The 950,000-nt window shown below is 45.6% G+C and overlaps 4 protein-coding genes and 3 non-coding genes across 11 annotated transcripts in view; 6 read left to right on the top strand and 1 right to left on the bottom strand.

Moving 5' to 3' along the window:
- The first annotated feature begins 4,041 nt into the window (after positions 1–4,041).
- On the top strand, positions 4,042–580,852 carry SK (small conductance calcium-activated potassium channel). 2 transcript variants are annotated; one of them, XM_075889442.1, is made up of 12 exons: positions 4,042–5,060; positions 113,465–113,588; positions 194,173–194,246; positions 279,606–280,680; positions 312,537–312,875; positions 472,098–472,193; positions 497,425–497,846; positions 550,918–551,053; positions 574,324–574,434; positions 575,609–575,736; positions 577,309–577,378; positions 578,339–580,852. In XM_075889442.1, exons 4-12 carry the CDS (start codon positions 279,871–279,873, stop codon positions 578,807–578,809), a joined length of 2,583 nt encoding a protein of 860 aa, XP_075745557.1. In that variant the 5' UTR covers positions 4,042–5,060; positions 113,465–113,588; positions 194,173–194,246; positions 279,606–279,870; the 3' UTR covers positions 578,810–580,852. The 2 variants fall into 2 exon arrangements, with proteins under 2 accessions (XP_075745557.1, XP_075745556.1); XM_075889441.1 differs by lacking the exon at positions 194,173–194,246.
- On the bottom strand, positions 283,312–283,384 carry TRNAR-UCU (transfer RNA arginine (anticodon UCU)). Its single transcript has one exon. It is a non-coding gene; the product is annotated as a tRNA-Arg (tRNA).
- A 17,879-nt stretch (positions 580,853–598,731) lies between the features above and the next one.
- ND-B16.6 (NADH dehydrogenase (ubiquinone) B16.6 subunit) lies at positions 598,732–620,483 on the top strand. The gene is made up of 4 exons (XM_037426384.2): positions 598,732–598,887; positions 602,931–603,009; positions 605,802–605,873; positions 620,172–620,483. Exons 1-4 carry the CDS (start codon positions 598,794–598,796, stop codon positions 620,380–620,382), a joined length of 456 nt encoding a protein of 151 aa, XP_037282281.2. The 5' UTR covers positions 598,732–598,793; the 3' UTR covers positions 620,383–620,483.
- An 11,067-nt stretch (positions 620,484–631,550) lies between these two features.
- TRNAG-GCC (transfer RNA glycine (anticodon GCC)) lies at positions 631,551–631,621 on the top strand. Its single transcript has one exon. It is a non-coding gene; the product is annotated as a tRNA-Gly (tRNA).
- A 451-nt stretch (positions 631,622–632,072) lies between these two features.
- LOC119181941 (U1 spliceosomal RNA) lies at positions 632,073–632,236 on the top strand. Its single transcript, XR_005111232.1, has one exon. It is a non-coding gene; the product is annotated as a U1 spliceosomal RNA (small nuclear RNA).
- Positions 632,237–639,708: 7,472 nt separating this feature from the next.
- LOC119175350 (death-associated protein kinase 1-like) lies at positions 639,709–820,471 on the top strand. Of its 4 annotated transcripts, XM_075889439.1 has the most exons (20): positions 639,709–639,949; positions 644,771–644,853; positions 760,948–761,061; positions 774,165–774,263; positions 775,867–776,064; positions 777,954–778,052; positions 780,092–780,190; positions 782,947–783,045; positions 784,907–785,005; positions 786,459–786,557; positions 787,308–787,385; positions 788,523–788,712; positions 796,041–796,285; positions 798,658–798,865; positions 801,463–801,746; positions 803,298–803,486; positions 811,340–811,522; positions 814,332–814,538; positions 815,576–815,748; positions 817,147–820,471. In XM_075889439.1, the coding sequence occupies exons 1-20, from the start codon at positions 639,943–639,945 to the stop codon at positions 817,853–817,855; spliced, it is 3,462 nt and encodes a 1,153-aa protein (XP_075745554.1). In that variant the 5' UTR covers positions 639,709–639,942; the 3' UTR covers positions 817,856–820,471. The 4 variants fall into 4 exon arrangements, with proteins under 4 accessions (XP_075745554.1, XP_037282284.2, XP_075745553.1 ...); XM_037426387.2 differs by lacking the exons at positions 639,709–639,949; positions 644,771–644,853 and adding an exon at positions 650,581–651,285; XM_075889438.1 differs by lacking the exons at positions 639,709–639,949; positions 644,771–644,853 and adding an exon at positions 740,173–741,194.
- An 85,075-nt stretch (positions 820,472–905,546) lies between these two features.
- LOC119175366 (uncharacterized) overlaps positions 905,547–950,000 on the top strand; it is a 528,289-nt gene continuing 483,835 nt past the window's right edge. Inside the window, exon 1 of the mRNA XM_075889437.1 lies at positions 905,547–906,179. Within this exon, the coding sequence (XP_075745552.1) occupies positions 905,892–906,179 (288 nt within the window). The 5' untranslated portion in view covers positions 905,547–905,891. The remainder of the gene's footprint in view (positions 906,180–950,000) is intronic.

Raw genomic sequence — 950,000 nt, 5'->3', positions numbered from 1 at the left:
CTTTAGCCTGGCGATGTGCTGATCGTGTAGGTTAGCTGCGCATACCATATTTCTGACTATAAGCACTAGCCAAGTCGCGTTTAAACTACACTAGCCGTTTCAACGCGCCAGCGTTAAAAAGTACTTTCGCGGAGATTCCGTTGCCGGCGTCGCTGACAGCGTTGCTATAGTTGTGAGCGAAAAAAATCGTCATCAGCTCCGCTATAAAAAAGTTGTGAAAGACGCGAATGAAATGAGTAACAATTATTTTTCTGGTCCGAGTGACGAACAATCCCCAAGCCGTCTGCGCGGCAAGCACATGTTCCGGCAGAGACCCACAATGTTTTTTTTTAAACTACTTCAGAGAACAGCACTATACGAATGTCATGTAGTGAAAGGGTGTCCCCTTAGCGCTTGTAATATTGCGTGTCGAAAGCGTAGAATCGCACCAAAACATACGAATGTTCGCAACGAGTAAGTGTTTCAACGGGCCACCCCTTACGAAGCAATCACTCCTGTTTAATCATCACCAGCAGCAGAAGCATCATCGAAACGAACAGTGGCGTAAAGGTTCACGTGTTGCCCTATATCGACGCATGCAGTGGGTCTTACGCTGATTAGCAGACGTAACTATGGCGTAGTGGGCACTTAACAACTGTGCTTGCAGTTAGCGTTCAAGGATAGTTCGAAACGGCTAAATTTATGTGCACAGTGGGTCGTTTTCGTACGGAACGGTTGGGGCATCCACCCAGAACCCAAGCAGGCCAGCAGAAGGCCATGTGCATGAATCCTGATTAGGCTATCACGTCGGGCTCTTGAAAACGAAACTCAAAGGTCCTCCTAGTTTTTTTTTTTCTTTTTGTTATGTCTGTTGGCACAACGTGCGCACTTTGGTGCATTTTTATTTTTATATTTTTTTTTACTTTTTGCAATTTGGCCAATTCTTCAATTTAAGATTTAAAGTTTACTTGAGCACTACAAGCCACAACCATATTTATAGCTTTTGAACTTCAGCGCTGCAATTTTTTTCTCGAAAGTGGGAAGCTACTTTAAACGGAGCACTGGTGGACGTCCTGTCTGTGCATGTTGATATTGTAGCGCAAGACGTGGGATGAAATTTTACCATACTTTACGTAAATTTTGCTTGTAATCGAGCTGTTTCCAATATCACCGAGCTTATGCCATCCTAGCTTGTTTGCGGACGTTGAGCCATTACACCACTAGATGCGATGCCCGCAGCAGAACAAAACACCACGAGAAATTACATCGTTGCTGACTTCATCTTGGTAAACGAGGAAGCTCGCCAGATACTCGGAACCGCATCCGCACGCAGCAGGATACCGACACTCACCGTTACAATGTTGTCAAATCATTCGTAGAAGTCAGCGTCCAACTTCAAAGCTCGCGTGAATGCTGCAGTTTTTTATGTCATTTTCCAGAGGATGAAGCACCAACCAAATGAATGCGGAGACGCCACACTGACTGGCGCTAAACTTGATTCATATTTCTGTATATTACAAATTAGGCCTTCTCGCGCCAATAGGAGCAACACGTATTACAGGTGTTCTGTGGTATTACTCCATAAATCAGACGCGGTGGTAGCGGAATAATCCGCACTGTTAGAGAATCTTCGTCCAATTAGACGACGCGGATCGCATGGCAATGCATGGATGGCTGAAAAAATGGTGCTCGCTCCGAAAAAGCGCCGGTATTTGTTACGAAGCAGTAGCTGCGTACTGCAGTGACAGAAAGGAAAAATGTATTCAGGGCTGTAACGTTTCCTATTTGATTGAAGCCAAAGGAGAAGCTGAATTCGCTATTAGTCAGGACATCTAGAAGTAGTTAGCTCCAAAGCTCTATAAGGGACAATATAACCGAATATAGATCAAATAATCAATATTTGTGGGATGCAATCAATTCAATCGTTGCAGATTATTAGCGACACACAAGTAAAGGGCCACATGAAGTTCATGAACCCTGCGAAGAGAAGCTTGGAAAGAGTATGAGGGATAAAAATTACGCAAATTAACGGAATGAAAGCATTGATCTCTCTTTCGTAGAAATTGGTGCGAATAAGAAAGGAAAACTTGTTTAGAGTAGTTACACTCGTCGTCTGACTGACATCGTAGTCTGAGAAAATTGAGTGCAGAAATTACAAGGGACGCTGCTGCGGAGTGCTCCGGAAATTCCGACCTTCTGTGGCTCATTAACGTGCGCCTTACATGCGCCATTAACATGCGCCATTAACGGGGCACAAACACTTTCGTCTGTGTTGAAAATGCGGCCTCCACATTCGGCATTCGATGCAGCAACCTCCAGTGCAGCATTCGAGCATCGTATGCACTATACCACCGTGGCGGGTCAATGCCCCAAGTTCCTCTATAATAGTCAAATATCGGCATGTTCACATTTGTGATTGCGGTATAACAACGCATGAATATCAATCTCCTGCCGTGTAATAGGCAAGTCCTTATAAACAGGTTCATACTGATGTTGTAACCTGAGCTTGTTGGCGATAAATTGGGAGTAGTAAAATAGAATATTGTAGATCATCAGCGAATAAAATGAAGTGAGACACACTTGATTTATCGGATACACAGAGCACTAAGCGTATCATATTTGACAGAATGTTACTCTCTCTGTAAGACTTGAAGGCGGAAGTCTGGTTCGCGCTTGATACTGGAACATTAATTTATGCGACCTGGGACCAGGCTTGTCGCAAGACACAAAGAGCGCATTGTATAAAATGTGCCTTAAGTTACGTTAAAGTTCTCTGTCGATTACATTGTTCTCCAAAACAGAAGAGACATTCCAGCTACCTCGTTCTACTTGCTTGAAGCTATATCTATGCTTCATTGTTGATTTCTTTTTTTTTTATCATTTGCATTGTAAAGCTAACAGTCCAAGGCCATGTTTGGTCCTCCCAACTTCCCCGATTGTTTGGCTGGCTCTCTCTCTCTCCTGTTTTTGTATGCACTGGTTCATCTGGAGACGTCGTGGAAAAGCACCGCTGTACTCTAGTTATCATTGTCATCGCGCTGCGTTCTAAACATTGTAGTGAAGTCGAGCGCCACGAGATCAGTGACGTCAACACTGCCGCTATGTTCTATGCCTCGCCGTACGCACGCGGCTCTAATCGAGCCGAAGATCGATTTCGCATTGTTCAGCGTAAAAGTAAGGAAACCATGCAGAAAGCAAGATATGGAAACTGGGATGGCGTGGATATCGGACGGCGTTTGGGAAATTTCACAACGCTAAAGCGAAGAGCTATATCGGCCAGCTTGGAACGCACTTGGTGAAAATCAACGATAGTTTGCATTTAATCGGGTAGATTTTTAATGGCGGTACATTGCAAAGGTTTGGATACTGACATTTGCAGTAGTTTTGTTGCAAGTCTTACTTTGCCCGATTTAAAAGAGAGGACACGTGCTAGCTAGTGGTCTGCTGAAAACTTCTGCTTATTATCTGGCACACAGTGATGCATCTACAGTCTTAATCATCGTCCCTTTAAGCGTTGAATTCCACAAAATTATTAGAAGGGAGGAAAAAAAGAAAGGAAGAATGATAGAAAGAAGGAAAGAAAGAAATCTACTGGTTGTTTTGAGAGCCCTCTGGAAGATCTGGACGAAAATCATACGAAAAAAGCAACGAATCATTAGTACTAAATTAATTAGGCCCATATATAATAAGTAAAAAGGAACATGACCTGCGTATTTGCTTTTTCTCGTTATAGAAACATGGTCGTAGAAACGCTGTGGAAACACTAATGTAGAAACACTGAAACACGGTCAGAGCGCTCTCAAACAACCACCCGAATGAGCCTAGAAAAGGAAAAAAAAAAACGCCGTTTCCTATATTCTCTTCATGCTGCCTCCTCTCTCACTCTCCCTCGGGCCCCGGGCTTGCGCTTGGAGTTCGCACCACCAGGCGGCGCTGTCGATAGGATAACGCCGTTCTTTCTCGCTGGGCGCGCTGCTAAGAACCGCGCGTTGTTGAGGGAGGGGCTCCGGGCCCGCGAATTTCGCGTCGTGCTCGCTTCTTTTGCGGTGCACTTGGCGGCGTGTCGTCGCACGCAGCGAGCGTTTCTTCTCCCTCTAACAGCAGGTCACTGTGAGCAGCGCGGCAAAGCGACACCTTTGCGTCGTTTTGTTTTCTTTCTACTTGCTAGCGGGCCTTAACGCTTCCGAGTTGATCTTGCCTCTCTTCTCTCGTCTATTCCCGTTCTTTTCTTTTTTTCTTTTATTTTATTTTTAAACCTTCGTTTTTATCTGTTCGCGTAGAAACAGGCGGGACCATTCAACTTCGTTTAGCTGCCCCTTCATTTTTTTTTGTTCTTGTTTTGGTTCGAACTAAATGTGTTGCTAAGCGCGAGCCAACCAGACCTTTGCGGCACAGGGTTAACGCGTGTTGCTCGTTGCGCGAACAAAGTACGAGCTTCTCTATTCCTCTCTCCCTTGGCCTCTCTCACCCAGCTGTTTATTTTGGTTCGCGCGTCAGTTTGTGCCACGCGTCCCCGTTCGTGATGGATTCCTTGCAGTGTGCTTTGCTCGTTCTTGGAACGGCGCCGTTTACTTGCAGTTATTGCGTGTGAGTAACCATTTTTTTTTTTCCGTGCTGTGCCCGAGTGTGTACTTGGTACAACGTGTTCGAGTCTGTGCTGCGGCGTCTGCTGAGTACGGCAGTGCATCTCTGTATCGGTGGAGGGCTCGCCAACTTAGTGCTGCTTGTAGCAGACGACGTGAGGCTGCGTGCGGCAGACGGCAGCGGACGAACCGAGGCGTGCAAAGCACGCGCTGGATGATGCGTCATCATCGTCTGCCGGCTTCATTGCCGTTGCTGCTCTACTCGAGGCCCATCGCCGGTTCCCAGAGCTATCGCCGCATCTTTCGTTAGTGTCGTGTATTTCCGTGGAAGCGCTGCAAACGCAAACACAAAAGTGTTGTGTCACGTCGACGTTGGTGTATGGGCGAAAGTGCGACAGTCTCGGGAGTGTCGGCACTGTTGTACCGTGTTTTCACAACGTAGACTGGCGCCAGTGCGCACGGCGACTCGAACAGCGACAAGGCTTCACGTAAAACAGTGTAAGTTAAAAAACTTTTATACCTTCGATATTTTTGTGGTTGATTCGCGCTGTCGCTTCGCATTCGTTTTGTTTGTAAAGTTATGATGCCGGCACTTATACTGCCCTCAAAAAATTAATGCAAGTTTAGGACATTGTTAAGTGAACATGCTACTCGTTGTTGCAATCGTCATTAGCTCTCTCTACGGCGACTTTTTGAGATAGAGAGCAGCAATAGGCAATCTGCATGAGATATGAGATACCGCTTGGGTCCGTGTGTATCGTATAGCGTCTACATGTGTGTAAGAATCCAAGGAACAGTCGCCACAAGGTCCGGTTGATAATGACACTCGCCTGCTGAGCCGAAAGCGAATTTCGATCCCAGCCGTAGTGGTCTCGTTTCAATTGAAGCGAAATGCCTGTCTACTGCTCGACTTTAGGAGGCGCTAGAGGACCACGGACAGTTGAAAATATCCAGAACACTCCGTTACAACGTTCTCATAACCCTAGTCACGTCGGTGCTATTGAACCTAGCAAACCTAACCGACCAACGTTTAAGTAGCTATCGCGAATGGCACTACCGACAAAACTACGAGTCTCTGGGTCGTTTTTGTGCACCAACAGCAGCGCTGGTTTAGGGAATTTTCTGTTAAATAACCAGATTTTTTTTTGTGAGGACAGTGCGTATTGATTCTTCTAGCCAGAACCACGTGCTTCATCATCACGTGTGTCATCTGCGTTTCCTAGCCAACGTGAGCGAAGTTCCGCTCGACGGGGTAATTTCCTCTGATTTTACCTTTTGGTGCGAGTTTTTTCATGACCATCAATTAGCATATTAGCAGAAAGTGGTGTCGTTCAATAACGAGCTCGTACGAGATGACATTTTCGGTACTAGTATACAATGCGAAGAAGAACGTGGCGTGGTTATAGAAAATGTGGCTACGGAAATATTCCCACATGCCTACCGACGATAACATTTTGACGGTAACTCATTTGTGTACAATCGTGCGTCACTTTCGCATTGTCGTCAAGCTTTTATGACGCAGCGTCAGCGGGAGAGTTGGTGCTTTGAGAATGCCTACGTTGCATGTTTTGTTAAAAGGTCAGCCGATTCTCGAAACAGGTGCGACGGAATAGCTAGCGAGATAATGTTGATTAAGGCGGCGTCATCTTAAGTTATCCTTATAATGAACGTGCATTACTAGCGAGCTGCAATGCATCGGGATTTTTTTTAACGCGATAAGCGTTAAAGAGCTCCTTCCACAGAAATTCCGGTGGTGTCGGCATGACCGTCGTTGCTTGTGAGCGATAAATTGTCATCTTGGGTGTGGCCGAAAAATTGAGAAAGATGAAAATAAAACAAATAATGCAAAGTTCCGGGTTTGAGTGAGGATCGAAGCCAGGCCGTTTTCGTGGCATGCGAGTGTCCTACCAGACAGTCATGCGTCTGCTCAGAAATACAGTTAAAATAACTTCCTCTGCTTGAAAATGTGGTGAAAATAACGTTGATGATTTACAAACAAGCGTGTCCTGTATACCAGCTTTACAATACAAAATGTAACATCGCTGTAATATTACGTGGTACAAGCGCACATTGCCATAGGGTGTCAGAGCATGTGATTATCACAACGGCTTTGTGGTTTAAAACCAGGGAAACATTATAAAGAAGGCATACACGGTACTCCGCGCATTCGCTGAAGACCACGTACTGGGTACACTGCAAGTTCGAAAAGGTTTCACGTGTATAATTGCTCGTGGTATAAAACATGCTACCTATTACACAGAGTGCAGCCATGTGGTAAAGGTTTACTGACACAAGCCAATTTTGATTTAACGGTGACCTTGTAGTAATCAACAATTCAAACTTCTCAAATAATTAACATCATACAATAAAAAGCATGTGCTAAGTGCTTGAAGTGCGCACTAGGGACACGATATTGGTATCGCGTTTGACACTTAAAAAGCTTATTTTCCGGATTCCACAGTTTACTGCAGGAGCACAAGCATGACAACTTTTTTTTTTTTGAGGGTTGTAGAACCAAAGCTGAGCAAATGCTCGTGATAACCGCGTCGCGTTGCCCTAAATCTCGCTGCAGAAGGTTGTGTTTGTTTTGATGTGGGCGTACGAGTCACCGATGTGATGCAAAATGCGAACACCATAAAAAAAAGAACGCAAATTATATACAATCGTAAATTTTCGCGTTTCGTCTCGTGACTAGTGTAAATGGCCGTCGGATTGGCACGTGGTAATTTAAGGCTTATTAACGCGCTTGCTCTCGTTTCCCCAATTTCAGCTTACGTCACGTCGGCGCAACTACTGGATCGTGCATTTGCAGACAAGAAAAAATTTATAATGACTAAATTCGTTGCTACATGACGTGGTTATTTAGAGCAATGACGCCTGCCAGTTATAATTGGTAATAATTTGTGGGGTTTTACGGGACAAAACGAGCATACGATTTTGAGGTAGCTCGTATTCAAGGGCTCTCGAAATTTCGAGCAGCTGGAGCTCCTGTAGTTGAGCGTTAATATGAAATTCGCAGGCTTTAGCACTTCACCTCCATTACCGATCACTGTATATAACCGTGACCGATCACCGTAACCCAAGCCGTAACCAATGTTGTACCACGGCTACTCCATACAGTCTCGTTTCATTTCCTGAGCACTGTACACGCTACTCAAAAAGTTTCATAAAAAAAAAAGAATTCTGAGTGTGCATTAAAGGGTAGCTTCTTATGAAGTCTTGAGCAGTGGAAGTGTCCGGATAACTCGACTGGGCATGCTTATACGTGGATATATTGTAATTGCGGATGCATTCTATTTCACCTCTATTTATTTAACTTAATACCTCTACGGTCCTAGTACAAATGTTTTAGGCGTTAGATGTACAATCACAAGGCTGTTACAACAAATGGCAGAGCAATGAAGGTGCTGCAACACTTCTTCGAAGAAACGGAGATTTGTGACGACTAGCGGACAAAAGTTGAAATTGAGCGCGGCGTCTATACGTGTTTGTTCTGCCCATAGGAGAACTTTTACTTTCACCCATGTAGGGCTGTATGTATGTATATATGTGATAGTTTTTTTTTCTTTTCTTTATTTGTACCATTCAAGTGGAAAGGGGTAGCCGTCGCCAAGTAACGGTGACGAAAACTCCTTCATTTATTTTCTAGTTCAATAAAAAAAGTTCAATTCGTAGATGCTTGATCGCTGCTTTGAAGTTGATAATACTGGGATGGTGTACAGCGTCAGGATGAAGGCAGTTCCAACCTTGTGCTGTCCTGTCAAAAAAATAAGATAAATGGGGGGAGGATGAGAGAATGAAACTGGTGTATACGGTTGCGAGCGTTTGGTGGATCTACAGCATTTACGTGGTTGATGCCTTTCGAATGGCTACGGATCGGCTTGATAGCACGAGATGCCGTATTACAGAACTTGTAACGTTTACAGGCATTAAACAAGCCATACGGTTGCGGGATGAATTTCGAGTGAGACTAGCGCGAGCATTACGGTTTCGTTACTCTTGAGTATTATGAGTAATCTGAAAATGTGAAGCTTGTTGATTGCTTTTGCATAGTTTCTAGTGTTTTACTGCTGCTAAATTGGTGAGGGTCTTAAACAGCGCATGCCGTGTAAAACGTTTGGTCGGTGACTTCTTACATTGTGCGCAGCTGGACGTTGCGATAGGAGCTTTTTTGTTTTTTATTCGTATAAGTTAATAATAACTGATAAAGTACAAAGTCCCAAAACCGCGACATGGTTATATGAGATGCCATAGAGGAAGGATCCAGAAATTTTCACCAGTTAGGGTTCATTAACCAAGGGGCTCGCGTACTTGGTTCCAAGCACACGGGCTTCTAGCGCTTTCGCCTCTATCGAAAATGCGGCCGCCTTGGCAGGGGTTGTAGAAGTTTCATAGCTATGGGGCTACGTTCTTACTTCACAGTTCGTTATGGTGCTTGAAAGTACTGGTGCTTGAAAGTGTTGACCGGAAGGTTGCGGGAACGAATTCCGGCCTTTTTAGTTGGAGGGGATAAGTTGTGCTTAGATTCGGGTGGTTAGATTCAGGTACGCTTAGATTTAGGTGGACGTCAGACAACCCAAAGAGGTTGAAATTTTGGAGCTCTCCACTATATGGCATCATTATTACTGATACTGTGGTTTGGAATACTAAGCCGGAGGCAGAGTTTCGGGAATTAAATTATTATTAACGTCGCAGTTCTGGCCCTGTTCGATTTCATCATTCAGCCTCGCTACAAAGAGCCAAAATTTAAAAAAAATTATGTAAACGGCAAACCTTTTCCCGAACGTTATCATGCATAGTTATACCAGGCCTTTACGTTTTTTTTTGTTTTTTTTTTACAGATCGCAGCGTGGCAGATTTGCCGTTACGTACGATGGGCTTTTATATATACGCAGAAATAATATAATACTGCATAAACTGCCGACTAACACCAGTAGGCGCGTTCGCATGCCACGAAAAAAGATGTACGACGCCTCTGGGAGTGATACTCCGCAAATAACCTTGACAAAGAGAGAATACGCACGGCGTGACGAAAATATCTGACGGTGAGCCAGCGGGACGCGTCGCAGAGAGATAGTGCTGGTCACCTTTGTGATTTACGAGGTGTATTCCGTACTCGGCTTCGCAATGTTCTTTGATATATCAACAAGCGTCAATTTTTTGTTTGTGTTATTGCGTGCATTCGCGTACTATAGCTTCGTACCTAACAGGTTGATATTATTCAAAATAGGTGTTTACCATGTTTTTTTTTGTCTATGTATATATTCCGTTGTATTTACAGCGCAGTATAGTCTCGCATCAAATAGCCACTTTCTGTTATTCCTTTGAACGAACCAGCCTACACCGCACTTCGACAGAACAGTTGTGGGTGGGGAGTTCGTAGATCTCTGCATGCGTAAACATTGCGCTTTTCGTTTTGTTTTAAAGGAGATTTGCATTATTTATTATTTTTCTTGCACAGGAGAGAAAAAAAAATGTCTATTTTATATTGCAAACGAATCCGTTCACGCGACTCTTGTTAGGGCACTGTTACTTCTGTCCTTCAAAAAAAAAAAAAAACGTTATAGGACTTTTTTGTTGAGGTCTGCGTGTGAAAATGTGCACTTTTGTATTTTCTTTTTTAAGTTTGTTATGTTTTGTGGAGAAAACAATGGTTGAACACTTTTTCGGCGTTTTAGCTGTACCACTTCTCTGTTATATTTGGGTGCACGTTAGAGAACCCCAGGTGATCGAAATTTCTGCAGTTTTTCTCTATGGCGTCTCCCATAATCGTGAAACCGCACATATCAATCACTTCTCTATTATCTTTTTTTTGAACACCTTCTTTAAACATTGTCATCGCCATCTGAAGCGCTGTGATAGAAGTGCTCCCCTTCACCTTTTTTTATTTAGGAATTCTTCGTACACCTGTGTTTGTGAATTGTCACACATTTACAGCTCCACTTGCACACGTTTTTGGAATCAGTTATTGCAGACATTTATCATAATCAGTTATAACATCTTTTTTTTTTCGTCATGCCTCAGCTCACCTGCTTAGTTGCTTTCACAATTTGATTTGTCATGCAGGTGCACGCCCGTTCTAATTTGTCTCGCGTTACTAAAGTCCGAAATCAACTTATTTCACTTAGTTTCGGGCGTTTTCGATGGCTCAGATAGAGATGACAGTTTGCGGCGGAAAATGACGTAATCCTGATATGCTCAACGCTTGAAGTTGCCATCGTCGATGTGTCTTATGAAGAAATACGTTGTAAGAAGAAGATACTTCCTGTAAATGTAGTGTTCGCGAAAAGGAAACCACTTTGTCGTCTTCGAACTCCGAGAGGTTTCCTGTTTATGTAACTTTATTACGTGTTTGTATTTGTGTGACCCTACGTGTTTTTTTTTTTTTTTGCTGGTCTGGTAGGTCTGATAGGTTTATCTGTACGTGAGTGTTCTTTTGCCTCTTCAGCCTCCAAATAAACCGCGTTGTAGAGCGTTTGCTGTGGATGTTTGTGTTGCTACACGCCAGTACAAGTTGGAGCACCAAAAATAAAAAAAAATAATGTAAAACACAGAAAACCATAGCTGCAGAAGCCACAGAGAGCCGCTCCTGACAATTCTGCAAAAAAAAGAGAAAGAACGCACTACCGGAGCATTGCAATGGTTATGTTTACCTTGTATTCAATCGTATTATCAACAGCGAACAGCACCAGTCGTTTCGATATTGTAAGCCTCGCTCAATGAACCAGAAAGCGAGATAAGTCCAATTTCTGGAACCGTTCAGCTTCGCGCCGCTGCAGTTTAGATCATAAGGTCTTTCTTTCTTTCTTTCTTTCTTTCTTTCTTTCTTTCTTTCTTTCTTTCTTTCTTTCTTTCTTTCTTTCTTTCTTTCTTTCTTCGTTTCTTACTTTCTTTCTTTCTTTTTTTCTTCATTTTCTTTCTTTCTTACTTTCTTTCTATCTTTCTTTTTTTCTTCATTTCTTTCTTTTTCTTTCTTTCTATCTTTCTTTCTTTACTAGCTCTCTCTCACTGTCGAAGAATAGAAGGCACGTGTGAAGCCCACTTCTGATTGCTCTTTCTTTCTTTATGACCTCTTTTGCACGCTATCTCGCGAGTGCTGGTAGATAGAGGTCGTTGGCCTCCACGATTTGGCGCGACGCTGAGACACGCACTATAGGAGGGACGCTGCGAGAGGGATGAACTAGAGGTCGCGCTGGCCCAATGCTATACTTAGGAATCGAAAGGCTTTTCTCTTCGTCGATGCAGCTTTAGATTCTGTTGGGCTAAGGGTAAAGTTAGAGTGTCCTAGAAATTTCTAGTTCTAGTAAAGTGGCTGCATTGGGCCACGTGTTCCACTGAGATCAGTCCTGCCACAGCCAGGTCCGATTGAAAGAAAGGAACGTAAATGTGTTCAGGACGTAAGCAGAGTATGGAATTTCCCACAATGGGTTATTCGCAACGATGGCGATGAGAGATGGCGGGCGTGTGCTGCATTGTCTTTGAAATCCTGTGGTGGGGTTGGGGAATTTGAAATTGTTTCTGTGAGTGACGTTGTGTATTCGAGTCTTGTACGGCCATGGTGAAGCTGCCTTTTAAAAAATGAAGAACGCCAAATACTTTACCGTACTGATAGTTATGTTGGTTGATTGAAGTCATAGCTTAGCGAAAGGCTGGCGATAGATACTGAGAATCAAGAGGAAACAAAAAGAAGACAAGAGTAGGCTTCAAAATGATAAACCACAGAGCTTGATTTCAGCCCTAGTCATAGAACGGTACGCGCCACAAAAGACAAGCGATACCAGTGTTCTGTGGGCTCCGCTATGTCCTGTACCGAATTACCACTCTTGATGTTACGCATTGTGAACCATCTCTTTCAGCAGAAAATTATCTTAATAGGCCTCGAATGCCGCTTGAGACAAATGTCGTGTTGCGAATATCAAACCGCGGCTTCCTCCCCTTTTTTGTGGTCGTGCTTGTCGCATCCTGAAGAGTTACCGATTACACGACGTGGCTTGCAGGATGTAGAACTTGAGATAGTTATGCACTCTTTCCCATTTTATTTCATTGTTTTAATGGCTTATTCCTTCGTCCAAGTGTGTACGGTAGCCAACCGGACAACACGCCTGGTTGACCTCCCTACCTTTCCTTCCTCCTCTGTCTCCTGTTTATTTCTTCGTCTCTGCAAATGTGAAATATCCATAAACTTCTCTCACAAACTCCACCCTCTAAAAACTTTGATTTTCCTCTCGTGCATATGAGAGTCACGTTGTGTATAGCAATACTTTAAGATATGCACGTTGACCCTCTACGGGTGAGTTGTGAGACGTATGGCTTTCCAAAAAAGAGTCATGACACGACTATCCTAAATAGAGTCAATGTGGCTCTCTGAAGAGAGGCCTGCAAGTGTGACTTTCACGTGTATAAAAAAAAGTCAAAGTACGTTCTTATTTTTTTCTTAGAGCGCATGGTATTGGACAAACCACTTTTTTTACCTTCTACCTTTTAAACGATTCATTTTTACTTATTCCACCGTAAGGGAAGAAGTAAGTGTTTATCAACCCTTACTGTAGTTAGGTAATTCTAAACGACGAAGAAAGTATTGTTGGAAAAAATAGTATTTAGGATAAGCAAAGTTCGCAGTGGTATTGAACTGGCTCGCCTACATGTGTGCAATAGGATAGTGACGTGAGCTCTAATAATTAAAATCTTTAAAAAAAAAGCCAGTTGAGTAGCCTATATTTGTTTCGTTTGACGAAAGAAGCGTGCTGACGGAGCCAACGATGTCGCCAAAAAAGAGTAAGAAATGGATCACAAAAACGTGTGATACACGGCAGCCCAATATTTTTAGGATGAACCATATCTGAAATCAATTTTCCGGAACATCTTCTGCGTGATGTGAGGAAACGGAAGAAAACATGAAATTAAGCGAGTGCTCTTTGGCAACGGCACCGTGTAATTTCGCCGAGGAAGCCTGCAATCTGAAGCTTTTTCAGCCTTCATCGAGCAGATGTTCCCTGTGGCTGTGCCTCTGCCGACGCTAAAGTGACCCACCACCGCAGAATCCTCGTTCGTATGGTAACAACAACAGTCGGACGACAACCTGTCGATACATGTATGTGTCGGTCTACCGACGTCGCTTTTCCATGCCCTGATACCAGTCTATACGGACGCAGAGGTAATGGCACCTAGATAATTGATTGATATGTGGGGTTTACCGTCCCAAAACCACTATATGATTATGAGAGACGCCGTAGTGGAGGGCTCCGGAAATTTAGACCACCTGGGGTTCTTTAACGTGCACCCAAATCTGAGCACACGGGCCTACAAAATGGCACCTAGATAAATTGCGGGTTGCAGCATTGCGCTGAAGTGCAGTGACCAATAGAACGACGCTAAAATTTTGAAATGTTCAAATAGTGTGCCTGTTACATATAATTTAGGCAGCCGTTTTATAAGTAAGGGTATGGTCTGAGCCCAAAGCTTTCATTAGAAATAACAGCGTTTCTATTGGGCGTGTACCCAAGTAAGCACTGGTCGTGTTTTTTTGCCATCAGAGAAAAATTATAAACTTGTTAGTGGTGCTTGTGTTATGACCTACAAATATTGCTTGCATTCGCCCACCACGGCATGAATAGAAACATTGAATAAATAAATAAATAAATAAATAAATAAATAAATAAATAAATAAATAAATAAATAAATAAATAAGTAAATAATAAATAAATAAATAAATAAATAAATAAATAAATAAATAAATAAATATTTTGCAGTGGTTATGGTAATCGTCTTCTCATCCGAAGGTCACTGATTAGATTCCGGCCTCGGCGGTCACACGTCGATAAAGGCTATATGCCTGAGGCTTGCGTACTGTGCGATATCAGGGAGCGTTAAACGAACGTCAGATGGTCAAACATCTTCTGAGCCATCTACTACGGCGGGCCTCATAATCATATCGTGATTCTGGCACGTAAAACCACAGACGCTATAAGTGGTGTTGCCGTACCCATACGGGTTCCTATAGGTACTCCTTAGAGATCTCTGGCGCTAGTGTCTACGGGAGCTGCAACGCACGACGCTTCAGCCAGCATGGTAATGTTGGGTAGTAGACAGACTTGTCTAATATTCGTTACTTCGGCTCCGCTTGGCTCATCGCGGCCTGAATCCACCTTGCCGCAAGAAGAACTTTAGCAAGGGTTTAGCAGTTCCACTTCATCACCTTGACCTTTTTAGGCTCACAAATTTTATTCAGCTCGCGAAAATGACAGTGGTCTAATTTTTTATTCGAAACTAAACAAAAACACTGAAATTAAAAAAAAGCCACAAGTGAGTCCAAAGCCCGCAAGCACGCAGTATAGGTAAATCATTGTACTACCCATCGTTCCCATTATGGCTAAGGATCGCAATGCTGTAGTCCTCTCAAGTTAGTTTTAGGGAACTATATGGCACTATACCGCTTGGATTGGTTCACATTTGACCAAACGGCGAGGTTATGCGATGACGTCACACAACGTCACGCTTTAACCATTCACATACCGTGACATGCAATGTCGTGGCATGTGACTTCATAGCCCCGTCGTGATGACGCCACGTTTGGTCACATGAAATTCTAGACCGTTCGCGTTTGACACCGAAGCCGAGGGTCACTTTTTGCGCTTCATGAGGCCGCTATGGCTTTCGCCCTAACAAGAACGTGCCCGAAAATCAATAGGATATTGAAGCCTGCCATCCTGGAAGACATCAGTTTAATTTTGATCACCTAATCTACACGTTCATGTAACTGCACGGGTGCTTTTGCGCTTCGCCTCCCTCCGAAACGTTGTTGCCGTGGAAGGGAGTCGAACACACGTCCTTGAGCTTGGCAGCGCAAGACCTTTGTCTCTAAACCATGGCAGCTAGTGAAGAACGAATTCACTAAGTGTTTCCTTCTATGGCATTTGCTTATTCAAGCTATTTTCCGAGTTCTGAACCTTTCCGCCTAAAAGACATGCGTCAAACAGGACTTGATTAGGAGTGTACTATCCCACCCGTGTTTTGTCAAGGAGAGCAACGAAAACACTACAGGTTATGGCGAGTGAAACAAACAACCCTAATTGGTCCAGAATAGACACGAGTAAACTGAACGTCATCCGTCTACGTCTACCCGGGGTTGGTCAGGTTGACATATGAGAGTCCGCGTTCGAGCCCTGGCCAATCTGTTTGCGGAAGTGCCCTCAGTGTCTCGAAGCCTCTGGCGGCGATAGCACATATTCCGTTTCGCTGGGTCGCTCCAGGCGGCTCTATTAGCACAGAACGGAAAGTACAGAAAGCAAACAACCACATTCTGCGAGTCTGCCAGAAGACTCGGGCCAAGGAAGCAAAATGCGGTAGTCCTTCCCTTACACCGGGAAAATGACCACAAGCGGAGCTTTGGGTTTGGGTGCCTTATCTACTGCTACCTTTCTTTTTATCACATTGCGCAATGCTCCCTCACAACGTTTTTCCTTCCTCCGCACCGCGAGTTCGACCTTCATCGTGCTTAGGAGCTCTTCAGTTTAGTTGCTACGTGCAACAGTTACAAACATGCGTTCATATCAAACAGGTTAGCTGCTTGGGCAGGTTGGTACATCGTTCTTAAAAATACGAAGAGAAAAAAAGTAGGAGGAAGCATCATGTGAAAATCTTGAGGACAAGCCATTAAATATGAAACAGGAGCATGCTGGAATATGAGCACAGTGCATGAAGAACCAGGGGGGAAGCGGCGTCCGATGAGGTTGGCTTGTGGACGCTACGGGCAAGCGCGCTCGTCAATTTTTGCTTTTATTCAAATCACCCGCCCACACAAATAGAAAATTGACCAAGAGCATCATGACAGATTAATACGAACGCAAGGGGCAAGTGACTTCAGAAGAGTGTGGTTCCCATCTATTTATTTAGATGCGAAGCATCTTATAGCGGTGCATGGCATGTCTCGCGTGTTCGTCGGCGCCCGCACTCACACTGCTCATGCGCAACTCTCCTCTTTCCCTCCCCAACAGCTGCGCGTTACTCTTTTCACTTCTCTCCTACCATAGGGTTTCCTAAAGTTAACTAGAGGGGACTTTGGCGCTGCGATCGTTCAGCGACCGTTGGAATGATGGGTAGTACACGGATTTGCCTAGTGTTCGTACTTGCGCGCAGAGAATCGCACTTGTGGCTTCCTTTATTGCTGTTTCCGTTGTGTTTGGAAGGTACGAACGAATCCTTCGCCCCACCGTGGTGGTCTAATGGCTAAGGTACTCGGCTGCTGACCCGCAGGTCGCGGGTTCAAATCCCGGCTGCGGCGGCTGCATTTCCGATGGAGGCTGAAATGTTGTAGGCCCGTGTGCTCAGATTTGGGTGCACGTTAAAGAACCCCAGATGGTCAAAATTTCCGGAGCCCTCCACTACGGCGTCTCTCATAGTCAAATGGTGGTTTTGGGACGTTAAACTCCACAAATCAATCAATCAATCAATCAATCAATCAATCAATCAATCAATCAATCAATCAATCAAGAACGAATCCTTCGGAACTTCTGACCTGGGCTGTGTTCCAATTTTTAGACAGCACGTAGACAGTCTACGAAGACTACTTGGAAGATGGCATCGAGCCCATGCTGTCCGAGAAATGAAACACATTTAGACGGCTTTCACGCGACGATGCGCCACCTCGCGTCGAAAAGAAAAACCTAAAAGAAACAAACGCAACAGTTGTATTTCCTGGCTTATTTCGTGTTGAAATCAAAAACAAATAAACGTTACTCACATTGAGCATCTAGGGAAGCGTCTGCTTGTGTGCAGTCTACCATTCCGGCAAGATCCGATCTATCTGAGCAATTCGCTGAGCCGCCATCTTGTTTGGAGAGCATAGTAGCCTGCATCGTATTCGTCTACGATGCGGTCTTCTCGAAGCTGTCTATTTTGCCGGCTACGTGAGAATTGGAATGGGACTTAAGATGGCCGCCGTCCATTTAGCTGTTTATTTAGCCGTCTACGGTGAGTATTGGAACACAGCCCTGATTTGAAATGGTAAGCCTAAAAGAATAAGGTAGTGAAGCGCAACCACTGAACACATGCTATTTTTTTGTTTCGTGAGAAAAAAAGCTCCATGCCACACGATTACAAACGGATCCAGAAGTACGAAGATTTGACAAATCCGTGCACTACCCATCATTCCCGTGCTCGCTGAAGCGCCGTGCGTTGCAGCTCCCATAGACACTAGCGCCATAGTTACTTTTAGCGTATATTTAGGAAAATCTATATGTCTCCTACCACCTGCTAGAGCTCGCTCCCCTCAATGGGGTGTCAACGCTCCTATATGGCATGTGCGTCCTCTCTCCTCACTTTCTCTCTCCCTCTCTCGCCTTGCAACGCTGACGCAGTCAGCGTCTGCAGGCGAGTTTCTTGATAAAAAAAATCGCGGCATATTCATGTAGTGAATGATGATGAGGGGGGCAAAGTGCATCCGATTGGATGCACAGACGGACGGATAGACGGACGGACAGAACGACAGAGAGAAGTACGGACGCACGGGCGGATGAATAGACGGACAGACAGACAGACGAAAGAATGGATGTATGGACAGAATGAAGCACGTACGGGCGAACAAACGGAGGCACGGACGGACGCTTCGCCCCACTCATGAGCATTCACTCAGTGGATATGCTGTGAAAACCATTAACGCCATCTACTTATATTATTCCCAAGGACATCTACACACAGCGCAGTCTATTGAGCAACTCATAAACTAGAGGTGGCTACATACTTCTACTACGACAACAGAGGAGGGAACGACCCAACGGCCTAAGGAAGCTGTTCTTTCGACCATGGAAGCCGCGAAGACCGCCAGCGTGGGACGTGGTTACTCACGCTAATGTCAGCTTGGACACAGTCCCACGGAATGTCGACACCGTTGTCTGCTGTCACGGGGCGACAGGTGACGGACCGTCATGCGGGCGGTTTCCAGCTTTCAACCTATCGTGACGTGTCCAACAGGAGAGCAGAGACTTAAGATACATTGCGAAACGTGTCACAAGACTCTGCCTCTTGGGCCCATTGGGAACAACAGTTGCTTCCTGAATCACTCTGCAGTGACTCTTTGGTTTATTAGACACAACTAAATTAATTCAACGGGTAATTATACCGAAGTAAGTATATGGCTTCACTACCGTGCGCTGACATCGCACATTACATGGACCGCTAAGGTTTCGTCATCATCGTCATCATCATCAGCCTGACTACGTCCATTGCAGGACAAAGGCCTCTCCCATGTTCCGCCAGTTAACCCGGTCATGTGCTTGCTGCTGCCAATTTATACCCGCAAACTTCTTAATTTCATCTGCCCACCTAACCTTCTGTCTCCCCCTAACCCGCTTTACTTCTCTGGGAATCCAGTTAGTTACTCTTAATTACCAGCGGTTATCCTGTCTACGCGCTACATGCCCGGCCCATGTCCATTTCCTCTTCTTTATTTCAACTATGATATCCTTAACCCCCGTTTGTCCCCTAATCCACTACGCTCTCTTCTTGTCTCTCAAGGTTACACCTACCATTTTTCTTTCCATTGCTCGTTGCGTCGTCCTCAATTTAAGCTGAACCCTCTTTGTAAGTCTCCAGGTTTCTGCTCTATAGCTAAGTACCGGCAAGATACAGCTGTTATTCCTCTTGGGGGATAGTAGCAATCTACCTGTCATAATTTGAGAGTGCTTGCCAATGTGCTCCAGCCCATTCTCATTCTTTTAGTTACTTCAATCTCGTGGTCCGGAGCAAGCGGTATTTGATCCCACGATCCTGGGATCTCTAATCAAGCCCCATAAGCACTAGACCACCGCTGCGAATGTTGCAACGTAAACTTCGAGCTTAGTGCGTTGAATAGCTTACATTAGGAAATGCCGTGTGTTTCTGGTTCTGTTCACCTGGTGAACTCGTACGCTGCGCTCCGGGGGTGAATTAGATAGTTTTGTTGGGCACCACGGTTTTTCGTTTTTTTTTCTTGAACGTCAGCTTCTTTTAGCCAGGAAGACTATAAACGCTAAAGCATAGGTGTGTAGGCAAAGGAAGATTCGCATCCCTTGCACTCTTTCGCACAGTCATACAGTGGCAGAAAGAGACGGGAATAGAATTCATAAGCGGCGCCCACCTGCAGTGAAGCTACGCCGATATCGCCTGTCGCCACGAAAGATGAGAATTCATTTAGACGCAAATAAAAGCCACGTGCGGCGGCGAAATTATCCGCTGCACGTAAATGCCACTGCTTGTTGTCGACTAGGCGCGGCTGTTACGAAGATCTCTCATCGATCATCTGCTGTCGAGAAGGCTCAAATAGCCGCTGCACAGGCGTGCCTCGAATCAAGTTTGTGGGTTTAAATGTCTTTTTTTTTTCGCAAAAGTGTATGTAATGTGTGGGTGAATAAATAATGGTAGTCTAAGACTAGTGCGCATGATATCGTGTGCATTCATTTTCGCTATCGCCGGAGATACGAAACCACGGCCATCTTTTTGTACGAAACATAGTTTCGCATCTGCGCTTTACAGCAGAGCTATCGGAAGACAAATCGCAGTTATGAACAGATGCGGTATTTATGGAGAACGGTAGTTGCGTGATGTTAAGAAGAGCACCAAGTTGGAATAGTTGGATGACGTCCATTCCGTGATGTTTTAACTGCGGTGATACGAGTACTAATTCTGCGTTAGTGCTTTCTCTTATTTCTTATGTTGTCTTCGTATATTGGCGCAGTCAAACCATTACGGAACCGTTTCAACAGAGTGTTTCAGTTCTGCTGTAGGGCTGCAATTATATTGATTGTGCATGTTCTGCGAGCGAACTCGAGTGATATCTGACTGATCTTTTCTGCAATGCTACTTGAATTTGATGCTTTAGTCTATATAGCATCATTATTAGATATTCTATACCACCAGTTGAATTGATTAGTGAAAGCACAAACTAAGAGCTTTTCCCATTTACCCGATGAAGCCGCATCGATTCCACATCGTACAATGAATAGCAGGTGTATGGTTTCGCTGGCGCACATTAACCGCTGTTATAAGAAAAAAACATCCTCCCTCAAAACAACAACAACAACAACAACGACGATGACGACGACGACGACAATGACAACGCGGTGAACAAATATGAAGCCGTGTTTCGCTGTGCCATCCGAATGCTTATCCTACCAAAGTTCCAACGAGAAACTCGTCCATGTTTACCTGCTCGATACACACCTCTGAATATTTAATACCGCGGACTTCGTATACGAAGCGCCAGCAATCACAGCTATACGCTTTTATGCAGTGGGAGATAACAAAGCATACGTCGTGCGTAGTACCTTCCAGTTAGTCATGGAGTGAAAGGGACGCTCTCGGGATCCGGAATAACGTTCTGTTCTCGCTTTTTATGTCTTTGTGTCATGACTAAGCCAAACGTGCTTATTCATGGCACAAAGAGAGGGACCGGTTAATGGTGTTTCCGTGCCCGCGAATCAAACAGTGTGTTGCGCCTTTATTTAGCTTTTTGCTGCACACTATAGGGGCTAGTCATTAGGTGCGCTTCTATCTCTCTCTCTCTCTCTCGTCATGCGGGCTTCTCGTCACTCACAGCTCACGAGAGCGTATACCAAGCCATTGCTTACCCGCATCATATCGTAGGGACGCTGTAGCCCACGCTTCCTGATGCGTGACGACTGATACGGATGACGCGACGAGTCGGTTCCACCGAATTCACCCGTGCCCAACCGCTCCGTTAACTACGCTAACTACACAGGGCAGTGACCGAGTGAAGCATTGTGGTTCCGTTCGGCAGCGCTTGCGTTCTTTGATAGTTGTAGTTAGCTGGGAAAGCTTGCGAGAAGTTTGCGATCTATTGCTGGTGGCTGCAGGTATGACACGGATTAATGAAACGGGTTAACCGAATATCGTACTGTTTCCAGTCGCCATAGCGATACAACAAATAGATTCGGACTGACAAATCGCACTCTGAAAACTCTAATGCCATCAATTTATCTATCATATGTTAATAAATAAAGAAATGAAGTTCATAGTATTAGTTTCAAATCTCCGCGCATGTCGTCATGAATTTTATTGTGCATTTTGCGTACTTTGGTGACATCGGCTTAGCGAAATTTGCTTAAACTTGCCATCTCAAGTCTATGATGATTTCGGAGAACAGTTTACTTCATTTTTACTGACCAGCCCAGGAACTACGTATGACCTTGTAGACACCGTCAAAATCTATGACGTCATGGCGTTTACGGCAGGAATATCAAGAAGGCGTCGTCTCCTGTATTTCCTTTTCGCGTGCTCCCAGCTTACCAAGCGTCTTTTTGAGGTAAAAGTGGGTTTTCGGGTACTTTGACTATGCAGTTTACTAGTGAATGAGAAATGTTTATTTCTTTAGTGCCCTTTTAAGGTGAGAGCTTTCGATGCCCCAGCAAACGTGAAAAGAGACCGTTGCCATCGACAAGACTGATGCAAGACTAATGTGACGATGTCCCTGCTGAACACGAATTTTAAGTTTTCTTATTATCCCAAGTAAACAGCGTACATAAACAACGACGACAGTAGGATAAAAGTTGCTTAATGACAGAATCATTATAGTGCCGCCTCCCCGTCAAACACAAGCGCCAACGTGACATCTTCTGACTTTGTGTAATGCATTTTAAAAGGAGGCGGAAATGCTGCACGCCCCTGTGCTCAGATTTGTGTACACATTAAAGAATCCCAAAGTGTCGAAATTTTTGGAGCCCTCCACTGCGGCGTCTCTCATAATCATACGGCGCTTTTTGTATGTTTACCCCACGTACCAGACACTTTCGCGTAACGTGATTTTGTACCACGCATGACGTCATCTCATAACGTCGTCGCTTGGTCAAGTGCGGCTAGTGTGATCTCGGAGGTCACTCAAGGTATGGCTGCAGAGAGCTTTCGGTGCCACCGATCATGGAGGCAGTGCGAAACCACGTTGGGGGCAAAAGGAAGGAAAGGAAAAAAAAAGCGCAGAGAGGTCGACTAGACGCGCGTCCAGTTTGCGCCGAGGGAGAAGGGGTGAAAGGATTTAAGGAAAGAAAGAAAGAAGACGGAAGATTTCCAGAGGGGTTTAGTGCAATAGACTGAGAAGATGAAGCGGAAAAAGAAGATTTTTTTTTCCGCTTTGCAGTCGTCTTAGTGAGAAGTGTGAGGGACCATGTGATATTTTTGTGCGGTTGAAGCGACGCGCGTTGATGTTGTAACTGACTGCGGTGTGGGAGGTTTGTCACTTTGGGAATTCATCAACTTTTCTAAAGTGACAAAGAACGGCAAGCTTGCAATTTTTCGTGCGGCTTTTAGCCATATTATACTTGAAAGACGGGTCGCTATATTATGAAGAGTATTACATGACGAGAGCATCTCAAAGCCAGACTTCCGACAAATTAGTAACAGGTATAAGGCTTCGGTTCTGAAAAAAATCTGTCAGGTTGGCATTATTGAATTCTTGCATGATTGCAAGGAACGAGAGTATTCGAAGACCATAAAGCTTTTGTTGTACATTCCCGCGGTACATGTTACCATTAGTCATAACCTATATATATATGGTATATATATAGAGCCGTAGGCTAGAGGAATAATAATATGCGATGTCACTTTCGCCTTTGCCCTTGAGTTTGCAAAATTGGACAGTTTATTGCTGTCACATGGTAGACTGCATCGTACTCCAAGTTGTTGAACATTGTTTCTAAATACAAAATTTTCCCAGAAAGTGATACCCGGATAAGATAGCGCGCGGAGTGCATGCTTCAAGGTTTTATTTTGTACTATACATTAGATTTCAAGTTAATTTTGGAAGATTGGGTTTTCTTAAGTACTCCTGCTCGGCTAGATGATAAGAAATGTTATGCGCTCAGGACGATATAAACGTACAAACAAAGATGAAATCGCAGCAACATTTTTTATTCTCTTAGAGGGTCAATCTTCGAACGTCGCTTTTAACATTTACACAGCGATGGCGATGACAAGATTCGCCTGACACGTAAAGCCGCAGAAACGCTGGAATATGCAAAAAATATCCCAAACATTTCACGTATTACTTCAAAACATACAAAACAGCTACGGTGATGAGTTAGAATGAACGGTGCAAGAAGGAAACATAAAACATTGTCATATAACGTGAAGCAAGGCTGATAGTTGGGCTACTTGGTGATACATTATGGGCAGTACCAGCGCACAAACTCACGGGACGAAGTTTAAAAGAGAAAGTAACAATGAGTGCAATGGGACTCGAACGACCGACCTCGCCAGCTTTTGATGTGCTGCTTTAACCAACTACGCCACAACTGCCAACTGCCAGCGCTTGTTTGTGTCTCTTCTCTTCGTCCCGTGGGTTTGTGTGCTGGTACTGCCCATAATCATATAACGTATTAATCAATCCCAATTTTTTATTCGTATTCATATTTTTTGTTGTCATGAAGATGCCACACTGCATATCCTGCTGATGAGCAAATAAAATAAGGAGAGGGGAGGGAGGAGGGTAATGATTCAGTAGAGGCACGTGTGTTGCCGTGGTTTATAGTTTTAAAAACTCGTTTATTTCTCTATAGCCTTCGAAGATAAAGAAAAAAGGAACTGTTACGGCAGTCGTTTTTATGCCGTGCGTGTTCGTCAGAGCATCACGCGTACTTTTTTTCGATGCTTCTATGGCGTAGCTAGAAATCAAGCGGAAAATGCGGCGCCGTCAAGCAGCTGTGTATACGTCGTGGCATAGATAGATCCGAGCCATCAGTGGATGCCGCAGGCTGCCAGACAATGGCTTCCCACTAAAATAGCTACGCCTTTGGCGCTGACGCCCCACCCTCGGGACCCGTCGGCCCGTTTATTTTTGCTTTCGAGAGAGCGAAGCTGTTTGGAGAAACAGTGCCGCCGCGCTCTGGCCCGCCTGTCTGCGCCACCTCTTCGCTTCCGAGCTCGTAAAACGGAACGAGGAACGGCTGTGTAAAGAGGAGCAACATGCGTAACACCTTCGGCGTCCTTAAAGTCACTCTCTTTGAAGAACAGCACGTGTGATCTTGACTGTTTGCGCGTTTTCCTTTAGTTCAAGTATGCTATATACTTGCCGCGTGATGGCTTTTTTTTGGTTCCCTCATTATAGAGGTAATCTTTGTCATGTGCTTCCTCAGCAATATCGATCTTGAAGGCGTCGCAAGTGACGATGGAGCGACGTGCATACTGGTTTTGGTTTGTTCGTTTGAGATTTATTTTAATTGAGTGCGCTTTTATTGTACTTTAATTTGAAGGAAGGAGCGAAGGAAGACATGCCAGAGAAAGGCAAAGGCCTGACAGTGAAACCAACCTGGAGAATGCTTGGTTGACTAGCTACGCTGGGTGATTGACAAAGGGAATATGAACCTGCTGTCATCAGAGACACTTTGGGAAAAATGCATTTGAATATTTCTGCTTCTACGTGTTAATATTAGCGCTATTACTCCCTCACAATCACAACTAAGAAACAGTTGTTGATACTCTGTAGGAATTCTGTGTAAAATACCCGCCCCGCATAAGTTCTTGGTGGCGCTCGCTCTTCTGCAGGCTCTAGGCGTGCTCACTGACACACCACTCTCTGTGGAAAAGGGAGGTTTATAATTGACTTACAGTGAAACGACGCGTAGGTTACCGTTGACAGCCTGTCACTATCACTGCCCCTGGCTTGACCACCTACATTTGGAAATTAAAGATTCTGAGATAATGCACCTATCTATCTATCTATCTATCTATCTATCTATCTATCTATCTATCTATCTATCTATCTATCTATCTATCTATCTATCTATCTATCTATCTATCTATCTATCTATCTATCTATCTATCTATCTATCTATCTATCTATCTATCTATCTATCTATCTATCTATCTATCTATCTATCTATCTATCTATCTATCTATCTATCTGTCTGTCTGTCTGTCTGTCTGTCTGTCTGTCTGTCTGTCTGTCTGTCTGTCTGTCTGTCTGTCTGTCTGTCTGTCTGTCTGTCTGTCTGTCTGTCTGTCTATCTATCTATCTATCTATCTATCTATCTATCTATCTATCTATCTATCTATCTATCTATCTATCTATCTATCTATCTATCTATCTATCTATCTATCTATCTATCTATCTATCTATCTATCTATCTATCTATCTATCTATCTATCTGTCTGTCTGTCTGTCTGTCTGTCTGTCTGTCTGTCTGTCTGTCTGTCTGTCTGTCTGTCTGTCTGTCTGTCTGTCTGTCTGTCTGTCTGTCTGTCTATCTATCTATCTATCTATCTATCTATCTATCTATCTATCTATCTATCTATCTATCTATCTATCTATCTATCTATCTATCTATCTATCTATCTATCTATCTGTCTATCTGTCTGTCTGTCTGTCTGTCTGTCTGTCTGTCTGTCTGTCTGTCTGTCTGTCTGTCTGTCTGTCTGTCTGTCTGTCTGTCTGTCTGTCTGTCTGTCTATCTATCTATCTATCTATCTATCTATCTATCTATCTATCTATCTATCTATCTATCTATCTATCTATCTATCTATCTATCTATCTATCTGTCTGTCTGTCTGTCTGTCTGTCTGTCTGTCTGTCTGTCTGTCTGTCTGTCTGTCTGTCTGTCTGTCTGTCTGTCTGTCTGTCTGTCTGTCTGTCTGTCTGTCTGTCTGTCTGTCTGTCTGTTGTTGGGGGGGGGGGGTATCAAACCCGGAACCAACGCCTTTCCGGGGCGCTCGCTTAACCAATTCAGCTAACCAGGAAGCAACAGCTAGCAGGCTGGCTTTTTCGGTTTCCTGTGCTGCCATCTGCTACTGTGTTCGGAGGCGGAGCTTGGCCAATTAATCCGAGACAACCGGACTCGTCAGAATGAACAGAATGAAGAACTTTGAGACCGGCAGGTGTGTGGAGGACGCTTCCACATCGTTTACAGTCTTTCCCGCCAGGAGAAGAGCGCATGCGTCGTAGCACCGTGAGAAGCTGGATTGGCAGCGCGAATGCGAAATGTTCAAGCCCATTACCATGGACAGATAACATTGCAAATGAGGAACACGTATGCATTTTCTTGGGGTCTTGTTGCTAGGACTGGGTGACTGTGAAGTATGAAAACGAAAAAAAAAGAAAATTGGTGAATGGTATTCCGGAGGCACCGCGTTAGAGTTCTTCGAAAGGGCAGCGAAAGCGAACGAGCGCATCAAGTCACATCAAATGAGACATGAGCACCATCTGTCAGTTTTCTTCAAAAACAAAACGCGTGGCTCTGAGACGGGTGTGCGCGCCCGTTTCAGAGGTGATAAGAGGTAGAACGCAAGGCTACGGGTAGGTGCCACCACCATCTTGTTTTAGCAAAGCGTTGGAAACACTTTTCTGTTCGTGCAAGCGTTGCATGGTCAGCGCAGTGTGATAAGCGCTGCGCACCTTAAAATTACTTGTGTGTGCCTTTTCTAGTAAAAGACGCACTTGCAGAATATATACGTGTTGTTATGCTGCACCAGGCATGAGCAATGATTGCTTTTTAATCGACAATTGCGCAAGTATGAACGCTGAATCTTGAGCAACGTAGGAGGGCGCTGAGGATGGGGTCGGCCGTTTCAAACACACGATGCTGTTAAGATTAGACAAACAGACAAATGTACAGATAGACAGACCAAAATTTTTGCGTCGAAGGTCCCCAAGAAAGACTCTCGTCTTTAGAAAACAACGTAAGAAGACAGAGATATTAGGGGGCACAAAGACGAGCTGTATCAGCACTTGTGTGCCTGCCACCTACCGATCCTGTGTTTTCGCGCTGTGTTTTTCTCGCGTTACGATGCTATCAACCAAACTAGCCCACCGACAAGCATTAACAGATGTGAATTATTCCTATCATAACCAATAACACATGGTCGCCCATTTCCATGAATGTTGAACGATCCCAAACCCACGCCTTCTGATATGACTCTTAAAGACACAGAGAGAGAGAAGATAATTTTTTTTCCTGGTCTAGTTCGCATTGCTTACAGTATGGCATTTTGACGTTGGTATTGATTTACTGTGACATTCTGTGTATGTATATTTCACGTGTATGTACGCTCCGTTCCGTGTGTTAAATAAGTCAGCTGGAAGTTCCGCCCATGTTGTCCAGTTCGCGAATTTCTTGGGTGGCAGTTGTTTTCACTAACGCGGCTATACGTCACCCAGGAGAGATAGAAACGCCGAACTAACGCGCTGCGCTCGTTTTTTTTTGTTCTTTTAATGTATTGGCTCTGTCACAGTGCTTCGGAAAGTAAGGCCCTTGCTCCTGGCAACGAACAAATTATTGCTCTATCCACGAGTGAGCTGTCAGGACAGAAAAAAACTGAAAGCGAGGCGTGTATATACGTCGATAAATAAAGGACCCGTCGGCAAATGCGTTGCTCACCCGGGGCGTGTGCTTCTACACTACATTATTTAAGAAGCTCTCGCACGCGCGCGTTTTCTCGGAGCCAGAGGCGTCGCGGCTTACGACCAGAGCCAAGCGTGCCAGAACGATCGATGATAATCTTCAGCCAGTGCGCTCGTATTTTTGAACAAGCTCGCGTTTCGGTGCCTAAGAGTAACCTGAAAGGAAAAAAAGTACAGAAGTGCAGGGAAAGGAAAAAAAAAAGCAAGGGGTGGGGGGCTTATTCACAGGAGACAGTATTAACTTGAACCGTCTGGCACCGGAGACAGGCAAAAAACAGTCAGCAGTGATTGAGTGTAGATAGAGGCATCGGTCAGGCTTCAGTTCCAGGACTATGGTTACCCTTGGCCCTCGTGGTCACGTCACACTGGGACGCATACGTCGCCCCCCCCCCCCCCTCTTCCCTACCGTCAGTCTATCTATTTTCAAAGAAGGGGCAAAAGCCACTTACAATGATGACCTGTTTCCATACTTTGCGTACAGAAAATCCGATCTCCCATTGCCTATCCTTGTGCAATGGCATTTTTTGACGGGCCGTAACTGAAAGCGAAACCATAAAATGCAACATGTCTTTATTGATCGTGAAAGCTGATGCGCAGTAGAATAAGTGGGGGAATTATAGAAAATATCAACAATGGGGTTTTCTAAATCGTCGTCAGAAGTTTCCCTTGCATGCTGTTTTTTTTTTTTGAAGTTGGCACGATTATATCTTTTTATTGAAAAGTGCTAATAATACGAGCTCTGGCAATTTTATTCATGAGCATGCTGAGAAAGTGATGCAAAATTTTCACCCCTCTGCCGTGGGCTCTTTGTGAGATAAGGACCTGAAAACTTCTCAGAAAAACGTTTTTAGGTCCAATTCAACAATTAAAAAAAGAAAACAAAGAAAATGCCAGTCTTGCGCGGAAGGCACAGCACAGTCTCGGCAAAAGCTAGAAAATCGGCCTTTCAGAGCTTTTTCTAACACTCTTCGGGTAACTCCTGCATACACACTTGCTGGGTACCTACTACGGCATTAATAAGGAAAATTTTAGGTATGCCGGCATTCGCTATGCTATCCTTCGCCATTCTTCTGAGAAGCGTGGTATCCGCTGAACTATTGCGAGGAACTTTGTTCCAATCGTTCATGCAGTGGCTGACGACGATGAGGAATTATGCCTGAAGTGGGTATGCGTCACATTTATTAGGTGACCAAGAACAAGCTTTTGTAGTAGTTTGGAGCATTGGACGACCAACTCGTTACACTATTCACATTGTGTGATGCCTGGTCGTTCTGCTGTTCTAAAACGTTTTGTTACTCATAATAATCCGTTACTCGTAAAACGCTCTCTGCTGGGAACCGCGTTTTATGATGAAGACTATTTATGATGAAGACTCAAACTATAAAGTCGTCCTGCCACGTCTTCCAACGGGTAATAATGTTTTGACTTCCATTTTTCTTCATGCCGACTTGAGTGGTAGGCCGTACCGTGCCCCAGACTTCAGTGACGCGATGCTTTCAGTGGTGAGCACAGTGGACCTCATAGGAGTTGGCCAGTATCAAATGGGACATGTATGAATGGTTACGTGTGCAAGCAGCATGGCGAAACAGAAACTCATCACTTGTGGTGAGCTCCGTGTAAAAGGGCTGAAGTGCATGGTGCTAGATCCGGAGACCAAGAATATTAGGCTGAAACGTCTTTGGCTTCCACCTCATTTTGAATCGCGACTTGTTGAAGAGGCGTTCCAAGCTTACGTCGTTGTGAAGTCCTTTGAGAGAGAGGCATGGAGATGTTCAGGAATAGAACAATGAATGAAAACAAATAGGAACGTTGCCTTGGAGCTCAAGGACGCCATCACTGTAAGCTCAATACCACACCTTATGTCAACCTATGGCCACTGATGCCTCGTACTTATTCCCGGTAGGCCTCCACTGTGTCTTCAGTGCAAGCGAGTGGGGCATATCCGTCGACTGTGCAAAACACCGAGGTGCTTGCAGTGCCATCGATTTGCTCACTCGTCGGATGCCTGCGTGTTGACTTATGCAGACAAACTCCATTATGGCCAATGCATAGAAGAGCAACATTTAGATCATCTTATGGATGTCAGTGAGGTAGTTGATGCGACAGGAGAAGCTGCGGCAGGAGCAGAAGGTGCCTTAAAGGAAGCTGAACACTTGTCCACGGAGACCCTCGACATGCAAAATAACATCGCTAACAACGCAAGTGAAAGCATAAATGAATGCAATGCTGCGAAAGAACACCACCTGAAAGACCTTAACCCTTTGGGCCCTGGCGGAATCAATTGAGACCACCGCACCACATTTACCCTTGAATCTCGGAAACACAACCAATCGTGCTCATTCTTGGGGGCAGAGTTCCTCAATTATGCCCACTGCAATTGATATGAATATTTCGGCACGTTTGTTGAGAAGCGCGACCGAGGTCTTCGGTGAAGCTGAGGCGCGTAAGGGGAGGCTGGTAGGCGCCATTTTCGGGATGACATCCCGAAACTGTTTTAGTGAGTATTAGGCTGAGAAGAAAGTCATTGGTTCTTATTTTATGTACACTGTTGATTGGCAGAAAAAAAAGCCATTTTTTTATTTTCCAGTCACTGAGCCCTTATGACCTACTTTGATGCCATGTTAATTAATGCAAAATCCTTGCACCACTGGAGCAATTTTTGTGGTATTCTGAGGTCCTACCTACAATGAAAACACGCACAAAAAGTTTCAGCGACTAAAATAAAAATCGAGGGCTGACAGAGTTAAAGACAAGCCTCCTGACAACGAGGAACAAGAAGTAATGGATAGCGGTCAGGCAAGCCCCGCCGTGGTGGTCTAGTGGCTGAGGTACTCGGCTGCTGACCCGCAGGTCGCGGGTTCGAATCCCGGCTGCGGCGGCTGCATTTCCGATGGAAGCGTAAATGCTGTAGGCCCGTGTGCTGAGATTTGGGCGCGCGTTAAAGAACCCCAGGTGGTCAAATTTTCTGGAGCCCTCCACTACGGCGTTTCTCATAATCATATGGTGGCTTTGGGACGTTAAACACCACATATCATCATTATCATCATCGGTCAGGCAAAGAAGCGTCAGGCACCTGTCACCGATGATGCAACAACGAGTGCGCCAGACAGGACAGAGCAGGTGTCTTCATGTGGTCCACGTGTCACCTCCTTTGGGGACCGAGGGACGCACCGCTTATGCCAGCGTCCTCAGGAAGGTGCTCCTAAGAAGTGCAAAAAAGGTAAAGCCACAGGTTGCCCTGTGGCTGAAGGTGTCCTACAAAAGTTTTAAGATAGCGAAATGGCTACCACGCCAACGTTTCCCATGAGTGAAGCGGCACTCAACGTCTGTAGCTTGGGGAATGTAAGGCGTCAGTGGCACTTGTGCCACGTGCTTGAGCAGTACAACATTGGTGTAGGTGTAGTGCAAAAGACTAAGATTTCGGCCGCTCGTGACACCAATCTTGCGCCGGAAGTTTTTCGTGATTATCATTGATACATCAGGCAAGCACGTGGTGCTTCCGCTGGATGCTTTTATTTAGTTTGGAAGCTCTTGAATCATACTTTGACGTCGCTACATGTTGATGGGGAAGGACGCCTCATATGTGACTTTTCTTTTCATTCCCATAATTGGAAGTTTATCTGCCTCTATGCTCCCTCCAAAGTGAATGTTAGGAATGCTTTTCCCTCTCTTTAACTTCGCTGCTAAACACTGACGAAACTTTGATAGTTTTCGGAGACTTTATTTGTGTTTCGGAGACTTTATTTGTGTTTGTGACGCGAGAGATTATTCACATATAATAAATCGTTATGATGCAAGTGCAACTTTACTGCATAAGTTATTCAATGACCACAATTTAATAGATATGGGAGCGCATGCACAATCCTCGGTCAGGTTCACACACTTTCAAGGCATATCTCATGCTCGTCTTGACCGTGTGTATGTATCTCTAAGCCTATGTTCTCACATTCATAATTATGCTGTAAAGCCCATATTTTTTACAGACCATTGCTTGGTCACCGTTCCTTGGGGTGCTGAAAAATTTTGTAAAACCCCCTAAACTGGGACATATAAAAGCTTAACGTACAGTTGCTGCGCGAAGATTGTTTTGTTAAAATAGTAAGAGAATCGGTACAAGAGGTAACACAGTGTCGACAGCTGCCAATTTTCGCTCAATAGGAAAGGTTCAAAGAAAGAGTTAAAGGGGTACTGACACAAAATTTCGGGGCCGAGATAGCCAACGGGGTCGGTTCTCGTAAACATTCGTATACCATCTGCAAGATATCAACAGGGAATATATCTTGGAAGGCATTTTAAATTATTTTGAAGTTTGCGTGAGCACCCGACTCCATATCGCTATAGACACACTTGGAGGTGACCCCGAAGTGACCCCCTACTTCCCTCACATCAACATGCTGCGGTCAACAAAACAAGTTATGATAACGTCATAGCCGCAATTTTTCTTTTGCCGCGTTGGTTCCCAAAGTCTATATTTCTCGGTGGCTGGTGCGAGTGCGTGACCGTGGCGCAAACTTAGAAAGTTTTGTGTTTGGCACATTCCAGTCCCGTTTCCTATTCGAAGGTAATTTTTCATGCGGACCGTGCGGAAGTGCGTCACAGTTCTGTGTGCTGACGTGGTCAAGAGGTGCACACGCTAGGTGGCCACAGTTGCACCTTGTTTATGAAACTCTCTCAAACCGAAGCTGAAACTGATTGATAGTGAGAGCCTGGAAACAATTATCCGTCACGTGCTGAAGCAAACGATGTGTCGTGTCATGACTAACAGGCCCCCAGTAACGCATTAGAGAAGAAAAACGCCAGGCTAAAGTTTTTTGTGTCAGTAACCCTTTAAACTATCAGGCGATTAGTATTTCATGTAAATAGCGCAAATAAAAAAAGAAAAGCTGAAAACGCTATCTTTGTGATTTATTTCATAAGCTCCGTACTTTTGAAAGTCAACAGCTGGGATTGTATGTGGACGAAATAAATGTGATTCAAGCACAGATACAAAATTTCGATACAGATTTATACAAAGGAGCAAAGATTTGTTCCCGTGTTACCCATTTCACTGACGAGGATTCCACTAAAATATTCCTCGGGGATGAAAAGAGATATACACTTTCTGAACAGAGACTGCTAATTGAGTCGCGGGGTTCTCTCTGCACAGAGAAATGTGAAATAAGAGCCGCATTTGAAGATTATTACAAAAGTTTGTTCACCGTGGCTGAGCTTCAGGAGAATTTTGAGGAAGAAGCTGATCACTTCATTGCCCTTGTGCCTCAGTTACAAGATGATAATAGACTCACTGTAGATGAGCCCATAGCCAGAGAGGAAATTAGATTTGCAATAACAACGTTGCAGAAAAACAAAACTCCTGGCCCAGATGGCCTTAGTGGCGAATTTTACATAGCATTTCAGGAACTTCTGATACCTTTCCTTGAGCAACTTTTTAAAGAGGCTCATGAACGTGGTGAACTTCCTCCTTCTTTCTATCAAAACCCTACAACATTAATACCAAAAAGTACTGATCTTGATGCATTAAACAGAGTTAACGGATATAGGCCTATATCGTTATGCAACCTTGACCACAAAATATTTGCAAAATTGTTGAAAAATTGGCTACAGACAATTATTACTAAAAGTTTAGGTGACCCCCAAACTAGTGGAATTCACGGTCGCTCTATACAGACAAACATTCATATTGCACGGTGAGTTCTTGAGTGTATTGATGGTAGAATGGACCAAGAAGCCCTCCATCAAATACACCTTGCTAAAGCATTTGATAAGGTACAGCATCCTTTTTTGTTCCGGTTCCTAAGACACCTTCAGTTGGGTGATGTACTGTACAACGGTATTTCACTCTGTTATAAGAAGTGCACAACCAGGCTAATTGTAAATCGCACACATTACAATATAATAGAGTGAAATTCATCTGTACGTCAGGGATGTCCGCTCTCGCCTTTGCTTTTTTGCAATTTATCTGGAACCGCTATGATTAAGTGTGCTTCTAAACTCTAGTATAAGAGGCTACCGATATGATGATGAAAAAGTTTAAGTTATAGCTTATGCAGATGACATTGCCTTCTTTTGCGTTGATAAACCGAGCGTTCAAGAAGCAGTCAACACTGCGTTTCGGTGAAGTCGCTGGCGCCAGCATAAATTTTGATAGAAGTAGTGGATTCTGGCTAGGCATGTGGGCGCAAACTCCTTCGGTCTTCGTCTTCGCAAATATCCGTTGGAATGCGACTCCTATGAAGTACCTTGGTGTGCCTCTCGATAGCTATCGTAACAGCAGCCCACACTGAACCGCTGCGACAACTACGATCCGCCGCAAGGTGGCAACATGGCATGGATGGGAGATTTCCATTTTTGCAAGAGCGAAAGCGTGCAATGTATTCCTTGCGTCAAAGCTTATTTATGTTCTGCAGGTTTTGCACTGCTCTCGTGTGCACATTCAAGCCTTTCATAGGATATTTGTCTTCTTTATTTGGAGCTCTTCCTGAGAACCCATGAGAAGAGAAAATCTTTTTCTTCCGCTTAAAAAGGGTGGCCTTGGCCTTGTGCATATGTTCGTGCGACAGTTAGTGTTGTGATTTTTTTACCGCAAGGCTGTGGGTCACCCCTTTCCTTTAGTGGTTCTTCGTAACCGTCTGTGTTACCACCTTCTTTTTAATCATGTCACAACAAGCGTTGCTAAAGAATTGTCGTTGTGGGGATTCCTAAAAGAAATTATTGATGCTGCCAATTTTTGAAAGCGAGGTTCAGCTTAGAGTATTTGTATGCTATTGGCAGAACAAATTTAACCGCTGCACTTGTGAATAACCTTTTCCACGAACCCGTTTATTGAAAGCCATATTCGCTTTCGTCTGGTCACGATGTATTATTTAGTGTACGTAGAATGCGAATATCTCCTTCAGCGAAAACAGTCTTCTTTATATTGCACACTTCCACGCTGCCAGTGAAAACGTGGCTGAAAGAAACAATCAATATACGTACCCTGGACAGTGAATGTAGACTCTGCAACCAACCTGAGACGATAGAGCATTGTTTTATTCATTGTCGTGACGCTTTTTGTTTTTGGGACACTTTAAAAAGAAAAACAAGAAAAGAACTCCCAATCGCAGCTCATGGGATTAAGTTCCTCCCGTTCAACAAGAGTCTGACTGATAATACCCATATGACCTGTTTATGTTGTGGGGACTTTATTCCCTATGGGAAAAGTCGCATGATTGATAGACAGGCCAAGCCACCACAGTCAACGAGATCGTCTTCCAAGATGCAGCTGCCCAAGTGCGCAGCGTTGTTGAGACTTTTAACCCCGTTTCGGAGTGACTTCCTCTTCTTGACGCTTGTGTGTGTTTGCCTGAGTTCTGATGAAGTACGTTGTACGTACTTCACTGGTTCACTGGTGGTGAATTTATGCATTAAGGAAAAAAAAACCGGCGTAGCTTAGTGGTAGAAAACTGGGCTGGCACACAGTGGACCCAGGTGCGAGCCCCATTGTGTTATTGGTGCTAGTTTTGTGTTTTTTTTTTTGCGAATTTTGCGCGATGTGGTTGCAGACACCGGGGAGGCGGCGAACAACTAAGGCGCTTCGTGAGACCCGACGTGATCTCATGACAGCTTTCGCTGTAAAAAATCTTGCCTACGCAGACATTCTAAATATAATTGAACGTAAGTGCCTTTACGCCTATATGTAGCCAAACAAATTTGAGGCGCGTAGCTCTAATACATTTTGTGTAATTCATCGCCAGATTAAAAAAAAAGAAGCAGTTCAGGTAAACGTGGCACTTTACCTCTCCGTCATTATTGATTTTCAGTGCTGCAAAAAATTTTTATAGCAAAAACAATTGTGGATCTCTTCGTTCCGCTGATCAGGCAACAATATATACAATTTTGAAAGAAACTTAAGCGGTCGACGAGCCATGCTTTGTTTGATCTTATGGTGAATATAATGTTTCAAAAGCTTCAAATTATTGCCTATCAATCAGTTATACAGACACAAGCTATGTTTAGAGAAACTGCGCGAGTATATAGTAAATACATCTATAAACTTGGACACGTGTTATGTCAAACGAACACCATATTAATTACGTAAGTGCTTAATACACAAACCTACATTCCGCACAAACCACAGTTACCAACGGTTAAGCTCACGCCTGCACCAGACATTCTAAATCAATACCCATCCATACTTCATTTATTGATGAGTGGAACATCATTTAGCTCATTCAGAAAAATAACCGGAGAACTCCGAACAAAGAAAAGCAATGATTCCTTTGATCTTTAAAATTTTGTGACTATATATGTCTTGTGTTTGCGTACACCAATTTCATCCTGGCACGTGATTGTTTATTACATCACTGTAAATGACATGTCTGACTCATAGATAATACCTCTTTTTTAAAATTCTTTTCAGTAAACTTTTATAGGTATCAGTGGTTGGACATAAGTGGGCCTAGTCATGCTGTTCTTTTCCGTATTAATTCATTTTGTGAACACTTATTGTTAGTATTCCAAGCATTTTGTCGAATGTTGATTACATTTCTTGTGCAGCATATTTGCAATAGTGGCGAGAAGGTTTTCTTATTTATTTTGTTTGAAATTCAGTATGAGTACACAATCGTCGTACAGATACCGCTCACTCTAAGACAGCTGTGTTTATGTCGTTGTGCACTCAAATCATAAATTTTGTTATTCTTATAACCTTCTGGATGAATATGTACCAGTACATTCCGTACTACATATAGTTGCTTGTGTGTTTATGTTTTGCTGCCAGGGGGGCACTACCTATTCAGGCGTTTACTCAGCCTTCAGTCGTGTCCCCCAAAGCAAGCTGTAACAATTTCGCCTTGAATAAATAAAAATAAAAATAATTAACTGAAGTTGATTCATGTAGCAGTGTCTAGGGCAACCATCCTCGCGAGCACATAGCGGTACATATCAACTTCCCGCTTCTGGCCTTGCTAATACCCCTGTTACTGTTGGCGTCGTCAGGCAGCTGTAAACAACTGGTTTTGTAAAACATATGTCGGTGCGTACAGTATTGGTAATTATGTTTAACGTCGTTTTGTAACGTTTGTCTCAATAAAGATATAAGACCATAGTCACCTTCCCTCCACATGCTTCGCATAACATCGGTTCCCAAGGTACGTGGGATCTGCGGAATTTTCGTTTATCTAATCAGTGAAAATTAAAAAAAAAAAGAAGTGTTGAAAACCAGACTCCCTGGGCTTTCAAAGGATTCCATGACTCGGACTAGGCGAGACGGATATTTCGTGCTGAATGGGAGTTGGTACTCGAATGAAGCATTTAGTCTAGCTTCCGCAAGCTTTTATAACGAGTCATATACTGCTGTAATGCGCTAACTGATGCTAATGTACAGCTCCAATATTTTTATGTGGTTTGTGATTAACTCTTTCTCTCTCACCGCGCGCGCGCGCGCGTGCGTGCGTAAATGTGTGTGTGTGTGTGTCTGTGTGTGTGTGTCTGAGTGTGTTTGTGCGCGCGTATGTATATGTGTGAGCGCGCTCATTTTCCGAAGTGATGAAGGACTAATGAAAGCTGCAATTGAAGCCTCACAAGAAGCTACTGATCATTTGTGGGTGGGCAGATGGGTTGTTACACTAAGTAATTTGGTACGAAAGCGAGATGGGATAAAAAAAAGAAGACCGATTGGTTGAGCCTGCTACCGGGAATGTGCGTGCGTTCGTGCATTGTGATCATCTCGTATCCTTTCTCGCACGTGACCGGACGTCACTTCATCTTCTTAAGCTGTATCGATCGTTGGGCAGCCGCAGACACCATTGTCTGCACGCGAGCACATCGCTGATGGCTGCGGGCCGCCCAATGGTCTTTCCTGTCTTCGCACCACGTGATCTTTTGCTTTAGATTCCCCACTTTTACTCCGCCGCAGCTGAAAGAGAAGTTTTGCACCGATTTCTCTTTTGTATGTGGCTCGGTAGCAAGCACGCGGAAGTGAGTGCTGTCACGTTTTTTTTTTCCTTTCTTTGGAATGAAATGCCTGCTCACTCACTCCTCATTTGTGGTCGTCACGAATATGTACTGCCTCTTTTTTATTTTTGTGTTGGCCCTGTTGCAGAACATTTTCACAGTCCCGTGACAACCGCGTCATCAAAATGAGTTTAGCAAACTGGCGAAAACAGCGCTACGGGACAGCAGTGAGTGGTCTTTGTGTCAGTTGTCTTTGCAGGGTATACCGGAGCAACAAAGCGAACGAAATACTAGTCATTGTCTGGTATTGCACTTAACAAAGATGCTCCTCCTTTTTTTTTTCTTCTGTCGCATTGTTAAGGAAGATAGAAATATTACAAGTGTGATCGCATTCATAACTGCAATGCATTATGCAGGAAGTATCAACACTGCGGTGAATAACCATTCGACTTTCAACTGTAGCATCAGAAATCGAGGGGTACAGCTGAGCAGATTTCATTCTTGTGCTTCTTTTGTGGTGTTGCCACTGTTGTTTCGTCTTCTAACCGACGTGGCCAGACTAGTCGTTTCCTTATCGATCCGACTCATGATCTTTCTGCCTTATCGAAACGCAGGTATTCGCGGATTTGTGTGCGCTTCGTATAGAGTGCAGAGTCTACCGCGAAGAAAGTGGGGAAGTAGCTCCGCGTTTGTTTTGCAAGTCTAACTTCATAAAGACCTGAACTTGTTTACGTGAAAGTGTGAAAGGCACACATACCCAACTTCTAGGTGCCCCTCTATGTGGCAGTTGTCAGTGCGCTCTTTCCCTACTCACGCCCTCAATAGTGGTAACTGCAGCCGTCGGACTCCTCAAACTTATCTCGACAACACTTCCCCAATTCATGCAGCGGTATAGATCGCGCTACGACAGCAAGGGCTATGGCGACGCCCTGTCTTCAGTATTTGCTCCCATACTGCTGGTCGGTTCACCGAACTCTACGAATTTGTCTGCTGTCGTGTCTAGATTTCGGAACGGAGAGTTTCATGACTGGTAAGGTACCAGATGAAGTGTTTCTAGCTGCTTGGGTCAACGTTTTAGGGCGTTGGTTGTCAAACGGGGCATTTATGTCTGTTTCAACGCGTGTATTCGTTTCTCTTTCTTTTTTTGTTATGGGTGACCTGGGGCTATTACGCTAAGTGCTGCTCATCATCTTCGAGTGGCGTTTACTTGAGAACAACAACTTTCAGGAACACTTGGGGCAATCTCAAAATGTCTCTGCCATATCTTCGCCGTAGAACGTCCGACTTCATGTTGTCGAAAATAAACTTGATTTCATTTTTGGCGTTCTCTGTCAGCGTCTACACGAGTGACAGCGTGGTTGGCACAACGCAAAGACACGTTGTCTTGGCATGCTTGGCACAGTGCCAGGAAATTCGTCGCCCGTTGACGCCGACCTTGTATAGTGACAGTCACGTGAGTGATACTACACGCCCCAGAATAAACTCCTTGTAAGATTAAAAGTACGGAAGGTTAATAAGTAGCGTAGTGTGTACAACAAAAGCTTTAGAAGGTCAGTGAGTCTCTATACGACTACGTTTCCGAGCAAACCAACAGCTGGGATACTCGGGGCCTAGAGTTTCATAATAACACACTAGAGGAAAATATAGCGCTAGTGTCTATGGTAGCTGCAATGTATCGCGCTCACGCCAGTAGGGAATTCTAGGCAGAACGTTATTCACATAAGTTCCATTCTTGAGACTACGTGTGGACTGCAGTCTCTTTGTCACAATACAATGTTCATGAAAATCACAACACTGCCACTTCCCTACTTTGTGTCTTTTAGGGTCCACCGTTAAAATAAGCTCAAGATGTTTACAAGAAGGCACAATTTTTTGCTAAACAAAAGGCAAAATTGTGATATGAGCGAAACCGAAATTGCGTTCGAAACCACGAGCATGAATACTAGGCAATTCCATGTAATGTCCATCATTCCCGTGGTGTCTATAGACGATTGTGGCGCTCCAGTTCTCCCTAGCAAACATTGTAGGAAACTCTATGGCCTCAGGAATTGGATGTTGTACGTGTTCCCAACGTGCCAGATTAGTTTACGGGTTATGCCACTTTTGGAGCTCCCATTTGTATTTTTTTTAGAACTGCGATGGGGAATGGTCAGACAGGGCAGTAAAACTGTCTTAAACAAGACGATAACCACTGGAGAAAAGAAACGTGCGCATAATTGAGGTGAGTAACTTCCGCATCGTGGTGCGCCTTGCGTTCTTGTTTGCATGTCTTCTCTATTTTATTATTGGCATGCATTGTTTTATTTATCATGCAGTTAGTATAAAGAGACCACGATAAGTGCAAAGTGTGTCGTCCCCAGTATGTGCTTTTTTAGTTTGGACTAATTTACGAGAGAGATTCGCCTAAAATCTGCCCAGCTCACTAGTTACGTAAGGGCGGTGTTTTAAGTAGAATAATTAGAGTAAAAAAGTGCTTCATCGCCTCACCATTTCCATTCAACAGTGTCCTCGTTTGCCAGGCTCCGAAAGCAGGTACCCATTCGCTGCTTTTTTTTTTATCGTCAGCAGTTCAACAGCTGCTTACGGGACGACTTTATGCTCTCTCATAGTAGAGTACCTAGTACTCTAAATCGTTAACTACTTTCTCCAAACACACAGGAACTCGTTGGGTGTGCGAGGAAAACTCGCCTTCCTATTAGGGACGGCTTTCACTTTTCCCATAGTAGAATACCGAGTACTCTAAATCATTAACCACTTTTTCTAAGCACACAGGTCTCGAAAGTGTCAGAAGTAGATTATAAAGAACGCAAGGGAAACTCGCTGGGCGTAATGCGTTGGCTTTAGAAAGGGACGGCGCACTGCTGTCCCATAGTTGAGTACAAAGTACTCGAAGTCGTTAAACACCTTTTCTAAATATATAGACAAATTCCACCGAACTTACGTCATGAAAATGTGGTGGCCCTGAAAATGCGGTGGTCATGAATGTGGTGGTCATGAAAATGTGGTGTCCTGGTGGGCAAAAGACGCTCTGCCTACCGCAGTTTCTGCTGGGTTTTTAATGGTGCATGTGGTGTTTGTTCTCAGTCAAGCAAAGAGAAAAAAAAAACGGTATGCCGACGAACTACATCGCGGTTGGATGGGAGTCGCGTCTCACAACTTAGTTTTGTTTGTTGGCGCACATCGCAGCCCTCAGCGCTTATGGCTTTCACAACGCTTATGGCGTCTCACAACGTCGTTTTGTTGGCGCATACCGCAGCCCTCAGTGCTTATGGCGGAAGTTACGTGCGGACGTCGCTATCATTTTACCCATAATGTCGACATCGGCCTACCTGTGTTTACAAACATGGAATGGGTCTATAGAGCGTAAGTTATGTCAACAGGGCCTCAGTGAGTGTGAGGCCAACGGGACGGCTTTATGCTCTTCCATAGTAGAGTACCAACATATTTCTCTAAATCATTACCAACTTTTTATAAACACACTCGCTTCCCGATGCTAGAGCGACTGTACTCGGAGTTGCTATCTGTTTCGTCGGAGGAGCTCTTTTTTTTTCGGTGAAGAGGAATTCCTTCGGCACTGGTCTTGTCCTTTTCGGTTGGTCTGGGAGGGACGAGTGAAGCTTGTCCTTCGGCCGGCCTTGTACTAATGGGCTGATGTATCGGTTGGCGTCGGCAGTAATGCCATGTCGACATGTAAATACGCAAAATGTACATATTGATCTTTCGTTTGTGCCTTTTGTTTTCCATGCAATATGCACATGGGGACTTGTCTTCTTGTGACACATTTTTGTGTGTTTGTGCTTGTGCGGAACATTGACTGTACGTGCTCCTTCCGTGTTATCAGATATTCACGGTCAGCCAAGTTAAGTGAATTTTGTCATCATTGTTAACGTATGTCTAACAAGGTAATGTTTATTTATTAATTCAATTATTTGGTTATTAAATTGGTAATTATTGATTATTTATTAACAAACAAATTTTTAATAATTAGTTGAATAATAGTTATTAATTTATTTATTATACCTTAAAGGTCTTATACAGAGGGCTTTACATGAGGGAGTGGGCAAACAATATATAGTTTTTAAAACAATGATTCTATGACATTGATGAACTTATCTGTGTTGTAATGATTGATGACACTTGAGGGAAGATTGTTCCAGTCCGTGGCTGCCTTAGTGAAAAAATAAAAAAAAATGGTGGGCTGTTTTGCAAGCAGGAGGAGAGTTGACGGCCTTGTGCGCGGTGACTTGTGTGGTCTGAAGTATGATAGGCTGGTTGAATCGGGGAGTTATAATTAAACGCATGGTACATTTTGCGATACAAGGATAGTCTATGAATCTTACCGCGTAGGTCTAGGTTAGGTAAACCTGCCTTACTTTTAAGGGCAGTGACACTGGTATGATATGAGTAATCTGGATAGGACGAATCTAACGGCGTGGTTTTGAACTAGTTCGATGGACTCACTTAGGTTACATTGTGGTGGCTGCCAAATGGCGGATGCATATTCTAGTTTTGGGGTAATTAGGGTTTTGTAGGCTAGTAATTTGACTAAAGGAGGGGCAAGGTGTATGTTACGGCAAAAGTAACCAAGAGCTCTGTCAGCATTGTTGGCTATTTTACTTACATTAAAAGACCAGTGTAAATTCTTTTAGTTTTAATACAACTGGGGAAAAGCACTGTACAACCATTAATAATATAGTTAGCAGTGGTAAAGTTCTGGCCTCTGTGGAATGAAACAAGTGCAGTTTTACTAGTGTTTAAAACCATCAGCCATAAGCGACACCTCTCGGCCAGTTTTAGTAGGTCACGATGAAGTGTAACTATATCTGAAAATTTAGTAATGGGTCGGTATATTACACAGTCACCAGCAAAGAGGCGAATGTTAGATGAAATATTATCGGGTAAGTCATTGACGCGATGTAAGAAGAGGATGGGGCCCAAGGGTGCTATTCTAGACATTGTCGAATTTCGCCATGTTGTCAGATTCTGCCATTGATCGATGCTAATTGGCCAAGTTAGCTGCTACGACCTCTCTAATTGGTTTAAAATGCCGCTATTACGAAATTTGACAATATGGCGAAATTATACAGTGTCCAGAATAGCACCTCAAAACTACCTTGTGGCATATTGCATTACAAATGACATTGTAAAAGGATGAGGACGTATCATTAGCTTCTACAAATTAGTGACGGTTAGCGACAAAGTCCTGAATCGAAATGTAGACAAGTAAGTTAAAGTTTAGTTGAGAGAGCTTTAGTAGTATAGGTGCTTGTGGGAACTTTGGCAAAGGCTTTCTCGAAATCCATAAAGATGGCGTCAACTGGTATGTTAAGGTCTACACTAGCGCTTAAGTCGTGGAGAGGTACGTGCGGCAAAATGTTGCGGCTGGCGCTATCACTGACACGAGAATCAATCACGAAAATGTCGCTCTTATAACACTTGATAGCCAACACAGTATGAGATCCAGCCAGCATTAAGCAACCGCTAACCAGTGTTAACTAGTACTCGCAAACAACAGGCAGCACTAGTTATATGGAAGTAAATGCGATATGTCAATTTGGACGAGACACTTCCTTGACCGTCATCATACTACCTTAGGGAAAATTGGCGGATATAAGAGGCGACCCACGTGGTGGTACGCCTCTTACACATATGGATACGAAGACACACAATTGAACCTGGTTATATTGAGCACTGATATCGTTAATTATCGGTTACAGCGAAGAAACTGCGAGCTTCGGTTGGTCGTGCTTCGTTTCAGTGACAATTATTCTCCTCATTACTACACGTAAACCACGAGAGTCGCCCTGGTATCGGCTGTCATGCGGGTATCACGACTGATGTGAGAATAAAAACATGGCTGGCGAAAGGGCTTTAGCGAAACAATGGTACGGAGCTGCTTAAGACGAGCCTGCCCGCGTCATAGGCGCAGGATTCGTCTAAGTTTACTGAAATCGTTCAGCCGAGAGCGCCGATGGCGCCGAGCATCGTTCGTGTGCTGTGTTGTGGTGTAACAGGTTGGCTTTTTTTTTTTTGTCGCGGCGTGTAGTCGCAACGCGTCGACTTCTTGTCGTCCTCGCCTATTAATTAAGTTGCGCAGTGAAATTAAATCTCCGAATCCCAACGATCTCGTCCTTTCCCAAGGCGACCTATACCCAGCTATCCCTCGACGAACTCCGTTAAGCCATGCTTAAAGGTGGCCTGGAACAATTTTCCAGTACGATCATGTAAACGCTGCCGATCAATATACTCGAGGCTCTTCAAAACGCTCGAGCCAAACGAAATAGCACCGCAGGTAGCCTGGAACTTAAGAAATAATTTTAAAGGTAAGCTTAAAATTTTTGCTCCATATTTCCACAATCGATACCATGTGCATATATGACCACGCCACATACCTAAGCTCACAGCAATTGGCTGATTTGAACATCACGCAGTATTAGCGCGGCCGCCACGGAATTGGACGTGTGATATTCATCTATATTGTCGCATATTTTGGAACATTTGGGCGGGAAACAGCAGGGAACAAGTGAATATGTGTTGAACGGCACATGGATCGTTTAGTAAGAAAGTCTGATGGGGAGAGAACTGGCGCAGAGAGGGGAAAAAAAAGTTAGGCATGAGTCCCTATGTTCTGTGGCGTGCACGAAGGCGTGTCTTTACTAGATATATGCGGTGGTGTATATCATGCGGTATGCGGTCCTTACCACCTGGTGCATCAAAAATTCAACGTTGGCTCTTTTGCGGCGCCCTGTCTCTCTCTCCTCTTTCAGCGTTGTAAAACATACAGAGGAGAGTAGTATATAGAAGACCAAGACCAAGAAAAAAGTTAGACAAAAGAAGTAAGAAAAGAGAGAGAAGGTGGTATTCTTTGTGTCTTTTCCTCGCACTGTCTCCCTCTCTCACATAAACCAGAGAAAGAGACCACGTGGAGGTGACGGTGTATTTTCTCTTCCGCGCTGCGCCAAAGGGTGATCTGTAGGCAGATGTTTCCACACGCTGAAAAGCGCAGTAGCATAAGATCCCGTCACCGCCATGTGACAAGACCAGAAACGTCACGTATGACGTCATACCACATTCAAGACAGGAATCAGATGGAAAGTTCTGCCTGGCGCTTCAGTTTGGCTATTTTAGGATTCGATGAACAATGCCAGCGGGAATTCTTTGGGTTGGTGGGTCACTTTTAAGCCTAGTTCACACTAAAACATCCGCTTTCTACTGCGACCGAAATTCTCCTGCCGCCGAAACGCAGCGTTGTTCGCACTGGACGCGCCCCGAGCCGCCGAATATGCCATCTACCACCGGGCGAACGCGGGATGGATGCGCTGTCACCCGGTTGTTGTCACGGCTCGCAAACGTCACTACGATATCCGGTGGTGTATACTTCGATGATTCTCGTACGCAGGAAGCAAGAAAAGACAGTACTGCTTACTTTGCTGGCAAGTGGCTGTCTTGTAATGCACGAAGAGCAGAAAAAACCACCGACGCCAGCGGCGTTGGCGGGTTCGTTTTGCTCTGCAACACCGCAACAAGCTCGGTCACGCCAACAGCAAGCTCGGTCACCTCTTCCACGAAATACGGACGCGAAGTAGGCACAAAGTAGGTTAAACTACCGTTGGTTTCAACATTCAGTTACGTGCGCTGCGGCATAACAAGTGAGTAGGGCTTGGCCGCCATTTTTCAAAATTCCTTGGCTAGCGCTCCTATTGGTCCGCGGTGACCGATTCGGCGGCAGACGCCGCAAAAATCGGTCCGAGAGCGATCGGCGCAGAAAGGGCCCTTTCGGCGAATCTCGCCGCCGCCGAACCGGATTCGGAGCACTTTCGGCGGCCGGAATGCTCAGTGTGAACGCGGCCTTATAGACGCCAAGAAAGAGGAACGAGAATCTACAACACAATAGATTATAAGTGTAGTTTATTGATCGTACACATGCTGCAGTCTGTAGAAAATTAGTTCAAATATTGAACAGGTGCGACTATAGTAGTCGGAATATCGACTTGCGCGTTCTCAGTATAAGTCGGAGACGTCAATCTTTATATTATTCCCGATATCGTGTTTATACATGTTCAGACTAGCTATATATGCTATAGCTCATCGCTTTGCTACATTCTACCAGGAAACTATACCAGGAAACTAAAGCAGAAAACTACATTGCAGGAAACTATACATTTAGAAGTATGGGTCACAGTGCGACCTACCAGAACACTATTAACCTCATTAGTGGGTAAGTGCCTCAGAAATTGAATAAGTCCCACAACTAACCGATGTTCCACCAAAAGTGAAGGAGGCAACAGCCCAACGAATGGCCGGGAAGTGACGGCGCTGAGCCGGAGATGCCGAGCACTTTTACAAGAAGAGAACACTAAGGAACGGGAAGCTACACTGCGGCTGCGAGAGAACAACGATGTGCTGGACGGCTACAATAGCGAATACTTGTCCGTATAGGTCCACGTCAAGTGCGAACACTCGGTTTCAACGCGAGTTTCTGTCTTTGAAGCATGAACAACCGTGTCGTGTCTGTTACACTCTGTGGTTTAACTTGGACCACTCTCTACGCACGGACAATCCACACAGAAACAACCTAGTGCCACCTATAGCGAAAACCTAGGAGCGACATAGAGCCTGCATCACTTAGGTCAAGCACACCGAGAAGCAACCACATTAGCCTTCAGAATCACCCATTTCACTCTTTCAAGTATTGCTCGGCTTCATGGAAGTTTTACCTTTGTTATTAATATTATTATTGCTCATAGTTCATAAACATAACTCCTAAGTTGTGGTCAACAGCCAGTCATACTGCATACACACAACAAATATTTCGTACCTCTGTAGGTTATATGTCGACCACGAACGTCCCGTAAGCATCTTTCTCGAAGAAATCGTCCATTGATGCGAAACCAGGCTATATTTAGAGGTGCTGCACGGATCCTTCAATACGGAGAAGTCTCTTTCCGCCGGACGATTCTGTTGGATTTATTTATCTTTAACCTCCATAATACCGTGGGACACAGGCATGTGTATGAATATTCAAGTTGACGTACGTTTCTGGACGCCTGTTTTCCTTTTAGTGCCTGGCTTTTCTACCTTCCTTTTTTTTAGATTAACCCGTATACGTTGTCTTCCTACGAGCCCTGCGTAAGAGCCCATGCGCGGCCATGAAGGAGGCGGGAATTTTAAATTTTTAATCAGTCGAGTCGGAGAACAACGATTTTCTCGTACAAAGCGCGGGCATATACGTGGAAACGGTACGGAGGAAAGCAGTAATCTACGTGAAAAAAAAAAAAAAAGCTGTGTTTAGATGGGTGCAAGGCGTGGGCAGAGATTCAAAAGCGACGTCCTTTTCATTTATGCATAAGGCGAGGTTATGTTCAGACTTGGCTCGTGCACTCTACATGGAGACTAGCGAAGCCAAGACGACTGTTGCTCGTGCGCGTGTTACTTAGAGACGGGTTCGCTTTCATAAAGCTTCAACGAAATTAGTTTTGATACATTCTTAGAAGGAGCAAAATGAATTTTATTTGATGAGTACATTTCATGATTCCTATGCGTACTCAAGGTTCGGTGAAATAAGACCACGCCGAGAAATGACATCAGTGCTTTTCACGCGTACCTTATATACTGGAACGTATCGTATGCCTTCCCCAGAAAGTACCTACATTTGTGTTAATTTCTTACTGTCATATATGTCATATATATGGAGAGCATATGGACTCTGTATTGTTTCGTTACAGAAACACGTGACGTATTCGAATGGTTACGGAAATTCACTTTAGGGCAGACCTGTTCTGTATTGAATTTTAATGAGTAGTTTAAGTGAATATCTACTCGGGTGCTGACTCTAGCGACGTGTGTTCAACCCCAACCGTGGCGGTCGCATTTTGATGGAGGCGAAATATGAGAAGCCCGTCTGCTTAGCTTGAGGTGCACAAAAGAGCCTACTATTGTAGAAATCTTTGGATTCATTCGAAGTCATTCAAAGCCTTCGAAGTCATACGCCACGCAGTGTGGTTTTGGCGTGTCAAACCACAGATATTATCACACGGGAATGTGCACTGTACTCAAAGATTGAAACGCTGCATATTTTTAGGTGTGATGATTGCTATCAGCAATTTCTTGCCAGAACCGTGTCATGTCGCTGAAAATATGTGTGATAAAGGTAATGTAAGTCTGGATGTAAGTCTTCGAGTCAAAATTACGCCGATACAACATGTATACCTTAGGATCTGACGATGAAAGTTTGACCATAACCTTTCTCTAAACTTTTTTGTTTGAATCCGTTTATACATACATTGATGCCTTTGTTCAATGAGTGTTTTTTTTTGTTGTTGTTTACATTCGTGATTTTTTCGCCCATGCAGTGCGTGTGATTGCATCGTCACGGTCGGGCCCTCTGCTGCTATAACAATGAAGCAAAACGCAATACAAAGAAAATAATATTTTATATACACGGACTTCGTGGCAGTGTTTATTCGTTGTCTAGACTCCATCGCACAAGACAGTGAGCAAAACTGTCTGTTACAACAGAGCTCACATCGACAGGAGAAAATATCCCACACATGGCATCGCGGGTAACAAAAATAAATAAGCAGTCCGCATACCTAACCAGAAACCGCACAGTCGCACGTGCAGGCGAACCAGTGTCACCGCCTAGCGTGATATAGTTCTTCCTCGTATACCTGTCCGCCCGCAATGTACGTTGTCTTTTTCTCGAGAATTGATGACTGGGGACACCGCTTCCGAAGCCTTCGCCTGCGTACGGACGTGGGCGAAAGCGGTCGAAGCTTGCTGTCGACTAACTGTCAGTTATCGGCTTCCTACTATCTTTGTTTGCTGACAGTGAAGCGACATACAGTGTATGTGTATGAAGCGGTTGCCTCGCCGAGATTTCGGACAGTGTGTGTACGAACTGTCTCACTCGTCAATGAAAAAACAAAACAAAACAATGAAGGGTTAGGCGATGGCCTTGGGAACCGTCCGAGCCACTTTATTGCCTAGCACGCGATGGATAGTCACGTGATAGTCCGACGCGCAGAAACGGATGGCTCTGTCAGAAAAAGCGCCTATAGTTGGACTCCGGCAAAACCCGCTTCCCTTGTTTCTGTTTCGCTGCTTCGTTCGTGTGTTTAGGTTGTTTTTCACTTTGTTAGACATATCACTCTGTCGCGTTGTTTGCCAAGCTGTTCTCCCGTTCCTCGGTGGAGGTATCGATCCGGGGCCAGGAAGCTTCCACCTGGTGTTTACCTGGTGATCCGGGGACAACAAATGCAGGAGATGAATCGGTTTTCTATTTTTTTCTGTCTCTTTTTCATTTAGTTTGTTCGTTTACTCGTGGTTCTCGCCTGGACTAGAAAGACAGGGTCATCTGTCACTCGTTTGCTTGTGCCTTTTTGCTGTCCGTACGTTTCTAAGCAACATCCCTTTATTCACTACTGGCTCCAGCTAGTTTGCGGGAGCGCACGTTGTGTCTCAGAACAAAACGTCGTGGGTTAAATACCCGCGCCCCGCGGTTACATTTCGTTAAAGGAGAAAGGTGAGAAGGCCCATGCGCTTAGATCTACAGGTTAATGTTACAGGTCCCCTATATGGTCAAAATCAAACAGCTATTCCCCATTGGAGCGTGTCGGGAACACATCGTAGTTGTGGGCAGTGAAATCTTGGAATGTAAACAGAAAGCACGAAAAAAATAATATCTGTATATTTATCTGAAAGGAAAAATTGGCAGCCACATTGATTGCAGCGCAGACCTATGAAAAAATGTGTACGCGTTTCTCAGACAGAAAGTCTTATATTGCAGCAAGATGACTAGTTGGGCCAGTTGGTCGACGTTCATTTGAATTTTTCTTTTGTTAAGCCCACCGAAACTTGGACAAGTTGAAGTAAGCACTGAATTGTCTACTTACCTCCACGCTTTTATCTATCTATCTATCTATCTATCTATCTATCTATCTATCTATCTATCTATCTATCTATCTATCTATCTATCTATCTATCTATCTATCTATCTATCTATCTATCTATCTATCTATCTATCTATCTATCTATCTATCTATCTATCTATCTATCTATCTATCTATCTATCTATCTATCTATCTATCTATCTATCTATCTATCTATCTATCTATCTATCTATCTATCTATCTATCTGTCTGTCTGTCTGTCTGTCTGTCTGTCTGTCTGTCTGTCTGTCTGTCTGTCTGTCTGTCTGTCTGTCTGTCTGTCTGTCTGTCTATCTATCTATCTATCTATCTATCTATCTATCTATCTATCTATCTATCTATCTATCTATCTATCTATCTATCTATCTATCTATCTATCTATCTATCTATCTATCTATCTATCTATCTATCTATCTATCTATCTGTCTGTCTGTCTGTCTGTCTGTCTGTCTGTCTGTCTGTCTGTCTGTCTGTCTGTCTGTCTGTCTGTCTGTCTGTCTGTCTGTCTGTCTGTCTGTCTGTCTGTCTGTCTGTCTGTCTGTCTGTCTGTCTGTCTGTCTGTCTGTCTGTCTGTCTGTCTGTCTGTCTGTCTGTCTGTCTGTCTGTCTGTCTGTCTGTCTGTCTGTCTGTCTGTCTGTCTGTCTGTCTCATTTTCTTGGCGTATGCCATTTCAAGTTAAATCGCTGGATACACACGCCCGATGATTAGAAGTACAAGCTTCACAGTAACCCTAATACGAAAATAAAAGTGCTGTTAATTGTGGCTTGGTATATCGGCATCGCAACCGGAGCGTATTTATGGCGAACCCTATGGCCGGAGCAGTGGTGCGTAACTGCAAGCAGTCACGTCAACTACTACGCTGGCTGCTCAAAGTTGCACAACCGCGGTTATTAGGGGTCATTATGGTATTGCGCAACCACTCGGCCAGCGTAATATGTTACCTCAGATGTTCTGGTCATCGACTAGGTTGAACAAAACTGCAGGCTCAACCAGCGATAGTTTGAACCCAAGCAGCCTTTATTGATTCAGACACTCCGTTATAGCTTAAATCTTCCTTGTGTGTGTGTGTGTGTGTGTGTGTGTGTGTGTGTGTGTGTGTGTGTGTGTGTGTGTGTGTGTGTGTGTGTGTGTGTGTGTGTGTGTGTGTGTGTGTGTGTGTGTGTGTGTGTGCGTGCGTGCGTGCGTGCGTGCGTGCGTGATCTGTCGCTCTGGCAAACTAATGATTTCCGTTCTGATTACCCTTGCGCCTGCGTTATATCATATGCTCCGGCTATGGCAGGATGTGGCTGCAAACGGTTATCTCAACAGCAAGGGTGCAGTGCTGTCGATATTGCTTACCTCGAGTCGAATCGACATACCATGCCGTGCTTCTTTGTACTGACCAGCTGCTGCTAAAAGTGGAACCTGACAGTGTTCATTATCGACGATGGCTGTAGCCAATGGGTGCCTGTAGCGCACTATACAGGCTTGCCTGCCGACTTTCACTATAATTCATCTGTTCCGGAACATATGTGGCCTTCTCTCTGGAGTCATTGGAGTCATCTGCAGCACCAGAACAAGCGTACTGAGACGTCCAGTGGTCAGCTCATTGACGTCGTCTTGCCTAGCACATTCGCATTAGTACGCGCCTCCTCGCTCTCGATTTACGTAATATCTCGCCACTATTTCACAATGATCGGGGTGCGAAAGAAAGCAGTGCTGAATGAGCCTGAATGCAAAAAAAAAAAAAAAATACGGAAACAGCGCGACGAACAAGAACAAGGGAGGCTACGAATGCAGCCATGACTTACAACATACCTAATTAAAGTATGGTATTCACATATGGTCAACGCATACGAGAAGGGACATTCTCAAAATAAGCAAAGACTGCACGAAAAAAGAAACATCAATGCAGCTAGCCAATGTTCCAAGATCACAGGCTACCCTCTAGATTGCTGAATAGTTTACCAGTCGCGTGTTTGGTTCGTTGGATTACGCTTGAATTAAAAGAACAATTAAGATTTTGTACACATAGGCGTGGTCACAAATAATTTGTGTTGTAGTGTGCTATGTCGAACTATTAACACGGATTTTTTTTAGAACGTGTGATTTCGAGCTAGCTGGTAGTCTATGCGCTGAACCAGCTTTAAGCAAACCCTTTCGAACGAAGGACGAAAAGGCACACACAAAAAAAGGCCGTGTTTTTCTCGTCTTTCTTCCGAACGCTTTGCGTTTAGCATTGGCAAAGTATGTATTTTCTTCTATATGGTGCAGGGCGACAGCGATCCTTGAAATGGCGTCCTGTATAGTTGACTGGCCGGCATTTTCAAGCCGATCACAAAATATTGCCGTTTTTTTCCCCCGTCTCGATAGAATCTTAATATTGCCGTTTCTTTTTTCGTCTCGATGACATCTCGTGCTATACTTTGCAAAAAAGGAAAATAAAAAATCTCAATCCCACAGCACAACTTATTCTGTACCCATCCCAGGTCTGCGAGAGAGAAGAAGACCTGCGCGTCGCAGATACGAAAAGGTGGAACTCCCAGCTTTCTTCTAGTTTTTTTCTTTATTATTCTTTTTACCTGGTATCGGGCTCGATCGCCGTTCTGTTTGCTTTCTTACTTTTCTTTCTATCTCGCTCTCTTCCCTTGCCTTTCCTGTTCGCGGTGCCCCCCAGCGTATGCGTGCACGCCTACTTTGATTTTGTTTGGCCAGCTGTCCCACCGTCTGTCGAGGCGGTATCGATCGGGTCTAAAAGGGCGACCCGAGCACCTCGCTGCGCTTGTATGTCTGTACGGGACCTGCTCCCCGTTGGTCGTCGCACGGCCCAGGGGCCGTCCGCGACGAACCGAGTCGCTGTCACGCACGCGCATGCGCTGTTGGGGAAGGGCTTTCTCGAGCACTTAGCGTCGACGATCCCGGAATGCGAGCGGCGGAAGCACAGACGAAAGTGACAGCGCGACTGAAAACGCCTGAAATCCCCCAATGACCGGGAGTGGAAGGATGGAAGGAGCAGGGTAAAACGGAAAGGCAGGGATGTTAATCAGTTTAGAGGGACCGGTATGCTACGTTACACTGGAAAAGGGGATGAGGGAGAGAGAGATAAAGATGCAAGGAAAGGCTGGGAGGTTAACCAGACGCACGTCCGGCTTGCTACCCTGCACTGGGGAAGAAGGGGATGAGGGGCTTTTAGAAATGGAGATAGAGATTAGAGCACTCACACAGAGTGCCACACCTTATTGTCAACCCAGTCAGCGGAGTTGTCGTTCAAGCTATAGGAGGACTTACATTAAAGAAAATACTAGAAGAAACAAAGAATCCTAGGTGTTCCCCATCAAAGAATTTATGGGATTATAAACCATGCTATATGTGTGCGTGTATCCCGCATTATCTTGATCAGTTGGCCTTCGTTATAACGCCAATCTATATATATGAGCATACCGTGGCGTTTCTGAACTTTGTCCCCATAAAAACGCTGATGCCAGGGCCCTGAGTCGAAGCGGCACTTTTTTGACTAGCAGTACAACAGCTTAACCGTTAGACAATCACCGAAGGGATGGCGGTGTACTTTCACTCGCGAAGTTTCCTCTGGCATCACAGGTACAACGTTATATGTTCGCCTAATTTTCGTGAATGAGAGCCATCCTTTGCTCTCGAGTCGTTATTTGTCGCAAATTATTTTGCTAAACGTTGGGGATGCCGCATTTTTATTCCGAAGCATTGTATGGGATGTAAGCAGTTTCTTCGACTCACCAAAAGAATATGATAATCAGGAATATTACTCGGGCAATGAAACATATATAGAAGTTAACTAGTACCGTAGGACGTAGCAGCTTTCTTGCTGCCACGATTTATGCCTCAGTTTGTTGAAGCTGTTTTGTGGCCAACGTAAAGCCCCGACCGATTTTCTTATCCTTCTTTGAAGCACTGTGCAAGTCGCCGCGACCGGGATTCGATCCTGTGACCAGCTTGTCAGCAATCGAGTAGCATAACAATTGGACCACAACATAGAGGTAAAGTCTCAGCAAGGTCTTAAAGCAAGCTTGAAGCTGCAGAAACGGATGTTTGTGCGAATCCGCGTACTGCCAGTCGCATTTTCTCGCGAAGGAAAAAGCACTGTACCGTCAGCTGACGTCGACATTAAATCGACAGGAGCTCTCGGAATGTCTGTAAAAATGTACAAAGGAATCACTCATTGTTCAAGTAAAGGACGTAGATGGCTCGATGAAAAGTGGCACGCCCCGCTGTCGATCGACGGCCTGAAGTCACCCAAGCGTCGATGTGACAGCTTCGACCATTCTTGGCAATAAAAGTTGCAGGAAAGCACAGCGACGGGAGAGTTTTGGGGCCCAGTCCACTTTCTTCGAAAAGGAACAGTCATCAAAAATGCAAGGTTGTTTTCTCTACTCAGCAAAATGAAAATGGTGCCCGGGAATGATCGATGCCTAGAAGACAAGGACGCCTTCTATACGGTGTGCTTCGAGCAGAAAATTGGCGTCACTTCATGAAGTCAAAACAAACGAACGCTCCGACAGTTGGATTTGTCGACGGTGGATGATTGTGGCATTCACAAAGGCGTGCTCGTTTAGCACCGGATCTGCGGAAAAATCCCGCTTGTGATTGCTGCAGAGACGAAGAGACAATTTGGCACGTCCTGCGCAGCTGCGCTTGCTATGACACAAACTAATACCCAATCGAGATGCTTCTAAGTCAACTGGATCCGGTATATATATACTATTTTCTGGAACTATGTTTTCAGGACCGTGGCTGTGTGTCTAGAATGCACAGAAGGCAATCAGACTGATACAACCCCCTTACATAGCGGAATCGGGGAGGGGGGGGGGTCAGCTTTTAGGAGCGAAGCTCCTTAAGGCGTGGGCTGTGCGTCCCCTGTATGTAGCCACCTCTCGTTCAGTTCTTGCAGTGTTCACTAGATGGCGGTACTTGTAGCTGACGGCATTAAGTATTACGCTAGCCACCGCCCGATCTAAAGGGTACAGCCATATCCATCCGTCCGTCCGTCCGTCCGTCCGTCCGTCCAAAAGATGCAAGATGTTATAAACTAGACGGCGGCACGTGTAGTTGATTATGAAAGATGCGAGGTGTTATAAAATAGGAATGATGTCACATATGGCGCGTGTCATCGTTCGATATAGTGCGGCGACGTACGCTAGGGGGAGCGTTGCAATAAAATCGAGTGGGCAAAATGTACGAAGGATTCATGGTTTACCAGGTTTACCTCCGGAGCTTCGCCCACTCATCATCATTCACTTCGTGGATGTGGCGGCACTTTTTTTTTACAATGTCTTAAGTGAGAGAAGGGTCGCCTTCGCCCCCCTCCTCCTCTTGAGCGGTATCTTTCGCGTGCTTATACTCGACCAGAACCTTTATGGCTAACTTTACCCGATCAGATTTACCCGTCCGACCGTGGATTGCGCAAGTCTACCGCCCACATTTTTCCGCAGTCGTAGACGCGTTACGTGAAACGCTCACACTCAGACAGCCTTTATGGAGTGAATTCAGATTGGGGGACGCTGCTGTCATAACTGACGGTGCTGCTTTTTTTTTACGGTCTGCCCCAAACGTGACGTAGCTAGGCGACCGTAGAACAGACACTGTCTACTGCACGGCGTTTAAAGAACCCGACGGAGTCTATGCACGTTTCATGTTTCGTGGCCCACATGGTCACGTGTTGCCATCCTCCCGACCAAAACTATAGTGGTTACACCGTTTTTTTTGACTAACTTTAATGAACCCATAGCAACGCGAACGAATATACATTGTCCCTCCCGTGCATAAATTTTGGGGCAACACAGACAGCGTGACGCGCTGAAAAATGAAAAAAAAAGGGGGGGGGATCTCTTACCTCTGTCTGAAGAATGGGTGAAAGCGAAACGTAGCGCGTACTTGCCTAAGTTTCTTTCTTTCTTTCTTTCTTTCTTTCTTTCTTTCTTTCTTTCTTTCTTTCTTTCTTTCTTTCTTTCTTTCTTTCTTTCTTTCTTTCTTTCTTTGTTTCTTTCTTTCTTTTTTTCTTTCTGTATTCCTTTCTTTCTTTCCTCCTTTCTCGTCTACCTCGGTGTAACAGTGGCGACTGTGCTGGGCTGCTGACACGAAGGTCGTCGGTTCGATCTCAAGCGTGGTGGTCACATTTCGAAGGAGGCGAAATAGCAGAGGCCCATGCATTGTGCGATGCCAGCGCACGTTAACACCAGATGGTCGAAATATCCTGGGCCCTCCACTACTGTGTATAGCATCATCATATCGTGGTTTCGGGAGGTGAAAGGTCACGCAATATTATTCATTTTTTTCCTCTCTGTTTTTCATTCTTTCCACTTTGACATCTCTCATACCATATCAAGGTTTGTGGACGTAAAACCCCGGATAATATTATTATTGCTTCTTTTTTGTTTCCTTCTTTCTCTCTTAGGAGCGAAGGTCCTCTTTGTCTAGCCTTGTACCGCGTCACGCGTAACCGGCAATATATCCCGAAAAGTATAATAGATGGCACTGTCTCACAGAAGTATATACAAACTGCAGTTGAGTGAGGATATTCTAGATGGCGCTGTTCCGCTACTCCCCAATTGGCTGCTGCGTGGGCTGTGCCTGAGTGGGCGAGGAACGAGTGCCTCTCGCTGACTCCTGGATCATCGCCGTACGTGTCGGATCGTTGGTGGGGCAGAAAAAAACAGACAGACAGACAGACAGACAGACAGACAGACAGACAGACAGACAGACAGACAGACAGACAGAAAGACAGACAGACAGACAGACAGACAGACAGACAGACAGACGGAGACAGACAGACAGACAGACAGACAGACAGACAGACAGACAGACAGACAGACAGACAGACAGACAGACAGACAGACGGACGGACGGACGGACGGACGGACACATGAACGTACTTACGAACGGACGTAGGCACGGACGGGCGCACGGATGGAGAGACAAATAGACTGATGCACGTACAGACGAACAGACGGACGGGCGGAGACTTTGCTCCACTCATCATCATTTACCCCATGGGTATGCTGTGAATTTTTTTTCTCATTTGGGCAAAGCTGCCTCCTAACTGCTGAGGGGCGAAGCTCCTTAAGGTGTAGGCTTGTCTGCCGTAGTGTTCTGTCGTAGACACCCCCAGTACGACAAGCGTTCATTATATGATGCTCGCTGGCACTCGCATCGCTGGCATCGTTTGAGATATTTCGATAAACAGACTGACAGACAGACGAATGGACGGACGGATGCTTCGCCCTTCATCATGATTCACTCCGTGGATATGCTGTGATTTTGTCCTTTATTCGCAACGGGAATGGTATCTCCATACACGTGCTTAGGAGTGGCGCACTTCGGTTGATACGGGCAAAAACGAAGGTCGTGGGTCCATAACCAGGCAACAAAGTAGAAGTGACAACGTGAAATGACGAATGACGTCAATTAAAAGACCAGATGGCCACATCTGTAGTGAACTGATCGCTGAAAAGCTCACAATCAAGAGAGCATCAGTTATTTAAACACAGTGCTTACAAATACCAATCTGCCCCGTGCACCTTGGAAGGCCTCAGTTCTTCATGTTAAAGGTTTTTCGCAGCACTATTCCGCTGCCAAAAAGTGTTAAACGTTCATGTTTTCTTTGGGCATGGGAGGGTAGGGACGGCTCAGTGCTCTCCCGTAATTGAGTACGAACTACTCGAAATCGTTAAACATTTTTTTCTAAACTCAATCCTGAAATGTTAAGCCCATGGGGCGGCTTTATGTTCTCCCATAGTAGTGCATCTAGTACTCGAAATTGTTACCCACTTTTTCTAAACATCCACCACAGGTTGGGCGGATTCCCGCCCTCCCATAGCAGTACCAAGTACAGTACATCGTAAAACACTTTTTCTAAACACACACCATTTCCACAGAGCCCATGTCTCGGAACGGCTTTCACCCCTCCCACAGTAGAGTACCAAGTACCCTAAATCGATAACCACTTTTAAATGCGAAGCATTTCTTATCGAATTTCGGTGACATTGAGCGTATCTATCTATCTATCTATCTATCTATCTATCTATCTATCTATCTATCTATCTATCTATCTATCTATCTATCTATCTATCTATCTATCTATCTATCTATCTATCTATCTATCTATCTATCTATCTATCTATCTATCTATCTATCTATCTATCTATCTATCTATCTATCTATCTATCTATCTATCTATCTATCTATCTATCTATCTATCTATCTATCTATCTATCTATCTATCTATCTATCTATCTATCTATCTATCTATCTATCTATCTATCTATCTATCTAGCCGCTTATGACTTTTAGCTATCGTGGCCATTTGGGTAATAGTATCGATACCAAACTTAGTATAACATAGCATGACTGTATGACGAGCATTTTTGACTAGCCAGAACATGAAAATCATGACATATATGCCATGAATATCATAACTTACATTTAATGGTCTTGCTGCTCTGGCGGTGGTTTTGTTAACATGACATGTTGGAAAACTGGTATAGTATGACATGATTGCATGGCGACATGCCATGCTCATGATGCGCTCGCGGCCATTTCGCTTGCGTTACATATACCAAATTTGGTATTACGGAACGTGAATGGATGACGAAGGTATGTCACTGGTGCAAACATGATAATCATGAGATGCGTGTCTTGTAACAACATAGCTACATGCCACGCTCATGATGCGCTGGCAGCCGTTTCGGTAGCTTTACTTATACCCAGTTTGGTATTATGGAACGTGAATGGATTATGAAGATATGAGGTTGGTGGAAACATGATAAACACGATATGCGTGTCATGTAACTACATGAATCCATAGCACGCTCGTGATGTGCTCACGGGTGTTTCGCTAGCTCACATGTACCTAATTCCGTATTACGTGACGCGAATGGACGACATAGGTAAATGACGCATCCTAACATGATAATCACAACATGCATATCATGTAACAACATGACTACATGCCACACTCGTTTCGCTAGCATAACATATGCCAAATTTGGTATTACGTGACGTAAGTGGATGACGAAGGTAACTGGTGCAAACATGAAAATCATAAGATGCATGTCATGTGAGAACATGACTACATGCCACAGTCAAGGCGCCAATACAGTTTGACGTAACCCGGCGGGAGTGCGCGCCGGCGTTCGTTTCGTCACGTCACGCCGGCCATGTCACCCCAGGCACCGCTCCTGCCATATACTCGCAGGCGCGCGCCGCGCTGCGTTGCTTTGACACATGCGCGTTTCAGCGCATCCGGCGTCCTTCCCTCACAAAAAGAGGCAGACGCAGTGCTGTCCGTGTAACGAATCTGTTCGAAATGCAGCATGTCGCATTTCGTGCTGGTTGCCGCCGGGCCGTGCTGGTCGTGCCTGACGTCAGACTATAAAGTGCTCGCGTTTTGCTAACGTAGTGTCGCTGTGCCCAGAGTGCGCATGCGTGAACGTTACGTTGCGGTATATTGGGCCCTTCATGATGCACTAGCGGCCGTTTCGCTAGCTCCACATACACTAAATTTGGTGTTACGTGACGTCAATGGATGACGAAATATATGACTGGTGCAAAGATGGTAATCCCGACACGCGTTTCGCTATAGCTCCACTTATACTAAATTTGCCATCACGTTACTCGAATAAATGACGAAGGTAAACAAATCATCCAAACATGATAATCATGACACGGAAGTCGCGTACAGCATAATCTACCTCCACCTCGTAACGTTGTGGCGATTGGAAAGTGGCATATCAACCCTCCTCATTCGGGCTTCGCCTATCATTGATTCCCACTGTACGTGGGATCTGCCAATTTTTTTCTAAGCACACACATCGGTGGTTGACAATTATTTCTTCTCCAACCGCAAGGATTTATCCCTTGACTGGCGCATCGTGAACTCGTTCACGGCGTAATTTTTGTCGACGTGTGTGGCCCACGGGATGGCTTTATGCTCTGGCATAGTAGACTACTTTAAAGCACTTTAAATCGTTAACCACATTTTCTGAAAACACAGTCTGCGGAATCCAATGTAAGCTGTTGTTGATTGGTCCGTACAATAGCACTGGTAATATTACCGGTTTATTTCATCGCAAGCCTACGTGCCAACTTTCTCGGGCGGATGCGTCGCAGGGAAGCCAGTTGTGCCTTGTGTATTCTTTGTGGCGGCGTTGGAGCCTGTCGCATTTTCCTTTACGATGGTGCCATAGAGAAAGTTTAATAGCGGTGATGCTGTACATTGCTACGCGCGCGGAATAAGTGGGTTTGGCTTTACCACTGCCAACGCCTCCTAAACAAATTATGCCTCCAACGTGAGCTGCCAACGCGCTGCCCTACCCTCTGATTTTACCCGCCTCCTTCGGTACGAAGGCGAGCCAAGGTGTTCTGTGGGCGAGCGTCTCCGACGGCCGCCCCCTGCGAACACAGCAATGCTCTCACAGTTGCCTCCGAGCAGCCGTGATGTCACGTGACTGAGTAGTACGGAGGCGAGCGGTCTCACGCGGCGGCTGGTCGCAACACAAAGCAGGAGGCATGGCCTTCGAGATTGCGTGCTGGCAGGAGGCTCCCAATTGAAAAGAGAGCGACGTTCCAGGCATAATTTTTCGGGGAGGCGTTGCCACCGCGGATGGCTACCTTTTTGCTAGCAGTTACTTTCTTTACCTTATTACTAACGTTATCGATTTTACGTATGATTAATTGCCCCTTCTGCTTTCCTTCAAAAATTTATTGCTGCACCACAGGGTTGGCGCTAGAAAAAATCTTTTTTTTCGTCAGATTTCTTTGTTCTTTCTCAACTGAATTATGTGTGAATATTTTTGTGAAAGATAAGAAAGTGACCTTGTGAAAAGTACATACCAAATAAAAAAAATCGCACCATCTTCCCAAAGGGAACCCTGATATGATGTGAAGCATCACCGTTGCGCACGGATGGCGTCACGGGTTGAACGTCGCTAAGGTGGGTGCTGTGGTGTTAGAGACGTAACGTCGCCATTCGCGAACGCGATTGGCTTCGCTAACCCTCCAAACGACGGCGATGACCCGGTTAGGCGTAATCGCTTCGGCGGATGCTTTGGCGGGCGAAGGAGCATTGTCTTCCGGTGTTCTCTTTGCGGAGAGCGTGAAGCGAGAAAGAAGAGACACGTACAGACATGTTTCAACGCGTACGTTAAGTACGCATCAGGTTTATGGCGCGTAAACCGACGAGTCGGCGGTGTAGGGAGCGGTGGTAGCGGCAGGTGTTGCGGGCGAACGGACGAGGTGTCAGCTGCGGGCGCTGCGGTGCGTGGGTGGCAGGCGAGGAAAACAGTGACATCAGTGCGCACGGCGAGGAGAGTGTGACGTCACGCGTAGCTGTCGCGGGATTCCCTTAGCACTATTCCAACACCTGCGGCGAGGTGAGTGCGTTGGGACGTGTTCGTACGGACGCACGAAAGAACAGCGTTACACCGGCTACATAAAAAAGCTGCTTCGCATATAATATTGCTACGGAGAGGAAGAAAAGGAAGAGGTGCGACTGACAGGCGCGCGACTGGGCCAATCAGCCATTGTGTCTCTTGCCTGTAGTTTTTACTCTGCAAATACATCTCGCTCAGAAGCAACCAACCTCGTAACATATTGGTGAGAGGTGCTGGGTAACCATCAGGCAACGGAGCTCCGCAGCGGACGTCGCATCGCCCTTCCAGCCATGGCCAATGCTCAGCCCTCCGCGTCAACGTCAGCGTCTCCGACGAACATGGCGTCGCAACCGTACGTTTTCACGCCTCTCAAGGATCCCGGTACATTCTGCGGAACCGATGGCGTCGACGTTGACGATTGGCTGGCCATGTTTGAACGAGTGAGTGTGCCGAACAGATGGGATCCCACACTTCAGTTGGCTAATGTGCTGTTCTATTTGAGAGGCACGGCCAAGGTGTGGTATGAGAACAATGAAGAAGAACTCACAAGCTGGGACCAATGCAAAGCAAAGATGCGGGAGGTGTTTGGCAAAACCGCCAGTCGGAAGATCGCCGCCAAAAAGGAATTGGCCTGCCGTGCCCAATCCCCTACGGAGTCATACCTCGCTTACATTCAAGACGTGCTGGCCCTCTGCCGAAAGGCCGAAAGCGACATGACAGAAGGTGACAAGGTGGGACATGTTCTGAAAGGGATTGCCGACGACGCGTTCAATCTCCTGATGTGCAAGGGCTGTTCCACCGTAGACGCGATCATCAAAGAGTGTCGTCAGTTCGAGCAAGTGAAAAGTCGCCGCATTCTACAAACATTCGCTCGACTCCCAAACACCGCTGCAACATCTACTTGCGAGGACCAGTCAACACCACAACGTGCATCGCCGCCGGGAGACCTTACACGCATTGTTCGTCGTGAACTGGAAGCTATGGCGCCCTCGGCGTTCTATTCGCGCAGTACCGATGCCACTCCTGTTACTGTTCCTCTTGTTCAAGCCATCGTGCGCCGGGAGCTTGAAAACATCGGAGTGCATTCCGTGTGCCATGTCACCGCGCCTAGAGTCAGCGAACGCCCTTTCGTGATGCCCTTCTCCGACCGACGGTCTTCTCCACGTACTCGCAACCCGGCTGAGTGGCGAACTGCAGATGACCGCCCTATATGTTTCAACTGCCACCGCGTTGGACATATTGCCCGTTACTGCCGCAACACATGGTCCTCGGCACATCGCGCAACGACCAATATGACCCGTTTCGACGATACCGCCCGCACCTTTCCACCTGCCGAAGAGCCCAATGCCATTGACCATTCTCGGAACACTTGGTACAGCCGCTCGCCTTCACCACGTGGGCACCAGTCTCGATCGCCGCAAACACGTCGCCCATCGTCCCGTTCGCCGCAGCCACGGCGCTTCTCGTCCCCCGTGGCTTCCGGCCGCGTTGTCTCGGAAAACTGAGAAATGCAGCCCCCGGAGGTGGTGCTGCATTGACGACTTCCGCAGCAAATCCTTTTTCCGTTCCCACCAGACGAAGTGTAATAGACGTTAAAGTAGACGGCGAACCTGTACAAGCACTTGTCGACACCGGCGCAAGCATTTCGGTCATGAGTTCAAGCCTACGCACACGTTTAAAGAAAGTTCTGACACCAGCGGCTGCACAAATGCTCCGTGTGGCCGATGGCGGCACGCCGATGGTTCTCGGTCTGTGCACTGCCCGCTTACGTATAAAGGACCACACTACTTCTGTCATTTTAGCCGTGATTGACCACTGCCCTTATGACATTATCCTAGGCCTGGACTTCTTGTCGAATCATTCTGCTCTGATCGATTGTGCTACAGGCGTTCTTCAGCTAGAGTTGCCTCAGATAGTCGCTGACCCCCCCACTGCCCCGCCGCGCCTGTGCTCTCTTCAGGATGTGCGGCTGTCAGCTCAGGCAGCCACCTTCGTCGTTTTGACCGCACAGCCCCAAGTTCCCGATGGTCAATATGTCCTCCTTCCTCTCGCCGACGTCCTCTTGAGCCGCAACATTGCCATTCCCCATACGCTTGTGACTGTTACTGACAATTGTACCTCGCTTCCACTTCTCAATTTCAGCTTGTGCCCTCAAGTGCTTCCTCGTGGCATGTTCTTGGCCAGCGTATCTAATGCTGACGAATTCGAAATAGCAGCGCTCACCACCGAGATTGATTTACTTCAGTCTCCAGTAGCGAACAGCACCTGTTCTCGGCCAGATCGTTTCTCGAAGATGATTGCACCCGACCTCAACCCTGCGCAAGCCAATGACATCCATCGCCTTCTCGCGTCATATACCGACATTTTTTCTTTCGACGACAGACCTCTAGGGCAAACATCCACTGTTCAGCACCGTATAAATACTGGTGACGCCAATCCTATTCGCCGACGCCCCTATCGTGTCTCCCCCACTGAGCGTAGAGTTATCCAAGCAGAAGTGGACAAAATGCTCAACAAAGGTGTCATAGAACCATCAAGTAGTCCTTGGGCCTCCCCTGTCGTCCTTGTGAAGAAAAAAGATGGTACCTGGCGCTTCTGCGTTGACTATCGCCACCTAAACAAGATCACACGAAAAGACGTGTACCCGCTACCACGCATCGATGACGCGTTGGACTGCCTACACGGGGCTACATACTTCTCGTCTATAGATCTCCGGTCCGGCTACTGGCAGATTTCTGTCGATGAAATGGACCGCGAGAAGACGGCCTTCATTACACCAGATGGTTTATACCAGTTTAAGGTCATGCCTTTTGGACTATGTAACGCCCCTGCCACATTCGAACGAATGATGGACTCTCTCCTGCGTGGTTACAAGTGGTCTACTTGTCTTTGTTACCTAGACGATGTGATAGTCTTTTCATCTACTTTCGATAGCCACCTGACCCGTCTCGCTGCAATTCTCGCAGTCTTCAGAACAGCTGGGCTACAACTCAATTCCAAGAAGTGTCAATTTGGTCACCGTCAGATTGCCATTCTGGGCCATATTGTAAACGCCGATGGTGTCCAACCAGATCCCGAAAAGATCCGCGTCGTCCGTAGCTTTCCAGTGCCCCGTTCTACATCCGACGTCCGTAGCTTCGTCGGCTTATGTTCCTACTTTCGCCGTTTTGTGAAAAACTTCGCTGACGTTGCCCGGCCACTGACAGATTTGCTGAAGAAGGATACCACATTCTCATGGGGCCCTGAGCAGGCTCAAGCGTTCGCCGCTCTCATCGGCTACCTAACTACGCCCCCCATACTTGCCCACTTTAATCCTTCTGCTGCCACAGAGGTTCGCACCGACGCCAGTGGCCACGGTATCGGCGCAGTTCTCGCTCAGCGGCACCACGGTAGACAGTGCGTGATAGCTTACGCCAGTCGCCTGCTTTCTCCCCAGGAGATGAATTATTCCATCACCGAGAGAGAGTGTCTAGCTTTAGTTTGGGCCGTCGCCAAGTTTCGGCCATATTTATATGGTCGCATTTTCACTGTCGTTACGGACCACCACGCCCTCTGTTGGCTGACTTCTCTGAAGGACCCGACTGGACGTCTGGCTCGCTGGGCTCTGAGGCTTCAGGAATTTTCGTTTAGCGTCAGCTACAAGTCTGGCCGTTTGCACAAGGACGCAGACTGTCTTTCTCGATATCCGGTAGATCCTCCTGATCCCGTTGCGCCTGACCTGGAGAGCAGAGTAATGGCGTTTACAGACGTCAGCGATATGCGCATCGAACAACGACGGGATGAGTCATTGCGCACTATCATCGACGCCATCCAGTCTGACAGCCATGACGCTGAATCCCGTATGTTCGTGCTGCATGACGGCATCCTCTACCGCCGCAACGTCACCACTGAAGGCCCTGAGCTTCTGCTTGTCATCCCTCGTCATCTACGGCCTGCCATACTTCAACAACTTCACGACGCACCAACAGCGGGACACCTCGGCGTTTCCCGCACATACGACCGCGTGCGACGTCGATTTTTCTGGCCTGGATTGTACCGCAGCGTACGTCGATATGTCGCCACTTGCGACCTCTGCCAGCGCCGGAAAAGACCTTCTTTGCTGCCAGCTGGATATCTTCACCCAATTGAAGTCCCCTCTGAACCATTTCATCGCGTGGGACTCGACCTTCTTGGCCCTTTTCCGACGACGACACTAGGAAATAAATGGATTGCCGTCGCCACAGATTATGCGACCCGTTACGCGATAACAAAGGCCATGCCAACCAGTTGCGCCACTGACGTCGCGGATTTTCTTCTTCATGACGTCATCTTACACCATGGTGCACCCCGACAGCTGCTTACGGACCGCGGCCGCTCTTTCCTGTCCAAAGTTGTCGATGACCTCCTTCGATCGTGTGCTACAGCCCATAAGCTATCTACCGCCTACCACCCACAAACTAATGGCCTAACTGAACGTCTCAACCGCACGCTCACAGAGATGCTTTCGATGTACGTCTCCGATGATCATCGAGACTGGGATACAACGTTGGCCTATGTGACCTTCGCATATAACTCCTCTCGACATGACACTGCGGGATTCTCGCCTTTTTATCTTTTATATGGTCGCGACCCCATATTGCCATTTGAAACCACCTTGCCTCTCGTGCCATCTCCTTCCGAGTACGCGCGCGAAGCCATTGATCGGGCTCACATGGCTCGTCAAGTTGCCCAGTCTCGCCTCACCAGGTCACAGGATATGCAAAAAGCCCGCTACGACCACCGGCATCGAAATATAACGTTTGCCCCAGGTGACCACGTGCTCCTCTGGTCACCGTGTCGCCGTGTAGGTCTCTCCGAAAAACTTTTGTCCCGATACGCCGGACCCTACCTAGTCTTACGTCAAGTTAGCGACGTAACCTACGAGATAGCGCCATTGCACTCCAATACGTCACCAAGTTCGTCACTAGTTGACATTGTCCATGTTTCGCGCTTGAAACCCTACTTCTGTCGCACTTCTCCGGACTCTCGCCGAGACGGCGCTCCAACGCCCGGGGGTCCTGCTACGGAGAGGAAGAAAAGGAAGAGGTGCGACTGACAGGCGCGCGACTGGGCCAATCAGCCATTGTGTCTCTTGCCTGTAGTTTTTACTCTGCAAATACATCTCGCTCAGAAGCAACCAACCTCGTAACAATATAGAAAAAAAAACTAAATATACACCATGTGAGCGATTCGTTGATAGTAGAAGGAGTTTGTGTCGGAAAGCCCGCCCTTCCGTGTTCGCTATGAACAGTGCTGAGAAAAGTTCGTAGCCGTTTGTGTAGCTTGTGAACGATTCTGTCGGTAATGGGCAGCCATACGTAGGAACCCTAGACATTAGTGTGAGAAATGAAGCAGAAGACCCAGACCCGGACGTCTGGCTACATTGTAGATGAACGGAACAACTAAACGAGCCAATACGCGTGGCTCATGCTCGTGCCCGCCGCCCCTTCTTTCTCTTTTATTTGTAACAATTAGAATGTCGCATGACAATTATATTTTTTGGCGTTTTAGTTTCGTATGAATTCTAGTCTTTCATCGATAGGCCCATCCTTTACTAATGCTGTTGGGCCATCATTGTCTGTATCAGTTTCACATACATGATTTTGAAAAAAATCAAAGCGTTATTTCATTCAAGACCACCTCTCAGAAAGCAACTGGTCCTTTTGAAAGTCACAATTTTAACTACGCGACCGATGGGTAGGGATACAATCACGTCATTCAAATCATGGTTTCCTTAATTCTTCGCAGAGTCATCTTTAAACTTCACTTTCCTCGTTCTCTAACACGAACAGTCATTTTTAGCGATATGCCACCATTTTCTTATTGTCATAAGGGCATTACGCGCTGTAAGTGCTCCCGCAGCCGGCATCGTTCTCTAACGTGCCCCTTTTCTGTCGCTTTTCGCGTTAAGCTGTAGGCTTATCGCGAGCTGTGCAGCAGGAAATGGGAACTCTTCCGGGACTTCTTTCTGGTGTGATCAGGTGTCATCGTCGTCGTCTCGTGCTGCAGGTGCTTCGCGCGTGTAACGAGGTTTTCGATCGAGGCGTAAGCGCGCCCTGTTGTGACGTAAGTGTATCGACCAAACTAAGGTGCGCATCACTATGCGGTATGCATGGGAGGAAACGTCGGTGTTCATGCGAGCAAGAAACCGACACGGTAGCGAGAGAGAGAGAGAGTAGAGTAGTGGAAGTAGAAAAGAGAGAGGTGGAGGAAGTGCGCATGCGTACTAGAGACATGCATTAGCGAGACCGTTAGCCAGCCCGTCCCCGAAAAGGTTCTTCGGTGCTGCCGGCGGCGGAAACACAATTTCCTGCCGCCGAAACATGCCCGACGATGGCAGAGGCGTAAGTACATGAAGCTCACGAGAGCGCCGACTCAGCCGTTGTCGACGGCATCGATGAGCTTAATGAGATATGGGACCACTGAATGGAATGTGTGTCTGCCTCGTGAGTTTTTGTGTGGCTGTACGCATGCGTGTCATCGACGCGGCGACCAACTCTGCAAGGGGGATATTTTCAAGTCAGAGCACAGGGTGAAACGGGCGTTTATATTGCTCACTGTATATATTTCGCAAACATCAATGCTTGATGATCATCTCGTGTTTTCAGTTGCCTATGTTCTATATTTGGACTCCTAGTGAACGAGTTTGTATTTCTAGTGCTTAATTTACGCGTATGCATAAGAATACGAGAGCAAGAGGCACTGGTATTTACACACACGCACACACGCACAACTATTTTTTTTTTCATCGCAGGCTTCTATCTCCTTCCGACCGTTTTTTTGATAACTTAAACGAGCACCACAAACATGTGTCTCTGTCGGTGAGCCAACTATATGAAACAATCTGCAAGTGCTCGACATCATAAAAATGAATAAGCGTTATGGGATGGAGCCATTATGCAAATATTTTCTTAAGGACAGCACTGGCTGTGGGTGGAGGTGATAATTTATGTAGGCTGTCAGCTGTAATTACCAGCCGCGGTGGTCCATTGGTTATAGCTATGGACTGCTGGCCGGCCTCGCTGTCATTGAAGGCGACAATGCTTGAGTACCGTGTGCATAGATCTGTATGCATGTTAAAGAACTCCAGGTGGTAGAAACTACCGAAGCCATCTACAACAGCGTCTCTCATAATCACAGGGTGGCTTTGGGATGTTACCACCAAGCGATGATTATTAGTAATCACAGAGATTACAACTTAGTTGTAACGATTACCACTAAGTGATTATTACTGCTAAACGATTACTAACAAAGATTATTAGTATTTAGATAACAACTTAGCAGCAAGGGGCCGAACAGTATGAGCGGGCGTCTGGCTGCCTTGCTTTCTCTCTTTTCACTTCTCGCTCTGGAAGATAGAAACATTTTCAAAGGAAAGCGAACATAAAAAAGTCACAGTTTTCCCGCAAAGGCGAAGTAATGAACGCGATAGCAATAAATGGGAAGGTCACGCGGAGTATGGCAAGCAGATCGAAACGTGCCCCGCGTTTCTCACGCACAATAGACAAACGAAACGTACTCACAGGTACAGATGAATGTGAAGTTGTTACTTTGCTTTGTCTGAAAAGCGCTTTCTTTTCGCAAACGAAGGCTGTGCAACGATTGCAGCGACCTTTGCGCGCCCGGTAACAACAACAGAATTGTTCCGACGAAACCCAAAGGCTAGCCAAGACGTACGATTCTCCCCACTGCAAGATAACAAAATAAGGGTGCTAATGAAGCGTACACACCTCTTATTCTTTACGCGGGGCCAAAGTATGTGCGAGATGAAAGCCGTCGCACGCACACCGCGCAATCTTTCTGATAATGCTGAAAACACGATAGCCCCCCCCCCCCCAACCACCCCCGAGATGCCCGCCAACAGCGGTAAGTGGTAGATATGAATAGCTTACCGTTTGTCCGTTGACGGAGGTAACCGTTGGTGGTTCAGTGGGTAACGCCTCGCATTCGCGATGCGAAGGTCCTACGTTCGATTTCGCACGCCAGAGTCTTCTTTTTATTTTTTTTCTTTCTTGCGTTTTCGTATATATATAGACACGTATACATATATGGTGCATGACATCGACGCTGGCGTCGACGCCATATAATTGCTATCGCAGTAAAAAAAAAAGCGAACCACGTTCGACAGTGCTGTGACCGGCCTGCTCACGCCGACGGTCGCAGGGTTACACTTGGTGACGTGGCGTCGAGCGGACGGCTGCAGCGACGGGAAAACCCGTCAATGCGGCGCCGGCTTCTCTCGCCGGCTTCCGGAAATCCAGCCGGGGTCGTCCAGTCGGGGCGAATTAACTCCTCGACGCAGAGAGCCTCACTGCAGCTGCTGCTCCCTACTCTTGTATCGACTGCACTCTTTCACGCTGTCGGCCTTTCCTTTTTGTTGCCGTTATAGTAACATTTTAGCGTTTTTACCCGTTACTTTAGAGTGTGGCTGGCAGTTACACCACTTTTGTGTCTCACGCTCTTCAAAAAACGGCAGGCGCTGCTTTCGGGGCGCATAACCTAGTGGTCAAATGGGTTTTTACGCCATAAGCTGTTACGATCTCACAACGGCCGATTTTGGCGACGTTGTTGTCTACCGCCAGAAGTTTCCGCAGTACTGTCACGCATATTCAGCAAATAATAATGATAATAACAACAATTACAGCGGTTGACGTGGATTCGACTCGGGCTTTCTCCGGGGCATGGAAGTGTTCTACGGCGGAGCCACTCATGGCAGTGCTTCAAACTTCGAAAAACAAAAAAAAAAGACCCTATACGAGCTTTATGCATAGCGAACAAACGCGTTAAGAGACGTAACGTTACGTGGCCTAAAAGTACAATCGCGCCAGCAGCCACTCCATCTGAAATGCGCGATGAGTGGTGCTTCAAAGCATCCCGCCCCTAACAAAGGGTTTAAGACATATTTGTTGATTATCCACCTCAGCAACAACTAAGTTTGAAGTTAGCAAATGCGTAGATGCGCACATTGCCTTAGGAAGACGTATTCGATGCTTCACTACTCCGCAGAATAGGATGATTACTGCGTAGTAGGCAGCTCACAACTGTAGTAGCAGTATGCGACCTAAGCGAGTTTACAAAGGGATCAGTGGAGGCCACTTCTCTATATTACGTTGTGACATGTGCTGCGTATTCGGCGCAGGCCTGGCGCTTTTCTCATGTCTGCTCCTTTAAGGTATAGTATCCATATCATATATAATGAGCGCTGGCTGCACTTTCACATCAGCAACCATGGCCATTAGGAGTGCTGCCTAACACCCATAATTTTATCTGGCGCATGCGTGTTCAATAAACAATGGTATCGGGCCAGTTGGTATGAATTCATCTTAGTAGAAAGCGCAGAAACCATTACACTATGTGTTGTGTGTTCCGTGTAATAGTTGCTGTACTTCCTAGCAAGATGCACGTGTGTTGTTACTCTAGGAAGCACAGGAGAGCGCGGCGGCGGCGGTAGCTTATAGTGACCTGTAAAGCACCCACAGTCGTTTACATGGTGCAACACAGACACACAGCACACATGCATAAAGTCAAAATAATGCCACGTAAGGACAACCACTGCTCCCTCGTGGGGCATTCTTATGCTTTTGTCTTGCTTTTGTCTTGCTTTTGTGTTGCGCAGAAACATCACGAACCGTTAATTGATTGATTGATATGTGGGGTTTAACGTCCCAAAACCACCATATGATTATGAGAGACGCCGTAGTGGAGGAATCTGGAAATTTCGACCACCTGGGGTTCTTTAACGTGCATCCAAACATCACGAACCGTGAACAACTACAGTGAGTCTACCAGGAAAACTTTGTGCACGCACTTGGGCAAGACTACTGAGTACGTGAACCAACATTTTTTGTCCTTGTCTTTATGCGCCTCATTCGCGTTCCTCAGACACTCATATTAAAACAGACCCTCAGGGGAGGATGAAAGCTTGAAAGGATGAAACGTTCTTGTGCACGGGGTGTCGTTGGAGCCAACGTGTCGACAAGCAGTCTTGTCTTCTTCAAGATGACCGCTGTCTACCTTACTGCGTTTGTGTAAGCTTCGTACACTCCGCGTTGACCGAAACAAAAGTGGAAAAGATGACAATTTCTACTCCACCCCACCCCCATTTTCGCACTTGCCCCGTATTTCTCTTCTATTATGGTTGTTCGAGAGGTTACGAAGCATACACACACGCTGTAAAATCATTTTGCTACAATTAAGACAAGGCCACTTGCAGAAACGTTGCCTCCAGCGACACGCAGTGTCCGATAGTTCTTCATTCACACGCATTTGACTATTCGACATCGTTTGGATAGCTCGCTATGAATTGCTGTTAGATGTAACAAAGTGCACCGCATCTGATACGCGGTGCTTGGGCGGAGGAGTGGCGACATTCTTTGCAAGGCTAAATCCACCAGCCGCAAACCAATCATCTCCGCCTCCGCCTAGGGAAAGGTAGCCAACCTGCTGCGACATAATTACCCCTTCCCTTCTCGATTCCCTACCACTTTACTTTCAACTTTAAAGGTGAACCGACTGCTGACTCGTCAGCTTTATAGCTCGCCGAGGTAAACAGAGCAAAAAACGAAGACAGAGTAAAGGAAGGACACAAGATGACAGAGTAAAGGAAGGACACAAGATGAGCGCTGTCTTGTGTCCTTCCTTTAATCTGTCTTCGTTTTTTTGCGCTGTTTACCTCGACCAGTTATGAATTGTTGCTAACTAGCCCAGTTTTTTATACTACTCGTCAATTTTGACTTTAACGAATACAAGCGACAAAGCTGATTCCAAGGGTAGTGGCATGCAGGCTACTGCTTACGTCCTTGACGGCCTTCACAACTGATGGAAGAACGCTAGCGAGGAGTCCGGCGGTAAAAGCCTCGATCTAACACGAGATGCGCGTGTTCCTCTGCCCTAAACAACTGACCCATATACGCCAGCCGGCCTCGTTTTGCTAATGGCCTGCATGCGAGGCCACCACGAGAGTCCTGCAACATTCAGGTTACACCAGCTCGCGTCGTCTGCTGACCAATGCAAGCGTTTGGTAACGATGTCTGGCGGACGGCAGTGTACAGCGGTGAGCTTCTGTCCACTGGCTTGGGTGGGAAACAACGGTTATAATCCAACCTACACTTCGTTTCATATACATCATATGCAGCGCTGCAGAGGCTAGTCAGACTTCTTGGAGCAAATGCGTTCGCACCGACAACGACAATAGCCAGTTTACAAGCTAGGAATAAGCGTTCCGCACACCGCCGTCATGGTCCCACCCACATAAAATTTGCATGAATGCCCCATCCAATTGGATTGACTCAATATCGTGACGTCATACATCTATCCAGTAGTGGGTGCCTTTCAAATACGGCGCCGCTCGAGTGGGCGCAGAGCCGAGTCTACACGAAAAGTGCTGATGCCTTGTAACGCGCACGTGTGCTTAAGGCTTTAATTTGAATGACTTAGATTCATTATCAACCGGGAACATTTCCCGGCATCCCAAGTCTGCGGCACCAGCACGAAAAATAAACAATAAAGTTGAATGTATTTCAGTGCATTTCTATAATAATATCGTGTTCCCACACTGCATTTTATTGTGCACTTCTATTTCAATGCAAACAAATAAAGAAAAAAAAAGAAAATCATCACTTGATGACGTCATATATCGACACAATTTGGATTGTCGTGAGAATGTCTGTCATATAGCGTGACGTCCCTTTGTGGCGTCATGTTATCATATCATTGCATTGTCAAGAGAGAGAGAGAGAGAGAACAATGCAAGGAAAGGCAGGGAGGTTCATCAGATGCACATCTGGTTTGCTACCCTGCACTGGGGAAGGGGAAAAGGGGAGAAAAAAGGTTGCTTGCTTTGCCAAAGGTAGTGCAAAACAACGTGAGCTGTGGAAAATGAACTCTCCATTGATGGAGCCATTGTAGAATCACTCCAGTTTCAGAAGGCTTTCGCAAGGGGGCGTGGGAAGAAGAAGATGAATTTTCCTTTTGAGTCGATTGAAGTGGATGCTCAGGGGACACTGCGAGCTTTGTTTCGTTTTATTTTTCTGAAGAATGTGCGAACTCGTTTTGTGATTTAGAAGCAAACGAACTCCGTCGTATGTCTATCAATACGTAGTTCCGCATAGCATTAATTAGCGTTCGCCTCACCGAGGTGTTTTGGTGGCTAAGTGTACTCGGCTGCTGACCCGCAGGTCGGAGGATGGAATCTCGGCTGTGGCGGCGGCATTTTCGATGGAGGCGGAAACGTTGTAGGCCCGTGTTCTCAGATTTGGGTGCACGTTAAAGAACCCTAGGTGGTCAAAATTTCCAGATCCCTCCACTACGGCGTCTCTCATAACGATATGGTGATATTGTGACGCGCAAGCTTGTTCTCAGCTCGCACGAGCACTAACAAACCTCAAAGCCAACCACGAGATGCGCGGAGTTATGGATTTAACTGACCGATTGATTGATTTGTGGAGTTTAGCGTCCCAAAACCACCATATGAATATGAGAGACGCCGTAGTGGAGGGCTCCGGAAATTTCGACCACCTGGGGTTCTTTAACGTGGACCCAAATTTGAGCACACGGGCCTACGACATTTCCGCCTCCATCGGAAATGCAGCCGGCGCAGCCGGGATTTAACTGACCGAGTTTCTTGCATAGCTTCAACTGTGTTGCACCTGATGTGCGAAACTAAATATTGAGGAGAGGTGAGGCGTTTCAAAAAAGTGCCATGAGATAACCGAAAGGGCATTGTGCTCATACTTGTCCACAATTTAGGGTAATCAAACTTACTAGTACTCGGATTGTCGGGTCGTACTAAATTCGGATGACTGAAGGTATGTTAATCTTTGATCGTAGACATCGGTGTAAGCTGCCGTATATCGGTCACATTTTTTTAGCCTCCGTAAAGTTGGAAAGAAGGGAACGGAGCTGAATCGAGGTAATTATAAATGAGGTGGTGTCACTTTAGAAGTGAACGGCTCTGCATTATATATGATTGAGGATACGCGCGAGAGTGTTTTTATCAGGAAACATTTAAAAACTTTGCCTTATTCGCCCTCACACACCGGCCTTTATGTCTGCCTGTGTTCAGCATTTATGTTACTTTCTCGGTGGAATGATCTCAAATTGGCGTTTCCAACCTTTGTATTTTCATCGATTGCTTCATCATCGATAGGCATTGTCGCACTTCACAGACCTGCGTGTTACCCGGTGTTACCGTAGCAATTTATTATCAGCGTCATTTCTAAACACGATTGTCCGCCTTGGTGAATCAGTGGCTAGGGCACTAGGATCCTGACCCGGAGGTGGCAGGTTTGATACTGGCCGTGGCGGTCGCAATTCGATGGAGGCGATATGGTGGGGGCCCCTGTTTACTGTGCGATGTCACTGTACGTTAAGAAACATCAGATTATCAAAATTTTCTGAGCCCTCCACTATGGCGTCTCTCAGTGATATCTCGGTTTTGTGACGTAAATTCCGCATGTTATTATTATTATATTATTATTATTATTATTATTATTATTATTATACTTATTATTATTAATATTATTATTATTATTATTATTATTATTATTATTATTATTATTATTATTATTATTATTATTATTATTATTATTATTATTATTTATAAGCATGAAGGCATATTACACGCGTTAATGCGTTCGAAAGTGAAAGTTGAGATGGAGCACAGCAACAAGAAAAAAGGAAATAAGTAACTGTATTCACATAGTCCCTTACTATTGCTTACAACTAAGAAGACTCGAAGGAAAAGCAATCCTCTTCTTCTTCTGAGTTGAGTCTATAAATAATCATGACGTTGTAAATACGTCACAACTATTGTAGGCCTCTGACGTCGTGGTGACGCCATATCATCGGTCGAACAAGGCCGTGTGATTTTAAGACAGAACTTGTCGCACCTTTCGAGATCTTATCCCGCAATATCTCGCGCTGGTCTCGGGGCCCGGATCACCAACACAGCTACTTAGTGCTCTCTCAACTGAGAGAGATGGGCGTCAGTTAGAAGTGTGAGTTGCATAGATAGATGAAACACTCCAAGCGCTTTCACGCAATGAGACGTTCGTCACATCTAAGAGCGATCGTCATCGATAAATATAATTTGAGAAACTCAAGAAATATATATGGCCGTGCATTCTGTCACCTACCGATTCAATCTAGAACAAAGAACTTTGGAGTTTAGAATATCTCGTTGTACTGAAAAGGCTGCAATGAACCGAGCATATTTGATTCAGAGTGCAGCAGAAATAAGGCATTTGACAACCTTGTCCAATGAATCTGAGACTATCGAAGCGACATAAACAATTTAATTGATTGATCATACATGTGGCAGCTCACATGAAACTGCGTAGCGCAAACGGTGCTCAATTGTCTCGCCCCCCCCCCCCCCCCCCCCCGCCATCCTCCAAAACAAAGCGCATCCGGGAAAGGTCTAGCGTTCCGCTCTATCGCATGGTACCTTACGGTCGATGCGACCATGGTTTACCCTGGTATTGAATGCAGTGCTTTTACTTTGCCTGCGTGAGAACCTGTTTGGTGGAAGTTCACCTTCTTTCTTTGGGAGTGAAGAAAGCACTCCCTCGTGGCGGCATTCCTTCCCACGACACAATCAGAACCCGTCGCGGTAATTTCGTCTTGTTATCGCAGTTAGTGGGCAGCAAAATACTTTCCCTTACCGCGAGAAGTGTATTCGATTGGCCGCTGCCCCTTTACTTTTGCCGCGTGAGCTTCCGGCCCTTCCGGCACGTGAACAACGTTAAGGAACTCCGCCACAGCGTGGTGAAAGCATAATAAAAGTGTTTTTTCGCTTCACTACTTCTTTTTGTTAGAGGTGGCTCTGACGTTTGCGCTTATCCTGGTAGAATACGTCGCGTATCTGCGCACACACCTTACTTCACGGATGATAGATTCGTAGCTATTGTGCGTTCATGTTACACTGGAAGTTTTATCAGCGGTAGTAGCGGGCACAATCACATTTTCCGAAAGCACACACAATTGTGAGTGCTTTTAGACATTACCTTTTTGGTTGCCGGTTTATGCAGTTCACGGTAACAGATGTGTAAGGATTGAGCACGAAACTTACTATATCTGTTGATTTCCTTTGACGTCATCGCTGATTATACAATAATAAGAACCTCTGGAGCTTTAAGCTTGCTGTAAGCGCGCGAAGGGTTGCGCTTCTGGTGGGGTGGGGGTAAGGGAGAAAAGGTCAGTGGCAGCACTTCTCTCTCTATAAGGTCGATGTTGTGCGGGGCAGACTTTGCGCCCCTCCTCCCTCTTGGGTGACTAGAGAGAGCCGATGTGCCCTCCCTCCATCCCGAGCGCATGCCTACGAATTCGAGGGCCGAAACCACGCTGTATAATGAAGAGTTCCTTAATTAAAAGCTCCGACCTAATTTTGGTCACATAAGGTTCTTTAACAAGCGCCTAAATCTAACTATATCGTTTTTTTTTGCGTTTCGTTCGCATCGATATGCAACTATCATAATCGGGAGTCGAATTTGCGTCTTCTAGCAGTGCTAAATGTTACTTCTTGAGCTATTACGACGTATGACAGATAATAAATGTTTCGTTGGTGGCAACAAGTGTTCTCGAGAACTCGTTAATAATTAGCAGCTTCTTTACACTGATTAAGTTTTTTTGGCGTTCACGTCAATGAGCAGGAAATTTGTCAAAATATTACGTACCAGGTTAGTTGCAGCTAAATTCTACTCTCACTTACGTAGCTTGCCCCAATATAAATGTGGTTTTCAAGCAGGTTATGCTTCAGAACATTGATAACTCAATTTCAGTCCGGCTGTCGCACTATCGTTCTTATATGTATCGAGAAATATATACTCGGCGAGTGTCTCCACTGTGATGTTCTCATCTGCACTTCTCGTCATCACTCATGAGGTCATTCGGAATGTTGGGCTTTCGTGCAAGTGACAGTAGCGTAGGATTAGGCTTCACCGTCAAACGATAGTCATTGCGGTGAAGCAAGATTTGCAGAGCCGACGTATACATAGCACATGCGCTGAGCACATTACGTAATTATACAGCCACGCACGCAGGCGTAGACATGGCCGAGATTCGTCCCATTTGCAGCCGTATTAAATAATAGTCTCAGTTCAGGGTGATGAAAACTTTAAGTGCTTCCTTGAAAAAGTTTCTAAACATCCCCCGTCAAGGTAACGAAAACGCTCTTACCAACAGCTTGTAATGAAGTTTATACTCCTGCGCGCACAGCACCACCGGAAACTTAATCGAGTTGGTAGAGCGCTTTCCGGAAATTCAGAAGATTATCAAAGCGATAGCGTTGAAGAGCTTGTTTCACAGAAATTCAGGCTTTGGCGTTGGCGGTTGTGAGCGAAATATCATCATATATGTGAGTGTGAAATCGAGGACGGTGCAAATAAAATAAATAATAAGGAAACCCTGCGTCAGAGCGGGGACCAAACCAAGGATGTTTGCATGGCAAGCGAATGTTCCACCACACGGCCACGTGTCTGCTTTTCTTTCTTCGATGCATAAAAACATCACCAGTAATTGGGAAATACGCACTGATTGAGAATACAGTGAGAAGAACTTACCCTGCTTGGAGTTGCAGTGGAAGTGGATTTCATAGCTTTCATGCTTCACAAACACACGCGTCTTGTATGCACGCTTCACAATGCAACAAGAAGCATTGCATAATAATGCGTGGCATGAGCACCCTTTGCCATCGGGTGTCAGAAGATGTGAATAATATAATCACCTCGTGGGTTGAAGCCGGTCACCCACTACACAAGGCACACATGCTACTGCACCTATTTCGCTAAGGTGATGTAGTGGGTGCATAGCAAGTTGGAAAAGGTTTCATGCACAAAGTGCATGAAGTAGGCACTAGGAACAGGACATCGCTATCACGTTCAACTCCTAAAGGTCATGCTTTAGGGTCCCCTAATTATTTTTTTTCCAATAAAGAAGGCTCTCGGGGCAAGTTATCTTTTTCGACAGTCACGCTTCGAGATCGGAAGTGAAAAGCTTTTTTTACTTAGTTCCCCATAACGTGAGAGAAGAAGGTGAACCACAAAACCGGACCCTGGACGAGAGATTCTGGAAAGCAAAGTTACGGCGTTCAGGCTCGCCTGAATGCGACCAGATGGCTTCCGCTCAATTGCTCCGAAAGAGAATACGAGCAAAAGACAAACGTAGGAGGTGGCTTCGTGGCCTGGCGATACAGGGGTTCGAATAGGTGGGACAAAAAGGAAGTTGCTCGAACAGGACTTTCTCTTGATTCGAGAAGGGAACTCAAATTGGTAGAGAAAGCTTAGCCGTGCATGTATTCGCGCAACGAAGGCGTGTGTTTGTGTTTCAGTGTGTTTTTGTGGGCTCGGGCATGTGTGTGTTGGGAAAGGGGGGGGGGGGGTATGGTAGGATGCTTTGGTAGTCAATCCCTTCGTCTAAAGGCGTCGGGTATTGAATGCGTATGTTGAATGTAGGAGCTGGAACGACTGCATTGTCGCAACTACAGCGTTCATGGTGGTGTACAGGCGAAACAGTGAGAATGCAGTAGAGGAGTAGAATGCAGAGGAATAGAGGAGAATGCAGAAGAGGAGAACAGGAAGGACGAAAGTGCTGGGAACGCCAAAGAAGCTAGCTTTTTTTTCACAATTTAGTCCTACCGCCTCACTTCACAGGTTCCGTGCACACATGAAAAGACGTATGCAAGTTTGACTAGAAGATTCTCGAGTGCTTGCTGCGCTCTGTGACGAAAGAAAGACGATGCGACAGCTGCGGCAAGATTTGAAGTGCCGACATTCGATATGCATAGCTGCAAAAGGAATTTTTGGGTGCGCCTCTGTAACTGTGCGACTGCTCTAGTGTTCAATTTCTGCTGTCTCACCTCAATGTGGCTTTCGGGGCAAGGCCTCCGGCGCCAGCTTTAGGTATTCAATATACGGCCGTGAGACGAACGGAATTTCTGAACTCCTAAAGTCACAGATGATGTCGCCGAAACAATATGTGCAAACGAGAAAAATATGGGACTTGTTGCAGTGAGGGGATTGAAAACGCGCTTGCGAAGGAAAATAGCCCCATTCGCGAAGCTCGTATTACCTATCTAGGTGGTGATTTCAGTCGGTTTGAACGCGAGCCGCGCGCGTGCGCACCAATGTGTGGTGACCATAGGTCGGCGAAATAAACGAAGCTCCCTCAAACTCAAGATTCATGTTTTGCGCGTATGGCTCTCGTGGACTCAGACAAATGAAATTCGACGTCTACCTTATTCGTCCAGACTTAACCGAAGTATAATTGAGCTAAACGTACTCGGTCTCTGTCACGAATAGATATTAATATGAGTGTGTCGACTTATCAGTGAGTTTTTTCGACGTATTGTGACTGCATTCTTACTTCAAAAACGCAGGAAATTCCGAGAGAAAAGGAGGAAGCAGTCATGCCGCCACAAAAGTGCACAGTCAACTTCACTCTAATCGTTGACTTAGACTTGAGCAGGTGCTTGTTTCGATTGGCGGCTCAGTTTAGGGCAGTCAATCACAGCCACTGGATCTGAACTTGAAATAAAACACCTCGGTAATAGTGTTCTTTCCTTTCTAGTGCATTCACTAGAGAGTGCTTCGGTTGTCATGCGAACCCCCGTAAGAAGAGGTTCCGAACTGATCAGTCAAGAAGAAGCACCAAGTCATCTTCCTTGCGCTTTGAAATGGTGTATCTGAAACCGGTCCTGCAAATTACGAGTTGTTTAGGTCTTTCTTCTCGTTGTTCGTTTCGCTCGAACGATGAAAGCGTCATTTTACGCATATCTGTTTTTTTTCCTCTTCTCGCGAAGTGAACAAAGGAAACCAACAGCTAGTCTGCCGTCACTTTGGTAATGCAATAAAGTGAATAATGGTTTACTCGGCTGCAGTCTAGCTACTGTGCACTCACTCGGTTTACAATGATGTGAAGCCTGCTCCCGACTGGAACAGGAGAAAGCGTGACCTAGCAGAACGTGCACGTGATGCACTTCAGAGTACCGTATTCTCTCGATCGTAACGCGACCCCGATCATAGGCCGGCAAAACTTGTGGAGCTCACTCAGACTCGCTCGTGAAATATATTTTGCGTTTTGGACTCACTCGGACTGAGACTCGCCATTTTTTTTCTGAGCCGGACTCACTCGGACTCACGGTCACCAAAATATTACTTACTCGGACTCGACTCATGGTTCGATTTGAGTCTGAATGACTCCGATTGAGTCAACTCTTGAGTAAATTCGCTTACCCACGACCACGACTGTAATGCGACGGGTGACTTTTCATTGCGCCCAGAAAATCTAAAATGGCATGCCGGTGTTGGATCGTAACGCGAGGGTCGACATAAGTTCCGAAAATCTGGAAAAATGTAACTCACGGTACATTCGAGTAAATTCGGTAATCCTCCTCTCGAACAGGAGGCACGTCCGGAAAAGACGCGCATCTAAACTACCAACTGCGCTGCAGAAGAACGTCTTGTTGGGCAAGTAATGTTTTTTCACGGACATATGGTACGCGCTGAAGGAAAAAAATACCTATAAGTTTAAGGGCTTGTTTTCTTTGTCAGACACAAGTTATGTTTTTGTCCACTTTTCTTTCTTGACATTTTCATCAAAATTGCTTATAATAACATGTTTTATACTTTACTTGGCATCGCACTATGTTAGTTTTCACTAATGTAGCTCTGAAGCACATATACGAAAGAACAAGTACACAAAGACGGGGGCAGCGCCCATCCTATCTTTCATTGTTTCTTGTGCGTTCCGGAAGATAAGACACCTTAGATGGTATAGAAAGATTTGTTGGTTAGCGCGTACCTCGTAATGGGATGACTTGCTGTACGACTTCAGCTGGTAACAAAATCGTGTTTTATACTCAACGTTGCTGCGAGCGGCGCTGGCTAACACTTTCAAGATTACGCTAACCTTAATACCGAACAAAGTGGATTGGGAAGTGACCACCGTTGTGGCTCACTTATTACATTGGACGCGCTATAGGAATTCTGTAGCTTCGCTTCCTGCCTACAGCAACTTGATTTTTCATCCGCATTGAGGCAACTTCACCGAAGGTTCTGCAAGCACAACTGCGCTTATTGCGATCGACCGACCTTTCTAAACGATTGTCAGAATGCCGCACACGCGTGTGCGTGTGCATGTGCGTGTGCGTGTGTGCGTGTGCGTGTGTGTTTTCTCCTGCTTGAATGTGGATTTTTTTTCTTTTTCTTCCTGTGTCCCACTACACCCTCTTTCTTGCCCCTATTCCCACACCCCAGTGCAGAAAACCGGATGGATGCTAATATCTGGTTAACCTCCGGGTATTCTTCTATATCTCTCTTACCCGTTAGTTTATCTGCTACAAAGTCGTAAAAACTATGACACATTTTAAAAAAAATGCACAAACGATGCTCCTATACTTTTCCGAGCTTCTTGTCTGTTGGTTTTATCAGGTTGTGTCTAACAGAAGAAATGGTCTCTCAATAAATGTCCCCCCTTTTCGTGCTTGTGTGAGTGTGCTTCTACTCCACAGCAGATCGGTTAAGGGCGATGCGGTGAACCGACGTGTTTCGCCGACACATTCCATGCCAACAACGTATATCTTTCGGGAGTTGTGAGACCTCCGCTTACTCTTGGGTCGCTTTCCTATAGGCCTAAAGTATGAGCGCCTCCGAATGCTTAGAGCAGGAGCGCGGTGTTGCGACATAATCAATAGAATGTGTTGTAAAGTTGGTAGGTTTGTGATTACACTAACGTAATGCTCTTTTGCCGGAACGTTCTCGGGCACCCGAAAACTATAGGTAGCTTGAACTCACGTCAGTGAAACAGCCACGTCATAGCACCAGCATGGTAGGACACGAAATTCGTGATGTCACGTTAGCGTTATCAGTACATCGCATGCTAGTTCCTTCTCTATTTATACACAAAGACCCGATAAGGCTTCGGGGACGTATTTATCACACTTCAGCAGGTTAGCCACCGCGGGCTTATACTGTAGTGACGTCATCTAAGCCACCATGTTTGAGCCATGTTGTGCAGTCCTGACGTCAAGTGCGAGCTATAGATAGTTATATACAACTTGAGAAGACCGCATTGGCCCCGCCCAAACTGCCCAAGCAAGGCAGCCAATCTCCTCTGCGACTGAAGAAATATATAGTTACGCTCATGCTTTCGGCGAAGTTCTCTGAAGGCGGAGTCACCAGCTGCATGCCTGAGACGTCAATCTAGATCGCCTGCCCATTGGCAGGCTAGTTCAAGGAGAAAGTGCCGACAGCTTGTTAAAATTAGTATTCGACTATACTTAGCCAAATATATCATTACTCACTGGTTTTGGGGTGCAATAAAGGAACAGATAGAAGCAAGAAAAAGAAAAGGAACCGCGGCTTTTTCTGGCACATAGACTTCAGTTTTGCTTGAGGTAAAGAGAGGAGTATTGTGGACTGGAAACAAGTTTAAGGGACACTAAAAAGAAACAATGAGTAGTTTTACATTATTGAACTCCACTCCGAGAACTATAATGTCACAAGTTTCACTGACATAATTTTATTATTAGTGGAAAAAAATAGAGGTTGAAGTTTTATTTTTGAAATTCGTGCCGTAATCTCCGCGCGTGACTTAAGAAATTTCACAAATTACTTTTAGGATTTTAGTTACATTGGCTCGATAAATTTACTGAGACTTCGTATTCTAAGTCTATGGCAGCCGCAGACTACAATGCACTTCATTTTTATTGATTAGAAGCTACCTAGGGCTCAGTAGACGCCTTCGAAAATGAATTATACCACAGTATACGGATATCTAGGCGGAGTCTCCACCAAAAGTTTCTTTTCACGCGTTTTCTCCGTTACCAAGCATTGTGTTGTGGTATAAGAGTAGTGTTTGCGGGATTGTGAAATCGTACTTTACTAGTACGCGAAACAGCGTTTTGCTCTTTAGTGCTCCAGTGAAACCAAGATGTGCTCACGCACAACGAATCCCACGGCGTTAAGTTGTCTCTTTATAAAAGATAGAACATTCCAACTGTGAGCCACTTACTAACAGAGAAATAATCTAGAAAAATAAGATTTCATTTTGTGTGCAGGCACTAGTCTTTCATAATTATCAGTTGATAATTTATCAGTTTGAGTCCATTCACACTAACCCATGTTTACGACGAGTAATATTTGCGTGGCGTCGCCGTGTACTTAAAAAGCTGCGGTCAATACCTGAGTTTTTATTTCTATTTGCAAGGTGGACGCATTCACTTTTCCGTGGGGTGTTCAAACTCGTATTTCTCATAATTTTTCTTATATTGATCAGAAGATTCCGTTCACGGCACCCAACTTTTTACATTTAAACATTGAAGATATATTCGATCTTGTTATGACGAACTAAACTTCTAGTGCGTTTTTCGTTGCATTCGTGCCAAGTTCGAGCGAACTGCACGAATGCAACGTTCTCTATCTGTGTGCCTCTCTTGGAAGTGCAAACACGACAACTACTCTACGTCCTAATCTTCGAAAAGTCTGTACCGACAGTTCCAAAAACAAAAAAAACACGAAAACGTATTGAATTAAAGGTTTTAATTACTGAGAATTGCGCACAACATATCCTAAAGAGAGTAAAAGATTCATGTCTTGAATGAGGTGCTGTATTGCTGTTTTTTTATGCTTGCCATCATAATTCGCACTCGCTCTCCTAAAGCGTACGGCACAGAGCGGCCTGGTCTACCACTAAACTTTGATTTTTTAGTGTTTACATCTTGTAATGGATGAGTGAAGCACATGTAAGATGCGTGAAACAAACTGGATTAAATAAGGCCACTTGATTCGCTTTCTATGCCAGTTGCGTGAAAACTATTGAGCTTCACATTGAGTTAGCCCTCGTGAAAAATGTTGCCGGAACCCCTTGTTAGGCTTCCTAATTACATTAGGAAACCTTTCAGTTCTTTTTCTTCGCGTCTATATGGAACGTAAACACGACGAACTGACACAGTACAAAATTGAAGAGCCATAAGTGAACGGGAGAGTTGAACCGGAGCAAAAGCTGTCCATTTTCTTTCTTTCTTTCTTTCTTTCTTTCTTTCTTTCTTTCTTTCTTTCTTTCTTTCTTTCTTTCTTTCTTTCTTTCTTTCTTTCTTTCTTTCTTTCTTTCTTTTCTTCTTTCTTTCTTTCTTTCTTTCTTTCTTTCTTTTCTTCTTTCTTTCTTTCTTTCTTTCTTTCTTTCTTTCTTTCTTTCTTTCTTTCTTTCTTTCTTTCTTTCTTGGAAGCTCCATAGACGGGTAGTTTTTTACTCGGGCAATAAAAAATAAAGAGCATCCACCTAACACCGCCATCTAACCTTCACAGTCCTAGGTAATCTTTTTACCTCAATCAAGTGAGGGCACATCGGCGCCACATCCGAGCCTATTATCGTCTAGAACTCTAAGCACACCCAAGAGAAGCAGACGGCGTCCGAGGACCGCAGTACGCGGGCTCCAAGACAACCTTATAAACGCTCGCGCGCACGGGACTGGCGAAAGCAATTTGCCCGTCCGGCCAATAATCTATCCCTCTTATTCTACAACGAAGGGCCTCTCTCCATAAGCCTCCATATATCTCTCACGCCGTCGCTATGCACCTCTCGGGTAATGAAACGGGAACCAGCTATTCTCGACGTTGTAGTAGCTCGTATAATGCATTCATGCCTCGGCGTACCGTTCTCTATTAGGTGACATTTTCCTTCCATTTCTTCGCGACATAGACTCGCATAGATAGTGCTTAGCTGCTCTTTGCGCTGTTCTTTCGTATGACTCCTACTTACGCCACTTCTCCCGTCTTGTTCTTCCAATAAAAGACATTCCGCCCCTCTTCCTTCGCGCCGACAAAGCTGCCGCATTCCAGGCGTGCTAGGGGTTCCGAGGAGACTCGTCAATCGCTTCTTTTCGTTCACACGCTTCCTGCTACGTCCTTGCTTAAAGTGGACTGTCTTGTCCATACGGTTGCTCACTCGGAGGAGGCGGTCCCTCACTTGGAGGCATGCGGCGTTTCTGGAACGCTTATGACGAGAGACAAACGGACCCAGAGAAAGGTACATCGAATACGTTTAGGACTAAATTATGCCGTTATTTCTCGAAGCGCACCTGTTTGTCGAAATAATGAAGTGCTTATAAAAGCTTGGATACACACTTTTCGATGGTGAACGAGAGAACAGTGAACGAGAGAAGATTTGTTAGCGTGGAGGCTTAGATAACCGGACGAGATTGTGCGGATTCATTGCCTGTTTTGAAACTGGAGACAAACGGGACAAAGTTGAGTATGTTTGTGTTCCGGTACATACTCTGTCTTGTTTGTCAGCGCTTGTAGATAGACACACTAAGATTTACTTGTCTTTGCGTCAGCCACTAGATCGAACGTGCTGGGTGATAGTGGAGCGCCTACGGGCGATACGTTGTTTGTGCAACAAAAACACATGTGCACGCAGTCTTTTGTGAGCTTTCGCGGAAGTTAGTTTGATTGATTTGGAATGTTTTGGTCGGGAGGGCAGTTGTTCCGTTTACAAATGTACGTAGGGTGTAGCATTCGCCAAACAGGAGGGGCTGGTTGATCCATACATTCGACTGAGAAGAAAAAATATAACTTCCCCTACAGTCGTCTTAGAAAAATGCATATGAACCCTTTTGTCTTTAATTCCTGCTAGCCTCCTTCTGCGTGCTTTTAGCATCATTGGCTCTGTATGTCTGGTACTTGTTTCTCTTTATTAATTTGTTCAAAATTTATATGTATCCAGTCTAAACGTTACAATAACAGGAAATGGTTCTACCACGTGTGAATAGACGCTGCTGTTATCAAGGGACCCCCAGCAGAGTTGAGTATCTGCTGCGCGAGCCCGGCCACTCCAAGTGGTTCGTATCGTTGATGATGTAGAAACCGCCGGGATTGCTCTTTAACGATCCCCTGGAACGGCAAGCGGGAAAATGCGTAAATTTAAAGTCCCGGCTCAAAACAATAACAATTCCAACTATGTGCGCTAATGATGCCGTGATGGCCAACTTAGGAGCCATGTTAGCTTCTGTCCACAAACGCTAATGAGTCCAACGCGTCGAACTCGATTTTTCGCTTATAGATATTGCGCATTCAGGATGAAGCGTCCTTAATGAAACGCTCTACACAGCTACCCTCGTATGCCGATTGCATAGCATCGCGAGCGTACATTACGCTGGATGTGGGAGCATTGAATCATATCGAAGAGAAGACGAAATCTAAGTAGAGAATCCGTTGAACACGCCGTTATTAGGGTTTGATTGCCACCGTGTCTACTGCCCGCTTCATCTTTTTCTTTTACGTTTTGTGCCCAATATTTTCTTTAACTTGTAATTTTTTCGCTACTTCTGCAGCGAGAACATTACAAATTACGATGGCAAATCGTTCAGTAAAACGATTTGTCGTCGGAACATTAGCATTTGGAGAGAATATACGTGCCCCATTTACACGGTCCCAGTTTTTCGATAAGCGGATTCTCGGTTGGAGACAACCCGACCCCAGTCTGCAAAGCTAGGCGAAGTACATTGCGTTGTCTTCCTCCCGGTTTTCGGAGCGTGTGGTCAAAAATTTAGGCTACGAAAAATCAATCCAGAGGTGCGTTGAGCGAGGTATTTTGTTCTCCTTTTCAATCCGCGCCACTTGCGAAGGAGCAATTGTGGGTTTCGACTCCAGTAAAGAACCCCGGAGTGTTTCACACGACCGGTATTTCTTTGATTGATGTGTGGGGTTTAACGTCCCAAAACAACCGTAATATGAGTGACGCTGTAGTGGAGAGCTCCGAAAACTTCGACCACTTGGACGTTCTTTAACATGCACCCGAATCCGAGCACACTAGCGTACAGCGTTTCCGCCTCTATCAAGAATGCAGCCGCTGCAGCCGGGATTTGATCCTGTGTCCTGCGGGTCAGCAGCCGAGTACCTTAGCCAGTAGACCACCACGGCGGGGTGCCGCCGGTATTTTTCACAATTATTACAGTGGAAGTCTCAGATGCCTCTTCAAGCGTAAGAAGTGACCGTCCGGGTCACCGTCAAAGTTAGTGACGCTAAGCAATCTGGCGATGACGTCCTCCTATGATGTCATCGTGACGTGAAAATTGCGTGGCGTAACGTGACGTTTTATGACGAAGTCATCGTCGTTTTGTCGAAGTTAGGAGTAAACTGCAGGCACCACAATATAAATCCACAAGATTGTATTAAACCGGCCACGGGCCACTTTAAGCTATCGATTCAAATAATCCTTGCATGTATATGCATGATTTTTTCGTGAAAGAAATGTTTTATTTACCTATGTATTTATTTGATTATTTATTTATTGATTGAAAGTGAAAAGCAAGGACCTTTAATGCCGCTGATCCAGGAGGCAGCGTGAAACCACGTAAGGTGCAGAACGGTTTCGGGTTGAGGGGGAAAATTGTCAATAAATTCGACTGAGAAAACGACGATGCCTTTAGGCTTAGATTAGTCTTCAGCAAACTCACAAGGAACAACGTGATTTTTTTGTTTGTTTGATTAATCAGTATTGAAATTTTGTCAGCAGCATTCAGTTGTGAATCTAATCTTTTTTTGCGCCACGGCTGTGGTGATATCGGTACGGGCCACATTGCACCTAACGAGTCTACTCGGCATGCAAGGAATATTTGATTTTGTGGGGTTTAACGTCGCAAAACCACTATTTGATTATGAGAGACGCCGTAGTGGAGGGCTCCGGAAATTTTGACCACTTGGGGTTCTTTAACGTGCACCCAAATCTGAGTACACGGGCCTACAACATTTCCGCCTTTATCGGAAATGCAGCCGCCGCAGCCGGGATTGATCCCGCGACCTGCGGGTCAGAAGCCGAGTACCATAGCCACTAGACCACATTACCCGAGTGCCGAATTATTACAAGTGTGAAGAAAACAATAAACGAATCTGGTACATAAACAATTTTCTTGGTGAATATGTAAATCTCATATTTTATTTTTGTAAGAGAGCGGTGCAAAATCGTCATCCTAGGACTTCGTTCTGAATTTGACCACGGCCCCAGACTCCCGTGTTTTATTAGCCAGAAATGTGCTCTGCGCCTCTCCGTTGTTATGTACCGCTACTACCACGCGCACTTGACGATAGTTCTTCTGCAGGCAGTATGACGGGCAACAGTTCGTTCGTCATAATATAGTATGCTACTTTATTCCAGCATATCGACCGCGGTTGAAACCTTCTCCTCTTGAAGAGCTTCAGCCAAATTGGAGTTTTTCGTTACAATGCGTGCTCAGTGCGTTAAGCTAAACAAAGCTGCCAAAACAGTTCTGACATAGATGAAGAACTGACAAAGATGACAGCGATGCAGAACTGTCTGAATCGCTATTGTTCTGCATCGTTTTGGTTTCCCGCGAAAGATCCTTTCGCTATATCGCGTCACGCATCTGCGGTGCTCGGCGCGCTCAGAGAATCATCGCAATGAACCAGGTATAGCGGTCAAATGGGCCCAATTTAACGAGAGTTTCATGCTATTCAGCACTGTACAGACTGGCCAAAACGAAGAAAGACATCCGAATTCTACGGTTTTTCGATTTAACAAGAGGCGAATGAACGATCTTTTGCTGTGCGTGCTGTTATACACCACACAAGGCTGTATAGAAAGCATACATGTTAATACACATACTTCCCGTGGTTCTACGCGTACATACATTTTCGTAATTTTTAGGAACGTCGCTCAATAATCGGCCCTTAAACATGCTAGATCTTAACAGGGGGTGGGGTGTAGGGGGGAGGGTGAAGCGATATCATCGGCGTTACATTGCACCAGCGGACAAAGCATAGCCAAGTGTAATCACCCTCTGCTACGTTGCTTGTTTGAAGAAGCAGGCACACTGTCAGCGTTGTTCACATGGTCGTGTGTTCAGAAAGCCTGGGTGATCCCGATTGTCTGCTGACCAGCAGGTTGAAGAATCGAATCCCGGACTTGGCGGCCGCATTTTCGGCGGAAGTGAAAATGCTCGTGGCCCGTATACTTAGATTTAGGTGCAGGTTAAAGTACCCCAGGTGGTCGAAATTTTCGGAGCCTTTCACTACGGCGCCTCACATTGTCATATCGTGGTTTTCGCACGTTAAAAATCAACAATTAGTGTATATTATCCCGATCATTGTATCTGATTTTATTGCTTGTTAACGATGTCGCACACTATACCGTACTATGGGCTGTACAGACAATGTGTAGCCTTGATGTTGTACCCCCCTACCTTTCTCCCCCGCCCCTTCCCCCCCCCCAAAAAAAAAGTTTTGGATTACAAGCATTTCGTCTTCTTAAGTCTACCGACCCATAGCGCCAAAGAAACAGCGACAATACGATAACAGGGACGAGCCAGGCGTCATCTATGGAGAAAATAAGAAATGCAAACGTTTGCATCGAGGAGCCATCATTTAATATCATATTTCGTGATCAACAAGAGAGCAAACAAGAAATCACGAATCGCCCCAGAACTTGAGCATCGCAGCCTCGCTTAATTGCAAAACCGTGCAAACTTTTGTAGCACTGACGAACAATCTCGATTGAGTTTGTACTAGGACGCATTGATGCCACAGCGTACGAAACCAATCGCAGGCTAAACACATCATGCACCGACGAAAAGTCTCGATTGAGTTTTTACTGAGACGCATTGATGCTACGGCGTACGAAATCCATGCATATGCTAAACACACCGTAGTTGCGCAAAACGTGGAAAAGACAGGAAACACAAGATGGAATGTAAGACAGGTGCGGTCTTTCTTTCACCTTCTTCTGTTTTATTTCCTTTACGATTTATGCGCTTCTACTGTATGTTTGGCAAACACCAGCTTGGTCTAGGAGGAATCATCTCGAAGTCCACAATGTGAAAGAACGTACGTTACGCGGTTCGTCTAGGTACACCTTTCAAGCCTTTCGCGGTGACACAAGCTGCGTGCTTACGAACGTTGCTTATTGAAAAAGAAAGGGAGTACACTGTTAACCTCGCAGTGTTTCTCGAATATGAGGTGCGCATTGCACACGTTTCGGGCAAAGTGGGCACAGCACGCACGTGTACCGCTTCTCGCCTTTTCTTTTTCTTTTTCGCCACCTGTACCACGAGCGTTGTACGAGTGTACTCCATCCAGTGTCCCATTTGACCATCGATACGCGGTGGTTCCATATCACTTTGTTCGTGCCGCTGGGCACGTGACGTTGCGAGAACCCGTCACTTCGCCCAATCGACAGACCGATACCGATTGCAGGGCACGCGGTTTCTGAACTGGTAACGTCTTGTACCAGACGACAGCCGAGATGCGTACATTTCGAGCTGTTGCGCAAGCTGCAAACGACGAACTAACGGTCCTCTCTCGTTCGTGTCTTTTTTTCTCCCCAATCGGATGACACGAGTGCGCATGTCCGGCGAATGGCAGAGTAACAGAGAGGTCATAATGGTATGCGATTTCCTTACCCGTACACGTTCGATATAAACGATCAAAACTAATGCAGGTGTTCATTTCATCTGAGAAGCAAAACATTATAAGCAAACAAACAAAAACGAGAGTGTATCACTGCTCTATGAGAAGTCTCAACTGCCATGTACATGACTTTGAATATTGAATAATGGATTGTCCAGCTCGTAGAATGTCGTTGTAATAGGAAAATGAAGAAATACAAAAATGAAATTGTTGTAACAGTGATGTAACATATTAGGTACTTGCCATCGCAATCTTCCATAAACGTATACCGTGATTAGGGTGTAGGAGCTCGCACAACACGTGAAAGTGACATCGATGTTTCATGGCCGGCTACACACCGTTGAGCCCGGGGATTCTGTTTTCACTAGAAATAGATTAACTTCTACGTAACGTACGCCACTGACACTTCGATAAAAAAAACTCGCTCGTACAAAGCAATCGAATGAACGCCACATCTCGAGTTTGAAATTTGGCGTTTCTGCTCCTTTAGTGTCGTCTGTCTTAAAGAGACACGTCACCTCTCTTCTGAGTCTCACGTGACTCTTGGATGAAAGGTCACGTGTCTATTTGAATAAAGTCGTGTACAGTGATCAACTCGGCTGTCTATGACGGTGGAGCGACGCGCACGGAACAGCACGAGCGACATCTGCAGTCGAAAATACGCCACACCTGAGCAAGCGCGGCGCCAATGAAGTGCCTGCCCAGCAGTTTATACCCTTCTTTATCTCCGCGACCGCGATGGCTGCTTTGGCCGTCGGAGCGCTGTCAACCTTACAAAATAGAATTAAAACAACAACAAAAAAGAAATATTCTCGCTTCGTCATATCATGACAGTGACAACGGCTTTACTTCGTCTGTCTTTCTTGATTTTTGTTTTTTTCGCGAAGTCACTCTGAGTGCTTTCGACGGCCAAAGCGTTGTTGCATCCGTGGCGATAAACAGGGATCAGTATGGCGAGGCAGGCACATCACTGGTGCCGCGCATGCTCAGATGTGGTGTATTCGCGACTGCAGATGGTGCCCGTGCTGTATCCCGCACGACGCACCATCGTTATAGACAGCCGAGTTGAGCACTGTACGTGGCGGGTCACGGCTGATTGAAAAATGCTAAGGGTATTCATTTTTTTTCTTTGAAGTGATGCGACCACAGATTGAACTTCGCGAAATCAGCAAGTAGTCGACTTGTCCATCCTTTGCCGACGCTTCTCATAACGGCATGAAAAATTGATTGAGAACCGCAGTGCAAGTCATCTCCCGTAAAGTCGCACGTTTTCTTTCATTTTTCGACTATCTGCTTTACTGCCTAACAGCGTGGCCATAAATGCACGAATATTTGCCTGGCTTGTCCCAGATTTGTTAGCTTCGCGAAAAAGACTGCTTAGTAGGACGTGTTCCTGGACGAGTTGGTTGACATGGTTGACGTTTAAGGGATGTTTTTTTTTTCGCAAACAAAAGAAGAAAGAGTTGCGAAAGACACAATATAGAAGACAGTAAGCTGAAAGCCAGAAAGTGTGAAGCAGAAAGGGAAGCATAAAGATGGCCCCATCAACCACGCCGAGTTTGCAAGTAGTAAACAAACGAAACCCCAGCACTTCGACGCTACTTGAAGCCGCAGACAGCCGAAATTTCCGCCGCATTGATCTTCAGTCGGCGTCGTTCTCCTCACCAGTTAAGTAAAGCTTAATATAGCAAGAAACACTGAAGAGCGCCTCGTTTGGAAAACCGCAGTTTTTTTTTCTCTGCCCAAGTACTCCTTGGAGCGCAGTCACTCGAGAAAACGAGCTTCGAAAACGAAGATCGAGCGAATGTAATTTCCTAGCAACGAAATTCAGCCGCGAAGAGCTTATCTGATTATGTAGCTTTTTCTTTTTTTTCCCGTTAAGTTTAGGACGAGATTATTGCAGCAACAGTGTTTAGTAACAACTCTCAGCGCCTCATTGTGCGAACTGATCGATACGTGATCGAATGAGCTCCGTTCTGCGCGCTCGCTCTTTTTTTTTCGAAGATCTCCGCTTAGCTTTCTTCCCGTTTAGCCGCCCTACCCTGTATTTACTAAACCATGCAAAGAACTACCCCCCATGCGCAATCAGGGTACTATCTCTTACGACGTCATCACAAGTAAAGTCAGGCTTAGGGTTGGTTAGTTACGCGTAGTAGTAAGGAAACAGCGCGACTGCTTAACAGTTAAAGTTGAAGTTCCGACATACTAGACGAGTTACGAAGAAAAGGCATGATACGCATACGGTCATTAGTACATAATAACAATATCTGGGAATTCATGTCCCACAATGACGGTATAATTATGAGAAGCGCCGTAGTGGAGGGCTCCCGAAATTTCGACCACCTGGTGTTCTTTAACCTGCACTGAACATCGCGCATGCTACATGGGCTTCAACCGTTTCGCCTCCATCAAAATGCGACCACCGTGGCCAGCATCGAACCAGCGTTCATGATGCAATAGCACCACTGTGTACATCGTTTTAGTGAAGGCAAGTGTTTGGCGGTATCTTCCATGACATAAACGCGCGAGCTAAAATAACTTTTTTTGGAGCGTTGTATCAGTGAGTCAATGCTTGCGTGTGTCGTGTTTTTTTTTTGTCTTGTGTGTTTGCGCTGTAGCTTAAACCTCTGGATTACGCACCTGCTCGGTCCTAATAAAGTCTTGTTGCTTCAGTCGGGAACCGTCTGAAAAAGTCACTTCTTTGTCCATGTCCTTCCCTTTGGGTTCATCCCGATCCAAGGAAGTTGCACTGTTTATTTTGTACTGTGCCTCACAAGATCATGCGCGAACAAGTGGAGCTAGAAGTATAGTTCCGTTATATTTTAGTTAGTAATGAGGGATAGAGAGGGTGTGAGAGGTAGAACGCGAAGAATGTCGTTTAGGTAAATTTGTATTTGCCAAGTTTACAAACATGAACGCGGGGGAGGGGAATGAGAAAGTGAATTGAGAAATAAGTATAACACGATACTCGAGATTATTCGGAAGCATATTTTCATTTCACTGGTATTATTGCTCAACTCAATGTTCGATAGTATTTACATTTAGGAAGATCCGTAGCATGTGAATTCACGCAGCCCTTTCTACGTGAGCTCAATCTCGTTTTTTTTTTTCGTTTCTTGTTTACCATCTTCAGAAGAGTGAAACGATTCGATTAGTTCCACGCGCATGCTTACGCAGGTTATACGTTCTAGCAACGAAGCAGTTACGGACACGTGGTAGGCTTTCCCACTTTGCTCCAGATACCATCAGGTGCCTTGTTGCTTGCAAATGCACCAAGAGTGCGTTTTAGGATGTATACTTACGTATTTCCGAGGGCCACCGAGTTGGACCGTTTATACCTTTGCCGCTTTGTACGTTTAACAACTAACCCAACAAGGAACTCACACGCATGAAAATGGTTGTTTCGTGTAAATTTATTTCATTTCATTTCATTTTATTATACTGTCGGCCCCATTTGGGCTATAACAGGGGTGGAAAAAAACCCAATATACATACAAAAAATAGGTACTCCTTATACAACTTCTAATATACATAACAATGAATTACAAGAAATAGCCAAAGCACTCTGCTCTTGAGGACATAGAATAAGCAAAATATAAACTATACGTCTTTATACACGGCATCCTTTAGGCCCTTCAAGAAAGAAGGTACACATTCCGATAAGACAGTGGACATAAACGTTCCATTGCATTATCAATTCAGGTCGGGGCATGCAAAACATTCGCGCAACTTACGCTTAGTAGCGCAAGCTGCGGTAGAGCGGAACTGGTGGGCACTCGGCTGACCCTAGCTTAACTGGGCACCCGTGCAAGCACAAGCCGACGCACGAAGTGTCTGCGTGATACAATTTCAAATCACGAGTATTGGCTTGAGATTCATTGATTCCAATCGCGTATAGCTTTGTCATCACAGCACCAAGTAGCTTAGTTAGAGTAATTTACTCAATTGCCCCAAGTTTTATAGTCGAAGCTTGGTCTTGGTTGGCTTGTCTTTTGAGCCAACCTAAACTTGAATACCTAGTTAACCTTAATAATACTACTTCTACTCAGTGTTAAATGTTTTTAATTATGGTTAACTTGGTACATCACACCGGCCTTGGCACTATGCACACCAAAATCTCAATAGAATGTAATTAGGACGAACCGCGAATTGAATCAATTATATTGTTACGTGATTTTGGCTGACTGAAACAGGGCATAGTGGGACATACCCAAGAAAGGTGCCTCAGACTGAGAGTGAAGAAGTGGACGTTGTCGGTGAGCTGCATTGAGGCTGTTGACTGACTACTGTTATTTTCCACGTACCAATATATATATATATATATATGATTCCCTGACGAAGGCCGGACCCCGGTCGAAACGTAGGAGCAATAAAAGTTTTCGCACGTTTGTCCGCTCAAGCCAATTTCTATATATATATATATATATATATATATATATATATATATATATATATATATATATATATATATATATATATATATATATATATATATATATATATACCTTTCTTGGGTATGTCCCACTATGCCCTGTTTCAGTCAGCTGAAATCACGTAACAATATAATTATACCTATATAACAATGTTTATTTATGATGTTTAGCTAAATATGCATTTGAATTATTATGATTAACTATACTCAGCTACGCTGAGCACGTGCCGACATGATGGTGAATATTTCTTGTTTGCATCGTGAGCAATACAAGAGTCCAGCTTAAGCAGCTCTGTTGAAAAGTAAGAGAACGTTCATTCAACACCACAAGGTAGCGCTGCTCATGTGTCCCACGTAAAATCGTTCATACTGGAACTGCGCGAACACAGTCCTTTTTTAGAAGAAAAAGAATGGTGGTTGGCAATGAGCCGACGTGTTACCTTTCCCGGTTCCGGCAAACGTGTCAACAGGACAGCAGCGTAGAGGCGCCTTGTGGTCGCACTCACCTTCAATGGACGCATGGGCGTGTCCCGCCTCGTAAACCGCAAACCCTAGTTCGTGCGCACGCCCATGTTGTTTAACACGACACCTTATTATTATTATTTAGCTTTGCCAACTAGATCAGTGAGTGAATGAGCGGAGAACACGCAGACGCTGCCCCTGTGACACCGTTCTTTCTACTTTTAGTTTTTTACATTATTTTTTGGACACAGCTCACCGAAAGTGATGCAACCTTGTACTTACAAGGTGTGGCTATGAAATGAAAGCGATGGCAGTCCCTAAATTTTACTTTCGGGGTCTTGAGAGGGAAATGAATCTGCAAGAATATGTTTAACTAGGTGGGAGAGAGGACTGAATGTTACACAAATTGGCAGCTGTGTCGACACGTGCGCGTTGGTTATGATAAAAAAAACTAAAACCTTCAGTAGATGCTTTAACAGCACGCCCAGTCAAGTGGTTAGTAGTTTGAAATATTTTATTTCATCTTGCCCGGAAGACAAGGGACATGACAACTTTTTTTTAAATAAAAGAAATAAGGACAAGAGAGGACATGAGTAGTACCTGTTGATTTATTGGAAACAACATTGTATCTCAGTTTATGTTCAGGAGCATGCGTGAGTCACTATATTAGTAGCAGGCTGATAATACGCTCTCCAGGACGACCTCTATCTACTCTTTTCGTTTCATGAAATGTGTTATCAAATTTTGATTCAAAGTGTTATAGGAATATATAAATAGAAGCTTTCCTCTGGAAAACGCCGTTGCTATGGCTTATGGTTACGGGGCTTGGCTGCTCACTCAGAAACAACGGGTTTGATCCAAACAGCTGCACCCACATTTCGACGAATTCAGAATGCTAGAGACGCGTGTAAACTGTTCGATTTCGGCGAACGTTCGAGAAACCTAGGGTCAAGTTTATCTGCACCCCTGCAATACGGCGTCTTTCATGGTGCGAGAAGGTTTCGGAGGTTCAGCCCCCATAAACCAAACCAAGCCTTTATTTGGGCACACCTCCGTGTCTTTCTGACGCTGAATTGCGGTGATTGCCGTGACTTTTAATACTACTATCTAGAACGTTGCGTCCGAAAACCACGATATGAATATGACGGAAGGCTCCTGAACGTTTTACCACCAAATGTTCTTTATCGCGCACTGACGCCACGCAAGGCATGCATGGGCCTGTACCATTTCGCCCCCATTTAAATGCGACAGCCGCCCTGATGGATGCCAAAAATGCTGTAGGCCCATGTGCTCAGTTTTGGGTGCACGTTAAAGAACCCCAGGTGGTCGAAATTTGTGGAGCCCTCCACTACGGCGTCTCTCGCTATCGTAAGGTGGTTTTGGGACGTTACACCTGACATATCAATCAAATGAAATCAAATGCGACCACCATGGCCGAGATTGAATCCGCGACCTTCGGATTACAGCTTAGTATCATAAACACCGCTTCACCACTGTGGACCTACTGATGTTCCCTTGGCGAATAGGTCAGACTTTGAAACAATATACCACTGGAGGACCTGATTGAGGAATCAAACCTCTGTTCTCCCACACAGCAAGGTATTGACGTTGAAAATATTTTGTTTAAATTCGCCTAATTTCTTCTTTCTTTAACCAAGGGTAAAAACAAGCCATCTCCGGGCAATCGTTATTCCACTCACTACAAAATCTATTCAATGTTCACGCATGTCTAACGCGAGAAGCGAGTCGAGTGCCACTTGGCTAAGAGTGGGCGTGAGAACTTCAGAACGACATGCACGTCGAGCACTCCAAAAGCTTGCTTTGTCTTCATCCTCCGCTTCTCTTTTTGTCAGGGTCAGTCTTCGCCTATGTTGGCCAAATACTGGAGATTAATGGAACTGCGGTTTGCTTTTCGAGCCAACAATGCGCAGGCAATCCTAACGACAGCCCAAAACTTAGAGGGGCAATAAAGATCACTATATATAGGAGGAAGACACTTTTTCTACCTTCTCAGCGTTTTACTTTTTGCAATTTGTCCTGTTAAAAAAAAGTAAAGAAAAAGGAAGATACAGGGAGTGAAAGGAAGATACGGGGAAGATATGGGAGTGCCCTGCTCAAAGTTAACGACAGGGTAAAGGGCATCATAAACCTCTTAAAATACAAAGCACGAGCATGTTATTCTCTCATATATTTCCCGTTTCTACGGCGCAATTTTAACGTCACCAGTGACGTCGTCAGAAAATCGACTATCGATTTGTGAATATACAACGGATCTCAGTTATGAATTGTCTTCTACCTTCGCATCGCATGCTTGTTCTGCCATGTACCGCATGGCTACCATGAGTGATCGACCACCTTCTCTTCGTTTAGTGCGTTTTCTTCTGCTTTAGGACAAGTAACAACGTGTAGCCAAAAAGATGTGAAAACCTGTTAGGCTCAACGGCAAGAGCTTGCATTTTTGCGCCTTTTAAGAAGAAATAAGTGGCGAGGAAGTGACAACACCCGTAAAAAGGGCCGTGAAGGCTGCAAAGAGACCTACTCTCTGGTCTTTAACAGCAACATTTCGAGGTTTAGGTATCGAAAAGATTATATGAACACACTCGTCTTTGCTGTCTGAATGTCTAATGGCCTTTTGACAGCAGCAGTTTTCACCTTATATGGTCACCAGGATCAAGTTTTAATGCGATGGGTCTCGGCGTCTTTCAGGTATGACATCGAATTTCACAATTTCGTCTTCGAGGTGGCCTCGCATGCAGTGGCGACGCTCTGAATAGAGACTCCTGTTGCCCATACACGCTTTTGCTTTGTTATGACGATACACACACACACACACACACACACACACACACACACACACACACACACACACACACACACACACACACATACATACATATATATATAAGCGCTGTATATTAACCTGTATAATGGGCAAGCTACCTCCGTTTACGATCCCGCGATTTATTCACTTAGAAGAAAGTCCCGCAGCAAATTTTTCTGTTCTTTTCGCATACAGCCGTCAATTTTGAGCGAACGGTGCGTAATTACAGGCGGCCCAGTTATTTCGAAAGAGCGCTTTGTGTTCCGAGACGCTGTTTCTGACAGGAGTGAAATTACAACTACCCGTAAGTAATGGACCGCCAACAGACGACGGCCGAAACAGAGAGAAAGATGAAAAGACCGTTATTACTGAGGCCGTTGCGCCTCCCTCTCTTCGGGGTACACTTAGCAGTCACACGAGTCGCGACTTCACCTCAACAACGGCCGGGCAAGTTACATATAAGCCTTCCAAGTAGCTTCCCATTGCTATAGTTAGCTCCGGCCGACTGCTCTGCACTTTAAAATGGCGACGGGGAAGAGTGGTGAGTAACGATGACAAGTAAAAAAAAATATTTGCTCCAAATTGCGGTGGCATGTTTTACAGTAGTTATCACTACAAGATAACAAAGCTCTCGTTATCTCTCTTGATAACTTTCAGTTTTGCAAGTGTATATATACGCTCACACATGCAAACACATGCACAAACACTCATAAAAAATTGGCAGATCCCACGTACAGTAGGAATCAATGATATGCGAAGTACGAGTGAGAAATGTTGATATGTCACTTTCAAATCAGCACAACGTTACGAGGTGGAGGTAGATGATGCCGTACACGACTTTCGTGTCATGATTATCATGTTTGTATGTGTCGTTTACCTTCGTCATCTATTCACGTCACGTGATACCAAATTTAGTATATGTGGAGCTAGCGAAACGGCCGCGAGCACGCTATGAGCGTGGTATGTTGTCGTCTTTTTATATGACACACGTGTCAGGATTATCATGTTTGCACCGGTCATATACTTCGTCATTCATTCACGTCACGTAACACCGAATTTGGTATATGTGGAGCTTGCAAAACGGCCACGAGCGCATCATTAAGGGCCCAATATACTCCAATGTAGCGTTGACGTGCGCGCACGCTGAGCACAGCGACGCTACGTTAGCAAAACGCGATCACTCTATAGTCTGACGCCAGGCGCGACCAGCGTCCGTCGGCGCACGCCGCAGGCAACCGGCGCGAAACGCAACATGCTGAATTTCGCGCCGATGCGTTACCCAGACAGCACCGCGTCTCCCTCTTTTCGGGATGGAGGGACGCTGGACGTGCCTAAACGCGCACGCGTCAAAGCAACGCAGCGCGGCGCGTGCCTGCGAGTACTATATGGCAGGACCGGTGCCTGGTGGCGACGCCGGCCTGACGCGACGAAATGAACGCCGGCGAGTACGCGCACCGCGTCACGTCAAAATGTATTGGCGCCTTGGCTGTGCATGACATATAGTCATTTCCTCACATGACACGCATCTCATGATTATCATGTTTGCACCAGTCACATACCTTCGTCATCCATTGGCATCACGTAATACCAAATTTGGCATATGTGAAGCTAGAGAAACGGCCGCGAGCGCATCATGAGTTTGGCATGTAGTCATGTTGTTACATGACATGAATGTCGTGACTATCATGTTTGGATGTGTCATTTACCTATGTCGTCCGTTCGCGTCGCATAATACCGAGTTTGTTACATGTGAAGCTAGCGAAACGGCCGCGAGCGCATCATGAGCGTAGCATGTAGTCATCTTGTTACATGACACGCTTCTCATGTTTATCATGTTTGCACTACAGGTTTTCCCGCTCACTTTATTCCAACTGCCAACTTAAATATTCTGCACGCCATTGAAATAATCTGAGCGCCAAGCTCTTGAATTTACGTGCCAAACATTTATTCCAAGCACCAACATATTTAATCCAAGTGCCAACTATTGTTGCCTAGTATTTTCTCGATGTATACGCGTGCTCGGATGTTCGGCTGGCCACCGTCGTGGCGCACCCATTTATTGGGCTAACTGTTGCCAACTGCAGATTTGGGTGCACGTTAAAGAACCCCAGATGGTCGAAATTTCCGGAGCCCTCCACTACGGCGTCTCTCATAATCATATGGTGGTTTTGAAACGTTAAACCCCACAAACCGACCGACTGTTGCCAACTGCATTAGTAGTGGAGCACTGCTGAGATTCACCCCCTTTCCGTGGTACGTACCTACTTTACCATGATGATAATTTTACGGCAGGCTTCTCAGTAGCACATACATGATAAGATGGTGATAGCTCTCGGCGAACGACACAGTGAAAAAATTGCCAAATTGCTTCTCTGTTAAAAAAAAGAAAACGTACATATGATTTTTTTCACGTCATATAACGCTAGAGCCATTCCTTTAGTCCAGACTAGCACTCACGTATTTCACTCTAAGGAACGTACGAACTGCTACAGGGCTGGTCTTCGTATTTACATTGACGGCTCTGTTACGCCTGCATCATCCGCCATTGGTGTCTGGATTCCGTATGCCAATGTCACCATCTCTGCCCCTCTCGGCCATTGCACTTCACCACAGCCCCATAACTGGCTGTAGTACGAACTACGGGCTGTCTTGAACTACATATAGTCGGCCAGACAGCTGAGTCTTGGGTCATATTTACTGACTCAAGGGCGGTGCTGTGATCTCTGAAGTCTCCACGAATGCAGGACCAACTCGTCATGAACATCAAACGCTTATAGAACATAGCCTGTGACCTCCATCATCACATTGTTCTGCAATGGATACTTGCCCACTGCGGAATGCAAGGCAATGTCCAGGCTTATGACGCTGCCAAAGCTGGGCATGACGCTTCAACAAAAATTGCCGTGATGCGCTTCTCTGTACAAGATGCTGCGAAACCCGTATCGGAACATACTTGGCGCCTTCAGTGATCCCTCTGGCAAGAGGAAACATGCTTACACAGCATTTTATTACATGAAGCATGCACCAAATACTTTAGGAAGAAGTTTGGACTGTCGGACTTACCATTGTGCACCCGATGTAACGTCCCAGAAGATCTCAATTATGTCCTCTGTGTATGTACGCTATACGCACCAGAAAGACAGTCCTCACGGCAGCCTTAGATCTCGAAAGGGACTCGAACTAGGAGTTCCCACATATTCTGTGCCCATGCAAAGCAGCTCCAGTGCATTACGCGCCTCAAAAGCACTGCTGACTTTCTTGTGGGGCACAAGCCTGAATTAAATTTTGTAAATAGTGCAGTTAAGTGTGTGGCTGTATGTGTTATGTGTTTATCACTGTATGTATCACAATCATCACCCAGCCACTCGAGTATAGGTGCAAAGCCAGACATACATATCCATCTCTTCATTAAAATATTTCTATCCCTCCTTCCGTTTAGTCAAGTGGCCTGAAGGAGGCCTATAGCCTCTCCTTACGGGCACAGCTGTGCTGTTGCGTAGAGAAGCAGGGAATTTCCCAGTCGATACTGCTTCGATGCTGGCTGCACAATGTCCTGGACGATTCTGCTTCGTCACACACGCAAAGAAAACAATCAAAACACGCACACTGACGTACGAACGTGAACACAGCGTGGTCACTGATATGTATGTCCCCCTTGTGCTCGATAACGGTGGACGGAAGACAGGAACTGAAGTCACTTGCGAGTTACGTATTGGTAAACTATGGCAAGTTTCAGTGTTTATTAATAGTAGTGTAAGCCAAGGAGTAATCACCAGACTAGCTGTCGAGCTCTCAACGCTACACAGCGAAGTCGGTAGGTAGCAACTGGCGAGTGTCGCTGGCGGTCGGATAATGACAACGCCCAGGTTAGCCACGAACACTGATGAGTGTCGGGAACCGAGGGTAGGAATCATGCACGTGTAGAAAAACGAACTGCACAAGCCTAGCAGGTTCTACATTGTCCGGTTTGGTATAGATTCTGACGCAGTCTCCGTACGCGGGGGAGGCAGCAGCGCACGCGCCGCAGCTGCGAAACGCGCCGCTTCCCACGAACCACGAGCGTGGCAGATTAGAGAACTCCGGGAAAGGCCATCCCAAGCGTTAGAGTACTCGATGTGCACCGTGGACTCATCGCATTCTCTGGTGCGGACCACCATCACGTGCCCTTACGAAGGTGACACCATCGCATCTCACGGGATCGCGCGTGTTTGGGTGGCGATGGTAGCAGTGGCTAGTGAGGTAGACGTATGTACGTTGCTGGGTGTCCGTAGGCCAGAACACGCCCACTCGTCGCGATGATCACTGTAACAGGTAAATAACACCTGACTACACCTCTAGCTTCATGCACGCTTTGACGCATGCTGACGCATGTTTGTTTCTATCCAATTCTTTTTGCAATATCAGGCCATCGAGTCAGCCTCCAAGCTTGTGCCTAGCGGAATATTTGGGCTGCGCGCCTGGCAAGGTAATCGTGAAATGCTGTGCCGAATGGTTGATATATAGAACCCCGCAAGTGAGTGTGCCTTCTATACTCCGCTAAGGTTGGCAAGACAGTAAAACTGCCGTTTGTAAGTAAACTATACTAAGACGTGCTATAGTGCACAAAAAGCATGACATAAAGCAATGCACACTCGTAACATAGACTTCAACAGAGAACAGACACAAGCACTGTAATTCAGTAGGAGTTTAGCGCTCCTAGGCAATGAAATATGGCTCTTCCGACAGCCCAGAGCTCGAACTTATAGTGAAGCGCGACGTGGTAGACGTTTAAATGGGACGACGTGGTGTGTCCCTAGCGTGCGTTTCGTGCCCACAAGCGAGCGTCTCTTCGCTATGTCACCACCGGAATCCGCTTACGGGGGTATTAAGGATAAGACTTCGTGTTAGCAGCGGTGTGCATGCAAGAGCAACCTATCAGCTTTGACGAGTACACAGAAAAGCAGGTACAGCTTGGCAAGTTGCTGCGATGTCGTATTGAATACGCGTAATATATGCAAAGAACAGATGGCCTTTTTCCGGCCAGTAGACTGGGCAAGCTGGTTGAAATGCGCGGTAGCTCAACAGATACGCAAAAGCGCAAACCAAAGAAAAAAAAACGTGGAAGACGCAAGCATCCTGTCTCTTGTACTTTCGTTCAAGTATTTTTCTTACAAATTACACAACGATAGAACTCCGGTCGCTTGAACTTGGTTCATTGCGGTATATACGGCTGCTCTCGACGTAACCCAACAATCATTGGAATGAGCTTACTCAACCCAGACCCCCCCCCCTCCCCCCTCCATCATTCGGCGAACTCGTTCTAATCAGTGTCGGCAGCTATTTGCAGTATCATTTCCTCGAAGCCATCCTCATTCCGTCTCTACAATCGCGAAAGCGTCTTTCGACACCGTAGCCGCTTGATACGACCAAACCAACTGTGTGTTAGGGCAGTGGCCCAAAAACTAAAATGGGTGCCTCATCTTAGTGATTGTAGCTCTTATAACTTAATAAAACATTTGTGGCGCATCTGATACAAGCCAGGAGAAAAAGAACGAGACAAAATAGGGCACCAGACTTGCAACAGCTTAAATTTTTTCCTAACATCACCCAAATATGCTTACAAAATGCCCACAAAGAGGGGGCGCAGCACAAACGACTATCACGTTGCACGAACAAATGAAATGGCAGCATATCCACGGAGTGAATGATGGAGAGTGGGGCGAAGCATTCGTCCGTCCATTCGTTCTTGCTTCCGTCCGTCCATGCATCCGTCTGTGTGACCGTCCATCCGTCCGTCCGTGCGTGCGTCTGTTCGTGCGTCCGTCCCTACGTTCGTCCATGCATCCGCCCCTGCGTCCGTTCATGCGTCCACCCATGCATCTGTCTGTGTGTCCGTTCGTCCATCTATTCAACACTCCAAGTACCACCATCTCGCATCTTTTAATGATATATTCCTCATATAGAAGCACCGCCATCCAGCGGACATTACAAGGACTAAACGAGAGGTGGCACACGCACACTTTCTTACGGCTTGCACTTCGGGTCTACTTCCCAGCTTTAACCACCTCGAGTTTATGGTAAATACTAGTTCACTGTATTCATGGCACTGCGGCTCAACGCTCGCTAAACCTTTCTAAAACGAAGGAGGTTACGCCCAGCGAGTATAACGTAGGAACCTTTTTCTGTCAGATAATGCTCAATGTACATGCCAGTGGTTGCTAATGGAGATCGCAGCGTGCGCCTTAACTAAAAGCCGAATGCTCCTGTGTCTCATTCCCCCTTAGCAGCCATTGGCATGTACATTGAGCACTATCTTTTATTGTTCAACAACGCACAGAAGAAATCTCCCACCGGCACCACCTTGGAGGTCAAAATGTTATACTTGCTACACACTACAACGGCTACGAGGGACGAACGGGTGCCGCTATAAAGTGCTTCGCCCCTAAAAACAGACAAGAAAACTATCACACAGTGCTATCTGGAAATGAGTGTTCCTCCTTTTACAAAGTCATCGACGGGACACTGACGAACTCGTTCCCCTTCCTATGTTCCCCTTCCTTTTATTTATTTATTAAATAAATAAATAAAATAAAAGTATGTGACATGCCTCAAGTACTTCATGTGCTAACGTTTTCCTGCTTCGTCCTGCCACCCAAGTTTCTCCGAACACTGGAGCGCAGCCGAACGAATCACAATGGAGCGGCAGGTATACACCGTTTTTAATTGATAATAAATGATCCATAATGCGATCATTAAGACAGCGTCCTGTTTGGCCTATGTACGCCTTGCCACAGCTCAACGGAACTTCATAAACAACGCCCACCATGCAACGCGGAACTGGCCAGGCGTGCTTCCTTTCGCTCGAAAGCTTCGCTTTTCGTGAAGATATGCGGGCCCAAAGCTGCGAGAGTTTGCCGGCTGCAGATCCGAAGGCCTCGGGCTTGATCAGGGCTGCGGTGGTCGCATTTGCTTGGAGGCGAACTGGTTGAGGCCCGCGTGCTGTTTGATGATGTCACACGTTAAAGAACACCGGATGATCGAGATTCCTAAAGCGCTCCAGTACGGCGAAGCTCCTAATTACATAGTGATTTGGGGATGTAGAACCCAAGGTATTGTGTTGTCTTTGTTTGGAAACATAGCTTTCAAATAAGTTTTCCAGCCTGCACTTGGCATTGCAACCTTCAGAGTAACCAGCCAGATTAGAAGCAATGCGCATTAGGAGAGCCGAAATTTGCATTGACTGGGGAGTCAACGTCCCTCAGAATTTCGCTGCTGTGTACCATGGTCAATGTTTGTCCTAAGTTACATGCACTGCATAAATTTGTTCTTGCTGCTCGATGCCCACGAACGAGTGACGTATTGGTCGTCTCTCTCTCTCTCTCTCTCTTTCTGTTTTTATTTGCTCACAGAAGCCAATAAAGAACCTCTGTAACAAGGCTTTCGCAATGTGTGCCTTTCATTCTCCAGGCCAAATGACCTACGTACTTGCGCTTCGAATAAAAAACGCAAGAACGTTAACCCTTCCGTTTCGCTTAAGTCCTCTTGTTCTGTAGTTTTGTGACATACTCAAACTGATTTCTCTTTTTTCATCTTTTTTTATACTTCAGCCGTTTACCTTCTCCAAAATCCCATGACCTTTATAGCAACAACTTCATGACAGGAATCAACTAAGCGAGATGACTTTGAGATCAATGATATTGAAGGGGCTTTCCCGTTGTGTTCTAACTGCAATCTTTCGTTTATAACTAAAGCCCAAACCAGGGTTCTCGTTCAGTCCGTTCGAACTTCCTTTCTTTCTTTCTTTCTTTCTTTCTTTCTTTCTTTCTTTCTTTCTTTCTTTCTTTCTTTCTTTCTTTCTTTCTTTCTTTCTTTCTTTCTTTCTTTCTTTCTTTCCTTCTTTCTTTCTCTCTTTCTTTCTTCCTTCCTTTCTTTCTTTCTTTCTTTCCTTCTTTCTTTCTTTCTTTCTTTTTTTCTTTCTTTCTTTCTCTTCAAATGAAGAATTGCGCCCCGTATTTGCCTGCTCTGCTTATATTTCACTGCCTATACCTTAAAAATACCTATAAAAAAGAAAAAAAACTTTGACTGTATTAATAATATTGCTACGTAGCGCTTCTCTACGCTGCCGCTTACAAAAGATTATGACGCCATCTACGACGCAGGCAATACGTGTTGCCGATGGCGGTACTGTACCAGTAATCGTAATGTGCACTGCTCGTGTCAGCATTGCCGGTCGTCACGCCGTGGTCCTTTTTGCCGTGCTAGCCTGCTGCCCTCATGACCTCATACTTGGCCTTGATTTTCTTTCGGCACACTCGGCCTTAATTGATTGTTCGTCAGGTACCCTCAGCCTTGATCTACCAATCTTTGCTGACTACTATGCAAAGCCCACCAGCCGCTTGAGCCCAACCACTTTCGTTCGCCTGCCACCTCGAGCCGTCACGTACGTGTCTTTGTCATCGACCCCTCCCGTTCCTGACGGTGATTATATCGTTACGCCAATTACTGACGTTCGGCTGACGCGCAGTGTTACTGTGCCCTATACCATCGCGACCATAGCGGATAACTGTGTGTTACTTCCGCTCCTTAACTTTGGTTTCACCCCTCAAGTGTTGCCCTGCCAGATGTCTCTAGCCCAGCTAACTGCCATAACAGAGGACGATGTCAGTGTTGTCGCTGTATCTGCTCCTGATCGAAGCGCAGTCTCACGGTCACCCAGCTCAGACGATGGTATGTTTCGAAACATGATTGGATCGGAGCTGTCGCCTCACCAGGCCAACGCTCTCTGCCAAGTTTTGGCCTCATACAGTGACATTTTCGACACCGACGATCGTCCCTTGGGCCAGACTAAAATTGTCACTCACCGAATCAACGCTGGTGACTCTGCGCCCATTCGCCGTCGGCCGTACCGCGTGTCAGCGTCTGAGCGAGAAGTGATTCAGAAAGAAGTGGCCAAAATGCTTACGAAAAACGTAATCGAACCATCAACGAGCCCTTGGGCATCTCCCGTGGTATTAGTAAAAAAGAAAGACGGCTCATGGCGTTTCTGCGTTGATTATCGCCACCTCAACAAAATTACCAAAAAAGACGTGTACCCTCTACCACGCATTGACGATGCCCTTGATTGCCTCCATGGCGCCACCTTCTTTTCATCCCTCGACCTCCGATCTGGCTACTGGCAAATTGCTGTAGATGACATGGACCGAGAAAAGACCGCCTTCGTTACCCCTGATGGTCTTTACCAATTCAAGGTCATGCCATTCGGGCTCTGCAACGCTCCAGCGACCTTCGAGAGAATGATGGACACGCTCCTACAAGGATTTAAATGGTCGACATGTTTGTGTTACCTGGACGACGTGATCATTTTCTCACCTACCTTTGCAACCCACCTTGAACGCCTTTCGACCATTCTATCCATATTTCGACGGGCCGGCCTGCAGCTCAATTCCTCCAAGTGCCACTTTGGTCTTCGTCAGATTACCGTATTGGGTCACCTTGTTGACGTTGCCGGCGTACGGCCAGACCCGGCGAAAGTACGCGCTGTAACAAACTTCCCAGTCCCACGCTCTGTCCATGATGTTCGCAGTTTTGTGGGCCTCTGCTCCTACTTTCGCCGGTTCATGAAAAACTTTGCGGCACTCGCACGGCCACTCACCGACCTTCTCAAACAAGACGTCCCATTTTCTTGGGGCCCCCCTCAAGCGGACGCCTTCTCTCAGCTAATCACCGCTCTAACGACACCTCCTATTCTTGCACATTTCGACCCCGATGCTCCCACAGAAGTGCGAACAGACGCGAGTGGTCACGGAATTGGTGCAGTTTTGGCGCAAATTCAGCGGGGCAACGACCGTGTAATCGCGTACGCGAGCCGTCTGCTTTCTAAGTCTGAACGCAATTATTCTATAACAGAACGGGAATGTCTCGCTCTTGTTTGGGCGGTTTCGAAATTCCGTCCTTACTTGTATGGCCGCCCTTTCCGTGTCATCACAGATCATCACGCGCTGTGTTGGCTTTCTTCTCTGAATGACCCCACTGGACGACTTGGTCGTTGGGCATTACGCCTACAGGAGTATTCCTACTCGGTTGCTTATAAGTCTGGACGTCTCCATCTGGACGCCGATTGCTTATCCCGCTACCCTGTTGATCAGCCCGACGAACCAGACATCTAGCCTAGCCTCAGCGTCATGTCAATGTCCCAGTTTCTTCAGATTGGTGATGAACAACGTCGTGATGCTTCTCTGCGACAACTTATTGACCGTCTCGAATCTGCTCCGAACGACACGTCACTTCGCATGTACGTACTCCTCAATGGCACGCTGTACCGTCGTAGCCTCCAGCGAGATGGCCCTGAGCTCCTTCTTGTCGTGCCGAAAAATTTGCGTTCAACCGAGCTTCACGATGAACCAACTGCTGGTCATCTGGGTGTATCTCGGACGTATGACCGCGTGCGTCGCCGCTTCTTTTGGCGCGGTCTCGCCCGGTCCGTTCGCCGTTACGTGTCCTCCTGCGATAAATGCCAACGTAGGAAGCGACCTACTGCGCCCCCGGCTGGACTTCTTCAACCGATCTCCATCCCAACCGAACCTTTCTTCCGTGTTGGTATAGATCTTCTCGGTCCTTTTCCCGAGTCGAAATCGGGCAACAAGTGGGTCGCTGTTGCTATAGACTACGCGACTAGGTATGCCATCACTCGAGCGCTCCCCACCAGCACCGCTACTGACGTTGCGGACTTTTTGCTCCACGACGTCATCCTACAGCATGGCGCTCCTCACCAATTACTCGCAGATCGTGGCCGCGCATTTTTGTCCCGTGTGATCGACGATCTTCTGCGCTCTTCCTCGACGCACCACAAGCTGACCACTTCCTACCATCCCCAAACAAATGGCCTTACCGAACGGCTAAATCGGACCCTAACGGACATGCTCGCGATGTATGTGTCCTCCGACCACCATGACTGGGACCTGGCGCTACCTCACGTGACCTTCGCGTACAATTCTTCGCGCCACGACACCACTGGTTATTCACCCTTTTATTTGCTTTATGGCCGTGATCCGACGTTACCACTCGACACCTTACTTCCAACCACTACCACGCCGTCAACCGAATATGCACGCGACGCTATTGCTCGTGCCGACCACGCACGTCAGATCGCCCGCTCTAGACTTTCGGCTTCGCAAGCCACCCAGAAAGCCATCTACGACAGCCGGCATGCTGACGTTCACTTCTCACCCGGTTCTCTTGTTCTCCTGTGGTGCCCAGTTCGTCGAGTTGGCTTATCAGAGAAGTTATTGTCTCGCTACATGGGTCCTTACCGTATCATCCGCCAGGTAACCGACGTCACCTATGAGATCATTCCTGCATCTGAGACCACAAGCCTGCCTGCAACCACACCCAGTGATGTTGTGCACGTCAGCAGGCTAAAACCTTACCACCTGCCTACTGAGGACCGTAGTTAATGTGCACTGAGACGGCGCTTTTACCGCCGGGGGGGGGGGGGGGGGGGGTAATGCTGACGTATCAGCGGTCAGAAGACGACAACGAGGAAGTGGTCTGTCGGTTGTGCGTGCTGCTTCCATCTTAGTCGACGCCATACGCATCATTTTGAATATAGATTTTAAATAGACACACCTCGTGTCATTTTTACGTAACAATATACCCGCTCATGACAATAATTAGGAACGCAATCTCGCGTTTAGAAGTTTCCGGGCAAGTCAGCAATCATAAACAAAGTGACGGGCTGGTTTGGAGGCCACCTTGAACCTGTGCTACCGAGCACTGTCCTTGATACATCGTCTAGAATGTCTACACTGCATGTAATTGATATCCTTCACAACAGGGCATTGTCATGCGAAGGCCGCTTTAGAGCGCGATGGGCGCGACCTCGCACGTACACGTGCAAAAGAGCAGCACGTCCACATGATGACGCACATCCGTGCGGACCGAAATATACACGCGTACAGGCGGGCGTAGAGACGCCTAGTTTTTCTCTGGGGCAAAAAGGAGGAATTTTGGCCTCAGTAAGTCGTGATAGTGGTTAAAAAATGCTAGAACAAAAGCGTTGGGCGAGTTTATTGAACAGCTCCCCGAACGATGATGATGGCCTAAATATATGGCTCACACCTACTCTGGAGATTTGTCGACAAACGAGTAAATAAATATAAGGGACCACATACTATTTGTATATTTATTGATAATAAATTGGCTATAGAATATAGTAATTATTACTAATTTAGAGGTTTGCGAATAAAACCGCCTTGATTTAAGAACCTTTCTACAGCAGAACAGCCACACAGACAGAACAGCAGACAATTACCTAATGGGGAGGCTCCCAATAAGAGAATAATATATATATATATATATATATATATATATATATATATATATATATATATATATATAATAAAATCCAATTTATTTGATTAAAAGCCGCTTTAAAAATATTTTTCCTCAGTAACTTGAAGCGACTATGCGATAAAAATTAATGCTCAATTATTTTATCCTTGTTACCAAATGAGGAAAGAGGGGAAGGAGCCAGACCAGATCTATGCATACAATAATCGAATTTCGGAACTCTACAGCGTAATTTCATAAAAATAAGTGTCCAATCTTTCCTGTTCCTCTTCGGTTTCTTCGTTGGATTTTCTGAGCCTTCCCCACCCCTTTATTGGTATCAAGCAACAATCAAGATAATTACCTTAAAACCCTTTCGGCGTTTGCGCGCTAGTGCGTGAGTATTTCAGGCACGTTCTTTCAGGCACTGACACGCTTAACTTTCCACGCTCCTCTCAGCGCGGAATAAGTTTCGCCATCGATACTTCCTCAAGCACTTTCTCTTCCGTCTATCGGAAGTGGTCAGGCTTTCCGGATGTTTCCTATATCTCTCTGCGACCAATCGGGCACCTTTTTGTTTTTCGTTTTCCGGAACAAAAAACCCATTATCCGAAGCACGTTCTTGACGTCGCTGATTCGTTTCTTTCTAGGACTCCGCTTATAGTGCGTCTCTCGATCACTTCAATGGTTCCTCTCCTCGTGGTGTAAACAAAAGTGTCCACTTTATCCGGACTCTTCGGGTGAGAATGGACAAATAGAACGTGCGAAGCGGCAGATCTATGCAGAGTGTGGAAAGGATGAGGAAGCAGGCTGAGAATCAGCGGTGATGTTTTATTTCCCCAAGCCACTTCCTCGAAGTACTTTCTTGGGAAACAGAAAAAGGAAAAGAAAAAAATGCTATCGAATTAGGAAGTCAATATATGAGGGGAGGGCTTGTTGCTGTTCTCGCTATAACTTGTTGCAAAAGACAAAAAAAAATAATAAAAGAAGAAAAAAGAACCAATGAGTCACGCCCTGGGGCTCCTCCGTGTTTTTACGTCTCTGACTTTCGGTGTAGGTTTTGCGTTATCCCGTCATTCTCCATCTTGTTAATGCGACCGGGGTTGGCAGGCGGCAACGCTACCACCTGCCACCATCCCCCTAATGGCATGCGAGCGGCTGCCTGGTGCGCGCGACTCACCGCGCGTCGATTTGAGCGACGACTTAGCACGACTTCGCACGCCGTTGTCACGCACTTCACGTGCTTCCAGAGCAGAGTGCTACGCAAGCTTCACGCCCTAAGCTATCGAAAGGAGAGCCGCGCGGTGGTGTTCTAGAAAAACCTCGGAGATGAAAGTTCGGCCCGAAAAGAGGTTCTTCTCTGGACCTCGTCCTCGGTACGACTAGTGATCGAAAAGAAAAGGAAAGAGAATGTGGGGGTAAGAGAGAGGTGGAAATGAGCAAAGAGAATGAAGGAAAAGAAGCTTCTTGACGGAGCATGGGAGAGGGATCGGCTGATCGCGCGGGATTCTCCCCATTTTTGTTCTCCCGCGTTAGCGGGACGTGAAATCACATCTGCTGCACATTCATTGCGAGCCTCGCAAGAAGGTTATCTGCCTTCGGGCAAAAAAAAAAGAGAGAGAGGATGACAGAAAAAGAGAAAAAGTACAAAGGCGGAGCTTAGCTCGCCTGTATAGGACAGGCTCTTTTTTTTTTTTACTGCAAAGGGGCTTGAATAATGAAACGTTCTTTGGGGAGGGGGGGGGGGGAGTGCAGGATAAAATACTTGTAATTTGCTTTTCTGGCGGATGCAAAATTATGCTTCATTGATCGAAGCGATCACGACGGCGCACGTTTTGCGCGTTTGTTTTGTATTCCGATCCAAGTTTCTGCGCGTATATGTGCGTTTGTCCGTTCAATTGGCGCTCCTAAGTAAACTCGTTCGGTCACTACACCTCAACTCGGTTACTTTGGCAGGTCACTGAACTATGAAATGAACTAATCATAACTTCTCCGACGCTTCAGGTAGGAAGTGGACTGGGGAGGGCGTAGGTATTACCATAGGGATTTGAAGGGTTTCGCAAAAGGCAGAATGGTTTCGCTGGGGTCAGTGACACATTAATTGTACTATACAGACCGGAGTTGTCTTCTTTTTTTTTCTAATATACAGCTTGCGCGATGACATGTTTCACGTCCCTCTTTCGTGGCTCGGCTCACACTTACACTATAATCGTATTTCAGCTTTTGTCGTCGATAAACACATCGTGATTTGGTGTCCACCTGTCTCGTTTATCTGCCCTCTCTTCATGTTCAGAGCATTGAGCAAAAGATAAGATATTTTGCAAATGAGGCACCAGTTCACCCAACATGTTATTCTACAGATATTGCTGTATCACGTCAATAAACTCAATCTTAGTTCATCGTCTATTGCTTGTGTTCCTGGTTTCTACACACGATTCCGAGATTTCTGGAATCCTTCTTACTTAATTTTTGCATTTATTAAAAAGGCAGAGGCTACAACAATAGGTAAAGTATATATATATATATATATATATATATATATATATATATATATATATATATATATATATATATATATATATATATATATATACGAGTATTATTAGCGTTCTTTTTCACACTGTTGCGTCAGAGTTTATTACATTCCTCCAAATATCGGCCACCGGACTTTCTCGTTATCGCTACATTAAATATGAAAAGAACTGGTTACCTTATATTTGAGAAACTACTGTAGTGAAGCTTCTGGGCAAGTATCTCTCAGCTAATATACGCATTAATTTTTTGAAGGTAGTGTTTCAACGCTATTCGTGCCCTCCGTCTTGCAGGTCGCCGGCGATACCTGACAAGCGCATCCTTGCGACGAACGTATCCTCCTGCCGATATCACCGAGCCTCTTCGACCGATGCTCCTGCTTTTGGCACGTTCCTGTCCTCATCCACTGAGTGAATGGTAAGCCTGCCATGCTTCATTAAAGCTCACTCACAGTGGACGTATTGAAGCAGAAGGTTACGCAACCACTGTTGCGTCACTTTAAGGTGGAAGTCGCTGCAAACACGCTTTCAAACGCGATGTTGCAAGCGCACTTCACTTTGATGTCGCAACCGTACGTGGTCCATGCGTTTTTTTGTTTTTGAGAAATGTTGTAGAATGATTCAGTTGGGAGTCCGGACTCGCGAACTGCTCCTCTGCTTTTCAATGTAGGATGGAGTGTTAAGTGCAAGCATCGTTTCTTTAGCCATCTTTTACAAGAAGCCGACTTAGTATACTCTGTGCCGTCGTCGTCGTAGTAGTAGCAGAAGCAGTAGTAGCAGTACTAGTTGTATTATTTGTAGTGGTATGAATAGCAGCCGCAGTAGTAGTAGTAGCAGTACAGTACCTGACCAGATGGGAGGTAATGGAGTAAAATATGTGGCAGATCCCTCTTTTTATAGGAATCGGTAAAACACGAAAGTGAAACATGTTTTCACGGGGATAGGTTGGTCGCTGAGGCAGTGGCTTTTTGGAGGTAAAAAGAAGGACTGCGCGTGGCGTCTTTTGATGCTTGTTTCTTCTTTACGCCGGCTTCAGTCGCGTCTGTTTGGTGCCTTGTTTTACGTAGTCATTAGAAATAGGAGGCGCTCGCTTTAATGAGCGCCCGTTTGTAACAGCGCTATTGTATTGTCGTATCCCCTACGTCCTTGTTTGCTGGCGTTGAATATATTTTGAAGAATCTGTCTAGATTGATAAATTTTAGTGTGAGGACTTTGATGCCAATAATTTCACTATCATACGCTCATTATTTTAAGAAAAAATTGAAGGCAAAAGTTTCATTTTCATATCTCGTGATGAAACATCAGGCATGACGTTACGGATATACATGTATATTTTTTGTGTTTCGGTGACATTGGCAGAACAATATTTTCTGAATATTGGCATCTTAAGTGTATAGTGACCTCATAGCACAAGGTTATTAATTTGGGCAATTAGAAACTAAGTAAAACTCAGCATCTTCGAAATCAATGACGTCTCGGTGCTTGGTGCGAGAATTTACACGTGGCGTCGACTCGTCGAGCACATTTTCTTTGTTTGCGTTTTTTTCGCTTACAAAGCGTCTCTTAGTGGTAAGAATGAAGTTTTTGGTATTGTGAAATTGTAATTTACCCTCCATTTTAGCGTGAGAGTGTGGGTTCGAATCGTGGCTCCAGCGGCCGGAATTCGTAGGAAGCCAATCACAAGAATTTTCTTGTACTTGAAGTGATCTGTATATTATGCAAATTCAGGCCGCTTAACTTCAGCCGGAATCCCCCGATGCGGCGTCCTTCGAAATATAATCGCTGTCTTAGCTGGCAAAACATGAGACCTTAATTAGTTCAATCGTTACATAAGGCTTCGTGTCAGCTGTATCTTGTGGTTATTCTGCAATATTCTGGAACTTCGTATTATTTTATTTCTTCTTAATAGATCATAAATATATTGCACTTTGTCATACAAACGTCACTCAAAAGCGTACAAACAAGAGGAGGACGAAAAAGTTTTCTTATGCGGCAATGTTTCAGTCACATGAGTTGCTGTGACGTCACACCCTTTGATGAGGGTCGCTCGTTGCGTCACTCGAAGAATGCGTGCTTTGTATTGCTATACGGCGTTTTTACTAGTGCCTATGGGCGGGACTCGTTCCGTAACACCACTCTGCTCGTTGAGGGCAGGTTTTATTACAATGGCGTTCATGTTTACGTTGTCCTCTTTTTCTTCTATTTCGACGCATAGGACGGTTTATGATGTCGCTCTTCGGCAGCGTGCACGTACTATTGGCGGTGAAAACTCACGCTATTACAATACGAAGGTTGGTACTGGCCCAATGTACAGGGAGGCACAGAGGGTAGGTACCGACGTCGTCGGTGTGGCCATATTGGTCTGCAGCTAGTATAGGGAAAAGTGGCTGCTGTAGCAGTGCTTTCTCGTTGTGCTTAGCTGCAGAAGTGCAGAGGAAGTGCTGAATCTGACAACGAAATGGTGCGTACGCCAATTCCACGTGGCCACACTGTACAAAAGGAAATTTTGTGTCGAGCCGATCTTTCTACTTTTCCCCGCATCAAGTCGCATCCCTGTATCCCTCTCTTGTGCCTCTCTCTTAACTCTTGTGAGTAAGCGCGCACACACACACACACACACACACACACACAAACACACACCCACACACACACACACACACACACACACACACACACGTATTTTGGAAAGCGTCTGTAGCGTACCTAAACGTCGGAACATGAAAAGACTCGAAGACACGAAATAAATTATTGCTAGTTCCTCTAAACGGGAAGAGCCTCAAATAGGTGAAAAAGGTAAATTCACTATTTGCAAAAGACTGCCTCTTTATGACATGCATGCACTGGTAGGGTTGGGTGGGGTAAAATGCGACAAAAATTCATAGATAGTGAATGTTATTTTTCATTTCACTCTTTACAATTAATTGCCAATGCAGAAACTTTGCTTTCGGTACCAGGTATGTGCTGCATAAATGCGGGCATGTTGCCACTGTTCAAAGGGGTGTTTAAAAACAAACAATAAATGCACATGCACCTGGTGTCTCATATGGCCCAACCTGCAGGGCAAAACGAGACACAACGTGGGGCAAAACGAGACAGTATAAAAAAATTATCCCTTCAGATTTTGCAGTAGAAGTACCTGAAATTCAATTTGCGGGCCCTCACACAGTCCTGATAATCTCAGTTCTTGCACTACACGCAATGTATCCAGATAGAAACGGTCGCTTTGTGCTCCAAAATTCCTAGCAAATCAAGCATCCCCAGTCTTGGTGCTAATGATGTCTTTAGTTTAGTAGGACGCTTGCACTTTCTTAAATTATTCAATAATTAGAGGCTAGCCCCTTCGGCCCAGGCGTCCTATAAAAATGACATGAAGCAATTTTGTCGCCAAATGTGACACAATAAAGTCAGAAACGGAAAAAGTTGTCCGAAACATCCTCAATACACTTGCGCAAGCATAGGTAGTAATTTTTTTGTCGTCTTCTTTGTAACTCTGCAAAGTAGACAACAAAATGGTGGGTCGTGACAACAATGACAATCGCCACAAGCAAATATTGAATGACACCTTACTGGTGAACCATTCGATTAGTAGCTACCTTATTTTTCATGTTGTTTTTTAGATGTCTAACTTGCTATTTACAGGGTAGGTCTTTCCTAACACTAACGCATTGCCCGCAGCAGTGGACAATCTTCATGTTCTAAATATAGGACACCAGGGCTCAGTGGTTGTCCCATCTCTGAATGCATTCAGGCAAATCCACGTATGCAGCTCTTGTAAAAGCTCCCGATTTCTCGTTTAGTCGAGAAACCTGCCCACATCACTTAGATAATATATAAGGGGTGTCTAATGGCGAGATAGTACGTAATAAATTTTAAATACTTATATGAAATATAATATTGGTGCGTGATGGAGCTAGAACAAGACGACGATGAAGTGCAGTTCAATCAGGTTACCCTTTCAAACACGGGTGTAATTAATTGTGGCGCCGCAAGGCATGACGCGGCAATTTTTTATGATGTTGGGTGTTTCAAAGTGTTCATTGTGTGCACGGTGATCATTCAAGTACAATGAGAAGCTGCGTATCACGAGCGCAAAGACTTGCTACTGGATATTTTAGGCACTGTAACTAATACGTGGTTGCTGTATGTTATTTTCACAACAATAACTTGCACCAACAGGATTAAATAAATTGATGTATTTAAAATCACCATATTTCACTTTACACACACTAAGCCCTCGTGTCCTATATTTAGGACAAGGAACCACTTTTCTTGCATACTTATGAGATGTTGAGAAAAAAAAGTATTTTTGTGTTCCTCAGAATGAAGTAACCCCAAATCAACGAGAAATAAAAATATCTGGCGGTTAGAAAAAATTCAGGCCTGAAAAAACTAGATGAGCTTTGACGCATCTTCTTGGCCACGTTTTGCCGTTTTGATGCCCAACTGCCCGGGAATTGTTTGGCTTTCAACTTCATCAGCCGGGCTTTGTGAGGCGATGATTTTAGAGTTTTCCATTGCTTGTTATTTTTAAAATTCATGTACGTCCTAACCATTCTAAGCAAAAATGTAATATATAATTAGCATGAGTAAATTGTTCACTTCATAAGACATTCTCTAAATCATTTAGATGTCCGTTTTGTCGCGTTTGGCCCCTACCGCATGCCCGGATTCAAAAACATTTCCGCTTTGGCACCGTACACCAAATGAACTAAACTTTTGGTGGCATGTAGTTAGTTAGTATAAGGAACAAAATGAATACGTACGTAGTTGCACTGACGTCGGAGTAGCTTCATGCATGGATCCAAACATTTGACTTAGCATAATTTCGCCGCTTTTTGACGGGTCACGAACACACCGACACCAGCCGCGTAATTTTTTCCACGGGAACTCCGTGAGCAATGATAAACTTTTACTCAGAAAAAAGTAGACAGCTATCAGCATCTCTCGCTGAAATAGAGGAAGAAATAAAAGTACATGTGGTATTAGCTACAGAGGTCGGCAAAGTCAAAATGTCGCGTTTTGCCCCGTGTCTAATTTTACCCCGTCCTACCCTAATACTAGCACACTGTACGTAAATCAGCGTATAGCCGACACAAGTTCAACACTATGCGCCCGGGGATCTCTTTACATTAAGCTCGTAAAAGTATTCTAATGGAGTCTTCTTTTTTTTCAATATTATTTGTTAAATATTTATTTCGTCCAGATTACTGGTTTATCATACTAAACCTGATTTTTTTTTCATTATTTCTCCGGCGTTTTTCTTTTACAAATTAAAGCTCGAAATTACTCGGAAATTCATTTTACCTATTAGCCCGGAGAAATTGGAGTGGTGCCACCTGGTGGGAGGCCTGTGTGACGTCACGGCAAGGACTCTTCGACGCCCGCCGTGGCGCGCCTACATACGATGCGCTCGCACCGTACGCTGTTCCGCTGTTTGAGATCACTTTTCACTTGACTCAAGCTTCAGATGAATGACGAAAGCAGCCTCGATAACGCTGCAAGTAAAACGACGAAAAATATTTGTTCAGCACAGTCGACAACGGTTACGGCGCTCCATCGTACTTACTTTGATCGCGTTTGTTGATTTCGCGCTGCAACTCGGGGATGGGTTTGATTCTCGGCCGTGGCAGCCACGTTACCACGGCAGAGAAAGTAAGAACATGACAGGTGTTCAAAATTTCACTACAGCGTATCCCCTGTTAAAGTCGTCGTTATCACACGTAAGACAGCATATTTAAAATAATATATAGCTGCTTTCTTCACGAGAGGTTTCAGTCAGAGATATGTTCTCAATTCTTCAAAATTAGTATCGGACACGCTTCTCTGGCGACGGGCAGTTGCTTTCTTTTTTTTTTGCCTGTGTGGCTAGCTCCACGGGTAGTTGTAAAAGCAGATGCAGTATCGAGGCTCGAAGCGTATCTTCAAAGCGCTTGGCCGAGAACACCATCACAACTGTTGTATTTGGCTTTTTTTTTGTTATGCATATACCCCCACACTCCTCATGTATTTTCATTTCACGTTTTCGTAGACATTTTTTCGGGGCTTCATTTCACTGAAACCTACTTGAGCGTTGATTGCACCAACTCATGCAGCATCGTAGCAACGGCACTGTTACACCAGTATAGTACTAGTTTAAATAGCCCACTCGTGGAATAATTTTTGTTGCAGTTGTTTGTCTCCAACATTCATCAACCTGTACGTGAATATGACGTGGGAGACCAGACACTCACTCACTGAGGCGAAGAATGGTTTATTGTAACGCAGGCTAGCCCCGTTGCGGTGGTCTAGTGGCTAAGGTACTCGACTGCTGACCCGCAGGTCGCGGGTTCGGATCCCGGCTGCGGTGGCTGCATTTCCGATGGAGGCGGTTGCAGGCCCGTGTACTCAGATTCGGGTTCACGTTACAGAACCCCAGGCGGTCGAAACTTACGGAGCCCTCCACTGCGGCGTCTCTCATAATCATATAGTGGTGTTCCGACGTTAGCCTCACATATCAATTAATCATCAATAACGCAGGCTACGTTGGTGAGAGTGCCATCAAAACTGTTCACAATGCTCATTGCAACTTTCAAGCGTTTGCTTTGTAAACAAGGGCTATCAATAGTGCGACCACGCGAATGAAACATTACAGCTTACGACGTGGCGTTTGATCTGACCAACCGTTCTTGCAAAACGGAATATGCGGCCACAAAACTACCGCTGACTAGCTGTTTATTAGAAGAAATATTTACGTAATTCAAGCATACAGATAACATGTCGGCATTTTCTTGAGCATTTTGTATGGGACCGTATTACATTGCTCAACATTCTGAATATATTGAAAGATTTGGTTCGGTAAATTCATCTAACGTCTTCTTTAGCAGAAAGTGCTACTTTGTATAATAAACCGAATAATCTGCGTAAAAAACGCGATGTATTTAGTGAAGTGAAAACATCATAACTTTATTTGTAATTCTTTGTGCCACATGTTCTAACTCCGGAGTTTACGCCAAGCTGTTAAGAAAGTTAAAACCGCCAGCATAAAGCTTTTAGGGATCGATTTCTTGGCGTAAACGGTGAAAACAATGAACGCCTTCCCGTCGTGCACCACCATTTTCACCGTGAATCTTCCGTTTGGAGGAAAGTTTGCCCATCAGATTATCGCAACTTCCTCCAGCTCACTTACCTTTCGCTATCAGTGTAAACAGCCGCCATCTGCCTTGGTAGGCTTCAATCGCAACAACGAGCTATTATCACCGCCGTATCACGTATAGGAGCGGGCGCGCGGCAGGCGCAGCAAAAGGCGATATTCGGCCGCGGCATAGAGTTTCCCACAATACTTACTAGAGGGAACTCTGGCGCTAGTGCCTATGAGAGTTGCAACACACGGCGCTTCAGCGAGCATGGGAATGATGGGTAGTACACACACATGTCTAATTTTTGTACTTCTGGCCTGCTTCTGGCTTCGTGTGTGTTCATGTGGTTTGGAGCTGTTTTTTCATGAAAGCACAAATTAGCAACTGTTCACCGTTTGCGCTTCGAAACCTTAATTTTTTAAGCTTACTATTTCGAATCAAGTCCCTAAGTTCAAAAGGGTTCGTTCTTTCTTTCAAAACAAAATCGAAACACATCAATAAACGAAGCCGCAGGCACGATTCGCCGCCCGCAAGTGCGAAGACTAGGCAAATGTGTGTACTACACATCATTCCCATGGTCGCTGAACGATCGCAGCGCCAGAGTGCCCTCTAGTTAATTTTGGGAAACTCTATGGGGCCGCGGAGCCAATGGGTCCTTGCCGTGACGTCACTTCACCGCGACTGCCACGCCGCCAGTGGTCGTTCTAGGGGCTAATACCCAGCCAACAACAGGGTCCCGAGTTCTAACGTTCCGCGTGGCACGAACCAACGGCAGTAGTTCCCAGTTGTTCAACACCCAAGCAGAGCACTTCAGAATGACCCTAAAGCTCTTCATCCAGGGACTGTTCTTGAGCAAGCTCATCGTGCCTGCGCTGACTCGCGAAGTGCACAACCCGCAGCACGCGTTCTTTCAACACTTACGTAAACTCTAAGGTCATTTACGGGGTGAGTAAATACTGTCTTTGCACGCAAAATAGCGTGCAAAGACAGTATTTATTCCAGCCAAACCTTTATTCCAGTGCGCGGGATCTCTTGCTTTAAAGCTTGGGCTCGTCCTTACTTAACGTCCTAATTGGAGCGTTTAGTGAGGCTCGCATGATTTCCCAGAACTTGTAGCGCCGCCCTGCGCGCCCTTTAAGTAGTTCAAACTTTTTTGCGTGGATATTCTGGTTACAGAGAATTTAGTAGTGGATGCTGTGCTTTGAAATACTGCTGGCCGAAAAATGCCGGCTCCGTGTGATTAAGCATTTCGATTGCACATCCTGTCGATTCGCTGTGAGGTCGGGCAATTCTTTAAATCTACAAGAAACGTTATGTTCTCAATCCGTTCGTTAAAGAATGCCTCTTCATTTAATCTCAGGCGCAGTGAACGTAGAGGAATGATATATCCTAGTTGGGTTCAGCTGCGTTTCTTTTTTTTTTTTCAGACGATTTATTGCATTGTCACAGATATGAACCGACAAGTTCAGTGATCGTACCTACTGAGTACATTGTCAGCTTCAAAGCAGTACTTGGTAGGAACAATCGTTTTAAGGTCGCTTTTGCGCGTATACTAATGTTTGCTTCATTACACTCACCACCTAAATGTGCAGCAACATGGTACCATGAATAACTTCCTGATGAAGAATTCAGTATAAATATTTTACCCCCCCCCCCCCCCCAAACCCTCTAAGGTTTGTTGGTTGGTCAAACTTTATGAAACTTTTCTGAGAAGTGCGGATACCAGCCAGTCGGCTTTTACCACGTTGGTATGAGCAGTCTAAGCCTGACCGTCGAATTGTGGGCACTCCGCACGGGCCAAACCTGATACCCGTTGTTAGGGCTTTTGATGGCGTAGCAACACTTGGCTTGGTTGACCTGATCACTGCCCGGTAACGAGGGGCATTGTTAGAGCGTGGACTTCTTCTGGTATCTGACGCATTGGAAGCTTTCGGCACCCTAAGCTGTTTCACTCGACAGACGTGATCGCGGACGGATCAGTCACGTGACATGTGGCGTAATTCGGATCTCTCCGCAGCCAGCATTCACACTACGAGAGAATTCACGCTATAAGCGAGTATTTCGACATTGCTCCCTGAGGATACCAACCGTTATTTGCGCTTTCGTCGTTTCACAAATTGGTCCGCGTGGACCGAAGCGGAAACGCGGGAACCAGTGTCGTATGGGGACGTCACTGTGACGCGAACCCTTGTGGTCGAATCACGATTTCGTCAGTCATGTGAATGCAGATTTACGTGGGTTTTGCACTCTCTGCCTGATCGAACAATCCATGAACGAGCGATGGTGCCTTGTAATGGCATCAGCATGGGATGCCACGTGATGTTTCGTCATAATAACGTCATGATAACGCGCTGTTTTTTCGCTTCGTTGAACGTCATAATAATGCCACAAATGTTGACAGTCGCTTTTTGCGTTTGATGAGACAGACATTCAAGGTCATCGCTTCAATAATCATGTCGAGCATCGAGAAATGACTGAACTTTCTTATTACGCTCAAATAGGACCTCTTCCCTCTTTTTTTTTCTGTAACTGCTGACAGTAATCCTCCACGCTTATAGCCGTGAGTGCGAGCGTCGGTAAATAGTGGGGTACGGGCGTTCAAAATAGCTTTGAACGAGTGATGAAGAGAGAAAGAAAGAGAGAGAAAGAGAGAGGCGAGTAAAGTCGGCCCGATGGTTGTCGTCCAAAGGGAAGCGGCAGGCAGGCGGGCCGACCAGCAATGCAGCGGTCGATACCGTTTCCGCTTATTAATGCCTCAGCGTAGGGGGAGGAACAGCCACGACGTGCATGGCATGGCGCGAGTCCTGCCCAGCGATGCCGCCCGTCTCCATACGAGTGGCGCGCTGCGTGCGTGGTTCCCAGCGGGGTTTCCAGGCGGACAGAACCGACACCGCCATGCCCTCGATTCCGTGCTGTCGATGTCGATCCAGATGCGCAGCTCTCCGTGATCAAAAACCCTCGCAGAAGCTCCTGTCACTCTTTCTTTCTCTATTTCTGTGGCAATAGTGCCCAGGTGGCGCTAGCGTGACACCAGTGGTATGACCCTGGATATCTATCTCTGTGTGCACCTCCATCTCCCATGGTTCTTTTCCCAGGTCTTGGAGAAAAAGAAAAAAAAAAGTGGCAGCTGAGCTCTGTCAACGCTGCGTGTTCGGATCGTCTTTTTGTTCTCTTTTGTGTTTTCTTTGCTTCTCTTGCTTGAATGAAAAAGGATCGAGGAAAATGAAATATCGACACCATAGAATGTTTGAAGGATCGACTATCACGCGATTCTATACCTGAAGCGTATCTGGGGCGTCACACTTTTTGTTTATTGTGGACTTCGTTCTCAGGCAAACTTTCACAAACCTTTCTTTCCTTATTTCAAAAGCTTACCGATTCTAGAGAAAAGAACTGCGCCGAGTAGAAACAAGTTTTTCGCCCTTTTGACCGGCCAAAAGAAAAAGTCATTTCGAAATCTCATTTCCTTATATCGGTAGACTTTTATATTACTGTTGTTGCCGAAATATATAAAAGCGGGTCTAATCAGGGCTTTAATCTCTCGATGAGGGGTGACGAGCTCTGAACGGTTTAGAAGCTTGTCGAGAGCCTCCTATAATTGAGTTTCTGAGCGTACACGAGGTATATCCCGAATAGCTCTCGAATGAAGTGATATTCATCAGTGCCGTTTGGCATAATGGAAAGCAGCAAATTAGATTACTTTGTTTCTTTTCATCCCTCTTGACACTGATGCCATTTTTATTTAAAATCTTGGGAAAAGTTTTCGCTCCCTGTTCAGAAACAAGATTTGAAGTTTTCTGATAGGATTCTGTCGTGCTCGAAGTCTGCGAGGAAAACTTTATGCATCGAACACGTCAAGGATTCTTCGTGGCGTGCTAATACTTCAGGGCTGCTTTGTATCACTACGCATACTCTCGAAATATATGCAAAGTGGTGAGACCATTCTACGCTGCGGATTCTGAAGCTCTGCAATTGAAATTCCGGTTCTATAGTTAGCAGATAAGGCCCAAGATAAAGCCCCGGCCCCAAACATCAAAGGCTCGACGAAGAGCCAGTTAACTTCGGTCTGCAGAATTCTGCGTGCTAGCTCCTTCGATCAAAACAGACCACCGTTTTTGTCGATCCGTAACGCAGAAAAAGGAGGAATGGCCTTGTCTGCACTGAGGTATGATTTTCGTCTAGTTTGTGACCACGTGGGGAGAAATTATAGACCAGATTTTGTTCCAGGCCCCTTGTTTCTCGATCTAGCTTTCTGGAAGGGGTGGCACATAAAGAAGTGTATACTGAAAATTGCTGAGGCACAGCACTCTGGGAATGCCCTCGACGTTGCAACTCTCTTTACCGGCGCACAGTTTCAACCGGTAGACTGCGAATGATGGCATTGATAATCATAAGAAAAAAAACATTCTTTAGCTAATTGCAGTTCATACATTTAAAACATAGCGCCAATGACCTATAGCACCAAATTCGACCTTTATTGTACAATGAAGTGCAAAAAAGGCGCGGAGTCTGCAAGACATTTTTGTACTAGCTTGGCAGCATAGCTGTTGTGCAAAGTACTGTTGTAACATGCGCACGCAGGGTATGGCACTTCATTTTATTTGAGACGGCAAACACTGATTACAAAAACGGAAAGCTATATTGTTACACCAAATGTCTTTAAGTTTCGCTCATCGGTTCCCATTGTGACAAGTTCGGTAAATAAAACTGCTTGCACTAGCTGTGAAATACTATTCTCAGAAAAGAGAAGCAGCTGAGTGTTTCAATTTTTCCAGAAAACGAAAGCATATTTGCACATCTCAATAAAAAACAAACAAAAACTGAAAAGGACAAACAGTAAGATAACTAGCGTCACTCGGACCGGATATAGATATAATTTTCATTACAAAGGGCAACCTATATTGAGGCTAACGAGTCCACGCCCTAAAGTCGTTAGGGAAAGTCCCGATGCGCAAGATGATTGGTACGGCTCACCATCACCATAGGATAGTACACATGATAATACCCATTAACAGTGTGGTGGACCAGATGGAATAAGGGAGAGAGGGGGTGAGCGTCGACTACTAGTTTAACGTAGAATTCACCCATAATGACACCAGTTTGTTTTATGTATACATTTTGAAACATTTTCGCAAGCTCGGATATCTGTCACTCAATAATCATACTACTTGCATATCTAGGGGTCAGAAAAACTAAATGTTCTCGCAAGAGTTTTTTCGTCGTTAGCGGTTTGTACGTCTATTTATTTATTTGCTTGGGCAATAAATTAATCACAGAAGCGTTCATATTTTGAAGTGGTACGAAAGGGACAAATGCATACTAGTTTTATGGTTAACGTTCCTTGCAACGCTCTTGACTCAAACTCCGGAATAGGTACGTAGAAAAAATGTTACTGCGTCGTTGTTAGGTGGCATGATTATGCGTGATTTATTAGGAATGGCCAGATGGCCGTCAAGCTATTTTTGATGACAAACTCTTTGGCACATTCTATGGTTAGGAAACTGAGTGTGCAGACTAGCTCCGGTTACATTTGTTGAGTCACCTTTGCGTTATTTGCTGAAATTTTTTCGCCAAGTCGCGCAGCACAAGGCTACCTGGCCCCGCTGCCCCGCCGCGCTAGTTTAGTGGCTAAGGTACTCGGCTGCTGACCCGCAGGTCGCGGGTCGAATTCCGGCTGCGGCGGCTTCATTTCCGAAGCTAGGAGGTAGAAATGTTGTAGGCACGCGTGCTCAGATTTGGCTGCACGTTAAAGAAACCCAGGTTGTTAGAATTTCCGGAGCCCTCCACTACGGCGTCTCTCGTGTTCATATGGTGGTTTTGGGACGTTAAACCCACATATCAATCAATAAATACCTTGCCCTGTTACCACGTTTCTGTGTCACCAATGAGGTAGAGCCTCGACAAAATATTGCGGAGTAAGTTACATTGAAGTAAAGCATAGTCGTGAACGATTTAGTCTCGAGACGGCTTTCAGCTCTCCCATAGTAAAATACCAAGTACTCGAAATCGTTAACCACTTTTCTAAACACACTTGGGCTTTCACTGCATCTGATCTAATTTGAATAACAAGCGTTCTTGATTTAAACCTCATTAAGTAAAAGATGGGGAAAAGAAAAATTTTTCCCCGACCTGAATTTTCGTGAGTTCACAATGACAACTCTACAAACAAGAATTCCTATATAAATAAAGGATTTTTTTACCGTAAAGCATCAGAATATCAGAAGTATTAGGAACACGAAACGTTCAATGTATTTATGTGTATTCGTCACGCGTACATCGATGCAATATTGTTTACAGAGACATGGCTGTGTAAGAGCGATATTTCTACCTTGTTTGCAAATTATGATGTAGCACGCCTGCATCGCAAGAGAAGGGGTGGAGGGTTGGCGATATACTTTCAGCAGCGCTATTCCTTTCAAACGCTTGATGATCTGTCTGTGAGTAGCGGCAACACAGAGTGTCTAGCAATAGAAACATATTATTCTTGAATTGCTGTGGTATACAGGCCCCAGCTGGATATAAGCGAAATTTTCTCAGTGATTTGGAACAAGTTTTGCATTTTTTAAGGAAATCAAAAAAGCAATTTTATTATGAGTGATGTCAATATCAATATGACAAGTGAAGACGTGTATGCACATAATTTTAAAAAACCTTGTATTATCATATGGAGCTCAAAATGTCATTTAGAGTCTACCCGTATTACTACCACTTATTCCACGTCACTGGACGTATGTATAACCAGCCTAAATAGCAGCGATTACACCGCAGGCACAATATGCTCAGACCTGAGTGATCATCTACCTATTTATATTTCTACAGAGCCTGTTGCGTAAAAATAAACGCCCAAATGTCACTGGGTTTAGGTGTATCAATGACAATTCTCTGCTTAAATTTGCTGATTTGATTGTACAGATTGACTCGTCACCTTTGAAGTATTCCAAAACATGAAGTACTCCAAATCGTTAAACACTTTTTCTAAACACATCATTTTATTCTTCCGCTATAGCGCTATGGATCACTTTATTGTGTGGTATAGGGAAGGCATTATGCTCTCCCATAGCAGAGTACCAAGTACTCTGAATTGTTGAACATGTTTAGGGGTGAAGCTTCTTAAGCCGTGGGTCATTCTTTCGCGATGTATGTATGTATGTATGTATGTATGTATGTATGTATGTATGTATGTATGTATGTATGTATGTATGTATGTATGTATGTATGTATGTATGTATGTATGTATGTATGTATGTATGTATGTATGTATGTATGTATGTATGTATGTATGTATGTATGTATGTATGTATGTATGTATGTATGTATGTATGTATTAGTAGTAGTATTAGGAGGAGGAGGAGGAGGAGGAGGAGGAGGAGGAGGAGGAGGAGTTGTAGCAGCAGTAGCAGTAGTAGTGTGACGTAGTAGTAGGTAGCCACCACCACGGCTGGACTAGAGTAGCGGTACGCACACACCCTTTTGAATTGAGGAGGAAACCCGTGCCCGTTAATCATAAATAAAAACATAGTTGTTCCTGATGAAATAACCTACAGATATTAGTATTGGTGACTTAATCTTCAATAAAATTTGCCTTGAATGTGATGCTTACTAAACAAAACTAGTATCAGAAGGACGCACTTCGAGCACAAACTGGCGAGAATGAGTTGCCACGTTCAACTCGCTGGGCGTAACCTACTTGGTTTTAGCAAGGTTTAGCGAGGGTTGGGCCGCTGTGCCATGATCTAGCGGCGGTGAAAGGTAGGAACTGCCACCTCTCGTTTAGTCCCTGGAAGGTCCGCTGGATAGCAATACTTCTATATGAAGAATATATCATGAAAGATGCGAGATGGCAGTACTTCGAATGTTCACTAGATGGACACACGGATGGACAGATGAATGGACGGGCGAACGCACGGACGGATGGACGCGCAGACGGACAGAAGGATGCACTTTTGGGTGCACGGACGGACGGAAGTAAGAACGAACGGACGGATGCTTCGCCCCACTCATCATTATGCATTCCGTGTATGTGCTGTGATTTTTTGTAAACAACCTAACATATAAACAAAGCTCTACCTACAACTATAACTATTCCAACCCCCCCCCCCCTAAAAAAAGAATTTGCATAAGGAGGTTATCAAATTACAAAATTGCGAATTTTACCAACGCGAGGTGCTGTTGGCTAATTTCTAGATCGGTGTTTGTTTAGAGAGACACATGTTGGTGCCGCTTGTTTTCGATAAAAAACAAACGTTGACTTCTTTCGCCATTTCCTCAAAGGACAAACCCAGTTAAATAATGTTGATGGCCTCGATAACTATGCTCAGTTCCTGCCTGTAAACGCGTCTAGTAACACACTATTTCTTGCCCCAACTACACCACTGGAAATTTTTTCTTGCTTCAGTACTATTAGTAACAGTCGCTCCTTGGACGCCGATGGTATCCAGATTCGCCCCCTAAAGCATGTGCTTGACATCATATGCCCTGTTCTTACCCATATTTATAATTTAATATTATCTACAGGTGTATTTCCAAAACAAATGCAGATTTCACGCGTTGTTCCTGTTTACAAGCATGGTACTAAAGAGAACATTAACAATTATCGACCTATTTCAATAATCCCAGTGTTTTCAAAAGCAATGGAAAAATAATGCATATCAGATTGTTATCATTTTTAATCACCACAATTTGCTTCAAGATTTTCAACATGGGTTCAGGAAGCATCGATCTACTGAAACAGCCCTCTTGACTCATAAAGAAATAATCATAGATGCATTTAGTTGTAAAAAAATGGCATTAGGCATATACGTCGATTTTTCTAAGGCATTTGACGTAATCAATTATTCCATCCTTCTCAGCAAATTAGAAAATTATGGGGTGCGAGGGACAGCGCATGCTCTTTTAAAATCCTATCTTTCAGACAGGACACGATTCGTAGATGCCAACAATGAAATATCTCCAAGGAAGCCGGTCGTTGTAGGTGTGCCACAAGGAAATATTTTAGGGCCACTTTTATTTTTGATTTATATTATTGACATTGTACACTGCACAAACAACGCAACATTTGTCTCTTACGCCGACGACACAACAGTTTTTATTACAGGGAGCATGGAAACAGAAATAGAAGAAATGGCTAATGAAACACTGTCTGCTATAGATACCTGTGCTTCAGTGAATTTACTAAAACTAAACCCTTCAAAAACACAAGTCATTTTGTATGCGATTAAAGGAAAAACCTTGATAAATAAGAGGAGCTTATTTCTGGGCTCTCAGCAGTTAGACATGGTTGATTCTGTTAGTATTCTTGGTGTATATTTTTCACGACACCTTGCGTGGAATATACATGTTGATATTCTATACTCTGAGATGTCATCGGCCATTGGTGTCCTTGCACGTATGCGATCTCTTCTTCCCACTAACGTCAAAATTATGATAAGAATGCACTGGTATCATCTTTGTTACAGTACTGTAGCCTAGTGTGGTGCACAACCGGAGTGACGAAGTAAGTTGCACTTACTACAGAAAAGGGCCGTACGACATATTGCGGCTGAACACTATCTGTCCTCTACAAAACTTCTTTTTCTAAAATATGATATTCTTCCAGTTTTCTTCTTGTACAATTACAGGCTGATGTTATGCTATAAAGAGTTTGTCAAACATGGTACCAATACCACAATACATCTTGCTAAACTTGGCGTAAACACAAGTGTTCGACTCACCAAGCACAAAGAAGTTTGGACTGTACCCACCCCAAGAACTTTTTATGACAAACAATCATTGTCCTACAGACTACCTTCTTTGTTAAACTTTTTAAACCGCGAAGATTTTGATCCTTCCTCTAAACAAAACTGTCAGAATAAACACTTCGCCCAACTGATACATTATCCTCAATGATACATCTCTCAGAATTTATGCCCACTTTTTCCTTTTTATTATTGCTTTTCATGTTCATGCCACTTCATGACCATACATTTGAACTACTCTCTTTTTGTCTTAGCACTGTTTTCATAAACTTTTTGTATTACTTTTTTGTGATGTTATACCTGTATGTTTATTTCATGTTTGTTGTGCATGATTGACTGCCATTTCTGCTGCTTTGCCAACTTGTGAACGGGGCAGGACCTCGTCAAGCTCTTCAGCTTTTAGTCCTGTACTCCACCTTAACTAAAGGAAATAAAATGAATGAATGATTGATTGATTGATTGATTGATTGATTTTGACATCACTCTCTGTCCAATGTAACGCTTCAAGTAGGGATGAGGAACTGTAAATTATTATTGCGCATAGTGTTTTTGTTAGCAGCGTAGAAGTGCCTATGGTTGCAACGGAAACCACTTAGCGGGACCCTCTCGCGCACATGAATGGCAAGTGAGCCTCAGATTTGGAGGCGGCGCTTTTAATTGTTCTTAGGTTGTAACCCAATATAGAACCTTCAATCTGTGGCACATAAGTTGATGGTACATGCTTATCTGCGGGATTGGCCAAGATTGCGTATCATTACAGTGCTATGACAACTTGAAGACTTATTATTAATGCAGAAATAGGTGAAAAAAATTCAAACGAAAAAGGAACCAACTTCTTCATTTTTTCTTAATTATTTGTTTATTTATTTAGGTTATAATAATTCGTACAGTAGTAGTGGCAAGATTAGCATTCATGAGGTGTTTTTACAGATACGGTTCGTCTACCAGGTCAGTCTAGCTACTTTTATCGCTGCTGTTCCTTCCTGAATTCCAATTTCACTAATTACATTTGTTTTATTTTTGTTTTGTTTTTACTTGTTAACATTATTGTGTCAGTTCTTGTGGCTCTCTGTTGTTTGGGGTGCCTAGTAGCTCCAACTCGTCTTTTCATTTTTCCTTTATGCCTGGGGGCAGGCTTTCTAACAGAGCTATCGTGACAAACCCAGAGTACCCTTTACAGTCAATCAAAGGTGACATTAATTAACACTGGTTTCTGAATTAAACCGCCAAAATGAAACACGATTTTGTTTCAGAAAAGCAGAGGCAATTCGTTTTTTTTTTATACGACCATCGACTTCCTCGATTGCTGGAGCCAACTTCTTTACGTCGTTTCAGAAGTACGGACAACGGTGAGTTGTGATAAATATAGTTAAAATGTCCTCCTGTCCGTTTTCTTCACTATGGTTTCTACAAACATAACGAGCATCGCAAACGACGTTGCGTTGAATGCAAATAAACTCAGCAAACTTGCCTTGGACTTGACAATCATCCGAGTGATTATAACAAACAAGCGCAGCGCCTTTGTTTAGCGACTCATCGCAAAGAACGAGTTTTGGGTAGCTGGCTTACGTTACTTACGTTACCAACAACTCCATTGACCTGTCTGTTAACCCGCTTAATCTGTCAGCGAGTTACCTCGTCTGACCAGCCGCCCTGTCAAAGCGGTCTGCACTGCTTCGACATAATCAAATGTTTCGGGTCGGGCACTGAGACGAGCACGGACAAATATATATCTTATGCGACAATACCACCGAAATACCTGCGCCTAATGCGTTCAACCGACTCAGGCTTCTTTCAGAGTCCAAATAGACTAATCGCAGACGAACAAGGGCAGAGATAAGTTAGGTGATACTCTTACGACATTCCTGCGTTCATCTCACTGAATCAAGGCAGGCGCCTTTCACAATATAGATAGAATACTGCACATAGGTCGACAGGACTGTCGGTGCTGCAGTCTGATCACGCGTCCTTCGTTCCTTTCTTGCCTTCCGATATTGGTGGCAGGCTTCTTCGAACGCATTCTAGGATGTACTGTACACGTGCGATAATTGAGATCATTGTCCGCAGCCGCATCGTGTCGTACAAGTAATGACGTACGTGATGGAACCATGCCGCGGCGGTGATGTCCTCATGCGTTGCAAGCGACGGCCTGCGTTGACCCGGCAGTGAGGTCCAATTGTTCCGCTTGGCCGTCTCTTTTTTCGTTCGCACAAAGGAACGCACACGTCACCGCGTGCCTGACAAACGCGTTCGGCCCGTGACGTTCATGCGTTCCGAGCTTCTTCTTCTTCTTTTTTTATGCTTCGATTCGCTTCCCTTTCAACCGCAGAGCTCGGTCATGTGCGCGGTACTCGGGAGTATGCAGTGGGGAGGCGCATTCGAAGCATTGGGCGGGAGCAGTGCACGTAATAAAGACGGGAACCTGCGAAAAAGAGTGAGAATTACCAGCAGGGAGGAATATATGTAAGAACGAAGTCAGGAAGAACGAAAAATCAGCCCTTTTTTATTGCTCACTAGGTGGAAGGAGAAATGATAAAGGCTAAGGATAGATATAATAAGGTGTTTTGGGGGGCAAGCTATGAAGCGTTAGATTCACATAAGGCAAAATAGCCACACGGGCAACTTAGGACAAACGTGACGCATAAGGAGTTGCGAAGGGAAACGTGTACGTACGCTGTCTCGCTCCTTTCAGGTAAACATCGTTCGTGTAGGAGTATGTAACTATTGCTGTATTACATATCCCGACTCATACGTGGCCTCGGAATGGAGAAACCAATGGCAGCGTTCTTTCAGACATCTGAAGATTGTAGTCCAGTGCTTGTCCTTTTGTTGCGTGTTGGAGTATGCGTGTTTCTGGAATCAAGATTTCTCAGCTTACCAGGAAGATAACTTTGACAGCCATCACCGGGAGAAAGAAAGCAATATTTTTAGGATGACTGCCAGTTGGGCATGTTGGCATAGGTTCATGATAAAACAAGCGCTAAAGTAAGCATTTGTAAGCACTGGTCCTGTGTCCTTTTTGAGGGATTGTTTGTATATTTACTGTTTGTTTCATTAAGAAGAAATATTTTAATGAAGAACTGGCTGACTTTGTCTGGCTTTTCACCTGACGTGCTACTCCCGCTGCTTGGTGATGATTATAGTATATATAGTAGCAAGTACATAATGCGTACAGTCACACACGTAGACACACATGGTGCATGAAATCTCGCTCTACAACATATTTTTTTTTCAGCAGCTGCAGCTTTTGACATTGCTCTGTGCGAATGAAAGGCACGTTCTGACGGATGAGGCTTATCTCTACGATGTCACTGTTTTAGCCAAAACTATCTATGCCGTACGTGCGCAGCTAAAGGTAATTTTAATATTTCGCTGATATTCAATATTTACCTAATACAGGCTGTCGACTAATATAGCAGCAGAGTCTTCTACACATTTAATCCGAGAATTTTATTTCCCAGTTTCTAAAGGCGAATACCCCTTAGGCGTCTCATCACACGTGAAATTGACTGTCGGCGTTGGCGGTGTTAGTACCAGTGATACTAAAATTCATCACGTGATGATGCCACGAGTAAAAAAATTGTGACGTCATCATGATGAGCTAAAATGTGACGTTCATGATGACGCCATTACATGACACCACCCTTTGGTCAGTAGTGGGCTGATTGCGGAGGCAATGCAATACCAGATTGGGGAAAAAAAAAACTTGAAGTATCTGCAATCACGGAGGCAGTGCAATACAACGTTAGGTGCAGATAGTTTTCTTGGGGGACGCGAGGTACAGCATCAACATATTGACTGATAAGAAAAAAAATGGACATGGCTTTCACTTTCGGGTCTTCTTAGACCAGTGCCTAAGGCACCCTCTGGTGTGTGTGTGTGTGTGTGTGTGTGTGTGTGTGTGTGTGTGTGTGTGTGTGTGTGTGTGTGTGTGTGTGTGTGTGCCTGTTTTTTCATGCTTCTTTAATACGATAGTACTCAGCTGTCATACAAGCTCATGGCTCACATAAAAAACAAAAAAACCTTGCACCTCCATTGCAGTTGAGGAGAGACACCGCAGCATGTCGCTGATAATTTTCTCTTGCCGGGACGAGTTAATTAAATGCCACCGACGTCGGTGACGGTGATACCTTGTACCCGTTTCAGTGCACGTCTAGCTCTGGTTCAAAGCAAAAGAGAACAAAATTTTCCGACGCACGTGCAACAAGAGCGGGGCAGTATGCGCAGCTATTAGGTGACCGCTAGGACAGTGTTAGAAGTGCCAGTGGGGAAGTTATTGGCGGAGATAACCTCCTGACAATATCAATTGGAGAAAGAGAGGGTTGACGAATGGTAATAAACTCAGAAGTAAAGATTTATATGCCGATTCGCATGCCCTATGCTTTTTAATTTTTCAGCAAGCGGGTTAGATTTCTAATTAAATCTGACGCGTCTCTCGGGCGTTATTAGACGTGAGTGGGCCCTTATACTGAGAAAAAAAATGCAACAAAGTAAAATAAAAATTAGGAAAGAGTAAAAGAGAAAAAAGTGCTTGCGCGTTTGATTCTTGCTTTCTTCGAAGAATAAAAACAAGCTTGGAAAGATCTCAGAAGCGATCTTCAATACTGACAACGAAAATTTCCTTAAATGGTGGCGAGTTACCTCTGAGACTTGTGAGAGACAATTATTGGGCAATCCACCACTCTCTTAAATTGCGTTAGTCCGTTTTCTTTTTACTTTATTGTGAAGCGCCCTAACCTGATAACTTTGATTGGACTCCAGTGATTGCTGCGCGCAGCTTCCTCATCGGTAAGCCTTATTACCATAACGTGCATGGCCATGAAACCTCATCCTCGAGCTGCTTCATCATCATCGTGGCCACAGTGGCCACAGTGTGCTGTGAGCACGCTGCGACTGTGCCCTACAGTGAACACGGTGGCTTGGACAGGTCTTTATTTGGCTTGAAAACCCGAAAGAGTGCACACACTGTGCGTACGGTGCCAAACAAACGCCGGTCTGACCAAGCCGCTATACGATTAAAAAGGAAAAAGGCTGTTTTTATGGATAATCCCATTGCGAATGCTATGAACTGTATTACTATAGCGCACACGCGCGGGCTGCAAGCTACGAATACTGTGCTCTGTGTTTATGTATCTGTACATACAATGATGTCAAAAGAAAAACATTTTGCAGTCTGAAATGTAAGGGTAATGCAGCCTTCGAGCCGAATAATAATATATAAATAAAACGCTAGTAGAAATCTTGTTGGCTTCGAGAAAATATGAATATTTGCTGCGATCGGCTTTTCCTGTCGTAATAAGAAACTTAGTATTGAAAAAAGGGTAGCAAGCCATAGAGCGAAAAAAAAAGGTGAAAGGGTTTACCCGTTTCGGATGGGCATGACAGGCAGTGTTTCCCAGTTTCTGCGTGCGATAACGCAACGGCCCGGCGCTGCGTCAGCTATAGCAAACGGTGCAGTGCGCGGAGGTGGGGCGTCGGCTGGGCGAGACACCTTTTCGCGGGCTTGCGCCGATCGGCCAAGTGGCGGTGGCTGGCGCCTGTTTTATTCAGCGGGGATGGAAACAGCCGCCGGTGTGGTACACATAAACTTGGCACCGCCACGCTCTCAGTCACCGCTGTCTGCGAAAAAGTCTGGCCTCTTCTTATTCGCTCCTTCTTTCTTTGTCTTACTCCTTCTTGCATTTTTTTTCTTCTTTTGTAACAAATACACTTTCTAACACCCGATGCCACTTGCTTTTCTCTCTTATTTTTCAATTTATCGAATGGTAGGTGTCAGCCAGTACGCACTTCTTCTTTTTCTCTCGTGCTTGTCAATACGAATGTGCGCCTCTCTTCTTTGAATTCCCACTTTCTTTATAGTAAAAAGAAGAGCGATATGTCGCCGTGAATCTGTTTTGCATGTGACAGTTGAAAGGGCGCTTTCTATTTTCGTGCCAGCTGTGGATGGTTCAATCTATATGGAAAAGAAAAGGACAACCTGGAGACTGGCGTGACACCAAGGTTCACCCTGGAGCGAGAATGCCTATAAACGCTTCGCGTCGCTTCTTGCTTTTCATTGTTGCATAGGAGCCTGAGGAAGACTCCTTTCTGGGCAGGTACCTTAAGGTTTGCATACGCATGGATGTTGATTTAAATGGAAACAAGCTCGTTTTTTACAGCGAAAGCTGGTATAGGTTCACAACATGTCACGCGCGGCGCCGCAGCTGTCCGCTGCCGACGCCGGTGTCCGTAACCACACCGCACGAAAGTAGGGGGAAAAAACGTAGCACCAATGACACAGTGGGGTTTGATCCAGGGTCCGCTGGGTGCCAGCCCAATATTCTAACACGGAGTCATGCCGGTGCTTGGGACTTCTTGGCAAACATGCCTTAGGCAGACTTGATGTCGGCAAAGCAATCGCGTTAATACGACTTATAAAGTGTTTTAAAACAGCAAAAAAAGAACCAGTCACCGCACCATGCATGCAAATAGCGTAACGAGTGGGTCGTCCAATGCTCCAATGCATTACATAAGCTTGTTCTTGTTCACCTGTTACCGGTGGCGCATATTCACTTCAGGCATAATTCATCATGGTCGTCAGCCATTGCGTGAACAATTGGCACAAAATTCTTTGCAAGTTTTAACAGATACCACGCTTCTCATAAGAATGACGAAAAATAGCACAGCAATCCGGCCTACTACCAAAAAAATTTATTAATAATGCCACAATGCGTATCAAGCAAGTGTGCTTGCAGCAGTTACCCAATGAGTTTGTAGGAAATGAGTGTTTAGATAAGGCCAACTAGCGATAATTCACTCCATGTGGATATTCAATTTGACGACATTTTCTCTAATAATGCAAAGCTACTCTCCCTTCACACTCAAAAATGGTTTATTGCAAGAGCACTTGCAGAGCATCAAAACAAGTGCAATTATTGCTACAGATGCATCACAGTGGGACGAAAAGTCAGCTGTTGGTATATTCAGCCCGAACTGGATTGGTCCTGTTTGCTCCAACTACCTGATTTCGTACCCGTTTTTGTGGCAGAGTTTCTGGCAGTGGCACTCGCCTTGCGAAAGTTAAACGCGGAAATTTCATCGGCTGTTGCAGTTACAGATTCTCTGTCTCTTTGTGCTGCACTTTCTGTTGGCGCTGAATCGCACATAATAGAGGCGTTCCTGGCAATAATACCCCCCCCCCCACACACACACACAAACGCACATTTGAGAAAAGTTAGATTTGTTGGGGTACCGGATCATAAAGGGTTGCTTTTAAACAAAATCGCCAATTCTTTAGCGAAGCCGTCAATAAGTGGGTCAACTTTACCGTGTTTTTCACCATCCACTTTTGTAACGGCTGCGCGTGATTTCGTAGGCGTACCATTATGGAAAGCTTCGTAGATACATCACTCACAAATTCCACAGAATATCGGCACTTATTATATTCCTTGCGCCGATTCTCTTGTGACACACGTAAACTAGAAGTCGCAATTACGACGCCGTGCTGTAGGGTGCCGAATCTAAATATCTACCAACACCGGTCTGGCCGGGCTCTTTTTCTACTGAGCGCTTTCCGTGGCGAGCCAGAAACTATGGATGATTACTTTTTGACATGTAGGCGATGCACTGCAGCACGTAGATTCAAGTTAGAAAATCCTTTGCGTGCCATTGGAATGGATTTATTCATGCCCGTGATTCTGTCTTTTGGAGCCTCTATTTCTGGGTTTGCCAGTGCGAAAGTTTGCGAGGCAAGGCGGAATTATCTGAATGAAACAGAAAGACTAGCAAACTAATCTTAATATTCTTCTGTGTCGACATCCGCATAACTTTTTTTATTTAGGTTTTGATCTAGGGTAATATCTATTACTAATACAAAAACATTAGAGTAGGTACAGCTCACTGATCATCAAAATTCTGTTCTAAAATTTGTAGCGTTTTCATTTTATACGTTCCTTAACTCTAAAAACGAATAATATTTTATTGTTTTGTTTGTTCTTGCTGATCTTCTTTGTTCTTGGTGATATTTTGTAGCTTGTTCTTGATGACCTTCAAGTGAAGGTCAACAAGAACAAGATAGGTCACTCTTCTAGCTTTCGCTGTGACTGTGCTGCACCTTCCACGCAGGCCTGGCTTATTTTTTTCCCTCCTTGATCTCGTTTTTTTTTTGTTCTGTGTCGTGTAACGTTTGACTCTGTGTCGTTTGTGAGAATCGCATATTGTATTGTGGAAAATGAAAGGGGGGGGGTGGACGTTGGTTGATATAGTTTTGAAGACAGCGTAAGACAACCTTTGACAGCTCGAATGTGTATAAATGCTCTGTTTGGTCACTCAAGAGAGTGTGGAAGGCGTGGAAAGCGGTAGTAAAGTATCGAAAGAAACGTTATCGATTGAACAAAAAAGAAAAGAGTATACATGATTGTCCTTGTGGTTTATTATTTTAAAAAAGCTGTTCTAAAAGAAGTGCCCAGTAGAGTAGCTGTCGTTGACGGAACAGGAGAGACAAATATGTGTATTCGAGGCAGGGACTTACTATACCTGTGTAATAACAGTAGACCCATGCTTGTATAATACGCAATAAAGATGATTGATTGATTGATTGATTGATTGATTGATTGATTGATTGATTGATTGATTGATTGAAAGTCCTGGAGAACACAATGCGTTGACAGGCAATGCCTGAAAAGAAACTCGTGTGGCCCACCTGTTTTTAAAGCAAAAAAGAAAAGACCTCGATGTATCGTTACAGTAGCGCCTGCACGGGTAGTGAATGGACATCATGTCGTTGCAATTGCAGTGAATCATACCTCGTTCAGCACGTGCCGAATCAATATCGGTGGTGCATGACATTTTCGATGTTTCCCATCGTATACCCGCAGGCAACACGTGCAGCACTGTTAGGCATTCCAGTTCGTTCTGAAGAGGCGTTCGCGAAACTAAGTCCCAACCACGGCCAACACAACTCACCTTGGTTTCTATTAGCGCGTTGTCATAACGGAGCACCAAGTGTGTGCGTTGTTGAGGGCACTCGAGCCATCCAGCTTATGTGCGAAACAACTTAGCCTCCAAGCTACGATGACGGATCTGTCTACAGCGAGTTAGTTTTCGCGCATTTAACTCTCCTAGTGGGAGTGTACGCTCCAAGGTATAGTCTATAGTGAAATGGAGAAAAAAACAAAAAGATGGTAATTAGGCACCTCTGCACTATATTTCTCGCTCTGATAACTTCGTTTTATATGCACGGAAAGCGAGTGCGTATGGCAACTGCGCAGTTGCAGTAGCGAATAGAACACAGTGCACTGAACTGTGTAGGGCGGTCCCTTTGGCCACGACGAATCGCAGTGCTGGTTGTCATTAGGGAATACTAAACAAAGTAAAGTTGCGTGCGTGAGCACGTGTAACTTGGTGTCTATGAAAAATTACTGACTCGATCAGCCGCCTTCAGCTTCGCATCCCTAGAGAGTTATAACACTGGTGGCACCACATCATCGTTGATTACAGTCTTCGCGATTAATTATGTAAACATCTGCGTCGAATTCATGCATACCTTACCTCGTCTGCTGGAGTGGCTGTGAATAAACTTGAGCATCTAAGTCCACCTTGTATCCACTTCATTTGCGAAGCGCTAAAGTTCATGCATATTCCAGACGTTCCCCTTGACGCAGTGTCGGCAGGATGACGCAAACGTTGTTAGTGGCGTTACGCTGACTAAAGGCGCACTTAGCCAAATAAAACTCGCGTGTTCATTCTTATGGGATTCTTTGTTCTCATCTTATGCACTTTTGCGAACCCCGTGTGGTTGTAACTTTCCCGAGTTCTTTACTACCGCATCACTCATAATTATTACATGGTTTTGGGATGTAAAATCCCACTGAATTTATTAGTTATCTTTCTTGGCATACAATCGCAATGAAACACATCAGCGCTTTCTAGTTGAACCGTTTTATTCTTGTGCGTTGCGAAAATTGTTTTAACTTATTTTGGCTGGTCTATGGAAGAGTTTGACATGAACTTTACTTCGGTATTGTAATTTGTCTGTCTATACCTCTGGTGTACTTCATGTTAATATGGGATCTTACTTGTAATGTGCACCTAGTACTGCTTACTACAACAGAGCTCACAGTTAATGTGTCATGTGGCCTAGAATTAACGTCTAGCTTGCTATCTTGTAAAAAACATTAAAATTTATAGTAAAACATGTTAAGAAACACGTATTTTGTACCAGCTTTCTTTGTATAAAACAACTCTCAAAGGATCGAATGCAAATAGCTATTTCTTCATTTATTTATTTTTATTTATTTATTTTTAATACTACCTGTCTCTAAACTGAGACCACAGCAAGTGTTCATATCAGTACGACTCAAGCACGCAGCAGGGCATAGCAAAGTTTGCACTGAAGTAGTATGCCGTATAAATATTTGAGATGTGATACATATACCATCACAGTGAAATCTAGAGAAGAGTGTATTCTAAATTTAAATCATAGGTAACTATGTTAAACATTGGTATTTACAAACTAACATAACCTCACACAATAAGTAGTCATACAAACACCGTCGGAATAAATATACATGAACATGAGCTTTTTTCTTATTCGTCAGTTCTTATTATTTTCCAACTCACCAGGAGAAGTTGAAGCTGATAAAATGTTAGCTGTTATTGAGTCAGGGTGGTTACAGATCCCAACCACAATAGAGGAAAGTTGTTGCGTATTTTTGGGCTGTACACGTGTCACATTTCTTCTTTTTTTAATAGTCAACGCGTTCATGTTACTTTTCTAAGTACAACAGCTAGCCTGCGTACATTCTCCAACCTAGAATTATAATAACAATAATATCTGGAATTTTATACGTTCCAAAACTATCATATGAGAGACGCCGTAGTGGAGGGCTTCGGAAATTTTCTCCGTCTGGGGTTCTTTAACGTGTGCTGCCATGGCACAGTATACATGGCCATCTACCATTTCATCTCTATTGAAATTGGGCCGCCGCAACCGGGATCGAACCCGTGACCTTCGGGACGGCAGCCGAGCACCATAGCCGCTGATCCACCGAGGCGGATTGAGGTGGTTTCAAAGAGGAAAAGGCAGAGAGGAAGGAGAACGCACACACAGAGAGTCACACTCGACAGCCATCATAACACCAGAAGTCTATATGTGCCGGTGCGAGTCTGTTGTCTTCAAGAAGTTGAGCACCACCTTCGTCGCGTTCACCCGCGATGACCTCTCAGGTCGATATTCCAGAAAGGTTTCTGCCATCATCAGTGCCTGAACTATGCTAGCTAGAGCGACTGCAACGAGATGTTCTTTACGCATTGCATCGAGGGCAGTTGCTGAAGATGGGCTGCGATGTCTCCTCTCGCTACCACAGTTGCCTCGAAAAATGGTTGTCAGTCATTTCGATTCGAAAGGAGTATGACCTCGTGAAAGTCACTCTCAGCCATAAACGGCAAAGCAGAGTGGCATCATGTCACCTTCAGACACCTACTGCACTACATTGCATGAATAATATAATAACAATATCTGGGCTCTTATGTTCTCGGAACCACAATAAGATTGTTAGGCATGCTGTAGTAGAGGGCTCCGGAAATATCGACCGTCTGGTGTTGTTTAAAATGCACTGATATTGCTCACAACATGGGCCTCTATGATTTCGCCTCCATCGAAATGCAAACGCCGCAGCCGGCATCGAACCAGTGACCTTTACGTCAATTGCCAAAGGCCGTAATTGCTACATCACCACGGTGGACCATCGCATAAAAAAAGGCTTCAACCAGTAGTTGACATAAAGTAACAGTAGCACTCGCTACTGCTTTTTTTTTGTAATAGGCACACGTGTGGTCTCGTTCCCCTCCCCCTCCAACTATTATGTGCTTCTATTTTTATTTTTTTCATGGTTTCAATAGCGTGGATCTCTTATCGCTAAATGGAAATGGTGCACCGATGCATATTTTATTTATCCTGAAAATTGTTGATTGATTGATTTGTGGGGTTTAACGTCCCAAAACCACCATATGATTATGAGAGACACCATAGTGGAGGGCTCCGGAAATTTTGACCTCCTGGGGTTCTTTAACGTGCACCCAAATCTGAGTACGCGGGCCTACAACATTTCCGCCTCCATCGGAAATCCGGCTGTGGCAGCCGCCACAGCCGCGATTTGATCCACCGACCTGCGGGTCACCAGCCGAGTACCTTAGCCACTAGACCACCGTGGCGGGGCTCCTGAATATTGTTCATTTAGCCTTGGGGTTGATTTCATATATAGGTAGCGAACACTGACATTTTGGGAGTCGTGTTTGTTTGTCCTCACTTTTTTGTGTGAATTATTCACCCTCTTTGTCGGTTGAGAAAAAAAATCATACATAAAATCTGATGAATAAATATTTGCTCGTGCGTTTGTTTTCTTTTTAATATTTCAGCGTTCATCTTACGCGCGCCTGTTTTTTTTTGCGCGTTATAGTTATGACAGACTCGCTTCTTAGTCAAACGCGCCAAGGTTTGACGTTATCATTGAAAATAAACTCTTAAAGTTTGGCGCATTTGTGGGGCCATTGATACGTGCGAACTCGCACCTAACAAAGGCAAATGCGAGTAATGGGAAAGTAGGAGCACACGTGCTATGTTCGAGTATAGAGAAAAAAAAAACGCTTGCTGAAGGAGTTGTACTTGGCCAATTGTTTGAAATAACAAGCTAGAACAGAGTTGCGTTTAACTGTCTGCTGGCAGTCGTTACTTACAACAAGCGTCCCGTCACTGCCATTACCTATAATAGGCCTTCTGTGTCAATTTAGAATTTGTGCTGTTGTGTTCCAAAGTTCGAGGACAAGGCGTCGATGTCCGACCGCAGCAGCCTCAATTCAGATGGATGCGAAATGTATGAACGCCCTCATGCTAATATACATACATATATATATATATATATATATATATATATATATATATATATATATATATATATATATATATATATATATATATATATATATATATATATATATATAGTGAAGTAATAATTCAATGGGCCAGTTAGTCTTCGTAAAGGTATGGGATATGGCACAACGGGAGCGTCGTCAACAAGGATAAATATATTTATTTCCCAACAGTTTCGGGAGGGGTCCTCCCTTCATCAGGGGATGAGTATAATTCATCCCCTGATGAATTAACGCGTATATATATATATATATATATATATATATATATATATATATACGCGTTAATTAGGAAAATCATAATCATGTCGGACTTCGCAAATTCACAATTACATCATTGTTGCAGCACAAACCCCTGAATTTATGAAGCTGATATGGATGATTTTCTACGCATTCATTCAGATTTTCCAACTCAAGAAGCACAGAAGAGGCAGTTTTTGCTATAAACATTTTTTTTTCATTTCTTCAAGAGCGTAAGAATATATGTCTGGCCACCAAATACAGAGGAGGAATAAGCGAACCCCAAAATACGAATGATTTTCTACGCATTCATTCAGACTTTCCAACTCAAGAAGCACAGAAGAGGCAGTTTTTACTAGAAACATTTTTTTTTTCATTCCTTCAAGAGCGCAAGAAAATATGTGTGGATACCAAATACAGAAGAGTAATAATTAAGATACCCCCAAAATCTTGAACTGGCTTTTTGCCTCGAATGAAGCGAGAAACCCGAACAAATAAACAGAAAGCACTGATAAAGGATGCCACGTTTTGCGTAACAAATACACACATAGAAGAAAACAGCTTCTGAGAACGACTTACTACGGACGAAATACTAATCAAATGAACACTTTACCGTGAGGTGTTCGCATTTCGTTGCAGATGCATAGAGTACGTGGTCTCCACCCTCGGCGGGTTGCCATAACGACGAACGAATCGAGGCTAAAGCAGGCTCACGGAGCGACTCCACAGTTGAGCTCTTTCGAGCCGCCCTCTCCGTAGCTTGCATGAATGCAGGGGTTCATATTGGGCACAGCACACGTACGTGCGCAACGTGATGTTCCAGTCTCGTCAGCCTGCCATTCCCGTGAGTAAGGAAGAGATAGTGAGAGAGAGGAGGAGGAAGAGACTGTAGACCTGTATCGCGCTTCTTAACCGCGGTAGGTGCCGTCGACATAGTGAGGCGCTTGTAGCGACGTCGTGGCTCACCAGCTCTGCCCAGGCCGAGGCTCGCCACCTGCAGCTCATTATGATCACGTGACAGCTGGCACAGCAGCAGCAAAGTTGCCTCCTAGCCCAGTGCTTCGGGGAGCCTCTCGTGGCGGAATAGGTCTTTATTTGTGCAGCCCTTGCTGGAAACACGGCAAACGTCTCCAGGAGGAGGTTGGATGTTATGGCAAATACCCGGGGCTGAGAGGAGATATTGGCAGTGAGAAGTCTCCAAAAATTGTTCTTGGTCTCACCTCACCTCCCCCATGGCTCCTAATTTCCTTACTTGCGCAGTTGCGGACAGCACACTGCTTCTTTCTATTGTATACCGTGTGCTCCTCTCATTGTACGCTCGTTTACTTTTGAACAGGTAACAGAATACAAGAACACTCAACAGGAGCTGACGAGTCGATTTCAGAAAGAGACTGTGTGCTGAGTCAAATGTGTCTGTTATAAGAACTCTGCGTATCGTTTAAAGAAACGATAATAGCAGAGGCACGACATAACAGTGAAAGAAATAAAACAAATGGAGTCCTCTTTCCTCCTCTCTTTTTTAACGGTGTCTCAATCCCTCTCTCCTACCGTCGCAGAGAAACATGCATGTGAATACTTCTACACTGGTAAACGTATTTACTTCGAAATACATCAAATACACTTAAGGAGAAAGCCTGAGACGCCCCATAAAACGCAAAATGAGACTCTCTTTACATCGGTGGCGTCGGTGTCATTGCGAATGATGCAAAATGCTATTATCGCGTGTTGACATCACCAATTCCGTTGCTTGGTCAAAGTTGGGTCGATTGCAGACGCTTTATAGAACGACGCCAAATGTACAATGCTTCTGATCATGGATGCAATGGATGATCCACGTTGGGATCAGAAAATTCGACATATAAGGTGCCTGTACGTGTATGTGTGTGTGTGCCTCCCCTTTTTGTCCATCGTCCTCTTAGGACCTTATATTTTGAACCATGCAATACCAACACACCCAGTTGTTCCCTCTAACATCGTATGGTTCAGCAAAGTTTCGCGGAGGCGAAGGGTGGGAGGGGAGCTGATCGGCGGTGCAGTCGACTAAGGCTGTGCTCCTATTCTGGATAGCATCGTAGACAGTCTACGCTAAAACTTAGACGACACCATTGTGCCCTTGTTGTCCGAGAAATGGAATGAGTCTGGATGACATCTACGTGACTTGACGCCAACTCACGTTGTGAAAATGGAGCTAAAAAAGCAGGTGTTACTGTTATTTTTTTTTTTCTGTCGCGCTCAGAGCTACGAATAGTTGAACGTAGCTCACAATGAGTGCCTGAAAAAGTGTTTGTTTATGCGCTGACGACCATGCCAGGGAGATCCGGGCTATCCGAGGATTTCGCTGAGCCGCCTTTTTGTGTCGACGGCAAAGTAGCCTTCGTCGTTTTAGTCTCAGATTCCGTCATCTCGGGGCTGTCTATTTTTCCGGCAAAGTGAAAATGGTACTAAAGGTAGTCGCTGTCCACTCAGCTGTCTATTTAGCCGTTTACGGCGTGTATTGGAACACGCCCTGAAAAGAAGTGCACAATGCATTGGACAATAAAGTTATTACCAACCAAAGGAAGCCTTTTGCGCCTCCAGTGGTTTTGAGTTGCCTGCGTGATTAGCCCACTTTTAATCAAACGCCAATTTCATGTGATGAAGTCACCATTCGACGTCACGTTATGTGACGCTATTACGGCGTCATGATTTTTGGCGACCTGTGACATCGCAAGGGACGCAGCGCAAAAGCAGACGGGGCAAAACAGTTCGGCGCACAAACAGCGCTGCATGTATGACTTGTGACGTCACAAATTGACGCCATGTCGTGAAGTTATGCCTCCGACGCCGCTGTCGCTTTTGGAGTTTCATGAGGAATTTAACTATAGTTTTCATCATCGGCGCACGCCTATAGACTTTAAAGCGTAGCGAGAAACTACTTTCATGGCCACGCTTCCCATGCCGCACTTACGCAACCTTGGACGAACGCATGGAGCAAGCAAACCTCCATCAACGTCCCTGACCTCAGGGCCTGTCCGCGCTGAGAGCGGGCAAACACTGCGAGCGCAGCCTATATAGGTAAGTCCGCACTTGACCGCGGCTTTGATCAAACAGTGTGCGCCGTAGCAATATTTGCAAGGCGGGCGCGGGGCGCCCAACAGACTGCTGGCATATTCCGCGCTGCAATCAATGCGCGATAGGGTCGATGGCAATAAAGTCGCGATGCTTCGAAGGCTGGCGGCGCTTCGTCGTGCAATCAAGCGTCGGCAGACCCCAAAATTGCCGGGGCGTTCAGCTTCGAGGGAAAACGCCAACAGCGCTGAAGACGAAATCAATGTATTCCTATAAAGTGAAGTTGGAACACTCTCGTCATGAGATCCTCGATCTCTGGACTGTGTCACTGATTGCGGGGCTAAGAACGGCCAACCAGCCGTCGTGATTCGTTTGAAGAGGGGTCCCGATATAGACGAAGAGGTCTGACGCGACGTATAAGTCGATACAACGATTCTGAGTCTCCACCGAGTTAAACCGGGAAGGCTATCTACCTCTACTTACGTTAGAGTTTGAGAGAGGCGTGTATGTATAGCGGTATCTTGAGGGGCACGCCCATCCGCTTGAAAAATATTAATGCGATACCCTTAAAGAGATCGTTTCGCAAAAATCGCGACATCGGCGTTGGATTTTCAGCGACGCCGAGCGAGAAATTATCAAGTTTACGTGACTGAGAAATCGAAAAAAAATGCAAACAAAATAAATGATGAAAAATTCCGGGTTTGTGTGGGGTTGCAGCCCGGTTAGTTTGTGAGGCAAGCAGCTTTTCTATCACGCAATCAAACCTCTGCTAGTGAGTTCAGTGAAAATAAATTCCTCTACTTGGACATGCAGTGAAAGTAACTTTCTTTCATGCTTTGCCGAACACAATCGTAGCGTATACATGCTTCGCAATACGACATGAAGTAGTGCCGTAATAATGCGTGTTACAAGCGCACATTTTCATAGGGCGTTAGAATTTTGAACTATCATAACGGCTTCATTGTTTAAAGCCAGTCATCAACTACAAAATGCATACACGCTATTGCACCCTTGAGGCCACGTATATAAATATGCTGGGTGCACAGCGAGTTCGAATAGATTTCACACACTGAGTGTTTGAATATGGTACTCAGAACAGAATATTGCTATCGCGTTCAACTCTCTAAGGCGAAGCTCAAGGGTCCCCTAATTGTTTTCTTGTATAGTAGAGTATCCTGTGCTCTATATCGTTACCCCCTTTTTCTAACCCCCCCCCATTATTTCTTGCTTACCTTTTTAGATGCGGAGCATCTAATACTCGAGGCTTGTAGTGCGGCGCCGTCCGCAAGCTTCCTCCTCCTTCTTCCACCATCTGTGCATCCCTTCCTCCTCTACACACCGCGCGCGCTTCACTCCTCCACCATCTGTGCACCCTTCCTCCTCTACACACCGCGTGCGCTTCTCCTCTTCACGAACATTCGCTAGCTGTATAATGTAGCGCGCATGTGCCGTCACGCTTCGAGAACATCGGCAGCTGACGCGCGCGCATGCGCCGTCACGCTTCGAGAACATCGGCAGCTGACGCGCGCGCATGCGCCGTTGCGCTTCTCCCCCTTCTCGAACATTCGACAGCTGACAGTGCATGCGCCGTCGCGCTGTATATATACTCAAGGTCGGCGCTCGCTCGCTCAGTTGCCGCTCGTCGGTTGGTTTGTACGGCGCGTCGACGTCCAAGGCCGCGGTGAAATGAATTCCAACGAATCCACAAACACAATAATCGACGTCCCTTCGACCAGCGCCGCCCTTTCGCATACGTGTGTACGTGTTCACTCATTTAACACCCCTCCTACAACCACGTTAACCAATTTAGCCAGCGACCCAAGTAAGTTGCAATTTAACACCCCATTTCACAACCACGTTAACCAATTTAGCCATCGACCCAAGTAAGTCGCACTTTAACACCCCGTTAACCAATTATATGCTCCGCATCCTCCTCAGTGTTCCCCCGAGGGAAGCTGCGGGCAATTTTTTTTGTTCAATGTATTTTTTATTATTATCCTTTTCTTTCTTTTTGACCGACACACTGTATGTTCCTGTCATTTCAAGTGAGCTGTCACATCGTTAACCTACCCTTTTCAATATTTTTTTTCAAATTTGCCCTCTTTTTCTTCAAATGATAAGTAAACATTTGCTTGAATTGTAGTGGATTTAAACGAAATAAAAGAATATTGTCTGTGGAGTAGGAGGTTAAATAGGTCTAGTGTATACAGCATAAAAATAGTTTTTTGAGTAGCGTATCAAGCCACTTGCAACCTCAATAGCCTTCCCAGTGTGTTAAATGGATTATCAGAAAAAGAAATTTCTTAACAACTTATATACCCTCATTACCTCTACTTCGGCTTAAACATGTGCGTAGAGTGAAAGTGGTTAGTTTGTTAACTCCATTAACGTGCCATGGAAGCTGTATACGCGAACATCGGGCCCCCATTCTAGTTTTTGAAACATTGTCCTAACGCATAGTCGGTTAGGTAATATCAAGCGGCTTCTCTCTCTCGGTGCAGACAGCGCAATTGTCGAGACGGAATAAGGACGCTTCGAAGAAATTATACTGCAAATAGCTACACTGAAACCGATTTGAACGAGTATGCCGAAGGAGGCGCGTCTGTGGCGAGTAAGATCACTCCAACGATTGTTGGGTTACGTCGAAAGCAGCCGGATATACGGCGATGAACCAAGTTACAGCGTCCGCAACTGTAAACTTGTCCTTTTTGCGAGAAAATTGTTTTTGTAAACTTGTCAATTTTTCTTATTTAAGTCGTCATAGCTAGCCAACTATAGGACGTCTAGCAAACGATGATTACATTGTCTTGCCATCTATTAGATACAAGAAAAAAGAGCAGCAAATACTTGAGACAAGAAGGAAGGATAAGGCACACTCACTTGCGGACTTCTAATTACCAGCCATCCGGTACTGCATTTCACCATTCTCTTGCCAGCCTCGCAGCTGAGATATTCATCTAGACACAAATGTGGAGGCTGACTGGATGGCCTGAGACAGTAAAAAGAATTAGATAGAAATGAAACCTTCGTCAATAGGTGCATGAAGCGAGAGGTGTAGCCGTCGCAGTGACCTCTTAACGAGTGGGCGTGTTCTGGCCTACGGACACCCAGCAACGTACATACGTCTACCCCACTGACCACTGCTACCATCGCCACCCAAACACGCGCGATCCCGAGAGATGCGATGGTGTCACCTTCGTAAGGGCACGTGATGGTGGTCCGCACCAGAGAATTCGACGAGTCCACGATGCACATCGAGTACTCTAACACTTGGGATGGTCTTTCCCAGAGTTCTCATATATGTGACGCTCGCGGTTCGTGGGAAACAGCACGTTTCGCAGCGGCGGCCTCCCACGCGCACGGAGACTGCGTCAGAATCTATACCAAACCGGACAATGTAGAACCTACTAGATTTGTGCTTTCCTCTGCACGTGCATGATTCCTACCCTCGTTTTCCGACAGTCATCAGTGTTCGTGGCTAACCTGGGCGTTGTGATTATCCGACCGGCAGCGACACTCGTCAGTTTTACCTACCAACTTCGCTGTGTCGCGTTGAACGCTCGACAGCTAATCTGGTGATTACTCCTTGGCTTACACTACTATTAATAAGCACTAGTTTAGCAATACATAACTTCCAAGTCACTTGCCTTCTGTCCGCCATTAGCGAATACACGGAGCGCATACGTCTCAGTGACCACGCCGTGTTCACGTTCGTGCGTTAGTGTGCGTGTTTTGATCGTTTGCCTTCCGTGTATGAGCAAGAAGAGTCGTTCGGGAGGTATCGCAGCAACGCGCGAAGCCATGTTGACTGCAAAATTCGAATACTCTGTGCCTGCACTTTCGAGTCCATGGTGTCACAGGCTATGGTCGAAAAACTTCACACGAGATTTAAAAAAAAATGCCTCTTATAAAGTGACGTCCGCACACACGTACCATGCCCAGCGTAGAGGTCCCTCCGGATGAGCCTTGTGCTCTGCTTCTCGGACAGCCCTTCCGCGCGGATGCACACTTTTTTTATCACCTCTGGCAAGCAGCACGTCCCCGATTGGGGTACTTTTTCATATCTCGTATAAACTGTCTTCTCGCGCGGCAGTCGAATATCGCACAAATCACCATGAAGGCCTACAGTGTTGACAGAATATGAGAGAGCTGCACAGCTTGCCTTAGTGTCGTCTGCTGTCATGTGCTCGGCGAATGCGGCGATTATGCCGAGATCGTATCCCAGAGTTCTGGTCTGAATGTACTTCAATCTTATGTGTTGTGACGGGAACTCACTTAATTTCGCCCTGTGTACTCGATGGGTTTTTTTCCGCCTTGAGGACGAGGTCGATGATAGGTATGGTATGAGTGCATATAGTTTCACAAAAAAAAAAACAGCGCCAATAACGAGGGACAAGAAAAGGAGGAGACAGACAGCGGCACTGACTTACAAAGAGATTTATTTGCTAGAACCGCTTAATATATACTTGGGCAGTATCTTACAAAAAAGAGAGAAAAAAAAAACAAAGCAAAGAAAACAGAATTCACCTAACAGCCGCGTAATCATCGTCATAACGCATTATGAACAACACGAGTGCCAACGTTATGACGAAAATCTATTTATTTTTTGATAGCGCGATCGAACGCCTGCTGACACATGCACTGCCCAGCCTTTCTATTTCTGCAGCTTCATAAATTTCACGTATCATCTGGTCCCGATGACGCCTAATGACGGTACAATGCTGAAAATTGGGGACACAACCGCAGTCTCGGCAATGAATGCCTAGGTGGCCCGAAACTGTAGAGGAGACGTTGTGAGCGTGCTCTTTCAGCCGCTCATTTGAACACCTGCCCGTTTGGCCGATGTACCACTTGCCGCAGGACAGGGGAAGAGAGTACACCACCCCTTTGATGCATGGAACGTACTTCTTCCGAAGCTTGATTTTACAGCCTCGCTCTCCCCTGGAACCAGGATTCACGGCCCTGCACAACCTAGCCAGCTTTTCTGGGGCAGAAAAAACCAGGTCTACGTCGCACCTGCTGGCCACTTTTTTGAGGTTGTGGGTGACGCCGTGAATATAGGAAATAACGACGAAGTTTCGTTTCTTCCGTCCCTTATCCTTTGTGTGGACTCGAGCATTATGTTATGGGCTCATTCTGATTTCTCGGAGTAGACATTCAGCAACGGCGGTCAAAACGTACATCGGGAAACCAGCCTCAGTAAGGCGTTTAGTTTGCTGATTAAAGCTTGACCGAATTATGTGATGGCAGGACCTTCGCAGAGCGTGTGTGTAGCAAGTCTTAGCAATAACGCGCTTCACCACTTTTGAATGTGTTGAACCAAAAGGGAAGATGGGCTTATGGTTTTTCAAACGCAAAGTAATTTTGGACTGAAAAAAATTATTTAGAAAGAAAAGCCAAAAATTCAAAAAGGAGTATATCTGGGCAGGCATCGATGCAGCCTATCAGATGTGATTTGAGATGGTAGGTCTAAAACGAATGATATATATATATATATATATATATATATATATATATATATATATATATATATATATATATATATATATATATAGAACAGTTCAACATGACAATCTCTTTGTTTCAATTATGTCGTCAAATACCGCAGAGCAGACGTACCTGTGGCTATAAAGAAACTTAATGCTGCCAAACGATAAAAATACTGCCACATTTGATTCTAATCCTAATTTTTCGAGTAGAGCTACCAGGTATCTTTTCCGCTGATAAAGATATCGGTGACAGAACAAAAAAGAAATGTTCTATCGTTACCATTTCTTCGCAAACCTGACAGAAAGGTGACGCCTTTAGACCAGCTTCATGCAAATAATAATTTAGTTGTGGAATTCTACAACGCAATCTTGTATAAGTAAATTCCAATTGCCGTGTTTCGCACCACTGTCTATTGCAGCAGCATCTTAGATGTGTGAAATCTTGAAAGTTATCCAATGAGTAGCAGTTGGATTCATGCAAACGGAGGTTTCTCAACCTTATTGCTGTTTCGTAAGCCGTATAAAATCGGGATAAGGGAACCGCTATGAACTACAGTGGCTAGTGCATCTGCCATCTCATTGAGATATATGTCACGATGGCCTGGTACCCGTAAGAGCTGCAGTTTTTGCAAGTTTGTCGGCATGAGTTGTCGAAACATGTGCATAAGTGTTAAGTTGGCTCCTGAAGATGGAGTAACACATACTGAAAAAGAATCTGTAATTACGACTGCTTCCGATTAGCCCAAAGGAAGTTTCCGTAGTGCCAGTACAGAACGAGGTGTGTACCTGTGGTCGTTGTCATCATCTTCATTTCCAGGAAGAAATATCGACACAATCTAAGAAATTCATGTGGGTCTTCTTGATGGTGGGGTGCTGCTTGTCATGCTCTCCGTACTACGCATCTTTGGGAACTGCAGACTTCACCGCTCGTGCACTTATAGGAGGTGTTGTTGACAACGACAATCAGCCTCTTACTTTTCGCGGTACATTGTACTACAAATACTTCAGCCGTACTTTTAGGCCTGTGTTTTTTCGTTAGTAGTCAGAAAAGGCGTGTTTAACGTATTTGTTAAGAACAAATCTTTAGATGGCCAAGCTTTAGGGATTTGTAGCGCCTCGGTACGCGGCGCCTGTTAAACAAGAAGTAGTTGGTTTCGCTCGTGTGGCACGTGCAGGGTGAGAATTAAACAAATCTGCTGGAAGCTCAACGTTGTTGGGACTGGTTCTTTCTCATGTTAGCCCCGTCAGGGTAATCGTGTGTAAGCGGTCTGGGTACGTATGGTCGAAGCGCATCTGCAGAACTGAGCTCCCACTATTTTATGGCGCACAATTAGCCATAGCAGTTTTGCCTAATATCCTTGGTTTCCGGATCTGTCACCATGCATTTACGCCCTTTCACACGAAGCTCTCCACGGAGAAGAAGTTTCTGCTTAGCGATTCTGCTTGCACAGGTCCGCACGTAGGTTCTTTGATACTGTCCTACACCTGGTACGTCTGCAGTAGTGAGTATTTAAAGCAGAGAGTCACGGAAATCTGGGACTCGGTATGGTCTACCACCCAAGTCTGCATGGAGGAAAACGAAGTTCGAAAGGTCATTACCGGTAAGTGAACGCTGCAGGACGAACTTGTCGCTTACGTCTATGTCAGGAACAGGGGTCGATGATTCACGCTGTTCCCTGCAGAGAGCATTTTTGAACACAACCGTTCCAAACTCCTTCTACTACGACTGATAAAGCGTTTCAAAACAGCGAAAGAACAACCAGTCGTCGCACAACGGGAAGAGCCTAACGAATTGTTCGTCCAATGCTACAACCTGTTAACTGTGACGCATACTGTTAATGATGCTTATAATCTGAAATGAATTGCGCTCACCCACAGCGAGTATGGGCCAAGAAACGTGCAGCAGCGTACTCAAATAAAGCTATAATTAAAATAAAAACCAATCTGAACAAAAAGTTAGAGAGAAAACTGTATACCCACTACAGGCATATTTTATCATCGTCGGCAGCGGCTGCTTGAACAATTGGTACAAGATTTCTTGCAAGTGTTCGGTGAATATCACACTTCTTAGAAGAATTACTACAGATAACATACCAAATGCCAGCCCTCTACCAAACAAATTTTAATATTAATGCCGTAATAGGTATCAAGCAAATATAGTTGCAGTAGTTACCCAATGAGTGTTTAGAAAAGGCTCCGAAAGGCCGCACTTCTGCCTTTCACTGTGACAGTGCAGCGCGTTCCGTGCAGTCCTGGCGTGTTTTTATCCAGCGGCCGCGGCCTGACGTAGCCCGACCGAGAAATGCGTTCGCATTTAAAAATAATGACTGGTGACGAATTATGTCAAAACAAGGTCAATTTATTTGTGGAGTGGTCGCACGAATTCTCACTTGTACTCTTGAAATAACTAAAACCTTTCGCTCCCGACCGAGTCGCCGTTGCCGATGCTATCCGAAGAGCTTGTCTAGAGCTGCTGAGCCTGCCCACTTGATGGCGTCACAAATAATCAGCTTCGCATGCTTCTTTAGCATTGTGAACGATCGTAAATGAATGACTTCTTTTACTGTGTAGCAGATCACAGCGGAGACGAAGAGTTTAATCGCGTCCATTGAGCGTACTGGCATTCTCATCAATACCCACGTTAAAAACGGCGCTCTTTGCTGCTTCCTTCACTTCCGAAACCACGTTGGTGCGAAGGTCCGGATGTTCCTTGAGCTTCGAACAAAGGAGGTCAATGAAGTACTTGCTAACTTTTGAGCACATTTCGTCTCGATTACGAAAATCCGGGCGTACTACTTCTGCCAACGAATCCTCAGTCTGCGTTTCAGAATTCGCGAACGCCGGTGTCCCTGATGTGAGGAATGTTCCGCTTGGTGATGCTGGATCCAATCTTGCAAACTTTGCAGGGGACTGGTCATGGGCAAACTGGTTCATTCTTTTCTTCCCTTCAATGCTTGAGCTCTCTTTGTCTGTGGAAGTTGTTGACAAACTCACAACTTGTGATGGAGGACGAGCATCAGCAGTCTCGTGTTGTAGAGGGAGAAGCTTACCTATGTAAAACAGTTCACTCCCTTCTACGAGCGTCGAATTAGGAAGTACGATCAGCTGGTCGTGGGCGGATACTTCTCTTTCTAGGAGCAAAGCTGACTGTGGCAGAATCCTAAGCTGCTTTCCTTGAAGCCACGTATCTTGTTTCAGAGGTGCTCGGCGGCCAGTGGATCGCGCAAGGTCATCATTCCTGTGAATGTCGTCCATGGCACCTGTATGGGTACTTGCGGCTCTTACGTCTCTTACAGACGCGTTTTCACAGTCACGCGTATTCTGGGAGCATTTCGGCCAATCAATTTTGTCGCATGGCTGCCTCTCAGAGAAGCCACCGATATTAATGTTGATTCCCCCCAGGTCGACAGAGACGTCTCTCTCCTCTGATTCATTAGGAGCGGTTTAAGAATTCTCATTATCGATGCTATCCGTAGGTCCTAAACTGATCCTAATTCCGCCAATTTTGACAGAATACCTTTCCCGGTGCGTTCCTTCAGGTGATGTTGAGTCTTGTTGACACTGGATGTAGCCAATACCAGGACCGGCGTCACTTTTCTGGCTTTCTGGTCGCGAGTTTGCGCCGTCCTTCTTGCCGTGCATCATTGGGAGAGTTCTGTTGGCCTCTTCAAGCCTTTCGGGACCTTTATGTGGGCTGCGCTCGATGGAAGTCGCAGGACGCTGATCGACAAGCGACCTTTCGGTCGCGAATGATGCGTGCACGTGAGCCAATGCGCGCGACTGACCAGCAACGTCGTCTTCTCCCATTTCACCAGAGGATCGTTCCCCTGGCGGCATCACTGTAAGGTCAGTACATATTGGGCTATCAGTGGCTGCATTCAATCACGCGCGTCTCGCTGTCACTGCAGCCCACGATCTTCTCCATAAACTTACGACCTATTCATGCTATCACTTCCCGTGTCGCCGTATTTGCTTTTGCTTGTTCATTTTAGGGGCAAAGCTCCTTAAAGCGGCACCCGTTCGTCCCTCGTAGTAGTAGTAGTAGCCGTAGTGTGTAAGCAGTCTTACATTTTGACCTCCAAGGTGGTGCCAGCGGAAGATTTCTTCTGTACGTTGTTTAACAATAAAAATTCGCAGCGTGCGCGTTAATTAAAAGCTGAATTCTCCTGTCTCTCATTGCCCCTTAGCAGCCATTGCCATGTACATTGAGCACTATCTGACAAGAAAGGGTTGCTACGTTATACTCGCTGGGCGTAACCTCCTTGATTTTAAAAAGGTTTAGCGAGCGTTGGCCCACAGTGCCATGAATACAGTGAACTAGTATATACCATGAACTCGAGCTGGTTAACGGTGGGAAGTAGACACGAAGCGCAAGCCGTGAGAAAGTGTTCGTGTGCCTCATCTAGTTCAGTCCTTGAATGTCCGCTGAATGACGGTGCTTCTATATGAGGAATATATGATGAAAAGATGCAAGGTGGTGGTACTTGGAGTGTTGAATAGGTGGACGAACGGACACACAGACAGATGCATGGACGGATGCATGGATAGCTGTATGGACGGATGGACGCAGGAACGGACGCATGAATGGACGTGAAAACGCATGAACAGACGCACGCACGGACGGGCGGAAGCAAGAACGAATGGACGGACGGATGCTTCGCCCCACTCTCCATCATTCACTGCGTGGATATGCTTCCATTTTTTTTTAAATTTGAAGCATTTCTTAGCTAACTTCGCTGACTTAGGCCGTATCTATCTATCTATCTATCTATCTATCTATCTATCTATCTATCTATCTATCTATCTATCTATCTATCTATCTATCTATCTATCTATCTATCTATCTATCTATCTATCTATCTCTCTATCTATCTATCTATCTATCTATCTGGCCGCCTACGACATTTAGCTCTCCTGGCCATTTCGATAATGGTATCGATACCAAACTTGGTATGGCATAACATGACTGTATGACAAACATTTTTGACAAGTCATAACGTGAGAATCATGACATGTATGTCATGAATGTCATAATTTAAATTTCATGGTCCTGCAGCTCTTGCGGTGATTTGTTCACATGGCATGTTGCAAAACTGGTATGGTATGACATGATTGCATGGTGAACACAAGCGACAGACCCTAACATGAAAATCATGACATGCGTGTCAAGTAACAACATGACTAATTGCCACGCTCTGGGTGCGTTCGAGGCCGTTTCGCTTGCGTCACATATACCAGATTGAGTATTAGGGTACGCGAATGGATGGTGAAAGTATGTGACTGGTGCAAACATGATAATTACGAGATGCGTGTCATGTGATACCATGACTACTTGCCACGCTCATGATGCGTGATCGGCCGTATCGCTAGATTCACATGTACCAAACTTGGTATTACGTGACGCGAAGGGAACACATAGGTGAATGACACATTCAAACATGATAATGACACATGACACGCATGTCATGTTGTTACATGACATGCGTGTCGTGTAACAACATGACTACACGCCATAGTGATGATGCGCTCACGGCCGTTTTGCAAGCTTATATGCCAAATTTAGTATTACATGACGTCAATGAATTACCAAGGTATGTGACTGGTGCAAACATGATCATCCTCAGATCTGCAGATTTGTGTCATGTGAGAACATGGCTACATGCCATAGTGAAAGCGGCTATACATTTCGACGTGACGCGGTGCGCGCGCTCGCCGGCGTTCATTTCGTCGCGTAAACCGGCGTTGCCACGCCAGGTGCCGGTCCTGCCATGTACTCGCAGGCGCGTGTCGTGCATCGTTGCCTTAACGCATGCGTGTTTCAGCGCGTCCGGCGTACCTCCGTCAAGTAAAAAGGGAGACGCAGTGTTGTCTGGGTAACGCGTTGGCGCGAAATGCAGCATGTCGCCTTTCGCGCTGGTGCCGTCGGTCTGCGCCGACGGACACTGGTCGTGCCGGTCGCGCCTGGTGTCGGACTGTAGAGTGCTCGCGTTTTAGATGCGGAGCATCTAATACTCGAGGCTTGTAGTGCGGCGCCGTCCGCAAGCTTCCTCCTCCTTCTTCCACCATCTGTGCATCCCGTCCTCCTCTACACACCGCGCGCGCTTCACTCCTCCACCATCTGTGCACCCTTCCTCCTCTACACACCGCGTGCGCTTCTCCTCTTCACGAACATTCGCTAGCTGTATAATGTAGCGCGCATGCGCCGTCACGCTTCCAGAACATCGGCAGCTGACGCGCGCGCATGCGCCGTCGCGCTTCGAGAACATCGGCAGCTGACGCGCGCGCATGCGCCGTTGCGCTTCTCCCCCTTCTCGAACATTCGACAGCTGACAGTGCATGCGCCGTCGCGCTGTATATATACTCAAGGTCGGCGCTCGCTCGCTCAGTTGCCGCTCGTCGGTTGGTTTGTACGGCGCGTCGACGTCCAAGGTCGCGGTGAAATGAATTCTAACGAATCCACGAACACAATGATCGACGTCCCTTCGACCAGCGCCGCCCTTTCGCATACGTGTGTACGTGTTCACTCATTTAACACCCCCTCCTACAACCACGTTAACCAATTTAGCCATCGACCCAATTAAGTCGCAATTTAACACCCCATTTCACAACCACGTTAACCAATTTAGCCATCGACCCAAGTAAGTCGCACTTTAACACCCCGTTAACCAATTATATGCTCCGCATCCTCCTCAGTGTTCCCCCGAGGGAAGCTGCGGGCAATTTTTTTCTAACGTGGCGTCCCTGTGCCTAGTGTGTGTGCGCGTGTCACCGCTTTATTGGAGTATACTGGGCCCTTCATGATGCACTTGCGACTGTTTTGCTACCTCCACATATACCAACTTTGGTGTTACGTGATGTCAATGGATGACGAAAGTATATGACTGGTGCAAACATGATCATCCTGACACGCGTATCATGTAAGAACATGACGACATACCAGGCTCATAGCGTGCTCGCAGCTGTTTCGCTAGTTCAACATATACGAAATGCGGTATCTCGTGACGTCAATAGATGACGAACGTAAACGACATATCCAAACGTGATAATCATGACACGAAAATCATGTGTGGGATCATTTATCTCCAACTCATAACGTTCTGCTGGCTTTAAAGTGGCATATGAAGCTTTCTCCTTCATGCTTCGCATATCATCGATTGCAACTGTACTTGGGATCTGCGAATTTTTTGAAGGAGCGGCATGTGGCGAGACGCTAGAAGACGTTGACCATGTTTTTCATTAGCGAGCTCAAGACAATTTGTGTGTACGTTATTTGTACGTTACAATATAACGTGATTTCTTGAGTTAAAGTGTGTCTTATTATTGCGAGTAAGTACGTGTTTGCGATAGGCGGGTGCATCACATCCGAACGGGAGGTGATGATGATGAGAATGAGGATGATGATGATGATGATGATGATGATGATGATGATCCTTGTTACTCTGGCGCACACCCACAAAGGGGGATCAACCAAGAACCGGGTGGCAGGATCTTAAGTAAGAGGCTTATGGTTTTTAAACACAAAGTAATTTTGGACTGAAAAAAATTATAAAGAAAAGCCAAAAATCGAAAAAGGAGTATATCTGAGCAGGGATATATATATATATATATATATATATATATATATATATATATATATATATATATATATATATATATATATATATATATATATATATATATATATATATAAGGCAGTTCAACATGGCAATAACTTTGTTTCAATTATATAGGCAAATACCGCAGAGCAGACGTACCTGTGGCTATAACCAAGTTTAATGCTGCCAAACGATTCAATTACTGCCACATTTAATTCTAATCCTAATTCTTCAATTGGAGCTACCAGGTATCTTTTCCGCTGATAAGAATATCGGTGACAGAACAAAAAAGAAATGTTCTATCATTTCCATTTCTTCGCAAACCTGACAGAAAGGTGACGCCTTTAGACCAGCTTCTAGCAAATAATAATTTAGTTGCGGAATTCTACAACACGATCTTCTATAAGTAACTTCCAATTGCCGTGTTGTGCAGAACTGTCTATTCCAGCAGCATCTTAGATGTGTGAAATCTCGCAATTCATCTAATGAGTAGCAGTTGGATTCATGCAAACGGAGGTTTCTCAACCTTATTGCTGTCCCGTAAGCCGTATCAGGTAAAATCGGGATAAGGGGACCTCTAAGAGATACTGTGGCTAGTGCATCTGCCATCTCATTGAGATATATGCCACGATGGCCTGGTACCCATAAAAGCTGCATTTTTTGCAAGTTTGTCGGTATGAGTTGTCGAAACATGTGCATAAGTGCTAAGTTGGCTCCTGAAGATAGAGCAACACATACTGATAAAGAATCTGTAATTACGACTGCTTCCGATTCGCCCAAAGGAAGATTCCTTAGAACCAGTACAGAACGAGAGGTGTGTTCTTGTGGTCGTTGTCGTCATCGTCTTCTCCAGGAAGTAACATCGACACAATTTTAGAAATTCATGTGGGCCTTCTTGATGGCGGGGTGCTGCTTGTCACGCTCTCCGTACTGTGCATCTTTGGGAAATTTTGACTTCACCGCTCGTGCACTTATACGAGGCGTTGTTCACAACAGAACTTAGCCTCTCACTTTTCGCGGTACATTGCACTGCAAATACTTCAGCAGCACATTTAGGCCTTTGTTTCTTCGTTAGTGGTCAGAAAAGACGTGTACAACGTATTCGTTGAGAACAAATCTTTAGATGGCCAAGCTTTAAGGATTTGTAGCGCCTCGGTACGTGGCGCCTGTCAAAGAAGAAGTTGGCATTCGCTCGCGCGGCACGTGTAGGGTGAGAAGTCTGCATGGACGAAAAAGGAGTTCATAACGTCATTACCAGTTGGTAGACGCGGCAGGACGACCTTGTAGCTTACGTCTTCATCAAGAAACGGAGTCGATGATCCTCAGCTTGTGGTGGATACGTTGTTCTCAGCAGAGAGCATTTTCGAACAGAGCCGTTCCACACGGCTTCTACTACGACTTGATTGAATGATATGTGGGGTTTATTGTCCCGAAATCACCATATCATTATGAGAGATGCCGTAGGGGAGGGCTCCGGAAATTTCGACCACCTGGGGTTCTTTAACGTGCACCCAAATCTGAGCACACGGGCCTACAACATTTCCGCCTCCATCGGAAAAGCAGCCGCCACAGCCGGGATTCGAACCCGCGACCTGCTGGTCAGTAGCCGAGTACCTTAGCCACTAGACCACCGCGGCGGGGCAGCTACGACTGATAAAGCGTTTTAAAAAAGCGAAAGCACAGCCAGTCGTCGCACAATGGGAATAGCGTAACGAATTGTTCGTCCAATGTACAACCCATTAACTGCGGCGCAAGAGAGAGAGAGAGAGAAGGAATGTAGGAAAGGTAGGGAGGTTAACTAGATTATGCGTCCAGTTTGCTACCCTACACATGAGGAGGGAAAGGGGGGAATAAAAGAGAGAGAGAAGGATAGACTCATGTCACATCACACACACAATGCCGAGTTTCACAGGCGGTCCCTCAATGAAGTTGCTGACAAGTATCTCAGGAGGGCTCGTGTGGCTTTCTGTGCTGATGTGCTGCGCGACCAGGCCCCTAAGATCTTTGCTTCATTAAATGGCCGGTCATCGAGTCTATTCAAGGCACACTGGAGAGTCCGGCGATCTTCATCAAATTGGCCACAGGGGGACAAGATATGTTCAATAGTCTCTATACAGTTGCAGCTTTCACACATAGATAAATCCGCCATGCCAATGCGATGGCTGAATGACTTAGTAAACGCTACCCCAGTCCACAGCCGGCACAGCATTGTAGCGTCACGTCGAGAAATCTTGGATGGCAGTTGTTTCTGACGTAATGACTTAAGATTCGTAGGGTGATGATTGGAGTTAAGTGGAGAATTCCAGTGCGCAAGCGTGGCATTATGTGCAATGTGACGAAGTTCTCTAGCTTCGTCTACTCTTGACAAGGGTATTAACAAAGTGGGCGCTCCATCGTGGGCACATCAGGCAGCGTCGTCGGCGAGCTGGTTACCACTGATGCCACAGTGGCCCGGCAACCATTGTAAAACAATGTCATGTCTTGATCAGCAGTGCGATGACAAATTTCATCAATACGATACACCATCTGGTGGTGCAAACTGGTGCTGATGCTAATGACCTCTGATGGATGGCGCTCACCCACAGAGAAGGATGCGCCAAGAACCGGGTGGCGTGATATTTAAATGAAACTAAAATGAAAATAAAGCCAATCTGAGAATTTAGTTTAGAGATAAAACTGCATACCCACTTCAGATGTAATTCCTCATCGTCGTCAGCGACTGCGTGAACAATTGGTACAAAATTCCTTGCAAGTGTTCAGCGGATACCACACTACTCAGTAGAATGACTACAAATGGCATAACGAATGCCAGGCTTCTACCAAAAATATTGTGTTAATAATGGCGTATTGGGTATCAAGCAAGTATACTTGCAGAGTTACCCAATGAGTGTTGAGAAAAGGCTCTGAAAGGCCGTTCTTTTAGCTTTGGCTGTTACTGTGCTGCGGGTGCCGCGCAGGCCTGGCGTGTTTTTATCCAGCGGCCGTGGCCTGAAATAGCCCGACTAAGAAATGCAATCGCATTAAAAAATACTGACTAATGACGAATGATGTCAAACCAAGGTCAAGTGATTTGCGGAGCGGGAGCAAGAATTTTCACTTAAACGTTAGAAGTCACTAACAAATGTAAATCCCGCTATAGTAGCCGATGCCGACTCGCCATTGCCGATCCGACCTGAAGAGCTGTTCTAGAGCTTGCAAGCCTGCCCACTTTATCGCGTCGCAAATAATTAGCTCTTTTTAGCTAAATTGTATAAGTTCGTTCACGGTTTCACTAATCACACGGTAGACGAACAGTTTCAACGTGTCCGTAAGCGTACTGGCCTTCTCGTCAACATCCACACTAGAAACTGCGCTTTTTGCAGTATCCTTCCTTTCCAAAACCACGTTGGTGTGAAGATCCGGATGTTCCTTTAGTTTTGCGCAAAGAAGGTCAACGAAGTACTAGCCAACTTCCGCGCACATTTCTTTTCGTTCTAAGGAATCCGGAGTACGTCTCCCGACAAATCCGCTGTCTAATTTTCAGAATTCACGAACACCAGTGTCCCTGATATGAATAATGTTCCGCCAAGTGTGCCTGAGTTTACTCATGCAACTTTTTTAGGTGACTTGTCGTACCCAAATTCATTCATTCTTTGCTTTCAACACCCAAGCTCTCTGTGCCTGTTGGAGCCGTTGAAAATGCAGAACTTGAGATGGAGGATAACTAGAAGCAGTCAGTTGTGGTAGAACGAGAAGCTGACCTCTGTAAAAAGCTTCACTTTCTTGTAAGTGCGTTGATTTAGGAAGAATCACGAGCTGGTCATGGGCGGATGCTTCTCTTTGTTGGTGGACAGCTGACTGGGGCACAATCATAAGCTGCTGATCTTGAGACCACGCATCCTGCTTCAGGGGTGCTTGGTGGCCAGCGGATCGCACGAGATCATCATTGCCGTGGATGTCTTTTATAGCACCTGAATAGGTACATGTGGCTATAGGCCTGCAACAGGCGTGTTTTCATAGTCACGAGCGCTCTGGGACATGATGTTCGATGAGGTTCGTCGCATGGCTACCTCTCTAGAAAGCTACCGATATTAATGTTGATTCCCCCCAGGTCCACAGCCACGTCTCTGTCTGCTAACACATTAGGCGTGCTTTGTGAACTCACATTATCGGTGGTCAGTTTTACTCCAATATTGATCCTAATTCCTCCAAACTTGACAGAATACCTTTCCGGATGCGTCCGTTGAGGTGCTGTGGAATCTTTTGGGCACTGGATGGCTCCAAGACCAGAACAGGCGCCACTTCTCTGGCTTTCTGGCCGGCAGTTTGCGCCGTCCTTCCTTTGGCCGTCCATCATTATAAGAGTTGTGCTCGTCTCCTCTATAGCGTTTGGGGAGCTCGGTATGGGAGGCGCTCAATCGAAAAAGTAGGACGCCGATCGGCAAGCAACCTTTCGATCGTGAAAGGCCTCCGCAGGTGAGTCAATGCGCGCTACCCACCAGTAACGTCATCTTCTCCCAGTTCTCCAGCGGAGCGTCCCCCTGGTGGCATCACCATATGACCACTATATTGTGCCGGCAGTAGCTGCAGTCAATAACGCGCGTCTTGCAGTCACTGCAGCCCACAATCTCCTCTATAGACGAATTCCACCGCACTTACGTCACGAAAATGCGGGGGCGCTCTCTTGGTAGGTAAAAGACGCTCTGCCTCGCAGTTTCTGCTGAGTTTTTAATGGTGCATGTGGTGTTCTCAGTCAAGCTACAAGAAAAAAAAAACGGTATGCCGGCGAACTGCGTCATGGTTGACTGTGAGTCGCGTCTAACAACTTGGTATTGCTGGCAGCCCTCAGCGCTTATGGCGGAAGTTACGTGCGGACGTCGCTGTAATTTTACCCATAATGGCGTAATCGGCCTACGTGTGTTTACAAACATGGTATGGGTCTATAGACCATTCCAAGGCTACATACATAGCACATTCATGGCTTTGTCTACCGTTGCCATTGTAGCATTGGCGGACCATAAAATCTGTAGAAAATAGCCCGCTTTATTTCCACAGTTTCCTTCCCTTATTGGGAAAAAATGTACGCAAATGTATGGTCTTTCGAGCTACGTAAAAAATATGAAAGATTTTCTTGTACTTTACGCACGTTTCTTTCATGTGAAAAACGAAAGACAGACTTTCCTTCCGCTTGAAAAGAAATGAAAAACGTTCTTTCAGTTCCGACGTTAGGAGCTGGTAAACGAGGTGACCGAAAGCTTTTTTGGGTACAACGCTTGTGGCCTTTAAACCGTTTATACACTTACGACCTGCTCATGCCACCGCTCCTCATGTCACCATATTTGCTTTTGCTTGTTCATTTTTTTAGTTCTCTAAAGTGCCACAGCACTAGGAACAGCACGCCATGGCGCTACAACTTAAGTTGTAGTGCCATGGCGTGTTGCTAGTCGCCGGTGTGCACCAGCCTTACCATTGCTGCAGCCGTCAAACCGCTTCTCTGCACGTTTGTGCGCGCGTTCGCTCGCTTGGTGTTATATATATATATATATATATATATATATATATATATATATATATATATATATATATATATATATATATATATATATATATATATATATATATATATATATATATATACTAAGACACTTACGCAGAGATTGAGATCCAGTAGTGGAGACCCAGGAGCCATCCACACGGTGCTTCTCGCAGATAGAATGTTGCTTCAATGCGTTTAATCTGTGAATTGCTCGATCCACGTGTTAGAAACGAGAAAAAATTGGCAGATCCCACGTACAGCTGGGATAGATGATATGCGAAGCATGAATGAGAAAGGTTAATATGTGACTTTAAAATCAGCCCAACGTTAGGAGATGGAGGTAAATATAGCCCTACCGGACTTCCGCGTTATGATTATCATGTTTGAATGTGCCGTTTACTTTCGTCATCTCTCCACGTTACGTTATACGAAATTTAGTATATGTGGAGCTAGCGAAATGGCCGCGAGCACGCAAGGAGTGTGGTATGTTGTCATGTTCTTACACGACACGCGTGTCATGATTATCATGTTTGCACCAGTCGTATGCTTTCGTCATCTATTGACGTCACGTAACACCACTTTGGTATAGGTGGAGCTAGCAAAACGGCCGGGAGTGCATTATGAAGCACCCAAATGTAGCGTTGGCGCACGTTGAGCGTAGCGACCCTACCTCCATGGGCAAAGCGCGAGCACTCTATAGTCTGGTGTTCGGCCCGACGGCAACCGGTGTGAAATGCAACATGCTGCATTTCGCGCCGATGTGTTTCCCAGACACCACTGTGTCTCCCTCTTTTCGTGACGTATGGACGCCGGACGCGGTTAAACGCGCATGCGTCAAAGCAACGCACCGCGGCGCATGCCTGCGAGTATATGGCAGGACCGGTGCCTAGCGGGGCAACGCCATCGTAACGCGACGAAATGAACGCCGGCGAGCACGCTCACCACGTGACGTCGAAATGTATTGGCACCTTGACTGTGGCAAGTAGTCATGTTCTCACATGACACGCATCTCATGATTATCATGTTTGCACCTGTCACATACCTTTGTCATCCATTGACGTCCCGTAATACCAAAGTTGGCATATGTAAAGCTAGCGAAACGGCCGCGAGCGCTTCATGAGTGCGGCATGTAGTCATGTTGTTACATGACACGCATGTCGTGATTATCACGTTTGGATGTGTCATTTGCCTATTTCGTCAATTTGAGTCACGTAATACCAAATTTAGTACATGTGAAACTAGCGAAACGGCCACGAGCGCATCATGAGCGTAGCATGGAGTCACATTGTTACATGACGCGCATCTCATGTTTATCATGTTTGGCCCAGTATCATACCTTTATCATTCATTCACGTCCCGCAACACCAAATTTCGTATAAATGAAGCTAGCAAAACGGCCGCCGGCGCATCAAGAGCATGGCATGTAGTAATGTTGTTACATGACACGCATCTCAAGATTATCATGTTTGCGCCTGTCACATACCTTCGTCATCCATTCACGTACTGTAATGCCAAATTTCGTATATGTGACGCTAGCGAAACGGTCACCAGCGCATCATAAGCGGGACATGTAGTCATGTTGTTACATGACACGCATGTCACGATTTTATGTTAGGGCCTTCCGCTTGTGTTCGTGATGGAATCATGTCATACCATACCAGTTCTGCAACATGCCATGTGAACGATACCACCGCATGAGCTGCAGGATCATGATATGTAAATGATGACATTCATGACAAACACATCATGATTTTCGTGTTATGACTAGTCAAACATGTTCTTCATACAGTCGTGTTATGTCATACTAGGTTTGGTATTGATACCGTTATCGAAACGGCCAGGAGAGCTAAAAGTCTTAGGCGGCTAGATAGATAGATATTAAAGTCGCCGAAGTTCGCTAAGAAATGCTTCGCGATTAAAAACAGTGAAAGGAAAGTGCACGCAAGAGTGCACCACGACGTTTCTGCGTCTTCTGCTATGGCGGTAAGTCGTGGTGGCACCTGGCGGCATCTGTGATCCCTGCGCCAATTTTTAGACTCATACGCTTCCGCAGGGGTGGCGCCGGTGGGCAGGTCGTAAGTGCTGCAGCTATGTAGTTTCCTAATATACACTAGAGGGAGCTCTGGCACTAGTGTCTTTGAGAGCTGCAACGCACGGCGCTTCAGCGAGCATGGGAATGATCGGTAATACACACACTTGTCTAATCTTCGTACTTCTGGCCTGCTTTTATCTCCGCGTGGGTTCGTGCCGCTTGGAGCTGTTTTCTGACGAAACAAAAATCAGCAAATGTTCAGCGATTGCGCTTCCCCACCTTATTCTTTTAGACTTACCTTTCCAAATCGGGTCACGAAGTTCAAAAGCGTTGAATCTTTCTTTCAAAACAAAACCGAAACACACCAATAAACGAAGCTGCAAGTATACGATTCACCGCCCGCAAGTATGAAGACTAGGCAAATGTGTGTGCTACCCATCATTCTCATCGCCGCTGAACGATCGCAGCGACCGAGTCCCCTCTAGTTAATTATAAGACAATGGGCGCAACACGTCGGCTCTCTGCATCGCTTTTTACCGATCTGCCGTGGGGTACAAACACATTCGCACAAAAACAAAAAAAGCCTTCGCTTTTCTTATAGCCTAGTATACAGGCTCGGGGAGGGGGAGGGAGAGGGTTGGTGTAATATGATCAAGTGCGCTACTATTTTCTACCAATGTTTACAGCTACTAAGGTTCTTAAGCAGTTAATGGTACAGATTCGTTCGCAGAAACTAGACTTGCTGCAGGAAATTATATTACGGACAAAAACTATCTTCAGGGTATGGGAAATAGGCTGCCGGATTTATGCGAATTACAGAGAACATCGCGAACTATACCCGGTGGTTTGATCTGCCTTCCCTGTCGTTGTAGGTACCGTCACAAAATACAGCACGGTCTTGAGCCTTGAACTAGGCCTTCGGGGTATCTGCTGTGATAAGGTGAATTTTATTCAGGAATGCCGCGCAGACATTGAAGTTCGTTGACAGTGACATCGAGGTTCTGCCCTCCCAAATATAGGCTCCCTAAAGATCCTTACTCCACCATTGCGATAGGTCTACCAGACAGGATAAAGGAACACTTTTAACGCAATTATATACAAACTTAATTCACGAACACGTTTTTCCTGTTCCACAAAACGGCGGCTAACTTCACAAAACAACCTTTCAGCCTTCAAAACTTACTATATATATAAAACACCAACCCCTTCTTTTTGAAACCCACGTGGCCTTCAATGTAAATGAGCGACCACTGAGAACCAACATGGCGGCCCTCCAAATATAGCGGCCGTTTTAGCCATTTGTAAGCTACCAAGAACAACGTTGTCGCCACCCTAAAACACGGAAACGCGCGCACATCAAGGTTCCATGAGGCAAGACGGCGCACCGAGCTGTAGATGAAATCAATGTATCCCTGCAGTGTAGTCGGAACACTCTCGTCGCAAGAACCTTAATCTCTGGACTGTGTCACTGATTGCGGGGCTAAGAACGACCGACTAGCCGTCGTGATTCGTTTGAAGAGGGGTCCTGATATAGACGAAGGAGTCTGACTCGACGTATAAGTCGATACAACGATTCTGAGTCTCCACTGAGTTAAACCGGGAAGGCTATCCACCTCTACTCACGTTGGAGTTTAAGAGAGGCGTGTTTGTAGCGGTACCCCAGAAGGAGCACGCCCATCCGCCTCCAAAATATTAACGCGATTCCGCTAAAGAGACCGTTTCACATAAATTGCGACATCGGCGTTGGATTTTCAGCGACGCCGAGCGAAAAACTATCAGGTATGCGTGACCGAGAAATAAAAAAAATGAAAATAAAACAAACAATGAAAAATTTCGGGTCTGTGTGGGGTTACAGTCCGGTTCGTTTGCTGGCAAGAAGGTTTGCTATCACGCAACCAAACCACTGCTAGTGAGTTCAGTGAAAATAACTTCCTCTTCTTGGGCATGCAGTGAAATTAACTTCCATCATTTACCGAACACACTCGTCCCGAAAACATGCTTCCTATACGACATAAAATATTGCCGTAGTAATGCCTGGTACAAAAGCACATTGCATAGGGCGTCAGAAGTTGGGATTATGATGACGGCTTCATCGTTTAAAGCCAGTCATCGGCTAGAAATAGCACACGTTACTGCACCCTTAAGGTAGTGAATGCTTAGCAATTTGGAAAATATTTCATACACTCTACCCACCATTGGCTGGCACGCAGAAAGTATCCACGACCACATTCGAAGCTCAAGAAAGAGGACAGCACAAGTCTGAGAAGGTTGCAGGGCAACACTACACACACGGCATACTAATGCACCGATTGTACTGAGCGTTACACGAACAGTTTTGCCCGACTTTTGCCGTATTTGACCCATTGGCCAACATGATTATCGAGTGTCCATGCAATACACTTACAGACATCTCGCCCACGCCGAATACCTGTGACGCAGTTGAAGAAGACCAACAGCTTCTTGAAACGTGGGAGGCCGAGCCCGCTTCGAAGGACCTGGACCAGCAATGACGTCTCGTCGCCAGCGCCAAGGGGACATGAAGGCTAGAGGGTTCTTAGAATAAAGAGACCCCCCCCCCCCCCCACCCCAGGATAGAATCGGAATCATTGCTATACCATTATGAATAATAAAGTTTTTTCCTTCCTTCCTTCCTTCCTTCCTTCCTTCCTTCCTTCCTTCCTTCCTTCCTTCCTTCCTTCCTTCCTTCCTTCCTTCCTTCCTTCCTTCCTTCCTTCCTTCCTACCTTCCTTCCTTCCGCTACATTACAGTACTATTACTCCAGCAGTACTTGTAGGCCTTTTTTTTCTTCGTCAGTGATCGAAACTGATGAGTGGACGCATGCGTCTAGTACAAGTCTTTAGATGACCAAGCTTTAATAATTAATCCTGTTTAACCGGTTTTAGTACGTATGGTCGAGGCGCTTATGCAAAACTGAGCTTCTGTTTTTTTTTTTTTTTGCTGCAGTTCTAGCGATTTTTGAAAATCCATTCTCCCGTAATGCTCTGCTAATATTGTAGGCAACCATAATGTGTGCAAGGATATCTGCGCCAAATCTTTTTCTGTGTTTAGAGAGACGAGCCTTTTTCCGTATCAGTTTTTCCGTGGCGTGGCGCTGCGGCTTTTTGTGAAGACAGTGAAGACACGTTTATATTCTGAAGGAAATACCATTTCTGCGGCAAAAACAGTACTGTTAGGTTTGCACTTTCAAAGTGTAACTGGAACGCCATGGTGTAGTTTTATTTTATGCACTGCTCGTCGTGGCAATGCCCCCGTAACCTAAGCATCGTCTGTGTTTGTAACAAGCTCAATCGTACATGACTTTACTCGTAGGCAATTTTTATTGCATCAAACGCAAAGCTACTGATTCATTGAAATGTGGGGCTTTACGTACCGAAATCACCATATGAACATGAGAGACGCCGCTTGAAGGGCTCCGGAAGTTTTGACCACCTGGGGTTCTTCAACGTTCACCCAAATGTTAGCACATGGGCCTACAACGTTTCCGCCTCCATCGGAAATGCAGCTGCCGCAGCCGGGATTCGATCCCGCGACCTGTGGGTAAGCAGCTGAGTAACTTAGCCACTAGATCACCGCAGCGGGGTGCAAAGCTACTGGGGCCGAGCTTCTGCACGTGTACTACTGCACGAAGTAACTCGGTTTGACATGCGTTCACTACCACTATCGAAACGTACGGACCAAAAAAAAAAGACACTCTATTAAAAAAGCACCTGTGACGTTATCGGCCCGGCATAAGGCCATCCGGACACATTGTGCGGCGAGGCATAGCCTTTCCACCACTTACTGGGCCCGCTGGATTGCCCACAGTTGGTTGTGAAGATCTGAGCTAGTCAGCACGCTTAGACATCGCTCCTGCAGAAGCTCCGGTCCTATATTATTTTCTCGGTATATTACAGGGACCTGTGTGCATTGCCACAGAATATGTGCCATATCTGCGTGCTCGTGGATACAGAGATTACAGCGCGCTTGTGGGTATTGCGTGCAATCCATTCTGTGTTAGTGTACTGCATTTCGAAAGGTTCTGGTTTGCAATTTTCGCCAACCTGTTTCTCAAGAGATGTCTAGCTGTTTGTGTGCTGGGAGAAATATTTCTCGTTTTCGCCTGTAATGTGGCGGCATTAAAAATACGCGAAGCTTCAACGAATAAATGAAAACAAATACGCATATGTTACTATGCTCGTGAACAACTTTTTCTGGCATTGAAGGGAAAGCTACAGGGGTGAAGTTTCTGCACATGTACTACTACGCGAAATGTGCTACTATAGGATGCGTTCCACTCCGCTATTAAATTTGACGGCTGTGTGCAATGAGCGGTTCATATCGGCACAGACGCCGTTAGAAGTTGGAGGTACACGTTGAAGGCTCGGCTTTCTCCCACTCTCAAAAAGTACGAAGTGACAATATATAAATTAAAGCAAATGTGAAAATCTTAGCATGTGAGCTTTGTCCTTTAAAAGCCGTTACTTCAAAGGGACAGCAGGGTTTCACACACTGCCAATGGTGGCTATGCCGCCGTCACCGAAGCATCATGCACATTAGCAATAAGCTCAATTGCACATAACTAGCAGGTTCGTGCGTGTTAAACTGGCTAGTATTCGTGGTGATCACTAGTTTACGAGCGCTGCAATTTTACAAGCTGAGGGGTCAGAGGAGAGTTCATGGAAAGGAAAAACGTAATATCTGCTGTCCTGTAAGGAAGCGCGTTTCAGCGTCAATGTAAAAACTCCAAAAGCTCCAAAGTAACCACACTGCTGGGGGCAGCTCACTCACTCACTCACTCACTCACTCACTCACTCCGCGTGCCCATAAAAATGAGTGCTTTCTTGACAGTTACACTATGCAAATCAGCAAGCATTCGCGCAAACTCATCTCGCCGAGCTAGCGTTTCAGTAGTTTCCAGGCCGCACTGAACGTTAACATAGAAAGCAGGCATTACCAATGAGATTATTGAGTATCAGAATGAAAAGCTAGTTTAATTCTTATTTGAGCGAGTTGCGCAGACGCATTTAGCTAACTGAAAAGGCTCCTTGCGAAAGTATACGCTGAAGGAAGGTAAATTTGCAAACGGGGAGCAGACGACGTGCTTACGGCCCGGAGAAGGGGTATATAAAGACGCCTCCTTTTCTGAAAGCCGTGCTTATAATGAGTGGCCCGCGTGCGAACCGGCAGTCAACCTCGGCGATATTTCTTGAAGTTGCGAATGGGATGCGGAAGAATGGTTTTCTCAATTGCTCTCAATTTTGTGTGTGTTTTTTTCGCGATAACGACCAAACTAAACATCCGTCCAGCGGCAGGTGTGCACCGTACATTCGGTTTAGTCGGCGGTATTCAGCGGGAGACTGCCGTTTCGCACGGATGGGGTTATAACCGTCGCACACGTTGATGGCAGATCGTGTCGAAGCCGTGCTTCGCACGTTGCCGCACTTACGATGTCAAAGGCGTGCCGGTGGGCCGTAATGACGCCTTAAGTGCTGCTCCGCTCGGGCAGAAAAGCTTCCTCTCTTTTTGAGTTGTGTATTTATTTGTTGTAGAGGATGTTGGAAGACGTCGATACTATATCATCCCGAATATGCTTCTCCCCGCGACACGTTCACCATACTTTTTTTTTTGTCTCTTTGTCCTGTAGAAGAGAATCAGAGACATTTTCACTACATTCAATGAGGTAACAAAAAACTATAAATTGGGTCCAAGATCCTTTCCTTCGCCACGTGAAAAGTTGTACGGGCCACAGCCAATCGTCCCTTCGCATGCTTCAGACGGGAATATACTCCAGCCTCCTCCCTCACTTAGAGGCAATACTCCGACATTTCAGAGCATTAGCCGGACTGTCACGATAGCAGTGATTTTAGCCGCCATACTCTCTAGGGGCCCCTCTTATACATCTTTAGGGGCCCCTCTTATACATTAATACATCGACGTGTTCAAGTGTCTCTCTTTCGGGCGCCCTATCAACGAACGCGTTCTGGGTGCCCCCATAATCACCCCAAGGGTGTTGCATGTATACGTGGCCCCCTCCCCCCAACCAAGAAAATGCACATTTTCACGGCGGGCGCTATTTTGCTGCGCTTACTCTCATGATATGAACAGGCGGGCCCGATTTTGCTGCAGATACTCGCTAGACGATGTGTTCTGACGCTACCATCGCAGCCCCAAAACTGAATTTCCGGGTGCCTATTTTGCACGCAGCTACGTGAAGGGTCAACGTGAACTGTGTTTCAAGCTCTGGCTATCCACAGTTGTAGTAACCTAGCATTGGTTACATGTTGCCACAGGAACTGCCAGTGCTCGAGTGCTACGAACACGACTCTGTGCATTGTAGGTGTCGCGAACAAAGCGAAACGCCGAGAGCCCCGTTACGGCAAGCGAACCCAGTCGCAGTGCACGTTTCAACAATGCATGCATGCGCTCTCTTTCATCCTCGTCTTAGGGGCGAAGCTCCATAGAGTTTGGCATAGTCACTCGTCGTCCATCGTAGTAGCCACCCCTCGTACTTGGAGTGCTCACTAGATGGCGCTGTGGTGCTCGCTCCACTCTTATGCATAGAAGACGCGTGCTTTAGTTCGATAGAAGACCACTAGATGGCGACACATGCGCTCTCATTAGTTGGATGCGCTCGCGCCGCTGCGTGCTAGTGCGATAGGCGACTGCTGTGGGGCCAAAGCTATCAGATGCGTTCGCTCTTGGCGCGCTTCCTGTTTCGCTCGGCGCGCTTCGAGTATAAGCGACGCAGGCAAGGCGCCAGAGTGAGGGCTCTGCAAGCTGCTGCAACGAGCACTCGCTCATGGCATCTCGATGTGCTCTTAGATGCATATCGAATGATTACATGCAACCAAGCACTATCCGAGGAACTTCTTTTTTGTTTTGCAAATTTTGCACTGCGGTCGTTCCAAGACCCGCTCTTCCTTCACTTTATCGACTTTCAAGCAGTTATAATGAAGGAAAAACGGAAATCACGTCTTGATACTGTTTACGAATAGAATTACGTTCTGTATATATACAGTGTTTCTCACATCTTTGATGATTGACTGGGCAAAATTCACGGAGAATTCGCGGTTTACTAGTGTACCTCACTACCTTCGCCAACTCTTCATAATTCACTCCGTGGATATGCTGTGAATTTCGCCCCTTATTTTTCTCCTTGCGTCCTTCTCTCTATTCCTTTGCTTGTCTTTTTTACATTTTATTTCTATTTCTCTTTTGATCTCTGTTCTCTCAATATCTTTTGTGTGTTTTTGTATATCTTCATTTCTCTTTCTATGTCGTTTTCGATCTTTTTCTCTCTTTCTGCTTCTGTATCCCTCTTTCTATGGTTTCATATGTCTCTCCATATCTGTATTTCGTTATTTGCTTTATTTGTTCTCATTTTCTTTCTTTCTATTCTTTCTCACTTCCATTTTCACTAGTTTGTTTGACCATCGCACTTGATGCAAGTGGTTGTGGGGCTTGCCTAATCCCTGTGGCACCTACTCGTTCACTCTATCATGCCACACATGGCGACCGTGACGCCACTCAACGCCGGAACGGGTGCATAAGAGTTGCGTTTTTGAAGAAAAAAAAAAGAGCTGGAGGGGATTTTTAGCCATTGCGCTAACTTCGCGAGATCAGAAAAAAACGCATCCTGTGAATATAAGGCAGTGCAATGAAGAGTTTTGCGAAATCTCGCAGTCGTGCGTAGAAAAGATAGCTTACACGTGGAGCACCAACATGCCATTTTTTTAGGCGCCCTCTGTATATACAGTGGCATCTGCTGTCTTTCTTCGCAGAAGGCGATGCCTGCTGTTCGGAGTCGAACAACAGATAGCATGGTATTGGCCAATAGTCGAGATAAAGCCATAGTGGCGTTCAGATCAAATGCGCTTTCGCCGCGGGTGTCGCCACGTGCCATCTCCACGCTCCATAGTCTGTTAATTTATTTGTTTATAATACCTCAAGGGCCCCAGTCAAGGGGTGTTACATGAGGAGGTAGACAGTTCCCAAACAGATGGTTTGTTCGATGGCTTTTTTGAAATGGGCGATGCTGGAGTGGTGCACGATGTCAGCAGGAAGATCGTTCCATTCTGTTGCACAAAAAATGAAGAGTGATGGGCAGTGGTATGCGCACGGGTGGATAAACCGCTTTCGAATGGCTGATACGGCATGAAAGACGATGGGCTGGAACGATAACATGGTTTAGGTGCAATGCATGATAAAATGTGTGAAACAAACACAGCCTTGAAATTTTGCGGCGTAAAGCTAAGTTAACCATGTTAGCTTGAGATTTTAGTTTGGTGACGCTGGTAAGATAAGAATTGTCAGAATAAATGGATCTGGCTGCACGATTTTGGATAGTTTCAAGCGTTGTAATAGGAGTTATTTGATGGGGATCCCAGATGACACATGCGTATTCTAGCTTCGGGCGGACAAGTGTTAGATAGGTTAAAAGTTTAACAGAAGGTGGGGCTAGACGTAAGTTTCTTCGGAGATAGCCAAGCACGCGGTTGGCGTCATTAGTGATGTTCATAATGTGGGATGACCAGGTCAGATCTGAAGTTAGAGTGATACCGAGGAATTTACATGAATTAGCTGCTGTTATTTCAGAATCAAATAGAAAGTATTTATTGGAGGAATAGGATTGACGGCGATGGAAGGAAATGACACAAGTTTTCTTTATGTTAAGGGACATCAGCCATTTTTCGCACCAAGATCGAATCAAACAGAGATCAGACTGTAGGATGACAGGGTCGTTCGAATTGTGAATAGGACGATAAGTGACACAGTCGTCTGCGAACAGACGAATGTTAGACGCTAAGTTATTGGGGTGGTCGTTAATATAGATTAGGAATAGTAGAGGACCAAGGACCGTGCCTTGAGGAACGCTGGAGGTTACAGCGGATAGGGAGGAGCGATGGTTATTAGCACAAACGAACTGCTTACGGTTAGTCAAGAAGTCACATATCCAATTAAAAACAAGACAATTAAGGTTAAGACGTGAAAGCTTCAAAAATAATCTGTTATGAGAAACTTTGTCAAAGGCTTTTTTCGAAATCAATGAAAATGGCCTCTACAGGTATGTTATTATCCAGGCTAGAACTCAGGTCGTTAACGAACAGGGCGAGTTGAGTGTCACATGAAAGTCCTTTTTGAAAGCCGTGTTGGTTAGGGTAAAAGAAATGCACTGAACGTAGAAAAATTACTATGTGGGAATAAATTATGTGTTCCATTAATTTAGAGCATACACTTGTGATGGATATGGGGCGATAATTACTCGGTGAAGATGAAAGACCTTATTTCGGGACATGAACGATCTTACCAAGCTTCCAGTCTTCCGGCACCACTCCGCATGAAATGGACTGCTGAATTATGTGCGAAAGAATAATGCTTGTTATAGGCTTAGTGTTTTTCAGAATTTCGGAATTGATGCCATCCAGTCCCGCGGATGACGTTATTTTCAATTCGTCAATTAGTTTTGCAATACCGTATGAATCGAATGTAATGCCTGGCATGACAGGATGATCAAGAAATGTGGAGTCTGGAAGCGGGCTGCAAGATTCAGGGGTAAATACGGAAGAGAAGGCAGTATTTAGCACTTGAGGAGTAACATGTTCTGGAATAGGATCGCCGTGTTCATCAAGTAAGGATAACGTTTTTGTGGGGCTGCGGTTAATGGCTCTCTAAAATTGTTTAGGGTTATTTCGTAGCATATTAGGTAATACAGAAGAGAAAAAAGAACGCTTAGCCTTCGCAGCGAGTGATTCAAATTCCTTTGCCGTTCCGCGGTACTTGTTCCAAGCGCTCGCGCTGTTAGACAGTTTAGCCGAGTGATATAATCGCTTTTTTCTTATTGTTAAGACGCTTAAGAGATATGTTGAACCAAGGTGAAGACGCCCGTTCCGTAATTGTAATTGTGGGTATAAATATATTGGTCAAATCATGGATTTTGCACTTGAACAAAGACTAGTTAGTTTCAAGGGGGCGTTGGAAGAAGTCGTTTAAATACCATTCACAAAATATGGATAGTTCGTTGTTAATGGCGGCATAGTTACCCTTATCGTAGAGTGTGAGGGTTTTCTTGGAATGGCTTTTGTCTGGTAGTTGATTAGAAAACGAAGCGTGAAGCACAGCGTGATCACTAATCTCTGGGAGAGGAACTAGGGATGCAAGATTGTCGGGGTGTGACGTGAAAATGAGGTCGAGAATATTTCAAGAGTGTTCAGTAGCTCGCGTTGGGAATAAAACAAGTTGAGATAAACCAAATTTTAAGCACCTGTTAACAAAGTGAGCCACCATCGCGCTCAGGGATCACGATAGCGATAGTGATGGCGTTTTCTCACGCGTCCTACGCTCCTAACCACCACACATTCAGAAGATCATCGATTGTCGACGCTCTGCTCTCCGCTATCAGTGTATTACAGCGTGTGTTGCTATGGTTCGACTTTCGTTTACCGGACACAGGCTCACACAAATAAAGAGTTTCATCTTGAATACGCTGACTGCTGCCTTCGTCAGCGTCACAACCATGTGAGGATATGCTGCTGTAATTGAAAGTCAAGATGGTCGTGGCATTAGCACGTAAACTCACTCACTCACTAACTCACTCACTAACTCACTCACTCAGGCGTTGATAGGAAAGGTATATACGCCCGCAGTTTCCCGCGTACACCGCTGATGCATGGATCCCCCAGCAAACGCGCTTTCCCGCCGTCGCAAACAAACGCTTCATCCCGCGATGAGTCAGCAACCGCGCCTCGTACGCACTGATGTCCCACCGATGTCATAACACGGTCTACTGCCGCGACCACTCGTTATTCTTCCCTTCGCCGTGCTTCCATTACGCCCGTTTATTTTCGGTGGTCGTCGCTGTGTCGCCCATCTCTTCACCGATACCCGATGTCTTGCGGTCCGCGCAGTTTGCCCCCATTAGGCTAATGCCTGTGCTGTGCGGCGATTCACCATAGAGCCCAATGCCACCAGTCGATGGTAGCGGGAGAGAGCGTGGACGTGGGAGCTGGCTGTACGTTCTGAGCAAACCGATGAACCTCATCCCGCTTTCTGGGCAAGCGGCTGTGGTCGAGGCAAAAACAAGAGGAGGGGATAGGTACCGGGATGACTATACCGCGCCAGCCGCGAACATGGGTGTGGATCACGATAAAGGAGGGTCGGTGTGCCGCATGAATAAAAGGTTTTGCTCTGCTGGCTCGTTTAGCGATCGACGACGAAAAAAGCCGTCTATGCGAACATCAGCCTGGCGAAAGAGAAAGGGAGAGCAAAAGAAATATCACGAAAGACAGATGCCCGGTGCAAGTGAGGCGCCTTTCGGTGAACTGGGGAGCATCGCTTCCTTTGAGGACAATAGGGAAACCGGAAGCTGAGCCAGTCTGCGCGGCGTGTGCATAAGAAGCAGTATGCGTGCAAGCTGGGAACGTTCGCGGCCGTTTGTACGCAGCTTTTTGTTTCCTTTCCAACTGTTATTTGACCTATTCTTGAAACTTTCATAAAAAACAATGACTCGAACAGTTGTTTATCATACACTATGTTGGAGGCTGCATAAAAAAATGTAAATAACGTCAAGACACCTTGCCCTTTCGGGAAAAAGCATGCAAGCGGAGCTTCGCGTCTGCGTTCTAAAGGAACCACTTTTCTTTCTTTCTTCCCTCTTTCTTTTATTATTTATTTATTTCTCTCTCTCTTCCTTCTGTGTTTTTCTTTCTTTCCCTCTTTCTTTCTTTCTCTCTTGCCTTATTTCTCTTTTTTTTTCTTCTTCTGTTTCTTTCTTTCCTTGTTTTTTTATTTCTTATTTCGGCTTTTTTCCATCCTTAATACCAGCATTGGGGCTTCGTGCATGTCCTTAGCAGCTCCGCCGTGATGGTCTAGTGGCTAAGGTACTCGGCTGCTGACCCGCAGGTCGCGGGTTCATATCCCGGCTGCGGCGGCTGCATTTTCGATGGAGGCGGAAATAATGTAGGCCCATGTACTCAGATTTGGGTGCACTTTAAAGAACCCCAGGTGGTCGAAATTTCCGGAGTCCTCCACTACGGCGTCTCTCATAATCATATGGTGGTTTTGGCACGTCAAAATTTACATATCAATCCATCATCATGTGCTTAGCAGCCCAACACTTCAGTTGGCACTGTAAACTACGAAGAACGTACATTATTTATTCAGGAAACTATGAAAGCTAAGAACGTAAAATGACAAGTCACGACTGTAAAACATCGGATGGACATGTCAGAAGTGGTCGATTTCCTACAAGCCCACCATTGATCAGAACAATAATCTGAAATCTGCGCGTACAAGTGCACACGTGACCATGCCACCTTTGAAGGCGCGTTTCTCGAGAAACGCAGCGAAATATGCGACTTATAATAGCTTTGCCTAATATTTAACGTGCTTAATCTAAGCTTTTCTTCCTTTTTTTTCTTCAACCACCCGTGTTCAAAGCTTCATGTCTCATCCTTCTTGTGATGTTGTCGACGTAATAAGATCAGCTACAGGGTCTAGTTGGAGTTGCACCTTGGGTAATCGCGCTTTTTAACGAACATGGGTGGACTTTACGATAAAAGATGTGATTGTGTTTGTGGTGTATCCATTCCATCCATCTACGATAAAAATTTTACCCATATTCGCATGCTTCGCTGCAAATGTCGTCGAAAGGCGATAGTCTTGCGTATGGAGTGAATAAAACGTTCATTTGACACTCTGTGCGAGAAAATCGGTGAATGGGATTCTGGAGGCCACAGGTAGGTGGCAGCACCGTATCATCTAAGCGTGGGAAACACCCGACTTTTGGTGCATAGTGTTGCATTGTCAGCGCAGCGTAATATACGCTACGGTTCTTCGAATTATTTATGTACGCCTTTTCTAGTATAAATAAATACACTACAGAATAGTAAAGTGTTTATATTGTATGACTCAGATATGCGCAATATTTGCTTTTTAATTGACAATGCACCCAAGTATGAACTCAGAAACCCAGTGAAGAATATTGGGTGCTGTGGAAGTGCTTGAACTTTAGCCTAATAGTTAAATCGTCTTGGTTGGCAGGCAGGCGAGTCGAATGGCAGACGTGTATAGATCATCATGTACGTCGTGCATACTGTGATCAGTGTGTGCATGTTAGTCACTAGTAGCATGTATTTGGAACACCCTGTAGACTTGGACACTCATGGTAAATGGGTATCATGTATACTGCGCTTATTCATTTGTTTATATTATGGTGCTTGTTGCATAGACACTGTTACCACATGTTTGTAGCTTCCCACAATAAAATATTTTTTTTCTAAACACACAGACAAACCAAAATTTTTACGTTGAAGTATCCCATGGAAGACTATTGTTTTTTTTTTAATAACAATTACTCATGTTCTCAATATGCAGCTCACAAAAAACGCCAGGCCTGCGCGGAAAGCGCACCACAATCTCAGCCAAAGCTGGAAAAGCACCACTTTTAGAACCTGTTGCAAACTCTTTTGTGGGGCTATACAAGTACGCTTGCGAGGTGAACACTACTCAATTAATTTATTTGGTGCCTTATGACGATAGATAAATATGGCTGAGCCCTTTGTAACGGGTTAGAAGCATTCAACGACGCACTCGTTACGTAATTAACATTGTGGCACCTGGTTAAACAACTTCGCTCTGTGATGTCTGGTTGTTACTTTTCTCTTCGACCACGCTATATTGCGTACATGTTATTGCCGTTATTTCCCGTCAAAACGCCTGTGTAGGGTTTTTGTGCGCATGAGCTTCGAGCGCCGGCGTGGCTGTGTGGTACAATACGTGGCTGGCGCGTAGATGACTCAGGTTCGAACCCCGTTCAATCCCGCTTGTTTTCTTTTTATTTTGTTTTTAAGGATCGAAGCACCTTAGGGTGTAGGCTTGCCCGTTTGGGGCTGTTCATTGTGCGGCTATGAACTGTGGCTCACACCTACTGTGAGGGATTGTCCAGTGTTGCACAGATTTTTTATATATTTGTAAAATTTAAAACCCCATAACTGTGTAGTTCGGAGAATAGCACATTCAATTACATGTCCTATTGTTTCTTCTCTTTATGAGCTCCCTTCGGTAAAGGTTATGTTTCAACGATGTTCACAGTAACTGTACGATGAATTACTTCTGAGCCATACGGGTCTGTCAAAGCCGTCATACGCGTGCATCCCAATATCACACAATACAAAATTCTGCGTAGCCACCTGGAAATGTGGTTTCTAAACGCGGACAACCAGTTTGTCTTTCGCTTCGAACTTGGATTCTTATATGGCCGTACTAATTTTCTTTCCCCTGGAACCTATAGGTCAACTAATAAAATATCCACTGCCGCTATGCGGATTAATAGTGGCTGTGCAAGTGCATAGGTGAGCACCCGCACAACTCTAGGAGCAAGACGATAGTTATAGCGTGAGAACAGAACGACGACGCAGAGACAAGAAGGACACGAATAACACGAGCGCTGTCCTTCTTGTCCCTATGTCGTCGTTCTGTTATCGCGCTATAACTATAGTCATCGTCATGTCATACCAACTAGCCCAAGCTACCCCACCTCTAGGAGCAAACTCTCGACTCCAGTTTTGAGGCTTATTGCGCACACGTGACACGAGGCGGGTGAGAACACATGTTACGAAATTAAAAGCCTACAACCGGTTGGGTGGCGTATGAAACGGGAGGGAGAAAGAAAGAGATAGGGGGACTTGAGATGACTATAGCGTAAAGTTATGGTTGTGGGCTTCGCGTTCTCGCTGGTTACGCAAGCACTCTTCCATCGTTCTGAATCGCTTCGCCTTCGCCGGCGTCTTATGCGTAAGCCAACTTGCTCCAATTGCCGTTTTCATCTTGCCGCGCATTTTCATCCTCCGTCGCGTGCAAACAAAACAGTAGCGAAGCAAGTCAACGCTTCGGCTTTGACTTCTGAAGTTCGAGCGTTGGCGGCCCTTCTTTACACGTCTGACCAGCGAGCCATTTCGATCGTTAAACTTCGCCACTTTCTTCTCTCTGACCGCTTTCCCGCACTCGACCGTTATGTGCTGCATGAACGCACTGGCCCTATACATACATATATGACGTATAAGAAGCGGGGCAGGTGGTATGTCAGTGTGTGTGCGTGAGCGCTCGCGTGTGCACGGGTTACGAGTCACGCTCGCAATGCTGGGACCGCAACGCAAGGCTGGTAAAGGGGCACTGCGTGACCGCCATGTATAGAAGGAAGTGCAAATGGTCATTTTGCTTTTTACTTCGTTTCTCATCTTTGTTTTATTCATCGTTGTTTTCACTCGGCACGTGACTTGCGTAGATTGTCGTGGCGCTAGCGAGTCGACGTGACCTTTTCATTCTGATGCAGCGCGAGTGCGTACAAATGTGTTTCCGCAGATTATTTTTCGCTTTGAAGTGGCGTGAGGCAAATTGAAAGGACAACAGGGTTGGAATTGTCGTTTTCATTTCTTACTTTTTTTTTTGCCGTGGGCAATGTGGGCGCACTGTAGCCCCTTTCGTGACGGCTGAATTTTCATAGAAGCGAAATGCTAGGGGCTAAATGGAAGAGGCAACATGGTAAGGGCCAGTGTGCTTATATTTAAATGCACGTTAAAGAAAAAAAAAGCAGGTGGTCGAAATTTCCTGAGCGCTCCACCACGACAAAAGTCACAATTATATAATGCTTTAGTGACGTAAAGTAGCAATTATTTTACATCTGACAGAAATAATTGGCTAATAAATCTAAATATAATTTATGAATAAGCTGTACCACTGTCATACTAGATTCCGTAACAGCTACGCTGCGTATGGTGCTGCAGAATGCTAAAATCTTCAATGCGCCTAAAGTAACGCTTTCTCGAAAGCATACTCACTAACAGGCAACCGGAGGAAGAGCTGTCCAGACCAGATGAGGAGGACACAGGCATGGAACTTCGAGAATATCGCGTCCCTCTCGATTACTATAGACCAGAACGCATTCGGTACCTTCCACCACCCTACACACTCAGCCGGAAGGATGCAACCGCAATGCGTCAACTGCAGGCCAACTCACTCCCGAAACTCTATTTCCTTTTCATCCTTCGTCCCACTTCTTACCCGGACAAGTGCCCTGGCTGCAGAGGGGTCCCGACGTTACTTTACGTAACGCTGCAATGTGTTGCGTCCGCCTGCTAGGTGCTCTGATAACTCCTCTCCTATTCCTACACTGCAGTACTGGGAGGTCATGCTGCGTGACGAAAGCCCGAGTCGCAAGCGGGCTCTGGTTCGTCAGGCACGGGACGCGGCAGCGGCTGTTGAAGCTCTGGACTGATAACCCCACCCGACATTTCTAAACAATTCAAATAAAAGGTTTCTCTCTGTCTTGACCCGGCTTTTAGCGTGTGCGTTGAAATCGACATTGTTGTACGTACATAAAAAACATATATAAGCCTATCACAAATTTATAACCATGTTATGGCGTCTCGTGGGGTTGACCCGTGTGCTGATGCATAAACTTGTTATCCATGCGACGAGCAGCATGTAGAAATAAAAAGAGCTTAGCAAAACAGAATTTTTTTGCAACTCTCAACGATAGAAAAGCACTCTGAGAGCTTAAGAGGTCACATCAACGTACATCACTCATACATTATGCAACGTGTTTACGTGCGAAACGGGCGCATTAGCAAGAAAAAACAAAATCCGAACGCGATTTCGTACAACCACAAAAATCTGCTTACGTAGTCTCATCGTTATCTCTTATTTCTGCTTTCTTTTTTTCTACTTGTCAAAAAAGCCAAGTCACGTCACGTTTATGAAAAGGTAGGTAGAGAAACATTATTTACACCGCAGAGCAAAGCTGAAAGCCGACCGCTGACACTAATTGAAAGAAGCTATGGAAGCGGGCTCAGGTACAACCTAGGAAAAAAAAAAAAACTGGCCCCATATCTGCATGTTTCATTGCAAGTGTCGTCGAAAGACGACGGTCTTGCATATGGAAGAGTGAACAAAAACGTTTATTTGATGTTCTGCACGAGAAAATCGGTGAATTGTATTCTGAAAGCGCTGCGTTAGGGAGTCTCGATGCGTGCTGCGAAGGCGAACGAGTGCATCTAGGGACGTTAGACACGAGCGCCATCTGGAATTTATCATCGAAAACAAAGGCATGCGCGAGTGCCCGTGGAGAAAGATGCGCGCCTGCCTCGGAGACGATAAGGAGTAGAACGCAAAGTGACGGGCAGGTGCCATCACCAAGTCGGCTTATCAAAGCGTTGGAAACACTGACTTTTTGGAGCATCACGTTGCACTGTCAGCACAGCGTAATAGACGCTATGGTCCTTATAATTAGTTGGGTGTGCCTTCTCTAGTATGAAGGCACACATACAAAACATCGACGTGTTGTTATGGTTTGAGTTTGAGTTTGAATTTATTCAACCACGTGACAAGTACACGAAAATACACTGTATACGTGGTTTGATGCGAAGGAAAAAAAAGCTGCATTTCACAGCTTCACTGGCCCCTTCACCTAGAAAAAATCTAAACTACAAATTTACAAAAATTACAAAAATTACAGACAGCGGAAAGCGACAATACAAAAAGAAACACGCATGTGGCCCATGACAGCAAAAAATAGAATGAGAACTCTGAAATACATACTCAGATATGCCTCAGATATGCGCAATAATTGCTTTTTAATTGACGACTGCACAAGTATGAACGCTGAAACTTGAGCATTGTTGGTGGGCGCTGCGAATGGGGTAGGCCGTTTGAGGTATCGTTTGGTGCCTTAAGGGAGATCGTTACCGCGGAAATGTACAGAAAGACAGACTGAAAGAAAGACAGACAGACAGGACGAAATTTTGACGTTGGAGCTCCCCAAGAAAGACTATCGTCTTGAAAAAAAAAACCGCCGTCCCCCTAAAGGGAATTGTAAGGAAATGCGAATGCATTTCTAGCACCGACAGAGGGTACCGTTGCTGTCAGACATTCGCCTTCACTGACTTCTGCCATCGCCTTGAGAAATGCCCAGCCAGCGAACGGCCGAGAGTGTGGAGCGAGAGGATGGTAGAGTGGGGTGCCAGCGTTTCCAGCTCGGCATGGGCGTTTTACAGCGGCGTCTTGAGCACTCATTTCCGGAGGTTCTTGAGAGGCACCCAGCCAGTGGATGGTTGAGAGTGAGGCGCGAGCGGACGGGAGAGTGGGGCGCACGGAGGAGAAAGAGAGCGAAGGGCTAGAGGAGCGGCGAAGCACTGCACCAACCCTCTCCTACACTCTCTCGCACCACATGCTTTAGTTGTTAGGGCCGAGGTTAAGTGCGTGCGCCCGGAGCGGTTGCTGTGGGAGAGGGAGTGAGAGTGGAGAGATGACACATGCCTGCGCGCGGGCACCGCCGCGGACAACGCCGGAGGTCTGAGAAATCCTGACTGAGAAATGCATTCACATTCAAAGAAAAGATTGGCCGCGTAGCTGCGTGTTTCGCTGCAAATGCCGTCGAAATACGGTAGTCTTCTGCCGGCCATTCTGCTTGAGTATTAACGCATTTCTCGTAGAGTAGGTTGTATTTCATCAATTGCCCATTTATCTTTTGCTTTGCCTCAGAGAGCACCTCTTATATGTTGCATCAGCCGCATCTGGCTGACATTGAAAAATAGAGGTGGCGCTACGTGAAACATGAGCATGTGCAGAACCCAGGGCCACTGCCAGGTGGCAGCACAATGTCGTCGGCAGAGGGCTTTTTTGTGCATAGCGTGGCATTTTCAGCGCAGCCTAAGAGACACTAGGGTGTTTAAAATAACGTATCTATGTATTTTCTAGTAAAAGAACACACCACCTAACACATACGTATTGACGCTGCACATCAAATGCGTAATATTTGCCATTTTATCGACAATATTTAGAAGTATGAACGCAGCCACCAGTTCGAGGTTACCCCACCGCGATGGTCTAGTGGCTAAGGTACTCGGCTGCTGACCCGCAGGTCGCAGGATCGAATCCCAGCTGTGGCGGCTGCATTTCCGATGGAGGTGGAAATGTTGTAGGCCCGTCTGCTCATATTTGGGTGCACGTTAAAGAATACCAGGTGGTTGAAATTTCCGGAGCCCTCCACTACGACATCTCTTATAATCATAGCGTGGTTTTTGGATGTTAAACCACACAAATCGATCAATAAATCAATCAGTTCGAGGTTGCTGGGCGTTCATAAAGTACTTACTCTTTGGTTGGTTGGATGAATTGTGTGACAGACAGACAGACAGACAGACAGACAGACAGACAGACAGACAGACAGACAGACAGACAGACAGACAGACAGACAGACAGAGACCAAAATTTCTGCGTTCAAGTATCGCAAGAAAGGCTGTCGTCTTCAAAGTGAAGGCTCCACCTACAAAACCACGGCACTCCTGTCATTCACATATATATAATCGTGCTAGCTTGGTTTTCACTCATGTATATTCTAAGTACTTCTTCTCGGCTAACTTAAACGACACATATTACTAGTTATATGTTCATCGTTGCTACGTAAAACATTGCATTTGCCAGAGCAACGATGTTAGCAATACTGAAGAAATTTACTACAAGTTTCCTACCTAAAGCTAGCGACACAAACGTGTGTCCGTGAGGTATACTGCGGTCCCGTACCGCGTTACCACCTAGAGCCAGCCGCAGGTTTGCGAAGCATATCCAGTCGTGATGTGGGTGCCCGTTGACCTTCAAGTCGTCACTGCCATTGACTCTGGAGTAATTTTTGTCAACACGGCCTCATCAAGTGTGAGGCCCACGGGACAGCTTTATGCTCTCCAATTGAAGAGTACCGAGTACTCTAAATCGTTAAACACCTTTTCTAAACACCTTTTTGGCAACAGAGCCTCTTTAAGTGTAAGGCCCTTGGGGTGGCTTTAAGCTCTCCCATAGTAGAGTACCAAGTACTAGACATCATTAACAACTTTTTTCTAAACAAGCTTTCCCATGCCGTGAATCCTTTCTAAACCATTGATTAATTTGTGGGGTTTAACGTCCCAAAACCACCATTTGATTATGAGAGACGCCGTAGTGGAGGGCTCCGGAAATTTTGACCACCTGGGGTTCTTTAACGTGCGCCCAAATCTGAGCACACGGGCCTACAACATTTCCGCCTCCATCGAATCCTTTCTAAACCAGGACAGCTCATTGTTCTCCCGTAGTAGAGTACATCGTACTTAAAATCGTCGAACACGTTATAAACTTTAGACAATGCGCTGAATTGGAACAAAATAATGCTCTCCCATAGTATAATACATTATACTATTAGCGTCAAATGAAACCCGAACAGCTGCAAACCTTCGCGATGGTATAGTGTGCGCCGTCCAGTTATCACGATTGGCAGGCGCAATCATACTGTTCGGCAGCCTTGCCTAATATGCGTGCCTGTCCGTATTGAAAAGAGGATGGTGTGCACTATACCATCGCTAAGGCTTACCGTTGTTCGGGTTTCATTCGAAACTGATAGTGCTCTAAATCGTCGAACATCTTTTTTTAACAGTTCCCATGCATATCTATGAGGTAATAAACTATGTGGGGTATTAATGTCTATCCCGTAGTAGAGCACATGGTACTATAAATCATCGAACATTTGTTCCTAACACACTTCTTCGTCATATCAGTTTGTTATATATAATTAAACCTTGTACGTTCCTTTTAATTAGGGTTTGGACGTTGTAAGCCTTGTTATGGCCTGTATTGACCGCTTTATATGAGTTTGATCACGCCGCAAGAGATGCATAAATGCACGACAAGCTGCAGCTCTCAATCGCTGCGCACTTGAAAGGTTGAGCGCAGAAACCGCTACGTCCTGTGCTTGCTCTGCACATTTTGAGTAAGAGAACATCGAGTTTATTTCGACATCGCGCGAATGACCAAAGTCGGGTCTTTTTTTATGGTTCGTCGGCGGTCGTTAGCGAAAAACGACGTAAGCAAAATGAAACGTCGCAGTGCAGTTCCCTTAGACTGGTGCCAATATTAGCATATTAAAATATATTTTCTTCGTCTAAACAAAAAAACTAAGAAAACGCGTTCGACGAACCACGTTCTCCGCAATCGTACTGTACACAGACCAAGTCGTGTGGAACTCAACGTTGCTGACAACTGTTGCAGTTTTAAACGAACCGTCACCAGAATGCATAAAATAGTGCACCTATGGTCAAGGCACCGTCACATTTTTCGCAGGGGTGTTTGGCGATTTCCATACTGGGGAAACTCTTGTCAAAGTGCTTTGATTTCGCGCGACGTCAAAACACTGTGCGCCTCTTTTCTTCACATATGTATGTTTTTAAGCGATTGCCGGGTCTACCGCCAGAAATACCTGGGTGAGTTTTTATGTTGAGCCAACACCAGCATCACATTTTTCAGGCAAGAAACAACCCTGTGCAACGTTATCAAGGGACGGTCGGGGATGTCAGCTTAATTTACATATATCGGCTTGAAGCGAACTGCGAGCTGAACGTCAGTTTTTGCTCGATGCTTAGTTTTTGTTCTTGTTTTTTTTTGCTCAATTTTGAGCCTCCGAATCATCGACAGTGAACATCAATATGAACGTACATGTATACTGTGAGGCCACGTAGCAACCGAGACCCAGAAAATATGCGCGGTAGACTCTATGTACCTGTAGATGAAAGCTTAGAGATTTCCACGTCACATCAACGCGAGGTGAACACGTAAATCATGCACCTTCACGTGGGGCGTTTACGTTTCTGCCGTGGCACGGCCGAAACGTAAATCTATAAAGGAACTGCTTGCTTTCTCGTACGTGTACCAGCTTCTTTTCTTATACGTACCTGATCCACTGAACTTTCCTACTGAATATATATATATATATATATATATATATATATATATGAAAGTAGATGCGCTTTCACATAACAACTGTTTATTGTGCCGACGTTTCGACGAGAACCCCGTCTTTTTCATGCCTTGAAAAAGACGGGGTTCTCGTCGAAACGTCGGCACAATAAACAGTTGTTATGTGAAAGCGCATCTACTTTCATATTTATAACCTTGCGGCAACCGAAGTTATTCTTCTGCATATAAGCCATATATATATATATATATATATATATATATATATATATATATATATATATATATATATATATATATATATATATATATATATATATATATATATATATATATATATATATATAGTAATAATTCAATGGGCCAGTTACCAGTTAGTCTTCGTGAAGGTATGGGATATGGTATGGGAAGGTATGGGATATGGTATAACTCATCCCCTGATGAAAGGAGGACCCCTCCCGAAACTGTTGGGAAATAAATATATTTATCCTTGTTGACAACGCTCCCGTTGTGCCATATCCCATATATATATATATATATATATATATATATATATATATATATATATATATATATATATATATATATATATATATATATATATATATATATATATATATATATATATATATATATATATATATATATATATCGACGGACCAGTGAGGTATGTTTGCCCCCTCCCCCCTCGCGACAGAGTTGGTACGCCACTGGGCTTTAATACGCATAGGAGTGTACTTAGTGGAATCAGAAGTCACTTTGGCAACCATGGTTTAGTTTATGATTACGGTGGACGAAAACACAGATAGGTGGTCGAAGCTCATAAGAAAGAAGAAAAGCACGACAATATTAACAATATTGCGCGGAGCGTGCAAAAAGGGAGGCTCGCAAGAAAGCTATAAGACAAGTTAAACTACAGGAAGGGAAGTCTCAACCGAATCCGGCATCTTTTAATAGCGGGTTGGTCACAGCAAATATACTCTGCGTCGTCGACGGAGTAGTAGTTGTAGTAGTAGTAGTAGTAGTAGTAGTAGTAGTAGTAGTAGTAGTAGTAGGAGGAGGAGGAGGAGGAGGAGGAGGAGGAGGAGGAGGAATAGTAGTAGTAGTAGTAGTACGCGCATGCACTTACAGCATCAGCAGTAGCAGTGACAGTAGCAGTAGTAGTAGTAGTAGTAGTAGTAGTAGTAGTTATAGACGTGACGCAGTTCCCGTGACCGTAGGGGGAGTAAACAAAGAGAAAAAAAAACAAAGTGATGACGATGTTTTTACACATAATCCTGCACAGGGTTCCCCTTCAAAGGGGAGGGAAAGGGGGTTCTAGCAGCGCCCTTTCCTTCCTAATAAATAAATAAATGGAACAGACTTTACACAACCACCCACCCACCCCTCCCTTAAGTCACTAGGTGTAGCGGCTGCCTTCGTGCCCCCCCCCCCTCCCTGCCTCGTTCGCTGGCTTCTAATGGTCCACGTGATGTCGCTAGCCAATCACGTACACGCGTGCACTTGCAGCTTCGCTGTCCAACAATTTTCACATCGTGAAACTGGCTGATTTTTTTTTAATTTCTTGAAACAATGGCTTTTTTTTTTCGTCTTTCGCCTGTGTGCCTTCCTAATGGGTAAAGAATTTCGCACAATGAGTCGTGCTGATTAGCGGGCCAGCCATGTGTCACGCGACAGAGGTGATAAAGTAAGAAGAATAAGGTGATAGTGTAGTCGAATCAGCGTGAGAATAATGGAGAACGCGAGTATTACGAGGCTCGTGACCGTGTGCAGGCAACAGAAATCGATCTTATGAAAAACGCGCTAATGATACGAACGGGCGGCACCGCTGTCTTTGTCCGGCAGTCACTGCGAAGAAACTCAATACGGGGGGCATAAACTAGGCGCGTACTACATTAAGTGACTATATGCGTACAATACGCGGCGCTCTTGCTAGCTTCGCGCAGCGGCATACAAAACGGTAGATTGCGCACTGATTTTTACCGATCCGACGCATGTTCTCGTGTAAGCTTACGTGCCAAGGCAGTTCGCGTTGCAATATATTTTCACGTCGCTGCCCCAGTCATATCAGGGCTGCGGGAGTTCAATCAGCCACTCGTCAAGTTGATCCTCCAACCAGTACACCACGTTACAAGGTCAGCACCTGGGGCGGATAACATGAACCAGTGTTCTTATGTCATTCAGAAAGCACGCACAAAGGCATGCGCGTACACGTACGGTTTTTCCTACGACCTCTTGATAACATTCATCGCCATTCAAAGTGCCCGCGAAATGTTGTAGGCTCGTGTACTCAGATTTGGGTGCACGTTAAAGAACCCCAGGTGGTCGAAATTTCCGGAGCCCTCCACTACGGCGTCTCTCATAATCATATCGTGGTTTTGGGACGTTAAACCCCACATATCAATCAATCAATCAAAGTGCCCGCGCGAGGGCGGCCAGGTTTAACCTGGCCGTCCTCGAGTGGGCCTAGCCAAGGGACGCTGAGTTAACTCGCGTCTATTGTGGACCTAATAAAGTTATTTCACTCACTCACTCACTCACTCACTCACTCACTCACCTCAAAGGGGGTCTAAAGCGAAACTATGACTTGGTTTAGATGGACAAGCTCTAATGATGAACTCTGAGAACTCTAAAGTCATATGTTTCACTATCATATGTCATTATTAGCGGAGAAAATCAAGCTGTAACTTTCATTTTAAATTTTCCCGCCGAAATCTCCGCGCGTGACGCCAGAAATTTCGAAGTGCATTTTGCGTATTTTCGCGACATTGGCTCGATGCGATTTGCTTTGTCTATCACACCCAAAGATGACTATTCACTTCATTTTTATCGTTTACAAGTTGCGTAGTACCCAGTAGATGCCTTCAAAATATACGGCGTTATGTTGTTTGGTGCGAGAACTTTAAAATGGCGTCTCCACTCGCATTTACTTTGCACTCGTCTTTTGGCTTACCAAGCGTCGTGCCGTGGTAAGAGCGGTATTTTCATTATTGAGATATTGTAATTTAGTAATGAGCAAAGAAATCGCTTTGCTCTTTATTTCACCTTTAATTAAAACCTACGTGATTACGCGCGATTTTTTTTGCTTGTGTAACGTCCCGCTTATATATATGTGTCTTTCGTTAGGGTTCATGCATCTAATGAAGAAGAAAAACGTTGATTAGCATACTTAAGTTTAAGCACGTTGCATAGTGATAAAAGAATGGAGAGGAAGTGCAGTTCAGTTTTTACTGATGGCCAATCAAATCAGAAGCCTCGCATTTGTCCAGAGATCAACAGTGGCGGGTTGTATTTGTTGCCAAGTGGCCAATTGTCAAAACATTGGTCAAGTGATGTCCTTCGTGATTGGCCAGCTGGATTTGTTGATATGACATCCAGTACCCAAGAAGGCTAAGAAATTGTCTTACGAGCACATCTAGCGTAGTACGTCGTTTTTGTGTAAGTGTGGATATGAGCTCAGACTCGCTGACATATTCTTGAACCTTGAATGTGATAAAGGCGAGACTTCAGGGGTAATCTGCAATCCCAGTTCCTTATCACTATTTTTGGTTACGCTGGGTGTGGCGAGTGATCCTTAGGTTTGTGATATAAGCTCTATTCTTCTGTAACGATCGCTTCACGATACAAGACTTTGAAGTCTATCAAGGTCACATTGAAGAGCGCCTTTCAGCACTCCACCAATTAAAAGAAAACAAGAAGGATCACGATAACCAGAATGCTATACTATGTGGCAGCGCAAGAATCCTTATCAAATGTGAACGGGAACGCAAAATGATTTGGCTGATAGACAATATGTGCCAAGAACAGTTTCGGTCAGCTGGACGTGCAAGCTCCAGGACGATGAAGGCAAACACACAGCGGCAAACAGAGACCTCCTCTCACGAAACAGAATACAGCGAAACTCGGATGCGCTATCGGCATACCCCGTAGTATGGGAAGTGAAACGCGAGATATGTAATAGATTATAGCAGAGGCTATACCACGACATGCAAACGGCTCGCCCAATATTGTCAACCACACGTCTCGTCGACGACAGGTGTCGCCGGTACGAGGACGCACGAGATATCAACGTATATAGATAGATATGACTTGGCAACTTTCGCGTCTGTGGGGGAACGTCCATCACTGTCATTTGCTCGGTCAACGTGCCAGGCTGCGAAACGATAGAGCAAAAGGCGCAACCAGCGGAGAAGCACGGCCAGCGTTTTCTTCGTGCGATGCTGCGACGTGCCCGAGTGATCCGTCGCCATTTTTTTTTTTTTTTTCACAGCTCGCCTGACGTGACTTCGCACTACGCCACCATACCTTAGCGGCGCTCTCCGCGTCGGCCATGCGCAGAAGATTGTGCAATGCAACCGAAGTTTGGCAAGACGTTGCGACGAAACTGACGCGGGAGGAAAGCGTAATTCTGACAACCGTCTGAGGCTCGCTCTACTGTTTTTTTGTTGTTTTTTTGCGGTAAGGTTTTTGGGCTTTTGCAAAGCTCATATTAGTTTGCGTCTGCGTGCTTGTGCAGTGCGCATGTGTCATGCGTGCTCGTGTGTTGATTGATTGATTGATTGATTGATTGATTGATTGATTGATTGATTGATTGATATGTGTGGTTTAACGTCCCGAAACCACTATATGATTATGAGAGACGCCGTTGTGGAGGGCTCCGGAAATTTAGGCCACGTGGTGTTCTTTACCCTGCACCCGAATCTGAGCACACGGTCCTACAGTATTTTCGCGTTCATCGAAAATGCAGCCGCCGCAGCCGGGATACGATTCAGCGACCTGCGGGTCAGCAGGCGAGTACCTTAGCCACTATAGATCACCGTGGGGGGGGGGGGGGGGGTGCTTGTGTGTTGATATTTGTGTTTATGTGATTTCGTTTTCTGTTTTCTGAGCTTCAAGTGTTTCAAATGTATTCGACAAACGCACAAGGCAGAGGTAGCGAATGCAGGATGTTGTTTCCGTAGCATTGGTTGGACAACTCGTTCAATTATTACCTGATTTCGCACTTGAACGTATTCCAAAGCGTTAAGTATTGCGTTTTAAGTGTTATTTAGGTATTGAAAGCTTGTAGTTAAGCATAACGTTTAATCGCTTCTCTTTGACGTTGTCAAAAAATAGTGCGCGGAAAAAGGCTGCACTGTTTGAGTCAGATGCACCGTTCGCGTCTTCGTTATCGATCTCTTGTCACGCGCTTAATAAGCTTGTTTATGATACACACCGTCACTTTTCTGAGTCTTAATGTTAATGTTGTTTCGAAAACGTCGTTGAAGACATCTGTCGTTGCTGTTTTGGTTCCCACGACTGATGACTGTGTTATTGCATAGGTTCTGTCTTTATTCTTTTCTTCATTTGGATATATATAGTATATATGGCGCAAGGTTCTTTCAAGTGTAGGTGAGCATATTTGTCGGCTTTTTGTGTCTCACACTCTGATTTAGTGCTCTCTTCCGACACCAGCTACTCCTGTCTTATCCCAGCATCTTTCATTCATATTTGCTTTGTTTTCATCTCTGGCCACCCCATCGCAGTCAGGGTTTTTGTTTTTTTCCTCCCTCTTGCCTAGGAGCTGATGGAGTGCTTTCTCCTGCCATCGTGTACCAAAAGCGCAATTCTTTGTTGCCTGTAGGAGATTCAGGGGTAAGATAAAACATTTTCTCATTTCCTAACCCTTCCCATCACCGAGAAAGAGACTCTGCGCTTAGCCGTCAAACACTAAGACTAGTGCAAAAGGTTGTACGGGCGGTATTCTCTTGCAGAAGGTCCATATATCACCGCAGCGGCTTCAGGGTATAGTGAGCGCAAATGCAGCCTGGGATGCGATATTACCAGCACGGCCAGCTATACAACGATATGGCACTAATGGCATCGTTCCGGCCATCTTGCTAGCCATCTTAACGCGGTGTACGGAAGGCCGTCGTTTTCCTACCAGGCAGCGTTCTGTCGAAATGCAAGGGGCGCCATTGTTGGCGCCCTGCAGCTCAGCTCACTGCCACGTGACTGTGTTGTGCGGTCGCCTTGCTACGCGGTGTCACACGTTGCTCCCATTTCCTAGCGCCATGATGACGGGTCAGCAGGCGAACCGTGGCTTTTGACAGATGACTGCGGTACCAAGACGGATTTGCGCAAAGCACGCGTTGACGACACCCGCTGGAGCTGCCTCCTTGTCGCGAATGACTGCCCGGTTGCCACTGATTCTTCGCGCTTTGCCGAAGATGGCTGGCGATGTGGTTACTCAATTGCGAATGCATAAGCATGTACTACTCAATCACATGGGCATGTGTGGTCACGGCCGGAGTGGCTGAGATACAAGCAACGCGGTCCACTAGAGGTCTTCAACCTGCTTTGCCAGTTATTTCAAGCTCGCTCGCGAGCCAGAACTTGGACTTTTGCGCTTGTTGAGGGTATACGTCGGTTAGTTCGGAATATTATTTCAGCAGCCTTACATGAAATCGGCTTCGCGCAGAAGTAGTATCCCCGGGCAATAAAGTTCCTTAATGGTCATTGCAAATGGCATTTGTTCAACCTTTTCCATCTTCGCTACCTTAACAGAGTTATAATTACAATGGTACCGAATAAAGGAGTCATTTCTTTACAGTGTAAAACAAAATAAGTATACGATTCAATCTCTCATATAACAAATGTCTTCCATTTATTGGGGAACGCAAAAACGACCCAATAAAATAGAAACTGCTGTCCTTGCTGCTAAGTCACGTGCATGGCTCAGCGGATATTATTAGCCAAAAAGTAGCCAAAAAGTATTAGCCAAAAAGTATATCTTTTTGTAACAACTTTTGGTGTGTCTGTGGATGTTGTGTTCTGTCGCAATGTTCTGTTGGATTGTAATTGATGTTCACTGTCTGTGAGAATAAATTTCTCTAAACAAATCATTTGAACCTAGGCTCTTTGCGCGCCATTCGAATCATATACAACAGAGTCATGGTGTTGATTACGAAGAACTTTAGTGTTTTATTCGTTAGTTGTAGTGCACAATTTGTAATTGCTGAACTGAAGTTGATGAGTCGAGGGATATTATGTCTACCTGTCAGAAATATTAAGATTAGCACCTCATTTGCAGACATGCGGCGCTAAAATGTTCTATGGAACACAGTCGTGTTTTAGTTAAGTTCCCATAAGCTTGCCTTGAACATTCTGGTATACACGTAACTGGAACCACGTTACAATAGAAAGCTTTAGAATTGAATGCGCAGGGATCGATTTCACAGCGTTCTATTCTGAAACTATTCTCTCATTGCTGTTAATGTCCGCTCATAGCCACTTAGCATGAAAGAAAAAAATACGCCGTCTCCCACTAAAGGGAACCACGAGTAGAAGGCTAAGCGGTGCATGGTTCTGTCATCACGGGCACCTTGCTCGATGTTAACGCCTCCTACCAAGAGGAGCACACCATGAATTCACTGTAATTTCTGTTGATGTTACTCGTCCTGAGCTCTTGTTGGAGCGCGCCACGCGGGGGAATTCATCACCACGCCGTGCGGTAGCGCGTGGGTTCATCGCGCGTCTGCAGAATCTCGTTCCCCGACGCCATCACGTGATTCTTGAGAGAGTGTAAGGGTGAGGGGCCACAGGCCACAACATCTCGCCCAGCTTTTTACATGGGCTGGAACGCGCTTGCACGTGAGCGCGTTCTGGCAGTGCTCGGGCCAGCTGTTGCGCATGCGCCGTAAGCGTGGTCACGCCACACACCACCGGATTGAACACTTCGCCATAAGTTGCTTCGCATCTAGAAACGGGAGGAGTTCATATAGACAAATCAAAACAAGCAACATGGCGCAGCATCCACCTGGCCTCACGTTAGAAGCATATTTCTTGCGTTATTTATCGGTTCTGGTTTGCTATCCGCGCTAATAAAGCCTTATCACCTCAAGGACGTCGCACGTGTCCACAGAGATGGACGCAGATTCTCGGAAACATCATGTCCGGCGCTGAACCATGGTGCAGGTGCTGCTTGTTGAGTTGGCCACGTCGCGGGCTCGTCGGGGCCAGGCTCTCTAGTAGTGGCTACATTGCCGGCCTAATGAAGTGCTCACCAAGAGCGTTGTCCTTCGAGCTGCGCGTAATGCGTCATTATTAACGAAGGCTGAAAGTTTACCGGGATCATTTCGACGTCAAGTAGGAGGCCCACAATGTAGACATGGGTTTCGCGAAGGGCGGGTTTTAGGCCGCAGACCTGTTTGCTTTTTTTTTTGCCTGCGTTGAGTATAGGCATCGCCGAGCTAGAGGCGAGACACTTAACCTCCACAGTCCGGTCATCACCACTTAGGCCCATCCTGTGTGCGCGGGTCTCCGTGTAATGAGCGTGCCGTGTAATGAGTGCTTTCATCATTTCCCGACACGGTTCATTAAGACCGCCCTACTATAGAAACGCGGGGCATTGCCTTTCATTCGCGTGTTGGGCGGCTGAACGTTGGGCTCGAATTATACGGACTGCTGGTGGAGGGCTGCTTGCGCGCGTAAACTATTTTAACCCGGTATATGTCGAGGTAGCAGTCACCAGGCCGCCTTAATATAACAGGGTCGTACCAAACCTGCTTTACAGCCGCTGTATAACACATAGAAAAACTTGCTCGAATAATGCCATTAGGTGTGAAGCAGCTTTTTGGCTAGCGTTTGTACACTGTCCCATGCGTCCGCACAAAGGCGCCAAAACGCGTCTCCCCCCCCCCCCCCCCGCGCAGTTGTTGGAACGATGCAAAGTAGGTCAAGCCGCAGCTCCGCGTTGACGTCACTCTCTCTTTCACCCGCAGAAGCTGCCGGCTCCTCCCGCCGCTCGCAACACACTTCTTTCTCGCTGGACCCTCCTCACCACCCACAAGGCTTGCCCACAACGCTTGACCACACGTTGAGTGGAAAACAATCTTCCGGCTCGTTTATCTGCGATGAAACACAAAACCCAACCCACCTCCCGTGTCTTTGCGTTTCAAAGAAACGTTTGCACCAGTAAAGGCTGCACCGAGTTTCGTTTCGAACCATTCTTCCAGCACCTGTGTCGACCCCCGTTTTAGCCGGGTCAACGGCGTGCCCACTGCTGCTGCTTCCCCATCCCATAAGGGTTCTCTTCGGGGAGATGGTCCATTTCTTTTCAATTGCCGTTCCATTTAACCCTAGTTCATCGACGTAGCACTATATAAAGCTAAGATTTAAAAAATCGTGAGATCCCACGTACATGAAAATCGACGTTATGCGAAGCATGCGGAGGGAAAGTGACCATGTTGCAATTTTTTTGATGAGTGACGCGTCATGAAATGCCCCTAAATATATGTACAAATGTTGCACGCGCAGACATAGATTGAAGAGTTTGAGCTCTATATATAACCAGCTGTTCGCACTTGCGCAACGATGCCAACTGGGACATGCGTATTGGCAACACCAGAAGCTGATATGAAGCGCTGATGCTCGCGAGGATGCTGGCCCTGGACACTGCTACGTAAATCAACTTTAACGCATGACAACTAACCACAATTGACGTTAACCCGACGTGACGGCTGCATCAAAGGAGTACATATGCATTCTTTGTAAAGTTTGGTAGGCAGCACTGCAACCACTATTGACGTTTGACGAAGATTGGCGTCTATTTGGAAAGTAGTTCCGCGACCTGGCATAGCTCTGTGGTAAAATGCTTCATTGCCACGCAGAATGGCTGGTTTCGATTCCTACTGGTATACTGACATTTATTCTTTGCATTCGTCGGGTCGACGCTACCGATGTCGGGTATTTCGTAACGCTCGCGCGTTAAAATTGCCCATGTGTGTTCTCGTCGTTACTGGGTAGATACTAAGTGTCAATGACCTGTGGCACATACCCGCAAAACAGCCGCACGCACCCGCCCGTGGGCATGGGCCACTGTCTGGCGGGAAGTTTTTTTACGACGTACGTGACGTGATTGTGACATTATTCATGTCCTGACCAGCGTGTCATATTCATGAAACCATCTTACCATGCTAATTTTAGTTGACGCCAAGTTAAGGTGGGGACCACGAGAGCACACAAACGTAAGTGGCTAGATAGATAGATAGATAGATAGATAGATAGATAGATAGATAGATAGATAGATAGATAGATAGATAGATAGATAGATAGATAGATAGATAGACGGATAGATAGATAGATGGATAGATAGATAGATGGATGGATAGATAGATAGATAGATAGATAGATAGATAGATAGATAGATAGATAGATAGATAGATAGATAGATAGATAGATAGATAGATAGATAGATAGATAGATACGCTCAAAGTCAGCGAAGTTCGCTAAGAAATGCTTCGCATTTAAAAGCAGCCTACCCGAGAAACCCTGCTGTTGTGCACTGATATATATATAAATTTTAATATCGGCGGCGTCGTTACACATACCTACAATTGGCTGCCTAAAAAATTCACACTTCTGAAGACTATCGTCTATGGACTCGCTTAAATATACCTGCAGGGCAGAACTCGACCAATATAGTTCCTTGGGAGCTGCCTAGCGCTTTACAATGTTGCCTTCAATACGCCATACTTTGTCCAGCAATTGAGCAACAATTCTGAAACAAGTAAACGTTATTGCTGTGCCATATGGACAAAAAGAATTTAAGTAAAGTAAAGTAAAGAAAATAATGTGTTACTCGCATTTCAACCCTGACGAAGCCCCACTTCTGCGATTGTGTTCAAAGCAAAACACCGTTATTATCCGATGAATTCACCCGAACCGAAAGCACAGTACTGCAACGCATCAACGCAAGGAAAGTCAGATGTGGAAAATCAGCATATATATATATATATATATATATATATATATATATATATATATATATATATATATATATATATATATATATATATATATATATATTTATAAATAAATAAATATATATATATATATATATATATATGCGTGCGTGTGTGTGTGTGTGTGTTTGTGTGTGTGTGTGTGTGTGTGTGTGTGTGTGTGTGTGTGTGTGTGTGTGTGTGTGTTACTTTACACGCCGCTGCTCATAGTGCATCTGGGTATTACTCTCCCAGCTGCACCGTTTTAAACCACTATATACCGCACGTATTTTTCTTTCTGGAATTCATTACAAAGCACTAAGCGCTGAAATTCCTGCGGCTCAAAAAGTTTTGTTGCCTCGCTTCAACGAACCATGCCTTGATCGAGAGAGGTGTTATTTTCTTTTCTTTTTTCTTGCTTTGTGAAACGGCTAGAACTAGATACTGAGGCTGCTGCCTGCACGTCGTCGGTTTGATCAGCCGCTCGAAGTGCGTTGGCGCGCGCCTCAGTTCACCCACTCGTTTTGAGAGACGTGGAATTTGACCACCCCTCCTTTCTTTTTTTTCTTTTTTTATTCCATCACACTAACCACATTGAAAAAGGATCGTGCGCTGTTCATGAGGACTGCGTTGAAAGAAAGAGAGGACAGGATTGGGTGCTCCACGCATCAAGGGCTTTGGAGCAGCCGCGCCGTCTTTGTGCGCCAAGATCTCTATGTATGATGCGAAGACAAAAGGATTGAAAGAAAGAAAGAAAGAAGGAAGGAAAGAAAGAAAGAAAGGAAAACAAAGAAAAAAATAAATAATGTCTGAATGAATGAATGAGCACGTGCATATTTCATCGCCATGGCATGGACTTACATATGAAAAACAGAGCAATACCTTATCTGTACAAATACTAAGTATAGATAAGGAGAAGATAAATTTAACTCACATTTTTTTTACCCTAAATGAAGAGCGTGTGATATTATTACCTTTTGATCGCGTGCGCAGCATATTATTTTCACGCTCTGCAGACTCAATTCAAGTAAGAGAACTTTATTTAGAAATTATCCTGAGAAGCCGATGACCGTCAAAAAGCCGGGTTGACTGCGGGCGGCACCCACGTTGGGCATGCCCCTTCCCCAAATTTCGGGCCCGCTGGACAGCCCGGACTGGCACCTCCCGGTCCGAGCTGGTGTTTGTTGTCCTTCAGGCGTCTTGTATGCTGAGAGGCTTGCCATCGCGCAGTGCCGTGCATTGCCAGAGCATGTGAGATAACGTGCGTCTTCTATCATCGCAATGAAGGTGGGGAGACCTCACGCTATCAATAATCTCACTGTAAACTAAGGGCAACTGATCAGTACCGGTGTGCAGTATTTTTTAATGCGATTGACAGGTCGCTCGAGAGTTGAGTGGGAACCTATGCCTGGAAAATTGATAGTGCTTACATATTTCGTTAAAGGTGAGCAGAGAATCAAGCTGCTGGATGCCTTCCCCCAAATTAGAGGCCGAATTCTTATCATGGTGGGACAGTGCACGTGCGACAGCTAAATTCAGTCGTGGGTGGCGATGCTTTGACATTGCCGTTGCTCATCTTCATTACGTCATAGTGCGGGTTTACTTTATATATATGCGATGAAGAAAAAGCACCCACGTTTTTTTTTGTCTCTGCGTACATGGTACTTTCTTCCTATATATTTGTGTTACTCCGTACGTTACTAAATCTCGACGGCACACATACATGCTCACCGGTAATGGTTTGCCGACACAACGGTAAAATAGCCGTCGGAAAGAAGTGTTTCTTTTGTTTCTCCACAACGCTGTAACAATTCATTATAGCGCTAAGGCCTGTTTTACCATGAAGGCCTAGAAAAAAAAAATCTTCATTCCTTCGTTGGTAAAGACTATGTACTCTGTTAAGTCAAACGTAAAACCAGAAGATAGAGGAGCCTAATCTTTTCTCCATCGGAGCGTTTAATTGTGTATCGACTTTTTCAGACCACTGGACTTGATTAAACAGGTTCAACATAAACAGCTGCGAGCTTCCTTCTTTTAAGTGCGACAAAGCGTTTTGATAACGCAAACACATTATAAATATAACAATAGATTTTATATTGTAGACCATGGAGCAGCGATTGCTTCGCGTGTGGCAGCCATAACAAAACAAAAAAGATATTAAGACTCGCGGTGAGATATTACAACATCGGTTTTCGATAATCGCGCTCGAAACCTTATACATAACCTCGGCGGCCTTGCGAAAAGAAATGGATGCCTTTGATTTTGCATTTAGGTTGGCTTTCGAGTTAATGGCCTCCTGCCCAGTATATACGATGGCTGACCGACGCACGTAATGAGGTTTTCGGCTTAATGATAGGCTTATGTATCTACCTCTAGAATACTGAGCAGCGCACAGGCGCCTGATGGCCGGTGAACACAATAACAAAGGAATCATTAGTGCGTTAATTGCTATTCTCGTGAAAAAGATGTTGACGTCATTATTTTTATTGATTGATTTGTGGAATATTTTTTGCAGATTTCGGGATATCTTTCGAAGTTGCAATTTGATTGAAAATCAGATTGACGCGGGTGCGCTTTAAATGAACTCTTGACAATTCATTCCCTCTGAGAGACTAAAAATCGGCCTCGTATCTGCGCGCTTTGTTGCAAATGTCGCAGAAAGGCGATAGTCTTCTGCCAGCCGTACTACATGACCCATGAGGCATGTCTTGTAGAGTGGGTTGTATTTCATCAAGCGATCATTTATGTTTAGCCTGCAGCCTAAAGCTACAGCACTGCACAGGTCCAGGCCAGCCCGAAAGCCAGGCCGAGTCGGGTAAGGCATTGTTGGAGCGGGCCCGGGCATGAGTCAGGCCCGTATTAGGCCTGGTTCACATACATGTCAGTATAACAGCTTGTGTACGCTGTTTGGCTTTGTTTTTAAATGCGAAGCATTTCTCAGCGAACTTCGGCGACTTTGATCGTATCTATCTATCTATCTATCTATCTATCTATCTATCTATCTATCTATCTATCTATCTATCTATCTATCTATCTATCTATCTATCTATCTATCTATCTATCTATCTATCTATCTATCTATCTATCTATCTATATAGCCGCCTACGACTTTTAGCTCTCCTAGCCGTTTCGATAATGGTATCGATACCAAACTTGGTATGGCCTAACATGACTGTATGAAGAACATAATATACTAGTCATAACATGGAAATCATGACTTGTATATCATGAATGTCATGATTTACGCGTCATGGTCCTGCAGCTCTCGCGGTGGTTTCGTTCACATTACATGTTGCAAAACTTGTAAGGTATGACATAATTGCAAGGCAAACACAAGTGGCAGACCCTAACATGAACATCATGACATGCGCGTCATGTAACAACATGACTACATGCCACGCTCATGATTCACTCGCGGCCGTATCGCTTATGTCACATATACCAAATTTGGAATTATGGTACGTGAATGAATGAAGAAGATATGTGACTGGTGCAAACATGATAATCAAGAGATGCGTGTCATGTAACAACATGACTACATGTCACACTCATGATGCGCTGGCGGCAGTTTCACTAGCTTCACTTATACCATATTTGGTATCACGAAAAGTGAATGGATGACGAAGGTATGATACTGGTGCAGACATGATTAACATGAGATGGGTGTCATGTAACAACATGACTACATGCTACGCTGATGATGCGCTCGCGGCCGTTTCACTAGCTTCATATGTATCAAACTCGGTATTACGCGACGCGAACGAACGACATAGGTAAATGACACACCCAAACATGATAAGCACGACATGCGCGTCGTGTAACAACATGGCTACATGCCATACACATGATGCGCTCGCGGCCGTTTTGATACCTTCGTATATGCCAAATTTAGTATTACGTGACGCCAATGGATGACGAACCTATGTGATTGGTGCAGACGAAATAATCGTGAGTTGCGTGACATGTGAGAACATGACTACATGCCACAGTCTAGGTGCCAATACATTTAGGTATGACGTGGTGCGCGTGCTCGCCGGCATTCATTTCGTCGCGTCACGCCGGCGTTCCACGCTAGGCACCGGTCCTGCCATATACTCGCAGGCGCGCGCCGCGCTGCGTCGCTTTGACACATGCATGCGCGTTTCAGCACATCCAGCGCCCCTCCGTCACGAAAAGAGGGAGACGCTGTATTGTCTGGGTAACGCATCGGCATAGAGAAATGTTGCTCTGTGCCATCGGCGCGAAAGCACCAGTTGCCGTCTAGCCCCGCCGACGGACGCTGGTCGTGCCTGGCGTCAGACTATAGAGTGCTCGCCTTTTGCTAAGGTAGCGTCGCTGTGCCCAGCGTGCGCCCGCGTCAACGCTACATTTAGTACATTGAGCCCTTCATGATGCGCTCACGGCCGTTTTGCTAGCTCCGCATATACCAAATTTGATGTTACGTTACGTAATGGATGATGAAATGTACGACTGGTGCAAATGTGATAATCCTGACACGCGTATCATGTAAGAACATGACAACATACCTCGCTCATAGTGTGCTCGCGGCCGTTTCGCTAGCTCCACATATACTAAATTTGGTATCACGTGACATGAATGGTTGACGAAGGTAAACGACACATAGAAAATGATAATCATCACACGGAAGTTATGTACGGCATCATTTCCCTCCACCTCGTAACGCTGTGCTGATTTTAAAGTGACATATAAACATTTCTAATAATTCATGCTTCGCATATCATCGATTCCCACTGTGCGTGGGATCTGCCAATATTTCTTGGTTTTTAACTCATTATTCAACTTATTTTGTCAACTGAAAAGCGAACACCACGCAGGACATGAAGCCTACAGAAGCAATAGAATATGCTTGATCTACGTGAATTGACTTTCCACACGGGCGCTAGCCCTGTTGAAGGTTGGCTTGTTCTTTACCTTCCACTGTTTCTTCCCCGCCATAGTCGCCGTTTTTTTTTTTCTTTCTGCCACGCATCTAATTCTCCACTTTGGCCGCTGCCGCGAGTGGCAAGCCTAAAATCACAACCGCGAGCCACAGATAGCCAGACTTCACTCGTATGTTTGCACTGAAGCCTTCGGCTATCAGTGACTATAGGTACTTTTGCTCCCTGCATGGCATTGCTCTTCGCGCACCCAACACGCTCCTTTCGACGGAGAGCGCTACAGATGCCCCTGCTGGGGCTTCTGTAGCGTCAACGCTCTTTGGTGGTGATTATACTCTCTTCTGAGAGTCATGTGACCCACAAGAAAGTCAAAGTGCCTTTTCCGAGTGAGTCATCTGCGTGTAAAGTTGGGACCCTCCGAGAGAAGTCCAAGGACTCGTTTTTTTTTTTTCCTTTTAGAGTGTGGAGATGGGTAAAAAATGCATTCTGGGAACAGCAAACACTGCTGTGAACAGTAGTCTTGTGCGGAGCGCGATGTTGCTACTTTCTCAAGGTCCCTCTGTTCATACAAAAGCCTTACTGGCTTCGGTGGGCGAGGCACCAGCTGTATCTCATCATATATCATACTGTTGCTATTGACTGGTAGTTCCCGTAAATTAAAAATGAAGTTTTGATCACACGCGATCCTTGCCATGAAGATGTTGCTTGTAAGAGTGCCGCGCTTGGTAATTGGCTAAACTACCCAGTAACCATACCAGCACGCAAAGGATTCACAATCCGAGACAATGATTACGTTTCCATGACGCGCGCAGACGTAGCTTTCTTCCCCCGTGTCATATTTTCCTGTGTATTTTGAAGAAAACTCGCCGTGCGTGAGAAGAGAGGAATGGCTTAAATTGTGTGACAAATTCCTGCGAGTCCGCTCGTTCTGTAACTTTTTCGACAATTTTTTTTTTGCGGCATTTGAATCATGAGGCAACCAACTCCGATGCTGCGGTCATTGGATGATTACTTGCCAAAATGTGTCAGGACCTTTCCAGTTATAATAAGGAATGGTGGTTGTTCTCCTTCCCGGAAGACGTATTACAGGAGGGCACAGTGTCATTATCCAGCAGATAAGTTGAAACTTTTATGCTAACTACCCAGAAGAATTAATGAATGAGCTGCGAAGTGAAGAATTTATTGTGGTGGAAGAACCGCGTTGCCAAATGAAAAGAACTATTTAAATCGGGAATTAGCAATGAAAGGTGAATTTTTTAATGTGTTTCATTTCTGTAAATGAAACTTCTCACTCATAGCGCCATTTTTTTTTGTGGTCGCCGTTATGTTCTTTAGCAGGCGGGGCTCTCTCTTATGTGGCTACACATTGGCACGCGCAAGTGCGCAGAACCTCCTGCAAGCCAGCCTTCGCTACAGCGACACTATATAGCAGTTGTGACTGCTGCATACATGACAACACATTCCACAAATCACTGCTTCATTTCGTACATAACGCCGGCCTAACGGCACACAATAATTACACATACACGCAGAACATACCCGCAGAAAATATTATGCCTTAAGAGAAATTCTATGCCACTATAAAAAAAAGGAAGAAACTCGCCTTTGCGTTTCCACGAACACTCTGTGCGTCGGCATGCGCAAAACGGCTAGCATACGAGCCATTTTGCGCATACCGACGCACAGAGGTTTCTACAAAAAACAGAGAAGAGGAAAAACGCGAGTTGCCAGACCGCTTCTGCTCGCCCTGTGAGAATGGTCTAAAGAATTAACAGAAAGGACCTACCATGGCGCTGCATGCCATCAGTTTTATCCGTCGTATACTTTGTGTGAATTCGGTGTTTTCGTTACCATATTGTGTATATGAAAAAAGTGGCCGCCTCAGTATAGCTTGGCCGCTAAAGTGTTGCGCTGCTAAGCTCGAGGACTCGACTTCGATTGCGGATCACCTGCGCCGCTCTGCGATCGGCCCGAAACGCAAACACATCTTGGCCCCTGATTTTAGGTCCAAACTTTCTTCACTGATCAGCTTTGTATACTTTCCTGATGTTCTGCCCATTCAGTGTGTATACTTCAGTGTGTATACTCAATGTGTATACTTTATTCGTGTTATATTTATTGCGACTAAATGTGATTTAGTATGACTTAATGTATTGTATTTTATCTTGTGTTGTACTCACTCCTGCAATATCTTGCTGTGCAAGATGCAGTATTTGTAAATAAATAAATAAATAAATAAATAAATAAGTGCTCCTAAAACGAAACTCACGAGTTTCATACCAACCCAGATTTCATCACCACGGCGTTACTCAAAATAACATCGTGGTTTCATCGCGTCAAACCATACAATCAAGTTCGATATGTTACGAAAGCATATCTAAACTGCGCGATCCGACGACGCGTTCACCGTTGTATGCATATTTTCTGTTTCTTTTCATCTACCAGCGAGGCCTTCTCGGGATCGACACCGCACGCTGTTTTGTTGGTGTGCTAATGGCCTAAAAGCAGACAAAATCTTCCAAGCGTCTATTAATCGATACTCGACCTTCACTATGCTGCATCCTGCTTTCATCTTAAGGGCTGTTCGATGTCGCTGTGTGTGCGTATATAGGGTACGTTCACGACTGCAGTCACGCAGCCCTTAGGCCCGCAACCCTCACTGTGCGGGCGTCACGTTTTCTATCCGGCCATCGAATCGCTCGAGAACGAACCCCCCTTATGCCACCCTCGCGGGATTCCAGAGTTGGAAGCCATTTGTCTCAATCGGGTGCGCGGTGGTGTCGCGGTTCCCGAAGAGAACCGCAATCGATGCCTCGGCCTTCCGTAGCCTGGAGACCCGAAATAGAACGCGTCCGGATATCACGCAGCAAATCCATTTTCCTCCGGGCTCACTGTTCCCAAAGGGTCGATGTTCCGAGCGCGAACTGCACACGACTGTGTAAGTGACGGCTTGCCTGATAAAGCTCAGAATTTCGCGATAATTGCTCTTTGAAAATTTATTCGTTTTCGTGTAAGTTCGTCACAAATTGAGAAGAGCTAAGTAAGAGAGCAGTAGCTAGTCAATTGATCTATATAAAATGTAAGTGCAATAACCGCGGTATAAAGCTTAGCGACTATAGCGTAGATAGTTTGGTCGAAATCACTGCTCCTGCAGTTTTGTCCAGATGCGCATCCAAAATTTTAAAAAAAGGAAGAAAGCCCATGTTTGCCAAAATAACCCGCTATGCTTAACACGACGTGCCTTTATGGCCAAGTCTTTATTCTTACGCGCAAATTTCCACCTCCCCTCTTTTTTTCATGTTATGGTTACGTTAAAACATCTGAAGTGTCACAGTGTTCTTTTATTTCCTCCCTTTTCGACTAAGCCTTTCACACATGGCGACCACGCTTGCCCCTATAGCACTCAAAAGTTTGAGTCTACTATCATCGCGCAAACATGGCATGCTGATTAGGAATAGTTATTCTGACTGTCTTGCTTGTTGAAGTGTAACAGGGCAGTGATATATACCTGAGCGTGTCGTAGTTAAGAAAGACGTATGTAGTCTATGGCCGGGTGCGTGCGGGAGGAAGCTGTAATCGTTCGGGAGGGGAGGGGGCGTAGTTTACTTTTGACATGACGTCATGAAATTGATAATCACGTTCGCGTAACGGCCGCCAGACTGGACAAGCGGTTGCTCATGCATTGAAACATTACGCCAAGATAGGGCTGCGACGCCCGCTTAATGTGTATGCTCGTGTTTGGGCTGTTGAAGGCGATCAACAGAAAGCAGTTGCGCGAGACCTCATGCCTTAATGAACCGTACAGTCCAATCGAAATCACCCGTGGAAGCTTTGCACGTTCACCAGGCACGTATTCACCAGAAACCAGCTATAGTACCTTCGTGGTAGCGGTGTTAAGAACAGCCCGATTACTCGACATACACTATATGCTCTACAGCGGTGGCCGAATTCGCGAAAGTTTCATTTCGTAAGTTTGCTTTGCTATTGATCAGTGGGCTTCGCTCATGATACGCCCCGCATTGTGATTTATTGAAGCGTTCTCTCGCAAAAGCTTTTAGTGTAAGACAAATTTTTTTTTCTGAATACGGGTTGAGATTATTTGAAAACCATGTAGGCATACATAGCCGCCACAAAATTTCACTCCCGCGTTGCGGCATAGCAACGCTGCACGAGACCGGCTCCCACTAACAGGTCCTTCATATCCTCTTAGCAAGGTAAACAACCTTTGGTGATGTATTACATGCGCGAGCGCACCTACCTAGCTTTGCTCGCTTATGTTAACATCGACGTGTGGACACCGACTTTTTCAAAGGTCACTCACTCTCTTAAAGGCTTTCATGATCCCTAATTTCACGTGGCTTTGGTCGTAGTTGACGTGAGGTATAGCTACACTAAATATGTCAACGTCCGCGGCCTACACATGCTGGCTCATGCTACGCAACGAGCCCTTTGGTGGCGTCATGCGCCGCTTGGACCGAAAGCGTGATAATCTGTTATTTGTTTTACATACAACTTATTTTATATACAGCCTAATGAGTTTGAAAAGCAATAAAGGAGAGGAATGAAGACATGACTTTTGCAGTTAGAATGCGGCAATTGACAGACAATCTGCAAGTGCCTAATCAACTGTGTTGAAAACATCTTGTCAAACTTTTACATTTGGCTGACCAGTGGCAAAATGCACTTACGAAATAAAAGTTTTTGTTAATCCGTTCCCTGTTTATTAACAATCGCAAAACGGGGTACGTTGTGCCGAGAATGAGCCGCATGTGGCTGGGTCTCGGGTCAACAAAGCTACTTTGTCGCAATGTGCTAATTACATTGGTTAGTTAGGTTCCACACGGTTTTGGTCTTCTTTATTATTATTATTATTATTATTATTATTATTATTATTAATATTATTATTATTATTATTATTATTATTATTATTATTATTATTATTATTATTATTATTATTATTATTATTATTATTATTATTATTATTATTATTATTATTATTATTATTATTATTAACGCAACTTGAACGCGGCTCTTTTCACAGCTTTTTGAACATGGCGCGAAAGTACACGAGACAACGCTTGACGGATAGATGACGACTTGAGTGGTGATAGTGATTACTGCAACGTCAAACATTTCTTATTACACTGTGTTATTTTCATATTTAATGTTAACAGCAAATGCACTGCTCATGTTTGGCGCTAGTTCCCGCAGGCAGCCACCCCTTCATAGATGACCTTTCAATGAACGCAGGCTCTGTTTGTCCTTCCCACGTTTTGGTCTAAGTTCCGAGTCCTGCCCGACTCGCGAGATGATGGTTCCGAGGACGACGGTGTCTGCAGTGTTGACCTGTTAATATTCCTGAGAGCGTCGGGGCCTACCTCGAAATTACTGAGTAAACAGGGCGAGCCTCGCGTACGCTCGGAAGTTAGCAAATTATCTGAACTGTTTACCTGCGATATCGATTCGATAGCCCACTCAGAATGCAAGCAGCGGGAATTACCCGGAACCGAGCTGTTTGACTTGCACACAAGCAACGTGGAGGAAAACGAAAATGACAAGCACGCATGCCGAGGCTCGATGCGGATGACTGGGAGCCGGCTCCCTTAGGATAGCACACGACGACACACGAGGTGCATCGCCATAGCTACATAAGTTGGGCTTACTTTGTTGACGTCTCATAGGCGCATAGCGAAGTCTCATAGTCTTATAGGCGTCTCATAGGCGCATAGGCGCATATCGTTAGTTCCTGACCGACATGCTGTTACACTTTCATCAATCTATGCCTTCCTATGACTGCGCGTCAAGACCTGACTTTAGCCCCGCCGCTGTGGTCTAGTGGCTAAGGTACTCGGCTGCTGACCCGCAGGTCGCGGGATCGAATCCCGGCTGCGACGGCTGCATTTCCGATGGAGGCGGAAATGTTGTAGGCCCGTGTGATCAGATTTGGGTGCACGTTAAAGAACCCCAGGTGGTCTAAATTTCCGGAGCCCTCCACTACGGCGTCTCTCATAATCATACTGTGGTTTTGGGACGTTAAACCCCACATATCAATCAGTCTCGAGAAAAGACTCTAAAAATAGGGGAGCGTAAAAAATTGGAAAAAAGTGGGGCGCAAATATACATAGGTGTACCACTGGTACTATAGCGACGGCAAGAAACACGAACAGCGGAAAAGTTGCCTAACGGCACAGTCCGAAGTCGGGCACATCTTGACTGTTGCTGGACGAACCTATGCTTTCAGTCGGCGTCACCGTATAGAATCTGTCGTGGTTCAACGTAGCGCTGTCGTGAATCTGGGGTTCAACGTCCCGGGTTTCATTTCCGGCCTATAACTTAGCACCTCTATGAATGCGTAATGTAAAAAAGAACATGTTTTTGCAGTTTGATTTGTTTTCACGTTAAGAAACGCTCATATGCCACATGGTGGCTGGCAATGGGATGAAATGTTGTTTTAGTATTCAACTAAGATTACTCTTTTAGTATTCAGCGCATACTAATCCAGTTGGAGTGGACATATAGAATTGATTTTCTGTCACCCAGCAATCCGAACTTATATAGGTGCTAATGTAAAATAATTTCACGTTACTAAACCAAGCAGATACCTCGAAATCTAAGCTTTCACTAAGGGCGTAAGAAAGGCACAAAATTATGCATCTAGCTTCACGACTTGACACCGACTCCGTCATACGTGGGATACATTTGGAGAACGGCATTTGTTTGAATTCTTTTAACGGGTAATAGTCCAATTTTATTTTCCGAGAGAATGTTCTATAAACAGGCCTTCGTCGAAATGTATCCGCTAGTGTAATCTCATTCAGAGCGCGTTTACTTGTGTACGTTTGAAAATGAGGACATAGAAACATTGGAGTGTATTACGGGAACAATAGTTAGAAAAAGCGTAATGCCGTGTGGTGGTGACGCGTTTTTTCGCTTGTCCGCAGAGGTGGTACAGTCGTCACGATTCTTAGCAATTGATCTAAATGGCACTGGTTTGCATTTTGAAAGATAGGAAATGCTAGCGACCGTGTACTGTGTGTGCGATGTTCGTGCACGTGAAAAAAAAAACACCTGCTGATGGAAATTTCCGGCCTCCTTCACTATACGGCGTGGCTCATCGCCTTTGCGTGTAAAACCGTCGAAATTATGTCTCCTTCTTCCCGCATTTGAGGCGAAAGCTGCAGCGTGCAAGATTTTTCCCTATCGGTCTTTGAATACCCGTTCAACACTCTGTATACATTTCTTTAACCGGAAAAGTTCGACTTCGGCAGACTAAATACTGCTCGAGTTGCACAGGCTTTGCTTAAACCGCTGTCATCGCGAGCCTATTTTTATGTCCGCTATCAAACGGAAATGTCTCCCAGTCATCGTCGAATCACCCTCATATACGCCAACATAACGCACTTCGTACCTCGAAGTTTTCTCGTTTCATCGCTCCAGCAGTGGCGACCGCCTGCCGCACCTTCCTCTCTCTACTGCCCTAGTCAAGTAATTGTTATCATCTCCAGAGCAGATCCCGCATCCGATTAGCAAGTTAAGCGCATGCAGTTTCTAACCACTTCTCTGCTAAGTGTTTCTTCGTCACTTTTACCAGAAGCCTCCATTGCCTCTTGGTGAACCGGGTATTTCCTACAAGCAGTCCATCTACTCTTTGATCTCGAGTTGCGACTGCGTATATTTCGCGCCACTGTCAAACTAAGCTGCCAGCACGTATGATTTCCCGGCACAATCGGTTGTGCTTCCAATCTCGCCGCACATTCCGCGGCTCTCACTGACCATCACTGGCCACCTTGCGTGGCTTGCTTACGTCCGCTTCTTTTCCCTCGATGTAGACTTGCTTATCAACTGCCCTTGTTCCCTCTGTGAACACGCGACACTGTCTCTTCAATTCACGCCTGCCATTTTTTCGTTCTAACGTGCGCTTCGTGATCCTCAATTTTCAAAGTTGTCTTGCTGATTGCGTGGCTCGGTCTATTCTGTGACGCATCAAATAAGCTTTCGGCATCAGCTGAGCACAGAGCGAACCTAATAGTTGGGCGGTTGTTCCATATCCACATACCATGCAGTACAATTGATTGATATGTGGGGTTTAACGTCCCAAAACCACCACACGATTATGAGAGATGCCGTAGTGGAGGGCTCCGGAAATTTCGACCACCTGGGGTTCTTTAACGTGCAGCCAAATCTGAGCACACAGGCCTACAACATTTCCGCCTCAATCGGAAATGCCGCCGCCGCAGCCGGGATTCGATCCAGCGACCTGCGAGTGAGCAGCCGAGTACCTTAGGCACTAGACCACCGTGGCGGGGTACCATGCAATTCGAAAAGAGCTTGCAAGAACTTCTATGGCCTAGTTGGTGGTTAGTTCTTGACATTTTGACCGCACACACACACACACACACACACACACACACACACACACACACACGCACACACACACACACGCACGCACGCACACGCACACGCACGCACGCACACGCACACGCACACACAAAGTTCTCTATACCCATCCTGTCGTTCCTTTTTGTATTTGTCTTTTCTTTGTGGTCAATATGTCAAGCACAAATAGGGTTGCATGCAGTGGCAGGTTACTACTAATCCGGCAGTCACAGGTGTAAGAAAGGACACAAGGAAATACAGGTTGCCAACTCTATTTCCCCGTTGCCATTGGGGCGTCAGCGTTCATCGCGTTGTTAATTTACCTCTGATGAGACAGGTAGCCCTTTCATAGTTGGGAGTAAGCGCAGGCTCTCTTTAATTAGCACGTGCACCTGTTCCGATGGGTATACTGACGCACAAATTTCTCGCTCGCAATTGGACAGGTGTCAACCTTTACAAAGTCGAACTTGTCCCCCGTGGGCAGCTATACAACATTCTCTTCGTAGTTTATTCTTGTACTCGGCGGGCGCACTAATTAGGTCACCGGATCATTCCCTACAGCCATACGGCTCTATAGTTGCTTCCAGACGCATTGTCGGGAACTTTTGCGTGGGTCTTCCGCCCGGCATTTCGTATAACCGTGGGGATTAAATGCGCACCACATCCACATCGTTTCGTGTGTGCTGCAATTCCCCCAGTGCCGAGTTGTATATGCGTCTATCCAAGCTTTTTTTTTTTTTCTGCGTGATTACGGGATCGTGTTACGAAGACTGGGGCCCTATTTTACGTCACCGTCTGACAGCCGGGTGTAATTTAGCACGGTGCCCACCAAGCTAGCCGGGGCCGCTTTATATTGAACTCTTAATCAGTTCCTGGCGAAAGTTTGGCTATATCTAGAAAACTGAACGAGAAATGTCCGGTTTTCTGGCTGTATCCAGAACTATATGCGGGAACTGAGTAAGAGTCTCACTATATATGGGAGGATTGCGTACGCAACCGGTGCCTAAGCACGGTTAAGATTAAGGATGATTGTGTCGATTGTACGAATTTCGCGCCCTTCTCCAAATGCGGCAGGGTTAGGAAGTTAAACTTTCATCCCGGTGTTATTTCGCGTTCGCGTTTGTGACGTGCCCTTCAACAGCGCTTTGCTTTTGCAACGCTTCATATGTTCTGGGACCTCGTTTGTGGGCGTGCCGCACGGAGTAAGATGGAGTGCCGTCTCTCTTTCATAAACGGTGCTTGGGAGAAACTGAACCTTCTTAAACCGTCAAAAAAAGACTAGGCAAGCCAAATGGCCTTAACATTGCAGTTTAAAACATGGGATTTAGAACGCCAAATCACATTTGTTAGTATTATTGACGTGAGTGCAAGGCTGACGTTGCAAACTCAATATACAGATGCCAGACTGGAAAAAAATACTGGTGATAGTGTTAGAGACGCCCCCGACACGCTAACGGCTGTTAGTACTTCTGATCCAATCACCCCATAACAATGGTTTCGATTTTGGCAGCCTCGACACCTTAAGCCATTCACACTAAGGTTTTAAGCGTACTCGGAATTCATGCACGCAGGCGTTGTGCTTACGTTGACGTCGCCTTCAAAAATCGGGGATAACTTAGTTCGACTAATGCCAGGGTGCTTCTGATGCAGGCGTTACGTCGCTTTTCATGTTATCTTCGAAGACAACGTGTCGACAGGGCAGAGGAACTTATGAACTAGAAGAAAAGAAAGTGGTAAAAATTTACCCGTCGTGATACGCGTAAAGTGAGCAGCGCTTTACAAATGCTGACAATTTGAAACGACGAGTGCTTATAACGTTCGAACGAAACATTGATCTTTGAGTTGAACTTTAGCAACACTGAAAGCAGTGAGGTTAACGTAGAATTGCGTAACCACATTCGAAAATCCCGACTTGACATCGAGCGAAGTCGTGAGAATAATTTACGAAAGAGAGAGGAAGGGAACAATGGGTCAGCTATACCAGGAGGTTAACTAAATACATGCTCTGTTGGATACTCTTCAGTTGAGCTCCGGAAAAGGGGGAGTATAATAAGAGAGCGAGTGCTTCTAGCAAATGATGGTGACACTCGGGCGAAACATGACCTCATCTTGGATCGTGATGCCTTCCTGTATAGGATATAGGGCTGGGTACCAAGGCCGTTAGCTCATTCAATCACTGGGCCACGCTAATACAGCAGACAAATTCCAGCTATAGTGCTATGCCCCTGCCCTCTTTATTCGGAGTTCCGCGAGTTGTGAGTCTATCGTATAGGGCTCCAGTTCCAAAGATGCATCTCCTCTAATCAACGCCACCGCCAACGCCTGCACGTCGCGTACAATAAATTGAGGGCGCGACGATCAATTGTCCTCCAGCGTGCTCCTAAGCTTGCCTGTGTGTCGCACGCGCTCTCATGTCTCCTTTGCCTCCGCGGGGCGCAGCTTCGCTGACACGAACTCGATCCGTTCGTCGCCTCTGTTTGCGCTCCCAAGGGCCCGCGGGCTGGCCCGATTTAGATGCGTGGAACTGTGCTACGAGTTCTGCTGCCGTGCACGTCCACTCCTCCCCCTCCACATCTACTTTTCTCGTATGACGCCAAGAGAGAATGCACTCGCCATGCCAACCAGGCGAACCTCGGACTATATAGGATGCTCCAGCTGGTACCATTCAACGCACCACTCGTGCTGGGCGCCCAACCAATTACCATACTCGTTTCGTGTTCAAAGACCCTCGCTCTTCATTTCCCGACCACGTGTCTTCTTCCTCTCTCCCTCACCTAGCCCACGACCAAGTCACATTCTCTTCTTTCATGCACCGTTGGCTCCAAACGATGACACAAGTCTGCGGCAGGGACCCGCTTTAGTGAAAGGACTTCACTGCGTCTCAGCTACATAGAGCTTGTCCTCGTTTTGTCAAATTGTCACTGTTTTTCTTGGTAATGCACTTGTACACGGGCTTTACACGACCACCCGATGGGTCGGCATTGTGCGCTGTAGTCTTGCTTTGAAAGTGCGGCTTCCGTGGTTTCAGTGAAAAGCGTTTGTACGTGTGTCTGTGCCCCGTCACGGCAAGACCCATACAACCTGAATCTCATTTCTCTAGATCGACCAATCAGCTGCTTTAACCACTGCCCCCTCCCCCCCCCCTTTTCTTTGGCAAAAGATGCCGGCACCGAGGCCGTAATGACACCATAGTCATACTGCCCGTTGGGTCATTGTGCTGTAAGTCAAAAGTATGAACGGACGCTTGTAGCTACCGCGAGGTGACAGCTGTGGACGGCGCCAGCGTCCGTAGCCAAGCGCTTGGCTGCTTTAAGACAAATGTCGCATCAGCTGTGTCGCATCAGTGTCGTGAAAAGTGGAAATATGGTGCATTCGTGGATATCTAGAAAAGGCACGTCTTGAGCATTGCTGTAGTGTAACTAGTGCAAAAAATAAAGAGAAATAAATTTATAAGATAAGTAATTAAACAAGGCAAGAAAGAAAGAAAAAGGAAATAAAGGAAGAAATAAATAGAAGAAAGGAAGAAAGAATGAAAAGAAAGAAAGAAAGAAAGAAAGAAACAAAGAAAGAAAGAAACTTACGAAGAGTCACCTATGCAGTGAGATAATAAATGATAAACTGCGAGAACAGAGAGATAGGGAGAAAAAGCGAGCATGAGAAGTGCACGCGCACAGGACACGCAAAAAAAAGAAGAAACTATGCCCGCTAACTGGAACCGATGAGCCTGTTTGCTGATCCATTGCAAAATCCGGCTGAACAACCGTGAATTACCGGATATATGGTGGCATACGCAGTGTAGGTGACTATCCACACGACGCGATTTTTATTAAAGCACGTATTGTCTCGAGTAACACCTCCAGGTGAACCACGGATGCCCGGAAGATCTGACGCGAAATGGCGTGAGTTTTTAAGTGCTCTGTAACAGCGTGCTTTCTGCCTCAAGTGCGCCTTGCAACCGGCCCGAGTAAGAGCGGTCGATCTGTGCAACGACGTCTTTGTAAGCATGCTGCATTTGCTTACGCGCGAGGGTGTCTGACGTGCACCGTATACGTCTACAAGGTGAGCGACTCGTCTTCGAAATGTTTACGGCCTAAGAGACTGAGCACCGTGAACAGGGGGTGCACTGGACGTGTGCTACGTGCGTCACTCGTTGATGTAGTTTACGTACGGGCGTCTTACTTGTCTTACGCCCAGCGCGCGTAGGGATAGGTTGTCTCGTTCGGTAATGGTATTGGCAAAGCGTTTCTGTGTGCGCTGCGAGACTGCTTAGTGAGCGCGTTGTTGTACCGGAGACAAAGCTATAAGTTGTTCGTATAGCATTGCTTGTTCGAGATTGTTCAAGGCCGGCACTATGATACTGGTTGGCGCCGGTTAGGAAGAGAACGGAGGGGGCTAACTTAGCCGCTTTTGGTTCCGGCTTCCTATAGCAATTGATCGGATAAATTATAGCCATTGTCGTGCGCCTGCGCCTCAGAAAGTTCGGTCTGTGAGGCGTTGTGGAGCACGACCTTTTCGGAGGCTATAGGAAGCTGGGTCGTAAATGTAAGACGTGAAGAGAAAGGAACCTTGCGCATCCGAATGTTAAGTCCCAACGGTTTACGACGATGTAGACCATCTCTACTGCCTCATGAGTGTGCCTTCTATTTTTTTTTGTTCTCGAGAAGGAGAGTGAGTAAGCCATAGTACAGAATCAAATGATGCGTACTTTGTTGTTTGTTTTGCTCAGAATAGAGGTTTTCTGGCACCTTCTTTTTCAGGCCTTCCTTGTCAGGCCGAACCCTGCATTTCCGTATCGGAATAGCCTTGAATTCTAATTTGGGGAGAGTTGTTCTCGCGTTGTGTACATGTGTAAAACAACGCACTGAAATCATCATGCATGTGCTGCCAACGTGTACATTGTAGGAGAGCGGGCATGGAAGCGCGCCTCGGTCAACTTGTGCAAATTGTTATCAAACTGGCATCTTCTGGCATGTTTGGGTCGCTTACGTGGGCACTGCACGCTGAATGCTCGACGATGTCGCGATGTTTAGCAGTCTGGTAAGGTGTAGGCCTGAGAAAGAAAGAAAGAAAGAAAGAAAGAAAGAAAGAAAGAAAGAACGAAAGAAAGAAAGAAAGAAAGAAAGAAAGAAAGAAAGAAAGGTGGCAAGGAAGAAAGGTGGAAAAGAATGAAGGTGGAAAGAAAAGAAGGTGGAAAGGAAGGAAGGGGCATGGAAAGAAAGGAAGGAAGGGGCATGGAAAGAAAGGAAGGTGGAAAGAAAGGAAGGTGGAAATTTGGAAAGGCGGAAAGTTGGAAAGGTGGAAAGTTGGAAAGGTGGAAAGTTAGAAAGTTAGAAAGTACATCCCTTCACTCATATTTATGCGTCTTCTGGCGAGTGTTCTTGGTTTAAAAATGGCATTGACAGCCGGACACATTTTCATGTGCCATAATGGAGGGAGGTTGGAACGCCTCCACATGGCAAGGCACTCAACCCCATTTAGGCTTCTTAAAAAATTACTGAGGATCGACCATTCTGCTCAGTCACACTGAGAACACTTAGAAATCACGGAAACAGAAAAAGAAGAAATTTAAAAAGTCAGCTTCTAACGGCGATAACAAAAAAGTTTCCTTAGATGTTTTCGAGAGAGGAGAGCGGGAAAAAAAATAGAAAAGGTCTGATTCGACACTGAACATGCCTCCTATGCGTATGTGTTTTTTGTATAAAAAAAGAAAAAGGCACTTCCAACTTGATAAATAGTAAATTGGCTTCTTTGAGGGAGGAGAAAGCATGGGTAGTCACTTTTCTCTTTTGTCAACTGTTAGTCCGTGATCGATGAACTCATCTGATTTGCGTAGTCTGGTGCTTGAGCGTGCGCCTTTCCCGATTTAGTTTCTGCCGAAGCGTGTCACCCCGCTCAGGTGATGAGACACGGCTAACTCCCTTCGCGGGCACGACGAAGTCGCCTCTTTTTCTCTTTCCTTCTTTGGTGTCTCGACTTTGATACGAGTAAGTCTGAAAAGGTCAAAGGGGCGGCACGTAATTGGCAATTTAGAAAGTCGAGAACCGCTGTGCAGTCGGCGCGATCAGTTCTAGGGGATGGTTCTACTTTGCCGTTAGTAGACGAAAAGAAAACGGCGAAAGAGAGCTATTGAACTATAAGTACTTTAGACGTTCTTTTCCTGCATGTGGTGAAAGGAAAAGGGTGAGGAACTGGGCATTTACGGGCTCTGACAAACGTCGGCATTCACTGGGGCGCTTTATTTCGAATACGTATACTCTAAACATCTCCAGCGCAAAGTGATGGATATTGCCAAGAAAGCAGCCTACTTTCGCCCTGCTGGTTGCAGATAGCTATAGTGCTTTACCCGCGACCTGATTAAGAGTGACAGAAGGAGGACGTCATTCACTTGATCCACCGACATTTGAACATACTTCGTTGATAACGAACTTTCCGATTTCCATGTTCAGAAAGGCAGCCTACCCTAAAGCGACACGTCTTCGAATAAAATAATCATGCCTGTCGTAATGGCCAAACTGCTTTAGAGTTCCGGGGTTATATTCACATAACTTTGTTTCCTTAATGTACCTTAAGACTGAGCTTCCTTGAAGATATGTCCATCTTCTGGACTGCCTTAAATTTGGTCTAAGATCTCTTGCATCGTAAGTGGTCGTCGTCGTCGTCGTCGTCGTCGTCGTCGTCGTCGTCATCGTTATTGTTGTTGTTGTTGTTGTTGTTGTTGTTGTTGTTGTTGTTGTTGTTGTTGTTGTTGTTGTTGTTGTTGTTGTTGTTGTTGTTGTTGTTGTTGTTGTTGTTGTTGTTGTTGTTGTTGTTGTTGTTGTTGTTGTTGTTGGCGGCAATGAAGGCCAACCAAAGGGCGAAGTGCTACATCATGATTGGACATATACGTCGACGCCATTCTGTGTTAAACCCGCCACGGTGATCTCTAGTGGTTACGGGATGCCGGACTGCTACCCAGAAGGTCGCGGCTTCAAACACCGGCCGCGGCGGCAGTATTTCGATAGAGGTGAAATATTGGACGCCCGTGTGCTTACCTTTAGGTGCATGGTAAAGGACACCAGATAGTCGTAATTTCCGGGGCCCTCCGGAACGGTGTGCTCTACAATCATGCCGTGACATTCGCATATTGACGATGGATAAATACAACGGCGTTCGCGGAGGGATATTTTAGTACAGGTCTACAGGTCACGGTGTAAGATACAGAAACAAATTGTTTGCGTCTTCCACCGTGGTACAGGTTGAAGCAATTCAAGCTAGTTAAGGTTGTGCCGATGGCCAACGTTAAATTAACGTGGTTTCGCAATGACATCTTCGTTTCGAGACGCCAAACTTCTGATTCTTTTTTTTTATTTGAATCACACAACGCACTTACTCAAATCAGCATTGATTGAAATCAGCACATTGTCCTAGTTGCTGACTCTCTAGTGGGACCCACAGCTACAGTTCAGTGTGCAAGTCATGGCCTTTGTTAACGCAGCCTTTTTGGTGTGAATTACGGAATGATAAAGTCAAGTGCTAATCAAAGGTTACACACTTCCTGACGGTTCAATTGACTTGCACACTTTTCGGACCTCTCGCGTTAAGCGTAACGATGAAGAAGTAAACTTATTAACTGACGCACCATACGTTGCAACAGCAGCCTTCAGTAAGTTGTATTCCTTGATCGTGAGCAATGAATATGAGCTAATTTGGCGCTTCTTTTAATTACGCAAAAACAATCTACAGCTACTCCCAAGCAAACATCTGAAGGTCAACGCTGTTCTTTTTTTTTTGCCTTCTTGCTCTCTTGCCCTCTGGCTTTCTCTTGCATTCTATTTTTCTTTCTTTCTTTTTTTAATAATTTCTTATGTTTTCCTTTTTTCACTTTCCTTCTTTCTTCCTCCTTTTCCTTCCTTCTTTCCTGCTTGCTTTTCTTTATTTTTTCTTGCTTTCTTATTTTCTTAGGCACTTTTGGAGCTGCCCCAATCTTCTCAACGGATCAACGTTTTTTCATGCTGCTCATGTTCCTGCTTATTTGATAGTATGAAGCTCAGCCTTACCGGACTTTTTTCAAGTTCAACGAGCTCGGTACCACATAACAGGGTTTCTTAAACAAGAAAGAATGGCGCTGAAATGGCGCTGTCCTTTGGTCTATGAACTAGAAGGGAAAAAAACAAGGAGGCGCGTCAGTAGAAACGAATTAACAACCCAAGGTTTTTTATTTCTTTTTTTTTCTTCCTCATCTGGGAGCTAACTTTGTAACCGACAAGTGTGTGGTGTGGCAAAAATATACAAGAGTTTCCGGAGGCCGAGAGCTTAGTCGTGATAGAATTCACGTTATTTTTCCTTCCTGAACAGTGAAAAGTGAAATATAACAAAAAATTCCTAATGCATATGGAACCTTTTTTTAACACCTGCTACATGTACTTTTTTTGCTGTGATGCCACTGAAAACTTCAAAGTGCAAAACTGCATTTCCTTGGTCGTTTCCATTACTGCATTGTCGTCGGGCCCCTCTTTTAAAAAAGGTAGTCTTTCTTGGGGACTCTCAACGCCGAACTTTTGGTCTGTCTGTCGTTCTGCCTCTCTGTGTCTCTGTCTGTAGGTTTGTCTGTTTGTCTGTAGTAACGATCTGTTTTATGGCACTAAAGTGACCGAACAGTATCTCAGACGGCCAACCCCATCCATTGCTCAAGTTTCAGAGTTAATACTTGTGTGATTGTGGATTAAAAATCAATTATTGTGCATATCTGAGGCACCATAACAACATGGCAATGTTTTGTATGTGTGCCTTCACACTAGAGAAGGCACTCACAAGTAATTCTAAAGACCGTAGCGTTTATCACGCTGCGCTGACAGTGCAACGCGATGTCAGAAAGGCAAGTGTTTCCAACGCTTTTCTAAGCTGACACGGTGGTGCCACCTCCCCGTCGCTTTGCGTTGTACTCCTTACCGCCTCCGCGACAGGCACGCATCGTTCTCCGCGGGTGCGCACTCCTTTCTTCGTTTTCGAAGATAACTGCCAGATGTCGCTCGTGTCTAACGTGCCTCGATGCACTCGTTAGCCTTCGCTGCATTGATCGAGACTCTCTAACGAAGTGCTTTCAGAATGAAATTAACCAATTTTCTCGCGCAGAAAATCAAACAAACGTTTTGTTCACTCTCTCCACACGCAAGACTATTGTCTTTCGACGACATTTCCAGTGAAACATGCAGATACGGAGCCAATTTTTTTTATCACTATCGCCCCAACAAACAAAAAAAGAAAATTGCGCAGGGTTCCAACTTCAAACTGGTTAGGCAGCTTTTCTCAACTCCTTGTAATATCTTATCGCAAGAAAACAAACACTGCCTTATAGCTAGTGACAGTTAATCGCGGTCGCTGATTAAAGCAGCGTGAGCTGCTTATTTATGTAGGTTAACCCCTCCGCATCGTACCTGCGTAAACATTTATGTTTGTCCATCTTCGTTCTAGCGCCGTCGGGGAGCTGTTGATTGTCGGAACAAAGGTGGTAAACCGTACGCTTTTCTGAGGAGAGCATGCACTAACAACCTACAGCTCTTTTAATTGTGATCTGTGTGCGCTTTATCTTTCATGAGTCTGCATGGTATTAGGCGGGTGATTGATTGATTGGCTGACTGATCGATTGATTGATCGATCGATCAATCGATCTGTCGATTGACTGATATGTGGCGTTTAATGTCCCAAAACAGCCATGTGATGGCTCCGGAAATTTTGACTACCTGGGGTACTTTAACGTTCACCCAAATCTGAGCACATGGGTCTACAGCATTTTCACCTCCATGGAAAATGCAGCTGACGATGTCGGGCTTCGATGCCGTGACCTGCGGGTCAGTAGCCCAGTACTTTAGCCACTAGGCAACCACGGCGGAGCAATTAAGTGGGTGAGTCAGTGCGTGTAAATGTTTCTCTAACAGCGCTTTTTTAGATGTTTTGAGAGCGTCTATAGAGGAAAGTAGGCAAAAAATAAAACATGAGCACAGGCCTTAAGGTTTCGAGGTATACAGCGTATTTTTCGCACGATATATCGCACAGCTCATGCTGTCTAATGAGTTGCATTGTTTTTCTTTCTTTCTTTGTTGTTGTTGTTATTATTGTTGTTACAGCAGCGCTATGAGCAACTAATTAGGTGCCTTTTCCACTAAACACGCACTTCCAAAATTCAGGGTTTTGCAGTGTCTATGTCTATGCAGCAATAGTGACTGTTCAAAAAGGTGTTCTGGATTGAAACAAGTGTTCAGGAGCAGGCATGCCCTAACTGCAGCTTTCTTGTTCTTATTAACCGATGTGCTTAATGGTTGGACGCTTCAGGAACCTTAGCTATTGCGGACAAAGTTATATAAAGCTGATTGAGAAATGAAAAAAAAATTCCACAAGCAAACAAAAATTTGGCAGGTCCCACGTACTTGGAAATCGACGTTATGCGAAGCATGCGGAGGGTAGGTGACCGCGTTGCAATTTTTTTATTGAGTGACACGTCATGAAAAGACGCTAAATATATGAACAAATTTTCTACGCACAGACATATGTTGAAGAGTCACAGATGCTTACATAACAATTCGCTTGCATTTACGCAACGATGCAAACTGGAACATGCGTATTAGCTACACCGGAAGCTGGTATGAAGCGCTGATGCTGGCGAGGATGCTGGCACTAGACGCTGCAATATAAATGAACTTCAGTGCATCTCAACTGAACATAGTTGACGTTAACCCGACGTGACGGCTGTATCAAATGAGTACATATGTCGTGTTTATATAATTGAGTAGGCAGCACTGCAACCACTATCGACGTTTCTTGAAGATTAACGTCTATGTGAAAAGTAGTTCCAAAACTTGGCGTAGCTCTGTGGTAAAATGCTACATTGCCACGCATGCAGAATGCTTGGGTTCGATTCTCGCTGGGACCCTGACATTTATTCTTTGCATTCCTCGTGTCGACGCTACCGATGTCGGGTATTTCTTGACGATCGCGCGTGAAAATTGCCCTTGTGTGTTCTCGTCGTTCCTGGGTAGATTCTAAGTGTAAATCACCTTTGGCACATACCCGCATACCAGCGGCACACACCCACCCGTGGGTATGTGCCACTGTATGGCGGAAAGTGTTTGCCGACCTACGCGACAGGATTGTGACATTATTCATGTCTTAACCAGCGCGTCGTATTCGTCAAACCATCTTACCCTCCCATGCTAATTTTCGTTCACACCAAGTTAAGGGGGTGACCAGGCAAGCATCCCAACGTAATCGGATAGATAGATAGATAGATAGATAGATAGATAGATAGATAGATAGATAGATAGATAGATAGATAGATAGATAGATAGATAGATAGATAGATAGATAGATAGATAAATAGATAGATAGATAGATAGATAGATAGATAGATAGATAGATAGATAGATAGATAGATAGATAGATAGATAGATAGATAGATAGATAGATAGATAGATAGATAGATAGATAGATAGATAGATAGATAGATAGATAGATAGATAGATAGATAGATAGATAGATAGATAGATAGATAGATAGATAGATAGATAGATAGATAGATAGATAGATAGATAGATAGATAGATAGATAGATAGATAGATAGATAGATAGATACGCTCAAAGTCACCGAAGTTCGTTGAGAAATGCTTCGCATTTAAAAACATGTAATATGAATAAAAAGGCAGCTTCGCGCTTTGGGAAGAGCGAAGTTTCACTTGATAGTTGCGGACTGCTCATTAAGAGCAGGGTCGCTCAAGCGAGTTGATTCATGCTAAGTTACGCGCAGCTTGGCTTAGCGCAAGACAAGAGACAGATGCGAGGTCATTAAGAGGTTCCGGGTTTCTCCCAAGGGTCCTCAGCTCCCGTTGGCCAAGCTTGTGGATTTTCAAGTTTCCTGCCGGTGAGCAAATATTCGTGTGCTCCGTAATTGTCTGCTACTGAAATCTTGTGTTGCAAAATTATTTTGCTGATGTTAATTTTTTAAACGCCCCCAGATTCTTTTTCTCAACCTCATCCGCGCCGAATCACTTGCGTCAGGCATTTCCGCTTAGTTTAAATTAATTTTATTTTCCTTAACGTCATGGTGTATCTATACGTCGATATTTCAATGTACTTTTAGGAAACCTTTAAACCTCTAGTCCGGCCTGATGACCGGCCTCGCTCTTTTCAGCAGACACAGGCGGGCTCTGCTTTCAATTATGCTGTTCTCTATCTCTCTCCTTCATTCACCGTATATTATATGCGAACCCTTTAGAGCGTGCAAACGCTCTAAAGGGTTCGCACGCTCTAAAATTTTATTGGATGCGATTTATGCCGGGTGCTTCTGTACCTTGTCCTGCTGTACCAAAATATTTAATATCCTAAAATTGTTTCATTTTTCCGGCCATTCTTATGGTACATGCCTCCTTACAAGTACACGATTTGGATTTGCTCGACTATGCATAAACAAATCATAGGTAACTATGGATGAGGACAGAAGGGCTTAATATTAAAAACCTTTATGGAACTCTGTCCCCATTAACAGTACGCCTATAGCTGATTCTAGACCAAGGCGTAAACTAAACCCGCCGCTCTATAGCATATCGCTTCCAATTACCTGAAACAATTATAAAGCAGCGCCCGGCGCCCACGTGTTTACAAGTTCGAAGATGCGATCCAATATTCATTAATCTGTTCTGCACCGTTTCGAGTAATTCGTGGAGAAAACTTAAACGGACTGCCCTCGCTGTTCCGCGCGGTCGAACTATTTGTCATCTAGAAAGAACGATGTGGGCGAATCGGCGATGTCGTCCGAATTGAGCAGGCAGGAACACATTGTTGAGGCTGAACGTTATGTTTGTGTGTGTTTCTTTGCGTACCCTAGCGTGTTGTAATTTCGTTCACTAGAAATCAGGAACTTTCAAGAACTACAAAGCAGTAATAAGTGTTACGGGCGTGACTCGGAACCGCTATAGTGACTGCATACTTTAAAGGAGCCCTGCAACGTTTTTTAACGTTATCATTAAATGCCATCATTAAAGAAGTTTATGGCCTCCCAAATCTCTTGCTGGATTTTTTTTAATCTGTAAAGTTGTAGTAGAATTACAGGGCTTTGTCGCATGCTTTAGGCGCTCTCTCCACTCTCGCACCAGAGAGCTCGCTACAGCTACGCAGGGGGAGGGGGGAGGGGAGGGTAGTTGTAGGGTGGATGAAAGAGGGACAAGAAGTTGAGTTCCTCCGTCAACGACCCTCATGACTTCGAGCCTTTTGCTTTCTCTGTTTTTCTTCGAACCCGCTATGACGTTTGGTCTGATCGCGAGGGAGCGCGCAGGCGTGTCGCGGCACCTCGTGGCGGTCTTGGTAACTCTGCGGCTCACGATGCCAAGATCAGCCATTGGTCGTGGACTGTGTTTACGACTTGGTCAATTGGGTCTATGACATCATTTGTCCAGAGATGAAGATGTCTTTTTTCCTAAAGGGCACACGGAAACGAGAAGGAGCTTGCTACGTATTCTCATGGCTTTCCTGCTAGGCCGTGTGCTGTGTGACGTTTGGTGACGAACCGCTCTTATTCAGGGGATACCAATACGAGGCAAATGACGGTCATTTAGGCCCGGCTAACGCCGCCTGTTGCAACACCACCACCACAGAGTGATGTCTAGCTGACTTTGAGGAATAATTGTTAGTCCCAAGCCACGTGTTGCACCATAATATATTTGACTCAGATGTTCTCAGGAGCCTCGACTATCGATCGGCAGAGTTTTCTGACCATTCTGAAAAAGTGTTGCAGAGCCCCTAGAAAGCTAAGTTGTTTTCACCCGTTCGTATTTTTCGCGTGGCCATCGTGCGTGAACGAAGAAACAAACGATTGGCCCAGCGAAGTAACATACATACATACATACATACATACATACATACATACATACATACATACATACATACATACATACATACATACATACATACATACATACATACATACATACATACATACATACATACACACATACATACATATGGACGCGCATGTTCGCACACGCCTACCTGTAGTCGGCAATTTTACAGCGTTCCTCACTCGTTACTCTCTCATCTAATGCACCAAACTCATGCAATATGCAATTTAACGACACGTCCATAAAAAAATCTGCTTGCTTCGCTGCAAATGTAGTCTAAAGACGACAGTCTTCTGGCGACCTTCTTTTGTGCATAGCGGCGCATTTTCAGCGCAACGTAAGAAGCCCTAGGGCCTTTCAAATTACGTATCTATGTATTTTCTAGTAAAAAAAACACCACTTAATACTTTCATATCTATGTTGCACCTCAGGTATGCGTAATATTCGCTTATTGATCGACAATGTTCACAAGTGTGAACGAATCCACCAGCTCAACATGGCTGGGCGTTCACCAAGTGCTTGAACTTTGGCCGGGTGGCTGAATTGTGCGAGAGAGAGACCAACAGTAAGACCAATATTTCCGCGTTCATGTCTCCCAAGAGAGACTATCGTCTTCAATATCTGCTGATCATGCGCCCGCGTACAAGGCGAAATTAGTGGCGCAAGCCATATCGTGAGTGCCGATGACCTCCCCGCCCGAGTGGCCAGGCGGACGTCTCACGTATACGTGACTAGCAACACCTCGTGGCTCGTACGGCTGGCACAGCAAAACAACCAGCAACCGCCGCCCATGGCGCAAAGCTTGAGCGACGATGCACGCAATTGCTTTTCCTTGCCTGCGTGCATCAACAGCGGCTTCCCTTACAGTACGCAGCGCAGATATATTCTGCGTAATTATAACTGCTCTTTTACGAAGGCTACCGTTGCTGGGTCCTTTTGTACCCTCAATCTGCAACGGGGCATGCTGACGCCCGGTAATTATTCATGACTTGGGTAAACTACCGAAGCCACTCGCATGCTGCCAGTAGCGCAGCGTGGTGTTGGCTAAGTTGTCGCAAGAAACGGCTTATTCTGACAGATGAATGTTGTCTGTAGACCAATGATTGTATACATTAATATCGACGGATTTGGCCAATGTTTCCCAATATTGGGCTCAATAAAGTGACAGACGGACTTTCAATTCCGGATGTGGTGGTGCATTTGTATGGAGGCGATCATTTGTATGAAGGCCCAAACGCTTTGCGATATCAGTGCACGAAATGGAAAACCAAACGACTAAAATTTTCAGAATCTGCCATTGCGGTGTGCCCAATGATCATATCTTGGTTTCGATACGTGGAACACAAAAACTATTTTATTATAATTGTTGAAATATTGCATAATTATGGCAATGTTGCCTGTTAGATGCTGCTATGACAACCATATTGCCGTAATTTCATCTCGAATTAAGGATGAACTGTTCTACCATTCTCCTTTCTATTTTTCCGCGTTCGTACGTTCTCTTAAAGAAACCCAGAAAAACTTTTTCAAGTAACCATGGAATGAATTCACTGAAAGAGTTAATTGCCTTACAAATTCAACTCCGCAAGAATTTTAAGAATTCGTCCAGTGCGAGTGAAGTTACAAAGATTTGTCGCATGCTGCAATTGCATTCTCTTTTCTCTCATCCCGACGAAAGCGCTGGTAGCTAAGCAGGAAAAGATGGCAGGGGCAAATAAACTACGTCACCTGCGCCTCGTGACCTTGAGCACTTTTTTTCGTTTCTTTTTTCGAATGAGCGGCTTTTTAAGTGAGATCGCGCACGCACGCGTACACATGTCGCGGCCTCCCGCGGCAATCTTTGTAACGACCAAGCGCGCCATGTTCAAATCAGCCAATGGCTGATAGATGGGCTTGCTACGTGTGATATTTGGACATCTTCCGTGATTTTTCGAGAGTAGAGACCGCAGTTTTTAGCTGACTTTGATAACTTACTGCGAATTCCAGGCCACGTGCTGCGCTATAATATTTGGCTCTCATGTCGTCCGGAGCTTCTACTACCGATCAGCAGCGTTTTCTGACCATGCTCAAAAAAGCGTTGCAGGGCCCCGTTAAAGCACGCTGCCCGCCATTCCGGAAAAGTGACGTAAGGATGAGTGGCCGCAGTGGCTACTTCTAGAAATGAATGACCATCGCCAGCCGGTGGGCCCCGAAACCGAGCCAAAGAATCGCAGCATCGCCGCGGTTGATGTGACGGAAGCTGTACGTGCGTTTACAAGTCGAAGAGCCGAATAAATTTCGAAAGGAACGGATTGGCTTAGATACGTCATTTGACTCATAAACGTGACTCGTCAGCCCCCTACGCCTCTGAAAAAAAAAAAAACGATGAAAGCCTGTGGCAGGAACCGCATAAGAGAAAGTGTCCCGCTTTAAGGGGATCAGTGAAAACGCGTACTTATTATAATTAATACAATTTTGCTCACTTACTTTCCACAATATCTGTTTAAAATGATCGATAGAATGGGAAATCAACATCAGATGCCGAATTTCCTCGATTATGCAATCTCGCCTTCAATTTATCACAAAAACAACCGTTGAGAAGGCATCTGTTTCTTTTTTATTTTTTTATTTCAAAAATCTGGCACCTATATATGACATCCCCGTAGTCAAAATTTCAACTCCAAACAAACAGGCACGCTAGCGTAAAAACCCGGTGTATCTTCGTACAGCGGGGGGAGGGGCTTCGTTTCCCATAAATACCACGCACCCTGTTGGGAGGCATAAGCTTCAGAAGCTACTCCATTGTTACAAATGCTCTGTTTATTTACTTTATGTAAGTTTCTCCTCTCCAATCTTCAGTCTTTAAAACGACAGCACTCATTTTCAATGCGGAGCATTTCTTAGTCACACGATGTTACGCTTCGGCGTCGGCGTCGTCCACACACGCACTCCCCATGCTCGCGTCTCCTGCTGGCCCAGGAAGACACCTGCAAAACTGTCGTTCCAGGAGCCATAAGACACCACCGGGCCTTCAGCAAGCCGAGCATGCGCATTGGGGGTGCGGACCTCTCCTCCGTCCTCCTCTCCCGCAAAACGTGAGTGGCGTGTATATAAGCGGTGGAGCGAGCGTTCGGAATTCAGTCAAGGGCGTCTTTACTTCACTTTCCTTTGACTTGACGCTTTGCTTGACTCGAGTAGACGCGATGGAACCAACAGTACATTCAATCAGTAGTGGGGCACAACCCAACATCAGCGTCCGACCACTCGTTCAAAGCAACGCCTAATTCGCCTTCATTAAATAAATAGAAATAATAAAGACGAAATAACAATTAAATATTTTTCAAACCACAGTCAATTACACAACATTCATGCCATACCGCCACCACTTTGTGACGCACTTACTTGAGTTCCCCCCGTGGGAAGATGTGGACGGCTTTTAGTTTTCACGCAGTGAGTCCCTATGGGTGGCCTCACTCAGAGCTGAATGGAGCCGAAAGAAAGCTGTTTGAGAGTTAACAACGCCCTGTTGTTTTTAGCGCTATCTCTGCGAGAGTGAAACGCCGGAAGCGAGAATGGCTCGCCTTTAGACGCTCGCTCTAAAAACTCGAAACAAAACCAGTTGTGCATTTCTTTCTTTTTCAACCGTTTGTTTATTCCACTCTTGTATAATGGTACAGCGACAGCCGGTGCCTTTTTTTAGCATGCATAGACTCGCGATGAAAGGCCCATTAGCCATGGTCGCTGGGCACTTATTTATTGCCTGGCGCTGTCCGCTTTCTTCCGCTCTTTTGTTTTCCTTTGCTTTGTTACTTTTTTTTTCTTTCCTGTTTCAACAGAATGAAGAAAACTGTCTCTTGCATATCTCCGGAAAGCTACCGAATTGCGTAAATATAGCAGAATGGTGTTTTCTATCTATGAAACTTAGGGCAAGCAACGAAAGTAAACAGGACAGAGAAGAACGTCATGAACAATAAAATGGCGGTTCTTCTGCCCTACACTAGCGTAAATAGTGTGACAGTTTGGAACTTAGAAGATTAAAGTGCATGAGTAAAAAAGAGAGCGAGCAATACACACATCGCCTCATTCCGTCAGTTATGTGTGGCAAACGGGATCACTAGCAACCTTGCAAGTGTGTTAAGGGTATGTAAGTGCGCTCGAATGTTAAGATGAAAGCTTTTGACGCCTTTCATTTTTCACCACCTTTCATTGATTCGAGCAAAAAGGAAGGACAGGTATCTGAGACCTCATAAGGTAGCGCCAACACACATGATTAGGCTCAAATGATAGGCTCAAATTCAAGCTCTGTAAATTCATTTCCTTCATCAGTGCTGACGGCACGGAGCGTAGCCTCACAGCAGAGATTAAGAAGCTGGAAAGTGCCCAGGTACCCAACAGGTGTGCTAGTTACGTGTACTAGCTAATAAAATTCATTAAAAGTCAGGACCTTATCATCAGGAAAGAAGGTAAAACAGGAAGGCTACAAGATCAGTACTAATACTACCGTATGTACATGAACTATCGCATGGTCTGAGTAATGTAGGTCACATGTATCGAGCAAAACCATTCTTCTCGGCTCCTAAAAAACTTTAGGGGCCTCATCAAACGTAAGATTTGACCGTCTGCGTCCCGCCACGTGGTGCCAAGTGATGCGAAAGATCGTCATCACTAGATGGCGTCTTCATATGACGTCGCAATGACGTCACAAATTCTCAATTTGTGACATCCTGGGGTGCAGCGTCACATGAGGACGTCATCACAATGCATCGTCGCTTGGTGAAATGTGGGCCGATCACAGAAGCAATGTAAAAACCAGGTGAGGCGCCTCAGATCTTGGAGGCAATGCCAAACCCCGTAAAGTGCAGAATGTTTTCGAATGGGGGCGGGGCAGCATCAATAAATCAGCCGAGAAAAAAGAGAAGGTGGCTTTTGTCTTCCGGTTGTCCTAATTTAGTGCACAAGGTACATAGGTACATTGTGAGTTTTTTATTACCAGTAACTTGTTTTTAAAGTGTGATCGTGATTCCTATTTAGCGCTGGACGGATAGCACGCTGAATATGTGTCATCATGTAGTTGTGATCTTTACTTTCCAAAACTCTTAGTATGTGTTCATTTTTGTTTGTTTGTTTACCACGAACGGCGTTTTAGAAGCCTATTACCCGCCCAAAGGCATGACTATTTTATTTCTCCGCTATTTATTGCCACCTTAGTACACTTCCAAAAAAAAGGAAGTGGAACGAGACGAAAATTCATGACTCGACAGTTTCAGTGTAATATAGCGTAAACAAACTGGCCTTCCTGGTCGCGCAATAAAGCTGATTGCGAAGAAGTCGGCTCAAACCAGCAAACTTCGAGCCAGCACGCGCATACACACACACGTTTCGCTACCTCGCAAGTGCATGTCGTGTAGTGTTCGAGCAATTTCGCTTTGCGTGGTTAACGTTGGTTAGCTGTCCCTCGGGCTCTTAAAGGGGCACTAAAGGAGAACACTATGTCGATCTCTGTTATAGTGGTTATAACAAGTCGTTCGTCCGAGATTTTTTTTTCAACTTTGTGGTAAATGCTTGACTGCATTAGAATGGTGACTGAAAGTCAGACTCTCATTTTTCTTCAAAGTACTGTGCTGGGGCCCAACAGCTCATACGATGTATATAAGGCGATCAACTCTAGATTGTTTTCTTGGTTAGGCTTTTGAGCCACCTGCCAAGCGTTCTGAAACTCGAAGTACTTTGGCTTCGTTACAAAACAATGCATTAGCTTTCAACTTGAAAGAAAAAAATACCTGGCAGTTTGTTTTTGTTTTTAAGAGAGACAGCTATACTCTCTGATGTGACATCGTGCTCGGGCTTTAACTATAAGACTACGTTGCCTTTCATCTTTGCTTCCATGCACCTTTACTGTCGTAGCAAGGTTCCTACCACGATAGCCGTGTTTTTGTTTTTCTTCGTAATATATGGCCTAACAATACACCAGAACCAAATCTATCGTTTCGTTTGCTTTATAGGCCCCATAGCAATGGCTCTGCCTAGGCATAACTCCATTTCTTTAATTTCGTCACTCTACCATACGGCATGCACACATTTTCCACAAAAATGTGCAGCTGTGATTCTTTCGTAAAATTCACAGGGGCCAAAAATGTGGACCGTTTATCAAATGCTGTAAGTCAGGTAGCCTGGTGTGCTGAAATCTCGCACGCCGCAGGTGTTGTCGACGAGCCACATGTAACTCCCGTACGCCTTTAATACAAGTGGCAAATTATTCTGAGGAGAACATGTACATATTCAAGAAAGTATGTAAGTTTACCGAGATATGGATAATGTAAGTGAAAGATACATATGAAGACAGTTGGGTCTGCCATTTTTTGTTTTTATTTTTGATGTAACTAGCTGTGGCGCAGTCGATAGAAAACTTATTTATACAGTAACGATGGAATACGTTTGCGAATGGTCCTTCGAACAGGATATGGGACTCCTCACAGCACAGCTTGGTCCAAAGCCAAAGCGAAACTTCTTCGCTGAACAACTCTCTTCCCATCTAAAATGTCATGCATTGCAACAACAAATGTTCATTTATACCAAAAGCACTCTATCGAAACAAGTGGTCGTAAATAAATGCACGCAGGAACAATAAATGGCTTCATGGTTCACCATTCTAGTTTTGCTCGTTCAAACCTTCTCGGCTTTCTTAAGAGACGTAATATCGCGCAAGCACTTCTGGCTCGCAATTCATCGGCACATATTTTGTCCTCATGCACTGTCGTGTTGTCATTGTTACAGGGCTTATATCGATATTTCCTTGCTCTAGGCAGATCCTTCATCTGAAAAACGACGTGAAATGTATGCAGCTTGTCCCGAAAAAAAAAACATGTCAAGGCAAGCCGGAAGGCACTTGCATCTATCATCATGACCATGAACTCGGCATTTTTCACCGCTTCGCAATCGTTCTTGCTTCTACGTCGGATATCAGCGTAAAAGAACTACACCGTAAAAGTCAAGACTAGGTCAAAACATACGCGCCGCATTTGCATTATGCCGTATACTACAGGCCGAAATCGGGCAAAATGACCGTTCAGATGTCGTGTCCCCTTCAATTCGCCTACGCTGCGTCTACATTTCTCAATCCATGTCAGCATGCTGTCTCAATATTTTCCTGATACGAGACGTATATTTATACATGGTACTTGGTTTTGTAATACTCTTACTTTATGTTTGCTGCACAAGTGGTTATACTTGCACCCGACTCGTGTTTTCTATATATATATATATATATATATATATATATATATATATATATATATATATATATATATATATATATATATATATATATATATATATATATATATATATATATATATATACAGCAACGTTCGATATAAGAGAACTATCTTCGTTTGCCCGGCTACTTTGCATTCGGTGAAGAACGTCGGAAGCCTCTGGTGTGGGCCTGCGTTACTGATATAAGTGAAGATACACGACAGCTGCAAGCACATACGCAAAATTTGCTCTTGGGCTTTCAAAGTCAAGACTGCTTCCAATCTGCAATCTGCATGTGAATGGGGTACAAGTATATTAAGTCTGACACTCATATAGCTATGCCACGCTCTTGAAGACAGTATATGTTCGTATATGAGCATAGCCGGGCTCAAATATAACGACAAAAAGACTCCTGAAAATATTCAGGTTGCTCAATGAATGGGGGACACAAAATATATACCGTACGTGAACGATTTACTTCATAAAGTAAATATAAAGTCAGAACAAGGAGGTTTCAGTGAGGATATACACCTAGACACTTTTTCCATGCTTGTGTTTGGTAGCGATGGTTAAGTATTGCACTGTTCTTTCTTGATTGCTTCGTATTTGACTATTTAATTAAATAATAAATAAATAATTAATTAATTAGTTAGTTAGATTGTTTATTTCCTTTGTGTCTGTTTGCTTGTTTGCTTACCTGCTTGCATAATGCCAGACTAGCTTTAGTAAGCGCCGTTAATTAGCCTGATTCAGGATAGGTATCGCATATCACGCGTCATATCAACTTCTCATATCCTTCCTTTCATCCACCCACACATATTTATTATAAAAGAAAAGGCAGAGACACGTGCTAGTGGTTCCTGTTGGGCAAATCGTGAAGCGGCGCCTGGTACGAAGAGAGAGAGAGAGAAAAAGAAGATTTATTAGAAGGCAGAGAGGTCTGCCTCAGCTGGTGCGATATATAGTCTGGTACATTACACAAGAAAAAAAGGGACGGGAAAAATAAGAAAGAAGTGATGAAAGGCGACGATGCTAAGAGAAACAAGTTATGTGTATATGCGTTAACCACGTAACACTGTGGCTTCACTACAGCCTATATATAGTGTCCAGTCCGGTACTTTTTAGGAAACCTACAACAGCGGGGTTACAGCCGTTCCAGCAACTCTTGTTTCTGTCTAATCACACAATGCTGATAAAATTCTACATTCACTTAGCGTTACCACAATGATTGCTGCCAGCGTTGAAGTAGGCGTTTTCCGTTGCGACGTGTAGATTAGGCAATCGCGAATTGAACGCGCTGTAGTTTCACATACTTAGGAACTTTCCCAGTTTTGGCTGTCCGCAATGCGGATGATCTGTAGGAAGCGGCAAGCCAATTCAATACTTGTACGTAAGGAAACCATTCCTGCAAATGAGATAAATGTAATGCTGTTCAGCATACTGCCTGCGTGAATGTATGGGTGGATTGATATACAGACGAACGGGCACTATGAGCGCTTCCTGTAGACGGGGCAGCGGCCGGCGAGCTAAAAAGTTTAACGTTTATCCCGGCTTACTGCATGTCAGATCGAAATAAATATAGGTATTTTTTTCTCGTAGAGAAAAACTGTGCAATTCCATGGCTTAACTTCCTTGGCATTACGACAGAGTAAATCTGGTTTTCGGTGTCCTTTTCCGGGCTGCCCCTAATATCTGGAGCTGCACGTAGGTTAGTCCAACATGTACATGCGTGTATATCTCCACATCAAAATAAAACACGTGCCGTCGTTTACTCAACCCTCCTAGAGCAATTACGGGTTTGAGTTAGCCGTATAAGCTTCCCTTAGGAATTGGACTGAACCATAAAATGTAGGCAAGTCATAGTGCTTCACGTCTATTATACATACGTATCACTTATTCCTGGCCACATCATTAATCTTCATTTCTATCTTATTACGTTTTTTTTTCTTTGAACAGCAGCAGGCCATAGCATACTAGATCAGGCCGACCTTTCTTCTTTGTAATAATTTTTTTCTTTTTCTCTCTCCCCTTTAGAGTGTAGAGAGTAACATCAGTATATAATATTATTGACTGTTGTGTTTTAGCATCCCAAAAACAAGATTTGATGTGAGAGGTGTCGTTGTGGTAAGCTCCAGAAATTTCGTCCTCCTCGGTTTCTTTAACATGCACCTAGATATATGTGCACAGGGCTGAAGCATTTTTGCCTCCATCGAAAATGCGACTGCTGTGAACGTTAGAAAAGCAGTCTTGGCAACGCCAATAGACAGAATTGGTCACGAAGTATGAGCTTATAATCGTCAACTCTTCACAAAAGCTGCATCATTTTCAATCGAGTGGAAGTGACGGGATGAAGTTGGTCGAGTGAAGGATGAGCTTCGGGTCTAGCCTCGTGTCTGGATTCAGCGCTGTGCACCTTTAAGCGCGTGATGATATGGCTAACCTTTTTTTTTTTACTTCCTTCTTTCGAAATTCGTGGCACCAACTGTCAATCAGCCTGACTGGCCTTTCCTACGTGATGTCGCCTCGACATAGAAACATCCGTATCAACTCTCTTCAAAGCATTGAAGCAAGAACGAAGGTAGTTCAACGCTAGTTGAAAAAAAAAAATCACCGCCACGCAAGAGTCTCAATAAAAAAATGATAAAAGCTCCCTTTCTCTTTTTGTTTCTTTCGGAGCCAAAATGGATTGAACGCCTCTCAACACGCAACCACGAACAAAACGAATTTCACCCATGGCAACAAAAGAAAGATGACGATTTTTGTTGTTGTTGTTTTTGTGTGTTTTCTTTCTTCTTGTTTTTTTTTCGCGAACAGGTAATTGCTGCTGCCTCTAAATATACGTCGACAGCTGGCCATTTTCTCTCGTAAATCGAAGCCTTCAATCATCTCTGCTTCATCCAAGTTGAAAACTCGAGGGGTGCCGTCGTCGAAAACTCGTTGTCGTCGAAAACAACACGCAGAACAGAAGGGGCGCGCAAAGAAAAATTGTGAAAAAAAAAAAACCTTAAATGCGAATGGGCATTCGCGGGCGATTCATCAAGCTGGCCTGTAGAAAGAGGAAAAAACGTTCCTGACGGATCCGTACGGACCGTGGAATGCGCGGCTCGCGCCGCGTGTGACGGGATCTGGCGTTAATCCAGCGAACGCTGTCCTCCCGCGCTCCCTGCTTTCGCGCGGTGTTTTTTTTCTCCATGGCAACTAGCCCTACTTTTCTCTCTCACTCCGCAACGCTGCGGCCCGCCCTTGCGCTTTCGGGAACCCCGCGCAACGCCTGCAGGTCGCCGGACGTTATTTTGGTACGAGGCGCGAAAGTCGCAGGTGGCAACACTGCGGGGAATGTGTGTATATATGCAGCCGTCGACGCCGCCACGTCGACTGAACAGCACTATTCAACATAACGTATAGACCCGCCTACGCGTTGTGCTCCGATGCACGCATCGCAGCCGCTGTGCCCGTTATCACGTGATCATAGAGGGTGCTGGCGAGCTTCGTACTGGGCGGAGTCTACGCGCTGCGATGTTGCTACAAGCGCCTCAGTATGCCGATGGCGCCTACACTCTAAAAAAAGAGCGAGTAAAAAGGGTGTCTTTTTGTCCCACAACAATAATCGTCATCTATATTGCGTTCCATCCTTGCGCTATCGCCCCGCGCCCGGTACATTCCGGTCACGATCGACATGCCCATTATCAGGGTTACATTGCAATCTCGATAGGGAAGTGGCCAGCGCCGAGTTTTCAAGAAAGGAAGCGCACGCAAGCCTGACGACGATTATTGTTGTGGGACAAAAAGACACCCTTTTCACTCGATATTTTTTTAGAGTGTACCCCTGTTTACCAACATGGAATAGTTCTACGTGCAATATTCGCACACTTTAGCCATTCCATCAAATCGAAGTCGGCAACACTTGTCGGACAGCGGATAATTGTTATTATGTTGGTTGGTTTAGGTGTTTGTTTGCGAACAAGCAATCTAGACCTGTCATCGTTCTGTCTCTACATTTCATTGTAGGTGAATATCCTACCATAATGTATCAAGTTCAGTGCCGCGTAGATATTTTAGAGGCGCGAAACACCTTCGTTAACCATAATCTAGGATAGGGAAATTGTAACTGTTGCATATGATTGATTGATATGTGGGGTTTAACGTCCCAAAACCACCATATGATTATGAGAGACGCCGTAGTGGAGGGCTCCGGAAATTTCAACCACCTGGTGTTCTTTAACGTGCACCCAAATCTGAGCACACGGGCCTACACAATTTCCACCTCCGTCGGAAATGCAGCCGCCGCAGCTGGGATTCGAACCCGCGACCTACGGGTCAGCAGCCGAGTACCTTAGCCACTAGACCACCGCGGCGGGGCGTAACTGTTGCATAGTTGCGCCTTGACATTTCTGGGCTCATTCGGACGCTAATAAACGTCTGTCTCTGAGTTCTCGAGTCCTTGTCGACTGTTCAGTCTGTCACATATTTTACAATGGGTGTGTGCCATAAATATTCGGCAAGTTCCACTCCTCGAAAACTGGCTCACTAGAAATGAAGAAGGCAACAGGTAGGCGCCAAACACCCGTTGAAATTTCTACAAAATTGCAACAAGTAACTGAGAAAAGCTTCAATCAACCGTCTGGACTAACACAGTGATAAACACCGAAGCATCGCGTTTCAGCTTCGTTGAAGCATCTGTACGCAGTACTTTAGCAGCGTATACCTAACAATAGAATTCTAGGAAACAAAAAGGCCAACAATGTGTGCGAGAAGACGCCGAAGTGAGTGATATCAAATGGTAACAATGACGTGCCTGTAGATCTGCGAAAAGGTGGTTTCAGCGCGAGTTTCCGAGTCTGTAGTTAAGACACACGTGTCGTGTGTTAATTGTAATTTAACTGCAACATCTCTGCTCTCAGAATAAACCTACAAAACAGCCTAGCTAAAGCCTAGCGGCTACCTAAAAGCAACTAGAATGGTCTTCCGAATTGCCTGGTTTAGTTGTTTCAAGTCTTGCGCAACTTAACGCAAAATTCACACTTTTCTCCTCACTTCTCGTATGGCAATACTTCATCAGTATGAATAGACTCCATATAGGCTTTACTTTATACTAGTACCCATGTTTTAATCTTTTAAAGGAACCTATTCTTAGCCACACGTACTTGTCACGTAAAAACACAACCCCGATGCGTAAGTCCCAGTGAAAGCATGGTTAATTAAACGGTGATGGCGCTTTTTTTCCTTGTGCGGGGCTCATGCCGTACAATTTATGTCTAAGTACTGTCGCACGTACAACAGCTTCTACACACAGACGCAAAACATTTCATAACACGCTTTAATCCAAGTATTCATAAAAGCGATTTTCATCCAATCCTAACACTGGAAGTATTTATTATAAGGTGAGATCATCAACCAACGGAAAAGAGCAATTACGACATAAAACTTTCACGATATTGCTTCCAAGCAGTGCCGAGGCGTTTTTTTTTTTTTGTGAACGATATTCGATGTTTCATTGTAAGAAAACGATGTCAAACTAAAAGAAAGAAAAACAAAAGCGATCCACTTTGATCGTGTATTTTTGGCACAACGAGAATGACTCGCCTCGAACGCAGTTTCCAACGTCAGCATTAATTACGAACCTTGTGCCCCACGGAAATTCGAGAGGAAATATTGAACGACTGAGCCATGGTCCTTCGGGCAAGTGTTTTGGCAGTGCCCTTGCGGGGCCCAAATATCCACAGAATGTGTCAGCGTTCCATCATGCACGCTTGACCGAACGCGGTAATTAGTTGCGAGCGGCCGCTAATTCTGCGTTGCGCTTGCGTTTGAGTAAAGTGCGTGTCCCGACATGCTTTGCGTGCCAAATTTTTTCGATGCCTTGACCAGTCGGTGGCCTGGCACACGTAAACGAGTGAAAGGAATTTAAGCGAAGTCTGCGACGATAATATCCGCCCCGCTTAAGAATTCTAGATACATTCTCAAGTGACGCCTCTATAGCTCCCTAGTTTCACTGGCGACATCGCCCGCGTAAAAACGGCATCATTAGCAAAAAAAAAAAAAGAATGGAAAACGGTGCAGAAGAGTGGCTCTTGAAGATCACTTGAATATTTGTGTATACACTATTTTGTAGCGTATGCTACAGTTGCCGAGCTTGACCAGTATCGCGTAGCTTACTTACAGCGATGCTCCGCAAGCGTGAGGAACAGTGACGTATACTATTGGGCTGACGCTTTACTCGCGTGAGAGAGAGAGAGAGAGAAAGAGAATAAACTTTATTAAAGGTCCTCATGGAGCCTGGGCACCCTTTGCGGGGGCCGGCCCCGTGGCTCCGCTCATGTGGGGACTGGGAGTCGGAGCTCGCCAGCCGCCTTTTGGGCCCTCTGAACGGCCTGGTGTTGAGGGACCTTGTCAGGGCTCCAGAGGTGGTTGATCCAGCCGTCCTCGGTGCAGGATACCCGAATCAAGCGTTTAGCATGAGACACTGCCACAGCATATGATTTAAGTCACACTTCGGATGTTGACATTTATGGCATTCTGGCCTGATATCTGGGAGGTATTTGCTGCAGATATAAGGGCTAGGGTAACTGTCCGTTTGGAGCAGTCTAAGCGTTAATTGTCGCACTTTATTAAGTGTTGAGTGAGGTGAGGGGCATTCTTTTCTGGATAACCTGTATAGTGCGAGCAAATCTCTGTGATAGCATAGGAGTGGCTACGGTTGATGTTGGGGTCCCCAGCTGGTGAGCTGCGTGTGATTGCTCTTGAGAATCTTCCCGTCTCTCGAGAACGGAGATCGATCCGTTGCCTATAGTTCCGTAGGGTTGAAGTCGTCCTTTTCCACGGCAATCTGCTGCGGCATCTCGCAGCTGGCGTCCCAACGCCCTAGGCGGGAAGGCTATAGGTCTAACCTCACCTATAGGCTTAGCTCGCTGGTGCAGCGAAAAGGCCTATTGAATGATGAAATACGAGCCCACCTTGGTGAACCGGGTGTCGAAATGTTCAGGTAAACTTCGCCGACAATAATCCGTGCAGATGAAGAAGATTCGAGGTCACTGAACGGTCAAAAGTGGCATTCGCAGCGGAGTGCGATGTGCGCGCGAATACACTCTCCGACGCGCAAAGCGTCTCCCTCTGTCAGGTAGAGCTTACTCGCGTGAGCTCACTCGCTTGCTAGTCCGTCCGTTCGTCGGTCTGTCCGTCCGTCCATGCGTGCGGGAGTGTGTACTGCCGTCCATCTCCCCGTTCAACCATGCGTCTGTACACAGCTAAGGCTACGTATATTCTGGCATGACCGAGCTAAACCATTGCTGTGTTTTGTTTTAAATGCGAAGCATTTCGTGGCGGACTTCGGCGATTTTGAGCGTATCTATCTATCTATCTAGCTGCCTACGACTTTTAGCTCTCCTGGCCGTTTCGATAGTGGTATCGATACCAAACTTGGTATGGCATAACATGCCTGCATGAAGAACATATTTGACTAGTCATAACATGAAAATCAAGACATGTATGTCATGAATGTCATGATTGACATTTCATGGTCCTGCAGCTCTTGCGATGGTTTCGTTCACATGACATGTTGCGAACCTGGTATGGTATGGCATGATTGCATGGCAAACACAAGTGACAGACCCTAACATGAAAATCACGACACGCGTGTCATGTAACAACATGGCTACATGCCACGCTCGTGATGCGCTCGCGGCCGTTTCGCTAGCGTCACATATACCAAATTTGGTATTACTCTACGTGAATAAATGAGGAAGGTATGGGACTGGTGCAAACATGATAATAATAAGATGCGTGTCATGCGAGAACATGACTACATACCACAGTGAAGGTGCCAATACATTTCGGTGTGACGCGGTGCGCATGCTCGTCGGCGTTCATTTCGTCGCTTCACGCTGGCGTTGCCGAGCCAGGCGCCGGTTCAGCCATATACTCGCAGGCGCGCTCCGCGCTGCGTTGCCTTGACGCATGCGTGTTTCAGCGCGTCCAGCGTCCCTCCGTCACGAAAATAGCGAGCGCATCAGCGTGCGATGCAGCATGCCACATTTCGCGCCAGTTGCCGTCGGGCCGCGCCGACGGACGCTGGTCGCGCCTGGCGTCAGACTATTAAGTGTTCGCGTTTTCCTAAAGTACAGCGTCGCTGTGCTCAGCGAGCGCGCGCGTCAACGCTACATTGGAGTATATTGGGCCCTTCATGATGCGCTCGCGCCCGTTTTGCTAGCTCCACACATACCAAATTTGGTGTTACGTGACGTCAATGGATGACGAAATATATGACTGGTGCAAACATGATAATCCTGACACGCAGTCATGTAAGAACATGACAACATACCAGGCTCATAGCGAGCTCGCGGCCGTTTCGCTAGCTCCGCATATACTAAATTTGGTATCACGTGACGTGAATAGATGACGAAGGTAAACGACACATCGAAACATGATACTGATGACACGGAAGTCTTGTACAGCATCATTTACCTCCACCTCGTAACGTTGTGCTGGTTTTAAAGTGACTTATGATCATTTGTCATTCGTGCTTCGCCTATCATAGATTCCCACTGTACGTGCGATCTGCCATTTTTTTTTGTTTTTTACTTTACCAATGGATGCTCTGATCGTAGGCTTGTCGACGATCAGCCGTTTAATATGTGGCAATCTAATATTTTATGGTGGTCACTAACCCTTTAGCTTTCTTTCGTTTCATTGTTGCCTGGATATCAACACGATATAGATAAATAGGATATGAAATGAGACAGACAGACAGACAGACAGACAGACAGACAGACAGACAGACAGACAGACAGACAGACAGACAGACAGACGGACGGACGGACGGACGGACGGACGGACGGACGGACGGACGGACGGACGGACGGACGGACGGACGGACGGACGGATGGATGGATGGATGGATGGATGGATGGATGGATGGATGGATGGATGGATGGATATGGATGGATGGATGGATGGATGGATGGATGGATGGATGGATGGATGGATGGATGGATGGATGGATGGATGGATGGATGGATGGATGGATGGATGGATAAGCGGACGGACAGAAAAGTGTACAGTTTGTCAGACACTCACAGGCCACGCTTCGCTTGCCCCCATTTTCCTGATAAGGCAAGAGCCTCGAATTATATTCTTAATGCGTAATACTTCTAATTGTGATGATTCTTAGTCATGTCAGCGCGAAGTGAATCTAGCGTTACTGCTCTATTAACGTTCAACAGTAAGTGGAATGCCCGAAGCTCTTACAAATAATGGTTTGGCCGTTACCTTCTTAGAGTAAATAATCGGGTTTGCGTTTTGAATACGCGTACTGTTTACAAAAGGTAGCAACGAATGATAACCTCAGTAATAATAACTTTTGTACGAACCAAACATTTCCATACTTGTAGCGACGCATCGGTCTGTCTCAAGGCCCAAATAACATCATTTTATTTCTTTCTCTCTCTTTGTCCTTTTACAGCCGTCTGTCTAACCCATTTCCTTGCAGTGTGGTGTACATAACGAACCGCAAACTCGCATAGGCTAACTAACAATGCCACATTTTTCCTTTATCTCTCTTTGTCTCTCCTAAAACATTATTTATGCTTCTCTAAGGCTGCTGTCCGTATTTTTCTTACGCAGGAACTAGTTGAGTGCGTACTAAGCGCTTTAGTGAATACGGAGTTCGGATGTCCCGTGGGATGTGCCCTGAGGCGAGAAACGCAATCTATGGCATGTAGTTTCGATACTCTGTGTTCCTTTTGCCGGAGGCGAAGCTATCTTAATTGGCCCGGATGTAGGCGACCCAGGTACTCACACCAGGTTCCAAAAAGAGAAGAAGGGTCGGGGAGATTGGAAAGAAGAGTTTAGATGGCGATGCAACTGTCATATAAGGAGGTGAAGCGAAAAGCTCACATAGTCCCATATTCACGTGCGCTTGTGACGTCAGGAGGGCAAAAGCGCTCTTTTTCTTCGCAGTCGATGAAATGTTCCTGCGCCGCCACCGTCCTAAAGCTATCTGCACCGAATGTGGTTTTGTATTGCCTCCGGGATCGGGGGATCTAACCTGGTTTTGTACTGCCGGCGATGCTGTCGTCGGCCCTTCCTCTTCTCGTTTTCTGTCGTGCTAATCAACGGTTCACGATGGAAGCACACCAACTTGCCCAATCAACCATTCTGATCCGGATGTGCCCACGTATTACCAAGCGATAGTGCCACGTAATTACGTCATTGTGTGGCGTCACTTAACAATGGAGTTCTAGTTGCGACGTGACGTCGTCACTATTCAAATGAGCAGACGAGACGCACAGGAGGAAGCGAGCAGCCGAAGTAGAGCAGTTGCGTCCAGCCAGCCAGAAGTTAACGAACATTCAATAGGTTACGCGCACCACCGGCGGCCGTCAACTTTTTCCCTAGCTGGCTGGCCGCCACTATCGCTACGCTACAGAGTCACAGTGACGTCATCATGGTGTTACCATGACCATAGAGGTTCCTAAAACTGACTATAGGGGACTCTGGCGCTGCGATCGTTCGGCCACTGTGGGAGTGATGCGTTATACACAAACTAGCCTACTCTTCGCTCGTACGGGCTTTCAGCGCACTTGTTTTGTTTTGAATAATAGAATGAACCGTTGTCAACTTCATGAATCATTTGAATTTGGTGAGCCTTGGAAAGTCGAGGTTTTGAAGCATTGCAGCTTGACCAGTGACTCCAAGTCACGCAAAGCCAAATGAAGCCGAAAGAACAAACATTAGACATATTTGTGTACTACCCAACAATCCCATGCTTGCTGAATCGCCGTGCGTTGCAGCTCCCATAGGCACTATAGCGCCAGAGTTTCCTTTAGTGTATATATATGGGAAAAATCAATGATTACGACGTCACAAGTCTTACTGTGTTATGACATCGTCGACCCTGGCTACTGCGTCAGTAGTATAGACTTCATAACACATATTCCCTGACTGTGCGCGCAACGATCTGCAGAGACCATGACTAACGGTGGCACTAGTTCGCATTAAGCACAGGTTATTTTCGTTCTGCTAAATCCGTATGGATTTCCTTGTCGTTTCGTGCTACAAACGGGGGGTCGTCTAGTTTCCCTTTCTTAACCCTGCCACCACCTTGCGGTTTTCCGCAAAATTCAATCGCAATAAAGTACAGAATGATCCCTGAAGTGACCAATTTCAGAATGTTGTCCTCAGAAGTCACCGTGAATGAAGGAGACGAAAGAATTATTCCAATTTCAAAAGTAACAGATTCGCACCAATGGTTATAGACAGATAGCTATATTTTAATTGCTAGAAGTGCTGATTGATTGATTGATTGATTGATTGATTGATTGATTGATTGATTGATTGATTGATTGATTATGTGGAGCTTAACGTCCCAAAACCACCATATGATTATGAGAGACGCCGTAGTGGAGGGCTCCAGAAATTTTGACCACCTGTTCTTCTTTAACGTGCACCCAAATTTGAGCACACCGGCCTACAGCATTTCCGCCTCCATCAGAAATGAAGCCGCCGCAGCCCGGATTCGATCCCGCGACCTGCGGGTCAGCAGCCGAGTACCTTAGCCACTAGACCACCGCAGCGGGGCTTGCTAGAAGGGTGGCGTTGTGTGTGCGTGCGCTCCCACTCACTTATACGGAGAGTATACAATTAAAACACAATGTGAAGGAGTCACCATGACATGAAAACACAAAACCATCAATACAGTAGTGCTCAGTAGAAGCTTCAAAATAGAAGTCTTTCCTTAGCGCGCTGTTTCTCATGTACGTTCAGCAGCAGCATAAATTAGTTCTTACGACGAGATTCCACGGATGACCATGTTTCCCTTTCAAGAGCCAGCCTTCAGCTTCTTCTAAAAGTGTATTTATGTCCCAGACATGAAGCAAACGAACTTCGGAAAAGTAGCGCACGTGACCAAAATCAGTAGTGGGCTGAGTGCCTCAGTTGCGCTCTTCACCTCCGCTATGCCCCTCTGCCAGTCACACATCAACATGAACTGGAACGAAATTCAATGAGACGATGTTTGCGATCACCGCGTGTAGCAAGGTCGGCTGTGGCGTGCCATTAATTTGCCCGTCGGGGCTCTGCTTCATCGAGACGCATGAAGAAGTAGGACACGTGCAGACGTGGAGAAGGGGAGGAAAGATAGGTCAATTTTCTTCGCAAAAAATGCCAAGGAAGTTGTTTGCGAACAAGCCAAGCAGTTCATTCAGACAGCAGGCATATCGATCTACTTTCACCCTGGTATACATACAATGTTCGCTGTATACTTCCCGTAAGTAGCCGTTCAAGGAAAATGAAAAACACTGACAGGACGTGGGTCATTTCGACAAATGGCTCTTTTGCTCTCACAGCGGGCAACAGTTTGAAACGCAACTCGTTGGTCCCGAGTGTGTCCTTTTGTCATTGCCATTTCACCGCGGTAAGCATGGCGTCGTCACCGTGGTCGAGTTTTGGTTGATCGCGCCGTAATTTATCGAAACTAACTGTTTGTGTGCGCTGGAGTCTAGAACAATGTGTCGTAGCTTTCACCACAGCAATGAAATTGTAAAATGATTCGGGATGACAGTTGATCATGTGATCATGTGATCCCGTCCTAATCAAATACAGCCATATCTCGGTGGCTATGGCGTGGCGTTGTTCTTAATGTCGATGCAGATTGAAATCCGTGTTACTGAGGTCGCATTAAAATAGGGGCGACGCGCGGAATTATATCAATAGTACAGAGCACTGTGTACACTACTTTCTTTTAACCATCGACGTTTCGGTGACATTCGAGCTCTATAGCGAGTTCCAGATACTGCCCCTCACAAAAAAAAAATTGACGTAAGAAGCCCAGGTAATGATGTAACGAAAGTCAAGTAATGAGGTAATGAAGGCCAGGTAAGGAATTAGCACTCTCACATATTCTCACGTCGTGTAAGCCACTCAAGAAGGCAGTCTTAATGTCGTATACCAAAGCAAAAAAAAAAAACGAAACGATGAAAACGATTCATTCGCCTGCCTATGTCTACACATGAGTGGGACCTACACTCAATGTGTCTTCTGGTAAATTTTTAGCGCAATATTATCTTAGCTGCATCAAAAATGCGTCGCCTGCTAATCCGAAGGTCGCTTGATTGATCCCGGCCAAGGCGATCACATTTTATGGAGGTGAAATGCTATAAAAGCCCGTGTACTTGGCGGTGTCCGTGCACCGTCAAAAACGCCAGATTGTCTAAATTTTCCGGATCCTTCCTTTACTATACGTGGCTCATAATCATATTAAGGTTTTTGCACGTGAGAAGACCCCATATATCTTCATCATCATAGTTCGTAGCAGATTATCGTACTTGCGTTTTGCCAAACGTGCGTGAGGCGCTGTTAAAACGAGATCTTAAACTCATCGAAAGCAACACTTTTGTGTTAATATATTTTTTTATTTTTTTATATCAGGATACCAACTAAGCGAAAGCGGGTAGCTGCTGCCTAAAAATGCCATAACTCATATATTTCTTTTTTAATTCAACAAAGTTAATAACGGCTTTTAGTCGACAGCAGATAATGCAGCAGAGACATTACGAGACATTGTTGCAGTATTTACTTGCACCTAACCAGAACCTGGCTATTATGTGCAAGCCGCAGCACTATTCAACTGATCTGCATAGGTTTAATTGAGCACCCGCAAGATTACGCGACAATATCATGAACCGTATGGCACAACTCTAAAAATGTTTATACGATTCTTTGTGAGGTAGTCTTACGAGATTTCGATATTACTCTTTTGAATCAGAATCCCAATTCGCTTTATCAGGCTCTCTCCTATATTTATAATTAGTTATCTTTACCTTATTATTTTGTCTGTGGATGTTTCTCATATCCTACACTGCGGTTTATGTCCCTCAAGCGTAAGAGCCAGTTACTGAAAAAAAAAATGGCAACGACATGTGATCCACCGGGGCAAGTAGAGGAAGGTAATAGATGCATGATTAGGGAAAACACTATCTATAAGTTACCTTTTTCATGTCATATGGTGAGGGGTTGGTTACGGCACAGCATAGTATGTAGATAAACATGCAAGTTCACTCCAATTTGTTCAGAACAGAGTGACGCAGAAGTTAGTGAGTCCCGCTGTCGCATGGCAGTTTCAATAAGGCGGATTCGGTCACGCGGATTTTCTCTCACCACGATTTGCTGTCGCAAGCCGTCGCCTTGCGAGCAAGGTGCGTTGTCTATACGCAAACTCGGCGAATTCAGCTCGTATGATTCCGGCGCAGTTAAAGTCTCGCCCTTACAGGACACTGGGCACACACGCCGAGCTGGTTTTAGTCGGCAACAGCGCCCGCATCTCGCTGCCGCCGCCTATTTCTGACAGGTTAGCAAGAGGGCAGTCGATGGGAGGTGGAGAAGGAGCAACGCTAAGCCTATCTCGACACTGCGTGAGGTGCCCGTATTGACGACTGCCAGAGATCGATGCGCATGCCCTTCTCCTCCGCCTCCTCCTTCTCCATTCTCCCGAAATATTGCTGTCTATAAATATAGCGCAATACCAGGGCTACGGGTCCCGACATAGAATAGACCGACGCTGCAGTAGCATTACGCTCGGAGATGACGTCCTTGAGAAACGCCCCTGTGACGCCTGTCTATTCTGCGCTCCTTGACGAGGCGTCCTTAGCACGCCCTTGTTAGCGCGCCGGTGTGCGAAGCTGTCAATCACGGCAGACGCGCATCGCCCTTTCCAGCGAGAGAGAAGTAAAAGTCCGCTTTTACTTTGCACAAATTTGGGGATATATATTGATGAATGAGCTACGTTTAGTACGTTTGGGAAGCGCAGCTTTGTCTCCAAAGTGGAGCCTTCGAGACAAAGCCCACGAAGAAAGGAACAAGATAACAAAAATTATGGCAGCTTCTCCCGACGGGTGCTAAGCATGAAGGAACTTCGGAACTGGGCAGACTGTATTTCTCTTCTGTTTTCTTTTCACTTCCTACTCCCTGTTATTCCCTTCCTTTCTTTCCTTCTTCCTTTCTTTCCTTCTTCCTTTCTTTCCCTTCTTCCCACTCACTTATCATCATGAAGGTGCTCGAATACCAAAAAAAAGAAACTTTCTGGCTCATATGGCTATGCTATTCGGGAATGTGCCTGCGTCGCGCCCATACGTTAAAAACATACGGCGGCATACGACAGCTCCGCCTCCTGAAGTGGCCCGCACTCGAAACAAGCGACAAGCTTACCATCAGAAAAGATCCACTCGCTTGATCTCCACGCATTTCTTTTGAGGAGGCAGTCAAGCGATCCCAATAATGACGTTTCGGTTATGTTAATGACCATACTCCCCCCTTTGTCACGCTCATAATTACCCTAGCCCTCGTGGTCATTATAATCTAACAAGATCACTTACCTGCGAGCACGTTAGTTGGCTGCAAGACGCTGGAGCACAACGTAAACGTGCCAAAAGCACACTTACTGTCGGCATTCGTGCCATTTCGATGCCGCGTCAGCTGTAGCTGCCCACTACGTCCGAGTTATGAGCGTGAAAACAGAATGCAAGTTTTAAAACATTGCCTTCCGACGTGCAAAATTTTGGGCCTCATTACAAGCTAACCGAAAGAAAGAGCACTCGATCGGTGACCAAGACCCAATATATAAAAGCTTGCGAAAACAATCTGAAATCATGGGGATATGCAAAGCAGCCGGTCATGCATCCACAAGCCAAATAGCGTACCTTAGCTCATCAAAATCGTGGGATAAATGCAAAAGAACAGCCGTCATATGATCGTTCTCGTTGGCTTACAAGCAGTGCCAAAAATAGAGCTCCTACCCTTCTCAATTCTGGGCCTCTCTAGCTTCGCTAAATGGCGCTTACATGTGATCCGGTGCACCCTTTGACTGAAGGTCGTCCGACCACATACGGTTTATACATTCGGAAGCGTCTTACATCGAGAACATCACCGTTAGGGCTCAAAGAAATCTAAAACCTGTTCTACACTCGTTTCTGTATACAGAAATATAGTAGTTCGGTCAACGTGAAAGTTTGAATACAGGAGAGTTCGAGTGGTGAGTCCTGTATAAAGACCATGTCTCGAGTGGTTCACTTACGTTAACCGACATCCTTTCATCCGGTAAAACAGTCTCTAGTACAAGCTGGGGGTTCGTCTGTTTGTTTTAGGTGTCCTCCCGATAGCGTGCGCTTGGCACGCAGCAACAAATCGTTCATATCGCTATAGGAAGGACGCCGCGACTCGGACGTGATAAGCGTGGGCGAAGATGTCGTCTTTGTCACGCATCTCAGTGTCTCTTCCATGACACTTCTTTCCGTTGTGTCGCACGCGATGCGTGTTTGACACGCTAGGAACCTTGACGAGATGACTTGCCCTGTCATCCAGTATGCTCCGATCCATTATGCTCGGTTTGCTCCGAGCCGCGTCTACATGACACGTTAGCCTTCGGAGATGACTTACTTGCGAGAATGCGGTGTTCTTGTTGTCTCTAATTTTTGTAACCTAATGTATCTGCACTTATTTTCACGGTTGTTTTATGTAACTATAGCCGCGATATACGACACTTTTCATTTCTTCTTCTTACACGTATTATGTGGATGACATGAGACGACGCGCACGAAGTATAGGCAGCGATGACAGCAAACAACTGAGAAAGGCTCAGATGCACTTATCTTGCTGTGTCATCAGACCTACATATTTAAACTGCATGTTCCGCATTGAAAAGAATTACGGCGTTTTCGATTTTCCTGCAGCTTCTGAAGTTAGTATCGCACTCATTTTTTCTGAGGTGACAACGAACTTTCTTTGTTTACTTAGTTTACTACAGACATGTTCGTAAAACATACGTCTCCCGTGCCTAGTTCTTTCGGTAGGGCTGTCAATTTTAACGAACGCACTTTGTCGGAAAGAATTCGCCCCGCTTAATGCATATTTCATGTCGTGCCATCTTCTCATCCTGAGGCACGACGTTCATCGTGTTTTTCCGATACGCTTGAATTTCTTGCACGAGTAAATCCATAGAAGCGTTAAATCCTTGAGACGCTTCAATACGTTGCTCAGTTTATGCGTACGCTTACTCCGAAATTTAAAGTGAACCCTCATGTAGCACGTGAGAGGGCACAAGATGGATGTGCAGGGGCGCCTCCTGTTGCCTGGGCAAATGAGTTCCACGAGGATAACACTTGCTAGTTGCAGGGCGACCTTTTAGTTTTCTTTAATAATGTAGAAGCCCCGAAGCTCTCTTTTGTCGTCATTCATCTGCCCATACAGATTTTTTGACAACACAGATATTTTATTTAAAGTATGACTATAGGGTTCCTGTCGTTCTTGCAGACGGATTTTATATCGAGGCTGAAATACTCTGCCCCGTGAATAAAATGACACTGTCACGGCTAATCATCGAAATTCGTTAATTACTTTTTTGTTATTAGCAGAAGAGTGATTGATATGTGGGGTTTAACTTCCCAAAGCCGCCATATGATTATGAGAGACGCCGTAGTGGAGGGCTCCGGAAATTTCGACCACCTGGGGTTCTTTAACGTACACCCGAATCTGAGCACACGGGCCTACAACATTTCCGCCTCCATCGGAAATGCAGCCGCCGCAGCCGGGATTCGAACCCGCGACCTGCGGGTCAGCAGCCAAGTACCTTAGCCACTAGACCACCACGGCGGGGCTTAGAAAAAAAATGGGTGCGCCAGAATCGTTATGCTATGCACTTCAAATTTTTAACACAAGAACTGCCATCAAGTCAATAAATCAAAAATGAATTAACATCTACTGCGGTATTGTAGTGGTTCAGGTGCTCGGCTGCTCACTCGAAGAAGGTCGCTGGTTCGATCCTGATTGCGTAGGTTGCGTTTCGTTGGAAGCGAAATGTTCGAGATCCGTGTGTTGTGCGATGACAGCACACGTTAAAGAACAACACATTGTGAAAATTTTCTGAGCACCCCCCCCCCCCCTATGGCGTCTCTCATTATCATATAGTGGTTTTGGGAAGTGAAACTCCAGATAATAAATTTAAAAGTTGATTAACAAGTATTTTGCTAATCAGCCGCAACAGTGCAATTTATTTTGGGGGCAGAGAATTTTCTCTTCGACATAAGATTTTATGAGCAAAACCAACACGGACTTCACTGTCACTGATAATTCAAATAAAAAAATCTGTATTGTCTAAAAAACAGCCTGCATGTTTAATCAAAAAATATATGCAAATATAAAAATGTTCCATCGACATATGTTTTATCCCAAACGTAAGCTTCAGCATCGATCGACTCCAGGCGGCGCCCGATGGTCTCACGTTTCAAAGGTTTCGCTTGAATAGGCCTGAGATAAACGCTTTTATGCATTCAACAATGATGGGATTTCATATCCGAATGAAGGGCCAACGTAAAATAAATATATCTATTTTTTACTTCGCTCCAACTACGGTGCTCTGCAACCACACGTTCAAAAGTGGCTTAGTTGCTGTTTCTTCTTCTTTTTTTCGCACGTGCATGTCCAGCACAAAGTTGTACGCCATTAAGAGTGTTAAAAGGGTGACTTTGTGATTTTACATCCTTGTATACACTTTTGGGCCCCGATTGGGTAAAATACACCTACACGCTATCTATTAGATATATTGCAGTAATATGTATCGAATTGCAGGCATTTCCCACTGCAACAATCTCAGCGATATGCGCCAGCATAGATCCTCGCCATTAATTTTTGAAACTTGTTTTGTAGGGGACATTAACGATTCTCTATAGCATTTTCTAAGCTAAATCTCAGTCGATCTCATCAGAAAGTGCGGATAAAGAAGACCGCGTACGACAGGTACCGACCCTCTTTCTTCTATATTTTGTTCTATCTATTTATTCTAACAGAACCAGGCATTGCCGAAACGTCCTGTGCAATTGATTATTTGTCATATGTCGTTTTTCAAACAAGCATATTTAACGAAAGGTAGCTACTTTTTTGTGCGTCTGTTTGTGTTTTAAGAATGATAACACGGACATTTCATTCAGCTTTAAAGTAAACGAGTTGCCTGATAATATTTACATTTGGAGACCCAACGATTTGGCTACGTGGCTGGGGTCATCAGGGATTGCTTTCCGAGCTCGGCGCACCGATATCCACTATGATATACAGCGCCACAATATATTTAAAGACCCATATTTACACTCCTAATTCGGCGTCGCCCTGCTCAGGCCACAAGCGTGGAAAAATTAAAGCACCCAAAAATGACCGGGTTGGTCCCACATGAACAGGCGTGCATGCATTGTCCGTAAACGCTATCCATGGAGAGATTGATCGTCGACGTTGATATTCCGTAACCAAACGGTGGTGCGTGCGTGTGTATTCGTATAGACGCCGTTCGACTCGAGTATACGTTAATGGGGCGCCACTCGTTGTGAATTTCGATTAGCGGGATCGTTTGCGTGCGTGGCTTTTCGAACCTGCTTAGCGTGTGTGTCGTTTCCTCAGCTCGAAGCTCGCTGCATAAAAAACAGGCCATACTCGCAGTGAAATACGTTTATCGACGCTCGTGAAATGTAGACTCGTTTTGCGATCTCGCGTTTGTCATGCATGTTCATGTGTGCAACCCCCTTCTTATTTATTTTAGGGGCGAAGCTCCTTAGGGCGTGGGCTGTGCGTCCCCTGTATGTAGCCACCTCTAGTTTAGTTCTTGCAGTGTTCACTAGATGGCGGTACCGTCTCCTGTATGTAGCCACCTCTCGTTTAGTTCTTGTAGTGTTTACTAGATGGTGGTACTTGTAGCTGATGATGAAAAGATGCAAGATGTTATAAACTAGAAAGCGGTACTTGTAGTTGATGAAAAACGCGAGATCTTATAAAATAGGAATGATGTCACATATGGCGCGTGTCATTGGTTGAAGGCAATCGTTCGATTTAGTGCGGCGACGTACGCTAGGGGGAGCGATGTAATAAAATCGAGTGGGCAAAATGTACAGAGGATTCATGGTTTACCAGGTTTACCTCCGGAGCTTCGCCCACTCATCATCATTCACTTCGTGGATATGGCGGCACTTTTTGTTTTCTTTACCCGTGTTGTGAAACGCGTACCTACATTATTTATAAGGCACTCGCGCCCATGTCTTCGCGAATGGTTGCCTATATGTGGGGTGCTTGCGAAAGGGAATGCAGGCCGTGTTGGGCGATCAAAGATGTATACAGACATGACTTCCACGTGCTTCGTCCAGGCCCCTTTGAGACTCTCTGGCTAGCCGTAAAAACTGGCGCCGAATAAATAATTTGGGACTGCGGGCAATGTGTTGCATCAGAGAGGCTCTGAAGGGACCGCGCTGAAGGTGTGCGTGTGCGGGCCGGCTTTTTGGCCGTTGGTGCGAGACGGTATGTATACGGTCGCATAGAATATACATTCGTAGATTTAAAGGTGCTAAGGATCGTGACTCGGGACCCTGCGGTGTAGGAGGTTTGTGCACGCCGCTGCGTCTACGCAGGCGTGGCGGTAACGAGAATTGCGCATTCGTATATGCAATGCCGAAGCGTTGAAATATAGAGAAAATGGAAGTTTAAAGTCAGAGAAAGGGAAGCAACTTCCCGCGGTTTCCCGTTTCATAGCTCCGCCCCAAGGAACAGCTAGTTGGCTCCGACTTTATGCCAGCAGGGCGAAAATTCAACATTATGTTTTTTTTCGTTTTGATGTTTTTTTTTTGTTTTTCCACAAGTTCGCTCCTGTATAATGCACCCCGTGTTACGAGGTGTCCTACCCGGAGGAGGAGTTATGTAAGGCCGCTACGATGAAAGAACGTGCGGTTCCTTACATTATTTTTTTTTATTTTTTGTCATCGCAACAGTATACCTAAAATGCGAATTTTGCCCCGCCGCGGTGGTCTAGTGGCTAAGGTACTCGGCTGCTGACCCGCAGGTCGCGGGTTCAAATCCCGGCTGTGGCGGCTGCATTTCCGATGGAGGCGAAAATGTTGTAGGCCCGTGTACTCAGATTTGGGTGCACGTTAAAGATCCCCAGGTGGTCGAAATTTCCGGAGCCCTCCACTACGGCGTCTCTCATAATCATATGGTGGTTTTGGGACGTTAAACCCCACAAATCAATCAATCAATCAATTAAAATGCGAATTACCAAGAAAAGGGCAGGCGCCCGGTACTGTGAACGCTGTCAAACTTTGTTTTTTTATGTTTTATAAAGATGTTTGCTAATCGGCACTCATGAGATAGATAATTTAAAAGCAACAGATTAGGTAAGTGGCTAGTTGGTATCAGCTTTTCACACCAGTTGATGTAAGCTTTTCTGCCTAGAATGGACGCAGGCCTGTCCATATGGACGGCTTATATATATATTATAGCGACTTGCGCTGCTTGTGTAACACATAGCGATAAGTGCGTATATACACTACATGAACATGTACCCTGTTCATGTGGTATTTTTAGGTACGTAATGCTAACTATGGGCAGTAAGAAGCGCATACCTTTTCAAGACGTTTTTTGTTGCCTTTTAAGAAGACAAAGTAGGAAAGAATTTAAAAAATTCCGAAAATTTCTTTTTGCTTGTTTGGGATTGTACGGCTTTTTTGAAAAAACATCCAGTGTCCCATACATTTTTGCGCAGTTTGACACAGCCAAAATAACCAGGTTTTTAATACCAACTAACAAAAAGCTAAGTCCCCTTTTCTTAGACTGTGCACAATCTGAGCCTTCTACTTCAAGAAAACTTCTGAAATTCGAAGCTGGTAGTCTTTCTTCTCTTAGCCGATTTATAAAAAAGTGTTTCGTTTACATAAATACACGTGGCGCAGTCCTTTTTAATACGCGTGGCATTTACCGAGTCCACTTGCCTTGCGTGTGAGAGAACCGTGCAAGGACGGGGTTATGTTCACTTATTTTAAGTTGAGTTGCGCTTTTGTTGATTTGGTGACGGCAGCAAAAGGCATTTTTGTGTTGACAAATTAACTAAATTGTTTTGAAAAACTCACAATAACTGAAAGCGACGCACGCTCCAGCTGCTAACAGAAAGGATACCGTAAGTACTCTTGCGAGCACTTTGGCAAGTAAGCTTTGTGCTCATTCCGTATCGCCAAAAGGAAAAAAAAAATGTCACCTGTAGGGGCAATAGCTACGCTTTGATTTATGTGGATCTTCTACAAAACGTGAGAACAGGCTCTGTCTGTACAGACACTCGCTCGCTGGATTCCGTGCCGACCGGTTGTGCCCTCGCGATCTCCGACGTCAGCGTAGCTCTGGCCGACTGGGCTCGCCCTACGTCATCTCCTGACGCCGACCTCCGACGACATTGTAGCTATGACCGACTGGACTTGCTCTGCGACACCTCCTGACGCCGACAAGAGCTCTCGCAAGTGGTGTCCCGTCCTCGGACTCCCGTGACCGTGTTTCCATATTTCCTATCTCTCCTATACCCTCGATATGTCGTCCATCTCTGGCTTACCACCTCACGCCTCTTTCTCTCTCTCTACACACCTTTACTCCTACCCTTTTAATCCCTCCTCACCCCCATCCCCTGTGAGCTACTGTTGAGGTGTCGCTCGCTGAAGCAGACAGTTACGGGGCTCACTTTTCTCTTCCTTTCTCTCTTAGAACCACTTAGTAGTCTGTACAGAACGCGGAGGAACCGTGGCACTTGTACAGAATGTAGTGGGCCGTGTTCATCGGAATAGAGACCCTCAGAACGGCCACCTTTGAAACCAATCGAACTTTCGAAAATGCTTGCGTGGTCCGAGTAGACTTTCTCAATACGGTTAGGCATATCACCGCATGTAAACACTGCGACACGGTTGGGTGAGATCGACTGCTATTTGGCAGTATTTGGTCAACAGCGACAAAAATATGACTAAAGAAGCCAGGAAGGCAATGAAACGAGAGAAGAAGCAAAATATGACTCGAGTGACGACTATATGGTATACTGCTATCAAATAAATTGTTCAAGACATCTTCGTTTTGAAGAAAATATAAAACAAACCTTTTTTACTTTAACTCAGAATATCCCGGAATCAACTTTTTTGTTGCATATGCCCTATTGTCAAAAGATCATGAAAAGGCAGAACGTTTATTTTAGCGAAAATAAATCAAACATTTTTACAAAGCTGCTGAATCAGAATGGTGTACGCATGTGGAATGGCTTTCATTTTTCAGGCCATTCTATTTTTTTAATGAGAAAAACCACCTGATTTGCTAAATAAATCGCGGAAATGCGAAGACGTAAATACACTTGTAATTCTAGGTCAGTTACAAGAATATACGCAAAGAAATGAAATTAAACAAACGTAAACTCTCCTCATATAATAGTTCTTGAGATAATGGGTCATAAAGAAGCCTTAAAACACATGGCAGGAATAGAGCCTACTCTGTGTCCTTAACAACGGAGCTCTTTAAGCTCATGGTTAATTCCTGCACAGCGTAATGCAGCTTCTAGTGGGCATCGTCCAGAAAATTTGGGCATGCCTCAGTACTTGCCTCAGTACTTGCCTCTGGTCGACAAAACATGATCGCCCCGCCGCGGTGGTCTAGTGGCTAAGGTACTCGGCTGCTGACCCGCAGGGCGCGGGTTCGAATCCCGGCTGCGGCGGCTGCATTTCCGATGGAGGCGGAAATGTTGTAGGCCCGTGTGCTCAGATTCGGGTGCACGTTAAAGAACCCCAGGTGGTCTAAATTTCCGGAGCCCTCCACTACGGCGTCTCTCATAATCATATAGTGGTTTTGGGACGTTAAACCCCACATATAAATCAATCAATCAATCAAATCAATCAACAAAACATGATCAATTTGACGTTTGAAGCAGCTTTACTGACTTTAGTAGCGAAAACTGGCTAAACAGTGCGGACTGTGGCCAAACTGCTGAAAGTCGAGCTAGGAAATGCAAGAGTTTACCACCAGCTCCATTGTTTTACCAACCTTCTGGTATTTGATCGATGGGGTTGCTTCATTGTTTTTTTTTCTTTTTTGTGCATGTGTGCGTGTCTTTCTGTCCGTGAATCTGTTATTCTGTACGTCTTACGGATAGGAACTAAAGTTGAACGTTCAAAGCGTGTCGTGTTACCGTGACTACGATGTTCGGTGTAACGACCGCATTTACGTCGCAGCAGGCGCGACGAGTGGGCACGGATGTGGCAGGCTTGCGCAATCGCAGACGAGCATGGTGGCTGGAGCGTGGCTGAAGACGTTTCGATATCGTGCACCAACAAATGTTAAAAAACCAAGCTAAAGCGTGGGAAAAACAAGCGCCGCTGAAATGATCTGAAGGTGAGCGCTGAGAAGACATTAGTGCCAGGCGATTAACTACGAGGAGCTCCGTCCCCGAGGCGATGCGCATTTATTCTCTTCCTTTATTTATTTCTCCTCTCCTTTTATTTATTTCTTCTATTCCTTTAACTTGTACAGCTCGCACTGCAACAGTGCTTCACTGTGACATACAGCCGTGCGCAAAGTGGCAGGCCATTCAGATAAAGGAGTTCCCATGGCGGAAAGAGACGAGAAGCAACTTCGTGTTTTCTTGTTAAGTCGCAACGCGTCGTTAGTGCCTGGCGACCAGGTTTGCGAACACGGCTTTCTAAGCCGGTTTCTCTATTGAACGATGACGTTGAAGTGAGTTGCAAGTGAGGCTATAGTTCGCGGGTTACGTTCGATTCTTTGAAGCGTTTCTCCCGAGTCCAACTGTGCGGCTTTCTAACGCCGCATTCACAATCATTTATGCCGAGCATACTAATCAACCGCTGATAACGTTACTCTCTTCAAGTCATTCGTTAGCGAACGTACCTTTGGAGAGAACGAAGCGTGCAACGAGCTGTGAAACACGCAATGCTGTTTTGTTATGGTGCTTGGCTGTTTGCCAGAAGGTCGTGGGTTCGACACCGACCGTGGCGGTGGCATTGAAACATGTAGGCATGCTAGAGTCCCGTCTACGGTGCGATGTCTTGATACGTTAGAACACAACAGATGGTCAAAAATGTCCGGCACCCTCCACTACAACGCCCCTCATACTCATGAAGTAGTCTTGGCACTTAAAACTCCAGGTGTTATTATTATTATTATTATTATTATTATTATTATTATTATTATTATTATTATTATTATTATTATTATTATTATTATTATTATTATTATTATTATTATTATTATTATTATTATTATTATTATTATTATGGGGAAGCTGCTCGAACCACTGGTCTAGGTTTTGTCGTATACACCTATGGTGACCTGTATGTATCTTTCCCGTGAGCCTCGGCACGTTCAAATTCGCAATTTTACGCGCCGCAATCGATTCGCGGGATCCATGGTTTCCGTTCACTGCAGTACTCTTGCCTTAGCACAACATCTTCGAGGCGGACGAGCCGCAAGCAGAAACGTCACCTAACCCGTTTTTTCAGCTATTTCTACGTATAGTCATTCGGCCTTCCCTGGTGCTGTTTTCTCAACAAATACTGTGCGCGACGAGCTAAACGGAAGACTCCACACATGCCGAGGGCCCGTCAAACTATACCGTGTGGTTTCTCGTTATTTTAATAAGCGTTTCCACTCACTCGCCCATCTTTAACGACAGTTTTCCGAACAAATCGGTCATATGCCTTGCTCGGCGAGCATGCAAATTAATAAGGAAATCGCTCTCAGCCATTTTCTCCTTATCGCGCACTTTTTCAGCCTTCTCTAAACAAACTAACTACGACAAGAACTTGAAAAAAAAAAGGAGCTGTCATATGTTGTTTTTTTTTTTTGTCAGTACTGCGTGCAGCGTCTATGCCCAAGCAAGCGCGAAAGATTTCAATCCGTCTTTCCCGTAGTGCCCGTTTTCATGTCCTTCCGTGCTTACCCGTTTTTTTTTCTTTCCGCTTGTATTACTCTCTCTTTCATTTTTTTCTTCAGTGTTCGCACTTTTCTTTATTCATTTTTCCTTTTTTTATTTTTCTTCTTGACTTGTTTGGTTTGTTCGTACCACTTTCCGCGCGAAGACGTCGTTAAGGCGTTTCATGTCAAGCAGGAAATTATGGCCTTTCTTTACCGTGGGCTCCAGACGTTTTCCATCACTCGTCTCCTCTTCAACTACCCACCTTTTATTTATTTTTTCGTCTCTTATCATTCGCGGTTCTGCGCTTCCCACCGTGTTTATACATTTGGGCGTCGTGGAACAGTTCAGTTTCCTCCTCTGTTTCTTTTTTTTTCCTTTCTTCATTCCTGCTTACTTTTTGTTTTCTTTTAGTCTCTGATGTGAAGGATGGACGACGAACAATTGTTGAGGACTTGCTCCATTGTTATTCCGCGTGTTATTGCCCCCTCTCGTTTTCGGGATTTGTGGCTTCTTCTTGTTCTTCTTTATTTTTTCCCCTTATTCCCTTTGTCACCACGTCGCCAACGCTCTTCGGTTGTGGGAATCGCTGACGTTTCAAATCGGCAATCTGGCGCGAACGGTGGTTCTGGAAAAGGTTGACGGCATCGCCGACGAAGAGCTTGCCTCTTCTGCAATGGATAGCGACGCTCTGTGTCCCTATGCGTGTGGCGAAGCACCAAACGAAAGAGCCTCGTCAGTTATATTGGCTCTGTTCAGGTGGCGAATAATGAAGGTGTCTTTGACACAACCGTATCTTGTACGAAACAACTCTGGAACACGCGGATCAGAGAGCTATTGTTTTAAAGTATACAAATGCAGGAAACCCTACTAAAAGAACGTAATGATATGTGGGGTTTAACGTCCCAAAACCACTATATGATTATGAGAGACGCCGTAGTGGAGGGCTCCGGAAATTTCGACCACCTGGGGTTCTTTAACGTGCACCCAAATCTGAGCACATGGGCCTACAACATTTCCGCCTCCATCGGAAATGCAGCCGCCACAGCCGGGATTCGATCCCGCGACCTGCGGGTCAGCAGCCGAGTACCTTAGCCACTAGACCACCACGGCGGGGCTAAAAGAACGTGAATTGGTGTCAGAAGAAAATGAGCTTGCGCGGAAAGGGGTTCCTTGCACCCTTTGTTTCCTTCCACTTTCTGCTATTCCTTTGATGTGATGTCATTGGGAAGCCGTTTGTTTCTTTGGTTTCTTAGAATGAAAAAAAAAGGGTATCTTGAGGACTCGTTTCTTTGCCCAACGCGACCTGAATGAATATGAGCAAATAAGAGAGAAAGATAGAGAGAAAACAAAGGCAGGTAGTTTGACTAGAAGGTAGTATCTGGAATGCTGCCCAGCATGGGTGTTGGGGAATAGGGCACGTTGCTTGTACTATCTTAGGTTTGTTGTAGTAATGGTGGTTTAGATACGGATAAAATGAAGTTGAAGAAAAGACAACTTCACATTGCCAGGGACCGAGCCTACAATCTTCGCATTACGCGCCAAATCCTGTACGGGACTGTACAACATGAATTCAAACATTTTCGCGCGCGTGTGTAAACATGACCTCATGTTCGGCTGTTTCGACACATAACCAGGCCCCTAACTCCACGTAACATGACTGCAGCGAAACTGCCACCCTTGAGCAGTACATTGAAATCCTCCTTCCTTGCATTCGCCTTCCTCCAAACTGACAGTCGATGCATCAACAAAAAAAAACTATTTCGCTTGATGCAATATTTCACTAAGATGTCCGTAGATTTCACCATTACGCTGACTGTGTCAAAAAAGATAATAATAGCACCCAGCACCCCCCTCTCTCTTTCTGAGTGACGAGGCTCGCGTGAGTCGCTTAAGAGCGCCATTAAGTGTCGCTCTCGCTCGCTTCCTAAAGCTTATTCTCCTCAAATCAGTTTCTCCTTTAACCGGCTTCTTGCATCTCGTCTCGGAACGTACAGCCTTCTCCCCAAGGGACACGGCTGCACGCTGTAGCTCCGAGTTCTCGAGCATCTTCGCCCTTATTAAGATGGCAAAGCTTTCCCGGCTTTCCCGAAGGGAGGAAGCGAGAGATACTCAAATTCAAAGCGCGAGCTGAGACGCCTGTCGCGAAAAGCGCGGACGCTCATTCCGCATCCGTTGCCTGTTCACGAGAGCTCAAAGTGCCTCACTCATTGCGGGCACTCGCCCATCTCTGCCACACTCCCCCTTTCTCACGTTTTATTCCTTCTCCAGAGCAATCCTTAGCCGTGGTTATATACGCAGTGCTCCAAGGGACCGCCGCCGCTTTCGCTCGCCCTGATTTGCATTCGTTTGCCGCCTTTGCGGTGTCTTTTCTTTTTTTTTTGCCTTTTTTCTCTCATAACGCACTAACGCGGTCGATTTCGAAGATGGCAAGGCCAGAAAATTAGGGTCTCGCGCGAACGACGATTTACATATATCTTGACGCGGTCATCTCGATTGTTCGTGACGTCCTCAGCAAATGTTTTGCATATGATCGTCCGTTGTCCCTCCAACCAATTTGTGTTGTTTCCCGAGTGCATATTATTGCCGTGTCGTTCATATCGCTATGCGTGTAAAAATGAACGAACTGGCGTTGCGAGTTTTGTGTTATCCTCAACCGAAGTGGTCTTTCAACGCTCGTTAAAGAGACATTCAAGTCAAATAACAATTTAATTCAGAGTGAGAACTAAATGTATGACAGCGTCTAAAACGACAATATTATCAACAGCAGTGCCCTACTTACCGAGAAATTAATATAAATGCATGAAAACAAATGCACCGCGATTAGGAGACTCGCGAAATGATCCCGATGACGTGAAACTTGCCGCCAACAATGATCACTATTAATCGAGCTAGCTACACCAAAACAAGGAACCTTCCGTGCATTCACAGACGTAATAATATACTGCCTGTTCGTTTCTGCTTGATTCATGGAGAAATAGAACCACTGGACGTTACCATGGAGAATGGCGCGAGTCGTTCAAAGAACTGGACAGGTCGTGCCAACTAGCGGGGCCCAGTTGAACCAAGCACGCCGACCATCTCGGAGCCCAGGGCAGGAAATTGTTCAATGGCCGTTGTTTCTGCTGTGGCTTCCGCTACTTCTGTTCTGCTGCTACTAGTGTCGGTGGTCGCGCAGTAAAACCAGGCAATCAGAAATGCGAGATTACTTTACAAAAATGGTGAAATAGCACAATGTATTGCAGAAACTGTGGAATATGCCTCATCGCAGGGTCACAACATCGTATTCCAATCGATACCCAGCCACATTGGAATGAAGGGAAATGAAGAGGCTGACAGCCTCGCGAAGAAAGCATTGAAGGAAGGAGGGGATTGCGCAATCACTATGTCTGGGGCGGATATTCGACATTTAATCACGCAAGGAGCAAACCATTATTCGATTGAGAAGTGGTTTGATAGCCCTAAATCAAAGGAAATAGTACTTTATGAAGTTGATCCACACAGAAAATTTTCCGTAGTGAGAGATCTCCCATGACACCTAGAGACATTGATCCACCGACTTAGATTAGAAGTAGCATACACAAGCAGCTTCCTGCACAAGATACATCGATCCAACTCACCAGAATGCCATCGTGGTCGTGCAGAAGAAAATGTTCACCATATTCTTTTGGAGTACACTAAATACGCGAATGAAAGAAAAAATTAAATAACAAATGAGAAAGTTCGGACAGACGGCCCCTCACAATAAAGAAACTACGTGGACCATGGCCTGAGATGCATTTCCACAAAAAGGCAATAATCTTCCTGACAGACTTTTTAGTGGAGACCGGACTGGACAAGCGCCTATGATACACAGCCAGAGATGGGTATATATAAAATGTGTTTATGCATATACTGACAGTAGAAAAGGAAGGTGTGCGTGTGAACAGTTTATGACTGTGTGAACTGCTCTAAAAAACTGTGTATTGGCATGATATTTGAACAGGTTTCAGTGTGCTATTACTTTTTTTTTCTTTTCGTATTGTTAATTTTTGGGTACCGTTTCGTATTATTCTTTTTTTTTCGCTGCAGAACTTCGTGATATGGAGTAGCCAAGGCAATATGCACCTCATCCTCTCCACAGCAAAACAGTTAAAACCGAACAGAACAGAACAGGCAACGTTGTACACGGCAACAATGGCGTCAAAAGTTACACTAGAGGCGGGTGATTTGAAGTGTACTAACACGATGCGGACCACTAAAATGTAATTTAATTTCAAAATAAGCACTTCTTTGGCACAGAATTAGCACTACGAGGTTTCTATACTGCTTTTACAGCAATCAATATTGACCTATATATGCCTTTAGTGTCCCTTTAAACCCAGTGTTTGTCCTTAGAACCAAAGCAGGAAGTCGGTGTCCAATTTTCGCGGCGTCTAAAGCAAGTCTCTCGCGTTTCGATTCGAGGGACTTGAATACTTATTTGACAACTGATTTCGCATATCCGCAGTTCGTATGTGTCATTAACCCATACTTATTTCTGAGAATCAGAACAACTTCTCCATTAGCGCCATCTGTGATTTTGCGAGTGCTCGAACCCTAATGTTTTTCTTCTTTTTTTCCTAATCAAATCCTTGTCTTGTTATGATCAAAAGCTCCTGTCTTGGTTCAATTGATTACGTTGAGCCAAATATATATATATATATATATATATATATATATATATATATATATATATATATATACGTCTTAAGGGATCACTTCGGAATAAAGGGCTTCGTATTTCACATTGACACTAAGGTTTTTATTCCGCCTCTACGTTACTTCGTGCGAGCCATCTCTGGGCACGCGATATAGCGATTCGCTAGCGAAAAGCTCTCTTGTGCTTTGATGACGCATATATGCGTCTAAGCTGCGGCCGCGAACACTACGGGCTACCATTCACGTTAATGGCCCCGCAGCATCGACAAACCTGTCGGCGCCTTCTCCACTGTTCAGCGATATAGGTATATTGCGCTCTCGAAATTGACCTATTCGTCGGGAGCTCGAGGTATATGGCACCGCCCGCGACACTGAGCATAAATATGATCAATGGCTCCCACGCCATGCTGCGATCCTCACCTATTATTTATTCTCACTTTATTCTGCATGCTGTTCTTTTTTTTTCTGTAAATAATTTTCCTATATCCCTTTTCGTCATCCGTTATCGGAGACTGCTAAATGTAGCCGTGTCGAGAAACACAGCTTTATAAGCTTCAGTGTATGCTTATCGGAAGGGGTAATATATGTATACTACGACTGAATCGCACCGGAGAGACAGTTCATGAAGTAGGCCGTAAATCTCCAGCGGCACCCGAGGTTGTAGTTGACGCATATTCTATAGGCCCAAAGTAAAACAGCTCTAACGCGTTACACGCCACAAAAGCGCTTGGTAAGACATGATAAGACAGGTGCTTGGGCTAGTTGGTGATTAGGAATCAGCATATTTGCACAACGCAAGACTACGAGTGGTTACGACGTAACTACAGAAGAAGAGACGAGGACAGAAAGAGCGCTCTCCTTGTCTCTTCTTATTAGTTACGTCGTAACTACTCGTAGTCTTGCGCTGTGCAAATATGTTGATTCACAAAAGCGCTGCTCACTTTCTTGTGGCCCACAAGCCTCAATGAAACGTTGTGAATAGTGTAGTTTGCGTGTATATGCGTTATGTGTGTATGTGTCGTGTGTTTGTGACTGTATATATCATAATCGCCACCCAGCACTTCAAGTATAACATGTAAGGCGAAAAACCAGACAGAGTTCTCCAGTTCTTCAATAAAATGTATCTCTTTCGCACTGACTGCATTGTTACTTCCGCTATCATGGAAACCAAAAAATGCATTTCTATGTAAGTCGGGAAAGGCTATTACAAGACAGGCATATTTATTAAGTAGTGAAACGCAGTTACAACTGTATCCGTGATATTGCCTGCGGTGCCCTTACGTTTATGATGCTCCAATGTTGACTCGAGGATCGCGGTATCCAATCCCACGACTGTGACGAACGCATTACGATGAAGGCGAAACACTAAAGGCTTGTGGGCTCAGATTTAGGTGCACGTCAAAAAACACCGGGTTGATGCTTATTCCGGAGCGCTCCAATATACGGCATCTCTCGTAATCCTTGCGTGGTTCTGGGACGTGAAATCCCACGAGTTATTACGATATTACGGGTATAACATGTTGGTGGCTCCGCGTTTGCTTGTGGGTTTCTAAGCGTTCACTTGGCGCTTCCAGACGCCATTTAGCCGAACAGTGTTGCACAGGCCCATGACGGAACCGCTTTTTACTGCGGCAGTTCTGTCTCAGGACGATCATGAAAGCGTCTCTGATACCGATGTCACAGGGGCATTTTTAATCGCGATCAGTGCCGATTCGGATTAACCACGATACGGATTAGGTGCTGCTGCACGGTCACTTTTTTCGCTTATATGCCTGAATGAGATCAAGACTATCGCGATCTATGCATCGCGATATGGCTGGGAGATCGCGATTTTGCTGTCGCCTGCGCCCCCTGAAAAAACCTCTTAAAAGCCCAATAAACAAGAAAATCTAGCGTAGTTAAATAAACACACGTTAAAACAGCTAAATCTCCATAAAAAGCCAATTGGAAACTGTTTAAATTGGAACAATATATGAAATATTGCATTTCTTAATGACCCCTTGTAGTTATGGAACAAGCAGACAATGAGCAGACGACCGTTGTCTTCGCGCTTAGTTCAACTATCGCACCATAGGAGAAGTTGGAGCATCTCGAAGCAAACTGATTAGGGGTGTCGCCAGCTTTTAGACTACGTCGCAGCATTCACGCATTTGTGGTCAAATGTTTAGCGGCATTTCATGACGTGTCGCTCAATCGAAAATTGCAACACGGTCACCTTGATTCCGCATGCTTCGCATACCGTCGATTCTCAAATACATGGGATCTGCCGATTTTTTTTTTTTTTTTTGCCCTAACTGTACGGGCATTTCATGGCTTTCGGTTTCGTCATCGAGTAACACTTAGCGGGGCGTTCTGGTTTCAGTTATTAGACAGTGTGCGATGCTGTTTTTTCGGGAATAATTGCAATATAATTGCTTTTGGCTTGTTCGGTTCACGGTGGGCGCGTCACTTCGTGAGCTACCAGAAGCATGCGACGCTGCCACGCCGCCAAAAGATTGGCGAACGCTGTGGAGACGGCCGAGTGCTGGTCGACGCGCGCGCCACACGACGTGCCAGTCTACGAGCTCGGCTCCGCGTGCGTCTAGAGGCGCCATCTGCTATACGAATTGGGCAACAGTCGGTGAGCAGTTGAGGCAGAGAGTGTGCCATCGCTCGCAAGTTGCACAGCGCAAGGTAGTGAAAAATAATGCGAATCGTAGTTCATCGCATGAAACGAGTGGGATCGCTGATAAAGCGTAATCTCAGCGCTCTGTTAGCTTATCCGTCCCCCTCCATGAATTTCGCGATGTAAACTGAGATTCGAGCTTTTTTTTTTTTTATCGCCTAACTTAAAAGTACTTTGTGCCATGGACGATTGACGGAAATTTCGCAGTGGCTAGGGTGCTGCCTCCCCCTGCTCTTCCTCTTTCTTTTTTTTTTTTTGTTTTTGTTCACCATGAGTCAGGACTATTACTTTGTGGAATTTGGCGTGCAAGAATAAAGATACGATTATGAATCGTGCTATAATAGAAAATCCCGGTTTAATTCGCATGGTATACTAACGTGTAATTTGGTGACGTAGATTGGAGCTTTCTTCTAAGCCATCTCCCTTTAGATCTGTTAAGCGTGGGCACCGGTGAAACAATCACCCTCTTGCATAACACCACGAAATATAAGCCACATTTGAATAGGCTACATTTAGTGATGCACGACTGAGTTCCTACCATATTATCTCAAGAATGACAATTAATATTAGTTGATGTGGGCTAGTGTTTGTAAGTTTACCACATTTAAGGGGTGATATTTCATGTATTACGCTTATGATGTGCTACGCGTTTCAAGCCAACCTTCAAATCCTTACTTCCTTGCAAGCCTCAGCAAGGACAGTTAGGGAGGTGCCCGTGTCCGTGCCCCTCGCCATCCCTAACCCCAGCAAGGACACTTAAATGAAGTGTAGTGCCCAATATGGCTATCAGTAGAGAAACGAAGACTGATGTTGTGGCCTGGGATTGTGCTGGCGCCGCTTGGCCAATGACTGTTTTCCTGTTGCTGTTCATTTCGTAAAACGCTTATCATACTTAGACCGCAAAGGCATGTTGTCAATCAGTAAAGGTGCGTTGTGAAGTGTGGCTACGGAGTTCTAGGGTGAAAAAAAGAAATAGGAACAGCATGCTCTATTTTTAAACCTATACCTTCAGTAGTCTCTCGCTCTCTCGTGAACAGTCATTGATCATTTCGTGGTGCTGTTTTAGGCACTTTTCGTTGGGAAATTTCAAGATCGATAAACTTTTCTATGTCTATTGTGAAGCCTCCGATGTTTCTCGACAACAAGAACAAAGACAGTGGTGGGGGGAATGCACAATTGTTTCTTTATATGTTCTTTTTTGTGCCCCTGCTCCAGTTCATAGAATATTTGTTTACCTCAGACAATATATCATCGATGATGGAGTGGTTGTGTAGTGGAGCCACTGCAGCGGCTGAGCGCCTGGTTACGGTGTACGGATGCTGACCCGAAAGACGAGAGTTCGATCCCGAGCGCGACGTTCGCATTTCGGTTTCGGTGAAATGACGGCAGGTGGTGCACAGTGCAATGTCAGTGCTCGCTAATAGAACACCGAACGATCTAAATTGTGCGAAGATCTTCACGATGGCACCTCCACCTAAAGTTGCTTTAGGACGTTACACGCCATGTGCCAACCAATATATCCGTGCGAAAGTGATTAGCACTTCCTTGGTCGTGCAAGAAATCTGCATCAAAATACGCGTTTTCTGGCTTCGTTACTTCTGTTTCACAGTGCCTAATCATGGCTTTGTCACGTCTACCACTCCACGCGAGCACCGTTATCATAATACTCTTGACGCCAGCCGCTACAACATTCGTTGACGACCAGAAGCCCGCTCGCGTAATCCATCGACCACCACTTTCTTTAGTGGCGCGCCTTCTTGAGTTGATCCTTCTTCCCTCTTCCTGTCGTCATCTTTTCTTTGTATTCGTCTTATTTATTTTATGCTTCTTGAATGTACCCTGGAAAGCATGCAAAAACATGCAAAACTTCGTACTTCTTTAGCAGCAGCTGGTAACCTGCTTCTTTGCATCTTCCTTTAATCTATTCACCCACATAATTACATCTTCCAGCGTACTTATAGAACACCAGCTGTCACCTTTAGAAAATGGGGGTGTTGTCTTTGAAACTCCGCGAAGCTCTTTAAGGCAGCGACTCGGAGCTGTATGCCACAAGAATGTAAATCCAAGAAGGGCGCTGGATAATCTTATTCGTAGTAGGCCTTTCGAACACCTCATTACAAAACATTCTTCAATCGACCACTTTATACTGCCCTAATCAATTTGAAACGTTAAGGCTTTGCTACTCTAGCGCACACGGTGCGGCTTACGCAATAAACAGGGCGCACGAAAACTCCATTCGACATACAGTGTTGCTTCGTTGTCATAGACTTCCTCCGGCGGTAGTCTTTTCGTACCTAACAAATGATCAAACACAAGTCCGTCGTTTCATCATCGTTCAAAACCTGTCACTCTATAGCCGACGCCACTATGCCGGCGCCTAACGTTTGCCGGGAAATATGCAGGGCTTCCTTCTTGAATATTCATAAGGAAACAGTCGATATCCCGTGGCAGAGCTTTTGAGGCTAATTAGGGTCCCGCCGAGGTGTCTTAAGTGCTTGTAGCCGGAGTGCTTCCTAAGCAACTCGAAAAGTTCATGTATGTTTGTAGTTTTAACACCGTCATTCAGAAGGTGCGCAGCTGTTGCACTTACAGCATTCCCGTAGCACCATCACGTCCTTGTAAATGACTTTATAACGGCGAGTGTCCCTAATTAGTGAGTCACGTCATTCAGCAAGCGGCGGACGCGTGGTGAAGTTTTTAATATATTTATTTAGGTATGAATATTTTAATGCATATGCTATAAAATGTACGAAGGACACAATTCTATGAGTCAGGAAATGCTAACAGCTCGCTAAATTAAACAAGCTGCATTAGCGTTTTGCCTTTTCTCTAGCACGCAATAACTTTAACCAAGAGCTCTCTCTAGAACAGAGTGATCTCTCCATTTACATCGACAGAACTCTATAGGGTCAAGTTTAACTCCGAACAAAGTAGCTAGTGAAGTGCCTTTTTTAAGACGTAAATATTGTAAATGCGCGCAAATCTGGTGCAATATTAGTAAGGTATGCCGATACCATATACAGCAGCCGCACTAATGATTATGATTAAAGTAGTGTGTTTGACCTAGTATCACTTTCCATTCGAACTTTAGCTCTCATCTTCTCAGCCATTAGCACATTTGCCCTTTCCGTTGTATGGTAGATACTCGATTTGCTTGCTTTGATATTGTACTAACGTCCTAACATAATAATCAATCTCTTTCATCTTGAATTACTGTATTTCAACAACAAAAAAAACGCCTACGGTGTCAAAAAGAACTGCGAAGTTGTGTACTATTTTATAACTATTTTCCTAGTTCAAGTAACTAACACATGCTGGGCGGGCTCTACTAAAAGTCCCTAATGAGAGTATTAATTTCTTGCAACAATACGCTGGGATTTATAAACATCTATCAGTGTTCAAATTCATAACATTGATACAGTGCATGTTTCGTAGACTTTACCGAACCATGTTAAACGTTTCTCTAGGTGACACTTGATGCAGTACATGCGTCTCTTCCGCATGTTTGTCCTGAGATTCGATGTCTTTTTTTCCGCATCTAAATATCAACCAAACTGCCCAGCTTTTCACTGTTATTATGAAGTAAATAAGACCTTTATTCAGGCACAATAAGTTGCCAAGTCAAGCTATCGCCTAGTCCGCGCGTTCGAAGGCACTTGTGCCAGAAGCAGAACTCAACAGTGAACGTTGATTCAAAGGATAGTTACCATATCTAATTTACGTGTTAGCGCAAATGACGAAGTACACAAGAAAGAGCACAAGAAGGCACAAACTTGTGTTTTCGCTTATTTGCGGTTCCATTCAATTTCGAAGTGCAATATTGCCAACCGCGCATTGCAACTTTAGTTTATCATATGTTTTTCTTGCTCTCTCGCATAGTCATGCCTTTCCAAAGTTACGTATGACTGAGGAGAAAATGTGACAGCTGGTAGGGAAGGTAGGGAATGCGCGATTACGTAACACAAAGACGAGGGCGAGTGAAGTGTGGCAGCGCCATCATGCGGCGCATGCCACAAACAACACGCGGCTCCTAAGATCTCCGCGCCTCCACGTAGATGTTTTTGGAAGCTGAACTGAAAGGAGGAAGAAGCAAAGAAGACGCAAGCGCTTTGCAATTGTGAGTGGGAAATGGGTGCCGTCCCTAGAATCGATTGGTTGTCGAAAGGTGGCGTTGTGTGCTCCTCTATACGGAGAGACCCCGGCAAACTTGAACTTGCGAGGATGTGTCGGTGGAGCACGTGAAGGCCGCGCTTGGCGCGAAGCACAAGTCAAAAGAAAATGAAGGTGGCGGCATCACCTTGAAATTCGCACCCCAATTAACATGACGTCATAGATTTTGACGGCATCTACGAGCCTCTAAAAAGTTCCTAACCAGCAAATTGATTACATTGTCCTCTAAGGAGGCTATAGCCTAAACAAACGAAGTTTCAGGAAGTTTCGCCCCGTCAATGTTGCGAAATTACTGGAAAACTTTTTAAAATGCATTACTTCACCATCGGAGACTTCAAAAGCAAATTTAGGAGTGAAGCTTTTCACGCTCAGTTTCCTATTAATAAACCTATGGTGGGGATAATAACGACACTAGGGTTATCAAAGTTGAATTTGTCAATCTAAACTTATGTATTGTTTGACTTTAGCGTCCGCCACCTCTAATAATCATATTGTTACGCACAAGGAGGACTAGGACGTGTACGGCTGAAGGGGCCGTTTATTTTGGTCACGAAGAGAAGTGCCGGAGTGGCCAACAGGTTGATGATCGCAGTGTCGTCGTCTTCCTTCTTTCTCCAGCTTGGGGCAGCCAGCATGCTCACCCATCTTTGTTTTCTTCCCAGGCATGCGCAACATTATGGTAGTTTTGGGAGGTTAAACGACACATATCAATGACTTTGTGTCCCTTGAAGAAATACGAAGACACCGTGAGAGTACATATCGAATCGAAAATGGTGATGCCATATTCTTTTTGTAATACTGACCACTTAACGTCAGTCTCTGTAGCCGAATGAAACCCCTCTGTGACCAAAAAGAGATCAAGCTTTTCTTTGTGTTTTTAACGTTGACAAAATCTAATGCATTCTTTAACCTCTGGAGTAACAGGAAAATTCTTGCAGTCACGTGGAATATTTGTTACGTCGCAGCAATAATAATAATAATAATAATAATAATAATAATAATGATTATGATGATGATGATGATAAACAACAGACTTTGGAAGCTTGTCATATACTCATTGTGTCAGCTGCTCCGAGACGTTGTGCTCCCCATCATAATCATCTCGCGTAAAATATACTTACAAGCCAATGTGCGAATAGTTGAGCCGAGTGGCTAGTGTCAATTGTCATTCAATCGATACGTGTAACCTGTAAGGTTCAATCCATTATCACCTCAATTACTATAAGCGTGCTTCACCGTAAGCTCACGTTTAGTGAGGCAAAGCCAAGAAGTTTTTCGTGGGAGAAACGGAGAAGACAGGTTTGCCACTTGAGCTACTCTCTCAATTAAAGTGGACGTTGTTTTTTTTTACTTAATTACAGTAAAAATAAATAGAAATTAAGCAAATAAAAACGACAACGTCTCTATACTACCGCCAGTATAAACGTAAAAGAGCGCACAATCAGAACGCAGATTGACGAAGAGAAAGGATAGCTGCAGCTGAATATAACTTAGAAAATGCTGAGAGGCCCCGCCCAGGCAACTGAAGTGTGGCTGCCAATCGTCATCGCAACTCGAGAAACAATCCCACTCATGCCCTCATCAATGTACTCCGAAAGCTGGGTTACCAGCCGTCCGGCTTATGACGTCAAAAGTACTTTTTTGCTGAGATAGTCGGTTCATGTTCCTGGGCAAGCCATGAAGATATAGCTGCTTTTGCGCTCAACCTGACCCCTTGCCTCGTTTTTAGTGGCGAAGCTCCTAAATCCGTGGGTCTGTCCCTCCTAGCTCATACGTGACCACCTAGTTCGATGACTCACTCAGCAGGTGCTTTCAGACAGGCGAACGGGTGAGCGGGCGGACGGACTGACGGACGGATGGACGGACGGACGGACGGACGGGCGGGCGGGCGGGCGGACGAACGGACGGACAGACAGACAGACATACAGACAGACAGACGCATGGACAGATGGGCGGTTGGACGGACGGACGGACGGACGGACGGAATATTCACGGTTTACCGATAAAACCCTACGAAGCTTCGCCCCACTCATCGTCATTCACTCCGTCGATATGCTGTGATTCTTTTTTCGTCACACAAAGGCAGCCATATTCGTTTGTGGCTTGCGCAAGATCATGACGTCAGACTAGAGGGCGCACCCATTTGTATAGGTTTTAACGCATCCGTCTTTGAAAAAGGGAAGCGTGGACCTGTGAAGTCGTGTCCGACATAGGAAATCGGAAACCGGTTGACTGTTTGCAGCAGTCTATGTTTGATTGCTTATGTATACTACCGCGTCGAGTCACAGTGTCGTAGAGTCCTCCAACCTGCCTCAGCCGCGTTTACGCTAGAAAAATAATTAACAGAGCAAAAAACACCGATATAAATATCTTCAAACTGGCGTTGGAAGTAAGATCGAAAATATTTGAAAGCGGGAAAGTAGTTCGATGATACCACCAGAATTGGTGCACTTACTTTGCTGAGGTTATGTTATGCGAGTGGAGGTCTCTACTCTGAAAATGAGAAGTAGAGAAATACGTCTGAGAACCTATTCACTTCTTCACATTTCCAGCCCCACGTATTTTCGGGTAGTTAAACCAAAGCCTTATTTTGAGGTGCCTTGGTTTCCAAGAAGAAGAATAGAATATCAAGTGACGTTAGCATAAGCAGGCTGATTTAGGAGCCTTGGATCGTTCTGCCTATTTAGTCTGACTTGTGTATTATGTAGGGTAATGTAGAAAATGATTCATGCTGGACTTCAGTGGTGGTGCAAAAGAACCAGTGTATTCTAGAACTACTTAACAGGTTTTAGGAAACGGAGATGCACAATGGTTGCAGTACTGGATATAGTATCGTTTGTGGAGCAAGAACGCGCCTGTGGTAGTTTTACAGTAGCAGTGTTCTCAGACATCAAAGGGGCATTTGACACAGTCAGTCATACTCATGTTCTGTTCATTATGTTAGAACCCGAAATGTCGGGCAGGTCCTTGCGATGGATCTCTAAATTTTAATCGGGCTGCAAAATATTTATACACACGAGCGAAGGAAAGAGTGCTGAATACGTGACCTTTTTTTTTCAACTGTATTATGGCTGATTTTAAAAAAATACTGTTTTCTCGGTCGAGATACTCTTTATATGCAGATGATGTGTGCACACGGGCATCTGAAACTGACGTTCAGTTACTTCGGATGGCATTTCAAGAGGACATAAATGTTATTAACAACTTTTTTTTTCAAAAGAAAGAGGAATGGTTCTAACGCCGCAAAGACAGCTGTATTGCACTTCACCCGTAGGAAGTTAAAGAAATTAGTTTTTACTTTACTTGATCGCCAGCTATCACGGGCACCTCACATAATGAAACCCGAAAGTGAGGTGAATATGCTAGTGATTATACTCCGCAGAATTGCTGGTACATCTTGAGGTGGATCTGTATCATCCGTGCTCGCTGTTGGCAATGTTTTATTACTACGAAAATTTGCATACTTTGCGGCAGTTTTACATGACATTTCCCGCACTTCAGAAGAACGACATCAATGATATGTGGGGTTTAACATGCCGAAACCACCATATGATTATGAAAGGTGCCGAGTGTGACGGGCCTACAACATTTCCGCCACCATCGGAAATTCAGCCGCCGCAGCCGGGATTAGATGCCGCTACCTGCGGGTCAGCAGCCGAGTACCTTAGCCACTAGATTACCGTGGCGGGGCAAGAACGACTTCAAAGACTATTAGCTAGGGGCTGCGTCCCTGCCTAGGTGTTCCACGAGTGACTTCCAGCAGCCTCGCTATAGCAGAGACTTCAAAACCATCCTGTCCAGTCATGAAAACCATCCAAACATACCGCCATTTCTTCGCTCACAGACGCAATACAGAGAGACCACCCTTTGGCACAGGAGATTACCCCGAAGGGATAAAAGCAATGCTAATGAAGAAATACAAAATAGTCGACATGTATTACCAAAGAATTAATTTTGGATCTCCGAAGTTGACTATCCTCTGTGGCTGCTTACAATGCCAAACTTTGAATTGTCAGTAGACGGTATTATCAAAAAGAGAGACATGTTAATCCAAGCTGCTGAACAACTAGCGCTTTATCAGATACACATGCTGTATCCAGGATATATACACGCTTACGAAGGTGGCTCAAGTATGCCAGCCTCTTCAACATCAGCATTTATCATGCCACAGCTCAATGTACAGGAATCATTCAAATTATGTCGTTTACAACAGCTGAGCTCTTCGCTGTTCTGTATGCTATCAGGTTTACAAACTCTTCAGCAGATGCGAGAACATGGGCACTCTTCAACGATTCACAGGCCACAATAACGTCATTCTCTAGTACTAACATGATAATAATTAGTGATAGTATGACATACGAAACACTTAAAGAGCTCACCAAAGCAAGCTGGGTGCCACATGAGATGCAATTCCAGTGAATACCTGGCGATTGCAACATTCCTCGTAACACCTCTTTCTATGAAGCAACACGACAAGCAAATCGTAAAAATATTTTGTTTCTTTGCTAATCTCGAAATATGAATTGCGTAGTGTTATAAAAGCTACAAATTTCCGTATGAGTAAAAATGCTTGGTTTGACCAAAATATAAAAAGCTGTGATTTATATCATATCGATTCATTCATTGAATTCAAAGTTACGCTATCGTTAGATACAACTATGGAAACATTTATTCACCGGTTAATGCTAGTTACCACACACACAAAACATCTTTACACTGGATTGGCCGAGCTGAAACTCCAGAATGCTACTGCGGATTTGTAGATGAAGACGTATGTCGTCTTCTTATAGACTTCCCACATCTTGATACGCCGAGATGTAGTATTAAATCGGAATCGTTGGCAGTACACCACAGACCTTTCAGTATGACGAAACTTCTGGGCCCGAGGCCAACTGGTGCTTTACAGATGTACACTTCAAAAGAATTACATTTTTTTTAGAAAGACAGCGGTGTCACTGGCAAGTACTAGAAAATGACAAACTTTCATTTGTGTAACACACGTCATACTCATTATGAGCAGTATTATATGACACCCCTCATATGTGTGTGCTGAAGTGCATGACGTGTCTACTGTTATGTACATGCGAGCAAATGCATCTCCATATGAACCAGACGTGTTCTCTGCTATTTTGTGCGGTTGGATTGAATGTTAACTAGATACGTAATAAGCAACAGTATTCATTGAATAAGTTGGTTAAACCAACCAATTCACTTGATTTTGAGCTTGCCGTACTTGATAACAACAATGGAGTTGATCAGCGCTCTGCATTCAGTGAAGGTTGCCTTCCTGGCTATGCTGAACGCAGATCAACACTGCTAAATTAAAATCGGTAATTTCATGCACCAAAATCACAACATCATTATGGAGTACACTCGAGTGCGATATTCTGCTAAATAATCGTGAGCTCTTGAGAGCCTTTAATGTGAAAACTGATTCAAGAATCCAGGTGTCTTTCCTTCTTCATATATATATTTTTTCGCCTCCATAGCTGTTTCCTTTATTCAGTATCAGTACAATACAGTGCAAGTAAAAAGTTGATATAATACAGAAGGAGGTCCCAAAGTAAAAACTGTCAGGGAGACTTGTGAATTCATGTATAAAAATATAGAACAAAGATTGGCAACTAAGGAAAAAAATAGCAAGCGAATAGAACAAAATGAACGGAATAAAAAATATTATTGAAACTTATGGTAGTTCCAAATATTTACATTTACAAGTAAGTGATAAAACATGAGATAACTAATTGGATTAAATGACTATACCATAACACATACATATCACTAACTAATACAGTGTGGTATCAGAATTTATACACTTGCACATAAATGCATATAACCGTATTTAAACACATATATATATACATATACATATATATTCAAGTGTCGCTTGTTGTTAGTAAAAACTGTTTTAGATGCCGCCGGAAACAATGTAATGAGGGGCTTGATTCAATAATTGATGGTAGTGAGTTTCAGAAATTGCAAAAAACAAGGTGGGAAGCATGCACAATGTTATTACCTGCCAGTTAATTCATAAAAAAAACTAATTTGAAGACAAACATTACGCTATCTTATAAAATAACATGCGCTAAGAATTAAATCATTCTTTTAGTGCCATTGAACATCTGAATTATTCTACTGTAATAACGTGCTTCGAAGCTCTCGTCAAAAATTGAATGCCATGCAGAGAGGTTAAAGGTATGAGCGCTCGTAAAGTCTTTAACACTTTTTTTTTTTTGTTCGAGAGTGCCGCAGTGAACTTTGTACAGTATACCTATTGCAATTTTACGAAAAAATTGCAATATCTGCAAAAGTTCCTAGAAAACGCTGACACCTGGCAATATTTCACTAAAGGGGAAAAAATGACCTCGTTTTTCGTAGCACGCCAGAGATTAGTTGAAGGAGCTCGGGGTTTTTGTATTGTAGGTGAAAACTACGAGTAGTGTAAAAATAATGCGACTTCTTCAGAAGGGGGCAAAACTAAAAAAAGAAAAAAAAACACCAGGCCTGCGTGGTAGGCGCATCACAGTCACAGCGAAAGCAAGAAGAGCGGCCTTTCCGGGCCTTTTCAAAACACTCATTGGGTAACTACTGCAAGCACACCTGCTTTGTATCCACAGGGGCATTAATAATAAACTTTGGGGTAGTAAGCAGGGGTAGTAAGTAAACTATGCTATTTTACGTCCTTCTTCTGAGAAGCGTGGTATCCGCTAAACACTCAGTGCAAGGAATTTTGTGCCAATTGTCCATGCAATGCTTACGACGATGAGGAATTATGGCTGTTGTGGCTATGCGGCACAGTTAATAGGGAACAAGAACAAGCTTTTGCAATGGGTTGAAGCAGTGGACGGCCCACTAGCTACGCTATTCGCATTGTGCGACAACTGATTGTTCTTTAGCTGTTTTAAAACGCTTTATAAGTCGTAGCAACGCGTTTGCTTTCCCGTTATCAAGCCTGCTTAAAGCAAGTTTGACAACAAGTCACAAACCCCGGTGTAGCGCAGTGGTAGAATACTGGGCTGGCACCCTGCGGACCCTGGCTCGAGCCCCACTGTGCCATTGGTGCTAGGTCATGCCTACCTAAGGCAAGTTTGACAACAATATTGGGCTGGCACCCAGCGGACCCGGGTTCAATTCCCACGGTGTCGTTAGTGCGAGGCTCTTTTTTTTTCTAATTTCGCGTGATGTGCTTACGGACACCGGCGGCGGCTGCGGTGACGGACATTATTCAACTGCGCGTGACCCGAAAAGTGATCTCAAAACAGCTTACGCTGTAAAAAAAACGACTCGTGCAAGCGTTTACTGAAGTGCTACGTATGTAACTTGGTAAAGAGAAGCTTCGGGCTGTTTAGTCATGCATACTAGTTTCATTTGGTTCAATCCCCGTTTGAAGAATTTGTGCAGTTTTCTTACTAATATGCATAACCAACTATTCCAAAGATTGAGTTGGGGAAGACCTACGTAAACCCTACTGTTTGATTCATATGTTCGAAGGAACGGCACCCGCTGTCAGAGCCCATGATAACCAGATGAATGCCATAAGCAGTACGAGCACCAAAGAAGCGTTGTATAAAACGTAGCATACATTCACGTTTCGCTACAGCATTTTCTCTATTATGTGCTAGAGAGCACAATTTCTTAGCAATCATTCGTAAGCAAAAGCATTACAAGGTGTACTTTTTAAAGTGATGTTTAATATTATCCCGGAGTCATGACGTTTTGATGAAGGCAGCAGCCGGCATGTCCAAGTTGAAACTCTTTATTTGGGTAAACTTGTGGCCTGTGAAACGGAAATTTGAACTGCAACAAGCAGTACACGCTGTGATATCTACGGCTAAAGTTTGTGGGACGTTGGATACACAACAAAGGTCAATTATTGCAATATCAGTGCTTAATGCGTATTAAGCTGGCGGCTTTATAGGTCGGAATACTAAATGCAATATGGAACACTTATTTCGAAATCACATTCCCAGAAAAAGCGAGAATTTACCGTTATCGAACAGGTCACGTCCCGAAAACGTTTGCTGTTTATAGTAGATACACTGATATCTGCAAACAGAGCGCCGGCTGTCGATCAATCGACAAACGTTCAAGCGCCATTAGCTTTTACACACGTATCATCGAAGATTCCAACGTTATCGATAGCAGCCAAGTAAGTTACAGAACTAATTTTAATGTTCGTGTTGAGCACGTAATCTCAAATGAAGGTTCTAAAATTATCTAAATTAGTTCCCACTCATTCGAGTGCGCTTTGCGCAAGGCAGCAATCATATTGTAAAGAAGTGGTAACAAGAAAGTAGAAATAAAAAAGCAGATGCGGCAATATTTTCAACAAACAAATCCTGTCATTTGTGATCTGTTTAGGCGAAAATCAAACTAAGGCCTGATCAACCTCAAAATGAGAGCTTTAAGGCCGTAAGTATGTGGTATATCTTCATTAGATAAGCTGATATATCTTATATATATATATATATATATATATATTTCATTTCTGGAGACCTGTCAATATTATTGTCAATACCTATAGACCAAGAAGAATAGATGGCCATGTGGACGACTGCTATTTACGAGTAATATTCATTCCTTCTCTCTTTTTTGTTCGTTCTCACAGATGCCAGCAGCGCTGAGACAGCTGTCGGCTGAGGCGGCGGCGAAAACCCAGCCAAGGCAGGTGAAGGTGCCGAGCCAGCAGCTAGACCTGGGTTAGGCCCCGCGGCCCTACGGAGGCCGCCGCCCGCGGGCCCCGCGAGCTTCCGGAACCGCAGCCAAGAAATTCGGCGGCGGCGTCCGCGAGAAAGGTGCCCGGAATCACGCCTCAGAGCAGCAGCAGCGCGGCGCAGCCGCCCGTTGGCGCAGCCCAGTCACCGTCGCCCAGCATGTCCCTGGTCATGGTGACGCCTGCCGTGGACGACGACTTCCTGCCGGCCTCCAACAACAACGCCGCCGGCACGAACAACAACAACAACCACCACACGGCGCCGACGCAGCCACCGCAGCCGCCCGAGGCTCCCAGCTGGCCGTACCCTCAGCTGCAGTACCAGGCGTCCGGGTCGTCCGGCAAGCCCGCGCTGGTGCTGGGACGGATGCACTCGGAGCCGGAGCGGTCGCTGCCTCTGGTCGAGTTCAAGACGCTCGAACCTCCCGCGCCGCCCAACTACCGGTCGTGCCCGGAGATCGGGCCGCAAATCCAGGTGGTGCAGTTCACCGGACCGGGAGTCAGCGAGGAGGACGAGTGCTGCCCTGGCTACGACGTCGACGGTGGAGGCGAGGATGGCGGGTTTCGACGCTCGTCCGCATGGGGCGCCCCGGGTGGGGCGCCCCCTGCGGGACGCGCGGCGTGCGAGCCAGCGGCGGCGCCCTCGCAGCAGCGCCCCCACTTATGGACCCCGCACACGCGGCTGGGTCTGAGCGCGCGGCTGGAGCACTCGTTCCTCACGCGCACGGTGTCCCGCGAGAGCGTGCGCTGCAGCGCGACAGACGCGGGCCTGCTGCCGGCGTCGTCGTCGCAGCAGCCGTCGTCGCACCAGGCGGCGGGCGCGCCGCTCACCACGTCGCTGCGCCAGCTGCACCGGGACAACGAGATCGCCGAGATCGCGGCCGACTCAATGCGCATCAATGGGGCGCTGCGCCACTTCAAACACCTGCGCAAGCCCACCTCGACGCTCTCCATTCCGGCGGCCATGAAGGTGCGAAACGCCCGAGGGCTTGTTGACGCTGCCGCAACCTGTCACCCGCACCACCATGCACAACAGCCTCAACCACGCCACACCACTTGCCCCCGCACGCAGCAGAACGCCCGCCCCTCCACCGCCGCGCCGCAAAGTGCTTCTCGTAGAGTGCCCGCCTCAGTACGCGGCAGCCGCTTCGCGCTGGGCAGCCGGCGCCAAAAAAGTAAAGACTCGTGTGGTACATAAGGAGCTTGCTACTGCTGCACAGGTAGGACCGACCTCTCTCTCTCTCTGTCTCTCTGTGTCACAACACTCACACAATCCAAACAACAGACGGCAACATGTCTTGCAGTCGACAACAACACCAGACGCGTGCGTGCCTTTAACGCGCGCGGCAGTAGGTATTTCGCGATGCCACGAGGCAGAGAAAGCTTCCGCCACGCACCTGCCCTCTTTTTCTTACTTTCCTTGCTTCAGCTGCATGCGACGATGACAATACACATACGTGGCCACTTCTCCCCGTTGTTTTCTGGGCTTGTCTCGCCTGAGGAGCTCCTCGAATTCTTCTTCTGGCACGGACCTGCGTGCTGGGACCACATGCGTCGACTCGCTCGAGGTCCAGAACAATCGCCGTTCTGCGTCAAGAAAATATGCGCTCCGCGCACATTTTTTTTTTTCCAGACCCGTCGTCGCATGCGGTCCGAGTGCACAGCTGTGGCCGAAGAAGCCTTCTTTCTGCATGCGGCTGTGCACGTACAACGCTTTTTTCCCCACCCTCTTTCCAGGATCCCCAGGCGTGACGACAGCTCGTGCTTTGATATACAGGCCAACTATCGTCGGTTTACACTTACTTTGTTTCGCGCTATTCAGTGATCATGCTGAAGTTCTTTTTTTTTTTTGAGCGAATGAGAACAGAGATCAGGAATGACGTTAACCAGCAATGCAGTAGACACGCGTTTCAACGTGAAGCCTATCCATAACAACGTAACCGGCTTTCATTTAGTGAGGAAACTTGCGTCATTTAGTACCATCCGGATGACTGATAAACTCCGGAAGCCGCTTCAATGCAGGCCATTCCTTTTCTGAGGAACTTGCGTAAGGCACGGGTTATCATCGGCCTTTGTGTAGTGTGACAGTTTCGTTTGGGCTGAAGATTGAGCGCCCAGAATCTCGTGATTGTCTCGCTTTGTCTGTTAGACGTGAAGAAAAAAATCTTCTGGCATCCCCATTTTGCTTTGCAATGTTTACAATGCTTCTAACATCGTGTTCTGCCCACTGTACACAAAGCAACCTCTTGCCTACAAATGAATATAGTGCGGTATAGCTCACCGTATATCTTCGGTTCTGTTTTCGCCATCCTTACCTGTTTTTAACTTTTCTTTGGCCTGGTGTAATACGCGACGTAGACAGCCGCAAGGGATACCAACTAGTCACATTCATTGCCTTGCTAATGAAGGTTTTCCTTTAATAATAACAGAGTACGGTGGCGACAAGTTTCCATTACGCTATGTCTTTCGCCACAGACAAAGTGAACGGCACACTCAGTACGGTCACGTGATGCCATATGTAATAAATTGTAAGTTGGTTCCACAATTCATTGCGTTGGTATCGGGTGGAGCGAACATCGTTGTAAGGCTAGAACGAAGATCTCATTTGTGACACAGGCTTATATACAAGAATTGCCGGTTCCTGTTTCATTGGCTTGACTGCATGTGATCGTGTGCGACTGCAATGAGAGTAAGCGCGCGATTGGGTGAGTAAAGCGAGGCATCAGTTCCGCTTGTAGAAATATAATGTCTTGAAAGTAAAAACAAAGAGAAAATGAAATGTGTGATAATGCAAAGGTAGTGTACCCTGCATTCGATGCAGATATTTTTGCTAGTTTTTCAAACTACTAGCTGTGTTACGTGGTTTACGTTGTTATCGGTTCATCTTACAGATATAAGAGATTTGTTTCTCTAGTAGTAATCGCAGAGTGGCATCGGGTGCGTTTGGCATATTACGCTGAATTAGTACGAAGAAAAATGAAATGACGTACAACGTGCGCCCAGATGCAAAACATGCTGCAAGGCCAAACAAAAACAATGTATTCGCTTATCTTATCGCCGATGATATTCAAGTAAATGATAAAAACATCATGTCTTCTCCAATGCGTGACGTCAAAACCGTGTGCCTGATGAACACTTGGCGGCAACAGAGTCAACTTCCCGCGCGATTCAGCCGTACATTGACATTCCAAGAGAGCGCATCGTCTCGACTGACGTCAGTAACTCTGACGCGCCTCTAGAATGTACGGAGATGCACCTGTCGGCGAAAAAAAATGAACACTTTCAGAAACAAATAAATGTCAAAAGTAATATTTCGTAAGCAGCAACTGTTGATTGAATCGTAAGACATTTCGGCGTCGACAATAGGCTGGGAGCCTGAAGTGATCGCTGCGGCATGCGGTGATGTAGACAAGACGCGCTGTTAAATGTGGCATAGCTTCGTTGATTGATTGTCAATGTGCGGTTTAACGTCCCAACATCACCATATGATTATGAGAGACGCCGTAATGAAAGGCTCCGGTAATTTCGACCACCTGGGGTTCTTTGGTGTGCACCTGAGCACATTGGCTTACAGAATTATCGCCTCCATCGAAAATGCAGCCGCCGCAGGCGGGATTCGATCTCGCGGCCTGTGGGTCAGAAGCCCACTACTTTAACCACTAGATCACCGCGGCGGGGCGGCATTACTTTGTTACATCGATTGATTATTAATTATTATACTACTAATTATTAATTATTCTACTATTTATATGCATGTGCAGTGAAGTCAATGAAGCGAAGTTTGAAGGTAGAAGGGGTCTTTGAAATTGAGGATCTGGCTCGCGAAAAATTGATAGATAGATAGATATGTGGGGTTTAACGTCCCAAAACAACTATATGATTATGAGCGACGCCGTAGTGGAGGGCTCCGGTAATTTCGACCACCTGGGGTTCTTTAACGTGCATCCAAATCTGAGCACACAGGCCTACGACGTTTCCGCCTCCATCGGAAACGCAGCCGCCGCAGCCGGGATTTGAACCCGCGACCTGCGGGTCAGCAGCTGAGTACCTTAGCCGTGAGACATCGTGGCGGGGCTCACGAATAATTGACGATGTGACTCAGAATATTCAGTCTCGTGTCTACTCATGGACGTGTCTTCAGTGTACAGTATACGTGGTGTACCTTGTTCAGCATAGCGTTATTTGTAACTTTAATCACAATAAATTTTGCCTTCTCCTTATACAGGCGTTACTCATACGTTGGAGTCAATTGTTCTCGCCTGTATATACATTGTAACAATTGTAAAACTCATTATGAAGAATATAGACGTACTAATTATTTCAGCGTCTGTAAAGAAAGCTTAGCTGCTGTACTGTTGTTTTGTGAATACCACTAGCGCCGATTTTGGCTTTGTAGGTGCTATTTTATGGCCGCGCTGCACATATACATGTTATGTAAGATGCGAGCAATTTACCGTTTGTCTTTGTATCATTTTGTCCCATGTAGGTGTGTAGTCATGTTAATGTGGCACAGTGGTGTAGCTGTACACAAAAAGTACAAGGAGATCAGTCTCGTAAACATTCACCAGTGTTTTATATTAACGTTTTAATGCCGCTTCCGACGTAGTTTGTGAGAGATCCCTTCGGTAGCGTTTCTCTTGTACGCCATACTGCTAAAGTGCTAGAACAAACATCGCGTAAAATCACAAAGTCACCTTATTACAGCTACTATAATCTCTAACGATCATCACACTTTCTTACTCGCTTTTATTCACTTTTTTTTCAGGCCTTAAGTGATTTGCTTGCTCAATATGATTCCGTAAGCAATGTGAAGATCAGTTACGAGATGAAGTAAATAACGCACGAAGTCAGTTGGGAGAAAATAATCGTTGTTAAATTCGTAATTCTTATATTTCATTTTAAGAAGCATGGACATTAACGAGTTGTTCCCACCACACAGAAAACATCTTCTAACATTCGGAGAACACGTGAGCGAAAAAAAAAACAATGTGCTACACAGCCTGCACGGAAGACATTATTTGTGTTTAGTGAGATCAGACATTATAACATTTGAGCAATTTATCTATCTATCTATCTATCTATCTATCTATCTATCCGTCTATCTATCTATCTATCTATCTATCTATCTATCTATCTATCTATCTATCTATCTATCTATCTATCTATCTATCTATCTATCTATCTATCTATCTATCTATCTATCTATGTATCTATCTATTTCCTTATGTTTCAATATTTCAATACCCCCTAGTGACCAATGTGTGGTGGCGCATGGAATTTCGAATACGAAATTTTTTCCAGGGCTCTTCCAAACACCCACTCAAAGGGGTTACTTTGACATCTGACTTCTCACAAATGGCCTCCTCCCGACGGCAATAAAGCCACTTTTTTCAGCTATTCCGTACTCTCGGGCATGACCGGCGCCTGTAAGCGCTGGTCGATCAATGTTGACTGAATAGTGGCTGATGTCGACTAGTATTGCCCGAGGAAGGCTAAATGATTGCTGGTGAGGACTACGTACACGGTCATGGAATGATCGCAATGCAATTTGTTTAAGCTGACCCGCAGGTTGCGGGATCGAATCGTGGCGGCGACGGCTGCATTTTCGATGGACGCGGAAACGCTGTAGGCCCGTGTGCTCCGATTTGGGAGCACGTTAAAGAACTCCAGTTGCTCAAAATTTCCGAAACCCTCCACTACGGCGTCTCTAATAATCATATGGTGGCTTCGGGACGTTAAACCTCACATATCAACCGATCAGCGATTTGATTAAGCCTTATTACGATAAGTTATCTTCAAATGATTTCAACTGTCTTAGGAACAATGACGACACATGCGTTTCTCTTCTCTTGTGTGGGCTTCTATATTAATTGTTGAGGTTGAACGCCCAAAAACCACCATATAAGAATATAAGAGACGCCGTAGTGGTCTCCGTAAAATTTCACCACCTGGGGTTTTTTAACGTACGCCTAAATCTAGGCACACGGGCCTCAAACCATTCCACCTACATCGAAAATGTGGCCGCCAACGCCGTTATTCAATCCCGTGACCTGAGGGTCAGCAGCCGAGTGACTTGACCATTAGACCACCGTGGCGGGTGTGGTGCGTGCTTCTAACAAAGGTAAAACCATTTCAACGTTTAACGCCCGCTAACTGATGTTATTGGTTCTACGTAGTAAGATGGCGACTATGTGGTTGAGCTGACTAATGGTGACTTACATCGGCAGTGGCTGTGGCAACATCAATTGTCTTTATTCAATCTAGATCCACTGATTTGGTCGTCAACTTTTTTTTCTTCTAATTAACGTTCCTGTCCGTTTTATCTCCTCTGCTTCTCTATCTCTCACTCTATCGCTATCGGAGTTTCAGACGCTCACGGAGCCATCGTTTGATTTGCTTTCCGCCAAACATAGATTCATTTGCGGCAGACTTTGGGCTTGCTCTGTGGGAAGTTTCCGCGGAACTTGGCTTGGTTCAGCTTCTCTAACGTATGCTCGCTGGTGCTCGCACTGTAGGCGTTCTCAGAGCCATCCGGTTCTTTTCGGCTTCGGCTTCGAAGTCGGCTACACGATTTCCATCAATTTGTCTTGATGAAGGTCTTGGCCACCATCCTAGCCCCGCATAATCCTCTCTTCCTCTCTCTCTCTCTTTCTCTTTCTCTCTCCTTCGCCCTGTCTATTTTATCGACTCTTGTGTACATCACGTCGACGTAAGTTCTTCCCAGTGACTGTCATTGCCCCTGTTAATTTTTATCTTAGCAATCAACGTTTATTTCTGTTGCCGTTCTTAAACTAAGTTATTCTTCATTTGGAGCTCTTAATATGAGTCGTCGTCAATTGCCGGTGACTCCGCCCACGAAGTGACTGGAAGTCAGACATCGACTTCCTGCCCCATCAACTTGATATGGGAGGGGGGCTATGCCTCCACTAAATACCTATCTTTAGGATTTCAATAAAGTTCTTGTCATGACCTGTCCTTGTCAACCGTTCCCTTTCAAACATTAAAAAGATGATAGCTTCGCGTTCTATGCGATCATACAGTGTCACTTGGGACGTTACTCACAGCACAACTGCTAAACGGTCTTGAAAACGTAGCTGTAAGTGTAGTCTCTTTCTTTAAGAATTCCACGTATATGTTCAATATGTTTGAAGCAACTGTATGCCATGAGTCACATTCGGTGGTGATTTTGAGTATTTGTACCATTTATTGTCACTGTTCAAGTAGTCTGTTCTGTTCTGTTTTTTTGGAAGTGTCTTGCTGAGGAGAGGTCGAGGTTCATATTACCTCAGCTACTACATAAACTCTGCAGCGGAAAAAAACTATAATAACAACGGTTACCGAAAATGAACAATGAGCTGTTAAATGAAACAAGAAAATCATAATGGCACACTGAGAAAGGTCACCGCAGTGTCACTTTTATTGTTCTGTCTTTAGCGTTTATCAATTAAAGAAAATATTCTCTGTTCTGCGTATAAGCAGAATTCAGTAAGGAGAAATGAACTGTCTCAGACCTTTCAAATTCAGTGCCACTTCACTCTCTTAAACACGTAGTTTAACGCTTCGTTGCTTTATTTCTCACGTTTGTGGTAAACTGTAAGTTTTCTCTTCTTCTCTTGAACGTACTGCTCTTGAAAAAGATGTACACGTGATATGTCGTGGACACCTTTAGAAAAATAAAAGGCACCTTCGGTTTGTGCGAGTTTCTTGTCGGTGTCCGGCCTTCCTCGTTAATACACTGTTCTCACGATAGCAAACTACACGGGTAAAAACCTTGTAACATCATCGTCATAAATGTAATTAATTAACCTATTAGAGCGCCTTATGTAAGAGCCAAAACAAGCTCTGCGGGGTTTTGAAGTATGTCCGTGAGGCGCGTTGCACGACATTCTGCGTAGTCGTCTTCAACTAAGGTATTAAAAATGTATCTCGATTTCATTCTTTCGGAACTCATCGTGTAAACACGGAGAAACGATTATCTCATATTTAAAAAGAACGGTGAAAGGGGCACAACAAAGAACTAAAATGGGGACAGCCTAAAAGTAAGCACGCGAGGTTCCGAAGTTTTTATTTACGGTGGTCTGAACTATCGAGACACACTACTCACAAGAAAGCAACGTAAAAAGAAACAGGCCAGAGGGCTCCCGGTAGCTTTAGAATCTTAGAATAGACGTATGACTATCCAACACAAAACTGCGTGTTTTTGTTTCTTTCTTTTCTCTTTTCAATTCCCAAACAAAAATGCTGTACACAGTAGTTGACTTGTTTATTTGTATTGCGCCGCAATGTTTCTCCCTCACAATTTTGATGGTACATAAAAAGACGGGGCATTATTATATTATTTGCCGCGCGTGGTGAACTGTCCAGCAGGTCGTTAAAATAGGCCTTCAGTCGTGGTACTCTATATTTTAGGCGCGGTCGATGTGAATCGATGCTCACGGTCAACACAGGCGAACGGCCACAACTATAGTCAAGCCAGCCTTGACGTGCGTGCCTTGCGTGTGTCTGTGTGAGCACTCATGTGAGGAAGTATGCGGCGTGGAGCGCAGGTGTGGGCACGGTACAAGCGTGCGTCCGAGATTTGCGAGCCGGCGTTTCTTTTCGTAGCGGCCAAGGTCTTATCGAGCTGGTCGACCGGACGACCACGCCACATCGACTTGGTCTTTAAGCGCGGTCGGTCGCACTGGCGCGTATGGCGGTAAGCCCGGCCCGTTTCGAGATGTCACGGACACGGCTATATAACGGCACTGCGTGTCGTACGTCGACGGGTGTTCCTGGAGGTGACACGATTAGTATTGAAGAATGAGATGACAGTTCAAGGACAGTGATAGATATTTGTTGTTGTCTTTGCTACGGATGTGGGGACGAATTCAGAGAGCTTTCGCGTCGTTCGCAAGTTGTCTTCAGGCCTGCCGGTTTTCGTTAACGTTAGGTCCAGTGTCACTTTTTTTTAAGTTTTGCCAAACTAACGGCTCTAATGGCTTTACACAATTGTGTTTAATTAAAAAGAGAAGATAATAAAACACATGCTTTGATTCACTCCCTTTCTTTCAACCAGTTCAACGAGGTGGTCCTCACCCAGTGCTTAAGTAGCAAAGGGTGTTGTTTTTGTTTTTTTAATGTACAGCTTGTTAATCAAGCGGCAGCCAGCTCGTAAAAAGATGGCACGTTCCGTGACGCCATCTGGTAAAAATAGTGGCTTTCACAGATTTTCATGGTCAGTAGAGATATTGCTTAGCACTCCCAAGAATACAAATGCAGTAATAATTATGAATTAACCATGAATGATATTGGGAGAGAAGGCAACGCGGAGGCGAGCAGTGGACAGAATGCTGTGTCGTCTTTTAGGGGCGAACTCCTTAAGGCGTGGGTCTGTCCATCCCTTGTAAGTATGTAGTAGTACGTAGCCACCGGTGGCACATGCCTGCTCTAAAGCGGGTATGTGCCACCGGTGGCTACGTACCGAGTATGTGCCACGGGGGATGCGAGATGGGAGATGGCGGTACTTGGAGGGTTCACTAGATGAACGCACGAACGGACGGGTGGACGGATGGACAGACAGACAGACTAGCAGACGGACGGACGGATAGATAGACGCGCGGACGTACCGACGGATGGACGCATGAACAGACAGACAGACGGACGGACGGACGGACGGACGGACGGACAGACAGACAGACAGACAGACAGACAGACAGACAGACAGACAGACGGACGCATGGACGGACGCATGGACGGACGCATGGACGGACGGACGCATGGACGGACGCATGGACGGACGGACGCATGGACAGACGGACGGACGCATGGACGAACGCACGGATGGTCGCACGGACGCGGACGGACGGAAGCAAGAACGCAGGAACGAACGGAAGCACGGACGGGCTGATGGATGCTTCGCCCCACTCATGATCATTCACTCCGTGGATATGCTGTGATTTTTTGCCGGTTCATCCCGTTGTAAGCGCTGTTTTCAAGCAAAAGCCGAATTTATTTACAAACCCGAAGGTCACGAGTTCGATACCGGCCGCAGCGGCAGCATTTCGATGGAGGCGAAATGCCAGAGGCGCGTGTATTGTGTGACGTCAGTGGTCATTAAAAGAACACCCGATGATCGAAACTTCGGAAGACCCCACTATGGACTCCCTCATAATCATATCGCTGGTTTATGGGCGCAAAACCACAGACACGATTTATTGCATTGAGTCGCAAGTGTCGTTGGTGTTGTAGGGGGTAACGGCATAAAAACACGGCGCCCGCGAGCGAGAAGAAATTCGGCCTACGAAGGCGAGCCGTTCCTCAGTAATTCACGATTTCTTCTTTCTGGGCTTGTTGGAGATCAGCTGTTTCGGATATGGTAAATCTCATCGTTTGTCGAAATCGCTTGTCACTTTCGTCACCTCTTTTGCTACCACGCGTATTCAAATTGATCACGGGTGATTTGTGCTTTTGATCGTTGGTTGTGGCATGTTGAATTCGTTGTTGAAAACAGTCGCACATGCTTTCTGTAACCAACTCTTTACACATGCGTATACTATGCCAACAGGAACGTGGGTATTATCAGAGGCAGAAGCGGTAAGCTGATATGTAGTGATTGTGTTTGCGAGAAGGTATAGCCCTCTCTAGTGCTACGTAGACCAACTTCAATGAATGGCGCCTAATTGTACAACTGACGTTGATCCGAAGTGACGCCTGTATCACAATGTTTCATATTTATTTGGCATTTCACCAAGATTATACCTGCATAGAGTCTTTTTACAAGGTACTTTCAAAACGTTGCGTTGCTCTCTAGTAGAATATTTGATCGCCGCGCAGAATGCTACAGGTCGATTCCTGCTGGGACCCTGATATTTATTCTTTGCATTCTAGGCTCAACGCTGGTGACGTTAATTTTTCCTAACGCTCTTCCATTTAAATTACCAATGCCTGTTTTTACCGTTCCTGGGTAGTTATAAACTCAACCACCTTTGGTGAATACCCGCATGCAGAGGCCCGTGGTGCCTTTACAGGATATGCCACACTTGCCTGAAGGAAAGAGTTTGACGACTTACGCGATAGTATTTTCTACCTATTAATGCCATGACAGGCCACACTTAGTTTTACAATCTTCTTACCCTTTTATATTAGTTTTGGTCTACCCCAGGTTAACCAGGTGATCACAAAAGCACCAGACGTAGGTGGCTGGCTAGATAGATACGTATATAGAAACGCTCAAGGTGCCTGCAGTTCGCTAAAAAATGTTTCGCGTCGAAGAAGCTCAAGTCTAAAGCGTAGAGCACTCTCTCATGAACGAATATTTCTTTCTCATGTATCAACATGGTGTTGTGCATATATTGTTTCCGAGTCGCCCATGAGTTCTGGCTTTGATAACACTTCCGGCGAGACTATGTTTATGACATATACTAGGCGAAAGCTCCAGACTTATTCCCCTTAATGTTCCAAAAACGAAGATTATTTGTGAGTAATTGACAAAAAAATTACTGTGTAAGTTCAGGAGCGCGTCAAATCAAGCGTTCAAATGCGTCCAATGTGCCGTTTAAGAAACCAAGTTTCTTTCAAACAGGCGAACTAATCACAAAAGGCTCAGATGATGTACTGAAGTAAGCGGCGTGACTTACAAGGTGCCTCCTTGTTTGTTTCTTGGAAAGTAATTGTTTCTTGAAAGCAAGGTTCAGTTTCCAGCATAGACCGCGTATAAATTAACACATAATCGCATGCATTGTTGAATCTGACGTTAAGGAGTTTACGTTAAGAACGTGCTTCGCCTTCACAACAAGAAGCTACGGCAAAGATCATAGGGCACAGGGCACACGAGAACAGCAGCAGGTGGAACAACACTACACGCACTCTATTGTCTCGCCAGCAAATGTTAGGGCCCATATGCTCAGTAAGAAATGGCGTGTAACATATGGAAACAAGATAAGATATCTTATAGAGCAACGGCACTCTACTTTCACAACGTAACAGTTCAAACAAGCAACTCAGGTCATGCTACAATGAAAAATGTTACGCTCAAAACTGTCGAAGGCCATTTCAAAGTGAGAAGTTTATGCTATCGCACGCATCGCTCAATTTCTCTTATGTAAAAATACGTGTTCTGACGCACCAGAATCGTGACGTTTGCAGCATATATGAATGTGACGTGTGTGGAAGAAGAAGATAATATTGATTATGTTCGAACTACTTCTATATAATGACTTGCTGCCAGAACACGCGCCTTGGTCTACTAAAATCCACTGATTCAGTCCGCTTGGGATACTTCTCTACAATGACATGCTGTTGGAATGCCTACCTTGTTTCACGAGAATTTTTGGCGCTTGCCTTGAATAAGTGCAACATTGCTCCGCTTTCTACATTTCTATAGCGACCGAATATTTGGCAAAAATATTTTAGGAGTTGCATGCCGTGCATTCACGTTTGATTTTTCTTTTGGTTTACCACACGCGCTTCGATGTTCATCTTTCCAAGGTGTTTTGTTGCTTCTATACGGTACTCACCGATCCGCACCGATACTTATATATACTTAAGCTTGGAAACAATCGTAAAGTAAGTGTCAATTCATTTCGCGCCTGTTGTTAGCCATTCGCAGATTTGTTAGTTTTTTTTATTCTCTTATAATATGTCTTGACTGTTATTTATTTTCAAGAGCGCTGCAGCTCACTGACCGATACGCGCAGCAGTCAGCATTTGTGGAAGATGATTGGTGAAGTCACTTCGTTCACAAAAACGTCACCAGGAAAAAGTGCGTGATCCGACTGATTTCGTAAACAAGAACAGGCGTGTTCTACCTATAGCAAAACAACATTCCCGCGTATATAGAGCTGTCCTTGCATTTTGGCTTTTCAACAACCGAGTGCGCCACTGCCTCAGAATGTTGTTTTTCTTGACTATATTTGTGTTCTCCCGCAAACTGCCATACAGTGACCGTTCCAGGGATCTTCAATAGTTTTGTAAGTGCTCTGAGTAACAACATCTGCTCGACACCTTTTATTCATATATGGAAGAAGTTTCAAGAGAAGCCTGGCAGATTTAGGAGATAAGAATTAACGCAGCATCTCCCGAGTGGTGCCGAGCCCAAAGCGAATGTGGAGCCGGGCAGCCTTCTTCACTTCTCTTTCTTTCCTACTCTCTTTCTTTTCCTATTTTCTCGCTTTATTTCGCAATGTTTATCTTTCTCGCTTTCTTCCTCTTTTATGTGTTTATACGTAGTTTCGGGCGCTGATGTGCCCTGCACTTAATATCGTCACCAATGCGCTCGAATAACACGAGGAAGACGACCTCTTTTTTAGCACGAGTGCGCGCTCCACCTGCTACAGTCGGCTGAACTTGCCTGCGTTAATATCATCATCGAGGAGTTACAACAAGAGAAAGACGTTTTCTGCGTGGCGTGATCGCGCGCTCAATATGCAAGGTGTATGCGGTTTTGTCCGCATTACGCCAAGCGACGACGGACACATACGGCAGCTCGGTCCTCGAAGTGGTTAACACTTAAAATATCTCTGAGCTGGGGTCTCTGAGCAGGGGTCTGAGCAAGAAGACGAAGTGTCTCTCTTACAGAACGGCGAGTCCTTCAGTTTTTCTACCTTTTGTGGAAGACATTGTTTTCACCAGCCAAGTACGGGTTCCTGCCGGCGTGCGATGGAGATGGAGTCGCACACGCGTCTGCAAAACCCCACGAATCCCGTGGAAACCGCCTCCAGGAAGCGCAACGGCGCCGAGAGCTACACTGACAGTGACGATACCATGGAGTATTATGTCAGCAGTGAAGAGCCCGCTGACGACACCTTCGAGCTGGTGAGGAGCCGAAAGGCTAAGAGACGGTTTCTGAACACGCCATCCGATTCGACTGTGTCCACCATGAGACCTTCGCGTAGTATCGAGGCATTCACCGTCCTGTTCATGCCAGTTCTCGCGACGGACAATATGAGGCGCCTGAAGAGACAAGCTCTGTCTGCACATCTGGAGGCACTGGTGCCAAACGAAATCAAAGACGTCAGAGTGAACACGCGCAAGAATTTTCCAGCCATTGACGTCAACCAAGTGGCTGCGCTGGACGTATTGCGCAAGGTCACAGAGCTCAATGGCACGGCAGTCCGCTCTGACATACCGCTCGGCAAAGAAGTCATCACTGGAGTTGATATACGATGTTGACGAGACCATTGTCAACGCAGACTTGCCAATCCTGATCAAGCCCGCTACAGAAGACACCATCACCACAAGCGTTTTTCGTCTCGGCATGTCGCATTCCGTGGAAATTTTATTCAAGGGTGAAACCCTCCCGTCACACGTGAAGGTGGGACACACGCGAAAAAAATTGTTTTGTTCTTTAGTGTCCCTGAAAGACATCTCTATGTCTAAAGGTGTTTGTGTCAGTCAGCAATCACAAATAGGAGCTTCTTTATGTATTGTGGCACGGCTCAACTACAGGAGTTGCACGCGCGCACACTCGTAGTTCGTGCGTGCTGCTCGTCTAGTCCGGCCGTGATTGTGGTTAATATTGTTTCCGCGTTCCCGAGCGTCATCGTGCATGGAACGCGATTCACATCTATCGTGAGCGTTGGTGTTAGCGCGTGACCAAGGACATCCGTATTTTGCCCGCTCTGAAACTGACATCATAACAATATTTTTTTTTTGCTTTCAGTTGCAGGTGTAAGGTTTACGTTATAATGAGTGGAATATAAAGACATGCCACAGAATATTGGAAACATGCGAGTGATGGATCGGCATAAATCTACATATGTTTGTATGTGTACAAATGTGACTCTGGCATCGTGTCAAAACAAAGGGTTGTGGACTCGTCACGCTGCTTAAAGACAGCTTTTATTCTACAGTCTCCCATCTGTACACCCAAGTACACGATTGCCAGCAAACAGTTTCGATTTCAGTACTTTCCGCCGTTGTGGTGTAGGGGTGACGTTGTCGGCTGCTCACCCGAATGTCGCTGGTTCGATCCCAGCGGCGGCACACGCGTTTCTACGCAGGTGATGTGCTAGGTTCCCGTGTAATAAGCGACGCTAGGGACACGTTAGTGAACATCAGATGGTCGAGATTTCCTGACCCCCACGCGTCCCTCATTATCACATCCTTCTCTTGGCATGTCTTGTCTTGGCATATTATTAGTATTAGTCGTAGCAGTAGCAGTCCCAGACTCAAGGAGACGCCATGTACTCTGACGAAACTAAATTTTCAAAGACTTCAGCTGTGCCTTTAAAGCGCGCTTCTCCGCTGCTGTTTCCCTGAGCAAGCTGCAAAAAAAAAAAGAAATCGTGACCATGAATTGTGGTTTTTATTATTTTCCGGTAGGTCTGAAATTCTTCAAGTCTGCGTTATCGCATCGTCGTGTGCTCAGAATATAACCTTTGCATACTAACTGTGTGGCTTGTGGTAATGAGAACAGTTCATCTATTTACTTAAACCAAGTTTGGCACCGCCGGTATCGATTTGAAGGAGTGTGACCTGCAGAACGGTGATGAATTTATTCTGACATTTTCAACTACCAGCAGTTGTCGACCATTCGTTTCTACGCTGCATTCGCGATGTGTCTTTGTGTGCATAGTAGTTACAGCTTTTGTCGAATAATACATGCAAGATAGATAGGTTTGGATCAGAACAATGGGAGCTACGCCATGTGTTTTGTTAGATAAAATGAACGCCATTACAAACCAGCAACAGCACACATAAAACTCACTAAATTATGTGCACAGTGGTTCAAACATGACTACTGGCACCCCGTTCATTCACAAAAAATACAGTCTTTTTTATGCTTTCTTCTAAAGCCATTTGAAAGTGTAAGCCTTCTTCGTTTTCTTCTCGGTCTATATATTGATGCTTCCTCCCTCCACCCTTTTTCTTATCCTTTCTGCATCTAACATGGTTTTGCACTGCTTTCGGAATTGGACCCGCCTTTGACATAGCAACAATGTCGTCATCATGTGGCGTCATTCCCCGTGACGTCACAATGACATCATAGAGAAACGTTATCATGTGATGATTTTTTTTCATCACTCGTTGACGACGTCGATGTCCAACTTTTGCCTTTCATGTGGTATTTAGGGCTTTCGCCCTAAAAAACAACGATTCAATTAAATTAAGATGGGTCATGGCAGCCTTCAGCATCCTGGTATTGCCACGATCGAGGAGCACTTCGGGAAGTTTCATTCATTTTTGGTGACAGGTAGCACAGGGCAGTTCCCTCAAATGAATGAGAGAGAATGAGGTGAGAGGGAACGGCTTAGATGATGCAGAACGGAAGGCGCAGCTACAGTAAACTGCTACAATGATCTAGTCCTGCGCAAGTCAAGTTTGGAGCTCCACTTAGCTAATTAGATTGTGGATGCAAGTGGGAGACGTTTCCCCGAAGGGTTAGGCGGTGTAGGTGGGATAGCAACACTATGCTTTCGTTTCATCGTCGTGAATGAGAAGCCCAGTTGGTGTAATTGTTTTGTGTAATTATGCTGTATGGATGCGTTTGTGTGTTTTGTGGTGAATGGATGACACGGCCCAGTCAGGCAATGTCTGCTTTTAGCCGTGTCTCCTTGGGCAGTTTTGTGATTGTTCCCAATAAACTAATAAAGAAAAAAAAGAATATACTCGGAGAGTGCTCTCGCTTTCCCGCGAGAGTCAAATGTGGTGACTACACCGACTTACGATGGGGTGTTGAACCTCTGAAGCTACTAGTTATGCGGGAATCATGTGCACACCACTATGCGAACGCTTTTGAGTCAGTCGCCGAAAGCTATCATCATCTTAACGGGTGTGCCACTATGTGGCCTAACGGAAAACTGTGTTTGTTATAAACGAGTATCTCACTACTAACCGTTTGTCCGCTAAAACTAAAGGCAGCGATGGCGGTGATCTGAAGACACGGAGTACGTTCAACGAGAGAGTACTAAGAAACTGTAAAGGAAACGGTGGCTGTAAGAAGGCGGCGAAGAGATGGAAGGCCCTGCGCGAACGATGACGTGACCATAGATCAATGGGAGGTGTGAAAGCTTGGTTTCAGTATGAGTTTCTGTCTCCGGAGTTAAGAAAACTTTGTAGTGTATGTGACTGTTCGTGATTTCAATCGAAGCTCTGCGCTGGAAATCAACGTAGGAACAACGTATTGTTGTCTAGATAAAAGAGAGAAATAAATAAAAGGAAGAGACAGGGAGGCTCACCTGAAAGAACTGGTTTGCTACCCTGTACATGGGTGGGGAAAAAGGACGGAAAGAGGATACAAACAGAGATATATAAAATAAAATAGAAAAAATTCTGTCTAGCTAGAAACTATAGAAGCAACTTGCATCACCTAGCTAGGGCCCAGAAGTAACCTTCAAGCAAGCAGATTATTCTTCAAAATCGTTCATCTTCATTGTTTCAAGCCTTGCTAGAAACAACTGGCAAGCTTTGCCGGTTGTTTCGTCCTCGCTCTCATCTGCACCACAAGTACTTAGATGTAGAATGAATTTTGTGCCAAGTACGTGTACTTCCACACCTCAACTAACGCTTTCTCTGGCGTGAAGAGAAACAGCCAACTACTGTACGTGCGTATATAAGCATTTCAACTCTATGGGCAGAAGCGAAATAAACATTTCCAGATTTCTACGAGAATAAGAGACACCAATTCACGCGGCAGTCATAAATAATGTGTACCCCGTCAAATACAGCTTGAAGATGTAATTGTTCAAGCATTTCAGGGCTACCGAAGTATACTACGTAAACTTCGACACGCTAAAGCCTCTGCAAGAATTTAGCGCAGCTTCTGTGAAATCATTTCTTTATGTATTTAATTTTAGATTCAGCCTCGTTTTCGGCGGCATAATAGTTGACTTTTTTTTTGTAAACAATAACGTTCTCTAAGCCGGCCTCTAAGCTGCTCGCTTCTCAGTGAGCAGCATGTTTTCGGGCCGCCGACTGTGCCTTGCTTGAAAGTTTCAAGCACGCGTATACACGCGTGGAACAAGTGGCGAAAGCTTCTCTTTCGCTATTCCGCATCCGACGCCGCTGAAGCGTCTCGGCCAGCCGTACGAGGTTTGTTTGCGGGCTGCCCACGCCACCTGTCGTTGGTGAAAAGGACCGCGCGTGAAGTTGAAGTAAGAACTGCATAAAGCCGAGCCCAGGAAACTCTGGAACTGAGTGGAGCAACTTTCTCTCCTAATTAGTAGCGATTTCTTGCTTTGAGGGTAGTTTCATTTTCCCGTCTCGAAACCCCGTTCTTTGGTGTCTTTCCGTGCTCACAACGGCTGCCGCTGACGTGGTTTTTCAACAAACAAGAAAAAAATAAAGAAGAGCGGAGGTTGAATAGACTGAGAGAGAGAAAGAGACTCACTCCGTGAAGGAGTGGTATTGTTGTTCAGATTTTTTTTTATTGTCCATGCTTTTGACATTGTTACCACGAGATATGTTTACGTTATTTGAAAGATATTTTCCTCAGCCGTTATAGAGGGCTGTTCAAGTGATATTAGATTAGGTAACCCCCTGGCCCTTTATCAGGGGTCTCAAACACGCTGCTTACAAGATTATTCACCGCCCGATTCTCGCCATCTCGAGAGCATGGAATAAGATGCGCGATAAATAAAACCAATAGTGAGCACTGTAATACGTCTCACAAGACCACATACTCCTCCAAATTCAATGCACATTGGAGTTTCAGTTGGTTATGCGTCAATTTTCTTATTCGGTGATTATTTTGCCCTGGTTCTGAAGAGCTGACTTCGTTGTGCGTTACTCGTGGCTTATTTTACTGTTATCCCCGTCGTCACACCACTTAATGGCGCCACATGGGTTTTGAAGTAAATGAAAAGTAGGAAAAGGTGCTGTCGAAGTACGTAAACGTACAAATGGTACTTTCAATCCGGCATCGTTGCGCAGATCTGTCTAAAAGACAGCAAACAAAAAAAAAATACTTGGGCACAAACTGAAAATCGGGAAAAGATGAGACAGGGTAGGATGTCTTCAATAAGCTGTGCACCTATTCACCCGACGTGGTGTTCTGTAAAGTATAGGTGTAACGACACTCTCGAAACGTCGAATCAACATCTTTTTCTCTTGTTGTAGTGCAGTTTTGTTTTTGTTTTTTGTTTTTTTACTTACAAACAAGAGCTAGTCTCTAACCGGCGTGTTACCACTCATCTGCGAATACCTCCTATAGCTACTTTTATCAATGCACGTATAAATATGAATCCAGAAAAAAACTGAAGCACGGAAAGCACGCTCGGAATTGCATTTTACAGGTGAGAGGGGGCGACCTTAATGAGATCGCCGCAGGAAGCGCGGTGGGGTTAACATAAAGTAATCGTTGCAACGACCGGAAGCATTTTTAGGCTTCTGTCAATGTTTGCTCGCTCGAAGCGCTACAACTGCGCTCGTTTGCCGTTGTGTAGACGCCCACTCAGGCACGCAACCGTGCGGGAAACAGGGCACTTCGTGGCAGTGTTTGTCGTGCGTATACGTAGGCGCGTTTGCGTTTCCCCCCCGGCCTTCGCTTCGCGCAGGGAACAGCAGTAGTATAATACGAACGAAGCTGTCCGCGCTTGCTCAGGGTCTTGTTCGGTCGAGACGGCGGACTATGTTGTAGAGTTACAAGATACACGTTACCGAGCGCAAGTCTTTGATTTATATATGGGCAGTTTGAGCATGACTTTGCAGTCTAGTGTAAATAGGAGCTAGTGTAGTGGTATGCTACTACGCGGACGAAACGTTTTGGACATTGTGGCTATAGGCAGGGAGATGTTAGGTGCACCGTGTCGAGAAAAGAGTGCGACGCCTTTAACAGGGACAGGACGTGGCTGCCTTTCTACTTCCGTCGTGTCACCCATTCCGTTCACGGCCCTTACTGAAGGCTTTCCTGCTATGCAAAAGGCCTTCTGCAACGCAGCTCGTGCTATGTAAAACGAAGTGTATAAATTAAAAAAAAAAACTTCTCCGTGGAACCTCTACATTTGATACATTCGCCGCTCTTGCGCGTCTCTCTCTCTCTCTCTTTCTCTCTCTCTTGTGTATGTGCGTGTTTGTGTGAATGTGTGTGTCAACACATTCGCTCTGTGTAATTGTAATTGACAGCATTGCACGCATAGTAAAGCTAACTTATGATCTTGCGAGAATTCGCGGCCTCTCATGCATCTTTCTTCTTTGTTAATAGTTCGGCTATAGTAAGCAGCACACGGATTTGCCACGATGGCAGTTGCGACGTTCCGAGACGCATCCGCACTGGGTGACTTTGCAATGATGCAACCAGTCGTGATGAATATCAATAGGCTCCATGCTTTCTTTATAGACAAAATGCCTGGACAGCCCCGCCGCGGTGGTCTAGGGGCTAAGGTACTCGGCTGACCCGCAGGTCGCGGGAACGAATCCCGGCTGCGGCAGCTGCATTTTCGATAGAGGCGAAAACGTTCTAGGCCCGTGAGCTCAGATTTGGGTGCACGTTAAAGCGCCCCAGGTGGTCGAAATCTCCGGAACCCTTCACAACGGCACCTCTCATGTTCATACGGTAGTTTTGGGACGTTAAACTTCACATGTCAATCAACGATGTCTGGACGACCCAACGAACGACCCGTAATGTAAGCTTCTGTTTCAACCGTCATGTTGTCATTGCTGACGTATTGTCCGACCCACTGCTGTTAACTTTGATCTTTAGACCACCACGTGCTGGTGATCGTCCGACGAAATGAAACTTCCTCCGCGGCAACAATGCCAACGAAGACTTGTATTTTTGGTAACGCAGTTGCCTCAGGCTACGTAGGAACCTTCCCAGTTTTAAGCGACATCCACAACCAACGTGACGCCGACGTTTGCAACTAATTGAGTCTCCCAGAGCCATTTCAATCACCTTGTGTTGCGTGAAAGCCAGTGAAGAAACCAAAGGGCTGCGTAACGAGTGAGCAAACGAGAAATTGCTGACAGGTGGTAGCGTGAAGAGACACGAAGACAGCTGTACATAAGATTTAACCGGAAAATGGGCGATTCTCAAGGAAAGCGATGGTTACAATTAAAAGAGGAGTTTTGCAGGTCATGTAATGTGTATGGAAGATAGTTCATTGGGGAAATAGAAGGACTTTCCCCGCCGCGGTGGTCTAGTGGCTAACGCACTCGGCTGCTGACCCGCAGGTCGCGGGATTGAATCTCGGCTGTGGTGGCTGCATTTTCGATGGAGACGAAAGTTTTGTAGGCCAGTGATGTTCCGTACTATACCGAATTAAGAGTTTTCATTCAGAGACATGAAAATTCTCTACTTCGAGGATTTTCCCCTGAAAACGGTGACAAAATTGTCAGAATATTTCCTTGCAAAAAATACTAATTTCCGCCCCCATCCACGCACACATATACTATAATTACACGTGTCTCACGTACTGGCGGCTTTTGAAATAATGACTTGCCTCTCCACTGTCACACAGCAAAAGCATGAATTTATTAATCCATATACGGTTAGTACACTGCATGACACACTGCACATTGTGTGTTTCAAGTAAAACATTACTAGTTAACTATAAATCGCTCCGCGTAACTATCGAACAGATCCCAAAGGCTATGCTCGCGGGGTGCATGCACCAGAACCAATTACAGCAGATGAAAACGCACTGTGACCACTTATTATAGGTCATCATAGAAGAATTCAACCAATCCTAAAATTCCCTGAAATTTCACGACGACTTCGTTTTTTTTTTCCTTTGGCTCAAAATTACAGGCGAAAATTCTTCGACAAAGGAAAAAGTTGCTGCATTGAAAATCCCTGCTAGGCCCGTTTGCTGATACTTGGGTGCACGTTAGAGAGGCCCAGGTGGCTGAAATTTCCGGAGCCCTTCACTACGGAGAAAAGCGGAAGATAAGGTAGTACGATATTATAAAGTTTGATAGCATAGCATGCAGCCAGCTGGCTCAAAGGAAGAGAGAGAAGAATATAAAGTAACGACGGAGGGTTGACCTGAGGAAGGCTCGGATTCGGTACCTTGTATCTGGGAAGAGGAAAGGGGGGCGTAGACTCAAAGAGAAGATGGAGAGTTTCTGACAGGGCTCAATGGAAGTGCGACCGCGGATAGTTGGGGGGATGGCTTCCTGGACGTCAAATAGTAGCTTTTCTTGTACCCATCGTTTTTTTGCCTTATCTAAAATCACTCTTACCAGCTCCCTCAAAATTAACATGGGATGAACTAGTCAGAACGCCCGACTGGGAGAAACAGTCGGCCACAGTTTCCTGTGCTCAAAGAGTCGCTTCCCGCGTGAGTCACTCTGAGGTGCCAGGCTAGTGAATTGGTCGAATAAAAGTTGGTACCACCAGGAGAGTTGCTTGCTGGGAAAGTTGGTACATACTTAGTTAACTAAAAATGAGGTCACAGAACGTATAAATTGGAGAAAAAGAGCAGAGCAGTTCTCTGTCTCTGTTTCTGCCGCTCTGCTTTTTTTTTTTCGGTTTAGACGTTTTCTGGCTTAATTTGTAGTTACCTAGCTATGATACCACCAGCTTCGCCTCACGCTGCGTTATCACCTTTTGGCACAGTTTAAGCCAATCAGTCTAACATGTTTTTATTGGGAAGAGTGTAATGTCACGTTTCATTATTGTCGCGGGTTCAAATCCCGGCTGCGGCGGCTGCATTTCCGATGGAGGTGGAAATGTCGAGGCCCGTGTGCTCAGATTTGGGTGCACGTTAAAGAACCCCAGTTGGTCAAAATTTCCGGAGCCCTCCACTACGGCGTCTCTGATAATCATATGGTGGTTTAGGGACGTTAAACCCCACAAATCAATCACGTTTCATTATTAATAGCGATGCGTTTTTTTTTTTGCTGTTGTTATCACGTTAGCTTTGCTACAAGTTGTCCAGCCAGTTATGCTACGACTGTTCCCCTAAGTATGCGGAAATGCCGTGTGCGCGTCGTTTTTAGGCAGTGTACGTGCGTGACAGGTTTGTTTTTCCGCTACGTCCTTTCACTCTGAACTAGGTGGGAAGGGGGGGGGGTGCACTGTCGGCGTTCCGGCGGCGATACACAACGCCGCGCAAGTGACAAGTCAGCGCGGCTCGCGCGAAAGGCGCCGCGTACGACACGATGATCAACTCAGCCCTTTGCTCTCCTCCCTCAGGTCGCTTTTTTCTTCTCCCCGCCTACGCATGGGCGCGCCGGACTACTGAGTAGTCGCTCTGCATACGCCGGGTACCGCTGGAGTTGCGTTCGTTGTTTCACAGTTTGCCCTAACTGTGTGCGTGCGCGTGGACTATAGCGCTGCTCATGGTGCGTTCTTGAGGCATGTAGAAGGGCTCGTGCGCAGTGCCGTCCCATGATCATGGTGAGCCTGATGCTGATTCTTGGAAGAGAAAAACTGTATGCAGGCAGTCAGTTATAACACGTAGGCAACGCGTTTTTTAAGCCATGATCAAGGATTTCGACCTTCCTTTAAACGTTTAGGAAAAGCGGAAGTCGTGGTAGAGCGGAATTGGTGTTCACGGAAGTGAACAAGCGGAAGTGATATAACGGAGCAGCTTTTACAGGTCACGTTCTTTGATTAGAGTCCACTCTCAGACGTCGTGGATAATCACAGCCCTCCGCCGCTTCCTTAGATTAAATGGTCATTCATAGATTACAATGTATACACCGGACGAAATCGAGATAACGCACTTGTTTTTTTTTACGTCCTTGTCGTTAATCACATATGACGGCACAAAGTGCAGGCAGTAAAGTATGTTTAGGTGGGTTAGGAAGAGTCAACAATTGTGGTCGTAGGTCATGAACAGCGCCGTTACTGTAGTACATGCCGAACTATAATATGTACACAAATTAACTAGCTGTTACTGTGCAAGTTTTTGTTATATGTTCTCGCTTCTTGTTCTCAAAGAAATGTTGTGAACATATTTCTGTGTTTTACATTAGGTACTGGTGTAGCTTACGTTGAATTTGCGATGAAGCTAGTTAGGCAATTTGTGTTCATTTACTTGAGTTGTGTTTCATGTAATCTGTACCGGAGATGACCAAAAGCATTGATAGCTTAGCGCAGCGGAGATGGCTTGAAGTATATCTCGATAAAGCTGGCTAGCATTTCGGTGGTAACACTGTGTGCCGATCGCGTCGTTGCAGGAGTATCCCAATGCGAACCTGAGTGCTGGGCAGCTTTTCACTGACTGCAACCAAGTGAGCAATATTTCGTGTGAATTTACGGGAGCATGCGAGCGGAACGTAACAATACTGCTTCTACTCTTCGTGTGGCTGCAGTATGCGGTATGTAGATAGATGCGCGTGCTAGTAATAGCTTGCTTCCAATTACTCATAGCAGTGGAGCTGTTGAAGCGGCCCATCGGAAAACTATCATAATCATAAATGGGTATGTGCTGCTGAAATTGAGTAAATTATTGCCACTATTTCACTACGAACATTGAAGAAAACTGTCGTCATCAAAACATGCGCTACTATTTGAGCTATCAGAAGACTATCACCATCACACACGGGTGTGTGTGTACCACAGGAATTAAGTATATACCGCTATTAACTACTGGTCCACTAAAATTGAACAAGGCAACAGATATATCCCAACAAATGACTGCGAAGGGACTGCGGCAAGCCGAAGACCACTAGTACGTACAACGAGAGAATACTATAGGGAACAGGAAAGGCAACGGCGGATTTTCCCCGAAGCGATGGAAAGTCAACGCCAACGATTATGTGTCGGTAAATCTATTAGAGGTATGGCAGGTATGTTTCGGTGAGAGATCCTGTCTTTGGAGTTTGGACATCCGTGTCGTGTCCGCGGCTGTCTCCGGTTTAACTGGAACTTCTCTGCACTGAGAATCAACGGATAAACAACGTACCTAAAGCCTAAAGCAACAACCTATACATGCAACCAGCTTAGTCTCCAGAATCGTCCGGTTTTGCAATTTCAAGCCTTCCGCGGCTTTGTACAAGCTTCAACGATGGTTTTTGAATCAACGCCTGTTAATTAAAAAAGAGAGAGAGAGAAAAGAAAGTCGTTACAGATAATTCTCGAAGCTGCATTTTATCACTTCGATGATTATACACAGTACTTGTTTTGAAAGTGCAAGCAGACGTTTCTCTTGTATGTGAACAATGCACGAGTGTCGGATAGGCCACTGTGGTGCATTGGTAGATACCGCGGATTTTTTTTTTTTTTAGGTTTCTCGTCCAGCTTATCGCATACTTCAGTTATATTTCCGCACTTTCGTGACAGCAGACGGTGCCGTCGTATTCTCTCTCTCTCACTTCTTTCTACAATGTATGGAAAATGAATCCTGCACAATTCCGTGAAATGGATGAATATTCGTGAAAAAAAAAAGAAAGAAACGTCATCCGGTTATAATACTTCTTGGAGTATAACGTCCTAAAACCACCTTATGATTATGAGACACGCCGTAGTAGAGGGCTCGGGAACTTTGGACCACCTGGGAAGCTTTAGCGTGTACCTAAATCTAGGCACATGGCCTTGAAGCATTTGCATCTCCATCGAAAATGCGGGTGCCGCAACCGCGAGTCGATTCCACGACCTGCGGGCTAGCAGCCGAGTGTTTTAGACACTAGAGCACCATGGGGGTCATACGGTTATTTGTAGCGCGAAATTGCGGGGAAATCCATACTAAATTTTCTAGAATAGAAGCGTAAGTTATATGTTCGAATCCCGAACCACGAGCAATTTTGTTTGCGCTGAGCAGTTTAATAATGGAATACCAAGAAGCCTAATCCCACACGTCACTGCAATTTTTTTTTTTTGGCAGCTCTGTAATTTTTTGCTCGTCCTGTAGAATCTTTGTAGATTTTCTCGTAGCTGCTTGCTACTAAAGTGGGGATGTCCTTCTTCAAGTATTTTTTTTATTCCTGATAGAATTTACACGTTTGGAAATGTACACTGATCTACACACTGCTTGCTCGGTAAGCTTGCAGAGAACACATCTGCAGCTCCTCACACACTGACCGGCTTTCGCTGTGTGCGGCATGGCTTAGCACTGGCTTTGGCATGATCAGCTTTCCTCTAACACTAACGTCTGGGACGGTTTCCTTTTTGCTGTGCAGTTATCACTAACATGTCGTGATGCAACCTCTTGAACGCACGCTTCTCACGCAAATGCCTCGAGTATACGAGCCTCGAGTATACGGTGTTCATTGTGAACACCACGCACGATTTCCGTGAAGCAACAGTATCATACGCGTACAGTTTTCCAGATTAAGATAACGTGGCGTTCTGTGCACGAATCAAACACGCAGCTAAGCTTGTAGCTTCGCACATCGCTCAAGCGCTCATTATTCTGAAGTGGTTATAAGATGGAAAAGAAGAGAAAAGTGAGCCCCGTAACTGTCTCCATCACGGTGCGACACCTCAACAGTAGCTCACAGGGGATGGGGGTGAGGAGGGATTAAAAGAATAGAATTAAATGTATATAGCTCACAGGGGATGGGTGTGAGGAGGGTTTGAAAGGATAGAATTAAAGGTATAGAGAGATGCGCTGAGCCAGGAAGCGAGGACATATCGAGGGGATAGGAGAGATAGGAAAGATGGAAACGCGGTCACAGGAGTCCGAGGACGGGGCACCACTTTCGAGTGCTTTTGTCGGCGTCAGGAGATAGCGTAGGGCAAGTCCAGTAGGTCAGAGCTACGCTGACGTCGGAGATCGCAAGGGCACAACCGGTCGGCAGGGAATCCAGCGAGCGAGTCGCGCTCATTATTCTAAACAAACGCATCCCTACGAGTGCCTGTGTTCGGTGTTTTCGAGACAAGCTTTAATAGAGAGTACTCGAGTTGGCGTGCGTGAGCACGCATCGCATCCGAGCTAAATTGGGCTGTCCGGCTGAACGTTCACCGGCGCACGCTAAGGACTTTCCTAATAAACTGGTTTTCACAAACATTCGCTAATTGAAGCTATCGCGTTCCACGTTAAATATTCGAACAAAATTGGAAGCTTGTTTCTTGAATCAGAAGCTTGTTGCAGAAGCTTCTTGCAACGGAAGCTAGTTGCAGGAGCACGAGTATTTGAAATATGCGTGGTCGCGCGAAACATCAACTATGCATGCAGGGTTTATTTTATCGCTCGTCTGTTACGAGTTGATGAAAAGTCGTTGCTGTTCAAATTGAGGAAGTGACGACTAACTGTTGACACACACAGACAGAGAGAGGGAAATCTGTGCAATGGACTATATGGACCACTGTCGCGACGACTCTGTCGTAAGCGATCCGATGTCCGAAATATAGGTAACAAAAAAAAACTTGTTTACAATTAGGAACCTCTTTGATTGAAGGGTCGTCCTGTTGTAAATAATATGGGTACAATAATGGAATAAATCAAATAACGAGGGTTATTTTTGTTCGCGTTTTTATAACTGCAACTCTGTATGTTTTTTACACTGCTTGCTTGGGAACTTTTAGGCATATGCTATTCGATAATAAAATGTGATTTTCCTATATTTGTAATACATCATATTGATACATTTCGCTATTTAAATGGCCCTGCTGCGGAGGTATAGTGGCTAAGGTATATACTCGGCTGCTGACCCGCAGGTCGAGGGACCGAATCCCGGCAGTGGCGGCTGCATTTCCGATGGAAGCGGAATTGTTGTAGGCCCGTGTGCTCAGATTTGGGTGCACGTTAAAGAACTCAGGTGGTCGAAAATTCCGGAACCCTCCACTACGGCGTCTCTCATAATCATATGGTGGTTTGGGGACGTTAAACATTACATATCAATCAATCAGTCAATTGCTATTCAAATGCAAACATTCCTACACTTGTGATTTTTGTGCGCAATCTAGAAGACTCCTGCAACATTACGTTTCCTACCCCACCTCCTTCACATTTTCTCCAAAATGATGTACTCGTTGAAAAAGGCTGCTGTATAACATCGTGGCTGCAAAATGTTACTGAGTTTCTTTGCGAATAGATGCTCCCGTCGGGGGCCTATACGTCTCCGTACGCATCTGTAACCATTAGCCTATGTCCATCTATTTGTCGAGAGAAACTTGTCGAGAGGAGCTACTAGGAGCTCGTTGACGAAGTTGTTTGCCAAAGCCAGATCTGAACGTTAGTATGTTCCGTCCAGTGTTCAATGTTACAAGCTTGGTGTTTCACTTGCCAGTGTTACTTTTTACGTCCTCGCCAAACTCGAAAACGCGGTGACGTCAAAACGAGAAATGCAAAAAAGTGCCGTCACCTGTTGACGTCTTTATAACGTCACAGGTAGTCCAAATTTGGGAAGTCAGCATGGCCTCATATGATGTGACGTCACATGACCTCATCACACGGCATCGTTGCTCGGTCAAGAGTGATCTCGGAGGCATTGCAAAACGACATTAGGTGCTGATAGCTTTTGTACGGGTGCGGGATGAATCGATACATTGGCCGTGCTAAAGAGAAGACGATTGATCGATCGATCGATCGATTGATTGATTGATTGATTGATTGATTGATTGATTGATTGATTGATTGATATTGTATTGTTCTCAATGAGTCAGATAAATACGGTTACGCGTGAATGCGAATTGTTATCACGGTCAATAATGTATGAGGGTTGCTTTATGTCGTGAAGGTGGGCTCAAGAACAGACAGTCGGTTAACAAAAACCACCAACGCCGTTTTCTCGTTTTTTTCAAGCTTGGAACGACGAGCGCCTTCACCGCCTCTCGTTTCTTTCTTGTTTATGTAAAACAATACGATCAAGAACATACGTAGCTCCTGAAATATCCAAAGCTAATTGCGTCCTGTTCTTTGCGTGCTTTCCCCGACTAACTATAGTTAGGTTAATCCTGCATGGCTCGATATGTTCGAATAGCTGACCTTTGGAGCAACACGCGAGCACTAAGCTCTCCTGTATGGGTTTCTGAGGTGTTCGTTCTTGTTACACCTGAAACACGTTTTCCTTATTGAGCCACTCTTAATTACGGAGCACTGATGTGCAGTAAAGAAAAGCTTAATTACGGAGCACTGCTGTGCAGTAAAAAAAAAGCACGTCTTTGCAGCTGCTGTAGTTCTAGGCAAAACGAGACGGTAGTAAGCTGCGAGACGTATATCGTGGCTAACTAGTTATAGAAGTTCACCTCATAGTCCTTCCTTTCTTTCTCTTTTGAAATCGCGTTCCCGGAATCGGGATTCTTTCTTCGCCGCGTGTTCGTTTTATCTTCGAAAGCTTCTAAAGACTCCTCGCTAACGTCGGCTTTTAAGCGATTGAAACAGAGAACATTTCGTACGTGCATATATTTTCTTTGTACGTAAGTGAAATTTATTTATTCATTTATTTATTTAACTACGTTTAATTTTCTTAATACCCCTAATTGACACGATCAACTGGAATGATTAAATTATAAACTCAAAGAAACAAGTAAACAAAGTAGCAGCAGATTTAATGAGAAAGTAAAGTATTAAACTTTTTTTAATGAACATTAGTAAACCTTGGCATGAAAAGATTGTTTAGAATTCAACAAGGTAATAGCAGCCACAGCACCACGGGAACAAGTAGCCAAAACGGAGCCAGGATAAGAATAAAAAAAAAAGCCGATGGATAGTGATCGAAAACACTTTGGCTAGCAAGTCTGATACATTGATCATTAAATATATGCGTCGAAAATATAATTCGCAAACAATAACAATCTCACAGTGACATCATTAGAAGTCCTACGTGTCGTTAAACTTTATTTCTAAAAAATAACCAGTGAAGCAGATGCATCTGAGAGGTTTATTGCAATTTTGGCTTTCCCATGATATACGCATGGTTTGAGTTTCATTTCACTCCATCAAACAGCTTTCGTCTTTTGGGAAGCATTGAGTCATGACTTCGAATTCCACTCTGCGATTTAGACAACGTAACGTATTTTATTAAACTAAGTCAGAAACCTTTAATGAAATCACCGTGTGCGAGATAGCTTGTTGAAGTATTGGGGACGCAATTCTCATCGAGCAATCGAAAAAAAAAATAGGATGTGCCGTCCATGTGGATTGCCCTTAATATTTCTTCAGTGAGAACCGATTAGCCTAACAACACGTTCTAGATAGCTTGTAGACCAGCGGCGTGTGCATTGTTGCGTCGCATTTCTCGTGCTTTATTTTTGGCCTACCCGCCACGGTGGTACAGTGGTTATTGTGCAGGGCCGCTGACCCGCAGCTCGCGGGATCGAATCCTGGTCGCATTTTTGATGGAGGCGAAAATGCTTGAGCTCCGTGTGCTTAGATTTAGATGCACGCTAAAGCACGCCAGGTGGCCGAAATTTTCAGAACCCTCAACTACGGTGTCTCTCATATTATGTAGGGGTTTTGGGATAATAAACCCAATCAATTATTATTATTTCTGGTAGGCTACCCACGCTTCGCAAAAAAAAAAAAGGAAAAGGTCACATTTTCCGGGATAACCTGGAACGTGCAAACTGGGCAAGGCAGTTGCTTGCATTTCTGAAAAGGGTCATCCGCCTGGAACCCACAACCTTCAATATTACTACTGCTACTCAATGTCGACTGCATCACTCGTTTTCCAATCATTGTTTGGCAATAGAGTGTTTCATTTTTCCTTCTATACTTTAAATGAAAGAGAGACTTTACTTTCAGAGAACAAGACTGCTGTTTAGCCCCTTGCCAAGCATATAAAAATAACGTCGCAACTCCAGCTTCTCGGTTATTCGCGAAAACCATAACTTACTGGCTTTAACGTTCTGACTCGGAATCTGGCGCGGGTAATTGATGGTCCGCGTGGTTTCATTGCGTATACGACAAAAAGAAATGATATAAAAGGCCAAACGTCGGGGCAAAGTTTCAGCAGCGATGTAAAACGCCTCACTTACTTATTTGGATCATCAGCAAGAAAGGTGTGCTTAGATGCGCCAATCACGCCGCGATAACAGCTGTTTGTAACACGGGTGATTTGACTTCTGTGCACCTTCTGTGGTTCGGTTCATGCATCTAGTTTCCTACCTGATGTCTGGTGTTGGCCAAGTCTTTAAATCACTGACTAATGTAAAGTGCTTTCGATACCGTTTGCATGATTCAGTGGTTGAATCAAACTGAAACTTTAGGCAAACCGAAGTGGTGCCAGGATTTTGTCAGTACGGGTGTTGTGCGTGTTGGGGTGTTGTGTGTGTGTGTGTCGGGGGGGGGGGGTGACCACGACAAGTGAGTTCTATATGTGGGAATTGTGGCGGGCAACTTATGCGTTCTTCACAAGGGCGGAAGCTTGGGCTAGCTGGAAATTCACGATATTAAACTTCCAGTGCGAGGACACAAAGGCCAGAAAGGGGACGACACACAATGTCTTGACTTTTGTTCTTGGGAGAAAATTCTATGAGGGTGGACCTGCTGTCTTGCGTGCCAACAGACGTGTTTTCTTTGTGGGCATTCAAGCACTTCACAAGTTTTTCGCTTTTGGGAGACCCAGCATGGCAAGATGGGTGATGGAGGAACACGTTGGATTTGATTTATTAATTTATTTTAAATATTTATTGATCAATTGATCGATTGATTGAATAATTGATTCTACAACTTCGTCGATATGATGTGTGGCATCAGAGAGGCAGGGAGAGAGAGGAGAGTGAAAGTCGCGCCAAAGACACTTTTATGGAGTGCGAGACGGTATTTCTGTTTTGAAGCTAATAACGACGCTCTTTGACTTTTATCACTTTCAGGAAGAACCTCTGAATGCAAGGTGCCTCGTACACTAACGAAATACTCAACTACATTTCACAACGTCACATTGCAGTGTTGAGGAAGCTTGTTTCATTCATTCATTCATTCATTCATTCATTCATTCATCTTATTATTGTATAGGTCAATGCTTTCAAACGGATTGTTTAAGGTACCATTTGCACCAAAGGTGTTTTGGATATTGATGACGTTTTTTCCAAACTCTTATTGGCAATCTTATATATTTCACGATGTAATACAATGACAAGCGTGTTATTATTGTGCCCAAACTTTACTATAAGAGTTCGTCTCACACTTTCCCGTTTCCTGACCTCTCATGCACTGTCTAGATTTTTTTTTCTTCATTTGATCTCACTGTTTTGTCAGCTAATACTACAAAACGACTAAACATGGCTATTGATACTCGGATATAGATATCATCGCAAGTAGAGCAATGGAAAAACGCAACAAAAAATGAGACGAATACAGGCAGAAAGTGACAGCTGATTTTATTGAAAGAGAGGACTATGCGTGATTCTGTATCCACAAGCTGCGCAGGCGCACCATCACTACGAATCTGCTTTCGATAAACCCAGTTGTCAGGTTGAGCCTGTGTTCGTTTTCTGTTTTACTGGGCCCATAGCCGTGCGTAAGATCATTCATTGGAGGGGGGGGGGGGGGGTTGAGAAGAAGGAGAGAATCACATCACGCCCTTCTCCTCCTGTGGGCACCGCTTCCGAAAAACATTATGCTTCTATGTGGATGAAAAAAAAATAATAATAACGAAGAAGTGACGGCGTGCTTCTCACAGTGGCCTGTTTCTGCGGCTCCCCGGGAGTAAACATGGGGAGCGAACATTTCTCGGACCTCCAGTTTGCGAGGTGCCTTCGACCTTCATTATCCTGGTCATAAAACCTATCCTAAACAGTCATTGGACATGTTCATCTGAGTAACGTTGCAGACTTAGCGCTTCTCCCTTTCCCCCTATCTTGGTGATTAAAAAAGCGGACACCCTCCCTTCCCCCTCCCCCCCCCCCCCTAGCTTCATGATCACTCCTATGGTTGTGCTGGTTCGTTGTGCTATTCGCATTGACATAAATGTAGCAACACCAACTCACCTAACACTAAGCTCTTTTAACCGTGGCGCGATCATTCGCACTGCCGATGCCTGACCCTGGTCACGCTTTCTCTCTTTCCTTCTGTCTCTCTCCCATGCCCTGTCGGTCATCACCTGCTGCTGGTGCCGATGTCGGTGCGACGACGCCAGGCGCAGCAGCATTCGACCGAGAGCGACGGCGCGGGCATCGCCCTCGTGGGCGTGCACACGGACGCCGGAGTCGGCGGTGGGGGCGACGGCGACCTGCGGCGCTTCCTCAAAGGCGCCTCGGGCTCGCTGTCCGGCAGCGGCGCGCCGGGGGCAGCGTCGGGAGGTTTTGGCCCCGGTGGCCGCTTCCACAAACCCTCGGTGGGCTACCGGCTGGGCCGGCGCAAGGCGCTCTTCGAGAAGCGCAAGCGCATCAGCGACTACGCCCTGGTCATGGCCCTCTTCGGAATCGTAATGATGGTCGTCGAGAACGAGCTCTCCGCCGCGCATGTCTACGAAAAGGTCAGTGCGCTTCCCACACGCGCATGCCTCTCCTGTGCATTTTTTTTTTCATGAAACCGAAACTATACGTGTTCTAATCTGTCCTAGCTACTTTGACGTGGAGAGCTTGAAGATTATTTCTGCTCGGCGTCTACATATCTCCATGTTCTGCGGCGTAAAAGAAAAACGAAGATAATAATAATGAATTGTGAATTTTATACGAGAACAAAAGGGGAGAAATAAAACGAAGGTATAGCAAGTTAGCACAAGGAGGAGGAATAAATGAGGAAGGACAGGTAGGTTAGCCAAAGCTAGCACAAAAAAGCCAAATAACATGGCAACAGACAGCTCACTTGAATGAGTTCACTTGGCGCAGGATCGTCCACATCTGAAGTTAACCTTATAATAGTACTACAGGCATGAAAAAAAAATAACTTTCGGTGCATATTTCGAAAAAAATTGTTTTAACGGTAGCGCTACTAGACATTATGCAACCGGCATTCCACTCATGGAGTAGAATAAACGATCTAGTTTTACCAGCAGTAATATTATTGAGGTGCTCCCCGTAGATGTTGTCGATGCCCTCTACGTACATATTCGCAACTGAGCTTCTGCATAGAAGTATCCTAATGGCTTACGTTTAATCAACCCTTGGTTGTTGCTATGGTAATAATAAACGAGAAAGACAGACCATTACGTCTTAAAGCCATGTTATTTAGAAGACACGCTCTTTTTACAAAAAAAAAACCGTCCCTCAATATTTTCTTGTATGGTCGGCCCAATGCGAAATCTGTGGGCCTCAGTGAAATGGCGGGAAATGTTTCGTATCCAAATGCTTCACAACCATGATGAAGACGCACTGGTGTGGGTGCCCGTAAGATTCGGCGTGCATGGAGATTGGGAAAAATGAAAAAAAAAAGATATATGCACTATCTTACGTCACTTCACGTTTTGGGTACATACGTTTGAGTTCAGTACTTTCCCGAGATTTTTTTTTATTTCCTCCATTTCTTTTGCGCTCTGTAATAACAATGCTGGTGAATGCACTCTACCCTAAGCTTCAAGCGCAACATAGTTTTTTTTTACTGCAAATACTACTATTAACAATGACTCGTAATAACCACGTCATGTTTCTGCAAAGCTGACCGGTAAAAAAAATTTTGGCTCTGATTGCACCGGTATGGCACGAAATGTAGACGATGGAAAAGAAGGTGCCTGCAATACCTCGCCATAAAATTTCGCGTTTCAGATTTATATGTGTAATTTAACGTCCCAAAGCCACCATATGATTATGAGAGAAGCTGTAGTAAGAGTTCCGCAAATTTCGACCACTTGTTGTTCCTTAACGTGCGCCCGAATTTGAGCACACAGGCCTACAGCACTTTCACCTGCATGCTGCCCATGTGCTCAGATTTGCCTGCATGTTAATGAAACCTAGGTTGTCGAAATTTCCGGAGCCCTCCACTACGGCATCTTTCATAATCATATGGTGACTTTCGGACGTCAAACCACACATATAAATAAATAAATAAATAAATAAATAAATAAATAAATAAATAAATAAATAAATAAATAAATAAATAAATAAATAAATAAATAAATAAATAAATAAATAAATAAATAAATAAATAGAGCGCTCAGTGGGTTCTGGCTTTCGTTTCGAATAAAGGAAGGGCTCTTTGTGAAACTGCATGGTGAGCTGATTCGAGAAGGTCGGGCTAAAAAGGTCTAGGAGGGGATGTGAGACTACTAGAATTTGTTGCTCAACTTCATCTTGCGACAGAGTGCCTCCAAGTTAAACGAAGCAACGAAGTTAAACTAAGGCAAATTAACGGCCTACCCATCGTTCCCATGGCTGAAGTGCCATGTGTTGCAGTTCCCACGGACACCAGCGCCGGATTTCCGTCTAGGTTACCTGTACGAAACCCTCTGCGTAGAGTGACCGCAATGTGAAAGATACCAGAAATTTCGGATGAATAATTACATGGTTTTCCTTAACCTTCTATATTGTTCGCGAACGACGTAGCCTTGAACCTACTCGTTAAACAAATGTTAAACAGGGAGAGCCGAGAACAATGGAATATTCATGTTGGCAGCCACTGGAGCACGGAAGAAGGCTGTGAGAGGCATCGCGTACGTCGCGACATATTCGCATGTCACTGCCTCTTATGACGTCAAAGGTCAACGGCCGAGACATTACACCGCCTTAAAACGCGAACATTCGCGGTTAATAAAAGCGACGCGTGTGACGGCGAGAGGCGAGACGACTGTACATTAATAACAGTGCAGGTTCAGCAGCCCCTTCCACAAAGGCGCTGAGGGAATATGTAGTATTATTGTCGCAGTAAGCGTTATCACTGTTATATTTCAACACAACTTGTTTCCGCCGCAGACATACCCGCTAACCGCCGCGTCAGCTACCCGACTGCGCGGCATTGGATTATGCTTTCCCGGCTCCCGTTATAAGGAGAATCCCTCGCGTCTCATCAACTCGGTAAGCTGTTGGTGTGTTAGCGATGCCGGGTTCGTCGAACACTGCAGCTTTGACAAAGCGTTAGTGGCAGTGCGCGAGGTGCAGCCGCGCCACTCATAACGGTATAAGTACCCCCAACTGAGCGCTTGGGTCAAAAGATGGCGGCCGCTCTGGGACGTGCCGCGGTGCGCTGGCACGTTCGCGGCTGTGCGTGGGGCCAGCTCGTTGCTCTCGCGCACTCGAACGAGGTCGCCGTGAGGATGGAAATACATTCGCTCGGTTTGTCGAAGCGTAACCGTGCCTTGTTAACCATGCCTGAAGAGGAGGAAGCGAAGTGAGATAGGAATAGAGAGAGGAGGATGAGAGTGGTAAGTATAAAACGGCAGCTCTAATGTTTGCTTAACTGAAGGCTAGTGGAGGGGTGATTATCGAATATGCCGGGGCAGGGTTTGTGCCATACGCGATTGGCGGACGTGATTGGCGGACGTGATGTGTGAACGCGATTGGCGAACGCGAGTACTCACGCTTTTACAGTGCGACGGGATGTGTATTGCAAAAAAAAAATATATCACAGCATATCCACGGAGTGAATGAGGATTAGTGGGGCGAAGCACTGGAGGGTTTCATCGCTAAACCTTGAATCCTCCGCGAATATCGCCCACTAGGTCATAAAAAGCGTGACAAGCACTGTATATACTTATACAAGAAATTTTATTAATCGTAAGTGGTAGCAATACGTTGCTTCCGTTCCCCCTGCATTATAACGGCGTTATGGTAGGTGAAATGGTGGATAGGGGACGAAGCGTAGGGGGATGCTTGCAAGTACAAAGTGGTGGGCAGTTTGCAACGGTGCAACTATAGGTGATCACGCACAAATAAGCGATGAACACAGTGGGACAATATATGGTTCTTTAACACACACCTGCATACAAGTACACGACCATCTTGCATTTCATATTGGCTACTTCACAACAATGTTTGCTTTATGGTCAGTGAAGTGGTGGATCGATGATGGGGCGTTGTGGGATGCTTGCAAGGACGAAGTAGTGGGCAGTATGCAAAGGTCACTTACCTATAGGTGGTCACTTACCTACAAAGAATGGACAGACCCACGCCATTAGGACCTTCACCCTTAAAGACACCCGCGCGTAGTTTGAATGGTTCTTTTATTATGGTGGTTGTCTCTTTTTGACGTGCATTAGTGATCATTCGAAGAGTTCTGTCACTACATGTTCATATAAAGGTGTACACCTATCTTTATTTGGTGATTTAGTGATAAAGTACCAACAGTTGTTCTTAACTATAGCTCTCGCATTCCTTCCGTGTTTGACTACTACGACTGACCGCCTAACGCTTACCGATGATATTGTACGAAAGTCTGGCCTCTGTTCAGCTAGCGATGCCTGTTGGAACAACCACGAAGCATCGCGGTTGTGAAAGGTTTCAGCGTATCACATTTCTCGGCTATTGTTTTTGTGGTAAAACTCGAATTGTGGAGAGGGTCCCGTAATCTCTGTCCTACTATTCATACACCATGAATGCAGGCGTCGCTTTCGTTGTTATTATTAATTACGAATCGTTGAAATATAGTGATGGGACATAAAACGTAATTTACTGCAGATATTAGCCCTGGGAAATCGAAACGAAAGATTGGCGGGGACGGTAGATTAGAGAAAAGTCACGCTTGCAACTGATTAGAAAGACACGGGAACGAAGACATATAAGTGAGATTTAAATCTGTGGGCCCAAGTCGGAGACAGAAATCAGGTTTTCTTATAAGAAGTTAGGTTTCCTCTTAAGTTTCCTTATAAGTTGAGTCACTGTACCTCCAGCGATGCACATAGGTTTTGAAACAGCCATACAAAACAATTTTTTAGGGACTTGCTGGCAGTGTGGCGACAGCAGATTTTTTTTTCCCCTTTTCGCCGCGCGAAAAACTACCTCACCGTGCCCCATGACACCTATGCCTCCTTACATAGCGCGGTCGACAATAAAAATAAGTTCTATGCTAATAATAACGCTACCATAGCCAGAATACCTATGAAGATGCTCCGACGAGCATCCATTCTGCATTCTCGTCTGTTATCTCTACTCATGGCTAAGCCGCCTTGACCTGCTCATGCAAAGCTCGAACGACGTGAATTCTGTGGCTCAGCGCCGACACTCTGGTTTGTACGCTGCACTCTTTTAAGCCGGAGACATGCATTTAGCGTGCTATTTTTCTCAGGGACCTCGGGGACCACCTAGTCTTGCTGGTAATGTCCCGCAAATTGTCCGTAGCGTCACAGCTCTGTAGCGCCCGTGGAGACGCCGAGCTTACCACGGCGTTGTGCCCCATATGCGGGGCCCGCGCTTATCAAACAACCACAGCTGGGGCTTTCCCCTCCTTTTGTGTTGAGGATGTGTTTCGCCGCGAGGGTTTGCGTCTGGAGCCTTGCGCGACCCCTTCCATTCTGCCCGCGCGCGTGCCCGTGGCTATCATTCTTACCACTTTGTTATGGAAATGGCTCGAGTGTCAGTGGAAGTGCTGACGCCGGTTTTGTGCGCTCAAACAAATGCGAAGCGTGCTTTGTGTCGCCAAATGGGGCGCGTTCATAGCACAACGATCATCAATCCATTCACTTCTCTGGTCTGAGGCTCAGGACCGTAGTCGGGGGGGGGGGGGGGGGGGCTAGAGGATTGGACTTCTTCTAAATGCGGATGATGGGGGGCGTTTTACCGAGAATAATTCATGAAAGTGCGGGTTTTTCAAGGTCTTCAACAGGGTGCCTTCTTTCCCCACCCTGTGAAAGAATTCTGGCTATGGGTCTGCTGAGAGTTGTAATATGTGCTGTATACAATCACAGAGAGGAGAAAGAGTGGGGCTTTATTCATACTTTTCCTGTTGCGTTGAGAGAATGATTTTCGATATAAAAAAGAGTGATTGGGAGTTCATTCATTCATTCATTCATTCATTCATTCGTTATTGTCGTTTAGAAATAAATAACGTTAATCAATGTATTGACATCAGTCAAAGAATAATTAGCCGTAATGTAAGAAAGGAACGCAAGCCCCGCCACGGTGGTCTAGTGGCTAAGGTACGCGGTTGCTGACCCGCAGGTCACGGGATCGAATTCCAACTGCGGCGGCTGCATTTCCGATGGAGGCTGAAATGTTGTAGGCCCGTGTGCCCAGATTTGGGTGCACGGTAAACAACCCCCGGTGGTCGAAATTTCCGGAGCCCTCCACTGCGGCGTCTCCCATAATCATATGGTTGTTTTGGGACGTTAAACCCCACATATCAATCAGAAAGGAACGCAAATACAAACGCGACAACTACCACTAACGTATTTACAGAAACCTGAAATGCAGGGATGCAAAAGTTTCTTATTGATATAGTATAATCGACAAACGCGCACAGAAACGCACGCATACACACATTCATCCTCGCGAGCAGATAATGATGTCGAGCAGCCTTCTTGCTAAGTACAGTCCTGGCCACCCACGCCCATGATTTCAAGAATGCCCAGCAGCAACAACAGGGCCGTTGTAGATGACTGCGTATTGATTTTAACCATCTGTGATTCTCAAAGGCGTTCCAATGTCCACTTAAAGGAGCGTGCCTGCTGTCTGCCCTCCCCCGTGCCTCTTCTTTGATAGAGCTTGAATCGACCCAGCAGCGTCATCCTACGCCGCAGAATGAGTCGCTCTGTTATTTTTTTTTTTTTACCTTGGTGAGGTGTAACTTTTGGTTCTTTTTTTTTATTTTGGTGTGTCGTTACGCTTAACTCAGGCTTGAAGGTGCTGCCCCGCCGCGATGGTCAAGTGGCTAAGGAACTCGGCTGCTGACCCGCAGGTCGCGGGATCGAATCGCGGCTGCCGTGGCGGCTGCTTTTTCGATGGAGGCGAAAACTCTGTAGGCCCGTGTGCTCAGATTTAAGTGCACGTTAAAGAACCTCGGGTGATCGAAATTTCCGGAGCCCTGTACACTACGGCGTCCCTCATAATCATATGGTGGTTTTGGGACGTTAAAACCACATATCAACCGATCAATAAGCCTTGAAAGTGCTTTCGAAGTTAATGATTGATTTGATTTATTTGTGGTGCTTAACGTCCCAAAACCACCATTTGATTATGAGAGCTACCGTAGTGGAGGGCTCCGGAAATTTCGACCACCTGGGGTTCTTTAACGTGCACCCAAATCTGAGTACACGGACCTACAACATTTCCGCCTCCATCGGAAATGCAGCCGCCACAGCCGAGATTCGATCCCGCGACCTGCGGCTTTCGAAGTTAAGCATCCCATTTTGTTCAGTACTAAAGCTCGCGTCTAGATGTGGGCGGGTCACTAAGCTACACTACACTCATTTAATTTCAAAGCTTCGAGTGGATTGTTTATGATAACGCACTTGTTTATGGCCGTTTGACATGACATTTCACTGCATTATAGAAACAAAAGATGGGCTGCATGCATCCCGCGTAAATCTTGTGCTTTCTCTGAAATTGCTTTCTCGGAGACTAAAGCGATGCTTCCGAGTCTCAGAATACGGCTGCATTGCCGTAAATCTGCTGTGCTTTTCTCCGGCGGGATGTTTCCGCGAAAGAGACCCTGCCGAGTGCAAAACAAACAAAATGGTGAATCCATCTCACTTTAACAAGGCTGCCATTAAGCTTATTAAGAGCCAACAAAACGAAATACGAGATTCTACGTGCAACAAATGGTATGTTTGCCGGAACTCCTACTTACGTCATAAATTTGAGGTTCTTCATTGAATTGAGGTCGTTCCCCCTCCTGTAATGATTTGTGCCCCCTGCGCACAGATTTTTGACGTCAGAGGATCGCTAGCGTCGGTGATGACAGCTTCAGGCGCTGCGCTTTCCTCGACGTTTACGATACATGGCGCGCTCGCATTTCACCGGGCATTGCGGGGCTGCCTCTTGTGAAAGATTTGTTTAGACGGCGCATTGAATGACGTTAGAGGCGCTACTTGTTTGTTGTTGTGTGTACATCGTTGTTTGTTTGCTAGTGAACTCCTTCGGGCGCTTTTTGTCTTAAAGGAGTCAGCTTTTTCACAGAAAAGCCTCGTAGTGGCAGTCTTCCACTTTTCATTAGTCACAGTCATAGCTTAGCGAGCGAGACTCTTTCAGACTGGAGCTCAATAAATATATTTAGCGTTTGCACTTAGTTTTCGCTCAATCGCGCTCAGGCTCACCAAAATGTTTCTCAACCGGACTCACTCGGATCGATACTCGGAATTTTTTTTCTCAAATGAACTTACTCAGATTCGCCCTCACCAAAGGAATTCTCAACTGAACCCACTCGGTATATACTGAGCTCACCGAAATATCACTCAGTCGAACTCAGTCAGGCTCATGGGCCAATCTTAGCATGAGTGAGTCGACTCACAAGTCAGCTTGCCGACCCATGTTCGCACTCCAACTAGTCCACCAACAAATAGCTAAAGTTACGCTGCAGTTTTTCAGTGAATAAACGAAGGCTTTCGCGCTTTCAGGCGTCCCATAAACAAAGGTAGCTCCAGCAATTAAGATTCGCTGTGCAAGATTAAAAAAGTAATAGAAGTGAGACCAGATAGAACACTGTTCTACCCTGGGCTCTACCCTGTCTACCCTTTTTCATCTTTCTTTTTGCACAGCAAATCTAAATTTCAGTATGAACCATCTGAAGCAAGGCTATATAGTGGCGAAAATCAAGGCTTATTTTCGAGTTATCAGGAAAGAGTTTGGTTGTTAACGCGAGCGTGAACCGCCCCCGTTTGCTCGCTATTGCCCTCGATATTATAATTTTCTAAACTGGTATAACCGCGTGGTGAATTCAATGTGAGTGGGCAAGCAATTGGATGCGATTCGCAATCGCAAATATAGCCACTTTCCCCCGATTACCCGGAAGAATGTCACGGTTTGCCACACTGTAATAACGTTACAACGTGCTTGGCCCACTCACTTCCGCAATGCAGCTCATACTGTGCGCGATAGTACTGCAGCTCCTGCATTCTCCGATTCTTCCCCGTGTCGAAATGAGCTATTCGTCAAGAAGCCGACGTTGCGTGTGCCACTCCAATTGCCGTCATCGCTCCGCATTCACTCGTACGAGCGCGCACCGATCGAGGCGCAACTGGTCTCTCAGTTGCGTGCAGCGAGCGACGGTGCGCAAACGGGGGCGGCAGCGCAAGCGGTGGCAGCCGCCGCCCAACCGTGAGCTAACCTGCCCCCATCGCGGCTCCGGTGGAGGTAGATGGTCATAAGGCTGGCGCAACTACCGACCGCGGGTCAATGCGAGGCACAAGTCGACGGCGGCGCTCGTTGGGAAAAAGGGCTTCCGCGCAGTCGCCGTTTTTTTTTTTTTTTCGAAGCGTTACCAGGGTGCGCCCAATTGATCGTTCGTCTCTTCTGTACGAGTGTATAAATAGGTGACGAGCAGGCAGGCAAACAGGCTCAGTGGTCCGTGATGGTTCGTCGGTCAGTCAGTCAGTCAGTCAGTCAGTCAGTCAGTCAGTCAGTCAGTCAGTCAGTCAGTCAGTGAGTTAGTGAGTGAGTGAGTGAGTGAGTGTTTTTATTTGGGTCAAGCATAGGTGTGCGCAGGGCTCTACATTAGTAGACTGGCGCGTTCGCAGCAGCAACCCCCACCCCCATTGCTCAGTCCAGCGAAAGCAGAGTGAAAATCGAAGAAAACGAGTCATAATCCTGCACTACAAACAATTGTGTTATATGACTGTTCGAGTAAGTGCATGAAGCGTGTACTTGGCGGTCCGCTTAGATGAATGGGGTTAAAGGAAGGGAGGGGAGGGAAGGAAGGACGGGAAATAGGAGGAAAAGAACGGCAGGGAGGTTAACCAGCCTATAAGCAGCCGGTTTGCTACCCCGCGCATGGGGGGGGGGGAATGGGGGAGATGAAAGATAGAGAGCAGAGAGGGAAGAGAGATAAACACAGCACATTCAGCAGCACATGCACGCACAGAGGGGAGGGATGTGCGTGCTTATGCCTATGGTGTGAAGTATAAGTCGCGTATACATCAAGGGAAGCGCTATCTTCCGAGTGACACTCGGAGATGCGTGGTGCACGTGCGACGCGCTGGTCGCCGAGCTGCAGCCGAACCGAACGAACGCAAGCGGCCAGATGCGTATGATGATGGCGGAGGGCCTTAGGGAACTTCCTCGTCGGTTAATTACAAGTTCCGCGGCATCGATCACATGTTCTTATGAAGCACGGATGTGTACTGCGTGCCGCCTGCTGTAGCAGCTTAGTATAGCCGTGCGCAGGGATGCGCATTGAGAAAACTCCACGATCCTCTTGCGACCCATGGCTTTTAGGTTCGTGAACGTGAAGCGGAGTGCCAATTAACGAAGGGAAGCTAGTTAGGCAGGATAATATAGGCTTTCCGACGTATATGAGCGGGAGAAAGCAACGGACGAGCGAATACGAGGGAACATATGATAAAATAATTGTTGATGTTTTTACGCCCTAAAACCACATTGTTATTATGAGGAACGCCGTAGTGGTGAACTTCGGGAACTTCGGGCACCTGGGCTTCATTTCAAAGCACTCAAATCTAAGTACACGATCCTTTAGCATTTCGCTTCCTATCCAACGCTAAGGCCGGGATTCGACCCCACCATTGTCGAGTCAGTGGTAGAGCACCGTAAATACATGGTGAAAACAGAACCAAAGGACTACAAGGCACCAACTGGTGCAGTAATACACTGTAATCTTCAGCCGAAGCGCGAGCAAGTTTGAACTGTTTGTTTACTTTAGTATCGTTTAAACTCCCCGCGTCATTGTATTACAAGTGCCACCGACGCGTGTGCTCGGCTTCTGACACGATGCTCGCGTGTTTGACTCCGGCCCGGCCGCCGCAGTTCCATTTTCGATGAAATCTAGAAGGCTAGAGGTCCGTGTATTTAGATGTAGGTGCACGTTATAAAAACGTCACTTAATTTCCAGAGTCCCCCACTACGGTGTGCATCACAATTGTAAAGCGGTTTTTCACGTAAAACTTTCGCATACATTATTCTTACTGCTGTAGAATAAATATGAAGGCCAGTTTTCTTGGCTTAAGATGTTCTTAAGCTGTCTTACCGTACTCCTTTCGTATCGTCTTAGTTATTTGATTTACTAGGATTGTATAGTGTCATTAAAATGTTCCTTTATTTTAATTAACTTCAATATGTGTGGAGGACGGTCATTGATTTGTCCAACCAAACTTCCATTTCTTCAACAACGCACGCATAAGCGCGAGAAAGCTCTCAGTTGCTGCGCCTCAATTGATCATATGTGGGGTTTACCATCTAAAAACAACCTTATGATTTCGAGAGACGCCGTAGTGGAGGGCTACGGAAATTTTAACCACCTGGGGTTCTTTAACTTGCACTCAAATCTGAGCACACGGGCCTACAGCATTTTCACCTCCATCGAAAATGCAGCCGCTGCAACCGGGATTCAATACCGCGACCTGCGGGTCAGCAGCCGAGTACCTTAGCCACTGGGCCACCGTTGCGGGGCCAGTCGCGGCGCCTAGGGATACCGCAGGTGGAGATAGTGAGAAAGCAAGCTTTCTAGTAAACTCAGCCCTCTGCACAAAGTAGAAGAAAGGTATAGTGTGTGCCCGTTTATCGAATTACTATAATCTGCCTTGCGGCACGCCTAGCACGCCATACGCTGAGACGTTCTGCAAAGTATGGCTACAAAAAAGAAAACATGAAAAAAACGCCCTTTTCTCTCCTCTCCCTACCTGCATGCTGCTTCTGTTAGGTGCGATGAAAATAAAATCGTGTTACGATTTGCGCAGTGGATACAAAACATGCACAAAATCCATCTATAAACCAGCATATAACTTATTAAGGTTGGGTTTCGCGTGCGAACATCACGCTGTGATTGTGAAAGAACGATAGAAAGATTGAATCAAGGGCCTGTTTCATTGTCACGCACAAGCTAAGTAAACACATAGACACAGAGATATTGGAAGTCAACGGAGTCATAGCTGGCAAAAAGAGTGTTCGCACTCGCCGTCATGGCTAAGAGTGGCTCTAGCTAACGCTGTGAGGATTGCACACACAGAAATGCCCAACAGATTGAACGGGTATGAATGTTGCTCAATTAGTAGAGCATGGGATGTGTTTTTTCGAAGTCTGTGAGCTCAGTAGCTACAAGCGACAAGTTTCTTTGTGATCACCTCTAGTCATTTTGCATTTGCATCTTAATTCTTGCACTAAAACTAACAAGTACAAATTAATTTCCCCCAAAGATTGCTTTGTTTCTTTATATGTGAGTTTTCATTAATGCTGGTGTGACACGGTGAACTGCTGATCTTTTACTTTTCAACACTCATTGGCCATCTTCAGAAGCTTGTTCAAATGAGCCAATCACGGTCAATAAGCTTTGTCCGGATCATACCAGATCGCGGTAAAAAATGACCGGGTGACATTAGTGCTACACACAATTTGAATAAACGAGCGGCGCGTACCGACGACAGCCACGTCTCCGACACCTAACGCGAGAACGACGAGCAACACTCCAACCGGACATCGCACCAGTGACGTCACTACTTCGCTCGGCCGCTTCGCAACGACAGTGCTGCATCTACTCCAGCGCGATCGAGAGGTGTTCTAACGAGACGTGGCGAGGCATAGCGCAACTGCATATAGATTTCTGACGACCTCAGCTCACCGCGAACCGCGTTAGCGAGGCTTTCGCTTTTGCTCGCGCCATTGCACCGTATAGTTGCGCCGAAGCCTGCGTGGACATAGCGCGCTCTACCTTCGCAGCTGCACGTCCGCATTACGCTCGCGTGCTGCTATCGTTTAGCTTAGATGTGATGTCGCACCTAGTACCGTGCAGTGCAGCTCATCACTAGTCGCACTCCATCAAGAACTGCGACAGTGATAAGTGTGTTTGTGTGTGTGTGTGTGTGTGTGTGTGTGTGTGTGTGTGTCGCACTCCATCAAGAACTGCGACAGTGATAAGTGTGTGTGTGTGTGTGTGTGTGTGTGTGTGTGTGTGTGTGTGTGTGCGTGCGTGCGTGCGTGCGTGTGTGTGTGTGTGTGTGTGTGTGTGTGTGTGTGTGCGTGCGTGCGTGTGTGTGTGTGTGTGTGTGTGTGTGTGTGTGTGTGTGTGTGTGTGTGTGTGTGTGTGTGTGTGTGTGTGTGTGTGTGTGTGTGTGTGTGTGTGTGTGTGTGTGTGTGTGTGTGTGTTGTAGCTTTTTGTCTGCCTCTAATGTTCTAAATCGGCTACCGCAATCCACAACGTACAACATCGAACCAGTTTTTCGAGACTTGAGAACATGCCTGCCTTTCATCTTTATTTCTGTTCCTTCAAACGCTGGACGCAGATTCGTTCAAAATTATTTGATTTTTCGCTGCACCGTACTGTTGGTGGCCGGTCACTGTGAAGACGGCTGTATTAATAAATGATTCTCTGACGCTTCTACACATTAAGTCAACGTTTCCGTCTGAAATTAGAATACTCGATGCCGTACAAAGCGTTTATCAAGTGTGGCCGATTTCATCACTGGACTTCCTAACGCTTTGCAATATCTTTCAGTTTTATTTTCTGTTTCTTGTTTGGCGTATCTGTATTTATGGCTTAAACATTTGGCGTCATCATATTACCAACTCTAGTGGCCATTCCTCATTCTGTCAGTTGTTTTGTCTGCTTTTAGGCAGGACATGTGATGTTTTTCGAATTTTTGAGGCCGCTAGTACGTGGGGTCAAACTCTGACGCAAACACGTGGTATCAATTTGTCTAAAGGGCCATTTTTGACAGTGTCATCTCCAATCTGCGTGAACGCATGGTGTGCATGACAGAAGGGTTCTCATAGTAGAGACCTTCCATCACCTGGCTCCGTGTCTTAGTTTACATCCACATCTGACTGTACGGCTGGCGTCAGTGCGGAATGGACACTCGAAGCTCTGTCAACAAAATCACTTCAATAAACGAAGATTCCTCGTTCGCCGACGTCGTCTTCCATCATCTAAATTTAAAAAAAAAAGATGTATGCAATAACTTCCCTTTATATAGACGATGTTGCCGCATAAAGGAGCCAGCGTACTGTGAACATCGCACAATACAAAATATAGGCTGCCTTTTTCTAGTGGTAATAAGCCTGAAAGGAGCGCATAGCTGAGCAGCTTTTTCCTTGTTTGTTTCTTTGCGGTTTTCTCTCTCTTTCCTCCTCCCTTTGTTAAGTTGTTCTCGTGGCAATTTTTTTTCTGTTTTTCTCTCTATTGCTATTTCTATTCCTTTTTTTCCTATCATTTTGTCTATCTTGCGGTTTCTCCCCGCGTTCCCTTTTTCAACATTTAATCATGGTTTAGTATTAAGGGCCGCACTTAATATCATCATCAAGGTGCTCGAAGAACGAGAGGAAGCAAACTTTCTTTTCGCGCGAGTGCGCGTTCACTCTGCTACACTCGGCCACGCCATACGTGGTTCTACTAGCGTAAACCCAAGCGACGACGACAGCGTACGACAGCCGGGACCCCTTTCGTGCTCTGCACTTTGTTACCATTTGTGCCTCGCGGCCGCTCTTCCAGTTACTTTCACGAGTGTTGATTTAAGGAGACGTAGCTTCAGCTGTGAAATCATTAACTGGCGCCATTGGCAATGTATAGTAATTTACGGGCAATGTTTAGCAACCTATAGCCTTCTTCGTTGGTTCAAAGACAATGCTCTACACTCGTACCAGTGAACACGTCAGGCCAACGCATGCATTACTTATGTCACCATTAATGGAACCAGAGTGCGCGCAGTTGAACTAACAATATTTACGGCCATGACGCGCGCTTGGTTAACGAGTACGCTATTGCAAACACGTCTTCCGTTAACGCCACCTGAAACGGTGTCCTTTCCTTCTTACATTTGCTTGCTGCTAGCGAAGTGAACCTGCCATGTTTCCTTATATTATATCAGGCATTGCCTAATGGTGTTATACACGCGAGAAGTGCTCCGTACAAGCACCTTTTGTTATACGTTGTTTCGAAATGGCTGGGTTTCCATTAAAGACCGGGCCGGACATGCCCACTGCTCCGTTATTCCACTTTCACCGGATGTAGATGACCCCCAGCGCGGCAGCCCTCGAGAGAGGACATCGTTTATCACGTTGCTGCAGCAGCAGTACGTTTACCCGTCCGGGTAGCGTGACGTTCGAAATTCCCTTTGCTTCGCGGTTTCCTCTTCCCCACTCCTATGGAAGAGAGCAGAGAAGGCTTGTGATATTCTCTCTTTTTCGCTACTCACGACTGATATTTAATGGTTATTGATGTCTAATTTATTGAATGATAATTGGTGTCTAATATTCTCAAGTGTAACCATGATTGTAGTTGCGTTGATGTGAATGCGAAGTTCATCGCGGAGTGTATTGGTAATAATGTTTCTGATTTAGAAAGCAGGTTATTTGCCCTATGATGAATCACTTCTTTCGTTCTTTATCGGCTTTTAATTAGGTTTGTAAGTAATTGTACTAGATCTTTAGCCTGTGCATGCAATGATTAATATAGAGGCTTCCGAGCAGAGGTGACTGTCACAGCCGCTCCATAGTGAGGGGTCACGGGAGATGACAGGGGATCAGAAACGAGGAACGAAAGAGCCAGAACTGAGTCGGCGTGAATAGACTGAGCTTGGGAGTTTATGAAATGTTATTCAGATAATTTAGAGAAGCGACGGGCAAAACTAGTTGGCTTTTCACTTCGCTTTCGTTTCAGCACTCACAACAAGAGCTCCCGACACGTGGGAGGCCTGTTGGTTTTCAAAAACGACGTAGCAAGGGACTTTTGAATTGAGAGAGAGAGAGACAGAAAGAACAAACCCTATCCGAGAACTCAGCCAAAAGTTCCTTCTTTATTTCTTTATGTATTTATTTGGGCATCTTCACAAAATGCCCACGAAGGGGGCAAAAGGAGTGATAATCTCCTGACTTGGCCCACACTTGGCCCACTCTGAATAGTTCTGACCATACATGGGCAATAAGTTTGCTGAAGATAACTATAGAGTTAACTGGTTAACCATTCTGGCACTGCGATCGCTGAGCCACCAGAGGAATGATAGGTAGCGCCCAAATTTGCCAAGTCTTCGTGTTTGTGGCTTGGAACGCACTAGTGGCTTTGCTTGTTGCAGTGTTTTGGTTTTGTTTCGAATGAAAGAACGAACCGGTGGGAACTTGGTGAGCTCGTTTGAATCAGAGAGTCTAAAAACGTCAAAGTGGTGAAGCGTTACTGCTTAACCTTTGGTGAACTTCGTCTAGTGGTACAGCGGCTGCAGGCCACGTGGAGCCAAATGGAGCTGAAAGAACCAAGATTAGACAAGTTTCTTTATCACCCGTCATTCCCAAACTGGCTGAATTGTTGCAGCTCCCATAAACACTAGCGCTAGAGTTACCCCTAATGTACCTATAGGAAACTCCATCATCCGGGGCACTTATTTTAGACACACACACACACACACACACACACACATATATATATATATATATATATATATATATATATATATATATATATATGCATGCGCTGGTTCTCTGGCAGGGCGATGAACCCACTACTTCGCGCTTCAAATTGCCAACGTCATCGCAGGACTGCCAATAACGTAAAAGGAAACGCAATAAACAACGAACGACGTGAACATACTTTTTTTCGAATCACAAAAGAACCTCCCGTCTGTCGAAAACTCGTGTTCCTGATGCAAAAACGAAAGCCAAGTAGTCTTCGCACCACTTCTCGAAATGGTCCGAATAACGTTTCATAGCGCATAGAACGAAACGCACATGCAGAAAAAAAAAGCGAATAAAACTTGAAACTAGAAGTTCGACATGTTTTCACGGTGAATTCCGTACGGAGAAGCAAATCGCGAGTGAACGACATTTCGCGATAAGAAATCAAAACGTCGTGCCTCAGACACAGGGGAAAAAAAATATCGAACGGTGTCACCGAAAGTAGATTCGCGTGAAACGTACACGGCGTAGCCGAGTCAATAGTCCGCGGTGCCACGCCTGGAAGGCCCATTTTTTAACGCTTACAGACGTGGCATCTCGCGTTCTCTTTCTTGGCCACTGAGCTTTTAGCGCTCGATGTGTTATTCTTTTCGCGGTGGTGAACGACACGTCCTTAGTCGAAGTGAGTGCACGTGCACTCTGTTGTCGATGGCGACGGCTGAACATGCACACGAGCACACATGAGCATTTCGCGCTGTTATATATATATATATATATAACTGACCAAATAAGGTGAGACATACGGGACCTATCTAATGCAGTATGCAGTTATGCATCACCGACTAAACCGAAATTCGACCCTTCCATTTGTTCTGCAGAGATTTCTTACTGACGCGACAGCAACAGGAACCTACTCGGCGAAAATTTTGGTGTCAATCTAGGTGCACATTGTCCTTGAGAAAAAAATCTTGATGGATGCAAAGGCTAAATCAAACCATAATCGAACTCAGACTTTTTACGTGGCATTCAGGTATTCTGCCACACAGCCAGACAGATAGTTTAAACTTATTCGGGAAAGAAAAAGAAAAGACACGCGTGGTTTAGGCGTCATCTCTTTTTCGCATAGCAGCTAATTTTTCGTACTGAAGTTCTCCCCAAGCAACAGCTCTCAAGGAGTTGACGCAATACATTTCTTACTTTACCGACAGGCTCCAGAGCCACTGAGTAAACTTTTCTTCCGAGTGACAAGCAAAACTCGAGTTAAACTCACGCGCAAGTTTAAAGACGTATAGCCTCCATTTGCAATTTTCATTTCGGAGTTTCATTCGTCAAAAACAAAGTACATCGACACGAAATGTGTTCAACGACGCCCGTAAAAAAGACTACGCGCTAATTTAGCGCTGCGTTAAAGAAGTCTCGCGAAAACGGCAACAGTGAGTAAAACCCGTCGTAGGTTTTCACTGCGGCCCCATTCAAATGTAATGACGTTTGACAGTGAAATACAACACCAAACGAGCTCTTGAACGTTGACTTGTGTGCGAAAGACTCGGATCTCATTTTCTGAAACGAGCAGTCTAGAAATAACACCTAATGCGACGCGCCCAGCATGCTATAAGCATCGTGTCGGGTCGAAATCTCGGATGTATATATACAGCGACAAAATAGAGTCGCTGATCCGGAGTATTTGTCTCGAAAATGGTTCACGATCTTCGCGTGCGTGCGTGCGTGCGTGTGTGTGTGTGTGTGCGTGTGCTTGCGTGTGTGTGCGTGCGTGTGCGTGCGTGTGCGTGCGTGCGCGCGTGTGCGTGCGTGTGTGTGTGTGTGTGCGTGTGTGTGTGTGTGTGCGCGCGTGTGCGTGTGCGTGCGTGTGTGTGTGTGTGTGTGTGTGCGCGTGTGCGTGTGTGTGTGTTAGTGTGTGTGTGTGTGTGTGTGTGTGTGTTTCTACATTAGTACGTACCCCATTTGCTCGGGTCGATGCTTTTCCCGCGTTGCACAACACGACGAGAACGGCCGGACGGGTAACGTTTATAGGACCCGCCGAGCGCGCAGACTCCCCAGTGTATTGAGAAAGCCTGTAAAAGGAAACCGTCCGGCAATGCCAGGCCACGGAGAAAAAAAGAAGAGATAGTATAGTTAGCTTTGCTTTACTAAACGCGCGGAGTCGGTGTCGATAGCACCGAGAGTGGAAATGATTGAAACTGTAATCGGAGAATTCGTTTTTCTCTTTTTCTCTCGCTAGGTGCCAGTGGTTGGCCTCTTGAAACACGAACCTCTGAAGAGGACGTTGCGAAAAAGCGGGACCCTTGTCCAAACCCTTTCAGAGAAATCGCAAATATTACTCGTGACCCGAGCCTAGTGATGAGGTAACGTAGTGTGAATGTTCGAAAATGCACGAGCTGGGAACGATGCTTCCAGTCCCTTGCTGTTCCTTGCGAGCAGTCTGCAAGATTGCGTACCGATGTTCGTCAGTTATTACATACTATTTGTGTGTGTGGTCGTGCAAGGTACTTTCTCGAGTTCTTGAGCAAGCTGGTACGCCACCTTATCATGCACAGGCAGAGGTCGTTCACATCGCTCTGCTTAATGTCAACTTTGCATTTTTGTTCCAATGAAATGTCGAAGCTTTTTAGCTCCTAAACGAAGAATATTTGAACCGTTTGTTTTCCGAGCCTTCTGAGAAACGTCATATTGCGTTACTATTTCTAAACAATTTTGTCTAACAAAAGCTTTCGTCGCTGCTATTTTTCGGTATTCAGAAAAAAAGTTCTAAGCACTCCTGGACAGTATTTGTGGTAGCACTGTTCTTTCATGCAATATGAAGAAGCCAAGATGATATTTATTGTGCAAGCTGATTGTGTTAGCTCAGTGCATTAGAAAAATGCAAATGGTTATTGAGCTCAGTGAAGTTCAAATTGGTAATGGTTAGGGGATTTACAGGAGGACGAAGAAGAAGTGAATGGAAGAAGCCCGTAGCTTCATTTTGCTCTCTTAATTCAGTTATTATATTGAGTTCGAGATCTTTTTTACGATGTGTGCGGTGGGTCGACTGTCTCCAGAGTGGCAGCTAAACATCGGTGAGTCGGTGTTTCAAAGACATGGCGCCTCTAGTAACGGCAAAGATGGTACTTAATCATTTTGATATAATCCGTGCATAATGAAAAACACGAAGATATATACAGATGTATCGTGCACTGAAGAGGCGTCAGCCTGTGTGGTTTTATACCATAAATTCAGAAAAAGAGAACGTACATATTATCGCACAAATCTTCATTGACGACAGCAGAATTGTTGGTTATCTTTGAATCAGTTAAGCTTATCTGCGAGAATTCTGAGCCACGAAAGTGGATGATATGCACGGATAGCAAGTCTGCTCTTCAGCTAATCAAAAATTGGAGATCACTTTACAAAAATGATGAAATAGCACAATTGGTTCCAGAAACTGTGGAATATGCCTCAGCGCAGGATCACAACATCATATTCCAATGGATACGCAGTCACATTGAAATGAAGGGAAATGAAGAGGCTGACAGCCCCGCCAAGAAAGCATTGTACAAATAAAGAGATTGCGCAATCCCTATGTCTGGGGCTGATATTCGATATTTTATAACGCTAGGAGCTAGCCATTGTTTGATGGAGAAGTAATTGGATAGCCCTAAATAAAAAGAATCAGTACTTTATGAAGTTGACCCACACAGCAAAGTTTTCATAGCGGCAGATCTCCCACGACAATTAGAGACGTTAATCCACAGTCTTCCTTTGGAAATACTATGCACTTACAGCTTTCTGCACAAAATACATCGATCTGATTCCCCGGAATGCCATTGGGTCGATCATGCAGAAGAAATTGTTCGTCATATTCTTTTCGAGGGCGTTACATACGCGAATGGAAGAGAAAAATAAGGAACAAATTAGCAAGTTTGGGCAGACGGTCCCTCACATTAAAGAAATTACTCGGACCATGACTTGAGATGCATCTTCGGAAAAAGGCGAACTTGCTCCTGACAGACTTTTTAGTGGAGACCTGACTGAATAATTGCTTGTGAGAGACAGCCAGGGATGGTTATATATGAAATGTGTTAGTGAATATACTGACAATAGAAAAAGAAAGTGTGCGTGTGAATAGTTTATGACAGCGTGAACTGCTGCAAGCAAACTGTGCATTGACATGATATTTGAACCGGTTTCAGTGTTCTATTGTATATTTTTTTCAGATTGTTCATTTTGGGGCGCCGTTCAGTATTCTTTTTTTTTTTCTCACTGCAAAACTTGTTTAAGTGGAGTAGCCGAGGTGATATGGACCTCAACTTCTCCACAGCAAAACAGTTAGAACAGAACAGAACAGAGCAGAACCGGGGCTTTACACGCATGCACTGTAACAGCGCAACTTGAGTACAAAAGATAATCTCAAGTTTTGTCCTACTTGCGCCCTTTTTTTTCTTTTTTGGAATGAAGATTCTTGAGTGCACTAACTTACCTCATATGCTACCTTGGTCCATCAGGATATATTTGAATAAAATACACTTAAAGGTGCAGTTTGATAGGAACGCTTTCTGTTGCGTGGGAGCATTTTCCAGGCGTAATTACTACAAAAACTCAACATTTGAGACAACCAGGTGTATCTTTTGGGGAACGTAGCCAATCATACCGTTTAACGCGCTACTGACTTAGCGTGTCGCTGCTTGACGCGATATCTTGTTCCAAGTGCCAAAAAATAGCACCATTTGTTTCAGAAGTCGGTGTTCATACGACCATAAAAGCCAGCTGAAACACGTCCGTAGCTCTGGACTATATCAAATAAGGTTCGGTTCCCTGATTCGCTGCGTCCGCGTTTGGTGCCATTTAAGAGAACCGCATAAAAGCACTGTTGTGTACCTGCGCACCAAACGTCGTCGAAGGGTGGAACATTGTAGCGTTTAAGTCACGTGGCTTTTATTTTCTTTTTCTTTAAAGACAAAAGTCAGGTCACAAGCTTCGTAAAGCGTCTGCCAGCGTCATCCACGTGTCGCTAAACATTCCACCTTGAAAACACGCAAAGATGTACGTTGCCTGTAGCTTGATAGCTCGCTTGGTTATGTCGTGGCGTTGCTTAAGTCAAAGCTGCATGTAAGGTAACAGCACAGTGGTATAAATTCAGTGAACGTGATGACGGACAGCTATTATGCTGCATCAGGGCATCAAATATGAGAACGAGATCTCCCAGCTACGCTACCTCTTCTTATTGCAATTATAGTTATGACTTGACGCTGGGTTTTCTCTGTGGCTTTAATTTTTTTCTTTTATCTATCTCTTTCTTTTTCGTTAGTTAACATTTTTTTAGTATATTGTGACATTAGTGCCCCCTACATGTGTAACAATGTAGGGGGCACTAATGTAGATTAATTCCATTGTCCCCTAGATGATAGGTCAGCCAGAAACATCACGAAAGGAAGTGAATTGTGCTAACCATGGTGACACCTCAATGACCATTTTGGATGCTGACTGCGTATGTTATAGGCTACTTGTACGTTATATTAAGAGCTCATTGTATTCAAAATCAAATGCTATATAGTACATGTGCACAGCATTCCATAAGCTTTGAGAGGATCTGGAATTTAAAGTATGATTGATTGGTCTATTTGTTATCTCTTTCCTCTATTGAACCTCTCCATAACTTTGATAAACGTTAGAGCCGATTAAATACGACAACACATCAGCGAATTGATCTCGTGTTCCACTTTATTGCTCTTTTGCGAACGCGTGCAACAAACCTCACCTACGGGCACACTTTCGCGAAAGCGCTGAAAGGGATGTACTGACGTACCAGAATAAAATGTATAGGATTGCACAGCAACCAGCGTGAAACATGAAGCACGTAGAAAGAAAACGACGGGACATAAGCCACCGCTGACGGAGATCGTACAGGTGTTCTTCACGGTGAACCAGTTGCCGCTCGCCGTTATTGGTGAGGTGTCACCAGAGAACTACCTCGAGTGGATAATTCAGCACAGGTGTTGAGCACGCCTCACTGACGAGTACAGAAGGTGCGACTGTCAAACAAAAACGAATGCGTGAAAAAGAGATAGAGTGAAAGAAGCAATATTGTCAGGGAATAAAGACAAAGAAGATTAAGAGGCTGAAAATTATAGACAGAGAAAGAGAGAGAGAAAAAAATGAAAAGAGGAGAAACGAAAGAATAAGATGTTTAGAGATAGAAAGAAGAGCCTAGAAGGAAAAAGTAAAAGATAGAAAGTAACAGAGCCGAAAAAGAGATATAAAATCAGAGAGTGAGACAGAAAGAGAAAAAAGAGAGAGTAGGCAAGGGATAGTAGAAAAATGAGGATAGACAGAAAAGAAAAAATGAAGAAATATAAAGATAGAAAAATAGAAAAGTGCAAAGAAAGTAATAGAAAGAGACAGATACAAAGAAATGCTAGAAACGTAGAGAAAGAAGGAGAAGAAAGAAAAAAATAAAGAGAAACAAGAAGATAAACGCAGGCGCGCAATATTTACAGGCTTCGCACCACTATAGTGCGAAGCTGTACAATTTTTTCATGTACTTACGTAAGACGTGTTTATGACATATATTGATTAACAACACAATATTAGTAAGAGGAGCAATACTGTTGCGTACAAGAAGCTAATCAATCTTATGTGAATTAAAAAACCACTTCACGTGTTTGCAGGCCTCGTTTGCCCAAGGGGTATGCGCAGTCTGTATAATTATGCCTCATAAAGAACCGGCAGATGTGCTAGCCTGAGTGTTTCGTCATTATGTCTCTCTTTCGCAGCTTTGCTTTGAAGTACAGACAAAGTGCATCGGCGCTATGTGTTCACTAGAATACACTCGCTACCGACGTCACTTGAACGCGCACGCGAATTATAAACGCGTGCACCGAACCCCGAGATCGGGTCAAGTTAACTGCCGGTATACTGGAAAGCGTCGAGCAACAGTCCAAAGGGAGGGCTACGAAATCGCTATAGGGTGGATAGCTCTTTAAAAGGCGCCGCGTGAAGGATTGCGCAATGCTCATGTAATGACGCCGAGCCTCCTATCTCGTGCAATTCCCTGAGTTTTTCCAAGCAAACGGGGGGTGTTTTATGCCCCCCGAGTTTCATTCGTGCCGCAGAACAAGAAACATATAAAAGAGTACAAATGAAAGAAAGTACGGTGGGGAACTTGGTTGGCGTGGTGATAAATAATGTCTCACCTATCCTTTCGCACTTAAAGTCAAGTTGTTGGTGTTTGTTCTCGTTTGATATCTCGCTCGCTCGCTTTTTTTCTTTCTTTTTACTCTTCATCTGCAGCGATGCACTAGCTAAATTGAAACGAAAAAAGAAAGTGATGACGGCCAGGCATCGACTGCAGCGCCTAGCGTCATAGTAAAAATGGTTCACGTCGAAGTAAAAGACTGCGAAGAAAGCAAATGAAATTAAACGAGGAATGGGCGAGGATGAAAGGACGAAAACCTTCTTCTTTATTGTTGGTTGCAAGGAATATTAACCGCGTAACCGTGGCGGCCGCTCGACCGTTCGGAACCAGAAATTCGCGATGCATATGGCGTTTTCAAACATATATATCTCACCAAGCATGGGCGAGCGCTGCTTTTAGAACTCTTTTATTTTCTTTCATAAGTGCAGGAAAACAACTTAAAATAGAACTAGATAGATAGATAGATAGATAGATAGATAGATAGATATATAGATAGATAGATAGATAGATAGATAGATAGATAGATAGATAGATAGATAGATAGATAGATAGATAGATAGATAGATAGATAGATAGATAGATAGATAGATAGATAGATAGATAGATAGATAGATAGATAGATAGATAGATAGATAGATAGATAGATAGATAGATAGATAGATAGATAGATAGATAGATAGATAGATAGATAGATAGATAGATAGATAGATAGATAGATAGATAGACAGACAGACAGACAGACAGACAGACAGACAGACAGACAGACAGACAGACAGACAGACAGACAGACAGACAGACAGACAGACAGACAGACAGACAGATAGATAGATAGATAGATAGATAGATAGATAGATAGATAGATAGATAGATAGATAGATAGATAGATAGATAGATAGATAGATAGATAGATAGATAGATAGATAGATAGATAGATAGATAGATAGATAGATAGATAGATAGATAGATAGATAGATGCTATTGAATGTCGTTCGATGAGTGTCATGTAATGTTCCCTTTCATTTTTCATATGGCCATACGGTTCGCATCTATTGATCGGTTAGCCGCGCTGATACTGACTACGAAATTAATGATTCATGCCGAGACTCCGGCATTCGATGACTATTCTAGATGTAACTGATTTCGATTCCTTGTGTGATTTCAATGCACTCGCGGCCGTTTCGCTAGCTTCACATATGGCCCCGCCGCGGTGGTCTGGTGGCTAAGGTACTCCGCTGCTGACCCGTAGGTCGCGGGATCAAATCCCGGCTGCGGCGGCTGCATTTCCGATGGAGGCGGAAATGCTGTAGGCCCGTGTGCTCAGATTTGGGTGCACGTTAAAGAACCCCAGGTGGTCGAAATTTCCGGAGCCCTCCACTACGGCGTCTCTCATAATCATAGTGTGGTATTGGGACGTTGAACCCCACAAAGCAACCCATAGCCGGTCTAGAGGCGCGCGCTCCCTCCAGACCGGCCATGGCAGGAAGCGAGCACGCACCTCCAGACCGGCCGTGGTCAATCAATCAAATCAGCTTCGCATATGCCAAATTTGGTATTACGTGACGCCAATAGATGACGAAGGTATGAGACTATAGTGCAAACATAATAGTTACGAGATATGTGTCATGTGAGAAGATGACTACATGCCACAGTCAAGACGCCAATACATTTCGACGTGACGCGGTGTGCGTGCTTGCCGGCATTCATTTCGTCACGTCACGCCGGCGTTGCCACACCAGGCTCCGGTGCTGCCATATACTCGCAGGCGCGTGCCGCTCTGCGTTGCTTTGACGCATGCGCGTTTTAGCACGTCCGGTGTCCTTCCGTCACGAAAAGAGTGAGACGCAGTGTTGTCTGGGTAACCCATCGTCGCTAAATGCAGAATGACGCATTTTGCGCCGGTTGACATCGGGCCGCGCAGGTAGACGCTGGTCGTGCCTGGCGTCAGACTATAGAGCGCTCGCGTTTTGCTAACGTAGCCTCGCTGTGCCCAGCGTGCGCGCGCGTCAACGCTGCATTGGAGTATATTGGGCCCTTCATGCTTCCATGCTGCGCTCGCGGCTGTTTCGCTAGCTCTACATATACCAAATTTGGTAGTAGGTGACGTCAATAGATGACGAAATATATGACTGGTGCAAACTAGATAATCCTGACACACTTGTCATGTAAGAGCGTGACAACATACCATGCCCATAGCATGCTCACGGCCGTTTCGCTAGCTCCGCATGTACTAAATATCGTATCACGTGACGTGAATAGATGACGAAAGTAAACGACACATCCAAACATGATACTGATGACACGGAAGTCTTGTACAGCATCATTTACCTCCACCTCGTAACGTTGTGCTGATTTTAAAGTGACATATCAACAATTCTCCTTCGTGCTTCGCATATCATCGATTCCCACTGTACGTGGGATCTGGCAATTTTTTTTTAAGCTTGCTCGCCTGAATACTTCGCGTACTGTGCTTTATATGCTCGTTCTGGTTATTATTGTTATTATATTATTATTATTATTATTATTATTATTATTATTATTATTATTATTATTATTATTATTATTATTGTTGTTGTTGTTGTTGTTGTTGTTGTTGTTGTTGTTGTTGTTGTTGTTGTTGTTGTTGTTGTTGTTGTTGTTGTTGTTGTTGTTGTTGTTGTTGTTGTTGTTGTTGTTGTCGTTCAACGTGAATGCTTTTGCAATGCACTGTAGCGTAGTGTAAGATTTCTATGTTTTGCATTGAACAGCTAGCAGTGTTCTTAAATTACGATTCAGGTACAATGACCCCACGGGAGAGTTTCTCTGCTATAGCTGGCGTTTCTCTTTTTTCATTGCATTATAGGTCAGTCTACGACGTCACCTTCTGCACTATATGACGGCTCGTATATCGTTTGACCGTCGTTGCAGCCGCGGTGCAGTGTATTACATACCCGTTTCGTTCGTTATCGTGGTTGCGCAATTTTCTTTCCCCCGCTTAGTCATTTCCATTTCGTCGCCTGATGTCTCGTCGCTATCAAATGCCTCTTAGAGACGATACCAGCTGCTAAAATGTTTTTGACGATGTCTGACGCTGATAACAATGCATGCGGTAAAACATAAGAGAAAGAAGAAAAGAAAGCTAAAAAGAACTGGGCCGTCCAGCAGGCCCACGAAGCGGCCGCCAGGTACTCCCTGTCGGTCCCTACCTGAGAGGCGCCCGCTACGCGCTAAGCGCCTCCTGCAGGACTGAAACAAAGTTTTTTTTCATTCCATTCATTCATACGTTATAGGTGCTGTTTTTTTTTTTAGTTTTTTTTCCCGCCGTGCTCTTTCTTAGCATGAACGGTGCGATGGCCATCACCTAAGGAGGCGCCTGCATTTTTTATTATTATTTGTTGCTCGCCGATTGCCGGAATCACGATAGTGACGCAAGACCAGTAAACGAAACGTATGCTTCTCTTCTCACTCAATGTTTTCTTTCTCTCTCTCTCTCTCTCTCTCTCTCTCTACTTCGATATTCGTTTCTCTTTCTTATGTGGTTGAGAATATGAGATGCTGACGCGTTTAACTGCTTGGGTACTCCACGGCCTCAACGGCTGCAAGCCGATAACCCTCACGTTGTACGTCAGTGAGGGTAGCTAAACAATGTCAAAGAAAAGGTTACTCGGGGGATGGTGGTGGTGGTAGTGATTAGAATGAAGAGGAAAAAGGCACCTAATTTCTGTCTGCCTTCAGGCGACACGGCGCAGTGCCTTATAGGGGTGGGGGGAAGGAGGGATAAAAAGAATAGAAGGAAAGTAGAAGCAGAAGAAGACAGCCAACGAGAGGAAAAAGAAGGAGATAGGAAAGTGGGGATCCGGTCGAAGCAGTCCAAGGGCGGGATGCCACAATGCGAGAGCTACACGGCGTCAGGAGACCGCGGAGGGCGAACCAGTCGGCGGGAGCTACGCTGAAGTCGGAGATCGCGAGGGCACAACCGTCCAGCTTGAAATCCTGCGAGCGAATCCTCGGGGGATGGAGGCACACGCGTTTAACGAATGGCATTTCGCATTGATCTTTCTTTCGTTTTTCCGTTATCTCACTCATTCATTGCACCCTCCGCTGGCGTGCTCATTCCTCGCTCTCTTTCCGCTGGTTCCTTTTCTTTTCTTTTTTTTTTACTGCATTCTGTACATTGGCGTTCTCGGAGCGCACAATCGACCAGGTTCGAGAAAGAGCGCTCGCCGCTTTCGACCGCCTCACGTTGCAAGCGTGACGTCACGCATCGAAGTGATGGCCACCGGGAAATCGGCGGCACCCAATGTTTCGCTTTTCGGCCATGGTGGCCCGACCATAAAGGATAACAGCCACTCGTTCGAATAGTTCGATCTCACCGCTACTGCGCCGCCAGTCACTTCCACTCCACCACCTCTCCCCTCCTCATTATTATTTTTTTTCTTTTTCTTTCCTATTTAGACACTCGCGGAGCCGTTCAATCGGATTTAGCGTATAGTTCGTTTTTCTTTTTTCGAGCGATTTTCTTTTTCTTTGTGTCTTCCCGTCCTTTTTTGTCAATCTATCGAAAAGATCTTGCGTTTCCACGTCACGCAGACACGTTGTGTCCGTTCCGAATCGCACCGCGAAATCCCTAGAAATCCTAGATCGACGCATAACGTTCTTTCTTTCTTTTTCTTTCTTTCTTTCTTTTTTTGCTTTCTTTATTTCTTTCTTCTTCTTTTTTTCTATATCTTGTTTACCTTCGATGGATGGATGGATGGATATGGCTGTACCCTTTAGATCGGGCGGTGGCTAGCGCCACCAAGCCGTAATACTTAATGAACTCAAAACTATATTTATTTATTTTTTCCTTAAAAAGTGAGTTTGAGGATTCGTACTTTGCAGTGAAGAGTTTAATTTTCACTCGTGCCTTGACTTTAGCCACCAATCAGATAACCTCCTTCTAGTTAAGTCTACTTGCTTAAAGTCTATTTTGCCCTCCCGGTCCCTAAACCCCAGTGCTTTGAAAAACTCTGCGCCATCATCCTGAACTATAGGGTGAAGCCCTTTACAGAACATTATCAAGTGTTCGGCAGTTTCTTCTTCCTCTCCACACGCACTGCATACTGTGTCTACCCCTTCGTATTTGGCCCGATATGTCTTGGTTCGCAGTACTCCCGTCCTTGCCTCAAACAGTAGAGAACTACCCCGAGTATTATCATAGATCCTTTCCTTGGCAATTTCCTGCTTAAAAGTTCGATAGATCTCTAGTGCGAACTTCTTAATCATGCCCATTTTCCACATGTCGGTCTCCGTTTCCTTCACTTTCTTCTTAACCGATAGTTCTTTTTGGTTTGGCCACCTGCTGTTTCCTAAGTATTTACCAGTCAACTTCCTGGTTCGCTTCCTCCATTTTGTATCGGTTGACCGAGATACCCGCCACTGACGGTGAACAGACAACTTTGATAGCTATCTGTTCATTCGGTGTCCGTTAACTCTTGCGTACGTTTCCTTTTTTTTTTTGTTCATATATACCCCCCATCGTACCATTTCGTCACGGGGCTTATATGCAGTGGCGGTCGTTTTCCCGTTTACTTTCTCACTTCTTTTTTTTTTTAGTCATCGTCTTCTTCGAGAGCATCTACTGCTTTTCTGGTTCTTTTGTAGTTCCTATAGGGAGTGTGTCACTTTTCTCGTGCCTTTTGTGTACACGTCTAAACGGCCCGCCAATTTTCGGAGTTCCCATCTCTCTCGGTCTTTCTCTTTAACTCACCGGTTTTACTGCCAGCCTATATCGGACTACTTTCGGCTAGTATTTCGCAAGCATGCGCTCTCCTTGCTTGGTGGTCTTCACGCCGTTTATCTACTGTGTCACCGCACACTCAATTTGAGGACGAAATCATAAAAAGAACATGTGGCCTTAACCCAGTCGTAAGCTTCCAAGGTACGTTCACGTATATATTTGTACGCGTTGTTTGTTTCTTTCTTTCTTTCTTCCGTTCTTTCTCACTTTCTTACTTTCATTTATTCATTCACTCATTCAATGAACCCACGAGGAAAATGCACTGTGATACTGTGAAAAGTCCGAGGCTGTTCACTTTCAGATTCTTTCTCTTTTTTTTTTCTCACTGGCCCGTTTCTTTGTTAGTTTGTTTCAACCCAAACCATTCAAGTACAGGAAAAATGATGAGCAGGGCATGTGTATATCTTTGTGGTCAACCAACTTCATTCGTATAGATCCCTAGAGCTCTGAAGTTTTACATCCGGTGGTTTGGAATAATATATCGGAGAAACGTTTCCTACAGTTTGCACGCTTATAGCTCGGAGCTTCTTTGGGTCTTATGGTGCAAATGTCCGGTTGTGGGTACGGCGCTGCACAGAATTGGTTCTTTGCAGTAAACGGCACGTAATAGGAGGTCGGCGCATCGGCCAAAGTCTAATCACCCATTTCGAAAAGCTTAGCATCGATTGCGCAAGTTTCTATTCGTAGTGTCTTTCTTACAGTATTTTCTCTTTTGCACGTTTGAATACTTTTTCTTTCGTTGTTTTTTGTGATTTTTTCGTAGTTGTAGGATGTGGACAGTGTGAATTTGAGCACAGGTCATTTTGTTTTCAGTTTAATGTAAATAAATTGGAACTCCTTCGTCGGCAATTTTTTTATTGAGCATAAACGTTACAGACGTCACTTTTCAAAATACCTTTTTGATGTCCAATCACACCTCCTTACGTCGGCGACTGCGATGATGGTGATGATTCTGATGATGGTCTTTTCTGTGACGATCATAGAAGTAGTCACCACAAGTCATGCTAGGGGTACTACTGTGCGATGTCGGTGCAAGTTGAACAACACCAGGTGGTCGAACTTCTTGCAGCGCTCCGCTACGCTGTCTCTCGGTTCGTAAAACACCAGTTTAATTTACTATCAAAACAACACATTAAAAACTAACATTTTCAAGCCGTGGTATGGCAGACACGTGACCGTACAGCCTTATGCAATTAACTCGCCGTAGCAAAGAATAAATTGAAAAAAAATGTGGTACTTCAGCTACTAGTCCTAAAACAAGAAACAATATAGACAGTAAGAGGGCAGAACAACAGTTACGACATCTCTTCAAGTTTCGGTCGGCGAGGACCGCTTAAATTATTCCGACATCACCACCGTGCAAGGAATAATGGTCTGGATATCGGTGTTCCGGCGCATTGTGTGTCCCCTGTATGGAGATTGTTATTTTAAACCCCGAAAGAGCAGACAGTAACAGATAAGACAGGACATCTCTATAGAGCGTTAAGATGAGCGCAAGACGTTTCGGGGGTCATCGTATAATGGGCCAGTACGGCATAGTTTGCTCAGACAGCTTCTGCGCAAACAAACCCGCCTCAACCGGCAGTTATCAGTAGCTCGCTCCTCCTTACTCTAACGTTTCGTATTGTCCCTACGCTTCGCATTTGTGCTGTGCAAAACACGATCCTTGTTCAAGGCAAACAGCGCGTGTTGCTGCGATCTTGCTGCTTATAATGTATGACTAAGTCTTTTCACTGCTCCTCTTTCTTTTTCTCTGTCTTTTTTTTCTCTTTCTTTCTCTCTTCCGTTTTAAGTACTCACCTTCGCCCTTATTTTTCATTCTGCTCCTGTAGTCCTCGCACGTTTCCTTGTCCATTTTATAGAACACGAAAATATTTGAGGAGCGAGGCTGCGGAATACGTGAGGTTAACACTGAAAGTGGTAATATCTTGCTAAATATTCCTCTTGCTTTTCTTTATTCTTTTGTCCTCCTCTCGTATCTCTCTTCCTCAGTCGTATATATATCGTCTTTGAACAAAAATAAACAGTTAAGAATGACGGGAAGGGTAGCAGGACGGCGAATGAGCTATAGACGCGCCGTTTTAGCTCGAGAGTACGTGTTTGTGGCGCGCTATCACGAGGTATATATCTTGTCCAACGGGTGCCGAGGTAACGTGCCTGAAAGGCACGTCGATGGCGGTTCGGCCGCCTATACCGCGTGAGTGGGTTCTCCGAAAGCCAAACATTGTCCTATATATACTCCGAGAGTGCTTCTCTCCCCAAACACTGCCCGAACCAACGTTTATAGAACCTGAGCCCTAACGTTGGCCCAAACGCTCGGCTCTCCGGTGTTCTCGCAAGGTACCAACTGCGGGCGTGCTCAGAGCTCGCGTGCTTGTGTATGACGCGCATGCCCGTGTATGCGAATGCTTGTGTATGACGCACTCGAATGCCCGTGGCCGCACCACTGTCAAGACGGGGTGCGAGCGTGTGTGTGTGTGTTTGTGTGTGTTTGGTCAGCTGACTGACTTCGGACGTTCCGCCAATCGCTACTCGGCGTGGCGCTAGCAGTGTGCGCAGATCTCGGGCTAGTCTTTCGCCGATATTTCGGCGTGCCCTCGACTGCGGAAACCGAATATTTGCGTCTCGCGTAGAGAGTCTCGTACGTCCACGAGAGACGACGAGAGCTATCGAGTAAGAAGGTGCTTTCGCAAGGCAGAAACTGGTTCCCTTCGATGTATATTTGCATCTTCTGGTCTTTGTAACTATATATATATATATATATATATATATATATATATATATATATATATATATATATATATATATATATATATATATATATATATATATATATATATATATATATATATATATATATATATATATATATATATATATATGTTCACGTTGTGCAACGCGATATTCCGTAGAAAACAGACAAACAATTTAGGAATGTGAACTGAGGACTATTGCCGCTTCTAGCAATTAAATCACTGACAGCGTCACTCGAGCATTTAGTGCATTTGCATTTATTTGCCTCGCGCTTCGCAATTGGTGGTAAAGTCAGAAAATTTTTCTCTTCAATGGAAATTGAAGCGCAAGGTAATTCCTAGTTCTGTGCTTTTATGAAGGAGCGATCACAACAAAACTGTGCCAAAAAAAGTTGTAGCAGCGATTAACGATTAATGGAAGAACGCTGCATTCGCTTTCGAAATAGCTACCGCCTTGCCTTTTCGATCACTTAGAGAGTCTAAAAATGGCATATTTCTTCAGATTGTGATGCAGAGTGCATTTACTGCGTGCGTGTCTTAAATATACTTGCGAATTAGAACTGCACCATTCGAACACTAAACAGCAGCAGTCATAACACCGCTTATTGCCTTGGGTCCTTATGCGAGGCGTACTAGCGCTGTGTCAGGCATAAGCCGACGCATTCTCGGTATACAAACACATTCATTATAACGTGGTGTCTGCTTTCAAGAATCGACGTAGGGTGTCAGGGATATACTGCCTGGCTTTGTCTACAACGAAATGATGATAAATTAACGAGTTGTCTCTCGATGTGTCCCTGTAGCGCATGCACGTCACGATGAATTATCCCGACTTCCTTGTTTGTATTGACAATAGCGGGCGAGACATTTTTAGATCGAAGCGGCGAGCCTGTACACACTTTAGGAACGCGTTGAGTTGACACGCGTGTCAGCGTCCGCTTATCAACACAGCGTGCACGCGCCGAAGTTTGAAGGTGGATGTCTCAAAAACTAAACTGGTTGTAAAAGACTACGTTGAAATGATTTTGCCGAGATGTGTCAAGAGTGAAGGAGTAGTGCCCGATGCTTTAGACGATGTCTTCAACTTTCTAAGCGAATGATTCGTTGGGCTAAAGGAATAAGTGTGTTGATTTAGTGTAACTTTATGCTGCATCATCTTGTAGTCAACAACAGCTGTGAAGCTGTGCTGGCTTTAATCTTCATTTTCCAAGGCAGGGGTCTTGTGTGTGTGTGGGGGGGGGGGGGGGGTAGGGGAGTTCGTGCTATGCAGCTTCATAATATATATCGACACTAGTCACAAACGTTCCTCATTTTATTTTCGGTTTGAGCTGCGGCTTAAAAGTGACACCACGTCTTCTAACACTTGCTATACATTTTCTCGGTTCTCGTTCATCTTTCTCATTCGTTTACCCTTCAGTTTTAAGCATCTTTCTGCATATTCTTTTGTAGCCTTACGAACGTTTCTTCAAACTATTTTCAACCCTGAGCGTGCTTTAATAGATATAGAACGGAAACGAGGCGCAACAACAGCAAGCTCCCAACCAACCCTGTTCTCATTATCAATCAGTCACTCAATCGACCAGCATGTGGCGAAGTTGTACCTGGTGAGCTGTTGTGGTTACTTGGTTCTTTCTATCTTTCTTTCTTTCTTTCTTTCTTTCTTTCTTTCTTTCTTTCTTTATTTCTTTCTTTTTTTCTTTCTTTTTTCTTTCTTGATTTATTTATTTATTTATTTATTTATTTATTTATTTGTACACCGTTTAGCTAAGACTCTCGAAAGCATAGAGGTTTGCTGGCTGTTGCATTCCAGTGTTCTAGCTTACTGCACGCAACAACAACTCGCCAGTCTCATTCCTTATGCAATGCTTTTGCGTCAGTTGCGTAGCGACACGAGGTCTGATCTTCCCCACTTCTTCACCCTTTGCTTCAGCTCCGCTTCCCCGGTGTGTTTGCTTTCGTGTCTCTGCTATCGGCATTTTTTTTTTCTAGCTGCACAACTCAAACGCCCGATATCCACGCGCTCGTAGTTTACCTGTCTTAGTGCACGCAGAGCTTCCCCAAAGCCGACCAGCTCTCAGCGCGGATATCAACTCCCTCGGAAATCCGAGAGGACACTTAAACGTCGCGGTTATGTAAGCTGTGTAACGGTATAGAAGAGCGCCGTATGGCGTGATCTCGGGGCATCGCGGCCGGGGAAACAAAGCGTGCCATGGCAGGACGATCGCATACGTGGCGTCTTCGCAGGCTGATATACGGCCCGATCCTTCGGCGCACTATATTTGCCCATGGGAGTCGAGGCATCGAAGATGAAGGAGTGGTGGAGGCGGAACTTCGCATTCCAGTCACGCTGATCATTGCCGCTCCGCGGGGGGGTGTCCGTGTGATCTTGCACGTCCAGTATACTTGGTCGGTATACAGCCGTGTCTACATCCTCTTCCTAACACCCAGCCTATCTTTTTTTGCTCTTGTCCTTTTTATCCACCTGATCTATTGTCAGTGTTTCCCGCTTTTGGTCTTACTCGTTTATTGTGTACCCTTCCGAAATGTTCTAACGGTCCACCCGATACAGGTTTGAGTGGAGCGAAGGCGTAGCCTTGGTAAGGAGGGTGGATGGAGGAAGAATCAGCATTTACCAATCTTTTATGTGTGTTCACGCGTTTGTCTGTGTAAGGAGGGTGGATGGAGGAAGAATCAGCATTTACCAATCTTTTATGTGTGTTCACGCGTTTGTTTGTACGAGTGAGTGTGTGTAAATACATGGAAAATTAAAACATTTCGAAAAGAAGGGGGGGGGGGGACTAGAGACCCCTTTAGATTGGTTATAGGTTATGCCATTGAAGTAGAAATCCGACGGCCTGCTAGGCTGGTGGGTCCGGGAAGCACTGTTGTCTGTCTAAACACACGAAGCATGCGTTCGACTGAACTTCCCAATGAGCCCTGTTTCGCCGTAGTCATCGATTCTTGCCAAAGGCGACGCCGTTTGTCGACTAGGACTGTTCATGGCGTGCAAACGTATCTCTCGCGGCTGTCGTCTCTTCGATACGGACTCAAGAACCACCATAGGAGGAGTGTTCCACGTACCGTATAGCACCTCGCAAGCGGAATCAGCCCTTCTAGTACACGAAGGGAAGCGAAAGCACTGCGAGGCGCGTTTCCTCCAAATTCACGCTGTTGGACGGTGGCATCTCGGAAAGGAAGCGCGCTGCGAAAACTGGTTAACCTTACGTGGTTTATCTGACAGTTGTAGTTCGCGTGAGGGTGGATGCTTAAGTCTGCGGTAACTGAGTCCTATTTCGTTTCCCTTGCTCCTACTGTTGGCGCCCTCCCCTATAAATATGTGAAAAGACAGAGACAAAGAAGCTTACGTTAACTGGTTTAAATTTTCTACATATATATAGTGTATAGTAGGAACAGGGCTAGACGGTGGGATGATTGAAAATCGTCCCTGTATACCAGCGCCATTCCGTCCGTGGCTCGCTCTGAATCTTCGTAGAAACAGCACGCACTGAATAGTGCTTCCGAAACAGCTGCTCTCAGAAAGGCATCTCACTTTTGTCCACCACTTTTTGCGGAGAGGAAAAGAAATCGCGATATGATAAAAAAAGAGAGAGAGAGAATAATAGGGGAGGGATGGAAAACACTCTGTTTCTTTTTTGTTTTGTTTTTTTCCTGAACGTACCGTTCGCTCTTCGAGAAGGCGTTCATACGGATCAGGCAGCCGAAAACACGTGCCGTAACAAGGAAACGATGGCATTGTGGAAGTGACCACGCTACCGATTTACGATCCCTATTCCTCTTTCTCTGTTTTATCGTCTTTTCACTCTCCTCCTTCTTCTTCTCATTCTTCTACTTGTTTTCGTTGCTGTTGTTGTTGTTTATGCTTATAAGCAGGCGTACGAAGAGGCATGGTGGTAAGGTGCTTTCCTTTTCTTTTTCTCTCTCTCGTAAGATCGCTTATTTCTCGAGCTCACTGCTGCTCTAGGAGAAGACGGATGACAAAGTTGCTGTGACGGAAGCGGCGCCCAGTGTTTCCTACCCGGCGCCGAGTTTTTCCGCCCACCCGCGAGGCGCTCGCTTGTGTGCTGCTGTTGTTACGGTTGCCTCTGTTCCACAGTCGTGGCGAAGACGCTGCCATGCACTGACAGGCCTCGTGGCAACGGCTGCGTGGAAAAGCTCGCAAGACAGATGACCCGGGCGGTCGTTCGGCCTGCTGGACGAGAAGCTATACCGCGTGGAGGCTTCCGCAAACATTACCGGTTACCGCACGCACACACACGCAAGCGAGCTCGCGCTCGAGCCCATCATTAATGTCCTTTCATTTTTTGTATATGGCGTTCCATGCGAACGCATCTTCTTTTTTCCTGGAATGCCGTTTCGGCGTTGCTATACAGTCTCGACCAGTGAATAGCCGCAAATTGCTAGAGTGTGGGGATGTTAGCTGCTGGAAGATCAGACTTAAGGGCACTGACGTGTGCCCACCATCCTACCCCTAATGTGGGTTTTCTGTCACAAGAGCAAAACACTTTAGAAGATCTAACAACGTTCTGTGCACCGCGGCAAAGGCCATGTCTTAGGCGCATGGTTTCTCAAACCGGGTTCAATTAATATGCAGTGTTTGACGTCCCAAAACCAGGGTATGATTATGAGAGACTCCATAGTCGACGGCTCCGGAAATTCAGACCCTCTGGTGTTCTCTAACGTGCACTGACATTGCACAGTACTAGGGCCTCTACCATTTTGCCATCATCAAAATGTGACCGCCGTTGCCGGGATCGAACCAGTGACCTTGGGTTTCAGCAGGCGAGCTACTGATCCACCGAGGCGAACCTGAAAACGGGATCGACTGTTGCAAGCTCGTGTGTTTTATACACTTAAGCATCGCTGGAAAGCCTACGCTGACGGAAATAACAGAAGTAAGACAGACTCGCATACGCTTTTTTCTTCATTTTAGCTGCGCAGCTATTGTTGCTGACCTTGGTTTATCTGCGGTTGCAATAAACTGCCATCTTTATGTCGGCGTGCGCTCTCGTTGGCGTTTTCATATCCTCCCCTAAAGGCCTGACCACACCTACCCGCTGTAGTGCGTGGCTTTTTGACGCGGCGCCGTGCCCTTTCCTTATAGAGAGAGAGGGCGTGCGGCTACGCGAAGCTGGGCACCTACTCTGCTCAATGGGAGAGGGCGCGAATGCCGTCACGTACGTCCTGCAAATGCTCTGCCGCGCTGCGGCGGTTTCTCTAGCGTATGATACAGTAACATGTATAGCCGGAAGATCGTGTAGAAATAGATATATATATATATATATATATATATATATATATATATATATATATATATATATATATATATATATATATATATATATCTATATATATATATATATATAGAGAGAGAGAGAGAGAGAGAGAGAGAGAGAGAGTTGGAAATAAAGAAAGAGAAAGACGGACGTATGAAGGAACAAAGGAAAAGGAGAAACAGGTAGAAATACAGAGATAAAAGAGAAATCGAAAGAAAGAGGAAGCGAGAAATAAAGAGAGAGAAGAAAAAAAGGAGGGGAACGTTACGTAAGATCACGTAGAGCTGGTCACCTACATAAAATCACGTGACGTATTCCCCGCCATGCCATTGTCGTTTAAGCGATGAACGGACACGGGCTTGGGAGGGCTGCTTGTTCCTTGTGAGTACGAGAACTACATATACGCTTAGCGAGCGCTATAGATACGCTTGAACTACTCTAGCGGAAGCACGGCTCAGTGTCTTCATGTGTACGTACTGCGCAAATGCGCATGCGGCCGGCCCACTTGTACACACTCCTCGCCCATTGTGTGCGAACAGGTGGGCCGATCACATGCGTATTTACGGTCACATGCGTGCGTGCGCTCACAGGTGGGCTGCGTTTTTCGCTTATGGCGCCGAAATTGTGTCTTCCCTCCCCCCGAAAGAGTGAGCAGGCGTTGTGCCTTTCCATGTGGCAGTTGCCAGCTTGCTCTCTCTCTCTTTCCTCTGTGTCCTTGTGTATCTGTGTATGCAAATCAAATAAATAATAAATAAATTGTCCAAGTAATGAAGATAGAGAAATGAACTTTAATTTTGACCATGCTCTTTGTACATCGGCCCTAATGTGGATGGCCTCCTCTGTCCAGGCAGCCATGGCTCGCTGCCGCTGCCCGAGTAGCCCTATTCACCAATTATAACTGGTTTTCAGGGTCCTGCGTCAAATATATTTGTACGGCATGATAGCATACCATAGTTGCGGTATTCTTTCTGCCTCGACACTCGGCTTGCTCAGCCGCGACATATGTACATGTTTATCTTCGTGAGCTCATGTGTTAAACACAATTGTTAACTTTAGACAACAAAATTCTATAAAGTGCTGTCACGAATGGTATACATTTTAGTCGCTAACCGGCATCGAGCTCCTTCACGCTCGGTGGCACGAACCCTCCTATATAAAACGAAGGGATGAGCACACACACACACACAAAAAAAGAAAACATTTAGCTGGTCTCGGTCGAGCGGTCATCCGCGTCGGACGCTCCCGGCACATCAATCGTCGCGACTTTCGCCGTAATTAACGTGCACCTCCTTTATACGAGCCCTCCGGTGCGGGTGACCCCTGCGTGATCGGAACACGTATGAGACGACGTGGCGGGAGCGGGTCATTTTCGTTCACTTGTGCGACGGTCGCTCCCGTACGTGTACGTGACCGCGCTATTGCTGCCTGTCGTGGCCGGGTATTTAAAGGGCAGACAATTACGTGCCACACGTATACATGTCACATTTGATTCCCATGCCGCGTTGGGCCGGAGATGAAATGCCGTTCCGTGGGCTTGGCCACCGCTCTAGGTTACGATGTTGGCTTACGCGTACAAGACACGACGCTTGTTGTTCTGCGACGGCCTCATGGTGCACAAAGTGTTGATATCACACGGTTTCTTATTTGGCTGTGAAAAAATGCGATGATTATCATGAACACCAGCAAAATCATAGTGAGCCGGTTGGTTCGAGCTATACTTTGCCTTCTATACTAAGAACTCACTTAACGCAGGAAATTGCAAAATGCACCGATACACAACATATATACAGGCGAAAACTTCCAACTAATGACGGGTTCTTGTATGACTTTTGCATGATCAAGAATCGGAAAATTCTTGTGTGACCAGGATGATATTTTGTTATTGCCTTTTTTTTCAATTCATCTTTCTTACGAATATATTTGAAGAATATGGAAGCAAAAGCTTTTGGGAAGTGGGTGCGAGTGTATGTTGGGTATGAATGTTCATATTTATTTTTTTAGTAAATGTACATTGGAAGTCTAGTGCGTGTGTGTGACTGTATGTTATGTGTTTATGACCGTATATAGCATATTCATAACCCAGTACCTAGAGTAGCACGTCAGGTGAAAAGCTAGGCGAGAATCTCCAGCTCTCTCTCTCTCTCTTTCTATATATATATATATATATATATATATATATATATATATATATATATTGTATGTGCTTCTCGCACTGCTTGCATTGGAAACGGTAGAGCTTGACGGGCAGTTTTCGGGTCCTCGTCATGTTTAACCTTTTGTAGTTTCCGAATCTCGTCAACTGGTCGAATAACGCTCTATCTATGCTATAAAATACTTTTGCGGGAATAAGTGAAACGGATCAGCATCTATATACTGTCACACATATGCGCTGCTTCATCAAATTGTCAAATAGATCTTTGTCGCCTGGAATAAATTGCTGCGTTATACCTGTTTCGAACTTCACGGCGCATGTTCGAGGCACGCCGCTTGCCTCAAAGAAGCAGTTATTCGTTGCGCAGTTCTTGGTGCGTAAAACCAACCGCAGAAAACGACTACCGCTACCTGAGTAAAATGCCGCAAAAGGGATGCGATATGGCGCTTTGTAGTAACACCCTGAGTGGTGTTTTTATTATGTGGGGTTCAACGTGCCGGAATCACGATATGAATATGAGAGACGCCGTAGTGGAGAACTCCAGAAATTTCGTCCACCTGAGCATAAGTTTGCAAAGTCACTCAGACTCACTCAAGAATATCTCGCGCTTCCAATTCCCCTGGATCCATTCTCACTAAATTATTACTCACCCGGGATCGCTCACACTATGTCTTAGGGCTTATTCTGAGTCTGAATGAGTAGATTGATGAGTCTATTAGTTTACAAGTAGCTCACATATTGTATCTGACCACGGCATCATTTGGTGTCCGGCGCATGCGGGTATTCCCGGTAATGAACGGGCCGACCGACTGACTGGCTCGCGCAAGTGCATACCGAGCGACGGACGCGCCTGTAGACGACACTATATCCCCTGACTACGATGAGCGACCAAGGGGTCGAGCGAACATTCTCGAAACTCAACGGCTGGAGCGACGCACTATGGCGCCACCTCACCCCAAACTAAACAGAGCACAATTGAGAGACTGGCGCCGTCGTCAAACGAGCGCGTATACCCCAACCTACACACACTTTCTAAAATACACCCTTCCGAATATCAAGCCCCGCTGCGGTGGTCTAGTTGCTAAGGTACCCGGCTGCTGACCCGGAGGTCGCGGGATTGAATCCCAGCAGCGGCGGCTGCATTTTCGATGAAGGTGGAAATGCTGTAGGCCCGTGTGCTCAGATTTGGGTGCACGCTAAAGAACACCAGGTGGTCTAAATTTCCGGAGCCCTCCACTACGGCGTCTCTCATAATAATATGGGTTTTGGGATGTTAAACACCACAAATCAATCAATCATTTCCAAATATCAAGATCAGTGCCCCTGGTGTGGAGGGGTACCACACTTACACACATTGCATACAGCTCTCCCTCACCTCCAGTTGCGGCAAACTCGTTTCAGAAAGAAGACAGATAGGAGAGAACGCACACTTGAAAGTGTGCGCTCTGTCCTATCTGTCTTATTTCTGAAACGACGGTCATACAAGTGCACACGTTACCACACTGCAGTAGTAAGAGGCGCAACTCCCGAATCAGGCCTTGGGAAGCCAATTGGCAACCCTGGAGCAGACCCGGTGAGCCCCTATAGCCAGTGGATCTCTGGACGGAGGTCTCCACCCACTTTGGTTACATACAGTATCCTAAGAAACTTTTATTCTCTCTCTCTCTATGCTCTTTAACACCAATATATCACGTAATCAGTGCTATTCTTAGTGCCATTCGATATAGTGCCTTCGAATACGATTTAAGAGTAGTTGCAAATCAGTAAGGGCCTTTTTTTTTGGAAGAGATGAGAAGTTGACAACATAAGATATATTTATCAGGAACTTCTACAGAAGCGCTAGTGAGGGGGGGGGGGGGGGGTTCAAGGCCTTTTCTGCGTGATTCATGCCTCTGATCAATAAATAAACAGTGCATGAACGATACAGTTCTGGAATACGTCTATCAACGTCTTTATAAACGTGAATACAGGTAAACTCATAGTAATGCTGAAGTGAGTAGATGGGACCATAGTTCGGCAAACAAAGGTGGAACTCACTCAGACTTTTTCAAGTAATGTAGTTTGCGCTGTGGACTCACATTCACCAAAATTTTTCCTGAGCCGGCCTCGCACTTACGAGCCTTTTTTAACACCAGACTAACTGAAACTAAGTTATGCCTCACTCAGTCTTACATCTTGATCTGAGTCAGTCCACTCATGAGTGAGTTTGCTTACGCATGCACCTGGGGTTCTTTAACGTGCACCTTAGTGTATGTACACGGGCCTCAAACATTGTCACCTCTATCGAAAATGCAGCCGGGATTCGATCCCGCGACCTTCGACTTAGCAGACGAGTGTTATAACACTAAACCATCGTCGCAGGGCTCTATGGTCTCTTATCTCTTTATTACTTTACTGCTCATAACGAATTAACAAATATTCACCAAGTTCTGCTTGATTCTGGAGCCGCACTTGAAAGGTTTTGACGTCCCTTTATTACCGCCTTCATCTGGCGTTTGGCGGGGGACCACGATAAAACGAAAGCAGTGTGTTTATCGAAACCGCTATTCAAAGCACCCGTCGATGCCTTAATTTGTATTCCCCCTAAGAAGTGGCATTCGGTGCGACCTTGTTCTTTTCTATGTCTCTTGGACAGTTCTGACGTCATTATCTGCTCAACAGTATGTATGTATGTATGTATGTATGTATGTATGTATGTATGTATGTATGTATGTATGTATGTATGTATGTATGTATGTATGTATGTATGTATGTATGTATGTATGTATGTATGTATGTTGTATGTATGTATGTATGTATGTATGTATGTATGTATGTATGTATGTATGTATGTATGTATGTATGTATGTATACACAAGGATGGATGGACCAATGGATGGATGAATGGAAGGAAATTTTCATCCGTCATAGGAAACTGGGCGAGTTGGAACAGTTGGAATATACTTTGAAAGCCACGCCAGGCCGCACAACTCAATGTCAACTCCATTTCGTGTCTTCTTCACGGTATGCTATGGTATTGGGCATGTTGGTACGCAGCTTGCAAAATCGGTGAACCCAGCTTCAAAGACAGGTGCACAAGGAGAGAAGTGCGTGGTCTTCACTTTTCTCTTCTTGTGTACCTGTCTTTGAAGGATGTGTTCGCCGATTTTCGAGGGAGTTAGAACGATGACGCTTCACGGCATATCGTTCAGCCCGCAAAACACAGTACGTTGTCTGCTCGCCGTAAAAAGCTTCTTCTTGCGCGCGTATATAAGGAGCATTCACTTTATGTTCGAGCAGGGTAACATGCATAAGGAACGCCCTTCATTCTAGGCGAACACGCGGATCTTGTTCGCAATTCTGAGAGCGAGGACTGTAATCGGATACCCACTCCGGAAATTCGGAATTCCCACGTCTCGGCTTTTTGGGCAAAGTCCTTTCAAACTTTTACTCTTTATTTTTAAGCGATTCTTCGGAACTCGCGCATTTCGGTGACGGTGTTCTACGCGAAAAACCCGGCGCTTACAGGAGCGCGCAGAAATGCGGCTTTTGTAGGTGCGCAGGTTGCGAAAGTGTTTGTAAGTGCCATTTTCTAATAGCTGATGTGAACCAAGCATGCAGGCAATAACCCCTTTCCGATATGGCAATCTGATGTTTTATTGAGGTCGCTTATCATTTGACGTTGCCACATATCATGGCTGTCAGGATGGTAACGCATCACCTTCGTTGTTGCCTGCAACGGCTGAAGTGCTGCACTGCTGAGCTCATTGATGGAGGTAGTATGACTTCTGGAATGTAGAAGCGAAAGACAGGAGAAAGCATTACGCAGTGCAAAAGAAAGAAAGCTAGAAAGAAAAGATAAAGAGAAACAAAATGGCGAGAAAGAAAGAAAGGAAAGGAAAAAAGAAACAGAAAAGAGAGAAAAATAAATAAATAGAGAAAGAAAGAAAGAAAGAAAGAAAGAAAGAAAGAAAGAAAGAAAGAAAGAAAGAAAGAAAGAAAGAAAGAAAGAAAGAAAGAAAGAAAGAAAGAAAGAAAGAAAGAAAGAAAGAAAGAAAGAAAGAAAGAAAGAAAGAAAGAAAGAAAGAAAGTGCTTCGTAAAGCCCACGCACACCATGCTTCGCTTGCACCCATTTTCCCCGTTATTAAAAGGGCTCTTGAATTTCTCATCTCATTACTCTGATCAGCTTAGTTGTTTTACGCTATCTTTTAGTATTTTTCTTGCCGTCCCTTTTGGGGATGCAATCTGAACCTTGCTAGGCAGGATGAGATCTCGGTAGTAGCTTCCGTAACATGGAGCGCACGTGTGGGATATTTCGATACCTGAATGCCACCTATAGGTTAATTCACCGGCATGCCTATTTGCAGGCCCTATTGACGTCACTACTATATATATATATATATATATATATATATATATATATATATACGAGACACGTTTGATCATTTGATCATTTTCCTCGCGATTTCGTCCAGTATGGAGCACGTGTAATTTCCCGGCCAGTAGTGTACAGGCTCATATTTTCAAACCGGAACCAATTCTTGACGCATAGTTTCCACTGAATGACATGGCTATCGTACACCAGGTCCTGATCTCCAAATTAAGTTTTAATTAAGGGAGAGGGTACCACGTATACTTCGGTCTCGAGGAAGGCAAGTCATCTCGTTGACACGTCGGTTCGATCAACCTTCCCTGTCCAACTAACAACTAACTTTCATCACTTCAAGTCTCCATCTTTTCTGTCTTGTCACGATACGGCTGTGTGCGAAGCCTTGTATCAGATGTCGTAGTCGTTTGTATAGGACTGAGGGACGGGGAGGGGCTGGCCCCTCTCCCTGCCATCTAAGCTGTGCGCAGAGGGGCTGGGTAACGATATAAAAGGATAGCTCAATGAAACGGGACACTGGGAGCCAACACACACAAACGTGCACACAGCTCTTCACTTCCGGGTGTGTGTGTCTGTCTTTGTTGCCTTCTTGTGCCCTCTTCCTTTGCGCTAACATTGTTATCCAAAGGGGGTGTATCAAACAATGAGGGAGAAGGCAGGGAGGTTAACCGGAAGAATTCGGGTTGGCTACCCTACACTTGGGTATTAGACGAATATAAAGATGAGAAAGTGAGAGGAGGGAAGAGAAGGAAAATATCCAAATATTCCGTAGCAACAAAGCCGCCGTGCAATTCAAACGTGCAGAGTTGTGGCCATGCAGTTTTTTGACGATAACGGCAGCTGAAGACCCCTGCTGCTGCATTCTAAGTACTGTGTACTTGACACTTTACCATCGAGAAGCCGAGCACAGAAGGCAAGGCGTCATGATCTGCACGTCATGGCGTCATTTTTCGCTTCTGCGTTCACTTCAAAGCTCGAGTGATTGGAGGTGCCGTGAAACTTTGGCCTCCGAAATGGAGATCTCTAAGTGTATGGCTGCATGCAGGCTATTTGTTGATAATCGCAATGAGTGAGTGAGTGAGTGAGTGAGTGAGTGAGTGAGTGAGTGAGTGAGTGAGGCTGTGATAGCCGGACTTCGTGGTCCGCTGTGGTCCGCATTTTAGCCGGGCTGTGGTCCGCTAAGCGTATTGCACCTCTCCGACTGTGGGACGATACAGGTGGGCAATACGGATGCCCGCGTCGTAAGATGATTTTCGGAAGCGCGCGGTTTCAATGGCGATAAATGCATGCAGGCTAATAGAGCGTGATTCCAATCTAAATATTTCCGTGGCAGGAACCAAGCAGTTCGAGATCTTTTGAACGCTATTGCAATTATTCACTTCGTCGACTTTATATTTGCCTTTGGGGCACCCTTTAAACGCGCGGTGTAGTGGAGTGACGACCGAAAGGTGGCATCCCGGCTGCGGCGGCTGCATTTCCGATGGAGGCGGAAATGTTGTAGGCCCGTGTGCTCAGATTTGGGTGCACGTTAAAGAACCCCAGGTGGTCGAAATTTCCGGAGCCCTCCACTACGGCGTCTCTTATAATCATATGGTGGTTTTGGGACGTTAAACTCCACATATCAATCATCATCAATCAATCGACCGAAAGGTGGCGCTTTGCAGAGAGTGACCTTCAGCGACGCTCACCCTCCATCGACTACTTCTATTTCTGGTGTTCGGGGTCGCTTGTTGCGTGCTTGAGTGAAAGAGCAGTGAGCTTCGAGATGAAGGAGTGCACTGGGTGCGCTCACGCTTACACTTGCCCCTTGTTATTGTTATACTCTGCGCTGCCGGTGGTCTACAGCGGCTCCGTTGCCATAAACCGGCGGACAGTAGCGGTTACAATGCAGAAAGAAGGAATAATGAATGGCGAGAGCGGTCGAAAGAGACGAAAAGCCACGCGGCATTGTCGGAAAAGGCGGGAGGAGGAGGAGCGAAAAGGAGACCACTCATAAACGCCGTTGTCCACGATCTTCTCTTGCTTGCGCTAGCTTGCAGTGGGAGCCAGTTCGTGAGTGCCACTCATAGGAGCGGCGGCGCGGCAGAAGCTCACGCTAACGGGGCTGCCGTTTCGGGCGACGGTCAATGTGACGCTCACACGCACTCACACGTCATGATCCTTGAGACGCCCTCTCTTTCTTCTTTATTCCGGGCGTAGTCCGCGGGCCCAAGTGCAAGCCGACTTTTTTTTCTCTCCCTCTTTCTTGTTTAAAGACGATAGTCTTTTTTTGGGGGCCTTCGACGCAAAAAGGTTGGTCTGTCTGTCTGTCTGTCTGTCTGTCTGTCTGTCTGTCTGTCCGCGCTTAGCAATGCCCCAAACGCCACCTAACGACACTCATAATGGCCGACCCCATCCGCAGTGTCCACCAATGTTGCTCAAGATTTAGCGTTCATACTTGTGCGATTGTCAATTAAAAAGCAATTACTGCGCATATCTGAGGCACCATAACCACACGCCAATATTCTGAATATGCGTATTTTTACTAGAAAAAAGCATACATAAGTAATATTAAGGACTGTAGCGCTTATCACGCTGCACTGACAATGCAGCGCTTGCACGAAAAGGCAAATGTTTTCAACGCTTTGCTAAGACTAAATCCCCTTGATCTCAAGATCAAGGGGCTTTAGCTAATACGACACGTGGGTAGCACCTACCCGTCGCCTCGTGTTCTACACCTTATCGCCTCCGAGACGGGCGCGCAAACCGCGTGCTTCGTTTTCCAAGATAACTGCCAGATAGCGCTCATGTCTCACGTGTGACGTGACTTGATGCGTTCGTTCGCCTCCGCTGCACGCTCGAGGCACTCTGACGCAGCGCCTCCAGAATACCATTCACCGATTTTCCTGCACAGAACATCAAGTAAACGTTTCGTTCACTCTCTCCAGATGCAAGACTGTCGTCTTTCGACGACATTTGCAGTGTAATATGCAGATACGGGGCAATTTTTTTTTTTGCATACGTCATCGTGGTACTCATTGGGATCGTGGTCAAACAGCAATTTGTGGGGTCTGTGGCCTGTTCGTTTCGGCAATTGCCTTAAGCACCGCTTGTCTGTGCCAGCATGTCGTAAAGGCATCGCACGCGTTTCTCTTTGGTCTAGCATCGACCGAACAGGTTGCTTAGGTGTATGAAACGACATTTAGGTAAAGACACTAGCGGTATTTTTCTGTCATGTCTCGATTCGTTCTTCATTCGTTGTGGAAAGTTGTATTTTATGTGCAGAGCACATTATAATGTTTTTTTTTTGCATTAGGTGGTTGTTAAGGTACGTTTGTTTGATGGGACAACTTGTGCAACAATGAATCGAATTAGATAAATGATTTTACTTCCACTTCTTTTTCTTCTTCTTTCGTCGAAAAACCTTGCCTTAACGCAGCGGTCATGCAGACATGCGATATGCTCCCTTTTTCTCTATTAATAATCTTGCCAAGCAGTGTGAGCAATGCCACACCATTTACGCTACGTTATTACCATCAAGAGTAAGCTTGAAAGACGATTTGGAAAAGCTTTAGCTGCGCCAGATGCGGGTGGTAACGCGATCAGTGTACAGGTCTCGTAGAATGAAATACCTACACACCAAACTACGACGGTATTCCCGTGCACTTTCCGCACGGTAATCCAGCACTGGAGCTTAACGAACTTCCGTAAACACCATTTGCCGTAAGGTAACGTTCAAGCTCGCCTCCCTGATTGCTGCGTCACCCCTGTCCGTCCCGATTTCCCGCTGTGGCGTCGCCCAGCAGTTGAACGATACGCCCCACACCTGCCCACCTGAGACTTCTCGGGTGCTGCTCAGTTTCCTTCCCCGTCTTCCGCTCTTCTCTCTTCCGTTCTGCCAATTTCCTCCGAAGCCCAACCTTTTACGCTTACTTTACGCACCTCGCTTTTTACGTGTTTTTTTTTCTTGTCTTCCACATCGTTTGCGGTGACCTTCCATTCCCGACAGGCTCCGTATGGTAGTGCTCTGTTTTTTTTTTCTCCCTTGTTTTTTTTTCTTTCTTCTTGCCGTTTGCGCTCAGTCGATCGACTACACGTTGCCGCGGGGAGTGTGCACGGTGGAACTAACCCAGGGGCGTAGGTGAGTCTGCAAGCAGTACCGATATATAGGTGCTTTCGGGGATAGGATCTAGGAATAAAAGTATAAGACACATTAGACCAAAAGTAACAACACAGGCTAAGCAAAATCGGTTGATTTAGGGGAACTAGTCGCACCTCCGTTCCTCGGAATAAATCTCTGTCTTTCGCTCTTTTCCCCGGCTGCGCTCTTGATATCCGGTCGCGCGGTTGGGTGTATCACGTAGCGCATTTCTTCCAATCAACGTTGCAATGTTGCGCTCTTGGTCTTTCATCAGCTCTTGGTATGTATTTTGCGAAAGGGGTCGATCAGAACACACACACAGATGTGTAGTGGGTATATGGAAGAAAGAAGCTGAAAGCAGTGGTTTTTCGCGCCGAACTTCACACCCAACATTTTCACGGCTCACAGCACTGCGGCGCAAGCGGCAGCTGTCGCCGTCGGCGAAACGTGGTGCGGAGACGACTTCTGGGGAGGAGGAGAAAGTGGTTATGTTGTAAGAAGGAAAAGAAACGAAAAGTGAGCCCCGTAACTGTATGCTTCAGGGAGCGACACCTCAACAGTAGCTCACCAGGGATGAGGGTGAGGAGGGATTGAAAAGATAGGAATAAATGTGTAGAGAGAAAGAAAAAGAGATGAAGTAAGCATGAAAGCGTGAGAGCGACGACACATCGAGGGGATGGAAGAGATAGGAAAGATGGGAACACGATCACAGGAGTCCGAGGACGGGGCACGACTTGCAAGAGCTCTTGTCGGTGTCAGGAGATGGCGTAGAGCAAGTCCAGTCGGTCAGAGCTACACTATCGTCGGAGGTCGGCGTCAGGAGATGACGTAGGGCGAGCCCAGTCGGCCAGAGGCAGCATAAAAGACGTATGCCTTTGTAGCCGTTGCCGTTCCCACGGACTTTTTTCACAGTGCGCTGCAGGGAGTTGACAGGGCTTTTTTTGGCGGAATGATGGAGTTTGGGCAGTTTGGCTAGTCATTGCTTTTACCAGAATACGTAATGCAGATACGAACACAGGACCAAAAGGCGATAGGACGAGTGCTAGCTTAAGTTAGCTTCGTCCCGCCGTCTTTTTGTTCTGTGTTTGTTTCTCTATTTCATATTCTGCTTGAATGGTTCTAGCGGATTAGTTCTCTCAGTTCAACGAGGAACGCACTGCGGACAAGTCAAAGGAGTCTTGCATGTGAGTGAGTGAGTGAGTGAGTGAGTGAGTGAGTGAGTGAGTGAGTGAGTGAGTGAGTGAGTGAGTGAGTCGGTCAGTCGGTGGACAAAGCAGATGGCATCATCAGAACGTAGCAGAACAAACAAATCCGTCAACGGGTGAGTCCACTGTTGTCTTGGTGAGTGAAATGGATCAGTGAGTCTAGAAAAGAAAAATAATGCATTAACTAATCTTCGGAAGAGAGAAAGAAACAGTCCGTTAAACAGCAAGTATAACCTGCACTCGGTTAGTGATAAAGGTAATTATGTTTAGTTCACCAATATTATTTGTACTAAGAGGCAATAATATTAAACTGGAGTGAAAAATTGAACCCGAATATTAAAGTAGTGATAATAATTATTCACTACTGTTCACTACTTTAATAATATTAAAGTAGAGAACCTGAATATTGAGTAGTGAATATTAAAATAGTGATAGACAGGGGGTTGGAGTTATTAGTTAGGCAGCTAGAGCAACGCAGTCAGCGTACCGACTTGTCCAGGAGGGAGAGGCGGTGGTGGTGCTGAAACTTTATTACCCAAAAAGGGGTCCTGAAGGGCACTCGGCTAGACGCCAGGGGTATAGGGCGTCTCCCACGTCGGGACAGAGAGCCCGTAGCTCTCCGGCACCTCGCGGGCTTCCTGGACAGCCCGGAGTTGGTCTGCTAGTAAAACACTTCTTCGCGCTTTGGCCCACTGTTGCTTGTTCTTGGCGTAAGTGTCACTCGATGCACAACCACCGAGCATAGAGTAATCAGCCACTAAATGAATGCACGTGCGAGCGGGTAGAGTGGTGTCAGCTTCGGTGAGCGTATGAGCCATTCCGGGAGATGCGACCTGATAAACTATCTGGAGTAGGGTTAGCTAAAGTTAGGTAGCTTCATTTGTTGCCAAATGATGCAGAGCCGCGCTGGTGCTGAAGAGGGATAAAAACAGGCTTCACAAGTAGCCACGTAAAAGACATAACAAAAACATAAGAAATAAAGTTTAAGACTTGAAACGTTAGCACAGCATACCAATAAGATAAAAAAAAATGAGTAGAAGCAAGGAACACACGCAAAAGCCGTCGCACAAAGCTGACTCGACATCAGGACGTTCGCATTGCACGCTACATTTCTCTTATGGTCTAGCGTATTCGATTCTTTCTCGCGCTCGTTTCTCTTTTTATATTTTTGTAAATAGAATCTTTCGGAGTGCAGCAAATGCAATCTTTCCTCGTGGCTGGTGTACCACGTCATCGTCTGTGCTCTCACAGGGCAATATGTAAATCTGCTTATTGAAGTCTTAGGGCAGCATGTTTGTGTGGTTGATAGGGATGCATTTTAGAAAAAGAGAAAGCGTATAAACGTGGACACAAGAAATGAGAACCCTCCAGACGTCGCTGCTTATGCTTGCTGGTTCCTCTGGCGTACGTCTGCATATGCATGCCTTCCCTTCTTCCGTTATTGAAGTCACCGTCTATTATTGATTCGAAGCGTCCATGGTCTACTTGGCGTAAAATGGGAAATAAAAGTCGAAGCATCAGTGAAAAGCTCGAGTCTTTGTTGCGTCATTGAAAGGAAATCACTCGATATTCCTTATGTGGATGATCCCTTGTCAGGCAATATGGCAGCGACAACATTTTTTTTCTAATGTTAAGTGTTGCGCGTTAACATAAACGATTGTTGGCAATAAGTCATATTTTATGTTCTCAGTCAGAAGTGAAATTTGGTTAATGCGGTGCAGGTACTCAAATTTATCTACTTTTTGCCGCAAAATAAAAGCATTCAAAGAAACACTTGGCACCATTGGGGTGAGTTATCAACGCTCTCGGAAACGTCAGTACGAAAAATATTGCTACGGGGTTCCACAAATGAACATTATAGAAAAGAGCACGATGTTTAGGGCGAGCTCATGCAGACTGGGCTCCACAATGTATGCCTGCCTGTTTACCTAAAGTAAAGGTATTTTTCAGACGCCTTCTGCCCGTAACAATATGTATATCGCCTGAGCCTTGTACATTCGGTCTCATGACAGAAATAATCTTCGCGAAAAGTTTCAACGTCACTGCGTTTAAATCGCACATGTCCTTGTTCGAGCATTTTGGAACAGTGCGACGCAAAGCTCTGCGTTTACGTTGCGCACGCATCGTACGTCAACCTCTAGCGGACTACCGTTAGTGACTAACGTTAACGCTGCGCCCGCAACACCCGCAAAGTTTGCGCACATTATTTTAAAGCCCTATATTTTCAGTCAAGGGTACTGGACTACGTGAATAGGAAAGCGATTGAGCTTGGAACGTGCCTGGGTTGGACGACAGATTTCGACGGGTGATGCGAGCGCCAAAGTATCCGTCAGTTTCTGTCCCGTTTACGTTCTCTTTCGCGTGACATACCGGATAGAATCTGCGCATGCGCGAGTCTTTACGGAACGTGAACCTATACGTAACGTAAACTACTCGCCGGATAGGCTTTACGTTCACGGCCCGGAGCAAGTCACCGAGTCAAGACAAGCCGAAGCAGAAGCGCCAACGGCGAACACGTTGTTTGACATTCGCTCTGTTATGCGCTTTGTTATGTTATAACGTTATGCTCATCGGTGCGCCTTACCGAGCCAGGCGATCCGATCAGCGTGCTAATGCACCGTATTAAAATGGAAACGAATGCGAATGTGGGCTGTGCATCGCTTCTCTTGGCGTGACGTCACGTTAAAAAGTATGACGTCACATTTATTGGTACGCCTTACAGAAATGACAGGACATCCTATTAGAGCGCTGAAAGCCGTATTTGAAGGGAAACTAATGATGGTGTTGGATATGCATCGTCGCTCTTGCTGCGTCTGCCTAGGTGACCTTGGCCAATCAACCCGCAGTGTAATATACACGTGATATCGCTGACGCTGGTCCATAACTGAAATGGTGCCACAGGAGCCCACTCTATGGCACCAAGATATGTGGTGATAGGTATTCTCTCGGCTGAACCTGCGCTCAACTGCTCAAGCTTATGACAACAAGCAAACGTTGCTCTGCATTTCCTAAAATCTCATATTTCGCCCGCGAAGACTTCGCATCCCTCACTATTCAGCGCTCATAAAACTCTGCTGCCTGGGAACCATATTATTCAATATTAATTCCGCATCTACGCTCTCCAGGTCGTTTTTTTTTTCCTTTGTTTATAGCTAAGTTAAAACGACAGAATCCGAAGCGACAACAGCTAACGTGCCAAGCGCAGCATGAAAAACTGGCAAAAACAGCGAAAAGTTTTCTCTTTCCGTCGATAATGACATGGCATTCACGTCTCCCTTCTTCATTAAAGCGTCATCTCTTAAGCCCGTTCGTGCATTTTCCGCGTGCTCGTTATAGTTGATCGTTATTATCCTCGCTATTGCTGTTACTTTCTGATCCGGAATGGGCTTCCCCCGGGGCAAGGTTGTCGCGCACATACTGCGGTGTATTTTTCATCCCTGAATTATGATCTCCTATTTGCAATGCAGACTTGCCCTTAAGGCCTAATGCTCGGTGCTTCGATGCTGCTTACACCCGTGCTTTATGGACATGTAGAGTTATAATAATAGTGTTTCATTTTCTCTCATATATAAATAAACATATATATATATATATATATATATATATATATATATATATATATATATATATATATATATATATATATATATATATATATATATCACGGCTGGTGATTTTTCATCCACTTTTCATTCTTCTTTCTTCTTATTTACATTCTATTGGTTCTAATAACTTCCGCTGTACATTCCTTGGCATTACTGTCTGTTAGATCTCATTATTATTGTGTTAAAACACGGAAAAACCGGAAAAACGAGCCCTTAGGTATACACTTCTTTCCCTCATATATATATATATATATATATATATATATATATATATATATATATATATATATATATATATATATATATATATATATATATATATATATATATATATGTGTGTGTGTGTGTGTGTGTGTGTGTGTGTGTGTGTGTGTGTGTGTGTGTGTGTGTGTGTGTGTGTGTGTGTGTGTGTGTGTGTGTGTGTGTGTGTGTGTGTGTGTGTGTGTGTGTGTGTGTGTGTGTGTGTGTGTGTGTGTGTGTGTGAACGACAAACAGATATTCAGAGCTGGGAAGATAGGGAGACAGGAAAGATACCCACGGGACGTGTCCGAATGACAAGACCGCCGTTTGTCTAAGCTACTTATACGAATGCAAGCGTGCAGGTTCTGTGCAGGTTAGTGGCTTGGGGAACCTACAGGTGTAGGCATACAAATGTTCTAGGACAAAAATGTATTCCGCCTGCTCCACCTAGGCGTCATTTTCCTTACAACACAGACGCCAGTAATTGAGCACGCTTGTTTAATGATATCCTTCTTTTCTCCCCTTTGTCCCTTCCCCAGTGCAGGGTAGCAAACCGGATGTGCGTCTGGTTAACCTCCCTGCCTTTCCTTGCATCTTTTTATCTCTCTCTCTCTCTCTCTTGTGAATTGGTGTGATTGTTCTGTTCACTGACCGCTCGTTTCTGGCAGTATGACGCAAAAACGGACCTTCGGCGAATGGATTCCCTCCTGCGTTCGATTAGCTGAAGACATCTGTTTGCCTATAGTGTGTTGTGGAAACGCGCCGCATTAGTCTTTGCAAGCCGGCGACAGCATCACTTGCTAATGATACCAAATAGCAGCGATACTTTGTTAAGCGAAGATTGTTAGCGGCAATGTCGACATATGGATGTCAGGAAACGTACCTCGTTGCACTGGCGAGAGACGTGCCTCGGTGAAGGCAACGCTGTCGTGGGTATACACCCGGCGTGCACCCTGCACTGCGTTTCTAGAATTCGCGAAGCTGAGTGCGTTGCCAGTTAACCGGCTGCCAAGGACATTCCCAAGCCGGACAAGATTACTCGCACTTTCTGCGAAGCTCATTTCGAACAGGACGCCGCGCGCTAGACGAAGCCGCAAAACCATAGAGTAACACAGTAACTCTATGGCAAAACGGCCGCCGAGCGTGGCATTCGCAACAGTGTACTGCGAGCTCGCGCAGCGCTTTAAAGACCACGCTCTTCGCTTCGTTCTTGCGGTTTGCGAATGCCCGTGGTTGCGGCATTTATCATTCGATGTGTTCAGCTGCTGCGTCATTGCGGTTACCACTAGGTGCTCCTGATGGTGTTTATGGTCGTCGAAACTGCTGAGATATAGCACCGCGGGCGTTGTAACGTGGGTGCATTCGCGTCAAAGACTGTAATGTCCACTCAACAGCGGTGGGCTTTTGTCAACGAAACACTTTTGTGATCTGCAAGTACCTGTGTGGGCAGTCGTTCTATTTTTGTATTACAACCGAATCATGCGGAAAAAGGACTAACCGCCTTTTTTTTTGTCTTATTCGTGCATGCCTTAGAACGTCTTTTGAAGTAACCCAAGTTCCTAGCCGAGTCAGAGCATGCCGTGACCTTTTATTTATTTATTTATTTATATATTTATTTTCACGCTTGTGTCAACTAAACTAATACTTGTGAGGAAAATTCGGGAACTAAAAGAAGTTGGACGGAACGTTTCTGCACACACGTCCTTTTCTCTTGTTTGTTTCTTTTTCGGGTTTTATTTAATACATTTGCGTGTTCTGCCTCTTTTCTTCTCCTTCCGTTATTTATACTGTCATTATGGTCGCGAAATACTCGCTACAACTTTTTAATTTTTTTTCTGAGTCCTTGATCGGTGACTGCGTGTGTCTAAGAAGACTCACGTGTGAAAGCTCTACGACGAAAGACGACGTCAATTTTACCCGCTTTCTTTGACCACTCGTTGTTCGCTGTTTTCTACGCGTACGCAGTAGCCGTTTTATTGTTTCTATTTTCACTTTTGTCGTCTTTTTGTAACTTTATTGACCGATCCTCACGCTTCGCTAAATGCCTGTACCCCAAAGATTTCCAGAAATGCTTGCCAGAGATATTTGCAGGCCTCTTTCAGCAAGAAAACTACTATACTACGTTTCGAAGTTTTATTCTTTCACTTCTTCATCTGCATTTATGATTTTAACATTTTATGATGAATTTATAGTTCTAAATTTATCTAATATTTCTCGCTTGTATATTTCTAGTTCCTAAACTTTCCTCAAGTTCTCGATCCCGCTGGAAAGCCGGACCAAATGTGCGGATTTGCGATTTAGTGTGGTTTGAAGGACCCTCACTAAGGTCGGAAGTTGTAAGGAGGAAACGTCAACGTTGCTATTAAAAAAAAAAACTGGGCGTGATATTCCAAGTTATGTCCGTTCGCTGAACAGGAATAAGAGCATCAAGGATTTAAGTTTCCGGCGCGGATTACGTACGCGTAACCCCTCTGTGTGATTCGCGCGTTCGTTTTTTGAGAGTGAGAAGGAAAGAAGTAGGAAGCAGGCTTTCTATCTCTCTCACTCTCTCTATAATCCTTCAATATACAACGTTCAGACCTTAATGGTACGCTTTATGGATCTTTCTCCCCTTCTATCTGTTACTGATTCAAAACACCACATTTTCCTTCTGATTTATTCTTCCCAATAACACCGAGATGTATGATCGTACAAATGCCAGGATCGGCCCAACTTTCGTCTAGTTTCGTTCAAGGCTATATTAGATATATGGGCAAGAAACAGGCATGCGCTCGCACTTCACTCGGATGACTGGCTAAGAGAAACTTCCTGCACAGTAAAAATTTTTACACCCAGAATGGTGTAAATGAGCTTGTCCCGTGGACGACACCCTTAGGGTGTTAATTCAGCACCTTCCAAAAAGGGTGCTTTTTCATGCACCCTTAGAATAGGGTGTACATGTAAAAAAACTGTAGGGTGTTACAAAAACACCCTTAAGGAAGGGTGCCTTCGATGTCCATCACTTTTTTAGCACCCTCTGAGGAGGGTGCGAGAAGGGTGCACAAGGGTGTTGAGTGCTCATGGCAGGGGTGCCAGTATTCTTTTAGACTGCACTAATAGATATCGGCATGCACTGATTACACACTACTTGAAGAAAGTGGTCCTGATTATCAATGGTGCGCCACCTGTCGAGCTCCATTCATTGCGTCTGGGCAAAAATATAAACGCGTACTATCGTGTACGAACTTGTGCTGGATCTATATATACTTCACAGTATATGCATAATGCGCGTTACAGAAAATTAAGCCTTGCTGCCCTTGCATATTGCGTTTATTTAATAGGCAAATAAAACATAAACTTTTCTTCTGTCACACAACTTTTTCACCAGATATACGTTCACGTATACGTACACTACACATGCAACACCTCAAATGTTTATTATATTTATTCAGTTTCACTTCATTGACAATTCTTTGCAACATACAATTACACTGGTTTCAGTTTAGTATACTGCTTCAAGTACATAATGACTACAAATGAAATATACGCTAATATATCCCAATAATTCTTTCAAGTATCTACAATCCCAGTGGTTTCCAGTTTAATACTCCTTCATGTACACAATCGGTTAATAGGAATGAAATACAGGCAAATATATACTTATGATTCTTTCAAATATATACAATCACCATGATTTCACTATATACGCCTTCATGTACACAATCGTTCCGAAGAAGTGATGCACACAAAAATATATATGGATAGTGTTTTCAAATGTATACAATCACAGTGGATTAAGCTTTGTATTCCTGGATGTATAACAATTGGTTATGAGAAATGATGTACATGCAAACATATACGGGTTTTCGCACATATAACTTTAGCGAATACTTAAGAAACCAATACAATGATCAGAAACACAATAAGCTAAAAACGAACACAAAACTGAGTCAAAACACACAAAAAACAAAAGAGGTAATGCATAATTATGGCTAATGACACAGCTGGGTCACTTTATGCCAAATGTCCCAGCCATTTTGGCAACCGTCTCAAATGTATTCGAAAAACTCGTGCTGCATTGAAAATAGTGAACTTCTGGAATATTTAGGAGAGGAAAAATATTTGGTCACGTGGCTGCCCTCTGAACTTCCTGGAATGCTGTCTAGGTGTTGTATGTGAAAAATTTTATTTTAAAAGCACCGCTCCTTCTTTCCATACGAAACTCGGTCTACGTATTACGTAACAAGTGCTTAATTTGGGAGAGTTGGTTCATCGTGGTTGTGTGCTACTCACAGCGCGACAACTTTAGGAAGAGACAGAAAGGACAGGAAAGAGCACCGACTGTCAACTGAATTGAATGAATGTGCTACGAGCGCTTTTATACGGAGTACAAGAACCGTGTTCATGCGCGACGACACGTGTGAGCACTAGAAAATAATCTTAACTGTGAAAAGAATACTCCCTCTCGGAAAGGATAAGTGAACGTGTAGTGATGCACTGATCTTTGGTTTACCTGATAAGAAATACTTCTACAAATGTTAAATTTGCATTAAGTAAACCTATTCTCGTGACGAACGGGGCAAGATTGACTATTCCTGTTGCTGTTTAGTACACACACTTTTTAAAGCTTGCAAGGGGTGGAAAACAACACGCTAATAACATATCTGCTGGCTATTTTTTTTTAATTGTGAGACACATGATGTGGTATAACATGCAAAGGTTTTGGTCATTGTTTTTTGTTGGTCCTGTCTTCTTTAACTTTACTTTCTGCAAAAGGGTTTCGCAAACGGGTGTGATGATTCTGTTGGGATACCCAGCATCTTTTAGTCTTTTAATCTGGTTTTTAAACCTGACCTCACCCTTGTGCTAACATGACTTCTGAAGGGTGGCCTGAGTACATGTGGTATCAATTCCTCTTTCTACTAATTTTGAATGCCCACTATGAAAAGGCAGAACATTCTTAGCACTCCTGGGCTGATAGCTCCAGCCAATACCCCAACAGCATCATCACACTTGTTTGCGAAACCCTCCTGCAGAAAGTAAAGTTAAAGGAAACAGGACCAAAAGAAAAAGAGAATGACCAATCACTTTTGCATGTCACACGGTACTACGTACATAAGGTGTCTCACAATTTTAAGAAAAGAGCCAGCAGATATGACATTGTTGTTTTCCACCCCTTGCAAGCTTTCAAAAGTGCATGTACTTACAGCAACAGGAATAGTCAATCTTGCACCATTCGTCACTAGAATAGGTTTACTGAATGCCAATCTGATGTGTATAAGATGCCGCTAACATGTGGAAAAGTAAACATAGGACAAACTGGGCAATGCTTCAATGATCAAGCAAGACAGCATGCTTTAAATGTTAAGAAGGGCTATAGTAGTCTCATGGCCGGGCACCGTAAAGAATGTAAGTGTTGTCCTAGGTTTCATAAAACACGGTTTTTGAAAAAAAAGCAAGCAGAAAAACCAGAAATTTTAGAACTCTTTATCAGGAAGGCCAAGGATCGATGCATCAGTACACCTTCACTTATCTTTTCCGAAAAAGAGTATTCTTTTCTCGGTTAAAATTTATTTTGTCATGGTCACACATGTGTTGTTGCAGATGAGCCCTGGTCTTGTGCTCAGTATAAAAACGCTCGTAGCACCTTCAATAAAATTCAGTTGACAGCGCTCTTTACTGTCCTTTTTGCGATAAGATTTTTCTAACAGAAAAAATTTCATTTTCTTATTATTCAGGTATAATGATGAGTTTTCATTGTATCGCAACACGGAGCAAATTGCATCTCAATACGGACAAAAATCACAATTTTGTGAAATTCGTGATATTTTCTCGTAACTTTCAGCAGCTTGAGAGGTCTAAAGATATTTTTTCCTCAAAATATACCTTCTGTGGAGTAAGTATTCACTGCTCAGATATTCATACAAAGTGCAATATTGCAATAAAAAATGCAAACATAACACATTTTGCCTTTATTCTTGGAAGCGAATGTGGCAAAAAAATTGCACTATTATTATTGAGCTTCAAATACCTTACAGAAGCACATTTACTTAACAGGTAGACCGAATTTGCTTTAGAAAAAATAAGCGGTAGATTTAAAACGAAATTTTCCACAAACAGCACACAGACGGCATTATGCCAGGGAGTTATAAGCCAGCCACATGAACAAAACTTTTTTTCTCGCTGAAATATTCTAGCAGTTCACTGTTTTCAACGCAGTAAGTCAGCACTTTTTTTTTTCAAATACAATTCAGATGATCGCCAAAGTGGCTGGGACGTTTGGCATGGAATGGTCCAGCTATATTTAAGCAAAATAACTTACACAAATAACAATGTTTGTTCATCTACCAAGACCACACTAGAAAAAGTTGTTCAGGCATTGTGATACTAAAATTTTCAGCGTCGTACTGCCTGAACAACTTCTTTGATAAACTCCAAACTCACGCCGAGAAAAAGCCGCTCAATCACGGTGGATGTTAAAGGCCTTGCGGCCGTAGACAATGTTGAAAATAAATAAAATCAACTCATCAGTGCTGTCACTCTTTCTTCGTAATTACTGACACGGAAGATTTTTCGGTTATCCATGTGGAGGTTCAGGAAGTTGGCTTGCTCTAGGCTGGGGCCGGGGGGTAGACTACGCAGGACGTCAGCGGCACCCTCTCATCCTGTAATAAGAGCAAATATGACTTCTCATAAAAGGATGTTCGTGCTGTTCTGGCAGCACCATATATAAAGAATGTGTAGTGTGTATCCTTCGAAATGGCGTGTAATTGACATTACACTGAACTCGAAGCATACAACCCATACATTCCAATAATTTCGTATGATCAAGATTAGTTTTCCAGCATACAGCAAATTCCCGAAATGAGGTGAAGTTGTAAGCTCAAAAATGGCACTACAGCTCAAAAATGGCACTTACGAAAGCCTGAACTCACCTAAGAATCAAATTCCTTCTAGGGTAGTGAGCCAGTGTGAAAAACAATTCCTAAAGTACAACGTTAAGAACATGTAACATTAATCAAAATGCACAAGAAACTTACCTCTTCATGTACAAACAGTGAAGACATCTCTGCTTTCTCTTTTACATGAGAACAAATGATCTTGGGCGTGGCACTAGCGAAGAGGTCTGCAAAAAAAAAAAGTAAAAGATTTACTGACTTTAATCACGCCTCTAACAATCTGAGGAATTGTTACAAGTCACCAATCAGTGCAATTCTGACTGCCTCTATAAGGGCATCAAAAACGAACAATTTTCTCGTTCTTTCTACTCTCACAAGACGCTCCGTCAATGGAATCTAATCCAAATTTGACGCTGTGCTTCCTATTTGCCTGCTTTCTAGACGTAGGGCTGCGAACATGTGTTTTGTGCACCTAATCTAGCACAGAAATTCGTCATCTATAATTCAATCATCTTAATTCATTGTAATTTGATAAAAGGTGTGATAGCTCGTCCAGTTTTTAAAGAGTTGCGGGCCTGCAATAGGCACTGCCTTGCACGTATGAAAGTACTTCTTTTTTTAAAAAAAATTTAAAGCTTGCTTTCAGAAAAAGCGTCTGGCATATTTCGACAACCAAGCCCATCCTCTGATGGCAATCAGGGGCACGCTATTAGCGATTATTGACTACGGGATTTACAAACGTAACCCGTGCCTAAATACTCAGTTAAACACAATCACGCAAGTAAGAGCGCTCGAACGACACCTACGCGCGCGGACGCCGACTACGTTGCAGCAGCCATGGCTTATGAAAGAGCTACCGCACATAGCACCAACAGTCACGTATACTCTCTCGATTCTGTTATAACGCCGAACATTATCGCAGATGAAAGCGAAGCACGAAAACAGCAAACAGAAACGAGGGAAAACAACGCACGGCGATGGCCACAACAACGCGCCTTTGGAAGTCTGCTAGATCTTTCCCTGTTGCTGGTGGCACTTGTCCTAAATAGCTTAAAAGACCGAGGCGCACGTGCTGGGAGCATCGCGGCATATCAGCACCTCCAACTATACCGTCTTTAAGCAAAAAAAAAAAAAAAAGCCATTTCGGACAGTGCGCCTCTGTACATAATTTTTGCTTTTTCTTTCTTTTTTTGCGCTTACACCTACAGAAGCACGTTGCACATTTGAGTATTAATAGAAATGTTATTACGATGTAGCCAAAAGCACATCTTAAAACAATATCAATCACTTTGTGCAGTGTAGAGACAATGTGCGATCAGCAACTAATCCCGCCTTTGTTAAGTGATCACATCACTCACTGTATGAGTGATGCAGACACTTACACAACATCGCGCATAGCAGTGTGAACTCGTTAAGTCACACGTTTTATCGGGCATCTGCAACAGGCCCGCGAACGCATGCTGTTGTAAATGGCTGGCAGCCTACTTCGGCAGAGCTGCTGCAGACGCCCAGCTAGCGCTGTATGATTACCATTTACGAAAACAGTACACTCACCGTTAACAGGCCCACGTTGTCCGTGTCCGCCACTCCATGAATATTCCTTAATCCGAGCGTCACTTCGAACACGGTGTCATGTGTGACCACCATTGAATATGCGCCTGTTCGCTAGAACACACACAGCGACCAAGACCCCAGACCAACGCAACGCATTTGAAAGACAATGAGACAGAGAGAGCGACGTTGAGAGAGAGAAGGAGGAGGCACTGGCGGCGGCTAAAGCGCCGCGGCGGCTAAAGCGCCGCGGCGGCGCCGTAGCTGTCGACGCAGGTGTTCGGTGACGCAACCATTCGCTTATCTACGCCGCCGTTGTGGGAGCAACGCTGGCCGGGGTCAGCGGGGGGGGGGGGGGGGGGGGGAGGAGCGGGAAACCCGCCAGGACGGCGCCGAAGAGCAAACGCTATGGCGCATACGGCGGACGGCCGTTCCTCGCGGAATGACTCCTCGTAAATGGCAACTCTCCTTCCAGCCAGTCGCACAGCGACGCAGGTTATTTACCAGCCTCGGGTTCTTGGAGTATTTTGACGGAATGCGATTGCAGTGGGCGAAAAATAGTGAAGCAAAACTTGCACAAAGTGCACCATGGAATGGCCAGAAACAATAATTATTTCGTCCTCGGTGGCATTAGCGGGAGAGCATCGCTACACCATTTTCCAGAAGAATTTCTTTTTGCATTGTCTGTGTCTGGCACTTCCGCGTATGGTGCCGCAAACACTGAATGCGTAGTCGAAGCTGGAACAAATTAATCCACAGTCGCGGATGTTTAGAAGGCTTGTAACGTACCACGAGATGTACCGAGGTTGCTATAACAAACTTTTTGCTGACCACATGATCAGCACATAATTCCATATGGTTACCCAATGAGCTAGCTAAGCACCTGTAGCAAAGGCAGGGCACGTCCTTGTTAAACGTTGTTAATATAAACGATGGTTGTGCATAAGTGCAGTGACAGCTTTCCGTGGGAATTGGTCATAACCCACGTTTTCGAGCGTAGAAGCACCTCAGCGGACCTAATCAGCTATCACAGCAAGTTCGTAAGCAACGATCAGGTACGAAAATGTGCAGCTGTTTTCCATGTACTGAATAGTCCATGTACAGTGCGTTGACAACCGCCATTCCTTAAGCCACCTCCCATATAGACTCCTAGTCTGAACAGGTGTGGGACCTTAAACAATAAGAAGCAGTGCCTCCCCCCCCCCCCGCACACACACACACACACGAAATTCGAGGGCGCATGGGCTGATACACACGCATACTTATTCACAGGCGCACACACATACACGTATACACACATACGGTCACACACACGCGCGACCGTAAACGCACGCATGCATGGGCGTAAACATGTGCACAGGCACGCTTAACACAAGCACGGACTCGCACATACACGCGCACGCACACATGCACGGGTGTACACACAATCGCGCTTACACGCACACACACCCATACTCGGGCGAACATTATTTGTGTGTATATAATCCATAGCAAACATGCAGCTTATAACCAACGCTAAGGAAAGCTTTCGTAACATGTATTGCAGTTAATTGCCATTATAGATGAAACGCGATTTGCTTCTGCTGACATTCTGCTGTATTCGGAGAGCACCTTTACACATTCTAAGTCAATTAGGCCGTCATTTAACACAAGGTCCACATATTCGTGCAGTAGCTGCGCTGCTCGACCGCCAATCCGAAGGTCGCGGGTTCGATGCCGGCCGTGGCAGTCGAATTAAGGCGGAGGCGAATAGGTAGAAGCCTTTGCACTGTGCGATATGAGCGTTCATTAAAGAACACGAAATGGTGAAAATCTCTGCAGCTTTCCACTACGACGACCCTCATAATCATATCGAGGTTTTTGAGACGTAAAATCCTAAATATTATAATTATGTGTTCTTCTTATGCTGCATATTCCATCTGATGAATCGGCACCTACACCCTTCTCAGGCACAAAAGCACCCTTAGAGCCTATTTTAGGGTGCTATTGAGGCAAGCACCCAAACAAAGGGGTGCTTTTTTTTCAATCGACCATTTATGGGTGTTAAAGGGTGTTGCAAAGGGTGCTTTCTCGTAAAAGCACCCTTTTTACACCCTTTTGGGTGCAAAAATTTTTACTGTGTGTATACTTGCGGGGGCAAAAATAAAATGGACTGGGCCATTTAGAAGCATCAGTGGTTGACCAGCACTTTATTTCGTTTACGTTAAGGCGCTGGAAGTAACTGCACTACTTGGGGGGGGGGGGAATTATTACTACCACAGTAACGTAACGTAGGTGTCATGCGCTTGAGGACGGAAAGGTCACCTGGCTTATAACAGGATAAGACAGATGCTTAGGCTAGTTGTTGATTGGGATTCTGTCCTTGTCTCTTCTTCTGTAGTTACGTCGTAACTATATATATATATACTCGTAGTCTTGCGCTGTGAAAGTATGTTGATTCCCAATCACCAACTAGCCCAAGCATCTCTCCTATAAAGTTACATTTCTAGTACGTCGGGCTCTTTCTAGTGCAGCGCTCTTTCTGTCCTTGTCTCTTCTTCTGTGGTTACGTTGTAACTACTCGTAGACTTGCGCTGTGCAAACATGTTGAGGCTTATAACAGCTTGTCACTCAGTCAAAACTCTGATATATACTAAAGCTGACAAATTGCAGTCATTACTACTCGGAGGTTACCTAACTTTCACACGGAGCTGTCGTAATGGTGCATTGGAGATGGTACTGGGCTGCTGACTTTCATGTTGCGGATTCGAAAACTTGACGCGGTTGTCCTGTTTCGATGGAGGTGGAAGGCTGTAGAAGCCTGTGTACTTATGGCGCATTCGAGTGGTCGTTTGAGAGGGCTCTGTCTGTGTTTTAAGGTGGTGAATTCAACACGTTTAAACACTGCAATTAGAACAAGCAGGTGCGCCAGTTACGTTATTTCTTCATTATCGCGTATTGGCCTGATTATTTTAGCAGTAGTGTTTTAGTTGCTAATTTAATAAAAAAAATTCAGTCTTCGAGGTGCTCCGAAACGGCGAGTCGAATGTACCGTTACATTTAAGTGCAGCTTTGAAGAATTCCGGGTGGTCGAAATTTACGGAGCCCTCCACTAACGCATGGCTCATACTTATGTAGTGATTTCGGCACTCCAAACCTCAAATAATAATAATAACTTTCACAGAGAGGCAAAGGTAATAACGTATTCAATGATCAAATAATTTTTTTCTTGATTTTGATCCCAATTTGTTTATAATTACGAATCGTTCATGTTCATTATCTTGTTCATGCTTAGGTTATCCCGCAAACTATAGACACAAACTAGAATAATCATTGTAAACAAACGAACGATACAGTGTTTACCTGTTCCTATGTGTAATGACAACGACGTCTTCGCGACCCTCTGGAAGCCAAACAGTGGCCCCTATGGCAAACTGAACGTGAAATTTTGTACGGGTAGAACGGGTAGAATAGGTGTAGGAAATATTGTCATCCAGGGATAGAGCGAGAGAGAGAGAGAGAAGGAAAGGAAAGGCAGGGAGGTTAACCAAGCTTGGCTCGCTTGGCTACCTTACACTTGGGGTACGAGGGAGAAACGAGAAGTAACTCTACTATGAGAGAGGCCTCACACTTGATAAGGCTGTGTACACAAAAATTAATCGACAGAAAAGTGTGTTCAAAGAATATGATTAGCGATTGAGAGTACTTGGTACTTTACTATGGGAAACCAGAGAGCCGTCTAAGTGGTGATACCACCTAGCCCTCAAGATAGCGTTCTGTTATCTCTCAAAAGATTTTGGTGGTGGCGTTGTGCGTGATAAGCGCTGCGCCAAAGAAAGTACACAAAGAATGTACACAAAGAATGTGCACTCGATGTTGCGCTGGTCTAGTGCTTATTTGTATCCTCTGTTTTTTAATAATTGATGATTTCTCAATAATGGGCTTCTCGGCAGTGAGCTGGTTATGATATGGCAATCTAATCTTTTATCGAGGTGACTTGTCGAATCACGTCGCCACACTTCACGTTTGCCTGAATATGAGCGCATGACCGCCATCGTCACCAGTAGAACTGGCTTGTTGCGCTACTTAGTGCCTGGATGAATATTGGCATAACAGGGAGCTGAACTTTTTGGCGCCTATTCATTTTAAAAGACGGGACGTGCGAACACGGACACAGGAAGAAAGCCAGGACAGCCTCTTCTGGTGTTCTGACTTCCCTCTTCTGTCCTGTACGTCTTGTACAAGCAGGTATGAAGCGGGGATGAAGGTCCGAATGCAGAGATGAATGTCCCATTTCCGAGATGATGGAAGAAAAACGTTAGAATGGAGCACTTTTCAATCCGATAGAGAGAGAGAGAGAGAAAGTTAGTGAGGTGTGCGCACGCCACCATTTTTTCGATAGAGGAAGCGCTCCTGGTTGTTGTTTTTTTTTCCTGCATCGCAAATGACAACTGGTCGTGAGGCTGTGTGCTAATCTTAAAGCCCTTTCTACAGCAATATCGGTTAATTAATGCCCTTCCTCTTCGAATAGGCACCAATTTTCGCTCTTGCCAGCGATGAACGAGATGTGTCCCGGAGTCTAACGTGCGCGGAACACTAATCTCGTAGTTAATGACTTTCTCCGTGGCATTCTTTCTGTTCCTCGCGGAGGTGCGACGCGCCTTGAGGATAAGTAAAAAAAGAAAAAGAAAACGAGATTATCTTGCCGAATTTACTTGCGCCTCTTCGTAAGCACCTTTGCGCGCAATAAGAATAACGAGAAGGAACTAACGCGTGCGCAGAGAGAATTAAGGAATTGAGTGCTAGCGGCTCGGCGACGAGCCCTCGTTTCTTTTATTCGTTCCACAACTAGGCTGTCCGGGGCACGTCTTCTTTTTGCGAAAGTATCCTAGACAGCATTCTCAAGGTGTCTTCTCTTTAAAGAAATGCATGGAAGTGGCGAGGCGCTCACATACAGGCAAAACACGGAAAGCCGTCTTTGATGGTCGTAATACTAAGAGTTTTAACAAACGGAGCGAGATATAAACAGAAATCCCGAATGAGTTTGCTTGTTTCTTTATTGCCAGGTAGTATAACACTCTTATTCTTTTTGCTTAGTGTTGTTGTCCTTATACTTGGCCTAGTCTTCTCTTTTAATGGGCCTCTCGGAACATTGAATAGGCCCCTGACACGCTGACGTTTACGCTCATTAGGGCGTTGCGCTGGCCGTTTAAGGCGGTAGTTTCGGTGTGGTACTGAGGCAACAACCTACGGAGTTATAGACAGGAAGTGGAGTTAGTGGGTGGGAGAGGGGGAGGGATTCACGGGCGTGTTGCGAGGCATTAATTAGCTTCCGATGCAGCCCTCGGTGTGTTGGAGCACAGAATTGTTCGCCTCGCACTCAGTTCCCAGTCGAGTAGCGTAATTGAGAGAGATAGAGAGAGAGAGAGAGAAAGTTGGGGCATCTTTAATGGGGCTCGTGTATTCAGCCGAAAGTCTCCGACAGCGCTGCATCGGTTTTTGTTGCAGGATACGCAAAAGGCTGTGCGGGCATTAGCTTGGGAGTGCATGTCTTAAGACGTGGTGATCCTTGACCTTGTTATAGGTTAGAGGTGAAATTAGAAGAGAGATAATTGGTAGAGATACGTGTTTGAATATGGACCTATTGGCAGACATTCATATCTTCCCCCCGAAAAAAAATGATGGGAGGAGGCGCATTAGTGTCCATTGGCTTGATGGCTTGGAATGACGGGATACTCAATTCAAGACGACGTTAAGAATAGTTGAAAACTATAAGGGAAACAATAAGAACTGAAACGCGTGTATAGAATACCTGTCAAAAATTGAGTGGCTCAGCCGTCTTCAGTGACCAGGCCGTGAAGCGCCTTTATTTATTACAGAGAGAGAGTGAGTTTACGGCACTTTTTCACATTGTGTTGCAACGCACCGTGAGTAAATGCCATCAATGAGCTGACAGTGGTGTGGTTGCGAAAAAAAGGAATGAGTGGGGTGCCCACCACAACGAACCTCACCCTAAAATTTAGTCGCTAGGGTATACAGAAAACACTGCGATACGAGGCAGCTTTGCAGCGGTCGCGCCAGTTGTCACGTCTTCATGGAGGGCGGTGGCGAACTCTGCGCTGGGCGGAGCCTATATACGCGCTGCGACGTCGCTATAACAAGCGTCTCAGTATGTCGACGGTGCCTACCACTGTTTACAAACATGAAATACATCTATGCTCGGTGATGTTCTCCGACGACGAGATTCACTCGCAGGATTTCAAGCTGGACGGTTGTGCCCTCGCGATCTCCGACATCAGCGTAGCTCCCGCCGACTGGTTCGCCCTCCGCGGTCTCCTGACGCCGTGCAGCTCTCGCATTGTGGCACCCCGCCCTTGGACTGCTTCGACCGGATCCCCACTTTCCTATCTCCTTCTTTTTTTCTCTCGTTGGCTGGCTTCTTCTCCGTCTATTTTCCTTCTATTCTTTTTATCCCTACTTCCTTCTCCCTATATCTTTTATTCCCCATATCCCATTCCTCTGCTGACCTGTTGAGGTGTCCTCGTAAGGAGAGACAGTTACGGGTCGGCACCTTTCTTTTCTTTTCTTCTGTTATAACCACTTATATATATCTCCGACGACGAGGTCACCAACCGTCCGCTTTATGACGTTTAGTCTGCAGCGTGCGCTAATTGGAGCAGACTTGTGTGGATCCGCCTTCGATGCGAAAATACCGCTGCGTTGTAAAGTTATTCCCCGCTGTATTGCTCCCTCAGCTCTCCTTCTTTAAGTTTGCCGTTTATTTTACTGTTCAGGGCAAGGTATTAACGAGGACATACGCCTGGCTGAACGACCGAGCATTTCCTTGCTTTTTTGTGTCTCTCAGAAGGATTTTGACCATGCGCTCTGTCTAGTATGAGCGATTACAAAGGCTAATTTGTCAATCGAATGTGCCTTTATCCCTAGCGTGCACCCCAGAAAAAAACGTTAGGCCGCGAATCGACCTATGAGACAGGCGGCAATTTTTTCGGCGTCCGTTCCTTAAAGTGAACAAGGCACCCCTACCTGTATTTTTTTACCACCGTGCAGGAGGCCCCTAAGCCCTTCGATATGAATGCATGCAGGTACCTAGAGGAAGTGGCAGTGTCCATTCCTTCAGTTATCACAGCTCCCGCCGGTTTTTTTTTTTTTTCAGACAACGTTTATCATCTATTCAAAAAAGCGTTTGTGTTGGAAAGTTTGTGGAAACGAAAAGGGGGCAGGTGATTTGACAGGTCGAATGGAACGCGCGCTAACGCATTCGCGCAGAGGGCAGGCCGCCCCGACCACGTGTGCGACGACGAGTTTTGAAATTGCACCCGGCGTTCTGTACTGCCCCAGTTTCTGCGGAATTCTATTTCCCCAATTCTGGCGGCACGCGCGGCCTTCCGAAGCCGAGCAAGTCTATTCCCATCTTCTCGGCAGGCGCCGTCAAGCACTCGCAATCGAAGTGTCACGCTTCCTTCACTCTTCTACAAGCTAGACCGCGTGTCTCCAAATCGCTTTTGCTGTAAACGGTGTCGAGCTTCTCAGTGGGGTGCGAAATTGCGAACGTGTTTTCGCTCGCGACTGCTGTTAGTACTACGTGATGGCCCGATGATAATCGTTCCTCCGTCGAAAGGACACGTTGAGGAGGAGGGGTGCAAACGTTGGCTGCTGTCCTCGCTGTCATCTGGTTTCCGGGAAGGCGCGGAGGCGACTACTGGCAGGCCCATACGCACCCATTTGGGGCGCCCGCTTTTTGTTTTTCAAAATGCTTTCTTCCGGTCTTTGTGCTTCCTACCCTCCCATCTACCCTCATATTTCTCGATTCCTTCTTTCTGCTTTTCCCGATTATGTTTCCTCCTCCCCTTTTTTCTCTCGCTCTTCCCGATTTTCCCAGGCTTGTCATGTTCCCGGAGGAAACAACAGAAAGGATTGCGCGCGTGCAGTGGAAGCATCGCCTGCCTCGCGCCATCAGCGATTCCCTAATGAACGCCGAGCTTTTCTCCCGAATCGGGAAGTGGGGATAACGGGAAGGGGCGTAGCAATCCGTGGCGCCTGCTTGCCATGATGACCCAGTTTTTTTTTTTCGGGAAAAAAGGGAGAGAACATGGATCAGAAGGATTGGTAGTCGCTTATACTTTCTTTAAACTTCTTCTCTTGTTTAAGTTTTTCCCTAAACATAATTCTCGCAATATCCACGTTCTTATTCACCACCCTGTCACAGTGTTATATCCCCCGATCCCACGATGCCCTCCCTTGGCGCCTTCGTATCTACTTTACGCGGTCGGTGTTTCTCGCTGCGTTCATTAGCGATGCGCCCAGCGAAGAAGAACAAAAAAAAAAGATGCTGCCGAATGAAAAAAAAAACGAAACGAACGTTACGTCCGTGCTAACGGCGCTTCTCGAAAGCGTATACGGCACCAGCCTATGGCACCGTGGCCTTCAGTTGGTTGAAGCTAGGGAAGCCGTGTTTTGCGCTTCCACCATCACGCTTTTTACCTGGGGAGTGGGTTGTGATGAACGCTTGGAGTAAGCCAGATGCTTCGATTGTGCATTAGGCGTGGAGAGGCAATCGTGATCTACGTCCTGTCGCCTACTGTATACATTCTTCTACTTTATGTATTGCGGATGCTAGTGTACTGATCAAGTTTTGACGCGAAGTGCACGCGAAAACAGGTGGCGTATGCGAAACACTCGAAATCGCATATTGTTCGCTTTCGTATTATTGTGTTATTCTGTATCGCCTTTCCACGCACGATGACACACTGAACAATAGAGAGTTATAGTATACCGGGTTTCCCGGATTACCAGGTTTACCGTGATACCGGAATCTAAGTGCGCATGCGCACATACGTACGTCACCCGTATCGCTTCCCGTACGTGCGGTATTTTTCAGATTTCACGTTACCGTGGTAGCGTAGGTGTACGTAGTGTACGTAAGCATGGCGGCGCTCTCGGACGCCCGCTTCGAAGTAATTTTGGCGTAGTTGTTGAAATATTCACCTTGTCCGCCGCAAACGACTGTTCAAAGTGGCTTCGCTTACCTTCATTTAGCTTCGATGACCGAGTATTACGGATAAGTTGGCGTAGTTTCTGAGATAGCTTCCCATTTCGAACGCGCCTAGGCCTAACTGCAAGATCGATGCATACAAATCGGCAACGTAGATGTTCTCGCGTTTGGTGCATGGTTCATATTTATTTACTTTTATTATCACTAAAATAAACTTCTAACAATGCTTAGCGCGGTGGCATAGGCAAACATTGTCGTTTTCTTTTCAATTTCACTGTTTAACTTATTAACCATCTAATAGGTGGCGCCACCATCCCAGCTGGGGCACGTAAACCACGTAAACGCTATCCCGCTAAACTATAAGACGCTGCCCACAACGAACGTTTGCTGCACGGTAACGCCATTCCCTTAACCTACGCTATCACGCTAACGCTAAACTATAACTGTCTAATGTTTATGTTTCTACGTTTCTTGCACCTTTTCAAAAACTCAACGGATAGCTTCCAGAACGTGGCATGCACAACGTGTTTTCAACAGATGCGATAGGTTTCGGCGCATTTAGCCTGCTAAAGCGTTGCTTGCAAGGTCTTTTTTAAGTATCCAGTCGTCGCCGCTTGTCGTAACGCTCCTTTTGTAGCAAGTCGAGCTCGCGCATACGTCAAGGATAAGTCTTCATCCTCTTGTTCTTCGAATGCCTTGATGATGATCACTTATGATCAGCAGCAAAAAAAAAAAAAGACTGGTGCTTTTGGCGTAACGCAAGCAAAGCCACGTATAAAAAAAGTACAAAAAAAGGAAGCAAGCGTTAAATAGAGAGATATCGGGAAAAAGTAGAGAAAAAAAGACAGACAAAGAAATCGTTAAAAAGAGGAAGAAAGAAATGACTATGGAGAGGAAAAACATTACAGAAAAAACTGAAAAAGAGAGAAAGAAAGAAAGAGTGGAGGAAAGTAAAAAAAACCAAATAGAAACAAAGATGGCTGCCTAGCTCTCTCAGCTCCTCCGTTACTCTTCTCCAGGAGGCACTGGCTTTACATTTCTTTTAGACTTGGTACCCCTATTGCGCGTAGCTGTATTAACTTTTTTTTGTGATCCTTAAGAGCCTTTGTGAGGAGATAGTGAATTTAGACTTTATATATAGCTTACAATACTCGCAATTCCACATTCACACGCAGCCATGGACATGTACGTAATCGCATCACTTTCTCTAACTGTAAATTGGATTCGCGTGGGACCTATACGGTAGAATACCACGTGGATCATGTTGTAGTTACTTTGTGTCATGCAGCATACGCCATGACAACAGTATACGCAACAGGATATACCAGTATTGCATACATTCGCAAACTACGGTAGAGCCAGAATTGAATACTGCATGAAAGCACTTTACAGATCCTTCAAAAATCCATAATAGTGCACACACACAAAATAATATTCTTTAAAGGCAAGTCTGTGTCGCCATAAAAAATAAACACATCAATTTCAGTGCCCCATGCCATGTGTTCAAGTCAGGCAAGTTTGATTACTTGATGAATCCGTGAATATTTTTCTTTGCTCAAAACTAATATTTCATGTTCCGCCCCGCCGCGGTGGTCTGGTGGCTAAGGTACTCGGCCGCTGACCCCGCAGGTCGCGGGATCGAATCGCGGCTGCATTTTAAATGGGGGGGGGGGGGGGCGGACATGTTGTAGGCCCGTGTGCTCAGATTTGGGTGCACGTTAAAGAACCCCAGCTGGTCGAAATTTCTGGAGCCCTCCACTACGGCGTCTCTCATAATCATATGGTGCTTTTGGGACGTTAAACCCCACATATCAATCATCAATTCATGTTTTGTGCATCATACAGAAGTGGTGTTTCGATGTTCATTGTGTATAGAGCAATTTTACGTCTTCTTTCTATCACGCTGTTTGTTTTCGTTTTCAAGTTTACAACTGCATGAAATCCACGGCATGTGCTGCCCTCTGTAGGCCCCAGGTCCCGTCAAGTTGTTAGCACAGCTTTTTACCAGCTTTTTACACAAGTGCGTTCGAAGTAAAGGGGATTATAATTCTGGATCTGATATCACGTAAATTCCGGTAAATTAAAATGGACGAAAAAATCACTCTCCGTCAGTGCGACTTGAACCCATAGCCTTCGGATAACACCTGCGATGCTCTGTATATACAGTAATGAACCTCACCCAAGCTTTCTATGGCCTATTTGTCTGTTTAACTTATTTAATTGTGCAGAGCAAAGAAACGAGCCAATTAAAACTTTCTTTAGCTAAAGATTAGGCTGCTAAATATTCGTTACATATTTCTTTTTTAAGTGATTTGCATCTCAGCAATCGGAGACGAATGAGCGCTGGGGGAAGGTGACTAAGAGATTAAAATATGGAGAGATCGAAAGAATAAGGGAACATAAAAAAAATGCACGTGATCTTAAACTAGAGACGATGTTTAATGTTAAAGTTTACTGGAAACAATGAATGTTCGCGCGTGTTCATTGACAGCTATAATAATTTAATTAGTGCACATTAACGAGGCAGCCAAGCTTCATTCTTCAGTGTGTGACGGGAACAATCTATAGAAGTGAGCCACCTGCGCGTACTCTGGTGCACATTTAGAAGCATCAACCTGTTGCTGGCGTTAGCGACCTGCAAGATGAGATCTTGGGGGAGATGTGCTGCCACCTTACGCGCTTAAGTTGTCTGCTCAAGTTGTCTGCTTGTTTTCGATGAGCGTTCAAGCGCGTGATCGCTAACTCTGCTGTGACTGCGTAAAGAACGAAGAGATCGGGCCGGTTAAACTAACTGCGGCCTTCCCTTCTCCCTCATTTCTTTTCCACAGACATTATTTCTGCTTCCGCGCCTCTGCTAAACTGTAGCGCTGGATGAGCGATCAATACGCCAGTGAGACGCGAGTTGACGCTGCCGCCCGCAGCGAGCCGGGATCGACGTCAAGCGCTGGCGTTGTGGGAAAAGCGTGTGGGGGGGGTGGCTGCTTGGGAATTCCCGGCACTCCCGCAGCCTCCCTCCTTACGAAGCCGCATCCATTTATTTCCCTTTATCGTCTCGCGTCTACCCCCGCCGTAAACCCTTTCTATCTCCCTCGTTTTTTTTTTCTGTGTGCACGCGCGTGTGTGCGTATGCGTGGCTTCGTACGTCCGTTCTTGTGTGCTTGCTTGCGTGAGAGGGTGTGTGTACGAGGGTGAGGGTGTGCACGTGCGTACGTTTGTGTGGGGCGTACGTCCGTACATGCGTGCGTGTGTGCGTACGTCAGCTTATAAAGTACGCGCTTGCATGTGTTCGTAGTGCTTGCTTTCCTCAAGGTGTGTGCGTGTGTGTGTGTGTGTGTGTGTGTGTGTGTGTGTGTGTGTGCGTGTGTGCGTGTGTGTGTGTGTGTGTGTGTGTGTGTGTGTGTGTGTGTGTGTGTGTGTGTGTGCACTCGTTCTCCTACTTTAGTTTCCATGTCCTCCCAATTTTTTTACTGTTCTTTCTCCCCTACAACGTCCTAATTCCACGATCACACCTGAGTTTGGCCCTGGCAACGACTTCTCGCCCTCCACCGCTCGTCTAAACTTCTTGTCCTCTACTCATTTTTTACCATCGGTCTCGCTTGAAAAGCACCTTTATTCCCTCTCTCGCGGCACCTTATTTCTGTCGATATCCTCTCGGCAAGATAAACGCGAGGCATAAGCTTTCGGATTACTTACGGCGTCCTCCTATCGCCTTTCCCCCTTTTCGAGACCCGTCGCTTCCTCCGTAACACTTTTTTCCTCGGCCTTTATATCGGAAATTTGTGCCACTCTTTTTTTTTTCATCCTACTCTATTTCCCAATCAGGGCCTCATCTATCTCTTGTCTTTTCGAAGGCTTTGCTCCTTCTGATGTGGGTATCCTTTGTTCTTGGGAGCAGCAGCGACCTTGCCCCTGACAAATTGGGATGGTGGCGTCGTTCTGTCGCCCTTTTTTGTGCCACTTTGCGCAAGCTTACGTCACGTGTGTACGAAGAGGGCCGCCGCTCATGGTACGCGCCAGCACGCTGCAGCTTTTAGATTACCCAATGGTGTTCTCACTATCAGCGTCACGATTAATGCTAGTCGCGATGCGTTCTTTTAGGAGCGAAGCTCCTTAAGGCGTGGGCTGTGCGTTCCCTGTATGTAGCCACCTCTCGTTCAGTTCTGAGTATTACGCTAGCCACCGCCCGATCTAAAGGGTACAGCCATATCCATCCGTCCATCCGTCCATCCGTCCATCCGTCCGTCCATCCATCCATCCATCCATCCATCTATCCATCCGTCCATCCATCCATCCATCCATCCATCCGTCCGTCCGTCCGTCCGTCCGTCCAAAAAATGCAAGATGTTATAAACTAGACGGCGGTACGTGTAGTTGATTATGAAAGACGCGAGGTGTTATAAAATAGGAATGATGCCACATATGGCGCGTGTCATCGTTCGATATAGTGCGGCGACGTACGCTAGGGGGAGCGTTGCAATAAAATCGAGTGGGCAAAATGTACGGAGGATTCATGGTTTACCAGGTTTACCTCCGGAGCTTCGCCCACTCATCATCATTCACTTCGTGGATATTGCGGCATTTTTTTTTTTTGGCACCACTTAACTAAAGACATGGTCAAAAGTTGTGCAAGAACTTCGGTTGAATCTGTACGGGGACAATATCCAACTGAAACCGAAGTGACAATAATTAAGTTAGCACCAGTGTTGTCGCATGTAGCCATGCGTTCGGAATATTTTCTGGCCTCTTCGTCAGCCCTCGTATTTAGTTATCATCGAGGTACTCAATCTTGAATCACTGTTTATAAATTGATGTGTGCACCATTTACTGTCTTTGAAAGCGTATGCATCATCGGCTGTAACACTTCTGTCACGAGCATGAAGGCGTAGCAACTAGTTACTATTACATTGATTGATTGATTGATTGATTGATTGACTGATTGATTGATTGATTGATTGATTGATTGATTGATTGATTGATTGATTGATTGATTGATTGATTGATTGATTGATTGTGAAAGTGAACACCTTTGTTGCAAGATTAAACAAGGATCTAGACATGAATTACTAGCGACTCAAACTCGAACCTATTCAACACGTTTGTAATGGACTATCGGAGCACTTCTGATCGTATAGTGATTAATCGATAATTCTTTTAGAAACAGTTGCAGTCAGCAAGAACATCGGAGCCCAGCGAGTTGCTTGGTTCGATCACAGAAAGCAAAACAAAGGAAAATGCGGGGTCGCATACATCGTATACTGCGAACGTTTAAAATATTATTTGTTAGAATTTAACGTCCCAAAGCCATCATATGATTATGCTAAACGCCATAGTGAATTGCCTCGGAAATGTCGAACACCTGGGGTTCTTTAACGTCCAACCAAATCTAAGCTCACGGGCCTCAAGCATTAGCGCCTCTATTGAAAATGCGGCGTGATTCGATCCCGTGACCTGCGGGTCAGCAGCCGAAGGCTTTGACTACTACACCATCACGGCGGGTTGCAAGAAACATCGAATAATTTTACCAATAAAATTGCCGTTTCCGGTGCTACGTGGCAAACTTTCACGAAACTAGAAACGAAACCGGAGATGCCCTTCAAGAACACGTGTTTACTGACACAGCCGTAATGCAAGGTTTTTCTCTTCTACTGATGCTCTAGCCTGGGATATACTTCTGGATTGCTCCCTTTTGCCAAACACGTGTATGTCAGCTGTAAAATGCTTCGAATGTAGCTTTTCCTTTGTTACGCCGCCCGCTTGGACCCACTCAGTCCCAGTCAGCCGCCAGAACTGTCAGCACGTTCACTACGGTGTTTTAGGCTCCTCTCCTCGTCTTCCTTTGTTATTTTTTTCCCGCACGTTGCAACACATTCCGTGTTTACTTAATGCGAGCTCCCACTTGACGGTCCGAGAACAATGCCAGGAAGCGTTACAAAAAAACACGGCTGTGTTGTTTCAACGCCACCAGCTGCGCGGCAAGCGTGAACCAGCGATGGGGAATAAACAGAAAAAAAAACGTTTCACGATCATTTCGCATGCCCCTGTATCGCATTAAGGGAGCTGTAAAGAGACAGCTACACGTTATGATTTGCATACGTCGAACGACATTTCCAACGGCACGCATATTTCCAACGGCACGCAGGCCAGAATCGCCTGAATAGGGAACACAAGTTCTTGTCAGTTTATCGAAAACTGAACTTCAGAACACTCCAATCAGAGCTTGTTGGTTGAACACATCTGAATTAGAGCAAGCGCCATGCAAAGCAGAAACACGTATAACTGCGGTGTCGTCGTTGAAGATGAGCTTGGTGTGCATTTCCTTCGGTTCCACCTTATCAGACACCTAGCCATTTAAACTTGGATGAAGTGCGAACCTTCTCTTACGCTTGGATTTAGGCGCACGTTATGACAAAAATTCAGTGGGGTTGAAAGTAGTTTCGTGTTTTTGGGGCGTTTGCCTGAAATGTCCGAGGACAAAAGGATGTCGCGGCGCGCACGGAAAGCGGCATCTTATTTGGAAGTGCCCTGACGTAGACAACTTTAGAATTTTTTTTGCTAAATGTTGTCACCTGGTGTCCTTGCGTACCACAGTTTACTAACACACAACGCCAGGTGGCACCTCTACCAGTTTTTGACGCTCCACGGCTCGAACAAAGGCGCAGAGGGACGCATCTGTTGAAATGTCATACGCAAAAAGAACGTTCTCCGGATGACGCAAGTTGCTCGTCATCGTCGTCGTTGTTCTCGTGCGCCACTGCTTACTGGCGCAGAACATAAGGTGGAATTATATAAACTCACACATAAAAACGCACGCATGAACCTACATAAAGTCATATTGTAAGAATTTAGCGCAACCTTGATTTTCGCAAACACCGACACAAACACTTTCGCATCCACCCAACTAACACACATGACACGCAGTGCTACTCGGGTAGATGTGCGAGTGTGTGTGCGAGTGTTTACGAGAGCCAAGGTTGTGCTAAACTTTTACAATATTATGAATAACCAACTAGCCCAACAAAAAGTTTTATGCTCCAAGAAAAGAGGTTTTAAAAAAATTGCAATTTTTTTAAACACCCTTGTCTCTAACACCCTCCCTCCGCCTCTTCCTAAACAGATGGACAAACACACTGAACATTTCTGGCTATGCTTCTGCCCGGAAAGTTCATATTCTGTGAATATTTATGTCGTTTGTCTATTTGCATAGCTATATTAGAGCACTGCACTGTGTTGTTAAATGTATGCCCGCTGGACATTAAATCTTCGTTTAATTCGTGAATAATATTGCAAGGAAAACTACCACAGGATCGAGGAGGGAGAAGTTGGCACACTGCACAGGCAGTGACTTTTTCTCAAATATATTTCTTAGATTTAAAAAAAAGGATAGGCCTGCGCGGAAAGCACAGCACATTCACAGCGACAGCTGAAAGAATTGCCTTTCAAAAGCCAGTTGCAAACTTTCTTGGGGCCTCTAATACAAGTACGCTTGCAAGGTACTTACTCATTACGCCATTATTCGTCATTCTGTGCGCTGAAGGCAGGTACCCACAACACATGTGTACAAGGCACTGCGTTCACTTTATTGATGCTGTCGGTGATGATGACGAAGAATTATGGCGGAAAATCTCGTAGTGGGCTGGAAGCATTCAACGATGCACTCGTGACGCAATCCAGATGGTGTTGTGATCTCATCACAGCTTTCGCTGTGAAATTCACGGCTTGGCGCCCGAGTATACAGTGTACACCGTTTCCCAAAACGCCTTTCATAAGAACATTCCGCGAAGCTTGGGGGCGATTCAGGGGTCGAACGTGGTACTACTAAACATCTAATCTATACTGCTTTGCTGTATATACCCTGGAGTAGATAATAACGCGAGGCTAAACATAGAAGGCACTGAAAGCTTTCAAAATGTTAATATATATTGATGACGATGGTGGATTCAAAAATAAAGTCCTTACAAGTGCCTGTAAACCTTCGCTTAAGCTTGCTCCAAGCTTCGGCTTTCTGGCGAACGTCATACAGTGTATCATGCACAGTTTGTGAGCCATTCCCAACAGGAATGTTCCGCGTTGCGCAGGTATCAACACTATCAATTGCTTGTTTCTTTCTTTTTTTAACCTTCTTAACATTTCCTATCTCGTCTTTGTTGTTTGTGCGCAATAAGCGCGAGGACTCGCGTAATCGAAAAATTGACCCCGTATCTGCATGTTTCACTGCAAATGTCTTCGAAAGATCATAGTCTGGCGTCTGGAGAGAGTGAACAAAACTTTTGTTAGATGTTCTGCGCCAAAAAAAAAATCGGTGAATCGTATTCAGGAGGCGCTGCGTTAGAGAGTCTCGATCCGTGTAGGGAAGACGAAAGAGCGCATCGATGCACGTTAGACACGAGCGCCATCTGGCAGTTATCTTCGAAAACGTAGAAAGGCGTACGCGCCCGTCACGGAGGCGATGAGGTGTAGAACGCAAAACGACGGGCAGGTGCCAACACCGTGTTGGCTTAGCAAAGCGTTGGAAACACTTGCCTTCTTGAGCATCGGCTTGCATTGTCAGCGCAGCGGGATAAGCGCTATACAGTCCTTAGAATTAATTATGTGCATTCTCTAGTATAAACACACACATATAAAGTATTGACCTGTTGTTATGGCGCCTCAGATATTCGCAATAATTGTTTTTGAATTGACAATCGCACAAGTATGAATGCTGAAACTTGAGCGATTTCCGTGGGAGCTGTGGATGGGGTTGACCGTTTGGCGCACCGTTTGGTGCTGTTTGGGGTATCGTTACGGCAGGCAGACAGACAAATGTATAGACAGACAGCCAGACCGAAAATTACCCCAAGAAAGACCCAAGAAAGACCCAAGAAAGAGCCAATTACCCCAAGAAAGTACCCCAAGAAAGACTATCGTCTTTAAAAAAAAAACTTCTCTACGTTGTTCAGGCGTAAACAAGTGCTCCGTATCGTAAAGGGCGCATAGCAACAGCGCGAACCTGCACCGCGTGTGTTCCCGTTTCGCATACAAATTTTGCCGAGTGTCGCTTCATGCAGTGAGCTAATATTTGCCGCATAGAATCCAAACGCGGCAAAAAATTTCGTTCGGGCTTCGCGAACCATGCACTCTGTTCTGTACTTCGTCTTTGTCTCTGTGTGGACAAAATAAACCTAAAAAACAAAAAAACACAATGTAAGGCGCGGCTTCATGAGAGAGCATGCCAATAGGCGAACAGAAAAGGATACTTTTTTTTTTTTGAAAACAGGCCGTGATTAAAATTCCGAGTATGAGTTTCCAATATCGCTGTGTATTGCCAGAATACTGTATACAGGCTGCAGTTTAATTTTGTTTCGCAGTACGGAGTCTTGAGACGATATTTACTTTGATTGCGAGGTGCATTGATTGCTGCGTCGATTTTTCACTCACTACCTCGCTTGTCTCAATATATACGCCCCAAAAATGATATTGCAGATGGGATTTCACCTTTAATTTTTTCCCTCGGGCACTCGCGCATTCGCGATTCAAAAATACGAGTCGTTGCTCCGATTTTAGACGAGGGCTGCCTCAAATTTTTGGCTCACGAAGCGCCTTCATTGCATTTCGTTTTCTTTTTTTTTGTTTTTTCTATCATTGAAGACCAAGCTTTTTCAATCCGGCAGCCCCACCACTGCGTCTGAGCCGCTGTTTTGTGCATAGTAACTGCCGCATCACAGGCGGTGCCCCAAAGACGCACGCTTCTATTTTGTCACTGCGACAGGCAAGTATGCGCACCGGCTTTACTCCAGAAAAAGAAAACAAAAAAACTAATCATCCCACGAGTCTTTGACCACGTTCTCCGTGCGGCGAGCTGTCATCTCAGCGACACCACACATATTAGGGATTTCCGACAGGGCACGTTTCGCTTATCCCGCCTGCTTGTGTATTCTAGTTGCATTTACATTTTATTCGGTGCCACGTGTGTTGCGTACAGCCACGCTTCTGCTGTTCTCGCTAATCTTTAGAGCGTAAGCGTTGTTCCGTGAGCACATTTTTGTTTGTTTCGTTTTCTTGTTTTTTTTTGCTTATTCAGCACTTTAGTCCAAGTTGAGTAAATTGCGGTTGCCCTGAATAACGTGTCGTGCATGACGCAATGAGTTTGCCTGTTTCGACATAAGCCTGTACGAACCTGAAGTCAACTCAGATCACGAACTCTGCGCCAATGCAGCGCAACGCCTAAATGTATGTATGTATGTATGTATGTATGTATGTATGTATGTATGTATGTATGTATGTATGTATGTATGTATGTATGTATGTATGTATGTATGTATGTATGTATGTATGTATGTATGTATGTATGTATGTATGTATGTATGTATGTATGTATGTATGTGTGTGTGTGTGTGTGTGTGTGTGTGTGTGCGTGTGTGTGTGTGCGTGCGTGTGTGTGTGTGTGTGTGTGTGTGTGTGTGTGTGTGTGTGTGTGTGTGTGTGTGTGTGTGTGTGTGTGTGTGTGTGTGTGTGTGTGTGTGTGTGTGTGTGTGCGTGCGTGCGTGCGTGCGTGCGTGCGTGCGTGCGTGCATCACGTTGGTGACCCACATGGTAGTTTAGTGGTCGGATCCACGAACTCATAGTTGCGCTCCTGTTTTCATGACACGGGTTGGATAAGCTTCCTTATTATACTCCCTTATGCTCTGCCAGTTTTGTTATACTCTGACTTGGCGCCCTGGCATGCAATTGTCAGACGAATTTAGTGGTTGTGAATCCCGTATTACCAATAACGCCGTGTAGAAGGCTTCACTGTCCCGATACTTCTTTATAGCTATTACATGAACAGAATTGCGCACGCAAGCCTCAGCCTAATGCAATCAGTTCAATACAGAATGACGGGAAATAAATGTCCAAACGACATGTTTCGTAAAGTTCGTGGCTACAGAAGTGCAGCGTTCTTTTTCCTTTTTTTTGCGCTATTCAAAAAATGGTGCCCTTGAGAGAATTATCTACGACTACTGTTTCATACGAAGCAGCGCATTTCGAGCACAAAATCAGAGCCCACTTAGCAGCTCATAACATGTGTTGTGACAGAGTTACAGTATCACGGGTACTTAGTTAGGGCTGGTTTATCGGATCGGGTCATAACCGACAGCCTGACTGACCAACAACCTCCAGAGCGTGGAGTGGAACGCCAGTTTTCTCGCTCTGCTCACATTTCCAGCTCGTTTATGCAGTCCATTCCCTTCGCTTCCGCGCTGAATCCGTGCCCACACCAGCCTCCCGTAAATGATTTATTTCTTTCTTCGAAGACGATATTGAAGACGGTAGTCTTTCATGGCATACTTAAACGCAAAACATTTGGTCTGTATGTATGTTGGTGTCTGTTCAGAGATTTAGCCACTCGGCGAAACATTAAGCCCGTGCTCGAAGCCCCCCATCTTGATCTGGTGGCCACATTCATACTTTTGAACATTGTCTATTAAAAAGCTCATATACCGGGTGTTCAAAATTAAGCTTTATGATTTTTTTAAAATTAGGCGCTCGAAGGCACGTGAGAACCACTTGTGCAAATAAGTTAAGCGGCCAGGGGGACAGAAAGTTAGATGATAATTATCGCTGTCAGCAGCCCAATTAACTAAAATTTAATAATTAACTTTTTACTGGCTGCGGTAAGTTGGCATGTTTATATTGAAAAAATGTAGGCAGTGGTGTTTGTACACAGTTTCAGTTGGAAGATTTTTTCTAGCACGCCTGTGTTCCGAGATATCCGGCTCCAAAGTTTAATTGTCTTTCGCACGATTACGCATGCAAGAGGGTGAGGGTCCGCGCAAAGCTCCTCCCTAAAGTGACGCATCTGTTGCGTGTGGTGTTTAGTGTGTGAAGAGGGTGGAAGCGTAGGCATAGGTGATAGCAATTACCCTTGCCCTCTTCGGCCGGCGAAATCAAAATGTGACAGCGCGGTGCGCCATGAGCCTTACGCATGATCCTGATGAACGCGATAACAGGAGACCATTTTTCGCGACGTTTTTTCGTGACTTTAGATCACACTGAGACATCTTCTTGTGAACGCGTTAGCAGGACCGTCCTGCACTAGGGTGCCTCCGGTTAGAGCACAGCGTCTCTGCATTGAAGGTCTACCAAGGAAATCCACGTGGAGTCCTTTCGAGCTAATATGGCTGCTTCTGGCGTGAGGTATTCTACCAAAGTAAAAGTAGACGTGGTGCTTGCAATGGCTGAAATGAATGGCAACGCTTCGTTAGCAATGGAGCTTTACGCGTCTCGCCACCCACACCGTCCCCTTCCAACAAGGCCCACTTTCACAAACCTGTTTCGACGCTTCTGCACAACAGGCTCTGTCCACCTTCCGAGACGGACCAGGAAGGCAATCGTCGATGAAGACTTTGAAATCGACGTTGTCGCGTGCGTAACCTCGATGCCAGAGCTCAGCATCCGACAGATTGCCGATCAGTGCGGTCGCAGCATCGGAACAGTCACAAATGTTTTAAGAAAGCACAAGTTCCATCCATATCACGTTTACCTTCATCAGGACCTAAATGAGGCGGACTTTGAAAGGCGAGTTGACTTCTGCAATTGGGGCCTCATCAAAACTGATCAAGAAAATGACTTTTTGCACAGAATAATTTGGACTGATGAAGCTCGGTTTTGCCGAAATGGAAGTGTTAATCTTCACAACGCCCATTATTGGGCACAAGAAAACCCACACTGGCTGAGGCAGCACAAGCATCAAGTTCGCTGGAGTGTGAATGTGTGGTGCGGCATACTCGGGGACAGGATCATCGGACCTCACTTTTTTGAGGACAACTTGAACGGAAAGATGTACACAGAAGAAATATTAGGTGTTGTCATTGATGATCTTGTCTGCAGTCTTTCCCTGAATGACCTGCGCCAAGTATGGTTTCAGCACGATGGAGCACCACCACATTTTTCTACCAGGGCGAAGAACTGGTTGGACAGACGTTTTCCACAACAGTGGATTGGGCGCGCAGGAGCGATGTTTTGGCCACCAAGATCACCTGACCTTTCTCCGCTCGACTTTTTCCTTTGGGGCTACGTTAAAGATCGAGTTTACGTAACAGAGCCCAGCGATGTTAATGACATGAAGGACAGGATAACATCTGCCTGTGCGAGTATTCCTGCAGAAGTACTGCGCCGAGTCATCGAGTCGACGCGACAGCGGTTCATGCTTTGCGTTGCTGCCGAAGGCAGGCATTTTGAACACTTTTTGGGGCATTGACGTCTTGAGAGGTGAAGAGTTTCGATGAGATTTGTGCATGACCGAAATATGCTTATGTAGCAGCAGGAAATATGCGTTAGCAAGGATAAAACTGTTTCAGTTATTATTGGTGGAGTTGTTGCTCTTGTTTCAATAAAAGTTACAGTACTCGGACATCAGCAGTCACGCTATTCGCGTAGCCCAGGCAACGACCACGCATGCTTCTCTAGTGATTATTACGCACGCGCACTGGCATCCAGATTCTCCGCTCGCACCATTATCTCGGCATGGTATCTGCCACTATCGTTAGAGGCTCTGCAGTTGCGTGTTACGACACTGGTTGCAAGCGTTCTTCGATTTTTGATTTCGACGGCCGAAGAGGGCAAGGGTAATTGCTATCACCTATGCCTACGCTTCCACCCTCTTCACACACTAAACACCACACGCAACAGATGCGTCACTTTAGGGAGGAGCTTTGCGCGGACCCTCACCCTCTTGCATGCGTAATCGTGCGAAAGACAATTAAACTTTGGAGCCGGATATCTCGGAACACAGGCGTGCTAGAAAAAATCTTCCAACTGAAACTGTGTACAAACACCACTGCCTACATTTTTTCAATATAAACATGCCAACTTACCGCAGCCAGTAAAAAGTTAATTATTAAATTTTAGTTAATTGGGCTGCTGACAGCGATAATTATCATCTAACTTTCTGTCCCCCTGGCCGCTTAACTTATTTGCACAAGTGGTTCTCACGTGCCTTCGAGCGCCTAATTTTAAAAAAATCATAAAGCTTAATTTTGAACACCCGGTATACTACACATGCTTAAGTCGCGACGTCAATACGCAAGTGTTAGGCAGTGGGTGTTTTTTATTCATAAAATGCATAGACCTGTAATTCTAAAATTGATTGATATGTGGGGTTTACCGTTCCAAAACCACCATATGATTATGAGAGACACCGTAGTGGAGGGCTCCGGGAATTTCGACCACCTGGGGTTCTTTAACGTGCGCCCAAATCTGAGCACATGGGCCTACAACATTTCCGCCTCCATCGGAAATGCAGCCGCCGCAGCCGGGATTTGAACCCGCGACCTGCGGGTCAGCAGCGGAGTACCTTAGCCACTGGACCACGGCGGCGGGGCACGTGATTCTAAAAAGCGAAGTGTTTATTACGTTGCACTGACAATACGACGCTATGAACGAAGAAGCGGGCGTTTCCTATGCTTCGCTAAAGAATTCAGTGGAGGAGGAGGAATAAATTTTATTATTCAGAAAGAAGGGGGAAAATGGGGAAAATTATGTTTGACGGGGGCTAGGTTATAGGCCCAAGGGGCCGCAACACTAGCAGACCAGTCCGCCAGCTTGGTTTGTATATGCGAATTTGAGATCCTTAAGGACATCCCCAGGCTTCCGGTGAGGGAGATTGCTGCAGGAGCTCCTCATGTGGAGGGTTGTTGGGGCAATCCCATAATACGTGGTCTTGCCCTGCCTGTGCTAGGCCGCAGTTATTGGGGCTTTAACTAAAACTACCTGCTAGCGCCACCTCGCAATGGCTCTGCGTAATAAAGATATTTGTATTTCTTCACGTTACTTCCAGATGACGCCATATATCACGCAGCGCCTCCAGACAGAAGACTATTGTCTTTCGACGTCATTTCCATCGATCGCACGGAGGTACGCGGCCAATGTAGTTTTTTTTCTCTTTTTTTTTTTTAAGCGAAAGCTGTTATGAGATCACAAGTGTCGTGTGCGCCATAGTTGTTCTTTGCCGCTGTCACCGCTGCCTGTGTCCGTAGCCACTATCACACTAAATATAAAAACTGAGTAAATAAATAGCACCAAGGACACAGTGGGATTCCAACAAGGGTCTCCTGCGTGCCAGCCCAGTATTCTACCACAGAGCCACCCCGGGGATTGAAACTCCGTTGTAGACTAATAACTAGCCTTAGGCAGGCTTGATGCCGGCTAAAGAATCGCGTTATAACAGGAGTAACAAAGCGCTTTAAATAGCAAAGGAACAACCAGGCGTGACAATGTGAATTGCGTAACGAGTGGGCCATCGAATCCATCAATCATTTACGAAAGCTTCAGGCATAATGCTTCGTTTTCATCAGCCACAGCATCACAAAATTGCGCGAAATTCCTTACAAGCGTGTAGCTTGTACAACGCTTCTGAAGAATGACGAAAATTCGCACAATTAATGCCTGCCTACCACACAAAAGTTTTGATGGTCTACGGCAGAGTGGGTACCCTGCAAGTGGGCTCATAGCAGTTGCCCAAATAATGTTTAAAAAAGGCTATGAACAACCGTTCTTCCAGCATTTGCTGTTACTCTGCTGCGTGTTAATAATATGACGCAATTTAGATTCGTAAAGAAACAGCAACATCTTTACGCTGTGCTTGTCGTGCTACCCTTCTCTAACCCCCTATCTTCTGTCTCTTTAATTCTCTTTTCCCCATTCCTTGCGCTTAACTGCGGAGGTGCCCTCATCGAGAGAGGCAGTAACCAAACTACGCTTATTTCTTCATTTTTCCTCTTTTTCAATGTCACTTCGTGCCGCTTCATCGGCAGCTGTGTTTCCACGAATGTTTGTAATTCGGGTTCCCGTGGAGATGTTGAGCTTTATCTCATCTCGGCTACTTCGTTTCTACAAGTTCTAGTTTTGACAATCAGGAGCGCTAGAAAGTGTACCAAAGTATAACTAGACGAGCGTGTAGCGTTCCGTCTCCACTGAAATGTGCCGCAGTGGCTGGAATTCGATTCCTCGGCCTTGAGGTCAGGAGTGGGGCTCCATAACCGCTAGACCACCGTGCGGTCTTTTCATTCTTTGTCTCCCCCTTCCTTTATTTTTCTCCTTTTTTTATTTTTGCGTCTCTTTCCTGTTGATTGCTTTCATTCTCTAATTTCATTATCCAGCCATCTTCTCTCTCTCTTCTTTCCTCCCTTCGGCCTTTCTTACTTTCTATGCTTACGTTTCTTTCGTTCTTTCCTTCCTTCCTTATTTTTTTCTTTGCTTTGCATTCCGCACACTGCGGTGATCGCACCGTACGATCGTGACGAGCTTACCGGGCTCTGCTGGCCAACACACACTCGCGCGGCTTCACCGTCATTCGAATTCCCGCCTCGGAGGGCCCAGTCCGTAGCCGCTCGCTTTCGTCTCCTCAGCCTCTTCGAGGTCGTTCGAAAACTGCTCGCGCGTACGGCAAGACGCGTGCCACGAATGTGCTATGGTAGAGCTATCTGACCCGACTTCCCTTGCTGCTCCGGTCGAAGTATAAAGAATACTGACTCGCCGTGGGTCCAGAAGCAACGGCGCGTAGCAGATCCCGTCGGCGGCTGCAGGCCGGATAACGAGCGGAGTGGTGGTCACTTCTCGGGAAACGGTCAGCACGGGAGCGCAAATTCAATGCTTCGGGCGGTACGTGAATTTCGTTTCCGCTGCATTGGCATTTCTGTTTCTCATCTAGTTTGCTGCGTTCTTTTTTTTTTCAGCTCGTTTCTTTTTCTTCTTTTCATCTGGTAAGGGGCTCTCCAGCTACGTGTGGGGAGGTAGGCGTAAATAGATGTACCCTAAGCTAGAGAAATAAAGAAGGAAAATAATGGTTAGAACATTCCATAGTTTCTTCAATCCAAAAGAAGAAAATAGCTCAATGTCGTGTAGAGGGGGGGGGGGGGGGAGTAATAGCAACTTAACTGCTAGGGTTTAACATACCGAAACCACGACATGATTATGAATGACGTCGTAATGGACGCTAAATTTTCCATGCCGGCCGTGGTGCCGTAAAGACACCGAGAGGTGGCGCGCGTGGTCGGCTCTGTTTCAGAGTGCACCTGAGCTTGAAGTACGTCATTTCCGAAATTCGTGCTGCAGCCAGTTTGCGAAGAGGGCAGTGTGATGAACGTCTGGGGATCGCAAGCGAAGACTTCGTTTACCTGACATGATCCACGAATCGATCTCTATGGCACCTCCTTTTGTAGCCTTTCAGTCACGGTTTGTACAAATGTACACGCAAACTTTGGTGGCATGTTGCGCACTGCGCGTTTCATCAAGTGGCTTCAAATTTGACATGCACATTCATGCAGGCCTCCGGCAACTAGCGATCACTCACCTTAATTATGCTGCGTTGCAGAGGATCACTTTGCTGGGTGCACTACCATGTTCCACGACAATTCGACGTGTCGCGTTCCAGGACCAATGTCAAGATTTTTTTCGCTTGAAACAAATAAAAAAAAAGGTCCGCTATCTGCATGTTACACTGCCAATGCCGAAACAATATAGTCTTGCGTCTAGAGAGAATGAACGAAACGTTTTTTTTTTTTTTTTTTGAGTTTCTACGCAAGAAAATCGGTGAATGGTATTCTGGAGGCAGTGCGTCACAGTGCCTCGAGCGTGCAGCGGACGAGCGCATCGAGTCACGTCACACGTGAGACATGAGCGCTATCTGGCAGTTGTCTTGGAAAACGAAGCGCGCAGCGTGCTCGCCCGTCTCGAAGGCGATAAGGTATAGAACGGAAAGCGATGGGTAGGTGCTGCCACCGTGTCGTCTTAGCAAAGCGGTGGAAACACTTGCCTTTTCTTGCAAGCGTTGCATTTTAAGCGCAGCCGATTAACGCTACGGTCCTTAGAATTACTTAGGTATGCCTGTTCTTGTATAAATGAACACATACTGAGTATTCACGTGTTGTTATGGTGTCTGAAATATGCGCAATAATCGCTTTAAATTGACAATCGCACAAGTACGAATGCTAAAACTTAAACAATATTGGTGGGCGCAGCGGACGGAGTCCGCCGTTTGGGGTTTGAAGTTTATTTTATTTTTTTCTGATACAGAAAGAGGAGTAAGAGCTAAAGGCCGTATTGCCTGACGGAGGCTCCTACTCCCATGCGCATTCGGCATGCGTGTACATGTTTGCATGCGATGCGAGTATACAAACAATAGAACAACCAGAAAAGTCAAAACATGCATGTACATAATTGTCACTGCAAATAATGCATTACAGGTAGACATCATACATGAAAACTCTTCATGAAAACAAACATATCATACAGACACTCCAAGAATATATACCTATACGCATTAAATTGTGAACTTTCAAATTGTAGCACAAACTGTACATGCGGTACACGTAGAAAATTAGACAGATATATTTTATTGATAAGTTATCGTGGAATGTAACAGAAAGTTCTTTATAAATTTTTTAAAGCGGGGTGCATGAAAATCTACATTATGTTCAACAATGTATAATAGCCGGGGTACTTGATACTCAAGGTCCTGACGCCCGTAGTTAGTTCGCATAAGTGGTGGCATTCTCGTTTGGTGGCGTAATTGATATCGAGGGGGAGAAACGGGCAGGCTACTATCATGGAGCCTGCGCTTTTTTTATGTGCAAAAGTAATCTATAATAGTAGATATGATTTGCTCTGATTAACGAGTGTTTCTCAAAAAGATTGTGTGTGGGTAAATCTCGCGGTCTATCATCTAGTGTCGTTTTGGGTACCGTTAAGGGCAGCCAAACAGGCAAATGTACAGACAGACAGACAGACAGACAGACAGACAGACAGACAGACAGACAGACAGACAGACAGACAGACAGACAGACAGACAGACCAAAATTTCTGCGTCGAAGTTTCCCAAGAAAGACTATCGTCTTTAAAATGACAGCATATTCACGGGGTGAATGATCGATTGTGGGGCGAAGCTGGGTCCGTAGCCGCTGCAGCGCCACTTCGGCCTCCCGTTGTCATACTGTAGGGTCCTCGTGGCGCCGCAGCACAGCTTCGCGACGCGCTTCTGCATCGCGCTCGCACGTCAGGGTCCTTTCTTCGAGCGCGAGCCGCCACTGCCCTGCGCGCACGCCGCTCAGCAGCTTTGCCAGTCTTCTGTCAACGAGCCTCTGAATGCGTGCGCGTGCCAAAACGGTGCTTTTATTGTACAATAGAGCGCCCCCTGGCATACGGCGGCGCTCTATAAAACACGCGATAGTAGTCGCGCGATTGTCTCTCCCTCTTTCCCTACGTATGACGTCAATTCTTCTGTTCTACAAGTAATGCCCTCTAGTGTTGTTCTTTTTGCGTTTTTGAGCGTATATTACAAGCACCGCCCTCTATGGCTGGTTCAAGAATTAACGAGGGGCGGGTATGTGCCACCGGGGGTTACGACGGGTGCTTTCGGGTGACCCCGTAAGGAGCTTCGCCCTTAAAAAAAATATGCACGCATTTCGGGCCTAATAGTTATTTTCTTAGTGTGAAAGTGTGAAATTTGTCTGATTGCGGGATAATTGGATGTATAGTTACATTCTAATTGACTTTAATTACTGAAACTCATACAAAACAAAGATTCGGTCACTTTTTTTTAATTAACATTGCGTGCTTCAGAACCACGTCATGCGAGTTTGACGTATCTCCAGACAATGCGTCACAATGCGTAACTAAATTTTGTAAATCATTTAATGAAATAATTTGTTAATTTTTTTCTTCTACTTCTTCTTTAAAGTGACTCCAGCAGTTCTGTATCGTTTCGATCTTCATTGTTACTATACTCGGCGACAACTTTTTTTGGCATTGGAGCGAAGGCTACAGAGCTGAATCGAGGGCATCTAACCGCCGGTGTTTGTAGTTCCACAACAGCGCCCGTATTTTCACCGTAAAAAATAGAAGTTCCCCCATTATTTTCTATGTGGAGCTATTTGAGACAGGATGCAGCTCCCACCATTAAGATAGTCATATTTACTTTAACTTATTCGTTGTTACTTCGCGTTTATGAACGCGCGAACAAGTCCCGCCTTTTTACCTGCCACCTCAAACGCTAAGCAGCGTCTGCTTCAACAGGAAATCCTGATTGTGTGCCCCCGTCACTTTTCATAGCGTTACGAGACGCGCGTCAAAACTAACTACTTCGCATAGTGATACGTGTGCAGAAGCTCCGCCTCCGTAGCTTTCCCTTCAGTGCCGGGAGATTTGCGAGGCGAATCACACCAGTACTCACTAATTAACGCTGCAGGGCCGTACGCACTATATAGGCTAAAATTAGTTTGATGCCTCACGATACTCATTTAAGCGCGAGCTAGTTCAAATTTAAAACCCATGGTTCGTTATTTGCATACTAGAGAAACAGTTTAGCTGAAAACAGTTCAACACACAAATGAATAGCGATGCTACAACCGCTCACAGACTTCCCAACTGACGTGTCTCTCGAGGCCATCGACGTTAAATCTAACGGCCGGAGTGCGCAGGCTGCTCCTATACAGGCCGCTATTCTTTCTTTCTTTTTTTTTCAACTAAGCCCTCAAATTGCACGTCGATGTTCTCCGAATATGGTGTTGTGTAAGACACGTGGGGGCCGCCACCTTGTGCTGGTAAGTTAATGTGTTCTTATTTTCGTATAGTACGGGGATGTGTATTAGCAAGGTAATGAAACGTCGAGTACACCAGCGTAAACTTTTGCAGTCGAATGCGTCAACCGTAGCACTGTTCGTATAGTGGCTAAATATGCAAAACGATGCGTCTACAAACCAATATGGCGTCACCGAAACCCAACCGCGAGACAATCTATAGCTTCTCCGTTCGTCCACCCTAGGATGTGTTCCTTTTTCTTCCAAACACACACCATTTGTACTTCTGTCTCTCATTTCTTTCAGTTTAAACCTGTCTTTCTATGAATTGCGAATGAACGCGAACAGACAAGGTCGTAGAAGCGAACTGACATGACAGAGCGGAATACTTTCCATTTCAGAGCTGAAAGTAGCGCTATGTTCATATCAGTTTTCTTCTACGTCTTTGCCTGTTCGCGCCTACTTACACCCCTTGTTGCAACTTCCAACAGCCGATTCACGGCTCTGGGGGTACACAACACCTTTGCAGAGATGCGCGAAGCTCATCGCGTTAACCAAATCAATCGACTGTCGCAGACGCCTTCAGGGCGCCGTCTTCTACACAAACTTGGCCTTAACCCGATATCTGACCAAAACCCTCTGCAGCCGATACCAGAGCTCTGGCGTCAAAAGCTATGGGTGGAACCTCTACCCCGTAATATGAACCCTGACCTCCATCCTGGCCGTAGGCTAGCACGCGCCGCGGCCCTTCATACGCGACACTCCGATCGTCCTGGTGTTTTCTACGTGGACGTCTCGGGTCCCTCCCCCTCGGGTCACTTCACGGCTGCCGTGATTACAGAGGGCAAACACGTAGATGGCCTCTCCTTTCGAGCAGACACGGTAACGCACGCTGAAGAGGTTGCCATAGCTTTGGCCGCCTCTCACCCTGCCTCACGCACCATCCTGACGGACTCGCGCTCGGCCTGTTCTCAGTACCTTCAGGGTTCCATTGCTCCGCTGGCGGCTAGCCTACTACAGGCAGCCTCTTGGCGCTTTAACCCTCATCCCATTCGTATAGTGTGGACCCCAGGCCACTCGGGCCTGCCCGGCAACGAGGCGGCAAATACCGCTGCCCGCGCTTCTTCTGTCCGGGCCGTTGCCCCTCCATGTCCCGAGACGGAATCTGGCAATACCAACCTGACGCGCTTTCGCGAAATTTTGGCTTATTACCGGGCTTCGCGCCGCCTCTACCCGGACCCCGCACGCGGTTTGGAGAGAGCGGACGAACGACTGCTACGCCGCCTGCAGACGAACACTTTTATCAGTCCGGCGGTCGCCAGGCACTTTTTGCCGGAAATCAATGGCACCTGCTCGACCTGTCATGTGCTCGCCGACACATATCACGTCGTAGCATCGTGCCCAGTTAATCCCGTCCCTTTCTCATCCCCTTTTCCTATCCCAACTAGAGAGGCTTGGGAGGAGCACCTGCTCGGCTGCTCTACTTTGGCTGCACAACGCTCCTTGGTGGAGCGCGCACGGGCAGCTTCCAGCTCCACTGGCGTCCCGGAATAGGGTCTTGCCACTCTAGCACGCCGATGGGCCACGTCGGCACTCTCTAGTAAACTTTTTCTGAAATAAATGTTTTTTACCACCACCACCTTACACCCCTTGATGCAAACCACCAGTGTGATTTAGCTGTCTTTCTAATGGCTCTTGAGAAAATCTATCTGTTTCTAACGACGCTCTCTCGGTTCGCGCGTTCGGTTTAGGCAATCTGCACTAGACGTCAGCTTCGCGTTTTACCTTGACCCTTAGACTAACGTAACCTAACGTAACCGTACACGCGAGTTACGAGAACGCCTCTAACTCCTCCCTCGAGGAGCAGAGGGCAAGGAATGTTGTCGAAGGAATACCCGCGTGTACTGTGGATGAGGCAGCGTTTTTGATCGATATATGCCGCGATCGTCTTTGTTCGGCTTTTGCGCATACAGGAATATTGTAAACGACAATTTTCATAACCTTTCTTGTTTGCTGCCTCTTAGGGCTTCGCGAGTAACTCTAGTCTCAGGTCAATTACTTAACGTCGTAGAAAAAGAAATGAAAACAGTTCGTAAGTCAGTGTTCTTCAGGGTTCCTTCTTACACGGTGCTTGGCGAGACTTTCTCGCGGGGAAAAACAATTTATAAGCGCGTGTCCTGCCCTATTTTTCTTTTTTTCTCCTTTATATTCCTTGTGACTTTTTCTCTCAAAACGCGCGAAGAGTATCGAGGCGAGAGATAAAAAAAGAAAAGAAATTCAAGCTCTGTTTTGGGGTAGTTTCGCGTTTCCAACTCGAAATGGATCCCCGGAGAGCGTCGCATCAAGATGGCGATTCTGAAAAAACAAACTGCGAAAGAAAGAGAAAAAGTTGTAAATAAACGCAAAGAAAACAAGCCTCAAAGTAGAGCCAAGAATACATAAGACCTTGCCACGCGCATTTCCCTCCCTCTTTTTCTCTCTCTTCGATACCGTCGTCCTCCTCACTCATTCTTACAGCCTTAGATTTTGAAAGTGGATCGTCAGAGGAGATTGGAGTCCCATGCCCTGCCGCACTGGAAGCTGCGAGTGTTCGACCGTTCACTGCACACAAGAAAAAAACTAAAAAGAAAAAGCGATGGCGCAACTTATTTCCTTACATCGAGCCGTGCCGGGGATATTATGTTGTTTCTATTCTAAACGTACCCCAGTAACGCATTTATTTTCATTCTCTTTCTTTTGGTTTATTTAGCGTGTGCCCGTGGTCCGAGTTCTTCGCACTGTCATGTCCTCCACTCCGCCAATTCTCTTTTATTTATGATGACTTTCCTGTTCATCTACTTTGTCTTATTCCGTGCAGCCCTGTTCTGTAGTGGCTGTCACTGCTGCGGCCTGACGCAGGTCGTTTGTCTCGCGTGGTTCTGCGGACAGCAGCAACGGGGCGCGCATGTCGTGTTCTCCGTGTCGCGTGACGTCACGCGGCTGGTGCGCGTCACCGTGGTGGATTTTACTACAACGAACGGCGGAGGCGTGACAGTTGGATGCCCCATGCGTCACACCATGGCTGTGGTCATACACAGGACTTGTTTCTATCGTTGCTCTATTTGTTGTCTTTACAGCGGTGGCAGTTCGTTAGACGACGGGCTCCTGTTTTCTGCACAGCAATAATGCAACCTACCTTCAGTTTGTTTGTTCGTTTGCTTGTTTGTTTGTTTGCTTGTTTGCATCTTTTCCCCTTGAAATATATATGAAACACAGAGAGACAGAACGAAGGAGCTTTGTCGAAGTAAAAAAAAATTTCTCGGAGCATCAGGTGGTGCCTGGCTGCTGCCTCCTCGGCTTATGGCCTAGAGCTGTACTCCGTTTCAAAGTATTTGATCCGAATGCGCAGCTGAGTTGTCTCCCAGGGTAGGATAACATAGGGGAGAATGGAGGATAAATAAAAGGGAAAAAAAGTTAGCGAGGCTGGCGAAAACCAGAATTCAGGTTTGTCGCCCTTGTGCTCTATTGATCCATCAGAAATTATAAGCGAAGCAGGAATGAACAAGAAGCACACAGAGAATAAGAGCTTATGTGCGCTCACAATCACATAACACATCTACGCGCACAATCATTATACATGGTCACAGCTCAAGATGACTAAGCGAAGGGCTATATTGTAAATACTCGGCTCATCTCGGTCATCCCTCGAGACACTCTCACATTCGCACATACCTCAACTCAAGAAACACACACTGATGAGTGAAAGTGTGCGCGAATGTGAGAGTGTATCAAGAGATTGCCAAACTGCGCTAAGTACACACTGTATGACTGGTTACCAACTAGTCCAACAACAAGTATTAATAAGTGAATGGTTGCAGCACGTTGTGGCGTGGGCACACGAGGAGCTACGCATGAGACAAAGACCTGTGTGTTTCTCATAAACCAAACACATAGATGTGTGCATCTGCTCTTATTCTATCGTTGTAACGTGCCACAAACCTTAACTTTCTTATCATGTATCAACTGTGCCAGAACACAACACCGATATAGCATGAAATAACAGATAATAGTCATTTTCAAAGTCTCTTGCGCAGATTCTGCTATGCTTAACCTAACAGCGATTTCGTAGCTATCTACAGCAACGGCCTATCTGAGTACACGAGCGTTGCTGTCAGCTTCCAATTCATTTACTAATTTCTCTTGCGTACAGAATGTCGTTCATTTCTCCACACTCCTCAGCACGCGACTTGCAGGATTAGCGTAAATTCCATCTACGCAGCTATATTACGAGACACGTGGAATACCGTATTGATTTACCGCGGCAAGCAAATGAGACAAAACAACAACGTAAAGCAGGCCACGTTCGTCGCCATAATCTATTTACTTCGCCAATCCATACATCAACACCCCGCTAGATGAACGCTTTCAGCGCACGCTTCTGATGTTGCGCCAGCGCCATCTCACCGGCGACACCGTCCTCAGCCAAAACTCTCGCAACCCTCCTCTCGAGACTCTAGCGTGGCCTGATATAAGCATTGCAAGAGGACTAGAAGCAACTTCGCCAAGAACGCACCAAAAAGCCAAGGACACGGAGAGTCCGGGTATAGTGAGCGAACACGACACGGGTCCACGGTACGCGTAATGCGGAACAAGGGCGAGACGGGGAGGGGCCCGGCAGCACGTCCCCGGGCAAATTGGGCTCCCCAAAGTGGGTTACCGAATATTCTCTGCCGCTCCAGTCACTGTCTCATATTCCGAGGAAACAAGGAGTCTTACGTGCAGAGGAGGCTCGGCCTAGCGGCAAAGTGGCTGAAGGACACCAAGATAGAAGATTGTACTTACAGAAAAAAAAAAGACGCACAGACCACGGACGGACACCATAGTGCTGAAAAAGACGTGCTGGCGTCCGCGTCATGAACGGAAGGGGATTGGTGGAGACCGCGTATAATTATCGGAGTTTCTCTCGAGAGTGCTAGCATGCGTGAGACTCGGACTCGTCACCAGAGTGCGGCGCGAGTCTCGTTGCGTAGACTGCAGTCTCTTTTCCATTTTGTTTGTTCTTGTGGCAACGGCTGTGGCCTCCGTATGGCCGCCTTCTATTGGTGAACTGGTTTGTCCGCGTATGACTCCGTTTACTCGGCTTATACGTCGGCACCGGTAAGTCCCAACCCCTCACCGGACCTTAGAGAGACGTACGAGACCTTTTCTTTCGCGTAGCGATAACCGCACATCCAGTCCTGGTCACCGCGTATAGTCTGGATGACTCGCCGAGCTGGCGACCACCCGGTGTTCTGGTAGTTAATAACCGAGATAATGAACCCGGAGCGAGTCAAGTTCTTCCTGCGCTTCTACTCGCTGCATCTTAGTCTCGCGACACACTTGTTTCATTCATCTATTCGCCTCTATTACCCACGCCCTCCTCCCTTCGTCCAAAGCAGCCTTCTTCCAAAAGCCTTTCTGGGGCAGGACGACACACTATATGCTCGATCTCAGGAAGATCTTTGCTGTTGCCTAATTTTCTTTCTGTTCTTGTGTTAGGTCATCTCGATTTTGGATTATTGCTTTTTTTTCCCAACTCGTATATGTCACCTCGAAATGGTTTTCTGGTCGGAAGTTGCGCACGCGCGCAAGTCCACCCGCATGAGAGGGCGCGTTCTCACGGTGTTTCGTCATCCCGAGTTTCGCAACGCGCTCTTCTCGGAGCTTCTGATCTTCGTCTCTCGTTTAAAAACTAGGCGAAGGAACGAAGGATGGAGGCGAAGAAGGAATGTGGTGGCACGTGTCGCCTGGCTTAGCATCGGCACATCGATTATACGGGTGAAGGAAGGAGCTAAAAAAAAGTAAAGTTTAGGAAATCTCGTTGAGCATCTCGCGACAACACAAAGCTCTCAAGTACTTATTTTTCGTGTTACTTTTTCCCTCAGGAATCTAAGTTAATGCGACATGAGAAAGAAAGAAAGAAAGAAAGAAAAAAAAGAAAGAAAGAAAAAAAGAAAGAAAGAACGAAAGAAAGAAAGAAAGAAAGAAAGAAAGAAAAAAAAGAAAGAAATGGAACACACCTTGCTCTAGTCTATTAGGGTTTTTACATGTTGTTACCAAGCGTACGTGCTGTGTGTTTCTGTACGCGGGGCTATCATTGAAAGAAAAAATACATGAGCGTTTTAGTAGCTCTTTTTTTTTCTCTGTTGGGAGTAAAGGCGAGACGGCAGACGCGAATGGCCGTGTGCTTGGTCTTTCCCAAGGTGTACAAGCTGTTTGCCAGAAGAAGAGATCTTGATATGCAGTTCGTGTAAACCCCATCAGTCTAAACCAACTGTGTGTAAATCGGAACCGGTGGTGTAGCAAAGGGGTTTGTTTGGGGTTTCCAAGCTTCGCCCCCCCCCCCCCCGCCACTTCGATTTTTTATATTGTGTATATACCTACACGCGCGCCCATACAAACACACGCCCAACTGTTCACGTAGGGCCCCTCCCCCTCGAAAATAATTTTCAGCTACACGGCTGATCTGAACAGTCCGGCACAGATACATATCGTGCAGCGTGTTTCCGCATTTCGTACGGTTGAAATTATATAGCACCTCGACGCTCTCTGAATTAACGCAAAAACGCCTTGCGCATTCTCAACACTAGATGTGTTCACCAACTTACCTACCCAATCGGTCGTCGGCTGTTGAGTTATATTTCTGTGTGCTCGCACGAATCCCGGCTGCGGCGGCTACATTTTCGGTGGAGGCGGAAATGTTGTAAGCCCGTGTGCTCAGACTTGGGTACACGTTAAAGAACCCCTGGGGGTCGAAATTTCCGGAGCCCTCTACTACGGCGTCTCTCGTAATCATATGGTGTTTTTGGGACGTACAACCCTACATATCAATCAATCAATCAATCAATTAACCAATCAATCAATGTGTGCTCGCAAGGCTTGGCACACGCGCTTTTGATTGATGAAATTCACGCAGAGCTTCTGATGTTGGCTTCCAGCTCTCTCCGTTTCCGTGCTGCATTTGCCAATGACTTGAAAAATTGAGGGAAAAAAGACAGTTCTGAAATAGACTGTCGTTACGTCGTTCATTTCGACGGAACACCCTGCTTCGAGTCCGTTCCGTCTATCGAGCGATCGTGCATTCGCTGTGGGGCTGGCTCGCGAGCAGGAAGTTCGCGGGGCGTCCAGTGTTTGCAGCGAGGATGTGGGAGGGAAGCGCTGCGCGTCAAAGTGGAGGATGTCAGTTTGCATAAATCTGCATTCATCGGTGCCGTATATGGCCTGGCGCTGACGCTCATGCCTGGCTCTCCCCAGGGATTCCCGCATTCGTCATTCTGCATGTACAGCGTATGGAGGCCCGGAGAAGTGGGTTGAGGGGGTGACAGAAAGAGGGGTTGCTGTATATATATAACTTCTTCTCTTATCCTAGTGTTCTTCCTTTTGTATAAACATGTGACCGAAACTTGCTGCTTAGCGATGTCCCTTTAGGTTCGTAGTTGTGGTTCTCCCATCTTTTAGTATTCATAAACTACTTACACTCCCTTTCGCGTGAGCTCATGTATGCGGGTATACGTCTTTGCATTGCACTCTATAGACCAATTTCCTTATCTCTATCCTCTTTATTCCGGCACGTGCCGCTGGCATCGCTCAAACGTGCGGAAGCAATCGGTCTGAATAGGGGAAACAGCATGCCTATTTCCCCACGCCCCGATGACCAGGGATAACGGACACGCGGGGCAAAGAGAGTTGGTGGCGGAGTGTCTGGAACAGCCGATTGGGAGTCTGACTGCTCCCAGTTTTCCCGTGTACTTACACATGCACGCTCGAGGGAATGATTGTGGCGTGTGCCGCGTATGTAAGTAAACGCCCACCCTACACGCGAAAGAATGCTCGCCTTCGAGAAATGGTCTGCCCAGGCTAAAGGACGCCGTCGGAATGCTTCCATCAGGAGCGCGTAGTGCTCATAGAGGGAGAGAGAAATGTCAATGGTGTTTCATAACTAAGTTATGAAGCGCGCACTGCGTTGTAAACATGGTAGAAAAATAAAAAGAGAGAGTGAGGCAAAAGCGCGACAAGACGGAATGCTTTGCGAACTGGGGGAACTGGCATCTCACGGCAGCTTTTTTTTTTTAACGGCTTATTGTTTCGTATTCCTGACCGCAGTTTTCTTTTTTCGGTGTAGGTAGGAATGTAAATATTGTAAACGTTTGTGGTGGAATAGGCTCGAACTAGGCCACCTTTTCCTGTGCCGTCCTCCTGTCATACTCTTTTTATCCGTAACAAACTTTTTCTTAGGTCTAGTTTCGTTCGGTTATATTTAGTTACGTATGCTCAGGCGTCGAGTCGCCAAGCGGGTGCTGACGTCATCTGGGATGCTTTACCTCCACTGAGCTATATTCAATCCAAGATGATCAGGCTCGTCTGAAATGCAGAAGAATTAATAGCTGGGCCGGTTGGTGACAGCTCTTGAAAATAAAACACAGCGCAACCACGATGCGGAACAAAAGAAAAGAGGGACAATCCACAGCGCTGACTTGAATGTTTATAGTAAGCGCATGACAGATGAGATTATGAGATTACTACAACGTTCACGCCCACGTGACTACATGCAGAAAGGGACCAAACCAGTTTGCGTCGTATATTGAATAGGAAGTAAAACACGAATAAATATGTTTTCCTGTTATCCCAGGAGCACCATTACGCCATCTTGTGCAGGGATGTTTCCCTGCCCTAAAGAGCGCAGTAATAAAGCTTCCATTTGCTCTCACAAGCGAGCGAGTCACGTGACCTTGTTGAAAACGTCACGTGTGACGTCATTAGTAGAGCGGCTCGTCGCTGCCGACTCTGGCAGCAGAAATGTAAGGAAAGTAGTGAGAACTGCGATGTGGTGTGGTTTGCTTTACCGTTACCCAGTTGACACGGGCGAACCAGTGACACTGAAAAACAGAAAAAAAAAACTTGTATACTTTGATTTGTTAGCATTATTCTCTTACTTTCGTTTTCCAACTTACACACTTTTGATGTCCTTGACTTTTAATGAATGAATGGTGTTGCTTGGTTCCTTGAGTTTAATGGCATGCAAACAACTGGTGCTATCTTACGCCAAGCACAAGGTATAAATTGTGCGAGAAGTTGGGTCACCTCAATGAGCCTTTGTCTGCTAAAGGCAAAAATTAATTGAACGAAAAACCTCATCTCTCATCTCAAAGATGAGAAAGTCGATGGGGTAAACAACAATGTTTTGAAGTTTAGAAAAGCGCACGAAAGAAAGAAAGACAGAAAGAAAGAAAAAAAGAAAGAAAGAAAGAAGGAAAGAAAGAAAGAAAGAAAGAAAGAAGGAAAGAAAGAGAGAAAGAAAGAAAGAAAGAAAGAGAGAAAAAAGAAAGAAAAAAGAAAGAAAGAAAGAAAGAAAGAAAGAAAGAAAGAAAGAAAGAAAGAAAGAAAAAAGGAAAGAAAGAAAGAAAGAAAGAAAGAAAGAAAGAAAGAAAGAAAGAAAGGCTTTCCATCTCGAACGAAATTAACAATATTTCTTATGCTTCTCTTGTTACTCAGCTTATCTCAATTCGCCATCTATTCTCTCTCTCTGTTCCCCTGTTTATTCTATGGTTTCATATTTCACGCCAATTTCTTTACCCTAATTGCGACACTATTCTCGTCTTCTTCGAATGATTCGCAAGTGTCGAAAACTTTTATTGCTCTTTCTGTTTTTGTTATTCTGTATCACTCGTTTCGTCTACTGACTTCGTTACGCCTCTGGACTGTTTTCTTGTTTGTTTGTTTGTTTGTTTGTTTTTTCGTTTGTTTTCATCGTGTCTGCTACAGTATCCGTAACCTCTCCTGTGAATTCTTCGTCTCTGTTGCCCGAGAAACGTACGGGTCAAGTTTAGTTGGGAGGCCGAGTGCGTTCCCTAATTAGGGTGCATAAATGAATGAGATACGAAAGGCTCGCCAAGGAGTTGTGTAATCCAATTCATGCATGGTAGCACAGCCCGCTGCGGGCCGCGCTTATTACAGCTTGCCTTTAAAGGTCACTGTACACGCTCGCTTTTTTTACTGGCTTCCCAGCAAGCCCCTTGCGAGACGATCGGATGTAGTTGCGTACAGTGTACGAACCATGTCTCGTGCTGGAATTTGGCGAAGTCTAACAGTAGCGGTCTTTAATGGTAACTCGCAGTTGCATCACTTCCATAATTCTTATATTTTATTTATGTCTAACTTGAAAGCGAGATGGGTTTGCTAAGCAAGCTTTTGGGTATTGCACCGTGCGTGATCAGAAACAGGTTAGATAAGCAGCTGTGCTCATATAACTTTGTGTTATGTAACCTTAAGATACCAATCAGCTACGACATCAATCAGCTATACTGATTGAAGTCTTCGGGTGGGTGTTTCTCAAATCTGACATAGATCAGTTACGTCCGGTGGGAACCGCCTCAAGTTCGCCGGGAATTTTTTCGAACAATCTTCAAGAATGATTTGTTTCGTTTTCATAGAATATTGTTTTGTTTTGAATTTTTATTTTTGTTCCGATGGGAACGCGAGCGATAGAATGAAGAGAGTATAATGAGGAAGGGGCATGTTGAAGTATCAAATGCAATGTCATTGTCATGCCGCTTCTGGATGGAGGGGGGGTCGCGTTCAGTAAGGCCCACTAGTTTCGCATTGCCAGAGTGCGAGACTTCAAACGAAACCATCGAACGTGAAAAGCCGTCTGCACAAAGGAAAACTTCTCGAACCATGCACGCAAACTTACTTATAAGTTGGGTCAGTAAAACCTATACAAACGCTAGACGCAATATAAAACGGACTGCAATAACAAACCGTAGGCCGCTACGAAACTATATATATGAAGCAAGAAAGATGTTGACCAACGCATCATACCGCTCAGGGAGGGAAAAAGGAAGAAAAATCGGAGGGAGTTCTGACTAACATGGAGCCAAATGGCATGTTTCTTTTTCTTAACCCAGTATGGTGGTATACTGGAAACACCAGTTCTTCCGCGCGTAGTACGAAAAATCGGTGTACCAGCGTCTTAAAAAACGCATCAGCACCACTTTATCCAGCTCGTCAGCTATAGGTATCCGAAAACAATTTTGTCCCTGCGTCCGTCCGTCCATCTAGTGAACACTTATATTGATTTGATTTTATATTGATATGTGGGGTTTAACGTCCCAAAACCACCATCTGATTATGAGAGACGCCGTAGTGGAGGGCTCCGGAAATCTAGACCACCTGGGGTTCTTTAACGTGCACCCAAATCTGAGCACACGGGCCTACAACGATTCCGCCTCCATCGGAAATGCAGCCGCCGCAGCCGGGATTCGAACCCGCGACCTGCGGGTCAGCAGCCGAGTACCTTAGCCACTAGACCACCGCGGCGGGGCAGTGAACACTTAAAGTACTACAATCTAAGACTAAACGAGAGGTGGCTACCTACACTACTACTACTACTACTACTACTACTACTACTACTACTACTACTACTACTACTACTACTACTACTACTACTACTACTATAACGACGACGACGACGACGTATATCACGGACGCATGACCCATGACTTAAGGAGCTTCACCCATAAAAGAATTCTGGAGCGGAAGCTTTCACTATGTCATAGACGAGAAGCATGCATTTGCCGGGAGTCTACCTCAAAGCATGGCTTTTTAGCATGATACCAAATCCAAGATAAAGGCATTTTGTTCCGCTAACACAAATGCTAGCCTAAACATAACATAAGAGATTGTTGCTCCTGACAAAAGTAGTACATATGGGAGAATGTAGGTAGCTTGTTCTTTATTAATATTCATCGGAATTTTGAAGCTTCTTAAGGAAACCTGTAACACTAAGGCACATGTTGAGCAGTATGTATCCAAAAAAATTAGCGCTGATGGTGCAGCGTGTGAGCAGAACATTGCCTTACTTTTGGGTATACCTGGATTCATCCAGAGATTTTTTACGGATTTCGGGACGGCTTTAAGCTCTCCCATAGTAGAGTACCTATAGTACTCTAAATCGTTACCCACTTTTTCTAAACACACATACCTGGATTGTGACGCATACTGGCTTTTGACTGTGTTATATATCATCGTTCAAACTGCGTGTTTTTGTTTTTTATATGCGAAGCATTTCTTGGCGAACTTTGGCGACTTTGAGTGTACCTGTCTTCCTATCTAGCCGCCTACGACTTTTAGCTCTCCTGGCCGTTCCGATATTGGTATCAATACCATGACAGTGAGAGGAACATATTTGACTAGTCATAGTATGAAAATCATGACATGCATGTCATGATTTACATTGCATAGTCCTGCAGCTCTTGCGGTGGTTTCGTTCACATGGCATGTTGCAAAACTGGTATGGTATGACATGATTTCATGGTGAACAGAAGCGGTAGACCTTAACATGAAAGTCATAATATGCGTCTCATGTAACAACATTACTACATACCGTGCTCATGATGCGCTCGCGGCCGTTTCGCTAGCGTCACATATACCAAATTTGGCATTACGGTACGTCAATGGATGACGAAGATATGTGACTGGTGCTAACATGATAAACATGAGATGCGTGTCATGTAACAACATGACTACATTGCATGCTCATCATGCACTCGCGGTCGTTTGGCTAGCTTCACATCTACGAAACTCGGTGTTACGTGACGCGAACGGACGACATAGGTAAATGACACGTCCAAACTTGACAATCATGATATGCGTGTCATGTAAAACATGACTACATGCTACGCTCATAGCGCGCTCGCAGCCGTTTCGCTAGTTCAACATATACCGAAGATGATATCACTTGTCGTGAATAGACGACGAAGGCAAATGACACGTCCAAACATGATAGTCAGGACATGGAAGTCCTGTACGGCGTCATTTACCTCCACCTCGTTACGCTGTGCTGCTTTTAAAGTGACATATCAACACTTCTCATTCGGGCTTCGCATATCATCGATTCCCACTGTACGTACGTGAGATCTGCCATGTTTTTTATTTGTGTATTAGACACGCGAGCTGACTTGCAAAGTCCAGGATAGGGTCGCTCTAACTGGAACGCGCGGGAGCTGCGTCATCTGGTCCAACATTTCTCTTTGATAGATACGTACAGACTAGTGCATGGGCCGCAATGTGTCTGGACTTGGCGGCGTAGCACATCGTCTAGTCGATTAGATCGTTTCTATGTGCTGAGCGCGCTAGCTTCTTACGTATCGCACTCTGATGTAGTAACATTACCATCACACTCTGTTTATATATCGGACCACCTACCAGTGACGCTCGAGGCTTACTTTCTTTTTTCATCGTCAGTGAGACCTTGGCGTTTTCACATCCGCATTCTGCACGAAGCGTGCTCACGCTCCAGTTTATCTGGAATCTTGCGCGCCTCTCTTCTAGGATCCGATTCAAAAGCGTGAGACGTGCTCAAGACACAGTGGCGTTTACACTGCCCAGTAGCAGGGCGTGCCCTTAGACACCGCATGTCCGAAGAACTAGCGGACACTGCCACAAAATTGCGTATTGCTTTTCGGTTTAATCGGCTAGCTCATTAGATGCGCGCATGGCAGCGAGAGTTACGGGGTCGTTTTTAACGCCTTATTTCAGCGTCGTCGTTTACGGTGGCTGCTTGGCGTTGCAGACGTAATCCATGTGTTCACCTTGAGGTTCTGCGCTTTGTGGAAAGCTAGCTTCTCAACCCGTCGAGTCCACTAGGAACTCAGGTCAGCAGATCTTTACCAAATGCGTTGCCGCCGGCACGTGATCAATCAGGTTTCCTAGCTCGCTTTGCCAACATGGCTCGTACGACAATGTCATCACAACGCGGTACCACCGAGACAGCCACAATGTTAAGTAGGCTCCCTCGTAGTCGCTTCGCACGCCTTCTAATAGCTGCGGGAGCTTTTTGTTTGTGGCGTAGTAGGTGCGAGGCCGTTCCGGCAGGTCATCGTCGTCGTGCCCTTTTTCTGATTCTGGAACGCTTATACTTTGAACTTCTATCGTTTCTGTCGAGGAATTGTTTTTCCTTGGGGAAGAGGAATTTCTACGACAATGGTCGTGCCGCTTTCGGTCCGTAGTTGACAGACATTTTCGATTAGTCTTCCACCTGGCCTGGTTTCTATAGCCAGGTCATCTGTCAGTGTCTGATTAGTGCATGTAATCTGCATGTGTTTACTATTTCTGTGTGTTTTGTGTGCCCTGTATGGGTGTGAGTTCTTGTACACATGTACTTAATTCTAACGCTGTAAATTATGTAAATTGCACGAATCTTAATACTTCTTGTATAGACTTGCTAACATCTTCACCAAGTCTTGTAAATTCTGTACATATATCATCATGTACATCGTCAATATTGTGGTAAGTGTATATACCGTGTGCTCAGATTTGGGCGCACGTTAAAGAACCCCAGGTGGTCGAAATTTCCGGAGCCCTCCACTACGGCGTCTCTCATAATCATATGGTGGTTTTGGGACGTTAAACCCCACAAATCAATCAATCAATAAGTGTATATATGTACCGTATGTAGTCATTGGGTTAGGGACACCCTACGGACTTGGGCACTTTTGTTTAAATGTGTCATGTATGTTGTTCTTTGTCGTTTGTGTGTTACTGTGCATGCTGTATAGACGCTCGTTCCACAGATTTCTTGCGTCCCACAATAAAAGAAGCTTTTTCTAAACACATGAAATGTGAAGCCCATGGAACGGCTTTTAGGAACGAAGCTCCTTCAGCCGTGGGTCGTGCGTCCGTGATGTATGTGTGACAGGTTCAGTAAATAAAGCCAGTCGAGCTAGCTGTGAAACGTTAATCTCTCACGAGAAAAGGAAGTGAGCGTTTGATTTGCAAAAAAAATTATACTTTCACAAACACACAAAAAAAAAACCACAAAAAGGAAAATACTAAGATCAGAAAAATGTTAACTAATTAGCACTGTCAGTTTCGTTAGCGAGCGGAAACCTCTAAGAGTCTAAACAGTCCTTTTCGTTAAAGTCCTCGTGTTTGAGTCCGGACGCGAGAGAAGACGGATACGGCTCACCAGCGGTTCACGCCCTTCAATAGTCCATTGGGGAAGTTGCCGTGGTGAGAGTGCATAAGCTCGGGCCCGTAGCCCGACGGCTTGCTCCCGCTCCCGGTAGACGTCATCTGCTGCGCTGTCTTCCGCTCGAACATCAGACCAAGGTCTTGCCAAGGATTCGCCAATAGCCGCTGCGGTTGAATGGTCACCAGGACCCCGTGGAAACAGTCGCCAGCTAGGTGGATGCCCTGACGCCCAGGAGGTACTCGCACCCGACGAGGTCGCACGCCGCACCCTAGCCTTCTTCTTCCAAGCACGAGCCCGAATCTCCTCTTCCTCTTTCTTCGATGCCCTGGCTCTGGATTTTTCTCCCATTCCCTTGAATTTTCTTCTTTTTCCAATCGCCAGTGTTCGCCGCACTGGCGCAATACGCCATCTTGCACACATTGTCAGTAGTTCATCTTACGCGCCAAATTTGAAAGTCACTTGACTCGCGCACTTCACTCACAACAAGAGTCCCCCCTTTGAAAAGTTTCTTTTGCGAAGAAAAATAAACTGCAGTTCAGTGCGCGAGAAGTCACCACGCGTCGTCCATTCACAAGATGTCCTTAACAAACAAACAACTTGAAGTAGTCGCTTGTCTCGAGAAAACGTAAAAATTCACAACCGGCTCATATAATCTGCGCCGACATTTTCAGAGCCTCTAATGTGCTCGACTCGGAATGAATATTCTTGTAACGCGAGGCTCCACCGTAATACCCTACTGTTCAGGTGTTTTGCCCTTAAGAGATACTGCAGTGGTTGGTGATCGGTCTGTACGACAAATGACGTTCCGTACAGAAAAACATGATACTTTTCTATCGCCCAGACCAACGCTAAGCATTCCCTCTCGATTGCTGAGTATCTCTTTTCGCGAGGCTGAAGTTGACGACTGGCATATGACACAGGGTGGAGGATGCCATCATGCTCTTGCATAAGGATAGCGCCTATACAAGAATCAGAGGCGTCAGACCGAAGCACGAATTCTCTTTTCAGATCGGGTGCTTTGACGATTGGCCCAGAAGACAAAGCCTTTTTGAGTGATTCAAACGCTTCTTCTCTATCCGTGGTCCACGTAATCTTGTTTTTCTCCATCTTCCTCGTCATCTCAGTAAGCGGCTGTGCTTTCTCGGCGTACCGAGGTATCAGGTCACGGTAATAGCCAGCCAGTCCAAGGAATGACCGGAGTTGCTTCTTTGTTTCAGGCTTAGAAGCACAGGTGATCTTCTGTATCGTGCTTTCGACTGGCCGTATGTTGCCATCTCCCAATCGATGTCCCAAAAAGGTGACTGTGCTCATAGCCACTTCACATTTCTGTGGCTTGATCCTTAGTCCGGCTTGTCGTATCCTGGCAAAAAATTGCTTCAAAGTTGTTAGATGTTCTTCCCACGTAGTGGTAGCCACCAGTACGTCGTCTATGTAATGAACGACGTTGGGTATTCCAAGCAATAACTTTCTCATCAGACGAGTGAAGACCGCGGATGCGGTCTTGATGCCAAAAGGCATATACAGGAAATGATAATGCCCTGATTGGCTTGAAAAGGCGGTCTTTTGCTGCGAGTCTTTTGCGAGAGGAACCTGCCAATATCCTTTAGTTAAATCAAACTTCGAGAACCATTTCTTTGTTCCCACTTCGGCAAACAAGTGATCAGTTCTGGGTATAGGTTCTGCATCAGATACCAGAACATTGTTTATACGGCGAAAGTCTATACAGGCCCTGTAGCCATTGTCTGGCTTTTTGACTAGTACCAAAGGAGAATTATATGGTGACTCTGAGGGTTCTATAATGCCAAGTTGCAACATGTCTTGCACTTCCTTTTCAACGACTTCCTTCATAGAGAATGGCAATGGGTATTGTGGGGTGTTAACTGGTTCTGAACTGGTCGTTTGTAACCGACACTCCACAAGGTTTGTTTTACCTGGGATCTCCGAGAATACGTCTTCGTAGGTACTTAAGATGTCCCGTATCTCCACCCGCTGTCGCTCCCCGATTTCATCTCCAAGCTTTATGGAGTCAATACCGCAGCTACCCTGTACTTTGAAAGTTGGTAGTGGTTTCTCAGACTCCTCTTCCTCCAGAACGACAAAAGATGATGTCTGAGGAAGCTGTTCTTCACGGCGTTCTTCATACTTTTTCAGCATGTTTATGTGGAAAAGTTTTTTGCTGTGTCCAAGGTCCAGCCAGTAGTCATAGTCGTTTTTCTTTTCTATGACTGGAAACGGCCCTTTCCAATGCATCAATAACTTGTTGTTGCTTGTGGGAAGCAAGATCAATGCACGGTCACCTGCTTTCAGGTCCCGTTGCTTGCTGTGGCGGTCGTAATACCTTTTCTGCGACACCTGTGCTCGGCTCAGGTTTTGTCGTATCAGCTCCAGTGTCTTCTCAATTCGCTCTCTTAAATCCAGGACATATCCGTACGTCGTCTTAAGTTCTTCGTTCTCCTGATCATGAGTCCATAGCTCTTTCAGGATGCTCAGAGGTCCTCGAATATGTCGGCCATAAATAAGTTCAAATGGTGAGAACCCGGAGCTTGCTTGTGGGGCTTCACGATAAGCAAACAAAAGAGGTGCTAGCAAGCGATCCCAACATTTAGGCTGTTCTTGAACCATTTTGCGGAGCATTTGCTTGAGTGTTCCATTAAACCTCTCTACCATCCCGTTGCACATAGGATGGTATGGAGTGCAGCTAAGATGCTTGACTGCCAGTAGTTCATTCACCTCCTTCATTAGATCTGAGGTAAAGCACGATGCCTGATCAGCCAAGACTTCTCGTGGAAAACCAATGCGAGAAAACATCTCGACAAGTCCCTCGGCCACTGTAGCTGAGTCAATTGCTGTCAAAGGCACTGCATCAGGGTAGCGAGTGGCGAAATCCACAAGAGTCAAAATATACCGATGGCCTTTTGCCGAGGCTGGAGTTATCGGTCCAATGATGTCGACCGCCACACGTTCAAAAGGGGTGTCGATCAACGGCATACGCCCTAGAGGCACCTTGCCCACCTTGCCTTTCGGTAAAGTCCTTTGACAGGCGTCACATGATCGGACATATCTGCGGATATCTTCTTGTACCCCGGGCCAGTAGAAGGCGTCCAGAACTCGATCTATTGTTTTTTTTACACCCTGATGACCTGACATGACATTTTCATGAGCCAAACGTAACACTTGGCCTCTCAGGGACTTCGGGACTATGGCTTGTTCGATGATCTTACCAGGGGACAGGAAGTATTGTCGGTAAAGAATACCATTCTTGGCTACGAAAGAAAAAGATGTCGAGCCCTTTCTAACAAACTTCTTACCCACTCTGGCTCTGCAGATGTCAAGCGTCTGGTCTTTTTCTTGTTCTTCGCGAAACATTTTGCGAGACATCTGGCCAGGGAGCCCAACAGAGATGGCCCTTCGCGAACTATTGAGACGTGCGGCACCAACCAGTTGAGAATTTGGGTGGTTACCTTCGTCCGCAGAATGAACTTTTTTCTTAATGAATTGATCTTGAGAAAGTTTCCGCGAAACGTCGGGGTCATTGGCGTCACGGGCCCCCGGTACGTTCCCAACTATGACGTCATACAGTGGCGACGGCATACACTTGACGATGGCCATGCCGGAAAAATATGGAGATCTGATACGTATCTCCGCCTCAGGGGTTACGATGGTGCTGCCATCAGCCAACCACAACGTCGCGGTAGTGCCAGTTAGTGCTTCATCAGGTACTAATGACCGGCGTACTACCAACGTGTTGCTTCCGGTGTCCCTTAGGACTCGAACAATTTGTCCATTCACTTCCCCTGGTAACACTGGCATGGGACGTTTCTTACATTGCGCTTGCGTCCTCACCGTGCCCATAACATTGTCGTCTCGGTCCGAGTCGTCGCCATCAATCATGGATTGTTGTGGACCGGTCTCTTCTTTGGGTAGCATTAAACAAGATGTAGTTGATTTCGAAGTGCCAGTCATTTTCTGACAGCCCTTCACATCATGCCCCCACTTACGGCAGTTTGTACAAAATACTTGTTTAGGTTTACTTCGACAGTCAGAAGCCTTGTGCCCCTTACGGCCACAAACAAAACATTGCATCTCTGCTCTTGGGCTTGAAATCAATTTAGCCTTCCCAGTTGTGTCCTCACTCTTATTCTGAACTATTAATAAGTTCTTCAATCTCTTTGCCTCTATATATATATCAGCTGCCTCTGCCATGGCTTCCAGAGTCTTGCAGTTCTTCTCCCGTAAGAAGAGCGCCAGCTGACTACTGCAGTTCGCCATGAATTGTTCGGCTACAATCAAGTCACGGACTGAATCGAAATTCCTCTCTGTCTGAGACATTTCTATCCACCTGTCAAAGAAACTTTGGAGTCTCGTGGCATACTGTTTTCCAGTTTCGCCGTCTTCAGGCTTGCTTTTCCGGAATTTCTCACGGTAGCCATCAGCCGTGAAGCGAAAACGCTGGAGCAGTGCCAATTTGACTTCGTCGTATGACAGGGAATCGTTCGGTGACAACCGTCCAAATACCTTCAGAGCCTCTCCGCCAAGGCACAAACTAAGAGCCGTGGCCCACTTTTCCCGTGGCCAATCTTGACCTGTCGCCACTCTCTCAAACCTTTTCAGGTAGGCGTCAAGGTCGTCTCTGTCCTCGTTGAAAACGGGTATAAAGTTATGCGGGTTCACTACCATAGGCGCGTTCCTTTGGTTGCCCGTGTCAGCCACCGTAGGCTGACCGACACCGGCCTCAGCTACTCTCAGGCGCAGTTGCAGCGTCCTCTCTTCTACTTCCAAGTGTCGCTGGCTTGCTTCTCGGGCTTGGTTCTCCGTTTTTGCTACTTCAAGACGTAGCTGTAAATTGCGGCCTTCCAGCTCCAACTGTTCTTTCTTCGCGTCTCTCTCCGCGGCTCGTTCATCGCGCTCACGCGCTTCTCGTGCGTCAAACCAAGCCTGCAATTCTGCTCCCTCCAACCCCATGCGTTCTGCCAGCGCCATCAACTCTCGCGAGCCCATTTTACTTTTTTTTAGTTAGCCTTACTCAAATCTACTTTTTAGTGGCAAACACTCACGTCCTGTCGTAGCGGACGCCAATTTGTGACAGGTTCAGTAAATAAAGCCAGTCGAGCTAGCTGTGAAACGTTAATCTCTCACGAGAAAAGGAAGTGAGCGTTTGATTTGCAAAAAAAATTATACTTTCACAAACACACAAAAAAAAACCACAAAAAGGAAAATACTAAGATCAGAAAAATGTTAACTAATTAGCACTGTCAGTTTCGTTAGCGAGCGGAAACCTCTAAGAGTCTAAACAGTCCTTTTCGTTAAAGTCCTCGTGTTTGAGTCCGGACGCGAGAGAAGACGGATACGGCTCACCAGCGGTTCACGCCCTTCAATAGTCCATTGGGGAAGTTGCCGTGGTGAGAGTGCATAAGCTCGGGCCCGTAGCCCGACGGCTTGCTCCCGCTCCCGGTAGACGTCATCTGCTGCGCTGTCTTCCGCTCGAACATCAGACCAAGGTCTTGCCAAGGATTCGCCAATAGCCGCTGCGGTTGAATGGTCACCAGGACCCCGTGGAAACAGTCGCCAGCTAGGTGGATGCCCTGACGCCCAGGAGGTACTCGCACCCGACGAGGTCGCACGCCGCACCCTAGCCTTCTTCTTCCAAGCACGAGCCCGAATCTCCTCTTCCTCTTTCTTCGATGCCCTGGCTCTGGATTTTTCTCCCATTCCCTTGAATTTTCTTCTTTTTCCAATCGCCAGTGTTCGCCGCACTGGCGCAATACGCCATCTTGCACACATTGTCAGTAGTTCATCTTACGCGCCAAATTTGAAAGTCACTTGACTCGCGCACTTCACTCACAACAGTATGTAGTAGTCGAAGTAGTAGGTAGCCACATCAACGGCCGGACAAGAGGAGCGGCAAGCGCGCACCTTTTTGAATTGAGGAGGAAACGCGCGCACGTCAATCATATTGTAACAGACTAGAAAAAGGTAGAGAAGAGAAGCAGAGGAAGACGAAGAGTCTTGGCACGATCGCAGTGTGCTGCCGCAAACGACCATCGTTCACCTCCTGTAAATAAAACCATCTGATCACAGCTCGCTGTTGCAGTTGTGGTGGACGTGCTGGGTAATCGACACCCGAAGACGGAAGGTGAACCGCAAGTTCTTCGACGGAGCCGTCGCATTGCTGGACTTCCACCGAATCCATCTGGTCTGGACATGTCCCTCAACGCAAATGAACATCGACCCCTCTCGACTTCTGCGCCGACCAGTTCGGCTCCACAACTGAGAGAGGCTCGTCCCTTTGCCGGCAGACCAGATGAAGACGTCGAAGCTTGGCTCATCCATTACAAACGGGTGAGCGCCGCTAACCGATGGGATGCCGCTTCTCAGCTTTTGTACGTCGCGTTCTTTCTGACGGATACTGCATTAATGTGGTACGAGAATCGGGAGGAAACGCTAACGACGTGGGACAGATTTGTTTCTGAATTCAAAGAGCGTTTCGGTGACCCAACAACGATAAAGAAAAGAGCAGAACAGACGCTAATGCAACGCGCTCAAGTTCCAGGTGAAACTTGCACGTCCTACATTGAGGAAGTCATAAAGCTATGTGGGACCATTGACTCCGGAATGTCTGAGGAAGACAAAGTCGGGCACATTCTAAAAGTAATCGCCGAGGATGTTTACAGTTTCCTCATCGCGAAAGACACCTTCGCATCTGTCACCGATGTCATTCGTCATTGCCGCAGTTTTGAGCAACTAAAGACGAGGCGCATCACGCCAAAGTTTGGCAGGCTACCCAATGTGACGACCATCGCGAGCATAGACAGCAACCAGGCGCTTGATCTTGCAACAACAATCCGGCAGATAGTACGTGAAGAACTCGGCCTGTACGCGCAAGTGGCAAACCGCCCAAGCACTCATCCCCCCTATCAGCCACCAGAGTTCGAGCGAAACGTTGCTTCATTCTCCTCGCACCGAGTGGCGGAGGGCTTTGAGGATTCTGATGCCACACCTCAGTATCAGCCACGTCTATACGATAGAGTCCCTGCCTATGACGCAGGATCACGACGAGCACAGCCACATTCTTATACTCAGGGCTCTCAGCCGAACTACGCCCCGCTGCGGCAAGGACAGTACCAACCCTACGACCAACCCTACTACGAATACAATGAATTCCAGAGAGTGGCAGAAACCCGTTCTTCGCGTGATAACGAACTTCCTCGCCGACAGCAGCGGCCCAGGATTCGTCCCATTGAATATAGTATAAACCGTGACCCTCCCGTGTGCTACAACTGTCGTTTCACTGGGCATATTGCTCGGTATTGCCGCCAACGACGCCGCCAATCACGAAGGACACCAGCCATATCTTCGCCATCAAGACCCGGTGCTTCATATGACCTGCGGACAACCGACTTGTTTCCAAGGGACCGTTTTTCGCGCGAGCCCAGACGCAGTGATTCGCCAGCATCCGAGCGGAGTTTGACACCACCATTCAACCGTTCTCGTCGCTCGCCGTCTCCTCTGCGTCGTTCTTCTCCGCCGCCGGGAAACTGGCATCCGCGGCCAATGGAGGTGAGGTCGCCGGACGGTCTTTTCAAGATATACCTCGGCCTATTGTTATGATCAAAAACAAAGTGAATGTGTTGATTGATGGAATACCGACGATGGCGTTAGTTGACACTGGGGCGACTGTGTCTGTGATGAGCCTCGCCTTCAGAAACCGCTTAGGTCGCAAAGTTATGTTTTCATGGGACGATACAATCACCTTTCGTGGTGTAGGCGGCGAGTGGCTTAATCCTCTTGGTGCATGTGCTGTCAGTGTTTCATTGGCTGGAAAAGTATTTGTATCGGAATTTCTGGTTCTATCTCGTTGTTCGCACGATGTCATTCTTGGTATCGATTTCCTGGAGCAATGCGGTGCTTCCGTTGACTGTGGTAGTGGGGAAATATCACTAAACAATTTGTTTCTACCGTCGCTTTCCGAAGAAGACTACCGTGGCGAAGACAGGAACACACTTAGTGTGATCGATAAAGTAATAGCACCATCACACCAGTTCGAGTCTCTTCCACAGTGGTTGATGATGCTTGTGTTGACCTCGTAGTGGGACATCTACGCAAGAACTGTTTTACGAAGGACATACTTGTGCCTTGTTCTGTGGTGTGCATGACAAAAGGAGTAGCAACATTGTGGGCGCTGAACTGTTCTGCCACGCCGGTTGTGCTTCCTCATCGGATGAAGATAGCTCTCTTTGATGAAGCCTCATGCAACTCGATAGCAGCAATAGCTACGGACCTCCCCACCTCTTCCTCTACTTGTGATATTCGCCATAATGAAGATCTAATGCTCACTATGATCAGCAAGACTCTTCGTCTTCCTCTGCTTCTCTTCTCTACCTTTTTCTAGTCTGTTACAATATTAAAAACATAGTTGTTTCTGAATAAATGACCTACAAATACGAGTATTGCTGACTTAATCTTCAATAAAATGTGTCTTGAATTTGATGCTTGCTAAAAAAAACTAGTAGCAGAAAGGTGCACTCTGAGCACTATCTGCCATGGTTGCCACGTTGAACTCTCTGGGCGTGACCTCTGGTTTTAGCAATGTTCAGTGAGGGTTGAGCCACAGTGCCATGATAGCGGCTGCGAAAGGTGGGAACTAGACACGAAGCGCTGGCCGTAAGAAAGTGCGCGCGTGCGGCTCTTCTAGTCCGGCCGTGCCACCTCTCGTGGCACGACCGGACTAGAAAATTCTCGGAATGTATGCTCGGTGGCGGTACTTTTATTGGATGAATATGTGATGGAAAGGTGCGATATGGTGGTACTTGGAGTGTTCACTAGATGGATGGACGGATGTACAGATGCACGGACGGATAGACGTACGGAAACAAGAACGAACGGATGGACGGCAGCACTGACGGACTGACGGATTCTTCGACCCACTCGTCATCATGCACTCCGTGGATATGCTGTTTTTTTTTTTTTTGCTCTCCCATAGTGCAGCACCAAGTGCTCTAAATTGTTAACAACTTTTTCTAAACACGAACGACATAATAACCGGGGACGGCTTCATGCTCTCTCATAGTAGAGTACTACGCACTCTAAACTATTAAACGCTTTTTGTAAATACAATGCGGTGACCCTGTGCGTCGTTTTTGACAGGTCAAAGTCGCGTTAAACCACAATTTTTGTCGGCATGGCCTCATCAAGTGTGAGCAACGTGGGATGGGTTTCAGCTCTCACATAGTAGAGCGCGAAGTACTCTAAATCGTTAACCACTTTTTCTGAACACACAACGTCGTATTGCGCCGGGAGTAAGATGGTGGCAGTCTGGTTTCACTTCCCAAACATAGTTTGTATCGCAGAAGGTTTTCTGTTTTTATAACCTCCTAGCGTGCATGGTGTAGAACCGAAACACCATGCATACGAACACGAAAACCTCGTGTTCAGGTTTTAAGACGTGAGTTTGCACGCAGGGATCACCCATCTATACCTAGCGCATGGAAATTTGTCCAGACGCATTGAATAGCCACTCTTTTATTTATTCATTTGTTTGTTTATTTATTCATTTATTCATTCATTCATTTATTTATTTACTTAATTATCTGTTTATTTATTGTCCAGTCTGATTGCCATTTGTGCGTTTCTTAGACATATAAATATGTTGGTATCTTAGGTGAACTGTAAGATGAAGTGTAGAGCGAGAGAAAGAGAGAGAGATAAATAGAGAGGAAAGGAAGGGAGGTTAACCAAGCTTGGCTCGGTTGGCTACCCTACACTTGGGGTGGGGGGAAAAGAGAATAATGGAACGGAAAGAGATAGAAAAGAAGAGGAGTAAGAAAGAGAAGCATGAATAGTCAGCTCGAGACTACAGATGAAGTGTAAATAACGATCGGGTAAATAGGCTGAACATGAGTGTGACTCCTCCCTTCAGTTGACGTAGTATGGCGGATGATGATTGGGATGATAGTGAAATTGCTAACTCCGACAACAACTTTTGAAGAACTTTTACTTGTGACAATCTACATACGATCAACCTTGATACATTCTTTTGACCACTGAGTCGGAGTTTCGTTAGCTGCAACAACAACGGGGACGTCAGCATAACGTTTGCACATAATGTGACTAACTGCAGTTTCATGACAAATTCCTCATCTCTTCGAGAGATTGAATTTTCGCTTTCAAGGATTACGCATACAACCTATTGTTAAAAAAAGAAAGAAAGAAAGAAAGAAAGAAAGAAAGAAAGAAAGAAAGAAAGAAAGAAAGAAAGAAAGAAAGAAAGAAAGAAAGAAAGAAAGAAAGAAAGAAAGAAAGAAAGAAAGAAAGAAAGAAAGAAAGAAAGAAAGAAAGAAAGAAAGAAAGGCAGGCAGGCAGGCAGGCAGGCAGGCAGGCAGGCAGGCAGGCATCCGATTTACTAATATTGTTTAGGTACGCGAGCTACCATCAATTTGGAGCCGCCTAGCGATAAACATTGGTCGTGTCATTAAGTACTTGCTAACCAGACGTGTGTCGGGCATGAACGTGTGATATCAATCTAAACAGACTATCATATCTTTTATCCAGCATATACGTACGATGTTTGTGCTTCTTTTCTCAAGGAATACTAACGCTGCCGTGGTTGGTTGGCAAGAGGAGAGAGACCCAGTTTGACCTGTCTCTCTCCGCCACTCACCCTAGAACGAGGAAGTCTATACCACCCATACACGTACTTCGCTGGCCTTCAACCATAGATAACTACACCCTCCCCGCCCCTCCTTAAAAAAAGAAACAAAGAATAAAGACCGACCACACGACTGCGGTAGGTCGTCCCAACGAGACGTCGTGATGCACTCCTCCGCATTTGCATTGGAGGCCTTGACGGATGCGCGCTTTTATGCCGGAAACACAAGTAGGCGCCACCACTCTATTCGCGGTCGAGGCCGATGAAACTGTACCTACCCCTAGTACGCGGAAGGGGACGCCCGACATGGTCGGCTGGGCTGGCATTGGAATTCAATAATGATGGATGTCGAAGTCAAGGGCACATCTCACGTTCCCCCTTTCCTCAATAACCCCTTTTCAGTGTTTGTTTTGTGGTGCTTCAGCGCTGCGGCACATTTGATGCTTGCCCCTGGCTTTTGTGTCGATTTCCGGGTCTTCTGTGTTCTGTTTTAGTATTCATTGGTTCCCTCCTAACGGTTGCTGCGTTTAGATGCGGAAGAAACTTATTTCGCTCTCCAGTGGTGGGCAATTTGTTTTGCGTGTATGCAGCGCTCTTATGATGCGACTGAGTTCTGAGAAAAAGAAATACGAGGAGGCAGTTTTTGGAAACGTCCGTTCGATATATTGTACTCCAGCTGAATTGATGCCCTCGTTATGTTTCGGACTAGGGCCATGGAGAGCTTCAGCAAAGATGGTATGGGCAAGTTTTGCAAGCTTTGTATATATGGCAACGTTTCAGAAATACATTTTGTATGCAGGTTGTGTGTCTACATGTCTCAGCTTCGTGATATTTAATAAAAGGGCACATGGTGGCTAGTAAACTTATCGGAGTTTGCAAGAAAGAGATTGAACCTATCTATCTATCTATCTATCTATCTATCTATCTATCTATCTATCTATCTATCTATCTATCTATCTATCTATCTATCTATCTATCTATCTATCTATCTATCTATTTATCTATTTATTTATCTATCTATCTATCTAATTATCTATCTATCTACCTATCTATCTATCTCTCTATCTATCTATCTATCTATCTATCTATCTATCTATCTATCTATCTATCTCGTCCTTGCGGCAATACTTTTGCATCATTTTGGGTGCGACAACATATATTGACCAGAGCGCTCATATTCAAAAAAAGTCAATTAGTCATTCAGCGGCGGCCCTTCTCGTGCTTTCTCCTTTTCTTATCTTTATCATTTAAAGGAACAGACAACCGCTACGCGCACGCATTGAAATAACTCTACTAACAGAAAGACTGTCTCTTGTATTGTCGAAAGGTATACTTTTGGCACCTCACGCAGCAAAACAAAGAGAGGGGGGGGGGAGATGGCTCACTTGATGGTGATCACATGACCTTTTACTAATGTGCGCTAATAATTGTCTTTATATTATCGTTGATATCCAGCACACTTTTCATTATAACCTTTTCTAACTTGAAACGTGCAGACTTGCCTTCGTTTGTACAGAGCAGAATAGTGGTGCCACTTCCACTCGACGTATGATGCGATCCTTATGAGTGGTATACCACAAACAGCGTTAGGCGAGGGCCTATTGGCACCTTCCAACGAGCTCGAAAAGCACAAAGAGCACTTCGAGAACGTCGCGATTAACTTCGGCAATGCGTTGCCAGATCTCTTGCGAAAGACATGAGAGCCATACTCTGATTGATTGATTGATTGATTGATTGATTGATTGATTGATTGATTGATTGATTGATTGATTGATTGATTGATTGATTGATTGATATGTGGGTTTTAACGTCCCGAAACCACCATATGATTATGAGAGACGCCGTAGTGGAGGGCTCCGGAAATTTCGACCACCTGGGGTTCTTTAACGTGCACCCAAATCTGGGCACTTGATAGCCGCACTCTAGAGGCGGTAAAAACCTAACGGAATGAGCAGCGCTTGCTTGACTCCTTCTATCGGCTTTTTTTTACGTATTTTAAGACGGTTGAAGATGCCATTATGAAGGCGGTTAACCACACTTTCTGTCATTCCTGTGAAATCAGAACCTCTAGAGAAATGAACAGCTGGGGTTCGTTATGACGCCTATTCAAATCTGTCAGCAGTGATCGACGCGTTATATCGTCGTTTTGGCACCTTGAATATGTTTATCGTGCACCCAGCACTTTCTGGTAGTTAGTGCATCCCCCTAACTTTCAGAGCCAATTGAAATTTGCCAGTTTTGGCAACATAGTGACTTTTCACAGACCTTCGCACGAACCTATGTGAGGAAAATGCACATCGCTAGCGAACTTGACAGAGGTTCGAGCCCCTCGTGGTCTTGCTCTACAGTAGCAACCAAGTTATGTAATTAAAAGAACATTTGCAAGTGAAATATCAAATTTCGGTGTCATCTTCACAACCTAACAGTGTTTAGCACTAATAATTGATAAAAATTTCTGCTAGCAACTCAATAGAATGCTGTTGCAAAAAAGTCAGGAAACATTTTTCGACAAAGAAATATTACCGAAGGTTCGCCGCATATATGAAGCGTGTAGGTGGCCGGCTTAGCCAGTTTCCAGCAGATTTGATTTCGCTTGTATTGTTATATCAGACACAGGACCGAAACTAGTGTCACTAGTCGCTCCTATGGCGGCGGCGTCACACGTGTGTGAATGCGCACCTGCTCTGCAAAACACACGCGCCACTCAAAACTGTCTTGCAACCCCACCTTAATTGAGTCATAAGGAGCTTAGAGTCTGAGGATGACGGCAACACAGCCTAAAGTGCTATAGATGGCGACGATGTTTTGCGCCAGCCTGAGACATCCACAGCGGTTCATGGGCTTGTCTTGTCTACGTCCTCACGTTATCTTCTGAGCCACAAGTGTGTAGCTGCCGACCTTTGTACACAATTTCGTGGCTACTCTGGTTGCGTGCCAAGTCCACAAATCGCTGAGGCGTGGTGTGCTGGCGTCGCGGGTAGAGCTTTCCCTCACGAAGTGATGGCCACCGCATCACATTTTGCCCCTGATTACGCAGCTAGGAGCACGGAATGTTTCAGAACTGCACCCTATATATTGTTTTTTAAAGCCGATAGGCTTTCTTGGAAACCTTCGACGAGAAAATTTCGGTCTGCTTGTCTGTACATTTGTCTATTTGTCCGCTAACGATACCTCAAACGGCACCGAACGGCCAACCCCATCCGCAGCGCCCACCAATGCTGCTCAAAGTTTAGCGTTCATAGTTGTGCAATTGTCAATTAAAAAAGCGAATATTGCGCATATCTGAGGTGCCATAACAACACGTCTATGTTTTGTATGTCTGACTTTATACTAGAAGAGGCACACACAAGTAACTCTAAGGACTGTAGCGTTTATCGCGCGGCGCTGACAGTGCAACGCGATGCTCAAGAAGGTGTTTTCAACGCTTTGCTAGGACGACACTGTGGTCGCACGTGCCCGTCGCTTTGCATTCTACGCCTTATCACCTCCGAGACTGGCGCGCATCTTTCTCCGCGGTCGCGCACGCCTTCGTTTTCGAATATAACTGCCAGATGGCGCTCGTGTCTAACGTGCCTAGATGCGCTTGTTTTCCTCCGCTACACGCTCGAAGCACTTTAGCGCAGCGCCTTCAGAATACCATTCACCGATTTTCTTGCGCAGAACATCAAATAAACGTTTTGTTCACTCTCTCCGGATGCAAAACTATCGTCTTTCGACGACATTTACAGTGTAACATGTAGATTCGGGCCAATCTTTTAAATATGATGTGCAAAAATGCAAGTAACTATGCTGAGACGCATATATTAGAACGCCAATCTATGCGTAGTGAGGTGGATCATGGAAAGAAGTGACGCTAGACGAAATAGTGAAGTTCATTAACCATCTGATTTATAAAGGGATTATTCCCTTCACGGGCATCCATCCTCTATTGGAACATCTGCAAGCTATTATTGCAAAAAAGAAAAACTCAGAAAATCGTAGGAGAGCACGTGGAACACACGAAAAACTAAGCAAGGCTTCACCGCATAGCACGAGCGATGAATCGGCACTTCGGTTCCTATTTTGTTTCTATGTGAATAGAAACAATTTGTACATTTATTATTTCACAGCGAAAGCTGTTATGAAATTACAACAAGGTTCGCGGGCGCTGCCGTAGTTGTCCGCCGCCGCCACCGGTGTCCATACCCGCTGTCGCACGGAATAAGAAAAAAAAAAAGCTCAGTAAAATATGAACACCAAGTTCACAATGGGATTTCCACGTGAGTCCCCAGCGTGACAGTCCAATATTTTACCACTAAACCACGCTGGTGCTTTCCTCCCCACTCTCTCCTTCCCCAGTGCAGGGTAGCCTACCGGGGCTCAGCCCTGGTTAACCTCCCTGCCTTTCTCCTTGTGTTCTCTCTCTATATCTCTCACGCTAGTGCTTACGACTCCTTTGCAACTTGGCCTTAGGCAGAATAGATATCGGGAAAGGAATCGCGTTAATATGAGTGATAAAGCGTTTTTAGAACGGCAAATGAACAACGAGGTATCACACAATGCGAATTGCGCGACGAGTTGGTCGTCAAATGCTCCACAACCCATGACAAAAGCTTCATCTTGTTCACCTATAATGACCTGTGGCGCATACCTACGGCGGGGGATCTTACCTGGATTACAAATGCTTCTGGCATAATTATTAACCATCGTCAGCCACAACATGAACAAAATTGCACAAAAGTTCTTGCAAGTATGCAGCGGGTAGCACGATTCTCCGAAGAATGATGAAGAATGAAATGGCACAGTGAATACCTGCTCACTGCACAACGATGATGGCGTAGTGGCATAGCAGCTGCAAATTAACTTGCAGCTGCTATCTAAAAAAATTTAGAAAAGGCTCTAAAAAACCTTTCTTCTAGCTTTCGCTGTGATAGTGCTACGCTTACTGCGTTTTTTTATTCTTTTCCTTGGTCATTTATCTTCAAAATGTAAATTGTGAATTTTCTTCGTTTTGAATATTTTTGCATATGTAATGTTTCTATTGCGCTAGTTACCTGCTGCTTACAAAAAAAAATTACACATTTTTCACAGTTTTATTCATTTAAAAATATTTTTGTTGCTCTGTAACATAATTTTTAAAAAGAACATTTCATTGCCCAAATTTAGTATGTTGCAATGTGTGCTGAAGTACTTTTCAAACTGTCGATAACTGTGTCTCGGAGATATATGGAAAGTAGCCATTTTCGCGCGGTAACAAAATAGTTAACTTTCCAGCCTTTCCTTCCTTCCTTTTCCTCTTCCTTGCTTCCTTCTTTCCCTGCTATGAGGGCTATCGGAATCGCTATCGTTTCACAGCTTTGCAGGAGGAAGCTTTCGTGCGGTTTCAGAGGCTTTTCAAATAGAAAAATACTGTCTATGAAATAACCGCATGCTTTTGGTATCAACCACTTCAGCTACAAATACCAAGGATGAGCTTTGTGTTCCGCTGTGAGAAACTGGGACAAGGAAAATCTGTTGTCAGCCCCTTTAACGCTGCACTTTTTTTCTATTTGTAGGGTAGCGAACCGAGTGCCCGTCTGGTTGTCCTTTCCTTTCTCCCATATCTTATCTCTCTCACACACACGCTCACTCACACACACACAAATACACACTCACTCACTCACACGTAAACACACACATCCCTCTCTCTACCTCTCTCTTTCTCTTTTTTATTGAGCAGAGACATAAAGCACGCGTTCTGACACGGACCACTCGTAGTTTGATGGATCCTCGGTCGCTGTAAGAGGGTGGTCACCAAAGAGTCTAGCTTATATCTCACTCTCTCATGGCAGAGTGCTGCAGGCCAAATAAATTACTGAAGGACAGCTCCCCTTCACCAAACACCAAATTTCGGAGAACCGATTGCTTCTATCCACGCGCAAAACGTATAGCGAATTCTAGAGATATAGAGTGGGTGCATCACGCCTACTTCATGTTTATGCAAATTGACTCCAAGCTCTATCCTTTTTTCTCTTTCTTCTTACTTCACTTACTGTATGTTCTTTCCTGTAGCTCTAAAGCTACCTAAGCCAATTTTGAGGGCCAAGAGGAAAAAAAAGGCTATGAAAGAGAGTTGATACGCGGAATCTAAATATCAGACGTGGAGAGAATTCAATGCGCTAGCTTACAAGACACTTGAACTTTCCACAGGCTTCGTTTTTTTTTCTCGGCCGTGTTCACAAAGTTGGAGGGGCGCGACAGCCTATATTTGCTCTTACGTCATTCGTTACTTTTTTTTTCTGTGTTCATTTTTTTTAATTAGGCTTTTCTTTTGCATTCCAAATAAAACGCAGAAGTGAAACACAAAAGTAGCAAGTTCGTGCCTGAAGACGAGACCAGTACGCGGAACTCCGGCTTAAATCTAAAGCGGGGTTCCTTAGGACTGGCGTCGACCGAAATTGATAGAGAGTCATATTGTCGTCGAAGGTCACGGGTCAACAAAAGACGGCTCTGACGAAGATAGAACTATTCCGTGTATTCCTCAGCAGCTGTGGAAGTTTCGCAGAACTTTTCCTTCGTGAAGTTTTGCCGTTTCCCAACTCACCTCCGCCAATGAAAAGTGCTTTAACAAAGCCTGTCGCAGTGAGTCTCTTTTCTTTTCCTCGATTGTTTGTCCCAAGGCACAGTAAATTATGGTGTCAGATAGGCACGAAAACAATCGATCAGTGGGGATAGTCTACCAGAGAATAATTGTATAGTCCGTCAGCAGAGTGGCGAAAGTAGAGTGGTCAGCGAGACCCGAGGCCTGTTGTACAAAGATGGCGAAGACGGCTTAATTTCTGACCTTGGTCGATTCCGCTTCAATTGTACCACTGTCACACGGCCTGCATGTATTGTCTTGAATTACAATATAAAGGAGCCACGAAACAATTTTTCGGTGCGGTCAGTAGCCGTTGCCGATCGGGGGTCGAGGCTTCTGAGAACACGCGAGCCAAACATTATGGCGCAGAATGCGGCCTGTAATCTACAATTAATTCTCAGAGTCAGCGATGAATCGTTAGCGGTGGCAGATTCGTCAGACAGTAAATTCCTTTAATGTAGCCATTCGATTGCTGCTTGAAAAAGTGTTGCAAGACCCCTATAAAAACAAGAAGCTTCGCGAAGCAGCCACCGATACGATGCGGACCATAGTTCTTGCATATACCCCGTTTCTTCCACACGAATGCTTTAGTTTTACCTGTTTTTCTATCTTTCATGCAGCTCCTTGTAGATAGCATGTTTTAGATTCACGAGAATGTGATAGGTGTATATAACTTTTTATATACTTTGTCACACCATTTGACGTCCTTCTTTCACTACACCCTTTCAAGTTAGTTGCCTACACCTTCACCACCCTTTACTCCGCTAGAGTGAAGCTTAACGACACGCTTCTTTAATGGTTACGTTTCCTGCCTTTCCTTCCATCGTTTCTTCCTTTCTCTCTCTCTCTCTCTCTCTCTCTGTTCATCTGACTACTGCTTTAACTAATCGGTGGGTTGGTCAAAGTTTATTCATAGTGCTCCTGGGACACAAGATTTTTTAAGCAACAAATCGAAGCATATGACATAATACTGATAATATAGCTGGCATAAGGAAAGCCTGCCGTTCTTAAGGACCCACTCGAGAGTAAAAGGGGCGGCCCATTGCGAGTCGCTATCATATCGTCATAAAATTTCAATGACCAATCATAAGGTACCGTGGACTCAGGGCCGAATGGGCAAACTGTTTGCTCCGTTCGTGTTATCGTCGGTCCGAAACAGCACCGCATACCTATAAGCATTTATGACACCGGAAAAAATAGAAAAAAATATTGGCACATCCCACGTACAGTGGAAATCAATGATATGCGAAGCATGAATGAGCAAGGTTTAAAGAAACTTACGTTTCTTAGTGCGCTGGGAACGTTTCGGAGAGAAAGTAAAGCAGTGAGATGATTTTTTTTTTTTCAAATGCAATACCAACCAGCCCAAGTAGCCACTCTTTTGGAGGAAAGTTGAATATCACTTTAAAATCAGCACAACAATCCGAGGCGGACGTCAATCATACCGTACATGACTTCCATGTCATGATGATCATCTTTGGGCGTGTCATTCACCTTCGTAGTATTTTCACGTAACGTGATACGAAATTTGTTATACGTGGAGCTAGCGAAACGGCTGCGAGCGTGCCTAGAGCGTAGCATGTAGTCATGTTTTACATGACAAGCATATCGTGATTGTCATGTCTATACGTGTCATTGACCTGCATAGTCCATTCACGTCACGTAATACCAAATTCGGTATATGTGGAGATAGCGAAACGACCACGAGCGCGCCATGAGCATGGCGTGTAGTCATGACTTACATGACATTCATGTCACGATTATCCACGTTAGGATTTCTCACTTATGTTCACCATGCAGTCATGTCATACTGTACCAGTTTTTCAATGTCATGTGAACGAAACCACTGCAAGATCAGCAAGACCATTAAATAAAATCATGACATTCATGACTTACATGGCACGATTTTTATGTTATGAGTAGTCAGTTATGCTCGTCATACGGTCATTTACGCCATAACGATTTCCATATCGATACCATTATTGAAGCGGCTAGGATACCTAAAGGTTGTGAGTGGCTAGATAGATAGATAAACAGATACACTCAAAGCCGACGAAGTTCGCTAAGAAATGCTTTGCATTTAAAAAATCACAGCATATCCAAAGAGTGAATGATAATGAGTGAGGCAGAGCTCCGGAGGATTTTATCGGTAAATCGTCCGTCCATCCATCCGTCCGTCCGTCCGTCCATCCGTCCGTCTGTCTGTCTGTCTGTCTGTCTGTCTGTCTGTCTGTCTGTCTGTCTGTCTGTCTGTCTGTCCGAAAGTATCCTCTTTGCTGACCACGAATGATCGGCGTCTGTTTTCGCGAATCGATGCTGCGTATACGATCAGCTTCGCGTGTTTAGTCTCGAAGTTCTTTATCGTAACACACGAAGATGTTCCCGTCAGCGTGACTTCATCCTCGTCCATTCTACGTGACGTCCACACTCTCAAGTCTGTACCATCTCACTTACCAACCTTCGCTTTATTTTTCTATGTTTTTACTGCGCACGTTTCGGCGCGGCGTTGTTCAGCGGCGTAATCGCCGTTTACAGCAGACCGGCACGCCGAGCCTAGCGGCAAGCACTCACTGACAAATAGACAGCGAGAGATGCAGAGAAGGAAAACGGAGTGCAGTTTACTACGTGGTGAGCCCGCGGCTCGGCACCAACGGAGTGCGTAGTGGGGTGTGTTGGGGAAACAGGATGAGCTGTGCGTCCTCGCTTATCGCGCATTGCGGTCTCTCGCGATGGTTATTCGTTGGCATCGTTCTCGCGGCGCTTAGCTCGCTCTTTTTCCCACTATCTCACGCTCTCTCTCTCTCTCTCTCTCTCTCTCTCTCGCTTGGGTAATGGTCCGCAATAGCTCGAAGTACATCGTCGTTTGTCGTCCTCTTTTTCATGTCTCCTTCTCATTCGTCTTTCTTCCTTCCTTCCTTCCTTCCTTCCTTCCTTCCTTTCTTTCTTTTTTCTTTCCTACTTTCTTTCTTTTTCTTTCCTTCTTTCTTTCTTTCTTTCTTTCTTTCTCGCACAACCCTGCTCTTTCACTCCTACGAGTGGGTGTTTTACTCGACACGTCTCCGTACGGGTTATCTTCCCTCTTATCATCTCTCACATTTACCTAGTTCTTTCATTCACTTACACAAACTCTTACTCCCTTTCTCTCGCTTTGCTAACCGTCAGCCCCCTCTTAGCGCCACCCCTCCAATGGGAAACCACTCCGCCATCTACCTTTCTGCTCTCTCTTTGTTACTCTCTCTTGTTCCTGCATCGAGTCATTGTGTTGCCCTCAACTTTTCATCCCCTCCTCTTTACGTTCTCTCGCGTAGGTGTTTCGAAACTTGGAAGCAGCGCGACTGCTTTAAGCGGAGAAGAGCGACGGCCGGATTCTTCAAGATTGTGAACCACGCGAAGTTCTCTCTAACATTTTTGTTCATTCATTCCCGTCTGGTGGCGTTAACATAATGAAGTGAGCTCGGTAACTCGGCGTCCGTGAGGACGAACTGCGAAGCTTTCACTGAATTGCGGCTGCATAACCAAGATACGTGATGTTAAACAGTTGTACGGGAGGTACACGCAACAAGAAGGGTTACGCAGAGGCTATTGCGACCATTGCGTAGTGGTTGATTTTCGGCGTGTGTGTTTGTGTGTGCGTACTTGTGCATGTATGTGCACGTATATGTATGTATATATGTACGTGCGTACTATGCACGTATGACCGCGCGCGCGCGCGCGTGTGTGTGTGTGTGTGTGTGTGTGTGTGTGTGTGTGTGTGTGTGTGTGTGTGTGTGTGTGTGTGTGTGTGTGTGTGTGTGTGTGTGTGGGTGTGTGTGTGGTGTGTGTGCGCGCGCGTGTGTGTGTGTGTGTGAGTGTGCGTGTGTGTGTGCGTGTGTGTGTGTGTGCGTGTGTGTGTGTGTGCGTGTGTGTGTGTGCGTGTGTGCGTGTGTGTGGTGTGTGTGCGTGTGTGTGATGTGTGTGTGTGTGTGTGCGCGCGCGTATGTGTGTGTGTGTGTGTGTGTGTGTGTGAGTGCGAGTGTGTGTGTGTGTGTGTGTGTGTGTGTGTGTGTGTGTGTGTGTGTGTGTGTGTGTGTGTGTGTGTGTGTGTGTGTGTGTGTGTGTGTGTGTGTGTGTGTGTGTGTGTGTGTGTGTGTGTGTGTGTGCGCGCGCTTCAAGGGGCGGGATGGTTAACAACAGTTGAGTTTAATAAACTTTGTCTGCCCAACGGTTGTGCTGGGGGCTAGGCTGTCAGGAACCCTCCGCTCTAGAAACATCGTTCTAGGTCCTCGGGAGAGAAAGTTATAATCTGCTGCCCGGACGTAGGGGAGTCGAAATTCGAAGAAAAAATGAAAGAGGAGTGGAGATAAAAGCAGACTTTCCTTTGGAAGATTTTGAGGCGGTAAACAAACGCGCATAGGCCAACAGCAGACGTGTCCATTTTCCTGTGGGGTGTCGGTTATGTTTATTTGCCAAGTTGGTGAGCGGAACGATGGCGATTAGTGCTCCAAACAAGCTGACGACCAAACAAAATGCTGTTCTACTTCGGTCTTTTGTTGCTTCACATTCATTTATGCGTTCACCATTCATGCGTTCAGTCATTCATTCATTCATTCATTCATTCATTCATTCATTTAATAGAATGCCTACTCTATCAATGCTTATTCATACGGCATGTACTTTCGCATCCGTCTATTTTATGGCATTGTTCTTTTTGGTGGAATAAAAATGAGAGCGAGGCACTGGGTTATTACGAGCAAAAAGAAAGAAGGTATTGTCATGTTACGCATGTTCACCAACCACGTCGACGATCTAAAGTGTTAGTCGTTCCCACTCTGCCAACGTTTGTGTAGTGAATGCACTTTGCGAACGAGTTCAAATAAATTGAATCAAAATATATCGATGCCGTTGTTCCAATCTACACGTCTTCCAATCTACAAACCAATACGCTATGATTTCCTTTGCCAGTTTATCTCCACGCGTTTTATGTCTAAAATGTTTGTGAGCAGCCTGTGTAGCCGACATTACTGGCCTGGGCAGGCTAAAAAATGTTACGTGGCCATGGTGAAGAGGAGGGTGTTGTTACGAAATAAAAAAAACGACGCACCATTGGACACGAGAAACTGTCATGGGTTCCAATCTTTCAATGTAACCAGACGTCCGAGTCCTGGTTTTTTGTTTTTCTCCTTTTTTTACATTACATAAGGAGATGGCGTGCAAATAACGTTTCGTCTAGTCGTTAGCTCTTCGAAGTGTCTAACATACCGTCTTCATCCTTTCACTGCAGGGATCTGATGAAAGGAGGCAAAAGGGACTCGCGTGATTGAGGTTACGTAAGGCGGTCGATTCAAAGAGTGGACTGAAATGCGGGAAGGAGGGAGTTCACGTGAAGTTTACGTAAGGTCGTCGGACAGCAAAAAAAACTTGCTCCTGAAGTGGCTGCAAGTGAACTGGGAGTGCCAGGAAAGACTTAGTAGAAGTAGAGAATAGTTAAAGGCCACTCAGGCTGACCACAGCCGTCGACTGAAACTGAAGACCCGACGCACTTAATAGTACCTGGGCAACGAATAAATGAATGCAAGGGGCAATAGTTTCACCATCCGACGGGTTTCACGACGTGAAAGAGACTTTGACTTTTTGTTTCGTAATGTTCCTCTCCTCGTTTCATTGCTTCTCTACAGTCATGGCACTTGGTCAACTTGACAAAAAAAAAATTCGCTGCTCATATGGCAGAATAAATTTTTGTCCTCGAAGCGTTTTGGACCCCAGCCATATGAGAGATCTTGCAGCCACTCATCATCACCCCCTCCCTCCCGCGCCTTCTATAAATTTTTCGAGGACCCCACCGCGCCGCAGTGCATCATCAACTGCGCGTGGGAACACTTCAGCTGCGCTGACAATTGCTTTTTAATTGCCGCACCCGCAGAGCCCTGCTTCTCACTCCAAACGTTTCGTCGTGCCCGCATGGTTTCGTAACCGCCCGTCTGGGCGGATTTTATTTTCCTAAGACTTATTGACTTGTCATTGAAATGTGATCATCGACGGATTTGCTGTCTATTTTGATTTCTTCTTCTTCTTGTTTGAGCCCGCGACAACGCTCTTTCCCACAAGTAGCTCACATCGCGTACGCTTTATCCTTCACGCTTCAAAGGCAAACAAGAATATCGCTTTCTGTCCAATCGGGTGCGTTGAACTCCCTTCGACCTCAATATACGGTGACACTTGGGCACCTTGGACAACTTGATGGACAGCGGCGTCAGTATATATAGCTGAAAACGACACCGGAGACGTCACACGTGGGCGACTATCGAGACTGCGTCTCTCGTGCGACGACGTAAAGTGCCTCGCCTAGAAACGGCTCGTGAGGTGACGGTGGTTGTTACCTCACTGCCGAACTTGTCTGTTTCACGAAGAAGACACCAGAAGTTCCACCACTCGCAAAGTGCTCCGTCTCACGCGAAGATGCAAGATGTCGCTGAGGCGCACCATAAAGAAAATTGACTGCACAATGAGTGCGCGAGACGAATAAGGTTATATCAATATACCCATTGAAAAATATGGGTGAGTTTAAAGTATACGCCAGGGGAACTAGATGGGTGAGACAACGGAACTGCGTGCATCCTTGCATGAAACGACCGGGGACGCACTCGAGAACACACTCTCTCGATGTCTGAACTTCATTTTTCAAGCTGAAATCTCCTCATCAAGCATGGCAACTGACTGTTGGCGGCAAGGTCGTCAACCCGAGTGTTGCAAGATATCATATCGGGGTCACGTCACGATATTGTGACGTCAGATCATCGCCAAAATGTGTTATGTCATCGTGACGTCTCTTACTATGACGTCGCATGATTACGTCATAACGTGACATCGTCGCTTTTGCGTTGCCTCCGTGATCGAATCGCCCATCATGGAGGCCATGCGAAACCCAGGTGAGGTACTGAAAGCTTGCAGTGCCCCCGATCTCAGAGGCAGTGCAGAACCACGTTATGTGCAGAAAGGTTTTGGACGGGACAGGGAAGAATAATAAATCGACTGACGATAAAAAACAAGAATATGAAAAATAAAAGATGATAATTTTCGCCTTCCGGTCACCTTTAGCGAATGCTTGAAGGAACCCTGGGGGTCTTTTTTGCTTGTTCGTTGTCTCCGCTGTGTCATTGGTGTGTGAAAAGAAAATAAAAACGTCTGTGAACGTCAGAATCAGGCTGATTTCTTTGTGCATTCGTGGCCGTGTACTTGATATCTATCACCTCTATGTTTCTCGTGGAATTATTTTCGGGCTATGTGTAAGCTGTGCCTGCATCGATAACTATTCTAAGGGCGACGGGATTCCATATCAGCTTTCAATATGTACAGAGGCGTTGAAGTTGACACAGCCATGACTGACACCTATGAAGGGGTAACTGCGCACATAAACGTGTGTGAGTTACGAGGAATGAAGGGGTGCTACAAATTAAGAAGTGGAAAACAGGTGACAATGATTGAAAGGCAATGTGATACTGTCTTGTGCGTACCGCCTTTAAAAATTAAAATAATACGGAAGGAGGCACGATGTTTTAACGTCATACTGTCATTGCTGATGAAAAGTATTGCAGTTCGCGCGCCCTATTTTTTTTTTTTGCAACTTGCGTTTTCCTACATCTACCTCAATTAATTTTTCTTCTTCATTAGTATCTGAGAACGGTTTTAAGTTCTTGGAGACATCAAGCAGTGAATACACACAGACTTTCAGAGAGCGACAATATGCAGACTTGCATAGCGCTAGTACGAAACGACAGTACGGCAGAAAAAGTCGCCGCAAGCGCTGTTGCTATACTATCACTTTTCGACCTCCTCATCAAAGGAAGTACAACCAACAAGTCAAACTATCTGAAGCTTTAACGTTTGCATGACTGCGATAGATCCTTACAACGAGCTTAACTCGTTTGGCTTGTCCTATACTAACACTGCGATGGTGCGTCTTTCTGCTGTCCCATACACAGTACGACAGCCTTAACAGCGTGGTACAAAAAGCGCAAGCGCAATTCACGATCGGCACATGGTACAACCGCGCTTACAGTAGTGTAACGTGGGCTTTGCTAAGACCCGTTATTACGTAACTTCAGCAGTGTCTCCATTCCGCTTCGCTTGCTTAGCAGAATGAGTCACAGCCGTTACGCAACGAGGAACGGTCGTTTCTTGAAGTGGCGAACCAGCGGGGCAAGCCGAGAACTCGCAAAAGGTCGACGAGAAAGTGCTTGCGTTGCCCATTTTTTGTGAGTCCTCATCATTCCGATCTGAGCCCCTCACTTAGAAGCAGGCACATTGACTAACTTAAGCCAACTTCACTTACCCCTGCGCTTATTGCTCACTATTCTTTCGTATTTTTCTTCCGTGAAATCACGCTTAGTTGTATAGAAATAGTGAGAGAAAAAAAAGAAGCGATTCCGTCTGCCGGCAGGCTATGCACGCAGAGACGCAGTTCATGGACGCGTCGAAGGCTATAGGACCTGTGGCCCGCGTTGCTTGTCTACGTGCACCAGCCGCCTTCATTCAAGGCTGCCCACGGGGATGAGTTTCAGGGCGGCAGTTTCCCAAGGGACTCGGTGCCCTGCTCCTCGCGAATGAGGACGCCCGCCAACAACACCGTGGTCCGCTGCGTCCCTGACCGTACACCCAGCCCCTTGAAATGTCCCGGAGACCTACGCATAACGTTTCAAAAGAGAGTCGAGAAACGGCGTCAAGAAACAAAAGAGAAGCGAATAAGGTGTACTGGAGCGAAAGGGCGGAGTTGAGGCTGTTTGTCGTCTCGACGTCTCTGCGTCGTCCCAAAAATATACTTTCACCCTCCGAGAACGAAAGGGAGGCAAAAGAAATGTGCGCACGAAATAGCACCAGCTTCCCTCGCAGTCGTCGTGCGAGGCGACAGCGGTAGTGGAAGAGAAATGAGATACAAAGATAAAAAGAAATGAGTGTGCGCTCCTAGCTGGGGGGACGACTCCCTCCTCGCCAATTTCAAAGTATGCGCAGCCGAGCGACCACGCGAGGCTCTTTTTGAAGTGTCGTCGCTACAAGCGCTATCTATGCCTCTGGCCGCGCGCAGGCGGCCGCAGCCCACCTCGCTTGCTAAGCGAAGGCGACACGTTTTTTTGATACGGCTGCCCTCGCCGAGGCGCTGGTTTTAATTCAGGTTCCAAGATGACTCTGTTCTTGTTTTAGACCCGTGACTGCACCGTTGCTGCTTTGCGGAGATGGGTGTCCCATACGACGGTGATAGCGTACTGCTTCGCCGTTTTCTTGTTTTGTCCGGGCACCGAGTCCTTCAATTCCAACGGGCTTCAAGCACTTCTTTTTTTTTATGTTTTGATACTGTATCGCTGGAGGTGATGAAGCGGCTGATGGAAATAGATGTGGGAACGGTATACCATCGTGACTTGGATGCCGGAATGAATATATGGAAGCTGTGCGCGCTAGTGTTTGTTCGGGGCATATGACTCGCATATCCAAGTCACCACATTTATTTTTGCTTAACACGGAACAAATTATTTTGCAATATCAACATGAGGGTAACTAATCGGGCTTTTACTTTATGCGGTGCCGCATGGCGACGGGGAGCTACTATCTGGTGTGTTACCATAGCTGCTTCTCTAATATATTATTATTATTATTATTATTATTATTATTATTATTATTATTATTATTATTATTATTATTGTTGTTGTTGTTGTTGTTGTTGTTGTTGTTGTTGTTGTTGTTGTTGTTGTTGTTGTTGTTGTTGTTGTTGTTGTTGTTGTTGTTGTTGTTGTTACAGCAAAAGCTCTATAGGGCTAGGAGAAACTAAAAACTGTCCAGTAGTGGTGTCAGGAGTGGTCTCCATTGGCTGTACTATCAGCTGCGTCGTTCTCAGCGTCGTACCCAAGTACGCGCGCCATTGGCTGCGTTGCGACTGACGTCGTCCATCCCGTCGCAACTGGAGTGCCGAGCACGCGCGCCTCAGTTTCCACTGAAACCCTTTCACGTGGGTGAGCCACGGACTACTCTAGAAGAGCCCCGCCAGTGGAAACGTGAGAGAGCATTCGCCGGGCCGATGGTGCAGGGCGGGCACGAAAACAGGCTCGGGAGGTCGAGTGCCGGCTGCGTACCGATGATCCGGCAGCCTTTCGAGACGTGCTGAAGCGTGAACTGGAATACAAGCGTCGGTGGTGGGCGGATCTTGCAAACCACGCCGCCGCGTCAACTCGTGGTGTCAACCACTTGCAAGAAAGGACGCCGCGCCGAACAAGTGCCGGTGCGGGCACAACAGCGTCAACTTGACGATTGTGGGAGGGCGTTCGTTGGGGCAAACGCCCGCTTTCGGGGGAGTTTCTCTATAGCGCACGTAGGCTTCAGCTGCGATGTCTGTGACCGCCTGTGGTTCGATGACAACCATTGTGATCAATGCATTTCGAAACGCATTTAACCGCTCATCACACTTCTCCATGACCGTGATCATACGAAGCACAGTGTGCGGCATGTGAAATAAACACTGTGGTAAACCAAAGCGGAACGTGTGCCTAACCTCATTAAGAAGCACCAACCAATAATTTCGAAAGGCTTCAATGCAACGTCGGGTTCAACTCCATGCTAAACACCGAAGCCGCTCGTTTCAGCTTTCGCCGGCGAACCATCTGTATGGAGTGCTTGGACGTTTATTATTAGTAATATTATTAATATATTGTTAGGGCGCACTGTACTCCCAAAATAAGGCACACCTTCACCACAACATCAATCGGCCTTCATGCTGCAGTATTGGCTGCCACTTTCAACCTGACGCCTATAGCTTCAAATGAGTACAGTGCCTGACCAAATAAGTCAGATCACAAGGTTACGATCTTCAGGGTAACATTGCCAATTGGGCAGTGTAATGCGTGAGGTAGACAGCAATGTACCTCTCCAGTTCCAACGATTCCATCGCACCAGCTACATTGTTATCAGCTCGGTAATGTCGAAACGGACAATTTCGCTTCCTGTTGAAAAAAGTGAAAAAAAAACAACAACAGAAGATTAAGAAAGTCCCATATGTTCAAGTCCGCGCACGTTTTTCTGACGAAAGCCATTAGTTTTCGGAATGAACGTTAGTGAAGGTGGCTGAGGCTTGCGAGACGCTTTTGGAAATGAATAATGACACGCCCGCAGACGTGGCTTTGCGAGAGCACAGCCAATGGGAAGTGATGCCAGCCGCTCGGGAATTCTTTTTCTGCTCAGAACCAACGGAAAATTGAACCCGTTTAATATCGCAGCTTACATGCCATCTCGTAGTGTGCTCGCTTTTCTTTCTTTATAATGTATAATTCATTTCATCTGGAAACAGCAGCATGATTATTAGCCTTCTCTTTTTTTCTCTTTCATTCATTCTTTTTTTTCTTTGTTTACGAGCAACAAGAGAAGCAGGATATCCTTCTCCTTAAAAGCTCGCTACTTTTTCGCCTTTCCAGCAGGCCTCCAATTGACGTGAACAACAAACAAACATTTTTTTTTCGTGCACGTTTGCTCAACATTAATTACCTCTACTTTTGCGTTTTATTCAGGTAACTAGTTTCTTAATGCGACAAGAACATTTTACTTTGTGGGGTGCTAAATACAAATGGTAAACCAGTTCTTTTTTGTGCGTTTTCTTTTATCTAAAAATATATAAATATCATTCGCATTCGCTGTACGTGGTTTATTAGAAGGCGACACAATGTCGCTGAGGGTTTTATATCCCAGACTTTGCGACAAAACACAAAATTTCAGTATGCATCAGTTTCATGTAGCGGGTTTAACAAGCATCGAGTGTTTGGATGATTTTTTTAACGTACAGATTTTATTTCTGGGAAGATACAGAAAAATGAAGCGGAGCTAAAGGCCATTCGGCCTAACTTGCCTTCGCTACGCGAAACGTCAAAACGTTCAGGAAAAGTTGCTACATTGAATAATAAATATCAAAATACAAGAAGCAGCAAAAATAACAGAACACAACAATAGCATAAATGCAAAAATAGGCGACATAGACACACAAAAAGTAGGCTACATAGACATACAGAATCAGACATCGGGGCTCTTTTTTATTACATATCATCATCATCATCAGCCTGACTACGTCCACTGCAGGACAAAGGCCTCTCCCATGTTCCGCCAGTTAACCCGGTCCTGTGCTTGCTGCTGCCAATTTATACCCGCAAACTTCTTAATCTCATCTGCCCACCTAACCTTCTGTCTCCCCCTAACCCGCTTCCCTTCTCTGGGAATCCAGTCAGTTACCCTTAATGACCAGCGGTTATCCTGTCTACGCGCTACATGCCCTGCCCATGTCCATTTTTTCTTCTTGATTTCAGCTATGATATCCTTAACCCCCGTTTGTTCCCTAATCCACTCTGCTCTCTTCTTGTCTCTTAAGGTTACACCTACCATTTTTCTTTCCATTGCTCGCTGCGTCGTCCTCAATTTAAGCTGAACCCTCTTTGTAAGTCTCCAGGTTTCTGCTCCGTAGCTAAGTACCGGCAAGATACAGCTGTTATATACCTTCCTCTTGAGGGATAGTGGCAAACTACCTGTCATAATTTGAGAGTGCTTGCCAAATGTGCTCCACCCCATTCTTATTCTTCTAGTTACTTCAGTCTCGTGGTTCGGCTCTGCGGTTATTACCTGCCCTAAGTAGACATAGTCTTTTACAACTTCAAGTGCACTATTACCTATCTCGAAGCGCTGCTCCTTGCCGAGGTTGTTGTACATTACTTTCGTTTTCTGCAGATTAATTTTAAGACCCACCTTTCTGCTCTCCTTGTCTAGCTCCGTAATCATGAGTTGCAATTCGTCCCCCGAGTTACTCAGCAATGCAATGTCATCGGCGAAGCGCAGGTTACTAAGGTATTCTCCATTGACTCTTATCCCTAACTGTTCCCATTCTAGGCTTCTGAAAACCTCCTGTAAGCACGCGGTAAATAGCATTGGGGAAATTGTGTCCCCCTGCCTTACACCCTTCTTGATTGGTATTCTGTTGCTTTCTTTATGAAGCACTATGGTAGCAGTTGATCCCCTGTAGATTTCTTCCAGAATGTTTATATATACTTCATCTACGCCCTGATTCCGCAGTGTTTGCATGACGGCTGATATTTCTACTGAATCAAACGCTTTCTCGTAATCTATGAAGGCTATGTATAGGGGTTGGTTATACTCTGAGCATTTCTCTATTACCTGATTGATAGTATGAATGTGGTCAATTGTTGAGTAGCCTGTTCGAAATCCTGCTTGTTCCTTTGGTTGATTGAATTCTAATGTTTTCTTTACTCTGTTAGCAATTACCTTTGTAAATAGCTTGTATACTACAGAGAGCAAGCTGATCGGCCTGTAATTCTTCAAGTCCTTGTCATCTCCTTTCTTATGTATTAAGATGATGTTAGCGTTCTTCCAAGACTCTGGTACTCTTCCCGTCAGGAGACACCTCGTAAACAGGGTGGCTAGTTTTTCTAACACAATCTGTCCTCCATCTTTCAGCAGATCTGATGTTACCTGATCCTCACCAGCAGCTTTGCCCCTTTGCATGCTCTCCAAAGCTTTCCTGACTTCTTCTATCATTACTGGTGGGGTGTAATCTGGGTTACTGCTAGTTCTTATAGTATTAAGGCCGTGGTTGTCACGGCTACTGTACAGATCTCTGTAAAACTCCTCTGCTATTTTAACTATCCTATCCATATTGGTAGTTATTTTGCCTTCTTTGTCCCTTAGTGCATACATCCGACTTTTGCCTATCCCAAGTTTCCTCTTCAATGCTTTGACACTTCCTCCGTTTTTCAGAGCGTGTTCAATTCTCTCCATGTTATACCTTCTTACATCGCATACCTTACGTCTATTAATCAACTTCGAAAGCTCTGCCAGTTCTATTTTGTCTGTTGTACTTGACACTTTCATGATTTGACGCTTATTAATTAGGTTCTTCGTTTCCTGGGAAAGCTTGCCAGTGTCTTGTCTAACTACCCTGCCTCCAACTTCCACTGCACACTCCGTAATGATACTCGTTAGATTATCATTCATTGTATCTACGCTAAGGTTCGTTTCCTCACTAAGAGCCGAGTACCTGTTCTGCAGCGACACTCTGAATTCCTGTACTTTCCCTCTCAGTGCTAGCTGATTGATTGGCTTCTTGCGTATCAGTTTCTGTCGTTCCTTCTTCAAGTCTAGGCGAATTCGAGACCGTACTATTCTATGGTCACTGCATCGTACCTTGCCAATCACTTCCACATCCTGCACGATTCCAGGTTGTGCACTCATTATAAAGTCTATTTCGTTCTTATTTTCGCCATTAGGGCTCCTCCATGTCCACTTGCGGTTTTCTCGTTTTCGGTAGAAGGTATTCAAAATCCGTAAATTATTGCGTTCTGCGAATTCTACTAGTAGCTCTCCTCTGGCGTTTCTAGTACCGATGCCATAATCTCCTACTGCCTGGTCTCCAGCCTGCTTCTTCCCTACCTTTGCATTAAAGTCGCCCATCACTATAGTATACTGTGTTTTTACCTTACTCATTGCCGATTCCACGTCTTCATAGAAGCTTTCAACTGAAGCGTCATCATGGCTGGATGTAGGCGCGTAAGCCTGTACTACCTTCATCTTGTATCTTTTATTCAGTTTAATTACGATACCTACCACCCTTTCATTAATGCTATAGTATTCCTCTATGTTGCCAGCTATGTTTCTGTGAATTAGGAACCCCACTCCCAGTTCTCTTCTGTCTGCCAAGCCCCTGTAGCAAAGGACGTGCCCATTCTGTAGCACCGTATAGGCCTCATCTGTCCTCCTAACCTCACTGAGCCCTATTATATCCCATTTAACACCCTCTAGCTCCTCGAATAGTACAGCTAGACTTCCGTCACTAGATAAGGTTCTAGCATTAAACGTTGCCAAGTTCAGGTTCCAATGGCGGCCTGTCCGGATCCAGAGATTCTTAGCACCCTCTGCTGCGTTGCAGATCTGACCGCCGCCATGGTCAGTTGCTTCGCAGCTGCTGGGGACTGAGGGCCGTGAGTTATTTGACGTAAGCATGTGGGAGGTAGTGGCCAGATACTGCACCAGGGTGGCCAATCCTTCTCTGGTGAGGGAGTGCGTTCTCGGCGGTGTTTGCCGGTGAGGCCGCACCCCAGGCCTCTTAATGCAGTTCCATCAACACGCGGATTTTTTTTCTCCGGTTGGGAACTGCGCGGTACCGGGATTTGAACCACGGACCTCTTGCATGCGAGGCGGATGCTCTTAACCACTACGCCATCGCCGCAACTTTATTACATATACATAAATCCAAAAGACACACACTTACAGTATTGTATTACATATTCATACATTCATATAATACATTCATATATTCATACATACATCTGCACATATGTACGCACATACTTCTGTATATGCACGCGTTTTGTACCTACAGGTGAGAGTATAAAGTTCTTCTGAGAGGCCGAAGAGAGGCCACTCTGCTGTGCTGCTTATGGCTAAGAGTGGCTTTCACGGAGCCATATTCGTTTCAGACAGGGAAGGCTGACAACGCTTTTTGCAACGCCTGCGGCGCCGAGGAGGCTGCAGCATAACGATGACACTCAAAACTATTCTCCAACGACATCCTGAAAAGTCGTCGACAATTCAAGCAACCAAGGCATCGCTGAAATTCCTAATGACGACAGACTTGGACGAGCGGCTGTAGATTCCTAACGATGCCGTATACTGCACAATACTGCCGCTCTGCTCGGGGACGTAATGTGTGCGCGTGTGTGCTTCCCCTCTCTTTCTCTCTTTCGTTGCTCTTCTTTCAGCCACCCCTCCCTTATCCCTTCTCTCCTGTGCCGGCCAGCATGACGGTTACGCCAAACTGGTTAACATCCCTGCCTTTCCTCTCTCTCTCTCTCTTTCTCTCTCTCTCTCTCTCTCTCTCTCTCTCTCTCTCGTTTTCCTTCCTACTATATAAATTCTATATCTTGTACCTTTGAAATGCAATATCGGTCCATTTATATTGATACAAATCGGGTCTAAGCAGACGCCTTCGAATAGCTGTGACCTCGCCGTCGGTAGGTGCGGGTATACCAAGGCAACGTCCAAATGTGCCTGGCCTTTCGAATTTGTCTTTCTTTTCGGCCAAGGCTCAGTGTACAGGTCCAAGCTGCTGGCAAACAAAGGAAGCCTCAAAGTGGGTTCTTTCTACCAAATAGGTCCGGCTCGTTGGAAGAAATCCCTTCACTTGTATGAGTTTGTGTGCGTGCGTGCGTGCGTGTGTGTGTGTGTGTGTGTGTGTGTGTGTGTCTGTGTCTGTGTGTGTGTGTGCGTGTGTGTGTGTGTGTGTGCGTGCGTGCGTGCGCGCCGCTCCTCGTCGGAAGGCTCCATCAAGAGCCCTCCATGTGTATACTCCCAAGAGCAGCCCTCGCCTCCTAATCACAGCTGTCACCGCAATCTTGTTACTTCTCACAACTTCCCTACACTGTCGTGCTCTATTTGCTTTCGGGAAGCAGGATGTCATCTCAGAGAGGCGAAGTAATTAAACCAAGCGAATGAAGCGACCAAACGAGCGAAGAAAGGATTTGCGACTTCCGAAGCTTGTTCCTGCACGCGATTATTGGGACCGTGTGTTGCCTCTTTTTTTTTTTTGCCTCTTGTCAGGCAATATCTTTAAAAATAGAAGAAAAAAACCAACTAAAACAACAAAAACAAGTGTTAGAACCGGAGCTGGCGCTGGGGGAAAAATAGGATGTCCATTTCTTCGCCCGGGTCTTCGTCCGACGTGCAATCCTTGTCCCTCAGTGACAAGACTCGTGCCTTAGCGCGATTCGCTAAGGCTGGCGCATCCCGAAGCAATGACTTGCTGCGCACGGCGAAACAAACAAGCAAGTAAACAAACAAGACGCTTGGAATACCCGCGCACGCATGTTTTCTTCGCAGCGGTTCAGCAGCGCTGTCAGAGGCGCGGGTGCAAACTATTAACCAGTCGAGCGGCAAACTATCCGGCCGAACGAAGACGACTCTATTGCGGGAAAATTAGGTTCACTTACAGAAGGCGAAGGGTGAGGTCGAATACAGCCTCGGTTGCGCTGTGGAGAATAGGCACCGAGAAAAGGGAGGATTAAGGCCTGGCAGGCGGCATCACTATATAGCCCCGTGACTGGAGATGGTTTCTCGCGGGTGTGCAGCGCACCGTGCATTCGCGTAGCAAGGGACTTCTTGGAGTCTCTAAATCAGAGCGAAAGGAAAATGAATAAAAACAGGAAAAGATGCTGGAAGAAAGAGAGAAAAAGCGGTATAGAAAGGGTTGCTATGTAGCATTGTACTCCTCCCTTCTCTTTCTTTTCAGCTTTGTTTCTTTTCCTGTTAGTTATTTGCAGTCCTTTTCCCGCCATTCGTTCACCTTTCGGGCCTTTCTGCTTGTCTGTTTTGAGCGTTGCTTTTACAGATGCCTCTGACCTTGTTTGAAAAAAAAATGCAGTATACATCCCGCTTCCTTGTCGTCCTTTTTTACTTTTCTTTTCGCGTCTGCCACCAATCGCGGCCCCTTGTTTCATCGCCCCGTTATCGTTCGTGGTTCCAATTTGTAGCGTGTGAGGGTAGCGCCTCGACTTTTTTTATTCTATCTCTCTTATTTATGCCTCGAAGTGCTCTAGCGTGCCACACACTAGGCTATGAATTACCGCAAAGTTAGGCCGCGTTCTGCTCCCAAAACTTGCTATAAGGGCCGCCGTAGGGCCTATATAGTTCGTTGTATACGTAGTTTACATTTGCAGGACGCTCTGGGACATAAAAACAACGCATGAAAAAGGACTAGTTCACACAACAAGCACGATTTTTTGTACACCTGGGATGCTTCCACTATCGTTTGTTTACGTGTGTCTCAGAAGCGCGCTGCAAACTTCGACTATCCCCAAACGTTTACTCTCTGGTTGAGAGACACTGCTTAGGCGGCACCCGGAAGTTTCTCTAATCTTCCAACCTCTATCCATATACTCGACAATAAAGGGGGGGGGGGGGGGGGGCTCTCTTCTCATTTTGAAAGCTTTGATGTTGTAGTTCTCTACAGCCTAATATAGACAAAAGGCTAAGTAAAGTGTTGAAATTGAGCTGGCCACATTGTGACCATTCGCTGCATACACGTTCATATACATAATACAAATGCATTTTGGTCACTAGTATAAGTACTTCTGCTCACTGCGCATATCTGTTTACGTGTACGTGAATGATTGACAAGATTTCAACAAAGTTTGATAAAATGTAAACCAAAAATCGATAATTCCTGGTTAGTCTTATATCCATCATGATTTACCACTCGCCGTTAGGGGTCGGAGTTAGACAAGGAGAGCAGAAAGGTGGGTCTTAAAATTAATCTGCAGAAAACGAAAGTAATGTACAACAACTTCGGAAAGGAGCAGCGCTTCGAGATAGGTAATAGTGCACTTGAAGTTGTAAAAGACTAGGTCTACTTAGGGCAGGTAATAACCGCAGAGCCTAACCACGAGATTGAAGTAACTAGAAGAATAACAACGGAGTGGAGCACATTCAGCAAGCACTCTCGAATTATGACAGATAGATTGCCACTATCCCTCAAGAGGAAGGTATATAACAGCTGTATCTTGCCGGTACTTAGCTACGGAGCAGAAACCAGAAGACTTACAAAGAGGAATCAGCTTAAATTGAGGACGACGCAGCGAGCAATGGGAAGAAAAATGGTGGGTGTAACCTTAAGAGACAAGAAGAGAGCAGAGTGGATTAGGGGACAAACAGGGGTTAAGGATATCATAGTTTAAATAAAGAAGAGGAAATGGACTTGGGCCAGGCATGTAGCGCGTAGACAGGATAACCGCTGGACATTAAGGGTAACTAACTGGATTTCCAGAGAATGCAAACGGGTTAGGGGGAGACAGAAGCTTAGGTGGGCAGACGAGATTAAGAAGTTTGCGGGTATAAATTGGCAGCAGCAAGCACAGGACCGGGTTAACTGGCTGAACATGGGAGAGGCCTTTGTCCTGCAGTGGACGTAGTCAGGCTGATGATGATGATGATGATGATCATGATGATGATGATGATGATGATGATCATGATGATGATGATGATGATGATGATGATGATGATGATGATGATGATGATGATGATGATGATGATGATGATGATGATGATGATGATGATGATGATGATAAGGTAGCATATCATATGAACATCATATGTCGGTTTGTTCATTCTCTTCGAGCGCTGGCGAAACTCGACGGCTTCACACCTTCGAAAGGAAGCAAGACGAAGTTTACTGACACGTGTTTATTTTTCTCTTCGTCAAGGACGCATGACCTGCTAGTTGCGTTTGCAGCTCAGTGGCCGAATTCGTAAACATTCCCGAAACCCCCTGGTTTGTTTACTCTGCCGGGCTAAAACGGGAGGAACTAACAAAACCAGTCAATCTTAACGCTAAAGATCTCGTTTCACAGAAATTCCGGTGTCGGCTTTAATGGTTGCGAGCGCAAAACCAGCGTTGTCCGTGAGCGAAAATTCGAGATAAATGTAAATAAATAAACGATAATAAACAACGAACATAGCGGGAATCAAACCAAGGCCTTCTGAGTGGCAAGCGCGTTTTCTGTTACGAGCTAAGTGATTGCGTGGAACCTCACACGACAACAAAAAAGCCTTATTCGAATGTCATGCAATACGAGGAGCCCCGCCGCGGTGGTCTAGTGGCTAAGGTACTCGGCTGCTGACCCGCAGGGCGCGGGTTCGAATCCCGGCTGCGGCGGCTGCATTTTCGATGGAGGCGGAAATGTTGTAGGCCCGTGTGCTCAGATTTGGGTGCACATTAAAGAACCCCAGGTGGTCTAAATTTCCGGAGCCCTCCACTACGGCGTCTCTCATAATCATATAGTGGTTTTGGGACGTTAAATCCCACATATCAATCAATCATGCAATACGAGGAAGCATGTAATGTTCCTTACAGCATGTAATGTTTCGCGCGGCTAAAGCGCAGACTCACACCAGACGTCGAGACAATGACTTGCACGACGAGTTAGGGATTTAAAGGCCTACACATTATACGCAGCGTTGAGATATATTTAATCATTACCGTCAGCAAGACATCAACAAAGTAAGCAGCTGCGTAGTTTTGCGTGTTGCCTTACAGGTGTATCGAGGGAGCTTCGCTGATTCGCAAAGTAAATATTTATGGCACAGTGAGCACTTAAAAACTCTATTGGCAGTACACATTCTAGGATGGTTTCAAACGACCAGTTTACACGCACGCAAATTTCCCTGTCCTGGCAGCGTGGTTGAGACATGAACCGAGGAACGAAGCGAGGCTGTATGGACTGAGATACGGTATGACGTGTTGCTCTTGAAGGCGAATCTCAAAGGCTTTTCAGCGTTTTAGTGGTGAAGTCACACGCAAATGACACCGTGAACGTACTCACAGGTACAGATGCACGCGAATAAGCATCTCATTTGTTACCTTGCCGTGTCTGAAAAGCGCGCGCTTTTCGCAAACGGAGACTGCAGTTATTGCAGTGACCTTTGTGCGCCCGGTAACTGCAACAGAATCGTTTCAGGTAAAGGTTGAGGCCAGCCAAGACGCAGTACGATCCTTCCCTCGTGATAAGGGCGCGCGAGGGAGCGTCGGCCCATTATCTAAGCGGAGCAAAGTACGCGTGGGAGATTACAGCACGCGTCACCGCATGATGTGGTGGCGCGAGCTCATTGCGTCATTTTGTTGGTAATGCTGAAGACGCGATAATTTCTCCCCCCCCCCCGCCGAGTCCCGTCAGCAGAGGTAAGTGGTAGATATAAATAGTTTGCCGTTTGAATGTTGGCAGACGGTCTTTTCGGTGGCTTATTGGTCGATGCCTCGCATTTACGACGCCAAGGTCCCTCGTTCGATTCCGCACGCCGGAGTCTTTTTTTTTTCTCGGATTTTTTTCGTTTTGCGTATATATATATATATATATATATATATATATATATATATATATATATATATATATATATATAATATGCATAGACAGCGATTGACGTCGACGCCCACGCCGGCGGCACAATACAGTCGAGAGTGTCCATATAGTTTATATCACAATAAACACAAACAACAAGGTTCTAGCACAAATCGAACCCGAGCCCTCTTCGTGGCAGTATAGCGTTATGCAAAAGAGCCACCACTGTACGTGACATTCCTGCGCCAAATGCCATATACCGGTGGCGTGTCAAGCGAGGGATCACGTAATACTACGTATTATCGTGTGGAAACCGAGGTAAATGAAACCAGGCGTCTCACAAGGTTGTCTGCCATCAAACGTCTCGGCCATAATTGATCATCATCAGCCAGATCGTCAATGAAGTGTGCACCTACACAGGTGCGCGTACTACCTTGCTAACGCGTATTGGTCACCTCGCTACTTCGCCAAATGATTATGACGCAGGGGGGTATATGCTTCCTCACTTTCCAAAAGGATGGTGATTATGGCGTATGTGGATACCTCGCAAATGTACCCTCAGTATAGTCGTTCTAAAGGTGTTTACAAAGGTCCGTATGAAGGCCGATCTTACAGCTTATTCTGGTACTGTGGCGCGTATTCGGCGCAGGCCAGGCGTTCTTAACAAGTGTGGAGCACTTTAGGTACGCTGTCGTCGTCGCTTGGCGTTACGCTCCGTGTGTAGCGTATCCAGCATGCGCTCGCTCCTAGGATTAGTCTTCCTCCACTTGTTCTTCGGGCACCTTGATGATGATTCCTTTGTCATAGGAATGACCGACAACGCTCTCTGCGATGCCTGTCATTGCGAAGAGACGCTAAACCACATCCTGTGCGACTGTCCGTTGTATGAAATCCAGAGACAGTCACTGGCGTCCGTTTTTGTGCGCATCGACAACAGCCAAATGCCTATGGACACTATTATGTCAAGTGCCCGAGAGAAAACATTGAAACAGAAGGTGACAAAAGCTCTGTTGGAATTCCTACGCGACACGGACTTGAACAAGCGGCTGTAACTGCAATGTCACACTCCACGAAAGACAAGACTGGACTATGACAGAGTGTGCGCGCGTGTGCTGCCGAATGTGCTGTGTTTATCTCTCTTCCCTCTCTGCTCTATCTTTCATCTCCCCCATCCCCCTCTCATGCGCAGGGTAGCAAACCGGCTGCCTATAGGCTGGTTAACCTCCCTGCCAATCTTTTCCTCATATTTTTCTTCCTTCCTTGATGATGATACGAGGAGACAAGCGCGAAATATGAACACAAAGAAAGAAAGAAAATAGGAAGAGAAATAGAGCTAGAATCTAAAACAACAAGTGTATAAAGAAAGAGGAATAAATATATACAAATAAAGAGGGGCAGAAAGAGAGGGGGAAGAAAAAGATAACCAATTAGAGGCAAAGAAAGCTGCCCAGCTAGGCACTTCTTACAGGCTTGGCACCACTGGTAAGAAGCCTGCATGAACTTTGTTTGTTTGTTCATTTGTTTGTTAGTTCGTTCGCCAGCCTCATTCTTACAAATCGCTACAACATGCAAAATGAACGCGGCCTCCTTCCTGCCCGTCCTTGGAAGGACGATCTGTCAAGCGTCACCTTTAAATGTCAAAAAGAAAAAAAAAGGATCAGGATAATGTTGAAACGCCCTTTATTCTCCCTCACCGTCCGTACTCGTGCTAAAAGGCCTAGTCCGCGAGCTTCGTGAAACAAAGCTTCATTTTTTTTTTTAAGAAAGAAAAATAAAGCTAGGAAAGACGTGTTACGACAATCGCAGTATAACCCTCTCGCGTGCTTTAACGCGCCGCCTCCCGCGTCTCATCATCACGTGAATGAAATGCGCACCGCCTACAACACCGTGTGCCGTTTGTCAACAAGAGAGAGAAGGAAAGAAAGGAGGAAAGAGGCAAGCCACGGATCCTTCTTTTCGCGTTTGCGCCAGTCGAGGTGCGTGCTCTTCTATAGCTACCGAAATGGCTCGCCAGGAAGCGCGTGAACGTAGCCGTGAGAACAGAGGCGAAATGGGCACCGCCTCTAGCCCGTTCTGTTTGTCTCTTTTGTTGTTGTCGTCGTTGTTGTCACGATGAAACAACGTCAAGTGTTTGTTTTCCCATTCCTCGGCCTCTGAGAAGAACTACTCTCACTTCCGCCTCGTTTTTGTGTCGTCATTGGCCTGAAATTTGTTCTTATTGTCTTCCTCACTCCGTTGCACTATACTCTTTATCCCATCGCTTTTCCATGGGTTTCCTGTGTGCGTCTTCATTTTGTGCGACAATGCGCTTTGCATGTATGCATTTGTGTCAGTCGCTTTAGCCGTCAGCAGAGCACGATGTTCATGAGCGACCCACGCGAGCACCCATCCAGCAAAGTGTCCTGGCGCAGTGCCAACGAAGTTTGCGCGCGAATTATGCGAGAAATTTCTCTCCCTGTCTCTTCCTTTCTTTCTCGTTCTTTCGTTCTCTGATCTCTTTTTAGTTATTTCTCTCCCCATGCCCAGCAAGAAAACATGGTCAGTTTACACGCAGCGAATGCTACGTCGTAACTCTTTATTACAGACGCGAACACCAGCATCAAACGTGCCTCAGAGATGGAGGAGAGGGTTGTTCTAACGATTGGAAATATCGGCGCTTTCATCCCCCTCCCCTTCTCCCATTTCGAGGCGTGTCTCCTTCGTGATACCACCAGCATCGGACAGCAAACAACATTATGCAATGCCTCCTCGACGGAATCTCGGTCGAGGATCGTGCCGAGTAGCAGAGGCGTGTTGTTCTTCAGCTGCGGCAGTAGCTTTGTGCTAGTGGTGTACCGGCATGTTTCGACCAGCAATTACGCTTTCAAATATAAACACGCTCACTGCAAATGTGGGTCTTATGCACTAAGAGTGATCTATCATCTATCTATCTATCTATCTATCTATCTATCTATCTATCTATCTATCTATCTATCTATCTATCTATCTATCTATCTGTCTATCTGTCTGTCTGTCTGTCTGTCTGTCTGTCTGTCTGTCTGTCTGTCTGTCTGTCTGTCTGTCTGTCTGTCTGTCTGTCTGTCTATCTATCTATCTATCTATCTATCTATCTATCTATCTATCTATCTATCTATCTATCTATTTGTCTGTCTGTCTGTCTGTCTGTCTGTCTGTCTGTCTGTCTGTCTGTCTGTCTGTCTGTCTGTCTATCTATCTATCTATCTATCTATCTATCTATCTATCTATCTATCTATCTATCTATCTATCTATCTATCTATCTATCTGTCTGTCTGTCTGTCTGTCTGTCTGCCTGTCTGTCTGTCTGTCTGTCTGTCTGTCTGTCTGTCTGTCTGTCTGTCTGTCTGTCTGTCTGTCTGTCTGTCCGTCCGTCCGTCCGTCCGTCTGTCTATCTATCTATCTATCCATCTATCCAGTCTATCTATCTAGCAAGCATACGCATGGCAACAGTATAAAATAATTTTAAAAAGACACCAAGACTATGGTATCGTTCGGTGAGTAAACGTTTTCATGCTTTTTCCAACGTGTTAATGTAAATTAACGGAGGTGTGCAGCGACAAACTTCGATGTGATGTACGACTTGCCACAGAGCGGCCAGCCCGCTGAACACGCCAACTATTCGCGGACTACGTTAAAAAGGAAACTTCAATATTTACTCTGGGAATCGTACCGAATGTGAAAGCAAACAAGACGCCAACCCGTCATAGCTTTGACATCCTCTCCGGACGTTCTGGCGCCGATTCTATCCATGGTATATAAAGCGTCTGCTAGGAGCACCATGAGAACGCGCGCATCTCTGCGTGGAATAGAAGGTTCCTGCTTTGCATCGAGGGCGGTTATGTCACCGCAGCTGTGAAAAATGCTCGCTCGTGGGCCAGCGCGCCACGCTGAATAGCTGAAAAAAAAAAAGATGCATTTGTCACGTCTCTCTGCATTTCACATCAAGTTTGTTATATGGAGTGTGTGACGTAAACATAAAACGAAATCGTTGTCTCCTCTTGGCTAGTCTTTTTTTGGAGAAAACAAAGCGCTCGCATGAGAGCTTGAAGAAAGAGGTTGCGAAGTTTATGTCCAAGCCCGCCTCCCTGTGCCGTTAACGTTGGTGATTTCATGTTTCTTTGTGAAGCCATCGAGCGTGAGAAGCTATGCTTTAGGATATGAAGCGAAAGTAAGATGAATGACTCACTCAAAATGGTTCTTTCAGTCAATGTGACCGGTGAAAGGAAAGGAATGAAAATAATCTTCCTTAACGGTGAGCTCTTTACGTAGTTATGGATTCCAAATGCTCAAGAAAAACAAATACGATGAATAAACAAGGCGCTGATATAGGATTTTTACGCTCAAATTGAAGAGAAAGAGCGTTTGTTCTCAAGTAATCACATTACAGTTTCTAAAACGGGGTTAAAATGGGATTCCTCGAAAAGAAAATGAAAACATATTGGATTACGCGAGAGCAAGTGGCAGAAGAAACACACATTAGTTTAAGATGTCCCAAGCTTTGTGTGAGTGGACAGAACACGTGCGATACGATAGGGCTTTCTTGGCTCATAAGAGATGAATTGCTGCAAGCGCTTTCTAATCATAAAATCAAGTTTCAATATACACACACTCGTTCAAGTTACAATGGCTGTTTTAAATGAACAGGGAACGTAAAGTATAAAGAACACTGAAGAAGTTTACACTATTTATATAAAGCTTAAAAAGCAGTGAACGTGGTCAACTTTAGCGGCTTAACGTGGCCTTTTTTGGCAGATGTTTGGCTTTCCTTGGAAGGAAGTAAGGAAGAACAACAAGAGAGAAGGCAGGCAGGTTAACCAGGCAGATGCCCGGTTTGTTACCATGCGCTGGGGGAATGTGCAAGGGGAGTATACAAAGACGAAAGAGAGACGAAAAAGAGGAGAGAAAAAAACATTGAATCGGCTGACGCGTGTGCAGCGGTGGCACTACACAAAATTCAAAGGCGTTCAGCAAAGCCCGTAGTCCTCAAAAGGCGTAAGAGGGTTTCGACTGCCTTTTGAGCCGGCGTAGCCAAGACAGGGTCGAACCAAAGACTGTCACAGACCTTTCAAGAATGTCTGAACTCAAACACCCGAAACTCACTTGCAAGTCTGGCTGGGGCACTCCCTGAAGAAGCGCGAGCCTTTCGCCGCTCGTACAGCTGGAATAACACTTGGCCAGAGCGCTCGAGTGCGTGGCTGTGGGCAATGACGCCACCTTGGCCTATTACCTCGTTTCAGCAACAAGCTTCCGTTCGTGTTTGAATCATAGCTCGAGGACTTAACAAGGTGGCATGAATATTGTCAAGGCGTCGAGCTGCGTACGTTTTCGCGGCTTAAGAGGCTGATGAGCCACTAATAGACAGGCAGGATTCCAACTGTACTCAACTCGCGCCACACCGGACAAACTCGGCGCTGCGGTTGCGCGGACTGTCCGAACTGTCTCCGTCGATGGGCACGGCTTCTCGGTCGCTGCTCCACGGCGCACGCGTGGCCTGACGAGGTTAATGGGCCTTGACGCCAAATTTTAGCTCATAATCTGTGTTATGTTGGTTAGTCCTTGGATGTCCTCAAACAAGCTGGCGAAACTTCATCGTCCTTGGTTGAACACTTGAATTATAACGAGCATTTTTATAAACACGGCCCGAGAGTCAGAAAACACTGGCGCACTGGCCAGCCGTGACGTAACAAGCTGCTTGCTTTGCGAGCGTCTGCATTCTGGCCACCGATATTTTTTTTTATTGATATGATATATAAGGAGATGTTGGCGCACCATTATGGCGCCGGCTACTCCTTAGCCGTTGATTGAAACTTGAACACGTATCTGGAAGCAAAACATACAAAGCAGCGCATGGAAAATAGAAAACTCAGGCACAGATATGCAAAGACACACTTATACGCACATATCACAATGGTAATAAATGTTTGAAAGTCAATGTAAGAAGTCTCTGGAAATGTCCCTCGTTAATATTCGGTCCACCAGCACAAAACAACAAAGCACACGTCTGGCCACCAATAATGTTTCGCAGTTAGCTGTTCGTACAATGAAGTGCCTACTACACCTCTCTTCAGCTGGCCATTGGAAATGGGGCGATTAGCAGCGGCTGAAATTCGAGTAGACGACGACGGCTCCACTCCACAAAGCTCGTGACGTCACACGCACCATAGTAAGATTGCGATCGTCGGCTATGGGTGGGGTTTATAGCCGGTGACATCTAGAGCTCATTTTGCAATTAAATATTCCCTTACAGTCCATTTATTTCTCTATGGGCACGCACAATAGACCCCTTATCTCTATTCCTCACTGAGAAACGCATTTTTGTGCATGACCGTGTCATGGCCCCTTTAAACCCGTGTGGTGCACAACTGTGGCTTGGTTTTTGCTATAGGCAGCGGCTTAGAGAGTTGCTTTGTGAGCGGGGGGTTCAAGCTTTAATAGCTTCACAGCTAAAAGAGAAAAAAAAACGACGGAAGGTACCTCTCAGGAAAGAGTAAAAAAACGAAGGTAGAGTGTCACCTGACGTCGATCTCGCGAAAGCGGCAGCAAGGTAACCGTTTTCAGGTCATTCGCTGCTCCACCAATTATGCGCAGCGTACTCGCGGCTTCTTTATACCATCTTGACTTAATCAACTATCCGCGAGTACATTGCATGCATGCAAGAACGAAATATAAGCCGAAACAACGTTTTCGGCGCAAGAATATTTACCCCGGTTCGTGATATCTGATTTTTCCTTCCATAAATACTGCTGTAGTATCAGAAGAGCTTAATTAAGGTAACCACATCATTTCAAACTGCACGTATAGCTGTTGGTGTACTAAACCAAATTGAAGTTTTCTTTGTCTCTCTCTCTCTCTGCACACGTTAGAGAGTTGTTACAGTACATTGATGATATGTTTACTTTGTGGATTTTCCCGATTTTTTTATTAATGAGGACCTGCCTCTGTGGCACACTGACTATGGTCCTCGGGTTCTATCCTAGACTGGCAGTTGTTACATTTCGATGGACGCGACATGGTAGAGGTCCGTGTACTGTGTCATATCAGTGCTCGTTAAAGGACACCAGGTGGTCGAAATTTCCAGAGCCCTCCACCATGGCGTCTCTCATAATCGTCCTAAGGTTTTTGGAAGTAAGTCCCTAAATATCACTATTACTATTAGAGACTGATGGCGATCTAAAATGGTACAGTTGTTATGTCATTGTTGCATGTAAGAACACTTAACTCGTGTGCGGCTAGGTTACGTCATGTGTGTTGGTATCAGTTTGTTTATTCACGTGCATGCTGTACGCACGGGCTGTATTTTGCATGCACCTTCGAACAAAGAAGGTAATTTTTTTGTTAGCCTTAAGAATTCCTGGTGTGTGCTGTTGTCGGCTCTGACCCGGAAGCCCAATGAGGCTTTGGTAAGCCGATTCCTTGTTGTGTTGATGCTCTCTCAAGGTAATATTTCAATAATAATAATAATAATAATAATAATAATAATAATAATAATAATAATAATAATAATAATAATAATAATAATAATAATAATAATAATAATAATAATAATAATAATAACGAATTATTATTATTATTATTATTATTATTATTATTATTATTATTATTATTATTATTATTATTATTATTATTATTATTATTATTATTATTATTATTATTATTATTATTATTATTATTATTATTATTATTATTATTATTATTATTATTATTATTATTATTATTTGCAGCAGCACTGAAAGCCAACAGCACTAAGTGTTTGTGCCTGTTCTAGTTAAGAGAGTGACAGCAAATTCTACAAAAGTGTCAGTGATGATCTTTATTTTGAGCAAATTGCTGAGTGCTTCTATGGAACTGCTAACTGCATTAACAGATCTGTACGTTCTAACAAAATGACGCATTGCAGAGGAAACATTTGAATAGCATTTGTTTTTTCGCCACGTAAAACTAAAAAAAAGGAACCGTTCACCGGTACATGTTGGGCGGCTTCGAAATATGGTGTCTTCTCGGCTCCTGTGGGTATGATGGTTATTTTGTAAATGTGCTTCCAATGTTTGCCATAACGTGCGTGTATTCTGACACTTTGGGGGCGGCTTTAAGCTCTCCCATAGTAGAGTACCCTGTGCTCTAAATCGTTACCCCCTTTTTCTAACCCCCCCCCCCCTAACTTTTTAAGCAAAAAGGTGTGCTAAACGCTATCCCGGGACGGCTTTATGATCTCCCATGGTAGAGTACCTGGTACTCTGAATCATTAAGCACTTTTTCTGAACAGACACATTGCAGGGCGGCTAAGTGCTCTCCCATAGTTGAGTACGAAGTACTCGAAATTGTTGAACATTTTTAATGACGATAGTCTTTATTGGGATCTTCGACGCAATAACTTTCTCTGTTTGTCCACCGTTACCGCGAACCGGTTACTCTAGCCAGCAACAACCGCTACCCCAAACGGCCGACCCCATCCGCAGCGCCCACCAATGTTGCTCAAGGATCAGCGTTCTTACGTCTGCGATTGTCAATTAAAAAGCAATCGTTGCGCATATCAGAGGTACCATAACAACACGTCGATGTTTTTTATGTGCGCCTTTATACTAGAGAACGCACACACAAGTAATTCTAAGGACCGTAGCGTTAAACACGTTGCGCTAACAGTGCGACGCGAGGCTCAAAAAGGCAGGTTTCACCAACGCTTTGCTAAAACCACATGGTGGTGGCACCTGCCCGTCGCTTTGCATTCTACACCTTATCGCCTCCAAGAATGCACGCATCTTTTTCTGCAGGCACGCAGGCCTTCCTTCGTTTTCGTAGATAACTGCCAGATGACGCTCGTGGCTAACGTGCCTCGATGCGCTCGTTCGCCTCCGCTGCACGCTCGAGGAACTCTAACGCAGCGCCTCTGGAATACCATTTACCGATTTTCTTGCTCAGAACATGAAATAAATGTTTTGTTCACTCTCTCCACACTCAAGACTACCGTCTTTCGACGACATTTGCAGATTGCATGCAGATACGGGGCCAATTTTTATTTTATTTTTTTTTTTTTGCTAAACACCGCTGTTCTCCCATAGTAGATTACTTAGTGCTCTAAATCGATAGCCACTCTTTCTAAATACCTTCACCTGTGTTCATCTCTGACCATCGTCCGATTCCCGTAGAGCTCGAAATTCCACTTTCTTTTTCGGAGAAACCATGGCGTTTTGATGTTCGCGTCCTCCAAGACGCGTTCTCTCGCTCAAACGTGTCCCGTACAATACGGGTGTCACTTGCTGCCTCTGGTCCATATGAATGGCAATGGTGGTGGTGTGGTGCCACCACCACCACCACCATCACCTTATGAATAGGGTGCGCTTAAAACGCAATGGCGCTCGCACTGCTCAGTTGAAGGGCTTCGTCGTCGCGTTTCTGAGGAGCTGGCCGATACTGCAACGATGTTACGCATCACCTTGCGTGCCGAAACGCCGTCTCCTCTGATGCGAGCTTGGCAGCATAAACTACGTGAACGCTTCCATCATTCGATTGCCACCTCGTCTCTGGCGGCAGCTGCATGGAGTTGCAGGCACAACCCTTGTGCACACCCTGAGGTGCTTTCCTAATCACCTGTTTTTATGATCACGCAGACACCATCTGCACAGCCGCTTCCTACGCATGATCGATCACTTTTTTAGGGGGGGGGGGGGGGGGGCATTTCGAAGAGATCTTATGTTCGACCATGCGGACAAACAGCGATATAATACCGCCTATGCCTAGGGGTTTGCCTCGCATTCGTGAACAAGCTTCTGTCTCTGCACGTTCCCCCCCCCCCCCCCATCACCCGAAAATGTAAAGGCAGCACTACTATCTATGAAACGGGGGACGGCCCCTGGGCCAGACGGTTTTCCAATTGAACTTTACTTGACATTTTGGAATGAGCTTGGTACTGTCATAACCGTGGTTATCCAGCGATATTTCAAGGATGGTGTTTTTCCATCAAGTATTCAAGATGGCCGTATTGTAGTCATCCCAAAAGCTGACGCTTCCTCTTTTAGTCTTGAAGATTGGAGACCTTTCACGCTTTTCAACATTGACTATAAGATATTCGCGACAGTGATCGTTCGACGTTTGGGGGCTCTGTTGAACACCCTAATGGGTCATCACCAGGCTTCATCAATGATTGGACGAGAAATACACAGCTTGTCCTTTACAGCCCGGGATATCATAGTCTATTATACTCTGTCGCGATCTGCGCGTGGTCTCCTCGTGTCTTTGGACACAGAGAAAGCATTTGACCGACTAGAGCACACGCATATCTTTAAAGTGCTCACAGCCTTTGGTTTTCCTGTTTTTTTTTTTTGTGTGTGTGTGTGTGTGTGGAAGTAAATACTTATATACCTACTCTGGTATAAAAAGCACTGAAGTTCTAAATGGTTAGGAGAGTGCTGCCTTTTCTATTACACGTGGGGTCCATCAGGGATGCCCATTGTCTCATGTTTCATTTGTCCTCAGAATTGAGTCATTTTTGTATGCTCTAAAAGCGGATTCGCATGTCCGGGGTCCTGCACTTCCGGGCAGCGGTGCCGTGAAAGTCACAGCTTTTGCTGACGACATAATCCTGTACCTTTCAGATGAAGATAGTTTTTTCGCATAGCCTGCGTTTACTCTTTCAGTATGGTGACATTTCAGGTGCTGCACTAAACTTCTCTGAATCCCGCTATTTGTTCATCGACCGTCCAAACTATAGATTTAGCTCCGCATCTCTTCTCCAGTCAAATGCGTCTTTTCGCATTTTAGGAATTCTATACAACCACAATGGCGTTTGTAACTTTGTTCACTCAAACATCCTCGACGAAGTAAAACCAAAAAAACAGAACGCATGGGATTTGGACTTTCTGCTTCTTTAGCGGAGGCACCTTACGCAGACTGTGTTCTGCGGTCGCATTTGATACCTCTCTCACGTGTAGCAGCCGCCTTTACGCATCGTGAGGTCATTGCAGCCTACCTTGTGTTCCTTCTTTTGGTCCGGTGGCACTGAGTTGGTTTCTCGTGCGGCGTTAAGACAGCAGCGTTTTTGCAGGGAGGCTTTGCTTTCCCTTCGGTGTCAATACGTTGCCAGCTACCGGCCCTGCGACTCTTGTTGCGCCTCGTACAAGGCGAGCGATCCCCCGCGCGAACTCTGGGATATGATTTTCTAGGCACACACCTTCGGTATTCAATGCCTAATGTGCACCTTAATCGGGGCCCACAATCGATTACACTTCCTTCATTTTATGCAACCGCTTACGCGTTTTTTTTTTTTGTAATATCCAGTCGGCTTGCCCTGGGGTAGATGTGTTGGGCAATCCTATTGTTGACACAACAGCCGCTTTGTTGCTCCCGTTAGTTCCTACGGAACGCTGTACCCGCTTTATTCGTGTGTCTTGGAGCACGCTGACGGCATCGTTTCTGCCTTGCCACCTCTGGGACTTCATGTGGCGGCTGGGGTGGGGTGTCCTTCCTATCCTTGATCACCTCAAAAGGTGGAGAATAGTCCAGTCAGCAAAATGCCTGAACTGCTTCTTACGCGAAACAAATCAGCAGGTTTTAATACAATGCGTCGTTGCTCGTGTTTTCTGAATGGCCGTGCATGTTGAATTTTGCGGCCTCGGAGCAAATTGCTCTGTTTCTTCTTGGCGCTGTTCTCGAAGCCGCTTCGCCTTCCTTCTCATTGTTGCTGGTGCCTACTGTCTTTGGCGCAATCGCTGTGAGGCGGTTGCTGCAGGCCATCGCCGTCGTGCTCTCTTTTCGATTATGGAGCGACTGTACAAAGAACTAATATCTATTTTGTTGGAGGAACTCTTCTATCTGGGTGAGGACTAATTCTTTCGACACTAGTACTGCCATTTTGTGTTCGCGTGCGAGAGACGTGCGAAGCTTATATTCAGGCCTGTCTGGTTTTAGTAGGTTAATCTTTGTTTGGTACTCACACAGGTGCCTTTATACGTAAGTGACTAGCATGTGGATCTTTGCGTTTTGTTTCTGTGTTCTTCGTTTGCCGTGATAATGTACACATATAAACGTATCTTTTTGTAATTTTTTGGTGTGTCTGTTTAGGTTCTGTTCTGTGTACATATGTAAACATACTTTTTTGTCACAATTTGTGGTGTGCTTGTGGATTTTGTGTTCCATCGCGATGTTCTAGCTGTTGGATTGTACTTGATGTTAACTGTTCGTGAGAATAAATTTCTCTAAACACAAATATATGTGTGCCTGTGCATATTTTGCTTTCTTGAGTTGTTCTGCTCAAATGCTATACAAGTCCACAGTCTGGGAGAATAAATATCTGTAAACACATGACGCTTGACTATTTCTAGCTTCACAGTTTACCATAGGACGGCTTTCTGCTTCGGCTTTCTGGAGACTTCGGAAGGCCTTTATGATTGCTGCTGTTGTTGGAGCCATAGAGTTTCCTCAAACTAACCAGAGAGGACTCTGGCGCTGCGATCGTTCAGCGACCATGGGAATGACGGGTAGTACACGGATTTGCCTAGTCTTCGTACTTTAAGATTGTGAATCGCACTTGTGGCCTCGCTTATTGCTGTGTTGTGGTTTTCTTTCTAAGGAGAAAACAAGCCTTTTTGAACTTCGTGACTCGTTTTTAGATGGTAAGCCTAAAAAAAATAAAGTGGTGAAGCGCAAGCACTGAGCGTTTACTGGTTTTTGTTTCGCAAAAAGAAACAGTTTTAGGCCATATGAGCACACACAGAGTCAGAAGTACGAAGGTTAGACGAATTCGTCTACTGCCCATCATTCCCATGCTCGCGTTGCAGCTCCCATAGACACTAGCGCCAGAGTTCTCTCTAGTGTATATTTAGAAAACTCTATGGTTGTAGCCTCTAACATGGCTCACCCCCACTCAGAGGAATTAGCCAAGAGTTGATGAGATGACTTTCTCGACTTTTAAGATTATTTATTTTGAGAACCAAGCGACAGCGTTTCTTTTCAGCTTTTTTCAAATAAAGTTGTATCTATCCTTCCATCTCCAGCTTTTCTTAGCATATATAGCTAGGGATGACACTAGCCACAACATAAATTGCCACCCATAAAATTATTTGGGTAGTCTTCGTATCCTTTAAGCTTACGTCACCAGAGGCAAAGTGCGAAGCTCGTATCTCTCATAGATGGTAACAGAGGAATGAAAGGCTACAACTGATCACACTTCGAAAGATCCCAGCTCGTGGTGAACACTGATACTACACGTTTCACCTTACCTGGTTAACCACCTGCACGGATTGGCTGGGCGGTCATGTTTTCTTAACATCTCATCTTGTTGGCCTTTAGCGACGCACCTATCCCTGAATCTCGTTAAGTGAGAACGCATCACTTCGTGTCACTAGCGAAAATTCGATCGATGTCAAGAAAAATATTCCAGCATATCCACGGAGTAGATGATGGTGAAGTGGGCGAAGCTCCGGAGGTTTTTCGGTGATACCGTGAATCCTCGGAGGAGCAGCATCCGGGCCCACCCGGCGCCACGAGCGCTTCGCCGCCGCTTTTCGCTATCGCATTCCCAAGTCCGCTTCTCGTTGCGCCCGTTTCGCAGCGGCTTCCTTGGTGTGGACCATATCGGAATCTGCCCGACGCCGCGCTCGCTTTGCGGCAACAACTCAAGCCAACGAGCGTAATCCGACACTTACGGCGACGATCCGGGAGAATGAGAGATAACGGGTGAGCGCCGGCACCCCTGCGCAGCCCTCGCAGCAGCCAATTAGTGAGATGGATGGATGTGGCCGTACCCTTTAGATCGGGCGGCGGCTAACGCCACCTAGCCGTGATACTTAGTGAACTAACCATTACATTTATCTTTTTTTTTCCTTTAAATAATGAAGTTGAGGATTCGTACTTCGCAGTGAAGGGTTTAATTTTCACTCGTGCCTTGACTTTAGCCACCAATCAGATAACCTCCTTCTAGTTAAGTCTACCCGCTTAAAGTCTATTTTGCCCTCGCTGTCCCTAAATCCCAGCGCTTTGAAAAACTCTGCGCCATCATCCTGAACTATAGGGTGAAGCCCTTTACAGAACATTATCAAGTGTTCGGCAGTTTCTTCTTCCTCTCCACACGCACTGCATACTGTGTCGACCCCTTCGTATTTGGCCCGATATGTCTTGGTTCGCAGTACTCCCGTCCTGGCCTCAAACAGTAGAGAACTACCCCGAGTATTATCATAGATCCTTTCCTTGGCAATTTCCTGCTTAAAAGTTCGATAGATCTCTAGTGCGGACTTCTTAATCATGCCCATTCTCCACATGTCAGTCTCCGTTTCCTTCACTTTTTTCTTAACCGATAGTTCCTTTTGGTTTGGCCACCTGCTGTTTTCTAAGTATTTACCAGTCAACTTCCTGGTTCGCTTCCTCCATTTTGTATCGACATTCTTCATGTACAAGTAGCTGAAAACCTTCCTAGCCCAACGCTCTTCCCCCATTTCTCTCAATCGCTTCTCAAATTTTATCTTGCTGCTAGCTTCCCTGCCCTCAAATGATGTCCATCCCATATCACCTTGTACTCCCTGATTTGGTGTATTCCCGTGAGCTCCTAAAGCAAGCCTACCTATTCCACGTTGCTTAATTTCTAATCTTGCTTGAACTTCTGATCTCATGCACAAGACCGCATTGCTGAACGTCAGCCCAGGAACCATGACCCCTTTCCATATTCCTCTCACAACATCATACCTATTGTAATTCCACAGTGCCCTATTTTTCATGACTGCTGCATTCCTGTTACCTTTAGTCGTCACGTATATTTCGTGTTCCCTCAGATACTCGGTCCCATTGCTTATCCATACGCCCAAATATTTGTATTTATCTGTTATCTCTAGCGTGACCTTTTGTATTCTAAGCTCACTACCTTCGTTGTCATTGAAAATCATGACTGCTGATTTTTCCCTACTGAATCTAAAATCTAACCTATCTCCCTCATTACCGCAGATGTCCATCAATCTCTGCAAATCTTCCTTGTTGTTGGCCATTAGCACTATATCATCTGCGTACATTAATGCTGGTAATGCCTGATCAATAAGTTTTCCTTGTTTGACTAAAGAGAGGTTGAAGCCCAGTCCACTTCCCTCTAATTTTGCCTCTAATCCTTGTAGGTACATCATGAATAATAAAGGTGACAGGGGACACCCCTGCCGAAGCCCCCGTTTTACCTCTGCAGGCTTGGATAGCAACAGCACACGCGACGCCATCTAGTGTCCATTCCCCCAACCGCCATATTTCACACATCTCCATGGGACAGCGCCATCTAGAAAACAAGACAATAAATAACGATGACGACACAAAATGCGTGCAGCGCAATCTAGTATATAGTCATCCAACTGCTGTTTGCATACATCTATGAAATAGCGCCATATATTGTATGATAAGGGAGACACTCAAGAGTAGGCTAGATGTAATAGAGATGGCCCTATACCACAAAGAGCTTCGCTCCTAAAAAGGGCGAAAAGGCCACGGAATGCTCTTTTTTTTTATCTCTATCATTATTAGCCGTCCATGATGCTTGCAGTGCATGGTGACCAATGAAATAGTTCCCAAGAAACTTTCTAATCTCTTATCTCAATTTTTTTTCTCTATTGCAGAGCTCGGTGTACTCGATGTCGGTCAAAACGCTCATCACCGTGTCCACTATCATGCTGCTCGGTCTCATAGTAGCCTACCATGCCTTAGAAGTTCAGGTGGGTACGCTTCTGCTCTTTTTTTTCATTTTTTAAAGATCCTGAACCTATACGTTCACTGACATGCGTCATTCCGTATAAATGAACCGTTCAATGTCCAGTGACAACGTCAGCAGTTACGTTTGTAAATGTGCTTAAGTGCGTAACTTCAAGTGCATAAATCGACCCTAGCGTCGCAAATGGCAAACTGTGGTGTTCGTGTGTACTTTTGAGTGAAGCTACATACTGCGTGTTATTTATTATTGTCCCTCAATACATTTTCTCTCTTGAAGGGTAGCAAACCTGACTCCCATGTGATCAGATGATCAATTTCCCTGTCTTCCCATTTCCTCCTCCCTATGACGCCGTACTTGATTGTCTTGCATTGTCATGGAGCACGTGCAGCTTTATGCAGTGAAGTCTTTGAAAGTCTGAACCTGGCTCGCTATATCCAGCTTACTGTAACTTTCTGTTCCGTAACCGTCATTGCTTCATCCGGGTTACTTTTTGGCCGGAAAACATCATTTTCGGTGCAATTTTCTCAACCTACCACAGTTGCAGAAAATCTGAAAGTCACAGAGCAGAGCAGCATTTCGGTACGCAGCACGTTTAAACACTGCTAGTTACATCTAGTTAAATTAGCGCTGACACTAGGACTTTTTTCTGTTTCGTTACTCCGATGAGTTTTCACAATATCGGTGACAACGACGTGCTTGTCGCGTTTCCGTTTCGAAATAGCAGTGCCTCAATCTCGTAGATGACAGTGGTGGTGTGTATTCGTACGCTATTAGAGTATATCAAATAAGTATTAAAAAAAGACGAAAGACGATCGCAGCAAACGTTCCGCAGGGAAACTCGCGTGTCAAGTCATATCCCTATTTGGCCGCGCGTATTTGCCCTAGCGACCGCCACAGTGTCCGCAGTGTCGGATCACCGTCGACGTTCCTCCCCGCGCTAGACGACATCGGGCGGTCCGCCCACCACCACTGAAACTGCGTGACAGCGTGTCCACGGCCATCCGCTTCCTGGTCTCAGCCAGACACGCCAGTAGCACTTCATTCCGTCATCCGACCCCCCCTCCCCCCCCAAGAAAAAATAACAGAAAATGTCGCTAGTCGAGAGACGGAGAGGAGAAACCGGAGATGACATGGAATGGTGGTCGTGGTAGTGGTTAGAGGAAAGGAAAGACGCCTAATTTCTGCAGCCCGTTAGGGAGCACGGCGCAGCGTCTGATGGAACGTACTAGCTAGCTAGCCCAGCACTTCATGGCAGTACCACCGCCCCTTTCCCAACACACGCACGCCCTCTCGGGGTGATTTTATTACCATCCTTTATTTATTCCCGAATTCTCACACCTAATTCCCAAAACGGGCTTGGCTGGTGGTGGAGAGGAGTGCTCGACTTATCCTCTCCCCCACGTCCCTTACCTTTTTTTTTCCTTCCTCGCTCGAAAGACCGGCTTTCTCAAGCGGACCTCGAGTGGCGCACGCGCGGGATGGAGTGTAGGGAACGCTGCGCAGAACCGGGTTAGTGAGAATGCATGCAAGTGCTGCGGGGCAGAGACGTGCTCATCTCGCTAAAAGCGCCACCACTTTCCCTCCGCCCTGTCCTGCCTTTTTTTTTTATTTCATCTGGTATGCTATACAGTCCCTACTTCTCCTCTACCCAGTGCCCCGCTGTCCCTTTTCCCGCACTTTTGCTCTCCCTCTATATCTCTGTCCCAACAACGACCCTTTTCCTTCGTCTTCCCTTCCTGCCTATGAAAACGCTCGTATTTCCCCCAGTGCCCTTTTTTTTCCACTCTCCCTTCCTTTTCAGTCTCATCTTTCCTGCGGCCTTCACAGGGTCAGGCCATGGCGGCAAAGGTTTTTATGGAGCCGGCAGCTCATTTTCGCTGCGTTTGTGATTATCACTTAACAAACGCGAGCACGCGCCGCCCTCTGGTAGATGTGCTCGGTGGCATCGATTGCATATATTTCACGCGAACGATCATCTCATCTAGCTCTCCGGTTCCTCCTTCCTATCCGGTTTAACAATTTTATTTCCTATGTGAATCATTGGTTACTACCTTTTTTTTTTTAATTTTGACCTTTGCTTCTAGGGTTCCGCGTTTTTTTTTTCCAGCTCTCGCTCTCTCTTTCTGATTATTTTGCCTCCGTATATATACGTGTTCTCACCTCAAAAAGAACGGAAGCACTGCGTTAAATGTATACGGTTCATAAAAGCGATTACTCTCAGACTGGAAGTAGGCAGCCACCATATCGACGGATATGGCTGCTTCGTTTTGTTCATCAACTTGATTATCGGCTTTTATTGACCAATACTCTAGGAAGGTTAATTTCTTTAGTTTATTGTTGCCCATTTTGCCTTTATAAATCACTATTGCGAGAAAATTTGTCACTATCTGTTGAGTGGCTTTCTACAGATTAGGACAGTGCTTAAAAACGGGAGAAAAGCTCAAAGGTTTCTGTTGTAGAACTGCCGAATTGAAATTGTTTTTTTTTACCATATAAACTCTGAAATTTTGATTAACAAGCACTTCAGGTGCTCATTTTGAGTGAGGGTGCGTTATTTCGCTGCAAAAAATTTAGAAAGAAGAAAGAAATAAAGTGATCAGCTAGAGAGGTTAATCAGTGGAAATATCCGATTGGTTGCCCTGCAGTTGTGAAGGTTAAAGGGTAGCGGAACTACATGGTCATCACAAAAGCACTGTTCAAAAACAGTGCACTGGCATTGTTCATAAACAGCCACAATGTGTCCTTCAGTACTGCTTCTTCAAGATACCGCAACAACGCCCTCACAGTGACTTGCGCTAAGTCTGAGCTGACCAGCGCCCAATAATTTTTGTTTTTGTGGGTCGGCAGTTGGCCAACTGGCCTAGGGTGGCTGAGAGGGCTGGTGTTTTGCATTTAAAGCGAGTGAATTCGGAAAGACGCTGAGCGAGCGTCTCGTTGTACTCGTTAAGTTCGAATAATCGGTTATTAGTAGCTTCAACGCAATAATCTATCAAATTTCTGCAAACTAAGCAAATTGTACGTTACGGCTGCGGAATGTTTTTCTAGGATTTGTTCATTTGTACCTTTGTCGTTAGTCGACATGAAGACACCATCAGCTCGAAGCGCACTTGGATTATTGGACGCCCTAAGCCCAGTGCTTGAATCTCTCAACTAGGAAGATGGCTATTCACACCTCATCATTTCGTAAAGAAGTCAAGGCTGCATCCGTCATCCAATGGAACGCCAGAGGACTAAAATCACGCCTTTCAGATTTTCGTCAGTTTGTGTTTACCAACGTGTTTTCCATCATCGTCATTTGTGAACCTAATTTGTCGAAACCAATAAGACTGTCGGGGTACGAAGCTGTCATGTCTTCAACGAACAGTGCTTGCAGCAAAATCATCGTCTTTGTTCGTCGTGAACTGACGTATGTTGTGCAACCAATTGCACCTCACTATGACAATCAGTATGTCTGCATCACTGTGAAAAAAAACAAACTCATGTTTACTCTCATAGGCGTTTATATATCGCCGTCGAATAATCTTGATTCCAGGAGATTAGCGGATATTTTGAGAGTGTGTCCTGCACCATGGGTCATCATACGTGATTTCAATGCACACAAACACGCATGGGGAAGTACGCGGACAAATCCAAGAGGACGCAGGTTAGCAAACATCGCCTACAACTATGGCCTTACTCTCCTGAACGACGGTAGCCCTAGTTTTCTTCGAGGGGTGACATACGGCAGCTGTCTCGACCTTGCCCTTGTCTCCAACTCCCTCGCAAGATACGTCAAGTGGTTTCCAGATGTTGAGACACGAGGAAGTGATCGAAATCCAATCTACCTTAACATCAAAGGCTTGTATAGTTATGGTTCATGGACGACCATTCGCGCAGTCCAATGGACCAACTTCAAATCTGACATCGAAGATGCTTGCAGCGATTGCCTACGATCTGGCTTAGAGCAAACAATTAGGAGCACAATGCAGAACACCACTCGCACGGTGACAATATCTTCCACACGAAACGACGTTGATATAGAGTTGGAGCGACTCCGAGCACTGCGACGCCGGGCGTAGCGTCGGTATCGGCGTACAAAATCAATTCACGATCTTAGGGCAGCCAGGAGGATGCAAAAGAAGATTCGGCGTCGCATGGATAGATTAGCGTCGGAACAATGGACAACGTTTTGCCAGTCACTAGACCCTCGCAAGTCACTCTCACACATTTGGAAAACGGTGCAAGGTCTGCGTCACCCTACGGAACAGCGTTTTCCATTCAAAGCGCTCGCGCTATTTCAAAGGAGGCAAGACATCGATGTCGCAGAAGATTTCTGTGCGCAGATCGTCAACCAAGCAGATCGTCTAGATTCTCCAGTGAGAGGTGACGTCCCCCGTTCCCGTGACTACCACATGGACCTCCTTTTTACAATGGAGGAGCTCGAGGTGGCACTAGCTCTCTGCAGGCGTTCAACTTCTCCGCGCCCAGATGGTATTCCGTACCGAGCCTTGTGCAACCTTGGCGAAGGTGCAAGGAGAGAACTGTTGAGCCTCTACAACATCTCGTGCCAGGATGGCATGTTCCTGATGACTGGAAAGTAAGCCGCTTGTTACCCATCTTGAAGCAGGGCAAATCCCCACTCGAACTCACCTCATACCGCCCAATAGCACTGGCAAGCTGCGTAGAGAAGATAATGAAACGGATGATACTAGGCTGCCTGGAATGGTATCTTGAATACTACAAGATTTGTCCGAATTCAATGGCGTGTTTCCGACGCGACCGCTCTTCTATTGACAATGTCATTGATCTAGTTTCGTACGTTCAGCACGAAAGATCCCCGTAAGTGACTATCTGCAGCTTTGTTTCTAGATATGAAAGGCGCTTATGATAATGTACTACATGAAGCCATTTTGGGTGCTCTTGCGGTGGTTGGCCTTGGTGGTCGAGTCTTTCGGTGGATTTCGAGTTGCCTGGCTGCAAGATCATTCTTTGTGTTAACAGAAGATGGCCCAACTACGCGGCGCTATACTTCCAGGGGTGTTCCCCAAGGCGGAGTTCTCAGCCCGACGCTATTCAATCTTGCACTAATTGGCCTTGCTGAATACTTGCCAAGCACCATTAAAATCTCAATATACGCAGACGGCATCTGTGTCTGGACTTCGGCAGTCACACGTCCTCAGATACGTTCCCGGCTTCAAAAGGCAGCAACTATGATTGCCAACTACTTGTTAAAACAAGGTCTGAGCATATCACCAGAAAAATGCACGCTGGTGGCCTTCACTCGCAAAGCAATGACCCCTTATGTCATCTCAATCTGCGGGCGACCGATTTCTTACGCCAAAACTCACCGGTTTCTGGGCATCGTTATATATAGGGACCTCTGTTGGAGTCCGCATGTGACCTATATGAAGAAGCGCCTGACCGCTATTTCCCAACTGTTCAAGTTCCTGGTAGGAAAGACATGGGGGATGTCAGTAGACGCAATGATGGAGCTCTACAGAGCCCTGTTTCTCGCTTTCCTCAGATATAGCTTGCCCGTGCTTAGCAATACCTGCAAGACCAATGTTCGTGTTCTACAGGCAGTACAAGCCCAAGCGCTGAGAGTGTGCTTCGGTCTGCCCAGATGTACGTCAACAGAAGCAACAATTGCAATTGCTGTTGACTATCCGATACAAACTCATATTGTTGTAGAAGTCCTGAGAACGCACATCAGACACTTCGCACGTGCTCCCTGTCATCTCACCTTGCACTGTTGCCTTCAGAGAGGCGCCAAGCATCGTTCGCCAAAATGATTGTGAAATACAACGATAAACTTCCCTCGGGCTTCACTCCTGCATCTAAACCATCCATACCACCTTGGTGTCTTATTCGACCCACAGTGCATCTTTGCGTACCAGTGATCCGGAGGAAATCTGAGCTTTCGTCGCCCGCGCTGAAACAACTGTCTCTTCTTTCGCACGAGAAATATTCAGACAGCATACATGTATACACCGATGGTTCCACGAGCCCCGCCGCGGTGGTCTAGTGGCTAAGGTACTCGGCTGCTGACCCGCAGGTCGCGGGTTTGAATCCCGGCTGCGGCGGCTGCATTTCCGATGGAGGTGGAAATGTTGTAGGCCCGTGTGCTCAGATTTGGGTGCACGTTAAAGAAACCCAGGTGGTCGAAATTTCCGGAGCCCTCCACTACGGCGTCTCTCATAATCATATGGTGGTTTTGGGACGTTAAACCCCACATATAAATCAATCGATGGTTCCACCAACCGCCAGTGTTCGTCAGGGGCAGTAGTTGTCCTAACAAGAGGTGTTACCATCAGCTTTAGAACTGACTACTCCACGGCATCTACAGCAGCGGAACTAGCTGCTTTGCACGCTGCACTTTGTGTGGTCAATCGGGAGCCACCGCAACAATGGTCGATTTTCAGTGACTCAAGGGCTGCCCTACAATCTGTGCTCTCAGCACTGCGTCGCGGGCCATACGAACAGCTTGTTTTTGAAATTCGATGCCTTCTCCACACTTCATACGAGAAAGGGCATCATGTGACGCTTCAATGGATGCCAAGTCACTGCGGCATCATAGGGAACGAACATGCCAATAGTGCCGCGCGGGCAGCCCTTGAAGGAACACGAGAAGAAGCCATACCACTTTCGCGGACCGATGTTGCCAGTAATCTTCGACGACTTGCACGTGAAATCACGTTTTCACTTTGGTGCCCACCAAGCATCGATACGAATCGTCAACACCACCTGTCCTCTTTGATGGCTCTCCGCATGCCCGCTGGACTCGACTGAAGAGAAGCCACCCTTCTTCATCACTTATGGCTGGGAGTGGCATTTACAAAATCTTATTCCTTTGACATAGTAATGACCGACAACGCTCTCTGCGATGCCTGTCATTGCGAAGAGACGCTACACCACATCCTGTGCGACTGTCCGTTGTATGAAATCCAGTGACAGTCACTGGCGTCCGCTTTTGTGCGCATCGACAACAGCCAAATGTCTGTGGACACTATTCTGTCAAGTGCCTGAGAGAAGACATTGCAACAGAAGGCGACGAAAGCTCTTTTGAAATTCCTACGCGACACCGACTTGAACAAGCGGCTGTAACAGCAACGTCACACATCGCGAAAGACTAGACTGGACTATGACTGAGTGTGCGCGCGTGTGCTGCCGAATGTGCTGTGTTTCTTTCTTCCCTCTCTGCTCTCTATCTTTCATATATCTCATCCTTCTCCCAAGCACAGGGTAGCAAACAGCTGCCTATAGGCTGGTTAACCTCCCTACCGTTCTTTTTCCCCTATTTTCCTTCCTTCCTTCCTTGTCGTTCGGCATGCTTATGTTACGGCCATTTGTTTGTTTGTTTGTTTGTTTGTTTGTTTGTTTGTTTGTTTGTTTGTTTGTTTGTTTGTTCGTTTGTTTGTTTGTTTGTTTGTTTGTTTGTTTGTTTGTTTGTTTGCTTTGTCCCCCATCCACGCGATACGTCTCCCGAAATTTACTTCATGCGCATACACAACAGAGGTATACCATTGGCAGAGTTCCAGTGACGCACTTTTAAGGAGGAGGAATGCTCCTGCATTAGCGCACACGAGTCATCGCTCTTGGAGCAAATGCGATCAGGTTGCAATCTCGCGTTCCATCTTCGTGAGCCGTATCCCTTTGAATGCGCGGCTATACTTTTGTTGTAAAATCCGTTTGCTCCCCTCGGTACCATTTTCTTTCTTTTGCCTTCGTCAATGTTCGGGCTTCACTGCATGCGCAGCGTATGATGATCTTTAATCAAGATTTAAGTAGCGTGTTTGCGACAGTCATGCAGTTTAGAACACCTAAAATATATTACTGGCAAGTGAATTTTACATTTCGAAAGCGGTGGCAAGAAGGTGTTGGAAGTTACGAGGCGAAAGGGCTGATGGGGCATGGGGAGGGGCGTTAGGGGATGGAAAGAACTCTTCGTCAACACTCTCGCTTCTTCCTAGTTTATTGTGCCAAGTTTCTGTCTTTTCTTGCGTTTTTGGCACAAGCGCTGACCTACGATCTATTGTGCCTGAAATATATACAGCGTCACAAATGACACAGCATGATACTTTTTACTTATTTTCGGTTTCCAAGCGAGCAATGCGCCAGAATTTTTCTCGTGTCTTGCTTGTGCGTTCATTCGCCGATCATCGTCCGCTCGCTTTCATCATTGATAATACTGCTTTGCCACGATAGAGGAAAGAGAAATGTGTTTGTGCCGTCCCCAAAAGGCAAGGTCGAGGACGCACCCATTATTGATGTTCGCATGCGCGCCACCTTTTCCTTGCTTACGTCGACGGTATTGCAGCGCGGTGGCTGCCTGTGCACGAACCACCCATTCCAGGAGGTGCTAAAGCTAGTCGACGCGATAATGCTTAGCTGTGACGTAAATTGTGAGAATGACCGCAACGCGACACATGCTGCATATGCCGATGTACCCTTCGCGGTCTCTGAGAGAAAAAGATCACGGTTATTAATGGCACTGGCGCTCCACAAATTGTCGTGAAACACCAGAAAGCAGTTGAGGGAGCGGGAGAGTGGGGAGGAAGGGGGGGGGGGCGCGGAATGTTTATACAACAATAATGCTATGCACTTATAATAATAAGTGGTCGTGCCCTGCCTCCCAAAACAACGATATTATTATGTGAGATGCCGTAGGGAAGAATTCCGATAATTGCGCTGATATTTAGGCTGATGAACTACTAACATTATGGATCTATCAAAATGAGGCCGCTGCAGCCGGAATTCGATCCCGTGACCTTCGAGTGAGCAGACAAGGACACTTTATTCTCAAAACACTTTGTCAGGTACATCTCATAGTTGAATTACGATAAAGTTCTAGAGCATTACGCGCCAAATTCAAGATCCTCTCAGAAGATACGTTCGCGTGTGGCACTGCACATTATTTGTGATTACCTAAAACGTTTTATCCTAACGGCTAATCTATCTACACAATTATCTTTCGCAATTTGTATTTGTAAAAATGCGACCTCTGTTGTTAGGATAAAACTCGCTATCTCTAGCTCAGCAGCGCCATTGAATAGCCACTTCTTTACCGCTGGGGTTACCGGTAATAAATATTTACACGTTATTTTGGTAACTTCAGCTAGAGTCGATTAACTCTCTAAATACTTAAGTTATATGACGCGTAGTCACTACTGAGATCTAAACCTCGGGGTAACGATAGTCTCACTAGACCGTACCTACATCAGCCGCTCGGACTGTTTAACATGCGCTTGCATTCATAATTTTGATAGCGACAAATCTATATGGCTAGGCAAAACGAAAAACCATTCGGCACGAGTAATGCTAAACGTTTCCCGTGGCTTCTCCGTCAGGTATGTCATCCTCTACGTCACATCCAAGCAATCACGCTATTGGGACATAGAGTGACGTCGATCATCTCTTTGCAGACCCGCGGCCGAGCCCGCGCGCGGCACTTTCAAAGGAGTGGCTTCGAAAGAGAGAAAAAATGAAGAAAAAAGGTGCCGAATCTTTTCTCAGTGCAAGTCACCTCAACAGTGCTGCACAGAGATTGGGAGTTGGAGAGGCAAGATTGTAAGAGAGAGGCGAAGGAGACGTTGCGAATTAGGTAATTTGGCCTTGCCCTGTCAGCGCGCTTGTCGCCTTCCACCCTGGGAAAGTCGTCAGGCAGCTTCGCAGGAATGTACAACTTACAACTTTCACGTGGGTGGGCGGGAATCGTACGACCGCCCGGACAGCAGACAACTTTCCGAAAACAAACCCGACAGCAGATTCGTGGGAGAATTCATATTCGCCGTGCCGATGCCGCAGTCTGGACTCGAGAGCAGGCCCGGGCGGCCAAGCACAAGGGGCAACTGCGTACCGGGGATACGGAAGCCTTCCAAGGCGCGCTGAATTGCGAAGCGGAACACAAATATCAATATCAGGTGGATGAAGCCAATCATGACGCCGAACTAAATCGAGATATTCAATGTATGTGACAACGGCGAGACGAGGAGACAGCGTTGCGAGCAGAGCAACGCCAACGAGGCACTGATGAAAACGGGTTCGCCGGGGCCAACGCTTGCTCCAATTGGTAGTTTTTCGTGTGGCTTCGACTGTGGCGCCTGCAAATACCTTTGACCGAAAATCTCAGCTTCGCTGGTTAAATATCTGTACGGAGTGCTCGGGCATTCTTTTGTATTTTGCATGAAACCGAGAGCATACAGTATTCATAGTAAATTATCGAAAAGTTTGACCCTGCTTGCCGTTTCAGTTTTATAAAGTAGTACATTATTTTCGAAAAACTTTCCTGGGGCTCATGGTAGTTTGTACAGGTTTTATGGTGATGCATTTCTGATCTCTCAGGGCTCTTAATAAAGTGTGACCATCCATCGATCCAGTCATTACCTTGACATGGCAGCACACCCCTTTAAAGCGTGCTCTGCTGCAGTAAAGTCTTTTATGAGGAGAAGCGACTACTTGTATTTGGTTTGTTCAGATTTATGTAATGCTTCTCCTTGAGCACAATGCAATTACAAGAGAGCACGCTTTACAGGGGCAAAAAAAAAGTATTGAAACGTGGAAGTGGAGAGAGACAGTGGGGAAAGGTCATTTCGTGAGCTTCAGAGGAGTTGTAGCACACAAACTCAAATGGAAAACGCGGTGGTACTAATATATTAGCGGTATTTTTCTATGTGAGTGAGCAGCGCGCTATAAACAGTCACTCATGCCAGGCTATTCCATAAACCACCGGCGGTCAACGAACGTGAATATTTGTACTGATAACTCCAAGATCAATGTCTAGAAATACCGCTGCCAAATCTGGACCATCACCACAATGTCATAATCTAGCAGACCATCAGACTTTTTTTCCCGACAGCTACTTCCAGCGCCTCCACCACCACCACTGCCATTACCGATGCCTTACATTCGGAGAGCCAAAGAGACTCGGAGGGGATGAAGGTGGCGTCAAATGTCGCGTGGCCGTCCTTACCACCACTGCGCGTCCACAAAGAGACGACACTAATTCCTCTAAAGATCGCAGCGACGAATATCTACGTGTCATCTCTGTGTTCGTGTCATTGATTAGCATAATGCGGACACACCATGCCGGGTTGAGAACCCCATCAGCTCTAAGCGCAAGTTCTAGATACCTTGGAGCCAGTCTGTGCGAGCCTTTTTTGACATCATGGATTGCAGTGCACTTCATCCAAAACAGTCGAAGCCCGTCCGTACTCCGCTACTGTTCGCACTTTGATTACTTTCTGGGCATGCACGGTACTCGAGCTGCTGCGCGCGATATCGTGTTAACACGATAGCTTTCAAGAGTTCATTTCGGAGAAATTCCGGCTTGGTTGTCGTTGGTTGTAATCATCTTTGCGTGACCGAAAAATCAAGAAAAGTTGATTGATAAATGAAATATTGGGTTTAACGTCCCAAAACCACCATATGACTATGAGAGACGCCCTAGTGGAGGGCTGCGCAAATATTCGACCACCTGGGGTTCTTTAACGTGCACCCAAATCTGAGCCTACAGCATTTCCGCATCCATCAGAAATAAAGCCGCCGCAGCCGGGACTAGATCTCACTACCTGCGGGTCAGCAACCGAGTACCTTAGCCACTAGACCACCATGGCGGGGCAATAAAAAAAGTACAAATAAAATAAAGAATAAAACATCCCGGGTCAGTGAAGGTTTCGAAACCGGGTCGTTTTCGTGGCGAGCGGGTGTTCTACCACACCCCGCCCCCTTTTTTTTTCACTCCATTCACAAGCAGAGGTGTGGCTGTGTCAGCCACACCTCTGCTTGGGAGTACAGTGACAATAACTTCCTCTGCTTCGAAATGCAGTGAAAGTAACTCTCGTGCTTTACAAACGCACATGTCCTGTATACATGCTTCACTATACAACATGAAATATTGCTGTAATATTGCGTGGTACAAGCGTACATTATCATCGCCCGTCACAACGTGAGATTATCATAATTACTTCATCGTTTAAAGCCAGTGACCCTCTACTAAAGGCATACATGCTGGTTAACCCTTGCAGACACGTAGTGGGTGCATAGCAAGTTCGAAAATATTTCATACACTTACGTTTTTGAAGTACGCTCTAAGAACAAGATGTCGCTATGACGTTTAACCCTTAGAGGCGAAGCTTAAGGGTCCCCGAGTTCTTACTCTGCCTCTCCTTCTTTTCTTTTCCTGTGAGTATCTGCGTGCGCAGTTTCTTCTCATCTGCTACAACTGATGAACCCAGACGAATTTTGGTGCTCCCACAGTGGCACTGCGATCGGTAGCACATACACCCAGCAGTTTGGGCGATCGCGCTCTTCAACTGGTGCTTTCCAACAGCGCGTCTGGGCGCTTTCCTTATTAGGTGCGAAGTACCTTGGGTTCTTGGCTTGTCGGCGTCTAATGTCGTCACGGTTTGTCATGTAGTCACGGTCCACCATAAACGGACATGCACCATAAAAAATGCACCATAAAAAATTGGTAAGTCCAACTACCCGCCACTAGTCCACTAAAATTAAAGAAGGTGAGAGTTAGTTGAATAAATAGAAGGACTACTTTTGGGGAAGCTGCATTACGAAGAAGTTTTTTTTTTACGATGCTAGTGGAGGGAATACATCCTTTCCTACGTGCTTGGTTTCAGGCTCTGCGCCACTGGTGCCTCATCAGATAAACCTCTCTCAAAACACTTCATGGTTCACTCGTCCCCGGGTTTCACGTTATGCTCCATCTCACCACTATCGTTCAGCACTGCTAAAGCTCCGGGCTCTAAGCAAGCCACATGCTTGCGCAGATTTGATTGATTGATGTGTGTGGTTTAACATCCCAAAACCACCATATTGTAACGGGGAGTATTTAATAAGTGAACGCCGGGTGGGCTAACACTGCACACAGTGTGCAAGGATGCAGGACAAGAGGGCAGTTCAGACACGGCCCCACAACAACATCGTCGTCTTCATTCCTTCTGCGTCATTTCTGCACCCGTGCCTGAGGTACCTTTCTATACCCGTGACAATATGATTATGAGAGACGCCGTAGTGGAGGGCTCCATAAAATTCGACCACCTGGGGTTCTTTAACGTACGCCCAAATCTGAGCACACGGCCCTACAACATTCCCGCCTCCATTGGAAATGCAGCCGCAGCAGCCGGGATTCGATCCCGCGACCTGCAGGTCAGCAGCTGAGTACCTTAGCCACTAGATCACCGTGGTGGGGCACATGCTTGCACAGGAAGACGTGGTTCCAGCTATAACTGCAATCGGCAAGGTCAAGACATTTGCCTTCATTAGCATCGGCTGCTGCGCATCAATAAGCAATATGTGAATTTCTCAACACATTTACGACGTATTTATTTGATTGTTGTATCAGTGACCGCCGGTAACGTGACTAAAAAGGCATGCAGACGCCACCGCCCGCTTTGATCATACCTTGCCCTTGACGCTTTCCTTAGGCACTCACAGCAACAAATCGAAGGTGCAATAGGCTATCGCTTTTTGGCATTTCACGATCAAGACACACTCCGTCGTTATTGGTACGCTCTGTAGTTATTTGCAAGACAAACTGTTTCATTAACCACGCCAGCTAAGCCTAACACGCCGAGAATTTGGCAGCGGTCCGTAAAAATAGCGCAGTGTAGGGACAAATAAATTGCAACCGAAGCTACAAAACATAAATCTAAACCAAATGCAAGCGTCAGTTTAGACTTTATGAGTGCTTTACGACTTGAGGTGGAGGGCACCAGCTTCGATGGATGCAGCCACGTTCTATTCTTTAGGCGCTGCTGTCTGTTCGGCGAACGTGTGCCCACAGGTACCAGCGGGAAGCTTAGAAGACGACGCGGCGCAAATGAATACATGTGGAGGTGCTAATTGCCTTCTGTATACTGGCTAAGAAGCCCTGTAACCTCAACAGTGCTGAAAGAAACTTCTGAGAAGGAGTACAGTGGAGCTAAAACACCCTTTTCTACAAGTTTCGCCCATCGAAGTGGCTTTGAAGGAAATGGAAGTGACGAGCAAAGTGTGACATCGTAACTGTCTCCCTCTCTGTGCAGTCAGCTCAAGAACTTCACACGGCGGATGGGTTAAGTAGGGCAACTGCTTCAAAGTGACCCCGGTCTTGTTTTGGGGCGTCCTCTAATACAAGAGACGTAATAAAAGAAAGAAATATAACTCAAACTCAATACTTACTGCGACGCAGGTTACACAAACGTCACACAGGCGAACATCGCGTGAGTTTCTTTTAGGAACATCGTCATCTTCTACTGTTCCCGCCAGAACGCGCACATTTCATGGAGACACTAGCAATGTGCAAACACACGCCGCAATCCATACACTGCGCATAAGCCTGCTGTGTGTGTGTGTGTGTGTGTGTGTGTGTGTGTGTGTGTGTGTGTGTGTGTGTGTGTGTGTGTGTGTGTGTGTGTGTGTGTGTGTGTGTGTGTGTGTGTGTGTGTGTGTGTGTGTGTGTGTGTGTTCTTAGTTAATTACGGCAACCGATTGATGAAAAAAGCGTTCCTCACTGGAAAATGGCGTTACTTGTTCCTTATCTCCTTCGACGACGTGGGCGCTAAACCCTCTTCAGCGTGGGCAACAATTTCGCAGCAGGGATGCATTTTTACGCACCCTGAGTTTCTCATATTCAGGAGCGAACTATACGCAGTTATCGTATAACATTTATTTTTATACTACAATAAGTTGTTATCACGTTCGCCCCCTAGTTAGAGTGCACGTCTTTGTCAGCTGTAGAATAAATATTACTAAGTTAAAAATTCTATAAATCGATAAGAACGTGCACCCCAAATAGCCGCCAGGTGAAGTGCGGTGCAAAGTGAATGTACGTACGTTCTTTTACCTTTCAAACTTATTTTCTTTCCTTACTCTCAGCACCCGTTTTTTTTTTCTTCATTTACTTCGCTTTCTTTGTCCATCTTCTTAGGCACACCTGTTCCCCAGCCATGCTATAGAATATCAATGTCTTCAAAAGCCGGATGTATGGTATCCCTTGGAGTTCGTTAAATTTCTCGTTCTTTTTATTACGTTTAGCCATGTGATCTTTCTTTTTTTTTTCTTGAGTCTGCGAAATTAGTCGAGGTTAGCGCATTTTCGTCTCAGTCAGCAAAGATGGCGATGCTGAAACAGGTAACTTCCTCTAACCAAAGTATTTTATGAAACTCAAGAAACTTTTTTCATCACAGAGACAGCGAGAAATGCTTCAATGAAATGCTGGTAATGTTAGCCTGCCTATTCGCCTGACTTGCCAGTCAGTGTGCCATTTAAGTTAGTTATATTGACCACGAAGTGAGCAATACGGCGCACAATATGAATGTCAGCATTTTTTTTTTCAGGCCAAAAGTCAATGTGCGTTGATTTGAAAAATATTAATGCCGAATTGAAATCGAGCGATTGTTTTTAGTGAGAGCCGGATAACTACTGATTAGTTTATGATAAACCGAACACAATATATTTCGTGTGAAATTAATGTTCAATAATATAGTGAAACGTTTCATGACGCTCACTAACTACTTTTTTCCCTTGCATGGTGACCTTTCATTCAGCAGTCGGATAAGAGTTGCGTCTCTAACTAACGCAATGGTAATCAGTCGCGTGTCCCTACGTTAAACTAGAAAAACTCACCACGAGTATGATAGAGCTGGTTTTTCGAAACCAGATATTGGGCGCGATGATATTTATACAAATATTCGCTGGGTCGTGTGTTTAAGGCTTCTGGGCAATGTGAAGGCACGCACTTTGATGCAGCTGCTTATCGCGGTAATCAACTTCGCGCTTCGTTATTTGCTCAGTGTGTTCGCTCCTTCACCCTCTAATACTTTATTATCACTTGCTACAATATGGACCTCTTTTAGGGAGGTGTCCGACCAGTTCTCCAGGACCAAATAAAGTTCCTTTCACTTCACTTCGCTTGCTGCGAGAGTTAACTTGTTTCTTGCGCAGGCTCCTTCTTGTGTTTTACACAATCTGTTCTTGTCCTCTTTTTCTCCGCGCATGTGACATAAACATGCGCCCCAAGAAACGTGCCTCCAGCGAGAAGCGCTCTTTATTAGCGGGCGTCTCGAATCGTTTCCTTACCATTCAGTCTGCCGACACAAGTTTACTTTTTTATGAAAGCAGCAATAAAAAATGGGGAGCGGTATACAAGAGATCTTTCAGGAATTCTTTCGAAAAGAGAAACACGTAAAAAGTTGTTTCTTTCTTCCAGTGGTTGTGCTTATCAGGCATCCACGAGGAAACCCTTGTAAGGAATGGGGAGGCCAAAAACGGCCCCCCGCCGAGCATCCAAAGCGCTTTAGAAAACGACGTCTTCTGGTTTCGGGGGCTGCCGCGCTTGCATACCTGTTTACATTGCCATCGTAAGGTCGCTATGCGTGCGACAACCGGCAAAACTGAAGGTCTTTTTTTTTTCATACCGTTTATCTCAGATTCGCCGGCAACCATAACAAGAAGGAATACATTAAAATAACAATCATTGCGGTTTTGTTTCTATTTTTCTCTCTTTCATTTCTTTTATTCAAGAGCGTGTTTCTAGTTCCATCTGCTTTCGCGAAGGTTTGATCACGCTGGCATTTTTTTCTCTCACGTTCGAGATTTTTGGCAGCTTTTCTTACGGCTACGTAGGGTATACCACGAGTATAGAATGAGCAGGTAGTAAAACTAAGAAACGAACGTGATCTTAACAATAGCACTGTGACCGGTTGGACGTTTTATTTAAACTTCGAAGAGGAATATTCTGGTATTATTTGTTATGCTCATTCGAACCAAGAGAAAACTGAAATTTTAACCTTTCTAGGGTACCGACGGTGGAAGGTTTAACCGCTTTTTTTGTTCTTTCTTTATTTCCTCTGGTTTTATATGTTACCTGGGCACTCGGAGAAAGACGTTGTGCACCACACCGGACGTGGTCGTACACAAAGCGGTTTTTATTATGGGGAAGAAAGAGATTGCTCCAGAAGGAGACTCGAAAACAACATTTTTCTTTTCATGCCAAGCAGTGTTTGTTTTTTTCCTCGTTATTTTTCGTATGAGCGGATCGGAATCCATTCAACGTATACTGCCCGCGGAAATAGCGATTTATCGAACGCCCTTGAACGGCGTACTTGAAACAAAGACGTACATTTGAAAGAGTCGAAGAAAAAAACCAAAGTTATCGAAACGTGATTCTTTTTCTTCGAACTTTTCGAACGTCTTGTTAGAGCTCCTCGCGGCCTCTATACTGGTGTAGAAGTTCTTATTTCTTTCTTTCGCATTTCGAACAAGTAGTAAAAGAGAATCCCGGTTGGATATTCGGTATTTCCGATTCGACGATCGTGAGCGAGAAAGACGAATGCCAAATAAACAAATATATTATGGGCGAGACTAAAGAGCGGGTCAGAGAGGTGAGGGTAGGGGCGAGTGTGATCATCGTTCATAATTGAAAGCTTTGTTGAAGCGAACTAAAAAATCCAACTGGCCCAACTTGCCATCTTGCTGATCATTGTTCTTGCGCGATTGAAAAAAAGCACCGTGTTCACGCAGGCCATCGTTCTGTATGTCTTCTTATACACGCCTAAGTGATACGCATCCCTTGGGGGCCTTTCTTCCTTTCTATCTCTCACTGACTCACTTTCACTGTCTAACCCTAAGGCTGATTCAATGCCCCCTCTTCTTTGTTAACCGTTTGCCCTTTCCTATTTGTGCTTGTGTGCGTTTCTTAGTCTTCATACGCAATATGCTGGAGAAACGGTCGAAGAGCACGTATTCACGGTCGATTTGTGTTTCTAGGAGACGATATTCTAATTGGATCCTCCAAGGGCCTTTTGCGTGTCTCCTTCAACGTGTCCGACAGAGAAGAAAAAAAATAAACGAGAGATCTTCTTCTCATCTCATTCTCCCTCTCTCCCCATGCAACCCGTGTATGCCCTTCAATCAGTTTGTGTCGCTCTACGTGCGTTCTTCTTTCTGTTTGTCTCGTTCAGCCCACTTCCCGTGAAATTCAGTCGAAACGCCTCACTCCTTAGTCGCTTCTTCGCTGTATTTTTTCTCTTCGAACGAAACACGGCCGTTTAATTTCACTCCTCGGTCGTAACTCATCGAGTCGCGATTGTTACGTGACGACTGCGCCGCCGCGCGGACGATCGGCGAGTGTACAACGACGACGACGACGACGACGACGATCAACTGTTCTCTATTAGTCAAGCGAATTCTTCTCTTCTGATCAGCGGTGGCGGCGCTGTTTAAAAAAAAAAACATGACGGCCCCCCCTTTTGTAGGGCTGTGGTACCCGAAAAACCTCATCTTCCCCAGTTCTCCTATGTCGGCACCAATTTCCTTTTTCTCCTCGTACATTGGGCACTACTTTCGATTTTTCCGGTTGCTTTCATTTCGGGGACTCTCATTCACCGCACGCTTCGTCGTACAACCGAAGTGAACTCCGTAATATCATCTCCTTCGCTACATCCCTCCTTCTCTCCCTCCCTAATCCTTCTCTCTCTTCCTCAATCACTCTTGATGGCCATAAAACTATGCAGTGCTGCGGCTGCTGGAGCTCACGCCCTGCTACTCATGTAAGTAGTACATGATCTCGAAGCAAGTCGATTCAGCTAGCGCTGGTCTATTGCACGTAATTTTTACACTCAGATGCAGTGACCTTCGCAGACTACCATTTGTACGACAGAGACGTTGCTACTCGACGTTTTGGTGAGCGATATGCGTGCCGTATTAAGCCGTATCTTTCCGGATGCACATGATATGAATCATCAAAGAGAAGTTTATTGACTTCCAACCAAGGATAAAGTACATGACAAAAACATCGAGCTTCACGACTACAAAAGGTGCATGTACAATCAGGAAAGCACCACTACCGAGGTACAATGTATGTGGGGGAATGTACCCCTCTATTTACTGTACAGCGCGTGGTGCTCCAGCAGGCTTAATCATGCGCGGCGGTAGGTCTTCTCAACACGCGCTGGGAACAAGTAGCGACTTAGCGCTGTACAACTGTAGGTATTATTTCTTTTTTGTCGCCTGAAACAATGCTGCTTTCGTACACAGTAAGTGCATGTCCGGAGGTATAAAAGAGGGCTTGAGGCTGGGGGGGGGGCGAAGGGGGGGTACAATGGAGTGGGAGGGGGGGGGGCTCTTGTCTTTCCCCAAATAAGGCATCAGCAACAATCTGCGCTTAAAAAACTGACTGAAGGCGCCAATCAATGAAGAAGGAGCTATACAAAATTTAACTGATCATCGTTGTGATCGAAATGTTGCTGTTTACCTATACGGAAGGTTGGTTAGAGCATTACACTGCTTGTTTAAAATAAATTAGGTAGGTAACTGCGGGCATAGTAATGTCTTATACTCAGAGAGGGGGAGGGAAATGAAAATTGGCTCCTTGCCTGTGCGTTTTCGATAATGACAGTGTTGCCAGTGGACGGCAAGCGCTGCCAGAACCTTCCGTAAAAGGGCTTCGTCCAGTTGCAATATGAATTCTGATATTTCATTTATGGAAGTCTGGATAGGCAACCGACCAAATTGTTTCACTGAAGTGAGTCAAAAATATTCGTTGCTAAAACCGTCCTTGACTAATAGTCCCTAGAGTTCGTTCACGCAAGAACATTTGCATTATTACCGGCGTAGGGACACACGTCTCATCACCATTCTGATGTAAAGATTATAATAATTATAGAAATTAGGTAGAATTCTCGTACCCTCAGCTCCTGATAGATGACAGTTACGTAGGATTGTTTTGAGGGTAATGAGCGTCATCTGCCTGTCGTTTGCTCTGAACAGATTGTGCTTTGTCCCTTTGCTTTGTAGTGGTTCGTTCCGTTCTATTTCGTGTTCGCGTGTTGTTTATTGTTCGACAAGGTTAAGTGGATCTCTGTCACGTGATATACAGCTATTCGTCCAACTATTGCTTGTCTGTATATTACACACCGAATGCCATGTCAAGCAAAACACAACAACGGTCATGGAACCTGTTTATACTCGTGTACTATGTTACGAATGCTCTAAAAAGAGTATGTGTTACTGCTTTCGCAGAGCTCACGTGTATCGATAAAGGGAGTCATATACGTGGTGAGTCAAGACTCACAGAAGAGAGTCACAAGTCTGCTTGTGGCGAAACCTCGCAGACAGCTGGACGAAGAACACACAGGACTCAGCGCCGACAATCAACTATTGACAGTCAGCGCTGCGGCTTGTATTTTCTTGTGTCCCGTTGTCCGCGCTGTTTTGTCCCAATGATGTTGAACCAACTAACCCACCTACGAGCTCTCTGTCTAAGATACGTATTTTTTTTTAATATACGGGATCCCTTCCGCCCACGTCGACAACAGAGATCATACGCAAGAATGGTTTCCTGCGAAACCTCAAGAAAAGAAATATGGAGGACCCATTGTTACATCAAAAAATTACAGCCCCACCGACATATCGTACGACTACAAACTTCACCCCCCCTCCCCCCTTTGTGAAGGAAAATTCGTGCGGAGCCCGATAAGCCATATGCAAGCTCTGTTTCCGTAACGCTGCACGCTATTGGAAAGAATCCCAGGAGCGGAGAACGGAGACAATGATCCGCTTTGCCGTTGCCTCCAATCTTCCAATCTTCGAGAAACATCTCGCTTCGGTGGAATGTGAATAGGACCCATTACGATGGGGCTGCTTGTCACGGGGTCTACTCGACCTTTCGCCGAGGTATAAGGCGTCGTTTCCATATGTGGGAACGAATTAACGCGTGCTTACGTACGTTCGCGAAAACACTCTCTTAGCAGTAGATGTTGCCGCGTAAACGCCTTTTTAATGAACCTGTCTTTAAATAGACGCTCACATTCTACGTTCGCTCGTAAACTTAGCCTGACGCTCCTCCTGCCAGCATATGTTTTTTTTTTCATTCCCCCTTATCTCTGTCTTCTTTCTCTCTCGCACACTATCCACTCGCTCTTTCCCGAAATTGTATCTACCAGATGGTTTTCAGGTAAATAGCGCGGCTTCCACAAAAACAAGAGAATATTTAGGGCGCATAAATGGAAACGGAAAACGGGCATCCTTCACTAAGATCATTTGTTGTTGGGCTAATGCGTAGTTAGTTCATTTTGGTGTGAACTTGATCTGACGCGAATATACAAGCATTCTCGTCTAGTTACTTTCTCGCTTTCATTATTTTTTTATTTCGTTGCGTCTCGCTGTTATCGTAGATCCGTTTAATTTTCCCCGCATATCCAGCGAGAGTTGTGCGCACGATTTGAACACTGAAAAGTACAGCGTTTGAACGCGTCAGTTTGACGCTTGCTTCCTTTTGCCCCCTCCCCCTCCCCCACGCATGCCTTCGGACAACAAGTCTCCGTCAAAAAAAGCTCAGTGCAATCGATGCATCATTCCGTTTCGCTTTTATGAAGTTCGTTGTTAAGCTCGCGAAGCGTTTGTTGTCGTTCCCAATGCCACGCTCACGTGCGTACGAATAGAAAGCTTTAGTACTGCGTATGCTGCGTACGTGGCGGCGTTGCGTACGTAAGGACGCCACGTTCTGCGTAGTGCGCATGCGCAGACCGCAACGCGCACGTATCGCATTACGTACGCAGCCGCTACGAACGCACTCATGAGATGCGTGCGTGCGTACGTATGAGGTGATCGCGCCGCTCTCGAACAAGTTCGCAACAGCGCGAGAGTTCGTTTTGCAAAATGGCGGCATCGAAGGCAAGCACCTACCGGCTCTGTGGCTTAAAATATGGCCATACTCTGGCTATAACACTTGGATTGGCTCACATTGGCTGTCAACAACACGTACTTCTATTTTGATCTACCAGATGGCGCAACACGCTCCACGCTCGTTACGTACGTGGGTACTACGGCGTACTAAAAGCCGATTAGTGGCAAACGACGCCACGTAACAAAGGGCGCTTGCGTGATGCGTACGTAGCACCATTCCGCAGTACTAAAACTCTCTAATAACTTCGCGAACTGAAGCACCAGCAAGAACGTACGCAACAAAATTTCACCACCCTCGACGTTGCTTAGCTACATGATAGCGCGGCGCGCCACCGCAGTTAGTGCGAAACGATTAACCGACTCAAAGTTCATCGATGTTTGCTTTTCGCCAGCTTCATTGTGCGACTGCGCGCAAAGCAAAAATATTATAATTGAGGCTAAAAACAGCGCTTTCATCTGCCTAATGATTTCTTAAGTAGAATCTCTCGTAATTTATCGAACGAAGTTCACGCAGAATGAAGAAAAGAATACTGGGGAATTCTAACTGTTTTGTCTGCAATTCTTTTTTCGTTCACTTGCTGTTCGCGATTTCGTCTTTTACTTCAGAGTCCCACTAGTTGGAGCGTGATGTGTTGCAATGTCGTTTCCGGTGCGTCTTTTCTTCTCGCGTAAGCCACACGAATGCGCAAGGGCTTGTCGAAAACAAAAGCTACTTTATATTCAGAGAAAATGATCGCGATTTCTCATGAGTGCCACTTTAGGTGCTTTTTATGCATTTTTCTTGTAAAGATTCATATCTGTATGTGGTTTCTGTGATATCAGCTCGAAATAATGGCCGCCTACGAGAGAAACAGAAATACAAGGAAGCAGAAATGATGTAAAACGAGAAGAGAAAAAACAAGTGAAAGTGTCACGTTTTCCCTAGGTCCTCATCTAAACGCAAAAAGAAAGCCGTTCCGTTTGGAAACTCTCTTCCGGGTTTCATATCTCGGGGCCGGTTGGCGAAGAATCGAAAAGTGTTCTCTGGGGAGTTGGCGTGCTTTGCTCGGTATACGTGCGTGCACATGCCTCACAGACTTTGCTATGCCGTTTTCGGGTCTTCTTTTGCTTCACATAAGTGCTCGCGTTTAAGGAGATGCCCTCGCGAAAGTTTAAACACATTAAAGGTAACGTCATTTTTGTGAAGAGAATCATGAGTAGATCTATTGTTGAAGGCGGAAGCGGATATTTGCATGCGCTTCAAGATACAATGCTAAATTCGCCATTGGAGATAAAGTCAAAAAAACGCTTATTTATAAAAATATCTCGGAACCAAAACAAGACGAATGGATCTTCGGCAAAGGCAAACTATAACTGGTGAACATTTAGCTAGGTAAGAAACACTTGGCTTGAAGAGGATAAACGTTTAAATCTGTAGAATTGTGCATAGGAGTCTAGCTTCCCGCAGACACCAGAGAAATGCGTTATGAAGCGAGTGGATCTTTTTTTTCTTACATATTTTACAAGTCCACCTTGCTGTGCTGCATAATTGACCAAATAATGGCAGAGCCTCTCGTGCCTGAAGTAGTGACGAGGTCCTATAGTTGCCAGTCCTGGGGCAACTATAGAACCTTGTTATGTTGTACGTGTTAATATCAAGGGAGCCGAGTCTGATTTTTAACATCGTAGCGCAAGCAAAGCACGTGAACACGATATTTGCAGAAGTGGCCAGATGTCATTGGCCAGACAGTAAATGCATCGCAGAAAAGCTTGCTTTTCACTTATGAAATGGGTCAACTTCTATCATCCCCAGCAATTATCAATCAGCATTTCAGCTTCATTTTTGTTCATTTCAACAGGAGTTGGTTTTTCTTCTCGTCGAAACACTGACTTCTCGTTGAAAACAACTTTTTTTTTCACCAATTCATTGTGCTGGGGCGCTCCAACAAAATGTCCGACGCTTTTGTGTCTCTTCGAGTGGTCATTCGTTGTGAATGGTCGTACTGAAGTTTGTAACCAACGAACTCTAACAGCTGCATTGATGACAGCCGCGCATCACGATCACTATTGCTATCTGGTAACTGTTTCAATATGCTTTCTAATATGCTGTTTCAATGTGAACGCAAACATACTAGCCCAACTCTCTCTTTTGGTGTGATGCATCAACGGTCGCGAATCCTCGCTGCCGCAAATCTTTGGCCTTTTGTGTTCGCCTATTTCGTGTGTTGAATGCATCAGTGCCTGCTGCAAGATTCATGAGAAAATCTCATGTACGCTGCACCGTAGGAGTCGTGTACGGGAAGCGGCTGTGGAAAGCATTAGGTAGGACAGACCGAACGCCACGTTAATCTATGCTCACGGGGGCGTAAGACAGCCATATATGGTGTAGGAAAAGCCCGATTTTTTCACTCATTTCGTCGCACAAACTTGTGTGCAGCTATTCTACCTAATCAAAATGCAACAAGAAAGGAAGCAAGAACGCGTGTGCGTGAGAAATTTCGCAAGCGCTCTTATTAACAAAAAATTTTAAAGAAGAGGAAGAGGTGGAACTTACTCAAGTGGCATGTCCACTGTATGACGACGATCGTATCGTTCATCATTCATATGGCTATAGCGCACTGCGACGAGGACACAAAAGAGAGAGACACACACACAGCGCTATGATTACGCGTGTCTCTCTTTTGTGTCCTTGTTGTGATGTTCTGTGGCCATGAATGGTGAAGCGCAACCAACTAGCCCGGCAACGTTCCTGAGCAGATCATATCGTGATCACGACAATGTTCTTATATCTACATGCGTTATCATTATGTAAGCTACAATCACTGTAGGGGGAAAGGATGATGATTGTCCTCATTTCTAGTAAACACGCCAACTGAGCCGTTTAGGCAGAGCTTTCTTGTTGTTGTTTCCCTGTGCAAATGGCTCGTACCCAAAGAAGGGGATTGGCCGATTATAAGGTGAATTCACCCTAAACTTTCAGCAATGCGTCATTCCAACAAAATTTTTGCAACTTAATTTTGATTTGAAATACCGATATCAAGTTTCCAGGAAAAAAAAGAAGAAAAACAGTGAGACAGTAATTTAGCAAGAAAATCGTTTAGTCGCAGTGATGTATTCTTGAACGGCGAATAAAACATCCCTGTGGCTGAAACCCAGTGTAGAGGCTCCAAATGAAAGAAGATCAGGTTGTGATAGTTGCAAGCCCAGTCTTTGAAGAGGTGGTGCTAGTATGCTTTGCCTGAATAAATTGAAACGGCGACAATGTAATAAAAAATGACTGATCGTTTCCTCTTGATTGCAGTAAATGCACATAGGGGAATTCAATATGCCTGATCTATGCAAGTAAAAATTGAGGGAGGTAACGCGGCAACGAAATTTCGTGATGACAACTTCCATCATCCTTGAATTAGTCAGTTCACTGCGCCAGGGAAATAACAAGGGTTTGTACTCTGGAGAAGCCGTCAGTGCAGGGTCAGATAAATTTTGCCTGATTTTAAGTGTGCGAAATCGCGCCACCGTAATGTATAGCTTTCTTGTTTTCATCGAAGTTCGTCTACATCATCTTTCTTCATCTTAAACGTTTTCTTGTCCCTTCGCAGCTGTTCATGATCGACAACTGCGCGGACGACTGGCGCATCGCCATGACGCCCCGCCGGGTGGCGCAGATCCTGGCCGAGCTTTGCGTGTGCGCCGTGCACCCGGTGCCGGGCGACCAGCGCTTCACGTGGACCACCAAGCTGGCCAACCACGGGAACCGCGTGCGCTCGCGCGACGTTCCCGTGGACGTGACGCTGTCGCTGCCCATGTTCCTGCGGCTGTACCTCATCTGCCGCGTCATGCTTCTCCACTCGAAGCTGTTCACCGACGCCTCGTCGCGCTCCATCGGGGCGCTCAACCGCATCAACTTCAACACGCGCTTCGTGCTCAAGACCCTGATGACCATCTGCCCCGGCACGGTGCTCCTCGTCTTCATGGTCTCCCTCTGGATCATCGCCTCCTGGACGCTCAGGCTATGCGAAAGGCGAGTGTTTCCGGCTCCCTGTCTATTACACTCAAAAAGCCTGCTGAAGCCCGATAGGAACATATTCGTTTTAAGGACGATAGTCTTTCTTGGGGACCTTCGAAAGAAAAATTTTGGTCTGTCTGTCTGTCTGTCTGTCTCTCTGTCTGTCTGTACATTTGTCTGTTTGTCCGCCCTAACGATACCTCAAACGACATCAAACGGCCAAACCCATCTGCAGCGCTCACCAATATTGCACAAGGTTTAGCCTTCATAGTTGTGCGATTGTCAATTAAAAAAGCAAATATTGCGCATATCTGAGGCTCCATAACAACACGTCTATGGTTGGTATGTCTGCCTTTATACTAGAAGAGGCGTACACAAGTAACTCTAAGACTGTAGCGTTTATCTCACTGCGCTGACAGTGCAACGCGATGCTCAAGAAGGTGTTTCCAACGCTTTGCTACGACGACATGGTGGTGGCACCTGCCCGTCGCTTTGAATTCTACACCTTATCACCTCCGAGACTGGCGCGCATCTTTCTCCGCAGTCGCGCACGCCTTCGTTTTCGAAGATAACTGCCAGATGGCGCTCGTGTCTAACGTGCCTAGATGCACTTGTTCGCCTCCGCTACACGATCGAGGCACTCTAACGCAGTGCCTTCAGAATACCATTCACCGATTTTCTTGCGCAGAACATCAAATAAACGTTTTGTTCACTCTCTCCAGAGGCAAGACCATCGTTTTTCGGCGACATTTACAGTAAAACATGTATATTCGGGCCAATTTTTTTCTTGCTGAAAGTTTCCTCGAGTAGACTGAACATCTAATCTACATAGAGCACATTTTCTCTGACTGTCCTTGCTACAATGCGCAGAGAAGCCGCTCTATATTGCATTGATCAGAATCTTGTGACGGCAGAAACCATTCGTGAATGTCGACCTGAGAGGTCATCGCGGGGAAAGACAAGAAAAGCAGTGCTGAACTTCTTGAATGCTACAGATTTGCACTGGCAATTATAGACTGATGGCGTTATGATGATTGTGAAGTATGACTTTGTGTGCGCGTGTCTCTCTTTCTTCATCTTTAAAACTCCTCCACCTCTCTCCCCGGTGTAAGGTAGCATACTAGTTTTTCTAGACTGGTTAACATCCCTGCCTTTCCTTTCTCTCCTGTTCCTTCCTACATACCACGAAGGTTATGGTATAACAAACGGTCTTGTGGCTACGGGGGTCAATTGCTGACCCGCAAGTATACAGCAGGATCGAATCCCGGCTGAGGTGGCCACATTTGACAAAGGCAGAATGCTACAAATCCGTGTGCTTAAATTTAGGTGAACTATAAAAAGCTCCAGGTGATCTAAATTTGTAAAGCCCTCCCTGCTATGGTGCCTCTCATAAACATATAGTGATTTCGAGTCGTAAAACTCCAATAAGTTCTATTATTATAGTAAAAAAAATTTTTACCAAGTTTTTGCTGAACCACAATGAAATTCATACGTAACGATGTGGTTTTGAGACATTTGTTCAGGGGTAAATAGGTGTAGATTCCTGTAGATTCTGCGAATAAACTTTAGTTTTCCCAGTGTGTTCGTCTCGTTGCTTACTTGTATCATTGCTTTGCAGCGCTCCCTGCTCAAGTGTGTGTTTTACATACTCAACCCAGATTTCAGTTCCTGCAAACAATGAAACGTTCGTATGTTATCTCTAGGTCTCACAAATCAGAAGCTCTCGGTCTCAGGCAACAGGAAACTTAAATCATTTTGCCCCCGCTGTGACGTCAAAGAAGTGAACTAACGTTGTCACCTTTCACATCTGTTGCAATTCTTCTGAGGTTACGTGGCGTTTGGTTTCTCCTGCATTATTTTAAATGTCCGATCGCACGCTTGACTCACCGGTGTTTTTCGAATGGCGAGGTGTCTTGTTTGTGTTATTTATTTATTTATTTATTTATTTATTTATTTATTTATTTATTTATTTATTTATTTATTTATTCCAGTATCCTCAGGACCTGAGGGCATCACAGAGGGGAGTGGGTAACATATTTAACACGACATACTTAAAAAGCGAAAAATTGGAAGTTACATAGATCAGTGAAGGAAGCCAACAAGAAATAGCGCTCAGTATAATAACAAAAACAGGTATTTAAGAAATACAAAGCATAACAGGTCTATTACAAAAGAAAGAATGAAGTAAACGAATTAACACTCAAGCACATGCACGTGCCCATATGAACGAAAAATTGCGTCATTGCAGCAGCAAATATCAAGATCAAAAAAAAGGAAAAAGTGAAGACAACAGTGCTACTGAAAAATGTAAATACAATAATCCTAAAAATTATGACAACTTAGTTACAGCAACCTTAAACTTTGATTTATTAGTAATCTCGACTACAGATCAAAATGCTTTTTGAAAATGTCAACATAAAAGTCTCACTTCATCAAGAGCATCATGCTCTCGCAGTAGAATGTCAGATACACGCCACTGCAGTGTGATTCTGAAAGCCGGATGTCCTTTCAACCTCAGGGCGTGTGTTGAAATTGTAAGGTGCCTATCGGATGCTGACTGCACGCGTCGAGCTAATTAGGTCTAGTTTCGGAGTCGTGGGAAGTTTTCAGTTCCTTTTTTTCTCTTTTTTTATGTGAATACATAAGAAGGCAGGCCGCTACACCAGAACCGCCTGCCCTAAAATCATCAATACTTCTTTAATCGAAACTTCGCGCCACACGGGGGCCCACCATTATGTTTCATCTTACGTCTCTTCACAGAGGCATCTGGTAGCATTATCATCATTATCGACCTAATTAGGTCCACTTAAGAACAGAACAAAGGCTTGTCGCAATTATATCCACAATACTCACGCGATCTTATTCTATTTTATCCTCGCGCACCTCTTTATCAATCCAGCTAACTCGTTGCCTTCTTCGTCTTCATATTCCAGCCCTTGACAACCATTCCGTTACTCTAACTAACCACCTGTTGTCTGTCCTACCTAGTACTTCGCCAGCCGCCACCCATTTCTTTCTTTTGATGTTAACAAGAGTATATGCTAACCCTGTCTGAATATATATAAAATCTTTTAAAGACGCACCGGAGCTACAGGATGTGGCACAGCGTATCTCTGAAACGGCTATATTATTCCACTTCGCGCAACGTATGCAGTGACGCATTCCACACTCTTTAAATATCTTTATTTGTAATGATCACCGAGGGTCCCGTTGCAGTCTTGTACTTTGGGACCCTCTTCTGTATATTTTACTCCCTGTAACATCCTTTTATGACATGATAATAAATTGATTGATTGATTGATTGATTGATTGATTGATTGATTGATTGATTGATTGATTGATTGATTGATTGATTGATTGATATCCGCAATTCCTGCGTGCCGGACATTTCTCAGTGTGCGGACTCATGGTAGGTATAGCGTGATCCGGCAAGCGGCGTCTCCGAAACTTCCAGTAAAGTATACAGGTTCGTAAGAGAAAAACTGTTCGTTGCGCGGCAGCGGTTCATCACGTAGATGCCCCCGCCAGGCGCGGAAACGTCTCTCCCTGCGTTACTCGCGCTGCACTATACACCTTTTCACAGGAAGGAAAAAACACCGCCATGGTGGGCTGTGCGCGGGAATACAAAGGCTAAGGACGCAGCGTTGCCAGTGCATTTTCGAGGGGACGCGCCAATTTGCACAGCCCAAGGAGGGCTATGGCGGCGCCCAGGGAGGCGTTTATGAAAAGGTGAATACTAGCTCTTCGAAAGGCCCGCAACAACGGAAGCGCTCGTGACGGTGATTCCCGGAGACGGTAACATTCGCTGCAAGTGTTCGTGTGGCGCGCTGTAGCTCTCGGGTCCTCTGAACGTGCGTGCCGGAGAATGCTGCAGGAGGCGGAAATGTCGAGGCCCGTGTGCTCAGATTTGGGTGCACGTTAAAGAACCCCAGGTGGTCAAAATTTCCGGAGCCCTCCACTACGGCGTCTCTCATAATCATATGGTGGTTTTGGGACGTTAAACCCCACAAATCAATCAGATCAATCAATCAATCAGAATGCTGCAGCATTGTTGCGCAACTTTCTATGTAGCCAAACATCTAACGCATTTAACGTTACGTAACACGTGTCTGAACGTGTAAATTGCGAAAAAGGTTTTGTTTCGTACGCGGCACCTGGCCTCTTTTTTTGTTTGCGTTCGAACTTCACTGTCTTCACACAGGTAAAACGATTGTTTGTCTATACACGGTACGTATTCCACTATCACGTGCACGCTTCATTCAAGATCGGTCCGGCGTTCACAATGCAGTGTCATCACAGCGTCTTTTCCTACTTGTGTTAGCGTTGCGTCACGCTCAACTTCCGGTATCTCTACTGCACCATGGCATTAGCGTCAAGGATGGCTTAAAGCTCTTTTGCGAAAGCGCACAGGTCTGCGCAAGAAATAGCTGTTGCCATGCGGTGCTCGACACCGCCCTTAACGAAACGCCCAGAAAACTTGCACTGATAAGCGTATGGGCGCTTTTTCTAAGCATTAAATCGCGTGTGGTTAAAACAGATTTTTTTGTAAACTGGGAGTTTTACGGAAGGTTCCTGGAATATGGGAGGGGATTAAAGGACCACTCACCACCCCGCGTTCAAAGACGAAAACCAATTTTCTCCTCTCATTCGCACAAGCGATGCATCCTCCTCGCCCCTCAGCTCTTAAATTAACGGGAACAATGTCATCACTAAGCGCTAGAACCTGTCAGGATTTCGGGCTTCTCGGCGACACCCTGCTATCGCCGCTCGCGCCAACGTTAACACACAAAATGAAGTGTGATTGGTTGATCGTACGGGATATTAATGCGAGACAACGAAGAACAGATGGGTATAGCGCTGCATGGCAAAACAGTGTAGAAGACAAATCACATCTGATATTTTGTGTACATGGACCAATCGAGAGCTTGTACGCTATAGACGTCGCTGGAACTACTGTCTATATCACAGAAGTGCCCAAGAAGGAAAAGAAAGATCAGGAGAGAATATTGCGCTCGTTTTTTTTTTAATTTATTATTTTGAGAGCCTGTTGAGTGGTCCTTTAAAAAGTTTTATTTTTTCAAGAAAGAAGGAAGGTGACGCTGAGAGACGAAATAGAGAGGTCAGGCTTTTTGGTCAGTACAGGATAGGCTTGCCACCGTGTGTCTGGCATGCTTTTTTTTCTGGTGAGTATGAAGAAAAATCGCCAGGCCTGCGCAGAATACGCAGCACAATCACATCGAAAGCTGGAAAGGTGTCCTTTCCAGAGCCCGTTGTAGACAGTCTTGGGATAACTAATACATAACTTTCATGAAATAAAGAAGCAACCACCGTGCCATTATTTGGTGTTCTGCGAATAGCCGAGTTAGCCCCTACACGTTTTATTTTTCTTGTTATTTCACTCTTCCATTGCGCTATATTTCGTATGTTAACATGGTTCCTTACCCTATATGGCACCTCTACAGGGTGTCTTAGCGAAGACGTTTAAAGCACCATCGATGCTCTGCGGTAGAATACTCTACTGGCACGCAGAGGTCCAGCGTTGAAAACCGGTTGCCGTCTGAAACTTCTTTTCTTGTTAATATTTTTTATTTCTCGCCATAGTGGTTACGAACACCAGTAATGTTGGCGGTGGCGTATCATTACTGTGCCGAAATCGGCTACTCTTGTGATCTTAAGACGGCTTTTACTGCAATTTATAAGGGCCTAAAACACCATTACTGCCGCCAGAGCCATGGCCGAGAGCACAGAGTGGTCGCTTACCGATGATAGTGTCGGTGGTAGGAGACAGCGAGCAGAAACAGCCGCCACCAGTGGTATCTGTCGCCCAGACATGACTTCATATCGAAAAGTGAAGTTAACGAGATGGAATCTTACCCGGTGTAAAAGTTGCTAATCCGAATCAGAATCACTTATTTCAAATCAAACAACGAGTTAAGTACTTCGTAAGACTATACAGTAGGAGGTCCCGTTGTCACAGGCTGAAATGGGACCTTCTGTGTATATTAACAGGGTGACTAATCTATACAAAATGGTAATATAAAAACTTAATAATGACTCAAGCTAATATTATGCAGGCAGATCAACGAACAGTTAATGTTTTGTTGATGAAGATAGTCAGCAAGAGGGGCCGACATTCGTGGATATTTTTTTCCTATTCATTTTTTTTTCTTATTTCGCGCTATAGCGGTTACGGATGCTGGCGATGGCGGCGGTGGTTGACGCCTACTTCACTGCAACTACCGTTGTGATCTGATAACAGCTTTCGCTGTAAAAGGAAGCCAGGTCCACTATGAGGGACAAAAACAAAAGGTAAACAGGACGCAACATAACATTGAATAAACTGAATTGCGTTTTTAAACCATGCAATGTTTTCTAGGGAGCTCAAAAGGGGGCTTTTTATGCACGCATCCTCGTAGTCCTATGAATGTGGCTTGATAAACGTCTGAGTTTCTAAACGTCGAGTGATGAACATCAAAAGACTCTTCTTTCGATGAAATAGCATTCAAGTGGATAATTTGTCGGCTGTGTCTTGCCACACGTTGCCTATGCAAAGCGCAGCTGCTACCTTGTCATTTTGATTTTGCACGAATATTGTTCACTGTAAGCGACAGTTTGTTTAAATCAGTGTAGAAAGTGTCTGTGATCACGCTTTCTAAAAGCCATGTTATCAGTGAAACTTCGCACTGCACTGCACAAGGCATAACCTCCGTGATTAGCAACGGCTGCTGCAGGAACTCTCGCAACTAAGCTTTTTTTCTTCAGTTTGTAGACGAGGACTATAGTTCACTGTTTTGCCTCGACGCTTGTTCAGCAAACGTGATGTCGTCCGAAACGTAAATGCTGGTGTTAAAGAAAAAAAAAAACATCATGATTTAGCGACATGCTGATTCCGTCAGCAACTGTGCAAGACGATAAGTTCGGTAATCCGATTATCTCAATGCACTCCGAAAACCCCTTTATATTGCGAGTGGGTTTGGCAGGTGATACACATAAGCCCTAGTTCTCCGATCACGTGCATGAATGTTTCTCTGGTGCCGTGTTCAAATAGATTCGTCACTCGTGCTGTTCGTCCTCGGTGAAAAAAAAAACGTGTTCTTCAAAGTGCAAATATTTTTTGAAAAACATAACGAAGTTCTGAACAGGAGGAAGGTGGCAAGGAGAAGATACCCAAAATGTACATTCTGCTTCCGCTTTTTATTTCTTTTCTCGACTTTTGCGAGTGTCTCGCGCTTTATTTTGATAACGATACATGCTGGATGAAAGTTACACTGCATGAATGCTCAAGTGAAGGAAAATTCTACTTTACATTCGTCGTCTTCATTACTCAGATACTTTTCGTATCGCAAAGGCCTGCAGGCAAAGCGAACATCAAGCATGAACTTGGGAATCACTGCATCTGAGTACAGTGCTGTGATTGGTTAGACGTAGTTATACTCCGACGCGTCGTAACCCAAGCCAATCGATATAGAACTTCTGTTCTAGAGCGAAGTTTAATGTTTCTTCCGAGAATATACTCGGCAAACAACAGCATAGAAAGAAGAAAAAATAGTATCGATGCATTCGTGTAATGGGTGTGAGTGACAGCGTGACGGTATAGTCCTAAGTAGTCCATCAAGCACGGCGTATACGACAGAACGCAATAGCGCCTACGTTCGCCTCTTCTTTTTGGGTGTGCCACGGGTCGTATAGCAACGGATCCATTTCCTGTGAGCGAGTACGGTCTCCTCGCCGAATGATTGAGCAGAAGGGCCTGTAGGGGGCGTCGCTGGCTGGGCTTCTACCAGCGCTTCCGGTACTTCCGGTCTGCATCTAGGCCTGGCTAAGAAACAAGCGCCCGTAATACGGGTCGCGATACGAGTTACAAGAGTGGGCTTGGAAATAAGGGTATCAGAAGAAGACTAATGCCGAGAAACACATTCTAAGTACACTGGGACGCTCTTCAGGCGGACACGGTACGGTGCGCCGTAGGGAGGGGAGAACGAGACGTCTTACTGTAGCGCAAAGGCTGCCAGCTCTAGAACGTTCGTTTTTATATATAGTAAGTTTCTTTTCTACAGCCTAACGTCGTTAAAAACCTTGTAGTGCTGCGGAAGCTAGCTAAAGCGCTGGCGTCATCCCAACCGTGCGCAAAGATCCGCAAAGCCCTTCGCTAGGTAGAAGAGTGGCCGAGAGTTCTGTGCAGTGGTAATTCCTAGTAAAAGCCGGCTGGTCAGTGCGCCGATTTAGAACGCATTATGACCTTACATGGTTGAAGTTGATTTAATGTTGGTGTGTTGAGTTGATGAGGGTTTGTTGCAGTGTGCCGCAATGGCTGTTTAATTGATAAGGTGTTTCATAGTATGTCGAAATGGCGTCTCATCGGTAAATTATATGTTCGACTAAGACGCTGGTGCTTCGACCGCTGTATATAACTTCACACAAAAAAATGAGACCGGTTGTAGTTAGGGAGTTGATGGAATCCTGTAAGCTATTACATTTCGTTATTGTTGCAAGTGCAGATGCGACTCACTCAGAGTGCCAACGTATAAACCTCGCTATGCAAGTGTTTGTAAAAAGAGCATTTGTAAGATGACTACCGTGCTAGCCTGCGCAATGTTGCACCTTTCTAATGGAAGTCGGAAGGAAGACGCGGAAAGGAGCCTGTGATTGCGTGGAGCTTCGGAAAGAAGGAAAGGAAGGAAGGAAGAAAGAAAGAAAGAAAGAAAGAAAGAAAGAAAGAAAGACCGAAAGAAAGGAAGAAAGGAAGAAAGAAGGAAAGAAAGAAGGAAAGAGAGAAAGAAGGAAAGAAAGAAAGAGAGAAAGAAAGAAAGAAAGAGAGAAAGAAGGAAAGAAAAAAATAAAGAAAGTAAAAAGTAAAAAAAGAAAGAAAGAAAGAAAGAAAGAAAGAAATAAAGAAAGAAAGAAAGAAAGAAAGAAAGAAAGAAAGAAAGAAAGAAAGAAAGAAAGAAAGAAAGAAAGAAAGAAAGAAAGAAAGAAAGAAAGAAAGACGAACCAACAAACAAATGCAGAACACGCCTACAAGGACGCTGCGTGTGTAGGCGCATACCCGCTCCTTCACTCCTATATATATTAAGAGCTTTCCCTTATAATGCGCATTTCGGTGGAGCCTATGTCGCCTATCAGAGGTTTCACCTAGAGTGATCAAAAGCCATGTAGGCAAAAAAAAGAAAAAAAAGAACGCATCCGGGGCTATAACGGGGCCTCCTCAATCCGCGTGCACTTCTACGGGCGACAGAATGAAAGCCCCTGTGTTCGTAAGCCGTGTCCATTTCCTCTGGCTACGCTTCAACCTGTAAAGATGTTGTTTACATCTCCCTCTCTCTGTCTCTCTCTCTCTGTATTTTTCCTCCCCTGCTGCTACACCTTCTCGCGAATCACTGTACGCAACGCACTAGTGCTACCGCATCGCATGGCTGTCGCCGGAGTTCCGTTGCAGAATCGTGAAGTGTGGAGTGAGGGGATGCATCCCGCGTCCAGCGACGGCTCTCATCAAAGGAACGACTGGCTCTCTCCTCTTCTGTCTCTATTTAGGCGCCTGCCTACTTTATATCAGGATCCTAAAAAGCAGCGAAGGTCAGCGAGGCCATTTGTCGTGCTCGCTTTTTGCCATTGTGCGAAGTGGGTGTTTCCAGAAGCGATGCGAAGCACCGGCGTGGATGGAGGTCGGTTCGTGTGATGGACCTTTGCTGTGTTAGCCATTGTTCCGGGAAAAAAAACTCTTTCTTGGGATGATGTGATGCTTTTTGAAGTAGCTGAGCTTGTATAGCCTCTTGCAGTTGCAGTTCTTCGGATACCTTTTCTGTGTAGTGTATAATTCTCTTCCCTCCCTGCGCCCTCTTGGGGTGGCTGAATGTCACCATTCAGCCACCCCAATGCGGGGTGGCGAACCGGATACTAAGATTTGGTTTAACTCCCGGCTTTCCTCTCCATAAATATATGCATATCTTTTCTTTCTCTGTTTTATGTCTTCAGATGTATCTCTTTACAAAATGCTTACTTATCACCGTACTCTGAGAGAAGCGAGAGTTTTCTCAGAAGTTATCGTCCCTTTCGTTCTTGCTCTAGTGTGTAGAAAACCTTGAAAATTGAAAGTTTCGTTTCCCTACATAACATTTTTTTCCACCTCCTGTCACTCCAGGTACACTGACATTAAGGTATACGAGGGAATGTCACCGAAGCCAATGACAGGCTTAGTTGGTTTGAAGAGCACATTATCCCTATTATATTGTTCTATCAACTGATCTGATAACACAGTGACACCACCTTGTTGCGAAAGACGGGGACGCCAACACGGTCCCGAAGGCGCCACTGCTTTCAACTCCGCCGGGAAGGTCACCAGCCGTTTGGTAGCGTATGTTTCTCAGCTCGCGACTGCTTCTGCGCAGAGCTGATAAGACGAGCGGACGAGACGACGGTGAGTTAAACAAGGTTTATGTACAGCATATATACAGAGGCGTTACAATTTCGGCACTGGGGCCGACAGAGACTCGAAGAGCCGAGCTCTCCTCTCTAACACATAGGTCAACTTTTCGCCTAAGACCGCCGACTCACACACATGTCGGCTCTCCGACACGGGGACTCCTCTCACATAGGACCGCCGATCGCGACACGCCGCAGGGCTTCTTTTATTTTCACCGGGTCCAACCAAAATGTCCAATCAGAAGCGCCGCTGGTCGTCAGGGCAGATTCCTCCAATGGGGTCGCCGCTGGGCCACGTTACCCCCAGACACGAGGACGCCGGCTCGCTGTCACGTGCGCTGCTGACTCACTGCACGTGGGCCAGAGAGGCGCCGCGCGTGTTTACGCCGTTGAGTTGTTCGTGTCAGGCGGACTGCGGGCTGGCCTTGACCCAGATTGCCTTTTTCAGAGGCACGGACGTTTGACGAGGACTCGCTGGCATAACAACCTCAAGTAGGCCGGTGTCCATGGTAAATACTTCCTATAGCTCTAGTTGAAGTAATCTAGAAAACCCAGTGCAAGGTCCCTAACAGCATAATGAGGTTGCAAGGGTCTATAAGAAATATTGCCATGTGGCTCATTCAACATGAGCATAACTGTCTTTCTACCATCTATGATTCAATTTCTATGGCTGCGGCTGTTCCACCTAATGCAAAAATACCATAATAGCTCACACATATTCATCTGAAGTGTAGAACAATCATTCAAACCTCTTCTACTGTGTGTGTGTGTGTGTGTGTGTGTGTGTGTGTGTGTGTGTGTGTGTGTGTGTGTGTGTGTGTGCGTGTGTGTGTGTGCGTGTGTGTGTGCGTGTGTGTGTGTGTGTGTGTGCGCGCGCGCAGTAAGTACTGAAGAAAAGCACCGATTGATTTACTTATTTATTTGCGCTTAACAAACTTTAAATAACGAGTCCAACGAATAGCAAGAGACGAGTGTCACATAACGAGTGTGACAGATAATAAAGAGTGCTAGGACAAGTGCTGTTTCTGCAATCATCAGAAGAAAAAAATAAAACATAAAAGATGCCGGGCGTAACTTCCACAAGTTGTGCAAGGCTAAAGGCGCAGGGGAGCTGATCGCTTCTTATATGGTCCTGGACGTACGAAGGGACGTCAAGTGATGCAAAGTGATGCCGTAAGTTATATGAAGTAATTCCAACTGATAGCAACTTCCTGTCGAGTCCAGCACAGTCGGGGAATGCTTTAAGAGTAGAGTCCAGCGCTATCGCCAACTGGTAGGTGTTCTGTGGTATCGCTAGGCAGCACACCGTGATTCCCCGTAAGCGGCTTTCTCGTTGGTAGAGCTAACCTTTCCCACTCTCCCCGAAGGAGCGCATGCGCAGTTGGCTGTGACGTCACGTATGACGCTACCGAGTGGCTGCGTATGGTGGCCAGGCAGGCAGTGTATGAGCAGTGTATGAGCAGTGGCGGAGCAGTGTATGAGCTAGCCAAGCAGGCGCACAGCTGTACAACCGGTTGCTAAGCAACGCACAGTGACCTCACCATGGCGCGATGTTTTTTTTTGTTTTTTTACGACTCGCTTGAGCAGTTCTGCTATTAAAAGTAAAATAGATGGAATAAGAAAAACACCGCCAATAGCGACTCGAGCTTCAGCACCTTCCCTGCCACGTTTTACGTTGGTTCAAGGCTGATTCGGGCAGATTTGAAAGTGATCTCCCTGCAACCTTTTTGTTGTGTTTATATCGCATAGTCTAGTCTAGACATAACTTATGTAAGCGCTAAATGCACGTATGTAAGACGAGCGAGGGACACAGGACAAGCGCTACAAAACAGTTGTTGATCAAGACAGTTGTTGAAAGGAAGATTGAAGATTGAAGGCTCACCATGTTCCGTAATCTACGGTCAGTAGGAATCAAAAGAAGACAGAAATACAGCGTAAGATGGAAGATTGAAGGCTTTTGTCTACGATGCTTTTTTTTTTTCATTTCTTTTACCATGTTCCAGGAAGGCAGTTGCTACCCTGATAAATACAAGTCCAATAGTGACATCTCTTGTGAAAGAATTTCGCACCCTAGACTGGTTTATGACATACGGTATGCAGAAATCCTCATATTTATATCCTTTGTTAGTTCTTTTTTTATATATATTCCTAAACCAGAGCCGCTTTTTTGTACGTAGCCTTCTGGCTCTGTCATAGAGGAAAGCAGCAAATGTCATATCTTCGTGGGCTGCTTCCCACACACACGAATCACGGTGACGTGCCATCCGGGTCGGTATCTATACGTTATTCACGTCCAATAAGGTAGCGTCAAGATTAGTGGGATCGCTCCAAGAAAACGTGCAGGGGTATGCCATCGTTTAATATACCCACACGCTCAATACAGGAAGGCCGAAAAGGACGTGCGGTAGAGTAAATACGATACCCTCTCGACGTGGCATTTGGGAACGGTCTCCGCGCAAACACTTCTTTCCGGGTCTAACGAGACGGCAAACAAAAGGCTCTTCTCAAATCGAAAACATCGGAAAAAGAGGACAGTTGGTGTAGCGTCTACGTGTTCTATACCGTTTCCATCGGGGAAATACACACACACGCACGTGCACGCACACACACGCACACACACACACACACACACACACACACACACACACACACACACGCACGCACGCACGCACACACACGCACACACAACACTACCTCAGGGACCCATATATAGCGACGGGTCACACGTTCGCCCAGAGACGGCATGACCCACGTATATGGTCCTTCTTGTTTGGCCTATATGTCTTGTTCTGTTGTTTTTTTTTTACCTAGGACGAACGACAAATATCCCCCGCTGTCTGCTCTTACACGACCACGAAGACCGGAATCAAGGCACGAACAAAGAAACCGGAATGACGAAGGAGTAATGTCTAGAATCGAAATGAATAGGACGAAAACAAAGCGTGCGTGTGTGCGCGCACACACACACTCGCACATACACAAACGCACACACGCCCGCGCACGTACACACTCACACGTACGAACGCACGCACACTCGCGTAGAGACAGAAAGAGAGCATTGTGGATAGACAACCAAACAAACAAAGCAAGAGCGAAAGGCGGGAATGTGCTATACAAGGTTTCGGGAAAAGACTTTCGCAAGAGAAAGAGATGAAGCCCTTCTCCTCAGTATCTTGGCCTCCTTCTCTTTGCTGGTGCGCCCGCAGTTCCACAGTGCTCGGACGTGCGCCCGCCACTTTTAAGGAATGGGAAAGGCTGAAGCGCGGGAGAAGCATGGGTTCGTTGGGACACGAGGGAAATGGGAGGAACCTCAAAGTAAGGAAGAAAGGTCAGGGTATACGGGAGGGAGAACGAGGGAGAAATGCCTATACTCGACTTTGGCGTGCCTTTTGTTTCTTGTATGTTTCTTTGTTTTCATTCTTATTAGGGTTTTTTTTTTTTGACGCCTTCTTTTCTAACAGTTCGCCCTTCCGTTTCCTTGACAGTTCCATTGGTGAAAAGTGGGAAAAAAAGGAGTCACAAATCCTGTAATGGGCGACCATTGAAAGATCCTCTATACCAAGATTTCTGTATTGTTTTCTCTCACTCAGAAGTCCTAATCCTACCTTCACTTTCTCTCTCCTTCTCGATGTCCCTGGCTCGATGCCAGTAAATGAACGGCAAAGAAAGTGAGCGACATTTTTTTTTTGTAACTGTATAGAAGTCTATATTACGGCTCGTGAACAATGGCAAAGGAGGTATCACACATATGTGTGTGCATGCGCATGTTTTTGCCCTTTCCGTTTTTCGTTTTTATTCGACAAATGACACAGAAAACAATTAGTCACGTGTTCTGTATTTCGAATCTCCATCACTGTTCTCCGTCTTTTCTTTCTCTCTCTTTCTATCACTTTATTTTATTTCGCTCTGAGAACTTTCCACAGGGGAGTTTCGCGCTTCGTCGACTATCGCTGATTGTTGCGTAATTTAAAACCATAGATCGTGCCCCGCATTTTCGCGCCGGACCGAACAACGTATTCAGGTCTCGACATCCGTAGTGCTGACCTCCCTTTTTCCGCGGAACAAAGTCTCCTGGAACAAAGGCGTTCGCTAAGAAGCTCGTTCTCAGTTAAGCTTTTGTTTTTCCCCTTTCGCAACAGAATAATAATTTATTCTGCGCCTGTATTCCTTTCAAGATTAAGGGACGATTCTTCTTTGTAGCTGACAGTTTTTAATTTTGTCATTTTGTTGTTTTGAATTCCACTTCTCGTGCGTTACGAGAAGCGTTACCCAAAGCGGGAGGAGCAGGTCGAGTCATCGCTATCTCCATTGAAAGATAATGATAATAATTTGTTAACGACGGCTTTTCAGTTTACACAGAAAGCTACGCTTGTATACTTATTCTAAACGTTTCATTTCTAACTTTTGAACTGGCTTTGGCTTTTATCCGAGTAATCGCAACCCCATTCGTCGATATCACAGCCTAGGAGTGCGATTGTTGGCGGCATTACTGCGTATCCTAAATTCTAATGTTGGCGAGAAAGATATCATCCGAAAAGTTAGCTCACAGTTATCTCAGAAACAGCTTTCGACGTATAGCAAGGAAAAGCGATGCGCTGTACAACGAGCGAGACATAGAAAGGCGAAGGAAAAGCAGGGAAGTTAAACAAGTTGTATCCTGTTTTTTACCTTGCGGGTGACAAGTGGAAGAGAGAAAAAAGAATCGCATTGTAGAATAGCTCAAAAAGACCTAACATGCAGCGGTGCCATTGAACGCGTATTTTTCCCGCAATTGCCACGAGTCCCTGTATTTTTGAAAAGCCCGCGCAGTGCGTCCTCTATTTTTTTTTTTTTTCAATGCCAATCAGATGTGCCCGATACAGTCGTTCACCGTCCTCTCCTCCAGATTTTTACTGCTTTCGCACATCGCCCAGCACTCGCGCGTGCTTTGTGATCATAAGAGAGAAAGCCCATTACGTGGTGCCTCACGACGGAAGTCATATAGAGTACTTTTTTATTATTATCCAGTAGTGTACATATCCGCGGACCGGCCCCTCGTGTTCACAATGTTGGCGGTCAAGCTAGCTCTGTAAGAGATACACTGTTTTGAGACAGCGCGTCGCTGTTCGTGGAGCTATGCGAGCAACCAATGGGAAAGCGTTACTGCGATGCTGCTGCATGCGCTGACTCAAACGCGCTGTGGGGTGTGGGCGGCATTGCTTCGAACCACAAAGAATCGGAGCACGAAGGGTCAAATCTGACAGGCATATGATGTTGGAGAGGGAAACACGTCCATTGCGTCTCCGTGGGAAAGCGCTCGGACGCACGTGTGACGCAAGCAGCCCTACCCCTCATGTGGCGTCGCATCACGACCACTCCTTGAACTAATACGGACCGACGCTGCCCATGTGTTTGCACTGGCATTAAATCATATAAATGGGGCGCTGGTGTGTGATTAGCGGACCCATGTAGTTAATGTCGACTTGGAGTCTTGGTGCATTCTGTTTTATGGCGGCAGGCATGAACGTGATTTGAATAAGAAAGTTGACACGTGAACTACAAAGCAGGCTTGCGAAAAACGCCTAAATGGGTACTGGCGTGCACGAAAAATTTCAATTCTTGTTTTCTTGCGTCAAATAAAAGGCCAGCCTTCAAAGCCCACAAAGCGTTGTGCTATGTGCGAGTGCACCTTGAAAAAGTAAATACAGTAGGTTTTTGAAAGCTAGTTTGGTTGCTATTCTACCTTGACGTCACAACATGGTTCAAGCTTCCCGTCACGTGCTTGCACAAAATATAGTGACGTTTCAACAACCACAACGCCCCGTGGATCCATTGGTGACGTACAAACGGCCAAATCGAATGTTTTAGTGACGCACTAGAGGCCATCTAGGAAGTGTCGCTACCTGACCCCATCACAACTAGCGAGACTGCATCGTGAAGTCACCAGGATTAGTACTGTAGCCTGACGTCAAGTAAGTGTCGATGTCGGTAGCTGGCCATGACAAAATCAACTTTATTATCAAGGTAAAATAACTTATCAGCGTTTTCTGGGCGTGACACATCGCTCAGACTTGTCTCTGTGTACGGGAGAGTAAACTGTATGGCAGAGTAAACCTGCCTGTAAAAAAAAAGGTTTCAGTACCTATCACCAAAGACTTCCTGCACATATATGATTGATTTGTGGGGTTTATCATCCGAAAACCACAATATAATTATGAGAGACGCCGTAGTAGAGGGCTCCGGAAATTTCGACCACCTGAGGTTACTTACGTGCAACTAAATCTGAGCACACGGGCCTACAGCATTTTCGCCTCCATTGAAAATGCAGCCGCTGCAGCTGAGATTCGATCCCGTGACCTGTGGGTCAGCAGCCGAGTACCTTAGCCACTAGACCACCGCGGTGGGGCTTTCTGCTCATATAACTTTACTCATTGAGTGCCTTATGCACAGCGGTGGTCAAAAGTTCACAGAGAGAGAGAGAGAGAGAGAGTGAGTGAGAAAGGAAAGGCCGGGAGGTTAACCAGATATTGGTATCTGGTTTGCTACCCAGCGCTGGGGGTGGGGAAGTAGGGGCAAGAAAGAGGGGTTAGACAGAGGGAAAAAAAACGCACGCGCACTCATAAAAAAAAAACGAAAACACACACAGGAAGGGCGTCCCAGCTACAACCGTTCAGCAAGGCCGGTCAATCGCAAAAAGTGCAGCAGCGCTTTCAGGGTCCTCTTCTGTGAAGTCGCATCCTAATGATACTGCAGAATTTCCTGCTCCGACAGAGGCTGATCATCTAATTAGTTGAGTTCCCTGCGAAGGCATAGTCGCTGCCTACTATACGCTAGGCACTCACAAAGAACATGTTGAATGGTTTTCTCTTTGCCACAGTGGCCACAGGCTGTGGTGTCGGCCATCCCAATGCGGAAAGCGTAGGCGTTGGTAAATGCAACGCCCAACCACAGCCTACATAACAGGGTCTGGTCTGCTCGGCGAAGCCTCGACGGGACTTGAAGACTTAGCGTAGGGTCAAGCGAGTACAGTCGGGCATGCTTGAAGTGCGGCTGATTCCATTGCGATGTGGTTTGCCGGCGAGCAAGTCTGTGGAGCTCTCGTGCAGCATCCGTCCTAGAAAGTGGTAGTCGCAGTTTATGATCTTCTGTGTGGGCTGAGCGGGCAGCTTGATCGGCCCGTTCATTGCCGATGATTCCGCAGTGACTGGGCAACCACTGAAATGTAATTTGGTGCCCTTTCTCAGTCAAGTGGTGTATAAACTCTGCTATCTCTAGTACCAGCTGCTCGTGTGGTCCACGGCGTAAGGCTGATAGTAGAGACTGCAGTGCCGCCTTCGAGTCGCAGAAAATAGTCCACTTGCGTGTAGGTTGATCTACTACAAATTGCAACGCGGCACGAACTGCTGCCAATTCTGCTGCCGTTGATGTTGTTGCGTGAAATGTCTTGAATTTAATGGTCGTGGTCAACCTTGGTATCACTACTGCTCCTGTAGAGTTGTCCGGCTGAACCGATCCGTCAGTGTAGATATGTGTGGAGCCTTGATATTTCTCATACAAGAGAAGTAGTGTGAGCTGTTTAAGAGCCGGTGACGACAAATTGGCCTTTTTCTCGACGCCAGGTATGTTAATAATAATCATTGGTTGAGCGAGGCACCATGGCGGAGTCACAAGTCTAGCGGCAGGAGAGAACGAAGTTGGGATCGACTCACCATGTGCGGTCACTGTTTTGCAGTAAGATGTGCATGGTCGGACCACTGGTAGAGAAGCTAAGTGATGTCGAGGGGTTCGAGCAAGGTGTCGTATATGTGTCCTCAGCACTTCCACATTAATGTGGGTTTTGATGAGGTTGTCCCTTGTGATGGCGATAGTTGCCGCTGTTGACGCACTTTGAGGCAAGCCTAAACATATCCGGAGTGCTTGAGCCTGGACACTTTGAAGCATTCGTAGGCTTGTTTTACTTGCGTTGGTTAACACAGGTAGGCTGTACCGAAGGAATCCAAGGAAAAGAAACCTGTATAGTCGCAACATAGCAGTTGTGGACATTCCCCAGTTCTTTCCAGCGAAGAACTTGAACAAATGACAGATGCCTGTCAATCGCCTTTTCATGTATGATACATGTGAGCTCCATGAGAGGTCTCTGTCAATTATAACACCTAGGAACTTGTATGATCGGAGGTGACGTATTCTTTCGCTGTTTATCAGAACGCTGTAGTTATGCATTGGTTTGCGCGTAAATGCCACTAGTGCACATTTCTCAGAGGAAATTTCCAGACCTCGTTGACGGAGGTAAATAGCAACTTGAGTGGCAGCTCTCTGAATTCGCGCTCGCAGCTGTAGACGTGTTACTGCAGACGTCCAAACGCAGATGTCGTCCGCGTACATTGACAATCTGACAGTACTTGGCAGATGCTTATTGAGAGCTATTAGCGTCAGGTTTAATAGTACAGGGCTAAGTATGCCACCCTGGGGAACACCACGGTGGCTGTAATGTAGCGAAGTGTCACCATCCTCGGTCCTCACGAAAAAGGATCGCTCAGAGAGATAGCTGCGTAGCCACTGAAACATCCGACCACCCACTCCTACCTCCTTGAGAGCGGTGAGGACAGCTTCATGTGTGACGTTATCGTACGCCCTTTTCACATCAAGAAATAAAGAAGCGCAGAGACGCTTACGGCCTTTTTCGTGTTGCACGTAGCTGACCAGGTCTATGACGCTATCAATTGATGACCGGCCACGGCGAAATCCCGTCATAGCGTCCGGGTAGATGTTGTGATGCTCCAGGAACCATTCTAGCCGTCCAAGTACCATCCTCTCCATCACTTTGCCCAAGCAGCTAGCCAGTGCGATCGGGCGGTATGATGTGAGCACCAATGGTGACTTGCCAGGCTTCAGTAATGGAACCAAATGGCTGGTCTTCCAGTTAACTTGGAGGGTGCCCTCTCGCCACGAGTCGTCGTATATCTCAAGGAGGGCACTCCTCGCACACTCACCAAGGTGACACAGTGCTCTGTATGATATTCCATCAGGCCCGGGTGCTGATGTCCGTCTACACAAAGCCAGCGCTGCTTTAAGCTCATGAATAGAAAAAAATTGGTCCATGTGGTGATCGTGTGATGTCGTGCCCCCACGTGAGAGCGTGGAGATGTTGGGATGTGCGGGTTGACCAGATAAGTTGGCACAGAACTCTTCTGCCACGTCGACCTCCGATCTCTGTTGAGAGAGGGCTAGAGCCTTGAATGGAGACCGCTGAATGGGAGATGTCCGGAGCCCTCTTATTGTACTCCACAAGTGTGATAAAGGCTTGTGAGGATCTAACGAAGCGCAGAAGGCTGCCCAACGTTGTGACTCTAGCTTGTCTATGCGGCGTTGTATCTTCTTCTGAAGACGTCTAGCGATTCGTAAATCGTCGATTGCTTTCGTGCGTCGGTACCTTCGTTCCGCACGCCGTCGGAGAGCCCGAAGTCGTTCTAATTCCACATCAAATTCGGTTACTCTCGAAGAGCATGTGAGGGTGCACACTGTGTCTTGCACTGTGGACTTGATCACCTCTTCTAAGTCAAATGAGGTGTTCTGTTGACAGCGTTCTTCCATGAGAGATTCAAACTTGGTCCAGTCCACTCTTTGGATAGTTTCGCGTACCTTGCAAGGTGATAATCCTCTGATCTTGACATATGTGGGAATGTGGTCGCTCCCATGTGTTTCTATGTCCGCAAACCATCCGGCACATCTGACGAGACCTCGAGAAACAAAAGCCAAGTCAAGGCAGCTGCTGTATCTAGCGCCACGTAAAAATGTTGGGCTGCCATCATTTAACAAGCACAGCTCGTTGTCTGAAGCAAACGTTATCAGACTTCTACCCTTTGCGCTGATCTTCGGGCTCCCCCATAGCGTATGGTGGGCGTTGAAGTCTCCGATGATCACCCATGGGCCAGGAGTGGTTGATAGGATGTCTCCTAGTCTTCTGTGGTCAAATCTACTTGATGGCGACAGGTATGCACCGACAACAGTGACAGTAAGACCCCTTTTCTTCACTGTTAAGCATATATATTGGTTATCGTTGTCAGGTGGTACAGGCCGAATAATGTAGGTCAGGTCACATCGAATAAACAGCAGGACCTTGCTGTTTCCACTATACCAAGCCGACATAAAGGATTCGTATCCGGAGAGTCTAATAGCGCTCGATAAATTTGGCTCGCAGATGACGATGATGGGAAACATATTGGTGGAAACGAACCGACGGAAATCTGCAATGCGTGATTTCAGCCCCCGTGCATTCCACTGAAAAATTGTTGCTTTTTTGACCTCTTCCCTGAAAGACAGTGGCTGGTGGGCCATTATCTACTCAAGAGCCACCAGTACTGGACTCAGGGCGTCCAGTACTTGAAGTGCACTTTTGGCTGACGTTGTGCGCATGTTGTTTAACACCGTGCAAATGGCATTAATTATGGGTCGTAGAAGAGCAATCACTTGCTTATCCAAGTTCCGATGCTCCTCTGTTGTCGCAGCTTGCTCTGATGAATGCGGCTTCTGATGTGGTTTTTCCACAAGTTGCGTGCGCGTAAGTGGCGGCCAATCTTCAGTAGAGAGAGATCTACTTGTTTTCTGTCTTCCATCGTCTGCGTTCGCCGCGGTGTACCCTGCTGTGGGCGCCGTTTCCAGATGCGTTGGCTTACTTCTTGTAGTTGACTGCGTTCTTCGCGAAGATCTTCGACGGTGACGTCGTCGTCTTCGCCGGACTTTTTCCGCGGCCTCTTTGTGGGTAGAGCTGTCTCGCACCATTTGTCTAAGAATAGTAAACTCCTTCTTTATGCGTGGACAGTCTTTGGAAGATACACTGTGGGCACCTTGACAATTAGGGCACTTCGCTGCATTTGTCCTCGGTATGTGGTTCTGAGCATCGGGGGCACACTTCGGAGTTCCTGCACGCTCCCTGCACATGGCCGATCTTCTGGCACTTATGACATCGCATAGGTTTTGGAATAAATGGTCGGACCTGGTGACGAAAGTGGCCAACCTTCACATGGGAGGGGAGACAGTCCCCTTTGAACGTAATTCTCACACAATGTGTGTTACCAAGGCGGCTGACATTAACAATGACGTTATCTTCATTTGCCGGTTTTATTAGCACTGAAAGATCCGAGTCTGGAATTTCAGTGGCGATGTCATAAATGACTCCTGTTGAAGTGGTGCTATCCGCTGGTATTATAGACTTGACATTGATGTGACCCAGTGGCGTTACTTTCTGAAGCGCGTTTAGCGCACGTGGGTTCAGCACATCGATTGCCAAGATGTTTTTTCTTGCGTTTAGACGTATTTCTTTGATCTGATTTGGCGTAGCATTCTCGAGATACACAGAGAGCGCTTGCCTGTTCAGCCCGCGTAGACTGTCGGTAGCCTTCAGTGGCACAAACAGGATAGAGTGAGGCCATCGCTGAGGGGCAGTTTTCACGGTAGTCGTGCTTGATGCCGAAGATGCATTGACGATCCGTCGTTTAGCCTTGCGGTACAGGACGGGTTGGAAGCCGTCGTCCGAGGACTCGTCGCTTGATGCGGAGTATAGCTCAGTGTCCTCACTCTCACTAGACGCGTTTCCTCGCTTCCTCGAAGCAGTCCCAGCGGTCGAACCGGACTCGGACGGTGCCCCGTGAGGTTGAACATCCATCACCACGATATATGGGTTGATAGACCCCACAACTGCGGCGAAAAATCCAGAAAAGCACAAAGACGAGCAAGATGTGTTCCGTAAATGAATCACTTCGTCTTCCTCCCTCTCAATAAAAAAAGTTCACAGATTGCTAACCACGCAATGGTGTGGCAGTATGGCCTGGTGAAAAATGTTTCATTATTCCTTAGCTGTCTAATAACGTCACTTCACTTTTTAACACCAATTTATGTGCGTGCAGCTAGAAATCGTCCATTTGGGCAATACGTTTGCTGTAATAACCACCACGGCTAAAAACGCTGCCTCAATGTCTAAACGTAATACAGCCTATTTATTAAATAAAAAAAATCAATGAATGATGCAATGCGGCTGCAAGAACGATACTTGTCCTCTTAAGATACGCAGGCCATAATGACTATCATTACCATACACATCTCCACAAGAAAAAGTAATTAGTCATCTGGGCACATTATGAAATGCGCGTTTGGCTTACGTAAGAACAACCAGGTTTAATTGCGCTGCCCCATACCTATCTCCTTAACCAACCTCCGTTACGCCAGATTTACTCGGTCACGTCTGCTCCTGTGCGGCGACATCACTGGATTACGCGCAAGTTAAGCACCGTGCCCAGCTGTTAGCAAGCACTACGCAAATGTACCGTACGCCACGTCCTTGAACTTTCGCGTATACATGTTCACCATACTTAAAAGCGGCGGCTGCTAACAGCACTCGAGCGACGGGTCGCTTACGAAACGCTTACAGCAAAAATTCATTGGTCGCTTACTGAATCGCTGCTTCTCTCTAGTTCGAAAATAGAAAGAGTTCTAACAAAACTCGGTATGTACCCCAAATGTAGGAATTATACAAGTGAATAAAAGCTCAATCGTTGTCTCAGTTACGGAGTAAAGTGCAGCTTGTAACAGAAAAATAGAATAGAAAAAAAGAGTCTTTTTTTAACCCCCGAAAACATTGTTGTTTGATGGCCGTAAATTACTCCGGTGCGTGGTGAATCGCGATTAGATTGAGGTAGCGCGCGGCTAAAGTGCTCCCCAGAGTAAATCTCTGCGCAGTGTTTACGAGCACTGCCTAGCTTTAATTCACTGGTCTGAGCTCCTTTACTCCGTCGATTCTTGCCTCTTTACTTTCCTTGTCTTTATTTAACTGTTTCTTTCCAACCTAGCTGATGCGCATTTGGGGCTGTCTGCAAGGCCGAATGAGTTAGGCATCTTCGTCTCGCCTCTGCATATAGCAAGCCCGCGAGAGAGCACCGACCAGCACGCCTGCATGCGACGAGAGAAAATGCGATGCAAAGTGAGCAACGAGCGTGTGGATCATACGTGCGCGCTGTTTTTTTTTTTTTTAAACGACATCGTGCATTACGGGCTCGCGGTGTTTTAGCGTTTCACGCGAGAGTGCGTTAACGTTTCCTGCTGCGTGGTTTATGCGTGTTTCTGCGGCAGTAGTTGCTTTCAAAGCTTTACAATCGAAAGGGCTCGTTTCGACCCGAGTGATCTAAGTGAGAAGTTTCGCTCGTGTTTCGTATACTTCGCAGCGCGTTTGTATAGATGCGTGCTCTCGGGGTGCGCCAGGCTGCCGTTCTATGGGCCTTGCGTTAGATGGTTATGAATGAGTTGTGGCGATACTAGTCCAAGTTCGATCGAGTGACCTTCGAAAACAGGAAGGCTTTTTTGTCCCCTGGTAGGTGGGGCATCGCCATTGAGCGAACGGCACTGTCGTTTTTGCCGTGTTGGTATAGTACATATAGTTAGTGTACTGTGGTTCCGTTAGGGGTCTAGGAAGCGGCTCGAACATTTCGAAGATTTTTTTTTCTCGATATTTTGCAGGCAAACTAATCAGTAGGTAAACATGCGGTGGCATTATGGTGTTTCGGCATTGGCTCGTAAATTGGGATTTTTTTTTTTGCTGCTCGCCGCAGACACAAGAAAAAGCACAACCGTTCTTGCATCAGCTGTGTACATAAATACGCGCTATGGTCATTGCGTCCTTCACAGGGATTGGAGTCTAAGCCTCGAAACACGAATCCAAGTTTCTGGGTTTCAACTTTTCTTTTAGCCGCCCCTTAGTAACTAGACCACTAAAGCTGGTTTTATGTACGAAAGCTGAACAAATAGCGACCAAAGCAACAAAACTGTCAAACATATTTTTGTTTTTTTTACTGGTACAGTTAATGCCATGACACCACAGATCTCACTCATATGGTCTGGCGTGGCCCCACACGATGCAGCGACAAACAAAACACTGAAGAACGGTGGGACGCAGCTCCTCGCTGTCGGACATAAGAGGGACAGCTATGGACAATGCAACGGGCCCGGAAGGCGGCCGGAAGGCTAGGTCTTTCAGTTCCAAGGTGGGAGCGGTCCGCTTTGGTCTAGGACACTTGCGTGACCTATTGGACTTTGATAACGTTATTCCATTCACCCAATGGCCTCCGAGATGGCGGGCTGTTCACCCATACATTCGCTCGTGCCCATACTCCGATTTGAAAGCACCAACCAGGCGTGCTGTGCTTGCCGTCTGCAATGATAAAATTAAAACCTAGAAGTCCGTTACGAAACGGACCTTATGTCTGCATGAGAAATTTTACAGACAAAATGGAAAATTCAGTAAGATTATCATTCATGTTCGGTAGCCGCGCAATACAGAAGGTTAAGAAAGGAAGTCGAGTATGATTGCAGTGGCAGGGATGTACTAGCAGTGAGAGCATGACCATCGTGCCTAGAGTAGGTCATTGGGTTTATTTTCATAAGTGTAGTCTCACGTCGTGTTTTAAGCCGGCATTGTCGAAATTTTGCAAATTGCCTATATCACGTGTAACTAGCCCAGTAATTGTATCAGTACTATATTCAAGCCATCCTGCGAATTGGTGACGCCACGTTGTATTCCTACAGCAGTAACCTCTTGTCTTCACTGTGCTGTTGTCAATCGATGATGCCATCTTGTATTATCCCAGCAACAACGCATGCACCTCCCTCAAGCAGCGTCATGAATCGATGACGTCACGTCCTACTTGCCCACTAACCACTGGCGTGCTGCCTTTCGCGTGGTCTCGTCGATTGATTACATCATCGCCCTTTCACCGAGAATTCACTCACACACTGTATCCGAGTTGTGGGACGGGAACTGACTGCATAATCTTCTATCATCTCATCGGTCACTCACGCACGGTCTTCAGTATCCCGAGAGTCGACCACGCCACAGGACTGCTCAACCGAAGATCGCAGGATTGAATCCCACCCAGGGTGGCCGCATTTAGATGCAGGCCAAATTTCGGAGAGCCATGCGCGTAGATTTAGGCCCAAGTTAGAGGACAGACACGTGGTCGTAATTTCCGGGACCCCCCATCATATAGTTTCCTAACATACACTAGAGGGAACTCTGGTACTATAGTGTCTATGGGAGCTGCAACGCACGGCGCTTCAGCGAGCATGGGAATGATGGGTAGTACACAGATTTGTCTAATTTTCGTACGTCTGGCCTGCATCTGGCTCCATGTGTGTTCGTGTGGCTTGGAGCTGTTTTGTCACGAAACAAAAATCGGCAAATGATGAGCGGTTTCACCTCACCAACTTGTTCTTTTAGGCTTACCATTTCAAATTGGTCATGAAGTTCAAAACCGTTTGTTCTCAAAACGAAACCGAAACCAGCAATAAACGGAGCCGCAAGTGCGATTCGCCGCCCGCAAGTACGAAGACATAGGCAAATCTGTGTACTGCCTATCGTTTCCATGCTCGCTGAACGATCGCAGCGCCAGAGTCCCCTCTAGTTTATTTTAGGAAACGCTATGCCCTCCACCATGGTGTCTCTCACTATTATATTGTTGTTTTATGACGTTAAGCCCGGGTAACTACTATTACGAATCGGTAACGCTGTCTTGTATTTTCTCAGCATTCAAGTTTGCCCTTCCTTCAGGTCACCTCGCGAATTGAATTACGTCGTATTCCGCAAGCCCACTGATCATTGACGGACCCTCTTGAAGGGGTCTCTCTAGATAATGACATCGTGGATTGTTTACAGAGTCGTCTCGGGCAATCGGTAACGTAATCTTCTATTTGATCAGCAATCGCCTATACGTTCTATTCGATCTGTCGAAATTACAACGCGTTAATATGATTTGGAAGCAGCACCGCGTGCTACGGGATGCGCTTTCGGACATGCTGCCCACCATTTACCAGCACGGTGTGTGGGGAACGTTTTGAGCACGGTACTTCAGTTTAGCTTTTCTAGAATTACAGTTCTTTATAACTATAAAAACTGCGCTTTTAGACGATGTTCAATCGATTTTTTTTTTTTTTTGTCGACCGCGCGAGTTCTTCGCGAATATTCTCGCCTCGGCGACGTGCTTCACGATTTTGTTTCGTAGACTAATATTAGAATCCCCTGAATATCTTTCACCTGCGGACCTTAGCTGGTTTATGCTATTGAAAGAAACTCGAGCGTGAATATTATCAGCTAGGCGAGCAAATGGAAAAAAACGTTCTCTTACCTATACACAACGTGTGTTTTTTTCCAGACTCGAAACTAATGAATTTTGCGTGACTTTCGTTCTAGTTGTTGTTACTCGATTCCTTTTACACAAGCACGAAAATACCTGTGTGCCGAAATACGAGAATATCTTCTCGTCTTTCTCGCTGGAGGTTGCCTTAAATGAATCGTCTGGCTGGAAAAATTATCATTCAAATTTTAATTGATTGTACGCACTATCGAGAACAATACAAGAACTTCGACTTTTTGAGCATTGTTGGTTTCGGTGTTGACGGTAATTCTGTCTGTTGCCCTGAAGACAGACATTAAGCAGCGTTGTATTCTCCTTTCTTTTATTAGTTTGTCCCCCCCCCCCTCCACCACTTTCTTATATTGTCTCTTTTTTTCTTTCTATTTTATTTATCTTACCATTTTTCACCTGAAGAGCCAATCTGAGAGCAAACTGATCCCCCTGTATTCGCGTGTATTAAGTCGAAAGCCTTTACTAGCTCATACTCTCGTCCGTCCGCTCACCCGTCCGTGCCTTGGAACGGTGCTAGCTGTAAACTCTCCCCCTTACATTCTCTAAGCATTCACGGTAATGTTGAGAGTGTGTAAGAAATGTCGCAATTTAAATGTTATAAAGAGACCTGGAATAGTCAGTCGCATGACTACATGCTTTCGCCAAACAAACTTCGGAATTACCAAGCTTCGAACATCGCCTCGCCATGAAATTGTGTTTCGTTTTATTTTTTTATTCTGCTCCTCTCCACTTCTCATCTCCTTTCCTTCGTACAACGCGTTGCTAGGAGACGAATGGTGACGTCATCACTCGGCGATGTTTTTGTGTGCCCAACAAATTACTTAACTTCCCGCTTAGACAGCTTCGCAGCTAAAAGGAGCAGTGGAATCTGTGATTTCGTACTCAGAGAAGTTATATGTTAGGTACCACGTTGAAGTTTCATCACTTTTCTCAAAAGCTTTGTTGTTTTCCTGCAAGCGCTTTGAACAGGGAGACAGGCATATCTATATATAAAAGACAAATGGTGACATGAATATTAGCCAGAACTTGAGAACTCCCAAATAATGAAAGAAAATCTGCCACTATTAAAGCAAAACGCAGTCACTGCAAACTGCCGGTTCTTGTACATGGGGTGAAACAGGATGATAACAAGTCAATTACAAAGATCGAGGACCACGCATCGTGCAATGAAACGTAAAATTATTTGAGTAACCATAAGAGATCGGGAGACGGCGTAATGTATCAGGGAAGAAACAGGATGTTCTAGTTGACATCAAGCGAGAGAAACATGCTTCGAAAATGAAATCGAGACGTTCTGTGCTAAGAAGAAAACTATGGCGATGAAGCTAACGACAATAGCGTTATCAAAGGAACATTAACAGACTGAACTGATGTGGCGTATGACATGATTGTCACTTTAAGCGGAACATGAATGCAATATATTTTTTTTTTAAATATTTGTTAGGACGTATAGCTCAAGAATAAATCTTAGACTGGAACGTCTGCATAGACAAGCATTCAGAGCTGCTACTCGTAGCAAACATGTTTGATATGGTGCAGAAGGACGCTTTGTTCGTTTTATCCACGGTTTGCTGCTACCAGAAGACCACTACATTGCATGATGATGACGATGTTGCACTCACCACAATCCGTGAAGTTGAAGTGGTGGTAGTAAAGGTTCCGCTTTGTAGCCTATTAGGGCGTTTCGCCAACCTGTTACAACATAATGAGTACGACGCAATAAACAACTTTCCATTGTATGTATATGATTTATATATACAGAATATACCAACCTTTTAACGTTGATGCCTATCGAGTAACTCAGCTGTATGTTATTCTAAACCATATGCTCCAATAGTTAACTCCAGTAAGCCACCCGAAAGCATACGATAGCATATAACGTAAACTAAGATAACTACAACACCAATGTGGCGTAGAGCAGAGGGATCTCTGCAGTCCTCTCATGAATGAGTATGGTACGAACACTATAACTCCTTGACCTCTTGTATATACGGTAATTAATTCAAGCTCCCTTATTGAAGTTTACCTCGAATAGCCTTTGTTCTGGCCTTATATTAAGCGAACCGTCGCCCGTTGCTGCGCACTGAGAGCTACGTACCACTATAAAGTTGCTAACGATATACCGCAGAACAAAGGTATGCTAATTCATTTATCACATCCAACACCATGTTTTGCTTTGATCCATTCTGCCCTCCTTTCCGTGTCTTTTTTCTCGGAATAACCTGCAACAGGTACGTCTATGCAAGCACGCAACCTTCGGTGCGACCTTGAATAAAATGAAGCAGCATCATGCATGAGCGCACGTAGTTTATACGGAATGCAGTGTAGGGAAGGCCTTTTTATGTTCCTTCTTTACGCGCATGGCGATACCAACCTGCGTTTGTACAACCTCATTTCATCATCGCTATGAATGAGAAAAAAAGCCTTTGTAAAAGCTTCAGTAACTTCGTACTACCGCCACCTCCCTTCTTTCTTTTTTTTTTTTCATCGAATACTATGCGCACCTTGCGCCCTCTATGCACGCTACCACGATAACGCCGTGCGGCAACCTCCCGAGTATCACACTGTTCACCAGCTCCACTTCGCTTCGCGCCTGATCACCATGCAGCCACGGGGATTCGAGGGCAAAGAATGGCGTTACATTATGAATCAGGAAGGGAGCGAAAGAGTTCGTCATCAGCCGTGATTCGACAGATTGCTTGGCTTTAAGGCAGAAAACTGTGTCACGATGTGATGATCCATCACGCGGACTGCCGTGAAAGGCCAGAGAAAATGTAGAAGGGGAAGCGAAGTCTCCTTTTCGTTTTATATTTGGCTGTTCGAAAGTCTTCAGCTAGCTCTAGTAAATGCTTAGAGATATTTTCTTCATTTATTTATGCAAATGCGTCGCCTTGTTTGCGTAAGCTACCAGTTGTTAATTCCTTCATAGCCAGTGAATCGTCGTTTGCAGCGCGGTTGATTACTGAGGTGATAATAATTACATCAGCCTTTCGCTGAATCTTGCTGTGGCATTGTAGCAGTAAACTGTGTAGCTCACACCCGCTCTCTATAATGTCCCCTCTCTCTTTATTTTACTATCCTGTGTAACGCTGTCCCTCCGTACGAACGCACCGCACGCCGCAGTGGTTGGCACGGTTCCAAGTAGGTCATACCACTGCTGTGCGTTGACGTCACGCTCCCCTTGCAGAGCGCGCTGGCGTCACACTCTCCCTCGCTTTCCGCGCGCTCGCCGCTCGTCCGTTCGCCCGCAACACGTGTCGCGACCACCGCTCGCTACACTGACGACTCTTCAGTTCACGCGCAATAAACCCGACACGCGTCGCCTAACGTACGCGTTCAAACAAGTCTGTACGTGTCACCTACAAGGCCTATGCCAGCCATTGTTTCAAAGGAATCGTCCAGCGCTCACCTCAGTACCAAGCTTTTTTTCTTTCTCTCTGAGAATGAAGGAAGCTAACTTTGTAGAGGTATTGATGTAAACGGGCAGAGAGAGAGAGAGAGAGAGAAACCTTTGTATGCAGAGAATCGAAACAGCGTATTCGCGGATGACTGCGCAATACTCCGCCTAAGAAACAGGATTGGAGACAAAAGGACGTTAGAACGAGACAGGCAAGCGGCAAGCAAGAATCTTGGCGTTGTTGTATTGCAGGTGAGATAAATGTGGTAGTTATGATATAAGCCAGTATGACGCTGATTAACTTATTTTCCTTTATGTAAAACAGAACTTGGTGTTGCTGTAAAGCAAAGAGAGAGAGATAAAGATACATTATTAGAAAAGCAGATTTTTTTACGGCGTCTATACATATACCATTGCCATGCGTAATGATGACTGGTATAATTGACTCTGCGTAATGATGCGTAATTGACTCTGCGTAATGATGATAGGGATTGGGAAGGTGACTGAACAATTTTAGTAGATAAAGGAAAAAATAATGACATCAAATATGCAAGCGAACCTGAAAAAGTACTTACAGTTAGGGTGTCACGTTAAGATTTTTCCTATGGTCACTGTTCTATCATTAGAGTCATCCGACAAAGGCAATTTCGGAGATGTAATTTAGTAATTATTGTACAACTCCACGCTGTTTTGAAAGTCTGGGCACTGGACCCAACATGTCGCACAACGTAAACTGTTGTTCTAAAGCAGAAGACATAGGACCAACTGTTATTTCACAAATCCATAGAGCTGTTTGGTAGGCTGTAACAGCTCACGGTAAAAAAATGATTTTAAAAAGCTATTTCATCTCTGTAATCTTTTGACATACTGAACCACCCACTTTTTTCAATGACGCATTCACAAATAACTACCCGTACCGCGTTAGTTTCACCACCAGTCAGTATTATCATAAGAATGGTGCGTTGAAAACAGAAGACCGTATATATTCTTTTTCATTTCAGGCGTAATGTAGTTAGTTTTCTCTTGGCCACTCTGAACGTAGCAGGAGTGCCTCTCTTGGTGCATTCACAAAATATCCGACAATTTAAACCATTCTTCAGTGCTTCATCGAAAAGGTGCTGTAGGATTCAAGCTAGCATTTTTTTTTTTCAAACAAAGACTTGTAACGCCATCTCGATTCCTCAATGCGATGTACCTTTGAGGTCTAATCACCGTCGGGGGAAAAAAAGGGCAGAAATATCTCGAGAGAAGCTGCTGTTTAGGAAGTTACATCAATGAAACTCATCGACCAAACGTCTCTTCTAACTGTTTGTCTGGTCTACAGCTTGCGTGGTAATGTGTCGATAAAAGTCAAGTGCGAAGTAGTAAGCTAGAAGGATAATCGCGAGGGCTTCTGTTGCTATTGCATGACTCTGCGTGAACTCGAGCTCTTAACCTTGCGATTCGTTGCTAGAGACGCCATAGCATGCCTAGCAACAAATCAGCATGTGGGCCACATTCGGCACAACCTAATTCTATATTTCGACGTTCATCGTCACGTTACTGGTGCCCGCAAAAGCCCACTCCGCACTCTGAATGAGAATGAGACGCGAATAATACCATTAGCATTTGTGTAACGCAACAGAACTCCATTGGCATTCGTGCAACGCAACATGTTCCTTTCCTGCTTATTTTCTGCAGTGGAGTGCAAGAACGTTTAAGGTGAAATCCTACCAAAGCGATCGTTACGGGGGTATCTACATCTCCCGGATTACATTCACAAAAGGTTCAAAAAAGGTTAAAAGGTGAACATCTTCGACAGATATCTTTTGGCTGGAGAGTTTATGTTATTAGTATTCACAAAAGGGTCTGAGATCGTGCCTAGCACCCCTCACGAAGTAGCCGCAATGTCGTAAATAGTTAAACAGGCATGCGTCGTTTGCATCGTCATGGCGTCGTCTATCTGCATTGATCCGGCTCTCAGTGGTTCACTTCGGTTCCTTACGATGACCACTACCGATGAGCCTCGTGACGTCATGAACGATCGGGCTTCACTGCAGTGCCGTAAACGATGCAGCTGAGGTCTTTGTCAATCTCACCTATCGTCTTGATGTGGGCTGCGCACCGCATCAACTCTACAGCCTATATGGTATTCGACGAGAAGGGAATACTGACAACCACTAAGAAAAGCAGCATCCTACAATGCTCTATTCTTAATTTTTTTTCTTATTTTCTGGTTGTCGGTCTTGTGTGACCACGCCGAAACACTTTACCTATAGTCCCCATAGCTTTCCGAAAAGGGACGCACAACAGAGTCTCTCCACTCTACTTTAGCAGAGACGCCGACGCTCGTTCGTTATCTACTTTCGAAGTATATATACATATCTCTTCCACGCGTGCTCTCCCGCTAATGGACAAGACGAGCCACGCTCCGATCCATCGGTCTTCTTCTCTGGTTACGGCCTTGGCGATGCCCTGATCCGAGACGGAGGAGACGGCGATCGCCGAGCGTAGAGGCGCAGCAGCTACGCGCGAATTCGGGCTCTTTATGTGGCCTGGCCACAGAACGGGACTCGGGTGTTATGCAGCAGCCGACGCCGTGATCGCGCTCCCTGGTGCCATTGAGTCTTTCGGTGGGAGCCAGTCGCATCGTCGCTTAGTACGCTACGTGCGTTAAATGTATGTTCTTTTCATGGTAGGACGAGCGTCCAAGTTAGTCCTGTTCACTCCGTGCAATCCATTTTCGTGCGACACTTTCGTGTTTGGCGGCGAAAGTCGAGAGTTTGATTTGTTTCGAGTGTTTTGTATGCGCACGCTGAACGTGGTGGCCGTGGAGAGTACCATTGTGGTCCATGGGTGGGCTTAGTCAGCAGTGCTGAAAGACGTAAGTTTAGTGCTTGGAAAGCTCTGGCTACTTTCTTAGCATGAGATGATGTTCAATAAGAATAAGGAGAAAAGGTCGGCATGAAAAGTGGGTTTTATGCCTGCTATTCTTCATGTGGGTAAGGGGAAAAAGGAAAGCAAGAGGAAGAGGGAGGCATGATGAGAGGTGACTATGCTATGGCACAATGAGTCACTGCACATGGTGCTCCGTGCTGGGTAGGACTCGCACGAAGTCTGTGTACATTAGCTACATTATCACATGCTCTAAAGACGAGCATCCAAACGCGTCTCGCTTAAAAATCTGAACAAGCACTTTAAGGTGCGTTGGGCGTGATCTACGCATTCTCAAGCACCCAAAGCTTCCAAGCTTCAAAACAAGCAAAGAGAAATGTGTGTTTTATTCACTTTTTCAAACTCGTTTTCTTCATCCAATGGCATTTTGCTGAAGATTCTTACAGTTTACTTAACGCAGAACCAATAGAGCGCAACATTCAGCCCTAACTATTGTGTGTTTGTTCTAATTATTTTAGCCAGAAAGATAGTTATTTGAGCGGTTGTGTTCCAGTATGGCACAATAATCCGCAGTACTAACCAGCAATATTAATGTAGCGTGCACATCCGTGGGCACACCAGAAAGCCTCGTCAGCGATATCATTACCAACAATGACCTGGAAGCCAGAGAGACACTACACCGTTACCATTCTTTTAAGGCCATGGTCGCTATTCTACTATTTCATATATTGTGAGCTCTGGTGTTTTGTGAGAAGCACATTCCGATTACGCTGACGACGATGGAAGCTCGGACACACATTTAAGAATTAGGCTACTTTCACTTTTCTTCGTATTAGTCCTACGTGCTTCCTCTTGGTTCCAGAACTGATTGGTAGAGACAGAAGACACGTACTTATAGTATTCGAGACAACCATTTTGTTGCTCTTACTGTCCGCCGCTTGTCTGTTCCACGCATTACGAGGCCAGCCCAGGTCATTTTTTTTTTCGTTTGATGTCAACTAGGATATGTCTGTTTCCTTACCTATGCTGCTGTCCTCCGATCTCTTAATGTTATTTCTAACAGCTTACGTTCCATTGCACCCTGCGGGGTCCTCCGCCTTTTCTCTAATTGTTTTGTTATTAAACAAGCTCTTCTAGGGGCGCAGCTCCTTACGCCGTCGGTTGTTCCCTCCTCTGTAGTAGTAGTAGTAGTAGTAGTAGTAGTAGTAGTAGTAGTAGTAATAGTAGTAGTAGTAGTAGTAGTAGCCGCCTCTAGTTTATGAGTTGCACCCCGCCGCGGTGGTCTAGTGGCTAAGGTACACTAGGCTGCTGACCCGGAGATCGCGGGATCGAATCCCGGCTGCGGCGGCTGCATTTTCGAAGGAGGCGAAGATGTTGTAGGCCTGTGTGCTCAGATTTGGCTGCATGTAAAGAACCCCATGTGGTCAAAAGTTCCCAAGACCTCCACTTCTGCGTCTCTCATAATCATATATGGTGGTTTGGGGACGTTAAACCCTGCATGTCATCATTAGTTTATGAGTTCCTCTATAAATGGCGTTCTGTGTAAATATACATGGGGATAATATAATCAGATGCCGTTAGTGATTTTCACAGCATATCCACGGAGTGAATGATGACGAGCGGGGCGAAGCGTCCATCATTCCGTGAGTCTGACCGTGCGTCCGTCCACACTTCCGTCCGTCCGTGAGTCCGTGCGTGGGACCGTGCCTCTCTCTATCCATCCGTCCGTCCAGACGCAACACGGACGGACACATGGACAGACGGGCGGACGGACACACGGACGGACGTTTCGCCCCACTCATCATCATTCACTCTAAGGATTTGCTGTGATTTTTAACCGTGTTTAAACACGGCACTTTGTTTTATAGCACCAAGGGCTTTGGCACTTTTAGGAAGATAAATATTTTTCTTGCGTATCACTTAAGAGTGAAAGAGAATTGAGCTCCGATAATGGGTTGCCCTGTGGTGTCCAAACATTGGCACAGCTGTCACAGACGTTGACGTGTGTAGCATCGCTCATAGCAAAACGCGGGGCGCATGGTGCCTGCGCCTTGTTCGATTCTCCTTCACTTCAGTCACGCAAGATGACCAGCGTTTTTTTTTTTTTACTCCATCACTCTTATTATTGTTATTTCTTCATCGCTTGATCGTCTCTGTGCTTGACAGCAGAGTGAGCCGACAATCGAAATTTACTCTTTCGTTAACTTCCGGCTCGGCAGCGCCGCCCGGGCGACTTCCTGTTTTTCCACTTCCGGCTGCGGAATAAAGCTTCCCCTTTGTTCGACGCTCTCGCGGCCAGCGGGGGAAAATCTTTTCTCTTACCTTTATCTCACAAGTTGCAGCACGCAACTGTCGAAGACCATGTCTCGTACTGGTCTTCCTGTTTTCTTGCTCAATTTCTGATCTGGCACCACGTGCGGTGTACGCGTTCCGTTGTTTGTTCAGGCGCAAGAAAGCACTCTTGCGGCTTCGGTCGATTGCCTTCAGTTTTTCTTATCCTCTCCGACCTTTTAGTGGGGCGGCCTTTGTCAATCGCGTCACACTTGCTCTGAATCCTCCCTACGTCCGCGGGAACTTCTCCTTGTGTTTTGTTTCGGCAGGCTTTATCTATATCCGCGCTGTTGTCCGAGGTTACGCCGTTACGCCTCGGTGTGATCGATTTGGCGTTTAAAAGCAAATCTGTGTCTCTTAGGAGTGGGCTCACCCTCTTCGGGTGGTAATCTCGGTGCTGAAAAAACATCTCACGCTATCTCTATAAGCATCCGCTAAAGCAGCTTTTATTCGTTGCCCGCCGGGCGTTTTTACGGGAGACAGTCACGAAAAAAAAAAACAACAGTCGAGATATAGGTACATCAAAAAACGACAGAAACTTCGGTAACGGGCCTCAGTGATACGCTGTCCTTCGTATTGGATAAGTAGACAAATCTGTCAATACGGTGTCGTCTTTTTTTTTTTTTCTATACGCGACTAAAACGGGCGCTACGCTTGGTGGTGTTGATTTCTAAAGCCGGCGTACTTAACGAAACCCGAAGGGCAATAACGTAAGACTACTAACCACTAAATCAAGCGAAGGAGCATGCGCGCAGAAGAGCAACACTTTCTGGGGGTAGATGATGAACAGCAAGTTTGGTAAACACATCGAACGACGCGAAGCAGGGGTTAACGCCGGTGGTGATCTCTGCCTTAGTAGAGAGGCGTCGTAAGTGGAGCACTTAGATGAATTAAAGTGAGCGGCATATGAAGTTTAGATAGAGAGCAAGAAATAATATAATAAAGGTGGAGAGGTTAACTAGACTAAGTCCAGTTTGCTACCCTAAACGGGAGAGGTGGAATTTAGGGAGTAAGAGATATAAAAGGAGATGAACATTGCACACCACACACATAGTTCAAGGTCTCACGGGTGGTCGCCCAGTGATGTTGCCTTCAGGGATTTCAGAAGGGCTCGTGTGGCTTTCTGGCTTAATGATTTTGAAAACCACGAGCCCAAGATCTTCTCCAGAGAAAAGGGACGATCGTCCAGTCTCTTCAAGGCACGCTGGAGAGTCCAGCGATCTCGTTCAAAGTCGGGACAATGGCAGAGGACAGGGTCAATAGCTTCTGCACGATTTCAGTTATCACAATTGGGGAAGTCAGCCATACCAATGTGATAACTGAATGAGTTGGTAAAGGCTACGCCGACCCAGACGCGACACGGCATTGTAGCATCAAGTCGTAAATTCTTTGATGGCAGTTGTACTTGGAGTAATGAACCGAGGTTTTGTAGGCGTCGAGTGGAGTTCAGTGGAAGATTCTAATGCATAAGGGTGGCATTATGCGCGACGTGGCGAAGTTCTCTTGCAGCGTCAACCCTTGACAAGAATATAAGCAGTGTAGCCACTCCTTTGCGGGTACATCGGGCAGCGTTGTCGGTGAGGTAGTTAACAATGATCCCACAGTGACCCGGCAACCATTCAAAGGCTATGTCCTTGGTTAGTAAAACGCTGACTGATTTTCTTATACTGAGACACCAACTGATGATAGTTCCCGCGGCGCAGACTTAGCACACAGTGAAGGGCCGCCTTGGAATGGCAGAATGTAGCCCACTTGCCAGGGCACCCTCGCATAACTAACTTCATCGCGGCTAGAAGAGCGGTGAGCTCGGAGCCCGTAGATGTAGTGACATGTAAAGTTTTGAACTCGACGGTGGTTGACTGAGATGGAACCACAAAGGTGTCCATCGATCTTTCCGAGACTGAATCGTTCGTATAAATATGAGTTCGGTTAGCATACAATATATGTAAAACGTCCAATAAGATCTGCAGATATCGGGCTAGCCTTTTTGTATATTCCCGGCATTGCAAGGTGTACAGGTGGTCTTTGCAGGCTTCACTCCAGACATAGCGGTATGGTTGTGGTTGAGAACCTCCAGGAGATGGAATGCTGGTTAGCCGCAAGAACTCTGGCGAACTCTGTCTTTGGTCTTTCTAGTGGCAGGCTAGCGAGGTGGTGGTCAGGCAGTCTGGTTATATGGCGCGTATGCGCCCGGAGTGTGTTTAGTCTTACCTTATGATACGGACGTTATGGTAAGATTAATTTGCGTAACTTGGATGTTGATAGTGAATAGTGATACATAGGTAGGTGGCAGTGCACCTAGCTATGTATACGTACGCATGTACCGTATAAACATATGGTGCATGCGACGTGGTTTGTTTGCTCTGCTAACTTTTCAAGACTGGAAACCTAAACTAAGGATGAATTCTGCTCTTCATATGGATCCTGCGCATATCAAGGAAGTAGTGACAGATATATACGGCTTCAAGATACTACTGACAATTAATGTTGCTGCGCTAAGTTCACACATCCAGATTGTAGTCGGGCTATTAGGAGATATAATGCGAAATGCGCCGAGTGGTGTCGCTTAAAAAGTGGCGCGATGGTTTGGAACGGGACACATCAACGTACGAAAGCACTCATTGTCCTAAACTTCTAATTGTTAGGTCAGATGTCTGTTGATTCTTGGTGCATTACATAGTCCTGTAGTACGATTCAATTAATCTGTTGTCGTTTGATAACTGTCAAGTGCGTTTACTGACAATGATTCACGGACACAATGTCCAGTGCGAAAACTGGACAAAGCATATTCATGCACCCGGAAGTAGCGGGGGGTGAGCCTTTGATGAACCTTCGCCTACCTGAAGTGGTGACAAATCACATGTCGCATGCCTATGCTGTCAGCCACATTTTCTTCCAGGTCATGAGGTCACGTATACAACAGTACTAATACCGAGGAACTCAAGTTAACCTCACTTCAGGCTAAATGTTCACAGACTTCGGGTGGCAAACTTTGAACAGTGAAGTTCAAAGATGTTGCCGCACCAGAAAAGTCATATTCACGTATTCATGTAGGTTTCCTGAGCAGCATCATTATGTTGTTAATTGATCAACGGGGAAGAAATTGAAGCGGATGAAGTTACGATTGAGCGGCAAGCTTTCTGGTACCGTAAAGTCGACTATTTTAATCAATGTGTGAACATCACGAAAAACAGTCAAATACATAGAGACCTTTCTAAGTCTGTAACTCATCAAACTTTTAACTTGAAATGGCCAACCAAGCAAGCGAAGTTGGTTAAAGGAAGCGGGGCCAACTGTTTTTTTTTTTTGTGTGTGTGTGTGACGCTATTTGCTATGTTAACCAGCGTCGACATCAAATTTGTGAGGTGCAATAGCATATGCAGTTGCCCAACCTGAATTTTAATATTTTCATTACTACCGTGCTATTGGGTTTGTTGCTCCCTCCGTCACTCCCTTTTATTTAAACTGTGCGCTGTTATTAGCATACCTAAATTTACTCATGCCAGTAAGGTGTACCGGAAGTGTAGATTGTGCAAACAAGTTAGTTAATTTGCAGTTAAACTCGCAGAACATCTCCCAAATGAGCACGTGCATAAACATACAGAGCTGAATCAATAAATAGTTTCATCACATCCTTGAAGAAATCAATCGCTACCTTCATACCAATGCCACGTAACATCATACCGTGTGTTGTTTTCTCTTTTTTTATTATAGGATCGTATACTAGTGCTGTTAACTTACCCTTCTCGGTATTGAGTCATTTTTGTTTGCCATATTTTTCAATGCTATTTTCAATTACAGTTCACTTCTACGAGATGTTAATCAAAGGCCACCATTATTAAACTTAGAACGGTAACTCGTACTTAAGGCTCCCTTCCCGCTATCGGCAGTGTTTTCTAATTGTCAGTAAGTATATGGGCTTTCAAGAAATTGAAACGAGGTCAAGTTACTCTCTTTACCTGTAACCAATTCATAAATCTTTCATTATTCAAATAAATAAAGAGAGCGGTAGAAGCGTTTACAGGAGTCGGACGACGCCCTGGCGCAGCTGTGTTAAGAAAATGTTGTTAATGATTTCGAGTACTGCGTACTCAGGTATGGGAGGGCAGTGAGCCGTCCCGAGAATACATCACCGTGACACGATATTCACGCGTAACCTCGGATACCTCGCCAATCAATTAACTCTCTCATGCGTTGAGTGACCCAGCTTAGAGGCGCAGCATATCGCCATAGCGGAACACACCTTCGTTGCGTACCTCTCAAAAAATCCTTGAACGAAGAAGCGTCTTCCGCAATAACTGTGATCAGAATACACGACCTGTGTGCTGGTACGCACGACTATACAAGCTTAACTTGGGCATAACTGCATTTGTTTCGCTAGTTTCTTGACACTTCTGGTAGTGCGGGTGAGCGAAGTACTGCTATTCTCTCAGACGTGCGACAGGGTATATCTACATACATGTACAAGTGGTTTCACCAAATAACCGTTTTTTGCCGCTTGCTTTTAGCCGTGTTAGGAAATGACGCCTCTTTGAACAAGAAGTCTCACTCGTAATTTCTTTCGTCGTATTTTTTTTTTCTTTCGTGGAATTTCTTTCGTGTTTTTTTTTCCTTGTGTTGCAGTAATAGCAAGGTATATTACTACAAAGGTGACTGTGGCTATATATAAAGTGAAAAAATCATGCCATCTTCTACTTTTTTTTATTTTCTTTGCTCAGTGCCAACATGACCGCTTTAGTTGAACTGAAGTAAAATTCTCGCCATGCAGAAGTTCCGTATTCTTTCTTTCCTTTTTCTCCTGTCCTTTCCTTATGATGGAAAGTAAAGGGGCTAACTTGAAGAGACGCAGGCTTATTTAAAATGGGTTTGAAAAACAATCTACGTTATGTTACAGAAAAGAGTGCGCTTTGCAAATATTGCCAAGCATTCGTCGTTCATACAGGTTTGATACATACATCGTAATTTATTGTAGCTTTTTACACGACATATGGGTTCCCGCTACACGTTCGTTATGGCAGCACCCCGTAAGTTCAGTGATGTGTCCAATGGGTTCTTCATGCCAAATATTCATGCCAAATTAAGTTGCAATTTCATTGTGTTAACCAATGTATCTTGTTTATGCTTTTCCTGTTGCATTTACTTATGATCGTCTCCTGCATGGTCAATCCACCTCTTGAATGTTATAGCTCTTGTTCTGAGCAAACAGCTACAAAATTTTTCAGTGCCATCCTGGCGCTGGCATATCAAATGAGCTAGTCAGCGTGTTCCATTCTCTGAAAGTGCGCTCATTACATCAGAACTCACTCGCCTCGTTAAAGACGTCACGTCTGAGGCCTCTAAAACGACGGCTTTGTAGAACGGCGTTCAGATGGTCTTTACATACCCCTTTGTTTATAACCATTTCGTACCCAGCCGCGATAGCTTCGAACATCGCTGTCCTCAACTATTAGAAGACGTCGAATCGGAGTCCTCATCCCGACCCACTGAGCGTCCGCAAACGTGGTTTCGGCCCATTGACTAAAACCAACACCATAGCACAACATACTTTGCCTGTCCCCAGTTGTCAGCCCAACGTTTTGAAACTCTGCGTGCTGGTGCAACCGTTTGGTCGAATGCGCCCGCTGCACTCTCGCGTCGGCGACGTTGAAAGCGTTTGAAAGCCTGGAACAAATTCAATCAGTGCCACCATAATCGAATTATGGATCAGCGCACTGGATGGCTGAGCTGACCCACCGCTGATATGTTGTGTGTGTGTGTGTGTGTGTGTGTGTGTGTGTGTGTGTGTGTGTGTGTGTGTGTGTGTGTGTGTGCGTGCGTGCGTGCGTGCGTGCGTGTGTGTGTGTGTGTGTGTGTGTGTGTGTGTGTGTGTGTGTGTGTGTGTGTGTGTGTGTGTGTGTGTGTGTGTTGCGTGCGTGCGTGCGCGTGTGTGTGTGTGTGAGTGAAGAGTGGAGGGAGGAGGTGGCAATGCTCTAGCAGTTGTTCGAATTCATTTTTCCTTGCTAAGGGCTCGAAGGCGGCCGCGTGCATCCGGAGGACACCCTTTCAAAGCGGAACGCTTCTCTTCTTTTTAAGCGAGCAGTATAAATGTTTATGCCACGCGCCGTTACAAATTGCGAGTGGTTCCCGACTTGTCTCCATTGTCGTGTCTTCCCTCTGTTTTAACGAAGTGATCATTAGGGGAAAAAGGGGAAGCTCCTCCCGTGAACGAACGTAGTTGTAATTGCGTTATTCCGTCCTTGTCTGGCATGTCGGTATAATTCGCTGTCCCTATGGCGTACGTTATGTACTTCCCCAGATAGATTCACAAATAGCGGGCGTGTACACTCACGGAAATTTTCGCGTCGGACTTCACGCTGGTCTCGGTCCCGTTTTTGCGAACGAGTGGCAGGCCCGCGGGGCGGGGATAGATAAAATGTTGAAATTTCCGTCTGCTTTGCTTTATCAGTTTTCTTTACGCTAGCAATGTGCTTTGTATGCGTTTGCGTGTAATTCTGGTGGAAAATAACTCTGCCTGCTAACACGAAACCAATTAAGGTTTATTTAAGCTCTGTTTTAGTGACGGCCCTTTATGGTAATGGCGGTCGTATGGCGAGCGCAGGGTCGTATAAGCTTACTCTTGATTCGTGTCCGCAGTTTCACCTTCAGATAAGTTAGGAACATGAAAGAGGAACGGTAGGGTACGCGGCTTAGTCAATCGCTGAACTACACTGTTAGTAATGAAGGTGGACAAAGGTTTCGGCTATGCGGCGTCTCACGTTACCAACTCGGTGGGGGACCTTCAATTCCATCTATCTGTCTATCTCTCCTTATATATATATATATATATATATATATATATATATATATATATATATATATATATATATATATATATATATATATATATATATATATATATATATATATATATATATATATATATATATATATATATATCCTTTTGTCTGTCTGTCTCCACGTCTCTTTTTGCGTGTCTAAACTTTCCGGCATTCTAATCATAGTAAAATGCGTGTATACAATACTGCGGCGCTACACACGCGCTTGTTATTTGATGTACCTCACATGACTCCACAGACCATAGCTAACTTGGAAACTAACGTTGCACCAAAAAATGTGGTGCGCTTTTTTGTTTTCGCGCCAGATTAAGACACATCTAATGGCCCCGAAAGTGTGAGGCATAGCTTCCGTTCATTTTCCTTCAAACAAACCTCCCCATCGACTCTTTTTTTTTTCTTCTTTTTTTTCACTCTCCATCCGTTTTCCTCCTGTGAGGAGTATCAAAGTAGAATCGCTACACGTGGACTTTCATGCTTTCGTTTTTCTCTATTTCATAACATCCTAAAATGGCATGCAAACAGTTTGTTGGTGTCTTGCTCTGTTTTTTTTTTATGTGCTTTACGCTCTTGTATGGTGTTAGTTTATATCGTTGCTTACCGAAGCAACGTCAACTCGATAAGCTGCGTTTTCACGTGCGCGAGTATATGCAGAGACAGCTGCGCATCGGTTGATATGTCTCGCACCAGCTGACTTCGAATCTCGATAGAAGTGCGGTGGGCGTTGTGCCACCCGATTCCGCTTTTCGTAAACATGTCCCACTCTGTCCCGTTGTCCGGCAGTTGGGTCGTCTCTCGTCGTATCATCTCCCTGCACAAACGCCGCGGATATTTCGAAACATCCGCCATCGCTTCAAAGTGTGACGCCCACGTCCAGCGTTCCCTTCTCTACGCGTGCACACATTCCGAAAGTTGACCTCGCGAAGTTTGCCTTGGTGACGGCTTCTCGCATGTCGCGAGTCAGAGCAAAATTCCGAGGTTGCGCAATTTCTCGCTAATGGCGCCACACTGCGCTTTGTTCGATTGGCTAGTTGTGGAAATGCGACGCGATGTCTCTGCATCTCTCTCTCTCTCCCTCAGTTTTACCTTATCTCTATAACTTCACATACTATCTCTCTCTTTCTTTCTCTCTCGCTTTCTCTGCGCGGTTTTTACGGCCCCTTTATCCTCTCTCTCTCTCTCTTTCAGTAAATGATACGCAGCCGTCTCGTTTCCTTCACCTCCCGTCGCGCAGCGAGGCTTCTCAGGGAAAGACGGGGGAAGCTTATTCCTCTGAAGCCACCAATCGCCTGTCTCGCGTTCGGGGAGAAAACGAAACTTTGCTTTTCGCGAGCAAACGTCTGCCCAGCAAAACAGATGACGGGAAATGACGCCGCACACACGCTGCACGTGCAGCTGCGCACGCCAGTGCCTTTGTATGCATAGCTGATAACAACGCCATGCCGCGGCAGGCACGACAAACACTACTTTTTTTTTATGTTTCTCAGTTACGTCAATTTCTTTTTATCCCGATCTCTTCTTTTTTCCTGTCACTATTTTTTTTCTTACTTTGCGTTGCCGTTTCGTAAAATTGCTGGAAAAAAACCATCGCTGTATTCCTTCATCTTTCTGTTCTCTTTACTTTTCATTATTGTTGTGTTTTTGTTTATTGTTTTGAGAAAAAGATTGCTGCCCCGCCGCGGTGGTCTAGTGGCTTAGGTACTCGGCTGCTGACCCGCAGGCCGCGGGTTCGAATCCCGGCTGCGGCGGCTGCATTTCCGATGGAGGCGGAAATGTTGTAGGCCCGTGTGCTCAGATTTGGGTGCACGTAAAAAAGAACCCCAGGTGGTCGAAATTTCCGGAGTCCTCCACTACGGCGTCTCTCATAATCATATGGTGGTTTTGGGACGTTAAACCCCACATATCTATCTACACGATTGCGTGCATAAAGGGCTGGAGGATGGCAGTGGATTTTGAGGAGCGTTGTCGCGTGCCCGTCGCCATCCAAACACAATGGGAGTTCCACAATGCGCCCGATGCTCAGTGGCACGTTGCTCCGCGCGCCGCGGCTTAATTTAACCGCCGGCCTGCGGCTGCACTAGCGCGCTGCGCTGCGGACAAGGAGGCTTTAGCTAAGGCCCGGGCTTAGCGGCAGGTGCGCGCACGCAATATGACCCGCGCACGTTTTCTTTTTCTTTATTACGTGGCTTGTTGACAATGTGCGCGATCACCGGACACTGGCGCAGAAACAATATTTATTTATTTACATTTCACCTACATCGCCGTGAGGCATTACGTAGGAGAGGTACACATAATAATTTAACTACATAGTTTTCAATCAAAACAATAGATTTAACAAATAAACCAGCACTCAAAATATTTTAAGAGAAAAAAAAACACTCGAATATTGGTGAGTGAAAACAACGTCACAGTCATGCATTTGAAAACACGCACACGCTTCGAGACAGCAAACCATTCTTAGTGGCAGTGATATTGTAGGAGTTGTTACAATGAAGAAAAAAAGGATTCATTATCAGTTTCATTGACGAGATCATCCGGTAGACGTTTCCAGTCCTTGTAGCTTTCTTTTGTACAATTTTATTTGTATGGTTTGTAACAGTCAGTTTGACTCATGAGTCCCGACAATGTTTATAGGGTATATTGCAGAAATACTATCAAAATAATACGTCTCAAAAACATGCCTGTTCGTTCAACAACGTTCACGAGTCAAGCACTGTTCCAGGCTTTTTCGATTTTATCAGCCTCGCGAGCAAGACCAACTGAACTCATATTTAAAGAAATACGTATAGACTAATAATAGTACTAATAAGAAGAAGAATAACTTATGAGGTTTAATGTGCCATAACAACGACATCATCATGGAAAAACGCCGCAGTGATGGACTTCGCCGTTAATTTGAAGTTCTATGGTTGTTTAACGTTCGAATAAATATGAATACACGGGTTTTTTCGCACGCACGGACGGTCGGATGGACGCACGGACGCACAGACGGCCACACAGACGGACGCGTGCACAGACGGAAGCAAGAACGAATGGACAGACGGATGCTTTGCCCCACTCTGCATCATTCACTCCGTGGATATGCTGCCAATTTTTTTTTTCTAAACACAATGTGCAAGGTTTATCTGACTTACTAGTGCGGCTTAGGACATTGAGGCCCACGGGATAGCTCTAGTCTCTGCTTTAGTAGAGTACCCTGTACTCTAAATCGTTACCCACTTTTTCTAGCCCCCTCACCCCCCCCCCCCCCTCGGTCTCTAGGATACTCTTGAGTCTTGTGCTCTTGAGGCTGAGCCTTCTCTCGTGCGTCGTCATAGTAACGGACATGCGCAGTGCCGGTTTGCCTCTCCTCTCACGTGCACCCTCTCACCGTCGGTTGGCGAGAGCCGCGAGCTGGCGAGCGCGCGCCTCAAGTGAATGTACTACAATCGCTTCTAGTACACTCTACTACCTTGCGCTACCCCGAGACATCAACTCCGGTCACGTGACTATGATAAATGTTGACCCCGTGCCTCTGCTCGCCGCGTGGAGGCGCCGACGCTCGGGACACCGTGTGGCATCCTTTGCGCGGCAGTTGCTGCTGTCGCTTCACAAGTCTAGTTTGACCACGTTTAACCACGGTGCCTTGTGTTTCTTTTTCTATTAGCTAGAGTTTACCCATGCAACAGGCATCGGAAGCTCCAAACATATGATCACGTTTCAGGCTTCAGGTTTCACAATGGGGGAGCGGCACTCCGAAGAGTATTAACAGTTTTCGTCCAACAAACTAACGCACTCTCAGCTGTGTTTCGCAGAAATTGGCCTACCTTTTGCAGTGGCGTTTGAAAGACCGTCACACTGACGGGATAGATATACATGGAAGGCTACGCTGGGTAGAAAGTACGTACGATAGAGGGCTTCGTTAACAAGTATTAAGGTGGCGGAAGCGGTGAGTTCTGGGTTTTATCGTCCATAAAGTTCTACATCGTAGCCTTCCAGGCAAGCCGCGTCGCAGTACTCCGAGCTAATTTCGACACACTTCTAACGCACACTTAGTCCAAGCACACGAGCGTCAGGATCTGTGCCTCCGTCGAAACTATAGACAACGTACGCAAGCAAACAAAAAGCTCGCTGGCCCCAATATTCAGTGGCGTAATTAACTTCACAGCTAACAAGCCAGTGCCTCCCAGAAAAGGCCGTTGTTTTAGCAGCCAAGTATGCAAACCTAACTGCTTCATTGACTCCATGTACTTAGCGCTTCAATATTCACGGCCTCCTTCTTCCCTTGCGCTTCGTAGCTACGTTAAATTAATGCTTCGACGCCGCTGACCAAAGTCCCATCTATTCGATGGCCCTGGCGCATCTTTGACACGTAATTGTTATCCAAGTTTCCGCGAACGCTTGCTAGCTAGCGCGAGAACCAGTGATGTGTGGGCGCGACTGGGGGCGCAGGAAATGTCGCAAGCCCAGTGATAATGTGAGCGTGGCGACCCTTTAGTCACAAGCTGCTCCCGGCCGCCTGACCGGAGGCGTGTTTGGAGCGCGTCGAAGCGCGGTGCCTTTCGTGTCAACAGTACACTCATCGTTCTTACATGTATATGCGGGGGCACGAACTTCAATACACCTCCCCTTATACTTGTGTCGCCGGGCAGCGTTTCCTGTCCCCATATCCCTAAACCACATGGAACTTGTATGGACACAACTTTTTGATAGCTAATCACTCCGCGATATTCATTCCTAAAGCCAACCGTGTTCACGAATAATGCCGCTATTACTGGGGCTGCAGCATACGGTACGGATAAAACGGTAGACATCGAAAGCAGACTTGATGTTATTGCATTGTCCAGACCACTGCGTTAACAAAAACATTCGGCCTTTTTCCAACACAGAGATCGTAGTGGCAATGTGGCTGTTGCTTCTGAAGCTTCCTTGTGTATGGCACGTTACTTCACATGTTAGCTTTATATATATGTATATCGAATATTTGTGTGAACTCATACTGCACGCGATACATACAAATATCAGGTATATTCTCTTCATTTGGTTAAGAAAGAAACGACATCCTCGAACAGTTCCCCTTATACAGTTAATACAGTCACCGTGAAAGTTTATGGTAGTTGCTCGATGTTACGTGGTAATGTCGCGCGATGCGTAAGTAGCACTCTTTGTCTGAGAAACCGAGAACTCTTTTTTACAGCGAAAGCTGTTATGAGATCACTTTTCGGATCACGCACAGTTGTTGTTGTCCGCCGCCGCCGGTGTCCGTAACCACATCGCGCAAAGTTAGAAGAAAAAGAAACTTGCACCAATGACACAGTGGGGCTTCAATCTGGGTCTGCTGGATGTCAGCCCAATATTCTATACTACAGAGTTACGCCGGTGCTTGTAACTTTTCGAGAAACTTGCCTTAGGCGGGCATGACCTAGCACCAATGGCACAGTGGAGCTCGAGCCCTTGTCCGCTGGGTGCCAGCCCAGCGTTCTACCACTGAACTACACCGGTTGTTTTTTTTCTTTATTACCGAGCTACACCAGTGCTGGCTACACCGGTGCCTGTGACTTGTTGTCAAACTTGCCTTAGGCAGGCTTGATTTCGGGAAAGTAATCGCATTAATGCGACTTATAAAGCGTTTTACAACAGCGAAAGAACAACCAGTCGTCGCACAATGCGAATAGCGTAACAAGTGGGTCGTCCAATGCTCCAAACCATCACAAAAGATTTTTGATGTTCCCCTATTAACTGTGGCGCATATCCACTCGTCATAATTCTTTATGGTCGTAAGCCACTGCGGCACAAAATTCCTTGCAAGCGTTTAGCGGATGACGAAGAATGACGGATGACGAAGAATTCTTCTCAGAAGAATGACGAAAAATAGCATAGTGAATGCCGGCCTACTACCCGAAAGTTCATGGTTAATGCCCTAGAGGGAACCAAGCAAGTGTGCTTGCAGCAGTTACCTAATGAGTGTTTTGAAAAGGCTCGGAAAGGCCACTCGTCTAGCTTTCGCAGTGACTGTGCTGCGCCTACTGCGCAGGCTTGGCGTTTTTTATAGACACCTTCAGCTTATCTTATTCACTCATGCAACAGTGTGCGGTCACGCATTCTTTTAAGTGCATGATTATGTACGCACGCGTGAGTGCGTTTGCCTATGATTTTGGTATAGCTGCCATTTGGCTATAGCAATACTTTCTCACATTGCCCTAGGCGCAATAAACAAGTTTTCCAAGAATGTGATCTTACTTTGAAAGTACATTGTATCACGAAAAAAAATTTCAAGACCATTAAAAAAGAAACTCCAGCGCTGTTCCGCTTTCTGGGACGCAATAACTCGCTTATTGTTGCCATTAAGATGCGTTACTTTATAGAAGTCGCGAAGGAAAAGCTTTGCTGACTACAAACAATAATACTATAATTACGCGCGTGTTTCATTTTTCATCAGCAGACATTTCTTTTCATGCCTTTTTTTTACTTTTTACTGTTATGCGTCGTGCGCTTACAACTTGGTTGAAGTGTCTTGGTGTGGGCTCGCGGATCATTTTCACCTGTTCAAAGGCCGCCGTGGCAAAGCAACTTGATGAAAAAAATTCGCTGATAAGAACTTGCAGAAACAAATACTAAAAACATCGCGTAGGAAATGAAGAGCTTTAGTATAAAGTGTAGGTCAAAACGTATTTATTTATTTATTTATTTATTTATTTTTTTATTTATTTATTTATTTATTTATTTATGTTGGGTTGAGACACATGCATCAAATACTTTTCAATCCGTGGCTGTATGTCTTAACGGCGATATCTATTTGTGGAAGAGGGAGCTGTTGTAGACGGAACAGTACAAGCCAACTCAATAAAGAACAACCTATTGGAGGGACGAAGCCGAACCAAGAAGGTAGTTCGTATGCGGAAAATATTAAACTTCATCTGAAATCATTCTCTTATAAGTTCTCCCAAGAATCAAAAATATACCTTAAGCTGACAGCTGTCTGTCTATGTCTGTCTATGTCTGTCTATGTCTGTCTGTCTGTCTGTCTGTCTGTCTGTCTGTCTGTCTGTCTGTCTGTCTGTCTGTCTGTCTGTCTGTCTGTCTGTCTGTCTGTCTGTCGATCCGTCTGTCTGTCTGTCCGTTTGCCTGTCCGTCCGTCCGTCCGTCCGTCCGTCCGTCTGTCTGTCCGTCTGTTTGTCTGTCTGTCTGTCTGTCTGTCTGTCCGTCCGTCTGTCTGTCTGTCTGTCTGTCTGTCCGTCCGTCCGTCTGTCTGTCTGTCTGTCCGTCCGTCTGTCTGTCTGTCCGTCCGTCCGTCTGTCTGTCCGTCCGTCCGTCTGTCTGTTTGTCTGTCTGTCCGTCTGTCTGTGCCATATGGTAAAGAGTAACAATAAGATTAGAGTTCAAGAATAACCGAATTACAAGAAAACCCCAGCTGTAACCGAATAGTGTGCTGCCGAGAAGCGAACGCGAGATCGTTTCGTAAGCTGCTCGTTTGCGAGTGTCGGATCGTTACCTTCAATGCATGCTGATGCAGCACGTTTACATAAAATCTTACGTAAGTTCTCCTTCAGATGGGAGGGCAGGCTTAACGCACACTCAGGTAGCCGTGTGTGAAATGCGGACTCGTTAGAAAATTCGAACACGGTGACAGAACAGTGTGAACTCACGGGCACTGGTGTAGCCAGAGGTTCGCACGCCGAGCCCGTGCCCTCCCCCTCCCCCCTTCCTGCCGAAAAAGATTTCTGTCTATGCTCTTGCTCCCGGGACAGCGCAACTAGCGGGACACGCACAATACGTGCAAGTTTGGAGATGCAGGCAAGGTTGAGATCGGGACGTACCTTTTGTCTTGTTTGTACTCGAAGCATAGGCTAAAGACAATGCCCCAGTATTTTTCCTACAGCCCTAGAAAAAGAAAATCATTTGACTTTTTTTTAGAGTTCTGGCTTGCCACGTATATCACTCTCTTTCGTCGACACTCTTTGGGGGTCATTATATATACTCTCTTTTGAGAGTTGTGTGACCGAAAAGGGTGATAACGTGCCTCTTTAGAGTGTGTCATATACATGTCACGTCAGGACTACGCGAAAGGAGTCAGACATACTGTTTTTTTTTTTTTTTTTTTTGTGCATGTGTGCTAGACACTGGTATCCTTGAGCGCGACCAGAGGCCTATACAAGTAGACGCAATCACAGATACACGTATTGTCGGCATTCGTAGAGATGGGACAACGACCGGCGAACCCGGTTTCCCGCGTATTGTGGTAAGGAGTCATATAACAATTTTTAATGAATACCACGGGTCAGCCAGGTTCGTCGCCTGACTTCCTACTCCAGGTGCCGGCTGTCGACCATGCTATATAGAACGATCGCGTACGTACATCCTACGATCATACATCACGCGCACGATCACCCACACACGTAACAAAAGAATCGTTCATGAAATTTTGGTAAAATACCTAGTTTTCTAAGATGCCAACACTGTTTTTGCATTGCGCATCGCGCAGGTATTATATATTTTGCCTAGATAATTAGCGATGAAATGCTCGCTTTTGAAAATGAAAAGCAATAAAGCGAGAGGTATACGGTTATTCATATTGGTTAGCTTGGTTTACTGTTCAGTTACGCTTCTCGAGGCGTACGGCTCGTTCTACCGTTTCCTCAGCTGAGTGTCTCCTCTTGGTTTTGTTCCGACGACAAAGCCTAGCTGTTTTCAGTCTTTCCGACTCACTTTCCATATCTGCCGATGAATGCCACTGACCCGCCTCTTCTACGACGCAACGCCGGCTCCTCCTCTGTTGTAGCAACGCGGTTTCACCGGTTCCTCCTCTGATGTCATGCCAGATGGCACGGCGAGCATCTGCGACTGTTGCTAGGCAACAGCTCAGCACGCGGTGCGGCCACCGGCCACAGCGAAACGGCGAAGTTACGACCAATGTAGCTCTCGCTACAAAATAGTAGTAATGCCCGCGTCTCTTTGCTGGCCGACGCTCGATATGACCATGGTCTGAAAAACGTCTTAAAATGATCTGTTGTTTAATGTGTTAAAAAAAAGCGTGAATAAGTATGTCTATTCGGTTACAAAGCAGTCACGAGCACACAGTTTGTGTCCTATTGTTTCCTCAATGTTGCACGAGTCACATCTGGAGGTGCCTAGCATTCCTATGCGAAATAAATGTGTTTTTGTTGAAAGTCACTGCTTTTCTTGGGTGGAACAGAAAATTGTTCTAGAAGCGCTTTGACCAAGGCAACTTGGTGCGACGTCCTGCAAAACTCACCAGCATGAAAGACGAAGACGTATAAACAAAGACGTCCCCCTTAACTTAGCAAGCGGCACAGAAAAGCTACGTCTCGATTGGAGAGATGCGACTGTGCTTCCTTCCTATCCTTCAGAGCGCTCTTCATTTTATTGGAACGTTTATGGAATTATCAAAGTGCGAACAACGTGCAATAGTATCGGATGCTTGCAACATAAATTTTCATTTGCATACTTCTTCAACGAAAGACGGCCTTCGAACTAAAAATTGTCTGGTGCATATAGTTTCACCGATGTCACCGCTTCTTTCCGTGCAGCGCTTTCGTGTTATATATATATATATATATATATATATATATATATATATATATATATATATATATATATATATATATATATATATATATATATATATATATATATATATATATATATATATATATATATATATATATATATATATATATATATACACACGATAAAGGCGTTCCAACCTTATTTTAAAACTGCAAGCGTGCGCACAGCAACCGCTTTAGTTTTCGGTTTTCGGAGCCTTGAAAACTAAGCTGGCTGGGGAAAATTAAGGTTTTCTTGGTTTGCTGTTTCGTGGGTACATGTGTACTCTGTACTCGGAAATCTCGTTTCTTCGGGTGATTGAGATCGTCTTATTAAAGTTTGTGCATTTATTAGTTTTACAGCACCAAAGATAGCTCCAGTGTCTTGTAAAGGCCCGCATGCCTTTATTTTTATGTTATATATATAATTTTCTACAAAGGCGATACCAGTGAAATGTAACGCTGCCTTATAAAGTAAAGTAATTGTCGAATTTTTTCAACGTCCACATACGTTCAAAATTGGTGAAGAGCGCTCTGAAGGAAGGAAGCACAGTCGAATCTCTCCCATCGAAACCCAGCTTTTATGCACCGCTTGCTAAGTTAAGGGGGACGTCTTTGTTTCTACGTCTTCGTCTTTCGTGCTGGTGAATTTTGCAGGACACGGTGCAAATGCTGCTTATCCCCCTCACAAAAGTAGAACTTCCTGTAAGCCGTATCCACTTATATAGCACCAAGTGCGCTGCAAGAACGAAAGATTAAGCCTAACCTTTGCGTGTTGCAAAAAGGTCAGGCTTGGCTTTTCATATTTGCAGTTGTGCTTGTCGAATGGCTATATATGAGGAACCGTGTCTAGCCGATTTCCATTGCATGGCGTGTGCCCTTATGTGCGGAACCCCGGCTGATTATATACTGCTTGAATACCTTCACATGCACTGTCCTCCCATTCTGTCATGAAGTTGAGTTACGCCGTATGGAAGTCGAACCCGTGAGCCCATCATACTCGAGGCTCGTACGCCCCATTTACTACCACTGGCGCTTTTTGTGGATGCAACGCACGCAGTTCTAAAACTCGCTGTACAGTGACTATGCTCTGTTTCAGTGTATTCACTATATGGCATCGTAAATGAGAAGGTTATGTACGAGAGGGCATGATCAAGGAAAAGACTATGTCATGTACTCATATGCTAGCTTAGCTTCAAACGCCTGTATCCGTTGTATACTCTGAAACATCGCTTACGAATGAATGCACGTACATTCATATTTCATATTTGCCGTTCTGCTTGTCGAATGTGCACGCGTTACTCTTATTACCTCGTGACAAAACAAGCAGTGTTCTTGGAAGCGATGATTCGATGATAAGACTTGCCTTCGTCTAGTTGTAAGTGGCAGCCCTCGTTCTAATTCACTGTTCATCCTTTCTAGCCTCCGTCCTGTTTGGATTTTCTTTTCGTGTGATGTTGTCGCGAAGAGGAGGCGGCCATTCAGCCGTGCCTAACCCCGTTGCAACGTTGTTGCGTGCAGGTACCACGACGAGGAGCATGCAAACTTGCTGAACACCATGTGGTTGACGGCAATCACGTTTCTCTCCGTGGGCTACGGAGACATCGTGCCCAACACGTACTGTGGCAGGGGCATCGCGGTCACCACGGGACTCATGGTGTGTACATACACTGCACGGTTTTACCTTTGTTTCGTTTTTCTGCTGGTGCCCGAACGAATGGTGGTGTCAGGCAGCATGCATAGGCTATTGATGACGGTTTGTTTTTTTATTGAATGTATATAAGGAGAGGTTGGTGTCAATGCGTGGCGCCGGCTACTCCTCTTCTCTTGCACAAAAGTCGACATCGCATATTTGGTAGCAAACACAAGGCTCTACATATGTATATAGCACAACGCTTACACAATGAGTCCACGTTCTTCAAAGCTGAGTGTCCACACCACACAGAAATGTGTCCACACTACATAGAAATGTGCCCACGCCACACAGAATTTGTAAAAACACATGTATTTGTTGGCTTATATGTCATTTGTTCTCGCGTGAGATGTCATTTGATCTATATGTTTTTGGTGTTCCGGCGACTTTGGCGCGACGAAACTTGCTGGTACTTGGTATTTTATGTGCCTGGCTCACTCAAAAGACAATAAATTTCATTTTTTGCCGACTAGAAATTACGTACGCCCTAGTAGATACCGTCAAAATTTATGACGTCATGGTGATTTGTGTGGGAAATTCAAGGTGGTGTCACCATCTGCATTTTCTTTTTGCTTTGTTTATCGCTTGTCATGCGAATGCTGGTGATTTTGATATCATGTAAGCTTAGTTGACTAATACAAGAAAAATTGTTTTCCTCTTCAATGTCCCTGTAGGGAGACGTTACAAGCTACTTCATACGCGAAAGTGTTGGTATTATCTCAAGTCACCATCATATGCACGCAAAAAAAAAAGATAAACGCGTCATAAATTGGCATGAAAAGAAAATTCACTCGAGATTTATGAGAAATAAACATGTCGTAAGACGTCACAAAGAATGCAACTGCAAGACGTCACAAAGAATACTAGATAGACGGAGTTGCAATGCTTGATATACTTTATGGACGGAGTGTAGCTGAAAATAATGGGGTACATTACTGCTCTCATGGCGTAACATATAATGCAACCTGTAGTCTCATAAAGCGGATATAAGTTTTTATTCTAACTTTGATTGACAATAATAAAGTTGCTTCCAGGGATGACTTTACGGCGAGAGCACTCTTTTTTTAGTGACTGCTGCTATCCACGGGCTCAATAACTCCGTTTTGTTAATTGGTCTTCAATCAAACATGGTTCACTATAAATTACCTCATTGCAAGCCAAAAAGCCGATATGGCTGTTGAGGCCTGATTGGCATAATAAAGCATAGAATCCTGGATGAACAGACTCGTCTCGCTAGTTTTATCGTCGTTTTGTATCGCACCGTCGTTTGTTCCGGGAATTTTCGTGTTTATCCACCCAGAGAAATTATAAAGAGTCGGCTTTTTCCACGTTTCTCGTTTTTTGCATTGTGCGACCCCCTCCCCTTCCCTTCTCCACTCCCAAGGGGGCTCTGCGTTCCACCAATTAGGTGCCACGTGTCGCACCAATAGGACTTGTTGGCGTTCGTTAAACATCCCTGGCGGTTCTGCGAAAAAAAGAAATGTTCGTAGCTGCCATATTATCAAGGCGCTGTGGACAAGCAAGTGCGCTCCCCAACCTAATCTAACCTGACCTGACCGAAATGAGGATCTGTCAACACTGCGTTTTCTTCCTTTGCTCATTAAAACACCGTCGTTAATTAAGAGCCTAAATACAGGAACAATACGCAACTATTTATCTTATTTCGGCATGCCGGGTCGATATACAGTCGCCACATTCTCCCATTATGGTTAGTTGCCTATTCTTACAGAGAATTCTCTTATTCTTTATTTATTTTCTCCTTCTTCCTCTCTCTCTTTTTTTCCTTCTTTCGTTCGTTAGTTTTTGTTTGTTTGTTTGTTTGTTTGTTTGTTTATTTGTTTGTTTGTTTGTTTGTTTGTTTGTTTGTTTGTTTGTTTGTTTGTTTGTTTGTTTGTTTGTTTGTTTGTTTGTTTTGTGAAGAAGAAGATGTGCCTGCAGCAAGCAGCATCGCCAACGCCCGGCTCTCTCGGCTCGTGCTTCGGTTCATTGCTGTGCCCATCGCTGGACGGTTCTTCACGCTGTCTCGTCGCTGTCTTTAACGGCTCATAAACCTCCTCACATTTGGTGGAAGGTGCTGTTAATCCCCGTTGCTACACCCTGGAGCTGCGAAGCCGTACGCTACCACCTGTCATGACTACCAACGCCACTACATCGACGCCTTCGCTCCAGTTCAACTGCCCTGGCCATCCTACGCTACGGGAGCCGAAGGTCTTCAGCGGTGCGGATGGGACCGACGTCGAAGACTGGCTCGAGCACTACGAACTGGTGAGCGCCAACAATAAGTGGGATGAAGCCGACAAGCTGGGCCACGTGATATTTTATCTCACTGGCGTCGCCGAATTGTGGTTTAATAACCACAAACACAACATCCCCACATGGAGCGTCTTCAAGACGTCATGTGCTGAAGTGTTCGGTCAGCCGGCTGTCCGCAAGCAGAGGGCAGAACAGCGCTTGCGCGTCCGCTCTCAGCAGACTGGCGAGACCTTTACCAGCTATATTGAGGACGTCGTCGACCTTTGTCGATGTGTGAATGACACCATGCCCGAATCTGACAAGGTCAAAAACATCCTGAAGGGCATCGACGACGGCGCATTTCAAATGCTCTTGGCAAGAAATCCGAGCACAGTTTCCGAAGTCGTCACCTTGTGTCAGAGCTACGACGAGTTAAAGAAGCAACGCACTCTGACTCGGCAGCCTCAGCATGGTGGTGAGTCACTGTCCAGTTTCGACACCCTGCCGGACAATTCACCGCTGCGTCAGCAAGTTCGAGCCTTCGTCCGTGAGGAAGTCACCCGCCAACTTTCCCTAGTGCCCTTCACCCACGAGACCACCACCCGTCTACCTGCCCCGCTTCACACTGCTATTTCGGAAGAGGTTGCCCAAGCTGTTCCTCTTGCGCACCGCGAGCCGCCTCTATCCAGCCTTGCCCACTGCCAGCGTGCCGCGCAGCTGGTAGGCCCTCCTGTCGCCTATCCGCCAGCCGTGCAGCCTGTGGCCGCGCCCCTAACGTATGCAGCGCAGCCTGTGGCTCCTCCTGTCGCCTGCTCGCAAGTGATGCAGCCTGTAGCAGCGCCGTTCACATATGCGGACGCTGTGCGTAGGCTTCCGCAACTACCCTACACCTCGCGCTCACAGCCCGCACACCCGGCTGCTTATACTGCACCTTGGGCGGCACCACCAGTAGCCAATTCTTGGAGGACGCCCGATAACCGACCGATATGCTACGCCTGCTTTACTCCCGGACTCGTTGCCCGCTACTGCCGCCGTCGACCTCAGACGTTCGGCGACTATGTCCGATCGTCGCAACCCGGCAGCCAACCCTTCGCGCAATACGGGCCGGTCTCGTCACCTCGCTATGCCCCTCCTAACGACCCCGACTTCGTGACGCCGCGCGCACCCTCTCCTCGTCGGCGATCGCCCTCCCCCATGCGTCGCCGGCCCAGACCTTCTGACCAGGAAAACTAAGCACCGCAGTTCAAGAGGCAAGAACTTTGCCATTTTCGAACTGTCTAAGCCCTCGCCCCTCTCCTGCTAACGTGGTCGCAGTAACTGTTGAAGGTTATTCTACTTTCGCCCTTGTAGACACCGGCGCCGCTGTTTCTGTTATTGCCGCTAATGTCTGCCGTGTATTACGTAAAGTCATGACGCCGCTTTCGGGACTGTCACTCCACACCGCAAGTGCACAGCAAGTAACGCCTCTCGCAGCCTGCACTGCAAGAGTGTCCATTGAAGGCATTGTTTACACTGTGGAGTTTATTGTCCTCGCTGTCTGTTCGCATGATGTCATCCTCGGATGGGACTTCCTATCCCGCCATAACGCCGTCATCGACTGCGCACGCGCTGAAGTTGAGTTTTCACCCTTTTGTGATGTCCCATTACTTGACGCTCTTCATCAGCCGCCGAAGTTGTTCGTGCATGAAGACACCGATATTCCACCTGAAAACTTCGCACTTGTTCCAGTTTCATGCAACGCCTACACTGATGCTACAGTCTTTTTTATGCCTTCCGATATCTTCACGAGTCGTCGAGCTCTACCGCTGCCTTTCGCAACGATTGACCTCGCCGCCGGAAGAAGCAATATGTTCATACTCAACCCGCTTTCCACACCTGTCACTTTGCTTGCGGGGGAATGTCTCGGCCGCGTGCAGGATCTCGACCCTTCGTCTTTGGTTGATGTCCCGGATGACTACTGCGACCACCCAAAATCACTGTCGGCCCTCGAGGAGTCGTCCAAGGATACGTTTTCCAGCGCCATCGCCGACACCCTCACTCCCACTGAACATGCCGACCTGCTTGATCTTCTGCAAGAGTTCCGGAATTCCTTCGATGTGTCCCAACCTCAACTAGGCCGCACGTCGCAAGTCAAGCATCATGTTGACACCGGCCTACACCAGCCACTGCGTCAAAGACCATACCGTGTCTCCGCTGAAGAGCGCCGCGTCATCAACGATCAAGTCGAAGATATGCTTCGTAGAGAGGTCTTTCGACCATCTCACAGTCCCTGGGCGTCTCCTGTCGTCCTGGTGCGTAAGAAAGACGGATCTATCCGATTTTGCGTAGACTATCGTCGTTTGAATAAGATAACCCGCAAGGACGTATATCCTTTGCCGCGCATTGATGACGCCATTGACACCCGTCACGGAGCGGAATTCTTCTCGTCGCTGGATTTGTGGTCTGGCTACTGGCAAGTTCCAATGGCTGAAGCCGATCACCAAAAAACTGCATTTATTACACCTGACGGACTATACGAGTTTAACGTCATGCCCTTTGGGCTTTGTAACGCGCCCGCCACGTTTGAACGACTTATGGATAATACGCTACGTGGCCTCAAGTGGGATATGTGCCTCTGCTACCTCGACGATGTCGTGGTTTTCTTGCACGACTTTCCTACGCACCTCCTTCGCCTCAGGCAGGTTTTGACTTGTCTGACCAACGCTGGCCTGCAGCTTAACCTGAAAAAATGCCGCATCGCTGCACGCGAGCTCGTCATCCTAGGCCACATCGTGTCGAAGCACGGCGTATTACCTGACCCAGCAAAACTTCGAGCAGTCGCAGAATTTCCCAAGCCGACGACCATGAAGGAACTTCGCAGTTTTGTAGGCCTATGCTCATATTTCCGGCGCTTTGTTCGAAATTTTGCATCCATCATGTCACCATTAACCCAGCTTCTTCGCGGTGACGTAAACCTCTCCTCCTGGTCCCCTGCATGTGACGTTGCCGTCACTACTCTGCGCCGTCCGCTCACCTCGCCACCTATTCTTCGCCACTTCGACCCGACGGCTACTACCCAAGTGCACACCGACGCCAGCGGCGTCGGGCTAAGTGCTGTCCTCGCCCAACGAAAACCCGGCTATTCAGAATACGTTGTAGCCTACGCTAGCCGCACTCTGGCGAAAGCCGAAACTAATTACAGCGTGACAGAAAAAGAGTGTTTGGCTCTGGTGTGGGCGCTTGGAAAGTTCCGGTCGTACTTATACGGCCGCCCGTTCGATCTAGTAACTGATCACCACGCGCTTTGCTGGCTCTCCACGCTGAAAGACCCTTCTGGCCGCCTTGCGCGATGGGCACTCCGCATCCAGGAGTACGACATTCGCGTCGTATACCGCTGTGGACGCAAACACTCTGACGCTGACGCCCTGTCCCGCTCACCTTTGCCACCAGATCCGACGTGCGGAAACACGTGCCTCCAGTACTTGTCATCGTTAAATCTTGACTCAATTGCCACCGAACAACGTCGTGACCCGTGGATCGCATCTCTTCTCGAATATCTATTCGGTACGCCCAACCTTCCGGTATCTCGATCCCTCCGACGTCAAGCTTTTCATTTTGCCATCCGCGATCAACTTCTCCATCGACGCAACTACTCTCCTGATGGCCGCCGGTGGCTACTGGTCATTCCACGCACTTTGCGATCGCAGGTATGTGCTTCTCTTCACGACGATCCACAATGTGGCCACGCCGGGGTGTTCAAAACATATGAACGCCTTCGCCATCGCTATTACTGGCGCGGCATGTACAATTTCGTACGCAAATTTGTGCAGTGCTGTCCTGACTGCCAGCGACGCAAATCAACACCGCTACGTGCTACTGGCGAATTGCAGCCACTTCCGTGCCTTGCCAAGCCTTTTGATCGCGTTGGCGTTGACCTCTACGGCCCCTTTCCATTGACATCAGATGGCAATCGGTGGATTATAGTGGCGGTCGACCATCTAACACGCTACGCCGAAACAGCCGCTTTACCGAGCGCTACCGCACAGGATGTCGCCTCTTTCATTTTACGTCAATTTATCCTTCGACATGGCGCACCTCGAGAGCTCCTTAGTGACAGAGGCCGCGCTTTTCTCTCCGAGGTCGTCGAATCTCTGCTTTCGGAATGCCACGTCATTCATCGGAAAACGACAGCATACCACCCGCAGACTAATGGGCTAACGGAACGGTTTAACCGCACGCTGGGTGATATGCTCTCAATGTACGTGGCATCTAATCATAGCAACTGGGACCGTGTTCTCCCATACGTGACATTTGCATACAATATTGCGATACAGACAACCACAGGATTTTCACCTTTCTTTCTTCTTTATGGACGTGACCCTTCCCATACAATTGATACTCTACTTCCCTACCGTCCTGATGCTTCCGAGTGTCCACCTATCTCCGATGCTGCTCGACAAGCCGAAGAGTGCCGCCAGCTCGCCCGTGCGTTCACCTCGGACGAGCAGCAACGCCAGAAAGAAAACCGTTGCACCTCTCTTCCGGATCCCAACTATGCCCCAGGGTCTCTCGTGTGGCTTGCCATCCCATACCAAACTCCGGGACTTTCATCAAAACTTGTCCCCCGGTACGAGGGGCCTTACGCCGTTTTAGAAAAAAACCTCTCCGGTTAATTACCTAATTGAGCCAGTTTCCTGATCGGATGACATGTGCCGGCGTGCACGTGACATCGTCCATGTTTCCCGCCTAAAACCGTATCATGAGCCTCTCCCTGAAACTTCTTAGGTCGCCAGGATGGCTCTTTTTTTTTTTCAGCGGGGGAGATTGTGAAGAAGAAGATGTGCCTGCAGCAAGCAGCATCGCCAACGCCTGGCTCTCTCGGCTCGTGCTTCGGTTAGTTGCTGTGCCGATCGCTGGACGGTTCTTCACGCTGTCTCGTCGCTGTCTTTAACGGCTCATAAACCTCCTCACAGTTTGTTTGGACGATTGAGGCTACGCTTTTTTCTTTCCTGCTGTTCCGAAATAAGTATAAGCTTACGAGGCTAGTGATAAAAAAAAACAATTCCAAATACATTCAAGTGGTTCAACGGCCAGCCTTGATCGATATAGGCTGAACACAACTCTTGTCATGACGAACATCCCTTCGACGGAGCAGATCGTTATCGTCATCACATTTACTGGCTCTCGGATGAAAGGAGCATTCATGTATAACCATTGAAAAGCCTTGCTGCGTAGTCATGTAGTACCTCTGACTGTTTCAACAGTTCTGTTTCAGCTGGGCTCTTGATCGCTTGTCGACAAATGAGATCGCGGTGAAGTCACCGTCTTCGATAAAACATTCTTCTATAGGATTAGCTTGCAGGAAATTCTACAGGGCCCCGTTCCTCTTTTCTTTTCTTTTTTTTATTTACAGATACTGCAGGGTCTCCTCGGGCCCGTGCAGGAGTGAAACACAAAAATACAATCAAATTATGCATAGTTATACACTGAACAGTTTGGCATAATTAAAATAGTGTACAAATAATATGTACACAACTTGAAAGTAACATTAATGTTTAGTACATATCAATCCTTGACAGACAACAGTATTTCACAAAATGTTTTTTACTATACACAAGTCACTTGATTCATACACAAATCAAGGTATTTTCAATGTACATCACTTTTATAAAAAAATAAACATTCGACATGTTTTATATGTTTTACTATGATTTAATATACAAGCTTTTTTCATTTATTTTTCTAGAAGAGCCAAGTTCGCTTTAACAAAAACAGGCAGATGCAGTTTCTTGCTACTGGCAGTATGGTCAGTCCTTATCCAGCACGTTTACCAGTGTGCTCGCATCGCTGAATTGTGTCAACTATATTCCAGCTTGAAAATGTATAGCCTCCTATCGCGGGTGTTCAGAAAAAAACTTGAATTTGGCTCTTATCGATTGCAATGTTTTATTTGGTCTTGAATTAGATCATAAAAGAAGCTTCAATTGCTGCAAATGAATGTTATAGCAACAGTTTGCGACAAAATTATCACCGTCTCTGGGCATCCGTAAATGCCTTCGTCTCATTGATATGTGGGGTTTAACGTCCCAAAACCACCGCATGATTATGAGATACGCCGTAGTAGAGGGCTCCGAAAATTTTGACCACCTGGGGTTCTTTAACGTGCCCCCAAATCTGAGCACACGGGCCTACAACATTTCCGCCTCCATCGGAAATGCAACCGCCGCAGCTAGGATTCGATCCCGGGACCTGCGGGTCAGCAGCCGTGTACCTTAGCCACTAGACCACCGCTGCGGGGTGTCTGTTGCAGGGTCGTAGTGGCAGTGAGTATACTTGTAGAACGAGTGGTATATCCACGCAAAAAAAAACGCACTATTTTGGACACTCGGCAGTGTTTTTCGTTCTTGGCACGTATTCAAGTATTTAGGGAATTCTTCACCTCCTCTTCTGCTTCTTCACTTGTTTTGTGCCAGACCATTTAAACCACTTCTTCAAAAAATATATAGGCGCCTAACATATACATTTCAATTGTCTTCTGTTTCAATCATACCGTCCTTCAGTGAATGAAAAACGTGACAGTGTCGGGAAAACCTCTAAAAGTAACACTGACATGCAGGAGCTGGAAGCTGGTGTCTTGCGCTTTCCATTAGAGTTTTCGTCTACACTATCATGTCCTTGAGCAAGCACCAATTCTTCCAAGAAAAAACAATTTGGCAGATCCCAGGTACCTTGTGAATTGATGTTATGTGAAGCATACGGAGGGAAGGTCACTGTGTTGTAATTTTTTATTCTGTGAAACGTGGCGAAACGGCTCTAAATATATGCACAAATCCTGTACGCATAGACATGCGTTAAGCAGTCTCATGTTTACTGTTGTATAACAATGCCAACAGCAGCAGGGGTATTAGCAACCCCAGAAGCCGTAAGCTTATATGTAGCACTTGTACCAGCGAGGATGGCAGCTCTGGACACTGCTAGATAAATGAGCTTCAGTGCATGACGCTTCACTACAGTTGTCTTTAATCCGACGTGATGGCTGTATGATAGGAGTACTTATGTGCTGTTTAAAAGATTGGATATCCAGCACTACAACCACAATTCACGTTTTACGAACATTACGGTCTACTTGAAAAGCAGTTCCGATTTCGAGACTGTCCGTTTGTCTGTCCATCCGTCCGTCTTTCTGTCCATCCGTCCGTCTGTGTATCCATGCATACGTCCATCTGTCCGTCATGCATCCGTACATACGTCCACCTCATGGGCACCCTCTCTCCGTTGCCCATTCATTATACTAGTCGGCGACTTCAATGTAGACATTGTGAACCAGAGGACCTATAGCTTCGCCCACTTCTCGTCGTTCACTTAGTGGAGATGCACAGATCTTTCTTACTGCTCCCGAACTAAAATTACCAACGTCTGTTCGCGCCGTTCCTTGGTTGATATGAAATGTCAATCGCATTCATTTCATTGCACCTAACCACAATTGATCTTAACCCGACGTGACGGCTTTGTCGTAGGATTACATATGTAATATTTATAAAATTGGACAGTCATCACTTCATCTGCAATAGACGCTTCACAAAAATTACGGTATGTTTGAAAAGATGTTTCGAGACCTACCCTGGTTCATGATGAGACAAGCGCGAAAATACACACACTCAGGGAGGACACAGACAAGCGCTCACTAGCAACTGAAAATTTTATATCGAAGTGAACACTAATAAATACATCACACGCATGTACGTCATTCCCGACTTCCCCTGTCATCATCAACAACGTGATATAACAAAATATGCACGCCTTACTCACACTTAGCGATGCACTGCAAGGAGTGCACCTGCCAGCCGAAATAGATAGATAGATAGATAGATAGATAGATAGATAGATAGATAGATAGACAGACAGACAGACAGACAGACAGACAGACAGACAGACAGACAGACAGACAGACAGACAGACAGACAGACAGACCGACCGACCGACCGACCGACCGACCGACCGACCGACCGACCGACCGACCGACCGACCGACCGACCGACCGACCGACCGACCGACCGACCGACCGACCGACCGACCGACCGACCGACCGACCGACCGACCGACCGACCGACCGACCGACCGACCGACCGACCGACCGACCGACCGACCGACCGACCGACCGACCGACCGACCGACCGACCGACCGACCGACCGACCGACCGACCGACCGACCGACCGACCGACCGACCGACCGACCGACCGACCGACCGACCGACCGACCGACCGACCGACCGACCGACCGACCGACCGACCGACCGACCGACCGACCGACCGACCGACCGACCGACCGACCGACCGACCGACCGACCGACCGACCGACCGACCGACCGACCGACCGACCGACCGACCGACCGACCGACCGACCGACCGACCGACCGACCGACCGACCGACCGACCGACCGACCGACCGACCGACCGACCGACCGACCGACCGACCGACCGACCGACCGACCGACCGACCGACCGACCGACCGACCGACCGACCGACCGACCGACCGACCGACCGACCGACCGACCGACCGACCGACCGACCGACCGACCGACCGACCGACCGACCGACCGACCGACCGACCGACCGACCGACCGACCGACCGACCGACCGACCGACCGACCGACCGACCGACCGACCGACCGACCGACCGACCGACCGACCGACCGACCGACCGACCGACCGACCGACCGACCGACCGACCGACCGACCGACCGACCGACCGACCGACCGACCGACCGACCGACCGACCGACCGACCGACCGACCGACCGACCGACCGACCGACCGACCGACCGACCGACCGACCGACCGACCGACCGACCGACCGACCGACCGACCGACCGACCGACCGACCGACCGACCGACCGACCGACCGACCGACCGACCGACCGACCGACCGACCGACCGACCGACCGACCGACCGACCGACCGACCGACCGACCGACCGACCGACCGACCGACCGACCGACCGACCGACCGACCGACCGACCGACAGATAGATAGATAGATAGATAGATAGATAGATAGATAGATACCAAAAGTGCTTGCTGTATGCAAACAAATGTTTCGCATTTAAAACTATCTTGTAGGTAAAATACAATAACAAAGCAACTAGTTTACAAGTTAAACAGATTGAATGCGGCCACATTGATTGTTTTGGTCACAATCGTTGGTGCAAATTTATTGAAGATGGTACAGTTTTGTTTTTACGCCATCGTGAGATTTAGATCAGTTCCGGTTTCTGGGTGTGGTTTTTTTTAGAAAAAAAAAACACCACATATCGGCGCAAGGTTTTACAAGCACACATGCATACGCATATGTGTGGTAGTGAAGCGTAAAATTTTTAGTTTTTCAATATTTTTTTTGAGTGAACAAGGACTGTCATAGATCTTTACGCCACTTGAGGAACGCAGATTAATAGGTTACCTTTACCCTGCGTATTCTCCCCCACATATTGCCTTTGCCTGTGGAGCAGCTGTCTCACTTTCTCACTCCCTCACTCATCCACACCTGAAGACGCCTGGCCAAGTTGTCCGTCAAAACATTGCATGGCCCGATGACAAAGCCGTAAGAACCGCTGGGAAGGCGCTGCGGAGTGCTAGCGCCATGAACTGCGTAGCGCCGACGTTTTAGTTAAGGCTTCTGCCCTGCTTTTTTATTATCACAATCTAGCGGCGTTGGGAGCTCAGCGGTGAAGTGTGCGCAGAAGGTGCGTGATCCGCGTGAACGGCCCGACGCGCGCGCGTGACCCACTTCTGAGGCCCTTGATACTTCTTTTTGTTTGTTTGTTTTTCTCGAAGCGTACACGTACTCGGTGAAGCGTCAAGCACCGCCACCTCATCGCCGTTCGTCCCTCGTCGTCCCCGCCTGTGTATTGCCGTTCCCTCCCCCTCCCACGTTATGTCCCTCGTCCCCACACCTCTCCCGGTTCGGGGGACTCCACTTTCGACGGCAGCTAGGCGACGTCGGATGTCCTCCCTCCTTATTAGGGAGCCGCTCACGAAGCGTGCCCTGTAACGAGACCCGCGCGCTACAGGACCGGCCCGATCGCTCCACGGCCCTGTTTCTTCCCGTCTCGTTCTTTTTTTCTGTTTTTAACAGCTTTTTTTTTTTCAAACCTTCCGCACTTCCTCCAATGTACAAGCCATGGAATACGGATAGAGGCGCTTCGCCTTCCTTTTACGCCCGCGAGGCGATTCTTTCGACGGCTTTTTCTATTTTTCCATCAAACATTCCACGAAGTCCCGCCTCTACTGTGTCGCTCTGCGTACAGTTTATCAACGTTTTTTCTTCGTAATTCGTTGCACCGTTTTCTCTGGCGCGTGTAACCGCCTGCTCCCCGTCAGGGTGCCCGGGTGATACCGTGTCCTTTCTTAGGTCCTTCCTTCCCTACTTCCCTTGAACTGCTCTTGGCCTTCGGTTATGTGTTACTTAAGCTCTTCCTTTCTTTCGATCTTTTCTTTCTTTGGTTGAAATTAGAAGTATGTCGGCGGTCTACCAACCCCACCTGAGCGGACCCCCACCGGTAGACGTGCTCCCGGTGTTCTGAGAAATTGGGGCAGAAAATACGGGGGGGGGGGGGGGAGGGAGTACATATAGAAAGAAGAGGGAGAGTACATATAAAAAGAAGGAGACGAATGCACACGGAAACGTTCTTGGCAGGCAATATATTACGAGAGGTGAAGGCGCGGAGAGGATCGTTCTTCGGAGAGACAGAGCTTCGAAGGGGAAAGAAGTCTCCGCTGGTGCTGCTGCTTCCTTACACGCATGTTTTGTCGTCTTCTCTTCTTCGTTTCTTCGACTAATTCTATATTTCTTTTTTCTTCTTTCTTCTTTTTCGTTTCGTGTGGTTTTTTTTTTTTTTTGCGCCTGGGTGATTACGTCGCGTCCTTTCAGCGTGTGAGCATGCGGAGTATGCTGCGGTATGCCAAGTATGTGATCCGGCAGCAATAAAGGAGCTCGAAAAGGAAGAAGAGGCCCGAAGCAGTCCTTGTTGGTTAGTTTGGCGTAGGACCGTCGCTTAGTGGTTAGAAGACTGGGAAGGTGGAAGGGGGGGGGGGGGGGGGGCTCAATGTCTCCTGATATTTTTATTATTTTTGTTGTACTCTCGTCACTAGCACAGAGACAAAAAAATAAACGAACATATTTACAGATTACAATATTTTTTGGCGTATGATATATTTGCTGCATTGAATATATAATGCCTCAAAAATTATAACAAAGCCTAATGATGATCAGTTATAGCAGATGTAACATGCCATAATGAAGTTGCAGTTAGTTACACGTTTAATCAGAGTAATTAATAATTTGTAATTAATACTAATTAGATTACTAAATAAAATTTGATTTTTTTTATAAATGAACTGTACAAGAAGAATAAAAACGGTCAGCGTTTTCTCACAATTCTTTTCAAGGTGAAACGTTTTGTGGACAGAGCAGGGTTAACTGCTGCAGTTGAGTGAATCTCGCTCCATCGATCTCGCGCTGCATTATTAGCATACTCGCGTTCATGCGAGAAAGTGCGACTGATTTTTGTCCGATTTTATAAAGTTATTTACTGAACTCAAGTTGCAAGTCCTCGAACTGAACCTGGACATACCCAATCGGTGGGCAGGACAGCACTGAAGTGGAAATTGTGGACGTCCAGTGTTCGTATGGTTGTTGTTGGTGGAAGCGCCAACAAGGGATCAACCTTTTCATTATTAGAGTAAAAATATATATATATAACACCACCTTGCACGTAAAGCCATCGGCGATATCGACCAATTACGTTTTATGAAATAACCTGACGCCTGTACTCTTCATGTAGTGGGGGCCCTGCCTCGCTTTTCAAGCCGAGTGGGCTCCGCGGCCTTCTGTGATAGTGTGGTGGATGCTGTTGTGAGCACGCATCACTGCTTCTCTCTCTCTCTCTCTCTCTCTATCTATCTATCTATCTATCTATCTATCTATCTATCTATATATATATATATATATATATATATATATATATATATATATATATATATATATATATATATATATATATATATATATATATATATATATATATATATATATATATATATATATATATATATATATATATATATTTATCTCTCTCTATCTCTATCTATCTATCTCTCTCTATCTCTATCTCCCTCTCTTTTATTTTTACCACCTGCTGTCTTCTTACACAGTATAACGTAACAACCCAAGTTCAGCTTGGTTAACCTCCCTGCCTTTAGCTTCTATTTTTTTTCCATCTCAGATATATAGGCCAGCGCTGCTAATGTTTATGCTTCAGGAGAGAGATATTGTTACAGGAAAAGCCTTTGTGACTTCACGATATTCAAACTAAGCGGATGGAAGGAAAAAGGCGGGAGATCGACCTGACGCATGTCCGGTCTGCTCCTCTATTGAATGGTTAGAGGGATTGAACAATCGACGGGAAGAACGGCCAGGAAAGTAAAAATAATACTACCGCCTCCATGCAATCGGTTACCGAAGCCAGGCGATTGCATAACTTTACCACAGTTCATGTTGTAATACCCGTTGCCATCCGTGTGTAGTAGGACATGCAACTTATGAGAGCAGCAGATTTTTCTAGTGACGACATTCTCGAAGCAGGGTGGGTGTCCAAATTTTCATTTCCCAACTTTTTCCAATTTTGCATATGTGTATATATTGTAGCGATGCAGAGGCAGACAGGCTAAAAAACAAGCGTTTTTATTACGGTGAACTTGTGCCCACGAGTCTAATAACTATGGTCGTCGAGTCCGAGTAGCCTAGAGGCACAAATTCAACTATCTTCCTCTTCCTCGTTGGCCAAGTGCATGAACGCGTGGCGCATGCCAGCCGGGTCTTGCTGGTGCTCTTGCCATGATGATTGCGGCGGGCAACTTGAACGGGGCCAACCTGTCGCGGCAATACACTCGCGCACGTGCAAGCATATGCATGAACATATATAAAGCGGGATTTACCTCCCCTCGTCCCCCCCCCCCCCCTCGAAAAGATTTCTGGTTGCGCCGCTGATTGATAGTACTCAACGTGGCGCAATAATATTGAAAATTAACAATGATACATTGGCATCGATTTCAGTTAGTTCTCATTATTAATGTATCTAACAAAGTAAAAACAAGGCCTTAAATTTCCACTTCTTTCCTTTGGACCAGGATGATGTAAGTAGCCGGCCGGTCTAGCCTTGCCAAATATGCAAGCTTCATTCGTGCACTGCCATTCATTCTTGCTGATACAGTGTTTACGCGCAGGTAAGAGAAAAGGTGACGCAATTACGTGGGAAGTTAGAGCACATGCCTTTAATCTCCCTGGCGAAAAATTGCGAAGCACAATTTGTATTGCAAGCATACAATCCCATTGAACTTTGCCTACAATAACGGTCTTCTCTGTCTGTCTGTCTGTCTGTCTGTCTGTCTGTCTGTCTGTCTGTCTGTCTGTCTGTCTGTCTGTCTGTCTGTCTGTCTTTCTTTCTTTCTTTCTTTCTTTCTTTCTGTGCTTTCCGTCACCTCCCACGTACGCTCTATCGTCTTTCTGCGCAGTCGGGTACGCAACCCGACAAATTATTTCCCTGCCCGTTCCTATTTCTTCCCGACCCGATATTCATATAGCGAATATCTTACACACTCCTCCAGTCCCGAGTAGATAGCGTAAACGACGTCTATTTCGTTTCGCCGTCATAGCGTCTCGTCTAGGCGACGACGTCACCCTCTCCCTCCCACCCGGCGACTCGCGACACTTTGCCTCGCGCAGTATATAGGAGAGCCTTGGGATTCTATCGCATTAGCGACAAACTATGCGCCATCCCTCTCCACCCACCGACCACCGCACTTACCACCGTGTACTTCGCATTCATGTATACGGAGTCGCTCAGTCGACTCGCATAATTTCGTCTTTCCCTTCCGACAGTTCATGGGCCTCCAACCACCACGCATAAAAGAATTAGCGACGCCTGCAGTGTCGACAGCGGGTGCTTTCCTTTCTCTTTTTTTTTTTTCGCTTCCGTCTCCGCGGCGTCGCAGCGCGGTGCTATTACATTTACTTAGCGCGACTTCCCCTGATCCCATGGCCGCTTCCTTATTCTACCCTTACAAGGCAACTTGATCTACGCCGCTTCATTGACGACACCGCAGCACCCCCCACCATCCCTCTTCCTTCATATCTCTGTATATCCAGTGGCTTGTCTTTGTTCTTGGCTTGGCTCGTGCGCTTGGACGCGCGCCCTCCTTCGCGTGATTTCCCTAAAGATTTCCTCCTTGATCTGCGCCGTTGTCACTGCGGGAATCCCTAGTTTTGCACACTTCTTCCTCGCTACCGTCCTGATAGTGTGGGGTCGAGTCTGCTCGGCTAATTAGTCCGTTCCTTGTGTCGCTCCGTGGCAAAGGTCGGGAAGACTGCTGGAGAGCGGAGGAAAGGAGGGTGGAACGGAAGGAAGTCTTCCGGAAGGCGCGGTAGAAGAGACGGCCGCTGAAAGTCAGGGAAGTGTGACGCCTTTAGAAAAAAGAAAATAAAAGGAAGCATTTCTCCACTGGAGTTTCCGCAGTTCCGCGAAGACGGGTATAGGCAATTTTGGCCCACTTAATTTGTGGCCCGAAAACCATCGTCACGGTGCAGGAACGTTAGCGGCTTTGAGAAATTCCTCGGCTCCCGGAACTGAAACGGCAGCCGAAGGGTATTCGCCGTTTCATCTCCCGCGTTCGTACGGAATTCCGGAGCAGAACTATCGTGGTGCGACGACGGGAACTCAGTTAATCTTGGTGCGCGTGAATGTCCGATCCGTTCGTGTGTTCGCGATGGTCAAATGTTTGACGTCGAAAGGGGTTGCGGGCATTCTGCGAACGAGAGATGCCTTCTTGCTGATAGCATCGAGAGCCCTACCAATACTCGCTTTGACGAATCGGGCAAGGAAACCACTTACAGAAAAAGAAGTAATAAAATTCTGACTAGTATGGTCGCGTGAGGCGTTCGTGTTAATTTGACGTATGTTAAAATGACGTAAGTACTGATGTGCGTGATAAAGTTTTTGAGCACAAGTTTCAAAATCTTTACCACATATGCATCTGCTCTCGATTGATTGATTTGTAGGGTTTAACGTCCCAAAACCACGATTTGATTATAAGAGACGCCGTATTGGAGGGCTCTGGAAATTTAGACCACCTGGGGTTCTCTATTGTGCACCCAAATCTAAGCACACGGGCCTACAACATTTCCGCCTCCATCAGAAATGCGGCCGCCGCAGCCGGGATTCGATCCCGTGACCTGCGGATCAGCAGCCGAGTACCTTAGCCACTAGACCACCACGGCGGGGCTATGCATCCGGTCTTACTTTACTGACGTATCCGCTAAGCTGCATTCTCGTAACCGAGCACACTGTAAGAATTACTCCCTCACTCACTCACTCATACTGGCCGACTACTTCTCTATATACCTGTGATAAATTTTCTAATTTTTTTCGTATGTACACTACGTAACGTGCCGTCCCTCGTGCCATGAAAGCGTAGTTTTTATTCCGGCAACGTCAAAAACTTCAATAAACATATGGAATTCTTTTTTGTATGACTGTGGTTGGATGTCGCATTGGCGCATGCGTACGCATTCCGCATAGAGGTGACCGTTCCCGGTGCAATATATATATATATATATATATATATATATATATATATATATATATATATATATATATATATACGAACAGTCGCTTTGCAACGTGCCTGATACATGATACACTGGAGGACCAAACTATTTCAAAAGAACGAATCCTGCAACATCGACTGGGTATAGCGTCTCAGAAGAAACCTAGCTATGCAAGTGCGCTTTCTGCGTTCAAGTGGTCTCTCAAAACGGCTTTGACTTGACTGTCCCTGCGTGCGTGCGTGCGTGCGTGCGTGCGTGCATGCGTGCGTGCGTGCGTGTGGTGGGTGGGGGTGTGTATTTCGCTTTTGATTTTCTTTTATCTTCCTCCTTCTCTGTCTTCTTTACAATCCCTGTTTCGCCACACCTGCTCAGAATAGCAAACCGACAATTTTCACTATATTAACCTACCTGCATTTTACTTTTCATTTAATTCTATCAATCTATCTATGTATCTATGTATCTATCTATCTATATTTCTGTCTATCTATCTATCTATCTATCTATCTATCTATCTATCTATCTATCTATCTATCTATCTATCGCTGTATTGATCCCATCCTACTGATTGTTACGGCTGTTTACCCACTCTCGCGTTGCACACAAATGTTAGTGCACTTCCTTCGTTTATTTTTCCTCACAGATCCAATTCGTTCGAAAGCGCCCGTTTGGGACAGAACACGAGGCTTATCCGAAACTAGTACGTCGCGTCCGCTTACGCTCGCCTACATTGTCTGGTCGCAGTAAGCTTGACCACAGGTCAAGCTTACTGCGACCAGACAATGTAGGCGAGCGTAACCTGACATCACGTTTAGTGAATCTGTATTCGACTCGTGAAATCGAATACCGTCCATTTCCTGTGGATCTTAGTTCTATCTAGACTTCTGTTACCAGCTTGTGCGCTTATTGCGACATCGTCTCCTCGGCTCACTTTGTTTTAGACTCACGCTTGTTCTGTCCAATCAAATGCGTCTTCCTTCGCTGTAAGAGAGAGAAAAAAGCCCTTTTTGCCTCTTCACTTGATAAACGTAAACGACTTTCTTTTCAAGAACGCTATAGATAAGCTATAAAATTAGACCAGAGATTAGACCAATTACTTTTACTATGAATACACTTGTTTCGTTAGTTTTACCACCGCAGATGTATAATAGTTGTGGAAATCAACGATAACAGTACCTCTCTACTAGGTTTCCCACCGATATCCTCATTGGTGACGCCGGGGACGTCAAATACCTTGTTTTTTTCATGTTTCTTAAAACCATGAAGCTTCGAATGTAGTACTTTACTACGTTATATTGTATTCAAATAAGATAAATAAAATTGATTGATTGATTGATTGATTGATTGGTTGATTGATTGATTGATTGATTGATTGATTGATTGATTGATTGATTGATTGATTGATTGATTGATTGATTGATTGATTGATTGATTGATTGATTGATTGATTGATTGATTGATTGATTGATTCAGTCAAATTTGCTGAAGCTTGTTATATTAGGTTTCCGGCTCCCTCAGAAAACAATGTACTCTATTTACACCGATTAGGAGCCACGTTCACTCCCTAGCAGATTCCATCCAAACAGGAACGTCACAGAGACAGGTGCGGGAAGTTCAAGGCGGCGTCGCCGCGCGCTTTTTCTTTTTGCGCGTTTTGCTCAACAAGTATCTTCTCACACCCGCCACGGTGGTCTATAGTAGATAAGGCGCTCGGCTGCTGACTGGCAGGTCGCGGGTTCGTATCCCGGCCGTGGCGGCTGCATTCTCGATGGAAGGGAAAATGTCGCAGGCCCGTGTGCTTAGATTTGGGTGCACCCTAAAGAACCACAAGTGGTCGGAATTTCCGGAGTCCTCCACTGTACGGCGTCTCTCATAATCATAGGGTGGTTCCGAGTCGTCAAAACCCGATAATTAATATTAAGCGTATTCTCACAGAGAGCGTGGCGTCTTTGGTATAGTCAGTGAGTAAACTACGCGGATAAGTAAACAACTATTTTTCTCTTTAATGTTTCTTTTAAAAAAAAAAAAGACGGGACCTTTCTTTGGAGATCATTCCGTCCTATTCGGAAAGACGAGGGACGTACGTCTATTCAAAAAAGAAATAAATAAACAAATATACCTATGCGTCTATTTAAAAAGAGTCAAGTTTTAATAAACCAGAACACCCCAACAAGAGTCAAATGACTATTTCTCGGGTGTCTTATTTGTTCTTTTTCGCTATTGAGTTGAGATGTCGCATTGAATGGCTATTTCCTTTGAGTTTGCTTTCTCCTAGTCACACAAAAAATACGCATGGCACATTTGGCTGTTTACAAAGGGGTACCGTCTTGTCGGCATGAAGGGGAAATCATACAATGAAGACGGTCCAACGTCGACAAATAAGGTCTTACTAACACAAGTGTGTGAATTCTGCATCCGCTGTATTAGCGCTTCCGCGACGAATGTTCATTGTCTACTTTTAGCGAATCAGCAGTGTTCGAGTTTCATCCTTTTCTACAACCACACACGAACTACGTACGTCGTATCCGCTAAAGCCCAATACACCACGCGCATAAATTCTCTGCATCAGACTCGTCACTTTCTCGCTAAACGCACTCTTTCTTTTTTGTTCTCTCCTTCGTTTCTCTTGATCTCCAGTCACAAAGCTTTTATTTCACTGTACGTTTGCATCTACATATGCGACTGTCTGGAAGTCCCGTCAGGCGGAATTTCGACGATGTCACCTCGAGGGGACAAAGACTCGAAGCCCTGTCTGCATGTATATGTGTCTTTCCGCCGATGCTGACCAGCGTTTTTTTTTTTTTTATTAGCCCGACTGGCTCTAGTGAACGCGCTTGCAACTGTTCATCCAGCTTTCGAAACTGTATATACTGGCAGACTCACACCGTAAAGCATGCCGGGCATACTGGACGCCTATGAAGTGTTTGTGTGTATACGCTCCGTTTGATGCAGTGTAAAAATGTTTCATCCTTCTCTCTCACTCTGAGGCGAGGTCAAAAACTTTTGTTATCGTCCATAAATGCCGTGAGGCCCTTCGCGGCCGTTATTTATACGGTGTGTCGCAAGGCTTTTCTGCAGACTGTACCAAGAGTGAATGAGCGAAGAAACATTGGACAATGTCCTTTCTCTCAAACAACGCGTCCCCGTCGACTGGGTCAACAGATGAATAATCTTTTCCCGGCGTAATAACAGACGTACAAAAACAACATAGAGTGCTTGTCTTCGTTGAGTGAGTCGTACACCCTGAGCTGTTTCACTCAGTTGAGATGCAACGACCGTTTTAACGAGTTCGCGTTCACTTTACCTGTAATTACTTTGTTGGTGGACACGGTCACACGGGGTCAATGCCCTCTGGGCATTGACCCCGTGTGACCGTGTCGAAATATATCCACTTGGCATTCTTCTAAATGTATTCGATGGTGAGAGCACTCGTACGAGTGGTACACTGCCCGTTCTTATGTCTCTCGGGGATTCATCGTGTAAATGGCGCGGTGTTTACGACACTGCCGTACTAAGTGAACGGACTAGGAATAGTCTTCGCCTCTTTTAGTGCGTTGAGAACACAAAGGGCATTCGAGTTCGACAAGCTGTCGCGACGAGTTGATCGTTGCTCTAAACAACGTGTCCTCGACGCGGCAGCTTGGATCCTCGTGCATTTAAAAGAGGCCCTCAAAAACTTTTTGAGCCTCGTCAGAAAACGCTGCCGATTGGTAGTAGAGGCTCCCGACAACACGCGAGCCAAATATTATTGCACAGCACGCGGCCTGGAATTCACAATAAATTATCGAAATGAGCTAAAATTTGTTTTCTTTTCTTTCGACAAATGGCGGAAGATGCTCAAAAATAACTCGTAGAAAGCCCATCTATCAGCAATTGACTGATTTGAACATGGCGCTCTCGCTCGTTATAGAGATCGCCGCGGGAGACCGCCACTTGTCCACGCGCGTGCGCGTGATCACATTGAAGAAGTCGCGCATTTGAAGAAAAAAAAAAGAAAAAAACTGCTTAAGGTCACGAGGCGCGCGTGACGTTTTTTTGTTTGTGTCGCCCTTCCCTTCCTGCTTAGCTTCCAGCGCTTTCGTCGAGACAAGAGAATGCAATTGCAGCATGCGACAAATATTTGTAACTCCACTCGTGCTGGACGGTTTCTTAAATTTTTGTATGGCGTTGAATTCGTGAAGCAATAAGTTCTTCCAGTGAATTCATTCTATGGTTACTTGAAAAAAAAAAGTGTTTCAGGGCCGCTTTAATAAAGCCATCGTGTTTTATACATTGACGGCGAATGTAGTCTCAATGTCTTCCGCCTTAGTAAACGTTAATTCACGCTATTTTAAAGGAAAATAACAAAATAGATGTGGCTCTTATGCTGAAACGAGGTTTCATAAGCTAATGAAGGCGCGACAGTGAATGACCGGTGGCGACGCCGCCGTGCAGTGTCCGCACCATCTCGCTGTGACGTCAGAGGCTTTGATAACCTCGGGTTGTGGCAGTATTACCAGTGAAAAATAGGTATACTGATTTTTAAAGTAAGACTCAAACTAACGAGACTGCGGGAATTATTTTTTTTTTCATGTGTGTCTTATGAGATTATCGATAAATAAAAAGGCTGCGTCTAAACTTACGAAACATGACATTGACGTATTCCGGCGTTGATATTTCGGCTCGGAGTTCAAACAATAACGCCGGGCACACATTTGTTAAGAAACCTTTTCCGGTTGAACGAACAAAAACAGAACATTTGTAGCATAATTTACCATTATATTATAGCAACGGAAATGTGCGAGTGTGCGAATGCTAAATATGATGTGGAATTTTTTTTCTATGGACACTAACAAGCTCAAGGTACGGGAAATGTATGTTTCTGCTGCTAATCATGATACTTTGTTCGGCGTTTAAGTAAGCATCTTTATCCTATATTGGTAATCGCAAAAGTTCATTTATGTATTCAGCGTCTTTTTTTTTTCTTTATCTTCCTTGGGGGGGGGGGGATGCACACCGTTTAATGAATATTCTATTCCAGCTGGTCGGACTGGAGTGCGCTCGATTGATTTCTGTCGTGCAACAGCCTCCGAACTCTGGCGACATCTTTCTCATTCATAAAACACGATATCCTGTTTCGAAAAAGAAACGGCGCTTGCAAACCACTTCATCGAAAAGTGGTGAGGTCATTACGTAGCTCGGTGCAACGCACATGAACGAATTATTGTTTGATATCGTGGCTATATACACATTGCATTGGGCGAGCCTTGATTTATACTTCCGCGTGGTTTGTGTTATGAGTAATCAATGTCAGCAGCAAGGCTCTTTTTCTTCCTTTTCAAGGGCTGTTTATTGATTTCGTTCTCTCTCTTTCTGAACATTCGCAGGGGGCCGGTTGTACAGCCCTGGTTGTTGCTGTGATAGCGCGCAAGCTGGAGCTCACCCGAGCCGAAAAGCACGTGCACAATTTTATGATGGACACTCAACTGACGAAAAGGGTGAGTCGATATCGCTTCAGCTTCGAATGCTCCTATACTGCACGCTTCTACACATGCTTGAACTTGGGACGCGATGGATGGAAAATAGGAGGAAAAGAATGCCAGGGTGGTTAACCAGACTATAGGCAGCCGCTTCTCGGTGAAAACAGCCAGCACAAATGATTACTTCTAAGACAGAGTGTTAGGTAGGCAGCCGGTTTGCTACCCTGCGCATGGGAGTGGGATGGGGGAGATGAAATATATAGAGGAGAGAGGGAAGATAGATAAACACAGCACATTCGGCAGCACACGCGCGAGGACGTGATGGGGTTTGTTACGTACATTATAGGGTGTTTATACGGTTGCGTTTAACTGCCGCCGTCTTGGATAGTTGACGTTGCCGTTTTTGCATCTGTTGCAGCTGAATGGATGGCACTGCAGTGAACTCGTATGCATTAAAATGGCTGTCGAAATGCGTTGAACGTTACACGACCCTGCTAATTTTACGTCACGATGTGCAAGCACCGAGTGGTCATTCCTGAAAAAACCCAACATGGTGGTGTCGATGAATCACAAATAAGTTCGTTTTTCCCAGGCTAAAATCTGCGAGTGCGTGTGCGTTTGTTAGTAAATTGTGTAGGAGTTTACCGTGAGTGGACAATAATTTGCTGACTTTTTGTTTTCCTTTCTTCTTTTTTTATGTGGGGGGGGGGGGGGGGGCACTACTGAGAACGACTCCTTACAGTATACACTCAGCTGGTAAAAGCGCATCAAACTTTTTTTTGGTTTTATGAAAATAATGTGAAACCACACACAGCCCTACACAAAAGTTATTCGTTTCTCGTTTTCCTGCCATGCTAAAAATCAAGCACAAAGTTAAAGGTAAGCAATCAAATGAGTCAACTACTCGCTGCTTCACTCTATATGCACACTTTATAAACCAGTTTTCACTATTAAGGGTGCTTTCCGGGTGTACAACTGTACCCTCTACGGTAAGGGTGCTTCGGAAAACTGAAACACCTATGTCATGAGTGTTTTGAAACACCAAAACACCCATCATCTGGGTGTTTCGGTTAGTCAAAACACCCTTGTTTTAGGGTTTCAGTCACAGACACGCGAAGTACCCTTAAAGGTGCAAAGTGGTTTATAGTGTACCTCTTCAGTCGTAACTCTTTCCTTCTTGGTTTTGTTTCAGTTGAAAAACGCTGCGGCCAACGTCCTACGGGAGACGTGGCTTATCTACAAAAACACTAGGCTTGTGAAACGTGTGAACCCTTCGAAAGTGAGAGCGCACCAGCGCAAATTCCTCCTCGCAATCTACAGGTGAGTGCAGCAGAGTCGTTCATTTGCGTTTAGTCTGTGATCTGCGATTCACACCAAAGGCGGCGCGGCAACGCGGCAAAGCGGGCTATTCGAAGCGGTGAGGCGGCGCGTGCTTGAACCTGTTCAGACTGCATGCCTCTTTCGGCTGGCCGCGCGGCAGAAGGGGCGTGCATCTTGCGCTTTTGCGCACGTGTCGCTATCACGTGGCAATGCTTCTCCCAAACGTACATCCGCGCCACCACTGCACCTCAAGTGCGTGCCATTCTGATTGGCTGCGGCAGAGTTGGGGCGATCGCCCTTGCCGCCTGGTTTTTCTCCCGCTTTCGCCGCCTGGAGAGGAGGTTTTCCCCACTTCCCTCGTTGCCGCCGCGCCGCTCGGGCCGTCCCGCCGTCGATGTGAACGATCCTTCACCCTTCCCTTCTCATCAGACTTTGCTTGATATTCAGTTGTTACGTATACAGTCAGAATGAGAGGTTCAGGGACCGCGAGATGCAAGGAAAAGCTTAATATTCCCATCACTTCTGGCAGGTAGCCTTGAATTTCAGATTTTCACCCCACTCTAAAACTTGCTAACAACGTGTTCGCAGTTATGCCGAATACAGTAATAATTTGCTGGGAAATTTGAAACTTTCTCCGGAGGGCCCGCGCCAGGGCGGTCAGGTTTAACCTGACCGTCCCCGAGTGGGCCTAGCCAGGTGGCGTTGAGTTAACTCGCGTCTATTGTGGACCTGATAAAGTCGTTTCATTCACTTACTCACTCGTACCTTGAGGTCTGTAAACTTATGACGCCGACTAAATGCGGCGTATACGTTGATTAGTAGAGTTTCTCCTAGATTTCATTATGCAACTTTTAAGTAATTTGACATCTTTGTTTTACGTTAGCGAAATCGTTCCCCACAGCTGATCTGTACAATCACCGCAATTGTTTGTATACATATAGCATGCAGGACCCCTTGCCCCGATTTGTGTTTGTTTTATACTCTTTTGTATTTCCGGAATAGTCGTGATGCGTTGCATAATTAATGCATCCTGGCCATGCGAGAGCTTGGTCGACTTTCTTTTGAAACGAGCGTATTTTTCATGCATCTATGCGTGCGGTGCAATTTGAAAGCAAATTACTTAATTTAATTTTACTTCATTTAAAAGTTTGCGTATTCTCAGTGTCGGACCGTAGTGTGGAGTTATATCAATGAAGGTAATGTTAGCTAATAATGGCGTCGTCTAAACACATGTTACTGAAAGCACATGGATCGAAGTGTTAATACAGTGTTGCGGAATGATAACACTTATGTTGGTAATTAATTTCCTACGTCGTTCAATTCCCGTTGTATTTTATAACATTATTGTATCACCGAGAATAAATTCGCAAATTAGCTGGATATTTACTTGCGAGCACGCTGCTTTGTTTTCAGCGCCATCTCATTAAAGTTTTCCTTCAAAACTTGTAATCATCAGTTAAGTACGTCGTATGCAAAAGCGAGCACTGAGACTTCAAAGTGCCCATTTACGCCTACGATAAACACAAGGCTCCACCGCGACTTACTTTCTCTTTCTTTTCTTCTTCTTCTCAGTCTCAGAAAGGTTAAAATGGACCAAAGGAAGCTTATGGACAACGCAAACACAATTACAGATATGGCAAAGGTGAGACATGCTTCCCGAGCACCTTCTTTAACTGGGCTCTAATAATCATTTTCGGTGGCATTTCTTCATTGTTTACTTACTTTTTAGTCGAGAAAAGAAGCTTTATGATATAATGTAAACGTGTCAGCTTACATTAAATAGCATAGCCATACCTTATTTGTCCACAATCATGAACTCGTAAATCTTCAACTTTTCTTCGAAAATTTTTATCTCAAGGAATAATAAACTTCCATAACAATGACTTGTTCGAATGCTGAAGTCATTGCGTTGCCGTCACAGAAGTACACAGAAGTTTAGCACAGAAGCCTTTGTACGGGAAGTTCTGTTGTATTCACAATGTAATGGTGCTTCTAACTAACAGCAAGGTTTCTAAGTATCTATTGCTGAAATAGACTCTGAAATTGTTTTTTTTTTCTTACTAAATATCGATTTCTCTTTCTCTCCCACTCCTCCCGACCATCTGTTTGATACCCTTGTGACCTGACCTCCTTCCTGTCCCGCAACAAAACCAAACTGACCTCTTTATCGATCCCGTCTCTCCTTCCTTGAACAAAAACCGCTTTCCAACCTGTACATGTTGTCATGGAACAACTGCAACGACTACCTGGCCTGTTACCACCGAAAAAAAAAAATGGACGATTGCTTGATTAAACTAACCGAAATCCTTGGGCTATACAACGGTGACACCACATTACTCTTCGTGTTCGCCGGTTCGCCCTACTGTGAACAACGGTGAATCTCGATTCGTCGTGTCCCTCGATGTTCTACGGCCAACTCCACTGAAACGTGTCTACAATGAATCCTCGACACATCGTCTACCCTGTGCCGGTGCTTGTTGGTGCTCTGCGACCAACAACTAACTCATCCGACACGCTCCCATGACGAATCCTGGACACACGCATGCCGGTTCTTGGTGCTGTGTCGGTGCGGTGACCTCGCGAACGTGTCTTGTGCCAACAGACCCAGAATTCGGTGTACGAGATAGTGTCGGACATGAACGCGCGCCAGGAGTTGTTCGACGAACGGCTGGCGACGCTCGAAGAGCGACTCGCCGCTATCCACGAGCAGCTCGAGGCGCTGCCGGAGGCCGTGGCGCGCTCGTGCGGCGCGTACTACGTTGCCGCGCCGCAGCCACCGGCGTCGAGCCAGTCCTACCCGCCGGGCTCGATGCCGCAGCCGGAGTGCGGCGCCGCAGTGCTGGGGCCGCAGCAACAGCCGCTGCCGCTGCACGCGCCACCGCTGCAACAGCAGCCGCTGCCGAACCAGCCCCGCCACACGCATCTGCACCCGGACGACGCGGCGTCGCTGAGCAGCCGGCCGAGCTGGTCCACCGTAAACCTGTCCGCAGGCGGCGGAGCGGGAGGAGCTGGCGGCAGGCTGGGAGTCCTGCAGCCGCCCATGGTGGCGCGCTCGGGCTCCACCGAGAACTGACACGACGAAGGGCAGTGGAGCCCGCCGCCTGCCTGGCGGCGACAGGAGCCCAGCAACGCGGATCAAGATGACCAGTCGCCTCTGTTGTCGTCGCCGTCGCCGCCTACGCCGCATCAGCAGCCGCAGCAGCAACCGTCGCTTCCACCGACAGCCGTCGGCCCCGCCGAAGACCCGTCCTCAGCCGCACTACGCTGTTCCGCGCGTCGTTGCCACGATTGGGGCGGCGGCGCGCGACGCTGGCCGGTTTGAGATAGGCTTTCGGTTCGGCTTGTTCTGTCCCCCTGCGTGACTCCGAGCGATCCTTTTACTTTTTCTTTAGCGCCGAAACCACTACTGTAACAGCTAACGCTTTACCTGTTCACACTGGGCTGCGCGGGACAACTTCTATTGGGAACTGCGCGCATACAGTTATTTGGTTTATTTGGTTGCGTACCGTGTACTTCGTACGGTATAAGCCATGAAGCCTTTACGGCAAGAAAAATGCGTTCGTATTTGTACATCTAGTGTTGCGGTGCAACGGACCATGTCTTCAGAATTCAGTGAATAGCTTTGTACGCCTGACCAGCCGAAAGAGGTACACCACTGTTACAGCACTCGACAATATCCCTCAACGGATGCGTTATAAAAGAAACCTCCCTAGTTAGCATGACAATGCCCAAAGTTTACTATAACAATGTCTTCCAGAATTTGTTGGTCAACTAAAGAGACGTACTTCAAGAGCTTCCGCACGTTCCGAGACGACTATAAAAAAGCGCGTCCCTTCGCTACGTCGTAAGCGTAGCTGACGGAAACTTAAAAAGGAAATGCGCACACATTGCCTTTGCGTGACATGTCGAATGACTCGAAGGGCGGTAACGAAAATTAGCATTTGTGCCTCAGTCTTTATCAACCGGACGTCGGGGAAAACTAGACGGTTACAGTTGACGTTTGAAATTGATTTTTTCAGAACTGAAGCAGTTACTTCGACTGCTGAAATTTGAGTCGATGAGATGGGGGCCTTCCTGGCGGTAAGACGTCCTACCGTGTCCGTTTTTGCTTCGCACATTTACAAACAGCAAGATTTCATATGCAGATGGCATATTCCACACGTAAAGTATGGCTCGGTTGCTGAACGTTTACTGAGATCCATCACAGTGTACACGACGTTTCGTTTCCTGGAAGAGAGACTAAATGCATGTTTTTACCTTAAACGACCAGAAGAGTACCCACCGCAGCAGCCGCTTACCTGTCAGAAAGGAAGCCTCATTTCCGAATTTCCAGTTGCGGCTTCATTCAGCTCTTCACCTAGAGGAGGACTGGGACGGCTTTTCGACTGACGCAATTTCAGTACTCCTCTAAACGTCTCACGTGATTTGGGAGCTATAGTTTCGGAATCGAAGCTTTCAACTTGCGCTGCATAAGCAATGAAAAGAAAAAAAAAGTCAGAGAGTTGAGTGCACCAAGCTACTAACCATTACGTAACTCGCCGAGTAACGTCCTTCGAATCGCATTACCAATTCTGTAAAATCCACTCGAGTCGATTCAATGATCGTTGCAAATGTACGGGACTCGGAGATTCCCGCGCGGCCCAGTGACGCCCAGCGCCGTTCTTACATATAGTATCCACGCTTGCTCGCGCTGCCTTAGTGCAATCTTCGACGGTGCCTTGCGACAACTGTCCTTCCTGCTTTTCCTGCTGCTGCTGCTGCGCTGCGCAAAAGAAAAGAAAAAGAAAGACCTCAGCGCGTCCATATGTGTTGTGCGCGTATCTCGAAGTCGTGCCGCTGCTGTGCCACCTGGGACGAAACATTTTCTCGACATGGCCTCGGCAGCCAGTGTGAGTCGTGTCGCGGTACTGACACTGTGTCCTCAACCGTGACATCGTCGTCAACCGTGACATCGAACCAACTCGTTTACACAAAAGAGTCTTCGAGTGTCTTTGTTCGTGACGTAACCGGGCGATAGACCTGTAATATGTATGCCTCTTCCTTCGTCGTCTATGTATAATAAGCGAAGGTGAAGCACTTAACACATTGAATGAAAGAAAGAAATTGTGAACGTGTATGACCGGCTGTAATATTCGTGTTGATCTCGGTATGCCTATCGCCTGTCACACCAGGTGATTAGCACTCTCCTTTTTTTTTTTAATGAAGTTCGACCGGCGTGTAAGAGTAAACGTACAGGTTGTCCGCGGAGTGATTGTTGTCGTGTTTACAAAGAAAGCTTGGACACAGCTGTACCGTTGCTAGCGTATATACATTTGTTAAGCGGGCATGCGCAAACGAAGCCACCGAAGGGTCCGTTTTACCTCAACGTTTGGGGTGGTGTACTTTTGTTGCCTCCTTTTTTTATCGGCTTTTTTAGCGTTATTTTTGCTGTTTACTACTTACCAAATCTCAAACCTTTAAAGCCAGCAGTTGCAACTATTAAGCGGTGACGCGGCATTAACTTTAGTGGCATAGGCTGTTAAGACGTATATGCAGAAATATTGCTCAGTTATTAGTTACCACGTTGCTTCCGCTTGAGTTGCGTTCTCTGACCTTGCAACTCTGTCCGCTAGATGGCTAAATAACTTTGTGATTACGCCTAAAGACCCTGAGGGATAAAAACAACCCTTGCGTTGAAACCTATAGCATTCCATTAAGAATCCTCGCATTGATCGACATCAGTGCCCCCTAGTAGGCACAAAAATATTTGTACGTATTTTAGGAAGGTTTTATGTTTAGAAAGAATTATGTGTTCGCTCTACACTTGTGTTCTAACAACGCGGATCATAGTTGTGTTTTTCAGTACTTAGGCTTTTAAATGCACGTGCTACAGCCGCGGTTTTTCTTCTTTTTTCTGAAGCATTTAGCGTCGGGCTGTAGCGCAGAAGCTCAAGAAACAGAATAGCGCTCGTCCTATACCGGTCTCTTGATATGTCGGGTAACAAAAAGTGTTATTTTTTTTTCAGATTTCTACACGCGATGGCAATGGGGGGGGGGGGGGGGGTCAAGCCTTCAAACTCTGGTATAGGTCGTTTACAAAAACACCATGAAGCTTCTTAAGCGTATAGATCATCTACACGCCTTCATCTGATAACTTTATAGATAGTATGTCTCATGTGAAGTCTACAGATCGATAAACTTAAAGACCATTATAATGTGTACTTACAATCCATAGATAGCTCCCTTGAGTTTCTCCTGGGTAATAATAGAAAATATTCAAATGATTTGAGTGTTCTTGTGGACAATGAGGATCACCATAGAATGATAGTCACTGTAGGTGAACAGCAATGATTTTTCGCATACGAAAGTGAAAGTCTAAAGAAAATCAGAAGAGTTAACGCAGAGCATATTAACTGTTAATATTAATTTAAAGGAAAAGCTATCCGTGAGGTTTTCGAAGCTTTCTCCAGAAATAATGTATTAGTCGAGAGTGCAGGCAACCGCTATACTTTGACGAAAGTTATTTTTATAGCCGTGATGACAGCTTTCTCCATACGATGAAAAATGTTCAAAGAATGCACTTTAACCACGTATTATTTCTTCATTCCGCTTAGAGAGGCAGAGGAGTTCTTCTAGAAACAAAGAAATATTTAAGAAACATCAGGCCACCCGCAAAAGTCCTGTCATAAGCCTGTGCAGCGTCTACAAATAATCTGCAAATATACGACGCTGCGGAACTGCTTTCAGTAGAGTGTTGTCGGTGCAAAATTCACATATATATGAATTATATGCACGCCAAAGGAAGTTGTCGGGAAGGTAGGCAACTTGGCGTCAACACGAGTATACTTCAAAATCTGCGCTCACAAAAGTTGAAATATATGCAGAGATCACTTAGAGTGTACCTGCATGCACAAGTCTGACTTATTGCTTAGCTCGGTTTCCTCTAGGACGGTTCGGTTCATAGGTTATTTATAAGCTCCTTGCGTATTCATTTTTTTTTTGTGCCAGAGATATTCACAAAGAGCGATAGACCAATAACAATGATTTGTCTTCACCCATTTTGTGCATGTTGGCTGAAACAAAAAATGTGGCGTGAAAACAAGCAAACCAAGAAACAAAGCACACGTGCATAAAGCAACACTCATTGTCGGTGTAAACTCCCATCAATCAATGCTTTTTTATTTCGGTGCACTCAAGACAACTACGTTTATTGTGTTTATTTTTGTTATTATTTTGCGTCGTGTATCTTGCTTCAGCGACAAACTTGCTCAAGTCGTAGAGTTCTACGCTTAGAAAGTAAAGCATGTATATACCAGTTAGATGAAATGCCTAAAGAAGCGCTCAGAATCTGACCTCCACTCGAGAACAAGGGTTTGATTTCCAGCGGCGGCGCAAAATGCAGAAACGCCCACATTTTTTTTTTAGATTCTTAGATTGAAGTTTTTTAGATTTAGGTGCATGTTAAATAACGCAAGGCGATAAGCCTTAACCTTCAGTTACCCACCACGACGTTTCCTGTAATCATACGGGAGTTATATTGATTGATTTGTGGGGTTTAACGTCCCAAAACCACCATATGATTATGAGAGACGCCGTAGTGGAGGGCTCCGGAAATTTCGACTACCTGGGGTTCTTTAACGTGCGCCCAAATCTGAGCACATGGGCCTACACATGTGGGAGTTATACCGTACAAATAAATAATTAATGCGTAATTATAAGGGCAGTGTCAACGCGTAGGGTAGATCAGGACAACTCCCTCTGAAGTATGAAAGAAACAGTCCTTCCCCGTTTGTTTTTTTTTTTTTTGTCCACGCTCTGTAGTCGAAATGCTGTTTCCACACTCCATGAAAGTTTGTACTTCAAGAATCCATCGAAAACACCGAGAAGGCTTTCAACAAAGGATTCGACTTACGCGTTCCCTGGGACGAAACATAAGCTTCATTGACGCGTAAAGAGTTTACGACTCGCATAAGATCCCAGCTTTATAACTCCATAGCGACTTTTACTCGAGTCTTCTTCGAGGCCATCAGTGAACACAGTTGTTCTCTGTTGTTAAGCCATGTCAGCATAGGAGCTACAACCAGAGTGGTGTTTACTTTCGGTGGGTATGTACTGCCAGGATCACGTTATACGTTGCCGCTGATGGCCTGGTAAGCTTCGTAAGCCTTCGGGATTAACGTTTTATGGTGTCTTCACTCGAAGTGCCTCTAGATTAAGTCCCCCGTGACCTCGGTTACTTTCTTATTAGTTCTCTCTTCTAGTTGATACCTAGCTGAATAGTGTCGATAAGTAAAGGAGAAAGTGTTGGCCTACACTTTCTTACAGAAGATCTAGTAGCGAAAACGTACCATCTGACAAAAAAAAAGTTGGCCTAACTTGGGAATTGTATCTGTTTAAAACGCTTTTCTCCGTCAAGAGTTACACAGTGTTTCTATCAGCTTTCTAGAACAGCAGTTAGATCATCCTTATTGTCTACAAGAGGCTCGGTGGGTCATAAAGGATCCGCGAACAAAATTCAGCTACGTCAAATTGGCATTAAGTCACCGATGTCGGTGACGTAACGTTAATCTCACGCTTATGCATGGTGAATATTAAGAGTTTGACAACTTAAACGTACACGTTTGGTTCATTTCTCAATATTTGTGGCTGAAATGTCAAGACTTCTTTTTCTTTGGCGTTAGTTTGCCCAGCGGCATCAGTGCATTTTGTTCGACATTGAGCAGTTGTGTTTCCTCCACAAAGTTCAGAGTGCTGTAAGCCAGACAGCCTGGCATCTTGATCAGGCAACTATCGATCGCTTTCTGGCAGTGGAGAGGCTCATATTCAGGCAACTGCACCCCTAAATATTATGACGTCTCAACACGATGTGACGTCACAGGTTCAAAAGGAGTCATATTCCGCTCCAATACGTAGGGTCTTTCAATCAATAAATAAATGGAGCCCTGAAGGAGTTGTACGTAAAGGAATCTCGTAATATGTAGAAAGCGTCCCGTTAAAGCGATGTACGTCGTACTGATTATGAAAATGGACTTGATACTTGTACAGACTCATACGTTAAAGATCGCTCTACAAATTCCTTGAATCTGCAGAATCTCGCGTACTGTTGGCAACCTTGACCCGACCCGAGCTTCCGCATGCCGAAAGAAAAGAAGAAGCGACACCACGCCGCGCTTGTTCAATGCTCTTCGAGCGGAATCGAAATTCGGAAAGAGTCGATCGTCGTCGATTCACCGGCAACCAGCCAACCGTTTCCAGAAGCTTCACTTTCGTTTACGTTGCCCGCCATGCTTGAAAAGACCCTGCGCCAAAAAGCGTTTTTCCTTCAGTAGGAGTCGTTTTTCTGCGTGCCCAACAACCTACGACTACGTCAAAATAACTGCGCATCGAGGCATGGGTGGCTCTATAAATATTGACAGCCTTTTATTCCTTTAAACGAACGCATTGGGCTGAATTGACTGTTCGACGTACAGTCGACGTGCTTACGGCCTCCTGTTTCGCTGACTCTCCTGGAGTAAAGAAGTTACTTTGTCCTAGCCATATAGATTTTTTTTTTCAATTTTGTGTACCATCTTGAATGTACTTCCTTATATTGGCGTCCGTGGCTATAGTGGGCTCCTGCAGGTGTGTACCAGCTGGCCTGCTTTTTTATTTGCTTGCTTTTTTTATTTATATATGAAGACATGGGACGGTACAGTGGGTACTGGCCTCAGAGCCACGAAACAAGGTTGTTTTTTGCCAATTGAGCATAACCCCCCAACACCGAGTGCTACTAGATGGGATTACAGGCAGAATTTTCTGGCTATTCAAGCATTGTAAATTAACACTGAAATAACAAAGAAAAGAAAAGAAGGGTAAAGGTAAGAACGAATATAATCAATAGATGGATTAAAGAACTTTATCTGTATTCCTGAGAAACGCGATAATAACGAAGATAACCAGTGCCCACGTAATTTTAAATGCTCCTATAGGTCGGGGTTACAGCAAATGTTGTAGTTGTGACGCATACGTTTACGTCATCGAACATTGATAAAAAAGAATGGAAAAACTCGGTAAACTCTGTCTTTGTGACTAAGCTATGTGCTCTATGTAATGTTTGAGTAAGACGATACGGTTCTAATTTTTCTGATGTTGCTGTTTTCCAAGTCAGGCGTTAATATTCTTGGCGTGGACATCGCACACATACTGCAAATTTACGGAACACGAGCTTGTTATTGTACGGATACCTTGCTTTCTCTTGCGTGTTGATCTTTGTCGTTGCTAGCAACGGCGTGATATGACGTCCCTAAAGTTTGCTGCGCCTCGGGACGCAGTGCTCGCCGTAAAGCCCTAACCACACGTACGCGTTACAAAGCGTCAGCGCATGGCGTCCAGACTCGGCGCCACGTCCTCTTCCTATAGAGAGAGGGGGCGGAGCTTCGTGCGGCCGTGCGTTTTCTCTCTCGACAAGGAGAGGGTGCGGCGCCTAGTCCACAGGCCATGCGCTGACGCTTTCTAGCGCGTACGTGTGGTTAGGTCTTAATGTTCTGCTGTTGGTATACGGGCCGGTCGTATTTCGCACTGCGGTATAGTCTTTAAAAAGTCATTATGGTTGTCTCTTTTTTTTTCTTAAACCTACTCCATCCAATGATAATATCCTAATCTCACCAAACCATTGCATAACTTGCCTATAGCGTTCTCTTTTTCATTTTAGACGTTTTGGTAAGAAAGGTAGATAGGGATGGGCAAATCAATACGGTGGTGACCAGAGGTGGCGCGGCGACGTAAAAGAGTGAGAAATAAAAGAAAATGGACGGGAAACTCGGCAGAGCTTGACGAGATATGTACTTTCGAGCTTGTTCATCTCATAAAAGCATTCCTCGACGCTGTGTGACGCAGTGACATGTGCAGAGAACTTGTGCACGTACTGACGCGTGTATGTTTTTGTTTTTCTCCTTGAGCTTTGTAAAACCACACCGTGCTTTTTTGTTTTCCTTTCGCACGGGCGGACAAGGTTGTTTTGACGTGTGGACACCGAACTATTACCGAGTGGTGCTTTCCGGCGTGTTTACCTTCTTTCTCCTTCGCAGTCTTCAACATCGTTCAATTCAACAGGTGAAGCGACAGTGAGAGTGTGCTGTGACTGGCGTTGTGAATAGCGTTGTTGTTGATGTTGTTGCCGAACTGTCGTGCGTGTGTGTGCATGGTGTATGTGTGCTTGCGTATATTACGTGACTTTTTTTTTCATTTTTGAAAAGAGGGGTAAACAGAAAGGGAGAGCCGGGGAAATCGGTGAAAACATAAAGGAGAGAATATAAATATACAAGGGTGTGCAAAAGGCGACACGTGTTGTAGCATGCACTACACCTCTGTCAAATGTGTGAAAGGCAACAAAAATGCGTGGCGGCCGTCCATACCGTTCAACAGGTGAAAGTGTGACATCCACACACGTACACACATACCGCAACTCTTTAATTGCTTACGCACGCCCAAGAGACACGTGGCAAAGTAGAGTGTGCGAACACGTCATGTTTGACCGCACACTGTATGCGTGGCAAGGCGGGAGCAACCTACTTATTACCTAAAAAAGCTCGAGCGTACTTCCTATAGTTATAGCTAAACGACTCAGCATCGAAAAAACAAAGACTTGTACATAATATATAGCTGCAGTAATAACGTCATCACTCCCTCTCCCCTTTTCTGTATCGATCTCTAATCTCCAATGTCGCTTGCCGCGATGTGAATAGTTAATGCGCTTATCGCGGTGCGAGTCGATCGCTGGGCGTCTTCGTTCGGTGTTGTCTCGCCAGGGCACGCTAAGACGGTTGGTATTGCAACGCCTATTTTGCCTTCGACGTTAAAAAAAATTGAAACAATTTCTTTTTCTTATCTCCCACCCGTAGACATCGGTTCGTCCAGCGTCGGCAGTACTCTTTATTGATAAGCTAATCTACTTCGTTGGATCGTTCCACCCCTCGCGACGAGTACCAGTTCTCTTTCGCCATACTTTCTCGCGCTACATGCTTGAAGTTAACATTGCAACGAAAGGGTTCGTCGAGCCACCCATCACGCTTCCGGTGTGCTCAACAGCTCCCGGCTTTTCTGCGAACTTGATGGAACCGGGACAATTTCACAACACAGCACTTGAAAATGAGCCATCCGGAAGTAATCTAATTCACTTGTTTCCGTTACGAACTTTGACGCGCTAGAACAGTCCTGCAAGAGTAGGCACCAACCAACTGACACGGTCGACAAAGTATCAGCAAAGGCCGCTGGCCAACGGAGATGTGCTATCACGAACCGAAAATGTTTGTCATTCTGGTCCCGAAAGCAGATAAAGATGGAACGAAATAGCTTTCCTGCATGGAAGCACAGATTAGGGTTTTAACTTTGTTAGCATTTTCGTCCGCGTGCTTATGTTCAGCCGAAGCGAAACATCCGTCGAGGTTCTCCTAATTGACCATCAGGATACCTTAAACGTCGATCAGGAATCTTTAATTGAGTCACAGTTAGAGTGCTGTCGCAATTAGGATTGCTGCCCGTGGTCATTACTCCCTAAAGTAGTTAATCACGTTAGGGTAAACGTGGGTTTTTTTTTCTCTTTACCTCGTAGTAACGATGATCCCAGGAAAACCAAGGGCAGAAGTAAACATTTTCTCCCTCGACAAAAGTATAGTAACTGCCCTGAAGGCACATTTCGTTCATTTCCCAAACATGGTCCGCGTTTCGGGTTTTTTATTTATTATCTTTTTGTTTTTGTTGTTTTTTATTGCGACCGTACCACCTAATCCTCCTTGCGGTTTCTTTCCACGTTATTCCTTTCGGCATCGATAATCGGGCAATATGGTTTCTAGTCACGTGCTAGTCTCACCCGGGCCTCCTACTTTTATGGGTTGTCAAACTGCAAAGCTTAAGTGAGGTATAAGCTTATGCTTCAGGGATCTCGTTTCCTGAACCAATCAGCATCATGCCTACCTTTCCATTTTCACATTTGGCCTCCGTGAGAAGCTATAACGTCCGTCTTTCCTTTCTCTCCTCCAAGCATCGTTTCTTTTTCAAGGCCCTCTGCAATACGCGAGCTTAACAGAAGTATATACGTGCCAATTTTAAGGCAGCAGTAGCCTACAGCGCTCTCTTCGTGGATTACTCGGCTCTCATTTCGTCGCTCACTCGCAATCACCAGAGTAGGTTCTCGCATTGTCATTATTCCGTTTCGCTTATCAGAGATTTCCGCGATATCGCTATATAGATGCAACTTCATCGCTTCTCTTTCGGACTCTATACTATGAATCTGAGTAACGTCAGGTTTCCAGTGCGACATCTAGACTACATTGCACTCGAGGTCAGCCTCGCTGTAGCGTACTTATTCTTTGATCTTGATCCCGCACTGTCACTCGCGCGTCATAGATCAACATCCTTTTTACACTGATATGTATCTAACTTGCCGCCGTTGACATCGCTTGCTTTACGCTTCGATAAGTTGCTAGCCTTTTTTTTTTTTCAATCTACGCTGGCAACACAGCATCTGTAACAATATAAAAAACACGCCCATTCAACGATACACTTTGTTGAAGAAAAAAATCGATATTTGTTGATAGCGATTCAAGTTATAGTTCACTGAGTAAAACTTGAGAAAGAGTTCAGACATTTTGTACAATACCTCGACTTTGATCGACCAAATGTACTTATACCAAACTCATAAGAAGGAAAACGTTCCTCTGTACAGAGCTATTTTTCAGGGATATTCAACAAGAACGACCATACGGACCGAAGGCGGCTTAAAGCACGTGATAGCTCGCTATTAAAACACCTGCAACTCTGCGTCAATGCGTTTTTTTTTTTATGGACCACCCTTATGACGTAAGGGTAAGGTGGCGTGGCCACTTGACAAATCTTGCAGGTACCCGACTTATATCAATCTGTATACTATCGTGGGCTCTTTCTCCTCTTCATTTGTTGCTTTAGTCACGCGGACATTTATGGCATACTAATGAAAGAAGTTAGTGAAATGTTGCGTTTCCCCAGTCGATGTCTCGCTTTTGTTACCAGGATCTTAAAAAAAAAAGAAAGAAAACATATTGCGGTCCTGTAGATCAACTGCTCGTGTTACGCATTCGTTAAACGTGTTACAGGCTTTGAAAAAGCTCCACGCTGTTTTAAAAAAAAAAGTGTACCCGCAAAAGAACAATGTCTCATTCGCAAACGCAAGCGCTCTTCGTTTACTAAGACCAAAGGTATGGTGGCTAGATATACCAGAGGAGCCCGCCGCTGCAGACAGGCGTGTAATATATGAAAGCTGTAGCACGCTTCGCTTTTCTGTAGGGCATCGTCGCTGCGCCGTCGTTCTGCACGCTCCGCGCTCTCTTCGCATGAAGAGATTCTTTCTATACATATATATACATACAATATATTTACATGCGCATACTATACATAAGGCTATACGTTACTCCCTCAAAGAGATGCACACTGGGCGTCTTGTACATGTAAGAAACTACAACTAAAAGCTGAGAAAACAGAACAAGGAACACCTTTCTCGGGGGATTCGAACTACGAAACAAAACTGATGCGATGTCGAAGGTCAGCGAAGCTTTGTACGGCCCTCTTCGAGTCTGTATTGTGTGCCTTTTTGCTGTTTTTCTTGAGCATATTTTTTCATACAATGGTGTACAGGAGAAAAAAAAATAACCACTGTATAAAAGTAGGGAATAAAGAAGAAAAGAAAAAGGTTGAAACATTGCCCAGCCCGACAGGCATACGTTCCTCAACAAACAGAAAATACAAAGATTCCACGCGAAGTTATAGCTTATTTTATTTGCGGCCCGCCTGATGATTTGTATACGCGCGGCATTGCTGTGGTTTCTGGTATGGCTCCTGGCATCGTGAGCTCGCGCAGCTTGTTCGGGTTGGATACCTGGAAATGACGTAGAGAATGGGTGATGAGGACAACTAACGCAAAAGCACTATACCCAAGGGTATCATCTGGACTATTGGGAACACTACGCTAGATTTTATATACATGACATCAAGGTTGTGTGATGCTCAGAGACGAAATGGCTGTTCTTGTTGTTTGTGTATAAAGAAAAAGGTGTTGTTGGTGTTTTTCGTCTGTGCGCAGGCGGGATAATGTTGTCGTGCCCGCGGGAGCTGTCCGCATGTGCTTGCCTTTCTGTCGTGTTTGTGTCTCGGACGAATCGACGCTGCAAGCGTCTCTTTTGAAGTTGCCTACGTCACTTCAATTACGGGCACCGCAAACTTGCGTTAGCCTAGCGTACGGCATGAACTAGTCGATCTAAACTTGAAGCAGAAAAAAAAAGAAAAGGGGGTTCAGTTAGGCCTAGCTTTGAAACAGAAATGAAAGAAAGAAAAGGGAGTTAAGTTAGGCCTAGCTTTGAAGCTAGGACTAACTTTGAAGGTCTCGCAGTGGGTGCCAGTGGATAAGTGTCAAAAGTTGTGTCACGGTTGGAAAATTGATTAATGAGAAAGCGGGAAACTCGAGGTCATCAAACCCCTCTATGGGGAACAAAAAAAAGGGGGGGGGGGGCTCTTTGAAGCACACTCACAAAATTGACACGATGGAACGACAACCAAAGCAGCTGCGGTGCAGCTTTTTTTTTTTCTGGCGCCTCTTTTTTTCGCTAGTCACTCACGTACCAGTTCTGAACCCTTTCATCCAACTCGAACTCGCTTTTCACAAACTTTGAAAGCATGAAGAAAGAAAAGGAAAGGAGGGAGTGTGACGTCACGCGGGAAGCATTGACAAGCCGTGCCGTCTTGAAGCGAGCTTTGTCGGCCCAACACGTGACCTTTTCCCGCAAAATCCCGCCAGCAATGAGACGTGCTGATACTTCGGAGGACGACGGTAGCTTTTAATCGGAACGCGCTGGTTCGGCGCAGACCAGCCGTCTCACGCAGCTGGTTCAAAGACGGAACAGCACCGAGAGTACCAAAACATACCGCAAGCTCTGACGTTTTGATCACTTGTGAGGCCGACAAAGTGGGCTTCACTCTAGTGACGTAAGGCCTTTCTTTCTTACTTTCTTTCCTTTCCTTTTCTTACTGCGTGTTGGAAAGATATACAGATGATGATGATGATGGATGATGATGATGACTTGACCAAGCGCTGCTCTGCGTCAGTTTCGCGCACTGTATTTTGCTCTTGTTGCGTCGGACGTATTGCGTTGAATGGGACGTGATACTGTGTGTTGTACGCGCCGCTCTTGCGCTACTTTTGCGAGTAACTTTTTTTCCCCTCTATCATTTAGGAATGTGCATTGTTTTCGCTGTAGGCAAAACATGGAGAAGAAAAAAGCAATCTGAAGAAAGGTGGGGAAAAGCAAAATATTGCTTCAAGTCAAAGCCCTCGAACACAACACTCTATCACTCTATAGCCTCGTTTTTCTCGCTCCTGAAACATCGCTGTGACTGTAAGAACATTTTAGTTATTTTTATTATTTTTCTTGACTGCACGTGTAAAGCTGTGGTTGTAGTTCCCTTCTCCGACTTTTTTTTTTTTTTCAAAAAAAAGAGTGTGATGGTCGTCGCAAAGAGTGTACAGATGCATCTGTTATTACGTTCTCTCTTCTTTTTTTCTGTCGTCTCGATCATTCAGTGGCAAGCACGAGCACTCTGGCGACCGTTGTTATCAGCGAGTTCATTTCTCTGTCACTCTCTTTCGTCTCTTTGTTCTTCTTCATCTTCTTGTTCGGGTGTTCTCAACCGGATGTTGTATTCGGGCGCCTTTTCGAGAGTTTTCACAGGTCCCCAATGAGGTTCGTGTACATTCTTGGTGGCCACGTTTTTTCAAGTCTGTGCTGCTGTCACCAATGGAAGGCAGGACGCTCTGTTATTAAAGAACAATTTATGAAAAAGCAATGTGTAAGATTTGTTTGTGTGAAGCCGTTTCCTTATTATTATCATTATTTCGAGCTGGTCACGTGTGCTTGGTTGCTGTTCCACAAAACAGCGCTGAGCACGCTTTGAAGCTTATATTATGTTGTCCTTCAACTAAGTGGTTATCCCAGTTTCATTGTTATGTACAGCTTAAAAGGTTTATGAGCTTCCAAAAACGTTCCATCCCAAAGAAGAATCTTGAAACTATAGTTTGTTTTAGTTTTATTTTACCCGGCTGGCTCGGCCTGTACAGTGAGCAAAACCTAAAGAGCCCTCAACCCCTCCACCCCCCCTTCCCGTTTTTTTTTTGTGAGTCTTGGCTCCGTTTAAAAAGACACCTGAGCTCTCTTTAAAGGGGCCCTGCAATACTTTTTGAGCTCCCGATAACACACGAGCCAAATATTATAGCGCAGCACGTGGCCTGGAATTCACAATAAATTATCAATGTCAGCTAAAAATAGCTTTCTCTTCTCTCGACAAATCACGGAATTGAGCCCAGTAAGCTCATCTATCATCCATTGGATGAATTGAACATGGTGCACTCAGTTGTTACAGAGGTCGCCGCGAGAGGCCGTCACTTGTCCACGCGTACGCGCGTGATCGCACTGAGAAGGCCGCGTATTCGAAGAAAAAAAAAGATACTCAAGGTCACGAGGCGCGAGTGACGTTTTTTTTTTTTCTTTGCCCCTGCCATCCCTCCCTGCTCAGCTTCCAGCGCTTTCGTCGGGACGAGAGAAGAGAGTATGTGATTGCCGCGTGCGAGAAATCTTTGTAACTCCGCTCGTACTGGACAGATTCTTAAAAGTTTTGCGGCGTTCAGATTGTTAGGTAATACACTTTTCCAGTGAATTAATTCCATGGTTACTAAAGAAAGTGTTTCAGGGCCCCTTTAAGGATGTCTCGTTGTAGGCATCTCTCGTCGTCATTATACTCTCTCAGAAGGGTTGTCGGACCCACGAGAGAGTTTACGTCTCTCTATAGAGAGTCATACACGTGGCGAGGCAAGGCTCACAAGAAAAAAAAGGTCAGATGATTCTTCTTGTTACAATGCCGATTTAGAACGTATTCACTGATGTTAATAGTCGTCATCGCCTTCTGCTTCACTCCCAAAAATGCAAACTCGGATTTCACCGGCACGGGACGCAACAACTCTGATGGGTGACATGACGTTCCCAGAAAGAGAGAAATTAAAGGAAATACAGATAGAGAGAACAAGAAATTCTAAGCAGAAAGGAGGAGGAGGAGGAGGAGGAGGAGGAAGAGAAGAAATGAAAGGCAGGGAGGTCAACCAGACGGGCGTCCGGTTTGCTACCCTGCACTGGGGGAAGGAATGAGGGGATTAAAGGAGAAGAGAGAGAGAGAAGTGAAGGGCAACGTGTGTGTAGATGTGACCTTGTCCATTGCACGCTTATATGCGGTCGCGTAGCCCGGTCGTCTTTAGAAAACTTAGCAATGCCCGCGTCGCTTTGCTGGCCTGCGACGCGTAGAGCCATGAACCAAGGATCTTCTCTTCGGAAAACGGTCTAGTGTCTCTAACGTTTCGCGCAGCAAGTTGCGTTCGAAAAAAAAATTAATAGCGAGGTGGTATTTGAACTCGCGCACGCACCACCCTAAGTCGGAGCAGCTAGCATAGCACAAGTAGCAAGCGAATCGGCAAGTGAGGTAGAGGGCAGATTCACAGGAGGACAGATGTGAGGCTGAGAAGAAGGAGAATGGGGAATGAGAGAGCAAAACATATCACAGAAAGAAAGAGAGAACGAAAGGCATGAAGAGAAAAGTGGAGAGAAAGGGAAATAAATATAAAGAGGAAAAATTTGAAGATATCAAGGAAGCCCTAAATGCAGATAGACAGAAATAGAAGATAGACAAAGATAAAGTGTCGAAGAAAGGCAAAGGGAGAAATATATAAGGAAATGAGGAGGGCGAGACATGAACCAATGCATCGTATGCTCATATACGAAATGTAAATGTAGGAATATCGCAGCCTGCACTCGTTCAAGTATACAAGCAACAATTACTGTATTGATATGTTGATCGTGCAGAATACGGAAATTTCATTCTGTTAACTATTCAACGCATCGCCCCAGCACCAGTGCTTTTTGTTTCGTTGTGCATTAGTACAAGTTATGGGGCGTGCATGTGTGCAACAAGCATATATAGATTAACAGGCATTGTTAAGTCAAACGAATGTTCGGCTAATTCTATTTTCGTGGTCACTGTTATTTACCGTACTACAAACCACAGACTGCAGGAGCCGCTCGGCCACCTGCATTTTCGTGAAGTCCCTATAAGAAGAAGAAGAAGAAGAAGAAAATCCTAGAAACATTGCCGCCCTAGAGTGTAAAAACGTTCTAGTACACTCAAGCCACACACCCACGCAGGGGAATTGATATAAACGCGCTTGCATTAGCTCGCTTCAACGTCTTTCATAACACGACTAGTCGAAGCTTAAAAAAATAATAGCTCTCGAACCAATGTTATCACTCGTAGTAATTGAGCTATGTTTTCCTTCTACGCATACAACAAGCCAGTGAGACTCCAACAAAGCCCACAACGTATTGCGCCATCTTTCAGAATAGATGCGCAACAATAGCAAATTGTCCATCGCGTTTGAAATGTAGTTCATACACCTATATCTAATTCTTACAACGTGACAAAAGCTAAAGCAACATTTTTTTTTTTTAGAAAATGGTGGTGCAGTGATCAGTTTTCTAATAAACCCCCTGAACTATATAAGCGACAGCAATCTCTGAGTCTTAAGTTCAACTGTGAAAAGTTGCGCACACACAAAACATGCGTCGGGGTCATCAAGTTTCAGACGCTACCGCCTTCTAAGCAGGAGCCTTATCAACTGTCCACGATAAATAAGAGAACGAAATTCTTTCATACAGGTTTCACACCTAGAGAGGAATCTGGTGCTGCAGTCATGTACCTCCATGGGAATAATGGGAAGTACAGGCTTCGGATTGGATAGAGTTAGCTAGCGAACAGTCTACAGACTTTTTTTCTACAGTTTCAGTTTCGTTCTTCGCGCAGCGCGGGCAGTAGGGTGCGGTAAAAAGCACTGAAGCAGTGCCTTTGTTGTTCAAAGGGGCTGAAGACCACTACTTCTGAAGTTTTCTGTGACGTTCGAGCTTTACGTGTCGTATTTCACAGTTTAACGAAGCGTCGTACACTCACCCCTGTGCATGAATGTAGCGTCTCATGCCAGTGATGACAAAATGCAGCAGTGATGACAAACAGGGCACTGTGGAATTACAATAGGTATGCTGTTGTGAGAGGGATATGGAAAGGGGTCATGGTTCCTGGTCTGACGTTCGGCAATGTGGTCTTGTGCATGAGATCAGAAGTTTAAGCAAGATTAGAAATAAAGCAACGTGGAAAGCTTGCCTTTGGAGCTCACGGGAATACACCAAATATGGGATATGGGATGGACATCATTTGAGGGCAGGGAACCTAGCAGCAAGATAAAATTTGAGAAGTGATTTAGAGAAAGGGGGGAGGAGCGTTGAACAAGGAAGGTTTTCAGCTACTTGTACATGAAGAATGTCGATACAAGATGGAGGAAGCGCACCAGAAAATTGACTGGTAAGTACTTAGAAAACAGCAGGGGGCCAAACCAAAAAGACTTATCGGTTAAGAAGGAGGTGAAGGAAGCTGAGACCGATATGTGGAGAATTGGCATGATTAAGAAGTCCGTATTAGAGATCTATCGACCTTTTAAGCAGGAAATTGCCAAGGAAAGGATCTATGATGATACTTGGGGTAGTTCTCTGCTGTTTGAGGCCAGGACGGGAGTATTGGGAACCAAGACATATCGGGCCAAATACAAAGGGGTAGACACAGTATGCAGTGCGTGTGGAGAGGAAGAAGAAACTGCCGAACACTTGATAATGTTCTGTAAAGGGCTTCACCCTATAGTTCAGGATGATGGCGCAGAGTTTTTCAAAGCACTGGGGTTTAGGGACAGGGAGGGCAAAATATACTTTAAGCGGGTAGAATTGACTAGAAGGAGGTTATCTGATTGGTGGCTAAAGTCAAGGCACGAGTGAAAATTAAACCCTTCACTGCAAAGTACGAATCATCAACCTCACTATTTAAGGGGAAAAAATAAATCTTGTTTTTGGTTCATTAAGTATTACGGCTTGGTGGCGCTAGCCACCGCCCAATCTAAAGGGTCAGCCATATCCATCCATACATCCATCTACGGGATGCTGGCGCTGAATGGGCACGCGTATGAGGAAGCTCGCGAATTCGTGTTTTCATGGTAGTTAATTAGCATTCGTGCTTATTGACGGCTTTCACGGATGCAGGGAGGATGAAAAGTAACACGAACATTAACAGCGCGCTGTTTTCACCGAACTGTCGGGCCGTGCTACCGGTTCGATAGATGCATTCGAATTTTATAGCATTCGCGTTTTATTTTCTCTAGCATATCTGCATACCTGACAAGAAAAAATAGATTGTCCTTTTTTTTTTTCATTTCTAACATTCGTTACAAAAAAAAAAAAACTCGCCGGTCCCCTTATGTATTCACCTGAGATGACTGAAAGGCAAAAACTATTCTCGTTTTCTTCATATTCAATGCTTTGAATCTCTCAGCACCCAACAAGGTTTTCTTACTGCCACAAGGATTGAAGACACAGCTAGCTAGCTTTCTGCCCATCAGTTGTTCATACACTGCTCTCATGATCGGCCCGTTTCAATCAAGCGAAGATGCTATACGATGCCGTTAAGTTATGCAACCTTCCAATAGGTCACCAACATTTATGATATCTGACATAATATATGATGACGTTTTCACGTAATGATGATTTGTTGCATCACTCATGTTCACGCCGCCGACGCGAGAAGACGCCGGACGCCGCCGGTGTTTGGGGGAGCGTGCTTGCAGTAATCAGGCAGAACGATTGGTCTCCTAACTAATAAATCCTTGTACGGAACTCTAATATGTAACCGTCATTTACAACCCGACTATTTTATAGATTATAAGTTGTGATGGCTGAAGACTACCCGTCACGTTTGTCAACATGGCAATTCGTATCACTAAACGGGAGTGCTCTGCATCTGAACAGTCAACAAATGAGACTATCAGTAACAACGCTGCCTCACGGTCTCTGCCTTGTGCAACGCTAACATTATGCCCCGAAGCTTAATGGGAGCCCAAGGGCACGTGCCACAGTGACCACACTGCCATTCGGTTTCTACTCTGCTCGTTACCGAATGAATAGGCCAGAGGGAAGAAGAAAGAGACAGAGCTGAGCAGCCGGATATTCAGGCTACAACAATCCGTCCACGAATACGCAGACGAGCTCAAGCATAAGACCACATTTTTCATGTCTGTCGCCTCGTCTGAAGTTGAGAGTCGGCATTAGACTTCTTACTTTATTAGCACTTGTTCAAAACAAAGGTCGTAATCACAGAAATCACACTGCATTTGAGCTGTTTTTGTTTATTTCACGATGATTTCATTGATTGAACTCACAAATGGTGAAATCACCTGTCGTAGTCCCTCATTTTCTGACAATTGCTCTTTCCCGGTGGCAACAGATGTAATGCTTTGCGAAAAGAACAGATGATGACCTATATCTCTGGGTGCAGTATAGTGGCATTTAGTGCTATTTAGTGCATGAACTCCAGGCTTGCGCATAATCTGCTGCGCCAATAGAGAGTAGCAAGTATCGGAGAACATTAGGCACTCAAGCTATTAATATTAGCTCCAGGCGAAGGATTCTCTCAAAAATCGACTTTCAGTTAGTCAAAAAAGCAACTCTCAGTCAAGCGAACGTCACGGTGACAAAACGATTTTTCATCTATTGGCCTAGCAGACGACACATGCCTTTGAACGACACATGTCTTTGAAATGAGCTGGGTGTCCCAAACAACAATTGTTTCACAATTCTCGTTTCCAAGTTTCTATTACATCTTGAACAATGCGAATACGGTTGAAAACCGAGCCATATAGCAGCCTCGAATGCAGCAGTGACATTTGTTTGAGCAAAAGATGACGCAGCGGCATCTCTACTCTAGTTGCGGCACCTGGCGGCAAAACGTCGCACTAGCACTGACGGTCGCTTTTCATTGAAATCCGCTCCTTCGCCCGGATACTCAAAAAATATAGGAGGCGCTGGCCAGGTCAGCCTAGAACGGCTGCCTAAAAGTTCACATCAAGCCAGTTCAAGCCAGCAACCGCTCCGCGGGGCTCGTGCGGAATGGCGACGTCGGGGTACAAGCAGGATTTGCCTCCTGAAGGGGGCTATGCCCCCTTCAATTTTAAACGTGTGCCTGCCAAAGTATTAATGTCCGGTAAGTTTCATAAGTATCAAACAACATTCATCTCACCTAATGGTTTACGCGGCTCTTAGCATCTGAACCTCGGTGCTGCACAGGACGTTTCAAGGAGACCTCAACTAAACTCCTCTACGCCGGCTGTGCAATATACCACGGAAACGTTCGCCAGTGTGAATTTCGCTATCGCGCTATATACCGTTCTTGTTTCTAGTGGTGGAAGATTGCAAAGTACCGTAACACCTATCGTCGCGACATGATACGATGATACGCGCTGTGATGACTCGTGGTCGTCATGAAGCAGGTGCATATATTAATTTATCCATCTTTACAGGACATACATGAACACTGCGATGCCTTTCTTGCGATTAGCGTTCATTACACCTAATTACTGCTCGTTTGAGTTGCTGTAAATCTTGAAATGTGTCAACGAAGCGTGTATGGAGCTGTTGAGCCTTCATGCATCGCTAGTAATTTGTTGTCAGTTCTTCAAACGCAGCTTGCTGCTTGCCTTTTCAGCCAGCGCTGAAGTGCCAGCAGTCATCCTACTTCATTCGACACTTGCAACCATGTGATGCGGCTATGAATTTTGTAAGCGATTTCTTTGGAGGTGCTAAGACTTGAAACACCTTAAGTCAATGCATTGTTATATGTGTAATCAAACTCAGTGCGATGAATGAAAGAAGAGGATATGTGTGATGGACGACACTTCTGTTCTTCACCCCGAGCGTGCTTTTCTGATCACTGCAACATGTCTTCTTTTTTCTTGCACACAGCACTATCACTGAACTAAGGCTGTTTGCCTCGTTCCACTCTCGTCGCCGTCTCCTCCTAAGGACAGTCATAATAGCTAACTGCACTGAACTCTGTGGCATGTGAAAGACCTTCTTTCAGACTGTGCAGATATAAAACAACCTGTACGCAAAGGCTTGTGTTAGAAATTACACTGCATGCATTGTAACAAGCTTGCAAAAGTATAGCTTTTTTAAAACCGTTGCAACAATAATTGCCGCTGTCCAGATGTGACCTGCAACCTCCAATATGTGTAATCTGAGATTAGATGCCACCATCGGCTAATAAGTACCTTTAAAAATAAACCTACGTCTCAATTTTCAATCATTAGGTGCATGCTTCACATGATTATCTGGTATATAATAGCGGCCACTAATAGTGACTGTAAAAATTATACAGTTGCTTGCCTTGCAGTATTGCCAAGATTGCTTTCATGTGATATACAACTTGTTCACAACCAATTTATGCATAAGAAGATTTCATTCCACACCTTTGAAAGTCGTCATACAGGAAGAGCAGTTTACATGTTCATTAAAGGAGCAATTGTTTTTATTTTTTTATTTTTAATAAAGTGAGTCAAAGTGATAGAAAATAGAACCAAGAAACCGCCAGGCCTGCAGAGAACAAGCGGCACAGTCACAGTGAAAGCTGAAAGAGCGGCCTTTCCGGAGCCTTTTTTAAACACTCTTTGGGTCTCGGATACTAACACACTTGCAGGTTACCCACTGCATCATAAATATTCATGATTTTTGTGTAGTGAGGAAGCATCCACTATGCCATTATTAATAATTTTTTGAAAAACCGTGATACCTGCTGCACACTTTAAGCTGTTGTGTGCACTTTGTTGATGATGATATGTGGGGTTTAATGTCCCAAAACCTCCATATTATTATGAGAGACGGCGTAGTGGAGGGCTCCGGAAATTTCGACCACCTGGGGTTCTTTGATGTGCACCCAAATCTGAGCACACGGGCCTACAGCATTTTCGCCTCCATCAAAAATGCAGCCACCGCAGGCGGGATTCGATCCCACTACTTGCAGGTCAGCAGCCAAGTACCTTAGCCACTAGACCACTGCGACGGGGCGAGTGCACTGTGTTGATGCTGTGGCTGACGACAATGTAGAATTATGCCTGAGGCTTTTGTAATGGGCTGGATAATTCGACTCACTTGTTATGCAATTAGCATTGTGTGACGTCTGGTCGCTATTTCAATCATCTAAAATGATTTATTACACATGTTAACATGATTCTTTGTCCAACATGAAGCCCAAATGAGGTCTGTTCTTCAATCACCGGCGTAGCTCAGCGGTAGAGCACTGGGCTGCCACATAGAGGACCCGTGTTCGATTCCTATTGTGACCTCGGTATTTTTTAACTTAGTAAGTCCTTTTCTTATTTGGGGCGGCAGTAATTACAGACACTAGCGGTGCCATTTGAGTACTTTGATACCAGAATTGGCCCTTGTTGTGATCTCGGAACAGCTTTCGTTAGGTTTTTTCGATTCACCTGCACCAATCGGAACCCGTTCATGGCTGTGCACACGAAGTTCAGAAATCGTGCAGCGCGAGTTCAGTGGTGCAGGCAAAGCGCGACACCCGAAATGAATGACTATGTGCCGACAAAGTGCAGCCCTTATTTCTGTTTGGTTAGTTAACACCGTTCAACTAACACAGACCGATGGCGAACCGCACATGCAGACAATATATGAGGCGCAGACATTTTTGCAAAACACACTGCGTTAATAAGGCAGGTACGGCGCCTACGCCTAAGCACTGCGTCATCTTCTCAGCTGCACGCGCAACTGCACCAAGCCGGCACCGCCAGCGCAGGAGGTGCAGAAAAATCGTGAACCACTGCGGTACCTCTTCTGCACCTTTTGAAACAAATGGCAAAGTGCAGAGGTCGTCAATGCTGCACCGCTGAAACGAATGGCAAGGTGCAGCGCCTTGTGAACTGGTTCACGTGGTGCAAGCAAATCGAATGGACCTATTGTAACAGACTTTTTAAGCTTGAGGCTTATCACTTCGTATGGCAGAAAGCTGCGCTAGTTGGTATTGGTTCATGGTTAAAGGTGATAGACATGGAACACCTACACAAGTGAGAAGTCAAGACAACCCAAATTTAACCTGCAACTCTGTTAATAAAAAAAAGGGGGAATTTTAAGGGCTCGTTTTTTTCTTTGTTGAGCACGACATTAATTAGAACTAACAGCAAGACAGTCCTGGAATGTATTGGGGATGTTATTATTAATAATTGTCATATAAATGTGAACAAAGAAAAGTGGACAAAAGATAACTTACCACTGGCATGAACCAAACTTGTGACCTTCGAATACCATTATTCAAAGGTCGCACGTTATTTAAAGGTTGTTGGTCTGGTTCATGCCAGTGGTAAGTTATCTTTTCTTCCACTTTTCTTTATTCACATTTACAATACAATTTACATTACAATTAGTACAATTTACATCCCCTACACTTTCCTTGGCTTTCTTGTCTGTTCTAATCAATGTTGTGCTTAATTCTGAAAGTTGTTACTCAACATTTGTGCTGTCCTGGCTTCTCTCTTGTGTCCTACCCTTTTTATCTTGGGTCACTTCTGTTAACTTGTCTGTGAGCACCTGAAATACAAGAAAAGGTATAGCACAACAGAAGGAATGATTTATTGACATTAAAACAAACAGCGGAACTTTTCAATATGCTGACAAACTGTTTGTACATTCAAGAAGATTAACCACGGGCCTAGAGGAGGAAACACCACATGCTTACGGACTTGCCGTGGCAGTCAATGTCTCCCACTGAAAGTCTTCCTGAATATCTTCCTATGAAGCAAAGACCACCTAAACTTCATTGACACATGCATCATGTCAGATATTGCTGCGAAGATGTAAATATCCTAGCAAATTCAAGATTTGTCCATCCTGTGTGCACAAGAACTAGCACGTATGTGCCCCAGAAATTGAACAAGACCCACTACTTGCACTGGTCCACGAATAATGAAAAAGTAGTCCGCTGTCAAAAACTCTTGCGCTATGAAAATTGGGCCAGTCCCACTACCTGCCACTGGTCCACTAAAGATGAAGGCAGCACACTAGCAACAAACACCAATTAATATTTCTGTGCAGACGTAACCACTAATTTAGAAATTGGAAAGTGTTCAACGAGCCGTCAGGTTTGAACCAGTGATAAACACTATGAGCTCTTGTTACAGTGTGGTTTCTTTCCGGTATACTTGTGTGAAGACAGTACAATAATTCGTTCGTTTCTTTCAGGTTACAGGATGTTTGGGCTCTATGCAGTTTTTACTGCTTTCTCATGGTACATGTTGAAGAACAGTTTTGTTAGGAAAAAGTAAGTGTGGTGGTTTTATGTAGGTAATGCTTGAAACCATACCCACATAAATTGTCTAATTGTCGAGTAACACACTGTGGTAACTTAATGAGTGACTCAGCATATCAGAACAATCTGAAATTAAAGCTGTGTGCAGTACGTTAAAAATCATTGTTCTAAACCCATTTGAATGGAGGCTATGGTATGCCAAACATTGGTTATTGAGTCAGTGTCTAGCTAGGATTTTTTAATGAATTGTTTAAATACCCAGATGAGTTTAGATTTTTTTTTTTTTTCATACTGCACAGAGCTTCAATTCCACATAATTGGGATATGCTGATTTTCTTTGTAAATATCTCAGTTTAGGAAAAATTCTGTTCACAAAAAGGCACATGAAATATTTTGTATTATGAAAACTGCACATTATAATAAAAAAAAATAACTGCTTAATTGAATTCAGTACACGGGTAGGCATAATCTCTGCAAGATTCATCAAAATCAATCCAGAAATTTTGTTATTTATATGCCATGTTCCCCCTTAGGTCATGCAACATTTTTCCAAGTAATCTTTCAATGGCTTAATTAAAGATGATTATTGCCTTACAAGTTAACTGCTTAAAAAAAAATTTTGAATCCGTCTTGTTTGAGCAGAGTTACAAGGATTTGTAGCGCGCTGTAAGCGCCTCACGCCGCGACGAGCATGCTGGATGTTAAGCAGGGAAGGTTGGCACGTAGAAAGGAAGTCGGGTCACACGCAGGTCATGACCGTGAGCACCCTCTTCTTTTTGTTCTTCGAACATGCAACTTACTTTCAGTGGGATTGCAGGTGAGCGCACAGGCATGTCACGTCATCCCTCACCAGCCCTGGTGACAAAAGTGCTCAATTCTCAAATCAGCCAATGGCCGAGCACTTTATGTGTATGGCATAATTCGTCGAAAGAACAGCAAAGGATTTCTATCTTGAACAAATACTAGCGGGGCGAAAACGGAGACAAAAATGGAAAAGGCAAACTACAGCGCTGAATATTACTACTGCAGCGCTGTAGCTTGTCTTTTCTATTCTCATTCCCATTTTCGTTGCGCTAGTATTTTTTCATAATGCAAGCACACCAACTCACCCGTATGATCATTATGAAGTGATATTTAGCCGACTTTGAGAATTAATTCTAGATTCCGTGCCGCGTGCTGTGCTCCAACGTTTGGCTCACATGTTTTTGGGAGTCTAGACTACGGATTGGCCAAATTTTCTGACCATGCCCAGAAGTGTTTCAGGGCCTCCTTAAAGGACACCGACGTCAGACTTTTTGGTGGCGACTTTTTACTGTATTTAGTATTCATCTTTCAGCACCTGTGAACAAACAAACAGGGACAAAACAAAAGAGCATACATGGACAAGCGCTATCTGACGACAGATTTATTTAAAAAAAAAAAACAATTGTACGAGTACCTGACGTGATCTCGTTGAGGAGCACAGCATTCGCAAAACAATTGCTTGTGATCACAATGCCACAGATTGGCGCGTCCATAATAGAATGCATTGAAGGCACATCTAACAACTGAGAAGAAAGCGTCATTAAAAATATGATGACAGCAGTGAAATTACTTTATGTAACAAGGCGATTGAAAGATGGCTGACATACTCCTCTTTTAGTTTTTCAATCCAAAGGGCTTCTGCAATTTCTCTCGTGGTTCGCTTTGGGTATTTGAGAAAAATGGTCGCACTTCAGTAATAAAGGTGCACACCTGTGGTTATAGCTGCGCTAGTATTTTATTTCAAAGTAAATCATCCTATCGCAATAATCTGAAATCGTAACTGTGTGCAGTACAACAAAAATTGCTGCCACAGTGGAAGTGGTATGTTCACTTGTACCTTTTTTTTTACCTGGCGAGTGCATGCAGTCACAATTCCTTGCAGTCTGAGTGTCGGTTGTGCCAGTTCATTTTGCTTTTGTCTGACATTTAAAGGGACACTTAATAGAAATGTTGAGTTGTTTTAGATTGATATACTGCACTCTGATAACTCTAATATCATAAGTTTCATTCTCGTAAGTTCATCGTTAGTGGAGGAAACCGAGGCTGAAGTTTCATTTTTAAATTTTGCACCGTAGCCACCGCGCTTGACGTAAGGAATTCCACAATGTATTTTTCGTATTTGCGCGACATTGGCTTGATAAAATTTTCTGGAACTTCGTATGCAATAGCACCCACAGATTACAATGGGCTTCAATCTCGTCGATTAGAAGCTACGTAGGACCCAGTAGACTCCTTTAAAATTCTTCTGCGTCACAGATCTTGATGCGGGAATCCTAAGGTGGCGTATATACCAACAGTTTCTTTTTTGCGCGTTCTCTCTTTTACAGAAGTTTCTTGTAGCAGTAAGAGTGGTGTTTTCGAGATTGTGGAATTGTACCTTACTAATACGCAAAAAAAAAAAAATGCTCTGCTCTTTAGTGTCCCTTTAATCTCAAACGTAGCAGCAACACCAACTAGTCGTCTCTACACAACTTCAAGGATCACCCGTCTAAGATTTCTGGTTAACGTAACTGAACATTCCAAATGCCTTGTTCGTAGGCGATTCGTAAATGTGCCGTCACATTGCATACATCCTAGAAAAAAAAAAGATCTAGTGGTGCTGCCAACGTGTAACATTTTTATGCAAATTAGCCCACTCGTGAACTGCATGTGACTGAACTGCGGTATATTTTTCACTCAACTCTTTCGGATGTTTTTTGTAAACTAAATATCTCTCGTGTTTAAAGGCAGCGATGTGCATGTTATGCATGAATGGAATCGTATGTTGTCTTTTATTACAGGTTGATTGAAATTGAAAGTAACGATGGACATAATGCACTACAGCCTCTCCTGCTTGCTGAGAGAGACAGACTGTAAGTGTTAAACGTTTACACTATCTTCTGTTTAACTAGTCAGTCAGCAACAACATGTTGTTGTGGAACCAGCCTTTATGAAAATTCTATTTTTAGTCACCTCGCAATCACCGTTGCAACGAGGGTAGTTTCAGTTAAAATGCTGTTTCAAATTGTGACACTAAGAAGAGAAAGCATGATCTTTACATGCTACATTGGGGTTACGCAGTAGTCACTGTAAGCTTTTTTCACCATTTGGAACTGTTGAAAGTAGGTTTATAAATTCTCTTTTCAGCTGAAGATAGCGCATCTTCAATCCATTTGCTGTCCCCCTAGCACCACCTGGGCTAATGCCCTAAAGGCCAGACATGTCCATGCGAGCCTGTCTAGTTTGAACGTTTCAGCTAGGACTGGTCTCATAAAGAGTGGTTCACGTCTGTGTAACTGGCTGCGGCGGCTGCATTTCCGATGGAGGCCGAAATGTTGTAGGCCCGTGTGCTCAGATTTGGATGCACGTTAAAGAACCCCAGGTGGTCGAAATTTCCAGAGCCCTCCACTACAGCGTCTCTCATAATCATATGGTGGTTTTGGGACGTTAAACCTTACATATCAATCAATGTCTGTGTAACAACCATGTCACACAGGCATTTTAACAGGAAGGCTTTTTAACAGATAGTCCAAAGACTCAAAGGTCAAGTTCAAGTTGACACACAGGCACTTTCAAAGGGTGCAGAGTCAACGTACTATGGAGCAGAATGGAGCATTATACAACTACAGCATAAACTCAATTTTATGAAACCTAGTCTTACGATTTTCCTAATTTAACGAACAAATTATAATTCCCCTGCAGGGTCGCCCATAGGTTTAATGCTTTTACGTTCTTGAAGTCCTGAAGCATACTTCATCACAAAACCCAACTTAACGAATCATCCAGGAGAAAAAAAGATGCATAGAAAAAGAGCTTTTTCATATTGATGAGGTCTAGAACGTCTGGCAGTGCTGCCAGCGAGGAGCGATGTAATCGACGGAGCGGACACATTTTTGTTTTGGTTCTTACGAAACTAGAAACTGAAACTGCATGAAACAACAGCCTGCGCATTTCTTTCCAGGCTTTGGGTCAGTCCCAGCAGATAGCAAAAGCGCTCAGGTGAGGTGTATATAACGTAAGCGTGCAATCAATCACATTAACTCTAACCTGCATGTCTTTTAAGCATGCAGTTGAGAGTTAATGGCGAATACACTGACGTGGTAGCTTTTGTGAGTTGCTGCAATGCTGTTTTCAATTTGGGAGGACTGAAAAATCCTGTTCTCAATTTTACAATGTTCCCAGTTTAAAAAGCTTATTCATGGGTCCTGGTGACTTCATTAAATCGAAGTTCAACTTTGTATCGGGACATTAATGGCCATTGAACAATGGAAGAAGTAATGGCACTAATGTGCTCTCTAGTTCTCTCTGGGCTTATATGGACAATGACATAAAAAAGTAAAGCTGTGTGTGGTATAAATAATATGCATAAGGGTTATCAATAATTTAACAAAGTATCTTCGGCATTTGATATGTGCAAACTGCAGATACTCTCAACAACAGCAACGTGCCTATGTTGTCGCATCTGAGTGGTGAAAACATTTCCTCACTTTTGCTGCTAAACAAGTTGAAAGGTTCAAATGTATGTATAACAGTGTACAAACAATTTATATAAATATTGAAACACAGATAGCTAATATTTGGGATTTTAGTGGATTTAAGTTCTTTTACTTTTGGTTACCCAAAAACAACCATAAAGATCTGCAGTGCCAGGCTGTCTTTGTCAGATACACCTGAACCATTAAACAACCATTAAAAGCTGCCAGGTAGGAGCTCCACAACTCCATTGAGTCAATGAGCGTTACGAAGGCTATCGACTTCGAGGAGTCCACTCTCTGCACGACTGATGCAGAAGCCTAGCTCCTGTGCCAGTCGCACACAGCATGCCATGCATATATCTAAGTCTCCCTTCTGTAGCGCAAGTCATCTGAGCTATCGTGGGTTGGGGTGAATAAACCAAAAGGTTATGTCAACAAACAGCACTTTATTGCTACGTTAGCAATTGCATGTAAACGTCGCATAGAGGGATAGCCTGCTCTGCGTAGAAAAAAAAAAAGGGTAAGGCTTACTAGTTTTGTTGGTCGCTGACTTGTGGGTTCCATGAGATGATCACAGTCCAGTAGGTGCTGGCACAAGAAAGTCCGTCTCCCTGTCCAGTTGCAGTTGGCTGTTTTATTACCACCCTGTTTCTCTCGATGGATAGAGTACTCTTTCGTAGAACTGAAAGGCGGGCGGCTTAGAACTTATCTGGGGCAGCGCACAAAAGGAAACGCACTAGAGAAGGAAACAGGACAAGCGCTGGTCTAACAACTGATAATTTATTTGAAGGAAAGCATGTATATATGTGTGTGTGTGTGTGTGTGTGTGTGTGTGTGTGTGTGTGTGTGTGTATGTATGTATATATATATATATATATATATATATAGTTATGGGAAAAAGGCGTCTGAAAAATACCTTTACTTTAGGTAAACAAGCAGGCGTACAATACGGAGCCCAGTCTGCATGAGCTCGCCCTAAACATCGTCCTCTTTCCTATAATGTTCATTTGTGGTACCCTGTATGTAGCATCATCCCCGGCGGCGAAGGCACCGTCTCGGTGCTTGGTTGGTCCGAGTAATATCGCTTTAGCCGAGTGACGTGAACAACGCCAGAACACGATTGAGGGCTGGTCGCGCTAAGAGGTTCAATTTCATATGTCACGTCGGTGACTTGGTGCACTACACGGTACGGACCCGAGTACGGCGAAGTAAGCATTTCGCACATACCAACTCGCCGTGATGGCGTCTAGAGAAGGACTGTGTCACCTTGACTGAAGTGGACATCACGATGGCACGCGTTATAGACTAGTCGTTGTCGTTCCTGTGAATTGCTCAGACACAGGCAAGCAATCTCACGTGCCTCTAGAGCTCTAGAGATCACATCGCGGGCATATTCTGACGTGCGGCTAACGGCAGGAAGTAGCGTGTCAAAAAGCAACGTAGGTTCTCGTCCATACAGGAGGAAAAAAATGGCAAGAAACTTGCAGTATCATGCCGGGACGTATTATAGGCAAATGTCACAAATGCGAGGGTGGAGTTCAAGTCACGATGGTCAGAAGAAACGTACATGGCTAGCATGTCCATGATGGTTCTATTTAGCTGTTCCGTGAGCCCGTTGGTTTGAGAATAATATGCCGTTGTGAACTTGTGCTTTGTAGAGCAAGACTGAAATATGTCTTGGATAACTTGTGATGAAAAGTAGCGACCCCGATCGGTAAGCAGTTGCCGAGGAGCGCCATGGTGTAGTATGACGTCTTCCAGGAGAAAGTTAGCGGCGTTGGTCGCACAATTGGTAGGAAGATCCGCGGGATGGCATACTGAGTGGTGTAATCCGTGGCGACTGCTATCCACTTATTTCTGCTGGTCGATAAAGGGAACGGTCATAGTAAGTCGACACCTACCTTATAAAATTGTTCGGATGGGATCTGAATGGGCTGAAGGCGTTCTGCTGGAAGGGTTGCTAGTTTTTGTGGTGTTGACAGGATTTGCATGAGGCGACGTAACGGCAGATAGATCGGTAAATACCGGGCCAAAAGAAGCGACGTCGTATGCGGCTATAAGTTCTTAAAACTCTCAGGTGACCAGCTGTTGGAATATTATGCAACTGTGCGAAGACAGTCTGACCCATATGTTGTGGTATCACCAACAGCAGCTCAGGTCCGTCAGGATGCATGCTGTAGCGATATAATTCGCCATCTTGGAGCAGAACCATGCGGAGAGGCGGAGGAGTTGTGGGACCACCGAGCCGAAGGATTAAATCTCTGAGGTGAGAATCACGGCGTTGCTGATCTCCGATGTTGCTGAAAGCGGAAAGTGCCAAAACGCAAGTAGACTCATTGCTCTCAGAAAGGTCTGCTGGGTCTACTGGATGACGCGACAAGCAATCAGCATCCTCATGGTGGTGGCCTGATTTGTAGACAACCGTGTATGAATATTCTTGTAGCTGTAGAGCCAACCGGCCGAGACGTCTGCTAGGATCTTTTAAGGACAACAACCAGCATAAGGTGTGTTGATCAGCGACAACCGTGAACGGGCGTCCATACAAATACAGCCGAAATTTAGCCACTGCCCAGACGAGTGCGAGGCATTCGCGTTCTGTGATGGAGTAATTTCGCTTTGCTGGCGATAAAAGACGGCTAGCGTATGCAATAACACGCTCGCAGCCATGTTGTCGTTATGCCAAAACAACTCTGATTCCGTGGCTGCTGGCGTCGGTACGCACTTTCGTTAGAGCGCATATATCAAAGTGGCCGAGAATCGATGGCGTCGGAAGTCTAGTCGTCAGTTCAACGAATGCTCTGGTTTGTTCAGGTCCCCACACAAAAGTCACACTTTTTTTAATAGTTCCATGAGCGGGGGTGCGACGACAGCGTAATTCCGCACAAATCTACGAAAGTAAGAACAAAGGCCCACAGAGCTTTGAACGTCGTTCGCAGAGGTCGGCACAGGGAAATTCTTGACGGCGCGGACTTTCTCAGGATCGAGACGAACACCAGAAGAATCAACAAGGTGTCCAAGGGCTGTCAGCTGCCAGCGGCCGAAGTGACATTTTGACTAGTTTAGTTGGAGCCCTGCTTTGCGGGAAACCGAAAGAATTGTTGAGAGACGCTCGAGGTTAGTTTTGAAAGTTGGCGAAAAAACATTGACGTCATCAAGGTAGCATAAGCAGATTGACCACTTGAAGCCGTGAAGAAAAGCGTCCATCATTCGTTCGAATGTAGCCGGGGCATTGCATAACCCGAACGGCATCACTTTGAACTGATATAGCCAGTCGGGAGTTATAAATGCTGTCTTTTTATGGTCCAGATCAACTGATATCTGCCAGTACCCGGAACGAAGGTTGATGGAAAAGAAATAATTTGCTCCACTAAGGCAGTCAAGAGTGTCATCTATCCGGGGCAGGGGATACACTTCTTTTTTTGTAACTTTTGTTAAGATTTCTGTAGTGACACGACACAGAAGCGCCAGGTGTTATCCTTCTTTCTCACAAGCGCAACGGGCGAAGCACAAGGACTTGAAGAAGGTTCAATGATGTCTCGGGCAAGCATCTTGTCGACTTTTTCTTGCTGGATCACGTGGCGCTCTGTGGAGGAAAACCGATAGGGTCGCCGGTGTACTGGATTTGCGTCGCCGGTGTTGATCCGGTGCTTCACAATGGTCGTTTGACCTAGGGGTCGGTCGTATAGATCAAAGACGTCTTGATACAACGCAAGAAGGCCACGAGGCGCAGACACATCCTCGGCCGGGAGATCAGAGGCAACAATTTTAGCAGTCTAGTGTACTGCCCGACTGAATTCTGGCAGATGACGGTGTGTCCTCTGTTAAGGCAGATATGTGGTAGTCGCCGGCCAGGGCAAGGGTTGCAAGGGATATTCCTCGTGGCAGCACTTCAGAGCAAAGTCCAAAGTTCGCAATAGGGAGACATGCCATGTTGTCCTTCATTGTGATGATGGTGTTGGGGAATGCAACATTGAGCGAACACAGGACTAGGATTAGGTGAAATGACATAATCGTCGTCAGCCACAAGTGGATCAGAAGAGACGTCGATATACGTCACAGCTCGACAAGATAGGCAAACAAAGTCGGCGGAGCATAGCTTTGGCGGCGCAGGATCAGGAGGGTCAACGGCATGTGATAGGACTAGCTGAACAACACCAGCAGAACAGTCACTTAGGGCGGAATGTTTGGACAGAAAATCGAGTCCAAAAATGATGTCATGAGGGCAGTGGTCCAGTACGTAAAACAGAACAGTAATATGACGTCCAGCAACAGTGACGCGGGCGGCACACATCCCAGTGACCGCTTTTGTTGCACCATCGGCTACTCGGACAACAGTGATCGGAGAAGGAGTGAACACTTTCTTGAGTCGAGCACAAAGGCTGGAGTTCATGACTGATATGTGAGCGCCGGTGTCAATGAGTGCTGCCACAGAAGTACCGTCAACATTTACTTTAATCAAGTTGTTGTGTCCGGGTATCGTATACAGAAAAACATGTGCCATGCAAGATTACATCTGATCGATGAAACAAATTTCGTGCTCTGATAGCGCAACAGATGGCTGGCTAACGCAATCGCCAGCTCCCTTCGCCATGTGATAAGCCTCCGCAATGTCACGTGTCCGTTGATTATGATGGCGATCGATGATTGAAGTCTGCTCAGAAGAAGGAATGCAACAGCACTCATGCCAATGACTAGCGAGGTGAGACTATTGCTACGGCATTGTCAAAGGGTGGAGTATCGTCGGTGGGGTATGCAATTCAGCGTACGAATAAAGTGTTGAGGCCGCCTTCGACGTCGTCTCACGTTTCTCTTTCTACTCTCACTGCACCTGGTTTCTATACCAAGACATGCCCATGGTTAAATTTGCAGAGTATAGACCTTTGCATCAGGCGAGAAGGTGCGGTCTGGCAAGCAACGCATTCCTCCTCTCTGGCATGCGGGTAACGGCTTGGACTGTGTGTGTTGAGGCTGGTATGTGTGGCGTTATCGAGCAATTTGCCGTGTATTAAGCCAACCTGCGAGTTTTGTTTTTCTTGAATACTATGACTGTCAAGAATTGGTCACAGGGAACCACTGCACTGTTTTTGGGTGCAGTAACAACTACAGAAAAAGGAAACTGCTGTCGGAAGAAATATGCCATGTGCATCAGCAGACGCGGAGTTTTTGTGGCTGTAGACTGTTCAATTTGCATGTTTTCCCTGTTAATCACGAGCAGCGGCTTCTATGGCTTGCAAACCTAAACAGGAGAAATTTTGTACCTTCCGCGGGTACTCGAGTATGTTCCGAGCACTTCTTCTCAGGCAAACAAACAACAACGACTTCGACACTGATGTTCAACCTCGGCTTTGAACAGAAGGTACGCAGCCAACAGCTATTCCAACAACAATATTACCCCGATAACAGCGTCACAACATTCCTCTCTATCGCAGGTCAAAGTACCGCGGCACCGAGAGTCACTCAAATATCGCGATTAAAAAAAAAGAACATAAGAAAGACGCGCAGGCACGTCAGCGTCGTTTGATGTAAGAGCTGTATTCAAGTGCACACCTGTAAAAACATATGAGCGGGTATAGATACGGTCACTCTTTCAGAGTTGAGAAACAATTTAGACAAAATTTTGTGCGGAGTTAACAAAAACCATCAGTGCCACGAAATAAAGACGAACCACTACACTCCAACGCATGACTTCATGCAAGAATCGTAGACGATGTGACGGCGTGGCTTAAAGAAATATTGTTAGAAAAGCGGATGACTACAGCTCAAGAAGCACAAGGACAAGATTCACTATGCTTTCGAAGTGCTGTTGCTCATTCTGGAAAAGAAAGACCTGAAAATACTGCGCATCCTTCGAGCAGAAAGTGAGTGCATCAATAGAGGCGGACTCGTTCGTGGCACTGCATAATAAAACAATTGACTTTCAACAACTTGAACCATGTCAGAAAGTCTCATGGACCAATTTTCTAAAGAACCTGCATCATTTCAGTCAACATTCAGCGCGTAAAAACCAAAACCGAACGGTAAAACCGCAGCGGCATGTATATCTTCTATGCAAACAGCGAGCTTCCTGCATGCCAGATGGGTCGCCAGACCGGAAAAGGGCTGCCAGCTAGCAACATGGCGGTGCCCACGAAAAAAAACGTCTATAGCAAACTCATGAGCCACCTGGAGGCACCAATAAAAAATAGCAACAAACTTAAAATGAAAGAGTCACAAGTGTAATAACTATAATAATGGATGAATGGAGGACACAATAATTTCACAATTGGTTTTGGGACGTTAAACCCCACAAATCATCATCGATGATTTCACAATTAGAGACAGGGCAATTAATGACACAGTTATACCTGACTATATCATGGTTAGGTAAATTAAATTATTATATATATCAAACTTTTTCGAACGCGACTGTGTTTTCACATTGATGCATAGGAATATTGACAGCTTCACTGAATAAATTTAACATGGCTAGAACGCACAGACATATATTGTAAGTAATAAATGAGACAGTGACAGCACCCTTGCTGTGGGCCGGCTGTTCTTTATGTGACTTCCGTTTTATGTTCATTCATCTAGCTTCCAGCGTGCCCGAGCCCCAGCATCTTTCTTGGTCACGATACTCGGCGATGACTGCCAAGCGTGCGGAGAGGCTGCTAATGCTTCTGGTGGCCGGCGCTGGCTGAATTGCAGTGCTTGGTCCCGGTCACGCTGCGTCTCCGTGGGAAGATCTTCTTCTGTGTTTTCCAGAGGTTCGAGTTGTCTCTTTCACTGGGGTCGGTCTTTTCCATAGTGTGACGTCTCCTGAAAACTTGCCAACAATGTCTCTGGCCGGGCATACCCGACTGTTTCCAGATCACCGCAGTTCCAGTTGATGCCTGTTCCACCGTAGTTGTTCAAGCAGGGCAAGGCACTGCGCATTCACAACTGTTGAATGTCACAACGAGTTGTTTGTGAAGGATCTAGTTGCGGCAGTGGGATCTCCCACCTGTTACTAAAGAGGGGGCAACAAGCGTCCGGGCTATCGATCGATGCACTCCATGCCCTTGCGGTAGTTCTGGTGTGCTCCCCGAGATGCTCATAGTGGTCGTCCTCGACAAAGTGCTACTAATATTGGAGCCGTAGCACACAGAATTCACATCACCAGCAGGAGACTCGGGGCCCCTCCAGCAAGCCCTCGATGACACTGACCACAGCAGTCACAGGCACGTCGACATCATCCATAAAGGTAGCACTTAGAACGCCTTGCGCATAACAAACCTCCACATGCTCGCCTTCCAATAAGTGCTAGCGGCCAGGCATATGGGTCCGCCTGGTCAACAGGATCTCCTGATACACCTGGATCATGTAGTGATAGGGCACCGATCATATTTGCGGCATCTGTGGAGACATTCGGGTGCGCTGTTAAGAGGTTCAGTACGACGGGTGCTAGTGACCCCAAGTGTCCAAGCGATGATGAGCATAGAGGAAGCTTTCTTGATGGATGTGGCTAGGAATCACTCTTGGCCACTGGCAAGAATGTTTTGGCGTCAGTTGCCGAGACAGAGTTGGAGCACATCTTCAGCATGGGGTTTGTACTAGGTCCGGCTGCACAGTTATCTGCCGGTGAATTGCTGTTCGCAGTTGCAACCTCGAAGAGATGGCACTCTCGAGCTTCGACCTCTGAAAGAGATGTGTCAGGTTCGTTGGTGGCGTCATAGCTAATAGGGCCGAAAGCAGCTATCTGAGCTGCACTCCACTCTGCCAATGACTGCTGCTTCACACCTTCATACCGGTGCCACGCTGTGGCACCTTCCTGAAGGCGGTCTACAGCCGCGGACTATTTCTGAGGCTCCGTCCAGGCCCCGTGCGCTGCTACAGCGCTGACAGTCGCCACCCAGCCGTCTGCATCATTCTAGAACCCATAGAATTCAGGTAGTTAGCAGAGTTCAGGCGATAGTTGGATGGCAGGTGAGCGTTTAGAGTGTGCCGACACAAACGGCTGGGTTGCTGTGAGAGCTGTGCGGATACACGCACACCTGAGCTCTCTGCGATTCTCCGTTGAACGGAATTCAATGTCTTGTGAGGCGGCCGCAGCCAGGGGCATTCATTGCACAGAATGTTGGTACAACAGCAGGACATATCATGGACATTTTATATCGCGCTATTCAAGTGTTAAGTTCAAAACTGAGTTACGCGAGGGTACACCTCAGCTGCGGGGCTCTACCCGATGAGCCGCACGTGGAGCCAGTGACAATGTCAGGGAAGTGGGAGGTGTTAGTTGTGGTCTCGGTAATTGGTTGCTTGTCTGAAGGAGCTTGTACAGCATCCCAAAGCTGCTGAGAGGTCCATAGAGCATATAACGAGAGGGTGTCGTGATGGGAAGCATGAACAGCGCTCCCGGGCAACGGAAGACCGCGCGCTGTGTTGGCGACGTAGGGGTACGCCAAGGAAACCCGACTGATGTCTTTTGAATGCTCACCTGTTAGAAGAGTCTTGAGCACGAGATTCATATCATAGGAAGCGTACGCGACGTTTGCAAACAACAGGAGCTTGTGCGCCTTCTCTGACAAGGGTGGTAGTAAGGTTCCTGACAGATCCTACCCTGTAACCACCGAAGAGGCATTAATGCTGTCCGCAGATGATTCGTTGGGTAGCTGCAGCAGCGGTCGGATCGTGAGGTCCATTACTCAGGAAGCGTGGATGGCGTTCCTGGATTGAGAGACCACCGGTGCCGATGATCTGGAGGCACACGTGGCTTCATCCGCAAGGTTTAGTTGTCAAACTGCGGTTTTGTAAGAAATAAACGAAACAGAGACAGCACCTTTGCTGCGGGCCGGCTGTTATTTATCTGACTACCTTCTCTTGTTTCTCCATCTAGCTTCCCGTGTGCCCAAGCCCCAGCGTTTCTCTTGGTCACAAATATATATATATATATATATATATATATATATATGAGTGCGACATGTCCCCAAAAGTCGTCTCACAAAAGGGGACTTTCCCACGTGCATTTGGTAAAATGACCAGTGTGGTCATAAGGGTACCTCGAACAGTGCGTAGAAACTGTTACTTGTTATCACATGCTTTTTCCTGTGATTCGTTCGCATTGCTGTGCCGTCCTATGCTGTTCACTTCTCAGGTTCCTTGTAAAAGCACTTACATCAAATTTACTAATGTCAAGATTTTTGCATCCACATGTAGTGATCAGCTCTCTAATAGGGATCCGTGATCCAAAATGCCACTCGGGTATAAACAACTATCCAATTGATTGATTTATATCCTAGGTACTAAGTACGATTAATAACACCCAGCAAGTCGCAATTTTTGGCTCTGGCAGCACTTCTTCGTGGTTGTCTCCAGATAGCGCCCCAGCTAACCACTTTTCTACGAAAAGGAGTGACATGAGACTCAGCTGCTCCCCTAACATTTTGTCTGCTTGGTGCACACGTTCAGCCATGTTTTGTCGCCAGCATTGCTGTCGTCGCCTTACAAAGTGTCGAGTAGAATTGAATAAGATAGAATCACCGCAATTGAGGCCGTTGCGAACCATTTTTGCTTCCATTGACCCTCTTCAGATTCCAAAGTGCCCGGGGACACATGCTTCGGCACTGCTTGTGCGTGTGTTATTAGGGAATTTCGATGTGCACAGCATTCCGATACATGCAGAGGTGTCTGTGCAATATTTCCTAACATAAGGAACGCACACCAGTGGAGAAGTTGAATATCGTGGGCATTCGTTATGCACTTCTTCTCATCTATACAATATAATTATCTTCATCCTCTGGGTCTCTGTCCTCATCTTTACTGGGTGTCACCACCATCATCATGGGGTGTTTGCACGCTATGCTTTCTCAGACTGCCCGTTTGCTGCTTAGTCCTTGGGCAGAATGAAAGCAGTGTCACAACACGTTGTCACAATACATTAACCTATAACAGCTCTAATAACAAATTTGTACTTGCCTGGTTTGTTTTTGCACCTTCAGATGGCCCCACCTCTCCAGCGTTCCACGGTTACGGTCAACGTTACTAGAATTTTGGTTATAGTGGCACATGGAGGAAGAAAAAGCTCCATGCGACGGCTAACTCGGTATTATGCGAGCGCAAAGACGTCTACGGATGAACTAATATTCACTGTTAAGGATACCTGGGTGTTACTTGCTGGTGACGGTATTTATCTATGCACACACCATTTTGATAGCTTGTGGTTGTGTTGGCATGTACCATACATGTAAGGAAACTACACATTTATTGCGCTTTTTCTGCACTTCCAATCAGACGACTGCAGTTCACAACACTTCCGTGACATGCTGACTGTCGAGCACATGTCGAATCATGCTCTTTTCTTTCCCCTTTCTTTTATTTGTGGTTTGCATCTTGTAATTTCATGAAATTATCCAAAGCAGTATGCAACGAAGGCCAGGCATGAAGAGCGAGAGCATTTGCAGGCATGGGTGCCACAATGAAAACACTTGAATCATGGACGTCATCGCTGCTAGCACATCATGACTGAGGATGGTATGGGTGGAATCTATCACACCGATCACGTAGCACTAGTGTCGATGTTGCAGGACATTCAATTTTCCCGCTGACCTTTCGTATGCTGTTCGCCGTCAAAATCAAATTACTTCCACACGATGGATGTCATTAAAGTTTCGTCAAGAAGACCTTGCATACCGAGCAACCAAATGAAGGGCACACCTCGATATCGAAATTTAGTGTCAATGCTCCTTTACCCGCTGGCTTCTGTTAAACAAAAGAACCGGAGTGGTCTCCACGAAGGCCGTGACGATCAACACAGTTGAACATGGAGGAAAGAAGGCTCACATCAGTGCTGCATACAGCATTCCAAGAAGCAGACCGAGTAAGTAAGATATTGAAAAACAACAGTAATATGAGGGCTAAGGCAGACTGCAGGCTTCTGGCACCCTATGAGCATGCAAAGCAGTATATCCTGACGTTTAGTCACTGTGCGCATTGATACTGTATTTTCTCATCAACAGCCCTTACCGGCATTTGTATAATCCTAATCCGTGTCACAAACTGTGGCAAAAAAAAAAGAAAGAGAGAGAGAGAGATCAGAGCATATTGTAATAAGCACTTTTTCTTGCATTGTCACGAAGCACTGCTGTGAAGTCAGTATGGATACCGATTTTTTTTTTTTTCACGAAAAATCTGTTAAATTCTTTAAACGTTTTATATAAAATCATGTTTTATATGATATCACCGAACTGATTCCCTTTTTTAAGGAAGTTATATATATGCCGGTTAATTGTCTCCTAATGGAATGATTCTACACTGAATAACACATGGTCGATGGGCAGGTTTGTTCGAATGAATGAATGAATAAACTTTATTTAAAGTTTGGCAGTTTTCACCGGGCGAGGTGGGGGAAGAAGGGATGAACCCCTGTCCCTTCCCACTCTCCATCGATTATGATGGCGGTGCCTCAGGTGGCCGCTCAAAGTCTTTGGACCTGAGTGGCATCTTCAGCTTGTCGGACGGCCTAAAGTTGGTCGGCCAGCTCGTCGCTGGTTAATGCCGCCTCCCAGTGGAAGTGCAGCTAACGCCGCCATACGGCAACAGTGACCGCAGCTCACTGCGGAGGTCGGCCCCTGCCTTCGCGCGGTGGTAGCAGCAGCAATTGGCCTGGGAGTTCGTCACCACCTAACATGCGTCGCGAAGGGAGTGGCGGCTGTGACATTAACTTTTCCATCACACTCCCAAAGCATGTGCCACAGTGTGGCCCTTTCCCAGCACGCTTTACACGCGTCCAATGGGTATAGGTAATTTTTTTTTTAAATATCACCGATTTTAAAAGTCTCGAAGAAACAGAGACATATCAGAAACAAAACCAAGTAAGTGTTTCATTAAAGGAGAACCGACACAAAAATTTTGCAGCTCTTTTTTTTGCAATAGGTTGCTTATGACCTGCTTATCACGGCTGGAAACCTCGTTTGCATGAGTGCCTGATGGTTGTTTATTTTGAAATACTTTAGAGGGCCCAGTTACGGCTTCAAAAAGCACCAAGTTAGGCAGGAGCTGTTCCGGGCTCAAGATAAACACAGCTGGCCACGTAACCACGCAAAACTGTGACGTGGGCGCCGCATGCGAGAGTGTGCATGAGCGGGCACTGCACCGACAGTACACGCGAAGTCACAGGCACACAGAGGAGGAAATCAATCGTAGCGCAAGCGCGAGGTGTGTGCCAGCAACCAGCCAACACAAGCTTGTGACGTAGGTTTGATTACATTGCCCCTGTGTTGATTTGGGTGTCGCGAGGGGCTTTGCATCTCGTTTAGTCGGGCGGCATGCACTTTAAAATTAATCCTAAATATGTTCTAGCCTATATTTCCCTTCTATATCTTGTAGATGTCGTGTATGTTTCCACGTAAATCTCTCTCATTATCTCACCTTCAAAATTTTCTGTCATTGCTCCTTTAATAGATCTGATATGCCAGGTATGGTCATGTAAGTATGTCAGTAGAGCTGTTTGAAAAAAAAAAAAGCTCATTCTATTATATTAGCAACAGATTGTAGAAGCGAATTATGTTCATTCAATAAATATGACAATAGGTGAGGGTAAATATTTTTTCAGTCCAAGGAAGCAACGAACAATCTTGCACTCATGATATGTTGTGCTTTTTAATCAAATGATAAGCACATAAAACATCATCAATAATTGTTTTGATTAACGAAAAGTAATGGGGTAACTTTTTCTAACAGGTACCTGAAGCAGCTGAAGAAGAACCGTGAGGAAGAGCGGGAGCTGATGAAGGATGTGCCTGGATGGGTAGTGGGCACCTACTACGGAGAGCCCCTGTACAAAACAATCAGTCCCGACACTCACCTCGATCCCGTCGCTGAGGAGTTCTTCGCGCATGCAGAGCCCAAGAGAGCCGACGAGATTTGGCACTACTGGGACACCAACTTCTGAACTGCTGTGGCTTTTCATCATTTGCTAGGGGCACTGCCTGTTTAATTTGTTTGCTTTAGATATCCCGCTTGAGTGCTTCCATTAAAGAGCACAAGAGCCTGTTTTTGTTCTTTACTAGCCGATACGCAATTACCATCTCAAAGAGTATCAAAAGCTTCTACGACTCTGTAAACCACTGGTGATAATCATTGGTGGTTAAGCCTGACGAATTCCTTACACGGTGCTTTTTAGATGTCATTTATGGCCTTTTTGGTAGAACGAATTGAATTCACAAGCAGTTTGTTCCTGATGCTGCTTCAGTCTAATTGCAGTCCCGGCCATAGCCACTCTCATTCTGATGGTGTGAGCGCGTTATCTAAATTGTCCAGAGACCTCCATTATGGCACCTGTCGGTCTGAGTAGCTTTGGGGTATTAACCCCCCCCCCCCCCCCCCCCCGTCAGCTTTCTCTAGTCATCGTATTAGCATTATGTGTTGCATCACTGTAATCATTGGGCTGTCTATTGCTATATTTATTTATACAAATACACTAAGGGCCCGAAGAGAGCATGACATAGGGGGGGGGGGGGGGATGCAAGCGTGGGTACAAGAACGAGGTGTGTATATATAATGGTAAAAATAAACACAGAAACCACGAAATAAGCTGGGTAACATATCCTTCGAGTTAAACAATATGTGCTTTCATTCTCGCTAATCAATCAGTACAGCTACAAAAAGAAAAAAAGTGGGGGGGTGGGTTGGAGCACAATTCAGAAGAGACAACAAGAAAGTCTGAAACAAATGTACACAAGGCAAAGTACAACTCTAATGACCATGTTGTGTTAACAATTTTAATGTGGAAGATGTTTTTTTTTACAAAGCATGCAAATATTTTTATGCTATGGATGGTTTCCTTCCAAAAACACTGTTATGGCAGCTTGAAATAGAATTGATTCTGTAAGTGACATGACAGATGAGAGTAAAGAGTTCCATTTTATAATCAATAATACGGCAAATTTTGATAAAAGTTCGTCTGGGCAAAATACTCGCCGAATGGATACATGGCAGCAGGCAGAAAGTTAGATCGAGCAAATGTGGTGTTATTGTGAGAAAGATTATGAAAAAACACCAACCGCACAAATTTTCTGCACGTGTCAAGACGGACAAGATTTAGCATTTTCTGAAAGACAGATACACTTACGTAACAAGAATATGAAGACAAGATAAACCGGGCTGCCTTATTTTGGGCCAATTCGAGTAGGTTAGACAAGTAATTTTGATGTGGGTGTCAAATGATGGAGGGGTATTCCAAAGAAGGCCCGTTGAGGGAACAGGATTACAGAATTCATATATGAAACCATTGATATCAGCAGTTGCAAATGTTCCATTTATGCAGCAGTTTCGTTCAATAAATTTTTCTTTACTGAGACTGCTGTAATACATCATTTAATAGTGCTGCAATTTTTTACTGCTGCAGGGGCACCTGAAAGCCAAATACCCACTTTTAAAATTTCACATCAGGACGTCGATACTGGTATATCCTCGTTAAGTTTTAGCATCAAAATATTTTTTAATATTTTCAGTTTATTTACAAGATGGGATGTTTTTACATTTTATTTTACAATGTTAACCCACATCCCTTGGAATGCAATGAAATGGTTTGTTACAGCGAGAGATCTAACTACTATTATGAGCTCGTATGATGCTCATAAAATTTGAAATGTCGCAAAAAGCTTCCAAGGGGCGAAATTCAAGGAACTCTGAATAAAGCAAGCCGACCAGTGTTAAGAAATTCAGGCTTGCAAAACTAATATTTGGGTGAGTCCGTAGGTGCTCATACTGGAACAGATATTGCTGCAGTAACGAACCTATGCCAAAATCCTCTATTGAACCTGCCTGCTCATCGTAACCTTATCATGTAGGCTTGAATGGTGTAACAGTGATGGCCCTAGTTGACCCTGGCTCACACATGTCTGTTATGAACACTTACCCTCGAGACCACGTGAAGAAAGTCCTATAGTTTTTTTCTTTTGTTTTACTACAACCCTATGCTACTTTTCAATACATTCCTACTGGCCAGGCCAAGTTGTACGTTGTAGTACGCTTGGGAAACACTAATGAAGGCCCAGAGGTTGCAAGAGGGCTATCAGACTTACAGGATTATCAGAGGCGCGTATCTGATGCCCACCATTGTGATGTCCAGTATGCGCCCAGTAACCTCATTGTGCTTTGGTGCCCCTTGTGCCATGTTGGACTCTCAAGACGTTATTTCTACGCTATCCTTATCTTTACCGCATCTTATGCCAGATGATCAGCGTAACCAATGAAATTGCTTTTAGTGACCCCACCTTCGTGCACCCTCGTACTGAGATAGCGTATTTTGTGCCCCTCGAGCGGTACCACTCGACTGCCTCCCGATAAGCATGGGATCGTTTCTATAGTGGTTGGAAAACATTGCGATGAGCCGAAGCGAACAGGAAAAAAGACGCCATTAGACTGTGTGAGTTGGGTGCCATCTTGCCAGCCGCTGAATTTATTCAGTGTGGGTGTATATATATATATATATATATATATATATATATATATATATATATATATATATATATATATATATATATATATATATATATATATATAAAAGTCACAGTGAAAAACTTTAACATAATTTATTCAGTGCTTTCGGCCAGGGACCGACATTTATCAAAGGTGCGATCGCTATGCTGAGCTCGAGTTTAAGTACAGATTTCCTCAATACATACTCAGGTACGCATACTGTCGTGATTCGTTACAACGGGAGAAGGGGAGGAACCAGAAGTACAGCAGCAAAACAGTTAAAGGGGAGAGGGACACATGCATACAGAGTTGATATTGTTGAAACGTAACGAAGCGGGGCCCATGCAAGCAAACAAACAATAAATAAATAACAAGTGAAAGGCAAACAAAATGGGGCTACATGTGGGATTAGGAAAAGAAAGAAAAAAACACATCACAAAAATAAGTGTCAATGATTAAGGACACAACGATTACCCCGTTGAAAGGGTAATATCCATTCGCTTCGGGATAAAAGGGGAAATGGTCACGGACACCGCATGTCAATTCAGAGTGCGTGTTTCTTTGCTCAGCATGTTATCATCTAGAAGAGTGTCAAAAGTGCGTGTCCACTCATCTACCTGAGAAGGGGATGGGATTCAGCGTATCTATTGAAGTCTGCCGCTCTCATCGGAGGCTTCGCAGGTGCTGGCAGTGTTTTTCACAGACTGCCCGCAAAATCAGAGGCATGCATGAGTACATGAGGCATTGCTTTCAACAAATTAGTCTCCATGTATATATACATGTATATGTATACTATATATATCTACATACGCACTTACTCATGCAAAACAACAACCAATGTTAAAGCAAACGCCAATGGCCCACAAAGTTATATCCACTGATAATCTGGGAGGAAGGCACAAGTGTGCAGATTCACACAGCAGTGATAATAAAATAAAATGAAAATAATAATGATTGAAACTTTTTATGGCTCCATAACCAACCAATGTCAGGCATACTTTGCAGTGCCAGACAACGAAGTGCGCCACACATTGGTAACACTTGTGAAAAACAAAAAGATTCTAAAAAAAAACCGGCAATGTCACTTCAAACTTTGAGCCCAGTTACTGGAAGATATTACATGTTACCCAGAACACACAAAGCAGGCAATTCAGGGAGACCTATCATCTCCGCAATAGGAACGGTAACTAAACCAAAGCCCAGTTTTATTGATAGCCTTATCAAAAACATTCACCTAACATTACCTTTCTATGTCAATGATGCCAATCACTTTATATCTGGCAATATGAATCTGGTTATACCTTGAGATAGTCTGCTAGTTACGCTTGACGTCACCTCTATACACAAATATTCCTAATTCAGTTGGTATTGAATCTGTTATTCAGGCACATGAAGAGTCAACTCAAAACAGTTCAATTGATAGTAAATCTCTCGGTGCTCTTCTGAAGCTCATTTTATAGATTAACAACATTGAGTTTAATAACATGCATTATGCCCAAGTCAATAGAACATCAATGGGAACAAAGAACCCAACCATGCCAATATCTTTACGGGCACACTGGTAACAATTTTTGAGCAGCAACCCATTACACCCCCTTTTTTATCGAAGATTCATCGATCATATCTTTCTTGTTTGGTGCCACAGAGAAAAGAAGCTCGTAGATTTCATAGGTGCTTTCAACAAGGCCCGTGAAAACACTTAATTTTCTCATTTCTATTCGGCTTCTACCATAAATTTTCTTAACGTATCACTGAAAATATTGGATCATAAGCTTGCAACTGCACATTACAGATAACCAAGTGACTGACACCAATAATGTATCTCCACTTAGGCAGCAACTATGTTAAACGCTGTAAACTTGGCATACCATATAGCCAGTCTCTTCAGTTCAAGCGTATATGTTCTTACCAGGCAGATTTCACTTCCAACTGTCAACAATTAAGCAAGGACCTCACACTGCTATAGTACCCACAATCTGTCGTCAACGAGGCTATTAAAAAATCTGAAAAGCAGGACCACCGCCATCTGATCAAAAACACAAAACCATATCCCGCAAATAGTACTCTCAATCTTATTTTAACATATTCAGCCTCTTCCCTAACATAAACTGCGTCCTCAAAAAGCACCACTACATTTTGCTTGAGAGCGACAAGTTGCGATGTGTTTTCCTGGAACCTCCGCCCATTGTCTACAGACGGGTGAGGATCGTAAGAGATATTGAGACAGTCTCTAAAGTTAACACTCCTGAATTCACAGACAGCGGTGCCTGCAACAAACCTAGGTGCGAACTCTGTCCAATGATGAACAAGGTGTCCACTTTCACAAGTATCGCTTCTTCCTTTTCTCATCATATGAGGCAACTTCAACTGTGACAACTTCGTCATCTACCTTCTCGAACGCACATTATGTCATGCTTAGTACATTGGTTAAACTGAGACTGCGTTCAGGATGAGAATCAACAACCACAGAGCACAGGTAAAGGGCCTATCACGCCTTACACTCTCTAAGCATGTTAATAATCTTGGCCACCGCTATTAAAGATTTTCCGTGGTGATGCCTTCAATGCACATCGACTGGGAGGCTCATGAATTGTACCTCATCCATAATTTTCATAGTGTCTCTAGTGTCATAAATAAATGATATGAAAGCATATACCGATTATGGTGCTTGGCCTACAGTGAACCTGAAAAATCCAATGCCGCAGGCACGTAAGTTGTGGAGGTGTAGAAAATTTCCTTCATTATTATTATTTTCTGGATTTTATTATCACTGCTATGTGAATTGGAGCACTTGCGCCTTCGCATATACCGTATGGTGCTTGGGCTACAGTGGACCTGAAAAATCCAATGCTGCAGGCACGTAGGTCGTGTAGGTGTAGAAAATTTCCTGTAGGTGTAGAAAAAAGAAGCTCGCCGAGCAGAGTCTTGCACAGAGGGCCCAGCTATCCGGTGAGACCTGCACCGTGTATACTGAAGAGATTTTGAGGCTGTGTAGGGAAGTCGATTCCAGCATGTCGGAAGAGGACAAGGTGGGGCATTTGCTGAAGGGAATTGCAGAAGATGTTTACAACTTCCTTATTAGCAGGGAAAGCCTGACTTCAGTGTCTGACGTTGTACGGCACTGCCGCACGTTTGAAACCCTGAAGCAGCGCAGAATAGCGCCTAAGTTTGGTCGTCTGGCAAATGTCACCTCAGTAGCCAGCATAGAAGCGGCCTCAACTGGTGACCTTTCGGCAACCATCCGCCAAATTGTTCGGGAAGAGTTACTCAGACATGGCGAAATGACACGTGAACGGGCAGCTGCCACGTCTCCATCCTATTTTCCGCAGGACACCACTGCCCCACAGCTTACAGTTTATGAACATCCATCCGTCAACGCAACGGAGGTTGCAGGGCCTCGGCGTATTCAGCAGTCAAGTCCGGTTTTTTACGAGCGATCACAGTACCCTCAACGTTTCCGTTCCGTACGCCCATACCACCCACCGACAACTGATTTCATTGAATCTCGGGCTTACGCGAACGCTCGCAGACGTGAACACTTCCAAGAACGGCGACGACCTCGTCCTGCGCCTGTGTGCTACAACTGTGGTCTGACTGGTCACATATCGAGGTATTGCGATCGTTCGCGCATACCACGCTATGATCAGTGGACAAGCTTGACCGATAAACCTGCTGTCCCACCTTTTCAAGGACACTGGCCCACCGACTCAAGACCCGGCAGCAGCTTCTGGCACGGACACTGGCGCAACAACTCCCCTGCCTCTGATCGAAGTGTGACGCCACCTCCTGCGCCTCGATCCCACCGGTCTCCATCGCCACGGCGCCGCCCATCGTCACCACATCAGGAAAACTAAACAGTGCGGCCGATGGGGGTGAGGTCGCTGGTGACTTGCTGCAAAACGAAATACCCCCGTCTGTGTTGATGTTCAAGAACAAGGTAGAAGTTTTTGTTGATGGTGTGTGTACGATGGCTTTGGTGGATACTGGTGCTACAGTTTCGATTATGAGTGCTGCTTTTAAACACCGTTTAGGACAAAAGGTGATGTTTTTGTGGGAGAAGGCAACAACATTCTGTGGCGTTGGTGGTAACTCGCTGTGTCCCATTGGTGTCTGTACCGCAGAAGTGTGCTTGGGTGATCAAGTGTTTGTCACAGAGTTTACGATTCTTCCAAGGAGCACACACGACATAATCCTGGGGATTGACTTCCTTCGAATGTGTGGCGCCACTGTTGATTGTAGAAATGGAGAGGTGTACATATGTGATGCTGCCCCTGGAGAACTATTAGAGAATTCAGACAGGGAGCACGGTGCGCTCCGGGTCAGTGAAGATAGCATTGTGCCGGCATTCTCTGCAGTCTGTGTTCCTGTATACTCTTCACGCATTGAAAACAGTGACAGTGCGTTCGACGCATTAGTGGAGCCCTTTCATCTCAGTTGCATTAAGAAGAACACATTGGTGCCGCATTGCATAGTGTCACTCGTTCAAGGACGCACAGGACTATGGGCGGTAAACTGTTCAGCTGAGTCGGTGGTTCTACCAGGAGGACTGAAGCTTGCCAAGTTCAAAACATACTCACCGATGGCAGTGGCTGCCCTCAGTGATGCTCCAGGTGGGGCCTCAGCCAATACTTCTACGGCCGATTCAAAACTTTTACCTATGATCGACAAGTCACTTACTACTGACAAACGCCGCATGCTTCTGGACGTTTTGTCGAAATACGTGGCGATTTTCGATTTTTCCCATGACCATGCGCCCTCGATTCCCGCGTCTCGGATTCTCCACAGGATAAACACGGGAACAGCACAGCCCATCCGCCAGAAACCCTACCGAGTGTCGCCGTCTGAGCGCAAGATAATTGATGAACAAGTGCGTGATATGCTGCAGAAGGGTGTCATTCGAGAATCATCGAGTCCTTGGGCGGCTCCCGTGATTCTAGTCAAAAAGAAGGATGGTACCTGGAGATTCTGTGTGGACTATCGCCGTCTAAACTCCGTCACAAAGAGAGATGTCTACCCTCTCCCACGCATTGATGACGCTCTAGACTGCCTCCATTCAGCATCCTACTTTTCGTCCATAGACTTACGCTCAGGCTATTGGCAAATACCTGTGCATTCAATGGACAAAGAAAAGACGGCTTTCGTTACTCCGGATGGACTATATGAATTTAACGTGATGCCTTTTGGTCTATGTAACGCGCCCGCTACATTTGAAAGATTCATGGACACCATTCTGCGCGGCCTGAAGTGGAACATCTGTATGTGTTATCTTGACGACGTTGTTATCTTCGGGCGTACATTCAGTGAACATAACGAAAGGGTAGAGCTGGTTTTGAAATGTATTCGAAATGCTGGCTTGGTTCTTAATGCAAAGAAGTGTCATTTCGGAGCTCGACAAACACTGGTGCTGGGACATCTCGTCAACAAGGATGGCATCAGGCCCGACCCGAATAAGACGGCGGCTGTTAGAGCTTTTAAACCACCTGGCTCAGTGAAGGAGCTTCGGAGCTTCTTGGGCCTCTGCTCTTACTTTCGCCGATTTATTCCCGCCTTTGCAGAAGTTGCCTTTCCACTGACCTGTCTTCTCCGCCAAGGTGCTAGTTTTGAATGGACTCCTGATTGTGAAACTTCTTTCAACCAACTGAAGTTCTTGCTCACGTCGCAGCCTATCCTGCGGCACTTCGATCCTTCTGCGGCGACTGAAGTTCACACCGACGCAAGCGGCATTGGCATAGGTGCAGTCCTCATACAGCGATGTAATCAAGTGGAACACGTAATCGCATATGCCAGTCGTACTTTAAGTAAGCCGGAACGCAATTACACTGTGACCGAACAAGAATGCCTTGCACTCGTCTTCGCTGTGCAGCGATTCCGCTCATACCTATACGGTCGTCCTTTCCAAGTAGTTACGGATCATCATTCTTTGTGCTGGCTTATCAACCTTCGGGATCCGTCAGGCCGTCTAGCACGCTGGGCCCTCCGGCTGCAAGACTCTGCTCGGCAAGCTTCTTTTTTGCAGCTGAGTTGCCGAAACACTTCTTGATTTCTTCAACAAAGCGTTCCCATGTTGTCAGAATATCTTCATGGTTCTCATACCAAACGAGGGCAACATCAGTGAGGTAGAAAACAACGCGTGACAGTTGGGAGGCAGCATCCCATTTGTTGCAGTTGCTTACTCGCTTGAAATGTTTGAGCCATGAGTCCACGTCGTCATTGGCCCTCCCGGAGAAGGTTCGTGGCTCTCTGTGATACGGCCAAGAACTGCTGGGGACTGGTTCCCGAGCTTCTGTTTCGTCAGGCATGATGGCCAAAGAAGGAGGCAGGCCGGCGAGGCGACGACTCCGGCGAAATCCGAGGGGTAGCGGTCCCGTCGTTGGTTCCTATACCCAGCACCTCCACCACTCTGTTACGACCTCAGTAGGCGTCTGGGGGTTTATTGATACACGGTTCGAGGGACGAGCCGTATCGGCGCAGGCAGATGATGATGATCTTCTTCTTCCACACCCCTTGCTTCTTTTTCCTTCTTCGTCCGGCACATACGTGGCGTAACATTATTATTCTCTTGATTTTATTATCACTGCTATGTGAATCGGCGCACTTGCGCCTTCCTCCATGCACAGATCATAAGATATATAAGATGCATATATGCATGCAGAATAATTTGTCTAAAGCAATTGTGCCTCATGTACTCAAGCATGCCACCCATCTTATATCTGTTCACAATATTGTACACTGGCAAGCTGCCTTTTTGACTTTGCGGGCGGTCTGTGAAGATTGCTGCCAGCACCTGAGAAGCCTCCAAGGAGAGCTGCCAGCTGCAATAGACTCACTGAACCCCATCCCCTCAGGTGTATAAGTGGGCATGCACTTAACAGAGTTTTGATGCACTTCTAGATAACATACGGCACTAAAAAACACACGCTGTGAGTTGACATCCCGAGTCTGTAAGTGTCCGTGACCACTTCCCCTTTCATCCCGAAGCGAATGGATATTCCCCTTTTAGTGGGGTAATCGCCGCATCCGTAATCATTCACTCTTGTTTATTTTTGTGTTGTGCTTTTACTTTTCTAATCACGCATGTAGCACCATCTCATTGGCTCTTTCTAGTTGTTACTTAATGATTGTTTGTTTGCATGTACTGGTCCCGCCTTTTTTTATGTTTCAACAAATATCGACTTCGTACGCATGTGTCTCCCTCTCTCCCTTAACTGTTTTGCTGTTGTACTTCTAATCCCTCCCCTTATCCCGTTCTAATGAATCACAATGGTATGTGTACTTGTGAATGCATCATGGGAACCTGTACCTAAATTGGAACTCAGTGTACAGATCGCATCTTTAATGAAGGCTGGTCCCCGGTCAAAAGCTCTGAATAACTGCATATGTTTTTTACTGTGATCGATTTATTGATCTTGCATTCATATATTTAAACCAGTTAGCCAGAAAAATCATTTTGAAACTGTGTGTGTGTGTGTGTGTGTGTGTGTGTGTGTGTGTGTGTGTGTGTGTGTGTGTGTGTGTGTGTGTGTGTGTGTGTGTGTGTGTGTGTGTGTGAGTGTGTGGTGTGTGTGTGTGAATATGTTCTCCCCATGACAGTATTGCTCATCAGGTCTTTTTGTCCCTTCCTGTGTTTTTTTGTTGTGCTTCTTGTCCAAGTATGTACAAAATATAAGTTGACTTTTTTGTCAGAGGAAGCTTAGTGTGGCAGAAAAGGTGCAGTGGCTTAGGATACCACCCTCAAGACGTGTCACATTAAGTCACAACAATGATGTTCGCATTTTAAGTTGTTCTTGACACCATCGACTCAGGCCTACGCAACTTTCTCTTGGTGAAGACGGGCATTACACCTTAGCCCACATGCCGAAAAATCTGTATACACCACGGAGTGGTATACACTTTGTAGTGCATCTTGTTCCATAGCGTTATTTGCAGTGTAACTCGCTCATGTGCCTTTTCATTGGTTAACACTGCATCAAGTATACTTCCAACTCATAGATGGTATGCACATTATAACCGTTGCATTGTATTCTTCACAGGAAAGTGGCTAGTTGAACAGTTTTCATCAAAAAAATAAATAGCTAATTACAATTGGTTTTTGTAATTTGTATGGTGATACAAACCAAAATATGTGAACTGTTATTGAATTGTAAAGACGGACACAAAGAGCTTGGGAGGCTTTAGTAATGAAAAGTAATTTAACAATCTCTACATGCACTGGCCATTGGGATAAGCATGAGGACATAAAAAGATTGAAATTATTTTTTGTGCACTTAGAAGAACAAAGAAGCTTATCATGTTTATCTCCGCTGCCAAAGTAAATCGTTAGCGTGGTGGTATGCATGAGGTCCTGAAGCTAAGCTGACGCGCGAAGCAGAAGCGTACATTTACGTATCGTCCTTTCGCACTGGCGTCCAAAAAAAGTGGGCATACAATTACGACTCAGTATAATAACGTGATTGTGAGCGGCCTTGGTCGTGCTGCAGTGTACATAACAGTACGCTGGCGAAGATGAGTTATTATGCCCACTTTTTTTAGACATCAGGGCAAAAGGACGATTCGCAAATGTACGCTTCTGCTTCGTGCGTTAGCTTTGTTTCAGAACCTCATGCATACCACCATACTAACGAATCACCCTTAAACATGGCGTCGGTGGTTCAGTGGTAGAATACTCGCCTGCCACGCGGGTGGCCCGGGTTCGATTCCCGGCCGACGCAAATATTTTTTTTTCTTCTTAAAGTTTTTTTTTTTGCATGTATTGCAAGCTGAGCGGATATTTTCATAAATTTTCTGCATTCGGTATCACCAGTGTACTTTTGCTTCGTGTACTTTTTGAAAACAGCGTTGAAAAATGCTGCCGTCCTCTCTTTGGTAATTGAGGTTAATGACCGCTGCGGTGGCGCACCTAGCGGCGTACAAAGCATTCGCCCAGGCTTCGTAAATCAGAAGTTATACCGCTCAAGATTTAAGCTTTGGCTAACATACACAACAGATATATCTAATTTAGGTTAACAAGATTACGTGCCTTAGTATGCTAAGTGCACTGCTTGAAATGCTTGCGGTATTTATAGAAGAGACAGAAATTATTTCTCATTTTCGTGCGTGCCGTCCTTGCACTTTTTGTGAGGTCGCAGACGGTGGGATGGGAGTGCAAAACTCGGTTCCAGCATACTTACCTGGTGCCGGGGTAACCGTGATCAACGAGGCGGTGCCCCCAGGAAGAGGCGCGGGCATTGCACTGCGCTCGTGCTGACTCCTGCCACTACCCCAAACTGGGGCAGATGGGGCATGCAATTTTTGGTAGTGGGGGACTGCGTTCGCGCTATCCCCCTACATAGTAATCAAAAGAAAGAGTGATGAGAAGGGGTTAAGCTACGGTTGTGCCGCGCAATCATACTGTAGGTTATCCGCTAATCTGTTTGTGGCAAGTGGGTAGTGTTCGGTGATCGTACCCTGTAAGGTATGATGATGAGCCAATTCTATGGTTTGTTCTAGAGGTTTAATTTAGCGCGTGCAAACGGTCTAGCGAACGCAACGCGTGAGAGGGAGCAAGAGTGCGAATGCGCTGAACCCAAGAAAGATGCGTGCGTTTGCGCACTCAAGATCTCGGCGCTTACTTTGCGCCCGCTACGGCCGTTGCATACCTTAACCGGCGGCTCTCGCGAGATCTCGAACTGCCGCGACCAAAACAGACAGGAAGGCTGCGATCGAACTTGAACTTATGGGGCAAACAAAACAGCAGACGCTCTCCGTATGAACGACACAACTTCTACAAACGCGACACGATGCTTACAGCAGTAAAAACGAAAGTTCGCGTGTGTTCTCAGTTGACACAATGAATAAGAACCAACGGAGCGGTACAGCTGAGAGCTCCGCTTGCGAATTCCATCAACAGTGAAGCAAGCATACGTGAAAAGTGGCACCAGTTACATCCGGCGGTGTACGCGATTCGCACTGAGTATACAGCAGGGCATCGCACAGCTTTTCTTTTAAAAACACGCAAAAGAAGCAGCGCTCGTGGATAGACTCGCCGGCGGCAGAGAACTGCTTCCAAGGCCGCTGCGGCGGCTTGTCGCCGGAAATCGCGAAGTGTTTATCTGCTTCTCCGCTAGGAGGAAGCGTGGGTGTTTGCGATGCCGCGGCTTCACGATTATGACGTCATGGCCTCTCCTATATTTTTCCTTCCTCCATGGTGTTGTGTGACAACACTATGGTGGATCGTGGCAGCGAACGAACTCAGTGTGAATTTTGGTGCACTTGAAACTTAAATAAGTAACATGAAGCCAATACGTGAACAGATGCGGTGGAATGGGAACGCTGCTAAGGTGAAGGGCAACGTTGGATGACTGGAACACGTCATTTACGAAGAAGCAGGAACCCGATGGTGCCGTGAATCACCGCGACGGATTTGTGGTGGTTCCCTTTCAACTGTGGTGGTTGCTGCGTGTGTCTGACCGGAAAATATCTGAGTGATCGCGTGCAAAAACATTCCAAGTGTCAGAAAGTAAAGGCTATAGTTCCGGCCATGCATTTAGCGTGCATGTGGATGCACGTCCGTGTTCTACGAAACTACGGTGATTTTCCAAAATACCCTGCCGCGGTTGTCTAGTGGCTAAGGTACGCGGCTGCATAAAGAACCCCAGGTAGTAGAAATTTCCGGAGCCGTCCATTACGGCGTCTCTCATAATCATACGGTGGTTTCAGACGGTAAACTCCACATATTGGTCAATCAATCACGAATTTTCTCGCGCACGTTGCCATCATCATTGTGAAAGCAGCTTTCACGACATGAAGAATGACATGTGAAGACGCCGTGGCCAATTGGGGCATTTTTGTATTTAGCGTTGAGCAACTCCAGCTTGGTCCTTTTTTTCTCTCTCTCTCTTTTGACTCGTTATCTTAAAAATGTCAATAACAAACAATAAATGTTAAATTGTCAGTAAGCGATCGTCTTCGCTTTCTCTGTCCCTCATGCTGCTAGTTCACCTGGCCTTAACATTTCAAACCATTAGTCGTCCTCAGGGCAGGCGTGCCCAGGGTTCCCGCTCAGGGGAATAGGGGGGGGGGGGGGGGGGGCAAGGTTTATCGCTGCGCCCTATTAGGTCAATGTATGGGGCAGGTTTTACGCCCCCCTCTTACGTGGCTAGCAGGGTGCCCCGCCCCTTAGTCAATGTAAAAAGCAGATTCCCCCCCCCCCCCCTCTTAGGTGACTAAAGGAGGCGACCGCACCCTTTCACCCCTCATGTGCACGATATGGTGTCTCATGCTTTGCGTTGTGTGTAGCGTCGACGAATATCGGTCATTACTAGCTTTTTGCTTCTCCACGAGATGGCGCGAAGCAACACTCAAGGCTGGGGTGCCTCGATCATGGAGTGTTTTCTTCCTCCATGGCCTCGATGCCCGTGCGCTCCGCTGAGTGTGAAGACAGCCGAGTCGTCTGCTACGACGGCCGCCATCGCACCTTCTGTCACAGCTCGGCAGTATGCGAGCGGCGCTACGCAACGCGCTTGTGGTGCCCTGATACGCCCTGAAACAAGGGCCGGCTAGCGAGCTTTTATTGAAGCTTGGACATATTTTAGAGTTAATTTTGCCTAAACTCATGCAGAGAGCGCATAATTCATGCAAGCTGACGGCTTGCCCATGAGTTATGCGCTAGAGGCAGACGCTGACCCTGTTATGTTGAAAACAAATCCTGTTCTCTACACTGGATACAACAGAGGGGAGTCTAAATCCTTACCTAATTTTCCTTTCAGCAATGCATTCCAAATACATAAAGAATCGCCGAAAGTGTTTATACACATGTCCGCAGGAGTGTATCCCAACAAACGCATTTTAGTTTTGTGAAGTTGTAACGAAGAGCGATTAGGTGTCTTACTTTGCTAAAGTTAAGAACGATTTACTTGTTTATTTTGAATGGCATCACACATGTTGCACACATGATATAAGGCCGAGGGAGAGTGTTGTGCAAATATATTCTTTTGGGATGAAACGAAGGCTTCTTTATCATTAATATTGCTGACATTGCTCGCGCGTAATTTGTGCCCGCAGTTTAAATGGCACGGTGCTTCACCCCGAGTCCTTACTTGAACGATGAATACGTTACTGCGTAATATGTCGTAAGACGTGCGTACACGCAATATGTGTGTGTGTGTGTGTGTGTCTTCTTTTCCTACACATGCAGTCTGGGAAAATGCAATAACATGCACATGTTATTGAGTGTTTCCAATACCATTTCGCATCTTGTGCGGCATAACGATGGTTTATTGCTTTGTTTATTAATGTTAATTATTATCGGGGACTTTTACGTTCCGAAACCACGTCTCACTGCAGGGCCGTGGCAATTTTGACTGTCTTTTTTTTTTTAACACTGCAGAGCCGTGGCAATTTCGACCGTCTTGCAGGGCCGTGGCAATTTCGACCGTCTTTTTTTTTTTTTTAACCTGCACTTACCCAGTACACCCTGGTGTTTTACGTACTTCAAAATGAGACCACAGCGGTCTAGATCGAAACTGCGAGCTCGCCTCAGTAACCGAGCATCTTTACCACTCTACCATCGAGGCGGACGCCTTTCTTATTGCATTAACTATTTCTCCACGATCTACTGATCACACAACTTGACTTGTTTTCTTGTATTTTTTAGCGACATAGCGTGTCCACTCTACACAGCGGTGCCCCGTCTTGTCTTTATACTTCTTCTTTGTATAGACGCCGCGCGAGTACAGTTTGCATGAGAAGTTCTGTATGATCCTTCTTAGTTTACAGTATTATTTAATAAATTATTTAATTGATAATGCGTGATCAAAGAGCTTAAATACTCACTACGTGTTTGCGTGTCCCCATATTAATATCCAATGTACAAATACTTTATTTTTGCGCATTAACGCAGCGCTGGCAGAGGCGATTCAAATGATACGCTATATGGCAGAATTCACTGAGGATTGCCACTAGTCGCTTTGCAGTGGCCGTAAAGGTTAAAAAAACAATAATTGCGTAATTATTTCAGACAGGTCGAAAAGAAAACTTGAAGTACAGAAACGATGATAAAAAAAATTGAACTGCTCCAATTCTGACAGGGGGCGTCAGACCAGCATAGAAGGCGTACCTAAACCGAGGAAAGGAACGTAGAACGAAAGAACCTGCGTGGCTTTGTAATTGTTTTGGCGCTCGAATGGTCGGTAATCGAATTCCGGCCGCAGTGGTCCCACTTTGATGGAGATTAAATGCCGGAGTTCTTAAAGTTCGGTGCACCTTAGATAAGAACACCTGTTCGAAATTTCCGAAGTTCTCCATTGTATACCGCGTCTCTCGTAATCATACGGTGGTTCTGGAACGAAAACTAGCACAAATGAATATCACGAGAAAAACAAGAAGGATATTACCTGCTGAGGAACACGTGTAATGTATATTTTAAGACGAAATTCACATTACAAATAACGAAAGCAAGAATGAAAGGCAGATGCAGGACCAACAAAGAGCAGCAAGGAATGTGTATGAAGTGAAATAGACGATTCGTGCGCACGAGAATCAAGCATACAGCCGTCAGCATGTCTGTTTTTTACACAATATTGATGCCGGCACAATTTATGCGTGCATGTTCATTCGGAATACATGACAGGAAAGTTACGCTGCGAGTGGATGTTTTGTTGTCATGCTTGATTTTCATTGTTGAAAGGGCCTTCATTTGGGGTCTCTTGGAAAACGATACAGCTTCCCGAGTTTCTGGAATGATTAGTGCCCTGCGGCGCGCGACACCGTCATGGTGATGGTAGCGAGCTGGAGAGAAGCGAGCTCCGGCACAATTATTCGGGTGCAGCGAACAGCACAAATAACTGAGCGGAGGATTCCAAATGGCGGCCATGCTGCAGCCGAGGCTGGAGAGGCGGCACCTGCCCTTTCAACGGTAGGCCTGTTGACGCACAGGTGCAGTACACGTTTCAGATGTTGCGCACGGTGAACAAAGGCTGTAGGACGCAGCCCTAAACGTAGCGTATACGGAGGGCGTGGCACGTTGCGGACGTACAGCCTTGCGTACACTAAACTAAAGATATCTGTTAATTTTGCATACTTGTGGTGGTTCTTGGGCCCTCAGACGAGAAACGCAAGACAATGACAAGAAAAACATTTATCGACTTCACACATAAAACAACCACGACGCTGTGGCTACCTGTACAACACAACGGGATTCTGTAGCTCAGTCCTACAGTCTTTATGTCTACGCGCACGCGAGTAACCTAGGCCTCCTCACTACTCGGAAGTCTAATTCCGTCGAGTGCCACTCCCGCTGAAGATGATGGCGTCGACGATGCACCCTCGCCACTGGAAGGTTGCCAAGTGCGCGGGAGCTCACGAGCAGACCATCGACTGGTCGTGCCGGACCAGGCGGCCCCACGCTGCGGCCGACGCAACACCGAGGTCACACCTTCAATTGGTGATTGGGCCATACCGGCTCCGACGTGTCACCGTGGCCCCGATCTCGGTGACTGGTTGTGCCGGACCCGAGTCTGGACAGGATCAGCCGCTCGCCCTGGCCCGCACGCTCCTTCGGCACGAGAACAGCATGTCAGGCCCGGCCTGGAAGCGCCACTCGCCTCAGGAACACGCCACGCTCGTCCCGGCTGGGTTGGTGACACCGGCTCGTCCGTTCGGTCCCCTGGGGACCAACGCCTATCGACCTTGCTAGCTGGCCGCGTTCTTCCTCTGCCGTCGCTGTTCCGAAGCTCACCCTGATGCTGATGTTGATGACCTCTGATGGATGGCGCTTACCCACAAAGGGGGATGGGCCAAGAACCGGGCGGCAGGATACTTAAATGAAACTAAACTGAAAATGAAGCCAATCTGAAAAAGTAGCTTAAAATAATACTACCAAAAAGGTCACCGCTCACGCTCGCCTTTCGCGCGCACACTTCGTCGTCCTCGTTTTCGTCACCAATTTCGGTTCGCTCTTTCAGTTTCAGTTACTTACTACAATACTTTTTCGCATTACATAAGAGCAGTGCGGTGTAAGTGACTGAAGGAGTGCTTTGCACGCTTCATATGAAGTCCAGAAAAACTTCGAACCACTGTTCTTTGTTGCTATTGTTTTCTTACCGCGATGGTGCTGGGGATGTCTTGTTTTGGAGATTCGCCGCCGTGCCTCCACGGGAGGCTTGTGCAAATCTGATAGTTGACAGTTGTGTGCATCCCCAACAAACGTGCACATTCACGTTGCGAAGCCTATAGCTCCTTCGCCAAGTTAGTCCTCTTCTCCTTTCGGTCCTCTTCTACCTTTCGTAAGATGTCTGATTGCGAGGACATCACTTGTACTGACGTGGTAGGCACGTGTAATCGCAGTACAACGACGCCACCTCGACCAGCAGCCCGCATGAACGCGATGAAAAAAAAAAGCATGGTATGATTGCCAACTGTAAATTAAGCTAGAAGGAACACAAAATGCGTATTCACACTTCTTCGTGCGCACATTCTCGCAGACAACGTGCTTGGGTTAAGTCTCTACGCTTCAGTTTCCGCGCCCGCAGTCGATCGCCGCGTCTTCTGCGAGCTACGCATGCAGTCGTTCGTACTTGCGTGCTAGTGTCCATTCGTGTCAAACGTCGCAGAGAGAGAGAGAGAGGGGGGGGGGATCGGTTAAAAAAAGAATGTATTCCATTACACTGCAGGCTAATCCATAGAAAAAATTGTATGAGCCTGACATTCGCACGAGCCGTGATCGTTTCGTGGAGGTTTTACTGCGATAAGTAGTGTGAGGAGCATCCCTTCGAGTCTATAGGGTCCTCGTTAGGTTGATATGAATCGTTCAAGTTGTGCACAGTATCTGTTCCAGAACTATACTGTAACACATGATACTTCCTTCCAGAACGGCGGCACGCCACCCCCGCCATTCTGTCCAATTAACAGTTGGACTGGGTGGTTTCCGTTCTGACCGCAAGTATTTTTGGCTGCTAATATAAATAACGCGCATACTAAACGTCGAAATTTCGAACAGCGCTGTCGAATACATTGTTGAAATGTTTAGCAGGAAACTTTCGACCCAAAACTAGCGGCAGGAACATATGTCTGTGTGGGTAATCACCCCATACGGGCAACCAGGCACAGAACATTACTTGAAACGACGAAACACAAAGCTATAGGTCAGCTGGATTACTCTGGAACTTTCGCCGCCGAAGCAGGTAAAAAATTCAAGAATAAATGAAGTAAAGTAAGCCGCCTGTGAATGCGGCTTGCACCACCAGAACAGAAAATAAAGGAAGAAAATGAGAACAATAAATAATAAAAACCAAAGAGTTATTGGAAATTAATAATAAAATCAACATTAACTAGTCTGTAACTGAGCGTGCTTACACGTATCTTCCATATGCTTTGCCTCAATATGTCACCAATTCAAGGTCTTCCTCACACTGTTCTCACGTTTCGTATGAGGCAGTATCATAATCGTCTGTATATAGTTGTTACATGTTTTGTTTACTGAAACCGGTCGGAAGTTAATTGCTCATCTGCACTTTACGAGCAACAGTATTTTGCATTACCGTAATCTTTTCCGGACTCGTGATCGAATAACGCGGGGACGCGGGCTGAGAGCCGTGCTCTAATTAAAACCTTCCCGCCGCCCGGCACTTCCGCTTAAGACGCGGTTGTGTCTATTTTTCAACGTGCTAACTCGAGCCGTTTGAAAAATGCGTCCCTCTGGTGGCAAACTCAATCCCTGACGCGCACTCTTGCATGTGTTATTAAGACACGTATGTTTGTGTCACGTATCTCTCATATGTGTGTGTGTGTGTTTCAATGCGTCGTCCTTTATTTGAGCTAACAGTCAGGCCGCAGAACTTAGCCATAGGCGGTCATATCGATTTCCCATGGCGAGGTCAGGAAACAGGTGGACAGCAGTGGGTCATAAGTTCGGAGAGGGAGAAAAGAAAGGGAAAGGGGGCGTTTTTATTCGTTGGTCGCTATGACGACACAATATCGTTACCTCGCGATACCAAGCTGACAGTTCGTTGTACACCTGTACGAGCTCCAACGCATTCTACGACCGTGCCCGAATATGAACAGTAAGTTCCATTTTCATTGCGTAGATGTAATAGTTAACGATGTCGAAGTGCGGCGGTTTTCTTGTTCATGACCAAAAAAAAAAAAAGAACAATGATATTGTATGCGGCGTGTTATTTCGGTGCGCACCTGCGTCGGCGCAATCACCAGCTGCACTAAACCGCGTTCCATGTTTCTGTTGAAAAAAAATCGCTCTTTCGGTGGCGAGACCAGAACGGATTTCATGCAGTGCGCATTCTTAAGTGTATCGGTTTGAATTTTGCCATGTTTGGCGCCAAAAAGGGTTCGCTGGCGTGATCCTTACTATTTCTGTTTGCATCAAGGAGAATCTCGCGAACTGCGGCCACCAACATGAAATCTTTTTCAAGTGTATTCATGAATTCCACCCGTCTTAGCATGACATGCGGTTGCAGTCAACGAGAACAAACGTTGATTAAACGGTCCTTTGTTCTGCAAACAATCAAGTGAGACCACGTGGTTGATCACCTTGTGATGTTGATAGCAGATGGCGCCACCACCCAACGTCGTTAAAATATGTTCATGGGTTTTTTTTTTTTCGTTTTTTCCCACTCCATGCTTTTCTCTGTTTGCAAAGCACAGCAACGGCATTACTAGTACGCAGACGCGAACTTAGTGGGGCTACCCTAGTGAACGTACGTGTAATGATGATTAGTATCTGAGCACGGCCACTCTAAGAAAACGCATCAGTGCGTGCGTTCCATCAATTGCGGCAGGGTTCCGGGCGACGGGCACCTGGGTGTTCCTTCCCAATCGGCTTCGCTAGGTGGAAAGCCGTTGGGTAACGCGGTTAGAGTAAACTACGCGGGCATAAAGCTCCTGAATGATGGACAATATGAAAAAGCAAGGATAGTATAACCCTCCTTGTGACGAGATTGTAAAACGGGGTGCGTAATCGTGGAGCAAGCGCCCTTCGTGCAGTACTCATTTATTGGACAAGAACCGTACCTACATTGTCGTCTAAATCTTTTTTATATGAATCAAGTTAGAAAACTGGGAGCTTTGTGGGTTTGCTTTAGCTTTACTGGTGGCACGAGGTCTTGCTTAGTCAAATTCGGACCAAGCTTGAAGGATGCGACAGTAACAGCAGAGGGAAGTGGGACGTTTTGGATTGAAATGAACGGTATCATGGTTGGAGACGCTTCGGCTGCATAGTTAGGATACACGGACGGCTTCAAGCCCTTCCATAGTAGAGTGCGCCATTCTCTAAATTGTTTACTCTTTGTTCTGATCACGAAGTGTTCACAGTTTGTTCTAATCAAGTCTGCCATGTACATTCGAAGAGTGATGGGTTCACTACTACATAGTGATGTTTGTTGTTGCGTAATGTACCAGTGTCTATGTGCCCTAACAATTGATTTTACGATTGGGTTAACAATTGGGTTTACCGGGACCGCTTAATGGGACCATGAAACGGTTTTGGCGATTGAAGTTAACTGAAGTTGAGTAATCTCGAATACCTTTCCGAGCATTTTGGTGTCTCGTGAGAGTTCGCCGTGGAGAACAGCTCTTGCGGCGTAAGCTACTTCACCCGAGGTAGAGAAGGGCACGCATGCGCAAGGTGCAGTGACGTCACACGGCGCGTAGCTGGCGTGCCGGAGAAGGACTAGAACACGGAGGAAGGAGCAGTCTTATCCTGGAGCAGTGTTGCAGAGTTGCCACTCCGGAATTGGAATGGTGGGAATGGAATGGCGACAAAGCTTGGAGGAATGGAATGGGAATGGAATTAAGTGCAATTTTGACGGAATGGAATGGGAGTAGAATTTCGTGTTTTTCCGAAAATAGTGCGTATTTTCATCGGCGTGCTGCTTTTCAAACTTCAAACATCAGTAGGTAAGAACCTCAAATTGAAGAATAAAGGTGTAGCTTAAAAGGCTTGGCTGATTACAAGCATGGTACATTTATAAGCAGCAGGCCTACTATGATTGTGCCCTTATATAGACTGTGCTGCTCCGATTTTTTTTCTATTCTTCACGTAACCACGGCTCTATGCAAAGGTATCCGTCTTGCGGAGCTATATGGTGGCAGGTTAACCCCTTTTATACCTTTTAATATTTTCCCATTGGCGGCGCCTCAGCCGCCCGCTGTCTCCCCATACTTGACTTTGGTTTTGCTTCTGCCACCGTCGGTGACTTGGACGCATATTCGAAAAAGTGCTGCGCTAAGTTGTGATGCGTATTGACGCCGGAGCGATGCTTGTGTACTGCAAGCTTTCAATACCAGCTTGTGCACCGGCTCACCACATATTAGCCCCCCTCCATTTTTTTTTTTTTTGCAATACAGTCCCCCCTGCCTACACACACATGGGTGCCTTTGCCTGAAACTCTATCGCAAAGGTCTTAGGACAGCGCAGCACACAATCGTACATGATGTCTGCTGTGTAAAGTGTGTTTGTGATGAACTGTTGTACAAGGTGAACCGTACAGAGGCAGATAGAGGAGAAAGCAATGGTTCGGGTAGCCAGCCAAAGCAGGTGATCCCGTGTAACCAAGGCGGCGCCTCCCCAAATCCCTGCATGACCATTCGTGAAGTCGTCATTTCAGCATTAACGCATTTAGGCTTAAAGAATATTAAAACATCATTCGTTTAAACACGCACTCAGACGAAAAGGCGTGCTGATTCACAAACTAAATACTAACCGTGTACTTGTCGCAAAATGCACTGACCTCCTAGTGAGCGAAGGTAGTAAAATGCTGATTAGTGAAACTTGCTGGTTTGTAAAATAGTGCGTGAATAGTGCTGACTCGAATAATTGATACATTACTGAATTTTTACTTAACGGGCGCTTGTTATGTGCATGCATACTTCCACATCAAGATCATTCAATTAAAGAAGTATGTATAGAATAGTAAGTGCAGCGAAATTGTGCCCGCAGATTATTTAGTGGTCACTAATTACTCACTAATTACTAAGATACATAGATGCATGAACGAATCACAGGCGAGAACATACACACCAATGCGCACATAAAATATCAATACAGTTAGCCGCTATCGTTTACTGTTGCAGCAGTTTGAAGGCTATTTATGCTTCTACTTTCGAATATCGGCCTATAGGCCGACTACAAAGAGGGGTATACATTTACACAAAGGAAGGAGGAGGAGGGAGAAGAAAGTTTAAGCGGAAAACCAGGGAGGTTAGCAGTTCTTAGACCGGCTGGCTACCCTGTGCTGGGGAAAGGGGTGAAGGGAATAAAAGATGTTAAAAAATGTTGCGAAGAGAGAGAGAAATTACAAAAAAAAAATTGTGACAGAGGAAAGGCAACATCAAAGAGTATAAGACACTATAGTCTGTCTCTGAGGCCAGTTGTTCGCAAAAAGCGCAGCAAAGCTTTTAAATAAAGCCTTCTGCGCTGAGGATGGGCTCGGCCAATCACCCAGAATCCTTTGTTCCGACAAAGGCCGATCACTGCAGCTCTGGATACACAGAGGAAATTCGCATTGTATTAAGGATGAGGTTCTGCGCATACGGTAGACAATCTCACTTCAAAGAGAGAGGTTAACTGAATGGCGTAATCATAGGCGTCCACATGAGCGAAGGAAGGACCCCCCCCCCCCCTCCTCACCTAGTCATCTAAGAGGGGTAGGGTGCAAATGTCTGTTTCATATATTGACGTAATAGTAAGGAGATGAAGCGACGAGCATCCCCCACCCCTCCCCCTGTCCGTAGCCACGCTAACACTGCGGCAGGTGGGCAGGCGAGGAAAAGAAGGAAAAGAGACGCCGAAGAGTGGACCTTTATTTAAAAACGCATAGCGACCCCACAGTCCGTCACTGAGGCCCGCAGATGTGAGTCGCTGAGCTTGATGTCTCTATACTTGGCATCGCACGGAGAATACCGAAGAAACTCAACTATATTAAAAGCAGGTAGTGCGCTATCGAAGAAAAAAAAATCATAGGCGCCACATTAGGACATAGAAAGACATAATAGGACGAGCTGTGTTATCTGTTGACTTCTGTTGAGAAGAAAGAGAAGTGAACCTGGACAGATCGCGTTAGGCGTATAGTCAAATGAGCAAAGGTAATTTAGAGCAGCGGAATGGGTGCCGACTACCGAGGGTTCAGAAATGCAGCTGGTCAGGTGGTATGACGAAATCAATAAATTGGCAGATATAAATTGGAATCAGCTAGAACGGGACAGGGCAAATCTCAAACATTTATGAGAGGCCCACGTCTGGCGGTGTCCCGAAAGATAGGCTGATTATGACGATAATGACGATGGTGATGACAATCCATCCTATGGATCAATAAAGCTTTTTGGTAGTCGATCGTTTCTGGTTCCATACGAATTTTCTCGGAAATAAATCACGACAGTTAAAGGTAAACAAACACTTTTCTTGACATTTTTTTTATGGGTCGTACTCTGATAATACATACTCTATATGCTTGGTTCTTGTGTCCTGAGTCATTTATTTCGTTCAACACTCTGTAGCTTACTACAGCCGAGCTGAAGAGCGAGATGCATCGTCCGTAGCCTACACAAGACGGTGGGGAGAAGGGAAAGGAAGTGAAACATAACATATATTTATGTACAGTATGGTGTAGCAAGAGGTGGAAAAGTGAGTGAGGTTGAGTGACGTGATCTAGTGTGAGGAGGATGAAAATGAAAAGAGAGTGAAACATAGCACAGCCACGCATTGGTTTGAGTATAGCAAGGGGTCGGAAAAAACTGAAAGAAAAAGAAATTTTCGGCTGTCGTCTTTTAACAGTTAGCAGTAACAGTAAATATCAGCAGGCCTGCAGCAAATCGTTTTCTCTCTTGTTTTTCGTAAGTTGTGTGTTCAACATTTTTCTATTGTTTTTCAGTGCATCGCGGTGAACTCAGCAGGCCTGCACGTTTGCAAGTGGACGGATTCTTCAACCTCCTGCTGGACACAATTTACGATGAGGTGATTTACTCTATTTCTGCGTCCCTCTTAGTGACACGAGACATCCTATAGGCAATCAAAGGCGTGCGCAGGGTTTCCTTTTCGGGGGAGGGGGAGGTTCGTCGCGGCTCCCCTCTCCCTCCTTGTTATGTAAATGTATGGGACTGGCTTTGCACCTCCTCAGGATCCACGTATGTACTCTCTTCTCCTCACACGCTTGCCCTAACCTTACTCAGGGCAAGGTAGCCAACCACGGGCTCAATCCTCCTCCCCTTCCAACCTCCATTAGGTGTGTTTGATGTGTATATGGCTTCGTCTATCGAGGAATCCCTTTCCAGTATCACATTTTCAGCCAGCATCTAGCATTGCGTTAGCCGAGTTTCAGCGCTCAAGGCCGATATGTGTAGTACGACGATTGTTCTCACGTGATGCTATTCCATCCTTATCGCCCTCCGGCCCGAAAGGCCGATACCGACGATAACGGCTTTCAGCCGCTGGCGGAGGACGTAAAATAGAATTGCAAATACCACAAGAATGCGGGCGTTTTTTTTTAATCCGGCCGTGATCGTTTTCGGCGCGTATTCGGCGCTGAAATCTGTTGGAGCTTTGACTTTCTGCGTTTTCATTTGTCACCCGATTGTAGCGGTTGATTTGATTGATTTGTGGGGTTTAACGTCCCAAAACCACCATATGATTATGAGAGACGCCGTAGTGGGGGGCTCCGGAAATTTCGACCACCTGGGGTTCTTTAACGTGCACCCAAATGTGAGCACACGGGCCTACAACATTTCCGCCTCCATCGGAAATGCAGCCGCCGCAGCCGGGATTTGAACCCGCGACCTGCGGGTCAGCAGCCGAGTACCTTAGCCACTAGACAACCGTGGCGGGGCCCGATTGTAGCGGTGTTTCCTTTTTGGCTTGAGAGAAAACGAGACATTGAAGAGACGTGCTTCTACGTATACATTTTCGTCTGTATAGGCGTGAGCATGAAAGGTTGAGAAGTGAGGGGGTGCTAATACTTTTTTTTGTTCTTTGTTCTGATCGTAAGTGCCTCATGGGGAGGGTTTCGAAAGAAGGACGAAGGGGAGGTTACTGCGGTAAAGCACCCTCTTCGCCCCCCCCCCTTTCCATATGTAGAATGCATATATTCGTCTGAGCTTGGTTCATGGCACGAAGCGCAAGCTCAGAAGTGTTCGGACGTGCTCACTCTTAAGGTATGAAGCCGAGCGCGAAAAAAGCGAACTTTTTCTTAAAATTTTGCTTTTTAGTTTTTAGATATGTGTGTTACGCAATCCATTGCCCATAATTTTGCTGCATAAAGCTTCTGATGATATGTGGGGTTTAACATCCCAAAACCACCATATGATTATGAGAAACGCCGCAGTGGAGGGCTCAATAAATTTTGACCACCTGGGGTTCTTTAACGTGCACCCAAATCTGAACACACGGGCCTACAGCATTTTCGCCTCCATCGAAAATGCAGCCCGGATTCGACCACGCGACCAGCGGGTCAGCGGCCGAGTGCCCTAGCCACTAGATCACCGCGACCGCGCCTGCATAAAGCTTCTGTCTACAGAGTTTCTTTCAAAAGATACAAGCGAAAATGTCGGACCACCAATCACATATTAAAACGAAACTGAAAGTGCTGGTATGATGTGTATCATAAGAGTAGTAAGCTTTATATGTACTGTTTTTGTTGGCTATTTGCCAATTGTATCAAGGGCGAACATTTCGCAATGCTCTAGAAGCACTGTCAACGCATCATTTTTTAATCACACAAGTCATAAACTTTCCAGGTGAAAGCGTAAAGTGGTACATGTGTCGTTCACGGTCAAGGACACGTGTGTGAACCCGTAGACCATCTAATCTGCTTTCTTTGACAATGTGTGTCATTTAAATAAAAGCAACAGTATATATACCACATTGATATTTTAAAGCAAATTATGAACGAGCCTGGCCCTTCCATTGGAAAAGCGGGTCTCATAAACAATCAGCACCCTAGCGTGAAAGCGCCCCGTCATGTCAACGATACTGCAAAACAAGCTTGAAAAAAAATTTTAGAGTTGCCGCTAGAGAAAAGGCACACAGTAGTAAGGCCTAAGATGGTATACTGGCTAGAAATATTGCGAATTTTAGCCCGGCTCCTGAGTATCATGTGTAAGCGCTGCCCCTGTTTCAAATATTTTTTTTTCAAAGTTCTGGCGTCGGCGTCGTTAGTTGTGAGTGAAAAATCATCATCTTTGCGTGACCGAAAATTGAAAAAAAATATGCAAATAAAACAAACAATTCTCGGTCTCAATGAGGGATCAAACCCGTGTCGTTTGCGTACGTGGCAAGCGGGTGTTCTGCCACATAGCCATGTCTCTTTTTGATTTTCACTATAGACAGAGTCTGCTTCCGAAAACAGTGGAAATAACTACTCTTGCTTTGATGATACAGTGAAAGTATAGCTATTGTTTTTCAAACACACGCGTTCTGTGTACATGCTTCACAATACAACATGAAATATTGCCATAATAATGCGTGGCACAAACGTACATTGCCATCGGGCGTCATAACATGGGATTATCATAAATGACTTCATAGTTTAAACCCTATCACCCACTACAAAAGGCACACACGCTACTGCACCCTTACGGCCACGTATAGTGGGTGCATAGCAAGTTCGAAAAGATATCATACACCAAGAGAGAGAGAGAGAGAGAGAGAGAGAAAAGACTTTATTCACAGGATTCTGCGTGGGGTAGGTGCCGGCCTCGCCAGGGCGCCGTCTACCCTTCTAATGTTCTAGTCTATGCAGTCCTAGAAACACTGGGCCAAGAACTCGAGGGTGGAACCTGACCCGACAGAGGATACTTGGGTTCCCGCGCTTGCGGGTCACGAGTTGCCGTTCTCCTCTGCCTGGCCAGGGCCCCCCTCGAGCCGCTGGATCGCCCATTTCTGAGATTGGCAGTCCACCGAGAGGATCCACCACTCCATCTGCCCTGGCAGTTCTTGGCGGGCGGTGCTGTCGTCGGCACCAGTTAATGCGCCATGAGACACATGCCCATCATGTGGACACACAGCGACACTCGAACACATGCTCTGAGAGTGTAGAACAACTCCTCCCGACTCTACCTCAAGCAAGTGGGAGAGGTCCCTCAGGAGCTCACTTCTCGCCGACCAGCAATGGGCCGTCCAGCAGGCCCACGAAGCGGCCGCCAGGTACTCCCTGTCGGTCCCTACGTGGGAGACGCCCGCTACGCGTTAAGCGCGTCCTGCAGGACTCAAATAAAGTCTTTTTCATTCCATTCCCCAGCCCTGCCGCACACATCACCGTCGGCACCGTCGCATGAACCACCGGCCAGTATCGCTGCACTGTCACACCTCACTATGTGTCCTAGTGTCGCCAGTTCTTGTTCGCATATACTGCACCCCGGGCTTGCGAACATCTCGGGACATGTGTGGCGCGCCATCGCCGGGGTTAATTAACGCGCACTTCACTTGTAGGTGACGAAGCAACACCGACTCCGCTCGGTGTTTCAAGTGCGAACTAGGAACAGTATATCGCTATCGCGTTCAACTCTTAAAGGGGAAGCTAAAGCGCCCCCCCCCCCCAATTATTTCGTTCATATTCTCTTACCAGGCGTGCAATGAACCTCAGTCAGCGAAGTCGTGCCATAAGATTTAATATATTCTGCCTGTTACACGGAAGTCCCCTAGTGCTAGTGCATAATTTTTTGGTTATTTAATTACTATGTCTTTACTATTCATCAGATCTCATCTGTTTTGGTTGATTGTGGAGCGGGAAACTTGTTATATGTGCTTGCAACAAATGCAAAATTTTAATGAGCTGCAGTTTGGAATGTTCGCGCAAGGCTTTATTGCTTAAAAAAAAAATCCATCACTTGGCCTCATACCCTAATATCGAACGTGTACCACAATACACAGCTGGCTTAATTTATCCATGTGAATGTCTAAACAATTTTACCACGCGGTAAACGACCGAGAGTGTTGTCAACGTTTAGATTGACTTCTTGTGCACGTTTTTGTCGGTTTGTTGTGGAGATCTCAGTCTGGATGACTCCAGTGAACCGTTCCGTGTAGAGACAGGTGGGTCGGCGAAAGACTCTTGAGCCAGAGGTGCTCTGAAAAATAAACGAGGCTGACTTTGTGACGCCGATATGTACGGTGGGCGAACGTGTTTGCTGTTAACGCATATAAAAACTGACACATCATATGCTAGGAAAGACGAAGTTGAAAAGAACAAAGGAGGGGGGGGGGGGTTGATTCTGACGCCTCTGTGTTGAAAGAAAAGCACAACACAGGAAGCGAGAGAGAGATATACAAATTTATTGAATAAATTTTGATTTTTTTCGAGCGCAGCCGACGTTCAGGCGGTATACGACGCCCACCTCTTCAGCTCTTTTCACTGCGCATATTTGGGTCACCATGCTGGCGTTGCGGATGTTTAACGAATGAAGTTTATGCCTTACTGCCTTGCAATGGCGGAGAGGTGGAACGAATCACGTATGCCAGTGCAGGATAGTGGGATGAACCGACTTTAACGAGTTTACGTGAAGCCAACAAAAGCGGATTGACTAAACACTTTGATAGTTGACCGTCAGTCGTGTGAGCGATCACCGGTATACAGGCACAGAAATTCCCGAGTGAGGCTGAACACAAAAGAATGACTGTATCGGCCCACTTTCACAGGGTAGATTGAGTTAGCCCGACCTTCAGGTAAAGTGCTTGTGAACGCTGTTGAGTTGGGGCTGTGATGAATTAATTGCACAAAACTAACAAAAACTGAACAAGAAGATACATTTGGAGAAACCCTTGACCTAAATCCTTGTCTGTTCTTTCTACAGCCTTTATTAGTTTTGCGCTGTCAGTTCATCACAGAATGGAACCATATATACCGACTCGCCCAGAGGGGGGCACATCCACAATTCCTTTTTAGGGGTGGAGGGGAGGGTCCAACCACTCTTTACTTAAAGTCATGCGTGCGTTTGTATTTCGTGTGTATATATACACGTGCAAAATTGGACTACTCCGGGGCATGGAGTTTAACTTGGGGTTGGGTCAGCACTTGAGCAAACAGCAGCTTTGGACTGGAACACAGGCTATAGCGCCATCGCTTCTGTCAGCCTCCCACGTAACCGACATTATCTCGACCGGCCACGATAAACAATTAAATTCCTGCAATGTAGCTCTTGTTACAGATAAGGTGCGTCTGAACGTGGCTTCGCTTTCAACATCGTCGCATCGGGACGTTCGAGTCGACTTCAGAAAACGCGAGGCTGCTGTCAGTGCCCAGTAAGTAAGCCAACGCCGTGAAGGCGCTGCTGAATCAGATTCCTCCGGGACAAGTTTTTCTACAAGACGAACAACGCCTTCTACTTGTCGGTCGACGCGGTCGCGTGAAGCTCGAGCATTGTTCAAGTCTTCTTTTTCATCTTTTTCGTCGCGGTGCGGTGACGCGCCGCTTGTAAGAAGTGGGGACCGCCTTTGGCGAAAAAGAAATGCTGGTTGAGACGACGCGTGATACACATACCCGCCGAGATCGTTACTTCTTTCCTGAGAGATGAGTCTTGGCGGGAGAAGTCGGGAGGGGGGGCCGGAAACCGAAACCTGTTTCAGCGGCGAGCCGACACGAGCGGCGTCCATCCCAGCGGCCTGCGCGCTCGCCTCTCCCCTCTGAGAGCGGCGTGCTCCCTTCCGCAAGAAGTTTCGAGCGTGCCAGCGCCTCTAGCCGTCGCTTGCGGCCGACAGCGCGCGAGGCCCAGTCGGCTGCTGTGCTGTGCCGCCGCCGCCGACGAAGCGCGGTCTCACGAATCGCCGGCGCGAGATATGGACGGGTTCTTCACGTGCGTGGCTTCAGAAGCGGATGCCCGTCGTTGTCCAGCCCGACTGCGCGTGCATTGTGTACGCCGCTGCTCCGTGGGACGCGCCTCGTGTGTTGTCGGAACTGCGCGCCTCGGTCGGTAGCGTCGTGAGTTGACCATCTTTCTGCGCGAGTTTCACCCTGGAACGGCCGACAGTGACCAACCAGTGATCGTTTCCTTCTTGTTTACCCTCTTTTCCTTTTCTGTATTCACGTGACAGCGCTCACTTCACATGGTGATCCTCTGAGGTGCTTGTTTCAAGGAACCAAGTGAATTACCCATCTTCTCCGGTGATGTGAGGTGAAAATTTTGCCACTCATAGTTGTGGCCCGTTTTCTTTTGATGGTTTTTGTGCTTCGAATTGTGATGATCGTCGCTGCTGTCCCCAAGGCGAGGAATATACTTCTGTGCCCTTGTGAGCCGATTCTATAAGTGAGGTTAACAGCACGCCCGTTCGCTGCACTTCACAATGAGTTACGAAGTGGATGATGATTCGTCGTCGGAGTGCGACGCCCCGCCGGTGTACTTTGGACACGAGCCGGACGACTATGACGAGCAACCGAACTTCGTCGTCGTGTCTACCATGGTAAGTAAACAATGATCGACCGCCTAACGAGTGGGCTACGCTGTCGAAGTCTGACTTTTGTTTGCCCTACCGCCTAGTACTGATGCGGTCTGGCAATAACCCGTTCCCCTTTACTTACAATCAATTAGCACATCATTGACAGCTGGGTTAACCCACAATCTCACGCAATGGTGGATGCAGGATTTTCTGAAAGAGGATCGGGCGTCAGCTTACAGAAAGTGTCATACCGAAAGATACCGGGGTCGTGAAGTTCCACTCCCATATTCAGCTTACATTCACACATTTCAAAGTAAAGTAGTGGAGGAACGTTCAGGTGGATTCTCCGCCCGTACGCTGTTCTCGTTCGATAACCTGATTGGGCTTTAGAGATCTCCATATACACTGAATCACAGATGACGTACTGCATCCAAAACACACGAGTTCATTTATTTATCGCGATACCACTTATACGTTCACTCGGGGTGTATTTGCGCCGCCGCCGTCATGTTCTGTAAAAAAAAAAATCTAAGGATGACAGCATATCGCTCCACGCGTCGTGCGCTTTCTGTAGGACGGTGAAAGCGTGTGAGAGCTGCCGACGGTCGCAGTTTCCAGCAGAGATGAAACGCAGAGGCGCATGAAGATGTGCCGAAGAGCGGCCTTCTAACCGTAGACCCGCATCAGGTAGCCTTCCCGGCATTTCGCCTATTTCTCTCACGTACTACACTTCCTAACGTTAACCACGTTCCTGCCTTCGGATGAAACCGTGACATTCATTGAATGTAATTGTTGAAGTTAAAAGAACAACCGTTCTTTCGGACGGCTGATCCTTTTCCTCTACTTCTTCACTGATCCATCCTTATTGACTAAAGAATAATCACAACAGCACAACAAAAACTATGTGGTGTCACTAACACGCACATGAATATTGTGTTTATATGGTGTTGTCTAATTAGTTAATGACAAAGTTTCAAAGGAAAGTGGTTGTGTGGCGTGTACCAATGTGCACCTCGCTCGCCCCGCCGTGGTGGTCTAGTGGCTAAGGTACTCGTCTGCTGACCCGCAGGTCGCGGGTTCGAATCCCGGCTGCGGCGGCTGCATTTCCGATGGAGGCGGAAATGTTGTAGGCCCGTGTGCTCAGATTTAGGTGCACGTTAAAGAACCCCAGGTGGTCAAAATTTCCGGAGTCCTCCACTACGGCGTCTCTCGTAATCATATGGTGGCTTTGGGACGTTAAACTCCACATATCAATCAATCAATCAATCAATCAATGTGCACCTCACTCACAATTTGCTGCCATGGAATCATCTAACTTGCTGCGCCTTGTGAACATCATAACGGAAGGGCGTCCGCACTCTCATGCACGCTAATCGCAGTCAACACCGTAAACTAGCTTACTTATCTGATCGCTTTTAAACGTCCGGGTTGATAACAGGTTGGTGTCATGCTTCGCCTGGGTTGCTCCTGCGATAAGCGCCGGCTTTAGACCGTGATATTCCAATACGTCACTGTTCTCTATATTTGCGTCGGAAAGGCAAGTCCAACGCATTGCGGCCACTGGACGATCGGCCACACTCTGGGCAGGTGCTTCAGCCTTGAGGAAGGCATGTCCGCTTGTCGAAAGGTTGGCTCGAAACAACCTCTGTTTAAAGATATTTTCATCCCAAGGAGTTTATGTTACATTTTCGGGCTGCTCCGGCCTTCTGTTCTGCGTCATTTTTAGTGCTATCAATATTTATAAACACTGGTGCTGCCTCACGTATGAACTAGTGTTCCATGGACAGCAAGTTGCTGTCCATGGAACACTAGTTCATATAGAGGTTGCTCTTCATGGACCACTATAGTGTTTTATAGTTCATACCTTCGTATATAGTTCATACGTAGGTATAAGTAGAAAAGCATATTGTCACGGGGCTTGCTGGATTCCGTGCCGACCGTTTGTGCGCCTGCGCGCTCCGCGCGCTTGCGATCTCCGGCGCCAGCGTAGCTCTGGCCGACTGGGCTCGCCCTACGTCACCTCCTGACGCCGACGACCTTCGACGACAGTGTAGCTCTGACTTACTGGACTTGCTCTACGCCATCTACCGACGCCGACAAGAGCTCTCGCAAGTGTGCCCCGTCCTTGGACTCCAGTGACCGTGCTTCCATCTTTCCTGTCTCTCCTATCCCCTCAGTTTGTTGTCGCTTTTTCTTCCTCTTTTCTACACCTATACTCCTACCCTTTTTATCCCTCCTCACCCCCATCCCTTGTGAGCTACTGTGGCGGTGTCGCTCATCGAATCAGACAATAACGGGACTCACTTTTCTCTTCCTTTCTCTTCCTTAAGAATCACTCACTCACATAGTCACGGGTTTTACGCAACTAGCAGTTGCGGAAAACCAGTGACTATATGCTTTTCTACCTATACCTACGGTAAAAGAGGCTGTAATAGGTTTAAAATGATGCAATGAGCACTCACGCTACCGATAGGGAAGGGTCGGTGGGTGACGCATTATCTGCAGTGCTCATAATCGTGCTTTGACATTTCTGTTGAGGCAGGTCGTGTATAGGATCGTCCGATAACGTTGGCGGACACATTGGTGCTTTTGGCGAACGTTGCATGGAGCCTGCGTGCTCAGGGTAAAAAAATAATAATGCAACAAAATAACAGCATATCCACGTACTGAATGATGATGAGTGGGGCGATGCTTCCGCCCGTCCGTTCGTGCATCCGTCCGTCCGTCCAACCGTGGGGTCGATGTGTCCATCCGTGCGTCTGTCCATGTGTCTGTCCGTCCGTCTAGTGAACACTCCAAATGCCACCATGTCGCATCTTTTTATCATATATTTATTATTGAAATACCACGGTTCAGCTGACGCTTTATTCAAGCAGCAGCAAGGTGGCGCCGATGATGAAGAAGAACGGAACGAAGAATGATGATTGTTATTGACAGATGAGGAAGATGACGTCCAATGACTCCTTACATTATATACAAGTTCCGCCATCTAGCGGACATTCCGATAACTAAACGAGAGGTGGCTACCTACTACATACATTGAAGACGCACGACCCGCGGCTTAAGGAGCTTCAACCCTGAAAGTGGCACGTGGCACATCCCCTAGGTATGCTTTGATACTAATACCTAGGTATGCTTTGATAGTATTTCGGTGTGCATGGGTAATATTTCGGTGATGGAGACGGGAATGTTGTAGCCCCGTATGCTCAGATTTGGGCGCACGTTAAAGAACCCCAGGTGGTCAAAATTTCCGGAGCCCTCCACTTCGGCGTCTCTCATAATCATATGGTAGTTTGGGGACGTTAAACCCCACATATCTATCAACCTTCAACATACCTTAACAGGAGATAGTTGGATAGTCAGGTTGAACAGTAGAAGTGCCTCAGACAGGCTGGCCGACGTTTCGATAGGAGGACCTATTTTCGTCAAATGCATCTTGTCATCCTTGGCGTGTTAGCCGATGACGTTACTATTAACCCTCTTAAAACTAACACGCCAAGGATGACAAGGTGCCTTTGACGAAAATGGGTCCTCCTATCGGAACGTCGGCCAGCCTGTCGGAGACACTTCTACTGTTCAACACGATTATCCCACTTCGTGTTTCCATCTGTCGGCTCCCTCATATGGCGAACTCCGTTGGGTGAGCAGCAGCACTCAAAGGCCCGCTGAAAGTGCTCTTTTCAGAGCCGGCGTGTTTCAGTGGTCGAACAGGTGCAGGAGCACTGTCATCTATTGGTAGAGCGAGAGGGATTTCGCTGCGCCGAAAGCAGCCAGGAGCAGTTTGTAGTGCCACGGCCGCTGGATGAAAAAGCCTGTGCGTTTTACATCCAGCGGCCGTGGTAGCTCTCTCGCCTGAAAAGCGGAGTAGGCGCAGTACGACGAGTCACGTGACCCTTGAAGGTCACAGTCACCGAATTTTTCTTCAGCGGGCAAGTGGCGCGGCCACGGCAATGATAGAAAGCAACCATGTGTAGTTTGACACCGCTGTTTTGTACGGATGGCTATACGATGTACAGCTGGACGTCTGCCTGATGCGGGGTTTCACAAACATACTAGGTATTAGGATAATGAAGAACATGACCGATTTCACTCGTACTTTGATGCTGCCCTACAGAGAATATGCCGGAGCTTGGAATGTTTCCATCACATACATGGTCCCCCACTCATCACGCCCTTCCTTCACCTGCCCTCGCGGAGCGCGCCGCATTCCTGTGGCAGGTTGAGCGTCCCTGCGCTGAATGCTCTGCCCCCCACTCCTGAATGCCCCGCCCCCCCCTACTCCTGTTCTCTCAACGGAATTCGCCGATAGATTCCGAACAGGAGATATCGCGATACCGTCAAAACAGGGTTTGTTAGATACCGCTATACTGTATGCGTGATTCCAAGCAAGTCACCTTCTGGCACAGATAATAGCGCATTGATGCCTGAGAAAAGAGTGGCTATTATAAGTTTATAACATGCGGGATTTATTAAAATGTCGCACTCTTTCTTTACATTTATGAGCTTGCATTCCAGGCGCCACAGATGAGACAGGAATTAACGTTATCGCCACGGTGCTTTCATCTCTAAAGCGACCGGCAATCGCTCCGATAACCGCAATTCCGCTCTATCGTCCGGCAGTTTCCTGGGAGACAAACTGTAGTGCGCGTGGTGTCGATGGCGCATTCTTTTCCCTCTGATGAACGTCCGTCGATTCATTCTCTCGTGTGATTTTTATTTTCTTCTATGATGTGGCTGTCTTTTTTTCAACATGGTCAACACGTTACTGAGCATGCGTTTATATGTTGCCCTTCCACAAGGTGCGTCGATACTCGCAAAGCTGAGACTTCAATTGATTGAAGCCGTAAATAAAAGTAGGTGACACACGGACCCATGTATAGAGGTACAATAGACTGAAGTTGATGCGCTGATCGGCTGTTAGATGTGCGTGTCAGGAAGACTAATGGGACACGTTTCAATTGCGTGAACACTTGTGTTTTGTCAACTTTTCTGTTGCATGGACAAATTTTTGTATTGAAGTATTGGTTCTAAAGGCGCGAGTATTGTACCATATAGTTTTGTGTTTGTTCTTTACTTATCGGTGACAACTATAGTGTTAGAGAAGAGGAGTAGGTGGTGCCACGCACGGGCACCAACAATTACTTATGTATACATAACGAGTAATATAAGGTAATGCGTAATATTTGTTGTGAAAATAATGTTGATAAGAGGCGTTTGTACGTGGAAGTGCGATGCATATTTCAATATACGTCTTATGCGCTTTTTGCGTGTTAATATCACTTTTCCTCGTTTCTCACTAAGATGGTGCGCATGCATTTAGTAAATCATTAATTTTTTTATCAAAAAACGTTACTTGGGCGTTAAGTGGTTTGAAAACACCCCCTCTTCCGCTCTTCTCTCTTTCAACAACAACAACAACAACAACAACAACAACAACAACAACAATAATAATAATAATAATAATAACCTTTCATTTCTGCAAGTAGAAGGCAAAAGGAGAAAACTAGCGCATGCCTCGGGCAGCGGAAGTTGCATTGTGTTCTGCACGCGCTCATTAACTGTCTCGCAATCGCGAGAGGAAATAAAAAAAAAACGCGCAGTGAAGGAAACGACTTGAACGAAAACGAGGGATCGTCGCGGGAATCATGACGTGGCCTCGCTTCCTTGGCGACCTGCTGTCCAAGTGTTCTTGCGTACGCGTCGTATATAGCTGGAATAAGGCGACGGCAATTTCGGTGAAAGGAAGGGTTGGCGCCACACACAGCGTGCAAATAAGGTATCTGGGACAATGGTTGTGGCTGTGCTACCTCTGTAGCTCTTTTGGTCTCTTTCTCTAGACACGAGCTGATCAGCGGACCACACAAAGAGTGAAGAAAATGAAAGAAAGGAAGGGAAAGAAGAAAAGGAAGTAAGAAAGAAGAAGAAACACAACGACAACAACAACAATAAAATGGCTGAGTTGACAGGACGTGGACTATATAAAAGTAGAAGCTTTCGGAGAAGGCGCTTGTTCTTGAATGCATGAAAGGACCTCGACGTTTTTTTTTGTTTTTGCTTTTATTTTTTTAGAGTCAACACGGGTGGACCAAAGGACGTGACAAACTAATTGAGCACTGTGTTCGGCTCGGTCGCCAAGGGAAACTTGTTTTTCTCGACTTCGAGAAAGAGAGAGGGGGAGACCCGGTCGTTTCCAGGAAAGCCCCTTCTCGATCGGTGTCTGTATACCTTGAACAGGTTCCTTGGTTGGCAGTAGTACGCACTGCGCCGTGCTCCCGACCGGGCTGCAGAAATTAGGTGCCTTTCTCCTCTTCTAACCACTACCAGTAGACAATGAAGGTACTCGGCTGCTGACCCGCAGGTCGTGGGTTCAAATCCCGGCTGCGGCGGCTGCATTTCCGATGGAGGCGGAAATGTCGAGGCCCGTGTGCTCAGATTTGGGTGCACGTTAAAGAACCCCAGGTGGTCAAAATTTCCGGAGCCCTCCACTACGGCGTCTCTCATAATCATATGGTGGTTTTGGGACGTTAAACCCCACAAATCAATCAATCAATCAATCAATCAATCAATCAATCAATCAATCAATCAATCAATCAATCAATCAATCAATCAATGTCGCAGTACGCGCGCTATTCAAGCTTCTGAAAGTCGTGTGACCGTCGCAGGAGGTGCTTTCACTCGTTTCCTGCCAAGCCCTTCCAGTGATACTTGAATCGTTCGTCGAGGGCTATCGATATGTGTCGCTATTTAAAGAGTGTCTGCTTGCCGTGCAATCACGATAGACTGAAACGCCAGTGGGCAGAAACGAATTGGAACGCCCCTTAAAATCTCCATTATACTTGGAAGATGTTATGCGTGATTGCAATCAACGCAGTTTCGCACAAGCGGAGGAGAACGTTGTTGCGAGATAGATGTGATTTCCCGTGCGAGTTGTCGTAATAAACGAACGTTTAACTTCGGAGGGATCAAGCCGGAATTTCCCGCGAACGGTCCTGCGCCGGCGTGAAATGGCAGGACCAAACCAGTGGACAGGGTGGTATCTCGTTGGATCGTAACTGCGCAAAGGCGTGGCAAAATATAATATCGTTGTTTAAATAGTTGAGAGTTTAATGCGGTTATACTCTGCACGAGGTTGTACTGCTATTCTACTTGTATGCGTAAAAAGACTCATGTATGTAATTTATTTGTGCACTCAACCCATTTTATGTGCCGATCATCATTGTTGCCACAAATAGCTGGCAATGAGAAGTACATCGAAGGTACAGAAGGTATAATTTTAGCACGTGCCCTTGTGAAAAAGAACATCTATGTGATCGTACATTAAGTTTCCGGTGAGGAGAGCATTTTCGTGAGTTTGAGATTGGTGCACTGTGGGATCGGGACCATTTAGCACTTCGTGGTCTCAATCGCCCAGTGAACCCATTTACAGCCGCATGATTAAAGCTAGCTTGAGGGAAGAATGAATGGATCGCTAGAAAATGTGGCCGCAAGAAGACAGTTCGGTCACGTTTTTCTCGCTGCAAATACAGATTGTTACCAAACTCGTCCTCTGCAGCTTTTTTTTTAAAGCAACGTATACGGCATGTATGCACGCGCATAGATTTTGCATATGCACTTCTACGTCGTAGACGCGGGAATAGGTATTCATCGAACGCTGCGGGGCGTCGCGATGACTGATCGATAAATCACGAGGTTTCGTATACTTGCTTGGTCCCTCTTCGACGCGCACGCTCTGTTTGCCCGGAATCTTATACGTTTACGGGTTGACCCTCTTCAGGAGTTCAATCAACCACTCTCCATCTTTCTCTCTCTGTCCTGTTTTTTTTTCTTGGTTGACTCTTAGGTGAGTTCGCTCTCCTGAAAGTATCTGCCCACCACGCAACGCTCTTGGTTGACTCTTATGAGAGTTCGCTCTCCTGAAAGTATCCACCCACCAGGCGACGCGTCGATGTCGTTCGCCGGGTGTACGCCGAAGTGCCCGAAGCACAAACACAGGGGCGGCTAAGGAACGCGCGCGAAAGCGGTGACTCATAGCCCGTTTCAGTCAAGGGAGGTCTTCAGGTCGCCCGACGGGTGCGTCCTTGCAATCTTCTCGTCTACGCGGGCCGTCTTCTTCAATGCGGTTTGCCTCATCTCGCCGGCGCTGAGCGTTTCTTTCTCGGTCAACGGCGCGGCAGCAACGGCGCTTATTTCGAAGCTCTTTTCCCCGTCGTTGACGGCTTGGCCTGCTTCTTCTCCAGAACGGATTGGTCGTCTGTCCTCAGCCTTCCTTTTTCATTTGCTAGGAGTCAAGCTTATCGTATACAGTGGTGGTTGCGAAAACTGCCATCGATTCTAGCCCAGTTCGACGCGCTTAAAGAAAGAAGCGAAACGGACGCCTTTCAGATCATGAAGTATTCGCGGGGTTGGGTTCGATTCCCCGCCCACGTGTGGCGGCCTCATTTCTTTGATGGAGGCGAAGACCCCCTGTGCTGAGAAATATCGACGCTGTTGAAAGATGCAGCAGGATTTCAGAGTTTAGATTAAGGGTCTTACGCCCTCCGCGAGGTGTCTCTTGCTGCGTCTGTTGCTCTCCGGATGATATAATTACGGGGGCCATTTCACACGCCTTCTTCGCAGTAAAGTATTGAAGGGCCCCGAAATTACGTTTGCGCAGTCGGTACTGACTTGGATTACGGCGTAACGGCCACTCAAGCTGAGAGAGAGAGAGAGAGATAAATAGAGAGGAAAGGCAGGGAGGTTAACCAAGCTTGTCTCGGTTGGCTACCCTACACTTGGGGTGGGGGAAAAGGAAAATATCAGAACGGAAAGAGATAGAAAAGAAGAGGAGTAAGAAAGAGAAGCGTGAATTGTCAGTTCGAGACTACACAGCACGGTCTCGCACAGTTCTTTCACAAGCGGTCGTGAAGTCTGGTGGTCCTTAAAAAATACAATAGGGCTTTCGTGGCTTCGCGCGTATGGGAAGCCGTCGGCCAAGGTCCCAGGGTTTTCTCTTCTGTAAGCGGCCGTGAATTCAGCTGACAGAGCTTGGCTTCCATATTACGTCGTTCGGTCTGGTGAAAAATATAGGTTAAGCTAAAGTATAATCTTCATAGTGTGCAAAATATCAGAGTTACTGATTTAGGAGAAAAAAAAGATAAACTTTTTGATGCTAGCCAAAATAACGGCATGACCAAGTGTATCCTTCGGGTAACATTGAGCATGATAGAGATAGAGAGATAAAAAATGGAAAGGGGGCACAAGAAAGAAAAAAAAACTAACCAAGTTGCACATGGTAGTTCTTGCTTGTTTGATACTCTACACGATGTGTAGGGAAGGCATCAAAGTATGCTCACTGTGGAGGCACACGTACAAGACAAATGATCCCAAATCGATTGAATACAGCAGCAATGCATGATTCCGTGTCAGTGCTGCGCATTAAAAGTTTGTCTTGCGGCCCTGAGCGTTTTACGGAAATTGAATCGGGTTATGGGACAACCCGGATGGATGCCCGTAATAGTCGTGTCGGTAGACATTATTCTGGTTTCTTCGAAAAGCGTGTAGCAAAGTGCATTTCCCCGCGAACAATGAGAATCAACCAACGACACCTCCAAAGTAGGTCGCTATGCGGTGGCCACTCCCAGCCTTTGTCCTTGTGGACTGTGGCGGCCCGCTGCTTTAGAGAACGTCCGGCTAAGTCCATTTACCGCGAACTGCGTTTTCCCGTTTATTTTGGAAACCTTGTGAGGGCGCGGTAGCCCCCCCAAGATATGTCGTGGTTCTTCTCAAGTGCGAAGTGAGAGAATAACGTCCGCAGAACAATATGTAGTTTACGGAGGTTGCGAAGCATCTATCGTGCTCTGGGCCCAGCTCTTCATGGGTGCTTATTAATTGAGATATGCTTTAGTTTCTTCTCAATGTTCCCATCAACGTTTCAATAGATGCTGCTACCTCGAATGACCGAGTCTTCGAGACACCGTATGGAATTCTATGTAACAATAATTGCTAAAGTTCTTACGTGCAGAAATTACGGCGTGATCATGAAAGGCGGCGTGGTGGCGAACTCTTGATACATTTTTATTATTTTATTTCCAAATACTGTTGGCCGTTATGGCCGTAACAGGGTGGGTACAATAAACATAAAACAAAAACAAATACAATGTATTGTATAGAAGACAATTTTTTTTAAATACACGAGGGAAAAATATTTAAACGCTGTTAATAAAAACGTACATACATATCTTGTGATGGTGGTATATTATGCAATATGAAGTAACTACGCGATGTATTTTTGAACAACATGGCAATATATGCACAATACCAAAGCACCACTCAATGTTCACGACATATTTTTTACTGCACTGTTCGAAGCTTTTTGTGTTCTTCGAATTCAGGACTGGTACTGGCAACTGATTTCACTCTGTTATCGTTCGTGGAAAAAAGGATTCTGCATACACACAAAGATTGCATATAGGAACCGAATACACAAAATGATCGCATGATCTGACACTGCTGGAAGGCCTGGGAACAAGATAGGGTTTAGTTTCAATATTAAGGTGTCCTTTTGATAACGAAAACGAAATTTAAGTCGACCGACTTTCCAGCGATGAGCCAGCGTAGGCAATTCAAGCAACCACCTGGGGTTCTATAACGTGCACTTAAATCTAGTAACATGGCGGAGTATCGGACTTGAATCTAGCCACATGGCGGGGAATTGAACCCGATCCCTCGAGCCTATAGTAGCGCTACACGTGCTAACTGCTAAGCTGTCGCGGTGCATTCGCCGTGTACTTCGGTCATCCGAATCCCACCAGTCTTCGTTCCCCTTTCATCCTTCCCTAGTGCAGGGTAGCGAACCGGATCTCGTAATTCTGGATGACCTCCCTGCCTTTCCCTCATATATATATATATATATATATATATATATATATATATATATATATATATATATATATATATATATATATATATATTTTTTTTTTTTTGGTTGTCCGTAAAGTTGTTCGCCCTGCAATGCTACAAGTGTCGTTAATTGGAGTGTATTCAGGCTTACATTCTACCATTAACTGCGATTGAACGTATTGTTTTGTGGGAAGGAAAAAAAAATAGTCTCTTATGAATTTGCCCGAAGTCCTGACCACAGTTATCCGTTGCCGCGCGTCAGCGCCTGACTTTTTATTCTTGCTTTTTGACGCGTCGTCTCGCCCTCTCCCTAGAGAGAGAGAGGGCGCGTGGCTGCGCGAAGCTGCGCGCCAACTCTTTCCATAGGCAGAGGGCGGGACGCCGCGTTAAAAACAAGGATAAAGCCAGGCGGTGACGCGCTGCAACGGTCAGGCCTCAAGTAGACCCCAAGAAGATATCCACCTTCCTCGTCTCGTCTTTGTTTTCTTTCTGTTCGCTTTCGACTGTGTAGACCCCTGCGGAATGGTTTCTGCACCTACTGCCTCCGAGATCGAAGGTGTTGCAAGCTTCTTGCACGTCCCGCGTTTAATGCGATGCCTCTGGGAACGATCCACATGACGTCATCTTCTATTGTCATGTTATTTGTTGTCACAGTTCTAGCGATAGGTGACGTCATGGTGATGTCACATTGGCGGCGTCAACACGACGTGAAGCAAAAATAAAAAAAAATATTGACAGATGATATTTGAATCACGTCATGTTGACGCCAGCGCCGCCGTTGGTCACTCCTCGCTTTCATTGAGGCATGCCAGGCTTTCGCATCAAAAAAGCCCGCGGTTGCCACGTTGCAACTCGCGGTCAGGTCAAACGGTACTTGACTGTTCGCTATCCAGTACGCGGTCATTGGCATAGGTCGTTACGCCGTTCGAAGTGAGGGACCACGCAAACGATGTCGCGTTGCATCACGAGTGAGTTGCATGCATGCACGCTCAACTTTCTCGATGACAGCGCGAGGCCGCAGTAGTGGGACGACGCACTGTCGCATTCTGCCACGGATTGCACTCAGGTCCGCCATGCGGCAGAATCGGGAACGATGTATGTTAATGGCGGTTAGTGACAGCGGGGGTCAGGTGACGTAAGCGTGCCGGAGTAGGTCACGCTGTGCCATGAATCTTCTTTTCCTCCCTTCTGCGACTTCCTTCTCCGGCCTGTCACGCCGAAACGGGCGACGTCTCTTGCCTCGCACGCGCAGGCATAGTGCGTGCGCGCGTGTGCGTTGTGTTCGGGAGTGCGTGTGTACGAACGCTAAGACACACGCGTACATACACGTGTGCACGCCCGCACACGCGTACGCACACACACACGCAGCCGGTCACATGGAGTCATTCGCCTGGCGAACTTATCGTGTGAACGTTCGGTCTCGTCGCATTTGACTCCAAGGAGGTGAAGAATTGATAGCAGGGATAGAGTGCTGAGAGCGATCTTGAGTTGCAGCCCTATTTCGACGTTGTCGTGCGTTGCTCGTAACGCCTCTTGATCATCCTTTTCGTCGGGGAACATGTGCTATGTCTAAGCTGCTACGTCAGCTGCTCTATCGTCTTTCCGTTAGATATTGCTTAATAAACAATCGTGAGTGCCCTTTTTGTATTCCTTGATGCCATGGCCTGCGGATTAGTGCGTGTCGTCGGTGCATACGGTGCGACAAGAACATGATGAAAAAAAAATCTCGTGGCGTTTCTTGCGATGAATGCTGGTATCTCCCGACCGCCCTTCACGATTATAAAGTATACTTACACGCCGCTTCTATTATGATCAATCGGTATCAGCACGGCGTTCGCTTCGTGGTTTTATAATCTTAATTGTTTGTTTACTACCCTTTGATATGTGTCAGTTGACGGCACATGTAAGGCGCTTCAACGGCAAGAGCGCAATGTACCACAACGTTCATGTGACGACCGTCGCATGTGGAGCTATACATGTGCAAGCCAGCTGCTCGAGGCTGTAGGGACAAATCCTTTCACACATGAGTAATTGGCCATCGCTGCGGTACATAGCCTTGATTGATTGATATGTGGGGGTTTACGTCCCGAAACCACCATATGATTATGAGAGACGCCGTAGTGGAGGGCTCCGGAAATTTCGACCACCTGGGGTTCTTTAACGTGCACCCAAATCTGAGCACACGGGCCTGCAGCATTTTCGCCTCCATCGGAAATGCAGCCGCCGCAGCCGGGATTCGAACCCGCGACCTGCGGGTCAGCAGCCGAGTGCCTTAGCCACTAGACCACCGTGGCGGGGCAGGTATATAGCCTTGTTGGCACGCCAGTCTGTGGGATGACAAATGCAAGCGAAGGCAAGGCAAATGAAAATCTATCTTGCACCTGGTGTGTCATTCGTGAATATTAGCCTCTCTATAATACTTTTTTTTATTATTTTATATCTTTCTAAGTACTTAGAACAGAAGCAGGCACCTCTTGATGTCGGACACAACTTGCAATTGCCCCACCGCGGTGTTCTAGTGGCTAAGGTACTCGGCTGCTGACCCGCAGGTCGCGGGATGGAATCCCGGCTGCGGCGACTGCATTTCCGATGGAGGCGAAAATGCTGCAGGCCCGTGTGCTCAGATTTGGGTGCACGTTAAAGAACCCCAGGTGGTCGAAATTTCCGGAGTCCTCCACTACGGCGTCTCTCATAATAATATGGTGGTTTTGGGACGTTAAACCCCACACATCAATCTATCAATCAACTTTTAATCGAAAACTCAAATGGAAAAAAAAACCTTGCGTCTTGTTGAAGTAAGGGGAACCGCCAAGGCGGCACAGAGGACATACGGTGCTGTGCATGCTGGCTCGAAAGACGCGAATTTGATCCCTAGTGCGTCGGTATAGTATTTTGATGGATGCGAAATGTTATACGGGCTCTTGGACTGTGCGATTTCCGGGCACGTTAAATTACCACAGGTGGTCGAAATCGTCGTCTCTCATAACGTTGAATAGGCTATAGGGACCCCACTGGCCAGCCAACTATTTATCGCCAATTCCGACGTTGTGGCCCAGTAAGTATGGCGAATGATTGCTGCACCGAAGGTCGCGGGACTTAATGCCCGGGCTAAATGCATGGTGTTTATATTTATGTGCACGTTAAAGACCTCAGCTGGTAGAAACTTCCGGAGCGATCATCTTTGGTATCTCTTGATTAATAGATACGTGGGGTTTAACGTCCCAAAACCACCATATGATTATGAGAGGCGCCGTAGTGGAGGGCTCCGGAAGTTTCGACCACCTGCGGTTCTTTAACGTGCACCCAAATCTGAGCACATGGGCCTACATTTCCGCCTCCATCGGAAATTCAGCCGCCGCAGCCGGTATTTGAACCCGCGACCTGCCGGTCAGCAGCCGAGTACCTTAGCCTCTAGACCACAGCGGCGGGGCATTGGCATTTCTTATATTCATATCGTAGTTATGGGATGTAAAAGCCCAATAGTTATTATTATGGCTCTTCATTGCCTGAGCCGGTGTAAGTGTACAAGCCGGTGTATACAAGTAAGCTATCTATCTCTCACTATATCTTTATAGACCCAGCCATATACGCGGACGATACCGCTACTGTTTGTCATACATATAGAAGCCGCTCTGCACGGTCCATGCAGTGGCGTCTTCCGCCTATTTTTTTTTGTGGAACCATATACACGCTGTCCTTGCCCGCGGTAGAGTTCATGTCACTTTTACGTCCTTTTCCGGGTTCGCGCGCCCCCGTTATCTCCCCGAGTCCTGCTTCGCCGCAGTTCCTTGACCTTCTCTGAACCGCAGGAGGTGCGGCTTCTTCGCGCAACGTGCACCTTATCTCGCCAGCAGCGATTATTTTTCGGTTGCCGGAAGAGAAGTAAAGCGAACTCCCGCGTGACGCTATATCACGTATATCTGTACACACTGCAGCGTATACGCACCAGGACACCGCGTACACCTGATAGCGATTCGCGCTACGAGAGGGCGCGAACTTTTCTTCCCATGCAGTGGGCAAAGTGTGGACGGGATGCTATAGAACGGGGAGCCACGTTTCACTCTATTTCTGCATAATGAGATGTTTAACGGTCGTGCCGTTAAAGTTCTCACGACAAGAACTAAAGAGAAATTTCGTCTGGTGACTTTTATGTTATGTGTGGGCATTTAGATTGTGCGAATATTCGTGTTTTGTAATCTTTTTCTGTCGAGCAGACACGTTTATATTGGATAACTGGGACTTAGAGCGTGAGTGTTCGTCTGTGTGCCTTCGTATAATTTTGTTCTTGTTCACTGTTTTGCGACGGCGAAGACGCCATACAATGCCGACAGCGTCTTATATGCATTTGATTAAAAAATGCATTCGAACCGGCCTGTTCCAGATAACGACGCATTAGAACGTGTGAATTTAAAGTAATGGTTGAATTCTTTATTATGACTCTAATCTTCAACGTTAAAGAACCCCAGGGCGTTAAAATTTCCGGAGCCCTCCACTACGGTGTCTCTCATAATGATATCGTGGTTTTGGGATATTAAACCCCACAAATCAAATCAGTCAATAATCTTCAACACCACTAATAAAAGAGCATGCTGGCGAACCAAACGTAATCAGCTAAGACAGCAACATTGAATACAAGTGGCCGAATGAACGGATTTTGTTTTTAAATGAACGATGGTAGCGTTTGCATTTACCGTGGTATATATGATCTTGGAATATTCTGCCACATTTCGTGCTTACATACAATCGAAAAAAAAAATGCTGACAGTGGGGTGTAAGGGCCACGCCTACCAAAAATCGTGAGAAAGCCAAAACCCGAAACGATGCGGCCCGTACTCAAGTTGGCGTACGTTTTCTGTGGCAGCTTTGCTTCTATATATAATATAGAGCTGCGGCTAATTGATTTCATCGCCTTTTTTTTTTCCACACCTTCGCGCGGCTACCTTCTCGGCTGAATAGATGAACAGTTAAGCGGCTGTATTCGATGAAAGAAGCCTGCGGGGGACGGCGACAGCGAATGAACGAGATACGAATCGTATAGTCGCGCAAGGCTAGAAGCTCGCGCCGTTGCTTGAATGATAAATAATGTACGCATGCCTCATTCAAGCTCGTATCTGATACATCCCGGCTGATAGCAGGGACTCGTAGGAAGGAGGAAAGATGAGTGTCAGTTGTTAGAGAGGCTTGATGCCTTCCGTACGTATGGATTCGAGATTAAGTTGCAAGTGCATCGAAACCGTTGCTAAGCTAGCGGTAAGCGTTTTTTTTTTTTACTCTGGGTTCATATATATAGATATCGCATATGGGAGGCCGTGCGTTTTTTTCTTTTCGTTTCTTCTTTATCGCAATTTACAACGCAGCCACGACGAGATAGGGTAGACAGGGTGAAATCGCGACAGCGTCGGGGCGCCGTGTAAAAATACCCCGATAGCGAGAAAACGCCCCTTCGTTCGCTGAGCAAGCAGTGTATATAGATGGGAATACGTGCGCCAGCGGTGGTTGCTGTGAATTCTGGCCTCCCGGTTGCACGGTTGATCAGACGCGCTCTTCGCCTCGACGGTGACAGGAGCGGCGCGTCGAAGATAAGGGTGTCAGCGCGTGGAGGCTTCTAGCTAGCACTCTGCTGGAACGCTTCCGCGTGAGAATGACGGAAGACGCGTGTTCCGAACCAGTGAACAGTGCAAGCAAGCCGAAGAGCGAGAAAACGCGAGGAATATTCTCGTGTGTGTATAGAAATTCGGATTGAAATTCATGCTGTGTGGCGCATAATAACCGACGAGGCTGCTTATCGTCGATACGGAGACAGTCGCTGTATTTTTGATATGGGGAGCCCTTACGACCGCGCGAAGGCCAAGTTGCGAAGTTCTCGCGTTGCAGCTTTTGTACTGCACGGCGTGCACCTTTTGTATGTTTTGCCTTTATTTGCAATACGCCGATGTTTAGTAGCTGTATACGTCTGTTGGCAACAGCTGCTCGCTAGTGCTTCGCTGCATGAACTGACTCCAGCGCACGGCATTCGAAGGCTGTCAAGCTCGCCCTACCATTTCTCCGAGTGAAGAGAAAATGTTAAAAATGCTGTCTAACGGTGGATTTAATTATGCTCCCGTTGCACAGTTTCTCATTGATTCAAGTCGCGTATTCTTCTCAAATTACGTCTTGTTTGGGTTAAGTTCACATGTTCTTTCTTTCGTTACACTTTTCCGGACAGCTCATTATTTACTGGACCGAGCTGCATAAATTCGGTCCGCATGTTGTAGAGCAAATCTGGCACGGCATATTTGACATGCGTAGACCGGGGGCGGGTCCCGGAGGTTACCGGGGGGATTCGACCCCCCTCCCCAGCCTTGGCTGCGCCAATGACAACAGAATAAGTTTCCTTCGTATGGAGGGAGGCCTTGGCATCGGCGTCCGTTAATCCGTTCTCGTGCCTGACTTAATTGCTCGCGGTTTAGTTGCACAGTGGAACTATCGGTGTAACTTCTATAGCGCATATGCTCGCGCACATTGCAAAACTACTGTTCCGCCTGCATCAGACAACTTCATACTCCGCTTTAATTCAGTTGGACTCCAGCTCAGCAAATAATTGCTTGGTCTCGAAAAAAATGGGAGCAGCTGCACGTGAGAACCATGCCGTAATAAACGAATTGAGAGCGGAAGAAATTCTCTGGGCATCTGTACCGCTCACTTCATTTTGAAAAGTTGTTTTCGCCCAGTTCTCCGCAATAACGTTATCCATTATTTCTTGGCCCGAAATCCATGGTTTTAGACACACACACACACACAAAAACACACACACACACACACACACACACACACACACACACACACACACACACACACACACACACGCGCGCGCGCGCGCGCGCGCGCGCGCGCGCACACACACACACACACACACACACACACACACACACGCACACACACACGCACGCACACACACACACGCACGCACACACACGCACGCATACACACGCACACACACGCGCGCACACGCACACACACGCACACACACGCACACGCACGCACACACACGCACACACGCATCAAGGCTCGACACCATTCGCGCGCGCTGCGCCACGCTAACGCGTCGTCACGTTACGTGAAGTCTGCGCTGATATACGTAACGCAGATGCGGTCCACTTTTCCATTTTGTGTGCCATTTGTTTAATATATTTTTTTTTCATGCAGCTACCGCTGATGCGTTCAGTTAATTGTCTCGCGCGTGTTTCCCTGCCCAGGCTGACGTGTTTTCGAGGGTGCGTACAATATACGGTTTCCTCGTCAGACTCGTGTCGCAACTGCTGGTCGTGCTATTCGCTTATCTTCGCTCCCTTACTTTGTTTTATACTTACGCCCGAGCCCTAATACGTGCCACGCCGACGCCGCGCATTCCTCGCATGCGAAGTCGTTGTCTCCGGCCGCCGCGTAGCAGTCGAGGTTATTCGCCTCTCTTTGTGGCCCGGTAAGTTATCTTTCTCTTTCTTTCGTTTTTGTTCCTCGTGTATATCTCTCGCTCGTTCTCTTGGCATTTCTTTTCTTCGCCCATTTCATCCAGTTCCCCCGCCCGCTGAGCACACGGCCGGCGTCAGCGGTCGCGTACTTTGACCTGCGGGCCGTTACAGATTTCGTCGCGCTCTAGTTGCGTTTGGTCTATAGCCGCGTTAGCAAAAGCGCGCTCAGCTGGTGTCACTAAATGAAAAAAAAAGGGAGGATGGAGCTAAAGCATCTCTTTTTCAGAAAAAAAAAATAATTGCTATACAGCGAGCACAGAGTTCCCAAACGTTACTTGTCAAGCCCTGACATAACGGATTTGGATATAAGGGATAATCGGATAAAGCGAAAGATGTTCCTCGCCGATAAAACCTTGGAATATTGGATAAAATAAACGTGTTTTAGTGCTTCATGGCGCTTCTTTATAGCGATGGTAAACTCACTGATTATTAAATACAACACGTGCACCAATTCACCATAATCATTGAGGACAGATGGCAGAGGCACGCACGGAGCGGCGTAACTGTGATATGTCGTCTAGCAAGCTGACGTGCTGGTTTGACTAGGCAATGGCGAACGAGCTTAGAGGTCCGTTTTTGATTCACCTTGCGTGCATCCTATATAAGTTGAATCGTGACTCAAGCAAGTGTCGCTCCTAATGAGCGATTCATCTTATACGTGACACTGGGATACAGGGCCTCTTTCCATCCCACTATGGTGTTTCAGGGGACGTGAGTGTCCTCCAATGGTTCTTCATAGGTATTGCTGTTCGTTGGCGCACCATTGCACACACACGCAAGCGAACACACGCACGCACATACACACGCCAGATGGTTAGCAAAGGTGGCCCACCGATCACAACAGAACGCTTATGAACAGGGCGCATTGTGACTGGTGTACCTTAATTGTGTGTGTTTTCCACACAAGTGTGGCGATATGCACGGCGAGGTCCATAGTGTTAAGGGCTTCGCTTCGGTAGTGTCATGACCATATTGTGCATGCAAACTCGTTTTTCACTGCTGTCTCGTGTAAGGGAGGCATGCACTCAATGTACACATTCTGCGGTTCACTGCACGTCTCATTCGGCTTCTTGCATTGTCGTTTGACTGCACATCTACAAGTGCGTCGGCGTTATATGCAAACGGCTGGTTCACTGCTCGTGCACACTGTCATGCATATATTCTGCACGTGTACGAGTGCTAAAGAGCGTACGAGTACGGTCAACGGGTTCTCGCGTGCTCATGCGAAATTCTCGGGGCATTGTGCCAACCGGTGTATGGCGTGGTAGTCTGCCCTGAGGTGTCTCGTTCGCGAGCCGCTCGCATTCTGATCAGTTCGCGGTCCTCGGGTTACCTTAGACCGTTCCGATGCGAAAAGGCAATATGGCTCGCTGTGCATGTAAAGGACACGGCCGCACAATGAAGCCGTGGCCGTGTGCTGGTTTTAGGGGCGAAGCTCCTTAAGGCGTGGGCTGTGCGTCCCCTGTATGTAGCCACCTCTCGTTTAGTTCTTGCAGTGTTCACTAGATGGCGGTACCGTCTCCTGTATGTAGCCACCTCTCGTTTAGTTCTTGTAGTGTTCACTAGATGGCGGTACTTGTAGCTGATGAAAGATGCGAGATGTTATAAAATAGAAATGATGTCACACATGTCGCGTGTCATTGGTTGAAGGCAATCGTTTGATTTAGTGTGGTGACGTACGCTAGAGGGAGCGATGTAATAAAATCGAGTGGGCAAAATGTACAGAGGATTCATGGTTTACCAGGTTTACCTCCGGGGCTTCGACCACTCATCATCATTCACTTCGTGGATATGGCGGCACTTTTTGTATAATCCAAGAATATCTTCTTAGCCGAGGATTGGGCTTTATAGACGTGGTCTCCTTCTTATACACGCACATTATGCAGCCGTTAACAATTGACGTCGCGGTATGGAGCCGGGGGGCCGGTGGCCTCAACCTGTTTTCCAGATGCGGATATGAGAGAACAATAGAGTTGAAGGACGTGACTGTCTGAACTCGAATTTGTTCGTGAAAGTGCATGAGAGTGATTCACGCGTATTTTTGTGCTGAGTGCTGTTTACCATTAGCTGATCGCGTGTTCTGCGATGGCGTGAACAGCATCAGCAATCAGGGGCGCCAGTAGTTACGAACGATAGTAGTTGGGGGATGTTTTGTGGATTGTTCACGAGAAAGCTATTTTATGATAAGATTATTCGTAAGAACAGTTGCGATAGCCTCGTTTCGTCATACGACCAGGGGGCATACTGTGTACGTGTACGATTTCGTCGTTCAGCGAACATGGGCGTGCGGAGGGTTCTCCAATAAAGGGGGCAAGCATCAACCGCAGCGTACCCTTTCAGAATTGGCGGTCGAGTAAAAAAAAAAGACAAGAGAGACAGAAAAAGAAGTATAGAAAGAGAAGAATGTAGGAGCTTATAACCGCAAAACGCCCGGAGTGCGCCGCGAAAAGCTCCGGGAGATCGAGATGAAAGGACGAGGCAACGCCTCCTCTAGAAACATGCCTGCGACATCGCATGCTTTCCTACGGGGACGGGAGGTTTCTTGTAGTTCAGTGCTCTCCCCGCAAGGGGCGCTCGCAGCCGACATCGCTACTTCCGCTCGATTCAAAAGTGACGCCATCACAAAGACACGACCGTGTTGCTTCCGAGATGGTAGTAGACATTGCTTTAATTTCAAAGGCGGCAAGGTTTAGAGTGGCCGCCGCAGCGAGCGCTCGACGCCGACACTTCTTGGGCGGCGGAGGAGGAGAGAACTGTGAGAGGGCCGGGAACCAGCTTTTCGGCTCAAGCCGCAGGCATCTTTCTAGAGGAGGCGTTGAACGAGAGAGAAAAATGTTGTACCTCAACATATGCGCGCACAAGAACATTTTGAAATGAACAAAGGCTGACGGACATGCGTGCTGCCCTTTAATAACGCTATGTTCGGAGCCGTTGATAAATATCGGCGAGGTCTGTATTCTAGAATATTCTCTGCGCATAGCCTCGTCATGCACTTACGCTAATTGTACTGTGCAGCGATTGTCTTGGTGCGTCAAAAAAAGAGGTCGTGCAGTTAGTAGGTCGATGGTCTCAACGTAACTGTACAAATTATACGAAGCACGGTCAGCCATTTCGCTGAGCGCGAATTGGGTTTTCGTAAACTATTTAATGCAAAGCGCTCATAACAAGCGAGTCTTGGAAGTGACCCAGTTTAATCAGAAAAACAGTCAGGTTCAGGCATTCATTACAGAAAAAAAAAGTTAGTCAGGACTCTTGTACGACTGATGTTTGTGTCTATGCACCATTTGAGCAAAATTATGCATTGTATGTTGCGATTCAGAAGATGCTCTGGTTCGCAAACCAACTCATTCTTCAAGTCCCTGATAACCTATGAGGTCGAGGGTTTCATCCCGGTGGCAGCGTTCGCACTTCGATCGAAGAACAACAGATTTTTGAAATATCCGGAGCCTTCTACCACGGCGTGCCAAATAATCGTGTCGTGGCTTCGGCGCATAAAACCCCAGGTATTGTTATTGCTATTCTTCACGACAACGAAGAGCAGTGGATGAGAGACTTTAAGATAAGCGGTATAGTGTGTTTTATATTCGACCGACAGTTTGCATGAGCCCATACTGAAGCCGTTCCACACTCGTATTATACGTTTAAGTCATTGCAGCAAAACTGGTAGCTGGCCGAGTCGGCATGTTTCCATATTTTAACTTTCTTTAAAACTTTTTTTTAGCGCGCACTGAAGGCAGGGACAAGAGACAGGCTCTCTCTTTTCCTTTCTTCTCTCTATCTTCTGTGCGTATTAAAAAAAAAGGTAAAATATGGTCTATATCATGTCCAAACATCCCACTTCTTTCTCTCTCTTCCAACGGAGATATAACGTTTGTAATTACTCGGCGATACGTTTAGTGAAATTTTCGTATCACTTGATGGCGATGTAGCTCCGTAACATTTGATACTATCTAGTTCGTTACGTTTCTTCTTATAATGTATATCTACACTTTCATATATCTACACTTTGTTTTTGATCGAGTTAATGCAACCATGTATGCACTCAAACAACATAATTCTTTGAAGTATACTATGCTGAAAAAACAAAACGAAAGATTAGCTTCGGCCGTTTACCGTAAATGATAACTTGGTTCCGAATAAGTGTACACACGTCCGTTTCCTGGCGGAGTTCACTTCCGCGATTTCGCCGGAAACTTGGCGCCTAAAGCAGTCGGGAAAAAAAAGTGAGAAAGGTGGATGTCTGCAAATACTGGTTCTTGCGTGAACGATATTCGAGATTGCATGGGAAGCGTATACGCGTTTTCGCTTTAGTCTTCAGCCAAAAGAGTCGCAGAGCACGATGCCTGTCGATGCGGGTAGTCGCTATCTCATCCTCACTTCCGGGCAAGGGCGTGAGCAGTGCATAGAAATACACGTGACACCCCAGATCGAAAGTTTTATGCATTCACTTGTCCGACTCCTCAAGTAAGGCTTTTTTTCTTCTTTATTATTTGTTGTATACCGATTCGTTTGCACATCCTGCATCTGTTTGCGTCAGCTTTTTTTTTCTTTCTTTCTTTCTTTCTTTCTTTCTTTCTTTCTTTCTTTCTTTATTTCTTTCTTTCTTTCTTTCTTTCTTTCTTTCTTTCTTTGACATCAACTTTCTTTCAGGTCATGCATCAGTTTGAATAGGTTTGATGAAGCCAAATTCTTCGTGAAGAAGTTTTTGGTGGTCTAGTGGCTAAGGTGCTCGGCTGCTGACCCGCAGGTCGCGGGTTCGAATCCCGGCTGCGGCGGCTGCATTTCCGATGGAGGCGGAAATGTTGTAGGCCCGTGTGCTCAGATTTGGGTGCACGTTAAAGAACCCCAGGTGGTCTAAATTTCCGGAGCCCTCCACTACGGCGTCTCTCATAATCATATGGTGGTTTTGGGACGTTAAACCCCACAAATCAATCAATCAATCAAATCATCTTCGTGAAGAATTAAAAGGCCATTGAAAGCCAAACCGCTTTGGTTTGCGAAGTTAGCCGCAGGTGATTAAGCGCGGCGTGTGCTGTTAAGGTCATCCTCTCTTACCAGCAGATCTCCATCTTCCACTTTTCTTTTCAGATTCCTTTTTCAGTGATCTGCGCCCTCCTCGAACATTTCACTAATGAAAAAAAAAGGTATGACGAAATTTACTCGTGTTTCTAAAACCACTTCCTCAGGGAGCATGTTTCAGTGACTCTAAAATAGAAAAATAAATAAATAAATAAACGAGTAGAAAAGCCGTATACCAACTGGTCAAAAACGATGTTTCTCAAAAAAAAAAAAAATGGGGGTGTACGCGTCGTTGGTGGTTTCTGTTTCGAGATGCAAGTGCTTGAAGGAAAAAAAAAAGTACTGTGAGAAACGTACTATTCCCGAGTGCATGGCACTATCGGGCTTTTCTATTAGTAGTTTAGAGAAAAAATAGTAACAAAAACTAAACGAAAGGTAATGCAAGGAGCGACTCAGAAAAAGAAGTAACAAAAAAGAGAGGACTTCACGGTGGTTTGCTGTTAGGGTTAACGGGAAGCCACGGAATGGAGGCCGTCTGCACGTATACCTGCACCGCGTCACCTGCAACGACGCGGTTAAGAAGTCTCCGTGCATTTAGAGACATCGCGTTTGGTGGAGTGGAGATCTGGTTTTTAACCCCATTGTTTTTTTCTCCTTATTCTTTTCCCGGATCGTTTTCCCGCCTCCGGTTTCATTTTCTTGCCTCCTCTCGGGTGGTACGTCAAGTGAATCAGGTCGCTAGACCGACGCTGAGAAAATAAACAAAAACGAACGGGAGCGTGCTACCTTTTCTTGATCTTTTCTTTTTTTTGGTGTATAACGTCGCCATTTACGTTTCACCTACACGCAGAAAGTTTTTTTTTTCACTCTATTTTTTTTCCTTCAGCGCTCGTCTCTTGCTTTCTATCCCCCTTTCTTCTTTGTTCTCTATCCTAAGATGTCAGCCCCTTTTTGCTCACAATTTCGTTTTTTTTATGTGAAGAGAACTTAATTGTTGCACTCCTAGCAGCAAAGCATGCCTTCTTGTCCAGGTCTGCTTGGTTTACGTATAGTTCTTTTTTTCTTATGGCCCCGAAGATGATACGGGGTGGAGAGCGAAGTCTGTCCGGCAGGGTGGTGCCCCTATTCCAGGGCCCCACTGGCGCGAGCCATCCGTTCAGCTCTTTGGATCAGTCGCAGCTGATCCACTAGGGCTGGACTAGAAAGCAGCGCCTCCCATTCCGTTTTTAGGTGTATAGACACCCTGGAACCGTTAGCCATCGACGGCAGGATTCGTGAGCGATGAAAGTGTTTCTTAGCGTTGATTTCGAGTGCTGGAAAGCTGGGAGGGCCGGGGGGGGGGGGGGGGGTGATTCATTGTCGCAATGTGTTCAGTCACCTGGCCTGCAACTGTAGGCGCGAAGGGATTCAGTTATCGTGAAGGTAACGTGCATGTCTACAGATCCGCACGTACCCGATCACGCACTGACGCTATTTATTCAAGCTTTTCAAACGAGAAGATCAAGCAGTACCTTGATAGCGCGCAACGCTCGGGTAGTCGATTGGAATTCACGCGAGGAACACTATAAAAAATTCACAGCATACCCATGCAGTGAATGATGATGAATGGAGCGAAGTTTTGAGGGCTCTCAGCTCAGCTGTCCATCCGTCCGTCCATCCACCCATCCGTCCGTCCGTCTGTCTGTCTGTCTGTCTGTCTGTCTGTCTGTCTGTCTGTCTGTCTGTCTGTCCGCCATCCTATAAAAATCCTAACTAAACAACACGCAACACGCGTCTACGCTATCTAGTGATCACTTAACGTACTGCTACAGCGCAGCGCCATCTAGTGAACATTGTGAGAAGTTAGGGGTGGATACTACGGAGGAGGGACTGAGCCCCAGCGTAAGGAGCTACGCTTCTGATCTGTGTTAGTCTTTGCGGTAAGTGTCAGCTTACTCTTTTTTAAGAGACGCTTTAACTTCCTTTGGCGTTCCACAATTTTCCGTAGAGTTATAATGGTCTCCAAAAAGAGTTCACGTGTATCTAAAGAAAGTCATATACGGGCAAGTCGGGGCTTACAGAAAAGGGTCAAATATTAGTTTTGGTTTCTTAGCATGTGTGTTCTCATTCAAAATGCGTTTCGTACTTTGCCCGCGTTGACCGCACGTATGCTCCTCGTAAAGAACCACGGAAGCTGTGTTGTGGTTCGACACTACCTTGATACGTGAACAGTTTTACTATACTGCGTGGCTTCTGGCTTTTTCTGCTGTCATTGTAAAGCTCTCTTATCAGCATGCTTGTCGGTCGTAAAATCCGCGCGCGCTTGTCTCCGGGCAAAGGCCTCTTCCTTCGGGAGTGGCGACTTCTTTCTATAAGCATACGTATACCTCATCTTATCTCCACTTTCTAGGCTATTCAGCAATCGCGGAAGTAGGCTTGTTTTTTTTTTTTCGCTGTGTCCGTTGCTATGCTCTTTCGGGGTTCGCTGACACCCAATATACCCGGTTTTCGGCGCGCTTCTCTCGTTCGTGCGCATTTATCATAGATGCTGCATGTCTAGACAGCTAATATTTCTTTATTTTTTCAATTTAACTATTTGTAACAAGGTGCGTGCATTTCTCCACGCATCTTTCTTATGCCATTTTGGCGCACTAGTGGCAACAAAGGGACAATGAACGCTGAAATAATAATAAATTACCTGTTTTTTTTTTTACCGAAAATAGATCCATATTCGAACTGAACGATGGAATCATGCGAACTTGGACTCAAGCTCCTTCTGTTCGCAATCTTCTTGTAGCTTAGACTTGTGCGTCAGCAGCTCGTTCTCATGTTTGGGCAAACGAATGTCAAGCTGCACGCACGACAAAGACAACAAATGCAGTTGTCCACTTTCCGCGGATACGGAACGCCCCTTCTGTCTCCGTGTAATTCTGCACGCCGCAGCACTATATAGTCTCGAGCTCCAAATGAGCGGGTCGTTTGCCTCGTTCGTGCGGGTATACGTGCGCTCGCTCCGAACAATCGAATGGCGGTGTATATTGTCTGACAGCTATTATCTGTCCGGGCATTATTGTCTTACGCGGCCGGAACAATACCGGTGCCATTTACGCTCGTAAATGTGCGGAAGTGACGTCTAGCCCAGCCGTAAAGTGCGGAAAAAAGCACTGCGCACCCGTTGTCGTTCCAGTGTAGTACGCGTGCCGCTGCCTTTTTACTCGACTGTTCCGTGCATGCCTTACAAAACGCGTCGTATTCGTAGAACAAGCAACAGTAGATTGATTGATTGATTGATTGATTGATTGATATGTGGGGTTTAACGTCTCAAAACAACCATATGATTATGAGAGATGCTGTAGGGGAGGGCTCCAGAAATTTTGACCACCTGGGCTTCTTTAACATGCACCCAAATATGAGCACATAAGCCTACAACATTTCCGCCTCCATCGGAAATGCAACCGGGATTCAATCCCGCGACCTGCGGGTCAGCAGCCGAGTACCTTAGCACTAGACCACCGCGGTGGCGCAAGCAACAGCAGAAGTGTTGGATCGTCTTACTACGGCGTATATAGAGGACAGTGGGGCAAATGTACCCTGTCCGTCTTTTTTTTTTTTTTTTTGCATACATCCGCGGATTGTGTTACATGCCTTCATGTCCCTAACTGCAGCAAGTACCGCTCTTTCGCGCTATTTCCCGCAGTCATCCGCGTTAACTGCTGCTCACTGGCCACGCAAGCGGGCTCGTACTACTACTCTAAGGCCGTCAGCTTCGGCGGCATCAACACGAGCAATGCAAAAAGACCACCACCGCGTTATGACGTCACTGAATGCCAAATGAGTGACGTCATCAAGAAGTCACTATGACGTAATCGCTCGTCCACTCATATGTGGACCGATCAAGGACTCAGTGCAAAACCAGGCTAGCTTAGAAAGTTTGCGATGCCTCCGACCGTGGAGTCAATGCGAAATCTCGTTAGTTGTATACCAAGCTGTCGGAAAGGAGGAGTATACGTGTACACTTTTACATTCAGAATAAAAAGATGATGACTTGGCGTTTTCGAAAGCATGGATTTAGAACGGTGCAACAAAGCAGGTGAAAATACACGAACACAAGCACCGGCTCACAACTGAAGCATATTCACTAGCACAGTCTTGTAGCAGCTGTCACTCAATTACGCGACAGGATAAAGAAATATTGTGCCTGAATGGGTAACATGTTTTGGCTTTTGTTTTTTTTTGTGTAGCCACGCGTGCGTATATAATATATATATATCTGCTGTGCTTCTGAATAAACTGTAGTTGCGAGTCCGCGCTTGTATTGCTGCTGTCATCCGATTTGTTTTTTCGTCTGCTTTGTTGCGCCGTTCTACATCCATGGATCCGTACCAACTTGCTCAACTGCCAGTGCTGTGTACTCAATGCGGTTCTCGCTTTCGAGTTGTTTTAGACGAATCCATCCGGCACTCGGTGTGTTTTAATTGTTTACTATAAAACGCGCTTAAAACGTTCAGGCAAGGTGTCTGTCTGCAAAGGCGGTTGAGAAGGCACTTTGTTGAGGCGGGGAGTGCACAGGAAGTGTTCCGATCCCGAGTCGTGTTGCCGGCTCAAACGGTTCCGATTTCTCACTCTCGGCTCGACTTGACAACGTTTTGTCTTCCGCCGCTTGTACTTCCGCCCCGACTTCGCTCTCCTCTATACCTGGCACGGCTTCGTGCTTTTCGTTTTTTTTTTCTTTTTTCTCTACTTTCACTGGAGCCCACTCGACGCGGCCTGAATTCGAGACACCGTGATTCGTATCGGCATCAGTTTTCCGTGTCTTATATTGAAAGTTTTTTGTTCTTATTCCTACATACGGGATTTCTTATTCCTTCGAAACGTGCCTTTTTCGCATGTTGAGCACACGATATACGCCTTCATATGTCGGCGAGTACCTTTCTACGGTTGTATGCTCGTCGGTTATACCTTTTCGCGTATCGGTTTGATAGCGCTATCGTCTCGAGGCGCAGCTAGGTCTGTTATATCTCTCGGATTGCGTTTGTGCTGGAGTATATAGGTAGCCGACCGCTCGAAAATAGAAGTCAGCTGATAGTACAACGAGACACCCGTATCTGTTTTCCACTCGTGTTCGTTTTTTTTATCACCATTGTAGAACTTGCACTGGCGATGCTGACACACACAAGTCTAGCCTGAAAGCATACGTAAGCGACTTCTCCGTCATGTGGCGCCTATATTAAACTTGCTGTGGCCTGTAACAGAGTGTCAAGCGACGTAGACTTGCCCTTTCGCTAAATGGTTCAAGGAACATTATAGACGCTCGTCCTGTGTTTCTTAGCCCCGTATTCACAAACGCTCCTCGACTCGACTTTTACCCTTCACTTGACAGAGTTAAGCATTGCGCCGCTGCTCGGCTATATACATAAAATATATAGAAATTATCACTCATATGCAGTGACTTGCCCTGCCTAGAGATGGCGCTCCCATCGCCTTTCTCAGGTGAAGGTGGAGCGTTGAGTGAAGGTTGGTTGGTTGGTTGTTCCTCAGAGTCCTGGCGCAACCCACCACGGGGGATCGACCATGAAACGGACGGTGCCTCATTTGTGAGGTGTAGTTGTTTTACCACGCTGATTATTTAGATAACGATGTTTAAACAAAGAACCAATTGAGAAACGATAGATTAGGGCCTTCTAGAATACGGAGGTTAATCTTCTTCGTCGTCCCGTGTGAGGACGACGAAGATATATATTAATGTTAACCAAGATGAACGCATACCAACTCGCTCAAGCTTCAGATAGATGATACGATTATTTCAGTTAAAATTAGAGAAGTTGTGTTATGGTCACAGTTCCAAAATACTTGTTTGAGTCTTCTATTTGTGACTTATGACGGGGATCAGCTTGTTATTCACCGAACCAGATCATGCTTACAAACCTATCGCACGACAGAAACATCATAAGCTATACAGTGGAACTATTTACCATCTACGTCTGTGCTGTGTGTTCTTATAAATCCCCTATTTAACTCAAGTGGAAAAGGGGAGGAGTCTCACTTCGTTCTCTCCAATATAACATTGATTCTGCCAACACAATCGTACGCTTCAGCTACTTGCTGGGTTCGCGATGTCTACTTTGTCCATGCGGCTGTAAGAAAGTATGCATGCGCGTAGACACAGCACTATGATATATCCTACACACCTACATGACATTGGTCTGGCATAGAACCTTCGCGTTCGGCTGCCCAGGAACCTGTTCGAGCATCACTGCACGCAGCTACGGAGCCCCGCGACACTTCTGTGACTCAGCTGCTCTTCAGTCGAGCAGAGCTAAACTATTCGACATGTAGATTGCGGGACGCACTTCGTTGCGTGCCAGAAAAGACGGCGCTGGTGCGGGACAGCGAGCATCGACTGAGGCCGATCGCTTCCTTGCATTTGTCGATGAAGTAACACGTTATGTTTCGCATAGCTGCCCTTACCGCATCCATGAGTTTGCGTTACATTAAGCAAGGAAGATAAGTGAAATTGGGATAGCTTAACCAGAGCTACGCAGTCATGTTTTAATGCGTCATATACTGCGTTCGACAAGTGTAACTGCGGCATCGATTATGTAGAGTGAACTGAGGCCGAGCTCACAAGATCTCTTATGTAACTGCTGTCTGTATTTTCACGTGCATGGTGATGTTAATTATCATAAAGCATTCTGTAACACTGCAGTCTTAAAGTTGCTGGTTCATGGGAAAAGTTAAGTAAGCCGCATGTAGTCGTAGCTCGTTTATTATTATTATTATTATTATTATTATTATTATTATTATTATTATTATTATTATTATTATTAATTTGCGCCGTCTTCAACATTTTCACCTTTTTTAATAAATATTGCCCACAGCTGCATGTGCCCACGACTACGTGAGATTGTATACAGCAGCATGAACATAAATATATCGCGTATATGGTTCGGCAGCGCTCTTGTCGATTGCTGTGGCTTCTATAGCTCGTGTTCTAGTTTATTTCGATTCTTTTTACAGATTGTAAGTGGATACACTCATGAATGGGAATCGCCTCGCTGATTGCAGTGCCTTTAGAATGAAGTTTCGTATATGTATGCAAGGTTCTTTCGTGGGATGACTGCGTATTCGTTTGACCCAAATGTCAGCCCCGTCCCAGGCGTGACAGCTGTCCAGAGACCGAGCCCCGTCTCGTCTCTTCGAGTGCTTATCGATTCGAGGTGGTTCATCCGTCCGAGACACGTTGAAAAATGCCGGCCGCCATTCCGATGCGTTCTTCATATATACACACGCATAGATCAGGGCTTGCGCCTGAGTATTCTGAACGAAGAAATGCTCTTCTTGCAGACCACACCGATACACTCTAGCGTGGCCGCAAGGCCCATTCACATCTTCGGTTAGGATGATTGGCATTGGTCGCACAACTGATGTTCATACCTAAATGTGACTTATATACCCGTCGATACACGGAATTAACGCCGGCTCGTGTACGCATTTTGTTGTCATTGCCCTGCAAAATAAGTCGGCGTTCCGCTACTGCGCATGTGATTGGTTAAGAGGTTTGACATTGCAGTCGCGCGAGTGAATGATCGGGCAGCGAACGAGTGAACCAAATGAGTCTCTTTGCCACCAATGCGGCCATTTGCGACCAGCCGCTGCGCGATATACCTGTCAAGTAAGGTGCATGAAGTTCGCGTTTCTAGGAACACGCCGACCAGCAATCTTCGGCAGCTCTCTTGTGTAGTGGGACACAACGAACAACGAAGGCGTGTTCATTTAATCTATAATCGAGCCTACACGTGGTTGCTTCAGCGATGACGCGGTTTTTCTTTATCCCGGCTCGATTAAACAAAAAGCGTACGTATCTTCATGACCCGGCTCGGGCTGATGCAGGTGCATGACTGTATTACCGCTGGCGGGTGTTTTCTACAAACCAGCCAGAAATCGACAGTCCAACGACTCCGGAGAGGTCTTTGCATTCAACGTGTCGTACCATTCTTACTGTATACACACTTAACTACTAGGAGGAGAAGTAGAGGTGTCGTAGGTATAAAGACCCACCAACACTGTACATATCTCGCTTCGTGCCGACGTCGGCTTAGTTCTCTGTAAAAATTCACAGCATATCTACGGAGTGAATGATGACGAGAGGGGCGAAGCGTCCGTCCGTCCGTCCGTCCGTCTGTCTGTCTGTCTGTCTGTCTGTCTGTCTGTCTGTCTGTCTGTCTGTCTGTCTGTCTGTCTGTCTGTTATACAAAAATTACTAGTGCCATCCAGTGATACTACTTTCAAAGACACAACGTCATCTAGTGGGTAATTCTTAAAAGTAACTAGAAGTGGCTACTACAATACAACATAATATATACTACGAGGGACACGACCAACGCAGCTTGGCCCCGAAATGTGGTAGAGGAAATGGGAGGAGAGAAGAGGCAAGAGGGTTCAACCAGGAAGGAAACGCGGCTCTCGATCTATAACACATAGTTTCTCACTATAGAGATTGCAGCCAGCATCTAGCGCCTTCTCACGGATATTCAGCACGTTCGTTGTTATGAGCCCTCACGCGTTTATAATTTGTGACTCGTTATTGCGTTAAAATAGCGGGCAAAACACGCAAGCGACAGCGCAAACGCACTCTTCTGTTTGTGTCATAAAGCATTCACACAGGGTGATCGGCGACTCCTTCGCACGTGAGAACGCGTTCCTAACGCGTTCTCACACTATGATACATCCGCCCGCTCTGCTCGAAAAATGAAATCTTTGATTGGATGATTGGCCAGATCGTGTGGAACCTGTTTCCTATACGTGCGCAAGGCTTTTCATCCAGGGGAGGGGGGGGGGGGGTGAGGCCATGTTTTACCGCAGCGCAACCCCCTCCTCCACTTTTTTCTGTTAGGCGAATCCGAAGGTAGTAAGCTTCGCGATGAAGGCAGGAACTAAAATGAAGTGATGCGGTGCAGTTTGTTTATTTAACAATGCTGAAGGTCCTGCTGACGGCAGGTACGGGCAGACTTGGCGTCCCCTATAGATGATTAAAGGGGTGTGAAGGGCACCCCCCCCCCCCTGCCACGTTTATGATGGTACAAACATCACTCGTGCACTCTGTATGTGCGTTGAGATTCGTAGATTTCTCTTCGCGCGCTGCAGTGTAATAGGTTCTTCGTTTGCGTGCCCGCGCAACTCCTCCGTCTCCTGACCGGGTGACCACTCGTGTGGATGACACGGTCTAGTGGAGGCCGCCGTAGCCGAAGCCTTCGCACGCCTGCCGTCTCCCCGCGACCAATTGACCCGGTCGCTTCGCGAGGATGGTCTATTGTGCCGCGGCGTTTGTCCCTGCGACGCGTGAAGCGATGGCGGCGAGGCGTTCTCGAGAATTCCGTGCAGCTCGGCCTATACTACTCGCCGGCTGTTCTCCCATGACTCCTACTGTATGCAACCGGTCACACGTTATATTTGCGCATGACCATCGCTTCCAGTTCCACGTTATATACTCTTGTGCATGACGGCCACATTCTGTGAAGTGGCTGTCGTACTCTATTTTGTTTCCGATTCGTGAACGTCACCATCATGTGATAATGAACCTAATCTTTTCTCGGTTTGCTATGTCGTGACGTGAAATTATACCAAGTCGTGAAACTTGAGCTGCACTGGTGCATTTGCTGTCATGCATATGAGCTTACCGTAGCACTGTTAATTTAGCTCATACCCGTGTGATACGGTGCCCTGCTAATCGCGATTACGCCCAATCGGGATCAAAGTTATCAACAGTGATCGGCTGTCTTTTGAAGATTTCGTGCGGGATTCAGTCCGATCTGTATGCAGCCCCTATCGCGATCGAAAGGGATCCAGTGTTAAAGACGCCGCAGCATGAATGCATCTTTACAATAGCCTGCAGATGTAGTCAGTACTGAATAGTGTTCATTTATTTCAAATCGACTCTTGAACGCATACACCAACCGAAGAAATAAAAAGAAAGTTTGTTTACAGAGCCCGCGTTTTGCGGGAAAATGCGAATTTATTTTTGCGTATCTTACACTCCGACTGAACTATGTAGTAGAGATCGAACTTTGCCACTCGAGCACAATATGTGGTACACTTGCACCATTCCTTGAAGATTATTAAAATTGCAACGAGATTAAGTATTAACATTTCATAGCATCGAGAATCATTTCTTTCTGTAAGTCAGTAATCTGTTTCGTCATCAACGTTTATTGTATGTCTAAGAAGAAAACGTTCTGTGGAAATGTTATTGACGTCTGTAACGATAAATTTTTTTCTGAACATGTTAACAGGCCTCGTCAACTCTGAGGCCCTCGGGATATGGCTTTGTCGTGGCTTTACGCTCTCCCATAGCAGAGTAGCTCGTACTCCAAATCGTAACTTGCCCTTTCCAAACACACACTCTAAATCGTTACCCTCATTTAGGGGCGAAGCTCCCGAAGGCGTAAATCGCTCGTCACCTCTATGTATGCACGTATGTAGTAACCACCTAACAGAATATCCACAGAGTTTGAATGATGATGAGTGGGGCGAAGCTTCCGAGGGTTCTATCGGCAAACCGGGAATCATCCGCTGGCCGCGTCCGGCCGTCATCTTTTATCTGTCTGTTTGACGCACGGATGGACGCACAGACGGACGCACGGACGGACGGACGGACGGACGGACGGACGGAAGGAAGCAAGAAGAAATGGACGGACGGAAGCGTGGATGGACTGATGGACGCTTCGCCCCATTCATCAACATTCACCCCGTGGATATGCTGTGATTTTTTTTTTCTAAGCACAAGCGAGACACTCCTATCAAGTGTGAGGCCGATGGGACGGCTCTAGGCTCTAACATAGAAAACCCCCTACTCTCAATCAGTGCCAATTTTTTTTCTAAACACACTCCCATTCCCGACTAGCCGTATAAGTGTCGCTTTCTGTGAGTAGCCGTTGGTTGGTCCTATCCGTGAACTCGTTCACGGTGTAAGTTTCGTCGACACGGCCTCATGCATGTAATGTGAGACCGATGGGACGACTTTTTTGCTCTCCTATCGTAGAGTACCAAATACTCTAAATTGTTAGCAACTTTTTTTTAAACACACTCTTTTGACAGTTATTGAAGCTCACCCATAGCAGAGTACATGTATACTCTAAGTCGTCGAGCATTTGTTCTGAACACACGGCTTTCTTTTGCGCTACCTCGTAGGACGGCCTTTAAATCTCCCATTTTTGACCCGCCGCGGTGGTCTCGTAATTATGGTGCTTTACTACTGACGCTAAGTACGCAGGATCGTATCCCGCGGCTGCATTTTGATGCAAGAATTTAGGTGCACGTTCAAGAATACCGGATGATAAAACTCTTCTGACCGCTACGCTATAGCGTAGCGGTATACGGTGATTCCCCGTAATGATGTCCTGGTTTCGGGACATAAAACCCTAACAATTATCATTATCTAAGCACATTTTTGCATACACGTACGCGCATCGTTCAATGATTACTTACGAAGGCTATTGATCCACGAGCGAGCGTGTATGGTTGCGATATCGTCGTCTTCTGTTCAGGGCCTCAAGTCGAGGTTTCAAAGCAGCACGTGATGTTACACAAACAACAAGAGGATTCAACACAGGAAGACACGCCTTCGCACTTTATTATGAGGGACGGGAGTAAATATGGCAACGTCGTAATAAAGTACGTGACGCACTTCAGCCTTTCACCAAACTAGACAGATTGAAGCTTATCGCATGAAAAGTGATTGATTGCTCTAAATACTTTCTTTCGCGCCTTGACCGTACGTACAAGCCGTATTGGTTTCGCTACACGTTTCTGGGCTTCTGCGTACTGCACGGAACTAAGCCGACGATGAGAGTATAGCGAATGGTTTCGCGGATGATGCGCTCTTAAGCACAATGGCGCAGCTCGGCTGTTTGAAACGCCGATCAGTGACTCCCTTTGAAAGTGTTCTTTTTTTGTGCTCGAGTGACCGCCTCTTTGAAACAGCGATTCGGGGCTGTTTTTGAATGATCCTAATGGCGGGGAGATGGGCGTCGAGCTGCCGTTTGAAGCCGGCACGGCTTTCGAGTGCGTGTATGATGTATGTTTTCGATAAAGGTGGCGCGCCCTTGTTTAAGGACGCTTTGTATTGTCGCCTAATTTAGGAGTTTTCTTTTTATTTATCGACGCGTGTGAATGTTTGCAGATCCGTGCACGCGCTGTTGCAAGCACTGTTCTGTAAAACAAAAAAAGACTGTTTTGTTATTCGTTGACTGTGTTACGAGTAAGTTCTGTTTCTTCTTATGTGATTCCTAAAAAGAAAAGAAGGGAAAAGTAAGCCCCGTAACTGTCTGCATCAGGTGCGACACATCAACAGTAGCTCACGACACATCAACAGTAGCTTTTAATCCCTCCTATAAGGAGGGATTAAAAGTATAGCATTAGAAAGTAAATAGAGAGGGATAGAAAGGAGAGAGCGAGGTGCAGGGACAGCGAACGACAGAAAACGACGGAAGTAAAGAGGAGATAGGAAAGATGGACACGGTCGCAGGAGTCCGAGGATGGGGCACCCCTCGGAGAGAGCTCTTGTCGGTGTCAGGAGATGGCGTATAGGGCGAGCCCAGTCGGCCAGAGCTGCGCTGTCGTCGGAGATCGTGGGGGCACAACACGTCGGCACGAAATCCAGAGAGCGAATCTAAATTCTGTTGACCTCCTGGCTCTCCTGAATTGAGAAGAATCCCATTCAATGACCTTCGCTTGTAATGCCCGGTACGATGGCTGTGGCATTAAGCATTTCGGTGATTACGATGTCTCCAGTTCAAGCACCGCTGAGTGTCGTTTCATTACGTTGCGGTGCTCAACTTTAGGTTAATGGCACCATCAATTCGTTAAAGACCTTCAGTAATATTCGAACGAAACCCGCAATCTTCTACAGGAGCTTCACCACATCAGCTGTTTGTGGACATTTAGCCCATTAAATCGCATCACTAGCCAGTAACATTTGCGAGGTAATATTGGGTTCGATACCGGATGTCTGCACACCTGTCGTTTTTCCTGACGGTGGTAAAAATACCTTGTCCTCTCCCACCACGGGACGGCTTTGTACACGCTCTCCCATAGTAGTGCTCTAAATTGTTGACCACTTTTTCTAAACACAGACTCCTAAATCGTCAAACATTTTTTTTTCTAAACACACAGAAATTGTCTTCTTGGTCTAGTGGCTAAGGTACTCGGCTGCTGACCCGCGAGTCGCGGGATCCTATCCCGGCTGCGGCGGCTGCATTTCCAATGGAGGCGGAAATGTTGTACACTGTAAACAGAAATAAGCCGAAATGGGAGTAAATGACCTTGTCCTCTAGCGCACACCCAGATGGGAGTTTAAAAAAAACCGTCTTTGGTAGTAAAAAATTTACTCCCCATCAGAAGGGGGTTTTCGCATGGTGCCAGGGGGGTTTTTATTTACATCCATAGGGGAACTTTTTCAGGTCAGTATGGGACTAAATTTTTTGCATCGACCGAGAAAAAAAAATTACGTCAGCAGACGTACCATGCGCAAGCGTAACTTTAATTACATTACATTTAATACGCACAACAATGATTACAGTACACAAACATTATCACAACGTTCACGTAATATCACAACACTCGCACTCACCACAGCTTGCCACACGCAGTACACACCTACCATATAGTCACCGAGTATATATAGGCACCACATTCTGACCTCCTGTAGCCCAGGTGAAAGCCTTTTTTTTTCTAATAATTAAGCAATAAATACGCACGGCGTAAGTATGAACTTGCGGTGGTCTGATGTAAGCACTTCAACACACATGCCTTTTATCCTAATCCGGCCTAATATTTAATATTTTTTTACTATAACGAAAAAGTTTTATCAGTTGACGCTCTGTCGTACAGGCTGAATTCGCATCAGCAGTGCTGTTTGTGGACCCGTAAAATGCACTTTATCATACACAAAGTGCGCGCGGCCTTGAATGAACACATTAACGAGGCACATTCAGCAGCTCCAGCGATGAACCGAGGTAGACCACCGCTACCGCGTTCGACGACTAGGCCTCACTCACGAGTACGGCACGGCGATCCGATGAATGACAGCTGGCGATCACAAAATGCTTGCTGATGTGCAGTTTACGTCTCGTTTTTCCCATGCACAGAAATAGGTGTCCGCTATCCACGCAGTTTAAGCTACGGAGCGATAGACTTAAACGAATGAGACGGTTCGCAGTCGCTGTTCCCGTTGCTCGCATGCATTGCATGTATAGCGCGCAGAGCTTGCCACGGCGGCCGGTGCGCAGTGCGAGCTCGATACGATGCCGGCTTGATACCGACGCCATAGCGAGGCCTTCTTACCGCTTAGATGTTGCAGCCGGTGAAATACCGGTGACACTCCGAGAAGCCACTATCGGAGGAGACGGGGCGAGCGCGTCGCCGGCGCAACTCTCAGACCGGTTGCCGGCCAGCCTGCCGTAGTCTAGCGAAGCCTACTTCGAACCGCTTCGAAGTTTTACGGTGCAATCGCTGACGATCGTACTCCGCCTCGTTCGGCGCTCGCCTTGTAGTTAGTCATTGACAGCTGCGGTGGCAAGGCGCAGAAGACTGTTATACATCCCAGCAGCCTTCATTTTTTCTGAAACACATTCTTTGCATCGCCGGTGGTCGGTGCTAGCTCGTAGCGCTTGCCGCGGTGGCCAGCGCACAGTGCGAGTTCGATACGATGCCGGCTTGATACCGACGGCATAGCGAGGCCTTCTTATCACTTAGATGTTACAGCCGGTAAAATACCGGTGACACTCCGAGAAGCCACTATCGGCGGAGACGGGGCGAGCGCGTGGCCGGCGCAACTCTCAGACCGGTTGCCGGCCAGCCTGCCGTAGTCGAGCGAAGCCTACTTCAGACCACTTCGAAGTTTCTGATGGTGAAACTCCAGGAGCAGCCGCTGACGATCGTAACAGCTTACTTTTGCTACCATTAATTTATTCTTCGAAGTTTTTTGTTACTCGGCCCTTTGAAGCGTGGTATTCAGGACGTTTCGTTGAGGAATCGGACCGATGTGCAATGTGGTTTAAGGTACGAAATATATTGAAATGTTCCCAGTAAATACCAACCGGTCGTTGCTATTCTTCGCTGCACTTATAATTTCGTTGCCTGTTGACAGATGCTTGCACGGTTAGCCACACAAATCACATGTGTTTCACACCGACGTGCAAACATATGCGCGTACACCCACACACACGCACACACGCACACACACACACACACACCCACACACACACACACACACACACACACACACACACACACACACACACACACACACACACACACACACACACACACACACACACACACACACACACACACACACACACGTCACGCGCAAAGAGGGTTTTTAAAGCTCCTATAGGGAGTTTGTAACCACGTGACCTGAAACTCCCTGGGGAGTTTAACAAGGTCATGTCGTTCATAAACTCTGTGATTAAGGAGGGGGCGTTTTACGATGACATGTGCCGAGTTCACTCCCTACCAGGGAGTAAATAATTGGGGCAGGGGAGTTTTGTGGGCTCATGTGCTGGAGAAACTCCCATCTCGGCTAACTTTTGCTTACAGTGTAGGCCCGTGTGGTCAGATTTGGGTGCACGTTAAAGAACCCCAGCTGGTCGAAATTTCCGGAGCCCTTTACTACGGCGTCTCTCATAATCATATGGTGGTTTTGGGACGTTAAACCACACGTATCAATCAATCAAATCGTCTTCTCCTTTCCTGTATACCTTCATTCACTTCATAGTAATAAGGGCTGCAGCGCGAGCACGAATGTGCTAGAAGAAACAGACAAAGTCGAGGTACAGAAGGCAAAAGAGGACAACACGAGTGCTGTGAATTCAAACCAACTAGCCCAAATCGCCATTCTTCTTCATTCACTTCCTTTTCCCTCCCCCTCTAAATGACCACGAACACGCGTAAATCGCTTTCACGGGCTCTTGACAGAAACCTCAAGTAATAAGACACCTGCGTCACAACACGTGCCCACAACTCAGTATCTAATGACTGTTTGTCAACGCAGAGCCAAGGTGAAATAAACACAAGCATAAAAGGGCAGTCAGTGTCAGTTCGCATGTCAGGCGAAATGCCAGATACTCTCTTACTGTGCGACGCCCGGGAGCACGAGCTGATAGAAATTGGGGAGCCCTCTATTGCGGTGCGCACGACAATCATAGCCTGATTTTGGCCCGTAAAACCCCAGATATTAAAAAAACAAACAAAGAAGTTTGCATGTAGCCTTCAAACGTGTATGCCGACAAGGCCACGCAGTGTGAAGTAAAGGAAAATTAAACGTGGGCTTACATCCTTCCCCCTCTCTGTCGGTTAATTTGAAAGAAGCCATGATCATTTAGGCATCGCAAATCGCCTCTTGTCTTTGGCAGAGGCCATCAACGCTTGTGTTCTTTTGCGGAGGAAGAAAAAAAAAAGCGAGGAAGAAAGAAAACGGGTCACAGTGGCGTAACATCGAGGAAGGAAACGGAGCGCCACCCTATACAATCGGTGGTAGCGCATGGAAAATGGCCCTAACACACCCTCGGCGCATGGCATCCACTCCCAAAAAAGAGGCGGACATCCGGCTTCCAGCGTCGAGCGTTGCCACGATGGTCAAGATGAGAGGAGGAAAGATGGAGGGATACGCGGGCGTAGGCCCCGAATGGTTTTCTGTGTTTCTGAAGACCGCGGGCAGGCGCCTTGCAGGACAAGTCCGAAGGAAGCGCGTTACGGCCCCGGAAAAAGAGGCACCGCAAATTGTCGCGTATAGTAACGAAACCGATATACTTAACGTGCGAGCGGCAGTTTCTCATTCCGTCGGTGTAATATGGTTGTGCGTAATAGCCTTCGGCGCCGCTCCTCTTCCTTCGAACCACACTTGGCGGTTCTCGCAGGTCTGTACCACACCCTTTGCGGAGTTGTCCCGTACACCGCTCGTAATAAAGGAGCTAATGTCTGTACCACTCAGGAGTGGGGCCAGATATAGGCGGCCACCTGTCTTGTCGTGTATAGGTGAGGTCGATGCATCACTGATCCCTGCGGTGAACTTCATCGAACGCAACGAATTATGAGTGCACATAAACCGCACAAGCATCACACGTTTTATACCGCTGGTCAGGCTCTCGAATAACAGAAATAACAATTTGAAGCAAAAAAATTTTTACAATTACGTTATTTAGATACATGGAATTATGCAGCCATGTATTTAATCGAAGAATGCTTTGTTCTTAATCATGTTCTGTGCTCAAACATGGTAGAAAGCGCGATATCGGCATATGAAATCACACATTTTTTTCTTTTTGTACACCCCTTTTTCTTGATAATTGACGTGTATAAATATCTGTTGCATTTGAATTCAGTGAGTTGTATTGCATGTTGTTATTTATGAGGTCTGAATGTCTTTACACAATCCTTGTTTTATTGTCTGAAGAAAAAACAGGACAGCACACCTTTACTACAAAATAAGTCTTACAGACAGGTCTCGAAGCATCAGTGTTTTGCTAACGATGTTTTATGAACTCTTATGAAAAGTGTGAAACTGTCCCTACTTGTTTAGTTTATAGTGTTTTATGGTGCATTCAGACGACGGACCGAATCCGGATTTGTCGTGGACGCGGACAGCTAATCCGCGGATGGTCCGCCTGCAGGCGCATCCACACGACGGACGGTGTCCTAGGGGAAAACAGCCGGATTACCCTCGACAGCAGATTCGGCGCTCACCTGCGCCCGTTGGCAGCAGACCGGTTTGAGAGTATTCAACATGGATGCCCGCAAGAAGCGAAGCTTGGCTGCGATGTCTGTCGTGTTGTGACAAGTGAACGAGTAGTGTTATTCTTTCAGGAGAAAAGGGAGTTGCTAGCAGGATATTCTTTGAACTACATTATTCCCCACTTGTAGAACTTCTAAACGTGTCTCCCGCCTTTTTTTTTAGAAGCGGCACGTCGCCGGTTGCAGAAGTTGGAATATTTCCCCACCATGACGGCTAAGAATCTCGCGTGTTAAGCGACGGCGGCGACATTTCCCGAACCACCAAAAGTGATTTCTGCATATTTTATCACATGAGAACAAAGTCTCCGGAAACTAACTAAACAATGCTCAAGCGTAGATGATGCCGACCAGTCATGCAGCTGTCCGCGAGCCATGGAGGACATGCCGCGAGCAGACGAAAAGTGTACTGGTTGCCACCGACCCCAAGCTATTCCGCTGAAGTACCGGCTCTCCCCCGCCAGAATCCCGATGTGAGAAACAGGTTGGGTTCATCCGTCCGCGAGCCGCGCGGACGAGTCGCGGACGAGGGGAATCGCTGATGTGAGGTCACGTGACGTGCCGTCCGTCCCGCCACATCGGGATTCGATCCGTCGTCTGAATGCACCATTACCGTATGCATGTTACTGCTCCTTGTGTGCCTTATTCACTGTAACGAGTGACGGCACCCTGTCAGGCATTAATTTGCCTTTCTGCCTACTCTGTACCTTACATGTCACTGTGCACTCTAAAAATTTATGATTGATTGATTTATAAATAAGAAATGCATGCCATATTTTGGGTGGCTAAAACATTTCGACAAGGGCTGCACTCAGTGGGAAGTGTCGAGCTCTACCCAGAACAGCTGTACAGTGCTCGCGATAGTAGTGACGCTGGTGTGACGGTTACGAAGATGGCTGGAACGTAGTGGAGGGTGGATTAGATAATAGGCTCTATGCAGAGTTTTTTTTTATAACGTCTTCAGGCAAGGAAAAATAAGTAGGAATAAGAACGTCGGGAAGTTTTGTGGGTGTATCTTCCATACCCCCCTTTTTTAATCATTTTTAATGCGAAAGTGTTTTATGCCGAGGATCCTTCACGGCTCCGCTGACGTATTTCCGTCACGGATGTGACGTTGTAAGACATATGAACAAATTGCAAAGAATGAAAACGAGAAGGACAGGGTCTGTCGTGAAGCGCCGTACCAGTGACCTCTAAATCCGTAGCGCGCGGTGCTAACCACTAGGCCACGGAACGTGCGCTATCAAGAGTGGCAAGCCATTTATATACACCATATACCATTTGTCGGTCCTCAGAGCTTCGTCACTCCAGCGCGTTTTCGTCATCGGTAGCGAGACGGCGCCAAGGGCGCGCGCGTCCAGTCGTCGCCTCTATAGCGTATCGGAGAGTGCCCCCTCAGCGGAGCATGGTCTCTCCTGCGCATGCGTTATTGGACTCGGGAGAGCGCGAAGGTCACTTCACTCGCTGCCGCGGCCGCATTTGCGAAAGGAGCCCGCAGCTCACACACGAAGACGTCAGAATTGTGACAGTTGCTCGCGCTTGTGCTATGTACACTTGTGTGTCCGTTTCGTGCGCTTTTCTTTCTGTTTGAAATGCTCTCTTTAAGTGTCGAGCTGTGACAGTTATTAGCCCGCGCTCTTCGCATGTATTTTCATTTCGTGCGTGCTCTCTTTTTTTGAGGTGCGCGTCAGATGTTTCGAGCTGCTTACCGTTCTTCGCGTGACTTCGCAGTTTGTTGCTGTGGCATTCATTCATTCGCCCTTGTGGTCAAAAAATGCACAATAAACGCTAAACTAACTAGGTAAAGACACGTCTGAGTCTCGTGTTGTACCGATTCCTAAAAAGGGGCATCAGTCACATTTTATTTCGACCCCACCCCTCCTGTTTTTTAAGCACTACTAAACTCTTCATTCATATGAATAAGTATACCGCTTATACATAGCGCAAACAACACTCCACCTCGCCACCTTTTCTTTCCTTTTTCTAATGAGGGCTATCTTCTCATTTTTTTTTGAGAATCTAATATAGCGCAGTATATCGCTACTACACAACTGCTGATATTACAACATACGGGAACGGTGACGCCCGCTACGACGCGCATAATATGCCGAGCTTTACGGTATATACGGCTCGAAAAAGGGCGTATATGTGTGCCGCACTGTTTTCGCATTTCAAACAGCTGCGCGGGCGGTGCAGTAGCCAACCTATATATACAACCACACGAGTGCACTATACCCTCCTCGACGACCACTGAGCTGTCAGACGTACTCACGCAGGCGAGCTATACAGCTAAACCCCGCCCGTTCCCGCTGCGCACCGGCCGCGGTCGGAGGATGTCCATTCGGGCGCTTTGTTTTCGCGGCCCCGTTGGCTTCTGCGTGGTGGCTTCATTTGTTTGTGCATACTGTACGCAAAGACCGCGGCGGTATACGCTTCATTCAGAGAGTGTCTGGCAGCCACTGACAATCGCACGGTGTGCACACACAGACGCACGCACATGTAGAAACGACGTCGTTGGCGTTCCCATTGCTTACCGCCGGTAGAGCTACTCACGTAGGTGTACGGACTCGCGTTGACCGTGCGCTGCATGCCCAAAGGTGGTGTGCGGGTCGCGCTGTGTAGATGGTGGACGTCTCTGACAATGCTTGGCTTCGGAAGCTAGCGCGGAAGAAAAGCGGGCGGCGATGGCGGGATGAGCTTCTTCATTAGCGAGGTCTCTGTTCCAAGCGGTGATGTGTCATTGTTCTATCTGCGAGACAACTCTCCTGTACCGTTTTACTTCTTCGCTTGTTTCTCGGAGATATACGGCCACTTCAAACGTCGTTTGCTGTGTTTGCGGAGCTGCTGTGAAACTGTTAGACTTGGATAACCTAATCTAAATCTATATCTTCAGTTAGAGGAGTAATGAAGAAGAATGTGAAAGTTTGTGGCATGTTCAGTGGACTCAAAACGCAATCCAGATTATATGAGGGTAATTTATCTGGTCTGTTTGAGTGCACGAATTCTATAGAGAATTCGTGCACTCAAACATTCTAGCGTCGGGTTAGTCGAGCGTCGGGTTACTCGAGAGACTGAATTTTAGCGTATATAGGGTTACTCGAGAGACCTTTTTCTAGCGTTCAAAACGTCACGCACACACTGCTGATTGTCGCTTCGAGAGATTTGTAGCAGCGTCTCAAGAGTGGTTCCTGCTGCGGCATTTTAGTTTGTTGTTGCACGAACCACCGACGCCTTGAGTTCTAGGCCTTGTTGACGAGCTATAGTGTCACAGAAAAACCGAAATCTCTCGTGACGTAAGTAATATTAGAGCATATGGTGCACTGAATTGCGTTCATCATACTTTCCCTGATTCGCGTTCACAAATATGTGTGTACAGTGCTTACGTATTGGAACACGACATGGAGCTTTTGGTGTAACGACCATTATGAGGAAGGGCTACGAATAACCGCGTCATTTCGCTATACGAATATTACTGCCAGAGGTAATATTCGCTCTAGTGTAGGTGCTAGATTCTACGTTATTCTGATATGACGTGAGGATTCTACGTTATTCTGATATGACGTGATGACCGTGGAAACGAAATTATATGCATTAGTTACCCTTAAATTATCATGTTCCAATCTGCGAGCATGGTATCGCTAATAATTCTGGAGCCTTTGCAGCCATAACGTCCACCCATTTTGATTCATGGTTCACCAATAATTATTGCTTGAGCTTCACGTGCCGAAACCACTACATGACTGTGAGACACGCTGGCATCTACCTCTGCTTATATACATAAAAAAATAGTTTTCAATTCAGTGGGTGGCACATGCAGTATGAGGACACGCTATCACTATAGACATGACAACTCGGCTCCTAATCATAGACGTCACGTGTTAAACATCTTCATTACAGAAATATTTATCCAATCCTGTTGAGCGACATACCACCACAGAGAAACCGGGGAGCCCACGACAAAAAATTATTTGTGACAGAGAAGTTTAATTCGATATTTCAATTGTGTCCTATATGTACAAATGGCTTGCTCTGACATCTCTGAAACCGCCATTTCGAAGTATACTAACATGTTGGAACGCGAGGTTTGCAATGCCACGCTGGTGCTGTCAAAACATGGCATGCAAGTTCTTTGAATATCCATGCACACAAACCTGCAACGTTCCAGCGGCGTTGCTGTCAATTAGAATCGGGTCAACTACCACATCATTATGCTGCGTTGGCGGTATCAAAACCTCCATGTCGGAGCACCAGTACGTGATGAACCTATATATGACATCACGCGCGAGCTATTAACACAGTCTACACGCCCTCCAGTCAGGCTAATTACCACGTGATCATGTTGCATTTACGTTATCAAAGCCGCAACGTTGTAGTACCAGTACTCGAGGAACTTACGTTCGTGACGTCACGCGCAAGCTATCAATAATACAGTATACACCACGCGACGGCGTCTCGACCCCACAACTACGTCAAGTCTTCTCCTTCCAGCTGCGTCTTGACGCTCGGAGCGTTGGCAGAGGCATAAACATCAGCGAGCCCGAAACAAAAGCCGGCATCGCATTCGCGATTCCTGCGGAGGTCGCGGCTCAAAGCAGCATCTTTGTTCTGTGCTCGCGGCAGTGGGAAGGAGACGCTCAGCAGCGCGTTCGTTTTGCAGCGAACTGGCGGCCGGTCATTGCACCGTACTGTGCGCCTCGTTCCTTAAATGCCTATACCGTCCTAACGCAAGTATGAGTTGTTTCATTCGTTTTCGAAAATGTTGAAGCTTAACGCTTGAACCATGTTCAACGTATATGGACACGACTAATGAAACGAACAACAAAGTTAGCCAAGGAAAACAAAGCTGACATTACTTGGTCTTGACTGTAGTGTAGGTATTATGACTTTAATTGAAAGGAACTAAAAACGGACAAAGAAGCACCCTTGCGGGGCTTCGGGCGCGTAATTAGAAGTTTCTCGGGTACGTATCCCACCGAGAGATAGAGTGCTTTTTTGTCCATTGTAAATTCATTCAGTTTGAGTAATAATAACTAGAGTAAAATTAAAAATGACAGATAATGGTCCCTATGTTTTTATAGCCTTGATTGCCCTTTGGTTTTATGGGTGGTGTGTAACAGAGCAACTAGCCCCTCTTTAGGTGATTTAGGTATCACAGAAGAAGTATATAGTTCCCCTTCTTCTGTGATACCTAAATGGAGTGCGCGCATTCTGCAGTTTTACTGAAACGTCTGTGAGCTTTTGCTGTAGACTATACCTACTTATGGAACAAACGGACAAAATAACAAGGGCTATAAGGAATGTGCCTTTTAGTCATGCTGTATTTATATTTCAGATTGGTACTGATGAACGGAGGATCAGCATTGCCACTCGCTAATTGAAACACAGCGTTTGACGTGACCTGCGCATCTCGAGGGAAATTAACCAGTATAGAACTAGCGAGATAGAACGAGAACTATAAATTCCGGGAATTCGAAGAAAACGATCATTGATCCTCAGCAATATACGGTTTACCGATGTCTTAAGATCAATAACGACACAGCATGCACCTACCTGTTGTATTCGTCGTGCACTCGTAATTGGTTAAGATCGACAAATTTTACTATAAGGACTCCAATGCCGTCAATTTCATTATCACAGTATTGTCACTAGAAAAGAAAATAAATGTCAGAGTTTCATTTCCAAATTTCGCGCGAAATATCCCCCCGGGATGTCACGGATTTCAAAGCGTATTTCTCGTACTTTGACGACACTGGCTCAACAGAATTTCTGGAAACTTGGCATGTTATGTATATATATATGGCCCTGCCAGAGGACGATTTACTTCGTTTTTTTCTGATTAGCAACTATACTTCGATAGCACCTAGTAGACACCATCAAAATCTGTCACGTCAAGGCATTTGATGCGGGTGCCGCCACGCGCAATTTTTTTTTTGTTGGGCGTTTTCTTGATTTCTAAGCGTCTTCTCGTGTATAGGGCGTGATGATTTTAGAATAAAAAAAAAAAATGACTTACGAATGTGAGAATTTTTTTCTTCTTCTCTGTGATGTTCCTTTAAGTAGTGCACTCTTTGTCGCAACTTGCAGGCACACTGTAGCAATAACGTAAATTTCAATATTCGTGACTTCGTGAACAGACCGCGAATGCTAGATTTCGCGAACAACTTACATTCTATCCGTCGCATGTCCGATGAAAAACGGCTTAATCATTCGTATAATAATGTAGGCGTACTGTATATAGAACACGAAATGTCGTACTCGCAAATGGCAAGTACCCAGGCACGTCGTCTTCGATATCTTGCGTATATCGTCAATGCTGGAGAAGAAAAAAATGTCATTTAAAATACAACAAGGGTGCGCCGCTTATGTGTATCTGAATATCAAGTCCTTTCCCGCAGACTTCTGCGGCACTCGATTTTTCCTTCTGTGGTTCAACACGAGGTCTAGCACGAACAGTTCCTTCCAGGGAGAGCAAAGAGCGGTGTAAAGGTCGTGGGGGGGGGGGGGGGGGGGGGGGGGGGAGTTGAAGAAGTGGGTTATAGGGAGGCACGCCCTATAGCAACCGTACACGAATGTATAATGCACACATTTCACCAGCCGATTTCTTTATTAATGCGAGGCACTCAGCGTAGGAATCAAACTTCAGATTCTCATAAGCAGTTCCTTGGTTAGCATACATTATTTTTTTAAGGTGTAGAGTTGGAGTCAGACAACCTCGAGTGATGTGAAGTAAGTCATAATAATTACCATATAAAGCTAGAACACGACGTTGTATGCACTGCAACAATAGTGAATTGCCGTCATTGTTAAATTAGTACTTTGTAAAAATACCGCAATTCCGTTATAACATCGGTTAATTATGGCTACTTTTGGCTTGCAGTTGGTTGTAATGTTGATTATATGCACTTATCACCGCATGTACTGATATAATACAAGTGTGTTACTATGCTTCTGTGTCAATCTATAAGATCTAAATAGAATGTATTCGGGGCGTCTTTCTGTACGTCAACAATAACCGTCATGATATACAAGCTCTAAAAAATCGAGTATAAAGTATTTCCGCCGCTATAATCGCCATATTCCTCGAGTACTCTTCTTGCGTGTTCTCCTCGTTCCCTCCACGTCCCGATAATGAACGGCCTGCACGCTATCAGCGTGACAAATCATTCTTGATAGGATAGTGGGGAACGACGAGGAGGACAATAACAACAAGAGAGAAGGCAGGGAGGTTAACCAGGCACATGCCCGGTTTGCTACTCTACGCTGGAGGAATGCGAAAGGGTATATAAAGATGAGAGAGAGAGAGAGAATATAAAGAAAAAAAAAGGGGGGGGATTGCCAGTCAATGGGCTGACGCGTATGCAGCGGTGGCGAATGACATGAAGCCGGATCGCGGTTACCATTGTCAGATAAAAAAGATTCCATAAAGGATGCGAATTCGCCACAATATCTTTTTAATATATATCTGAACGCATGTGTATATATTTAAAATAAAAGTTTGTGTTCGTTGCTAAGCTAACTACATGCCTTCCTGTAACGTGTAATTCGTATCACACTTGTCTAGAGCGGTCGAGCTCACGGTGCTCCACAACGATGCCGTCCGCAGCTGCGCTGCTTCGCGCTTGGTACAAGCTACCGCTTATGCTTGAATTATAACTCAACGACTCATAGTACGCGACATGAGCTTCTCTGGTATCATTACGGCTTCAATCTATGCACAATTTTTCCCCCAAGACCCACATTGGTAGTCTAGCGGTTATGCACTGCTGACCCAAAGGTGGCGGCTGGGATCCGATGTAGGCGAAATGCTGTCGGCCCGTGCGCTATAGATTCAGGTGCACGTCGAAGAATCCCAAGTGGTCCCAATTTCCGGGGCCTCTTTACTATACGGTGTCCCCTATAATTATGTCGTAGTTTTGCGGCATAAAACCCCAACAATTAAAAGCCCCTATAAAAACGGCGGCCAAACCGGCCGACTGGCCGCTCTATAGACAAGTGTGATTCTGCAGTGTGTACCGCCAACAACAGCCCCAATGTCGGCGGCCTTGCAAAGTCCTCACGATTCTCACGTTGGTCGCAGGAAGACCGCGGGATTTGTGCTTCTTCGCAACCTTCTTCTACGCTCTTTGTCTCACCAGGGCTTCCCCTCCTCCTCCTCCTTACCTCCCCTCTTTCTCATCCTCTCCGTGAACGCATTGTAGGCGACGCGGCAAAGTTGGCGTGACTACGCTACGCGTCCGACGAGCTTCGCGCGCACCCAAGCCACGCGTGGCCGCCTCGCGGGTCACTCATTTCCGCGTGTATGTACGAAAAATAAGCGGAGCGACGTAAAACGTGAGAACCGCGCAAGAGTGCGCAGCCGTGCACGCATCCGTGCAGCTCGGCCACGGCGGACAGCGACGACCCACGACGAAACACGATCGCCGCGTTATAACGCCAGAGCCCGGCTGGTCGCCAAAGCTCGTGGCGATGCGCGTTGGCCGCCGACGCCACGACGTCCGTCTCCGTATGTGCCTCGTGCCACCTAGTTCTCTCTTAATAATAATGTGACCTCGAGGACATCTTGTGGTTCCCTGCCCACACACCACTAGGTAACGCGGAGGCCAGTCCGAATGAAGTGGCGCACAACGTGGCTCGAGGTCTTACGTTCCGAGTCACGTCAGACGAAGCGGCCACCCAAACTGACCTTTCTGCGCCGGTGTGGGAATGGGACGATCGGCTCACTAAATTTAATGACATAATTCAACACTATCGACTGCAAAGGCAGGAGTACCCTCCGCCTCACTCCAAGCTAAATCGGGCCCAGTCCGTTCAGTGGCGACAGCTACAAACATGCTCATACACGAACCCTGTCATCATGCACCACATATATCCTGATGTCTATAGTTCTAATCAATGCCAGTACTGTACCACCAGAGCCACTCTCGACCATATCCTATGGGAATGTCTAGCATTAGTCAGAAATTCTGGGGTCGCGGCCTCCAATGAAGACCTTCGGGCGCGTTGGCGGACTGCGCTGCTCAGTTCGGGCCTGGACAAACAACTTTGGGCGATCCAGCAGGCCAAGGAAGCTGTCGGGAGACATGGTCTCTCCGTTGGCCCCTAGGTGGGAGCCCATCCCAGCAATCTGCCGGAAATTAATAAAGTCTATCTCTCTCTCTCGAGGACATACCGTGGCGTCACCTATACATGTTGACGTCACTCGTAGGGTGCTGGGTTGTGTTCTCTGCTGGAACACCGCATTTTGTGCGCTTTTGCTGTGGATACCGTGCGTGCTCTCCTTTGTTTTGAAGCTCAGTGCTTAAAGAAGCGGTAAGACCTGATGATACGGGCAAGCAAACTACAAATCACTGCCCCCGGTGGCACTCTCGTGTCTAATTTGCGCCGCAAAATCGCGACTAAGAACCGGTGCAGCCACGGGGGACGATGCAAGTGGTGTCGCGAAAGCAAGGCTGCCGTATTCCACATCTACTGCCCTATCGGTGACGTCAAAACGATCGCAGCGCTGGCTTCTCTAGTGGAGGCCCTCGCGGCCAATATAGGGTCATATGGCGCTATACGATCAAGCCGCGTAGCCAGGATAAAATATAGAAGCTCTGTCTCCTCCCCCGCACCCTCTGGAAACTTTTCACATTTTTACAGACACAAACACGAGCACAACTAAAGGGGTGTAACTAGTTGGCTTCGGTCGGGTCGGAATGAATCATTGAATAAAAGGTAATTAGGATGCCGACCACAGATGATACACATAGACATATAAGCATAATGAAGATGTGAATGAGGCTCCTGTTCTGACTGCCGAAAGGTCGATGCATATCCTCTTGCGATCAGCGTCCTCGTCATTTATTAAATAAACGAAAACCGGATAGCTGCTCTGTTGGGCAGCGTTTACGTTCCTTAGGGACTTCGCGACAGGGACAATTTCCATTTCTGTTCACGAACGTACACGGAATCGAAGACTGGCCGTCGAAATTCGACATCGCAAACCTTGCAGTGAATTTGTTAATACAGATTTGTTCACCTGAATCAGGAAAGGAATCCACGTTTATTTCGCCTACCTTACGCTACGTGTACTGGGTCGTTCAAGGCCCGAAGTATCCGTGTACTCGCAGCTACAGTCGATACCGGCGCCTCAGTTAGTGCGAGCGAGAAGTTCGTGCAAAGCGTGCAAAGCTATCTTCGTTAACCGCGACCTTCAAGATCGCACAGGCTCTATTCTAAACTTTCGAAGGCCACGCGCATTGAACGACGTCGCGAGATGCGATGCCATGCCTCGACGCTGCGCTCTCGTGTGAGCTTTAACGACGGCGACCGGCGCTCCCAACAACGTGGCATTCACGCGATTTCGGCGTGCTCCGGCCTGACGCGCTCTTTATCGCGAATACGCGTTCTATGCTATATGCACACGTCGTTCCCCTCACAAAGGAACGCGACCCGTCGAGTTCGGCCGCAGCTGCGCAAAGCCACGCTTCTCTGGAACGGAAGTGCATGGGGGGCCTGTTGCTATACGCTCACGTGCCTGTCATTTATAGGTCTTCTGATGAATACACATGCGTATAAGGGCGTGCGTAGTTTATTCGCCTGCGCTCGGAAGCGGAGGGAGGAGATGGACGTAAATTAGAAGCCTGAAGGACTGTTTCTCTATCCAACACGTATACAGTTTTATTCTGTTTTGTCTTGTTTGTTGCTATTGGATGTATCTGGTGGTCATGTCTTATCGACTTGATCCATGCGGGAGTGACTCGCGTTTCACACAATATATATATATATATATATATATATATATATATATATATATATATATATATATATATATATATATATATATTTCAGGAGAGGCCTTCTGAATAGGCTTGTGATTATATTAGTGCACAGCGTTTTTGAATAATTTTATTTTCTCTGCTTAGTTCTTTATTAGTTGATGAGCGCTTTCATGGTTTGGTTACAGCCGGCTATAAAGCACGCGAGTACCTTGTTGTGTTTTTACTTCTATATATATGAAGAGAGCTGAAAGAACTTGGTTTAATTTTGGGGTTTCACGTTTGTAATAACGAATGTATTTATGAGGAACGCCGGGTTGAGGAACTCCAGTGAAGTTCTGACCACCCGATATCAATCAATCAATCAATAAATCAATCAATCAATCAATCAATCGATCGATCGATCGATCGATCGATCGATCAATCAAGAATTGGTTGTGGGCAACAAAGCAGAGTGCCACCTCTTCACACTGCAGCGATACTCGCGAGTAAACTGTCTCAGGGTGTCACTATACACTCTGCGTCGAAAAACTATTCCATTTCGTCAACGTCAAATGCGCATACACAAAGAATCGATGCTATTGCCTCCCGCTGCTAGAGAAACAAGTGCAAAGATGAGAACAAAGTGAATAGAGGGAAAACCGTCTTGATGACAACGAACCGCCATGTATATATTGTATGGGGAGCGCGTCAAGGGCTCTCAGGTCTCGAGAATGTCGCGAGTTGTCAACCAGATGTGACGTGTGGGAGCACCTATACGGGAGCCACCCAGAAAGCATTGGCTATTTCTGTACTCGAGTTGAAGTTTTGTTCACACGGCTGCTACAACCACCGAAGCGTGCGCTCGTACGCGATTTTTCGCTGTGTCGTGGCAGGTGCCTGCCACGGTGAAAAATTACGCACAGGGTAGCCAGCTGGTCTAAGAACTGGCCAACCTCCCTGTCTTTCCGCTTAAACTTTCCTCCTCCTCCTACGTACGATCGCATAGGCGTGGGGTATGCGAACCACGTGAGCAACCAGAGCTGCATGGGTTACGGTCAGGTATACATAAAGCTGCTTGTGACGTGCCTTCAAACTTCTTAAGCCTCAGAAACTTTTGTTTAATGTCTTACAATTTTTTTCTTCGAGGCCTCTCAACTTCCGCGACACTCGGTTTTTGTGTGCGTCACGGGATACGTCATTCAACGATGAACGCATGTTCATGTTTGAGCGCAGTTTCGTCAAGCGAATTGCGTGTGTGTAGTTGCGGAGGGTGTACTTGAGAAAACACAAGCATATGTCGGCCTATAAGCTTAGCATGTTTCGCTAGCGAGAAACCTATGGCGACAAAAACCGCGCAAGCGTTAATGTGATTGTGACTGACTGTCCACGGCCGTGTTTAATTGTGCCGCATAAACTCTGGTGCTTCACGCAAAAAAAAAAAAAAAAACTTATCGATATGATTGTGGGGACGCCACATGCAGGGAGCGTCCAGATATATTTTTAGTACCCAGACCTATGCTTTGTACAACGGGGTGCGTCATGTCAAGATGTACAAACTTAGGTGTTTATTTATAAAATTTCTCTTCCTTTCTTTCTTTCTTTCTTTCTTTCTTTCTTTCTTTCTTTCTTTCTTTCTTTCTTTCTTTCTTTCTTTCTTTCTTTCTTTCTTTCTTTCTTTCCTTCCACCATAATCAACCGCAATTAACAATCCGTGCTAACCAGTCGTCACCACCGGAAACGGTTATGCAGCGCATCGCCGATTCGCGCGAATGCTTCCCACACGAAATATGCGATCGCGGATCCACTCCGCCTCACGTCCGCCTTCACTGCGCTATAAACGTCCGGCATTCACTTTCGCTCGCCGGCCACTTAGAGACGAATCACCGCATCGAATTGGAGGTCGCGGGCGCACCTGTAATGACTCCGTCGCCTCCGCCACCACGCGCTCCTGCAGGCGTCGGTGGCAGATCCCCGCTGTCTCCGTATCGCCATCTGCATACTTCCCACGGACGAGCGAGGCATTTAATTTGGCCCACGCCGTCGGCGATGGCTTTTTGTTTTGTTTTTTTTTTTTTCATTCCGACGAGTCGTTATCCACGTACTAAGCTTCGTTCCCAGACGCGAGACGAAGGGGGTCCTCGACCTAGACCTTGTTTTGGCTCCCTACCGAGAACGCACTCCCACGTACGGACCGCATCGAAAAGGGCTGGATGCGTAGCGGATGGTTTACATAGCGTCGGGTCATTATTTAAACTCTCTACGAATGCCGGTCAGTAAGGACTTCGTCCGAGGTCGCTTGCTTGATATTGAGGATCGTTGACGGGTAGGTAAACGCGTGTGGGTTGTTAGCGGTCGATGGGAACGCAAGTGTGTTGCGTGCGTGTGCGAACGGATGAAACGTCTTGACGTGGTTAGCTGCAAGAAAAATGCGTTGCTAGCGTTCAGACAAAGAAAGTGAAGTCTACATCGTTTATATTCTTCTCGTTCTGTACACCTGGCTGTTTCGAGCAAACACTTCATAAACACTTTACAAAGCTCGCGCTCTGGCTCGCGTTTTCCACCGCGCTTTCGCTAAGGTCTGCGTGACGTCCGGTGTTGAAGACTAATATCATTGCGGACTCTTCTATATTGAATGTACTGCGTGATCATGACTTTAAATGAAGTGCTAGAATTGCCAGCGCCACTGGCACGTTGATCTCGCATTGTTAGGGGCATGTGTTGGGCGTATACGACTACATACCCGCCGCAGGTCGGAAAATTGCGACTATAAATGTTTTACGGTATTTTCCGCGTTACCATTCTGTGATTAGACACCGTGACCTCTAAAATTTTCGTTGCGCTAATGAAAACAGGTACTGTAACCACTGGTTGTACCTCCCTCTAAAAGCTTTCACACTCTGCATAAAAACTCCTCACAGCGGCCTTCGCGTATGCAGCAGACTTCAACAGCACCGACCATACGTTCTGTAAACGCGAATGCCGTGGCCTTCGCAGTTCCGACTACTCTAGGTGGCTAAGAGCCAAGCCTCGAAAATACAAATCGTCTCTGCCTCTTTCTCTGCTTCGCCAAGTGAAAGGTGCGGCGTAAAGAAAGAATCTCAGTCACACACACGGCTTGCGCCACATTCGTTTTTTCTCGCCTGCAGCCAGCAGTATAGCGGCCACAGCAGCTGCTAATGCCGGCGTGGCCGCTCGACGCGCTGACGACGGTCGCTTGGTTTGGTTTGGCGCTATACAGCGCGGCGCGCTTAGAGGTCGCTTTCGTCCCCGCGAAGAGACGATCGGAGCCAAGGCTGACCGGCTACTTACGGCAGCGGCGAGTGCCTTCGCCGCAGGAGCGCTTTGTTGCGTCTTATCGCGCTGGTTGGGTACAGCGTTGGTGAAGCTCTGACACTCAAGGGGAAGCTTATTAACCCGTCTATAGTGCATGCGCTAAGCGCGCAACGGCGTGTGTAGAGTATAGCGTAGAGGTTACTCTAGAGGTCACAAATCGCGTGCTTGTACGCTTGGAATTCGAGGCTTATATAGCTGACGAGCAACTCCGACAGTTGAAAAAAAAAAGATGAGTGCGCTCGGTGCCAAGAAATGTCGATCGAGTACGTGCGCGGTGCCGCACTGCTCTGGTCTAGTGGCTAAGGTACTCGGCTGCTGACCCGCAGGTCACGGGAACGAATCCCGGCTGCGGCGGTTGCATTTTCGATGGAGGCGAAAATGCTGTAGGCCCGTGTGCTCTCATTTGGGTGCACGTTAAAGAGCCCCACGTGTGTTCGAAATTTCCGGAGCTCTCCACTACGGCGTCTCTCGTAATCATGTGGTGGTTTCGGGACCCCCACTTATTAATCGTCAATCAATCAATCGAGTACGCGCGCGTATCGAGAATGATCACGTTGTGAGTAGGCCAGCTTGACCAGCATATGCGCGCGGTATCGTAGCGGCGCCCCAATGCTGTATAGGCTGTGACGTGTCCCAAAGCAGCCCGGGGCGGAGTGAGGTAGCGAGCGTTTAAATAAACAAGTATGTACCGAGGCTCAAGGGGATCTATCTATCTATCTATCTATCTATCTATCTATCTATCTATCTATCTATCTATCTATCTATCTATCTATCTATCTATCTATCTATCTATCTATCTATCTATCTATCTATCTATCTATCTATCTATCTATCTATCTATCTATCTATCTATCTATCTATCTATCTATCTATCTATCTATCTATCTATCTATCTATCTATCTATCTATCTATCTATCTATCTATCTATCTATCTATCTATCTATCTATCTATCTATCTATCTATCTACCTAACTATCTATCTATCTATCTATCTATCTATCTATCTATCTATCTATCTATCTATCTATCTATCTATCTATCTATCTATCTATCTATCTATCTATCTATCTATCTATCTACATACATACATACATACATACATACATACATACATACATACATACATACATACATACATACATACATACATACATACATACATACATACATACACACACATACATACATACATACATACATACATACATACATACATACATACATACATACATACATACATACATACATACATACATACATACACACACATACACACACACATACATACATACATACATACATACATACATACATACATACATACATACATACATACATACATACATACATACATACATACATACATACATACATACATACATACACACACACATACATACATACATACATACATACATACATACATACATACATACATACATACATACATACATACATACATACACCGAGTGCTGTATACGAGGGCACACGAAGAACATCTCGAGGTTTAATTAAAATCTTGGCAGCGTCCCTCAATTTGTAAAGGACACCATGTCGTTTGCAGTTGTTTAGCTTATCCTAGTCATAAGAGGGGTTCACGGGAATTCACAGCAAGGTGGCTAAGGCCGCTTCGGTACGGAGGTGAAGGAACACGTGGTTCTCTTGTTACCTCTACGAATTTATGCGCGACACAATATTTTTCCTCTCCAGGAATCATGCCAAATTAAAAAAACAGCGATAAGCTTGTTTTCACAACTATCGTCAAAGGAGTCATTGCGTTGGCAAATTCGCTTTATCATATAATTTTAATACGTTTCTTAACTAGCGGTGGTAATACCGTACCGCTTACGCCGCACAAAATTCTGATCCGTGCTGAATGTAGACCTTTACCCGAAAAGTTTTTTTGCTGCGCGAGTTGCTCGATGCGTCCGATAACATTATGAGATGACATCGTGGCTAATACAGGTCTCGCATGTTAAATTTGCAACATGCCGACCACGACGTATTGTACTGTGTGTATCTACCATACGGTAAACCGGCCCCTCGTAAAACACCCCGACATTTTCGCCCTGCTATAGCCTCTGTCTTGAATTCCGAAGGTACGCGCCTCTTACTATATACACAGTAAAACCAACAAGCATGTACGCGCCGAGGATATCACGCGACGCTGAGAGACGGCTTTCTTGGCGCTGTTGCCAACTGCCTAGCACAGGAGCACGGGGCCAAGAGGAAGGGGAAAACCGACGCAAGTAGCTAGCCTTGCATTCCGTCCGGCTAAGCCGACGAAATGGTCCCCGTTTCTCAGAGACAGCGCATGGCGTATACGGATAACGTTGCGAAATCAGCTACTCAATGTCTTTGTGTGTGTGTCTGTGCAGGCGCTCGTGTGACTGTCCCTTTGCTATATCGCCCGTCGTATAGATGCTGGGCCGGCTGCTCTCACCCAACGCCCTGAATTTCCTAATTGCTCCCTCACCCTCCTTACGTGTAATATTATGCGTACGCGTGCAAGGTCCCCCGCGTCGCTCTAGTGCATGCTCGGTGTGTTTTTTGTTTAACTGCCGTTTAAATACAAAACGTCTTTACAAAAATACAAAACGTTTAAACACAAAACGTTAAATACAAAACGTACAAAATACAAATACATCTTTCATTTCTTTCCCACGCATTCGTTGCGTAGGGGCTGGAAGCTATTATACATTGCCGCTGACGGTGCTGTATTGGTTTAAAGTGCCCATGTATTTGTTAGTATTCTGCCTGCCTAAACTCGCCCACTTCGTCACGGGGGATGCAGCGAGGAATGCGTAGAAGCGCATCTCGTTTCGATATTGTGAGATGTCTATCTGGTATGGATAATTATAATACCCAAAGTTGATCGAAGTTATATGAGTGATTAGCTGAAATTAAATATATAATGAAATATAAAGTATTGGCGATGATTGTGTCTGTGAATTCTCCGCCATCAAAAAGTCACGTGGTGCAATTGCACGAGTCGACGAAAAGGTGGAAGCCATCTTCGACGCGGGAAGGTGGAACCATAAACGACTCTCTCAATCGCTCGCTAAACGCAGCCCATCGCCGTAAATGGGACAGAATCCCCCCCCCCCCCTAACTCCTCGGGGGGGGGGGGGGGGAGAGAACTGGAAACCGCGTGCCCGATGTTCGCTGTCAGTCCTGATGAGGGTCTCGCTTCAGCGCAACGGCCGTTGATTGCAAACATTTTTAAGTACCCGCACTTGCGTCTACGAATGCCTGACATTGTGGCTTGAAGACGTTTGTAAGTCACCAACCTCTCTTCTCGCCAGAGAGTGGTTTTGGATACGAGAAAATGTGTAAAACTTCTTTGCCCATCCCCGTAAAAGCCTCAACTGAGGCGTTTACGGGGACAAGGATTGAGCGCTTCGCTGGGGAAAAACGCTGTGAAAGCCTCCCCTGTGGCATGGAGAAAGTAGTATATACGCAGTGACCTCGTCGTGGTGCTGCGAGATTTCGGAGGTTATTTCTTTATACTTGCGTTCACTTGAGAGAGTGGTATATATGTCGTGACCTCGTCGTGGTGCTGGCAGACTTCGAAAGTTATTTCTTTATACTTGCGTTCACCGTCGATGTAGTACATAGGCCGAGGTAATTTAGCACAATCTGCAGTTCGTGTCGGTGTATGGAGCCTGCTGTGAGCCCAACCAGTAGAAAGCGCGAAGCACCCGAACTTGAGTGCCGTAAACGTTTGCGAAAGCGATTTATAATGAAGTTCTTTTTATGAAATGCGACGAACAAAGCTTGTACAGGGATTCTTTGCCAGTCGGTCGCCGCAGAAAGAATCGCAACACAGCGTGAGCATGCTACATCGTATGGAAACGTTGTTAGAAACTGCGTAATGTTATCTGACGACCGCCACGTTCCCGTTTGTTGGTGGTTCAACAGCACGACCCTACTACTACTACTACTACTACTACTACTACTACTACTACTACTACTACTACTACTACTACTACTAACAACAACAACAACAACAACAACAACAACAACAACAACAACAACAACAACAACAATAATAATAATAATAATAATAATAATAATAATAATAATAATAATAATAATAATAATAATAATAATAATAATAATAATCTACAAACCGTCTGTAGCTTTCTCGTACGTGGCAAAAACTGTTTCTGTCACTCCTAAAATCGCAAAATCGCAATATTGTCGGGCTGCTCGATATGGAGGCGTTATCACGAGAACCAAAGTGATGTCGGCTCACCGACGTTCGCTCAATTAATTAGCCTGCAGGAACAACTCTGTTATCTATGCTAAAGAAAAAGCAAGTACGTTCCGGGAACAAACAAGGTTGCTTAACCACGTGACCGCAAGCTCCCGGCTCGAGGGAGATAAACAACACGCGCTCAGTCGCGGCGGCAGTGCTCCACTTTCGGCCGTCGTTTACACTCGATCGTAGCCGAGAGCGGCGACGGTAGCGTACGCGAACTACAGACAAACAGCGCGCGCCCTCGTACATGGGTGCCTTGCGTATACGTACGTGCACGCAATAATCTCGCGGAGCAAATGTAGTAAACCTGCGCTACTCACAAGCGCCAATGGCGAGCCAGACCCGACCGGTACCGCCCGAGGGCTCGCAAGAAAGTTCCGTGCAGTGCGTTTAGATTCTGAAGTCGTTGTCCGAGAAAGCCCGAGAAAGTTGCAAACGGTGTGCCGTACAGGTGGCCCGGTTCTGAATCGAAGCGATTTTTTGAAAAGACTGTGTAGTTTCCAGAAGTCCACTTTCTATTGGCATACACAAAACATTTCGTGATCGCGGCAGTCTATGTTTGTATAGATCCCCCCCCCCCTTTTTTTTTTCGGACGAAGAGAAAGAAATTAGCAGTGACAGGGTGGCTGAAATGTTTCTGTAAGACGACGGGCTGTTCTAATGGTGAGTATCAGAGACTGCAGGTTGCCTGGGTTACCGCGGAGCCTAATCGAGCAACTATAGACGGTTTCAAGGCCTCAACTTTGTACTCCCCAAAAAACTTTTGGTCACCTCATTTAGCAGCTCCTAACGTTGAAACTGAAAGCACGTTTTCAATGTATTTTCAAGCGTAGGTAAAGCCTCTCTTTCGTTTTTCACATATAAGAAACGTGCGTGAAGTGCAAGGGAATGTTTTATCATGTTTATGTAGCTCAGAAGAACATTTATTTGAATATATTTTGTTAAATAAGGAAAGGAAACTGTAGAAAATCAGCGGACTATTTCCTAAAGCTCTTGTGGTCCTCCAATGCTAATAAATCACATCGGTGGACCAAACCGTAAGTCATCAAGGGGCTGTGTTTGTAAACCTTGAAAGGGTCTATAGACAGTTACGTGTTTCGCCGTAATACATCGTGTGTGGTGTGCGCCTACGTTCTCGTTCAAGCTGTGATGCTAAAAAGGTAACCTATGGCCTTACCATAGAAACCTTCGTCGGTAGTGCGACGAGACAGTACAATAGAAAATAAACGAAGAACTCAGGCGCAAACTAACAAATGATTTCATGGAAGGCGGATCCACAGGTGTGTATATCGACAAGCTGCGCTGGCGCACCGTCACAATGAAGTTTAGAGATTAAAAAAAAGATACAGAGAAAGTTCCACGAATCTCCATGAAATCAGTTATGACGAGTGCATGGGCAAAGCTCTGGATGTCGTATCGACGAGTAAGCATACGTTACGAAGGAGAAGGAAGAAAGTTTAAGCGGAAAGACAGGGAGGTTAGCCAGTTCTTAGACCGGCTGGCTACCCTGTGCTGGGGGAAAGGGGTGAGGGGAATGAAAGATGTTAAAAAGAAATGCTGCGAAGAGAGGGAGAAATTACAAAAAAAAAGCATACGTTACCCGAGTGTTGCCCCTTATAATGTAAATTGAGTGACACAATGTGTAAATATAGATGTAAATTTATTTCACCTTCATGTCGCCTCAGGCAATTCAAGAAGGATTTTAGAAAATGGATGGAGGTGGAGGATATGCCTCAAAAGTGATTCCAAGAACCCGCCATCTTGCGGGTGACAAGATAATGATTAAATATGGCTAATTTTTGGGGACATTTTATTTTGGACGTGTGCCTTTGTGTTGCAGATTTGTTTGATAAGCCACAACATACAGGCCCCTTTTCGTAGACATCAGTTCATCAGCGTTCTTCTCGACAGGTTATTTTCGCCGGGAACGGCGACCTGTTACATTATAATCAGCCTATATCTACCTTGAAGTATATAGTAAAACCTTTGTTTTGTGTCCCACATATGTTTCGACTATCTTCTATACCGTGACCACGACGGAATACAAGGCTACAGATCATAACTAGCTTATCCCCTAAAATTAAGTAAGACGCGATTGAAATATAAACCCTGCATCGTACAGCATAATGGCTGTGTCACTTACAAACCTCGTACTGCTTTTTCTGATTAAAGACGCTTCCGATGTTTGACGAGCTGTTGTTTGCCTACTTTTGCCAAAAAAAAAAGGTCATCCAAAGTGATTCTGACCTGCATTGACCGCTATCATATCAGCATGCTAAACAGCGTTAAGTAGAGTGGTAATCACCTCACGGTCGCTGTCTACCTGCCGAGTGAATGAACAATCAAGCCTGCATAGCCCTCACAGAGTGGAACAATTGGTTTTCTTCTGATTTTAGTAAATCTGATTGATTGATTGATTGATTTGTGGGGTTTAACGTCCCAAAACCACCATTTGATTATGAGAGACGCCGTAGTGGAGGGCTCCGGAAATTTTGACCACCTGGGGTTCTTTAACGTGCACCCAAATCTGAGTACACGGGCCTACAACATTTCCGCCTCCATCGGAAATGCAGCCGCCGCAGCCGGGAATCGAACCCGCGACCTGCGGGTCAGCAGCCGAGTACCTTAGCCACTAGACCACCGCGGCGGGGCTGATTTTAGTAAATCTAACATGCATGATCGATGAATGCACTAGAGTGATGTCATGGGTGTAGTGTATACGTCACGTTTTCTCATAATTTTAAATTTTTTTTCTCGCAACTCATTAATTCGATCAACACGCTGCAGTCTTTTACTGACGTGTTTGTAACGTCAGTTTGCTAAATATACACAAAGTGTCGTGTAATCAGGCGTTTCTCGCATCTTAAAGGGGATGAGTTGTTCACTTGTGCCTCAGTGAATATGAGAGAATCCAGCTATCGGGGGTCAGGACTGAAATCATGCGCGCTGCAAACAACAGCTCAGTATATTCATCTCTGAATGCAGCATATATAGTCCTCTAGCTTCAGTCGCGGTAGCTTCATCTAAATACATCATTGGTGTGGCTCTACAAATGATAGGGAAAGGAAGCTGTGGGGTAAAGAGGTGATTGCTTTCGTTGTGGTCGGCACTCGTTACTGTTATCGCGTGCATTCATTAAACAGCATAGCGGGCCACACGTACACGTTGCGCACTCCATGCTGCGTGTTGTTCACACGCTTTCCTTCACCCGGACGTATATAATCTCGCCGGCTGCACGCAACCGAACAGCTCCCCGCGTACATAACGGTGTGCAGTCGAGTGTACGCGGAGACACATCGTGCGCCGGGCCGTCGTTGTATTCGCGTACGCGTTCACTGGGCGTCGTTTGCGTGCGCTCCTCCAGGGGGCGCACTTAACGCGAGGCGTGCACGGCAAAGCCTGGCCTTGCATCGTTGCGGGTCCTTACGCGCCAGTTCCTGTTTCTCTGATTGCGTGCGTGAGTGCACTCGGCGCCAGCGGCTATCTCGGGGAGCGCATAAGCTGCAACGCGCTACTTACCCCGATGTGCGTATGAGGAACGGAATAAACAAGAGAGAGAGAGAGAGAGAGAGAGAGAGAGAGAGAGAGAGAGTAGCGCTAGTTGGGGCTGCGTTGACTGCTTCTTGGGGACAGCCATGGCAGTTTGGGGGAGGGGGCATCGCAATTTGGCGCCCGCATTCCAGGATTTCAATTTTTCTGCTCTACAGTGTGTCGAATTATGATTTCTAGTTTTTAGTAAATGAATAACGTCTGGAATTTCACGCGTCAAACCACGAATTGTACATGAAACACTCAGTGATACGAAAATTTCAACCATCCAGTGTTATTTAACACGCTCTGACCAGAGTTATGCAATCGCACGAGTTGCGAAAGTCCCCGTAGGCTCTATGTGTCAAAATCCGAACGCGACATTGACCCCGCTGACGGGAGTGCGAAAGATTGCATATACAGAAACTCTATAGGAGTGTGCAGATTGTCCCGCTACCTGTTGATCAGCACGCCATCTATTAATCGCGTTACTTTGTGTTGCGCTGCCGTTTCCAGGTGGCGCGACAGTCAGCTAACCTCCACGAAATCGGGCCGACCGCGTGTCCGACTTTTGGAACGCAGTTTCGCAACTGGTATGATTGAGTAACCCTGGCTCTGACAGTACACGGGCCTGTGGAGTTTCGCCCCCATCGAATTTCAATGGCCGCGCCCTGGTGGCATCGAACCCACGACTTTCAGGTCTGCATCCGAGCACCGTAGCTGCTGTACTACCGTGGCGGACCATTTCAAAACATTGGTGTTGTTTTTTCAAGCACCAATACACGATCCACCACAGGTCGGTTAAGTGAACATATACCTACGCATATTTGCCTGACTGTCTAGATTTTCAGAGCCACGAGTGTTTCGCGTTGGCCAACCTCTTCTAAGTCAGCGCAACCAGTTCCCGTCTTTTTGCTGTCTAATGAAGAGACCATACCAGGACTCCTCCGAAGGCGTCAACAGGTGACACATTCGCATATGTGCGTCCACTGACTTCGAAATTTCTGGAAAAAAACGCTGCACTCGTCAACCCACGCAAATGACCCGTGGGAGTGAAAGAAAGATCAAGAGACAACAAACTCATAATTTTGAGGGAATATATCGTTTCGTTGGTTTTTGTTTGTATATTACAATTAAAAACGTCGTAGGAGGAAAACACCAGTGAGCAATCGAGGTGCAACGCCGTCGAGACAGGTTACTCACATCCGCTGAAGCCCGTTTGTGACGAACACTCGTGGGCAATCCTCGCGACCTCTGATTGCACCGGCTGCGAGAACTGGTTTCTTTTCCTTCGCAACTTCGCACCGGTGCATCTACGGCTCCAGTGTAGCCACTTACCAGGCGCTTCCTTGCAGGCGGATGCCGTTTGCGTTGAGCTTTTACGTCGCTTTGATTATGCCAATCCGCAGTTCAGGGGAGCCCACAGTATATACTTGTGAAGAAGCCCAGAGGCATACTACAGCGGAGGTGTTAAGCACTTCGTTATGCCGCGTGGCGTGACCTAAAGGCGATCGCAATCGTTATACGGCACGCACACTTTTCGTCCTATTCTTCGTCTTCTGCTTCCCTCCCTGAACACGCGGGTCGATTTGTCCGACGTGGAATGTAACAACCCCGATGGGATGGGAGAACGAGTTAATATAGAGATAGAAAGAAAGAGGGAGAGAAAGACAGAAAAATAGAGGAAGAGATAGAAAGAACCAGACACAACAATGAGATAAAGCATAGTCATGCACGGTACAGTACAAAAGGGGTGGAGAAAAGAGCTACGGTTGAGCAGGACGGAAGAGTTTTCAAATAATACGGCAGTTATCAGAAGCATACATTCGAACTTCTGGCAGTTCTACCAAAAGCAGTGCACCATTTCTTAACTCAACCATGGGATGGCCTTGTTTGGCTGCTAGGAGAAAACTGACGTGCAGCCACTTCGACTTCATATTTCATCAGTTCTTGACCGTTTCCCCACCAAGCCCGCGATGCGGCTGAGGAGCTTGGCATCTCAGTTCCCACGTGGGAGCTGCGCGCGCAACACAGGGATCTGTGTTTTGGAGGACCAAATTAAAGTTTATCCAATCCAATCCAATTGACCGTTTCCCCACAGTGGTTCTGCGCCAATGTTGGCGGACGAGCAACAACAACAACAACAACAACAACAACAACAACAACAACAACAACAACAACAACAACAACAACAACAACAACAACAACAACAACAACAACAACAACAACAACAACATCGTAATCATCAACAACAACATCGTCATCAACAACAACAACGACGACGATGGTGATGATGATGAGTCATACAAGAGCGGTTGCTCCAAGCCGGTGACCCGGAAGCCGCAGACATGTCAGGAATCATTGAGTTCCAGCGTGATTCGTTATTCGACGGCATGCTGCAGGTCTTCCTCTAGCTGTCACACTCTATGCGCACCATGAGATATATAGGAGCACCGGCTGTAGTGATACCGAGTGCGTGACGTATGGTGGAAGACATCCCGAATGAGTATATAGAGCGAGAAACGGCAGGGAAGCTAACGAGACGCAAGTCTGATTCCCAACCCCGAACTGGGAAGACAACAGAAAAAAAAAAGAGGGAGATCGATAGAATCACCAGCACACTTAGAAGAGCACATCAACTGCTTACGTGTGGTCGCACAGATCTGTTGGTTTTGAGGCGTTTCAGTAGTGTTTTCGCCGCCTCCTGTTATGAAAAGGCTGCGCTGACGGGGAAGAAAAGGACTGCCGTCAATGCATACGTCTATGGTCCTTGAGTCCTGGTTGCAGAAAGTGCATGGTCTCGAAACAGATTGTTCAGAAGCATCTGGAGCAGTCTTCGCTGGGTGTTATCGTGACCTCAGTCTATAAAACAAAACGCGCACGCTCCCCTGTGTGAGCGAGAGAGAGAGAGAGAGAGAGAGAGAGAAGAGAGGAACAGGAATGATTGCCGGGTATGCGTAGAGTTTGTTGCGTTCCAAGCTTCCGGTTTTAAAAAATGGTGGCAAAGGAGAGCGTTTACAGCTTGTTGTACCATGCCCTTATCGCCTCGCCTATACTGAACACTGTCAACAAAACGCATGGTTGCACAAAACAGGCGTAACACAGAAACACATGAACGCGCGCTGGATCGTTCGCTTCCTCTGAAAGAGAAAAAAAAAAGCAGGTGGTAAGGTACTAATTTTCTTGGCAGTTGCCGAATCTGTCTACTCGAAAGACCGAATTACTCCCGAAGAGATAGACGGACGTGATTCTGAAGTAACAGCGATATTTTTTCCCCCTGAGAGCTTCCCGGCAGCCCGCTATAGAGATCTGATGTTGTCTGTGTGGGGAAATTGGTGGTTGTACACCACGTCAGCAAATGGTTTTTGTTGCCGTGCATTCGTCGAACGAGCAGTTTTGAAGGCGTGGAAACTTGTGTTCTGCTTTGTAGGAAGGAGCGGCTGTGCCTGCAGTCGCAAAATAGTACACCGCGTCTGAACATTGCATTTAATGTTCGGATTCTGGTGTTCCGTTCAGGAGGCTTCTTCAATGATAGATATTACTTTAATGATACATATTCATTACTAAAAATTTTCCTTGCGTTCTTTCTTTTCTTTCGCCTGATGTAGCACACACGTGGCGCAAATATTATTTTCAGTGTTGACTTTACTGCTTTTACAGCCCGTAAATTTGAGACCACGTTAACTCTTCCCAGTAGAACTATAAAATTTCAGATTTAATTACAAAAACTGTAAAACTCAGTTAGCGTCGCTATAAGGAAAAAAGAAGAAAAAGGAAGGGAGAGAGGAAATTAGGCGGTGTTTTTCACGTTTTTAACTTGCTGTGTGTGTTTTTTTATTTAGAAAGTTTACCGCTAGGCATACTAATTTTTGATTCGATTCAAGAATACACACACAAGTTTTTTCATGTACAAAGTCCAGTAGAAAACGGTGATGTGGTCCACGAAGCCAGCGGTCAAAGTCGGGTGGTCGGCCAGGCCTGAGACCTGTTGCACGGAGGTGACGGCCACGACTTAATTGTAGACCAGCGCAGGTCCACTTTTAGGGGCGAAGCTTTTCATAGCGGCACCCGTTAGTCTTCCGTAGAATGTAACAAATATAACATTTTGACCTCCAAGGTGGTGCCGGTGAGAGACTTCTTCTGTGCGTTGTTGAACAATAAAAAATAGTGCTCAATAAACATGTCATTGGCTGATAATGGGGAATGAGAGACAGGAGCATTCGGCTTTTAGTTAACGCGCAGGCTGCGATCACCATTAGCAGCCATTGGCATATACACTGAGCACTATCTGACAAGAAAGGGTTGCTACGCTATACTCGCTGTGTGTAACCTCCTTAGCTTTAGAAAGGTTTAGCGAGCGTTGAGCCGCAGTGCCATGAATACAATGAACTTGTATATACCATGAATGAACTCGAGGGGGTTAAAAATGGGAAGTAGATACGAAGCGCAAGCCGTAAGAAAGTAAAAGCCGAATTCTCCGCCTCTCATTTCCCATTAGCAGCCATTGGCATGTACATTGAGCACTATCTGACTGAAAAAGTTTGCTACGTCATACTCGCTGGGTGTAACCTTCTTGGTTTTCGAAATGTTTAGCGAGCGTTCGGCCGCAGTGCCACGAATACAGTGAACTAGTATATACCATGAACTCGAGGTGGTTAAAGGTGGGAAGTGGACCCGAAGCGCAAGCCGTAAGAAAGTGTGCGTGTGCCACCTCTCGTTTAGTCCTTGGAATGTCCGCTGGATGGCGGTGCTTCTATATGGGAAATATATGATGAAAAGATGCGAGATGGTGGTACTTGGAGTGTTGAATAGATGGACGAATGGACACATAGACAGATGCATGGATGGACGCATGAACGGACGCAGGGGCGGCTGCATGGACGAACGCAGGGACGGACGCACGAACAGACGCACGCACGGACGGGCTGATGGACGCATGGACGGTCACACTGACGGATGCATGGACGAACGGAAGCAAGAACGAATGGACGGACGAATTTTTTGCCCCACTCTCCATCAATCACTCCGTGGATATGCTGCCATTTTTTTTCTTCATTCGTTAGTTTGAGAGTACGGGGTAAGTTATAGTTAGTGACATAAGCTTTCGTCATGAAGTTGTAATAAGATGTGTATATAGGTTGATGATGATGATAATAATAATTTTGTTGTTGTTGCTCCAAGCAAAGGTCCTTTTCAGTCCCTGCAAGTGAGGTCGTGAATAGGGAGTGACAGTATCGCAAAGTTGGAACAGTCTCGCACTCGCCTGTCTGTGCGACAAGTACAAATCGAGAATTCTCAGTAATACTTAAACGTTACCACATTATTTTCTTACACCTTTTCCAAGTCGTTGAAAAAAACACACACATCTGTGCTGACCCACGTGCCTCAGGCGACGCAGTGCTGCAGCTTTCCCTCCATTGATACGGTCATGAGCGGTCAAGGGTGCCGAAAAGATTGCGTTCGCGATGTCCCGCGTGAGCTGACGATCTCGGAGGCAACAGCCCGCGAGAGTTTGACCCCAGGGGGCGCCTTTCATTCTCCTCGAAATAGGCCGCGTGTGCGTCGCGGCGTGTGTACCGGTGGCCGCAAATTAGTGACCCACGCTCTTTGATCATAGTAACGACAGACCTCTTTGTTTTTCTGCCGCTGGGAGCGGTGCTTTTGTTTGCTCTTCGCGTTTGTACCGCTACGTAAGGGATGTCGGCGTGTATACGTGCAGTGCGCCCAGCGCCCCCTCGTTTTGTCTCTGTCGCTCTCGGCCTCTCTAGCCGTGCGCATAATCAGAAAGGGATGGGGGAGGGACAGATATTTTCTACAGCGCAGGCCCTCGTTCGGTCCAGCGCGAAAACAACAACAACAACAACAACAACAACAACAACAACAACAACAACAACAACAACAACAACAACAACAACAACAACAACAACAAGAGTTGCAGTGTATTTGTAAAAGATAAAGCTGTGACTTGCTGAGCCCAACTAACTGTTTTCCGCGGTCAGTGGTGGAAGCTAAACCATTTCGGAGATACAGTAAGCCATGAAAAGACAGATCCGACTGTATAAAGGCATGGGGCTTATTATACCATTTTTAGCGCGCACGAAATATAGAACACGAAAGAGAGAGACGAGCCCTAACTCTTAACTAATTTATTTTGAAAACAAAAAAAAATAAAACATGTACATACCTGGGAACCAGCATAGCGCATGTACAAGCCACGAGACAGACCACATGAAAATATGTGGCTAAACAGAATTAAAGAAAAACTGCACTCCCTAACAACATGCGTTATGCTATAGCTACCAGGTACTAATATGCCTTGTACCTTTCAAAATAAATTAATTGAGAGTTAGCATTCAACTGTCTCTTTCTTGTATTTTGTGCACGCTAAAAAAAGTTATAATATTGATACGTATACCGATTCGTTCAATTATCCGTTTCCTTGCGTGAGGCTTACTTGACGGCTGCATCAGAAGATTAAGAAAACGGATTCCCTGACACCCCCCCTTCCCCCCCGTCGTAACTGTGCGCGCGCCTGGAATACGTGGTCCACCATTATCTATTGTGGGTCATATCGTCAATGTCAACCCGCTTTATTGAAGCAAGTACGAGAACGGTTCTGCATAAATGAAGGGTATAATCGGAGGCTCCTGACACGCTGACGGCTGTCCGGAATCTGTACATAACACCCATACGTCGATCAATAAGCTATTCTTGCCTCACGAAGGGAAAAAAAAAAGAGGATGCGCTGAGTCAACGTGCGGGGTCTGCAATACAATAAAGAAGAACAGCTCTTACATTAAAATCGTTGTTCTGGGGCATTAACGAAGGTTACTTTCCAACTACTGCGGGTGTACGTACAAAGTCAAAACTTTGGTGAAATCTAATAAATAAGCCGACAGATTTGAAATTATATTTGCTTTGAAGCGTTTCGGCTTCCACATGAAAGCGTCGTACGTTTGGAATGAATCTTTGTGACCTCGAAACCGAGTCATCGCATTTCTCTACGTTCTCGTTTTTCGTCGATATCTATATGCGTGTCAGCGAACAATGGCAGGCACCAGTCTTCTTCTTTATAAAAGTGGAAATGTGAGCAGTTTTACCACTGAGCCCCGGCTGTGCGAACGATCACAGGTTGGAAAGACAACGGAGAGAAAATAAAAGAAAATACTGTTCTACTAAAGGAATACTGAAAACGTGAAAGGCTGTCCGAGGTAGCTGTCAGGCTATCATCATCATCATCATATCATCATCAGCATCATCATCATCAGCATCATCATCATCACCTCCTTCTCCTCCTCCTCCTCCTCCTCATCCTCCTTCTTCTTCTTCTTCTTCTTCTTCATCATCATCATCATCATCATCATCATCATCATCTTCATCATAACCACCACCACCACCACTACATAACAGTATGGGGGAACACTGAAAGAGCTAGTCCGTAGATTACAGTACAGAGATTACATGATTATAAGAAAGAAGAGGTCGCCCAGCAGTCCGTGCTTCCGAAGAAGATGTGCTTGATACTATACAATAACCACATAAACACGGGTCGCACAAGTGTTCGATTCCATCTCTTGGCCCTTTTTTCGAAACCACAGGTACGAGATGAAAAATAATAACAAGGTTAGACGCGTGTATCACAAACCAAGCCGCACGCCTGGTGGCCGTAATGCTCATTTGAGCAGAAACGTGGCTTCTCTGCGGCAAAGCCGTTCCACGGCTTGCAGGCGCTCGCAACGGGGACACCACGCCCGACGCTTCCACGTTTGCCGGCCGCACAACTGTTGCGACCTGTGCGCCTTGCGACAGCGTCCTCGTGATTACAGTCGCCGCTTGCGGCGCGGATAACATTCCCGCATGCTTATTTGACAGCGGATAAGCGAGAAGAGTGTGTTTAAGCGACGGCAAGGAGGAATCGGCATCCGAAGAAAGTGGCACGCCGCAATCGGCTCTTCCCGGATCCCGCCCGAGGCCGCGTTGTCACACGTCGGCGACGCCGAGAAACGAGCGCTATGGATGGATGTTTCACTGCGCTCGAAGGCCACGGAGAGATCTGACTTTTTTTTTTTTTTTTCGCTGAACGGGGCCATCCATACCTCATTTCGCGCACTTCGAAGTGGCGTTCTGGTGCGCCTGTTTTCTTGCTACTGGTACGCCTGTTTTCTTCGGCTGGGAACCTTCCTTTTGTTCAGCCCGTATACCCTCCCCTTGCGTTCCTCTGCACGATATGCCCGACTGAGCTGTGCCTTTTCTACTTTGTTCAGTATTTGTTCCTTTTCTTCGCTCAATGGTGTCAATTTTTTTTCTCTCCTTCTTTCTATATTTTGGTCGCGAGCATTTAGAAGCTCATCCTCTTTCACAATAGATGTTACATAAAGCACATATGTGTGGCAGGCTTCTTTTTGTATTGCGCCGTAAACTGTTTTTTTATTTATATTGGCAGAATATGGGAAGATAGGCTACGTTAGAGCCGGATATCCCAACATTATGACAGTAAAGTACAAGATAAACACATAAACAAGAAAACCCCCTCCACTCTGCGAAGCATTTACACGAGTTCCCCTCGCGGGTAGATGCGGGCGGCAATCTCTTTTTTTTGTTTGTTTATCCTATTTGGTTCTCGACAGAGGCGCCCTCAGCGTGTCCTCTCATTTCGCTGTCAGTCGGTGTTCTGAGACCTTGGACGCTCGGCAGATATTCAATGTACAAGGTGATATACATTTAAAAGTAGCCGTTTTTTGAGGTTAAAAGCTTCAAGCTATTGAGGCTTATCTGTCATTCTTCCAGACGGCCAGTGCTGAAGGCTATAAAGCGTGCTAAAAAAGGGAGTAGGGCTCGAGGTGACACCAGAGGATTTCGGTTGGTCGTTTGATGAAGTACTCAAGATGGATTTATGAGTCGTTCTCATCGCCTGTAGTAAATCTTTCTTCACGCTCTAAGCGAGTTGATCGCAATCGTTATCACGGGACGCTGGTAGGTGTTCTGTGGTGACGCCGGGGACGGCTTTCAGCTCTCCCATAGTAAAGTGGCTAGTAATCTAAATCATTAACCACTATTTCTAAATGTACTTGCATTGGTAGAACGGGACGGCTTACTGCTCTCAAAATCCATAAACTAGTTTACGCTCTGTACATATAGTGTAAATGAATACTTTCTAAACGGCATGGCTCCCGCGCAAATGTTACGATGATCTGTTCTAATAGAAATACTTTTTTTTTTGCCACTGGCCTCGTTCGCGCATTCTAACACGCACTCAACTTGCACGCTTACTTGAATTTTCGGCACATTTTGTGGTGATGGAGAATCGGTAGATTACTATCAAAACTCGAGAAAGCAAAGGAGGCTCGCCGTGATGCCTGCACGAAGCTGGTTATTATTCATACTGCTTCGAATATAAACCACATGCGCGTACGTGCATAACTCGAAGAATTACTCATCCTATACGCTGCATATACTTCACCTATATGCGCGCTTTCCAGCATCTGGAACGCGCAAAACAGTGAACGAATGATCAGGTTGACCTCGAGTCAACGGTAAATCGACGGCGGGACGTCTTGCTTCATTTCTTTCTTCGTAGCTAAGGTCAAAGGCGTAGTTGCGTACCCAAAGCCTTGTTGATGTCATCGCTACCTATCGTTTTTATCCTACAGTTGCTGACTTTCTTTGTGCTTCCACGTTCTCTGAGCGCATCCCACTGCTTTCTTTCTTTTTTTTTAGATGCGGAGCATCTAATACTCGAGGCTTGTAGTGCGGCGCCGTCCGCAAGCTTCCTCCTCCTTCTTCCACCATCTGTGCATCCCTTCCTCCTCTACACACCGCGCGCGCTTCACTCCTCCACCATCTGTGCACCCTTCCTCCTCTACACACCGCGTGCGCTTCTCCTCTTCACGAACATTCGCTAGCTGTATAATGTAGCGCGCATGCGCCGTCACGCTTCGAGAACATCGGCAGCTGACGTGCGCGCATGCGCCGTCGCGCTTCGAGAACATCGGCAGCTGACGCGCGCGCATGCGCCGTTGCGCTTCTCCCCCTTCTCGAACATTCGACAGCTGACAGTGCATGCGCCGTCGCGCTGTATAAATACTCAAGGTTGGCGCTCGCTCGCTCAGTTGCCGCTCGTCGGTTGGTTTGTACGGCGCGTCGACGTCCAAGGTCGCGGTGAAATGAATTCCAACGAATCCACAAACACAATGATCGACGTCCCTTCGACCAGCGCCGCCCTTTCGCATACGTGTGTACGTGTTCACTCATTTAACACCCCCTCCTACAACCACGTTAACCAATTTAGCCATCGACCCAAGTAAGTCGCAATTTAACACCCCATTTCACAACCACGTTAACCAATTTAGCCATCGACCCAAGTAAGTCGCACTTTAACACCCCGTTAACCAATTATATGCTCCTCATCCTCCTCAGTGTTCCCCCGAGGGAAGCTGCGGGTAATTTTTTTGCAATTGAAACTGTGACTTGAGACGTGTGAAAAAAAAGGTCCTCCCTCCCTCGCGTGCCCGTAAAGATTGTAATCCTTCTTTTTGAGACTTATGCATCAGCGATATAGGTAGACGCAGGTCGTTGTTGGGGTGCTGGAGGAAAGAAAGCAGTGGTGATAATAAAGGGCGAAGTATGCGGTGGCCGAAAGAATTGCGGCTGTCTTTTGTTTTGCACGCCAGCTTGCGTGTGTCCTGCGCCAGCACACGCTGCAAATGGCCCGCGCGCGTGCTATACTTATTCTCCTCTTTCTTTTGTGCACAAAGGTTATAGCGGAGGCCGACGCGTCGGGAACCTCACATGGAGTGCCGTGCCACGCGCCTCCATTTACCCCCTTTCTCCTTTTCTCTTCTACCTCTTCCCTTATTGCGCGCTCAGTGACGCCTCTATACTTTTTCATTCACTTGCTCAAGCCGGCGATGAAGTATAAAACCGCTATTTTCAAGTCGGGCCGCGGGCGTATGGGCTATTGCGAGCATGCAGTTATCAGAGTGGCCGGTTCGAGACCCGTCCGGATGTGACACGGCCTCTCAGTCCGAAGCTATACTCGTGGAACAAGAGGCGTCGGAGCTCTGGTGCCTTGAGTGACTGGCTCCCGCCCACTCGGGTGCAGGGAAACATTAACTATGATTGCTTCGATGCTTATGGTATATGCTCTCCATATAAGTCTACTTGCGTCCGTTAATCCATCCATCCATCCATCCGTCCATCCATCCATCCATCCATCCATCCATCCATCCATCCATCCATCCATCCATCCATCCATCCATCCATCCATCCATCCATCCATCCATCCATCCATCCATCTTTCTTTCTTTCTTTCTTTCTTTCTTTCTTTCTTTCTTTCTTTCTTTCTTTCTTTCTTTCTTTCTTTCTTTCTTTCTTTCTTTCTTTCTTTCTTTCTTTCTTTCTTTCTTTCTCTCTTTCTTTCTTTCTTTCTTTCTTTCTAATCTCGCATCCGAAACCTGCGCATTCGCTTCAGGAAAACCACAGTGCAGGTCTACAGCGAGGCCCACGTACATGGTCGTTGACCTCTTGACTGCCATCATGACGCGTCTTGGACGCGCTCGTCTAACTCTTCGCTCGCCCTGCCACTTTTTTTTTTTGTTTCCTTTCTTTTCTTTCTCCATTCCGCGTGTCTTCGAGTGATCTTCACCGGTCTTTCTTGTCGAGACCTTCCTCATTGCCTGCGGTTTCCTGCTCGGTGTTTCTCAAACGACGCCAGCTATCACCAGAGCTCCTCCTCCACAACGCTATCCCCTTGTTTGGTCTCTCAGCCTTGCTCTTCGTGTTGTCCATTTCGTTTCTTCTTTATGTCTATATCTCCAACCGCAGTCTTCACAATGACGCTGTAGGCCGAAACACCAGAAAGAACTGCTCAGACATAGAACCCAAATGTGTCTCGTAACAGTCGTGCACACCGTGACTTGGGAAACGCAAAAAAAGATTTGATTCGTGTACCACGCAGTTCGCGTTGTTTGGCGGTTCTGGCGAGCATTGTCTGTAGTCTGGCTGCAGCATAGTGTGCGGCTAACGAGGTACCAATAGCGGTCTCTCTACCTGCAAGGAAGCATCGGCTTATCTCTGCACATAATCGCGCAGCCGCCGGCCTCTTGTCTTTCTTTCTACAACAGTAATTATTCGTTACCTTGATGTCGGGCAGAATGCGCGCGTGTCCTCGATTCTAATAAACGTGCTGTTTCCTTCTTTACTGTATCCTCTTCTTCTCCTTGAAGCGGTGGCCGACTATATACGCGAAGCAGCGTGATAAGCTTTTGCGAAGTGCTGCACCTGTGCGCGGGGCGACCCCTGCCTTGTCCGTGTCTCTCGTATAAGCGGTTGACATACCATTGCTCGCCACGGTCGCGTGCACGTTCTTGTCTTCCTTTTGCCTCGTTCAGAGTAGACTGTTAAACTGCAGGTCGAAGCTAGATGAATGATGAAGATACGATGGTGAAATTATGCACGTACAGAAGGGCGATGGCTCCTTCGAGGGAGCGTAGATAAACCTGTAAGTAAACTTGTAATTGCCATCAGCTTTAAATCAATTTTGTATGAAAAATGAAGAGTCTCTAATTAGGCTATGACTTCCGGTAGATTGGTCTCTACTTGCAAGCGCTCAGTGGCTATCTAGCCTTGTCCAGCGTATACAGTGCAGTATGCATTGATAGGGTTTCGATAGCGTGCCACGGATTACCTTACGCTCAAGCAACATAGCGGAGTTATGTTAATCACTGTGCTCATTTATGTCACGCTGTCTAAACTTCTGGCTAAGGGTGCACAGGGAGAGGGGGGGGGTGCTAAGGGTCTAAAGCTGCTGTATAGATAAAAGAAGAAGAAGAAAGGTCTGGTGCGATAAAGTTCATCAGCCATCTTCCGGCGCCTCCACAATCTTTGTGTGTTAATTATTTGGCAAATTTGTAAAATGATAATTATAAGCTTTAGCAAACGATGGCTTATAGAGGCTTATCTCTGATACTGCACATACGGAATGTTGTTCATTACTGCATCATAATCGCGTTTGATACTACAGACGAAAATCGGCTATTGGTGATTTAATGATGGTTATTCTTACAGAACGGTGCAATAGACCACCAAATACACAACGCGCTGTGTCTCACGGCAGCTTCCATCTCTCAGTTTTTTTGTTCAAGAGTCAGCACACACAACGACGAACACGAAACTTCGTGCGTTGTTGATGCGTAATGTCATGTCGTTGCATTTTTAAAGTTGGTCGGCGTATTGGTGGCGCAGAAAAGCCCCCGAGAGTCGCGCAGTTCATAGAGTTTCCTAAAATTAACTAGAGGGCTCTCTGGCGCTGCGATCGTTCAGTGACCATGGGAATGATGGGTAGCACACACATTTGCCTAGTCTTTGTACTTGCGTGCGCCGAATCGTACTTGCGGCTTTGTTTATTGCTGTGTTTCAGTTTTGTTTTGAAAGAAAGATTGAACCTTTTCGAACTTCGTGAGCCGATTTGAAAAGTAAGTCTTAAAAAATAAAATGGTGAAGTGCAACCGCTGAACATTTGCTGATACTTTTTTTGTAAGAAAACAGCTTCAAGCCACACAAACACACACGGAGCCAAAAGCAGGCCAGAAGTACGAATATTAGACAAATGTGTGTACTACCCATCATTCCCATGCTCGCTGAAGCGCCGTGCGTTGCAGCTCCCGTAGACACTAGCGCCAGAGTTCGTGTTTATTAGGAAACTCTGGGTATAGTTTAGAGGAAGCATATACCAGATCCTCCGTAACGCGTATCGTTGCCTCGCAGATTTCCAGACAGATATGTACTTATTGTGGCAACGGTCTATCCACTGAGTATCTGCGTTCCCCACAACGTGGCTCGCGCCTTCGATCGGCTGACGCCTATAGCGTACGCGTGTTACGCTCCTGCCTCGTTCTGCTGCAAGTTTCGGGTGTCTATAGTTGTCATCATCGCACTTCGCCGATGCTGTTTCCGGACGTGACTCAGCTAGTATAAGGGACGCGTTCTCGGCGACATGCTTCGCTTGGCGTTCCGTCGAACGCGCGTAATTTGGCACCCGCTTCTCTTCTTTTTTACTTCTTTGTTTCAGCCTCGCTGAGAAGAAGGGAACGTTCTATCGTCACAACGACATTCCAAGGCGTCGTCTTTTTCTCGCTGTTTATTCTTCTTTTTACCTGTTCTCTCGTATTCGCCTGCAGTATAATGACGCATCGCTTGGGTGGATGAGAAACACTGTCGCCAGGTTTCGGACGTGTATATATGCTCATGAGAATGACGCTCGTACGCGACACTTCCTCAATTTGAGAGGCGTTGTTGGCGGTGGCTTTTGTTATAGGAGGGAAACGGGGGGTGGGACAGGGCCGTGTTAATGTTTGTTTACGTCTCGCTCACTTGTCGTTCCTCGTTCCTTTTGCGGAATTCCCAGAAGGTGTGCAATTGAGGCGGGTACAAGTTATCTAACAGAGGTGTACGTAGCCCCTGTCTCCGTGCCGAGGTCATAGGCGGGTGTGGTCCGACGTCATGAATAGTTTATTACCGGGACATGCACAGTGTTCTCCAGCCTCTCGTTCTGCAGAGGGTTGGGAAAGTTGAGCAGGAAGACCGGAATAAATTAGTGTTGATGATTAGAAGGAGGCGAAACAAACAAAAGAAAAAAAAAAGAAGTGACGGCTTATGACGAAGGCCAAGGAAAGAGAGGCGGCGAAAGTACCGCATGCGAAAGTACGTTTACATGCTGAAAGTTGTTGTCATGCTTGTGTTGATATAATTACAAGACTAGGCTCACCGGTCTTTTCCAAAAATAGAGCTATGCAACTAAAACCGCAATAGTTCAACGCGCCAGTTATCAGGAGGCCCGATTCGCTAAGTCTTTTTTTTTTTTTTTCTTGTACAGGTCACAGCTGTTCACAATCGGCCTCGGTCACCTTCGCTTGTAATATTTCAACCTAATAATTTGGGAACGCTGACTTAGAGAGTTTAAGAGCGAATTAATTAACTTAAAAGCAATACGTCACCTTTCTGAACAAATTCGGCGTAATAATTCAACGTATCGAAAATGGGGGCTTTGAAGAATATGCAGTGCAAAAGGGCCTTGCCGCTTTCCTTTCCGAGACGCATATTTGGGAAAGTAAGAACAGAAATATTTTAGGTGCGAAGCCCCTTACGCCGTGGGTCGTATGTCCCGTGTCGTCATAGTCGTCGTAGTCGGAGTAGCCAGTTGCATTGCATTGCATGTCAATAAAAACGGTGCCACAGCACACCCACGGAGCGAATGATTGCGAGTGGACCGAAGCGTCCGTCAGTCCATCCGTACTTCCATGCGTCCGTCCGTCCGTCCGTTCATCCATCCGTCCATGTGTCCTTCCGTGCGTCCGTGCTGTCGCCCCACTTGTCATTATTCACCTCGTGGATATGCTGTGATCTTTTTTTTTCTTCAAATATCTGAAAAAAAAAACAGAAAACAAGCGCCATAGACTTGCGCGTTACTTGGGCAACCCGGAAGGGAATACGTCTCCACGGATACACCTTCGAGGCTGCATAACGTGTAGGGTGGGGGGTGTTTTAGTAGCAACCCAGACGTGCACAGCCATGGGAGAAGGCATGCGACGGCGAGACGGAGGAAAAAGAAGGGAAAATTAAATACCTAGGGTTCCGTAAGCGACGTCGGCGGGGTTTGCATGCGTGCAGGTGCCGCCTCGGGGCGTTCCGTATAATAAGGGAACGCGGTGGTGGGTGTTGTTTGTTGCGTGGCGAAGCCGTGACTCAATGCACGTTTTTTTTTTCTTTTTTTGCCGCGGCGCGGGCCGCGGCATGCATGACACCGCCAAGCTTCTCGCGTGACGGGCGTGGCTCGGTCTTGTCATTGAAAAAGAAAGTGCTATTTATTGTTATTGGTTTTCGTTTTCTCACGGTATTCTCAATTTACAGCTAGCCATTTTCCTAAATACATTCAGGAAAACGTGACAAGACTACAATTAGTCTTGCAGGCTGGTTTAAGGCCTCACCTAGCGTCTCTTCTATCATTATTCATTTTGTTTTATTTTTTTTTGTAGTCTGTAGACGGCGCCTGACGTCAGTTCGTGTAGGTGCTGCGTTTCCCCGTGGTTGCTATTTTCGCTGCTAATTATTTAATAATAAAAACAGTCAAGGATGAGCGAAGCGCATTGTGGGTGGCTTACGTCAACTATAAGAATGAGAATATGTGTTGACGAAGGCGAATAAGCGAGAGTATTCAGTATACGTCCTGAAAACAACATGTACCTGTAGTTCCGGTGCAAGTGTCTGTGGGGCACATATAAGTATTTTTGGTACCGTGCGTGTTCTTACCTAGACCAGGTCACCACTACAGTGGCGGCGCCAGTAGGGTGCATATATAGGGTGGTGGGAAGTCCCCCCCCCCTCTCCCACGATTTTATTGTGTCTCCCCTTTGGCATACCGGAACAGGGATGCAGCCACGAGATGGGGGGCTCAGACCCTCCCGAATTTTTTTTTTCAATTTCGCTTGCGTATATATACACGGACACATACAAACTCACGCACGAACATACATAAAGTATACCTGCCCCCCCCCCCTTCCCCCCCAAAAAATTCTGGCTACGCCCTTGCCCACCAACACTTTCAAAGAGCAAATATAGTGAAAACATTACGCATTAGAACTCAGTCTCCGATCAGGAACTCCCTTGTCGTTGGTGTCCCTCCCTGTAAAGAAAGGCTGGTCTCCCTCCTACAAACGTTTAAGTGAAATAACCGTTTGGTATAAACCACCGTGGTATAAACCAATGAAGTCGAGCGTAAATTCAGTGAAAGAGGTAGAAGAATTAAAAGTAGAACGGCTATCGCATTACGTCACGTTGCCCGTTAGGGACAAGTTGAAACATCGGTTATGCACACGCACGCGCACACACACGTGTACACACACACAGACACATACGCACACACATGCACGCACACACACACACACACACACACACACACACACACACACACACACACACACGCACACGCGCACATACGCACACACATGCACGCACACACGCACACACACACGCACACGCGCACATACGCACACACATGCACGCACACAGTATGCGTGGTGCACTGCGCTCGTAGCGCTGCAACGCTAGGAATTTACAACTTGTTCTGCCTGTCGTGGATGGCAGTTCAAGTTACCGATTAGGCTAATCTTCGAGTAGCGCTGTGATTTATTTACATGCCCGCTTGCAAGTTACTTCTATCGTGCTGACAATAAGAGACACCTCCTCTCCCACGACTGCGCCTGTTCTCGCGAAAACAAATCCGCGTTCGCTGCTCGCTCGGGTGACACTTTCGCATGCGAGTCGCTCGCTGGATTACGTGCCGACCGGTTGTGCGCCCGCGCGCTTGCGACCTTCGGCGTCAGCGTAGCTCTGGCCGACTGGGCTCGCCCTACGTCACCTCCTGCCGCCGACGGCTTTCGACGACAGTGAAGCTCTGACTTTCTGGACCTGCTCTACGCCATCTACAGACGCCGACAACATCTCTCGCAAGTGTACCCCGTCCTCGGACTCCAGTGACCGTGCTTCCATCTTTCCTGTCTCTCCTATCCCCTCAGTTTGTTGTTGCTTCTTCCTCCTCTTTTCTACACCTTTACTCCTACCCTTTTTATCCCTCCTCACCCCCATCCCTTGTGAGCTACTGTGGCGGTGTCGCTCACTGAAGCAGACTATAACGGGGCTCACTTTTCTCTTCTCTTCTCTTTCTTAAGAATCACTCCGCTTTTGCATGCAAGCTGGTTGGTTAGGTGCGCATCTGGGACTGATCTCGCGCGCGCGCTCTTGATCGGCTTCGCTGGTCGCCAGATCGTCGTCCCCCTCCGCGGAACGCCAAGGTTACGCGTGACCAGGCATTCGCCCCGCGTGTAACCAACTGTCCTCGCGCCGCTGCTTTCCGCACATGTGGTCCCGCCTCTGCACTGTGCATGGTCATCGACCAACACAAAAAATACGCCCCCGTACCCCCCCCCCCTCCTCCTCTCTGGTTTTTCGTGCGCGCAAGCTTACATACACACGCACGTACACCTATACGTAGTCTGCACGAGGTCCGACAAATGGCGCACTAAGTGCCCATTGTCTATCATTTATGAACCGTGCAGGAAAGCGCAACCTTTTCCCCGTACAGCGGACATCGGCTCCGAGCGATCGCAGCACGTCGTGCGTGTGTGTGTGCGCTCACGAGTGTGCAAGTCTGGCACACCGGCGCGGAATTCAGTGACTTGGCCGCCTTGCCGTCGTAGTTCGTCTCGATCTCCCGTGGCTTGTGGCGAGTCAATATTCCGCAATTTCGATGGTGTGCGCGGGTTTGTGTGTGCGCGCGCGTGCATATATATATATATATATAATATGTGTGTGTGTGTGTGTGTGTGTGTGTGTGTGTGTGTGTGTGTGTGTGTGTGTGTGTGTGTGTGTGTGTGTGTGGTTGCGTGCGTTCGCGTCTCTGTGTGTAAGAGAGAGGACGAAATAAAGAAACGGAGTTCATGGTGAAAGGGAGACGCGATCACATTCACAGTGGCCGATTCGGTTTACAAAGGTCAGCATGAACGAGTCGCACGTATATTCACGTTCGTGGACAACCGCTTCAAACTTTCACTAACTCTGTGTCGTCCTGGTGTTTCAGTTGCGTGTATCACACCTCGAGCGACTAATATGACTTTCGCGGTCCGACAGTCTGCTTCGTAATTAAGACGCCATTTGCGGAGTGCCAAACACAATAAAGGGCTAGCCGGAAGCGGAAGAAAATTCGTGGGCGTAGTGGGCCAATCGACAAGACCGTGCAAGCTGTCCCCTGCATTTGGAGATTATATATTAAGCGCAGCGTCGGTGTGTGTGTGTGTGTGTGTGTGTGTGTGTGTGTGTGTGTGTGTGCCTGTGTGTTTTTTTTGTTTTATCAACCCGTAAAATCTCTTCTCTAATCACTTGAATTGAGTGAGCAAGCCAAGGTGTATTAAAAAGCCCACCAGTGAAATTCTGGAACGTACAAGTGAAAAAAAAAACGTGGAGAGAAGGATGACAGTTGTCTTTTTATTTTTATTTTCGCAATGGAAAGCTTATTACGCACAAGTGTACAGCGCACGCTTTCTCGATAATGTGTATTTAAAAGATGGTTAATTTTCAGTGCTTCGCAAATAATCTCCCGTACAACTTTTTCTCGTAGTAACGGAACGATCGCGCTAAAATGAAGCATGAAAAACATCGCACGAAAGGTCTTCGTTCTAAATAAGCACGTCTCCACCTGCCTTGTTTCTTTTTTTTTTTCGTGTATGGGAGCCAGAGCGAATCCCTTCGCAATAAATATACATCGGCGACTCCTGCATTTGCGGCCAACAGCCCCCGCCTTCTCCCACCGCGGGGTGGTCACGGAATTGAGCATCGCGGTCACTGAGAGGCTCCGGGAGCCGAGATAAGGAGCCCGCGTTTTCATCCTCCTCCAACATCGAAAAAATAAAATAAAATGAAAACAAGGATGGGTACAAAGCTGCCCCAGTTGTAACGTTTTCTTTTTTTGGCTTTTTCGTTTTGTCCCCGAAGAAGTTCAAAACAAGCTAGAAATTGCAGCTCCCCTTTTTGTGGAGACACGTTATAGCTACTCTTCGTCATTCCTTCTCTCTTTTCTTTTTTGCGAGGGTTGTGTATAATATGCCGCCACCTCCTTCTTCTTGAAAAACCACTCCTCTTTGGCGTTTTACGTGCGCCAATTAACGCGTTTACACGTGCATCACGCGCAGGCGTGCGTGGCTATTGCTGACTTGAGGTGTTCAGTTTTTTTGGTTGCGAGGTCTCACCGACGCCGCTCACCCGTTATTAACATGCATCGGCTGCTCTCAAAATAGCGTAAGTTTCTCCTACTCGTTTTTTCCCCCTGCCATTCTGTGAAGTGCATCTAGCAGTAAGTGGTAGGCTATTTGGGAATACAATAGAAGAAGAGAATGAAAATTTTGCTGAAATAAAAAAATAAAAATAAAATTTCAATCTCAAGGGCCTCAAAAAGCTGTCTGGGCGTGCTGGCATCCTGTAATTTGATGCTGAAAAAAATTTGTTTCTCAATTCAAAACAAGTAGATGATGGTTTAACGAATTAGACGATGGCACATATGAATCAGAAAAGCCGCACTTGACGGATAGATCTTTTCTTGCGATCCTTCCTACCATTGCAGGCCAATGTGTCTATTGTTCTGGTGTATTAAGTAATTAATTAATTAATTAATTAATTAATTAATTAATTAATTAATAATTTATTCATTCATTCATTCAGACTTTGCAGAACCGTTCACACGTTCTGCGCTCCATGGCATTTGGCATCCGAATTACCGTCGATGTTGTTGTGCCACATTCTGTTAACGATACATGGTTTCGCCTTTATAGAACAGCTGAGCAATATATTCGAAAGTGTTTATTTTACTACGTGTTTAGTGTATATATAACCGATTTTTTTCAGTCTATTCATTGTCTTTTTTTCTTTCTCCGATTGCGAAATGTGCACAGCCTTCAAAATCGCTTGACCGCAGTCATCGCCAGTGCTTGTTAAGGCCTGTACCACCACATCCTGTTAATAGCTATTTATAACGGGGCGCATATGCGTCATCGGTCGCCCAAGGTTGAGTGCCCAAGGCCGCTTACGTGAATATGATGATGCAGCTTTCGAGCACTTATTTGGTGGTTCTTTGACATTGTCGATCAACATATTATTCTAACCTAGATGACTGTAGTATTAGACAAAAAGAAACAGCAACACACACCGAGCAAAGCTTCAAGTTTACATCTTCAATAATAATAATTTTGGAGGTTTTGCGTCCCAGTTACGCCGCACATCAATGGTAACTAAGGAACCCAGGACTAACTAGGGCATGCAGATCATCGAGTATGAAACTATGTGTTTATGCAATATCTGTCCTGTTGTTGAAGTAGCCAAAATTGTAAAACGATTAAAGAATTTTCAAATTTGATAATGTACAATGTTTTTTAGTTGGATGCGGATGTGTTGTACAATTTTTGATGTAACTTTCACTACACAAATAATAATAATATCCGGCGATGGCATCGTAATCTTATTTAAAGTTACTGTTATTAGTACAACGAATGACCACACTATTGATGTTTTGTTGTTTTTATTGTATTAGGGCTTATGTTGTCAGTGTGATTACATCATTACTTTATGTTCATTACCGTCGCTACGTTATTATAGTAATTAGAGATTATAAGCCTACTATAATATGATTATGTCCTTGTTGATTCAGAGTTTGCAAAGTTGGCTTGTTGCCCCGCCGCGGTGGTCTGGTGGCTAAGGTACTCGGCTGCTGACCCGCAGGTCACGGGATCGAATCCCAGCTTCGGCGGCTGCATTTCCGATGGAGGCGGAAATGTTGTAGGCCCGTGTGCTCAGATTTGGGTGCACGTTAAAGAACCCCAGGTGGTCGAAATTTCCGGAGCCCTCCACTACGGCGTCTCTCATAATCATATGTTTGTTTTGGGATGTTAAACCCCACATATCAAACAAATCATCAATGCGTGTGCGGTGAATATGTGCTGTTGGCGTGTTCATGTGATCACTGTAGCTGCGTTTGCGTTTGTATGCGCTACGTGCTGACTGGGTGGGCGTCGCTACTTTCAATACCATGATTATCACCCAGCCCGTGGCGCAGCGAGTCATTCCACCCATCCTGGGTGTAACATTTTCAGCTGTTCGTTGAAGTAAGCGTTTGTTTCTCTCTATATCTCATTTGAGTGCGTTCCATTTCCTCTTTCGTCACATATAGTAACGTTTTCCTCAGCTTCGTGAATTGTTAATCAAGGGACAGCTCTAAAAACAGGGATTAATTATGGATAACCAACGAGGCCAAGCTACCCTTGTAAACTCCGTAAATTGCTGCCCCTCGCATTCCTAAGCGCCACGCTTGTGGTCATTACGTGTCGTTCGTTTTTACAGAGCACTGAAAAACATTTGTACATTTATTTTTCGTTTGTGTACAACCTCTATGTCATTTGTATGAAAAAAGGAAGGCGGAGAGGAAATGGGGTGATGGGTAGGAGCGTGCGCAAGCCGTAACAAAATCAAATTAATTGTGCGGTAAACGCTCCAAAGTGCGTGCGCAGAGGGTCGGCCATGACGTAAACGAAGTTCACTAACACAATGCCATTTTCTATTCAACTGAAGAATGTCACTCAGGTCTTCGTTACGACGCACCTAATTGCCGTTCGCCTGCCTATAGTTAATGTCGGTCTTGCTTTTGTCGGAATAGAAGTATGCTCCCTTCGTTAATTCTACGCGATCATTCGGTTTCTTTCACAATTCTTTCTATCGCAACGCACTTTGGGGTCGCCAGTAATGGCCGCATGCGTCGACCGCGTGCACATGCAACATCGGCCGATGCTGTGTAGCGGCGCAAACGACCCGCTTGCAGCAGCCGTTCATTGCGTTTACTGCAGTCGCCATTAGTCCCCAGGCGAACACGCAACGAACTCCCGGCAAAGTGAAAGAGGCAACTAAATCGGCTGATACACATGTGGTTATGAATCCGTTGCTCCTCTACGCATCTGCGCGTGGCTGTATAACCGCAAACCATTGTATACACGCATTCGTTGGCTGTCCTGTGCTCCTCGGTTGGAGAGTGCCCGTTGTCCTACTTTCGCGTGCACTCGTACCTCTGTTAGTCTATGCGGAGTCGCGACGAGACTTCGAGTGCGCAATGAAAGGGTTCCTCTTCCGTGGCTGTGTGTGCGCGCGCGCGCGTGTGTGTACGAAGCCACATATATATTTAGCCGTCACGACGGGCGTTTTATAGTCTTCCATCTCCTGCAGACGAAATAAGTGTCTCTCAACTATACACCCGTCTGATTTCGTCTTCCCAATTTTGCCGTGCCTTTTCTATAGCTTGAATTGGTGTTAGAAAACTTTGCACCGCAATCCTAACTGCCTTGTAGTTTGCGTCGTTGCGAACGAACATGCCGTGACAGCACTTCTCAAGTGAGCCGGTAGAGGGCACTGTAAACATCGCTTAGTTGTACGTTTAGGTGTACGTTTGGGCACGAACCTACAGGAAGCCTTGGGTTTTAGGGACAACAATGGAAAGCTGAACACACCCGCGATTGAAATAAGTAAGAGACGGTTAGAGTATTGGTGGCAGAAAATTAGAGAGAAAGGACAAAAATAAATATTGGAAAAATAAAATATGGACAGTGTGCCGTAAATGGCAGAGAACTTAAGCTGAAAATTTACCTTTTTTCCATTAAGATAGAATTTATCGAAGTAGAGGCATTAGGCCAACATAAAAAAAAAGGAAAAAAGATTTTTTTTTTTTTTTTTGTCGAGCCTGGTGGCATACTTGTCACCACCCCGTTATAAAGGGGACGCTCATAGCATCCATCCATCCTTCCATCCAGTTGTTTAAGGCTCGCATTGTCGTCACTTCCTCGTGCCACGCCCACTTTTCGCGCCGGTACCCGGAGAGGCAGTTATAGGGTGTTATAGTTAGGTCAGGGCCGCTACAGATGCGAAGGTGGTTATTTTGAAGAGAGTTGATGGGCTGTGAATGCGCGGATGAGAAAAAGGCGTATATACAGCAGGACGTTTGTTTGGCGCAGCACGCAGTTGTCTCTGAACTTTTTTTGTTTTCTTGGTTGAAAACAATCTCTTTCTGGATTTGCTCTATTCGCATCTCTATAGCTGGACGTGCGGATGTAGGCGATTGTATCGACAGTAACTATTGAGACTTTCTGTATAGTTACCCTACTTGCTCCGACTTGTATTAACGAATAAATTTGGGCTCATTGTTGGCCAACTGTTCATGTCGGCTAATAACGGATATCCGCCGTTACAAGGGCAGTATCGTCTTAATTTCATCAATCTTTTCTGACATCACTCCGTGCCCGCAATGCAAAAATGGAGTTTATCTGTGGGTTGGACGAGATTATAATTAATAGTGAAATTGTCAACTAAATTAATAAAGAAACTTTAATATTATATCTTAGACTTTACGTGCCAAAACCACGTTGTAAGAAACGCCGTAGTGTCGGGCTCCGGAGCTTTCGACCAAATATATGGTGTCATGTAAGATGCTGCCTCCACTGAAATTGCACAGCTCACGTGCCCCTTATATGGATGCGACCGCCGTGGCTGGAATCGAACCCACAACCTTCGTGTCAGCAAGCTGAGCACCACAGTACCAACGAGGCCGACAAGTAGAGAAAGTCGATCAACACGATATGCACGCAGAGCACGTACTTGATTCCTTCAACGTCCCCCCCCCCCCCCTCCCTAGTGTCTCTATATGCTGGCTCGTTTCTCACGTGGCATTTCCCACGATTTTGCAGTAGCTCGGCGGCGATGTAGCTTTATACGCTACATGTATAGTATAAGGCGTAAACTTTCGAAACGGGCGTTTCCCGGCGCTGGATGGTGGTCGCCTTTTCGGTTCGTGCATGCGTCTCTTTCGCTATCGTGCCTGCTCGTGTTTTCACTTGGTCCCTTTTGTTTTTTTCGCTGCTTGTACTGCGAAATAACGGCTTCACGCCCGGGTGCCCGAGACAACGAGGAGGTGGCTCTCGCCCCATTGCCGCGCACTACTGCTCCCGTTGCTAGTTGTTGCTGCCGCAACTGCTGGCACTGGTGCTTATACGCGTAGTTCACTTTGCAACACACTCCGTGGCGCTCGCGTTCTTCCTCCTTCAACGCTCCAGGTCGAAGCGCTGGCCTTGTCTTATCGCCGCGCCCTTTTTACCACGCCTTCGACTCCTCGCGAAGAGGATGCCGGCATCTCTTTTGTATTGCTAGTTCTCTCTCTCTCTCTCTCTCTCTCTCTCACACACACACACACACACACACACAAACACACACACACACACACACACACACACACACACACACACACACACACACACACACACACACACACACACACACACACACACACACACACACACACACACACACACTTGCCGTAGTTGTCAAGCGGTGAGAGACATGGCGGAGGAGGAATAACGCACCGAACTGTTTTCATGCGCAGGATGGTGAAGGCGTTTGAAGGCAGCCGTGGCCATTTCAAACGCCCCTCAGCTTCCCACTCGATTTCCTCGTGCGAGAAACGAAAATGCGGCTCTTACTCGCCGCTGGGACCACAGCGCAGGCACCGCGGCCGTCTGGCGCGCGCATGTGCATTCGGCGCTGCGTGTAAAGAAATGGCAACGGCAGAACGTTCTCTGTCGTCTAGCTGCCTGGTTCCTCAGTTCTCTCGTGGCGTTTAATGCGTTCGCGTTTTAGTATACGGCAGTTATGTTTTGCGTGCGTGCCTGCGTCCGCATGTCGTTCCCCGTCTGAGTGAAGCGGGGTATGGCAGTCTCGTGCTGTTTCTTCTGCCGCGCATGATGACGGCGGGCCGTCCGGATCGGGCTCCTCGGGGAGGCGAGCGAAATGACAGCGAAGTAGGGAAGACGGCTGCGGCGGTGTTTCCTTTTTGGTCATCGGCAGCGCACTCCCGCACGCGACTAAGCATCTTGACTGATGACGTGCCTCATCCGGCCCGACACTTCGTCTCGCCAGCAGCATTTCGTGCCTTCTTTGTGCGCCCGTTGTGTGTGATGGTCGTGGTGTTGCGCGCGACATCGCCTTGTATGGCTTGGTGAGCGGACCGTCGCTGGAAACGAACTTCGACTGTGCGAAGCTGGATACGCCCTCCAAGAACTCGCGTGTGCGCTGTGGTTGTGATGGCGTAGTGTGCCGTTGCGTTTGGGCCGTTCATTCACTAAGTCTCCCTCCCCCACTGATTGAGAAAGGCAACGGGGTCGAGACCGGGCAGAGTTATTAGGACAGTGAGTGTTGAATAGAGCCGTGAACTCCTAAGAAAAAAAAAAAAGAAACGAAAGGAAGGAACGAGCTGAGGAGGGGTGGCAGGTCGGCATCCCGAGTCCAGGCGAAGCTTCATCGCCGAGTTGAGGAAGTTGGACTTTGGGTCTCGAAAGATTTTCCGGATTTATTTTCTGGTCTATTTTGAGTGGTTGTGGCTATGATTAGCCGCTGTAATGATCGTCCGGCAAAAATAGAGGCGCGAGCTGGCCAAATTGAGAATTCGCGTGCAGCATTCCGCCTGCTAAAATAAACGAGTTACGGCTTATTTCCTTTTTTTTATATTTCTTGAGCATATAATGGTGAATCAGGTGAAGATGTCAGTTACGTCCTGATCATCATCGTGAAAACGAGTGGAAAATTTGACGTTCGTTCAGTTGCCGGTTGCTGAGGTCAGATTACGAATAGCCATAGCTTCATGTACAGTGTTTTTTTTTTCTTTTGCATGCGACAGTGATTAGAGTATATTTTCTCTCATAGTCTCACAGGAAACTCCTTCCTTCTGGTATTGCAATGGTTCACTGCAGTTTGAAGTGTCTGGTCTCTTTAATAAGATGCAGGTAAAATTTTAATCCCGACGTCACGGAATCCACCATATGATCCCGCATGCGTCGTTTTTTCGCACGACAGTCACCGACACCGCTCGATCCTACGGCGAAAATCGCAAAAACCGTCGCACGCGCATGACGCTGCGACCACTGATCGCATCGCTAATTAACCGACGCGCGCATCGCTAATTAACCGACGCGCGCATCGCTAATTAACCGACGCTCCCAGGAATGGCTCGCTATCAGTCTGCCCCGTTTCCGATGACGTTACGAAGCTGCATACTCTATTCGGATTTTGCTACGACGCGGATCGCTTCGTAGGTGGTGCGCGCTAAGGCGTTCACGTGTCGCTGTGCCGAGAACATGTTCGGCGTGCGCGCGGACCAAGACTGGGTCGGATTGGACGACGCGACGGACTCCTCGGGGACTGCGCCAGCATGGCGCGAGAATATGACCGCCGCCATGAGCGCCATTCCATTGCCCAGCTTCCCGTTTTCGTACGTAAGTATACGGTGCCGTACTCTTGTGAATCCGAGGCTGGATTAACAACTTGGGTGTGTTCTGTAGGGGCTGGTTCTTTCTGAGCTGAAACGATGCAGGAAAATTAGGAAATGGTTGAGCCGGCCAAACGAATTTAAAGGTTCCTTCGGTTGGATGTCTGGGCCGTTTCTTTATTTTCCTGCGCTTCTTCAGTTCAGAAATGACAGACCAACTTGCAAATCTTCGACGTTAGTTGTTTGTTTCATTGTACTGCTGCCTTTGTGCGATTGTAGTGTGTGCCCGAAGAGGTAACTAAATGATTGGCTCTTACTTGTACGAATAGCTGGGACTTTCTTGTTAAAATATGGACCACAGCCACAGAGGTCACGAATCTCTTCCTTCACAGGCATTGTCTCCTTTTAAGCCAGTCGCCTTCGATACTAACGTGTCCGATACCTTCGTACTCGTATTAAGAGTACGGTTTTGAAGGGCCCCTAAATAAACTCAGAAAATAAGAAGAGCGACCGCGTTATCCTCTCCGGGCGTTTCCAGTCGTCCTTGCGGCACAATTCGTCACGCAAATGCAGTTTGTAATTCACGCGACGTAACGACGGAAAAAAGTTCTCTTGGCCGATATAAGATAGATATCTATGGTGAATTGCGCCTGCCATTCTTTTACATGCTACCGCATGCCCGATCTGCCCTGTCTCGCATGACGACCATCGTGGGCGATAACCTGATTACATTACGTTTTCTGCGATTGAGACTGCGTATAGCGGAGACAGCAGCGTGTTGTCAAAAAGCGCGAAAATTCTGACTGGCTCAACACTTAGTGCTGACATTCCACGTATTTTATTTTTATGAATGATTGAGCGGGGGGGGGGAAGGGGAAGGGGGAGAAGTAGCGCTTGTAGGAAGATTAGGGAAGGCGAGAAGGAAACTACTGCCTCGCCTTTGACTCGGTGTGGATTATATAGGCGCCCTCTAGCACACGCCAGCCGCGGTGGTATAGTGGTTACGGATCCAGGCTGCTTTCCCAAATGTCCCAGGTTTGATACCGGTTGCATATTGATGGACCCGAAATGCGGCTGTATACTATGAGATATCATTGCACGTTAAACAGCTCTGTATGGTCTGTTTACTGAACCTTTCACTGCTGCGTTCGTCATATCACATCGTAGTTTTGGCTCGTAAAAGCCCCGATAGTATTAGTAATGGTAGACATTTTTTTTGTGTGTCTGCATCCACGATCCTTGGCCCTTTCTTGAGAAACGCTTTGCAGTGCTTAAGCACTGTTCTTACGAACAGGTGGTGTTCGACGTATTATCAGCGATGAAGGTCGATCATTGACGAATAGCTCTTGAACTGATAAGTCAGTGATTATAACACTCAGGACAAAGTAAACTGATCACTTGAACAGCCTCGAAATTCGCATGATCTTCGTCAAAAAGCGTGCGCTGCTTTAAGAGGCCCTGCAAGTCATGTCCAGTAATCGTCGAACATGGCACTGCATCTAGCAAAGTGATTCGCTGCAACAATAAGCAGCGTAATGAAGCTAAATAATGACCAGTTGCCTACTTAGGCGGCCTGCACGAATGTGAGCACTAAGCTTCAAGCCATTTGATGAAGCACAAATGTTGTAGGCATGTGCTCAGATTTGGGTGCACGTTAAAGAACCCCAAGTGGTCTAAATTTCCGGAGCCCTCCACTACGGCGTCTCTCATAATCATATGGTGGTTTTGGGACGTTAAACCCCACATATAAATCAATCAATCATTTGATGAAGCACGCCGTGCGTGACGTGCCATTCAAGTTGGCGTGTACATTTGTACACACCGTTACTGCAATACGGTGTGCGAGTACGCTTGCGAGAGGTAACAACCGTGATTTCTTAGCGTGGTGTTTCGTGTCCTGACGCGGAATTCACTTAATTTCATGACATTAAATTTTGTTCATTTTTTTCTCCTAGACTATCGCAAGATCTGGCAGACTTTGATAGTTCATTTAGACGTCTATGCCGATGCTTCTTCTCAAGCTGATGGAAATAATCGCGCGTCTGGCACAACCAGGCATAACTTGTGAAACGCAAGCTGTTTACACCACCGCAGGAATGTAGCTACATGCATACCAGCGTATAAGAGAAAGGTCACTGTCATAGATACACCCCGTTATCCTATGCACGGACACTGTTGACCGACTCGAGTATGCTACACGAGATATTCAGTGTGCGGTGGACCGTTTAGTTTTACGCCGCACAAGAGGAATAGCGGGGGAAAGCGCGGGAGGAGGGGGGGGGGGGGGCGTGATGTACGGTCCATATCGTGCACGATGCAGGAGCCGGCATAAAAACAGACCGTGAATCTTTGCCCGCGAGTCGCCTCGCGCGTGACTCGCCTGCCGCATCACTCGAAGTTCCGTTCGGCTCAGTGCGAAGCCGGATCCACAGCCGCATAATGGAGAGACCCTCCATAAGCATGCGGGTGGCTGCCATAAGTAGCGTATATGCATTTCCTCGAGCGAGCCTGGCGCTATTAGAGCGTAAGCTCTCTCGTGTGCATGAATTCGTCTATGCTTGCCTTGCCGAAGGATGGAAGGCGTGCTTCTACTTGTTTCATAGCGGACCTTATATTTAGTTGCTCTCTATGGGGTCCGACCACCACACGAACAACGTCGCCGTGCGCTCAGGTCGGCCGGGTGTATGGTTCACGACCGTAGCCCTATGTGGGACAGGGTCGCGTACTTAACGGTGCCATATTTAGTGCACGTGAGAGCAGCTAGTGTATGACGGATAGCTTGATGAGGGGCCGGGACGAATGATAGCGACGAGACAGGGTTCGGAGCAAACAACGCAAACAGCTCCAGTTAGATCGATGAATGCAGACCGGCACGCACTGTCTTCGCCTATGACACAGCCATAAACGCTCGCTGTGATCTCTCTTTAAAGCTGATCATAGGACATCCGTAACCTTAAGCGAAAAAAACAAATGGAACGAAAGCTAACAAAGAAAGGCAGGTGCTCTTAGCGATTTTGTTCCATGTTATATATGGTCAGTGGTTGTGCTAATGATGGCACGACTTGGTTCCAAATAAAAAAGGCAGATAAAAAAGAGGCATTTATTCATTGTAAAACAGAATGGCAAGTTGGACGAGTTGGTAGTTAAGCACAATTTTGTTGTGGGCAGCGATTGCTTGTGTACGTTCCTTTTAGTGCTCAGTCCGGGTCGTGCGGCCCACAACAAAATTACATTCATTCTAAGCATAGGAATTGTATTTGCCGTTAACGTACGTTCACAAACTCTATACTTCGCCAGCGTTGTTGCACCGTTGACCTTCTTCATCTCAATAAATGAAATGTCACTGAATATGAAACTACTGGAAAGTTAGAATAAATGTCAACAGAGAGCATGTGTCTACATGCGATCGCATATTCGTATACATGCCCCCCCCCCCCCCCCCCCTCATCGCGGGCCGCCATTTTGTTAGTACTCTTCGTGGAGTGCAGTGCTGCGCGCCATCGTGATGCCGAAGCTTTCCACTGAGTATCGTTGTTCACTCATAAACGATCGAAATTTCCGCCTTCAAATCGGTGCATGCTACGGTATACCTGTGCTCAAGGGTAATTGAATATTTTGCAACGAGAATCAATCCGTTTAGTAGAAGTGTTCAACGACTCAGAGAACGGTGTACTCTACTATGGGTGAGCATAAAGATCTCCCGTGGCAAGGGAAGAAACAGGGAAGCTTATTGTATGCTAGCAACAGCACTTCAGGCGTGTAAAAGTGTCTGGTGTAACGAAATCACCTCGGTGTTACGTACAAGCTATAGAGGACAAAAAAAGCATTACTTCTATTCGTCGACACTTCCACGCATGGCGGAATACGGTCTGATTGGGTAAAGATATTGTCAATGAGGAAGTCAATGATCGATGTCAAAATAAAATAAAATGATGTCTCGGGTGCCGCATGGATCCGAAAAACGTCATTTTATTTTATTTTGACGTTTGCCGATAACCTTTTTTATAACAAAATCTAGGCTGAAAGATAAAAAATAGATGTGTTAATGTGAATTCTTGTTAAGATCATTCAAGTTCTTGTCTTTTCAAAAAAAAAAAAAATAAACTGCGCTTCATAGCTCTGCATTTCACTCTTGACGCGTCACCCACCAGCACTGGACCCCACCTTTTAGTGTCAATCGCGGCGTCCGCATTCTTAAACACCGCTGCCCATGTACGAGTAGTTACGCATTGGACATGGAGAGCTGTGGTGCAACAGCAAGCAGTGATATCCCGTTCGTTCGCGACTTGATTGTCAAGTAGTGCTTGTTGCACGATATTTTTTTTCCCAACAGCTGTTGCACATAACTGCATGGCGAGTTATACCGTACATGAAAGCAGATAGCGAGCACAGAATATTGCACGCAGTTGCGTCACTCGAAAGGCGAGGCGTCTGTGCTGGACACCGCAGTCGCGTATACGTGTACAGTATATACACGAGTAATTTCGTCTCTAGGGGCGGGCGCGCTGTTGGGCGGCTGTTTGAATTTCTGCCGCAACTTCCTCAATCTATGTTCTCGCGTGAGACGAGCTCTGAAATAGCCGAGCCTTGTAAAAGTATACGGCACAGCACATTCAAGTCACGACTTGGGTACTCCACAGCGGTGGCCCGTCTACTTATATGGGCGTGGGCAGTGGAGTTCCCCAACGAGGATGTAGAATGGTGTAGTACGTGTAAGCGGCCCAGACAGTTTCCACGCCTGTGTTCCCGTTGTGTGATTGCGGCACTCGCGACTAATGGTGCGGAGCGATGGTTGCTTAATGTGGAAGTGCGCAACGCCTGTCACGGAAGGACATTTCTCCCGACGATTATAGGAACGGCGGGCTACGCGGACGTCGTTAAGTAAAGCGGAAAAAAAAATCGGTGAAGTGGGGGTAGTGAAGTTAACCCAGACACGGTCTGTACATGTGCGATCGAAAGTGTGTCGCAACTTTCAGTTGCATGACGCGTGGTTATATTGCCACAGAGACTGTTTACAATATCCGACATTATGAAAAATCAGCGTCCACAGTCTTGTGTGCACTCCTGCTTGGGGCCACACGACTCATGCCTCTTGTTCACAGGCACGAGCCAGTGTGAGTTGGAGCTGCGAAAAAGAAGGTGCGTGGGCAGAGGAACAGTTTTTGTTTTTGGAATGCTCTAGAGGACTCTTCCATCTTTTCGCACATAATTTTCAGGGCACAAGTTCGCCCGTAATAAACTAGTTTTTGACTTTTCCTCTCTTGCACCCGTTACAATATAGGTACGATCGCGCTGTGCTTGGTGCACTGCGTGAACGCATATTCTCGTTCTATAGTTTCCAGCGACATGTTCCTCTTTCTTTTCAAGGCAGCTTTGTACGGTTGTTGTGGCGTTACCGTCCTGCAGCCTTCATTTTCGAAGTTGTGCTGGCTTAGTACTTGAAATAAAAGTGCTTAAACAGCGGTTATCTGACGAAAGTCTCAGATTTATGGAGATGTGTTTGTAACTGGCATTTTCATTTTTGCATTTATGTCATATGATACCCACTCTTTCTCCTTCGTCATGGAGTGTACATAACGTAGGAAACTCTATACCTTTCATGCGTCTATGCACTCTACGCATTTCCGCAGGGGTTTGTCTGTTACTCACAGCCCTTGCGTTCTGAATGGCGAATGAAAGCGCGCATGTGTGCGATAGAAAAAGTACTGCTGTTAAACTCGTATTTCGCGTAGGTACCTTCGGTGATAAGTGGGTGATGTCGTAGTTGAACTTGTTTATTGAAGTCGGTTCGCACTTCATTATTATCGCAACTACGTCAAACTAAATGACAATAAAGCAGTTTTAATCCCCCCCCCCCCCCTCATCAGCGTTTCGTTGGTTAGGTTGCTTTTCGTTCGCCATTCTTCTTGTTGTTTGTGACAGCCCCGCTGCGGTGGTCTAGTGGCTAAGGTACTCGGCCGCCGACCCGCAGGTCCCGGCTGTGGCAGCTGCATTTTCTTTGGAGGCGAAAATGCTGTAGGCTCGTGTGCTCAGATTTAGGTGCACGTTAAAGAACACCAGGTGGTCAAAATTTCCGCAGCCCTTCACTGCGGCGTCTCTCATAATCATATATGGTGGTATTGCGACGTTAAACCCCACATATCAATCAATCAAACGTTCTAAGGACATCACACAGCTACTTACTATAATCATTGTTCGCATCATTTGTCTCAGTAACTGGCGCTCTTTGACCGTCAAATGACCCTTGCGCCACAAAACATCATATATAATCGCCGAGTTTTGCTTTATGGACGTCCTTGTACCTCCATCGATGACGAGCACAATTTCATTTGACACAAGAGCGAAGAACACTGGCGAGTATATGACGTTTATGAATCGCGCAAGAACGCAACCGAGGTTTCCTACAATGCTTGTCTTCTCCTTTACGTTCACATCCATCTGCTGCTACACGGAATGATTTCAAGCGGTATTTGTCTTCGTGATTACAGGGTGCGTACGAGGTATACGGGTATTACGTCAAGAAGCTGCGTTTCTTATTTGCTGCAATGGTTCAGCGCGATTGTTTGTGATTTGGTGGGAGGGAGAGGAGGGGGGTGCACTTTAGTTCCGCACACCGAGTCACCACATTTTTTTTGGTCTTGTCTTTCTCGCCTATATACATATTTCTCTGGAAGTTCTTCTCGGCTAAGACGGTGGACTTGATGCGGAGTTTCCCGCTTTGCAACGTTAGCTGAGCGACAGCGTTAGCGTCGTCGCCGGCTGCGAGCGTTCTAGTCGGCCATCCTCGGCGCATACCGTGACAGCGAAGCCACGTGCCGTCGCCTGGGTGGTCGTATAACCTGTCGACGTGTGTGTCTCTAGTGTAGGTCTCCGCGTGTGCACGTGACAGCGAAGGGCTCTCGTCTTCATGCCAGCGCGAGCCGTCACCGCGAGCTGTTTTTCCCTCGCGAGACACCTCATTTGCATGAGCGCATACAGAGTAAACATCGGAGCGTGGAGGTGTATTATGCCTACACCTAAAGAAGGTATACGCTGTAGCTTCGTGCCAGTACACATTTAAACGTGCTCCTCTCTCGCTCCGTGTCTCTGCTCGAGGTCACGCCTCGTTCGAGACTCGGCCAACGCTCACGTTACCGTGTCGAGTTGCGTGCCTCTTTTTCTTCCGTCTATTGTGTATTCTATTCCACGCTTTGCTTCTATTTCACTTCACTTCACTTCAATTTATTACCTTAAAGACCCCCTAGAGGGGGTATTACATAAGGGGTGGGAAACATGCAACAAATGTATTACATATGCAGGATGGGTACAAGTATGAACAGGGGTAACCAATACAGAAATAAAATAATACATGTGCAGGATCTGTATACATATTAACAGGCGTAACACCTTGCCAAAAAAAGAAGACAAATTGAAAACTAGTGGCACAAAAAGGAACAATGTAATGTATTCAATTTGAAAAGAAACGAGTGACTACTATGTCTACTATTATTCCCTTCTATTCTCTTATTGCACGTACTGCATATGATGAGCCCTCTGTCGTTGATCAGCCTATCTTCGCCGCGCTGCGCGCAGTCGAACGTGCCTTCACTGCGTGTCTTCCTTTTTGCAGCATACACTACAGCAATATACAGCCCACGTGGCTACCGCCTGCACTGCACCACAAATCCTGCACGCCACGCTGCGCCCGTATCGCATTAATGGCGGATAACTGTCGCCTGAAAACTTTCCGTCCAGGTGGAACGAAATAAGAGAAGTGATGGGCTTCTAGTACAAGCATTAAATCCACCCAAGAGGCTCTGACGCAACCTTGGAGCTATAGAGATGTTAGTGATGCGTACATGCCCCAGCCAATCGCGGCCCGTCCAACTCTTGATGTTCTTTAATCTACTCTATGCGCTTTTGGTGAGCTCATGGTTGCGCTGGAAGCGATGGTTATTAAATTGTCTCCGCGTATATAGAGTTACCCATGTAGTACTTTCCAACAACCGGATAAGGCATGACATAGATAACAAAAGTCGAACGTGAGAAATACTGCAATTAAAAGCGCCCTAGAGATGTTCTAAAACAACACGATCAGAATAATTCAGAATCACTATATGTTTCCGCCGCGCTGCACGCATTTAATTTAATGTCGTCGGTGATTCTCAGACCGGCAAGGTAAGAAGATCGAGAGGAACAAAGCGCTGATTAGCTTGCTGTGCAGACTCATCGGTATGACACTTAGGAACATTTCATTGTGTTATTGTGCCGCTTATCTAGTGCGCAGATAAGGGTCGCGCCTGTCTATTAAACGAAGTCGAATGCGTCCAGCCAGCGCTCACGAAGCTATAGTATTAAACGCATGGCGCAGATGGCCAAGATATTTTGAAAGATACCTCTTCGTGGGTACCCAGCCCACCCTTTTTATTCTCTATCTTACCTCCTCCGTCTAAAAGTGTCGTATTAGCGTACCTTTTTGTCTCTACTAGCGTGCATTCTATTTTATTATTGTGCAATAGCGTTGATGAGCTCATGTCACAGAAATTCCGGTATTGATGGCGTTGTTTATGAGCGAAAAATTGTGGTGAATGTAAAGAATAAAAATCTAGGCCTTTGGCGTGACATGTCAGCTGCTTTTCCACGAAGCCACGCATGCCTGTGCTTAAAAATTCTACACACAAAAAAAGAGAAGAGAAACTAAACGTACAAACATTATAAAGTGTGCCGAGGTCTTCTCAACACTGGTAATATTGCGTAGCTGAAGCATATATATGCTTCTGGCACACAATATTACCAGTGTTAAAAATACACCTGCCACAAAAATTACCAGAGTGTGCACAATGTTATCAGTCTAGCGGCATGTTAAAAACCCCCCTGAGGTTTTTAACATGCCCCTAGGCTGAATAACGTGCCCCTGGAACTTAAAAACCCTCACGGGGTTTTTATATTGTCTGATGAAGTCCCTTCGCTAGGCAAAATCAACGTCACACACACAATGTTGGCATTAATTTTCGCAAACGAGGTGGGCGTTTGGGGGCAAACTATCAAATTAATTTAAAAAGAATCTGCGAATCTCTCAAGCCTGAAATTTCACATCAATGGCGCGAACGTGCAAATGAACGCGTACCCAGTGAATATAACCGAGATTTGTTGACCTCGAAAAATCGCCGGAGCTGGCCTTTAATCTTTTTTTTTTCTGTTTACCTGAAGCGTAGGAAAAGGGCGGGCACCAAGCTACCATCTCTGTTGTTTCATCCTGCCAAGATAACCTCGCACTCATGGATCACATTTTCTCAGCTCTAGTATTGCCGCTTTGGGTCCATTCCCACACTTCATTAAAACACGTTTTCCCCTTCTTTAGGGTACCCTGGGTCTCATTACAGCTGGACCTTTATACAGAACATCGCGCCGACTGTCTGAATCTGAAAGTGTCACGACACGCACGCTTCTGCATTCAGCGAAATGTACTTTCACGAGACAGCCATAATGAAAAATGCATTCAGCGCAAACACAACTTCACTGAAGAAATGCCTCCCAGTTATTTCCAACGAGGTGACTTCACAACACTGCGCTTAGCAAAGTGTCGCGCAAAACTCCACTTTCTCGGCCATCCGGGTGTGTCCATCTGTCCGACTATCACGAGCACGGGAATGCAAATTTTTGGCACTCGCGTTGAGGGCGAGTGATCGCAGCCACTCGAGACACATTGAAGCGTATGTTTCTCATTAACAAGACTACCAGCTCAAGCCATCCTTTCTAAATGCCCGGTTTTTGAAAGAGAGAGCCAGAAATAAATAAAAAAGGAAGAGACAGGGAAGGTATTAAGGGTACTAAGTGTGGCCTGAGCTCATTTCACTAAATTGAGGATTCACAACATGCAAAACTATCGTATTTCGGGCACGCACCACATAGGTAAGCATGTATATGCCAGATACAAAAATTTGAGCTACCCCAGATTCATTCGCGAAGGAATTGTGGCGCGCTCATGAAGTCCCGAAATTTCGACCAGCGGTGGTCGAAATTTCGGCAGTCTTCCACTACAGCGTACCTCATTATTAGATTTCGGTTTTGGCTCGTACAACTCCACCGATTATTTGGACTCGCCTTTCGCATGAAATGTGCCGCGGCCGTCAGAAGAAATATGTTAGATCGTGGCCTTCGCGTCCTCGACCTCGACCCCGAGATCGCCTCGGGGCGTACTGTATGCACGGCCACTGCACTTCCCCGTGCAAGCCACGAAAGTAGAGCATGCGTTCGACTCGAGTGCTCCCTTCTGCATGCACTGGTGCTCATTGAAAAGTGTGTGAACGTTTTGCGTATACGCGACGGCCTGCATGTTTTTCCCAATTTGGTTGTACTACTGTTTGTCGAATCGGCTACTTCTGGGTTCTGACGTGTTGCATATAAACGCGACAATTTAGGACTAAGTAATGCTGGTAGATTTGATTTTCCGCCGTCGTCAGTTAGTGTCATATCGGCTCAACTTTCACTGTTACATTTACATCAAAGCCAACATTAACAAAAGCCAACATTAACAACAATACCCTGCTCGCTAAGGAACATGAGAGCGAAGGCACGTTACTCTTCGGTGAGTACTGCTGACTTGCCAAGTATATGACTCTTTTTAAGGAGTCACATGAACTCTCTTGCTGGCCCCACTTCTGTTCGAAGAGGGTGTATTGATCTCCGAACACCCCCAAAAGAGTTTGTGTGACTCTTTAAAAGGAGCCATTAAGTGTCAAGTGAGGACTCACAAAACAACAATCAAAATGCTTTGTGTGTTTGTGTGTGTGTGTGTGTGTGTGTGTGTGTGTGTGTGCGTGAGTGCGTGTATGTGTGGTTAACTCGATAAAGTGCGTGTACCAGTCGTTGTACCGACAATTTTGTATTCGCGTTGCAATTCGTGAGGACCGTACATTTTCTGTGCTAAAATCTTGCCCACTGTACATTCGGCTAGCACTTTTTGTTCATTGTAACAGGAGGAGCAGAGGCGTTGTTTACTGCAACATAGGTGATCTCGTGCTGTGTCACTTGGGCCAGATGTTCAAATGAGAATAGAATGAACGAACGAGAACACGCATAAATGAGATGCTGGCTACAGAATCGCTGCAGGTGCCTTTGTCCCGCTGAGTATTCAGGGCCCTAACCAACGAAAAAAAAGAAAAGAAAGCCAATGTCATTATAATTACGGACCGGCATATCCCACGCTGCCTTGATTAGCGGTTTTGTTGGCTCAGGGCACCCATACTGAGGCGCAAACGGCGAGTGCACGGAGTGCAGGCTTCCGCGGCGGGAGGCGTCGACCCCGTGACCTCGCGACGCCAGCGGCGACCTGGAATGGCGAAAGACGACGGCGCGTTATGAAAGCGCGTTCCGCACTGCGACGCTGCCGCCGACGCCGCGCCGCGTGCGCTGACCTCGGCCAGCGGCGCTGAGAGGCAAGGAGGCCCCCCTCTAGCTCTCTCACCCTTTATCCATGCTCGCGCGCTTAAGTGCGCACTCGAGCCTCTCTCCACTATCTTTACGCTTCTTCGTGCGCTCGAATCGGTTCCGCGCCTCCTTCCTGATGCGTCGAAGGGGAAGGCAAATACAGGAAGCCGTAGCACGGGCTCAAATTTAGAAATCTCGTCATGCAGAATAATGTTGGACGGCACGAAGACGGCGTTGTGGTGGTTTAGTGCCTGCCATAGCGAGGGCGCGGTTTCGATTCCCCGACACGGAGTCTGAATTTCGATAGAGAGCGGATAGCTTTAAATGACATTCAGGAAACGACACCCTCCCTATAACCGGCAAATCGTATAATCCAATACAAGTCCCCAAGAATGTACGGAAATAGGCGTTCTCGGTGGCAAACTTAACAGGAAAGGTTCCTGTCGCGTCCATATTTTGATACTACACCGCATGAAGTATGATGCTGCTTCGCATCCCGCGTAATTATGCGCTCAACGAGCGTATGACATGTCGTTCGTGGGTCGTTGGATGGTTCTTAAACGTTGCTGTATGAAGCTACGTGATTATATTAGTAAACCAGAATTTCCAGTAAAAGACCATTTCTGCAGTCGTATTATAAAATTTGAGGTGCCAAAGAAACACCTTAACCGTATGAAAATACGTCGCTTCTATGGGATATTTGCCGAAAAAATCAACAATAACGTATTATCCCGATGTGAGAGAAAATGAGAGAGAGAGAATGAGAGAAAAAGAGAGAGAAAAGCGAGTGCTTACACACATCAAGGAGCACATCGAGTGGAGAGGGGTTCTCAGAGACCAGTCGACATTAGTGCATGTAACGAGCTGGTCAAAACTATTGTCTCGGGTTTCCCGCTATAGGGCGCATTCGTAATGTAACCGTTGTTCTGGACACATAAGACCCCAGAATTCAATTTTACTTAACAACGCGAGGACGTGACTAAGATGGGTGTGCGTGTTGCGGAAAGGTGGGGGCTGTCTTCGTCACTCTTCAAGATACAACTGCTTGACAAGATGTACGAATCAGCCAAAATTAATACACTGCTTACTTTATATGATGAATAATGATCCATCCACAGACAAGCCTCTCGCTATACTTAGATACGGATGACAATAGGGAAGACAGGCTCAAGTTTGCGCAGCGCCGTTCACCGCCCTAGCCGAAAAAGGGCAAAGCTCCGGTCGCTCGGACGGGCCGCGCTTGCTGGGTTTTCCCATTGCGCGTACGGAAAACTTGCTCCTTGGGGCGCTTATCTCGCATTTTGCACGCTATGGGCAGCGCTCCTTCGCCATTCTGGAAAGCAGGCAGCCACTACTGCTGCATCGTGAGCTGCTACAAAAATTTAAACCTGACGAAGTCCTGAAAACTGCCCGTCAAGTTCTACCGTGTCTAATGCAAGCATTGCGAGAAGCAAAGGCGTCAGGAGTGAAATATGGCAGTTCGCCGATACTCCGCGGTCTCGTTACTTTGAAAATTTTTCGTCATGCATAGCACTACATACTTCTAATTAACTGAAGGAAACGTGATGGCCGGACTCATAATAAAAGAATCCTAGGAGGCTATTCAGGCGTGTTCATTTCAGTCACTTGCGTATTCAGAATAGTGGCCTTCTGTTGCAAAAGCACATTCGAATGCACATAGCAGTACATTTACAGATTTGCCTCCATTTATCACCTACATCTGCCTCATGCTTGCATTGAACTACTGCAGCAAGCCTTTCACATTCCTTTAAAATCCAGCACGGATCCTGTACTGATTTGTGCTCCTTGGTAGTACCCTGGTTATGGTGCTCGACTGCTGAATTCTATTTCAGCCACGCCGATCACACTTAGATGAAGGCAAGATGCTAAAGGCCCGCCCCGCCGTGGTGGTCTAGTGGCTAAGGTACTCGGCTGCTGAACCGCAGGTCGCGGGTTCGTATCCCGGCTGCATTTTCGATGGAGGCGGAAATGTTGCAGGCCCGTGTGCTCAAATTTGGGTGCACGTTAAAGAACCCCAGGTGGTCGAAATTTTCGGAGCCCTTCACTGCGGCGTCTCTCATAATCCTATGGTGGTATTGAGACGTTAAACCAAACCAACAATATGAAAACGAGTTGAAAAAGTAACCAACGCAGATATGAAATTTTCGATGGTTTCGCGAAATTTGACGTGGTTATCAGGGGTGAATCTCGGGGGAACTAAAACATACTCGATCCTAGTGGGTATTGTGTGACATGACGAAGACCAAGAGAGCTGTCAAAACAACCAAATCGACATTCGAATCAGTGAACATGCTGTGTTATCAGGCGTGGATATTGTCCAAAATGAAACATGCAGTTGCAAGAAACATGCATGGTCGAAGTGGACATAAAATAATTGTTTTTGTGTGCGCGCATCATTATGCTTTCAAGGGAGCTGCAAAAAAAAAAATCAAGGTGTGATTGATCTTACGATACGACTTGGTTAACATCCGATGAAAACATCGGCAAACTCATATGAAGCTGAACACACCGCATTGAAATGGTGCCAGGAACTGCACAGGGCAGACGTAAGTTTAGCCTCTTCACACGGACCTTCTAATAAATTGAAAGCCCTGTGATAAACTTGACAAACGTGACAAACACGAGCGCTCATGTCCTTCTTGTCTCTTTGTGGTCGTTCTGTTTTCGCGATCTAACATTCAGCAGCAATTAGTTCGCCATACACGCAATGCATATTGCCCTGTCTCGTCAAGGCATTGTTCAAGCTACATATACAAATGCGGGTTCCTTGTGTACGTCACGCTGCCAACCAGAATGCGTGTACAGCGCTCCGCTATCGCCGCTAATTGTTTCCCGCACGGAGGCCTGCGCGACCTAAATTGCGAATGCCTGCGGGTAATTATTCTTGTCTATATAGACACTCAATTGTTGAGGAGGTCACGTCCGGCCGTGAATGTCAGACAGTGACGCGAGTAGTTTGAAAGATAACTCGTCAATAGAGAGCACAAGAGGAAATTCATCGTTCATTTCGCCCCCGCGACATTGTAAATTCATCATCCAATAATGGTGATTACTGTTCTGTGCTGAATGACATAGCAGTACGGAATGTGTCACGGCACAGCGCTTGTCGAAAGCCTTAATGGGAGCCGTGCAACAGGGGAGAAAGACACGGTATACTGGTTCAGGAGTGGTTTGGAAGCAGCGGTTATACATAATAGACAGCGAGGTCTAAATAGGCGCCTTAGTTCGTGCGATTCCTGCATCTTTATCATATACGTAACCTAAATTTATCTTTTATAACTTCTGTGTCGTTCCTGTCTATCAAAAGCTCTCTTTCTCTCCAGTGAGGTGATGGGTAGTTCAGCCATCTGTCATGCTCATTTGCCGAACAAGCCGTTGTTGATAGTGTTTGTGTGTGTGTGTGTGGGGGGGGGACTATGTACATGATACACAGATTTCTTTCTAGAAATACGAGAGTTCTGGGCAGTACCATTGACTTAATGCTGTTGGAACAGCGGTTTGACAGAGACGATGGTCCGCTGAAAGGCATACATGGTAATAGCCTAACGGATCGTGTATGTCGCTGCATAGCGCTCGAATAATTTTGATCTCATTAGCGACAAAAAGACAGCTGATGGCAGGAAGGAAGGAACAGAAGAGAAAAGCAGGCGTCAGCCAATGGAAAAGCAGGTATGCTACCCTACACTAGGAAAAACGATAGCGGAGTTAGAAAGTTAGAAGCAGAGAGAAGGAAAAAGGAAGAGGACTTGCGCCGTTGTACCGTTTTCGAACTAAGCCCGACGCGCGCGCCTCATTGTTTACCGGGTGCGCCACTCGTGCGCGCCCCGATCGAGTTTATACTTTCCTCCCGGGGACGCACCATGTGACCGACGGCGGCAGTGACGTCACGGGCGCCCGAAACTGATCGAACATCCCGGGCCTGTAGTTGAGGGAAGGAAGGAAAGAAAGAAAAGGAGGTGGAAGGAAATAAAGGCGTGCACGGAAAGCGAGTGGGAAGAAGGGTTCCGGGTTTTCCCGGACTTGGGAGCATTCGAGGGCAGCGTTGGGCCGAGCAACGGGACGACGCCGTCTGCGACGCCGCCCCTCCGTAATCTCCCGGGGGAAGCCAGCCCGTCCATTCACGGTACCGTTAACCGCATTACTCCAGTGTACTACAACCAGGCGAAGGGCGTGCACGCACCATGCGTGGGTGTTCGGAAATCTTCTTCCTTATTCCGTGCGCGTTCCTTATTTTTCATAACTGGAGCCTGGCACGCTCGATGCCGCTAGAAATACGTCGCTAACTCCGGTTCGCGTTCGAGGTACTTTGTGCATCTTCACCAAAGGTTCTCATGTTAATAGGGAGTTTTAGTTTGTACGTATACTTCTTTACGTTATTGTGTTACCGGATACCGGATAGAATCTGCGCATGCGCGAGTCTTTACGGAACGGGAACCTTTACGTAACGTAAACTACTCGCCGGATAGGACGCGTGTTGCTTGTTTTCGTGCTCGTGGTGGTGCTTTTCGATAGTGTGCAAGACCGTAAATGGGGCTATCTATGCGTGCTTGATGTATACCAGCCGGCTGCTTGGAAGGGTAGATATATAGCTGTGCATTTAGGCGTCCACATCTCCGCTCCTCGCTTATTTCGAGATGTTCGCGCTGCACGCGCTGTAAACTGGTGGATGCACTTGTCGTTTACGCTTCCGAGCAGAAGCGTTCCCAATCTATCTTCCGTAAAAGCTGCCCTCAAGGATTTTCTTTTCCGTCAGCTTTATGTTCCGTGCCGACCGTATTTGTTTTGGACAGTGTCGATCCCTAGGGGCCGCATTTTGTGTTCTGATGCTATTACAATTAGCATTTTTGATTCGCGTAATTCACTTTGTCGTGTAATGCACTCTGGGCGCAATAGCGTAATGATTGTATACGGTGGATTCTGAGACGCTGTATAAGCATCCACATCCCCAGTTATGGCGCCCTCCTTGTGTACAATGCCCTTATTGATTTCTCGACTTCTGTGACCCAGTTTCTCGGGACGAACTTTTTGCATTGTATACATTCGCCTCTCGCTGTTTCCTTCGGTATTTACTTGCTTTTTATTTAGCTTGAGTGTTGGTTCGGGTGTGAGCTGTTGGAACACTGGAAGTATGGGTCAGCATATATGCTCAATATTTTGTGCATTCTACCGTTATTTAAATGCACTGTTACGTTACTGAAGTTCGTACGAGTTTTGATTTGGGCTGGTCCGCCTCGGTAGTACGGGCCATGCCGCTGAAACAAAGGTCGCGGGTTCAATTACGACCGTGGTGGTCGAATTGTGATCGCGTTGTAGTGCTATAGAGGCACGTGCACTGCGCCATGTCAGCGCACGTCAAAGGACGGCACATGATGAAATAACCGGCGCTTTCCTCCACGGCGTATATCATAACCGCGTCGTGAATTCGGCTCGTATACAACCCCACATATTATCATTTTTCTTGGCTGCCCCGCACTCGGAATTTATGTTCGGTATGAAATGCTTGCAGTGATCAGCTTCTACGCGCGTACCGAAAGAAATGTGAAGGAGTCTATTGAGTGGTACTTATCTAGCTCCTTGATTATGCCTTATCATGGTATAAGAGTTCACTACTAAAAAAAAAAAACACAGTGTGCAGATAATGTCGACGTGTACGTGCACCACCGTAGCTCAAGTATGCTGCAAGCTTTGCATTCGCTTTCGCATAGATGTGACTACGGACGTATGTGCTTGTGCCAGAAGACGGCCGCAAAGAAACTACAAGTGGGGACGCCTCCTTGAGGTTCACACACCAACTCTTCGTGGCATCATAGATTACGATAGTGTTTGCTGAGGACTGCGTAATTATTTATCGGTAAATATGAATTGCATTGTGTTCTTAGGGAGGGAGATAAATAACTGTTGGAAATTGATGCGCCAAAGCCCCGATATGATTATGACGGGCGCCGTATAATGGTGAGTGCTCCGGAAATTTCGACCTCCCGGAGTTCCTTGACGCGCGCCTAAACTTAAGTAGACGGTCCACAAGCGTGTTCGCCTCTACAGAAAATGCGTTCGGCGTGCCATGTATTCCATCGCGTTATCTTCGGGAGAGAAGCGGAGCACGATGAAGAGGGCCAGAGGCTTAACTCAGCGAGCTTCTTTAATCTTATTGTATAAATTAGCGCATAATAATAATAATAATAATAATAATAATAATAATAATAATAATAATAATAATAATAATAATAATAATAATAATAATAATAACAAACTTCTGACGTTACACTGAAACTTGCGCACTTCGAAATTCCAGAAATTCAAAAGGCTAATTATTTACCTTCAGTTTTTCTTCTAGTAATGACCTTACGATGCCGTAATTGACGGCATTAATGTTCTAAAAACAAAATCTGCCCGTTTAAACGAACTTAATGTTTTACTTGAGTCTCCCCCTTACGAAGGCCGTCGCGGCAAAATCGGGCGGCGCCATTGCGGGGGGGGGGGGGGGAAGGCACGGGTGGGCTGGAGCCCCTCCCCCCACCCTTTACCCCCGACCAAAGAGCAAGCACAGTCAAAACACAACGCATAAGTTTCGGGCCTCCCGGCCCCCTTAAAGGAACACAAGTGTCGTCCTTGGTCCCTCCAGAAGAAAAATCCTGGCGCCGCCCCTGGGCAAAATACACGATGCCCCAATTTTAGCACCGTTCAGGTAGCAGCAGGAGCTGTAAAAGCGCATGAGGTTATCGAAGTCCGCGTATAGCCATAACGACAACTGTATAGCAGTGGGTTATTATTGCGAAAAGAACCACAGCAAAAGCCAAGCGGAACAAGGACGACTGCACCTCCGTTATCGCCGATGCCGACGTTCCGCTTTGTTTGAGTCTTTATATAACATTTTTGGTTAGCGTGTTAACGACGTTATAAACCCGTGCAGTTCCGCTCCCTATAGCTCTCCAAAGAAAAAAAAATGAAGGAAACATCTCCAGCTATTATTAGATTTTGCGATCTAGCTCCTATAACGGCTTCCGTCCTTTTGTAACTGTCTTTGCCCGACGTAATGTAAGTGCTTGTGTTGTCGGAAACACGGCGACCATGTAGCTGTTCCCATTGGTGGTGGCCTTGTCTTACTTCGAGCCGCCGGGACTTCGATATAGGCCGAGCGTGTTTATAGACTGTGCCGAGGTTGTTCGAGAAAGCCGCAGCGTGCCTATACACCTACGCGATATTGAGAAACGCCCTTCGGGACTGACTGTGCACCGTTGTTTGTTGGCCTTGTCTTAAGACTCATTTTTTTTTCTTCAATTTTTTTAGCTGTGAAGCTGCATATGCCTAGGTTCTAGTGGATCGCGTCCACTAGAACCTAGCCATTTTTTTTGAAGAATAACATTCGGCGAAATTAATAATTCGGCTAATACTGTTTTTGCGTCGACAGAATTCACTTGGCGTAAAACGTAAAGGTTTATCATTTCACCGACATAGCAGAGTATCGGGCACAATTTCGCTTCAGAGACGAGACCGCTTGCCATTTTTTTTTGTACTTCCGAAACGGGGATTCTTATGTACTTCGCGATTTCATAGTTTTAAGACCTACTTTGGCCGCCGTTGCTGAGGTAATACCTGCCATGCGCGGGAGAAGCGCCGTAATCAATTGAGTTTACGTTATCTTTCAACGCGAGAGCGTTAGAGAGCTCGTTTCGCAGAAATTCCGGCCGCGTCGAAATCATCTTGTGCGTGACGGAAAAATCGAGAAAGATCTAAATGAAATAAATAATAAAGAAAAAAATCCTGGGGTCCGATTGGGGGATTGAATCCGGGTTGTTTGCATGGCAAGGAGGCGTTCTGTCACACAGCAGCTACGCGTCCGAAGTTTGTGAATGTAGTGAAAGTAACTTCCTCTGCTTGGAACTTTCATGTTTTACCAGCACACGCGTCCTGTATACATGCTTCATAATACAACAAGAAATACTCCAGTAATAATGCGTGGTACAAGCGTATACGATTCCGTCGGGCGTCAGAACATGCGGTTATAGATAATGACTTCGTGGTTTAAAGCCCGTCACCGACAACAAAAGGACCACACGTCACATATCACAGTGGACGGGCTTCTACACTTTCGCCTCCATCAAAATGCGACTGTTGCGGCTGGGATCGAATCCGTGACCTTCTCGGACCACCATAGCAACTGCTCCACTATGGCGGACAATAATAGATGGACTCTGAGCATTGTATACATTGCACGCGTGATCTCAGAATAAAGCTTTTAAGTGGAAGTCAGCGCCGTGTTTGTGTCTTCTCTCGTGTCGCGTTGCTCCATGTAATGATTTTTTTTTCTTGTTTTCTTTTTCTATTCGCAGCAAGACGAGAACTTCGTGGTTGCCGCCCTCTTCTGTGCCGTCGAGGAGGGGAACTACGCCGGCCTGGAGGAGCTATTCTCGATGTCCCACATCAACCCCAACCAAAGCAACAAGGTGTGTGTCCTGTGTTTAGACATATTGCACGTTTCTGAACAGTGTTGAGCTTAGAGCAACGCCGCGGCGCGAAGGCTCCGCCCCACTATGACCACCTGACCACTGACACAGCAGCTGCAAAGCTGCCTCCGAGCACAGCGCGTCGGGCAGCACCCCGCGTGGTCACGCGGTGGAAACGCTGCTCGCACTGGCTGTCGACGAGCTGCGGCCTGGCACCGACGTTTTCAGATTACGTACTGCATAGTCACCAAGGGTAACATTCAAGCAAACATGTCATAATCCTATGCGACAGTAACGTATAGCTCTAACAACAAAGTTGTGCCAGGCAAAGGTGCCATACACGCTTAATCAGGCCTACCCACACGTACGCGTTTCAGCACGTCGGCTCGTGGCTTCGTGACAAAGTGCTGCGACCTCTCCCCACGGAGAGAGAGAGGGCGCGCGGATACGCGAACTTGCGTGCTTTCTCTCTCCAGATCGAGGGCGCATGCAGCGCAGCGTCATAAAGTGATGCGCCGACGCGCTCCTATGGGCACGTGTGGTTGGGCCTTTAGTAGCAGCACAATGGCGCATGCTTAGCGGTCCCGGGTTGTCCGCAGTTGACACAGCTGTCGTTTGGCGCCACGTGTCACCTTGCGAGGCCGTTGACGCGTCGGTAGAACGCTCAACCACTTTGGGGGACATTGCTTTTCGTCCCCGTCTTCCATCGGCTTAAATTTGTTTTTCTTTTATGTTTGTCTTCTAGCATCTCTTCCACCAGCAAGAAGCTTGAATGTGCTGACGCTAGTTCTTTACACCGCTTCCCCTCCATTTTCTGGTCTACTGCGCTTAAAGTCACACTCAGTCTTGCAAAACTTTAGTGCTCTCTCAGCTTGTGGTCCGTCCACTGTATCTCTGTGTCAAATAAACCTATTTTTTTAGGAAATGGGGGACAGTTTTGTTGTACACGTTACATAAAATAACTAAGAAAACAAGAAAATATAACAGTTTATTAGTATTCATTTGACAATTGAGTAAAGCACCAGATTATGTGTTCAGAAAAAAAATGGCTGATGACTGTGTTTCGAAAAAGCTGTTAACGATTTAGAGTACTTGGTACTCTACTATAGGAGAGTTGGAAACTGTCCTCAAGGGAACTAAATGATACGACGGCCACTGGATGAAAAACATTTTTATCCAGTGGCCGTGGTGATACATGTGTGTTTAGAAAAAGTGGTTAACGACATAGAGTACTATGTGAGAGGGTTTCGTCCCTTGGGCCTAGAGGATGAAGCAATACATGTTTAGAAAAAGTGGTTAACGACTTACAGAACTTGGTACTCTACTATGGGAGAGCATAAAGCATCTAGGGGCGAAAAAGGGAAGTTTATTGTACACTTAACTTGTACGTACACAAACGAAACATCGAAAACAAGTAAAGACAGTGTATACATCTTACAAGTGAGCACCAAAATCCAATTGATCATTGGGTAGCCAAATGTTACAAGTGAAAGAAAAATTAAAAAAGAACCAAGTTCATCACATTTTACAGGATAACACTTATGCATGCGTACTAGAGTGAGCGCATGGCTAGTACGGGACAACTGGAAACCTCAGCTGTCCCTCTCTTACTTTGAAGAAACGTGTGTGCCATCGTCAAAGGAAGGCCTCTTCGCCGTGCGTTTCTAGCTGCTGATCTAGGTAATTCCTCACAATAAGCCGTATTTTCTGTAGTGCAGGATAGGCGCCTCTATGCGGCTTGTGCCGTACTTCCGCTAAACAGCGTCGCCGCCACAGTACGTACAAGGTCACTGTAAAGACCAGTCTTGCAAACAGCCCACGTTCTGTTCGCATGCACGCCGTGTGAAAGCCAAAGAGGCGTTGTACCATGTGCCAGATGCCCCTCGCCACCGAGCACTGAAACAGAGCATGTTGGGTCGTCTCTTTTTTGCCGCAGTTTGGACAGCGGTCATTTGGAACGATTCCCCAAAGTGCTAACCGGTCACGCGGAGGCAATGCCCTTTCTCTTCTCAACTAGTCTAATTCGCGCACCTGGTTAGGTACGTGATTTGATTGCAACGCTGTCGTTTCCATTTTTTCGTGCTGTTTCCTCCTCTTTGCTCAGTGTGCTACTTGTCGCCATTTTGATTATTTCCTGCGATGAAACATCTTCCAGACTGCAAGAACCTATTGATTCCACAGTTCGTTTTAAGCCACTAAGAGAGAGGAGAGCCAAGTGCTAAAAGTACATATCATCGTCGCTCACAGTTGGTGACGTTTGCCATGGTGGTGATCCCACGCGGGGTTTCTTAAATGTTCCCTGTTTAGCGGAGTCACTGCCGCTGCTCCCACTGCCTGGCTTGTATCGGCGTTGTGAACTCGAAGGACTCGATGCGTCTGGAGATCGTGCGGGTTTTGTAGAAACCTCGGTGTCCGCTGGTTTGCTCCGCGTTGGTGGTCGGTTTCTTAGCTGCTTCATCGATGTCGAAGGCGTAACGTTCATGTTCTTCAAGGTTGTCGTCATTCCAAGGTTAGCGTTTGGTGTGCTGTCACTGGCATCCGTCGCTGTCGTGGCAGAGGAAATCAAAGCAGCGCTTTCTGCGATGCCTCTTGTAATGGGTACCTGGTCATCCGGCGTTTGGCGCTTCTCGGACGCCATTGATGCGCTGCAGTTATGTCTAGTTTCGATGCTGCCTACTAGTGAAGAAAAATCACTGGGCGTTTCCGTAGAACTCCCATACGGGTGTTCATGTTGCCTCTGAGCGGGCTGTTCATCTGAAGTTGCCCCGTCTGGCGTACTGGCCGGCTTGACGCGAGTAGCGTCTTCCGACTGCGCGTCTACGAAATCATCGGGCAGGCTCTCTTCATCCCAGTGTTCTGGTGTCTTGACTCGTTTCGTTTTCTTTTGAGGACGCAGTACTTCATAGGTTCTAGATTGCGTGGCCACACTTGAGGAGCTTGAAGAGGATTTTTTCAATTGTTGGGAAGTCTTGGATACTCGGTGACGGTGTCTTCTGAGCTGCGTCTGCGTATGATCTGCGCTTGAAACATTCTTTGGTCGGGTGATCACCTCCACAAGTTCTGCAGGCTTCAGTGCACTCTTCCACAGCGTGTCCGTACGCGCTGCACCTATGACAAAAAGGGGTTCCACAGGCCACGGCCATGTGGCCTTCGTTGTGGCAACGCACACAGACGCGACGCATGCCACGGTACTCCAACATATCGCGATGCCCATGGATTGAAATGAAGTTCGGTGCCGGCTTTGCCATTTCCATCTTCACCACTCGTGTACAGGTAAATGTAGACTGACGTCGTTGCAGAGTAAAATATGTTATACTACGTACTTTGCCGAAAGGCTGCAAAGCAGAGACGACCGCGTCATCGGGTACGTACGGCGGCAACCTGTACACACTCACGAACACACTCGGTGGGCCGACGACTTCCACTTGATTTTTTTTTTCTTCCGAAGGACAAAACCTTCATTCACCATGAGCTTGGTGGCTTGTTTCGCTGTCGTCGTTGCTACCAAGAACTTCAAAGCGCCGAGGTGTTGCAGGAACAACACCCCTTCGCTACCGGTCGTCTCTTCGAGACACTCGATGATCTCATCGACGGAGACTGCGTCTTCAGGAACGGTAAACGTGAAACAATGTTCTTTTGGCGGTGTGCATACTGGCCTCGGCGCCATCCTCCCAGGGACCCCAGGGGTCGGCGACTTCTCGGCCGAAGCCCCGGGGAACATGAATGCGGGTGAGACGCCGAAGAGAAGCCGCCGATACACTGGATGCGCACGTCGGCGAGAGCCGCACACACACAATAAAACACGAACGCTGACATACAACAAAGTACTTTATTGGGTCCTGAGAAACGCTGCTCCTTTAGAGCAACGTCGCGGGCCGCTCCCACGTAGGAACGGGGAGGCCTAGCCTCACCGCCGCATCGTGGGCTCTCTGGACAGACCGTAGTTGTAGTAGCAACTCTGAACTTCGTAAGGCAGAGTCCCAGTCTTCTTCTGTGAGCTGACTTGGGTCCCGTAACGAGGGGCACTGCCAGAGCACATGTGCTAAGTCACTAACCTCACCACAATCAGGACAAGTATAGATTCAAAAGCCCCTGAGGAGACTATGCTGAGGAAAAATAGGCTTGGATAGGACCTGGTCTGGAGCATTCTAAACGTGATGGCCTGAGGTCTAGACAACTTGTTGTGTGGAGGAGCAAATGACCGCCTACTCAACATGGCGAAGCCCTGTATAGCGGCACCCGTTCGTCCCTCGTAGCCGTTGTAGTAGTATGTAACAAGTATAACATTTTGACCTCCAAGGTGGTGCCGGTGAGAGATTTCTTCTGTGCGTTGTTGAACAATAAAAAAGTGCTCAACGTACATGCCAATGGCTGATAAGGGGGAATTAGAGACGGGAGAATTCGGCTTTCAGTTAACGCGAACGCTGCAAACTTTTTATTGTTCAACAACGCACAAAAGACAAGAAAGGGTTGCTACGTTATACTCGCTGGGCGTAACCTCCTAGGTTTTATAAAGGTTTAGCGAGCGTTGGGCCACAGTGCCATGAATACTGTGAACTAGTATATATTATGAACTCGAGGTGGTTAAAGGTGGGAAGTAGACACAAAGCGCAAGCCGTAAGAAAGCGTGCGTGTGCCTCCTCTCGTTTAGTCCGTGGAATGTCCGCTGGATGGCGGTGCTTCTATATGAGGAATCTATGATGAAAAGATGCGAGATGGTGGTACTTCGAGTGTTGAATAGGTGGACGAACGGACGCACAGACAGATGCATGGACGGACGCACGGATGGCTGCAAGGACGGATGGACGCATGGGCGGACGCAGGAGCGGATGCTTCGACGAAAGCAGGGACGGACGCACAGATGAACGTGTGGACGCACGAACAGACGCACGCGCGGACGGACGCACGGGCGGCCACACAGACGCACGCATGGACGGACGGATGCTTCGCCCCACTATCCATCATTCACTCCGTGGATATGCCGCCATTTTTCTTTTGTTTAGAATAAATGGTTTACTATTCAGAGTACTAGGTACTCTGCTATGGGAGAGCATAAAGCCATCCCGTCGTCATGAATAAGTGAAATTTCCCGCACTCAACTGTGTTTAGAAAAACATGTTTAACGATTTCGAGTACTTCGTACTCAACTATGGGAGAGCACTGAGCCGCCCCGCTCACCGTCTGTTTAAAAAAGGGGGGGGGGGGGTAACGATTTAGAGTACGAGGTACTCTTACTATGGGAGAGCGTAAAGCCGTCCCGTTGGCTTCACTCTAAGAGTGCGTCGCTTCTTGTTCCAGGGCCCGAAAAAACAAAGTAACATCACCAAAAACGATTAAAATCATCCTACCCTCTGTTGCTCGACTATTGGCGTAATACTGCGCGCCACATGTCCTTGTGTTACTGGTTTTGGGGCAGAGCTTGAACGTCTTGGTGGAATTTATTGCTGATTGCATCACCAATGCACTAAAAAAAGAAAATTGCTTTAGGCAAGTACAATCCTCTTTCATCTTATTATCATCCTAAAACATGTAGGGTTGCTTTAATCACCAGATAGAATTAAACTGTGCGTTCAACTGAAAAGTTCTTTTCTTAGTGAGAGAAAAGGAGACGGGCTCCCGTTTCTGTCTGCTGGCATGACCACTGAAAGGAAGTTGCGACGCAGCATAGGTGTCTTAGATCGATTCTGTATAGCTCAGATTTCGGTAGCGTAGACGTATGCAAGACAAATGGCAGATTTCACGTACGGTGGGAATCGATGATATGCGAAACACGAATCAGAAAGGTTGATATGTAATTTTAAAATCAACACAACGTTACGAGGTGGAGGTAAATGATGGCGTACACGACTTCCGTGTTATCATGTCTGGATGTGTCGTTTAAATTCGTCATCTACTCACGTCACGAGATACCAAATTTAGTATATGTGGAGCTAGCGAAACGACCGCGAGCACGCTACAAGCGTGGTGTGTTGTCATGTTCTTACATGACACGCGTGTCAGGATTATCATGTTTGCACCAGCCATATACTTTCGTCATCCATTGACGTCACTTAACACCAAATTTGGGTATATGTGGAGCTAGCAAAACGGCCGCAAGCGCATCATGTAGGGCCTAATATACTCCAATGTAGCGTTGACGCGCGCGCACGCTGGGCACAGCGACGCTTGTTTGTTTGTTTTGTTTGTTTATTAATACTGTCAACCCCAGCTGGGGTTTTTACAGGAGTGGAAAACAAATGAAAGAAATGGTCATGAAATACGTTACAAAATAGAGACATACAGCGAACACAGGTATTTACACTAAAAGACAAAGTTAAACACAGGCATGTGCACTTGCATTCTGCGCATAGAAAACAACAATTAACAAAGCGAGAGGCAATATACATTGACATCGTGAATTATGACGTATCTATTTCGGAGAAAATAAGCGATTCTAAAGCTGCAGAAAACGCCGTGATAGAGGAAGACATCGCGACTTTGTTTGGTAGTTCATTCCATTCTTTAATTGCCCTCGGAAAGAAGCTGTATTTAAATGCGTCGTTTCGGGTGGCTGGTGGCTGTATATATAAAGTGTGTTTGTGTCTAGAGCGCGGATCTGGAGAAATTTCAAAGAAATCTAATGAGTTGATTTTAACCTGACTACGAATAATGAGGAATAGGAATTTCAAACGGTCATACTTAGTTCTAAGTTCTAAGGCTTGTAGGTTTGCACGGTTGCAAAGATCGGAAGCAGAGTGCATGCGTTGATATTTATTGAATATAAACCTGGCAGCCATTCTTTGAACTTTCTCCAGTTTATGTAGGTTAGTGGTGGTATGAGGGTCCCATACTATTTTACAATATTCAATTATTGGGCGTACTAGCATTTTGTACGCAAGACTTTTTACTTCGGGTGTTGCGTCATGTAACCTTCGCCTCAGACCCCATAGAGTTTTGTTTGCCTTTCTACAGGTGACGTCTACGTGAGTATTCCACCTCAAATCTGGAGTGAATATTAGCCCTAAATATTTATATTCTGTTACCCTTTTTAGATCGTGGGAACCAATATTGTAATTATATTTGAGAGGTACCTTTTTTCTTGTTATGCTCATGCAAACTGATTTTACGGGGTTTAGAACCATCTGCCATTCATTACACCATAGTAAAATTTTGTTTAAGTTGTTGTTCAGGTCTACCTGGTCTCTCAGGGATGTGATCTTGTTATATATAACGCAGTCATCTGCAAACAATCTCACGGGAACAGACAAATCTGAGGGCAGGTCATTTATAAAAATAAGAAATAAAAGAGGCCCCAGAACACTGCCTTGAGGCACACCGGATATAACGGGTCTGGACTTCGATTTAATTTTATTTATTTCTACGTACTGTGTACGAGAATGGAGGTAAGAAATGAACCACTGAGTAATATTTGAGTTTCTGAATATTTCATTTACTTTTAGTAAGAGTTTGGGATGCGAGACCTTATCGAAGGCTTTGGCGAAATCTAAGAATATTAGATCAATCTGTTCCCGTCGAATTATTGCCTGCGCAAAATCGTGAACTGTAACAACAAGCTGCGTTACTGTAGATAATCCCCTTCGAAAGCCGTGTTGCACAGGTGATAATAAATTGTGAGTGTCTAAATAATTAGAGAGATGCTTACACAGTATATGCTCAAGCAGTTTGGAGCAGGTACTCGTAAGAGAGATAGGCCTGTAGTTACCCACTTCTGAAGTGTTCCCACTTTTGTGAACTGGTATTATTTTAGCTTCTTTCCAGGCTACAGGAAATGAGGCTTGATTAATTGAAGTTTGAAAGATTATAGTAAGATACTTTGCGACCCATTGAGCATATCTATATAGAAACTCGTTCGGAATGCCGTCTGGACCAGCGGATTTCTTAATGTCAATGTGTAGAAGAAGGTTTAATACTCCTTCTTCGTTGATTAACGGGTCGGATACCGGAGGGCGATTGGAAGCGTCAGAAAGGGACGGAAGGGTACCATCATCTTCGGTGAAAACAGAAGAAAAAAAAGAATTGAAATTTTCCGCGCGTTCAAGGGCAATTTTTTCATCGACCGGTGTATTCTGTTTCTCGGACGGGTTTACATACCTCCAGAATTTGCTAGGTGCTTCGTACAAAAATTTTTTCAATGTTACATTAAAAAATCTTTCCTTAGATTCCTTGACAAGACGATTTAGATCAAGCCTCATGTTATGAAGTGCAGTCTTGTTCTGGGCACTTGGATCACGAGAACAAGCTTTTCTCTTCCTTTTAATCCTCCGTTTGACATGAATTATATCTCTCGTGATCCAAGGGTTATTTCTTTTACACTTTTTAAAACTTTTAGGAATAAACCGCCTAATGCATTCCATTGTTACATTATGAAAATATTCCCACAAGCAGTTAGAGCTACCATTTGATTCATAAATAGCAGTGAAGTTACAAAACGACCTTTCAAGAAAATCCAAAACACTAACATCATCGGCAGCTTGAAAGTTCGGATAAGTGATGCCCGATTTCTGCTGTGAGGTGCACGACGACATGCTCATGGACAGTATAATCATCTTGTGGTCTGATAAACCCTCTTCAACAAGGCAATCATTCACATATGAAGTCAAAGCGTTGGATAATAAAATTAAATCAAGTACAGAGGACCGTGTTGGACATACTCTAGTGAACTCATTTACAACCTGATGTAAATTGAAAGAGAATATTAAGTCGAGAAATAAGTCACAAGAAGCATCATGTGAGTCGACGGCCACATGCGAATGCCAATCAATAGCCGGAAGATTGAAATCACCTAGTAAGATGATATTGTCTTTTTCTCTAAAGTGGCTGTCCATGAATCTTCTTAGTTGCAAAATGTACTCAACAGGGGAATTTGGAGGTCTGTAGACCCCACCTATAAACACGGTGCGATTATTTAGTTTTGTTTTAATCCATACGGCCTCAATACCATCTGCTGCGTCCAGGGAACTATAATTAACGCCTTTCTTGACTAAGAAAGCAACTCCACCCCCTCTTCCATCACGATCCCTCCGAACCATTGAGTAACCGGGTGGAGCGATTTCAGTATCAGGTATAATTTCGTGCAACCATGTTTCCGTAATTAAAACAATATCAGGTTCGTGATCGATAACCAAGGCTTCAAGCATATGTGATTTATTTGATACACTTCGGGCATTTAAATTGATTATTTTAAAATTATCTTTCTGTCCCTGTGCCTGTCACTTATCACGTGTTGCATCATCATTTCCAAGCTTGCTTCTTTCGGCACGCGCTTCATTCCAGCAGTAAAGAGTATTGTTTACCTTCAGCTTATCAAAAACAAGTTTTACCTTCTTTCCTGCCTTTCTTTCTTCGATAGCAGAGTCCCAAAGTTTTTTTCTTATTCCCTGTACTCTTTTCGAGAAGTCCTCGCTGATACTGTAACCCGTATCCTTCAGTCTTGAGCACCTCTGCAAGACTTTCATTTTATCCCTATAGTCTGCCAGCCTAAGGATGACGGGGCGAGTTTTGCCAGAATTTTTCTTTCCTATCCTATGAATTCTCTCAATAGACGTTATGTTTACCTTTAGGGTAGAGCTAAAGATTTCTTCGTTTACTTTTTTTAGTAGAGTTTCTTCTTTTTCATTCTCATCTTCTGCTACTCCCCTTATGATAAGGTTGTTTCTTCTCGAACGATTTTCCAAATCGTCCACCTGATCAAGCAGACTAGATGATTTGTCACGACATTCAGCCACAATTGTTTCAAGAGTTGCGAGCCTGCTGCGAGTCTCATCTAAGCTTTGCACCTTAGTCTCAATAACAAGAAGCCGATTTTGCATGTCTAGAATTCTAGTTTCAAACAAATTTTGCTTTTCTTGAACCGCTGTTAGTTTAGACAAAATTTCTTTTTGATTCTGGAGCATTTCTTTGCATACGGCGTCCGTTATAGGCCCCGGATTCAGCTCGACATCGCCAGAAAGACTCAACAACAGACCCACAATAGAAAAACAGTCACATACACAGTCAGCCAAAACTTGTGGACACGGCAGCACTATAAGAGCTATGGAATCGCTACGGAAGCTATCCTTCCGGTCACCAACCTGCATGAACAGCGGTACGTCAGGCGTCATTGTCACGGCGATGCCACCGTGTCCACTGAAGCAGGTAGGCGATGGTCCCAGATTTGAAGCATACAGGCGGACCCTTGTGGGCATGCGTGTTGACGTCATCGTGCTCCCGGGTGGCTGTCCGAAATGATCGTCGATGTGACCAAGCTGCTGATTGCAGACACCCTCATGAAGCCGGAAGGGATCACCGCCCACACAGAAGGATGGCGGCAGGCCGGCATCGTAGCGAAGCTCGTCGCTTCCAGCTTGAAAAGATTCCGCGGCGCCTCCGGTTATGAAGCGTAGGCACGCGCAAAGGACCTGCATGAACAGCGGTACGTCAGGCGTCATTGTCACGGCGATGCCACCGTGTCCACGCTACGTTATAAAACGCGATCATTATATCTATAGTCTGACGCCAGGCGCGACCAGCGTCCGTCGGCGCGGCCCGACGGGAACCGATGCGAAATGCAACATGCTTCATTTCGCGCTGATGCGTTACCAGACAGCACTGCGTCTGCCTCTTTTCGTTGCGTAGGGACGCCGCACACGCTGAAACGCACATGCGTCAAAGCAACGGCCTGCGAGTATATGGCAGGACCTGTGCCTGGCATATGGCAGCGCCGGCGTGACGCGACGAAACGAATGCCGGTGAGCACGCGCACCGGGTCATGTCGAAATGTATTGGCGCCTTAACTGTAGTATGTAGTCATGTTCTCACATGACACACATCTCATGATTATTATGTTTGCACCAGTCCAGTCCCATACCTTCGCCATTCATTGACGTCACATAATACCAAATTTGGCATGTGTGAAGCTAGCGAAAAGGCCGTGAGTGCATCATGAGGGTGGCATGTAGTCATGTTGTTACATGACGCGCATGTCGTGATTATCATGTTTGTATGTGTCATTTACCTATGTCGTCCGTTCGCGTCCCGTAATACTGAGTATATACATGTGAAGCTAGCGAAACGGCCGCGAGCGCACCATGAGCGTAGCATGTAGTCTTGTTGATACATGACACGCATCTTATTATTATCATGTTTGCACCAGTCACATGCCTTTGTCATCTATTCACATACCGTAATACCAAATTTGGTATATGTGACGCTAGCGAAACAGCCACGAGCGCATCATGAGCTTGGCATGTAGTCAGGTTGTTACATGACACGCATGCCATGATTTTCATGTTAGGGTCTGTCACTTGTGTTTCCATGCAATCATGTCATACCATACCAGTTTTTCATCATGCAATGTGAACGAATCCACCGCAAGAGCTGCAGGACCATGAAATATAAATCATGACATTCATGACATCCATGTCATGATTTTCATGTTATGACTAGTCAAATATGTTCTTCATACAGTCATGCTATGCCATACCAAGTTTGTTATCGATACCATTATCGAAACGGCCAGAAGAGCTAAAAGTCGTAGGTGGATGGATGGAGTCGTAGGTGGATGGGTAGGTGGGTGGGTGGGTGGGTGGGTGGATAAGCTCAATGTCGTCGAAGTTCGCTAAGAAATGCTTCTCATTTAAAACTGGGCGCTAGAGTGTCCACTGCGGTCTTCGAAGGAGCATCGGTAGGTCACCCTAGCACCAATGACATATACGTATTAATTATGCGCTCAGTATTTTGTGCTCTATCGATCGTGGGCATTTTGGCGATTAGTCATTTTAATATCAAACTCTAATTTAATATTGAGGAGGCATCATTTTATGTCGCCGGGACTGTCGCCCCGACCGTAATCATGCAGCACCAGTGTATGGTGGGGCGGGTACCTTGCAAGAGTACTTGTATTAGTTTCTCCCAGTAGTTCACAACGGATTCGAGAAGTGGCGCTCTTCCAGCTTTCGCTTTGACTATGCCGCACTTTCCATGCAGACCTAGCAATTTTTCAGCGTGAAAGCTATTATGAGATTACAGCAAGGGCCAATTCTGGCGCCGTAGCTGTCTCTGGCACCGATGGTGTATAACCACTATCGCGTGATAAAAAAAAAAAAAAAACTAAATGAATAAAAACACCAAGGATGAATTGCAAATCGAACTTAGGTACCTGTCTGGCGGCCAAGTACTCTAGAAATGAGCTACGCCAGTGCTTCAAACTTCATTGCAAACTGACCCTATGCACGCTTAATGTCGCTTAAGGAATTGCGTTAGCGTGTGTATTAAAGCGTTTTTAGAACAGCAAGTAACAACTGGGCGTCACACAATGCGAACCGTGTTACAAATTTGTCATTGAACGCTCAAATTCCTTGCAGAATCCCCAGGCATCATTTTTTTATCATCGTGAGCCACAGCATCAACAACGTGCACATAATTCTGTGCACGCGTGTAGCACGTACCACACTTTTCTGCATGACGAATTATGGCTCAGAGGTTGCTTCCAGTGGCGTACCAACTATATATATATATATATATATATATATATATATATATATATATATATATATATATATATATATATATATATATATATATATACACACATGTATAGGGGAAGTTATTAGAACCAATGTAATGTAAATAAGAAGAAAGAAAAGTGGGTGACAAAATAACTTGCCATGAGCAGGAATCGAGCCTACGAACTCCGAATAACGCGTTCGATGCTCCACCTTACAAAAGAATCATCAAAGCGGCAAAGTTGCCAAAAATTCACTTTGTTGTAAAATAGCCTCGTAACGATTTCATTCTCTCTCCCGTAGGGACATAATTGAGTGATTACTGTACTGATGCAAAACTAGACCTTACTTGTTGGTTTCCTCAGCGTACAGCCAAGAGTGACCACTGTCAAAAGTGAAAAGGCTAAGCCCCCCCTCCCCCGGCTGATACGCCTATGGACGCTTCACCTCCACAAAAAAATAAATGATTGATGGTACAGTGGGTACCATGCAAGATTCCTTAACTTTGTATCGCCCACTCCTTTTGCTTTCAAAATGTACACCCCTAAAAAAATTTCTGTGAAGAACACTGGTTTGGCTACATTTGTGAATACTACATGCCACACTTCAATCGTCATGCAGCATGGGGAGACAGCCGTCCACATCGCTGCAGGCCTGGCCCAATTGCAGATACTCAAGCTGCTGCACTCAAAAGGCGCCAACCTGAAGCTTTCAGACAGCGTAAGTATCTACTTTCTTAGGTGAGAAAGGCTTGCATATTTTGTTGTGGTATTTACGATGGGACGTACGGCAGGCTTGTTGACGTGCGCATTGCTTATGCATATCGTTATCAATAATATGTGCATGCAGCTATTATCTCACTACTGCTGTAAGCTCTTGATCTGTGCAGGAGTTTGATTTTGGGTATGTCTAACTGCTTGAGAAATTGAAAGTACACAGAAAAGAAGTACACACACGCACGTGCACACACACACACACACCACAAATACACACACACATCACACACATATACACAAGCACGTGCACACACATACACACACACACGTGCACACACACACACACACACACACACACACACGTGCACACACACACACACACACACACACACACACACACACACACACACACACACACACACACATACACACACACACACACACACACACACACACACACACACACACACACACACACACACACACACACACACACACACATGCAAACATATAAAGAAACATAACAAATTTTACTGCACAGGCTTTTGTTGAATGTGTTTTATTCATGCCTTTTTGCCTTTTTGCCTTTTTGCACTTCCAATTTTTCAAGAGTAACCAACCATTTTATTTAAAAATTAAGTAGGCTTGTGCAAATAGTGTATTTTAGGATTGAAGCAAAGAATGATTTCGGTTGAATAATTTCAAATAGAACTTGAATAGTATATACCGCACATTATTAAGAAAAATGGGCATATTTGTCATGCCCATTTGTCATACCCATGTCATATTTTAAAATTGAAACAAGGTTTGTAAAAATACCATATATCTTGGTTTCAAAGAAAGTGGAAAGAACTTCGAATAGCAGCAGAATTTGACCTTTGGTAGAATGCAAGTGATAACCTGTAAAATATGTTACGTTTTAATATTTACTGTACTTGGAGCATGTAAGCCAGAATAACAAGCTTTTAAACTTCAAAAATGATAAATCGATGTGAGTGTGATATGTTCATTAATTATCCTTAAAGTAGGGCTTCACAACGACGTGAATTTCCAGTAACTAGGTGTTTTCACGGTTTAGCATTGCTTTAAAGCGCTGAAACCATCTTTACAAGGTTACATGCAGATCAATTTACATCGATTCATTCATTTCAAATATTTCGAAATTTTTCGATAATTGAAATTTGAATCAAAGTAAATTCGAATGCTGTGATATTCGGTTGAATATTCCAAGCATTTGAATAGCTGCAAAAACCTAAAAGCAAGACTTGTAGCGATTACCTCTTTTGAACACTGGCATGTTATAGTGGCACTAGCTCGGTACAATTTTAGCAGGTGTAAACATCAACACTGTGTATTTCTGACTTGTGTCTCACATACAACCACGGCAGATTTTATTCGAAAGGGAGAATGAATTAGACGTAGTGTAAGTGCTTGGCGAAGAAACAGAACTTCTTCTTTAGTAAAATAGCAAGAGTATTCGAGACAGCAGCATTGCTTGTCTGTTCACCACACAAAACCTCCATCTTCCTATGAACCTTTGAGTGGTTTGTTACTACTACAGTGATGTATGGGTTTCAACTGATCGATTTATTTCTTGGCTCTCACAGCATGGGGACAGTGCTATGTACTGGGCAGCCCGGCAGGGTCACACGGACATTATCCAGTACCTGTGGGAGAACGGAGTCTCGGTGGACTGCCAGAACAAGTCGGGCGAGACTGCCCTGCATGTCGCTGCCCGCTATGGTCACCACCCAGCGGTCAAACTTCTTTGCTCCTTTGGTGCCAACATCAATGTGACTGATGAGGTATTAAGTAGTGAATTCCTCTGCTCACTTTAGCAGTGTTGTGGAGTGATGGTAATGGCATGTGTATAGTCCACTAAATATAAAACAGTCATATGGATGTTGATGAACAGCCATCATTGCATGCACTGTTTTGATAAAAATAATGCAATGAAGCCTATGAATAGCAAATGGAAGAAATCAGAATTAAATGAAAGATTAAATTAGGTAAATCTGCAATCAGAGCGACCAAGTCCTTTTATTTAGATGCAATGAAGCCCCTTTATAATAGACAAGTGGCTATAGTGGACACCAGTGTGGCTGCATGACATCAGTGCTTGATCAGAAAATGCAAACATGGTACCCTGCTTATAAGAAGAGAGATATTCACTCATGCCTCTTTCCAAGAGATTAAACTAGTAAAAATAAAATTTGACCAACCTATGTCTGCTGTTAGGGGTTCTGTCACAAAAGTACGGGTTACTGCACAGTACGAAGAACTTTAAAGATCCGGAGAAGTGCCCCTTAGCAGTGGGGAGAGTTAGGGGTGGTGGAAAATAATTGTAAGCTCTTTTCTAGGATCTAAATGCACAAAGTGTGGCATAAAATTTCTCTGAGAAGACCACTGATTTCTAGCTTTCCATTCTCATAGAACAAGTATTCTTTTCTTGATAGTAAGAAAGTGAAACCAGCAGTTGTCTAGTCCTCCCCTACAATATTGAGCAGAATAAAATAATAAATACAGATTGAAAGAATTACATAGAACATGTCTGTGGCTCTTAAGACACCTTATCGTATGCCTTTTTATGGCAAGAGCAGCTTGTTATCACAATTTAAGTCACTAATATCACCACTCATTGAGTAAGGCTTTGTACAATGTACATCTCTGTGTACTCGCAGAGAGTCTTGTAGTTGCTAGAGCTCATTCCATTTTTTTTTTTCCAGAAATTTGACCACACATAATGCTCCACAAAATCTCAGTTGAGCTTGACTGTCATGTAGAACAAAGCGTTCCTCAGCACTGGCTACGATTTGTTCATCATCTGCATAAGGCGATGCAATGAATTCAGTTATTTTTATGCATTTTAGAATTTGCCAGCCTTCACGTGGGTACTATGGTGTTAGGTACATAAAGAAGGTTTCTATAAGATGAGGTAGGAGTTGATTATAAGATTGTGTCATCCTATGGAGAAGCATATATAAGCTACAGAGTTAGGAGCCTTAACATATGTTTTGAGGTGTGATGTTAACTTGTTTTTACATGAAATACTAGTTGAAAAAAATTTTACTTTTATTCTTGGAGGCGATAGCGTACTTCAAATGTAGCAGCAAACTGACCCATATATATAGGATATAGGAAATATAGGCTAAGACAGGTCATGAAAGGGAAAATTTCCATCCACTAGTTCAAATGTAGTACAAAGCTACAGAGAAATCTATTTAGATTTCTTAGGTTAGAATGTAGGACCAACACCATTCTGAGGCGATCACTTGATTAATTGAGGAAAGCAAGAGGTTGGCACAATGGTTGACAGTGTTAGGGCAAATTAATTGACTACATTAAGCATACGTAGTGCTTTCTCGCCCTAAAGAAAAGTATTTCAGTGCGGGATTCGCTAACGTATCTGTGTACTTTAATATTGTCAGGGACCACTTGTGTGCAACATTGTTGATAGGTTTTGTAACTGGTTGCGACTGGCTTTGAGACTGCTTGTGCCAGACAAGTCAATGACTGGTTCTGGGTATTTTTTAAATGTTTTTAAGTTATTTGTATGCTAAATTTGTCAACTGAACTAATGACTTAGAAATACGAGCGAATGTGTTTGTGTGCATTATGAATTGCAGGATACATGCACTATTTTTTAATGCACAGCACACCGTTCATTTTTTAAAAACGTTTTGTTTCACTACAGCATGGAGACACAGCGTTGCATATCGCAGCATGGCACGGCTTTCCAACAATTATGCATGTTCTATGCGAAGCGGGAGCCCACACACACCTTCGGAACAAGGTTCGATATCTGGCTGCAATTTTTTTTTACTTTTAATTTTTGCAGTTTGTTAATTCTTCGTTTTTTGCATACCTTCACTATTTGATATCCTCTCTGTGCAAAATGAACAAATCTTCTGAATGTACATCAGGTAGAGGGCCTTGTAAAATGTTCCATGCAGAAAGTTTTTCATGATGCGGAACACTTTCTCATGAATTTTCTCCTTAAGGAAGGTGTTGAATGTGGTGTGAACAGTGTCATCGGTACCCAAGTGTTTCCCTTGTAACTGTCGCTGAAAACTTGTACAAAAGTCACTGCCAGTATACATTTCTGTCGTACGAAGAATTCTGAAAGGGTTGCCAAAGGGCACAGTAAGGACTGAATGTTGTGAGATACTCTTTCAATGCTTTATATATGCATATCTTTAATGCGAAATGTTTGAGCACTGGCGGGGGAATTGATGGGCACACATTTTCTTTTCAATATCCAGAATTATGCGTCTTATGCAATATATACCAGCATTACATATCGTATTGTTAAACTACTATTTTGCTATATTTTGATAGTTGTGCTGAAAAAATATCGAGAGTTGTTAGGTGAGCCGGTCCAGGTTCCTTCACACATTGTTTCTTTCTTTAGTTCTCGAATGTTTGACAATGGCTAATATGCTTAACCAGAAACCAGTCATAATCATCAAGCAGCTTTCGTGGATTTTTATAAGAGGGGAAAGCGAACATTCAGAAACCAAAGAAGGGCCATAGTTTATCCCTGGGCTTTTTATAACACGCTGTTCTCTTTGTTTATTAACATTGTTCCACCTCGATGTGGCAGTACGAAGTATAGCAAAATAAACCTAAAATAAGCGATTTTTTTTCTTTCCACATGAGCATGTAATGCCTATAAAGACGCTAATAAATGTAATATGTCACTTGGAACTTCACTATATTAAGGTTTTGTTATGAATAGTTGATTAATCCTTAGCAGGTATAGTAGCAAGAACTTCAGGTATGCATTGCCGCTTGTCTATTGTCTTGGTTTCCCAAGACATTTACTGTTCTATCAAACCACTCGCAGTATGACAGATCGTTGTAGTATCTCAGGAGCATTATTTGATTGTGGCACACTCTTTCTTAACGGGTCTCTGCAACACTTTTCCAAGTAATTGTCGAATGACTTAATTCATTCAAACACCCTATTGCCTGACAAATAGACTGCCTCAAAATTTCTAGGATCTGTCAAAGTAGAGTGAAGTTATATAAAAATTTGTCGTACACTTCGAGTGATTTCTCCCTCCCTTCGTACTAATGAGTGCACCGCAAGCTATTTAGAGATGGAGTTGAAAATGAGGCAGAAGTTGTGTCTCTTTGTCGGCTCTTTTTTTTCTTTTTCTTTGAACAACATGTGTTTTACTTTCAGTGTGACCGTGAGTGTTAATGGGCAGGTGGTGGAATTCTGGAGCAGCATCGATAACTATGCACCTCATAATGCTCAAATCAGCCAATGACTGTGGGCTTTGGGTTCATAGCGTAGTAACTTGGATTTACGGCATTATTTGTCGAGAGAAAAAATTATTTCTGACTTTCAGAGTTCATTGTAAATTCCAGGCCATTGGCTGTGCCATAAAGTTTGGCCCATGTGTTCAAAAAAGTCTCAACTACCGATTGGCAGCCTTTTCTATTTCTGATGATGCTGAAAATGTTTTGCAGGGACTCTTCAGTATTTTACTTTAGTGTCTCGGTACGGGTCACTCTTATTGTCAGGGCCTGTGCACTGCACTGTTAACTGTAACTTATTGTCATATTTTCTCTTCACATTGGCGAGCAGGGGTACGGTCAGATGTGGGAAGAGCCAATTTCGTTAGAAGTCTAAAACGGTTTGTGCTGCCATGTTGGCACGTTGTATTTTAGTAGTGCCCGTGTGTTTAGAACATTGTGCCAGTTGTTTTAAATTGTGTTATTAATTAATAATTTTCAATATTGCCACTTTTTTTCATCAATGACATCTTTTTAGTGTTTCGTGCAGATCTCAGCTTTAAAACAACTGTCATTCTTTTGAAACAGGAAGGTGAAACACCAATCCACACAGCATCGGCAAGAGGTCATCTCGAAAGTGTCCGTTGCCTCCTTGAAGCTGGTGCTGACCCTGATCTTTTAGACAAGGTTGGTGCTTTTAACTTACCTCAAGTATCAATGAAAAATTATTTAACAGGTGGTCTTATGGTGTCGCTGGAAGCAACATCTTCAGAAACATATTTGCCTTTTTTAAGGCAGCTTACCTTGATAAAAAGAAGTCTGCTTATTGACGACTCTAACGGCACTCCAAGCCGAAGAATTTTTTTATTTTTTCAATCTGTCATCTTCGTCTGCCTCGGTGGATCAGTGGCTTGACTGCTCGGCTGCTGACCTGAACGTGGTGGGGTAGCTCTAGGTCACGGCAGTATCACATTTCAATGAAGGCGAAACGATAGAGGCCTGTGTACAGTGCGATCTCGGTGCACGTTAAAGAACATGAGATGATCAAAATTTATGGAGTCCTTCACTACGATGTCTCTCACATATAGGGTTTTTGGGACACAGAACCCCACATTTATTAAGCTGTCATCTTCCACATAAGGGGCACGCATTCCCTTATGCTTTCGTGTGACCACATTTAGATGCTGCATTGTAAACAAGTGCCACAGTGCTATTATTACACGTGCAAGTGTCTTCTGTGAAGCTGTTAACCAATTGCAAACCTTTGTGTCAGCCCGATTTGAAGTTGTCAGTGGTCATATATGCAGGACCAGATTTTGGCACGTGTAGACTTTTTTAGAGGCTGAAACATGATGACAGAGGATGCAAGTGCATTTAATAAATACAACTTTTGTTAGGCTAGAGGAATGCGAGAGCCAGCGGTGTTGTGTCACGCAGGGAACGTTTTTGCAACCATGCTTGCAACATACAAACATTAACTAATAAGAGTAGGCTGTCGGGACATCAGCTTCTAAACACCTTTTTATACCTCCATGAGGCTTCACTAAATAATCCTTTAGCTTTTCCTGGCCATTTGAATTCCTGATTTCTCGCCAAAGTGGTATAGGAGTTGTGATGCTCTACTGTTGACTCGAAAGTTGCAGGCTCGAATCTCAGCTGCGGTGGCTGCATTTCCATAGAGGTGAAAGACTAGAGGCCCATGTACTTAGATTTAAATGCACGTTAAAGAACACCAGATAGTAAAAACGTTCGGAAAACTTCGGGTGTTTCTCATGATCATATTGTGATTTAGGGGCATAGTTCTTCTTATTATTATCATTATTACTTCTTGATTTAATAAACTAAATGATGTGGACATACGTGAGTGAACTAGTGATGAGTAGTTACAATAGCAAGCTAGTTTTTTGTGAGATGATATAGTGAACACTATAACTACACAGAAGGCAGTCACTCATTGATAGGACATTAAGGCAAGGTAGAAAGTTTTAAGGATGAGCTATGTTGGTGTATAAAAAGCAAAACTAACTGTAGAGAAAAAGTTGAACTAATGGCATGCAAATTTTACCAAATGCAGCAAGGCAAGCTGTGTTCATGTTATGAGCACCTGCATGCAGGTGCTGCCGTGTAAACAAATGCACACACTGCACATTATTTATTCACCTGCTCTATCTTATCACAGAGGCATGGCTGTCATGTGGATTAAAGATTTGTTTAAAGTGGACAGTTACAATATTTGTTCGAGTGACCAACAGTGCAGCTGATTATGTACACAACAGTATGATGCTGTAATGTAAGGTGCTAGCTGTATTATTTCACCCCAAGGAAGCTGCAACGACATTCATGACAGATGTATTTGTGTCACCCACCAAAGTAGAGCCTTTATCGTACCGTGCATTATAGTGTTTATACACTCTAATGGCCATCGCGGCTTTTCTGCTCTGTTATATTATTATTAGTATGAACTTATCTTTGACAATGCTTCCGAATGCATGAGCACCTATATTATTCACCAGTATCCATCACCCAGCTGACAATATTGTTTGAGGGATGGCTGACTCTCGAATGAGCTGACAACATTGTTTAAAACGTTGCTTACTCTTGGGTAAGTATGTTGAGGCCTCAGATTAGTTTCAGCCTTGTCAGATTATTGTTGTGATGCATACTGAATACCATAAAACTAATTGGTGTCTTTTTGTGACCCTCAGCTTCCCATGAATGAAGCACATTCTCCAGGGAAGGTTCTCTTTAGTGCACTATTCTCTCTTTAATTGCTTTCAGCAAGTGAAGTGCCTTGAGTATTCATACTTATGGCATGATGGTGTTGCTAGGTTGCTAACCCGCTAGTATCCACTAGTAACAAGTGTATGTATTGATTGGTGTCTGAAACAACCAAGGTGGATGAGTGCCTACAATGACCTGCTGCTGACCTGAATGTTATGGGTTCGATTCCATCTGCGGCGGTCACATTCGGTGGAAGCAAAATGCTTGAGGCCTTTGCACTGTGAAATGAAGGTGCACATTAAAGAACACCAGATAGTCAAAATTTTCGGAGCCCTCCACTATAGCATCTCTCATAATGATATCATAGTTTTGGGCTGTTTAAAACCAAGATATTAGTATTAATAGTCTTTTTCTTCTCCTGCTCATTATTATTATTATTATTATTATTATTATTATTATTGTTGTTGTTGTTGTTGTTGTTGTTGTTGTTGTTGTTGTTGTGCAAATACAAAGTGGTGGTTATAATTTTCATAACTTAATTATCTGCAGATGAACAGTAAGTGTGGAAAATTTAAATAAAATGACTAGCCTATGTTTAAGAGTCCTAATTGATGGCACTTATAAATAATCTAAGCTCAAAAGCAATGCTGGCAGTGCTGCCTGTTCAGGAATGATGGTGCTCACTGATGACGATGTGCTCGTTGTCTCTTTCCTCTTTGCAGCATGGTTGCACTGCCCTCCACTTGGCTTTGAGGAGGCACCATGTCTCGGTGGCTCTGCTCCTTCTTCACAATGGCTGCCAAACTGATGTTGTTGACAATGTAAGTAGACCTTATAGCCTGTTTCAGTGCCATAGAAGCTAGTGAAACTTCTTTCAGTAAATGCATTCTCGTAGAGAAATAGTTCAATGATTTTACTCCTCCTACAAGGATCTTTTTTACTTTCTTAGATTGAGCAATCAATGAAGATGCTTTCTGCCTTAAAAATAAGCAAACGCCATTATGCGATTTTTAATAGGTTGTTCTCAATCAGTTAGCGTTCTTTTATTTTCAAAATGTGTCCTCCGCGATTTGCAGTGGCGTGCAGCGGAAGCTGATTGCAGAGGTCAAGTTCACAACAATTAAATACGACCGCGAGATGCCCAGGCTAACACATTTTGCTGACTTACATTCTTGCATAGCTTTCAGAGTGGTGTGCTTGATGTAACACGAAGTATGGAGTTGGTCATCTTAATTTAAATCACTCATTCAAGGTTACCTTATTTCAAGTTTACGAGAAGAAAAAAAACACGTCAATGCTAGTTTGGTGTTTCCTTTTATGTTGACAAACAGTGTACTAGTACTTTGCCACTTCTTTATCAATTTCTTACAAAAAATGTGCTTGGAGTGTCAGAGATTTTTATTGCCAAAGCTGTTACGTGATGACAACAACAGCCATTTTTAGCACTGTAGTTGTCCGTTACTATCAGTGTCTGTAAAATGGCTATTGCACGAAATAAGGAAAGAAAAATCAAGATAAGTAAAAATATTCAGGATAAAATGAGGCTCGAACCCAGAAGCACTGTGTAGCCACCAAGTATTCTACCGTGGAGCCATTTGGGAGCTTGAAACTTTTTTGCAATAGGACCATGTGCAAGCTTCATTTCAGGAAAGGAATCATGTTTACATGTGTAATGAGCATTTTATAAAAGTAAAATAACAACCACATGCCACACAACGTGAATTGTATGATGAGCAGGTCATTGAGTATGCTTCAAACACAGTACAAAAGGATCAGCCCTAATTTTTCATCGCCATCAGCCAACAAAGTGCACATACTTTAATAAAGTGCACATAATAACCAATAAAGTGCACATACTCCTTTACATGTGTGTCGCGGATACCATGCTTCTCCCAAAACTGCCCCGCCGCGGTGGTCTAGTGGCTAAGGTACTCGGCTGCTGACCCGCAGGTCGCGGGTTCAAATCCCGGCTGCGGCGGCTGCATTTCCGATGGAGGCGGAAATGTTGTAGGACCGTGTACTGAGATTTGAGTGCACGTTAAAGAACACCAGGTGGTCAAAATTTCCGGAGCCCTCCACTACAGCGTCTCTCATAATCAAATGGTGGTTTTGGGACATTAAACCCTACAAATCAATCAATCTCCCAAAAGTGACGAATACTGGTAAAGTGGACACTTCCCTATCACATAAATAGCATAGTGGTTAGTTCACACTTGCCAAGTAATCACATTGACATATGTAATATGGTGTGGTAGGAGAGTAAAATAATGACCGAGGTCACAAAATGCAAATCATGTAGCTACTGTGTCGTTTAAAGCCATAACCAATAACAAAGAGTTCATTCATAATTGTTCATTGTCATCAGCCACCACATCAGCAAAGTGCACAAAATACCTTACATATGTGTAACAAGTACCTTACTTTTCCACAGAATAACAAATAATGGCATTGTGGATGCTTTCTTACTTCACAAAAATTATGATGGTTTCTAGCAAAGTGGATACCATGCAAGTTTACTTGCCGTAGTTGCCCCAAGAGAGTTTACAAAAGGCTGGAGAGAGTCCGCTCTTCCAGCTTTCACTTTGACCGTGCTGTGCACTTGGTAAAGGCCTAGCGTTGCTTTTTTCATTTGTTTTTACCCGTGTTCTGTAACATGCACGTTCATCACTTGTCCTCTTGCAGCATGGGGAGACCGCAATCCATGTGGCTGCTCGTGATGGCCTTCTATCCGTAGCCCAGACACTGTGTGCTTTTGGATGTAAAGTTGACGTGCCAAACAAGGTACGTATTGTCACGGTGTCAAGATGTGGACAAAGGGAGCATACTGTAGGTCCAAGAGGAAACAGTTTATTTGGCCGAACTTGTGAATGGTGAATGGAAAGTCAGATTACAGCGATGCACACTGGCACTGATTACAATGCACACTGGCAAACTGAGCATCTCCCATCGATCAACTGACAAGTCGTGATGCGTGTCAGCAATAATACATGTGCCGTCGAATGTTCCAGCATTATCGCTGGCAGTCATGTATGTTCCAGAACGATCTGTAATGCTCCTGTTGTTCGTGTAATCGCTTATCTTAGTGGTTATTAGTTTATCAGCGGGGTTTGCAGAAGGCAGCACTCGCACATGTTATGGGGCGATAACAAAAATTGAGGAAATTATGATTGTTTTATAGTTCTTTCTCAATTTTAATCAAGCTACTTTATCTCTTTCAGATGTGTGTTGTACTTGGTAGTGCATCTTTGTCATTTGTTCACTCCAGGGGGCATTGTTGTGCCTCCTTGTACAAGGTTCCTGTAGGCAGATGACTTCTAATGCCAGCCTTCTGATTCTCACTTATTAACATAACTGAAAACGATGTGTCTAGTTTGGTGCCATGCATGATCATTTGCAGTTCAGTGCAAGTTTTATTACATGTGGTCGTTTATTGCATTTGGGTGGGTGCATTAACTGTTCAGAACAAATTCTGTCTCTGGCTTCTATACTTTATAGAGCCTCAACATGTGAAACAATGTAGGTACATCCAAACTGAAGATTAGAACATGTCTGTTCTGTTGCTGTAGTGCTTCACAGTAATGTAGAGTGGCACTCAATATAAATTTCAACTCGGAGGCAATGGTTGAATGGGCCCCCAAGCATACAGTGTAACGAGAAATGTTATGTAACAACGAGAAATGTTATATTGATTTGGCATATACCAGTAGTTGAATACAGTGTTTATGTTGCTGATTGTTTCTCTGTCGGTATATCATCTAATGTTTGTGCCACTTTGACTGTGGGCCGCATGTTGCAACTCATATTTGGTGCGACGGTACGTACGATATATACTAGTAATGTTTGGGATCTATGTAGCATATAGCTATACACACGCTCTTGACCATTCACAAAATTTCAGGTGTGATTATTGGACATTTATTTCACCCAAAAATCTTTATTCACGGGTACTGCCAACATCTGTCCTTTCTTATACTGTTTTCAGGAATTGTCAGAAAAAGATAGAGTTACAAAGTTTGGAAAGACCTTCTGGCCTCATGTTTCACTGCTCACATTGTGTATAAAGAAGGTATCATGTGCAAGCACATGTTGATATTTAGCCATTATTTTATAAAATATTTGATTAATAGTCTATTTATATTTCGTGATATTTGACTCTGGATTCTGCTCTGTTTTACAATGAGAGCATGTTGGCAGAAATGTCGTTTACTGACCTAAATTCATATTTCTTTTCTAGGCTGGGTTGTATCCTCTGCACCTTGCTGCAAAAAATGGCCACACCGAGATAGTGCGCTGTCTGTGCCTTGCTGGCTGCAATGTTGATCAAAAGAATAGGGTAAGTTCACCAACTGAAGATAAAAACTAAGATATCTTTTATGGGCATCAAAGACCTACATGGTCAAATACACAAATTGCTTTCATGCATGTTCTGAGCGTCTGTTTTGTAGTTTTTTTCATCATGCACACATAAGTACTACTAAACCTTACTCGGTGCTCATGTGCAAATATTCGCAGTGTGCTAACAGCATGCCACCATCCATGCGATTCAATCAGCAGTTTGCATTGCAGTTTTCTCTCGCCTGCTCGGATTTTTACAAAAATTATCAGAAGCAGAAAGCATGCACACTAGTATTCAAAATGATACCAAGACCACTTATGTGTCATAAGTTGGCTTGATCAATACAATAAGTGTAGTGCAGAACACGTGTCCCATGAACTTCTGTTTGTACACCATACATTTTACATATTTGGTATATAAATGAGCCATCCTAAAACCAGGCAAACAAGGAAAAGAGCTCATTTAGGCACACATACAGCACAATCTCGTCACAAAGCTACTTCACATATTCAGTCGGGACATTTACTGTGCAAAAAGATAATAGTGTATTATCACCAACAAGATTGAACGTACACTCAGAGGGGCAATATGATACTTTAGATTAAAAAAGAAAATAATCTTATAATGAATCTTTTTTGTATTTTTTAGCTCCACATTGCATAGAACATGTAAACATAATTTGTTGTATATACTATATGCTTCTAATCCTGACATTCACAGCAGTGTGTTGTAAATTTGTGTTCACAGGATGGAATACCAGCAGAAATCACTGCACTTGCTCAAGGCCACAGTTCTATAGGTGACCTGCTGAATCGGCTGAGGAATGTAAGTGATAATTAGTGTTCCTTTTGAAAAATTCTGTTGAGAGGAATTGTTTAAGTTTCATGTCTGGCGATTGTGAAAGCAGATGAAGGGTCAGCCTGCAAAGACCTGATTGGTGTCATTGATTGATTGATATGTGGGGTTTAACGTCCCAAAACCACTATATGATTATGAGAGACGCCGTAGTGGAGGGCTCCGGAAATTTAGACCACCTGGGGTTCTTTAACGTGCACCCAAATCTGAGCACACGGGCCTACAACATTTCCGCCTCCATCGGAAATGCAGCCGCCGCAGCCGGGATTCGAACCCGCGCCCTGCGGGTCAGCAGCCGAGTACCTTAGCCACTAGACCACCGCGGCGGGGCCCTGATTGGTGTCAAATGTCAATCAAAGGGTAGCGAATAGCATGACCTCCTTAGGTGCCCTGCACAGTTTGATTTGAAGTTTAATTACTATAAATAGCTATAAAACAGAGCTTATACCTTGCATATGCATTAGTTAAATCGACAACTTTTCAGCACGTTTTTTTAAGCAGTAATCCAGAATTTTTGTTTTTCACATATCAAATTTTACTGGTTCTACATTATGGCTAGAAGACACTCAGATCGACAAGCCTATGAGGGCTGTCATGTCTGATGTCTAAAACTTTTCGATATAATCTATTACAGTTTTTGTTTCTATACACGTGCTTATTTATTATCTAAATGATTAACAAGACTTAATACAAAGTTTTAATATAATATGTAAAGGAATTATAAAAATGTTAATAGGTTCGGTGCAATGGCAAGACAGTTTCTTAAAAGGCTTAGGTGCTTGAAGTTCCGATTTGGCTACCAGCCACTGCAGCCACCCTGAAATAGGGATCAAATGCAATAGCACTAGTGTGCATTGGTTTAAGTGTATCTAAAAGAACTTGAGGTGGTGAAAATAATCGGGAGTCACCCAGTATGGCATGCCTTTCAGTCCGATCAAGCTTTTAGTGCATAAAATCTTGGAATTGAAAGTGACCAACCACTAGGACGTACAAAAAGTGTGAAAAATTTCTTTCATTGCTAGAGACCTGTGAAACTTTTTTTTTGTATAGTTACTGTAGTTGTTGTATGATATTAATCTCTTTTTTTACCATCTCCTTTTCTTTCAGGAGCAACTAAAAGAAGAGTACATAGCTCAAATGATACCAGGAACTCAACCACTCTCTCGAATAAAGCTCAAGGTGCTTGGACACAGTGGTGTGGGAAAAACAACGATGCTGGAGTCATTGAAGTGTGGATACTTTAGCAGCTGGTTTCGACGCTCCAAGACATCTCCTACATCGCCAAGGCCAAAGTCAAGTAAGTCCTTGAAGGTCATCTCATGTGTTACATCATCTAATGTTTATAATTGTGTGCCACTTTTCAAGTCTGACTGCACTTTTGCAGCATAGTACATTAGAACTTTGGTTCCTCTTGGATGAGGTTCCAATAATGCATGTTAACTTGAAGTATATTTACAATGGGGAAGGTCTGTATAGTTTACAAGATATTCAGACTTCCAGTTCATGTGGCTTTTAGTCTAATTTCTGAAACAGCCAGTTAGGGTAGCATACGTGTTTCTGATGCATTTTATTTTTGAAATTTCAGTTAAGATGTAAAAAAGGTCAAAATAATAGAATAAAGAAAAAAGTACACAATGTAGAGGGCGAGCTAGGTAATGTTGCATTAAACAGGCTAAGAAAGAGAGAGAGAGAGAGATAAATAGAGAGGAAAGGCAGGGAGGTAAACCAAGCTTGGCTCGGGTGGCTACCCTACACTTGGGGTGGGGGAAAGGGAGAATAATAGAAAGGAAGGAAATGGAAAAGAAGAGGAGTAAGAAATAGAAAAATGAATAGTCAGCTCGAGACTACACAGCATGATGTCACACTGTTCTTTCACAAGCGGTCGTGAAGTCTGGTGGTCCTTTTAAGAAGTGCAAGAGGGCTTTCGTGGCTTTGCGTGTATGGGAGACCATCGGCCAAGGTCCCAGGATCTTCTGTTCTGTAATTGGCCGTGAATCCAGCTGACAGAGCTTGGCTTCCATAATGCGTCGTTCAGACTGGTATGCTGGGCAATGACATAGAATGTGCTCGAGCGTTTCCTCGCAGGCGCAGATGTTGCATGTCGAAGTGCTCGCCATTCCAAGGAGACGAGAGTACGCATTCGTAAATGCCACGCCCAACCTCATGCGACACAGTAAAGTTTCAGCGCATCGTGGGAGCCCATATGGCAAACGAAGTTGCAAGTTTGGGTCGATAGAATACAGATGCGTGTTGGAGAAACCCGTTGTATTTCATTGTAGGAGAGTTATACGGCGAGCAAGTGATTGTAGTCATCTTGCAGCGTCCGTTCTCAAGAGTGGTATGGGCGTGCGCAGGCCTTGGTCATGAGCCAATCGAGCAGCTTCATCCATGCGGTCATTGCCGACAATTCCGCAATGACTCGGCAACCACTGAAATACAATATCGTGACCCCTCTTGAGCGCTTCGTGGTAGTCGTGTCTTATCTGATATACGAATTGTTCGTGTAACCCGTGCTGCATAGCAAACTGTAGTGTCTGTAAGGCTGACCTCGAGTCGCAAAAGATGGCCCATTGGTTAGGTTGCTGCCGAAGAATGTACTTTACTGCACCTTGAAGCGCTGCGAGCTCTGCTGCTGTCGACGTCGTGGTGTGAGAAAACTTGTATCGAAGCAACACATTATCAGATGGAACCTCGGAGCCTCGTAAAGCTGCTAACATAGCAGCTTTTTGCTCTTATCCTTGCGTTTTCTTTTTCACAACTCTGTGAAGAAAATGCTCAATAAAACTGAAACTGAAACTAAACTGAAACTGAACAACCACTGCTCCTCTAGAGCTGTTAGAATTAGTGGAGCCATCGGTGTAAACATGTATGTGGTCGAAGTACCTTTCGTCCAACAGTCGCAAAGTCAATTGCTTCAGGGCTAGCGGTGACATGCGTGCCTTCTTAACGATTCCAGGAACTGATAAGCGCACGTCAGGTTGACGGATACTCCATAACGCAGCTGCTGGATGCGTCGCAAGTTTGAAGCCAGATGGTAATATGTCCTGATGTTTTGTCACAATACCGCAGAACGAATTATGGGGCCTCCGTGCTGTCAAAGACGCTAAATGATGTGACGGTAGCCATGATAAATGCCGAATGTGTGCTCTCAGCGTCTCGACAATGATATGCGTTGTGACCGGCTGTTCTTGTGCGATGACAATAGTTGCCACTGTCGATGAGCATCTTGGAAAGCCAAGACATGTCCAAAGCGCTTGTGCTTGCACGCTCTGTAATGCACGGATGTTAGTCTTGCACTTGTTGGACAGGACAGGAAGGCTGTACCGGAGAATTCCGAGAAAGAGGGCTGTATAAAGCTGCAACATGGAGTGCACGGATGGGCCCCATGATTTTCCGACGACGAACTTGAACACATTCTCAATGCCAATGAGCTTTTTCTTCAGGTATGCGACATGCGGGCTCCAGGTTAGGTCACGATCTATGATGACACCTAATAATCTGACTGCTCTTATATGCGATTGCTCTGCCATCGATGCACAATAGGTAAAAAGACATCGGTTTGCGTGTAAACGCCACCGCTGCGCATTTTTCTGTGGCGATAGTCAAACCTTGCTGGCGAAGGTATGCCGATGTCATCGTTGCCGCTTTCTGTATCCTTGCGCGTACTTGAGGCCGTGTCACGCCAGATGCCCAAATGCAGATATCATCAGCGTAGAGAGATATATAAGCCGTCTGTGGTAGCGTTTCGGTGAGCCCCACCAGAACCAGGTTGAAAAGAGTCGGACTCAAAACGCCGTCTCGTGGCACCCCACGACTTGTGAAATGTTTATTCGTAGGCCCATCTTCAGTTAGAACGAACATTGATCTCTTTGTGAGGTAGCTTCTTACCCATCGAAAGACACGACCTCCAAGTTCAGCTGCTTCAAGAGCAGTCTCATGGGTCACGTTGTCATAGGCACCTTTCACGTCTAAGAACAGAGCTACCGACAGCCGCTTCTTAGCTTTCTGTTGCTGAACAGAGGTCACTAAGTCAATGACGCTATCAATTGAGGGCTGACATTGTAGAAAGCCTGCCATAGCATCAGGATAGATGTTATAACGTTCCAGGTACCATTCTATGCGTGTAAGCAGCATCCTCTCCATGACCTTGCCCACGCAGCTTGCTAGTGCTATAGGGCGGTATGATGCCAAATCCAATGGAGACTTTCCGGGCTTCAACAAAGGCACCAGTCGACTGCACTTCCACTCATCAGGCACCATTCCATCATGCCAAGACTTATTGAAAATGTCCAGGAGACAGCGTTGGGCCTGCGGGCCTAGGTGACGTAGGGCAGTATAGGTCACTCCATCCGGACCTGGGGATGATGAGCGTCTGCATGTGTTCAACTCCGCATGAAGTTCTTCCATGCCCCGCCGCTGTGGTCTAGTGGCTAAGGTACTCGGCTGCTGACCCGCAGGTCGCGGGGTCGTATCCCGGCTGCGGCAGCTGCATTTCCGATGGAGGCGGAAATGTTGTAGGCCCGTGTGCTCAGATTTGGGTGCACGTTAAAGAACCCCAGGTGGTCGAAAGTTCCGGAGCCCTCCACTACGGCGTCTCTCATAATCATATGGTGGTTTTGGGACGTTAAACCCCACATATCATCATCATCATCATCATCATGAAGTTCTTTTATAGCGAATGCAACCTCCATTTGCTGATTTCGTGCGACTGGAAAGTCCTGTGGCAATAGATTGATCGGTGTAAATATGTCATTAGCGATCTTTGCTCAAAATTCACCAGAAACATCAAGCTGTGAGCGACTTGACGTAGCGCCAGAGCGGTGAAGGGACGACGCTGTTGCGGATGTGAGTCAATACCTCGAAGAGTCCTCCATACGGGAGACAAAGGCTTTTGAGGGTCCAGTGAGTCACAAAAACTCTTCCATCGTTGCTCCTGGAGTTTGTGCATTCGACACTGGATTTTTTTCTGAATGCGTCTGGATTCTCTGAGGTCATACATAGATTTCGTGCGTCTGTATTGTCTTTCGGCACGTCGGCGGACCGCTCGAAGTTGTTCCAACTCTTGGTCAAATGCGGTACGTCTCGATTCTTTCGAACATATCTTCGTAGAAGTCTCTATCGCATAACAAATAACTTCTTCAATGAATTCCGGCGGTTCGTGTGTGTACTTGCTCTCCACTGATATCTGATACTCTTTCCAGTCAGTATGTCTTGCGTGTCCAGGGGAAGAAGAATTGTCGAGACCTCTGACTGTCACGTACGTGGGGATATGGTCGCTGCCGTGGGTTTCAATGTCCGTGAACCATTGGACTTTCGTGACAATGCTATGCGACACTAATGTCAAATCCAGGCAACTGCTATCAGTTACTCCTCGGAGATAAGTAGGGCTGCCATCCTTCAGCACCTGAAGCCCGTGCTCTAATGTGAGATCAACTAGGTTTGTGCTTTTTCGATTTGTCCTGATGCTTCCCCACAGTGAATAATGGACGTTGAAGTCACCCATCAATATCCAAGGTTCTGGAGTCGTTGGAAATATATCAGTTTATGTCTGTTGATCCACTCAATGTGACGGCGCTATATCGTAAATGACAATTTCTTTTTTTTAACATATAGACACACGTAGTGATTTCCATTGTGAGACTCTACTCTTTGGGGAACATAAGTGAGTTCTTTACGGATGTACACAGCAACTTGACTTCGCTCAATGCAGGATGAAGAAATGAAGGATTCATAACCCGACAGTCGAGTTATTTTTGAAAAATGTGGTTCACAAATGACGATGATGGAAAACTTATTCTCGAAAACGAACTGTCTAAACTCAGGCATTCTTGACTGTAGACCTCTGGCGTTCCACTGAATTATGAAGGCACGCTTGACTTTTTCTCAGAAAGACTGATGTGGTGTATGGTGCGCCATCTTGTTACTGAAGTCCGGCGAGAATTGGTTCTAGTGTGTCCAAGACTTGCAGTGCCCATTTAGCGGCAGGGATCTGTAGACTAGCCAATAGAGTGTGAATAACACTCATGAACGACCTCAATACAGAGAAAACTTGTACCTCTTGGGAAAAAGGCTAAGACTGTGCAGAGGGGCAGGAGGTCATAGTATGATTATTGAAAAAGCTGTCCAACTATTTCAACTCAGCCAGTTGTTTATACAGTCGACTCTCGTTAATTCAAACTCGAAGGGACCTCTGAATTTCGTTTGAATTATCAGAAGTTTCCAGATAGATGACTCTGGGTGATAAAGCGAGGAAACACCACACATTATGATTAAGCATTAATTTTATCAAGTTTTAAAATTTTTTAAGTGTTTTTAGGCTCTAACTACATGCAATGAACAGAAAACAGAGGAGTAAGGTCCACAAGTTTATTAGCCATTTAGTGCTGATCAGACCTTTTAATGAATCGCCAGTTGCTTCTTTGTTATAAGTATGTGCCTTCCGCACGAAGCTCTCTATACCAGTTGAAAATCATCACGATTTATCATGCGTTTCAAACACTTGTTTACTAGTGAAGTTTTTTTGCTTGAAGGGCTGAGCTGCTTATGTTTAATTTTTAGACATTTGGGATTGTATAAGCATGCAAATTTTTAAATAGTGGTGGGAAAGCAGCAGATATTTTCTTGTATGAAACTAAAAAGTGTGAATTAACCAAATGATGGAGCTTGACGACATATTGAGCGCTATGAGACAGGGACAGGAGAGAGTGGACACCACAATGCGCATTGTGGTGTCCACTCTCTCCTGTCCCTGTCTCATAGCGCTCAATATGTCGTCAAGCTCCCTTTACCAACACGCCCAAAAAATGGCACTGCAAATGATGGAGTTTGAATTAAGAGGACTTAAATACATTAAAAGAATAGAGGGCCAATCAAAAAAATTAATTTTGTTTGAAATAATTGATAGTATGAATTGTGAGGCTTTGAATTATCAAGAGTCTACTGTACTTCTGCTGTACATCTCGAATCCTCGATGAAAATAAATACAAATGAACTAAAAAAGAAAAAGAAAACATGGACATGTTTAACGCGGATATGCTACGCAATGAATTTCATTATTGTCACAGTGCATTTTCATCAGTTGTAGTGCCACGCCTAAAAACACAGGGTTAGCTGGCAATTGTATGTGATATATAATGCAATTGGGCTCTTACTTGCAGGCAAAGTAGACACAATTTTAAACTAAATTTAACTATAGTGCAAGTGTTTGGTTTGTATATTACAGTGCACATATATATGTGTTATTTCTTACCATTTGATATGCGTATGATTACCGTTATCTACAGTCATTATAGTAAATCCTGAACACATTTCTAGCAGCTAATACCCAAGTCCTTATAGCAAAGCTGCTATGGTCGTGATTCACCATATGTGTCGTAGATAGAAAATTATTACCCTGATGAGCTGCCATGTGCTCATTCAAGGCCCAAGCACTTGGTACAGATGGTTAACAAGAGGAGCTGATACTTGTGGCCACTAATTGCTGTTTTCCACCCGTGTATTTTCTTAATTAGATAAGCAATAATGTTAAATAGCTTGCCTCACAGAAATCCCGGCGTGGGCATTGGTGTCAGCATGGGCGTCATTATTGGTTAGTGAAAAATCTCTTCCATGACCACAAAATCGAGAAAGGTGCAAATAATAAGAACAGTTTCCAGGTCCGAGGGTGGATTGAATACAGGCCGTCTACGTGGCATTCAGGTGTCCTAACACAGAGCCACGAGACATGTTGAAACTGCTTTGGAAAAATGTGATACATATGTCGGGTAGTGGAAGGAGTCTACTTAATGCATCATATAATGTGCGGTAGAAGCGTATAATTGCACCAGGTGTCAAAAGATGCAAATCGATCAACAATTGGGTGTTTTAAAGGCCCACCCATTACAAGGCGCTCGGACATACTTAATATTCATTAGCAGGAGAAGCATCATCAGTCTTAACAGCTGTGTATGTTGAGGTTTTGCCCTACGAACACGTGGTGGGCCTCTAGATGATTCTCAAAAGAAATAATTATGACGTAATGGGCACCTAACAACTGTACTTGCAATAGGCGTCCAACGATACTTTGAAACAGCCACTGTTACACGCCGAGTAGTTCGTTTTCTAACGGCACGGTTGAGGCATACACTGAGAACTGAAGCAGGCTAGCAGTAGCAGGAGGCAATTTAGCCTAGTCCTGATTATGCTATTGGGATCTACTGTTGAAGGCGAAGCTTAAGCAACCTCCAATTAAAAAAAAAAAATTTTTAATTTTTGGGGGTGCTACTAATGACTCAGTATGTTCCTTGAGTGCTCACTGCATGCTAATCATCAATAATCAATAATGCAACTGAATTAAGCTGGTTTATTTTTTTATTTATGAAAGAATTTAAACCAGTACCAAAAGGCTAGTATAGTCCCATGGTGAATTCATGTAGCAGCAGCTACAAGGTTCAGCGTTATTTGCTTCCTAGTGATACAGCCTAAAAAGTTAGGTGAATACGTGCATACAAAACCAAAAGAAACCAGAACTAGCATTTGTCCTTTTTAAGCATTTGTATGCAAGTGTTTGTTGCGTGTCTGCTCAACCGTAATAAAGTAAGAACACAGGTCCAGAAAATAAAACCAGAATCCTGCTTCTTTGCACAGCATCGGGACCTCACAGCAGCCGATCCAGCACGCCAGCAATGGATGAGTACACCATTGACACAGACAGTGAGAACAACATTCGAACTGCGGATCTCAATGACGCCAGTGACATGAACGATTACAAGAAGGCGATCACACCTCCCGCTCTGCTTATTTCCAGCTGTGCGGATGTGATGAGCAACTCGCAGCCATTATTTTATGAGACTGCAAATGCCAACTACACCCATGGCATCGATGTGCAGCAGGTTAGTAGGGCGACAAAATTTCTGTGAAGTGATTGTAGGAAAGACTGTAAAATGGACTAACTGGTTTAAATGCATGTCATTGATGTGAAATTCTTCGTAGGAGGTTTGTATGTCGCAAGGTAAACAAAATACAACAAAAAGGTAAAAAAGACAGATGAAAGTCTGAAAAGCATGGTCGTGAAGACATTACAAAGAGGCTGTATATTATGTTCAGCATGTACAAGAACTATCTTCATTTTTCTCACTGCTAAATGTTGGTTTGTTTATGAGTACTTGAAGATACCTTTAAAATTGTTTCAAAATAGTGTTTAGATACATACGATATGCTACAACATGTGTTAATGGCACATTTTATTCAGTCACAACATTTGTGGCTTTTTGTCTTGCTCCAGTAATTTTAATGACCATTACAGCCAAATATTTGGAAAAACTTGCAGATCTCAAATGCCCATGTTGAGCACGCACACCTTAGTTGAGCATCCAAAGTAACCACGGATATCTGGTAGGCATATGATGGCACGTAAATTTAGGATATTCCCGACATCTATCAAATGTCCATGAATGTACATAGTACGTCCGATGGACGTATATCACATGTAGAAAGGTAACAAATTTGTACATTTGCTCGACATCCCTTCAGGACATCCAACATGGACATGGACAGGCCCTTCAAAGGATATATAATGTTTGTGCGTATATAGCTAGTGCATATTCAAGAAAAACTTTTCATGTGAACAACGTACGCACACAGCCTACTTGGAGGCCTGTCATTTTTCCGCGGGAGGTTTTCTACTGCAAATGAATTCTAAAAAAAAAATGGAGTCCAAGCGGGCTTTCAGGAACAATTGAACCTTTATTATCAACATATATCAAGGCTAAGAAGCACATAACTCACAGTCTGCAGCCGCGATTGGGAAAGTGTGCACGTAGTCTTACAATATTTCAGTGTTCAATGCCCTTCCGCCTTCAAGTGCGATGACTTCTTAGGCGGCAGAAATTGCTGCTTTACGAGTTTATTAAATTAAGTTATTAGCAACAAACCCGACTTGCGCGTGTTTATGGCAACAATATTCTAGTAACCTCAATACGTACATACAGACAAGCACAGGAGAAAAACTAATGGGTGTGGCACATGCTTCTAAAAAAGGTGTACAGGCACTGACCACGTGCTTGTCTTAAATCGGTTAATAGCAAGAAATATGCGAGCAATTGAAGAGATGGAAACATGCCACATTTTAGCAGGGCTTATACAAATGATGGACAATAGTTAACGCGTGCTAAGAAGAGATAAATGTCCGATATGAGACGTAAAGAACAGGTATGCAACACGTGGCCTCATATGTGCCGTGCGAGTGAGTGGGGTTGCTGCTGCTTGCCGTGGCAATCTGTTGAAAACAGTGGTGGGCTCGTAATGTGTTTCAGAGTTTCTTGTAGAAAAGACATCCTTTGTAACTTCACGTGTTGCTATTGATGTCCACACGGGCACACGATGTCCACATGGGTGGACCTAAAAAATTTAAAAAATTTGCCTTCTGCTGCTCAGAGACCGGCTCAGTGTACATACATGTGATGCAACACGAACACGCTCCTTTCCCATGCTCCTTCCCTTAGTGCACCTTGCTGGTCAAGCAAGTTTCAAGACAATAGGCACAGTTGCACGCGTTTTCTCTCAACACATCCAGAGGGGCACGGCTAGCATGACGTGTACATTTGAGGAATCTAAGCAACTGCGGTGCACCGCCTGTTGAGAAGTGCCGAGGCTGGCGCATGGAAGTTTGCCTACATGATCACTGCTATGCCGCGCTTGATCCGCATTTCCATTAGTTCACATGCGATAATAATAACACTAAACACATTCTTCCTTATGACATACGATACACATATTGAATAAACCAGATTGTTCTGCCACAGGAAGCGATATTATTTGGCATCCTGCGATCAAGGATTTTCAAGGAGCCTTTTCAATAAAATTTAACAAGATTACACTCGGGATTCTGTAGATCTCTACATATTTTCACTACATTATAATTTTACAATAATTGATGAGCAAATACACATATACTTGGTATGTCCTTATATGGACAGCCAGTCAACGTTCAAAACTTAATGTCCAGTTAAACATCCAGTTCGGACGTCCAGAGGACAGCCACACAAGACGTGGATTTTCACAGTGCGTATATTGGCTATTCATATGGCTAAACATTTGTATTCAGAATGGACAGTCAGCGGATACCCGTGGTTACTTGGGATGACTTTGTTTCACGTATGAAATTTTGCTGCATTTTTTTTTCTGTATAACAGTCAACATATGCCAAAGCGTAGTGTCACAAAAAGCAACGATATAGCTTTCAATTCACTGCTCTCTTATGCAGGTGACTGTGTCTGGTGTCGGTGACATGAGCATATGGGAGTTCTCTGGACACGAGCCCTACCTAATGCTGTATGACCACTTTGTGGGCAACGCTCACTGCCTTCACTTAGTTGTGTTCAGCCTTGCTGAGCCGGTCCACACTCAGATCAGGCAGGTCTCCTTCTGGCTAGCTTACCTTCAGGCAAGGGCGCCACCTGTTGAACCCTTAGGTAAGTGGCGAATGTTGAATTTTATACTGGCATCGCTAGAGGGCAGTGAAGTGCTGCAGTTGAAACTGAGACTTACAGAGCCAAGTACAAAAGGATACACTCACTGTGTGGTACATGTGGAGAGGAGGAGAAAATGACTGAACACCTCTTACTTTTCTGTTAGAGGCTTCGCTCTATAGTCCATTAGGGCTTATTGACATTAAGCAGGTAGAAATGAGCAGGAGGTGGTTATCTGATTGGTGAATAAAATCGAGGCAGGAATGAAATTGAGTCTCTCATATATATATAGTTATTACTTCACCAAGTATTACAGCTAGGTGGCATGAGAAGCCACCTGATCAATACTGTACAGAGCCATTCATCCATTCATTTATTTATTCACTATTGGGAAGAAGTAAAAATGTAATGTTAAATCAGATGGCACTTGTGGCCTGTTATTGTGTTCATTTTTAAACAGATACATAAAAAAATACTTTTATAAAAGTGTGTCGTATAACATTATGGCATGCAGTGATGAATAGGAGGAAGGAAGGAAAATAGGAGGAAAAGAACGGCAGGGAGGTTAACCAGCCTATAGGCAGCCGGTTCGCTACTGCAGTATTATGGTAACAGCGACAGCATTGGCATGATGGTAATGTCATGACAAGGAACAATAATGCGATCACTATGGTAGTGTATATCTAAAAATAGCAGCGACTTTTCATTTGTTTGAAAGATGCATGAAAAAATCGCTCCATCATGCCACTGCAAATAACAGTGTAAATATGTACGAAAGAAAGGGCTAATTTCATTCATGTCCATGGCGAGGGCCTTGTTTCAGCAGACTTGATGCCTTCAGTTAGTATGCGAGGTCTTATTCATTGGCTGTGTGCTTATTAAAGATTCACATGCTATGCGACGCCAGCTGAAAAACGAAGAGCATTCCACACTCACCGTCATGGCTACGAGCGGTGCAAACACCCAGAGGTTTGCATGCACATAAATACTTGATAAAGTGGACGGGGCGATGACCACCACTGTAGCTCAATCAATAAAGCAACAGGCGTGCTATCTGAAGGTTGCAGGTTTGTCTCCTGCCGGTGGAAAGTTCTGATTTTATCCTCCACTTGACTTTCTTCACATCCGTGTCACAATACAATGCGCTTGAAGGAGTACTAATATTACCATCCCCTATACCTTCCTTTACTTCATCATTCACTGATTTCAATCAAGGTTGTGTCAAGTGTATATATTTGTTCCGTGAACATAGTACCAGCTTTTGCCCCTGAAGTACGTTTGCATATACCACCACTCAGCCTGCGGTGATCACGAAACAGCTAGTGCTTAACCCCCATGCATGAAGTTTGTGCCACAGCTCGGTGGTTGGCACGCATCCAGACCCTTTCTGCTCAGTATCATTTGGAAATGAGGTCAATATGCAGTTGTGGCAAAGGGCAAACACCTCTTTTTCTTAGGCATACGGCAAGGATAAAGTCGAGGATGAGAAAGGGTTAACTGAGGAGGGCAGGCATACAGTCAGTAAACTGCGTCCCCAATAAAAACTGCATGATGCACGATAGTGTAACCTAAAGCACATGGGCCCAGCACACTTATTCGGCCGCAGCAACAGCGATTACTGCTTGAACTGACATTATATGAATGTGGTGGCAGCCTGCTGATGCAGTAGTTTTATTTGATGCATGACACTCAAAGCAACAGGGACTGCCTAGCTGCACGAACGTGTTGTGTCTGTGATTTGTTTTCAGTGAGGTACATAATGTAATTCATGATCTGCAATAATGAAGCTTGTCTTTGCTTGTCCATTATTATTGATACAGTTTGCTAAGGAGAGTGGAGTGTAGATGTTGGGAGTTCTTTCTATACTGAGCACTTCCTTTTCCCATTTCTCTCATTATTTTCCTTTGCTACAGTTGCAATAAGGACAAGTAAACAGTTCTTGTTCATAGAGTTGTAGCAATTTTAGATTAGTGCACAGCTTACGTGATAAAATAGTTGTGCACGAAAGTGGGTGTGAAATACTAATGTTTTGATAATTGCATAGAGTATATTTAGAGCAGTTTGTTGAAACAATTAGCTGTTGTGTGATAGCTACAGAGATGGGAAACCTTTTTTACTATCTTCTGCCATTTAATTTTTCACTGCAAAAACGTAAAAGCCAGAAAGTGGGAACTAGTCTTCATTGCAATAGGATATAGTATTTTGTTGAATGTGCAGCACGGCACAGATGAAGGATGAGGCATCGAATGACAACAGTGCTGACTCCCAACTGGAAGTTTGTTGTGCGCACACTAGAAATATAATATGCCGCACGGTGCATGCCTCATAAACAAGAGAAAGAAGTAAATGAACACTTCAAAATTTTTTTTTAATGCAATATGTGATCGATAAGAAACGGAATGTCTGAACAATTTGTTTTCCCAGTTCTTTTGTTTATCCCGCACGCATTATGTGACCTGTGCATATATTCGATTGGGCATGCAATGAACTTAAGGTTGTGAGTTGGCACTCATGTCATCCAATCTTTCATCTCTCATCCGAGTCTGCGAACTTTCTGCGGTAATTGCAATAAAACTTTCTGAAATTTTCTCTGCTTGCAGGAATGGGAGGAAAAAGTGCATCACCCCTCAGGGTGGCACTGGTGGCCACTCACGCTGACGTCTGTGCGAGCAACATCAACAGGAACCAAAACTGCGATGTGCTGCAGCAGCAGAACAATGCTGAAGCTGATGCCAAGATTGTCCTGGCAGCTGCACGAGAACGCTTCCAGCATGTTTTCGATCTGCATGAGACTGTGTTTGTCGTGGACGCCCATGTTGTTGGTTCACAGAGTATGAAGTCACTCAAGCAATACCTCTCCAACAACAGGGCCAAGATTGTGCAGGTAATCTGCTTGCACTTTTTCTGTCGCACATCAGGCACATCACTCTAAAGCTAGAAAAGGAGTTCGATCAGCAAAATGTATACCTCATCGCGTTAACATGGTACACTTTCGTCATTGTGAATGCTCACGCAAGTCGAGCACAAGCTTCTGCATTATGTGTTGTGTTGTGACAGCCTGCTAATAAAGTACTAAACAATGAAAACAACAAGATTCCAAGGGATCCAATTGTCTGATGATACCCTTATAATGGGGTTCGTGATTACACGGACTAAAAACTAAAAAAAAAGACCTATTCTGGGTGGTAAATTCACTGAACTACTTCTTAATATGAACATGTTTAGTAGTACAAGAAGCCTCGCTAGCCTTCACAGTGTTGAACTTGATGTGTGAAGTTAACTATAACAGCAATGCTTGCTGGCTCTTTTACATTGATGGACACGCTTAATGCATACCAAAGTGGGTGCTTTTTTTTCCACTTCAAGAGTAACCTCAGGCAATGTATATGTGTGCTGATCATGTTCAAACACCGGCTGGAAGTGGTGCTTTCTCTGCCGTTGCCGTGCACCACTCCAGCTCGGTACTCTTCATTGAAGTTGTCAAACATTTGTTATGGTAATTTTTTTGGACTACCCCTCATGTAGAAACCCTGAACTGGGGCCTTTTAGGTAACAGAAGTATAAATAAATATAGTGTTATTTGTGTCTACTATTATTCTTTTTCATGAATAAATGAACAGTGTAACGATGAATATGAATTATATGGACAATATTCCTCCAAGACCACTTTCCAGTACTCATTATGTTTGCCTTGTGCTTTAGTACAATGCTCTAAATTTGTGGTTTAGCAGATGTGTGTATGAATCATTGTTTTTTAGTCGCACTTTACTCGTGCACATAAGAAAGTATGTCAGTCAGCTATTATGTATACTGTTATGCACTTCTATATCGAAGCACATCTAGCAGATGTGTGTATGAATCGTTTTTTTAGTCGCACTTTACTCGTGCGCATAAGAAAGTCTGTCAGTCAGCTATTACTGGCATGCACTTCTATACCGAAGCACATTTATCTCTGTTGTAAAGTTGTGTAGGTAAGGCCAGCTTGGTGAGTCGTTGTCGTAAAATAATAAGCAGCACTAAAGACAAAGATGGAGAAGGCAGATAGGACACAATTCATTCCCTAGCATCTTTATCTTCATCCCTGCTGCTGTTTATTAATTATGTACTCAAGATACTATAGCCAAAATGTAAGTTGTCCTTCAGAGTACAGTTAATTTCATTAGAGAAGTATTCTGCAGTAGTAGGTAATTGTCGTGTGTACATCTGCATTTGATCTTGTCTTACAAGCAACTGTGCTTGTTTTAATGAGGTTGAGTTCTATTTATTTTCCTGATCTATTTCTGATAGTTTCTTAGCTGAATTATAGCGCTAACTTGGCTTGCGAGCTTTCTCAAATCGACAAGCTTGCTTTTCCTCGTGTCTCCAGCAACTAAGTACTCATGAAAAGTTTTTCAAGTGTAACGCGGTGCCTATATCTGTTTTCTTCTTTCTACAGAACCTTCCCAAGAGCACCGGCTTTTTGGAATCAATGGTGGGGCACCTCCCCAACTGGAGGAAATCATCGCCGTCATTTCCAGTGCTTACCTGGCGCCAGTTTATGGATATGGTGCACATACAAGTGAACCCTCTGGCAGGAGAGGAACACATGCGTGAGCTCATCCACCAGCTTCAACTAATGGGAGAGGTGAGCTCGTCTTTTCTCAGTGTAGAGAAACAATGCTGTTCGAACAATTATGTCCAATAGAGAATGTTGACTGATTATGAACCGTGGCGAACTCCCGAGACGGCTGTAACAAGGTCAAACAAGACGCTGAGTTAACAGTTACAACTGGTTTATTCTCTTAGGAAACATGTACATATGAGCAGCACAGAAGAAAAAAACAGAAAAGCATTAAACTGCATGATAAAACAGCAAAATGCAAAGCCAAGCCATTAACCATTACTGGTCTGTACTCTGTTAAGATAGTTACCCTTTCTCGGTCAGTACAATTGATACTTATACGCTTCATTATTGAAGGACAATCTAGAAGTGGCTTACTTGTTTCCTTTTCTCAATTTTTCACTGAATAATGGCTTAATAGCAAAGCTTTTTGATATGAAGCAACAATGCCAGGTGCTTAGCTGTAGATGCTAGAACACTGTCATTGCTTCAGAGCTCCAACGCCATCGATACATTGAGTTTTGCTTCCGTGCTTTTCAAAGACACAATGTAATTACCTTCCGTTGTTTGCCACAAGCTTTCAAACTGCCTATTTGCAATCCTTCTCTGCAATGCATATAGATCCACCACCAGTTGCAATTGTGATGGTTCGCGTGGCTGTCCAACAGAAATGTGAGAACATAGGTCTTAGCTCTTTGTGCTCAGTAATCCTCCAAACACTAAACTTCGCACAGTACTTTTCATCACTAGTCGCATTCTGCCTGAAAGGTGCTCGTCACTGATAGGTCCATTTGCTTTTAATGCGGCCGTATTGGCAACGCACTGATTACTACGGCTTTCGATGGCCACCTCCAACGTGTGCCTGTACTTTCTTCCATATCTGTAGTACTGTAGCACAACTGTAGCATAGTGGTACTGACAACGAAGTTGCCATGACCTAAGCAGAAAATTTACTCTTGTTTTTAGCCATGCTGGTCCTCACTGCCACTCTGTTTCGCCTTTATAAACTTCCTAGAAAAAATACTGGGCATAGTACTGGCCACGTCATGTGTACTTGCATATTTATTCACAGTAATGAGCCACAATGCCTGAATGGCTTACATCTGTCATTCAAAAAAGGCAGGAGTTTAGGGGAAATTAGAAGCCTGAAAAGACAAAGAATTTGCGAACATGTTGTACCGCTTGAGCGTTATTTTCGTGAACACGGTAGTTTCACTGGAGTCTTTTGTTTTGAACACGATAGTGTCGCTGGAGTCTACGACAACCCATGTTCTTGACTTTTTCATACATCTGACATAAATTTTGTAAGCCAGCTAGCCATAAATTCTGACAGCACGACGCTCTAAATTTGCCCTGTCTACATCCATCGCCCGGAGCTGTGATTTGCCCAAATTGTAGAAGTTTTCCAAATCCATCAGTTTAGGAGTCAAGCAGTTCAGAGCAAATTGGTTCTCATGTCCTTACAGTAACTGATCATCATTGATAACTTTGTCCACATTGTGTACCAAAAAACAGTACACCTCCCTCAACCTAGCTATTTTCACACTCTTTGGTAAATCTACTCCTAAATTTGCACCTGCATCATCATCTTCTGAATTATTGGTTTCTGGAGAAATTTGTCCTGTGCACACACAAAAAAATTAAGATTAACCTAGCTATTTTCACACTCTTTGGTAAATCTACTCCTAAATTTGTACCTGTATCATCATCTTCTGAACCATTGGTTTCTGGAGAAATTTGTCCTGTGCACACACAAAAAAATTAAGATTATATAGCTCAAAAGTTACATTAAGGAAGGGGAAATAAAGCTGGTCAAGCACAGAATAGAGGAAATGTACATGGAAAAGCGAAACATTTTAATAGTCGGAGAAGTAATAGGAAAAGTATAGCTGGTCATACTTGTTCTGTTGATTTTCTTGTGCAGCTTGTGTTCATGTGTAGTTAGTCATGATAACCAACTATGTATATGTATGTACCTGCGGAACAAGTCATTTGTTTTGTTTTAAAATTTCTGATTTGAAGATTTTTCTTTACTTAGTGTTCGCTCTTAGTGTACATAATAACTAAAGACACCCTTCACCATAGCTTGCACTACTTGTGCCATGCAATGTTGCCTCTAAAATATCCCTGCACCCTACTTGATTGTTCTGCATGCTTACTTGGTCCTGAATTTCGTGACCGTGACAGACTTTGGGAACCTCTGCTGAGGCTTCCTGTAGCACCATGCCTGTTATCAGTGTGTATGCCAGACGAGTAGCGGGGAACAAAAGCAGTTTATTCAGTAATGCAGCCGAGTATATAAGGAGGCTTGTGACAAGCGGATCGAGTGTTGCACATGCGCGTTGGTTGCTGTGCAAGCGTGACTTGCTTGCACTCTACCACATCTTCCCTTCTTTGGGGCAAAAAAAAAAAAGATACATAACACACACACAACAAAAAAAAACAAGCGTTGAGGAAATTTTTCCTTTGCAAACATGGATAGCCTTGCTATTTGTGACGTTCTGGCAATGGATAACATTGCAGCTCTCGGCGTATGCGCTCACTTCTTCGAAGGACCTGAGTTGAGTCTGATGGTGCTGCTTGGTTTTCTGCTGGGGACTCGTGGGCAGGCGACGAGACTTCTGTGGCCCTAAGATGTTCTCTTGTGCGGCGTAGCTGCTGCCCATTGTCTGTAGTCACCAAGTAGGATCGCGTGGGCCCTGCAGGACCGACCACTATGGCTGGAGTCCACGTTCTGCTGCGTGTGTCATATACGGACACTCGGTTTCCGCTATGAAGGTCTGGCTGACTCCTTGTAGTTCTGTTGTAGTAGAAGCGCTGTTTATGTCGCATTTCTTGCAGTCGCTGATGAACAGTTTCGGTGGGAACCGTCTTCGGTTCCAAGTGACAGTTGAGAACCGGGAGTTGGCTTCGGGTGTGACGTCCCATGAGCCTTTGAACTGGCGATTGCAGCCATTCGTCCCTCGGAGTGTTCCACTATTCCAGCAACGCAGTGTAATATTCAAGGGTGGAAAACGGGCAGGCACTTGTTTAACAGATGCTTAGCTTCCTGAACAGCGCGTTCTGCTAAGCCCTTGTCACGCGGGTAGTACGGGCTAGACGTGATGTGGTTGATATTAAAGTTGCTAGTAAAAGCGTGGAAGTCCGTGCTGTTGAAAGGCGGGCGGTTGTCACTGCACAGCTTTGCTGGAATGCCATGCGTCGCAAAGATTTCTGCACTTGCTTTGATTACTGCAGCAGCGGTGGCATGACTAAGCTTGCGAATCTCAAAGAAAAATGAGTAAGAGTCAATGATTATGAAGTATTCATTGCCTTCGTGGTGAAAAAGATCCACCCCGACAACTTGCCATGGCAGAGTTGGTAACTCGTGGCTGATCATGGAAAGCCTTGCATTTCTTTTTTTGTATTTGTCGCAAACAGCACATGTCTTCACTACATCTGAAATATTAGCATTCATGCTTGGCCAGTACATTACCTGTCGTGCCCTTGCCTTCATTTTATCTTCGCCACAATGTGCAGCGTGGAGCAGGCCGAGAACTTCTCTGCGCTTTGCTGGTGGAATGACAAGCTTGTTACTTCTGAGGAGCAGCCGGTCCTCGACGTGGAGCTCATCCCGGAAGCTCCAATATGACTTTAAGGCATCTGGCAGCTGCTGCTTGCTTTGGGGTCACTCTGTACTTGCGTAGCGGCAGAGCTCGATCATGAGTGTGTCTTCTCGGTCTCTGCTTTCATGCTGAGTAGCTGCTGATCTGAAACAGGTAACGAAGAAACAGCGTTGACTTGAAATTGTTCCGTTTCATCCACCAGCTCTGTTTTGCGAGGAAAACACTAAAGTGCATTGGCCAAAGACAGTTCTTTTCCCGGTTTGTATGTCACGGCGATGGGAAATCTTTGTAGCACGAGGCGCATGCGCTGAAGACGAAGAAGGCAATCGCAGAGTGGTTTCTTGAAAATTGATTCAAGCGGCCGATGGTTGGATTCGACTGTGACTAATGACTGTCCGAGTTGTAGTGCTTGAACTTCATACAGCCATGAACTATGGCTAGGGTTTCTTTTTCGATTTGTGCATATTTCTGCTGTGTGGCCATTAAAGAGCGGGACGAATAGGCTATGGGGTGGTCATCTTGTAGGATGACTGCGCCGACGCCGTACTGACTTGCGTCAACGGACAATTTCACTGCTTTGGACTGGTCAAAGTAGGCTAGTACTGGTGCTGTAGCAAGACTAGCTCGCAACTTTTGGAAACTGTTTTCTTGCGCTTCTGTCGACGTCCATGCGACGTCCTTCTTAAGCAGCTCTCGCTTATGCGCGGATGCAACAGACAGGTTTGGGATGAAACGCGATACAAAGTTGACCATTCCAAGGAATATTTGAAGCTCCTTACGGTTTTTCGGTGCAGGTACTTGAATGATGTCTTGTACTCTTTCTGGATCCAATGAGAGTCCTTTTGCAGTGAAGAGGTGGCCCATGTAATGTACACTGGACTGCAAAAATTGGCATTTCTTTCTGTTGAGCCTTAAATTGCATTCTCTGCAGCGTTCAAGCAAGGCGGTGAGGTTTCTGTCATGCTCCTGCCTCGTCTTTCCCCAGACTAATATGTCATCCATCACGACCGCTACGCCAGCCAAATTTCCAACCACTTCATGCATGGCACGTTGAAAAACCTCTGGTGCCGATGTGATGCCGAACGGCATGCCTAGAAACCTGTACCTTCCAAACGGTGTGCTCATAGTACACACACGCGAACTTTGTTCGTCAAGAGTTATTTGCCAAAAGCCTGAAGCAGCATCAAGCGTGGAAAAATATTTGGCTCCTTGCAGCCGCGGCAGTACGTCGTCCAAAGTCGGCATATGGTAATGCTCTCGCAAAATCGCCTTGTTTAAATCTGAAGGATCCAAACATATGCGTACCTTTCCATTAATTATTACTACGACCATGTGGCTGGACCACACGCACGGCTCTTTCACCTTTGTGATGACGCCGTCGCGTTCCATCTCGTCTAGCTTTGCTTTCACTGGTTCTTGAAGGGCGACAGCAATTCTCCTTGCGGGTTTGATGGTTGGTGGTACATCGGGTTTAAGCTGCAGGCAATAGGTGAAGCCTTCAAGTTGTCCTAGGCCCTGGAAAATATCATCAAAGCCGGATACCAACTTGTCAGACACTTCGACGTTGACTGCATCTATGCGTTGTATTAGGCCCAGTCTCTCAGCCACTTCACCACTTAGTGTAACTGGCACCTCTTGTGCGACAACAAAAAACGTAACCTTGGTGCTCTGCGTGCTGCTAGAGACAGCAAGGTTTATCTTTCCGATTGCTTTTTGTGTGTGACCGAAAAAAGTACGCAAGGTAGCGGAACTGTTTTGCACAGCAGCCACTGATAACTTTCGAAAGACAGATTATGGTATGACACAACAGTTCGCTCCCGTATCTATTTTGCACCTGATGATAGCACCGGCTACATTCAACGTCGCCACCCAGTGCTCATCATTCTTTATCGCGTGAACTTCCAACGTTTGCAGGAAGTATTCTTCCTTCTCGGTCATTTCTACATGTCGTATGTGTCGTACTTCTGACTGCGTTTCCATGCTTCGAGTGCTACACATGCTTGCAAAATGATTTCGACCGTTACATTTCTTGCAATATTTTCCCATTGCCGGACATCTTCGAAATCTGTGATGTTGCAAGCCGCTTTTCGGGCAGGGGGCGGTTTTTTCTTCTACCGTGTCAATGCTTTTTTCAGATTCAAAAGAAGTGCTGCCTCAGATATCAGTGACCTGTTCTTTACTCTGTTCTTTAGCACGGCAAATCTCAACTGTTTTGGCACAGGAGGGATTATCATGAATGAGTCTCTGCTGAAGTTCCTTGTCTCGTATCCCAAGGATTATTCTACTGCGTAGAAGCCTATCTTCAAGCTCCCCGAATTCGCACAGCGCTGCTAGAATCCTGAGCTCTGTGATCCAATCATTAAACGACTCGCCTTCTCGCTGGTTTCTGGAACCAAACCTGAACTCGTTGAAGGTGAGGTTTGCAACTGGTTTGTAGTGGTCTTCGAACTTCCGGGTTAGGACATTCAGATTTTTCTTGTCTTCCTCCTTCTCAAATTTAAAGGTTCGAAAAATCCGCCTTGCCTCTTCGCCGATGGTCATGAAGAATGTAGCGGCTTGAACATCTTGCGGCTGTGCCTTCAGATTCGTTGCTATTGCAAAAAGTTCAAACTCACTTTTCCAGATGTTCCAGTTATGGTAAACGTCGCCAGTGGTGTCGAGCGGCTTGGGGGGTGGTAGCAGTGTCGAACTCATGGTTGTGTCTGCAGTTCTGGGTGATTCGGACTTGTCTCGGGGGCTTAGGCGTGAGGGACGCTCGTCCCGTACTGTCTCCGTTAAGGCTGTGGTTACATAGAAAAGCTTGCTGCACGGCAGAAACTAACTGCCGTGCCCACTTCTGACACCATGTATGCCAGACGAGTAGCGGGGAACAAAAGCAGTTTATTCAGTAACGCAGCCGAGTATATAAGGAGGCTTGTGATAAGCGGATCGAGTGTTGCACATGCGCGTTGGTTGCCGTGCAAGTGTGACTTCCTTGCACTCTACTACAAGTGGTGCTTCCATGGTGGGTTTGTACTATATCATCATCCCTTTGCCTGCAGACAATGAATTTAAAGAAATGGCTTTTGACATGTGCATCAAAGCAGCTCACGGAAATCACATGCTTGCTTGTCACTAAATGTTAGTTTGCGTGCTTGCACAACACTTCATAATTTCCACTTTGGCTCCAACAACAACAAACAAGAGGCCAGCAAGCATTCATGTTTTTCAAACATTCATTAAAAATTTGTTTGACGAAGAAACAAACTTAGGCCTTGTTTTGCAATACGAGCTTACAAAACTTAAAGGAAGACTGACACGATTTCGAGGCACTCCTTAAGGTGTGTTTTTCGTTTCCATGGTTGGACTATCAACACTCTCTATACACTGGAGCTATACAGAACATGCATAAAATACTTTACTTTAATATTAAAGTTTTGTCGTCCTGCATCCGCAAGTGAGCCTCATTGCAATAGACACAATGTCACAAGTCGAGACAGTTCACTGGGTTTGCTAACTTTGCACCTTGCATGCAGACTAAATCACAGTGATCACTGTTGCTGTCGCCGGGCAAAAATTTACTTGTCGTTTATGTGAACCACATGCCACTGACAGCAAAAGACAGTTGCTGCTAGTATGTTCCGAGTGGCGGTCTTCCCATGACATCAGACTTGTGTTATACGTCGCTGCAAAACTTCCCCTTTGATACCAAAACTGAAAGTTCTCCATTAAAATGGTGGTATTGAAAATATATATCTAATGCATTCCCAAAGACTACAACACTCTTTATGAGATTATTGAAACCTGTGTTGTCATTTAGAACAATAGGCTGAACATATTGAAAATTCATGTCAGTGCTCTTTTAACATGCTGAATGATCTAATAATCCAAATGCAGTTAATGTCCCACTTCAATGAGTCCCACTTCAATGAGTCCCACTTCAATGACTTACATTTTTTTAGTGAAGCTTTTGGCATGACTTTTTAATTATTAGTATATCAAAGCTATTTTTCGTATTACAACGTGGCTTATGCATAATAATACAGTTTGATATGGTAAATGATTATTCCATTCCTTGCAAGTGCTGTGGCTGAGTTCATAAGTAAAAATGGCAGTCTGGATGAGCTGTTTATGCACTGTCCAAAAACATGTTGTGCTAGGTGATGCCAATGAGGTTGGTACTAGTCCATTTATCCCTCTGTGTCCTCTGGCATGAAACTTTCTTTATAAGTCTATTAAATGTGTCGAGTATGGCAACTTGACGGAATCGCCCTTTTCTTGTTTCTTGTTCAGGTGCTGTACACAAAATCGGAAACGGAGGACATGGTGGTACTCAATCCTAAATGGCTCTGTAGTTCTGTTATTGGAGAGCTGCTCTCCCAGGAACACCTTGAGAAGGCACGTGTGACTGGCTGCTACACCGTGGAAGATTTCCAGTTTGCCTTCCCAGACACAGATGCTATAGACCTCCTGCAGGTGTGTAGTTCCTTCCTTTTTTTCAAGCAAAACTTGTTACGACTCTCAGATTTCAGTGACAGTGCAGTTCGCAAAAAAGCTGGTGCCAGTGGCTGCGCAGAAACTTGGCCCTTGAAGGTGCACCGGTCATATGCATGCTTGTGCGAATTGTTTTCTAATATTTCATGCTCTCTTGATCGTAGGCCTGTCAGCAATCAGCTGTTTCTGATGTGGCAGTGTGATAATTTGTTGAGGTTGCTTGTCAATTCACACTGCCACATTTCACTGTTGCTTGGACATGGACGCATGCCAAAGAGCAGAGAATGTGGCATACTGTATTATTTATTATCAAGGGGCCCTGTAACACCTTCCTACATTATTGTAGAATGACCTCACTAATGTATTCCCTTAAAATAAATTTCCTCTAAAAATAATTTTGCAATGCTTATCAACCACAAGTGGAGCAATCACATGAGGGGGACGCAAGAGGAGAAGCTACTCAGGGAGAGGGGCGAAGAGTGGCTAGAGCCGATGTGCCGCCCAACGCCTACAACAGTGTGTGCCGTGATTCGGAGCATTTTCTGTTTTTTATTTCTTTGAGAATGTTGGCCGATACTTTGGATTCAGATGCGTGTGTCCAATTAGTTCACGTATGCAAAAGCAGCTTCCCTCTCGAATGGTAACATTAGGCAGAAGCCTGTCTGGTTAGGTAGGTAAACTGAGAAAAACTACTATTTCAACTCCAACCAAAGTACGGGAAAACATGTAAGAACCCAACACTTCAGATCTGACTCGTTTTCTTTCTCAGTGGCGACTATGGCAATGTTGCAGCGGCGTCTCAAAGCTGTGGCATATACAGTGAACGTCCCGAAACACAAATAATTTTCTTGGAACCATTCCGCCAGTGAATGCCCATGGACTATGCTCCGCAGAAAAACGTGGGGTCATTAACTGCCATGTGAGTGCCTTTAAGATGCTGCTGCAATGTCACCACAGTTCTCCTGAAGACGGAATCAAGGTAGTTTCGAAACGTCAGGTTCTTGCATGTTTTTATCTATTTTACTTTGGTTGGAGTCAAAACTGTTTTTCTCAGCTTCCCAATTGTTTTCGAACATACCTCATAATGGGCAGGGCCTGTAAGACATTCAGATCATAGAATTTTTGTTTCAATTCTCAGAAGATAATGTCATTCTATTAGCAAGTGCCTTGGCAGGAAAAGATTTTTTATGACTGCAACTAATCCTCTGATTTTTGTTAACGAGTCACTGGCCATATGTCCCAAGTAACATAAGTGTGGAACACCTTGGGGGCATGGCTTGTCATCCATCTATGGATATCATGTTGCATGGTCACGCTCACAGAGAAGTGATCAATACAAGCTGTAACAAGGCTGACAGTGCACAAAACAGAGGTAAATGAACTAACAGGGTCCAAAATAATACAATTGACTTAAATAACCCAGAATAAATTGCAATAACTAACTTAAAATTGATGAAAACATTTAGAAAACATGTGGCTGAATCAACCACAATGCATGAAAGGGAGACACTGGCTCAATGAGCGAGCAGCTGTGCCACCCTCTGAGCTTCGCTCGTTCTGCGTCGCTACATCTGACGGGGAAAACAAATTTACAGAGCTTGTTTTAGATGACTAGTATCACGACTACCGTAACAAGCAGGAAGTCCATGAAGTGCAGCAAAAAGTAGCACACATGTTGTACACTGAGATTGTGATTCTACCTTACCAGATTCTACTCGTGCCGGAAAAACCCTACATGCATGCTTACGTCATGCATTGTTGTCGTCGATGCTTTGGTACATGGCGCAGTGGAAACTCTACCAATGAGATCGCTGGATGCCTCTGCTACGCATTTTATCCCGTTTAACAGTGATAAAGCTACCATATAATTTTTCCCTTTACATTGATGAAAGAATGTACACTGACCAAATAAAAGTTGAAAAGAAGTGACTTTTCATCTTCTTTATGGAAGCCTTGCTCACAATGAGGCCAACGAACAAGATGTGCCTCCTATGTTGGTTTCATCTTGTGACAAAAGCATGACGCATAGGGCTAGGGAAAGTTTCCATACTTGCATTTATACTTGCATTCATCCAGTCACTGGTGTGCTAAGTCATAGATGCATGTCCCGCCTGTGCATTAGATGCCACTTTCTTTCTTTTCACATCATTGTGATGTTGGCTGTCTAAAGTTGCCGGTCTCCCCAATGTGAATGCTTCCGCAATCTCGGAAGAACTTGTACACAAAACCAGGAAAGGTTTCCTTCGGTAGCTTGTCTTTCCCACTTACAAGCGCATACCTTAACTTGTGTACAGGCATGTGGGCAACTTCAATGTCGTAGCTACACAGTTCGCGAGATGAGGTCTCACTTATCTGGCACACGTAAAGAACAGAAGCGAGTTTTTTTCGTCTGACACAGGCAGGCTGTAAACAAGCAGACAAAGAATGTTCCACCACGTTAATCAACACTCATTGGTAACAACACATTTAAAGGTCCTTCCAAACTCTATTTACATTCAACGGTCAGGCCTTTAGGATACGCAAATGCTACTGCATAGCCTAACAAGGAGACTACCATTGATCTTTCATGAGTTTGAGGATGGACAGACCTGAAGTTCAGGTAGCTGTCAGTATGTGCGCCTTTTCTGTGAACACTGAAACGTAGCGTTTCAATGTTCCTTTGAACCAGAGGTCCAAGTAGCCTTTCGTCAACATCCAATTCTACGGTTAACTGAGTGGAAATCACTTGATTGTTTAGTGAAAGCTTCTCTCCCCATTGTGACAACATCGTCTTGTATATGATCATGCCCAGGTGTTGGAGAACCTCAAGATGTGCACCAAGTGTGACAATGATGGTGACGTGGAGTACGAATTTCCATGCTACAATTTGGTTGAAACTCTGGAAGGCCTGTGGGACCCTTCGGATCCGCGTTACACCCAAGGCGTCTATTGTGGAGTGCACGTCGTTCCATTTGATGACTTTCCACACATTCTGGCCATAATTTTTACCCGGATACAGGTAAGACATGCATGCTCGATTGTTCTTCATTTTAATAGGCTCTCGTGAATTTCGAAGCAGAGTCGCATCTAATTGTGTATTATGCTCTGAAGCATTTGGCCCTAACGTGCTCAATGTGTTCAAAAAATGTTAGGGGAGAAAGCTTTACTCACACTTTTTTTTGCTATTAGAAATGATTGAAATATGTGGAAGTTACAGGGCAACTTATGAAAAGAACATCTCATCAGTAATCAGTGACAAATAAGTATCTTGCACATTCCTTCTTCATATGAGAAAAATCAGTCAGTGCAATTTTTACTGCCGACATCGAGTAGTGAGTTATACGTACACCTCTACCACTCATTTATTCTGATATTATCACTTTAATACTAATGAGTTTTATTTTTAAAAGACATAGCTGCGTGCATTGAAAAGTAAAGGCATCAAAGTGCCCCCCCCCCCCAAAAAAAAAGATATAAATTTTGTATCTTCTGCAAGGTCTCTAAACTCTGCTTCTTGAAATTTATGTGCACTGCCATAACTGATACTTAAAACATTTCATTCTGTAACTTGAATCTGTGGCCAAAACTATTAAAAAAGAAATGCCATGAATTTGTTATTTGAAAGATAAACTGTACAGAAGTATGTACAAATAGAACAAACCAGGCCTATAGACAGCACAGTTTCCAAGCAATGATACCTGCCAATAGCGATGAAAACTAACATAGTGGACTTAAAACATAATGTGTCACAAGTGCATGAAAAGTACAGTTAAACTCCTTTATAAGAGGCATGCTCTTGCAGCAATTCTTGTCTCTTAAATGAGATGTCTCTCATAAGCAGGATACTTCGTATGCATTTTCTTGTTAACCTGTATTTTACTATATGCAAACTTGTGTCTCTTATGCCCATCCGTCTCTTATAAAGGAATTTGGCTGTATTATGATGCACAGATAATCATGCGTTACTTGTGTCTGGTACCAGGTGCAAGCATATAATATTTCAGAGATAGATTGTGTTCTGAGGCACTTATCGGAATGTCAACCATTTGTGTGCAGGTTCAGCTGCGACGGGCATCCATGGAACATGCAGATTCTGATAATGATCTGTACCAGTGGCTGGGGGGCAGCAAATTTTGCAGTGGAGCCCTGGAAGGAATGCTCACACTAGTTGACGATGACAGTGCTTTAGAAGTGAAGGTGCGTGGTCCACGTGGTTCATCTTCAAGCTGGTAAGTAAAGCCATCATATACTTAACCGATTAGTCCAAGAATAAAGTTGACTAACAGAGGATGGTTCTGTTACTTAGATAGGTTTACCCTAAGCCTGTTTGCTGTAATATAGCTGAGCATGTACATAATTAACCCAGATATGTTGAATTCTCTGGGTCAGTCACTTCTAATGCCTCCCTCCGCATAAATCCCAGATGAAAGTACAATGCTTTATACCTGATCACAGCTGTCATAATCATATTGCAGCTGCTGCAAGCAACAGGTGAATCATTGCACAGCCACAACCACCTTTGCTGCCCTATCGTCGCCTTTCAAGTGACAGCACACCAGACCAAATGCTATAATTATTTGCATGTGAAATGTTAGGGAACACTACAATTATAGTGCACATAGGCATGCAAAAAGGCAAGTCTAATGGCATTTTTTTTCTTTCAGAAGCACCTGTAGTAAGGATAAAAATGATAATACTTAATAAATATGTAAAAAGCTGGAAACTCTCAAACCGGATGTTTTTCAAACTTATCTACACTCTTCATATCAAATGCTTTTGCCTAGCTCAATTGCTCTCTCCATAAAATAGTCAGCAATACGCATTTAGTTGCATCATCATAAAGTATGTTGGCATAGTTTAAAACTCAGGCTAGAGTTGGCTGAGACACATTGTATACCATCTGCGTCCAATATGTAAAATGTTGATGGGCCTCACTGTACTTCTCCAAAATTGCCTCTTAAAACTGGAGTGTACTATAACTTCTTGCGTCATCACAAATGTGGGTACCGATGAGGCGGCACTGTACTGACAAGTGTTATCAACAGGACATTAAACCTGAAGGGTAGTGAGTATATGGAAGAAAAACGAGCAGGACATCATGTCTCAAAAGATGAATGGCTCACTCAGGAAGGATTTTATTTGGGCTCCATATTGTCACATCTGCTTTAGTATGTTTTACCGCAACATAACAAGTAATACGTTAAAGCATACTAATGGTGGAGAGAAGTACTAACCATCGCACAGTGAAGCAAACCACCTGGGTCTATTCTCTCTCGAAAGGCTTTTGTAGTGTCGTCTGCAGGGGCATGTCCTTCAGTGCGTGTTAATTATCGTGCATGATGGTTTTGGTATTGACTAATTTATGACAGTTAAAGCACTGCTGACTGAAAGATGCATCCTCTGGCTCTCAAAAATGAAGGTGAAGAAAATAGATCCTAATTGTTACAAACTACAGCTGTCATACTGAAGGTAGCACAGAAGTAGGATACGTTTCTTTATTGACTGCAATTGAAGCAGTGCACTATTAATCAGATGAACAAAACCAGAGGGTTTGATAATTATGTGCACATATTATGGGTTGTATAAAGCAAGAGCTGTATGACATCGCGTGTTTCTTGGCCAAACAGTTTCTACTTCCTGGAGGACCTGCTGATGGTGGTCGACGATGTGCTGGGCGAAGTGTGCCCCGGTGCGCAATTCGAGCGACACCTACTGAGCGCCGCCGACCTGCGGCACCACGCTCAGACACCGGCTCGCTATGCGGCTCGCCTTGTCATGCGCGCCATGCTCAATGATGGTGGCCTGCACGCCCAAGTTCTGCATCCTCAGACCGGCATGCCCGAATCTACGTGTGACCTGCTCTGCTGCCGTGACGTGGCTTCAGCCGCGTCACTTGTCTGCGGTCCGGACACGCACGCGTCGCAACTTTCTCTGCTGACGCGCCAGAGGCTGGGCGCCGCGCTCGATCCACCCGAAAAGCTGGGACGGGACTGGTGCCTCCTAGCGGTGCAACTCGGCATGACCGAGCGCCTTCCCGAGCTGGACCCCGAGTCCAAAGAGTCCGGCGTGCTGGCGACCTCTGGCAAAAGCCCCATCGCAAGGGTGCTCGGAGAGTGGACTCTGGTGATGGACAGTACCATAGGGCACCTCGCGCGCGCCCTCGAGGAGTTGGGAAGGGGTGACGCAGCGGACATTGTGCTGGGGACGTCGCCGCTCGTCAAGGTAGCGGTTGCCGCATCGCCGGCGTCACCGGTGTCGCCGATGGTAGGCAGGCATGATGACGCCAGGGTGGCAGCGGCCGTTTCCGCGGCATCGAGTTCGAACATTTCTCGCTAGTGCCTATAGTTGTACTTCTCTTCTTCCTTCGTTTTGTTTCTTGTTTTGGCATGCAATGTGTGCGACGCATTTCTTTGTACATAATATATGTGCTCGGAGAAGATCATGACGGCAGCAATTTCCGCAGTGCCGGTTTCAAACATTTCTCGTTGGTGCTTATATACTTCTTTTTTTATTCGTGGAAAAGATGCGACACGTTTTTTTTTTTAACACGAGTGTGCTTGTGCGACCATGTCGACTATGTTATAACTACGTTTTTGTTCTACATGTTGTGGCTGTACAAAAATTTTTGAGTGACTTTTGCAGCAAGAACAAATCAAAAAGTGAACTTGTGAGGAGTGACTCTTGGTGAATGTTATGGTAAACATAAGGTCATACCTTTACCAGAAACATTCCAGCGTAAAGAACAAATTACCTTAATATAGACTACCACTGTTTGCAAGAGCAAATTGCATGCAACACAGTGCACCAGTATGACTGCTACAATGCGGTGCGCAGTTAGCTGATTGTTTTTAGTGGTTGCTTCTCAGAGCTGCTTTCTACACTTGCTCAATGTTTTGTGAAAGTAATTGATTGCAAGTTGTTATACATGGTTATGTTTGTGATAGTCTGTGACTATATTTCAGACCTTTCTTTTTGGTCCTATTGTGTAATCTCGAAGAGCTCTTTCACTCACTGCTTCTGTAGACTTAGCTAAAGAGATTGTACTTCGAGGCTGGGCTGTATCAATATTAGATCAGTCCTGGCTTCTTGAAGTACTTGCTTTCTGTAGCTCAAAAATCAAATGTTTTTAATAATATTTTTTTCTATAAATTAATTGCTTTTCTTTCAGTTTGACACAGTACAGATTGTTGTTACTATGATGCTACAAAGTGTGCAAATTTGTACATAAAGCTATTATGTAATGCAAATGCTACTAATCTAATAGTTTTAATAGTGATGATCAAGCTACACCTCATAACACAAGCCAATTGAAACAAAGTGTTTTCGCTCATGTAGTTTAAAACCTCAGGCCAAATGGGATGCTTCTTTCCTAACACATGGAGTACATTTGCATAGATAACAGTGTTTATTGAACTCTTGTAAGCTTTCCATGGACAGTTTATATTGTTACGACATACTGTTGTGAAGATCTTGCTTGCTGTGATTGCTTGCTTTCTGCGATCTTGCTTGCTTTCTGTGAGCTCAGAAATGCATAAATTTTCAGTTTTCACAGAAACACATAAGAAATGCCAAATATGGGGCCTTTATTTGCAGAGTTGCTTGCTTTTTGAAACTTGATACAGTACTGCTACTTAATTTGTTTTGGTGAAAATATGCGCTTTATCACAGAAGTGCAATCAACCAGTGTGGGCTAATTACTGTGCTACATCTTGACAGACGATTGAAGCTATTGCATAGGTAGCACAATAATGCATTCGCTTCTTTCATTTCCGTTAGCTTTTGGTTTGCATCTGACCAGTGTGCATGTCGTAAACAGAAAGAAGATACTTGCCTGATCTAGATGAACTCAGATCAAATCATGTAAGGATGTACTTTGCCAAACATGTGTTTATGCATGATTTGGTTGGTATACATAGCGTTAGAGTGTACAGTGATTTGCAGTATTTTTTGTTATCTGAATGATTTAGATGGCATCTGCATTATCCATAGTGCAAGGATGGGTGTTGTGCGAAAAAGGGAAGTTCAAGTTTCTGTCAGGACAGTCCGCTTGTCCTTCCCATACAACGCACTGCAATTTGTTTATTATACTGGTATTCATGTCAGCTTTATTTGTTTGTTATCAATGCTTTATTCATGCTGTTATATCAGTTCTTCGAGAATTCGATGCAGAAACTGGGGCTAATGATCGTAAAAGCATTATAAGGAACATCCACAAAATAACTTGTGCATTTATAAGAATAGCGGTATCGTGTCCTAATGTCAACTCAAAAATATCTATCACAGCTGTAAGAAAAGTGAGAAATTCATATTTCGTTACGCAGTTAATTATCTATGAACTTGAGTTAGATATCCTAGTGTGTTCCAACTTGGAGTTCACGTCACAAGAAAGCATGCATGTTCTTAGGCCTTATCCTACCTGGGTGGCTTATGAAATGCCTAATCATTTGTAAGCTCTTCAGCATTTATCACTGACTACATTCAGTACAGTGTCTGAAAAGTGCCAAGTATGTAAATCTCTTTTTTATCAAGATGACTTATTGGAAGCATGTGGTGTGCCCACCATTTGTGCCCTCGTATAATAGCTAGAATTTTTAGTATCTTTGATAGTAACAATTTTTTATGCGCATCCGCAGTATGTTCTTGCTTGTAGGGAACGTGGGCGATTTTTCGCTTGGGATGAAAATCGATGATTATGGAACTTTGGCCGTCCAGTGTTGCCATTTATTGACTGCACATAAGAAAAGATTGTTGTGAGCGTGATATTGAATACTGAAATGCGCATTGGTCCATGTGCGGCGAGGTCGGTTGTTATTCTGCCAAAAGGAACAGTGCAATCTCTTTTGAGTAGAACTACAGCGTGTCTGATTTGGTGCTACTCATGCATCGTTGATTTTTGTTGCTTCTTTTTTTTTCTACTGGTGACAATAAACTTGTCATTCAAGAACCAATAAACGACTTGTGATGGTTACGAAAGGCTAAGAAAAAGAATGTAAGAGGGCAGTATAACCAAGCCTGTATAAAGTTAAGAAAATATTTAGGGTTCTCTAACAGCCCACATTTGTCCATGTTTTGAATGGTGCTGTTTTGTGAATGTGTGTGGGGGTGTATGTACACACACACACACTCTGCATTGCTGCGTAAAGCCTGCTTTGCTGTTGGACAAGATCTAGGTGACGCTTTGCGACGCTGATGGTTACACCTGAAACGGCATAGTTCTTTCATTCTCCTGACCAAAAATATTTTGCAGTAATTGTAGTCTGTCTACGACAGTTATGAACTTGGCCATGGCTTTTCAGACATGAAATTGTCCTGATGCAACTTTACATGTTAGTTTGCAATTGAGTAAGGCCAATTTCGTAGCAAATGTTCAGTGAATCAAGGAAGAGATGCTTCATGCGTTGTTAAGGCACTTTTAAGTCTGTATGCTTCTCTGCACAAAGCGTGCTTTGCTGTTAAACAGACAAGTTCAAGGTGAATCTTTGCTACGTTGACGGCAAGTAGCTTAAAAAAATTAAGAGTCATTGATTGTGTGTGTGTGTGTGTGTGCGTGCACATTCACACACTTTGCTTTGCTGTGTAAAGCGTGCTTTGGTGTTGCACAAGTTCAAGGTGAAGCTTTGCGACGTTGACGGAAAGCAGGTTAAATAATATGAAAAGACACCGATTGTGAATGTGTGTGTGTGTGTGTGTACACACACCCTGCCTTGCTGTGTAAAGCGTGCTTTGCTGTTGGAAAAGCTCTAGGTGACGCTTTGCGACGCTGACGGAAAGTAGAAAAAATAATATAAAAATACTTTGCTTGTGAGTGTGTGACACAAGCACACACCTACACACACGCTGTTTTGTTGCGTAAAGTGGGCTTTGCTGTTAAATAGACAAATCATTCACTCATGTCCGTCCATGCGCCCGTCTGCGTGACCGTCCGAGCCTCCATCCGCCTGTCCGTGCATGAGTCTGTTCGTGCGTCCGGATGTCCATCCGTGCGTCCGTCCCTGCGTTTGTCCATGCACCTGCCCCTGTGTCCCTCCATGCGTCCATCCGTCCGTGCAGCCATCCGTGCGTCCGTCCATGCATCTGTCTGTGTGTCCGTTCGTCCATCTAGTCAACAGTCCAAGTAACACCCTCTCGCATCTTTTCATGATATATTCCGCATATAGAAGCACCGCCATCCAGCGGACATTGCAAGAACTAAACGAGAGGTGGCACACGCACACTTTCTTACGGCTTGCGCTTCGTGTCTACTTCCCACCTTCAACCACCTTGAGTTCATGGTATATACTAGTTCACTGTATTCATGGCACTGCGGCACAACGCTGGCTAAACCTTTCTAAAACCAAGGAGGTTACGCCCAGCGAGTATAACGTAGCAACCCTTTCTTGTCAGATATTGCTCAATGTACATGTCAATGGCTGCTAATGGTGAATGAGAGACAGGAGGATTCGGCTTTTAGTTAACGCGCGCGCTGCGAATTTTTTATATTTCAACAACGCACAGGAGAAACCTCCCACCGGCCCCACCTTGCAGGTCAAAACGTAAGACTGGTTACGCACTACGACAAGGGACGAACGGGTGCCGCTTTAAGAAGCTTCGCCCCTAAAATAAAACTGCACTTGCAAACACAGTAGAACGGTGACCTTACACGTCAGCTCTGAGGAGTTTAAAGATCAAGTAAGGCGTTCTTTTTTCATGTCAATGTAATGGAAATCAAAGTGGCGGCACTGAATCCCGGCTGCGGTGGCTGCATTTTCGATGGAGGCGAAAATGTTTAGCGCCCATGGTACGATGGCTAGAATTGGTGTTCGTCTTACATGGGCGTGAAAACGTTTGCAGCACTTGTTCGGGCTCACTACATTTAATTTTAGCCAAAATGATTTTTTTTATATGGCCAGATTTTTCTGTATATCTTTATCCACGTTATATTGTGCACAAACCCGAGTACTTCTACATACGTTTTTAGCTTTTGGCCCCACAATAAACAAATCACAGCATATATATCCATGGAGTGAATGATGATGAGTGGGGCGAATCACCCGTCCGTCCGTCCGTCCGTCCGTGCATGCATCCGATCGCGTTCGAGAATGCAGACGGCGCGTGGGTAACACCGTCGAGACGCGAGCCAAGGAAGCCGAGCGTCTTCAACGCGCCCGCCACTCTGCTTCGTCCATGCCCTCTCTCTCTAAGTGGTTCTAAGTGAGAAAGGAAGAGAAAAGTGAGCCCCGTAACTGTCTGCTTCAGTGAGGGACACCTCAACAGTAGCTCACAAGGGATGGGGGTGAGGAGGGATTAAAAGGGTAGGTATAAAGGTATAGAGAAAGAGGCGTGAGGTAGTAAAGCGTGAGAGCGACGACATATCGAGGGGATAGGAGAGATAGGAAAGAAGGAAACACGGTCACAGGAGTCCGAGGACGGGGCACCACTTGCGAGAGCTCTTGTCGGCGTCAGTATATGGCGTAGAGCAAGTCCAGTCGGTCAGAGCTACGCTGTCGTCGAAGGCCGTCGGCGTCAGGAGATGACGTAGGGCGAGCCCAGTCGGCCAGAGCTACGCTGAAGCCGGAGATCGCGAGGGCACAACCGGTCGGCACGGAATCCAGCGAGCGAGACCGTCCATGCCCCACCAACGACCCGCCTCGTACGGTGGTGACTATCCAGGAGACTGAGAGAGGTACTCGTTCTCCGCGTACCTAGGCACAGCCCGCGCAGCAGCCACTCGAAGAGTAGGAGTACAGCCGCATCTAAAATACCCTCTCTCAACTGCTGTTTATATGTTCTTCTATGAGACAGCGCCTTCTATTATACTGTTCGGGAAATAGAGCCTTTTTTCTTTCTCGTTCCTTCTTCTCTTGGTTACGCATGACGCATGACAAGGTTAGCCTAAGAGGAGTTTCGCCCCTAAAAAGATAGCTCTGCCGGCCTTCGGGATAGCAAGCTTCAAACTGCAAATCTATCAGCACGCCAGGGCACGGAAAATTGACACCTTTTTCGTGCGTGTTTCTTACCCCGAATCGCAATGCCTGACACGAAATGCGCTGCATGAGTTTTCTTAATATCGTAGATGCCATTCCTCTGAATGCTCACTAACACAAAGTACTCGTAAAGCTACGTGAAACGCCGACAAAAATGACAAGCTCCCGTTGCGGCGGCCTACACTGTCGTTTCACCTTTGTTAGCTGGCAGCGCCTCTGAGTGTCACGCCATGTTTTGGCCTAGTGGAGATATAGCGCACGGTGGCGCTTCCGGGCGAGGAAAACACGGCTTGCTTTTCATCCCCCCCCCCCCCCCCCCATTCGAGCCACGCTACCCTTGTATACTTGGACTGAAGTGCATGTTAAAGGGCCACGGTTGGTCGACATTTCCAGAGCCCTCCACTACCGCATCTCATATTCATATCGTGGTTTTGGGACGTCAAACCCCAGATATTATTATTATTATTATTATTATTATTATTATTATTATTATTATTATTATTATTATTATTATTATTATTATTATTATTATTATTATTATTATTATTATTATTATGCAACGAAGATCTTACGATCCTGTGACCCTTGTTTCATGAATGTTGTTATGAATGGGTAGTGTTTCTCCGCAAGTTTGAAAACAGTTTTGAGTAAAAAAAAAAAGTACTGAAGTGAAACGAACCCCTGATCGCGCCCCGCCGTGGTGGTCTAGTGGCTAAGGTACTCGGCTGCTGACCCGCAGGTCGCGGGTTCGTATCCCGGCTGCGGCGGCTGCATTTCCGATGGAGGCGGAAATGTTGTAGGCCCGTGTGCTCAGATTTGGGTGCACGGTAAAGAACCCCAGGTAGTCGAAATTTCCGGAGCCCTCCACTACGGCGTCTCTCATATTCATATGGTGGTTTTGGGACGTTAAACCCCCCATATCAATCAACACCTGACCGAGCTGTCGATCAACTCCTTCGTGCAACGCAATGGATGACATGTACATGCGTTTGGAAGGTGCGCATGACATCAAGTGACGCGACAAGCTTTGATTTGTAACCGATCAGACACGCAAGCAATGGGAAGACGTTTCATAGATGTGGCTATATATGTGAACGATAAAGCCCTCCCTTGCCATTACATGTGTGTGAATGCGCACGCCACGGAAATTTCGTCCGGCGTAGGCTTCCCCGAATGAAGTAACGAGACTCGGTGCTTGTCCCGTCTTTCGCGCCCGTGTTGCTTTTACTGATAGCTCGTGAGTGATATCACGTACTACGACATGAATTCTACAGTCACGTCAGGGCAGCTCATTCACTGCTGAGGCTACCCAGATTAAATGTGATAAAGGCGCGAAGTAAAGTTATCGGCCTTTGCGTCAGAATATATGTATTGCTAACATTCCCATGACGCCGTGAACTGCGCTTCTTAGCGTGCTGATTTTACAAAACCACTGACCCCTTCAGCGGCGCCATGCAGCAGAAGCCGCGTACTGAAGAGCACAGCGAACAGCTTTGACGAAGCAGTATGCTACCGCCGACTACCCGACCAGCTATATGGCTGGCTTTTGTGTTAATTCGTTATGTCAGCGAAATTCGAATACGGCCAGGACACCTGCTCTGACGACTACCGTGGTGATAACTGAAGCGCTGGTCTTGCGTTGTAGTGGTGCACACTGTTGAGGCGATGGTATAGTGCCGATGACGGTCACATGGAAATGTCGGAGATGGTAAGGTGAGTGTCTATTTTTTCAACTCTCGTACAGTTGCATGTTGAATGAAAATAAATTCTGGCATTATGAGTGTCAAAACAGTGTCACGTATACGAGGCATGCCGTGAGGTGGAACAGAGTATTAATTTTTGACTACTTGCTTTGCCGCGGTGGTCTAGTGGATAAGGTACTCGGCTGCTGACCCGCCGGTCGCGGGATCGAATCCCGGCTGCGGCGGCTGCATTTCCGATGCAGGCGGAAATGTTGTAGGCTCGTGTGCTCAGATTTGGGTGCACGTTAAAGAACCCCAGGTGGTCGACATTTCCGGAGCCCTCCACTACGGCGTCTCTCATAATCATATGGTGGTTTTGGGACATTAAAGCCCACATATCAATCAATTTGTGATTACTTGGAGTTCTTTTACGTGCACTTGCATCTAAGTGTACGGCTGTTCTTGTGTTTCTCCCCCCCCCCCCCCATAAAATTGTGGCAGGAAATTGAACCCACGTCCTCGAATTCAACAGTGCAACACGTTAGCCACGAAGCTAACACGCCTATGCGACTCATACAGCCGAGGTCACAGGCAAATTTTGAGCGCAGCCGTGAATACTGGCAGTTTTCGTGAGAGATCTGCTCCTATAGCGAACTCCGTAAAACTTGGCGCGAATAAGATATGTAACGTGGCCCCGACAAACAGTCCTGCAGGGGCACAGAAAGGAGAGCCATTTAAGCGAGACTTTCATAACTCCACAGGTTTATCAAACGGCACGCGGAACACCCGAAGTTGGCGAAAGTATATACTATTGGCGCCAAATTAGGGTTCCTCGATGCGCGACGGGGGCGCGCGCATCTAGGAACCATACGCACCCTACGTCAAGTAAAACGCGAGCGCCACTGATGGGCCTACACATCGGGTTTGGCAGCTCCGCGCTGTCCCCCTATATTTTACCTCGTCACATTGTTCTGCTATGGTGATAATGATGGTCGGCATGGGCGTGCTGAACGCTTCCGGTCCCGCCACTTTTACTTCCTGGTCGATTGCACGAAAGATTGAAAAACGCGGTATACTATATATCTCTCATTTTTCTCGTATTTCTGTATACTATGCCCGTATGACCGAAGAGCGCGAAATCACACTTGCTTTTCAATTGAAAAATTGTTTGAACCAAAGAACAATCGAGAAGCATCGCCGAGCCACGACGGTCATTTTACGGAAATTTTTTTCTCGTGAATTCGTGATCATGCTAACAGTGATGCAAGCTATATATCCCGAATTTCTTCCGGCTTAGCACAAAAAAATTCGACAGATCCTACGTACTTGGAATCGACGTTATGCGAAGCATGCGGAGAGAAGGTGACAGTGTTGCAATTTTTTGATTGAGTGATGAAATGGCGCTCAATATATGTACAAATGTTGCACGCACAGACATGTTGTAGGCCCGTGTGCTCAGATTTGGGTGCACGTTTTTAAAGAACCCCAGGTGGTCTAAATTTCCGGAGCCCTCCACTACGTGGTCTCTCACAATCATATAGTGGTTTTGGGACGTTAAACCCCACATATCAATCAATCAATCAATGCACGCACAGACATATTTTGAAGAATTGGTAATGTCTACATAACCAGTTGTTTGCAGTTGCGCAACAGTGCCAACTGAAACATGCGTATTAGCAGCACCAGAAACTGATATGAAGCGCTGATATGAAGAGCTGATGCTCGCGAGGATGCTGGCGCTGGACACTGCTCTACGTAAATCAACCTACGCGCACGGCAATTAACCAGAATTGGCGTTAACCCGACGTGACGGCTGTATCAAAAAAGTACATATGTAATGTTTATAAAATTGGGTAGGCAGCATTGCAACCACTATGAACTTTTCACGAAGATTAGCGGTCTATTTGAAAAATAGTTCTGAGACCTGGCGTAGCTCTGTGGTAAAATGCTTCATTGCCACGAAGAATGCTTGGGTTCGATTCCAGCTGCGACGCTGACATTGGCTACCGATGTCGGGTATTTCTTAACCCTCGCGCGTTAAAATTGTCCATGTGTGTTGTCGTCGTTCCTGGGTAGATACTAAGTGACAATCACCTGTGGCATATACCCGCATACCAGCGACACATACCCGCCCGTGGGTATGTGCCACTGTCTGGCGGGAAGTGTTGGACGACGTACGCGATGGGATTGTTACATTATTCATAACTTGACCAGCGCGCCATATTCGTCAAACCATCTTACCCTCCCATGCTAATTTTGGTTCACGCCAAGTTAAGGGGGTGACAAAAGAGCATCCAAACGCAAGCGGCTAGATAGATCAATAGATAGATAGTTCGCTGAAAAATGCTTGGCATTTAATATTAGTTACTGATAAATAGTTTGCTTGATTCACTTTAATTCCGGGAAACTTAGGTATTTAAAAAAATTCTTGTATTACGCTGTATTTTTTAAAGTATCTTGTTTTAGGGGAGCGATATCCGCTTTTTTCAACGTGATAGGTTGCTCATATTTACAGCAGTAAAAATCCTTCGCGTGAATAAATATTCTTTGCATTTTCATTTCTCTAATAATTTTTGAAGTAATGACTTTTGCTGTCGAAACGTCAAAAAAGTTTGTAATCTAAAAAATTATAAAAAACACTCTCATTATAGCTCAAAATTATTCAAATAGCAGTCGGAGGACTGCGTTATTGTATTTTGAAAAAAAAAAAACAAAAACAAGTTGCATCATTTTGATGAAAACGAACTTACAAATTTTCAAACATTGCGTTTTCAGAGCGTGTTCGCTACCGCTTTTATGACATCTCTTGAGGCAAGATAATATAATAGCGTGCTTTTTTCTTCACTGATTTTGCCCAATAACAGTAATGAGGCATCTTCTGCGAGTAAAAACTATTCTCTACGAAAAGGGGGAACGACCTCTTGAACGAAATGTATTTGAGTGCACGGTTGTGCGCAAAAAAAAAAAAAAAAGGCTGGGGAGAGGGGGCAGAGAAAAAATAACGCCTATACGAGTACCACTAACAACTATTTTGTGGCTGCTTGATATACCCCTGTTTCTTGCTCAAACTCGTTAAATTGAAAAGTTTCCAACTATGCCAACGTGCAGTTTCATTTCAGTGCATTTTAGTTATTCGCGACATCACTGCAGAGCTGGTAGGCGTGCAGAATGCATCGTTTCATGTCAATGTATTCGACTTTCATTTTCCACTAAACGTGCTCATAGAAAACCAATGAAGCTTCACGAAAAACCGTGTGGGTGAGGATTATTTTCTAACGCTGTTATAAATTGGGAATCCACAAGCGGTGACAGTGCGGACCGACGAGCGCCGCAACACAACCTAAGGACCACAGCCTAGCGTGCTTCTCCGTTTTTGCCGCTCTGCAGTACAGAATTCCGCGGTATAGATTGCGTATAGGTTACATGATGCATTCTTCCTCGCGCATCGCTGCCCAACCATTCCTCTGCATACGCACCGTGTATATACGGATCGTGTGGCGCATCGAATATCCCGTGCTCCGCGTGTTACTGAGTAGAGTAACGTTGCAAGCGTGCGCAAGACACGGCGGTTCAATACGGTCAGCGATTGAAGTGGTTGCGCAATTACAAGACAAGTTGAAGAAAATCGATTCAATCAGTGGACCTGCCTGCGATATCGAGTGCTTCTGGAAATATTTAAAAAAAAAGGAAGTAGTGGAAACTCTTTGCTCCCGTGAGTGGCATCATGTAATGTAATGTTTGCCAATGCAAACAAGACGATAATCACACAAAGCATGTTTCGTTCGTTACCAGGACTACTGCCACCGAGATTTACGTAATAGACAAGTTTAGAACACTGGTAATGACATATATGGTATTAAAATGTACCATTTTGTATCAGCAATGCTCGACGTCTTGACGACTGCTTTCTAGAAACTTGTTTCTTCTACTCTACTGAAGAGTCCTTGTGTTTTACACCAACCTCTTTATTTCTGGGACAACAGGGCATACGATAAAAAAAGTAATTGAAAATTTCTACTGGTTAGCATCCAAGATATCAATTCCCGTTCTAGCCGAGCAAAAAGTATGGGACAACTGAAGGGGCTCTTTTTGGAATGAGTGATAACAGGCGCAAGTGGAGTCTCGAACTACTCAGATGCATTTTATTCAAGCCCTAGTTATCATTTTGTTTCTTTAGAGAACATTTTTTACTCGCAGAAGATGCTTCATTATTGTCATTTTGTAAACTAGGAGAAAAAAAAAGGATGTCACTATATTTCCTTGCCACAATAGAGTTCATGAACGCAGTAGCGAATGAGCTTTGAAAACACAATGTTTGAAAATTTGTTAGTTCGTTTTCATCAAAAAATGTAACATGTTTTTTTTTTCAAGACATAATAATGCCTCAAAGTACAATATGAACAATGTTGAGTAAACTTTGGAATGGGTTTTATTATAGATTTTAAAATTGGCGAACTTTTTTGACGTTTCTACAAACAAAATTCGTTATTTCAAAAGTTACTAGGCAAATGAAAATTCAAGGAATACTTACTCACGTAAATGACTATCAGGGCTGTAAATATGAACAACCTATCACGTTGAAAAAAACGAAAATCGCTCCCCGCCCCCCCAAAAAACGAGATAGTTTCGAAAACACAGCGTACTTCGAGAATTTTCAGACATACTCAAGTTTCCCTGAATTAAATTAAATCAAGCGAACTATTCCTCACTCACTTCTATTTGTGCTAAGCAGGAATAAATTTGGGATATATTGCTTGCATCACTGTTAGCATGAGCGCGAATTCACGAAAACGCAGTCTTCGTAAAATGGCCGTCCTCGCCCGGCGATGCTTCTCGGTTGTTCCTTGGTTCAAAACTTTTTTTCATTCGAAAACCAAGCGTGATTTCACGCTCTTCGGTCATACGGGCATAAGATACAAAAATACGAGGGAAATTGGAGATATCAAGTGTACCACGTTTTTTTTAATCTTTCGTGGAATCGACTTCATTTTATTTTTAGTTCGTTTCTGATATTAGAACTAGAATAAAGGCATAAATATCGGTTGTAGAATCGCGCGTTGCTGCCGAACCGGATGAACGCGCCTGTCAATGGTCAAGACGGTGTGTAAAGGTGGGTACTCTACTGTGGGATAGCTGAGAGCCGTCCCAGCAGGACTTATCTTACATCGCTCACTGGATTGTTTAGAAAAAGTGGTTAACGATCTAGAGTACTTGGTACTCTACTATGGGAGAGCATAAAGCCGTCCCTTGGGTCTCCCACTTGACGAGGCCCTGTTGACAAATTAAGCCGTGAACGAGTTGCTACATTATTTAGGCATTCATCAGCAGAAGGCATCACCCTAATGCCATACTTGACGATTGTGTGTTTAGAAAGAGTTAATAATGATTTAGAGTACGAGGTACTCGACTATGCGAAAGCATAAAGCCGTTTCGCGGGCCTCACAGCTACGACTCATGGAACCAACATTGAATTAGAAAGAGTTTGTTTTAGAAGACGTGGTTAATGATTTAGAGCACTAGGTACTCTATAGTATACTAAGGGAGAGCTTAAAGCCGTCCGTTTAGAAAAAAAAATCTATTTACAGAATGTACAGAACACAAATGCTTCACAATATTCCACTAACAGGGCACATACACTTCGGCACATCTATGTATTACGACGAACATCACTACGTTGCAGTGAAGACATTTGCTCTAATATACATGACAATGCTAGCATACACGTACACAAGAGCTCAATGCGATATCATGCCATGTGTTTAGAAAAAGTAGTTCACGATTTGGAGTATATATGTAGTACCCTACTATGGGAGAGCATAAAGCCGTCCCGTGGTTGTTTTGAGAAAGGGAAGTTTATTGCACACTTAGCTTGTACATAGACAAACTAAATATCGAAAACAAGTAAACACAATGTATACATCTTAAAAGTGAGCACCAAAATATAATTGATCACTGGGTATCCAAATGTTACAAGTGAAAGGAAAATTAAAAAGAATCAAGTTAATCACATTTTACAGGATAACACTTATGCATGCGTACTAGAGTGAGCGCATGGCTAGTACGGGACAACTGGAAACCTCAGCTGTCCCTCTTTTACTTTGAAGAAGCGAGTGTGCCATCGTCGAAGGAAGGCCTCTTCACCGTGTGTTTCCAGCTGCTGATCTACGTAATTCCACACAATAAGCCGTATTTTCTGTAGTGCGGGATAGGCGCCTCTATGCGGCTTATGCCGTACTTCCGTTAAACAGCGTCGCTGCCACAAGGTCACTGTAAAGACCAGTCTTGCAAACAGCCCACGTTCTGTTCGTATGCACGCCGTGTGAAAGCCAAAGAGGCGTTGTACCATGTGCCAGACGCCCCTCGCCACCGAGTACTGAAACAGAGCATGTTGGGCTGTCTCTCTTTTGCCGCAGTTTGGACAGCGGTCATTTGGAACGATTCCTCAAAGTGCTAACCGGTCACGCGTAGGCAATGCCCTTTCTCTTCTCAACTAGTCAAATTCGCGCATCTGGTTAGGTACGTGGTTGCAACGCCATCGTTTCCATTTTTTCGTGCAGGATGCTGTTTCTTCCTCTTTGCTCAGTGTGCTACTTGTCGCCATTTCGCTTATTTCCTGCAATGAAACATCTTCCAGACTGCAAGAACCTATTGATTGCACTGTTCGTTTTAAGCCACTGGCAGCTCTGTGAAACTTAAGCGGAATTTCTGCTCGTGGTCCGATGCACAGATTGGTCGTGAAAGTACCTTTTAGTGTACTGCTCCAGTACCCGGGGTAGTTGCTGTCATCGAAGAGCTTCTGTGTTTGCACCTTTCTATTTCCTTTGTACCTTTGCTGGTTTTCCTACCCAGAGGAAGGTCCCCGCCATAGAGGCGAGGCGTCCTGTAACACGGCGAGGTAGAAGGGCGATGTGTGCTATGTGAAACGTAAAAGCGCATGCCTGTGTCTTGATGACTGTTGCTTTTGCCGTTAGTGATAGGGTGAAATGAGTGACTGCTGCTATAACATCGGCGGATTTCCTAAGCCCGTCATCCCAGGTTCTTTTTGAGACATCTCCTTCCTCAATGTAAACGCCTAACACATTAACAGCTTGAACGTATTCTAAGTCTCCTGGAAATACTTATCTGAAGCCTCCAAAGCGCAATGCCTTACATTTGGTGGTGTTTAAAAGAGCACCAGACAGATAGGAATACTCAGCAAAAATGTCAAGGAATGTACTATAGCTAGACAACTCACGAAAAAATACCGAAGTATCATCGGCGTATGCGACAATTTTGAAAGTTACCTTGTCTGGCAATGGGAAACCCACTATGCGCTCGCAGTTTGCAACCTTTCTAATCAAAGGCTTCAGAGACAATATGAATAATACCCGAGACAACGGACAGCCTTGCTTGACTCCTTTTCGAATAGCAGAGCTTCTGGTCACTTCATCGTTGAAATAAAGACAGCTTGATAGATCCTGATAAAGTATTTCTACAGTCACACATACTGCTCTGGGAGGCCAAAGATGTGCGAAATAGCGAAAAGATACCCGTGTTCAACTCTATCAAATGCATTGGCCTGATCAAGAGACATATATACTCTTGAGATGTGTTTTTTTTTTGGCATATGCGAAGAGGTCTCTTATGATTGTAAGAGGTACGAAGACGGAACGTCCTGGTACTGCACATGACTGCAAGGGGGACACAATCTCTTATAAGAAAGGCCGCAGACACCGTGATAGCAGTGTGACTACTAACTTATAGTCTGTGTTTAGATGGGTAAAGGGCCTACACGATTTAGGATCTGACGGCTCCATACCCTCTTTCAGCAATTCGCCCTTCCTTCGCAGAAAAGCTGCGGTTTTCGGCCGTCACGCAACAAAATGTTCACGAGATCGGTGATCGCATCTCCCAAGATATTGTTACGGAGATGAAATAAAGGAAGAGGTAGGACAGAATCAGCTGACAGGCGCGCGAGTGTGCCAATCATCCATTGTGATTCTTGCCCGAGTTTGTTCCTCTGTAATTGCGTTTGTACTTAAGTCACCGACCCCGTAACATATTGGTGAGAGGTGCTGCGTAACCATCAGGAAACGGAGCTGCGCAGCGGACGCCGCATTGGTTTTCCAGCCATGGCTAATGCTGAGCCCTCCGCGTCAACGTCAGCGTCTCCGACGAACACGGCATCGCAACCATACGTTTTCAGGCCACTTAAGAATCCCGGTACATTCTGCGGGACCGATGGCGTCGACGTTGACGATTGGTTGGCCATGTTCGAACGAGTGAGTGTGCCGAACAGATGGGATCCCCCACTGCAGTTGGCTAATGTGCTGTTTTACTTGAGAGGCACGGCGAAGGTGTGGTTTGAAAAAAAAAAACAAAGAACTCACAAGATGGGACCAATGCAAAGAAAAGATGCGAGAGGTGTTTGGAAAAACAACCAGTCGTAAGATGGCCACCAAAAAAGGAAATAGCCTGCCATGCCCAATCCCCAATGGAATCATACCTCACATACATTCAAGACGTACTGGCCCTCTGCCGAAAGACCGAAAGCGACATGACAGAAGGTGGCAAGGTAGGGCATGTCCTGAAAGGGATTGCCGATGATGCGTTCAATCTTCTGCTGTGCAAGGGCTGTTCCACCGTTGACGCAATTATCAAAGAGTGTCGTCAGTTTGAGGAAGTAAAAAGCCACCGCATTCTGCAAACATTCGCTCGACTTCCAAACACCACTGCAACATCGACTTGCGAGGACCAGTCCGCACCACAACGACCGTCGCCGCCGGGAGTCCTGACACGTATTGTTCGTCCAGAACTGGAAGCAATGGTGTCCTCGTCGTTCAATTCACGCAGTACCGATACCACTCCTGTTACTGTTGATCTTGTTCAAGCCATCGTGCACCAGGAGCTTGAAAACATCGGAGTGCATTCCGTGTGCCATGTCACCGCGCCCAGAGTCAGCGAACGCCCTTTCGCGATGCCCTCCTCCGACCGACGGTTTTCTCCACGTACTCGCAACCCGGCTGAGTGGCGAACTGCAGATGACCGCCCTATATGTTTCAACTGCCACCACGTTGGACATATTGCTCGTTACTGCCGCAATACACGGTCCTCGGCACCCCGTGCAACGACCAATATGATCCATTTAGGTGGTACCGCCCGCACGTTTTCACCTGCCGAAGAGTCCCATGCCGTTGACCATTCTCGGAACACTTGGTACAGCCGCTCGCCTTCACCACGTGGGCACCAGTCTCGTTCGCCGCAAATACGTCGCCCATCGTCCCGTTCGCCGCAGCTACGGAGGTTCTCGTCCCCCGTGGCTTCCGGCCGCATCGTCTCGGAAAACTGAGAAATGCAGCCCCCGGAGGTGGTGCTGCATTGAGGACTTCCGCAGCAAATCCTTTCTCCGTTCCCACCAGACGAAGCGTAAGGGACGTTGAAGTAGATGGCGTGCCTGTACAAGCACTTGTAGACACCGGCGCAAGCATATCGGTCATGAGTTCAAACCTACTCACACGTTTAAAGAAAGTTCTGACACCAGCGGCTGCACAAATGCTCCGTGTGGTCGATGGCGGCACGCTGATGGTCCTCGGTCTGTGCACTGTCCGCTTAAGTATAAAGGACCACACTACTACAGTCATTTTAGCCATGATTGACCACTGCCATTATGACGTTATCCTAGGCCTGGACTTCTTGTCGAATCATTCTGCTCTTATCGATTGTGCTACCGGTGTCTTTCAGCTAGAGTTGCCTCAGACAGTCGCTGAACACCATGTACACTGCCCCGCCGCGCCTGTGCTCTCTTCAGGATGTGCGACTGTCACCTCATGCAGCCACTTACGTCGTTTTGACCGCACAGCCATAGGTTCCCGATGGTCAATATGTTCTCCTTCCTCTCGCCGACGTCCTCTTGGAGCGCAACATCGCCATTCTCCATACGGTTGTGACTGTCACTGACAAGTGTACCTCGCTTCCACTTCTCAATTTCAGCTTTTGCCCTCAAGTGCCTCCTCGTGGCATGTTCTTGGCCAGCGTGTCTAATGCTGACGAATTCAAAATAGCGGCTCTCGCCACCGAGATTGATTTGCTTCAGTCTCCTGTAGCTAACAGCATCTGTTCTATGCCAAATCGTTTCTCGAAGATGATTTCACCCGACCTCAATCCTGTGCAAGCCAACGACATCCATCGCCTTCTCGTGTCGTATTAACATTTTTAATTTCGACGACAGACCTCTAGGGCAAACATCCACCGTTCAGCACCGTATAAACAGGGGTGACGCCAGTCCCATTCGCCGACGCCCCTATCATGTCTCCCACACTAAGCGCAGAGTTATCCAAGCGGAAGTTGACAAAATGCTTCACAAAGGTGTCAAAAACCATCAAGTAGTCCTTGGGCCTCCCCTGTCGTCCTTGTGAAGAAAAAGGACGGTACCTGGCGCTTCTGAGTTGACTATCGCCACCTCAACAAGATCACGCGAAAAGACGTATACCCGCTACCGCGCATCGATGACGCGTTAGACTGCTTGCACGGCGCTACTTACTTCTGGTCTATTTATCTTCGGTCCGGCTACTGACAGATTTCTGTCGATGAGATGGACCGCGAGAAGACGGCCTTCATTACACCGGATGGTTTATATACCAGTTTAAGGTAATGCCTTTTGGACTATGTAACGCCCCTGCCACATTCGACGAATGATGGACTCTCTCTTGCTTGGTTATAAGTGCTCTACTTGTTTCTGTTACCTAGACGATGTGACAGTCTTTTCATCTACTTTCGATAGCTACCTGACCCGTCTCGCTGCAATTCTCGCAGTCTTCAGAACAGTTGGGCTACAACTAAACTCCAAGAAATGTCAATTTGGCTGCCGTCAGATTACCATTCAGGGCCTTCTAGTAAACGCCGATGGCGTTCAACCAGATCCCGAAAAGATCCGCGCCGTCCGTAGCTTTCTGGTGCCCTGTTCTACATCCGACGTCTGGAGCTTCATCGGCTTATGTTCCTACTTTCGTCGTTTTGTGAAAAAACTTCGCCGACGTTGCCAGGCCACTCACAGATTTGCTGAAGAAGGATACCACATTCTCATGGGGCCCCGAGCAGGCTCAAGCGTTCACCGCTCTCATTGACTACTTAACTACACCCCTCACACTCTCCCACTTTAATCCTTCTGCTGCCACAGAAGTTCTCACTAACGCCAGTGGCCACGGTATTGGCGCAGTTCTCGCTCAGCGGCACCACGGCAGACAGTGCGTGATAGCTTACGTCAGTCGCCTGCTTTCTCCCCCTGAGAGGAATTATACTATCACCGAGAGAGAGTGTTTAGGTTTAGTTTGGGCCGTCGCCAAGTTCCGGCCATATTTATATGGTCCCATGTTCTCCGTCGTTACGGACCACACGCCCTCTGCTGGCTGACTTCTCTGAAGGACCCGACTGGACGTCTGGATTGCTGGGCTCTGAGGCTCCAGGAATTTTCGTTTAGCGTCAGCTAAAAGTCTGGTCGTTTGCACAAGGACGCAGACTGTCTTTCTCGTCATCCGGTGGACCCTCCTGATCCCATTGCGACTGACCTGGAGGGCAGCGTGATGGCGTTTACTGACATCAGCGATATGCGCATCGAACAACGACGGGATGAGTCAGTGCGCACTATCATCGACGGCATCCAGACTGACGCCCATGACACTGAACCCCGTATGTTCGTACTGCATGACGGCATCCTCTACCGCCGCAACGTCAACACTGAAGGCTTTGAGCTTCTGCTTGTCATTCCCCGTCATCTACGGCCTGCCATACTTGAACAACTTCACGACGCACCAACAGCGGGACACCTCGCCGTTTCCCGCACATACGACCACGTGCGACGTCGATTTTTCTGGTCAGGACTGTACCGCAGCGTGCGTCGATATGTCGCCACTTGCGACCTCTGCCAGCGACGGAAGAGACCTTCTTTGCTCCCAGATGGACATCTTCACCCAATCGAAGTCCCCTCTGAATCATTTCATCGCGTGGGACTCGACCTTCTTGGCCCTTTTCCGACGACGACACTGGGAAATAAATGAATCGCCGTCGCCACAGATTATGCGACCCGTTACGCGATAACAAAGGCCCATGCCAACCAGTTGCGCCACTGACGTCGCGGATTTTCTTCTTCATGACGTCATTTTACACCACGGTGCACCCCGACAGCTGCCTACAGACCGCGGCCACTCTTTCTTGTCCAAAGTTGTCGACAAAATCCTTTGATCGTTTGCTACAGCGCATAAGCTATCTACCGCCTACCACCCACAAACTAATCACCTAACTGAACGTCTCAACCGCACGCTCACAGGGATGCTTTCGATGTACGTCTCCGAAGATCATCGTGACTGGGACACCGTTGGCCTATGTGACTTTCGCATATAATTCATCTCGACATGCAACCACGGGATTCTCACCTTTCTATCTTTTGTATGGTTGCGACCCCATATTGCCATTTGAAACCACCTTACCTCTCAAGCCATCTGCTTCCGAGTACGCTCGCGAAGCCATTGATCAGGCTCACATGGCTCGTCAAGTTGCCCAGTCTCGTCTCACCAGGTCACAGGATATGCAAAAAGCCCGCTACGATCACCGGCATCGTAATATAACGTTTGCCCCAGGTGACCGCGTGCTCCTCTGGTCACCGTGTTGCCGTGTAGGTCTTTCCGAAAAACTTTTGTCCCGATACGCAGGACCCTACCTAGTCTTACGTCAAGTTAGCGACATCAACTACAAGATAGCGCCATTGCACTTCAATACGTCACCAAGTTCGTCACTTGTTGACATTGTCCATGTTTCGCGCATGAAACCCTACTTCTGTCGCACTTCTCCGGACTCTCGCCGAGACGGCGCTCCAACGCCCCGCGGTCCTGTTACGGAGATGAAGTAAAAGAAGAAGAATCAGCTGACAGGCGCGCGAATGTGCCAATCAGCCATTGTGATTTTTGCTTAAGTATGTTCCTCTGTAATTGTGTTTGTACAGAAGTCAACGACCCCGTAAGTATCAAAGAAACTCAGATAAAATCCCGTGAGTATTCCGTCTGGGCCTGGTGACGTGGACGTACTCATTGATTTTAGGGCGTACCATACTTCTTCTTTATCAGTTTCTGCCTATAATACTAAACCATCTTCTGAGCCTAGCAATAGCAAACCTTCGCAAAAGGCTGAGAGTTTGGCACTAAACTCGTCGTCCTGTGCGTCATGGTCTGCAGTAAACAGTTTTGCAAAGTAGTCTCGGAAAAATTCTTGAACTTCGTCCGGGTCATTAACAATGGCACCATCCTCTTTCAGCGCCTCATCGATGTAGCGGGGCTGGCATCGACGATCGCGGTTTTTTTGCGCATATGTCAAGTTTTCAATTTAATCTGTCGATAAGTGCATTTCTCTTGTGAGCCTTGTAGCCTGAGACCTCTGCTTCAGAAGATTTTGATATTTAATTTTTTGTGCTTCAAGGTATTGGAGAATAGGGAACGTAATGTGAAAATATATGAGCGCACAAGGTAGCAGGAAAAGCACTTGACAGGAAAGACGCTCACTTAGAACTGAACTTTTATTAGAAAACATTCATTGCACGAACGGAACGTAGTTGACCCCCCTCTTTCTATAATTTGAATGCGTCGGAGAATCTCATTCATCTTGCCCGTAAGGCGAGCGTGGCCCGCTTTTCCTGCTTGTTGAGCTATGAGGCACCAGCAAGATTTTAAGTGGTCGCATGTAGTCGGAGTTATGCAACCCACTTCTGCCAGTGAGGCCGCCAGCTCAGTTTGAAGTACGGAAATGCTTTCGTCATCATGAAGAAGTTGGGTCCATTCTCCATGGTTTGTGGATTCTCGTTGTTGTGCTCACGTTAAACGAGAAGAGTAACGGAGCGTGATCGCTGAGTTTCTGCTGGCTTGGAGCAAGCTGTGTGTTTAGAGAGCGTTGTTAACGATTTAAAGTACGAGGTACTCAACTATGGGAGAGCATATAAAGCCGTCCCGTGGAAACATGCGAACCCATGCACTCCAGCTACTGATGGAAAATCTAGACCACTGCCTGAATGCTGTATGCAAATGCACCATCCTTCGCTTTATTTGACACCGATAACACATATTTGTGCAACCCTATAAAGTGCACCGGTCACACACATACTTGTGTATGCGCTGTTTCCCGATAACTCACACTCCTTCGATCATGAGTTTGTCGGCGATGAGCTGCCTCTGATAGGAGATTCGATCTTTAATCGGGTTGCTTTGCTATTTCACGATGCCGTTTTACATTGTTGCCTGAATATGGGTGCATGATCATTGTAGTTATTTGTAGAAACTCTAGTGTTGCACGTGGATGAAGGGAAAAAAATTGGCAGCATATCCACGGAGTGAATGATGGAGAGTGGGGCGAAGCATTCGTCCGTCCATTCGTTCTTGCTTCCGCCCGTCCATGCGTCCGTCTGTCTGACCGTCCATGCGTCCATCTGCCCGACCGTCCGTGCGTACGTCTGTTCGTGCGTCCGTCCCTGCGTTCGTGCATGCATCCGCCCCTGCATCCGTTCATGCGTCCATCCATGCATCTGTCTGTGTGTTCGTTCGCCCATCTATTCAACACCCAAAGTACCATCATCTCGCATCTTTTCATCATATATTCCCCATATAGAAGCACCGCCATCCAGCGGACATTCCAAGGACTAAACGAGAGGTGGCACATGCACACTTTCTTACGGCTTGCGCTTCGTATCTACTTCCAACCTTTAACCACCTCGAGTTCATGGTATATACTTTAGTTCATTGTATTCATGGCACTGCGGCCCAACGCTCGCTAAACCTTTCTAAAACTAAGGAGGTTACACCAAGCGAGTATAACGTAGCAACCCTTTCTTGTCAGATAGTGCTCAATGTACATGCCAATGACTGCTAATGGGCATCGCAGCGTGCGCGTTAACTAAAAGCCGAATGCCCCTGTCTCTCATTCCCCATTAGCAGCCATTGGCATGTACATTGAGCACTATTTTTTATTGTTCAACAACGCACAGAAGAAATCTCTCACCGGCACCACCTTGGAGGTCAAAATGTTACACTTGTTACACACTACAACGGTTACGAGGGACGAACGGGTGCCGTTATAAAGAGCTTCGCCCCTAAAAATCACAGCATTCCTACGGACTGAATAATGACGAGTGTCGCGAAGCATCCATACGTGCGTCGATGCTTCCGTGAGTCTATCTGTCTATCTGTCTGTTTGTCTGTTCGTCCATATGTCTGTTTGTTCATCCGTGCGTGCATGCGTCCGTCCATCCGTCCATGGGTTTGTCTGTCCGTGCATGCGTCCATGCCTCCAATCACGTTCGAGAATGCAGACGGCGCGTGGGTAACACCAACGGGACGTAAATAAAGAAAAAAAAAGAAAAAAGTAACACCAACGGGACGCGAGCCAAGAAAGCCGAGCGCAAGCATCTTACACGCGCCAGCCGCTCTGCTTCGTCCATGCCCCACCAACGATCCGCTACGTACGACGGCTATCCAAGAGACTGAGGGAGGCACTTCTTTCTCGTCCACTTAGGCACAACCCACGCAGCAGCCAATCGGAGACAGATCCATCTAGAATATCTTCACTCAACTGCAGTTTGTGTGTACTTCTATGAGACAGTGCGGGGGATTATACTGTTCGAGAGATACTGCGCCTTTCTTTTTTTCTCGTCTATTCTTCTCTAGGTTACGCAACACGCACAACAAGGTTGGACTAAGAGAATCTTCGCACCTAGAACTCAAGAGGGAGCGTTGTGAAGTGCGTTTGAAAGAAAGAAAAGTGCTAGGCCAGACACGCCCAGGGGCTCCTAATTTTCTTTTTACTGGCAGTATTTGTAGAAGCCAGATGGTTACACAAGAACCTTGGGTTAACCATTCCACAGTTGGCGGCAGTGCCATAACACGCACCCTTGCGAACAGTAAAGACGAAATGGGAGGGAAAGGATGTTCGTATCGCCGCACGTTACACTTTTGATCTCTTCTCAAGGGGAAACAGTTGCTTGAAAAAAACCCAAGTGCGCTTGCTTTGTATGACTTGCGCCAGTGAAGTATACGGTCAAATTTATATGCGCGTAAATATTGCGATAGTTGACATTGCAAAAAAAAAAAAAAGACTAGCTGATGATCCTCCGGTTTACGACTTCAAACACGACAAAGTTGCAGCTCGTTTTTATGCTCCAACATTTTTTTTACTAACAAACAGCCCTTCCGCCCCCCGAGCGCGTCATGAATTTAGCTAGTATAGTGTCTGTACTAACTTCACGTTGTCGTGTCTCCAGAGATCTCTTTTAATTTATTATTTAGTATCAAAAATGATAGTAAGCACTTTAAAAACATAGACCTGGTCGACAATTGCACCCTATAATTTGATTTTTTTCTTTTTTACAAGTCATTATCCGCTACCGGATACTATGCGTAGCGTTTGCAGTGCTATGCGTAGGCATGTATGACATACAACGCGGGCCATATAAAAAAAGATCACAGTAAAAGGCGCCACGGTGAAAAAGCGCAATTTGAAAGGACACGTTATTGGTGCGGAACGATGAGGCATTTAATTATTTAAAGCTGAATTTCTACATTATAATGCTCCACTCTAAATTTCTATAAATTATGACGTAAACCAAGAAGAATTATTTACTTCAAATGAAGTGTTGGTATAAATATAAAAAGGTATATATTAATTACCCGCTTGTGTTTTTATCACTACCGAAGTAGAAGTACTGAACCGAGAAGTTTAAAGAAGACGTTCATGATAGCCGCGAAGGCTACGGCGGTGGCACGGCAACTGACGTCATAGCCGATTTATGCCTCATAAATTCTTTCAACCCACAAAGACCCCTCTATATAAACAACTTCCCTGCGAAATCTACGTGTAAAACAAACATTTGCGTTATACTGAGTCACATATATTTATATATTGCGGAGTCTACTGATATTTTAGTTCCACAGCATTTCATATGTTTCATAACACTGACAGAAAATGCGGGCGAGAAATAAGAAAATTCGGCAGATCCCACGTACCTGGAAATCAATGTTACGCGAAGCATGCGGAGGGAGGGCGACCGTGTTGCAATTTTTTTTATTGAGCGACACGTCATGAAACGACGCGAAATATATGTACAAATGTTGCACGCACGGACATATGTTCAAGAGATGCAGATGTTTATATAATCAGTTGTTTACAGTTGCGTGACGATTCCATGCTTATTAGCAACATCAGAAGCTGGTATGAAGCGCTGATGCTCGCGAGGATGCTGGCCCGGGGCACTGCTACATAAATCAACTTCAGCGCACGGCAACTGGCCACAATTGACGTTAACCCGACGTGACGCTTGTATCAAAGGAGTACATATGTAATGTTTATAAAATTAAGTCGGCAGCACCGCAACCACTGTTGACGTTTCACGAAGATTAGTCTATTTGAAAAGTATTTCCGAGACCTGGCGTAGCTCTGTGGTAAAATTCTTCATTGCCACGAAGAATGCTTGGGTTTGATTCCAGTTGGGACTCTGATATTTATTGTTTGCATTCGTCGGGTCGACGCTACCGATGTCGGGTATTTAACGCTCGCGCGTTGAAATCGCGCATGTGTGTTCTCGTCGTACCTCGGTAGATACTGTGTCAATCACCTGTGGCACATACCCGCCCATGGGTATGTGCCTCTGTCTGGCGGGTATGTTGGGGTTTGTGCCTCTGTTTGACGACGTACGCGACGGGATTATGACAATATTGATGCCTTGGCCGGCCTGTCATATTCGTCAAACCATCTCACCCTCCCATGCTAATTTTGGTTCACGCGAAGTTAAGGGAGTGACCACGAGAGCACCCAAACGTAAGCGGCTAGAGATAGATAGATAGATAGATAGATAGATAGATAGATAGATAGATAGATAGATAGATAGATAGATAGATAGATAGATAGATAGATAGATAACATGCTCAAAGTCGCCGAAGTTTGCTAACAAATGCTTCGAATTAAAATAATCCCAGCATATTTACGGAGTGAATGATGTTGAGTGGGGCGAAGCGTTGGAAGGTTTTATCGGTAAACCATAAAATCTCTGTCTGTCTGTCTGTCTGTCTGTCTGTCTGTCTGTCCACACCTTCTGAGTGACTCATCAAAGTATAGGCTGTCACGTACCACGACGAGCTAGGAGAGACAGATCCACCGCTTTAGGAGCTTCGCCCCGTGAAATACATAGAGAGAAATGTTAACCAGGTTGAACCCGATTTGCTACCCTACAAGGGGGAAGTAGGAAAGAGGAAAATAACAGATAATGGAATATAGCTAAATTAATACGCTAGCACACACAGCAGCGTGTACCGTGCATGTCCAGAAGGTTGTTTTACTACTCTCCAGCCTTGTTACTGGCACTTGTTTTACAATAATTCCGCCAGTTTGGTTTCAATAAATATTAAGAATTTTTAGTACGCCACGGTCATATGAACGCTCAAGTAACAACCGAAAGCAAGCGCTTGAGATATCATCATATTGCAGCGTTTCAACGGTCACAAGGGCGTTGTAATACGCTTCGAAACGTTGCAGCAAAAACAGCTGCGAAAAGGGTGCACGAGAATAAAAAAAGATATGCAATCGTTCTCTTTACTGAAGTCTGTCTTTTATGAAATAGATACCAAGCTACGGAATAATATTAAAAAAGGAATAACCGGTAGTTTGCGGATGAAATTTTCTTCGTTATTGTCGCATGTCCATACGCCATGTGCGATACAACTTTGTTTTGGGCTATGGCTCGCTAATAATTTATATTTATTCATTCATCGTGCGCCGAGCCGTCTCGCGCGCAGCGCGGGAGTGACGCTTCCCGTTTTAGTGCACTTAAATTGATTGATAATGAAGTTGGATGTGCCACTTCATTGCATACATAATTACCGAGCTCTCAATTATATAATGTTTAAGGTTATAGAAGTATCTCTGGTCGGCTCACGTTTGCATGGATAGACACACGGACAGACATACAAACGGACGGACGGAGAGATAGACACAGATAGACAGACACGTAGATAGATTGAGAGAATCGCAACTCGGCCAGTTCTTTGAAATGCAAGGCTTAGCTGATCTAAGCGCACACAAACGAATAGATAAAAAAAAAGGAAGGGCAACAGTGTAAACGCTTGTCCTGTTGTCCTCATTTTGTTTTTCATCTTCTTTTGTGTGCGTTTCGTTCATTTAACCAGTAGGTTAACTATGTTGGGCGTAAATTATTACCCGACACCGAAACAGAAGGAAGTGAAAAAAAAAAAAACGAAAAGCCCCGCCGCGGTGGTCTAGTGGCTAACGTAACCGGTTGCTGACCCGCAGGTCGCGGGTTCAAGTCCCGGCTGCGGCGGCTGCATTTCCGATGGAGGCGGAAATGTTGTGGCCCGTGTACTCAGATTTGGGTGCACGTTAAAGAACCCCAGGTGGTCAAAATTTCCGGAGCCCTCCACTACGGCGTCTCTCATAATCAAATGGTGGTTTTGGGACGTTAAATCCCACAAATCAATCAATCAACAAAAAAGAAACAAGACGTAGCATAGTCATATTGTGTGGGTCTGTGAAGAAATATTGATGCGCTGCACGCGCACGCTCTTGGGTGACATTTTACTTTCTCTTCTTCCTTTAGAAGTGACCTATTGTTGTGAGCCTGTTGTAGGCTCGTGTGCTCAGATTTGTGTGCACGTTAAAGAACCCCAGGGGGTCGAAATTTCCGGAGCCCTCCACTACGACGTCTCTCATAATCATATGATGGTTTTGGGACGTTAAACCCCACATGTCACTTCATTATTGTTGTGAGCCCCGAAAAGTTTCGCCTTTATATATAAGTAGAATTAATGAGATGCGATGCCCTTAACATAAACGTTTATTGCAACAAATTAAAAAAAAAGACATTTTGTTGATTACAGTAAGTATATAGTACAAGATGCGTTCGAATGAAAAGGTACGAATCGAAACGGTTTAAATGAAGACTTTATTCAAGGTATACGCAATGGGCCTGATCACAGTGCTTCCAGCAATGAACGCCGAAGGATTCTTTCTTCTCAGAGTTCAGACAAGACTTAGTCCTTCACGGCGTCATTGAGGTCGTCGTCTAAGTTAAAGCGCTTTCCTTTCAGATGTTTTCTTAGGCGATGTCTGGTGGCCGATTTAACACTTTCCTCTACCGGAAGTTATATCACGCCTCGCTTCCTTTCAATCGTCGACCATCGTCCTGTCCTACCCCACACTGCCGTTTTGGAGGGCGCTTTTAATAAGACCAATTGTCAGTGGGCCAGTTGGTGCCTACTGAGCGTGCAATAGCGCGCCTGTTCCGTCTCGGCCCGCTGTCCAGTGCTCTTTATAAGAGACTCTGCCACAGGTTGGTGCCCCCACATACTCCGATCCATGGTGGATACTACAATCGCATCCCTAGATCTCTCCCTAGGTTCTCTCATAGCAGCATGGGCATCAATGTTAATGGTCAAGTTGTTACGTCGTTTATTTATTTTTACATTTTTTATTCAATAATACTGCAGTCTCAAGTAGAGACTATAAGAGGTGTAAAACATTGATACATGAAAATAAAAATAAGGCACTATTCGAAAAATACATGAGGTGAAAAATACAAAGTATACACTGTATGCATTGTATTTTTCAGTTCATGTTGTACCTGAGGCAAAACACTGAGGCTAAGAAATGGACATTTTGTACCATTTAATTCGAACACCCCTTGTATTACGATAAAGCACATTTACAGGTGCAAAAAAAAAAAACGCGTGCTTATTCTTTTTTCAACAGTGCTTCTGCTGAAAATCCTTGTATCTAATTTTATTTGGTAAGGAGATTTAAGTCACCGGTGGAACACACAAGCACTGAGGCACGTGGTTGCTAACTTGTGGAACACAAGACCACTTGAAGCGTTGGCTACAGCGACACCACCTGTTCAAGGGTTTTTCGTCTCTTTAAGCCTTCATTTCCTCCTTGGTTTCTGTGTTGTTTGATCGATTATAATGTGATGCGCGGAAAAAGAAAAAAAAAACACGCTTGATGCCTATGTTATGTATGAGTCGGTTTAGCACGAAAGCGAACCATCTTCACAGGAAGAGTTGGCCCCTTAATGTACTTCGATATATGAGAGCTTGCGCAATGATTACCCGTGTTTGGCGGCTATAGCACCGTTTAGCTTGGATGCTTTGAGCTTAACGCCTGGTGGTGCATTTCTATACCGACGATTATCGTCCGTCATCATGAATAAACCTTTGTTACTACAATGGTTTAATCATGATCATGAGTAGCTAACGTACACCTGGACGTGGCATATGGTGAATACCGCGCAAGTGGGGCACCAACATGCACATTATAAACACTGGTACTCGACAGGCGCTCATTCAAAGCGTCTTCATTCGAGGAGAGAAACGTCGAAGCGTATAAAGCTGTGCGCAATATGAGGGTTATCGCACGAGCGTCGACCTGCCTAACGTCCCAGGATGCAGGGACTTATAGCGGCACATTTCGGAACTGTGAAGATAGCGCCTTCTTCTCTCCCTCGTTGGCTGTTCAACAATCACCCCTACGACAAGTTCTACATTCTTTCTCTCTATTTGAGCCTTGCCCTTGTTGCGATCAAGTGTATATTATTCGTAGGCTCTTATCTCTGCGGATGATAACAACATTTCTGGGAGAGCTGTCTTAGAGCTGGTGCTTGGCATTGCTTCGAATAGACCCTTTCACTGTTTACAAACACAGACCCTTGATGATATCCGGTTCTGTCTTTCACTGTGCCCTATGAGCATCGATGGGCAAGAATAGCGTTAGAAAACAGCCCTCTGATTTTCTACACTTTCCTTCCCTTATTTGGCAAAACATATTCAATTAACTGTTCTTTTGAGCTAAATGAAAGTTTGAAGAGATTCCTTTGAACATTATGCACGTTCTATTTATCTTAAAAACTAACAGGTGACTTTCCTTACCGTTGAAGAAACGTGAAAACGTCTTTTCAGTTTCGACTTTAGGAGCTGGTAAATGAGGTGACCGGAAGTTTTGTTGGGGCACAACGCTTGCAATCTTGAAACCGCCTATAATCAGCTTCTTAAGACGGGAGTGACCGCTGCTTAAGGAACAGCAAAAAGTGTGAAAGAAGCTTGCGCGATACCACCCTCTCCCCGAAAGAATATTCTGGCACGTGATGCTGTTGCAGTTTTTGGTCGACGCTCGCGCGATAACCTTCATGTCGCTCCCCAGCAATAGAATAACCATATGAAAAACACATATATACACCCTGTTTAAAAAAACACTTTTGCGTTGAAAAGCTAAAAGACTTCACTGGCGGATGTATGCTTCTGTATCCCACACGGTGCGGCCCGCTGTTAAACGGCAGGTATTAATCTAGAGCACACGGATATTCCTCGGTCTTCTAAGATTACAGCCACCCTCATTTGTAGCACATGACTCGTGCTGGGTGGCGCTGCACGTTCATAGATGTGGGGGAGTTAAGGAAACGATGGAACATGTTCTGATAGAATGCGGCGATATCCACCCAGATGTACGTGTGGGTACAAGCCTACATGAGGCTGTGGGTTCAAGGGTCAAACATGGAAAGCTGAGCACATTCGCAATAGAAGCAAGCAAGAGACTGTTATAGTATTGGTGGCAGAAAAGTAGAGATAAAGGACAGAAATAGTGGGAAAATGAGGTCATTCTTGGTGAAAAAACAGAGATATGGAACACGAGTTTATATTTGTCTTTGTTTTAATAGGATCGATTTAATCGAAATAGATAAGGCATTATCCCTGCATAACAAGAAAGATTTTGTTCTTTTTTTTTTCTTGTGAGCCTGGTGGCACACATGTCATTGCGCCGTTATAAAGGGGACGCTCAAAGCATCCATCCAAACATCCATGACACACCGTTACAGTGCACGACCGTATGATTTGCCAACAGTGGCAGCAAGTGCGTCAGAAAATACAGACACACACGGGCATTTCACATTGAATTCCAACCGCTTGAAGATCCCACTTTATACTTCTTTATACTGCTCGCATTACTCTGATCTAGTCCAGCTGGAACGAACGTCACTCCTTCGAGGATTAAGATTGCGATGAGGAAAGAATTGACGCTCGCCTTCTTTCCCCTCCCAAGCTTAGGAAGACTTTTCCAACATTTCCCTTTTGTTTCGAGTGCGCATACGAGACACGTCTGGCTTCGCGAAAGGCGCCTTTGTGTGCGCGTCGCCTTGCAGCTTCGTGTCTCTCCTGCGGACACAGGAAGGAAGGATGTGCGTGTCTTCGCGACGCACGCACGCACGCAGCACACGCGAGCGAACGCAACGAGCGCACGTGCGCACGGGTGTAGTCCCAGCGTCGCCGCCGTTGGGCGTGGGTGGAGGACGTGCAGGGATAGAAAGGCGAGCAAGGGGAGAAAAGGAGCGTCGTCGTTGGGAGCGGTAGCCGTGTGAGAGGCCCGCCGTGAGTCGGGCAGTTGGTTAAGCGCACTCATGGAAACGGCAGCGATCGCGCAAGTAGCGCACAGACAAAGCGCGCGTGGGGAAGTGTATACGCCGGGCAACCCGGGGAATCGAAAGAAGGCGCTCACACAGAAAAAAGGAACGTTGCGGCGGAAAAACAAAAGAACCAAACGAAGGCAGTCGGTGAGGGAGGTGGGCTGGAAGGGAAGTCGGGGTCGACCAGGGATGCGAAGAAGACCGAGGAAGCGGCGCGTACTCACACGCAAGTACTACACCAACGGCCGGCACCGAATCGATCTCTGGCCGTCGTGCGGCACAGACGGCCGGGGGTTCGGATAAAAGAGGGACTCGCGAGGGGTGGACGTACGGTACAGTGAAGTCTCCACCCCCTCCTTCGCCGGTCCCTGGACGCCGTCGTTCGTAACCCTGCTGCACACACCAGCGCGTCTCCTCTTGGTCGACGGGGGCCACACGCTCTGGAATGAGGACGGGCGCGGAAGCCGGGAGGGAAAGCGGGGGGCGGGCATCGTCCACACATGCGGCAAGAAAGAACGCGTCCACCGCAACGCGCTTGACGGGGCCTAGCGCTTCCTCCCCCTCTACTCCACCGTACATTTCGCTTCCTACCGCTGACTTGCGAGCGGTCGAAGGGAGGGCGAGGATGAGATCAGCGGAGCAGATCTGCTGGGCTAAATTTCCGGGTCCGAGCGACGAGGAAGGTAAGCTGTAGTCACCAGGAGGAGCGGAAGCAGTGGACTACGCACTTCGAAGCGGTTTTACGTAAACATCTTGGTGGTTGGTATGTTGGTGGGTAGCAGTTAGACCCATTGAGCTGCGGTTAATCGGCGTGGATGCTCCACATCTCACCCTATCAAACGCTCATTTAGTCACACCTTTTAGCGATATAATTTTAGAAATAAGCTCGAAAACGAGAGTCAAGAGCGAGAATAAAAGCCTCGGGCCTGTATTCACATCTCGTATTTGAAACGCTCAAAAAAAAAACTAAAAAAAAGAAGAAACTCGAGGCAATCCTGGTCCTTAATACATCATTATCGAAACCTAGTGACTAAATGGAAAATGGCTCTTACGATCAACAAGCTTTGCGAATTTGGCGACTTACATCTGATGCCCCATTCTGCTAGCATAAAATGTTCATTGTTCTGGCTGCATGCATTTAGCGCGTGGTTGGACAGTGAGAACAAGAACCAACACGTTCAAGCATATTTTAAAAGGTCACTAATCCTGAAAAAAAATATGCCTTTGTAGCGAAGGAGGATGAAATCAGTAAGGTCTTGCTGCACATTGACACACCACCACATACATGTTAGCGACAACATGAAAGGGCTTTCGAAACCCGGAAACACGAGATATGACAAGTAGAGGCAATATCAGTGACCCCAGTATAGCTCAGCAACGTTACAAGTATGACACATGTCATCACATGCACTTAGCAATCACAGGGGACCAAGCGTACTGCAAGTGAAATGCAATTGAAGAGTGCTCCGACATAGCGAGACTACAAATGCAGTGTGATGGAGGACATATTCATGGTACTGATGTCCTACCAAACTAGCCGTAAGCTATGTATTCACTGTTTTTATCATTTCACCCATACCTATACGCTACAAACACACACACCCACACACGCGCACACACACGCAGGCACACACGCACAACAACAACAAAAACGCGTTAGCAGGACGGGTGCGAGATACACTGTTGACGTCATAGAGTTTTTCACAAACTTACCTAGAGGGAAATCTGGCACTCGTGAACTACTGGATACAAGGGGATGTTGGGATATGTGAGCTTTGAACTTGACTCGGATTTGTATACCTCACAAATGCGTCTGGCTTCTTGCTAAAATGATTGATTTCTTACTAAAAGAGCGTGTAATAAGCTATATAATTTTGTCAGTGCCCATAAACGTGTTATATTTAACACTAGAACCTTCTGCGTCGATGAACAATTTTACAAAGCGTAAGAAGTAATCAACGGCCGCTAAATTTGGCAGGCAGACGACAAAGCGAGTGTTCCCTTCACCCTTTTTATATCGTCTGTTTTTCTTTCGCTGTTTTGGTTGTGCCGTCAGGGTAAGTGGACTTTTATTTGAGAATGAGATTTTAGAATAAGATTTTGTGAATGAGATCCGCTTATAAATGTTCTGCTTTAGAGAACTTTTTTTTTACCTAGTCGTATTCGCTTTTGAGCCGAAGCCTCGCTCAACACCAACCAGCAGTAGCCTCGCAGACACATATACCGTTCTTCCCAGCGCTCCGAATGGAGCCCCTTAAAAAGTTCGCATAGGCGGTGGCACCACACTTCCCTCTAAGTATATTTGTGAGAAACTCTATGGTTGACGTGGCTCTTTCTTTTGCGTTTGTTCACCTGTATTTCCTAAGATACACAAGTTTTACACCTACAACTATCGCAAATCGCTGCGTTGAATACTACGTAGCGAACATTGCGACCATTGGCCAAAAGGAAAAGGTTCTGTCGTTGGTGATTTGGCCCAGAGCCACCCTGTTTTTTTAATGAAGTATCTAAATGAAATTTATACCTTTACATACGCTCGATGGCACGAATAAGGTCTGATTCTACTTTTTTTCTATTTTAAGCTTTCTTACTTACTTACCATATAGTCACTGAACCTTGCTCCCTGGGATTGTAGAAGTAACCGTTGTTATGCCTGCGAGTCCACAGCGGACGTCCATGCCTCTGAAAAAGGCAATCTGTGTCAAGGCCAGCTCGCGAGCCCACCTGACGCGAACAACTCAACGGCGTCAACACGCGACGGCGCCTTCCTGTCGCCCACGTGCAGTGAGTCACCTCTGCAAGCGAGCCGTCGAGCAAGCAATCGGCGTCTTCCTGTCTGGCGGCTGACGCAATGCCTGGCGACGTCACTCGTCCTTGGGTGCAGCCACCTGCAGCGCAGCCTCTCCAGATTCGATGAGAAAGAATGACGCGGCCCAGCGGCGACCCCCATTGGAGGAGTCTGACCTCACGACCAGCGGCGCTTCTGGTTGGACATTTGGGTTGGACCCGGTGCATATTAAAGAAGCCCTGCGGCGCGTCGCGAGCAGCAGACCTGTAGGAAAGCAGACATGTGTGTCGTAGCAGTCCTGTTTGAGAGCAGACATGTGTGTCGCAGTTGAGCTGTGTGTCAGAGTTGAGCTATGTGTTATGAGCAGCCCTGTTGGAGAGCAGACATGTGTGTCGCAGTTGAGCTGTGTGTCAGAGAAGAGAGCTATGTGATAGAGAGTTGAGCTATGTGTTAGCAGACCCATTTGAGAGCAGACCTATGTGTTAGAGAGGAGAGCTCGGCTCTTCGAGTCTCTGTCGGCCCCCGTGCCGTATTTATAACGCCTCTGTATATATGCTGTACATAAACCTTGTTTAACTCACCGTCGTCTCGTCCGCTCGTCTATCAGCTCTGCGCAGAAGCAGTCGCGAGCTGAGAAACCTACGCTACCAAACGGCTGGTGACCTTCCCGGCGGAGTTCGAAGCAGTGGCGCCTTCGGGACCGTGTTGGCGTCGCGGTCTTTCGTAAACAGTGGTTGCAGTGGTGAGATTCGTAGCGCCCTTCATAACGTCGTCGGAGGCGCGCTTCGCAACACCGTTTACAAGTTTATTCCCACGTTCTCCTCGCGGCATTGAATCACTGTACTTGTCGGATGTTTTCACTCCCAAGCCCAGCTCCCGGCAAAACATCTCCGATTTCAATTTCATTCAGCACTGACATTGAGATTACATCAAATGGAAACGTACCCTGACCCTGCCCTTCTCCGCAAGTTTTGTGCTGATGTTTAATTTAACCAACTCGTCTAGAAATGTGGCAGTTTAGTTACCTTACAACACATGCTCTGGGAGTGCCCTTCGGTAGGCTGCACTGATAAGCACTGCTTAGCGATTGGGGCTCTGCTCTGAGGATTTAGGACATAAAATTACAACTTTGGACTGTCCGGAAGGCTCACGATGCGGCAGTAGGACTTGGCCTTACTGTCCCGTCGTGGGAGGGGCCCGCTGTGTGATATGGCACACGCCTTCGGTCTTTCACAAATAAAGTTTTGCCAAACCAAACCTAATCTTCCTTCTCCAAAGTCAAATCGCGCGCGCCCCCTTCAACTATTTAATCACAGAACGCCTCTAAGATGAAGCTGCAGCTAAATTTCGGTCTAGATGAAACATGTTTTTAATTACAAATGCAAATATTAATGGTAATGGAGGAGACGTTTATAAATTAGCAAAAAAGATAAAAAAATTACTATGTAGATATTCAGTCATCAATACCTTCATATTTGCATCTACTTGACATCCAACAGTAAATAAAATGCACAGGCAATGTTTTCTTTATTTTTCTTATAGGCGTTACTCAGCTATCGCACTCTTCTTACCAGCCTCGGCCGTTTGTGGCACTATTACAGTAAGCTGCACTTTACAGGTAATGGAGGCGCGGGATTATGAATGGGATGTATTACTAGAACCCGTCTTTCGTGTGGACGCGCGGTGATCTGATCACTCCCCCTCTCTCCATTACTGTGTCCTACTGTCGCTTATAATGTCGTACAGCTACTTCTCTTTGTGTAATGTTTCATAAGTGTACATTTTGCATCGATATTCCAAAGCCCTGGAGCTAGCAACGTAATAGCGGTGTGAGGATAAAAGTACCTCATCTTATCAACCTTTTAGAAACACGGAACGCTTAGTAGAGTATTTTGTGATCCTTATAGCTGTTGTTGATGATGCAGATATTTTCGGTTGCGGTCGTTGTTGGTGAAGATAAGAACGGTAATTGACTATAGTCGCCTTCGCTGCAAGTGTACTTAGCGCTGTTGCTTGCCCACAGCTTCACGTTGTTACATAGTAACTCTTAAATGTCAGGCGAGAACATCTCGATTTTAATTTATTTATTTGTACATACTGCAGTCCCGGCGGGCTTTTGTGGCAGGGAGTGCATGGGTGGGAATACAGAACGATGAAAAATGGCGTAGACAATGTGAGTTCCAAAGGACAAAGTGAATCAGGTGTTCCTTACTATTCGACAATTTTTGAGAATGAACTTAAAGGAAGAGTACGAGTAGACCCAGGTAATGAAATTGAGTCGTCGATCACTGGAAAAAAGAAAGCTGCATTTTATTTTTTTACAGGGCCATGATATTCCGCACATTTATTGAACACATAAGTCAGTCGGTGAGTTTATATTCTTGAAAGACCCCAGAGGGGGGTATTACATAAGGGGTGGGATTAACAATTAACGAAAGTAGACAATACAAAGGTTAAGATTGCATGCATTTCTTCCTATAACAAGCAAATGCGCACGTACAGTAAGTAACGCACATAAATGACATGTTAAAGAAGTAACAAAACATAAAATGGCTGCCCGCTGCGGCAGTTCATACTATAGTGAATCTAGTACACCACAGTTCATACGGTCCGGTTGCGCAGTCCTTTTCGACGTACCTCCGGCCCTCTCAGAGCGCTCGTTATACCTCCTCGTCGTCTTTTCCCCAATTCAGCGGCGCTCGAGGCTGTTGCAGCGCACCAACGCCGACGAGCGCGTCGGGAAACGAGGGGTCAAGCTGGAACCGCGGCGGTGCCCCAGCCTCCTCCACGCGCGCACACTGAGCTGTACGGCATTCGCGTTGGCTGGAAAACGAGAGGAAGCGAACAAAAGGAGAGTCGCCGCCGCCATGGGGCTCGGAAAAAACCGTGGCTGAGTGGACGGCGAGAGCACAGAGGGATCGGACAGCGCCGTTGCAAACACTATACGAGGCTGATGAGCTTACGCCGTGGCTATATCGGAACTTTTTCACGAACACGCTCGAAAAGAATGAGACTGCGCGGGATATGAGGGGCGAACAGAGCTGCGCCCCTGATACCGTACGCAATGCCCGAGTTAAGCTGACGAGGTGACGTGAAGGACACAGTTCCGGGATGTTTTGCGGTTGAAATATGAGAATGCGTTCTGTGCCGGCGTTGGCGCGTTTGTACGTGCGTCAAAGCGCGGATCGTTTGGTTGGCCTCAGAACGAACTACACTTGGAGGGGCGGTATACCACGTGGAAATGTGGAAACGAAAAATTGCGTGTGAAGGTTTCGGTTGCTTTAAATAGAGTACAATGTGTGACTGCTATGTGATGGAAAGTGCGTCAGTCTGCGCTTGACAAAAAGAAAAAAGAAAGAAAAGAGACACAAGAGAGAGAGAGAATGGGAGGGCAATAAATAATGAGGGCAACATAAAAAGGTGAAAAAAATCCCTGTACAGGAGTTTTCGCTGCAGCTAACACTTTGACAAGACGTTGTCTTCTTCAAGGTAATTGCTGCGAACATTAGCGCGTGTCTGCATAGGCATGCACGTGCGAAGGCGTGCATGTGTACACACACACGTAGTAAAACACACAAATGGCTATATTGCCACTCAAGCACAACTGTAACCCCACTCGAAGATGTCAAGAACGCTTGCCGAAACTTTGGCTCCCTTGTCCAAGGGTTCTTCCCCTCGTTTGAGCTACCATATTATCCTGAACTTCTGCATTGTTTGAAAGGTAACATAAATAACATACTCAAAGTACCCTGCGAAATTCGAGCAAGTCTTCTTTGGTCGGACTGGAAAGAACAAAACGGGAAATGTATTGTATCGGGCCCCTCAGCTATTGTCGGGCAGCGCATCTTCGATGTATGAGAGGGTGCATTGAGAGGCGGGTTAGAGGGGGGAGGGCTATGTCCACGGGGCTGACGTCAAGAGCGCTGCAAAACGAGCATGTTCACGGGTATTGCTTTTGGTTAAGGGACAGGTCAATCCGTCCGCGTTTCCGTCCCTCTGTTCTTTCTTGCTTCCATCCATCCATGCGTCCGTTCTTGTGTCCATCCGTCCATTCATCTGCTCATCTGTCTGTCCGTGCGTCAAACAGACAGACAGAAGATAACGGATAGATGCGGCCAGTGGATGATTCGTGGTTTGCCGATAAAACCCTCCGAAGCTTTGCCCCACTCATCATCATTCACTCCGTCGATATGCTGTGAGGTGGTTGCTACATACACGAATACATACAGGTGACGACCAATCCACGCCTTAAGGAGTTTCGCCCCTAAAATTCAAAGGTTAGCTGCCCACTACGATTGCAAACGTTTCAGACGCCTTGATGCACTGTCAGGTATGCTACAGATGGCCGAATTAGAGCCACTGTCTAGATGAAAAAAACAAAAAAAAAAACAGGCACGCTTGAATTTCTTATCTTCGGTTTATTTTGGTAAGCTCCGAATAAACTCTGACGATTACTTTCGGAAACACATTGATGGAGCCGTGCAGGTCACAAGTACAGCCATTGCATCAAACCTGCGTTCGCAAGAACTAATCTATATAAACGTTCATTCCTCCCACTAACAATCACAGAGTGGAATTATTTACAATCTTCTTCGCCCTTGCTATACAAAAGAAGTATTCATCTTGCAGTTTTTCTTTTTGTTGTCTGTTTATGTACAACCTCTCCGGCTTGGACTATTGTCAGCAGTATTGTACAAAAAAAAAAAAAGGTCATGAGCGCCTGCTTCCATCATATACAAGCTACAGAAAGCGTTTCTAACGAAAAGCATCTTATACAATAGTGAGTAACCAGTATTTCAGACTTTTCGAGGTAAGTTTCTAGTCAGCATCAAATCTCAAACTAGAAAGGTACGGTGGCATAAATTAGTACAGAACAGTAACCAGTAGAGCTGCGGTATAGAAATAATGCAGTTATACTTCATAACACTAATTTCGAAAATGGCGTGCAGTTTTCGTGAAATCTAGCGTATTAACTCGCATGCTACAAACACTGTCTGATATTGGGTGATGTATTCTGTACTACTGGCTAGCTAACTTTGAGTACTGTTACGTATCATCTATTATAACATGAAAAAATCATTTACCTCTACTTGTATATCCTCTGCCTCACTCTACTTGGCCAACTACGACATTTTTGTTTTATCTGACACTGAAACAACACAAAAGATAGAGTATGGTAGTAAAATAAAACAAGGACACGGACAACAGCGTTATGAGACAGCGGTGTTCTAATTGTCTCTTTGTTATCATTTATAGCGCGGCCCCACCGCGGTGGTCTAGTGGCTAAGGTACTTGGCTGCTAACCCGCAGGTCGCGGGATCGAATCCCGGCCTTGGCGGCTGCATTTCCGATGGAGGAATGCTGTAGGCCAGTGTGCTCAGATTTGGGTGCACGGTAAAGAGCCCCAGGAGGTCGAAATTTCTGGAGCCCTGCACTACGGCGTCTCATAATCACATGGTGGTTTTGGGACGTTAAACCCCACATATCAATCAATTTAAAGCACGCACTGATACTTAAAATAGGCCAATTAACTTTTGCGGAAAAAATTTTCTGCCAGCGACGTATCCACTGACTAAGAATTATTTATCAGTTTTCAATCCGGATTTTCCTATTAGAAATTTATGTAAGTTGTTACAACCAGCCAGACGATCCGAAACCCGGTGACAGCCATCAAGGAGTGGCAGAGCGTAGATCGTTCTGTAACTCCAAGCCCACTGTGCCATAGCAACGATTGACCTCATCATGGAGCAGTATCGTTGCGTAATTGCCGAGGGAGAAGCGCGTCACCAAGACCGGGTCAAGGATCAATTTCATTTCGAGGAGCGTCGTAACAGAGTCTCGGCTCATCACCGTCGGACTCGACCTATTTCGTTCCGTAGCATCAAAAGGATATCGTGCCGACACCTCCGATGATTGCCCCTCTCCTGATGCACTGTTTGCGCTGAAACTGCATCCTCGTTTTCGGCACCGCCGTAGTCCCTCCTACCAACCACTACGACGCACACAAAGTTTCCCCCAATCATAACTCGACCTAAATCTCAGCGCTTCATCTCTTTTGTTGTCGCGTACACTATGTTAGCCTAAAACGCTGTTATCGGTTCTGCTTCGACCAAATCCCCCTTTTTCTTTCACCTAATCTCAGTCAGTATATTGGCTAACCACGTTTTTTCGCTAATCCACACATAATTTCATGCAACCCGCAATGCATAACCATGGGGTGTCGAGTCGCATATTCAAGAACCCCACTGGGCTATCTATAAGCGCTTCTCCCCACTTAAGGTATATTTCACGGTTTATTACCACCTATTCCTCTCTCTCTCGTTCTCTCTCTCATACACGAGCCGGCTCTTTCGCGGCAAAAAAACCTGCTCTGGCCTGCGTGAGCTCTTCGCGCACCTCGACGTGACAGATGGCCGCTGGGACCGTGGGTAAGAGTGGCGGAGAGGAGGAAAGGCTCCGTTCTCGCACACGCCAAGACCGGCGTGTGCACCGGATGAGGGAGGGAAGGGAACTAGGGAGAACCGCCAGGGCGTCGCAACCAGCTCAGCGGGGAAGGGAAAGGGCAGAGCTGTCTCGCACCGAGGAGACGCAACAGCGGGAGGAGAAGCGGAGGTGAAAGAAGAGCGGGGCGAGGCGACACGGGAAGCGTGGTATAAGCCCGTGGAAAAAAAGTTGAGAGTGACGCAACCTGATTCCGAAAGCAGCGTCGGCTCGGTGGTTGAGAGAGAGCGTAGCCCTCTCCCTCACTTTCCAGGTCTATCTATATACATTTATGTGGTGGTCCTTTATGTATATATGTATGCCGTCGGCGGCGTCTCGCCGCGAGCGAACGACGACGCTGCATCGGAAAGGTCGGAGCCCCGCCGCCGTATAGCCTGGATCCCCCCCCATCCCACTGTCCCTTCAACCTCACCCCCCCCCCCCCGGCTCGCTTCTATATACCGAGTGTGCCGGCCGACGCGTCCACACAACTCCGGTCTATTCATCTCTGCCGCGCGGCACAGGCTCGGGATGCGTGTGAGAATAACCACCGTTCTCTCCGGCACTCGCCCTCAATGAAAAGGATGGGACAAGATTCTTTTCATCTTTTTTATCTTTATTCTTCGCGCGGCCCTAACTATGCGACAACGGATGCTCGTCGGTAGATGACAGCGAAATCTCCCGGTCATTCATTACGGATGTTTTCTTTTCTGGTAAGTGTTTAGCACGTCGAGTCGTTCTCAGCCGTGAAACGACCGACAAATGGGGGTGGAAGACGTTTTGTACGTATCTTCGATAACGTACGGTTATGGCGCTCTGCAATGTAGCATTCTTCTATCAGTAGCGAACAATCTCTTCTGTTCACCCCGTCCTACCCCCCTCTGTAGCATACCTTCATTTTGTAGCGCCTTACAGAATGTAAATGTAAACGAGGACTTGTAATAGTAACTATAGGAAAATAATTGTAAGTAAACAAGAGCTTCACCGAAGAACACACAAGCATACGCGCACATATCTGCAAACTCACACACGAGTTGACTCACTCAGATTAAGATGCGAGTCTGAGTGAGTTATAACTTGGACGGTTTGAGTCAGAGTGAGTCACGAAGAAGAAAATTGTGGTAAGTCTGAGTCCGAATGTGTCCGCCTGAGAAAAACCTAGTAAAGCAAAAAATACATGTGTTCAATGAGTGGTGAGTTCCAACGTTTTTGCCGACGTATGGTCACTCAATTTGTTGAACGCTCTGAAATGGCATGATCTGTGTGTGTTGTGCTGCGGGCAGTGGCAAAAATGTTTCGAATTTGCAACGAGGGAGGGAAAAATTGGAGGGCAGCAACATTCCTTGGGGACAAATCAACAGCGACGCTTTATTCATGTTTCTACTGCAGACACCTCTCTTCTTGTTCCTGTGGTTAGAGTGGCTACAAACGGAGATGGCCTTATTCAGACTCATGATCCTTCGAAGCGTTCCCAGATGTTGAACGGTCCCTCCTTCTCCGTTCGTAGTCGCTTTGCTGCTGTCGGCGCCTTTCCGCATTGTTAGCTGTTGCTCTCCGGCTGATCACACTGCACCCGTCTCACTTTTCCTTTTCCTCTTTCTTTTTCCCTATACTAAGAATCGCTAACCCCTCACTTTATTCCGTTTCCCACAGATGTGCCCATCATAGTTCAGCAGCGCCACAATGGCCACTAGGCAAGCGCTGCCGCTTGAGAGCATTCCACCAGATGCGCCGTCTCTGTTCTAACGAGAGCTACACTGGCCGTATTCTCTTCATTTATTTTTGCCCACATTGTGTGGAAATAGCTTCATTAGAACATATGATCTGGCAGTGTGCCAAATTTGCTCATTTATCGAACATCACCTCTGCCAGATGGGAGGCGGCAATCAGCAGCTCGTCCTTGGCAGATCAGCTCTGGGCTGTCCACCAAGCTCGCGAGGCGGCTGGGGAGCTCCGCATCTCAGTCCCCACGTGAGAGCTGCCCGCAACACAGTGATCTGTGTTTTGGAGGACCAAATAAAAGTTTGTCCAATCTAATCCAATCTGTGGCCCGCAGCTGCACTAGAGTGTACTAGAATAGCCGCACCATGAGCTGAACCATTGCCTAGCAACTGCCGCAGCTGGCAGAGCCACTCACCGTGCCATCTGGCATGACGTCAGTGGAAGAGCCGGTGAAACCGCGTTGCAACGACAGCGGAAGAGCGGGCGGCTCTGTGGAATTCATCGACAGATATAAAAAGTGAGTCGGAGAGACTGAAAGAAGCCAGACATTGTCATTGGTACAGAACCAAGAGAAAGTAGCAAGCTGAGGAAACAGAGGAAAAATTAGCCGTACGCTTAGAGGAGCGTAACCATACTGTGATGAGCGAAGAAAACGACAACGACGGAAGTGTGGGGCAAGGCGCGTGTAATGTGCGCGTGGGTGTCAGCGAATCAGCTGATGACCTGTGCTGGCCCATAGAGGTGGCGTGCCACGATTGGACCACGGGCGACCATCACGTGGCAGTGGGCTTTGTGGCTGGGGACGAGCCGAAGCAGCGGCAGACGGGAGACAGCGGGCCGAAGCGTCGGACGCAGGTGATCCAGGTTCCGGCCAGGGAACGCGGCCGTCCACGCTGCTGCCGTCCAACCACCAGCTGGGGCGGCATTGCCGGCACGAGTACTGCATCTCGGGGCGCGGCCTGGCCTGCTGTTCTCTTCCTTGCCGAGGGCATCGCGGATCTCGGCGAGGCGTCTCCACGGTCAGCCGTTCGGCACAGCGATGAACGTGGCCTGGCTAATGGTCACGGTTGCGCCGAGCACCGCGTCTCGACGCAAGCTGTTCGCTGGACGGGCTGGCCATGCCCCGCATGGAGCATCGCGTCTCCGATGCGGGTTGACTGCTCCGTGGCCGCACCCATGCCATCAAGCGCCGGTGTCACCAGAGCGTCGCACTTCGGCAAGGGACGAACGAGATGTTCTGCCGGGCGAGACGCGGGAGTGCGCACAGAGGAGCACGGAGCCGGGTGAGGATTCAGGGTGGCCGAGGATTCAGATGCCAGGGGAGAGACTGGCTGAATCTAGGATCGCCGAGCGGTGCCGAGCGACGCGCCAGACTCGGACGTGGGCCACGAGCTCATGAGCTGCAGTGTGCACCCGAGGGTACCTGGCGGTGCCCTGGCCAAGAAGGAACGTGCGGAAAAGAGAGCTCGAGCGTGGAGGCCTCGAAGGCAGACGAAGCAGTGCGCCGCTCGAGAGGACGAGTTCCTGGCAGCGTTCCTGAGCCGGACGTGAGACCCGTACGTGTCGGCCAGGTCGAGCTCCGGTGTGTCTGTTCAAGGTCCAAGGCCGAGACCTGCCGAACGGCTCCTGCCTGAGTGCAGTGGCCGGGAGCAGGTTGATGGACGAGGCCTACCGGGTGTGGTCGTCATGAGCCGTGGCCTGATCCAGGACCTCCGGAGTTGCGACCCTGACTGCTGGGTTGGCCGCGACGTCCGACTCAACGGCGCTGCACACGGTAGCGTATCCGTGCGTCGTCAGCCGTTCCACCCATGCCATGAAATAAAAAGTTCATGTTAATGATTTCTCGTCCGCTATCAACAAACACAGTGACGAACGTCCGTTAACAATCACAATACATACAAAAACCAAGTTAAATGAAAATTCCCGCATATCTACGATGTTAATGATTATGAAGGAGCTTGCTCCAGAGGCTAAATCCGGTAAACCGCAAATCCTTTGTACATATGCTCAATCATCATAATATAAAGACGTGACACGAGAGTTGTTGTGGTCTGACTGAACATTTTATACAAAATGTTTATTATTTACATTACAATGTACAATATATAGAGATTTACATACTGATGCTGTATATACATTTTGTTCAAAAGCTTATTTACGAACCTCAGAGGAACGTTTTACATTTAGTATAATGGCTTTGTGATCTGTAAAGCACAAAGCCAGAGGATCTCTAAACATAGGATCTAGTGAAAAGTTTGAGAAGGGTCCTGACGGCGAGTCCTTCGCGCCGCCACCTTGACTTTTGCGGTGTTCATAGTGGGTAGCGATATCGACGCACACCGAGTGATGTCCGTCGAAAGAGAAAGGAAACGCGCCGAAAGCAAGCGCTATATATAGGCGCAGTCACCTAGTGGTCTCCCACCAAACTAGAGTACGTGCCGAGATTGGAGCGAACGTACTCTGGCCTGAACGGCGGCGCGCCATCTAGTGAGCGCTCTTGAAACGAGGAGCACAACTGCGCCTCTAGCGGAGGAATGAGCACTAGCGTAGACACCGGTGCAACGACGAGAGACAACAACCCCCCACCAAAAGGAGCAAGCTACTAAAAAGATTAACCGCACTTCTCGAGGCGCAACCCAGAAATAATTGAGTTAAGCCGCGAGCATTTTTTTAACAGGCGATCTGTTAAGAATATTTGTTTCGCCGGCTCGCGTAATCAGAAAAGTGAGCTGCACCAGCACCTCCTCTATTTTTTCAGTACCCGGGCGATGGAGTGGATTTCAACGGGGAGCGGCCGTCGGTGCCAGTGCAGTGTTTCGCCACTAGGCGCCGCAACTGAAGTAGAGATGCCGCCGCGTCGTCTTTCGCGCAAACGCTGCCGCGGCTGCTTTCGAAGCTGCTATACGGCTCTGTTTTCGGCTGTAATCGCATTGTTTAAGGTGTAATGGAAACTTGGAAACGAGAATCATGAAACACTTGATCTGGGCACTCAGCTTATTTCAATTGCTTAGGCCGTTCGCGACGCGCAATCGAGGCGCTCGCGCGTCGTCTGCTAGCTAGGCCGATACCAGATAGCTCATGCAAGTAATCCGCAAAATAACGTTTTGTCACCGTGGGGTTCACTAGACTGAAAGTTGCTTTTTTGACTAAGTGAAAGTCGATTTTTGAGAGAAGCCTTTTCCAAGAGCTAATATTAAAAGCTTGGGTGCCTAATGTTCCCCGATTCTTGCTACTCTCTAGTGACGTTGCACATCATGCGCAAGCCTGCAGTTCATGAACTAAATAGCACAAAATGCCACTAGACTGCTTCCAGGGATACAGGTCATCATCTGTTCTCTTCGCAAAGCCTGACATGTGCTGCCACCGAGAAAAAGCAAGTGTCAGAAAATGAGGAACTATAACTGGTGATTTCACCATTTGAGATCTTAAATAATCAAATCAACGTGAAATAGACAAGAACAGCTCCATATTCGGTGCGATTTTCGCGATTGTTGCCCGTGTTTGCAACAGCGGCTGTTAAAGCCTGAAGTCTAATGAGGACTCTCAACTTGAACCAAGTTGACAGGCATGAAAAAAGCGTCCTGTAGTCAGTTGCTTGATCTTCTATGTGTATTCGTGGACAGATTGTTGTAGCCTTAATAAACGGCTGATCAGCTCTGTTTTTTTTTCTGCTTACTCTGGCCTCTTAATTCGGTAGCGAGCAGAGAAGAGGCCAAATGACTGTGTGGTGCCCATAGGCTACCATTCAGTTCGGGGCGTAATGTTAGCTTTGCACAAGGCAGTGATCGCGAGGCTGCGTTGCTACTGCTAGACTCATTTGTTGACTGTTCGGATGAATCACGCTCCTTTTTGTTGCCAAACGTGACGGGTAGTGTTCAGGCGCCACTACTAAGCTATGAAATACTCGGGTTGTAAATGATGGCTACACATGAGAGTGTAGTGCGAAGATTTATTAGGAGACCAATCGTTCTGCCTGGTTACTACAAGCACGCTCCCCCGAATAATAGCGGAAGATGCGATTTCATGGAGTTACAGCCGTACAGTGCATTAAGGCAATAGCTTTAAATGTCTCATCAAAAGCAAAAATTCATCGCCGTCGGCGTCCGGCGTCTTCTCACGTTGTGGCGTGAACACGAGTGACGCAAGAAATCATCATTACGTGAAAACGTCATCATATGACGTCATATATAATAAATGTTTGTGACGTATTGGAAGGTCACATAACTTGACGGCATCATATAACATCTTCGCTTGGTTGAAATGGGCCGATCATGAGGGCAGTGCATAACCAGCTGAGGGACAGAAAGCTTGCTTTGTCTCTGATCCTTGAGGCAGTAAGAAACCGATGTTGGGTACAGAAATATCCCGGATGAAACGAGGATGGTTTTTAAATGCGAAGTATTTCTCATCGAAATTCGGCGACTATCTATCTATCTATCTATCTATCTATCTATCTATCTATCTATCTATCTATCTATCTATCTATCTATCTATCTATCTATCTATCTATCTATCTATCTATCTATCTATCTATCTATCTATCTATCTATCTATCTATCTATCTATCTATCTATCTATCTATCTATCTATCTATCTATCTATCTATCTATCTATCTATCTATCTATCTATCTATCTATCTATCTATCTATCTATCTATCTATCTATCTATCTATCTATCTATCTATCTATCTATCTATCTATCTATCTATCTATCTATCTATCTATCTATCTATCTATCTATCTATCTATCTATCTATCTATCTATCTATCTATCTATCTATCTATCTATCTATCTATCTATCTATCTATCTATCTATCTATCTATCTATCTATCTATCTATCTATCTATCTATCTATCTATCTATCTATCTATCTAGTCGCGTACGTCGTCAAACACTTCCCACCAGACAGTGGCACACTCACGCACGGATATGTGCCGCTGGTAAGCGGGTATGTGCCAGTGGTGACTGACAGTTAGTATCTACAAATAAACGACGAGAACACACATTGGAATTTTAACGCGTGAGCGTTAAGCAATACCCGACATCGGTAGCGTCGACCCAACGAAGGCATATAATAAATGTCATCGTTAAGAAAAACCGGACATAAGCGGCGTTGCCCCCCCCCCCCCCGATGAATGTAAATAATAAATTTAAGGGTCTGTCAGGAACGAGTGCTCAAAAAAGAGCGCGCCGCCGAATTCTGGCGACAGTGACGATACCAAGCCCAGAGAGACTCGTCAAGGTCAACGCTAAAGAAGAAAACAAGCATCCAAAAACTCACAGTGTGCCGTCTTCCCCCCCCCCCCCCCGAAGCGTAGTTTCGCCGACCAACCTCCTCACATCGGCCGCCGAGCAAGCCCCGGAAGGATCTCGAAAGAAAGGGGTGCGGTGATGCAGAGTTGCGTCACGTGTCGCGTACGGCTCTCGAAACGTCTCTCTTTTCCCCAGCCTCGGCTGTGCATCGCGCCGACGAAACGATTGGAATTTTCTGGAATCTAGCGCGAAAGGTATTTAAGCGAGCAGTGGAGTAGGGAGATCAGAAGAAGAAAGCTTGCGTCAGTGCGCGTAGGGTGTTTCCACCTTGTCGGCGAAGGTTTTGTCCTCAGTGACGAAGCAGGTAATGAAAAGGATTTCTACCTGAAGGGTGAAGGCTTGTGCTACAAGCAGAAAGGGTGTCTACCGCCTGAGAGCGAAGACGCGTCCTTCAATCGCAACGCGTGGGAAGCCGACGTATTACTGGCGAAGAAGTTTGGTGCTTGGGGAGCAGCCAATTGAAGTCGCGAGGTTTCCTGGAAGAGAAACTTTGGGGGCAGCGGAACGACAACAGCGCTGAACCTTGAGTGAGTGATTCTTGGAAGAGTATCATTCAGACTTTGTTCCAAGGACTCTGGACTGAATAAGTTTTCGAAATCTTAGGTGTTTAAGTGTCTTGGTTGTTCGATGCATGTGATTGCATTGTAACGCGTATTGTTGTTTGTGTCCATTGTTTCGAGTGTGGCTGATTTTACTGTGTAGCACGTTGTTTGATTGGTGACATATTGTATCCAACTATTGTCGAGTGTGCATATTTGGTATCGTTTGATCTGCCATATTTAGGAATATAGTTTTGTTTTGTTTATCAACTCTTGGCTCTGACTCGTTTTTCGGACCACAGCCGCCGTCTGCTGGCGCGCCGAATCCGTCCCCTTCTAAATTGTCCACGCTTTCGTGGTGAAGTTTGGGGGGTAGAATTAGCCCGGCGATCACCTCCCTAATTAACGGGACCTGTGAAAGGGTCCCAGCAGGAATCTAAGAACTTTTTTTCAAGTAGGCGCTAATCTTCGTGAAACTTCAATAGTGGTTGCAGTGCTGCCTACCAAATTTTATCAACATTACATAAGTACTCCTTTGATACAGCCGTCACGTCGGGTAGTCGTCGATTGGGGTGAGGTGCCATGCACTGTAATTGATTTATGTAGCAGTGTCAAGGCACAGCATCTTCGCGAGCATGAGCGCTTCATAACAGCTTCTGGTGTTGCTAAAACACATTTCTAACTGACATCGTTCTATAAGTGGAAAACTGGTTATATAAACATCTGCAACTCTTCAACATATTGACGCAAGGTAGGCTGGCAACTGTACTGGCCAACATCCGAGGAGGATAACGAAGTAGTTCTGTGGGCGCGTGCTCTGGTATTCGTGTTTCTTGGCCTTTGGTCACGAAAGTAAACGCCCTGCTTTTGTGCCTGCATCCCTGTGCCTTTGTGACAATATGTCGCTACATGCAACATCTGTACATATATTAAGCGTCATTTCATGGCGTGCCACTCAATTAAAAAAATGCAACATGGCCACCTTCCCTCCACATGCTTCGCATAAAGTTGATTCCCAGATATGTGGGATCTGTCAATTTTTTTGCCTTTCAGTCATCTCAAATTTCCATGGAAATGTTAGTGGAGTCCGCCAAAAAAAACTGGAAAGTTATTATCTCCAGATTCCGGTGCCGTGTTCCCCCATTAAATTTTTATTAACACAGAGCTGGTCTGACACTCTTCTCTCTTTGTCCATTCTGTGAAGAATCGGAAACTATTAAACGTTTTGTCTCATGCCGTAACTACGTACTAATTAGGAAAATATTTCTAGCTATTTTGTTTGCGAAGCTGGGTTTAAGTTTAACCACAGAAACTGTTCTAAAATTTGGTGCCTCCATTTTGGAAAATTGCCACAGAGATGTATTTGATGGGGTGTGCAATTTCATTGCGGACACTAAACAAATTGCAAAGCTCCCTTTAACAAATACTAAAAAAAGAAAAGTCGGGAAGTAATTTTCGAAATGTCAATAAATATGAGAAATACATCCCACATTAATCAGGTTTGGCACACTCAGCTGTCTGGTCAGCTCCCAAATCAAGGTATCGTTATTATATCAGTGAGTATTTTATTTTTTCTCACACTCTGAATCTTTGCTTTTTTTATAATGTCTTCCTTCTACATCTTTTTTTTCTTTTTTTTTGTAATCAATAGTGCGGTTACCGTCTACAAAACACTGCATGTTTTCTTGGCCAATCCCCCAGAGTAGTATGTGCCATGGATTCCAGGCTACAAACAAACAAACAAACAAACAAACAAACAAACAAACAAACAAACAAACAAACAAGTCGCCTCAGGTACATTTGAGTTCTTTGTTGAGTTTTTTTGTTGTAACTAATGAGAAATGCAAAAAAAAGACAAACAGTTTTTTTTTCGTCAGACATGCAGAGTGGCACACAACAGTATTATATACTGAGGCATGCAAATATTTGGGTTTAAATAGCTTGAAAAAAATTGGCAGCATATCCACGGAGTGAATGGTGGAGAGTGGGGCGATGCATTCGTCCGTCCATTCGTTCTTGCTTCCGTCCGTCCATGCGTCCGTCGGTGTGACCGTCCATGCGTCCACCCGCCCGTCCGTGCGTGCGTCTGTTCGTGCGTCCGTCCCTGCGTTCGTCCATGCATCCGCCCCTGCGTCCGTTCATGCGTCCATCCATGCATCTGTCTGTATGTCCGTTCGTCCATCTATTCATCCCTCCAAGTACCACCATCTCGCATCTTTTCATCATATATTCCCCATATAGAAGCACCGCCATCCAGCGGACATTCCAAGGACTAAACGAGAGGTGGCACACACACACTTTCTTACGGCTTGCGCTTCGTGTCTACTTCCCACCTTTAACCACCTCGAGTTCATGGTATATACTAGTTCATTGTGTTCATGGCACTGCGACTCAACGCTCACTAAACCTTTCTAAACTAAGGAGGTTACACACAGCGAGTATAACGTAGCAACCCTTTCTTGTCAGATAGTACTCAATGTACATGCCAATGACTGCTAATGGGGACCGCAGCGTGCGCGTTAACTAAAAGCCGAATGCTGCTGTCTCTCATTCCACATTAGCAGCCATTAGCATGTACATTGAGCACTATCTTTTATTGTTCAACAACGCACAGAAGAAATCTCTCACCGGCACCATCTTGGAGGTCAAAATGTTGTACTTGTTACACACTACAACGGCTACGAGGGACGAACGGGTAAGAGCTTTGTCTCTAAAATAAAATAAAATGCGAATGCTATAAAACTCGAACGCTTATATTGAACCGGTAGCACGGCATGACAGAGCCCGGTGAAAACAGCGCGCCGCTATGTTCGAGTTACTTTTCATCCTCCCTGCATCGGTGAAGCCGTCAAGAAGCACGACTGCAAATTAACTTGCATGAAAAGACGAATTTGCGAGCTTCCTAACACACGCGGCCGTTCTGTGCCAGTATCCCGTGGATGGATGGATGGATGGATGGATGGATGGATGGATGGATGGATGGATGGATGGATGGATGGATGGATGGATGGATGGATGGATGGACGGACGGACGGACGGACGGATGGATGGACGGACGGACGGACGGACGGACGGACGGACGGATGGATGGATGGATGTGGCTTACCCTTTAGATCGGGCGGTGGCTAGCGCCACCAAGCCGTAACACCTAATGAACCAAAACTAGATTTATTTTTTTCCCTTAAATAGTGAGGTTGAGAATTCGTACTTTGCAGTGAAGGGTTCAATTTTCACTCGTGCCTTGACTTTAGCCACCAATCAGATAACCTCCTTCTAGTTAATTCTACCCGCTTAAAGTCTATTTAGCCCTTCCTGTCTCTAAACTCCAGTGCTTTGAAAAACTCTGCGCCATCATCGTGAACTATAGTGTGAAGCCCTTTACAGAACATTATCAATTGTTCGGCAGTTTCCTCCTCCTTTCTGCATTCACTGCATACCGTGTCTACTCCTTCGTATTTGGCCCGATATGTCATGGTTCGCAATACTACCGTCCTGGTCTCAAACAGTAGAGAACTACCCCGAGTATTATCATAGATGCTTTCCGTGGCAATTTCCTGCTTAAAAGTTCGATAAATCTCTAGTGCAGACTTCTTAATCATGCCGATTCTCCACATATCGGTCTCAGCTTCCTTCACCTTCTTCTTAACCGATAATTCTTTTTGGTTTGGCCCCCTGCTGTTTTCTAAGTATTTACTAGTCAATTTTCCGGTTCGCTTCCTCCATTTTGTGTCGACATTCTTCATGTACGAGTAGCTGAATACCTTCCTAGCCCAACGCTCCTCCCCCATTTCTCTCAATCGCTTCTCGTAGTCTACTCGCGCAGCGCCACCATGCGGCAGCGGTGAGCGAAGGAAGTGCGCGCGCTCGATGGCCTGAAGAGGGCGTTCGCCCGGGCACTGAAAAAAAAAAAAGAAAAAGAGGAGGCGCTGGCTGCACCTAGCGTGGGCAACGCAGTATGATGATGATGATGATGATCCTTGTTACTCTGGCGCACACCCATAAAGGGTGTTCGGCCAAGAAACGGGTGGCAGGATCTTAAGTAAAAGGCTTATGGTTTTTCAAACACAAAGTAATTTTGGACTGAAAAAAAATAATATAGAAAGAAAAGCCAAAAATCGAAAAAGGAGTATATCTGAGCAGGGATCGATGAAGGTTATCAGATGCGATTTGAGACAGAGGTAATGGTGGGGCTAAAACGATATATATATATGGCAATCGCTTTGCATTTACATGGCAATCGCTTTGTTTCAATTATTTAGTCAAATACCGCAGAGCAGACGTCCCTGTGGCTATAACCAAATTTAATGCTGCCAAACGATAAAATTACTGCCACATTTCATTCTAATCCTAATTTTTCAAGTGGAGCTACCAGGTATCTTTTCCGCTGATAAGAATATCGGCGACAGAACAAAAAGAAATGACCTATTGTTTCCATTTTTTTGCAAACCTGACATAAAAGTGACGCCGTTATACCAACTTTAACTCGGCTGATGTGCGCTCTCTTCGTCTTTTTCTCCCTTCTTAGGTTTGACTGTAAATAAAGACAGTGTGCTGATGGCGACGTGCGTTCGTAGAACTAGGATAATTACAATATATTTTCCTGTGTCGCCTAGTTACTTGTCATATAATATGACCAGGACAAGCACACCTATTTGGGTCGGCACGATGGATGTGCAATCTAAACGCAATCTCAACTTTGAACTGGCTAGAGTTGTTCCCAGCTTACTTGCGCTGATTACGGCACTGTGCTCTCCCATAGTAGAGTACCAAGTACTCAAAATCGTTAACCACTTTTTCTAAGCACACGTTACTGACGAGGAAAAACGTAGATGGAGGCCCAGCAAGTGGAAGAAATGGTGGAACAACCACGTACCGGAAATAAAGAGTATGATTGGCTGCGGCGGTGGGAGGCGTCACCCACTCGTCAAAGTGGGGCGCCGTTCCAAATAACCACTGCCCAAACTGCGGCAAAAGAGAAACGATACACCACACGATGTTTGAATGCGTAGCGGCCAAAGGCATGTGGCACGTCGTGCGTCGTCGATTCGGAGTGTCAATTCCTTCGGACTGACAGTGCACAAGAGGTTTATTTAAACAACTCGTGCTGTACGTCACAATGTTCGTCTTGTGGCGTCGCCGCTGTATGGCCGAAGCACGGTGACGGCCCCAACGAGCTGCATACCCAGCGTTACAGAAGATTAGAATGATCATGGTCAGGTACCTTATAGATTGATTACAGATTACGAACAGATTGAAACGCAGCGTGAACAAGCCTTCATCAGAAGTTGGCATACACGTTTTTTGTTTGGAGTTTGGAATGGGAATAGTGAATTTATTTTACTGCCGTTTTAACTCGAGAAAAAACAAATTGCTTCTCGTTGCACGTAATATGTGAATATTTTCCAACTTAGTGCTTTTCGCGCTTATTTTTGTCTTTGTTTTTTTGAGTGCTTCATAATCTGTGAGAATATTGAAGTGATTTGTGTTACATCCTGTCCATGTTCTCTTGTTTGTACACGCCACTGAAGTGATTTCGTTACACCAGACAGTTGTACTCACCGGAAATGTTGTTACCAGTTTGCAATAAACTTCCCTTTCTTGCTTTCCCACGTTAGCGTACCACATACTCTTAATTGTTAACCCGGTTTTTATAAACACAAGTTCAATGGAGCGATGGCGATGTCATCTCTTTGCAAATACACTGCCACGAAAATGTTGTAAATGCAACAAGCTACCATCCCAACCGTGTTCTGAGTGGTGTCTCTTTTAAACTCGTTCACGGCGTCATAGTCATTCACACGGCCTCATAAAGTGTGAGGCCCACAGGATGGCTTTAAGCTCTCCCATAGTAGAGTACCAAGTGCTCTAAGTCGCTAACCACTTTTCTAAACACACTCTACGGACGATGCGTGCATCGTCGCGTATGTGAACTTGTTCACGGCGTAAGCTTACGGGGCGGCTTTATGCTCTCCCATAGTAGAGCACGAAGTAATCTAAATTCTTAACCATATGTTTTTTAAGCATCCAATTTAAATGCTCCCTAACTTGTGTAACGTTCGAATACACAGAGTTAAATTGGTGTTTCATGGCTCGTTTGTAAGATGCAGACGATGTTTTTGCTTGTTTTGGTTGTTTAGTTTGTTTATGTACAACTTACATGTACAATAAAACTTCCCTTCTTGAGCAGCAACACTTGTATTGAGAGACACTCCTTGACTTGACTTGCCACTGCCTTCAATAAAGCGCGTTCGAAGCGTGTTTGTGCTGCCTTGGCACCGTCGAAAGACAGCGCGTTCAAAACGTGCTTGTGGTGCATTGAATAATAATAATAATAATAATAATAATAATAATAATAATAATAATAATAATAATAATAATAATAATAATAATAATAATAATAATAATAATAATAATAATAATAATAATAATAATAATAATAATAATAATAATAATAATAACCCAGGGTCGACTAATTGTGAGCGCGTTCTTTTACCACTTTTATTTTGATTTGATTGATTGATATGTGGGGTTTAATGTCCCAAAACCACCATATGATCCTGAGAGATGTCGTAGAAGAGGGCTCCGGAAAGTTCGACCATTTGGTGTTCTTTAACTTGCACTGGCATCACGGCGCATGCGCGCCCTCTACTGTCCTGCCTCCATCAAAATGCCACGGCCGGTATCGAACCCGCTACTTTAGTGCCAACAGCCGAGCATCCTAGCCACTGTTCCACCGAGGCGGACGTGGTGCATTCAAGGCGTTGTCAAGTTCAAGTCAAGCAGCGTTTCTGAATGCGGGGGTAATAACGAATTACCGAGAAACGCTAAATAAAGGACCGAAACTAGCTCAAATAAAACTCTATTGGCTGGTGTTTCTATAGGTCGGACAGACGAATTTGCCGTTCGGCAAAGTTAACGTTCACGGGTTGGTGCCCGCTGGCGCTTCAAAGATGAAGCCGGCTCGACTTCGAATGTGGCGCGTGCCCGACGCCAACGTTGAGACATGATACGATGGCTAGGCGGTTTTGTACACCGATCCATTTTAAAACACAAAAAAAACAGCACGGCAATGTTATCCGATGCTGCGGACCCGCAGGTCGCGGGATCGAATCCCGGCTGCGGCGGCTGCATTTACGATGCAGGCGAAAATGTTGTAGGCTCGTGTGCTCAGATTTAAGTGCACGTTAATGGACCCCATTTCCGGAGCCCTCCACTACGGCGTCTCTCATAATCATATGCTGGTTTTGGGACGTTAAACACCACATGTCAATCAAATATGTCAGCCGATGAGATGTTTTTAAGAAAGTTTATTCTTTATACTCTCTAGACAAGTTTCAAAGTCACATTCATTTATTTCCAATTAACCTGCCCTTTGATGTAACCCCTCAGCGCCCAGACTATATGTATTCCCTCCACTCCAACCTGAACACAGCGCTCCTTCCCCGCTGTTAAAGCGTAGTTGTGACTGAAAAAATCTTCCCGTTCTGTAGCTCGCCATTGTACGAAAATAATGCGACGTACACATTGTCAGCGCATATCTCCCGGTAAAAGACTTTGAGCCAGGATTCCCATTTCAAATAACGGCAGAACGAGCCCGCATGCGTGGTATAAGAGTCTGCTGCTACTCCGAATCTGAGCTTCGTTCGTGCCATGGCAGATTGCGTGGGCAGTTTGTACGCACGCCCACATACACTCACAGACACGTCGGTACGCAAGAGAAAACCGACCGAGCTAACACACGACGAGAGCCAGGCACAGGAGACTGGTGAAGGAGGTGGGGGGGGGGGTCAAGCCGTCGACGGTGCCTGGGTTCCGAAAACGAGCAAGGTCGAGAAAATATTTGGTGTCTGGAGCCCGTAATGAGTGTCCGTCGTCTCCCTGCCCTGCACGGGGAGTGCTTGCGCGCGCCCGACGGTGTGTCCATCGTCACCCCCCCGTCCGCACTTCTAGCTGACGCCAGCCCGCCTACCCACCCACCCGTCGTGGTCTTATCGAGTTGCGCCACTCTCCGACGTCGGCACAGCGCGAGCTGCGGCCGGTGTGCGCGGCCTGACAAGGGGGAGCATCTAGAGACTGAAACCGCCACGAACCTTTCTCTTCCTCTCGCCTTCCTCCTCTTCTATCTTCCGTCGTCGCTGCTCTGTCGGGCTGGGCAGCCACCAGCTCCCCCCTCCCCGCGATCCGCGATCCCCAAGCAAATCTTCTCCACGCGCGCTATGCTGGCCTTTCCTAGGGAGAAAAAGGGGGGGGGGATGGAAAAGTGCCCGGAGGCTGTTGTTATCTGAGCGCATCGTCCGCAGGCCAGGCGAGCTCGCCGACCGGCCGACGGTGGCGTCAGCCGTCCTCTCATCGACGTTGCCTGGGGGGAGCATCGGGAATTGGAAAGAGAAGGGTGGGAGGAACAGGCTGCGCCGGCGGCGGCTGAGGCCACGCGCTGTACCCAGGCGCGTCGTCACTAAGCGAGGAACAAGGCGAAAAAAATATATAGAGAAGGAACTAAAAAAAACAGAAGTACACAAAGCTTTGCCAGTGCCGCTGCCGTCGTTGTCGACGCCGCGCCGATGGTTGAGCGCCGTTGCTTCTACTAGAAGAACGGGGAAAAAAGGGACAAGTAAAAAAGGGAGACACACACAAAAAGCACCCAGGCTGCGCAAAAGAAGGTGGCAGAGGAGGCAAGGGCACGCTCAAAGACCGGCACAGCTGCGGGAGCTGCGCAGCTCTAGAGGAAGCAGCAGCAGCACGATGCGACAAAAAACTACACACACACACACACACACACGTACGGGAAGAACAAGCGTGGACCCCAAAACAAAAGACGCACTCCTCTCCCTTCCTTTCCTTCCCATGGACGACGGGGAGAGGGAACGCTGGCCGGATAAAGTACCCCATCTACAGGACAAGAGTTCTTGCCTCGGTTCTTCTCGTTTCACTTTGTTCTCTTGCCAAGCTTGTTTGCTCATTTGTTTGTCTTCGCGTTCTGCGTACTTCTCGCCGGATAAAAGGCGGGGTGGCCGGGTTCCTGTACCGCTCTATGCGAGCTTCACCGCTGGCGGCTAAGATAAAAATAAGAATACACGCACACGCAGAAAAAGAACTAAGGGAGGCACGGAGCGGACGCTGCCGCGCACGCTGGACGGGCGAGCCAAAGGAAAAAGGTGGCATCGACGACGACGACGACGACGACGAAGTTGTGCAAGAAAAGCTCGCGCGCACGAACGAGCGAAGTTGGGAGGAAAGCAGTGAGGGAAAAAAAGTGTGAGTGGGGAGAATCCCTGTTGGGGAAAAAGCTAGATTGCAGCGAACGAAACCAAGATAGAGAGATGGAGTGAAAAGAAGTGAACGAAAGAACGCCCGAGCGATGAGATAAATAATAAACGAAATATCTAGAAGAAGGGGTCCTGGCAGAAAAAAAAGATGGAAAAGTGAAACGTGCACAGCCGAAGGGTAGCTGCGTTCTTCTTTTTCGTTGGCTGCTGGGAAGGGGGGTTGGGAACGCAATCTCCTGCGTGCTTTGCTGCTGCGCAGCGAGCGAGCCTTGAGGGTGCCTTTTAATTAAACGCAAGGTTGAAGACGTCGCTCTGGAGCCACCCCGTGCCTCGGCGGCGTTGCTACCGCCGTCGCCTTCGTTTTTGCTTCAAGCAATGCTCGCCTGCTTGCCCGGCTTCGGAAACGAAGCCGCCTGTGAACAACGACCCCTTTTACACAGAGCTTTTATCTTATGTTTTAAGAAAAGCAGCGGAGAGGGCGTGCGAGAAAAATCTGCGGAGAACTGTAACGGAGCAAACAAGGGCACCCTTTAGCGCTTGGAGTGGGCTTCCTCGAGTGTATTAGCGGAAGGTATTAGCCCCTTTTTTAGCGCTGCGTGAGCTGTACCGATTGTCACGAACAGTGGCAAAGTGGCACAGATTTTTTTCTGGCAGCTCGATAGCAATGGATTCCACGTGGATCTGTTTATAATAATGTAGGTGTTGCGCGTGAAGCGCAAGTGAAATTGTTTAAGGCGAGTGAAAAGAAGTAGAGAAGGGAGCGAGAACTGAGATGTTCTTGGCACTTTTATTTTTTGTTTGTACCCAAGTATGTTTCCTCGCCACGAAAGAGGGGATTATTCTAAGATAAGAGCGCGTACCTAATAAAGTTTTTATTACTTCGGGGGTTAATGGAGATGAAGGAACTTGATGTTACAAAGATTTTCTTTTGCCGAAAAGAAAGACGCTGAAATTGGATGTTTCAATGCTTGCGATCCTGTTAAACAGTTGAAAGAATTTTTCGGCACACGTTACCCGTGCAGTGACACTGAGAAAGAAACAATGTTTCGTTACAACTTCAATAGCTAAACTTGTTACCGGATGATTTTTCGTAAAGTTTGAGTAGTATGGTATGACCAGAGTCCCCCAATACTTTTAAAGGTATTGAACGAATGTAGCATGATGCTACTTGTACTACATCGTAGTAGTTTAATGATTGGAGGTACACATACTCACAGACCTATAAATCGTACACCACTGCCCCCTTACCGCTTCCTTTTATTCCCATACATTCACTGGTGGTTCTAGTTGTTTTTTTTTATATAAGTGCAACCCTGCATGGCTTTGTAGAGCAATCGATATGCTTACACTTGCGTCACTTAAGATGAATGACTGCCGGTGGCTGGAGACCAGTGTTGTCGTGTAGGTCAGAGGTAACAGCCACTGAAACGGCATAAAGGTGAACCAAGTCAGTTCATCGCCCAGTGTCGCAAGGGAGGTAAGGTGCCTTTTTATAGACTTTGTTTGTTGGTGAGCACGAACTCATTGACGTTAGGGCTGTACAAGTAGACTGACAGGTTAAAAGGAACAAGTAGAAAAAGTGTGATGGAGCTTTTTCTTTTATCGCAAATAATACTTTAAGAAAAAAAGGGTATACAGAGAGTAGTTCTGCCACACAACAATAATCATCGGACTTGCTCGCGTTTCCTTTCTCAAAAACCTGGTGCTGGCAACATTCCTGTCGGGAACGCTAATTCATACTGATAACGCTTGCGCTGTTTGCAACCGAAATCTACCGGAACCTTTGTGATAGCACAAAACAAGTACTCTAAGTGGATGACAATTATTGTTGTGTAGGAAAAACAGTCCCCGAATACTCGATTATTTTAGAGTGAACAGCAAAAGAGGCAAATTACACAGAAAGGACCAACGAGAACAAGCCCTAATTCCTGTTCCTAAAAAAACAAGAAGAAACAAACTCCGAAAAGTTTGCGCATGCTCTGTATATTCACGAGCTTTATGTATATATTCATGCTTAGTTCGAAAAACTTAGTGGCGATTCAGTGATTGTTCTCGTCACTTCTTTCTATGGCTCTCGTCTTGTTTTTCGCGCTTTCTTTTTTGTGACGCATTCATGCAAACTACCTCAGCCAATGACTTTTTTTCGCCAAATACCGGAAATGACATCTCCAGTGACAGCGGGCCAGTCACGAGTCTGATTGTGTTTGTTTGACAGCATAACTATTTTCGGAAGACAATAAACTTGCAAAACACGATGCTAATGATCGGCACACAGTTCAGCGGCATGTCGTATTACGAGAGAATTCATATGAAAAAATCAGAGACGAAATAAAAGTGGTAAAAGAACGCGCTCACAATTAGTCGGCCTTGGGTTATTTCTAGCGCTAGCCATACTGCGATATAAACATGTCCAACCTTCAGCATCACGTGAACGCCCCAAAATCACATAAACGCCCAACTTGCGAGGTTAAACAGCTGACTGGCCATTTTTAGTGGTTGAGACGAATAAGCTCCTCCGGTTTTTTTTTCTTTTTTGTAGAAGGAAATTCGTAAATATGTAGTTTTTCATGAATGCGTGCTGTTTCGGAATGTTTAGGGAACATTAGTAAGCACTTCACAACCAAGTGACCGCTACGGACACTTTCAAAAACCCCACTAAAAGCAGCACACTTTATTGTACCAAGTGTCTGACTTGAGAGATCTGCGTATCTAATGTTGGTTTTTTTTTTCTTCTTTTGGTCGCATCTGTACGTGTCTTCAGTGCTCAACACACTTGTAAAAACTTTGAGTCCACTCATATAGCAATCGTCGTCGCTTTTCCTTCCTTTACGTAGTGACTGCCTATAATGCATGCCTTCCATAAAACGCTAGTTAAAGGTAGAAACTTCCCTTCCCTTCCTTTCCCTCAGATCACTGTGTTTTCGTTTCCCTGCACAGAGGAGACAACCACGTTGAACATCGTTAACTATAACGTATTTCTCTTACGTCTCTCTCTCTCTCATGCGCAGTCTCTCCCTTCCTTGCCTTAGATTTGGCAAAGCTTTGTTATACAAACCTGCATGAATTTTGATATTTCGTGCAATACAAACTTTTTAACAGTTAATGTTACCGTTTCAATCGTTGAGGTTTTCACGTATTTCGCAAGTATGCTTCTTCTACCACAAGCATGCTCAGAAAGAAGCACGCTCTACAGGGGGAAGTTGGGGTTTGTAACCAGCAGTAGTGCGATGAGGAAATCGAAACAAGGTACGTTGTTTTCATCGTGTTAAAGGGGAAAAAAATGCCTATAAAACACCGGTATCATTTAATTTACGTGTGGTAAAATGTTGATAATAGAGCGTAATGTGGACTAACAGAAACAGACGCCATGAGAGTGAACTTGATAACTGTTGCATTCTCTATGAATGTGAATACTTTTCTTACATTAGCTGTCAGAACTTTATTGCCAGCGGAGTGTATAATTATAAATGACCATTCCAGGGCACGATAACATATTTTATAAATATTGACACTCGCTGGTCTGAGCAATTTTAAACAAGTAATTTGATTTCACTGATGGCCAGACTGAGTTTTAGTTGAAGCCTTTCGATCTCTAGCATAGAGTTAGGTGATTTTTTTTAATTAAATGTATATAAGGAGAGGTTGGTGCCAATGCGTGGCGCCGGCTACTCCTATTCTCTTGCACAAAAGTCGACATCGCACATTTTGTAGCAAATACAAGGCTATACATATGTACATATCACAACACTTACACAATGAGTTCGCGTATTTCAACATTGAGTGTTCACATCACACAGAAATGTGTCCACACTACATAGAAATGTGTCCGCACCACACTGATTTTGTAAAAAGACAAGTAATCGCGCCAATTTAAGCATTCACACAAAATGTGAAAGTTCAATAAAATGTCTAAGGTGATCTTGTCGCTTAATTACTGAACTGTTTTCAAAAAGGTTTTCTCAAAACTATCGTAGTGAAACACGAAAATACTATTTTGAAACATACCGGTTAACAGTTAGGTGATCATTGCGTGTTTACAAGCCACATGGTGGAGCTTTCAATTCACTGTTTTGAACAGTTAGGCATGAGGATAGTTATTTTTGATTTGATTCAATCTAAATTTATTTTTTCTTGAAGAAATTGTGTGTGTTACCGAATTTGATTGAAGCATAATATATTTATAGAAAAGAAATGTGACTTTTTAGGAAATACAGTTAAAAAACATAGGTGAAGCAAAATAGTGAGACAAAGAAACATTTCACATTTTCTTTCTGTAAATGTTGTTTTTGCACAGGGCATCCATCGGTGGGTACTGATTCAGTCGCTTTTTCATTAATACATTTACGAATTATCGATACAACAGGTAAAATGGATACCGTTGAGATACATTTATTGACGGCAAGAACCAAGCTGACTGATATACAGGAGTGTTCAAAACAGTTTTAGCAAGAATGGAGGAACGGCTGCTCCTCCCCCCCCCTCCTCAAAAAAAGAAAATAAAAAATGGAGGACGCTTAAGACTGTTCGCAACGCCTTGTCATTGGCTCGCTATGTATTGCTTTTCGGTTGACAATTCAATCATGCCGGGAAGAAAAGAACATCTATACGCGGGACACCAACCGTTTGTAAACTCTGCTAAGGGGGCTACTGCAAATACAGTCGCGGAGTGCACATAGGACGTGTGCAAGGCGATATATTCATTGAAGCAGCTGCGCTTGGTTGATGTTCCGGCTTATAAGGAGCGCTTTGTACTGGGTTGCCTGCTTTGAACAACGCAATGATTACTCTAAGTGGCGTGACGCATCGGGCGATTCCATAACACTTCTGCTACGCATTTTGTACATGAATTTATATCGAAAATTCGTGACTTCATAATGGCATCATAACATTACGCTATATAATGACGTAATAACTGGTATTTGCATGAAGCGCGGCGTTCATGACGCACGGCGCAAAAAGCTTTTAAAGCCGCCAATTTTGGAAGCAGTTCAAAGTCGCACTGCTTCAGAAGGTTCACAAAGCTTTAGAAGGCTGGTTAGGTGTGATCGATGCATAGATTGAGAAGCTGAAGAAAATGGCTTTTGCCTTTGAGGCCCCAAAGGCGATCGAACAAGGGACCCTATGAGTTTCGCGTGATACTTTGACAACTATTTCGTAGTACACCACTCACATCCCTTTTTCGCCACCTCTAGGCCTCTTGTCACCACTTCCACCGCCCTTATCTTTGACAACGGGTGTCCAAATTCCAAACCATCAGTAACGGCGTTTTCGGACTAACGGAAGCTGATCTCGAAGGCCGTATCTTTCTTGAGTACTGAATAATCTGGAAGGGATCGCAGGAGCCATAAGCACGTCACGGCTATCGAGTTTTTGATATCGCTCATTACAACTTCTTATATCCCAATTGACTACGATGCTTGCTCCCAAATCTCATAGGCTGCTGAGTGTTTTGGGAAGTCATTGGCGTTCATAGCCAATAAAGGCCAGTAACTCTCCTGAAAAGGTAATAAAGCTTAAACGAGCTCACTTTTGTCTTGCCTAATCAGTGAATTTCCTCACCGGTTCATCCTTCTACTCAATGTCATGATGCAGTGTCATCATGCTTAATGTCAGCACACAACGAGGCTGGAGGCATATATAAAGAAGAAGCAAGGCATACATGTAAGACAGCTCTAGTTGTATGCCACGTAGAACTTGCTCGAGACATACTGATAGGTTAGTTGGTTCATGAGGACCTAAGGCAGCGTGCATGATAAATGACGCAGAAATGGGCTCATAGACATAAAAACTAAGCGCTGAACTTCAACTGCTATTTATTGCTGTCAAACAAGTTAACGTACTCTCGTCAACGCATGCGCTGAAGCGCTTGACGATAACTATAAAACAGAGGTATACACGTTCCAAAAAAAAAAAGTCACATGCACACACTTGTAAAAAATGGCTTAGTTGTGTTCTTTCATTGCCAATTCGTGATGGCTTCCTGTATACCTGACTCAATTTCGCAGCTTGTGCAGTCCAGCTTTCCTTAAATTTGGGGTCCAGTGATTCAAGGAATGCGTTTAAGAGAGTACGTTAGCTAGTTGACAGCAATAGAACCGCAAGAAATGACAGTTGAAGCTTAGCGCCTAGGTCTATATAGAAAAACTGCGTCTAAATGTGTCTGAGAAATGTGTCTGCGTCCGTTCTGTCGTTGTCGTTCACACATGCTGCCATAAATAAGCTACCATGTACAGCGGTGTATACGAAAAAAAAGAGGTGCTTGGGTTACATCGTAAGTCACTGTGCTACCCTATTGAGGTGCGGGAAACGCCAACGAAAGAAGGAATGAGATGCTCCACGATGCTCCATCTTTCTCGCGGCGTTTCCTTTTTTTTTCTTTTTTTTCCATGTGACACGATACGTGTTCATAACGTCTTCTTTTTTGGTCCTTGACAGCGCTGAGAAATGACAACTAATAAAAAAAGCAGCGCATTGAAGTGACCTGAAGCTCTAATACACCAAGTCAGATCATGAAAACTATTACATTCTGTAAAGTCTCTCTTCCCTCTCCTCCCCCCAGTCACCTCCTAGATGTTGCGCCTTTTTGAGATGCCGGGAAATCCATGAATATATGCTAAATAAAAATACAAATTAACCACGAATTTACGTTAGATCAGATGTAATTACAATGACAACTTTTGAACACCGCCTTTGAAAGGCGAAGGGCGTGTCTCGAGCATCAAGGCGAAAGCTGGAACCTCTTTCTGAATTCTTGAAGCGATCTTAAATTTTGGTGTTCGAAGAGCGGCAACGAAGGTGAACTAGAAGAGAGCGTACGAGTAGGCTGTGATGATAAGATAGAAAAGAGAAGCAAGAAGAAGTACAGGAGGAGTTACTGAAGCGTGTTAAGAAAACCCGGAGCGTAACACACCGCTAACATGGGCGCTACGGACAGGATTACTCAGAGGAGAAGACGAAAAAAAAAAAAAAACAGAAGCGAAGATAAACAGCAACTTCTGAGGGAAGGGAAAGGAAAAAAAAAGAATCAGAAAGTGATAACAAAATTTGGTGCGATAGGCGGGAATGAAAAGCGATGCTAAACAGGAGGCTGGAGGTAATTAAGCCGTCGAAAGTAAAAGAACAAGAGTGACGGCGGCAAGTTTGGATCTGTGCGCCGACTGAGAGTGGTGTTGAGACGGTGGTAGTGAAAGAGGGCGAGAAAGAAAGATAGAGGAGAGTGGTGGCATAAGTACGAGGGGAGGTGCCTAGGCATAGGCAGATGCAAAAATATAAAAACAACTGAAGACGAAACAAAAATATTTTACACACCACGCTGAAGTGAAATGCATAAAGCTGAGAGGGGAAAGGCCGAGACACAGAAAAAAAAATTGCCTCGGGAGTCAGTGCCAGAAGCAGCAAGCAAGCACCACAGCTACTCTCATTAGGACGGTGAAGGCACAAAGTTTGGGGATTTTCGGTAGCCGCTTCGCCGAAAGTACAACAACAAGCAAGCTGAAAGTACTGCCGGGGTTGGTAGGACCGAGAGGAACGGGGGTGGCTCGAGGAACGGAGGTCGCATTGGGGAAGGAGGAACGCGAAGATGAAGAGGGTGAAGGTTTTTTTCGTTGGGCGAAGACAGCAGTGTGTAATAGAGCGGGTAATAAAGAGCGTGAAAAGTCTCGAAAAAGATAAGTAGAAGTAGCAAAGAAACAAGCAGATGGCGACGCGGGTGTGCCTAAAAGTAAGAAATGATGTAGCGGTAATTAAAGTAGTGCCGAGCAGCGCTGCATTCACGTGGTCCCAGGATGCGGTGGAGTCGGGAGGAAAGCTCAGACGAATCAAATGAGGGTCACTGACGATCCGGAAAACTGCAGGTGAGGCTCGATGTTTCGAACTCAAATTAGGCTAAATAATGGTTCTCGTGACGCGCTATAGCACCTTTGAGTATAAGGGAAAACGGCAGGACCCTCTTCGGACCTGCCAGGCGAAGTGCGGTACTAAGAAGATAAACTCGCGCTCTCATCTGTGCCCATCCGGGACATAAATCCAGGAGGGTAATCAGGAAGATGGTCACGTATTTACTTCTTCGAGGTCGCTACAGAGAGGTACTTGAAAGAAGTTTCGCGCAAGCACGCTTCTTCTATGTAATGAAGGTAAAGTGTGAAGGTAAACAATGCCCTGTCGGCGTATGGGACTCTCAAATAATGGGAAGCGCTTCGATTGTTTATACACCACTCTTCGCTGTTTAGTTTTCTCCCGCTTTTCTTTATTTTCTTTTTTCTGACAACGGAAGGACTGCACTTTTTTTGTCATGAATATCGGAGTAGCAAGACGGACAGTGTACTGATTAAGGGCTAGTTTTGCATTACTGCATGAGTCGCTGCTGTAATTTCCGTTAACATGCGACGCGAATTCGAGAAATGCGCGACCGAGAGGTCTTGAAAACTGAGGGCAGTAAGATACCCCGAAACTTTGAGATAATTAAAAATACACGAAGAAGCTTCCAAGAGGTAGTCATCTGACGCTAAACAAGGGTAGATATAGATCGATGGAAAAGGTATTTGCACAGCAGGAGACTTAAAACTAGATTAAAATTAAGACCAAGATGACTATAGAACTGATTATGAGCAGGATGATGATAAACAATGTTGGGGATATTTTAATGACAGTGTCAGTCACGTCGACGTAAAATACTACTAAGAAAAGTATGAAAGTGTCTGGAATTCTGGTAGGATAGAAATATATTTGCGGAGCCTTCGATTAACGATAAACGAAAAAAAAAAAAGAGATGAAGGTGGTGATGTCTTAAGCGTTACGCCGATAAACAGAGTCCTTTGTAACAAACTCCTTTGCGAGGAATGGTGCATACAGCAGCGTTTTGTTTACTTCCTCAGGCCTCATTTGTAATCGAAGCGAAGCTCTTGCTTGACACTTCCATCATCACTTCTAATGGTCCATTCTACTTCAGCTCTCGAACTTAAACACGCATGTAGTTACTTTGTAAGGGTGCGTTTTCCAAGCCTGAAAATCGCAGTCAAGAAACGGGCCCACGAAACTCACAGAAAAACAAGCAAGGGTATCAAGTTAACGCGAATTTATTCTGCTGTATATATTAGCGTCGCAGTTGTAGTTTATTGGCTTCGCTAAAAAGAAATGGGGTGAGTTTTGCGAAACATGCTTTGTTTCAGTTCACGCTCAACTCATGTCAACTCTGTTACACCCTTTAACGAAATAAAACAAGAAATTCTTGTATTTGGTGCGGCACAAGACTGGCTTTCGCATGTAAGACAGGGAAGTTTATTGCGAACTGGTAACAACAGTTCAGGTCAGTACGACTGTCTGGTGTAACAAAATCACTTCAGCGGCACGAACAACCAAGAGAACATAGACACGATGTATTACACAGCACTTCAATATCCTCAAAAATCACGAATCACTTAGTGTGTTTAAAAAAAAAAGGTGTTAACGATTTAGAGTACATGGTACTCTACTATGGGAGAGAATAAAGCCCATACGACAAACTGCGATAAGCTTCGTGTTTAGAAAAAGTTGTTAACGATTTAGAGTACGATGTACTCAACTATGGGAGAGCAGCGTTAGTGTGTTTAGAAAAAGTGGTTAGCGATTCAGAGTACTATACAGATACTCTACTACGGCAGAGCACAAAGCCGTCCCGGGGGCGACTGAAACGATGCGAATTTACTGCCTAGAGATCCTTGGTTTCTAAGCTTAAAAGGTAATCTTGGGAAGATAGTAACATAAGTATAGTATGTTACGATATACGACCCTGTAGTGGTAACAGACTGTCTAAAATAATCATTGTGAAGCCAGTTGTTTTTTAATTCTCCTATGGTTTATTGTGGGAAACCAGAAACTTAACTTTATTCGCGCTCTATAAATGTTAATATAAAATTGACTTGTGCAAGGGTTTATGATAATTTGTTCTTATTACGTCGACACAAAACACTCCTTTTCGAATGAGCCATTCGACTAATCGCTTAGAACACAGTGGTCGGCGTGCGCGATTTCGGCTGGGCATGGCTTTGCCATTATTCTAAAAGTGGAAGAAATTTGAAATTACGCTCTGTTATTCTGTACACCCGACTTAACCATTTCACAAGCTATGTATAAAACTGTGTACATCTCTTGTTCTTGCGATTTGTAACGACTAGGTGCTAAGAAAGAGCAACACACATTGAGTTTTGGATGAGTTTAACCTTCTGCCTAACAAATCTGTCATCATTTAACTTCATTTTGCAGTTCACTTATGTATATGATCAGTCTGTTGAATGAACTACCCTGCTCCACGAGTTGTTCAACGTGCCACTTTCCGCAAGCCACACACAAAGTAAAATTTCTATCTGCTCCAAGTGTACATACCTGAAAACAAGTTCGCTGTATATTTCATTGTATGAACGCAAAAAAGAGGGGGAGAGGGCGCTCGAGTGAATTCACAATAGATGTTTAATTACAAATAAATTAAAATCAATACTACAACACACACAGAATGACACATTATGACAATAGTTTTGTTGCAACATAATATTGAGTGCCTTGAAATTAGGCTGTGTTGATTTGATTCATTCACAAACAGTTCTTCATATATGGCGTCTAAATGAGCCAAAAGGGCCCTTAACCTCTTCCCAAATCAATCAATCAATCAATCAATCAATATTTTTTCTTTGAGTGAGGAGGAGGTGCCACAAAAATCCTTAGTATCGGAGCTTTGCAACAGAGCTCAGTATCAGAACGACTTTTGTATCGTAGTCTATACTGCTACCCGAATTGATCAACACAAAAAAACTCTTGAATCCGTCAAGAACAAGGAGAATTGAGGTATTGCTCTTGCGCTTTAGGCGCGCGAAAGGGGTGTTCAAAAAAAAAAAAGTGACACACACCCGAAGCGGAATTCACCCACCATTTGTGGGCAAATATCTCTACGATCCACAATGTACGATTGACTGAGATCATGAACACCCAGACCAAGAGCGTCGTCGCTGTTAAAAAAAAAAAAACTACCTAACAGAACATGGCTGTTCACACAAGTCGTATTAACAATCATTTCTATTCACTGGTTATCCTAGAACATTTGATATTTCTTGCTCCTAGTAAGCGTAGATGGCGTAGCTAGAAAATGGCTCCCCATAAAAAAAGAACTTCCATTTTCGGCTTCATGACTATGTGCATCGGTAACGCATGGACCGCTTACACTGTCAGCCTCGTGTAGCAAAGCATATCCCTTTTCCTTCATGTGGACGAGGCCCATTGCTGCTCAAGTCGGAATGGGGTATTTCACCTAGCGTGTCTGTTGATTCAGCATCAGCATAATCTGGACTCAATGTGTCTACGCGCGATAGATTTGGACTACTTTCAGCTGGGACGTGATGCTTTTCAGAGGCATTTGATCTTTATGCACCCTCCTTGCTTCCGAGAAGTCTTATGAGTTTTTTATATTTTTTTATAGCGAAAGCGGTTATGAGATCAGAACACGGGTCACGCGCGGTGCCGTAGTTGTCCGCCGCCAACGCTGCTAGTGTCTGTAGGCAGTATATCAAGAAATAAGAAAAAAAAAGTTGTGTTGAAGGTCCCTAAGAAAGAATATCGTATTTAAAAATCAGTAAATAAAAAACACTAACGACGTAGTGGGATTAGAACCAGGGGCCACTTCGTGCGACCCACTGATCCACACTGGTGCTTGAGACTTGTTCGCAAACTTGCCTTAGGCTAACTTAATGTCGGAAAAGGAATCGCGTTATTATGAGTAGAAAAGTGTTTTAGAACAGCAAAGAAACAACTAGGTGTGACGCGATGAGAATTGCATAAAGAGTGAGGGAGTTGTCCAATGCTCCAACTCATTAGAAAACTTGTTCTTTTCCACCCAATAACTGTAGCTCATAGCCACTTAAAGTGTTTCATCGTCGTCAGCCACTGCATGAAAAATAGCACAAAATTCTTAGCAAGTGTGTAGCTGTGTAGCAGATACAACTATTTTGAGAAAAATTACGTAGCAGAGCATAGTGAATGCTGGCCTACTACACGGACGTTATGACTATATATGGCATAGGGGGTACCCAGCAAGTATGCATGTAGCAGTTACCCAATGAGTGTTCAGAAAAGGCCCTGAAAGAACTCTCTTTCAGCTTTCGCTATGACTGTGATGCGGGTTTCACACAGGCCTGGTGCTTTCTTTTTTTCAAAACTTCGGGAAAAATCTCAGTCACAGCATTCAAATAGAGCGCACGATTCTTTTGGGTGTGTAGCAGGGCGTTCTCCTGGTAATCTGTGTTATACGCTGCAGATATCAATTCTGAAAACTGCTTTTCGCACGCATGGTCAGTAGGCTGAAAAACTCGATCTGCTCTCCGAATCAATCACCTGTCGACACTTATTTTAACGTCCTGGTTCATTCAAGCCTTGAAAGCTGACACACTCTGTCCAAGTCCCATACACCGACTTGCAATTTCGGACTAAACACTTTTGCCCCTATTAGTGCACGGCCAGCGGGAACACTAGCTAACGCCTTGTCGTGGTGGTCTAGTGGCTAAGGTACTCGGATGCTAACCCGCTGGTCGCGGGATCGAATCCCGACTGCTGCGGCTGCATTTTTGATGGAGGCGAAAATGCTGTTGGCCCTTATGCTCAGATTTGCATGCACATTAAAGGACCCCAACTGGTCAAAATTTCCGGAGCCCTCTACTACGAGAGAGAGAGAGAGATAATGATGCAAAGAAAGGCAGGGAGGTTAACCATACGCACATCCGGTTTGCTACCGTGCACTGGAAAAGGGATGAAGGGGAGAAAAGAGGTTCCAGAGAGATGAGAAGGTACACACAGTCACGAGCACACTCGGGGAACACACACAGTCTACAGGCGGTCGCTCAGGTTTGTTGACTTTAAGTAAAGTAGCAGTGCTTTAGTCGCTTTCTGCGCAACTGAGGCAGATGCCCAAGGTCCTAGTATCTTCTGCACACAAAATGGTGCGGGTTCAAGTTGATTCAAAACCATCCGGAGATGGCATCGCTGTGTGTCGTAGCAAGCGCAGCTGCACAGGCCGTGTTCGATGGTGTCTTCAGCTCCGCAGTAGTCGCATGTAGGAGTGTCTGCCATACCATGCGAAAGAAGTACACCTTAGTGAATGCAACACCCAACCAAAGGCGGCATAACAGTGTCGCATCGGAGCGGGAAAGTTGTGATGGTAGTTTTATCTTGAGCGAAGGATCCAGTTCATAAAATTGACACCTTTGGAAGCTGGTAGATGACCAGAACGTGCGTGTAAGATCTAGAGCCAGCAGGTAAAGTTGTCTTGCTGCATCATTCCTTGATAGAGGAATCGGGACTACACGGGTTCCTTCATGGGCTGAGTGGGCTGCATCATCGGCTAATTGATTTACGGTAATACCGATATGTCCTGGCAGCCATTGATATATAATATCATGCCCTCGTGCTAGAGCTTCATGATGGCAATGTCTTATGTCTTGTACCAATTGTTCATGACTCGTCCTACACATGACAGACTGCAAACTCTGGAGCGCTGCCTTCGAATCACAAAATATGACCCATTTTCCTGGACGTTCTTGAACGAGATATTGTAAAGCAGCTCATATAGCAGCAAGCTCTGGTGCCGTAAATGTAGTCATATGCGACAACTTAAATTTGATTGTCATTGCTGCAGCCGGAATTACAGCGGCACCTGATGAGCTGCTGCACGAGACGGACCCATCAGTGTATATCTGCGATCGGTCCAAGTACAACTCACGTAATAATAGCAGTGTTGCATGCTTCAATGCTACTCTGGAGTGATTGCTTTTCTTTTTGATACCCCGAATTTCTAGACGTACTTGCGGCTGGTTGAGGCACCACAAAGGACATGCCATTCTCGTAGCTGGCGTATATCCTGATGGAATGCTGTTTAGGTGCTTGGCTATAACGTCTGAAAACGTAGCACGTGGTCTTCCGGAGGGTAGAAGGGCCAAGTGGTGGTCGGGGACACGGCTAGTATGTCGAATGTGCGCTCTGAGGCAATACACAACTCTATATGTCCTGACCGGATGGTCTTTGGCAAGCATGATTGTGGCATAAGTAGAAGCGCATCGGGGCAGTCCTAGGCAGATACGCAGTGCCTGACCCTGCAAGCTCTCCAATGAATGAGTATTGGATTTGCAAATGTTAGTCAGGACCGGCAAGCTGTAGCGCAATAGACCCAGAAATAGGGCCCTGTAAAGCTGTAGCATGGAGGCCACAGAAGTTCCCCATGCTTTTTCGCACATGAATTTCATTATATGCACAATAGATAGCAGTCTCTTCTTCAAGTACGCACAACGCGGGCTCCACGAAAGACTTCTGTCGATTATTATGCCCCGAAAACGATGCGTCCGTACATATTTGACACTCTGCCCATTGATGTAAATAGGGTATGGCGTCATTGGTTTGCGTGTAAACGCCATCAACGCGCGCTTCACAGTTGATATAGTTAGGCCTTGTTTCTGAAGGTAGGCTGTTGTGAGGATTGCTGCCCGCTGTATTCGTGCACGCACCTGAGGGCGAGTAACTGCCGCACTCCAGAGGCAAATATCATCGGCGTATATGGATAGGCACACCGACTTTGGCAGAACCTTCACCAGACCAATGAGGGCAACTTTGAACAATGTGGGGCTTAAAACACCTCCCTGAGGTACTCCGCAGTAGGCGTAATGTTCAGCAGTTGTACCCTCATCTGCTTGCACAAAGAAACCCCTGCCAATTATATAATCTTTTATTCATTGAAACATTCGTCCACCAATGCCCATTGCTGCAAGAGAAGTGAGGATGGCATCGTGAGCTACATTATCAAATGCACCCTTCACGTCAAGAAAGAGTGCCACAGATATGCGCTTGCGACTTTTTTCTTGCTGAACAAATATCGATAAGTCAAGGACACAGTCGATGGAGGAGCGGCCCCGTCGAAAGCCTGCCATGAAAGAAGGGTATTTGGTGTATCGTTCCAAGTACCACTCGAGACGAAATAGAACCATTATTTCCATCACTTTTCCGAGGCAGCTTGCGAGGGCAATAGGGCGATACGCTGTCAAGTCCAATGGTGATTTTCCCAATTTCAAAAGTGGTATTGATCGACTTATTTTCCATTTTCGGGGAACGCTGCCGCTGAGCCAGGAGTTGTTGAAGCATGTTAAAAGTTCTTTTCTGACTTTTTGTCCAAGGTGTCCCAACACATTATAAGTAATACCATCAGGACCTGGCGATGACATGCGCTTAGAAGCGACTAGCGCACCTTCCAGTTCTTCCATGGTGAATGCAATGTCCATTTCTGGTAATCGCGTCTCAGGAACGATCACGGCGTCGATGCTCTCTTTCATAATATTCCCGGCAACTCTCCTGCAAAATTCTTCAGCCACCTCGAGTTCTGTTTTTTCATGATGGAGTGCCAAAGCTTTAAAAGGGTGCCGTTGTTGCGGAGAGGAGCGAAGACCACGAACTGTTCTCCAGATATATGACAGCGGTTTATGAGGGTCTAGAGATTCGAAGAATGCTTTCCAGCGTTCGCTCTCCAGCTTGTAAATGCGTCATTGAATCTTTTTCTGGAGCCAACTTGCTTCCCTGAGATCGTAAATTGATCTTGTGCGTCTGTATCGTCGTTCAGCACGCCTTCGTATAGCTCGTAATCTTTCCAGTTCGATGTCAAACTGTGTTATTTTAGACGAAAATGGTAATTTACATTTGGACACTTGCATTGCTTCCGCTATGGTATTTTCCAGGCTGCAGGCGAGGCCTTCTTGGCAAGCGTCCCCAACACGCGATGTAAACCTCTACTACGGCGTCTCTCATAATCATGTGGTGGCTTTGGGACGTTAAACTCCACATATCAATCAAACACAGCTAACGGGTACTCGGCGTCCTATGCAGCGCTGTGGTGTATTTTGCGTACATTCCAGAATGTACTTCGAGTGAAAATTGAACATAGGCTTTCAGCGTGACAACTAAGTGTTTTACCCTGGAGCTACGCCACTACATGCGGCTACTTCGAAACAGAAAAAAAAAAAACACTATATGAGCCGGAAGGATGGCAGATCGGTCTAGTTGTGGCTCCATGATGAGAATCGCAACATTGTTGTCAGCTGTGTTGCTTATGTGCTATTACGATTCTGATATATGAATGCCATGTAGTGGGAAGTGTCTTCATAATAATGTAGTACTGCTTGGCAGAAGCATAGAATCGTACCAGGCGCCAAAACATGTGAACTGCACAATGTGCAGTTCACTTGCTTCACGTGTTGCACAATAGCTTGGCGTGTTGTCATGCAGGCGTAGTAAGCCCCTACCTGATTCGCAAAAGAAAGAATTACGGGGTGGTGGGCACTGCACAACTGTACTTACCGCAGGTGTTCTAGAATATTTCCTTTAAATGCGGAGCATTTCTTAGTGAACTCTGGTGACTTTGAGCGTATCTATCTATCTATCTATCTATCTATCTATCTATCTATCTATCTATCTATCTATCTATCTATCTATCTATCTATCTATCTATCTATCTATCTATCTATCTATCTATCTATCTATCTATCTATCTATCTATCTATCTATCTATCTCTATCTATCTATCTATCTATCTCTATCTATCTATCTATCTATCTATCTATCTATCTCTATCTATCTCTATCTATCTATCTATCTCTATCTATCTATCTATCTATCTATCTATCTCTATCTATCTATCTATCTATCTCTATCTATCTATCTATCTCTATCTATCTATCTATGATCTATCTATCTATGATCTATCTATCTATCTATGATCTATCTATCTATCTATGATCTATCTATCTATCTATGATCTATCTATCTATCTATTTATCTATCTATTTATCTATCCACCTACGACTTTCAGCTCTCCTGGCCATTTCGATAATGGTATCGACACCAAACGTGGTATGGCATAACCTGACTAAATGACGAGCATATTTAGTCATATCATGAAAATTTTGATATGTATGTCATTAATGTCACGATTTACATTTCATGGTTCTGCAGCTCTTGCGGTTGTGTCGTTCACACGGCATGCTGCAAAACTGGTATGGTATGACATGATTGCATGGCGAACACAAGCGACAGACCCTGACATGAAAATCATGACATGCGTGTTATGTAACAAGAGTACTACGTGCCTCGCTCATGGTGCGCTCGCGGCCGCTTCGCTAGCGTCACATATACCAAATTTGGTATTACGGTACATGAGTGAATGACGAAGGTTTCCGACTGGTGCAAACATGATAATCATGAGATGCGTGTCATGTAACAACATTACTCCACGCCACGCTCATGATACGCTGGCGGCCGTTTCGCTAGCTTCACTTATACGAAATTCGGTATTGCGGGACGTGAATGGATCACAAAGGTATGAGACTGGTGCAAACATGATAAACTTGAGATGCGTGTCATGTAACAACATGAGTAAATGTAACGCTCTTGATGCGCTCGCAGCTGTTTCGCTAGCGTCACATATACCAAATTTGGTATTGCGTGACGCGAATGGACGACATAAGTAAATGACACATACAAAAACGATAAACACGACATGCATGTCATGTAACAACATGACTACATGCCACACTCATGATGCACTAGAGGCCATTTTGCTAGCTCCACATATACCAAATTTGGTGTTACGTGACGTCAATGGATGAAGAAGGTATATGACTGGTGCAAACATGATAATCATGAGACGCGTGTCATGTAAGAACATGACAACATACCACGCTCATAGTGTGCTTGCGGCCGTTTCGCTAGCTCCGCGTATATCAAATTTGGCATCATGTGACGTGAATAGATGACGAAGGTAAACGACACATTCAAACATGATAATCATCGTATGGAAGACGTGTACGGCATACCCTCCACCTCGTAATGTTGTGCTGATTTTAAAATGACATATCGACATTTCTCATTGGTGCTTCGCATATCATCGATTTCCACTGTAGCCCCGCCGCCGTGGTCTAGTGGCTAAGGTACTCGGCTGCTGACCCGCAGGTCGTGGGTTTGAATCCCAGCTGCGGTGGCTGCATTTCCGATGGAGGCGGTATTGTTGTAGGCCCGTATGCTCAGATTTAGGTGCCCGTTAAAGAACCCCAGGTGGTCAAAATTTCCGGAGCCCTTCACTACGGCGTCTCTCATAATCATATGGTGGTTTTGGGACGTTAAGCCCTACATATCAATCAATCAATCGATTTGCACTGTACGTGGGATCTGCCTATTATTTGGTCAATAACATTCACAGCTGTGGACGCCCACTGGCGCTCAGTTAACAAATTTCCTTTGCAATAATAAAAAAAATACTTCCTAACATGTAGCTGTACTTCAGGCTCCTAACTCAATACTCTATTTTTATATGGATACCCGACTTCCTTTTTCCGCCTTTTTCGCCCCTTGCCCAGTGGAAACACATTCATCTGCCCACCAGGTGTTTTTTCAAAGCGGGCTTCTCCTTCGGCTTTAGTGCACAAAAGACTGCCCACTTGCAGAAAAAATAAAATCGTTTTCTTTCAAAGAAAGCTCATTCACTCCTTGCTACAACCTGGTTTTTCGAAGACGCAATATAAGGTATCTTACATTCCTCAGTTTCGCCAATTATCCATCGATAACTGTAATTCAAGAAATGAAAAGAAATAACTTTGATACTGTGGTCTGAACTTTCCTACAGATCGTTGTCGTTACCCCTGAGAAGCTTACGAAACTCTCATCGGTGACTACATTTCGCTACGAATAAAACCCATTTCATTACTGTATTTCACTTTGCTGCTCACACTTGTTTTGTATTCTCTAAATATTTCGGGATCTAAATCGAGTAAACTCTTGTTATTGCGCCTTTGTTCCACATAACTTCAAATCTCTGCGTGATGTGTCTCTGTGGCCGTTCATCAGGTCCTATATGCTTCTATCATAAAGCCTAATGGCCTTCTGAGCACGCACTGCGAATGTTAGTTGAATTATTTTCACGGGAAAGGGTTTCCTGACGCACTTTTAAATCATAGCTGCGTGGGTATTTGTCGGATTTAGTCCCAAATGAAGTGCGGTCACAGTGGATGGTCTCATTGTTCGACCTTTCTCTTTATCTGCTTCATAGAACTCCGATCATAGCAAAGCATGATGGTTACACCTCACAATACCGGGAGTCGAACTCACACGCTCTTGCATAGCGGCTAAGCAAAAGCTGCTAAAGTGCACCAATGGGATTGCTTCTTCGCTTAGCGTTATCTAGCTCTCCCTATTGTATATATTTATCTTATCTCAACTATAGAATAAAAAGGAAGTATATTCGGGATGCAGCCCAATTTCAGTAAAAATGACAAAATTCAATTCACTATCTTTAAAAAAAGAAGAAATTTTGTCATAATTTTACTTTGGATGTTATTGAATGGTAGTGATATTCGTGATGTAATGTGAGATTGTAACGATTCCTCATGGTCCTTTTTAGCTATCCATTTCAATCCACAGAAATTTGCATGCATGAGAAAGTGAGAGAATAAGGATGAAAGAAAGGCAGGGAGGTTAACCATGACTGAGCCCTGTAGGCTACCTTGCACTGGAGAAGGGGTAAGGGGATTACAATTTGAGAGCAAGAAGGAGAGAAAAGTCACTGATGCCGTCCAAATAACGGCCATTCTGTGCTTAATCTCACACACGGTGAGTCACACCGGTGTCTCAATCAAATTGGCAGCTTCGTTGCATTACGTAACTTGCACGCGCAGATTTAGGGTGCACGGGGATTTTCAGCAACGTATCGTACACATATGCATTTGTACTTAGGCGCAGCTTATCAACAGGTAACTTGTACGGTTTGTGCGGTAAATCTCATAGTAATAATCATAAGTGCTTGATGTAACTGTGAGGCGCGCCATACTAATGGACTCCTCATTAATTTCGACCACATGGGGTTCTTCAGTGCTTACCGAAATTTAAGTGCACGGGTGTTCATAAATTGTGCTACATGGAAATGTATCCGCCGTGCTCCTCCTTGATTTCAAAAAAAAAATATCATCTACACGCCTGTGCTTCCTTTGCGGGCTGCACTCTTATATTACATGTAATATAAAACTATAAATTATTTCCAATTTTATAGTTGATGCTTCAGTAGTCTTTAAGAAGATAGATTTGTTGTTCCAAGACATCCTAAATGATGGAACAGTTAGAGGATAATATGATGGACGTGCGCAACTACAATCAAAAGGAGCTGTTAGTGTACGTTGGACCTCCTCAAAAAATACGGAAGAAAGAAAGAGCTTTCCCGTCTTGGCGTAAAATGTCCCCCGGTATTCACCATTTCTTGACGTTTTTTTTTTTGTTTTTTTAGACCACCGTGATCAGTGCTCTCGATCTAAAACCACTTTGTCGAAGCATCAGACACGCCTGTTAAGTAAATCGAAGCAGTGGACATCTCGCCCTTCATGCTTCGCGCACTTAATGCTAAATCCCACGCTTGCCATCCCTCTCTTCTTCCAGCGTCATCTCCCAATCGCTGCTCAACACTCCGGGCCCAAATTTCGCTCGAGGTGGGGCGTATTAGCATACGCTGCTTAGCCAAAAAAAAAAAAAAAACTGGTTGCCAGCTAAATGGGAGGAAAAGTAACAAAAATTCAGTCTTCGTGGTCATTATAAGGACGAGAAAAGATGCAAGCCATCTTTGCCTCCAAGTCGAGGTGGCCTGCTTTTTTTTTATTTTGTTTCGAAACTGCGCGACGGCGATTACGACGCACGCACAAGCCTTCACGGTCTTCTTCCTGCGCTCTTACATTACTTTGTGCATTCCAGTCTTATTCGCAACTTTCTTCAACTTTTTGTTTCTTTGTTTTTCTTCTTCATAGCGTCTTCGCACATCTTATCATCGTTGTCGGCGTCGCTAGGACGCAGAAAAAAAAAAAAAAAACGTTAGAGCTCCGAGAGAACGGCGGGAGGGGAGGACCCGCTTTAATGAAAAGCGGTGGCGGCGACCACTCCGTAGAAGACGAAGCCAGCCGAGGAACCCGGGGCAGGCCGTCTTGACGAAGGCGCAGTGCGGCGGCATCACCCCGCGCGAAGCTGTGAGGCTGCCGCTTGCTGCGTTTCGCTCATACTATACGCGCCCCGTTCGTCGTCAACTGCTTCCCCCTCCCCCATCTCATACCCTTTCCCACAACTCTCTCATCTATAGTGTTTACTCCCTTCTCATTCCGCCATAGCCGAGGCAAGGCTCACGACGAAGTGCGCTTCTTCCTTCTCACCATCCTCCTCCTGCTCAGTTACGCCCTGACGACGTTCGCAACGACACCAGTGGAAGGACGCAGCAGCGGAGGCAGTGGCGTTTCAAAAGCAACCGCTAGCACGCGCGCGCTCAAGTTCTTCGCTGGGCGCTCGACTCTCGTGCGTTTCGCCGCTTAGCGAGCGTGGTATAGCGACCCCGTAAAGGAAAAGAAAAAGTAAAAATAAACAAACGCGTCGCTCATCTTGTCGCTCCTGCCTCACTCCTTCACTTTTGCCGAATATTTTTTTCTTCTTTTTTTTCCTTTCTCGAACGTCGTCGTCACAGCGTCAGAGTCGCGCAGCAAAGGCAACAACATAGCCAGTAGTGGATGCGGCGGCTTCGCCGACGGAGGCGGTGGCTCCACTCCGCCTCGGCAACCGCCGACGCACTTGCAATCAGAGCGGAACCTTCGTTACTTGCTTTCTTTCTTTCTCTCGCTCTCCGCTGGTTGCCGGAAAGTTTCTCCTGTCTTTATTTTCTTCCAGCTGGGCAACTCTTTAATCATCTCTCTTTTTTTTTTCTCCTCACTTTGCTTCTTCCTCACTTGCCTCTGTTTTTTTACTCTCCTGTACGTCCTTGGGGCCTCTTGCGACGAGGAATCAACGGCTGTACTGTCTCCTATTTTTTTAATTCGCTCGTTCTTTTCGTTTTTCTTTCTCTCTCTCCCCTTTGGCTCTGCAACGACAAACTTTGCCGGCCCACTTTGAGCGTTGTTTCAGGCTGCTTGAGCGGGTGTGATAGTTAAGCTCGACGATGAACGAGAAGAGGAGAGAAAAAAAATACAAAAAATACAGAAGACAGGAACGACGCGACGAGCAGTGCAGATGAAAAGAGCGGGCGAAAGTTTGTAGGCAACATTCTTCTGACTCGTCTTTTTTTTTTCCTCGTTGTTGTCGTTGCTGCCGACGTCATTTGATGCTGCAGTAGTTGTTTCTTCTACTTTCGTAGGTGTGCCTCCGCACGTTTGCTTGCTCACGGAGCTCAAAAGAACAAGAAAAAAATATAGAAGGTGAGTGAGGCATGAGAACGTCGTTGGTGCGTCGTCTCTTGCTCCCTTACGTTCATCATGCACGAGCGAACGCAAGACGCCTGAAGGGTTTAGGTGCGTGGAATGACGTGAGATATAAGCACGGTGATGAACGAAAAGAAAAAAAATGATAACAATGGTAGACGCAACTTAGAGCGACAAGTTTATCTTTACTTTCAAGCTGAAGCCTCTCGCCATTGCCGTTGTCTTCGGCTCGAGAGCCATTAGGCTGCGTACTGTCGACTGCAGCAAGTGTTTCCCGGCGATCTTGGGAGCTGTGACGCTGTCTTGATATTCCTTTTGCTTCTCTGACGGCTCTTGAGCTAAATTGACAGGTGAAGTGGTGGTATGTGTAGTATCAACGAAGTTATGAGCAGAGCTTGGGTCTCCTTGACATTTGGTACAACAAATAATAAAGATAAACAAAAGTATTATGCGTGTGCCACAGACAAACATCTGGCTTCCGGTTGCCACCAAAAGGAGCTTTACTTCACCATTCGACAAAGCTTAGTCACCAAGCATATAAGGTCACAAACAAAGTACACCAGTAGCACAGAACTGCTTAAAGGGGCCGTGACAGCCAATTTTCGGCCAAGACAACCAATTTCGGATGATAATATTTGTTATGCGGGTTAATCTTCGTGCTTTCACAAATGGTCTGACCAAATTTTACCTCATTTCGTGAAACATTTAGCCTAAATTGAATATTTTTTAAAACATGAGAGCCACCTAGGGGTCAGTCATCTCTGGCCCATTCGTGAGCCTATCATGTATCAAGCTGCTTGCTGTGTGAGCGTCTGAACTACGGCGAACGATTTTGTTCCATGGTCACAGCCCACGCAATCGAGTGTTTATGTGCGGAGTGATTTAGGGGGCTGCGCTGTCGTGTGCTGTAGTATGCTGTGTTCGTCTCTTCACGTAACAAGAGGACGAAAAGGTAACTTGTCGCTGGCAGGGAACGAACCCTGCGACCGATGCCCCACTAACTGAGCTACACTCTTCGTTGTCTTCCAAGCACTTCCGGTCGACCGCTTACTTCCAATTCCCCAAATATTCGCTAAAATCCTTCTAAAACACAAAATTAGAATTACCAATGTACTTCTTTTTTCTAGTATAAAGAAACGCATCACAGAATATTGACGTGCTGATATTGCGCTTCACATATGCGCAGTATTTGCTTTCTAATCGACAATGCGCACAAGTGGGAACGCGGGAGGCAGATAAATATTGGTGGGCGTTGAGGAAGTGGGGTTCTACTTTAGCTGTTGTAGTTACAGACAGACAAGTCGACCGGCAGAGGGACAAACTAAAATTTTCGCGTTCAAGTGTCCCAAGAAAGCCTACCGTCTTTAAAATAAAATGTGTGATATCCGTAGTTTTGACTCAAGTAAAATGTTCTTTTCGGTACATGTAATATTAGAGTATATGTGTAATTAAGATAGAAGCTAAATAATTATCCGCACTGACGATAAATAATAATTGAATCAGTTCATTTATTAAGAGCAATCGCTTTTTCTGGCAGGAAGCTGTGATTGCTGCGGCATCTGATGAAGCAGAGCTAAACCACGCGCTTTCTTTTAAGCAGCCTCTGATATCCACTTTGGTAATGCAACGAAACGTAGTGTAACCTAAGGAGCACGCTCGGTCACATGAACGCTGAAGTGCGAGTGTCGATACCAGACACCTTAGTAAAATATTAGAGTCGTCATCATCATCATCATCATCATTTATTTGACCTTTATGAACCCCAATTGTTCATTATGTAATTGGGATAAGGTGGGGGGGGGCACAAACACTAAAACCATATCACTAGATAAAAAAGAATGAAAAACAAGACATGGCCAACTTGCAAGCACCAGTCTCACGGCATCCGAGAGCGTGGGCACACCAAATGTACTGCCGCGGCCATGTCTGTGTAGAGCGCGCTAGACGCCAGTTTTTGCTTTGTGGGTCGAAACCTTGAGGGGAGCCTCGGGCTCTGAAGTAGTGTAACGGGAGAATGCGAAGCCTATAGTTGTCAGGCTGAGCATGTCGCAGCCCGATACTGCCTCAAGGTTTCGCACCGCAGAGCGAATATCAGCTGCTCGCGTGCTCTACACAAACGTGGCCACGACTGTACTTATAGAAACTACAAAATGCAGCAACACAAGTGGGCTGTTAATGTGTTTTCAAGGGTAGATGATTTCTTAGTAGCTCTTTGATTACGCATGTGTCACGCACTGAGACGATGGCTCCCGATAAGTTATTCCATGATGACAGGAAGAAATGATTTCTTGAATGCAGTGGTCATACAAAAATGTCTTTGGAAACTTCTGCAAATAAATAGACGACGACGACGACAGTTGGGAACGAGTAGTAGAGAACCATGTAAGTTAGGGAAACAATAATACAGTTTGTGAAACAGAGTCGAGCAGGTTTACGTCTCTCGTAGATATTCACCAAGTCTAAAATTTCCCTGACGAAAGCCATGTTTCATCAGCGATCTCAATTAGACCTAATGAACTGGCAGCTAAATTTTTAACGGATAACAGCAGAGTAATTAGGTAAGTTAAGTGAGGGCTTCAAATAGATTCTCCGAATAGAAGGAAAGTGGGCCGCCCCCAACTTTTCCGTTTTTTTCAAAAGAGCTCGAAATGCATCTAAACTACCTTGTGCTATTTGGTCTAACATACTCACTATAATGATGATTAGCTCAGAAATCAGGACACGGACGCAAGTAGAAATGGCTAACGAAGGATGAGCGCTAGATATTACCTCATATTTTAAAAGATACTTCAATGGACACTTTGCTTCCATACATAAAGAATATAAAATGAATTGAGAAAGCCGTTCCTGTTTAGAGACAATAATTAGAAGCAAATAGATAATAGATATGAAAAATCAAAGGGGGTGTTGTATGCAGTTTTTAATTAGCGTACATTACCTAAGGCATGAAGGGAAACTGAATTAAAATATCAATTCAGTAACGTCGTTCACACCCATCCACCATAAGAACGTGAGAAAAAAATGTTTAAATAATTGTTTGTGCTTAATGATCCCCTAGGACATCACCTTGGGGATATTTTTTATGTTATTCGTGGACATTTCGTTTGAGTGAATATTTATGTTTTGTGAACTATTTTAACTTGAGTGGAATTATAGTTTGTATCGAAGAACTGGCACTATCTGCGTGAGTGCTTCGCCATTTGCCTATTTGTGTAGTTTTTCCATTGTCCAATACTACTCTGTACCGGCAACTGTTTTGTGAGTGAACAGGAGTAGCCAACACCGCAGTTTGACACCAACTTCATCTTATATACGTTAAATTTCGAAAAAAAGTATGAAATCTATAACTAAAAAACGATGTATGGTTTCTATTTCTGTGAATTTCACGAATTTGGCGTGCGCACTCTATATCGACTTTTTTGACATAGTGCGCACTTTGCAACTCCTGTAACAGCACCTCATTCAATTAACTAATATACAACAAATGTTTGTGGAATTACTTCGCGTAAAACTCAATCCTCTTGTCTTTGCTCCAAGTTCTTTGTGACGTGCCTAAGTGTTCGACGAGTTTACGTTTGTGTAACCTGATTATTTTATGTTTGTCATAGCTGCTTAAATCCCCGTTTAGGTTCTATGACTGCAGTGCAGATACGGATACAAATAAATTTAAATCAAAAGCATCCCTAAAGAATAAACAATGTTGTGAGTGTGAACTGTCAATTGAATTAAGCGGGTAATAGTAGCGCTGCTCCTCATCTATCACTGCTACGCGTGCCCGTGTCTTAATATACAAGTTAATTTTCATTCAACTCCAGCAGTAACACACAGGTGGAAAATCATGTAATGCGCCATCTCAAAACAGGACGCGGCTTTTCCTGCTGTGCGCCGAGTGCAGCGACCCCCCCCCCTTTTTTTTTAATTGTCAAGCATTTCTTAGCGAACTTCTGGGACTTTGATCGTATCTATCTATCTATCTATCTATCTATCTATCTATCTATCTATCTATCTATCTATCTATCCGTTTACGTTTGGGTGCTCTCGTAGTCACACCCTTGAGTTGGCGTGAACCCATATTAGCAAGGGAGGCTGGGATGGTTTGACGAGTGTGACGTGCTGTCCGACACATGAATCACGTCACAATTCCGTCGTATACGTCGTCAAACACTTCCCACCAAACAGTGGCACATACCGACAGGCAGGTATGTGCCGCTCAGGGTATGCGGGTATGTGCAACGAGTGATTGACGCTACCACTACCCAGGAACGATGAGAACACACATCGGCAATTTTAACGCGTGAGCGTTAAGCAATACGACACATCGGAAGCGTTGACCCAACGAACGCATAGGATAATTGCCTGGGTTAAGAAAAACCTGACGTAGGCAGTGTTGACCCCCCAACGAATGCTAATAATAAATTTGAGGGTCGCACCAGGAATCGAACCGAAGAATTCATTGTGTCAGTCAAGCATTCTACCTCAGAGCTACGACAGGTCTCGGAACTACTTTTCGAATAGACGCTAGTGTTCGTGAAACGTCAACAGTGGTCGCAGTGCTGCCTACCAAATTTCGTAAAAATTCCATATGTACTCTTCTGATACAGCCGTAACGTCGGGTTAACATCAAGTGTGGTTAGGTGAAGTTGATTTATGTAGCAGTGTCCAGGGCCCGCATCTTCGCGAGCATCAGTACTTCATATCAGCTTCTGTGTCGCTAATACGCATGTTCCGGCTGACATCATTGCGTAAGTGCAAAGAACTGGTTATATAAACATCTGCAACTCTTCAACATATGTCTGTGCGTGCAAAATTTTAGCTTCATTTCATGACACGCCGCTTAATAAAAGAAGTTGCAACATGATCACCTTCCCTTCAGATGCTTCGCATACGTCGATTCCCAGGTACGTAGGATCTGCCGATTTTTTTTCCGGAATACCTCGCCATTTCACTGCATTCTGATAGTAAGAGCCTCAGCGCGAGGGTATCAGGAAGAGCTGGGGGAGGCGGGGGGCGTGGTGGTGAAGCTGGGCCTCCCCCTTACCCAACCAGTGGGGTAGTCTGCGCATGCTTCTGAAGATAAGGCTGGAAGGAGGGGGGGGGGGGACGTGTAAAACATCCATTTGAAGCAGCCTGTAGGCGCACGGCATCGCCCCCACTACAATATCCGAAATTGCATTCTGTTTTTTTCTTCTTCTTTTCGGTTTTTAATAACTTATTTCTTCGAATGATCTCCACTAATACCAATAGAGAACCCCCTTCACAAACAGCTCTTCTTTTTTTTCTTAGAGATGCGAACTAGGAAATCGCAACAGCTTCGCATCGCGCTATATTTGATTCTCGGATAGTACATGTAGGCAAGGTAGGACATTTTTTTTAAATAAGATGTTTGTACTTCAAGAAATAAGCAACAAAGAGCAAAAATGAATTGAAAAAGATCACTGGCACCTTTTTTTCTTCTTTTTAATATATTTAGGAAAGTAAAGTTGTTTCTGTCCCACATGGTGACGAAGACCCCTGCACGTATTCCCAACCGCCGCTCTTCCCTTCTATTTTACATCACTTTTTTCCTTCACTGTCCACCGTGAAGAAATCTCGTTCCTTCTGTGTGCCTTATCATCTCTTCACGGAAAACCGGACGGATTTCTAGCACTCAAGCTGGCATTTTGGCTTTCCTTCAACGTCTTGTTTTGTTTTGCAAAAAATAAAGACAGACTGTTTCAAAAGTATTACCGTTAAAAAAAGAGACCTCACCGCCGAAGCTGGACCACAGAGTAAAGTAGATAGAGCGAGAAAAGGATGCTACGTGTATGCGTGTGTTACGCGAAAGGCTACCAGCAAAACTTCTCCGAAAGGAAAAAAGAAAGAAAGAAAAGAGCCCCTCTCAAACTTTTTCGATCTCGGAAGCGTCTCATGAAGCCGCCTCGGGCTACATTACTGGACGCTGAGTCTCTGATACCTTCGCTTCTTTGGTTGGTTAGTTCTTTTTTTTAAGCCCTCAAGTCCGCGTGGGCACCTTCCTAACTTCTGAAAAAAAATTCTTTTTCCGCCACCATATTCTGTTTGCAATATATATCTAACCAAGGAAAGATGCAAAATGCTGGAGAAAAAATTGAAGGAAAAGAAGAAACTTTAACGTTACGAAGAAACGATGGCCTATAGCGGCTGTCGAAGAAGAACACAGGTGTCTCGATATACGTGTTTCGTATCCATGTGCGCACGCTTCGGCAACACAGAGAAGAGGACGCGGCGTGGAAAAAGAGGAAAACAGATAAAACTGCTACCAAGTCCGAATCACTTGAAGAAAAAAAAAGAAGGGTATATCCAAGATAGGAGGTGGCCTTTTTTTACCGCCACTTCTCGGCCGAACGAAAAAAAAGAGGCCTCATGCATTCCTGTCTTTTTTTTTTTTGCGGGACCCTAGAAACTGGCTTGAGCGTATCCACCGGTTATTTTCCCCGTCCGTCTCTTGGGCGGGCGCCAGCGGGATAAGCGAAATAGGGAGAAGACGGCGCAGTGCTCGCCTCGCCGTCGACGTCGCGAGAGGGTCACTCGGCCCTACAGCGTCTGGACGCCTTCTAGGAAAAAAAAAAAAAGAAAGCGCGGTGCGTCGGGAGGCGACGTAAGCGGTATATATATCTACAAAAGAGATAGTAAAAAGAGAAATTGAAGAGATGAAGGTGGAAAGGAAAGAGAGATAAAGAAAGCGGCGTCGAGTTTGTTGCGACGCGACAACGTAGAAGGGAGGAGGAGGACTACGGCGTGTGGCGGTGGCTAGCGACAGCGGGCTCTGGCATCGGAGAGTTGGGGTCGCGAAGACCGGCAAAGAAAGAGAGAAATAAAAAAAAAGGAAGAAAAGGAAGCCGAGTGCCGCAGCTTTGGAAAGATTGCCGCTCGCTCGCGCTCGAGGCAAGGTAGTGTGACACCAACGCCGGGAGAGGACGCTGGCAAAGTACGAGGAAGGTAAAAAAAGAAAACGGTTTCAACGCCGTCGAGTTTCGTGAGCGAAGAAGGCAAAGCGGTAGGCTGCTGCTGCCATGGCCGGGGACCTTTCGTGTCTCCCCCTCGGTCCTCCCGTTCGAGCGCCCAAAACTTCCTTACAAGGGAAGAGGATAAAAAGAATGAGCAAAGAAAAAAAGATTGTAAAGAAAGGCATGATGAAACGACCGGCATCGCAGGAGCGCCCTGCGTAAGTACGTTCGTAACTAAACAAAAAAGAAGAAAATGTGTACCCAAGCAAACAAAATGACGCCCCTACAACGCTCGCCGACGCCTCTGCCGCCGTCGGTTGGGTTCCGTAGATATTTTTTTTTCATTTCTTCTTCCCTTATTTTCCTTGCCTGACGCGGTGCGTCCCTTCTTTTTCCCCTCCTTTCCTCCTGCCCGTTCCTACGACCGACCAGCGAGCGCGCGCTTTTCTTTTCCCGGGCGCCCGCCGCCGACGACGACCGCTCTTTCGCGCGCGCGTGAGAGCGCTTTGTTACGCCTTGTGTTTTTTTGGCGCGACGGCGCCGAGCGAACGAAACGCGCCCGCGTGCGTGCGTCTGCGAGAGCGCGCGCGCGCGTCTCTTTCTCTTTTGCTTCCGAGCACGCGCGTTCCTTCCTTCCCTTTGCTGGCGGCGGCGGTCTAATCCGCGTTCCGACCCTCGCCCTCGGGAAAAAAGAGCCTGTCGGGTCCTCCTTTCCTTTCTCCCGCGCGGCTCGGGCTCGCTCGAGGTTATAACCCGCCTCCTCTCCAACGGCGCGCGCAAAGAGAAGGAGGAGGAGGCGACTGGAGCGGCGCGCCCTCGGAACTCGGACCCGCGAGGAAACGAACGCAGCAAGGCCCCCAGCGTTCGCGCGCCGCATGTGTGTGCCCTATACACGAACGGACCGACCCAACCAACGCTTGCCGCTCTGCTGGCACCAGGCGCCGCGTGGCTCAGCGCGCGCTTTTTCACCCCCCTCTACTCTCTTCTTCTTCCATCCCCCCTTCATTCCCCCTTCGGGGTTCGAGCGAGAGTGCCTCGAACAGCGGCCAGCCGTCGACGACGCCGTCGTCCCACCGCTGCTGCCGAGCAGAGATGCGTCGTCGTGTCGCCTGAAGGGACGTGCGGCGACGAGGCTCCCCACTCGCGCCGACCAATTCGTCCCTCACACCTTACGTCGACGAAACCCGTACCGTGCTCTTGCGCATCACTTTCGACTGACGCGATAGCCCCTGTCCGTGTGTGTGCGTGAGTCGCGAACGCGCGACTGAGTGGTGTCATTCGTGGTGTAGTATACTTTTGTGTTTGTGCTGTGTTTTGTTTCGCGCGTGGAATCCTTCGAACGAATGTCTGAAGAGGAACGAATCGCACCGTAACGACTGCTGCCCCGTTTGTGTAGTGACCGTGAGTTTCAGGAAACGGATGGTGTTCCGTGTTCACGGGTAAAACAAAAAAAGAAAACTAGGACGTGCGCGCGTCATTGCGACGACCGTTGACGATTCGAAAAAAATCGTGTTGCCGTCGTCGCCTTCGGTGAAATCGTCGAAGCATTCACGACGCCTCCTGGACGACTGTGTGAGCGCGTTCCCTTTTCTGCCGAGAAAGATGCTGTCATCTGGATTCATCTGAAGCCAGCATCGTGCAACGGTGACATCGTCAACGGGGAAGGCGATATCGTCGAGGCAGTCGTGTCAACGACAAAGATCCACGTGACACCCAGCGACTGCCACCGCTGTGGCTATGCCGATGGTTTCGGAGAAGCTCGTCGGCACCCTCCGTTGAAGATCCACAGGTGACGGCGCGCGGTTTGAGTGCGCGCGTCCGCATAATTCGGTTTTATTCTCGCGAGAGAGCGCGGCGAATCGACGCGTAATCGCGGCAAACGAGCGCGCGCTTTCAAGTGCGCCCTCGAGAAGGCAGCGGTAACAATGTACCGGGACGGTGAAGTGATCCTCGAAGTGGAATGCGGCGGCAACAAGGGACTGTTGTACCTGTCCCGCCTGTGCCAGGGCTCGAAAGGGCCGTGCATTCTCTTCAGGGATACCTGGCTGACCCCGAACGAGTTCCAGTACGTGAGCGGACGTGAAACGGCCAAGGACTGGAAGCGCAGCATTCGCCACCATGGCAAGTCGATGAAGTTGCTGCTGGCCAAAGGCGTGCTCTCGGTGCACCCGCCGGTCTGCGACTGCTCGGGCTGCAGGATCGGATCGCCTCTGGTGAGTGTGAACTATCCTACAACGCGTTTGTGGTGCGACTGTTTGCGTGTGCTGCGGTTCGTTAGTAGTTCTCGTGTCGTGTTCTTTTTCTTTCGCGCAAGACTTCTCTAGGACTTCACATAGCGCCACGCTTGACGCCGTCCTGTCTCTCGCTCGTCCTAAAACACTGCGTTGGAATCATTTTCAAACCTTTTCATTTTGGCCGTCCTCACGGCGTCGTACCTGTGCTCCGCAAAGAGAATGTAGTGGTTTAGTGGATTAATGTAGTAAACGCTCATTTCCGAGACGGTGTTCTGAACGTGCAAGCTCTCTGTTCCTATAAGTAGGCGTGGTTGAAAATAATTTATTAGGCCAAACAAGGCATCGACGACCCTTCCTGTATAAACAAGGACTCGGGTCATTGGTAATTAACTCTACAAAGCTCTCGTAGCTGGATTGCGTCGACTTTGCTGTCAAGCCGTTTAAAGATGCCAACACTTGGTAAACACGGAGATAGTTTCAATGCGCTCGAAAAAGGTACGCTATCATGAACTCTCCTTATCTTGCCTTGAATAGTTCTTCGTGGAATGACGCTTTCACTATCTGACCACGCAGGTGGATGTAATCTTTCAGGATTATCGAGTAGTAGATAGGATTATGCTTAACGTTCTCGACCATTTTTCTTTATCTTTTAAACAAATTTATGGGGGTGGGAAAGAAAAGAGGCAACTGTAGCTTGACATTGCCCCCTGTTATAAGAAGACTACAGCAAACAATGAAATGGTATTGCGAAATCCTGGTATTGCGGCATTATTGGAGCGTTTTCAGTTTATCATAGATTTGAAAGCATCTTGATCACTGTGCGGAACAGAGACAGGACGCACGAAAACACATGGCGCACGCTAGTTGAACATAGCGGTTGAAGCTTATATTTAAAGAGGCCAAATAAGATGATGACGTTGTTAATCCAGTTTTCGCAGTTCTCTTTAGAAGGACGTATTGAATTGGCCGCCAAACCACACAAACGATCAAAAGGATGTTGTGTGGTCGGCACTTTCCTCTTCTTCTGATATAACCACAGGAATGTTTGCCTCGACGAAAATTTGTCAGTCACGTTCTGACTTGCATTGGAGCTGGGACTCACTTTTTAGAGATTCGAGGAAACGCTTCAGGAAGTTCGAACCACACAACTTAACGCCCCGGTATACAACCGTTCTCACGAGCATTCCGGTTTTCTATTGTGGTGAACTTGATATAAATATCGCGCCTTCTTGAAACCTGTTCCTCGCAGAAAGCTGGCTATCTATTCCTCAGGCGCACTGTTTCGATTTGCAGATGAAGATGGAAATGTGTATGACATCTTATACTTTGTTTGCAAAATTTGTCAAGCTATGCAATTCTTGGCCAGTACCCCACAGTGGGTGTAAGCCACAGTTAACAGGTGAACAAGAACTGTGACACTTCAATGCGTTCAGCAGCTACACACATTGTCGACGCTAGCGCTTTCAAAGAAATCGCTTAATAACAGCGGCACACCGGCGAACGCACACCGCTGCATCTGCGCCCGCCAGCCTGCTCGACAAGCGAAGCGAGTTTCTTCTCCAAATCCACGTGGCGAGCAGACAGAGAAAGAGTGCTTTCATTTTTAAAAATCTCCCGCCAAAATCAACGATTCTCTTTTTTCTCTCGCCGTATTCAACGCCCTCTCCCTCCATATGACTCAGGGCGCAAGCGCGCCACTTCCTTGGGCTGCAACTGCGCGTTATATAACACGAGCTAGGGGGGCGCGCCGCGCCAGCTATAATTTTTATTCTCATTCTCTCACTCTTTCCGCGCAGAACGAGAAATACCCCTTCTTTTTCGAGCGTGGTCGTGGAAAACGAATGATGACGTCACGGACTTCGATTCCCTCGTCGGGAATAACTACAAGTGGCCCGAAAGAGAGCGAGAAAAAGAAAACGCTTGCCACAGGCGGTTCCCGCCGCCGTCCGTCAGACAATGAAAGGGTGCGTTCTGCACCCCCTCCTCCTCCTCCTCCTCGTATCCCATGTTCTCCTCCTCCAAATTTTGAACCCCTTTCTTTTGCAAACCGTCCCGCCGTGGTGCTGGCGCGCTTCGTTGTGCGAGTTCATCGTTGTTAGACCGTTCCGCGTGAGAGCTTGACGACTTTACACCATGCAGCGATGGGCCCTCATGGGCGGTGCCTTGCGTTTTCGTACGTGCTGTATTGACTTTGGCAATCATCTTAAAAAAAGAATCGAACAGTATTTTAAAGTACAAATAGTGAGCGCGTTATTTTCTTCTGGTGTTTCCTGTCTTCTCGGCGCACTTTGTGACGGCAGCAGTCCATTGCCGTGACGTCATGTGGAAATACGGTCTCGATTGGTTCACACACGGGGGATATGCGTTACGATTTGTCGCCTACCTTGTTTTGACGTGAAGTCACAAGCCTGCTATCGTGCGCGATCGAGTGGTTTCATTTCGTTATGTTCGCTTTAGACTGAGCCAGTGGAGGTAACAGCGTCCAACCGGAAAGTGCGTAATCCTGGTAGACTCAACTCGTAGTACTGGCATTTTGCACGTGTTTCATGATGAAAATGAGCGATGAAGGGGATGTATAACCTGCAGGAAAAGTAATGAATGCGATAAACAAACCACTCTCCCGTGTTTCAATTCGGGGTGATTGAAGAGCCCATTAAAGAAAATGGCCCTTTAATTTCACAGTAGACAAATGATTTGATGTCACCGCGGGAGTTACACGAAGGGGGGGGGGGGGGGGGTATATCGATGCTAGCTGTTCGTCGTTCTGAAAAACATGATAGCGGTGCACAGATTAAGTAGATTTTCGAAGATGTGTTCGTTCGGGCTTGACAGCTTTGCGACTTTGTGGTTTGCTTATGCTGAGCAAATTATTGTGTTGGAGAAGCAAGAATCTGCACTAACTTCGGAGTCACGTATACGTGCGCGAAGGCTTAACTGTCTTGATAAGTTAAGTAAAATGGGATGAAAAAGATTCAATAGAGGCATCAAAAATAGCATGAAAAGAAATTAAAAAAATCACAAGTGCAGAAGTAGAACAAATTTATGCTAGGGCTATCGTTTCTTCGGTTTCTAAAGGCTGGCAGCGCCAAGACATCTCTCTAAAAACATGTCTCCCGCGAAAGTTCCATAGGTATTAGTAAAATTTGCTAAGCCTTCCTTGTTTTCACTGTATATTGACACCACACGGATGCGTACAATGAAAGAATTCGTCTACCAATTCTTTCCTCGCATTTTGTACAAATTCTAGCGTTATGATTGCTCAACTACCATTGAAATGATGAGTATTGGGTGGGCTTGCCTGAATTTCAGTATACTTACATCATCAACTGCGCTCCTGCCCTTATGGTTCAGAGCCGTCGATAATTCCTACCTCTTTAAGCATACATGTATTAAGGCTGAGCATGCGTGCGTAATAACTGTGAGACGTTGTGATTCAAACGCAATATCTCGTCGAACATGGTCGACTTTGCTAAGGTGCGCATCTCTAGAATAGAAAAAGCGGAAGTTTAGAATAGAAACGTCTTTGTGTTAGCCGTACTTTTAGTAGTTAAATGAATCGACCCACGCTTTGAGTTTTCGTACGTACGATTAGCGGCTGTATATGTATAAGAAATCATCGTAAAACATTAGGTCACCACTTTGTGTCTGAAGAAGTGAATCGGAAAAAAATTCTGGCTTGAAAAATTGATGAGCTTCTCTGCTTCCACAAGAAAATTACAAGAACATCAGAGGCAGCATGAATACAATGCCGCGCGTGCGCTAATCATTGTTTTCCTCTCGAATGAGAAAAAAAAAGTTGTACAGAACAGATGTTAGACTAAAAAACCAAACAAATAAACAAAATGAAAGGAAATAAACACTTTGAAAACACACACAAATACAGAACATGACAGACTGAGTATACAATGCTGCCTTGAATATAAAGGAGAAAAAAGATAATCTTTCCTTCGATTATAATAATTTGCTTGATAATACTTCATTTGATTCTGATATTTTTTATCATTAAAGGTTTGCTTCGACTATAGAAGTATTGGGGAGAAAAATGAACAAGAAAAAAAGACGTGATGCACAGATGCACGCAATCATCATCGTCATAATTATTATAAAAGAAGAGTGACACCTGGCATAATAAACGTTGTGTACCTAGTATGCATAAAATTAAACAGCTTTTATGAATCTTAGAAGAATTTATTGTTGTGTGATTTGGTGCATGTCTTATTGTAGGATATGTGGGCAAAGACAGGACGAACACTACAAAATGCGAATTATATTAAGCTGCTTTAATAACGAATGAACCAGTTACAGCTTGCGTTCTTTCTGTATACTTCGTTGTTCCAGCATTCATTAGATCTTCGCGCACATATTATACTGGTAAGGTTTAGCCTCAAACAACTAAAAAAATAATAGAATGATGAACTTGGTGGAAGTTGGACGAAACATTAATAGCTATAGCTCTTTGAATAATTTTATACAGGGGCAAGAAGCGAGTGAATAGGGGAGCTGCTTCCTGTTAATGGTAGAACGAGAAAAAAGAAGTATTTAAAGATACATGTTAGTTTGATTATAGAAAGGAACCATGACCAACTCATGATCAAGCGATCGTGAAACTTAAGTGTTTGGTGTCAGCAGGGCAGGCATCTTTTATTTTATCTTGCCAAGCAAGTAGGTTCCTTTCGGAAGGGAAGTACTGGGAACGCACTTTTACCCCAACAACCACTTTCGTAGGGGCGTGATTTTGTTCAAGACATGTAGTGTAATGGGCAAACAAACATTGAATATATAAACTTTCAGATTTTAATCAAAATGATGAGAAAAAGAGCACAAGAAGGTTAACTATACTATGTCCAATTTGCTACTCTACGAATGGGGAAGGGTATACGGGCCTTAAAGAAAGTGGAAGAGAGATTTGTTTCATGTTCCGCGTTCTCCCGCAGGTCGCGGGTTCGAATCTCGGCTGCGGCGGCTGCATTTCCGATGGAAGCGGAAATGTTGTAGGCCCGTGTGCTCAGATTTGCGTGCACGTTAAAGAACCCCAGGTGGTCGAAATTTCCGGAGCCATCCTCTACGGCGTCTTTCATAATCATATGGTGGTTTTGGGATGTTAAACCTCACATATCAATCAATCAATCAATCGTCTTCCACACTCTAGATGCACACTTAGTCTATATCGATTCGCCCCCGGCCCCCTTCCGTATGACTCCGAGTGTGCGCCCCCTCTTGCCCCGTACCTTCACTTGAAAGATAGACAGGAGTAGGTTGCCCATCTACAGAAGTAAGAAATCGTGGTAATTTGCTGCATTTAAAATTGCGCTAAAAATTTAAGAGAATACCTTTATCGGTGAAATACAAACGCGGGAGCGCATATTGAGTTTCGTGGCGGAGTACACGTTCGCTAGGTTCGAAAAGCGGAGGTGCGACTTCGCGACCCTTTCGTGCCTCGCTGTCGCCAGGGCTTTGGTCGCTGTCTGGGCGGCGTCACCTTTTGCGCGTGCTCGGCGCTGCTGGCATGTTGCCGGGGTTATAAGCGGGCGTCGCCAACTCGGTCCGTTACATTGAAAAGAACGGCCTCCCGGCTGTCACCGCGGGAAAGCGGACGGCGACGGAACGGATAGGCCCTCCTCGGGAGCTGTCAAGATTTGGGCGCGCTTGAAGGAAGAAGGGCGCGCTACGCAGAAGGGCTGTATCTGAATTTGACGGCCGAACCGTATGCAAGAGGGCACCCTCTTTTGGCTCTTACTGCTTTTTCTTGAAGTAGAGATTCGATAGCAGCATGCGTAGTGCCATTTGACGTCTCGCCTCGTCTATTTGTCACCTGCGTTCCACGGTGAAGCGACCTTCCAGGTTACCAAGGCTGGAGAAAGTACGTCTCGTCTAACTTGAACCTTTAGAAACGAAGCATGGTGTTCAACTGCTCACCCGAAAGTTGTGTCTTCGATCCCGGCCACAGTGGTCACATTTAAATTTGGTGGAGCCGAAATTCTGAGACCCGTGTGCTGGACGATATCAGTTCACGTTAAAGGAACACCAGATGGTCGGAACTTCCGGAGCCCTCTATTGCGGCTTGCTTCTGACTCATATTTTGGTCTTGGTTCGTGAATTCTATTATCTATTACAGATACGAAACACGAAACTGGCCTGTATTGTTGGGAGGATATGCAAATTATCGAAGAAAGTGCCCACCTCTCACAATTTCCCGGCTAACTTCAGATTACTCAGCCTTTCTGAATGTTGCGAAACTTGTATGACCTTGTCTTTTACAAAACTTAACTGATACAGAAAGCCTGTAAATTGGCCTTAATTAAGAAGGAAGACAGGGAAACGAGAGGGAGAAAGACAGAGATGAAAAGCCGGAATATTAACCAGTTTGGCATAAACACCCCACACAGGGTGTTTGTGTGTGTATGCGCGCACACACACAGACGCACACACGCACAGGCGCGCCTCTTGTGCAAGTCTGTTGTCCCTATGAATTTTAGATATTTCTTGTTTGCTTGAATTCTCGATGACTTTTCAGGATGACATTGGAGAATAGTTTCTATAGTGTCATCTTTCTGTTGTCAAGACGAGCGAGAGCGATTGAGAGCGATTGTCTCTGCACAGCATAGCGAGGACAGTCGCAGAAGTTATGCCGCAAAGGGTCTCGTCGATACCGCAGGTGTCGCAGAGAGGGTTGTAGGCTATCCCTATTTTAAACTAATAGGAATTTGTGAAAGCCACTCTTATAGTCATAAGCGGTGTAGCAGAGGGGCCTCTCTTCGGCGGAGTTCAGTTGGAATTTGAAATCGCTGCAACGCTTCAGGAGACAATGGCTATAAAAGAAATGCCTAACTTCCGTTGAGTCACCAGGAAAAGATGTCGCTTCATTTCTGGCTATATACGAAATCTTAGACCACCGACATTTCAGGTGAGCTTGTTGACAGAGAGAAATAGAGAAAGGTTAAGTGAATGGCAGAGAGTTTAACCAGAAGAAAATTTCTGGTGTGATGATAGCGCAAGTAAAACGAGAGAAAAATACCAGGGGAAATGATGAAATAGTGGACGTCCAATCGTTTCTTACATAGTTGGGAATTCATTTCACTTGCTTTTATATGCCAGATGATTCCGAGAGTCTTCCATATAGCTTTAGCAGATGTAAACTGTTTCTAGGCAAAGCAACATCTCGATGTCTCATGAGGTTCCGGAAAACGGGGATTATTGCTAAGATGGCTGATTCATCAATGACGTTGGTACAACATAAAGTCATATATTATAAAATAATTAGAATGACACTTAGGTTGAGTTGAATAAAACGAACATGTCATAATGTCGGCGTCATCACCATAACGTATAATTTTGCCTGTAATGAATTGTCTTGACCACGAAAGGAATTGAAGCTATTCACAAGCACCTGTCTCGATAAGACGCACGAAGCAGCTTGTTCAAACCTTACGACTGGAGAGCTCTGCCAGTGAACAAGAACAAACGACAGAGACAGGACAGTCGTGATCCTGAAAGATAAGTTCAGGCTATCCGAACTGCAAAATATGGGCGACACCGAAAATTGGTGACGTTTCAAACGAAATGTTAAATATTCTGAGTGCATTACGTGGTTTAGTCAGTGTAATATGACCAGAAATATAGCTTCGCTAGAATTAACATGTCTACAGTACCAGTCAAACAAGTTCTTGTGTTAACTTTGTTCCTCCAGAACGCTCATTTTTAGTTGATAGTCAGCGTTCATGATATCTTGATATCTTTTTCTGTATCCGCGTCTGCACTTCCTCTCCTTTTAATTGGTCTGCTCGATCACACTGAACACTGATACTAACATACTGATGTCTGCACTCTACAGTACCAATTAGATAAGCTTATATTGAAGAGGCATTTGCGCGAGCCTCTAATAAACGCGCGTGCTGCACCAAGTTTCATAAAGTAACGAGCGTAATTAATTGTTACGCGCTCCCAGCACCAGACTCAGGGAACCCCCGGTGACGCAAAGTGGCACCTATCGATAAAGGCAGCTCACGTGTGTTGTCTCAAGGCTGTCTGGCTCTCCCGCTAAGCACACGCATTTCGTAACAACGTTTTCAAATGAGTAATTTGGATTTCCGCTTAATTTCGAGTGGTTGGAATCCGGTGCACGTTTGCTGTTTCTGCACTCTGAGGAAGGTGATGGGGGCGTGTCGCACGAGCTCCTTAAGCTCAGTGTCTGGCGCTCAAGACAAATTATTATTGCCCCTTGCACTCATTTTATTTTAGTTTAATGTGATCTGGTCTCACCTACAAAAGCAGTTACCGCCGTTCGGCCCAGGTGCATGCCGCTATGTGTAGGAAACGCACCGATTGTTTTAAGACTTTCTTTGATGACATTGCATGGACGATAGGACTAGCCGAGTTTGTTGGGGAAGTGACGAGAACACTGGCGATAATGCTCGAATGTTAGCTCTCTTAATGCTACTCGTTCTGCCGAAAATCGCATCCCCGACGGTAGATTACTGTTATCGCCGCTACCTTGGTGTTCAGTGTGTATCACTTGTTTTCTGAACATTTTGAGCGAAAGCTATTGTGAGATCACAACACGGGTCGTTCGCGCGCCGTAGTTGTCCACCGCCGCCACCGTTGTCAGTAACCAATATCGCATGAAAGAAGAAACTTTAAGTAAATAAGACACACTAAGGACACATTAGGATTCGATTCCGGGTCCCCTGCGTACCAGCCCTGTATTCTACCACTGAGCCATGCCGGTGCTTGTAACTCCTTTGCAAAGTGAACTTAGGAAGGCTTTATACCGACTTCGTTAATATATGAGTAATAAAGCATTTTGCAACAGCAAAGATACGACCGGATGTCATATAATGCAAACTGTGCAACGAGTGGGCCGTCGACCCTTAGCAAAAGCTTGATCTTGTCCACCTTATTAAGTGTGGCGCATACCCACTGGGGGATTATGGGGATTACAAAAGCTTCTGGCGTAATTCTTCGTCGTCGTCATTCACAGCACAAAAAAAAATTGCACAATGTTCCTTGGAAGTGTGCAGCGGGTACCACGCTTCTCCGAAGAATGACAAAAGATGGCATAACGAATACCTGCCTACTACACATGGATTGACAGCATAGTGGTTACCCTGCAAGTGTGCTTGCAGCATGCAGCTACACAAAGAGTCTTAAAAAATTAGGGGATCCCAAAGTTTCCCCTTTAAGAGTTGAACGCGATAGGGATATCCTGTTCCTAGTGTGTACTTCAAACACTTAGTGCATGAAGTCTTTTCGTACTTGCTATGCACCCACTACGTTGCCTTAAGAAAATAGGCGCAGTGGAGTGTCTACTTTTTGTAGTTAGTGACTGGCTTTAAATTATGAAGTCATTATGATAATCACATGTTTTGAAGCCCGCTGGCAACGGACGCTTGTACCGCGCATTATTGCTGCAGTATTTCATGTTGTATTGTGGAGCATTTGTACAAGATGCTTGTGTTGGTAAAGCCTGAAAGTCACTTTCACTACATTTCTAAGTAGAGGGAGTTCTTTACACTGTATTCACAAGGAGACTCGTGGCCGTGTGATAGAACTTCAGCTTGTTACGCAAACGACCCTGGTTTGATCCCAGCACGGACGAACGGACGCACGCACGCACGGATGGACGGAGGGACGGATGCATGGATGGCCGGATGTATAGGCGGACAGACAGACGGACGCTTTGCCCCACTCATCATCATTCACTCTGCGATTATGCTGTGATTTTTTTTGTTACTTCACAGCATGTCGTTTGGCAAAAGTCTCTCGAGGTTACATAACTCTTAAATGTTTCCATCTCGCATGCAGTCCTCGCCTAACTTTATACGTCTCTCTTTCGCTACCGCAAAAGAAACCTGTATAGTTCCCTTCACGCAACGTTTACGAGAGGCTCCGCTGGCTCTAAGCTTAGTTCTTGAAATCCGGCCAAGATATGAACTTAAGCGACAAAACATTCATTTCATTGGACTCTTTTTGTAGCTGCAGTCGTGGCGGCGTTACATATACGTAACAGGAGTAGGGAATGAAATATGTGGACAGATGACAGGAAGCGAAGATCGTGCGCTTCTGCGTCTTCAGCGCTTGCAAGTTCTGACCCCGTCTTCGACCTCATATTTCGCTCGCTTCCGTGAAAAATGGCCCGTCGAAGCCGGAAGCTTCCCGGTTGTCCCCGCGGATGTTGTCTGGTCGCGCCAGTCTTGGTGTGTCACCGCTTGGGAGTCTTCTCTCTCTATCTCTCTTTTCGCTGCCGGAGTCTATATATACATGCGTGCGACATTCGTCACGCAGTTTTGAGAGACAGGTGTCTAATTGATGTTCCTCCGAGGACTGAAGGGAGTAGGACTCCACGTTAAAGAAGCGATTCCGATGGTTTAGGCACCACGCTTCCATATTTGCGCTGTACAGTACCAACACATTGAAACGGGACATAATGTTTTGAAGACGATAGTCTTTCTTGGGATACTTGAAGTCGGTAATTTTAGTCGGTTTCACTGGCTTTCTGTCTCCCTGTTACACAATTCAGCCAACCGGCCAAAATTTCAGCACTGCCACCTTGTGCGATGTTGCATATCGCGACATATATGAACATGGCTATACGTCACATGGTATGCACAAACCCAAATGTTTTGGAGCGTATGCGTCTACTATAACACTATTCGTTTAGTTGTTAAAGATGCAAAACACAAAGGGTAACAGTTCTAATATGGCGGTGCTCACACCCACCCTTATTTTATATTTGTGTATGTATATACACTGGTCGACCAGCATATATCCTCAATGCCCGCATACATTCCTACGTATAGCTGTGCTGACACGGATACAGGCCAACCCAGAAGCACAGTAAAATGCATATGAAGAGATAATTGAAATTCATAAAATCATGATTAAACAAGTATGCGCATACCAAGCATGAGCGATTGCAATATTGTGCATCGCACATAAGCTGACGAGGAATACGCTTTGAAACAGAAGCATGTTGTTTGTTGTATAATAACCATGTGATGAAACAATTTACAATGACAAATTGGCTCAAATATTACTTATGTATAAGATTTAGCATTTACTACCTTCTCTTAGGATGACGTCTAGTAACGTTCTATACATTGGCGGTGACAGTTGACAGCATGTTCACATGTGTGACATTTATTCATGTTGTATGATACGACCATCGGTTGACGTTCAGAAAACGGATAGCGTTTTTCGGACATCGTATCCCATTACGTTCACCGCAACTCGTATAGAATCTTCAAGTAAGACTTGTTATGTTTTCATTGGAAGCGATATGCACAGGCATTTTCTTATGTCGAATGAAGGACACCGCAGTTTGCCTAATTAAGACGTGCTCGAGGGGTTTCATGTAACTTTCCTTGGCTTGCTCAACTGAAAGAACTCTCCTCTTGAGTCATGATGGCAAAGAAAAAAAAATATCAACACAATACTTCAATAATGTACATGACCCAGGCACTGTGTAACAACTGAAAATTTAATGAAAAAAAAAAACGCCAGGCCTGCGAGGAAGGCGCAGCACAGTCACAGCGAAATCAAGAAGAGCGGCCTTTCAGAGCCTTTTCTAAACACTCATTGGGTAACTACTGCAAGTAAACTTGCTTGGTACCCACTAGGTCATTATTAATAAATTTATTTGAGTAGTAGGCCGGCATTCGCTATGCTATTTTTTGCCATTCTGAGAAGCGTGGTATCCACTAAACACTTGCTAGGAATTTTGTGTTAATTGTTCATGCAGTGGCTGACGACGATGAGGAATTATGGCTGAAGTGGGTATGCGCCACAGTTAATAGGGGAACAAGAACAAGCTTTTGTGATGGTTTGGAGCATTGGACGGCCCACTCGTTACGTTATTCGCATTGTGCGATGATTGGTTGTTCTTTCACTGTTGTAAAAAGCTTTATAAATCGTATTAACGCGATTGCTTTCCCGACATCAAGCCTGCCTAAAGCAAGTTTGACAACAAGTAACAAGCACCGGCGTAACTCAGTGGTTGAATATTGGGCTGGTGCCAAGCGGACCTGGGCTCGAACCCCACTGTGTCACTGGTGCTAGGTCAAGCCTGCCTAAGGCAAGTGTGACAAGTTACAAGCACCGGCGTAATTCAATGGTAGAATACTGGGCTGGCACGCAGTGGACTCGGGTTTGAGCCCCACTGGGTCATTGGTGCTATAGGTTTTTTTTTCTATTTCGCGCTAGGTGTTTACGGACACCGGCGGCGGCGGCGGCGGTGGACAACTGCGCGTGACCTGAGTTGTGATCTCATAAGAGCTCTCGCTGTAAAAGCATGAAGTAGTTAATTTTAAAGGAAGGCAGTGGACAACTACAAAAAAAAAATATGAAAAGCCGAGAAAACTTTGTCACGAAAAGTTTGCAATAACGCAGTTTGCAAGAACATTTGACCATCGTCGCAATTGCGTTATTGCTAGATTTCATAACAGATAGGGTAATCTGAACTTTTTTCTTGTCATTCACTGCGTCTCATATTGTTTAAATATTTGATCTTTCCTTATTAAAACATCCAATTGTTAGATAGCGTTAATACCATGTACATTTGTTTCTAATCCTGTGCTCGTGCCGGCCAGCACAACTATATTACAAGTGACTCAAATCGCTATCGCATTTTTTTTTCTGAAAATGCTCAGAAACGAAAGGTGCAATTAGAAAAGCTCACGATGGCTTTCGTATTTAGAATGAAGCAGACACAAAAGGAGTAATAAGCTTTTAAAGAGTGAAGTGGTTAATTGTTTATTCCTTCCGGGCACGCGACTGGCATAACAAGACGCTCAGCGTCACACCCTTCGAACAAGCCCAGCCTGGAAAGAGCAGCACCTTGTTTTTTTTGGAGATGCACCGAAACAAAAGACAATCCTAGAAGCTCAAGATGGCTTTCATCATTAGAAAACAGAAAACAGAAACGTGAGCAACAAAGATATAAAGCGAAGGAAAATGAAGTGAGAAGTGGTTGAATGTTTAGTCTTTCCTCGCGCGCGACAGGTGTAGTAAGACGCTCAGCAACACGGTCTTCGAACAAGACCGGCTTAAAGCATCGAAGGAGCCGCTGTACACTGTGTTAAAGCGTCGTTTCGCTTCACGCCCTCCGAGCTGTTTTATGCGACCGCGGCGGCAAAAAAGCCTCCAAAGCCCAATCCATTAAATCGTCGTTCTTTACATGCAGCTCGCGAGCAGGCATGGGATGGAGTCACTTTTCCCGCCCTTTCCTCTCTCATCTCGCTCGTTTTTTCCCGCGGCAATCGTTTTTTACAGCCACATTGGATTTCGGACCATTATGCTGTCTCTTAGCCGAAAAAAAAAAGACAAACTGATCTGTTACGTAACGACCACTCGAAAACGAACGGATAGCGAAAGTAAGCAACGAACTTACACCCATACTTTCGCAAAACAACAAAAAGAATAAAAAGAGAAAAGTTAGGGACGCACAAGAGCAAAGAAAGAAAAGACAAACGACACGAGCCAACGGCACTTTTATGAAACGAATGAAAAATGCATGCAGGAAGAAAGACTCACAGAGATATAAACGAAGGGGGGAAACGACCAGTAATTTGCTCGACCTTAAACCCCTTTCGGGATCAAATTCCAGACGCGGGGGAAAAGAACACAAAAAGAGCACTTATTCGAGTAGCGAGACAACGTATACAGATTGCTCACAAACGCACGCACTCAGGTACGCCCTTCTTCCCCATTTTACCCCGTTCTCTCCCTACCATGGTCGACAGAGTCGCGCATTCGGCAACCGGGAGAGCTGCCTTCCCCATTTTTTATTCCTTCTTATTTCGGCTTTCTCACTTCCACAACGCTTTTCGTCGACAAGCCGATGAAGAGCGTCGGTTTAAGTAGACATACATACGTACTACTACAAGCCAATAAAACCGTTTCCCTTTTTATTCCCCAATTCTTCTCTCTTGATCATTTCGCTTGCCTTCGTTGTCGGAACAACGTGGCCCTCTTCTCCCTTTCATCATCGCTCTGTTTGGCTTTCACGGTGTATGAACCTTGTTTCCCCTAAAGAAGTGGGATTCGGGGGGAAATAAACGTCAGACTGTGGAAGGGAGGCAGAGGTAGCGAAGCAGAGGCGTACAATTTGCTCTCTTCACCATCCGCATCCATGTCGCGTCGTCTTCGTCTTCGTCTTATAGAACTATACGGTTCCCCCGCAACTTCTTAACGTTCTCTTTTTCTCTATCGTCTTATTCTTTTTTCTCCTAACTTGGGCGTAAGAATAACAAAAGGCGCAGAGCGGGAAAAAGAAGAGAAATGGATTAGAAGTAGGGAAATATATAGGGAGCGGTACATATAAAGAGGGAGACGAAATACTGGCTCATATAAGTGGAAGGGGAGGGGCGAGAAGGATGTCGGGCTGAGTAGACCAAGGTCGATTACACTTCACCTCGCTTTCTGGAAGCAGTCGTTCTCTCTTCCTCTGCCGCTGAAGCGGAAAGCGGGAGAAAGGAATTGGAGGAGTGAGATCTATTTATGGCGTCGTTTGTCTGTCTTTTGTTGTAGCAGGCGACTTTATGTACACTTATGAGGGCTGCTGCGAAAGAGGGCACTAGTGGACACGCTCGTCTTGACTTTGGCTAAGCAGGGAAACAAGGGAATCGAGGGGATCGGTGGAGGAGGGGTTGCAGTGTTTTCGCAAGGAGGTGATCCGGCCGTCAAAATAGTCGAGGTGCAGGGTGATGAGTGGGAAATCTGTGTGTATATGTATAAATGTCTCTACGAGAGAAATCGGCCTGTCTGTTGCTCCGGAAAACGAGGACAACTGCTACTACACGACAGGGATGAATGAAATGAAGGGAATAGGGAGGCTGCAGGAAAAAAAGCGAATGAGAAGAAAGCTCTAAGAAGGACTGTCGGACGTGGTGGAAATGAAGACTTCGCTTAGGCGATGATCTGGGGGATTGAGCAGACGATTGGGCGATGCGGGCTCCCCCGTCCAATGTGAATGATGGGAAGGAAAACAGAGAAGAGCCACGTGACCTGTTACGTAGTTGCAATAGATGACCTTCTTTGTTCTTAATCAGGCACGATTATGCTTAAGCATAGTAGGGTAATTTTGACGCATTTCCCTCCTCTATTAGCGATAGCACATTCTTTTTCTCCAGCTTGTGAACGTCGTAACCGTTAAAGTATCATAGAGTTTAATTATCGAATTAATGCTTTAACGCAAGCGGACGCTTGTAAGCGCTGCTAGTCGCAAAATGCGCGCATGCCGGCATCATTCGTCTCTGGCGAGTGCCGGTATAGAGTTTTCGAATGCGTCATAGCCACGCCTCTCGTGAACGGCGTCCTCTTCGGTACAACCATGCGCTTAATGGTCATAGTCAAACCTGCTTCCTGTATGTGCGTGTGCATTTCGCTCCACCATAGCAGTCTATAGGTTCTTATTTTTTTTCGGTAACTTCGAGGATCACTTAACTCGCCATTTGTCTTTCCCAATATCGTTGACATAACGAGCCACGCATCGCATCTCACATCGCATCGACTGCTATTTATCCACTGTCACTTCGGGATTCCATCTTGTTTCCATTAAACCGCGTTCCACTTTGATTTATGTCTCTCTCAACTTCCTACCGACCTGCGTGCAGTTCGCTCATTCCTTACCTTTTTTACTCACCACGCTGAACTGCCGTCATCTCTCCAGCTCATTTGTCTTTCTTTGCCCCCCCCCCCCCCGAGTTTCCCCTTTCACGCTATACATCCCATCTCCTCCCCATTCCCTCCTTCGCCTCTCCTACCGTTTTGTTTCTTTCATCTTCTAAGGAGAGTGCGTGTCTTCGGACTTTTCTGCGCTGACCAGTATACCAGTCTAGCCCTCGTTTGACTTTCTATCGTGCGCTCGCTGTCACTAAACGCCGCAAAAACGCTACTCTTATGAAGCGGGTCAGAAACGCACAGCGCGGTGCAGTGTGTCGAGGGACGGCTTTAAGATGAGAGCGGGAGAGACGAATGAGCAGCCACAAGGGAATGTAGATTGTTCGCCGAAACATATTAGAGTGAGGAAGCGTCGTATATATAGACTTGCGAGAGGTGGCTATAGGAGGGAAAAATGAGGAGGGATGTGAAGGAACGACTAAGCGCTTTCCCTCTACCACCCCTCTCTTTCCTTCATCCCGTCTCTCTCTCTCGCTCTCGGCTTCCTCCACTTGCTTGACATGGAGTAGGTACTACAGCGTCGCTTTTAGCGTTTCCGGCCCTTTTATGAATGGGCGTAGGTCTCTGAGCGGTCTCTCGTTTTTATTTCCATCGGCTTTTTTTTTTCTTTATCTTCCTCGAATTTATCTTCTCTTGCTCGCCTCTTGTTTTTATGACGCATATATATTTTCGCTTGTCCATATAGAGCTCCCGCGGCATCGCTTTATTTGAAAGCGTTTAATATATGGGAGTCAAGATGTATTCGCTTCTACTTTTTCGTCGTTTACTTTTAGCCCTTGTTATTTTTGATACGCTATTTCTCCTCCTCGCTCTTTGAAACGTTTGTTCGGCGCGTTTAATGGCCGCGTAGGGAAGCGCTACAGGTGTTTTTGTCGAGTCATATAGATGTTCCATGGTATACATAAATTAGCATCGCGTAGTTGTATTTTGCTACGGCTTATGACAGGGTTTATGCGTTTTGCAAGGGTTTGTTTTGTTATAATTTACAACATTTCTGCCAATCTCGCGGTTTTTGCGCTTGGTCACTGGCATAGTTATGCGGTTTTCTATTCCACCTAAGGCATACCCAGTGCAACAAATTGGTCACACTTCCACATGTGGTTATATTTAGATATTTCACGTCGCCTGTTGAGGGAGACGCGCGATTCACTGTCGTCACTATTTGCAAGTTTCTTCGTTGCCGTGTTTTAATTACAGATGCAGCTCAATTACTGGAGGCCACAGCTTATTTTTGACCTCCCTGCCTATCTAATAATTTATTCTCTCTCCCTTTAGCCTACTTCAAGCTTAAATAAAATTTTCAGTTTTTTTTGTGAAAGTGGAATAACTAAGCATTTGAAAGAAAATAAAAATGAAAAATGAGACATTTCGGGAAAAAAGAAATTCGCATTTTTAAATCGCTTCGCTCCTTAAAGTCGTCGATCAATGCGTTAGATGGCCACAAAATAACTTAATTTCCTGGAAAAATGCAAATAAGCTCAGAGAGCTTGACAACACATCGGCAAATTTTACAAGTGGCTGAAAAAATAAAAGAAGCTTTAGTACGCTAATTCTAGGTGGCATTGGCAACTCTCGATAGCAGGCTAGGGACCTCTAACTTTTTTGCACCGAGCGTCGATTTACATATCTGTACATCAAGTACATAGTATGACCGCTTGCCCTCAATAATAATTTTCTTTCGCATTATTTTTTTTTTACTGTGTACGCGCGCCGAATAACAGGTTAGGACGTAGTAAAGCTGGAGCCGAACTCTCTTCGACAGTTTGTCTGATAAAATTACCGCCTTTTTTTCGCGACATTAACCGGACGCGCCTTGTAAAAGGAGTGTCACATTGTACCGGTTTCACAGCTAATCGGAGAAATAAAGTGATTTGTGCGAAGCAACGCGGCGCCAGAACCTGTTGACGAATGATATGATGCGTGCGAGACATTGAGGGGCCTCCAAGAGGCAGGCGTTCGGCCGAATGCGTTCGGGGCTCGGGCGTCCGTTCGAAACACAGCCGCCACAACGTTAGCTTCGAAGGTGACAATGGGACACGTAGGAGTGCTGGACTCTCGTGTGTTGCGGGAGACACAAAGGGGCGAACGACGTCACAAAAAAAAAATGGGGGATGGGGATTGTACGCGGCCTGCAAAGCAGGGCTCTCCTTTTGTTGCACCGGAGCGTTCGGCCCCGTTGCCGCGCGCCATTGTCGAAAGTTGTTTGCCCTTGAAGAGAAGCCGACACGTACCATATATATATTCGAGAGTGAAGCACAAAGGCGCAAACTTGCGCAGCGCAATGTAACGCTCGCGTACGTGCAGCAGCCGCGACCTCTTGCCGTTTTGCTCACTTCATCCATCTTTCGCTGAACGATTTTAACTAGCTTGTTGTTGTCTCTTTTTTTGGTCACGATGCATACAAGTTACATGTAACAGGCGTCCTAAATAATTTGATATAAAGAGTATGACGTATTACATATTGCCGTTTGTGCCGCTGTTACTAAGTGCCAACAGGAGCGGGAGGCCTTTGTCAGGCCTTCGTAGCGTTTTGCTCTTGCTCCTTGTTTCTGTAGTGGAAGCAAAGATACCCCTGAAGTTCAAACTTCAACTTCAAATATTTTTGTGCTTCTGACGGGGCTGCATCTCATGTCTGGGGTCAGTGGTGCACACTTGTCTCATATATATGTGCTAACTGTTAAGAATTATAAAGTTTCTTTAGGGGTTCATTGAGTTACATACCATGTTGCGTAACAGATAAACAAACACACAAACTGACAAACTAACTACATAACTAACCAACTAAGTTGGATCAAGTGACCAAATTAACCAAGTAACTGACCAACTCTAAACTAACTGACTAACTAACTAGCCGAATGACAAGCTAGCTAATTATCCGACAAATCTATTTTATAACTTGCTAACTACCAAATGACCGTCTAAAGTAGAGGGATGTTTGATTATTTCATTCCACGCATTCAAAAGACTAACTAACTAACTAAACAAATAAATAAATAACTGACCAACTAGTTGCTGACTGACTTACTAACAGACCAACTGACCAACTAATTGCTGGCTGACTTACTAACAGAACAACTGACCAACTAATTGCTCACTAACTTACTAACCATCTAAACAACTAACGAACTGAGAACCACAAAAGATTGAATTAATAACTGACTTACTCCGAACTGTCTACGGTCAAGTTATGACTGATTCTACCATTCTACGCATTCAAAACACGTTTTATATTTTTTGTGTTTGAACAGGAGATGGGGCAGTTTGGCGTGCATCTGCCGACAGACGTGAATATGGCTTGCACGTCGAGCTCTTGGTTCATATAAGAAAACGGGCCGCATCTCAGGTGGCGTCCGCGCTATAAAGCACCTGTGGTTAATTTCGCAATTCTTTTTTTTTTACTAATACTCATGGTAGCTTTAATAACTGTTATGGTAAACGGTCACTGCTTGACTGTAGGGTCAGTAAACACGTCGAAACGGCACTGCGAGGTTTCTGTGCCGAGTAGCTATTTCATATATTACCACTAGAAGTTGACGACGAAGCGTAAGCTAAGCGATGAACTGTTGTATTAGTGCGAGTGGTTCAATCAAGCGATGCAGTTGACTTTCGTCGTGAGAGCAAGGACTGTACTGCGGCTGCTTGTCGCATAAACGTATCACTCTGGTTGTAAATATAATTTTATGTTTGGTGCGCCTTTCATTTGCAGCAATAAGTAACTTAGAAAGTATATTTACATGAAAATTCTTTTTGCTGATCAAACGTCACAACTGGAGTACCATCCAACTCGATACTGGGGCCAACTATCCTTGCTTTATAGAATTGGTATAGCTGGTATAGGTATTAAACAAGACATCGTAATGTATGCAAATGACACACGTATTTTTACCGTGCAAAAGATGTAAACTTATTAAAAAAACAATGACTAACATTTATCTAAAAGAATTAAGTATATGGCGACGTGATATTGTTACAGTTGAATACCAATAACGCACGGTACATATTATTTGAACTACCAAAGAAGCGGAATGCAGGTCGACATAGTAAATAATCATAAATCCAGACAAATTGCACGAACAAAAGAATGGAACTTCAAAAGAGTTGACTGTTGGGCTAGTTGTTTCTTTGTCAAAGAAATATACATTTTAAGGGGTCCGGTTCCACAAAAATGACATGGAATACGCAGTTTTCATATTTTTCAGTAGGCATAGCCAAAACAGTTGATTGCATTCGGAGAATAAGTTCTTTAATACCACTGTGGTTAAAAAAAGCTTTGCTACTGATTAGTGTATTTAAAACGGACACATTGTACTTTAGTTTGGAGGCCTTGCCGCGGTGGTCTAGTGGCTAAGGTACTCGGCTGCTGAACAGCAGGTCGCGGGATCGAACCCCGGGTGCGACGGCTGCATTTTTGATGGAGGCGAAAATGCAGTACGCCCGTGTGCTCAGATTTGGATGCACGTTAAAAAACCCCAGGCGGTTGAAATTCCCGGAGCCCTCCGAAACGGCGTCTCTCATAATCATATGGTGGTTTTAAAATTCAATAGTTAGTTTGGAGGACAAAAATTTAATAGGTTATTTATTTTACAAAAAATGGTGCAATGTATATTTGAAAATTATATAAGAGACATACGGGACTTACGCACTCCAAAATAAGTTCATTGAATATTAAATCCGGATCTATATACTTAAGTTTATGCAGTTTATACACAACACAAATGCCTTCAAAGAAAACAGTTCTACCTAAAGAGACAGATAAACGTTCAGGAATGATTAGCTTTGACTGCCTCAAGTGAATACAAATTATGGCAGCCAGGCAATACATTATCAAATTGAGTATTTCCTGAATAAATATGAAAAGAGAATCTGCTGGACTGTTTCTGCAAAAAAGGAAAAAAAGAGAGGAAGCATGTATTCAGGACACATTTTACTACTGAAGTTGGTGATTGACTGTTTCTATACTGTGTTGCTAGCTCATCATTATCACCATCATCACCACAATCACCATCATTATCAGCGTGCGTTGGTTTACTGCCGTACGAAGTCCTCACCCAATGGTCTCCAGTTTACCCTATCTTGTGCGAACTGATTCCCTTTTATCCCCGCGAATTTCCCAATTTCGTCTTTGCATCTAACTCTGACTTTTCCGACTGAGTTTCCCGTTCCTTCGTAACCTTTCTGTTGCTCTTAATCACAACCGGTTGTCTGTTCTATGCATTACTTCTACGTTTTGTAGCATTTAAAACTACAACTACGGTTGTTAGTCAATTATGCAGTGTTGAGTATATTATACATGTTAATAAATACGAGTATCGGTGAGGAAATATTAGCAGAACATATGAAATCGTTTTGCGGCAACGTTTTTCTTTCATGTGAGGAAATTTCTGTTGTTCTGTATGCCTGTGTATTTTTTATTTTCTGGTTAGTTTGCTTTTGTTTTCTTGTCATTGTACCATTAGCATCAATACTTGCCATTGTAGTCATATTTGCCGTTGTATGATTTGACTACCGTTCCATTTTGTACGTAATTTACTTCCCATATAAATGTAGCTTTAACGGTTACTGTTTTGCGTTCGTATACAGGCCTGCTGTGAGGTCCGGTGGGCAGAGGCCACCGTTGGACGATTAAAGCCTTTAGGCTCGGTCTCCCCAGGGGAAACCTGAAGTAAAGCTGAAATGTATTGAATCGAAACATGTACTTCATAATTCTACCAGCGAGATCCCGAGTTTTAGCGTTACACTGAATTGCACACGCTACCCGTCTAGTGCAGGTCAAGCTATTTATGAAGGGAACCATGGGGTCGTTAGTGACCTCAACGCGTTTTCGCTAGCAGAATAATGTTGATCACATCGTTGATGACATACGTTGGTAGAATTACACCATTTAAGTAATGAAACACTTGCATAACTTGGTAGGCTGGAATGTAAAATCTCGTGTCACACCTGAAAACACAACTTTGAGAGTATGGAACTCGTTTCATCTTTTAAGTTGTGCCGCTTGGACTCGTGACAGCAGCGCCGCTCGCAAGAGCTGTCTCGAACAAACGTCACAACAACATGGTGGCTCACTTATTTGCCCGGTAAAATTGACAAAGCAGTGGCATCAGTGACTCCTGTCCAGAAATATTTGCCCTCTCTTAACAGCCAAAACATTCTTTTATGTGGTGAGTTTTAAAAGGGTGGTGCTGCCTGCGTCGATTATTTTCTTTGCCAGGGACAGAAAAACTCGTATTATAAGAGAGGTGGGGGCCGCCGGCCTGAAGGCACCAACATCTTTTAAGTCTCGCCCATAGGAAAAAAAAATTGAAACTGTTCAATGTTTCCTTAACCTTGTAGTAGCCAAACAAAATCACTATTATGAAAAATACAGCACCGTATCGAAACTATAGTATTCATTTTAACGCATTTACTGGAATTCTATTTAAATAATAGTTAGTTCAATTATATTTTCACTTCACAAAACTCACTCCAACGTATTAAGAACACTACAAGGACGTCGATAGGATTAGGGCTACAGGTGAAGTCTGCGATTTTGAAGTAATATAGTAGCGCATTATACTAAATAAGGCCCTGGGAATTACAGGGATAAGCAGAGCGCATTCGATGAAGAGATATTCTACATTAAATGTTCTGCTCCTGAAAGGGCATCTTATTCCAGTGTTCATTCAGCAAAAATGAATCCGTTAAAAAATTAAGACAGAGAGGTTACGAAATGACAGAACACTATCAAAACAAGTGCGCCGACTAAAAAGTATGCCGTGTTTACTTATAACTGGCTATTTTTAAAATCTTATTTCTATATTAGGCGTGACATGAGAGACGTTTCTTGTATGCGCACGTCTGGACATTAGTATTTTTTTCCACAGTTGTCAAGTCTTTCGATGACGTGACAAGAATTAGCAAGTTATTGGCCATAATTGATCATAACACCCCATAAAATGCTATAGGCCGTGTTTTTCATGGCGAGTGTAATACATCGACAGCATGTCAGCATAGAATCTCTATATAACCAGCTATTATAATAAAAAAAAGCAGAAATCAGAGCTGCGTTTGAATGACTTGAGCTGCTCTCAAAACGTGATCGAGGGATCTCCTATGAATTGACAAGTTCCAGTCAACCATTTTTTGTTCATTTGAAATCGTGAATGACGAATCTGCTCGTTTCTGGATGTCCTGGTTCTTGCCACATATAACTGTCTCTTTAAATTATTTCGTTCGAGAGGCCTATAGTGGCACCGATGTGCCACCTCTCGAACTAGATCGTATAGGGCAGAGCATGCGTACAACGTACGATTGTGCTGACAGTGAGGACAGGAACGACTTGCAGGAAGTTAAGTTAGTTTGATTTAGACGCTTTGTTTTAGCTACCAAGTGAAATGGCGGCCTTGGTTCCTGTACCATTAGCTTGTCCTGTAGCTGTGTAGCTTCCTCAAGCAAATGACGTTTGGAAACTTCTCTCCACGCAGCCAATGACCGAACTAAATCTGCTCCTTACTTTGTACCATTGGCTTCCTTCTATCTACGTCACTTACGTTGTGCCTGCTAGACATTCTTATCTTTCTCTTCTACTCCTTCCTGAGACAAGCGTGAACAACCACATTAAGATAAAATAACAGACTACGGAACCTTGGGAGCACCGACGTAAATAACCGATGTCGCGACTCTTCCACGTCGGACATGTTTACGCCCCCATTTGCTTACCGGAGGTACCCATACTTTTTTATGTTTCTCACTTACATCTGCTCGGTAAACTAAGACTAACGTGGCTTCGACATCGATGTGACTCGTGTCCTAGCTTGGCTTTTATTTTTGTTACATCTTCCCATAGCTGGAACGAAATCGGATGGCGCGTACTTTTGTGCGACGGCTGTCGGATGCCATCTGCACTGAACGGAAAGCTAAAATAGAAGTAGCGAACGAAGAGAAATTCACTTATTAAAAAAACGAGGGCGGTTCCGTCACGTTAAGATGAGCTCGCCATCTGGCTGTCTGATGCGCGACCATGGCGGCACCAGTGGTGGCAAAATCATGTGCCGTGGGAATGAATAAAGTATAAGAATGGGTACGAAGCTGAAAATCGAGACGGACATTCTAGGGGGAACGAGATACTGGTAGTTTCTGGTGTTGAAAAACAAACAGACATAAAAAGAAGTGCCCAAATGGAAACACTCGGATACGAGAGGTGAATAGGACCAAAATGGCTGTAGAGAAGGGTGACAATATATATATATATATATATATATATATATATATATATATATATATATATATATATATATATAGTAAGAAGACATTGGAGCCCTGCGCATTGCGGCTTGAAACTGCTAGATGAGAAACGTTCCGACCAACGCATGTCAGTAAGTTAAAGAACGGAACATTGGAAAGCGACTGTGACGTTTTTCATGCGATTATGTTTTGAGTAGTCCAACAGAAAAAAAAAGATAAATGGTGACTCTTGGATAAAAGACCTATCGGTTTCGGCTAAATGGGAAATATAGTATAGCGGAATCAGTGGCAGTAACACGGGAAGTTGCTACCGGCAAAAGAACAGTGAGAGAGAGAGACAGAGAAAGGAAGAAAAGGGAAGTCAAGGGTCAAAAAGAAACTTGGCTTGGCTTTGCTTCGACGACGACGGTCGACCCAAGAAGAGGCGCCGGTGTTCGCTCGTGGCTCGTTGGCCCGAGAGTCAAAAAAAAAAAACTAGAGAAATAAAAGGACATCCAAACAAGAACGAATGATGCAGTGAAGCCGTGACACAGGAAGAAGCAGACCCGTGCCCGGCGCAGCGCTAGCTGTCGCTGCCGCCGCTGCCTGGCTGTCGGGCTGTTTTGCCAGTGCTAGAAGGACAGGAAGCTGGGCACGAGATCACCACCAGCAGCAGGAAAAGAGCCATGGTCGTCACCGCTCGGTTGCCCTGCGCCACCCTCCCACACAAACACACACACACCGAACTGTTCATTCGCTTCCTTGGTCCCAGTTCTGGGCTCTTTTCCCGCTACTGCTACTACTGCTGCAGCCTCCTTCCTTTTTTCCCGTCGGCCCTGAAGTCACAAACTGCCAAGCCAGGAGCCCCCAAAGCACGCACGCACATATACGCGTGCAGGGGACCAGGCGAGAGAGCTGGCCCACGCGTCCGCTTTGCCGCACGGACAGGCGAGTTAGAGGACCGAGGAAAATAAAAAGGAAAACAAGGGAAGAACAAGAAGTTTGGAAAATAGACAAAAAAGAAGTTTCGCGAGCGTCGTCGTCGATGTCGTAGGGGCTGCGAAGTAAAGGAAAAAAATCGCCGTGGGCCGAACGCCTGGAAAGTGGGATGGTGGCAAGATGGAAGAAGGGGATATGGGGCTCGCCTAGTATAGGGAGGAAAAAGAGAAGCTACGGACCGCCGGATAGAAGAACGGGAAAAAAGACGCAAAAAAGGGAAGAACGGGAAAGGTGACTCGGATGGCAGCAGAAGCAAAGATGCAGGCTCGTCGTCGTGCCGGCCAAGTATAGGCTGCTGCTGGCGCTCAGTCCTGGAGGGGAAGTGGGGAGGGATGGTTGGTCGGCGTCGGCGGCGCGGCCAGCCGACGGGTCCGAAAGAGGAGATCGAGCAGGGCCCAGGAAAAAAAGAACAGGAATAGGGATAGGCGGGAAAAATAAAAGAATGTGAAAAAGAAAGAGAAGAGGAAACTTCCTTCCGAAACCCCCTGAGGGAAGCCGAGACTCCACGAAGATTCTCTCCTTCCTTCTTTCTCGCTAGGCCGCCGTACTTTGCTGCGTAGGTCCGCCTTTCCTTTCGTCCTTTTTTCCCATTTTTTCTCCCGTGCGAGGTCCTACGTCTTGTTGTTTGCTTCTTACGCTCAGAGCCCTACTTCTGGTGCAACGGCTTCCTTCGCGTCCCGCCGGGTTTTCTTTATCTCCTTTTTTTACTATTTCTTTGCTCCTCTTCTGCTCCCGAGTTTCTCGCTAGGGAGATGGTGTCGAGACCGTACGGACGCGCCGTGAAGGAGCGCTAAAAAAAAACGAAAGTAGGCGCTCCCGCCAGAGCCGTCCACCAGGGGGGCGGAGAGGCAGAAGGGCGGCAGAACTTGTTGTTGCTCAAGCCTTGACTCGTCCGCGTGCTGCTCCGCTGCCTTCCTTTCCCTTCCCTCTTTTCCCCTTCCTCTTATCGCGTCTCGCTTTCTCCCTTCGTCTCATTCCATTCTTCCCTCCCCTTTTCTCCGCCTTGGTTTTTCCCGCTCATCCCTTCTAGTCCATCTTTTTTTTGCTTCCCACAGCTCCCATTTCTTTCTTTCCCGACTTTTCCGAGTCTCATCCCTTTCGCGCTTTTTGGTCTGCCGAGTTTGTTCCAGTTTCCCTTTTTTCGTGCAAACTTTTTATGGTATTTATTTTCTTCTTTTTTTAGTTCTGGATGTTGGTGTTCTGGATCTAGCTACGCCCCCGCGCTGCGCACTCGGTGGCGACGAGCGTTAAGAGCGTGAGCAGCGCGAAGCTCGGGCGACGCCGGCGCGTGCGGGTACCGTTAGCGCGCCTTTGGGCGCACGCCGACGCTGCTGTCCGTCGCTCGCTGCCCGCCCAGCGCCGAGCATGGCTCGAATCCCCTTTTCGCGCGTTCCTCTCTCTGCCCAACCCTCCTTTCTTTCCCAATTTCTTTAGTCTCGTATTTCTAACTTTTCGTTTTAGTTTTGTTGTAGCGGCCTAGGTCCGAGCGTTACGCCTGCGCTGGCAAGAGCACGCGGTTAGCGCCTGTCCCCCTTTTTTTTTCAATTTTGGTTCCTTCCCTGCTGTTCACTCAGTCTTTCTCCCCCCCCCCCCCCTACCCCAGCGTTTGTCCTATCTCATTACTTCGGTCCCGTAGCGAGGAGAAAAAAGTAAGGTGGCTGTACAAAATAAAGTGTACACATATAAACAAGCTTTCCTATTTTTTTTCACCCGAGTAAAACTACGTATACGCCTGGTTTTTTTTTTTCTCTCCAAGTTCTGTCCACCGTGCTTCCGAAAGAACGAGCAGCCCCCGCTTTTGCCCGAGCCCCAGGCTCCTTTCCGTCCCTAACTCGCCCTTATTCCCTGCCCACGACGCCACGATCGTCGAAACTCTTCTTCTTGTTTATATTTTTTTTTCATTATTTTCTCTTTTCCTCTCGCAACTTTTTTTTCATTCAGCCTCGTTTGCTTCCTCCACTCCCGTGGGTTTCGTTACAACGATCCTGGACCGTGCTAGGCAGAAGGCTCCCGGTATCGTCTCGTACTTTGTCGATGTTTGCTCCTCCTCCGAAGCCTCATCTTCTGAGGGAAGTGAGCCGAAGGCGCGAGAAAAAAAGAGATGAAGGTGGCGTAAACGTCGAGGCAGAGCTCTAGGTCTCGTGCTGTGAGCGTTACGTGTACGCTCTGCCTACGATGAACGCTCGGACCAGCGCCAGAGCACGCTAGCGCGAACATGTGTGTAATCTCAGACGCAGGGGCGACGCTGACGCCTTTTTTAAGTAAATACACAAAAGAAAAAATGCCAAGTGGTTGGTTGTTCCTACGCGAAAGAAACATGGCCCTGCTCGCCCGCTTCGTCGAGCTTGGAAACTCTGACTCCCTCACTTGGCGTTCTGTGTATTTTTGCTCGGCCTAGATGTAACGGCGCAGGTGATGGGGGAAGGGGAAGGGGAGGCGAAGTTTTGACGCTGTAAAATAAGTATTGCGATTTAAACCGAGTTATGGAGACACGTGAAAGAAGAGCGACGCTCAGCGTAGGTTATACGGAAAGCTTTACTCGAAGTAATTGCGGTAATAAGTGCGGAGAAATCAAAATGAACAACGATTTGCCACAGGAACCGAGCGAATCTGCAACCTTCGAATAACGCCGACTAACTCCGCGGTTTCAACGCACAGATACCCTACGAAGAGCACGAGAAGACTATCACAGCTGTGGCTCAGTTGGCAGAGCATCGGGTGCCTTACTCGAAGGTCTCAGGTCTGGTCCGTGACGGCCAAAAGTTGTCTTTTCGTCCACTTCACAGTTCCTTGCATTAGTTTCTTCGCATTCGTATCCTTGTTACTACCGATAATTTGCCCTTTAATTTCATTGACTTCGTTGCCCATTTTCATATTTTCATTAGGAAAAAAAAAAACGAGCCCTTAAATTTTTTCTCTTATAATCACACAGAACAAATACCGTAGCTTACCAAAGTTGGCAGGTGGAGTATGTGAGAAACGTGTAAACGTTCGTTTGCATGTTGCGGCTTTGTATTTTTTTATACGACCAGAGAAAGAACAGAGGCAGAACACGAAAGACAAGCGTAGCAAGGATTTTTAGTTATCTTTTCAGTGTGTGAGTGTTCAGTGTATGTTCTGCGCTGGTCATATCAAAGTGGAATCTCAATTAGCCAGGTCTGCACGCCTCGCTTGAAATTCGGATGGTCCTGTCTGTACGGAGCTATGTTACAGCTATCATCGTTATGCTGTTGCAACGTTTGTGACTTTTTTTTTTCTGTACAGTTGTGTTGAGCGTTCCCACCTTTACGATCTTAAACGGTGCCTTAGGCTTGTATCGTCTCTCCTGTTCCTCATTTCTCGCTCATATAGGACCCTAGAAATTTCGTGCACGTTTTATGACGCTCGTCCGTTGATACTACAATATCTGCTCAAGCAGCACAACACCAGCGTATTACAAATTGATTGCTTATATACTCTTTACGCCCGCGGAAGACTTATAGAAAGGCGCACATTCTTCATTTTTACTGTCTGTAATTCCTCCAAAGGCTACGCAGGGGGACTCAATGACAAAACAATAAAATGTGTCAGTGTGATACAAATACTAAGCGCATCACAAGGTCTCCGCACCGCGTGGTTTCTTTCTTTTTCTTTTTGTTTCGAGACATACACGTTCCTTCACCACCCTCTCCAAAATTTCTTGAGGCTGCCGTTGTGTGCCCGCCGAAAGCTCTCAGTTACGGCAAAAGCATTGCGTTTTCTTGGAAACCTCTCGTATAGGCGTGCAGCTTTGCTCGAGATGCTTGTTCATGTTCTTTCGCAGTTTCTTTTTTTCCTACGCCTTCAGCATTCGCTCAACTTGCATCACTCTGATGCCTATAGTCGCACTTCGGTTGTCCCCGTTTTCGCTCACTGGGTGCGTGAATTTTTGGCTGGCCGCAGATACGCCGCACGGGTACGCAGGTTTGCCGCTCTGCGCCGAAGAAGCGAAGCCCTTGATGTGTCCATCTCTTTCACTCGTCCTGACGTCTCCTCTTCAACGGACCAACGCTGTTCAGAAAAGTGCGGCCCGCTTTCCTTAGCTTTTATTTATTTACTTTTACGTTTGTTTGTCCAAGTGAATTCTCTGGCGCGAATGTTTTATGAGAGAAACCGCTCTCTCTGCTCGGTTTGAGCTGGCGCTGCCAGTGAGCCACGAAACGGGACTGCGCCGATAAAAGCAACGTATAGCGTCACGCCGGTATTCGCTGGTCCGAAACACTGCACGCCTCCCTGTTTTGTTCTAAGGAACGAGTACTTTCTATATTGCTTTTAATATTTCTTGCTGCAGTGCGTTTACTTCCATTTTGTTCTGTACTTTTATTAAAGAGAGATCAAAGAACACAACTCCATTGTCTCAAGGATTCGCACGCCCTCTTTTTTTTTAGATGTATGTGCGTGAGACATTTTTCATTCACTTATTTTTCACTTCGACCTCTGAAGAAGACGAAGAGAAGTTGCAACGGTTTGATGACATGGACGCGTTGGGTGTGCGGTGATCTCTAAAAAAAAAAAGAAAGTCGAGGTATCGGGAACAACAAGAACAACAACAACAACAAAAACAACGACGACGACGACGATGACGATGACAACAACAACAACGACGACGACAACGACGACGACGAGACAACAAAAGAAGACTGCTAGAGAAACTGGGGACAGGGGCAATACTTTCACGTCTTGATCATATACGTTTCTCCATTCTTCTTCGTTTCTCTGTATTTTCTGGTGGGTGAAAAAAGCAAATGAAAACACGACACAGTGCACGTAGTGTTGTATATTGACGTTTAGAAGCATGCTGCTCCACGCTGTCAGCGTGCTCATGCGTACTATTTCAAGACGGTGTTGCAAAATGGTGGTTGGCGCAGCGAGAGTCGTGTTGTTCTTCTTGTTATTTTTATGGTGAAAGCTGTTATGAAATCGCAACAAGGGTCGCGTTCGCCGCATATAGTAGTCTGCTGCCGCCGCCGGTTTCCATAACTACTATCGCACGAAGTGAGTGAGTGAGTGAGTGAGTGAGTGAGTGAGTGAGTGAGTGAGTGAAATAACTATATTGGGTCCACAGTAGACGTGAGTTAACTCGGAATCACCTGGATAAGTCCACTCGGGAACGGTCAGGTTAAACTTGACCGCCCTCGCGCGGGCCCTCTGGACGGCCAGGATTTGAGAGTGAAATAAGAACACCAAAGACAAAACGGGAATTCAATCCCGCATGGCCCCCTGCGTGCCGGCCCAGTATTCTATCGCAGAGTCGCGCCGGTGCTTGAAATGCCTCTGCAAGCTGGCCTTAGGCAGGCTTGATGTCGCGAAAATCATCCCGGTAATATGAGTAATAAAGCGTTTAGAACAGCAGGGGGAAAATCAGGCGTCACACAATGCGTTTTGCATAACGAATGCGTTGTTGAATGCTACAACACCATTACAAAACCTTCAGGCATAGTTCTTCATCGCCGTCAGCCACAGCATCGAAAATTGCACAAAATTCCTTGAGAGTGAGTAGCGCGTACCACTATTCTCCGACGAATTACGAAGGATGACATAGTGAATGCGTTCCTACTTCACAAAAATTACGGTGGTTGATGGCGTAGCATGTAAACTGAGAGTGTGCTCGTAGCAGTTACTCAGAGTGTTTAAAAGGGCTCTGAAAGTCTGCTCTCCCAGCTTTCGAGCTTTCGCTATGGCTGTTCTGCGCGTTCCATGCAGGCCTGGCGGTTTTAAGGGGCGTATATCTTTATGGTCTAGGACAATCCTACGTCCATTCGGTGGCATAGCCATCCCAGCATATCCACAGACAGACAGACAGACAGACAGACAGACAGACAGACAGACAGACAGACAGACAGACAGACAGACAGACAGACAGACAGACAGACAGACAGACAGACAGACAGACAGACAGACAGACAGACAGACGGACGGACGGACGGACGGACGGACGGACGGACGGACGGATGGATCGATGGATGCTTCACCCCACTCACCATCATTTACTTCTGGATATGCTGGGATTTTTTTCTTATACTTCTGTTAGATTGCAGCAACGTACATTATACCCCGACGGCTGAATAGCCGGATCAAGTTATTAACAGAAAGTGAAGCCTCATTTCTGCCGTTAAGTGAAAACTTTGCAACTCGAACTTCCGCCACTATAACAATGCATTATTGTTTTAACATTCAAGATCAGTTCACTTCATTCGTAGTTGTAAATGAGTTGTCTGGTTTGGACACATACGATCGAATGGTTCAGTGAAGGAAGAAACTGTGTGAGATGAGTCGCACTTGAACTACGGTATAATGAATATTGACTCTGTGCCAAGTACACTCATTCGGAGGCTGATTTCAGCAACGGTATTAAGAATGAAGAATCATTAATGAATGATTAATGATTAATAATGATTAATGTTAGAATGAAGCATCAGGATTAGCGCTGAAGCCAAGTACCACAGACGCGAATTCTTAACTCGGGTCATATACTTTGTTTGTATTTGTTAGTATGTCTGTAGCCTTGCCGACATAAATATCCCACTACGAGTAATTGTCGTGTGGTTGAGGTCAAAGGTTTCATTGATGCAGCCTGCTTGTCTGAAGTAATGAACAGCGTACGCAAGATTGAAAAAAAAAAAGCAGAAACACTGGCTGGCTACATGAGTGTGTCCAGTTCTTGGCCATGCACTAGAGATACAGAAAAGAGGGGTGTTACTGTTGAACGATACGAAAATAAATTTGGTGTTATATCTTTTATAAGTCTCAGTGACTCATTCTGGGTTGTTGTAAACATATCGAGATACTGCAAAAGCATCGTACTCTTAAGACTACTATTCTAACATCGGCGGTATGTCACTGCTGGTCACTGCCTCACACTCACTGTGATGCATTCTTTGAGTCGCACTCGATGACTCATTCACTCACTCACTCACTCACTCACTCACTCACTCACTCACTCACTCACACGGGGTGTTTCACGCGTCCGTCGGCGGCCTACACAAAACACGTCCGCACTGAAAAAGGACGAGAATAAAGTAAGTTCATAGAAACGTCCCTAGCGCCCACTTTCGCTCACCCCAGCTACTGGCGTTCCTTGCCTTCCAACACGCCTCATCTGCGCTAATACCTTAAAGGGGGGCCGAAGCTCGTGACGCTGCCTACAAGAGGGTCGGTTCTTTGGCTCTCCGCGGCGCACCCTCGCTTTCAGCCGGTCCATACACCAACCCCCGAGCCTTTCACACAGCGCCTCCTAATTTCGCTCCGGCAACGACGACGACGCACAGCAGCGGCCGGTGGTTCGCCGTCCTCGCCCCTTTTCTCCCCTGCTGGTTCGTCGGCGCGCCCGGGGCCTCTCCGGGCACGAAACTATTCGCCAAGTTTCCACGCTGCTTGCTTTGTCTCGGCGTCGCCACGCCGCCAGCACGCTAGCTCGCTCGGCCACCAACTTCCCTCTCACTACCTCGCTGTCCCTCGACCCGGGGTCGGCGACGGGTTGCTGGTCAATCAAGCTCTTCCCCGTTGCTCCCTTCGTTTCTACCGCCAGTCTTCCACCTTTCGCTTCCCTGCCTACGCCAGCGCGGCTATGGCAGCGCCTGCGCGGTTAGGGCACGGCCACCCCGTGGGCCATGGGCTCCGGCGGAAGGTCACGCCTGTGTAGGCTCTCTCCTAGTCAGGCCGAACTTGCGAAACTCTCTCGTCGTTGCATGGCCGCGTGCGAAAGAAATCGACGAGGAGTGTCGTCGAGTTTCTTTCTGCGAACTCCAATCTACCCCCCCCCCCCTTCCTGTGTCTCTGAACTTATCACGGGTCACCTTGCCGCGTTCTGCCCTCACCGCTCGATGGACAGGTGCGACCGACGACCGACGTAAGTTGTTCGGCATTCCTAAGGAGCCAAATGGGGAGGGGTGAAGAACGCTCGCCGCAACCGTTAATGCGAGAGTTCAGCCCGCTCTCGGGGAAGCGTCCGCTCAAGCCTGATGGAAACTGGTGAAGTGGCTTCGAACCGAGTAGGAGGAGGGTCGGTCTCTTCGCCACCAACCCTTTTCATAGTTTGTGCTCTTCCTTTTATCCCTCGAGGATCAGGTTCGCGACTCTGAGAAATTGCGCTGTGATTGGGTTTCGAGCCTCCGCTTGCGACAAACAAATGAGTAAGCGGCGTGACTTGTCACGGCATCGCTGCGACGCCGCCTTACGTCTTTCTTGCGTATTCGCCGACTAAGAGCGGTTGCACAGAGCACCATGTCGCCCAACTGTTAGGCTACGCGATCCACGAAGATTATTAAGGCGAAAGCCTCGGATGCTTCATCAAAAGCGATGGAGGCGGAAATGTTGTAGGCCCGTGTATTAGATTTGGGTGCACGTTAAAGAACCCCAGGTGGTCAAAACTTCCGGAGCCCTCCACTACGGCGTCTCTCATGATCAAATAGTGGTTTTGGGACGTTAAACCCCACAAATCAATCAATCAATTCATCAAAAGCGAAAGTTTACCGTGATGCAAAAAATAATCATCCTAGAATGACGTCATTATGACGTCCCATAAGTTGATATCCCATGTTATTGCTGCTTGGTCAAAGGTGGGCCATTCACGGGGCCAGTGCAAAAGCAAGAAAGTGCAGAAAACTCACAGTGCTTCCGATTCCAGAGGTTCTGAAAGTGCACGTTAGGCACGGATGAAGAAAAAGAAAGGAGGAAGTACGACGTCACGTCGCCAGCCTTTGCAAGCCAACCCGTTGTTAAGCTACCAGAGTCGGCCGAACACGTGACGTTCTGCGTCAAGGTCCCACGAGCAACGAAACTTTCCGAGGCTTCAGAGTGTGGCGCCCGCTATAGCTTTTACCCGAAACGTGTTTGTTCGGCGCAGACCGGCTGGCTCACGCCGACGCCGGTCTAAAAAGTACAACACGCTAAAACGTACTAAAAACATACAACACGCTCTGTCGTTTCGTCACGTGTTCGGCTGACAAGATGGGCTTCAACTCATGCGAGGTAGTGCTCCCTTTATTCTTATGCCTTCCTCCATGACGTTAGGGTCTGAAAGTTTTCATATGGGGAGAGGATCAATACATTAGCTGAGATGGAGATGACTTGCATCTTCGAGTCGTCTTATAAGCGATTGCATAATTTATCCTCTGAGTTGAACATGTTGTTGCATTGCTTTCAAGGCGCCCAGGATCCATGAAGCACTGTGAGGGTTCTGAAGTGTCTTCGTTACGTGTGAGCCGACTTATATTATTTTTTGCGCCGTGTGCATCATATATTCCAACTCAGCAAATTGGTTTACAATCCGTCAAAACCACCTAGGCTAGGCACTCGAGCAGCAGCTTTGGTTAACCGCTGCTTTTTAGACCTTATTCTATCGCCGTGTCCATCTATATTTCCGGTTACTCCGTTCTACCGTGTTTATGCTGCTTCTCTTTTTTAGCGAGTGTGATAATTAGGCATCTCTAGTCAATAGTAGCCGTAAATGGTTCTTCATTTATGGTGCTACAACTATAACATTGTGAGTGAACAGAGTAAATCGCATTTATAAATTACAAAAAAAGTGTCGATGAAAAAATAGAGACATATCACGTCTCGAGGGAGATATAGTGAGAAGATCAGGTATTAGCGCCCAATAAAGAAGTTGGAAAATTCAACTTTCTTAACTCTGGCACCTAACGCTACAAATTGACCTCGCCGTGAAGTACCAATGGGCACCCTCGTACAGATTTACGTCTGCAGGGCCCCCTTCCCCCGTCCAACTTCTTTTCTTTAGTGTTAGATTGGTTTTCGTCTAGATTTTATGAACTCGTTTCCTTGTTTTTCCTTTTTTAGGTTCTATGTTGAATATTCACTCAAGGGTAAAGGAGTAGCCGGCGCCTTACTTGTGCGCCAACATCTCCTTATGTATCGTAACAATAAAACAATAATGATAATAACAATCAATCAATCAATCGATCAATCAATTGATCAAACAATCAAATAATCATTTATTCAACGTGCCCTGGAACAATCATGAGGTCTTAGTATAGCTGCGCGCAAAAATAAAACAATAAAATAACACATACAGTGCAATCTACAGCATTTTTATTATCAAATAAAAAAAGCGACACCACACAGACAAAAAGAAATTATTATCAAAATTTGAAGAATAAAACACAATACGATAGTCATGGAATGGCAGTGAAAATGAAGGGGAATATACACGACTATTTGGAAGACTTCCTGAAAAAACGGAAAAAGGAAGGATCTGTATATTGCGAAAAACTAGCTAAAGACAGTGCAAAGCTCAGATAAAAACAATGGCATTGGACTGTGGAAAACATGAAGATAATGGAAGTGAACATTATATAAACCTTGCATCCTTTGAACAGTAGAGTGTTGAAAGAAGTTGGCAGGCACATGGAATGGCCGATTCTCTCTAATGAACTAACGCGGAATTCGAAAATTTACACAACTGTGAAGTGAAGGGCATGCAGGATAGCCTACCGTGATTTAGTTTGTGATGAAATAATAGGTCGGCGCGATTTCGTTGGTACGGAAGTGACGGCAATTTTAATAATTTGGCAGTGTTAGAACGAGATCCAGAGTTATTTCTAGCGAAATGATGATAGTAAATGCTTATGAATTTTTTTCTGCACTCACTCAATGGCGTCACTGCCACATTTAGCAATGACATTCCAGATCACAGATGCATGTTCAAGTTGAAGAAAACATATGGAAGTGTACAATTTGCGGAATGCTGTAGGGGAACTGAACTCGTGAAATTCTACAAAGGCAGTCGAGAAAACGAAGGCCACGCATGGCAGCACGTTTAGAGTGAGTAGAAAAAATTTTAGCATGCTATCAAAAATAACTCCAAGATCAGTGAACTCATACTACACCTTATATAACGACACGATTCTGACAGAGCATGGAAAAGAAACGATGGACGTTTTATGAGATATACTCATGAATGTGGTTTTGAGGTTTTATAGAAAAGTTGTTATTGTCACACTATTCAGAGAAAGAACACAAATCTGACTACAGCAAGTGACAGTCGTTAACTGAGTGAACTTCTTTGAATATTTTGATGTCATCGGCATACAATAGACAAAGAAGAACAACGAATTGCAAAAGAAACGTAGTTAACACAAATTAAATATTAGAGCGGGCCTAATACCAAGACTTGAGGGACCCCACTAGTAACATTGTACAAAGAATGCGTCTAGCCAGTTACGGCAACATAACATAATCTATTAAGCAGATAGCTTTGCAAGAGATTCACAATAGACGAGTCAACATCGAAGTTTGCATCTTTAACCAAAAACACTGAGTGGCTGACTACGACAAAAGCCTTGTTCGGGTCACAGTAGACTACGCCAACCTGTCCTCTCTGAGAGATAGGTGGGGTGAATTGCGTCATGAAACAGAAAGGTTTGTTGTTGTTGAGCGACCAGGGAGAAACCCGTGTTGGTTAGGAATCAATGAATTTTTCCCGCAAACATGCAATATGTTGTGAAGAGCCAGTTCAAATACCCTCGATTTGGCATACAGTGGAGAAATCGGGCGATAATTAAACACATCAGTTTTGCAGCCCTACCTAAATACTGGGAAACCACGTGCAGCTTCCCACATGCTGGGAAATGTAGAAACGTTCTCACAGTTAATAAATATCGTATAGTCAGTACTGGGGCAAATATACTACCATAAGCCTTTAGTATGGTGGAAGGGATGTCATCTGGTCCACACGACAAGGGTGGTTTTAAGCGCCTAATGCATAAACACATGAGCTTTTCATCCAGCGAAAGACCACTAGATGTGCTAATTGCCTCGTGCTTTCGTCCTATATCTGAGTCCTAGAATCTGAGGTCTCATAAACTGATGGAACGTAGGTGGCGAAACAGTCAGCAACGGCATTCACTTCGGCACACTCCGAGTCGAATATCCTGAAAGACTTGTCACTTTTGCTTGACCGCTTGCGTACATATTTCCAAAACTCAGCTGGCCTGTCAGAAGTGCCTCTTGTTTTTGATAATGCAATATGTGAACTGTGGTCTCGTTTGTGTATATGTGTTTATTTATTTATTTATTTATTAGAATACCCTCAGGGCCCGTAGGGCATTACAGAGGGGGTGGGTACAACATATATAACACACAAAAAAAGACAAAATAAAGAAACAAGTATCAGATGCGCAAATCAGGAAGGCAACATAAGTCAACTAAAAATGTATAAGAATTCAAGCACATACAAGACAAAGATAGATAATGGAAACTGCGTATAGTTACAAGCATTGCTGAGAAATTGCAGTCTTGAATAACAAAGGGTCTGTTATTGATACAACGGAAGAGGGAAGGTGGTTCCAATCGGCGGCTGTTTTCGGTAAGAAGGCTGCTGAAAAGAATTTGGTGCGGCAAAACGGAATAGCAACCTTATGCTGATGATCAATGCGCGATGAGTGGTATGACGGTTGTGAAATGAGGTCTCGCTTCATTGATGGATTGTGAAAAAATATCTTATGAAAAAAATGCAGTCGCGCCAGTTTCCTCCGGACAGTTAAATTGGGTAGGTCAAGGTTAGATTTCATTTCTGATATGCTAGCAGTACGGGAATAATTAGAACAAATGAACCGAACTGAGCGGTTCTGAACAGATTCTAACGCGTTAATTAAATTATGCTGCACGGGATCCCATATAGCGGACGCGTACTCAAGCTTTGGGGTTTGGAGAGAGTTAAGAAAAAACTGAACTACTCCTTCCGCTTGCTCAATGGAGAACATGTACACTTTTTGTGTGCGCGATATTAATGCTCCAGGGCCTTTATAAGTCCAGGGATGTGCCATTGAGGATATTTACGTTGTTTAGGTTTACATTGCGTGATGAATTTACGCATGCTACTTAACACAAGCTCCGTAAAACTCCTCAACTTGTTTAAGATTTGGTTTGTCAGTAACCCGTGACCATTCAATGGCTGACAAGTAGTGGTAAAAGCTTGTGTAGTCACCTCTCTTGAAAGCAAATCTTGGAGATTGGTTAAAATGACTACTGTAGCTCGTTGTTTCGGCGCATACAGATAATATTATGTTGAGTGGTGCGTGTAATTTGTCAGGACGAACAAGAAAGATGCCTGAGTGTGAAACTTCAACAGGTTGGCCGTTTGACAGACAGAGGTCTAAGACATTGTCTTTGCAATTGACGACCATGTTGTGTTGCAGTACGCAAGTAAACGCCCCAAAATTAAAGAACTGGCAGCACGTTTTCGCAATAAAATGATTATAATGAGAAAAGGTAAGTGTGCTCTAATCAATTCGACACTCATTGAAATCACCAAGAACAACAATTTTGTGCCCACTATGAGACGATGTCACGTGTTTAATAGAAGACATAACATTATGAAAAACGGCAGGTGAAATGCTGGGCTGTGAATCGAAACATCCAATCAACAACGTTTCACTGCGCTGAAGACTGATTTATAACCACATCGATTCTTCGGAAGATTCCAGGTCCTTCCTTCTGACGGATTTTAGAGAACTGCCAATGGCAACCAGCCCGCCACTGCATTTCTGTTGGGTGAAATCTCGTTCGCTGCGGCAGGTGGTGATAGTTGGTGGGGAGGGGGGGGGGGGGTTCAGATGAAGAAATTGAACTCAGATGAAAGTCAGATTACCTGAGGGAAGCGATCCCTCTGTTCAGCGCGTTGTTCATCGTATTGCGGTCATTCTATAAGTATATGCCCCTTTGACGCATCGACATGATCGCAGTGATCGCAGTGCGGGGACGTTCTTCTTTTTATGCGGCATAAAAAGTGAGCTGTGTATGAAACACATAATCGTAGGTGGTGAAATAGCGTGTCGAATGGTCTATCAATCTTTTGATTAGGTGAAAATCGGAGAGACGGATCTATTTGATGTAAGAGTGACGACTTTGTACTCTCGTCAAACCAAGCACTTTGCATAACTTGTGGCGCAGTTCAGAAAGAACCTTACTGCTCTCTGAGAAATAAGCGGGCGCTGGTGTAAAGTGAACTTTTTTGTGTGCCACAGTGGCTAATAAACTAGTTCTTGTGAATGCAGGTAATAATAATAATAATAATAATAATAATAATAATAATAATAATAATAATAATAATAATAATAATAATAATAATAATAATAATAATACTATTATTAATAATAATAATAATAATAGGCTCCCTCATTGACACCAATGTTTACGAACATTCGTCAGCCTTCCCAGTACGCGATTTCGTTTTTTGGTGTTGGCGCCTTCGGAATGAACACGTGTGCCCTACGGAATATACTGGAAAGCTCGCAAAGAATGTGAGATTATCTTGCTATTTTTTCTTCCTGTACATCACAGAGGAAATCTGTGGTAAGTGAGAGCGGGCTTGAGAGCTGTCTTGTTTTTTTCTCAAACCGGAGCGACTCGGAGTCAAGGAAGCACGGTAACTGTGTATAGTCAATCATTTAGGCAACGACAGACCTTCAGGAGGGGCTAAAGTTGCCAGATAAAAGCCCGGATGGCACTCAAATGAGAGGGGCAATAACGGAGTGACCTCTGCAACGAGGCAAGTGAAAGTTCTTTTTCGCTCCCAGAAGAGCGAGCGCTTTGCTTGAAAGAAAAGATAAGCTAATGTTGCAAAGCTAACAGTCGGGAACTCGGAAGCACTCAGGTGTAGAGCCACGCACCGATACGTGGCACAGACAACGTTTATCGGAGTCAGAAAGGTACTCAGCCGCTCTTTCTCTCTGTGTTTAAAATAATAGTTCCTTTCACTCACCCCCCCCCCCCCCCAAAGAAAAACTAGCAAAAAGAGCAACTAAACACCAAATGGCTCAACCGTAATTTTTACTGTATGCTCCTCACTTCACCTCGAGATAAACACCAAACAAAGCAGGGAGACTAAAAGCGGAGAAACAAGGGGAGGTGGCAATCACAACAGAATGTGTATTTCCTCTTTCGTGTTTTTGGTTTTTGGAGCGATGGCTGCACAAACACTTGCTATTCCGGGTATCTTCAGAGCGACGGCAAGGGAGAACGAGAATAGCGTAAACAGAAGCGAAATATATAAAAGGAAAAGTGAGGCGCGACGTGCGACCGGGGGCTCAACCGAGCTGAGAGAACATTCCGCCGTGACAAATTGCGAGCGGAGGTCCGGCGGCCGACTGTCATTTAGGAGACGACTCCAAGGGCTCTCCCGACCTCGGCCCCAAAGCCCCCCTCCCCCCCCCCCCCCCACCTTTTGCTGCTGCGACGCGGGTTGTGATGAGCAAGCTCTTTTGTCCGTGTTTACGCGCGCACTCTCTGGCTATGTGCAGATTGAGCGCGTCGGCCTCGTCGGAGTGTGCGCTAAATCCCCGCCAACTACACGGAACGTCATTCCGAGAGGCGTTAACACGTTTGTTTCCGGCCTAAGTTTAATAACGACTAAAGAAAGACACGTAGCGTACCTGTTTGTTATTTGTTGTTTGCTTTACTTGGCGACAACGTGAGACATGTATGAAGTCGAAAATCTTAGAGGTGCCTCATCAAACGTGAAAATTGAGACCGTGGGTGTCTACGCAAGTAAAGCGAGAAATCAGCATCTCGTGATGTCGTCACCGTATGACATCATCAGGGCTTCACGTATCGACAGCACTTATGGCGTGACTGTGGCGTCATAGAACGTGACGTCACTTGATGACGTCAATGCGTGACGTTGTTTCTTGTTCAAGGTGGGCCAATCAAAGATGTGGTACAGAACCACGTTCGGAAAAGAAAGTTTTTTTGAGAGCGCGGGGAGGAGCATTGCATCAACTGAAAAGAGACAGGATGTCACTTTCGACATCCAGTCGTTTTAGAGAAACGAATGCAAAAAGGACCGTCTTGCTTTCTAACCAGATCCCCCTCCTTTCCCGAAATTTTCTTCACTCATGGGATACAGGGCACAATATGACCATTAACCTGACCTACCTGCCTGGACCTCAGCCAGGTAAAAATTGTGCCTCCCCCCCTCCTTTCCCGGGACAAAGCTCTACCTACGCCACTGCCATATTGCTTTGAATTTTGGAAATAGGTGCTACCGAAAACATGGTACTCAATCATGACGTCTGTAATTTGTTCACGACTGTTTCCGTTTCTCAGTTAAATAGTGATTAAAAAAAGCTTTGTTTCCCTTTGTTTTCACTGCAATAATTGTCTGTGTAGACTTCGCCCCGCCGTGGTGGTTTAGTGGCTAAGGTACTCGGCTGCTGACCCGAAGGTCGTGGGATCAAATCCTGGCTGCGGCGGCTGCATTTCCGATGGAGGCGGAAATGCTGCATAGGCTCGTGTGCTCAGATTTGGGTGCACGTTAAAGAACCCCAAGCGGTCTAAATTTCCGGAGCCCTCTACTACGGCGTCTCTCATAATTCTATTGTGGTTTGGTGACGTTAAACCCTACATATTAATCTATCAATGTGTACACTTCATGTGCTATCCAATTACGCACCAGTTGAAGCAAAATTACGCAATGTATTCATTGCTTCAGGGCATGTAATGTTCGATATTATTGTTAGCGTCCACGAAAGTCGCCGTAATCGAGATATGCAGATGATTTTTCGCCGTACGGTGTTACTAAGCTAACAAGCTAAGTAACACACTTAGCGGTCGGCATTATAATCTTCATAGCCACACGGCGGTCGGCATCATAATCTTCATAGCCTGCGAACCATCTCAGCAAGTGAGTGCGCGCTTAAGAACGAGCACTCGTCTTCAAAGTTGGTCTCATGACAACTTTGATTTTCAGAGTTGCACTCTACTAATCCTCACTATATATATGGTTGTGCAAAGTGAGACACAGCGACATCTGAACGATACGTATTTACCACTTATATATACAGAGCCATGTCTTGGAGCAGTTCGTATCCAGACCTGGAATAAAATGCCCCAATCACCGGACATTACACAGCACATGGGCATCGACCATTTCGCCTCCGTCGAAATGCGATCGCTGTAGCGGGGATCGAACTCGCGACATTTCGGTTGCAGCACTCGAGCACCGTAAGCGCTACACCACAGCGGCGGACGACCAGCGAAAGCAGTCTGCTGTGACCGGAATGGTTGTCTGCAGCTTCTGTAAGCTAGTGGGGCTACTGTGGTGTACACAAATCCGTTAACAAAGAAATAACATTTGCAGTTCTTAGTTGTTGCCTTTCTTAGTTGTTACGAAGTAGAGAGAGAGAAAGAGAGAGAGTGAGAATTGATTAGAGAGAGAGAAAGAAAAAGAGAGAGAGAGAGAGAAAGAGAGAATTTATTTATTAGAAGGTGGAGAGGTTGGCCTGAGCTAGTTCGCTGTAGCCTGCTACTTTACACAGGGGATAAGGGAAGGGGGAAGGAAAGAGAGATGAAAGATGATGATTGGGGACAAGAAGAGGTGGTGCCTAGGTACAGTAGCCACTTAGCATAATACCCTACAGTCTAAAGTAGAGAGAAATACAGCAGACAAACCGAAAGAATATCACTAATGTCAACGCATTTTTACGTCTAGGTACAAAGATGTTTTAGTGGACAAGCGAATTGCAGATTTAATTTTTGTGTGTTTTATTCACCATTATTTATTATCCAAGGGTAAAATTATTTCGTCGTTGTTTCATCCGACAAAAATCTCGAAGGGGCGTCAAGACATGCACTGACAGATTCACTGGGAACGTGTCCCGTTTATATAAAGCGTTCAACCGGATTGACTTCTGACTCGGTGCGGCCGCTACAGGTTGTCGCGCGCCACACGAGAAAGAGAATCAGGGCGCGACGATTCCATTGATTAGACGTGCTCGGCAAACGAAATTAAATGAGTGTCTCGACAACGTCGTTTGTGTGCGTATTACGCATTACAAGGGATGCATTGTTTCGTCATGAAAAAAAAAATGAAACGAAACACCGTGTCATGTACCGTAGTCGACATAACGGTGACGGCGCGTTTTTAAAGGCGTCGCGTAGGGGTGGCTGTCGCTATAGGTGCACTGTACGAGGGACACATGGGTCGAAGTCTGTCGTGGCATTCGTGGCATGGATGCAGGAAAAGAAAATATACGTGGGTAAAAGGTGAGTGGGCGGGTGTTAGGGAAGGAGGTCATCCACTGTGCGACGGTGAGTGGAGTGGGTGAAGGGGAAAGAAAATTTGCGTCGAAAGAAGGTGGCGAGGGAAAGGAACACCCGGAGTGAGAGGGTTGAGTTTTTCTCTCTCTCTCTTTTTTTTTTTGGCGGGCGTCGTCTGTGTCGCCTGGGCTTTCGCAGAATGCGGCACATTGTGCCCGTCGTCGGTGCGTCAGCGACGGCAGTGGACTATGGGTGAAGAGAGAGGAGGTGTCCAGCAGTGGGGGAGAGGGTGCGCTCGCTCGTTGGTCGTGCGTGCGTGTTGGTATCGGGTGGACGCTGGTGGGGTGTCCGCCATTAACGGCCCGACGGCGGCACCGTCGGTTGTTGCCGCGCGTTTGGGAGAAGGAGCTCGGACCCCCGGCTCATCGATCATTGGCCGCTACGCACCTTCGATCGACCGTGGCAACCCCTCGCACACACGTACAGACACCCCGCGGCGGCGCGACGGCGACGACGACCAAGTAAAAAGCCAACAAACGCTTTGGTTCGCGCCGCCACTGCCCCGAAGCTGTGGCGCTCGAGCAACACACACACACAAACTACTTTTTTCCCCGCCGGCAGCAACAGCAGCGTCAGCCCATGGATTGGCGCGTGTGGTCCGGCGAACCCTCCTCTTTTGCTGTACTCCCGGCGGCGGTAGCAGCAGGCTCAAACAGGAACGAATAAAGCACCGAGAAATAAAATACAGAACAAAGAAAACAGGGTATCAGCAAAAGGGGAAGCGCTGTAGCGGCAGGCAGCAGCAGCAGCAGCACTGGCAGCTGCATAAAAACTAGCCAAAGTACAAGAACGGTGCTGCGAATGGCAAGGCAAAAAATAATGAAAGCAAAAGGGAAAAGTGGAACGTAG

This window comes from Rhipicephalus microplus, chromosome 3 (genome assembly GCF_043290135.1).
Source record: "Rhipicephalus microplus isolate Deutch F79 chromosome 3, USDA_Rmic, whole genome shotgun sequence".
Taxonomy (NCBI): Eukaryota; Metazoa; Arthropoda; class Arachnida; order Ixodida; family Ixodidae; genus Rhipicephalus; species Rhipicephalus microplus.
The sequence above is the reverse complement of the archived record's forward strand: the minus strand, read 5'-3'. Positions and strand labels throughout refer to the sequence as shown.

Bases quoted from the DNA above. Each gene is read 5' to 3' on its own strand.
- SK (XM_075889441.1), top strand. From the start codon at position 279,871: ATGTCCCTGGTCATGGTGACGCCTGCCGTGGACGACGACTTCCTGCCG. The intron at 280,681-312,536 runs GTGCGAAACGCC...CGACGACGCCAG, and splicing joins CCATTCCGGCGGCCATGAAG to GCGCAGCAGCATTCGACCGA. The intron at 574,435-575,608 runs GTGAGTCGATAT...GTTTTGTTTCAG, and splicing joins ACACTCAACTGACGAAAAGG to TTGAAAAACGCTGCGGCCAA.
- ND-B16.6 (XM_037426384.2), top strand. From the start codon at position 598,794: ATGGCGACGTCGGGGTACAAGCAGGATTTGCCTCCTGAAGGGGGCTAT. The intron at 598,888-602,930 runs GTAAGTTTCATA...CGTTTCTTTCAG, and splicing joins TGCCAAAGTATTAATGTCCG to GTTACAGGATGTTTGGGCTC. The intron at 605,874-620,171 runs GTAAGTGTTAAA...TTTTTCTAACAG, and splicing joins CTTGCTGAGAGAGACAGACT to GTACCTGAAGCAGCTGAAGA.
- LOC119175350 (XM_075889438.1), top strand. From the start codon at position 741,057: ATGTTCGGCGTGCGCGCGGACCAAGACTGGGTCGGATTGGACGACGCG. The intron at 796,286-798,657 runs GTTAGTAGGGCG...TCTCTTATGCAG, and splicing joins ATGGCATCGATGTGCAGCAG to GTGACTGTGTCTGGTGTCGG. The intron at 815,749-817,146 runs GTAAGTAAAGCC...TTGGCCAAACAG, and splicing joins CGTGGTTCATCTTCAAGCTG to TTTCTACTTCCTGGAGGACC.